Source organism: Pelophylax lessonae, assembly GCF_965119305.1.
Source record: "Pelophylax lessonae genome assembly, chromosome: 8".
Lineage (NCBI taxonomy): Eukaryota > Metazoa > Chordata > Amphibia > Anura > Ranidae > Pelophylax > Pelophylax lessonae.
This window is the reverse complement of record NC_138775.1, coordinates 233,336,612-234,490,044: the sequence shown is the minus strand read 5'-3', so window position 1 is coordinate 234,490,044 and position 1,153,433 is coordinate 233,336,612. Positions and strand designations below refer to the sequence as shown.

Here is a 1,153,433-nt window from a genome sequence, read left to right as displayed (position 1 = left end):
AGAAGGCAAGGAAAAATAATGAAATTTGTCAAAGAAATTCAATACACATCCTGAGTGTGAAAAAGTTTAAAGCAGGGCACTAGACAAAGTCCGACATTGCAATCTGGGCAAAAGTACTGTGTTTCCTTTCAGACTTTTCTTCCATTGCCATCCTTTTTAGAACAACAGACGACGCACATCCTGGTAGGCGCCAACTTTTTTGGGGTGGGCGGTACAAAGTCCACAAAATGACGGCCTGTCAGGCGCTCTGGATTGCCAACATCAACAGCACGTCGTCCGGGTCTGTTTGCAGATACTGATGATGGTGTCGGGTGGTTGATGAAAATCTGCTCAGCCAACTTCCAAATAAAGTCCGAATGAACGAGGGGTATGGCAGTGTTGGCTTTGTAAAGAATATAGGCGTTCCAGAGGCACTGTTCTAGGAGATGCCTAAAAATCTTTTTATAATACTTTTTTTGTTGCTTCCGCATCGCCGGGTAAAAGGTCATTGCCTGATCGGCTCGATCGACACCTCCCATCGTGTGATTGTAGTCGATCACGACTTGCGGCCTCAGCATATCTGCTCCCTGTTTTGTGTGGACCATGGCAGTGGTGGTGTTGTGCACGGTGCTCATGAGACACACGTCCTTTTTGTCTCGCCACCGCATTGCCATCATTTTACCCTTTTGAAAGGCAACCATCTCTCCTTTTTTTAGCTTTTTCTTGCTAAACATGGATGGCATGTCCCGCCGGTTTGGCCTAACAGTGCCATACACATCTGTTTTGTTTCGGATCAAAACTTCAAATAGTTCCGGAGAGGTATAAAAGTTATCTGTTGTAACGCAATATCCCTGGTTCAAAAGGGGGTCCAGCAGTGAAAGGACAGAGGATGTGGCCATCCCATAGCCGCTGTACTTGGGATCGAACTTTGTACCTTTCCCGGTATAAATTACAGCATTCCATATGTATCCTGTGGACGACTCACAGAGCATGTAAGATTTGATCCCGAACCGCGCTCTTTTCGATGCAATATATTGGATCCAGCTCAGGCGTCCCTTGTAGGCCATGAGACTTTCGTCCACACAAACATCCCTGTCTGGCACATAGGTCTGCTGGAAGTTTTTTACGATCGTTTGGTACACCTCCCAGATTTTCTTGAGTTTGGGTGCAGGATGCGTGGCCTCATCAAACTCCTCGTTGTTCGCAAAATGCAAATTTTTCATTATCAGAGAAAAACGGTACTCGGACATCACTGTGCCAAAAAATGGAGTGGCCAGCATCCTATTTGTGGTCCAATACCATTTTTGGAGTGGTTTTCCCACCACCCCCTGAAGGATGATGAGTCCTAGAAACTTCCAGATGTCCTCGCTACTGACTGGTTCCCATTTTCTGGAACGCGAAAATTTGGCGCGCAGCGTAGCGGACTGCTGCTCCTGGTAACGATTGGTTTCAGCGACTATCTTTAGAATTACCTCCTCCGTTAGGAATAACTTGAGGTACGCCAGGGGGTTGTCTCTCTCCACGTCAACCTTCATCCCCGGAGAACCAGTGAAAGGGAATCTCGGGGGCGCTGCCTGGTCTGCGTCGCTGTCCAAAGGGCACCAAGTGCGCACATCACCTAGGTCAGGTGCGGGATCATCGGCGTCACTTTCGGGATCAGTGTCGGTGCCAGAGTCAGATGACAGATCTCCGCACGACTCACTGTCGCTCTGTTCTGCGAGCAGCTCCGTGTCGCTGCCGCTGTCGCAGTCGCTCAGCTCATCCAAAAGCGCATATGCGGGACAGCGCTTTTTTGATGCCATTTTCCAATTATTTTTATTCACGCAAAGGACAATGGCAAGGGGGCACTGAGAGGGCACTGTGTCTTTTACCACTTTTAGCAAAGTGATACAGTGTAATCCTCTCAGATTACACTGTATCACCTCCCTTTTATATGTTTGTGTTTTGTGTTACATTGACTTTTACTCCCAGTTCCGCTCCCATGCAGCATTGCTGCTGCAGGGAACGGAACCAGGAAGTCCTCCTATCGACAGACGAGCGGCGGAGATCTCACTGGCGGTCACAGTAATGAGAGCTCATCGCTGGATCGCCAGGATAAGGTAAGAGAAGCTCCGCTGCGCTGTCTGCACTGTCTGCACGCTCTGCCCATTGACCCCGAGCGTGACTCGGGGATACCGCTAATAGCAGAAAATTCCTACCCCAAGTCACGCTCGGGGATACCGCTAAGGCGGTTAAATGACATTGGTCATGTCATTGAATCTACTGATTATTATTTGTTATTTGCAAATGAACGTTCATTGGAAAACCTATCACCGTATGACCAGTTTTTTCTCCAACGTGTATAATCTGGTCTCTCCACTTTTTCAGAAAACCTCGTACCCTCACTTTACGTACACTTGCGAGCACAATTAATGGGATTTGTTTTGTTGGGCATTTTTCGAGCTGAGGTTTAGAGCAGAAAATCGCCCAAAAGGGATTGAGGTTGGTTATCTTTAGGTGTAGGGGTATAAACATGCGAAGGGTTCCTTTGCATTGTAAGAGCTCATTCACAGTGCAGTCCCGGCACATAGACAAGGCAAATTTGCCTTGAGTCCCACAAATTCGATTTACACCATTGTGTTGTGGTATTATGCAATAAAAAAAAGAGTAGGACATGCCCAACTTCATTTTCAGCACGTTACAATGTGGTACATGGCATCATAACCTGCTGGAGTTTCACTTTATGACATCAGCACCATTCCCTTCACAGTGCAGTGCATTGAACAGATCCTAATACTATTCATTTTTTTTATCCATTTTGTGTTTTTTTAAGATTCAAACTAATTTGTGCCCAAGTTGCCACCTTCAACTTACCACCTCAGAGTCTTCATGGTGGGGGAAAAAAATGTCCTAACCAGGGAAACCGGGTAATAAACTGAACTGTACTGGCTGTGACTTGTTATAAGGGGATAAGGTATTGCATGACTGAGCAAAGTTAATGTGACGGGGTTGTAATACCTGAGGGTATTAGCTGAGGCTGTTCTTGTCAGTATTAATATTGACAAGTCACCCAGAAGATACCAAAGTTAGTCTTCTAAGTGAACTTTTCAACCGCAGGATGAGTGTATTATGTTGCTCATTATGTTACTTATTAAAATGCTATAATGCATGACTGTACAAAATATTTCCAATTTACTTACCGACATTGTGGCTTTTCCACATTCTGTGCTCAGTAAAACTGAAAAATACCTAGTGCCCTAGTTACTCATATAAGTTCTTCAAGAACAACCAAGATGGGTTTGTTTAACCACTTTACCTCTGGAAGGTTTACCCCCCCTTCATGACCAGGCTGTTTTTTGCGATACGGCACTGTGTTACTTTAATTTATCTAATGTCCTTTTTTTCCCCACAAATAGAGCTTTCGTTTGGTGGTATTTGATTACCTCTGCGGTTTTTATTTTTTGCACTATAAACAAAAAAAGACCAGCAATTTTGAAAGAAAAAACAATATTTTTTACATTTTGCTATAAAACATATCCAATAAATTTTTTTTTTAAAAAAATCTAATTTATGTATCAATTTAGAAATGTTCGACTACATGTTTTTGGTAAAAAAAAAAATCCCAGTTAGCGTATATTGATTGGTTTGCGCAAAAGTTATTGGGTCTACAAACTATGGGATAGATTTATGGAATTTTTAAAAAAATGTTTTACTAGTAATGGCGGCGATCAGCGATTTTTAGTGGGACTGCGACATTGCGGCAGATGAATATGACACTAATTGAGACTTTTTGGGGACCAATGACACTAATACAGTGATCAGTGCTAAAAAAAATACACTGTCACTGTACTAATGACATTGGCAGGGAAGGTGTTAACATCAGGGGCCATCAAAGGGTTAAATGTGTTTCCTGGGAATGCTTGCTAACTGTGTGGGGGATGCTTTGACTCAGGGAAGACAGAGATCTGTGTTCCTGCTTAGCAAGAACACAAGATCTCCATCTTTCCCTCTCACAGAACGGTGGTCTGCCTTATTTACATAGGCAGACCGCTGTTTGCCTCTCTCATGAATGATCGCCTGGTGCCCCAGACCCAGTGTTCCGTGAGAATTACCTACCCGTGAGAAAAACCTACCCCTCGTCACTTCCGGTACTCGGCACTGTATGTAATGCAGCGGGTACATTAAAACAGCTGTGCTGAAATACGAGTCATCTCCGCTCCTGTCCCGGTCACTTCCCTGATCTCGGATAGTAAATATAAAAGCGGCGGCGGCTGTATGAAAACATAAATCACTGAGCCGAAAGCCGCTTTTATATTTACTTGCCGAGAGCAGGGAAGTGACCGGGACAGGTGCGGAGATGACTCGTATGTCAGCACAGCTGTTTTAGGTAAGCGCCCCGTCGGTAGGTTTTTTTCACGGTATACCGTGATCGTTTTATACTAGTGCGCATGCGCACTAGTAAGCTCCTCTGTTCTGCCATTAGGTATCCGGCGCTCTGAGCATGCGCACTGCTGCGCTGCTCAGATGCTTCTGGCCGGAAGTGACGAGGGGTAGGTAATTCTCACAGGGTAGGTAATTCTCACGGAACACCGGTACACGAAATGATGTACAGATACGCCCTACCACAGTATATATGCATGGGGCGGTCCATAAGCAGTTAAAGGCATGCCACATTTTTTAAATCTAGGAATATAGAATGTTTCTAAACCCTGTGTCCATTTTTTCCAAATTGAAAAGTTACAAGTCATTGGAGACTAATGGCCTTGGTTACTTGAGGTAGATCTAAATCTAATCACTAATATTCCATTGAACTTTTACATGTTATTATAATTTTAAATGTTGTTTCCAATCTTTGTAAATTTGTAGTAGTAATTAAAAGAACCCTTGGTAATCCAACCATGAAGGTCTTTATTCAGGCACTTCTAGATGTAGGATGACAACTGCCTCACAATTTTACTCATGTGTTGTCTCCCTGTCACATGAGCCCTTGGGGGAAGCTACAAGTGATTATGCATAAGACATGATAGTCCACAATCATCCAGAACAATAGTTTATGGCCAGAAGTAAAGCAAGAGCACAGGAAGTGTCTGAAAGAATTTGCAGAGGATCAGGAGAACTGAGACATAAAAAAGGTCAAAACAAAGGGTAAAAAAAAAAAAATGTGATTTATATTTACGATATATAATGCTTTAGCATACTACATATCATGTTGTTAGGTTATAGATCTACTGTCTGATAAACTGCATAGGCTGCCCCTTGAATTCTAAGTATTATTTGATTAGCACCATTTATTACAAAAGGCATTATAAACACTACATTACCAAAAGTATTGGGACACCTGCCTTTTCACACACATGAACTTTAATGGCATCCCAGTCTTAGTCTGTAGGGTTCAATATTGAGTTTGCCCACCCTTTCCAACTATAACAGCTTCAACTCTTCTGGGAAGGCTGTCTACAAGGTTTAGGAGTGTGTCTATTGGAATGTTTGACCATTCTTCCAGAAGGGCATAATGGTTCCAGAATGGGTATGCCTACCTCTTCATACAGTAAAAGTCTTTAAGTCAGCTAATCTTTGCAAAACAGTAAATTCTCTCCGTGGTTCTAATCCTTTTTCCCTTTCCTTTGACTAAAGCTGGCCATAGATGGTGGGAATCTCAGCCAGTTCCTGCTGAACTGGACGAGGTTTAAACCATGAACGTACGTAAGTCGACCAAACGAACGACCTGGGTACAACCAGCCTGTTGGATTTTACATGCGATTATTGCTAGCGACTGTTATAACCCCCCTCTTGCAGGTTGCAGAAAAATAAATTTGCTCCGTCTATGGTGGGCCTTACACTCTCAGTGATAATGGTAAACAGCACACATAGAGAGGGTGAATCTCCCTACTGCGGGCACACACAGTAATTTAAATCTGGTGCTGTATTCCTTCTCCACTCTATCCAAAACTGAAAAAATACCTTTAATAATAAACTAAGCCTAGCTTAGAAATGAAAGAGAAGCAAACGGCTATCTGCTTGGATATTGACCAGGCCAACACGGAATTCACAACATAATGACTACAGCCACCATCTATGCTGACTCTGTGGAACCAATTTTTCTGTTCCATGCACAGTTCTAAAGTTCTGTAAGGGTGTCAGATATCTAGAGCCTATATACAGTATTTGGTTGCACGTAGATAAATCTATAGATCAGCATGCCTAAACCTAGGCATAACTTGGGTCACATGGTTAAACAAGGAACATTCGACCCTGTGTGTAGCTCTTCCATTTGTTGACATTTGTTAGTCGCAAAATGCAGTTCAAGATGTGTCTTACATATGTAGATCTCTACATTCTTGGTGGAGGTGATCTAACTGCATGTAGCCAGACACCGTTGGTGTTCGTGGGAGGAATTCTGGCCCATTGGTCATTTCCACAGCAATTTTATTCAGTGGGGCCTGGTAGAGTGGCTCTGTCAGGGTACAAGAGGGCACTATAAACCAGGAGCATTAAGGCTTAGCAATATTTTAGCAACATAAAGGGGTTGATTTACCAAAGCTGGAGAGTACATAATGTGGGGCAGCTGTACATGGTAGACAATCAGCTTCTAACTTCAGCTTGTTCACTTAAACCTTGAAAAAACCTTTAAGCTGATTGGTTTCTATGCACAGCTCCACTAAATTTTGCACTCTCCAGTTTTAGTAAATCAACCCCATAATATACTTATTTTTCCACTTCCTTGCCATTGTTACTGGACAGGCTATAATCAGACGTTCTGAATGGGTCACTTTATAGCCCACAGGTACTGGCATGGCTATTCAGAGACTCAACTTCCTCCTCATGAGCCAGTGTTGTGTTGAACTTCTGGCTAGGGCAAACTGGTGTTGATGGAAAAGTCATATGAGCGTCTCAGCCCCTGAACTAGCAATCAGAGCAATTTTTCGTGGAGAATGGTAAACTGATAAAAATACTAAGTAAGTCCATTTTTTTTACATGGGGTCCCTTCCTTATCCCCCTGGTCTTGTAACAGCTGACTAGGCTGCAATGGATGTAGTTAATAGGGATGATCGAACGGTTCGGGTCGACCATCGGTTCGAACCGAACATTGGGTGTTCAAAATTCGGCCGAATTCCGAACTTTTTGCAGTAAAAGTTCTGAATTCGGGTCATCCGAACCGCCCAAAATGCAATGGGACAGGAAGTGGGCTTTAAAAGCCCGTGATTGGCCCAGAAACGTCAGTAAAACCCAATGAGGGGGCAGGAGTGTGCTAGGAACATGATTGGAGTGACTACGGGGACCAGAGGCCAATCAGGAGTGAATACACCCCCCAGTATATAACATAGCCCCATCTAACCTCTAGCACTGTAATACAGAGGCTTTGGAAGAGACTGGAAGCATTTGTGTTTCTCCTGCTGTGTTAAACAATGTTTGCTGCATAGCCGATTGCTTGTAAAGCTCCAGATCAGCAGAAGAGCAGTCAGCTTACAGAAAGATTGTCAGTGTAGTTAGAAATACAGTGATTGTGCTGTGTGAGTTAGAAAAAAAAAAAATTAAAGGGACAGTGTCATTTAGAAATTATCTTCTGCTGTATGGAGCTGTTCTTTTAGTGTGAGGAAAGGGATATGCAGTGTAGTTAGGGTACTATATACCACTATAGTTAGATTCAATAATCTAGTTTTGTAGGGATACAACAAGAACAGGCGTTAACTTGTCACTGAGGCTTTATCAACTGTGCGATGTGAAAATCACCTGCAAGACGTACACTGCTATGCGACCCAAAGTTGTCGCTAAATAAAGCAGATGTGTGTGATGCAGAGTAGCAAAACCTTTTGCAGTGGACTTAACGCTTACAACAAGAACAGGCGCTAAGTTGTCACTGAGGCTTTGGCAACTCTGCGCGGTGAAAATCACCTGCAAAACGCACACTGCTATGCGACCCAAAGTTGTCACTAAATAAAGCAGAAGTGCATCTACATACATCTTTTGACTTCTTGAAAACATTTGGTAATAATAGCTCCATTGTGAAAATACACCCGTTAATTATATCCACATTTAAAGAGACAGCACCTTTTTCCAAAAAAAAAACCTCTAATCTTGTTCCCAGTGCACTGCATTATGTCCCCATCATACACATTGGCTGTGCAGTTGATTAGGAGCAAAAGAAAGGCGTGGTTAAGCAAAAAAGTAATTTTTGAAGGTTTGGCATGCTATAATTCTGGTTCTGGACATGCTACAGAGCTGAAACTTCACAGGTACACTTTTTATCCCAAGAAATCTCTTTTTTTTTTTCCAATAATTTTTTCAATAATTGGCTCTCTTTTTGAAAAACGACAATTTTTAAGAACTTTTTTTTGCCTGATTCATAGTCCCTGGGCATGACCCAGAACCCTAGGCACTTTTTAGTGGCATTTATTAGGTTTTAGGGCTTCAAAATTGTTTTTTTTTATTCCCGAAGTTCGGGTCCTATTGATTTCAATGGGGTCTGGGAATCTGAACCAAACTTTCGGGAAATTTGGGTGTTCTGGTCAAACTGAACTTTTCAAAAGTTCGATCATCCCTAGTAGTTAAACCCTTGATTAAAACATCACCAACCAACAGAACCTTGATAATCAAACTGATAGTGATCCATGTTTCTGATCACCAGATTTCCCAGTAGAGTTCAAAGAACTCCAACATAAAAACCAGATTAATGGCCTATACACTGTATATATAGAAAGGCCGTTGTACAAAGATTTAAGAGATTTCTACCACTAAGGGATTTCTGCTACAGCCTTAACTAACTGCTGAAATATTGCATTACATTGAAATTTGCATTGCTGCACTGTCCTAGATCTGATCAATGGTTTGAAAGTTTAGGAAAGTCCTGAGAAAACACAATCTGGGCATATTGAAAATTCTCATCTGGGTTTGTCTGAGAATGATGTGCTGCAGGGTAGGGTGACGTTTTTATTGGCAAGGATGAATGTGTGGGCGTTTACAGTGGAAGAAGTCATGCCGCATAGCATAGGAAAGGTACTTTGGCACTTCTGTGTGTGGCTGATGCAGAAATAGTCATTGTTATTGCAGGAATTAGGAGTTGGCAGAGAAGTTGGAGTTTAGAGAACAGCAGGAGTGAAATGTGTGTGCTTGGGAAGTTTATGAGCCAATTACATGTAACACTGAGCAGGGGAATGAGTAGAAGGGCTCTCAGTATTGGTCAATGACTAATTGTATTAATATTTTTTTAGAGAAACCCCAGTTTACCTAGCTACCTAAGCCAGACCTGTGATTACAAGTCTTTATGGTGCATAGATGGTGTGAAATATAGGATTTTATTTTTGTTAATTCAATTTGGCTGCCAAAGTTGCAAAAAGAAAAGTATCCCAGCAGCCTTTATAAAACTCATGTTTTTAAGCTGTTGGTATCTTTTACAGCCAAGATAGGAAAACTGCTGGTTTCCAGCCACAGGATGGGGCAATGAGGGGCAATAAAACTATCTCTGGCATAAATAAAACACATTAGTCCACATTTTTGTGTATGGCAAAAATTCAGGATGTCTCAAGAAGCATCTATTAATCTACCATTGCCAACCCTACATTAGTGAGAATCAACAGGGCTTGATGGAAGTTTATATGAGCCCATATGAGCATGAAACAAGCTAAAAAATATTTTTAGATACAACACCCTCTTTGATAGACACAACAGCTGTCAGTCTAAGCATGGTACTTGGATTTAAACAGTCAGTTTTATTACAACACTGTAGAGATCAGGAAGATGCATTTTTGGGTGTATTTGGTAGCCAAAACTTTTTTTTTTTTTTAAAGTGGATCTTCATTGCATCTGAGCACCACAAACCAAAAACACTATTTAATTCATGTTTAATATTCAAAGCAAATTCCCCTACCCACCCATTTCTCAGTGCTTTATTTTGTTGAGAAACCATTTTGAAAAACACCCCTCTAGCATTTCTGGCTGTGGCCACCTTGAGTAAGGGCAAATGATCCATGTAGCATTTACTTCCTGGAATCCATCTGCTCTTAGATTGAGCATGCATGCAGGAGAGCATGCTTGGCTGAGAAACCCCCCCCCCCCTCTCCTGAAGACTCCTGGGATGTATGACATCCTTTGTGCTGAAGAAGGGGGCTTGACTCCCGAAAAGCGTTAGTGGTCGCATCTTAAGGGACATGTTCCAGCACACGTGTGATGGGAATTTGTAACACGATTTTATTTCTGCATGTTTGTGAGTATGCATTTGGCATTTTTTATTAAATATTTTATACAGTACCACGGGTAATGCACTAGGTGGTTGCGCCTCCTTTCCTTTCTTTCAAGAAACCAGGAAGTAACTGTAGAAATGTAAATAAAAAGTTTAAAGCAAGTAAATATGATATGTAGAGAAGGGTTAGAACCCCAGAGAGCTTAGCCTCTCTATTTGTCTTGGTGATCATTGTCAGCAGAATGTGATGAGAAATCCAAACAGTTGTTATTGAACTAGGAGGTGAGGGGAAATCTTCGAGTTGAGATAACTATCTCAGTGAAAACTGTTTAAAGCAGAGTTCCGGCCTCAAATCATTTTTTTAACTAAAAATTCCCCTATAATACTAATCCATCACCCTTTACAGAACCGCTATTCTCATATTACAAGGTGTAATGTATTGGATTTTAGTCAAAATCTTACTTTTAAAAACGCTGTCTGGGCGCGGCCATCTTGGATGTGGGCATCTGAAGCCGCAGTGTAATCTGCTGTGTCCTTCTTCCTGATTCCAGGGAGTATTCTGGGAGTTCTTCCTGATTCCAGCCTCCTGGGAGTGATGACAAACAGCTCCCAGGATGCAATGCAAAGGCGGAAGTGATGTCGGTGGCCGTGGCCACAGAGGGGGGAGAAGGAGGAAGTACAATCAAAAATGCCCTAAAAATAAGGTAAGGGACCCCCAAAAAAATTGAAAATGCCCAATTGTTGATCAGCATAGCGAGCACTCCAGGAATCACTACAGTTGCAAAATAGGCCGGAACTCCGCTTTAAGAGAGATTTTCTGCACTTTGGAGTGATTGCCTCTCATTTCCTGTTTGGTCTCATGACCAGGAAATTAAGGCAAATCTTTGAATTGAACACCGACCTGAAAAAAGTTTTAAACATACTTTAATGTTGTATGAAAATGTCAGGACCAACAAAAAAAAAGCCATGCCACAACAAAAAGGTGACCTTCTGTTTGATTAGAATACCTTGACTACTTATATTATATTACTTAATGGACTGTAGTCGGACCAGTAAAATACAGCTTAAGGATAAATTTATATGTATTTCTGAATTGAGAGTCTTACAAAGAATGTTTAAATTTTTTCCTGCTAACACCAACCATTTTTTGTATTAGATGGGCACCAGTGAAATACATCACCTGCTGGTCTCCAAAATGTCTCTCCAAAATGTGTTATTTGAGAAATGAATAGAAGATTTAGCAGGGATAACACAAATACATCAGAGTGACAAAATAGTGTCCCTGGAGTCGGGGAGTTGGGGACTATTTTTAAACCGTAAAGGTTTTCCCCATCCGAAGGAAGCTTGTGTGGATACCTTAGCAGGGTTCAGTTAACAAGATGATTAGGAATTGAGGACTAAGTCCTCTGTCAATTGACATAGGGGCATTGCTAAACCCGGGCACCCAAGATACATGCTCCGGGTACTTAAACCGTAAAGGTTTTCCCTAACTGAAGGAAGCTTGTGTGGATACCTTAGCAGGGTTCAGTTAACAAGATGATTAGGAATTGAGGACTAAGTCCTCTGTCAATTGACATAGGGGCATTGCTAAACCCGGGCACCCAAGATACATGCTCCGGGTACTTAAACCGTAAAGGTTTTCCCTAACTGAAGGAAGCTTGTGTGGATACCTTAGCAGGGTTCAGTTAACAAGATGATTAGGAATTGAGGACTAAGTCCTCTGTCATTGACATAGGGGCATTGCTAAACCCGGGCACCCAAGATACATGCTCCGGGTACATAAACCGTAAAGGTTTTCCCTAACTGAAGGAAGCTTGTGTGGATACCTTAGCAGGGTTCAGTTAACAAGATGATTAGGATTTGAGGACTAAGTCCTCTGTCAATTGACATAGGGGCATTGCTAAACCCGGGCACCCAAGATACATGCTCCGAGTTCTTAAACCGTAAAGGTTTTCCCCATCCGAAGGAAGCTTGTGTGGATACCTTAAGAGGGTTCAGTTAACAAGATGATTAGGAATTGAGGACTAAGTCCTCTGTCAATCGACATAGGGGCATTGCTAAACCCGGGCACCCAAGATACATGCTCCGAGTTCTTAAACCGTAAAGGTTTTCCCCAACTGAAGGAAGCTTGCGCGGATACGTTAGCAGGGTTCAGTTAACAAGATGGTTAGGATTTGAGGACTAAGTCCCCTGTCAATTGACATAGGTGCTAGACCCTGGCAACCAAGATACATGCTCCGGGTTCTTCTCCTGTGTGTTTCTGGGTTCTTTTGCTGGTATCATCACAATCATCCCAAGTATAACCTTGTATGGCTCTGTAGACTCTTGGTGCCCAGCACATGACACACTCTCTGTGAGCAGCCTGCCATGTGCTGCACTGGGTCCACCACCTGTTGGGTACCCGAGTGGTAGCGTCTAGCACTGGAAAAAAGACCGTACTGCCAGGCTCCACCCTGCAGTAATAACAAAGTCTCAGACTCAAACAGATGAAGTTATTTTTTCTCTTGTTTTATTTGTTCTCATAAAAGATTTACTTTAAAGCAGCAGTACAGAAGCATGTGATCAGGTAAGTAACCCCGAATGCTTTGGGGTTAAATTTCACTGCCACTAATCCACAGTGGGGATCAGGGGAAGGGGGATAAAAAATAACAAACCACCAATAGGGGGAATGATAAATAGCATTGCAACATAGCACCATTGCAAGGGGGTAAAAGAGTTGCCACCGACACTGATGTTGGAAATTATAATGGTCACTGACTACAATGTGGAGTATATTATTGTAATATCTGGCATGAATACTGGGGGATATTATTTGGATGCTGTGGATTATTTTTGTATCCACTGACACCAACGCTAGGGGTTTGGCCACAGTCACCAATGTTGGAGGCTACTATTACTGCTACTGACACCAAAAATGAAGCTTATTTTACTCCAATCTTCTCTTCAGTGTGTTGCTCTATGCTGCAAAAACTTTGCAGGCCTTGAAGTACTCTACATTATAGCTTAATCAATTTGAGTGCATAAAAATGCTATTGTCTGGCCCTACCGAAGCGAAAGACCTCTATAAGGCGCTTTTCCACTGCATGGAACCGTACCGGTTCGGCACCCTTTTGTGCTTTTCCACTGCTGGTACCGCATGGTATAGGGTCGGAACGGTTCGGTACGGTACGGTATAGGTTTGCTTTTCCACTGCATGGAACCGAACGGTACGGTACGGTACGGCTCTGAAAAAACAGTACCTACTCGATTGTGGTTCCAACAGGTACCAAACTGGTACCATATCCCACAATCCTTTGCATGCAGTCACTACTAGCCACTGATTGGTCAGAGAATCCCACCCACCCCGTTGTTATCCCACCCACTTAACTTTAGTACTGCTTTAGTGGAAAAGCAAACCTATACCGTACCGTACCGAACCGTTCCGACCCTATACCATGCGGTACCAGCAGTGGAAAAGCAAACCAGGCCAAGCAGGGCCGAGTAGAGCCGAGCCGGTACTAGCCGGTACTTGCAGTGGAAAAGTGCCATAAGTTTTAGGTTGATCACCACAGCTGCAGACAAACACTTTAATTTTGGGAAACTTTGGTTCTGCTGAGATCTATGCACAAAACCCCTTATAACATCATGTAGCCTGTTTGCTTTAAAATTGTTTCTCGTTTATTGGGAATGATGAAACATTTGACTTTAATTCCAGCCATGGCATCACATATATGAAATTAAAGTTATGACTGCTTAATACCACAGCAGTTATAACGAAAACAAATTACGTTAGTCTTCGCACCAGATTTAATCCAAAGACAATTTAAGGACTTAATTAGGAACATCCAATATAAAGTATGTTGGCAGTAATTGCATTGCTAGGTAATTTTAAATGCCCTGCTTCTCTGACCAGGGACCCCTGTCAGCAAATAGAGCACAAATGGAGCACAAATGATAGGAGAATGCAGGAAATTAAGGGAAAAGACCAAAGGGGCAGACAGCAAAGAGAAATGATAAGGGAGAGAGAAGATAACGGAAGGGAAGGTGGGCCAGAAACAGTCCCTTTGTGATGTAGCACACTGCTGGCCCTGCAACAGTTCAAACAAGGGGTCCGGGGATGCTCCGGGGCTTTTAGAATACTAGTGATGCTACTTGCTGGACACCACTGGAACCAAATTTTGAAATGGAAATTGCAACACCTTATAATATCATTGTCAAAGTCCCCATCAAAATATCTTTGTCATAAAAAGTACATAAGAATGTGTAAAGTAGAATATTATATATATATATAGGATATTGATGTATTACTACGCACAGCTAACATTTTGTGACTTTTGTAGCACATGGATGTATAATGGTTTTAAAAACTGTTAACATCTGATGCATGGCGATCTCAGCAGATGTTTGCTATTTTTTGTATATTACAGCTGTTTTTACACATAGCCCAGTGTAACTGAATGACAGCTGCAAAGTAGAGATATATGAGAACACAGATAAGAATCAGGAAGTCTATTACTCATTGTGATTGACACTTGGTGATGAATTTCCCATTGCTCATATCTAATCATCTGTGTTCTTACTGCGTGTCGAAATTATTTAGGAACATAGTTACCCACATACGTATGTGTTTGCTTTGTGGTTGCCAACATTCTCAAGAGACACCAATCATGACCACCCCAAACCCAGAATGGCAATCTTGTAAACCAGGCAGATACTGAAAGGGACTGTGCATTTGGAAGCCACTCTTGTGGTATAAAAGCCTTTGTGATCTGCAAAGGCTCATTAGGTTCTCTTAACATTAAATGATAGGTAATTGAGCAAAACTTTATCAAGCCAAGCCAGTGGTCGCATTTTCAAAATTATTTTCCAATTAAATTTAGAAAAATGATGTGACCATAAGACATCTGACAATGTTTACACGTCATGACTTTGGTGCCAAGAATGCAGAAATCATGTAGTTCAGCTCTTATCTCAAATGGCTTTGAATTTATTTTTATGACCATTAAGTAAACCTAATGAACATGTGTCTTTTTGTAAGCTGGCTAAGGGCCAATGGTAATGAGTTTTTGTTCACATCCAGTGGGTTTTGCATTCCCATTAAAGTGTAAGTAGGGGATTGTGATTGGCTAGATGTGCCTGCCCTACTCCTCCCATACTAGAACAGAGACCCTCCTGCTGAGACTGTACTCTCCGCCATATTGTGCCCTATTCTGTCCCAGAGGCCTCACAGAGCCACCTAATGGCAGACTAGCTAACTGCACCTGCTTACACAGGTCTATGCAAAAGCTGCTTAACCACTTTACCACTAGCCACTGTGCTGCTACTGCGGCACAGTGGCTCGTTATCGTCCAGCGACGTAGACCTACGTCGCTGGACTCCTCCCCCTGTAGGCGGCGCTCGCGCGCCGCCGGAGGCGCGCTCCCGCTCTTTTCATTCACAGCGGGAGTCGGGCCAGGGGAGGAGCGGCGGCGATCGCCGCTGCTCTGCCCCGATCGTCGGGAAATCCAGTTTGGAGATCCGCCCGCCTGTGTAAACAGAGCGGGCGGATCTCCTAAGTGACAGGGAGTGACAGATCGGAGTGTTCAGCATAGCTGAACATCCGATCTGTCCCTGGCTCACTCAGTCACCTCCCCCCACACACGTTAGTAAGCACCAGGCATACATTAACCCCTCCTTCTCCAATAAAATTAACCCCTTCCCTGACAGTGTCATTTTTACAGTAACAGTGCATATTTATAGCACTGATTACTGCAGTAATGTCACTGGTACCCCCAAAAGTGTCAAAAATGTCAGTCAAGGGTCCGATCTGTCCACCGCAATGTCGCAGTCCCGCAAAAAAAATCGCAGATCGCCGCCATTACTCGTTAAAAAAAACCCACCAAAAATGACAGAAATCTTTCCCTTAGTTAGTAAACGCAATAACTTTTGCGCAAACCAATCAAAATGCGCTTATTGCGATTTGGGAATTTCATATAAAAAAATGTTAAAAATATTGTTATTTTTTCAAAATAAACGCTCTTTTTTTGTTTATAGCGCAAAAAGTAAAAATCGCACAGGTGATCAAATACCACCAAAAGAAAGCTCTGTTTGTGGGGAAAAAAAGAACATAAATTTCGTTTGGGTACGGCGTCGCATGACCGCGCAATTGTCAGTTAAAGTCACACAGCACCGAATCGCAAAAAGTGGCCCAGACGTAAGACAGCAAAATGCTCTAGTGGTAAAGTGGTTAAAGCAGGTCAATTGCAGGTCAGAAGGAAGTCATCTTCATGTCATATGCATCTGTTAATGAATTCTGAATGATCTCAGAAGATCCTCAGACTAATGTCAAGCTGAGTCCATCAACAAGTCTAAAGGCCATTGACACAGGCCCTAACTATGACTCTCTGAAGCAGGGAGAGCATAATACTGTTTTAAATATTTTGGGCCAAAAGTTAATGGCTATTGGTTAATGGCCCATACAAATCTCTTTTGCCAGTGCCAGCTAATTCAACTCTCAATATCATGCTCTAGAAAAATGACAGTTAGAATTATTGTGGGAGATACAGAGATTATGCCACAATCTTTGCTACATAAGAATCTCTGAATTCAGTTAAATATTTTGTGCACACAGGGCCTAAAAATGCAGTTTTTACAGACGTTTGGCATTCTTTTTTCTGCCTGTAAATGTACCCCTATGTTAGCCTATGTGTCCATGCAAAGATAGGCATTTCCAGGCATATTAGAGGAGGATCATTTACAGGCAGAAAAAAATGAGCACCAGCGCATTAAGGAGACAAACTTTAGGCAGAAAAAATGCTTGTCGCATGTAAATGCATCTAAACAATCCTAAACGCAGTGGTGTATTTTGGTTTTGTGCTGCCCTAGGCAAACTAAAATTGGGCGCCCCCTCTTTTGTAAATTTGCCCCACTCCTTTTTTAACGGATGTGACTCCTTCCAAAATTGAAGGACTACAAGTCCCAGCATGAACCCCTGAGATCTCACAAGAGGGGGGGTGAGAGGGGGTGGGTGAGGGAGAGAGGGGGTGGGTGAGGGAGGGAGAGAGAGAGGGGGGGTGAAAGAGGGGGGGTAAGAGTGAGAGGGGGGATGAGAGAGAGGGAGGGGGTCAAAGAGTGAGAGAGAGGATGAGAGAGAGGTGGGATGAGAGAGAGAGAGGGGGGATGAGAGAGAGAGAGCGAGAGAGGGGGGTGAGAGAGGAGGGATGAGAGAAAGAGGGGGGATGAGAGAGAGAGGGGGGATGAGAGAGAGAGGGGGATGAGAGAGGGGGTAAGAGAGAGAGAGGGGGTGAGAGAGGGAGGGTAGAGAGAGGGAGAGAGACAGGAGGGGTGTGAGAGAGAGAGAGAGGGGGGTGAGAGAGAGGGGGGTGAGAGAGGCGGCTCTAGCAACCAGTGACCAATAAAGTCTCAGGTGGAGGGGGGGGTGAATTTTTTGCTGCCCCCCTGCAAAGTGCCGCCCTAGGCCTGGGCCTTGTTGGCCTAGGCCAAAATACAGCACTGCCTAAACGCGTTAAGTGTTTCTATGTTCCAGTGGACAGAATAAATGAATATTCTGGCCAATTTAATCCATAAACACACAATCACTTGAAGTGCTTAAATGCGTGTACAATACGTGGCTTATGGAGTGTATTTTAAGCTGCTTTTTCCCACCAGGAGTAAAAGGCATTCGGAAGAGAAATTCAAACCCTATGGGGTTGATTTACTAAAGGCAAAACTACTGTGCACTTTGCAAAGTGCAGTTGCACTCAGCAAGTGGAGTTGCTGCAGAGCTTGGTAAATAAAGTGAAGTTTCACTTTGCAAAAAATATCCAATCAGGTGTAAGGAAAATTAGCTTCTGCTCATTTACTAATAGACATGTGTACCACCAAAAAAAAGTTTTTGTGACATTCGTTTTTTTTTTTGTTTATCAGATCATTTGTTTAGATGCGGCATTCATTACTTTGGATAAGTCGTAACTTCGGATGCATTCATTATCGTTATGTTCAATTTGTTTGGATACGGCATTCATTACTTCAGGCTCGGAACCTTCGTTCATTCGGAAATTGGTGGTTGTATTTGTAATCCACAAATCCAACAATCCTTCGGCCCACCACACCCTGTCTGGACTCTGGATGGAATGCAGTCTGACACAGAAAAACACACACTAACACTGCCCATCCAAAAATCGAATGAATCAAATATATCCAAAAGAAATACGATTACAAATGCATTAGTCATATATTTCTTTATAGTCAGCAATAAAGAATAGACAGAACAAAAATACGAAAACAAAATTATCCGAATGTAATCGATTCGTTAAACTCGTAGGTTGAATAGTTTGTTCTTTCGGATTTTTGTATTTTCAAATTTTTGTTCTGTCCGATTTTCATTCTTTCCCATTTTCGTTTTTTCTGATTTTCGTTCTTTCTGATTTTCGTTCTTTTTGACTATTCGTTTTCAAACGCATTCGTCAAAAGAGACTTTCGTTCATTTGGATACTCCCAAATGAACGAATATGCCAAATTTTGTCCGAAAACAAATTTATACCGAAACTTATTGCACATGTCTATTTTCTAAGCTCTAGAGCAACTGCCAGTGCACAGTCTATTTGCCTTTAGTAAATCAACTCCTCTGTGTGCATGAGGCCAAAGATTCAAAGCCTGATAAGCTATCATAAATGTGGTAAAAGCAATTTTTATTTTTTTTTAACGCCCTGATAATCAAATTTCAAAACTTCAGGCCACTTTAGGACAGCTCATACACAGCTGTCTCACTTGCAATAACCAAGAAATATACACCCAAACAGCTGGAGGCATTACTTATCTTACAAAAAGATTACTTAGCATGTTGAAAAAACTCAATGGCCAGGTAATGATCACTGCACTTTTGCAATAGAAAGTGTATGCCTGATGTGTCTGTGAATGTGTCTGTGATAGGGCAAGATCAATAGAAGTAAAAATTGTTTATAATGGGTCTACTGTAATGTGATTATTCCCTCAAAGAAGCGGATCTGTGGTTAAAATTTAGTATGGATGGTCCCCATTCTCATCCTAGGCTGCTACCTCTCTGACAAAGGAAGCACTCACCAGACTACAAATTCTTGGATGTGAATGGAGATGCACCTGGTACAAAGGTTAATCTCAGGACTTTTTCAAATATTTATTGGTTAAGAGAATGAAATAGAGCTGTAACACCGCCCCCTTGAGGACTGCTGGATTCCACACCTTCGGGTCCCCCCCAGGGTTACCATTAGCAATTTCAGCATGCACATATTAACACTTTACTTCTTGGCTCAGTCAATGATCAGTCCAGGAGTATATAGTTGTTTTTGGTGTTTTATTTATATTAGGGATGGGAGAAGGGAATAGTGGGATACTCCAAATTAACTATTCACAATGTGGAGGACTCCTACTTCTAACGATGCAGCCAGGCTGCTGTTTCACCCTGCCACTAGGTGAATTTAGATTAAGTCTCTATCCAGATGACTTGATGGACTTGGACTAGATTATCTTCAGGATACTCTCCTAGTATCCCCTTTTACTTGACACACTGACACCCATCCTCTGACTATCCTACACTCGGGTGGCCCCTCTCAGGTCAGGCCCCTAGACATGATCCCCTGTACTCACTATACTGTTTTTCGAGGGTCTCCAGTGTCTCTCCCCCTTTAGTCAGCTCTCCTGGATCTCTGGGTTCAGTTTGGTTCCTCTGGTCCCCAGGCCGACCGCCTGCGACCACGTGCCACCACTACAGAGGAGGAGGCAGCCGCTGCCCTCCCTCCGGGGCTCTGCTCACCAGCAAAAGACCCCGCAGCACATGTGCTCCTGGCTTTTATACAGTATCCCAGAATGCACCGAGACAGCCTGTCTCTACCAATCACCAGGACTGTATGAAAGCCTGTGTATTCATTCCTCCCACTGTCCAACATGCCTCCCTATTGGACCAGTGCGAAACACTCTCTAGACCCAATGAATCACACACTGAGCAGACCTAACTCACAGATCCTGCTCTCTGGTAGGCAGAAAGCAATATAGATTTCCCTGCTGCTCCTCTGATAGGCAGACAGAGCCAAAAACTATACTCTCTCACTAGCACCTACCTAGGAGGGTGCTACAGAGCCAACATGTTTTAGAGAATAGGCCTCCCTCTTCTTCAGGGCTTGAGTAGGTAATGTTAAAAAAATCATGACAGAATACCCTAAGGGGCCCATGTTAAGGCTTGATGAAGACTAGCGTCTCCTAACTGCAATAGGCTGAGAGAAAAGTGGAGAATGCCTTTACGAGGGATGGAAGGATGTGAAAGAAAAGTTTCTGGGATAGCTATGGGGGCCTGCAGTTGAAAGTTTACTCTTGAAATCAACATTGACTATGTTTTTTCCTTATAATGCTGGTATTATTAAGTAGTTAGGAAAGTATACCATTTTTACTAATTTTATGTTTTTTTTTTTTTTTTACATTTCTTCAGTTACTTTCTGGTTTCTGGCCCAGGAAAATGATGTCATACATCCCAGGAGCCTTCTGAAGGGGAAGATGGATTCTCTCAGCTAAGCAAACCCTTCTGCCTGCAAACCTGAACTAAGGGCAGATGGATTCCAGGAAGTAGATGCTACATGAATCATCTGTCCTTCCTCAAGATGGCCATGGCCAGAAATCTGGGGGGTGCCTTTCTAATTGATTTCTCAACAAAATAAAGCACGGAGACATGGGTGGATGGGGAAGTTTTCTTTGAAAAATAAAAATGAGCTAAATAGCATTTTTGGCTTATGATGCTCAGATGCAGTGTAGTTCCGTTTTAATGCCAAACAAGATGTAAAGGTACTGTTTCACTTGTCAGTAGAGAAAAAGGAACAATAACTGAAGGAACATTTTTTTGCTTAGTAAAGAGCCCCTTCCATGCTCACGTCACGAGTGCTAACATCATAACTTAACTCTTTCATGATCTGTTTATCATGAGTAATGCTCTTTGGCTTCACCATTTTCAAATATGAGACTATGCACTTGCACCCTAAGGCTCCATTCACATACTGGATCATCGGATTGTGGGCAAAATCGCAGCATTTCCGAATAATTGCAATATGCGGGACACCCGTGCGATTCCCGTGACTTGCAATGGCACCCCAAACGCGGCTCGATTTTGCCACGATTGTCACCTGACGAAACCCGGTAAAATTGCACAAACAGAATTGCAGGATGCCTGTGACCCAAAACAAGTTCTTGTACTTTTTTTGGGCGACAGGCATCCTACAATTCTGTTTGCGAGATTTTACCACGACTCGTCGGGTGACAATACCGGCAAAATCGTACCACTTTTGGGGTGCATTTGCAAGTCATGGGAATCGCACGGGCGTCCCGCGATTTGCAATGTTTCAGGATCGCAGGCAGAATTGCAGGGATTCTGCCCATGATCCGATATGCCAGTATGTGAACGGAGCCTAAGATATCAGTAGCCAGTGGGCATAGATATACAGTATGAGTGAGCTTGGCCATGCAGGCAATGTCTGCCTGCCCTCTGGCACTTGCCACAGACACGAAATTTGGCCTCTGCTGAAATTCTATGGTATGGTGTCCTCTATTTAATCTAAGTTAATGGTGGGTTAACCGGGAATTGTGGAAATTAAGGTGTCTGCGGAAATTTAGGATTGTCCTCGAGCCTGTGTTCTGCGGCTGAGGACCGTTAAGAGGTTCTGCAGATACAAATTTGTTGTTGGTTCGCAACCCTGGCAACCTTGGTCATTATCATTATTGTTATTATATTTCTGGTCAAAGGAATATTTATATGTTGTTCATTGTTAATAAATGGCCGTTATTGCCAATTTTTCACTTCAAAAGTTTGGTGGTCTTATCATTTAGTTATAAGTGGCAGGTGGGATTCACAGAGGCCATAGCTGTCTACGGTGGCAAGTGATACACGACTTCTGGTATGCCTTAGTCATGAATAGATGTAGCACCTTTTTTTAAACAATTGACTCCTACAAAATTTTTACTGAATGAGTGGAACATAAAGCAGAGCTAAACCCTCCTATCCTTTAACCACTTAAGCCTCGGAAGATTTTACCCCCTTCCTGACCAGGGGTTTTTTTGCGATTCGGCACTGTGTGACTTTAACGGACAATTGCGCGGTCGTGCAACGCTGTACCTAAACGAATTTTACATCCTTTTTTTCCCACAAATAGAGCTTTCTTTTGGTGGTATTTGATCACCTGTGCGATTTTTTGATCATGCGCTATAATAAAAAAAAAACAATATTTTTCAAATTTTTTTATATGAAATTCCCCCCCAAATAAAATGTAAAAATCAAAATTTTTTAACATTTTTGGCCAATTTGCTTTCTGCTACATATGCTTGGTAAAAAAAAAAATCACAATAAGCGTATTTTGATTGGTTTGCGCAAAAGTTATTGCGTTTACTAACTAAGGGAAAGATTTTTGTCATTTTTGTTGTTTTTTTTTTAATGAGTAATGGCGGCGATCTGCGATTTTTTTTGCGGGACTGCGACATTGTGGCGGACAGATCGGACCCTTCACTGACATTTTTGACACCTTTGGGGGTACCAGTGACATTACTACAGTAATCAGTGCTAAAATATGCATTGTTACTGTAAAAATGACACTGGCAGGGAAGGGGTTAACTTTATTGGGGAAGGAGGGGTTAAGTATGTCCCTAGGGTCGTGTTTCTAACTGTGATTGGACATGGCTACTGGTGTAAGAACAGAGATCAACGGTCCTACATAGTAAAACCGTGTGATCTCCATTTTTACACAGGGGAGCAGTGCTGTATTTTGGCCTAGGCCAACAAGGCCCAGCCCTAGGGCGGCACTTTGCAGGGGGGCAGCAAAGAAACTGCCCCCCCCCCCCTCCTCCTGAGTCTCTATTGGCCACTGGTTGCTAGAGCCACCTCTCTCATTCCCCCCTCTCTCTCAACCCCCTCACTCTCACTCTCATCTCCCCTCTCTCTCACCCCCCTCTCTCTCTCTCTCACACCCCTCTTCTCTCTCACCCCTCTTCTCTCTCTCTCTCACCCATCTTCTCTCTCTCACCCTCCCTCTCTCTCTCACCCCTCTCTCTCTCATTCCCCCTCTCGCTCTCTCTCACCCCCCCTCTTGCTCTCTCTCTCTCTCTCATCCCCCTCTCTCTCATCCCCCCTTTCTTGCTCTCTCATCCCCCCCTCTCTCTCAACCCCCCCTCACCCATCCCCCTCTCTCTCTCCCTCACCCACCCCCTCTCTCGTGAGATCTCAGGGGTTCATGCTGGGACTTGTAGTCCTTCAATTTTGGAGGGAGCCACATCCATTAAAAAAGGAGTGGGGCAAAGTTACATAGGTGGGGGAGGGGAGTGCCCAATTTTAGTCTTGCCTAGGGCAGCACAAAACCAAAATACACCACTGCAGGGGAGAATGACAGGCGGCTTTGTTTACATTAGCCGCCTGCCTTTCTCCCTTCACGGCGAATGATCGCGAGTGACCGGCGGACATCGGGTCCGCCGGTCACACGCACTGACTTGTTAGGGAACGAGCCAGGGCGGGCGCGCGCCTCCACGGGCGCGCGCTCGCCCGCTATTGGCTCACAAGCAAGTGACAGGCTAGTGACGTACCCATACGTCACTTTGCCTGGCCGGGGCTGACCGCTGCAGTGGCGGCGGTCGGCAACTGGTTAAAACCAAGGAAGCTGCCATCTTAGTCTTCCACTTGACCTGCAGTTGCCATGATTCTGCACATGTAATCAGTTATAACAACAGCCATTTGATGGCTCAACAGTTCAATTGAGAGCACAAACAACTTTGACAGTCATCATTCACAACATGCCTTGAATGTAACCGATTTGGGAACCTGTTCACACCAATGCGTTTTTCAGTGCGTTTTCGGTTTTGCAGAAATTCAATACAGTCCATTTACCATGGTTTCCCATGGATCACGTTCGCATCTCTGCGTTTTCTACAGGTGCATTTTTTGGAAAGGGTCCAGGACTTTTTTTTTTACCTGTAACGATCTGCGTTTTTGGCTCCACACACTTCAAAGGAAATGTAGCAGAAACACATAAAAAATGCATAAAAAAACGTGCTTGAAAAAACGCAAAACACACCCAGAAAACACATCAACCACAGCCTGCAAAGGTGTGAACCAGGCCCTAAAGTGAGGGGTTTAGTTATGATTTTTTTTTTTTTTGCATATTCAGGAAACCGACCTGAAAGAGACAGTGTGAAGAAAACAAGGATAAAGGAATTGGGGTCAGAAAAAGGGCATATCCTCCAGAAGGGGGATCATTCAGAGCTATGAAGGATTACGGTGTGAGGAGTCTGATTGGTGGCCGTGGGCAACATGTTAAAGACTTTTCTAAATGAGGCCCACTATGCTCTGCCTAAACAAGAACCACTTGTATCTCTGTTCGCGGTATTTTCTTTTTTCCTCACAATTTAAGGGTTAAGCTCTCGGCACAAGGAACTGGTTTTATTTTCGGCTCACGCACTCAGATTGTCCATATTAGGGACTAGTGGAATTTTCAACTTTAATGAGCGGGGGCGTGAAAGTTTTTTCCTCTAAATTGTTATCACAGGACTTCACAGAAGCCCAGGGGAGAGCAAGTTCAATGGCTGCAGTGTCTTTTCTAGCGAGGAAGGGAAGCAGGAGTTGTTTATCATGCAAGATGTTAGTGAAACAAGCACAGACGCCTGCTTTTCCTCCATATACACAGCCATTGTATACAAGGAGGATTAGACCATACTGAGAGAACCTCTCACGGATGACAGGAAAATAACATCCAAACAAGAGGGATCCTCCGCCTCCTCCGCGGCCTGATCCATGGGAATTTCTCCTGTCATCCATAAACAGGGCAATGTGACCATGTAATGTGGAAATGTTCACCCAGTCCTTTACATAACCATGGTAGCTGCTGTAAAATGATGGCAGTTCATCACTGGTCAATGTCAAAGCTCCTAGAAGTGATGACCTGCTTTATCTATGTCTTCTATTATTCTGGCCATTCACTTGGCAATTTTAATGCATCCAATCAGCTTTCAACCAAAAATACTTCCTGGCTTCAAATGAGCGAACGCTAAAAAACTGAGATAGATTGAAAATAGTTTTTTTTTTTTAAAGTTTCTTCAGAAATAGAACGTGGTTGTAAAGCCTCAAGGTTTTTCATCTTAAGAAAAAGGGGGGGTGGGAGGAGATGTAGCGTAGAAGGTTTTTCACCTTAATGCAATTACCTTAAACCTTTTCATGCACCTTAACCACTTGCCAACTGCCGCACGACTATTTACTGCGGCGGTCAGCCCCTCACAGGCAAAGCGACGTAGTACTACGTCGCTAGCCTGTGAGGCTTCTAGGGAGCGAGCGCGCGCCGCCGGAGGCGCGCTCCCGTGCCGTCACGGACCCCCCGGGCACTCGCGATCGTCCGTTACACCGGAAGAAAGGCAGGCGGCTGATGTAAACAAAGCCGCCTGTCATTCTTCCCTGTGTAAGAATGGAGATCAGACGGTTCTACTATGTAGGACCGTTGATCTCTGTTCTTACACTAGTAGCCATGTCCAATCACAGTTAGAAGCACGCCCCTAGGACACACTTAATACAGTTAACAGTACGCCCCTAGGACCTCTCCAATACAGTTAACTCCTTCACTGCCAGTGTCATTTTTACAGTAACAGTGCATATGTATAGCACTGATTACTGCAGTAATGTCACTGGTAACCCCAAAAGTGTCAAAAATGTCAGTCAAGGGTCCGATCTGTCCGCCGCAATGTCGCAGTCCCGCAAAAAAATCGCAGATCGCCGCCATTACTCGTTAAAAAAAAACAACAAAAATTACAAAAATCTTTCCCTTTGTTAGTTAAGGCGATAACTTTTGCGCACACCAATCAAAATACGCTTTTTGCAATTTTTTTTACCAAACATAGGTAGCATAAAACAAATTGGCCAAAAATGTTAAAACATTTTGATTTTTACATTTTTTTTGGGGAATTTCATATAAAAAAATGTGAAAAATATTGTTATTTTTGCAACATTGGCGCTTTTTTTTGTTTATAGCGCATGATCAAAAAATCGCACAGGTGATCAAATACCACCAAATGAAAGCTCTGTTTGTGGGAAAAGAAGGACGTCAATTTCGTTTAGGTACAGCGTCGCATGGCCGCGCAATTGTCTGTTAAAGTCACGTAGTGCCGAATCGCAAAATAGGCCCTGGTCAGGAAGGGGGTAAAATCTTCCGGGGCTTAAGTGTTTAAACCTTTTCCTACCTCAGACCGATTCGATCCAGCGATGTGCACAAGCGCACAAGCCGCTGTCTCTCTCCTCATTGAACAGATTAATAGCAGCAGGAGCCCTTGGCTCCCGCTGCTGTCAATCAAATCCAGTGACACGGGAGCAGGGGGCAGGGATAAGTCCTGCTGTCCGTGTCAATAGACACAGTCGTGGGAGCGAGCCCCTATGGGTGCCGCCAGGGAAAGTGGCTTTCCGTGGGGTTTACCAAATAAAGAAGTGGGGCCTGCAGCACAGGTGGGACACCCCAGAAGAAGAGGATCGGTACTGCTCTCAGCAAAACGATTGCACAGAGCAGGTAAGTATAGGCATGTTTGTTGTTTTTATTAAAATAAAATTGAGGGTTTACAACCCCTTTAGGCTCGGTTCACATTTATGCGAGTGCGGGAAGGCTGCGAATTCGCAGCCTGTTCCCGCATCGCACACGCACCCCCGGCAGTTCACACTGCCATATGCGATACGCTGGGGGTGTCAATGTAATCTTAACGACACCCCCAGTTTGATCGCATATCGCAGTGCGATCGTGCAGTTCGCACAGGAGCGGATCGCACAAGTGTGAACCGCTGTGCGATCCGATCCTGATGCGGCTGCAAAAATGCCTCCTGTGCATCTTTGCTCCGGGTGCAATGCGAATTTAGCCATACAAACTGTATGGCTAAACTCGCACCCCACAGCTGATCGCATGTAATGTCGGAGCAGTGCGCTCCGACATTATATGCGAACCCGGCACTCGCAGAAGTGTGAACCGGGGCTTAAGTTCTGCTAAATTACTTTAGGCTGGCCCTTTTTGCAGATATAGCTGTGTAAAATATTAAAAATAAGTACCTATACTCAATAAAATCCAGTAATACACTGCTTCACACTGCTCTGCACATGTAAAGTTGCGCTCCATTTTTGGCATTGTGCAGAAAATCAGAGCAAATAGAGGCCGATCTGCTGACAGCCTAAAGATTTACTGCTGCTCAGGGTCTCTGAGCTTCAGCAAAATGGCAGCCTCTGGCAAAAAGAAATGGGGGCAATGCTGACCGCAATTTACAGTACACACCAATTTTGGTAGCGAGAAGTATGGCATTAATTTTTTTCTTTTTAGAAATCATACTTCCCTAGGTGGATTCTGCATCACTCCAATGCTATATCTGTCCCCCGCTTGCTCTAAGACTGAGAACTGAGCATTCGAACACTGCTAATCGCACAATTCTCAGTGCTCTGTGAGCAGAGAGCTGGTGACTGTCAGTCACCAGCTCTCCGCTCTGCCCCCACTCCGTGCTCACTGAAACTCTGGGCTGTGGAGGGGGTGGGAGCGGCTGGCTCACACTCTTTGTGGATCGCTGAGGGCTGAGGCAGGTGCCTTTTTAAGCTCCTAGGTGGATCTCGACCATATGGTTGTGATCTTTCCACAGCCTGGACCGGCTCTTTAACGGCAGCCAAAAACGGGCTTTAGCCCATTGTCAGCTGAAAATGGGTCACAGGAGTGCAGAACAAACTGTACTCCTGTGATCCACAGGGGAAGTACAGCCACAAAAGCTCTTTGCCAAAGAACATTATTTTTTATCAAGTTGAATTGAGTGAGGAGCATTGATTTGGTGCCATTTACGATCATTTAGTCTCTGGAGATTAGAACATAATGGTAGTTAAGTCCGTTTACTAAGGTGGCTTCACCCCTTCCGTGGGTGCCACCATTATAGTGCACGTTCAAATGTGCCCTCGGGCTTTTCCTTGACTTTGAGTTCTGGCAGAGCGTGAGGGCACCTCTGCACATGTGCAGGTGCTGTTTTGCACAAAGACAGGGAAAACTCCGGAATTCCCTGGCAGCAGCCTTTGTGTGTGCGTGGGAAACCCTGCAGGTGTACAGATGGCCAGGGAACCTGGTGCATGTAAAGATGTGCCACAGTGCTCTCTTTGGACCAATGCCCTGTGGCACATCTGTACATGTGCAGGGGGTAGGGAGAGATTCTCACCTAGGCAAAAATTGCTGAAGCTCTTAAAAAAAAAAGCAGGGCAGCCCAACATTCCCCTTTAGAGGGAAGGTCCATTTTAAAAGTTAATTGAAAACCATAACATTTCTTAGTGTATAGCCTGCATTAGTTATGAGTTTACAATTTAGCTCTATATAATTTTGTTTTTTAGAGTGGGAAAGTTAGATTTTTTGCATTACCACAGGGGATGTGTAGACCAGCCTTTCTCAATCAGGGTGCTGTCTGGGTCTGTCAAGGATGCCAACAACAGCTCACCTAAGGGTAGCATAACAAATATGCTTGTACAGGGAGCATGCTCCATTGGGCGAACCCATATCACCGACAGTTTCTAGGCTTAGAGGATCGATTAGGAGCCGGCAGGGCAGCCATCAGAAATTTTGGGGCCCCTTACACAGCTTTAGGCCTGGGCCCTCCGGGCCTGACCACCAGGTTACATGCTCCTCCTCTGCGGGGGCCTGTGAATGCATATGATTGGCTGCTAGGATGCAAGGCGGTCCTAGCAACCAATCATTTTGACAGCGGTGTGGAGTCAGGAGCCAGTGCAGCGGGTGGCACCACTAGGAGTTGGGACTAGTTGTCAGTGTAGGGGAGGAAAGGAACAAAAGAGGTGCCAACTTGGAGCACGGGGCATCCCGAGGGACTGGGCCCCTCGGGACGCCCGGGCCCCCTACATCTGTATGGGCTGTACCCCCCTGATGGCAGCCCTGGGAGCCGGTAACACTGGCTCCAATCCATGAGATCACTATTGTTAGAACCTGCCTCTGTACTGTTTTACCTCTTAGAAGTAAAAAAGATACAATAGAAGTCTTGGTGTGTTTTTCTGACAGCGGCTGAAGCTGTCCGCTGGTGTTTGGAAGTAATCACATAGGGAGTGATTACCAGTGGTTAGGGACAGATGATCATCTCAAGTAGCTTGCGTCTAGGAAAGATCATCTATCCTTGACTTGCAGGTAATCTCTCCCTGTGTTCTTCAACTAAGGCCACTGTCAGCCTGTCATTGCTTTGTACAGGCTTCTCGGCCACCGCTGTCTGAACACACCAGGGCTCCCGGCCATGGTTTACTGACGAGACATAATAAACTAGTTTTTTTCACTGAAAGGATCAATGCATTAATATCATACAGAGGGGTGCTAGTAAGTTGCACCACCTTTGGTTTATTTTATTTCTCAGGGACTCTTGTAGAAAGATGTTGGTATGTTTGACTATCCAAGTCTGCCTACCTGTGAAAGCCCCTAAGATTTCACTGTTCCCATATTTATTTTCATCTACTTTCTATTAGGATGCAAAAGGGGAACTGAAACTACCTCTGCAAGTAGGTAATAGTTATGGTATGACATTCAGAGATGAGATCTAGAAAGGGGATCTTTAGAATTATAATTTTGGCTCTACTAGGACAACTGGTTTGGCATGCAAACTGATGACACATTACATTTTTTTCCTAATAAATTGAGTACATATTACAAACAAAAAAAAAAAGAAAAATGGAATTGAGTAAATAGACCCTGATGTGACATTTAATATTTCAACTCTTCTAAGAAGCCACAGTTTGAACTTCCCACAGCAAAGAAACACAACTAGTAGCAGAGCCTGGGTATGTAAGGGGCAATGCTAACAGTAAAACTGCCACCTTGGCCACAGCCTACAGTACATGCCCAAGGGTGGGGCAGATCTATTCCTGGGAACTTTGCCCCCAAAGTCTCTAAATGATGGGATAAATTAGTAGGTGATTCAACTCATCAGTACTGACCAAAAAACGTAATGATAGTACATAGCCTACTCATATTTTGGTTATTTCTTTTAAAGTGACAGTTAACTGCCTACTCACTAGATCCATTTTCAGTCACCGGTATCTTTATTTTGTAGACATCCCTGAACTGCCCTCTGAGTTTGACAAGAGCTTGGAGTCCCACAGAAGCACCATTTAGGTCGTGCTGGATATGGCAAAACTCAAAATTTTGGTAAATTGAGTGGATTAAATGACTTAGCTATATAACATGCTGCCTGGAGATTAAATATTAGCTTTCCAGGACCCTAATGTGTAGTGCCCAATAACCAATACACTATGCAAACATCTTATCTATTCAAAGGATTTGCAGATTGCATTCCCTTTGTCTGTAGAATAATTGGATAGACAAAACACCCAATGCGTTTACATTCCCTCCTGACAACTGCCACAATTTGGACATTTTCTATTGGTTACAGATAAATCCTCATGGCATACATAAGCATAAAGGACATGATAGCTAATACGTGCTATGTTTAGCAATTACATTGAAGTTATTTCATAAAATGTTTGTTTGGGCTAGACCCAACTAGATGTGAACTACTGATCAAATTGGTATTCATCTTCTCTACTGCTTGGATGCTATAGGTGGCATTCCCAGGGGCCCAAATGTAGCTTCTACAGTGCCAAAATAAATTGCCAAACTTGGAGAACTCTATTATGTAATTGCTAACCTGAGCTAGAAAATTGGTACTTTATCCCTTCTATTTTTGTGCCCCTCATTATTGATCAGTAAGGCTGCCAAGAAAGAGGTGCAGGAAGGTCAAGCCATAGGCTTGACTTAATAGATCAAGTCAATAATTCTACAGAGGGCTACTGAGCTCTTGGGTTTAAGGATTCTGGGGTTCTCTATAAATAGACTGATGGTACAGGTAGGCCCCCGGGAATGTATGCTATATGATACAATGGGTAGTTTATGGCACTTCTCCACTGCAAGTACCGGCTCAGCTCTACTTGGCCCTGCTTGGCCCGGTTTGCTTTTCCACTGCTGGTACCACATGGTACGGTGTTGGAACAGTTTGGTACGGTACGGTATGGTTTGCTTTTCCACTAAAGTAGTACTAAAGTTAAGTGGGTGGGATAACAACGATTCTCTGACCAATCAGTGGCTAGTAGTGACTGCATGCAAAGGATTGTGGGATAGGGTACCGGGTATGGTACCTCTTGGCAGGGCAGCCATCAGAAATTTTGGGGCCCCTTACACCGCTTTAGGCCTGGGCCCCTCCGGGCCTGATCACCAACATTTTTTGGGGCCCGCCCTCTGGCCGTCCCAACAAATCCGCCCACTGGCCATCCCACCGAGTCCTTCAGTGCACCCACTGATATTTTGACACTCTTACAACTTATGAAAATTAATCCAAGCCAGCAAAGAGACATTCCCATATATTCAGCAAAGAGACATCCGAATCCAGCAAAGAGACGGCCTCATATATTGAGCAAAGAGATATCCTAATCCAACAAAATGACAGCCTCATATATTCAGCAAAGAGACAGCAAAGAAACATCCCTTCAGCTGCATCGGCTTCCTCTGGAGCCATCCTGCTTTAGCAATTGCTAGTTACTACAGCAGCAACAACTCACTCTCATTGGTTGGGGCCTGGGCGGCTGGGCCCCTCAGAACGCCCGGGCCCCCTACATGTGTATGGGCTGTACCCCCCCTGATGGCTGCCCTGCCTCTTGGAACCACAATCGAGGTGGTACTGTTTTTGAGAGCCGTACCGTTCGGTTCCATGCAGTGGAAAATCGCCGCCGTACCGAACCGTTCCAACACCATACCATGCGGTACCAGCAGTGGAAAAGCACAAAAGCGAGCCGAACCGTTCGGTTCCATGCAGTGGAAAAGCGCCATAAGTGTACCTTCTATTTACTTTTACCGTGTACCTATAATTGCAATTCATACTTCACATAAATGCATACAGCGCATCACCTTATTATTTTAGAGTGTTAAGCTAAAAAAAATTTTTAGTTTTAGCCTGGGTTCACACTATTGCAATGCGGGAACCAGGTCGATTCCAGTGTGGGTTCCTGCATCGCATCACCCTTGCAGGCAGTTCTTACTGTCCTCTGCAAACCTCTGCAGGTGTCAATACAAAGTTAATGACACCCCCAGATCGCTTTGCAGATCACAGCTGCGAACTGTGAATTCGGACAGCAATCGGATCGCATGGGTGTGATTACCCATGCGATCGGATTCTTGTGCAGGAAAAAAAAGGTTCTTGCAGCATTTTCGTGCGAATGCAATGCGAGTTCAGCCTTACAAACTGTATGTCTGAATTTGCATCGCACAGACAGTATATGTCTGTGTTCGGAAAGGTGTGAACCCAGGCTCAAGGTTCCATTAAAGAGATTGACCTTACTTCCTGTCCTTTTGACAATGGTTTAACCAAACAGGAAGTGAGCGAAAATCTGCAACAGGGGCACATACAGCATTAAAAATCCGGTAGGGGTGCTAGTCTTTCCCTATTCTACTAAAAGCTGTAATAAAGTTTAAAAAATGATTAACATTAAACATTAAAGTACAACTAAAGGCAAACATTTTTTTTTTTTTGGATAGAGTAAGGAAGGGTTACGTTAGCAGTTCGCCATGAGACAGATTCGGTTTTGGTTTTCAGGCTCTGGACAGACTACTGTGTGTTGCAGGTGTTTGGTTTAATTCTCGATGTACGTGTGCTGCACAAGTCTTGAGACACGCCTGCAGATTTTACTGTGCAAACATTTACCTCCCGCCACGTGATTTGTATATTCTATCATAAAGAGCATGCTACTGCATTACATTGGCCAGACATTAAAGCGGAGCTCCAGTCATTTTTTTTTTTTTAAGTCAGCAGCTATATAAGGTGTAGCTGGTGACTTTTAATAAACAGCTACTCACCTGTCCCACGATCCAGCGATGTACTCACCCCAGCCGTGTTCACCACGTGTCCTCCCTTGGCAATGCCGGTATCCCTACTATGGGCACCCAGCTGTGACAGCTTGCAGCTTCATAGCCAGGTGCCCACTGCGCATGCACGAGCGGCGCTACGCTCTGTGACTGGTCCCCAAGTCTTCTAGGACCTATCATGTGTCTCAAAAGACTTCCGGAAGGAGAACTTCCGTTTCTGATCGTCTAAGGCAGTGGTCCTCAACTCCGGTCCTCAGGGCCCAATAACAGGCCAGACTTTAAGTATTACCTTGGGGAGATGCAGACTAGAGTACTGCAATCACTGAGCAGCAAATTATATCACCTGGGATGTATTTCAGTTATCTTGCAAACCTGGCCTGTTAGTGGGCCCTGAGGACCAGGGTTGAGGACCACTGGTCTAAGGCACCTGGAACAAAAGTGGGAGCAGGTACCTATCAAAATCGGGTACCTGCTCCTCCCCTCTTCCCAAAAAGCTCCAGTTTCACAAATAGGAGCCGGGGAGGAGGCCCCAACCTCTTCCTGACTGCCCACCGCCTTTTTACTGAGGCAGTGTGGCCCTCCTGCGCAAACCAACGTAGACCTACGTCGGTCGCACGCCTGCAGCTAGGGGGCGAGCGCGCCGCCCCCACTCGGCAGCGGGGACTCCGATGCACGGGGCAGGCGGCCCCAATTGCCGTCTGACACCCGCGATCGCTCCCCACTGAGAGAGAAGAACGGTCAGTTGTTTTAAACACAGCTGACCGTTCTTCTCCCTGGAATGATCACAGAGCACCTGTGATCCTTCTATATAGGAACACAGGTCTCTATGGTCATCTCACAAGCCACGCCCCCCCCCCCACAGTTAGAATCACTCCCATAGGCTTACATTTAACCCCTTGATCACCCACAGTGTTAACCCCTTCCCTGCCAGTGTCATTATTACAGTAACAGTGCATATTTTTAGCACTGATTACTGTAGTAATGTCACTGGTCCCCCCAAAAGTGTCAAAAATGTCAGTTAGGGGTCCGATCTGTCTGCCGCAATGTCGGAGTCCCGCAAAAAATTGCAGATCGCCGCCATTACAAGTAAAAAAAAAAAAACAATAAAAATGACATAAATCTTTCCCGTAGTTAGTAGACACGATAACCTTTGCGCAAACCAATCAAAATACGCTTATTGTGATTTTTTTTTTTTTTTAACAAAAATATGTAGCAGAAAACAAATTAACCTAAAATGTTAAAAAATGTTGATTTTTTAATTTTTTTTGGAGAATGTTATATAGCAGACTGTGAAAAATATTGTTTTTTTTTTCCGAATTGTCGCTATTTTTTTGTTTATAGCGCAAAAAATAGAAATCGCATAGGTGATCAAATATCACCAAAAGAAAGCTCTATTTGTGGGAAAAAAAGGACATCATATTTATTTAGGTACAGCGCCGCACGACCGTCCACGTTAAAATAACGCAGTGCCGAATCGCAAAATATGGCCTGGTCATTAATAGCCGGTTCACATACAGGCGACCCGACTTGCAGGGGCGACCTGTGAAGTCGCGGTGCACAGTGCACACCGTGACCTCGGAGAGACATGCACGGGCTTCATATCATTGAAGTCAATGCAGGTCGCTTCAGGTCGCCCCAAAGTAGTACAGGACCCTTTTTCTAAGTCGGAGCGACTTGTGTCGCTCCTATTAGAACGGGTCCTGTGCTAATCTATGGCAGGCGACCCACGGCGACTTGTCAGGCGACCAAGTCGCCCCAGTGTGAACCGGCTCTAAGGGGGAAAATCCAGAAGTGGTTAAAGCAGAAGTTCCAATTTTGGGTGGAACTCTGCTTTAGGAGCCCATTTAAATTTGTGCGTCACACATGAACATGCGTTGCATTAAGGCAGTCAAATGAAACCAATACACCAAACGCAGACTGAAGCCCCACAATGTCCCGAAATATCAGACCTGTTTGCCATAATGATAAGTTGTTATATGGTGCAGCGCATTGTGTCAAGGCTTGTATTGCGCATTGTGGTAACACCTTCATTGCCACAACGCATAGTTGTAAATTGCCCCTTACTTAATGATGCAGCATCCTGCAGATCCCCACCTGTTGTGAAGTCAGAAATTGCAGTAAAGGTTTCTGTCCCTTCTATCCACGTGTAAAAAATCTCTCCACCTGAGCTGGAACTTCATTTCTCAGACCTATCAAGGAATGCTGAGAAAATTATTTATAAGAATCCTCTCCTCTGCACTTTTGTATTCTGACAGCAGGACTCCTCCGCTATCAGAATACATTATTTTATATATATTTATTGGCTGCATTCGCTGATCACATGAAGAATTTCCAGCATACCTGGTTGCTGATCTTTAGCCCGACTTCTCTCTTGCGGAAACAGCCATAGATGGATCGAAATTCGGCTAGTCCCTGCTGAACCAGCCAAGTTTTGATCCATCTATGGCCAGCTTGAGGCTGGGTTCACACTAGCTGTGGCTGCAGCTCACAGCAGGGGTCCAGTGCGTCCCTGTTTTTCATTTCAGGTGCAAATCAGGTCCGAAGTTTTGCCTGAATTCGCACCTGAAACGGACCAGAAGACACACAGGACCCTTTTCCAGTGCGGACCGCGGTCGCCCCAGGGGTCTGTGTACTGGCCCCATTGACAGCCGGTTACACTCTACTGTCCGGCGAATTGGATGCCGCGCAGCACTAAGGTCGTTGGTTCAAATCCCAAACAGGACTGCATGGAGTTTGCATTTCCTACCTGCACTTGTAGGGGTTTCCTCCCACCCTCTAAAGACACGCTGGTAGTTTAAAGTGGGGTACACACTAGTAGAAAATCTCCCGAAAATTCCCACCCGATGTGAAATCGTCCAATTTTCGCCTAGTGTGTACACAACTTTCAGCAGCTGATGCCGACATTTTCAACGAAAAAAAAAAACGGAGGGACAAACACCAACATTTTTTTCGCCTAGCGTGTACACAACTTTCAGCAGCCGATGCCGACATTTTCAACGAAAAAAAAACGGAGGGACAAACACCAACATTTTTTTCGTCCGTCCCCAGACGACCGATTTTCGTTTAATGTGTATGCAGTACGTTCGTGAAAAATCGGATACGAAAGGTCGCGCATGATCTGAAGTTGCCGGGAAGTCTAGGAACAAATGTGCCAAAAAAAAGAAAAATCGGACGAGAAATTTCGTGAACATTTATGCACTGTCGACTAAAAACGGTAATGAACGCTGACAAGACAGAGAAAAATCGAATGATATTTCGTCCGATTTTCGTCAAGTGTGTACGGCCCTTAACTGGCTCTAGCGTGTATGTGAGTCAGGGACCTTAGATTGTAAGCTCCGGGGGGACAGGGGCTGATGGGAACGTACAATATGCAAAGTGCTGCGTAAGTTGTTAGCGCTATATAAATACCTGTAATAAATAATACAGTAATGGCGAGTCAAATCGGGAACTCAAATTCCAGGAATATATAAGTCATCCGTGTGTGAGTCAACCCTTTAACAGTTACAAAACAATGTTAAGTTTCTCTTTCTTTCTTTTTTTTTTTCATGCTTAAATCTTTTAAGAGGAGGCTGTCAGACTTTCATGTTACTTGGCTGCACTCACATGGAAACATGTAGACAGACTGTAGCTAGGACGGCTTACGATTCACTGACAGCTACAAAGTTCCAGGTCCCCTCTGTGCACTGAACCCTTCCATCAAGTATATGCAGCAAACTCTAAATTTAGTCTTCTAAAATAACAGCTGCGTCTTACCTTACTGCTGAAGGCTAGATCCATAAACTTCATTTACAAAGCTGACTTTTCTTGCCCCGTAGCACCATCCTTAGATACATCAGGAAATAGTATGAGGTTGTTTTTTTTCTACGTGTTGCTGTCACTTCTCTCATAGGTCTGCTCTGCTCTGCTCGCCTCCCCTGCCTCTCCCTATGTAGATCTCCTCCCCAGGATCCCCTCCCTTTTCTATACTGGTACCTGAAGGTTCTTGTGAGTCACTCAGCCCTGTCTGAGGCTTCACTTTGCTTTTCTTGCTGTGTAGTCCTCAGGCTTGTGCATGCCACTACATATCTGGGGATGGCGGCCAGCCAAGATGGTTAAACTGATGTAACAAGGCTGGATTTACGGGACTTGGCTGGGTGAAAACACATGGGAAGTATCCGCAGAAGTTTTCTAGTGGCATAACAACCCTGGTTTGGTTTACGAAGCTGGTGAATAATTAACAGCGTTGTTAGTTTGACAATATACATAGGGCCTTGTACACAATGAGGCTGATTTTCTAAAGGAGTCAAGAATCTTCACGCAATAAATTGTATGAATATTGACTTTAATTATCCAATTGTGCAAAAAGCAAAATTATACTTACACAATTTGTCTGCACTTGTCTGGTTTATTGTAGTAGAACTTTACTGTGTGAAAATGCTTCACTCATTTGGTAAATCCGCCCAAAGCCCGACTCCGAAAGACTTTAAAATGATCCCTCGCAATGAGGCTGCGCCCACACTGCAAGGCTAAAGTGCTCATTTACTCAAACTACGGCCCTCCAGCTGTTGCAGAACTACACATCCCAAGAGGCATTGTAAAACTCTGACATTCACAGACATGACTAGGCATGATGGGAATTGTAGTTCCTGAACAGCTGGAGGGGCATAGTTTGAAGACACCTGCTCTATTTTATTCTAATCCTCTCCTCCTCCCGCAGGCCCCCCCCCCATGCTACGGCAGTGGGCTGTCCCTCTGCATCATCACATTCAATGCAGGGCTATAGAGCTATAGACCCTGCTTTAACCGGTTCCCCCCCAGGCTATGGGAAGATGACACCAGGGTAGCCTTTCATCCCTCCAGGTGGACGTCAGATGATGTGCTCCCGGTCATGGTGGTCTGTAATGAGGCTTTTTTTCTCGAACACAACGTATCCCAGATAAGGGTAAAGAGCCAATAAATTGGCTATTAACCACGTGATCGGCTGTGTCCAATCACAGCCGGTCACAAATGTAAACAAACAGCGGTAACTTACATACAGTAGTTACATAGTTAGTCAGGTTGAAAAAAGTCTATCTGGCTCAACCAATAAGGCTCCATTCACACCTGGGCGTTTTTGTTTCAGGCGTTTTTTCAGGCGTTTTTTTAGGCGTTTTTTGTGCAGGCGTTTTTAGATTGAATAGAGAACAATGGAAAACGCCTGTAATCTGCCCAAAAAGAAGCTCATGTACTTTTTCGAGCGTTGGGCGTTTTGCTTCAGGCGTTAAAACGCTCAGATGTGAACAGAGGCCATTTAAATGAATGGGATTTTACTTGTTGGGCGTTTTGGAAACGTTTTTTTTGAGCGTTTTTGGAGCTGAAAACGCCCAGGTGTGAATGGAGCCTAAAAAACATAAAACAGTAAAAAGAACACAACCATACAATCCTATACCCACAGTTGATCCAGCGGAAGGCGAAAAACCCCAGCAAAGCATGACCAAATTTGCTACAGCAGGGGAAAAAATTCCTTCTTGATCCCCAGAGAGGCAATCGGATATTCCCTGGATCAACATTATCTACAAATATTAGTACCCAGTTATATTATTTACACCCAGGAAAGAATCCATGTTTTTTTTTTAAAGCAATCTAGTGAGCTTGAGGGAGTCTATTCCACATTTTCACAGCTCTTACTGTGAAGAAACCTTTCTGTTTTTGGAGACAAAATCTATTTTCCTCTAGACATAAAGAGTGCCCCCTTGTCCTCTGTGATGACCTTTAATTGAATAACTCAACACCAAGTTCACTATATGGACCCCTTCTGTATTTATACATGTTGATCATATCCCCCTTAATCTCCTCCTCTCAAGAGAGAATAAATTCAGTTCCTCTTTTCTTTCCTCATAGCTGAGCTCCTCCATGCCTCTTATCAGTTTGGTTGCCCTTCTCTGCACTTTCTCCAGTTCCCTGATATCATTAACACCTTATTGTACTGTGCCCTGATTGCTCCAGCAATCAAGACCTGTCATGCAGCCCATCAGAGAAACTCTCATGCAGCCCTTCAGAGTATCTGTCATGCAGCCCATCAGAGAAACTCTCATGCAGCCCTTCAGAGTATCTGTCGTGCAGCCCATCAGAGTACCTGTCGTGCAGCCCATAAGTACCTGTCAGTCGTGCAGCCCATCAGAGTACCTGTCGTGCAGCCCATCAGAGTACCTGTCGTGCAGCCCATAAGTACCTGTCAGTCGTGCAGCCCATCAGAGTATCTGTCGTGCAGCCCATAAGTACCTGTCAGTCGTGCAGCCCATAAGTACCTGTCAGTCGTGCAGCCCATCAGAGTACTTGTCGTGCAGCCCATCAGAGTATCTGTCGTGCAGCCCATAAGTACCTGTCAGTCGTGCAGCCCATGAGTACCTGTCGTGCAGCTCATCAGAGTACCTGTCATGCAGCCTATCAGTTTCTGTAGTGCAGCCCATCAGTACATGTAATGCAGTCCATCAGTACTTGTCGTGCAGCCCATCTCTACCTGTCGGTCGTGCAGCCCATCCCTACCTGTCATGCAGCCTATCAGAGTACCTGTCATGCAGCCCATCAGGACCTGTCGTGCAGCCCATCAGTACCAGTCAGTTGTGCAGCCCATCAGTACCTGTCATGCAGCCCATAATTACCTATCATTCGTGCAGCCCATGAGTCCCTGTCATGCAGCCCATCAGAGTACCTGTCGTGCAGTCTATCAGTTTCTGTAGTGCAGCCCATCAGTACCTGTCGTGCTGCCCATCACTACCTATCGGTCGTGCAGCCCGTCACTACCTGTCTTGCAGCCCGTCACTGCCTGTCTTGAAGCCCATCACTACCTGTCGTGTCGTCTATCACTTACTGTCGTGCAGCCCATCAGAGTACCTGTCAGTTGTGCAGCCCATAATTACCTGTCAGTCGTGCAGCCCATATATCAGTCGTGTAGCTCATCAGAGTACCTGTCATGCAGTCTATCAGTTTCTGTAGTTCAGCCCATCAGTACCTGTCGTGCAGCCCATCAGTACCTGTCGTGCAGCCCATCACTACCTGTCATGCAGCCCATCACTACCTGTCGTGCAGCCCATCAATGTACCTGTACTGAAGCCTATCAATGTTATCATATCATACAGCCACCATATCAAAAAAGTTATTCACTACTGAGAAGGCATATCAAATCCTAAGCATGACAGAAGAGAGCAGCGGGGAGCCCTCACCGTCCGATTCCGATACGGAATATGAGCCCCTCAAAAGCAATGGATCGGTGAGCGAATTGGAGGAAGCAGCCATCCTAATAGGAGATGCTCTGAAGACCAGGCAGCCATCAGCAGCGCCATACACCCCAGTGGTCAATCAGCAAATGCCAATGGCGCTAGACCCCAGGAAGAAGGGCGTAGTAACAGCACTGGAATTTTACGGCAGACCCAAAAAATGAGGGCCCAAACCCATCTTCCAGATGCCTAAGAAAACTAATTATGGCTGCCTTCCAGCTCAGGGTAAGCAATACTCTCCCCTTTCAACACAGAGCTAGGTGTGCAGGTCAACACCGACATTTTTTCCAAAATAGATTTTTGAAATGTATTTTTCCCTGACGATTTGCTGCAATGCAACCTAGACCAAACTAACCTTTTTGCCTGACGATATATTGATAACAATCCCAACTTATGCTATGCCTGTCCTTTCGGATGCAGACGTCTAACAATGGAGGAGTTTACATTGTTTTTGGGCCTTATGATCAACATAGGGCTTACAAAAAAAAAAAAAAGAATTGCATGCTTATTGGTCTGCCAACCCCATCCATCATATGCTAATTTGTTCAGCTGTCATGTCCAGGTGCCACTATGACATGATCATGCACTTTCTGAATTTCAGCGATAACTCTGTGAAAGCGCCACTGAATATGTACCTGCCTTCCGCGTGTATGAAGGCAAAGATTTCCAGCTCCAGCCCCCTGAGTGTCCAACCTACATCAGAACAAGCGAAAATATTGTCTAGGACCTGGCATTCCCACTATTCCAAAATGGGTATCACATCTACCTTGACAATTATTATACCAGTCTGCCCCATTTCCTCCACTTGTATCCTGATAAAACCTTGACCTGTGGTACAACAAGAACAAACAGGAAGGGCCTCCCACAATGTCTAGTCACCACAAGTCATAATGTGCACTGCATACTAGCTTGTTATAACATACTCATCTGTGAAACAGATCCATCCAGTTTCGCCCTGTCAGCGCTGATGGGGAATCCATCTTCACCCAATTTTCTTTCGGGGGTTCTCTGGCTCTGGTCGCTTGAATAGCTGAGCCACGATGACGTCACTCCTGCGCATGTACCCAGGAGTCACGGCCATGGCACAACTCTCTCAATGGACGGCATGCTGTCCAATGTCCATTGACAGTGCAATACGCATGCGCTGATGACGTCACTGGCTGCTCCACATGTAAATATCTCCTAAACGGTGACCATTTAGGACAGTGATGGGGAACCTTGGCACCCCAGATGTTTTGTAACTACATTTCCCATTAAGCTCAACTACACTGCAGAGTGCATGAGCATCATGGGAAATGTAGTTCCAAAACATCTGGGGTGTCAAGGTTCGCCATCACTGATTTAGGAGATACTTAAAGTACCTACAGATAAGCCTTATTAAAGGCTTACTTGTAGGTATAAAGTAAAAAAGGGAATTTATTCCCACTTTAATCTAAATGATGTCAGGGCCTTATGGTGGCCAGTTACGTTTTGATATTTTTAAAATCTGATTAATATGTGATTTCGATCAAAATTATCTAATCTGCATACAATCAAAAAATTATAACAACCCTTCTGATCAAATTAGACTCAATTTCAATTGGATTCAAACAAACTAATTTATTCGGCCATGGAGGAAAATAAATGACCATTTCGATCTGCAGCACTAAAATACTTTGTTCATAAATAAATTTATATTTAAATTGAGATGCAATCATGCAACATATGATTGTTAGTTATGATTATATCTTACCTATTGATCAAAACCCTCTTGGCATGTGTGTGGCATGATGATTGAATAAATTGTCATCTATATATTTATTGTTGCTATCAGAACAGATTGATCAGGTAAGAAATTGACCATTTATTGAAGTGCATATGGCCACCATAAGACTACTGGAGCGTGGTCTAGCAGCGCCGAGAGGCAGGTGATGGGGTATTAAATCTTCTTTTTCATGCCCCTAGACCTAAAAATGAAATTAAACCCTTCAGTGCATCCTCAATCCCTTTGCAAGGGATCATTTCCTGGAGTTGGGCTTTAAGGTGGAACTAAACTGAAAAAGAAAAACTGCAAGCAGACAGGCTCTTTGTTGCAGAAGACATATGTTATATTTCCTCTGCAGTGAAACAAACTTGCTTGTCTGATTACAGTCTTCTGCAGAATGTACATTGAGTTGTACATTCGTGGCACAATGAAACAATGAAAGGGATTTATGCCATTCAAGGCCAGCCAATCAAAGATTCATTGGCCCAAACAGTGCCCAAGATAATCCAGTGCCCAGGGCAAAGATGCCAAATTGTGCCCCCTCTTCATTATGTGAAAACTAATGAGGAGGAGGGGGAGAGAGAGCACAGCCTGCACCTCCTCCCAGCTCTCTCCTTGCCGCTTCCAGCTATAGGCTGACAGAAGTAGTGATGCCTCTGTCACTACTGCTGTCAGCCTTATAGCAGAAGGAAATTGCGGCGCCCCCATCCCTACAATACACACTGTGCCCTGTGACACTGGTTGTAGTATGTTTGAGGGATGAAGCATTCAGCATGCTTTTGACAAACGCACCTCATTCAGTATGTACAGGATGTAGCTATTGTGATAAACATCAGTGAAAGGGCATGGCCCTTACAATACACTTCTCTTATTTGCTCCCTTTTGGTCTGGTAAAAATACCATTAAATTATTATTTTTTACCTGTTTGATAAGTGCAAATAATACCTGTTGATCCTGTCAGAAATCTTATCCACTAAAAACTTTCTGTGCTCTTTGTCTATGCTTCACTGTCCTCAGTTTATATTGTTCTGGGGACTACCCATGGACAAGAGCAGAGGAGAAAGTTCCAAAGTCATATCTTGTTTCTGTTGTCCTGATACAGTAGCATGAGTGTGGGCTTTCATACTAGGACAGGAAGTATGTTACTGGCAAAATCATCAGGATAATATAAAAGGAAAAAGCTTTAAAAATAAAACGAACGTAGCCACCACATCTAAGGCCTGTAAATCTAAAATGCATTACATTTTAGTTTTTGGTTTTAGATGCACTTACATTTTTGACCTATATGCCTTTCTTTGCAATGCAACTGGTAGTTCAGGTCTTCGAGTCTATGCTCAACATAAACACTTAGCAGACATTCAAGAAGAACTTCTCTCCTCCCCTTTACATTTTTTTCTCTCCCCCTCTTGTTTCTGACTATGACCACTGGTTGTCTTCAAAAAACATACTCACACGCCCAGCAAATCCAGCATTGTCTGGTGTAACCTGTGGGCAGGGCCTATCTGCCCGTCATGTGGGGGTACCTTGTATGTTCTCACTAATGCCCGGGACCAGGTGGGGCAGCGGTCATGTGAAGATCAGCTTTAAAGCGGAACCCCAGCTTAAAAGTGAGCCTACAAAGAGAAAAACAGGCGCCTCTGAGTAAAGACTGTAGTATTTAATTGGCAAGATACATTAAAAACTTACATCAGGGTAAGTAAATGTAGGTAAGGTGGGTCCTTCCGACATCCATATACAGTATGGGGCCACCGCTGGGGGTCTGTGTTTCTCTCAGTCCTTCCTGTTCCTGTCCCGCAGGTGTGTCACTGTGGTGGGACTGAGGTTGAGTGGAACGCAGGGTGAGCCGCACTAGCCGTCCACTAGACCTGACTTGAAAAAGGAGCGCGCGCTGGTATTCCACTGCAGTGTGCATGCTTGGAAACGCGTCGTCATCACGCCAGAAGATCCTTTGGACGGCGTGATGATCCACAAAGACAGAGAAAATCCACCAGGGAGACCCATTGTCAATGGTATCAATTCTGTTGGCTCAAGACTTGAGGAATACATCAACTGGTTTTTACAGCCTGTAGTTCGAAAGACTACATCATTCCTTAAAGATACCAAACATCTGATACAGTTACTAGAAAACCTAGAAATTGAATCTGACAATATCATTTTGGCCACAGCTGACGTATATCTAGTCTATACACCATCATAGACCATCAGGAAGCCTTATCATCAGTAAGATGGTCTCTAAGAGAGATGAGTGATCTAAAATGACCACAAAGGAAATTTATATAAAAATGTTTAAAATACAGCTTAGAACACAATTACTTCTGGTATCAGAATGACTACAACCAGCAAATGAAGGGAATTGCCATTGGAGCCAAGTTTGCTCCTAGTGTGGCAAATATCTTCATGTCACTATGGGAATAAACCTGACCAATTACTTCTCTATAAGAGATTCATAGATGACATTATCGTTATATGGTCTGGTGATGAAATAGATCTAATTGAATTTGGGCAATAACTTAATATGAATACGAAAAATATCTCTCTATCTTGGGAGATTAATAAAACTACTATCAATTTTCTCGATCTGGTAATTTGGCATGAAAAAGGAAAAATGAAGAATAAAAACTACTTCAAACCAGTTGACAGAAATAGTTATCTCCCACTTACTAGTTGCCATCATAAACCCTGGTTAACCAACATTCCGAAGGGACAATTTATAAGATTTCGTAGAAACTGTACAGAAAAAGTTCACTATGAAGAACAAGCCAAAGTTTGAAAGACAAGATTTTTAGAAAAAGGTTATAAATATTCTTTTATTGAAGAAAAAATAAATGAAGTGGGTAATTTGGAAATAAACACTCTATTGAAGGAGACAACACGAGAACCACAATTACAACATACTATTAATTTTATCCAGAGATGTATAGTAACTAAGTAGAACTACTTCACTACTGTACTTAAGTACCGAAAGGCGGTATCTGTACTTTCCTAGAGTAGAATTTTTTTCTCCTACTTCCACTTTTACTTCACTACATTTTTTCAATGATTTCAATACTTCTACTCCGATATTTTTTTTTTTTGGTGCTGCATAGTTACTCGTTACTATTATAAAAATTACCACTGCCAGAACAGTAGATGGCAGGTTTCATGAAGTTCAAAACATGTGTATTATCAGCGCATACGAAAATAAATGCTACTGTATGTATAAATAAAAGCTGCATTTGAAATAATAAAAGACAATATGATGTTCAAACGTTTGACTTCTTTCTTTAATAACTACATAACACAGTACTTGTACTTTTACTTTCAATACTTGAGTAGCAATTTTTTTTTCAAAACTACTGGTACTTTTACTTTCAGTACTTGAGTAGCAAAATTTAAAAAAAAAAACTACTTGCAATACTTAAGTACAAAAAATGTTGAATACTTTAGTACTTCTACTCAAGTCACTTTTTGATCGAGCACTTCCACTTCTACTCAAGTCACTTTTTGATCGAGCACTTGTACTTTTACTCAAGTATGGGTTTCGAGTACTTTATACAACTCGGATTTTATCCTGGACTACAATATCCAACATAAAAGGGTTGAGAAAATCATTAGGAAACATTGGAAAATTTTTTTGGCTGACAAAACTTTTAATCAAATACTTCCAAGTTTTCCAAGGTTCACCTACAGAAGGGCACCTACCCTAAGAGATCAACTGGCCAAAAACGTTGTGGAACCACTTCCCAAGATCCCAGTTAGTTTCTTTGAAGGGAAAGGCTTCTACCCATGTAAAAACTGCTATGCCTGTAAACGCACTAAATTCCCAAAAAAGAAAAGTATTGAATTTGAGTCTACAGTCACGGTAAAGAAATACAAAATCAAGGAATTCATGTCATGCAAAACAGAAGGTGCTGTCTATCTGTTACAATGTTCATGCAAGTTCCAGTATGTGGGCCGACCTAAAAGACCGCTTTGGAAACGCCTTAGAGAACATGTCCAAAACATTCAAAATGGCTATCCAATACTCCATAGTGTGTCTAAACATTTTCTAGAACATCATCAAAAAGACCCCTCCTCTCTCCTTTTTTGGGATATAGAGAAATATAAACCCCACTGGAGGGGTAGTAGTAAAATCAATACCCTCGGTAAAGCTGAATGAAGATGGATTTTTGAAATCCAATCTTTATCACCGTCTAGCTTAAACATTGAGTTTGATCTCAATTGTTTTATTTCTAATTTTTAATTTCCTTCTTTTATTCTTTTCTCTTTCTGGTATATGTGAGGTTCACCTTTTATGATTATTATCATTATTATGTTGCTATTTGCCAAATTTTTTAGGGGTTATATATTATTAGTGTGTCCAAATAATTTAATATAATATATAATTTATCCCCCTTTTACCATCAATTTTATGGACTTGGTTTTACCCCCCTTCTTCTTTACCAATGATTTTTTTTCATTATATTATTCAGGAATTTATTTCCATTATTTTTAGCTATCATATTTATTATTGTGATGTTTGCTATATGTTATTATTATTGGTATTTTTAAGGGGGGCGGGCTTTTTTAAAGGCTTTTTATTATTAGGTTTATCCATTTAAATGGTTATTTATCCACATATTTTATTATTAGCCCATTTCTACAATCAGCCTATTTCCACATTATTATCCTTTATTGCCTTTATATACCATGGAGTCTTTTATTTTTATTTTTATTTATGATACTTTGTTCTGTCAATATCGTCATTCCATGTTGATTATTTGTATGTACAATTGTCATTATGAATTGGGCTGCTATTTAGCTCCATCTGGTGGCGTTTTTGTTGTACTGTATGCTTGTTTAGCGTTCGCCATGGTGACCGCTTGCTATAAGAGTCGGAACGTCAGTCGTCTTCTCATCCCTTGATAAAGTCACGCTGCGCTGTGACGCAACGCGTCGGGAGAAGCCATCTGACGTCACTTCTGGTCCACGGCCGAGAGTGGAAGTCTCTGGATTATACTGCCATACCGCTTGCCACGCTACTTATGCTGTTTTATCTTGAACCAAATGTGAGTTTAATACTTTATACTTCTACAATAAATGCTATTTGAAACTTACTACACTATGAAGTTCTCCCCTTTATCTGTAGTTTGAGTTCGAAACCCTACCTAGGATATTTTCCCCCTTGATGTCTGATGCTGGCTAGCTAAATGACCTTAAGAGCCTGCCTTAAAGGGACCACCACTGGACCAGTCACTTCCATATTGGAGACCCTGCTACCTATTGGTACAAACACTCATTAAAAGTGTTTTGGAGGTGAGCGGCCATTTCACTAATTTAACCACTTGCCGACCGCCGCCCGACTATATACGGTATATGTATATATTTTTTTACCAAACATATGTAGCATAAAACAAATTGGCCTAAAATGTTAAAAAATTTTGATTTTTACATTTTTTTGGGGGGAATTTCATATAAAAAAAATGTGAAAATATTGTCATTTTTGCAAAATTGTCGCTCTTTTTTTGATTATAGCGCATGATCAAAAAATCGCACAGGTGATCAAATACCACCAAAAGAAAGCTCTGTTTGTGGGAAAAAAAGGACGTCAAATTAGTTTAGGTACAGCGTCGCACGACCGCTCAATTGTCCGTTAGTCACGCAGTGCCGAATCGCAAAATAGGCCCTGGTCAGGAAGGGGGTAAAATCTTCCGGGGCTTAAGTGGTTAATGATGTGTGGTGCATGCACAGTGTGCTGAAAATTGTCTGACACATTGGCAGTGTGCCGGAGATGCCCCGAAACCTCCTGGGATGCATTATGACAGTATGCCTGGAGCCTTCAGGCAGAGGGGACATGTCATTCTTGCCTAAGCAAGAAAGTTGGAATTGAGGGGCTGGGGCCAGATAAAAAGGTATACATATAAATGCCCAATTATGTAACAGGAGGAGGAAGAAGGAAACTTGTGCAAGACTCAAAAACAAGGTTTTTGTTTGAACATACATACAGTATGAAGGTGAATATAAGTGGTGACGGTCCCTAACATTAACGTTTGTCCCCAACCTGGACATGCACAATAAAATAGGCCTGATTGCTTCTTAAACTGCCTACAGACAGCAAATGGCAACTGACTGTGACTGGCTGCTGAACAATTGTTCTTAGGAATCCTTCAACAAACAACCCAAAATGAACTTGCATGTCAGTGCCAAAAAAAAGGAAGGGGGAGGGCTACAGGTGCTGGCTTGAGGAAAAAAGAATAGCCAACTGATTACTTTTTTCCTTGAGCAGACCTAGCCAATTGTCTTACAAATGTCTAAACATTTGCAGATCCAGACGCGTAACTAGCACCTTCCGGGCCCTAATGCAAGTAACCACAAAGGGCCCTCTGACCCCCGGCTGGGGTTCTTCCCTCTGAGGCCAGTGGTGAAACGCCAGAGTCCAGTTGCAAATGAGACCTTTGCAACCCTGGTAGTTATGCCACTGGTGTCAGTAGTTTTTTATGTTTTTATATTCATCATGCCTACACTTCCCATAAAGAAACTAAAATGAATCAAAGGCTTGCTTTATCTGAGCTCTGGTGAGTGTTCATTACCTAAGGGAGAGGTCTAATTTGGTGTGGTGATGCGTCCAGTGGATTTCGTTTGGACTTCACATTTTTAAATGCTTATATCACTGACACCCATAAGGAGTTGCAAAGGACTCTTAAAGGCACAGGAGGTGTGTTGCTTCTATAGGAGCGCTGCTAATGCAGACATTGTTTCTTTATGGAAAGTGTAGGTATGATGAATATGACTGTTACTTATTATAGCAGCTGCCAAATATGTTTATTTTTAAAGATTTTTAGGTTTATATTTATGTTTATTTTGTGTTAAGGATACGCTCATTGCATGATTTTATTGATCTATGTGGAATACTATTTGTCATTGCTATTCTATAGGCGCTGGGAGAAAGGGACGAGTGGTTTTGAACTGGCCAGGTCACCTTCGTTTTTTTTTTTTTATATAGTAGTTTTTTATTTTAGTTTTTTTGATTTTTTGTATTGTTTTTTTTACCATTTTTATTTATTTTTACAATTTTATTTTTTCAGTTATTTTAAGGAGCCCCGTTGGGGGGCTTTGGTAAAATTTAATGGGGCTTAATAGACCTGCTCTTTCACCTGTGAGACAGAGAAAGAGGATTGAGCCTCAGCTACAAAGAGTAAATGGACAGGAATAACTTTGTACAAAGCTTCCAGGTCATCAAACACCATTTACTATGCTTCAGTTATGATTGGAATGAGCAAGCCCAGATCACGCCCCCCCCCCCCCCTCCCCAAGTGAGTGAGTATATGGGACATAGTACACCTACTTATTCACCAAAAAAGTGAATAACACATGTTTTTATAAAGTTCTTTATCAAAAAATCAAAAACAATGTCCCCTGAGATCCATCGTCAATCATGACGCTCGTCACCACTGTCAAACCGAAAAACAAAAAGCCTCCGGTTTCCGATGAAGGCCCCTGCCATCTGCCAGCTCTGTCATCTAGTAGTTCCTACATAACTAAGGGGCGGAGCCCGGAGGATGCTGGGTCTATGACAGCACAAGGGGCAGTGCCACTTTGTTAAAGGGGGCTTCCAGATTTCACAAAAGGCCCCTGCCCGCAGACCCCCTCAACCACCGGCCAGGGTTGCGGGTAAGAGGCCCCTGTCCCCATGACAAGGTGCTTGGGGGGGGGGGCAGAGCCCCCCCTGGCCTGCCAGGCTACATGCTGAGATAAGGGTCTGGTATGGAGTTTGGTGAGGCCCCTATGCCATTTATTTATTTTTTATGGCATTTTCCATTTATTTTGTTTACATTTTAACTATCAGTGGGGAAGCCCTCTGACATGAGTCATCGGTTGTTAAGGACGCAGAGGCTGGCTTCCCGGCCCACTCCTTAACAACCAGCTATTCTTTTCTTCACACAGAATCCGAATTGGTCGATAATTTTTCGACTGATCCGAATTCAAATCATTGCAAAAATTTGGAATTCGTTAGAAAACGAATTGAAATTAAATGAAACTAAACAAATTCCAAAATGAATCAATGACACAAAATTAATAACATAACCAATCTATCCGAAACTAAACACATTTTTCTGTTCTGAACAAGTCTAGCCAGCTTAAGGTAAATAGGAAAGAGAAAAGGGGATGCAGAAAATGTTGAGAAACACAAAACCATTTGACAACCATCTTCAGTTTATTTGTCTGCACGATCAGATAGCTGCAGTCACTGTTCGGGTATTCTGAAAGCCATGGGTGCCAGCTATCAGAATACAATAGATGGTAGTGGAACATTTTCCCATCCATGCTGTTCAATGTGGATGGGGCGAATCCAAGGATCTTTATATAGATGGTCATCTTCAGCAAGAAAACTGTAAGAATGCAGGGGGTGCAGGGGATGCTGAGAAAAATCAGAAGACTCTTTTAGCTCAGGAAACGCACAACTATTTGACAACCATCTCGGTTTGGTTGTCTGTACAGTTGATAAGTGGTTCTGTTTATAAAACAAACTATATTCTGCCTCCAATAACTCATTATAGCTTCATTTTTTTTTGTAAAAAATAACTATATATGGCACACGGAGAGAAGTTTGTAATTGCGGCATCATAACTTAGCTGTAGACTTCCATGTGGGGATTCATGCCAGATAGACCGCATGATTATATAGAGGTCAGTTTTTAAGGCGAGCAGTTTGGAGTTGCACTGGGTGAAGAGTGAACACCTTTGAGTGTGAAATTTAAAGAAGCACACTGATCACATTATTGGATTGAGGGCGAAATCACACATGATCGCAGTGCAGCTGCTCTGTGTTTCCAGCTGGCTAGGGGGCAGTGTGGTGCACGATTCAGCACCCTGCCCCCCCCTTTTGATTTTTTTTTGTGCAAGCTTTACTTGAATTGTACAAAACATAAACTCCCTTCACTGCAATGTCCAGCAGCAGGATGCGCTGCGGTGCCTGACATTGCAGTGCGATTCAAGCCGGTGTGCTACAATAAAATATAGCATGTCTGCATTTTCTGGCAGCATCCTGCAGCTCAGTGCTAGGCTGCATTGCAGTGTGAATGGGACACACGGGAAAGAATTGTTTTTTTGTGTGTCCCTGCGATGACAGATGTTTTTACAGTGGAATAAAATGTCTGTCACCACCATAAAACTTGTTTTATGTGATTTTTTCACTTTTGTGAATGTATGTATGTGATGCAGTATATATTTTTTTATGGATATTGTTTATGCTTTGACACTGTATTTTGATTTGGTTATTCACTTATTAATAAATTGATATCAGTTGGGAATTGATTGTTGATTTATAATAGGGTAGCACAGCACTGGATTTTGGTTATAGGTTTAAGGTAAAGGTGATTCGTTTGCAGTGTCAGCAAGCTCCCAATTACATTTTTTTTTTTGATTCTTTCACTTATTGCACAGGTTGGTTACTTTCAAGGAGAGTTATGTACCTTTAGGAAGCAGGATGTGAGTCTAATACCATGGGAAAAAAGTCTGAAATATGAAGTGTTGAGTGCAAGCCTGATTGAGCTAGGAGCTGGTGGTAGCTAGCTGGAATGAGGTTTACCCTTTTGACAGTTGGTCTAAAGCGATTCCAAAGGGAAGATTTTTTTTTCTTTTTAACCTCCCAGGCGGTATGATTTTTTCCAATTTTAGGTGTTGAAAGCGGTACAATTATTTCGCTAGTAATTCTTAAGGACGAGCAGCCCAAACCAACTATTTACATATGATTTTTTTTTACTATGCGTTCTTCTTTATAACATCTCAGGTATGATAAAGTTTGAAACACAAAATCTAAAATTATAATATAAAAAATAACTATAAATAAGTTAAAGTATATATATATATATATATATATATATATATATATATACCTATACATATATTATATATATATATATATATATATGTATACATATATTATATATAAATATATGTGTATATATATATATATACATGTATATATATATATAAATAAAAAGTACAGTAAAACTGCAGGAAAGGGCACGGGGGAGGGGGGGGGGGGTGGTAGGCAAACTAATATCAATTTATTTTATTTTGTAATGAAATCAGTGTGTTTGTGTTTTTTACTTTTCAAATTTGCCGCCGGTTCCACCCCCCTGCGAGCGTCACGTCGCAGGAGACGGAAGCCGGGGCTCACAAGCATTGGGCGGAAGATCCGGCCGCGGTATGCCGAAGGGACACATCGCTGGATCCCGGCAACAAGGTAAGTAACCCTCTACAAGGATCCAGCGATGCTCCCTGGTGGTACCCCGAGTGTCGGGGTTACCGCTAATGGCACTAAAATTTCACCCCGAGCCACACTCGGGAATATCGCTAAGAAGGTTAATATCAATCATGTCATACTTACCTGCTATGTGCAATGGTTTTACACCGAACAGCCTCAATCTTCTTTTTGAGCGCTGTGCAGCCCTGTCCCCACTCTCTCCTCATTGGCTCAATGAGGAGAGAGACCCAGTCAATGGCTTCTGCTGCTGTGTGAGCCAATGAGTAGAGAGAGACCCAGGAGAGCCACTGCTGTCATCCACATCGCTGGATCGGGGAGCTGCACCCAGATGTTTTTTTACTTTAATACAAAGAATGCATTAAGATAAAATAAAAATCCTTGACTCTTTAGAGATCGGTAGTAAACCGCATCTAAAAAAAAAAAAGTTGAAGTCATAATGTGCTAGTATGCATTGCAGACTGAGCTGGAAACTAAGCCTTTCAGCGGCGTACTGTCATCGCTAAAGGTGCTTCGATTTTCTTTCTGGGTTCCTGGGCTTCGGCTATCTGATTGGCCATGTGCGTGGGAGTCACTGTTTATGCCATGGCTCTGAAGGAACGGCATGGGCATGCTGTTCCCTTAGAGCGCATGCGTCGGTGATATCACTGGCTGCATGTAAAGTAAATATCTCCTAGACAGTGCACGTTTAGGATATGTTTACAGTAACTATAGGTAAGCCTTAATATAGGGTTCCTGATAGGTAAACAACATACATAGGAATTTACTCCCACTTTATGGCTTCTCATATTGTGTCATGTGCCAGGTAGCTTAAGCCCCTATCACATGGGCCTTAGGCTTATGGACTAAACTCAGAGCCCTAGCCTGAACCACAGAATATGCAGGACCCTGCAAGAGAATGGGTTCCCAGTATGAGGAGTGGTCAGAGTGGAAGTGGCTCAGAGGAATGCAGTGAAGGGGGTTTCAGACCCCCTATCCGTGCACATCTTTTAGACATGTAGGTCTGCATTGAGCACATGGGCTGTGAACTGGCTTAATAACCTGGCCCCAGGGTGACTCATGGTACTGTAGGCCACTAGCTGGAGGTTCGGCCACCTTGGCCAGCTAAGAGGTGCCTACAAAATTCAATGCAAGGGGTTCAGACGTGTTAGAAATGAAAAGACCTTTGTCAGCTCAAATTTGAAAGTTGTAGCACCCTTTGAGTGGCTTTAGGTGGACAAAGATCCCGTGTACGTATAGTAATCTCACTGAATGTGGGATAGAATACACACTATTTAGTCCAGGGGCTAAAGTGAGACACACAACCCTCTGTTCCTCCAGCTGTGGGCAGGGTTCATACATCTGCTGGCTTCACTAACACACTGACTCATGGAAAGTCTGCCCTGCTTAGACTGCCTTTTACATTCCCTATTTCTGAGAGCCAGGAGGTTCTTTTTTTATTTCTAAGGCTGAGTGTAATCTAAAAATAGAACCTGTCTCCTTTCTTTTTTTTTCCTCTTTATGGATAACATTGAAGTGAATGAGGGAGACAGGCCGATAGGAATGAAAAGCAGGTCTTTGGGGCTGGATTAAGATGCAGCGGAACAACTACAAAAGAGGGTTTTCATTACAGAAATATTACGGAGATATTACAAGGCGTTTCATGGCTGCAGAGGTGTAATGAGAGGTCAGGAGAGGAATATTAGCGCCTTTCACAGGTTGCAACGGTGGAGCTGGAGGTCACAGATATTAAAACAGCTCTGCAAGGTGTAACATAGGCTGTGTGCACTCTATAATACCTTAATATCTTTTTATAGACCGTCTATTGCTTTTGTGTTTCTTCATGTACTGAAAGCCTTTTTTTTTTATAAATGTATTTTTTTCTTTGCTTCATTGCATTTTGATTTTAAAGGTACAATGAAGTTGACAATGAAGCCTTTAAAAGCACACAGGGAGCTCATCCCACTTGCTGAGTACTTCGGGTTTTTTATCCAGGCACTGCTGTAGTCCTCCAGTTCATCCTACTTCTCTTTGTTGGTTATATGGTGCTTATGAAACACACCTATATCTGGAAGGCTTTACCATCCCTGCAGGCTCCTTGTTGCAGTAAAAAAGAATGCTAGTCATTAGCCATCAATCACCTGTAATCATAGCTCCCAACTGTCCCTGATTTTGAGGGGCTGTCCCTGATTCAAAACAAAGTCCCTCTTTCCTCCTCGTTTGTCCCTCATTTTGGTCTGATCTATATAGTTGTATATAAAATGCAAAATTTATCTTTCAAAAAATGTTTCCTAGTGTGAATTTAACGGACAATTGTGCGGTCGTGCGGCGCTGTACCTTTGACGTCCTTTTTTTCCCACAAACAGAGCTTTCTTTTGGTGGTATTTGATCACCTGTGCGATTTTTACTTTTCGCGCTATAAACAAAAAAAGAGCAACAATTTTGAAAAAATAACAATATTTTTCACATTTTTTTATATATGAAATTCCCCAAAAAAAGGAAAAATCAAAATTTTTTAGCATTTTAGGCCAAGTTGTTTTCTGCTACATATTTTTGGTAAAAAAAAAATCACAATAAGCGTATTTTTATTGGTTTGCGCAAAAGTTATTGCGTTTACTAACTACGGGAAAGATTTATGTCATTTTTATTGTTTTTTTTTAACTAGTAATGGCGGCGATCTGTGATTTTTTTTGCGGGACTGCGACATTGCGGCGGACAGATCGGACCCTTGACTGACATTTTTTACCCTTTTGGATGTACCAGTGACATTACTACAGTAATCAGTGCTATAAATATGCACTGTTACTGTAAAAATGACACTGGCAGGGAAGGGGTTAACTTTATTAGTGATCAAGGGGTTAAATGTATTCCTAGGGGCGTGTTTCTACCTGTGGGGGGGCGTGGCTTGTGATGTAACCACAGAGATATACGATCCTACATAGCAGGATCGTATAGTCTCTGCAGTTACACCAGGGAGAATGACAGACGGCTGTGTTTAAATCAGCCGTCTGCCTTTCTCCCTCTCCTGAGCGGGATCGCGAGTGGCTGGCGGACATCGGAGCCGCCGGTCACACGCGCGGGGATGCCCGTCAATGGGCGGGGCGGGAACGCGCCTCCGGGGGCGCGCGCTCGCCCCCTACAGGCTTCTGGGCAAGCGACGTAGCCCTACGTCGGTTTGCCCAGGAGCGGCTGACTGCCGCAGTAAATATACTGACGACAGTCGGCAAGTGGTTAAGGGGGTGTGGAAGGGGGTGTATCCTATGCCTACATACTTTTCGGAATAAGTGTCCCTCGTTCCCATCTCAAAAAGTTGGGAGGTATGCCTGTAACTCTGCCTTGGAAGTGTGAATGTTATTATTGATTCAATAAGCAGGATGAAGTTAAGGCCTACACTTAGTTAAAAACTAAAAAAAAAATCAACACAATGGAATGCACTTATATTTATTGCAAAGTGTCCTTTATGCGGCTGGCTGCTCTTAGTTGAAATCCAAAGTCCTCTAACCCCCCCCCCCTCCCCTTTCCCCATACCCATACTGATACAATAGGCTGGACCTAATATAGGAATTCATCAAAAATGTTGACTATGCACAGCCTTGCCGCCCCCACCCGCCTCCATCCAAAAAAGCCATGCTATAGCTTTCATCAATAAAAAGCACTCTATAAACGGGCAGATGAATAAAAGGTCTCCCTCCTCCATTCATAGATCACATTTCATATGTACAGCTACATTTCATATAGTATACAAAAGGAGTACCCACAAGCCAAGGTATGACAGTGCTGCTCGCCTTGTTAAATGCTACAAATACCAAGAAATGACCCCCAAAGGCTTTTAGGCAGCAAAATAAATAAATGCACAAAAAATTATAACATCAGATTTTTATTAGTATAAACATTAAAATCCAAAACCACATACAGTTTTAAAATATTAGCTCTGGTGTGTTGCAACTACATAAAAACCAATGTCCTATAGACAAATGACAGGTAACGTGTTTTTTACAGGAATTTTATAGGACTCCAATGCCGCATCTGACAACACCAGTGTTGTCTGGTGTTGTCAGATGTGTAGAACAATTCTCTTGCGCTCAAGTGCAATATAATGGAAGGGAGAGAAATGCTTCTGACGGACTTGGATGGGTATGACTTATGGTCTTGCTTCCCCCTCAGGATCAAGGGTATCCGAAACAAACTGGAAGACAACAACAAAGAGAGGGCGCACTGACCTAGTGCATTACCACTAAAAACATTTATTAAAATAGTAAAACATATAAATTATACTCACAAAGCAGGTGTGAATATTACACACATCAACATGATCAACATGGAATCTCTTGGCTCTGAGGAAGGGGGCTCGGCCTCGAAACGCGTCAGCCTAGCTATAGCAGTTTCATGCGGTACACTGCATGCCATCTAGCATCACGCAGTGCCTTGGCTACCTTAAAGATTCCATGTGATCATGTTGATGTGTGTAATATTCACACCTGCTTTGTGAGTATAATTTAGATGTTTCACTATTTTAATAAATGTTTTTAGTGGTAATGCACTAGGTCGGTGCGCCCCTCTTTTTGTTGTTGTTGTCAGATGTGGCATTGGAGTCTTGATACCTTGTGCTCATGAGATTGCTGGCTGCCCACAGAGGAGATCCTCTGTCCTGAGAGAGAGAGTTGCGGCACATTCCGGAAGCTGCCTATATATCCCAATAATATTTGGCACATTTTTCTCAATTGCAGCCACTCAATACTTCCTAATTAGATTGAAACAAGGCTGTTCCATCTGTGAGACCTTGTTGCAAGCTCTGCAACATAATTTAGTATAGAACACTGATCTTACATACATCATATAATCTCCCTACTAATAATCTGGACAGATCTCTCCAAGTCTGGGAAGCATGGACTGCCTATACAATGCTACCTCCTGCACTCTCCTAGCATCACTCCTAGCATCAGGTGGATCTCTTGCTTCCTTTGTTGTGGACAGTGGGGAGACAGTCTTGAATTTATAAACTCTGATTTTGCTATGGTTGATGTTCAAATAATCCCCTTAGTTTTCAAGATGTCCTCATCCCCCTGAGGAAGATTATGATCATTGTAATCAAAACATGTTGGGGTTCTTGCTTGGACAGGTTTATTGTTAATTGGAAATTCCTATACAAAACATGTTACTTGCCATTTGTCTATAGAACATCTATTCTTGGCCTTTTGCCTAAAATCAAGTGTAGTATCTAATAAACAAGCAAAAAATTGGGGGAGCAAACCCTGAACATGTATATCTAAAGCCAGTGCAGCTATGGACCAAGCAACATGTATATTAAGAAAGAATAGCGCACACAAATGCAAAAGAAATGACTATCAAATATGGAGACAATCCATAAATAAAAATGGGGATTTAGTCCCACCATATGGCCATATCGTGCTCAAGCCCACCACTGTGTCAAAGTACCCCATTATCACTGGGTCCTACACTATCCATAAAAAAGGGGTGAATCCAGCCTCTCTTACCCTTGGAGACAACACTCCTTGCTGGGAAAGATGTGCTAATGCACTACAGGGGACTCCTCCTATATCTACTTGATAGTGGACACCAATAGAGTACAGGTGTGTGTGTGGGGGATGGGATGCTCAACCCCAGAAGTCTGGTCAGACCGAATACATAATAAACAAGCAAAAAATTGGGGGAGCAAACCCTGAACATGTATATCTAAAGCCAGTGCAGCTATGGACCAAGCAACATGTATATTAAGAAAGAATAGCGCACACATGCAAAAGAAATGACTATCAAATATGGAGACAATCCATAAATAAAAATGGGGATTTAGTCCCACCATATGGCCATATCGTGCTCAAGCCCACCACTGCGTCAAAGTACCCCATTATCAGTGGGTCCTATCCCACTGATAATGGGATACTATCCAGACTTCTGAGGTTGAGCATCCCATCCCCCAAACACACCTGTACTCTATTGGTGTCCACCAATATTGGTGTCCACTATCAAGTAGATATAGGAGGAGTCCCCTGTAGTGCGTTAGCACATCTTTCCCAGCAAGGAGTGTTGTCTCCAAGGGTAAGAGAGGCTGGATTCACCCCTTTTTTATGGATAGTGTAGGACCCACTGATAATGGGGTACTTTGACGCAGTGGTGGGCTTGAGCACGATATGGCCATATGGTGGGACTAAATACCAATTTTTATTTATGGATTGTCTCCATATTTGATAGTCATTTCTTTTGCATGTGTGCGCTATTCTTTCTTAATATACATGTTGCTTGGTCCATAGCTGCACTGGCTTTAGATATACATGTTCAGGGTTTGCTCCCCCAATTTTTGCTTGTTTATTATGTATTCGGTCTGACCAGACTTCTATGGTTGAGCATCCCATCCCCCACACACACCTGTACTCTATTGGTGTCCACTATCAAGTAGATATAGGAGGAGTCCCCTGTAGTGCATTAGCACATCTTTCCCAGCAAGGAGTGTTGTCTCCAAGGGTAAGAGAGGCTGGATTCACCCCTTTTTTATGGATAGTGTAGGACCCACTGATAATGGGGTACTTTGACGCAGTGGTGGGCTTGAGCACGATATGGCCATATGGTGGGACCAAATCCCCATTTTTATTTATGGATTGTCTCCATATTTGATAGTCATTTCTTTTGCATGTGTGCGCTATTCTTTCTTAATATACATGTTGCTTTGTCCATAGCTGCACTGGCTTTAGATATACATGTTCAGGGTTTGCTCCCCCAATTTTTTGCTTGTTTATTATGTATTCGGTCTGACCAGACTTCTGAGGTTGAGCATCCCATCCCCCACACACACCTGTACTCTATTGGTGTCCACTATCAAGTAGATATAGGAGGAGTCCCCTGTAGTGCATTAGCACATCTTTCCCAGCAAGGAGTGTTGTCTCCAAGGGTAAGAGAGGCTGGATTCACCCCTTTTTTATGGATAGTGTAGGACCCACTGATAATGGGGTACTTTGATGCAGTGGTGGGCTTGAGCACGATATGGCCATATGGTGGGACTAAATCCCCATTTTTATTTATGGATTGTCTCCATATTTGATAGTCATTTGTTTTGCATGTGTGCGCTATTCTTTCTTAATAAGTGTAGTATCTGTTCTTATCGGTTTTTAGGAGGGAGAATGCCAGTGCCCTATGGAGAGACGGCTGGTTGTATCCCTCTTTGATGTAATTGGTATGGAATGGCGATGGTGGTGAAAGAGCCCTTTTTCCTCCTGGGTTGTCAAGATTTGTAAGCACGGCTTTCCCTAAACTGTATAAAATCTGATACTTCCTGGTAGAGATGGGGGCTGCACTGGTCTGGCTGAAGGCCGGGCTGTGAGAGAAGCCCGTGGTGAACATACCCCTGGCTCGCCTAGGGGTGCCTTAATTCTCACAGGTGGGGGAACTCATCTGGAGTTTTTTGGCACTTTGGTCACTGCACCACTACACACTTTTTTTCACACCTGCTTCTAGGACCAGGCTCTTACCAGCCAGTAGTACCCGCTAGCAGTACCCGCCAGCAGTATCAGCAAGCAGTACCCACCAGCAGTACCAGCCAGCAGTACTGGCAACCAGTACCAGTCAGAAGTATGGGCCAGCAATACTGGCCAGCAGTACTAGCCTGCAGTACCAGCCAGCAGTACCCACCAGCAGTACCCACCAGCAGTACCCACCAGCAGTACCCACCAGCAGTACCAGCCGGCAGTACCAGCCAGCAGTACCTGCCAGCAGTACCCACCAGCAGTACCAGCCAGAACTGGAGGACAGCCAGCAGCAGCCACCAGCCATGCCCACCTGAGGGACAGCAGCAGCCAGCAATACCTGCAGGAATCCCAAGGAAGAAGTGAAGATTGAGGTCAGTAGAGGTGCAGGTAAACTGCAGTGCATCCGTGTGAAAGCAGCCTTAGGCTCCTTTCACACAATCGATCTGATTGAGTTTACCTGTCTGATTTTCAGGTGGATCCATTCACCGTTATTGAGCGGCAGATGTAAACAGACATGTGTCAGTTTACAGCCACCTATCTCCAATCTGATCCACTTAAAAAACAGAATGGGGTCCGTTCCATTCTGTGTGAGCAGATCGGAGGGCCCATAGAGTAGAGCGGGCTGTGTCCTTGTCTGCTCTGTATATGTTGAGTGGGCACGGACCTGTATTCTGCCCACTCCGCTCATTGTGGCCTGTGACCTGTTACCAAGTAGCCAAAGTGGCCCTCTCTCCTCAAAAGATTGGGCACCCCTGCTGTAGGGGCATGAGTCCTGGAAAGGTGTGCTGTAGCAGCCTTCCCCTTGTATACTGTAGCGCATCAGGAGACCTGCGGGAAAATCATAAAGATCTCCCATGAAGTTGATAAAAGTGTTAGGACTGTTGCCACTGTTGCGGCTGGCCTTAAAGCTTTCATCACTGTGGTTGGCAGGTCACACTATTCTTCCCTACCTCCTCAGCAATGAGAGCAAGGCATCAATACTAGGCTTTATTACTACATAAACTGGCACCAATACGAGGCTTTATTGCTGTGTAAACTGGCACCAATACTGGGCTTTATTACTGCGTGCACTGGCACTATTACTAGGGGTTATTACGGTGTAAACTAGCACCAATACTATGTGTTATTACTGTGTAAACTGGCACCAATAATAGAGGTATTACTGTGTAAACTGGCACCAATACTAGGCTTTACTACTGCGTGAACTGGCATGAATACTAGACTTTATTACTGTGTAAACTGGTATCAATACTAGGCTTTATTACTGTGTAAACTGGCACCAATACTAGGGGTTATTACTGCATAAACTTGCACCAATACTATGGGCTATTACTGCATAAACTGGTACTAATACTAGGGGTTATTACTGCGTAATCTGGCACCAATACTGGGGCTATTTCTGCATAAACTGGTACCAATACTAGGGGCTATTACTGCGTAATCTGGTACCAATATTAGGGGCTATTACTGCATAAACTGGCACCAATATTAGGGGCTATTACTGCATAAACTGGCACCGATACTAAGGGTTATTACTGCGTAAACTGTTTACTGAAATTACTTTAAACTATAAAGAAAAACTTTTGAGTGTTTACCTCTTTCTCAGGTCTGAAGCAATACCTGAGGAATAAAGGACAACTCGTGAAAGATCGTCTTTTAAATGTTAGGTTAGTATGACAAAAAGGTATCATTGCGTACTGCATTACTTTCATATTTTGTAACCTTATTTATATATATTTATTTATTTTTTTCCAGTGGAATGATTTAGTGGTGAAAACTATGAGTGCCCCCCAGTTTTGACTGTGGTATCTTATGTTCCCCCCCTATATATTGTTCCTAGAGTCGCCACTGCCCGACTTTAATGTCAGAATCCACCCAAATGTCTGACCGCCAGCTGACTCAGCCTCTCAGTGTCCAATCCGAGACATCCTAAAACATTTAATGTGTAAATTGCTTAATGTAGCTTAATGTGTAAAAAAGTGCCTAAACCTTAATCAATTGCCCTGAAACTTTGCACAGCCTAAGTTTTTTTCAACTAATCTATCCTAGAAGTTTCATGCATTTTGGTCTTCCAAGAGGCAAACTAGGGGCATTAAGATTGTTTTTTGGGGAGCTTAGTGTGGCTTAATGTACAAAAATGAGATAAGATGTTAACCGATTTCCCCCAAGCCTCACACAATAGAAGGCTCTATCTATGCCAATATATTCAGAAAATATTAGCTCATTTGGTAAATCACACCATAAGTTATTTACATTAAACTATTTTCTTACAATCAATCCTAAAACATTTAATGTGAACAACTTAATGTAAAAAGAGCTTAAAGTACCATAATGTGTCTAAACCCAGTGGCGGCCCGTGCATAGGGGGCGCCAGGGCGCCGCCCCCCCCTAAAAAAAAGGAGAAAAAAAAAAAAAGACAAAAAGAACAATAAAGTTACAAAAAAAAAAAAAAATCGGTTCGCAGGACTCGCCGACCTATGTGGTGGCTAAAGGGGGGGTGGGGTTTACGACCCAGAAAAGGCGCCGATTGGCTTCCTTCTGGGGGGCGTAAGGGGGCGTAACCTGGGCGCCGGAAGGAACGCCTGACCACCCCCACCTTCGTGATATCCTGGCTGTGATTGGTCCAGTCTCCAGCCTGGACCAATCACAGTGGGACATCAGCCGGCGTCAAGATCACCGCTTCCGGAATCCGCCTTCAGACTGACTTCCTTGCCACCCGACCGCCCGAGTGTGTCGCGCAGCCAGCCCAGCAGCAGCGGAGAAGACGTCGGTGGACGGTGGTCGGTCCCATCCGCAGCTCCGCACTCACCACCAGTCACCACTCACCGTGACAGGAAGGAGCCTGGAGCAGGAGGACTCACTGAAGAGGAGACGGAGTCGGAGACCAGTCCAGGGCTCGGCGAGTCGGATCGGGCGGCGGCGGGCCGGGCCTTCTTCTTCGTGGACGTGGACGGACGGGACGGCGTCGGCGGCAGTGGTACTGCAGAGACGAGACCGTGCATCCATCCGGAATCCGAATCCAGACCAGGTCTCCAGACCTGTGTGCAGCAGCGCGGCGGTAACGGTAAGTGAGTCCTCAGGCCTAAGCCAGCCAGCCATTGCCATGCCAGCCATTGCCATGCCAGCTAACCATTGCCATGCCAGCCATTGCCATGCCAGCCAGCCATTGCCATGCCAGCCAGCCGTTGCCATGCCAGCAGCCCATGCCAGCCAGCCAGCAGCCCATGCCAGCCAGCCAGCAGCCCATGCCAGTCAGCCAGCAGCCAATGCCATGCCAGCCAGCAGCCATTGCCTAGCCAGCCAGCAGCCATGCCAGCCAGCCATTGCCATGCCAGCCAGCAGCCCATGCCAGCCAGCCAGCAGCCCATGCCAGCCAGCCATTGCCATTGCCATGCCAGCCATTGCCATTGCCATGCCAGCCAGCCAGCAGCCATTGCCATGCCAGCCAGCCAGCAGCCGTTGCCATGCCAGCCAGCCAGCCAGCAGCCGTTGCCATGCCAGCCAGCCAGCAGCCAATGCCATGCCAGCCAGCCAGCAGCCAATGCCATGCCAGCCAGCAGCCATTGCCATGCCAGCCAGCCAGCCAGCCAGCAGCCATTGCCATGCCAAATTGCCAATGCCATTGCCGCCATCCATGATGAAGCACAGCACTAGTCTGGTCTGGGCCCGGCCTGGGTAACTTGATAAATCTTGCACCGTGACCTGCCTGTACCTACCTGTTCTGGCCTGGCCTGGGTCCATCCATCCATGATGGATGGATGGACCCAGGCCAGAACAGGTAGGTACAGGCAGGTCACGGTGCAAGATTTATCAAGTTACCCAGGCCGGGCCCAGACCAGAGTGTGCAGATATCATTATATATATCATCATGGATGAAAGGGGCATGTACGCTGGTCACTACATTGAAAGGGGGCATGTACGCTTGTCACTACATTGAAAGGGGGCATGTACGCTGGTCACTGCATTGAAAGGGGGCATGTACGCTGGTCACTGCATTGAAAGGGGGCATGTACGCTGGTCACTGCATTGAAAGGGGGCATGTACGCTGGTCACTGCATTGAAAGGGGGCCTGTACCCTTGTCACTGCATTGAAAGGGGGCCTGTACCCTTGTCACTGCATTGAAAGGGGGCCTGTACCCTTGTCACTGCACTGAAAGGGGGCCTGTACGCTGGTCACTACATTGAAAGGGGGCATGTACGCTGGTCACTGCATTGAAAGGGGGCATGTACGCTGGTCACTACATTGAAAGGGGGCATGTACGCTGGTCACTACATTGAAAGGGGGCATGTACGCTGGTCACTGCATTGAAAGGGGGCATGTACGCTGGTCACTGCATTGAAAGGGGGCCTGTACGCTGGTCACTACATTGAAAGGGGGCATGTACGCTGGTCACTACATTGAAAGGGGGCCTGTACGCTGGTCACTACATTGAAAGGGGGCATGTATGCTGGTCACTGCATTGAAAGGGGACATGTACGCTGGTCACTACATTGAAATGGGGCCTGTATGCTTGTCACTGCATTGAAAGGGGACATGTACGCTGGTCACTGCATTGAAAGGGGGCACGCTGGTCACTGTATTGAAAGGGGGCATGTACGCTGGTCACTACATTGAAAGGGGGCATGTACGCTGGTCACTGCATTGAAAGGGGGCATGTACGCTGGTCACTACATTGAAAGGGGGCATGTACTGTGGGATTAGTGCTAGGGGGCCTGTACTGTGGGGTTTGTGCTAGGGGGCCTGTACTGTGGGGTTTGTGCTAGGGGGTCTGTACTGTGGGATTAGTGCTAGGGGGTCTGTACTGTGGGATTAGTGCTAGGGGGCCTAGACTGTGGGATTAGTGCTAGGGGGCCTGTACTGTGGGGTTTGTGCTAGGGGGTCTGTACTGTGGGATTAGTGCTAGGGGGCCTGTACTGTGGGATTAGTGCTAGGGGGCCTGTACTGTGGGGTTTGTGCTAGGGGGTCTGTACTGTGGGATTAGTGCTAGGGGGCCTGTACTGTGGGGTTTGTGCTAGGGGGCCTGTACTGTGGGGTTTGTGCTAGGGGGCCTGTACTGTGGGGTTTGTGCTAGGGGGCCTGTACTGTGGGGTTTGTGCTAGGGGGTCTGTACTGTGGGGTTTGTGCTAGGGGGTCTGTACTGTGGGGTTTGTGCTAGGGGGTCTGTACTGTGGGATTAGTGCTAGGAGGTCTGTACTGTGGGATTTGTGCTAGGGGGTCTGTACTGTGGGGTTTGTGCTAGGGGGTCTGTACTGTGGGATTAGTGCTAGGAGGTCTGTACTGTGGGATTTGTGCTAGGGGGTCTGTACTGTGGGATTAGTGCTAGGGGGTCTGTACTGTGGAGTTTGTGCTAGGGGGTCTGTACTGTGGGGTTTGTGCTAGGGGGTCTGTACTGTGGGGTTTGTACAAGGGGTCTGTACTGTGGGGTTTGTGCCACTCTCAGTCAGTGTATCCCATAATAGGGTGTCTCTCACAGTATATCCCATAATAGGGCCCCTGCTCCCTATTGGATATACTAGTACTGAGAGACCCCTTAATATATGTGATACATTGTGAGAATTTGTTCACGCAAGCAAAATACAGGGGGCAAAATGGGTGGAGTCGATAAGGGGTGAGGCTTCTGAGAAATAGGAGGGGTCAAAATAGAAGGGCGGGGTCTTGCGCCCCCCCATCTTAAAACTTCACCAGCCGCCACTGTCTAAACCTCAATCAATTGCCTTGATACTTTGCACAGCCTAAACTCTACACTTTTCAAACCTATCCTGGAGGTTTTCATGGATTTTGGTCCCCCACAAGGAAAACTAGGGACATTAAGCTTGTGTCAGGACCCAGACCTGAACCTGGGACCTCTGCTGTGTCTGGCAATGACACTGCTTGCTGAGCCACCTGGAAAGGGGGAAGCCTGGAGATAAATGCATAGCGTTAGGCGGGAGGCTGGACATGACTGGGTTTGCAGGGCAGGTTGCGACCCAGTGGGGGTTAATTATTTTAGTTAAAAGTCCAGGTAGGTGATTGGATTTTAGGAAGGTGGGGCAGGGTGGGGAAAGGTGGAGTCAGTGGGGGGAAGTTTAGGGTGGTGCCAGGGGTCAGATTCAGTTGCAGCCAGGACAGCAAGGGGAAAACTTCTCACTACTTTTACAGTTACTCCATTTGCAGAATTTTTCTTTCTCTTGGACTATGGCGGATTTGGATTCCATGCTGGCCCAAATTCTGGCCATCATCATTGCCTGTGCTGGTGCTATCAGGAGAAGTGTAGTGACTGTGCTTTGATCATCATCAACCAGCAGCCCTCTCGGGGTTAGCACTACATCTATGAGCCTTAGTGTCCGGAGACTAGCTGGAGGAGAGTTGCCATAGGCCTGACACAATGACCAATTTCAAATATGGCCACACTCATTTGTGCAGAAATGAGAGCAAACATAATGGAGGTGAACGTGCGCCCTCTGGCCCTTAAAAGAGTAACAGTTGCACATGGACACTCAATCCAGCACTATGTCCATCCTTCTCCTCTCTCCCTGCTCTCACAGGACACAGAGGCAGCAGCCTGTCAATCAAATCCTGTGAGCAAAGAGCAGGAGGCGGAACGCATACACATGTAGAGGTAGGTAGGGACAACAGGTAAGTATAACATGTTTGTTTTGTAAAAAAAATGTTTCCTTCAGAACCACTTTATGGAAGAATATATCAATAATGGCAGTCTTCATGTTTGTCACAAAACATGCTCCCTTTAAAAGTATGAATACCTAAAAAAAAAAGACAAACCAGCAAAAAGTTAGCACTGAGTTTAACGAGAATGTCTGCAATAATACTATTTAAGGGGATATTAAAAAACCACAATGATGTCAAGCTATTCTGACCTTACAGATAGTATCTGGTACCCAGCAAGTATCAAGACTTATTAATAACATACATATACAAAAGGAAGGAAGCACTTTGTGAGAAAGAAAGTGCATCTAGGTCAGATGTGGGTTATGTGGGCAAATGAAAAACTAACTAAAAGTTCTCATCACAAAAGTTGTTTTTGAGCTTGTTTTGCTGCAATTTGTTTTCCAGGTTTCACAATTGCATTGCATTTATACATGATTCCATTCTCCGTCTGGCCAATTTAGGACTGCTCCGAAGCCAGAGCATAATGTTGCACAAACTCTCCAAAACGGATCATAAACAGAAGTATATGGGGCAGCTGGCCAATTTAGGTAAACTGGTAATGTGTCTGAATACTTTCGGAGTTGACCTTATATCCTAATGGCCGAATATGAAAGATACAACAATGTGGTGCCTTGATGAGTTTCTAGATTAAAGTGAATGTACAGTCAAAATATTTATTGTTCTAGTTTTTGGTAGAATGTGAAAAGATTAGACATTTAAATGTGATATCAAAGTATGAAAGTGTCAAATGCCCATATTGGGATGTTTTAGCTGATTATTTTTTTAAACAATACGTTTCTTATTAACCACTTCAGCTCCAGACGGTTTTACCCCCTTAATAACCAGGCCACTTTTTGCAATACGGCACTGTGTTGCTTTAACTGACAGTTGCGCAGTCATGCGACGTTCTACCCAAATAAAATTGATGTCCTTTTTTCCCACAAACAGAGCTTTCTTTTGGTGGTATTAGATCACCTCTGCGGTTTCTTATTTTTTGCGCTATTAACAAAAAAATACTGACAGTTTTGAAAAAAAAAAATATATATTTTTTACTTTCTGCTATAAAACACATCCAATATAATCATGTAAAAATCTAATTTCTTTATCAGTTTAGGCCAATTTATATTCTGCTACGTATTTTTAGGGGGGCTGCAACAATGCGACGGACAAATCTGACACTAAGTGACACTTTTTGGGACCAGTGATACCAATACAGTGACCAGTGCTAAAAATATGCACTGTTACTGTATAAATGACACTGGCAGGGAAGGGATTAACATCAGGGGCAATCAAGAGGTTAAGTTTGCTCCTAGGGAGTGCTTTCTAACTGTGGGCGAATGGACTGACTGCAGGAAGAGAGAGACCTGTGTTCCTTGTTAGTAGGAACACGAAATCTCTCTCTTCCGGTCTGACAGAACAATGGTCTGCCTTGTTTACATAGCCGTACTGCCGTTTTGTCATTCTCCTTAAGGATCACAGGTGGCTGGTGGCCATCAGGGCCACCGGACACGCTGTGTGGCTCCCGCTGCTTCCAATCACAGCAGGAGCGCAGCTCCAGCGGTGCGCACCCCCTAGAGCCCTTTTACAAAATCACGTAGACCTGACAGATATGGAGGGGAGGGGGGAGGAGGACAGAGGGAAACAGAGGAGAGATGCAGATAACTGTGGATGACGAAGCTACATAAACTGACCATGGTATCAGGGCTCAGCAGCCATGATAAACCGTGGTCAGTTTACAGGGGGGGGGGGGAGGCATAACCAGGCAGGATCAGCCAGAGATTTCAAGTGATACAGGGGGCCAAATTAGCACAAGCACTGTGCTGTATAACATGCTTTAAGGGAACAGATTCCATTTTTATTTATTTTTTTAGGTTAACAAACACTTTAGGGTAAAAAAACCTTGACACTTTAGAACCACTTTAAAGGCTCTTTTCTTGTTTTGTGCCATGTGAAGTTCTGCTGAAGTCCTGAGCGTCTGCAATCCTAATCCTCTCTCCCATGGACTGTGAGTAATAAAATGTTTTTTTGTGGTTTCACCCAAAAGTGACTGGCGCCAATCTGTCTACATGTCCCTCTATGAGTAATCTACCCCTGAGTTAAATGTCAGCCCACCCTGCCTGTGGGGGTACCAGCACGCTTCCACGGGTGTGCTACCAGTGGACCATGATTTTCATATCTGGGATATAGCAGATGTGGTGGCCATAAAGGGAAACTATAAGGCTAAAAAAAGTATGAGCTGCCAATACTGACTAGTTGTTGAAGATGCTGGCTCTAGAACTTCCATACTTAACCTGACTTTATTACCTAGTTTTAATACTAAGTGAATTATTGTTCTGGAACAAGCATTGACAATCATAGAATTTCACTCACACCATCATCACCAATCAAAAAAACTTAAAGTATAACTAGAGGCAAAACTTTTTTTTTATTTTTTAGTTTTGGACAGAGTATAGAGGGACTAGAACTACTGTCAGCTTTTATTGCAGTCTGTACCCCGGTTAAGAACATTTACCCTCTCTATTTGTCCTGTTTACCATTATTATTAAAAGTGAAAGTAAAAGAAAATCCCAAATTTTGGGTTGTCCCCAGAAAAGTAATAGAGGGGAAATCTTCCAATGGGAACACTAGTTCTGGTAACTTGGGGGTCCCCAAAGAATTCCCTTAACCACTTTACCACTAGAGGATTTTGCTGTCTTATGTCTGGGCCACTTTTTGCGATTCGGCACTGTACAACTTTAACTGACAATTGCGCGGTCGTGCGACGCCGTACCCAAACGAAATTTACGTCCTTTTTTTCCCACAAACAGAGCTTTCTTTTGGTGGTATTTGATCACCTGTGCGATTTTTACTTTTTGTGCTATAAACAAAAAAAGAGCGTTTATTTTGAAATAATAACAATATTTTTAACATTTTTTTATATGAAATTCCCCCCCAAAAAAATGTAAAAATCAAATTTTTTTAAAATTTTTGGCCAATTTGTTTTCTGCTACCTATGTTTGGTTAAAAAAAAATCACAATAAGCATATTTTGATTGGTTTGCGCAAAAGTTATTGCGTTTACTAACAAAGGGAAAGATTTCTGTAATTTTTGGTGGTTTTTTTTTAAACGCGTAATGGCGGCAATCTGCGATTTTTTTTGCGGGACTGCGACATTGCGGCGGACAGATCGGACCCTTGACTGACATTTTTGACACTTTTGGGGGTACCAGTGACATTACTGCAGTAATCAGTGCTATATATATGCACTGTTACTGTAAAAATGACACTGGCAGGGAAGGGGTTAATTTTTATTGGAGAGCTAGGGGTTAATGTATGCCTGGTGCTTACTAACGTGTGTGGGGGGAGGTGACTGAGTGACACAGGGACAGATCTCATGTTCAACGATGCTGAACCCTGCAATCTGACCCTGCCTGTCACTTAGGAGATCCGCCTCCTCTGTTTACACAAGCAGGCGGATCTCCACACTCGAATCCCTGACGATCGGGGAAGAGCAGCGGCGATCGCCGCTGCTCCTTCCCTGGCCCGACTCCCGCTGTGACTGAATTCAGCCGGAGCAAGCCTCCGGCGGCGCGCGCGTGCCGCCGAGAAAGGGGAGTGTCTGGCGACGTAGGTCTACGTCGCCAGACGATAACTAACAACTTTGCCGCAGTAGTGCTCGAGTGAGCAGACGGCAAGTGGTTAATTTGCAGGGATTTCCTCTCACTTCCTGTTTGGCTATGGGACAGGAAGTGATGGAAAATCTCTGCAATGGGACACAGATGGCAAACAAAAAAAATCTGATAGGGGTTATTACCCTCCCTTACTTTATCCAAAATGAGAAAAAACTAATTGTCTATAGTTCTACTTTAATGTTTCTTCTTTTCACTAATGCTAAGGTTATTTTTAAAATGAGTTTGTAAAGTAGTCGTGCCATTCTGAACATATGATAAAGTGCGGGGGAGGATGGGTAGAGTCTCTGAAAAAGTTTCACTTCCTCATGTTTAGCTAGATAACTTCCACTGCGGTGATACACTTTTACAAAGAGAAAGAAATAAGTTAGAAAGTTATTAAAGTTACTAGTCCCTCCTGTGTAAATTATCATGAGTTGAAAATACAGCTGTGGGTGCCCTATGGCACGGGTTCCCAAACTTTTCAGACCGCGACCCCCAATATTAGATTGCTGACGACCCGCGACCCCTCCCCCTCCCCCTCCCCCTCCTATGTAAGATTTGCGATTTGGTTACATACTGACAGAGCTAAAACAAAAAGGAACACAATCTCTAAGCCAGGCTATTTTATTAACAAATTATGGACAAAAACAAATACATCCATAACTGTGAAATGCTTACAGACAGAATACGAACAAGCTGCCGACCAGAAATGAAGTATTTTAAGTTGTTTCCACTGTTGATAGGAAAATGCGAGTGATGGCAGCGGCGCCTCTATCCATGTCATATAGTGCGCGCTCCACTCCGCACAAACACTTGGATATGCGCTTCATAAAAGCTAACATTTATCTGGTTAACGTTAGAGTGAGCGGCCTCTTTCTTTAAACAAATTCGTTTAGGCTTTACAATAAATATTGTTTATGGGCTAATTAATGCCACAATAATTTGTTTATTTTATTGGCTAATTGTATTTTTCATTTTTGTTTTGCACTGAATACCATTGAATATTTTCATTGAATGCATTAAATATTTGCCGTGCACCGCTATGCCAGAAAAACATTAAGAGCCACCTATTTTTTTTTTTATAATAAAGGGTTTCTATTTCCTATTTACGCGAAATCTACAGACGCAAACAGACAAAGTGTAATAAAATAAAGACCTAAATGTGTATTTCGGACTTTTTTTTTCACCACAGTCTGAAAGAAGACATGTTATTGAAGACAAATATCCAAAAATCTCAAAATTGACCAGTAAAAAAAAAAACAATGTTTTTGCCTGCCGTGTCTCGCATTAACTCGCATTAAAAATAATAAAAAAAAGTTTCTGTAAATCATCTCGCGACCCCCCGCTCCCCACTTCGCGACCCCCCGGGGGGTCGCGACCCCCACTTTGGGAACCACTGCCCTATGGAACACTATAGGGTTGATTTGCTTAACCATTTGCGGACCGCCCCACGCAGCTTTACTGCCGCAGGGCAGCTCGGCTATGCATATTCACGTAGTACTCCATAATTATGTGCATCTGGTCTCGGCGGCGCACACGTCCAACCGAGACCGCGCTTCTGCTGTGTCTAAACAGTCAGGCAGCAGTAATCACATTTAGCCCCGGTTCACACTTGTGCGTGTGCGGGGTTCGCATGTAATGTCGGAGCGCACTGCTCCGACATTACATGCGATCAGCTGTGCGGTGCGAGTTTAGCCATACAGTTTGTATGGCTAAATGCGCATCGCACCCGCAGCAAACACGCACAGGAGGCATTTTTGCTGCCGCATCAGGATCGGATCGCACAGCGGTTCACACTTGTGCGATCCGCTCCTGTGCGAACTGCACGATCGCACTGTGATATGCGATCAAACTGGGGGTGTCGTTAAGATTGCATTGACACCCCCAGCGTATCGCATATGGCAGTGTGAACTGCCGGGGGTGCGTGTGCGATGCGGGAACAGGCTGCGAATTCGCAGCCTTCCTGCGTCGCATAAATGTGAACCGAGCCTTAGGCATACATTAACCTGCCAGTGTCATTTATACAGTAACAGTGCATATTATTTAGCACTGATTACTGCAGTAATGTCACTGGTCCCCAAAAAGTGTCAAAAATGTCAGTTAGGGGTCCAATCTGTCTGCCACAATGTCGCAGCCCCCCTCTAAAAACTGCAGATTGTCGCCATTACTAATAAAAAACATAAAATAAATAAAAAGTCCAAAAATCTATCAAGTCGTTTGTAAACACTATAACTTTTGCGCAAACCAATTAAAATATGCTTTTTGGGATTTTTCTTACCAAAAATATGTAGCAGAATACAAATTGGCCTAAACTGATAAAAAAAATTAGATTTTTTTAAAATTGTTTTATTGGGAATGTTTTATAGCAGAAAGTAAAAAATATTGTGTTTTTTTTTTTTTTCAAAATTGTCACTCTTTTTTTGTTTATAGCGCAAAATCTAAAAACCACAGAGGTGATCAAATGCCACCAAAAAAAAAAGCTATATTTGTGGGGGAAACAGGACATCAATTGTATTTGGGTACAGCGTCGCACGACGCTGTTAAAGTTAAAGTAACCAGTGCCGAATCACAAAAAATGGCCTGGCGCTGAAGTGGTAAAACTGCAGAGTACAAGATTTAGTGCAGCTGTGCATGGTAGCCAATCAGCTTCTAACTTCAGCTTTTTCAATTAAGCTTTGACGAAAAAAAACTGGAAGCTGACTGGTTTCTATACAGAGCTGCTCCAGATTTTGCACTCTCCAGTTCTAGTAAATCAACCCCTATGTGGCTAGAAAACTTGCAATTTGCTAAGGCCAGGCTGGACTGTAGAGTCCTGAAGCAAGCGATTTTATAAATGTTATGTAGCACGCTCCTAGGTAGGTGCTAGGTAAAAGCATTTTATGCTCCATCTACTTATCAGGTAGCCTGATATAATAGGTTGCCTGTTGCATGTTCTCAGGTGTGCTTCACTGGGTCTGAGGGAGTGTCCCCACTGCATCTAATAAGGGAGCCTGTTGGACAGTGGAGGAAACCCAGCCAGTGAAACATTGACTTTTGTGAGAGTCCCAGTGAGAGGGAACTCTTGCAGTGCATCCTGGGATTGCTCATAAATGCTGAGGGGACATGTGACAGGGCGTCTTTGGTGGGAAGCAGAGTCCCAGGAGGAGGCAGACGGCTGTCACTCCTCCTGTTGCATGAGGAAGGTGGTCATAGGCAGTCGGCCTAGTGAACCAGGTGTGGAGCTGAGCTGCAGAGGATCCTGTAAAGCTGACAGTGGAGCTGCTGGCAGAGTCTTCTGGGAAAAACAGGGTCCGTGAGTACTGAGGGACCTGCCAAAGGGTCTGCCTAGGAAGGTAGTCAGAGGATATATGGTCAGCTCGTACAGTGTGTCAGAGTAAAGGGGGTGCCGTATAGAACCCGGAAGAATAGGGAAAAAGGGGGTGCCAAGTAGGACCCTGAAGAGTGATTCCAGTACAGTACAGTTTGCTTAATTCTACTTTACTATAGTGGCAAGGTGAAGCAGCAGCCTTGCCGCATCCAGCTTTAACCACTTTAAGACCAGGCCAAGCGGGGAAAACGGCTGGGACGGTGGAAGGGGGAGGGGCACCTTTTCCGCCGCACCATAAGGGTGATCCCACGGCGAATCCGCCGCTGGGACCACCCTTACCTAAAAGCCGAACGACTGCCGTTTTTAAAAATACTGGGGTAATGACAGCTATCTGCTGCCATAACCCCAGTATTTAGCATCAAAGGACCGGTGTAAAACTGTGGGCGGTCGGTAAGTGGTTAATCAGAAGTCCCAGCAATTGTGCATAGTTTGTTCAGTTGGAGTATCCCACTAATCCCTTCTCCCATCCCAGTTCTCAGATAAAACAACAAAAACCAAAACCCCTGGACTGTTTTCTGACTGAGCCAAGTACTTAGAATATGCTGCATTGTCAAGTTGTTGCAATGGGTAACCCAGGGGAATCCGTAACCAGCAGCTCCTATGGGAGTAGTGCTACAGTTAATTTGAGACAGATAAAATAAAACAGAAATTAAACTAGAATTTCCGGTATAGATATGTTTTCATAGTTACATTGTTTCAGCTTGGACCAATGTAACTATGCATATACTGTACCATTAAAAACAACAAACAAACACAAGGGCGCATGAATACAAACTAGGGACATTAAGCTCTTTTTTGGGGGGGGGGGGGGGGAGCTTAATGTGGCTTAAGGTACAAAAAAGAGGTTAGATGTTAACCAATTTCCCCCAAACTTTACACAATATAAGATTCTGTCTATGTAGACATATTCTGAAAATGTCAGATCATTTGGTAAATCACATCAAAAGTTATTCACATGAAACTATATTTTATAATCCTAAAACATTTAATGTGAACAGCTTAATGTAAAAAGAGCTTAACCACTTCAATACACCCCCTTCCTGCCCAGGCCAATTTTCAGCTTTCAGCGCTGTCACACTTTTAATGACAATTGCGCGGTCATGCAATGCTGTACCCAAATGAAAATGTTATAATTTTTTTCACATAAATTGAGCTTTCTTTTGGTGGTATTTAATCACAGCTGGATTTTTTTTATTTTTTACAAAAAAAAAGGAAATAGACAGAAAATTGAAAAAAAAAGGTTTTTCTTAGTTTCTGTCAGTAAACTTTGTAAAAAAGTAATTTTTTTTTACAAAAAATTGATAAGGCTGCACTGATGGGCACTAATGGGCTGCACTGATGGGCACTGATGAGGTGGCACTTATGGGCACTAATGAGATGTCACTGAAGGGCATTGATTAGGTGGCACTGATGAGGTGGCACTAATATGCCACACTGATGGGCACTGATAGGTGGCACTGATATGCAGCACTGATAGGCGGTACTGGTGGGCGGCACTGAGGGGCGGAGTTCTCCCTCACTAATGCAGAGGCTGCCAGCACACAGAGCACAGTCCAGGAACACTGACACAAACAGCAGTCTAGTGGATGTCTTTTTGTGGTTTTATTCCACTTTCCAATAACTTGGATAGAGTGTAGGGTAGTATGGGATACTCCAGGACCACTAACAGAAACAAGAGGACACACTTCTCTATGCTGCTGTCACTTACAGACAGGGAGCCAATCAGGAGACAGAGGGGGTGGGGCCGAGATTTGGCTCCGTGCTTGAATTATTGGACACACAGAGCCGTGGGTCGGGAGCACACCTGCTTTGGTGTCCCCAGAGCAAGCTGCTTGATGTGGGGATACATAGCAGAATGGAAGAGCCAGGAGCACCAGCGGGGGACCCAAGAAGAGGAGAATCCAGGCTGCTCTGTGCAAAACCATTTCACAGAGCAGGTAAGTATAAGATTTTTTTTTTTTAAAAGTCTGTTTTTAAGTCTGTCTCCACTAACACACCTCGCATCAGTGTTTTGATTGCCATGCTTGCTGCCAGATCCTTATACCTGTTTATCCTGCTCCTGAGCTAGCCTTGTATCCTGTACCCTGCTGCTTACTCCTGATTCTTGTTCCTGTAACCAGCCTTAATTACCTCCTGTCATTGCATCCCTGGTCTTCCCTGTTACTTTTGAAAATGCTCTGATTGGCGGAGCGAAACGCGTCAAGCCGTCTGACTTACGTATCACGCAACTTCCGGTTCCAGTTTCTGGTTAAGGCGGGTGGAACGCACAGATATTGTTTGGCATCCCACTTGATAACATGAAGGCTGTTTTATGACTACGATCTTGTAATTGTATTTCTTTTTAAGCGTGTGGAATAAAAAGTTTGAAATACTACACGATGATAGCTATTCTTTTTCTATGACTATCGTCTATGGATATTGATCCTGGGTGGTGCTGGTTGGAGTTCGCTCCGATACAGGATCCGATGCTTGATGGTGTCTGCTGTTCTTAACTAGTGAGGAGCAATCCTTAAGGCGTATATGACAATATTGTCTGGTGAGTAGGGGACCGAGAGGGGAGCACCAACTCACAGTTTGAGAGCACCGGCACCTTGAATGTCTTTTTTCTTCACGAAGCAAGCACTGAGCACTTTTGTGTGGATATATTTTTTGCACAGAGACTAGCACGCAGCACTTTGGAATATTATATGAACTTTTATTAATTAGTTTGGGAATTTTATAATATTTATATACAATTATCACTGAAGCACTTTAATATTATTGAATTTATATTTATTGTATTGCACTATTTTGGATGTATGATAGCAATTTATAAGTTTACACATATATATCATTTTTACAGAGCACATAACAAGGTTGCAACACTTATTTTACATATGTAGCACATTGAGCAGCGCTGATATACCATTTTTCTATTGATTTTAAAGGCACCCCCCTTTTTTATCAGCAGCAGCCATTATAATAATTATTTATTGTCAACTCATTTTATCCTAAGCGCTGGCACTTTATATTTATTATACGCATATACAGTGCCTTGCGAAAGTATTCGGCCCCCTTGAACTTTGCGACCTTTTGCCACATTTCAGGCTTCAAACATAAAGATATAAAACTGTAATTTTTTGTGAAGAATCAACAACAAGTAGGACACAATCATGAAGTGGAACGAAATTCATTGGATATTTCAAACTTTTTTAACAAATAAAAAAACTGAAAAATTGGGCATGCAAAATTGTTCAGCCCCCTTAAGTCAATACTTTGTAGAGCCACCTTTTGCTGCGATTACAGCTGTAAGTCACTTGGGGTATGTCTCTATCAGTTTTGCACATCGAGAGACTGACATTTTTGCCCATTCCTCCTTGCAAAACAGCTTGAGCTAAGTGAGGTTGGATGAAGAGCGTTTGTGAACAGCAGTTTTCAGTTCTTTCCACAGATTCTCGATTGGATTCAGGCCTGGACTTTGACTTGGCCATTCTAACACCTGGATATGTTTATTTGTGGTCCATTCCATTGTAGATTTTGCTTTATGTTTTGGATCATTGTCTTGTTGGAAGACAAATCTCCGTCCCAGTCTCAGGTCTTTTGCAGACTCCATCAGGTTTTCTTCCAGAATGGTGTTGTATTTGGCTCCATCCATCTTCCCATCAATTTTAACCATCTTCCCTGTCCCTGCTGAAGAAAAGCAGACCCAAACCATGATGCTGCCACCACCATGTTTGACAGTGGGGATGGTGTGTTCAGGGTGATGAGCTGTGTTGCTTTTACGCCAAACATAACGTTTTGCATTGTTGCCAAAAAGTTTGATTTTGGTTTCATCTGACCAGAGCACCTTCTTCCACATGTTTGGTGTCTCCCAGGTGGCTTGTGGCAAACTTTAAACAACACTTTTTTATGGATATCTTTAAGAAATGGCTTTCTTCTTGCCACTCTTCCATAAAGGCCAGATTTGTGCAGTATACGACTGATTGTTGTCCTATGGACAGAGTCTCCCACCTCAGCTGTAGATCTCTGCAGTTCATCCAGAGTGATCATGGGCCTCTTGGCTGCATTTCTGATCCGTCTTCTCCTTGTATGAGCTGAAAGTTTAGAGGGACGGCCAGGTCTTCGTAGATTCGCAGTGGTCTGATACTCCTTCCATTTCAATATTATCGCTTGCACAGTGCTCCTTGGGATGTTTAAAGCTTGGGAAATCTTTTTGTATCCAAATCCGGCTTTAAACTTCTCCACAACAGTATCTCAGACCTGCCTGGTGTGTTCCTTGTTCTTCATGATGCTCTCTGCGCTTTAAACTGACCTCTGAGACTATCACAGTGCAGGTGCATTTATACGGAGACTTGATTACACACAGGTGGATTCTATTTAGCATCATTAGTCATTTAGGTCAACATTGGATCATTCAGAGATCCTCACTGTACTTCTGGAGAGAGTTTGCTGCACTGAAAGTAAAGGGGCTGAATAATTTTGCACGCCCAATTTTTCAGTTTTTTATTTGTTAACAAAGTTTGAAATATCCATTAAATTTCGTTCCACTTCATGATTGTGTCCCACTTGTTGTTGATTCTTCACAAAAAATTACAGTTTTATATCTTTATGTTTGAAGCCTGAAATGTGGCAAAAGGTCGCAAAGTTCAAGGGGGCCGAATACTTTTGCAAGGCACTGTATTTGTAGGGAGTCATGAGCCTGATGCATAGAGTAAGTCAGAGCCCACTAAATGACAACTAATGACCCTGTGAGACAGAGGGAATGCGCAAAAGGGAAGATGGCTTAAGAATATTGTGTAATCTGCTGCTTTCACATAATGACTGCTATTGTACGTCCACTTTATGTGATTGGCAAAGGGATGTCTGTATGGTGTGATCTGTCACTGCTCTTTTCTGGAAGAACATTAGTAAAGTGCGGAAACCTTAACAACTGTGTGGACATTCCTTTCTTGTGACAATAAAGGCTAATGTCCGGGAATGTCAAGAGATGGCTTCCAGCAGGGAGTTGGGCACAATATGGCGAAAAATGTAAAGTATAGGGGACGTTAGTGTTAAAATTATAAATTAGTGGATGTATGGTGTGAGAAAAATATTTCTTACCAATGATAAATATAAAATATAAACCGCTGCAATTCATAAAATGTGCAATAGTGTAAATAAATAATCATGAACAAAAATGATAATACCAAAAGTGTATGGGGAAGGTCTATACTATCAGTGGGTCCCTGTCTTATTCATGAAGAAGCAGGGTGGGATCTTGGGGATTTTGTGCCAACAGCTATCCAATCACAAACCCCATTACAAGCCCCATTACACGCTGGTGAGCACTCTCAGAGTTTATTGACATTTCCTACAGCTTTCAAACAGAAAGCCAGTGCAGAGGTACAGGCAGAAAGCGGTAGCAAATCTCTGCAGGAGCCTGACATTGCACATGTGATCTGATGACCACAGGTGCAGGACTCTGTGAATTTCTTGAGACAGAATAATACATGCACATTTTTAGCTGAAAAAAATACGGTATGGGCATTTATTACTTTTTTTTAAAAGATGAACTTAACCTTTAACTAGCCTGAGATTAAAGTGGTTTTAAACCCAAAACCAAACATTTTATATATTGCAGCTTACCGATCATAAGATGTGGTGGCTGTTTTCACCTGGTGATCTAGCCAATAAAACACCTCCTGTATTAGAGTGCCTTCACTTTGGATGAAGGAGCACAGGGGCACCTTTGGACAGCATTATTGTCAGTCTTGGGGGAGGGGAGTGTTAGATGTACTAGCAGATTTAGATACACCAGCAAATTTAAGCCACACTCCAGATAATACATAATGCAGTTACAGCAAACAGTTTTGTTCTTTTTGGGATTAAGTTTTTACATAAATAAATAAAAACTGATCATCAGTTTTGACCTTTTCCCCATAAAAGTCAGCGGACAAGCCAAAGGTCATCCAGTGTTTTGGGGGTCCATAAATTCCCCTTCATCAGGGCTTAAGATTAAACAATGTGAATGAACTGGAAGTGACCTGGACCTTTAAGGGTCCAGCACCCTAGGCAGCAGAAAAAAATGCCAGAACTGCTGGCAGAAAAAAAGCAGCAGAAAAAATGGAGCATATTTTACATGCATTTAGGCATGTTTACACACGTTTGCATTAATAAGTATTTTTTCCTAAAACACTAGAAAAGTGTACTTTTAAAAAGGCTTGATGCACCTACACGCCGCGTCAAGCGTTTTTTCTGCCCAAAAGCTCCTCTCAAAAACGCACTTGTGATGGCTTTTTTATTCTCAGCCTGTAAACGCTCCTCTACAAATATGCCTGTAAATGCCCAAATATGCATGGACACATAGGCTAACATGGAGTTGCTTCTACAGGCTGAAAGAAAAAACACCAAACGCCTGTATAAGCAGTATTTGTTATGCCCAGTCTGCACAAGACCTAATCCTATTTCTTCCAGTGTGATTACAACATACAGTATACAGTATCTTAAAAAAGTAAGTACACCCCTCACATTTTTGTAAATATTTTATTATACCTTTCCATGTGACAACACTGGAGAAATTACACTTTGCTACAATGTAAAGTAGTGAGTGTACAGCTTGTATAACAGTGTGAATTTGCTGTCCTCTCAAAATAACTCAACACACAGCTATTAATGTCTAAACTGCTGGCAATAAAAGTGAGTACACCCCTAAGTAAAAATGTCCAAATTGGGACAAAAGCATCAATATTTTTTATATTTTATCATTATTATAAATAATAAAATATTTACAAAAATGTGAGGGGTGTACTCGCTTTTGTGAGATAATGTAGGTCTTGCCAGCAGCTGGTGGGACTGCCAAACCATCAAGTGACAAGATCTGAGCAGGTCCTAAGGTCACAGCAGAATACAAGGAATCCTTTCTTAAAAGGTACTTCATAGGACAGCAGCTTCATGGACAGCTTAACAATGGTTATTGTAGGCCTCACTTCTCAACAGTTAATAGAAGATTTTCATATACAGATTTGCTACAATGGCAATAAAAGAAAGAAAGATTGGAAGAAGGTCTTATGGACCAACAAAACAAAATGTATTACTTTTGGTTCCTCACACAGGGTTTTCCTATGCCGAAAGGTAGGCGAAATGATGATAAACAAGAGGAGGGCATCACCATCTAAGTGCAGCCATTTTTTTGTAGATTCAAAAGTCATAAGAACATACAGAATATGCACTCACTATATTGAGTAAGGCCCCTTTCACACAGTCCGCATTCTGTTGCGGACAGTGCTCTGCTCAGAGGGGATCGATCCGCCAATCCCCGCTGAGCCGGCGGCTGACAGCTCCGTCTCCCCACTGTGTGCGGAGAGGGAGGTGTCAGAGCCCCACTTCTCTCTATGGGGAATCGGATGAGAGCGGACCGCCTGTCCGCTCTCATCCGATCCCATCCGATCCCATCCCCAGGACAGATGGAAAATAGGGTTTCCATCCGTCCGGATTTCACATACAGGATCGGATGCGGATGGCAGCGGCTGTCAGCGGAGGTGTCTCCGCTGACATCCGCTGCTCCATAGGGCTGAATGGGGCATCCGATCAGATCCGCCTAAAAAACTGACAGGCGGATCTGATCGGAACGCCCGTGTGAAAGAGCCCTAAGGTATCAGCATGTATACTGTGCACCCCCCTTCTATTTAGCAGAGTTTGTCCCGGAAGCAGCTGGTGACTGCAGAGTTTATCAGGGAAACAGCCAGTGTTTGCCTTTACCATTGGCCGTAAAGGATTTTTTTTTGCTATGTTGTACACATTGACATGTGAGACATTTTGATTTGGGGCACTGGAACATTCCCAACAAATAACTAAAGAAGTAGCCTACCATAGGGCCAGTGTTAGTCTGTTTCTTAAGTTTGCTCTCTGTCTAATGAGGATCTTTTCCATGGATTTATATTTAGAATGAAATTGGGTAATGAATCTGATTGGTATTAGGTCTGAACTAGGTGTGAGGACTTTCATTTTCGCAAGAGGATCTATACATGTGATAAGACATTGATCTGTGGGTAGCCTTTTTCTATAAATTTTTGTTTGAGGACATTTGTGTGTTTTATAAAATCTGTATAAAGTGTATAATTTCTATGAAGTCGATGAAATTGACTTAGGAATGTTTTGTTTCCAGTTGGGACAGTGGAAACTACTGGAATGGACCTGTGAGTTTCCTGCTGTGATTTTAAAGTGATTTTTAGAGATGATTTGAGAACTCAATTCTAAGTTCAAGAAAGACCAAACACATACTTTTTCTTGCTACTGTATGACACCAACTATCAACTCTGTGTTTACATTAGAAGGCCAAGTCAATCCTGGAAGAGGAAGCAAGGTGAGCTAAAACTGTTGAGAAACTCACTAAAACTTGTCTACAGGATAATGCACCTGAAACAGTGTTAAGTGTGCCCACTGAACTTTGGAGAGGTGTTTCTTTGGGGCTTCCCTAAGATAGCGCTGACTATATTTGGCGTTAGTTCAAACATGAGCTGATATCTGCACTAATATCATATGCTGTATAGTCAGTGCTGTCACAAATCATTCCAGAGATACCTCCCCATAATCCATATTTGCTATAACATCAAATGGGCAAATGTAAAACATTAAGATTTTAGAGGAGTTGTAAAGGCTGAAGTTTTTTTTTTTATCTTAATGCATTCTATGCATTAAGATAAAAAAAGCCTTCTGTGTGCAGCAGCCGCCCCAGCACCCCCTAATACTTACCTGAGCACCCTCTCTATCCAGAGATGTCCACGAGTCCCTCGGCCATGCAGGACTCTCCCTACTGATTGGCTGAGACCCCGCAGCAGCACCATTTGCTCCCGATGCTGTCAATCAAAGTCAGTTAGCCAATCAGAAGAGAGAGGGGCGGGGCCTGAATGGACACACGGAGCTGCAGCTCAGCTCTGGTGCCCCCATAGCAAGCTGCTTGCTGTGGGGGCACTGGACAGGAGGGAGGGCCAGGAGCTCCAGTCAGGGACCAGAGAAGAGGAGGATCCGGGCCACTCTGTGAAAAACCAACTGCACAGAGGAGGTAAGTATAACATGTTTGTTATTTTGAAAAAAGAACCCCACAAGACTTTACAATTACTTTAATGCAAATACCCAATGGAACTGTCAAACTCTACTGGTAGATCTAATAGCTCTATAATGCAAATGCTGGCTTCAACTTGAAAGCTAGACACTTTGGCTTGCCCTTTTCTCTTTAGTGGTGTATTCATTTTAAGGTCTACTTTACTGAATAGTAATAGAATAGGAGGAGGCAGGCTAAAGGTAAAGGTCAGCATTTCAAGATAGAGGTCAGCATTTGCAATAGGGGGTTGAAGGATCCTATGGAGAGACACTGTCCCTTTGCACTTCAGAGTGACATCAGTCTGTGGCATCTCTTTTCACTCTCCAGTCATAGGCTGGGGAAGGCACAAGACCTGTAAGTGTTGCTGAACTACAGCAGAGACAAATCTGGTCTCCCACCCCTGCCAGGCAGGGGAGTGCTATGTGGCAGAGCTGTGTAAATCTCAGGATTGGATGGGATTTACAGAAATAAAAATCCTTTGGTAGTAAAACAGCTTCCTTTTATGTATTTCAACAGTGTATTTAGCTGTTTGCTTGAAGTTCAGCTTTAAGTATCACTGAGTGAAGAGCAATACAAAAAGTAGCCTGCATACCTTGCATCCATGGCGCATCTTTTTTTGTGGTCCTCTTTTTGTGGTACTCATTTTTTTAATGAACAGTAACAGAACAGGGTAACATTTTTGTGCATACAGCTTTCTCTGTAATAACTCTCTTAGAGGCCTTAGCAGAATAAAGTCCTAATTTGCATCAATACGAGTAAAGACATAAACCTGTGCTAAGCTAATAATTCCTAAATTAAAAGTATAAATCTTCATGAAATATTAAATGTAAGCTTCCCTTTTTTTCATTTGCAAAAACATCTTAAAGCTGTAAATAAACAACAGTAAAGGTAAAGATTATCTAGAAAGCAGAAGTAATGAGAGGTGTGGGAGATGTAAGGTTTGATGGTTGAGTGAAGACAGAAGTTTAGAGGGCGGATGCAAACAGTTGTGTTAAACAGGTGCTGGGTATGATGTGTGATCTGCACTGTGGTTTTTGTGATTTCCTCTGTATCTATGCAAATATCTCTAATGCATGGCTAAATGTGTACTCATTTCCTCTAATCTGTCTGTGCAACAGAATATTCTTGAAATGTGTATAATGTGCACCATGCACTTAATTGACTAATGCTTGTTTCCTATACTGGTGGCAAACAGTTGACATACATGTGCATCAAAAAGTTAATTTATTTCAGTAATTCAATTCAAAAAGTGAAACTCATATATTTTATATAGATGCATTACACACAGAGTGATATACTGTATTTAAAGCCTTTCTTTCTTTTAATTTGGAGGATTAAGGCTTACACCTAGTGAAAACCCGAAATTCAGTATCTCAGAAAATTAGAATATTACATAAAAATAGATTTTTATACAGAAATGTTAGCTTACTGAAAAGTATGTCCATGTACAGTATAGTATGCACTCAATACTTGGTCGGGGCTCCTTTTTGCATGAATTACTGCATCAATGCGGCGTGACATGGAGACGATCAGCCTGTGGCACTGCAGAAGCCCAGGTTGCTTTGAAAGCGGCCTTCAGCTCATCTGCATTGTTGGGTCTGTTGTCTCTCATCTTTCTCCTGACAATACCCCACAGATTCTTTATGAGGTTCAGGTCCAGTGAGATTCAGGTGAGTGAGGCCAATCAAGCACAGTGATACCATGATCCTTAAACCAGGTATTGGTGCTTTTGCCAGTGTGGGCAGGTGCCAAGTCCTGCTGGAAAATGATGATGAAACTCTGAAAATGAATATCTTGAGCAGGAAGTGTACTGAGCTCAATGGCTGTATAATGGTGTAGCTATGCTTCCTGTTCAATATATTAATTTGGGGACTTTTTAATACAGCCCATATCAGGAAACCCAGCAATTAACCTCCCTGGCGGTAACCCCGAGCATGACTCGGGGTGGATTTTTCATACCAGGATCGGTAACCCCGAGTCACGCTTAGGGTAGATGTGCAGAGAGCGCAGCGGTGTTCTCTTACCTTCTCCTGGCGATCCAGCGATGATCTCTCATTGCTGTGTCCGCCAGCCGAGATCCCCGCCGCTCTCTGTCGGTCTCCGTCGGTCTGATCACTTCCTAGTTCCGTTCCCTGCAGCAGCAATACTGCATGGGAGCGGAACTAGGGAGGGAAATTCAAAAAAAAAAAAAAAAAAGTTGCACAAAACACAAACACATTTTATATTATAAATATTATATGCATATATATATGCATATATGTATATATGTTATATGTATATATATATATATATATATATATATATATATATATATACCTATATACACACATATATATATATATATATATATAAAATTATATTATTGATTCGATTATAATTCATGTGTTATATATATATTATATATATATATATATATATATATATATATATATATATATATACACACATATGTATATATATATATATATATATATATATATATATATATATATATATATATATACACACATATATATATATATAATATATAACGCATGAATTATAATATAATCAATAATATCATTTTATTATATATATTATATATTATATAATAAAATTATATTATTGATTCGATTATAATTCATGCGTTTGTGTTTCAAATTTATCACATCTGGGATGTCTACTAGAGTCTTGTTTTGGTCAGGTTTAAGTCAGTAATTACTAAGAATTGTAGGCCTATAATACATAACACCAAATTTCCATGAAAAGAATTGTACCGCTTTTGGTACAGAATTCCTGACAGAATCATACCGCCAGGGAGGTTAAATTTCGACCCTGATAAGGGAATATTTCAAAGTCTGAAACATTCCTTATTCAAGCTGGTCTCCTTTGTTGTCTCACAGTTTGATGACTGGAAATGCTGGGTACAGTAGATGGAGGCCCACTCACGGGAACACATAAACTCACTTCCACTACACACTAAAGCTCTCCCTGTTGCCTACTGCTCCAACCAACACCACTAGCAGCTTCAGCAACTCATTAATACAGTCTAGCAAAGGTAAGGAAAGCCCAGCCCCAGATTGCTTGGAGAAGGGTTGGGAACCAAAATGACCCCCCCCCCCCCACCTTTTTCATTGTGCCTAAAAAAAGAGTAGCAGGATATCCCTTTATATGCATTGTAGGTCTGTCTTAAGTAGGAGCCAATTAGCTCCCCAGTATGGGTATGGATTATGAAAAGAAACCAGAGCAGTAAGAATAAACCTATAGAACAACATTGACATGCAGCTTGGGTCCAAGTCTTAAAACTTCAGTGTTGCAAGATGTAAAGATATCAGTAGTCAGCCATTCATCCATCCCCACAATAGGAAGGAATAGAACAGTTGGGTGCAGATGAAGATGTGTTGGCTTTAAATATGGTTGACCTCAAAATTGTGCATGCTGTTAGCTTTGTTAGTCCCTGTGACCATTCCCTACCTACCTATTAAAGCCAAACTCCAACTTTCATGTCACTTTAAATAGTTTGTTTGGGCAAGCTTGGCCCAAATGAACTATTTTATGTGAAAAGAAATATGGAGTTCAGCTTTAAGCATCTGCCCAGCAAGAGTGCTTAAGTGAGTAATAATGAGGATTTTATTGGATAGTAGGATGGTGGGTGGGCAGGCCTTAGCCCTAAAGCCAGGGAAGTCAGTCCTTTAGTAACAAAGGTAAACCAGAGATGGGTATCTGGCTAATAAAGGTAACAGTGGGCACATTGTGATACCTGCTTTTAGAATGAACTTCATAAAAAGTAATTTGAATAAAATCACTCTAGGCAAGAAGAGTCACATAATGTTTATAAATCTTCCTAATTTTCTTATCATCTTTATAAAGCTTCAGTACTGTCACTTGTCATTCCCATCAACTGAAATTGTTCTCATTTTGACAGTTTTCTGCTAACTTTAACTCATGTTGTCTTACACATACAATTAAATATGAATTGATGATAATCCATATGATATATCCATGCTTTTCCAGTTGAAACGGTTTTGGTTCGTCACATTTTGAGTCTGGCTGTGCAGTGATGATTAGATGAAGTTCATATCTTCTAATTGAATCACGTTTGATTGCAATGCTGTATGTCAGTTGTCAAATATTTTAGCTAACCTAAAACCCAAAATTTTAACTACCCTGCAAAATACTTTATCATAATATGCACCATTATAGCTGAACTCACACAAATATAAGATGGCATCTAGTTATGCATTCATGAACATATTCCAAAGAACCAGAACAAGGACTAAAATCTTGAATCTTGATAGCGTGGTGGTGTCTTTGTATAGTGCTGTTAGTAAAACATGTTAGTATGCTTAAAGGGAGGAAGAGAGGAGAGATGACCTCATCATTATGCTGCTGGTCTTCCATTGCCCATTTAGAGGCTGGGAAGGGTAATAAGGCAAGTTGTAGCAGGTAGGGACATCCAGACCTATGGACATCACTTTAACAGGTACAATAGCTCCCATATATGTATTTCAACTGTGTATTTGGCAGTTTACCTTAATTTCTGTGTACCCTAATTAATAATGTTAATTAGCAGAACAAGAGCTGAAGGGAATTCCTGTGGGCTGTTTCAATTCTAAAGTTTCTAAATGAATGCAGCAAAGAGACAAATATCAAATCGAAGAAGAAAAAAGAATGTGAAAAGGTAACTAAAATCTTTGTTTTTTTTTTTTAAAGGTTATAGATATTTGTCAGGATCCTATTGTTGTAGCCCATACCAATGAAAATAGTACCGCTCAAATGCCCCCCAAACCTGTATCAATCAGATCAGCATGTGGATAGACTGGTGTCAAGCTCCAGTAGATTTCAAGAAAATGGCTGCCATCTGCACACAGACACTGACTCCCTGTTGCATGAGTATGAATGGAATGAGTAAAAGATGGCTTCAGCTCCTGTTCTCCACCTGTAGAGAACTCCTCAGACATGTTTCGTCCTTTGCAGACCTCTGTGATTAAGCCCACAAAAGACAAAACATGTCTGAGGAGTTCTCTACTACTCAATGTTTGTGTGCAGATGGCCACCATTTTGTTAAAGATCCTATTGTTGTCTGCAACCATGCTGGGAGATTACCTTTCCTTTCTTTGAGGTCACTGGGACAGGAATTGGAAGGACATCTCCCAAGCAGCACAAACCTGAGACCATGTCTGACCTTTTCACACTCTGTGCCTGTCATTCTCAACTAGAGTTCCTCCAAAGGTTACTAGGGGTTCCTTGAGCTGTGGCTAACTGACCTCCCATCTAATGGTGCCTGCATAATTATTGGTCCAATGCCACTTGTTAGCTCTTTTTATCTGTCAGAGGCGTTCTTTCAACTGACCCCCCCCCCAATTAATTCATTTTAGCAGGGGTTCCCTAAGACCTCAAAATTATTTCAAGGATTCCTCTGGGGTAAAAAGGTTGAGAAAGGCTGCTTCATGCAAAACTTAAAAAATAAAGATTTATCTGCAGTTCCAGTTTAAACACTGTATAAGAACACAACAAATCTTGGATGGAGGTTGCCATTGCTAATCTTTCATTCTGCAAATGATAGTTGCCTGTATGGCATATTGACCACCAGTCAGTATTGCATACCTCCCAAATATTTGAAATGGGAATGAGGAACACCTATTATCAGAAGTATGTAGGCATAGGACACCACTGCCATGCCTCCTTAAAGAAGATTTATACAGAAAATAAAGGTTAGTTAAACCCGCAAGTGCTTTTTTGCCACTACTATTCCTTTCTACTATTCCTTTTACAAACGGCTTAGCACTTTTTGAGAGATAAAAATGTGCATTTTTTATACAACCAAATAAATCAGATCAAAATGAGGGACAAATGAGGAGGAAAGAGGGACAAAGGGAATTTGTTCCAAATCAGGGACAGTGTCTCAAAATCAGGGACAGTTGGGAGCTTTGTTATTGTAGCCAGAAGATCAGCATTATATTCAACCAACAAGCAGGAGGTCAACAGTGGCAGCCTCCATTGCCCATCAAATACACAAAACTAGTACAGATGTTACAGCTACAGTTAGCCTTTGACTTTTATCTCAACCTTTTGTTTTGACAAAGCTTACAGAAGCTGATGTCAATTATAAAACTATCAGCTTATAAACACCTTACTGGTGTATAATAACTCTGCTACAAGCTTTTCTCCTGAGGTCCAGTTATTTCCCCGCTGGTTGGTAATGCCAGGCTGCATGTCAAAGATACCTGAACCCTTCACGTGATACTCTTGTGGCACTTCTGTCTGCATACATCAGCAGACAGAGGAAGTGCTTGATGATGAAGACTTAGCTTTTGTCTTTTGACAAAGCCAAAATTTGCATCTTTTACATGGGTAGTGTCAGGCAGCAAAACTAGGTAATTGGTGTGCATTTTTAACTCAGCTGCTTGTCAAAACTAGGCAATGGCCACCAGGCAGCCCTATACACATTGTTGATGATGCAAAGTTGTGAATAATGATGCAGCAGAAAAGAAATTTGGCCTGTTATGTCTAGTAGGCAGTACTGCCTGCCACCATGCCCCATAGGGGTAAAATGGACATGTAGTAGAACAATTCTCCTGCGCTCGAGTGAAATATGACGGAGGGAAGGGAGATACTTCAGACTCGGGTGGATAAAGCCTATGGCCTTGCTGCCCCCTCAGGATCAAGGGTATCCAGAACCAACTGGGAAAAAGACAACAAAAAGAAAAGGGGTGCACCGACCTAGTGCATTACCACTAAAACCATTTATTAAAATATTAAAAAGTATACATTATACTCACAAAGCAGGTGTGAATGTACACACATCAACATAATGTACATAAAATCTCCAAGGTAGCCAAGGTCCCACACGAAGCTGAATGGTATGCAGTGTGCCGCATGGGGCTGCTGTGGCTGGGCTGACGCGTTTCAGGGGCGAGCCCCCTTCCTCAGAGCCAGAAAAGTTGCTGCTAAAATGGACATGGTTGTGGCTTAATTTCAGTTTGAAATCTCTTTAAACAGGCATTCAGGAGGTGGCATATCCCCTCCCGATCACCTGCTAACCATGCTAACCAATTTGGCCAAACGATTCACTACGGATTACGAGTCAGCAGCTAAAACCCATGTGAAAGAGGCCAAACAGTGCTCTTTCGGCTTCTTTGGGTACACAAAGAAAAACTTAATTTGAAGTACCACATTTTGAAAGGAGGGGAGTAGTTTTGTTTTGTTTAATACTTGTTCAGAAAATTCCTTTGCCTGAAGAATGATGATGATACTTGTGAGTACTTGCATAGGTGTGCGCAGCCAATTGCATTAGAGTGTGCACCCCAAGGTTTACATACATAAACACACAATATTATAAATAAATGTAAAAAAACATTTTAAAATGTATTAAAAAACATGGACAATGTCAGTAGAGCAATAGATGGTATCAGTACGGCAGTGGACAATGTCAGTAGTTTTTTATTTTTATTATTATTTTTTTTTAAATGTTAAATTATTTTTTATAATAATAATTTTAATTTATTTAGGAGCCCTTTAGGGGGACTTTGGTGAAATATCAGGGGTCTAAAAAGACCCCTGGTGTCTTTTGAGACAGAAAAAAGGGACTGAGGACAAAGATTACCTAGTCCCTTTTCTGCAGCCTCAGCTGCACTGGACAGTGAATGAATGGGGAGTGCTCTGTACTAAGCAGCTTCCTGTTCCTTCACAAACACAGTTTACTATGCTTCCGTTATGAATAGACAAAGGAGTGATCAGTACCGATCATTCACTGTATTCATTCAGAAAATGAAGGGGCTGGTAAATTACTGTACATATTTACCAGCCCCTTCCCCCACTCTCCATTCTCACACATCCCCCACAGCAGCCGGAGGGAGAGAAGAGGAGGGAAGCCAGCAATGCCGCGGGGAGGAGGGGGGAGGGTGTAACATGGGGGGCCCGGGCAGCAGGAGAATTGGCGCTGCACAAGGTGATTGGGGTCTATGAGTACTTGTTAACATAGTCAAGTATTTTGTAGACAAGGTTAGTCAAGTACTAGTTAAATGCAGAGCAGATCCCTTTTATCAACCTATCCATGTACTACATATGTTTCCACCAGACTGGTTTGCAAAGTATGGATTTATTATTATTGTATTCCCTAAACACATAAGGAACAACAGACTTCAGTCATCTGAATGGCTACATATAAATATTCTGGACTATTTCCATCAAGTAAGAGAGAATGATTTTGCCCCTACATGGAGATACATTTCATTCATGTGTTCTGATGAGGAATCGTGTGTTTGATTTAATACCTAGTTACAATAGTGAAGAATAACATTGACAGTACCCAGCACAATGTGAGCAAAGGAATGTTGGCATGCATTGTGTAGCTGCATTCCTCTGTAAATGGAAACAAATCTAAAATAAAGATGTATTATTAAGAACTTGATTATGCTGGAGAATTAGTTTCAAGCCATACAAATAGTTAATGGTGCACCTGGATTTCAATTCAAATAATTACTGTAGCAGCTCATTTAACAGAAGGTACAATTAAAGAAATGCTACCATATTGCAACATGAAATGTTAGAAGCAGATTTCTTGTGCATGCCCAGTATAGACCCTTTCACACGGGCAGTCAGCAAGGAATACATAAACAGATTTCCTGCTAAATCGAGGCTGAACGGAATGGATGGCACTTTTGTGACATGTGTGCATTCAATTTTTCCACAGGAGTTTAACAGGCTCATGTTAGTCTATAGGCAGGCAGGTGTAAACAAACATGTGCCCATTTACCGTATCTCACAAAAGTGAGTACACCCCTCACATTTTTGTAAATATTTTATTATATCTTTTCATGTGACAACACTGAAGAAAGGACACTTTGCTACAATGTAAAGTAGTGAGTGTACAGCTTGTTTAACAGTGTAAATTGGTTGTCTCCTCAAAATAACTCAACACACAGCCATTAATGTCTAAACCGCTGGCAACAAAAGTGAGTACACCCCTAAGTGAAAATGTTAAAATTGGGCCGAAAGTGTCAATATTTTGTGTGGCCACCATTTTTTTCCAGCACTGCATTAACCCTCTTGGGCATGGAGTTCACCAGAACTTCACAGGTTGCCACTGGAGTCCTCTTCCACTCCTCCATGACGACATCATGGAGCTGGTGGATTTTAGAGACCTTGCGATCCTCCACCTTCACTTTGAGGATGCCCCACAGATGCTCAATAGGGTTTAGGTCTGGAGAGATGCTTGGTCAGCTCATCACCTTTACCCTTAGCTTCTTTAGCAAGGCAGTGGTCATCTTGGAATGTGTTTGGGGTCGTTATCATGTTGGAATACTGCCCTGCGGCCCAGTCTGCAAAGCGAGGGGATCATGATCTGCTTCAGTATGTTACAGTATATGTTGGCATTCATGGTTCCCTCAATGAACTGTAGCTACCCAGTTCCAGCAGCACTCATGCAGCCCCAGACCATGACACTCCCACCACCATGCTTGACTGTAGGCAAGACACACTTGTCTTTCTACTCCTCATCTGGTTGCCGCTACACACACCTGACACGATCTGAACCAAATAAGTTTATCTTGGTCTCATCAGACCACAGGACATGGTTCCAGTAATCCATGTCCTTAGTCTGCTTGTTTTCAGCAAACTGCGGGCTTTCTTGTGCATCATATTTATAAGAGGCCTTGCAGTAATGCTGGCAGCACTCATGTGTCTATTTCCCAAAGACAACCTCTAGAGATGACGCTGAGCACATGCACTCAACTTCTTTGGTTGACCATGGCAAGGCCTGTCCTGGGTGAAACCTGTCCTGTTAAACCGCTGTATGGTTTTGGCCACTGTGCTGCAGCTCAGTTTAAGGGTCTTGGCAGTCTACCTGTAGCCTAGGCCAGGGGATTCCCAAACTACTGCCCTGCAGTTTTTCAGGAACTACAATTCCCATCATGCCTAGTCATGTATGTGAATGTCAGAGTTTTACAATGCCTCATGGGATGTGTAGTTTTGCAACAGCTGCAGGGCCGTAGTTTGGGAATCCCTGGCCTAGCCCATCTTTATGTAGAGCAACCATTTGTTTTTTTTTTCAGATCCTAAGAGAGTTTTTTGCCATGAGGTGCCATGTTGAACTTCCAGTTACCAGTATGAGAGAGTGAGAGCATAAAACCAAATTTAACACACCTGCTCCCCATTCACACCTAAGACCTTGTAATACTAATGAGTCACATGACACCGGGGAGGGAAATGACTAATTGGGCCCAATTTGGACATTTTTACTTAGGGGTGTACTCACTTTTGTTGCCAGCGGTTTAGACATTAATTAAGCTATTTTGAGGAGACGGCAAATTTACACTGTTATACAAGCTGTACACTCACTATTTTACATTGTAGCAAAGTGTCATTTCTTCAGTGTTGTCATATGAAAAGATAATAAAATATTTACAAAAATGTTAGGGGGTGTACTCACTTTTGTGAGATACTGTACATCCTTTTACCTCTGATCCATCACGTTTATGTCTGAGAAAGCAGAAAAGAACGCAAATCTTTTCCATTTTTTTTTTCTTTTGGACCTAGATGGACTTGGAGGTATGCACATTTATTTACATCCACTGCTTTTAGATTAGGGCCCCATAAACACGGGCCGAATGTTGGGCCGCATTGGCCGGATTAGTAGAAACCGGCCGACATGCGGCGCGTGTCGAAGGGTCATGACCAAAAAAATGCCAATGGCTGAGAGTGCTGAACGGAGTGTTCTGGCGTGGGGGCCGCCCCCCTTGAAGAACACAATAGAACAGCAGGGGAGATTGCTGTACTAACATTGGATTGTTTGTACAGTGGCTCTGACTGGAGCTGTCAGTTTTTTTACATTCAGCCCGCTGAGTTGAATGAAGAAAAAACTAGCAGTGTGTACTAGGGTTAACATTAAACTTCTGTTCAGCTCTGCCTGAGAAGCTGACAGGCAGAAATAATTGGCCTTGTAAAAGAGGCCTTAGTTGTTAAAGTTTTCAGAGGAATTTGCATACATAAATTATCTTACTTGCAGTAATTATGTAATGGATTGACTCTAGCTTTGTTTCATAAAGGGGTCACAGGGGTCAGTCCCCTCACATAAGTCCAGTATGGGTGAAAGTTTCTCTCATAGAGTTAAAGCACTCACAATCACAAATGCAAGACACACACAAACTCGTAAGTCCACACAGATCGAAATTCGGCCGCTGCAGCAGGGACCAGTCAGATTTAATCTGTGCGTGACCCTCACTAATAGAGAGAATCTGATTGTTACATCAACTTTAGTCAAACAATCCTGATAAAAACCTTCATTGATCAGCGGCTTTGGCTGCAGTGCTGATCAGTGTATACTGACAGCAAAGGGGTCCCTGGTGTCAGAATACAATAGCACAGGGGGGGGGGGGTATTAGCTTGAATGGATACAGGAATCTTCTAGTTTTTTTTATCATTTAGCTCAGTGGTTGAGAGAGGAAAAAACAGTGGATCAGTCCTGACAAATGCTAGTCTTTTTACAGGCTAATTGACACATGTCACACACAATGGGGGGTCTTACTGTTGTCACTCTCCCTGGTGGATCTTAGAAGCTTTCACTCAGCTCTTTGTAGGCTAGGTTATGTGCCTCCTCTCTTGGCTATCTCCACTGTATCTTTATAATTCCTTCCAGCAGCACTGAACTTCACAATGAGCCCATACAGTATAAGACAATATGAAAAAATGTTTTATTAAACATTACCAACAAAAAAATAACTAAAGTTGAATTGCAAGTGTAGCAGATAAAGCATCACCCTGACAGGGTACCTCAGTTGACGGATGCTCCTAGTGCTTTCCGAGGGCTCCAAGCACTCCACAAGACACCATAACCTCCTCAGACCCCATGAACCGCCGCAGCTTGGTTGGGGTCTCGCCGTCTCCTACCCACCCTGGACCTACGACAAGGCTCCAGGTTCCAGTGGGTGAACCTCTCTTTCCCCAGAGAGTGAAGCAGGAACAAGCTCTTACAAGAGCTTTGTGATTATCCAAGGGAGTATGAAGAGCATAGCAATCCCTTGTAGCGTATTCTCTCAGAACATGAGTCGAGACTTCATGAAGGGGTAAAAACAGACTGTTTATTAAAACACATGCACAAAGAGATATACACTGTGGGACAAGCCCCCCTCCCCCTTAGCAGCCAATCCACATACACATGTACATCCCATAATAAGTTTATCTTACGGCAGGCGGGAACAATAGAACAAAGGAATACAGGCACTTACCAATAACAAACCCCATCCTATCTAGCAATCTGAAAAGTCAAATGATTCATCTTCCTACATTTCCTGAGAGATATTGCTGACAAATATTACTGTCCCATCTGAAGCAATTCAAACCATTAATTATCTTTATTTTCACTTTCAATGACGGTGAACACCGTCACAGCAAGTATGACTATTTTTGCACAGTTGCATCGATCTGGCTGAGAACAATCTAACTTGTTATGTGTTATACATAGTCAATCCTCATGGAACATGGAATTCACTGCAGTAGGCACACAGAAGGTTGCTTGCTCAGCACAGCCATTCAGAGAACAATTTGCATTATTCCTAATGAGAGCAAAGCATTCTCTAAATGGACAAGGGAGAGAGGCGGGGGAAGTGACATCACGATAGAGGTCATTGACAAAATTCAAAATGTTCTCTGAATGGTGCCCCTGCCAAACCAGTGACCTCCTGCGTTCACTAAGCAGCAGGGTAGGCTCTCGGGTGACCTGCAACCCTCTGGTCACCCGAGAGGTAATCATTGTAGTAGTGGTGCCTTCTACAGTGATTTCTTTTGACAGGGAAATTCACTTGAAACAAAAAAATGTGAAGTATATATATATATATATATATATATATCTATATATATATATATATATATATATATATATATATATATATATATATATATATACGCACAGTATCTCACAAAAGTGAGTACACCCCTCACATTTGAAATATTTTATCATATCTTTTCATGTGACCACACTGAAGAAATTACACTTTGTAAAGTAGTGAGTGTACAGCTTGTATAACAGTGTACATTGTTTTGTCCCCTCAAAATAACTCAACATACAGCCATTAACTAAACCGCTGCAACAAACGTGAGTACACCCCTAAGTGAAAATGTTCAAATTGGGCCCAAAGTGTCAATATTTTGTGTGGCCACTATTATTTTCCAGCACTGCCTTAACCCTCTTGAGCATGGAATTCACAAGAGCTTCACAGGTTGCCACTGGAGTCCTCTTCCACCCCTCGAGGACGGCATCACAGAACTGGTGGATTTTTGAGACCTTGCGCTCCTCCACCTTCCGTTTGAGGATGCCCCACAGATTCTCAATAGCATTTAGATCTGCAGACATGCTTGGCCAGTACATCACCTTTACCCTCAGCTTCTTTAGCAAGGCAGTAGTCATCTTCGAGGTGTATTTGGGGTCATTATCATGTTGGAATGTGGATCAAACTTTAATTCAGTATGCCACAGTACATGTTGGCATTCATGGCTCCCTCAATTAACTGTAGCTCCCCAATGCTGGCAGCACTCATGCAGCCCAAGACCATGACAGTCCCACCACCATGCTTGACTGTAGGCAAGACACACTTGTCTTTGTACTCCTCTTCTGGTTGCCACCACACACGCTTGAACCCATCTGAACCAAATAAGTTTATCTTGGTCTCATCAGACCACAGGACATGGTTCCAGTAATCCATGTCCTTAGTCTGCTTGTCTTTAGCAAACTGTTTGCAGGCTTTCTTGTGCATCATCTTTAGAAGAGGCTTCCTTCTGGGACAACAACCATCCAGACCAATTTGATGCAGTGTGCGGTGTGTGGTCTGAGCACTGACATGCTAACCCCCCACCTCTTCAACCTCTGGAGCAATGCTGGCAGCATTCGTAAGTCTATTTCCCATAGACAACCTCTGGATATGACACTGAGCACATGCACAACTTCTTTGGTTGACCATGGCGAGGCCTATTCTGAGTGGAACCTGTCCTGTTAAACCACTGTATGGTCTTGGCCGCCATGTTGCAGCTCAGTTTCAGGGTCTTCTTATAGCCTAGGCCATCTTTATGTAGTTGTAGAGCAACAATTCTTTTTTTCATATCGTCAGAGAGTTTTTTGCCATGATGTGCCATGTTGAACTTCCAGGGACCAGTATGAGATAGTGAGAGCAATAACCCCAAATTTAACACACCTGCTCCCCATTCACATCTGAGACCTTGTAACACTAATGACTCCCATGACACCGGGGAAGGAAAATGGCTAACTGGGCCCAATTTAGACATTTTTACTTAGGGATGTACTCAGTTTTTAAAGAACAATTGTTACTAAACTATCACCATAACAGGAAGATAGTATACATGGAACAAAGGGCAATTCTGTTTGGAAAATCAGTCCTTAATAATGGTAAAAAAAGGAGGGGAAAGGAGATGAATAGACTTCCAAAAACGTGCAGGGGTACCATGCTGACACAGGGGGCAGCCCTTTTAAATTGGTAGAAGCGACACCAACTATTTAACGCAAGGAAAGAAAGAAGGAGCCTCTGAGTGCAACTGGTGATACTTTTTATTGTGCACACTAGAATAAAAACACTTACAGGATGGACGGACAATAGCGTCATAGCTTGGGGTCTCTTCCTGATCCTGCGGCTCAATCCTCCTAAGCCATCCAGCAGCAAGGAGATTGGGGAATGGAGGAGCCCTATAAGAGGCATTGACTCAGTCTGAGGCTGCGATGGAATGCACGCCTCACCCGTGGACCGCACAAAGCGTAATGACGTCAGGGGACGTCCTCCATTCCACCATCTCCTTGCTGCTGGACAACTTAGGACAATCAAGCCGCAGGATGAGGAAGAGACCCTGAGCTATGACGTTATTGTCTGTCCACCCTTTAAGTGTTTTTATTCTCGTGTGCACAATAAAAAGTATAACCAGCTGCACTTACAGGCGCCTTCTTTCTTTCCTTGCTTGTAACAGGAAGATGGCTAACATCACACCGACATGCTCTGAAGCAACTTCTTTGTAGGTCCTGTAAAGTGGGGGAGCCCAGGATCATCACCAAGCCTAATTTTTTTAAAGCAAAAGTGTCTTTATTTTTAAAAACCAGGCAAAACAAAATAGATATTCTAATCAGCATAGGCAATATAAAACATTCCCTACCTTCTGCTATACAAAACAAAATTACTGCTCATCACCAGTAACACTTGTCCCTTAACAGGATTTTAAAGTCCTCGCCTGTCTCAGGGGTCCTGAAAGGTTGCAAGAGCCTAGAAGAATCTCAGCTGATCAAGAGCCTACAGTCCTCTCACAACAGTTGCTGTTCCCCACTACATCACACAGATACCTGCTGACTGCTTCCTGATACTTTTCAAGCTTCTCCTGCAGGCAGATGAACCCTTTTAGGGCCACTGTCCCTGTAGCCAAGGTTTGAGGGTCTTTCCCACCTAAAAGCCTCAATGTGAGAATCCCTGAGTACTCCAAAAATGTCTCTTATCATTCCCCTTAAAGGGACCAAAACCGAAAAAAAATGGAGACCTATACCTTCTGTCCATGACCTATCCCTGGTGTCCTGTACAATCCATGAAATTAAATATACAAGAGATAAGCAGAGACTTCTAACATGTTTCATGCACATCATTAGGTCTTATTCCCACTGGATGGTTTAAAAAAGCCAGTAGCGTTAGATGTAGAAAGCTGTAACTGTAGAATGAGTTTTTCAGCATTTATGCATAAGCGTTTTTCAGCATTTTTAGCTGTAGCGTTTTTTTAGCTTTTTTAGTTTATGGCTCAAAAATGCTGGTAAATGCTGAATAGCCATGTCTTTTTTTGGTGTTTTTCAGCTTTTTTCAGCTTTTTTCAGAGTTAGAGCGTTTTCACAGCTGAAAAAACTCCTCTTAAAACCCACTAGCTCTGTGTTTTTTTTTTCCAGCCAGAAAACGCCGCCTGCCAAAAACTGCTGATGTGCATTTTCATCTCTATAGCAAGAACCAGAAAAAAAAAGCATTTTTCTTATAATTATTAATACAGCAGTGTGGGTTCAGTGGGTTCAGTGTGGGTTCTGGACATGCTACAGAGCTGAAACTTCACAGGTACAGTTTTTTGACACCCCAGACACTAAATCCAAAAAAGTCATGCCTGCCTCCAGAGACGCCAAAAAAATGCCCGTTAAATGCCAGCAATAAAAAATGTAAGGTAAGGAAGGTGCCATGCCTAAACTGGCCAATGTACCCAGCAAGCCAACACCACTTCCCTATTGATACATAGAACAAGAAAAAATAAAATGGTATCACTATCCCTGCGGACTCTATTTGTGCCCCAGAGTGACCGCTGTAGGTGGGCGTGAACCAGGATGATGGGATTTTAAGGGTTAGGCTTGTGAGGGTATATGTTTAAGATAAATAATTCAAAAACAAGATAAAATAATGATTTTTATTACAAATTCATAAAAACAATCACATACAGTGATACATCTTGATATCGCAAAGATACTTAAATGTGTATAGAACCATTGAAAGGTGCTAGGGGTCACTCGTGTCCAACATGTTTCGCCGAGAGGCTTCTTCTGGGACAATACAGGAATGGTGACCTCTACTGGTTCTAAGTATGAATAACATACAGTCAGTTTACAAAAATATACCAAGTTAATTACAATCAGATATTGAAATTACAGTGTAATAGGGCTCACCACAAGTTGTATCTAGAGCAAAGCAGCCATATCAGCGTCCGTGTATCAGGGATCATAACGATCCATCCAATGGCGGGTAATAACCCTGAACTACAAAGTCCAGCCAGACCTGATCCCGCTACTTTAACAGGAACCGGACCGAGCTCGGTCGAACGGGAGTAAATCTGAAAAAACTGGTCAAATCAGACAGGGACAGGGCAACAGTGGTAAATCAGGGAAACGAGGTAATAAAGGCAATCAACATCAAAATATGGTAGGAGACACGGATAAACCTAACAGGAAGCGCAATCTATCCCCACAATCCACACCAAATGCCAAAACAACCCCAGTTATGGGAGTTATTAGAGACCTGGGAGCTATTCCAAAAACCTCCAAGAGTGAGTTAATGCCAACAACCACCAATGATGAAACAATCCAGGGATTCCCTTTAGGGACCCCTCTTCCCACGCAACTGGTAGACGAAAGAAGAGGACCCATAGACACCTTTGTAATAAGAGGACAAGCAATAAATCTGGAATAGGACACACACACAGGGACACTCCTATTTTGGCCCCTGCAGCACTTTTGCATGCTGGGATCAAGGATGGACTGTCAAATTCCACTCAACAACCAACATACAATCAAGGGGAGATAAAGAATCCTCTTGATATTATCAATCTTTCCTCCCGATCACTCTCACAAACTGAGAAAGAAGTATTACAACTAGGCCTAAGTTTCTGTCCAGATCAACAAATAAACAAATTCGAAGTGGTCAAAGACCTTCATTTATTTGCAAGGAACTTGACATATAAATATATCTTTGACAAAAACAAAGGCCAAAACAATATACGGGACGAGGATCTATACAAAGGATTCAAGGCCCAAGATTTTAGAAATCTCAAAACAATGATGCAGTTAATCGAGGAAAATAAACAACATCCAGACTATTCATCGTCTGATTCCTCTTCTGATGACGAGGAGGAATCACGCGATGAAATAAATAAATTCAAATCCAGATCAACACGTTTTTCCAATCTCCAAACTTGCCCAGCTATCTGGGCTTTTGTGAAGCACACCCAGAAGGAGATCGACAGATTGGAGGCCCCCCTACCTGGGGCCTCTAACCTGTCGGCCTCCCAAAGGACTGCTTTAGATGACCTTGTCCATGACGACCTCGTTGTCATAAAACCCTCGGATAAGGGTGGCAACGTGGTCGTCATGGACGGGCATCAGTACGAGACCATGTGTCTCGATATTCTAAAAAATGAAGAATGGTATAGACCAGTGTCTATTGAGGAAGTTGATATCATGAAGGGTAAATTCAAATCTATAATCTTCAATGCCCTACAGTCTCATGTGATTAACCAAGAACTGTATGACTATTTAAACGTTAAATGGCCAATCCTGCCAACGTTTTATGCGTTACCCAAAGTACATAAAAGCCTTGAAACACCTCCAGGGCGCCCAATTGTTTCAGGCATCGGCTCTATCACTGAACCTTCCAGTAGGTTCGTTGATGACCAATTACGCCCACATGTCATGGGCCTACCCTCATACCTCAGGGATACTTTAGAGCTCCTGAGAGTTCTGGAGGGTCTCAGTGTCCCTGGTGGCTCTCTTTTGGTCACCCTTGACATTGAGGCCCTCTATTCTAGTATCCCCCATAACAGAGGTATCGAGGTTATCACCACCTTTGTTAAGGAACAGACCCATCGCACTTGGGCGTTGGCAGATTTTACACTTCAACTACTGAATCATATTCTCAGATCCAATATCTTTGTATTCGGCGAAACCACTTACCTCCAGGTACAGGGGGTAGCGATGGGGACTGCCTGCGCCCCATCGTATGCCAACCTGTACCTGGGGGGGTGGGAAAGGGAGCTATTCGCCAATGATGGCGCTTCGATGTACCTGCGCCACCTAGCGTTGTGGCGCAGGTACATCGACGACGTCATCGTTGTATGGACGGGCTCGGTGTCCACCCTTCTGGAATTTATAGACTTCATATCTCATAATAATTATAATTTAAAATTCACTGTTCAATATGATACCCAAAAAATAGCCTTCCTTGACACCACAATATATCTTACACCTGAGGGCAATATTTATACTTCCCTATACCGTAAAAATACGGCAGGAAACACTATACTTCATTATACTAGTAGTCACCCGCGATCCCTAATACGCAGTATCCCGTATTCACAATATCTTAGAATACGACGCAACTGCTTTCTGGATGATGACTATAAACAAGAAGCTAAGGCCCTACAGCAAAGGCTTTTGGTTCGTGGCTACAGCAAAAAATTACTTAAAAAAGCTTATCAAAGAGCTAATCTCCAACCACGAGATAGGCTTATTTTTGGGTCACGTCAGACTAAACCCTCAAATACTACTAAATTAGTTACCAAATACAGCTCCCAACATCAAACCATACGTAAAATCTTGGATAACAATTGGCACTTCTTAGCAGACGATATTACGGTCTCAAAATACATTAAACCCTACCCAGAGATAGTTTATCGTAAATCTGCCTCACTTAGAGACAAACTTGTACATAGTCATCACAAACCAAAGAAAGAGGAAGATTACCATGGAGCAATGGGGGGCTATGGTACTTATAAATGTGGCCAATGCTCAGAATGTCCCTGGGTAAAAGAGGGGTACACCTCCCCTCTACCTCGGGGAGGAACTTTGAGACCTAGGTTTAGGGCTACTTGCCTTACTGAGGGTGTTGTTTATTTAGCTACATGCCTCTGTGGGGCGTTTTATGTAGGGAAAACAATTAGACCCTTTGCGAAACGCATCCAAGACCATCTGTACTATATGGACACTGGACTTATGTCTACACCAATCTGTAGGCATATAGGCCTAAATCATAATTTCGACCCCCATTTTATTAAATTTATTGTATTAGAAGCAATTAAGAAGAACCCCAGAGGGGGTAATTATGATAATGCAATTCTCAAGGCAGAAGTAAAGTGGATCTATAAATTACAGGCCACTAGGCCACCAGGTTTAAATACGGCCTTATCATTTAAACCTTTTTTGGAATGAACCTAGGACTGCATTATTGCCTACTACATATATGTAACCATAAGACTAATAAAAACACTCCCCACCCTCTGCTCTTCCTGAAACTCCTTATGTGATCATGCTTTGTATTGTCTATATTGTCTATGTACCTATTGATTCAGCATTTAGACAAACCGTAATACTGTATAAACATCACAGGAATCCATTGTGATGCCAGAATTCAGGATAGGATACTATTGTATACCTTCCATGTCAATAATTATATGCTGCTTATGACTAATTAATTACAGCACATACTGGTCATGTGCTGCGAAGTATTTATACATATTCCCTTATGATATTTATATTTTTCTCTTTTTTTCTTTGTTTCCCTCTTATTTTTGTAGCTTTATGAGATCGGAGTCCGTGTGTCAATATAGGATCAAATCGCGACTAAATCCAATGTGCCGGCTCTTTTCCTGCTTATCTCTTTTTTGACAGGGGCTCGGGCGCCAAGCCGGGGGTGGGGTTGTTGAGATTTACACCACTCTTCTCCTCCCACATTCTTTCCCCGAGTCCGTTCTCTTTTGATAGCGGATGTACAGCGTTCCCACTCATCTGTACCTCTTTGTTGCGGTGCAGCTCTGATTGGGACCGCTAGATGGCGCCCGCACCGGAAATGACCAGACGGAGGTCATGAGGTACCTCATCACTTCCGGTGGGACCGCGCTTATAACGCCGAGCGGAACTTGGCACAGACAGGCCACGACTAGTGGCGCGGCTGTCTGTTACCAATCAACCGGAGCATATGAGGTAAGTTTCGCTACAACGATCTCCCATTTGTACGGCAATAATGGCATTTATCTTTCACAGTTTCTGCTGGTTACATGTGTTTCCACCCTCTCCTTTAAATACTCACTCTCTGGGTAAATTCTAATCGGACACTTCCTCTAGTTCACTCTCAGTAACTTTGCACATTTTTAACCTCTTTTGGTTACCATCGGTCTGCACCTGGTCTATAACTATATGTTACATCTAGATCCCTCACATGGTGTCTATGCACCCCTGGCTTCATCAACCCCTCCTATTTCTCTACCTTATCACTTTATGTAGCTCCCTGTTTTCTTTCACATCCTAAGCATGATCTTTTCACTGCTATCGCCCTACTATTGGAGAACGTGGGTAATATACCTATATACACCTGATTTCAGTATCATGTGTAATTTTTAGTAACTAGCTTTTTCCTTTATGGAATGCTGTTTTTTTCAGATTTACTCCCGTTCGACCGAGCTCGGTCCGGTTCCTGTTAAAGTAGCGGGATCAGGTCTGGCTGGACTTTGTAGTTCAGGGTTATTACCCGCCATTGGATGGATCGTTATGATCCCTGATACACGGACGCTGATATGGCTGCTTTGCTCTAGATACAACTTGTGGTGAGCCCTATTACACTGTAATTTCAATATCTGATTGTAATTAACTTGGTATATTTTTGTAAACTGACTGTATGTTATTCATACTTAGAACCAGTAGAGGTCACCATTCCTGTATTGTCCCAGAAGAAGCCTCTCGGCGAAACATGTTGGACACGAGTGACCCCTAGCACCTTTCAATGGTTCTATACACATTTAAGTATCTTTGCGATATCAAGATGTATCACTGTATGTGATTGTTTTTATGAATTTGTAATAAAAATCATTATTTTATCTTGTTTTTGAATTATTTATCTTAAACATATACCCTCACAAGCCTCACCCTTAAAATCCCATCATCCTGGTTCACGCCCACCTACAGCGGTCACTCTGGGGCACAATTAGAGTCCGCAGGGATAGTGATACCATTTTATTTTTTCTTGTTCTAAAAAATGTAAGGTGTAGAGAAGCCGCCACACTGCTCTATTAATAATTATAAGAAAAATGCTCTTTTTTTTCTGGTTCTGGACATGCTACAGAGATGAAACTTCACAGGGAGACTTTTTAGACCCCCAGACACTAAATCCAAAAAAGTCATGCCTGCCTCCAAAAATGTCCAATAAATGCCTGCAAGAAAAACGGCCAGGTGGAGAGAAGACATATTCCTGTTCTAATAAAAATTATAAGAAAAATGCTTTTTTTTCTGGTTCTGGACATGCTACAGAGATGGAACTTCACAGGTACACTTTTTAGACCCCCCAGACACTAAATCCAAAAAAAGTCATGCCTGCCTCCAAAAATGCCCGACAAATGCCTGCAAGAAAAACGGCCAGGTGGAGAGAAGCTGTATTCATGTTCTCATAAAAATTATAAGAAAAATGCTCTTTTTTTTCTGGTTCTGGACATGCTACAGAGATGAAACTTCACAGGTACACTTTTTAGACCCCCCAGACACTAAATCCAAAAAAAGTCATGCCTGCCTCCAAAAATGCCTGATAAATGCCTGCAAGAAAAACAGCCAGGTGTAGAGAAGCCATATTCATGTTCTCATAAAAATTATAAGAAAAATGCTCTTTTTTTCTTGTTCAGGACCATTTTTATGGAAATTCGGATCACAAGTCGGATCACAAGTCGCTTCAATTAAGATAAGGAGGCGACTCCCATTGAAGTATATGGGACAAGTCAGATCACAAGTCACCTCAAAGTAGTAAAGGACCCTTTCCTGAAGTCGGAGCGACTTCAGTAGTGCCAATTAAGACGGCACTGATTGATTAACATTGCTTTTGTTATGTCAAGCGACTTGGGGCGACTTGAGGGCACACAAGTCGCCTCACAAGTCGCGCTAGTGTGGATGGGCTCTTAATGCTATGTATTTTTCCACCACTCTGTTGATTCTATCAGGTTCATTTTTTGAAGGCGATTAGACTGTTCACTTTGCAAAAAATTTTCCCCAGAACTTAGTAAATAGGGTGAAGCTCTACAGACTTCGATCATTCGATCATTAGCACGCAAAAATGCTGTATATTTATTTTCCTTGCATGTGATTTGGGTATTCTTTGCTAAGTGATGTTTCACCACTTTCACTAAGCTCTTGGGAAAATTCCCTTCGCAAAGTGCAACTTCCCTTGTAAAATGAACATCCGAGTTGCCTTTAGTAAATCAAGCCCTATACAGGCATACCCCACTTTTAAGTACACAATGGGACCAGAGCATGTATGTAAAACGAAAATGTACTTAAAGTGAGGCAATACCTTTTTTCATTTCTCAATGCATGTAAATACACTAGCTCCATAGGAAATTTTGGTCAGCTTGACATGGCACTGCTCCCAAACCATGTGACAAGGACACCAAGCTTGGGGAGCATGTTAAGGGGATCCAGGACTATGACATAGTAGATTACCTAGGCAAATAGGATATGTTGTAGTTCTGGGTCCCCTCTCGGTGCTCCCTAAGTTTGGTATCCCTGTCACTTATGGTTTAGGAGCAGTGCCATGTCAAGCTGACCAAGATTTCCTATAGACGCCAATGTTAAAAACCGGGAGTAGTGTCATGCCAAGCTGAGCAAGCTGTGACCCGCGAGTGTACTTAAAGTGAGTGTACTTAAAGTGGGGTATGCCTGTATTGTATTGTTTGTATTATGAGAAATAACTTGCTAGTTCACATGGGATATCAACAGAGATCAGGTGAGTATAGCAGCTGAAATGTTTTTTTTTTTTAATTTTAGGTTGCATTATTTCTGGTTTGTCAAAGCTGGGCTTGGACTTTAAAGTGGTCAAATATAGGTTTATATCAACAAATTTGAATATTTTAGAAGGAATCTTTTGATAAGCTTGACCTACCCTGAAGAATGGGGTTAAGTGTTTTTCTGCTGTTGCCTATGTCTGGACAGCCGCAATCAGACATAGAATGGATAGTCTGAGATTTTCCATCATTAAAGGATAAGCTCTCACTGTGTATTGGCAATGTATACTGTATGTCAATTATTATGCTCTATTGTGCCAACAAAAAGCCACCTAATGCTCAGTTCACATGTTAGTATATCCTGGTGCCTTGGCTGCTTCAAGTTTTAGAAAAACCCCCAGATGTTATCCGTAAATGTGAAACCTCCACAATCAATTTCTACAACACCCCGAAAACCCAATGCATAGGACACACTTGTAAGCACCCCCTGGTCCCCCACAATGCAGTACTTGCCTGGGTTACCTTTTTTCAGCCCCAAACAATGCATAGTGGTAAGAAAGAGAGGCATGGCTAGACTAACACAAATTTTCACTTTCAGAATATTGGTGTATTCATAGGATTTGGGAGGCTATATTGAAATTTGTATGCATTCCATGTATTTATTTATAGGACTTTGAACTTTTACAGAGGGTGAGTCTTTTTAACGATTTTTTTCTCAAATACTTTTTTTTGGGGGAATTATGATTATTTTTTTACAGCAGGGCCCATTTCTGCAAACATGTCTGTGACTGCCTGGGTGGCTGAAAATGAGTACCTTTTTATCCAGAATTATCACACTCTGGAAGCTGGCGTATTTAGTGGAATTTATTTGATTTTGTTAAATCCCCCGGTTGCCATAGGGAGAAACTTCCTGTACCGCACATTGAGCTGGCTGGTAAGATAGATTTCTAGTAATAGGTGTATGCGCATAAGCCTGGAGAGCTTAGTGATTACAGCTATCCTGTTGAGTCAGAATATAATTAACTACATTTAGTATTTTTCTTCTCAGCAAAGCCACCTAACTAACTGCCTGAAATTGGATTAAAATACTGTTCCTTAGACTGCGTCCATATAGAATGTCAACATTCGATTATTTTGCTAAGAAAAATGTTCAAAATGAGGCAATTATTTGTTGAGTATTAAATTTGTGTAGCAAGGTTTCCAAGCCTGTGGCCTGATGTGGGTCTGCCATAAGAACCAGTACTCTCTCCAGCCCATGTGAGCTGCGGCCCTGGGTGTGATAACTGAAGCAGCTACAACTCTGGCATCTTTGTTTGTGGTTTTTATTTGATTTAAAGGGGATGGGAGAAGGGATTGAGTGGGATACTCCTTGTGGCTCAAACTAATTACACGTGGGACACGTCCCCCACTTGGTACAGCTTGAGGTAGTATCTTGTAGAACTTTGTGTAACTGTTGCTTCACTGACACTCTCTGTACAATTCAGGGCCCAGACTGCCGGTACCCCCTTTACAACTTCAGGGTCCTCTACCTAGGCATCCCCTTTACAGCTAGCTGACACTGGATTCCAGAACCTCTTCCGGAGTGGTCCCCTCTAACACTTCAGGTGAACCGCCAGGGGCATTCCTCAGTACTCACGACCTGTGTAGGATTTCCTGAGACTGGACCCCTCTCTCTCCACACCGGATCCCCTCAGATCAATTCAGCACTCTCTGGATACTCAGGCGACACCCTGAGACATCCACCTTCCTCAGACAGGAGGAGAGACAGCCGCACTCTCCTTCCTGGGGCTCTGCTCCCGCCAAAGACAACCTGTCACGCACTTCCCCCAAACTTATACCCACTCCCAGAATCCTTTGCAGCCTAATTTGCCTTCTGGGGTAGTTACAAGCTAGGACAGTGGTTCTTAACCTGGGTTCGATCGAACCCCAGGGGTTCGGTGAGTCAGTCTCAGGGGTTCGGCGGGGGGGCAACAGGGCAATTGCTCCCCCCTGAGAAAATATAACTGATTGTGAGGCCAACCCCCCCCGGGTAATTAGAGCTGCGGTCGGGACGACTCACAACCATTACACATAGACACTTGACGCTCTGCCCCCTGTACCTCCCCCAGAAGGTTTCCAGCCTATCTCCTGCAGGCTGCTTGCATGGGCGGGATGGCGATGTACCTGGCCACGGAGATCGCGCCCGCCTGGAAGAGGAAAGTGTGAGCAGCTGAGCAGAGGGAGCCGAGTGAATGTTCCTGGAGGTAGGCTCAGATAGCTGTACATGGTGGATTAGTTTGCAAGCACCTCTATGCTAAGTCTGCTAAATAACTGCAGCTGAGCATAGAGGTGCTGTTAGCTGACAAATGGAAATGTATGTCCTTTTCATTTAGCTCAATAAGCATTGTGAATGCCCCCTGGTGTATGCCCTCCCAACACCTCCCCCCCAGTGTGTGTCCTCCTGACACCTCATGGTATGCCCTCCCAACCCCCCCCCCAGTGTGTGCCCCCCTGACACCCCATGGTATGCCCTCCCAACACCTCCCCCCAGTGTGTTCCCTCTTGACACCCCATGGTATGTCCTCCCAACCCCCCCAGTGTGTGCCCTCCTGATACCCCATGGTATGCCCTCCCAACACCTCCCCCCAGTGTGTGCCCTCCTGACACCCCATGGTATGCCCTCCCAACCCCCCACCCCAGTGTGTGCCCTCCTGACACCCCATGGTATGCCCTCCCAACCCCACCCCAGTGTGCCCTCCTGACACCCCCAAGTGTGTGCCCCCCTGACACCCCATGGTATGCCCTCCCAACCCCACCCAAATGTGCCCTCCTGACACCCCATGGTATGCCCTCCCACCCCCCCCCCAGTGTGTGCCCTCCTGATACCCCATGGTATGCCTTCCCAACCCCACCCCCAGTGTGTGCCCTCCCAACCACTGATGTGTGCCCTCCTGACACCCAGTGTGTGGCCTCCTGACTCTCCACTGGTGTGTGCCCTCACTACCCTCCCCCCAGTGTATGCCCTTCCAACCCCCTGGTGTGTTCCCTCCTGACCCCCCCCAGTGTGTGCCCTCCTGACCCTACCCTGGTGCGTGCCCTCCCAGCCCCCTGGTGTGTGGCTTTACTGATCCCTGTACACTGTCCTATCCTCTGTCCTGTCAACTCCTGTCCTCTGCCCTATTCTCTGTACACCGTCCTACACTCTATCCTTCCCTACAATCAACTGACCCGTATACACTGCCCTACATGCTACTGACCTCGCTACACTGCCCTACAAACTACTGAGCACTGTACACTACCCTACAAACTACTGAGCACTGTACACTACCCTACAAACTACTGACCACTGCACACTGCCCTACAAACTACTCACTACTGCACACTGCCCTACAGCCTACTGACCTCTGTATGCTGCCCTACAGCCTACTGAACTCTGTACACTGCCCTACAGCCTACTGACCTCTGTACGCTGCCCTACAGCCTACTGACCTCTGTACGCTGCCCTACATACTACTGACCTCTGTACATTTTACTTTGTATGATACATTTAATTCAGTTCTGTAAACAACACCTTATTTTCTGGCAGTGCCCCTCCCGAGACTAGACTCATAAAATCATATTTTATTTTTCCAATTAAGAAGGGTTCGGTGAATGCGCATATGAAGCTGGTGGGGTTCAGTACCTCCCACAAGGTTAAGAACCACTGAGCTAGGATGTGTCCCTTGATTGGGCTTCCCACACTGCCCTATGAGAAGCCTCTCACAGGAGCCAGTGGGGATACTTCTCCCCTCAGCAGGCACATCTGGAAGTCCTGAAACCCTACCTAACAAATCACAGCCCTGCTGTTAGGCAGACAAGGCCCACTATATATTTCACCTAGCACCTACCTGTAGGGTGCTACATTTGTAACAAGTTTACAATTTCCTGATTCTACGTGGAATCTCTTTGCCATGAAAAGGGTCTGGACCCTTGACAGTATGCAATCATGTATGGTAGGGATAGCTTCTCTACCTATGCTCCTCAATTGACCCACATGGCTATTGTCAGTCACCAAAGTTGTACAGTACAAATCTGTAGGACACTCATTTTGCTTTTTTACTTTATTTTTGATGTTGGGTAGGTTTGAGAGTAATAAAGAGGTGAGCAAGGAGAATTAGATCAAGAAAAACCCTCTTTTACCTGCAGGAACCGGCTGAGATTTGAACCGTTAATGAGCAGGCTGAATGTACCAAGTTGATCGATCAATCAACTTGGGTACAACTAGCCTGACGGATTTGCTTGCGATTATTGCAAGCGGCTGCTATAGCTGCTAGTGATACTCACTGTCTTCTCCTTGCGGCTTCGCCCATCTGCCGGGAGCAATGGCTTGGCAGGAGGTATTCCCCTGTCAGCACTGTCTGTGTTGACGGGGGAATCGTGCTAATATCTTTTCTGCACTGAGCAGAGAAAGGAAATAAAAAAGGGGGGAGGGAGGGGATTCACTTAAAAGTGGGGGTGGAGTAAGACATGATATTATTTCCAGTCTTTTTCAACTACTGACAGAAGCCAAATTATAGAGAGTATGTCTTGAATGTAAAACAGAAAAAACTGTTGCAGGTACTTGTTACAGCCTTCCATAAACTCCTGTCACAGCCAAAACCCAGACTATTCCTGCCTATCATAATAATGGGCCAATAGGAGTTAAGGGCAGACGGGGCTTAGTGTTAAGTTGTGACACTACACAGTGTTGGAGCTTTGCCTATCTGAACTGGCCAAGATTTGGCTGTGATAGAATGGGAGGGTTTGGGAAGCTGCTGCAGTTATGTGCGATCACAATTAGGAGTCTGCACTTTACACCTGCAACAGTTTTTTTTTCTTTTTTTGCTAGCACAGTCTTTTTAAAGACTCCTCTTATTCAGCGCAATTTTTTTTATCTTCAAGTAGTCGTTGTAGGTGATGGGGGTTGGGGGGGGGGGGGTCCAGATGTAGAGCTAACCAGCAGGGAGCAAGGTTCAGCAGGCAATACTGGGGGCATTAGCGGTAGGGTGACCAGAGATCCAAAACCCAAGGCAGGTAAGTTGACAAATCCAAAGTGCAGTCTTATGATATGTAACAAGGATATAGTATGTGACCAGACAAAATGATGAGGTTTGTATACCAATGTTAGAAGTCTGGCTAACAAGATGGAAGAACTGGAGCTGCTAATGTATAAGGAGGATTTTGATTTTGTGGGAATTTCAGAGACTTGGTTTGACAGATCTCATGATTGGCTGGCAACCATTTAGGGGTATTCACTTTATTGCAGAGATAGGGAGGGAAAAAAGGGGGGGGGGTATGCCTGTATATCAAGAACGATGTGCAAGTGAATATGAGGGACTAATGGAACTAGGGAGGAGGTGGAATCCTTTTGGGTGGAGCTTCAAAGGGAAGATACTAAGGGCAAAGTAATATTGGGAGTATACTATAGGCCCCCCAACCAGAGGGAGGAGGGGGAGACAGACCTCCTATCACAGCTTAGAATGGAGGCAAGGATGGGATCATCCTGGGATGGATGGGATCCATCCTGGGATAGGCAAGGATCATTATAACGGGGGATTTTAATTATCCAGATATATACTGGGCAAAAGGAACCATGCATTCGTCTAAGGCTTGCCATTTCCTAAATGTTTTGCAGGACAACTTAATGGGTCAGATGGTAAACGCACCCAAGAGGAACAATGCGTTACTAGACCTACTGAATATGAATAATACAAACCTGATCGAAGATGTAGAAATACAGGGCAACTTAGGAAACAGTGACCACATGTCAATTCGTTTCAGTAGAAATCACAGAAATAGGAAACACAAGAGTAATACAAAGACACTGAATTTCAAAAAAAGCCAACTTCCCTAAACTGTGCTCTTTGCTAGATGATATTAAATGGGATAGAATCATAGGAACAAAGAACACTGAGGAAAAATGGGACTGCTTTAAGAACATACTAAATAAAGGTATTGGCCAGTGCATTCCAACAGGGAATACGTTTTAAAAGAGCTAAAATAAACCCTGGGTGGTCAAACTCCAAAGACAAATATGCATATAAAAACAACAAAAAAAGGCCTTCAACAATTACAAAGCTGGGGGGGGGGTCATTGGCAGCATTTCAACATTACAAAGAATGCAATAAGAAATGTAAGAGTGCAATCAAGTTTGCTAAGATCTAACACAAAAGGCACATAGCGGAAGTAAGTGAAAAAAATAAATGGATGATGAAGGGAATCTGGCAATAAAGGATAGAGAGAAGGCAAAGGATCTGAATAAATTCCTCTCCTCAGTCTTCACAAAGGAAACGGGGGATACAGTAACCTAGACTGAAATGTTAATGTTAATGACACGTCACAGGAAGCACCCTCATAGTTAACAGAAGACAGACTCAGAACTAGGCTTGAAAAATTAACATAAATAAGTCTTCGGGACCAGATGGCTTACAACCGAGGGTCCCTAAGGAACTCAGCCAGGTGATAGCCAGACCATTGCTTCTAATTTTTATGGACAGTCTACTCATGGGAATGGTACCAGCTGATTGGAGAAACCAATATTTAAAAAAGGGCCGAGATATATCTCTGGGAACTACAGGCCGGTTAGCCTAACATCAATAATCTGCAAACTATTAGAGGGGATGATAAGCTACTATATACAAGATTTTAGTAATAAAAACGGTATCATTAGTAGTATTCAGCGTGTATTCATAAAGAATTGTTCTTGTCAGACCAATCTTTTGACCTGCTATGAAGAAGTGAGCTGCCATGTAGATAAAGGAAGGCCTGTGAATGTTTACTGTACAAACTAAGATAAGGTACGTAGGTATGGACTATAGGGTGTGTACCTGGATTGAAAACAGGCTTCAGGGGCGAGTCCAAAGGGTAGTGAAAAATGTACTCGGAATGGCCTGGTGTGGAAAGTGGGGTCCCCCAAGGATCTGTCCTGGGACCAATCTCAGTATTTGAGGACGATGCTAAGCTAAGCAGGCCAATAACTTCTACGCAGGATGTGGAAACCTTACAAGAAGACTTGAACAAAATAATGGGGTGAGCATCTACATGGCAAATGAGGTTTATTGTTGAAAAAAGTAAGATAATGCATTTGGGTGCCAGAAATACAAACCCAAGTTACTCACTAGAGGGAGAACCTTTGGGGGAATCTAAGATGAAAAAGAACCTGGTGTCCTAGTAGATGATAAGCTCAGTCAGCAATGGTTTGCAATGCCAAGCTGCTGCAAGCAAAGCCAACAGAATACTGGCATATATTTAAAAAAAGGGATTCCCTCCAGAGATAAAATGAAAATTATCCCACTCTACAAGACTCTGGTTCGGTCGCATCTTAGTATGCCGTCTAGTTCTGGTCACCGGTCCTCAGGAAGAATGTGCTGGAATTGGAGAGAGTCCAGAGAAGGGCAACAAAGCTAATAAAGGGAATGGAGGACTTCAGCTATGAGGAAAGACTACAAGCATTGAACTTATTCTCTCTGGAGAGGAGACGCTTGAGAGGGGATATGATATCAATGCAGTGGCGTCACCAGGGTTGGTGTCACCCGGTGCGGTAACTCACGGTGTCACCCCAACCCCTTTCAATAAAGTTTTTTTTTTGTACTAATGTAACTTGTAAATCATAGCTCCCATATAACAATAGCGACATAATAACTAGGAGAATTAAAATGACCTTTAAATTACAATATCATATGAAAATAATAAAACACAGCTGTCAGGTCCTCATGCATCTCTATGGGGGAAGCGGATGGGAACGGAGCGTCTGTCTGTTCTCATCCAATCCCATCCGATCCGATCCCCTGGATGGATGGAAAATAGGGTTTCCATCCGTCCAGATTTAATGGATCGGATTGGATGTCACCGGACATAGAGATGCATGGGGTGACCGTTCAGATCCGCCAAAAAAACTGACAGACGGATCTGAACGGTCCGCCTGTGTGAAAGGGTCCATACATATAAAGACCAAAGTGCATTTCCTTAGTGCAAATTCATATACAGTACTCTATTCAAAACATATATGCAATATTCATACATAATATTTGTATTATTCAAAAAAAGTGCAATTACATTTACTCATAAAAAAAAGTGCCAATGTGCTTGTCTCCCTCTCAGCAATCAGTTTATTCACCCTTAGGGCTCTTTCACACAGGCGAACCGTTCAGATCCGCTTGTCCGTTTTTTTGGCGGATCTGAACGATCCCCCCATGCATCCCTATGGGGCATCGGATGTCAGCAGAGACATGCCCGCTGACATCTGATCCGATCCGTCAAATCTGTACGGATGGAAACCCTATTTTCAGCGGTCCGTTCCCATCCGATTCCCCCATAGAGATGAATGGGGACCTAACAGCTGTGTCTCTCTCCGCACACAGCGGAGAACAGCTGTCATCCTCCTGCTCAGCAGGGGATCGGCGGATCGTTCCCCCACTGAGATAAATGGAGTCCGTCCGATGGACGGACAGCGTGAAAGGGGCCTTAGTGTCAGTGTGAATTTGCTATTCCTCCTCCTCTGAGTGCAAGGGCCACTCCCCAGACAGATTCGGGCCTGCAAGGACCCCCTGTGTTTTGAATACAGTGCAGATGTCCTTCTAGTGGGTCTCCCCTGTTTCATCTTTCATGCACTGGGGAGAGAAATATAAAAAATCGCATCCAGACATAAAGAAACATACCCAAAAGAGGAGCTGGGAATAATGCAGAGAGACGGTCTGGATGCAATTTTTTATATTTCTCTCCCCAGTGCATGAAAGATGAAACAGGGGAGACCCACTAGAAGGACATCTGTACTGTACGCAAAATGCAAGGGGTCCTTGCAGGCCCGAATCTGTCTGGGGAGTGGCCCTTGCACACATAGGAGGAGGAATAGCAAATTCCCACTGACACTAAGGGTGAATAAACTTACTGCTGAGAGTGAGACAAGCACTGCTGCATGATGCATCTGCTAAATAAAACATACTGATGGACTATGAAGCACATATCTATCTGCATGTTTAATTGCAATATATTCATCACCCGCACCTCACCCTAGCATTGCCGTCACCGTGACTGGCTCCGCCCCCGCCCGCCTGAACGTGAGGGAGCGCAAAGGGCAGGGAGGGGAGGCTCAGGTCGGCCCGGGAGGAGGAGCAAGTGAGAGAAGTCCAGGCAGCAGAGAGTACACACAGTGACGGCTGGTGCTCAAAATTTGGGGGGGCGCAAACAGAAAAATGTAATAGGCATTGCTTTGCGGCAAAAAAAGCTGTAAAAAAATTGCGTGACTTTGAGGTCACAAAAGTGTGAAAGGGGCCTTCAGTAATCAAGGTATAGTGTGCCCCCCTCAATGCACAGTGACCAGCGTGCCCCCATTCAATGCAGAGAGACCAGCGTGCCCCCTTCCAATGTAGACAGACCAGCGTGCCCTCTTTCAATGCAGACAGACCAGCGTGCCCCCTTTCAATGCAGAATGACCAGCTTGCCCCTTTCAATGCAGACAGACCAGCATGCCCCCTTTTAATGCAGACAGACCAGCATGCCCCCTTTCAATGCAGAATGATCAGCGTGCCCCCTTTCAATGCAGAATGATCAGCGTGCCCCCTTTCAATGCAGAGAGATCAGCATGCCCCCTTCAATGCAGAGAGATCAGCATGCCCCCTTCAATGCAGAGAGATCAGTGTGCCCCCTCCAATGCAGAGAGATCAGTGTGCCCCCTTCAATGCAGAGAGATCATCGTGCCCCCTTCAGTGCAGAGAGATCAGCGTGCCCCCTTCAATGCAGAGAGATCAGCGTGCCCCCATTCAATGCAGAGAGATCAGCGTTCCCCCTTCAATGCAGAGATATCAGTGTGCCCCCATTCAATGCAGAGAGATCAGTGTGCCCCCATTCAATGCAGAGAGATCAGTGTGCCCCTATTGAATGCAGAAAGATCAGTGTGCCCCCATTCAATGCAGAGAGATCAGCGTGCCCCCATTCAATGCAGAGAGATCAGCATGCCCCCATTCAATGCAGAGATATCAGCGTGCCCCCATTCAATGCAGAGATATCAGTGTGCCCCCTTCAATGCAGAGAGATCAGCGTGCCCCCATTCAATGCAGAATAATCAGTGTGCCCCCATTAAATGCACAGAGATCAGTGTGCCCCCTTTCAATGCAGAGTGACCAACGTGCCGTGCCCCCCCCTCCCCCCCAAGACCAATGCAATTGCAGCGGTGGCGGCTTCTCCTCGGTCCCCCGGCGTCTCCTCGAGTCCTTCCGCCTCCTCCTCGGCCAATGGCATGGTTTTGCCTTTCGACCAATCAGGAAGCGGTCCCACTTCCTGATTGGCCAGGAGGAGGATCCGTGTGACAATAGCAAATTTGTATTCGCTATTGCCACACAATGGGTGGCCTCGGGGCGCACTGCTCTGCGCCCCGGGTCCGCCCTTTTCTGAAGAGAAGGATCGGGAGCTTGGGCAGAGGCAGAGCGGTGTCACCCTCCCCCCCCGGTGGACACCCTGGTGTGGTACTCCCCCCGCACCCCCCTTGTGATGCCCCTGTATCAATGTACAAATACCGTACTGGCGACCCTAGCATAGGGAACAAACTTTTCAGTGAAAGGGAATTTAAAAAGACAAACGGCCATTCACTAAGAGAAATGGTTTCACCTTAAACTGCATAAAGGGTTCTTTACAGTCAGAGCGATAAGAATGTGGAATTCTCTTCCACAAGCAGTGGTATCAGCAGGGAGCATCGATAGTTTCACAAAACTATTAGATGAGCACCTTAAGGACCACAACATACAAGGGTATACAATTTACTATTGACAGCAAATACACACACACACATTTTATAGGTTGAACTGGATGGGCTGGTGTCTTTTTTCAATCTATATTAGTCAGTAGTTGAATTGCAAATGCAGATTTAGCTATGATAGTGAGCAGCCTTGTCAGGAGAAGCTTTCAATAAATACAGATGCATCTAATAAAATTTGAATATCATCAAAAAGTACATTTATTTCAGTCATTTAATTAAAAAGGTAAAAATCATATATTATATATAGATGCATTACCCACAGAGGGATATATTTCAAGTATTTCTTTTTTTTTAATTTTGATGGTTAACGCTTACAGCCAATGAAAACCCAAAATTCAGTATGTCAGAAAATTAGAATATTAAATAAGACCAATAAAAAAAAAAAGTTTTTAATACAAATATGTTGGCTTACTGAAAAGTATGTCCATGTACAGTATAGTATGTAATCAATACTTGGTCGGGGCTCCTTTTGCATGAATTACTGCATCAATGCAGTGTGGCATGGAGGTGAGCAGCCTGTGGCACTGCTGAGTTGGTATGGAAGCCCAGGTTGCTTTGATAGTGGCTTTCAGCTCATCTGCATTGTTGGGTCTGGTGTCTCTCCTCTTCCTCTTGACAATACCCCACAGATTCTCTTTGGGGTTTAGGTCCAGCAAGTTTGCTGGCCCATCAAGCACAGTGATACAATGATCATTAAACCAGGTATTGGTACTTTTGTCAGTGTGGGCAGGTGCCAAGTCCTGTTGGAAAATGAAATCAGCATCTCCATAAAGCTGGTCAGCAGAGGGAAGCATGAAGTGCTCTAGAATTTCCTGGCAGTGGGCTGCGCTGACTTTGGTCTTGATAAAACAAGGTGGACCAACACCAGTAGATGACATGGCTCCCTAAATCATCACTGACCCTGAGTTGATTGGAGGGAAAGGACACACCTCCATTCACGCAGCACATAGGAACAGAGCTGGGCTGTCAATCACAGGCTATGTGATAGAGGTCCCTCCCCTGTCACCTTTTTAGCTCTTGGTGTCAGGAAAGCTTGTCAGAAGTGACTCATGCAGATAACAGAGGAACAAGACTGCAGAGAGAAATGGCTGTAGCACTACCCTCGCAGGGGTTGCAGAGACTGGTTTCCCCACTTCTGCACAGCGTAGCAGAGCATTTTTCAACACATCATCTAGACACAAGGAAAAGTCTTTGAGCTTGGTTTTTGTTGTTTTATTAGGGATAATAACTTGGATGGGGAATAGGAATTATAAGATGCCCAGCTTGACTGAAACAAGCACCCAAGGATAACTTTCTCCTTATGTATAAGGTCTTGAACTGTCCTCCTTTCCAGACACTGACAGTCTCTTTAGATGAAATGCAAAAGCCCCCTAAAGACTCGGAACTCTCAGTCCCTTAGAAAATAGCACTTTGTGTAGTAAGCAGCATCCAGGAGTATCTCCCACTCCACTGTAGACACTGGTTCCAGCTCTACTGTCTGCAGGACTACCAGCTACCTGGCTGCTTCTCCTCCAGCCCACCCAGCTTCTCTGAAGATCTCCCAGGGCAAGGAACAAGAAGGGTTAAGCACAAGGCTTGCAACATGTGGCAGTCTCTCCTCTTGTGAATCCCTGGTTGTGCTGATGTACTCATACTGTCCTCCTTGGTTCCGGCTGCTCCTTAGGCAAGATTCCTTTCAAACCGCACTGCTGTCACAATATGCCCAAGCCAGCCCAAGCTCTGGCCTGGAGGGAGAGCATCCCCTAGACTTAGCAGTCCCCTCCTAGGCCACCAACAGTCTCCTCAACACTCAACCTCAACACAACAATTGGTTGCTCAAGTGATGCTATTCATAATGGATCACATTTACAGGGGCTGAGAAGAATAGGATCCTTGGTACAAAAGTGGTCCAAAAGAACCAGAAGGTCAAGGAACAAAAGAAGGTCTGGCATTGGCAAGAGTATGATATCATAGAATTTCATATAGCAGATTGGCTACAGTAACAAAACATCTTTTTCCATTATGTGTTTACAGTTAGTACATTTTAGCAAATGTAATCATTTAAATTGCATCTATAGTCAAGGACACAGTAGATGAAATTTAATATGAAATGTACTTTCACAGTTAAAGCAAAAGGATAACTGACAAAGCCTAATTTTGATAGAATATGATGTTTGAAATGACGGAGATAAAAAAACAATTAAATAAAAAAAAAAAAAGAACAGATGGCAGTTCAAGTTTATTATGCAGTGTTCCAATAACATTGTTAAATTTACGTTGATTTATTAAGAAAGTCGCTGAAAGAAAATGCATTAAAAGATTTTGTTTCTTAAAAAGACTCTTTAACCAAAAAAAAAAAAACTTTCCACTATAAAAACATAAAATATAGACAAAACCAAAACTCATCAAAGGCACATAATAAAAATATTAATACACAGTAAAAAGGGAACAAAGAAAGTTTTCCATCAATGTTCTAGATGCAAATCGAGCGACAATATAAATTATTTATAGGTATATAAACTTTACTTCTTTCATTTCCTCAGTAAGAAAGCATGATTTTTTTTCTATTTAAAGCTTTATTAAGGTTCCTTTGAAATTTGCAGACTGTAAATTAGCTTGAAAGCGCCATTGGGATTGGAAAAGTAAGATTTCTTGAGCGCTGTATTGAGATATACGTCAGTGATGCAATGTTGTTCTGTTTTTCTTTACACTGCAGTAACTCTCTTTTACAATAGAGATAATTTTATGCTTACTGCTGTAAACTGAGTTTCTGCAGAGGGAATAGAGGAAGATAAGGCTAAACTGTTATCTTAAAAGAAGACTTGTTGTATGTCTTTGTTGGTATCTTGGATATATTGACAGTATAAAGATATATTCTCTGCATTATAATAGAGCTAAAAAACAGTTTACACCGTTTTTTATTTTTTTCTCATTGAAAGGGAATGTTTTGGCAGTGTAAAGTATTTTTGTATAATTTGTGTGTATACATATATATGTGTGTATATATATATATAATAATATTTAATAGTTTATCTTTATGTTAGGGACTATATTTTCCATTACTTCTTAACCACTTAAGCCCCGGAAGATTTTACCCCCTTCCTGACCAGGGTTTTTTTTTGCGATTTTTTACTGCGTGACTTTAACGGACAATTGCGCGGTCGTGCGACGCTGTACCTAAACTAATTTGACGTCCCATTTTTCCCACAAACAGAGCTTTCTTTTGGTTGTATTTGATCAGCTGTGCGATTTTTAATTTTTGCGCTATAAACCAAAAAAGAGCGACAATTTTGAAAAAATAATATTTTTCAAATTTTTTTATATGAAATTCCCCCCCAAAAAATGTAAAAATCAAAAGTTTTTAACATTTTAGGCCAATTTGTTTTCTGCTACATATTTTTGGTAAAAAAAAAACACAATAAGCGTATTTTGATTGATTTGCGCAAAAGTTATTGCGTTTACTAACTATGGGAAAGATTTATGTCATTTTTATTGTTTTTTTTTTTAACTAGTAATGGCGGCGATCTGCGATTTTTTTTGCAGGACTGTGACATTGTGGCAGACAGATCGGACCCTTGACTGACATTTTTGACACTTTTGGGAGTACCAGTGACATTACTACAGTAATCAGTGCTATATATATGCACTGTTACTGTAAAAATGACACTGGCAGGGAAGGGGTTAACTTTATCAATGATCAGTGGGTTAAATGTATCCCTAGGGGCGTGATTCTAACTGTGGGGGGCGTGGCTTGTGATGTAACCACAGAGACATACGATCCTACATAGCAGGATCGTGTAGTCTCTGCAGTTAGATCAGGGAGAATTACAGGCGGCTTTGTTTACATCAGCCGCCTGCCTTTCTCCCTCCCCAGCGGGAGATTGCGAGTGACCGGCGGACGTTGGAGCCGCTGGTCACTCGCGCGGGGATGTCAGGGAACGAGTGGGGGCGGGAGCGAGCAACCGGCGGCCCGCGCTTGCCCCCTAGAAGCTCCTGGGCAAGCGACGTAGCCCCACGTCGGTTTGCCCAGGAGAGCCAGACTGCCACAGTAAATAGTCTTGCGGCAGTCGGCAAGTGGTTAAGTGGGTTCAGCTTCCCCTAGATTTGTATGGGAATTCAAAACCCATCTGATGCAAACAAAGATGGTTGACACATGCCCTAATTTGTCATAGTAATTTCCTATTTTAAAGAGTTAGTTCACCTTTACCAAAAACTGCCTATATAGGTAAAGGTTGCCTTTAGAGACAAACAGTCTGTGCAGTTTTTACTTAAAGGGTAACTCCACTTTCGTGGGGAAAAAAAATCAGCAAATAAATAAAAAACAATATAGTGTATACAATCATGACACAAATCATATTGTAAATGAATGTTATTAAAAATGACCTTTTTTAATCTACAGCTGTTGTAATTTTCTGAAAATGGCTACCTGGATCTGTTCTGTACACAGAATTTGTACTGACCACCCCCCCCCCCCCCAGAAACATAATTTCCTGCTGGTGTGATTGGCTCACCAATTTTCACAGAAGTCTGCCAAAGATACAAGTCAGATTTCTGGCATTCCCTGCAACAAAAATTAGATACTCCCAATAGGAGCACCCTGAAAGGGATGCAGGCCCAGCAGCTTTCCCCATTAGAGCCCTGCAGCTGCCACAGCTGATAGATAATTATGAAACCACTCCCATTTGACCCACTCAGCACAGAGACACAGAGGAACAAACTGTGATTTCATCAGAATAACAAAAGGTAGGAATCTGTAACAAAGTGTGTTAAAATCCCTGCAATGTACAGAGATCACCCAGAGGGAATGTTTTTTTCTCAACAAAAGTGGAGTTACACTTTAAGTTGGATAATGTCCTTGTTATAGGTGTAGCCCAGTTACAAATCTCACTAAGGCTAAAACACTCCCAGAGATGGCATCATCTCATCCTGCCTGGCTGCTAGGACGTTGCTAATAACCTTCCATCTGTTACTGCTCAGCACTACCATCTCGACATTGGTGGAGATTTACTAAAACCGGAGCACTCAGAATTTTGTGCATCTGTACAGAGGCGTAACTAGAACCTTCAGGGCCCCGATGCAAGAAACCATGAAGGGCCCTCCAGACCCCTGGCCGGGGCCCTTCCCTTCAAGCCCGGGGCTCTTCCCACTAATCCTGGGGCTCTTTAATCTCATTGCATGGCCTTTTATTATGGTCCCCCATCAGGATCCTTTCACAAGTTCTGCAGTGGGCCCCCTTCCTGCAATCTTGGGGCCTCCCCACAGTGGTGAAATGCCAGGGCCCGGTCGCAAGTGTGACCTTTGAGATCCTAGAAGTTCACCCACTGGTTTGCTACCGGGCCCCCTGGAGCATGGGGCCCGGTAGCGATTGCAACCCCTGCAACCCCTGTAGTTACGCCCCTGCATCTGTTCATTGTAGCCAATCAGCTTCTAACATCAGCTTTTTCAATTAAAGTTTAACTAAAGGCAAAACTTTTTTTTTAGTTTTGGATAGAGTGGAGAGGGATTAGAACACCTGTCAGTTTTTATTGTTGTCTGTGTCCCCATTAGGGAGATTGATCCTCTCTATTTGTCCTGTTTACTATTATCTTTGAAAGTTAAAGTAAAAGAAAATCCCACATTTTTGGTTGTCTTCAGAAAAGTAAAAGAGGGGAAATCTTCCAATGGTAATCTGGGGGTTCCCAAGAGATTCCCTTAATTTGCAGGGATTTCTTCCCACTTCCTGTTTGGCTATGGGACAGGAAGTGAAGGGAAATCATTCTAATGGGACAAATATGGTAAACCTAAGCCTTACAGGGGTTCTAACCCTCCCTTACTCTATCCAAAATGTAAAAAAAAAGTTTTCCCTATAGTTTTGCTTTAAGCCGTGACAATAAAATCTGGAAGCTAATTGGTTTCTATGTAAAATGGCACCAGAGTTTAACTCTCCAGCTTTAGTAAATCTCCTCCAGGGAGCTTTCAAACCTCTGCACATGTGTGATCCACTATCTCCCATTGCAGCACGGCTGAGCTCAGAGCTACCGTCGCAGGGGAGAAAAAGCGCATGTGAGAGGGCCTGAATTGGCTGAGAGTGTCTTAGCAAAGTCCTAGCAACAAGGCAGGACAGGAGGATGCCATCTCGGGGAGCTTTTCAATCAGGCTTCAAGAGGTATGTAAAAAGCCTACACCTATAGCAAATGAATTGTTCAATTTTGGTCAAAGCTGCACAATTTGTTTTTATCTACAGGTGACCCTGACCTGCTTAGGCAGTTTTTTTTTTATTTTTTTTTGTAAAGGTGAACTAACCCTTGAAATGTTTATTAATAAAATAAAAAGTTGTAAGAGCAACAACATTGATATAAAACACAGTTTATAATCTTGTAAACAGTCAAAAATTACAAGTAGGTTTGACAAAAACCATTATCGTTTCACTTCAATAGCACCACAGTATGCTGCTACAAAAAATAAAGTCATTGAAAGCTCAGAAAGACGGCAACTATTTATGTCAAAAAACAGGGTGCATTTATGTACACTTTTCCATTAAAACATTACATTTTTTTCTATGTGACCATTTTTTTGTTAAATTGGGTACTTTGTGAGAGCAATGGTCTATAAAATAATACTATGCTTTCTTTATTGGTAAATTTCTCATAAAACTAACAGCATGGCATTTTTGCTTAAAGGATATTTAAATCCAAAAACATAAATTTGAATATATTGCAGTTCACTAGTCCTTAGATGTGATGATTGCATTCCTTTTCATTTTTTTTGGCTTAGAACATTTTAGCAGGTGTGAGTCTACTGCTCTCTACTGTCTGTATTTGGAAGTGGTTGTGCTGTTTAATGTCACAGTTACTTATTTACATCATTTCCTGTCTCAGTGTGGCTGGGTTAGATAACAAACAGAGGTATAATTAGTGAGAGAGCATCTGAGACTACATATCCTACTAGGAAGAAGCTGCTACTAATCCTGGCCAGAAGCAGGAATTATTAGGCAAGTGTTTCTATGTTTAATAGTTTACTGCTGTTGCCCATAGCTTTTGGGTGTATATATTTAAAGACTGGTGACAGAAGTACACTATATTACCAAAAGTATTGGGGCGCCTGCCTTTCCATGCACATGAACTTTAATGGCATCCCAGTCTTAGTCCATAGGGTTCAATATTGAGTTGGTCCACCCCTCGCAGCTTTAACAGCTTTGACTCTTCTGGAAAACCTGTCCACAAGGCTTAGGAGTGTGTCTATGGCAATTTTTGAACATTCTGCAGCATTTGTGAAGTCAGGCACTGATGTTGGAGAGAAGGCCTGGCTTGCAGTTTGCACACTTATTCATCCCAAAGATGTTCTATCAGGTTTGTGAAGGCCAGTCAAGTTCCTCCATCCCAAACTCGCTCATCCATGACTTTATGGACCTTGTCATAGTATACCTTGATTTGTGCACTGGTCCAAATCATTTGGTGGAGGGGGGATTATGGTGTAGGGTTGGGGTTGGGCTTGGTCCCTTAGTTCCAGTGAAAGGAACTCTTAAGGCATCAGCATTCCAACATATTTTGGACAATTTCTTGCTGCCAACTTTGTGGGAACAGTTTGGGGTTGGTCCCTTCCTGTTCCAACATGACTGCACACCAGTGCACAAAGCAGTTGAGTCCTGACCTCAACTCGATAGAATACCTTTGGTATGAATTAGAGCGGAGACTGCGAGCAAGGGCTTCTCCCCAACATCAGTGCCTGACCTCGCAAATGCGCTTCTGGAAAAATGGTCAAACATTTCCATCCCAATACTTTTGGTAATATAGTGCATATCTCTCCTTGTTGTTATCTCACAGGAACTATACCAGTTAGTTCAGTCTGTGACACGGTGTGCATGTGTAGTGGTCACCTTGCTGTATAGTTAAGTCTGTCCTTTTCTGGTCTGGGATTCTATACTCTATAGCAGGCATGTCCAACCTGCGGCCCGGGGGCCGCATGCGGCCCAAAACCTCAGGCAATGCGGCCCACTGCCCCCTGACAATTTTTTTATTTTTTTTTGCTGGGGAGGAAGGAAGTTGAGTCGGGGGAATGGCCACAGAGGCTGCTTTGGAGGGGATCATCCACTAGTTGTGTTAAATTAGTGCTGGGGGGGGGGGGGCGCGGCAGCACGGGAAGGGCACAGTGGCGTTTTACTACTTATATAACTTAATTATAGTATATATGTTATATGCGGCCCGAGAAAATTTCTCTACACTCAATGTGGCCCAGAGAAGCCAAAAGGTTGGACACCCATGCTCTATAGTTTTAGCTCAGGGCTCAGTAACCAGCATAGTGTAGAGCCAGATTAGGCATCTGACGGCCCACAGGTAGTTAGAGGTCCGGTTGCTTGACAGATTAGAAGCTACTAGTGATTAAGGTACAGTGTTGATAGGCTGATTCGGGAGTTCCAGTATCACATTGCGGTTTCTGCTGGTGAGAAACTGTGTTCCAGGCTAGTTGGACAATGGTTGGTAGTCTCCTTGTCATCGCTGATTTTGCCTTCAACAACAAAATGGCGCTGTATTGCGTCCTGCCCCAGGGGCCCCTGTAACTGGGCTTTGCTGCATCATTCATCTGGAGGTATCTTTATTAATAACATATATACACAGGTATATTTACACATTTTTACCAGGATTCTTGTTGGGTCCCTTGCTGATAATACCTGTTTGTGCCTTGGATGTACAGTATGTACTATTATTAATCTTTTTCTTTTTTATATGAAGCTTGTAATATTTCCTCTCCTGTGTGCATCTATGTACTTACTGTATGGTAATGTTACATTCTGGTTGCAGTAGTTCATCTGCTCCCAATTACTTTGATTAGATTATTGGTTAGTTTCCCAGGAAGGGAATTCTCTCTGTTCACAGGGGCCCTGTGTCGGGTGGAGGCACTGACAACTTTTTTTATCAATCTCGCTCTTTCATTTAGTGAAGGTTCTGGTTCTCTTATTTATTTACAGGTTTAGTCAAATATCCTGTTTGTGGAGGGCTGTTTCTCATACCCCCCCCCCCCCCAAAAGAGGGCTACACAAGTACACAAACACCACATCTAAGGACTTGTATACTGCAGCATGTTCATTTTTTAGGGTTTAGATGTGCTTTAGCGTGGCTCTTTCATTAAAATTCATTTTATCTATACTCATTATACACACAAAACTGCTGTTTCCCAGCTCTCAGCCTAGGTCTACCAATCATTAATGCAGACAGTCTATTGTTTTTAATCAGTAGTGAGAGAAGAGGATCGAAATGTCTGCCCCCACGTAAACAGATAATTACCAACTATATATGGAAGCAAGGTTTTAATACATTACCACATATTGATAACATTGTCCACATAAGATATTCTGTTTCACATTTCTAGCTGAAAACAATAAAAAGCCTATAGGCTCAATCCGCTAAGATGGATGGGTTATTATAATATCTTTGCGTGTGCAATTGTTATTTTTCACAATAAATTACCAAAAACTATATTTCCTCACAAAACATTTTATTATCTCAAGAAGTATTATTTTATTACTACCTCAAATGGCTCCCTTTTCTAATTTTCTCAATAAATAATGGGCATTAAATAACACTTAGGGCTCTTGCACACGGGCTCCAAAAATGGCACATTTTTAGGTGTTCGGGCAAGTTTTGGTACAGATATAAATGCAAACCATTGCTTTCAATGAGCCTGTGCACACAGGTGCATACATATCAGTAAAATAATGCTGTGTTTAGATTAGTGAAAAAAATAAAAAAATCCACAAATCTACTGTATATTTCTAGTATTTACATGTAAGCATTTAAATCATCCCTCTCTCTTGAATAGCAGATCAGTGTTTCTCAACCTTTTTCCAGTCAAGGCACCCTTTAAAAAATTCTGGACAGTCTCAAGGCACCCCATTCTAAAATGTAAAAACTATTCGAATAATCTAAAAATCGAATCTAATAATTTGAATAATTTTACATAATGTAGCAACAAGTCCACGTAGGACACCCAACATTAAAGGTGACTTACTCTTTCAAAGCAAATACACTTTTGCAAACTGATACTGACAAGTATTCCAATGTTTTTCCATCACTCAGCTAATGTGACCCCACCGCTGATGGAATGGGGCAGGCGAGGTCAAACGAGAATGCTATGCAGACGACTGACATCCTCCTTATCAACTTATGACGCCATTGGTTATTAGGACGCCGGCAGCAAGAAAGTTGTAATGGTGCACAATAAAAAACTGTGACTTAGTGCAACTAAAAGGCAGCCTTCATCCACATGCTGGCTTGTATACATTCTTTGGGCAATCTTTAGTAATTTTGCCAAGGCACCCCTGAAGAAACATCAAGACACCCCAGGGTACCTGGACACCCTGGTTGAAAGTAGATTATAATATTGGAATATATGGCATTCCAGGAGCTACAATAAATTGTATGTGAATATAGGTGTGTAAACGTTGACATTATATGGACCATACACGCAATTTTTGCACAGGAACTTTCCATGAGGGAGATCCAGTGTTCATACATCACTACCGCGTGCAAGGACCCTAACAGTGTTATGATGGTGGTAGTAGTGGTAAAACACTATTTACTAAGCAGGCTAAATAAAGCATGTTATATACCCTTCCTTGACACTTTAGTGATCTGTAAGGCAGAATATAAAAAAATAAGAGCTTAGAAAAATAGCTTTGATTAGTGGAGTCTTTTAGCCCCCCTTTTAACCCCTTGTTGACTGTCCCATGTACAGTGAGGGAAAAAAAGTACTTGATCCCCTGCTGATTTTGTACATGTTCTGACTGACAAGGAAATGATCAGTCTATAATTTTAGTGGTAGGTTTATTTTAACAGTGAGAGACAGAATAACAAAAAAAAAAAAAAAAAATCCAGAAAAACGCATTTCAAAAAAGTTGTAATCTGATTTGCATTTTAATGAGTGAAATAAGTATTTGATCCCCTATCAATCAGCAAGATTTCTGTCTCCCAGGTGTCTTCTATACAGGTAACAAGCTGAGATTAGAAGCATTCTCTTAAAGGGAGTGTTCCTAGTCTCGGCTTGTTACCTGTATAAAATACACCTGTCCACAAAGCAATCAATCAGATTCCAATCTCTCCACCATGGCCAAGACCAAAGAGCTGTCCAAGGATGTCAGGGACAAGATTGTAGACCTAGATAAGACTGGAATGGGCTACAAGACCATCACCAAGCAGCTTGGTGAGATGGTGACAACAGTTGGTGTGATTACTCGCAAATGGAAGAAACACAAAATAACTGTCAATCTACTTTGGTCTGGTTCTCCATTACAAATCTCACCTCGTGGAGTTTCAATGATCATGAGAATGGTGTGGAATCAGCCCAGAACTACACAGGAGAATCTTGTCAATGATCTCAAGGCAGCTGGACCATAGTCACCAGGAAAACAATTGGTAACACACTATGCTCCGAGGGACTGAAATTCTGCAGCACCTACAAGGTCCCCTTGCTCAAGGTTGCTAATGAACATCTGAATGATTCAGAGGAGAAATGGGTGAAAGTGTTGTGGTCAGATGAGACCAAAGTCGAGATATTTTACATCAACCTTAACTCGCTTTGTTTGGAGGAGGAGGAATGCTGTCTTTGACCCCAAGAACACCATCCCCACCGTCAAACATGGAGGTGGAAACATTATGCTTTGGGGGTGTTTTTCTGCTAAGTGGACGGTGGACCATGTACCATCAAATCTTGGGTGAGAACCTCCTTCTCTCTGCCAGGGCATTGAAAATGGGTTGTTGATGGATATTCCAGCATGGCAATGACCCAAAACACATGGCCAAGGCAACAAAGGAGTGGCTCAAGAAGAAGCACATTAAGGTCCTGGAGTGGCCTAGCCAGTCTCAAGACCTTAATCCCATAGAAAATATGTGGCGGGAGCTGAAGGTTCAAGTTACCAAACGTCAGTCTGTAAACCGGCAAAGTGGAGTGGGATAAAATTCCCCCACCACGTGTGCAAACCTGGTGGAAAAACTGCAAGAAACATCTGACCTCTGTGAATACCAATATGGGTTTTGCCACCAAGTACTAAGTCATGTGTTGCGAAGGGGTCGAATACGTATTTGACTCATTAAAATGCAAATCAATTTATAACTTTTTTGAAATGCATTTTTCTGGATTTTGTTTACTGTTACCACTGTAGATTTTTATGGTTGAACTCTCTGATAGTAGCCAAAGAAAGCAAATGCTAATGTTCACTAAAGGTTATTTATTAGTTAGTGACATGTCAGAAAAAAAAAGACAGTACAATGTCATGTCATCATTTCATTCCTGCTTATAGCGGTAACAGACCACACTTATTTTTTTTTTTTAAACCCTGCAGGACAATTGCATTGCATACTAGCACAATATGAAATACTTACCTTAGAATGAAGCCCTCCAGTGGTGCACTGCCACAGCTGACAGGGCTGACATCTTCATCCGGTCTTCATTCCAGGTTCGCGTCCTCTGGCCTTCTGATTGAGCACGCCGCAATCACGTTACTCATGCACATGCGTTTATACATTTTTGCATGGATATAAAAAAAAACATTATGAATACCTTTTGTAATTTTTTCATAAGAGATCACATTCCCTCTGTTCTCAGCTGCATAAGAGCTGGAGGAGGAGAAGCAGCAGCACGTTGAGCTTGCCAGTGAATGGCTGTGCAACAGAGGCATTAAGGACAAGTCTGATTATTGGAAGAGCATAGCTAGAGAACTGACCAAGGAAAGTAGAGGGGCTGATAGGTACACCAAGGATTTCACACAAAGGAAGCAATATAAAGAGAACAGGATACTTTCTCATACAAGTACATGGTACAGCAGGCACATATCAGGAATATGAAGTTTTGAGGTAACAAACACTTTAAGGCCTCAACTGAAGGTATGAATAACATCCCACTTGGAAACTCCATTATTTTTTAATTGAAAAACCTTTGCTTTAATTGTAAACTTTGTGCTCCAAGCGACAAACAGTGTTGTCAAGAGGATTTATGCTATTGATGTAATGCTGCTTCTATTTTGTGAGCAATGAATCCTCAGTTAATTGTAAACTGCAAATGAAACATTAGATGATTTGAAAAAGAGATCTTGTAACAAGTACCATTCGTGACAATCGACGGTTCCAGGGCTTTTCGAAATCAAGGAAAGTTTAGCTAAGCCATGAATTATGTGTTGGGTACATCTCTAAGAGACCGTAGATGAAGGGTCTTTCCAAGTGTAATTAGAAATCAAAGGTCCAAACAATCAAATACAGGTTATTTAAATCCAAAATGTTCTCTTTTATTTTTGGGTTGAGTAGGGAATACTTGTTGTTTTGGATAGAGAAGGAAATGTCCATCAAGATTTTCTTTTTTTATGCTGTTCCTTTTGAAAAGATTTCTCTTCCCTTCCTGTCCCAAACACAACCGGAAGTGAAAGGACTTCTCTCCAAAGAAAGAGAGTTTATCTTTTAGAGGGAGGATGAGGGCTCTTCTGCAATGATTGGTATCCGGACCTGGTCAGCAATATGGGAATTGCGCTTAGGGCAGTGCTTTGAAGAGGAGAAGCAGCTCTAGAAAATAAAGAGAGAAAGAAAAAGGCCCCCTCTAAATGCAGTATTTTCAATTTAATCATGTGCAAGAAGGGTTTAAAAACACTTACAAGAGTTTTCATAAAAACAAGTATATTGGTATAGCAGACCTCTAAATCGTGTGACCCTATGTCTCTGTGTGGGAAAGGAGAGCCGGCCAGCAGCTGTCATAAGTCCAGGATGACACGAGAGAGTGGGGCAGCGAGAAAGCGTATATTCAGTCCAGCTTCTGGAACTACGCTGAAACGCATGCCGCCGGAAGTGCGGCCGGGCTGTGATAGTGGACGGTAATGCCTTTCATTAGACCTCTGCATGGGATGCGTGGATGGGCAGTTCTAGCTAAATAGTAAGCTTGAGGGCATGACTGGTAGTGATTCTAAGAAAGCAACCATTTAAGCAAAGTTCAGCAATCCACAACAAAAGTTTTCTTTACTTAAAGTCCAAAATCCAGCATAATTACAAATTAAAAGGCTCATTCACCCTATGAGAGTGATGCAAGGAGGGGGGGAGAAATTGGCACAATCGGAATGACAGAACTGCTAAAGTAGTCTAAAGATTAGGAGCTGGGAAATGTCAGTTCCAAATGCAAAGTCCGGTGGAGTTGCTAAATCACTTTGATGGCTGCTGGCGGTAAAGAGTGAAGTAACCCTGTAATGGATCCAAGAAGAGAGAAGAGAAACCGAGCGCCAATCTAAGTGTAGCAATATAAAGTTCTTTAATGGCAAATAAAAGAGTATTACTCACAAAGGTAAGATAAAAACAGGCATCACAAGGTAATGGAGAATCTGGGTGTAAGTCATCCAGGGGGGGTCTTTCTCGATTCCTAGCCGAGCTGGCCGAAGAAGGAGCACATGCTCCGCAATGCATCGCCGTTTGTTCTGTACCCTGTCTCCAGGAAGTGATGTCATGGCCCTTCTACCTGCGGACCCACGCCACCAAGCCGCCGCCGAGTGATCAGCACATCCCCTGCCATTCCACAGGAGATCCCAGCTCATCCTCCACAGCGCCAGCACCGCTAGGAATCGAGAAGGACCCCCCCTGGATGACTTACGCCCAGATTCTCCATTAACTTGTGATGCCTGTTTTTATCTTACCTTTGTGAGTAATACTCTTTTATTTGCCATTAAAGAACTTTATATTGCTACACTTAGATTGGCGCTCGGTTTCTCTTCTCTCTTCTCACTCACCCTATGTCTGGCGCTGTCATTCTTCAAAAGTCCTCGCACCACTAGATGGGGCTGCTCCTCTGGGTTGAATGATACCCAATATTATTCAACCTACTTTCTGTGAGCCTAATGCATCAATGACCCACCCCTGGGGGCATGTCATCAGTCTGCCCTGTACAAATGAAGAATAGAGTCCATAAAGCCAAGTGACCAGGCCAAAGACTGTTGGAAATAAGGTATGTATATACTTAAAAAAAGAGTGTTGGGTTGTTCCAAGCATGGTGGGAGTGGTTAATAGGGGAGGGATGAGGGGGTACACAGGATCCTTTTTGAGGGTGATATGAATTAAAATGAATAGATCCATTGTAATTGAGTAAAGGTCAGTGTGTGGAAAGAACAGGAATAAAATATATACTGAGTATACAGTTGTGAATAGCCCCGCAGAGCCAGTGGTGCCAGTGAATCGATCGGACATCCGCTTAGATTGCTCTCCCTCTTTTCTTGACTGCAGGCACTCAGAGCTGCCATGTTGGGGAGGAAAATAGAGCAGAGGAACAGTTCTGGGGACAGGCTCTATGTGCCTGTTTGCAAGGAAAGAGACCTATAAAAACTGCATCTGAAACTGTTGGAAGGGCCCCGCCATTTGCCTAGAGAGGAGAATGAGGGAGCTGTAATTGGCTAATAAGCACAGTCTGAGGAGGAACAGACAGCCCCTCCCTCCCCAGCTGGGGGAGAACTGTGGGAGCTGCAGGGGCTGTTGGGAAATGTAATCCCCAAAAGCAGAAGTGCTGTACTGGGGAAACTTGTAAAACTACAAGTTCCAGGAGTGTAGCAGCTGCATGAAAAGAAAAAGAACTGGAAGCCCAGGCTCTAGAACATTTTTCCACAAGGCGAGCCAGGGCAAGCTGCTAAGTGCCAGTGCTTGTTGTATTACTAGAGCAGGACTGAACTAAAGTACCTGCCAGAGACCACCTGGAACATCTGTAGCCAGTGTAGACATAAAAAGCAAAATACAATTCTAGTAGAATTGCAAATGTATTGAATCTCTATAATGTTTTTTATTGCTGTCAATAACCTCCCAGTTCATTACTTGTTGTCCTGGGGTTACAGAGGTGTCAATAGAGAACAAAATAAGGGTCACTCTCCCTAATGGATTTAGAGACCGCAATAAAATCCTACATGAAGTTCTAACTCTTATATCAAGGGGAGAACCTGCGCTAAATATGAAATGTGAAAAAATTGATATTTGTACCAAATTTGATTAACATAAAAGCAGCTAAACACTGGACCTATAGAAATCCAAAACAATGTAAACCAAATAGTGTAGCGCTAATAAACAAAGCAAAAAAATGTGTTGTGAGTGCCACACAAATCTAAGATAAACGTGCTACTTAAAAACACGCCCCGGACGACGTCACATATGACGAAACCGGTAGGGCGGTACCGGACACCACGCTGACCACGCCCCTCGGAACGCCGGCTTGTTTGTACATCTGCAGGATGCCGCGGTTTTAATGCTTTGCCTGTTTTTGTCTACATACATGTAAGTGCAATTTTATTAAATGCTTTATTCAACTCCATTGGATTACGCTATGGTTTTCCTCAATTTTCCTTCCTATGTGTATGACATCACACATGGTTGGAGCTGCATATGAGTCCACCACTTTACCTTCTTGCATTTGGAGTCAAGATTGATTATTGGTCTATGTATTCATGCCCTTACCCCTGTGTTTGTGGAGGCAAGATTGAATGCTGATTTTCTACAAAGCTTCTTGTGGCCTGTCCATTAATTTGGGGGCCCATATCTTTTGGTAAGCAGCCATCTCTCTTCGCCTCTCACGGGTGTCTTCCCTCCGGCCTCACCATCTATTGGAATTCCATCTTTGGATAACAGCTGTCCACTCATCCGTTCTGGGACTCACGTTTTTTTGGACTTTATCACTCATGTTTAACTCTTGAAAAGGGTTTAAATACCAGCGCTATGGAGTTTTCAGTACTTTTTGGACTAAAAAATGGTGGTGTAAGCTGCCCCCAACCTACCACTGAGGTAGTAAAATGGTAAAAGGTGCAAGTGATGTTGGGACCGGCGCTACCACATAAATATTGTGTTTGTGCAATTTCATACACTGTGTAATTCATATAAAACATATAAAAGTGCATATAGTGCTTAAACCAAAGTGCTGCGTGCTGTAAACCTTTTATATATTCGCATGGGCTGTGCTCAGTGTACCATATAAACACATGTATACATATAAAGTGCTGAGTGCTATTGATAACCACGTGTGTGATTGCGTGCTAAACAAAGTTTGGCGCCAGTGGGTGTACCACAAATTGCACCGTTGCTTACCGCACTCTTAGGATGGTGGCTCAGCACTCCCTGGTCACTCCCATTCTTCTAGACTTGACCTGACCTGGTTAGCTGGAACATCAAATCCTGGACCTCCAGCACCACAGGACCATGCCGTCACCCTCTGCACAAGGCACGATGGGATTGGCCGGAGAGAGGAGATGAGTCCACCACTTTACCTTCTTGCATTTGGAGTCAAGATTGATTATTGGTCTATGTATTCATGCCCTTACCCCTGTGTTTGTGGAGGCAAGATTGAATGCTGATTTTCTACAAAGCTTCTTGTGGCCTGTCCATTAATTTGGGGGCCCATATCTTTTGGTAAGCAGCCATCTCTCATCGCCTCTCACGGGTGTCTTCCCTCCTGCCTCACCATCTATTGGAATTCCATCTTTGGATAACAGCTGTCCACTCATCCGTTCTGGGACTCACGTTTTTTTGGACTTTATCACTCATGTTTAACTCTTGCCCGGTCAATCTAAAACTAAATAAATTAAAAAGTTTTGGTTGGATTTGGCTATAACTTTTTTTTTAAATAAAGTCCCAGGTCCTGTAAGGCACAGGTTTCCATGTCTCTAGCCAATCCCAATAACCAGGACCCCCCCCCCCCCCCAACATCTACATCGGCCTTGGTGGATGTGCAGCTCAAGCAAAGCAATGAGAATTTGTATGCGTTTTATACAGTTTAGCAGTAGAAACACCAAACTGATCCTTGATGGAAAGTTTCAAAGCTTTAGATAACAATGTTAATGAATATCTCCTTGCAGCTTTTCTTTACTTTACTGCAATTTTGGAAATCCCCTTTAAGCAGCCAAGTCATAAAGGGAACCATTTGAAAGTGATTTATTTTACTGGAACAATATGGTGAAGCTGCCGTGCGGCAGTACTGATGTTCTTCTGTAAATGAGGCGCTCTAGTACTCAGAAGAGAACATTTGGCTTGCTTTCTGCACGCCTAGAGAGGATCTCTGTAGTGTCTCCCTCTTTGCTCAGCCCGCTTTCAGAAGAGGTTGTCATATCACACAGCCCTGTGCTTCTTCTAACAAGGCTGCCATCTCGTTATGCAAATTGCCCAATTTACTGCTGGCACACAGCTCAGCCTGACTGTGTCCCAAGCTAATATTATTCTCGCTATTCATTACACTCTGATTCCCGCCTGAAGATTGCACACTAATTATGGTAATGAGCATATCTGCGACACTTCAATTAAAATATCATTATAAATAACACTTATCTCTCTCTGCCACCCATGTGTGTGTCCCTCTCTGGCAGGAAACTGGTTAAAAATGTGATTGATCGTTCTGCTTCCACCAGGCCCCAGGTTTGCAGGATCCATCTTTGTTTTATTTAACTCACTGCGGTTTAATAGCCCCTCCCTGCGCTAAGCAGGAATCGAGGCAAAGGAATCAATACGCTTCTAGGCCAGCAAGATCTCATTTGTTCAGCGGGACCTATTCTCAGTGACTCTCTGACATTTTCATAATTAATAGTCTGGTTTGTAATGGACTGTCCTGCAGATTTATTCCATTAAAGTGACACGATTTGTTCCAAAACGCCAGAACTTAGTCATTTCTGCCACACTAGTTTCTGACAGCTGTGAGGCCTCCTGGGCCAGTGACAGATGCTTGTAATCTTTAAATGGAAATATGGAGGTATGTGTTCACCAGTCTCCTTTTTGCACATACATAGAGTACTCCCTTAAGTGGATCTGCATGAACGCTGCCCAGCAGGAACGTCACACTTCAGTGAAGCAAACAACCAAGTTGTCTCCTGGTGATACTGGGACACTTGTCAGCAATACAAGCACTATCTAGTCCTTGTTTGCAGAATTGAATCAGCATCACAATTGAAATTAAAATCGTTTTCTTTTTTCCTGTAGTTATTTCTATCAACAGGTGATTGGCTTTGTTCTGTTAAAGCAGATATGTGCTATAAATACCTAAAATGCCAACATTACAATAAAGAAGGGTCATTGTTGGAAAAGCTCAAACTCTTTCTGTAAAAACACATGGACACGATTTAAAGTTTCAAACAAGTCACCAACTGAAAGTAAGGCTCCATTACACGGGACGTTGTAAATGGCCGTTTAGGAGCAGTTGGGCGTTTTTTTTCAGAAGCCCCTGAACCCACCTACATGTTATCTTATCTGTCCATGTACACAGGGTCGTTTACAGTCATTTGCAGGCAGTTGAGTTCAGGGACGTTTTTTGTAATGCAATTATTTGCGTTCGAACATGTGTTTCCCGGCGTTTCAAACACAAAAACGCGGGCGAACGCGGCCAAACACGACCGAACGCGATGACCCGCGTTTGGCGCTCGCGTTTTTCTATTTTTAAGGGGAATCATTTTTTTGACCTCTAGGAACGGTTTTAAATGCAAACGCCCGCTAAACGCGGGTGCAAACGCGACACAACGGACGTTTTAAACGTCAAAAAAAAAAAAAAAATTCCAGCATTCATGGGACTTTTAACAACGTCCCGTGTACATGGAGCCTTAGTGAGTCAGTGCTCAGATCTTTAGATGAGATCTGTATGTGATTAAATGGAAATACAAATAAAATTAAACATATGCAGGCTGATAGGAACAGAGAAAAAAAAATGAATAATATCATGGTGTTTTAAGTCAGTCTTTTTCAACCAGGGTGCCTTGAGGTCTCTTCAAGGGTGCCTTGGCAAAATGCCTAAAAATTGCCCCACAATTGTATACAAGCCAGCTGCCTTTTAGTTAAACAAATCCACAGGGTTTAATTGGGCAACATTACAACCTTCTTGAGGGCACCTTAGCTGAGTGATGGAGAAAAATTGAGGGGTAGGAGAAACATTGGAATACTTGTCAGTTCCAGTTTGCAAAAGTGTATTTGCTTTGGAAGAATAAATCACCTCTAATGTCGAGTGTCCTACATGTGTGAATACTGCTTTGTTTTGCAAAACTATTAGATTGAGGAAAAGGACCTCCAAGGTGGTTTTCTCTGAAATACTGCCTGTACCTCGAGCCACACAGGAGAGGCAGAAGGAGATTAGGGAACTTAACAAGTGGCTAAGGAATTGGTGTAGGAAGGAGGGGTTTTGGTTCCTGGAGAACTGGGCTGACTTCTCAGTCGGCTACCGGCTCTTTAGTAAGGATGGGCTGCACCTTAATGGGGACGGCACAGCTCTTTTGGGGAGAAAGATGGCCACCAAGTTGGAGGGGCTTTTAAACTAGGAGACGGGGGGGAGGGCTCAGAAGTAGAGTCAGTCAGGAGGGAGCAGAGGACAGAAGGCAGCTGTAGGGTCAGCAGCGACAGTAGGTCCACAATGTCAATTGGCAGGTCTGTGCGGGAAAATCTCAGACCAAACAGGAATAAACTTAACCGCCAATTGCGCTTAACTTCCGTAAAACTAAGAGGGGTATATGCTAATGCCAGGAGCCTAGCTAATAAAATGGATGAGTTGGAAATATTGGTACATGAGGAGGACATAGACCTTGTGGGAATAACAGAGACTTGGTTCGACCCCTCACATGACTGGCTGGCCAATATCCAAGGGTATTCGGTGTACCGGAAGGACAGGGTAGGAAAAAGAGGGGGAGGGGTATGTCTCTATGTCAATAACAATATAAAGGTGATAGAAAGGAGTGACATTACGGATGGGATGAGCATGGATTTAGAATCTGTGTGGGTTGAACTCCATAGGGAAGGAGAAAAGGGGAAAGTAATTGTGGGGGTTTGCTATAGGCCACCTAACCAAGGGGAGGAGGTAGAGCTGGAATTCTTAGCACTAATGAGTAAAGTGGCAAAATTGGGATCAGTCGTCATATTGGGGGACTTCAATTATCCCGACATTGACTGGGACGAGGGGACTGCACACTCACAGAAGGCCCGCCTATTCACGGAAACCTTACTGGATAATTACATGTCACAGTTGGTGGATTCTCCGACTAGAGAAAATGCAGTCCTGGATCTATTGATCACTAATGACCCAGACCTAATCTCGCAGGTAGGAGTCCAGGACAATCTGGGCTCTAGCGATCACAGGATGATCACATTTAGTATAAATAACAATATAACAAGGCAAGTGGGGAACATAAGAACCCTAAACTTCAGAAGGGCAAACTTTCCAAAATTGTACTCATTGATGGAAAGGGTAAACTGGGACCAAACCCTGGGATCCCTGATCACAGAGGAAAAATGGGAATGCTTTAGGAACATATTAGGCAAAGGTATCTTGCAGTGCATTCCTATGGGAAATAAATTTAGAAGAGACAAAGCCAAACCTGGCTGGCTAAACCGTAGCGTCAAAAAACTTATTAGGGGAAAAAAATTGGCCTTCAAGAAGTATAAATCAGAGGGCACAGTATCGACTTTCGAGCAATACAAGGAGGCAAATAAGAAAAGTAAACAAGAAATCAAGATTAGTGTTGAGCGAACACGGACTGTATTATTCGTGTTCGTACCGAATAATTGGATTTTTTTTACCCGAACACGGACACGGACACGGACACTTTACTGTATGTTCGGGTAAAAATCCGTGTTCGGTCGTTTTATTTCCGGGTTTTGCATGCTTTGGCGCTCTTTTCATGGCGGGCTTTCAACAGCCAATCAACAATCGTTTAACTGGTGTGCCTTAAGCCATCCCAGCCATGCCTGCAAATGTCTTAGTAGCTGTGATTGGCCGTCTGAAGCATGTGACCAAGTCTTTATAAGTTCGAGGCAGCCGCCGCAGCAGCGTCATTCTGCTGCTTAGCTAAGGGACAGAGCACACATCAATGTGCTGGCTGCTGATTAGGGAAAGATAGGCAGGAAAAAACCATTTGTGTCCGGATAGAATTGAGGGACAGGTCGGAGTGTTTAGGCAGGGCGAGTTGTAGGCATTTTAGGGATAGAGTCTGCTGAATTATAGGGTCAGTGTCTTCTACAAACTACAATCGATATTGCTGTGTGGGGGGTGGGGTGAATCTGCACTCAATCCTGATCTACGATCTCTTCTCAATCCTGTTAGGGACAGAGTCTGCTGAATTTTAGGGAAACTGTGTTCTACAAACTACAATCGATATTGCTGTGTGGTGTGGGATTGGAGATAGGCAGGTGTCAGTGATCCACATCCATTTTTCTGTGTGTGAGCTGCAGTGAACACAATCTTTTTGGGCTGCAGTGAACACAATCTTTTTGGGCTGCAGTGAACACAATCTTTTTGGGCTGCAGTGAACACAATCTTTTTGGGGTGCAGTGAACAAAATCTTTTTGGGGTGCAGTGAACACAATCCTTTTTGGTGTGCAGTGAACACAATCTTTGTGGGGTGCAGTGAACAAAATCCTTTGTGGGGTGCAGTGAACACAATCTTTTTGGGGTGCAGTGAACAAAATCCTTTTTGGGGTGCAGTGAACAACATCCTTTTTGGGGTGCAGTGAACACAATCTTTTTGGGGTGCAGTGAACAAAATCCTTTGTGGGGTGCAGTGAACACAATCTTTTTGGGGTGCAGTGAACACAATCTTTTTGGGGTGGAGTGAACAACATCCTTTTTGGGGTGCAGTGAACAAAATCCTTTTTGGGGTGCAGTGAACAAAATCATTTTTGGGGTGCAGTGAACACAATCTTTTTGGGGTGCAGTGAACACAATCTTTGTGGGGTGCAGTGAACACAATCTTTTTGGGGTGGAGTGAACAACATCCTTTTTGGGGTGCAGTGAACAACATCCTTTTTGGGGTGCAGTGAACACAATCTTTTTGGGGTGCAGTGAACACAATCTTTGTGGGGTACAGTGAACAGAATCTTTGTGGGGTGCAGTGAACACAATCTTTGGGGGGTACAGTGAACACAAACTTTTTGGGGTGCAGTGAACACAATCTTTGTGGGGTGCAGTGAACACAATCTTTTTGGGGTGGAGTGAACAAAATCATTTTTGGGGTGCAGTGAACAACATCCTTTTTGGGGTGCAGTGATCAAAATACTTTTTGGGGTGCAGTGAACACAATCTTTTTGGGGTGCAGTGAACAAAATCCTTTGTGGGGTGCAGTGAACAGAATCTTTGTGGGGTGCAGTGAACACAATCTTTGGGGGGGTACAGTGAACACAATCTTTTTGGGGTGCAGTGAACACAATCTTTGTGGGGTACAGTGAACAGAATCTTTGTGGGGTGCAGTGAACACAATCTTTGGGGGGTACAGTGAACACAATCTTTTTGGGGTGCAGTGAACACAATCTTTGGGGGGTACAGTGAACACAATCTTTTTGGGGTGCAGTGAACACAATCTTTGTGGGGTGCAGTGAACACAATCTTTGGGGGGGTACAGTGAACACAATCTTTTTGGGGTGCAGTGAACAACATCCTTTTAGGGTGCAGTGAACACAATCTTTGTGGGGTGCAGTGAACAACATCCTTTTAGGGTGCAGTGAACACAATCTTTGTGGGGTACAGTGAACAGAATCTTTGTGGGGTGCAGTGAACACAATCTTTGGGGGGTACAGTGAACACAATCTTTGTGAGGTGCAGTGAACACAATCTTTGTGGGGTGCAGTGAACACAATCATTGTGGGGTGCAGTGAACTCAATCTTTGTGGGGTACAGTGAACACAATCTCATACTTCTGAAGATTTGAGGGTGCTGCCTGTTCCATACTCCCCCTACTCCTCATCTAGCCTTTTAGGGGTACAAACAATAGTAATTGGGGCCTAGTGTGGTTGTGTACGTGTGATATACATACACTTTTTTTGGATCATATTTTCTATTCCGCTATTTAATCAAAAACCTTTGGGGATCAGTTAAATTGGGGGATAGTCTGTGTTGGTACGTGTGAGAGAGATCCACCTTTCCAAGTTGTTGGGGTTCATCTCATACTTCTGAAGGTTTGAGGGTGCTGCCTGTTCCATACCCCCCCTACTCCTCATCTAGCCTTTTAGGGGTACAAACAATAGTAATTGGGGCCTAGTGTGGTTGTGTACGTGTGATATACATACACTTTTTTTGGATCATATTTTCTATTCCGCTATTTAATCAAAAACCTTTGGGGATCAGTTAAATTGGGGGATAGTCTGTGTTGGTACGTGTGAGAGAGATCCACCTTTCCAAGTTGTTGGGGTTCATCTCATACTTCTGAAGGTTTGAGGGTGCTGCCTGTTCCATACCCCCCCTACTCCTCATCTAGCCTTTTAGGGGTACAAACAATAGTAATTGGGGCCTAGTGTGGTTGTGTACGTGTGATATACATACACTTTTTTTGGATCATATTTTCTATTCCGCTATTTAATCAAAAACCTTTGGGGATCAGTTAAATTGGGGGATAGTCTGTGTTGGTACGTGTGAGAGAGATCCACCTTTCCAAGTTGTTGGGGTTCATCTCATACTTCTGAAGGTTTGAGGGTGCTGCCTGTTCCATACCCCCCCTACTCCTCATCTAGCCTTTTAGGGGTACAAACAATAGTAATTGGGGCCTAGTGTGGTTGTGTACGTGTGATATACATACACTTTTTTTGGATCATATTTTCTATTCCGCTATTTAATCAAAAACCTTTGGGGATCAGTTAAATTGGGGGATAGTCTGTGTTGGTACGTGTGAGAGAGATCCACCTTTCCAAGTTGTTGGGGTTCATCTCATACTTCTGAAGGTTTGAGGGTGCTGCCTGTTCCATACCCCCCCTACTCCTCATCTAGCCTTTTAGGGGTACAAACAATAGTAATTGGGGCCTAGTGTGGTTGTGTACGTGTGATATACATACACTTTTTTTGGATCATATTTTCTATTCCGCTATTTAATCAAAAACCTTTGGGGATCAGTTAAATTGGGGGATAGTCTGTGTTGGTACGTGTGAGAGAGATCCACCTTTCCAAGTTTTTGGGGTTCATCTCATACTTCTGAAGATTTGAGGGTGCTGCCTGTTCCATACCCCCCCTACTCCTCATCTAGCCTTTTAGGGGTACAAACAATAGTAATTGGGGCCTAGTGTGGTTGTGTACGTGTGATATACATACACTTTTTTTGGATCATATTTTCTATTCCGCTATTTAATCAAAAACCTTTGGGGATCAGTTAAATTGGGGGATAGTCTGTGTTGGTACGTGTGAGAGAGATCCACCTTTCCAAGTTGTTGGGGTTCATCTCATACTTCTGAAGGTTTGAGGGTGCTGCCTGTTCCATACCCCCCCTACTCCTCATCTAGCCTTTTAGGGGTACAAACAATAGTAATTGGGGCCTAGTGTGGTTGTGTACGTGTGATATACATACACTTTTTTTGGATCATATTTTCTATTCCGCTATTTAATCAAAAACCTTTGGGGATCAGTTAAATTGGGGGATAGTCTGTGTTGGTACGTGTGAGAGAGATCCACCTTTCCAAGTTGTTGGGGTTCATCTCATACTTCTGAAGGTTTGAGGGTGCTGCCTGTTCCATACCCCCCCTACTCCTCATCTAGCCTTTTAGGGGTACAAACAATAGTAATTGGGGCCTAGTGTGGTTGTGTACGTGTGATATACATACACTTTTTTTGGATCATATTTTCTATTCCGCTATTTAATCAAAAACCTTTGGGGATCAGTTAAATTGGGGGATAGTCTGTGTTGGTACGTGTGAGAGAGATCCACCTTTCCAAGTTGTTGGGGTTCATCTCATACTTCTGAAGGTTTGAGGGTGCTGCCTGTTCCATACTCCCCCTACTCCTAGCCTTTTAGGGGTACAAACAATAGTAATTGGGGCCTAGTGTGGTTGTGTACGTGTGATATACATACACTTTTTTTGGATCATATTTTCTATTCCGCTATTTAATCAAAAACCTTTGGGGATCAGTTAAATTGGGGGATAGTCTGTGTTGGTACGTGTGAGAGAGATCCACCTTTCCAAGTTGTTGGGGTTCATCTCATACTTCTGAAGGTTTGAGGGTGCTGCCTGTTCCATACCCCCCCTACTCCTCATCTAGCCTTTTAGGGGTACAAACAATAGTAATTGGGGCCTAGTGTGGTTGTGTACGTGTGATATACATACACTTTTTTTGGATCATATTTTCTATTCCGCTATTTAATTTAACTGGGCCTCCATGCGAGACCTGTGTGCCTTGTTGCGCTGTTTTGAGTACTCCACCAACATGGCCAGTGGCAATGACGCCGTTCTCAGCTTAACTATCCCACTTCTATGCCTCCTTGAAAAAACAATTCGGGCGATGATGGAAGAGGATGTGGCACAGGATGAGGAGGAGGAGGAGGATGAAGAGGTAACATTTCCAAGGCTTTCAGGGCAGTCATTCGCAAGGGGCTCCGAGGGTGGGTTCCTGCACACGCAAACGCCAGGGACGCAATTGTCCAGCAGGGGCACAGTTCTGGAGGATGAGGAGGATGAGGAGGAGGAGGAGCTGGAGGAGGAGATGGAACCATGTTCACAGCAGGGTGGCACCCAGGCCAGCTCATGGCCATCACTGGTGCGTGGCTGGGGGGATACAGAGGACACGGACGATACACCTCCCACAGAGGACAGCCTTTCGTTGCCTCTGGGCAGCCTGGCACACATGAGCGATTACATGCTGCAGTGTCTCCACAACGACCGCCGAGTTGCCCACATTCTAACTTGTGCTGATTACTGGGTGGCCACGCTGCTGGATCCCCGTTACAAGGACAACGTACCGTCCTTAATTCACTCACTGGAGCGCGATCGCAAGATGCGCGAGTACAAGCGCACGCTGGTAGACGCCATGCTGCTGGCATTCCCATCTGACAGCGGGGCCACAGTGGAAGCACAAGGCAGAGGAGGAGGAGGAGGAGGTCGCCAACGCAACCAGGGCACCGCCAGCACCTCAGAAGGCAGGGTTAGCATGGCCGAAATGTGGAAAAGCTTTGTCAGCACGCCACAACAAACAGCAGCACCAGCAGCTCAGATGGAACGTCTTAGCAGGAGGCAGCATTTTACCAACATGGTGGAGCAGTATGTGTGCACACGCCTACATGTAGTGAATGACGGGTCTGCCCCCTTCAACTTCTGGGTCTCCAAATTGGGCACATGGCCTGAGCTTGCCCTTTACGCCTTGGAGGTGCTGGCGTGCCCTGCAGCCAGTGTATTATCTGAACGGGTATTTAGCACGGCTGGGGGCGTTATAACAGACAAGCGCAGCCGCCTGTCCAGAGACAATGTGGACAAGCTCACGTTCATTAAAATGAACCAGGCATGGATCCCACGGGACTTTTCCGTACCTTATGCAGAATAGCAATGGATACCGACCTTACCCACCCATTGTTCCATTTTTGCTCTTTCTCACTCTTTTGGGGTGTACCCTCATTTAAAATTTTTGAAAAGAAGCAGTGTTGGCTACCTCGTCCTCCTCCTCAGGGCCAGATTAATGTAGGGGCTATTGGAGCTGCAGCTCCAGGCCCCTACCTTTTATATAGGCCCCGGGTTGGCCATATTCACTGTTACCGCTCTTCTGTCACTTGTAAACACAGAAGTCTGGCTTCTATGCTCGCTTCCCCAGGCAGCACCCTCAGAACCTCCCCACACAGCGTGAAGGCCGGACAAGGAGGGACAGTTGGCGATGCATGGATGTGTTTATGGGCTTCAGAGACAGCATCCCATGTTGAATTAGGCATGCATGGCTGCACCCTTCCTCCTCTGGGTGCATGGCAAGGCACGGCCCTTAAGGCCCTTCAAAATCCTCAGCACCAAGCCCATGATGCTGTTAATCCGGCCCTGGTCCTCCTCCACCGCCGCTTCCACCTACACCGCCCATAGGTGTGCGCAGCCTATTGCATTAAGGTGTGCACCCCAAAGTTGAAATACACATGCATGTGTTTGCCAGCAGGGAGAGTAATGTATCGGGGCCATGTACCTGTAGGCAAGGAGAAATAGAGCAGAGCAGGTCCCAGGGAGATCTTTCCCATCTCCTCACTGGCAATGCTATGTGCCCTAGGTGATTAGGGTGTGCCCAGGCACACCCAGCACACCCTGTGCGCACGCCTATGTCACCGCCACATCCACCACCACCTCAACCTCCCTCCTACTCCATATGGGCCTCGTCCTTCAGAGATGAAGAAGAACATTGTTTTATTTTTCTGTTTTTTTTTGTTGTTTTAAGTTATTTCCCTATCCACATTTGTTTGCAGAGCACTTGCCATGCTCTTAATTACGTTTTGCTGCCATTTGCAGCACTCTAGCCCTTTCCTTTGGTGTTTTAGAGCCATTTTAGTGCCTTAAAGTTCGGGTCCCCATTGACTTCAATGGGGTTCGGTGTCCGGGAAAAGTTCGGTAAAAGTCCGGGACACGGACCCGGACTTTTTTTTAAAGTTCGGCCGAACCCGTCGAACACGGACATCTAGGTGTCCGCTCAACCCTAATCAAGATGGCTAAAATCAACTTTGAGAGACAAATAGCGGAGGATAGTAAAAAAAACCCAAAGAAATTCTTTAAATATATCAACAGCAAAAAAACTAGGGCAGAGCATATTGCACACATAATTAACAATGATGGGAGGATGGTTACAGAGGACACTGAAAAAGCAACCGTGCTGAATGCTTTTTTCTCGTCAGTCTTTACACAGGAAACGGAGGGGTACACTGACCATGACTGTTTGGTTAGTAGTAATACACAGGACTTGCCACTATGGCTAACAGAGGGTGAAATCAGGGAAAGGCTGGATAAACTCAACACAAACAAATCACCAGGCCCGGATGGCGTACATCCGAGAGTACTCAAGGAACTCAGTAAGGTTATATCCAGACCACTGTTCCTGATCTTTGCTGACAGTATTAGGACAGGAGATGTACCAGGGGATTGGAAGAAAGCTAACGTGATTCCGATATTCAAAAAGGGCCAGAGGCATATCCCGGGAAATTATAGGCCTGTCAGTTTGACATCAATAGTATGTAAACTTCTGGAGGGGATGATAAGGGACTATATCGTAGAGTTTGCTAAAGACAACAACATCATCAGCAGTAATCAGCACGGGTTTACAAATGGGCGTTCTTGTCAAACCAATCTATTAACATTCTACGAGGAGGTGAGCTGTGAGCTAGATAGGGGGAGACCAGTGGATGTGGTGTACTTGGATTTCGCTAAGGCGTTTGATACAGTTCCCCACAAGCGCTTAATTTATAAAATAAGGTCTGCAGGTATCGACAGCAGGGTTTGCTCTTGGATACGGAATTGGCTTAAAGGGCGTGTCCAAAGAGTGGTAATAAACAGCGCATACTCAGACTGGTCTGAGGTAGTAAGCGGGGTGCCCCAGGGCTCAGTCCTGGGACCAACCTTGTTCAATTTATTCATAAACAACATTGAGGTCGGGATCAGTAGTTCGATATCAGTTTTTGCAGATGACACAAAATTGGCCAGAGCAATAACTGCACAGCATGAAGCAGATATCCTACAGAATGACCTGGACAAAATTACAGAGTGGGCAACGACATGGCAAATGAGGTTTAACGTGGAGAAGTGTAAGGTTTTGCACTTGGGGACTAAAAACATAAAAGCACAATACACGTTAGGAGGGGAACCCTTGGGGGAATCAAAAATGGAGAAGGATCTGGGAGTCTTGGTTGATGATAGATTAGGCAACAGCATGCAATGTCAAGCGGCAGCTGCCAAAGCCAGCAGAATATTAGCATGCATAAAGAAAGGGATGTATTCCAGAGATAAGACTATAATCCTTCCACTTTATAAAACTCTGGTCCGACCGCATCTGGAGTATTCTGTCCAGTTCTGGTCGCCAGTCCTCAGGAGGGATGTGTTGGAGCTGGAGAGAGTCCAGAGAAGGGCAACTAAACTAATTAGGGGATTGGAGGACCTTCACTATGAAGAGCGTCTACAATCGCTCGATTTATTCTCCCTGGAGAAGAGACGTCTGAGGGGGGACATGATAGCAATTTATAAATATCTTAATGGGGATCCCAGCTTAGAAAAATTGCATGAGGACTCGAGGGCATACAATGTGATTAGAGGAGAAGCGTTTTAACCTCAGGCAACGTGGGGGGGTTCTTTACTGTTAGGGCTACAAGATTGTGGAATTCTCTACCACAAGAGGTGGTTTCTGCGGGTAGTATGGTGGCTTTCAAAAGACTCTTAGACTTACATCTCAAGGATCAGAACATTCAGGGGTATGTGAGATGATTACAGCCACACACACCTACACAGGTTGAACTGGATGGACTATTGTCTTTATTCAACCTCACCTACTATGTAACTATATATATATTAGAATAGTTTTTACATTTTAGACTGGGGTGCCTCAAGACTGTCTATAACTTTTAAAGGGTGCCTCGAGTCTGTTCATAAATTTTAAAGGATGCCTCAAGACTGTGCATCATTTTTTAAGGGTGCCTTGACTGCAAAAAGGTTGGGAAACCCTGTTTTAAGTCCATGTAGTCCAATAGCTGAGAACCACAGAATAACAAGGCCAATGGGAAAAAATGGCAAGTGGTGACTGGACAGGGCACTCACAAGACGGCAGCTCCTTGTTGAGGTATGGGATTCCTTCGAGAACAGAAATTAAAAGAGAAAACTTGGCGGCAGATCAGGACGAATAAAAACAACAAAACTTTATTCCAATATCCACTTACAATTGAAAAACTTGCAGACTGCATGTAGAGGTGCTGTGGTATCATGTGTGGTAATCCAATATGGAAGACAGGGTTACCTGTCTAGCAATGCTGCTTGGTCAGGCCTCCTGGATCACAAAACTGGAGGTAGAGTTACAATTCTCAAGCAGGTAAAACAGTTCCAATAAATGCATTTAATTTTTTACCTAGAGTTCAGCTTTGTTTGCGATTCCCTGGCAATCTCCTGCTGCTCTGTATTTGCGACATTGTAAAAGATTAAAAGATGTTTGTTTATTGGGAAGAAAGTAGAACACAATAAAGAGAAAAGATATCACATTGTCAGCAAAGGCTTACACTGCCAGAGCTACGGCTTTCCTTGTACTAATATATTGCAGCGGTTAGAAAGGCTTAGTGCCAGAAAATCGACTCCACTGAGTTATGGTGATAGACGAAAGAGTTATAGTGAAGAAAAACAAATCAATTGAAGGAAACCTGCACAGGGAGAATGGGAGGTTTGCCGTGGCTAAGTTCTCCTTCTAAAAATGCTACTTGCCTGACTGTCATGCTTAAATCCAGATGCTTCCTGAGTCTCCGGCCTGAAACAAGTATGCAGATCAGGAATTGTCTGTAAAGGTTCTCATTTTCTCAGATAATTGAAAAGCAACTAGTAGTTAGTCACATTCATAGGCGTGTGCCCGGGGTTTGCCAGGTGTGCCTGGGCACACCCTAATCACCCTGTGTGGTGCGGATTCCCCCTGTATAAACCCCCAATATTTTACCAAAGCCCCCTAACGGGGCTCCTAAAAAAATGTAAAAAAATTATCAAAATAAAAACTATTGACACTGTCCACTGCTGACACTAATCTCTGCCCAACTGACACCATCCATTGCTTTGCTGACACCTTCAGCGTACCATATATACACATGCACACACAAATATGTTTGAGCTTTGGGGTGCACACCCTAATGTAATAGGCTGTGCACACCTATGGTCACATTCCAGGGGATGCTATAACTTTTGCGCAAACCAATTAATATACTATATATTTTTTTTTTTTTTACCAAAATTTGTAGCAGAGCACATGTTGGCCTAAATTCCTGAAGAAATTAGATTTCTTTTCAATTTGTTATTGGATGTGTTCTAAAGCATAAAGTAAAAAATATTGTTTTTTTTTTTTTTTTTTTTTTTCAAAATTGTTGGTGTTTTTTTGTTCATAGTGCAAAAGATAAGAAAAATGCAGAAGTGATCAAATACTACGGAAAGAAAGCTCTATTTGTAAAAAAAAAAAGGATTAAAAAATGTATTTGGGCACAGTGCCGCATGACCGCGCAATTGTCAGTTAAAGTAATGCAGTGCCGTATCGCAAAGAAAATGGCCAGGCAATGAAGGGGGGTAAATCTTCTGGAGCTGAAGGGGTTAAAGAAAAACTACAACAAAGATGACCCAGGACCCTTGAGCAGTTAGAAATCCTATATCAGACAACATTCCTCTCCCAAAAGTGACTAACCACTACAGGCCAGAGCAGGAGTTCTAGCTTCATTGTGGCTTTCCTTCCTGCCTGCATGCTTGTTCCAGGTTAGTTACTGTGGAATTGAGGCAAAACAAATTCATAGATGGGTTGAGCAATGGTAGCTTTCCTATTACTCTAAGTACTGGTTTGCTTTAATGCTTAAAAAACTCAGCAACCTCGAATTACCATATATGGACTCTCCCTATGCAGGTATGCTGGGGCAGCCACAGTTAGGGTTACTTAGGAGAAAGACTCTTGCCTGTTACACTGTTACATTCAACAGTAAAGTTATATTAACTGCTTTGAGTCTGGTCTGAAGTTAATCAAAGGGGTGCATGTTGGGTTCTGGTGTATTCCAAAGAACCTGGGTCTGTAAAGCACTATAGGGTATGAATAACACAACCACAAAAGATTAACTTGGCAAGACAAGGAAGAGCAGGTAGTTGCCATGGGTAACCGAAGGGAAGAACATACTAGAAGCAACCTGTAGGCACGGTTCTTGGTTAGGTGACAGGTCCTGCGATAACGAGGGGGTTGGAGTTCTGGCTCCCTCCCTAGCAGTCGGTCTCCCATGGTAACCATTAGCAGACATCTAAGTCCTAGTCACGAGGTATGGAAGGAGTTAGTGAGCACTGAGCACGCATGTGGTCTGAGCTATGTGCTTGGCTTTACTCTATTCTTTTATTGGGAGTGAGGTAACAGAGGTGCGTTGGACTGGTGGAGTGGGCACAGGCTTAGCACATCCCTCCTAATGCAAAACATACAAGTACAGTGTGTAGTGACATGGGACAAGTCACCTTTCAGAGGAACTCTGCACTTTATTTCTGCACACAGTGAGGTTCATCTCTAAGTTGGGGAACTGCCTTAATGTTTGACTTTTCGCATGACTGCAGTCCCTGCCTGGTCCAGGGTAATAATGAGTGTGCTCTGTGCAGAGTATAACCTCAATTAAATGGGTGCAGTAGACCCTACCCACGAACTGACTACTAATAATGCTCTTCCTACCATTTGAATTTTCGATCAGGTGGCTTAGAATAGCCAATAATTTGGATTTTGTGCTAGCTCCCTCAGCCTAAAAGCCTGGATTCCTTTGTCAATGTGAATTACAGCAGATAGGGAGAGCTGACAGAGTATTTGTAGGGAGACATACTTGCTGCAATTCAGTGTATGTACACTATTGTGAAATGCAGTGTAGTTGGCTGCATATTACATGTACAGTATATTGCATGTGTTAATAGTACAAATACACACTAGTTTATTCTGTTGTTGAGCTGCTGCCCATTCTCCACTGCAGTCTTTGCTAGGATGCTGGCAGCTGCTTGCATCCCAGCAACCAAAGACACCTTCAGGACCAACCGTGGGAAGTCATCATTTAGTGGTCGTAGTAAGAAAATTCCAGTACGTAGTAGAACAAGAAGATTTTTGCATGCTCATGCTCTGAGCAAAGGCTAACTGCAAGACGTGTATTAGCACAGACATGCAAACATATTAACATTCAAGCTAAGCAATGTGTGCATAGGCACACGCACATGCTCGGCACTGGCTTTGGCGCCAAATGGCCTATTGAAGTTGATTTCCAACAATGAACAGATTGCTGAACGGTCTTCGGCTAGTCCCTGATTTATCTGTGTCCTGACCTTCTACACAGTGGTCTTCCAGTGTATGACCTGGCTTGCTTTGACCTGATTTTGGATTCTGGTCTAACTGTTGTGACCCGTGTTTGAACTCTGCATTCTGATTCCTGTTTCGGTACCTCGCTGCACAGCTGTGAACTGACCTCAGCTTGTATCCTGACTCTGCCTCAGCCTTGTTTTTCTGTACCTCATTGTCTGGATGTTGATGACTTTTGGCTTGTGCCCTGTTTCGCTCCAGTCTTTTGATCAAGTGTCGTCATGCTCTGGCCTCTGGTCATTGTGTGGTGATCAGTAATCTGTATCCTGCAACCAACTGTTAGTGCTGTCTGCTATAACAGCCCTCACACCACTCTGTGTCCTCACATCTTCTGTCACCACTACCAGGGGTGTTGAACATGAGGTGCAGAAGAAGCCTCCTCTCCAGCTCGATCTCCACCAGGTATGTGATACTACCACTTTCAGTTCCAGTTGAAATAGCAGCCAGAGGCTCACATGGGTGAACAGCCAATTTGACCACCTAGTTCACCTGTTCTTCAAATTGCCAATAGGTAACGTTTGCCGTGAACCCCACCTCACAGCAAACTCAAACCTCATACCTATTTCAGCACTTCAAAGGTGCCACACAATTTTCTTTTTCGCAGCCAGACCGTACCACATCTGTACCCCTTTATTTTCTGTTTTATACTCTCAATAAAAAGTTTGAAACAATAAATTGAATCCATTTTGGAATAAGGCTGTAACATAACAAAATGTGAAAAAAGTGAAGCGGTGTGACTACTTTCTGGATGCACTGTAGTCTTACACAGCAGGAGACTGAGGGCTTCTCCCTGAATTTTGGAAATCTGGGCAAAATTCCATGTGTTCTTCGAGGCACCTCTTGTAACTGTGGGTATCAGGACTACAACCCAGGAGAACTAACAGGAGTGTTCAACAGACAGGGAGCATCAACATTTCCAGAACAAGTTTCAAGCTTCCTGTAAGGGATAACACAGGTACAACTGAAACCGCAGTGACGGTGTCCCTTCAACTTTCTCTTGCAAAAACAGATGTTTGCACTCACATCACTTCAATGGGCTAACAAACCTTTGGTGATCTGAGTGTCAGCACAGGACAGTCCCCTGCAACTGGCAATGATTGGGTGTAGGTCTCTAAGGTGGCAAGTCTGTGGGCACTGATTTACTTGTGGCGGGTGGTGATGGAATGCTCTCTGTGGCGGCATTTGGGCAGACTTGATATCCAAAGCAGAATGGGAAGATTATGCAGCAACAGTTCCAGTGACCATGTACAACCCCCCACTTGCTCGCTCGCCCACCAGGCTGCCCACCAGCCCTGCACCTACCCTATCCAGGTCGCGGGCAGCTTCAGCAGCTTCTCCTCCCAGCCAATCCGGTCACTTCTCCTCTCGGCTAATCCAGTCTTAAGACCCGCTTCCTAAATGGCCGGGAGGAGAAGCAGAAAGACAATAGCGAATGTTGATTCACTAATATCACACAAGTGGGTGAGTTTGGGACGCAGTTCTCTGCGCCCCGAGCCCAACCTTTTTGAAGATAATTAGAGCCTCAGGCTCTAATCATGTGCTTTTAAAAAAAAAAAACCTCAACGAAATCCATGAGTCCGGGGCCCTGCATGGAGTTTAGGGGCCGGGCTCATGGAGATTAGGGGGTGGAATCCCTGCCCCATTTTACGGAGCGGCTGCCGTTGGTGTCACTGACATTGGCTCTGAGAATTGTACTGTTCTGTAACACCACATACAATTTAAAATCATTCCAAGGATGTATTTCATAAGATTAGTGTTTTTCCCATGTCACCCTTGAGGCTGCATTAAAAGGTAATAATGCTGCAACTGAATGAATGACTTCCAACTGCTATGGTAGCCAGAGGTTCATGCAGACAAACAGGCCAAATTTGGCCATTTAATTTATTTAATTTGCCCATTTGGTAAACTGTGAACAGATAATGATTGCTGCAAGCCCTGCATCTCAGGGAAATTAAAACTCTTCCGTATTCCAGTGCTCCTATGTAGCCCTGCAAGGATTCTACACAAAGTTTCTGCAGCTGGACCTCAGCTGCCAAATTTCACATATTTGATACAGGCTAAATCCTGCAAGTTTGCAACCAATTCCTGTTTAGAGATGTATAGAACTGTTCGCCGGCGAACAGTTCCCGGCGAACTTAGCATGTTCGCGTTCGCCGCTGCCGGCGAACATATGCGATGTTCGGTCCGCCCCCCATAAGACATCATTGAGGCAAACTTTGACCCTGAACTTTACAGTCAGCAGACACATTTCCAGCCAATCAGCATACCTCCCTCCCACACCCTCCCACCTCCTATAAATAAGCAAAGGCAGCATCCATCTTAGATCATTCTGAAGCAGTGTGTGTAGTGAGAGTAGGGAGAGCTGCTGCTGCTGCTGCTGCTGTTAAGCTAGGGACAGTTAGTCAGTGTTCCTGGTCTTGCAGTGTTCTTGGTCCACTACTGCTGTAATATCAGCACCCCAAAAAGCCCTTCTAAGGGCTGGTATTTGTGTGTTTTTTTTTTATATATATATATATATATATATATATATACCTAGCGTCCCCAAAAGCCCTTTTAAGGGCTGGTAATTGAGTTGTTTCTTCTTATATATATATATATATATATATCTATCTAGTGTCCCCAAAAGCCCTTTTAAGGGCTGGTAATTGAGGATTTTTTTTATTTATATATATACATATATATATATATATATATAGTGTCCCCAAAAGCCCTTTTAAGGGCTGGTAAGGTAATAGAGTTTTTTCTTTATATATATATATATCTATATATATATCTATTGTACACTGCAGTTGCCTGCCCGCTGTGTGTGAGAGGCCACAGACCTACCACAGACTGTACTGTGTGCACACCACACTCATTTCGGGTGGCACAGGCACAGTACCTTGCATTTTAAAAAATATTTTTTTTTTCCTCTGTCATAATTGCAGTGAGTGCTGTGTCAGGTCCACAGAGTGCACTGTACCCACTGCAGTGCACTGCCCACCACTGATATATATACGGTGGCACAGCATCTTGTTGCAATAAATTGAAAAAAAAAAAATATTTTTTATTATTGCAGTTGCCTGGGCTGCCAGTTACTGTCAGGTCCACAGAGTGTACTGTGCCCACTGCAGTGCCACTGTGTGCCCACCCACCACTGATATATAAGGTGGCACAGCAGCTTGCAAAGTAAAAAAAAATATATATTTTTTTTAATTGCAGTTGCCTGGGTGCCAGTGACTGCTGTCAGGTCCACAGAGAGTGTACTGTGCCACTGCCCACCCACCACTGATATATAAGGTGGCACAGCAGCTTGCAAAGAAAAATAAAATATATTTTTTTAAAATTGCAGTTGCCTGGGTGCCAGTGACTGCTGTCAGGTCCACAGAGAGTGTACTGTGCCACTGCCCACCCACCACTGATATATAAGGTGGCACAGCAGCTTGCAAAGTAAAATAAAATATATATTTTTTAAAATTGCAGTTGCCTGGGTGCCAGTGACTGCTGTCAGGTCCACAGAGAGTGTACTGTGCCACTGCCCACCCACCACTGATATATAAGGTGGCACAGCAGCTTGCAAAGTAAAAAAAAATATATATTTTTTTAAATTGCAGTTGCCTGGGTGCCAGTGACTGCTGTCAGGTCCACAGAGAGTGTACTGTGCCACTGCCCACCCACCACTGATATATAAAGTGGCACAGCAGCTTGCAAAGTAAAAAAATATATATATATTTTTTAAATTGCAGTTGCCTGGGTGCCAGTGACTGCTGTCAGGTCCACAGAGAGTGTACTGTGCCACTGCCCACCCACCACTGATATATATGCCTGCAAGAGAAAAAGCCAGCCGCAGAGAAGCCGTATTCCTGAAAATATAAGAAAAATGCTGTTTTTTAGGGGTTCTGGACATGCTACAGAGCTGAAACTTGACAGGTACACTTTTTAGACCCCCCAGACACTAAATACAAAAAATGTCATGCCTGCCTAAAAAAATGCCCGCTAAATGCCTGCAAGAAAAAAAGCCAGCCGCAGAGAAGCCGTATTCCTGAAAATATAAGAAAAATGCTGTTTTTTAGGGGTTCTGGACATGCTACAGAGCTGAAACTTGACAGGTACACTTTTTAGACCCCCCAGACACTAAATACAAAAAAGTACATGCCTGCCTAAAAAAATGCCCGCTAAATGCCTGCAAGAGAAAAAGCCAGCCGCAGAGAAGCCATATCCCTGAAAATATAAGAAAAATGCTGTTTTTTAGGGGTTCTGGACATGCTACAGAGCTGAAACTTCACAGGTACACCTTTTAGACCCCCCAGATGCTAAATCCAAAGAAATTTTTTATTTTTATTTTTTTTTTCCAATAATTGGCTCTCTATCAAAAAATTATAATTTTTAAGAACTTTTTTTTGCGTGATCCCTCTCCGGCATGCCACAGTCCAGGTGTTAGTCCCCTTGAAACAACTTTTCCATCAATATTGTGGCCAGAAAGAGTCCCTGTGTGTTTTAAAATTCGCCTGCCTATTGAAGTCTATGGCGGTTCGCCCGGTTCGCCGGTTCGCGAACATTTGCCGATGTTCGCGTTCGCCGTTCGCGAACGGCGAATTTTAGGTTCGCGACATCACTATTCCTGTTCTCTGAATTTGTAAAGGTCCTGCACAATGTTTCTGCAGATAGACCTCAGCTGCCAAATCATTAAAGTTTGTTGCAGGGTAAATTCTGCTTTCTGTCTCCTAGTTTGTAATCTAATCTGGTCCTTCAGCGCTCAAAAATATTTGCCTCACAGATAATAAACTCTAATTTTTATTGCAAGATGAAACTTGCTTTGTCTCTTTAATAATCAATAAATTATCAGTGCAACCAACTAGTGAAAAAAACAACAATTATATAAACAATTGAAACAGCAAATTAATACTGGTGCAAATAAGTATACAAATATCAGTGCAATAATCCGGCTGCAAACACAAATTGTGTAACACCTTTTAAATAATATGCAAATACCTATAAAAGTGCTGCGTCAGAAATACTTAATCAATATATAAACAGGTGATATTGATGGTGTAATAAGTATCAAAAGAGTCTAGAATAAAGTCCATAAGTGTCCAAATAAAGGTGAAAAGAAGAAACTTCCAACAAGATAGTGAAAAAACCAAGGTGGTAAGAAAATCATAAAAATTTCTTCACAAACACTGCTGTGCATATATCCCACCACTGGCTAGATTGGTCTCTCACCTCAGCCACAGACCCTTAAAGGGTCAGAGATTGCATATATCAACTGTAGCAGCCTGGGGATTATCCTCTCCTAGCTCTCTCGGACAGCCCAACATAGATCAATCAGGTGGGGATGGATGAACTCCAATCAAACTCAGAAATCGGTGTATATATAAAACAAAGGGGACATATATAGTGCTCTCCGTCTGAATACCAATGTCTTTATTAGATATAGTAAAAGGTACTCACATTTAGCGGCACTCAGCGGTGCACGCAGTGCAGACAGATACACATGCAGCTGGGACAAAGGGAAAGTACAACGTCAGGTACGCAGGCTCCGCCCCCCATACGCGTTACGTCAGAGCTAGCCAAAAGCCTTCGACTTCTTCAGTAGGGGTCACCTTTATTTGGACACTTATGGACTTTATCCTAGACTCTTTTGATATTTATTACACCATCAATATCACCTGTTTATATTTTGATTAAGTATTTCTGGCGCAGCACTTTTATAGGTATTTGCTTTGTCTCTTCCCCTTATATTGCTGCCTAATTGAGTTGTTTACATGCCATTCAGTGACTGTTCAATATTTGTAGCTATTTTATCTGAAATAATACACTCCAATTTTATTTCAGGATAAAACTTGCCTCGTCGCTCCCTTTTACATTGTGGTGTAAAGATGCTGCTACATACTGCCCAGTGATTGTACAACACTTGTTGCTATTGTCTCTGAAATAATATACCCACATTTTTTAACTGAGGATAAAACCTGCTTTGGCTCTCACTCTTACATGGCAGCTTAACCAACATTTTTTTTTCTATAAAGTAACCAACATTCTTACATATTGTCCAGCCATTCTACAATAGGTTTGACTATTTTTCCTGAAACAATACGCTATCATTATTATTTAAGGATGAAACCTGTCCGTATGTAAGCAGCTTGGTAAGGCCATAATGTATGAGGAAGCTCTTACATTACAGCCTTACTAAGCTGCTTACATACAGGTCCAGCCACTGTGCATTATGTGTGGTTATTTAACAAACTGCGTTTCCCTGCGCTACGGATTCAAAATACCCTTAGTTGCAGCTGCTCATCAACATGTGATAATGTAACAGGCAACTCAAAAACACAGCGCAAAAAAGTGGCATGGAAAACAATAATTCCAGGCAGATAAAAGAAAATAATCTCCATAGCGTAGTACTATATGACATATATACGTCTGTGAAAACGTCCACAGGTAGGGGCGAAACACGACAACGCAATTTCCGGCTGATGGCATAATCCATGACGTAACTTCCGCTATTGGGTGTGAACGCAAACAAGGACGTGCGCACCCTCAGCGTTCCCACGAGATCCGGATGTCTTCACGCCACCCTACACTACTAGCATTTTTTATCTACTACTCTGTAAGTGCTATTCTTTATTTATATTAAAGCATATCAACAGTATTACGCTATGGAGATTCTTTTCTTTTATCTGCCTGGATAAATGTCCACTGGGGATATCCATAATTATCTAGTCCATTTATCGCTGGGGGAATAATCAGGACTCCAAGTGCCTAACCTCACGAGGATACACAGTGCCCAACATTACCAGGCCCTAAATCCGAGTGACCCACATGCAATATTGCTAAGGGTCCACAGAATCTGGTAAGTGGGGTATCCATTAGGGGTGCACATTCACTGTGCGCACGTACATCCAAGGATTGACATTATTTGGAGCAAGCACAGAGCATGTTATAAACTGTTTCACTGGACACTTGCTGAGTTGGAATTTTTTGTTTCTGGGGCATTTTTATTGTTTCACTGGACACTTGTTGATTTGATCATTAATTATTAATTCATCATATCTTTTGTAAATCATTTTTGCACTAGTGTTGTTTTCACTGGACACCTGCTGATTTAAATTTTTGGGGTATTCACCATCCATCACCTTGGAAAATCATTTGGTATTTGCACATGTTACACATTATTATCTCACTATTTACACATTGAATTAAGTTTTTTGTTTTATTTATATATTTTCTCTTATATCCTTTGGGATTAGAATTTTTGTTTTGACACATTTATTGTTTTCCATACCACTTTTTTGCGCTGTGTTTTTGAGTTGTCTATGCGTGGTTATTGTCTTCTGAAAAAGTACATTCTAATTTTTGTTTCCATATTAAATCTGCTTCAATTCTTATTCTTACATTGTAGACTTACCAAGCTGCTTTTATTCTGTCCAGCTACTATACAATATGTGTGGCTATTGGCTCTCAAATAAAACACTCTATTTTTTTATTTCAGGATAATACCACTCTGTGCATAGCGGTCAGGCATTGGAGTGTTGCTTTATCAAGAAGCTGCAATGAGAATAATAATAGGGCTGCTATTGCTGATCTTTCTCTGAAAATGCTGGTTGCTTGACTGTTGCAATGACCTGCTGGTTTCATTATTTTTCATGTTACAGACTTAGAACAAGTATGACTGCAAGTCATAGAAAAGCCTTGAGTCCTTATCTGTTAACCGGTTCTGGTTCAATCATTTAAAGTACTGATGGCAGAGGATTAGCAAGACAGCCAAGCAATCATCACTTGCTGAAGAAAATGTAAAATTTCATGTAAAATTGAAAATGTGAATTGTCACGAACAATACTCTTGCCCATGACCACATTGAAACCTGGTCTTGTGTTTTAATACATATTTAATCTCTGAAGATAATTTAAAAGGAAAATATTATGTATCTAGTGTACGCATTTCAAAAAAAGTTACCTGAAATAATACCGTAGTTGAAGAGAAATACCGTAGATCTGTATGCAGTGTATGTCTCATATTTTAATTAATGCATTTTATGCAAACATTTGTAATCACCCCCTCTAGTGGTCATTTGGATATAGAAAATATAATTACTATAAAGTTCAAAGAGGAGGTTTCACTGAACCTGTGAAGCCTATTTAAAGCAGAGTTCCACCCTAAAAATTAACTTTACAGCATAAATTAGAGTAAAACAACCTGAAAAAGAATTGGATAATTAATATATATATTTTTTTTCACTTACCTTGTTTTTAATGAAAATTAACTTACCTTCCTTTCTCTTCCTCCTTATGCGGCCACGGCCCGACGTCACTTCCTTCTTTGCATTGCGTCCTGGGAGATGAGCGTCATCAATCCAAGGATGCAATGGGAATGGCCGGCCGCTACTTTCATTGCCGTCTACAGCGCATGCTCGAGATTGCGATCGGCATTCTGGGAGCCAGAACCAGGAAGAAGATCACAGCGGGGGACACAGCGGCTTTAGATGCCCACACCGAAGATGGTCGCGTTCTGCAATCAATTTTAAAGGTAAGATTTTATCTTTATTCAATTACTGTCCTGTACTGTAATGTGGGGTTTGTGTTAGTGTACAAGCCCAATTCCATAAAAGTTGGGAAACTGTACAAATTGTGAGTAAAAAAGGAATGGACTAATTTATAAATCTCATAAACTTATATTTTATTCACAATATAATATAGATAACATATCAAATGTTGAAAGTGAGACATTTTAAAATGTCATAACAAATATTGACCCATTTTGGATTTCATGAGAGCTACACATATGACCTCAGCGTGCATGGACAGGTTGAGAACCATCGCAGTTGTGCTTATCTGAGTTTTTAGTACAGGGTTGTAATACAAACAGAATTAAGGGCACATCAGGTAAAAATGAAACAGTACAAACTAACAATAGCTCCAAAATCAGTTCTCTGCCAGATGTTACAGCAGCAGTAAAATGAGTGTAGCCGACCGAAACAGGGAGGTGGGATCAGCCCCCTCATGGCAGTGCGTATTAACAGATATACCAAATGTTACAAGGATAAACAGTCTAAGTAACAAGCAAACAACCTCAGTTATATAATACGCATGGGTGTCAGGTACCAGGGTAGTACAGACGGACAGGCTCCTATGCAGAGCAAGACCAGGAAGCGTAACTCTAAACCATGGAGTCAGTCAGGGAATGAACGAGTAGTAGGGAGAGAAGAGAAAGAAGGCCCAGAAGTGGGAAAAAGGCACAGGTATGCACAGGCGGGAGAACAAAAACAAGGGAAGGAGAAACAAAGAGAGAAGAAGAAAAAAAAAAAAGAAAAGGGGGAAGGGAGGGAGAGGGCAGGAAATGAGCAGAAAGAGCGGGCGAGCCCCAGGTCCCCAGGCCTGTGCCTGGGGACCTGGGGTATGCACAGGCAGGAGAACAAAAACACGGGAAGGAGAAACAAAGAGAGAAGAAGAAAAAATAAAAAATAAAAGGGGGAAGGGAGGGAGAGGGCAGGAAAGGAGCAGAAAGAGCGGGCGAGCCCCAGGTCCCCAGGCCCGTGCCCCAGACGCACCAGCGCCCTATTCAGGGCCAGGGAGCTCCCGCAGGTAAGCATCCGTACATGTGAAGTAGTCCCACGGTCCCCACTTGTCCTAAAAAGCTTGTTCCCGATCGTGGCCGAAATTCTTCCATGTCCCGAAGCTCCTTAACCTTGAAAAATCACAGAGACCTCGTGGGAGCAGCAGTCGATCTCCAATAGAGGGGTATGCAGGCTTTGGCATTCTAAAGCTGAATAGTCAGAGAGGATTTGTATTTTTTTAACGGGCCGTCGGGTGAGATGCAGCAGGCATGCTGCAGGGTCGTCTACCATGTCAGCATTAGTGAGCTGTTTGATGACGTCAGCCACCGCTTGCCAAAAATGTTTAACCAACGGGCATTTCCAAAAAAATTGGAACATCGTCCCCGTGGTGGCATTACAACGCCAACATTTATCTGATACCCGGGGGAGAAAATGTTGCAATAGAGATGGCACCCTATACTATCGCATAAGAACCTTGTATCCTGTTTCCTGGATCTTTGTGGCGATAGAGGATTTATGCACAAAGAGAAGGATCTTGTCCTTTTGGGCTTTTGTAAAAGTAGTATGGAGGTCGGATTCCCAGTAAGCAAGGAAGGGAGAGGAAAAAATCAGCGGTTCAGCGCCGCATAAGCGACAGAAAGGGTGTGTCGCTTCGGTTCCCGTCTATGACAGATCCGCTCTATGTCCGTCAGTGGTCGATAGATACCGGGGAGGCGGAGGACCCCCGGAGGAAGTGCCAAAGCTGGAGACCACTCCAGAAATCCAGTGGACGGTCCACAGGCCCCGACCCTGCCCCGTGGAGAGGCCACCGTCACTCCCCAAAAAGTCCTGATGATCTCCTTGTGTGAGATCAGATTGGTCTGGTAAGTAGTCTTTTTGCCCTAAGGAGCACAGTTGTGATACTTTTTAAAATTCTGAGCACATACAACTTTTTCAAGCACCTGGATGGACTTTCTTGAATGATTCATTTTTTGGAAATATTAATTAATATACAGTTTCTTTTATTCACTTTTTTATGAATTGTTTTTGCACTCTGTACTTTTACTTTTATTTGCGACATTTGATAATAAAATTCTAGTTTACATGTATTGTTATTTGATTAGCACTTTATCATCAAATATTGTTATTTTGCACATGATGTGAGACATATTTGGATATTGTGTATCATTTGAATGTTCCAAAATTCCAAATGTTATCAAGAAGCTTTTATTGCAGATGAGACAGTCCTTTCCACAAGAAAATCCTGCTAGGTAATGTTTTTCTACATTAAAGGTTTGCTTTAGGTTGTAATGTGACTTGAGCTAATCTCTAAAACTTGTAAATGTATATAGTAGTATAATTATTGCATAATAAAGACACCATTGCATAGGTGCATATATACGTTTACTAAGATCCCAGTCACATCTCACAGCATTTTGTATCTTGTAGCTTGAAGCTCCAAAACGCTGCAGGAGAAAAAAATGTATTATTCTCTATGGAGATGATTCACATCTCCATACCAACTCCTCTGAAGCCAAACGCTGGTTGCACGTTTTGTGCACATTCATGCTTTTTGTCCCGCGGTTGTGCACAATTTTATGCTCAAATGAGACATGTAGAATTTTTTTTTTTGTAATAATATATGAATAAATAAATGTAAAATAAATACACAAATAAAAATCATCATAGATAAATAAGATATAATAATTTTATGTCAGAATACATAAATAAATAATAATTAACTCCTAACCTTAAAAAAACAAAAAAAACAAAAAAACAAAAATCAAATACAATAAAAAAATAAACACCCAAACTCAAACAAAAAATAATTATTATAATAATACTTATTATTTATAATAATAATAATAGAAATAATTTCTTTCTTTTGTCTTAGGGTGTTTAGTTATTTATTATTTATTATAATTATTAATAATATTACTGTTATTTTTATTATTATTATTTTATTTATTTATTTGTTTGTTTATTTTTTTTGTTAGGGGTTAATTATTTATTTATTATTACATAGTATCCGTTTAGTATTTATTTATTTTTATTATTTATTTATTTTAAATTTTTTTATTCATTAATTATTATTATTATTAGCAGTAGTAGAAACTATAAAAAAAAAAAATGACCATAACCCTAACCCCATCCCCAATACCTGATCCTAAACCTAACCTAAGCTTAAGACCCCGTTCACACTGGGGCAATCCGACTTGCCGGGGCGACCTCACAGGTCGCGGTGCGCAGCTCGCACCGCGACCTCGGAGCGGCCGGCATGGACTTCATAACATTGAAGTCAATGCAGGTCGCTCCAGGTCGCCCCAAAGAAGCTCCGGACGCTTTTTCTAAGTCGGAGCGACTTGTGCCGCTCCTATTAGAACGGGTCCACAGCTTCTCTATGGCAGGCGACCTGTCAGGCGACCAGGTCGCCTGACAGGTCGCCCCAGTGTGAACGGGGTCTAACTCTACCCTTTATCTCTAGCAAAAAAAAAATAAATAAATTATGATTATAAAAAAAGTAATAAAAGCTGATGGAAAAGCTAAAAAAATTGAAAAACTTAGCAACACGCCAAGCATGGTCAACATGGTCAATAAACACCCAAACCCAAACAAAAAATATAAATTATCATTATAATAAAAATAATAATAAAAATGTGCCAAAATTGCACATGAAAAAACAAAAAATGCTCAAAGAAGCTACGCTCAGGTGTGAAGGCAGCCTAAGAGCATGCTTATGTGTTTCTAAGAACGGTCCAGCATGGTCAACATATTCCTAACAAGTTCTAAATGGTTACATGCTGTTTAGTGTAATAGCTTTCATTTCATCTTCAGGCCAGAAAGAGAGTGAGAATTTCCCAGCTGGTGTTTCTCACGTATGGAATGAAACCACTGAACGACATGGTTTTTCAGATATTATTCCAGCTGGCTCAGGGCTGCTAAGTCCTGCTAGTCAGGTAACTGGTGCGTCTAAAGAACTACTAGCAATTAGCTTTTACAAATCAAAATCAAAAAGAGTTTACAGATTTCAGTAACCCATTGAAACCAAATGGCAATGGATAAAAGCTGGAATCAGACTTAGGGGTTTCGTCATTGCTCTTGGCCTTGTCACATTAAACAAGCTTGAATGAGTTTTCGAAATAATGGCAGTTAGGGATATTGAAAGATAGTGAATGACATCCGACCCTGTTCATCTTTCATAAATTCACATATTTTCCTAAAATACATGTTTAGTCGCAGATGTCCCTAGCTTGTTGAAAATAATTATCCCGTCTTTTATTTTACAGAATCAAAATGTTGGCTAGCAAGGTTTTCCTGTAGGCCGTGCCAGATTCTCAATTTTGTACAAGTAATGGGAGACAGACCAAGACTTCCTCTGGCTCTAGATAAGCGAACACCTCCAGGTAATTAGTAGAAGTGTGCCAACTATCCAATAAATTTCAGAATAAAGCACCTCCGATTCCTCCCCTGTGCTTTATACAAGTTGTTGGAATTTGTCATTCAGAAATTACCTTTTCATTGTTGGCAGGTTCTGTGCTTTTTTTAATTATGCATAGCTTAGAAAAAGATTAATAGCTTCTTATTTGGTGAGTAGAAACATTATCCATCTGAGGTTGAGAAGACCCCATCATTTATGGTAGCAGAGAATACGATTACTATGCACAACATTAGATAATGCTTTCACTATTCAGAACAGCCCCAGAGAATGCTGCAAACATTCATATCAACAGAGTACTACCACCATTCACAATTATTAGAGAATACTGTCATTCAGAAGGAGATCTTGGATTCAGGTTAGACGTGGGTTCGAGGCACACCCAGCCTGTTCGCCATTAGTGGACCCAATGTACTGAAGCAGCCACTTGTTTGCCCAAATTCTAAGCTGCAGTAAGGAAAACACAGCGCCCGGGAGCCTGGTTGACAATCACCGATCAAAAATGGTAATGACCATATTCAATTAATGATGTCCCCCAGAACTTAGTGAGGAGAGTCATTTAGCAAAGGGAGTGCATAAGGTAAACATCACATTGTGGTTGGTTGTTGTGACTGACAATAGATTCACTACACTGGCCACCATGATTGATGTGGATTACACCAATAAACAACACAATTAATGTTGGATTACATCCGGTGACATTTTTAACCCTTTTTCTGTATTTATTTTTTTATATATAATGTAACTAGAGGACTTTTTCTAAGATGTGCGTGTATGTTTATTTACATTTAACACTTTAGAATTTGTAAGAGGTACTAGTGTAACCCTGGGAGAGTGAAAATCTGTAGGCCCCTAATTATCAAGAGGAATTCCAGATTTCGCTATAAGTCTGTGAGTGGGAGAAACTACCCTTAAAAATATCCCAGCTGTTGACAATGACAGCTACACAGCCCATGGTAGCCTGTAAACTGTCTAGGATAGGAGCAGGTACTACAGTGAATGGTTGTGTGTGAGTATGCTTAGTCATATGACAGGAGGCAGGCTGAGCTTGGACTATGTGATCTAGGAATGTGAGCTGAATGAGTAAAGTGTACTATATGTGGGATGCAGGTCATGGTATAGTATGCTATTACATGTCAAACTTACCTGCCGCGGGTCCCCCCGCGGCAGCTCCTGGCTCCTCCCTTATGACAAGTGCCCCCAATAGCAAGCCACTTTCTCTTGTTCTCCATCTCACTCAACTCTCTCTTCTTTCTACTGCAGACTCTATTCTTTGTGTAAGTTCTTCTTTAGGATATACTCAGACAAAGAGATTTTTGGTGCATAACTAAACATAATGAACCAGTTTCAGAGTAAGTACAGTAAGGCTGGCCATAGACAGTTCAAATCTTGGTTGGTTCAGCAAGAACTGGCAAAGATTTGAACTGTGCATGGGCAGGCTGAATGTACCTGGTTGATCGATTGATCATGATCAACTTAGGTACCAGCCTGCTGGATTTTACTTGCGATTATCGCTATAGGCTGCTATAGCTGCTAACAATAATCCCTGTCTTCTCACTGTCTTCTTCCTGGGAGTTGTAAATCTGCAATCAATCTGTGTGCAGGAGGCAGAGGAGAAATGTATATACAGACTGGATATTGTTGTGTCCCTGAAGAGTTTTACCGATTTGATCAAGTGGGCATCCCATATTATCCCTATCCCTAGCCAAGTTTATTCCCCTCAAGGGGAGTTTGGGTGGAAGCTGCAGACGGAGTGTTAGGCTGTCAGTGGCTCTTGAGGGTAACCCCCTAGTTTGGGTGTGGAAGGGACCCTCATGCCCTCATGTTATAAAGTGCTGTGCAAACTGTTGGTGCTATATAAATCCTGTGTTATATTAATATTAATTTTATTAATAATAATAATAGTGCTGTTCCAGTTTGTTTCCTTTTCCCCTCCCAAAACTGTATTTTTATGGGATGCCCTATATCAGGAGCTATTTTTTCCAAATTTCCCAGCTATGGGGATAGGCTGGACGTTGGAGGAGAGGGGTGAGTGTAGTACCCTCTAGTGTGCTTGAATAGGTTTTGTTAGTATAGAAAAATTGTCAGGCTGGGCTGGCAGCCAAGCGTGTGTTGTTTTTGGTTTTGTTAATCTTGGTCAGATGAGTGACTCACAGAGGGTTTGATGACACACAGGCACCATCATTGAGACCTCCCCCTATTTCTGGAACTTGCTGGAAATTTCCAGAAGAATAAGAGGAGGAGCTGTCTGGAGTATTCTGAGGGTCCTGACCAAACCCCAACAGATGGGTTGACAGGGGGAAGGCCCCCTCAAATACTCAGGGTCGGGTGCGTAATGAACCCTATTCATGACACACAGAGGTGTCCTGACCAGAGGCACGGGAGCAGGAGAAGGACAGTAGGAAAACACTCGTGAGCTGGTGAGTGTTACAGTCGGGAGAGGATTGAGAGGCATGCCTGAGAGGACTGAGAGAGCAGTCTAGGATGGATGCAGAGTCATCTGGAGCCAGGTGGGCTGGTAGTGCCTCAAAAGGTGGTGCTGGGATCAGTAGCCACAGAAGGAGGACAGCTGAGCACTAGGACTTTGCTGCACAAACAAAGGACCTGTGGTCCCTGCCTGTAAAGGGTTTTTGCTTTTAATCTGACTGAGCCTTTTGTCAGATCATTCCAACAGTTTGCCAGCTGGTCCTGGGAGTTGTAGTTCTGCAATCAAGCTGTGTTCAGAAGGCAGAAGAGAAGTGTTTATGCGGACTGTATATGGTTGTGTCCCTGAAGAGAGTTACCAATTTGATTAATCATCCCATAATATCCATACCCCTATCCATGTTTATTCCCCTCAATAAAACAAAGCACTGGACTGTTCTTCTGACTCAAGTGTGCTGTGAAAATTCGATGTGCCTGACAGTGCAGGGTGGGGGATTTCTTTTTACTTGCGGCTCCTTAGTGGGTGCACTACACATGTGTAGTCCGTAAGTTGTGAATAATATATTAATAATTATAATAATATATGAAAGAATAAAGAATGTAATGTACCTAGCACATTTGCTAAAAATGGTGAAAATTATGGCACTTTTCCACTGCAAGTACCGGCTCGGCTCTACTCGGCCCTGCTTGGCCCGGCTTGCTTTTCCACTGCTGGTACCGCATGGTACGGTGTTGGAACGGTTCGGTATGGTACGGTATGGTTTGCTTTTCCACTAAAGTAGTACTAAAGTTAAGTGGGTGGGATAACAACGGGGTGGGTGGGATTCTCTGACCAATCAGTGGCTAGTAGTGACTGCATGCAAAGGATTGTGGGATATGGTACCGGGTCTTGGAACCACAATCGAGTAGGTACTGTTTTTGAGAGCCGTACCGTTCGGTTGCATGTAGTGGAAAAGCGCCGCCGTACCGTACCGTACCGAACCGTTCCTACACCGTACCATGCGGTACCAGCAGTGGAAAAGCACAAAAGCGAGCCTAACCGTTCGGCTCCATGCAGTGGAAAAGCGCCATTATAGCGCCTCTTACATTGGTGGTCAATGGGAAATTGATTTCTTAGATTGGTACTTGCTGTAGTGGTTAACTACATTGGTGGCCAATGGGAGAGGAATCCATTGTATTAATGGACGGTGGGAGAAGGACACTCTTACATTGTTGACCAGTGGGAAAATTGCCATCCTTCCACACAACTAAAAAGATAACAGATATTAGCGGTTACAAGGAGTTAGAAATTCTTCATTGCTAAAGGAACTCCCAGCAACCTCTAGAGAAACCCCAGGGTTGCATGGAACCCCAATTTAGACTTAAGATAGTAAACATTAGGGCAGTAATGTGTTGAACCTGTAGTAACAGTAACAGTATGGGAGATTTTTCATGCATTACGGCACTGTATGTATTTTGCAAAGAGTGCATCACAGTTTGCAATTTACAGTGTTGAACCATACCTGGAGAAGTGTTTGTTCTGTGTATGTGTAGCCCTGAGTTTCAGTACAGAATAATTTCTTTGTAGTGGGCTTCAATATGTGCATTGTGGGAAGCAGGTTCTGAGGCTGTATAGTGGCAGTAGTCCCCTTACTGAGGGATTTTGCCCCAGCACAGCAGTTTCACTTTGGCATGAAATTGAAATAGCCTTTGCTAAAGGTAAATCATGCTCCCAGAACACAATTTCTTTAATATGTAAAGAACCAAACTCACGGGTAACAACCAACTGTCTCAAAGCTGTAAAAATTGTACTGTAGAGTTACCAATTTATTCTCCCTGGAGAAGAGACGCCTGAGAGGGGACATGATAGCAATTTATAAATATCTCAATGGTGATCTCGGCATAGAAAAACAGCTATTCAGTCGAAGGGATTGCATGAGGACTCGAAGGCAATGCGATTAGAGGAGAAGCGTTTTAACCTCAGGCAACGTGGGGGGTTCTTTACTGTTAGGGCTACAAGATTGTGGAATTCTCTACCACAAGAGGTGGTTTCTGCGGGAAGTATGGTGGCTTTCAAAAGACTCTTATGCCCCATACACACGTGCAGATTATCTGAAGACTTTTGTCTGCAGACTTACCTTTTCTATGTAGTGCAAGGGCCTGCTGGATTGCATACAAATTGAAAGTGTTTAGGTTTGACCTCATATTATATGGTTTTGGTAAGTCTGCAGACAAAAGTCTTCAGATAATCTGCACGTGTGTACGGGGCATTAGACGTACATCTCAAGGATCAAAACATTCAGGGGTATGTGAGATGATTGCAGCCACACATACCTACACAGGTTGAACTGGATGGACTATTGTCTTTATTCAACCTCACCTACTATGTAACTATGTAACTATGTAACAATTAGGCTGTGCACGTTGCGAGAATGTATATTGTGCAGTGAAAAAGGCAAGCAGTAGGTAAGTCCTCTGGATTAGTAGCAAGTATGTCATTCTCAAATATACAAATCCAACCACTAAAAGGCATTACATGTTCACCAGGGTGTGGAAGAAAAAGTGCAGGCTGCTGTAGGGGTAGAAATAACATCTTCATCACAAATCCTGTTGTGTCCTGTTTTTGGGATGCGGAGTAAATATATAGTGCTTTTTTAACATGTTCAGGCATCTACAAAACACCTTCTGAGTATTTCATAACAGGAAAAGGAACTGGAACTAACTTGTAGAGAGTATAGAAAGACTTATACATGTAACAACTAAAAATAGTGACATCTACAGGTATGAAAATCTCAATTATAAAGAGCACTGGATCTCACATAAAATTGGAAGTTCCACTAATTTTACTCCTCCTCTCCTTCTTTGGTCATGTTAAACTTGTGGCGCTGCTCAAAGCTGGAAGATCAAATATTCCCCATCGGTCTTCAGAGAATGGGAGTAGCCAAATGTTCAATAATCCAGAAGAGTGAAGCTTATGGCTCGTTTCCACTGAGCTTTCTGGTACAGTTCGGTACGGTACGCTATTTATGCCGTTTCCATTGTGAATGGTACCCAAATTCCGAACCGTACTGTACCACTTTTTGGTACCCTTTCGTTGGGGTACCAAGCACATTAGTACCGTACCAACAGGGTGGAGCTACACTCTGCAGAACTTTGGTTGACAGAGAATTGTCTATCACAGCTTTCCTGCTACACCACGCCTATCATGAAAGGGTACTATTGGCAGTGGAAACGCAATGTGTACCGTTCCGAACCGTACCGTACTGAACCAAACCGTACCGTACCACTCAGTGGAAACTAGGCATTAGTAAAGATAAAACATTGCCCAAACCAACCCTGCATTAACTCAATGTGTATGTATGTATACGCAGTGGTGGGCTTGAGCACTATATGGCCATATGGTGGGACCAAATCCCCATTTTTATTGACGGATTGTCTTCAAATTTGGTAGTTTCTTTTGCATGTGTGCGCTATTCTTTTTTAATATGTATGGCCTCAGCCAGCGCTGCTCCAGCCACACCACTGGTGCATTTCAACCCAGCCATGGGGCTTGGTCATCTCTGTAACTTGGGCAAAATGCGTCAGAGGGCGGAGCGGCGCCGGTGCCTAGTTTTAACAAGTACCCGCTTCTGCTTTTGTTTGGCTTGTCTATGTGAGCCTAACAGAAGTTCTTGCTCCGCTGTCTGCCTGGAACCTCCTGGGACACGTCACAGGTCCTGGGAGGCTGTGGGTCTATTCAGAGAGTGCAGTGTGACTTGCACATGCATAAAAGGGGGCCCACTGTGAGCAGGTAGGAAGTCACGGCCAGCGTCACACATTCAAGATAACAGCACCAGGGTACCCAAAGACTGGCAAAGAACTGGTGTTGGTGATGTCAGTGCTGGATCCTTGGGGTGGTGAGTACCTGTTTAATAAAATTCAGCAGCGACATTTTATGTCGCTGCTGACTTTTCATTGTTCCTCTTTAATCTGTTGCCCATTGCACTGCGCCTTCTCATTTGAACACTCAAGAGTATGTTTGTACACAGTATAACCAACTGGACTTTGTCCACAATTTATTCCATGAAAGTGAAAAATTATCTTAAAGCGGAGTTCCGGCCTCAAAATCCACTTTGGGCCATCCGCTTGCTCAGTGTCACCTAAAAAAGAAATAGATAGTCCCGATTTTTTTTTTAATTACTTACCTTGATATTGAAGAAAATATACTTACCTTTCTTCCACTTCCTTCCTCTGCGGCCACGGCCCGCGCCGTCACTTCCTGCTTGCATTGATTCCTTAGAGCTGAACGTCATCGCTCCCAGGAATCAATGCACCTGCACCCACCCAGAAGCTGTGCAGGGATCTCGCGCATGCCCCGGAAGTGACGAGCGGGACCAGTGCAGTGCATTTTGGGACCGAAGAGGACACGGAAGAGGACACAGAAGAGGACGCACTGGCTTCAGCTGCCCACACCTGAGATGGCAGCGCTGGAGAAGAATTTTTCAAGGAAAGTATTTCTTCTATAAGGTAAGTGCGACCTGGGACAGATCAGAGGCTATCCATTGTGGAATGCACTAGCCCTGACTGTCCCGGGGGTATTTTTAGGGAAAAAACGTATACGAGGCCGGAACTCTGCTTTAAAGTGCAGCTCTCCCAGAAGCTGGGAGCCATGAGCTAAGGGGCCTATCTCTATTTGCTAGTTTACTTTATTTAGGATCTGTTTTCTCATTCTACTTGCTGCACTGAATAACTCAGTGTTCACTTACTGTAACCTAACATGTGACCATCCTGTGTGTTATTTGCTGCTTCAGCCTCTTGCAGGTCATTTGAATGTTTTTTTTTTTTTTTTTTTTATGTGCAAATAATTTGTTAATTCCTTTTTAATTGTTTTCCCTTTTTAAAGAACCTTACACCATTTTATATTCATATAGGTGTAGAACCCTCCTAGGTAGGTGCTAGGAAAAGCATACAGTATATGTGGCCCTGTCTGCTTATCAGAGAGGCCTGATTAAGTTAGTGAGGCTGTCATGCGTTCCAGGTGTGGTCTGTTGAGTCTGGGGAGTCTCCCCACTGTGTCCAATGATGGCTTTTGTTGGACAGTGGAGGAAGCCTGGCCAATAGCGCATCAGGGTTTATAGTTGTCTCAGTGGGCGGAGTTTGCCAAAATGCACGCTGGGATTGGATATAAGCTTGAGGGGAGCATGTGACAGGGGGTCTTTGGAGGGAAGCAGAGTTCCAGGAAGAGGCTGATGGCTTTCTCTCCTCCTGTCAGAGCATGTGAGGGTGTCCTGGGCAGTCGGCCTAGAGGACCGGAGTTTTAGCTGGGCTGCAGGAAGAGGATCCAGAGTATTGCTGACCGAGTGGAGCTGCTGGACAGAAGTTTCCAGGAACAACAGTGTTGTGAGTACTCGAAACTGCCCAGGGGTCTACCTAGGAGAGGGGGGCCACTCCAGAAGGTCAAAGGGATCCAGGAGCCAGCTAACCAGTAGAGGAGGCTTAGAGAAAGGGGGTGCCAGTGTCTAAGCCCTGAAGATAACTGAGAGAAAGGGGGCGTCAGTGTGGGCCTTGAAGTGTTCAGCAGTGCAGCAGTATACAAGTAGTTACCTCAGCAAGAGTGCTTAAGGGAGCTCAAAGAGGACTTCTTTAGTCAGAAAGTAGTCACAAGTCAGTTCAGCGTTAAAAGGCATCCAGCTAGCGTTAACCAACATCAAGCTAGCGTTGATAGGCATTCAGCCAGCGTCAAGTCAGCGCCAAATAGCATTTTTCAAGAGTCCCTGCTAAATTGTGCATAGTTCAGTTCAAGGAGTATCTCACTCATCCCTTCTCCTATCCAAAATTTATACAAAATAAATACAAAGACCCAAAGATACTGGACTGGTCATTGTGTCAGTGCTCACACTTGGAGAAACATGCTTAAATGTGCTGTTGTTGCTAGCGGTAACACAGGGGGACCCATATCCAGCAAAACGTCTGGGAATTGTGCTACATAGGAATTGGTGAATCTATCTTAGTGTCAATCTTCCTGATTATATCATACATTTATGCCAACATTTGCCAAATGGGACTTTTCAGGCATTATATACCAGATAGACAGAAATATACAAAAAATATTTTATTAATACATAAAATATTCACATAAAATACTGTATTTTAATCTTAATGTGGTATATAGTGCCTGAAAAGATCCATTTGGCAAACGTTGACATTTACACCATTTTATTATAGGGTTGAACTAGAGCAGCAAGTGTTTTTTATGAGAGGGGCTATTGACTATAAAGAACACCAGGGCTGTGGGCTTGTACTTTGCTTCTGACCTAGTGAGTTGTTCTTGCTTAGGAACACTGGGGAACCGTGTTCTATTTCACTACAGTACAATTTCATCTGACATAAACCTTAATTATGTCTCGCTGCTGTAACACAGATTTCAATATGGTATGTGGTCTCATGGCAGCTGTTGGGTTTGTTGTCCAGAGAAGTTTCTGCATGTTTGGTCACAGTACAGTGAGCACAGGAATGTCTAAGTAATAATTAGAAAATGGCCCTAGGGATACACAGGTAAAATGCGATTCATCAAGAGTAGCAATATGAATCTAGACTGAAGGAATTTTCCATAAAAAGTATTGGAAACCAGGAACATCAATATTTTAAAGCTGAACTCCAGCCTTGCCTTCCCTCTTGTCCAGTTGTGCAGACTCCTCTCCTTTACTAAAATTGCTTACTCTGATTTATATACAGTGTATGACATGCCCAAAAATCGATATCAGTAAAATCAATATGCATGTTGGTATCTAAGAAACATGAATACATATACATATAAAAACATGAATAAACATATTCACGTTGGAACTGACATGGATATGTATATGGAAGCATGACTTTAACCACTTACCGACAGCTGCCCGACTATATACGGCGGCGGACAGCCCCTCCCAGGCAAAGTGACGTACCGGTACGTCACTAGCCTGGGAGGGAATAGGGGGCGAGCGCTCCACCGGAGGCTCGCTCCCGCCCCTGCACGTACCCGAAGAAGCTGGCGCGTGTGACCGGTGGACCCGATGTCTGCCGGTCACTTGCGATCGTCGGGTGGAGAGGGAGAAAGGCAGGCGGCTAATGTAAACAAAGCCGCCTGTCATTCTCCCCTGTGTAAAAGCACTGATCACTCGGTCCTGCTATGTAGGACCTTTGATCTGTGCTGTTACACACAAAGCCACATCCAATCACAGTAAGAAACACGCCCCTAGGGACACACTTAACCCCTCCCTTTCCAATAAAGTTAACCACTTTACCTCCCAGTGTCATTTTTACAGTAACAGTGCATATGTATAGCACTGATTACTGTAGTAATGTCACTGGTACCCCCAAAAGTGTCAAAAATGTCGGTCAAGGGTCCGATCTGTCCACCGAAATGTCGCAGTACTGCAAAAAAAAACGCAGATCGCCGCCATTACTCGTTAAAAAAAACAAAAATTACAAAAATCTTTCCCTTAGTTAGTAAACGCAATAACTTTTGCGCAAACCAATCAAAATACGCTTTTTGCGATTTTTTTTACCAAACATATGAAGCAGAAAACAAATTGGCCTAAAATGTTAAAAAATTTAGATTTTTACATTTTTTTGGGGGGAATTTTATATAAAAAAATGTGAAAAATATTGTTATTTTTGCAAAATTGTCACTTTTTTTTGTTTATAGCGCATGATCAAAAAATCGCACAGGTGATCAAATACCACCAAAAGAAAGCTCTGTTTGTGGGAAAAAAAGGACGTCAATTTAATTTGGGTACAGCGTCGCACGACCGCGCAATTGTCCGTTAAATTCATGCAGTGCCGAATTGCAAAATAGGCCCTGGTCAGGAAGGGGGTAAAATCTTCCGGGGCTTAAGTGGTTAAGACTTTAAATCTTCATCACATTTACCATTTACTCCTACCAGATTTGTTTAATTTACAACTATTGTCCAGTACCAGTCTGAAGATCTCAGAAGAAGACAAAGGAGGCCACCACTTAATCTATGTGATACAAAACATGCAATTCAGTGTGCTGCTTACATGGGCTCAAAGTTTTTGCTCACATTTGCCAACCTGTTCAAGGGTTAGTGGGAGGAATGTCATGTCTTCGGAGATATGAATCTCTTCAGCGATTAAATAAAAGAAATTCTCACTATATTTATGATATGATCATATAGTAAAGAAAGATCTTTCAGTTGGTGTTTTTTTGGAGTATTTGAAAGTTAATGATTGTAATCTAAAGTTTACAGTAAGGCTAGGTTCACACTGCTGTTGACCTTCTATAGCCTAGTTGGTGATGGTGAGGCCAACCTCTGCAAATTATCTTTTGAGCATCATCCCCCTACACATATAAAAAATGCAATATCTAAAGATTTGTTTGCTAGGGTAAAATGTAATTGCTCCACCTTGGACAATTTTTAAAGGGAAGTTGCACGATAGGAGAAGGGTTCCTAGAGAGGGGCTACAATGGGAGTGGTGGAAAGAAGGCTTGTATGGGAGTCAGAGACACCTGAAAATAAAAAAGGAAATTGAAAAAAGGAATGCACAGTTATGCAATTGAGCTTAACCCATTTATTTTTATATAAAATGCTGTGTGGAATTTGAGAAGGCGAGGCAGAGTTTATGCAGATATTTATCAATCTTACATAGAGATAAGAATATGAAAGATATCTTATCACAGGAGGTGTGTTTTGTGGCTAGAAAGGTACAATCCATAGGCAATATCCTATCCCCAAGTCTCTTAAGTAAGAAACAGAATCAAACATGGCTAAACACAATGGGGATGTTTAGATGTTGGTCCTCAAGATCTCTCTGGGGGAGTCACATTAAGTTCAGTCATTTGCTAAGCTGTCTTACAATGAAGCAATTAATTAATTGCCAAACTAAATATGTTATACATGTAATCCCATGTGTAATATGCAAATATGTGTAATATGTGTGTTTGAATGAGAGACAATCTCTCAAGTATATAAGAAAACCTTTTTTGCAAGTCATATTGCCAAAAATCATGGGTCAAATATTAACTCTTTTGGGGTAAAAATTGTAGAAACTGTTCATTGTCTCATTAGAGGAGACTGCGTCTCTCTTGTGAGTAGATGAGAAGTCTTTTAGATTTTTAAATTGCACACGTTTTTGTCTGACTTAAAAAAAAAAAAAAAAAAAAAGTATAGTGAATTGTTCTAAAAATGGATCAAGTACAAATTAACTAAAATTAATCACTATCATGATTGTTTTGATGAAAATGACAACAATTTTTTAGCCTGTCTGGGAGACCGGGCTGGCTCAAAAACTATTTTTGAAGTGATTGAAGGATCAGTGATGAAGTGTGTACCCGCACACAGGAATAATTCTTAAACAAATATTAAAAGTGACAATAAAGATTGCTAAATTAGCTGCTGCTGATCAAAAGTAGTATGAACTTCATAAAGTATTGAATGAAATGTAAGTGTCAGCGCTGCTTGTATGGAACCTTCTACAAAGTTCCAGTGCTGAATCAATAATAAATGGAACCTTCTACAAAGTTCCAGTGCTGAATCAATAATAAATGGAACCTTCTACAAAGTTCCAATGCTGAATCAATAATAAATGGAACCTTCTACAAAGTTCCAGTGCTGAATCAATAATAAATGGAACCTTCTACAAAGTTCCAATGCTGAATCAATAATAAATTGAACCTTCTACAAAGTTCCAGTGCTGAATCAATAATAAATGGAACCTTCTACAAAGTTCCAATGCTGAATCAATAATAAATGGAACCTTCTACAATGCTGAATCAATAATAAATGGAACCTTCTACAATGCTGAATCAATAATAAATGGAACCTTCTACAAAGTTCCAGTGCTGAATCAATAATAAATGGAACCTTCTACAAAGTTCCAATGCTGAATCAATAATAAATGGAACCTTCTACAAAGTTCCAGTGCTGAATCAATAATAAATGGAACCTTCTACAAAGTGCCAGTGCTGAACCAATATATACTAAATATAAATGTACAATCAATTAAACAATACAGTGCAATGTGAAATAAATAAATAAATGTATTTTTGTGCTTATAAAGTGACATTGCTGGGTAAACAGTTCTTCCGTGCTTTCAAAGTGCTGGTGCTTGAAACATATATCGGTAATTCCCTCAGTGCTGGGTCCCTACTTATCAATATTATGATGATTTTCAGCATATATTGCTCTTAAAAGCTCTATGAAGATTGACAATATCCTTCCTTTTCTTTTCCATTTCCAAATGCAATTGGTGGTAAGGGGAAAAGTATCGTTCCACTCCGGCGTCCACCACGAGAAACCATAGTTTGCTACAGCAATTTTATATGTAAGTGGATTTGTTTTTTACATTTTAAGAGAAGCCTTCTCTCATTCCTACCATGTATCTTACTATGAGTCTAAATTTGGAGGAAAGAGGATTCATATCCTAATTACACACTGAGTGGAACTATACTTTTCCCTTACCATCAATTGCATTTGGAAATGGAAAAGAAAAGGAGGAATATTGCCAATCTTCATAGAGCTTTTAAGAGCAATATATGCTGAAAATCATTATAATATTGGTGAATAGGGAGGGGAGCATGGAGGGAATCACTGATATATGTTTCTAGCACCAGCACTTTGAAAGCACGGAAGAACTGTTTACCCAGCACTTTCACTTTATAAGCACAAAAAGACATTTATTTATTTATTTCACATTGCACTTTATTGTTTAAGTAATTGTACATTTGTATTTAGTATATATTGAAGGATCAGTGTGTTGCATATATTTCATGTACAATGTAAGTGTATGGTCAGCATGAGATTGACCAGGGATCCTCAAACTACGGCCCTCCAGCTGTTGTGGAACTACACATCCCATGAGGCATTGTAAAACTCTGACATTCACAGACATGACAGGGCATGATGGGAATTGTAGTTCCTGAACAACTGGAGGTCCATAGTTTGAAGACCCCTGAGATCGAAGTTACTGAATGTTTTGGATTCCAAAAAGTGAATGCTGAATAGTGTAGGTGGGTCCTCAGAATAAATCACTCCTAGAGAAATGATGTTCAGTGCCTGAAGTTCCACCACAATGAATAAAAGAGACTTAAACACAAAGTTATCATCCCATAGGAATCTTTTAATAACGTATAGAAAATGCATTAAAAAAAGGATCTATACATCGGCTAACAGCATCCAGGACAAGAGATACAAGAATAACTAGGGCAGTGAACCCCGTTGCAGGCACCTCTCAGTAGTCTTTTGTTTGGCAGTAAGGACCTGCTTCCCAAGCCTCTTACCCAATATGCATCCAGTCACTATAGTGGAAGTAAGACCTTACCTGGCACTATGTCATTTGAAAACTGGGGAACACTAGCATTTGGACTGGATGTGAACCAGGGCACACAAATAATGTCAAAGAAAATTAAATCTCACTAATTTTGGTAAAAGAAAAGAATTGGCTTCTGACTATAGCAGGTAACCCTTTATACAACAAGAAAGTAAGGCGTTGGCTTGTAATTTTTTTTTTTTTTGGCCAATGCAAGTTATCAAAATTAAAAAGTAGAATCCTATCCACAGAAAATTGTTTCTGTCATAGATGCTTGAAGGAAATAAAGTTATTGAAGGTTCCTGGATAACTGCTGTGTCTTCAGTGCTACACAGGAAGCTCACTCCTCTTGCAAATGTCAGGCAATTATACAAAGACGTCTCCATTTACCAAAAAGAATCAGAGGAGCAAGAGAGGAGCTGAATTTGGCACATTAAATATTAGCAAGACATTTACTCTTCTGCCTGCTGAAAAACATTTTTGCAGGTGCTAAAGGGACTGAAGAACTGCTGTCTCCACAGGGAGCAAGGTCAATAAAAGTTAAATATGGACTTTGCCCCAGCGAAAAGGGGGAAATAATAATTCTAATATTAATAATAATAATAATAATAATAATAATAAAAAACACAGCTTCCTTGGTAAGAATAATTCAGCTGTAGAAAGGATGAAGGTCAAGCAATGGGCAAATGAACAGTCAGTATTTGTAGCAGAAAGTAAGGATGAGGCAATGCAAAACATTTTGCTAAATAATTTATGATAGGAAAAGGGGGGCTAAATACTGTACAATAAAGAATATATGAAAAAAGGAAAGTGCACTGCAGGGAACAAAATCAATAACTTAATCTATAAAAAAGAATGTTGTAATGATAGGAAGGTAGTCTAAGACAGTGGTGGGTTTAGACTCCATACTTGCCCCTTTGATGATGAGTTATTTACAACCATGGCTGCACTTTATTCTGGGGCTGAAGTGCTAACACTATATATTAATACAGTTTACAGAGCCTTGAGTGCCTTTTAATGCCCAAGCGCAAAAAACACAAGAATGCTGTTTTTGTGCTAGAAAAGCTACTTCTAGATTACCATGTGACTTAGGTTCTCTCTTTCTTTACTGGGTCCTGATTTCACATGATGTATGGGCTAAGTTCTGTATGGTGGCCATTCCCCTGTGCAATGAGGCTGCCTTAGTGGTCAGCGAGGGCACCTTTATTGGGCAGAGACTTTACGATGGAACTTAAGGCCAGAGAAAAACCTTTAACAAAGTGAGACTAAACCACAGAGGCGTAAAAAATAATGTTTTTTTGGCCAATGTGGTTAATAGCAAGTATCTTGTTAAGGCTACACATAAGCAGTACTTTAGAAAGAAGCATCTGCTATTGCTAGACAAACCTTAATTTCTACATTTTAAGTTCAGGTTGGAATGTGTTGGAATAAGTTTGAAGCTGAATGGAGAACTGGAGCAGGGGAGCCACAAGACAATCTAATGTCCCACACAGTATATCCTTGAAAGTGGAAGTACAGAAGTACAAACCCCCAGGGGTTTTTAGCAGCAAAAAATATTTGGTAGAATATATGAAACTGTAATTTTGTATAAAAATTCCTTTATTAGTAAATAGAAAAAATGTAAAAAGCACACATGATAAAAAATCCCCAAAGGGGAAAGTTGATGAATTATGAGCTCTGGTTACAAACAAAGTAACATGATATTACAAAAGTAAATGACAATCGCATAATATGGATTATCACATGAAAATGTGGGAACGCTGACGCGTTTCGACCTAGGAAGTAAGGCCTTCCTCAAGGGGTCTGTGATGTCAAAGTGTCACTATCAATTGAAGACCAGAGAGCATATTAATGACTGAAGAGTCACCTTCCAAGATGGAGGCATGAACCCTTCCACCGAAGGCGGTGAAGAAGATGCGCAGGACTACAAGATAGGTAGGCTACAGATGTAGTTTGTCAAGCAATATCTTGGCCAGTTTGCTTACAACATCTTGAGTCATTTAACAGTGATTTCGTGCGCTACTTTCTTTTCCATTTAGGCTACAGATGTGGCTCATTGTAGTCCTGCGCATCTTCTTCACGGCCTTCGGCGGGAGGGTTCATACCTCCATCTTGGAAGACGACTCTTCAGTCATTAATATGCTCTCTGGTCTTCAATTGATATCGCCACTTTGACATCACAGACCCCTTGAGGAAGGCCTTACTTCATAGGTCGAAACGCATTGGAGTTCCCGCATTTTCATGTGATGATCTATATTATGCGATTGTCATTTACTTTTGTAATATCGTGTTACTTTGTTTGTAACCAGAGCTCATAATTCATCAACTTTCCCCTTTGGGGATTTTTTATCATGTGTGTTTTTTACATTATTTCTATTTACTAATAAAGGAATTTTTATACAAAATTACAGTTTCATATATTCTACCAAATATTTTTTGCTGCTAAAAAAACCCTGGATGTTTGTACTTCTGTACTTCCACTTTCTAGTTCCTATTTGGGGTGTGCAGAATATATACTACTAGTATAGTATATACTGTATATAATACTATATGTGGTGTTTCCCTTTGCTACACAGTATATCCCGTTTCCCCTTTCTCTGCAGGCTCCCAGTTGGAGAACAATACATTTCATGAATAATAAACTAAAGAAGGGCCACAAAAAATATAAATAACAGTTTCTGACAAATTTTTCTTTCCCTGGCAACCTAATGGATGAAATTGAGCAGGGTATTGGGGGGGGGGGGTAAAGATAGTCAGCCATCTATGCAGATAAAGTATCCTGCATACAATAGTCTTCTGACTTTAATATTTTCCCAGATTGAAATAGGTGCCTTGTGAGGAAAAAGGGTCGGAGCCTGTAGGAATCATTCATGTGGCAGAACCCAGCACCATATTGTGTCCAGTACTCCCACTTGTTTTACTGTCTGCAATAAATATCTTATGACATGGGTAATAATAAAAAATAATATAACTGATAAATCCTATACAACAAGATTTACATATGCCTAGGGCTAAACTGTAAATATAGGCCATGAACCTTGAGTTTACTTGCTCAGTGAACTGTATGGAAAAGAGTGTTGCATTACTCCAATGATGCAAGCACCCAAAAATATGATATTGCCCACCACTGATCTGAAAAAAAAGACAGATTCTAAGATGAAGGAAATGGGTATAGGTGACTTTGCTGGTGATGTGATAGAGGGCCATGATAGACAGATGAGGGTGAAGTATGTTTTTGACTGGTGGGTCATCTAAAATTAGAGCTGGAGGGAGCGTTTCTTCATGGTACGATGGTTGTATGGTCTCATCTTCATCTCCACAAAAGGGATAGAAAACTCATGGCCTTTCCAGTGATACCAGTTTATTCCCTGTAAAAGAAAATAGAAAGAAAAAAAAATATATAAATGAGTGAAACACATTAACATGTGCAGCTCACTTAGTCCCTTGAAATAGAAACAACATTACTTAAAAGGTGACTCCACTTTCATGGTTAAAACAATTTGCACATTTAAAAAATAAATAAATTATATAGCATATACAATTGCAACACAAGTCACATTGTAATTGAATGTTATTCAAATTATCTTTCCTTTTTTAATCTGCAGAGCTGTCATTTTCTGTAAAATGAAATACAATATGGCTACCTGGAGGAGTTCTGTACACAGAAATGTAATTTCCCTGCTTGTGTGATTGGCTTGCTGATTTTCCCAGAAGTCGACACTAAGATACAAATTCAATTTTGGTGAGCTACTCCTAAAGGGAAATAATGTCTAAAGGGATGCAGACCCTGCAATTTTTCCACATAAGAGCCCTGCAGGTGCAGCAGCTGATTGATACATGTAAAGACACTCCCATACAGATTCACTTGGCACATGGACACAGACAGACAAACAGTGCAATAACAAAAGGTAGGAAGGTAGGAATCTGCAACAAAGTTGCAACAGATAGTGGGGGCGCATTCCTCCGGAGGCGCACACGCACTCCAATTGGCTAGAGGGTGAGCCAATCAGTGGGTCCAGCAGACGCGATGTCCGCTGGGCACCTACGATCGCTCCCCATGGAGACAGAATGACGGTCTGCCGATGTAAGCAAAGCAGATCACTGTTCTGTCAGTGATGAACACAGGCATCCTGTGTTCCTCCTATTTAGGAACACAGGTCTCTGTGTTCTTCCAGTTAGTACAACCCCCGCACAGTAAAAAAGCACCCCCTAGGGACACACTTAACCCTTTGATCGCCCCTGGTGTTAACCCCTTCCCTGCCAGTGTCATTAGTACAGTAACATATTTTTAGCAAACTTTTAGCACTGATTACTTTAGTAATGTCACTGGTCCCCTCAAAAGTGTCAGGTGTCCGATCTCTCCGCCGCAATGTCGCAGTCCTGCTAAAAATCGCAGATCGCCGTCATTACTAGTAAAAAATAAGTAAATAAATAAAAATTACATAAATCTATCCACTAGTTTGTAGACGTGATAACTTTTGCGCGAACCAAGCAAGATACATTATTTGGAATTTTTTTTTACCAAAAATATGTAGCAGAATACATATTGGCCTAAACTGATGAACAAAAAAAATATTTTTTAATTTTCTTTTATTGGGAATGAAAGTAAAAAATATTGTTTTTTTTTCAGAATTGTCATTCATAGCTCAAAAAATAAAAGGTGATCAAATACCGCCAAAAGAAAGCTCTATTTGTGGAAAAAAAAGCATATGAATTTTGTTTGGGTACAAACACTTAGAAGCAGATCAATGCATCAGCGAATAGAAAAACAAATCAGAGTCCATATAAAGTCCGTGAAACCAGGTGCTAAGGGTCAGAAGTGAAATTAAATCAAGATTCCAACACCATAGATGGAATCTTGATTTCATTTCCCTTCTGACCCTTAGCACCTGGTTTCACTGACTTTATATGGACTCTGATTTGTTTTTCTATTCGCTAAAGCTTTGATGTGCTTCTAAGTGTTTGGCGCTGTACTTCTCTACTATTATTATTTCCTGGTTTGATAACACCTTTGTATGAGCAGCCTTCTTTTGTTTATCAAGCACGGCTATCCTCCTTTTTCTAATCTTTTTTGGGTACAGCGTCGCACAACCCATGCAATTGTCAGTTAAAGTAACGCAGTGCCGTATTGCAAAAAGTGGCCTGGTCATTAGGGGGTAAAACCTTTCCAGTCCTTAAGTGGTTTAGGTGAACCTGCATTTTATATATGCATTGTATACAACTTAAAGTTACTTCAGAGTTGCCTAAAAGAAATCACTTTCCCAGGTGCTGTCATGCTGTAGTGATCTGCTGCCAAAGCAAAAAGTTATTTAACATTTTCAACCTACTTGAACCTTACACAGGCCATATTGCCATAAGACAGTGCTCAGGCCTTGAGTGAAGCATCATGGCATCTCTCAGAAAAATTTCTGTATCTTAAAGCAGAGTTCCACCCTGGGAAAGTTTTTTTTAATAAAAGTACCCTCGGGACAGTCAGGGCTAGTGCATTCCACAATGGCTAGCCTCTAATCTGTCCCGGGTTGCACTTACCTTTTAGAAGAAATACTTACATTGAAAATGTATTGTCCAGCGCTGCCATCTCAGGTGTGGGCAGCTTGAAGCCAGCGCGATCCTCTTCTGCGTCCTCTTCCGTCTTCTTCGGTCCCATGATGCACTGCACCGGCCCCGCCGTCACTTCCGGTGCCGCAGCGTCATCCCTGAACAGCTTCTGGGCATGCCCATAAGCTGTTTAGCAAGGTATTACGGCGCCTGCACCGGAACTGACGTCGGGGCTGGTGCAGGCGCATTGATTCCTGGGAGCGATGACGTTCAGCTCCCAGGAATCATTGCAAGCCAGGAAGTGACCGCCGAGGGGAGGAAGAGGAAGTAAGGTGAGTATATTTTCTTCTAAACAAGGTATGTAAGAAAAAAAAAATTGCGATTATCCATTTGTTTTTCAGGTAACCCGGAGCAAGAAGATGGAGGTAAGTATAATTTTAGGCTTTAAAGCAAACCTTGTCCCTTTTCAAAAGGTTTACACAATTACAAGCTTCCCCATTACAGGGTAATCACATCTCTTTTACGGTGGAACATTTATTGGCTCTCATGTCATTTTTGGCACACTAAAACCAACATAGATCACTGTAAATTATTAGCAGACTTTTAGCATGCATTGAAAAGGGCATTTGCTCAAAAGATAAGACTTTATTAAGACAGGATATAAGACTATAATTCTAGTCTGTAGGTTCCCACTCTAATTGTACCACCCTGGTTTGGTCACATCTAGACTATTCCCCCCAGTTCTGGTCTCCAGTCCGAAGAAAGGCAACAAAGTTTATAAGGTGACTGGAGGACCTCAGTTATAAAGAAGACTACATACATTAAACTGATTCACCCTGGAGAAGAGACACTTTAGAGGAGATATGATTGCAATATACAAATATCTAAATGGCGATTCTAGCATAACGAGAAAGATATTCAGTGTCAGATCACTTAAGAAGACACGTGGCCACTCAATGAAGTTGGACGAGAAGAGGTTTAACCAAAACTACGCAGGGTTTTTTTTACTGTTAGAGCGGTAAGGATGTGGAACACCCTTCCACAATTGGTGATGTCAGTGGTGAGTGTCAATCATGAAAAAAAAACTCTTAGATGGGCATCTTAGCAAACACAATATACAGGGATATGGGAAATGGTAGAGACATAAATGCATACACACTCATACACCCACACAACCCACACCCACATAGGTAAAACTGAATAGACAGGTGTCTTTATTCACCCTTATCATCTATGTAACTAGGTATATGTGTGATATTAATGAGATATCTGTCAAAAGGCAGTTAAATCACCTTAGTAATAGAGAGATTTAAGATTTAAGATGTTAAGCATTTCATGGCAGACTAACGGAATCTTTAATACAACACAAAAGAAAGGTCTGGTCTCGATTTCAACACTGCTAATGATGGAGGTGTAAAATGACATGTGAGTGTGCCACAGAGCTGAGGTATGTCTAGTAGATCTACACTTTCCAAGCACTGCAGAAGAGGAGAGGAAACTTCCTATTCATGCCCTGAGCACACATGATCACCAGAATATCATTACATCAGGCTTGGATTTGTGTAATGACACACATACAACCTTTTATTACAATAGGAAATGTAGTTTGTGGGTAGCACAGCGGATAAGTGGTTAGCAGCACTAGGGTCTTTGGTTCAAATCCCAACCACGGCACTACCTGCCTGGAGTTCTCCCTGTGCCTGCGTGGGTTTCCTCCCTCACTCCAAAGACATGCTGGTGGGTTAATTGGCTCCTGTCTAAATTGGCTCTAGTACTGTATGTGTATGGATGAGTGTGAGTTAGGGACCTTAGATTGTAAGCTCCTCGAGGGCAGAGAGGGATGTAAATGTATAATACATATGTAGGGCTGCATAAATTGATGCTATATAAGTACCTGTAATAAGGAAATAAAAGGCTGGTGTGTGGAGGTGACAGCAGGCTAATTTTTTATCACGTTCTCTGGAACATTAAATGATCAAGAATCCAAAAATTTATATGTTGGAAATCAAGGTGTAAGCCCACACAGTTATGTGACCATATTGGTGGCATAATAAAACTGACTTTTAAGGGCACCTAATTTGCCTGACCTTATTTATATTTTTGTTATCTGATAAAAGTCTGACATATACTACAGCAAATTATTATTTTTTGACCAATAGTTGGTTCTTCTATAGCAGTCTTTTTCAACCAGGGTGCCAAGCCACCCTGGGGTGCCTGAAGGCTTATTTAGGGGTGCCTTGGCAAAATGCCTAAAAATTGCCTAAAGTTTGTATACAAGCCAGCCGATAGATGAAGGCTGCCTTTTAGTTACACAAAGCCACAGGTCAGGTTTTCATTGTGCACCAATACACCCTTCTAGCTGCAAGCTTTGTCAATTGCCAACGTTGTGCCTGCACAACATCCTTGTTTGCCCCTCCCCTGCCCCTGCTTCCGTCAACAATGGGGTCACATTAACTGAGTGAGGGAGAGAACCCAAGGGAGAAAAGAAACAATAGAATACTAGTCAGTACCTGTGTGCAAAGGTGTGTTTGCTTTGGAAGAATAAATCCCCTCCTACGTTGGGTGTCCTATGTATCGGTGGATGTTGCTAAGTTATGTAAAACTATTATTTTAGTTTTTTACATTTTAGCATGGAGTGCTTAGGGATTGTGCAGAATTGTCAAAGGTGCCTTTACTGAAAAAAAGTTGGGAAACACTGCTCTATATAAGGACATGGCGGTATCAGCAGTCAACCAGGCCCCTTTATAAAGCAATGATTTCTTGAATAATCTATACCCATCTACCTCCTTGATGGACTTTTGTCCTTTGAGGTCCTTGTACAGAGGCATATGCTTCTTCTCATCTTCTTTTAATTTCCTTTCTGGCTCTCTGTCCTGACAATGAAAGTGCTGCTAGCATGAAAATCTAATCGTTTGCTATCTGCACATTTTTCTGTCATGTTGATATAATTTATACTTTGCTCTTTTTTTCCAGTGCGTTTAACTACAAATTTTCTATGTCCAAAATAAGACACAACTATTTGTCATTTACTTGCGCAGAAGGGGATTATAGTATATGGCTACTTTTCTTCAGCATCTTACTCTGCATTAGCTGAAAGGAATTGTAAAATGCTCATTTCCAGCAGTAATTCAAAAGACTAATTACAGTAAATCACAGATGACCTCGCCGATGTAAGTATTTTAATGTGTAATTAAGCGATCCTCGCAGTAAAGGATGGGATATATACCAATTCTACATTGCTTGTACACACTATATTATTTTCATTGATTTCACCAGGGTAATTGAGATGTAATTGGAAGCCTGAAGCATCTTCCAGATATGTATGTTTTGCTACAGCTATAATTTTTCCAAGTGGTCAATAGGCTAGTGCAGGGTTGCTGGAGGGAATTTATAAGCCCTTTGGTGAAGCTTAGTCTTAACAGACAATCTTTCCCTTGAGGCTTGTTCACCATAAAGAGAGGGCTTGTATTTTTATGTCTCTGTCACTGTGTCTACATGCATGAGCCTATATTTAGTACTTTAAGTTCAATATGAAGATGTTTCCCCAGTGACACTGCTTTTCTCTATAGCTTATGTTGGTGACATTACGCAATGAAAATTTGTTGCCTGCTGCGTGCAACTTAGATGCTTCACTTGTTGTTTTAGATGCGTTCACTACTGAGGCATGCAAGTCTACACAGTGATAAAAGTCTTAGGGGTTGATTTACTAAAGGCAACAAGGCTGTATGTTTTGCAAGAGAATTTTCCATTAGTTCAGTAAATGTGCTAAAAATTCACTTTGCAAAGAAAACCCATGAATGAATAAATACCCATCATGTGGAAAACAAAATTATGATTGCATGATGGAGGACCAATGATGGAAGTAGGCCTTTGCCTTGGTTACTAAGCTTAGGAAAAATGTCCTCTTCAGGCACTGCCAACCCGCCTGGCTGCAGCTGCACCTTTCACTAGCCCACCTGGCTAATTCTCCACAGTCCTATCTGACAGTACACTCACCAGCCACCCGGATAACTTCTCCCTGGAGATCTCTTAGACATGCTGACTCTCTCCCATTGTCCTCACACCTACTCCCGGGTATCCAGGACAGGACTCCTCTGTGTGATGAAAGAGGGTCCTTCCAGCACCCGAACCCAAGGCACAAGGCCACCCACAGATTTGGGGGCTCTCTCAAGGCCCACGATAACCTCCTCAAAACATCTCCAATCTTCCACCCAACAGCACTGCCCCTGCTGGCCTGACTCAGTGTATAAAAGAGGGGTCTACCCCCTGCCAGCCCACTTGCTGGGGATTGGATGGGGCCTTCCTCAATACTCCAGACAGCTTCTCCTAACCTCCCTTCCATTCTTCTGGAAGCTTCTCCTAGGTTCCAGCAAGTAGGGGGAGGTACCAGAGGTGCTGCTTGATGAGTCATTCCAGCCTCCCTGAGTCACTCACCCTGACCCAGCTTCAACCCAGCTTGGCTCTTAGCCAAGCTACATTTATCTACACTACAAACTTTGTACACTACCCTAGCACACTAGCTACATGGTGCTACATTAAGTATTCTCTTGTTAAGTATTTTGTTAGGTTAAGTATTTTATTTATCTTATTTTGAAAATTATGTAATTTATAATCCTTCAGGTCTGAAGCTTTAGCTCATGTACAGAAAAAGATTAGCAATAAAAATACAGTACCAACTTTAGGTAAACAAGCTCTTTATTGTAGCGATTCTATATGAAAAACAAGGCCGGTCATACAGATTATGTGTTTTTGTCATCATTACAAAAAATGCATTAGACAAAAAGATGTATGACTATCATTTCTATAATAACATGTATCGATAAGTAATCTTTTATTTAATGTTTAAATTTCCTGTATTGATTTAGAATAGATTTTTTGAACATGTTTTACATCTGTTGTTATTTTTTTGGTAAAATGTAATAAATATATATTGTAATATAAAAAATCATTTGTATGTGAACAGCCAATTTGCCTTTAGTAAATCAACCACCTTGAATTTGAAGGTTTAGTAATAGGAATAATTTGTGATTTCAGTTAATTTAATTTTGCCACAAAATTACCAATTTTGCTTTGAAAAAGTTGTCTATGAGTTTTGCTTATTGATCTGCTTAGGTGAAATTTGATTGAAAAAAAAAATCTTCTATTTTCTTTTTTTTTATTATTATTATTTATTTAGAGTATTTCTTGGGATGATGGGTCAGATTTGGGGTCATTTGTTTTGTTTTTTAATTATTCATTGTTTAATGTGTGCTTGTTGTCTTTTTGTTCATTTTGGCACTGTTTCTGTACTGTTCTTTCTCTGTCGCTCATTGACAGACGTAGTCCTCTTGATTAATATCAGATTGGGTTATGCTGCCCTCTACAGGAGTAGGACTAGGCAGAAGGAAAAACGTTCTGGCCACACCTTAGGGGCAGTCCCAGAGGGTATATCCTCTTCCTGTCTGCTGCAGGAAATCAGTTTTTTTCTGTCTAGTCAGGAGTAAGGACCTAAGCTCCTTGCTGGGATCTTTTGGTCCTGGCAAGATTTTTTTAGAAAAACTTTTTTCTTTTTTTTAGGTAGTTGTTTTCTCCAGTTTTCCTGTGAGATCTTCAAGCAAATCACGCCGGATCTGGGCGACGGGCTGGATGTTGAGATCCAGTGGTCACCCCAGCCGGCCTACGAGCGCGCGCAGGCCATAGCTCTGCGCTGGGTCGGCCGCGACACATTCAAGTAAGTATGCGGGACCGGGCGACGGGCTGGATGTTGAGATCCAGTGGTCACCCCGGCTCAGCCTACGAGCGCGTGCAGACCATAGCTCCGTGCTGGGTCGGCCGCGACATAGTCCCATTAGACGGGGACTGACCCTGCGAGTTGAACGTCTCGCTTGAACGCCAGGAACCAGCAGAGTCACGGCGTCCGTATTGGTCGACAGCCCCCCATCTCGGTGGAGAGGGTACTGTGAAGAGAGGGTGCCCGTCAGTTCCGGTATGGTAAGTAAATATTCCCCCTTCCCCCCTGTGGGTTTTTTTTTGGGGATACGGGCCCCTCTGTGTATGGTCGGATCCTTTCTGACATTAAGGTTCCCCCTTTTAGCCTATGACAAATTCACCTATCCCCTGGATAGTGTGATCTGGTTTGGGAGCTGATACTCCAGCAGGCTTGGTTTGGGAACTAAACACTCTAAGCAAACCTTGGTTTAGGAGCTGATACTCTAGCAACCTTGGTTTAGGAGCTGACACTTCAGCTGGCTTGGTTTGGGAGCTGACACTCTAAGCAAACCTTGGTTTAGGAGCTGACACTCCAGCAGGCTTGATTTAGGAGCTGACACTTCAGCTGGCTTGGTTTGGGAGCTAACACTCTAAAAGCAACCTTGGTTTGGGAGCTAACACTCTAACAACCTGGGTTTGGGAGCTGACACTTCAGCAGCCTTGGTTTCTCCAGCAGATTGATCCAAGGAAGCCTGGTTCGATTTACCATAGTAAACATATAAGCCTCCAGAGCAAAGGAGGTATAGCCTACCTTAGACTGTAGCTATCGCCAGGCTCCCGCAGGCCGACAGGCCGCCATCAGCCGTTCCAGAGCCGGTCACTGGCCGCTGCACTGGAGGAGCCACGCTAGATCGGCAGTCCGCCGCCATTTTGTTGTAGACCACATGTCTGCATTGCCTACACAGGCCGCCCGCAGGTCACACAGGCCGCCATTTTTTCGAAGTCTATTGTCTTCTACATGGGGGTGGCCATGTTTGATGTGCCCAGCCGACCTCGAGGAGTAGCTGGGAATGCTGGAAGGCGTGCACAGGGGGCGGAGCCACTTCCTTTCACCCGGGAAACCTTGTACAGGACTTCCCAGTCTGCATAGGACAACGCTGACAACAGTTTGATAAGGAAACTTCTCTGCATCAGGTGGTGAGCCCTTGGGGTCTCTCTTTCTCTCTGTGGGGGTCCAAAGCAGGTACACTGAGGGGCGCTATTGCGCTGGTGCATTTCAGATAAAAAAAAAGGTATTTTTATTTTTTAAAATTTTTTTCACTGGCAAAGTGTCCTGGATTAACATGGACCCTGCCACACATGTATCGCCACCTGATCCCCTCGAGGTGGCTGCAGGACCCTCCAGTTCCCCACTGACTATTGAGTCATTGGAATCAGTTTTGGAAAATTTTGTATCCCGGGTGGAAGTGGCTTGTCAGGGACAGGGCGCAAGGAAGCGACCCCCGCCTACCCCCATTTCATCTGAAACTTCAGATTCAGAGTCTGAGCCTATCCCTGCAGTTGCAGGTACCTCATCTGGGGTTTGTGTCTCGGGTACTGTCTCTTCAGACAGTGAGGAGGATGTTTCAACATCTACCATAGCCCGAGAGGAAGCGTTGGTAGCCGTTCGGGAAACCTTAGGACTACAGGTTACACCATCAAGAAGTAGCTGATACTGAGATTCCATTTGGTACTAATAAACGCGCCAAAATGGCGAAAGTATTTCCCTTACCCAAGTGTTTCGGTAATGTAATTAAGGAAGAATGGGGTCATCCAAAACGAGCCCCTACTATTTCCAAACGCATTAATAGGCGTTATCCGTTCGAGGAATCCCTCCTCAAGAAGTGGACAGTACCATCTATGGTGGATTCTCCAATCTCCAGATTGAACAAATCTACGGTTATCCCATTGGAGGATGCTCCGTCCCTTAAGGATTCAGAGGATCGTAAGGTGGAAGCCGTGTCTCGCGCCATCTTTTCCCTGAGTGGGTCAACTTTCAGACCAGTAATTGCTATTGGTCTGGTTTCTCAAACTGTAACAGTATGGACCAAGTGGTTATGCCGGGACTTAGAAGGGAGTGATATCCCTCAGGCGGTATCAGATCTGCTAGATCAGATGATACAAGGGTTACAGTTTATCTGAGACGCTGCGCTAGACGCCACTCCATTATTGGGGCGAGCATCAGTCTCAGCAGTGGTTCTCAGGCGTACACTGTGGCTAAAATGTTGGTCGGCAGACCAAGGTTCCAAGAAGGCTTTGGCTAATCTCCCTTTTCAGGGTGAGCGCCTATTTGGGGCCAACTTAGATGAGATTATCAAGGATCTCACTGGAGGCAAGAGCACTTTCTTGCCACAAAGTACTAAGGGTAAAGGACCTCGTCAGAGACGGGGGCCTTCCTTTTCCGCCCATAAGAAGTTTTTTCGCCCCATGAGCGAAAAAGCAAAGCCCTCCAAAACTCCTTCGGGAGGTTTTAAGGGGCGCTGGTCGGGCAAGCAAAAGCCCGGCTCCTCCAGACCTGAAGATAAGACTACTAAAGCCTGAAGGTGCGCCCCCACCCATAGCTGGGGTGGGGGGACGTCTTCACCGGTTTCCGGATCCATGGCTTTCCAGAATCCCGGACAAATGGGTTCGCAAAGTCATAAGGTCAGGTTACAAGATCGAGTTTCGATCTCTCCCACCGGTGCGATTCTTCCCTTTCAATATCCGACTGTCCCCGGATCGCTTAGAAGCTCTGCAGGGAGCGGTCACGGATTTACTGCAACAAGGAGTGGTAGTCCACGTTCCTTGGACAGAGCGTTTTCAAGGGTTTTATTCAAACCTGTTTACAATACCCAGGAAAGAGGGTAAGGTGCGTCCATTTCTGGACTTAAGAGCACTCAAATCTTTTTTGTCAAGATACAAAAATTCAAAATGGAATCCATTCGCACAGTAGCAGCCTCCCTGCATCAAGGGGATTTTCTAGCGTCCATAGACATCAAGGATGCCTATCTTCACATTCCCATTTACGCAGGACATCAGCGTTTCCTGCGTTTTTCCGTAGAAGAGAACCATTATCAGTTTGCGGCGTTGCCCTTTGGTCTCGCCTCAGCTCCTCGGGTCTTCCCAAAGGTGTTGGCCCCAGTGTTGGCGCTGTTGCGTCAACGAGGCATATCGATTCTAGGTTACCTAGACGATCTTCTGCGCCGTGCGGAGTCTCCGCAGATCTTGTTACAAAACTTAGAGATCACCATGATCTCTTTGCAAGAGTTCGGGTGGCTGGTGAACCAGCAGAAGTCTTCTCTGGTTCCCACCAGGAGGCTTGAATATCTGGGTCTAATTCTAGACACATCCAGGGCAAAGTATTCCTTCCGGCAGGGAAACTCCGGAAGATTCAATCAGCAATTCAGTTGTTACTATCCGACAACTGGCCTTCTCTTCGGACTTGCATGAGGGTCCTGGGCTTGAGGGTGGCTTCCTTCGAAGCAGTACCATTTGCCCAGTCCCATACCCGAATCCTTCAAGGAAAAGATTCTTCTCAAATGGAATCGGAATCCAGAATCTCTGGACAATCGGATCCGATTGAGCGAGCGGACCAGGGAGTCTCTGGTCTGGTGGCTTCGGTCTCCGATGCTTAGCCAGGGGAAGTCATTCTTCCAACATACTGGACGATTGTCACCACGGATGCCAGTCTATCCGGGTGGGGAGGAATTCTCGGTCAATTATCTGCTCAGGGGCTTTGGTCCCTGGAAGAGTCCAGGTTACCGATAAATGTATTGGAACTAAGAGCGATCAGACTTTGTCTGATGCATTGGATCGAGCAGCCCCGGGGCAGCCCGGTGCGGATCCAGTCGGACAATGCCACAGCAGTGGCTTATGTCAATCATTTAGGGGGCACCAGGAGTGTCCTGGCGGCCATAGATGTGGCCAGCATTCTTCGTTGGGCGGAACGATTGTTCCAGCTCTCTCTGCGGTATTCATTCCGGGGATGAATTGGCAGGCAGATTATCTCAGCCGTCAGATTCTGGATCAAGGGGAATGATCTCTTCATCAAGAGGTATTCCACCAACTGTGCCTCCGTTGGGGCACCCCGAGTGGGATCTGTTGGCATCTCGGCTCAACAGGAAAGTGCGGAGGTTTGTGGCTCGCTCCCACGATCCTCTAGCAGACACCGCAGACATGCTGATCGCCCCGTGGGGGCAGTATCAGCTACTGTATGCCTTCCCTCCTCTCAAGTTACTGCCGAAGCTTCTTCGCAGGATAGAGGTGGAGGGAATCCCAGTTATCCTGGTAGATCAGGACTGGCCTAGTCGGGCTTGGTACGCTGACCTGGTCAGGCTCGTCGCAGACGTTCCTTGGCGACTTCCTCTTAGGGAGGATCTGCTATCGCAGGGACCGATCTTCCATCCTGCTTTACGATCGCTGGCTTTAAACGGCCTGGCTATTGAGACCCAGGTGCTGAAGGACAAGGGATTGTCAGCTTCAGTTATTCCTACTCTAGTTAAAGCAAGAAGAGCGACTTCCAGAAAGATTTATCATCGCACATGGAAGTCTTAGATTGCGTGGTGTGAATCCCTTGGGTTCCCTCCACGTTGTTATTCGGTGGGCCGAATATTGGCCTTTCTGCAACAGGGGGTTGAGTAGAAGCTGACCTTGAGTGCTATCAAGGGTCAGGTTTCAGCATTAGCAATCTTCTTTCAGAAGCTTTTGGCTATTCATTCCTTGGTGCGGAATTTCATCCAGGGGGTGCGACACCTGGCTCCGCCAGTGCGCGCACCTTTACCACCCTGGGGTCTTAATTTGGTGCTGTCGGTTCTTCAGAAACCTCCCTTTGAAAATATCAGGGAGATTCCCTTGCTTACTTTATCCCAAAAGGTGGCCTTCTTGGTGGCCATTACTTCTGCACGCAGGGTGTCAGAACTGGCCGCATTATCCTGTCGTTCCCCATATCTGGTGGTTCATAGGGATAAGGTTGTTCTTCGTCCGAATCCATCCTTCCTTCCTAAGGTGGTTTCAAAGTTTCATTTGAATGAGGACATGGTATTGTCTTCCCTGTGTCCTAAGCCCAGTCATCCTCGAATTTGCGTTGCATTCCTTGGATGTAGTTCGGGCGATCAGGGTATACTTGAATACTAAGGATTCATTTCGTAATACGGAATCACTGTTTGTGATCACGGATGGCCCTAAGAAGGGTTTGCCTGTTTTTCTGCCGCGACCATCTCTAGATGGATCAGACAGACGGTGGTATAGGCTTATTATATTTAAGGGTCGGGATCCCCCGTTCCCTGTTAAGGCGCACTCTATGCGGGCGCTTAGTGTTTCCTGGACCGTCCGCCATCAGGCGTCAGTGGTTCAGGTTTTCAAGGCGACTACTTGGTCGTTGGTTCAAACCTTTACAATATTGTATAAGGTTTATGTGATGGCATCGTCAGATGCCTCTTTTGGCCGCAAGGTTCCTGCAGGCCGCTGTTTGAGGAGACTGTTGGTCTACCTCGAGGGTTTGTTGGGTAGGTCTTATCTGTTTGCTCGATGAGTCCCTTGATACTTCTGGTTGGCTCCGGTTGGGCCTTCTGGATTTTGATTTCTGTTCCAACCCCTCATTTGTGGCACTGCTTTGGGACGTCCCAATCTGATATTAATCAAGAGGACTACGTCTGTCAATGAGCGACAGAGAAAAATGGATTTTTGTAAGATCTTACCGTAAAATCCTTTTCTCTTAGCTCATTGACAGACGTAGTATCCGCCCCTCTACTGTTGAGTTGGGTTGGGTTAAATTCTCTGACACTGCTTTGTGACAAAACTGATTTCCTGCAGCAGACAGGAAGAGGATATACCCTCTGGGACTGCCCCTAAGGTGTGGCCAGAACGTTTTTCCTTCTGCCTAGTCCTACTCCTGTAGAGGGCAGCATAACCCAATCTGATATTAATCAAGAGGACTACGTCTGTCAATGAGCTAAGAGAAAAGGATTTTACGGTAAGATCTTACAAAAATCCATTTTTTCTTTTTTAACTTAGTTAATTTTCTTGTGAGAAAAAGTGTGGAGAAAAAAAGAAAAACGAGGCAAATGAGTGGCACAAAAACAAGTCCAGTATAGTTGAAAAGAGCTTCAATAATTCTCAGCTTATTGCACTCTTTAAAGTCACTATAAACCACCTTAATATTGTCTTCCACATTGACTCTGATGTATTTAAAAGAAATAGCAACTATTTTCCTTAATTTGTGTTAATCCCCCAGTTTTTGTCAAAATGTGGGATACATTCTTGGGCTATATGCACACGAAGGGAGTTAGATTTTCTTCAATGAATGCCTTTTACTCCTGGCAGCAAAAAGCTGCCTAAAAATGCACCTAAAGCCGCATATTGAACACATCTTTAGGAGAGTCAAGGATTTGAGTGGTAATGGATTCCATTGGCCAGAATATTCATTTATTATGCTCACTGGAATGAATGAATGAATGAATGAATGAATGGACGCTTGAGAGCTAAATGCGTCCAGTGTATGCGTCTAAAAGAGTGTTTAGATGCATTTTTGACATGTTTAGGCACTTCAAGTGATTTTTTTGCTCAAAAAGCTTTATTTCAGCCAGTAAATGCTCCTCTTCTAATGTGCCTGTAAATTATGTATGCCTGGACACATACACTATATTACCAAAAATTTTGGGACGCCTGCCTTAACACACAAACTTTAATGGCATCCCAGTCTTAGTCTACAGTTCAGTATTGAGTTGGCCCACCCTTTGCAGCTATAACAGCTTCAACTCTTCTGGGAAGGCTGTCCACAAGGTTTAGGAGTGTGTCTATGGGAATGTTTGACCATTCTTCTAGAAGTCCTTTACTGGAACTAAGGGGCCAAGCCAAACCCCTGAAAAACAACCCCACACCATAATCCCCCCCTCCCCCAAATGATTTGGACCAGTGCACAAAGCAAGGTCCATAAAGACATGGATGAGCAAGTTTGGAGTGGAGGAACTTGACTGGACTTCACAGAGTCCTGACCTTTGGGATGAATTAGAGCAGAGACTGCGAGCCAGTCTTTATTGACCACATCAGTGCCTGGCCTCACAAATGCGCTTCTGGAAGAATGGTCAAACATTCCCATCGACACACTCCTATACCTTGTGAACAGCCTTCCCAGAAGAGTTGAAGCTGTTATAGCTGCAAAGGGTGGGCCAACTCAATACTACGACTGGGATGCCATTATAGTTCATGTGCGTGTAAAGGCAGGCGTCCCAATACTTTTGGTAATATACCAAATGCCTGTAAAAGAGATTTGTATGAGGCCTTTAGTGATACATTTCCCATTCAAATAGGAACCCAAAGATAAAAATGGTTTATCACATACTGGGTTCTAAGGTCTCTTACAGATTCCAGCAGAAAGATTCACACACGGTAACTTTTCTCTTCAGCTCCCACAAAGCCAAAAAAAAAAAAAACTGCCTTTTGCAACTTTTTCTTCCTTTGATCCACATAAGGGTCTATTCACACTAGAATTGTATGTAAATCGCACAGGAACGCTGTGCAGAATCTGTGTGCTTCACATGCAGTTCTGTGCAGTGCAATTTCAGCCCCAATAATTTTGAATAAGCTGAAATCGCACTGCACCAAAATTAGTGCATGCACTGTGGTTATGAGTAAGCGCTAGTCACAGACCAAAGCGCCTCAACTTTTACTGTACCCCGCACTGCCTGTGATGTCTTCTGCATGAAGGATCAATAAAGGTGAAGTGTTGCAGTGAATTCCGGATTTCTTTTGTTTATGCACTACTACATTAAATATCTCCTAAATGGGCACTGTGCTGTCCAAAGAGAGAGCCATGCCGCGGCCATGACTTCTGTGCACATGTGCGGGAGTGACGTCATTGCAGCTTGGCTGACCCGGAAGGAAGACCGGTTGAATATGGAAGCCCTGTCAGCGGTGACAGCGCACTGCTGAAGGGCTTAGTTTTCAGGGAAGTCTTTCATGATGTGCTAGTATGCGATGCATACTAGTACATTATGACATTAATTTGAAGGGAGAAGATTTTTTTTTTTGCAGTTTACTACAGCTTTATTATGTGTATTTCCTATGATTGTCAGCTTCATCTAGTGGCCATAATGTGGTATTTTCCTAAAATACTGCAATCAGAAAAACTGGGAGATCTATTGTTGCTGGGGGGGGGGGTATATTCTTGTGGAGGATCAATTGTTGCTTGGGGATCTATCATTGCTGGGTGTATCTATTGTTGCTGGCTGCACAGGAGCTATTTTACTGCCTTTCATTAGCTAATTCCATACAAACTACTTAGCACTAAAAAATTATACTTTTCTCTATTCTCTAGGTAAAGCATGGAACCAAGGGAGGGTGCTCAGTGGTGGTTAGAGGTGACTCGGAGGGGGGTACCTGCATCTATTTTCTGAGAAAAAAAGCCCTGTCCATACCTATGCGGTTTACCTCCAGTCACCAAAGATTGACATGATAAATTTCCCATCAGATAAATTAAACCTTAAAGTGTTACTAAACCCAGATCCTGCATTCCCCATATCTGGTCTCCCACAGTACACAGAACATGGAAATGCAATTATTTTAGTAAATATAACCTGCTAAATACCTTTTCTCATCGGCAGTTAAAGCAGTCTTGTGACTTCAATCAGTGTCAAGCCAAGTACCAATAAAGCTTGTAGGAGGAGTTTTCTGGCTGTCCTATCAGGCTGCAAGACCCCTGACTCTCTGTCAGGACAGTGCTGATTGGTCCTGTGCTGATCACATGTACTCTCCCAGGAAAAAAAAAAACTCTCTAGTAATACACACCAAACTGAGCATGTGCAGCCTGACTCCTCCGTGTTATCATGCTTTACTGCATATACAGACTGATTTTACTGTTGTGGGCTTAGTAACACTTTAATAAAGATTAAACCACAAATGTTTGTTTTTTTAACGTCCATCCATGTTGGACAGATTTCTATATACTTCCTGTTGCCATAACCCGTGATACCAGAAGAGGAAATAACAGAAAATCTCCCTGGTGTGGGAACGAATACTTATAACAAACAATCCAACACAATCCAAACAGATTCTCTAAAAAAGTAAAAAAAAAAAAGTGTTTTATGTTCCGCTTTGTAGGTGTATTCTTTGCTGCAAACACAACATAAGTAGGACGATAGATAATTGTAGCTTTAAGTTTAGCTCAAGTTTCAATAATACGTTTATGTATTATTTCAGTAGCAAGTACCAAGCCTTTCAAAGAAAATTACATTTCTCTCTAATTAAGGGTGTGTCTATTCCTGCTAAAACCATTACTTTTGTCTGAAGACATATTATTCTGAATAGCAATCCACGTCTAACATTTTGGTGATGTTTTGTCACCAGGTTAATTGCTGAATTTAGCTGTGGGGCTTTATGTACTCAATTTATCCAGCGTGTGTAGATCAGATTACCACATAAAAGAACACATTTTCTGTGTATCAATGTTTTTAGTTCTTGGTTTATTAACCACCTGACCTCTGGAAGATTTACCCCACTTCCTGACCAGGCCATTTTTTGCAATACAGCACTGGGTTACTCTAACTGACAATTGTGCGGTCGTGTGATGCTGTACCCAAATAAAATTGATGTCCTTTTTTTCCACAAAAAGAGCTTTCTTTTGGTGGTATTTCATCACCTCTGCGGTTTTTATTTATTGCGATATAAACAAAAAAAAGAAGAAACATTTTGAACAAAAAAATATTTCCAATAAAAAAATTTAAAAAATGAAATTTCTGCATCAGTTTAGGCCAATATGTATTCTGCTACATGTTTTTGGTAAAACAAAAACCCCAAGCATACAGTAAGTCAGTAAATATTGGGACATCGACACAATTCTAATCTTTTTGGCTCTATACACCACCACAATAGATTTGAAATGAAACAAACATGATTTTTAGCTTTAATTTGAGGGTATTTACATCGGGTGAACGATGTAGGAATTACAACAGTTTGTATATGTGCCTCCCACTTTTTAAGGGACCAAAAGTAATGGGACAGGTTAACAATCATAAATCAAACTTTCACTTTTTAACCTCCCTGGCGGTATGATTCTTTTGGATTTTAGGTGCTGAAAGCGGTACCATTATTTTGCATGTAATTCTTGTGAATGAGCAGCCCAAACCAACTGTATACATTTATTATATATATATATATATATGTAAACATATATTATGTATACATATATTATATATATGTATATATATATATATATATATATATATATTTACATAAAAAGTACAGTAAAACTGCAGGAAAGGGCACTGGGGGGCAAACTAATGTGATTTTTTTGTTATTTTGAATGGTATCAGTGTGTTTGGTGTGTTTTTGCATTTGAATTTGCCGCTGGTTCCACCCCCTGCGAACGTCACGTCGCAGGAGACGAAAGCCGGGGCACGGAGACGATCGGGAGGAAGATCCGCCGCGAGACACCGCCAAGACACATCGCTGGATCCCGGTGACAAGGTAAGTAACCTCTTTTACAGGATCCAGCGATGCTTCTGGCGGTACCCCGAGTGTGGCTCGGGGTTACCGCTTTTGGCTCTGAAATGTAACCCCGAGCCACACTCAGGAATACCGCTAAGAAGGTTAATACTTGGTTGCAAATCCTTTGCAGTCAATAGCCTGAAGTCTGGAATGCATAGACATCACCAGACGCTGGGTTTCATCCCTGGTGATGCTCTGCCAGGCCTCTACTGCAACTGTCTTCAGTTCCTGCTTGTTCTTGGGGCATTTTCCCTTCAGTTTTTTCTTCAGCACGTGAAATGCATGCTCAATCGGATTCAGGTCAGGTGATTGACTTGGCCATTGCATAACATTCCAAAAATATTAGAATTGTGTCGATGTCCCAATATTTATGAACCTGACTGTATATTGAGAGCTGCCTTACACTTGGGATGGCATCTGCCATGGAGACCAGTGAGCAATCTGGGGTTCTTAGTGGCTTCAGTGCCTTGACCCTACTGTGGCTCCTACCCAGCTTGCCCTGGCAGAGACCCTAGGAGACTTTAAGAGGAGAAAGATACTAGTGATGCATTGTCATTAGAGAAAATGTGGTGAGACATAACGGAGGAGGTGGAGGATGAGGAGGTCACCTGTGCCCTGACACCTGAACCCATAGAGATATTGACTTCAACCTTGGCTTTCACTGACCCAGCACCACACACATCTAAAATTAAACAGGGAGAGTTATATGGGGACTATTAAAATTACTTATCTACAAGGACTGCTGTTTGTAACTGCAGTGCAAAAGCAAAATACTGAGACCTTTGTCAAAGGGTTGTGGGAAACCTAAAGAGTTTACAAGAGCTTACAAGATCATAGAAAATTGTAAACAGAAGATTATGGAATGTTCACATGTACTGGAGGACCTTAAAGAGGTTGTAAACCCTCTCTTATAACTTGTACCTATAGGTAAGCCTTTAATAAGGCTTACCTATAGGTACTATAAATATCTCCTAAACTTGCACTGTTTAGGAGATATTTACTTTTAATGCAGCCGATGACGGGCCTATTTTCAGTCATCATTTGACATCGGCTATGGCTGTCGCTTGGGACATAAGGTCATTGTATTTGGCTTACCAGGGAGCATGCAGAGTGCTTTTTTGGTTTGAGGAATCCTTTCTAGAACCCTGCAACAGGAGATCGGCGTGTATGGCGGATGCCATGTTTAGATTTGTCATGGAGATTTTAGATCACCACAGGGTCAGCAGGTGTGGTGTGGGTTTGGCGACTGCGGAGTGTGGGCCCTTGGTTGCCGGCATGTAGGGAGGTGGGGTTTACATGGAATTTGTTTCTTTTAATTTGTTTGCTCTTGTTCTCTTTATTTGATTGTGAGGTTGTCAATAGGCATGATCCGCCAGAGGAAAGGGTTTATCCAAGAGCAACTGCAGCTGATACGAAGGCAGTTTTGCTTAGATGGTGTCAGCCGTGCTGACACCATCTCAGAAGACGAATACGCCAGTTTTGTCTGCCGCAAGCAGGCCCTTCATGGCCAAATTATCAGCCAGAATCCCCAATAAGCTAATCATTGATAAAGGGCCCTTCGACTTGTCAGGCACCAGGTGACGCACAGTAAACAACCGGATCCTGCAACAATTAGAAGCAGCAAGGCCTATATTCATGAAATATCCAAGTATTGAATGCCAGAATTAATGCCAAATAACCCCGTTCAAGGAAACAACAAAAAGATTTTGAACAATGAACAAGAAAAAAGGACACCCATTGGGCAGGCAGTGATGTAAAATTAAGAACCCTGCCACCGACCTCAAAATAAATGGCGTCTGTCAGGATGCACAGGCAGTAACTGCAAAGCAAATGCAATATTCAATCTCTATTCCTTTTTTTAATCAAACTGGTCCCCCTGGTCAGACTGTTGGACACAACGCACTGCCCTATCAAAAGACATATATGACACTGAACACCATTTCATCAAAGTGTCCATTGACTGACCCACCACTGGTAAAAAGCAGGCAATGTATTAGCCAGAAGTTGATAGTGTCATTCATGGGGATGACCCCAAAAGGAAAAAACCAGCAACATATCCCACGTAGGGGAGGAAGAAAAAAGGAGTCACCATGCGCCCGAAAGCAATTTACCCCAAACCACATTAGGGTACAACACTGACCTCAATCCATCGATCGTCCTTTAGCTCTATGAACGCATCTAGTAAGAGTGGGAACCCAGACACCTCCATCGCAGCCCACACTTGTCCTTCATCCTTCAGGCTTGCATTGATCTCACCCTCTGCTGCAGGATTCTAGGTTCTGGCCCGCCACTCCCTGCCGGCTGGGACACACATCCCGGCCGCCGCTGACATCATCCTCCACCTTTCAGAGCCAAGACCTGCTGCTGCCAGTAACAAGCCAGGCTCTCTGCCCGCCAGATAAATGCCCAGAAGCCCCTCTCTGCTCACCGCCGTCCCTCAAGCCGCAGTCTTCCTTCCGCAGCCAGCCGATTCTTCCACTCTCTTGAAAGGCTTACACCCGCTGGACAGGGGTCATGAGCCGCACCAGGACCCATGTCGACTCACGCGCCGAGCCACCTAAAAGCAGAAACCCCACTCAGAGACACCGATACAGGTTCCACCAAGAGGCACAGGTTGAATCCCCCTGAAAGGCCCGCAGAGGCAGAGGATTCCTCCCGGACTGCAGCAGAGCCTTAGCTGAGTGGCAAGTTTGGTGCAGAACCCGGTGGGTCCCCTGAGACACTGCTAGAGAGGCTCCTTAACTGGTGCTGGCTCTGTGAGCCATGTGAGGGAGCTTAAGGACTCCAGAGGCCTCAACCTCCGAGCACGTGCAGGAGCAGGGGAGAATGAGCAAGGGTACCCTGCCTGACTCCCACCCAAAGCTAGCTAACTCAAAACTGTAACCTAGCATTTCGGCACACAAAAGCTGCAACCCGCAGTGAGGCCAGAAAGCTTATCAAATCACAAAAGCTGCAGAGAATCAGAGAGCAGTGGACCGGCAGTAAAGTTTTCCCTAACATAGCTTCCCTCTTACTGAAGACCTTCCAAGACCCCTAGCTTGACCACTCCCTGCGGCTCTACCCATTCCAGGCCTAGACACCAATCAAGTGAGTCCCATAATCCATTATTTCTTATCAGACTGAGCTGAAGCCCCCACTAGACCCAAACCCCTTTAATCCCTGTCACGCTGGCCCTCCGTCCATGTCTTTTCTCTCCTTTACTCCGGGCCTCTCTTTACACAGACACTTGATGGACAAAATTACAGCGTCTTTTTAACCAGTGGTTAGCAATGAAGTCTTGGATGTAGTAACAAGTATGTGAAGGGGAAAAATCCTTTTGACAGTTAACGCCAAAGGGTGGATAAAAGTATTTAAAAGAAAAGTCCCAAATATTATAAAACATTTGACCCAGCAAAATCAGAGTTGCTGGCAGAGCACATTTTCCAGAATTCTCTCATCTCTAATCATTAGTAATAATCTGCATATGCCAGCTTCCTTAAAAATCATTTGTGAGTGATTGTCAGTAATTCTGTTCAATTTTATCCCTTAACAGAAATTTGCCAACCATGGCAGATGTCATAAGGGCTGCTGCACTTAAGAGCTTCATTAAGCCAATAAGATCTCCTGGAGGCTACTGGTCCTCACATTACAAAAAGAAAAATTACCTGCATACTTTGCATCTGAAACTAATCTCCTAACACTATATAGAGTCAGTAGAGTAAAATAAATTCTTTGCATATTTGCATTAAATAAAAAGCCCAGGAACTTAATAGTGCAATATTTTCCCAACTCCACCCCACCTTCTCATTTGACAAATTTCTGTATGAGCATCATCTGAACTGGGTGGGATAGGGGTGTGATGAGCAAGTAGTGGGTGAAGCCTGTTTTAAAAATGAAAGCTGCTGGCCAGTATGTGTAGATTGAACCTGCAGCAAGACTAATTATATCCTGTTAATTCACTTATAGAAGCACTGGGGGGTATAAATGTGAAATGTGAATGCTGTATGTGTGTATTTGTGTGCATGGTGAGGTGTACTTAATTGTATAGGGGTACACAGTAGGGTGTGATGATAATATAAGTTTGAATGTTGAGGTGTGCTGAGTGTATTGGAGGGCAAAGTGTTTTCTCAATGTACTGCGTTGTAAGTGACATACACTTGACTGCTCCATTATGTACATTGTGCAGTTTGTATGATACTCCACACTGATCTACTCTGAATGCTTTTCTCTTTTATATTTCACATAGAACAAAAAATCATAGTTTTATTATATATTCGGCAAAAGTAATTTGAATCATTAGGGCTTTCCTATTCTACCTCTTTCATCAAACAGGCATACTTTTGCCAGTAGATAGTTTTGCTATCATTGAATTTCTAAAAATATTTTATATATGGATTTGTCGCATTAACCATTTCTGACATTTGTTTTTTACAATCAGTATTTTTTGCTTGAAAATTACTTAGAACCCCCTAAACATTTATATATATATAGCAGAGACCCTAGAGAATAAAATGCAGATCGTTGCAATATTTTATGTCACACAGTATTTGGCAGCGGTCTTTCAAATGCAAAAAATACACTTTCATTAATTAAAAAAAACTAAAAAGTAAAGTTAGCCCATTTTTTTTTATAATGTGAAAGATGATGTTACGCCGAGTAAATAGATACATAACATGTCATGCTTTAAAATTGCACAGGCTCGTTGCATGGTGACAAAATACTGTACTGTACTGAAAAAATCTCCATAGACAACACTTTAAAAATGTTTACAGGTTACCATTTTAGAGTTGCAGAGGAGGTCTTGCGCTAGAATTATTGCTCTCACTCTAATGATTGTGGCGATACCTCACATGTTGTGCTGCCATGCAGCTTTAACTGTCTAGCAGTTGTTATTACATGTTATGTTATGCTATGTTATTGGTATCTTCCTTGCACCCCTGCTGTTTCTGGCTAGATGGTTTCTCCCATCTCCATTTTCCTGCTGTAACTACCATTTTGTTTAGTTGTTATGAGGAGACTGCAGAGTGTGGAAGCTGTGTAACTTCATTGTAAATTTACCTATGGAAAAGTCTCTATGTTTATGCCTTTGCTAACTTGAAGCATAAAGAAGCTTTGGAGAACACCTCTGGAGTCTTTATTCATTGAGTAAACTATCTGTTAAAGCCATCATTCAACCTGCTGCACACACTTACAGACTGGGAATCTACAAGAGGGTCACAGGTACAATCGATGCTGAGACAGAACAGTAAATTTACAGGAGTACACAGCTTCAGAGAGTAAATTTACAGGAATACACAGCTTCAGAGAGTAAATTTACATGAAGAATTCATCACAGGTATCTCTGCAGCTTAAGAAAAGTAAATTTCCAAGACTCTGCAGCTTCAGAACACCTTCTGAGGTGATCCAGTTTGAACTAGTTCCAGCAATAGCTAGCTATTGTATCAAATACCCAGCACCTCAGCCAGCCTGCTTAATAACAGAAGTCACTACTTACAGAGCTGAGCTCTGGCAGATTTCTAACAAGACACCAGAAATACAGTACTTATTATGTCTAACAGACATCTCACAGAATTATCTGCATTTAGTCAAGATAAAGCAGACTCCTTACTTCATTCTGCTCGTCCTGTCAGAGCCCCTCATCCATCCTTGAAGGCAAGGGAGGTTTATGAAGCAAGTAAGGAAGAAACATCTAGTAACCTGACTGCATTATGGGAAAAGACTTTAAGTTGTATAACAGCCACTAATGAAACTAGCAACAATTCTGAGCAATTGAACACTGCTCTCTCAAAGGTTAAGAAGGCATTTGAGAATTATAAAAGACTTTCTGAGAAGTACTATTCTCTATTGTCACATTCCAACATAGAGGAAGCTGCATTGGAATTAAAGGACTTTACTTCTACTGACCAGCAGAGGCATAGCACATATCTTGAAGCAAAGGCACAGATAGAAGGGAGATTGGCACAGATACATGAGACTACATCCTGTAACTCTGCTTCTTCCAGACACTCAGGAAAATCTTCTAGGTCTGCCCGCTCATATCATAAATCTTCTTCCAAGTCATTGCGGTCCTGCTCTATAAGGTCAATACTGAGCGACCAAATACTCAAAGCTCGCCAAAAGGTTGCAGTAGCCCAGGTTCAAGCCGCCTGCTCTGAAAAAGAAGCAGCCTTCAAAGCAGAAGTTAAACGCATTCAAGCAGAAACAGAGGCTCAGCTAGAAATTCTTCAGAAGAACAGAGAAAAGGAAGTAGCTTTAGCAGAGTTATCTGTCTTGGAACAAGCCCTATTGGAAGAAGAAGGAGCAGCTTGTACCAGCTTGCCTGCTTGTCAAGACCCTGTTGAAAGGACCCTACAGTTTGTCCTAACTCAGAACCACGACAATACAGTCCCACCTACAGTTGGATATTCTTCTCATAATCATCCAGCAAGTGGATCAGAAGGCAATGTGTCGCCAAAGCAAGCTGGTCAACTAGACACACCTACTAACAGAGACCCTCCACAACTACCGCACGTCACAAAATCAAGTGAATCAACCTACGCAGCTCATGTGCCACCACAACCCTATGTGCATAGAGATTACAAGGGCACAGCAGAAGACTACAGAATGAACTCTATACCCCCTTTGATACAGCTCTCTTTGACTTCAAATGCTCAGAGACCTTCAGTCGACAGACCCTTACCTAAATTAAACCCATCTGCAACACCTTTCTCTCTACCTACCAGCCAACATCAGATACCAACCATGGTCCAAGACGGCGCACCATCAGTAGACCCTGTGGCTATAAAAACTGAAAGCACTGACATTGCAGAGTTCAGCAAGTATATGATTCGACGAGAGTTGATTACAACTGGACTGTCTGGATTTGATGACCGCCCAGAGAACTACAGGAGTTGGAGATCTACATTTAAGGCGGTAACCAAGAACTTGGACATTGATCCTCAAGCAGAACTTGACTTACTAATAAAGTGGTTGGGGCGTCAATCTTCAGAACAAGTAAAGAGACTTAAATCTGTCTACATTTATAACTTTAAAGCAGGCCTTGATGCTGCCTGGGAACGTCTAGAACAAGACTATGGGAGCCCCGAAGTCATTGAATCTGCCTTATTCCAGAGACTAAACAACTTTCCTAAAATCTCTGTTAAGGACAATCATAAGCTTAGAGAGTTAGGTGACCTCCTTCAAGAACTTGAAATTGCTAAGTTAGATCCTAGTTTACCAGGTCTTAGCTATTTAGACACTGCTCAGGGCGTAAATCCTATTGTAGCAAAGTTGCCTAGTTATCTTCAGGGAAAGTGGACTAGTGTAGGATCAAAGTATAAGTATGAGCATCGTGTTTCCTTCCCTCCCTTTTCTTATTTTTCAGAGTTCGTGCGGAAGGTTGCAAGATCCAAGAATGACCCAAGCTTCTTCTATCCAGATACAACCACCATTCCTTTAAGTACTTCAAGGGGTATTGCCACCAACGGTAAATTCAAGGATTTAAGGCATCCTATTGCAGTGGGGAAGACCGCGATAGCATCCAACGTCTTAGCTACAGACATCAAAGCTAGCAATCTTAATCAACAGTGTCCTATTCATAATGCGCCACACTCTCTCTCCAAATGTCATGCATTTAAGGACAAGCCTATTGAAGAACGCAAGTCATTTCTCAAAGAGCATAATATCTGTTTTAAGTGTTGTGCATCCTCCGATCATTTAGCTAGAGACTGTAAGATCGCCATCAGATGTTCTCTCTGCAACAGTGACAAACATGTGGACGCTCTTCATTCAGATCTGTTCAAAAGGAAACCTTCACTCGGCAGCAACCCCAAGACTACATCAGATGATGGCGGGGAGAGAACTGAGCAATATGCCGACCCCGTAACCACAAGGTGTACAGAGGTATGTGGAGAAGGGCTTCATAGCAAGTCTTGTAGCAAGATATGTCTTGTAAGAGTTTTTCCTGAAGGATGTCCACAAAAATACATAAAAATGTATGCCATACTCGATGATCAGAGCAATCGCTCATTGGCCAGTACAGAATTCTTTGACCTATTCAACATTCAAGGAGAGACCTGGTCCTATACCTTGCAGACATGTGCAGGAAAGGTCAATACTTCTGGAAGAAGAGCCCATGGCTTCGTAGTTGCATCAGAATATGAGGACACAGAGTTTCCTCTTCCAACTCTAATCGAATGTGATCAGCTACCGAACAACAGAGAAGAAATCCCCACACCAGAGGTTGCACGTCATCACCCTCATTTGAGTCACATTGCTAACTACATTCCACCACTTAACAAGGATGTTAAGATTTTGATTCTACTAGGGAGAGACATTCCTAGAGTTCATAAAATAAGAGAGTTATGTAACGGTCCAGATGATGCTCCTCAGGCCCAGAAACTCGATCTTGGATGGGTGATAATAGGAGAAGTCTGCTTAGACCAATCTCACAAGCTCTTGGATGTAGCTTCCTACAAAACTAATGTTACCTGTCAACTGATGAAATGTCCATCGCACTATTATGTGAAGGAAAGACTTGATTTTAAGAACGAAGTTCCATATCAAGCACTCCAAAGCATTAACTGCAAGCTCACTTCTCAAAAGGACTTTGGTGATTCAGTGTACCAGACTACTTGTGATGACAACAAGATTGCTCCTTCAGTCGAAGACAAGGAGCTCATTAAGATTACGGATGAAGAGTTCTTCAAGGACAATTCCAACAATTGGGTAGCTCCAGTACCCTTCCGAGTACCAAGGCTTACTCTCCCTAACAATCGAGAACAAGCTTTAACCAGATTTGCTGCACTGAAGAAAACTCTCCGTAACAAACCTGAGAAGCGAGAGCACTTTCTAGCATTCATGCAGAAGATTTTAGTGCCAGCAGTTGTCCTCACACAAACCATTTGGTTTTCAGAACCCAAGTTTTTAATGGACCAGTCTTCTACAAACTCAGAAGAAGATATTGATTTCTACCTGGAGGATCCAGATACTGATCCGGAAATCCAGCCTGAAGTTGTAGCATTGAGTTCCAACATCTGCTCAAGAAGAAATTTGGAGGATGAAGATAACTCCACAGTTATGGGGGATGGAGCTGATGAATGGATGCAGGCCAAGACTCTGGTTAAGCCTCCGGACCAGCTGGAACTCAGCGAGGCTGAACTTAAGGAGGAATTCACTCGTATCCTGACTGCAAACAACCCTCATGCCCCCCAGAACATTGTGAGGTACAGTTTTAAGGAACTGGCCTACAAACCCATTAGCATCGTGGACCAGCTGGCCATACACTTCTCCCTGGATGGAAACATGATAAACGAAGACTCTGATAAAGCGCGGCGACAGATGGCGAAGTTGGGAGTCATTGAAGAGACTCAGACCAACGACTCCACAGAGCCGGGAGACAAAGATACAGATGGGAAGTCTGACGCTCAGGCTAGTGAAGAATGGACAGAAGGTGAGGAAATACCATCCAGGAACAAGAAGGAGAGAAAACTGACCAACCAGTTCAATTATAGCGAGAGAGCGTCCCAGAGCATTAACAAACCCCTGCGGGAGCGAGCTTCTCAGACAGAGCCACCTCCAAGGGCCACCTTCTCCGCCACTGCAAACCTGTGGAAATTCAACCCACCACACGCTTCACACATGGGCGGAGCATGGGAACGTATGATTGGGATGGCAAGGCGCATACTGGATTCTATGTTGCTTGATGTGAGTTCTTCACGTCTTACCCATGAAGTACTTACTACATTCCTTGCTGAGGTCGCAGCAATAATCAACTCAAGACCGCTGACAGCTGTATCCACAGACCCAGAATGTCCAACTGTTTTAACTCCAGCTGCATTATTGAGTCGGAAAATTGGACAGATCCCAGCGCCAAAGAGCATTTTTGATGAAAAGGACATATACAAACGTCAATGGAGATACGCTCAATACCTTGCAGATTGTTTCTGGGACAGATGGAGGAGGGAATACCTCACACTTCTTCAAGGACGTAAAAAGTGGCAAACCCAGAAGCCTAACTTAAAGGAAGGGGACCTGGTTCTTCTAAAAGAAAAGCAAACCAATCGGATCCAGTGGCAAGTTGGAGTTATCTCAAAGGCCATTGCTAGTGATGATGGAAAGGTCCGAAGTGTGGAAGTCAGGATTGTAAAGGACGGGAGCCCAAAAACCTTCCTGAGACCCGTCACTGAGACAGTCCTAATTATGCCTGCTTCCAAAAATTCTGATTCAGTGTTATGTGTAGGAGTCACTTAGACCTCTAGCATAGTTAGCTTAGAGAAGAGGGCTACATAGCATTCTACTGTATGCAATGTTAATTGTATGTTTATGGAAAATAATTGTGTAGTGGTATCTCACGATACCAGGCGGGGAGTGTGCTGCCATGCAGCTTTAACTGTCTAGCAGTTGTTATTACATGTTATGTTATGCTATGTTATTGGTATCTTCCTTACACCCCTGCTGTTTCTGGCTAGATGGTTTCTCCCATCTCCATTTTCCTGCTGTAACTACCATTTTGTTTAGTTGTTATGAGGAGACTGCAGAGTGTGGAAGCTGTGTAACTTCATTGTAAATTTACCTATGGAAAAGTCTCTATGTTTATGCCTTTGCTAACTTGAAGCATAAAGAAGCTTTGGAGAACACCTCTGGAGTCTTTATTCATTGAGTAAACTATCTGTTAAAGCCATCATTCAACCTGCTGCACACACTTACAGACTGGGAATCTACAAGAGGGTCACAGGTACAATCGATGCTGAGACAGAACACATGTGTTGTTTGAACACTGTTTACATTTGCGGTCGTGACTTACCGTATGCATTTGCTTCTGCTTGTGAGCAGGGAGGGATAGGGAGCTTTACATTTTTTTTTTCTTATTTATTTTTTTATTTTTACACTGTCTCTTTGAAAAAAAAAAATGCTGATCACTTTTATTGCTGTCAGAAAGAATGTAAACATCCCTTGTGACAGTAATAGACAGGTACTCTTAATGGAAGGATCTGGGATCTTTAAGACCCCAGATACCTCTTTTATACTTAAAAGCATTCAAAACGTTTGGCTGTTTTGAATGCTGTCATTTTTTTCGGTTTGGTGCCTTTAAGTCTTCTGTAAACCGGAAGTGATGTCATGACATCGATTCCAGGTTACTAGATCCAAAACCCAATCAAAACCGATTCCGGCTTCATTCGGGTCTCTGGCCAGCCGATGGATGTGCCTCGTGGGGAGAGCCCAGGCGAGCCGTGGGGGAGGGGGACATTCCCTCCCACTGCTTGGGATAACAGCCGAGTGACTTCTTAGCCATATCGGTTGTAATCCCAAGAAAGCCAACCGCTGGCTCTAAAAAACGGACCGGGGTGATTCCTCTAGTTGCAGGCATCACCCCGGTACAACTCCTTCAAGCCGAGACCGCATATTTGCGTGTGGTCATCATGAAGGGGTTAAAATCAGTATTTTTACAAGTTGTTACAAGTTAAAATCAGTATTTTTTGGTAGAAAATTATTTAGAACCCCAAAAACATTATATATATTTTTAGCAGAGACCCTAGAGAAAAAAATGGAGATTGTTTCAATATTTTATGCCATACTGTATTTTCACAGCGGTCTTACAAATGCATTTTTTTTTTTGGAAAAAATACACTTTCTTTGAATTAACAGTAAAGTTAGCCCAATTTTTTTGTAGAATGTGAAAGACGATTTTACGCCGAGTAAATAGATACCTAACATGTAATGCTTTAAAATTGTGCATGCTCGTGGAATGACGACAAACGATAGTACTTAAAAATTTCCATAGGCGACGCTCTAAAAATTTTTACAGGTTACCTGTTAAGAGTCCTGGCGATACCTCACATGTGTGGTTTGAACACCGTTTACATATGTGGGCGCGACTTACATATGCGTTCGCTTCTGCGCACGAGCTCGGAGAGACAGGGCGTTTTCAATTTTTTTTTCTTATTTATTTTACTTTTTATTTTTATTTTTACACTGTCCCTTTATTACTTATTTTTTTTATCACTTTTATTCCTAATACAAGGAATGTAAACATCCTTTGTAATAGAAATAAGCAGGACAGGGCCTCTCTTTTTTTTTGCGAGATCTGGGATCAAAAAGACCTCAGACCCCACATTTACACTTAATACTAAAAAAATATTGTCATTTTACATTTACCAAAAAAAACCCCAAAAATAGGTCCTTTAAGGCCGTTAGGCGGAAGTGATGTCAGACGTCGCTCCGGTCCTCCAAGGGCATAGAGTCGAGTAAGGGCCATCTTGCCCTTACTAGACTTCCTGCCCATCGCTCTAGGGGATCGGATTGTTTCCCTCTTTACCGATGGCTCCGGTAAGCAGGGAAACGACTGGAAAACAGTGGGCCCACATCTCCTGCTGCCTATAAAAGTGATCCCATGGCGAATCCGCTGCCTGGACCACTTTTACGGATGCTGAAAAGCCCACTGTTTAAAAATATCCCGGGTTTATGGCAGCTAGCTCCTACCATAATCCCCGTATTTAACGTCAAAGTAATGATGTGTATATACAGTGGGCGGTCTGGAAATGGTTAACTGCAGGAGACAATAATAATGAAAGAACCTTAGAGATGCTGAGATTGCTAGTCACAATTGACCACTCCTTCAAAAGTGGATTGTGTTCGGCAGAAGGAATTAGAATCATCAGAAGGCTGGAGAAGCTCTTGCCCAATGTCAAATAATCTGGAGATCACAAAAGATCAACAGAAATAAAAACAAATGATCCTTCACATTACTGCCAGATATACAGTATTGTGCATGCAATCTTATGGCCCGTACAAACGATCCGAAAATCGGAGGAAAAATAACGCTTGTGAAAGGATCGGGCGATAATCTGATCGTTAGTACACCGTTTACGAGAGGCGATCACGACAGTTCACCCGATATTATCCGGTCGTGCAAGCATAACATTTTTTATCGTATTATAACACATCGTACGATAATCGTATTATCAGTATGTTGTTCGTCCGAAAAAAATGGTGAGCAGTAGACAGCGCATGAGCAGTAGACATCATTTTCCCCTCACACGCTACAACGTGGTTATGCATTCCGGAAGCTTTTGAATCATCGTCCGAGAAAATTCGTATCGTAAGTAACCTCTCCCATTTGCGAATATAATTGAGAGTTCCTAGCAACCAAACAAAAACGGACGGAGCGTCGTCCGATTTTCGGATCGTGTGTACTGGGCATTAGGTTGGTGGTCAAGAATGCCAGAAGTGATGGTTAAGGGCAACAACCATCTAGCCAGCAATAAGAAAAATGACCAAAGTATAAATGCACTGAATAGGCCAGAAAACCTGGTACCACAAGCCAAGCACATGATTGCCCCCCCCCCCCCCCACAGAAGGAAAAGAGCATAGATGAAGGCCAAAAGAGACTTGCTGATAAGCTGTTGAGAAAAGGGAAGACCAGAAGTAGACACTGCCAAAGAATAATGTGCAGAGAAGAGGCATTGGAGATATGCTACCTCAGAATGAAGAAAAGTTAACACCCAATTGAATTTTCAGTATGAATCAGATAAACACATTCTAGGAGCATCCACATGAAACGTGTGCAAATTTTTAGTTTTACAATTTGTAAGATGTATACCAAGAGAGGGCTTGCTGTTGGAGCCGAGAATTAATGTGTCTGAATTCAGAATTTTACAGACGTTGCTGTTTCACTTGCAATATGACCGAATCAAGTATCACTGGTGATAGTTTGGCCTTGTTTGGGATGAAGGTAGTCAGTCCCAACGCACATTATTGTTTCAGAACTGTAATACCAGTTCATAAATATTAACAGATTTTTGAGTATATGAAATATTAATGAAAAATATCTGTGCTAAGATGAGTTTTATACACGAGAGTAAAGCATATTTATATCCAAACTGTAAAGCATGATGCTAAAGCAAATATCATTTCACCTCTGTGATATAAGAGGAAATACCATGATGAGAGGCCAAGACAGTGCTACGAAGTAAGATTTTAATCTTTCCTTCTCGTCTTCATTTTTGGCTTCTTACCAAACTGCAAAGTCTTTACTGGGTTCTGCTTTTCAATTTTTCTCATCCTGATTTGGCTGCAGATAATTTACTTATCTATAATCGCGGGAGAACTTGCTGACCTTCACACATACAGTTTTCCGGCTGAAACTTCTCCTAGTTTTCTTTTTTTTAAATTGTGAATTTGAAGTTTTGAAAAGAGAGGGCACAATATAAATAAGGGGTAAAAAGTACAGGTATATTGTAGGCAATCACATTTTTTCATAAAGCCAGTAATCACCTGTTTTGAATTGTTTTATAACTATATTGTCTTCCCTTATATTGTAGTATGCTGCGCAAACTGTTGGCGCAATATAAATCCTGTATAATAATAATAATAAACATAATAATCAGCTATTACGCATAATCAGAAAAAACAAAACCAGTGTGCAATAAAGCCATGAAAATGTGGCTTATGTATGGAAGAATGTTTTTTTTTTATATATATACCAGTAGATATAGCACCGTCTTAGTTAGGCTGTTAGGCAAATTTCGTGTTTTGGTTTCTGCTGTACTCACAGAAGCAGCTTATTATAATCTGTTCAGGGTTTCACAGACTGGTAGTTTGATTGCTTCCTCCTCCTTGCCTTCAAAAGACATTTCTGGAGCTTAGGGTGGGAGAATTCCAATCCCTGGCCTGAATATTTAATAGGGCTTAGCCAATTCCTGGGGAGGTTTGCCCAGGTGGTGGCTGGACTACTGTTAAATAGGCCGGAACCCTGGGAGAATTGTCTTTTCTCCTCCTGTGGAGATGGATCCTTTTGCTCAAGGCAAGGGGAACTGTTTGCCTCTGGACCCCCTTTCTTGAACTGGAACCTGGGCAAGAGATAGGCATCCTGGCCACTGTTACAACATGTACTGTAGAGCTAATTGTTTAGATAATTCCAAAAAGCCAGGGAAGGGCATGCCCAGCAAGCACTAAAGTGGGTTGGAAGGGAACAGGACCCCAAATTGCTGTTCAACAAGCTTCAACACTGCTTCCCAAAATGAACTAATTGCACAGAAGCTCCAAAAGTATGAAATAACGTACAACTCCAACATGTTCCTGATATCTAAGATTTAAAAGAATGAAATTAAAATTTTATAAATATTTTCCTTATAGACCCAGTATTGGGAAGACTTAGCTGCCATTTCCAAATGTCATCCCATTGAGGTGTTGTAATAGAGTGTTGAAGTATTGTCTCCAATTTTCTCATGTAGAGATGTGAGTCCCCAGACGCAGCATGCAACAGCTTATATAAGGTAGAAGTCAAATGAAGTTGTAAGGGACCCTGAGTATAGATCTTCCCAAACTCAGTAGTAGAAATGTGCAGAATGGAAAATTTTGTTTAGTTTTGGATAGATTCATCATATTACTAATTTCTTTTTAATTTGGAATTCAGTTAGTTTTGTTTAGTTTTCATTAAATTTTGCTTCGTTTATTCATTTTCCAACAAATTAGCAAATTTTCGGAACAATTCAAATTCATATTGGTCAAAAAATGATAGACCAATTCTAATTCTGTGTAAAGAATAGCTGGTTGTTAAGCAGCAGGCTGGAAATCTGGTTGCTGCGTCCTTAACAATCGAAGACTCATTAGCTTTCAGCGGGCTTCCCCGCAGAGAGCTGAAATGTAAACAAAACAATGTCGGAAAATTCAGAAAAATTCTGTAAAAAAAAAACAGCGTGGAGTCGTCCCCAAATTCCATACCAGACCCTTATCCGAGCATGCAGCCTGGCGGCCCCCCCAAAGCACCTTGTTCCCATGTTAACAAGGTCCTCTTCCCCACAACCCTGGGCTGTGGTTGTGGGGGTCTGTGGGCAGAGGGATTATTGGAATCTGGAAACCACCTTAACAAGGGGGCCCCCAGTATGGGCGGGTGACCCCACCACTTGTGACATCACCGCCTGAGGCATCCTGGGCCAATGACATCACAAGGGGGCGGGGTCACTCTCTGATGTTATCGGTTGACCTGCCCCTTACCTATGTAAGAAATGTCAGGTGGAGGAGCAGGCATTCGGCGGGGAGCATTCGACAAAGGCAGAGGTTTCTTTTTTTCTTTTTTTGGGTCTGGTGGTGGCAGCGGGTAGCGTGATTGATGATGGATCTACATCGGAGGACATTGTTTTCTATTTTTCAATAAAGGAATTGTCAAAAACTTGTGTGCTGTCTTTATTCACTTTTTACACTTTTACAATGAATGGGTAGGGGTACTATGTTATGTCGCTATGTACTCATTCACAGGGGGGTGGGATCTGGGGGCCCTCTTGTTAAAGGGGTTCCAGATCCAGATTCTGATAAGCTGATTCCAAGAAGCTGATTCCGATAAGGGGTTCCAGATCTAGATTCCCCCCACCCGAAGACCCCCACAACCACAGCCCAAGCTTGCGGGGAAAAGGTCCTTGACAAGGTCAACAGAGCCCCCCCTTGCCCCAAAGCATCCCCCATGTTGAGGGCATGTGGCCTTGTATGGTTTAGGAGGGGGGGTGCTTGCTCGCCCCTCCACCTTTCCTGGCTTGCTGAGCTGCATGCTCAGAAAAGGGTCTGGTATGGGTTTGGGGGGGGACCCCACGCTGTTTTTCTTTTACATTTTGGCAGAGGGTTCACCCTAAAATCCATACCAGACCCAAAGGGCCAGGTATGGATTGGGGGAGGACCCCACGCTGTTTTTTTCCCCGGGATTTTGATTGCCGGCATTGTTTTGTTTACATTTTGGCTGTCAGTGGGGAAGCCCGCCGACAGCTGATGAGTCATCGGATGTGAAGGACACGGCAGCTGGATTCCCAACCAGCTATTCTTTAAACAGAATTTGAATCGGTTGATCATTTTTTGACCAATCTGAATTCAAATTGTTCTGAAAATTTGGAATTCATAAGAAAACGAATTAACAAAACAATTTTTTTTAGAATATCAACGAAATTCATTACTATTTTATTTGGAGACTGGGATACATCCAAACCGAATTTGTATTCGGACCTAAACAAATTGCACATGTCTCCTCAGTAGGCCTATTTAGTGTCAGTGAAGGTGGTATGGAGTAGATGTAATGTTTTAAACTGTAAATAAGAATAGAATAGTCATACAGGGATTTTTTACTAGCTCTCAACACTTCAAATGTTTTCATTCTATGTGTCACTGGGTTGACTAAATGCCCTAATTCAAATAAATAATCATTCGAATAAATAGGCTTTGGTCCATTATAGCATTTGGTAATAAGAAAGACGATCTGGACTCAGTGGAAATAAATACAACATTCGTTAGAAGTGAACATGTTGGTGTGAGACAGTATTTTCCCTGACAGGTTTTCCAGATGGAGCTCAAAAATAGTATATGAGCAAGAAGTCGAGGATTCAAAGATTCAAGTGGACAGGTCAGTTCAGTGTATGTGAAAAGCCTAAATTCTATTTGCCAAGATTTTTTGTAAAAAGATTGTAGTTTTGCAAAGCTATTGGGCGATAATTGGCTGGAGAGGCAGAATTTTTCCTGGGTTTAGGGAAAACAGTTATGTGAGAGTGTGAAAATTCGGGATGGTTCTCTTTTAGTAGCAAACTATAAAAGTCTAAAAGATATGGGGTCAATATAGGTAGGAATTGTTTATAATATGCAGAGGGGAGACCATCTGGATCTGGAGACTTAGGCTCCGTTCACATCTAGGCGTTTTGAGGCGTTTTTGGGGAGTTTTTCTGCTCTAGGATCAGCTCTCAAAACGCCCAACAAGACAAATCCTATTCATTTCAATGCCCCCTGTTCACATCTGAGCGTTATGACGCTGTAAGCAAAACGCCCAACGCTCAAAAAAGTACATGAGCTTCTTTTTGGGCAGATTACAGGCGTTTTCCATTGGTATCTATTCAATCAAAAAACGCCTGCACAAAAAACGCCTGTAAATCGCGGTAAAATCGCGGTAAAATCGCGGTAAAATCGCGGTAAAAATTGCGGTAAAATCGCAGTAAAAACGCTACGCTCAGGTGTGAATGTAGCCTTATACAAATGTAACTGTTTTAGAATGTATCTAAGTTTCTCCATGACGATGTTTGCATTTATACTGGAGGGATCTGAGGAAAAGTTTGGGAGGTGTAAGGGTAGGCGTAAACCATTGGAACTCATCTTAAAGAAAAGGCAAATGATTGTCCAGCGACAAGTAAGTAGACTTTAAGTAGACTTTCCATCATGCTGGAATCAAGATTCCAGGTTGGAGTTACAAGGGTGTTTTCTAAGTTTATTTGATAACATTCTGTGTGGTTTCTTCGAAAATGCATAGAACCTCCGCATAGTTCACAAAAAATACTTTTCCACCTTGTTTTTTTGCAATATCCTTAATTTGATTCCTCATTAGCGTAACAGTACGTAAACGAAGAATCATAGGGGACCAAATCAGTTGTGCCCCTGTGCTACAGACATTGGGTGTCTTTTTTCATAGGAGAATGGCATAATGTAGAGGCCTCTGATACTGTGCCCTCTTTCATTTGAAAATACTCCCTGAGGGCTGCTGACAAGTGATCGTGAACATCAACATGTTTAGGAAGAGATTTGTTTGGGCTGGATTCACACCGTGTGCGAGTTCGGCTCACAGCAGGGGTCCGGTGCATCCTTGTTCTATGTTTCAGGTATGAATCAGGCCGGAATTTTTGCCTGAACTCAGGACTGAAAGAAAGCCAAAGACGCACAGGTCCTTTGTGCAATGGGCTGAGTCTCCTGTAATGCGAATTGGATGCAGGGAAACCCGCATCCAATTTGCATCAGTATGAACCCAGCCTTAGTCTCCAATGACAGACCATAGTATTTGTATTTTGCAGAGCTAATTCTATGCAGAGCGTGATCTGACTGATCTCAGGTCTAGTTACCAGTTTGGGGGCGATAACCAGAAAGTGGTCTAGTCTTGTGTAACTCTTATGTACTGGGGAAAAGAAGGTAAACTTGCTTATGAAGGGAATGCTTGACCTTCCAAGTATGATACAGCTGATGTTCCCTGATCACGTGGAAAAAAGAAGTAGATAGTTTAGGCATGCATACATTAGGTTTAGCACATAAAACTGATTTCCTGTCCCTTTGTGGAGACATGATCAAAGTAAAATCCCTACCTTCAATTATAGTGATTAGGTATCCTGCAACAGCCTGTCCAGGGTTTTTTCGTAAAAATTCTGTTTGACCAGTATTTGGCACACATATATTTGACAAAGTGAGGGGGGTACCCACAGGCCAGCAATCGAGCCAGCGATAACGACCTTGAGGGTTTGCCTAACACAACAGCACTTGCAGGGGGCAGGTGTTATGGATTAAAATCACCATACCTGCTTTTCTGGAGGGATCTATAGTGGTGAAAGAGACTGTAAATTGTTTTGAAGGAAACTTGAAAGAAGATTTGTATTCTTTCACCTTTATAGTCAATAAATGATTTATTGCACGTGTTAGTGAGCAAGGTCTCCTTGCTGTCATAATAATAGAATTATACAATATTCTAGCAGTTTTTTTAATCAGAATATTTTACCATTGTTGGCTTTTATACTTTTTATTGCTGTTATCACCCACAGTTCATTAGAGTTTCTTGAATTCTACACAATGGAAGATAAAAATTGAAGCAAAAAGTAGATTGATGAAAATCACGAGAAGACATTTATTGTCTGCTTCTTAACCACTTAATTTTAATGAAAATGAACCCACCCCAGAATGAATTTAGGACTTGGCATATTACTGCCAGTATAATTACAAAGGACCTCAGCCAAAACATTTTCATCAGTTTTATACAGGCAGACACAGGTTAGAATCCATGGGACCATACAACCTGACAAGTAACTGACATTTTTAATTAAACAGAGAGAGTAAATAATGGTATACACAGGTAAAGGTATAAGGTAAGGTTGTACTATCAAAACAACAGTTGAGATTCAGATTTTTGCAAGTGCCAATTTTAAATTATTCTTTTGTAACACCATGCATTGTTGCTGTGAATGCAAAATGTTATTGATCCACAGGATGGCAGCACTCAGCACTGTCCTAATACAGGTATATAGAGCCTTCTGAGAGTTGAGTTGTAGGCTGGAAGCAGGACTTTCCACATAGTAAAGCTGAAGTCAAACAACACAGCCCATAAGCAATCAACAAGGGGTGGGACAATATAGAAGAAAAAGACCGGGAAGACACAGGGAGATTTGGAGAGAGATGTGGCAGAGGGAAGGAGTGTGTGAGAGTCTGTGCTGAGCTGTGCTGTTCCGGACCTGACTGGATTGAGCCGGAGTGTAAAGTATATCTGAGGATGTCAAGACTTAGATAGCAAGCAATTGAGCTGCAAGTTTGAAAGTGACTTGCTAAGCTATTGCTAGACTTGCCAGGCTTCACAAGTTTGTTGCACAATTGCAGCAAGTCCACATTGCATGACTCCAGATCAACTTTCTTTGCAAACATTCTGCAAGTCTGCTGAAAGTTCTGGTTCACTTATGTTGTACAATAGTCATCCCACCAGAGGGGTCACTGTGACTGAATATACATGCTGTAGACTTGCAGAGCTCTTGCTGTAGACTCGCCACTGCAACTTTGCTCTTGCTAGTGAGTTGCCATGCAAATTTGCTACAAATTGGAAAAGTGTCAGCTAGAACTTGTGCTTCAAGTGCTCTGCAAGTGTACAACTTGCCAGTGAAAATGTGCAGCAAGTTGACAAGACTTCCAATTCAACACTACCACAAATGTGTGGCAAGTTATCCTTGCTATCTGGGTATGTCCTGCAGGACCAAGGAAGAGCAGAGGACCCAAATCTATCAGCTGTTTCTTCGGGGGTAGAACTACACTTTCTATATTAAGGCTTCATGCATACTGACTTTTGCAAAACGCTGTTTTTTCTGACAGGTGAAAATCAGCATTAAAAACTCACCCAGCTGCATTTTTTCATACTAGTTTAGCAAAGTTTAGCAGCATTTGGTGTTTGGGCATTTATTTGTTTAATTTGCCAGATTTATTCTGCCTATTGAAATGAATAAACACTGAAGTGCTTAATGCGTCTAGCATTGAGATGCGTTTAGCAGCGCCAAGCGTTTTTTCTGCCAAAACTCTACTGCTCCTGGATGCACTGGCAGTGGGGGTTTTTCTGCCTCTAAACTCTCCTGGAATTAAACTCTGATAAAAGCCTATGTGTGCATGGACATATAAGCTAACATGCGTGGTAGACTAGAGTCAGGAGAAAAAAAATTCCAAACGCCCCTAGAAGCAGCTATAAAAAAAACATCCAGTTTGGATCAGGCCTTAAAATAGCAGCTGCAGTTTTCTTGAATATATTCTTTATAACACAAAATGTGCTATCTCGCTTCTCACCTGGCTGTGCCTTGTCTCTCCATATTTTCCATTCAGGTTAGTCCGGTGACAGTTCTTATACCACCATGCTCCTTTATATGATGATGCACAGTTTGTTACAGCCACATCATTGTCTCTGTCCTTGGTGGAGAATGGGCGCCCTTGGTGATAAGTAAGGGAATCACCTGAGGAAAAGACAGTAAAAAGTTTGCCATTAGGTTACATAATTTACCTTTCAAAGGTATTTTTATTCTACATACTTTAAATGACAGTTTTTTCTATATAATCAAGCTATGGTTTTCTACATAAAACACCATGTAATGTAAGACAAACTCAGATCAAAGAACAGAGATCTGTAGTTATTCAGAGCCACCAATACACTTTTACCTTTCATTAGTTTCAAGAGAAGTTTCTGATTGGCAGATGTGGCTTAAAGCGGTTGTATACTGGCGGGAAAAAAAAACAAAAAAACAAACCCTGCAAGACAAAGGCATAATGAGCTAGTATGCATCGCATACTAGCTCATTATGAAATACTTACCTTAAAACGAGGCCCTGACATGGACCCCGGACACCGCTGTGGGAGCTGTCATGCTCCCTCGGCCCTTGGCGTCTCTTCCAGGTTCAGCGGCTCCGGCGCTGTGAGTGGCCGGAGCCATGATGACGTCACTCCCGTGCATGCGCGCAGGAGTCACTTTCCGTCAAGTGCCCAGCAAAGAACTCTGAAGGTCTGCCGGACCTTCAGAGCGCATGTGCCGCTAGCGTCAGCGGCTGCATGCAGGCCAAATATCTCCTAAACCATGCAGGTTTAGGAGATATTAATTGTACCTACAGGTAAGCCTTATTATAGGCGTACCTGTAGGTAAAAGTAAAAAAAATGAGTATACTACCGCTTTAATGAGCATTCCTTTTTGCCTTCATAAATAAGAATCTATAATGTAGGAAACAATATAGGTTATACCTGAGGTTCCATTGTAGTCGCCAATGCGCAATTTATACATGCTGCGCGGATCGCCCACATAAAATTTGTTATAATAAGCATACACAGCTTCCTGTCCATCACGCATGTCAATTCTCAGTTCGTAGCGGCCCTGAGACGTCAGCTGGTGAAGGGTGTCCAGACCTGTGGAAATAGTGACAGTGAAAGGCTGTCCTTCAAAACTTAGTACAAATTTCTGCATAAAGGCCCGTACACACGTACCGATCGTCGGCATACAAACGTCAGTGGACGAAGGATCTGCCGATTGTACGCGTGTTAGTATGGTGCCTCCGACAGATGTCTGCGCACAATCCGCGGACAAAAGTCTTTCGTGCAAACATGAAAATATTTGTATGCCGACACCAGAACGGACGATTGTTCGCCTGTCAGTACACAATTCGGCCGACAGACCGCAGATTTGCAAGACTGGGCATGCTCAGAAAATAGAAAACACAGGGAAAGTTAACCATTACATGACATCACTTCTGCAGTCGGCGGACAAAATTCTTGTGCTGTCCTTGTGCTGTCTTTGCACTTTTCAGCAGACACCGACATCCCGGGGAGAAAAGAGGAACATTTGTAAGCCGACCATCGGTACGTGTGTACGGGGCTTAAGTGTCCTTTGCTGTAGCATTTTGTACACACATATTGCATCTAATAATAGAACACAAAAAATATGCATCATAGCAGAAATGTAATTTTACCCTGAAATCCTCTGAATCATAAAACTGTATAACTGTTATTAGGTTTGATGTGAGGGAGCATCTCTCTGCCAAATAGTCATATTAATAATAGCTGTCTTACGCTTAGCTGTTGTCGCCTTTCAGGGAGAGAAAGTAATTATAGCTGATGTGGGACCTGACTGATTTTTGTCATAAGCGCTGAACACCTTTCCTTCTTAATTCTATAGCTAGAGATCATTTTTTATGACTTTGGAGGAAACCGTTCTTGAGGTCAATGAAGAATGGCCTTTGCGCTCAAATACTATGACACATCATTGCTGTTATCACCTACTGTCACCTTACCAGCAAGGAAGGTGCCAGCCTCTCCTTGTACTGACACTGCACAGCTTGCTGATGCGGTTGTGCAGGAGCAGAGCAATACAGACAGCACTGTACTCAAGGTAATATGTCAGAATTCTGCATTATGTTGGCTACTTGAAAAATACATGAACTAAGAAAAAGGTGCATGTCAAGCTAGTCTTGGAAATTATATGACCCGGGATACTACTATTCAGCAGTACATCATGGATAAGATTCAGTGTCAGAAGGTGTCACATGACATCACTACCCACCCCTACTTTGACAGTGTTTGGACCTGGTTGGCTGATCATATTAACCACTTCTGGACCGAGCCCATTTTTCACACATTTTGTTCACAAGTTAAAATCAGTATTTTTTGCTAGAAAACTACTTAGAACCCCCAAACATTATATTTTTAGCAAAGACTCTGGAGAATAAAATGGCGGGCATTGCAATATTTTTTGTCATGTGGTATTTGCAAAGTGGTCTTTCAAACGCTATTTTTGGGGAAAATTCAGAAAAAATTAAATTTCACTGCATTTAAAAAAACGAAACAGTAAAGTTAGCCCATTTTTTTTTTGTATATTGGGAAAGATGATGTCACGTCAAGTAAATAGATACCCAACATATTACAGTTTAAAATTGCACACACCCGCGGAATGGCGACAAACTATGGTAAATAAAAATCTCCATAGGCGACGTTTTAAAATATTTTAACGGTTACCAGTTTAAAGTTAGAGTGTAGCTCTTTTTTTAGAATATTGCTCTCACTCTGGCGATCGCAGTGATACCTCACAAGTGGTCTGAACAGCGATTTAATTTGCGGGCGCGACTTCCATATAGGTTTTTTTCGTGAGCGAGCTCACGGTGACGGGGCGGCTAAAATTTTTTTTTCTATTTATTTCATTTATTTTTTTAATTTTACCACAGGTTTTTAAAAAAAAGAAAAAAAATCTGATCACTTTTATTGCTGTCACAGCAATGTCAACATCCCTTGTGACAGCAATAGGCAGTGACAGGTACTCTTTATGGAGGGATCGGGGGTCTAAAAGACCCTAGACCTCTCCACTACACTTCCATGTATTCCAAACGCTGAAAACAGCATTTTTGAATACACTCGCTTTTTAAATTCGGCGCCTTTAGCAGCCAAGTAACCCCGGACGTGACGTCATGGATGCCGCCTCCGAGTTACGTCATCAGAGACCCGATCAAAGTTGCATCCAGCGGCGGATGCGTGGCGGACACAGCGGCTGGTTGCTCGGGTCTCCCAGTGGGACGGGAGGCCCGTGCAGAGGCGCTAAAGGGGGCAGGAGGGGGGGCAACCCCTCCCGCTCGCTGGGGTAACTATCGAGCGGCTCCCGAGCCGCATCCGTCATTACCACCGGAAAGCCGACCACCAGCTCTAAAAAACAGTACCGGGATGATGCCTCTAGCTAGAGTCATCACCCCGGTACAACCACTTGAATGCAGCCGACGTAGGGATACGTGGTTATGCTTTGAGTGGTTAAAGCCCTGTACACACCATCAGAATATCGTACAAAAAATACCGCTTTCGACATGATCGTACGATAATCTGATCGTTAGTACACAGCTTTTGTCCAAAATTTTGTGAAGGGACAAACACGAAAACTTTTTTCGTATCAGAAAATACAATACAAATAAATTACATCACTTTCAAATTGTATTCTGTCGTACGAGAATTTTTGTACTTTAGTAATCTATTAGTTTTTGATATAGAGACTAGCATGCAAAAAAAAAAACAAAAAACAAAAAAAAAGGAACGATCATTCGTTCGATAATCTCATCATGTGAACCAGGCTTAAAACACTGTTACATAGTAATAGATCAAGTGCACACCCATACTTGGAAGTCCCACTCAGATAGAGAAATGGTGAGCAGGTTCTAATAAAGCAGGGTGGTGGTGATGGAAATAGGATGAGCCTACCTTTTTGAATGGACTATCAGGTGGCACAGTCACTTTGGCCAGAATGGGCAAGGTGACAGAGTCTTTTTAAGCTTCAATGTCCACTGTTGGAGTGTAGGGTAGAGGCACAGGAGTCCCCAGTATAGTTCCCTAACTTGGCCACTAGCTTTCACCATAGTTAGTTAAAAGGCTTTTGTTGTGTGCACTCTTCCTTCTCCTAACCTTAAGATGGGAATGTTTCTAGAAATAAATAGATGCTGGATGAAGATGCTGCTGGAGACCATTGCCACAAGGCTTGAGGAAGTATGTAACAGGCTACCAGTGGTACTGGTTAGGCCTGACCGGGGGCCTTCCAGGGGTGAATCCCATGCCCATAGCGCCTCAGTCAACCCAAGAGGTCCAGGCTATGTCAGTCAGGAATGGTTTAAAGCATACAGGTGTTCCCCCAGAACATGACTGTGGATGTGGAGGTCAAGAGGAAAAGTTGAACTTGATCTTGTACTCCTTACTCACTGACCTCCAGTCCATTCATTTCTGTTTATTTATCTCCAATTTAATATTGTATTGCCTTAGGAAGCCAACATTTTATCAAGATACTCTTTTCCTGTATTTAAACTTACTACAATTGCTGGAAGGAAACATTAGTATTTATGAATACAGTGGGTCAATAAGTGTGGGGCATGGGACAAAGTGCAGAAATAGAAATAAACCCCTTTGCTAGTTTTCTTCCAGCTGGCAATTGTGCAGATATTCTTTAAAATGGATTGCAGCAGGATAGGGTCGGATAATTATGATATTAGTCCCTCTCTTCAGTGGTGAGTGTCCCATTAGCATCTCCTGCTACTGATATCTAGCTACCAACATTCATTATTCAGATCACATTGTTATAGGACAGCTGTATCGAGAGAAATGCAGAAGCTTCCATTACTGATCTCCTAATGCAAATGCTACTTACCTGGCTATCTTCGGCATCAAAACTTTTGGAGTCACTGACATAGAACAAGCAAAGTGCTGGTGAAATCTGAGGAATGTAGGAACATTTTATCTGCATACTTATTCCAGGTCAATGACTTAGAAAGTATTAAAGCTTGAAGATCAGTATAAAACATTTTTAATTAGAAATGTCAGCAATGCATTGCTTTCCTTTACAAATACAAAAAACAAGTTACAGAACTGTTCCACAATGTCTTCTCTAGCCTCTTTGCACATCAGAACATGAATCAGTTCACAATGTTAGGACAGTGCAATGTCAGCAGAGACCCTGGATCTTCTACTCATGTGATATATAATAGTAGAACCCTCTCTTCTTCCTATTCCTGCTCTGTCACACTCTAAATCTTATTTTAAAAGTCTTTAAAAGGAATAAAAGGAAAAGTACTAGGAAGTAAATGATCTTCTGGATGTCTGTGTAGTGCCTCCTAGTAAGGTTGCAAGGATGGTAAGTAAATTTCCTTTTTTTGACTCCTCTGTAATCATTGGAATGGTCGTTGATTTATGATGGCTGTTCTGGATTTCACAGGCTGCAGGTTTGATTGTTCTATCCTGCCTTCTAGAAAGTTCTGGAATATAGGAGCGGAGCAAGGCAAATGGGCAACAATAATATTTATTGTGATGCAGCAAATCCCTGGGAAGGTGTGCCCAAAAGGTGGCTTGGGAGCACATAAATACTCTGAGCTTTAGAACAGCAAAATCCTCCTGTTGAAGGGTTTCCACCTCTTTAGGTGGGGGGTGGCTACCCCCTGTCTCCTGCCATCCTGCAGTTTCAAGCTACTGATCATCAAGGTTTCAGCTGGGGAGCCTACATCTGACAGTATCTCTAATACACCCAAATTTCACTTGAGGATCCTGTCTGCATAGCCCCACTGGAAGGCATCTGGAGGAAGCTGAATGGGCGCAGCTATTCCCCTAGCCTCGTAAGGACTGTTTTACTGCAAGATCCTGGTGATTGTGTACTATTGGGATTGCTGGGCCAAGTAATTCCTCTTCTGTGATGTACATACTGACTAGTCCCCTTTAGTTTTGTGGACTTTACACTAAGTTTGGGCTAAGTAGTTCCTCTCCTGAGAGGTTCATACAGTAGTCTCCTTAGGTTTCCTATGGGAGAACCATCCTCTGAACCTGGGTCAAGTAGTTCCCCTCCTGAGGAGTAAATATCTCTGGCCTCAACTAGTCTCCCACGGGAAGATTGTACTCTAAGCTTAGAAGAATAACTGTTCATGAAGTTTTCAACATAGAGAAGTGCGTTCTCTTGTTTCTGTTAATGGTTCTGGAGTATCCCATACTACCCTACACCGCATCCAAGTTATCCAAAATAAACCACAAAAAAGACACCATCTAGAACCAGGGCTTCCCAAACTTTTTTGGCCCGAGACCCACTTCTGAGTACAGTTATATTTTGGGACCCACTTGCTTTTAATTGAATATTGTAAAGTGCTACAGAATTTGTTGGCGCTATGGAAATGCAAATAATAAAAATAATAATAATGCATATTTTAAAGGGAGGGGGATGTTAAATTAAAAATATCAATTTACTACTTTTCATTTTATTATTGAATACACTTGCCAGATGTTCAAAGTGAGGGGTCATAAACCAGCACAGTGATCAGCAGGCTATATGGCACTCACCCTCCTTCCTCTCCCAGCGGTCCACAATGAAGGTGAAGCCCCTCTTTGCCCTCTCCAGGGCCCAGCACGCCTCACCCAGAGTCTCCATGATGAGGAGCTCTATGCTGGTCTTGGTGTCCTGGCTCTTCTCCTTCAGATCCACTACTGGGGTCACATAAGCTGGCATGAACTCCTGACACCGCCAGGACACCTGGTCCTCCTATGACACCGAGGCTGCCGTCTCTGCCTGCTATAGCTGAGAGAATACTGCCACAAGTCTAGCCAACACCGCTGCCGCCAGCAGGACCGAGGAGCTGGCTCTGCACCCCATGAACATATCCTACATGACAGCCCACATACGTACTCACTGATGCAAGTATCCTCCTCGTGGGAAATGCAGACCAGCCTCCGTAAACTGCTTGGGTGGGGTCCTGAATCCCTCGTGATTTGACTGCTCTGGCTCTCTGTAATTTGGGTGGGCTCGCACAGCACAATTTAAGCGGGCCCCCTCTCTCAGTGATTTCCGGCTCAGCGCGACCCACTCAACGCAGCTCGCGACCCACCAGTGGGTCCCGACCCACAGTTTTGGAACTCCTGATCTAGACTGCTCTTTGTTTTAGTTTGCCTGGACTGTGCTCTGTGTGTGCTGGCAGCCTCTGCATTAGTAAGTGGGATAAAGTCTTCAGTGACTGTGCCTTTGACCATCATCAGCCAGTGGCCCCCTTGGGGGTGCGCTACGTCTGGATAAATGTGGAATTGTGCTATTGTAACATTCACATTGGGAAAGCAGGGTAGACATAAGGCCACCCAGGTTAAAATTAGATATTTTTCAGATAGTTTTTTTTTATTTTTTTATTTGATCATAAGGTCCTTTCTAATTTAAATTTTTTTGGCCACAAAAATTATAGACCATAGTTAACACTCGTCAATTATAATTGACTTACCCAGCCAAAACTCATCTTCCAGGTTTCCAAAGCCGACTCGGTAGTCAGACCACTTACGGAAGAAATCTGTCAACCCATTTTGACGTCTCTGGAATACCTAAAGAAAACGCATACAGATATATAAATGGAAGGCTTTTTAAATGTTAAATCTGAGATGGTAATAAAAATGGACCTTATTTATGGCAATGTCTGAGGAAAAAGACTGTCTCTGACAACTCATGGAAACCAATCAAATCAAAACTTTAATTTAACACTGTCATTTTTCCAGTGCAGGTTTGAATCAAATTGGTTGCTATGAGTTGTCTGAAACAGACAGTTATATAAATAAGGCATTGCATGCCTAAAGTGCTAAAGTGTAGATGAGATTATTGATTTTTCTACATTATAGATCAGCTGAAAATGATTAGGAGGCACTGGCTTAATGGCATAGAAAAATACTTATAAAAGAAAAGTACCTATGTAGGGCATCCACTGGATATTCTGACTAAAACCAATAGCTAAAATGAACAGTGGAGTGGGACTGAGTCTGCTTGAAGGATTCAAAGGACTCTCTGTAGCTTGGGCAAAGTGCAGTTATCTTGTTTTTTTACACTCTTGACTCTTACAGTCTACAATTTAAGGACAACTCAGACAGCAAACTGCTTCTAATAGCAGCAAACAACCAAGGGTATCTCAGACAACAAAGTGCATCCTAATAATACTGATGTAACCAGGCTGAATACAAAAGGGGTAGTGGCATCAAAAGGAATGGGTGCTTGAAACAGAATTTCCACATATGATCCTGCATTTGTATTATCTGTACCAATCAACCCGACTCCAGCTGTTCATCCTCCTAATACTGTATGGTTTAGGAGAGCAATGCAGATCTATTGATCAATTAAAGTTTTTTTTTTTTATATAAGTCAGCTTGAATGTTCTCAAAAACAAAAGTGAATTGTAATGCTAACAGTATACTATGTGCCCAAAGTGGAAGTCCAGCCTAATCCTAACTAAGCTTAAACCTGCTCCCTCCCCACTTCGAAACCCTATACCAGTGATGGCAAACCTTGGCACTTGGCAGATGTTTTGGAACTACATTTCCCATGATGCTTTACTACACTGCAGAGTGCATGAGCATCATGGGAAATGTAGTTCCAAAACATCTGGGGTGCCAAGGTTTGCCATCACTGCCCTATACAATCTACCCTGTGAAAGGAAGATGGCTATACTTATGTATTCTAAGAGCAATCCAGTCTGATTACATGATCTTCCCAGCAGCTTCAGTGAAGAGGAAAGATCCCCAACAACAGCTTCAGAGCCTGGGAGCTGACTTCACCCATATACTTACTATGGGGCATCCATTGTCAGCTGTCCCTTCTCTACACTGAAGCCATTGCTGACAGCAGCTGATCATGTGACCGAACTTCCACTTTAAAGTCTAACAAAAGTTTACTTTTTGTTCTAAAGGTAAAATCTGAAGGTAAGGGTCTATTTTGATCTTGGGATGGGCTTAATAGTCTTGTCACTTTACAAAATGACCTTTCTTATTGTAATAATAGGCGGTACTGTGAATGGTTACAACTAATAAGGCTTGGTTCACGCTGGTGCAAGGCTTTGAGGAAGAGGCCAAGCCTTGAAACGCGTAAGCCTTTCCAGCTTCAGGGGACGGTACAGCCTTTGATCTTGATGCTGATGATAAGGTACCTATTTGATATGGTTTTACCAAGAACTAGTTTGTGAATATTTTTATACCTTTTATTTGAATAAACCTTTTTTAGAGGATAATGCACTAGGCCGGTGCACCCTTGTGTTTGTTTTTCGTTTTCAGGTGGATAGAGGATCACACTATTCTGAGAGCAGGAGATAGGTGCTTTGCACCAAATTTTTGGTTTGCAATGTGGGAATTCCTGTGATTCCTGTTTCGCAGACGCTGCACACTGACATCTGCGAACCCCTGAGGGTTTCAGTGTTAAGTTAATGACCCCCCCAGTTTGGTTCGCAGATCGCAGTGCGAACTGTAAAATAGTACAGGAATCTGATTTCAGTGCAGACCAAAAAAAGGGTCCTGTACTGTATGCAATGTGAATTCAATCATTCAATCCCAGTTCACACTGTCATACAGTCCATACAGTCCCAGTTCACACTGGTGCGATGCGGGAAACCCTGTGAACCCAGTGCCAAATGCTGCTTCGCACCTGAACCATACACTGGTTCACACTGACATCTGCGAACTGCTGAGGGTTTTATTGTAAAATTAATACAAAAACCCCCAGGTCGGTTCGCAGATCGCAGTGCAAACTGTCAAATGGTACAGGAATCAGATCACATAAGTGTGAACACCCATGCGATTCAATTCCAGTGTGGACCAAAAAAAGGGTCCTGCACCATTTTAGTGTGAATGTGTTTCGCGATTTCAGCCATATTCAGCTGAATTGGCATTGCACACACATTGCATGTGATCTGGACAGCAATGCGGTGTGAATCACATGCTATTTCTGTGTTCGCATCAGTGAGAACCCAGCCTGAATGTTGCCATTTATGGAGGAGTAAATGCTCCTCACTTGATTGGCCACACTGGGGTAACATAAGTAAAAATGTTATTGGGTCCTTGACCATGATGTGACCTTTATTCAAAGAAGCTTTTCCCTTCGGCCCAATTCTCCTTTTGTAAGTTCTAGTTTCCTGATTATTACGTATGTGTATCCATAGGCTTTATTATTCTTAAAGCCACTGACCTGGAATAAGTATTAAGTTCAGGAGTTCTAACTTCCTTTCTGAATGATTGTTGTGGGTTAGTTTGCCAAAAAGTATAACTAAAGGCAAAACTTTTTTTTTTTTTGCCACTTCAATAGTGGGCACTTTTACCCCCTTCCTGCCCAGGCCAATTTTCAGCTTCAGCTGTCGCACTTTGAATGACAATTGGGTGGTTATGCAACACTGTATCCAAACTAAATTATAATTTTGTTTACAAAAATAGAGCTTTCTTTTAGTGGCATTTAATCACCACTGGAGTTTTAATGTTTGCTAAATTAATGAAAGAAGGCTGAAAATGTAAAAAAAAGTAAGTTTTTCTTCGTCTCTGTTATAAAATTTTGCAAATAAATAACTGTTCTTCATAAATTTATCCCAAAATGTATTTTGCTACATTTCTTTGGTGAAAATAACTCAAATCAGCGTAGATTATTTAGTCTGTAGGAAAGTTTAGAGAGTCCACAAACTATGGTATATATCTGAAAATTGATCAATCCTAATGTACTGATGGACTCATTTTTAAGGCCCTAAAATGTCAGGACAGTACAAATATCCTCCAAATGAACACTTTTTTGGAAAGTAGACAGTTCAACGTATTTAGTAAAAGGTATGGCAGGTTTTTTTGAAGTTGAATTTTTTTGTCATACTTTTTTAGAAAATAAAGAAATGAAACTGAATCATTAAATCTGTTTTGCTGTGATTAGCGGTGGTTGGTCAAAGCTAATCACATGGTAAAGATGGGCTGTACTTGGCCCTGTCTATATCATGTGATCAAATTGACCAATCACAGCTAGCAACAGAATGAATGGCATGAAAGGAAGCCATCCATTGTGCACAACTGTCATATGACCTGCTGTGATTCGTCATGGCGGTCACATGATACTGGCAGCAAGTCGGTACTCTTATCAGTCATTAGCTGTGTGCTGTGGACATGGCTGGTGACAGATGGCACTGCTGCACGGCATAGTGGCCACACGATTGCCGCTTCCTGTCAGGACGTCATATGATGTCCAGTCAAGAAGCCACCACCTGGCCGTCATTTTTCTATAGGGTGGGCGGGAATTGGTTAAAGTTTGGACAGGGATTACAACACTTTTTTTTGCTGTCTGTGGCCCCGTTAAGGAGATTCACCCTCTCTATATATCTTGTTAACCATTTTCATGAAAGAGAAAGTAAAAGAAAAACCCAAATTTTGGGTTGTCCTCAAAAAAGCAATAGAGGGGAAATCTTCCAATAGAGACACTAGATCTGGTGACCTGGGGATCCCCAAGAATATCCCTTAATTTGCAGAGATTTCCTCTCACTTCTTCTTTAGCTATGGGACAGGAAGTGAAGGGAAATCTCAACGAGACACAGTTGGCGAAAAAAATCTGATGGGATTATTTAAAACCCTCCCTTGCTCTATCCAAAATGAAAAAAAAAAAGTTTTGCCTATAGTTCTACTTTAAGAGAAAACCAGGGAACTAGCATTTTTCTAGGTATATTTCTGTTTGTACAGGTTTCCCTTAACTGTTAGAAGAAGATATAATGCTCACTGTACAATTTTACTATATTATCAAGGCATTTGCTTGTATGGTTAACCAGTTCCCGACCGGCCAATGTCTATTTACTGCGGCAATGTGGCTCTGCTGCGCAAATCGACGTAGGTCTACGTTGGTCGCGAGCAGGCAGCTAGGGGCCGCTGGCGGCGCGCTCTTGCCCCCACTTGGCAGCGGGGAAGCTGATGCACGGGGCAGGCGGCACAGATTGCCGCCTGACACCGGCGATCGTTCCCCGCTGAGAGAGAAGAACGGTCAGCTGTGTTGTACTGTAAACACAGCTGACCGTTCTTCTCCCTGGAATTATCATAGAGCCCCTGTGATCCTTCTATATAGGATCACAAGTCTCTATGATCATTTCAGAAGCCACACCCCTCCTCAGTTAGAATCACTCCCCTAGGCTCACATTTAACCCCTTGATCACCCACAATGTTAACTCCTTCCATGCCAGTGTCATTATTACAGTAACAGTGCATATTTTTAGCACTGATAACTGTAGTAATGTCACCCCCAAAAGTGTCAAAAATGGCAGTTAGGGATCCGATCTGTCCGCCGCAATGTCGCAAGTCCCACTAAAAATCCCAGATCACCGCCATTACTAGTAAAAGAAAAAAAAAACAATAAAAATTACATAAATCTTTCCAGTAGTTAGTAGACGCGATAACTTTTGCACAAACCAATCAAAATTGTACGCTTATTGCGATTTTACCAAAAATATGTAGCAGAAAACAAATTGGCCTAAAATGTTAAAAAATTTAGATTTTTCATTTTTTTTGAGAATGTTATATAGCAGAATGTGAAAAATATTATTTTTTATTTTCAGAATTGATGCTCTTTTTTTGTTTATAGTGCAAAAAATAAAAATCGCAGAGGTAAGCAAATACCACCAAAAGAAATCTCTATTTGTAGGACAAAAAGGACATCAATTTTATTTAAGTACAGTGTCGCATGACTGGGCAATTGTCCGTTAAAGTAACGCAGTGCCGAATCGCAAAATATGGCCAGGTCATTAAGGGGGAAAATCTTCCGGTACAGAAATGGTTAATAATGACATGATGTGTGTCTTATTCACAAAATGCACTGATGGCAAAGATGTTTAGCTACTTCCCCAAGCAGCATAATCTGTGAATATTCTGCAAGTTTCATTGGCCTCAGTAAAAGTGTTTGTACTCATGCATGGGTAATAGGGCCATTGTAGCAGTTCACGAATATACTCTTCTCTCCTTCACAAGCCTCACCATCCAGCCTCCTCCATCGGTGGTCATGTCACAGAACACAGGCACACTCAGCGTTTGATCGCTGTTAATATAAATGGTGTATACTCCGCTTTGAGTGTCTCCATTCATTAAATGTTGAGCACAGTCCTGGGGATTGGCAAACACTCTTCCTCCTGAACAGAGAGAGAAGACAATCTACAGTCATAAGGCAAGTCAATAGATATACTTTCCCCTACATTTTTCTCAACTGTCTTGCACATTGTAGAAGTAAATACTATTTTTAACCAGGGTGTCATTATAGCTAGGTTGACAGGTGTCCTAGTTGTTCAAAGGCTAGATTAATTATAACTAAAGTGGACACTGACAGCACAATGAAATGATCCCCCTGTCATATATCAGTGTAGTAGGCAATAAAAAGTACAGAAGAGATAGCAAACAGCTCTTGCATAACCAGCAGAACCTTATTTTTCCTTATTTTAATCTAGTTTTCCTTCTATTTCGTACTACTTCTTTAGTTTGTATTTTAACTGATATTTTATTATGCTATCAGGTCCATGATTTGTTTTTTAGGACATTTTAGGTTTTAAGAAACAGTGCTAGGAATAGACATTGCCAGAGAAAATGGCAATACAATACAATTATTCTTTAAACTTATAAGGACATGTTTATCTTTTGGGGAAAAAGAATAATTACACATTTTTTGCAGAAAAAAAAAAATTGGCATTTGTTATCTTTTGCTGCGGGAGCCTGCAGAACATCGCACCAGTGATCAGTGGGCAAGCCCTGCAACTTTCAGTCCGTACCTCTGTATGGGCTTTCTGTCTGAAAGCTGGAGGACTTGTGTATGAACTACGAGAGCGTTTATAAGCACCCTCACAGTTCAAAGAGCATTTCTAGCCATCTGCTGTGGTGGGAGACAGGACTTGTAGTTCATTGAATGACGTGGATGTGTGGACGGAGCCCCGTAGTCGGAGCAGAGAGGAGTCCACGGTGTTTTTAAATAGTGACAGCGGGTGCGGGGAGAAGTGCATGGGGGGGGGAGGGCTGCTGGAGCATGTTACACATTACACCATATGTAATGTGTAATATTTTCCAAAATTAGACATGTTGTGACGGTATTCACCGTCACTGGAAGTGAAAAACAGATACTTAACAGTTTGAATTGCTTCAGATGGAACAGTAATATTTGTTAGCAATATCTTCATATAGAAATATGAAGATTTAATCCTACTTTACACTGGGAGACTTAGACTGTTATAGACCATTGCCATGAAGTCTGACTCCTAGATAATGTGTATTCCGTGTGCTTGTCTGTGAGAGAGACACACACAGACTGTCATTGGCAGACTTCCCTATTGTTTGTGTATTGAAATGGAATGTGGATTGTGTCTTTCCCATTGTTAAATGTTAATGACCTCACATTGTTCCGTCCAGATGGCTAGATAATTAGTTTAGGTTAATTCTGTTCCTGTATACACTTTTATCTGCATATGATACTGTAATCAGCCAGATGGGAGGGATTGTGTACACTGTATGAGTGTAAAACCCTGTTTTTATTGGAATGTCATGTCCTGTCCCCAACAAGGTCCACCTGGGTGGTAACCTTGTGGGGGAAAACTGTTTAAAAGAGCAGCTGTATCATTAAAGTTTTGAGTTCTACTTCGCCCTCAATCTAGAGTCCTGTCTCTGATTGGGGGAACCTGCTACAAGGGATCGCTATGCTCTTCATACTCCCTTAGATAATCACTAAGCTCTTGTAAGAGCTTGTGTAAGAGCTTGTTCCTGCTTCACTCTCTGAGGAAATAGAGGGTCACCCACGGGAACCTGAAACCTTGTTGTAGGTCCAGGGTGGGTAGGAGACGGTGAGACCCCAACCAAGCTGCGGTGGTTCGTGGGGTCTGAGTTGGTCATGGTGTCTGGTGCTTGGAGCCCTCGGGAAGCAATAGGAGCATCTGTCAACGGAGGTACCCAGTCGGGGTGCTGGTTGATCCGTTACACATGTGCAATTTGTTTCCATACAAATGTGGATTCAGATGAATGTTTGGTTAATTTTGTTGAAATTCATTTAATTGTGTTTCGTTAATTCGTTTTCTAACAAATTCCAAATTTTTGGAACAATTCGGATTGGTCGCAAAATGATCGACCAATTCTAATTCCGTTTAAAGAATTGCTGGCTGTTAAGGGGCCGTGTCCTTAACAACCAATGACTCATCAGCTGTCAACGGCTTCCCCGCTGAAATGTAAACAAAAGAATGCAGGCAGTAGGAAATTCTGAAAAGTTGGGAGGAAATAGAGAGGAGACATTGCTAAAACTGGCATCAGAGGAGATGTGCCTGATTTGAGAGAGATGGCTAGTCCAAGTTGGAGTCCACCCATACCAAATTTAAGGGGATATGAGAAATACCATCCATATGAAATACATGAAAAAATTGGTTTTCCTATGTTGTGTTTACTTATCACTGCTTGTGTGACTCATTACCGTAAGGTATTCGGGTCCACACCTTCTGGTAAGTGTACCCATACTGTATATGGTGGTGGATATTATCATGCCAGCGGCTATCACTATTAATGGGTCATCACTTCAATCACTTTTGTGGACTTTAAATTTGCATTGGTACACCGATAGTGACCCTGTGTGGACAATTTATTTATTTTTCCTGTGAACATTAAGGCCCCTTTCCCATGGGTGGATTCATTTTGACGTTCTCAGCGCGAATCGCTCTGTTCATCCCCACTAAGCAGGTATGGTGGTGGATATTATCAACCCGGTGGCTATCACTATTTATGGGTCATCACTTCAATCACTTTTGTGGACTTTAAATTTGCATTGGTACACTGATGGGGACCCTTTGTGGACATTTTTTTTATTTTTCCTGTGAACATTAAGGCCCCTTTCACATGGGGCGGATTCTTTTTGACGGGCTCAGCGGGGATCACTCTGTTCATCCCCACTGAGCAGGCGGATGACAGGTCAGTCTCCGCTAAATTGTGCAGAGTCTGACCTGTCAGAGTCCCATTCTCCTCTGTGGGGAGATCGTATGTAAATGGACAGCCTGTCCATTTATATCCAATCCCACCCACTAGACAGATGCCGAACCTATCGCCATACGTCTGTTTTCAGTTTGTCGGATCGGATGCCCATAGAGCAGAATAAGTGGCCTGATCAGGTCCGCCTTAAAAAATGGACAGTCCGATCGCTTGAAAGAGGCCTTAGTCTTTCGGGCTTTTTACCTCTTTTCACTTGGTTTTTCACATATGCATTCATTAATCATAACATATTTATGGATTATTTAGCAGCACAATTTCTGATGTTATACACAATACTTGTCAATTGGGGTGCTAGCAGCTCTGCACAAGTTCACTAGCGCGGTAATTCTTTCTATCCCCTCTTTACATATGTTTGACGATTATATGCATATTAAGTTGATCACCTTGACATGGAAATGTAAAACGAAATGGAAAATGATTATATATTTGCTATGATACTCTCCTAAGATGTGCCATGACGTTATGAAATGTATTTGATGTGCAGTGCAGAACTGATGATTAAAACCAAGGTAAATAATAGGGATAATAGAAAATGAGACTAGCCTTCACCATCAGCCTGCAATCATTTTCTAGAAGTCATTTCTTTTCGGTATACCTGAAAATGACTGTGGAGCTGATTAACTGCACGCTGTTTAACCAGAGCTGTCCTCAGGGAATGTCCCTCACAACAGAGTTGACAGCTCTGTAGTACAAGCATATGTTAGAGGAATGATGAATTTCCTGTGCCATTGAGGAACACTGACCTGTAGTGAAGACCGTGTGAGTGACAGCACTTCGTTCTCCATCCAGTACTGATAGTAATGTGACATTGTATTCTGTACTCTCCAGCAGACCCTCCAGTCGGATCCATGTGTCCTCTGCATCCACAATCAGTTCCTAACAGGCAGGCAGATAAATGTTATCATTTAATGCATATTCATTAAGGACCACATCTAGGCATGAACACCATAGTCCTGAGTGATCTGGGAGCTAGAATATTAAACAGGAAGGAGTGTAGAAGACAGCAATGCCAACTGTGCACATCTCTATGTCAAGTAGTTTTCTCATGCTATCACTGAAACATCATTTCTCCAATCATCTTCCAGGACAGCAAGTCAGGCCGACTATTCCTTAGTAGGATGTCATCCATATATCGCACCAATAGGGTGTCCTGACCATTACAAGTAGGCATGCTGTCCTGAAAGATTCCTAGAAATACCCTTACTCGTAATGTCTAACTGGGAATTCCTTCAATCATCTTCCACCCTTCAATCATCATCCCACCAATGGGCTCAGGAATCATTGTTAAAGTATAACTAAGGGCAAAACTTTTTTTTAGTTTTGGATAGAGTGGAGAGGGATAAGAACCCCTGTTAGTTATTTATTGCTGTCTGTGCCCCCGTTAAGGAGATTCACCCTCTCTATTTGTTCTGTTTACTATTATCATTAAAAGTGAAAGTAAAAGAAAATCCCAAATTTTGGCTTGTCCCCAAAAAAGTAATAGAGGGAAAAATTCCCCTTCGAATGGAGACACTAGTTCTGGTGAGCTGGGGGTCCCCACGAAATTCCCCAAATTTGCAGGAATTTACCCTCACTTACCTGTTTGGCTATGGGACAGGAAGTGAATGGAAATCTCCATAATGAGACAGAGATGGTGAAAAAAAAAAATCTAAATGGGGTTTTAGCCCTGCCTTGCTCTATCCAAAATGAAAAAAACAAAAGTTCTGCCCATAGTTCTCCTTTAACCGTTCCTGACCGGCCTCCGCCTATTTACTGCGGCAATGTGGCTCTGCTGTGCAAATCGACGTAGGTTTACGTTGGTCGCGAGCAGGCAGCTAGGGGGCGAGCGAGCGCCGCCGGCGGCGCGCTCCCGCCCCCACTCGGCAGCGGGGAAACCGATGCACGGGTCAGGCGGCTCCCATTTCCGTCTGACACCCACGATCGTTCCCCGCTGAGAGAGAAGAACTGTTAGCTGTTGTAAACACAGCTGACCGTTCTTCTCCCTGGAATGATCATAGAGCGCCTGTGATCCTTCTATATAGGATCACAGGTCTCTATGATCATTTCACAAGCCACGCCCCCCCACAGTTAGAATCACTCCCCTAGGCTCACATTTAACCCCTTGATCACCAACAATGTTAAACCTTTCCCTGCCAGTGTCATTATTACAGTAGCAGTGCATATTTTTAGCACTGATTACTGTATTAATGTCACTGGTCCCCCCAAAAGTGTCAAAAATGTCAGTTAGGGGTCCGATCTGTACGTCGCTATGTCGCAGTACCGCTAAAAAAAAAAAAAAAACAATAAAAATGACATAAATCTTTCCCCTAGTTAGTAGACACGATACGCTTATTGCAATATTTTTTTTTACCAAAAATATGTATCAGAAAACAAATTGGCCTAAAAGGTTAAAAAATTTAGATTTTTAATTTTTTTTTTCAGAATGTTATATAACAGAATGTGAAAAATATTGTTTTTTTTTTTTCAGAATTGTCGCATTTTTTTGTTTATAGTGCAAAAAATAAAAGTTGCACAGGTGATGAAATACCACCAAAAGAAAGCTCTATTTGTGGGAAAAAGGACATCGATTTTATTTAAGTACAGCGTCGCATGACCGCGTAATTGTTGTGTAAAAGTAAAGCAGTGCCGAATTGCAAAATATAGCCTGGTCATTAAGGGGGCAAATCCGGTCCAGAAGTGGTTAAGCTATTTCGTTATTTGAGTTCTTCTTTAATCAGCCTCAATGCCCGTGGGCTTTGTATGGTGGTCCACAGTTAGTGAAGAGTCCCACCCGTTTATTAGTCCATGCCCAAATAAATGATCAATGTGAAAGAAGGATGTAGAACACAGGAATGAATATACAGAATAACCATTTGTGATAAAAAAAAATCTTTAAAGAGCACAAAAGGATAAAAGCTGGCTTATACATTTTGAGTCACTCTTAGTAGACAAATCCAGTAGAGATGCCATTTAATTATGACAGTGAATATTTTATTTTGTGTTCCTGCTTTTATAAATTGTCTGTAGGCTTATACTAATGACTGTACGCCCCTTGTAGTTTTATTCTCGGCTTCCTGGGTTGCTGTATTAACATTATAGTCATCTGCCTTGTAAACCTGCATAAATCTGAATTAATTTGTATGCATGTACATTCAGCAGTAGCACAGGGCTGTTTATGAACAAAAATAAAACCATGAACACAATGTAAGCTTACAGGTTATGGGAACATAATGCACATTTACAAAATTTTAAATAAAAAAAAAGAAATAAAAAGTAACAACCTACAAAACCTTGTAGAAAAATAATTTAAAAACGAATCATGCTACTCATTTCCCTTAGGCCTGGTTCCCACTAGTGCAAATGTGACTTGAGTCGCTCAGAATCGCATGACAATGTCAATCAAATTATTCTCTATGGCTCCCGATCACATCAATGCAGCACAGCAAAAGGGTCAGGTGCTACTTTGATGTGGTTGCAGCGTGATTTTGGCTTTATAGGCGTCAATAGAAATGCACCAAAAAAGGCATGTACATGCTTTTTGGACAGGTTGTTAAAGCGGAGTTCCACCCTGGATTTGTTTTTTTTTTTTTTTAATACCCCCGGGACAGTCAGGGCTAGTGCATTCCACAATGGCTAGCCTCTGATCTGTCCCGGGTTGCACTTACCTGCAAGACGAAATACTTACCTTGCAAACGTCTTGTCCAGCGCTGCCATCTCAGATGTGGGCAGCTTGAAGCCAGCGCGTCCTCTTCGGCGTCTTCTTCCGCCTTCTGTGGTCCCACGATGCTCTGCGCCGGCCCCGACGTCACTTCCGGGTCGCGCGCGTCACCCCTCCACAGCTTCTGGGCATGCCCAGAAGCTGTTTAGAAGGGGATGACGCGCGCGACCCGGAACTGACGTCGGGGCCGGTGCAGGCGCAATGATTCCTGGGAGCTATGACGTCCAGCTCCCAGGAATCATTGCAGAGCCAGGAAGTGATGACGGGCCGCGGCCGAGGAAGGAGGAAGAAGGAAGTAAGGTAAGTATATTTTCTTCGCTACGAGGTAAGTAAAAAAAAAAAAAATATGCGATTATCCATTTCTTTTTCAGGTGACCCGGAGCGAGAAGATGGAGGTAAGTATAAAAATAGGGTGGAACTCCACTTTAAGGAGCCAACCCCTGCTGGCGTCCTAACAACCAGTGACTTATCCCTGCTGACGTCCTAACAACCAGTGACTTATCCCTGCTGGCGTCCTAACAACCAGTGACTTATCCCTGCTGACGTCCTAACAACCAGTGACTTATCCCTGCTGACGTCCTAACAACCAGTGACTTATCCCTGCTGGGGATAAGTTAAAAAGAAAAAAATGGCATGTGCCCCCCCACCCCACATAAAAACCAGATTCTTCTTATTATTATATAGGCTTTATATAGCGCCGACAGTTTACGCAGCGTTTTACAACTTGAGGGTAGACAGTACAAATGCAATACACTTTAATACAGTAGGAATCAGAGGGCCCTGCTCGTTAGAGCTTACAATCTAAGAAAACCAACAAGCAGCCTGGGAAGGACGAGCGTGCAGCGCCCCCCTATACCCTGCACCCCTGCACAAATAAAATAGTGGCCTGGTCATGTTGTCTGAACTTAAAGGGTAACTCCAGTCAAAAATTACATTTTTCCTAATAATAGTATTTTAAATATCTTTGATATTATTGAGTTTCTGACTAGTTGCTTGTCTAGCTTAGAAAGTTCTATCTAAGCTAGACAATCGGCTTCTTCCTCTTCTTCACTGACAACGCTATCTCCTTTTATCTGAATATGCTAAGCTGTCTTTCACTTCCTAAAATGGTTGTCGTTCTTTCTTAGACAGGCATGCCTAGATCTGCCCAGCCCCGCTCCCATCCCTCCTATCCTTCACAGAACATGATCTCCTGTCTTCATAGCCTCGTTTAGGCTAGCAGCTTTTCCTGAGAGAGAGGGAGAGGACAGGCTTTGGAAGTATGTTATGTCCACTCTTCATGGTTCCAGCAGTACATACCACACACATACACGTACACACACACATACACACACACACACACCACACATACACACACACACCACACATACACACACAACACACACGTACACACACACACACACACACACACACCACACCACACATACACACACACACACACACACACACACACACAACACACACGCACACACACACACACCACACACGCACACACACACACCACACGCACACACACACACACACCACACACGCATGCACACACACCACACATGCACACACACACACACACACACCACACACGCATGCACACACACCACACATGCACACACACACCACACACACACACATCACACACACACACACGCACCACACACACACACGCACCACACATACACACACACACACGTACACACACACACACACACACACACACACACCACACACATACACACAAACCACACACGCACACACACACACACACACACACACGCCACACACACACCACACATACACACACACCACACACACCACACACACACACCACACACACACACACCACACACACACACACACACCACACACACACACGCACCACACATACACACACACACACACACACACACACACACACACGTACACACACACACACACACACACACACCACACACATACACACAAACCACACACGCACACACACACACACACACACACGCCACACACACACCACACATACACACACACCACACACACCACACACACACACACACCACACACACACATACACACACACACACATACACACACACCACACACACACCACACACTGTTTGTAAGAAACTGTAAGACAGATTGCAATGCAACATGCTGCAGATTTTCTACAGTGTAGAACCACGTGGTTGTTTCTGCCTGGCACTGTGTGCATGGTGTGGCACACGCCCAGCTGCTGTGAACAGCAGAGGGAGTTGGGGAAGAAATGTCACATGACCAGTGCAATATATGAAAAAAATAAGGTACAAAGGAACATTTTTGAAAGTTTAGAAGAAAACAGATCAATTTCTATTGGTCATTACATGTGAGTAATGAGTTTAAGGCTCAGTTTCCACACGTGCGACTTGTCATGCAACTTTGGACACATAAAGTCGCATGAAAAGTCCCAGCCTATTGATTTCAATGGCACCTGTTCCCATCTATGCGACTTTGAAAATAAGCAACTTTGAAAAGGGGCCTGCACTACTTTAATGCGACTTTGATCCAGAGAGTGTAAAGTTGGATCAAAGCTGCACTCAAAGTAGCACAACTTTGGAGTCGCACTAGTGGAAATGTAGCCACTAGGCTAGAGTGCGACTTTGGAGTGCAACTTTGCTGAGACTTTGATCCAACTTTACACTCCCTGGATCAGAGTTGCATCAAAAGGTGCATCAAAGTAGTGCAGGTACCTTTTCAAAGTCACTGATTTTCAAAGTCGCATAGATGGAAATGGGTGCCATTGACATCAATGTACTGTGACTTGTCATGCGACTTTATGTGTCCAAAGTCACATGACAAGCCACACTAGTGGACACGGAGCTTTAGTCTGTGTTTCCACTATTGTGACCCCAAAGTCGTGCGATTTAGAGTGCGACCTGATCCGACTTTATTCTATCTGGATCAATGTCGCATCAAAAGTTGTATCAAAGTAGTGCAGATATCTTTTCAAAGTCGCTGATTTTCAAAGTCACATAGATTGGAACGGGTGCCATTGAAATCAATGGGCTGTGTGTCCATAGTCGCATGACAAGACACAGCAGTGGAAACGTAGACTTAGTGTGGTTGCCTGTACAATGATCATTGTATACGGTGAGCTGAGACTCCCAACACTTCCAGCTACACTGACAGTCACCCCCGTGTCCAGCTGTCTTCTTCTATGGTAGTCTTCATTCAAAGCCCAGCACAGCTATACTGTATATGTGCCCCCCCCCATGTCCTGTGTGGATTATTTCTTCATTTTCTCATGAATTAGGATGTACAATGCATCCTTACTGATGAGAGAACACTGGGCGGGAACCTATGATCAGCTCCTCCCATCCTGTATACGCCCACTGGCTACACAGGAACAGTGCCCCTCCCTGGAAAAAAAAGAAAAGAAAAAAAAGAAAAAAAAGCCCATAAATCTATCCCATAGTTTGTGGATGCTATAACTTTTGTGCAAACCAATCAATATACACTTATTGGGATTTTTTTTTTTTTACCAAAAACATGTAGCAGAATACATATTGGTCTAAACTGATAAGGAAATTTCGATTTTAGATTTTTTTTTTTTTTTTTATTGAATGTGTTTTAAAGCAGAATTTACAAAATAAGGTTTTTTTTTTTCAACATTGTCAGGTATTTTTTTGGTTATAGCGCAAAAGGATAAAAACCGCAGAGGTGATCAAATACCACCAAAAGAAAGCTCTATTTGTGAGGAAAAAAGGGCATAAATTTTATTTGGGTACAGCGTCGCATGACCGCGCAATTGTCAGTTAAAGCAATAGAGTGCCGTATTGCAAAAAATGGCCTGGTCAGGTAAAACCTTCCGGAGCTGAAGTGGTTAAACTACAAATAGGATCTGGGTGCCCTCTTCAGTCTTCTAGGGAAAAGGGAAAATTCCTTCAAGGGGAGGCTGGCCATATTATGGATATAATATGAATGCAGTTAAAAAAAATAAATTGTTGGTGCCATGTTCTTTATGAGTAAACTATACCTGAATATTTAAACAATTAACATTGGAATATATATTTGAGGATATAAATCCACTACCTGGCACGTTTAATTAGTCACATATTGTAGGGTGCGCAAATATAATATAATATAATATAATATAATATAATATAATATAATATAATATAATATAATGAAATATAATATAATATGGAGCTGTTGGTTATGAGGCTAAAAAGCCTGAATAGATGTAATATAAAAAAAACTGATCAACCATTGTGATTACTCGATTCTTGACAAATTACACTTCTTGATTAACTAGTACATCATACCTAATAAATTACAACCAATACATAAAATACCAACCATATGATAATAAAGTGCAATCAATACATAAAGTTTCACGTTACCCCGTAACTCTACGCGTTTCGTCAGAGGCATCTGACGTCATCAGGGGTCATGTCCCGCCTGCCGAAACACGTAGGGTTATGGGGTAATGTGACACGACATTTCCACCAGTTGGAGCGCAGGTGGAACGCAATCAGTGTCCCTGCTGTTTGTATAGAGCTCTATCTACTTTCAACACTAAGTTATTTTTAACATTTGCGTTTTAAAATTAACTCATTATACTACACAATGGAAGTTTTCTTGTCTTGTCCCCTTTGATATGGTTTATCGCTGTGGTCCTGACAGAGACGATTTATCAAGTTTGAGGGTCTCCCTCACTCAACCTATATGCAAGATCTATACACACCTCTGGTGAGTGGGTTATCGATTATCTATACCAATGTTTTGCCTTTCCCTTCTTTTTTTGTACATTAAATGGATTGTTTTAAAAGGTGAGGGGCTACAATCACTTTAAGGTTTTGTCAGACCCCAGTAAAATTTTATCTGGTCACTATAGATATCAAAAAGTTCTTTGAAAGACCACTTTATTATGAAATGTATTCTAATGCTTGTAATGACAGTATACCATATATATACAGTGGGTACGGAAAGTATTCAGACCCCCTTAAATTTTTCACTCTTTGTTATATTGCAGCCATTTGCTAAAATCATTTAAGTTCATTCTTCTTCCTCATGAATGTACACATAGCACCCCATACTGACAGAAAAACACAGAATTGTTGACATTGTTGCAGATTTATTAAAAAAGAAAAACTGAAATATCACATGGTCCTAAGTATTCAGACCCTTTGCTCAGTATTTAGTAGAAGCCCCCTTTTGATCTAATACAGCCAGGAGTCTTTTTGGGAAAGATGCAACAAGTCTTTCACACCTGGATTTGGGGATCCTCTGCCATTCCTCCTTGCAGATCCTCTCCAGTTCTGTCAGGTTGGATGGTAAACGTTGGTGGACAGCCATTTTTAGGTCTCTCCAGAGATGCTTAATTGGGTTTAAGTCAGGGCTCTGGCTGGGCCATTCAAGAACAGTCACGGAGTTGTTGTGAAGCCACTCCTTCGTTATTTTAGCTGTGTGCTTAGGGTCATTGTCTTGTTGGAAGGTAAACCTTCGGCCCAGTCTGAGGTCCAGAGCACTCTGGAGAAGGTTTTTGTCCAGGATATCCCTGTACTTGGCCGCATTCATCTTTCCCTCGATTGCAACCAGTCGTCCTGTCCCTGCAGCTGAAAAACACCCCCACAGCATGATGCTGCCACCACCATGCTTCACTGTTGGGACTGTATTGGACAGGTGATGAGCAGTGCCTGGTTTTCTCCACACATACCGCTTAGAATTAAGGCCAAAAAGTTCTATTTTGGTCTCATCCGACCAGAGAATCTTATTTCTCACCATCTTGGAGTCCTTCAGGTGTTTTTTAGCAAACTCCATGCGGGCTTTCATGTGTCTTACACTGAGGAGAGGCTTCCGTCTGGCCACTCTGCCATAAAGCCCCGACTGGTGGAGGGCTGCAGTGATGGTTGACTTTCTACAACTTTCTCCCATCTCCTGACTGCATCTCTGGAGCTCAGCCACAGTGATCTTTGGGTTCTTCTTTACCTCTCTCACCAAGGCTCTTCTCCCCCGATAGCTCAGTTTGGCCAGACGGCCAGCTCTAGGAAGGGTTCTGGTCGTCCCAAACGTCTTCCATTTGAGGATTATGGAGGCCACTGTGCTCTTAGGAACCTTAAGTGCAGCAGAAATCTTTTTGTAACCTTGGCCAGATCTGTGCCTTGCCACAATTCCGTCTCTGAGCTCTTCGGGCAGTTCCTTTGACCTCATGATTCTCATTTGCTCTGACATGCATTGTGATCTGGAAGGTCTTATATAGACAGGTGTGTGGCTTCATTAATCAAGTCCGATCAGTATAATCAAACACAGCTGAACTCAAATGAAGGTGTAGAACCATCTCAAGGATGATCAGAAGAAATGGAAAGCACCTGAGTTAAATATATGAGTGTCACAGCAAAGGGTCTGAATACTTAGGACCATGTGATATTTCAGTTTTTCTTTTTTAATAAATCTGCAACAATGTCAACAATTCTGTGTTTATGGGGTGCGATGTGTACATTCATGAGGAAGAAGAATGAACTTAAATGATTTTAGCAAATGGCTGCAATATAACAAAGAGTGAAAAATTTAAGGATTTAAGGGGGTCTGAATACTTTCCGTACCCACTGTATATATATATAATTTAACGTTTTTAAATACCTTATGCATATTTGTCTGCAATTGTGACTAAGCTGTCCAGTAAAAGTGAGAGGGGTTGGGATGAACTTTAGGATCTTACAACTGTAACCATATTTCCATAGTTTAGGAATACCTTCCTGTATTCTGGGAAGGGAAGTGACACCTTTCAGCACAGAATATTTATGGAAAGACTATGTGGTCTATAAAAAAAATAATGCATAAAATGATCAGGTAAACCCACAAATGCTGTTTCTTAAAACCAGTGCTTGATGGCTAAATGACATTTTTAATGCAATATAAATATTTATATATTTTAAGTTAAATAATACATTTATTAATATGGATCAGTACACTGGAGGGAAACGTTGCTAAAGAAATAGGGATGGTTGTGAGCTATAATTTAAGGGCACATTTAGATCTTTTATGATGTGCATTTTTTGTTTGATTTTTGGAGTGGATTTGGAGTGGATGGGGTTAACAGCAATTGACCAAGGATTATTAATACCTTTGCCAACACGTCATAACGCATGTAAAATGCAGAAATAAACAGGCATGTTGTGCTGATGTGGGAACAGGCACTATTTCTTATTATGAGGAAGTATGTTTTTAGCACATTGCAATGCATGTGCTAAAGTACAATAATGTACCTGTGCCCTCTGGGTACAATCACCCCTTTCTGAGATATAAGCTGTCTGTTTTAGGTGCATTCTGATGACTTTTACATGACTGGTAAATGCAAATTTAGATTTGATTTAGATGAAAACCACACTAAACTGCAGCAAGAAAGTGATTTGTGATGTGAATGCATCCTTCCTAATCTTCTGTATAAAAAAATAGTAAACATAGCCCTTTATAAGAGCACAAGATCACAGTACATTCTGTGGAGGATTCAGAGGAGTGATTTAAAGTCCTATTGCAAGTTTGAATCACATTGGTGATTATGGACAATGCAAATAATTTTAACTTCTCATGAAGTTCAACATTTAAAGCCCTTTATGCAATATTTGTATTGTCACTTTTTCACATTCCGAACTGTTCACAGTTTTAGATTATTGGTGCTTTATGTATTGATTGTACTTTATTATCATATGATTGGTATTTTATGTATTGGTTGTAATTTATTAGGTATGATGTACTAATTAATCAAGAAGCGCAGTTTGTCAAGGATCGATTAATCACAACGGTTGATTGGTTTTTTGATATTACATCTACTGTATACCTAAATATTTACTTGCTGTATGTCAAAACATATTCTATTGTCTGCACTTACTATTGCATAAACTGCCCCACTAATAAAGCACCCTCAACATTTTTTATTCTGCCACAACCTCTTTCTGCACTGAGCAGACAATGGTAAAAAAAAATGGAGACAGGTGTCAGAGGACATCTCAGCTGCAGCAGAGAAATGGCTGGATTATGCAGCAGGAACTTGAGAATTTTTTAAAATAGGGATACAATTATTTGTCAAACACTAAGGCTGCATTCACATGTCAGCGTTTGGATCGCGGGCAGAACCGCCGCGCTTCCGCCCGCGATCCGGAGATTATTGCAAATCGCGGGACGCCTAGCGTTGCCCGTTGATTTGCAATAGCCCCCCAAACGCCGAGCGATGTTGCCGCGATTTCCGCCTGCCGAATCGCGGCAACATCGCGCAAACAAAATCGCGGGACGCAATACGCTCCAAAGGAGTACAAGAGCTTAAAATAATCTCCGGATCGCGGGCGGAACCGCGGCGGTTCTGCCAGCGATCCAAACGCTGACATGTGAATGCAGCCTTACGAACCTTAGACGGGATTTTTCAAATACTTAGATAGGATCCAAAACAGGCTACTTAAAGGGCAGTACCCGCTTTTATGATGTTGTTTTCAAATAATAAAAAGTGCTACAATTGTTACTTTGTAATGGAATTTTTTTTCAAACATGTAAATGTACCCATAGGGGCATATAATTGTAACATACATACACAAAACCTAAGGACCTTTGTTTATGACCTTCAAGGTATCTACTGCCTCCTTTCAGGAAGAGGTAGAGCATTATGCCCTGTACACACTATCAGATTATCTGAAGACTTTTGTCTGCAGATTTACCTTTTCTATGTAGTGCAAGGGCCTGCCGGATTGCATACAAATTGAAAGTGTTTAGGTTTGACCTCATATTATATGGTTTTGGTAAGTCTGCAGACAAAAGTCTTCAGATAATCTGATAGTGTGTACAGGGCATTAGACCCCGTTCACACTGGGACGACCTGTCAGGCGACCTGGTCGCCTGACAGGTCGTCTGCCATAGAGAAGCTGTGGACCCGTTCTAATAGGAGCGACACAAGTCGCTCCGACTTAGAAAAAGGGTCCGGAGCTTCTTTGGGGCGCCCCGGAGCGACCTGCATTGACTTCAATGTTATGAAGTCCGTGCCGGCCGCTCCGAGGTCGCGGTGCGAGCTGCGCACCGCGACCTGTGGGGTCGCCCCGGCAAGTAGTGTCGCCCCAGTGTGAACGGGGTCTAAACCTAGCTGTAAAGCAGTCAGAATTAACCACTTCAGCTCCGGAAGGTTTTAACTGAGAATTGCGCTGTTGTGCGACGCTGTACCCAAAAAAAAAATTGATGTCCTTTTTTCTCACAAATAGAGCTTTCTTTTGATGGTATTTGATCACCTCTGTGGTTTTATTTTTTACTTTCTGCTATAAAACATCCAATAAAAAAATGTAAATAATCGAATTTCTTCATCAATTTAGGGCAATATGTATTCTGCTACATATTTTTGGAAAAAAAATTCCAATGAGCCTATATTGATTGGTTTGCGCAAAAGTTATCGCGTCTACTAAATTTATGGACTTTTTATTATTTTTTTTTTTTACGAGTGAAGGCGTCGATCAGCGATTTTTAGCAAGACTGCGACCCTGCGGCGGACAAATATGACACTAATGCCCCGTACACACGTGCAGATTATCTGAAGACTTTTGTCTGTAGACTTACCAAAACCATATAATATGAGGTCAAACCTAAACACTTTCAATTTGTATGCAATCCGGCAGGCCCTTGTACTACATAGAAAAGGTAAATCTGAAGACAAAAGTCTTCAGATAATCTGCACGTGTGTACGGGGCATAAGTGACACTTTTTGGGGACCAGCGACACCAATACAGTGATCAGTGCTAAAAAAAATGCACTGTCACTGTACAAATGACACTGGCAGGGAAGGGGTTAACATCAGGGGGAGTAATAAAGGTTTAAGTGTGCTCCTAGGGAGTGATTTCTAACTGTGAGGGCTATGGATGCATTAGAGGAAAACAGACCCATGTTTAGCTTAGCAGAAACATAAAATCTCCATCTTCCTCTGTGACAGAACGGGGGTCTACCTTGTTTACATAGGCAGACTGCCATTCTGCCTCTCCTTGGAATGATGGGTAGGTCCCGGAGGCCATCACAGCTACCGGACCTGCTGATTGGCTCTGGCTGTGTCCAATCATAGTTGGAGCGGGGCTCCGGCGGAGTGCAGGTACGCCCCAGATCTCGTGCACAAAATCACGTAGAGGTAACAGTATATATACAGCAGGCAGTCTGGGAGTGGTTAAAGTAATTCTGTTAGAAAATTAGAAATACTAATCTGTCAGTTTCAGTCTATGGAAACCACCTTCTGCCACCTGACCATTTCTTCTAATGCTTGGTAAAGTGCCTCAGGTGCCCAGAAAATAGTGGTGATCTGTTATGGAAACCATGTCCAGATTAGGGTTGCCACCTCATCCCTTTAAACCCGAACACATAATAGTTACACAGGTTCTGAGGCTAATTTAATGCAGATAAAGCACTAAGTGAGTTTAATTACCACCTTAATCAGTAGAACCTGTGTCATTAATATGTGATCGGGTTTAAAGGGATGGGGTGGCAACCCTAATCTGGACATGGTTTTCAAACCAGAACACCACCATTTTCTGGGCACCTGAGGCATATTAACAAGCACGTAAAGTTGGTGACCATGGGACCTGCTTTTGCTATTTGCATATCAGAGCTCTCTGGTTTTATGGTCCTCCTTAGTATTCCTCTAATTCTGGGAAAAGGGTTCAGGAGCCTGGAGTTAGGATCTATATCCTAACAGTTATTTTTTAAGCCAGCCATAGACCTAAGTTGGAGGTCAGAGATGTAGGAATGCCTGAAGACTCAGAGTTGAAGGCCAGAAATGTAGGAATGCCTGAAGAGTTGAAGGCCAAAAATGTAGGAATGCCTGGAAACTTGGATATCCCACTCTTACATGTTTGTTTGAACTAGTAATTTACTAAAACTCAAGAGTGCAAAGTCTGGTGCAAAGAAACCAATCAGCTTTCAGATTTGTTTTACCAAAGCCTAATTGAACATATTAAAGTTAGAAGCTGATTGGCTACCATGTACAGCTGCACCAGATTTCGCACTCTCCAGTTTTAGTAAATCCACCCCTGTAGGTGGGGGAAGGATAATAACCAAACACCTCCAGCAGGGTTTTTCTAACCTGAAAAGCTGGCCAATCATTTAGCAATTAGATTATGGAATCTTAGTTTAACCACTTGCCGACCGCCGCACGACTATTTACTGCGGCGGTCAGCCCCTCACAGGCAGAGTGACGTAGTACTACGTCGCTAGCCTGTGAGGGTCTAGGGAGCGAGCGCGCGCCCCCGGAGACGCGCTCCCGCTCCCGAGTGGTCACGGACCCCCACCCGCGCGTGTGACCGGCAGACCCGATCATCCGCCAGTCACTCGCGATCGTCGATGGAGAGGGAGAAAGGCAGGCGGCTAATGTAAACAAGCCGCCTGTCATTCTTCCTGGTGTATGAATGATGATCATACGGTTCTACTACGTACATCTCAAGCCACAGCTAATCACAGTTAGACTCACGCCCCTAGGGACACACATAGCCCCTCCTCAAAAAAAGTTAACCTCTTCACTGCCAGTGTAATTTTACAGTAACAGTGCATATGTATAGCACTGATTACTGCAGTAATGTCACTGGTAACCCCAAAAGTGTCAAAATGTCAGTCAAGGGTCCGATCTGTCCGCCGCAATGTCGCAGTACCACAAAAAAATCGCAGATCGCCGCCATTACGCGTTAAAAAAAAAAACAACAAAAATGACAAAAATCTTTCCCTTTTTTAGTAAACGCAATAACTTTTGCGCAAACCAATCAAAATACGCTTTTTGCGATTTTTTTACCAAACATATGTAGCATAAAACAAATTGACTGAAAATGTTAAAAAATTTTGATTTTTACATTTTTTTGGGGGAATTTCATATAAAAAAATGTGAAAAATATTGTTATTTTTGCAAAATTTACACTCTTTTTTTGTTTATAGCACACGATCAAAAAATCGCACAGGTGATCAAATACCACCAAAAGAAAGCTCTGTTTGTGGGAAAAAAAGGACGTCAAATTCGTTTGGGTACAGTGTCGCACGACCGCGCAATTGTCCGTTAAAGTCACGCAGTGCCGAATCGCAAAATAGGCCCTGGTCAGGAAGGGGGTAAAATCTTCCGGGGCTTAAGTGGTTAAGGTCCTTTAGATTTACCCACAACTTTGTAGCATGAGGGCCTAGATGGACAGCCCACCTAAATGATTTAATCAAATAGGCCTTTGAAGTAAAATCACGTGAGGCGAGCATTAGAATTCCTCAAATTAACTGTTCTTTTTTGGAGAGACTATCCTTGTTTTGGAACCACATTTCTCTGTTCCTCCTACCTCCTTAGCTGACACTCTTTTTCGTCTAGTGAGTATACCTCTCTAAAAATGTACTTTTTATGCTGCAATAAACCTTTTTTATTTGGCCTTTGCAGTACAAGCACGTGAAGTGAGCATTAGAATTCCTCAAATACCTGTTCTTTTTGGAGAGACTGTCTCCAAATTTTGGAACCAAATTTCTCTGTTCCTCCTACCTCCTTAGCTGGCCCTCTTTTTTGTCTAGTGAGTATACGTCTCTAAAAATGTACTTTTTATGCTGCACTCAGAGCCGGTTCACACTGAGGCGACACAACTCCTTACTACTTCGGGGGCGACTTGTGCATTACCATGTACCACGACTTCGGAGCGACTTGCAGGGACTTCACATAATGGAAGTCTATGCAAGTCGCTCCGAGGTCGCCCTGAAGTAGTACAGGACCCTTTTTCTAAGTCGGAGCGACTTGTGTCGCTCCTATTAGAACTGGTCCTGTAGCGGTCAATGGACCGCGAGGGAGCGCGACTTGTCAGGCTGACAAGTCGTCTGACAAGTCGCGCTAGTGTGAACCGGCTCTAAACCTTTTATATTTATTACATATGAAAAGTAGTGGTGTAGTAGTGTGGTGCTTGTGGGTTTGACCAATCATTTTCTGCATATTTATTATCTGGGGACATGACACATCCTTTGGCTACATACTTTTGGCTCAATGCTGTCGCTCTTTCTTATCTCAGAAAGTTGGGAAGTATAGGCAATGATCACTTCATGTCGATACCTAGCTGTATTGCTTCTCTGTTCATACGTAATATGATGATGATGAGGTTTCTGTCCTGCAACTTTGGAATAAAGACAGGCAAAATGCTGCTGCGCTTTAGCTTCCCACCCACTCACATGTTAAAACCTTCTAACATAACAACCAAAGCTTAATAACAAACAAAAGCCTAATCTTGTATACTAAAAGCCTAATTTATTTTCATGTGGTGCCAAATGGTAAGTCAGGGCTTGGCAGTTGGGAGTATGCATGGCTAAGGTGTATTTTCTCAAGTAAATAATAAAATTTGTATTTTCAAAATGGATGTAGACTAGGTGCATGCTAAATTGGTGACTCACCTTTCTGCTGCCGTTGGTGGATTTGTAAGTCAGAATATAATTTTCAATAGCAGAAATTGGCGGCTGCCATGACACCAGGGCACTTGTCCTTGACACCTCAGAGGCCGTCAAGTTTATTGGATGATCCAAAACTGCAACAAAATAAAATAATAATAGTTATTTTTCAGTATTGTTTTATTAATTATTTCTAAAGATGATATCTAGCCATATTTTCCTAATTTTGGCTAGAACAGGGAATGGCTCTAACCACTGGAAAATTCTTATTGCAGTCAGTTGCCCCATTTGGAAGATTTTTGCTCATTTTCTGTCCTGGGAAATATTTCTCACATGGACAGGAAACAGGGATGTAACTGGAATAAAACACACTTTAGGGAAAATAATAAAACCCAATTTAGCTTTTCTTTGATGTCTGGGTTTCCAATGGAGATTTCCCTTCACTTCATGCCATAGTGAAATAAAGGACCCCCCAGTAGAACAGCAAAACCCTCCCCCAAAAAACTAAGAAGGGGCCTGGACATAGTTCCCTATTCCGACCAAAACAAAACAGATGCACTTTAAAACTAAACTCCAGGCAAACAGCTAAATACACAGATAGAATACATTTATGACAGCGGTTTTAACTGTCAGAGGATGTTTGTCCATCCATTCCCATGATGTACAGAGTCCTCTTACACTGCATAGCCGGGTGGAGGACACTAATAACAGTTAAAGTGGAACAAAAAAAAATGCTAGGAGGTAAGCTTTTATTGCAGTAGAGACTCTGTATGTCTCTTCTGCAATAAAATATCCTTTTGTGCCTGCCAGCAATATTCTTGTAGCTGTACACTGATCCGCGCATGCCCAGCTTATTGTACAATCTCAGAATGCAGTGCGTGCTGGAACAAAGTAAAGAAGAATATGCTGCCAGCACACCTCAATCTTTTGCAATCAAGTCATCTTTTTAATGACATTTTTCAGCATGTCATACAAAAAAAAAAAAGTGCAGCTTTTTGAAACCACCCAGAATCACATAAGTAGTACAAACTAATTTATATTTATACAAATTGTGGGCAAGGTGACACATTTTACGGATTGCAGTGTTTATACGTGTTTCATTATCAGACTCTTGGGGCATTTAAATTCATTCTCCAAAGGAAGAGAGTCATCCACCTTGAGGTCCTCCCCTTGATTTAAGGTCTGGGTAATAAGATACGTACCCAAATTATTACCATTTACTTTCATATATATCAACTCTTTAACTCCTCAACAATGTATTTATCTAAGCCACATGTGTCAAACACAAGGCCCGTGGGCCGAATGCGGCTCTCCATGTCATTTCATGTGGCCCTCACACCTATCCTGCAGCTGCAGCACTCCCCTCATCTCCACCACCCCCTGTCTCAGCAGTCAACAGCAGAGAGGAGGACAGAACTCCTCCTACAGATCCTGCTCCTTTCTGTGCAGCTGCAGCACCCCCTTGGCTCCACCTCCCCTGGTCCTAGCAATCAGAAGACTCCAGCCCTCCTCTGGTCTTCCTCCAGACCCTGCACTATCCGCTTCCCAGCTCTGCTCCCATTGTGATGGAAGGAAGGGTGGGGGACTCTTGACTTTTGATGGTGGGGGGCACTTGGCATCTGATGTAAGGGGAAGGGGGCATCTAGACTTACAGATACAATTGGCCCCTTGAGGGCGACCATGTTGCTGATGTGGCCCATGGTGAAATTGAGTTTGACACCCCTGATCTGAGCTATATCTGTTCTGGCATCTTTCTCATTGCTTAGATATTTTTCATTAGGCTTGTGTAGATCCCTGGGGATCTTCTTTGTGATCCCTTGTGCTCCTTAAAAATATGGAACAATCTGTGGTGCTGCCACTCCCCTCCTGCAGACATCCCACATGTTTATAATTAGTGGCCTTTTGTCTATTGTATATTGAATGAAAGTTTGTGTATACATGGTAAAATTCATCTGGGTGATAACCACACTATGATATTGCAATTTAATTGTTTCTGTGTTACTGACATATACTGTATATGTATTGCAGATATCTTTTGAAACTACAAAGGGATGCCATCCCCCTGAGGAAGACTTTATGTTGTACTATATAGTCCCCTGTTCTAGTGGTAATTTTATATGTTATTTCAATAAAATGTACTTTTAGATAAATATTGCATGTTTTTGCATACTGCTTAATATTTTCCTTGGTGTCGGAAAGTCCCAACTTCCTTCCCCTTATGTGGGCTTCTGTTTAGTGTTGGAGGGATTGATAACCATTTATATTGGGGTATAGGAACATGTTGCTTATATAGTTATATTTATACAAATGTAACGCCTTTATAAAAAATAAGTTACCATCACTATTACAAAAACCTAAAATGACAACAGCAAATATCACTCTAAAATACTTGAACTTAACACCCGAAGATTTTCATCTGCCTGAATGCAATAGAATATCAGCTGTCTTACTGCACTTAGACTTAGCATCAATATTCCAAAAAATTTAGAACAACGGAACTCGGGGTCCTAAACTGGTCACCATTGCTATGGCAATAGCACAGCACATATATATTGACCCTGGAGAGGGTCTGTGCACACAAATGTCAAGGACCCAGGAACAAATTTCTAAGCCAATCATGCCCCCTGACGCATGATCTGTGGCATGGCCAGGACAAAGTAAACGAAAGAAAAAAATGATTAATTCATGTCCTTTGAATGATTTATCGATCACAATTCGGTTGTTACATGATGGCAAAATCATTTGCTCTCATGGCTGATTATTCGTTGTTCAAAAATGAGCTAAAACGGTTTTTCGTATAGTGTATGGCCAGCATTAGAGTGATGTTGGGTGCTAGGGGGAGTGTTAATGTTGCTACGTTTATAATGTGACGGTACTCAGGCCTAGCTATTGACTTTGATTGTCACAAGAAGATCACATATTCTCCCACAGCCAGAAACCGCTGGGAATTGCCACAAACGAAGACAAGGGCAAGTATCAGTGGGTAAAAAGGGGAGGGGGGGCTGAATTGGCAACGTGACAGTGTCTTTTCAAGGAATACAATGGTGTCCTCCCTCCTCCCCAGCCTGCTGATTGGGCAGGAAAGGAGTAGCAGCAAACTAATTAGGTCAGCCCTCTACTCACTCTGCTTTCTCCTCTTATCAGCATGTTCTTTGTCAGCACATGTGCATGCAGCACTCCTGATTAGCCCCCAGTGTTCCCCCCCCCTCAATCCAAGTTCTCCTGTATAAGCCCACAAGGTAACCGATTGCCCTGCTTTCTAGGGACAGTCCCTGATCCCTAAACTCTGAGCATTATTTAAAGCAAGTCCGGTCAAAAGCTAACTAAGCTTAAATCTACTCCCACCCCCATTTTAAATCCTATGCTAACTACCTTGTAAATAAAAGATGGTATTATGTATAATTACCTAATCTAAGGGATCCCCAGTCATGTGATCTCCCCAGTGGTCGGTTTCAGAGAAGAAGAGCGAGCAGCGACAATGGCTGATCTATTGTCTACTGTCACTCCTCTATAATGGAACTGGCGCTGGGACTCGATCCTGTGACCAGACCAGAGAGCCCTTAGATTAGGTAAGTATAAACATCTTTCCTTTACAGGGTATTTAGTACAGGGCTTAGAATGGGGATGGAAATAGATTGAAGGTTAGTTATCTTTTGACCGGAATTTTATTTCAATCCTGACCCCTGAATTCTCTACACTACCTAATTCTGACCCCTGCATTCTCTACACTACCTAATTCTGCCCCTGCATTCTCTACACTACATAATTCTGACCCCTGCATTCTCTACACTTCCGAATTCTGACCCCTGCATTCTCTACACTACATAATTCTGACCCCTGCATTCTCTACACTTCCGAATTCTGACCCCTGCATTCTCTACACTACATAATTCTGACCCCTGCATTCTCTACACTACCTAATTCTAACCCCTGCATTCTCTACACTACCTAATTCTGATCCCTGCATTAGCTACTGCTAAATTCCTGAACTTTGGGTGCTACCTAAACCTGACCCCCTATACTCTACGCTTGACCCAATATCAGTACAAGTTCAGGTTTTATTTAAGTAGTAAAGCAAATCTCCTGCGCTCAAGTAGAATCTGACGGAGTAGAGAGAGGTGCACTTCAGACTCAGAGGGTAAAAAGCCAATGGTCTTGCTGCCCCCTCAGGATCAAGGGTATCCAGAACCAACTGGGAGAAAAGACAAAAAAAGAAAAGAGGGCGCACCGACCTAGTGCATCTCCGCTAAAACCATTTATTAAAATATTAAAAAGTATACAGAATACTCACAAGGCAGGTGTGATAATACACACATCAACATCGCATATACAATCTCTAAGGTAGCCAAGGTCCCATATGTAGCAAATAGGCATGCAGAGTGTCGCATGGGGCTGCTGTGGCTGGGCTGACGCGTTTCAGGGGCGAACCCCCTTCCTCAGAGCCAGAAAAATTGTTGCTGCGTTTATTTAACCACACCCCTTTAAGCCCCACCTACTGTATAATAATTTGGCCATGCTGGCAGTGTGCCACAGTGCGCATAGCCTGAAGTGTTTTGTCTTTATACTTTGAACGTCTGCTCTTTGTTGCAAAAATCTGTGACCGATTGTTTCAGGACATGCTAAAATGGGGGTGGGGTTTGTGGGTACGGCTACAAATTAGGGTGTTATTAAACATAGGTTCAGTGTCACCATATTTCATTGTGAAAATCTGCTAACCATAAATATAAAAAAAAATACTTGTAATGCTTTATTATTGAATGCAGAGCTGTATTAATTTGTGTTATTTCTGATTCTACTTTACCTACATTGTTATTTATGTGATACTAAATTGTACCATTATTTATTTGCCTGTAGACCAGGGTTCAGTTTAGGCTACAGATGTCTGATGGTCCGAGTGCCTCAGGTTATCTACTTGTCATGTTAACAATATTGCTGCTAATTCAATACATATCTTATAGCACTAATAAATAAAAACTGACTACCGTTTGCTTTTGAAATCATGCTTTCTTAATAAACCAATTGTATCCAGAATTGATCTTTTAAATTAGAGTGGTTGCTGGAAACTGATTCATATGCCACTTTCTTGTATCTCTCAGGGACTCCAGTGGGGAGATAAGTCCAGCAAAGTTCCATCTACCAGCTGTGGTCATCCCAAAGCCAAATGATGGTGTCATTCTGCCAGAGGTTTCTCTATAAAAGAAGAATCCAGCTGAGAATACATTACTTTTTATAGGCTTGTGGGAGAAGATGGAGACAGAAACTACTGCTAAAAAGGTCAAAAGTGATATAAGAAGCCAGCAGATAATTCAACCCAATAGTCAATAGTCATCATAGTCATCATGGTCAACACTGGCATTCTCTTATAAACCACAGAATGATACATGTACAGTAACTAATATCTATATCATAATACACAGCAGTTAGAATGTAACTCCCAGGCTCTATGTCTATGTTGGTTGGTGGTTTGTGCTACAAGGCTGTGGCAGGTCATGCTGGGACTTGGATTACGTTGCAGCAGAATTAATACAAGCCTGTATCTCTACAGTTGTGAATACCTTGTATGTGGCACCATCATTTATTTAGCCCATGTGAATTGTTTGTTTCCATTATGTTTAGTGCAGTTTTGAAAGGATGGGAGCGCCACACCAGCTTGCACAGATTTTTAAAGGATTTTTATTTTGTAACAGCCAGTGCGTTTTGGAGGCTCAGTACTCCCCCCTTCATAAGGGCTAAAACTGTATGATGCAGGCACTTAGATCAGAAAGGTCTACAAATCCTTTAAAAACCTGTACAAGCTGGTGGGGTGCTCCCATCCTTTCAAAACTTCAACAAAGTCCTCTGGTGTCCAGCAAGACCCCACATTTGCTGGTGAGCAGCCTCTAGGACTACAAACCACCCATCGAGTAAAAACACATCCGCATGAGGTTCAGAGCTCCTACATTACAAAGATTATGGAAAAAACAAATAAATTCACCCGTGCCAAGAACCACCTCTATTAGTGAAATAGTATTAATGGTGAACCAAAAAAATTATATAATAGTATTGGAAGTGATGATTTAATATATGTGGTGAGCAGCTGCTAGGCCCCCTCCTGCTATGGAAATAGACTGAATGAAAACAGGGGGGAAGGTGAAAACACATACCCCCACAGGTCTGCGCTTGCTGTACTTACACCAAGTGTATAAAATGGACACCTAAAACCAAAATCCAAGATTCCAAGATCTGAGGACGTCACGCGTTGATGACGAAACGCTTACTTTTGGAGCGCACGTAGACCATGTGACCAGTAGGCGGAAGTCAGCAGTGGAACACACGCTGTCCGTTCGGCGTCCCTGTGCTTCCCACCATGTCTACACCCGGGTAGGTGCTCATACCTTTCCCGTGGTATATACATTTTTCACTGTGTCATTCCCTTGGATCTTTGGGCCTGTTTGGGGGATTTATATGGAACTTTTGGGCCAACTATTTTTTCAATAAATTTTATTTGAATGCACTATGAGGATTTTGTATTCCTTTCTCTACACATCTAAACACGCTGAGCCTTCTGGGAAATAAGGAGTAAGAAGGAGGAGAGGAGGCACGAGTGGACCCAGGAGATACAGACACATCCTCTGGTGGGGGAGACCACCTAAGCCCGGCTGATCCCCTTTGTCATAAGACAAGAGATGATCCACATCATCTGGTGAGTTTTTCGAACATTCCTCCAGCACTTGTAGTGTCCTTGGTCTACATTCCTTGCATAAGGTAGCGGTGCAGTCTTCTTCTCCTGGGAACACTTTGACCATTCTGACTGGAACTTCAATCTGTGTTTATTTTGGATTTATTAGAATTTTCTGGACTTTCTTTTTTGTACAAACAAATACTGTTTGGTATACTAGCATTGTTTGTGTCTTTGGTTACCCAGAGCATATGCACGTATCATTTAGTTGTACCATGTATCTAGTACACACGTTTACATTTTTATCATTTTTAATTTACTATTGTATACCTGTTTTTTTTTACGGTATTGGGGGCACAATAACACCAACTTGTTTTTTTAAATATTTAAACATACCAAGCTTACCTATCACTGTCTAATAGCACATATTTCAACATAAATTTTGGTTTTAGGTGTAATTTTTATACACTTGGTTGGTTTTAGTAGAGCAAGCGCAGACCTCTGGGGGTATGTGTTTTCACCTTCCCCCCTGTTTTTCATCACAAAGATTATATTTAGTGCAGACACATAAAAGGTCCTTGCTTTTGGTGAGTTTGGATCTCTTGTATGCTACCAAACTTTTTCAGGCAGACAAGGCTGCATCCTAGCACATAGTTTACTCATTGCTCTATGTGCACTAGTGTAAGTGCTCCCATGAAAGGCTAATCAGCAGTGTTGGGGGTAACTAGTTACAAAGTAACTGATTACAGTAACTACATTACTTTTTTTGGTAACTAAGTAATGTAACTAGTTACAATACTAATATTGGTAACTACACTACTTTACTAGGCTATAGGAAGTAACTACACTACTTTACTAGGCTATAGGAGGTAACTACACTACTTTACTAGGCTATAGGAAGTAACTACACTACTTTACTAGGCTATAGGAACGCGCTTTCCTGCGTTACCCAAGCCGTGCGATACAATCGTTATTTCGAAGAATAGAGAGGGATGAAGTTTATGACTTTTTGTTGCACTTTATGTTTTATTCTGTTTTTTTCAGGATTTGTTCTCATGTTTCCCAAAGCCTGTGTTTATACAATAAACTCTATGCAGAAAGAGTGTCATGTATCTTCTTCTACACGGTCAATTAAGAAAGAGGACAGTAAAGTAATAAGTAGTGAAGTTACTTTTCAAATGCAGTAACTAGTAAGTAATCTCATTACAATTTACAGAAGTAACTAGTAACTAGTTACATTTTTTGAGTAACTACCCCAACACTGCTAATCAGGTTCACTCAAATACTGCACTCCCCTGCTGTACATACACTCCTTGTTTCTGCTCCCAATCTATTCATTTGGCTGGTGGGAGCTAAAAGAAAAAGCTCTGCATAACCTCTAAGTTGCAACATTAAACCTACACGGGACAGAGAGTTGTCTACCTGTCCTATGTGATAGTATGGGGTACCAGAACATCCAGTCTCCAAGTATCAGTGCTGTCATATCCTACCTAAACCCAGAAGTACAGCATATTTCTCTTCTCACTTCAGCTAAATAGGCAGTGAAGGAGCAAGGGGAGGACAAGCATTTGCAGCTGGAGCAGGCAGCAGTTAAGAAAACCTGTTTTACGCCTTGCACTTAAAGCACAAGTTCACTCAAAATTAGTTCCATATTCAGGGCCGCTGATAGGGGAGGACCACCAGTTCTCCTCTAGGGGGCCCGGGCATACAGGGGGGCCCCAACTGCACAGGGAATCAGTGTGGTCAGGCGGGGGGGGGGGGGGCAATTACAGAAGGAAGCTCTGTGAGGTTCTCTGCAGCAGTTGAAAGACAGTTTCTCCCCCTCCTAACAGCTTTTAGCTGCTGCAGGGAGAGACACAGACGCAGGGCATAATTCCTATAATTGCCTCTCCAACACTGATCCCCCTCCCTGTTCTGACTGCTTCAGATTTCCCCACCCCTCCCCGTGTGCCCCCTTTTCACTGTATTGCCCCCCCCCCCTCACCCCCCCCCCCCACAGCGCTGCAGGCTTCCCTGTCCTGTAAAAAAAGAAAAAATTGTAAAAAAAGAAAATCATTAAACATTGTAATAAATAATTTAATACAATTGTAAAATAAAATATTTGTGAAAAGTGTTAACATTTAAGAAGATTATACATTTTTTTCCTTTAAATTCTCTGTTATGTTGTGTCTGCTAATAATGATTTTAGTGTATTTTTAGTGAAAATATTGTCTTGATAACTTACAGTACCTCACCGGTGTCATGTGACTCGTTAGTGTTACAAGTTCTCAGGTGTGAATGGGGAGCAGGTGTGTTAAATGTGGTGTTATCGCTCTTAAACTCTCATACTGGTCACTGGAAGTTCAACATGGCACCTCATGGGAAAGAATTCCCTGAGGATCTGAAAAAAAGAATCGTTGCTCTGCATAAAGATGGCCTAGGCTATAAGAAGATTGCCAAGACCCTGAAACTGAGCTACAGCACGGTGGCCAAGACCATACAGTGGTTTAATAGGACAGGTTCCACTCAGAACAGGCCTCACCATGGTCGACCAAAGAAGTTGGGTGCACGTGCTCAGCATCATATCCAGAGGTTGTCTTTGGGAAATAGCGGTATGAGTGCTGCCAGCATTGCTGCAGAGGTTGAAGGGGTGCTGGGGTCAGCCTGTCAGTGCTCAGACCATACACCGCACACTGCATCAAATTGGTTTGCATTGGATGTCGTCCCAGAAGGAAGCCTCTTCTGAAGATGATGCACAAAAAAGCCTGCAAACAGTTTGCTGAAAATAAGCAGACTAAGGACATGGATTACTGGAACCATGTCCTGTGGTCTGATGAGACCAAGATAAACTTCTTTGGTTCAGATGGTGCCAAGCGTGTCTGGCGGCAACTGGGTGAGGAGTACAAAGACAAGTGTGTCTTGCCTACAGTCAAGCATGGTGGTGGGAGTATCTTGGTCTGGGGCTGCATAAGTGCTGCTGGCACTGGGGAGCTACAGTTCATTGAGGGAACCATGAATGCCAACATGTACTGTGAAACATTGAAGCAGACCATGATCCCCTCCCTTCATAGACTGGGCCGCAGGGCAGTATTCCACCATGCTAACGACCCCAAACACACCTCCAAGATGACCACTGCCTTGCTAAGGAAGTTGAGGGTAAAGGTGATGGATGGCCAAACATCTCTCCAGACCTAAACCCTATTGAGCATTTATGGGGCATCCTCAAATGAAAGGTGGAGGAGTGCAAGGTCTCTAACATCCACTGGCTCGGTGATGTCGTCATGGAGGAGTGAAAGAGGACTCCAGTGGCCACCTGTGAAGCTGTGGTGAACTCCATGCTCAAATATTGACATTTTGGGCCTAATTTGGACATTTTCACTTAGGGGTGTACTCACTAATGAGCCAATGGTTTAGACATAATGGGTGTGTGTTAAGTTATTTTGAGGTGACAGCAAATTTACACTGTTATACAAGCTGTACACTTACTACTTTACATTGTAGCAAAGTGTCATTTTTTTGTCACATGAAAAAATATAATAAAATATTCATAAAAATGTGAGGGGTGTACTCACTTTTGTGAGATACTGTATACATGTTATATACACAAATATACACATACACACATCAATGGGAATGAAAACTGTCAGGAAGCAACCGAGAGCAGTGAAAATGTTTATGATTGCATTTACCATGATCTTTCCACTGTCCGATGTTAAATAAACGTATCTGGCTTCTGCTAGGAGACTATAATCCTGATTAATGTAGTCGTTTTATTCCATGTGACTTTACATGAAAAATTGTCTACGTCAGATTGTACAAAGTCTTTAGTAATTGCCCAATTTATCCTTTCTTTTTTGCCCCATTGAAGAGAAATTATCTGATCGCAGCCCATTTCTTAACTACTTTATTGCCAGTGCAATGAGAGGCAATGTGCTACGGTACATTGAATGGATTAGCATAGCTTTAATAGTGTGTATCTCAGCAGTGAATGTCTGATTTCTCAGAGGTGTCTTTTGCTCGTATACGAGATACAGCCTTTTGCTGGTGCAGTAGAACTTTCGTGGTCCATTACAAAGTATTATGGATTCTGACAGATCTACAATTCCCCTGGATGATGAAAGCTTTACATTATTCAGTAGCAAAGCAGAACTTTTGCTCAGCTTGGAGAAAGGATTGGTATACTGAGGCTTATACTTTGCTTTGTTGTTTGACTTTGCTTGACTTAAATAGGGTAGAATATTGCACTTCCAGAGCTACTATGGATGTCACCTATTAACCACGTTAGCCCCGGAAGATTTTGCTCAATGACCAGTCCACTTTTTTCAACTTGGCACTGCGTGACTTTAACTAACAATTGCGCGGTCATGCAATGCTGTACCCAAACTAAATTAACGTCATTTTTTCCCATAAACAGAGCTTTCTTTTGGTGGTATTTGATCACCTTTGCGCTTTTTATTTTTCGCGATATTAATAAAAAAAGAGAAAACATTTACATTTTCTACTTTGACTGTTAAAAAATATCCAATATATTACATTTTTGTCATATATTTAGGCCAAAATGTATTTAGCTACATGTCTTTGACAAAAAAATTCTCAATGAACGTATTATTATCCACTTTAACCGGTTGCCGACCGCCGCACGACTATATACTGCGGCGGTCAGCCCCGGCCAGGCAGAGTGACGTATCGATACGTCACTCGCCTGTCACTGACTTGCGAGCCTATAGCGGGCGGGCGCGCGCCAGCCGCGGCTCGTTCACAGACAAGTCAGTGCGTGTGTCCGGCGGACTCGATGTCCGCCGGTCACACTACGATCGCTCCTGTGAAGGGAGAAAGGCGGAGCGGCTTATGTAAACAAGCGGCCCGTCATTCTCCCTGGTGTAAAAATGAAGATCTGACAGTTCTACTATGTAGAACCGTTGATCTTTGCTTTTACACCAATAGCCATGTCCCTGCACAGTTAGAAACACGCCCCTAGGACACACTTAACCCCTCCCTGTCCAATAAAGTTAACCCCTTCCCTGCCAGTGTCATTTTTGCAGTAACAGTGCATATATATAGCACTGATTACTGCAGTAATGTCACTGGTACCCCCAAAAGTGTCAAAAATGTCATTCAAGGGTCCGATCTGTCCGCCGCAATGTCGCAGTACCGCAAAAAAAATCGCAGATCGCCGCCATTACTCGTTAAAAAAAAAAACACCAAAAATGACAAAAATCTTTCCCTTTGTTAGTAAACGCGATAACTTTTGCGCAAACCAATCAAAATACGCTTTTTGCGATTTTTTTTACCAAACATATGTAGCGTAAAACAATTTGGCCGAAAATGTTAAAAAATTTTGATTTTTACATTTTTTTTGGGGGGAATTTCATATAAAAAAATTACGCTATTTTGTGGTTTATAGCGCATGATCAAAAAATCGCACAGGTGATCAAATACCACCAAAAGAAAGCTCTGTTTGTGGGAAAAAAAGGACGTGAAATTCGTTTAGGTACAGCTTCGCACGACCGCGCAATTGTCCGTCAAAGTCACGCAGTAAAAAATCGCAAAAAACCCCCTGGTCTTTTAGCAGCCAAATCCTCCGGGGCTTAAAGCGGAGTTCCACCCAAAAGTGGAACTTCCACTTTAGGGAGTCCTGACCCCCCGACATGCCACATTTGGCATGTCATTTTTTGGGGGGGGGGGAGCGGGTACCTAGTTTTGACAGGTACCCGCTCCCACCTCCGCTCGGAGCGCCGCGGCGCCCTGAGCGGAAGTTCTCCTCTCCCCCTCCCTCCCTGCAATCTTCTGGGACACGTCAGAGGTCCCAGAAGATTGCCGGCCAATCACGGCGCGCAGCGCGACTCGCGCATGCGCAGTGGGTACCCGGCTGTGAAGCCGCAAACTGTAACAGCCGGGTGCCCACAGCAGTGATGTCGGCGCCGAGGGAGAGGATCGAGGCTTCTGGCGGCTGCATCGCTGGACCGTTGGACGGGTGAGTAAATGGCTGGAACTCCGCTTTAAGTGGTTAAGACCCGAAGATTTTACCCATACCATATTTTGTGATTCGGCACTGTGTTATTTTAACAGACGATTGCGCAGTCGTGCGGCGCTGTACCCAAATGAAATTTACGTCCTTTTTTTCCCAAAAATAGAGCTTTCTTTTGGTGCTATTTGATCACCTGTGCAATTTTTAATTTTTGAAAAAAAGAGCGACAGTTTTGAAAAAAAAAACAATATTTTTCACATTCCAATATATAACCTTCCCAAAAAAAAAATTAAAAATCAAATTTTTTTTTTACATTTTAGGCCAATTTGTTTTATGCTACATATTTTTTGGTAAAAAAAAAAAAATCGCAATAAACATATTTTGATTGGTTTGCGCAAAAGTTATCGCGTTTACTAACTACGGGAAAGATTTGTAATTTTTATTGTTTTTTTTTACTAGTAACGGCGATCTGCAATTTTTTGCGGGACTGTGACATTGCGACAGACAGATCGGACCCCTAATTTACATTTTTGACACTTTTGGGGGGACCAGTGATATTACTACAGTAGTCAGTGCTATAAATATGCACTGTTACTGTAATAATGACACTGGCAGGGAAGGGGTTAACACTGTTGGTGATCAAGGGGTTAAATGTATGCCTCATGCTTACTGACGTGTGGGGGGGGGGGGGTTTCTGTGACACAGACAGAGATTACAGGTTCAGCTATGCTGAATCCTGTGATCTATCCCTGTCTGTCACAGAGAAGATCCGCCTGTTTTGTTTACACAAACGGGCGGATCTTCTCACACTTTTCCCAATGATCGGGGAAGAGAGATGGCAATCGCCGCCTCTCCTCCTCTGGCCCGATACGCTGAGACCACTAGGAGTCCAGCGACGTAGGTCTACGTCACTGGTCACTGCAATAGCAGTAAAGTGAGCAGTCATAAAGTGGTTAAAGCAGAGTTCCAGCCTAAACACACTCACATGTCCAACAGTCCAGCGATGTGGCCGCCTGAAGCCTCGCTCTTCTCCCTCTCTAGTCTGTGGTTCCGGCATCATTGGTGTGGGCACCCGGCTGTGACAGTTTATGGATTCACAGCCGGGTACGCACTGCGCATGTGCGAGTTGTGCTACGCGTCGTGATTGGCCGGCAATCTTCTGGGACCTCCGACATGTCCCAGAAGATTGCAGGGAGGAAGGGGGAGTGGAGAACTTCCGCTTAGGGCACCGCAGCGCTCCGAGCGGAAGTAGGAGCGGGTACATGTCAAAACTAGGTACCCGCTCCCCCCCCCAAAAAAAAACGACAGGCAAAATGTGGCATGTCAGGTGGTTAGAACTGCTTAAAGCGGAAGTTCCACTTTTGGGTGGAACTCCGCTTTAAGCTGCTCATTATCTTGTGACTTTACAAATAGGCTGGGGTTTGTGGACTGACAACGAGAATGTGACCTAAGGCCTTACATTTCTTAGGGGTGGCCAAGCTGTATTTATCCCCAGACATGCGCATGATGCAACCATAGACATGTGAGTGATGACATTATTGTCTCCACTTTTTTTGCCACCAACCAAGTAATTTTCATGATCTATTGGCCGCAAGTCGCAACACACTGTCTATTTTAGACAAAACCACAGACATCTTATGATTTTTTTCTGTTCTTTTCCCATTGCATTTTACCATTGCGTTTGAAGGGGGTGAGTTGGGGTTACAGTGAACAATGTTTGGTCATCTCATCTCTGCACAAAGGAGGATCAGGGTTCATGCTGGGCAATGCCTGGGTTTTTGTCATAGTAAAAGTCGGCCGCAACAATTTCTCCATGAAAAGCCCTTTGATAACTCTTTATTTATGCCAGCTACATTTCAGCTAACAAACTGAGTATAGGTTTGCTTATCATCTAATTGGCAACAGCTCTTTTTCTATTCATATTAGATTTTTTTTGTGTAAAGTACTCTGTAACTAATGGGCCATTTGATGTAAGTCGAACAAGTGTTTTTCATAAATACACTATAATATTCTGCTTGAGTGCTGAATGCTATTAATCATCTGTAAAAGCGCCACAAAAACGGAAGGAAAAAGAAAGAGAAGGGTAAGAGACTCTTGTAGTGTAGTGGTTATTTTCTAATGGAATGAAGTTCTGTGAAACAAAAGTCTAGTTCCTTTGAACTTACACTGAAGGGGTTGCTAGAAGTCAATATGGCATCTGCAACCTGACAAATAACCTTTGGAGATTATATCTGGCTCCATGCAGATACTGGTATAGGTTTGTTAATTCTTGAAGCTGGTGAGGAATCGGATAAGACCAGGAACTTTTCACTGCCAATGGCATAGTTCTGGTGTAAAGATTATGTACTGTGGTATGGCAGAGGTGCTCATAAGACATGTATACAATCCAAAGATTTTTAAATATATATACATAAATATATACAGTATCTCACAAACGGAAGTACACCCCTCACATTTTTGTAAAAATGTTATTATATTTTTTTATGTGACAACACTGAAGAAATTACACTTTGCTACAATGTAAAGTAGTGAGTGTACAGCTTGTATAACAGTGTAAATTTGCTGTTCCCTCAAAATACCGTATTTTCCGGTGTATAAGACAACTGGGTGTATAAGACGACCCCCCTAATTTTCAAGTTAAAACATAAGTTTTGGGCTATACTCACCGTATAAGACTACCCCCCTTCCGAAGCAAGGCAACACCCTTAAAAAACATCAGATTTCTCATAGATCTCCAAGGTACCCCAAGTACTGTAATACATGTAATCTCTCATAATATCTCCAAGGTACCCTAAGTATTACCAGTAGATATAATCTCAAGACGCTGGCTGTGCGGGAATCCTGTACCGGTATACCGTATGTACCGTAGCTTCGGCTACTCACTGTGATTGCGCTGAGCCAATCACAGTGAGCCATGTATTCTATTATTGAATGCAAAGCCTGCTCGGATTGGCAGAGTCAGAGAGGCGGGCTGATGTTACTCCGCCAATCCGAGCAGGCTTTGCATTCAATAATTGAATACATCGCTCTCCCTGATTGGCTCAGCGCGGTACACTGTATGTAGCTGAAGCTACGGTACATACGGTATACCGGTACAGGATTTCCACACAGCCAGCGTCTTGAGAGATTACATCTACCGGTAATACTTATACTTAGGTTACCTTTTAGATATTCGACCCCCCATTTTTGGGGGATTTTTTTGAGGTTCAAAAGTAGTCTTATACTCCAGAAAATACAGTAACTCAACACACAGCCATTGATGTCTAAACTGCTAGCAACAAAAGTGAGTACACCCCTAAGTTAAAATATCCAAATTGGGCCCAAAGTGTCATTATTTTGTGTGGCCACCATTATTTTATAGCACTGCCTTAATCCTCTTGGGCATGGAGTTCACCAGAGCTTCACAGGTTGCCACTGAAGTCCTCTTCAACACCTTTATGATGACATCATGGAGCTGGTGGATGTTAGAGACCTTGCGCTCCTCCACCTTCTGTTTGAGGATGCCCCACAGATGCTCAATAGGGTTTAGGTCTGGAGACATGCTTGGCCAGTCCATCACCTTTACCCTCAGCTTCTTTAGCAAGGCAGTGGTCATCTTGGAGGTGTGTTTGGGATTGTTATCATGTTGGAATACTGCCCTGTGGCCCAGTCTCCGAAGGGAGGGGATCATGCTCTGCTTCGATATGTCACAGTATGTTAAGGCGTCAGCATACCAAGACATTTTGGACAATTTCATGACCCCAACTTTGTGGGGACAGTTTGGGGATGGCCCCTTCCTGTTCCAACATGACTGCGCACCAGTGTGCAAAGCAAGGTCCATTAAGACATGGATGAGCAAGTTTGGGTTGGATCAACCTTCACTGGAACTACTGGGCCAAGCCAACCCCTGAAAAACAACCCCACAACAAAATCTCCCCTCCACCAAATCATTTGGACCAGTGCACAAAGCAAGGTCCATAAAGACATGGATGAACTTGACTGGCCTGCACAACCTAATAGAGCACCTTTGGCCTTCTAATCCAACATCAGTGCCTGGCCTCACAAATGCTCTTCTGGAAGAATGGTCAAACATTCCCATATACACAGTTTTAAACCTTGTGAACAGCCTTCCCAGAAGAGTTGAAGCGGTTATAGCTGCAAAGGGGGGGCCAACTCAATATTGAACCCTAGTGACTAAGACTGAGATGCTATTAAAGTTCATGTGTGTATAAAGGCAGGTCTCCCAAATTTTTTCATTTTTGACACTGTATATATATATTCTTATCTCATGTAAACATTATGTCATTTTGATTTTATATGGTCTGATGGTGTCTAATGGTACCAAGAAAATCCCCAAGCCCCTCCTTCCTCTCTTTGTATTCTTAATTTTAATTTAGGATCTAGGCACTACTTTTTAACCACAACCCTATATGAAAAGAGCACGAAAACAATACATTCCTACTTACACATGGAAGAAAAAGAAAAGGAAGGAGCTATGTATGGCCTCTTTTTCTCCTCAGTGTGTCATAAATGGTGGTGGTAGAGGACAGGCACAGACCCATCACGACTCCCACTTATTCCCAATTATCTTAAACTGGGGAGAGTATAGACAACAAATCAATCTGGTTGTCTGGTTTAGAAGATTAAAAGAGAAGTATGGGATTGAGAGAAAACAAAGATTTGCACTCACCTAGGCGGATGCAGCATTGGTCTATTGATGCATTTGTCCCCCCCACTGGCTCTAAGACTGAGCAATCAAAGACTGCTGATCGCTCAGTTCTCAGTCTTCAGTGAGCAGAGAGCCAGTGACCATCAGTCATCAGCGCTCTGCTCTACCCCTGCAGCGTTCACTGGAGCGCCGGCTGTGGAGGGGGGCGGACGCGGCTGGCTCAGGCTCTCAGCGGTATGCTGAGAGACTGAGCCAGCTGTCAGTCAGGCATCTGGGTCAATCCTGACATGAAAGTTGGGATCCAACCCAGTGCTGTATTTTGGCCTAGGTCGACAAGGCCCAGGCCTAGGGCAGCACTTTGAAGGGGGGCAGCAAAAAAGCCGACCCCCTCCACCTGAGACTCTATTGGCCACTGGTTTCTAGATCCACCTCTCTCTCTCTCACCCCTCTCCTCTCTCTCTCTCATCTGCCCTCTTTCTCACCCCCTCTCTCTCATCCCTCTCTCTCATCCCCCCTCTCATCCCCCCTCTCTCTCTCTCAGCCCCCGCTCTCTCACCCCCCTCTCTCTCATCCCTCTCTCTCACCCCCCTCCTCTCTCTCTCTCATCCCCCCTCTTTCTCACCCCCTCTCTCTCATCCCTCTCTCTCATCCCCCTCTCATCCCCCCCTCTCTCTCAGCCCCCGCTCTCTCACCCCCCTCCTCTCTCTAATCCCCCCTCTCTCTCTCCCTCATCCACTCCCCTCTCTTGCTCCCTTCCTCACCCACCCCCTCTCTCTTTCCCTTCCTCACCCACCCCTCTCTCTCCCCCCACCCCCTCTCACCGCCCCTCTCGTGAGATCTCAGGGGTTCGTGCTGGGACTTATAGTCCTTCAATTTTGGAGGGAGTCACATCCGTTAAAAAGGAAGGAGTGGGGCAAATTTACATAGGAGGGGGAGAAGGGGGGGCGCCACATTTTAGTCTTGCCTAGGGCAGCACATAACCAAAATACACCACTGATCCAACCCAGAGCCTGGACTGAGTGACATCAGCCAACAGCGGACTTTAGCCCACAGTCAGCTGAATGCGGGTCACAAGACTGCAGAACTAAGTGCACTCCTGTGACCCACGGCAGAAGTAGGGCCAATAAAGCTTTGCCCCTACTTCTCCTTTAATTCATTTGAACATCAGCTTTAGTAGCTGAGACACAATTGTTCATGTTTTCTATTTAAAGATCCAAACAGCTAGAGGATTTTCTTCAGATCAAACTTCTTTAAATAATACAATTCTACATTAAAAATGTAATAGTGCAAGCACTTATTAAAGGGGAATATACATGTTTTTTCATTCCCCAAACAAATGGATTCCCGAGATAACAATATTTAATTAGCACGTTAACTAACCTTGCCAAGAGCTATTAATCTCCTATTTTACACTTATTTGATACAGATTTATTTAGACTCTTCAAGTGAACAAAAGGCCAATGGACAGCAGATGGTGCTGTTGAGCTGCCGCTCAGGTCTATGATGACAGCTTTATAATAATGATGGACTCCTGCAGTTCCTCACTGCCTTTGAGGCACGCATATCTCAACAGCTTGTAAAAGCCCAGGGTTCACAGATTGTCACAGACCATCTGCAAATCACAAAAGACACTCCTGGGGCACAGGATAAAAGGGGAACTCTCTGGTACAAATGAGGCTTATTTTTAATTTGGTCGTAGAACCTTTTGCCACCCTAGTTTTTTTTTCACTATAAAAGGCGTTTAATTAACGCAGGGAACAACAAAAAGAGAATTAACAAAGGCGACAGATCCAAGCATACAAAACAAGAAAAGAGAGCACAGATGTAAGCAGCTGGCAAATATCCACTACGCACCTCTGTTACTTTAGAAGATAACTGCCGTTCCACATAACTATTATATAATTGCTGTCCTAGGGTATATCTAGTTTATGAAGGCCAGAAGGTGGGTAGATATGCAGAGAGCGATGCACACTTGTTGGTATCTATATGTTTTCCTATTCTTTTTATTGTATTTATATTTTTTGTTGATCTTGTAATGCTGCTCGCCAGTGGCGGCTGTTGCTCCATGGGCCGGGGGGGGCGACAGATGGACTACACCAGCCCGCACACCATAACCCCCCTCCAGAACCACACCACCTCCAGCCAGCACACCATACCTCCCCCCCCAGTCACCAGCTCACTCACCCTGGACTGACATGTGGAGGAAAGGCAGCGGCGGCGGCGGGTTCCCCCTCAATCTCCTCCGTGGGTCGGGCTTCCCCTGCGTCTCCTTCCTCCTCCTCCTTGGCCAATAGCATGGTTTCTACTTTCGGCCAATCGGGAAACGGGTCTCAGGACCCGCTTCCTGATTGGCCAGGAGAAGAATCTGTGTGACAATAGAGAATATTCATTCGCTATTGTCACACAACTGGGTGGGCTCAGGGCGCAGTGCTCTGCGCCCCGAGCCCTGAGCCCACCCTTTTTTTAAGCCTATTAGAGCCTCTGGCTCTAATCACGTGCTTCAAAAAAATAAAACAAACCCTCATTGGAATCCATGCGTCCGGCACCCTGCATGTAGATAAGGGGGCTGGATGCATGGATAGGGGGGGCGGCGCCCCTGCGACCCCAATGGACGGGCCACCACTGCTGTTTGCACTTCCCTCCTTGTGGCATGCTCTCACAGTTTTGCATGCACGATGGATACTTTATCAATGCAATGGAAGTATATTCAGGGCTCGTTCACACCAGAGACCACGTTTCCACCACAGCCACTGATGTATGCTGTGAGGGAGAGGTGCCGATACATTGTAGTGAAGCATCTCACTTTTTTCCTTATCTTTTTTTTGAAATTTCACAAAATGACATTTCATACATCTTTATGCACAGCAGCATGTTACAATGGGGTGTACTGCTTTGCAACACATTGGGGTTAATTTACTTAAACTGGAGAGTGCAAAATCAGGTGCAGCTCTGCATAGAAACCAATCAGCTTCCAGATTATTTTGTCAAAGCTTAAGGGCTCTTTCGCACAGGCGGACCGTTCAGATCCGCCTGTATGTTTTTTTAGCGGATCTGAACGGTCCCCCCATGCATCCCTATGGGGCATCGGATGTCAGCAGAGACATGTCCGCTGACATCCAATCGAATCCGATCCGTCAAATCTGGATGGATGGAAACCCTATTGTCCATCCGTCCAGCTGATCGGATCGGATGGGAACAGACCGACGGTCCGTTCCCATCCGATTCCTCCATAGAGATGCATGGGGAACTGACAGCTGTGTCTCCGCACACAGCGCGGAGACACAGCTGTCATCCTCCTGCTCAGCGGGGGATCGGTGGAACGATCCCCCGCTGAGATAAACGGAGTCCGACAGACATACTGTGAGAAAGAGCCCAAATTGAATAAGCTGAAGTTAGAAGCCGATTCGCTACCATGCACAGCTGCACCAGAATTTGCACTCTCCAGTTGTAGTCAAAGCTGCTGTAAGAAATAATTGGGTCCGTACAGACTTGCTGAAGAGCCACCCCCAACAAAGGGGTGCAGTGGAACAGCGGCACCGACTTTATTTACCTACGCACTGAAAATGAAAAAAAAAAGTCCCTCCTCTGCTCCCACCTTCTGGACCTGATGGGATCCAGGTAAATGTAATTTAAGCCCTGGTAAGGAAGTAGGAGCACAGTGTGATTTAGTAAAATCCAATTATTCATTTAGGCAGAAATGAACAATAAAGCTGCCCTGGGCCCTCCCTATTTAGCTAATGGGGCTCAGGCCCAGTACAACAGGAACGGTTGTACTGCCTTATCAGAGGCCCTGGTTGAGGTAAATCTATAAAATGCAGGATCCCTACTTTATTCAGCACCCACCATTGCAGCATAGCCCAATGCATATGATATGCAAAGGTCTTTTAACCATTTGCCGACCAGTCACATTGACTGTACCGCGGCAAAGTGGCTCGTTATCGCCTGGCGACGTAGACCTACGTCACCACATATTCCCCTCTCTAGGTGGCGCTCACGCGCCGCCGGAGGCTCGCTCCCGCTGTATTCAGTTACAGCGGGAGTCGGGCCAGGGGAGGAGTGGCGGTGATCACCGCTGCTCTTCCCCGATCGTCGGGGATCTAGTGTGGAGATCCGCCCGCTTGTGTAAACAGGCAGGGTCAGATTGCAGGGTTCAGCATAGCTGAACCTGCGATCTGTCCCTGTGTCACTCAGTCACCTCCCCCCACACACGTCAGTAAGCACCAGGCATACATTAACCCCTCCCTCTCCAATAAAAATGAACCCCTTCCCTGCCAGTGTCATTTTTACAGTAACAGTGCATATGTATAGCACCGATTACTGTAGTAATGTCACTGGTACCCCCAAAAGTGTAAAAAATGTCAGTCAAGGGTCCGATCTGTCCCCCACAATGTCGCAGTCCCGCAAAAAAAACGCAGATCGCCGCCATTACTCGTTAAAAAAAAAAAACACCAAAAATGACAGAAATCTTTCCCTTAGTTAGAGGATGCAGCCCAGGTTCTCGCTGTTCTAAAAGGATGCATATCATGATCACACATGGAACAAAAAACATATGTATGTATACTTTCTTATATACCACATTGAATAAAATCTGTGGTATTTACTACAAGATTACTAATGAATGTATCTATATAAATGTTACAGAATTGGTGACTACTACCCTTGAAAAAAGGCTCAACTCTGAACCGAAACGCGTAGGGTAAACGCAGGAGAAACTCTCTGACAAGACAGAGATCTATCCTAAATAGTCACCGAGTTAAACACTTGTCACGAAAAACTTCTTAACTGTGCACATCTCTTCATCTGGGTCTATAACCCATCACTATTAACTATGTACTCTTTATGTACTCTGCTTGATACTAGACATTAAATATTTGTCGTATTTTACAATTGTGTATTACCTTCACTAACATTACCTGCCTAAAAAATCCCACCAACTTGGCCTGAGGTACCAACCCGCACACAAAATTTCTTAGGGATGACGGCAAACCCACACTCCAGATAGGCTGATAGAGATCAAGATTCTCTAAACTGAAAAAACTGTAACTTCCTAAGGACTCTTTCACACTGATCAGTTTTCCGGTTAAAGTGTTTGTTACCCCAGGATTTCATATTCCTGATCTGTGCCTGCTATACCATGTACTTGTATGAAAAAGTCTACTGTTCTCTTTGTATTGCTTTCTTTGTATGAAATACCTGGTGTTCCTGTCAGTCCCTCTGCTTTCCTTTTATAAACTGACCACGCTTAGCTGGAGAACACATAGTGGTCAGTTCTCTAGTTATGCTGTGAACTCAGCCTGCTCTCCTGCAATGATCAGACATGCCACCCCTGCACAGCCGTTCTTTGGAGAGTTCAGTGTGCTGTTGCTTCTCCTCCTCCTAGCTGGTATGCAGCTAAGAACAGAGGGAATGTGATCACTTCTAAAAAAAAGAAAATAAAAAAAGTATTTATAATGCTTTTTTTTATATCTATGCAAAAATGTTTTGCCTTTCATTTCAGTTTTAAACGTAATTTTTTTTTTTTTTACCAGATGATCGCTAGCAATCACTTAAAAAAAAAATCAAAAGAAAAAGCAATGGTAAATACATCTCTTTAACCACTTTACAACCGCCCACCGCAGATTTACTGCAGCAGGCAGCCGCTCTTGGGCAAAGTGACGTCGGTATACATCACTCGCTCTCAGAAGGCTAGGGGGCGAGCGCAAGCCGCCGACGGCGCCCTCCTGCCCCCGCTCGTCAGCGGGGAAGTCGATGCGTGTGTCAGGCGGCTCCGATTGCCACCTGACACCCGCGATCATTCCCCGCTGAGAGAGAAGGAGGGTCGGCTGTTGTAAACACAGCTGACCGTTCTTCTCCCTGAAATGATCATAGAACCCATGTGAATCTTTTATATACACCTATAACATGTCTCTATGGACATTTCAGAAGCCCCCCCACAGTTAGAATCACTCCCCTAGGCTCACATTTAACCCCTTGATCACCAATAATGTTAACCCCTTCCCTGCCAGTGTCATTATTACAGTAAGGGTCCATTCACACTAGCACGACTTGTCAGCTCGCCATTGAATAGTACAGGACCCGTTCTAATAGGAGCGACACAAGTCGCTCCGACTTAGAAAAAGGGTCCTGTACTACTTTGGGGCGACCTGGAGGCGACTTACATAGACTTCAATTATATGAAGTCCCTGCAAGTCGCGCCGAGGTCGCGATGCACGCTGTGCACCGCAACTTCACAGGTCGCCCCAGCAAGTCGTGTCGCGCCAGTGTGAATGGACCCTAACAGTGCATATTTTTAGCACTGATTACTGTAGTAATGTCACTGGTCCCCCCAAAAGTGTCAAAAATATCAATCTGTCCGCCGCAATGTCGCAGTCCCACAAAAAATCGCAGATTGCTGCCATTACTAGTAAAAAAAAAACAATAAAAATTACATAAACCTTTCCCATAGTTAGTAGACACGATAACTTTTGTGCAAACCAATCAAAATACGCTTATCGCAGCAGTGTGAAAGCAGATTAAAACAAGTGAACTGGAGTTAAGACTTAATTTGTAACTTATTTAAACGACATTTAAATCTAAGACTACCCTGTCCTCACAGTGACAATGCGGCTGCGTGATTTCACTGCAGAATGAAAAGCAATGTCATCTCGTTAAAGGCAGGAATTACAGGTAATAAAAGTATGGTAATGGGGGGACGCAGAAAAATAAAATCTGCCGCGTTAATGCTAATGACAGACCGTCATTTTTTATTTTGCCCATAGCTCTACTTTAAAGCTGAACTCCAGGTATACATAAAATACACAAATTATAGCGTTCTATTCATTAAAACAGCCTTAAATTTATTGTTTTAATATGCAAGTAGTCTGAGTATTTGAAATGTTCTTGATATCAGATATGCAGTGCCTGTACAGCAAAGCCCAGACTGGGGAAGGAAGATGCAGCACAAGGAGCCAATCACGTATGCTGCAATAACAAGTAGCATGCTGATAAATGGTAACAGCGGAGTGACAAACCATGACCTCATCAATCTGTTTCTTCTTCTTTCACTGTCCACTCAAAAACTGGGGGAGGGACAAGACCTGTCAGTGTCACCTAACTGCAGGAAAAAAAGATCAGTTCTCTGTCAGACATGGCTGTGCTGTGCGGCAGAACCTTCTAATTCTCAGAACTGGATGGACTGGAATACAAATCGTTTGGTAGGTAAAACAACTCCCATCGATGTATTTCCCCCGTGTATTCTGCTGGTTTGTTATGCTATCCAAACCACTAGAAAATTCAGAAGGAGATCAAAGGCAGGCTACATATTTCTCTCATGAAGATTGTTTTTTTATATTTTACCAAATATGTAATTATTTCTAGCATTTGGTAATTGAACTAATATAATTTGTGAACTGTAGGTTGCACATTTCTTCCAATAGGGGTTTAAATTCTGGGTGGGGTAAAGTAGACTTCCACCCCCTCCCCCCTTCAAGCATTAACCACTTAAATACTGGGCATTTTCACCCCATACTTGCCCAGGAGGGACAACTGTGCAGTCATGCAACTCTGCACCCATATTAAATTTTTATCATTTTTTTGAGACAGATAGAGCTTTCTTTTGGTGGTATTTAATCACCACTGGGTTTTTATTCTTTGCTAAACAAACAAAAAAAAAACCTGAAAATGTTGTAAAAAAAAAAAAAAAGAAAAAGGTTAAATTTTGCAAATAAGTAACTTTTCATCTTCACTGATGTGTGCTGATGAGGCTGCACTGATGGGCACCAATAAGGCTGCACTGATGAGGGTGCACTGATGGGCACTGATGAGACTGCACTGATGGGCACTGATGAGGCTGCACTAATGAGCACTGATAAGACTGCACTGATGGGCACTGATAGGGCTGCACTTATGGGTGCTGATGAGGCTGCACTGATTAGCACTGATAAGGCTGCACTGATGAGCACTAATGAGACTGCACTGATGGGCACTGATGAGGCTGCACTAATGAGCACTGATGAGACTGCACTGATGGGCACTAATAGGGCTGCACTAATGGGTGATGATGAGGCTGCACTGATGAGCACTGATAAGGCTGCACTGATGGGCACTGATGAGACTGCACTGATGGGCACTGATGAGGCTGCACTGATGGGCACTGATAAGACTGCACTGATGGGCACTGATGAGGCTGCACTGATGGGCACTGTTGACGCTGCACTGATGAGTACTGATGAGACTGCTCTGATGGGTACTGATGAGACTGCACAGAGCGTGCCTGATAAGAGGCCCAGGAGGCGTGAAGGGGGCCGGGTTCTGATAAATCTATGGACCTCCCAGGGCTACAGCACCATGCTGTAGCCATCTTTTGGCAGTAGCGTGGTACTAAAGTGGTTAAAGGAGGTTTATGCCCACCCTCTTGCCCTGCTTTGAAATGACATTACTTGTTTTCTACTTTTTGAGTAGATTCTCCATGAATCTCTTTGAGAATCCAATAAGGGGGTTATAATACAAGTATTATATATCAATACAGTACAACAGGGGTATACCTAGAGTATTTGGCACCCATGGTGGATCCTATATCTGTCACCCCCCCCCAGGCGGGCAGTCGACGCACCCCACATCGGCGTGTCGTCAAGTAACGTCGCCTGTAGTTCCTCCGCCCACTGCGGCCCGGAACCCGAAAGAATCCTCCTCTGTCTGCTCCCCCCCGGTGGCCAGGCCCCTCTTTCTCCTCCTCTGCAAAAATGGTACTGACTGACCTGAGGCACCAGACAGAAATACATGTAACTGGCAGTGGCACACTTACTATGTGCTTCTGCCAGTGGCATCACTAGGGTTAGTGTCACCTGGTGCAGTAAAACATGGTGTCACTCCCCCCCAAAAAATTATTTTCCTGTTTCCTGAAAGCGCGCCAAAGATGCAGCATGCAGGACTTTTGGTGCGCTTTCAGAAAATGCAGAAAATACCTTGCAACCTAATAGAAATCTATAGGACTGCAGCCATAACTGCGGGTAAAATGTAGGAAGACCCCCCTTTACATTACATAGCCCCTGTAACTCTGGACCCCTTTACATTACACAGCCCCCTACATCTGGACCCCTTTACATTACACAGCCCCCGTACCTCTGAACCCCTTTACATTACAAAGCCCCCGCACTTCTGGACCCCTTCACATTACACAGCTCCCACTCCTCTGAACCCCTTTACATTACACAGCCTCCCCCACACCGCTGAACCCCTTTACATTAAACAGTCCCCCACACCTATTGACCCCTTTACATTACACAGCCCCCCCCCCCCACATCTCTGGACCCCTTTACATTACACAGCCCCCCACGGACCCCTTTACATTACACAGCCCCCCACGGACCCCTTTACATTACACAGCCCCCCATGGACCCCTTTACATTACACAGCCTCCATGGACCCCTTTACATTACACAGCCCCCCACGGACCCATTTACATTACAGAGCCCCCCCCATGGACCCCTTTACATTACACAGTCCCCCTCATGGGCCCCTTTACATTACACAGCCAACCTCCCTCCCCCATGGGCCCCTCTACATAATACAGCCCCCCCATGGACCCCTTTACATTATACAGCCCCCATAGACCCCTTTACATTATACAGCCCCCCCCCCATGGAACCACTTACATTACACAGCCCCTCCCAGCTCTCCTCTTCCTACCTTAATAGGGCATGCAGGGCGGGAGACACATGAGAGCAGAGCAGGAGGCACTGAAGCAGAACGGGAGAGAGAGAGAGAAAAACAGCGGGAACTGCTGGAGCTCTAGCAACCAATCACCTGCTCAATAATTTAGAAAGTTAATTCCGGTAGTTCCTGCTGTTTATTCAGGGTTGCTGTTTCTCTCTGTCTCGTTCTGATTCAGACAGTGCCTCCTGCTCCGCTCTCCTGTGTTAGTGAGTGACGGAGACTGTCCGGCGACCGGCCCTGGATGTCACCCCTCAATGTGTGGCACCCGGTGCGGACCGCCCGCCTGGTTGGTACACCACTGCAGCCCAACATATATATCAATGGTCTTTCAAAATGTAATGTTACTAAATGTAATATGAAGACAAGTGTAAACAATCGCCCAGGCCCTTACGATAAATAGTTGTTGGAAAATCTACAGGAGATTGTACAATCAAATGGTATAGTCTATGGTCAGCTTAAAAGTGGTGGTTGAACTTGTGCTCTTATCACCTCGTCCTCTTATATCTCTTGGGGACTAATAAAATGAAGCCTTTTTACTTGTCTTCTAAGACCAGCCCACCTGCCTTGAGGAAATTACACCTTCGGTATTGAATTAAGAAGAGAAAAATGAAAAAATATCACATAAAGCTTTCCAAACCATAAGATCTCTGGGAGGTTGATCTGCTGGTTGTTGCAAACTAGAGAGGGCATGATTTTTTTTGTTAAATAATCGGTATTGTTTGACAATTTCTCACCCTGTCTAGCAGAACAGAAACACATTTTTTTAGGTGGTTGTAGAGTATATCTAAACCCAACATAAATGTTATAAATTGTAGCATAGCAGTCCTTCGATGCGATGGCTTCATTAGTTTTCAGTTTTTCAATGTTTTATTACCTTTATTTCCAACTGGTGATCCTGCCAGTAACTCACATTCTGCCCTGGGGTGACATCACTCAGTCATCATACTGTATCTATGGAGCAGCATTGTCACCCTAGGACAGATACGACTACAGAATACAGAACACCTCCTCCCCTCTATAACGTAGGGTCGGTCTGCAGTATATAGGGGTACACTGGGCAAAACAAATAGCACTGCTTAAGATTACATTGCATACAAAGGAACCTACAAGCTTACTGGATTTCTGGCAGGCTCGACAGATATTTGTTTGCACTTTTTGAACAGATATGACAGAAACTTTCAAACGAATAATCAACAGACCAAAAGGCAGCAAATTAGAGACACTGTAAGGCTCCGGCCATATATAGGTCTTTCGGATCGTGGGCAGAAGTGCCGCGATTCTGCCTGCGGTTTCGAACCATTGCAAGTCGCGGGACACTCAAGCGATTTCCATGACTTGCAATGGCACCCCAAACGCGGGGCGCAATTTTGGCGCGATTGTCACCTGACATAATGCGGTAAAATCGCGCAAGCAGAATTGTGGGGTGCCTGACGCCCAAAAGAAGTTCTTGAACTTCTTTTGGGCGTCAGGCATCCAACAATTCTGTTTGCACGATTTTACCGTGATTTGTCGGGCGACAATCGCAGCAAAATTGTGCCCTGCGTTTGGGGTGCCATTGCAAGTCATGGGAATCGTTTGGGCGTCCCGCGACTTGCAATGGTTCAGAAACACAGGCAGAATTGCGGCAATTCTGCCCGCGATCGGAAACGCCTATATGTGAACGGAGCCTTATACACATTAACTTCCTAAATTGCTAGTTTTCTCAGTTATACCATTTTTTTAATATAAAATACTCTCTGCAACTGTCAGCCTTCATTATCCAGGTGATCTATTGTGCTGTATCTACATTCTCTGAGATTCCGCCTTAGGATTCCAAAAGTATCAATACCAGTAATAAATCAAGAAAGATTTCCTTTTTCCCTTTATCATAACACAAATATGCTGCAGAATAGATGCAATTTGCATATTTTTGGTGCAGAATAAATTCAATTTACCTAGCCCAGGATCTATCACTGATTCGATCACTGCACCCTAAAGAACATCACTGGCTACCAGTCACTGAGCAAATTGAGTCTGAAGTCCTATTCATAATTTAATAGGTCATTCATGCACCAGCATCATGATGTATTTGAGAACATATCGTTCTAAATGAGACAATAAGGCTATACTCGGCTCGGCAATGCACCGGCAATTTATGGAGGGAGTTTGGAAGTACTGCAATATATACAACAGCTAGAGTTTTATATAAAAAAATAAGTATGTGAAGAAAATCAGAAAAGCAGATGCAGATTGATAAAGGTGTGAGTTCGCTCTGATACTGTTACTTCACCTTTACTATTTTGTTATTTTCTCAATTTAAAGCAAACCTGTCACAAATCTAGACAAACTCAACATATGATAAGAAATACAAAAGCCACAACTCTCAGCACTCTGTTTTCATGGCTGTTCGGAGGTTGGTACCCACTTTTACACCTGGTGGCTATGCCCGATTGTTTCCTCTTTTTGGGGAGAAGTCTTTCGACTGGCCTCTAAGCTGATTGATATGCCACTACTGCCAGACCCAACGATTGCACTTTTAAAACCATTCTTACACGCACTCAGTTTAACCACTTTGCCGCTGCTCACTAGAGCTCTACTGCGGCAAAGTGGCTCTTGTAGGTCTGACGACGTAGAACTACGTCGGCAGACACTCCCCCTTCTTGCTCCCGCTGTATTCAGTTACAGCGAGAGTCGGGCCAGGGGAGGAGCGGCGGCGATCGCCGCTGCTCTTCCCCGATCGTCGGGGAATCGAGTCCGGAGATCCGCTCGCTTGTGTAAACAAAGCGGGCGGATCTCCTAAGTGACAGGCAGGGTCAGATTGCAGGGTTCAGCATAGCTAAACCTGCGATCTGTCCCTGTGTCACTCAGTCACCTCCCCCCACACATGTCAGTGAGCACCAGGCATACATTAACCCCTCCCTCTCCAATAAAATTAACCCCTTCCCTGCCAGTGTCATTTTTACAGTAACAGTGCATATTTATAGCACTGATTACTGTAGTAATGTCACTGGTACCCCCAAAAGTGTAAAAAATGTCAGTCAAGGGTCCGATCTGTCCACCGCAATGTCGCAGTCCCGCAAAAAAAATTGCAGATCGCCGCCATTACTCGTTAAAAAAAAAACCACCAAAAACGACAGAAATCTTTCCCTTAGTTAGTAAACGCAATAACTTTTGTGCAAACCAATCAAAATACGCTTATTGCGATTTTTTTTTACCAAAAATATGTAGTAGAAAACAAATTGGCCTAAAATGATAAAAAGTTTTGATTTTTACATTTTTTGGGGGGGGGGGGATTTCTTATAAAAAAAATGTGAAAAATATTGTTATTTTTTCAAAATTGTTGCTCTTTTTTTGTTTATAGCACAAAAGGTAAAAATCGCACAGGTAATCAAATACCACCAAAAGAAAGCTCTATTTGTGGGGAAAAAAAAGGACATAAATTTCGTTTGGGTACGGCGTTGCATGACCGTGCAATTGTCAGTTAAAGTCGCACAGTGCTGAATCGCAAAAAGTGGCCCAGACGTAAGACAGCAAAATCCTCCGGTGGTAAAGTGGTTAAACTCCTTATGCAACTCTTAACAGCCGCTAAACAGACTATTGCCAAAGCATGGAAATCCTCTTCCTTAAACTTTTGTGAAACTAAACAACGTGTGAACATTTCGATGAAACATGCCAAGATGTCGGCCTTGGATAATGGCACTTTGAATAAATTCGACATTCTTTGGAAACCTTGGATTTCCAAGATGCTTCCCCAGACTTCAATGAAGCTGTTTAAGGCTTCTTTCACACGGTCCGCCTCCGCAGGCGGATCCGTGTTGCTCAGCGGGGATCGATCCGCGATCCCCGCCGAGCCGGGCGGATGACAGCTCCGTCTCCGCTTGCAGAGCGGAGAGGGAGGTGTCTCAGCACCCGCTGCCCTCTATGGGGGATCGGAGGAGAGCGGACCGCTTGTCCGCTCTCATCAGATCCGCTCCGCTCCGATTACTGAACGGATGGAAAAATAGGGTTTCCATCCGTCCAGATTTCAGCACAGGATCGGATGCGGATGGCAGCGGGTGTCAGCGGAGGTGACCTCCGCTGACACCCGCTGCCCCATAGAGCTGCATGGAGGATCCGATCAGATCCGCCTAAAAAACTGACAGGCGGATCTGATCGGACCGCCCGTGTGAAAGAGCCCTTACTTTCTTGGTAACATTCCTACTCATCCTATTATATTGTTTCCTTCTGCCTTGCCTTATTCCCGATAATTGCTTCCACTTCTTTTCTCTATCTTCCACTCTTTTTCCTTTCTGGCATTCTTGCCTTCTGTTTTCTTCTCCTTCCCTCTATTTCTTTTTATTTTTTTATTATTTGGTTTATAGTAATCTTTCGATACAACAATTTACTTTCTCTACTAGATTTGAGTCCTCCTTTATTTTGAACAATTGGATGACTATGTGCCATGCTATATTAGGCTGTTCTTCATATGTTCTATGAGATATTTTTATTAGTCAAGATATGTAACTTTTTCGAAGATCCTTTATTTGTGGAAGGTTCCCATTACCTGTTCTCCTTCTGGGTCATAGCTTGAACCCATTAGGGGTGACCCATAGGGAGGACACGGACACGCTATTACTATTATTGCAACCCCATTGACTTCCACTTCTACATTATTTATTATACTTATTAACTGTTCATTATCGCTCATTGACTCTCTCTGTATCTTGTATACCATTCGCCCACACTATATTTGGACTCTATCTTCTTTAGATGTTTGTTGTATCCTTTTACACTTCTGTTGTATCTATTGTATGTACATAACTCTAATAAAATACTTTGAACGAGAAAAAAAAAAAAAATACAAAAGCAGAGGTTACTTCCAGTCAGGACTTTTTTTCTCAGAGAATAGGTGCAGAAACTCCTCCCTTCCGAGTCACCCATTGACTCCGTCGCCTACCCACCTCCGAGCACCATTCCTTTGTTTCACCCCTTACCCACCTCCCAGTACCACCCTTTTAGAGAATACAGGACCAAGTATCATTTAGTGGTGCTAAGTATTTTGTACAGAATGTGTTAGGACTGTGTGCCTCGCGCTTATGGGGTGTGGGATAACAATCAATTAAGTGCTTAGAATTAGCTGCCTGCTGCAAGAAAAGTGCTAGTGCTTTGGTGAATGAGGGTCAGTGATTGCAGCGCTGCTATAAATAATTAAATAAATATGTGTTCATAAAAACCAATATCATAAGCTAAAATGGTGATGAATCAGCCATCAATATCATAAGCTAAAATGGTGATGAATCATTTATCGGCACTTTATTGATGGCTGATTCATCACCATTTTAGCTTATGATATTGGTTTTTATGAACACATATTTATTTAATTATTTATAGCAGCGCTGCAATCACTGACCCTCATTTTGTACAGAATGTGTTAATGATAACAAGAAAGGCAGAAAAATAGATCTAGCAACAATGGATATCCCAGCGACAATAGATCCCTACCTCAACAGTAGATCCCTCCAAGCAACCCCCTGCAACATAAGGCCCACCCCCAGCAATAATAGATCCCGCACCAGCAACAATCAACCTCCACAGCAATAATCTAGCAATAATCCATCTAGCAACAATATATTCCCAAGCAGCCAGCATCAGTAGACCCTCCAGCAGTTAGCAACAAAGACCCATCCCTCAATGGTAGATCCCTCCCAGCAATAATTAACCCCCCAGCAACATAAGACCCACCCTCAGCCACAACAGATCTCCCACGAGCAACAGAGTACCTCCCCAGCAACCATAGACCCCCTTCCTCCACAAAAATAGATCAACTCCTGTAACAAAAGATTCCTTAGCATCAATAGACTCTAGCACACCTCAGTATGCCTTGCAATTACATACAATCAGTTCTGGAGGAACTTGGTTCCCCCGCATTCCTGCTGAAAAAAAGCCCTGCTTCCATTACAAATCAGCTGTCAAAATAATAAGTAAATCCAATAATACTGATGAAGCTATATCTTACAAACCTATAGAAAAGCTCAGAAGGTGGGAGGGGAGAGGCCAAACTATTTTTTTACTAGAAAAGATGAAATATGCATATCATTTCAGTTGCATATGTCACTAAATTTTCAAAACATTTTGACCTGATCTTCACTGAAGTTGACTTCAGCTTATCGTTTTTCACAGTTTAAATTTCTCAGATGGAAGAAATGGACTGGATGGTGGCACTCCAAAAAATTAGTCCTTTGTTGAAGAAAACAAAAATACAAAAAATACATGAAGGATGATAATACCACAGCGGAGATGATGACACTGGCAGCTAACGCGTTTCACACCCAAGCTAGTGCTTAGTATAGGCTATAATTAAGCACAAGCTTGGGTGCGAAAGGCGTTAACTGCCAGTACCATCATCTCTGCTGTGGTATGATCATCCTTCATGTATTTTTGTATTTTTGTTTGCTTCAGTAAAGGACTAATTTTTTGGAGTGTCGCCATTCAGTCCATTTCTTCCATATGCTTCTGTTGCAACCAGGGCGTGCACCTAAATTTCCTCTCTGAGGCTGATCTTCGAATAAAGGCTTTTTGTCCTGGAGCAACACATATATAACCGCCTTTTTCAACCAGGGTGCCCAGGCACCCTGGGGTGCCTTGGCAAAGTGCTTAAAACTGCCTAAAAATGTATACAAGCCTGCCTTTTAGTTACACAAAGCCACAGGTTTTTATTGTGTACCATTTTAACCTTCCAGCCACCGGCATCCTAACATCCAGTGATGTCATCAATGTTGATAAAAAGGGTGTTGATTGCAAGCACAGCATCCTTGTTTGACCCTCCCCTGCCCCTCTCCAACAACACTGGGGTCACATTAGTTGACTGATGGAGAGGAACTTAGGGAGGGGAGAAACATTGGAATACTAGTCAGTACTAGTGTGCAAAAGTGTATTTGCTTTGGAAGAATAAATCACCTCTAATGTTGGGTGTCCTACATGTGTCGCTGTTGCTGCATTATGTAAAACTATTAGAATAGTTTTTTACATTTTAGAATAGGGTGCCTTGAGACTGTCCATCATTTTGAAGGGTGCCTCGACTGAAAAAAAGATTGAAAAACACTATAAGGCCTCATGCACACTGGATGTTTTTTCTGCTACACCTAGAGGCGTCTGTTTTTTTTTACTAACTCTAAACGCCCCTGCATGTTAGCCTATATGCCCATGCACACATAGGCGTATAGAGGAGTTTAGAGGCAGAAAAAAAAAAACACTACCAGTGTATCTAGGAGCAGCAGCGTTTTGGCAGAAAAAATGCTTGATGCCTGTAAACGTGCATAAGCGCTAGGTGCAATTAGCGCTTGAGGGTTATTTCATTTCAATGGACAGAATAAATTATTATTGTTAAATTTGAAATGCGGCTGAAGCGGGCCAAATTTCAATACATCTATGGACCGCTTAATATTATTATTATAAAATTATCCTTAAAATGCACCCAAAGCCAAAACTTTTTTTGGAAAATGTCACTATGTTCACTCTCCTGCTCTGTGCGATAAGTCTCAACGTGGTGTCAAACTCCTATCCTCACATGTTACTGCATGTGGATAATATGCTCCTTGCTGCTCTCAAAAGACTGGGGATGTCCGATATTACTGTAAGTATAGGAAACAAAGAAGGCGCGTGGGCCTAGCGCATTATCCTCAAAACATGTTTTATTAATGGTATAAAACAGAGGTGAATGTACTCACAAACCAATGCTTGCATCATAGCTTAGACATAACATTATCTGCTTAAGTCCATATATGTAAATTCACAATGCTTGTAGACACATCAGCCAATGCATTTAGAGGTTACCCTCTTCTTCAGAGCCTTGTCTGGATGACTACTGGTATAGCTGAGGGACTCTTATGGTCCGATTCCGTGCCTCTCATTCTGGTGCTGTCACATTGCAGATTCTCCTCTCATGTCTGAGTGTAATGGAATGCACGCTCACACAGTTATAAGAAAGTGTTGCGTTCCAGATCAGGTTCACCAGGCTGAGAGGCACAGAATCGGACCATAAGAGTCGGTTCACACTACCGCGACTTGTCAGGTCACTTGGTTGCCTGACAAGTAGCGGTCCATTCTGTGCTACGGGAACCGTTCTAATAGGAGCGACTCAAGTCGCTCCAACTTAGAAAAAGGCTCCTGTACTACTTTTGACAGAAGTCGGAGCGACTTGCATTGACTTCCATTATGTGAAGTCCGTGCAAGTTGCGCCAAAGTCGCGGTGCACGGCGACTTCACTAGTCGCCCCCCAAGTCGGATCGCCATAGTGTGAACCGACACTTAGAGTCCCTCAGCTATACCAATAGTCATCCAAACAAGGCTCTGAAGAAGAGGGTAACCTCGAAATGCATTAGTCTGATGTGTCTACGAGCATTGTGAATTTACGTATATGGACTTAAACAGATGATGTTATGTCTAAGCTATGATGCAAGCATTGGTTTGTGAGTACATTCACCTCCGTTTTATACCATAAAAAAAAAAACTGTTTTGAGGATAATGCACTAGCTCTACGCACCTTCTTTGTTTCCTATACCTATAGCCAAAACATTTTTTGGATCAGATAGGGAATTTTTAGAATCCCTTTCAGGTTTTTTTAGCTGTCTGTGTTCCCACCAGGAACATTCATCCTCTGAATTTTGATGACAATTGTTAGCAAGACTGAAATGAGGAAAAATCAAAAATGTTGGTTTATCATCAAAATAGGAATACTGTATAAGGGAAATCTTTTTATTGGGTACACTTCATCATGTTCTCCCATTGCTCTGATGACATCACCTACTTGAGTTCTAAAAGGTTCCAACATGATCTGAAATGGAGCTTAAATAGGATTTGGCTCCTATGGAAACAGAGTAGGGAAGGGCATGAGAAATTAAAGTAGAAAAGAGTTGGGGTGGGCTGTGTATGGTCAAAAGTTTTTCTTTGGAGAGTTCTCTAAAGTGACACCTGTTACTGGAGGTGTCCCTAATGGAAGGTTTTCCTTCGCCTTCTCTTTGCAACAATGTAAAATGTTGGCCTCCCCTGTGAATCTCCCTAGGGTGGACACAACTATCAGGAATTTTTTTTTCCTTTCCCAACTCTATCCAAACTAAAGAAAATGTAGCTTTGAATACAGATAGTGAATTATCTATTACTATAACAAGCAGAGAAGGGAGTCTGCTGAACTCAATGGGTTCTGAATTCAATCTACAATCCCTGAAGCTCAGGTTATACCAGCGTCTCCTGGCTATACAATTTGAATGGAGTTAATGCATTTTAGCATTCCTTTTCTCAGTGAATTGTTATTAGTTTTTCAAATACAATTACATGACAACAGAAAGAAAAGGAAAAACAGAACAAATCATGCTGAGATAAATATTGAGATGCACAGTCTTGCCAAGGCAGCATACAAAATGTTCACGCAACACTCTGCGCTGTTAAAAGAGAGGTGGATGGAAGGTGTGCATCAATTATCATAATGAAATATGAACAGTACCTTTCACTTTCATTTAATACAGTTTAATAAGAGCGCCCTGGCTCAAGCCATGATTTGTACCTACATGTGGTGAAGCTGACACCAGAGCTCCGGCTGGCTTGAGGCCCGATGCTGGCTGACAAGGAGACTGAGTAATGGGTATGAGGGAGAAGATTTTGCAGCTGAAACTCCTGGCTGTTCCCATCAATGAGAATGGTCTCTCCTGAAACTGAATTGGATTAAAAAAAACACATATTTAGGCAATTTATATTTAAAGCCTAACTGCATGAAACTTAAAAATGATGCCTTTCAGTGGGATTGGGTCCATACAGCAAGGGTTAGTTGCTCATTTAGGTCTAGGGGATTTGTTAAAGTAGGTATACTTACCCAATTCTACACTCCTCCATGCTGCTAGACCAGTCTCTGCAGCGTCTTCTCCCCTACGTTCCAACAGTCTAAGGTCTTGACATCATCAAGAGTCCATACTCTATAGTCCTTTACTAGACATTATGACACCAAGAGACAGTCTATGGCTGGAGTGTGGGGGAGAGGAGGATCAGGTAAGTTAAAGTGCTTCATCCTTTCCGTGTTGCTAAACCAGTCCCTGTAGCGTCTTCTCCCCTACGTTCCAGCAGTCTAAGGTCTTGACATTATTAAGAGTCCATAGCCCTTTACTGGACGTTATGACACAAAGAGACAGTCTACGGATGGAGTGTGGGGGAGAGGAGGATCAGGTAAGTTAAAGCGCTTCATCCTTTCCGTGTTGCTAAACCAGTCCCTGTAGCGTCTTCTCCCCTACATTCCAGCAGTCTAAGGTCTTGACATTATTAAGAGTCCATAGCCCTTTACTGGACATTATGACACAAAGAGACAGTCTACCGCCAGAGTGTGGGGGAGAGGAGGATCAGGTAAGTTAAAGTGCTTCATCCTTTCCGTGTTGCTAAACCAGTCCCTGTAGCGTCTTCTCCCCTACGTTCCAGCAGTCTAAGGTCTTGACAGTATCAAGAGTCCATAGCCCTTTACTAGACATTATGACACCAAGAGACAGTCTACGGCTGGAGTGTGGCGGAGAGGAGGATCAGGTAAGTTAAAGTGATTCATCCTTTCCGTGTTGCTAAACCAGTCCCTGCAGCGTCTTCTCCGCTATCCAGCAGTCTAAAGTGCTGACATCATCAAGATGTACAGGATGTAATGACATCACACAGGACGTGAAACAAGACAAGACATGATTACACCAAGAGACAGTCCACCACTGGAGCATGGGGGAGCCCCATCTGCCAGAGGAGCTGATGATCAGGTAAGTTAAAATGTTTCTCCTTTCCCACAGACCCATTCCAATAGACTAAACGTGAATTTTCCCCCTGCAGTATCTCCACTAAAAGGAATAATTTCCTAATTCCACAGGGTTGGGTTTTAAAGAACTTTCTTATTTCAAAGATATTACTATAGTAGGAATAGAATAAAAAATACACAGATAAAATCATTTAAGTAATAGGTTTTAGCTACAAGTGATATGTTTGTATAACTTAATGATAACATTATACTGTAATTCAGATTTCACCCTGATTCTGGGTGGGTTTATTAATATATACTACTTTTTATATACTCACCATTTAAAATGTGTTAAGACTGAATTCACACCATTGAAAATACACCTGATGAACTTTCAATTGAAATAGGTTGAAAAACATCAAAACAAATGATGTAATGCAGGTTACAGCATGACGCATCTCATGTGCAATAACGCACATTAAGGCACATTGATTGGTGCATAGACGTCCATGATGTGTGCTGCTGCGCAATGTAAAGTGAATTGCAATACACATTAAAATGAACATCAATGCATGTCAAATCATGCTGACTTGTGTTGACACAAGTTTCATGTGTTTCCATTGGTTTTGACCATTTTTGTGATAAATATGAGATCTTTATTCTTCATATAACTATTTATTATAGGGTGCACTCATGGCATTGTTGTCATACCATTATGGGTTTTCAAAAGGAAAGCAGTTTGATTTCAGACTCTCTCTTTTGATTGAATCTCCATACCACTCAATATGAACACAGCGGGGAGTGAGGGGGAGGGGGGGGACGTGAGTCATGGCCCAGAAAAATTCACACGTGTGTAAATCTATGCCTGAGCTATTGTGCTTTGTAAACAGCAGACCTTAATCACCAAAGCTGTTAGATTGGTATACATGTGAAAAGGTCCTTGAAGTTTCACCAGCTGGCTGGAAACATAGATATTAACTAATCATATGGAAAAAAAAAACATATTTTAGTCTTGAGTATAGTAAAAAGAGAGAGAGTGGGTATGAAAGACTCTTATGTTTTAGAATGTCTGTTTACAGACTCCTATGATGTGTGGGTTACTCAGGCATTGGCATACCCATCCTGCTTTGCAATCTAGCACATGCCCCAGAAGTCACCACTAGGAATAACCCTCATACCTGGCACCTGGTCATTGATAGAGAAGGCCATTATTTTATATGGCATCTGCTGACACTGGCACTAGATTACAAACCGGGGTGATAGTGCTGAGGTTGTGAAGACTATGCTAGCTCTGGGATCGTCCTAGGTAGGTGTTTATATTTTATCCTGCTGAGTAGGGATGAGCAAATCAGCATGGATTTGATTGACCAAGGGTTTGGCAAACCCAAGTAAATCCAAGTGATGTCTATAGGGGCTAATCCTTTTAATAAATGCTAGCTATTTTTGAGCTAATACGCAAATTACTTTCAAAAAGGCATGGGAAGCTTGGGGGGAGAGGGCCTTTTCAATGGCAACATTGAAAATGCACAAATTCTTTAAATAATATACTTGTGGAAACCTTAAATCTGCATGTGGTTTTATGGAACAGTATGATTTCCATGGACAGTGTCTGCGACAGCATACACTAACTGCACTTATTTGATTGAGGAATTGATTTTTTCTTTTGCAATTAGCTTGGCCTATATACAACAGCAACACTTCAATCAAAGCTTCTTTCAAGTAGTTTAAGCAGCAACATATGCTTTTCATCAAATGGTAATAGGCCCACTTAGACTGGCATATAGAAACAATTTTGCTTTGACTTATAATTCTTATATTTTTTCTATTTGATATTTATTATAGTGCTGTATGATTTCTAAAAAAATACTAAAACTACCCCCCAGAATCCTCTGTTAAACGTGATGAGAAATACCGTTCACCACTGACTATGGACTAAATACAGAAATTGCTGGTAATGTGAAGATTGGGGCATCAGCACAACCTAATGAGCATGCCAAGCTGGTCTTTTATTATTTTAATTGTTAAAACAAAATACATTTTTTTTTTAACAAAGATATGCAATTGCAATATTTTTTTCTATTTGATATTTATTATAGTGCTGTATAATTTCTAAAAAAAAATACTAAAACTACCCTCCAGAATCCTCTGTTAAATGTGATGAGAAATACCGTTCACCACTCACTATGGACTAAATACAGAAATTGCTGGTAATGTGAAGATTGGGGCATCAGCACAACCTAATGAGCATGCCAAGCTGGTCTTTTATTATTTTAATCGTTAAAACAAAATATTTTTTTTAAACAAAGATATGCAATTGCAATATTTTTTCTATTTGATATTTATTATAGTGCTGTATAATTTCTAAAAAAAATACTAAAACTACCCCCCAGAATCCTCTGTTAAACGTGATGAGAAATACCGTTCACCACTGACTATGGACTGAATACAGAAATTGTTGGTAATGTGAAGATTGGGGCATCAGCACAACATAATGAGCATGCCAAGCTGGTCTTTTATTATTTTAATCGTTAAAACAAAATAAACATTTTTTTTAACGAAGATATGCATTTGTAATATTTTTTCTATTTGATATTTATTATAGTGCTGTATGATTTCTAAAAAAAATGCTAAAGCTACCCCCCAGAATCCTCTGTTAAACGTGATGAGAAATACTGTTCACCACTGACTATGGACTAAATACAGAAATTGTTGGTAATGTAAAAATTGGGGCGTCAGCGCAACCTAATGAGCATGCCAAGCTGGTCTTTTATTATTTTAAGTGTTAAAACAAAATATATATATTTTTTTAACAAAGATATGCAACTGTAATGTAACCGGTATAGCTTTGTAATACTGATTTTATTTATTATTTGCTGCACAGATGGTAATTTATAGACACACAGACAGTGTCAGCTCATTTATGTACCTGTATACTACCTCTACAGCTCTATAGGCTGACATTTGATGTTTTCTATATAACTGATATGTGTAAATATGTGGTTTATGTGTGATCTGTACTGACCTGTGTGGTGTGTTAGTGTGATTATATAACTCTCCACGTCTGCCCTTGGTGGCTCCCATAGCAGAACAGCTCCAGAGTCAGAGATGTTACTGGCCCTCAGGCCAAGCGGAGGATCCAGGCCTGTAACAAGAAAATAAGAAACAAACATGACAAGTGTGACAATGAATGACAGATTGTAAGACACAGCAATATGTGAGCGCAGCAATACGCAGTCACTAATGTCACCTTGGGGCCGGTTCTAGAAGTACGGATTGAAAAAAAACGAAAGAAAATAAATTAAAACTAGATAAGCACAATACAATCTCTTAAATGCCACAATATATCGTAGGTTAACATAAAGGATATACAATACAGGATCTGATTGTTTCTTTATTAATGCTGAAAACAGCTGCAGGAAAGAAGTGCAATGTCAGAACGCTATTGATATTATTGCTGAAATATTGCTAATGAACTCTAAGCTATCTTAAACCCAAAAGAAAACATTTATTATTTTGCAGTTTACCAATTCTTAGATGTTATGGCTGGATTTATTTTCTTTTTCTTTAGGCTTTTTTTCTTTTACTTTCACCTTGTGATTCAGCCAGTAAGGGTCCTTTCACACGAGCGCTCCAATCAGATCCGCCTGTCAGTTTTTTAGGCGAATCTGATCAGATCCCCCATGCATCCCTATGGTGCAGTGGATGTCAGCGGAGACATGTCCGCTGACACCTGCTGCCATCCGCATCTGATCCTGTCCGTGAAATCCGGACGGATGGAAACCCTATTTTCCATCCGCCCAGGGGATCGGATCAGATGGGATCAAGTGGTCCACTCTCATCCGATTCCCCCATAGAGATGCATGGGGCTCTGACATACACAGAGCGGAGAGGGAGCTGTCACCTTCCTGCTCAGTGGGGATCTGTGTTTACGATCCCCTGCTGAGCAGCACAGATCCGCCTACGGAGGCGGACCATGTGAAAGAAGCCCAAGTCTGATTTTTTTTTTTTTTTTTAACAAAACAAACTCTCCTACAAATGTATTGGTTTACGGGGATAAACCATTTACGACTGGCAGGGGTGCTTACAATGGTCTGCTTTTATTTATTCATTTATCCCAATGTGCTTGTGTATCTAAATTTGCTAGTATACCTTAGGCCCCTTTCACATGGGGGGATCCATCCAAACAGATTCGCCTGCTTAGCGGTGGATCTCTCCGCTGATCTCCACTGAGAAGGTGGATGGTAGATCCATGCCTGCACCGCTATACAGAGTGGACACAGACACAGCACGCTGCTCTCTATGGGGCAGTCTAATAGAAATGGACTGCATGTCCGTTTCCATCCGATCATCATCATCCGATCTGTCAGACAGATGGTAAACCTATCCCCATCCTTCTGTTTTTAGCAGACCGGATCGGATACCGGTGGATGACAGCAGGCATATGTCCATTAACATCTGCCACCCCATAGAGAACAATGGGTGTTCTGATGGGGTCCGTCTGAAAAAACGGACAGACAGACCTGATGGGTCCGCTGGTGTGAAAGGGGCCTAACACTGCCCTCCCCCCAGAAGGACGATTTCACTATCCATAGGTGCTATGATGTTCCATTATCCAGAGTGGGGCCACTGTAATACAGGAGGCGTGTTACTGATCAGATCAACAGGTCAAATCAGAGCTAAAAAAAAAACTAAAAAGAGAAATGAAATGCAGCCACCACACCTAATGATTGCTAAGCTGCAATATAGTGAATTTTTGATTTGGGGTTTAATACTGCTTTACAGCAAACATATACACAAATGTAACCTTAAAGCATAGTTTCCTTTTGCAATCAAATTTGAGAAGACCCCCCAATTGTTTGTTCTGTGCTCCTATTTACACAGCATGCCGGAAATTTTAAAAAACAAAAAATAAGTTCAGTTGTTTCTTTGAAGCAGGTTTTTGGGTAGACTGCAAGGTACTATGAACAATTTCTAAGAGAAAGTGGTGGAATAAAGGAGTGATAGACTCAAGTTTCCATTAATGCAATGCAATTGAGAACCCAAGCTTTGTTCCCTTTAAGGTCGGTCACAGATGGTTTGAATCTTGGCCGGTACAGCGAGAACTGGCTGAGATTGGAACCGGTTGTGGGCAGGCCTAATGTACCAAGTTGACTGATCATCTTTGGTACAACCAGACTGTCGGATTCACGTGCGATTTTTGCTAATGGCTGCTATAGCTACTAGCAATAATTACTATCTTCTCCTGGAGCAGACAGTGTCCCCCAACCCCCCCCCCCCACTGGAAGCAGACAATCGCCCAGAAGAAGGGCTTCCCCTGTCAGCACCGTCTGTTTTGATGGGGTAATCATGCAAATTTCTTTCCTGCAACCTGCATTCTATCCTGTATTTGTAGGAGAGAATTTTACACTGTCTATGGCCTGCCTAAGACTGACTGTGTTTAAATCTAGTTTACAACTGATAATGAGACCTGCCCACACAGTACAGACAGGGTTAATTATGGTAATCATAACTCCCAAAATCCCTCCTTAACAATACATAGAAGGGGAAAACTTTCGTTTTGGAGTTTTCAGAAAAGAGCAGGTAAAAATGTAAGCAGCAATATTTGAATATATTATGCTATGTGAACAGGGACATATAAAAAATATATAGTAGGCATCATTCCAATTTTGCTGCAAAACACACTTAAAAGCCACCCTTCAATTAAAATAAAACCTGCATGTATAACATTGACAAAAAATGCTGAGTTTCTTAGGAAAAAATACTCGGAACCCAGCTCCTGGTGCTTCTGGGATGTGTGGGTGATGTCATTGTCCTTTCTGACTGCATAATTGAAGAGCTGGGTTCTTAAAATCCCTTGAGATTGAATGCAGACACAGTGCAGGAGTGGAAGGATGCATTCTCATAATATACTTTACACTCTGCTCCCAGGCTTAGCCAAGTTCCTCTGGAGACACTCTGTACATCATAAAAGAAACTCCAATGACAAGATCTTCAGGCCAAAGTTATGGCCTTGATTTCTGCCCATCTTGGAGGTTTGGGTGTTTTCACCCACTTTGATCCCTTTTTTCCTGCTAAATTCTCCATAACATAATATACTGTATAATAATATTCCAACAAGAAAAGTGTGAAGCACTCTAATGAGTTTGCAGAGTTGAACTGGATGGACTGTTGTCTTTATTCAACCTCACCTACTATGTAAAGGAGTTCCTTAGAAACTTGAAGGGTATCTAAACCCAAAACCAAAAAGTGCCAAATGTGGCAGCCGCAGGCAGACAAGTGGAGCTTCCCCGTTTGGTTGGAGCTCCGCTTTAAGTTATTAGCTCACAAGATTTCTGACTGGATAACCAGCTATTTTATTTATTTTTTTAATACATATTGACATATACGCTTTCAATTGTATATTTAACAGTCCAAAAGGGAGCAAATAAAAGATATTTATTGGCATATTAATGATCACACTCTAGCTAAAAAGCAGCACGCAAAGCACTTTTTTGTATAATTTTAAAGGGAAACTCTAATAGTCTTGAGTCAGTTTTATTTTATTTGTTTTTTTAAGTGTATCGATTTTAAACTGTTGAGTTGTATCTCTATTTCCTATTTATATACAATATTTATTTTACACATAAGTATTTAATACATTTCAAAGGATTTCCAGAGCGCCATGGCTTAGCCAAAGAGGCACCACAGCCATTTCTGAGGCTGCTGTCTGACTGAATTGTGGTCTTCTTAGTAGCCTTAAGCCCTGTACACACGGGCCAAATGTTGGGCGGCATCGGCTGGTTCAATAGAAACCAGCTGACATTTGGCCCGTGAGTACTGCAGCCCGGCCTGGCAGAAGCTGGCCCTTCAGGGAAGTAAGGGGGGGTGCATTATGTCCAGTGTGGTTCATAATAAGCCTATTGTGGGACGTTCCTACTTAATTCCAAAACAGATTATGGCACTTCCGAACCTAACATGATAGTAAAATTGCAATATCCAATATTTTTTTCACAGAGAAAGAGTCCTATAAACATTTACTAAAGTATTTTACTACTAAACTTTGCAAGAAAACATAACTCATCTACTGGAGAACAGCCAGGGGCACATTTTGTTTTTATCCTCAAACCACTGAGGGCGTCAGGGAAGGCACGAGGCCCATAAAACACAAATTTGACATGCGTGCTTTGTATCAAAGATGCAAACTGGAAGTCAGAAAAATGTGAAAAGAAAACTAGCACTCCATCTGGTGCCTCAAAGGAAAATTCAAACTATTAGTATTAAATATTTAATATTTTCTTGACAATAAAACTCATTTTAGTCCTGGCCATGGGAAATAAAGACATTATGTATAAAATCACTGTACATTCCGCTATAGAGGATTGATCACCATATCTTAATTGCCTGATATCATACTGTGTCCATAATGAAATGTGTCTAATAAATATATCATATGTACATCTATACGTGACATATGCTATTATTTAATGTTGAAGATCATTGAGTAAGAACATTGTGAGGATGCAGCTATGCCATTTGTTGGAAGTTTAAAGTTGCCCATGTTTTATGAAATATTTAAAAAATAAAAACCTTAAATGTAATTTATTTACACTGACCTGTCTGTGCGGTGATGACGACTCTCTCACTCTCCTCGCGTCCCCACACGCTGCTTAGGCTGATTCTATATTCAGTGGTTGGCTGTAGATTGGCGAGTGTGTACTGAGTCTGATCATTAGCAATCACCACGCTATCCATCCTCCCTGTGGAGATTAGACCACAAACCATAAACACTATTACCTTTTGGTTTTTAATTCTTCATCCACATGCAAAATTCTCTTTTGCCAAGAAGGTTGTCTCTCAAAACGTGTAAAAAAAATGGCATCATGACAGAAATCTCCATAGCCCCCTAAAGTGAAATCTACTGCTCAGTTACTAATTTGTGATTGGCCATCTTGAAGAAGAAGCAAGTGACCTAGTTGAGAAGCCACATCAAAAAAGAAAATCAGAGGAGCGTTGACATCTCTACCAATGAAATGGTTTTCATTGGTAGATGTTTTGGAGATGTTTTGAACCTGTTTATTGTGGAATTAAGAAAATTCTTTATTTGGGTGGCGAAATCTTTTAAACTTTTTCTGCTCTCCTGAATAAAAAACTGAATAAAAGATGCATATTATAGATTTCTATTCCACCAACACAAAACTATAGAAGCTTACTACTAAAAAAGTTTTAATGAGGCCACAATTCTTAAAGAATATGTTACCCCCACATTTCATATTCCTGATAAGTGTCTGTTGTAGCAGGTACTTGTGTTAAAAAAGTATCCTGCTCTCTTTGTATTTCTTCATTTGTGTGAAATATCTGGTGTTCATGCCAGTCCTTCTGCTTTCCTTTTTCAAACTGACCAACCTAAGGCCCCTTTCACACATGCTGTCTGTTTTTCATCCATCCGTTGACGGATGAAAAACGGACATCAATGCATCTCTATGTAAAACCGGATGACAACATCCACTTCCATCAATGTCCAGTTTTTTGAACGGATGAATGCCCTATTTTTCATCTGTCAAAAAACGGATCGGACGAAAAACAGATGACAACGGATGAAAAAGGGATGACAACGGATGAAAAAGGGATGACAACGGATGAAAACTGATGAAGAATGGATGACAACGGATGAAAACTGATGAAAAACGGATGACAACGGATGAAAAACGGATGACAATGGATGAAAAACAGATAACAACTGACAAAAAAATGGACGAAAAACGGATAACAAATGACGAAAAACGGATGACAACTGACAAAAAACGGATGAAAAACGGATATGAACTGAGACCCCTACCGAAGAAGTCAACGGAGCCTTACGCTCTGACGTAACTCGTATAGGGGGGCGGAGCCTGCGTGCCTGACGTCGATCATCTCTCGGGTTGAGCTATACACTGAATGCCATACAAGCAGGCACGGCTGAGTGCCTGACAAATGCGAGTTACCTTCCTATCTTCAATAAAGCCTACTTATATTTAAGCAGAGAGCACTAGATTTTTGCCTTATATTTTTACTGCATGTCCCGGCGACCTCCGGAGGTGAAAGGCTGGAGAGTCATCCCTGGAGTCCATTATCTTCATACAGGCTAATGCTGGCCTGTTTGGGTCGTATGTTGAGGTGAGAGGCCAATCTTTCTGGTGGAGGGATCTAACACACTGGTGTTTATTATCATCTCTCACGGGATCAAGGCTTCTTTTATGATATATGGACACTTGAACACATTTAGCTTTGCTGGAAGAACAGCCTGCCTGTCCTACAATAGCCAAGACTTGTGCTGGCATGCCCCCCTGCACAGCTATTTACTGGGAAGGTCAATGTCAGTGTATTTCTGTTTCTCCACCCTTACATCTCTAAGCCCCTTATGCAGCTGAGAACAGAAATGATGTGATCACCTATAAAAAATCTAAAATACATATAATCTATCTATATCTATAAATACTGTTTATATTGTACATATATTTATATAAATGTTTTGCATTTCATTTTTATTTTAAAATGAATGGGTTGTTTTATATGGTAAGGGTTCACATATACTTTAGGCTCTCTTCTGAAGTTCCATTCTGATAACTACCCATCAACATTTAAATCTGAACTTCAGCTTTATCTTCAGCATTGCACAGTTGTAAAAGCCCCTTTGTTTGTACTAAAACTGTTTACTGCACACCACAAGCTTCTCATAGTGTGCATTAGAACATGGAGGAAGTCAAGGAAAGCCTGCCCCATCTCCTGGTTGGAGGATGTCCATTGTCATGTAGCTCTTTTCTCTCCAGCCTAACTGTCCCTGGCCTGACCTTTTCTCTCATTTGATTTTGATTCTTTCCAACATGGAGGCTCAGCCTCACATATGGGTGTTACCAAGGTGGATCTGCATGCAAATGCAATCCACCTATGAACATCCACTCCTCCAGACTGACATCCACCCATCAAGCTATTCTGATATTTGCATAACTCCTCCTAAGAGCCAGCTCACAGCTTGCATCAGGGCTGGGGGCTCTTGGGAGGAGTACTGGGACAGGATCCTGCATCATTTTCAGAAAGCTACATACAGCCCCCTCAGGGCTGGCCCAAGAGATTGTGCTGCATGGGCCGAAGAATGAAATGCTGCCCCACCCCCTCAAAGAAAAAAACGGGTGGCGGCATAAGATGGGGAGCTGCCTCCCGAAACCCACCACAAACTGATGACACACAAAACTGCTGGAAAAAAAATCCTCTTGGGTGTCAATTTGCCTCTCAAAGTTCTGCCTGGGTCCAATGGAACCAACAGGACCCCCTTTGTTGCCGGCCCTTAGCCCCCTACTGGCTCATTCCCCCATGCATTGCACACACAGCTAAAAAAATATGTGTAATTTTATTACAATATACAGTATAGAAAATATTACCTTATACATACAGACCAACATACGTATGATAATAACTCCAAACTAACTTCATGCTAACTAAGGTCAATATCATGTGGTTAAGTATTTACTTTAATATCTTCCTCTGACCAAAGAACATTTCCTCAGTGGATATGATTATTACAGTATGTTCTCGAATTATGCTTTTCTTCAATCCTAGAACAATTTTTGATATAGTGGAGAAAAAACACAAAGATTTGAAGACCAAGCTGAGAGTTCCCACTGGCATTTCATTACCTTTAGTAGATTGGTAAGACAGTCGATAATGGTGGAGCGAGGAAGGAGGTGGTCTCCAAATTACCGTCATTGAGTCTTCTGTTACATTTATCACAGATACATCCATAGGTGGTGCCACTCCTACGTAGAAAACAATAAGATAAGGAAATACATCAATGGAGATTGTGAAAAATAAAACCTAGTCACTCAAGAATATAAATAAGGGTTCAGTCTACCTAGAATGTATTTTTCAGTTTTTTGGTAGATGTTGGTTAAACCACCTAACAGTTTCACATTTCTTTTAAAGATGGAGATGAACTTGCACAAGCAAATAGCGTTTTCACTTAGAGGTTGTAATTTGGTCAACCAACAAATGAGAGAGTCACTAAAAGGGCCCCTGTGTGGACCAAATGTTTTGCACCTTCTGTTCTCTACTGGCCAAGTTAAAATACTTATTTGTTGCGTATCAACTGACAGCTAGAGAGACGTGATCCATATTGAGGCTTACAACTCTACATAGCAATGGGAGAGGTTCCAACACCATCTGTCCACTTCCAGTATAAATAGGCCCCTATATCTCTTTTTTTCAATCAATACATTTTTATTTGCATTTTAAAACGGGAAAACATACATGAGAACAAGAAAACATCAACGTGATGTAGGTAACACAAGAAACAACAGGGTAGCGGAACATCTTCCATGGTGAGCTTGTAGAGTGCATATGAAAATTAGCAAATACACTACAAGAATTGTATACATGTATCATAGTAATGTCTTAGCAATATATCATACAAGTAGGGGTAGCAACCACTGCTTCAAGGCTGGAACCCCGTAGGGAGCAATGACACCAGATCAGAGGCAGCGGTGCCTCCCTCTCCTCTTTGAGGAACGATTTGAAGCCTCAGCTGTTAACACTTTATAATTCTTAATTACAAAATAGGCCCCTATATCTCAAAGGGCCCTTTTAGCAGAATCTGCACAAATAGAATGCTTACTGCTAATATCACCCATTTACCTTATCTCCTATTTACTCTGTTCCAGATATTAGTATGCCATTTATAACAATCTGCTTACAACTGTTTAAAGTAGTATTAAATCCAAAACCAAAAATGTCTTATATTACAGCTAACCAATCATTAGATGTGGTGACTGCATTCACTTTCTTTTTTTAGGCTTTTCCCCTTCAGTTTTCACCTGGTGATCTGACAAGTAACACGCCTCCTGTATTAGAGTGTCCTTACTCTGGATAAAGAAGCCCAGGGGGCACAGCAGATAGCAGCACTGTCCGTCTGGGAGAAGGGGGGGGGGTAGTATTAAATACACTAGCAGATTTACATACACCAATAAATTGAAGCCAGTCTTCAGCCCACACGCAGTTGCAGCAAACAATTTTTTTTTTTTCTTTTGGGATAAAGGTTTTACATGAATAACTAAAAGCTAACCATTGTTCGCACCCTTGCCAGTGGTAAATGGTTTGTCTCATCCATGTAAACCAATACATTTGCAGGAGAGCTTAATCTTTTATATAACAATAGACTTACCATTTAGATCACCAGATGAAAATAGAAGAAAGAAAGCCTAAAGCCCCGTACACACGTACCGATCGTCGGCCGACCGATCGGCCGTCTTTTGTCCCCGGGCTGTCGTGTCCGCTGAAAAGTGCAAAAGACTGCACACGAATTTTATCTGCCGTCTGCAGAAGTGATGTCATGTGATGGTTAACTTTCCCTGTGTTTTTTCTTTTCTGAGCATGCCCAGTCTTGCAAATCTGCTGTCTGTCGGCCGAATTCTGTACTGACTGGCGAACAATCGGCCGTTCTGGTGTCGGCATACAAAAATGTTAATGCTTGCACGACAGATTCTGTTCGGCCGAAAGTGCGCTGTCGGCTGTCGGAAGCATCATACTAACAAGCCGAAAATCGGCCGATCGGTCGTCGGCCGAATCTTTTCGGCCGACAATCTGCACGTGTGTACGGGCCTTAAGGCCCCTTTCACACAGGCGGACCGTTCAGATCCGCCTGTTCGTTTTTTGGCGGATCTGAACAGTCCCCCTCATGCATTCCTATGGGGCATCGGATGGCAGCGGAGACATGTCCGCTGACATCTGACCCGATCCGTCAAATGTGGACGGATGGAAACCCTATTTTCCATCCGTCCAGCGGATGGGATCGGAAGAGAACGGACCGACGGTCTGTTCCCATCCGATTTCCCCCATAGAGATGTATGGGGAACTGACAGCTGTGTCTCCGCACACAGCGTGGAGAACAGCTGTCATTCTGCTGCTCAGCAAGGGATCGGCGGATCGATCCCCCGCTGAGAAAAACGGACTCTGTCCGGCGGATGGAGTGTGTGAAAGGGGCCTTAAAGAAGATTTGGTAAGCTGAAATAAAATAAATGTTTGCTTTTGTGTTTAACATTGCTTTACGACTAGTTGGCCATCATCAGTACAGTGTATGGGAACCATGGGCTAATGGACCAACACAATGGTACAACCAGACCAGGTAAAGTATGATGAGGTGGGCTAAAAGGAACCAAAAAGAAATAAATGTGTGTGTTCTAAAACAGATGAAATGTACATCTAATTTATTCAAAAATCCAAAGAATAAGGGATGTTTTCCTTATCATGGGATAGTGGGTAGAACCTTAAAATGTACAAGAACATTTATAACCTGTATAAACAGAAGTGTAATACTAAAAACAATTGGCAACTGATATAAATAGGGCGGGGGGGGGGGGGATATGCTGGGCAAAGACTAAAGTCATTCAGTACTCTAAAAACATTGCACACTGTTTTTATTTGTGATATCACTTATGAAGTTAGAAGGAAATCCTACCCCTTTGCACCCACTTCAAATACAATTTTGTTTCATAATTTGTTGCTGCTTATTATAAAAGACTGATACACACTTCTACTAGAGTCTTAAAATGTTACTAAACCCACAACAGTAAAATCAGTCTATATATGCAGTAAAGCATACTTGTTATACTCATTATGGAACCTAAGGAGTTAATCCTGCGCATTGAGTAAAAAGGCTGTTTGATCCTGTCTTCTCTGATCCTCCCCTACTTCCACAGTCCCCAATCAATCTCCTGATAGTACAGAGCTATGGGAGCACTCTGCACATGCTCAGTTTGGTGTGTATTGCTAGAGAGTTTTTTTTGGGAGGGTGCATGTCATTACGCATAGGGCCAATCAGCACTGTCCAGACAGAGGGTCAGGGGTCATGTAGCCTCATAGGACAGTCAGAGGAGAATGAAAACTCCTAATACAAACTTAAACCACTGCTCGGCCAGACACTGATAGAAGTCACAAGACTGCTATATACCGCTGATGAGAAAAGGTATTTAGCAGTTTATATTTACTAAGAAATTTGCATTTCCATGTTCCTTGCACGGTGGGAGACCAGATAGAGTAAATGCTTTGTCCTGGGTTTAGCAATGTTTTATTCTGGAAGGATTTATATAAATACAATTATGTATAAAAATGGGACAGGCTTACGAACGTTCCCCCTGTTCACTTTGTCCCCAACATGGTTCTCCCTTAGCCCCCTCTGACGCACGTTCCGGGGCCTCGGACACAGTGTGATCCCTTTGGGGGTGTCTGGTTCCCTGGTCGTGTATCCGAGGGCCGCTTTTGTTACTCATGCATGGACCGCTTTCATCTGCAATATGGTCTAGGGGGCCCACTGAGTTGATTTTTTGGGCGTACTTACTTCTCTAGTCTAGCCTCACATTGGTACTCAATCGTTTTTCATGTAGTACATAACGTTCTATTTCTGTTTTCCTTTTTCTTTTTAAACGGTTTTTATTAAAGGCAAAAGAAACATGGTACAGCAATATGCAGTGGAAACAGTAGGTACATGCCTAGATAAAACAAGGCGCATTGAGATACGAAACTGCTGTATATAACACACAAACAACATGTAGCAAATGCAATACTTATATGGGATCGACCCGGCGTCTCGTCTGGGATGCAATGAGGGTGCGCTCAAGCTGTAGGTGTGGCCGAGGCCACGCTGCGTGGATGGACCCCCACACAGAAGGGGTCTCAACCAAAACCAAGGTACAGCTCTTAAGTGGGTACACTAGGGGCCGAGTGGGGGGGGGGCTGGGTTGGCAGGGTTGGAATGAAAGTGAGGTAAGTTGGGGAGGGTCGTGGGGGGGTATCAGCAGGTGCCCGGAGGGAGCCTCGAACCCCCTTAGGGGCCCAGGTGGGAAAAGAGAGCCGGTAATGAGGGCGACCAATCAGGTGAGTACAAGGCTGTCGTCAAGGCCCGGTGGTAGGCAATGGTCAATCCAGGGTCGCCAGAGCCGTTCATAGGGAGCCAGTTTGTTCTTGGTATATTTAATATTTGTTCTTGTTACTATTACTGGTTCTTGTTTATCTCACACTTTGTTTTTACGCATTTACTGCGATATTCTCTGTATGCATACAAAAGTTTTCAATAAAGTCTTTATAAAGAAAAAAAATGGGACAGGCTTGATGGACCACTTGGTCTTTTTCTGCCACCATTCTTCTATGTTTCTATTCACATATGATCCCACTGGTTTTACCATTTCCTCTTGCCCACTTGTTTCTTACGCACAATAATAAAGTAAGCAGCTAAGAACACTAAAACGTCTTCATCGAAATACCTTAATGAAGAAGCTAAAATAGCTCTGTGGTGGACCATCCATTTTGGAACAAAATCTAAGAAATTTTGTAAATTCATAATACCTTTTTCTTGACTTTAAAAACATTTCCAAACCAGCTCACCTGTAGTTACTGTGCCTTCTACCAGCTCTGCTCTTAATGTTCCATGTATAGGCAGGAGGGTGACCAGATACTCTGTGCTAGGCAGAAGATCAATGAGACGTGTTTGCCTTACTGAGGCATCAAGTGAGAGTTCTATTGGTTCATCACCCCCAATGGGGGTATAACTCAGCATGAAGCGGTCGGCTGGAGGAGATGGGTCTGTCCATGAGACATTCACACTGTATGCGGTTATGCCAGAAAAATAAAGCTGTGTGATGGGCCGGAAGCCTGTAGGTTTTGAAAAATGAGAAAAAAAGAAAAGATTTTCCGTGAGCCGTTCCATCAAAATCTTATTGCTGTAAATGAGCTGATTTAATAACATAGTACAAGGTACACAATATTGATATTTCACAGGCATCAGTGGCTTGAATTATCTACTGGCTTCTTATACCTCTCCAGGGCTCAATAGGCAAGATTTCCCTTCCACGGTTGCCAACAAAGTCCTCATTTCCCTCCCAAACTAATCAGACAAGCAAGGGTATCTCACTACTGGCAGTGCATTCTTCTTAACACATGTAACAGTTGTAACATCTGCAGAGCCTCAGGTGTAGACAACTTGCCATCAAAGTACCCTCAAAATATAAGAAGCAGATGCGATATTTAGCTTAAAATACAAAGTACTGGTGCAGTGTTCTGCATCTGCACAGTGACTTCTAATACTGGCCAAGGAAAGACCAACTGTTTGGCATGTTCAATAGTATACAATACTAAGTTTGTCTCCAGTATAATGAAATTTTTTCAGATAAAAAAAAATAATGTTTAGGTTGGTTACATACATTTAAAGGATTATACATTTTATATACACATTATATACATATTATGTGTACATAATATACATGGGTACTAACATTTTTTTTAGGTAAAGTTGATCCAGGGAATATCCGATTGCCTCTCAGGGGATTAGGAAGGAATTTTTTCCCCTGCTGTAGCAAATTGGATCATGCTTTGCTGGTTTTTTTTTCACCTTCCTCTGGATCAACTGTGGGTATAGGATTGTGTATATGGGATTGTATGGTTGGGCTTTTAATACTGTTTTTTTTTTTTTTGAACCAGATGGACTTGTGTCTTTTTTCAGCCTGACTAACTATGTAACTATTGGCGCTTTTCCACAGCATGGAACCGAACGGTTCGGCTCGCTTTTGTGCTTTTCCACTGCTGGTACCGCATTGTATGGTGTAGGAACGGTTCGGTAAGGTACGGTACGGCGGCGCTTTTCCACTGCATGGAACCGAACGGTACGGCTCTCAAAAACAGTACCACCTCGATTGTGGTTCCAAGAGGTACCATACCTGGTACCATATCCCACAATCCTTTGCATGCAGTCACTACTAGCCACTGGTCAGAGAATCCCACCCACCCCATTGTTATCCCACCAACTTAACTTTAGTACTACTTTAGTGGAAAAGCAAACCATACCGTACCGTACCAAACTGTTCCAACACCGTACCATGCGGTGTTGGGATCTGGATACCACCTTTACTACACACAACAGTTTGGATTGCTTATTAAACAATACTCAAATCAAAAAATCCCAGATGAAATCAAGAAATTAGTATTAGTAGCGCAGATAGCTCGCAAATCATTACTTAATGACATGCAAATGAAGAGTCTTTTGAACGTTCATATATGCATATAGATAACTTCACATATAAACGTCCATCTCTAAACATAGAGGGTAAATGGTCTTGCAACAATCCTCTCCACCAAGTAGGGGTCACCAGTGTGTAACGGGGTCATCAGACAGCAAATCCTTCACCGTTGTGACATAAAGAGGGGGATGGCAACTCACCAGAAATTATGGCCCACCTATTCTCATAGGACAGGCTCACAGGCATATACACAAGTCTCCCTCTTGGATCAGCTGCAGCTGCAGATCTGGGTATACATCCCTGATGATCTCGATTGTGTTTCCAAGAGGTACCATACCCAGTACCATATCCCACAATCCTTTGCATGCAGTCACTACTAGCCACTGGTCAGAGAATCCCACCCACCCCGTTGTTATCCCACCTACTTAACTTTAGTACTACTGTAGTGGAAAAGCAAACCATACCGTACCGTACCAAACTGTTCCAACACCGTACCATGTGGTACCAGCAGTGGAAAAGCAAACCGGGCCAAGCAGGGCCAAGCAGGGCTGAGTAGAGCCGAGCCAGTACTTGCAGTGGAAAAGGGCCATAAGTAACATTTTACCTGTTGTTGGACTGTTAAAACTTATAAATCTATTAGTCACTTTAAAGATTATGCAAAACATTTTTATTTTGTTAGACTAACTGATTGAATTTAGCACCCTAAAAGATTTTATTTTAGAAAGTTCAACAGAATTTTTATTTTCCAAAAAACAAAAATATGTACATTAATGCATGATTATTTTCATTTTTAATAAAATAAAAAAAAATGAATTGAAAGAATAAAAATGAATTCACAAAATTAGTAAAGACCGACCTATATATGAATACCCTAGGTCTGAGGGTGTCATGGAAAGAAAATGATGTGCAGTGTATAAATGTTTGGGAGAAAGAAAAGAACACATTGAAAGCAATTTCACTGCAGCATGGATTACAATTTGTGAACTATGACTTCTTTTTAATAACTGAATATTGGGCAACTGAGATTGGACCTGTTATGGAAAAAACAGTATACTGGGACCTATGTCATTTGGAATAATATCCTCACATAAATCAAATGAGTATGCCAACATACCTTTACCACATGGTTTAAATGTACTGCAGGTAAAGAGAGTTTTGTGCACAATATCTTGTATATTTTTCAGAGGAATTGAGAGAGGGCAATGCCTTTTTCTTATCAAAAACATTTTGGGTTGTTTAAAAAAAATTTATTTCAAATACCACCTCACGTATACATGAAATCTCACTGACCATATCCCAATTAAAAGTGTATGTCAAGCCTTAAAACATTTATTTTTAGCTTTGAAGACAGTAGGATAGGGTTAAAACCCTATCCAATATTTATTGCTATCAAAACCAGAAAGATTATCCCTTGCTTACTATCCTAACAACAGTTTCACAAGACAGGAAGTGATAAAAAAAATCTCCTACAGCAATACAGACATAAATTAAAGGTAGAGCAAGAATAGAAAAGAATAAGGATCACGCCTAGGACAGCCTGATTTTGCTTGCTTATTCTACATGTTTGTACCTCTGGATGTCTGTAAGTGTACCACCTTCCTTTTAATAAATTGCTCTGGCGGTTTTACACTATGTTTGCTTCCTTTGGTTCATACTCTATGTCATCGTTTGGTTTAGACTCTCCTTCTCCCTCTGTTTCATCGAATGACTATCCATTGGAAGATCCGTGGTTATTACGTGTTTTGAGGTTATCCAAGACCTACTCTATGAGCATCACTTGACCCATTTGCCGTATGGGATTTTGGGTCCACAGTCTCTGGTGAACGCAATATCATTTACCCTCTGATGGTGTTGGGATCTGGATACCACCTTTACTACGCACAACAGTTTGGATTGCTTATTAAACAATACTCAAATCAAAAAATCCCAGATGAAATCACAAAATTAGTATTAGTAGCGCAGATAGCTCGCAAATCATTAATTAATGACATGCAAACGAAGAGTCTTTTGAACGTTCATATATGCATATAGATAACTTCACATATAAATGTCCATCTCTAAACATAGAGGGTAAATGGTCTTGCAACAATCCTCTCCACCAAGTAGGGGTCACCAGTGTGTAACGGGGTCATCAGACAGCAAATCCTTCACCGTTGTGACATAAAGAGGGGGGTGGCAACTCACCAGAAATTATGGCCCACCTATTCTCATAGGACAGGCTCACAAGCATATACACAAGTCTCCCTCTTGGATCAGCTGCAGCTGCAGATCTGGGTATACATCCCTGATGATCTTTTAGGCTGTACCATGCGTCCCTCCTCTGCTGCCACTTCCACCAATATTTCCTCTCTACTTCCCCTGAGTTTGGATTGCTTGATACACCATTCACTTGGGACTTCTTCTTTTTTAGCCATCATGCTTTTCATTATATTTAATTTTTGAATGGACTTTGTTAAACTTGAATTCATTCACATATTCTTTTTAGCGTTGCACTTTCTTTATATCATTTATGCCATTTGTTAACCTATTTGTCGGTTTTTGTGCTAGCAGCTTTATTTGCAGTCTATTACATTTTTTCTAGAACCTCCCGCTTTTACTACCTCCCATGTCCCTGTGTCAGATGTTCATTCATTTCCTCTCTTGTGAAAAAGTTATCAAAAATGTCTCAACGAGAGCTTTGGAGAGCAATAAAAACTCAACAGGGCTTTCAATCCTTCCCACTCTATCCAAATCTTACACAAAATGTTGACAGGACAGATAAAGATAATCTCCCAGCCAGCAGCTGAATGGGGCTGGGGATGTGTCATTGGCTGCTAGGATGCCAGCAGATGTCGGAGTCCTAGCAATTAACTAGACATGAGCAGGAAGCTGTCGCATTTTAGACAGCATACCAGAACACACATGCCCCACTCTGAGCACTGGTGTCCCTCTGTAAACCAACTAAGAGTTTGTCTTAGTTACCAACAGTTTACTAGTCAGCAGACTGGCAGGAATTCTTTCTGAATTTGCCATAGCAACAGAATCTAAATTGGTGCAATTAGGAACCCCTGGAATCTGTGCTGGTTCAGTCAGCACCAGAGATTTTGTGCCCCAGAATATGAAAAAGAGGGTGTCATTACTGATAGATAAGAAGGCACATGGGTGCTGCTGGTGGTATTGTTTAGGTGAAGTTTTACTTGGCCAGTTTTACTATAGCCACCTCCACCCAAGGCTGATATTTCAGTTTTTGTAGTAGTTGGCAAGCTGAATCACATAGAAGTTACTTGTTTTTCTAGAGAATTATTGTAATGAGATATCGCCAGCAGAATTCACAGATGATGGTGTCATACTTCATTGGTGGATTCTCCAAAATGTAGAACAAAAAAAAAAAAAATTAGGGAGCCCATCAATGAAACGGCACCTTCATTTTAGCCCCATGAAACAGGACAAAGATACAAGGGGGGGCAAAGCAACAGGGGTTCATTTTACCAATCCTCTCCCCAGCATCATCTTTCCTTTGCTCTCCTGCCTCCAGATGTTGGAAAAGCCGCCCTGTGCAATCTACCAGACTCTTCCAAAGTAACAGCATTAGTACTAGGTAACTGGCCTACTACGGTTATATGGAGTGAACCACATGCTCCTCTGTAGCTAGAGGTACTGGGTACAATCTTCACTCCCTGCAACCTTATATAGCAAGGGGAATGTTGAAAAGATGTGCTGTTGGAGAAAGGGATACATCTACACAGGCAAAGCACAGATTTACTTTAAAGTGGAATTCTAGGTATGGATATTTTATACATAGTTACATTGGTCCAGCTTGGACCAATGTAACTATGTATATACCATACCTGGCCAATCCTCCTGGAGGCTGTAAAACACAAAGTAGATACCACTATTTTAGTTAAATCCACTTTCTTCTGGATCCTTTGAGCTTGAGCGGTTGGCCTTCTGCTTTCTGAGCATGGGATGTTGGCAGCTTGGCATCGAAACTTGGCACGGGGCAATGCCATTATGCTCTCTACCTTTCCCAATCAGAGAATAATTTACATAATTTAAGAAAGTGCAAAGCATTCTGAATGATGCCCATGGCTGGGTGCCCAACCTTCTGTGTTCAAAATGCATGAGGCCAGCTGCTCAGCACGAGACACAAAAACGGGACCCCAAAACTTGTAAAGATCACTGGAGTAGCCATGTTAGAGCCTCAGAGGAAGAAGGTCAATGCTTCGAAACACATCAGGCAGCAGGGGCCCCTGCATGGAAGATCTGCTTGTGAGTAGTTTTTATTAATTTTATCTTCATTAAATTTATGTAGGATAATACACTAGGCTGTGGCACTCTCTTTTCTTTCCATTTGTTATGGTGTATACATAGTTACAGTGGTCCAAGCTGGGCCAGTGTAACTATGTATAAAATATCCATACCAGGAATTCCTCTATAAATATCAGTTTTTTGGGGGTCAACATAAGTAGAGAAAAACAATTAAAGAGCAATGTAAAAAACCTAGGCTGTGTCAAAACGATAGAGAAAATAGAGCTGAATTTGTTTCATCTGCATGTATAATTTGCATATTGTCTAGAAATGCCAGTAACAATTTAAGTCTAAAACATTGTTTTCACTTGTAAAGGGGATAATTAATTGATACGGTGCAATGCAAGGCCGGCCATTGTCTCAGCATAATGAATAGTCTTCTATAAATAATTTGCTTTACTTATTTTATTGCTACAAAAATGCAGTGATATTTAAGTAATATTTATGACCTAATTTATTTTGCACTGAGGTGGTTGTAAAACAAATCTCAGATGCACTAACCAGGTTGTATGTGGGAGTAGGCAGAATAATAATATTAATAACACAGAATCTACTCTGCAGGCTTAAGGTTCAGTGTCAGAGCTCTAAGTAAATGCAGTGGCAATGATAACACCAAACAGCAGACTATAAAACACAGAAAAAATATAGCTGTACCTGTGAAAGCATCCACAGTTGTCTCTCGGCTCTGCTGTCTCCCTCTCTCTGCGATTATTGTAATGGTATATTCTGTTCCTGCATCCAGGTCAGTGAGATCGTACTGGGTGCTTTCAGGGGGGACTGTGATTTCAGAGGCCATGCCAGACGATGGTGTGAAAGAGATGCGGTAATGGTCGATGGGGCCCTGAGCTTTGGTCCACACTAAGGAGATGGTCTTGTCTGTAGATCCAGTGACCATCAGATCACTTGGGCTGTCCAACTCTAAAAGAAAACACAAATACATTGATATCTCACCTGAACAGAGATAGCCATTGTGACACTACCAGACCCTCAGTGGCTCGATCCATAGTTCATTTGATATTTGACACCTTTACATACAACTGTTTTATCAGCTGTGGTCATTTTGATTAGCTAAGCATTAAAAGAGCTTTCCTGGGGCATTTCAGTCCCTGGCAGTGCAACTGAAGCAAACAATTAATTATGGGTGGCAAGACACTGTAAAAAGATCTCCAGGATAAAGCTGTGGACAGGCACAAGTCGGGAGATGGACACTAAAAATGTGAAAGGCTTTGTCAATGCCTAGAAGCACAGTGAAGTCTATTATTAAGAACAGGAAGGTATTCGGTATAACCAGGGCTGGTGCAAGGATTTTTGACACCCTAGACGAAACCTAATTTTGCCACCCCCTGGCTCTGCCCCTGACTCCACTATTTCTACAACCATGGTTCATAGGCCTGCACCTGTGCATCTGGACCCGGCCTGAAGACACAAATTGTTGGCACCGGCTCGCTTCCTCGTGCCAGCCATGGTCCACAGGTAGATGGACAAGCTAGGGTAGTATATGGACAGGCTAGGGTAGTATATAGAAAGCCTAGAGTAGTATATGGACAGGCTAGGGTAGTATATGGACAGGCTAGGGTAGTATAGGGGCAGGCAATGGTGGTATAAGGGCAGGCTAGGGTTGTATATGGACAGGCTAGGGTAGTAAATGGACAGGCTAGGGTAGTATATAGACAAGCTATGGTGGTATACAGACAGGCTAGGGTAGTATACAGACAGGCTAGGGTAGTATATGGACAGGTTAGGGTAGTATACGGGCAGGCTAGGGTAGTATACGGACAGGCTAGGGTATATATAGACAGGCAAGGGTAGAATATGGAAAGGCTAGGGTAGTATATGGACAGGTTAGGGTAGTATATGGACAGGCTAGGGTAGTATATAGACAGCCAAGGGTAGTATATGGACAGGCTGGGGTAGTATATAGACAGCCTAGGGTAGTATATGGACAGGCTAGGGTAGTATATGGACAGGCTAGTGTAGTATAGGGGCAGGCAATGGTGGTATAGGGGCAGGCTAGGGTTGTATATGGACAGGCTAGGGTAGTAAATGGACAGGCTAGGATAGTATATAGACAGCCTAGGGTAGTATACAGACAGGCTAGGGTAGTATACAGGCAGGCTAGGGTAGTATATGGACAGGTTAGGGTAGTATACGGACAGGCTAGGGTATATATAGACAGGCAAGGGTAGAATATGGAAAGGCTAGGGTAGTATATGGACAGGTTAGGGTAGTATATGGACAGGCTAGGGTAGTATATAGACAGCCAAGGGTAGTATATGGACAGGTTGGGGTAGTATATAGACAGGCAAGGGTGGAATATGAGCAGGCTAGGGTAGTAAATGGACAGATTAGGATAGTATATAGACAGGCAAGGGTAGGATATGGACAGACTAGGGTAGTATACGGAAAGGCTAGGGTAGTATACGGACAGGCAAGGGCAGTATATAGACAAGCTAGGGTAGTATATAGACAAGCTAGGGTAGTATATAGAAAGTCATTGGGAGCTTCTACAATCAGAAGAATAACATAATATGATAATGATGATAAGCCTCCCTGCTGTATTCAACATAGGCAATGGCCAGGGCATAGGGCATTTGTGTGCAGTTATGACTGTACAGTAACATTCCTGAGACTACTGCTGGCCATCTCTGTGCACTGCTGGGCTGGCTGCTGAGTGGGAGGATATCTGCCTGATTGCACGGCTGCACTGATTACTTCCAGGCTCCAGCCGTTGGCTCTTCTTCTGCCTGATTTTCTTAGCACTTACTGAAGGAGTCAGGCAGTGTGCAGGGCGAGCCAAATCACTCGGCCAGGCCAGCAGCAGGGACAGAGAGACTTCCACTGCAGGTGCGTGTGCCCAAAAATGAAAAAAAAAAAGTCACCCTCGATCTACAGTCTCCCAGCCCTCTGGGTGAACTGTTGGGGCCCCCCTCAGGGATAATGATTACCCGGGAGCCATGGTGGGGATTCGAGGAAACAGGATGTGAACACTGGCTGACTCTGACTCTACACATCCTGCATGAGTTCTCAAGCTGCACCGTGAAGTGACGGAGCCTGAGCCTCCTAAAGTAGTGTGGATCCGAGGAACTGTTTATGGGTAAGAGCTCCTGTGTGCTACCCTGGTCCTACTGCTGCGGGGCATAGAAGGCTGTGGTGCCCCCACTGAGGTGCGCTCTAGGCCAGCGCCTACCTTACCGATAGGTAGTGTCGGCCCTGGGTACAACGCAGACCTTCCCTGGATCAGGACGTCGCTCCAAACTGGGTGAGGCCTACAGCAAATCTGAACCAGTTGCAGGAATTTATGACAAAGAGTGGTCATTGTGTGCACGTGACAACAATATCACAAAATCTCCACAAATGTGGCTTGTATGGGAGTATTGCAAAAAAAAAAAAAGAAAAAAGCCACTCCTCAAGAAAGGCCGCATGCACTCATGACTGAGCTTTTTTCAAAACGCACCTTGAAGATTCTGAGGCCACATGGAAACAGGTGTTATGGTCAGACGAGACTAAAATTGAATTATTTGGCCTCAACACCAAACAATATGTCTGTCAGGATTGTGATTGAAAGCTTCAGCTCTGTTTCTGTGAGCTATGTGAAGAGGGGCGGGGGTGTGTTCTTTCCCTTTAATCGGCTCTCAGAACTCTCCTCACCGAGCTCTGCAGAGTGTAACCCGAGCTCCCCGCCCCTTATTTTTTGAAAGCTCAGACAAGAATGATAAATTCTGCACTTTGAACGGTTGTAGAAGAAAGATAGCTGCAGATAAACAGGTACAGCTTATGTAGGAGGGTTTGTTTTATCTCTGTGTATTGCCTGAGGCTAGTTACTTCATTGGGTATTTGTGCGAATTTACAACCGCTTTAAGCCTGCACCCGAGAGTCTGCAGCAAGCAAGAGAGGTACTAGTCCTAAATAGTACTGTATGGTTGGGCTGTATGTGTATGAATATACTGTCTCATTATAACTGTTTGATACGTGCAAAAAATACATAAAAGGTGCAAAAAAGATACATTTCTGTGCTATCTGCCTGTGCTGCACTCTAAGCCCCTGTTCACATCGGGCCGATTTCACATGCCAAAACGGAGCCAATTGCCCACAATGGCACCATCCGAATCGATTCTCAAAAGTCGTTCCTGCACTGCTTTGGTGACTTCGGGGACGATTTCAAAAGACATCTGTCCAGGAACCCGCACAGATGTCTGTCAAATCACCCCTGAACTTGCACTGACATGAGGGTTTGAAATCGCACAATTTCAAACCCACCCTCAGTGTGACTGAGAGCTTAGTTACATTGGTGTTGAATTACTAAAATTGGAATGTGCAAAATCTGGTGCAGCTGTACATGATAGCAAATCAACTTCTAATTTCAGCTTGTTCGGTTAACCACTTGACCTCCGGAAGATTTACCCCCCTTCATGACCAGGCCATTTTTTTGTGATACGGCACTGCATTTTCTTAACCGACAATTGCGCAGTCGTGCAACGCTGCACCTGAAAAAAACGTATGTCCTTTTTTTCTCACAATCAGAGCTTTCTTTTGGTGGTATTTTTCTCACCTGTTTGTTTTTTTTTGTTTTTTTTGTGCTTGAGGCTCGGTTCACACTACTGCGTGTGCGGGGTTCGCATGTCATGTCGGAGCGCACTGCTCCGACATGACATGCGATCAGCTGTGCGGTGCGAGTTTAGCCATACAGTTTGTATGGCTAAATTCGCATCGCACCCGCAGCAAACACGCACAGGAGGCATTTTTGCTGCCGCATCAGGATCGGGTCGCACAGCGGTTCACACTTGTGCGATCCGATCCTGTGCGAACTGCACGATCGCACTGCGATATGCGATCAAACTGGGGGTGTCGTTAAGATTACATTGACACCCCCAGCGGATCGCATATGGCAGTGTGAACTGCCGGGGGTGCGTGTGCGATGCGGGAACAGGCTGCGAATTCGCAGCCTTCCCGCATCGCATCAGTGTAACCCGAGCCTTAAACAAAAAAAAAAAAAAAAACTGACCATTTTGAAAAAAAACATTTTGAAAAAAAAAAAAACCAATATTTTTTTACTTTCTTCTCTAAAACATATCCAATAAAAATGTATTAAATGTATAGAAATGTATAACATTTCTTCATCAATTTAGCCCAATATGTATTCTGCTACATATTTTTGGTTAAAAAAAAAAAAAAATCCCTATAAGCAAGTATTGATTGGCTTGTGCAAAAGTTATAGCGTCTACAAACGATGGGATATTTTTTTTTTTTTTTTACTAGTAATGGTAGTGATCAATGACTATTAGCAGGACTTCAATGTTGTGGTAGACATTTGGACACTAACTGACACACTAATACAGTGATCACTACTAATGACACTGGCTGGAAAGGGGTTAACACCAGAGGCGATCAAAGAGTTAACTGTGTTTGTGTACTGTGGGAGTTGCTTTTACTAGGGGAAGAAATGGATTAATGTCACTGCTTTGCAGGAACAAAGGATCCATGCCTTCACTGGACTTGCCGCTATGGCTAACAGAGGGTGAAATCAGGGAAAGGCTGGATAAAATTAACACAAACAAATCACCAGGCCCAGATGGCGTACATCTGAGAGTACTCAAAGAACTCAGTAAGGTTATATCTAGACCACTGTTCCTGATCTTTGCTGACAGTATTATGACAGGAGTTTTACCAGGTGACTGGAGGAAAGCTAACGTGATGCCGATATTCAAAAAAGGGCAGAGGCATATCCCGGGAAATTATAGGCCGGTCAACCTGACGTCAATAGTATGTAAATTTCTGGAGGGGATGATAAGGGACTATATCCAAGAGTTTGCTAAAGATAACAACATCATCAGCGGTAACCAGCATGGGCGTTCTTGTCAAACCAATCTGTTAACATTCTACAAGGAGGTGAGCTGTGAGCTAGACAGGGAGAGACCAGTGGATGTGGTGTATCTGGAATTTTCTAAGGCATTTGATACAGTTCCCCACAAACACTTAATTTATAAAATAAGGTCTGCAGGCATCGACCACAAGGTTTGCTCATGGATACAGAACTGGTAAAGGGGCATGTCCAAAGGGTGGTAATAAATAATTCAGACTGGTCTGGGGTGGTAAGTGGGGTGCCCCAAGGCTCAGTCCTGGGACCAACTTTGTTCAATTTATTCATAAATAGCATTGAGAACAGGATCATTAGCTCAATCTCAGTTTTTGCAGATGACACAAAATTAAGAAGGGCAATAACTTCAGATCATGAGGCAGATATCCTACAGAATGACCTGAACAAAATAACAGAGTGGGCAACTACATGGTAAATGAGGTTTAATGTTGAGAAGTGTAAGGTTTTGCACTTGGGGACTAAAAACATAAAAGCACAATACACTTTAGGGGGGGGGACCCCTAGGGGAATCAAAAATGGAGAAAGATCTGGGAGTCTTGGTAGAGGATAGACTAGGCAATAGCATGCAATGTCAAGCTGCAGCTGCCAAATCCAGCAGGATATTAGCATGTATAAGGAAGGGGATGTATTCCAGAGATAAAACTATAATCCTACCACTTTATAAAACTCTGGTCTGACTGCATCTGGAGTATTCTGTCCAGTTCTGGTCTCCAGTCCTCAGAAGGGATGTGTTGGAGCTGGAGAGAGTCCAGAGAAGGGCAACTAAACTAATTGGGGGATTGGAGGACCTTAATTATAAAGAGCGCTTACAAGTGCTTGATTTATTCTCCCTGGAGAGGAGACGCCTGAGAGGGGACATGATAGCGATTTACAAATACCTCAATGGTGATCTCAGCATAGAAAAAAAATATTCAGGTGCAAGGAATACATAAGGACAGGAGGCCATACAATGCGATTAGAGGAGAATCGTTTTAACCTCAGGGGGTTCTTTACAGTAAGGGCTACAAGACTGTGGAATTCTCTACCACAAATGGTAGTAACTGCGGGGATTATGGCTATTTTTAAAAGACTCTTGGACGTACATCCCAAGGATCAAAGCATTCAGGGGTATGTGAGATGATTACAGCCACACACACCTACACAGGTTGAACTGGATGGACTATTGTCTTTATTCAAGTTCAACTACTATGTAACTATGTAAAAAAAACCTGGAAGCTTTTTGGTTTCTTTGCAGAGGTGCACCAGATTTTCCACTCGCTAGTTTTAGTAAATTAACTCCATTGCTCCTAGCCATTTTCGAAAACCACAGAAATCACAATATTTGATATTATATTTTATTATATTATTACGGTATATTATATTATAATATATTATATTATATTTTATTATCATTATAGAATTTATATTATATTATATTATACATATTATATTTTATTATATTATATTACGTATATTATATTATATTATATTATATTATATACTTTATGTAAGAAGAGGCGATGAGAAGGTGTCTGTAATCTTTTGCTAAGGTGACAACGCTGCTTCTTCATAGATACAGTACAGTTAATGTTGTCTCCCTAGGACAGAAGGTGTGTTATTGGCAGGATCGCCCAGGTCAAAAGACAAAAAAATCCTGTAAAAAGAAAATGCAGCCAGCGCATCTAAGGAATGATAATCTGAAAATTGTTGTTCACAAGTTTAGTTTTTACCAATATGCTGGCATTTTTCACAAATAATGCAGCCATTCAAAATTCAATAAAGCAATTACAGATGATTATTGAATTTCAGTGCATGCAGGCCCAAGTCTGCTGACATGAGACTGTAAGTCATTAGTACTAAATCCCCGAGATGACTTTTACTTAGCAAGGCAAAGAGCAATGTTCAGCAACCCACAGGAACCAATGTAACTTTTATTTTAAATTATTCTTACTTTTCTAATAGGATAATATGTGAATTCTGATTGGTTGTTAGAGACTGCTAACCATGATAATTATTTCCCATTATATAAAGGTCAAGGAGATACAGTACTTGGTTGCTGTGCTTGACTGTAAATGTTGCACATAAGTGAATGCTTGTAAATTAGCCCCTCTGTGTATTGAGGGAAAGCTGTTGTGGTTCTCGCAGCTCTAGACTGTCTGTCATGTCACAAAAAAGGATGAAAAAAATGTAAGCTACATACAAGTAAATATCTAAATTATTTAGAAAATGCAGTTCAATCACTGGCACTCAGTAGCTCAGCAGAGATTTCACTGGAGCCCAACGCTTTGAAAATTCAAATGACACTTCATACATCAGAAAATCTGATTGTATCTGCTCTGAGAATTCTGTGAATGTAACAGCGCTAGACCGAGTAAAAGCATACGAGGGATTAATGAGCCTTCAGCTGGGTCACAAACATGTAAACTGTGACAACCCATACAATACATATGCTCTCAGCCTGTTTTATAAAGACCTCTGAAAATGGAGACAAATTATTTACTCCCAACTGGTGCTATTTATAAATGTATGATATATATGATTCCAGGAGTGGGGGGAATATATGATGTGTCATTGTACTGTAGCACCCTCCTAGTTCAGAGTCGGCTGCCATGTAAATTTAGTTTAGTTCCTCGGAAATCAGTGGCGCAGGGGGTTTATTGCTTAGGGCTGCTCTGCGATTCACAGGCTGCTGTTCTGCTACTTCCCCCATCTTAGAGTGTTCAGGAAGCATAGTGGAAGGGAGAGCAGGACAGGCAGCCTGAATATTTATGGAACTCTAACCAATCTTTGGGGGGGTGTGCCCCGAAGTTCGAGGAATAGTCCATAAGTAGTGTAAGACCTGGCAGCAGAAGGCAGAGTTCCTGGGTCCAGTCCTGCAATAGAAGACCCCCTGTGACCGGAAAAAGCCCGTGGTGTACGTGCCCCTGGGGTGGCAGCCCAGGGGTGCCTTAATTCTCACTGGTAAGGGGCAGCTTGCCTTGAGTTTTTCAGCACCTTGGTCACTTCACCATACACACTTTTTTCACACCTGCCTCTTGGGACAGGCCTTTTGGCTCGGACCAGAGGAATTCTTTATTCCGGCCAGAAGGCCTGCCATTGTATTTCACATTGGCACTTAGCACTTCCCCCACTCCCCTTTCCCCACCTTTTTGTTTGTGTGTGTTTAGTTTGTTGTTGTGTCACTTCACTATCACCTTTTTTCCATGCACGACGAGTAGGGTGTGGTCCTCGGGCCTGCCTTGAAAGTCTTGGGAGGGGGTGGATATGGCCTTCTGGCTTAGTTCGCACTCTCTCATGGGGTCTCCCTTCGGGGGAGCCCCACCTAGTACTTGGGGTGGGCTGTTTCGGCAGTCCCCCTGGAGAACGGGGTTTGCCTGGTTTCGGCGAGGCAGACCATTGGAAGTACCTCAGTCCCTGTCAGGAGTCTTGCGCCCGGGGGAACAAGGTCAGGGTCCACCCTCTTCGGAGGTAGGACCATTTCGCACATCCTGTGCATTTTTTGTGTTTCCCACGTTTGCGTGTGTGCACTTTTTTATGCACATGGTGCTAGTCTTGAGTGTGTTCACACCAGAGATGTATAGTAACTAAGTAGAACTACTTCACTACTGTACTTAAGTACCGAAAGGCGGTATCTGTACTTTCCTAGAGTAGAATTTTTTTTTAATACTTCCACTTTTACTTCACTACATTTTTTCAATGATTTCAATACTTCTACTCCAATATTTTTTTTTTGTGCTGCTTAGTTACTCGTTACAATTATAAAAATGACCACTGTCAGAACAGTAGATGGCAGGTTTCATGAAGCTCAAAACATGTGTATTATCAGCGCATACAAAAATAAAAGCTACTGTATGTATAAATAAAATCTGCATTTGAAATAATAAAAAACAATATGATGTTTAAACTTTTGACTTCTTTCTTTAATAACTACATAACACAGTACTTTTACTTTCAGTACTTGAGTAGCAAAATTTTAAAAAAAAACTACTTGCAATACTTAAGTACAAAAAATGTTGAATACTTTAGTACTTCTACTCAAGTCACTTTTTGATCGAGCACTTCCACTTCTACTCAAGTCACTTTTTGATCGAGCACTTGTACTTTTACTCAAGTATGGGTTTCGAGTACTTTATACAACTCTGGTTCACACACCACGGCTTTAAAAAAAAAAACTAAAAAAAGAGAAAACTAGAGGAACGCTTGTGGGGACATTGAGGTCCCAGCTAGGCTTAGGCTAGCTGGGAGGCCTACCGAAGAACCTTTGTCCAGAGACTGAGCTGAGCTAGAAGGAAGATGATGGTAATTATCCTGTGGTTGGATGAGCAATTGACTTACAGAGGAGAAGTGACAGCGGGGTGCTTTGATCTTCTAAGGGAGTGTAGACCACTATCAGTGCAAGGAGTCCTGTGGGATATTTCTTTTGCAAGTCCAGTACAGTCAGGAGTTGTGCAATATCGTCAGAAGTTTGCACAGTACAGTCAGGAGTTGTGCAATACAGCCAGGAGAATGCAGTGCAGTCAGAGGTTGTGCAATACAGCCTGAATTTTTTTGTACATAGCAGCAAGAAGTCAAGCAGTCCTCAAGTTGTACAGTCCTACAGTTTTGGGGTATCCCATGCTCCCCATCCCTATCCATTTTACTGTTCTAATAAAAACTATAAAAAGAAATCCCTAGACTAATCTTTTGAGCCAGAAGAAGAATGTCAAAAATGCTGTGTACCTGGCTGTGTGTGCTCTGAGTTTGGAAATTGGACCAAACTACCAGCGACTCCTGCGGGGGGTAGTGCTAAAGTACTACTGCTGCTGATTACACATATGGCTAGATTTATAAAATATTTTATCATCAGCTGAGCCAAGTTAGACGTTGCTGAATTTCAACAATGTGCCCCATTTTCATTCTTTAGTGATTTGGAGATTTTGTGGCAGTGCAAGTATTTTATATTTAATATAAAATAAGTAATGCATAGTACACATGATCAGAGAATTAGATGAGCGATTACATGATAGTACACAGCTTTCAAGAGCTGATCATGACAGTTCATCCATCAATTTTCGAAGGGACAAGTACAAAAATTTTAATCAGTACAGTATTCGACTAAAAAAAATTGGAAGATCAAAACCAGGCATGCTCAGAAATGAAATAAGAGTGTTTTAAGAGGAGTTTGTCAGCTGTAAAAACACTCTAACTCTGATAAAAGCTGACAAAAGTTGAAAAATGTGGCTATTTGGCATTAATCAGCATATTTGAGTCATAAGATTTTGTGGGAGTATATGTTTGCAAAAAAAAAAAAAAAGCTACAAATAAATGCTACAGGTAAAAAAATGCTGAAAAATGCTACTGCAAAAAACATTGCAAAACTCATTCTACAGCTGCATCTTTCTACAGAAAAAATGCTACTGCCATTTTTATAACTTCCAGTGTGCATGAGGCCTTAAAGGTACAACAATGTCCTAAGACTAAAAAAAGACTAATTGAACTTTTAAGGTACAACAATTTCATAAAACAGCAGTCCTATAATTAGTATTTTTTCTTGCTTGTTCTATACAGTGAAGGGATGTGGTACACGCCTATATGGTACGATTTCCTGAATTCCATACACAATTAGGAGTATAGATTCCAGGAAATCTTACCCTAGAGGGGTGTACCACGGTAGCCCAATTAGTCTTTTCTAGTCGTATGACATTGTTGTATCTCGAGAGACCCATTGTTTTTTTTTCTTCTTGCCATTTTCGATTTAATAATACTTCTACAAAAAATTAAGAATGTGAAAGGGTCCCTTTAAAGAAGAAACAATAATCCCAACACCTAGTACCCAGTGCTAGTGGCCATCATCCCTGGTCAGTATATACAAAAAGAATCCCCAATGGTGTGGGACTATGAATGCCACTAGACACTGTATATTGTAGTTAAAATGTTAAATTTTTATTTAGATCAAAACATGAACAAAAATACAAACAAAAAATTGGAGAACATAAACATTACATACAAATTGGGGCATATAAAAATCGCATGCAATTGACAGACCATGTACCAGACCACATTGAAGACGCTCAGGGGCACACGGTGACCTTTGAACCGGAAAAGAAACCCTACGCGTTTCAGGCGTTAAAACAGCCCTTCCTCAGGGGTCAACCAGAGTTCCAAAAAAGCACCTACTATGCCCTTGGCGTCTATACAAAGGATTGGAATGGTCTGTCGATTAAAAACGGTAGTTCATACCGTATGGAGGAATGCCCGAGTTCCAACGAGCCAGTTAAAAGCAAAGTTGAAAAGGAAGAGAGAAGTATCGTAGCTGCCCTGGAGGACCACCGGGGCACCACGATGATCGGAGCAATTAGCTCAGTAAGGACCACTCCAAGGAAAGAGCTCACTTGTATAATATAGGTGATTATTGATCAGCCTGTAAGATTTACGAAAGGTGTAATGACAGAGGGTCATGTGTTGTAGAAAAGGAGTAATAGTTCCGTATTAGGAGTATCTCAGCGTATAATTATCTGTAGTAAATGGTCCTGGAACTTGGCATCCTCGCCAAGTTCCAGGACCATTTACTACAGATAATTATACGCTGAGATACTCCTAATACGGAACTATCACTCCTTTTCTACAACACATGACCCTCTGTCATTACACCTTCCGTAAATCTTACAGGTTGATCAATAATCACCTATATTATACAAGTGAGCTCTTTCCTTGGAGTGGTCCTTACTGAGCTAATTGCTCAGATCTTTGTGGTGCCCCGGTGGTCCTCCAGGGCAGCTACTATACTTCTCTCTTCCTTTTCATCTTTGCCTTTAACTGGCTCTTTGGAACTCGGGCATTCCTCCATACGGTATGAACTACCGTTTTTAATCGACAGACCATTCCAATCCTTTGTATAGATGCCAAGGGCATAGTAGGTGCTTTTTTGGAACTCTGGTTGACCCCTGAGGAAGGGCTGTTTTAACGCCCGAAACGCGTAGGGTCTCTTTTCCGGTTCAAAGGTCACCGTGTGCCCCTGAGCGTCTTCAATGTGGTCTGGTACATGGTCTGTCAATTGCATGCGATTTTTATATGCCCCAATTTGTATGTAATGTTTATGTTCTCCAATTTTTTGTTTGTTTTTTTGTTCATGTTTTGATCTAAATAAAAATGTAACATTTTAACTACAATATACAGTGTCTAGTGGCATTCATAGTCCCACACCATTGGGGATTTTTTTTGTATATAGGGTCCCTTTAAAGAAGGATAAACTATTAAAAGTAAAAGCATTGTTGAGATGTTTCCACCAAGCACTTTTTATTACCTTTAATATCTATATGTGCACCACTCTGAAACAGTTTTAGCTTTTTTACTAAGGGTTTGGCCTCACTTATTCTAGAAATAATACACACCATCATCGTTTTGTCTAATGCCAGTGTCCTTATTAGCCACTGAGGCATGACTAAGGCACCCCAGATGCAACCCTCAACCTCAATCATAACCTCTAACCAACCCAACACCCTTTTACCCCAACCATCTATAGAAAAAAAATGCCAAAACACAATTTGTTGGACTAAAATTTTGGCCGTAACGGCCATTTATTAAATCCAAATGAAATATAACAAACATTCCTTAAAACAGGAACCAAAATAATAATGCAATAACAATAAACATGAGGTTGCTGATCTTTGGAGGCACCAAGTGTCAATTATCCACTTTTTATCTGTGTAACTACTTACACGGTCCCCAGCCGCACCACACCGGCTCAGAGACAACCTCAACATTTTGCAGATACCTCACAATTTTAACCTACCAGTTAACCAACCATTAACTGGCATTCCACAGGTGACTCCATACCTTAGATGGGTCCCTAACCTGATAAGCACAGCAGGTTTTTTTTAAATGCCAAAGATCCCAACCGCCAAATTATGAAGACCACATATAGGTGCATACATCCAGTATAGGGGTGGGTGGGTGGGAACGTTCTTCCCCACATGCTTCACAGAATGCTGGGAAGATATTCTGCCCTCTCCAAGACCTCCTTGCTGCCCCTCCTACCAGCTGAAGAAAAACCCCTAATTGGGTGGTAGACCAATTAAACTTTCATTAACGTTAACTCTCCCCGATTAACCTGTCTATCTAGTCATGCTAGTCCTATGCTTATTTTTATTTTTTTGCTTCAGTTTGCTTCAGGCTGTACTTTCTCATTAGACATGGGTTAGTGGATTGGTGGGGATTTACCTGAAGTCAGTGAAGTCAAACAAAGTGAAACCAGTTTTAGAGCATTGCACAGAAGAGGCTTTTACTTTCAATATTTTTAAATGGGTAAAAGAGGTACTTTGAAACATTACTAATTTTCTCTGATAGAAAAAACTTTTACCCAACACATTTCATCATTAGGCCTTTCTAAAGAAGTAGGGGCCTATCCCTTGATAAAGCCTTTATGGTGAAACATGCTGGGAGGAGTTGGTGCATATAGGACCACAGTCCATAAACATTGCCAGGGTCAGCAGTATATTTATAGAGTAGCTGACCAGGATTGGGTAAGAAACGACAAGCAGTGACTGTGATCTCAGACAGCCAGGTAGTGGAGCCCAATTGTATACCTAGCCAACAGGCAAGAAAATGGAACAGTACCAGACCTGTGACAAAGGCAAAATAGAGGTTCAAAATTTAGGCAATGTAAGTGGAAGGGATATATGAAGCAGTGTCTACAGAACCCATAAAGCACCTAATAATGTGAGTGGTATTATTTTACCTTTTTATTTTTTAATAAATATTTTTAAATGGTAAACATCATTCGGAGTGCTTTTGCCTTTTTAACATTCCTGGGAGATATGGAGATTTGTGTAAATACGGAGCAAAGAGATCTTTCTGAACACATTACTAAGTTGAAGGTCAATCAACTCCAGTGAGTGAGATAGGAGAGCACAGGTGTGAGGAACAAAAGTAATTATAATTTTTTGGCAATAAAAAAGACTAAACATAAATAAAAAAATTGGAGATTTTATGATTGTTATTGATTATATGAATATATTGGGGTTGATTTACTAAAAGGTGAAAGGGAAAATTCTGCTGCAGCTCTGCATTCAAACCAATCAACTTCCAGTTTTTTTTGGTCAAACCTTAATCACTTCTGGACCGGAAGGTTTTCCCCCTTAATGACCAGGCCATTTTTTGCGATACAGCACTGCATTATTTTAACTCACAATTGCGCAGTCGTGCGATGATGTACCCAGAAAAAATGTGTGTCCTTTTTTTTCTATTATTTAATCACCTCTACAGTTTTTATTTTTTGCGCTATAAACAAAAAAAAAAGCAACAATTTTGAAAAAATAAAATACCACTATTTTATACTTTCTGCTATAAAACACAGCCAATAAAAAAAACTTGAAAAAACATTTTTTTTTCATCATTTTAGGCCAATATGTATTCTGCTACATATTTTTGGTAAATATTGATTGGTTTACGCAAAAGTTATAGTGTCTGCAAACGGTGCAATATTTTTATGGAATTTTTATTTATTTATTTATTTACTTTTTTACTTGTAATGGTGGTGATCAGCAATTTGTATCGGGACTGCAACAATACGGCGGACAAATCAGACATCTAACTGACACTTTTTGGGGACCAGTGACACCAATACAGTGAACAGTGCTAAAAAAAATGCACTGCACTAATGACACTGAATGGGAAGGGATTAACATCAGGGGTGATCAAAGGGTTAAATGTGTCCCTACTAACTGTCGGGGGGTTGTACTGATTGGGGGAAAACAGAGATCCATGTTCTTGCTTAGCAGGAACAGAAGATCTCCATCTTTTCCCCTCGCAGAACGTCAATCTGCCTTGTTCTGCCTCTCCCGGGGATGATCGCAGGTGGCCGGCGGACATCAGGTCTGCTGGACCTGCTGATTGACATCTCCTCTAGTCAATAATGGAGCAATCACACCTCTGGTGACAAGATCTGCCATCTAGTGACTATTGCTATTGCGCGCAATAGAGCCACACTGCCGCAGTAAATACATGACGGGCGGCAAGTGGTTAATTGAACAAGCTGAAGTTAGAAGCTGATTGACTACCGTGCACACCTGCAGCAGATTTTGTACTCTCCATTTTTAATAAATTACTGCAATTGTATCACAAAGTAGAATTGAAGCTATGCAGAGCACATTTTATACACATGGAGTGACATATTTTATTTCCGAGCCCAGGGTATGTTTTTGCCCTAGTTGTTCTATATTTAGGACATAATAACTCTTTTACTGGTTTGGCTATACACCTGGGTGTACAGCTCCTGCATCATACTTCTACATCATGCCCAGGATAAAATCAGCCTTTGTACAAGGAATACATTAATTTGATGTGGTCCTCATCTTCTACTCTACTCAGTAAATATCAGCTTGGATAACTGGTCTTGAAATTCTGGAGAAACCAATGCAGAGATTAATTATCATCAAATTAGATCTAAGACATCTCAGTAGTCTTCTCTGTCACATTATGTGACAGTTTATTTTAGAGTTCCTACAAAATACTTCTTTTATGTTGGTTAAAAAGTTTCTGGCCCTGTCAAATCTACTTTGGCAATAAGAAGATTTCAGAACAATTTATCCATTTCTGTGTACTAAAGTAGGCTGGAAAAAAGAAAAGCCACAGGCTGGTAGATTGTGTCTGATGTATGTAATTCAGTGCATACAATACTTCAAGTTTGATCGGTGTTTCCCTTTAATACTGCAAAAAGCCATGATATGGAGTTAACATTCTGCATAAGACAAATAGCCACTCATAATGCCAGACTATAACTCACCAGTACGTGCGTTCATTGTTGCCGGGGCACTGTGGAGATTATCTCGAATGGCAGATATTCCTATTCCATATTCTGTTCCCGGGATCAAATCTGTAAGAAAAAATGGAACGTATAATGATTAGAAGGACAAGGGCTTATCCACTGTCCATCATTGTAAACGATTACGTACAACGTTTTCCTCCTTGTGATGTTCTCATCGTCCAATCAATCTTTCACAAACAGAACCTTTTAAACACCTTAAACTCCTGTAATTCCTCCTATCATTCTTCCAGTGTCATGTTAAGTGCAAGAAGCATATTAATCAAGTTTTTAATCAAATTTTTGTCAGCTCGTTTCTTAACTGATACGCTCTCAAGCATATAACACAAGAGCTGAGACACCCCCAGACAAAGATATTAATATGTCTGCTTTCATGATGTGTGTCACTTAACTGCTGATGCGGTGTTGGCTACATGTAATTTCTTGTAGAGAGCCTGCATGACTGCTGAAAAATTACTTGCCTTTGATGTCACTAAAGCAGCATCGCCAACCTTTCTGATGTGCCCTGCATGTATTTCTTGATACAAATAATATGCCAAGTTATTATTTTCACTTAACATCTAAAAGCTAAGCGTACCCAACGCTGCTTTATAAGTTACAGATTGTCGAGAGCTGGTTGAATCATAGCCTGGCTTCCTATATATCTTGAGGACTCCAGTAATCAATCTGTCAAAGTTCTGGGATGTACCGCCTATACAAAAAGTGTACATATGTAAGGATCTAGTGTAGCCTTGGCCTATGGAATTGTCACTGTTGCCCTTACAGTGGAGCTGTCATTCCCACAAGTGAAGTGTGTGGAGCGGCTTCACGGACAGAGGGTGGAAAAAAGCACACAGGGCAGCATTTGGAGCCATAGCTGCTGGATGAGGGCCTACTGTCCAGCATATAGAAGACAATGTGAATGGCTGCACATTGGCTACACCCCCCCCCCCCTTGCCTGAGAACTGCTGGGAGTAGCAAAGAATTTTGGGGGAGGTAGACTCTAGAGAGCCTGGACTCACTGTTGTAGATCTGTGTGGGTCTACAAGTCCTAGAGGCTGGGTGCTAAAGAGAGGTGGAAAATGAATGCAGAAGCCAGGGCTCGGGCCAATTTTGTGTGAAAAGGTGAGAGGTGACCATCAGAGTGGGCTGCTGTGTTGGAGAGCTACCTGCTGGAGTGTCAACGAGGGAAAGACACTGGGCTGCCATATCTACACAGGGGTCACAGCTGTAAGAGAGTGTCATTTCTGTGAGAGATTGCCATTACCAGGTTCTGAGTCACTGCTGACATCACCAGTTCTGTGAAAAATCATCAATGTGGGGACCTGAGTCATCACTGGTCTCACAAATTATGGATACTAGAGAGTGGGAGGAGGAGGAATAATCATAGACAACTTGATGTTGAGAGGCCACTGGCTACAACTTCCTTGCCCACTTCTTTAACAGACAATGTAACCTTACCTTACAATACAATTTGGGGAACCTATGCCCGGCACTGTGGGATCTGTCGAAACCTGAGCACTTCAATGCTGGAAAAACTGCACTGGCCAGTGGGACGGGTTTAGAAAAACTGAAGGACCTTTAGCTTAAAGTACTGCTGCAATTTGGACTTTCCTAGTTTCACAGTTCAGGTACAGAAACACTTGGCCCTCTTACTGTTTGTGGCGTTGTGCCAATTTATTATCTATTAGAGTTCATTGCTATTGCTATACTAGGTTTATTGCCTTGTTGGGACTCTTTTCCAAATACATCTTCCTTATTAATCATGTGACAGAATGTGTGGCAGTGCCAGAAAAGTCATTGTCATCAGGAACAAGGATCTGTAGTAGGTGGGCGGGGATGGAAACTCACGTATACTGACAGATCACATGAGGCAACAAGTCCCCAAGAAGTACAAAGATCTATTGGGTGATTGAACCTGCTAGGATTAACCAAAATATAGATATAAGTTTATGATGGGCAGGCCATTATAGCATATTGTACAATACTCCTTTTTTCTGTTTCTCCATACCTTATATCTCAGCTATAGATAGTATGAGTGAAAGGAAAGTCTAATGTTGTAAAGAAGAATACTGCATAGGAACCTGGAATGTAAGATCAATGAATCAGGGTAAACTGGATGTGCTCAAACAGGAGATGGCAAGATTAAACATCAATATCTTGGAAATTAGTGAACTAAAATGGACTGGAATGGGTGAATTCAACTCAGATGACTAATATATCTACTACCGTGGACAATAATCTCTCAGAAGAAATGGTGTATCCCTCATAGTCAACAAAAGAGAGAGCAAAGCAGTACTGGGGTACAATCCCAAAAATGACAGGATGATCTCAGTCTGTATCCAAGGCAAACCACTAAAAATCACAATAAACCAAGTTTATACACCAACCTCTGATACTGAAGAAGCTAGGGATCTATAACAACCTTTAGAATTAACTTCAAAAAAGATATCCTTCTCATAATGGGAGATTGGAATGCTAAAGTAGGAAGTCAAAGCATATCTGGAATAACAGGTAAATATGGCCTTGGAGTACAAAATGAAGCAGGAAAAAGGCTAATAGAGTTTTTAAAGAAAACACACTGGTAATAAAAAACTATTTTCCAACAGAAATAACAAAAATAGTTGCTCTAAAAAGGAAAATTTGTGTGCAATTGACAATCACAAATAACACATAATGCAGTGAAATAATAATAAAACATTGGTGAAAAAAAATACCTGTCATAGTCCAAATAATAGCTGAATCTTCAAAGTAAGCCACGATAGGTAACTGTGAACTGATATAAATCCACCACTGAATGAATATATCCTCCACCCGTAGGTAAATCTGCTTACCAGAGCCACCTGACCTCAAGGGCCAATAGCGCGTGTAACACTCCACCAGGCTACCAAATCCAGGTAGTGGATCACAGGGCACTCATCAAAGAAGGTCCATCAGAGCTTGCATGGTAACAGGACATATATAACCCATATAAAGCAATGGGAAAGGTACCATAGTGTAAAACCATAATTTATTGGGAACACATCACACAATATTGCACTTACATAGATAAAACATCAAGAGCATATAAAAAAGCCGGCCGGCTACAGCCGAACACCTGTCCTTCCGGGATCGTAAGAGCACGGTGACGTCAGCCCGTCGCTAACCCATGGGCTGATGTCACCGTGCTCTCACGGTCCTAGAAGGATGGATGTTCAGCTGTAGCTGGCCGGCTTTTTTATCTGCTCTTGACGTTGGATATATATTGTCATCCTCCTTATTTAACCTATATGCAGAGTACATCATGCAAAATTCCAGGATCGATGAATCACAAGCCGAAATAAGGATCGCAGAGAGAAATATCAACAACCTGAGATATGCAGATGATACCACACTAATGCAGAAGTGATGAAGAACTAAAGAGTCTCTTAATGAAGGTGAAAGAGGAGAGCGCAAAAGCTGGCCTGAAATTGAACATTAAGAAAACAAAGATCATGGCAACTGGTCCCATCAGTCTTTGGCAAATAGCAGGCGAAGAAATGGAAACAGTGACAGATTTTATCTTCCTAGGCTCCAAGATCACGGTAGACGGTGACTGTAACCAGGGACTTAGGAGACGCTTGCTTCTTGGGAGGATAGAAATGGCAAACCTAGACAACATTTTAAAAATCAGAGACATCACGATACCAACAAAGTGCCACATAGTTAAAGCTATGGTATATCCCATAGTAACGTATGGCTGAGAAAGTTGGGCCATAAAAAAGGCTAAACGCCGAAGAATTGGTGCTTTTTAACTATGGTGTTGGAGAAGATTCTTGAAAGTTCTTGGACAGCAAAAAGATCAAACCAGTCAATCCTGAAGGAAATGAACCCTGAATATTCACTGGAAGGACAGATCATGAAGCTGAAACTTGAATACTTTTGCCACCTAATGCAAAGAGAGGATTCATTGGAAAAGACTCTGATTCTGGGAAAAATGGAAGGAAATAGGAGAAGAGGACAACAGAATACAAGATGGATAGGATAGCATCGTCCAAACAATGAACATGAAGTTAAGCAAGCTCCAGGAGGTAGATGAGGACAGAAAAGCCTGGCGCGGTATGCTTCATGAGGTCATGAAGAGTCGGACACCACTAAATGACTGAACAACAACATACATTATGGGGTTGATTACTAACTAAACTGCAGAATAACCAATCAGCTTCCAGGTTTACTTATCAAATCCTAATTGAACAAGCTAAAGTTAGTAGCTGATTGGCTACCATGCACGGCTGCACCAGATTTTGCCCTCTCCAGTTTTAGTAAATCAACTCCTATGTGTACCATTAAAAAAAAGTTGATATTTAAAGTGTATGTAAACTCGAACAATAAACTTCACATATTTGTTAACTTTTGGTTAATGTTATATGTTATCTGCTTGATAAACACATACAATACCTGTTGATTCTTCCAGAAATCTTCCTGTGCTCTTTGCCTCTGCTGACTCTTATCAATTAGCATTACTCCCAGTTCTCATTGTAGACTACAGAATACCTTGCCTCAAGAAAAGGAGAGAGAGGGTGTTCTGTATTCCTAACTCACTTTCTGTCGTAGATTAATAATGCTGCTCCCCCCCTAGATATGGTAAAAGGATGAGTATTGTCACCTTAAGACACCACTTCTTGGGACTGGAAAGCCATCACTTCTTGGGACTAGAAAGTTGTAATTTATAAATCTTTTGTTCTTGGATTTAGATACATTTTAGGCATAATAGCATTATTCTTAAAAGCAGACCTCAACTGAGATGACTGGTAAGCTGATGGTGAAGAAAGAATGAGTAAAAGGTATGAAGTATATTATAATTAAAAGTCTGTTGGCGAACACAGTATTTTATTTGGTGATGGATCATGATTTATCAAGTTTTTCTCCTAACCTTACCAAATTGAAAAAAAGACATTACAACTTCTCTACCCCAACACCACTGACAATTCAAGCATATTTGCTAGGCCCGCCAACACTGGCAAATACTCATTCCTTCAGCAACCATAAAAATAGACTTGTGGGGCATTTTATGGAGAAAGTACTATCTTAGAAAAGCAGATGTGACAAAACATTTGCATGTAGCCTGAGGTTGTCAGTTAGACATTTTCACTTTATGCTAATGATTTGGCAATTGTCTTTTACATGTCTACAGAAAACTGACTGGTAACACTTTAAACCTTCCAGAACTGTACAAATTAAAAAACAGCTAAAGACTCCTGCATGACAGCCTATACAAATCCCAAATCCCATTGCTATGTGATGCACAAGCCTCATTAAGTAAACAAAAAAAATAATTTACCTTCCCTGAGTAAATCAAATCCTCCATTTGTGTCTCACATTCTCCTTCTTCCAGACACTGCATATCAGGGTGGGAAAATTTTAGCAACTGAGGCAGTGCTACCGATCTTGAAAGTAGTGGGCAGGGTTAGGTGTGGCAAAGTATGGATTGACAAGCTACAGGCTTATGAATCAGCAGTGCTGACAGACAGGCCTTTGCAAGATTTCTTCATCCCACTGTGCAAACAGTCACAGCCTACTTTAGAGTGGCGACTCTGCTTTGAATTTAGGAGTGGTGCAGCATCATTATCACACCATCACAGGAAGCTGCATTAGGTGAACATCAATGGCAGGATTAGCAGATCATTTTAGGGACTGTGACGAGACCCTTGCTCGCTCGCTTCCGCTCTCCCGACACTCCTCTGTTTCTAGTGAGTCAGCTTGCAGATGGCAACGTCTGATGGTTCGGTCAACCAAGGCTCCGGGATCCAAACTACAGCTATGTGAAGTTCGGAATCCATTAGAACAAACACCAAGCAGGCTGTATGTAAGTTCAAACAGGAGGACGATTTATTGGAAGAACACAGCACACTTTTATACAGAATTTGGAACATCCTGCCCCCAACAACCGCTTTCCCATTGGTCAATTGCACAGTACATGCTGTTCTCCTTCAGGTCCTCCTTAGCCATGCAAATGAGGACTTGAAAATGAGTCAGCAGGGATTGGCCCGTTAGCTTGCTTAGAAGGAATGTTATGTGTAATGAGCCAGACACAGAACAATGGTTCCATAACGAGCCCCCCTAATACACATTACTCTGAGTGTAAATACATCCCTTAGCAGACAACAGGTTCATTAGCACACTTGACAATAGGTGGATGGAAAGCCACCTCAGACAAAAGCAACATTGTTAGACAGTCAGTCTCCTCATTGAACTTCCTGGAATGACCATATTAGGAGTTGTACTTCCTGGTCAAAGACCTCATGGCAAATGGGAACAAATCTCAATATTTCTACATGGAGACCTTGCTGACAAATATGAAGCAATCCAAACCATCACCCATCTGTCCTTAAATTCCAGTGACGGTGAACACCGTCACAGGGACTTTGCAGGAAAACCAAGTAAAAATGAAGTACAGATATGCTTATAATTTAGTGCTGTTGCACATATACATATATATTTTTTGAGGAGGCCGTAGTTCTACTTGACATATCTGGAAACATTTCATGTTTTTTTTTTTTTATTTCATTTTTTTAGTCAGTGATTCGTTTTATTAGGTCATTATTACTGTTCACCAATTTCTTGCATTCCTTCCAAGTTAGGATGACCTCCTGGTGGCATTGATCTGTTGCTCTCCCTCTCTCCTTGATGTTATCACGCCAGTCCCCTCTCATTATAAAGCCATTATAATACTTGGATGAACAATTAAAATCAATCTAACCCATACTTTGAAATTCCATGTTTTTTATTTCGCCATAATTATCTTCACAAGTGCAGTTAACCAATTTAATATGTTTAGCAAGTTGTAATGTAGAGATGTGATTTGATGCCGAGAATGAATAAGAGACACTAATGTAATTTCACTTCAGACACCTCTGACAGCAGAAAGAGGGAGCAGAAATGAAATTAACTCCACAGCACTGATTTATAACACCTGTCGATGCCACTGAATACAGTCATATTTGCCAGTGTTGTTGCGGTGCAGATCTTCTGGTAATGTGAAAATGTATATATAATTTGGGAAGAGGAAATATCAAGGGTGGTGGAAAAAAAACTGCTAAAAACAAATTAAAGTCTTCTTAGATCTTCAGATAAATCTTTTCCCTGACAATCTGGGTGAGCAACTTTTAGTCACCAGGTCATCAATCACCCGAGATGTTCACAAAGTGAACGGCAAAGTCTGTATTATAACGAGGTGGCTGATCCTGGGCCTTGATAAATGGGCTGGTGTCTTGCTCCGCTGAAGTTTCTCTGAGGTGCCTGATTCACTGCATTTTGCAATAAAGACAATTTACACCAGTCCTGCAATCCTTACAATATTGTACCGGCAAAGGCAGTCACGGCTGTCAGGAATACAATAACGCACCATATAATCAGGTCAACACTTTCTGATGCCCCTTAATAAACTATTCAGTCAGATTGTGGCTGTGTGTTACCTACGCTTACATCCAACATAATATTGGTATTTACAGAACAGAGACAAATGTACGTCTCTATACTATAAAGGAGGGTGAGAATGGGAAGCCTGCCATAGAAGGTACCCAGAAGGGTATTGCATTTCTCATGGCTGATTATTGTATCGATTTTCAAAGACAACCCTAGGCTTCTGGAATTCATTTCTGTATATTTTGCCCATGATAATTAATTATAACTTTGCAGATGATGCTTTTTTATTTTTGTGATCTGCAGTGAATGGTTAGGCTGCAGTCAGTCCAATGTTTCGTTCCTTCTAAGTGTTCCTAGGTTTGAAGTTTAACTAAAAGCAAAATTGGAGAGGGATTAGAATGTTTGTTGGGTTTTTATTGCTGTCTGTGCTCCTGTTAGACCCCATTCACACTGCCGCGACCAGAAAGTCGCCTCATAAGGGGCGACTTGTTAGCGCGACGTTCAGCGCGAATTCAGTGCGACTTGTATGATAGACAACTTTGTACGACTTTGTATTTGGCCAATCAGAATATGATGGTTCTGGGTCATGCTCAATCACACAAAAAAAAGTTCCTAAAAATTGTCGTGTTTGATAGAGAGCCAATTATTGAAAAAAATTATTGAAAAAAAAAAAAAAAAAGAGATTTCTTTGGATTTAGTGTCTGTGGGGTCTAAAAAGTGTACCTGTGAAGTTTCAGCTCTGTAGCATGTCCAGAAACAGAAAAAAAAGATAATTTTTCTTAGAATTTTTAGTAGCAAAGGGATGGGGCTCCGCTCCCTTCACACCTGGGTGTTTTTGTTGCAGGCATTTATTGGGCATTTTTTGGGCGTCTTTGGAGGCAGGCATGACATCTGAACTTCTGTATAGGGGTATCTATACACACACACACATATATATATATATATATATATATATATATATATATATATATATATACACATACACACATATAGGTGTGAAAGGAGCAGAACCCCATCCCTGCAAATAATTTCATTAGCGCAGGGATGGGGTTCCACTCCTCTTACACCTATATGTGTGTATGTGTATATATATACATATATGTATGTGTGTGTGTATATATACCCCTATACAGAAGTTCAGATGTTATGCCTGCCTCCAAAGACGCCAAAAAATGCCCAATAAACGCCTGCAACAAAAACACCCAGATGTGAAAGGAGCGGAGCCCCATCCCTGTGCTACTAAAAATTCTAAGAAAAATTATCTTTTTTTCTGGTTCAGGACCATTTTAATGGAAAGTCGGATCACAAGTCGCTTCAAATAAGATATGGAGGCGACTCCCATTGAAGTCTATGGGACAAGTCGGATACAAGTCGCCTCAAAGTAGTACAGGACCCTTTTCTGAAGTCGGAGCAACTTCAGTAATGCCAATTAAGACGGCACTCGTTGATTAACATTGCTTTTGTTATGTCAAGTGACTTGGGGCGACTTGAGGGCACACAAGTTGCCTCACAAGTCGCAGCAGTGTGAATGGACTCTTAAGGAGATTCCCCCTCTCTATTTGTCCTGTTTACCGATATCATTCAAAGTGAAATTGAAAGTACAAGAAAGTCCTAATCCTAATCCTTTTGGGTTGTCCCCAGAAAAATAATGGAGGGGAAATCTTCCAATGGGGACACTAGTTCTGGTGACCTGGGAGGCCCCAAGGAATTCCCTTAATTTTCTGGGATTTCCTCTTACTTCATGTTTGGCTATGGGACAGGAAGTGAAGGGAAATCTTCGCAATGGGACACAGATGGCGAAAAAAAATCAGACAGGGGGTTATAACCCTCCCTTACTCTATCCTAAATGAAAAAAAAAAAAAAAGATTTGCCTATAGTTCTTAATTTTATCAGCTGCAGCTCAGCATCCTCTTCTCAAGCAATCCCAGTAAGAAGAGCTAAAGAAGACTTTATTGTCCTAACTTCCCATATGCGTCTGCTCAGAAAATTGTTTTGCTGCATAGATGTCAAAATGTTTGATCCCATGCTGTTATCTTCTCTGATGTCACAGAAGCCTTTTCCAGGTCCAGGCAGCCAGTACCTGATGACGTGCACCAGCTCCACCCACTATGTTTTCCTGCTCCTGCAGCCTCCTGGGATATATGATATGGTATCACAGATGGCTGAAAGAGTAGGGACACGTTGTTCTCACAGAGGTGGAGCCAGAAAAAAAAGTAAAAAAAAATATATGGGAAGGAAATGCAGGGAGCTAAAGTGGATATGGGGCAAGATCCACTTTAATTTCTGAGTTATAAATATTTATTAGCCCAGCCAATCACTGAGGAGCTTGTCCTAGTAGTGTGAGTTGCAGAGGTGATAAATATTTGGGGCAACCGTCCAGAGTCCTCTTGCTTTCCTGAACCCCTGCTCATGGGGATGGCATGCTGGTGGTGTTTCCCCCTTTAGGGAGGGTATGGCAAAAAACTGTCTGAGCATAGGGAAAAAGTACTTTGGCCTTGCAGAAGCACCGCACATGAGTGACTAAATGAGATAGAGAGGCTTATATAGAAACCTTCTCAGCTAAAATCTTGGTTAGTTACTCAGTTTGCTTTAAGGGACTATTTGCATTAACAGTAACATGATTATTCCTCACCCATTTTTCCATATTCTGCTGTTCCATAATAATTCGATGTTCAAATGTATTCTACCTTAGCGTAAGAGCCATTAGCAATTTGGATGTGCATGGAAAGTGAACTGCAACGTCTCCCTGTGGTCTATTATGTGACCTAGAGGTTGTTAGCTGTGAATTCAGGGTTGATAGTGCTACTAACTAGGGTTGAGCGGACACCTAGATGTCCGTGTTTGACGGGTTCGGCCGGACTTTTACCGAACTTTTCCCGGACACCGAACCCCATTGAAGTCAATGGGGACCCGAACTTTAAGGCACTAAAATGGCTCTAAAACACCAAAGGAAAGGGCTAGAGTGCTGCAAATGGCAGCAAAACGTAGTTAAGAGCATGGCAAGTGCTCTGCAAACAAATGTGGATAGGGAAATAACTTAAAACAACAAAAAAAAAAACAGAAAAATAAAACAATGTTCTTCATCTCTGAAGGACGAGGCCCATATGGAGTAGGAGGGAGGTTGAGGTGGTGGTGGATGTGGCAGTGTCATAGGCGTGCGCACAGGGTGTGCCTGGTGTACCTGGGCACACCCTAATCACCTAGGGCACATAGCATTATCGCTCTGTTTGCCAGTGAGGAGATGGGAAAGATCTCCCTCGCACCTGCTCTGCTCTATTTCTCTTTGCCAGCAGGGAGAGTAATGTATCGGGGCCATGTACATGTAGGCAAACACATGCATGTGTATTTCAACTTTGGGGTGCACACCCTAATGCAATAGGCTGCGCACACCTATGGGCGGTGTAGGTGGAAGTGGCGGTGGAGGAGGACCAGGGCCGGATTAAGAGCATCATGGTCTTGGTGCTGAGGATTTTGAAGGGCCTTAAGGGCCGTGCCTTGGCATGCACCATTTCACGGAATGACAGCATTTCAAAGGCCAATAATTGTGAAATGCTGGCATTCAGGGCCAGGGATCGCGGGTGGGTAGGGGGGTACTTCCTCTTCCTCTCAAGTGTTTGGGAGATGGAAAGCTGAACGCTTCCACGGGACATTGTGGAGATGGTTGTTGGTGACCCAGGTGGTGGTGTTGCTGACAGATCGTCTGTTTGCGGGGTGGCAGGTGCCGGTATGACTACAGAGGTGGCTGGAGCGGCCGAGACTGCAGCAGAAGAGGAAGCAGGATGAGCCAGAGACGTTTCTTGGTTTTGAAGGTGTGTACTCCACTGCAGCTCGTGCTTTGCACTTAGATGCCTGATCATGCAGGTTGTGCTCAGGTTGAGAAGGTTTATGCCTCGCTTCAGGCTCTGATTGCACAGGGTGCAAACCACTCGTGTCCTGTCATCAGCACATTTTCTAAAGAACTTCCACGCTAGAGAACTCTTTTGAGCTGACTTTGGTGCGCTCGTTCCCTTGCTGCGTTGGGCAGTAGCAGGCGTAGTGTCTAGAGCACGGCCGCTCCGCTTCTGCACCCTGCTCCCTCTTCTGCTGTGCTGGTGGCTCTGTGCGACCATCGCCTCTTCCTCCAAACTACTCAGGTCACCTGCATGACCTTCATTCCATGTGGGGTCGAGGACCTCATCGTCCTCCACATCATCTTCCACCCAGTCTTCACCCCTGCCCTCCCTGTCGGTCTCCACAATGCTGAACGCCGCAGCAGTTGGCACCTGCGTTTCGTCATCATCGGAGACGTGCTGTGATGGTCCTTCCATGTACTCATCTTGAGAAATAAGTGGTTGGGCATCGCTGCACTCAATCTCTTCCACTTCTGGGGCAGGGCTAGGTGGATGGCCCTGGGAAACCCTGCTGACAGAGTCCTCAAAAAGAATAAGAGACTGCTCTATGGCTTGGGGCTCAGACTGCTTGCCTGATTTGCAAGGGGGTGAGGTGAAAGACGGTTGGACATTGGCTGCAGGTGCCAACTCTGACCTTTCTGCAGTAGACTGGGTGGGAGACAATGTGAAGGAACTGGAGGCACTGTCAGCAGCAAACCAATCTACTATCGCCTCTCTGTGTTCTGGCCTCATCACTTCTAGAGGCGTATGATGCCCTACCAAATACTGATGCAGGTTCTGTCGCCTACTCACACTTGAGGAAGGTGTTTCACTTGTGCGTGTAGCTGGCACAGATCGACCACGTCCTCTCCTTGCAACAGGAGCTCTAGCAGCAGCACCACCACGACCCAGGCCACGGCCCCTATTTGACGCTCTCCTCATATTTCTGAAATTTAAGATCTTGCCCTAGAAAGGTCTTTATTGAATAGCGGAACAAAAGAACAACAGTATCGCACGGGTGTATCTCACAGTCAAATATGCAAACTATGCCGCAATTTAATGTTTTTTACACCAAAAGGGTGTGTATTGAATAGCGGAATAGGATAAAAACTGTGTATCTCACACGTACAAACACAGACTAGGCCCGATTAAATTTTTTCCTACCCTAAAGGGAGGATGAGGAAGAGGAGTATGGAACAGGCAGCACCCTCAAATCTTCAGAAGTATGAGATGAACCCCAAAAACTTGGAAAGGTGGATCTCACACGTACCGACACAGACTATTCCGCAATTTAATTGAGCCACAAAGGTTTTTATTGAATAGCGGAATAGGAAATATGATCAAAAAAAAGTGTATGTTTTTCACACGTACAGAAGCACACTAGGCCCCAATTACTATTGTTTGTACACCTAAAAGGATGGATGAGGAGGAGGAGGAGGAGGAGTATAGAACAGGCAGCACCCTCAAAGCTTCAGAAGTATGAGATGAACCCCAAAAACTTGGAAAGGTGGATCTCACATGTACCGACACAGACTATTCCGCAATTTAATTGAGCCCCAAAGGTTTTAATTGAATAGCGGAATAGGAAATATGATCAAAAAAAAGTGTATGTTTTTCACACGTACAGAAGCACACTAGGCCCCAATTACTATTGTTTGTACACCTAAAAGGATGGATGAGGAAGAGGAGGAGGAGGAGTATAGAACAGGCAGCACCCTCAAAGCTTCAGAAGTATGAGATGAACCCCAAAAACTTTGAAAGGTGGATCTCACACGTACCGACACAGACTATTCCGCAATTTAATTGAGCCCCAAAGGTTTTTATTGAATAGCGGAATAGGAAATATGATCAAAAAAAAGTGTATGTTTTTCACACGTACAGAAGCACACTAGGCCCCAATTACTATTGTTTGTACACCTAAAAGGATGGATGAGGAAGAGGAGGAGGAGGAGTATAGAACAGGCAGCACCCTCAAAGCTTCAGAAGTATGAGATGAACCCCAACAACTTGGAAAGGTGGATCTCACACATACCGACACAGACTATTCCGCAATTTAATTGAGCCCCAAAGGTTTTTATTGAATAACGGAATAGGAAATATGATCAAAAAAAGTGTATGTTTTTCACACGTACAGAAGCACACTAGGCCCCAATTACTATTGTTTGTACACCTAAAAGGATGGATGAGGAGGAGGAGGAGGAGTATAGAACAGGCAGCACCCTCAAAGCTTCAGAAGTATGAGATTGTGTTCACTGTACCCCACAAAGATTGTGTTCACTGTACCCCACAAAGATTGTGTTCACTGTACCCCACAAAGGTTTTGTTCACTGCACCCCACAAAGATTGTGTTCACTGTACCCCACAAAGGTTTTGTTCACTGCACCCCACAAAGATTGTGTTCACTGTACCCCACAAAGGTTTTGTTCACTGTACCCCACAAAGATTGTGTTCACTGCACTCCAAAAGGATTGTCTTCACTGAACCCCACAAAGATTGTGTTCACTGTACCCCACAAAGGTTTTGTTCACTGCACCCCACAAAGATTGTGTTCACTGTACCCCACAAAGATTTTGTTCACTGCACCCCACAAGGATTGTTTGTCTTCACTGCACCCCACAAGGATTGTCTTCACTGCACCCCACAAGGATTGTCTTCACTGCACCCCACAAAGATTGTGTTCACTGCACCCCACAAAGGTTTTGTTCACTGCACCCCACAAAGATTGTGTTCACTGCACCCCACAAAGATTGTGTTCACTGTACCCCACAAAGATTGTGTTCACTGCACCCCAAAAGGATTGTCTTCTCTGCACCCCACAAAGATTGTGTTCACTGTACCCCACAAAGGTTTTGTTCACTGCACCCCACAAAGATTGTGTTCACTGTACCCCACAAAGGTTTTGTTCACTGCACCCCACAAAGATTGTGTTCACTGTACCCCACAAAGATTGTGTTCACTGTACCCCACAAAGGTTTTGTTCACTGCACCCCACAAAGATTGTGTTCACTGTACCCCACAAAGATTGTGTTCACTGCACTCCAAAAGGATTGTCTTCACTGCACCCCACAAAGATTGTGTTCACTGTACCCCACAAAGGTTTTGTTCACTGCACCCCACAAAGATTGTGTTCACTGTACCCCCCCAAAGATTTTGTTCACTGCACCCCACAAGGATTGTCTTCACTGCACCCCACAAGGATTGTCTTCACTGCACCCCACAAGGATTGTGTTCACTGTACCCCACAAAGATTGTGTTCACTGCACTCCAAAAGGATTGTCTTCACTGCACCCCACAAAGATTGTGTTCACTGCACCCCACAAAGATTGTGTTCACTGCACCCCACAAAGATTGTGTTCACCTTACCCCCCAAAGATTTTGTTCACTGCACCCCACAAGGATTGTCTTCACTGCACCCCACAAGGATTGTCTTCACTGCACCCCACAAAGATTGTGTTCACTGTACCCCACAAAGATTTTGTTCACTGCACCCCACAAAGATTGTGTTCACTGTACCCCACAAAGATTTTGTTCACTGCACTCCAAAAGGATTGTCTTCACTGCACCCCACAAAGATTGTGTTCACTGTACCCCACAAAGGTTTTGTTCACTGCACCCCACAAAGATTGTGTTCACTGTACCCCACAAAGGTTTTGTTCACTGCACCCCACAAAGATTGTGTTCACTGTACCCCACAAAGATTGTGTTCACTGTACCCCACAAAGGTTTTGTTCACTGCACCCCACAAAGATTGTGTTCACTGTACCCCACAAAGGTTGTGTTCACTGCACCCCACAAAGGTTTTGTTCACTGCACCCCACAAAGATTGTGTTCACTGCACCCCACAAAGATTGTGTTCACTGTACCCCACAAAGGTTTTGTTCACTGCACCCCACAAAGATTGTGTTCACTGTACCCCACAAAGATTGTGTTCACTGCACTCCAAAAGGATTGTCTTCACTGCACCCCACAAAGATTGTGTTCACTGTACCCCACAAAGGTTTTGTTCATTGCACCCCACAAAGATTGTGTTCACTGTACCCCACAAAGGTTTTGTTCACTGCACCCCACAAAGATTGTGTTCACTGTACCCCCCAAAGATTTTGTTCACTGCACCCCACAAGGATTGTCTTCACTGCACCCCACAAGGATTGTCTTCACTGCACCCCACAAAGATTGTGTTCACTGCACCCCACAAAGGTTTTGTTCACTGCACCCCACAAAGATTGTGTTCACTGTACCCCCCCAAAGATTTTGTTCACTGCACCCCACAAGGATTGTCTTCTCTGCACCCCACAAAGATTGTGTTCACTGTACCCCCCAAAGATTTTGTTCACTGCACCCCACAAGGATTGTCTTCACTGCACCCCACAAGGATTGTCTTCACTGCACCCCACAAAGATTGTGTTCACTGTACCCCCCAAAGATTTTGTTCACTGCACCCCACAAGGATTGTCTTCACTGCACCCCACAAGGATTGTCTTCACTGCACCCCACAAAGATTGTGTTCACTGTACCCCACAAAGATTTTGTTCACTGCACCCCACAAAGATTGTGTTCACTGCACCCCACAAAGATTTTGTTCACTGCACTCCAAAAGGATTGTCTTCACTGCACCCCACAAAGATTGTGTTCACTGTACCCCACAAAGATTGTGTTCACTGCACCCCACAAAGATTGTGTTCACTGTACCCCACAAAGGTTTTGTTCACTGCACCCCACAAAGATTGTGTTCACTGTACCCCACAAAGATTGTGTGCACTGTACCCCACAAAGGTTTTGTTCACTGCACCCCACAAAGATTGTGTTCACTGTACCCCACAAAGGTTGTGTTCACTGCACCCCACAAAGGTTTTGTTCACTGCACCCCACAAAGATTGTGTTCACTGCACCCCACAAAGATTGTGTTCACTGTACCCCACAAAGGTTTTGTTCACTGCACCCCACAAAGATTGTGTTCACTGTACCTCACAAAGATTGTGTTCACTGCACTCCAAAAGGATTGTCTTCACTGCACCCCACAAAGATTGTGTTCACTGTACCCCACAAAGGTTTTGTTCATTGCACCCCACAAAGATTGTGTTCACTGTACCCCACAAAGGTTTTGTTCACTGCACCCCACAAAGATTGTGTTCACTGTACCCCCCAAAGATTTTGTTCACTGCACCCCACAAGGATTGTCTTCACTGCACCCCACAAGGATTGTCTTCACTGCACCCCACAAAGATTGTCTTCACTGCACCCCACAAAGGTTTTGTTCACTGCACCCCACAAAGATTGTGTTCACTGTACCCCCCAAAGATTTTGTTCACTGCACCCCACAAGGATTGTCTTCTCTGCACCCCACAAAGATTGTGTTCACTGTACCCCCCAAAGATTTTGTTCACTGCACCCCACAAGGATTGTCTTCACTGCACCCCACAAGGATTGTCTTCACTGCACCCCACAAAGATTGTGTTCACTGTACCCCCACAAAGGTTTTGTTCACTGCACCCCACAAAGATTTTGTTCACTGCACTCCAAAAGGATTGTGTTCACTGCACCCCAAAAAGATTGTGTTCACTGCAGCCCACACACAGAAAAATGGATGTGGATCACTGACACCTGCCTTTCTCCTATCCCACACCACACAGCAATATCGATTGTAGTTTGTAGAACACACTTTCCCTAAAATTCAGCAGACTCTGTCCCTAACAGGATTGAGAAGAGATCGTAGATCAGGAGAACTAAGTGCAGACCCCACCCCACACAGCAATATCGATTGTAGTTTGTAGAACACACTGACCCTATAATTCAGCAGACTCTATCCCTAAAATGCCTACAACTCGCCCTGCCTAAACACTCCGACCTGTCCCTCAATTCTATCCGGACACAAATGTTTTTTCCCTGCCTATCTTTCCCTAATCAGCAGCCAGCACGTTGATGTGTGCTCTGTCCCTGATCTAAGCAGCATAATGACGCCGCTGCGGCTGCCTCGAACTTATAAAGACTTGGTCACATGCTTCAGACGGCCAATCACAGCTACTGAGACATTTGCAGGCATGGCTGGGATGGCTTAAGGCACACCAGTTAAACGATTGTTGATTGGCTGTTGAAAGCCCGCCATGAAAAGAGCGCCAAAGCATGCAAAACCCGGAAATAAAACGACCGAACACAGATTTTTACCCGAATATACAGTAAAGTGTCCGTGTTCGTGTTCGGGTAACAAAAATCCAATTATTCGGTACGAACACGAATAATACAGTCCGTGTTCGCTCAACACTACTACTAACACAATTCTAACTGAGAATATTCTGATCATTCTGTGAATTCAGGGTTGATAGTGCTACTAACACAATTCTAATTGAGAATATTCTGAACATTTTCGTAAATAAACCACTGCTGTTTACAACTAAATCATTGCATCTATATGTTGTATATAATTCTCACATTCCAAAGCTGTCTTTTTTTTCAAAATCACAGTTTTTTTTTTTTTACTTTTGCTGTCATTGTCTTTACAATCCGGCTGTGCTGCTCAGCTGCCACCCAACGCAGCTCTGCATTAATCAGATATTGCAGTCCCTTCCATGTCTTCCAAGCATTTTCTCTAGGGGTAGCTGTAAGCAGATTCTTCAGCTCAGCAGAATATAACGTGCTGCAGTCTATGGTTAGTGGTGGTGGTGGTGGTGGTGATTGGGGGGGGGGGGGGGGGTTGCACATGGAAGCAAAGTCAAGAATCCCATTTAGGTTTTGTGCAATGACAGCGTAAAACTGAACTTCAAGCACACATCGAACACACAGTTGAAATGCAAATACGAAAACCTATTTACCTGCCAAAAAATTTCTTAGTTCTTTCTATTCAGTCTGGAGATTTACACAGCTCTGCAACATTACACAATTAGATGAATGACACCACTTATACTACTACCACCACCATCCCGCCCCACATCATGATTGGCCAATAAAGTAGCAGCAGAAGATTAATAAGGGCATCTATCTGTCTACTCTGATCTCTTTTCCTTTTCAACATAATTACACGTAACTTACCTAATGGGCTTCAAGTACTGCCCTTACCTCTCCCAGTGTGCTACTGTGTTAAAAGAGGCTGAAATTGATTCAAATCAAATAAATGTAATCATTTATTAACCACTTAAGCCCCGGAAGATTTTACCCCCTTCCTGACCAGGGGGTATTTTGCGATTCGGCACTGCGTTACTTTAACGGACAATTGCGCGGTCGTGCGACGCTGTACCTAAACTAATTTGACGTCCTTTTTTTCCCACAAACAGAGCTTTCTTTTGGTGGTATTTGATCACCTGTGCGATTTTTTGATCACGCGCTATAAACAAAAAAAGAGCGTCAATTTTGCAAAAATAACAATATTTTTCACATTTTTTTATATGAAATTCCCCCCAAAAAAAAAAGTAAAAATCAAAATTTTTTAAAATTTTCGGCCAATTTGTTTTATGCTACATATGTTTGGTAAAAAAAATCGCAAAAAGCGTATTTTGATTGGTTTGCGCAAAAGTTATCGCGTTTACTAACAAAGGGAAAGATTTTTGTCATTTTTGTTGTTTTTTTTTTAACGCGTAATGGCGGCGATCTGCGATTTTTTTTGCGGCACTGCGACATTGGGGCGGACAGATCGGACCCTTGACTGACATTTGTGACACTTTTGGGGTTACCAGTGACATTTCTACAGTAATCAGTGCTATACATATGCACTGTTACTGTAAAAATACACTGGTTGTGAAGGGGTTAACTTTATTTGGGAGGGAGGGGCTGTGTGTATCCCTAGGGGCGTGCTTTCTACTGTGATTGGCTGTGGCTTGAGCTGTAAGGACACTGATCAACGGATCTACATACTAGATCCGTTTGATCAGTGTCTTTACAGCGAGGAGAATGACAGGCAGCTTGTTTACACAAGCTGCCTGACATTCTCCCTCTCCCCCGCCGATTGCCGAGTGACCGGCGGACATCGGGTCCGCTGGTCACACGCGCGGGGGGGTCCGTGACCACGTGGGAGCGGGAGCGTGCCTCCGGGGGCACGCGCTGGCTCCCTAGACCCTCACAAGCTAGTGACGTAGCCCTACGTCACTTTGCCTGTGAGGGGCTGACTGCCGACGTAGATCGGCGTTAGGCAGTCGGCAAGTGGTTAATGAGTATTAAAGTGTATCATTATTATCTGTTTAGAGTTTATCTTTAAAGTCAACCTACTGTTAGAAACATTGTGTTTCTTGGATGTCATGCTGACCTCTTTTGATTAAATGACCCAGATAAAGTATGCAGATAAAGACTTATGAGTAGGGTTGAGCGGACACCTAGATGTCCGTGTTCGACGGGTTCGGCCGAACTTTAAAAAAAAGTCCGGGTCCGTGTCCCGGACTTTTACCGAACTTTTCCTGGACACCGAACCCCATTGAAGTCAATGGGGACCCGAACTTTAAGGCACTAAAATGGCTCTAAAACACCAAAGGAAAGGGCTAGAGTGCTGCAAATGGCAGCAAAACGTAATTAAGAGCATGGCAAGTGCTCTGCAAACAAATGTGGATAGGGAAATAACTTAAAACAACAAAAAAAAACAGAAAAATAAAACAATGTTCTTCTTCATCTCTGAAGGACGAGGCCCATATGGAGTAGGAGGGAGGTTGAGGTGGTGGTGGATGTGGCGGTGACATAGGCGTGCGCACAGGGTGTGCTGGGTGTGCCTGGGCACACCCTAATCACCTAGGGCACATAGCATTGCCAGTGAGGAGATGGGAAAGATCTCCCTGGGACCTGCTCTGCTCTATTTCTCCTTGCCTACAGGTACATGGCCCCGATACATTACTCTCCCTGCTGGCAAACACATGCATGTGTATTTCAACTTTGGGGTGCACACCTTAATGCAATAGGCTGCGCACACCTATGGGCGGTGTAGGTGGAAGCGGCGGTGGAGGAGGACCAGGGCCGGATTAACAGCATCATGGGCTTGGTGCTGAGGATTTTGAAGGGCCTTAAGGGCCGTGCCTTGCCATGCACCCAGAGGAGGAAGGGTGCAGCCATGCATGCCTAATTCAACATGGGATGCTGTCTCTGAAGCCCATAAACACATCCATGCATCGCCAACTGTCCCTCCTTGTCCGGCCTTCACGCTGTGTGGGGAGGTTCTGAGGGTGCTGCCTGGGGAAGCGAGCATAGAAGCCAGACTTCTGTGTTTACAAGTGACAGAAGAGCGGTAACAGTGAATATGGCCAACCCGGGGCCTATATAAAAGGTAGGGGCCTGGAGCTGCAGCTCCAATAGCCCCTACATTAATCTGGCCCTGAGGAGGAGGACGAGGTAGCCAACACTGCTTCTTTTCAAAAATTTTAAATGAGGGTACACCCCAAAAGAGTGAGAAAGAGCAAAAATGGAACAATGGGTGGGTAAGGTCGGTATCCATTGCTATTCTGCATAAGGTACGGAAAAGTCCCGTGGGATCCATGCCTGGTTCATTTTAATGAACGTGAGCTTGTCCACATTGTCTCTGGACAGGCGGCTGCGCTTGTCTGTTATAACGCCCCCAGCCGTGCTAAATACCCGTTCAGATAATACACTGGCTGCAGGGCACGCCAGCACCTCCAAGGCGTAAAGAGCAAGCTCAGGCCATGTGCCCAATTTGGAGACCCAGAAGTTGAAGGGGGCAGACCCGTCATTCACTACATGTAGGCGTGTGCACACATACTGCTCCACCATGTTGGTAAAATGCTGCCTCCTGCTAAGACGTTCCATCTGAGCTGCTGGTGCTGCTGTTTGTTGTGGCGTGCTGACAAAGCTTTTCCACATTTCGGCCATGCTAACCCTGCCTTCTGAGGTGCTGGCGGTGCCCTGGTTGCGTTGGCGACCTCCTCCTCCTCCTCCTCTGCCTTGTGCTTCCACTGTGGCCCCGCTGTCAGATGGGAATGCCAGCAGCATGGCGTCTACCAGCGTGCGCTTGTACTCGCGCATCTTGCGATCGCGCTCCAGTGAGTGAATTAAGGACGGTACGTTGTCCTTGTAACGGGGATCCAGCAGCGTGGCCACCCAGTAATCAGCACAAGTTAGAATGTGGGCAACTCGGCGGTCGTTGTGGAGACACTGCAGCATGTAATCGCTCATGTGTGCCAGGCTGCCCAGAGGCGACGAAAGGCTGTCCTCTGTGGGAGGTGTATCGTCCGTGTCCTCTGTATCCCCCCAGCCACGCACCAGTGATGGCCATGAGCTGGCCTGGGTGCCACCCTGCTGTGAACATGGTTCCATCTCCTCCTCCAGCTCCTCCTCCTCCTCATCCTCCTCATCCTCCAGAACTGTGCCCCTGCTGGACAATTGTGTCCCTGGCGTTTGTGTGTGCAGGAACCCACCCTCGGAGCCCCTTGCGAATGACTGCCCTGAAAGCCTTTGAAATGTTACCTCTTCATCCTCCTCCTCCTCCTCCTCCTCATCCTGTGCCACATCCTCTTCCATCATCGCCCAAATTGTTTTTTCAAGGAGGCATAGAAGTGGGATAGTTAAGCTGAGAATGGCGTCATTGCCACTGGCCATGTTGGTGGAGTACCCAAAACAGCGCAACAAGGCACAATATATGCAAATGTCAAATATGCAAACTATGCCGCAATTTAATGTTTTTTACACCAAAAGGGTGTGTATTGAATAGCGGAATAGGATAAAAAACTGTGTATCTCACACGTACAAACACAGACTAGGCCCGATTAAATTTTTTCCTACCCTAAAGGGAGGATGAGGAAGAGGAGTATGGAACATGCAGCACCCTCAAATCTTCAGAAGTATGAGATGAACCCCAAAAACTTGGAAAGGTGGATCTCTCTCACACGTACCAACACAGACTATCCCCCAATTTAACTGATCCCCAAAGGTTTTTGATTAAATAGCGGAATAGAAAATATGATCCAAAAAAAGTGTATGTATATCACACGTACACAACCACACTAGGCCCCAATTACTATTGTTTGTACCCCTAAAAGGCTAGGAGTAGGGGGAGTATGGAACAGGCAGCACCCTCAAACCTTCAGAAGTATGAGATGAACCCCAACAACTTGGAAAGGTGGATCTCTCTCACACGTACCAACACAGACTATCCCCCAATTTAACTGATCCCCAAAGGTTTTTGATTAAATAGCGGAATAGAAAATATGATCCAAAAAAAGTGTATGTATATCACACGTACACAACCACACTAGGCCCCAATTACTATTGTTTGTACCCCTAAAAGGCTAGGAGTAGGGGGAGTATGGAACAGGCAGCACCCTCAAACCTTCAGAAGTATGAGATGAACCCCAACAACTTGGAAAGGTGGATCTCTCTCACACGTACCAACACAGACTATCCCCCAATTTAACTGATCCCCAAAGGTTTTTGATTAAATAGCGGAATAGAAAATATGATCCAAAAAAAGTGTATGTATGTCACACGTACACAACCACACTGGGCCCCAATTACTATTGTTTGTACCCCTAAAAGGCTAGATGAGGAGTAGGGGGAGTATGGAACAGGCAGCACCCTCAAACCTTCAGAAGTATGAGATGAACCCCAACAACTTGGAAAGGTGGATCTCTCTCACACGTACCAACACAGACTATCCCCCAATTTAACTGATCCCCAAAGGTTTTTGATTAAATAGCGGAATAGAAAATATGATCCAAAAAAAGTGTATGTATATCACACGTACACAACCACACTAGGCCCCAATTACTATTGTTTGTACCCCTAAAAGGCTAGGAGTAGGGGGAGTATGGAACAGGCAGCACCCTCAAACCTTCAGAAGTATGAGATGAACCCCAACAACTTGGAAAGGTGGATCTCTCTCACACGTACCAACACAGACTATCCCCCAATTTAACTGATCCCCAAAGGTTTTTGATTAAATAGCGGAATAGAAAATATGATCCAAAAAAAGTGTATGTATATCACACGTACACAACCACACTAGGCCCCAATTACTATTGTTTGTACCCCTAAAAGGCTAGATGAGGAGTAGGGGGAGTATGGAACAGGCAGCACCCTCAAACCTTCAGAAGTATGAGATGAACCCCAACAACTTGGAAAGGTGGATCTCTCTCACACGTACCAACACAGACTATCCCCCAATTTAACTGATCCCCAAAGGTTTTTGATTAAATAGCGGAATAGAAAATATGATCCAAAAAAAGTGTATGTATATCACACGTACACAACCACACTAGGCCCCAATTACTATTGTTTGTACCCCTAAAAGGCTAGGAGTAGGGGGAGTATGGAACAGGCAGCACCCTCAAACCTTCAGAAGTATGAGATGAACCCCAACAACTTGGAAAGGTGGATCTCTCTCACACTCTCACACGTACCAACACAGACTATCCCCCAATTTAACTGATCCCCAAAGGTTTTTGATTAAATAGCGGAATAGAAAATATGATCCCAAAAAAGTGTATGTATATCACACGTACACAACCACACTGGGCCCCAATTACTATTGTTTGTACCCCTAAAAGGCTAGATGAGGAGTAGGGGGAGTATGGAACAGGCAGCACCCTCAAACCTTCAGAAGTATGAGATGAACCCCAACAACTTGGAAAGGTGGATCTCTCTCACACGTACCAACACAGACTATCCCCCAATTTAACTGATCCCCAAAGGTTTTTGATTAAATAGCGGAATAGAAAATATGATCCAAAAAAAGTGTATGTATATCACACGTACACAACCACACTAGGCCCCAATTACTATTGTTTGTACCCCTAAAAGGCTAGATGAGGAGTAGGGGGGGTATGGAACAGGCAGCACCCTCAAACCTTCAGAAGTATGAGATGAACCCCAACAACTTGGAAAGGTGGATCTCTCTCACACGTACCAACACAGACTATCCCCCAATTTAACTGATCCCCAAAGGTTTTTGATTAAATAGCGGAATAGAAAATATGATCCAAAAAAAGTGTATGTATATCACACGTACACAACCACACTAGGCCCCAATTACTATTGTTTGTACCCCTAAAAGGCTAGGAGTAGGGGGAGTATGGAACAGGCAGCACCCTCAAACCTTCAGAAGTATGAGATGAACCCCAACAACTTGGAAAGGTGGATCTCTCTCACACGTACCAACACAGACTATCCCCCAATTTAACTGATCCCCAAAGGTTTTTGATTAAATAGCGGAATAGAAAATATGATCCAAAAAAAGTGTATGTATATCACACGTACACAACCACACTAGGCCCCAATTACTATTGTTTGTACCCCTAAAAGGCTAGATGAGGAGTAGGGGGAGTATGGAACAGGCAGCACCCTCAAACCTTCAGAAGTATGAGATGAACCCCAACAACTTGGAAAGGTGGATCTCTCTCACACGTACCAACACAGACTATCCCCCAATTTAACTGATCCCCAAAGGTTTTTGATTAAATAGCGGAATAGAAAATATGATCCAAAAAAAGTGTATGTATATCACACGTACACAACCACACTAGGCCCCAATTACTATTGTTTGTACCCCTAAAAGGCTAGGAGTAGGGGGAGTATGGAACAGGCAGCACCCTCAAACCTTCAGAAGTATGAGATGAACCCCAACAACTTGGAAAGGTGGATCTCTCTCACACGTACCAACACAGACTATCCCCCAATTTAACTGATCCCCAAAGGTTTTTGATTAAATAGCGGAATAGAAAATATGATCCAAAAAAAGTGTATGTATATCACACGTACACAACCACACTAGGCCCCAATTACTATTGTTTGTACCCCTAAAAGGCTAGATGAGGAGTAGGGGGGGTATGGAACAGGCAGCACCCTCAAACCTTCAGAAGTATGAGATGAACCCCAACAACTTGGAAAGGTGGATCTCTCTCACACGTACCAACACAGACTATCCCCCAATTTAACTGATCCCCAAAGGTTTTTGATTAAATAGCGGAATAGAAAATATGATCCAAAAAAAGTGTATGTATATCACACGTACACAACCACACTAGGCCCCAATTACTATTGTTTGTACCCCTAAAAGGCTAGGAGTAGGGGGAGTATGGAACAGGCAGCACCCTCAAACCTTCAGAAGTATGAGATGAACCCCAACAACTTGGAAAGGTGGATCTCTCTCACACGTACCAACACAGACTATCCCCCAATTTAACTGATCCCCAAAGGTTTTTGATTAAATAGCGGAATAGAAAATATGATCCAAAAAAAGTGTATGTATATCACACGTACACAACCACACTAGGCCCCAATTACTATTGTTTGTACCCCTAGAAGGCTAGATGAGGAGTAGGGGGAGTATGGAACAGGCAGCACCCTCAAACCTTCAGAAGTATGAGATGAACCCCAACAACTTGGAAAGGTGGATCTCTCTCACACGTACCAACACAGACTATCCCCCAATTTAACTGATCCCCAAAGGTTTTTGATTAAATAGCGGAATAGAAAATATGATCCAAAAAAAGTGTATGTATATCACACGTACACAACCACACTAGGCCCCAATTACTATTGTTTGTACCCCTAAAAGGCTAGATGAGGAGTAGGGGGAGTATGGAACAGGCAGCACCCTCAAATCTTCAGAAGTATGAGATTGTGTTCACTGTACCCCACAAAGATTGAGTTCACTGCACCCCACAATGATTGTGTTCACTGCACCCCACAAAGATTGTGTTCACTGCACCTCACAAAGATTGTGTTCACTGTACCCCCCAAAGATTGTGTTCACTGCACCCCACAAAGATTCTGTTCACTGTACCCCACAAAGATTGTGTTCACTGCACCCTAAAAGGATGTTGTTCACTGCACCCCACAAAGATTGTGTTCACTGCACCCTAAAAGGATGTTGTTCACTGCACCCCAAAAAGATTGTGTTCACTGTACCCCCCCAAAGATTGTGTTCACTGCACCCCACAAAGATTGTGTTCACTGCACCCCAAAAAGATTGTGTTCACTGTACCCCCCAAAGATTGTGTTCACTGCACCCCAAAAAGATTGTGTTCACTGTACCCCCCAAAGATTGTGTTCACTGCACCCCACAAAGATTCTGTTCACTGTACCCCACAAAGATTGTGTTCACTGCACCCCAAAAAGATTGTGTTCACTGTACCCCCCAAAGATTGTGTTCACTGCACCCCACAGAGATTCTGTTCACTGCACCCCACAAAGGATTTTGTTCACTGCACCCCAAAAAGATTGTGTTCACTGCACCCCAAAAAGGATTTTGATCACTGCACCCCAAAAAGGATGTTGTTCACTGCACCCCAAAAATGATTTTGTTCACTCCACCCCAAAAAGATTGTGTTCACTGCACCCCACAAAGATTGTGTTCACTGCACCCCAAAAAGATTGTGTTCACTGTACCCCCCAAAGATTGTGTTCACTGCACCCCACAAAGATTCTGTTCACTGTACCCCACAAAGATTGTGTTCACTGCACCCCAAAAAGATTGTGTTCACTGCACCCCAAAAAGGATGTTGTTCACTGCACCCCAAAAAGGATGTTGTTCACTCCACCCCAAAAAGATTGTGTTCACTGCACCCCACAAAGATTGTGTTCACTGCACCCCAAAAAGATTGTGTTCACTGCACCCCAAAAATGATTTTGTTCACTGCACCCCAAAAAGGATTTTGTTCACTGCACCCCAAAAAGGATGTTGTTCACTCCACCCCAAAAAGATTGTGTTCACTGCACCCCAAAAAGATTGTGTTCACTGCACCCCACAAAGGATTTTGTTCACTGCACCCCAAAAAGATTGTGTTCACTGCACCCCAAAAAGGATGTTGTTCACTGCACCCCAAAAAGGATTTTGTTCACTGCACCCCAAAAAGATTGTGTTCACTGCACCCCACAAAGGATTTTGTTCACTGCACCCCACAAAGATTGTGTTCACTGCACACCAAAAAGGATTGTGTTCACTGCACCCCAAAAAGATTTTGTTCACTGCACCCCAAAAAGATTGTGTTCACTGCAGCCCAAAAAGATTGTGTTCACTGCAGCCCAAAAAGATTGTGTTCACTGCAGCCCAAAAAGATTGTGTTCACTGCAGCTCACACACAGAAAAATGGATGTGGATCACTGACACCTGCCTATCTCCAATCCCACACCACACAGCAATATCGATTGTAGTTTGTAGAACACAGTTTCCCTAAAATTCAGCAGACTCTGTCCCTAACAGGATTGAGAAGAGATCGTAGATCAGGATTGAGTGCAGATTCACCCCACCCCCCACACAGCAATATCGATTGTAGTTTGTAGAAGACACTGACCCTATAATTCAGCAGACTCTATCCCTAAAATGCCTACAACTCGCCCTGCCTAAACACTCCGACCTGTCCCTCAATTCTATCCGGACACAAATGGTTTTTTCCTGCCTATCTTTCCCTAATCAGCAGCCAGCACATTGATGTGTGCTCTGTCCCTTAGCTAAGCAGCAGAATGACGCTGCTGCGGCGGCTGCCTCGAACTTATAAAGACTTGGTCACATGCTTCAGACGGCCAATCACAGCTACTAAGACATTTGCAGGCATGGCTGGGATGGCTTAAGGCACACCAGTTAAACGATTGTTGATTGGCTGTTGAAAGCCCGCCATGAAAAGAGCGCCAAAGCATGCAAAACCCGGAAATAAAACGACCGAACACGGATTTTTACCCGAACATACAGTAAAGTGTCCGTGTCCGTGTTCGGGTAAAAAAAATCCAATTATTCGGTACGAACACGAATAATACAGTCCGTGTTCGCTCAACACTACTTATGAGCTTTGTGACTTACAGATGAATTCCAGGTATGGGAATTTTTACATAGTTACATTAGTCTAGCTTGGACCAATGTAAATAAATACATTTAAGTGGTAGTATACTCCGATTTTTAACTTTTACCTACAGGTAAGCCTATAATAAGGCCTATAATAAGGCTCACCTGTAGGTAAAATGAATATCTCCTAAACCTGCACGGTTTAGGAGATATTCACCCTGCATGCAGCCAGTGACACCAGAGGCGCATGTGCTCTGAAGGTTCGGCAGACCTTCAGAGCTCCTTGCCGGAAAGTGAACTCTGCAAGCAGGGGAGTCACGTCATTGCGGCCCTGGACACTCACAGCGCTGGAACTGCTGAACCCGGAAAAGACGCAAAGGGAACATGACAGCTCCCTCAGCGGTGTCCGGACGACCGTGTGGGGGCTTCGTTCTAATTTCATAATGTGCTAGTATGCGATGCATACTAGCACATTATGCCATTGTCCTGCAGGGTTTTTTTTTTCTCAGGAGGTACTACCGCTTTAAATAAATATAGGTGTCATACCTGTGGGGTCCCTGTGGAAGCTGGAAATCTCTGCATTAGGCATCACTACTTCCCTGATCTCCATTAGCTTCCGGGTCCTATGCCCTTCAGCTGTTCTGTTGCATTGTGAACACAGGAGGGTGCTTGCTAGGCATGGGCACCATTCAAAGCACATTTTGCATTTTTTTAATGAATAAAAAACTTGCTCTGATTGGACAAGGTGAGGAGGTGATATCACAATTCCCACTTCATGCAATCAGAAAACGCTATTGCCCATGCAGAGCGGCAACCTCCTGTGTTCAGTAAGCAGCAGCGTTGGCGCTTGGCACGGGACCTAGAAGTTAGCGGAAATCACGGGAGTAGCAGTGCCTACTACCATGATTTCCAGCTTCCAGGGGAATCCCACATGTAACACACACACACACATATTTATATTGGTCCAAGCTGAACCAATGTACTACCTGGAATTCATCTTTTAGGTATTGCCCAGTGGATAAGCATAACAACTAAGAAAGCTTTTTTAAGAGGAGGTCAGTGAGTAAGGTCCTTGTGTTTTCTCATAACATGACTGATTTAAGGATCAGTTATCCTTTAGGCTCCTATTTTAAAGAAAGTCAATTTAAACGTAAACGCTATCATAATAAAATGAGCCAATACAAGACTATATAGCACCAAGTTCCCCAGGAGTATTTCTTCAGTAACTAGCTCAGTTACAGCCCTCCAGCTGCAAGTGTTCCTGGAAATGATATTAAAAACTTGGCAATAATATACCACCATGTACTACTGACACAGCACACTTTTTTAAAATGTAGAAAACCAGAATGATTGCATTCTCTTTGGAGATACAAAGTTATCTCCCAAAGGATACTAAACCTTGAGGGAATGCAAACTTTTTGCAAAGGAGTTTGAGTTCAATGGAATACAGGCAGATTTAAGGCAAACCTAGGATGGGAAGTTAAGTTTGCTTAGCTCAGGTGTAAAGAAATTGGAGGATACATTTTATAAGATGCCATCTCAGTAACTTGGGCAGATGTATTGCTCATTGTTTCACTTGCATAAAGGTAAAGGGGAAAAAGAGATTTAAAAAAAAAAAAATGATGTTAGCTATAAACCATAGAGCTGTTTCTTTGGACTTAATTTTATAGGCATAGTGGCTTACAGTGGATTGTTTCCCATTAATAGTAAAAATACATGGTGCATGCACCTCTTTGTGCTACTTCCAAAAAAAAATCTGCTTATCAACTGTTAAATAAAAGATTAACTCTGCTACTTATATTTAATAGAATTACACTTCCTTGTCTCTTGAGGCACTGGTGACGTAGCCCAGGTCTCATAGCTGCACCATAGGAACGCTACATTACCAGTGTACTCATCTGCAAAACTGTGGGATCTTGTGAAATTTCACAAGATCTTCAGGAGGGAGGAATGCATTTTTTCTTAACATGATGAGCACTGTCACATGTTTGGTGGGAGAAACCTGGGAAGTGAAGGTAGAAATAGTCTTCTGCCCTTTATTTACAGTAAGAGCATGAAACATAAAAAAGCCAAAAGGTATTCAAACAAAAGCTTTCATTTAAAGGTAATATGTGTTTTTAATTGCCATTACATAATGTTTTCAAAGATGCCTTCATTGTATTTTTCATGATCTAAGTGAAAGTCCACTTTAAGCCCCACCCATTAACAGGTCATACCCCAAGCCACACCCTTTGTGGTTCCAAATAAAGCCTTTTTTTCTCAACCACCCTTACACAGTGTTCAGACAAACAGAACATGTGAATGCAACAATTGGTCTGGAGGTACCCCTCTTGTACCACTGGATTTAACCTCTTCAACTACCACACCAGAATACCCCTTATCAGGGCTTTTTTTTCTCCAGGAATAGGTGCAGGTACTCCCCTCTTCTGAGTCACCCCTTGTCTCTACCCCCTACCCACCTCCAAGTGCTGTCCTTTGGTTGCACCCTCTACCCACCTCCCAGTACCCCCCCTTTTAGAGAATACAAAACCAAGTATCATGTTGTGGTTCTAGGTAATTTGTATAGAATTTGTTAATGATAACTAGAAAAGCAGTAAAATAGATTCCCTGGAATCAGCAACAATAGACCCCTCAACAATAGATCCCCCCAGCAACAATAAATTCTCCCCTGCAACAATCGCCCCCCCCAATAAATCCTCCCCTGCAACAATAGACCCCCCAACAACAATAGCCCCTCAGCAACAATAGTTCCCCCAAGCAACAATAAATCCTCCACTGCAACAGTAGCCCCTCCCACAACAAAATGCCCTCCAGCAACAATAGAACAATAGATTCACCCCAGCAACAATAGATCCCCTCCCCCAGCTAGCATCAATAGGCACCCCACTGACCCCAGCACCCCTTTGCCATTGCATACATTCAGACTGGAGTTGCCGGAAATCCGTTCCCCCGCATTCCCGCTGAAAAAAGCCCTGCCCCTTATGGACCAGAGCAGGTAACAAAATTAAAAAAATACACCTTTTTCTAATTTGATAAGTTTTCGCTTTTAAACTGTAGACTGGAAATTAACTAATATTAGTATTACCTATAACTATAAATAAAATAAAAACAAATTGGCAAACTATTGACCATTGCATCAATCGTAGTGGCAAATCACATGACAGGTGATTTTTTTTTATTCTATATTGCACAATGAAAACTCTTCACCATGCTGGGGATTCCTATATTATCCTAGTGTGGACATTAGCATGCTCTGATGGGTTTGAGCAGACAGCAGTTTTTGAAAGAAGAGCCACTTATCCTACAGAGCAACAATTTTGACATTGCAGGTATGAAAAGCTCTTGTGTGATATTTGTCAATGGGAAATGATTTGAGCTTGTCAGACCAAACTGTTTTGAAGAAGATTCGCTGGTGTGATAGGATAGGAAGCATGAAAAGATCTCATGTGACTATTTCCTATAACTTCTACTCTGATACACCCTACTGGTTTCAAACACATTTTGGTTTAATTACGTGTTCTGTTCCTAAATGCAAATGGAGCTAAAGGACAACTCCACCTGAAATTAAAATCGGAGTTCTATCTAGCTTCCAAACACTCTGTTGGTTTCTTCTTAAGACACAGCCATTACAAAGTAAAATGATGGTGTCACACGCAACCAAAGAATTCTCCATAATATAGAATACATCAATACCTGGGAAGCCAAGTGTGAAAAGTGGCATCTTTAAGTATAACCTTGAGAGATGGAGACAAAGCTACTTCAAGGATGTCCATACTCTTAATGGCAGCTCATCCATTCTGATATAATGGCGTTCCACTACTGCTATTATGTCTAAATTGACAGGTTCACCAAGAAAAAATAATGTTCCTTCTTTCCCTTCTCTTCCTACCTGTTCTGTCTAACCTGTATAAAAAAAAGATGTGTGTGCCTACCTATTTTTAATCTGCTTCAGTCCGGTCACGTGATCCTGCAGCTCCAGCTACCCTTTGTCAGTGAATGGCCACTACAAGGTAAAGGAGGAAGCACCAACAATGGCCGGGCCATGGGAGCCTATAGGTGATGTCATGTCTCTCAGAATTCACAGCTGTTTTTGAGTGCCCCTCTCACACATATTCCTTGGTATTGAGTGAGTTCACTTATATTTATATGATTTTATAACTGTCACCATTTATTATGTTTGTTCATGAATATTTATTTTGAGTGCAATAGTCTATCTTCACTTATCCCTTACACAGAGCTGGAGGATCATGTGGTCAACCACATGATCAGACATATCTTTTATACAGGTTAGGCAGGATTGGTCGGAGGAGTGGGGGGGAAACATTTTTAGTAATAATTAGTTTGAAAAAGAACCCCACTAGCAGGATCACCAGGTATTTCAAGAACAGATGAAATAAAAACTATACACGGTACATTTTGTAAAGAGGACCTCCAGCCACCTATAAAAAATAAAAGTTAGCAGCTACAAAAAGTGTAGTTGCTGACTTTTAAAAAACAGCCACTCACCTGTCCCATAGTTCAGCACTGGCGTCTTGCCTCAGCGGTGTCGGCATCTTCAATCTGGGCACCCGGCCATGACAGCTTGTGGCTTCACAGCCGGGTGCCCACTGCGCATGCACGAGTCACATAGTGCATCCTGGATTTGTGGATGCAGTCTTCTGGGACCCATCAGTGTCCTAGAAGACTGCAGGGGGATGGGAGGGAGGGAGGAGATTTTCCATTCCCGAGCATTGTGGCACTTGGAACAGAAGTGGGAGCAGGTACCTGTCAAAATCAGGTACCTGCTCCCCCCCCCCCCCATGTTCCTCAAAAGTGCAAATGAGCAAGAGGAGCAGGGGATGAATCCTTAAAGCGTAACTTCCCCTTCTTGGTGGAGTTTCACTTTACGAACCTTAGGACTAAGCCAACATATATAAGGAATCAACTTTGTTGGGGTGACATACACTTTAAAGGCCAGCTCTTCCCAAAAACGCCATTTTAGTTTTGTGTGCTTGCTAACATGTTGAACAACATACTGCCTTCTTATATCTATCTCCATCCATCTCTTGCAGCTATTACAGTGATACTAAACTCTCTCGATTAACATGAACTATTTTTAAATCCACATGCTACTAGCCTTAGTAAATAGATAGGAAGTTATATTATATTTACTTGTTTATATAAACATTTCTTTAGTTGCTTCCTGGTTTCTGGCCTAGGCCAAAATGATGTCATACATCCCAGGAGTCTTCATGAAAAATTTTTTTTTGTTTTAATCTGGAGGAGGGGAAGAGGGGCTTTCTCAGCTAAGCAACCCTCCTTGCAGCAAGTCTGAACTAAGGGTAGAAGGATTACAGGAAGTCAATGCTACATGTGAAGGATTACAGGAAGTCAATGCTACATGTGAAGGATTACAGGAAGTCAATGCTACATGTGAAGGATTACAGGAAGTCAATGCTACATGAGACATCTGCTCTTACTCAAGATGGCCATAGCTAGTATATGATAGGGGGTGCTTTTTAAAGTGATTTCTGAACAAAATAAAACATTTTAGACATGGATGGATGGGTGAGATGGCTTTGCATATTAAAAATGAATTAAATTGCATTTTTGGTTTGTGGTGCTCAGATTCAGTTAAGCTCTCTTTTTAAAAAAAAAAAAAATCTCCAATATACCTTGTGTGTTCGGGGATTTTTCTACCCCTTGAACTTGATTTATACATATATAGATAGCAACACTTTATAATACATCCTCAACATCAGTGGATATCTTTCTTGTTTCCTTCTACCTGGGTAAGAGTTACTTTTGAAGATAATATATTATCTATTAGTCCTTTTCAATCCAAATAGCTCTCATACCTGATAAGTCCCTTTAATAGTTATACCATTCTCATTCCAAATTGATTTTCCATCTTACATTTTATTAATCTTCTATTATACACCTGTTTTGTTTGGATTATATAGATGTGGGTTTGTCCCATGGGCCAGAAGGCTACTTTCCTGGAGACTTTCTTTGATTGTTGTCCATCATGATTGATTTCTTTCATACTCACCTTTGGCTATCCAAGGAATGATGTGTATGTGAGGCTATATATTATATGTTTGTTTGTATGTCTGTAATCCATGTCTTAACTATAGATAGCTAAATGATTCAATGCTATGTAAATGTCATTGTACATATATATGTTTTTGCATTTGCTTATCTTTTATCTTGTATTTTTCTTTAGTCAGAGCTGTGTATAATAAATAATTTAGGTGATATATGTGGTCCTTATCAAGCAGGCTTTCCCACAAAATGCGTAGACCAACAAATTTGTTGGATCACTGATCAGCAAAATTGGAACTTTATATCAGCACATATGCTACGTTCTGTACTGTATGGTATAACGGTTTTAATGTATGTTCTTAACATGTGAATGAATAAAATTTTGAATATTTTTTACAAGTAAGTTGGTTCCCCATGGCATATTTAAAGCCCCTAAATTGTTTCTGTTTTTAGTAGTTTGCATATACCGTATTTTTCACGTATAAGACGCTCCGGAATATAAGACGCACCCAATTTTAAAGGAGGAAAATCTAGAAAAAAAAGATTCTGAACCAAATCCTGTAATAAAATATTTTATATCAACTGTATAAAGTTAACAGCAGTTTAAGAACAATTTTATGTCAACCATGTAACATATTAAAAACTATCTTTATTCTCATTAACAGTCAGTAAAGTCAGTAAACAGTGAAAGTAACACGGGCATCAAATCAAGTAGGAGCGGGGCGGAGCAGAGCACGGACAGCACACAGTAAACATGGGCCGGAGGAGGCGGAACGTATGGAGCAGGAGGGGCAGACGTGCGGACATTTCAGGGCAGCATAGATTGATACAGTGCCCGAGAGATATGCACAGAAGTGGCGCGATTGTGCCCACACTGCCCAGCACAGAGTGAGACTGCCCGGGGAGACATGAGGAGGCACAGCCGCGCACTGATGGAGGGAAAGGTACTGGTAAGCTCAGCAGAGCGTTGACATGGTGCCTGGGCAGCACGTGGTTAGACTGTCGGGAGGGGGGGACAAGGCTATAGGAGGGAGAGGGAAGCCTGAACATACACAGCCTGGCCGTGCAGGGAGGGTCAGAGAAGTCTCCACAGCCCGCAGTACATGCGAGCAAGCACCACACAAAGTTAGGGGCAGTTTTAATGCAGGCAAAATGTGTATTTGTCGTATAAGACGCACCAACTCCCCCCCCCCCCCCCAGTTTTGGGGAAGAAAAAGTGCGTCTTATACGGCGAAAAATACGGTATATTTGGGATGATGCCAATAGGAACTTTATAGATTGCGTGCAAATGGCATTTCACCCCCCCCCCCCCTTATATAATAGATAACGATGCCATATCCCCCTCAATAGATTCTTCATAATGGGTAAAAAATAAGTCGTGGAATCCATTTCTAAATCAGTGACACTTTAGTTATGTCCTTGTGGAAGAGAAGCACATACACACTACTGGAGTCTTAAAGTGAGAAGCCTGCCAGTGTCTTTTAAAAATGGCAGACATTATATCGTCAATTAGGACTTCTATTAACTACAGGCAATCCCATTACTTTTTGCAGAAAAGCATTAGTTACCCTGAATTTCAAGCATAAAATCTGCTTTCTAGAAGTCAGTAAAGTAAAAGAAGATGTAGGTGTCTTTATCAAAGTAGATTATCAATTGCTATTTCTCATCCTCAATGAAGGAGTGACAGTGCATTTATCTTCATAAGACAAAATGACCAAGTGTGAGAGCCTTCTATCTTATAGCATCATATAACGACAGGCAATATCCAAAGTTATTTTCCTCCTGACCTGTCGGCAGCTCCGTTAATCTACCTACCGATGCTATCCACTTGGATGTATGGCAGATATAATAAGAGTTTCTTATCTCTTCACTCGGCTTTGTGTCTTTTTTTCCATTCTTGCTGCTGTAGACACATTTTGCCAGTCACCATGGCATGGCAATACATATAAGATTCTCCTAAGCAATGTCTTAGTAAAGCCGGGCTAGAGAAAATTTCTAAAAAGAACGAATTACTTTAAAGTCCTGCTATTTTTCTTCAGTATGAACACCCCACCTCTTGTTAGCCTAAAGCTCACCACATGTTACAATCTGATAGTACAATCTCCATAAGATCTACCAACAACTATGTAGTGCAAGGATCTGCCTGATTGGGCACAAACTGATTGGATAGGATACCTAGGTTCTCATATTTCATTATTTTGGAAATCTAAAGTTGGTTGTACAAAGATTGTATGGTCAGATTGTAACACATATGGTGGCCCTACTGCTCCTTTCTAGCCTCCTTTTAATGTAGGTGGTAAAAAAGAAATCTCACTTTATTTATTTATTTTTTTCATGTTCATTATCAAGAAGCCATCTCATTGCTAGTTACATGTTTGGATGACCGTGGGAGGGTACTGTCTGACCTAGTAGCTAGTTTTACAAAGCATGTAGGAACATGCAAAAAAATACTACATGTACATTGTCCCCTGGGTGACAGAACACTAAAAACATTAAAGTGAGAGTTCTTCTTTGAAGGTGAACTCCAGGCAAACATTTTATTACGTATATGAAATACATACACTATGTTGTCAAAAGTATCCGGACACCTGCCTTTACACGCACATAAACTTAAATGGCATCCCAGTCTTAGTCTGTAGGGTTCAATATTAAGTTGGCCCATCCCTTGCAGCTATAACAGCTTCAACTCTTCTGGCAAAGCTGTCCACAAGGTTTAGGAGTGTGTCTATTGGAATGTTTGACCATTCTTCCAAAAGCAAATTTGTGAGGTCAGGCACTGATACTGGACGAGAAGGCCTGGCTCGCAGTCTACGCTCTAATTCATCCCAAATGTGTTCTATCAGGTTGAGGACAGGACTCTGTGCAGGCCAGTGAAGTTCTTCCACCCCAAATGTGCTCATCCACATCAGTATGGACTTTTCTTTGTACACTATTGCACAATCATATTGGAACTGGAAGGGGCCATCCCCAAACTGTTCCCACAATGTTGGGAGAATGAAATTGTTCAAAATGTCTTGGTATGATGACGTCCCTTCACTGGAACTAAGGGGCCAAGCTCAACTCCTGCAAAACAATCCCACACCATAATCCTCCCTCCACCAAATGATTTAGACCAGTGCATAAAGCAAGGTGTCCCAATACTTTTGACAATATAGTGTATATGAGAGCTGTTTAACCTGCCAAAGGATTTCTATTACTGACTATCTAGTCTAGAGATTTTCCCAGCTCTGCCACACAGCTCAGTCCTGCCTGCCAAGGGAGGAAACCTTAACCTTTTCAACAGGCCTCTGACTACACAGTGAAAAAAGAGGCAGCCTACTGATTAGCTCATCTGGAAGACCAAAAAGTCTGGACAGCTGCACTCTGAAAAACATCCATCTTTATTATAACATATAAAAGCATTCCAATACACTTACTGATAGACTGCCGGGTGTACCCTAATCACCTTGTACCGTGCAGATTGCCCCTGCTGCCCCGACCCCGTTTACACCCCCCTCCCCTCCCACTGGCTGCTGTGGGGATATTTCAGGATGGAGAACAGGGGAAAGGGGCAGTAAATATGTAATTTGCCAGCCCCTATCTTTCGGTATTGATCACTCACTGTGTTCATTTATAAATAAAGCATAGCAAACTATGTTTACTTTGCTTCAGTTTGTGAATGAAAAGGAAGCCGCTTGGCACAGAACGCTTCCCATTCATTCACTGTTCAATGCTGCTGAAGCTACAAAGAAAGGTACTGGGGAATTTCTGTCCTCGGTCCCTTTCTAGGTCTCAAAAGTGAGACATCAGTCCTACTGACAGCAGCATCTGCCCTACTGACATGTCCACTGCTCTAGTGACAACATCCAGTGCTCTACTTAAACAGTTCACTGCCCTACTGACACATCCATGTTTTAATACATTTTAAAATGTTTGTCACATTTATTTATAACAGTGTGTGTGTCTGTATGTGTTCATATACAGCGGGTAAAATAAGTATTGAACACATCAATATTTTTCTAAGTAAATATATTTCTAAAGGTGCTTTTGACATGAAATGTTAACCACATGTCAGTAACAGCCAATTAAATCCATACATACAAAGAAACCAACACAAACGTTCAGCAATTAGGTAATAAAATAAAATGGAATGACTTAGAGAAAAAGTATTGAACAAGCTAACTGAGATGTATTTAATACTTCCTACAAAATCTTTTGTTGGTAATGACAGCTTCAAGACGCCTCCTGTACGAAAAACTAGTCGCATGCATTGCTCAGGTGTGATTTTGGCCCATTCTTCCACACAGTCTTCAAATCTTGAAGGTTTCCTGGGCCTCTTCAATGAACTCTGATCTTTAGTTCTTTCCATAGATTTTCTATTGGATTCAAGTCAGGTGATTGGCTGGGCCATTCTAGCAGCTTCATTTTTTTCTTTGAAACCAACTGAGAGTTTTCTTAGCTTTGTGTTTGGAATCATTGTTTTGCTGTAATGTCCACCCTTGTTTCATTTTCATCATCCTGGTAAATGGCAGCGGATTTTTTTATCAAGAATGTCTTGGTACATTTTTCCATTCATTCTTCCTTTAATGATATGAAGTATGCCAGTACTGAATGCTGAAAAACAGCCCCAAATCAGGATGTTCCCACCTCCAAACTTCACTGCTGCTATAATATTTTTAGGGTGATGTGCAGTGCCATTTGACCTCCTAACATGGTGTGTATTATGGCATCCAAAGAGTTAAATTTTGGTCTCATCTGACCAGACTATATTCTCCCAGTATTTCACAGGCTTGTCTAAATGTTGTGCAGCAAACTTTAAATGAGCTTCAACAGGCTTTTTCAGCAATGGAGACCTGTGTGGGGACCAGGCATACAGGCCATGGTGGTTGAGTGCATTTTTTATTGTTTTCTTTGAAACAATTGTACCTGCTAATTCCACGTCTTTCTGAAGCTCTCCACAAGTAGTCCTTGGCTCTTGGACAACTCTTCTGATAATTCTTTTCACTCCTCTGTCAGAAATCTTGCGAGGAGCATCTGGTTGTGGCCAGTTTATGGTGGGATGATGTTCTTTATACTTCTAGATTATGGCCCCAACAGTGCTCACTGGAACATTCAGAAGTTTAAAAATCCTTCTGTAACCAATGCCATCAGTATGTTTTGCAACAATAACATTGCAAAGGTCTTGAGAGAGCTCTTTGCTTTTAACCATCATGAGATGTTTCTTGTGTGACACCTTGGTAATGAGACACCTTTTTATAGGCCATCAGTTGAGATTGAACCAGCTCATATTAATTTGCACTAACAAGGGGCAGGATTGCTTTTTAATTACTGATAGATTTCAGGCTGATGTTTTGGCTTTCCATGCATTTTTGCAACCTTCCTTTCTTCATGTGTTCAATACTTTTCCCTGTTTCATTCCATTTTATTACACATAACTTCATTTCTGAACGTTTTTGTTTTGGTTTCTTTGTATGCATGGATTGCATGGGTTGTTACCCACATGTGATGAAAATTTCACGTCAATAGCACCTTTATAAATATATTTACCTAGAAAAATGGTGACGTGTTCAATACTTATTTTACCCGCTGTATATCTATATATATATATATATATATATACACACACACACACACACACACACACACAGGCATGTGTGTTTGAGCTTTGGGGTCCACATCCTAATGTTGTGCACACCTATAGATCCTATAAATTGATGGCAGGCTGGAAAATAGGTGGGACATAAGGGATAGAATATGCTGCGGACTAAGCAGTGCAATTCTGCCCCAATCCCTTTTATGAGAAATATAAAGTATTTTTAATATTTTCAGATATTCATGCAATGCATCCAGCTTTCCAATCCCATCGTGTTAATGGTTTCAAAAACTTTGTCCCTGTGCACTGTTTGCTATTATAAATGTACAGGGGGCATCCATTTTGCTCATTACAGTTTTATTATACTCATTAATCACAAAGAGTTTTCACACTTCCATGCTGAAACTGAAAGCTCCCATAAAATACAGCTTCCTCTTGCATTAACTTTATTCTATCATTGAGGAAGATTTTGGAAGCTAGGCGTGTGAGCACTTCAAAGTAGCCGAGATACCCTTTGAGAGCAATGCCGGGCAGCCTGTTACCTATGTGACCCCGACTTCTCCTAAAGGCTCCACACAATTTCAATTTGCTTTGAAACAAAGGCAGTGTTGTAAAGCAAGTGTATAGTTTTAAATTTATGAACAAAGCCAATCTACTGAAATATTCACCCTTAAGTAATTTTTGATGTGACTGATTTATCTTTTTACATGCTTGCTGTATCAGATTTCTATTATTTTATTTTAAATGCACCGGTTTGGGGATTTGTCTCTAGTGGCTATCTGTATATCAGCCAGGATAAGGTATCCTTTCTGATTAACAACTTAGTAAAATAAAGACTTATTGTAGTTAAAATTTAAAACAAATGCCCAAGTGATGGTACTTACACTCCATGTGAAGTGTCCCGTGTGCTGTCAGCTGCTCTCTTAATTGTCATCTAAAGTCCTCTGCCCCAACATCCTCCTGCACCCCGCATCTCCGTAACAGTTACTATGCCCACCCTTTCTGCCCACCTCTTCCATTCATAAAAGCTGTACTATAGCTTCCATCAATTCCATCAGCACTCTATGAATGGAGGATGGGCAGATGAATAAAAGGTCTGTCTCCTAAGGAGTGGGTAGCTGAATTTATAATATTCATGGAAACTTGGAGTGCTTGGATTTACTTTTCCAACTCTGATACTCTTCAGTCTTTGTACAAAAGATAAATGACTCCTGCGCTTGAGGGAATCCAAAATTTGAGACCGCACTCAAGGTATATGGTGAAATCAAAAAAGTTTATTTTATTCCTCATAAATTAAATAGACAGACAGTGTGCAAACAGACGTGTCGGGTTGACGCGTTTCACAACGATGTAGGTCGCTTACTCACTTACTCGACCTAGAGCGTCGTGAAACGCGTCAACCCGACACGTCTGTTTGCACACTGTCTGTCTATTTCATTTATGAGGAATTAAAGAAACTTTTTTGATTTCACCATATACCTTGAGTGCGGTCTCAAATTTTGGATTTCTTCAGTTCTCGGATGACGGATCTGACCTGCACCAGGTTAAATGGAACATACACCTGAGCGGCTTCCCCCTTCTTATTGCTTCATTATCTCCTGCGCTTGAGGGGGAGTGGTATCCTGAGAATGCGATTCAGGTTGAATGTACGTAGTCCCGGCTGTGCTGCCACTCTCAACAGGTCGTGGTAACCCAAACAGACTCCAAAAAGAACAGACAGAGGGCGCACCAGCCTAGCGCATTATCTTTAAAACTATTTATTAAAATAAAATAGCATACACATTGTGCTCACAAAACAAGTTGGAACACGGGCAAACATGTGCAATCAGGAACCACCAAGACTCTCCACTGGGCTTCCGCTTACGCATTTTGGGGTGTCCCCCCTTCATCAGAGCTCTGATGGGACACCCCGAAATGCGTAAGACGTTCTTTGGAGGTCCACATCCCACCACGGCCTGCATCAGCAGAGGAAGCCCAGTGGAGAGTCTTGGTGGTCTTTGATTGCACATGTTTCCCATGTTCAAACTTGTTTTGTGAGTACAATGTGTATGCTATTTTATTTTAATAAAATGTTTTAAAGATAATGCATTAGGTTGGTGTGCCCTCTGTCTGTTCTTTTTTTTAGACTCTTCAGTCTTTCCTCTGACTTTTACACTTTGTTCCTGAATCCAATTGTCAGAAAGTGTGGTCCAATGTCCGACTAACAACCCTCCTCTTCATATGGCTCTTGTCTCCTTCTTTCTCTTTTTTTCTCTCTTTTTGCTGACATGACATCTTGTGAGTTAGAGATGACAGACATCTTGAGGTTGATTTACTAACAGTGGAGGGTTCAAAATCTAGTGCAGCTCTGCATGGTAGCCAATCAGCTTCTAACTTAAGCTTGTTCAATTAGGCTTTGACAAAAAAACCTGGAAGCTGTTTGGTTTCCATGCAGGACTGCACCAGATTTTACACTCGCCAGTTTTAGTAAATCAACCCCCTTCTGCGGTACCATTAGGAAGACATGAGTCACTTTTGCTTTCATAAGGATGTTTTAATGCTGCTGATGATGGCTAGAGGCCGTGATTCATGTGGGACTAAATGCTATTTGATATACAAAAGTACAGCGCTAAAAAATGAAATATAAATTCCTAATGAAAAAAAGAGAAATATTTTATTTTTCTGTGCATATATATGCAAACATATAAACCATACCTTACTCCACCTATTCTATATAAATAATAATAATTAATCAAATAAATAAATAAGTGGGTCCAAATGGAGAGCCAAGGAAAATAGGTGGTCTTCCCCGAGTACAGTGAAAGAAAGAAGTAAGTCCCAAAAGCCTTCAGGTGTTCGTGCAAAAATAACACACTATCCAAGTGCAACAGGCAGAGTCTTACCAGAATGAAAGATGGATCAGAAGGAGTACAGATCTGGGTCATGGGGCTTGTCTTGTGAGGGCAACCCCTTGTGCCAGAAGAGTCAGTGGATGGGTGTCAGTCAAGGGGATGCCAGAGGGTATCCTGAAGATAATGTAGTTGCATCAAGTCTACTGCTATAGAGAGCAAAAGGACTCCATCTTTCCATACAAGTGACAGTATGGTTTAAGCAGTGTGTTTGCTTCCATAAATAACCCGGTGAGGCCAAGTGAGAGTTGTCCTTATCTATTGTGAATAGTTCAAGTTGAAGTATCCCACTATTCCCTTCTCCCATCCGAGTTCCACAATAAATATAAAACCAAATCCTCTGGACTGTTTATTGAGTAATGAGCAACTGGGAGTAAGGATGGATGTGTGAAAAATCCCCTAGTGATTGTCTGCAGGTAATCAGAGGGAGACCCAAGAAGTCATCATACAGCAAGGCCTACGGGGACAGTGCTACAGAGGAAATGAAACACTATCCATAGTAGGGATCAGCAAGTACTCCTTCATGAAATGTGTAGGGCAGAGCTGCAAAACATGCTACTGCGCATGCGCAAATTGCCACGGTCATCTTGGATCCTAGCATGAGGAAGTTGTTTTGTGTTTGGTAATTGCTTGTCTGTCAACTGCCAATTGTAAGTGCATATAACTTAATAAATCATTGGTACTTGATGATCTTTACTATGGATAATGTTTCTTTTCTTCTATGTTGTTAATGCTCTGCATTTTAACACTATTGGCAGTGACAGGGTGTACACACATAGTTGTGGATGTCTGCAAGCCTACATGCTGCCAAAGTAAAACCGATTGCCTTGTGGTATGGCGTGTATTGTGCGCTGTTTGACCACTCTTAACTGAGGGTCATTTCATTCTGGTAAGCTCCTCGCCTGTTGCACTTGGATGGTGTGTGGTATTGCTGTACAAAGACCTGAAGGTTTTGGGACTTGGACTTTTTTTTACATATGTTTCCCTCCAATGATTCTTGCTGCAAAGTCAAGTTATAGATGGGGCATTGGCTAACTTTTTGTACTGTTGATATATTGGTCAGCCATAGTGCTATATGATGGGTGTTCAGTGTACCCCTGTAACTTTAAGGTGAGGTGGGCTCCCTCCAGCCCATCTGCCCTCTATCTATCCATCAGAATGCATGTGCTTTCACTGTGGAGCCTCTTAAAAGTTAGCGGTAGGGACTACAGGTAACAGGGTGCCTTGGCGGGGCCTGTAGCTTACGCATGTATTTGCAAATGTGTACAGACTAAACCCCTGTTTTTAACGCATACTGTTAGACAGGTCAATTTGGGTGGTCGCAGGCTGGTTGGTAAGTACAGCTGGGAATTTTCCTTAGCTTTTTTCTTATTTATGTTGCTTTCCAATGCTCCTTTCTGCGAAGGCCAGTTATAGATGGGACAGTGGCTAACTTTTTGTAAGATTTTGGGATTTGCATCTTTCTTTCACTGTACTCGGGGAAGACCACCTATTTTCCTTTGCTCTCCATTTGAACCAACTTATATATTTTTTTGCTTTAAAGAGGTTGTAAACCTCCAAAAATAAAATAAAAATTTAAAAATAAAAACCTGAAAGACAAAGGCATAATGAGCTAGCATGCAGGGCATACTTGTTCATTATGAAATACTTACAGTAGAACAAAGCCCCTGCCGTGCCACCTGCTCACTGCTGACACGGCCGTCATGTTCACATGTCTTCCTTCCGGGGTTTGCACCACCTGATTGGCTGTAGCCGCGATGACGTCACTCCCAAGCATGTGCGCGGGAGCTGCAGTTTACGGCACAGGGCTCGAAAGGAACGGCTTGGGCAACTGTTCCTTTAGTGTGCATGCGCCAGTGATGTCACTGGCTGCATGCAAAGTAAATATCTCCTAAACGGTACATGTTTAGGAGATACAGTCAGGTCCATAAATATTGGGACATCGACACAACTCTAATCTTTTTGGTTCTATACACCACAGTTGTTGATTGTGTTTGGCTGTTCTGAATCTCACAGGCTGCAGGTTTGTGTGCTCTCCTCTGTGTTCTAGAGGTTTCTGGAACATAGGGGGTTAAGCTCCATAGGGGGTTATTATGCACCAGCCCATCCTTGGGGGAGTATGCACAGAAGGTGGTTGGAGAGGCATATAAATAGTCTGGAATTTTGATCAGCAAACTCTTCTCATTGTTGGACGGAATCCACCCATCTGGGTGGGGGTGGCTACTCCCATTGCAGCAGCTATCCTGATTTCAGCAGCTATTTATTGAGGTCCCAGCTGCGGCAGAGCTAGGGGGGCCCCGATATTTAGGATCCCTTTTGGTGCTAATCAAGGGGACTCTTCATTTGGGAATCTGGTCTGGAGAGCTCACAGAAGAGTGCCCGGTGGATATTGGGTAGAGGCATACAGTGGTCTCATGACATTGTAGTACATTGAGTACTGACCTGAACTTTTAGTTCTAATGACTGTGTGCTGTATTCCCTGGGTGACAGGCCAGTAGTATTCCTGCCTGGGATAGTCTATAAGAAGGGGCCCAGTCTCTGACAACCGCACTTGTTTCTGCATAGAGACTGCTAATAGAAAAACCTAGTGAAGTGAAGTGTCCTCATCATTGGCATCCGCAGGTAGGGGCAAGGGGGGGCAAATGCCCCCCCCCCCCCCCTGGAATCTCAACTTCCCATTTTAAGTGGTTGTTAAGCCACTTTATACCATCCTGTCTGTTCTGTTTAATAATGATGTGTGCCTGTGTGTCTGTGTTTTAAAAAAATAAGCTGTTCTTTACCAGTTTTCAGAGGGCCGAGCACCGCTCACGTGACCTGTCGGCTCTCTCCTCTCTCTGGCTAATAGCTGCCTGCAGCGGGTGGGGCCAAGGATTCCTCACTGATGTCAGTTGGGAGGGGAGGAGGAGGGGAAGAGGAGAGGAGGAGAGAGGTGACGGGTCACCTGAGCGGCGAGTGGCACTCTATACTTGTAAAGAATGGCTTATTTTTATAAAAAACAGACACAGGGGCACACAGGATTATTAAACAGACTGTAGACAGAATATGAAACTTTAAATGAAACTACAGCCGCAGGAGAGGAGGGGGGTGGGCACTGACACAGGAGCAGACAGGCAGGGAGGAAGGGGGGGAGAGGACAGAGGACAGGAGGGCTGCGGATGATGGAGGCACGTAAACTGACCACGGTGTCAGGGCTCAGCAGCCATGGTATACCGTGGTCAGTTTACAGAGGGGAGGACATAGCCAGGCAGGATCAGCCAGGTATTTTAGGTGATAAAAGGGGCCAAATTACACAGCAAAGCACTGTGCTGTATAACATGCTTTAAGGGAATATACTCAAAATAAGTATAATGGCTAAGCCCCTCCCCTTCATGACATTGTTGAAAAAGGGTGGAGCATGGGTGACCTTAAAATTATGCCCCCCCCCCTGAAAAAAGTTCTACAGACGCCCATGGTCCTCATGGCTATATTCAACTGGATATTTGAAACTGGAGTACCCCATATCATCCTACATCCCATTCCAAGTTCTTTAGCATTTAGAAGAAAAAAATCTACAAAGACAACTCTCTAGACTGATCATTGAGCCAGAATGAGTGAAATGCTACTGTGTGCCTGAGTGCCTCAGCACTAATACTCGGAAAGAACTTGTAACTCACAGTGGCTCCTATGGGAGTAGTGCAACAAAAGTTTAATAAATCTTATTCTTTTAAAATAAGGTTTGCCTCCTCTATTCTTAAAATGCTTTTCATTGATGGAAACTTTTATGAATGGAGGAGGGGGGCAGAAAGGGCAGGCATACTAGGGACTTTAGATCAGTGCCTGGGACATGTCCAATCAATCATATTATTCCCCCAACACCAGGTGTTAACTATGGTGGAGGTGTGTGTGGGGTGTTAGGATTTCCGATTTCAAGTAAGAGAATAGACAGCAGCACAAGGGACACTTCACACTTAATGTAAGCACAGTCCCTTGTGCTGATTAAAAACAAATGCGGCTAAACTTAAGTTTTAAAGCAAGCACATACCATTTTTAAAATGCACTGTATGTCTAGCCAACATTTTATCTTTATAGTAGAGTAGGGAAGGCTAGAACCCTTGTCAGATTTGTACTTCTGCCTCTGTCCCTGTTGGAGGTTATACCTTACTTCCTGTCTGGTAAAACTGATGTTAGCAGGACAGGAAGTGAAGGTAAATCTCCCCCAAATAGCAGTAAACACCTAACAGGAGTTCCAATCCATTGCCACTCTTATCAAATCTAGAACAAAGTTTTTGGTTTGACATATATCCCCATACCTCCCTATTTTCCAGTGAGGTGTGCCTGCTATGTGACCAGTTTACAGTGGAAGTGTTTGAAGATGAAAGGTCCATTTTATATATCTTAGGTATATCAAAGGATCATCAATTCCAGTTAAATAGACCCGTTTGGATGACTTGTATTGGAAGGAGGAACCATTGTGCAGTACTTCTTAGCAGGAAGTAGAGCCCTTCCTATTGAATTAACAAACATCCTATGTATATATGCAATTACAAACTATACAAAGAAGGTTCTAAAAGTATAATTTGAATTTTACCAATTAGTGAATGTCTCTAAAATGCACAATACACTAAACAATACATTTAAATTTTACACCTCAAGGTCAGGGAAGCTGTGCAGGAGACTTCAGGGGACCATCAGTTGAGCATGATTGCTTTATACTTTTCATATTAGTTTTGTTCTGTTGCATAAAATAATCCCAGTTTGACTATAAAAACTATAGGCTTGTCTTTTCTTTTTTTCTGGAATCTCAATGCTATCCAGTTTGGGAGGATGTCAATGCCAGAACTGCAGTTTGTTCAAGTCACACCATATGTTTCTGCATCCTCTACCTTGGCCTTTACTGTGGTGTCCGATGCCATTAGCACAAAAGACATAAAGCAATGCAGTTCTGCCTGTTAGAAAAAGAGATCCTAGCAACAAAGTCAGACTCCTATCAAACCTTTATGCAATGCTATATTGTTGTTCCTGGTAATGTACCAATGTGAAATTATCATCGCAGGGCTTCAGATGGATTTGGCCTGTATTTACAGAAAGAAACAGATGGCCCATCACCAATTTTTATCACAAGCAACTTGGGGTGGGGGAGTGGGTTTCTAACCATATGTCCTCCTTAATAAGCATTCAAGTGGATCTGAAGTTAAAAAAAAGTAGGTATTTCCTATTTTATAGAGAACATCTAGAAATATGAATTGTGCCTAAGCAGTACCCTGAATAATAGTTTGTCACCTGCCCTTCCATTCCCTCTTCTTTGGATCCCTCCAGTTCAATATCCAAACTCCATCTTTCTCATTCTGTCTACCCTACTCTTCTGAAAATCTGAGATTATTTACTCTGGTCATCTACCATTTCTAAATTTCTTCTCATCTGGGTTCTATGACATCTGCATAGGCCCTCGATTGTGACTGTTTTGGGAAACCATTAAATTGATAGGTTTAGTTTCCATTTAGGTTCCCTGGTTCACTTCCAGGTCCACCAATTCCACTAATTGTCTTCAGTATTCTAGAGTGAATGATGGCCAGCATCATTCAACTCTTTTCCTCAGTGGAGGAAGTGTGGGTTTTATTAGGTTAATTAAACATCAACTATAAAATTAAATGACTTCAGCTTGAACTGCATGATCCAAACCTAATATGGCCACATCAAATAAGGCCATTATAATTTTAGAGAAACTACTACCCTTTTATTGAACATATTGCTTATGGTCTCTCCATGATTCTAACTACTATAGGTTGATATATTTGATTTTGTTTCCGTATGTGAACACTATCCCACCTCAACATTGCATATATGAGCAGGTCTTAAATAATTGTAGTACCATCATAGATAGAATTTAGGATTAGGTAGATTTAGTTTGGGCTCACTATGTTCAGCGGAGCTGCATTTACTTCAATTAGTTAGGTCTGGAAAGCAAAATTCGGTGTTAACCAAAAAAGAACTGCGCAAACAGAGTGATATTTGAAAATTAAATAAATGTGAATAATAGGGAATTTCTTCCACTAGCGAGCAGCAATAAAAACGTGAAAACGCAATATGTGATAAAGAAAAAGATTATTGCGCTCAGCAGTAAACTCACAATAAAGTGCTATAGTGCATTAAAGTAGTGATGTGTCTCACATAAATCACATAATAAATAAACCGATACAATTCATATAAATCCTTTCATAAGTGAATAAATATATCAAATACAGTCCTTAAAGTGCTCGGTGCAAACTACTTGTCTCAGCAGCAAGTCTATCCCCTGATGACGTCATCAACCCTGATCCCCTGATGACGTCAGCACGCCTGACGAAACGTGCGTCGGGAGCGTGAGACCGTAGAGTTCCGGTGGGGTGGAGCGCAGATGCGGAAGCGGCGTCCCATCCACCAGAAGTAGCCGAACAAACTGTGTATTATTGTGGCGTTCTACTTACCGCTATGTAGTAAGTGCATTACTTTTAATTAAATCTGTTTACCTGACAATATTACACTATTGGAGTCTTCCTATTTTTTACAACATGATGTCCGGAGTCCCGGAGCTACCTATAAACTACTGGCCTATTACACACCAGATGTGAAGACAGTATTAAGAAAAATCTGGAGCTCTTGTGGAGACACATGCTGGTTACGACCCCCTATAACTAAGGGGTCAACTTCTTCTGGTAAGAAGTATTTTATCCGAGCACTGGGTGCATGGTGATTGGTGAAGGCACTTTATATCAAGTCCAACTTGCTGCTGAGACAAGTAGTTTGCACCGAGCACTTTAAGGACTTTATTTGATATATTTATTCACTTATGAAAGGATTTATATGAATTGTATTGGTTTATTTATTATGTGATTTATGTGAGACACATCACTACTTTAATGCACTATAGCACTTTATTGTGAGTTTACTGCTGAGCGCAATAATCTTTTTCTTTATCACAATTAGTTAGGTCTGTTCAGTGCTTCAGCTGCTTCAGGTTTTATTGCTTCCTCTGATTGCTGGAGAAATGTTGATCTCTCTAGAACAGCCTGGTTAAAAAAGCAAAAAAAAAAACAAGGTACACAGGCAATCTGGGGTGCCCTCAGGTTTCTTCAGGGGTGACTTGGCTAAATGCCTAAAAAGTACCCAAATATTGTATACAAGCCAGTGTGTGGATGAAGGCTGCCTTTTAGTTACACAAAGCCATAGGTTTTCATTGTGCACTATTCCAACCTTCTATGACATCATCAGTTGATGAAGAGGACGTCAGGCGCCAGCATAGCATCTTTGTTTGTCCCTCCCCTGCCCTCTGTGTCCACACTGGGGTCACATTAGCTGGGTGAGAAAAAGATAAACATTTGAAAACTGGTAGGACCAGTGTGCAAAGGCATAGCTCCCAACTGTCCCTGATTTTGAGTCCCAAATGTCCATAGATTAACTGATATCACCAGCCATGAAAGGAGGAGGCTGCTTCAGAGGCAGCTGACCTGTGTCTGGCGAAACCGGTCAGGCACCAGCACATCCACCCCCCCCCCCCCCATCCCTCCCAGCTCTCTCTATTTTTGACTTGGGACAACTCTGGAGACTCAACATTTTGGATGAGCATATTTCAGTTTTGCTTCTTCATTTTAAAGCTTTGGCCACTTATATTAAGGATATGCCATGGACTTACATCATATACCTGTGTTGTGCAAGGGAGGCTTTTCCATGCATTCAGCTCACTACTAACACTCTATGAGATAGGTATGAACTCTAATCTCTTGTTCTGTTACTTTGGTGAACTTTGTGCCTCCTCTAGACAACACATAGATGTTCTTTCCTTCTTATAACCTACGGATTTAACCCTTTCAGTATTGGTCCTATGAACCTCTCAGTCTGAATATCTGTTTGCATCAACATATGCTATAGCATTTGTTTCATGTTTATTGGATTCCAATATACTGTTTAGTGGAGGATGAGGGGGTTGACTGTATGAATGTTTCTAGTGTGTATGTTGTGTTGTCCTTGGTACCATTTTATGTCATCATGCAAAGATCCATGATCTGGCTTTTGTGTAATTTTTTTGTATTTTTCAATAAAGTATACACATTTTAAAGAGGAAGTAAAGTCACTCAAAAAAAAACGAGAAAAAAAAGCCCTGTAAAGAGAAAGGCATAATGAGCTAATATGCATCGCATACTAGCTCATTATGAAGTACTTACCTTAAAACGAAGCCCCCGCCGTGCCGCCCCCTCAGCGACAGCACGCCCGACATGTCTGGCCGTCCTGCTTCCGGGTTTGCGTCCTCCGGCCATCTGATTGTCCGGAAGCGCGATTACATCACTCCCGTGCGTGCACGCGGGAGCCGCTGTTCACGGCATAGGACTCTGAAGGAACGGCACCGGTGGCCGTTCCTTCAGAGCGCATGCGCCAATGACGTCATCGGCAGTGTGCACTCTAAATATCTCCTAAACTGTGCATGTTTAGGAGATATTTATAGCACCTATAGGTAAGCCTTAATATAGGCTTACCTATAGGTAAAAGTTTGAGAAGTGGGTTTACAACCTCTTTAAATATCCAATGAGTGTTTGACAACTATTTTCAATTCAGTGTGGATTGGGTGGTATAGAGTATATAAACCAGTTTCTTTTTATTTGAGTATTTTTCCTCCTGACAATGTACTGATATACTCCCCCCTCCTTTATTGTGGCACATTTTTGCCTTTTTGATGCCCTTTACATTTATTCATTATATGCTTAATGAGGGACATGTCCTGGAGTGCCTATTATTCGTTTTTACTGGTGGTAGTGGGGGTAGCATTTTTAAGAAAAGTTATACAAGTAGTAAGTCTTTTCTTCTTCTTTAAGTAAACAATTCACATTTACTGATTTTAGTTCCTTTTTCATAAGCAATATCCAGCTTTAGATTGGCATTTTCTTCATTTCATTTAACCAATGCCTTTCCTGCCTCCATTTGTGTCCTGTAACTAGAATTTACAGCAAATTACAGGGTGTATATATGCCTTTACATTTAAAAATAAAATACATAATCAGGAGAAAAGCAGAAAGATTTTTAAGAGCCATTGGTCTAAGAGCACAGCCACTTGAGAAAGTAGCAAAGCACGGCATGACAAAGCACTTCCATAATTATACCTGCTGACCCTAATATTGGATATTCAAACCCCCTCCACAAAATAAGAAAGAGAATCAAGCTGTGTGCAAGTGCAGCTTTGTTTATGATTGCTAGGGTATATGTCGTGGGCTCTGAATTATGTATAACGTGTCGTGAATTTCTTACTTTTCTGTTTCCCAAATAAGACAAGCAGTGACATCAAGCACTCATCTTTGGTTGTTGTTTGGTTCCTGCTGCAGATGATGATGTGCATACAAGCCATCTAAAGGACTCAGCAGGAAGAAGGGGAGAAAGGAGAAACAGACGCTATAATATGCTTTGTAAAGGATTAGCCTAAAGTTACATTTTCTGACATTTTTTTTCAGGCTTCTTATATCTTTTGGACACCTGGACAGAGGCACAGGGGTCAAAGCAGTTGTATCTACCACTGTGCATGTTCCAGGAGGGCATGGCTACCCAATACTGTTACCTGTGCCAATATTATCTTTGTTCGAGCAGAGAGGAACCAGAGGAGGGCTGAACATGGATGACTCCCCTATGTGTCCTCTGCACTCAGTCAAGAGATGCAATTAGCTTTACAGCCTAATTAAATTCCTACTGAAGAAGCCAATCATACGGCGATAGGCGTATAGGAGGGAGGAGCCCAATTTGTGATCTCATATAGCCTCTGACAGCCGAATGGTGTGGTGAACATATTGACGAGACATTGAGAAAATTGCATTTATATTCCATGTGGTTGGTGTGATGAGTATTGGAGCAGATGGGAGCATTAGATCCAACAAGGAGGAGAGAAAGATATCCATGCAAGAAAGACTGGTGGGAATTGTAATATAGAGCCTGTAATTAGCAGGAGTGAGGTGAGCACACAATTCGCCTGGTGGTGGTGGCACTATTTCATCTTTAACCACTTCGGACTACCCACTGCATATATACTGTGGTAGGACGGCCAGGCTGCACAAAATCATGTATAGGTGCGTGGCTTTGTGCAGGGGTTCTCAGGGCCCAGGTGTGCTGCCAAAGTGCAGCTCCTGCTGTGATTAGACGCAGCGGGAGCCAATCAGCAGGTCCAGCGGCCGCGATGGCCGCCGGCCACCCACGATCGTGCAGGAAAATGACAGAACAGCCATCTGCCTATGTAAACTAGTGTAATTTATACAGTAACAGTGCAATATTTTTTAGCACTGATCACTGTATTGGTGTCACCAGTCCCCAAAAAGTGTCACTTAGTGTCAGATTTATCCACCGCAATATTGCAGTCCCACCATAAATCGCTGGTCTCCGCCATTACTATTAAAAACAATAAAAAAAATAAAAATGCCATAAATCTATGCTGTAGTTTTTAGATGCTATAACCTTTGCGCACACCAATCAAAACACACTTATTAGGATTTTTTTTTACCAAAAATATGTAGCAGAATACATATTGGCCTCAATTGATGAAGAAATTTGATTTTTTTTAAAAATTTGTTGGGAATGTTTTATAGCAGAAAGTAAAAAATTGCCAGTAAAGCAACGCAGTGCCGTATCGCAAAAAATGGTCATTAATGTGGTAAAACCTTCCGGAGCTGAAGTGGTTAAAAGAGGAATTTAGATACACACGGCGGTGGATTAATATAAACAAGAAACTTTTATATTTTTTTATGCAGTTATTGTGCACGATATATTTATTTTTTTTGTGATACTTTACGATTTTAAAAAATCACAGATTGTATTATATAAAGGTTCAGTAGAGCTGCACCATATGATTTACTAATATTGTTTTTTTAGTGTGTTGAAATCACTAATAGGTGTACAGTGAGGCCCCGTTCACACTGGGGCGATCCGACTTGGGGGGGCGACGGACTTCATAACATTGAAGTCTATGCAGGTCGCTCCGGGTCGCCCCAAAGAAGCTCCGGACCCTTTTTCTAAGTTGGAGCGACTTGTGTCGCTCCTATTAGAACGGGTCCGCAGCTTCCCTATGGAAGGCGACCTACGGCGACCTGTGAGGCGACCAGGTCGCCTCGCAGGTCGCCCCAGTGTGAACGGGGACTAACAGCTGATGTTTTGATTAATGTATGATTTTAAGCAGAATTTGTATCACGTTTAAAGTGTTTGTTTAGAGGGAGTGAGAGGGTTTTTTTTAATCACAGGTGGCACTGATTGTACACATTGTACTTAATTAAAGCCTCACAAGTTTCGTCTTTTATATCATCTGTGCACATTATGTTTTGGCTTTGATTGGTAAAGCTTTCAAATATATTTTCCCTCAGTAAAGCTAGCCATACACTGTAAGATTTATCTCCTTCAGCTCCTTGGACTGAACAAAAGAAGTCTACCAACTCCCCCACCCACGCTACACAGTGTGGATAGCAGATTCTCCCCTTTTGGCTACTGTATCCTGACAGTTGGCAGCTACGGAAGCCAGAATATCCAAACAGTGGCTGATTTGATTGGACAGCTTCCGTTTAGCTGTAAATTTTTCACCTAGCCCCTTTGATTTTCAGGTCAAAGGATGTTGGATTTGAAGGGGCTGACAGGGCCACCCATGGCTCAAATTGTGGCCAGTTTTTCAGGAACTGGACGAAAAAAATTTACTCTGTGTATGACCAGCTAATAATGCTTTTTCCTGCCCTCAGTCTGCAGCGGTCTGTGCTAGCAGAACTAATAAACAGCCATACCCCTTGGAACAATTGTCCTTACATAGCCTTGTATTGCAGAAAAGGGAAGGTGATGTGTCTGTCTAACTAGGTCTGAATAAATTGCTCAGAGCAGTGGGTCTTTTTTCATGCCTTTGGGACCACACAGTCATATTTAGACAAACTGTCCACTTGCTACATCAGGAAAGCAGAGGTAAGACAAAGAAAAAGGAGTACAATGTCAATCTAAATGTATTTACATTTACAGTAATTTAAGTGAACTTCAAGTGTCCCAGGGAGGTGGGGGTATCAACGGAGGGTTTGCACTGGCGGTCCAAGCCTAATAACCATACTAACCATTCTTGTAAGCCCAGATTTTCACTAAATTGCCATTGCAAATGTAGCACCCTAAAGGTAGGTGCTAGGTAAATGTATAGTGGGCCTTGTCTGCCTAACAGCAGGGCTGCGATTTATTTAACTAGGGTGTCAGGGCTTCCAGATGTGCCTGCTGAGGGGAGAAGTATCCCCATTGGCTCCTGGGAGAGGATTCTCATAGGGCAGTGTGGGAAGCCCAATCAGGGGACACATCCCAGCTGGTAACTACCCCAGAAGGCAAATTATGCTGCAAAGGATTCTGGGAGTGGGTATACATTTGGGGGGAAGTGCGTGGCACGGTGTCTTTGGCAGGAGCAGAGTCCCAGGAGGGAGAGGTATGGCTGTCTCTCCTCCTGTCTAAGGAAGAGGATAATTTGGGTTGTCATCTGAGTATCCAGAGAGTGCTGAGTTGAGCTGAGGGGATCCGGTGTGCCGAGAGCCTGCAGAGAGCGAGAGGGGTCCAGTCCCAGGAAAGCCTACACAGGTCATGAGTACTGACAATTGTCCCTGGGGGTCTGCCTAGAGTCAGAGGGGACCACTCCGGGAGAGGTTCTGGGATCCAGTGTCAGCTAGCTGCAAAGGGGGTACCTAGGTTGAGGTCCCTGAAGTTACAAAGGGTGTACATAGTCAGTGGACCCTGAAGAGTTACAGTCAAGGGGGCATCTGCATTTGGGCCCTGAATTGTATAGAGTGTGTTAGTTGCAAGTACAGATTTTGCAGAGTTCTACTTCATACTACCTCAAGCTGGCCAAAGCGGGGGACAGTATTCAGTGAACTGTACAGCATAACAGTGTCAGGAGTTCTACAGTTTCACAGTCAGGGATCTTCTGGACTTTCAGTCGAGGATTCAGCACTTCTATCAAGTTGCAGTGTGTACTCAGTGTTAGTAAGTGTTGGCTGGCGCCGGCTGGCGGCAAGGAAGCGCCAACGGGCATTTTCAGGATCAAAGTCCCAATTGTAGTTAGTTTGAGCCTAAAGGAGTATCCCACTCATTCCCTTCTCCCATCCCCTTTAGCTTATAATAAAAACCACAAACAAAGATGCCGGAGTTGTCGTTGCTTCAGTTGTCACACCCAGAGACTCAGCTCACATGGGCTGGAGAGGATTCCGGTACTAATGGCAGACCCACATCAGGCCACAGGCCTGGAAACCTTGCTACACAAATAAAGAATGGAACCACTGTTTCTCATTGCAGGAATGCAGTAGTATATTGAAAAGTTAAACTCAATGCTTGAGAGTAGCAAAAATAAGAATTTTGAGAATAGATTTCTCTGAGATGAGAGAAAGGCAGGCAAAGTCTTTACTTAAAGTAGGATTTACCCTTGAAACAAGTTCTTTATTTTTTGTGGGGCTGATGCTCTACCTGCTCCCCAGATAAAACCATGCAAAAAGGATTGCCACTCCCAACATTTACACAAATAATGACATCATGCAGGAGGTTTGTCAAACTATACATTAACTGCTCAACTAGCAACACTGCCATTAACATCCAACAGTTGCATTGACCAGTCAGGTGAATACAGTGCCGTGGCAAGGTCTTCTAGCGCTCAGGGCAAAGATGCCAAATTGGGCCACCCTCCCCCATTTATGATTTGCAACCTTAGGTGATACTACACCCAGCAGTCACTCACTTGTTAAAATCACTGCTGCTGTCACTACTCCTGTCAGCCTTAAAACAGAAGGAAGGCATCCCCATCTTTACAGTAAACCATTGCACCCAGGGTAACCGCCTCTCCAGTCCACAGTTTGTCCTGACCCTGGGTAGGCAGGTAGATAAGCCCCCTATCAAAAAAGTAAAAGGCTTGTTCGGCTTGTAACAATAGGGAAAAAGAACCAAGATGTTTGGAATGTATCTCCGTTATGTGATGCCCCCTATCATCCATTCAGAATATCAAAACTCTGTTTTGGCTAACATTACATTACATTTCTGAGCACCTAAATAGTGAAGTAGCACTTGAGTTGCAAAGCAGCGCCTCGACATTCCCTTATCATAAAAAAATGACCTACTGATAGGGTTGTGGGCACTAACCTTTCCTCACTTCCACCTTCTGAACCTCACTATTTGTCTATCATAGTGCCAAGCCAATAGTCAGGCTTAGAAATTTGGAAGTGGCTGCTATATATAATGTTAATTGCCACTTTGGTCCCTATTTAGTGCTCACAGGGTTGTGTTAAGTATTTTTCTGTTTTTGAATACATCCCACATCTTGTGTTGAAGAGCAGTATCATTAAATCATCATAGTTTTATGATAATGTGTGACACGCAGTAGGTTGATTAACTTAACTCTGGGGTTTCTCCAACTGGCAATATGAAGCAGCTTCAATGATTGGCATGGACAATGAACCTTGTGGAAATGAAGAGTACTAAGGTGTACATCTGGTGCAGTGTGTTAATGCAGAGTTTGACCTAATGTTGTACTTGGACGTTTTTACTGGATGTCATCCAAGATAGCAGCAGGGCTGGAGGCTGCCCAGTACTAATGAAGTCTAGTGCACTTCATAGCCTCTCAACTTATCTACAGTACTTATGTATGCTACTGCACAGCTAATGTCTGAGAAATAGAATTTTTCTCAATGACATGTATTGCAGGTATTGTAAAGATTGCTAGGCTACATAGTTTTAAATCTATTATTTTGCATGTCTTGAAATGCATATATATTATAAATATCTCTCTCTGATGGACCTTTCAAATGTTCTCAATTAGGCTATAGTTTGAGAATAGGTTTGGACTATTTTTCACAGAAGGATTTCTAGAAACTTGACATGTCTGGCTTTGACATTACACATTACAGCAGACCCATTTGGACATGAACAGTTTTTATCCAATGTGTTTGGATAATGAATTTATGACATCCAGATATGTAATAGACACCTATTGACTCTTAACCTCAATTTAAACCTTATACCTAATCCTAGCTGTAATTTTAAACCCTCAACTTCATCTTAGATCTATGTAAACCCTAAAGTTACACTTACCTATATGTACCCCCTAATACCAACCATACATTTATGTTTACTTTACTTTGTATTTATATTGCCAGAAGATGTGGACATCTCTCCAGCAGCAGTATGATATGGGAAAACAGCTGAAAGAGCTCTAAAGTCTTGTACACACTACTATTTATTTATTTTTTTAATCGCTTAACCTGCTGACAGCTCAGGTTGGAGCCGCTGTACTAACAATCCAATGTTAGTACAGCGATCTCCCCTGCTGTGCTATGGGGTTTCTGACAGAGGGACGCCCCCCCCCTCCCCCGCCAGAACACTCCAGTTAGTGCTCTTAGCCATTAGCTGGCTTCTGTCGGACCAGCTGCCGTACATATGAGCCGAATGTCGACTGGTTTCTATTAAACCCCCATCATTCGGCCCGTGTGTACTAGGCTTTAGACAGGATAACAAGTCATCGCTGCCATTTGGTGTACTCTACAGCAGTGGTCCTCAACTCCGGTCCTCAGGGCCCACTAACAGGCCAAATTTTAAGTATTACCTTGGGGAGATGCAGACTAGAGTACTGCAATCACTGAGCAGCAAATGATATCACCTGGGATGTATTTCAGTTATTTTGGTAACCGGGCCTGTTAGTGGGCCCGGAGGACCAGGGTTGAGGACCACTGCTCTACAGTACCATGTTAAAACTGCAAAGTAAACTACAACAGTGATTTCTGATTTCATATATACAAAAATAATTAAGTGACATGTCTGTTAAGAAAGGCGGTGAATCACACACACACAAATGGATAACCTAATTCACATCTGCATATAGCTGTACGATCTCTATTTCTGATTAGAACCTACGTAGTGCCTCTGCTGTTGTTACCCCCAGTCATGGTCAGTTGGGGATGGTGTGCAGAAGGCATATATCTTAATGCAATAAGACAAGACTATGGCAGCAGCCAGGTGATTGCGGTCTGCAATATAGGAAAGATAATTGGTTAAGGTGTACTTGTGTGATTGTTCATCCTTTCTCATTGTCTTTGAGCCCTACCCAGCTTTACTCTGATTTACTATTTCCCGAAGCAATGTTTTCACTCCAGGTGGTGAATGGCATGGCTTGGCAAGCCCACAGAAGTGATCACAGCTCTGCTAGCTCAACAATCATCACATAAATAGAGTATCCTCTGTTAAAGTATGGTTACATTAGAGTTAGCAGACTGACTTAAAGGAAATCTATGGTCACAGCATACACTTTCATTTTATAAAATCAAAATTGTAATAACAATACACACAGTAGTTATTTTTGACAATCTAATATAATCTTATTTGAAAAATCTCCTTTCATGTTGTGAGTTCTCCCTGCCTGCTGGCCATCTCTTTCCACAACTTCTTGGATTCCCTGCATGCTCAGCAGCTTATCCTCTGCGGTTTACTTTCCATTTCTAAAGATTATATATCCTATGGTACCTTGCTGCCTGCAAGCAGTGATTCCGATGTTGACTTTGCCTCTTCTAAGCTCTTCTGTAGTTCAGAAGGCAGACTCTGTTAATGTGTGACACAGCAGTGCCTACTCACAAGGCATTGTAACAACAGGTCACATAATTCAATAAAGTAATAGGGGATGTGTGGGGATCTTCACAAAGTAAATTTACAAACTTCAAGATTGTTCAAATTAATGGTAGAGTAGGCTGGAAATATTTGAAATACAATGTGGAAACGAATATATGGTTCTAAATTGTGACCAGAGGTACACTTTAAACCACAAACCATTAATATATGCTGCTGTTGCTCCAGTTGCCATTTGGGAAACAACAGTGTCTATATTAGATGTTGTACTTATCTGATGACCAGTGTGTCAAGATGACATCAGAAAATTAATGCGGTCAAAGGTCTAGGGCCACTGAAAGCTGCTGGTGTGTGCATGCACATTTGCACAAACATGCTTACTCATGCATGTATACTGCACAGGTACCCTTGTGGACAGCCTTCCCAGAAGATTTGAAGCTGTTATAGCTGCAAAGGGTGGGCCAACTCAATATTGAACCCTATGGACTGAGACTGGGATGCCATTAAAGTTCATGTGTGTGTAAAGGCAGGCTTCCCAATACTTTTGGTAATATAGTGTAGATCGACTGACAGAGAGAGCATTTTGTGCCTTACTTAGTCCTGACCCCTGCACTGTGTGCCTTACTTACTCCTGAGCTCTGCTCTTTGTGTGTTACTTACTCCTGACCTCTGCTCTTTGTGTGTTACCTACTCCTGACCTCATCACTCTGTGTGACACTTACTCATAACCCCTGCACTCTGTGTGTTACATGCTCCTGACCCATGCACTCTGTGTGTTATGCACCCCTGACCTCTGCCCTCTGTGCCTTTTGCTGTCTTGACCCAGAGCAGAGTAGGCTCAGGTTTCTTTTAACCATACATTTTTAAGCTTCTCTCACTGATTAGCCCTGCCCCTGCTTCATCCCTCAATGATCCATCCAGCCCCAGCCTACACCAGTGCTGTCCCCATCCCATATTTTGCCAGACAAATGGGGCACCCCTAGCTGCCTTAATGTAGGTAGGTTGCATTGGTAGATGCTTGAGATGCATATGCAAAGAGTTCACTTCACATGGCTAAGTATATTGTACAGTTGGTACACATGGGCCCCAGAATGAATAAGAACACTCATTAAGCAGAACAAAAAAAGCCAGAGAAGAGCACAAGAAAGTACCATACATAATGCAGAGACATCAGACCAGGTTTTTAGTGGCATATGAGATAAAGCAGTTGATTTACAAAAATTGGAGAGTGCAACATCTGTTGCAGCTGTGCATGGTAGCCAATGAGCTTCTAACTTCAGATTGTTCAGTTAAGCTTTGACAAAACACATGGAAGCTGATTGGTTACTTTGCAGAGCTGTTCCAGATTTTGCACCATGCAGTTTAGTTAGTAAATCAAACCCATAATGTATAGAGAAACAGAAAAAAAGCTTTCCACAATATGCTATAATGGCCTGCCCACCATAAATTTATATATTTTGGTCGATCCTGGCAGGTTCAATCACCCAATAACTCCTTGTACTTCTTGGGGACTTGTTGCCTCATGTGATCTGTCAGTATATGCAAGTTTCCATCCCCACCCACCTACTACAGCTATTTTAATAGGAGGGCTCACATCTTTAGTGCTTACCCCCCTAAGGAACCAGCTATGTAGGGGTCTCATGGTTTCAGGTGACAATGACTTTTCTGGCACTGGCACACAATCTGTCACAGGATAAATAAGGAAGATTTATTTGGGAAACAATTCATAATGGCTGTGTTATGATGTTATAAACCGCAAAGGGTTTTTATTGCATAGAAATTCTCTGGAGAATATGTCAACCTGATGAGTACAAGTCATGGATGGCTTCTTTACTGGTGGGAATTAAACATGACAATGATCAAGATGTTGGCACATGACTGTATATGTTTTTGGAAAAAGAAAAATCCTTTACTCACCAGTTAGTGTGGCTTTTGTAGTCTGACCAGAATGACGTGGTATTCTGAGTTCATGGTACTGATCACCTGCCAGAGTACTGAAGACAACGCGGTACCCATCACCTTCAGCTTCACTGTTATCCCACTCCAATTCCAGGGTTGTTGAGGCTCTCCCCATCACACGCAGATTTTTGGGGGCATCGAGTTCTGTGTAAATGAAGGAAAAACTGTCTGTAAAATATTTCACAGTGAATATTTTGAACCACAGGTTTCTAATATATTATACATTCAGCCCAGCAGAGATCATATACATATCTGTAGAGAACTTAGCTTTCACCTTCACCGCCCTTTATCATTTTATTTGATACCTGGCTGCAGTCAGCGAGAGCTTGAAAATACCCTCTTATGACATTGGTAATGTCTATTTCTTTATTCTTTTGTATTAAATTATATGCACTGCTGCTTATTAGCTACCTTATGGGTTGCCTGAATTCTCATTGTTGTAACATTAGGTGTGCTCCTCAACAAGTCTTGTATACGAAATTAGGCGCAGTACAGATCTGGGATTCATAAATGCAATTTTCTTCTCTAAAGAAGCACCTCATTTAATGTAAGAATAGAAGGTTGCCAGAAAATAATTTTCAATAAAAATAAATAAAATGTCACCAAATCCATATACCGTAATATAACTCAACGGATTATGTACCATTTATTCATTTCTTTATTTTGGCTGTGAGTTTAAGCAGGTAAGTGCAGATTAGCTGTCCAGGAAGAAATTTCCTTTGGTGCTAAGATCTTTCAACACACAAGGAGCTGCATGCTATTGGCGCTGGAGAGGTGAATATTAAGCAGAATGAGGTTTATAGTGTTAGAGCTTAGTTTAAGGATTAGATTAAGATAATTGGGAGTTCAGAGCTTTAGGAAAAAAGTGTATCTAAACCCAAGGATAGGAATGTATTGCAAATATATTGCAGCTTACCAGCCCTTAGATGTGGAAGCTACGTTCATTTCTTTTTTTCTTGCTTTTCCCTTTATTTTAATCAGGGGATCCTTTAAATAACATAGTCCCTGTTCTTTATTGTCTCTACTTGTTTCTTCATTATATCTATGGAGGGAACCATGGCTGTCACACAGGCCATGGCACCTGAAACTGGAAGTGTTGAAGATTCTGACATTCTCTGTAACACTTGAATGCAGAAAAAAAAAAGGAGCTGCAGATTCTTCACCTATCCTCTGCCCTGAGAGCCCAAAAACAAAATGTAGACTCATGGCGTGAAGGGCACTGTGGTAAAGGTTGTTGAATATACACTCGTACATATGCAATATAGCAAATTAGCTCCAATGGCTTGCTTGTGTTCAAAGCAAGTAAAATAAACAAAATGCACAATTGTGTTTTGTCTGTAAAGCTCATTTCCACTTTGGCAATCAAATTTGAGAAAATTCCACTATATGTTTGTTATACGTTCCCTTTCAGGCAGCATGCTTAACTTTTTTTCTTAAAGTAGATACAAACCATCACATATACCCACTGAAATTAACAACCTCAGATGATACACAGAGGTAAAACAAATCTCCATACATAACTTATACTTGTATATCTGCTGTCTTCACCTTTCTAGACAGTTTAGAAAGTGCACGTCCTGTTAGAATGTTCTCTTCCTGATTCCCCTGTGGGAGGGAAGTTTGGTCATACACTCTGAGACAGCTGATTCAGGGAAAGGCACACACCTCCTCTTCACATAGGCAGAAACAGGAGGAGCTGTGCTGTGAATAGACCAGCTCTCTATAGCACCCACAAAATTGAGCCTGGTTTTATCTCAGTTGACCAAGAACTTGTCATAAGTTATCATGCTGATAACAGAAGAACAGAGCAGGAGAAAGCCATGGGCCTTGGAGCTTTGAAGAGAAATAAGTTACCAATACAGATAGATGTGCCCAGGTCAAATTTCATGAATGCGGTTTACATCCACTTTAATTATTTAATACCTAATGTTTCTCAAGAAGAGGTATCATGGCTGCAAGAATTTTTATATCAAAGTTAGAGTGAGTCTGTCCCAGATCTTTCCTCATTAACATACAATGCAGCCCAGCCTCTACACCTTAAACCCTTTGTCAGGACAGACAGTTTTCAAATACAGTTACAATTGATAATGAAGATCTGCTTGCATAGTACAGACAGGGGTAACTATGGCAAACACAGCTGTCCATCCCCTTTATAAACAAAGAAAACTATGTAGCATATTTCCTTGCTGGAGGGTCCAATACATTTTTGGAAGGTCCAATTAAAAAAAAAATAAATAAGTTATGCTATGTGAATGGGGAAATGTAACAAATATAAAGTAGTAAAGTGTTATCCCAATTAGGTTGCAAAAGTGGAAATAAAGTGCCTTGAAAAAGTACTCATACCCCTTGAAATGTTCCACATTTTGTCATGTTACCACCAAAAATGTAAATGTACTGTATTGGGATTTTATGTAATAGACCAACACAAAGTGGCACATAACTGTGAAGTGGAAGGAAAATTATAAATGTGTTTCAAATCTTTCGAAAAAATAAATATTGTGGCATGCATTTGTATTCAACCCTCCTGAGTCAATACTTTGTAGATCCACCTTTTGTTGCAATTACAGCTGCAAGTCTTTTTGGGGATGTCTCTACCAGCTTTGCACATATAGCGAGTTACATTTTTGAACACTCTTCTTTGCAAAAGTGCTCAAGCTCTGTCAGATTGGATGGAGAGCGTCTGTGAACAGCAAATTTCAAGTCTTGCCACATATTCTCAATTGTATTTACAGTGGGTCTGGACTTTGACTGGGCCATTCTAACACATGAATATGCTTTGTGCTAAACCATTCCATTGTAGCTCTGGCTGTATGTTTAGGGTCGTTGTCCTGCTGGAAGGTGAACCTCTCCCCAGTCTCAAGTCTTTTGCAGACTCCAACAGGTTTTCTTCTAAGATTGCTCTGTTTTCAGAGATGTATAGTAACGAAGTAGAACTACTTAAGTACTGTACTTAAGTACTGAAATGCGGTATCTGTACTTTCCTAGAGTAGAATTTTTTTCTCCTACTTCTACTTTTACTTCACTACATTTTTTCGATGATTTCGATACTTCTACTCAAGTATTTTTTTTTTGTGCTGCATAGTTACTCGTTACTTTTAAAAAAATGACCACTGCCGGAACAGTAGATGGCAGGTTGCATAAAGCTCAAAAAAATGTGTATAATGTCATTTGTAAATCAGTGCATACGAAAATAAAGGCTGTGTATAATAAAAGCTGCTATACCAAATCTTTCCAATAAAAAGAAAATATGAAACAAACAAATAAATGGTGCTACAGTGCTTAAAGTGCATCAAGAAACTACTAACAAACACAGGTTAATCATTTGAATAAATCATTTGAAATAATAAAAAACAATATGATGTTCAAACTTTTGACTTATTTCTTTAATAACTACATAACACAGTACTTGTACTTCTACTTTCAGTACTTGAGTAGAAATTTTTTTTCAAAACTACTGGTACTTTTTACTTTTAGTACTTAAGTAGCAAATTTTTTGAAAAAACGACTTGCAATACTTAAGTAAAAAAAATGTTGAATACTTTAGTACTTCTACTTAAGTAACTTTTTCTGCGAGCACTTCCACTTCTACTCAAGTAATTTTTTGATCGAGCACTTGTACTTTTACTCAAGTAGAAATTTCGAGTACTTTATACAAGTCTGTCTGTTTTTGGCTCCATCCATCTGCCCATCAACTCTTATCAGCTTTCCTGCCCCTGCAGAAGAAAAGCATCCCTACAACTTGATGATGCCACCACTGTGATTCACGGTGGGGATGGTGTGTTCAGGGTGATGTGCAGTGTTAGTTTTCTGCCACACATAGGGTTTTGCTTTTCGGCCAAAAAGTTCAATTTTGGTCTCATCTGACCAAATGTCATGTTTGCTGTGTCCCCCACATGGTTCCTCGCGAACTGCAAATAGGACTTCTTTTGGCTTTCTTTCAACAATGGCTTTCTTCTTGCCACTCTTCCATAAAGGCCAGATTTGTGGAGTGCATGACTAATAGTTGTCCTGTGGACAGATTCTTCCGCCTGAGCTGTGGATCTCTGCAGCTACTCCAGGGTTACCATGGGCCTCTTGGCTGCATCTCTGATTAATGTTCTTCATGCCCGCCCGTCAGTTTAGGTGGACTGTCATGTCTTGGTAGGTTTGCAGTTGTGCCATACTCTTTCCATTTTCAGATGATGGATTAAACAGTGCTCCATGAAATGTTCAAAGCTTGGGATTCTTTTTATAATCTAACCCTGCTTTAAACTTCTCCACAACTCTATCCCTGACCTGTCTGGTGTGTTCCTTTGCCTTCATGATGCTGTTTGCTCACTAAGGTTCTTTAACACACCTCTGAGGGCTTCACAGAACAGCTTTATTTATACTGAGATTAAATTACACTGGTTACTAATTAGGTAACTTCTGAAGGCATTTGGTTCCACTAGATTTTAGTTAGGGATATCAGAGTAAAGGGCGATGAATACAAATGCACACCACACTTTTAAGATATATATTTGTAAAAAATTTCGAAACCATTTATCATTTTCCTTCCACTTTGTGTTGGTCTATCACATAAAATCCCAATAAATACATTTATGTTTTTGGTTGTAACATGACAATATGTGGAAAACTTCAAGTGGTATTAATACTTTTTTAAGGCACTGTACACTTTATTCTTTTAGAAATGAAAGCATAATTCCAGGTTTAATGTCCCCTTAAATAGGTTGTTTGGTTCAAGCTGCCCCATACAAACTATTTACTGCCCTAACAGGTGCTCTTACTGAGAGTGCTGTATAAACTGTATGTAGCCTCAGCTATTGGACACAGTATTCGTGGTTCTTGGCAAAGATATCAGCCAAGGGAAGTGTTCCTTAAATAAAGCCCCACAAAATATTTTATCCCTTTAAGATAATTGGTTGGAGGTTATACACAATGAGGTACAGATGGTATACAGTTTTGGAGGGGACATAAGCTTTAAGACTGGTGGAGTCGGTGTGGTTAAGCTTGTATTTGGGGCGCTCAGGGTGGTCAGGGTGGTCAATGTGGTGTGCTGCTGAAGGGCTGAGCCAAAAGGAAACCTATGTCTCATTGAAGCAGAGCAACACAAAAAAGCTTTATTAAGCCACAAGCAGTATACATGGCGCTGGATACATTAACCCTCTCCAGGATTTATTTTAAAATTGGTAATAGCGGCCAGCCAACTTTGCATAGAGGGGGAGTGAGTCAGTGGTCCCTCATTATAATATTTATTAATATTATAAAAAAGTTTACCTGTAGGTACAAGGAATATCTTCTAAATGTGCACTGTTTAGTAGATATTTACTATTTCTGCAGCGTGCAGTGACGTCACCGGCGCATGCACACTGCTCTCTGAATGGATGGCATACTGAGTATGTTGTCCATTCAGAACGCTGTGGCACCATCGTGGCTCCCTTGTGCATGCCCTATCAGCGAGTACAGTGCGCCACTGGAGGACCTTGATTTAAAGTAAGTCTTCCATACTGTGCTAGTATATGGTGCATACTAGCACATTATGCCATTGACTTGCCGGTGGGAAGCTTTTTAATATGTGTTTATTTACACCCTATACTACCACTTTTAATAGACAGGTAAAATACACTGTATCAGAGTTATTTTACCTGCCAAAGAATTTGTCATTCTGTCCATCTAGTCCTGAGATTTACACAGCGTTGCCACACAGCAGAGCCCTATCTGATATTTCTCTGCTGCATTTTCACTGTCACTTAGAGGTCCCCTCCCCATGCCCATCCTGGGTCTGGGCAATGAAAGGAAAAATAGCCCAATAATGAGCTCATCTCTCTGACACGTTGCAATCTCCTCCTATCAGCATGCTCATTGTAATGCAGGACACCCTATTGGCTGCTTCTCCTTCTCTAAACTCTGCTGTACAGTGACTGCCTAAAGGTGATATTTAGTCAGATTCTGCTTGCATTAACTTCTTGCCGACCAGCCGCTGCACTTTTACTGCGGCAGGCTGGCTGTATTACACGAAATGACGTACCTGTACGTCGTTTCAAGTAATAGCCAGTGGGGGCGCATGTGCTGATTGGCCAGAGGGGGAGCCAATCAGTGGGTCTTGTGTCCCTGCTATTTAGGAACACAGATATCTATGTCTATCTAGTGGGTCCATCCCTCCACACAGTTAGAAAGCACCCCCTAGGGACACATTTAACCCTTTGATCCCCCCCCCTGGTGTTAACCCCTTCCCGGCCAGTGTCATTAGTACAATAACAGTGTATATTTTTTAGCACTGATTACTGTAGTAATGTCACTGGTCTCCTCAAAAGTGTCAAACGTGTCAGTTAGGGGTCTGATCTGTCCAATGCAATGTCGCAGTCTCGCTAAAAATTGCTGATCGCCACCATTACTAGTAAAAAAAAAAAAAAATAAATTACATAAATCTATCCCAGAGTTTGTAGATGCTATATCTTATATATACACTTATTGGGATTTTGTTTTTACCAAAAATGTGTGGAAGAATACATATTGTCCTAAATTGATGAAAACATTCGATTTTTTTTTTTTTCATTTTTGGCTGTGTTTTATAGCAGAAAGTAAAACATTTTTTTTTGTTGTTTTTTTTTTTTTTTTTTTTTTAGAATTGCCACTTTTTATTTGTTTATAGCGTTAAAAAAAAAACAAAACAAAACCAAAATTCAGAGGTGATCAAATATCACCAAAAGAAAGCTGTATTTGTGGGGAAAAAAGAATATCAATTTTATTTGGGTATAGAGTTGCACAACTGCGCAATTGTCTTGTCAGATAAAAAAATGCAAACAAATGGTCAATAAGGGGGTAAAACCTGGAAAAAAAACAGCAAATGGAAAAGAGAAAGTCAGGAAAGTACAACTTTTACAGGTACAGTCAGTGATGACCACCTACATCTTTCTCAAATGACAAGTGTACTTTAAAATCAGCCTCCTGTGTCAAATCATTTCTCTTTGATGGTGTGCCGTACTGATCAAAACTTTTTACCTGATAGCTTTTAAATGACTCAAGCTTTACTCTGCATTCTAATTACTGCATTTTGTATCTTGTGATTAAAGTCTGGCTTGCCTTCTAAATGGAATCTTGAACAGATGTTTGTGTTTAGGACGGCATTAGTTTGTCCTTCTTTTTTTGTTTAGGAGACAAGCAATAAACATTTCTTAGGTGCCATCCACCATGTGTTGTTTCTGCACTCTCGTAACCCGCGTTCACACCAAATGAATGCATGTCATTTTTACACACAATGGAACCCTTCACAATCCGCATAATGGACTGATTCTCTGGCACTGGGGATATTGACATATTTATCTGAAGATTCTGAATACTTTTAATATTTGGAGCTATGCCTTAAAATCTCTATTTAATTCTTTGGCCTTAAAAGCTATTTTCATGACTTTCAGAATCGCAAAACAACAGCCAGAAACTCTCTTGAGTAATTTAAAGCTCAGCAGGACATATAAGCCCTGTGGTGGCATAAAGCCTGCTGTCTAACTCCAAATAGCAGTGGGCTTGGAATACGTGGATTTGGAAGTTGATGTAGTTTCAGGTCTGGGCACCCTGAAACTATAAATTGATGCCTCCAAGACACATATTATGAACTTCAAAGCTTTTCTTCCAGCTGACAAGGGCTTTGCCAGCAAGTATTTTGGAACTGATAAACTATAACCCTGGTATCTTACAGGGAATCTATAGTCTTTGTAAGGATGTAAAAATATTGTGTGGGTTTAACTCAAGTCTAGAGTTTCCAAGGATGCAACTTACTTGCCAATGTTAATTTAAGGCCTCTCTTTTGCCCACATTTATTTACCAAAAAAGTTCACAATCAGATGAACGTTTACCCTTACAGGGGTTTTCAGCTTCACAATGACCCCAATAAAAGTTTTGTAGCCTGATGGCTATCTGGACTACGTAGTCCTTTAGCCTGTTTCTGCACATGTTCACTCTTTAATCTCACTCATTCTGTCTTGTGGCAAATGCATTTTGGAATTGGAAGCTGTACAGGCTCCGGCCTATTTACACACTGTTTTTTAGTACTTTTTAGCCTCATGGTGAGTACAGGCCCCTGCCTATTCAAACACTGCCTCACTCCCTTTCAGGCAATGGCCTGGTTAGATCACCTCTCCTGGAGGCCAGAAAAGACACTCTCCCAGTGAACGATCACACATACGCTGTTTGTTGAGCATTTTTTCTCCAAGGGAGAAGACATGAAGTTTACTCAGTTCTATGTTATTCGGCCTGTGCACACCTGCACATACAGCAGGTGCTGGTCATCACAAAAACGTGGACCCAGAGCTAGGGGCTTCATTCCTCCCAATCTTCTACCAAGCCCCTGGGCTCTAGGACTAATTAAAGTGGGACACAATCATGAAGTGGAACAAAATTTATTGGATATTTCAAACTTTGTTAACAAATAAAAAACTGAAAAATTGGGCGTGCAAAATTATTCAGCCCCTTGACTTTCAGTGCAGCAAACTCTCTCCAGAAGTTCAGTGAGGATCTCTGAATGATCCAATGTTGACCTAAATGACTAATGATGATAAATAGAATCCACCTGTGTGTAATCAAGTCTCCATATAAATGCACCTGCACTGTGATAGTCTCAGAGGTCCGTTTAAAGCGCAGAGAGCATCATGAAGAACAAGGAACACACCAGGCAGGTCCGAGATACTGTTGTGGAGAAGTTTAAAGTCGGATTTGGATACAAAAAGATTTCCCAAGCTTTAAACATCCCAAGGAGCACTGTGCAAGCAATAATATTGAAATGGAAGGAGTATCAAACCACTACAAACTTTCAGCTCATACAAGGAGAAGACTGATCAGAGATGCAGCTAAGAGGCCCATGATCACTCTGGATGAACTGCAGAGATCTACAGCTGAGGTGGGAGACTCTGTCCATAGGACAACAATCAGTCGTATACTGAACAAATCTGGCCTTTATGGAAGAGTGGCAAGAAGAAAGCCATTTCTTAAAGATATCCATACAAAGTGTTGTTTAAAGTTTGCCACAAGCCACCTGGGAGACACACCAAACATGTGGAAGAAGGTGCTCTGGCAACAATGCAAAATGCTATGTTTCGCGTAAAAGCAACACAGCTCATCACCCTGAACACACCATCCCCACTGTCAAACATGGTGGTGGCAGCATCATGGTTTGGGCCTGCTTTTCTTCAGCAGGGACACGGAAGATGGTTAAAATTGATGGGAAGATGGATGGAGCCAAATACAGGACCATTCTGGAAGAAAACCTGATGGAGTCTGCAAAAGACCTGAGACTGGGACGGAGATTTGTCTTCCAACAAGACAATGATCCAAAACATAAAGCAAAATCTACAATGGAATTGTTCACAAATAAACATATCCAGGTGTTAGAATGGCCAAGTCAAAGTCCAGACCTGAATCCAATCGAGAATCTGTGGAAAGAACTGAAAACTGCTGTTAACAAATGCTCTCCATTAAACCTCACTGAGCTCGAGATGTTTTGCAAGGAGGAATGGGCAAAAATTTCAGTCTCTCGATGTGCAAAACTGATACCCCAAGACATACCCCAAGTGACTTACAGCTGTAATCGCAGCAAAAGGTGGCGCTACAAAGTATTAACTTAAGGGGCTGAATAATTTTGCACGCCCAATTTTTCAGTTTTTTTATTTGTTAAAAAAGTTTGAAATATCCAATAAATTTCATTCCACTTCATGATTGTGTCCCACTTGTTGTTGATTCTTCACAAAAAATTACAGTTTTATATCTTTATGTTTGAAGGCTGAAATGTGGCAAAAGGTCGGAAAGTTCAAGGGGGCCGAATACTTTCGCAAGGCACTGCAATTGTGACTAATGTGCACATGAATAGTGAAACATGACAGTCCTGGTAATAAACAGTCTCTGGATCTGATGAAAGGGAGAACTGATGATAGGAAGCCGCTCCCACAATAGAGCAATAATCCACCACCGTGAAGAAAACAACCGGGGTACTCTTACCAGACGAGGTGGACCATCAAATTAATGAAAGGTCAATTAAGCATGGAATGAATATCTGACGTCAGCTCAGCAAGTATCCGGTCACCAAATTCCTTTAACTCATAAACCGGAATGGATATGAACTTTGCAGTTGTAAACATCCCCTACTCCTCCACAAGTACCTCATAAAGAAATAAGGGGGATCCGATAGTGCAAAACGTTCAAACTTAGGTTTCATTAATAAGCAATGGACAGGTACTTTGTATGAAAAACAGCATGGAAATTCCAAAATGGCTGCGGCAGAAGCGTGCTTACGTGCGTCATACATGTCTGTCGCGTTTCGTCATCTTAGACGTTGTCAACGTTGGAACAGGAAGGGGCCATCCCCAAACTTTTTGAACTAAGTTGGGAGCATGAAATTGTCCAGAATGCCTTGGTATGCTGACGCCCTAAGAGTTCCCTTTACTGGAACTCAGAGGCCAAGCCCAATCCATCATAGCCCCCCTCCACCAAATGATTTGGACCAGTGCACAAAGCAAAGTCCATAAAGACATGGATGAGCGAGTTTGGGGTGGAGGAATTTGACTGAGTCCTGCCCTCAACCTGACAGAACACCTTTGGGATAAATTAGAGTGGAGACTGCAAGCCAAGTCTTCTCATCCAACATCAGTGCCTGACCTCACAAATGCTCTTCTGGAAGAATGGTCAAACATTCCCATAGACACACTCCTAAACCTTGTGGGCAGCCTTCCCAGAAGAGTTGAAGCTGTTCTAGCTACAGAGGGTGGGCAAACTCAATATTGAACCCTATGGACTAAGACTGGGATGCCATTAAAGTTCACGCGCATGTAAAAGCAGGTGTCCAGTGGCATATCATCCATGTGTGCAGGGTGTTCACTGTACACAGCCCCTGAGGGTGGGGGGACCCACTGTGACCCACACTGCACACATTAATGGTCCCCTGGTTCACAGTCAGGGATGATCAGTAGAGGGACAGCTGTGAGCAGAGATCTCCCTGCATGGCTTTTCAGCTGACAGCCGCTTCCCCTCCTCTCCCTCCTGTGGATGTCAGCTGACTTAAAAATCACTGCTTCTATAGTTTTGTGTTCTGCCTGTAGTAGCAGCGCAATGTTATCCTATGTGTCCATGCACATTAGGACATTTAGAGGCATATTTTTAAGCTCAGCGTTTAGAGGCAGAAAAAAAATCTTCTGGTTTGCGTTTTTGATTGGAGCTTTCTTGCAGAAAAAAAAATGCTAAACACTCCTAAACACTCCTAAACACTCCTAAACACTCCTAAAATGTGTACAAAAATGCTCTATATGCGTGTTTCTATTTCTGCCAAGGGCTCTGTATGCGTGTTTCTATTTCTGCCAAGGGAGCTGGTGTTTTTTTAAAGCTGAGTGTGCATGGAGCCTTAAAGAGGTTGTAAACTCACATTTTTTTTTTTTCACCCTGCAAGAGAAACACATAATGAGCTAGTATGCATCGCATGCTAGCTCATTATGAAATACTTACCTTAGAACGAGCCCCCGCCGGGCCGCCCGCTTACCTCTATGATGGGCGACATGTCCAGTTGCCCGTCTTCCGGGATCGCGGCATCCGGCCATCTGATTGGCCGGAGCCCCGGTGACGTCACTCCCGCTCACGCACGCGGGAGCCAACGGTCACGGCACGGGGCTCTAAAGGAACGGCACGAGCGGCCGTTCCTTGAGAGCGCATGCGCCAGTGACGTCACTGGCTGCATGTAAGGTAAATATCTCCTAAACGGTGCATGTTTAGGAGATATTTACAGTACCTATAGGTAAGTTTTATCATAGGCTTACCTATAGGTACAACTTGCAGAGGAGGGTTTACTTCCTCTTTAAGAATAAATCCTTACTGTTTGTCTACTTTAGAGGAAATAATCCTCCTGGATGTCTGACTGATGCGGAAGGAGAACATTCTTTTGTTGGGTTAAATTTAGGGAAACTCATGTTACACTCTTCACATTGTATAAGTAGCATCAGACACCAGAACAGGCTAATCATATAAATATAATGTGCAGGCAATTCTTAGAGAAAGCAAGTTTAAAATATTTATATAGACAGCATTAGATGACTCCCCATACATCCAATCCCTGCATTGATACAGTACTACCCGTGTTTTTATAACAGTGGATTGCAGTATGGAAATATTCACTGGCAACCCTAAACCAGGGTGTTACCTGTAGTGAAGGTTGTAGTGACAGGATCACTGCGTGTGTCTCCACGGATACCACATACTGACACCTCATATTGGAAGCCAGGCCGTAGAACTTGCATAGAGTACTGACTAAGGGGGGGCTGTAGACGAAAAGTAGTCTTCTCTCCTTCCCCATTGATTGGCCCATACTGTAGCTGGATAAAGTCGAGTTTGGCTCTTGGAGGGGTCCATTCAACAAAAGCTACTGTGTCAGATACATCTCGGACTAAGATGTTGGAGGGACCATCAATGGCTGAAACAAAGGAAAGGCAATATAAATGGCATTTCTCCACTGTATTTTCTGTTCTAATTTAGTGTATCAGTGCCCTTGATCAGGCCTTCAAATATTTCCGTATTTATAGACAAAGATTCATTATTGTAGAGGTAAGACAATATACTTCTACCATACTGCATACATCCTGTGCTGACCAATGTACTTAATGCACTGTCCACATAAATCTCTCCTGTATCTTCTACTATTTGTTGCTATATTAATCATTTCCCTGCTCTCAGTTATCCTGGCTGCAATGAATTAAAGGTTCTCAGAGAGCTTTGTCTGTGCTTTTTCCAAGTATAGTACATTGATGTTCTCAGAAATACTTCTGCTTTTGTATCTAGGTTTGATTATGTGAGCAGCAGGTCCAACTTTAATATTAAATAAGGATGGAGAATTCCTAAGGATAGTAGAGAAATGTGTTTAATTGCCTTTAGATTTACTAACAAATATGCAGAAGTCTACCTAAACAATCAGTTTACCGTATATACTCGAGTAAAAGCCGACCCGAGTATAAGCCGAGGCCCCTACTTTTACCACAAAAAGATGGGAAAAATGATTGACTCGAGTATAAGCCTAGGGTGAGAATGCAGGGTGGCGGGCATGGTACAGGAGAATGCAGGGTGGCAGGCATGGTACAGGAGAATGCAGGGTGGCAGGAATGGTACAGGAGAATGCAGGGTGGCAGGCATGGTACAGGAGAATGCAGGGTGGCGGGCATGGTACAGGAGAATGCAGGGTGGCGGGCATGGTACAGGAGAATGCAGGGTGGCGGGCATGGTACAGGAGAATGCAGGGTGGCAGACATGGTACAGGAGAATGCAGGGTGGCAGGCATGGTACAGGAGAATGCAGGGTGGCGGGCATGGTACAGGAGAATGCAGGGTGGCAGGCATGGTACAGGAGAATGCAGGGTGGCGGGCATGGTACAGGAGAATGCAGGGTGGCAGGCATGGTACAGGAGAATGCAGGGTGGCTGGCATGTACAGGAGAATGCAGGGTGGCTGGCATGATACAGGAGAATGCAGGGTGGCAGGCATGGTACAGGAGAATGCAGGGTGGCAGGCATGGTACAGGAGAATGCAGGGTGGCTGGCATGGTACAGGAGAATGCAGGGTGGCTGGCATGGTACAGGAGAATGCAGGGTGGCTGGCATGGTACAGGAGAATGCTAGTGGCTGTGTTTCACTTACCTGTTCCAGAGACGCCTTCATTTTAAAAATGGCGCTGCCCGGCGCCGACATGTCATTTCGCATGCGCCGCCACCGCTCGTGAAAGCTGGTATACGTTCAGCTATTCCTGGCCTGTCCCGAGCGGTGGCGGCGCATGTGCGGTGACATGTATACGTCGGGCGGTGCCATTTTTAAATCTTAAACACGTCGGAGCGGCCGGGAACTTATTTTTTTTTGTTGACTCGAGTATAAGCCGAGGGGGACGTTTTCAGCACAAAAAAATGTGCTGAAAAACTCGGCTTATACTCGAGTATATACGGTAGTTAATATCAAATTAGGTAGATACTAACATTACATAGTTATTAACATACCTAAAGAATATTGTACAATTCGATTTTGAGATGTATGACCAGCCTTACAATCACCTTTTTATAAAAAATTTAAAAAATTGACAACAATTTCAACAAAGTTGTAAATTTGAACATACAATGAACTCAACTCATAGTATGAAAAGATCACAGAGTAGGACTTCTAATGGACTATTGAACAAATTCCCCATTGATCTGTGGACACGAGATACTGTATATTAGTGCTCGTGCAATGGTCAACATTTAAAAAAGAGATTTATTTTCAAAGCAGACCTGTAATAATTCTTCTTCTTTGCTACATCTCATGCTAAGAAACATAAAATGTAGCATAAATACCCTAGCTGCTCTGGGATGCTGTAGGTCAGATCCTTATGTGAGTAAACATCTAGGCCTTAGGTCACATTCTGCTGTGGATTGAAGTCATGGTTTGGGGTGGCTGATCACGTGTGGACATCTGGTCACACCACTAGCATGCCATGGAATCCTAAAGCAGTGCTTCCTTCAGCCATGGTATTAATGGGCCTATCCATTGAAGGGGTATCTCATTTTGACTATAGGTTTTCGACAATGAACGATAAATGAAAGATCAACATGCATAACTATTATTGAGTCTAATGTCTAGTCCAGCAAAACAAGCTTTATCCATGTAGAAGGAGCAGGGCTTAGGGCTTCATACTGTAGATTTGTACCCCGATTCAGTGATGTCATTCTAACCTTGGTCGGCAGAGCACTTTCCTTACCAGTTGTTACGCTGCCTGAAGTTGGGGGACTCCTGGCTTGTTCTTTTAGTGAAATGATACTGATGGTGTACTCCTCTCCGGGCTTCAGTCCTGTCTGGTTATAAGATGTGACACTGCTGGGGAGCTGAACCGTTAGCCCACCCTCGTTATTCTGTCATTGGAAGAAAATTGTATATTAATTGCTTTTTCTATATATAAACTGATTCAGACAAGAGATAGTGGATTACAGAATATGGATTAAGTGATAATGGAAAACATGTACAAGACTTGCTCAAGGTTAAGGCTACTGAAGCAACTGCCATGCCACCAGTGATTTACAGGCCTATATGACAACAATGGAAAATTAGAATGATTAACTCAAAGCTTGCCAGTCGTGGATAACAGCTTGCTCCTTTCATCCCTAAATACCAGTTATTCAGAAGAATCCCAAGCCTATATTGAAAGTCTACCTGAAACGAATCATTGTTGGGTGAAAACCTGTGGGTGAGATCACCTGGATTTCTTTTACTATATGTTGATCCCACCAGTTTTGCACCCACCTCCCTCACCATACCCACCTAGACAACATGAAATGCTAACGTTACTATGCTCCCTTAACTGGATTCTCGATGGAATCAAATGGAACAGAGTTTTGAAAACAATATGTAGTCTAACTAAAGCCTAAAATATCACATATATTATTCCCATCAGTAAATAGCCAGTCAGTAAAGCTTTTACTAAAATTGGTAATGTTGATTAATTTGAAATTGCCTAGACCTATCTAAAACTATATTGATTTATGGGAGTCTTACTCTATGCCTCTTTAGCTTAAAATTCTAACATAGAACAATAGGCATCATTTAGTAAAATGTTGTATATATATATATAAATACGGAACAATGTTACATTCATATTTGGTAATAATTAAAGGAGTTGAAAAGGCAGAAGGTTTTTTTTATCCTAATACAAACCTTCTGTGTGTAGCAGCCCCCTCAGCCCCCCTAATATTTACCTGAGCCCAGCAATATTGCAGGAGTGTCTCAGCTGCCCAAGACTCCCCTCCTCATTGGCTAAGACAGCAGTGTACCGCGATTGGCTCCCATTGCTGCCAATCGAAGTCAGTCAGCCTATCTGGAAAGAGAGGGGGCAGGGCTGGGTCATGGCTCCATGTCTAAATAGACACAGGGAGCTGTGACTCGACTCAGCTGCCCCCATAGCAAGCTGCTTACACTCGTCAGGAGGGAGGGGCCATCAGAGCGGAAGAGGGACCCGAGAAGAGGCGGATCCGGATCACTCTGTGCAAAACCAACTGCACTAGGCAGATATATATTTTTTTAAACGAGAATTTACAATCACCTTAAAAAGGTTTCAACAGTCTTTTAGGAAAAAGGTAAGGTATTTTAGACTTCATACATGCTTTAAGGTCCCTCTTTAATTTTGGTTACTATTGCTTCAATTTGTTTGTATGTTTTGGGGCCCAGACCACATTTAAAAATACAATTTCAGATTTTCATGGGCAAGCTGTATACACATAGAGCACTCGTGTGTACTAAACAAAATGGCCCTTGGAACCAAATTAAATGTATTACAAGTGGGATTCGTGTATGATGCTGCTTGCTGTTATGTTGTTGCTCTTCCATGCAATTATACACATCTAAAGATATTCCAGGGAGGCTTCCTTTTTTGTACAACTTTGTTTGAAAGGCTCTCTGGGGTTGATATACTAAAACTGGAGAATGAAAAATCTAGTGCAGCTGTGCAGGGTACCCAATCAGCTTCTAACTTCAGCTTGTTCAATTAAAGTGTTACTAAACCCAGGACCCTGCATTCACTCTATATAGTCTCCTGCAGTACACAGAACATGGAGATTCACTTATTTTAGTAAATATAAACTACTAAATACCATTTCTCATCAGCAGCAATCCTGTGACTTACAGTATATCAGTTTCCTGCCGAGCACTGGTTAAAGCTTGTAGGAGGAGTTTTTTTCCTCCTCTGACGGTCCTATGAGGCTGCAGGACCCTTGACCCCCTGACTGGACAGTGCTGATTGGCCCTGTGATAATAATATGCTCCCCAAGAAAAAAAAAAGCTCTCTAGCAATACACACCAAACTGAGCATGTGCAGAATTCCCCCAAGGCTTTATCTTATCCTGAGATAGATTGGGGACAGTGGAAGAAGGGGAGGATCAGAAAAGACAGGATAAAACAGCCAAGGTTCCACAGTGAGTATGACAAGCATGCTTTACTGCATATGCAGACTGATTTTACTGTTGTGGGTTTAGTAACACTTTAACCACTGCCCGCAAACCAACGTACCTGTACGTCGGCTTGAAGAAGTGGTTGTACCGGGGTGATGCCTGCAGCTAGAGGCATTACCCCTGGTACTGTTTTTTAGAGCCAGCGGTCAACTTTCTAATGATAACAGCCGATGCAGCTCAGCAGCCACTCCACCATTATTACAGGGGCATCCCCTTCTCCCACCACCTTTACATCCCACAGGGAGACCCAAGCGACCAGACAACGGTCAGAGTCCCGAACAAAGCAGGGTATCCGATGAAGTCAGAGTCCCGAACAATCGGGTCTCCGATGAAGTAACCCGGAAGTGACATCACAACGTCACTTCTGGTTTACTCAGCTACCAATGGTGACGTTTTTAAAAAATGTCAATATTCAAAAATGCTGATTTTGGCGTATTGAATACTTTTAAGTGGAAAGGAGAGATTTGGGGTCTTTTAGACCCCAGATCCCTCCACAAAGAGTACCTGTCACTGCCTATTACTGTCACAAGGGATGTTTACATTCCTTGTGACAGCAATAAAAGTGATCAGATTAATTTTTTTTTTTTTTAAAGGAAAAGTGAAAAGAATTAAAAATAAAACAAAATAAATAGGACATGTTTTTTTTCTAAAGCACTTTAAGTAGCGCCTGCAAACATAAATAGATTCAAATCACACATGTGAGGTATCGCTGCGATCATCAAGGCAAGAGCAATAATTCTAGCAAAAGACCTCCTCTGTAACTCTAAACTGGTAATCGTTACAATTTTGAAAGCGTCGCCTATGGAGATTTTTAAGTACCGTAGTGTGTCGCCATTCCAAGAAATAGCCAAGGAAAAGTGAAAAAAAAAAGTAATAATAAATAAGAAAAAAAAGAATTGAAGCGCCCCGTCCCTTCGAGCTTTCGCGCAGAAGAGAATGTATACATAAGTCGCGCCCACATATGTAAACAGTGTTCAAACCACACATGTGAGGTATCACCGTGATGCAAGAGCAATAATTCTAGCACTAGACCTCTCCTGTAACTTTAAACAGGTAACTTGTAAAAATGTTAAAAGCGTCGCCTATGGAACTTTTTAAGTATCGTAGTTTGTCGCCATTCCACAAGTGTGCGCAATTTTAAATCATAACATGTTAGGTATCTATTTACTTGGCGTGACATCATCTTTCACAATATACAAAGAAATTGGGAAAACCTTCCTGTGTAGTTTTTTTGTTATTCAGTGAAGTGTATTTTTTTTTCAAAATAAATTGCGTTTGAAAGACCGCTACGCAAATACCGTGTGACATAAAATATTGCAACATCCGCCATTTTATTCTCCAGAGTCTTTGCTAAAAAATATATATATATATATATATATATATATATATATATATATAATGTTTGGGGGTTCTAAATAATTTTCTAGCAAAAAATACTGATTTTAACTTGTAAACAACATGTGTCAGAAATAGGCTTGGTCCTTAATTAGTTAGGCTTTGCCAAAAAAAAAAACCTGGATGCTAATGGCTTTTATGCAGAGTTGCACCAGATTTTGCACTCTCCAGTTTTAGTAAATTAACCCCTGTGCATCTATTAAAATTTGTCAACTTAAACCCTTGACGACCTCAGTATAACACTTAAAGTGTAAGTTTACATTAGAATTTTTCAGTATACATCTATACAGCTATATAACACATGGCCCTTGATAAGTGCATGGCATCCTAATTAACTTCTGTCTATGCTCTGACTGTCCAACAATTAGCACTGAAAAATTACCAGCAACATCATGCAACTCATGATGTTCCTCAACATACGATTTTCGATTGCAGCGCCTGACTGACTTCCTCTGTGCTCTGAGGCTATCAAAGATGCAGATAGCACAAGGGGGGGCTAAGTGACATCATGGGTTACATGGTGTCACTTGTAAATGGCCGGTAGGTTTCCGAGGCTGATTGATGAACATTTATCAAGATACATGTGTTTTATTGCTGTTTAATGTTCACAGAGTAATTCTACAGTAAATTTAAACTTTAACCACTTGACCGCTGGAAGATTTACCCCCCTTCATGACCAGGCCATTTTTTGCGATACGGCACTGCGCTACTTTAACTGATAATTGCGGGATCCTGTGACAATGTACCCAAATCAAATTTATGCAATTTTTGTTCACCACTGCATTTTTTTTTGCGTTATAAACAAAAAAAGGCAGACAATTTTGAAAAAAAAAACCCAAAAAACATTATTTTTTACTTTCTGCTATAACACATATCCAATAAAAAATATAACAATTAAATTTCTTCATACATTTAGCCAAATACGTATTCTGCTACCTGTTTTTGGTAAATAAAAACCCAATAAGCGTATTTAGATTCATTTACGTGAACCTTATTGCGTCTACAAACTATGGGATATATTTATGGAATTTTTATTTGTTTTCTTTTTTTATATTAGTAATGATGGCGATCAGTGGCTTATAGTGGGACTGCGATATTGCAGTGGACTATTGGACACTAACTGACACTTTTGACACTTTGTAGGAACCAGTGACACAAATATAGTGATCAGTGCTAAAAATATGCATTGTCACTGTACTAATGACACTGGCTGGGAAGGAGTTAAACATCTAGGGCGATCAAAGGGTTAACTGTGTTCCCAGCCACTGTTTTTGTGTACACAGTGTGCTGCTTTCACTAAGGCAAGAGACTGATTCTAGTCTCTGCTTTGCAGAGACACAGGATCCTGCCTTCCCCCTGTCAGAACTGAGATATGCCTTGTTTACAAAGGTATATCTCAGTTGTCTGTGTTTTACTAAAAATTGGCGGGAGCAGGAGGACATCGAATCCCTGGGACCCGTAGATCAGCTTCTGCTAGGAAGTATCACAGCAAAGGGGTCTGCTGGCAGCACGTGCACGCCCCCTGCAGGTGGAAATGCAGAATCACGTATATATACGTGATTCTGCCCACAGCTGACGCCCTGTAGTAGTAAAAGAGCTATAGGGTGGTCAGCAAGTAAAGAATACCATTAGGAACAAGCAAATTTGAAAAGTTTTATATTAGCTTTATAAAAACACTGTATTTGCTTTGATAAATATTCAAGCAGTTCAGGAGCGTTAAAAAGTGCCTTTATATTTGTTTGCAAAAACAACTGCTGTTCTGTATATGGCTTGTAAATTGATTGTAATATATGTGACGACGCGTGTGATTTTATTTCTGTATATCAGCTTCTGCTATCACAGCAGAAGGGGCCTGCTGACAGCATGTGCATGCACCCCTTTGCAGGCAGAAATGCAGAATCACTATATTAGCTACATAAAACAACTTTATTTGCTTTGATAAATATTCAATCAATTAAGGAGTGTTGAAAAACAAGTGGGATATGGGCACTTCCATAAGACAGGAGCCTGGTCTTGGATGGTGGCGTCAGGAAGCACTAGGGCGGTACTCAAGGAGGAGAATCAACTCTGGAGGAATATAAGGAGAACACAAGGCGCCTCTAAGTGCAGCATAAACAATTTATTTTGGTACACAAGTGTTAAAAACACTTACAAGAACTTCACGTACCCAGGAGGATGCCAGCAAGTGTGGGAGCAAAGAGGCCGTGGTGCCGCCGGGCTTCCAGAGCCAGGCTGGAATGCATGCGGCCAAAGAGGATGTCAGGTGGTGTTGGGTGGTAACGCGTTTAAGAGCTTGTGCGGCTCCTTCATCTATGACGAAGGACCCATGCATGCTACGAAATGCATTACCACCCATCACCACCTGACATCCTCATTGGCCGCATGCATCCAGCATGGTTCTGGAAGCCCGGATGCACCGCTGCCTTCTCGCTCCCACACTCGCTGGTGTCCTCCTGGGTACATGACAGCCGCAAGCCGCCTCTCTCCCACAACCATATAGGATTGTTCAGTGACATGCTTTATCATGATGGAAGTTCTTGTAATTATTTTTAACCCTTGTGTACCTAAATAAATTGTTTATGCTGCACTTAGAGGTGCCTTGTATTCTCTTTATAAGGAGTGTTGAAAGTGCCTTTATATTTGTTTGCAAAAACAACTGCTGTTCTGTATACGGCTTGTAAATTGATTGTAATATATGTGACTACACATGTGATTTTATTTCTGCAAACCATGCATGCCAACCAATTCTAAAACTCAAGAGCAGCAACTGGCATTCCTTTTTATGGCTGCTCTTTTTTGCCTGTTGCTTACACAACATCTGCAGATTATACGAGGAATGATCAGTCACCTCTCTGCCTGACATAATTGAAAGCTTAATATCCCGCCATGTATCAGCTCTACGTAGAGCCCAGGAATACGGCAACACAGGCTCCTTATCTTGCCTCCATCCTCTATATTTTCCATTATTGCTGATGGCTTCTCCATTCAGCTGGTCAGCGAAGCATGCAGCTTATGAGCATCCAGTGACATCAAATCATTCACCTGAACGTGACAATTCTTTCACTGTAGCAAACAAAGGCTTGATCTATTTCATCCTTGTCCGAGGTTCCCTGTCTCGAGGAGAGGTGATCTTTCGCCCACACACTCCTCATCCCATCAAACGCCATTGATAACCACTTCTAAAAAGATCTTTTCTTTCTCATCAAAGGCAACTGACACAAGCTCAATCACACATGTCATGACTTTCAAAGATCTTTTTAAGTCTTGTCACATGGAGGCAGACAAGGACACAGCCTTTCGCTATAGCCAGAAGATGAACCGAGCAGCTCTCAGACAGGTAAAAAGAACTGAAATAACATTTGGCCTAAGCCCAGTTTAACAGCTCTGCAACTCCCGCCACCAAGGGACATCTGGGGTTGTGTTAAGCAGAAATTTATCAGCACTTATAAATGTCTGCCATTGACAGGCCATTAGTACCAGTTTGTATTTAGTGTAATGAAGTAGCGGAGGGGGAAAGAAAAAAAACAAGTCTTTACTGGAAACAAAATGACTTACAAAATGTTTATTGCTTACATTAATTTTATGTAGCATGGCTGTAAAAAAAATTATCTTAGGGGAAATTAAGCCTAAAAAAAGTGTCATATCGCTAGTCAGGGAGTGCAATGATCTCCTGGCTGAGGTAACACAAGACTGTAAAGAAAAATGACAGCTATGTTTTTAATCAGTGTGAGAAACGTCTCTGCTGCATATGAAGTAAGGTGAGTTCAGGAGACTGAAAAAAAAAAACTTGTACTGCTTTTGCTATGTAATTAATAGAGGTAAGTCATCAGTTCTGGAACTTTGTATTCAAGTCTTCATTTCTGTAGTGGCAGAAAACGACTATAGCCATAAACTCCTGAAACTGCTCTGTGTATAGATACTGAAGGCTCATTTCCCACCTGCCTCCCACCTTCCCACAGTAGCATCCATGTGTTGGAAATTTTCATTTTTCACAGTTATTGTAGATTCTGAGCAAATAAATGAGTTGTTTTGATTCTATATATGACACAAACTGAACAACATTTGTGCATGTTAAAGTAAACTCCCATTGAAAATAAAAATAAAAATTAAGTGCATCTGCACCTACAGTTTTTTCTCTAAGTTCTTGTCAGGACTGGGCTCCTGCTATTTTCTAGCAACTCTTTTCTTTCAGTGCACAGAGGCTGCTCAGCTGTAGGTTAATTACCAGACACTCATTGTTTCCACAGTGACTCACCTGGTTATCATTACCTGCCTCATTAGTCCAGCCTACAGCCAGCCCCTTTTGGCTATTTAAACAGCTTAGCTCATTTCATCTGTGCCCTTGAGTGGTCAACATCTCCAGTGTGTTTTATGCTGTGTTCCTTGTATGACTTGGCCTGGCTTACTTCTCTTCTGATACGTACTCCTGATTTTTGGCTCCTGTCAATGCTGACTTCTGGTTCTCTGATCCTGGCTCGTCTGATTACCCACTCTGGCTTCCAAACCCTGGCTTCTGTTTTTGACTACGTTCCTGAACTGTTTTTATTTTTGCTATTGCATTAAAGTGTGATTTTAACTGCATTTTCTGTCTCTGCCTGGTTTATGGTTCTTGACAGTTCTCCTGCAACAATGATGCATTGCTTCTGATTTCAGAGCATAGTTGCCACTCTCATGTAGTCTGTGCCTGCTTACACCACAGTGGGGTGAAAAAATGTTGAGGGAGGCATGGCTATCAGTATTGTCTCTGATTATTCATAGTCTGTAACCTGTGAATCAGCCATACTCAGTCCGGCCAACTGAAACTTTTTCAGACGCCGTTTTTTTGTTTTCTGTTATTTTTAAAGTGTAAATGATGGAAATAAAATCTAACTTTTGTTGACATATTATTAGAATGTCTAATCTGTAATTTGATGCCTTTTGGAGATTTTTCCATCTTTCCTTGGCTTCTTTATGCACATTAGTACAAATTTTTACCTGGGGTGCCCAAACTTTCGATCCCCACTGTAATTTAGTGTATACTGTAAGTTGCTACATATGCCATGTTGTAATTTATTGTTAATAAAAATTACCATTCCATTTCAGTCTGCAGTGCTGTAATTTTCTGTAAAATTAAATGCAATATGGCAACCTGGAGGTGTTCTGTACACTTTTGGTGTACAGAATGCCTTCAAAAATGTTGTTTCATGCTTGTGTGAAGAACTCTGCACTAAGATACACTGCAGCATTTCTCATGAGAACACTGAGAATACACCAGGTGATTATATATTTTTTTCTTTTCCCTTTGTTCAATAAAAATGTATTAAACAAAGGGAAAAGAAAAAACAGGACATTCCTTCAGAAACAAATGTTAAAATCCATGCAATGTACGTTGGTCATCCACAGGGGATTGTTTTTTGTTTCTTAACAAAAGTGGAGTTACTCTTAAAGCCCAGTCATCATATATCACTGGAGTTACATATTTTAATTGGTCACACCTGCTAAAGTGGGCTAAAATGGCAATATAAATTAAATGGAGAAAATGGAGAAAAATAGGGGTGCCTGTGCATATTATGAAATATTTTTAGGAACCTTGGAAATTGGATTTTTCAATAATGCACATTTGGACACTTTCTAACATTGTGGAAAATTGGATCACTGGTTACCTTTTCTAGCGTTCTTCTATTTGCCAGGGATTTAATCTTTATCAGTTACTGGCCAATAGGGAGATATAGGGAGTATGACAGCTTTTGACATCACTAGGAAATGTAAATCAGAGGATAAAACTGTTAACATATATGTTTTCAACTAAATACTAAAGTGTTTTCTGGGGTCCCACTTTATGTGCCATAAGATATATCCAGATACCTAAAATGTATGTGTAGGTAAAATGCATTGTCAAACATTATGCACAATAATCTTGGCTACTGATTTTTTAATATTTAAAAAAATTATAATGTAATATTACAATGTAAAATTATGTTTTTAATGTTTTGCATACATTAATTCTTTCAAACACATACCTATGATGCATCAAAAATGCCAGAGTACTAAATGTGATATACCTCCTAGCAGGTATATTGTTAAATCTGACAAACCATGAGGATTTTTTTTTTATCAAAGCTTAATTGAACAAGCTGAAGTTAGAAGCTGATTGGCTACCATGCACAACTGCTCCAGATTTTGCACTCTCTGGTGTTAGTAAATCATCCCCATTGTGTCCACAGTATATTGTATTTTTATAATATGCACAATAACACGTAACCTATGCAAAGTGGATAGTGTGTAAAGCAGCTGTTTACATACCTTTGGGGTGAAACTAATTTCCCAGCCATCAATGGCGAAAAGAGGAGGCTCCCACTGCACCTCTACTGAGGTCTGAGTCACATCTTTAAACTGCAGTCCTTTGGGTGGAGAAATATCTAAAAAATACAATATGAATGTTAATAGATGAAAAAGTGATAAAAAACAAAAAAAAAAAAAAAAAAAGATAAACAGGGGAATAAAGACTGAGGTGGCATTTACAAAATGTAATGATTTTGAAGGATAGTTCCTGTCTGTCTTTATGAATATTCTTGAAACAGTTTAGAGCAGTACAGATTATGCTGAATTACCCATTAAAAGATATATATTGAGTATTAATGAAAGGAGGAGTTGTCATGCTCTCCGCTTTATCCAATCAGAGAATGCTTCATATTCATTGTGAAAATGCATAGCAGTCTCTGAATGGTACCCATGCCAAACAGCTGACTTCCTATGTACCAGCAGGGCAGTCACACAACATGGGACCCGGAAGCTAATGGGAATCACTGGAGTGGCAATGTCTACTTCAGTGAATTCCAGTTTCCAGGGGGATTGGCCAATTATGGTATATGCTACAAGCTGGACCAATGTAACTTTGTAAGAATGTTTGTACCTAGAATTTATCTTCAAGCTGTGTCGGAATGACAGACCTCTGTGCGCACACGTGGGATGACATCATCACCCAGGGATCACTCAAGTGGCCAAAAACACATCACTAGGAAGTAGCCCTGGGAGAAGATGACAGGAGCTGGTAAGGGATGTAACTGCCAGACTGCTGGAAGGTGAAAGTGAGTATTTTTGGTATTTTAGTTCCATTTTAAGATATCACTTTTGCACATATAATGCCTACTCAGATGAGTTACAGAGGTTTTTTGCTGATGGCTGTGGAATTTTTGTTAACTCATAATTAATCTGTATTTGATGATATTTGCTATGTGTAGGGATGTGGAGCTTTAACCGGTTGCCGACCGCAGCACGACGATATACGTCGGCAGTCAGCCCCCCGGCCAGGCAAAGTGATGTATATATACGTCACTAGCCTGTCACTTGCTTGGGAGCCAATAGCGGCGAGCGCGCGCCCCCGGGGAGGCGCGCTCCCGCTCCGGCTCGTTCCCCAGAAAGTCCGTGCGTGTGACCGGCGGACCCGATGTCCGCCGGTCACTCGCCGATCGTCGGGTGGAGAGGGAGAAAGGCAAGCGGCTGATGTAAACAAGCCGCCTGTCATTCTCCCCTGTGTAGGAACAGTGATCATACGGTTCTAGTATGTAGGACCGTTGATCGCTGTTCCTACACTTCAAGCCACAGCCAATCACAGTTAGAATCACGCCCCTAGGGACACACACCACCCCTCCCTCTCAAAAAAAGTTAACCCCTTCACTGCCAGTGTAATTTTACAGTAACAGTGCATATGTATAGCACTGATTACTGTAGAAATGTCACTGGTAACCCCAAAAGTGTCAAAAATGTCAGTCAAGGGTCCGATCTGTCCACTGCAATGTCACAGTACTGCAAAAAAATTGCAGATCGCCGCCATTACGCGTTAAAAAAAAAAACAACAAAAATGACAATAATCCCTTTGTTAGTAAACGCGATAACTTTTGCACAAACCAATCAAAATACGCTTTTTGCAATTTTTTTTACCAAACATATGTAGCATAAAACAAATTGGCCGAAAATGTTAAAAAAGTTTGATTTTTACATTTTTTTGGGGGGGAATTTCATATTAAAAAATGTGAAAAATATTGTTATTTTTGCAAAATTGATGCTCTTTTTTTGTTTATAGCGCATGATCAAAAAATCGCACAGGTGATCAAATACCACCAAAAGAAAGCTCTATTTGTGGGAAAAAAAGGACGTCAAATTCGTTTAGGTACAGCGTCGCACGATCGCGCAATTGTCCGTTAAAGTCACGCAGTAAAAAAATCGCAAAAAAAAACCCTGGTCAGGAAGGGGGTAAAATCTTCCGGGGCTTCAGTGGTTAGTTAACAGTGGTAATGTTTTTACCCTCACCTCTCAGGCTCTACATGAGTTAGTGGAAGGAGCTCCAGATCTTTGCAAATGTGAACCCTTTCTGTACTCTTAAGGCCCGTACACACGTACCGATTGTCGGACGAAAAGATTCGGCCGACGACCGATCGGCCGATTTTCGGCTTTTTAGTATGATGCTTCCGACAGCCGACAGCGCACTTTCGGCTGAACAGAATCTGTCGTGCAAGCATTAAAATTTTTGTATGCTGACACCAGAACGGCCGATTGTTCGCCAGTCAGTACAGAATTCGGCGAACAGACAGCAGATTTGCAAGACTGGGCATGCTCAGAAAAGAAAAAACACAGGGAAAGTTAACCATCACATGACATCACTTCTGCAGTCGGCGGACAAAATTCGTGTGCAGTCTTTTGCACTTTTCAGCGGACACGACAGCCCGGGGACAAAAGACGGCCGATCGGTCGGCCGACGATCGGTACGTGTGTACGGGGCTTTATATTTTGGTTTGTCTGCTACTATATTGATGACCTGCTCTTTATTTAAAAGGGTCCATCTCACCTTGTGAATCATTGTGTATCATGTGGTAATATGAATCATCTTAATTTACAGTTCACCCACATGTGGAGTACCAGCAGTTTTCATTTTTTATATCTTACACTGATGGGTAATGCTAGGGATGGCAGGATTCTTTCTGCAAGCCCTCAGCTGGTTATTGTAATCTAAAAACAACCAGTTGCCATCTTTTCCACACTATTAACATCATCCCTGTTGGGGAATTATTGGAGCCAGACAGAATTGCACTACAGTAAAGCCCTTTAGCATTTTGAGGGTACCCACTGTAATATGGAATATCAGGAGCTTCTAATAGACAGAGGAAGACCTTTTTAGGGGAGAAAAGAACCATTGCTAAGCCAGATGGTTTACCTACATTCACTACCTTTTCTAAGGAGTATAAATATGAATTAAGGAGACTTTAATAATTCTGTAGGCCGACAAATAATTACATTGGATTCTTGGCAATGGTTGTCACTTTCCTGCAGGAAAGTACATACAGCTGTTTTGAAGAACTAATCAATAAACAGCAGCCAGTGTGGCTTAATGTGAAAATTTCCTTTAAATGTATACATGCAGTTATTGTGCAGTACATGCTAAGACACAAGATGTTCGATCACAATTTCTGGAGAAACTTTCCCTATCAAGCAATATATACCTTTTCTGACTTTCATCTTTACTATAATGTGGGTTGTACAACCCATGCGAAGCATGTAAGGATTTCTGAGCATTATTGTGGAAGCCAGAATTCTGCTGCCTTTCACCCAGCCAATGCTTTAAATCAATTTTTGACTACCCATGAGAGGGGATATGTCATCCTTCACCTTTCATGGCACTTAAATTGTTACTTTATCCTCTGGAGGTGATGATCTGTACCATAGGCTTCTGGAACAGGAGTTTTTTTTTTTTATTCATAACCTCTGCTTCAGAATGCCTTTAGGGCTTTTTTACAGTACATATTAAACGTAAATAACTGTTCATAGTCTGACATTATTTATTGTCCTTCTTCTGCCTGGTTCAGTTTTTTTTTTTTAAATAATTTATTTTACTATTTACCGTATTTTCCGGAGTATAAGACGACTGGGCGTATAAGATGACCCCCTAATTTTCAAGTTAAAACATAGGTTTTGGGCTATACTCGCCGTATAAGACTACCCCCCTTCCGAAGCAAGGCAACACCATTGAAAAACATCAGATTTCTCATAGATCTCCAAGGTACCCCAAGTACTGTAATAAATGTAATCTCTCATAATATCTCCAAGGTACCCCAAGTATTACCAGTAGATGTAATCTCAAGACGCTGGCTGTGCGGGAATCCTGTACCGGTATACCATATATGCCGTAGCTTCGGCTACATACAGTATACCGCGCTGAGCCAATCACAGTGAGCGATGTATTCTATTATTGAATGCAAAGCCTGCTTGGATTGGCAGAGTCAGAGAGGCGGGTTGATGTTACTCTGCCAATCCGAGTAGGCTTTGCATTCAATAATAGAATACATCGCTCTCCCTGATTGGCTCAGCGCGGTACACTGTATGTAGCCGAAGCTACGGTACATGCGGTATACCGGTACAGGATTTCCACACAGCCAGCGTCTTCAGAGATTACATCTACCGGTAATACTTATACTTAGGTTACCTTGGAGATATTATATTCGGCGTATAAGACGACCCCCCATTTTTGGGGGATTTTTTTGAGGTTCAAAAGTCTTATACGCTAGAAAATACAGTAATTGTTATTTTACAGAGCAAAGTTAAACCTGTTAGTATGGAGTGGGACAAATTTAATTTGAAACATCTTAATGAACAGAACCCTATTTATGGACTTCTCCAAACCTCACCTAACAAGAAAAAAATAAAACGCATACAAATATTTAGAGAAAAAGAAGTTTTGATAAGTATGTGTGGATATGTATGGAGTTGAACTCATCATTACACTAGCAAGGAAATGTATTTGTGCTATACCTTATATTGCCTATTTATTATACACACACATTTAGGACAATTTTTAGATGTTAGATTCTTATGATACTGAGATTGGTTTACCAACACCAGAGAATGCTAAATCTGGTGCAACTGTGCATGGTAACCAATCAGCTTCTAACTTCAGCTTGTTCAATTAAGCTTTGCGAAAAAAAACCTGGAAGCTGATTGGTTTCTATGCAGAGCTGTACCTGATTTTGCAAACTTCAGTTTTAGTAAATCAACTCCACAGTGTCCTGCTTTCTGGAATTGTAAAGGTATAATAGGCGTAGATGTTAGGGAAATTTATAGATTTCCTGTAAAACTAATTTGGTAAGCTTTTAAAATATATTGCTGGCCTTTATATGTGGAGTCCATTCCTCCTTGAAGTATTATTGTTTAATGAACACGATTGGCCAAGCAATAGAGGTTGGAATTTATTTACAACAATAAAGTAGAAGGCATACTTTGGTGGATTTATTGATATATAATATTGAAAAAAATATACTGTATATTCAATGTCCCCTGTGTAAATTTTAAATTACCTAGTACATGCTTTTAACGTTTTCTATGAAAAAAAAAAAAATGAATTCTAAGGGGATTTAACTCCAATCTTTTTATTTTTTCCTTATATTTGCATGTATTTGTGTAAGTATCATTGTTTATTGAACACTATTGGCCACTACAAAAAGTTTCCCATCTGAAGCAATAGAAGATGTACTTTGGTGGATTTATTGATAGCTAATATTTTGCTCATTGGAATCCATGATGGACGGGGCCAGCACCTGGCCTGTGTGTTAGTAGAGGTGGAGATGGGAGACTGACCTAGAGCGGTGTTCACACACATCAATAACAATATGTTCTTTGAGTTCTATGGTACCTTGATTATCTCTGCTTGTGGAGTTAGTGCAAAGTTAGACATTTAAAAACATGAAGGATCAAAGTTATGGTTAAGTGTAGAAAGAATGACATGACTAAAAATTCCACTGTGTTATATTTTCTAAGAGAGTGGGTGTTCACAAAGAGAAGATTGTGTACAAATAATAAAGAAAGTGGTTATATAGAAAATAAATGATAAAGGCTTCAGTATAATTCCACTTTACAAGAACGTTGGGTATCAGGATGGTTGAATCAAAGAACAAGAAATGCCAAGCACAGAAACAATAAAAAAATTATTAACAGCAGTTGAAATAATAATAATAATAATAATAATAATAATAATAATAATCATCATCATCATTATTATTATTATTAGTAGTAGTATTAAAATTATTTTTTATAAGAAAAACATTATTATCATCATCTTCATAAAACACCTCCTTTCATGGTTTGCTGACAACAGTTTCATCAGACAGCAAGTGAGGAAAAATCTTGTTACAGGAACAGAGACAGAAACAGAGACAGGAACAGAGACTGGAACAGAGACAGGAACAGAGACAGGAACAGAGACAGAAATAAAAAAACGTATAGGAGTCCCAGCCTCCCCTGACTCTACTAAAAAAATAAATGTATTGCTGGGCATGTTGCTGTAGCAGTTTTATATCCTTTTTGGTAAAATGTTGTTTTAATGGAGCACTTGATAGTAATAAAAATCGAAAAGGGGTTCTAACTCTTCCACTCCTCTAAAAACAAGAAAAAAAAGTTTTTGGATTGACATACACTTTAAAGCTGACCCCCAGTCTTCTCTTTAGTCTTACAGCAGTACATGCTCATATTATGTACTAAAATTGCTTACTTTGATCTCACTGAACACTGCAAGCTTCTAACAGTGTGCCTTAGACACTGCAGCAAATAAAACATAGCCTGCCACATTTCCTGGCTGAAGGACATCCAGAATCATCTATATACACTTTTCTCCTCAGCATTATTGTCCCTGCCCCACTTCTTTCATTTTTCAGTCACTTCACCAGGCTGACATCACCTATTATGGTATTTTGATATTTGCATAGCTTTTCCAAAGAGCTTGCCCACTGCTTGCATCAGGCCTGATGGTCTTGAGAGCAGTAATGAGGCAGGGAGCTTTGATGTTTTAGAAAGCTTCTACAGCACATGTGTCAAACACAAGGCCTGCAGGTCGAATCTGTCCCTTCAGATTTTTTTCATGTGGCCCTCACACCACTCCTGCAGCTGCAGCAACCCCCTTGTTTCTGCCTCCACCTTGTCTCAGCAGTCGGTAGCAAAGAGGAGGACAGAAGTCCTCTGCCAGATCCTGCGCTTCTCCATGCAGCCACAGAGAGACTTGTATCTCACCCCCCCTCAGCTGAGAGGAGAGCCCTGCACCCTCTCATCTCCGCCTCCCCTGGTTTTAGCATTCAGCAGACTCCGGCAGCTGACTCCAGACCTCCTCCAGTCCTACTCCAGACCATGCACTGTCTGCTTCCCAGCCTTGTCCCCAGCTTCTTCCCAGCAGCAGGGCAAGGTAAGGGAGGGTGCATTGTGATGTAAGGGAGAGTGAGGGACTTTTTACATCTGATGGTAGTGGGGCTCTTGACATCTGATGTAAGGGGAATGGGGTGCTCTACACATCTGGTCTTACAGATACAACCGGCCCTTTAAGAGCAACCATAAGGGCGATGCGCCCCGTGATTAAACTGTGTTTGGCATCCCTGTTCTACAGCATCCTGCCAGCCACTCCCACCAGCCATAATCTTCAGGCATAGAGAAGCACAGAGACCCAATGATGACATATCTGGGTCTAAAATAAAGTATGCCATGAAAACGGTAAGGTTTATTTAAAGATTTCATTATCATTTTTTTAATAAAGGAGGAAACGAAGAAGCAAGGAAGGTAAAATATAAGCAGATTAAAAGTTTGTTTTAAGAACAGAGTATCCACATTGCTTAACCACTTGCCGACTGCCGCACGGCTATTTACGTCGGCAGTCACCCCTCACAGGCAAAGTGGCGTAGATCGCTGTGAGGGTCTAGGGAGCGAGTGTGCGCCCCCGGAGGCGCGCTCCCGCGTGGTCACGGACCCCCCCCGCGCGTGTGACCGGCGGACCCGATGTCCGCCAGTCACTCTGCGATCGTCGCTGCAGAGGGAGAAAGTCAGGCGGCTAGTGTAAACAAGCCGCCTGTCATTCTCCCCTGTGTAGAAACAGTGATCACACGGTTCTACTATGTAGGACCGTTGATCACTGTTTCTACAGCTCAAGCCACAGCCAATCACAGTTAGAATCATGCCCCTAGGGACACACACAGCCCCTCCCTCTCAAATAAAGTTAACCCCTTCACTACCAGTGTTATTTTGCAGTAACAGTGCATATATATAGCACTGATTACTGCAGTAATGTCACTGGTAACCCCAAAAGTGTCAAAAATGTCAGTCAAGGGTCCGATCTGTCTGTCGCAATGTCGCAGTACCGCAAAAACAACGCAGATCGCCGTCATTACGCGTTAAAAAAAAAACAACAAAAATGACAAAAATCTTTCCCTTTGTTAGTAAACGCGATAACTTTTGCGCAAACCAATCAAAATACGCTTTTTGTGATTTTTTTTTACCAAACATATGTAGCATAAAACAAATTGGCCGAAAATGTTAAAAAATTTGATTTTTACATTTTTTTGGGGGAATTTCATATAAAAAAAATGTGAAAAATATTGCTATTTTTGCAAAATTGACGCTCTTTTTTTGTTTATAGCGCATGATCAAAAAATCGCACAGGTGATCAAATACCACCAAAAGAAAGCTCTGTTTGTGGGAAAAAACAGGACATCAAATTTGTTTAGGTACGGCGTCGCACGTCCGCGCAATTGTCCGTTAAAATCACGCCATGCCGAATCACAAAATAGGCCCTGGTCAGGAAGGGGGTAAAATCTTCCAGGGCTTAAGTGGTTAAAAAAGACTGCTGGTACCTAACATTTGATAATTATTGCAATAACAAACATGCATTGAAATTGTAAAAGGGGCAAAGGGCCTTTGCTGCTTTTGAAATGAAGTATTAACATTAAGCCCCTTAACTTTGATGTAATACCTCCAATGGGAATAAAGATACCTAATATATAAAGACTATTAGTCTATGGGTATAAATTATATGTATGTATAGATATGTAAACAGTATATTGTATATATTATATTTATTATATATACAGTATATGCTGTAGAATATATATCGTAAGTATACTGTATGTGCATTTACATGTGTAAATTTATTTCTCTCTGCTTTTTGTTTTGTTTACCCTTAATTTCTTTTTCTCTTTATTGGTGTCAAAAGCTTTATCTCTCCGAGAGCCCAAAAGTAATGAGATGAGCCTTGCTGCTCTATTTGCGCCCCTGTCCCTTCCAAAAACGGTTGCTCTCTGGCAGTAAAATAAAACATCAGGGGTCTAAGTGGTCTAAACAGACCAGAGATCAGAGCCTCCGTCTGTTCTCTCCACTGCTGACACTGATTGCAAACCTGGAAATTCTCAGCACCAAGCAATCCCCTTCGGAATGTCCCAATGGTCTCACCGTGAATGAGAGCACTGGGACTGCTACTTTACACAGCACTGAGGATGCCACTAGCAGATGTCAGTTCACATCTATGTTTCCAGCATGGATGGTGGGGAAATGGTGCTTGAGCAGCAGACACAAGCTTGGATTAAGTCACAGCACATCATTTAACTAGCTTGGTGGGGTAGTGATTTTCTATTGTTAATTCAAGTCAATAAAAAAATAAGTGAAAGCCAAATTCCAGCCAATTTTTATTTCTGTTTTCTGGGAATGCTAGAGGCTCTGTCAGATTTCAGTGAGATGTATTTAGTAAAGGCAAATAGGCTGTTCACTTCGCAAGGGAAGCTGCACTTTGCAAGGGAATTATCCCCAATGCTTACCGAATAAGGGGAAGTTCTGCAGATGTTGTAATCCAATCATGGGCAAGGACAATTTTTTATTTTTTATTTTCCTTTCATGTGATTGGGTATTTGCAATTTGACCATTCACCGCACTCTGAGGCAAATTGCCTTGCAAATTCAACAGCTTGTTTGCCTTTAGTAAATCAACCCATTTGTTCCTGTAGTACCCTCCTAGGTAGGTGCTAGGTAAAAGCATTTTATGCTCCTTCTGCTTATCAGGGGAGCCTGATCTATTAGGTTGCCTGTTGCATGTTCCAGGTGTGATTCACTGGGTCTGAGGGAGTGTCCCCACTCTATCCAATAGGGGAGCCTGTTGGACAGTGGAGGAAACCTAGCCAATGACCTATTGGCTTTTGTGAGAGTCCCAGTGAAGGGGCACTCTTGCAGTGCATCCTGGGATTGCTCATAAAAGCTGAGTGGACATGTGACAGGGCGTCTTTGGCGGGAAGCACCAGAAGGAGGCTGATGGCTGTCTCTCCTCCTGTTGTATGAGGAAGGTGGTCATAGGCAGTCAGCCTAGTGAACCAGCTGTGTGGAGCTGAGCTGCAGAGGATCCTGTAAAGCTGACAGTGGAGCTGCTGGCAGAGTCTTCAGGGAAAAACAGTGTCCGTGAGTACCCTTGTCAAAGGATCTGCCCAGAAAGGGGGACCACTGCAGTGAAGTCAGAGGATCAAGGAGTCAGCTCACACAGAGTGTCAGAGAAAAGGGGGTGCCGTATAGAACCATGAAGAGTAGGGACAAAGGGGGTGACAGGTAGGACCCTGAAGAGTGATTCACAGTACAGTACAGTTCATTTAAATCTTCATCACTAAAGTGACAAGGTGAAGCAGCGGCCTTGCCACTTCCAGTGTTAACCAGAAGTCTCAGCAATTGTGCATAGGTAATCAGTTGGAGTATCCCACTCATCCCTTCTCCTATCCCAGTTTTCAAATAATTCAACAAAAACCAAAACCCCTGGACTGTTTTCTGACTGAGCCAAGCACTTAGAATATGCTATATTGTCAAGTTGTTGCTATGGGTAATCCAGGGGAACTCGTAACCAGCACCTCCCACGGGAATAGTGCTACATTCCCATTTGAGGATATTCCTAGCACTTCCTGACGTAATAGCACCCGATCATACAGTGATACTGTGGGTTGATTTATTAAAAGCAAATAGGCAGAAGTTGCCCCAGAGCTCAGTGAATGCAGTGAAATTTCACCTTGCATAAATAAAGCATTTTTGCTTGCACGTGATTGGATGGAAGTCAGCAGAGCTTTGCATTATTTGAAAAGCTCTGGGGAGAAATTCTCTTGCAAAGTGCAACTTCCCTTTCAAAGTGAACAGTCTATGTGCCTTTAATAAATCAGCCCCATTGCCACAACGACAAAGCAAATTAAGAGAAATCTCCCCAATTGGGGCCAATACAACAATCAGAACAGAGGTTGTAAAGCTGGCCATAGATGGTCTTTTATTTGTTAAAAAATGAAGGGATTCCCTAATCCGCACAAGCGTAGTGGATGGAAGCAGGGCTGGGACAAGGGGTGGGCAGGAGGGAGGGCTGCCTTGGGTGCAATGGTTTATTGCAGGGATAGGGGGGCTCCTTGACCCTAACCCTAAGGGAAGGGGGGGTGCAGTTTGGCATCTTTGCCCTGGGCACTGGATGACCTTGTCCCGGCACTGGATGGAAGAATTCCTGCACCGATACATAGTATTCTGACTGCAGGACCTGATCAGCAGCTGCCACCACTGATGTACGAAAATGTTCCAGCACATGCCTTATCAGCACATTAACCTTTAGATTGTCTTCTGTCATGCAGGGATGCAGGGACGGCCACCCACTTATCAAATTTCCACCAGTCCTGCTGAATTTGGATCAGTGTATGGCCAGCTGAACTCTTTCCCATTCTACTAATAAAGGTGTTTTTATTGCAATTGTGTCTCCAATGGAAATGTCTTTCCCCATTAGTACTAGGGAAATCCCCCCCAGAGACAGAAGTAAAACCTGACCTACCCTTCCCCACTCTGTCTAAAACTAAAGAAGAAAAAGGTTTTGGCCAATTTTGTAATTGTAATTTTAACAGCAAGTCCGTCTACAGCTGATCTTTCATTTTTGGCAGATATAATCACCTTCTGGCCTCTTATATATCTCTCAGAAACTCTATTGGTAAGATTTCTCAGCTATAGTTCTTTTCTGTAATGTTAACTCAAAGAACAAATGGAAAAGTTAGAGGAGATATCCTCACAGTAAGAGGCTGGAGCTGAGAATTTAAGTACAGACAATTTCTTGCTATGTGCCGATAGATCTATGAGACTTACTACCCAACACCCACCCAACAGTTTAATATAATTCTAGCAAGGATTGAATGTTTAAAGGTTAACTCTAGGCCAGTATAAAAGACACAAATTAGTGAAATTCAGTAATCATTATTACATCATTAAATGCATTTTTAAATGCAAACAGTGTATTGGCAGGTGCAGTTAGCTTGCCTGCCAATAGATGGCTTTGTTGCTAATGTGGTTTGGTAGGTGGAAATTTGTAATCAGGTGTTAGCGCCCCCTTTAGAGTTAGTGCTCATATAAATGCCAGTGTATGAGGGGCCTATAGAGGGCCTAGAGTATGGGAACATGACACTCCACAGCTTCTAAATTGTAGTCTTACACAGAGCTGAACTAAAAGACCCTGTGCAGGGCTGAATTCCCAGGCGAGATAGTACATATCATGGGAGGATTAGCTGAAGTTGTCCTGACTCTCCTGACCTTCCTCTGCCAGGTCCTGCAGTGTGGTGTGCAAGTCATTAGAAGCCTTGACAGAGTCCTCATATGCAGAGATGTATAGTAACGAAGTAGAACTACTTAAGTACTGTACTTAAGTACCGAAATGCGGTATCTGTACTTTCCTAGAGTAGAATTTTTTTCTCCTACTTCTACTTTTACTTCACTACATTTTTTCGATGATTTCGATACTTCTACTCCGATATTTTTTTTTTGTGCTGCATAGTTACTCATTACTTTTAAAAAAATTACCACTGCCAGAACAGTAGATGGCAGGTTTCATAAAGCTCAAAAAATGTGTATAATGTCATTTGTAAATCAGCGCATACGAAAATAAAGGCTGTGTATAATAAAAGCTGCTATACCAAATCTTTCCAATAAAAAGAAAATATGAAACAAACAAATAAATGGTGCTACAGCACTTAAAGTGCATCAAGAAACTACTAACAAACACGGTTACATCATTTGAATAAATCATTTGAAATAATAAAAAACAATATGATGTTCAAACTTTTGACTTCTTTCTTTAATAACTACATAACACAGTACTTGTACTTCTACTTTCAGTACTTGAGTAGAATTTTTTTTTCAAAACTACTGGTACTTTTTACTTTTAGTACTTAAGTAGCAAATTTTTTGAAAAAACTACTTGCAATACTTAAGTAAAAAAAATGTTGAATACTTTAGTACTTCTACTTAAGTAACTTTTTCTGCGAGCACTTCCACTTCTACTCAAGTAATTTTTTGATCGAGCACTTGTACTTTTACTCAAGTAGAAATTTCGAGTACTTTATACAAGTCTGCTCATATGTGAGTAATGGTGGAGGCCTGGGAATGAGATCACCATCTAAGAGTGTGTCCACCTGGGAAAGGCTATAGAAAGGACATCAGGAAGAGACTGATATACTAACAGAAGCACCTTGTCCCCCTTACCCTCTGCATGTGTTGTGACTTAGTGATGGAGATCTAGGGCTGTGGTCTTAGTATGCACTGGTAAGGAGTCCCAACTCTGTGGTGCTCCCAAAGAGAACAATGGAAAAGAGGGAATATGGCTTAACTAAATGATGTGTACTTGTGCTCTGCACTGAAGTGACTGTTACAGTATGTTTAATCTTGCATATGGTGTTCTGCTCCGAAGATTCTGATAGTATGTCAATTGTCATATGTCACAGGAGGTTATGTTAAGATGTGAAGTTGTAGTAAAGTGCTGTAAATCCATCTGTGTGTGGACATTCCCTTTATTAAATATTAAGGCTTCTGGCTGGGGATGTTGTGAGAGGGCCTGAGCCTCTAACCGGGGCCCTCAATAATAGGTGGGTTATTTTCCCATCTGAGAAGAAGCAGGGCATGGACTGTTCAATTTAGCACCAATGTCTGCCCGGTTGCAAGTCCCCCTTACAAGTGTAAGTACCTGATTTTAAGGTGCTCTCAGTCTCATGATGGGGAGTGGAAGAAGACGTACAATGAGCCAATTGGTTTATGTGCTGACAAGCAGCATGCTGATAGAAAGAGAAATCAGAGTAACAGGGAGATGAGCCCATTACTAAACTGCTTTTCCTTTCACAGTCTGGTCACAGTCTGTGGAAGGGTCCAGGATGACCTGGGCTCAGAGGTAGTGGGTTGAATGATGCTGTCCATCAGATTGAGGACATCTAGTGGCAGAAAAAAGTACTACTGGGGAAATCTCTGAATAAAGGGTGAATATTGCAGCTATAGGCTATTCATTTTTTAAATCATTTTTTGTTTGAGTTCAGCTAAAAAGGATTCAGCAGGCTCTTTGAATTTACACAGAAGCTTTCAAAACACACAGATCATGCATTGCTGATTATGGACACTCACGTGTGGACATAGTGATACTGGCAGGTTCACTGGTGATGTCGCTGATGACAGAGCAGACGCTGATATTGTAGGTTGTTCCAGGCTCCAGTTCTCTGATGGTGACAGCACTCCAATCTCCAGGTACCCTTTGCTGTAATCTCTGCTGAGTTCCCCACTCTAATGGTACTGCAGGCTGGTATGAAATGACATACTCTGTCACAGCGGAGGTTCCTTCCCATGCAAGGTCAATCCAGTGATCACCGACAGCTGTCACTGTGAAATCCACAGGTGGGGCAACTAGAGAGAATAAAGAAAATAAAATGTCTGAAGTTTAAATTGCTTTTTGCCTGTCATATATGTTCTTGTTTATGCAAGATAGCACGTGCACGATTATATTAACAATTTTATTGGAACACATATTGAACTGTGCTGACTACATCATAAAGTAATATTAAACCCTCCTGTTCTTTTAGTGCTGTCTCCTTGAACTTCTGATCTTCATAGGAAACAATTAACAGTGGACAGTGCAGTCTGTAGCCAGTCTTTTAGCTTGGAAAAGGAGGGGAGAGCATTGGAGTGCCTTCTTATCCTAGGTTACTGGGATGCGTGTTTCTATTGATGCACACAGTGTAGAGCATCCATTCTCAACCAGGGCTCTGTGGTACCCTTGGATCTCTTTAAAGGTTGCTACAGCTGGTTGACCTTCCATTTGATGGTGGTTGTGAAGTTCTGGAACCAATGCCACCTGAAAAAGCCAGCAGCATGGCACCAATAATCTTTTTTTTAGCTCCAGCAACAACCTTCCTGATGGATTCTTAAGAATATTCTTGTGTCTTGAAAGGATCTAGGAGTTATATTCAGAACTGCTCTTTTCTCACCAATGCAAGATGATCTCATTCTTTTAACCATAATCACATAGAGAAGTTATTCTGAACCAAGGTTCTATGGTACCCTAAGATTCCTCTAGTGGTTTTTCAGGGTTATTTGAGCTATGTTTGACTGACCTCCCATTTGATGGCACCTGCATAGTTCCTAGGCTTAGGCTGACCATAGATGGATAACATTTCTTTCTTGCAAGCACTGATTGCAGCAAAGAAATTTGCTAGATTCCCCCATCAACACAGACAGTGTTGACAGTGGATTTCCCCCTGCCGAGCCATTGTGTTAAATCCCTCTGCCGGGAGTACACAGTGATTATTGCTAGTGGCTATAACAGCTGCTAGCGATAATCACATGTAAAATCTGGCAGGCTGCTTGTACCAAAGTGGATCGCTCGATCTAAGGTACAATTAGCCTGTCCATACATGGTTTAAATCTTTGCCAGTTCCTGCTGAACCAGCCAAGATTTGACCTTAGGCCAATGCCACTTGAAAGAGCCAGTGGCATGACATTAATGATCTTTTTTAGTTGTCTGTAGGGGCATTCTGACCACCACTGTAAGGGAACATTTTTTTTTACTGACCCCAAAAGAATTGGCTTTAGCAAGAGTTTCCCGACCTATGAAAATTTGTTTCAAGGGTCCCTCTAGAGAAAAAAGGTTAAGAAAGGCAGGTTTAGGGAGATGCAGCTCTAGTCCATGTATGCAACGATTGCTTCAAAAGATGCTACAAGTGAAAAGACCCACCATGAAAGAGGAAACCTGGATCACCAGTCATGGCATCAGCTTAAACAGGAACATAGGCAAGAATTCAAAAATAAAGAAGCTGCATACTCAGAAAGTGATTAAATCAGCTGCTGAAAGTGATTAAAAACTAAGGGTTTAATATCACTCTAAGTTTTTAGTGTTTTTTTACGAACAAACAAAACTGGAACAGAAATGGAGTTGTCCCCATTCAACCAAACAAACTCCATCCTTCTTTTAAACAAGGAGTCCGTTGTGGCCAAGAACTATAAGTTTGCATTGGTTTACATAAATCATACTGGTGTTTTCAAATAGAGTCCTCAAGAATCTCCAAAGCTTGTGCTTACCTTGTGACATTTAAAGATGAACATGTATACTATGTTGGCATTTACCATTCATTCACACCAATGCACATCTTTATAGTATTTTTTTTACTGTTAATGAAAGGAGGCCTAAGGTCACGCAGCCCTATCTTTATTAAAGAACTAACCCTGCTACTGCTATTCAGCATAAGTAATCTATCAAGACTCCTGAGCACTTCTACGCACATTGGTGCTATACAGAAGTAGTCCACATATGGTAACATCTCCTTCCTGCCTGGAGATACCAGTGTCATGATGCTGTAACAGGAAATTAGGCACCGGTGGCTTCACTCTGGATGTGCCTTTCCCATTTTCCAGACCAAAATATCTTATCCAAAATGATGCACATAGTTGTTTACTATCATTGCATCATCTTTCATTTAAAGAGCAAATAGACTGTTCACTCTGCAAAGGGAAGTTGCACTTTGCAAGGGAATTTGTCCAAGAGCTTAGTGAATGGTGTGAAGCTCTGTTGACGTCTATCAATAAATCTTGTGCAAAAAATGCTTTTTTTCTTGCTTGTGATTGGGTATTCTTTACAAAGTGAATTTTTACCTCATTCAAATTCACTTGCACAATGCAATGTCCCTTGCAAAGTGAACAGCCTATTTGGCTTTAGAAACTCAACCCCAAAGATTGTATGAAAACAAAGCGGAGACCAAAAAGGCCAACTGTACAGAGTTGCACCCTGACAATATATTCAGAACCCTACTACTAATTTACTGATAATTACTGACATTCTAACTTATTTTTGGTGAATTGTGATGCATTTCAATTATGGATTGAAGGGAGTCAGGGGATGCAGAGTTTTGTAATCAAGCTGGCTTCTTGTGAAATGGATAAGGAGTGCTGGATAGGTTGGACAGAGGATCCCTGATTTCTGCATCTTAAATGTAGTTAAATGACTACACTGTCTGTGTCCAGGAAGTGCTGAGGATCCATTTCATTTTAAGAATGTAAGATTTTTTTGCACTTCTGGCTGTTTTGGAGCCCCCCATGAGACTTTGCCTTGTTAACTTTACTTTAGGTCCGCTGTAATGAGAAAAAGACATGTTTCCACTGCTGTGCTAAAAAAACACTGAGCCTGACAGGTCATCTATTCCAATTCTCTTCACAAAATAAAAAAATGAAGCTTTTGCTGAACTTCTTTGAAAATCTACTAATTATTACATTGCACTGCTTCCAGCGTGGTGGAAATGCATTTTGAAGCTGATGGCCTTTGGATACAATTGGTTAATGCATGGTTAAAAATATTTGGAGATATAAAAACCCATTTTCATAAATGTTATCCACTCTGTTGTGATATTGATTTCAGTATAATCTATTAAGGTGACTTGTTTTACCAAAAAAACATTGCTGTAAGGTATAAGGTGTAGGCCTCCAAGAGGTGTGTGCACTTACCTGCATCAACTTTCAGTCCCCTTATGCTACTTAAATGCCACACCATTCTGATTTGTCAAAGCTCTAGCACTTACGAGCTCCACGCTTCCCTATTGGCCCATCACTGTTATAGTCTGCCTTCCATCTTTCATAATATCTTATAGGTAGATCACCTAATGCAGATATATATATATAGTGCCATCACTTTAGATATATATTGTACATTCACATCAGTCCCTGCCCTCAAGAAGCTTACAATCTAAAGTCCCCAACTTACATACATTTACAAGGGCCAATTTAGACAAAAGCCAACTAACCTACCAGCATGTCTTTCGAGTGTGGGAGGAAACCCATACATTAACAAGGAGAACATGCAAACTCAAGGCAGGTAGTGCTATGGTTGGGATTCAAACCAGAGACCCTAGTGCTGCCAGGTGGAATCGCTACCCACTTAGCCACTGTGCTTCTTGCTTTTACCTCCCTGGTGGTATGATTGTTTCCAATTTTAGGTGCTGAAAGCAGTACAATTATTTTGCATGTAATTCTTAAGGACAAGCAGCTCAAACCAATTATTTACATATGATTTTTTTTTACAGTGCGTTCTTCTTTATAACATCTTGGGTATGATAAAGTTTGAAACACAAAACCATAAATTATAATATAATAAATAACTATAAAAAAGTTAAAGTATATATATATATATATATATATATATATATATACGTATGCATATATTATATATATGTATATATATATATATATATATATATATTTATATACATACACACACGTATATATATATATATATATATATATATATATATATATATATATATATATATAAAGTGCCTTGCGAAAGTATTCTGACCCCTTGAACTTTTCGACCTTTTGCCACATTTCAGGCTTCAAACATAAAGATATAAAACTGTAATTTTTGTGAATAATCAACAAGCGGGACACAATCATGAAGTGAAATTTATTGGATATTTCAAACTTTTTTAACAAATAAAAAACTGAAAAATTGGGCCTGCTGAAGAAAAGCAGGCCCAAACCATGATGCTGCCACCACCATGTTTGACAGTGGGGATGGTGTGTTCAGGGTGATGAGCTGTGTTGTGTAGAAAAGAAATCAGGTGCGCTAAAATTCACTAGTGTCACAAATCAGGAAAAGGTGTGACACTATAATGAGTGTCCCCCATATACCTGTGAGGTGTTTCCAAAATTGATGTGCACTTGAACGGGTGTACAGTAAATACTATGCACCCTGGTGCATATACTTGGGTGTCTTATGGTGAATAGGTGATGATAAATGGATAATGTGATACCAACATAAACCAACAAAGTGCACAAGTAATTCAAAGAAAAAGTGTCCAATATTTCAATGGTTGCCACCTCAGTGTATAGTCCATATACATATAAAAGTGCATAAAGTCCCAATCGTCCCCTCACAGGCTAAAGTAAAATCCACTCTGTGGGTTCCTCTAGATCCGTGGGGTGCAGATGGGTTCCACCACCTTTGTGGGGATTAGCCCCTTACCATAGAGAAAAGAGGTTAAGGACGGATAATCGGCCCAGTAGTGTCTTGGGAATTCAGGGAGGTCACCGTGAAATAATCAGATAGTAAGTGTGGCCTCTTACCGGATCGCTCAAACCAAAAGGCGACTGTCTCACTGATCTTTCGGTGTCTCAACCCAATCCCGGTCCACTCTTGTTCTGGGTGTTACTCTCCGCACAGGTGAGGGCTTCCACGTGTATCTCACAGAAACAGAATCAGACCATAGCGCAGTACCTTTGACAATTTATTAAAACAAAAGTATCCAGTGCACTTACAGTTAGATGTTAACTAATGGACACAGGAAACCGATACCGATATTGGAGAGGCCGTGGCCGCCTGCAGTGCGGTCCTCGGCAACTTGCAATGACGATGCGGCGCTCCTCTGTGACGCGTTTCCACTAAACAGTCGTCTACGGAAATAGGAGTAAGCCAGCACCGCCATCATACGCCCTTAAATATCCTGATGTACGCCAAACTTCAGGTGTCTGCAATGTATGTCTTTCCCAGTGCACACAGGAAGTGACCTCACATCCGGGTCTGCCTAGGAGACTTCCTGTCTCTGAAGGGGATAAACATCCGGGTCAAAGGCCGGGGATGTCAGTCTTCCCCAGTGCACACAGGAAGTGACTTCACACTCAGGTCTGCCTAGGAGACTTCCTGTCTTTGAAGAAGGTAAACATCCGGGTTAAAGGCCGGGGATGTCACCGTTCTCCTGAGCCTATCAACAGCTGAATTGTAGGCTGAATAGGACTTGCAGTGACCGGAAGCTGGGTCTTAGGAACTGAATGTATACATAAAAAAGGTAATCTAAAGCACGATATTCCATTCCGCTGTTTTGATGAGCTGTGTTGCTTTTACGCCAAACATAACGTTTTGCATTGTTGCCAAAAAGTTTGATTTTGGTTTCATCTGACCAGAGCACCTTCTTCCACATGTTTGGTGTGTCTCCCAGGTGGCTTGTGGCAAACTTTAAACAACACTTTTTATGGATATCTTTAAGAAATGGCTTTCTTCTTGCCACTCTTCCATAAAGGCCAGATTTGTGCAGTATACGACTGATTGTTGTCCTATGGACAGAGTCTCCCACCTCAGCTGTAGATCTCTGCAGTTCATCCAGAGTGATCATGGGCCTCTTGACTGCATCTCTGATCAGTCTTCTCCTTGTATGAGCTGAAAGTTTAGAGGGACGGCCAGGTCTTCGTAGATTTGAAGTGGTCTGATACTCCTTCCATTTCAATACTATCGCTTGCATAGTGCTCCTTGGGATGTTTAAAGCTTGGGAAATCTTTTTGTATCCAAATCTGGCTTTAAACTTCTCCACAACAGTATCTCAGACCTGCCTGGTGTGTTCCCTGTTCTTCATGATGCTCCCTTTGCGCATTAAACGGACCTCTGAGACTATCACAGTGCAGGTGCATTTATACGGAGACTTGATTACACACAGGTGGATTCTATTTATCATCATTAGTCATTTAGGTCAACATTGGATCATTCAGAGATCCTCACTGAACTTCTGGAGAGAGTTTGCTGCACTGAAAGTAAAGGGGCTGAATAATTTTGCACGCCCAATTTTTCAGTTTTTTATTTGTTAACAAAGTTTGAAATATCCAATAAATTTCATTCCACTTCCTGATTGTGTCCCACTTGTTGTTGGTTCTTCACAAAAATTACAGTTTTATATCTTTATGTTTGAAGCCTGAAATGTGGCAAAAGGTTGCAAAGTTCAAGTGGGCCGAATATTTTCGCAAGGCACTGTATATATATATATATATATATATATATATATATATATATATATATATATATATATATATATATATATATATATATATATATATATATATATATATATATATATATATATATATATATATATATATATATATATATATATATATATATATATATATACACAATATATATATATAACTTCATGTTGCTTATATGTAGCTATTACTTGTATCTGACATTAAGGTGTCCCCCCCACAGTTAAAGATGATTAAAAAAAAAAAAAGGATTGTCTGATGTGCTCTGGACTACTAGAAGTGAGACTTGGTTCTGGTGAATATACAGTGGAGTGCTTCTTCTCTAAAAGAAGTTGATCCATAATAAAGGTATAGTGGGGTTTGACTTTGTTCTGGTCTTCCTGAAACATTTAATGGTTAAGACCATCAAATACAGCCAATGCATTTCGGGGTAAAGGCCTCCCCCTTCTCAGGGCTTAACCAGGGATGTTATTCGAGTCACAATAGGATGCAATAGGAGACCTATGTTAAGGCTTGATAAAGAATGTCAAATAAACTACCACCTGGCTTCGAATTTTCTATTAGGCGCTCCTTGATACTAACTAAAAAAAAAAGACTTTGGCATTGCTTAGGAAGAATAATTTCCAAATCTACTGATATTACTATTAGTAAAGTTCTGCACTGAGCATGAAACAGTATAATTCAGACTTAGGCTATTTAATGCTGATCACAGACATCATAAATTGTTTGGACATGTAGCAATGAACCAATCATTTCACAACAACTCTTAAACCAATCTCTCCCTGTGACGGAACCGCTTGGCACCCCGATTAGGTGCTTCCTTCTGCCAAACAGTGTCTCCTGCTCTCCAAACCATTCCGAGCAGATTGAGAGCTAATACCAGCCTAGATGCTGGGATAGAACCAAAAGAATGACTGTTTTCTGAAACTCAGACACGTTATTTATACCTCACAGGAGGACATTCCCCCCTTGGGGATATTAGCATGACAATGCAAACTTCAAACAGCAATCCAATTACCAGCTAACAATGATCTTAATTAAACAGTAAATTATTTAAACAATAAATCAACAAACATATAACAAACACAATCATTTGGTAACAAGGTAAAGTGGTCACAAGAATAATCTCATCTCCAAGAGATGATCAGACAGACAGAAACAATAGAACAATGGGAAATACCTAAAGTGATATTAAAGTCTAGTTTTTTTTTTTTGTTAAAAATAATAAACATGTTATACTTACCTGCTCTGTGAAGTGGTCTTGCACAGAGTAGCCCAGATCCTCCTCTTATCGGGTCCCCCTTCTGTCCTCCTGGCCCGTCCCTCCTGTTTAGTGCCCCCAAAGCAAGCAGCTTGCTATGAAGGCACCTGAGCTGAGCCACAGCTCTCTGTGTCCATTCAGGCATGGAGCCCGACCCAGCCCCTTTCTCTCCTCATTGGCTGACTGACTTTGATTGACAACAGCGGGAGCCAATGGCTGTCTCAGCCAATAAGGAGGGGGGGGAGTCCCAGACAGCCGAGTGTCTTATACAACATCGCTGGATCGAAATCGGGCTTGGGTAAGTATTAGGGTGGTTGAGGGGGGCTGCTGAACACAGACAGCTTTTTATCTTCATGCATAGAATTCATGAAGATAAAAAAAAAACCTTCTGACTTTACAACCACTTTAACAATAAACACATAACAAACCTATCCTCTATCTACTCTATCTGCCAACAGTCTATGAGAAAAAAACTCCTACAATATTCCAGCAGTCTGAAAAGGTGGAACTATTTTATCTCCATAGATTTCTTAAGGGATATTGTGGATAAATATTTCTGTCCCAAGTGAAGGAGCATCTCCAATCCAGTCTGCAGGAGGGCCACCATATTCCCTCTGACCATTAACCTGTACAAGATTATTATTACACCTTTCCATCCACTCCAGAAGGGAAGTATTTGTTGTCCTTACTCAGAGAAGTAATCCAAACCACACTCTCAGCGTCCATTAAGTAGTTGTCCCTCATTATAGATTGATCTGTTTTCTCCATTGGCTATAATTAGTGAGTAGGAGGTTTGGCCCTAGTCCTCTCTAAAAGCCCCTGTACTGGTTGGTTCTGTCACACTCCCCTAAAGAGGCTTATTCCAATTACATGCACACTCCTGTTTAGGGCGATGGAAGAATAAGGGGGAGCCATTCACAGACCATCCCAAACTGGAAAATGGAAAATGTTCTAACCTAGCTGATTTATTTTTTCCCCCAAATATACTCGTTCAGGGCTGTAGAAAACTGCTCCATTGACACTGAATTGTTACCGAATCCGGACAGATAAAGAGACTGCCATCTACAAGTAATATCCAGGGGTGCCTTTATTCATCTCTTGAATCAAAAATGCCCCTGTGATATGTATTGAACTACAAAGGCAGACAGATACGAGCAGAGTACAGATAGCAACTCAGCAGTCTGCAGTTCAGCAACCTAGAAAAATCGTTCCATTAGCCTTGATTCTGTTTGCTTAGCAATACAATATCATTCCACAAAACAAAGACACCCTTAATGGACTTGGTGCTTACAGTTTAATAAGGATATTGATTTTTGTTTGGATATGTTTATTTATACAAGTGGGTTTAAATAGACATGGTTGGCATCAGGTTTTATATTAAGTGGGAGATTATACTCAAGAGGGGTCACATTACCCTTTACTGAAATAATAATTTGATACAATAATTTCCTTGGCTCCGATGATAAAGTGTATGGTAGTATATGCAAAGCTCAGTGACTGCTATTTGTCCTGTATGAAAAAAGGCTGAACTGGGGGTGGACCAACCACCTTTGGAGCATCACATGGACTTCTGAGGTTCTGGGGCTCATTATAGTTAAAGAACAACCACTGCCTCCAATGTGTCCCAGGATCTTTGAAGCTGGAAACTGGCATAGAAACTTTAAGTGAACACAAATTAAAAATGCAGTTACCCTTTGCTTCTCTTCTGCTTTTTCCAGCTTTGGGTAAGTAATTACCAACAATGATGATCAGGTACCATTGATAACCAATAGGGGATTTTCTCCCACCGACTACTAAAGCAAGGTGGCACACCTCTTATTAACATCAATGTAAGGGGGCTCATTACTCAATGACCATTAATGTAAGGAGACCCTGTTTTCACTGACTACTTATCTAAAAGGACCCACCAATGTTACCTCCACATTGCAAAGAGTGCCGATGTAACTTAGGCATCAACACTGGACATCAGCCTAACTGGGTTATTAACACTGACTGCCAATGAATTGAGGGATCCCACACTGACCACCAATGTTAAAGGGGATTCTACAATGACCATCAAATTAACAGGGGCATTTACACTGACCACAAATGTAACAGGTACTCCATACTGGTCACAATGTAAAGGGTACATTTACAATGAAAGGAGGCGTTTATACTGACCACTAATTTAACCAGTTGATTACACCAACCACTAGTGTAGTAATGTAACGGGGATATTTACCCTGACCACAAATGTAATAGGGGTAATTACACCGAACACTTTGGATGCGGTCTGGGTTCACTGTTACCAAGGCTTTGAGGTGAATCCTAAGAGTCCAAGATTCAAGTTCCTGGTATATTTATGCACTGATTTGCCTGGAAGAATTTGTTTAAACCATATTGCAAATTTGGAGGGGCCAATAAGGGGCTTTTGGATAAATCAGCCCCCTCATACAAAAAGGGGTGGGGGCAAAAAGCAGCCTAAAAGTGGTTTTAAACCCTTAGATATACTCAGTAAAGTGACTAGCCTCAGGTGATACGCAGAGATCAAACAAATCCTTCTACATACGTTGTATCAGTTTATTTGCAGCCCTCTCTCCTCTACCGTCTTCTAAAGCACACAGATTAAAGGCTTTGGGGTTAATTTACTAAAGGCAATTGCGCTTCGCATGAGCAGTTGCTCCAGAGCTTAGTAAATGAGAATAAGTTCTGCTGATTACCATCATCCAATCATGTGCAAGCCAAAATGCTGTTTTTTTTTTTTTTAATTTTCCTTGCACGTGCTTAGGCATTCTTTGCAAAGTGAAGCTTTACCTCATTTACTAAGCTCTGGAACAACTGCACTTGCAGAGTGCAGATCAACCCCTTTATCTTAGTCCCAGAAGGCATGCAGCGGGGATCTGATGCCACACACTACACAGCATAGAGAAGGGAGCTAAGTGTAATCTGAGACCCCGAGTGAAGGAAATGGATACCCACACACATGAACACACACACACACACAGTCTCATAGGAATACATGCACAGCTGAGGCTGTTAATCTCATGCTGTATGCGGGAGGGGAGCTGGTATCCCCGGATTGCTTGGTGTCGGAATAAATCATCAGTAGGGATCAGACAGCAAAGAGAGCGAGAAATTTGCATTAAGGCAAATACACACTATAAAAGCATACATTCTGTTCATTTTCAGAGGTTTACAACCACTTTACTGTAAATTGAAAGCTGTTGTAGGAGCAAACCTGCATAGGGAAAGATTAAGGGTCATTTAGGAAACTCAACTTTAATTCTGATTGCTAGATTTTTGGCTAACCTACCCCTTTACTGTCTTTTTATTATTGGATTATTTTGTATTTAATTTTATTTTGTAGTTGATTTGAGGTTTGCCTTAAATTGGCTTTTGTTCCAAGTGCTGGTATTTTGGGGTTTTTATTTCTTTTATCTATTTTTATGTTTATTTTATGTTGATAGGGTCTTTTTTTAATTTGGGTTGCTCAAACAAAGCATTTACTTGTTAGTGATCATCTGTTTTTCTAACGGAGTGGAAGTCACCTTGCATTATATCACAGATATTTAACATATCCTATTCCCATGGATAAAAAAAAAGTAAGACATATATTAGTTAGACCTATTATCCCTAATTAAACTGCTATGCTGTTGTTCATTTTTACACTGTTTTATCCTCTGCAGTATCTTAATTATTTTAGTAAAACTCCAACCTTCGCTCATAGTAAATTTGCGCTTAGCCTTGCTTATTAAAACAGTCCTGCTGCTGGCCTACACTACATTTACACTTCTGTATATTCTGCAGTCTCTTTATTTTTGTAGTACAATCACCAATAAAACAAGAGAGGCATTTACATTGATCATTAATGTATGGGGGCTTTTATAATGGGGAATAGGTTTAAGAGGGATTGCTTTATAAGGGAGTTGCATGCTGTATGCATTTGAAAGGGGTTTTTACATTAGGGGGGTTGATGCTGGTAGAATGTAGGATATTTGTATGCCTTAAGAGTTGTGGACAGCCTTCCCAGAAGAGTTGAAGCTGTTATTGCTGCAAAGGGGGGGCCAACTCAATATTGAACCCAATGGACTAAGACTGGGCTGCCATTAAAGTTCATGTGCTTGTAAAGGCAAGATAGGTTTGGCAATATAGTAATATAATATAATGTATGATAATGTATAATATAAGGTAATATAGTGTATTAGAAGGGCTGCTTCTGAGGAGGCCGTGGGTGAGCTACTTTGTCAAATATTGTGTACTTGCAGAGTGATAAATTGATGTTTCTTGTTAATATACATTACTATGGTATCATTATACTGTATGCTTTTGCTATAATGTGATACTGAAGTCCAAAATATTCTTGCTGGGTGATATAATCTGCCGTTGTGATGTGATATAATTTGTTGTTGCTGCTTTATGTAATTTTCTAGTACAGTGCGATGTGATCTGCAACTATTTACTTAATGTTCTTAAAATCTTTTTGATGTGACTGTTACTTTCAGTTCTCATTTGCCAACACTGCTGAAAGTAGTGGTTGTTATGGCAAATACATTTCATAATAGCTTAGTGAATTTAGCCTACTGTTTTATTTTATCACCATCTCAAGAAGATCTTTTTCTTGCTCTCTTATCAGCCTGAAGCTACTGGTATTTTAAAAGGGTATTTTCATGGTTTTGGATCAAGTTTGTTTGTATTGCTTTGATTTTTATTATTACTAGGTTTTGTTTCATTGTTCATTTATATCTGTCTATTTTTATTATACATCTATTAAATCTTTGCTATAACACTTGCTGACCAGTCCTTTTTCCGACATTCTTTGTTTACGAATTACGAGTAAAAATCTGTATTTTTTTGCTAGAAAATTACTTAGAACCATAAATATTATATATATATTTTAGCAGAGGCCCTAGAGAATAAAAAAGGCTGTAACTGCAATTTTATGTGTCACCCAGTTTTTGTGCAGCGGTTTTTCAAACGCATATTTTTGGGGAAAAAATACACTTCAATTAATAAAAAAAAAAAAAGATACCCCAATTATTTTACAACTTTGAAAGAGAATATTATGCTAAGTAAATAGATACCTATTGTAGTGAATCCTATATAAATAATGCAACACCTAACATGTCATGCTTTAACATTGCACGCACTTGTGGAATGGCACCAACTACAGTACCTAAAAATCTCCATAGGCGACGCTTTAAAATTTTTTCAGGTTACCAGCTTACAGTGACAGAGGATGTCTAGTGCTAGAATTATTCTCCTCGCTCTGATGTTTGCAGCCATACCTCACATGTGTGGTAAAAACACCATTTACATATGTGGGCGTGACCTAGGTATGCATTCACCACTGCGCGTGAGCACGCGGAGACAGGGGCGCTTTAAAACATTTTTTTATTTATTTATTTTATTACATCATTTTAATTTTAACACTGTCCCGTTAAAAGATTTTTTTTTTTTTTGCTCACTTCAATTGCTATCGCAAGGAATGTAAACATCCCTTGCGATAACAATACAGGTCCTCCTAAAGGAGAGATGTGGAGTCTAAAAGACCCCAAATCTCTCCTCTATCCTTAAAAGCAAAAGATAAAAAAAGTTTTATCTTTGGCTCTAAAAAACAAAAAATGGCCTTGTTTACAAAGGACCAGAACCGGAAGTGATGTAATGACGTCGCTCTGTTCCTCCAAGGCCAAAGGTATGAGCAGAGGCCATCTTTCCTTCACTCATCTCTGTGCCCAGCTGCCTTCAGCGCCAGATCGATTCCAAGAGCTACCAATCTTCCAGGTAAGCCCGGGAACCACCGGAAAGCAGCAGGGGAAGGGGGGGGGGGAGGGAGTACATGGGCTGACAGTGTATGGCTAGCTTTAGCCTTACTGAAATTTTAGACTAAGCAATCTGGTAAAAATTGAATCACTAGGATACATAATCCACTAATGTAGACACATTTCAGCTTGTGATAACAAACGCCTTTCATCAACTAAATGACTGTCTATGGAAATGGAGTAAGCATAAGGCTTTACCTTCTGGCTCAAAAGATGAATGCAATATATCAATATGCAACATCTCAAGTAAGAAAAGTAAAATATTTGTAAAATTTATTTTTTTACCCTTGCTATAATAATAATAATAGTAATAATAATAATAATAATAAATGGTTAAAAACTACCATGCCTTTAATTTAGGGAGTAGTAACCTGTTGAAAATCCACATGAATCAACTTTTTTGTGTCAAAATACCTAAAAAAGTCAATATATTAACATTTTTGCAGAAACTGTACTATATATTCATTAATCTGTGAGGTAATGCCTATAGGGAATTAAAAAATCAATTTTCCATCATAACAAGCCAATAATGCACAATATTGAAAATCATCCATGCATTATACTCTTGTGAATTAAGCCTAATGTGTTGTTTTCTGTATGATGCTATCCTAACAGGGCCTGTAAATACACTGAATTCTGTGCAAATAATTGCCATTTCATGCACAAATAACTTTGCAAATTGTTTTCATTTTTTCGTTTTTATGTTTTCTAATACCCCTTGTATAAATTAAATTTTCAGATTCCCATGCTGTGCAGAAATTTCCCTGCTATAGGACAACAATCTTAGTAGCAACAGACTGAAGTTGATTGTTGCTGAGGCAAGTTAACCAAAGGAGGTCACCTATAAATACACTGTAGTTAGCACTATGTATCCTAAAACATAGGCACACCATTGCCAGCATTTTTTGTTGCAATTCTGACCTTGAAGAAATGTTTGTAAAACTTTCTGCCAAGCCCAAACAGGAATGTAACAGAGTTTTAAACCACTGAAGCCCATTACAGAGGAAACAGTTATTTGACTTCTTATTAGAACATTTAGATTTATTGAATTGAAAATATCATTTTAATGAAATGGTGAGAAAGATGGTGCAAGAAAATATTTACAAAAAATAAAAAATAAATAAATGATTTCGAAACAAACAATAAGCAAAAGTAAAATAAATGGGGATAAAAGTGAAAAATGTTGTTTGGTCTTTGATTCTGTGCTAGGTTGAATTAGATTAGAGTCTGATTTATCAGTCAATGGCTTTCAGTAACATGACTTTATCATTATCCTTAGTAGTGTCGATGAACAGTAAAAGCTTTAAAGCTGGCAATGACACCATTATTTCTGATTCCTGAAGAGGGTGTCACAGATTTAATACACTCAGTCAAAGGTTATGAGGGGTGTGCTGAAGGGGCTCAAGAGTATTTTATTAAGATTCAGCAGATACACCCTTGCTGTCAACTATTTGAAATGCATTGATATTTTCATCTGACAAGGTTTCCCAATCTGACAACCAACATAATAATGCACAAAATGAAATAAAGAATGTTGGATCCTATGCAAATTTTGCTTAGGAGATCTAATGTGTTTTATTAGCCTCCTGATTCTTCTAATACAGGGGTGGTTGGTGTCTAAATAATTGGCATCTTCTCATACAATAATGTAACCATTTCTTATGAAGGTAACACCATCACAGTAAGAATTATGCAATATGAATGGAATTTGGCTCTGGTAGTTGAAAAAACAAACAAATTCGGAATGTGTGTTGGCTAAAACTTTTCTGCAAACTGTTTTACAACCTGGCTGTTTATGACAAGGCTTCATTAGTCTTTTGAAAACTCAGCAAATGGAGGTTTAGGACACTGCAGCATTCCCTTAGCAAGTCTGTGTTCTGTCATAAGAGCTTCAAGCTGGTCTTCAGCTTATCGAAATGGGTCATGATTGTTAAATCTGACTATTTCTGGTACTAACTTGCACATTTTGGGGAAAAATTAGGGCAGCACACAGTTTGGGGCACACAAATCTCATTATTGTCACACTCACGAACACTCATGGATGATAATATTTTTACACATCTTCTTTCACAGTCATATTGTCTGTATAGAAAAGTGGGAGGGAGAGGTCAAAACATCATTAATGCACAGACTGATGACCGCCACCATAAGCACTGTATGGAACTGTATGGCTATGCTGCCCTTTTCAATACAGGGGAATCAAATACTATAAAACAAACATAAGAAGGAGGTGCACCAGCTTAGTGCATTACCATAGGACTCTTTATTAAAAATACTAAAAGAAATACTAATATACTCACAAAGGAAATACAGATAAGTGCATGTAACAAATCCTTAATACATCTCCAGACATACATATACACTGTTATACAAGCTGTACACTCACTACTTTACATTGTAGCAAAGTGTCATTTCTTCAGTGTTGTCACATGAAAAGATAAAGTAAAATATTTACAAAAATGTGAGGGGTGTACTCACTTTTGTGAGATACTGTATGTCCACCAGATAGGGTGCAGCTAAGCTATTGACATGTTGAGGATTTGTTACATGCGCCTATCTGTGTTTCCTTTGTGAGTATATTGGTATTTATTGTAGTCTTTTTTTATAAGGAGTCCTACGGTAATGCACTAGTCTGGTGCGCCTCCTTCTTATGTTTTTTTCTACACACCTGGTTAAAATTGAAAATTTGGGCTTTAAAATTCATACAGAGAGCTACGGTTGCTATAATGCACCAATCCACCCAATTATTTTATTGGTATTCTGAGTTTCTTTGAGTTAATCTGATTATCTGTAATCTCATGCATTTTTAATCCAGAGAGCACCTCACTTGTTGATTCTCAGTGTACTTTATGAAGCCTGTGTTCTATCTCTTCAAGCTTTTGTTATTACCAATAAGTTTAAAAATTCTAGGGCAGGTTTAGATCGGATCTGTAGCTGTGTGGAAGTTTTTAGTAGAGTAATTTATTTTTATATCAGGCTTTCTGTACATGGGAGACAGCAAAGGGGTTACAGTGTGTTTGGATGTTCCTTGAGCTATGGCTAACTGACCTCCCATGTGATGGTATCTGCATAGTTCCAGTTCCAACACTACTTGGCAGATCCAGAGGCATGACTGTAGGGGTGGCAATCTGACCACCACTAACCAAAAGGTACAACTTGTGGATTCATCTACGACACATCCTTCCAAGTATTAAGTAAAATCAATAAGGCGCCTTATCAAGTTTTACACTAAGGGCACCTTTCTCTCATTTTGCAACAAACTCATGAGCGCCTTGTGATTGGGGGAAGAACATCCCTTGATCCGGAAAGTACTACAGTTCTAGACATTCATGTTTGGAGGAGAAGGAGAGGAATCATAGCTACATACAGTAAATCTTGTGCCTGGGAGCCCTTTATCTACTTTATTCCTATTTTTGGTGAGTGGGGATTACAGAAGGGGAGCACGAAGAAGCACTGTCACAGCACCAGAGGAAATTAGCAAGCACAGACACTTTATATTGCACTTGTAGTGATGTGATAATTTCTTTGCCCATCTTTCAAGTGTGTATTCCTGTTATGCAGTGTTTGTTTTGCCCTTTGTCAATATGGCTGCTGTGCTTTCTTTTTCTCTCTGCAAGAAGAATGAGGTCATCAAAAAGGGCAGAGCAAGGATTTCTGGGTGAGACTGGACATAAGAGAACACATGAGGAGACACAGAAATGTCCTGCTGAGAGAACAGACTGTAAGTGCTGTAACATCCCCTCGCTGAGACACACAGAGACACTGCTAATGATTTCATGTTCCTATGAGGAAAAATCTTATGTTGTATGGTTCACTGAATGTTATTTCTTCACTACATGGACATTTAAACACCATGCTGTGTGGATTACTGTCAATAAGGATATGTTTTCTCAATTGGGATTTCACTTGCTAATCACAAGCCCTGATTGAGTGGAGGCACTGGCGCTTACCATAAATCCTGTCCTGATTACACAGATTATATAGGCTCTGCCCCTAAATACTACACAGGTGGCGTCATCATACCCCATTAGCTGCCTAGAGTGATCAAAATAGCGCTACACACTTATGGACTTTATTTATTTTGCACTTGCACTTTTATGTAATATTGTTTACATTATTGAGTTTTGTACTGTATATTTTATTGCCATTTGAAGCAGCGCCTAACTGTATTTCATATTGGGCTAGTATTTACCTTATACAATAGCAGCAGCTTCACATAGTGGGTTCGCATATATATTTTGAACACTTCAATTACCCCCATAGCAAGGGTTGTCTATAATTATTTGTGTGTGGAAATAGCTATCACTAATAGGTAAACTCAAACAAGCACCTCAGTTGCCAACAAAAGAGACTGGTGTGGATTGGTGCACTATAGCAACCCCATTTCCCTGCATCTTAAAGTGGAACTTCACTCTCTCAATCAACCTTCACTATTTTTATTCGGTATGCTGCTAACATTTGTAAATAGGAAGATACATTGGGAAAATTAAGTATGGAACACGTCATAATTTTTCTAAGTAAATACATTTCTAAGGTGCTATTGACATGAAATTTTCACCACATGTCGGTAACAACCCATGCAATTCATACATACAAAGAAACCAAAACAAATAAGTTCAGACATTAGGTTGTGTAATAAAATAAAATGACACAGGGAAAAATATTGAACACGCTAACTTAAATGTATTTATTACTTTGTACAATACCCTTTGTTTGTAATGACAGCTTCAAGATGCCTCCTGTATGGAGAAACTAGTTGCTTGCATTGCTCAGGTGTGATTTTGGTCCATTCTTCCACTCAATCAGTCTTCAAATCTTGAAGGTTCCATGGGCCTCTTCTATGAACACTTTAGTTCTTTCCATAGATTTTCTATTGGATTCAAGTCAGGTGATTGGCTGGGCCATTCTAGCAGATTTATTTTCTTTCTTTTTAAACCAATTGAGAGTTTCCTTGGCTTTGTGTTTGGGATCATTGTCTTGCTGAAATGTCCACCGTCTTTAATCTTCATCATTCTGGTAAATGCCAGCAGATTTTTATCAAGAATGTCTTGGTACATTTTTCCATTCATCCTTCCTTCAATGCAATGAAGTTTGCCAGTACCGTATGCTGAAAAACCACCCCACACCATGATGTTCCCGCCTCCAAACTTCCCTGTTGGTATGGGGGTGTTTTTGGGGTGATGTGCAGTGCCATTTGACCATAAACATGCTGTGTATTTTGGCATTCAAAGAGTTCAATTTTGGTCTCATCTGACCAGACTGTATTCTCCCAGTATTTCGCAGGCTTGTCTAAATGTTTTCCAGCAAACTTTAAACAAGCTTAAACATTAATTTTCTTCAACAATGGAGTCTTGTGTGGTGAGCGTGAATACAGGCCCATGGTGGCTGAGTGCATTACTTATTGTTGTCTTTGAAACAATTGTACCTGCTTTCTGGAGCTCTCCACAAGTGGTCCTTGGCTCTTGGACAAATCTTCTGATAAATCTTTTCACTACTCTGTCAGAAAGGAGAGGAGCACCTGGTCGTGGATGGTTTATGGTGAAATTATGTTTTTTCCACTTCCGGATTATTGCCCCAACAGTGCTCACTGGAACATTCAGAAGTTTAGGAATCCTTCTGTAACCAATGCCATCAGTATGTTTTGCAACAATAAGGTTGTGAAGGCTTTGAGAGAGCTCTTTACTTCTACCCATCATGAGATATTTCTTGTGTGACACCTTGGTAATGAGACACCTTTTTATAGGCCATCCGTTGAGACTGAACCAGCTGATAATAATTTGCACTGACAAGGGGCAGGATTGTTTTTTAATTACTAATATATTTCAGCTAGTGTCTTGGCTTTCCATGCCTTTTTGCACCTTCCTTTCTTCATGTGTTCAATACTTTTTCCCTGTGTCATTCCATTTTATTACACATAACTTAATTTCTGAACTCATTTGTTCTGGTTTCTTTGTATGTATGGATTGCATGGGTTGTTACCGACACGTGGTAATAATTTAATTTCAATAGCACCTTTAGAAATATATTTACCCAGAAAAATGGTGACGTGTTCAATACTTATTTTACCTGCTGTATATACTATATACTAGTTTTAATTATTTTTTTTTTAATTTTGCTGGCCTATTAATTATGTCATACATACCAGGAGTCTTAATGGGCATTTTTTTCTTTCATCTTTTTTTAGTATGACATATTTCTTTATGGTTGGGGTACATAATAACAAACATTTTCTACATTGGTTTATTAACCCCTTCTATGTGATAGGGTTTAATGTATACAGACGTATATACTTAATATTTAATATTAACATACCTAATAATGTTGCTTGTATGCAATGAAAGTACTTCATTTTTGTTAACACACCCTCATATTTATGGGCTAATGATGGGTGATTAGCATCTGTTACCTCTATATAATTATGAGAAAAATGGTATGTCTAAACCACTCCACATCTAAATAAACCTTTTTATTCATTAGACCCTGTGCTTTTCTATGTTACGCTCCTCTTTTGCCTGTACTGACATCTGCCAGGTCTTGCTGGAATACATGAGAGGCAAACTCGAATATCTTAAGACACTCTTCCCTCCTATGACCAGTTGAGGTTCGTCATTGTTTGTTTTTAATTAATCCTGTGGCTTCTCCTATGCAAAATTTTTTCCAACATGTAAGTGTACAATCCGTGGCGGCTGGTGCTCCATGGGCTGGGGGGGGGGGGGGCAGCAGACAGACCGCACCATACCACCCCCCCCCCGAAACACACCAGGCCGCACACTATACCACCCCTCCCTCCGTCGCTGGCTCACTCACCCTGCCTGGACATGTGGAGGGAGGGCAGGCAGCAGCAGGAAACGGCGGCGGCTTCGGCTTCTTTCCCCTCAGTCTTCTGCGTCTCCTCCCTCCTTCTCAATGGCCAATGGCATGGCTTCTCCTTTCTGCCAATTGGGAAACGGGTGTCAGGTGTGTTCCTGATTGGCCAGGAGGAGGATCCGTTTGACAATAGCGAATATTCATTCGCTGTTGTCACACAACTGGGTGGGTTTGGGGCGCAGTGCATTGTGCCCCGAGCCCACCCTTTTTTTTTAGCCTATTAGAGCCTCTGGCTCTAATCACATGCTAAAAAAAAGCCCCATTGAACTCCATGCGTCCGGTGCCCTGCATTTAGATTGGGGGGCCGGACGCATGGATAGGGGAGGCGGCGCCCCTGCGCCCCCAATGCACCAGCCGTCACTGTGTACAATCATGTTAAATGGAGCAATAATAATATAAATGTATAATGATGTGAAAGGGTTCCTTTATAAATTATAAATGTTTTCTTGCTTTCTAGAAGTTATCTGTCAATGCTACAGAAAATTATACACCCCTGAAGAAGTAAGTATCTTCTGAAATGCGTCAGCTGTCTTCTTGTCATTGCGCCGTCATGGTTCAAGCGTGACCACCACGGTGACCTCTACAGATCATTCTATTTGCGGTGTCAAATGTTGGTTATCTTTTTGTCAATGTTTTATCTTTAAGCCACAATGTATGGACCCTATGTACATTTCTCTGTGTTTTTAGATACTTTGTTTAATAAAACTATGTGGTTTTATATGATCCACAATTTTATTTAAATCCGATTGGCCACTAAAGTCCCTTTCTCAGGGGGTTCTTCTCTCCTTATGTTTCATCTGGAGGAAGGGCTTTCTCAGCTAAACATGACTTCCTGTTTGCATGCCTGAGCTAAGGGCAGATGGATCCTTGGAAGTACATGCCACATGAATTATCTGTCTTTATCCAAGATGGCTGTGGCTAGAAATGCTAAGGGGTGTTTGTCAAACTGATTTCTCAACATAAATCATGGAGATATAGATGAATGGGCAAGTTTGAATATTTAAAATCAATTAAATAGGGTTTTAAATTTGTGGTGCTCGGATACAGTTTAGTTCTAAATTAGGTACATTTTTAATTTTGAGCACGGTATGTTTTGTGGTGAAATGATGGTATTGTACCTAACATGTATACCACACACCCTGGCTGTCGTTTAGCATTAGAATCTACAATGGTCAAGTTAGTCTGTTGGGCAGCCCCTTAATGTAATTTCCTAAGATGCTAATTTTTAATGCTTTATAAATCTCTATACTGTGTACAATATATATAAATGTGCAATAACTATAAGTGAATGGAACATTTGCTTTACGCTCCATGCACAAAGGACGGTCAAAAAAGTATTTCTGGACATCAGACTGCTGGCAGGAACGTAGGTATACGTCAATCATCAGCGGGGAAGCCGATGCAGCGGGCAGAAAGGGTTAAGATTTCCGCCTGACACCCGCGATCATTCCTCGCTGATAGAGAAGGACGGTCGGATGTTGTTAACACAGCCGACTGTCCGTCTTCCTGGAATGATCATAGAGCTCATGTGATCCTGCTATATAGGATCACATGTCTCTATGGTCATTTCAGAAGCCACGCCCCCCACAGTTAGAATCACTCCCCTAGGCTCACATTTAACCTCTTGATCACCCACAGGGTTAACCGCTTCCCTGTCAATGGCATTATTACAGTAACAGTGCATATTTTTAGCACTGATTACTGTAGTAATGTCACTGGTACCCCCAAAAGTGTCAAAAATGTCAGTTAGGGGTCTGATCTGTCCACGGCAATTTTGCAGTCCCGCAAAAAATCGCAGATCGCCGCCATTACTAGTAAAAAAAAAAAAACAATAAAAATGACATAAATCTTTCCTGTAGTTATTAGACGTGATAACTTTTGTGCAAACCAATCAAAATACGCTTATTGCAATTTTTTTTTTAACAAAAATATGTAGCAGAAAACAAATTGGCCTAAAATGTTAAAAAAATTTTGATTTTTAATTTTTTTGGGGAATGTCATAAAGCAGAATGTAAAAAATATTGTTTTTTTTTTTCAAAATTGTCGCTCTTTTTTTGTTTATTGCACAAAAAATAAAAATCACAGAGGTGATCAAATACCACCAAAAGAAAGCTCTATTTGTGGGAAAAAAGGACATTAATTTTGTTTGGGTACAGCATTGCACGACCGTGCAAATGTCTGTTAAAATAACGCAGTGCCAAATCACAAAATAGGGCCTGGTCAGGGAGGGGGCAAATCCTTCCGGTCATAAAGTTGTTAAAATGCAATTTTAACAGTGTTTTTTTAATCTGTGTTTTTGTAAAATGACACCAGCTTACATTCAGCTCTGCAATGTAAAAAACGCTGAACACCGATAAAAGTTTCTGAGCGTTTATGCACATTTTTTAGTGTTCAAGAACTGCTCTTGAATGGGATTTTAGGGTGTTCAGACAACAACGTATAGACTCCCCTGCTAAAAAATGTCCATGTGTGAAACATAGGATAACATAGAGGGAAGAGTAGGAAAGTGGATTGAGGCACTAAAGACTTTCATGGTACAGTACGAACTCACAATTATTATATAAAAAATCTACAAAGGTTTATTACATCGATAGATATTAAAAAATCACCTATAAAGAGAGAAAGGGAACAGGGGGAGTTTTTGTCCACCTAAGGACAAACAGAAATTTGTAATAAAACACTACAAGATTCCTCTAATACAGATTGGATATTGATTAAGGTGTCCACCCAAATATGGGGGACCTCCAATAGCATGACTCCTTCGCGGAATGTCCGCTTCAGGAATTTATTACAAGAGGAATGTTTACTCTGTGGGAGAGATACAGAACCATGGTAATACATAGAAAAAATAAATTTTAACATAAGCATAAACATAACAATGTGCAAATAATCAAAGAGGTGAGATAGCTACCAAAGGGTAGAGATATAAACATCTTTAAACCGGAGTTCCACCCCCCCTCCAAAAATTAAAAGTCAGCAGCTACACATACTGTAGCTGCTGACTTTAAATATAAGGACACTTACCTGTCCCGGAGTCCAGCGATGTCAGCACTGCAGCCGATATTTCCATTGCCGGTAAGGGAACCCAAGAGTGAAGCCTTGCAGCTTCACAGCCGGGTCCCTACTGCGCATGCGCGAAGTGCGCTGTGCTGAGTAATTGGCCACAAAACAGAGGGAGGAGGAGGTGGGCGAACCTCTGATGAACCTTGCCGCAGCGAGATCTGGCAGAAGTGGAAACAGGGTACCTGTCAAAAACAGGTACCCCCTTCCCCCTCCCCCCTGAAAGGTGCCAATTGTGGCACCAGAGGGGGGGAGGAGACAGATAAGCAGAAGTTCCAATTTGAGTGGAACTCCGCTTTAGGATTTAGGGGCTATTTATGTTTACCTCTGTACCCTTTGGTAGCTATCTAACCTCTGTGATGTTGGGCACATATTTACCATTGTTTTTTTCTTTCAATCCAGCTTAGAGAAAGTGACATTGCATTTCTAACAAGAGTAACGGGTATTTTCTGTACTTGTGAAGAGGAGTAACATGGCTCCTGTAGATCTGTATCCCTGATCTGAGGTGGGTGCTGAACCCCAGCTCGCCACCACAAACATAATAAATTAAGGAATTGGTCGCACACCACAAGGAAATTTGATGAAGTTCTTTATTTGTGCATACACAGGTACACGGTACAGCAGAATATCAAATTTCCTGGTGGTGTGCGACCAATTCCTTCATTTATTTTCTGTACTTGCTGATAACGTTTTAAGCCTGAAAATGAGAAATAATGCAGCCATCTAAGGACTACTAAGCTGCAATACGTTACATTTTTGTTCTTGGATTTAGATATCCTTTAACCACTTTAAGACCGGAGGATTTGGCTGCTCAATGACCAGGCCCTATTTTGCGATTCAGCACTGCGTGATTTTAACGGACAATTGCGCGGTCGTGCGACACTGTACCCAAATAAAATTTGACGTCCTTTTTTTCTCACAAATAGAGTTTTCTTTTGGTGGTATTTGATCACCTGTGCCATTTTTATTTTTTGCACTTTAAACAAAAAAAGAGTGACAATTTTGAAAAAATAACAATATTTTTCACATTCTTTTATATGAAATTCTCAAAAAAAATAAAAAATCAAGATTTTTTAACATTTTAGGCTAATTTGTTTTCTGCTACATATTTTTGGTAAAAGAAATCGCAATAAACGTATTTTGATTGGTTTGCGCAAAAGTTATTTTGTTTACTACCTACGAGAAAGATTTATGTCATTTTTATTGTTTTTTTTTTTTTTTTTCTTACTAGTAATGGCGGAAATCTGCGATTTTTTTGTGAGACAGCGACATTGCGGTGGACAGATCGGACCCCTAACTGACATTTTTGACACTTTTGGGGGTACCAGTGACATTACTACAGTAATCAGTGCTAAAAATATTCACTGTTACTGTAAAAATGACACTGGCAGGGAAGGGGTTAACAGTATGGGTGATCAAGAGGTTAAATGTGTCCCTAGGGGCGTGATTCTAACTGTCAGGGGGTGTGGCTTGTGAAGTCATCACAGAGACAAGCCATCCTATATAGCAGGTTTACATAGCCTCTGTGATTACTTCAGGGAGAATGACAGATGGCTGTGTTTTCATCAGCTGTCTGTCCTTCTCTCTCAGCGGGGGGAGATCGCGAGTGGCCGGTGGCCATCGGAGCAGCCGGTCACATGGACTGGCTCCCCGGCTAACGAGCAGGGGCGGGAGCGTGCCGCCAGCGGCGCGCGCTCGCCCCCTAGAGTCTCCTGAGCGAGCGACGTAGTACTACGTCGGTTTGCCCAGGAGCAGCTGCCTGCCGCAGTAAATCTGCGGTGGGCAGTCGTTAAGTGGTTAAAAGCAGCTCAGGACCCTTCTCCTACAAGACAGCATTTACTGATAGCCTACCCTCTTCAGTGCTGGTATTTGCCATCTACTGGCATCCCCACAACCCCATTGCCTGTTTGAGCCAATTCAAACATTTCTGGGTGGCTCTGGGTTGGAGCTTAAAGTGATTCTAAAGGCTCAAGGTTTTTTTATCTGCATGCATTCTATGCTTGAAGGTAAAAAACCTTCTGTGTGCAGCAGCTCCCCCAGCCCCCCCAATACTTACCTGAGCCCAATCTTCCTCCAGCGATGTGCATGAGAGCCTTGGCTCTCTGGGGACTCTCACTCATCAATGGCTGAGACAACATCGGGAGCCATTGTCAATCACAGCTAGTGAGCCAATCAGGGGGTGGGGCTGAGTAGTGGCTCTGTGTGTGAATGGGAGTGAGCCTGCTTTGGTGCCCCCATTGCAAAATGCTTGCTCTGTGGGCACTTGGCAGGAGGGAAGGGCCGGGAGCGCTGGTGGGGGACCAGAGAAAAAGAGGCTCGGGGCTGCTCTGTGCAAAACTGCTGCACAGAGCAGGTAAGTATGACATGTTCGTTATTTTTATTATTTTTTAATTGCCTTTAGTATTTCTTTAAAGCAAATTTCAACCCAAAAACAAAAAAATATATATTTCAGCCTACCAGTCCCTAGATGCAATGGCTGCATTATTTATTTTTTTATTTTTTTCCAGCATTTTTTCTTTTAACTTTTTTCTGGTAATCCTGAAAATAACTTTCTAGGATAGATACTCTGACCCATTTCACTGTATCTATGCAGAAAGCTACAATTGTCTCCCAAGCTGAACTTCCATGCTTTATCTCTATTATATAGAGGTTTAGTAGTGTACAGAAGATATCATTGTTTGCTCTTTCAATTCTCGCCAGAGGAAGTGACAAGGACACTGCAATCCTAGCCAGATTAATGAGTATTTTATGCGCTTGTTGAAAATATTTTAGTCTAAAAAATTAAAACGAATGCAGTTACCAAATACACCAGATTTGAAAAGGGGCAAAATGATATCTCTCTCTCTCGGGAGTCCAAACCTCTTTTAATACAAGATAGGATTTTGCTCGCTTTGGAAACTGTAGCTTGGCATTGCATGCTGTTATTAAGCTTACGATCAACCAGAACACCCAGCTCAGTCTCCATCATTAATTCCCTCCCATTTGTACTCCACCTAGTATGTATGATGCATGCATATTCTTAGTCCCCAAGTGCATAAGTTTACATTTATCAACATTAAACCCAATTTGCCACATAGTTGCCTAATTAAAAAGTGCATTGAGGTTGGCTTGTAAGTTGGAGACATCATGTGAGGATGATATTCCACTGCAAAGCTTGGTGTCATCTGCAAAGACTGAAATGGTACATTTAATTCCAGACCTTATATCAGGCCCTGATGCTTTGCCCCACCAGGCCTCTACAAATTAGCCCCAATGGGGGGGGGGGGGGGTGAAACACATCTGGGGCATGGCTTAGGAGGAGACCAAGCCTGAGGCCATTCATATGCCTCTTCACCTGTTTAGCTAGCCGTGGGCAACATCCTTTCATTCTCATATGCTTCACTGCTTTATTTATTTATTCACTATGCATATGCGTAGAACCATCGCTACCAAGGCTATTTAGAGGGTCACGAATGGGCATCATGACTTTTGAATGGTATACAGTCTAACCATTCACAGGCCTGCCTCCATATATCTACAGTGGATTGCTTGAAAGCACAATACCCGGCATCGTGTGGTCTACTCCCCATTCCTACTAAGGTGGACTCTATGGTTGAGTTGGACAAGTGGGTCCCTAGGGGATTTAAAATAACTATAGCACATGAGCCTGACTATCTTGTTTCCCCTGGATCTATGAACCAGGAAGAGAAAATAAACATTCACTAAGGACAAGTTGGAATAATTGCCACTGATATATGGGGGTTCTCTACTACCTACATGAGAGATTAATATAGACCAAATTCGACACTCATAATCACTATCTAACTTTAGGGATTGTGATTCTCCCTACCTGTCATCTAATCTTTGTCTACAGCAAGAAATATCGGTATTGCTCGGTCTCTCTGGTCCTGACGAAGCCTGATGCGAAACATGTTGGCTCATTGGGACCCACAAACTGAATACCATCTAAGACTTCTCACACCAACATCAGCTTGAAGCATGTATTGTTCCCATATGGAAATATTTCTGTGCTGTGGTTTTTAACATATGTTTTGCATATAAGGGATGTTTTATATATGCTTGCATACATCCCTGTATGTATACTAATTTTGTTTTAATACTTTCAATAAATTAATTCAATTTTTATGTATTGGTTTTCTGGTTTTCCTTCTCCCAACTAGCCAGGAAACCCCTACTTTATCTCTAGATATTTGTGGTTATATATACATTGGGGCATGGGCCTATTTTCACTGTAATTTTTTCCGAAATCCCCAAATATCACACTGTCAAAATTCAGCCTTGAGTAACTGTTGTGCATCATTATGTGTGGCTCGCTCTGTATCTCTCAGACCCTGCATGCCAGTCAATCCTAATTCTGTAAATATAGAAAAATGGAAATACTTTGTCCTGCTCCTTTGGCATTCTCCACCATGCCTTAGAAATCTATATTTCTGTCATCACTATGAACTGTGAAGCAGCGCACAGACTGTAATAAGAGCTATTTCACACATTTGGGATTGTCTCTGTTAGGCCACGGAGTACAGCTTTATCTCCAACCCCTCACAGCTTAAGTTTTCAAAGCTACATAAACGTTTGCTTTCTGTTCTATTTCTTCTACCCTCGCAGCAGTACATTGTGAGTGACCCAGTGGTCATTTGGACAAAACCTCCGTTCTATTGACAGGCCCACCCACTCCGGAGATCATCAGATCAGCTTGTGCCGCAGAGAAGAGAAGAGAAAAGGCTGCATTGTTGGGATGACGCCTGGAGGACATAAGTTGAAAAACCCTGATTGTTATAACAAGTAAATTCTTCAACCTTTCTTTTGAAAACATCTGAGACTGAGGAATGAGACGCTGCATGAAAAGTGAGCCAACGTGTTTCCATTCTTTGATGATCAGAGGAAAGGATGAAAATGACTGCTTCTGTCAATTTTCTCTAAGATTGCTTTAAAATCCCAGTAACAAAGTCTTTTTAGCTGTAAAACTCGGTCAAAATACCGTGGACAATTGTATAGCTTTCTTCATATTTTACCCGCGCACCACGGAGAACCACTGCCTGGCCTGCTAGAAAGTTTCGTCCCATGACAAATTTTAAGGGAAACCGTCACTCATATTTATAATCTTATTTTCTTTGAAACATTAGGCATTCAATACGGAAGGTTTATGTCAGTTTCCATTAATCTTTTTTCACAATGTTGCAAAACTTAAACAAAATATCAGTTACAGAAGAGCTTGAGTCAGGAAAAACATAAGCATTAACACATTTAAAAATAATTAAAGTAGTATTAAATCCTCAGTGTTTTTTTTTAGCGGAACTAAACCACATCTAAACTTCTAAACACCACAACTAAAAATGCTATTTAAATAATTTTTAATATTCAAAGCAAACTTACCCACCCATGTTTACATGCTTTATTTTGTTGAGAAATCACCTTGAAAACACCCCCATAGCACTTCTGGCCATGGCGATCTTGAGTAAGGGCAGATAATTCATGTAGCATTTACTTCCTGGAATCGATCTGCCCTTAGCTTAGGCATGCAGGCGGGGGGGGGGGGGGGTGTGCTTAGATGAGAAAATTCCTCCTCTCCTCCTCCAGATGAAGGAAAAAAAATGCAGAAGAAGGCTATTGGTATGTATCACATTACTTTGGCCTAGGCCAGAAATCAGGAAGCTACTAAAGAGATGTATGGAAACTATAAAATAGATATATATACCTTCCTTCTATTTACTAATGCTAGCAGTACGAAGGATTAAAAATAGGTAAAATGGAGCTCCACCCAAAGGGGAAAGCTCCACATGTTTGCCCCCCCCCCTCCGCTTCCACATTTGGCACCTTTCGAGGGGGGGGGGGGTTTACAGTTGATTTTGCCGCAGCAAACTCAGCCAGAAGTTCAGCCCTCCTCCTTCCCTTGCCGCCGGGCCATTCATAAAGCGCAGAGCACATTGCGCACGTGCAGTAGGGAACCAAGCTGTGAAATCAAGATGGCGGTAGCAACACCCAAGAGCAGACTGAAAAATCATCTCGGGTGAAGACGCCGCTGGATTCATGGACAGGTAAGTGTCCTAATATTAAAAGTCAGCAGCTACAGTTTTTGTAGTTGCTGACTTTTATTTTTTTTCTGAAGGAGCCTGAAGTTCCGCTTTAATGTTTATCTCATTGAGCACAATAAAATGAACATTCTTCAGTAAACTATTTGTTAAAATTCTTACCCCAGCATTCGGAGTTTGCAAGTTTCAATGCTGCTGGCCCCTGCTCTCCCAGCGCTGCTTTCCTGAACTTCTGGTCTTCAGAGGGAAGAGTAACAGTGGAAAGTTCAGTCTGGAGCCAGACTTTTAGCTTAGAGACAGGAGGGGGAGGGAAGAGGAGGAAAGAGCCGTGCCATCCTAGGCTATGGTTGAGGAAAGTTATCAATTGTTTTTGATGTTAATCTAAATATTTTGGTTCACTAGCAGGCAGCTTCTACACCCCAGAGGATCTCCATGGTCTCTTTGGCTTGTTGTGTATCATAGCAGAAATTTGAAAGTGAAGCACCGCACCACCTCCCAGATGTGCTAAAGTAGAATAGTTTTTTTGTTAAGTGTAGGTAAATTGTCAGGCTTGGATGGCAACCAAGCCAGTGTTGTTTTGATTTATCTGGGTTGGATGAGTGACTCAGGAAGGCTGGTATGACTCATGGGCAGCATCTATAAGACCTTCCCCTACTTCTAGAAACTGGTGGAAGATTCTAAAAGACAAGGAGTGGTGGTTATGAGGAGCTGTTTAGAGTATTCATATGGGCCCTGAACAATTCCCAACAAAAGGGTTGGCAGGGGGCAGGCCCCCTCAAATACTCTGGATCAGCCCAGTGGGGGCAAAGTGGAGCTGGGTGGAAGATGGAGATCAAGTGTTAGGCTGTTGGTGGCCCAGGAGGGGTGCCCCCTAGTCTGGGAGGGGGGTGACCTTGGCCCTAGGCTCAGATGCTGAAGGAACCTTACCTATGGTGCATAGAAGTGTTCTGTTCAGAGGCACATGAGCAAGTGGAAGACAGCAGGAGAACACTGCCAGGCAAATCTCCAGGAAGGAAGACAGCCAAGTGGGCCAGTGAGTGTTGTAGTCAAGAGGACCGAGAGGCATACCTGAGAGGACTGGGTGAGAGGAGTCTGGGAAGGATGCAGCGTCAGTCTGGGAGGACTGTGGAAGATTAGTAAGGAGGGCTAGCAAACAGGGCAGCTGCAGCCAGGTGGGCTGGAAGTGCCTGAAGAGGTGGTACTGGGATCAATAGCCACAGGAGGAGGACAGCTGGGCACTAGGACTTTCTGCTACACTACTAGAGGGGCCTGTGATCTAACGGAGCATTTGTTAGATCATTCGAACTATGTCAGTTGGTCCTGAGAGTTGTAGTTCTAAAAGCAAGATTGTGCTGGAGGTAGAAGGAGAAGAGTGTATATAGGCTGTAGATAATTATGTCCCTGGAGAGTTTGCTATTACCAAGTGGGAATCCCATAATACCCTCAACCCTATCCAAATTCAATACCCATAATAAAATACAAAAATAAAGCTGCAAGACTTAATTCTTGTCTCCAGCTACACCCAGATACAACTTTATTCCAATAAAAGGCAGGGAGGCAAGCCAAAGTGTATCCAACATGTTTCGAGGTCCATAATCACCCCTTCATCAGGGGTTGATTTTACTCGATATAAATGAACTAGAAGTTAGCAGGGCCTTTAATGTTATGTCTTCCAGGGTGATTACAAGCTCTGGCCTTGTCAGCAGTTGGTTTGGGAGCCTACTCATCGGACTCCCCGCTTGACTTTTAATAAAGTAAAGTTGTGTCTCTACCCCTTAGAAGTTGTGTGGCTCTTCAAATTTCATTTTTTTTACATCCTAAACTATGCACACCATGTAGGGAGACACAACTCTAGTCCCTGCATGCTAAGGTGGCTACAAAGGATGCTGCAAGAGAAAGGAGCTACCCTAAAACAGGAAACCTGGGGCACCAGCTTAAGCTAGAACGCAGGCAAGAATTAAACATAAAGAAGCCCCACACTCAGTAAGGTATTATATCAGCTGCTGAAAGTGCAGAAAAACTGAGGAATTAAAGTTGAACTGAATTTTGGATAGCATAAAGAAGGGTTTAACCCCTGGTAATTTTTTTGCCATCTGTATCCCACTGGGAAGATCTATCTTCACTTCCTGTCCCATAGCCAGAATAGGAAATGAGAAGAAATCCATCCAATGTAAGGGAATCCCTGGTTATATTACTGGGGGCTACAAGAACTAGTGTCCCCATTGGAAGATTTCCCCCTGATCCTGTTCTGGTGATAAACCAAAATTTGAGATTTTACTTTTGCTAGTAAAGGTAAAAAGGATAAATATATGATGAATCTCCTAATTGAGGGCACAGGGAGCAATATAAACCTGACCGGGGTTTCAATGGCCTCCGATTTATCAAAAAAAAAAAAAGGTTTGGCCTTTAGTTATACATTAACCCCTTCCCACCCTACTCCAGCATTCCCTAATAGGGTCTTTACACCCATGATTGGCTGTCACAGTGGTCACATGATCAGTAACTGGTCTTTCCAGCTACCAATCATTAGTGGGAACAGAGAGGGGACAGCTGTTGACAGCTCTGTCTCTGTGCTAGGAACACGCAATGTTCATGCTCTCAGCACAGAATCATTGGCAGTCCAGTGACGCATATGTGTGCCATGTGATCATTAAAGCCCACTCATTGGTTTCCGTAAATGTGTGCAAGGACTGTTATATGCACAACATATGTAGCCAAAAAGATGTTGTGGAAAGTTTGTTGATTTTGATACAGTTCATAACTTGGTGTGCACATTGGGACATTCTTTTCTTGGAATCAGCAAGTTTTAATAAAAGCAAAGACATGTAGCTAACTATTCAACTTATTCCACACATTTATACAATCTTCTTGATAGTTGAAAGGAAAGGACACTTTTTTTTTTTTCTTTTACATGATTCAGGTTTCCAGAGATAACTCAAAACCTGAAAGAAACCCCCTCTTTTATACTTGTTCTGTGTAGTGGGATGCCTGGCTTATATAATGCAAACAAAGGCAGGGGGATCAAAGCACTACTCCACTGGTAGTAGTCCACAATGAGGGCTCTTTTAGCTCCTGAGATTTGGCTGCTGAATCTCGAGCTGTAACAGGTGCTATAAAAGTCTTGAGCTGGAACAGGCGCTATAAGAGTTTGCATGGAATATTTTTTCTGATTTCTCAGTTCAGTCCAGACACCAAATTAGCTGTTTTCTCCAGCCCTAGAGAAGGGAGACACTTGCAACCCCTGAAACACATTTGCTTATCTGTTTAAAAAAACATGTTTTATTGGGCTTCTACCAGTAGAGTGGCACTTTTATCCTTTTTACCTTAGTGTACCTATAGACTGCTCTTAACAGACCTAGGAGTACAGAACTGCCTACCAGCCTCTATATCAACAGAAAATACGAAAAAATTATACAGCCCAAAGCTCCTCAGCTTTAAAACTATATATGTGACATATACAAGTGCAGCTCAAAAAATTTGAATATCATCAAAAGTTAATTTATTTCTAGTAATTCAATTCAAAAAGGGAAACTCATATATTTTATATAGATGCATTACACACAGAGTGATATATTTCAAGAATTTCCTTTTTTTAATTTTGATTATGGCTTACAGCTAGTGAATACTTAAAATTCAGTATCTCAGAAAATTTGAAAATTACATAAGACCAATAAAAAATAAGAAAAATGTAACCACTTGTCGACAGTCAGCCCCTCACAGGCAAAGTGACATAGGGGTACGTCACTAGCCTGTGAGGCTCTAGGGAGCGAGCGCGCGCCGCTGGAGGTGCGCTCCCGCTCGCTCACGGACCCCCCCCCCGTGCGAGTGACCGGCGGACCCGATATGCGCCGGTCACTCGCGATCGTCCGTTACACCGGGAGAAAGGCAGGCGGCTAATGTAAACAATTTATTACATCAATGCGGTGTGGCAGGGAGGTGATTAGCCTGTGACACTGTTGAGGTGTTATGAAAGCCTAGATTGCTTTGAGAGTGGCCTTCAGCTTGTCTGCATTGTTGGGTCTGGTGTCTCTCATCTTCCTCTTGACAATACCCCACAGATTCTCTATGGGGTTTAGGTCAGGCCATTTTGCTGGCCAATCAAGCACAGTGATACCATGAACATTAAACCAGATATTGGTACTTTTGGCAGTATTGGCAGGTGCCAAGTCCTGCTGGAAAATGAAATCAGCATCTCCATAAAGCTGGCCAGCAGAGGGAAGCATGAAGTGCTCTAGAATTTCCTGGTAGAAGGCTGTGCTGACTTTGGACTTGATAAAACACAGTGGACCAACACCAGCAGATGACATGGCTCCCCAAATCATCACTGACTGTGGAAACTTCACATTGGACCTCATGCAACTTCGATTCTGTACCTCTTCACTCTTCCTCCAGACTCTGGGACCTTGATTTCCAAACGGAATGCAACATTTTTCACAGTCTGTGTCTGTGATGATTTAGGGAGTAATGTCATCTGCTGGTGTTCGTCCACTGTGTGTTATCAAGTCCAAACTCAGTGCAGCCTTCTACCAGGAAATTCTAGAACACTTCAGTACACCCCTCACATATTTGTAAATATTTTATTATATCTTTTCATGTGACAACACTGAAGAAATTACACTTTGCTACACTGTAAAGGTATGTACAGCTTGTATAACAGTGTAAATTTGCTGTCCCCTCAAAATAACTCAACACACAGCCATTAATGTCCAAACCACTGGCAACAAAAGTGAGTACACTCCTAAGTGAAAATGTCCAAATTGGGCCCAATTAGCCATTTTCCCTCCCCAGTTTCATGTGACTTGGTAGTGTTCCAAGGTCTCAGGTGTGAATGGGGAGCAGGTGTGTTAAATTTAGTGTTATCACTCTCTCATACTGGTCACTGGAAGTTCAACATGGCACTTCATAGCAAAGAACTCTCTGAGGATCTAAAAAAACAAATTGTTGCTCTACATAAAGATGGCCTAGGCTATAAGAAGATTGCCCAGACCCTGAAACTGAGCTGTGGCATGGTCGCCAAGACCATACAGTAGTTTAACAGGACAGGTCCCATTAAGAACAGGCCTCACAATGGTCTACCAAAGAAGTTGAGTGCACATGCTCAGCGTTATATCCAGAGGTTGTTTTTGGGAAATAGCTGTATGAGTGCTGCCAGCATTGCTGCAGAGTTTGAAGGGGTGGGGGGTCAGCCTGTCAGTGCTCAGACCATACGCCGCACACTGCATCAAATTGCTATGCATTGCTGACATCCAACAAGGAAGCCTCTTCTAAAGATGATGCACAAGAAAGCCTTCAAACAGTTTGGAGACTAAGTACATGGATTACTGGAACCATGTCCTGTGGTCTAATGAGACCAAGATAAACTAATTTGGTTCAGATGGTGTCAGGCCTGTGTGGTAGCAACCAGGTGAGGAGTACAAAGACAAGTGTGTCTTGCCTACACTCAAGCATGGTGATGGTGTCATGGTCTGGGCTGCATAAGTTCTGCCGGTACTGGGGAACTACAGCTCATTGAGGGAACCATGAATGCCAACATGTACTGTAACATACTGAAGCATAGCATGATCCCCTCCCTTCGGAGACTGGGCCGCAGGGCAGTATTCCAACATGATATTGACCCCAAACACACCTCCAAGACGACTACTGGCTTGCTAAAGAAGCTGAGGGTAAAAGTGATGGACTGGTCAAGCATGTCTCCAGACCTAAACCCTATTGAGCATCTGTGGGTCATCCTCAAACGGAAGGTGGAGGAGCGCAAGGTCTCTAACATCAACTAGCTCCATGATGTCATAATGGAGGAGTGGAAAAAGATTCCAGTGGCAACCTGTTAAGCTTTGGTGAACTCCATGCCCAGGAGGGTTAAGGCAGTGCTGGAAAATAATGGTGGCCACAAAAAATATTAACAGTTTGAGCACAGTTTGGACATTTTCTCTTGAAGGAGTGTACTCACTTTTGTTGCCAGCGGTTTAAACATTAATGGCTGTGTGTTGAGTTATTTTGAGGGGACAGCAAATTTACACTGTTATGCAAGCTGTACACTCACTACTTTACATTGTAACAAAGTGTCATTTTTTTAAGTGTTGTCACATGAAAAGATATAAAGACATATTAACAAAAATGTGAGGGGTGTACTCACTCTTGTGAGATATATATATATATATATATATATATATATATATATATTTTTTTTTTTTTTTTCTTTTTAATAATTATACAGGCTGAAAAACTCAAGTGTTGAATATAAAAATTTAGAAAACAATAGGTGTATTAAAAATTAAAAAGTCAACATACTGTGCATGATTTTTTTGTGTTTTTTATACATATATGCATGCCTTTTTCTGTTGCGAATTTTTATCATCCATATTTCATATTGATTTTGTTTTGGATGAGGAGTACTTTTTTAAAGAATTTCTGAAAAAACTGTCTGTGGTTTATAATAACAAACTGATTGGTATGAAATGTTGACAGCTAGAACAGCTTCCATAGAAAGAGTTTTGCCATAAAGCAGTATCATGGCGTTGTGGTTTATGGAGGGTAGAAAACATCCTTTGACAGAGGCTGTGCCTTGAGGTAATCCATTTTATGTAAAAAAAACAGTTATATTGCTATCTTTTACACCCCAGACACGGCGTAGTTTCTTATATCTTTGGGTTTTTTAGAAGCATTTAAAATCCAAGTCGATAAAGCATAAAATACAAGCTGATCCAAAATCAAAAGGTACTTTGAAACAATAAAATGAAATGAATGTGAGAAAAATTGCCATCATTTTTTTTCATTCTCTATATGCTTTCAAAAGATATGCATGCTTTTTTCAGGAGATTTGTCAATTTAAACTTGCAGGTAGTATTCTTTATATCTGCATGCTCTGTACACTATGCCATTTTCTGTAATTAACTACTTTTACAGAGGCAGTGAAACATAATGGTGTAAACAGTCAGAAGGCACGATTAACTAAGCTTATAAAAACTTAGTTTATATAAAGAAGGAATTACTAGGACACATGAGAGTGCAGTTACTTACTCCCTGTCCCCAAAAAGCAATATGCACAAAAACATACCTAGGCTATTATGTGTACTCAGATGTTCTCACCCATGCAGGGTGAGGGGTTCCAGGGTAGTCTGGCTGGAAAGGACAGGGCTGATTGGCAGCTCTCTTGTGATTGACATGTCCTTTTTTTGGACCTGGAGGCTCAGAGAGACTTTGGGTGGGAAAGGGACTCTAAACTCTAATTACAGGGACCTTGGTCCCGAAAGCAATGACCTGCCTGCAAGGGAGGCTTATGAGGAAGAATGAAGGAATCAGCAATTGTCTGTTACATAGTGTGGAATGGTTCACAGCTGTGAGGGAGTGTGGATTATCTGGAGACTGGGACACAGTTTTGCTCAGCTCGTGAAGCCTTTGCGGTAGTAGACGGGAACCCTAAACCCAAGTGTGAGACTAGTATATTGGTGATGAGACATTATGTTGTCTTGATTATACCAGGATTCAGGACTGTTTGCTTTTTTGTTTGCTTGTTTTTGAGAATCCAATAAAGACTGTACTTTTACAAGTGGCTGGCTGATAATCTTGGGCTCTCCATATAACAATATATATATACAGTATATATATTTATATATATGTTGCAAATATCACATAGGGGCTGAAAGTTAAAGGGATCCCTCACCACTGCACAGCACGGCACATGTAATCTTCACCAGCACTCCAGAGACAGAGAACAGTCCATAGCTTTGTTTTTATGTTTTATTGGGGGATTTAAACTTGAATAGGGATTGGGAATTATGGGATGCCCACTTGACTTCAAACTTCAGGGACAACTTCCTCAACAGTCACTATGTACAACTTTCTTCCTGCACCAACTTGCTTGCAGAAACCCAGCTATGTCACTATGTGTTGATTGTAGCAAAGTCCCACAACAGGCAGGGACTCACAGCTATACTTGTAGAATGTAGAGTGACACAGCTGACACTTTCCCAGCAGTTCCTCTCTGTGGTTACTGATGCCAGCACCACCTCTTCAGGCCATCAGCCCTCCTGGCTGCAGCAGCCCCTTTTCTAGCCCTCCAGGCTAACTTTCCACCACAGTCCTCCAGACTGTGGTCAGATAGCTGACTCTCAGGAGATGTCCCAGACATGCTGACCTGCTTCTGCTGCCTTTGCTCTAATGCCTCCAGGAAGGGTTCCCTCCGTATGTTGTGGTAAGCTCCTCCCAGCACCCGTACCCTGGCCTGTGTCACCCCTCAAGGGCCACCGACAGCCTCCTCAGTACTTCATCACCATCTCTCAGCCGACTGCACTTGCTGGCATTAATCATGTCTATTTATGAGGTGGCAATATGTCAAACAGCCCCTCCTATTTATATATGTATATATATATATATATATATATATATATATATATCCAGCATGCTCAGTGTGTGGGAATTCTGGATTTTGAGATAGGTCTGTCTGTCAGCTGGAGAAGACAAGCTGCAGGCTTTGACTCAAGTCTACCATGTTGAGCTGTTTGAAAGTGGCCATCACCTCATTCCAAAAGGACCAGATTTTAGGACAGTGACAGAAGATGTGAGCCACGTTTCTGTCGCATCTCCACACTGCCAACAGGTCTTTGGGATATGATGATTCATTTTGTGGAGATTATAGAGCAACTTTTACCACCTAGTTAATAGTTTGTAGGCCATCTCTTGAAAATGATTGGCAAGCGAAGATTCCATGAATGCATTCCTAATTCAGAAAAGTACCTTCTATTGCTCTCAGCCCCCTCCATTAAGTAGTCGATGTGTATGGATTTTTTTTTTGGAGAAAAAGATATTGTTTAGTGTTTCTTTAAATCCTATATGTCAATTGGACTGGACAACATGTGCACCTACTAATCACGTATTTTGTTTAAAAACATTTGCCGACTGTGCTATAGCCAAATGATGGCTACAGCGCGGTCGTCCAGTTCTACTTATGTCCTCTCAGAACTGTGCCCCCCCGCGTGCCCACTGTGGCACGCACTAGGCGTGCTCTGAGATTGCTATGTTCTTCAGACACAGCTTATCACGGATCGGGGTAAAGGGCCAACCACAGCCGCCTTTTACCACATGATCAGCTTTTACAATTACAGCTGATTGTGATGTAAACATACGTGCCGGTTATCGGCATTCCTTTCCTCACGTTTTCACAGCAGAGTAGAGGAAAGTGGGTAACCTGCATGTGCGAAAGGGGACATCTACACTGATAATCAGGGCACAGTGCCCATCAGTGCCGCCTATCAGTGCCTCCTCATCAGTGATGTCTATCAGTGTCCCCTATCAGTGCCCCCTATCAGTGCCCATTAGTGGCGCATCATCAGTGCAGTCTATCAATGTCCATCAGCGCAGCCTCATCAGCGCACATCAGTGAAGGAGAAAAATTACCTGTTTGCAAAGTTGTATAACCGAAACTATGAAAAACAATTTTTTTTTCAAAAATATTTGCCTAAAAATCATGAGTATAGTCTTTGGTTCTCAAATGTGTCTTGGGTGAAATCTCTTCTGACCAAAAGTGTTTTGTGACTCTTATGTATCTCCATCGAAAAAGGACAATCTGATGTACTGCAGCTTGCCAGGAATGAAAAATAAAAACCTTCTAATATTCCAGCAGCCCAAGGTGAAGAAGCAAGACTGGGAGAAGTCCATGAGTTTATGAAAATAAAGAAACAAGCGGCAAGTGTCTGTCTCTGTATCTCAATTGAAAAATAACTGAACATAAAAAAAATAGTCTTATATTGCAACAAAGGTTTTTTCTTTGCAGAAAAACTGTTCAAGCTGTGGTTTGCCCCACGCCTGTGCTCAATCGACAAACTCGCCAGAGGTGAATGACCTTACTAGATTATTCAGGTCAAAATGTGCTTACAATGATAATCTTTCCTTCCACTTTTTATCCGCTCCCCCGTTCCCTCAAGCAATGCAAAAATAAATCGAACTCCACATAGTGTAATGCTGTTAAAACACTTTACTTTATTAAAAGCAAGAGAAGGCTAATGTACTCACATTCATTGTACTGTTTGAAGGGTGTGGATTGGAGGAACTGGGTCCACCTCTAATACAATTTCATAGTATAGTCCATTGATGGCAAACCTTGGCACCCCAGATGTTTTGGAACTACATTTCCCATGATACTTATGCACTCTGCAGTATTGTTGAGCATCATGGGAAATGTAGTTCCAAAACACCTGGGGTGCCAAGGTTCGCCATCACTGGACTATAGTCATAGTATAGAGCGTACTCTAAGTTGCAGAACAAAAGCTCTCTGGTTAGGCAGCTCTTTGTCCTCAATTACATGCACGGGTAAGTCACGTTCTTACCGATCCCAAACCACTCCCACTAAGCTGTAAAAGCAGTTGATCTATGTGTACAAATAATGTGTCTATGATGCTTTTCAAATGACATGGTAAAAATGATCCTGCCAAACATGACCTATTCAACTGGTGCAGGTTTTAGTTGTTAAAACAAGTGGTGAGGAGGTGACGTAATGTCTTCTAAAAAATGATCCACCATGGATCTCTTTTCAGAGGGCCCTGCCAGTGTAAATGAGCCCTTAAAGTAGAACTAAACTCTGCAAATATGTTCTCTAATGTCCACGAGGTCCCTTGCTAGTGCAGAAATCTTCTTAGGATGCTGGGTCCTGGGCTGTTTTGATTGGCCAGTATGGGATGATATAATGTGCAGGAGTTCATTAATTCTGGCACCAAGGCACTTTGTTGAGAATGTACCTTGAGCTGCACATGCAGGCTCAGGGGGAGACTAGTGTGCTTGTAAGCACAGAACTCCACTGGGGCAGAGACTGTTTTAAATGGTAAAGAATTACCTCCAGTTCCTAGATAACGAGTCTGATGTAGAAGCTGAGGGACTAGCTCCCCATCAGATCTGCTCTCCCTTGTGACTGACAAAAAGCACTGGGCAGAATCCATAGCCAATATCAGGCTGTCTATTGGCTAACAAACCGGCCCACTGCATGCTGTCAATAACAAGGGAGCACACCTGATGGGGAACCAGGTCTTGGAATCCCCATCAGGTGGGGGAACTAGGTCTCTGAATCCCAATCAAGGAGGGGAACTATGTCTCTGAATCCCCATCAAGTGGGGGAACTAGGTTTCTGAATACCCATCAAGGAGGGGGAACTTTGTCCCTGAATTCCCATCAGGTTGGGAAACTAGGTCTCTGAATCTCCATCAGGCTCTGCCCACCCAGCTACAAAACTCCTCGGCTTTGCATTGTCTGTGTGAAAGCTGCAACAGCAGAGGGAGTTCAGCTGTACTGAGGATGTGTGACTCCACATGTGGTGCTTGCCCCAAATTCATATACTCATTTCCAACATGTTTGGGACAAACACCAACATTTGCTGTGCAGGGGCATGATAACATTCTAAACTGAATCTACCAAAGGGTATTTTTAGAAACTGATTCATATATTTTGACACAAGGAAACATGGAGAGCTTAGGGTTCATTCACAGGGCTGTACCCTATAAAACAGGAGCTCAAGAGTAACAGATGTTACATATGGCCACATGTACAAGAAATCAATGACTGGCTGAGACTATACACTTATAACCTCACAACTAAATGTTTACAAACGTGTACAAAGTGGATATATGCTCCTGGAAACAGACAGTTTGTGTTCTGGGCCATTCATCCATCCCAGTGATCGGTACTGTAGCGCACCCCCTAAAGAGCCGCTGGTAGATTGAGTCCTATTTCCCCCCTTAGGACACACACAGGCAGGCACACAGATTTTTTGGCATTCTCCCTCTGGCTCAGAACATCAGCCTAGGGCAGGGATCTCCAAATTATGGCCCTCCAGCTGTTGCAGAACTACACATCCCATTAGGGATTGTAAAACTCTGACATTCACAGACATGACTAGGCATGATGGGAATTGTAGTTCCTGAACAACCGAGTGGCAAAAGTTTGGAGACCCCTGGTCTAGGGGTTTCTTTTTTGTGTTTTATTGGAAAACTATGAACTTGGATAGGGAGCATGGGACACCCCGGACTGTAAAACTGAACAACTCAAGGACTGCTTAATTTCTAGTTGTTCCACACAACTCTTGGTGGTTTCCCACAACTTCTAGCTTCACTGCACATCTCCCAGCTGTATTGCACAACTGTTGTCTGTACTGCAGAACTTCTGGCTGGACTCCCATAAAGTAATGTCCCAAAGGATCTTTGAGCTTTCTGTGACCTGTACTCTTCCCAGAATCTCAAAGCACCACACTGTCACTCTTGCAGCACTGGGACCTTGTACTCATTTAGCCACAGGATCATCGGTTGCCTCCTGCTGATATCCCTCCAGGCTCTTCCTAGGGAGGGAGATGTAGACTCAGGCCCCCTCTGCACAACTAGGGAGGGGGAACTAGGTCTCTGAATTCCCATCAGGTGGGGGAACTAGGTCTCTGAATCTCCATGAGGTGGGTAAACTAAGTCTCTGAATCCTCAGAAGGTGGGGGAACTAGATCTCTGAATCCGCATCAGGCTCTGCCGACCTAACTACAAAACTCCTCGGCTGCTGCATTTTCTGTGTAAAAATTGCAATGGCAGAGGGAGTTCAGCTGTACTAAGGATGGAGAATTCATATAGACAATTCAGCCACAGTGTGCCTCCACATGTGGTGCTTGTCCCAAATTCATATACCTATTTCCAACAAGTTTGGGACAAACACCAACATTTGTTGTGCAGGGGCTTGATAGAATTCTATCATGCCCCTTCATATTCTACTTAGCCACAGGATCATCAGTTGCCTCCGCAGATATCCCTCTAGGCTCTTCCTAGTGAGGGAGATGTAGACTCACACCATCTCTGGACAACTTGGGCTCTCTCCCACAGCTTCCTCATGGTTCTATCCCGTGAGCCCTTCCATGACCCAGTTAGATCTTTGGGCTAAATTTGTGAATAGGCCCCCCAGCTAGCCTAGCTGTGACCTCGATTTATTCAGGCTAGCTTCCTCCCAGGCATCTGCCCAAGGGGGCAGAGCCTCTGAACAGGGGTCTTCTCCTGCAAATATGGACCCAGGAACTGCTGCCTCTACTGCTCAGGCCTCAGACTATTTATGGGCTCTTCTCCCACCTTCTGGACAAACCTCCCCAAGGATTGGCTGCAGTCTCATAAATATTCAGGCTGCAGGCTCTGTCCTCCCTCCCACAATGTTCTATAAATCTCTAAAAGACAGGGGGAATTAACAGAGCAGTGGCCTGTGAACCCCAGTGCAGCCCTAAGCAATTTACCCTTGCTCCACTGATTACAGTGGAGCTAAACTAGATTTCCCCAGCAGCCTACTCTAAACTAGGAGGGTGCTAAACTAGTGTACAGTCTTAGCCTGTGTGATATAATTTACATCAAAACAGTGCAGCGCTAACATTAATATAGGAGAGTATGAGAGAAACAGTCCAAAAGTGCAGATAGGTGATACATGCACTAAGTAATTATCAGTGCTCAACTTCATGCTGGTAATCCTTCACCCAGTCTCACTAGCTGCTCACCTCACCATTAGCCCCTGTGTCACCAGACGGGCTAATGAGACTTGTACTCTCACAAGAGATAACCCCAGATCCAGATAAGATCATCAATCCTCTTCCCCTAATGGACGGACTTCAGCTCACAGACAACAGATCAAAGGGCCATGTAACAAGCAGGTCCATGTAAAAGCAAGGGTCCAAACATAGTGTTTTACTGCTAAAAACAACCTTTATTATGCTATTAGATAATACATAAAATTACCTGGTCAGGCACTAACAAGTGCGTGTGCAAAGCGATACAATGTAACTGAACCGTACGATGAAAACAGTACAGGATTAACATCTAATTAACTGATAATTACTTAGTGCATGTATCACCTATCTGCACTTTTGGACTGTTTCTCTCATACTCTCCTATATTATTGTTAGCGCTGCACTGTTTTGATGTACTTATGTTATTGGTATTTTTGGTTTATTGACCCTGAGTTCATAGCTGCTTTTCTTAATTTGTATCCAGGTGTGCTGATTTATATTTATATATTTTGTTTGTGTGACGGTATTCACCATCACTGGGAGTGAAAAACAGATACTTAATGGTTTGAACTGCTTCAGATGGGACAGTACTATTTGTCAGCAATATCTTCATATAGAAATATGAAGATTTATTCCCACTTTACACTGGGAGACTTAGACTGTTATAGACCATTGCCATGAAGTTTGCCACCTAGATAATGTGTATTCTGTGTGCTTGTCTGTGAGAGAGACACACAGACTGTCATTGACAGGCTTCCCTATTGGTTGTGTTTTGAAATGGAATGTGGATTGTGTCTGTCCCATTGTTAAATGTTAATGACATCACATTGTTCTGTCCAGATGGCTAGATAATTAGTTTAGTTCCTGTATACACTTTAATCTGCATATGATACTGTTATCAACCAGAGGAGAGGGATTATGTACACTGTATGGGAATGACTGAGTGTAAAACCCTGTTTCTATTGGATTGTGAATGTCATGTCCTGTCCCCAACAAGGTCCACCTGGGCGGTAACCTTGTGTAAAAGAGCAGCTGTACCATTAGAGTTTTGAGATATACTTCACCCTCAATTTAGAGTTCTGTCTCTTATTGGGGGAATATGCTACAAGGGATTGCTGAGTTCTTCATACTCCCTTGGATAATCACTAAGCTCTTGTAAGAGCTTGTGTAAGAGCTTGTACCTGTCTCTGGGGAAAGAGAGGTTCACCCAACGGAACCTAAAGGCTTGTCGTAGGTCCAGGGTGGGTAGGAGACAGCGAGACCCCAACCAAGCTGTGGCGGTTTGTGTGGTCTGACGTGGTTATGGTGTCTGGTGGAGTGCTTGAGGCCCTCAGGAAGCACTAGGAGCATCCGTCAACAGAGGTACCAGGTCGGGGTGCCGGTTGATCCGTTACAGCCTGCCATTCATATTTACAAGTAGCTGTGATTCCCCTGTGCAGAAATACACTCCTTTTTACAGTATATGGCCCTTTTTGCCCATGTGAAGGAGTATGTACTAATAATGAACCTGTAGAACAAGCGTTACATGGTACCTATTGGCTGCTTTATAGTAGTTTGGAATAATATAATGATGATGTCATACACTGCTAAAAGCACTACATGATATTTTATTATTCTATAAATACAGGAAAAAATATCTGGAGTGCGCTGGAATGTCAATGTTTGCTTAGGTCTTTTGTTCTGTGAAGGTGAGGTGTGTGATGGGAGGAGGGGGTGCAATAATAGTACTGTGCAAAGCCTTGAGGCTAAATTGCATCCACAATTTACACATAAATACTTGACAAAAATTGCTTGTAAACGCAGATTATACTTTCATTATCTCAAGGTTAGATATATTCATGTAATATAAATGATCACAGACTTTACAAGAACCATGTTTGCCAATTGGCTTTGTCATTAAGAACACAATACCTGAAAAATCTATGCATATTGCTTATGTATTACTGTCGGTGAGTGTGCTTCAGCACTTCATGTAGCACTTAGTCTGGTTATAAAGGCCCAGGACTGCCATTTCACAAATGCAGCATTTCATAGAAACGATTCCCAGGGATAGTATATTTACAGAATTTCTACATTCTGTTTTCTGCTTTTCCAAAGATGGTACAAGCAAACCACCAGACTGTTTATGTGAGAGCCATTTAAAACAATCAGCTCAGATGTAATTCTCTGCCATGCTAATCAGCACTAAGAGAAAATGTGATCCTAAACTATATTTTCTTTGGCAACTTGCTTAGAATGTAAATTAGATTGCTTTGTCATTTTTTTATTCGCTAAATTGTTTAGCGACTTTTGCTGTGAATGTAAAGCCTAGAAGTAATCCTCAAACCTTTCAAAAGTAACACACAAGAATGGGAAATACTGACTGAAGAGCTATGAAGGCCCATCCACACTAGCAGCACACTAAAACAATCCGTTCTGGCGTGCAGATTAGGCCGCCCATACACGGAGCAAAGTTCTTCCTGCAACCACGCATTACAAGAAATAAATTTGCTTGATTCCCCCATCAACACAGCCAGTGTTGATGCGGGAATCCCTTCTGCCGGGCCATTGGAGTTTATTTACAAAAGCTGGAGAATGCAAGATCAGGCTCACTTCTGCATAGAAACCAACTAGCTTCCAGATTTTATTACCAAAGCTTAATTGAACAAGATGAGGTTAGAAGTTGATTGGTTTCTCTGCAGAAGTGACCCTGGATGTGTACTCTCCAGTTTTAGTAAATAAATCCTATTCTCTTCTCCTGGTTGGGGGAGGGCAGGGGAAGCCGTCCCCGCCAGGAGAAGACAGTGATTGTTGCTAGCAGCTATAGCAGTCGCTAGCGATAATCGCAAGAGAATCCGGCAGGCTAGTTGTACCCAAGTTGATCAGCCTGACCATTAACGATTCAAATCTCGTCCGGTTCCTGCTGAACTGACCGAGATTCGAACCATGTATGGCTGACCTTAACGTGTGCCAGCGGGGGGACAATACCTGGTGTTGTTACAACACCAGCCACTATTTACTTTTTTTATTATCTTTATTAAAATGTAATTTTAACATTTAGCGTGTTGCAGAAAAATTCAGCATGTCTGCATTTTTTCTTTTTTTTTTTTTTAAGTAATTTTTGTTTTATTTTCAAACTAATGCATAACATACACAAAACAATTTAGAGCGATCAGGGTTGTCCACCACTCAACCCAATCCAAAAATAAAATGGAAGCATATATCACCGATCACTTGTACATGTAATCAATAAAAAATAAATAAAACAATAATACAAAACAAAAAATAAACAGAGAGTTAGAGCCCATTCACACTAGCACGACTTGTGAGGCGACTTGTGTAGCCCCAGGTCGCTTGACATAACAAAAGTAATGTTAATCAATCAGTGCCATCTTAATTGGCACTACTGAAGTCGCTCCGACTTCAGAAAAGGGTCCTGTACTACTTTGAGGCGACCTGTGATCCGACTGTCCCATATACTTTAATGGGAGTCGCCTCCTTATCTTAATTGAAGCGACTTGTTATCAGACTTTCCAGGAAGAAGAAAGAGATTAGCCAGGCATTCCCCACAGACAAAGTCGCCTGTCTCTTCAAAGTAGTGCACAAGTCTCTTCCAAGTTTCTTCAAAGTCTCTTCCAAGTCTCTTCAAGTCATGGGGCGACTTTCTGGTCGTGGTAGTGTGAACCGGCTCTAAGAGAGAATGCAGACTCCAAGATGTCGCGTAGACTGGCCTTGGATGTAAGCCAGGAGTCAGCGATATTGTAAGCAACAATGTTAGTCATAGGCCAGCCCAGCAGGAAAGAGAGGCCAAAGTGACCACTGTAATAATCAGGAAGATAAACGTTAGACCAAAAGATGGGAGCACCAGACAGGGTGTCCATGATTAGGCCCATCGTGTGCTAGGTTATACCCAAGTGCAATATAAGAAAAATAAACAGCAATCCAAGAAAATGAAAAGGAAAAGAAAAAAAGGGGGGGGGGTAAGGGAAGGTAGGGGAGTAGTGGATGCTTTTCACAACCATTGCAAATGTGGCAAGGCACTTTGTATTGGCAGTATGGTTGGCACATACATTTATTTCATAGCACATAGAGGGGAATCAAAACTGGAGCAGAGAGAATCTGGAGCTGATTTTCAAGGCAATCAGCTTATATTTTTCAATTTCAAAGCCTAAAGTAGTTTTAAAGTCAGAAAGTTGTTTTTATCTTAATGTGTTCTATGCATTAAGATAAAAAAAAAAACCTTCAGTATGCTGCAGTCCCTAAACCCAAGCCCATCTTGATCCAGTGATGCTCCACGAGAGTCTCGACTGTCCGGGACTCTCCATCCTCATTGGCTGAGAAAGCAACAGAGGCCATTAGCGCCCACTCCTGTCAATCAAAGTTGGAGAGGGGGGGGGCAGGGCTGAACCGCTACTCCATGTCTGAATGGACACACTGAGCAGTTGCTCAACTCAGGTGCCCCCATAGCAAGCTGCTTGCTGTGAGGGCACTCGGCAGAAGGGAGCAGCCAGGAGCGCTTGCAAGGGACCCGAGAAGAGGAGGATCTGGGCTGCTCTGTGCAAAACCAACTGCACAAAGGAGGTAAATATAACATGTTTGTTAATTTTAAATGAAAAAATTAGGCTTTAGTATCACTTTACCTGAACAAGCTGAAGATAGAAGCTGATTGGTTGCATGCACAACTGCTCCAGATTTTGGCAGCTCCAGTTTAGATAAATATCACTGCATAGTGTTTTGTTTCAAATGTTGCTTTATGCTTTAACACACCGCCATAGACACAGTCATTCCGGACAGTATGGTCACCTGCTGACCTGACAGCATCCACTGGTAGCCTAACTCTTCAAAAATACACAGAAATTAATTTACAGTGGGTACGGAAAGTATTCAGACCCCCTTACATTTTTCACTCTTTGTTATATTGCAGCCATTTGCTAAAATCATTTAAGTTCATTCTTCTTCCTCATGAATGTACACATAGCACCCCATACTGACAGAAAAACACAGAATTGTTGACATTGTTGCAGATTTATTAAAAAAGAAAAATTGAAATATCACATGGTCCTAAGTATTCAGACCCTTTGCTCAGTATTTAGTAGAAGCCCCCTTTTGATCTAATACAGCCAGGAGTCTTTTTGGGAAAGATGCAACAAGTCTTTCACACCTGGATTTGGGGATCCTCTGCCATTCCTCCTTGCAGATCCTCTCCAGTTCTGTCAGGTTGGATGGTAAACGTTGGTGGACAGCCATTTTTAGGTGTCTCCAGAGATGCTCAATTGGGTTTAAGTCAGGGCTCTGGCTGGGGCATTCAAGAACAGTCACAGAGTTGTTGTGAAGCCACTCCTTCGTTATTTTAGCTGTGTGCTTAGGGTCATTGTCTTGTTGGAAGGTAAACCTTCGGCCCAGTCTGAGGTCCAGAGCACTCTGGAGAAGGTTTTTGTCCAGGATATCCCTGTACTTGGCCGCATTCATCTTTCCCTCGATTGCAACCAGTCGTCCTGTCCCTGCAGCTGAAAAACACCCCCACAGCATGATGCTGCCACCACCATGCTTCACTGTTGGGACTGTATTGGACAGGTGATGAGCAGTGCCTGGTTTCTCCACACATACCGCTTAGAATTAAGGCCAAAAAGTTCTATTTTGGTCTCATCAGACCAGAGAATCTTATTTCTCACCATCTTGGAGTCCTTCAGGTGTTTTTTTTAGCAAACTCCATGCGGGCTTTCATGTGTCTTACACTGAGGAGAGGCTTCCGTCGGGCCACTCTGCCATAAAGCCACCACTGGTGGAGGGCTGCAGTGATGGTTGACTTTCTACAACTTTCTCCCATCTCCTGACTGCATCTCTGGAGCTCAGCCACAGTGATCTTTGGGTTCTTCTTTACCTCTCTCACCAAGGCTCTTCTCCCCCGATAGCTCAGTTTGGCCGGACGGCCAGCTCTAGGAAGGGTTCTGGTCGTCCCAAACGTCTTCCATTTGAGGATTATGGAGGTCACTGTGCTCTTAGGAACCTTAAGTGCAGCAGAAATCTTTTTGTAACCTTTGCCAGATCTGTGCCTTGCCACAATTCTGTCTCTGAGCTCTTCAGGCAGTTCCTTTGACCTCATGATTCTCATTTGCTCTGACATGCATTGTGATCTGGAAGGTCTTATATAGACAGGTGTGTGGCTTTCCTAATCAAGTCCAATCAGTATAATCAAACACAGCTGGACTCAAATGAAGGTGTAGAACCATCTCAAGGATGATCAGAAGAAATGGAAAGCACCTGAGTTAAATATATGAGTGTCACAGCAAAGGGTCTGAATACTTAGGACCATGTGATATTTCAGTTTTTCTTTTTTAATAAATCTGCAACAATGTCAACAATTCTGTGTTTTTCTGTCAGTATGGGGTGCTATGTGTACATTCATGAGGAAGAAGAATGAACTTAAATGATTTTAGCAAATGGCTGCAATATAACAAAGAGTGAAAAATTTAAGGGGGTCTGAATACTTTCCGTACCCACTGTATAAATAAAGCTTTGGAGGGGTATATATTCCCCCATATTTTAAAAATATATATTATGTGCTGTGATCTTTCTTGGGTACCTTAAATGTCCATGTGATAAATGTCTTTGGTTAGACACAGAAATGTAATCCAACCAAATTTTACTTTTGATAACTACAGTACATAAAGTTTTTCTCCAGTCTTTTGAAGTGGAAGAGGACAAAGACTTTACTAAGCCCTGGCTCTGAAAATAATAAACCCTAACTGATGGGAAACATAAGAAACAGGGAGAATCTAGCTAGCACAAAACAAACTAGCACTGAATAGGATGAGAGGACAGAGGAAGATACCAAATCAGAAAGTTGTAGGGGGTTCTAAACACCCACTAGATGTCAGCATACATCAGAACAATAGTAAACAGATGCTAATCAATACAACAACAGAAAAAAAAACTATAAGTGGAACAAAACTTATTATGAGGGGGCCCTAAGAAAAAAGAGTGGGGTGTCTTGTAGGTGTTTTGTAGTTTAGAGAGAGTGAGTGTTTGTGTATGCATATTGTAATTTAAAGAATAGGAAAAACACAAAAAGATTGGCACACAGAGAGAAATGCGTCCAGTTATATATGCAGATAGAAGTTGTGCTTTTTGTGCCAAAATAATAAAAGCAGTGCCCAACACTATGTTATCTCATAAAATATAATGAAGGCGCCAAACCCCTAAATTTTAAAAAAACAAAATATACTGCTGCCCCTTTAAATGTGAATGAACACGTGCACAAATGAAATATTTAATAGTGAAAGAAGGTGCTGTATAAATTTGTGCATATGCTGGAATTCACCACCAATACTGTTCAAAAATGATACGATGTATCTATATATGGATATGTGCAGCAATGTGCCAAAAAGGCAACCTACACATACCTATATGAGATGGTTTGCTGTCTAATCAATCAAAGCTGAGTGTCATTAGCAATCTGTGAAACATGAATAGTAAATATATACATATATATATCCAGCGATAAATTATAAATAATATCATCTAGTTAACAAAGTCCAAATAAAGTGAATACAATTCATGTGCATACTAAAACTATTACCAATAGATACAAAAAAGTGCTATGTGCATACAAGATAATTCCAATTCAGAAAACATGACAGAAAAATGTCTAAAAGTCCAATAGTGTGGTGAAGATGAGTGGCTGTCAGAACACCTGCACCTTTGTGAATGAGAAATGGAAACCTTTTCATCCCGTGGGTAAATGGATATCTAGATTCTGGCCACCAGGACCTATATCACGTATACAATGGATGGATGCTCTGTCCACACTTGCACCCTCTTATCTTACCGCAGTTTGATTCCATATATATGAGGAACACAAAAATTGTATAAGAGTGTGTAGCCTGGTCGCACAGCTAGTATTGTTCAGACTGTTGTTTGTTATAAAAGTTCTGCAAAGACAGTGACCTTTGGATTATGGGAGATATAGTTCCAGGAGGAGCCTGGACCATAGACTGCTATGCGAAAGGACTCTTCTCCCAGGGAGCGATGTGACTTGCGGAGCCTGCTGGGAATGTCCTTATAAAGTGGGATGGGATCAACTTTCGCTCTCTTGCCTCGAGGACAGCGTGCTGTGAAGAAGAGGAAGAGTTGCTGCGGATCGCAGAGGAGTAGGCCTAGTAGTGGAAACCGGAGCTGAGACAAGCGGTGTGTATAGAAGAATCTTGGTAGTGTGACCGAGCGGAAGGACGCCTGACAGGCCAAGAGAGAGTCACTGAGCAGAGCAGGGCCTGGTTGCATAGTGGAGTGGAGCTCCCGGGTATTGGGTGAGAAACATCCAGCATCTACATCTGCATTTATCACATACCTATACTGAGTCTGGGCAGAACTGCCAAACTGTTTAAGTAGCAGGCCATACTGAGTTCTAAAATCTCCACTGGACACTGCAGGTACACATAGTGTGTGGTGAGCGAACAAGGCCTTAAGCCCTTTTACAGTACCAGGTTGTTTGCCTATTGGAAAGCATCAAGATCTGTTTCTCATTCATCTTTGTGGATTACAATTACTAACTACCTTGGGGATTACAGTTATTGATCACCTTTACTTGGATTACAATTACTTTCCTTGGATTGCCTGAGGATTTCTTGCCGGTGAAGACTAGTGAGGCCTCACTTTCCAGGAGACTTGTGCAATCTAGTGTAAAGGGGCCCCCCATTAGTACACAGAATGCACTCTGATATTTAGTTAGTACTGTTATACTGTTTATTCTAGAGTTATTCTCTAAGTACGGTTAACCTTAATTTGTGGTCACTCTCCATCTACTCAAAAATCCAGTGTGTTCATATTATTACAGAATACAACCATCTTGCATATATATGTATGTATATACATTATATATGTGTGGTTTGTATTCCAGATCCTGAGTGCTGAACCCTACTCAAGTTATTGGTTGGGGACTCAGGATCTACATTACTATTGACATTCTTGCATTATCATTGATTATGTTTGTACATTCTCTAACTTCAAATCAAAGAGCAGTAAATTTGATCTTTTATTGCAATCTCTTGTGGTCTTGATCATTTAACATGACCGAACCAATAGTGTCAGTTAGGTTGGAGCAGGCTCAGGGCAACCGAAGTGAAGAGGATATACCTGCATTAAGCCACTCCCCTGGGAGCAGGGCTACAAGTGTAATTCCATTTTTTTATTCTCTCATGAATCAATAAATAATTGTGCTTACATCAATGAGTGCCTATCCCGGCACTGGTGGCAACCATCACAATAGATATAGGAACTGTCTCCCCCTCCGTTCCTTAGCTGACTTTTCACCCTGCCACAAAGCGTTGCTGTGGTCGTGGCTGGCATGCTGTTTCATTTTGTTAATTTCTCTTTGGTAGTTTCACCCAGGGAAGAAATAGAGAGTTCTCTTTTTAGCCCCACCCCCTCTTTTTATTGTGATTACCTATGCCTTATCTTGCCTCTGTAGATATCCTTGGCTCCTCCTTCCTCTATAGTTATCCTAACCCCTCTTCCCTCTATAGCTATCCCCACCCCCCTCTTCCCTCTATAGTTATCCCCGCCCCCTCTTCTCTGTGTAGTTATCCCTGCCTCTTCTTCCCTCTGTAGCTAGCCTTGCCCTCTATTTTCTCTGCAGTTATTCCTGCCTTCTTTTCCCTCTAGTTAGCCCCACCTCCTCTTCCCTCTCTATTTACCCCTACCCCATCTTCCCTTTGTAGTATCCCTGTCCCCTCTTCACTCTGTATTTATCCCTGCCCCTCTTCCCTTTGTAGTTATCCCTGCCCCCTCTTCCCTCTGTACTTATCCCATCCTCATTCTCCATCTGTAGTTATTCCTGCCCCATCTCGCCTCTGTAGCTATCCCCACCCCTCTTCCCTCTGTAGCTATCCCCACCCCTCTTCCCTCTGTAGCTATCCCCGTCCCCTCTTCCCTCTGTAGTTATCCCTGCCCCCTCTTTCCTCTGTAGTTATCCCTGCCCCCTCTTCCCTCTGTAGTTATCACTGTCCCCTCTTTTCTCTGTAGATATCCCTGCCCCTCTTCCCTATGTAGTTATCCTATCCTCCTCTTCCCTTGAAAGTTTTTTTTTTTTTTTTTTTAATAAACATTTTATTGAGAACTTTTATAGACATACATGTAAGGTTACAAAGAGTGTATAAAAACTCAAGATCAAGTGTCAACAAACAACATTAGTTAGTTAGGACAATAACAAGTACCGCGTGATATGTAACTCATGACTAGTAAACAAGTGATGTTCAATTGGGGGGAACACAAAAGCATACAGCAAAAAGAAAAAAAAGCCCCAGGGATAGGGCAACTTGTGCATGGTAAGCAGCGCTCAAGTAATAAGTGTCAGAACTGAAGGCGTTAGTACTCCCCAGAGAAAAATTATACCTCAGAACCCCTCGGCCAGATCACGGTCGAAAGGTGGACCCTGCAATTGAAATTCGGGGGGTCCCCAGGCACACGATCGGGGGTCAGGCACCCCTAGAGGGAGCACACTGTGCCCAAGACCACCGAGCATGCCCCAGAGGAGGTTGAAAGAGGACCAACGACACAGTGATCGGGGAGGGGGGGGTTATGCCGATAAGTAAGCCGGGGAGGGCTGGTACAAAGATAAGGGCAGATGGTTAACTGGCGGTTCCTATTAGCATGTTACTACAATACTACAGGAGGTGAGGGAGAGGCATAAGGGTAGGACGCTGGGGTAGGGACGACAAGATAGAGACACAACGGGAGATGAGGAGAAAGAAAAAAGAGATAGAGAGGAGGGGAAGGAGTAAGAAAGAGAAGAGAAGAAAAAAAAAAAAAGGGAAGAGTGTAATGTTCCGGTACCTTTGGTACCCTAAATTACTCTTTTCACAAGTGTATGCGCCCCACCATTCTCTTTTGGAAAGATGCGCATACACCTTTAAGACTGAAGCTGTCATCACTCAGCGCCGGACTAGATGGCTATTTAAATCGCCGGTTCTCACTCACATGTGTTCGTTCAAACACCCTTACCTGGATGCTAACTTGGCTTGAAGCTTTCGTGCTTGCAAGCATACCTCGCTGACGGAACCTCGCTGCGCTGATCCCTGCATCCCGCTTCCGGATCATCCGCTCCTCCTGAACCAACCTTCGGCTGTATTGCTATTAGTGCTAAGTACCCCGCAGGGGAACCCTCTATAAACTTATACTAAGCTTACACTATCTAGCTCTGCATAGTAAAGACTATTTATCACATCTGCATATCTAGATTGCTAGCTCTTAAGACTACTGCTACTTATTCCTGCACTGGGTTGATCTCTCTTGTATGTCCACCTGCTACTCTGTCATCTGCTACCATACATGATTGCTAAACCTACCTGCATCCATCTGCTACTGTCTTACCTTCAAGTGTCTGTCACCTACCACCTCCACTCAACCTGTCTCTTAAATCTTCATCACTGTGTTACTACATACATAAAGTCACTCTAGGAACCAGCTTGTTGAGTGTGTGTATTTACTAGCTGAATTAAGACCTTCCACACATGATGAGTCATTGAGGTTGGGAATGGTATCTCAGCATCTCTCTTACATGACTACTGAAGTGGAATATTTCTGCAGCTGAAAATCCACACCATACATGAAACGCAGGAGCGTTACAAAGAGATGGGGGGGTTAACAGGGAGTGGAGGGGCAGGAGAAGAACAGTGAAAGCCCATCACATCCGAGACAAAGAGGATAGAACGCAGCAGGTTAGCCTGAAGCTCCCATTAATTTACTGTATTTGGAGGAGAGGGAAAAATGAAGCCAAGTGGCCCACGTGGTATAAAATTTATCAGGGGAATCGTGGGCTTGATGGGTCAGGTCTTCCATCTCCGCCACCCTCTTCACTCTACAGAGCCAGTCCGCAACGGTGGGAGGGGAGGGAGAGAGCTATCGACAAGGGATACACATTCTTGCAGCATTGATGAGGTGTAGGGTCAGTGATTGCTTATAAGCTTTTTGTGGTATGGATGTGTGATGGAGGAGGTATTGAGCCGGGGAGACTTCCCTTGAAAGTTATCCCTGCCCCCTCTTCCCTCTTTAGTTATCCATGCCCCCTCTTCCCTTGAAAGTTATCCCTGCCCCCTCTTCCCTCTGTAGTTATCCCCCACCCCCTCTTCCCTCTGTGTTATCCCTGTCTCATTTTTCCTCTGTAGTTATCCCTGCCCCCTCTTCCCTTTGTAGTAAGCTCCGCCTCATCTTCCCTTAAAAGTTCTCTGTCTCCTCCTTATTTTGTTGTTATCCCCTCCTCCTCTTACCTCTGTAGCTATCTCCTCTTCCTCTTCCCTCTGTAGCTATCCCTGCTTCCTCTACCCTCTGTAGCTATCTCCCCCTCCTCTTCCTTCTGTCATTATCCTGCCTCCTTTTCCCTCTGGATTTCTCCCCTCCTCCTCCTCCCTATGTAGTTATCCCTGCCTCCTCTTCCCTCTGTCCTGGTCCTGCCTCCTCTTCCCTCTGTCCTGGTCCTGCCTCCTCTTCCCTCTGTAGTTATCCTCACCTCCTCTTTACTTTAGGCACACTCCCCCACATAGCTCCCTCTGTTTGGGTAAAATGAAAGGAACCTTTGTCTATCCTCAGAAGCAAGATTTACCCTGTATGGGGTTAGTCTTGAGATATCCTGGAAGGGGTCACTATGTACAGGGGAGGCATAAACGAATGCTGGCTTTGTGAAGCATTGAAACTCATTGCTGTAGCTCAGCTAACCCTCTTAGGACACTGATGGTCTATGCACTGCAACACGTGCAGGGGCCCAATGAAAAACCATGTCACGCCAGCAGAGGGTTGTAGCAACTGCTGGTCTCCCATTACTTTCTGTGGCAGTTTGTAGCTGGCTTTAAATCCTGCAAAAATGTCCTTTGCTCAGAGACTGCATTATATATTGGTGAAATTGCTGCGCCATAGACTTTCATAAACAGCAATTTAATTTTCTTAATAGCAACAAAAATTGTAAGGAGAGCGGTGAGTCACACAAGATATGAGCGTAATATGTTTAATGCAGTAGTCATTCAGATAAATGAAGGAATTATGAAGAAGTGGCGGAGTAGCAATGAACACCCAGCTAAGTGATGAACTAATCTGCCAGTTCAGCAATTCAGATTCTTATCACCTCTCTATCTCCAGCCTAAAGTATACCTAAAGTCAAAACTTTTTATTATAATTTGGCTAGAGTAGAGAAGGGTTAAAACTGCTGTTTTGCTGCCTGTGTCTCATCTGGCTGATTTTTCTTCACTTCCTGTCCTGCGGACTCAATAGGAAGTTGTAAGATATTGTTCAAGTATGACAGAAATCCCCTACTGATTGTTATGGGAACAAGGAAGGTTTCCCTGTAATCATGTTCTGATGGCATCTTAAAATGTTTGATTTACCCTCACATTTATTCCCGGTGACTTTGTTAATCAGGACAATAAGAGAGATGTCCCTAATGGGGACAGAGACAGTAATAAAAACAGTGGTTTTATCATCTTACATCCAAACAACAAAAAAGCTTTGCCTTTGATTATACTTTAAACTATATCTATGATCAAAATGTAAAATTATAAATTAATTTCCACACTGTATTTTAATTATTTCTAGTTTGTGAACTTACTTTGTGAAGATCCCTACACATTTATTTCCTTGAATTCTGTGATGTTTAGTCACTATGCCCTGTGAGTAGGCACAGCTGTGTCACACATTTCACAGAGCCTGCCTTCTTGATTACAGAGGTATTGAGAGGAGGAGTTTCAGGAGGTGGAGTCAGTACAGCCAGCAAGGTACCATGGAATATGTAGTCTTTAGAAATGGAAAGTAAACAGCAGAGGAAGAGCTCTAAAGCATGCAGGGAATCCAGAACTCACAACATGAAAGGAGATTTTTCAAGTAAGCTTATAATGGCCGGAGAAAGAACAGGGGGTCACTGCTGGCAGTAGAGAGGACATAGATCACTGCTGGCAGGAGAGAGGACAGAGGTCACTGCTGGCAGGAGAGAGGGCAGGGGTCAACACTAGCAGGAGAGAGGACAGGGGTCACCACTGGCAGGGGAGAGGACAAGGGTCACTTCTGGCAAGAGAGAGGACAGAGGTCATCACTGGCTGGAGAGAGGAAAGGTGTCACTGCTGGTAGGAGAGAGGACAGGGGTCACCATTGGCAAGGGAGAGAAAAGAGCTCTTTCTTCCATCTCTTTTTTCCAGTACACAGACTGAGCACAGTCAGCAAAATTTCCTCCTTCCCACAAAGCACACACTGTAGCTGAAATCTGATTTCCTTACACACAGCTACAACCTTTACAGTGTATGCAAAGGCAACAATAGATGCAATTTCCATCAGGGTAAGAAACAAAATAAAAACTACAGGGACTCCAGTAAAACTAGAAAAAGGAGCAACTCCCCAGCACCCCCATAGATCTGGCCCATTTCTTACACATGTAAGCTATGTTTTTATGCTTTTCCCTCTTATATTTTTATCATTATTATTTAGGTAAAACCAATGACAAAACTTTTTTTTCAGTTTTGGAAAAAGTGGAGAGGGATGAGAATCCCTGTTGGGTTTTTACTGCTGTCTATTAGGGAGACTTTTTATTTTCTATTTTTCCTGTTTACTATTATCACTGAAAGTGAAAGTGAAAAAAAAATCCCATATTTTGGGTTGTCACCGGGACAGGAATAGAGGGGCAATTTTCCAATGATGACACTAGTTCTGGTGACCACCAGGGATTCCCTCAATGTTAAGGGATTTCCTCTCACTTCCTGTTTTGTCAATGGGACAAGTTAATGGAAATCTCCCCAATGGGACACAGAGGGCAAAAACAAAACTGACAGGGATTACAACCCTCCCTTACTCTGTCCCATAGGAAAAAATGATTTCGCATTAATTCTAATTTAGGTAAATTTAGTTTGTTCCATTATACCTTTATATTGTTTTGAAGTACTTTAACATACTTGCTACCATGATGATCTACTGTATGTACGTCTCTTTACAACTGTTCTGCCTACTTTTATCTAATTTTTGTGTATTGTGCTGCACTAGGTTATTATTGTTCTGTAGTGTGCTGACATCTAGTGGCAGTTTTGCGCCACTGCAACTTGTTTACTGTGTGATGTGGTTTCTCTATCTGTCCTTCCCTCCTTTTTAGTTCTAGTTTTTTCAGCCATAGCTAGATCCTCCCCATTTCTTCCACGTTCCTTCTGTTAGTGTTAGCACTTTTCAGAAGCAGGGCTTAGAAAAATAATTTTCCTATTACACTTCAAAAGGCTAGAAAACATCCTCTGTACTGCAGTTAGCTGAAGTAAAACTGTATTGGTGTCAACTTCTATGTCGTAAGCTCCCTGTGGATGATGTCAAGTCAACAGGTGACTGCATTGTACCGACAGACCGGGGATAAGGAGTCGTGTAAATGCAAAAAGTCACATTTCAAAAAGAATAATAGCGAATGTTGGAATTTCCCAATACACAAAGCTCTATGTATAAGATCTTCATGTCTTCCTTTGTAATATAATTTTTCCACAGAAGTAAAAGAAAAGGAGATCAAACTAATAAACAAGTACACAAATGTGTTAAAGACTCCATACTACTGTGAGTTATAGTAAATGGCCCTACAAATATGACAGGCTGTCTTTAATTGCTTGTATTAAATCAGTTTAGTTTTATCACAGGAATAAATAATGTATCAATTGCCTTAGGTGATATTTGCACATTAATCTTGTATACATTAGGTACATTTTATGAATAATACATAACCTGGATTAGGAAACATTATTTGGAAATATCATCTTTTCTAAAACAGTCTGTTAGGAATAGTAAATCCACTGATGAAGTGAATTGAATTTGGAGCACACGCTGCTAAAGAAGACTCATGCAAAAGTTAATTGGATAACATATTTTTTTGTTCTTTAAAGATTTTCTATATTCTACAGTATCATTTGTTCTGTGATTTATGGTTTCTTTTTCTAGTTTGGTGGAAGTTTGTGTATTTATCTCTATGCAACTGAACTAACCGAGTGTCCATTTGTGTTGCTAAGGCTCTTTTCATACTATTAGTGGTGTTCACTGTCCCCCTTGAAAAGTAATTCACACTCACAGTCAGTTGATTTTCAGAGGACAGAAAAAGTAGGCTAGCAGTAGTTCAGGAGGTGATACTGCCCCCTCCTGAAGCCTGTTGTCAGGGTGGAGAAAAATCAATGTTTTTTGTTTTTTTTAAATTTGAAAATCAGATTTTTTTTTATTTAAATCAGATTTTTTTTTTTAATTTAAACCAGATTTCTTTAATTTAAATAGAATATTTTGATTTTTATCAAATTGAATTTAATAAAACGCTTTTGGAGTAAAAATCTATCCAAAGATAGTTTTCTATTTAACCACTTAAGCCCCAGAAGATTTTACCCCCTTCCTGACCAAGGGGTATTTTGCGATTCGGCACTGCGTGACTTTAACGGACAATTGCGCGGTCATGCGACGCTGTACCTAAACGAATTTGACGTCCTTTTTTTCCCACAAACAGAGCTTTCTTTTGGTGGTATTTGATCACCTGTGCGATTTTTCGATCATGCGCTATAAACAAAAAAAGAGCGACAATTTTGCAAAAATAACAATATTTTTCACATTTTTTATATGAAATTCCCAAAAAGAAATGTAAAAATCAAAATTTTTTAACATTTTCGGCCAATTTGTTTTATGCTACATATGTTTGGTAAAAAAAATTGCAAAAAGCGTATTTTGATTGGTTTGCGCAAAAGTTATCGCGTTTACTAACAAAGGGAAAGATTTTTGTTGTTTTTTTTTTTAACGCGTAATGGCGGCGATCTGCGATTTTTTTTGCGGGACTTCGACATTGGGGCAGACAGATCGGACCCTTGACTGACATTTTTGTCATTTTTGGGGTTACCAGTGACATTTCTACAGTAATCAGTGCTATACATATGCACTGTTACTGTAAAATGACACTGGTAGTGAAGGGGTTAACTTTTTTTGAGAGGGAGGGGTGGTGTGTGTCCCTAGGGGAGTGATTCTAACTGTGATTGGCTGTGGCTTGAGCTGTAGGAACAGTGATCAACGGTCCTACATAGTAGAACCGTATGATCAGTGTTTCTACACAGGGGAGAATGACAGGCGGCTTGTTTACATTAGCCGCCTGCTTTTCTCCCTTTCCTCCCGACGATCGCGAGTGACCAGCGGACATCGGGTCCGCCGGTCACACGCGCGGGGGAGTCCATGACCGCGCGGGAGTGGGAGCGCGCCTCCGGCAGTGCACGCTCGCTCCCCAGAGCCTCACAGGCTAGTGACATACCCATACGTCACTTTGCCTGTGAGGGGCTGACCGCCGCAGTATATGTACTTGCGGGGGTCGGCAAGTGGTTAAGATACAGTAATAATTTATTTTATTCAGTGGAAATGGAGCTTAGTTATGTCGCATGAGGCTGTATATTCTGCAATATTTACATTTTTGGTAAACTCATTCAATGAATCCAAGCTCTGCAAGCTAAGATAACATGCATTGCATTGATACATTCACACAATTTCACAGTAACCATGAGATAAAATAAAGTTCAGGAATATTCCTTTATCCCATTGTTTTATAAATCTGTGTTCACTACAAACTGTATGATTGCTTGAAGAGAAATGCATCTGTGCCAGGCTGTAAGTGTGAGGAGGAAGAGTATGCAGTAAAAATGAAAGTGAAACCTTCAAAGCAGCTTACAAACCTTGTGATCTATCTGCACATAGCTTAAAGGGCTTTATTCCTCCGTTGAGGAACAAAATGGCAGTAGGCCGTAAAAGAGACCCAGTTTGGGAATATTTTAATGAAGTGCCTGTTGGCCCGAATGAAACACCCTGAGAAGACGTGCTGTGATGAAAGGACCATGTTTGAAGTTTTTTTCATGTGGACCCAGCTAATTTAAGCAGTTCTTTTGTTTGTTTTTTCAAAGACATTTTGTTTATGCACTTCAGTTACTAAATATTAATGTTTAAGCAAATACAAGAATATGTAATATAATGCTATTTTTTTTGTAAATAAAAGAATTTTAGTAGTTCTCCAACTAAGTGTGATCAACCTATTAACCTAAAAGTGGGAATGATATCCCTGTTTTACTAACCTGACAGCTTATTATTCTACATAGGAAACCTTCATTTTATTTGCAAATATTAAAGGTTCTAAGTCCCAGCAAGAATGAGTCCTTACATTTAACTAATTCCCGCCTGCCATATAGCAGAATGACGACCGGAAAGTGGTTAAGTTATCCTGACTGGGCATCATATGACATCCAGCAGGATAAGCCACTCGCGTGCACTAGGGATCGATGGATTATCGGCAAGGCCGATATATTGAGGGCCAATATGCACTTTCCCTGATATATTAGAATCAGCCTGGACATGGCCGATATTGCCGATATTTTCGTGAAGTCATTTTGCCTTCTTAGGCCGCCTCCCTCACCTTGGACAGCCTCATCTGGAGTCGGGACTAGTCTTGCGGGAGTGTATCACACATAACACCCACCCACAGCAGCCCGGTGCCAGCCAGCCACCCACACGCACAGGCCCTGTACCAGCCAGCCACAGGCACTGTACCAGGGAGCCAGCCAGCCACTCACAGGCCTTGTACCAGCCAGCAAGCCACCCACAGGCCCTGTACCAGGCAGCCACAGGCACTGTACCAGCCAGCCATCCACAGGTCCTGTACCAGCCAGCCACCCACAGCCCCCACCCACCACAGGATGCCAGCCAGCCACTCACCACAGGGTGCCAGACAGCCAGCCACCCACCACAGGGTACCAGACAGCCAGCCATCCACAGGACCTGTACCAGCCAGCCACAGGCACTGTAACAGCCAGCCACCCACAGGCCCTGTACCAGCCAGCCACAGGCACTGTAACAGCCAGCCACCCACAGGCCCTGTACCAGCCAGACACTCACAGCCTCTGTGCCATCCACCCACCCACCACAGGGTACCAGCCAGCCAGCCACCCACCACAGCATGCCAGACAGCCAGCCACCCATCCACCCACCCACCACAGGGTGCCAGACAGCCAGGCACCCACCACAAAGTGCCAGACAGCCAGCCACCCACCACAGGGTGCCAGCCAGCCAGCCACCCACCCACCTACCGCATGGTGCCAGACAACCAGCCATCCACCACAGGGTGCCAGACAGACAGCCACCCACCACAGGGTGCCAGACAGCCAGCCACCCACCCACCACAGGGTGCCAGACAATCAGCCATCCACCACAGGGTGCTAGAAAGACAGCCGCCCACCACAGGGTGCCAGCCAGCCAGCCACCCACCCACCACAGGGTGCCAGCAAGCCAGCCACCCAGCACAGGGTGCCAGCAAGCCAGCCACCCACCACAGGGGGCCAGACAGCCAGCCACCCACCATAGGGTGTCAGACAGCCACCCATCCACCACAAGGTGCCAGCCAGCCAGCCACCCACCCACCCACCACAGGGTGCCAGACAGCCAGCCACCCATCACAGGGTGCCAGACAGCCAGCCACCTAACACAAGGTGCCAGCCAGCCATCCACCACAGGGTGCCAGCAAGCCAGCCACCCACCGCAGGGTGCCAGCAAGCCAGCCACCCACTGCAGGGTGCCAGACAGCCAGCCACCCACCACAGGGTGCCAGACAGCCAGCCACCTATCCACCACAGGGTGCCAGACAGCGAGCCATCCACCACAGGGTGCCAGACAGCGAGCCATCCACCACAGGGTGCTAGACAGCCAGCCACCCACCACAGGGTGCTAGACACCCAGCCACCTACCACAAGGTGCCAGCTAGCCATCCACCACAGGGTGTCAGCAAGCCAGCCACCCACCACAGGGTGCCAGGCAGCCAGCCACCCACCACAGGGTGCCAGCAAGTCAGCCATTAAACAAAAATTAACATGTTCAGTACAAGATTTGTGTCAAAATATGTCTTTATTTTTCAAAACGTTAAATGTACAAAATATCGGTCCATATCAGCCGATACCGATATGCGATGGCCAAAATATCAGTATCAGTATCTGCAACGGAAAAACAATATCGGTCGACCCCTAGCCTATGATGTAGGCTCTTTACCATGTGATCAGCTGTGACCAATCACAGCTGGTCACATTATAACCAGGAAGTGCCGTTTATCGGCTTTCCTCCATTCGCGCTGACAAGGCGCGAGTAGAGGAGAGCCGATCTGGGGCTCTCCCGATGGGGGGGGGGGTCGACGGGGGGGGGGGGCTGCTGCACTGAAATCAGTGCATTGATTATCTGTGCAGACCCATCAGAGATGCCCACTAGAGCCCCCCAGGGATGCAAATCAGTGCTAATTAAAAATGGCCAATCAGTGCTCATTAGTAATGCCTGTCATTGCCTCATCAGTGCTTTCTATTAGTGCCATCTATCAGTGCCCATCAGTGCTGTCCATCAGTTCCCATTATTGCCTATCAGTGCCACCCATCAATGCCGCCTATCAGTGCCACATATCAATGCCGCCTATAAGTGCCCATCAGTGCTGCCTATCAGTGCCACCAACAGTGCCCATTAGTGCTGCTTATGAGTGCCCATCTGTTCTGCCTATCAGTGCCCATCAATGTTGCATATCGGTGCTTCCTATCAGTGCCACCTATCAGTGCCCATCAGTGCTGCATATTAGTGACGCCTAAAATAAAATAAAAGTGCAGCGCTAATGAGTGAGGAACTGCAACAGTTCTCAATACAAACAAATAAAATGACATATGTGATCAGTAAATGTGAAAATCTGTAACTGAATAAAATCAAAAAAGTCCATATGGAGTTCACAATGGTAAGTGCAAGTGGAGTAATCCAAAACAGAGAGGTGAATCTTGATACTGATATCCCATCACCAACACCAAATAAAATTGCGCTCACCAGATGCTGTTGACCCTGAATACCATATAGCATGAGGGTCAAAAAGCCTGTTAGGATGGTATAAGATTCCTGAAACGATCTGCCACAGATGTCTCCCAGGTGTATATCCAGCAGGGTAGGTAGAAAGGATCACTCACAGAAATCCAGACCCATGTGGAAATAAACCAAAGGAAACAGACATCGTGTAAAACCCAAATAAAAAGTTTATTAAAAAAGGGGAATAACACTCACAAAATTTCCAATGGTAAAGGCAGAAACAAATGCAAGTCTGGCTAAACAGGGAACATCCTGATGCATTTTATCCCACAGGACATTCTCAAAGGATCCTTTCTATCTACCCTGCTGGATATACACCTGGGAGACATCCGTGACAGATCGTTTCAGGAATCTTATACCATCCTAACAGCCTTTTTGACCATCATGCTATATGGTATTCAGGGTCAACAGCATCTGGTGAGCGCAATTTTATTTGGTGTTGGTGATGGGTATCAGTATCAAGATTCACCTCTCTGTTTTGGATTACTCCACTTGCACTTACCATTGTGAACTCCATATGGACTTTTTTGATTTTATTCAGTTACAGATTTTCACATTTACTGATCACATATGTCATTTTATTTGTTTGTATTGAGAACTGTTGCAGTTCCTCACTCATTAGCGCCGCACTTTTATTTTATTTTCCGTTGCATCAACCTTTTTGTCAGTTGTTTGTGTCAGCAGCTTATGCACTTGATTGGTTAGCGCAGTTTATGCACCCCTTTTTTCCACTGATTTATTAGTGCCGCCTATCAGTGCCCATCAGCGTTACATATTAGTGCCTCATCATCAGTGCCCATCAGTGCCACCTCATCAGTGACTATCAGTGCCCCCTCATCAGTGCACTCAACAGGAGGGAGGGGTCAGGAGCAGCAAAAAGGGACCCGAGAAGAGGAGTATTCAGGCTGCCCTGTGCAAAACCAACTGCACAGAGGCGGTAAGTATAACATGTTTGGTATTTAAAAAAAATAAAAAAATGAGACTATACAATCCCTTTAATTGTCAAATGGTCATTTTAGGTCGGACTATGGCACAACTATGGGCCAAGCATTTAGGGCACCATGATGCAAAGCATTACATCTGTGGCAATGTGTATTGCTGCAGGCTGCACCATGTACACTTGTATGTGGGCAGCAGGGGGACAGTAAAAACATGGATCAACTACCTGTTTTTCCACCTCTTGAACACCCGTGTGAAAGGAGTCTGAACCCTACAGGAACTCATCTGCCTTTATACAGGGGTGCTGTGTCAAAATTGAAGGTTAGCCTGTAAGGGGGGTGGGGAGGGGGTCCAGCTTCTTTCCACGTGGTGAACACATACAATTGGGATTCCCCTTCGCATACAGGTCCTCAAGAAGCTCTTGTGTTACACCCTAACCCACATACTGTTCAAGTGTACAAATTCTGATCCTTTACCCCTCCTCCACATCCTCCTGGTCAGTGATCACAATAACTCCTGGAGACACAGGGGCCCAAGACAACTGATGATAAATGAGGGGGTTTTTCCTCTCACCATCAGGCAGGGGACCTCTTTCCTCTATCACCACCCACTCCAGAGCCAACCAGGTTTGCACTAGTAAAATTACATTTACTCTTCATCCCAGGCATTGGCTATACTTACAGTAGGACATCATACAGAGGCTTCCTGTTGCAAATGTAACTTCTTTACTTGTCAAAAAGTGTGCCGAACAGTGCATATCTTTGGTAACACAACTTTACAGATATTGGTGAATAGGTTTATCTTCAGAACATCATATGACTTTCCAAAAATAGTAAAGAGAAAGAGAGCATTGTGGTACACATACTATGGGCTACAGTCCTTATACAATTCCCCCTTTTTTAGGCCTTTCCTGAACCTATTTTTTCACCTTGAATGGAAGAGCATACAGAACTCCCTCAGGTGTCCTTTTCATGGTAGTACCAGGCAGTCTCCTCTACCTAGATTCCACCCACCTTTATAAAGGGTCACCCCAATGTCACAGCTCCAAAAATTAAAGGGACCTAACACCTGCTTGCAAACCAGTGCAAGCTGAGCAATTTCCATCTGTTTCATGCATACTGTATTTTAAAGTTGAGTTGTAAAGACTCACATGGTTGTCTTCAGCAGAAAAATTCTCTATACAGCATACACATTTAGCATTTATGCTAACATTTACATGCCCGCAGTGTAAATGGGCCCAATTGGCTGCTTTTGATGCCTCCATTCCCCTAGCATGATCTATTCATGTAGTGATAGCACATGTATAGAGTGACCTTGGATGATTCTGGATGAGTAAAGAGTGAGGTAATTCAGCTCATGCAATCATGCATGAATGACTTATTCAGTGGGAAATGTAAACATCCATAGTGTGCAATTTACTTGTCTGCTCTCAACAGTGGCAGCAACCAATGGGGTCCATGCCTCCCAAAAGCCAACCCACTGATTGGATCAGATTTGGAGACTCTTCAGTGTAGTACTGAGGCAGGGTGTTTTGATGTTTTCAGAAAGTAATGTACAGCATACTGTTGGCTTCTCCCACCAGCCATGATCTTCCTACTTTGCATGGTAAAGCACTGAGACTCAGACATCGTTGGGTTTAAAAATGGAAATGTTTAATATTAAAATGTCATTGCCATGCTGAAGAGGAGGGAGGGAAGAACCAGGGAAGGCAAAATGTAATATAATGCCAGGGATGGGTCCTGGACAGAGGACACGTGTCTTTGTTACTTGGGTTATGGTCTCCTTAAGGAGCACAACATGAATGCAGTTTTGAGTACTCAGGGGTTCTCATTCATGCAGGGTGAGGGGTTTCAGGGTAGTCTGGTTGGAGAGGAGAGGACGGATTTACAGGAAGAATTGGTAAGTGGTCTTTTGGGACCCGTAATTCGGAGGATCAAAAAGACTTTGGGTGATTAGGAGCCCCCAACCCTGATTACAGTGACTCTTGTCCTGAAAGGGTTAAGTTGCCTGTTAGAAATACCTGAAAAGGAAAAGGAAGGAGTCAGCACCCGTCTGTGGGGTGGGGTGGAGTGTGAAGTAGGTGACAGCTGTGAAGAAGTGTGGACATGTTTGCTCAGCTTCTGTGGCCTTGGCATCACCCTGAAGAAGACAGGAACCCTAAACCCTGGTGTGGGATGGGTATACTGACAGTAAACCATTGTGTTGTTTTCTATGATATCAGAATTATGAACTGTTTACAATTTTGCTGAAGAAAGCTGGTTGTTTGCTTGATGCTTGAATAAACTGTATATTGGGAATTAAAGCCCAACTCCATACAAAACATTTAATTTATTTATGGATAAAATGGAGAAGGGATAGACCCCGGTTGGGTTTTTATTGGCATCTGTTTCCCTTATTTCCTATCAGAAAAGGGAGTGATAATTATCTCTCCAATGGTGATAAAGTCAAGAGCAAAAACTCTTCTTAGCAGAATGAGGAAGGGTTTGAACTTCTGACAATGTTCTTAATACCATCTGTGCCTCCTTATCCTGTTGATGACCATTTCTCCATTTTTTGCAAAGGAGTGCTAGGGACAGGAAGTAAGAGAAAATCTTCCCTCCCTTTCTGAAATTCATAAAATGGGGCTTTAACTGTAATGCCTTGCCACTTGTAATTTCTCCTTAGTTCCCCTGCAGAGTCTCACAAATACCAGTAAAGTCCACCTCATGCAGCTTCCTGGGAGCTGTACTGCTTCTGAATTTAGAGGAGAGTTGCAATCTTGTGTGGGCTGGGCCTGCTTGCACTATAGTGGAGTGAGAAGACATTGCAGGGGGCAAGGCCATGAGCATTTTTTTGCTGATTCACAAAGGCTAAAGTTTATCAGTCAGCACCCGCCCACACCTAGTCCACCCCTCTGCTTTCTGCATTGGCAGCACTGCCTCTGTTGCTGAAACCATTCCTCTGTGAGCTGCAGTGTCTGGGAGGGGCAGCGTGTGAGATACAAAGGAAGGAAGATTTAACTAAGTCAGGGAAGGTAAAGGAAGTTTTTATTACTTTATTAAACATCTGCATCATGCAGTAACCTATTGAGCTCTAGATGCATGGCCCGCTAGTACCATTTTTGGTTCCATTCACTGGCCTAATTATTTTAATATGTGTGTATGTCCTTGTATGTGATCAGTTGCCGATATATGTTACTACTTTTTTATCCACTTCACTATTAATAAAGTTTTGACTTTTTAGCCTCATACTGCGTGGGTAGGTTCCCTTTCTTTGTATGGCTCTCTTGCTATCCTCTTTTTTTGTTATGGTTGTATACCATTGGAAGTCCCACACCCCCATCTTCACTGTAGGGGTGAGTCGTTAAGGCCATTATTCCCCGCCTACATTCCAGGTACACTTCTGGGTTGTATATCAATTATTTCTAATAACTGTGACCTGCTTAGACTGTTACACATTTGCCTTTGGAAGTACTTTAAATTAATCTGGCCTTTTATCTCATTAAAGAAGCCCAGCAGTATAGCCTTTAAATGCTATAGGTGAGTTATTTTCTCTGGCATTATGTGTAAACTGATGTGCTAAGTATCTATTTGCTCAGGTCAGCAATAAATGAACCACTTGCCGACCGCTGCACGACTATTTACGTCGGCAGTCAGCCCCTCACAGGCAGAGCGACGTAGGGCTACGTCGATAGCCTGTGAGGGTCTAGGGAGCGAGAGCGCGCCGCCGGAGGCGCGTTCCCGCTCCCGCGTGGTCACGGACCCTCCCGCGCGTGTGACCGGCGGACCCGATGTCCGCCGGTCACTCGCGATCGTCGGGTGGAGAGGGAGAAAGGCAGGCCACAGCCAATCACAGTTAGAATCACGCCCCTAGGGACACACATAACCCCTCCCTCTCAAAAAAGTTAACCCCTTCACTGCCAGTGTAATTTTACAGTAACAGTGCATATGTATAGCACTGATTACTGTAGAAATGTCACTGGTAACCCCAAAAATGTCAAAAATGGCAGTCAAGGGTCCGATCTGTCCGCCGCAATGTCGCAGTCCCGCAAAAAAAATCGCAGATCGCCGCCATTATGCGTTAAAAAAAAACAACAAAAAAGACAAAAATCTTTCCCTTTGTTAGTAAACGCAATAACTTTTGCGCAAACCAATCAAAATACGCTTTTTGCGATTTTTTTTTTACCAAACATATGGTAAAAAAAAAAAAAATTGGCCCAAAATGTTAAAAAATTTTGATTTTTACTTTTTTTTTGGGGGAATTTCATATAAAAAATGTGAAAAATATTGTTATTTTTGCAAAATTGACTCTGTTTTTTTGTTTATAGCGCAAAAAGTAAAAATCACACAGGTGATCAAATACCACCAAAAGAAAGCTCTGTTTGTGGGAAAAAAAAAGGACGTCAAATTTGTTTAGGTACAGTGTCGCACGACCGCGCAATTGTCCGTTAAAGTCACGCAGTGCCGAATCGCAAAATAGGCCCTGGTCAGGAAGGGGCTTAAGTGGTTAAATGTCCACTGAAACTGATTTTAATCAAATAGCCAGGGGCAAAATAAAGTTGTAACATTCCTCTAGTGTCAAGAATGCTTTGGAGTGGAAAATTATTTGAAACTACCTCCTATTGTGACAACCAAAGATTCTTACCATTCCTCCTACACCTTTACAATGAAATACAATGCCCACTAAGATCCATATGGATCAAATGGTACATGCAAGCAATGACATAATTATTATTATTTTTAATATTATTATTATTATTAAGTTTAAATTCTTCAGGGGGTTGAATGGAAAAAAAAATTGATGATTCTCCCAAGCACATATTCAATGTGGATGGAGAAATCCTCTTGCTGTGCTATTGTATTCTGCCAGCGGAGGGCCTTTCCCTCCATCAGAATATAATAATTAATGTAGCTGGCTACAGACGGCAGGGTTGATCATTTGGAAAAAACCCAACAGGCTGATTATCCACAAGTCGATCGATAGATACATGGATCTAAATTAGGCTGGTCCCTGCTGAACCAGCTGAATTTCAATCTCCATGTATGGCTGGCTTAAGGTCTATCCCCAGACAAAAATGTTAGAGCAAAACACAAAATGGCAGACTCAGTTGACCACTTATTTTTTTCTGCCATCTTTTTCTATTGTCATTTGGGAAACATTTTATAATCAACCATGCATCATGTGGAAGGCCGGGTGCATGTGTATCATTTCCATTGGAAAGAGATGGCACCAGTATGCAGTATGGGAAGAAGGCAAGCTGGTAGAGGCAGTGTGATGCTTTTGGGAAATGTTCTGCTGGGTAATCTTGGACCTGTCATTTATGTGGACATAAAATATTTGCATTATGATCTGAATTTATGAATGTTTTATACGTACCACCTCCCTAAACATTGTTGCTGACCAAGTACACCCCTTCAAAGGATTGGTATTCCTTGATGGTAGTGGCCTCTTTCAGCAGGATAATGCACCCTGCCACACTGCAAAAATAATTCAAGAATGGTTTGAGAAATGCAACAATGAGCTGGAGGTGTTGTCTTGGTCCCCAAATCCATCAGATCTCAATCTAATTAAGCATGTGCGGGATGTGCTGGAAAAATAAGTTCAATCTGCTACTGATGGCTAGGTGTCCAATACTATAGCAAGCCTTCAGAGGTCTAGTTGAATCCATGCTCTGATGGATCAGGGCTGTTTTGCCAGTAAAAGCAGGACCTACTCAATAGACATGTGCAATTTGTTTCAGTCTGAATATAAATTAAGACTAATTTTTGGTTATTCGGAGATTCCGATGTTTGATGAGATTCCTAATAGTAACGAATTTTGTTGAAATTCATTTAGTTTTGTATATTTGTTTTCCAACGAATTTTAAATTTTCACAACAATTCAAATTTGGATTGGTTGAAAAATGATCAACCAATTCGAATTCTGTGTCACGAATAGCTGGTTGTGAAGGATCGGGCCAGGAAGCAGTCTGCCGCATCCTTAACAACCGATGACTTATCAGCTGTCAGCGGGCTGAAATGTAAACGAACGAATGCCGTGAATGTAAAATGCAGAAAAAAACACAGCGTGAGGACTCTCCTCCCCAGTCAATACGAGGCCATCCTGTTCTGGTATATATTTCAAGGAGAACCTCATTCCAAATTTAAAAAAAAATCCCCTCAAAATCCATACCAGACCTTTATCTGAGCATGCAGCCCAGCAGGCCAGGAAGAAGAGGGGACCATACCCCTTTTGAACCATACCAGGCCATATGCACTCAACATAGGGGGGGGGGGCCCTTTGGGGCAGGGAAACTCTGTTCCCTCCCCCCCAAGCACCTTGTCCCCATGTTGATTGAGACAAGGGCCTCTTTCCCACAACCCTGGCCTGGTGGTTGTGGAGGTGCAGGGTTGAATTTTTAGAATCTGAAAGCCCGCTTTAACAAGGTTCCCACCAGATCCCGGGGGGTACCCCTTCCTATTTACAAAAAAAGTGTAAAAAGTAAACAAGGGTTTTTAAAATTCCTTTTTTTTAAAACAAAGAATGAATGTGCCCCCGAAGTAGATCCAATGTCAATCACGATGCCCGCCGCTACACCAACACAGAAAAAAAATTAGCTCTGCACCCAATGAAGACTGGGATTGGGGCATGCTGGGTCGATGATGTCACAAGGGGGCAGGGCCACACCCCTTAGGTATTCAAAAACTGCCAGATGGCAGGAGCCTTAATCAGGTGCCGAGCCCTTTTTTTTTTTTTCGGTCGGCGGTAGCGGCGGGCTATCAACATGTGGACAAGGTGCTCTGTCCACATGTTGAAGGCATGTTGAAGGCATATGGCCTGGCATGGTTCCGATGGGGGTTGCTAACCCCCCCCCCCCCCATTCCTGGCCTGCTGGGCTGCATGCTTGGATAGGGGTCTGGTATGGATTTTTTACACAATTTTTTTTTAAACTGCATTTGTTTTGTTTACATTCTGCTGTCAGCAAAGAATTTGACAGCAGATGAGTCATGGTTGTTAAGGATGCCAGCAGTCAGCTATTCTGATTTCCTGATATACAAAAGGAATAGCAAAGATACGACACTAATTCCAAAATTCCAAAAATTAATTAGTCCAATATTGCGTCAATTGACCTATTAGTTTTCAGAATTTCAGAATTTGTTTTGTATGTTTAGCATTGTTTATTCAGAACAGCATTACATTTTTTAAAAATGGGATCTTCCCCTAATCCATACCAGGCCTTTCGGATCTGGAATGGATTTTAGGGGAACCACACACTAAAATGAAAAAATAAATAAATAAAAAATGTGGGGTTCCCCCCAAAAATTCAGGCCTAGAAAAGGGGGGCATGAGCGTTTGCTTTGATGGGACAAGGGCCTCTTCCCAATAACCCTGACCCAGTGGTTGTGGGGGTGCGGGGGTGACTTATCGGACTCTGGAAGTCCCCTTTAAAAATTATTTGTCTAAAACTGTTCTGCTTATATTTACTTTTTACACTTTTTTGGTGAATGAGTATGGGTGCTATGTACCCCATACTCATTCACATGGGGGGCAGGATCTGAGGGTCCCCTTGTCAAAAGGGACTTCCAGATTTTGATAAGTCACTCCCCACACCCCCAGAACCACCGGGCCAGAGTTTGGGGGGACCCCACACCGTTTTACAAACAAATTTGGGGTGGGGTTTGCCCTAAAATGCATACCAGACCCAAAGGGGGGCATTCTGTTTTTTTTGCATTTATCATTGCCGGCATTCTTTTGTTTACATTTCAGCTGTCAGTGGGTAAGCCCTCTGACAGCTGATAAAACATAGATTGTTAAGGACGCGGTGGCCAGCTTCCCCGCCCACTCCTTAACAACCAGAATTTGAATGGTTGATCATTTTTCGACTGATCCAAATTCGAATCATTCTGAAAATTTAGAATTAGTTAAAAAATGAATAAACGAAACATAACTAAACTAATTCTGAAACAAATCAACACAATTAATCTATCCGAAATGAAACTAAACAAATTTTTCTGTTCTGCACATGTCTACTACTCAATATTAGATGGGTGGTCATAAAATTATGGCTGATCAGTGTAGATAATCAGCATGTAGACAGGTGTAGTCTGCTTCCTCCATTGTAGGTGGCACCTGACCAGAGCGGCATCACAGCTTGGAGAGAAAGTCAGGGGAAGCTCAGTGTCTCTGTGGTTTCCAGGGTCCTGGAGGTAGCATTCTATCAGGGTCTGAATTAGCAGCAGGGAAAGGTTCCAGGCGAGGAGGGAAATCTTAGGTCCTGCAATCTCTTAGATATCTTCTTGTTTGGGCATGAGACGGCCAGGCCATATTCTGCCACCCCAGACAGGCGCTGTCAGTTCGGCTGATACCTACTCCACTACATGCTGTTGGAATTCATGAGTGCCCCCAGTTGGGCCGTCTCTCATCAGGTTTGTTGTGAACTGTTTTGCCTTGACTACCAAACAAGTGTTACTAATTGGACTGTGTGTGTTATTACTGCTGCACAACGTTGCACTCACCCACAATCGCAGTATTGGAATCTCTTCTGCATGAACAAAGATGAAGAAGGGCAAACTGACCCATAGTTTCCAATACAACTGCAGTACTATTAGCCAAACATGTTCCTCAGCTTGCTGCAAAGGTATGTACAGTCCAGTGATTGCTTGGATGCACAGTCCAGTGATTGCTTGGATTCACAGTCCAGTGATTGCTTGGATGCAAAGTCGAGTGATTGCTTGGATGCACAGTCCAGTGATTGCTTGGATGCACAGTCCAGTGATTTTTGGATGCACAGTCAAGTGATTACTTGGATGCACAGTCCAGTGTTTGCTTGGATGCACAGTCCAGTGATTTCTTGGATGCACAGTCAAGTGATTACTTGGATGCACAGTCCAGTGTTTGCTTGGATGCACACTCCAGTGATTGCTTGGATGCACACTCCAGTGATTGTTTGGATGCACAGTCCAGTGATTGCTTGGATGCAAAGTCCAGTGATTACTTGGATGCACAGTCCAGTGTTTGCTTGGATGCACAGTCCAGTGATTGCTTGGATGCACAGTCCAGTGATTGTTTGGATGCACAGTCCAGTGATTGCTTGGATGCACAGTCAAGTGATTTCTTGGATGCACAGTCAAGTGATTTATTGGATGCACAGTCCAGTGATTGCTTGGATGCACAGTCCAGTGATTGTTTGGATGCACAGTCCAGTGATTGCTTGGATGCACAGTCAAGTGATTTCTTGGATGCACAGTCAAGTGATTTCTTGGATGCACAGTCCAGTGATTGCTTGGATGCACAGTCCAGTGATTGCTTGGATACACAGCCCAGTGATTGCTTGGATGCACAGTCCAGTGATTGCTTGGATGCACACTCCAGTGATTGCTTGGATGCAAAGTCCAGTGATTGCTTGGCTATGATAAAATGAAGAGCATTCTTTTCAGTCCTTAGAATGATAGCCTTACCATATGATGTTCATACAGTACATTAGTACCTGGATGCAGCAAGACAATCCCTTGCCCAATCCCATTGGGCTCCTAATTCATGTTGCTCTATCTCTATACTATGGGGCATTTTTATTGAAACCAAGTACAACGTCAATTTATAAATTGTTTAGTTTCTACAAGCAAACACACAGCAACTTTTTATAAAATACTGAAAGAGTTAACGTGATGAGCCTACAAATTATTTGGTACAGCGGGCGCTCCACGCTGTGCACTCAAGTCATTAACCCCCGCTTTTCACTCTCTTTATTAACTCTGAACAGAAAAGGTAATTAACTTAATTACTGTAAAACACCCCTTTAATTTACAGCTATCAAAGAAGAATGAGAAAGAAAGCGATTGGTGGAGAAAACAAGACAGAGAACGAGGTAGACGGGAGGGGGTTGTTTATGAGTTGGAAAGATTGAAGATATAAAAAAGCCCCATTATTGAAAAGGGTTATAGGTCATGTTCCGATGAGCCAGGATGAAGAGACATCAAAAATGACTCATTTTAAAGTTGCTTCTTAAAACCATTAAAAAAACAACATGCTTTGTTTACAGCAGAGGACAATTTAATTGAGAGCTATGAGATGATTTATTTTAATTAACTGAGCTCTCCTTTTGCACAGATCTTTCAATGTAAAATGGCTTTTCACCTTAATAGAACTTCATCTTTTAGTTTGTTTAATGAACTTATAAACACAACGATCACAAAGACAGATACTCAGTAAGATACAAATTCAATGTTGCCATGGCATTAAAACGATGCTCAATTGGTACTAAGGGGCCTAAAGTGTGCTAAGAAAATATCCCTCACACCATTACACCACTGCTACCAGCCGGAACCATTGATACAAGGCAGGATGGATCCATGCTTTCATATTGTTTACGCCAAATTCTGACCCTACCATCTGAATGTCGCCGCTCAAATAATCGAGACTCATCAGACCAGGCAATGTTTTTCCAGTTTTCTATTGTTCACTTTTGGTGAGCCTGTGCAAAATGGAGCCTCAGTTTCCTGTTCTTAGCTGACAGGAGAGGCATCTGGTTTGGTCTTCTGCTGCTGTAGCCGATTTGCTTCCAGGTTCGATATGGTGTGCGTTCAGAGATGGTATTCTTCATACCTTGATTGTAATTAGTGGTGATTTGAGTTACTGTTGCCTTTCTATTATCTCAAACCAGTCTGCCCATTCCCCTCTGACATCAACAAGGTATTTTCCTCCACACAACTGATGCTCACTGGATATTTTCTCTTTTTCAGATCTTTCTCTGTAAACCCTAGAGATGGTTGTGCGGGAAAATCTCAGTGAAGCAACAGTTTTTGAAACACTCAGACCAGCCCATCTGGCACAACAACCATGCCACGTTCAAAGTCACTTAAATCTCTTTTCTTCCCCATTCTGATGCTTGTTTTGAACTTCAGAAAGTCATCTTCACCACATCTAGGTGCATAAATGCATTGAGCTGCTGCCATGTGATTGGGTGATCAGCAATTTGTGTTACCAAGCAATTGAACAGGTGTACCTAATAAAGTGTCCGGTGAGTGTATATTGTACATTCACATCAGTCTCTGAGCTCAAGGAGCTTACAATCTAAGGTCCCTAACTCACATTCATAATACCCATACTAGGGCCAGTTTAGACAGGAGTCAATTAACCTGCCAGCATGTCTTTGGAGAGCCCAGAGGAAACACATACACAGGCACAGGGATGGCCTGCAAACTCCATACAGGTAATGCCATGGTTGGGATTCAACCCAAAGACCCTAGGTAGAAGTGCATACTGTAGCTGCTGACTTTTAATATTAGGACACTTACCTGTCCTGGAGTCCAGCAATGTCGGCACCACAGCTGATGTTTCCATTGGCTGTTGGGTGCTGCCGCCGCCATTGCCAGTAAGGGAACCCGGCACTGAAGCCTTGCGGCTTCACGGCCGGGTCCCTACTGCGCGTGCACGAAGCGCGCTGCACATTTCTATTGGCTCGGCGATGGGGAAAGGAGGGGGGGTGAAACTTCCAGGACGCACGGCCGCCGCACCGGGTCCAAAAGGGGGGAAGGGTACCTTTCAAAAACAGGTACCCGTTACCCCCTCCCCCCTGAAAGGTGCCAAATGTAGCAACGGAGGGGGGGGGGGAAAGCAAAAGAGTGGAAGTTACACTTTTTGGTGGAACTCCGCTTTAATGTGTTGAAAGCAGAAAAAAATGGTGATGTTGTCTGATGAATCTTGTTTTCTTTCACATCATGTGGATGGCCAGGTGCGTGTGAATCACTTATCTGGGGAAAAGATGGCACCATGATGCAGTATGAGAAAAAGGCAAGTTGGTGGAGGCAGTGGGATGCTTTGGGCGATATTCTGCTGGGCAACCTTGGATCCTGCCATTCATGTGGATGTTATTTGACACACACACTACCTACCTAAATATTGTTGTTGACCTAGTACACCCTTCCATGGAAATAATATTCCCTGATGGCAATGGCCTCTTTCAACAGGATATTGCACCCTGCCACACTGCAAAAATGGTTCAAGAATGGTTTGAAAGTGGTTTGAGTTGTTGACTTGGCCCCACCTTGCAACTTACCAGACTTAAAGGATCTGCTAATGATGGCTTGGTGCCAGATACCACAGCATTTCTTCAGAGGTCTAGTGGTGTCCATGTCTTGATGGATCTTTTTTGGGGACTGGTTTGGCAGCAAATGGGGGACCTACTCAATATTAGGTGGGTGGTGATTTAGTTATGGCTGATCGTTGAATCATTCTGCATATATTGTCGCCCCATCTCACCACCTTCCAGTTTTCTGCAGCTCACTGGCATCACAAGTACCTAGAGCATAGCTTCCTTATAGATTTAGAAGTAATGGCACTAGTATCATACCACAACCCTGGTGACCTCTCCTTCTCAAAATGCAAGTTTCCTAACTCTCATGCTTCAATACTTTGAATCGCTAACCATGTATGTGTATGCTAACAAGAATGTTATGTTGACATTCCATGTCTGCATATTAGTATTTGACCCAGAAAGAACTAAAAGTTAAAATAACAGCCAAGAAACCAGAATTCCAAACCTTTGGTAAGTAGTAGTAATCTATACATTTTCCATTGCAGGTTCACTTTAAAAAATTCTGAAATCCTGTTGGATGTGTTCACGGATTCAGCACTGGACAGCTCCTCATAAAATTCCCTCCTCACAGAACAAGCAACACAGGCAGCATGACCTAAAGTCACAGAAAGTCACTAATAAACTATGTAGAGAGAAAGACATTGCCAGATTTGCATAAATGGAGCTTATTGATGCATAAATTCTGGTCCCCTCTGCCCCACTCCGAGTCACACTCATTATATCTTGTAATGCTCACATTTGCTTTACAGTATAAAATATTCCTTCCAAATAGAAATATCTTCTCTTTCCTTTAACTACTTACTAGCCTGTATATGCCCCTCCATTACCAGGCCATTTTTCAATTTTGAGTGCTGTGATGGTTTCACTGACAATTACTCAATCATGCAACACTGTACCCAAATTAATTGTATATCTTATTTTTATTTTTTACCATATTACTATATTAAAGGCCAACATTTGGCTTTTGTCACGATTCTCGGCGTGCCATACAGATGGCCAGGCGTGGCCGCCATTAAGTACCTAACAGGGGATTTGAACTTGGGTACTTTGATGTTCTGGGTCTGTTATCCTGCCTCTGAGCCACACTTCAGCTCGTATGGATCCAGTCTTGCTTATCTGGCATTGCCTGCAGCACTAGTGGGCTGGACTTTACCTGAGAATGTTCCTGTCTCTCATTGTCCACCTGAAGCTAATTGCTCATTTAAGCAAGGTATAGAACACTGCCTCTCCCTGAGAGCAGGGTCAGTTCATAGTCCCTGGTTGACAGATTTACTTCCTGTATTCTTGTCTCCTGAGCTTGTTCTCCAGACTGACTCTGGCATCTGACCTTGCCTCCGCTCCGTGTTTATCCTGACTTGTGGTATCCATTGTCTAAGGTTATTCCTGGACTTTCCTTCCATTTGTTTTCCTGCCGATACTGCTAATTGGAGCACCTTTCCTGCCAAGCCCCTGTGCACATATTCACAGCCCAGGTGGCTTCCTTACTTGGTCACCTTGGACTGTGGATATCTGCAAGGGTGAACGTACATCTCTGCGCTACAGACGCCAACCAAGGTGAGACCTGACAGCTTTGCTTACACTTACCTATGATTCCACTTTCAATGGTAATAAGTGTCACTTTAAATCCCCCACCTTTAAAAAAAATTCCACAATCGTTTGTTGTTAGTGAGCTCATCCCCGTTAAAAAAAATCCACAACATTGTTGGTCTGTGGCACTTTAAACCCCCCAAAAACAAAAAAGAACCTCCACCTTAACCCTTGATCTGCCATGATCCTTCTACCTTTTGAGCTTACAAACATTCAGCCCTTTCAGAACTGAAAGTCCATTGTGAATGGACTGCATATTTGTAAACAATCTTAGTGTTTACAAATGTGATAGCTGTGACTGGTTCACAGCATTCAAAAGGTACAGAGCACCTCGGAATGGCTATGTACATCGTGACTATGATCTAAGCTGTCCAAAGACCGCTCAAATTACAACCAATCACAAACGCACTGTGCTGGTCACCCCAGTGTTTTCTGCAGCTGCGTTTAAAAATGGTGCTCCAGAAATACATAAAGCTTAAATAGCTGCTTGAAGCTGTTCTTTTCCAAGCTATATCCCCTATATACTAGGAAGGCATAAGCGATGAAGCCTACTATAGAAAGGTGTGACTAACCTAGCTGCATTACCCAAAGAAATGTGTTGTCATATTGGGGGGCAACATTAAACAATACTCTTATACTCCATATATAGTTACATAGTAACATAGTTAGTCTTCTTGAAAAAATAAGTCCATCAAGTTCAACCAATAAAAGGGAAAAAAAAAAAAGAAAAAACAATGTTTTAAAGCGTATATACACAATCCTATACCCACAGTTGATCCAGGGGAAGGCAAACAAAAAAAACGAGCAAAGCATGATCCAATTTTCTCCAGCAGCTAAATAAATCCCTTTTTGATCCCCCAAGAGGCAATCAGATATTCACTAGATCAACTTTACCTATACATAATAGCATCTAGTTATCATGTGTACATCTAGGAAAGAATCTAGGTTTTTTTTTTTTTTTTTTTTTTAAAGCAGTCTACTAAGCTGGGCAGAACCAGCTCTTGATTCCACATTTTCCCAGCTCTTACTATGAAGAAGTCTTTCTGTATTTGGAGATTAAATCTATTTTCCTCTAGCTGTAAAGAGTGCCCCCTTGTCCTCTGTTATGACCTTAAAGTGAATAACTCAACACCATGTTCACTATATGGACCACTTATGTATTTATACATGTTGATCATATCCCCCTTAATCTCCTCTTCTCAAGAAAGAATACATTAAAGTGCTAGTAAAGTCAAATGTTTCCTATAAAAATAACAAACATGTTATACCTACCTCTCCTGTGCAGTGGTTTTGCACAGAGCAGCCCGGATCCTCCTCTTCTTGGGTCACTCTTCTGTGATCCTGGCCCCTCCCTCCTTTTCAGTGCCCCCCCAGGAAGCAGCTTGCTATGGGGGCACCCGAGCAGAGTCACAGATCCCTGTGTCCATTCAGACATGGAGCCCCAACCCGCCCCCACCCCCTCTCTCCCTGATTCAGGAGGGAAAATCTCCAATGGGTGAGACACTCGTGGACATCGCTGGACAAAGAGGGACGTAAGGTAAGTGTAAGAGGGACTGAGGAGAGCTGCAGCACACAGAAGGATTTTTATCTTAATGCACAGAATGCATTACGATAAAAAACCTTCTGCCTTTACAACTCCATTAAATCCCTCTAATCTCCTCATAGCTGAGCTCCTTAATGCCTCTTATCAGTTTGGTTACACTTTCTCCAGTTCCTTGATATCCTTTTTGTGACTTGGTGGCCAAAACTGAACTGCATATTCCAGATGAGGTCTTACTAATGATTTGTACAGGGGTACAATGATATCCCTCTCTCTCTGGGGTCCATACCTCTCCAAATACAAAGGATTTTGCTCACTTTGGAAACCGCAGCTTGGAAATGGAAATGCTATTATTAAGCTCATTATCTACCAGAACACCCTGATCCTTCTCCACCATTGATTCCCCCAGTTGTACTCCCCCTAGGATGTATGATGCATGCATATTCTTAGCTCCCAAGTGCATCATTTTCCTTTATTCAACATCAAACCTCATTTGCCACACAATTGCCCAACCAAACAGTGCATTGAGGTCAGCTTGTAAGTTGGAAACATCCTGTAAGGAAGGTATTCCACTGCAAAGCTTGGTGTCATCAGCAAACACTTAAATTGTACTTTTAATTCCAGACCCTATATCATTTATAAGTATATTAAAAGGTAAGTGTCCCAACACCATTAACTACCCTAGACCATTCAGAGTAAGAATCATTAACCACTACTCTCTGAATACAGTCCTTTAGCCAGTTTTCTTTCCCTTTACAAACCTGTAGACTTAACCTTACACTCCAAAAAAATTTACATACACATTGATTGAGAAAATGTATTTTTTCCCAAGTCATGGCTCACTAATACATAAGAGTGAAGATAAGGGATGCTTTTCACCTAACTGCCCCAATACTACAGGAATGTCCTTAGACTCCTTACTGCAAACTGACCAAGCGACTTCAGTATTGTGTGCTGTCTTCCTTAAAAGGTAATACTACTTTCCAGCGGTTACAATTGGTCTTTACTACCAATTATATCTGTATATGCCAAGGCCAATACTGGAAAATAAAGTTGCCTCTCACCAGGACTGCTACATGCACGTGTCTGGTTTGATAATCTGCCAAGCCATTGGAAAGGGGCAGGACTCCTTGGTCAAAGGCAACTACATTATATTGTCAAAAGTATTGGGACACCTGCCTTTACATGCACATGAACTTTAATGGCATCCCAGTCTTAGTCCATAGGGTTCAATATTGAGTTGGCCCAACCTTTGCAGCTATAACAGCTTCAACTCTTCTGGGAAGGCTGTCCAAAAGGTTTAAGAGTGTCTCTTTGGGAATGTTTGACCATTCTTCACAAAGCTCATTTGTGAGGTAAGGCACTGATAATAGATGAGAAGGACTGGCTCTGCTCCAATTCATCCCAAAGGTGTTCTATCGGGTTGATGTCAGGACTCTGTGCAGGCCTGGCCATTCCCACTGGTTGGAGCACATCATGGCAGCCGGCACAGTAACACAGCCCTGGCTGGTTGAGTTACCACTGGCAGCACGCCAAAGGAGATCCATCCTGTGAGTATTTGCCTTATTATGGTTCACTAGTGTGGTTAAGGGGAGCTCTGCTTGTTTCATCACTGTCTTTTATCATGGAATAATTGTTCACCTATGCGTTTGTCCCCAATAAACTTTTTATTGTTTGACTATTTATGCTGTTGTCATCAACATGGATTATATTGCTTAGAATTGTCATCCATATCAGTGGGTTCATTCAGCGCTCTCCTGTGGTTATTTTTGGTGTAACTGTATGCTTTTAGCACCTCTTCTGGTGCATTATTTCCACACAGCTGTTCTAAGGCCCCCCTGATTGATTTTGCGCATCATTATGGAGGGAGCGCAGGTCCCGGTCTCCTAGCGCCAAACTTTTTTGTTTTGGTTCATGCAAGAAAGGGTGGCTATGTTCCTACATTCAATGGGACCATGGAGAACAAACTTTGCCACCCTTTAACAGGAATTTAATCACAACAGAAAAAAAATAGAATTTAATGATTTGGAGGGGGCTGAGAACAATGAAAGGGGCTTTCTATTTTAGTTAGAAATACATACTTGAATGTATTTTTTCGAAACCAGAGTTTAGCATCCTGATTTTCCTTTTTAAAAAGTGGATTGATTAATTCCTCTCATGCTGCTTCATAGACAGTTTTCTTTACCAGATTTTAAGTCACCAATTTTTAAAGTTTATTGTTAGAGCGGGCTTTGTTTGTGATCTAGGTTAAAAAAAAGACTCTGTGAAATATACCCATGAGACAAACACAATTTTCTTCTTTGACAAATGTATTGCATTTCAAGTGCAGTCGTTCTTATCAAATTACCCAGTCTGGAGACTTTGGGCTCTATTAATCAAAGTTTTCCAAAACAAAAAAAATCCCCACAGATCGTATATTAGCTCTAATAATCATGTAACGGTTGGGTTTTGTGTCTAATGAATGCGGAGAAGTGACATGCTCTTTCACGCTTGGTTTTGGACCGTACCTTGACATCGGGAAAACTGGGATGCGTTGTCCCATGACAAACGACACTCACTTAAATTCGTTACCTTTGTTTACAAGATGGGGCCCACCTCTGCAGTGCAGAGACTTTGATAAACGACCGTTTCACTGCTAATTTAGTTACTTCAGCTATCTTTGTGTGTTAATTTTTCATTATTACACAGACAACATCTACAGTTATTTTTTTTCCCAAAGCGTTATCTTTTTGTTCAATAGTTAAAAAGTATGAGGACTCGATTTTAGCATCACAGCCTTAGAGGATTCTACTTATGGCAAAATATGATAAACTGGGGCATCTCGTGTTTATAAATCATTACATGTGGGAACGAGTACCCTATTTTCTTTAGCATTTCACATCCACTCTATCCTATTTTCAAATAGCTCAAATAAATCTAATTCATAAATAAGAACATAGGAGCACATGTTTATGGATTAGGTTCGTGCTGCGCTTAACCCCTGATGTCTTTCTGATTGCGGGAACTTTGTTGCTGTTGTTTATGAAGTAATGTCAGCTCTTGCCTTCTGAATCTATATGGGGCCTTATAAATGAGAGAACCACAACGGAGAACCAGCATGGGCTCAGAAGAGAATCTGTCAGTTGGCGGGCCTGGTTTACAGAAAGTGGAACAAAGGAAACCAGAGCACACATTTTTTATGGCAACCTATTGGGTTTCAGCTTTCAATTGAAGACTTACTGTTAACTGTCCCAGATTTGTTCAACTTTTCATTGCTTAAATTTAGCGTTAGCCCCATGACTTTTTACATGGCACTTAGTGGGTCAAACGCCTTGTTTTCCAAGCCCCCTCACTCAGAAAAGAGCATCGACTTGGAAATAAAAAACTTCCTCTAGGTTATGGTCATGCTTAGTCAGCTGGGTGAATCTGAAAGCCGTTGGTCTCATTGATTTATGTATCTACCTCAAAAGGATTATAGGCATAAGACATGTCCAACACTTTACAGAAAGTCACTGATTTTCATAAAATTCAGAATATTTTCTGAGTCCTTTTCCAATCAGAAAGGGCTTAGAAAATCCACAGATTTATACACCTGCTTAGATGTTCGTTTTTTTTTTTGGAGCAGTAGTCCAGTCCACTGTCATGTGGCAATGAGCGGTTTCTCTGTGCATTGACATGCGTTTTCAATGTTTTTTTTAATTGAGAACTTGGAGAGGATAGGGTTAACAGCTAAAACCTGATAAATATCAGTAGCCAATGCATCAAGACATGCAGTATCTCACAAAAGTGAGTACACCCCTCACATTTTTGTAAATATTTTATTATATCTTTTCATATGACAACACTGAAGAAATTACACTTTGCTAGAATGTAAAGTAGTGAATGTACAACTTGTATAACAGTGTAAATTTGCTGTCCCCTCAAAATAACTCCGCACACAGCCATTAATGTCTAAAACTCTGGCAACAAAAGTGAGTACACCCCTAAGTAAACATGTCCAACTTGGGCCTAAAGTGTCAATATTTTGTGTGGCCACCATTATTTTCCAGCACTGCCTTAACCCTCTTGAGCATGGAGTTCACTAGAGCTTTACAGGTTGCAACTGGAGTCCTCTTTCACTCCTCCATGATGACATCACAGAGCTGGTGGAAGGTTAGAGACCTTGCGCTCCTCTACCTTCCATTTGAGGATGCCCCACAGATGCTCAATAGGGTTTAGGTCTGGAGTCATGCTTGGCCAGTCCATCACCTTTACCCTCAGCTTCTTTAGCAAGGCGGTGATCATCTTGGAGGTGTGTTTGGTGTTGTTATCATGTTGGAATACTGCCTTTGGCCCAGTCTCTGAAGGGAAGGGATCGTGCCCTGCTTCAGTATGTCACAGTACATGTTGGCATTCATGGTTCCCTCAATGAACTGTAGCTCCCCAGTGCTGGCAGCAATCATGCAGCCTCAGACTATGACACTATCACCACCATGCTTGACTGTAGACAAGACACACTTGCCTTTGTACTCCTCAACTGGTTGCCGCTGCACACGCTTGACACCATCTGAACCAAATAAGTTCATCTCGGTCTCATCAGTCCACAGGACATGGTTCCAGTAATCCATGTCCTTAGTCTGCTTGTCTTCAGCAAACTGTTTGAGGGCTTTCTTGTGCATCATCTTTAGAAGAGGCTTCCTTCTGGGACGACAGCCATGCAGACCAATTTGATGCAGTGTGCGGCGTATGATCTAAACACTGATAGGCTGCCCCCCCCACCCCTTCAACCTCTGCAGCAATGCTCGCAGCACTCATACGTTTATTTACCAAACACAACCTCTGGATATGATGCTGAGCACGTGCACTCAACTTCTTTGGTTGACCATGGCGAGGCCTATTCTGAGTGGAACCTGTCCTGTTAAACTGCAGTATGGTCTTGGCCACCGTGCTGCAGCTCAGTTTCAGGGTCTTGACAATCTTCTTATAGCCTAGGCCATCTTTATGTAGAGCAACAATTCTTTTTTTCAGATCCTCAGAGAGATCTTTGCCATTAGGTGCCATGTTGAACTTCCAGTGACCAGTATTAGAAAGTGAGAGCGATAACACAGCTGTTCCCTATTCACACCTGAGACCTTGTAACACTAACAAGTCACATGACACCAAGGAGGGAAAATGGCTAATTGGGCCCAATTTGGACATTTTTACTTAGGGGTGTACTCACTATTGTTGCCAGTGGTTTTGACATTAATGGCTGTGTGTTGGGTTATTTTGAGGGGACAGCAAATTTACACTGTTATGCAAGCTGTACACTCACTACTTTACATTGTAGCAAAGTGTAATTTCTTCAGTATGGATTTTGATACTATTTACCTCTTTGATCCCCCCATGCAATAAATTACAGAACAAAGTTAATATGTCATATTTTTCATAATGCACTGCACTGCAGAGCTAGGGGTGCCACTCATCCTATATAATAAAAGATTGTCCAGGATCTCAATGAAAACGAAGTCCGGTAGTCAGTCAATACATGACACAGTTTGACTCGTATTTAAATACATGCCCCTTGTCACAACTTCCTGAGTTGCTTGTCAGCTTACTTTACTTAGTAAACAAGCTGGGTGGAACTTATGATGACTCAGCTGTCTGCACCACTTCCGCCACTGCATCACTGCCTCCCCAGCCAATGGGCTTGCACTTTGCAGTGCAGAGTCTACACATGGAATGCCTAGCTATTTCTGGGGCATGAAGAAGCACCGAGTGGTGACTCTGAGACTTAGAGATGTCTGAACAGAGTGCTGTGTTATGTGAGTGCAGGCAGTGTGCATTGAATTGTAACAAGGCTCGGAACAACCCTCCATTGCCTGTACACAAGGAACACTAGCCCACAAGCTAAAACATATTGTTCTAGTGTGTGGCTGACGTGAAAAAGCCCTAAATTTAGTTTGGCATGGCACCTCCACCCCTCCATTCCCCAACACTACACTCTGTCCCTTATTTTGCTAGAACAAAAGTGGAAACCCTATGCAGTGCTGAGATGAAAACAGGCACTGCATTTATTATGAGGAAGATGGACAGATCCATTTTGGCATTTAACTTGTGAGTAGCCAGGTACTTCACTAAGAATGGAGAATGCTGACCTGCTGTGCTGAACTGGTTCACAGCTATATCAGCAAGAAGAGGGAGCTGCTGAGCAGTAAGATTTCAATAGACTTATTCAGGCAGCAAAGCACTGTGGGAACTGTAGTGCAGATCAGAGAGACTCTACTGTAAGTAGAGTTGCATTTTGTCAGACTGTACAAGACAGAGTTTCCCTTTTACCGTGAAGGAGACCCGCAAGTGTAAATTGCTGTCCAGTGTGCACCATCGCTTTTGCATGCTGGTGGCCTGAACAGTACCTGGAGTGCTGAGTTTGGGAGTTCTGACAGCTAGAGTCACCCACCTGGGTGCTGAGCAGAGAGTGGACTAATCGCTATGTGTGTTTAGGTGGTGAAATGCAATATCGCTTGGAACTTGTGAGCTGCTGCTGTTGGGATTTACAATCTGCAGCTACAGAGAGCAACTGATGCCTTTGGGAACTGACTATATAGCCATATAATAGCCTTACTGGCCTTTACGCTTGACAGGGATAATTCTCATGTGAACCAGCGATACAACTGGACCCCAACACCAGCCGGTTGAGAAGTTGGGGCTAAAAATAGTCGCTATACAGCTACTACACAGAAACCTTCACCCATTGCTTATGCTAAGAGGCACTTCTCAGGGGACATTGCACCATGTCCTAGCCACTCTCCTAGAATTCACTCTAGACTAGTCATAGTATTAATATTCACATTTCCGTTAATGCTTATATGCACTGTTTATTGCTGACTTTGCTGATTCATGAGTTAATTACTTTCTAGTGGTACAGAACTCTATTCTAAGCTACTTTGGCATAGTGATTATACTGTCTAGCGGACTATGTCTGGACCTACCTACTGTATGCTCATTTATGCTCAAACCACCATTTACTCTAACTCATACCAATACACTAAGTTAATTTACCATTAAACATCCTTTTGTCTATTTCCTGATACTAATTCACAGTCAAGTTAAAGGTATCCACAGTTTTGTAACTTTAAGAGCTTGCAGTAACTTTGTAAACCAGGTGTGCCAGAGGGGCTGAGGTTGTTCTTGGAGTCGAGGCACAAAACAGATAACCCAAATTTCCAAGCAGCTTCTTCTGGGGGTAGGGCTACATGTGCGTTAAATGTAACAGTGTAAAATAACTTTTTGTAGTCACTGTAAAAAAGCAGCACATTTTTAAACTGACACATTTCCCTACCCAGCAAGGTTAAAGGTGAAAGAATCACAATTATTATTCTATTTGCAAGCTAACTTTTGAGGACAGTATAATATAGTTGTTTTTGGTTGTTTACATGTAATAAATGTTATTTTTCTATAACATGTTTGTCCATTGCCAGAATTCTGCTGTGAATCATTCTCTAATGGGATAACTCTTATATTACAATAGACTCGAGGTTGGAGTAGCACATGATGCTGGGAGATGTTAATGGTGGGTTTCCAACCAGACTGGACTGAACATGGCGGTGCCTCAATTCTTTCCAATCCAATTTAATTTTATGGTTGATTTTGTGTTGACTGGTACTTGTTATGGAGGTGTATCCCTCTAGGAAGCACAGTGTCACTAGCAGGTGAGCCAGGTCCTGAGGGACATATAGACATACATAAAATTATAAAAAAAACTAGTGCAGCACAACAAAAGCAATATGCATCCATATAAATCATGAAAATCATGAAAGTTTGTTAAAGTCCAAAATCACTATTCAAAAGTTAACTATGACTCTGTGAATAATCCTTTAAGTGAAAAATAAGTAAGAGCAAAATAAATCTGTGGGACTAAGCGTTTATGATGTTGCAATGGAGACAATTGGTAGATCTATTTAAGGGCTCGGGCTGGTCGGCTCTCCGCCTACTGAGGAAGCCCAGTTATCGGGCGCTACTCGTCTAGGAGGGAGGAGATGAGCCCATAACGTCACAACGTCACCGCTGAAGGTGTATAGTGGTGAGTCGGCTGATGGATATCTAAAAGCACTTTTGTTTTTTAATCTTGTAGAAGTGTATTTTATTGGGGTTTTGTGTATGAAAGTTTTTTTTTTAAATGGGAAGCACTATGTATCCACCTTTCTATTGCATGTAATCCATATGTGGGATACAAGCATATTGAGAGCTGGAGGTCTAGGTATTCTGGACTCAAGAGGAGAGAAGGGTTATTCACTTGGATTGGGGAGGTGCACGAATCACTGGAAGAGAGCAAGAGATAGAAGGTCATTGGCTTTGTGGGGTGCACTGGACTTTATTTTGCTGTTATTTATTTTTCACTTAATGGATTATTCACAGAGTCACATTTAATATTTGAATAGCAATTTTGGACTTTCACAAGCTTTCATGATTTTCATGATTTATATGTATGCATAATGCTTTTGTTGCACTGCACTAGTCTATTTTTTTTTTTTTTTGTATCAAAGGGTGTTGTGAGATCAATATAGAATGTACAGCTAGCAACTTAACAAACATTGCTTTTTAAATATTTGTAGGTATTTTAGTTTAATTTAAATTAGGTTATTGGTGGTTGCGCTGATTGTAAATAGAGAATTTTTTGCACAAATAGACACAGCCACACATATACAAGGCTCCCAACCTAAGATAGGATTTAGACCAGTAATTAGGGGAAGAGGAACTTCACTCCTCAGGCAATTTTTTTTTTTACTCCTGTCATACCATTTATGTTGGTTTATCTGCAAAAAACATACTCACTGCTGCTCACCAGGTTCCGTACCACCAGCTGCTATACATAGAAAGGCAGAGAGAAACTGAGCTGTGATGCGGGATGCAGACATGCTGCACATTTCTGCTCTGTGCCAGAGCTCACCCAAAGGCTATATTCAAGTATAAAAAGACCTGCAAGTAAAAATTGTTTTTTTGTGTGCCCCTGTAGAGATCTAAGTTTTTTTTTTTTTTCTTTTTAGAAAATCACAGGTCTCTGCATGTGAATGAGCGCATATACCTGCCAAGAAGTTCTCCCTATCAACAGTTTATTTCAGGTGTGTTATTAACAGATCTATAGCAGCATCAATTCCTGTAACCCAATTACAATGCACACTAAGTCAACTGTTGATAGGAAAAATTCTTAGCTAGTATAACGAGAGAGAGTGATATCATTTTGCCCCTGTACAAATCATTAGTAAGACCTCATCTGGAATATGCAGTTCAGTTTTTGGGCACCAGTTCTTAAAAAGGATATCAGGGAACTGGAGAAAGTGCAGAGAAGGGCAGCCAAACTGATAAGAGGCATGGAGGAGCTCAGCTATGAGAAAAGATTAGAGGAACTCAATTTATTCTCTCTTGAGAAGAGGAGATTAAGGGGGGATATGATCAACATGTATAAATACATAAGGAGTCCATATAGTGAACTTGGTGTTGAGTTGTTCACTTTAAGGTCAACACAGAGGATAAGGGGGCACTCTTTACGTCTAGAGGAAAACAGATTCCGTCTCCAAAGACGGAAAGGTTTCTTCACCGTAAGAGCTGTGGAAATGTGGAATAGACTCCCTCCAGAGGTGGTTCTGGCTAGTTTACTAGATTGCTTTAAAAAAAGCCTGGAATCTTTCCTAGGTGGACCTGATATACGTTGGTACTAATATTTATAGGTAAAGTTGATCCAGGGAATATCAGATTGCCTCTCAGGGGATCAGGAGGAATTTTTTCCCCTGCTGTAGCAAATTGAATCATGCTTTGCTGGGGGTTTTTTTTCGCCTTCCTCTGGATCAACTGTGGGTATAGGATTGTGTATATGGAATTGTATGGCTGGGTTTTCATTACTGTTTTTTTTTTGTTGTTTTTTTATAGGTTGAGCAAGATGGACTTTTTCAACCTGTCTAACTATGTAACATTTATGTCCTTTAATAATGTCTCTGGTTTAAGGTATTTTCGATACAAGATTGGAACAGGTCTTTTTATTCCCTGTTTATATAGACTAGAACTTGTGTTGCACTTTTTTGCATTATTGCTTGCTTTGACTCTTGCTGGTCCCAGTGAAGCTTATTTTACTCACACATTTTGTTCAATGTACCCCCAGGCTATTTTGTCCAAACACAGAGGGAAAGGTGGCACACTACAAACCAATTCACTGAGGAAGTCCCGTGCATATGGATGCAACGCGTACGAAGGGGGAGGGGCCGGTGACGTCACCCATCCATCACGACCAGCGACATCTTGTGTACTGCTCATGTTTGTGTCACAGTGCCTGATAAGATCATTTTTTAGTATATGAAGCAATAAAGTTAATTTTAAAAGGGTATAAGCACTATGTTTGGACCTTTATTTTTATGGATGTATGGACTTTCTACTGGTGAACGGAAGCCTTTCTGTCATAGGAAGAGGTATAGCTGCATCCAAAGATCCATGGTCATCCTCTCTGGGATTTCTGTGATTTGAGTGAGAGCCTCATGCTATGTTAGCCGTCTGGTGACACAGGGGCTAATTTTAAGGTGAGAAGATAGCTTGGCTCGGTGTTGGACAAGCACAGAGTCGAGCACAGATTTGTATACATGTGCATGATCACCGTATCTTCGCCTTGGGACATTTCTTTCACTCCTCTATTGTATATGTGTTAGTATATAACACTTGTATATGTACACTATTGTATATTATCTTATTCCACACTACAAACCATGCAGCGCAAAGCAACACCCACTTTTGGCCACACCCATTTCTTTACCATTGCGACAAGTGCCCCATTAGCCCCCACTTACAACACTCTCAAAAATATTTGTCTGGAGCTGCCCCTGCCTATGTCCCATATTTTACAAATCACTGATCTAGAGCAAGTGTGTAGATCATCAACGTCAAAGCAAAGTCAGAAGAACATATCTGCATACTTATTCTAGGACAGTGACTCAAAGTAATAAAGCCAGAGTTCCAGGATGAGAAAAGGAACAAAAATAATATGTCAGTTTAATTGCCTCCACGTCTGTTTCAGTTAAGGTTTCTTTTGGCTGGAAATAACATTATGTCTTTGCATTCATTGTGTGAAGCTACATTTTAAGTAAACGTGTTCTTTTTTTTTCCCGGTTATGCTTATAGCCATTTGTATATGATTTAAGCTGGTATGTCCCTAGGAGACTATAAAATTCAGACTTCATTAACTCCAATTTGCTCAATACAGGGTAATTAAACACGGATATGCTAAAGAAAGAATAGCTGAAATAATACAATTATTTGGCTTTCTGAGCTTTTTTAAGCCATTTAAATACTGTTATGGCTATTCTTATTCACTGCCTGATCTTTAAAATACTGACCTGTATTCTTTTTGTGTGAATGTAAGTATGCTGACACTGCAGATAAAAAAACAAAAAATTAAACAAAGGCGGCCTGTTAAAGTAAATTGATGATCCTTACCAATACCGACTCACCCAACCTTTGCTGTCATGCAGAGCTATACCCAGTGCTGAAATTTTCAGCCCCTAACATTTTGGGGCATGTTGGAAGCCTGCAACTCTCCAATGTGCCCTGTAGCTCCTTACAGCAGGGATGTGCAGTCAGGGGAGGCAGGTGAGGCAAAAAAAAAAGGTGGGTCGTAGCTCGGTGACCTAGGGTCACAGAGACCCCAAATTTGAGGGGTAGGTAGCCAAAGTCCTACCCCACCACTGGTCAAAATATGGGGCTCCTAGGTTTCAGAGATATGGGGCTCCTTGCGCAGCCTGTCAGAAGCTACATACAGCATGGCCAGTTGAAATACAAGCTGGCATGCGCTGTTTACAGCAGCCAGAGACAATGAGATTACAGTGCATCTGACTTCTTGTCAGAGGCACTGAGCTCAATGGACAGCTTGGAGCCTTGGACCAATGGTAAAGCACCATTGGTCCAAGCTGTCCAATAAAAATGCTGCAGTGGAGCAGTCTCACTGCAGTGTCATAGAAGGGGGCATGGCAAATGCTCCCTTCCAGCCCAGCCATCTTAATTACAAGGAAAAAACATGGGTTTATGAGTAAAAGATTTACCCATAATCCTATACTTTTCACACACAGTTAAAGAGGTAGTCTACTCATTCCTTGTACTTTACATATTTAAAATCATATGTGTGAATATAATATTTGTACCTTTCTCATTTGCCACTCACTTTTTCCGTTCTGTAGATATTTCGCTTGTAAATTCTTATTACGTCACCCGCGCATGCTCTTTTCTGCCTCATTTTCCGGCAAGGTAATGCTGCTGCCGGAATAATGCAGTGTCTCTGCTGGGGCTGCGTCATTTCCTTTGCTGGACGTCAGCCCCGTGCTCACGTGAGACTCCGTCTGTCCCCATTCAGAAATTCCTCCACTACCCCATGTGACTTGCTACGTCACAGGGGAGTGATAGTGGAGAGAGCCAAAGACGCGAGGAGGAACTGCGGAGCTACAGAGAAGAGGAGAACGAGAGAGAGAGGCTTGGTTTTGGCGGCTAGTGCGCATGCGTGGGATTTCGGAACATAACGAACACTGAGGGCGGAAATACTGTACAGAACAGGACATGGAAACAGCAGTAAGGATGGCAGCGCTAAACAAGAGGAAAAACACTGCAGAACGGGCTAAATAAGAGATGTAAGGAAGATTTTTATACTATGCTTTACAGGCTATGTGATTTATAATTACTTATTACAGGCTTACAATTTAAATTGAGAAAAATAAGGTCTGAGTATACTACCGCTTTAAGAGGGAGAACCCGCTCCTGCTGAGAAGGTTCTTTTTTAATCAAGCAAAATAATATATTATTATGCTGTATGTTATAACATCATAATTTATTATTTATCTATTTATTGTGAAATTACTGATTTGAAGTTATTACTAACTAACTAACATAATTCCCTATTCTGGGCAGCTTGAGTCTGCTTAAAAGTGGACTCAACCCCAAGATTGTGAACATAGGGAAATATGCATACAGCAACCCTCTACATGTTTTGCTGTGATGACAGCTTCATCAGGAGGAAAAGGGAGTGTGCAATATCTAGAAAAAAACACACTGGGGTAGATTAACTAAAACTGATGCACACAGAATCTTGTGCAGCTGTGCATGGTAGCCAATCATCTTCTAACTTCAGCTTGTTCAAATAGGTTTTGACAATAAAAGATGGAAGCTTATTGGTTTCTATGTAGAACTGCACCAGATTCTGCACACTCCAGCTTCAGTAAACCCCCCCCCCCCCCTACCATTACTAAAAAAAATCCACATAAAAGCACTGGAATTTTGATAGTGAATCAACATTGAGGCTACAATTATGGTCAATATTTTGTTTTATAGCACTCTTTATTGAATCAACATGGAGGTTACAATTATGGTCGTTTATTTGTTTTATAGCAGCCATTTAACAAATCAACATGGAGGCTACGATTATGGTCAATGTTTAGTTTTATAGCTGTTATCACACAACATCCTCAACCTTTTCCTGTTGGTTGAACAATCTGTATATCCAAATGCTGGTGCTTTGTATCTGTATTTTTGAGCAATGTTATGTTGTTTTGTAGATACTACACACTCCCTGTTCCTCCTGATAAAGCAGTCACAAAAGCCCCAAAACATGTAGAGGGTTGCTGTATGCATATTCCCTTATGTTCACAATCTTGGTGTGTTGTCCACTTTTAAGGAGACTCAAGCAGTCCAGAATAGGGAATTATGTTACACATTGAAGGGAAGTTGTATTGCATTTAATTACAGTATGTGTTGTCAATAAAAACTTTTTTTTAATAAATTCTGGCATTTTATAAATTATTTGTTTCTTGTTCTTGGGGTACAGAGAAAATCTATGACTTGTTTTTTTCCCTTTTCTGTTTGATACCTAAGAATTAGGGAAAAAACAGAGGTTAGAGGAAATTACAATATGTCTGTACATTATTGTAGCAACCTATACTATGTAGATGCTAGAGAGAGAAAGCATAGTTTTTATTCCTGTCTGCTTACCAGAGGGATAGCAGGTAAATCTATATTGTTCCCTGCCTAACAGAGAGCAGGATCTGTTAGTGAGGTCTGCTCAATGTGCTCAGGTGCAACTCATTCTGTCTGCAGAGTGTTTTACACAGATCCAATAGGGAGAAATGTTGGACAGTGGGAGGAAACCTGACAAATGAGTGCACATGTGTTTGATACAGCCCTGGTGATTTGGAAGTGCCTGCTGGGATACTGTATAAATGCCAGGAACACATGTGCTTGGGGGTCTGTCATCTGGATAGTGAATCCCGGAGGGAAGAGGTGTAGAGGTGCCATGTGGCCTCAGGTTGTCTACCTGAGGGCCTAAGGAGTGCTAGAGAGGAACTGAACCCAGAGGTCCTGTGAAACTGACTGAGAGGGGAGAAACATGAGGATCTGATTCTGCAGTACAGTGAGTACAGATCTGTGTCAAGGGGCCTGACCTGAGGAGTGCCACCCCTGCAGCTAGAAGAGTCAGTGGACGGGTGTCAGTAAAGGAGATGCTAGTGAGTGTCCTGAAGAGAATGTAGTTCACCAAGTCTATTGCTGGAGAGAATGTGCAAGAAGACTTTACCCTTTACATACATGTGGCAGTATGGATTAAGCAGTGTAGCTGCTTCCACAAGCAACCTGGTGAGGCCAAGTGAGAGTTGTCCTTATCTATTGTGAATAGTTATAGTTGGAGTATCCCACTATTCTATTTTTCTCCTCCAAGTTCCAAAATAAACAATAAAAAGCAACACCCCTGGACTGTTTATTGAGTGACGAGCCATCTGAATTAAGGAGGGATGTGTAAACTGTACCCTAAGTGACTGTGTGCTGGTAATCAAAGGAGACCCAACAAGTCATGATACAGCAAGCCCTGCGGGGACAGTGCTACACTATTGATAAGGAAAGGTGACTTTTAATAGGTGCTCTAAAGAAAGTATAACATTTCCCATATTTTCAGGCAAAATCCAAAACTTTCCTGCTGGGCATAGTGTATAATCCAAGTGCAGGAATAAAGGAAACTTCCATTCATCTCTGCTTACAAAAGTAGTTTGCCTCGTTCATGCCCTAATATCCAATGTGCCAGAAAACTGAAGTTCATGATAATATAACCTTGGTGCTCAATAATAATCCTGGTTGAAATCAATAGGATCTTCTGAATGTGAGAGAAACATGTGACTGGTCTTTGGGTTCTGGCAACCTCTGATGATTTGTTAATAGGTATTTTGCTAGAACAATGGAAATTCCCTTCCTTCACTAAAACTACTCTTTGAAGGTGTTCTTATCTTCAGCTCCAACAGTGCCTCTGTGTAAAATCAGAACCCCTGTTTTGCTGTTATTGACTGTGATTACATAAAATACAGCGATTCCCATAGAGAATATTTGTATCTTTTGGTGGTGCAAATCTCACCAGCAGGTGGCATTACAGAATAAAGAGTATTTAATAGTAAGGTAACAGATTACTTTTTTACCATACTCCATTAGTCATTCAATTCCTAATTATCAGTTACCCAGATGTAAACACCATGAGAATCTGTTGTATTTTTTCTGAATAATACATCCTGAGTAAACTCTGGGTTTAGTCAGAAGAATCTTTTGATACTGCAGGTGCTTTCTATTCAGCTGAACAGCACCCTGCTATGTCTTTCAGTAAACACCTTTCATATAAGGCTTGAAGACCTACATTTAGAGGTGATATTTTTATGCTTATAAAGAGCACAGCAAGAAAAACACATATCTAGCACAGGTGCTAGTAGATTTGGTGGTGGACTGTGCAATATCATGTTAAGGACATTTAGACAAAATAAATACTGGTTTACAGACCAGACTAAACATTAAGAAACTAGATTGCAAAGCTAATATATCTGAGGTCTTAAAGCCCAACTCTGGCCTATTTTTTTTTTTTAAAAAGGTTCTCCATGGACTAGAAACACCTACTGGTAAGAGGTCACAATCTCCTCTGTTTGCCCGGCTTTTGATAAGAAAGGTATGGGATGCTGTAAAGAAACTGTTAGGGGTATCCTCTTTTACTAAGTATACTCCTATTTGGCACAATGTCTGTTTCCAGATAATCTGTAAACTGCAGGGTTTTCAGAGATGGAAGAAAGCTGGAGTCCACACTTTGTTCCATCTTTAATATAATGGGTTTTTAAAGTCTTTTTTGCAAATAATTGATGAATTGTCACCTAATCCTAAATGATTTTACCAGTTCCTTTAACTCAGGCATGCCATACAAGAGCAATCTAATCTGGCTTTTGTCTTATTCTCTCACGTGCATATATTTGACAATATCGTACGGGCATCATCTATGAGAGGCTTGATTTCTGTCACGGATGTGACGTTATTAGACCACATGTATTAACGGAGGCATGGACTCCAGAGAGACAGATATCATTTTGCCCCTGTACAAATCATTAGTAAGATCTCATCTGGAATATGTAGTTCAGTTTTGAGCACCAGTTCTTAAAAAGGATATCAGGTAACTGGAGAAAGTGCAAAGAAGGGCAACCAAACTGATAAGAGGCATGGAGGAGCTCAGCTATGAAAAAAGATTAGAGGAACTGAATTTATTCTCACTTGAGAAGAGGAGATTAAGGGGGGATATGATCAACATGTATAAATACATAAGGGGTCCATGTAGTGAACTTGGTGTTGAGTTATTCACTTTAAATTCAACACAGAGGACAAGGGGGCACTCTTTACGTTTGGAGGAAAACAGATTTTGTCTCCAAATACGGAAAGGTTTCTTCACCGTAAGAGCTGTGAAAATGTGGAATAGACTCCCTCCAAAGGTGGTTCTGGTTAGCTCACTAGATTGCTTTAAAAAAGGCCTGAATTCTTTCCTGGGTGTACATAATATAAGTGGGTACTTATATTTATAGGTAAAGTTGATCCAGGGAATATCCGATTGCCTCTCGGGGGATCAGGAAGGAATTTTTTTCCCCTGCTGTAGCAAATTGGATAATGCTGTGCTGAGATTTTTCGCCTTCCTCTGGATCAACGGCAGCTATAAGATTGTGTATGTGGGATTGTATGGTTGGGTTTTCTTTACTGTTTTTTTTTTTTGTTTTTTATTGGTTGAGCCAGATGGACATGTGTCTTTTTTCAACGTGACTAACTATGTAACATCTTATTGAGATTCCTACTAACTTGTAGGACATGATGGGAGAGGGATATAAGTAGTATTTTTAATGACATTTGGGATGATATTTAACAAATGATGCTACAGGTTTCTGTCTCTCTCCCTCTTATCGATTGCCTCAGGTACTGTGTATATCTTACATACTGTAGGGTATCAAGAAATTCCTGGGTTTCTCTATGCAATTGGGACGAGAGATAGTTTTGCTGCAATAGGTGTGGTCACTCAGGATTACTTATCCATCTCGTGTGGCAATGTCCTAAGTTAAAGCGTTCTTGGGCTAAGGTATTAGGTACTTTGAATGGCTTATGGGGGTAGTAATATTTCAGTGGAACAACTTGCATGCCTGTTAAGCCATATTGATTTCTCTTTTGTGGACCATGATTAGGTGCTTACCATCTCTGGAGCTTTATTTATAGCTTATAAGCAGATTGCACTTAAATGGACCTCATCTCTCCCACCAACTGTTTCTGAGTGGATAATGGATCTAAATAGATACTGTATATTTTCTATGAAAAACATAAGAGAAATTCTATGTACAAATGTAATGCTATAGGTCCTAATAGATGGAACAAATGCTTTCTTCATTTTAATTCCTTGTCTGGGATTGCTATTTTTATCCTCTTCCTTCTATCAATGTATTTGTTTTATATTTCTCATTTAACTCTATTTTACATATTGTATATTACTGATTTTTGTATTGTTTTTGTTTTATGTCTCATGTGCCAGTTTGTCTTTGTAATTTTAACGTATAAAAATGTCTTTAATAAAAATCTTGTTTAAAAAAAAACGAAAAAGGTTCTCCAGCTTAGGCTGCAGGATTCACCCCTTCTCTGCCCCCTGCAGTAATCTCTTTTCACCACAAGGTGTGAGCAATATTTTGGGCACCATTCAACCAAGATGACCAAGGGGTGTGCTGTGAGTATAGGGCAGTGATGGCGAACCTTGGCACCCCAGATATTTTGGAACTACATTTCCCATGATGCTCATGCACTCTGCAGTGTAGTTGAGCATCATGGGAAATGTAGTTCCAAAACATCTGGGGTGTCAAGGTTCACCATCACTGGTATAGGGCATTATGGACCCTACAGGGCCCCTATGTCACCTTGTAATAAGGCAGAGAGAGGAGCTGATGTGATGACATCATGGAAGTGCCACTTTCTGCATGATTCAGGACCACCCAGCCCAAGAGACAAGGCAAAGGGGATGAAGGCCCAGCACATCACTCAACTGGCTTCAAGATATCAGGAAAAGGTAAGTATAAAAAACAAAGCACTAAATACCCTTGGGGAATCAATAAAAATGCCTCACATGCTTTGCACTGATCTCTTAGTCACAGAACTCATGTCCTTGACATGTAAATCGAAGAATGCAATTTTTTCCTAGAGTAAGCTGCAAACACAGTTCCTCTGCATTTGCAGTGGAAAGGTCTGTGCAGCCATTGCAGCTCCACTATATCATAAACATATTTAAGAAGCGATCTCACATAAAATAGCTTTGAGGTCTGGGATCTAATCTCACGGTCTTTTCAAATTTCTGTATTGATGGATTCTATTTCCTTTAAAGCAGTTCTCAATGACATCTGCAAAAGATCCCCTGACGAAGGGGTCCTGCGTGGCTCCAAAACGTGGTACTCATCCTGTTGCGATGATCTTTCTACAATAAAAGCTTTGGACTGCAATTCAAAATCCATGGTGTGCTGGGGAACATGTGTTTTTATTAGATCAACAAATTTGTTGTTTACAGAGATCAGTAGTTCAAGTAACACCTCCTCCTCCCCATGCTGATTTGTACCGCTTTCCTTAAAAGAAAAACATGATGCTAGTCTGTGGTGGGTTCAACCTATATTAAATCTTTATCTGTAAGTGTAAAACAAAAATTCACAACAAACTTACTTTTAAAATGGGTAAAATGAACCACAGAAACTCAAACAACTTCAGGCAGGTATGATAAAATGTCAAGAAATGCAGTTAGGAATTTATTAACAACAGGAAAAAAAATTAGATGTGTAGTTTAATGCATCCAGTGAAAACAGTGAAAATACCCGAATTTAACTTGATTCCAGCTTTTAGTAATCCCCTGTATAGTGGCTTTCAGCTTGCGAGAGGAAGGTACAAACCTAGGGGTAACTCAGGCTCTGCTACATGAATTTGTTTTCAGTGTATTTTTACCCCTATCAGATCTGAGCAGCCCATGTGACTTTAGAGTCACATATGTGGATGTATACACAGTGGTAAAAGCAGCCCTCTCCCTCCCTCCTCCTCCATGCCCACTAACAAGCTAAACATAATAGGGGTGTGATATTACATGTAGATTAATGGAGGCTTCACCTCTCTCGTATTCTAAAACACAGGCTGGAGGGGCGTGACACAGCCTGCGACTGGCAAAAATCTTCCCACGCCATGTTATTGCCAAAAAATAATAAAGAGTCCATTTTAAATATATATTTGTATGACAATTTAAAACTGATAATTAACATTCATTTTTTTTATTTTTACTCTCTGTCCCAGTGACAGTTTTTTTTATTTTGAACATGTGACCAGCAGCAGAGGACTAAAAACTCCTCTGGAGGTTCTTGGCTCCTTTTCACATATTTATTAAGTCATTATTAGATCAACAAGCCACGCCCTACCGGTTTTGTCACCTGACTTCTTCTCGGGGCGGTCTCAGACCGCCCCGAGAAGAAGTCAGGTGAGGAAACCGGTCTCAGACCGCCCCGAAAAGAAGTCAGGTGACGAAACCGGTAGGGGGTGGCTTACAGGACACTGAGACAGCACTGCTCAAGCATTGGAAAAGAACTGCTTCATATACCCCTGCTCACGGACGGCTTGAGCAGAGGATTAATGTTACACAGCACAGATTCCTAGTGTCTGGTAGACACCATCCTTGTGAGTGTTATGGAATTTATCTTTTACAAATAAAATAGTCTTATTATGCAGTATAACGCTATGTATGGCATCCCTCTTTATCCCTCTATGTGATTCCACTAATTTAAACCTGAGCTGCAGTAAACAAGGAGTGAGGAGGTCAAGGATTAATTAAAGTGTGAACAAAGCTTGATTGCTGGTTTATAATTTTACCAGCAATATATGTGGTGAGTTTACCCAGGCATTAATTACTGTGGTGGAAGGATCCTCACTGACACATCACAAGCACCTTGGAATTTATTTATTTTTCAGCACTATTGGCACTTTTCTGCACGGGAAGATTATAATATGAACTTTATTCAATGAACTTTATTTTTAATTGTTTGATATGAGATTATTAACTTTGAGAAATATTTTTTAGTATTTTACTAATGCTCGCATTTTTTGCATTTTTTCTTTTTTGCACTTGCACTTTTTGCACACAAAAAATATTTTTGTGATAAAATTATTTTTCGCTGATTGGTAATTTTTTTGGGTTTATGAATATTATTGTTTATAAGTATACACCATTGCACTGAAGCACCAGCACCTTAAGTTTGCACCCATACATACCAAGCAATTGGTTTCAGGTGCTTATTAGCATATATGTTTGCACTTAAGCACTAGCACTTAAAATTAGCATACATTTGCTTTAGCATTTTTTGTTTTATATTAATTTCACTACCATCCCATGTTTATTCACCACCACCATTTATATATATAAAAAAAAAAAAAAAGGTTTTCTCGTCATACAATTTTTTTCACAGATATTGCGCCTAATTTATTTTCTTTATAAACGTACTTAACCAGTACCTTGATCCTGCTGTATTTTCCAGTCCTTTATATTCATGACACTAGTTACGGTGACCTGGGGGTCCACAAAGAATTCCCTTAATTTGCAGGATATTTTCTCACTTCCTGTTTTGGCTATGGGAAGTGAAGGTAAATCCCCCTAATGGGACGCAGATGGAAAAAAATAAACTGACAGGGGTTATGAACCTCCATTACTCTATCCAAAAAGAAAAAAAAAGTTTTACTTTTTTCCTATAATTATACTTTATACTGTTTTCTGATTCTTTTAGGCTCAGTTTAAACTGATGTGACTTTGTGAGACCCCCAAGTTGGATGACACGAATGGATGTGAAATTTAATGTTTCCCTATGAGAGCTGTCTTAACTGATACCACACGTCTGTTCGATTTTAGAAAAGGCGCTACTTTGGTCAGACTTTGATACGACTTCAATGCCACAGAGTGTAAAAAGTCGTAACAAGGTCATATTCCAAAGTTGAACTGAAAGTCATGCAATTTGGAGTTTAGATATCTTTTTATATAATTGTCAATTTTGCCATGAACTGTTAATGATAGAATGCAAATGTTTAGCAGTGTGGCATATATTTAGGGTGTTTTTTTTTTTACTTCAACAGTTGCTACATTTTGTAGGGCCCTACCTACCACACTAAGGTGGTGCCACCCCCTATGCCAGGCATTCCTCAGGAAAACAGTGTGAGGCAGGGGTGATGCTCACAGTTGTAGAATGTATTTTTTTACAGGAATAAAAAACTCTATTGTAATACATTTTTGCTGTTTTTAAGTTTAACTAAAGAACTGGTGTGATATCATCATCATTGTTGTGGGCTGTGGCTTTTTAGCTTTTAAGCTTGGTTATATACAACAAATAAATAATTGTTTAAAAAAGGTAAAATTTTGAAGCTAATATAAAATGTTTATTAGTTTCACATCTTTTGTAAGTTCAAACATTTAAATGGATTTTGCAAAATAAGCCTATGTGAATTTCTATAAACATCTTCACATTACCTCAGCTAGAAGTAATGATTTTGTATAAACCAGGCTGCTAACAATGGAATCTCATTTCTATGGATTCTATTCCAAAAAAAAAAAAAAAAAAGCTCTAAAGCCCTTCTATTATCCAAAAAACAAAACAAAATTGACTGTTTCTTTCATGAGATATTAATTAAGATATGAATCTTAAAATATAATTGCACCCAAGACTGAAGTTTAATTAAACCCCAGGGCGGCTACTTACCTTTCCATGCCTTCATGTATATGATTTGTTATCTAGGGGGTTCTGTTCAACCATCTATTTCAATTACTATTATCAACGCAATTTTCATACGATATATATTTTAAGGGAAACTCCACTTTTGTTGAGAAAAAAACATTCCCCTCTGGATGATCTCTGTATATTACAAAGATTTTAACAAACTTTGTTGCAGACCCCTACCTTTTGTTATTCTGAAGAAATCATTGTTTGTTCCTCTGTGCTGAGTGGGTCAAATGGGAGTGGTTTCATAATTATCAATCAGCTGTGAGAGCTGCAGGGCTCTAATGAGGAAATCTGCTGGGCCTGCATCCCTTTAGACGTGTTCCTATTGGGAGTATCTCACCAAAAATGACATTTTTATTGCAGGGAATACCAGAAATCTGACTTGTATCTTAAGCAGAATTCTGTGAAAATTGGCCAGCCAATCACACAAGCAGGAAATTATGTTTCTGGGGTGTGGTCAGTACACAATCTGTGTACAGACCAGCTCCAGGTAGCCATATTGTATTGCAAATTCTGAAAATTACAACAGCTGCAGGTTAAAAAGGAAAGGACATTTTTTAATAACATTCAATTACAATATGATTTGTGTCGCGATTGTATACGCTATATTGTTTTTTCTTTATATGATTTTTTTTTTCACACAAAAGTGGAGTTACCCTTTAAATAGCACACAAGCCATATTATAGTTTCTGATGGGTTATGCTATAGCCCCCATAGTGAAAACATACTTTACAGCCACTCCCCAACTTATAACAACAGATGGCTCTAGGTACAAGCCAAGTGCAGTTATGGTCATACAAAGCTATTCCATATGTTGAAAACTGTTTACCTCCATAGTATTTTATCATACATCCCTGCATCAAACAATAATAGTTAATGGTCCGGTTTTTGGACTATATGCACTTACCTTCAGAACAGTCCTGCCCACTGTACCCCTCCTCGCACTCACAGACACCATGCTGGCACTGCCCTCTCCCACTGCAGGCATTCACACACCACATGCGCCCGCAATCCTCTCCGGCATAGCCATCTTGGCATACGCAGGTTCCATTGGCACAACGTCCTTTTCCCAAGCAGTCACCTGGGCAGCGGAGTTCATTGCAGCTGATACCCGTGTATGGCTCTTGACACAAGCATTGGCCATCTTGACAGTGCCCATGAGGGCTGCATTCCTCTGGACACAAGAGGTCTGTGCACCACTCGCCGGTGTAGTCTGGCTCACATACACAGATGCCCTCTATACAGGTGCCCCTCCCTGAGCAGCCTAGTGGGCACAAAGGCTCTGAACAGTTCTCTCCTCCCCAGCCTTGGCTGCACACGCAGGAGTCCAGACTGAAGTTACCATGGCCACTGCAAGGAGGTGCAAATTCTGTGAGACCTGCGGAAATAGGAAAAAATTAGATAAGTAAAAATGCTTACATGCTGGATGACTAAACATGTTCTCTTTATTGTTGCAATATTTAAGAATATTTACAATAACAGCTAACTATTATAATTTTATTTGCAATATGAAGAGGTATAGTCAAATGTCATTGAGCCATGATAAAATATCTGAACAGTCCTACATCTCACATAAATAAACAATACACGAATTGCCATTCCCATCAATACAGAGATATGCACCCTCCATATTGTGATGCAGGCATACTTCCACCCTTGTGCTCCACTCCAGTTGCTAGGTCCATAAACGTCCATGAGGGTTTTTCTAATGAAAGGCCCCCTGTAGAATGTGTAAGTGTACCTGCACCACAGGTTTCATGATGAGGATCTCTGTATCTTCAGCACGGAGGTAGGTGTAATGCAGATTATTGTTCTACCCTCACCTGATTCGAAAGTTTTTGGAATAATTACATCTCTAACATTCTAGCAGAGCATTGTGCAGCAACAGTAGAGTATTTTTTTTTTTTTGTTAGTACTTTTTTTTTTTATATACGTTTGTGGTGCAGTGTACATTTTCTAATGTGATAATGCAACCCTAGCATGTATTCACAAGAGTTGCATCATCGCTGCTCGCCAAATGGTTGAAAAGGAATATGTGGCATGGAAAAAGAATTGGCTAAGATGGCTGGATGATGGTAAATTCAAAAGTACATTGGCCATAAGCCCCCAGGAAATTTTGCTCCCCCACCCAGCTCAGTTCTGATTTACGTAAAGCACTGGAGAATGCCCAGTATACAGTATACATTGTTTTCTATAAATGCAGTGAATGCTGCAACATTCAATTGATGGTGAAATCATTGTGACAGTTCAATTAATTAGTTATTTATTGCTTTAAACATATGCCTCCTAGTGATTTATGAATTCTCAACAGACACTCATTTGCTATATTCTTACATGTAGCCACACTTTTCCTGGTTGTAGCCTACAGTGCTTGTAGGCTAAATTGGTCACACTCTGGGCTGGGTGTGTGCCAACTTGCGGGTTGATTTACTAAAACTGCAAAAATCTGGTGCAGCTCTGCATAGAAACCAATCAGCTTCCAGGTTTTTTATCAACACCTAATTAAACAACCTGAAGTTAGAAGCTGATTGGCTTCCATGCACAACTTCACCAGATTTTGCACTCTCCAGTTTTTTTTAAATCAACCCCATAGTGTATTAGTGTGTACCTGGTTTTACAGTAAGTTGTTATAAAGATATATAGAATAAAATTGCTTTCTATTACTTCAGGAAATAATTTTATATTGGGAAACATAGAAGAGTGGAAAAAGTAAAAAAAAAAAAATATGGACTATGAAGAGGATTTACTAAATCTGGAGAGTGCAAAATCTAGTGCAGCTGTGCATTGAAACCAATCAGCTTCCAGGTTTTATTATCAAAGCTTAATTGGGCAAGCTGAGGTTAGAAGCTGATTGACTGCCATGCACAGCTGCACCAGTTTCTGAGTGCTCTAGTTTCTAGTTTAGTACCCCCCTCCCCAGGTGGTCCATAATGTCTGCCCCATTTTGTAATTTATTTTTAATGTCTTTATTGATATATTTATTTTACTTTTTGTCTGAATATAGATCTATGTTTGTTCCAAGCATGTTTGAATCTACTTACTGTTGACTCACTACCTGTTCCAAGCATCAACTATGCTTTCTGTAAAATAATACTTTCTAAGATTAATTTTAAATGTTCCTCCGGCTAGTTTGAGGTCATCTCCCTATGTTCTTGATCTTCGCTTCATTTTGAAAAATCTGCCCTTCTGAAATGTATTCACACCCTTCATGTATTTAAAGGTTAAAGCCATGTCTCCTTTTTCCCTTCTTTCCTCAAGATTGTACATATTAAGTTCCTGAAGTCTCTCCTGGTATGTCTTATGCCTTTATCAAGTCATCAAATGTGCTAATGAGAATTTTCATATGAATGTTCGTGCAAATGTTTGTTTAAAATATACTAGTGCATGGCCAGCTTAAAAATCTATAAAGGGGAGTCAGGACCTCCCTTCTCCTGATTGTGATCCCTCTAGTGATAAACCCCAAAATTCTATCCTATCTTCCCACTGCTTGGCCACACCGTTTGCTTATTTTGCATCCATTGGAAATGAGTCCCCCTATATATATTGTTTTCTCCAGTTCTGGTCAACACTGTACCCCAATATAGTATTCTATCAATGGATTCTTTTTTCCTAGGTACATTCAGAGTTGTATAAAGTACTCGAAACCCATACTTGAGTAAAAGTACAAGTGCTCGATCAAAAAGTGACTTGAGTAGAAGTGGAAGTGCTCGATCAAAAAGTGACTTGAGTAGAAGCACTAAAGTATTCAACATTTTTTGTACTTAAGTATTGCAAGTAGTTTTTTTAAAAATTTTGCTACTCAAGTACTGAAAGTAAAAGTACCAGTAGTTTTGAAAAAAAAATTGCTACTCAAGTACTGAAAGTAAAAGTACAAGTACTTGTTATGTAGTTATTAAAGAAAGAAGTCAAAAGTTTGAACATCATATTGTTTTTTATTATTTCAAATGCAGCTTTTATTTATGCATACAGTAGCATTTATTTTCGTATGCGCTGATAATACACATGTTTTGAGCTTCATGAAACCTGCCATCTACTGTTCTGGCAGTGGTCATTTTTATAATAGTAACGAGTAACTATGCAGCACAAAAAAAAATATCGGAGTAGTAGTATTGAAATCATCGAAAAAATGTAGTGAAGTAAAAGTGGACGTAGGAGAAAAAAATTCTACTCTAGGAAAGTACAGATACCGCCTTTCGGTACTTAAGTACAGTAGTGAAGTAGTTCTACTTAGTTACTATACATCTCTGGGTACATTATTTTACATTAAAAAACACTGAACTGCAGTTTCCCCTGTGTTGAGAAATCTTTCAGCAATGCCAAATCATGTTCCATGTTACAGACACCTCCAGGAATATCAACCCTATCCACATTATTGCGTCGTTAGCAAAAAAACACCTTACCCAACAATGCTTTGGTTACATCACATACGTATCATTTAGCTTTTACTTTTCCTGTTATAGCTGACTACGCGGATAATGCATCCTATAATTGTGGTAGAGCCCAGAGCCTCCACCCTTCCTTCTCATTTGAAAAATGCTAGTTCACACTACAGGGTATTACAATAATTACCAGTTATGCCTTCTCCTTTCATACATTCATGACATCCTAATCAAAGAAATCACATCCCATCATTTTCCTGTGTTTGCCCTTTCTTCACCTTCGGCATTGATTCCTGTGTCGGTAATGCTTCTTTCCCTGCTCTCAGCCCGTAGCGCTCATCAATACACCAGACTGCAAACTTCCTCTCCCACTTAACAATCTACATTTCCTACTGACCACTGCATCGACCTGGCAACCTTCTGCTCTGACAGCACTGAGATTAGCGCGTAATGAGATTGCAGGGACTCCATTCCTCATAAATACTTGTCAGATAAGTATTAATTAGTTCTTCCTTTATTTCCTCAGCACGTAGAGCTCTCCTGTGTGTTTTCTAAGCAATTTCAAAGTTTTATTGCTGTCTTCATGTAAATTCTGGCAGTCTAGTCTGCACATCCATCACCTCGTTCATTACAGACTTCTGCTTTCGCAAGTTTTCAGCGCACAGTTTGACCCAGGGTGCTTTCTCAGCGTCCCTGCATCTCGCAGAATTTATCTAACATCATAAAGGTTACTGGAGTTGGTTCAGGCAGCAGAACTAGTCTAACATCCTATAGGACAAAAGAAATTTAAAAAGAAAGAAATAGATCGGGGACACCAGAAATTTGATACTATGTTTAAGGAATGCTTAGAAAAACTGCGGCTCTCCCAGTCCAAGTCTATGTTGTTAACATGGATGAGATGGCCTCAGCCTTACACTACTCAACAAGTCATGCCCTCTGACATATTTCACCCCATCCACTGGGACTTAGTCATAGAGGTAAAGGGCAGAAGCAGCATGGAAGAACTAATGCATCACTGGCCGTGAAGATGAGGAGATAAACATGTGCAAGTTATTAAGGTAATGAAGTTAATGGATAAGACATGGGGAAAAAGAATCTACACTGAAAGAGAAGCTGAGAGTGTATAGCACATGTTTATCTCCTCAGCTTCACGACAAGTCATGCATAAGTCCTTCTGTCCTGCTTCTGCCCTTTACCTCTATGGCTAAGCCTTGGTGGGTGGGACGAAACATGTCAGAGTACAAGGCTTGCAGAGTGGTGTAAGGTTGAGGCCATCTCACACAGGTAAACAACATAGACTGGACTTGAAGAGCAGTGATTTTTCTAAGCATACTACACACTATTGGATGGTGATATTTCATGGCACTACATTCCTGAGCACCAGCGGTATAAACTATAGCTTCCTTTTTTGCTTAGAACGGAACTACAGGTATAAGCAGGTCACAATGTTTAGGAATTCATCAAATTAAACAGAAACTTCAGGGTATTATCAAGAAGTTTATATTGTGTCTTATTACTAAAGATATTTAACTGAAAGTTAACGTGTAAGTTCACCTCTTCAGAAAAAATGAAAAGGTGAACAAATCCCCCCCCCCCCCGCCTTCTACACCCTATCCCCGGTTCCTGCTGTACTGTACTTACCTCCATGGGTGATGAACTGTCAGTGCCCACACAGAGGGTGTAGTGGTCTGAGGATCTGAAATCCTTGCTCTTCTTCCTCTTCTTTATGTAGGGCCTCCGAATGGTTTAAAGTAATTCTGATTAGTCAGAGCGGTCACATGCTGCCACTGACCAATTAGAATTGATCTGATACATCCTGGAAGTCCTATAGGAAGAAGGGTAAGAAGAGCAGGTATTTTAAATCCCTGGACAACTACACCAGCTGTGTGGCCACTGACAGCTCATCACACATGGAGGTAAGTACAGCAGGAGTCATGGGTGTGGTGTGGGGTGTTAGTTGACCTTTTCATTTTTTTTCTGAAAAGGCGAACTATTACTTTGAACTGTATGCAAATCATAGCTATTCTATGTATAGGACAGCATAGAACTTTTCTTATTTGCTCCCTTTTGATCTACTAAGTACCTAATTAAATATGTATATTTATATCTTTCTTTTTTGTAATCTTTTTTTTTTTATCTTATTAGTTCAAAAAATACCTGCTGATTTTGTCAGTAAATTTGAGATCTGATAACTTCTTGTGCTCTCAGCCTGTGTACAAGGAAAGGTTATAGAGATAAGGAGGGGGAGGAGATGTGGAGATGGATGTGTTCTTTGTAATTCCTCAAAAATGAAGTAGGCGGGGCTGACAACACTTGCTTAGAAGTTCAGAGTTGTGTTGTCATGTCAAAGAGGAAAGTGGGAGCACACTATATTTCTAGCACATTTTTTGTACTTGTAATGTGGAAGGAAAAAACATGTGAATGGATGGTATTTAATGTGTAGTTGTGACACTTTTAGGTATTTATTACCTCTCACAAAGATTACAATAATCGCCATGATAATTCCTTCCTACACATTTCTGTACAAAAAGACAGCATTATCCTTGCAAGGCATTATTCAGGGTCAGCACCTACTTCCTAGCCTAAAGCTGGTCACACACCTGCAGATTTTCCCCTTTAAACATTTGGATGAGAAAGGATCATCTGACCATTCAATGGTGGTTTCACAGACTCAACTAATTTCAAATACCTTTTCATTTGAGTACCACGTCAATCGATTATCAATTGACGATCCGAATAAAGTGCATGCCCATAACACTAGTTACGAGTTTTCTCGTCCGGGAGCTGATTTATTTAAAATAAATTTGTTTGTTTCCATGAGATACAGTAACAATTTTCCATCCCAGTCCTTCGATCTTTATGCTCAAAAGCAATATCAGCTCCTCTAAACTCTTAGATAAATCAAACGAACATTCTGAAAACAAGTGTTTTTGAATGAAAATCTACAGGTGTAAGGTCAGCTTAAGATGCTATTTTATTTATTTAATATAGGTTTTTTTTTTTTGTATCAATACATGAAGTGTGGACTGCTGGCTTTGGAATGGAGTTCATTAACACAGATTTGTGTGGGGTTCAGCTTGTTGCACTGGTGGCTATTTACTAAAACTGGTGCACACAGAATCTGGTGCAGCTGTGCATAGTAACCAATCACCTTCAAGGTTTTATTGCCAAAGCTTAATTAAACAAGCTGAAGTTAGAAGCTGATTGGTTACTATGCACAGCTCCACCATATTCTGTGTGCACCAGTTTTAGTAAATCTCCCCCACAATGTTTAAGCATTAGCAGGGCATTTCACACTGAACTGGACTACTAAGGGACAGATGCCAAATGTACTACAATAAAAACAGACCAGTACAATGCATACATATTGCCATCGTATTTCAATTTGACTTTTTATCTTTACCTTATCATATATTTACGAATATTTCATTTTAGACATGTGATACTATTAGACATCTTCTCATTAAAGTGATTGTAAAGTCTTTTTTTTTTCTAATAAAATAACAAACGTATTATATTTACCTCCTCTGTGCAGTGTTTTTGCACAGGGCAGCCTAGATCCTCCTCTTCTCGGGTCCCTGGTGGGAGCTCCTGGCCCCTCCCTCGTGTTGAGTGCCCCCACAGCAAGAAGCTTGCTATGGGGGCATCCGAGCCAAGCTGCAGCTCCGTGTCAGTCATGGAGTGATTGTTTGGCCCCACCCCCTCTCTTTCTTAAATGGCTAACTGAGTTGAAATGACAGCAGTGGGAGCCAGTGGTGCTGCTGCTGTGTCTCAGCCAATCAGGATAGAGTCCCAAGCGGTTGAGACACTCATGGACATCCCTGGCTAGAGAGGAGGCTCAGGGTAAGTATTAGGGGTGCTGAGGGGGGCTGCCACACACAGAAGGCTTTTTATCTTAATGTATAGAATGCATTAGGATAAAAATAAATTCTGACTTTACAATCCGTTTAAATATTCAAATGAATAGTTAAATTTTTTTTATTAATAAACCATGACCCTTTTATAGGCTTTATTTTATTTGTGTACCTAAATTCTTTTTGGTTCCAGCTGATGAAGGGGGGGGGTGATTTTCTGGCTTTTGAAACGCGTTGGACACATATATGGAATGTACTTGACTGTTTTAATAGAATGAATTTAAAATTGAACTAGAAATTTTCAGTGTTAGTGCTCCTTTGTTGTTCTTTGTATCAATACAAATCATCCTACTTCCATTTGCTTATGGTCAGCCTTTACGTTAAATACTGACACATGACTGTACTGGATATAACTAAGGTTTTTGTTTTTTGCATTAAAGGAAATATATCCTGCTGATAAGAATGCTTGTAGCTTCTTGCAGTTTAAATGCTCTGACTATTGTAAGATAATTAGATAAGTTGAAGACTTATTGATTTGTGTTTGTGCTCAGATCATGACAAGCTTTTGTGTGATACTGTGAACTTCACATGCTGAGTTTGATCTGAGCAGGTGCTTAATAACTGTAAGTGATAAAACATGTCTCAGATTTTCTTGAATAGATTTAGACTCTGTTGGTTGATTCTACAGCAGCTATTGAGGACCACACAGGTGACCATGATCTTTGTGCAAGCCAAATCATTTTGCTTAAAATAGACCTATCAATACAATGAACACTTCTGATTATTCGCAAGGCTATGTGTCTGCATTACCAAATCACAATTTTATTTTTAGTAATTAAAATGTATCTTTCTTTTTACAAAATTCCTAAATGTTTGTGCTGATGTCAGTGGAGAATAGAAGATGAGCAGCGCTGAAATGCCCTACCACTTCTACCTATCCTAAAGTTTAAAAATAACAACAGTACAGGATTTGTAACCTACCCCCAGAATACAGTTGGCAAGGCTAGGAGCTACCCACAAACACAAGAATAGGATCATCTGATCTAGGAAACTGTCATGACAATGTGAAATTGGGTACTGGGCCTTTCTGAGTTTTTGGGAAATCCACAATCCAGGAATTGTAGGTATTGCCTAGAACTCAGGTATGATGTCAAACAGATGAAATGGTAACTTGGAGGTGAGCATTTAAACCAGGATATCTCAATCAGGGTTCTTCCAGAAGTTGCTATGGGTTCCTTGAGCAATGAGCAATTTCTGCCTTTCAGATAAGACCATTGATATTTTTAGCTATCTGTAAGGCCTCTTTCACACGGACGCTCCGTATGTCCGCATATCACCCCATCCGTTTGGTGATATGCGGACATAATGCATGTCAATGGGATTGCGGATGTCAGCGAATGACCATCCGCTGACATCCGATTTGTGTCCTTTCAGTTCTGTTCCGTTTTTTGGAACGGAACAGAACCCTATTTTTCTTCCGTTTAAAAAACGGAACGGATGCAAAATCGGATGTCAGCGGTGTCATCTGGAGACATCCGCAATCCCCATAGACATACATTATGTCCGTATATCATCCGCAAACGGATGGGATGATATGCGGACATACGGAGCGGATGACACAAGTGTCATCCGTGTCCGTGAAAAAAAAAAAAAAGTGCCGGAGCGGAGAAAAAAAAAAGGAGCTGCCGTGTGAAAGAGGCCTAAGATGAAAATTCTTCCCAGTGACCACAAGTGTAAGGAGTATTCTTCCCACTGTCCATCACACTAATGTATCATGGGTTGTAGATATAGTATATTTTAGCAGGGGTTCCCTTAGACTGGAAACTTATTTATAGGATTCCCCATGTGTTGAAAAGGTTGAGAAAGACTGATTTAAGCAATATAGGTGTAAGAAGAACTTCAGTGTGAGTGTTCATACATTGTCCTCACCATTCTTGACCTCCAACCCTGCAGACTACACCAACAGCTAATTAATTTCTTCCAAACATATAAGCTAACATACACATCATTTGCAAACAGATCTTCAGCCTCCACTTCCTTCCTTCCTTCCAACCATATACGCTAACATACACATAATTTGCAAACAGATCTTTAGCACTTTTGTAGTAGTGATGTGTCACTTTAGCTGGATAGACTGATCTTGAACAGCACCATTTTTTTTTATACTCAGGACCTTAGGCAAACTTTTATAACCCCCCCACCCCACCAACCTTCCCCATTGACAGTCCAGCGTTAGTACTTGAATGAAATTGAATTATGGATATTTGCTTGACACAAATGTACATGTTTATACCAGGACATATCATCAGAAAGTTCGAGTAGCACCCAGATCTTACATGATTTGTTTGTTGAGCCACAATGTATTTGGCCTAAGTAGAGTGGTTGATTCTAGGGCAGCCATTGAGGATCACATACAGGTAGCCATGATCTTTAAGCAAGCTCAATAAGTTTTCTTAACCATTTAAGCCCCGGAAGATTTTACCCCCTTCCTGACCAGGGTTTTTTTTTTGCGATTTTTTACTGTGTGACTTTAACGGACAATTGCGCAGTTGTGCGACGCTGTGCCGAATTTTACGTCCTTTTTTTCCCACAAACAGAGCTTTCTTTTGGTGGTATTTGATCACCTGTGCGATTTTTTGATCATGCGCTATAAACAAAAAAAGAGCGTCAATTTTGCAAAAATTACAATATTTTTCAGATTTTTTATATGAAATTCCCAATTTCAAAATGTAAAAATCAAAATTTTTTAACATTTTCGGCAAATTTGTTTTATACTACATATGTTTGGTAAAAAAAAAATCGCAAAAAGCGTATTTTGATTGGTTTGCGCAAAAGTTATCGCGTTTACTAACAAAGGGAAAGATTTTTGTCATTTTTGGTGTTTTTTTTTTAACGAGTAATGGCGGCGATCTGCGATTTTTTTTGCGGGACTACGACATTGCGGCGGAAAGATCGGACCCTTGACTGACATTTTTGACACTTTTGGGGTTACCAGTGACATTACTGCAGTAATCAGTGCTATACATATGCACTGTTACTGTAAAAATGACACTGGCAGGGAAGGGGTTAACTGTATTGGAGAGGGAGGGGTTAAGTGTGTCCTAGGGGCGTGTTTCTAACTGTGATTGGACCTGTATACTAGTGTAAAAACAGAGATCAACGGTCCTACATAGTAGAACCGTCTGATCTCCATTTTTACACAGGGGAGAATGACAGGCGGCTTGTTTACATTAGCCGCCTGCCTTTCTCCCTTCCCGGCGAACGATCGCGAGTGACCGGCAGACATCGGGTCCGCCGGTCACACGCACTGACTTGTTAGGGAACGAGCCGGGGCGGGCGGGCGCGCGCTCGCCCGCTATTGGCTCACAAGCCAGTGACAGGCTAGTGACGTACCGGTAAGTCACTTTGCCTGGCCGGGGCTGACCGCCGTAGTATATGTACTTGCGACGGTCGGCAAGTGGTTAAAGTAGGCCTATCGATAAAATTCACACTTCAAATTATCCAAAATGTTATGTGTCAGCAATACCAAAATCAAAATGTTATATGTAGCAAAAAAAAAAAATGGATCAGTACACAAAAAAAAGGCCCTCCATTTTTGTGCTAATGCCAGTGGAAATCAGAAGTTGAGCAGCACTGCAATGCTCTGCCACCACTACTTATCTTAAGGTAGAACAATAACCACTGGTACACGGTTCTTAGTGCACAATTGTGCATGTTGTACTAGAACCTTTCATCTGGAAGAATGATCAGCACCCAAATCTTGCATGATTTGGTTGTTGGGCCACAATGTATGTAGCTTTAGCTCTAGTAGAGTCCTGACTGTCAAGAAAAGCTAAGATTTGTGGTTTCTCAACAGCTGCTGAATAATGCCTTATTCCTAGTTTCTGATCAAATCTGTTTTTTCCTAACTAATGAAATCATCAATTTTCTCATTTTTGTATATATTTTTGTATATATGCAGAAAGTATTAGTTAGCCTTTTTGCAAGGACAAAGGGAAAAATAGAAACAGAGTTTGTGATGAAGGAAATTTGCTTTTTAATTGTTGTTTATTGATCAGGCTTTTGGAAAACAAAAAGAGAATTTTAAAAATCCATGACTGAATGACAACAGTTTAGAGTTAAGACTAGGATGAAAATGGATTATGGATTTTTCATACAGTGCTGCCAGCCAGATCTCTTACACAATACTTTGAATCCAGGCTTAATGCACACAGTGTATTAACTTAGTGAATGGACTGAGTCCTGGGCTTTTTCTAAGAGCTGTTGACTGCGAGCTAAATGTACTGTGTAAACTCTTAAAAGACTGTCTGATGTAATACATGGACAAGTATCTCTTCTTTCTAGTATCATACAAAGAAAGAACATGAATAAAGGTAAGGCTGCCTGTGTAGATAAGCCTAATACCTGAGACTACAGCTAAGAACATACTGTGTTGGAACTGTGGATGAGGTCAGTGGTTGGTTAGAATAGTCGGAATAGCTTGCTTTTTTCTTGTTGTGATGATGTGGCTATAAAACTTTACTGAAAGCGGTATTAAACTGAAAACCAAAAATGTAATATATAAAAGCTCCCCAATCCTTAGATGTGCATTAGCTTCCTTTTTTTTAGGATTTCTCCAAAAAAAAAGTAATGCAGCCTTCGCATCTGAGGAAATGGTAAGCTGCATTAAAATTGATGTTTGCTTTTGGGTTTAATACCGCTTTAAAGTGAACCCATCAACAAACCTTTAAAAGTAAAGGTACTGCATGAGAGCAGACAATACAATGTGCCTACTAATATGTTTGCAGGTCCTCAATCCTCATATTTTCCCCTCTTCCTTTTTTAAATTCGGGTTTCCTTTTGTTAGTAAAAATTTGCTTCCCTGATTTCCGGTCTAAGCCCCATCCACCTGTCCAAAAAGAGGGTAAAAATTGGCGACTGAAGTGATTTCTTTCACTGACTTGGCAGAGATTATTCCAAGAAAAAGGGAAGTCAAGCCTTTAGTAGAAAAATTAAACTAAATTAGAAAAATAGAAGACATAAAGTAGATTTTTAGGTTAATTACTGTAATAGTAGTACCATGTGTTATTTGCACTTAAGGAAGATTTTTCATTTGATTATTTTAAATTGCTGACTTTTTTGGCTTTTTTAAATACAGGGCTTTCCTGCCCAGGCCAATTTTTAGCTTTCAGCTCACTTTAAATGATAATTGCTTGGTCATGCAACAATGTACCCATATGACATTTTTATCATTTGTTTTGAGACAAATAGAGCTTTCTTTATTTTATTGGTGGTATTTAATCACCATTGAGTTTTTTATTTTTTGCTAAACAAACAAAAAAAGGCAAGAAACACCCTTTTCTTCGTTTCTGTTATACAATTTTGAAGATAAGAAATTTTTCTTCTTCACTGATGTGCACTGATGAGGCTGCACTGATGGGCACTGATAGGCTGCATTCATGGGCACTGATGAGGCTACACCGATGGGCACTGATGAGGCTGCACTGATAGGCACTGATGAGGTGGCACTGATGGGCACTGATGAGGCGACACTGATGGGCACTGATAAGCTGTACTGATAAGGTGGCACTAATGGGCACTGATATGCTACACTGATGGAAACTGATATGTTGCACTGATGGAAACTGGTATGCTGCTCTGATGGGAACTGATGGGGTTGCACTGATAATCAGGGCACTGATGATCAGTGTAAATGTCCCCTGTAACTGGAAAGTCGGTTATCGGCTTTCCTTTCCTCAAACAGCAAAGGAAATGCCAATAAACAAAATTTGTTTACATGTGATTGGACAAGGCCCATCACATGGTAAAGGGCCTACGATCATGACTGATCGCCGTGCTGTGTGCCCCCGGGGCGCGCATGTGCAGGGCGATGTAAAGGACATCATATGATGTCCAGTCAGATCTGCAATAGGTCAAGTGGGAAGGTGTTAAAATCTCCAAAGCAGAGCGCAATACAAGTGATTGTAGTGCAAATCATCAATATCCATTAATATCGAAACAATTTATTTTAGCTTCTAGTTTAGTAAATTTCAAAAGTCATAAAAGTTCTAACCATTCTAACAGCTGTTTTTACTGTTCCTCAATAGCTCAGTCTAATGGACGGGGACAAAGAGAGGAGCATTTTACAAGAGCTACTTCTAAATGGATGAGACTACTAAACAAAGCTGGCTATATGACCGAATGTTCAGACGGCAAAATTAGCTTTTTAACTATAGACTTTTTACAAACATAAAACCTTGCATTGTGCAAGCTAACATGTTTGTGGAGGAGAGAGGGGAGATACTGTGGGCGCCCGCCTTTCACAGGAGAAACCCAAATGATGGACCAGAAAAATTCATCCCAGCTGACCAACTTTCTCTGAAACAGATTTGGTCAGGGAATGTTGCCTATGATTGTGGATGTCTCCTGGAGGATATAAAGATTCTACGACTAGATCAGATTGGACAAAGGATACCTGATGTCAGTAGGCACCTAAAGTGGATTTTTTTTCCTTTTTTTTGCCCCCTTGTGTTTAACACAAAATGAAAATACAGTCACATGAGAGATGACTTTCCTTCATTCTGTTACAGCATGACATAAAAACAATAAGATAGGCCACAAGAGTGACAAGTAGAGAAAACATATTTCCAATGAATATGTAGCAGTTTAACAAAATAATTGAGGAGCACAATAAAAAAAAAAAGCCCCCTTAACTTTATTTAAGCCCTCTGAGCCAATAGACAGATTGGCTTGGGGTACCAACATCGCAGGATCCCTGGACAGGTAAGTATCTTTATATTAAAAGTCGGCAGCTACAGTATTTGAAGCTGCTGACTTTTATTTTTTTTTTGTACAGGCTGGAACTCCGCTTTAAGAATTAGTGATTAGATGAAAGTTAAGGTTACTATTAGGGTGAAGTTGAGGATTAAGCGTGGGGTACATGCATGCACACAATTTAATTTCCACTTATTTTGTTGTTAACCACTTGGCACCTACACTATACCTGAAAGACGGCTACAGTGCGGGGCTTAAAATTCTGTACATAGACGTCTTTCCATTCTCACGCCACCTGCGTGCCCCCTTGGGCTTGGTCTGTGATCACAGTGTCCTCGGGACTCAGCTGATCACTGATCATTGTAAAGGGCCAACGACAGCTGATCACGGAAGTAAACACAAGCCAGTTATTGCCTTGTTTTTTCCCCTCATGCTGGCAGCGTGTAGAAAAGAAGAACGCCGTTAACCGGCTTCTGTTAGAGGGACATCAGTCCTTAGTGCCCACCAGTGCTGCTAATCAGTGCCCTCCAGTGCTGCTAATCAGTGCCCTCTAGTGCTGCTAATCAGTTCCCACCAGTACCATCTATCAGTGTCCATCAGTGCTGCCAATCAGTGCCCATCATTGCCTCATCATCAGTGTCACTTATCAGTGCCACCTACCAGTGCCTATTAGTGCCCATCAGTGTTGCCTATCAGTGCCACCCATCAGTGCACATCTGTGCTGCCTCCTCAGTGCCCAACAGTGCCATCTATCAGTTCCCATCAGTGCCACCTCATCAGTGCCCATCAGTGCAGCCTATCAGTACCTTTTTTTTTTAAATTTTATAGCAAAATATGAAAAAGTTTAGTTTTTTTCAAAGTTTTCAGTCCTATTTTGTTTGTTTAGCAAAAAATAAAAAACCTAGTAGTGATTAAATACCAGTTTGTGTGAAAGAAATAATAGACATTTCATATGGGTACAGTGTTGCATCACTGCGCAATTGTCATTCAAAGTGTGAGAGCGCTGAAAATTGGCCTGGGTGGGAAAGGGTATAAGTGTACAGTAGGTAAGCGGTTAAAAGGTCTATGACTAGTAAAACTGGGTTTGGGTACGTAGTTATATTTTGTGTTGTTGAGGAAAGTGGAAAGATAGCGCTGGACACATAGGTTTATTTTACTAGTATTGTTATCCTAAAGGTTTAATGTTGGTGTAAATGATCTGGTTACTGAGCAGGTGGCTTCTGCACCCCAGAGGATCTCCATAGTCTTGTAGTGTAATGTAAGAAGGGTTGAAATGTAAGCGCCACACCACTGCTAAGAGGTCCAGATACAACTTTATTCTATTAACCACTTCAATACAGGGCACTTTCACCCCCTTCCTGCCCAGGCCAATGTTCCGCTTTTAGCGCTGTTGCATTTTGAATGACAATTGCGCGGTCATGCAACACTGTACCTAAACCAAATTTATGTAATTTTTTTCCCACAAATAGAGTTTTCTTTTGGTGGTATTTGATCACCGCAAGTTTTTTTTCTTTTTTGCTATACAAATAAAAAAAAGACCGAAAAGTTTGAAAAGAAAAAAGTTTTTTTGTTTATGTTATACAATTTTGTAAATAGATACGTTTTTTCCTGCACTGATGAACACTGATGAGGCTGCACTGACAGGCACTGATGAGGAGGCACTGATGGGGTGGCACTGATGGGGTGGCACTGAAGGGGTGGCACTAATATGCGGCACTGATAGGTAGCACTGATGGGCACTGATAGGTAGCACTGATATGCAGCATTGGTGGGCACTGATATGCGGCACTGCTGGGCACTGATAGGCCGCATTGATGGGCACTGATAGGTGGCACTGATAGGCAGTACTGATGGGCAACTGATAGGCGGCACTGATCGGCACTAATGGGCACTGATAGGCGGCACTGGTGGGCATTAATGGGCACTGGTGGGCAGCACTGATAGATGGCAATGATGGGCACTGGTGGGGAACACTGATGGGGAGGGCATTTGCGGGCAGCGCTGATGGGGAGGGCACTGGCAGGCTCCCTGAGCCCTGATTGCCATCTCTGGTGGCCATGGTGGGCATCCCTGGGGTCATGGGTGGGCATCCCTGGGGTCATGGATGGGCATCCCTGGTGGTTCTAGTGGCACCACCCGAGGGTCTGCACTGGTAATCAATGATCTGATTACCAGTGCAGACCCTCCCTGTCAGGAGAGCCGCAGATCGGCTCTCCCCTACTCATGCCTGTCAGGCACAAACTAAGGAAAGCCGATCAACGGCTCTTCCTGTGTACTATGTGACCAGCTGTGATTGGACACAGCTGGTCACATGGATATTGGAGATGTGGTGTGTCAGAGTGACACGCTGCATCACCGATCGCCGCTCTCCTTGCCCCCCGGGAGCGCGCAGAGCGCATTATCCTGCCGCCGTCATATGATGTCCGGTCAGGATAATGCAACCACTTTCCCGCCGTCAATCGCCTATAGGGCGGGTGGGAAGTGGTTAAAGGTCAGGGGTACATTTTAGGAAATAGGGGTCTACGCGCCCCCTTTATCAGGGCTTTACTGGCAACCAAGTAAACAAACGATGACCTACAATGATATTTATTCCAGTGTGAGTTGAAAGCACAGGCCTAATCAGCAGCTTGTTGTGCAGCCAAAACAAACTATTTTGCGTAGTTTCCACAATTTACCTGCTACATTGAGTGACTGGCTTGATACAGCTTAAAGTGTTACTAAACCCAGGAGCCTGTATTCACTATATCTGGTCTCCCAGTACACAGAACATGGAAATGCAATTATTTTATTCATTTCATTTTAGTAATTATAACCTGCTAAATATCTTTTCTCATCAGCAGTATATAGCAGTCTTGTGAGTTGCAAACCTTGTAGGAGGAGTTTTCATACTGCAACGGCTGTCCTATCAGGATGCTGGACCCCTGACCCATTGTCTGGACAGTGCTGATTGGCCCTGTGCCGATCACAAGACAAAAAAAATTCTCTAGTAATACACACCAAACTGAGCATCTGCAGCCTGTAAGTCTGTCCTATCCGGACATGTTATGGGGACAATGCAAGAAGAGGAGGATCTGTGCATACAGGATCAAACAGCCTTTTTACACAATGCAGAGGATTAACCCCTTAGGTTCCACATTGAGTATACCAAGCATGCTTTACTGCATATACAGACTGATTTTACTGTTGTGGCTTTAGTAACACTTTAACCACTTGCCGACCGCCGCAAGTACATATACTGCGGCGGTCAGCCCCGGCCAAGCAAAGTGACGTACCGGTACATCACTGGCCTGTCACCGGCTTGTGAGCCAATAGCGGGCTCATTCCCTAACAAGTCAGTGCGTGTGACCAGCGGACCCGATGTCCGCCGGTCACTCGTGATCGTTCGCTGGGAAGGGAGAAAGGCAGGCGGCTAATGTAAACAAGCCGCCTGTCATTCTCCCCTGTGTAAAAATGGAGATCAGACGGTTCTATGTAGGACCGTTGATCTCTGTTTTTACACTAGTAGCCATGTCCCATAACTGTTAGAAGCACGCCCCTAGGACACACCTAACCCCTCCCTCTCCAATACAGTTAACCCCTTCCCTGCCAGTGTCATTTTTACAGTAACATTGCATATGTATAGCACTAATTACTGCAGTAATGTCACTGGTAACCCCAAAAGTGTCAAAAATGTCAGTCAAGGGTCCGATCTGTCCGCCGCAATGTCGCAGCCCCGCAAAAAAAATCGCAGATCGCCGCTATTACTCGTTAAAAAAAAAAAAACACCAAAAATGACAAAAATCTTTCCCTTTGTTAGTAAACGCGATAACTTTTGCGCAAACTAATCAAAATACGCTTTTTGCGATTTTTTTTACCAAACACATGTAGCATAAAACAAATTGCCCGAAAATGTTAAAAAAATTTATTTTTACATTTTTTTGGGGAATTTCATATAAAAAAATGTGAAAAATATTGTTATTTTTGCAAAATTGTCGCTCTTTTTTTGTTTATAGCTCATGATCAAAAAATTGCACAGGTGATCAAATACCACCAAAAGAAAGCTCTGTTTGTGGGGAAAAAAGGATGTCGCGTCGCACGACCGCGCAATTGTCCGTTAAAGTCACGCAGTAAAAAATCATAAAAAAAAAACCCTGGTCAGGAAGGGGGTAAAATCTTCCGGGGCTTAAGTGGTTAATGTCTGCAATGCCCAGAAACAGCTTAAACAGTAAAGCCCTGTACACACGTACCGATCGTCGGCCGAACGATCGGCCGTCTTTTGTCCGCGGGCTGTCTTGTCTGTTGAAAAGTGCAAAAGACTGCACACGAATTTTGTCGGCCAACAACAGCCGACTGCAGAAGTGATGTCATGTGATGGTTGACTTTCCTTGTCTTTTTTCTTTTCTGAGCATGCTCAGTCTTGCAAATCTGCTGTCTGTCGGCCGAAATCTGTACTGACTGGCGAACAATCGGCCGTTCTGGTGTCGGCATACAAAAATGTTAATGCTCGCACGACAGATTCTGTTCGGCCGAAAGTGCGCTGTCGGCTGTCGGAAGCATCATACTAACAAGCCGAAAATCGGCCAATCGGTCGTCGGCCGAATCTTTTCGGCCGACAATCTGCACGTGTGTACGGGCCTTTACTCCACTTTCTGGGTAAGGGATATACATTGCAAGGATTTTAAAAAACTTTGTAGCATATTCCTACCTTTTGCTGCTCTAAAATAGCTGTATGTTTCACCATGTCCTTGGGAGGGACATTCCTATGAATGGGAGGGACTGGTTCATTAATAATCAGCCGTGTGCACTCTCAGTGTTCTAATGAGAAAAACAGCAGAGTCTGCATCCCTTTTTTTTTAATTATTTAACCCCTGCGGAGTATCTCACCAAAACTAAAATTACTATTGCAAGGAATGCTTAAAATCTGACTTGTATCTTAGTACAGACTTCAATCTGAGTCAATCAAACTAAAATAAAATTACACTTTTGGAGGCATTCTGCCCACCAATAGTATACAGAATGACTCCAACTTGCCATATTGCTTGAAATTTTACAGAAAATTACAGCGCTGCAGATTAAAAAGGAAAAGTAGGTTTTAATAACGTTCAATTACAACATGACCCGTGTAGCATATGTATATGCTAGATTATTTTTTTATTTGCTGTATTTTTTCCACTAAATTGGAGTTACCCTTTAGTATCCTGAGCAAGTGTATAACCAGCGGAAGGCGAGAGTTGTTGTTTGTATTACATTCGAGTTGCATTTCCTAACTTGACAAAATCAAAGTGACAGCAGAAATCTGTTGCTGTGAGTATTCCATATCCTTTTCCTCCAGTCATACCCAAAGGTATTAATGTAACTTTACCTTGCATATACATATAAATGCACATGAATAATTAATTCATGGGATCCCAAGTAATAGTTCATACCTGTAGCTTCTGCGTCCTGACATCCCCTCTCATTACAGCGCTCTCGGAGCAGCATTACTTCCCTTTCCAGAGCCTCAATCCTGCTGAGGAGATGCTGCACAGCATGAGGGGCCGTATAGCACTGACACAACCTCTGTGGAACTCGGATACTGTGTGTAAAGGTTATCTGACTCTCAGCATCTGCCGTGTTATCAGTCTGTTGGGACACCCAGCTTGCATCTTCTGAAGATTCGGGTTCCAATGTGCAGGGAAATCCCAGGGGGACATTAAAATTGTAGATGTGATTAAAAACCAAAGGTTGGTGCTTGCTTCTAGGTCCTGGATCTGTCTGGTTCCCTTCTTCTCTGGTCTGAATGTGCATCCCTGGGGTCTGGCCAGTAGTCAATTCAGCATTGCACTTTGAGTCTCTGACTATACAAAGCAGCACAATGAGGTGCACACCAACCTGCAGAGGACCCAAAGCACTACTCGCTCCTTCGCTCCCCATCCTCTCCACCGGATCGAGGTAGCAGTACTACAGCCTGAGCCAAGTGGTCTGTTGAGAAAGTAAAAACGTATATTAAGTATTAAGAATAGTAATACAAATATATATGCGAAAAAAGCATAGTGTAGCATTAATAACAATGATAATATAAAGAATACGTAAACAAGTTCTTTCGAAAAAAGTTGGAGAAGGGCCTTTCATTCATTTTATATATCTCAGCTCAAAAATTTACAAAAAGAACAGAGAACTAAATTTTCAGCCCCTATCTGTGTCCAGCATGAATACCTAGTAGGACTTAATTTACACCAATGGTAGCACCACACTTAACAACCAGTTCATCACAGTCAGTGTTCATTTTGACATCAAATTTTGATTTAGTTTTAGTCATAGTCTTTTCACTTAAATGCCATATTTGTTTTAGCCATATTTTAGTCATCTTAACTGCTTTAGTTTTAGCTATATTTTAGTCACCTGAACTGCTTCCGTTTTAGCCATATTTTAGTCAACTGAATTGTTTTAGTTGTAGTCATATTTTAGTCTACTAAATTCTCCTACATTTTAGTCAACTAAAATCTCTGTTACATATTAGTCAACCAAAATCGAATGAGTTTAGTTAAATTGTAATGCATGATTTAAGCATTTCTCTAGAATTTCCAAAAGAGTAAAGCCTCATACACACGCAACGATTGTTGGCCCGACCGATCGGCCGACTTTTGTCCAGTGTTGTTGTGTGTTGGTTGAAATGTGCTCTAGACTGCACACAAATTTTTTCGGCCAACAACAACCAACTTCAGAAGTGATGTCATGTTCTGGTTTACTTTCCCTGTGTTTTTTCTTCTCTGAGCATGCCCAGTCTTGCTCATCTGATTTTTGTCTGCCGAAATCTGTACTGACTGAGGAACAATCGGCCGTTCTGTTGTTGGCCAACAAAAATTTTATAGCATGCACACCAGATTTTGTTCGGCCGAAAAATCGCAGTCGGTTGTCGGAAGCATCATACTAACAAGCCGACAATCGGCCGATCGGACGTTGGCCGAAAATTTACGGCCAACAATCAGTGCGTGTTTACAGGGCTTTAAAATCTAATAACATTGTAGGGATGGGGAAGTAAATGGGAGCGAAGGGGTGCACAGGGCAGAGAACTGGTCTGGAGAGGTTATTATATACACAGTTCTAAGCACTGCTACCTTGCTGGGAGGGGAAACACTCACCACGTGGTTTGCAGGGCATTGTTCCAGAACTCCCAGGCAGTAGGCAGACACAGGGAGCCGGCATCTCTCAGCCAATACAGCTTATCAGGGGACTGGGGCTTTAACAGACAGGCAGAGCTCCATGGAAAGTGCAAGTTTAGGTGGGTAAATGTCTCTCCCTCACATTTTTGCTCTGTTTTTGTTCACTGACAAAAATTGGAATCGATTTTCGTCACAGTTTTTGTCAATTAACTTAATTTGAATTTTCTTTTCATTTAGTTTTCATTACTGAAAACATGCAGCTGACGAAAATTATGATAAAAAATAATTTCATTGACTAAATTAACACTAATCACAGTAGTCTTGGTGAGAAATAAGGATGAGGTTTCAATAGCCCCACCACTCTTTGGAAGGTAATGAGCTGAAGGCTGAAAATCATGGAGCATCATCCCCCTATGAATGAATTGAAAGGGTTATTGCTCCCAGAAAAATCTCTTTAAATGTATTCCTTGCTGTACTGGAATTTAAAATTAGCCCTGGGTATGACGCACACATGACAAATCTATGCAAAGAAACATAGATTGGGGCAAGTATAGGCTAGCTACAGGTTGTAGATAACTTTAAAGTGTTTTATACCAGGGATGACATAGGGCAGTGGTCCTCAACCCTGGTCCTCAGGGCCCACTAACAGGCCAGGTTTCCCCAAGGTAATACTAAAAATCTGGCCTGTTAGTGGGCCCTGAGGACCAGAGTTGAGGACCACTGACATAGGGTGATCAGTCCACAGGACTTCTTTGAGCTCACCAGTATTGTCAAACACCAATTCCTCTGACAGTGCCAGGATTGACAACCCAAGCTAAAATATATATTTTTGGTTACCTACCTTGACATGGGATTTTAGTATTATATTTAATTCAACAATGCAGATATATAATCAAGTCTGGGATCAAAACATGTATTTGTAGTCATCATACTACATCAGATAAGGTAAGGTAGCCTTCTCATGCATTGGCTTATTGTATAAACGTATCTGGCAAATTCCTAATTCAGACCTGCTCAACTAGGTCTTGCTGATAGATGGTGAGGTAGACAGGAAGGTCCTTTTTTATTATTCCACATATAACTAGCTGCTAATTTCAATGTAATCTCCTTATATAAAATGATTTTTTTTTCATCTGTGCTAGGTTATGCTATGTAGCCAGGTTAGTTGCAAAGAAGAGTTCCTTTTTACAGTTTTTTTCTTTCTGCATAATGTGCTTTGAAAAAGTATTCATAGCCCACAATTTGTCATGTTACAACCAAACTCTTAAGCCCCGGTTCACACTTCTGCGAGTTCCGGGTTCGCATGTAATGTCGGAGCGCACTGCTCCGACATTACATGCGATCAGCTGTGCGGTGCGAGTTTAGCCATACAGTTTGTATGGCTAAATTCGCATCGCACCCGGAGCAAACACGCACAGGAGGCATTTTTGCAGCCGCATCAGGATCGGATCGCACAGCGGTTCACACTTGTGCGATCCCATCCTGTGCGAACTGCATGATCGCACTGCGATATGCGATCAAACTGGGGGTGTCGTTAAGATTACATTGACACCCCCAGCGTATCGCATATGGCAGTGTGAACTGCCGGGGGTGCGTGTGCGATGCGGGAACAGGCTGCGAATTCGCAGCCTTCCTGCATCGCATAAATGTGAACCGAGCCTAAACGTATTTTATTGAAATTTTATGTGATGGACCAACACAAAGTGGCACATAATTGTGAAGTGGATTAAACAATTGTAATTGTTTAATGTGGATAAATGCAAGGTATTGCACTTAGGGACCAATAACATAAAAACAAAATACACGCTAGGGGGGGAACCTCTGGGGGTATCAAAAATGGAGAAAGATCTGGGGGTCTTAGTAGAAGATAGACTTAACAATAGCATGCAATGTCAAGCTGCAGCTGCCAAAGCCGGCAGAATATTGGCATGCATAAAGAAGGGGATGTATTCCAGAGATAAAACTATAATGCTACCACTTTATAAAGCACTGGTCCGACCACATCTGGAGTACTCTGTCCAGTTCTGGTCGCCAGTCCTCAGAAGGGATGTATTGGAGCTGGAGAGAGTACAGAGAAGGGCAAAAAAAAACGTATTAGGGGATTAGTGGACCTTACTTACAAAGAGCGTTTAGAAGTGTTTGATTTAGAGACAGTATGGATGGAAGGGGGGATTGGGGTCTTTTTAATCAGAGATTATAATGGCACCTGCCCCCATATGCAAACAATGGAAAGAATTCCAGCAAGGGCATAGACCTGTCCCTATAAAAGGGTCAAGACTACGTCCCTACAAGAGGAAAAGGGGGTTTAAATGTGCCTCTACAAACAGTCAAAGTATGCACATGTTCATGTAACATAACAACGGTACACAATTGTTTTTTTTTAAAAAATTCATAAATCTTTATTAATACATGGTAAAAACAAAAAGTATATCACTCTAATAGATTGAATAGTCAATACAAATTAAACAATTTAATTAAACAAGTATACTCAACTCTATTCATTGTGACGTCTAAATTGGGATTATTAAAGACTGAATCTCTGTTTACATACTTTCCTTTGCTGGACCCTGAGGAAGCGCATAATGCGAAACGCGTAGCTCCAGCATTTTCTATCTGTATTTGTACTAATCCTGTCACTATGTATTGACTATTCAATCTATTAGAGTGATATACTTTTTGTTTTTACCATGTATTAATAAAGATTTATGAATTTTTTAAAAAAAAAACAATTGTGTACCGTTGTTATGTTACATGAACATGTGCATACTTTGACTGTTTGTAGAGGCACATTTAAACCCCCTTTTCCTCTTGTAGGGACGTAGTCTTGACCCTTTTATAGGGACAGGTCTATGCCCTTGCTGGAATTCTTTCAAGTGTTTGATTTATTCTCCCTGGAGAAGAGACGCCTGAGAGGGGACATGATAGCAATTTACAAATACCTCAACGGTGATCTGAGCATTGAAAAAAAACTATGCATTCGCAGGGAATGTATGAGGACAGGAGGCCATACAATGCGTTTAGAGGAGAAGAGATTTAACCTCGGGCTACGCAGGGGGTTCTTTACTGTAAGGGCTACAAGACAATTGTGGAATTCTCTGCCACAAATGGTAGTAACTGCGGGGGGTATGGATACTTTTAAAAGACTCTTGGACGTACATCTCAAGGATCAAGACATTCAGGGGTATGGGAAATGATTCACACCTACAAAGGTTGAACTGGATGGACTGTTGTCTTTATTCAACCTCAACTACTATGTAACTATGTAACTATGGAAGGAAAATGATAAATAGTTTTAAAATTTTCTTTTTACAATTAAATATCTGAAAAGTGTAGCATACATTTGTATTCAGCCCCCTTTACTCTGATACCCCTAACTAAAATCTAGTAGAACCAATTGCATTCAGAAGTCACATACCGTATATACTCGAGTATAAGCCGAGTTTTTCAGCATGTTTTTTCATGCTGAAAATGCACCCCTCGGCTTATACTCGAGTCACTGACTGGAGTGTCTTTTTAAAAATGGCGCCGCTCGGCGCCGACGTGTCACTGCGCATGTGCCGCATGCCCGGAAATAGCCGAACGTGTTCGGCTTTTCCCGAGCATCGGTGGCGCATTTGCGGTGACGTATGGCGGCGCCGGGTGGCGCGTTTTTTAAATCGAAGACGGCGCCTCACCGACAGGTAAGTGAGATGCCTCCGCAGCCCCTGTATTTCCTCATGCAGTGCTGCGGGCATGGTACAGGACATTCTCCTGTACCATGCCCGCAGTGCTGCATCTCCTGTGCCATGCCTGTAATTACTTTGCCATGCCTATACCTACTGTGCCATGCCTATACCTACTGTGCCATGCCTATACCTACTGTGCCATGCCTGTAATTACTGTGCCATGCCTATACCTACTGTGCCATGCCTATACCTACTGTGCCATGCCTATACATACTGTGCCATGCCTGTACATACTGTGCCATGCCTATACCTACTGTGCCATGCCTATACCTACTGTGCCATGCCTGTACCTACTGTGCCATGCCTGTACCTACTGTGCCATGCCTGTAATTACTGTGCCATGCCTGTAATTACTGTGCCATGCCTATACATACTGTGCCATGCCTATACCTACTGTGCCATGCCTATACCTACTGTGCCATGCCTGTAATTACTGTGCCATGCCTATACCTACTGTGCCATGCCTATACCTACTGTGCCATGCCTATACATACTGTGCCATGCCTGTACCTACTGTGCCATGCCTGTAATTACTGTGCCATGCCTGTAATTACTGTGCCATGCCTATACATACTGTGCCATGCCTGTACCTACTGTGCCATGCCTGTAATTACTGTGCCATGCCTGTAATTACTGTGCCATGCCTGTACATACTGTGCCATGCCTGTACTTACTGTGCCATGCCTATACCATCACCTGTACCATGCCTATACCATGACCTGTGCCATGCCTGTACCGTGACCTGTGCCATGCCTGTACCGTGACCTGTGCCATGCCTGTACCGTGACCTGTGCCATGCCTGTACCGTGACCTGTGCCATGCCTGTACCGTGACCTGTGCCATGCCTGTACCGTGACCTGTGCCATGCCTGTACCGTGACCTGTGCCATGCCTGTACCATGACCTGTGCCATGCCTATACCTTCACCTGTGCCCTGACCTGTGCCATGCCCTTACCATGACCTGTGCAATGCCTGTACTATGACCTGCGCCATCTCCTGTACCATGCCCGCAGCCCCTATTTTGTGTCTCGTGGTGGTCCAGTTGGGTCCAGTAGCTGCAGCATTTCCCACCCTAGGCTTATACTCGAGTCAATAAGTTTTCCCACTTTTTTGTGGCAAAAGTAGGGGTCTCGGCTTATATTCGGGTCGGCTTATACTCGAGTATATACGGTAATTAGTAAATAGAGCCCACATGTGTGTAATTTATTCTCAGTATAAATACAGCTGTTCTGTGAAGCCCTCAGAGGTTTGTAAGAGAACCTTAGTGAACAAACAGCATCACAAAGCCCAGGGAACACACCAGACAGGCCAGGGATAAAGTTGTGGAGAAGTTTAAAGCAGGGTGAGGTTATAAAAAAAAGATCCCAAGCTTTGAACATCTCACAGAGCACTGTTCAATCCATCATCTAAAAATGGAAAGAGTATGGCACAACTGCAAACCTACCAAGACATGGCTGTCCACATAAACTGACAGGCCGGGCATGGAGAGCAATAATCAGAGAAGCAGCCAAGAGGCCCATGGTAACTCTGGAGGAACTGCAGAGAGCCACAGTTCAGGTGGGAGAATTTGTCCACAGGACAACTATTAGTCATGCACTCCACAAATCTGGCCATTATGGAAGAGTGGCAAGAAGAAAGCCATTGTTGAAAGAAAGCCATAAGAACTCTAGTTTGCGAGAAATCATGTGGGGGACACAGCAAACGTGGAAGAAGGTGCTCTGGTTAGATGAGACCAAAATTAAAAATTACATTTTTGTCCTAAAAGCAAAACCCTTTGTGTGGAGGAAAACTAACACTGCACATCACCCTGATCACAGCATTCCCACCGTGAAACATGGTGGGGGCAGCATCATGTTGTGGGGATGCTTTTCTTCAGCAGGGAAAGGGAAGCTGGTCAGAGTTGATGGGAAGATGGATGGAGCCATATAAAAGACAATCTTATAAGAAAACTTGTTAGAGTCTGCAAAAGAATTGAGACTGGGGAAGAGGTTCATCCTACAGCAGGACAACAATCCTAAACATACAGCCAGAGCAACAATAGAATGATTTAGATCAAAATATATTCATGTGTTAGAATAGCCCAGAAAAATCCAGACCTACAGTAAATCCAATTTAGAATTTGTGGCAAGACTTAAAAGATGCTGTTCACAGATGCTCTACCTCCAACCTGACAGAGCTTGAGCTATTTTGCAAGGAAACATAGGCAAAGATGTCATTCTGTAGATTTGCAAAGCTGGTAGAGACATCCCCAAAAAGACCTGAAGCTGTAATTGCAACAAAAGGTGGTGCTACAAAGTATTGACTTGGGAGGGCCGAATACAAATACTCGCCACACTTTTCAGATATTTATTTGTATAAAGTTTTGAAAACCATTTATTATTTTCCTCTCACTTCACAATTAAGTGCCACTTTGTGTTGGTCTATCACAAAAAATCCCAATAAAATACATGTACATTTTTGGTTGTAACATGACAAAATGTGAAAAATTTCAAGGGGTATGAATACTTTTTCAAGGCACTGTAGTACACTCTTACCTCTCAGTGCAGTAAATGCTCCTTATTAACGTTTAGGCTTTCATATTATAATAAATGTATGTTTTATCTAAACAGTGAATGCTGAGTTTCAGATAAGAACAGAATAATAGAAGATGGCATTATTATAATTGTGCAGTACCATACACAATTATTTTAGAGATTAGGACATGGCGCCAGAGATCAGACATCAGACCTTTCAGGTTCTGTCTTTTTTGAGCCAGATAAGAGTTTTAGTCCAAAGTAAATGCAGGAAACGTATTGCAGTTGATGTTTCTCTGTTACTGTTGCAGGCAATACCATCTGTACCCTCTCTGTGGAACTGCCAATAAATGTCAATACAAGTCTAGTGAAAGATGAATATGTAGGATTTGGACTATTATTTTCAAATATACTGCTGTACATGTCAGGTCTGATAAAACAAGATCATGAAACCTTAAGCAATCCTGTCCCAGACACACTATAACTTACAGACTGACAGCAATGAGAGCAACAAATAAGGAATTAATGTTAACAAATAGTATATGAAAATCTTTCGGGTACACACCAGTCACAGCTTAAAATGAAAGGAAGCTCCCACAGAAAATGTTAGCTGTCTGGGTTCAATTCCTGATGAGTAACTGACCTCAAACAAGTGTACAACTAGTAAAAGTCAGAACTCTTGATCTGCATTCTTCTGGGTCAGTAATACAAAGTTTATTGCTTTGCCCAAATACACTTTACTGTACCAAGGACTCTCTGTAGCACCTCATGTAGGTATGCCAGGATCTCTGGAGTAATTTAATTTATTTTTAACCAGGAGACACAGAAACTACAATACGTAAAGATGAATGCTTTGCTGCAGACTTCAAACAGAAAAGAAATGGTCTTCATGCACAACACCTAAAGTAGGACTCCAGGCTAACAGCTAATCATACAGTGGAATTACATATAACCCATGGTCCACAGTGATGCTCTGTCTGCCAGCAGGGGCTTCAGATGATGCCCAGTGGGAGGGACGAAACGCGCCAAGCAGGGGAATAACGTCTGAAGACACTTCTGGTAGTTGGAACGATACCAGGAGATTTTACATGCCGTATTGCCAATACTGAATTGTAAGTGTTTGATATTCATTTATTAAATAAAAATACCAGTTTACACAATGAGGATCTCTTTCTCCATTTCATAATATCCTATACGGGGAGCCTCAAGGTTAAGGAAGCACTCCAACGTTTATCCATTGGTACATGATATACTTCTAATCCCACCAGGAAGAAGGGAAAGAATATTCCTATTACCCACAGTGCATGCATAGCACTTGATGCTGAAATACCTCATTGTTCTGGTGAGTGGGGGCACTCCACTTTCCTTGGATTTTCAAGCACTACCAATTTGATGCACAGAAGAAATTTCTTGAATTTTTGAATTTACGCAGATTGATATCCTATTTGTAGGACTTTTCACCAAGCACTTCTATGTATTTATGTATTTATTTATGGACATGTCACTTTACTGCTATTTATTGATTCACAAACATATAGCAACTTTATTACTGATTTATTGACTTCTTTATATATATATATATATATATATATATATATATATATATATATATATATATAGCACTTTTTGATGTAGCAGCGCTGATATATAATACCATTCAATGGTCTACTAACACTTCTGCTGCCCTGCGCTTTCTTTCCTCTTATCAAGCTTCAAAAGAATGTATGTAGCCACAGAGAGAGGAGAGCACTGGCCATCTGCAGGACTGTATTCAGCCACAGGAGGAGCTAGAGGAAAGCCCCACCCACCACCTGGCATCACAGAAAGGAAGAGTAAACTTAGCTGCTGTGGATTGTGGGAAGAACAGAGCCTGCTGGGAGCAACTATAACTTGTGGGAGATACAGGGACGGCCTACCTATAGGCAAAGTAGGAGCCAGCCTAGAGCAGCGCATATTAGTTGGGGACAGCGCCACGTCGGCATGCCGCTGGTGACAGGGGACCATGCAGGAACTGCAACTCTAGATGTAGGAGTTCAGGTGGAGAGGCTACTGGAGGATGTGCTGTGTCTGGTGGGACCCTCTCCCGGTTCATCATTGACCTGCAGTGCGAGAACAGGAGGATATAGGAGCAGATGGACAAACTCAGCAGCAAGATGGAACTGTGGAAGTACTGAGTTGGGAGGGGGGGGCCTGAGAAGGAATGAACAGACCAGGTACTCCAGCTATGTTCTGCTCACTGTGTCCTGTAGGGCAGCTCAGGTCAGTTCAATGAGGGGGCAACACACATCACAGGGGGGTATAGACAGGACTGGTGCTAGACCATTTTGCGCCCTTTCTATAACATATAGAAAGTATATTTTAGAGGTATAGAAGCATAGACATTTTTTTTTTGGTGGGGGGGGGGGGGGGGGGAGCAAGTAGCTGGTCTTGGCGCAAAATAGTCTAACACCAGCCCTGGGAGATATATTTAAGTGTTGATTATGCAGCGCTCCCTCTAACAATGACTACATGATTGTGAATAGACAGTGCACAGATACTCTTCACAATCACACAGTCATTGATAGAGGGAGCACCACATAATCATCACCTAAATAGTTCATCATACGTGCGGGAACGCATATGTATGTGAGCAGCACCCACCACATTTACAGATTTCACAGTTAGCTAAAGGTAGCATGGAAGTATCCACAAATTTATTGTGGGAGATATAATCTGTAGACAGACTGAGCCTTGGTGATGGAATTACACATATCAGCATGACTGTGGCTCTGTGGAGAGGAAAAGGAAGGTCTGTTCTCCGGCTCAAGGCAGAAGTAGTGAGGATATTGCTGGATATAGACTCTGCTGCAAGCTGTTAGCAGAACCTTTCACCATCACATCAGGGGGTATATATATATATATATATATATATATATATATATATATATATATATATATATATATAACATCTCCTCTTCAGCCTGAGTGGCAAAAAAAGATATATATATACAGTGGGTACGGAAAGTATTCAGACCCCCTCAAATTTTTCACTCTTTGTTATATTGCAGCCATTTGCTAAAATCATTTAAGTTCATTCTTCTTCCTCATGAATGTACACATAGCACCCCATACTGACAGAAAAACACAGAATTGTTGACATTGTTGCAGATTTATTAAAAAAGAAAAACTGAAATATCACATGGTCCTAAGTATTCAGACCCTTTGCTGTGACACTCATATATTTAACTCAGGTGCTTTCCCTTTCTTCTGATCATCCTTGAGATGGTTCTACGCCTTCATTTGAGTCCAGCTGTGTTTGATTATACTGATTGGACTTGATTAGGAAAGCCACATACCTGTCTATATAAGACCTTCCAGATCACAATGCATGTCAGAGCAAATGAGAATCATGAGGTCAAAGGAACTGCCTGAAGAGCTCAGAGACAGAATTGTGGCAAGGCACAGATCTGGCCAAGGTTACAAAAAGATTTCTGCTGCACTTAAGGTTCCTAAGAGCACAGTGGCCTCCATAATCCTCAAATGGAAGACGTTTGGGACGACCAGAACCCTTCCTAGAGCTGGCCGTCCGGCCAAACTGAGCTATCGGGGGAGAAGAGCCTTGGTGAGAGAGGTAAAGAAGAACCCAAAGATCACTGTGGCTGAGCTCCAGAGATGCAGTCAGGAGATGGGAGAAAGTTGTAGAAAGTCAACCATCACTGCAGCCCTCCACCAGTCGGGGCTTTATGGCAGAGTGGCCCGACGGAAGCCTCTCCTCAGTGTAAGACACATGAAAGCCCGCATGGAGTTTGCTAAAAAACACCTGAAGGACTCCAAGATGGTGAGAAATAAGATTCTCTGGTCTGATGAGACCAAAATAGAACCTTAATTCTAAGCGGTATGTGTGGAGAAAACCAGGCACTGCTCATCACCTGTCCAATACAGTCCCAACAGTGAAGCATGGTGGTGGCAGCATCATGTTGTGGGGGTGTTTTTCAGCTGCAGGGACAGGACGACTGGTTGCAATCGAGGGAAAGATGAATGCGGCCAAGTACAGGGATATCCTGGACAAAAACCTTCTCCAGAGTGCTCTGGACCTCAGACTGGGCCGAAGGTTTACCTTCCAACAAGACAATGACCCTAAGCACACAGCTAAAATAACGAAGGAGTGGCTTCACAACAACTCCGTGACTGTTCTTGAATGGCCCAGCCAGAGCCCTGACTTAAACCCAATTGAGCATCTCTGGAGAGACCTAAAAATGGCTGTCCACCAACGTTTACCATCCAACCTGACAGAACTGGAGAGGATCTGCAAGGAGGAATGGCAGAGGATCCCCAAATCCAGGTGTGAAAGACTTGTTGCATCTTTCCCAAAAAGACTCCTGGCTGTATTAGATCAAAAGGGGGCTTCTACTAAATACTGAGCAAAGGGTCTGAATACTTAGGACCATGTGATATTTCAGTTTTTCTTTTTTAATAAATCTGCAACAATGTCAACAATTCTGTGTTTTTCTGTCAGTATGGGGAGCTATGTGTACATTCATGAGGAAGAAGAATGAACTTAAATGATTTTAGCAAATGGCTGCAATATAACAAAGAGTGAAAAATGTAAGGGGGTCTGAATACTTTCCGTACCCACTGTATATATATATATAAATAATTTATATATATATATATATATATATATATATATATATATATATGTCTTTATATATGTTCATGTGCCCTATACTTCAACAGTTACTGTTTTTTATAGATTCTTATACTTCTATCATTGTTATTTATATGTCTGTTTATAACTGCAATGCTATATGGATACTTCTGTCATACTTTTTAAAACATTAATATCATATACACTTTGGTAACTATGACCTGGACTGCAATCCAGTGTACAATGTTAATCATTTTCCTTTTATTTTTTTTGTATGTATTAAAGTGACAGTAAGCGCTTAAGCTTCTCCAAATATCTATTTTTTTTCCTTCTATGATCTGATTTCCTGATAGAGGGAGGCTACATTTGTTCTCCGAGGTCTCTTTTTGTATATGAATGTAACCACCTCCTTGCTCACTCCTGAGATTGACTAGGGACTATGGGATTTGTAGTGTGCATACAGCAGTGCGCATGACTGCAACTAATGTGCACTGCTTGTTCTAAACATGGAAGTGAGGGAGAAAATTAAAGATTTGGGAGGTCACAGAAAATCATGCAAGGAGGCATACAAACACAGAAACATTTTCATGAACAATAGATTGCAAGACCATTGAGTGGAAGTGTATGGAATCACTTCAATCCATTTAACTAGAAGAATATATACTGTATATAGATAGATAGATAGATAGATAGATAGATAGATAGATAGATAGATAGATAGATAGATAGATAGATAGATAGATAGATAGATAGATAGATAGATAGATAGATAGATAGATAGATAGATAATATATATATATATATATATATATATATATATATATATAGAGCACCCTCCTAGGTAGGTGCTAGTGAGACAGTATAGTTTTGAGCTCTGTCTGCCTATCAGAGGAGCAGCAGGGACCTGACCAATGAGTACATAGGCCTTGATACAGTCCCAGTGATTGGCAGAGACCGGCTGTCTCAGTGCATTATGGGATACTGTATAAAAGCCAGGAGCACATGTGCTGCGGGGTCTTTAGCTGGTAAGCAGAGTCCTGAAGGGAGGGTGGCGGCTGCCTCCTCCTCTGTATCAGTGGCACGTGGTCACAGGCAGTCGGCCTGGGGACCAGAGGAAAGGAACTGAACCCAGAGGTCCAGGAGAACTGACTGGAAGGGTAGAGACACTGGAGACCCTCAAAAAACAGTATCATGAGTACAGGAGATTGTGTCTCGGGTCCTGACCTGAGGGGGGCCACCCCGGGGTAGGGTAGTCAGAGGACGGGTGTCAGTATGATGAGTGAAAAGGGATACTAGGCGGGTATCCTGAAGATAATCTGCCTAACTAAGTCATCTGTACAGAGACTTAACCCAAATTCATATAGTGGCAAGGTGAATTTGCAGCCTTTCTGCATCTTCAGACATAAGTTCTCATCTATTGTGAATAGTTTAATTTGGAGTATTCCACTCTTCTATCTCACATATGTGATGGGATTGCTGTTTATGTAACGTCCCAGGACTGATTTGCGAGCAAGCACTGGGGGAAGGGGGCGCTTGAAATTTTTTTCTTTTTATTATTTATTTTAGATTTTTACTGATACACTGTACCTTTAATTTTTCTTTATTGATATTATTGTTATCACAAGGCAAGTAAACATCCCTTGTGATAGCAATAGGCAGTGACAGTTCCTGTTTACTGAAACATCTGTGGTCTATTAGACCCCAGATCTTTCTTCTGCCCTTAAAAGCTTTGGATCAAACCAACATCAGTATAATTCAATGCTTTTTTCAAACTAGTAATGGTTCCGGTGATACCAGAAGTGACGAAATACCCATCGCTTCCAGTTTCTAAGACCATAGATATGATCGTGGTTGTTCCGATCCCTGATCAGCTCTATAGTCAGCCAGTGGAACTGCCAGTTGACTGACAGTTCCACTGGCTGACTTTGGAGGTGGCAGAAGTGGGACGGGACCCCTTCCATGACTAGTAAAAGCAATCCAGTGGCTATTTAGCTGCTAGGATTGCTTTTACTTTAAAGTGCTCTGCCTGCTGAAAAAAACAATAATGGTATATTTATTATATTTAACTGAGCAAATAAAAGAAGTTCATTGTTGGGGTTTACATATACAATTATGTAATTTATCTTCAGTGTCTTGGGAGCTGCTGGCAGTCGCCGCGCTGGAGGAAGGTGGGGAGGAGAGGGGTGGCTTTGTGTCCCTATTGTGGTGCTTGTACATGGGGTGTTGTGAATACCTGCACATAACTTTGTTGTTTTAAATGGGCCAACACACATAGTCTGGCAGTGCAGCTGGGGGAGAGTTTGAGAAGAAAGCTCAGCGGAGTGAATAAAACAAAAAAAAAAAAATGGTAGATTGTTATTAGCATCTCATCAACTAGCATTCATTTTTTTTAAATTGACTTCAGTATCACTTTGGGCTTGTTCACTCTTGAATACATTTCTAAAGCGTAATAAATGCTCCTATAGCGTTAGTATGGGCGTTAGACTCACGTTATTATTATACTGGATTTATATAGCGCCAACAGTTTGCGCAGCGTTAATGAGCTTTAGTATTGGCTTTAGACTGGCTTTTATAAGCCTTAATGAGGAGTTAATAATGCCCCCCATAGGCAGTTTTGAAGGGTTTTATGAGTGTTAAGGCGCGTTAAAACCACTCCACAAATGCCTACTTCGTTACTGGAAATAAATTTATCTTAACACCCCACAACCGCACCACAACAGCCTGCCAGAGCGTTTGCAAAGCGTTACCATAAACCTGAATGGGAGGCGTTGAAAGGCTTCAAACTCCTGCTTCGACATGAGGCTTCAATTTTGAAACGGCGCAACGCTAACGGTTCACGTTTTGATAGTGTGAATAGCACTGTGTGCTGTCCATTATACCATTTGCATAGGCATTTGAGGGGCATTTACAGCACCTCTCAAATGCCTGCTTTATATGCCAGTGTTAACTTAGCCTTCAAGTGCAGCAACCCACAGAACCAGAACAAAACTCACTATGCTGAAGTCAATCCAGTACAGAATTCATTCTAATTGGTTGATATGGGTTACTGCACTTACAAATGAGACCCTAAGCATTGAATAATGCTGTATATGACATACTGTATTTGGTGTAGTTGGTGATGAAGGTGTTAACATGCTCCTTTTTGCAATAATCTTCTCTGTGCCACTCTTCAGGGCCTTTCATTTAAGCAGAACAGACACCTAGATTTTTGAAATGCCAGTCACCTTTTCCAAACAACCGAAATGAATGCTGCCAGGCTGCTCTTTGTAACCCATCCGCACTTCGCTGCCATCTTCTGTCATGTGTGAAAAGTAATGCAGGCCGCTTCTTTCTTGGAGGCATAAGACTTGCTGGGGTGACTCCAAATGACATTTTCAGCTCGGTGAATCGAATGGGATGGGGGTGGATAATCGTAATAAAACGGGAACTTCGCTTGTGAAAATAACTTTGACATAATTACCTTTACAGTGTGCACTCTGGTCATGGTACATTATGATATATGGTGTGTGTTATAGCTCTTGTCAGGGCTGCATTGTGGACTGCATGTGCATTACTTGTAAAATGTAATTTAACCTCATATAAAGCTCATATAATTGATGCTCCTGTTTATGGGAGAGTAAGACATCATTAGAGGACTACTAAAACGAAAAAAAGAAGAAACCTTAAAGCCCAACTGCTGGCTGCTTTTAAATGTACTCATGCAGTGCATTGCATATGTTATCAATGCAAACCTTTAATTCAGATATCAGATATCACTCTATGTTGACAGGTGTGGTGCCCCTTAAGTAGTGCCACACCCCTGGTGATGTAATGGGTGAAGTATGTGCCCATTTTATTATCTAGAGTGGGTGAGGTCCATAAATTCAGATATGAGAACAGGACACTCCTGACCAACAATATGTAGGTCTGTGTCCTGTGTAGGGTAAGAGAGCCCTCTCCAGGGCTGAACTGGTGGGAGGCTAGAATGAAGGACTTAAGTGGGAGGAAGCTGAAGGATAGAGCTTCTCCTGACCTTCGGTTGGCAGCTCTGTAGCTGTAAGTTGAGTAGCCCTTTGAGGATTGGGTTGGAAGAGACTCCGTAGGTGAGGACCCACTGCTGGGGGGCTCACAGAAGAGCAAGGAAAAATGCATGCACTTGATGTGTCCCTTAAGTAGCCCTTTGAGGATTGGGTTGGAAGAGACTCCGTAGGTGAGGACCCACTGCTGGGGGGCTCACAGAAGAGCAAGGAGAAATGCATGCACGTGATGTGTCCCTTGAGTAGCCCTTTGAGGATTGGGTTGGACGAGACTCCGTAGGTGAGGACCCACTGCTGGGGGGCTCACAGAAGAGCAAGGAGAAATGCATGCACTTGATGTGTCTGTGATAGCTGCAGTAAAGTGTTACCCACTGTAAATGCACTATTCAGGAAGTCGGGTTATGGACTGCAATGCTAGGCCAATGTTTTTTAGTAAACTATTGAAAATCAACGTGAGTGGACATTCTTTATTCCGGTTAACAGGCCTCAGGACAGGGATATGAAGGAAGGTGGGCTTCATGCCAGATGAATGAGTGACACAATATGGCAGAGTTTCTCCCAAAAGACAGGTATGTGAGTGTTCTATCCATAGAAGAAGAAGGATGGGACCTGAGCCAGCTTGGCAAGTAACACTGTCCAATCAAGGTCCCTAACATATGTTATCACTGCAAACCTCAGTTCACATTCAGTTCACAATCCTGTCAATAACAAAATTTGTCTGCCTTTGCATCTCAATTTGCTGAATTCTTTCCATGTTTTTACTCAGACCTCTAGTATGGAATAGATTCTCTTGCCTTTTGACTCTAGCCACAAGTTCAGCCAACCTATTGAAAAAATACTAGGTTTGTCAAATCCTGGACTCGAAGATTTATTGTGGAAAGTCTCAGCATCTGATTGGACTGAAAGGACTTCAGCCCCAAATTAAGATCCCTGGGGTCCATGCATCTGAAAAAGGATTCCATCTCCAATTTCCATTGAGATGAGGACCTCGACAGATGGGGAGGTAAAAGAGGTGGTAATGTCACATTCAGCTTGTTCCCAATCCAGCACCAGGTCATCTCTCTGACGCATGGGCACATGCTCTCTGGGTTCCACCTGGAGTGCTATCACCACAGCCAATCAGCTCTCATGCACCGCCTTAAAGGGCTAGGCGAAGTCTTGCTTGCCCAGCATGACTACAACTGAAACAGGCCTGTGCTTGCAGTGTCTGTGACCCTTGTGCACTCCTGTGCTTCCAGTGACCCCTGCTCTTTTAAAGCAGAAGTCGACCCTAACACTAAAATCCCTGCATCTACAGACATCCACGATCTAACACTAACTTATCTAGCCCTGTAAAAAAGAAATCAGTATACATACCTTTTTTGAAGCCGATCTGACCCAATCCCACACTGAGCTGTCAGCCGTGGCTTTGCTGTGGAGGCGAGTGCAGAGGACACAGCCGATAACGGAAGCCCCATAGTATGTCTATGGGTGGCGTCACTCCCCATTCATTTCACAGCTTTTGTCGGCTGTGTCCTCTGCGGAGCTTCCGCCGCTGGAGACAGGATCGGATCGGCTTCAAAAAAGGTATGTATACTGATTTCTTCTTTACAGGGTTAGATAGGTTAGTGTTAGATCATGGATGCAGGGATTTTAGTGTTAGGGTGGACTTACACTTTAACGCTTTCAGCGGCTCCTACACTCCTGTGTCTCCAGTAACCCCAGTAAACCCTCTGAACTTCCAGTTTCCCTGATACTACTGCGCAGTGACCCCAGAGTATCCTGTGTCATGCAGTTACCCATAAGAATCCTATGTTATCCTATGACTCAATCGTGCACTGAATGCCTCCATGACACCTGTGCTTCCTTGAATCTCAGGTAGGCTCCTGTTTTTCCTGGGCTGTCTCTCTCCCTGTGGATACAGACCCCTGTCCTTGACAACTGCAAATGTAAAGGTTTGCGTGGTGAGGTGCAGGTACATTTTTGACATTTCCAGAAAGTATGGGATCTTTAGAACACAAGGAGTTTTAGGGTATCATCTCATACACTTGAAAACGTTTGAATATATGGTGTTATTTTTTTTTGTGTGTGTCTTTGTGCATAGAGTTAAAATTAAATGTAAAAGAGTGAATAATAACATACGCAAATGTAGGTGCCCACACCTGCAAAAATATTGAATATTTGTACTGGGCATTGAGCTGACTCTTGCAGTGTGGTTAACCTTTCTACCTGCCTCTGGAGCTATATGGGTTGTGTAGGACCTATAACAGGATTCATTCATTTTATTGGATAAATGGAAGTATAATTTGAGTGCATCAGAACTAACTACAAACGGCGATATCAATGGCCAGGTATCGCACAGGGATTTTTCTTGTGAATATCAGTAACAACCCTCGCATCCTGCTACTTTTAAACATTGGATCTATTCAACCAATGAGAGCCTGGAGCCTGTCATGGATGCCTCACTGCCCATACAGCTTCAGGAGATACAAGACTAAACAGTGAACTACATCTAAAGGGAGAGGCTCACTGCTTGTTTGAAGAAGCCTGAAGAATTTACTAGATTGGAAATCAGCTTTACTTTCTTATAGGTGGATAAAAACCGAAATGTCAAGGCATAAAGATCTTTATAAACTGAAGGAACTGTTACAAAGAAGAATACCAACTTTGTAAGCCTTGAATAGAATATCAGTCTCTGATTTCTAATTCCGAGCCAGTGATGTAATTATAAGTTAAATTTCATTTGAGTTTTTTTCACACATTTTCTTTATGACAGATTCATAGCTTTTACCTATACACTGGAGACATAAATTATTTAAAGCAGAACCAAACTGTATCTGAGCACCACAAGCTGAAAACACTGTTTAATTAATTTGTAATATTCACAGCAAATGCATCCATTCATGTCTCTGTGCTATATTTTGTTTAGAAATCATTAAAAAAAAAAAACACCCCCTGCTTTTCTAGCTGTGGCCATTTTGAGTAAGGGCAAATAATTCACGTAGCATTTACTTCTTGAATTCCATCTGCCCTTAGCGCTGGCATGCAGGAAGGAGGTGTGCTTAGGTGAGAAAGCTCCTCCTCCCATCCTCCAGATGAAAGAATTACAATACCCATGAATGCTCCTAAGTTGTATGACATCATTTTGGCCTAGGCTAGAAACTAGGAAGCAACTGAAATAATGTATAAAAAAGGTTAAAACAAGAAAATATAATTTACATTTCTGTCTATTTACTAACGCTAGCAGCATAAAGGCTTAAAATAAATTAATGTTGACTGATAGAGTTTAGTTCTGATTTAATAAGGAAAAGAGTAATGTATCCAATTCAATGACTCAACGCAACCAATTATTTTAACTGTTCTGACTATAAACACCGTAATTTGATTGGGGACTATGGACTTCTGCACTTTGATTTTAATTTTACACCTTCTGCTGACTTACTTAATAATCTGGTGGAAGCTAAATTTTAAGAAATGTATGTACTTGACTGCATGTATTATTATGAGGAATACAGTTACAAAGCCTGTCCCCAGTAATTCTGTTTCTGATAATATGACAAGATTACAAGAAAGTGTGCACATCAAAAGGGGACAGGAAATTAAACCTCGACTTATGATCTTGGGTGAGAGTCTTGGAAGTCGGAACAGTCTAGGATAAGATGTTAGTAGCTCTGTAACTCACATCTGAAAATTACTTTTGATATACTTTCCAATATAAATATGTTGTATGCAGAGCAATCTGTTCATCTTGAAGATAAAACAGAAAATGACTACTTTGTACAACCATAGTACTATTACCCAATATGCATATTCAAAAAAAGATAATCTGCGTCCAACATTGTGTATTTTACCACAGTTTGAATACTCAGTGAGGATGATTTACTAAAGGAAAAAGGCTGTTCACTTTACAAGGGAAGTTTCACTTTGCAAGGAAACTTGCCCTAGAGCTTATTGAATGTGGTGACGTTTCACTTTGCACAGAATATCCAATAATGTGAAAAAAAAAACAGCATTTGCACATGATTGGATGATGAAAGTCAACAGAACTTGTATCTAAGAAGGAGGAGGGGTCGGGGATCCCAAAGAGGGAACAAGGGAAACCATCCCTAACTCCGAGAAAAGAAGAGGACTTTTCCGGATGTAGAGTGTGCAGTAAGTGAGCATATCAGGACAACAATATTATTATCTTAAAAAACATATAAATGTATTGAATACATTGAGATTAAAAGCCATAGGCAAAAATCACACATATAATTACAAATACAGCCATAGGAAATTCAAAACCATCCATAAGTGGTGATGATCTTCTAAATGGTCGGTCAAGAAGGTATGGGTCTGACCCAAAAGTCAGCAGAACAATACCTCATTCACTAAGCTCTGGAGAAAATTCTCTCACAAGAAAAAACTTCCCTTGCAAACTGGACAGCCTTTAGTAAATCAACCTCAATGTCTCTTTTATACCACCATGCCTAACTGTGCATAGTTTTCCTAAGCATATTGCTTTTTTCGTGAATCTGTTGCAAATGTTTCTTACCTTGAGATCCTGCCAGTAACAACTTTCCTGTTGCAGGCTGACAACAATAAGCTGCTGCCTTGCAATTAGTAGCAGAGTTGTCAACCTGCCATGTGCATTTCTTTAATGGGTCATTGAGCTGTCTAACTGGTAGACCTGACAGATTTACATACACTTTTACCATTTGACCCCCCCCCCCCCCCAGGCTATTCCTGACATTTCTCTCATACATGTAAAAATCTGCACTTTAGAACCCCCAAATATATATATATATAGATAGCGTTTTTTCAAAAACTATTTTTAGGAAAAAATGTACTTTAATGAATTTACACCAGGTAAATAGATACCAAACCTGTCACACTTTAAGATTGTGCATGCCCGGGGAATGTTGACAAACTAAGTTACATTAAATTATCCATAGGCGATGTTTTAAAAGCCTTTACTAGTTGCCAGTTTAGAAATACACAGGAAGTCTTGTGCTAGAAATATTGATCTCGCTCTAAAGTTTACTGTGACACCTCACCTGTGTAGTGTGATCACCGTTCACATATATGTACAGGACCCAAGTGCGGGTTCGCATTTGCCTGTATGAGGGGACAGTGACAATTTTTTTTTTTTTACTTTACTATTTATTTTTATTTTTTTACACTGTTCTTTTTTTGGATCAACTTTATTGCAATCACAAAGGATGATCAACATCCCTTGTGATAGCATGGGCCATGACAGGTCCTCTTTTTGGAGAGATCTCAGGTCTATTAGACCCCATATCTCTCCTCTGGCCTCCAAAGCATCTGATCAAACTGATATCGGTTTGTTAAGAAACTTTCGCAAGCTTCAACGATGAACAAATTGAAACCAGAAGTGACAAAATCCCCATTACTTCTAGTTTCTGACGTCAGAAAAGAGGAGAAGGAACATCCGTTCCTTCCATTCTTCTCAGTATATGCGACCAAACTGGTCACATCAGTCCCATGTTCCCTGGTGGGACAGGAGAGAAAAAGGCAATGGCAGCGGGAGAGGGTTTGGGGCCATTCCACCGCCTGTAAATGTGATCGAACGGCTGTATAGCCAATTGGATCACTTTTACATTTTGCAGCATAGCCAGCTTAAAACAAAATGGTACTGGAATCATGGTTGTAGCTGCAACCATGATCTCGGGACAACCATCTCAATACAAGGCCTTTTATATATATATATATATATATATATATATATATATATATATATATATATATATATATATATACATGGCAGTACTGAGGTGGCTAAAGGCATCCCAAAGTGTAAGATTTTGCTTCTATAATTAACAAGTCTGGCGGGCGACCTGTATTTCATTGTTCACTTTCTGGCAAATAAGGTTAGGTTGACTCACCTACTGGTTTCTTATATCTCTCAAGAGAGAACACTAACTGGAATCACAGGTCAGCCCACCTCGCAATGCCATTTTTATTTGGTCCTATTTTGTGAGCATTGGTGTGGAGAAGACTCTGGGGTTAATTTACTAAAAGCATTTACTGGGGTTGATTTATAATGCAGTTACTATGCAAGAGCAGTTATTCCAGAGTTTAGTAAATGGGCAGAAGCTCTGCTGACTTCCATCATCCAATCATGTGCAAGCAAAAATGCTATTTTTTTAATTTTCCTTGCACGTAATTGCGTAATCTTTGCAAAGTGAAGCCCTACCTCATTTACTAAGCTCTGGAACCAGTGCACTTGCAGTGGACAACTGCACTTTGAAAAGTTTGCAGTCTTTAGTAAGTCTTTAGTAAATCAACCCCTCTGTGTTGGGTCAGGGCAAATCCTGGGTGCCTTTGGGATAAAAATCTAGTTATCAGAATCCACCAAAAAGGAAACAATTAATGGGTGCACTGACCACGTATTCTCCTTTGTGATAAGCAATGAGCATAAAGTTGCTGTTTGTATGTAAGAAATGTATGTAAGATATGAGATGAATCATAATAAAATATATATATTCTTTCTTTGTGCGTCCACACGTTATAACTGTGTTCCTTGTTTCTCATTTTCAACACTGAACTAGCAGTGAAGTGCATGGAATTCTAGCCTTATCACCACCAGTTTTATACCAAAGACAGGTAGGAAGTCTTATGTAGTTTCTGGCCGTGTCTGTCTTTCAAGGACAGTTTCATGTTTTTGAAGTTTGTGATTTACATTTTTGTCCCTGGAATTGTCCCTGATCTTCAATTCAGTCTAGGTATGTTATACAATTCATCTTTGACTGCTAGATACAACTATGCATACGGTATTTCTCATTAAAGTACAGCCAATTGCAATTCCAAAAGGTTTTAGTATTTATGTTTTCTGAAAGAAATATGTTATTTGCACTAGATGCGTTCCTCCATGCTATAGTATTGTGCATGATATGTTGGTTACAGATTATGATTGTCAAGTTCAATTGTTTTTTCCTGAATGCAATCATAAGCTATTTTCTCGCAATGTCCTATGGGAACATTTTGCCTTCATTATGTCAGACCTTTGAAACCATTGCATGCAAATTGTTCCCACTATCATATACTAAAAGATTGTTTGATATTTCAAATACAGGACTAGGTTTGTGCAAGGACACAAACAGTGAGTAATTTTCAGGCATCCGATACTTTCAATTTAATTCACATATATACAGTGCCTTGAAAAAGTATTCATACCCCTTGAAATTTTCCACATTATGTCATGTTACAACCAAATATGTAAATGTATTTTATAGGGATTTTATTTGATAGACCAACACAAAGTGGCACATAATTGTGAAGTAGAAGGAAAATGATAAATGGTTTTCAAAACGTTTTACAAATAAATATCTGAAAAGTGTGGCATGCCTTTTTATTCATCGCCCTTAAAGCCCCGTACACACGTACCGATTGTCGGCCGTAAAGATTCGGCCGACGACCGATCGGCCGTTTGTAGGCTTGTTAGTATGATGCTTCCGACAGCTGACAGCGCATTTTCGGCCGAACAGAATCTGTCGTGCAAGCATTAAAATTTTTGTTTGCCAACACCAGAACGGCCGATTGTTCGCCAGTCAGTACAGATTTCGGCCGACAGACAGCAGATTTGCAAGACTGAGCATGCTCAGAAAAGAAAAAAGACAAGGAAAGTTAACCATCACATGACATCACTTCTGCAGTCGGCTGTTGTTGGCCGACAAAATTCGTGTGCAGTCTTTTGCACTTTTCAACAGACAAGACAGCCCTCGGACAAAAGATGGGCGATCGTTCGGCCGACGATCGGTACGTGTGTACGGGGCTTTACTCTGATACCCCTAACTAAAATCTAGTGGAACCAATTGCCTTCAGAAGTCACCTAATTAGTAAACAGTGTAATAGAAACATAGAAACATAGAATGTGTCGGCAGATAAGAACCATTTGGCCCATCTAGTCTGCCCAATATATCTGAATCCTATGAATAGTCCTTGGCCCTATCTTATATGAAGGATAGCCTTATGCCTATCCCATGCATGCTTAAACTCCTTCACTGTATTTGCAGCTACCACTTCTGCAGGAAGGTTATTCCATGCATCCACTACTCTCTCAGTAAAGTAATACTTCCTCATATTACTTTTAAACCTTTGCCCCTCTAGTTTAAAACGGTGTCCTCTTGTGGTAGTATTCCTTCTTTTAAATATGCTCTCCTCCTTTACCGAGTTGATTCCCTTTATGTATTTAAAGGTTTCTATCATATCCCCTCTGTCTCTTCTTTCTTCCAAGCTATACATGTTAAGGTCCTTTAACCTTTCCTGGTAAGTTTTTTCCTGTAATCCATGTACTAGTTTAAATCTGTAATTGTAATTTAATCTCAGTATAAATGCAGCTGTTCTGTCAAGCTCTTAGAGGATTGTTAGAGAACCTTTGTGAACAAACGGAATCACGAAGGCCAAGGGACACAACAGACAGGTCAGGGATAAAGTTGTGGAGATGTTTAAATCAGGGATAGGTTTTAAAAAAATATCCCAAGCTTTGAACATCTCAAGGATCACTGTTCAAACGATTACTTGAAAATGGAAAGAGTGTGGCACAACTGTAAGCCTACCAAGACATGGCCGTCCACCTAAACTGACAGGCCAGGTAAGGAGAGCATTAATCAGAGAAGCAGCAAAGAGGCCCATGGTAACTCTGGAGGAGCTGCAGAGATCCACAGCTCAGGTGGGAAAATCTGTCCACAGGACGATTATTAGTTGTGCACTCCACAAATCTGGCCTTTATGGAAGAGTGGCAAGAAGAAAGCCATTGTTGAAAGAAAGCCATAAGAAGTCTAATTTTTAGTTGGCGAAAAGCCATGGGGGCACAGCAATCATGTGGAAGAAGGTACTCTGGTCAGATGAGACCAAAATGTAACTTTTTGGCCTAAAAGTAAAATTATATGTGTGGCGGAAAACTAACACTGCACATCACCCTGAACACACCATCCCCACCGTGAAGCAGCATCATGTTGTGGGGAGGCTTTTCTTCAGCAGGGACAGGGAAGCTGGTCAGGGATGATAGGAAGATGGATAGAGCCAAATAAAGGGCAATCTAAGAAGAAAATCTGCTTAGTAAATTATTAACAGTGTTATCTGATCAAAAGCAGACAGGTAAATATAATTTTCAGGAGAAGACCAGCAATGGTGCAATGGTAGCTTACAGAATTTCTTTACAATGCAGTGCACTTTGGGTGCCAGTGAATAACTGTAACATCAGACACATTTTTATTTTTACATTGGCTTGTTGGTCATTCTTTTTTTAAAAAATCTACCTGCTATGTTTTTGGGGTTAGGTTTGTCACACTTTCCAACTTTCTGAGATGGATAGGAGGGAAAGCATTTGAAATAATGAGCAAAGGACGTGTTATTATGAATTTTTTAGATGCCTAAAGCAATCAACTTTAGCCAAAAAAAAAAAAGAAGAAGAAAAGTATAGTACAAAAGATACAAATCATCTGGATACAGGTGTGTTTCTTACCTTTATACTAGCATTTGAAAATAAACAGTGATTTAGAAGTTGATATTTTTAGTGCCCCAACACATTCTGTTAAAGTTACACACATGATCTGATGAAATAGTTTTTTCTGCAAAAGACAAAGTAGTGTTGACTGATGTCATACTTTTTTAGTTATTTCAGGCATTTATATAGTGCCGACAATTTATGCAGCACTTTACATACTATACATTCACATCAGCCCCTGCCCTCAAGGAGCTTATAATCCAGGACTCCCCAACGGTTAGAGGCAGGGAAGTCCTTTCTTCCTCTGTCTTGGAGGGTGCCAATTTACCACTTAAGCCCCGGAGGATTTGGCTGCTAAAAGACCAGGTTTTTTTTTGCGATTTTTTACTGCGTGACTTTAACGGACAATTGCGCGGTCGTGCGACGCTGTACCTAAACGAATTTGACGTCCTTTTTTTCCCACAAACAGAGCTTTCTTTTGGTGGTATTTGATCACCTGTGCGATTTTTTGATTTTTGATAAACAAAAAAAGAGCGTCAATTTTGCAAAAATAACAATATTTTTCAAATTTTTTATATGAAATTCCCCCCCAAAAAAAATTTTAAAATCAAAATTTTTTAACATTTTTGGCCAATTTGTTTTATGCTACATATGTTTGGTAAAAAAAAATCGCAAAAAGCGTATTTTGATTGGTTTGCGCAAAAGTTATCGCGTTTACTAACAAAGGGAAAGATTTTTGTCATTTTTGGTGTTTTTTTTTAACGCGTAATGGCGGCGATCTGCGATTTTTTTTTCGGTACTGCGACATTGCGGCGGACAGATCGGACCCTTGACTGACATTTTTTACACTTTTGGGGGTACCAGTGACATTACTGCACCCCCAAAAAAAAAACTGGTATTACCGCCCGCCCGCAATTGGCTCGCAAGTCAGTGACAGGCGAGTGACGTATCCATACGTCACTCTGCCTGGCCGGGGCTCACCGCCGCAGTATATAGTCGTGCGGCGGTCGGCAACCGGTTAAAAGGTTGGAGGGGAGTGATGGATCACTGATGGAAAAGTTACTGCCTATCAATAGTCTGGAACTATGGGTGATCCACCTAGTTTTTCTACATTGATCCAGGTCCAGCAGTAAAGGCGTCTCTTCATTGGGAAGGAGCCTTAGAGACTAACTTTAAAGACTTGAAGACCCAGGACTTCTTATGGAACTTGGACTGGTTTTGCCCTGGAAGCCGAGGCTTGAGAGCGACAAAAGGAATGCCAGTGGAAGAAGGCGTAGAAGTAGAAGGAGCAGTCAACCTCTTAGTTAAGCACTTAATCCTCTTCTGAAGGGATAAAATAGAACTCTAATCCCCAAGTGAGCGTCACTGCTGGAGGACTTTATCACCTTGGACAGATGACTCCAGTCTTAAAGTTTTTGTTAAGGCACAAGGTTTTTTTACTTTCATGCATTTTTTTGCATGAAGGTAAACAATCTTCTGTGAGCAGTAGTCTTCCAAGCCCCCCCTAATACTTACCTGAGCCTATTCTTCTTCCAGCGCTGTGCACAGGAGCCGCAGCTCTTCCAGGTCTCTTTCTCCTCATTGGCTGAGACAGCAGTGGGAGCCATTGGCAATTGTTAATCACAGCCATTGAGACAATGAGGAGAGAGCGGGGTAGGGGCTGGTTGGCGTTCCGTGTGTGAATGGACACACAGAGCAGTGGCTCAGGAGTGAGCCACCTTGAGTCCCCTGTAGCAAACTGCTGTCAATCAAAGTCAGTTAGCCCATGAGGAGAGAGAAGGTGTGGGCCAAACCACAGCTCTGCGTCTAAATGGACACAAAGCTTCAGCTCAGCTCAGGTGCCCCCATAGCAAGCTGCTCGGCAGGAGAGAGGGGCCAGGAGCGCCAGCTGGGGACCAGAGAGGAGGAGAATCAGGGCTTCTCTGTGCAAAAGCACTGCACAGAGCAGGTAAGTATAACATGTTTGGTATTTATTTATGAATTTTTTTAAACTGCCTTTAACCTCCCTGGCAGTATTTTGGATTTTAGGTGCTGAAAGCGGTACCATTATTTTGCATTTAATTCTTGTGAATGAGCAGCCCAAACCAACTGTATACATTTATTATATATATATTATATATATATATATATGTATACATATATTATGTATACATATATATATATATATATATATATATATATACGTATATATATATATATATATATATATATATATATATATATAATATGTATACAGTTGGTTTGGGCTGCTCATTCACAAGAATTATGTATATATATATATATATATATATATATATATATATATATATATATATATATATATATATGTGTGTATATATATATATATATATATATATATATGTATATACGTATATATACATATATATATATATATATATATATATATATATGTATATATATATATATATATATATATATATATATATATATATATATACTGTATATATATATATATATATATATATATATACATATATTTACATAAAAAGTACAGTAAAACTGCAGGAAAGGGCACTGGGGGGCAATGTAATGTGATTTTTTTTTATTTTGAACGGTATCAGTGTGTTTGGTGTGTTTTACATTCGAATTTGCCGCCGGTTCCACCCACCGGTCACGTCGCCGGAGACGGAAGCCAGGGCTCGCAGACGATCGGGAGAGAGCTCCGCCGCCGCATACCGCTCGCAGTCTTCACTGGATCCCGGAGAAAAGGTAAGTAAAACCTCTTCCAGCATCCAGCGATCTTCCTAGCGCTACCCCGAGTGTGACTCGGGGTTACCGCTTTTTGCTCTAAAATCTTACCCCGAGTCACACTCGGGAATACCGCTAGGAAGGTTAATATAACTTTAGGACTCTTGCAGACTCCAATTCAGTCCGAACACTAGGGGCAATTTAGATCAGAGTCATTTAACCTACCAGTGTGCCTTTGGAACATGGGAGGAAAGTCACGTAAGCGCAGGGAGAACATATAAACTCCACGCAGATAGTGTCCTGGCTGGGATTCAAACCAAGGACCTCAGTTCTGCAAAGCAGAAGTGTTAACCACTAAGCTGTAATTTTCTAGGTAATCAGTCAATTTCCACCTGACGGCAATTTCTTTTTAAATATAGAGTACCAAAACTTTTCATAACATACCCAAGTTATTGATAGAAAGTATTCCATCTACAAATTCAAATGTTCCTATAATTCCTATAATTATTTTCACATAACAGAATCTAGAGGTGTGGATGTACCAAGAATCTGAAATGCTAGATTTGTGACATGTGACCCCGACTCTGCAAAGTAATCTTAGCTTCAATAACACGGATTTAAAATACCATGAAAATAGGTAGCGAATATACCGTATGCCGAATTTCATGAACTTTTCTTCACCTCACAGGGCCTTTTGAACTCTTTTCTATGCAACATACATATGGCTTCTGCCATAAGACAGGAATTAAATGCAGTTTACCGCTTCCATCTCCCTATGGGCCTGTCGAACAGTTGTAGAACCAGAAGGTCTACTGGAAAAATATGACTTATTAAACATGGCCCTAAGTGCTCTTACAATCCGTCTGTTATCTAAAGTGGGAAGAACAGGATTGTTTACTCTCAAAGCGGCATGTTGTTCCCCTAGTCCCGGAGTTACATATGTAACGCTCGCAGCTAAGCAGTTACAGCCCATACAGCTGTGTGCTCAGCAACCCGTGCACCAGCAGAACAGCTGTGCAGCTCAAGATAGCAGAGATTTCTGTCTCCCAAGAACAAGCACCATGCAAATGGCCATAACAAGCTGGCTGAGAAGCGCCGGTGCAAGCTAGCATAGAGAATAACAGGGGAGTGGAGATCCTCATTACAGGCTGCCCCAGGGAAAGATGCTCGGCTGCTAGGAATAATTAGCTCCCTCTAATCTCTGGAGTATCCGGCTCCAGAGGAAGGGGCCAGGGGCAATCTTAAGCTAATGAGAACAGATTTTCTGAGATACGGAGAGGATAACGGAAAAGAAAAAAGAAGGAATGAAAGAAGCAATAAGACTGTGCAACCACCAGATATAATACCGGGAGAGAATGGTGATGGGAGGCTGTGATTGAGGTGTAAGTGCAGGGTAAAGTTGTCAAAGTGGTTGATTTTGTATGTTAAAAGCTGTTAAAGAATTTATATAATGAAAGTGTTGATGAAAAGTGTAACATGTATAATATGATGGGGCGTCAATGCAAATGTGGGAGATGTCAGTGTGCCTTATGTAAAATGATGGAAGTGTCATCGAAAGCTGTAACATGTTAGATATCATGTGTCAATGGAAATAAAAAACATATTACTGCAATATACTGTGTATACCGTGTTTCCCCGAAAATAAGACCAAGTCTTACATTCATTTTGGCGACAAAAAACACATTAGGGCTTATTTTTAGGGCATGTCTTATTTATTTACGGTATGTACATAATACCCTATGCCATAACGGTATGGAAAAAAGTTCCTGTTTCCCCTGTCTTCTCTCCCCTCTCCCCCTCCCTCCCTGCCAGCTCAGGAGTCAGCATTTTAAAAGTCCTGAAATCTCAAAAATAAACCCTAGTCCTTGTAAAGTCATGTAATCCGTGCTGAAAAAGGACTGTATAATGTCAAGTGAGTGTCTTTGTGTAACATTTTTGTGGAAAATACCTTATTTACAGCACCGCTGGTCGCTCACATGACCCACCAGAGTCTCCTTCCCTACTCTGAGTACTGCAGACAGAGGTGCTGCAGAGGGGAGGCTGAGATCCCCACTGACGTCAGCCCCACTCTGAGCACTGCAGAGGGGGGGGCTGAGATCCCTGCTGACGTCAGCCCTGCTCTGAGCACTGCAGGGGGGGGGGGGAGGCTGAGATCCCCACTGATGTCAGCCCTGCTCTTAGCACTGCAGGGGGGGGGGGGCTGAGATCCCCGCTGACGTCAGCCCCGCTCCGAGCACTGCAGAGGGAGGGGCTGAGAACTCCGCTGACATCAGCCCCGATCCGAGAACTGCAGATGGAGGGGCTGAGATCCCCGCTGACGTCAGCCCCACTCTGAGCACTGAGGGCGGGGAGGGGGGGGGGGGCTGAGATCCCCGCTGATGTCAGCCCCACTCCGAGCACTGCAGAGGGAGGGGCTGAGAACTCCGCTGACATCAGCCCCGCTCCGAGAACTGCAGATGGAGGGGCTGAGATCCCCACTGACGTCTGCCCTGCTCTGAGCACTGAGGGGGGGGGGGGCTGAGATCCCCGCTGATGTCAGCCCAACTCCGAGCACTGCAGAGGGAGGGGCTGATATCCCTGCTGACAACAGCCCCGCTTCGAGCACTGCAGAGGGAGGGGCTGAGATCCCCGCTGACGTCAGCCCCACTCCGAGCACTGCAGAGGGGGGTCTGAGATCCCCGATGACGTCAACCCCACTCCGAGCACTGCAGAGGGAGAGGCTGAGATCCCCGATGACATCAGCGCCGCTCTGAGCACTGCAGAGGGAGGGGCCACTGATGTCAGATGGGAGGAGAGCAGGAGAGCTCCAGCGGGTCACGTGAGAGCCCAGCGTCACTGTAAATAAGGTATTTTCCATAAAATAAGTTACATAAAAACACAGACTGGACATTATATAATCCTTTTACAGCGCAGATTACATTATTTTACATGATTTAGGGATGGCTTATTTTCGGGGTAGGGCTTATATTGCAGCCATCCTAGAAAATTATGATGAAATCTTATTTTCGGGGTAGGTCTTATTTTTGGGGAAAACCAGTAGATAGATACTGAAGAGCAACAGCTTTACCTGGTATTGGCAGAGAAAAAACATACATGATACGGGGACAACCAGGAATAGTTCAAGCAGGTTTTTCCTGCAATTCATTCAACAAGACAGCAAACAAACACAGTTTCCATATAGAAGGACTTTGTGAAGCAAGTCTGCAGCATGAAACAAACAAAACATTGGCTCATTCCAACCACTAACTAAATTAATGTCAGTTAGTGACCAGCAGGGTCTCCCCCAATAGGTTCCCCAACACAAACAAGCATCACATGTTCCATTTAATGTTCTGTCTGCACTCAGCCTTTTCCCCCATCAGCAGACTCACACAACACAGAGAGTAGAAGATAGAGCCCTGGGAATCAGCCAGCTCATACATAAGAGGCCTGTCGACAGCCGGAACTAATTCAAGCGCAGCTCCACCCAAAAGGGGAAGTTCCGCTTTAGGCACTCCCCCCTCCTTTGCCACATTTGACATGTCATTTTTTTTTTTTTTTTGGGGGGGGGGCAGCGGGTAGCTAGTTTTGACAGGTACTCACTCCCACTTCCGCTCGGACCGCCTAGGCAATACAACCAGAAGTTCTCCTCTCCCTCTCCATCCCTGCAATCTTCTGGGACATGTCACAGGTCCCAGAAGATTGCCTGACCATTCAGGAGGCGCAGCGTAACTCGTGCATGCGCAGCGTGACTCATGCCTGCGCTGCATGACTCGTGCATTCGCAATGCGCACCAGGCTGTGAAGCTGCAAGCTGTCACAGCCGGGTGCCCACAGTAGTGATGCTGGCGCCGCGAGGACAGGGAGAGAATTTAGGGTTTGGGCGGTCACATAACTGGATCATGGGACAGGTGAGTGTGTGTTTATTAAAAGTCAGCAGCTACACTTTTTGAAGCTGCTAACTTTTAATAAACGCAAAAATGACGGGAGCTCCACTTTAATGAGGCCTGGCTACCAGTAAGATGTGAACCTAGGGATGGAGGAATTATCCCACCCAAAGCTCTACAAAGGCTCTAGGCTTTAAGGACTTAAAGCAGAACATCACCTAAAAGAGGAGGTTACACTCTTCCTCCTCCTCCCCTCCTCTGCCACATTTCGATTTAATTTTTTTTTTTTTTTGGGGTGGGGTAACCTAATTTTGACAAGTACCTTCTCCCACTTCCGCTTGGAATTCCCAAGCGATCTAAACAGAAGTTCTTCTCCCCTCTCCCTGCTCATAGCCTTCTGGGACACATTGCAGGTCCCAGAAGACTTTAGGACCATTCACAAAGCAGAGCACAGCTTGCGAATGTGCAGTGGGCAGCTGGCTGTGAAGCTTCAAGGAGTCACAACCAGCTGCCCACAGTACAAATGCCAGCACCCAGGACCGAACACCGGTGAAGAAACCAGCTTAGGTTAGGACGGTGCTGGATCCCTGGACAAATAAGTGTCTGTTTATTCAAAGTCAGCAGCTACAGGTTTTGTACCTGCTGACTTTTCATTTTCACACATATGACTGAAGAAACACTTTAAAGGCTAAGTTCAAGTTTCCACAAGCCCCCCCCTCACAATTAGAAAGCACCCCCTAGGCACACATTTAACCCTTTGATCACCCCTGGTGTTAACCCCTTCTCTGCCAGTGTCATTAGTACAGTAACAGTGCATATTTTTAGCACTGATTACCGTAGTAATGTCACTGGCCCCCCCCCCCCAAAAGTGTCAAAAATGTCAGTTAGGTGTTCGATCTGTCCGCCGCAATGTAGCAGTCCCGCTAAAAATCGCAGATCGCTGCCATTACTAGTAAAAAAATAAAATAAATAAAAATGACATAAATCTTTCCCCTAGTTTGTAGACGCAATACATTTTACGCAAACCAATCAATATACGCTTATTGGGATTTTTTTTACCAAAAATATGTAGCAGAATACAAATTGGCCTAAAATGATGAAAACATTTTATTTTTAATTTTTTTTTTTTTATTGGGAATGTTATATAGCAGAAAGTAAAAAATATTGGGGTTTTTTTCCACAAAATTGACGCCCTTTTTTTGTTTATAGCGTAAAAAATAAAAATCGCACAGATGATCAAATACCACCAAAAGAAAGCTCTATTTGTGGGGAAAAAAGGACATCAATTTTATTAGGGGAAAGTGTTGCATAACTTCACAATTGTCATCTAAAATAACGCAGTGCCGAATTGCAATAAATGGCCTTTAAGGGGGAAAATCTTCCGGTCCAGAAGTGGTTAAACAGAATGTACAAACAATGAACGTGGTTGGCTAGCACCAAAAGGATTATAGTCAATGTTGATTGAAAGAGGGAAGTTCCACTTTTATTCTATATACTACATATTTGTAATTAGTCAACCTTTTATATACTTTAAGAATTTAATTCCTTTGCCTCCCAAACTGAGCTAACTTTGAAAAAAAAAATTCAACAAGTTACATGGTTTAACTAATTCTTGAATATTGCTAAGTAAGTGAAATAATCACCCTTGGAGACTGTCAGACACATCAAGCAGGAGGTGAAAACATAAGAACTAATACATTAAATAACAAATGGTATGGAGTCTATAAGTTACAGCACATTGTATCAGAATATCCCTCAATACTGCATAGTGTTAAAGTCTACCCAGTTATGTCCCTCTTGTGGTAGAGGGTAGAACTGCAGTTGAATAATGGCAGCCCCTGCTGTGTTGACATTTGGAACCCTCATTGGTTTGGCAGCCGCAATATGCACACAAAAAGTCAGACTGTAAGAAATACATTTAGTTGTATTTTGTTGCAAAAGTTGGTTCTGCAGCATTTTCTGGAATAACCTCGGCAAGATCAATTGTTTTGTTCACAGAGAAGATTTTTATTCTCAGTTTACAATAGGCAGCCTGTGGTGCTTTTCTTATTTTTATATAAATTTGAACAGGTTTACTGGCTAGTTGCTACTTTAAGACATATTTTTAAAGATAGATTATGTATAACATTACTTATTACTGTGTAACTGGGTTATGTGTTCCACAGAGTGCCTTGTGGAAAAATGATAAATTATTGGTGTACAGCGAGAGGCATGGATCCAATAGATATTAAATCATAATTTTTGTCTAAGCACAGTAGGTTTGCACCAGAGATTAACTCAAGTCTAATTACCATGTACAGAATTGTTTCAAAACGAATGCAATGCAAGGCAATGTCAAGCTGCAGCTGCCAAAGCCGGCAGAATATTAGCATGTATATGGAAGGGGATGTATTCCAGAGATAAAACTACCACTTTATAAAACAATGGTCCGAACACATCTGGAGTATTCTGTCCAGTTCTGGTCGCCAGTCCTCAGAAGGGATGTGTTGGAGCTGGAGACGGAGAGAGTCCAGAGGAGAGCAACTAAACTGATTAGGGGATTGGAGGACCTTAATTATGGAGAGCGCTTACAAGCGCTTGATTTATTCTTCCTTGAAAGGAGACGCCTGAGAGGGGACATGATAGCGATTTACAAATACCTCAACGGTGATCTCAGTATAGAAAAAAAACTGTTCAGTCGCAACGAATGCATGAGGACACAAGGTCATACAATGCCTCGTTTTTTCACAGTAAGGGCTACAAGATTCTGGAACTCTCTACCACAAATGGTAGTAACTGCGGGGAGTATGGCTACTTTTAAAAGACTCTTGGACGTACATCTCAAGGATCAAAACATTCAGGGGGTATGAGAAATGATTACATCCACACACACCTACACAGGTTGAACTGGATGGACTATTGTCTTTATTCAACCTCAACCACTATGAATATAAATATAACTAGTAAGACGTCTAACAACGTCCTGCAATGGAAAGACAACTGATATTCAATGCAAATCATGAGACCTTCAAAAGAGTTGTGTCTGTGCCTACCCCATCCACCTAATCAATGACAACACAAGGTAGAAGCATAGGGGACCATGCCAATGGTGTCACTAGGACTTAGCACCTGCAGTACATGTCCCATGTCTGCTGGTAAGTGCTCCAGGGTTAAACCGGCAGCTGGTTTCCCCTTTTCCCTATTGCTCTTACTTCAATGAATCCCCACCTGTGTAAAATATAGCCCATAGATCCTGCATTAGATGATGCGAGTGCCTGTTTCGGCATGCACCTGCTCTCCCATAGCTGTCTTTACAAGGCATTAGGGGTGGACTGGTGACGTCCACTTGGAGTACAAATGGGAGGGATAGCTAATGGGGGTTTTCTCTTTTTACTTCTCCTTATCACACGAAGGTCTTATTTTTGGATTGGTAGCTCCTACACAACCCATGGTGGGTGTATATATATATATATATATATATATATATATATGTATATATATATTTTATATATATACACATACACCCTTTTACACTTCACTAATTGCTTTGTGGTTTTGGTGTTTTTTCTCTCTCCCCTTCTTCCACAGACAAACCCACACCTTTTCCTTTTTTCCGTCACTACTTCTCTGAGATGGATTGGCTTCATTTTTTCCATACCTTGGCTGCCATTTTTACTTTTTTTTAATTGCAGTATCTTGTCATACTATATTTAGACACATATACATATATTTGTTACAGTACCTACTTTTGATGACAGATATAGATGGACATATTTCTATTCCACTATGCATTATCCACCCTCCATTTGTTCTCTTGTGGGTCTTTCCAGATTCCGCTTTTACAGCTTCCGGGCCAAACCTACCTCGCTGCCACCAGATGGGTATTTTGCTATGGTATTCCGCCTCAGCTGATTTGTAAGTATGGGGTCCCTTTTGGTTTGTAAGACGTTATTCACTATCATGATTTAAATTCTAAAATTAATGTTATTTTATATAGACATGTTTTATACGCATCCACTCCTGAAGTGAGCGGTAGCTCACAAAACACATCGAGTTTTAAAGATGCCTTTTTTATCATCATGTATCAACATCTGTAATCTTTAGGATTCACACTAGGTACGGATGTGGGTCACAGCAGTGATGCGGTGCATCCCTGTTTTCTGTTTCAGGGACGAAACATACCTGAATTTTTAGAAAAACAAAAAGAACACTACGCTTAAGGAGAAGCAGCTAACACCTGAAACAACAGTACAAGTTCCAAATAAGAAAAATCAAAGCAAAATGGTGCAGCGCTAAATTACAAATAAAAATATAAAAACCAAGCATCCATAACAAATCAATGAGGAATGTCAGCATAAACAGTCCAACAATGATCACATAAAGTCCACAAAAGATGGTAATAGCTCAAATAGATTCCCAGAAAGGAAAGGCTTCAGATAAAAGAAGAGGGATCAGGTGTGCCCAGGAGTAGTAGAGATGAATCCACCAGACAAATGTATTAGAAGTGGCTTCTTACCGGATCACCCTTGCCACTAAATTATAGGTGGTTGGACGCTCAAAATGAATGAGTGGCTGTTTGGGTGAAATCTTCCAATACAGCATAGCGAAAATAGCCAGACAAGGGCATATGCAAATCACTACAGGGACAACCGATTACATCTCAAGATAGGATCCAATGTATATAAACATGGTATAAAATAAAGGGAAGACTCCCATAGTGCATTTTCAAATGGTAACCTTTTAATTTATATTCAAATATAAAATGCACTCACATTTAAAAGTTCAAGTCTCAGCGAAACGAACAAAGCATGCAGCAGCAGCATTCCAGCAGATCATTTCTCCTTAGATCACAGGTCACCCGGCTGTGAACGGACTGGTATAGTAGAGAAGTAACGCCAATCCTTCATCCATCCACCAGGGACCGTTATAAAAACTCGCGCCGTCAGGATAAACCACGCCCCTACATGTTTCTAACCCCCAGAGGACGTGAACTATCACTACCACTGATCCTGGGGCCCTTTACTCTCGTTGCGGGCCCCTTTAGTACGGTCCCGCAGCGGGACCCGTTCACAAGTTCTGCAGTGGGCCCCCTTCCTGCCATCTTGGGGCCTCCCCACAGTGGTGGAATGCCAGGGCCCGGTCACAAATGTGACCTTTGCGATCCTGGAAGTTCAGCCACTGCTGTCAGTAGTTTTTATTTTTTGGTATTTTAATTGTAATATTTTTTATCATTTTATTTTATTTTTTTACAATGTCACTGACTATGACTCTGTCCATTCAGAAAAGGAAGGAGCTGGTAAATTACATATCTACGGATCCATTCCTGGTTCTCTATTGTGACACATCCTCTGCAGCAGCCGGCAGGAGAGAGGAGGGAGAAAGCCGAAAGCACAGTGTGGGGGGGGGGGGGGGCAGGGGAGCACACAGGGGCCCAGAGACAGCAGAACACAAGTGAACTGAATAGGAGGAATGGTGGGGGCAGCATACAGAGGAACCAATCTCCTCCATTTTCCTCCTGTAGCTACAGGAGGAAGAAGCAGGACAGTGATTTCTCTACATGCTGCCCCCACCGCCCCTCCTATCCAGGTGTACAGGGGAGCCGCACAGGACCCTTGGAGCACGGGGCCCGGTTGCAATTGCAACCCCTGCAACCCCTGCAGTTACGCCCCTGGACAGAAGGATGAAGTGTAGAAAGGCCCACTAATGAAATTAGGGAAGGTGAGTTCTGAGTTATAAAAGTAAAACCTGTGTCTGAGTGATGCACAGATGGTGTTGTGGCTAATAAAAATAATAGTAGGCCCCTTTTGGTACCTATTTTTAGCAAGCCTTTTAATTTTAAAAGCTTTAAATAGCTACTAGGTTTGGTTTATGTCTGAAGCTGTTCAGTGCCTTAGTGTTGGTTTATTTTGAAAAAAAAAAATGTTGTTTCTTAAAGAGGACCTATACCCTAAGAACATTTTACTTTGTTAAATTCATAGCTCTTTGAAAAAAAAATAAATAAAACAAATACCAAATCATTTTCTGCTGTAGGTAAGAAGAGTCAGCAAAAAAAAAAAAAGCCTGTTGGCAGTTCGATTGGCAGAGGCACACGATGTGTTTATTCGAAGGATAGGCGTGAGTCGTATGCTTTTGTAAAACATCCAGAGGAAAGTGGGAGGGAGGGGTGCTAATATCCTGGAGATGGACTTTAAAAACTTCCCGGAATTGGTGTTAATATGTTGCAATTCTGAAGTATCTCAGTCACCAGGGGAAGCTGCCCTAATGGCTTTTGCTACACAGATACTAAATGACCAATAGCTCTTGCTAGGTTACCAAGAGCATATAAGTCCACATTCAGGGTCGGTTCACATCAGAACGTGGTGCAGAGAAGCCGCGTGTGAACAGCGTGCAGTGTGGTGTGGTGGACAGTAAACAAACAGAGTACAAACTAGGCAGGAGCAATGTATTATAGAGAAGTTCAAAGCAGTAGAACCAGGCCTGGTGGGAAGGCTTGCCTGTCCAGAGCCATTTACGAATCGTAACAGCAGTCTGTAGGCTTGAAAGATGTCAACAGCATCTGCAAAGAGGAGAAGAATGCAGCCTGGCTGGTTCACACCCAAAGGCTTCCTGGAGAGAGGCAGACATAGTTCCTGCACTGTCCCTACTCCTCTGGAACCTTTCCCTATCTCTAAGTACTGTCCCTACCAGATGGGGAACCTGTGTTTACACTGGCCACTTGCCTAAGGCATGTCAAATTCGGGAGCTGGAGTCTTAAATAGACTCTGCTTAACCCAGGATGGCCACCAAAGTCACATGGGGCACCAGCATCCAATCGGACAGCTGTCTCCTTGTGACCGCATGAAATCATAGAGAAACCAAGTTCCTCACAACTTCCTTCCCCATCAGTTTAGCGTCACCTACAGTGGAGAATACAGACTGCACCTGCCTACATGTGTTTCCAGCACTGTGTTCAAAATGCACTGCCTTTGCTATCTGCTGAGGGTGCCAATACATTGTTAATGGCACCCCAAAAACAGATTGTAAATGTAGTGCAGTTGCGGCACCAGATCGCATAGTACCAGAGTGCTATGTGATTTGGTGTGGCCCATTTTTTTGCATGCACTACTTTTTGCGCAGTATGGTGCAATTTGCAGCTCATTCAAATGAATATGCTTCCAGATCACACCGCAGAACACGTCTGGAGAACTTTTTTTTTGGGGGGGGGGCATCATTTTAAGGTCACCCATGCTCCGCCCCTTTTTGCCCCCATAGATCCCCCTTTCGAGCAGGCCAGGCCAGGGTTCCCCATAGATCCCCTTTAGAGCAGGGTCCCCTTAGATCCCCCTTTAAAGCAGGCCAGGCCAGGGTCCCCCACAGATCCCCCTTTAGAGCAGGCCAGGGTCCCCATAGATCCCTGTTTAGTCTTACCTTTAAAGCTATATTCCCCATGCTACCAGGTTTTCCTGCACCACCAGGTACTCCAGGCTCTCCCTGCAAAGAATATATATACATTTAACTAATATGACTGCCTTTAGAGCAGGCCAGGATCCCCATAGATCCCCTTTAGAGCAGGCCACGGTCCCCCATAGATCCCCTTTAGAGCAGGGTCCCCATAGATTCCAATTTAGAGCAGGCCAGGGTCCCCCATAGATCCCCCTTTAGAACAGGGTCCTAAAAGATTCCCCTCTTAGAGTAGGCCAGGAAATTTCCAGGGGGGGGGCATTTGCCCCCCCCCCCCTCTTGCGGATGCCCATGCTCGTGCGACTCTGATGTGAACCGTCCCTAAAACAAAAAAAAGAATGAGATATTTGGTCCTGCAAAATCAAATGTGTATCTTTCCCACAACAAACCTAGGAGGTACAGGTCCTCCCGAAGCCCCACAATATGGCACAGCAATAATTTGCTACGTAAGAGATAGGCTTTTAATAAAACTTCCAGGAGGTGGGGGATTTTGGTGCAGGTCTGTCTTATAGTTAAAGGTCAGAATAGTATTTAATGAGATCATGACCTCAGCACTGAATTTAAATAAAAGCAATATACACAGAGGAGGAAGCCTACCTCTTTATTTAAGCAGCTCTGATGTGAGCATCCCACAGAAAGAGAGCCATAAGCCAGACCTGGGAAGAAGATAATGTGCCTGCTATTACGGGAACTTGCTACAGTATTCAGAAATAATGAGCGTGTCACAGAACAGTGGGGTTATCTGCAATACAAGAGCTGCAAATAGCAGCGGGTTTCTGTAAACAAAATCCATTCATAAAATAATGGCTTTTTCTACAAAGCCAATTCTATATTCCATTATACTGCTGGAAGACTTTTTTTTCCCTCCTATAACCAAGTTTGACACAAGGCCACAAAGCATCGGGAAATATTCACTAGAAACGTGCTTATATACAATAAACTGGGGGATGGAAAATATAACAAATAAGTGATTACTTATCCTTCCAAGCCTGGATTCATGGCTTTTCTACAACGTGCTTTTTCGCACCCCTATGTTATCTACCAAGAGCTTTTACCCCTTACTGCAGGGACCAGTTCAGACAAAAAGCTGATTTTTTTTCACATTCTTTAGTTTTCTGCAAAGTGCATTGAATCATATACATCATTAAAGCAATAATAAACCCAAAACCAAAAAATTTAATATATTGCAGCTCATTAGATGTGGTGGCTGCATTTGTTTTCTTTTTCTGGGCCTTTTCCCTCTGTTCTCACCTGGTGATCTAGCCAGTAACACACATCCTGTATAAGATGCCCCCACTCTGGATGGAGGAGCACAGGGGGCACATTTGAACAGTATGATGATGATGCAAACAGTTTATTAGTGACAGCAGTCTCCACATGTCCAAGATGGCTGCCAACAGGAGGGCAAGCAATTTTGGCTCTATCTGATGAGCATTTATTTAGTAGATCCACTACTCTATGATTGAGAGGACGTCCCTGCACCATAGAGGGGTTATCCAGCGCCCGATGGGATTGTAACCAAGGTCTTAGATTTCATGATTGATAGTGAGTGCACATGGGCGTCCTCAGAACTTTTTTCAGGGGGGGGGCATCATTTTAAGGTCACCCATGCTCCGCTCCTTTTTAACAATGTTGTGAAGGGGAGGGGCTCAGTCATTATACTTATTTTGAGTATTTATTTTTAAAGGGCAAATGGCATTTATTTTTAAAGCATTTGTTAACCTAAAAAAAAAAAATATTCTGTTCCCTTAAAGCATGTTATACAGCACAGTGCTTTGCTGTGTAATTTGGCCCCTTCTATCACCTAAAATACCTGGCTGATCCTGCCTGGCTATGTTCTCCCCTCTTTAAACTGACCACGGTATATCATGGCTGCTAAGCCCTGACACTGAGTTCAGTTTACATGCCTCCGTCATCCTCTGTCCTCTCTCCCTGCCTGTCTGCTCCTGTGTTAGTGCCCGCCCCCCTCTCCTCCTATGCTGTAGTTTCATTTAAACTTTCATATCCTGTCTACAGTCTGTTTATTAATACTGTGTGCCCCTGTGTCTGTGTTTTATAAAAATACAGAGCGCCACTTTCCGCTCACGTGACCCGCCGCCTCTTTCCTCCTCTCATCCTCCCCTCTCGACTGACATCAATGAGGAATCCTTGGAGAGAGCGGACGGGTCACATGAGCGGCGCTCGGCCCTCTGAAAACTAGTAAAGAACGGCTTATTTTTTTAAAACAGACACAAAGGCACACAGGATTATTAAACAGACAAGACAGGATGGTATAAAGTGGCTTAACAACCACTTGAAAAGGGAAGTTGAGATTCCAGGGGGGGGGGGGGGCATTTGCCTCCCCTTGCCCCTACCTGCGGATGCCCATTGAGTGAGTGCATTTAAATGCTGGTGATGGAGCGCTGTCACCTATTGCATTAGTCACCGGAGGGGGATTCGCTGTTTTTGAACTTCTTGTTTACATTGCATATTTTGGTGTGTGTGTTTTTGACACCCTATATATCACCGTTCACCTTCACTGAGGACTACAGACTACTATAGATGATCGAACTTTCATTTTTTAACCACTTTAAGCCCGGAAGGATTTGCCCCCTTCCTGACCAGGCCCTAGTTTGCGATTCGGCACTGCATTATTTTAACGGACAATTGCGCGGTCGTGCAAAGCTGTACCCAGAAAAAATTGACGTCCTTTTTTTCCGACAAATAGAGCTTTCTTTTGGTGATATTTGATCACCTGTGCGATTTTTACTTTTTGCGCTATAAACAAAAAAAGAGCGACAATTTTGAAAAATAAAACAATATTTTTCACATTCTGCTATATAACATTCTCAAAAAAAAAATGTAAAAATCTAAATTTTTTAACATTTAGGCCAATTTGTTTTCTGCTACATATTTTTGGTAAAAACAATCACAATAAGCGTATTTTGATTGGTTTGCGCAAAAGTTATCATGTCTACTAACTGCGGGAAAGATTTATGTCATTTTTTATTGTTTTTTTTTTTTGTTTTTTTTTTTACTAGTAATGGCGTGGGATCCGCTTTTTTTTTGCAGGACTGCGACATTGCAGTGGACAGATCGGACCCCTGACTGACATTTTTGACACTTTTGGGGGGACCAGTGACATTACTACAGAAACCAGTGCTAAAAATATTCACTGTTACTGTAACAATGACACTGGCAGGGAAGGGGTTAACATTATGGGTGATCAAGGGGTTAAATGTGAGCCTAGGGGAGTGATTCTAACTGCGGGTGGGGCGTGGCTTCTGAAATGAACACAGAGACATGTGATCCTTTATAGAAGGATCACATGGGCTCTATGATCATTCCAGGGAGAAGGACGGTCAGCTGTGTTTACAACAGCCGACCGTCCTTCTCTCTCAGCAGGGAATGATCGCAGGTGTAAGGCAGCAGTTGGAGCCGCCTGCCCGCTGCATCGCAGTCCCTGCTGAGGAGCGGGGGCGGGAGAGCGCGCTTGCCCTCTAGCCTCCTGGGAGCAAGCGATGTACAGCTACGGCGATTCGCCTGGGAGTGGCTGCCTGCCGCCGTATAACTGCGGCAGGCGGTCGTAAACTGGTTAATTTGTTTTCTGTTTTATGAGCACATTTATAGATATTATTTTTGCCATTTATGATATGTCATTTGCATATTAGCGCTGCACTTGTTTTTGTTTTACTGTTTAGAAGGTATATAATCACCTTTTTGTGCTAGCGGCTCCATCCTCATAGTGCTCACTTCTTACACATTTTGCACCTTTGAACAGCAGCATTGTTAATCTGGGGGGGAAGGGAGTGTTAGATGTACAATGTACTAGCAGATTTAGATACATTAACAAATTGAAGCCAAACTCCATCTAACACTGCAGTTACACAAGCAGTTACAGAAAAACAGTTTTTTTTGTTTTTTTTTGGTATAAAGGTTTTACATTAATAAATAAAAGCTGATCATGGTAAACACCCCAGCCAATGGTAAATGGTTTGTCTCAACACTCTAAACTGCTACATTTTGAGGGCGGCTTGTTCTTTTGAAAACTACAGACTTACTGGCTGGATCACCAGATAAAAATAAAGGGAAGAAAGCCTAAAAAAGAAAATTAATGCAGCCATCACATGTAGGAATTAAAGCGGTTGTAAACCACTGCGCTTTTTTTTTCTTACCTGCAAGGCAAAGGTATAATGTGTTAGTATGTATCGCATACTAGCACATTAGGTGAAACTTGCCTGAAAACCAAGCCTTCCAGCGTCATCGCTGGAGACAGCTTCCATCTTCACCCGTCTTGCTTCTGGGTTCATGGACTCCGGCTCTGTGACTGGCTGGAGCCGCGATGACATCACTCCCGTGCATGCATGTAGGAGGCTCGGGTGGCCATTCCTTCAGAGCGCATGCGCTGATGATGTCATTGGCTGCATGCACTGTAAATATCTCCTAAACTGTGCATGTTTAGGAGATATTTATAGCACCTATAGGTAGGCATTAATATAGGCTTACCTATAGGTAAAAGTCTTTAAAGTGGGTTTACAACCGCTTTAGGTCCACCTGGTGATCCTGCCAGCATGTCTGTTGTTTTTCAACAGAACAAGATGCAGATGTAGCAGTTAATAGGGTTAAGACAAACCATTTACCACTGACAGGGGTGTTTACAATGATCAGCTTTTAATTACTTAAGTAAAACCTTTATCCCAAAAGGAAAAACATTGATTTCTGTAACTACTTATAAAGTGTTAGCTGGAGTTTGGCTTCAGTTTGTTTAGTGTATCTAAATCTGCTAGAACATCTGACCCTCCCTTCTCCCCAGATTGACAGTGCTGCTATCCAAAGGTGTCTCTGTTGTTCCTTCAGCCAGAGTTGGGCACTCTATTACAGGAGGTGTATTATTGTCAGGATCAGTTACAGGGATTGGATAAACCAATCAACACTGGCAGGGGTGCTTACCATGATTATTTTAATTTATTTATGTAAGATCATTATTATAAAAGGGAAAAAAAAAAACAGTTTGCTGTAACTGCTGCTACAGCGTTAGCTGGAGTTTGGCTTCAAATTTTTAGTGTACCTAAATCTGCTAGTGCATCTAATACTCCCCTCCCCCCCCAGATTAACACTGTTGCTGTCCAAATGTGCCCTCTGTGCTCCTTCTTCCAGAGTGGGGGCACTCTAATACAGGAGGTGTGTTACTGGCCAGATCACCAGGTGAAGACAGAAGGGAAAGGCCTAAAAAATAGAAATCGAATACAGCCTCCACATCTAATGAATGGTGAGCTGCAATATTAAGTGTTACATTTTTGGTTTTGGTTTTTGTGACGGACCGCTTGGCACTCCACCTGGGTGCTTCTGCCAAGATACAGCTTCCTCCACTCTGGAACCAGGAATTATAGCTGAGCATTGCACCCAAGAACTACACAAGGCTAGCTTAGGTGCAAATTGGAACTGACTTTATTGTAAACTCACACAAAAATCAGGCAAGAGCTTGATCACATTATCCTAAACAATGCGAACTGTAAACAGTAATATCTAATGAACAGCTAACATAAACATCCCACAATAGTTCGGTAACAAGGTAAAGTGGACACAATGCTAGTCACTATGAGCATGAGGCTACCCTGCAGTCCCCTCTAAAAGCCCCTGTCCGGGTTGGATCTGTCACAGGTTTAATACCGCTTTAATATCACTTTAATCATAATGTATTTTACTTTAAACAAGACCTTCACAAACTATACTACATGGTCCCCTTTAGAGAGGTAGAACCTTGACAAGATCAGAGCAGCCATTATGAGTACTGAGCCCAATACCATGTTCTGCAGAGCAGGATTCTGCAGTCTACATCCAGTATTGCCATGGGACCATCTTATTTCTAGAATATAGAGATATGGAGTATAACATTGGATTTTTTTCTTTAGAAAAGTAATTGATGCAGGGTTATGCTTTGCTTTTATATCTACATCTTATGCTGTTGCCTTGTTGCATGACAATACTCAAATCACGGTATTTCGGAGAAGTTGCTGTATAGGGCTGTTTGCAGTTGAGATATCATTTATACAGTCCAACAAGATCAATTTTACTCAGGACTCGTGGACTGTGTTCTGCCTTTCCCCGCTGAGAAGAGGCTAAAGAGAGACCGACAGGCTCTTCAGCAAATCATTTGAAAGAAAACAACGGTAAAGCTTTATCTGCTTTATCTGGTTCACTGCTAAATTATAAAGACTTTTCTGAAACAGAAGAGTACTTGATGTTTTAAAAATAAAACAATTTTGGGATCTTTTGATAATTAATTCCACTTAATTAACTAATGTCAAGGGTGTTTAAAAACAATTATATAAATCATCCCCACTGATTAAATTATTCATGAAAAGACAAAAAAAGTACGGGTGGAATGTGAAGTAGAACATTAGGACTGATGGATAGAAAGTTGTAGGTAAATAAAGTGTTTTTATTTTTATCATGCATTGAAACAAATGTATAACACTCACCTGACACCGTATGGAGCACAAGGCCTCGTACACACAGGTGTGGATATGGCATGTTTGGCATGTTGTGATGCCTGCCAAAACCTCCCTGGCACATAGGGTAGAAGCATCATAGTGACCTGAGTGCATTGGCTCGGTGTCGCCCCATATTAATGTGGGCTGCGGTGCCTCTGCAAATTTTATGCTGTAGGCATTTCAGTTTAATTTCCTTCCCGTGATGGGTCCCCAGAGAAGGAGAATGTTGAAAGCGGAGATTAAGGCAAGGCTATAGCCACTTGTGATGGATGTATCTCTGAATCCATAGCTTGACTTAAAAGTTGTGAGTCTGAATCAGACAGGCTCTTTAGAATGGCTAATGACATCTGCTCCTGCCAACAGTCGCAGGCAGTGTAAAAAGCAATAAAGCCCAAACTTCAGTCTCCTCCTATCTCTGTGACAGCTGTCACCCTCATTTCTTGTTGTTTTATTGTTTTTTTTTTTTTTTTTTTTTTTTTTTAATATAGTGATGTGTATATAATATTTTTTTTATTATTTATTTATTTTAATTTTATTTATTTATTTTATATATATATATATATATATATATATATATATATATATATTTTTTTATATATATATTTTTTTTATATATATATAGTGATGTGTATATAATTGAAAAATAACGATATTCATCATATTTAATAAAAACATGTCATGGGGTGTGTGGACCCAATGCATCTACAGTCTACAGAACCGCCCAGTCTTATCAAACTTTGATTTTGCTGCACGATACTTCTAGTTTATGGCCACATGGTGACCCAATAAGGGTTGATTTACTAAAGGCAAATAGGCTGTTCACATGAGAATTTTTCCCAGAGCTTAAAGTAATACTAAAGTCTCGTTTTTTTTTTTCTTTAAAAATAAAAATCATGTTATATGTACCTGCACTGTGCAGTGGTTTTGCAAAGAGCAGACCAGATTCTCCGCTTTTTTGGGTCCCTCGCCAATGCTCCTTGCTTCTCCCTCCTGCTGAGTGCCCCCACAGTGAATAGCTTGGTATGGGGGCACCCGAGCTGAACCGCAGCTTTGTGTGTTTATTCAGACACGGAGCTGTGGTTCAACCCCGCCCCCTCTCTCTCCTCATTGGCTCATTGACTTTGATTGACAGCAGTGGGAGCCAATGGCGCGGCTGCTGTGTCTCAGCCAATCAGGAGGGAGAGTCCCAGATGGCCAAGGCAATCTATGGCATTAAGATAAAAAAAACCTTCTGCCTTTAGCACCACTTTGAAGTGGTTCCGAAGTTTAAAAGGTTTTTACCTTAAAGTGACTGTAAAGGAAAACGTTCATATCATGTCATACTTACCTGCTATGTGCAGTGGTTTTGCACAGAGCACCCCTGATTCTCCTCTTATTGGGTCCCCCCACCAGAGCTCTGGGCCCTTTACCTTTGCCGAGTGCCCCCATAGCAAGTCCCTTGCTGTGGGGGACCTCGTGCGTGCTCGCGCCCAAGCCAGCTCTCAGAAAGCATGGCGCAGCCCCACCCCCCACCAATGGCTGCTGCTGCTGCATAGCCAATCAGGAGGGAGAGACCAGGAAGAGCCTCAGGTCCCATTGCACATCACTGGATTGAGGGCGGGCTTAGGTAAGTATTGGGGGGGGCTGAGGGGGGTGCTGCACACTGAAGGTTTTTTACCTTCATGCACAGAATGCATGAAAATAAAGAAACTTTCAGCCTTTATAGCTACTTTAATGCATTCTCTGCATTAAAGTGATAGTATTCCCTTATTATTCTTTTAAAATAACCAACATGTCATGCTTACCTGGTTTTGCACAGAGCAGCTTCTCTGGTCCTCCATTGATGCTCCAGCCCCCCCCCTCGCCAGGTGCCCACCATAGCAAGCCACTTGCTGTGGGGGCATTGTGCGGGTTTGCTCCCGACGCGGCTCTGTGTGTCCATATATGAACTGCACTCAGAGGGTTTTTTACCTTAATTAAAGTAATATTAAAGGCAGTTTAAAAAAAAAAAAGTGTACCCACCTGTTTTTTGCAGTGATTTTGCACAAAGCAGCCCTGATCCTCCTCTTCTCGGGTCCAACCAGCGCTCCTGGCCCCTCCCTCCTGCCAAGCGCCCCCAGAGCAAACAGCTTGCTGTGGGGCACCCAAGCAGGCTCGCTCCTGAACCGCTGCTCTGTGTGTTCATTCACACGGCCCCTGCTTTCTCCTCATTGGCTTATTGGCTGAGAGTGCTGATCGGGAGTCGGTCGGCCGGCTTCTGTTGGAGTGGCTGCCATACACGTCGCCCAAAATGTGGCCCGTGTTTACTAGGCTTTAGTGGGTAAATCTTCCATTGGGGGCACTAGTTCTGATTATCTGGGGTCTCCAAGGAACTCCCTTAACCACTTAAGCCCCGGAGGATTTTCCTGCTAAAAGACCAGGGGGTATTTTGCGATTCGGCACTGCGTGACTTTAACGGACAATTGCGCGGTCGTGCGACGCTGTACCTAAACGAATTTGACGTCCTTTTTTTCCCACAAACAGAGCTTTCTTTTGGTGGTATTTGATCACCTGTGCGATTTTTTGATCACGCGCTATAAACAAAAAAAGAGCAACAATTTTGCAAAAATATGAAATTCCCCAAAAAAAAAATGTCAAAATCAAAATTTTTTAACATTTTTGGCCAATTTGTTTTATCCTACCTATGTTTGGTAAAAAAAATCGCAAAAAGCGTATTTTGATTGGTTTGCGCAAAAGTTATCGCGTTTACTAACAAAGGGAAAGATTTTTGTCATTTTTGTTGTTTTTTTTTTTAACGCGTAATGGCGGCGATCTGTGATCAGGGATTTCCTCTCACTTCCTGTTTAGCTATGGGACAGGAAGTGAAGGGAAATCTCCGCAATGGGACACAGATGGCGGGAAAAAAATCTGTTCAGAAAAATGTATGCTTAAAGCTTGGTGACAGCGCAGGCTTTCTTCATTAAGGTCAACAGGTGGAATGGACACCTAAAACAGCGCAAGCAGCCCCAAAGAGCTAAGAGAGGATTGCACAGAGAAAGGATCAGTGCCTGCTATGGTAGGCCAGTTCCTTATATAATATTAATAACAATAAAAATGAATGCATATGTCCTTCAGCTTAAAGGTCTTTCATTGTAAAAAAAAAAAAAAGAATATTGTTACTTTTAAGCTACAAGATGAACAGGTTTAATAGCCCTTCCTATTATTAAATTGAAAACATAGTAAAAACACCTTTAAATCTGTAGTTCTCTCCTGCCAAGATTCATTCTGACACCTTTACTGTAATTGCTATCCTGTGATTTATTAGTAGAAAAATAACAAAATAAATCTGTGGGGAGCCCTGAGTGATATTTTATGGAGTGAAAAGTGAATTTCGGTCAATTTTTTTTTTGTAACATTTGGGGTTAGATGTAATATCATAATAATAAATTTTACGATATAGAAGATATAATAAATTAGGTATTGTTGTAAGTACTATACTGTATGGCAGGAGAATGACCCCATCAACTGTGCAAATGGCATTACGGTGTGTCTCTGCCTGTAGAGGATTTTGAAGTGTCCACTGTGTTCATCGAGAAAGTTTCTAACTTTTCTAGCTGTCACAGGGCAACCGTGGGCAAAGCTGTCTAGACTTCCACTTCTCTGTGGGTACTGTGTGGAATATGCCTGCACTCCGATCCCCATGATCCCCATGTTCCCCATGACAAATGGCTCTTTCGATTCTGTACATACATAAGGGAACATCATAACAGATAATAAAGACTGTTTTCAAAAGTAGAGCTTTGTTTTATCTGACATTTAATAACCTATATATACAGTTGCCTAGACGCTAAGTGTTTTTATTCATTGCGCTACATAAAACAGCTATTAACAAAATCTGTTTACGCTCCCAAAGCTCAGCCTCACCTACGTCTTATAATCTCAATACTCCTCAACTATATAATTAAAGCATAGCTAAAGGTAAAACTTTTTCTTTAGATTTGGATAGAGTGGAGGTGGATTAGAACACCTGTCAGTTTTTATTGCTGTCTGTGCCCCTGTTAACCACTTAAGCCCCGGAAGATTTTACCCCCTTCCTGACCAGGGGGTATTTTGCGATTCGGCACTGCGTGACTTTAACGGACAATTGCGCGGTCGTGCGACGCTGTACCTAAACTAATTTGACGTCCTTTTTTTCCCACAAACAGAGCTTTCTTTTGGTGGTATTTGATCACCTGTGCGATTTTTTGATCATGCGCTATAAACAAAAAAAGAACGTCAATTTTGCAAAAATAACAATATTTTTCACATTTTTTTATATGAAATTCCCCAAAAAAAATTTAAAAATCAAATTTTTTTTAACATTTTCGGCCAATTTGTTTTATGCTACATATGTTTGGTAAAAAAAATAGCAAAAAGCATATTTTGATTGGTTTAAGCAAAAGTTATCGCATTTACTAACAAAGGGAAAGATTTTTGTCATTTTTGTTGTTTTTTTTTTTTAACGCGTAATGGCGGCGATCTGCGATTTTTTTTGCGGTACTGCGACATTGGGGCAGACAGATCGGACCCTTGACTGACATTTTTGACACTTTTGGGGTTACCAGTGACATTACTGCAGTAATCAGTGCTATACATATGCACTGTTACTGTAAAAATACACTGGTAGTGAAGGGGTTAACTTTATTTGAGAGGGAGGGGCTGTGTGTGTCCCTAGGGGTGTGATTCTAACTGTGATTGGCTGTGGCTTGAAGTGTAGGAACAATGATCACGGACGATCGTGAGTGAGCGGCGGACATCGGGGGGTCCGTGACCACGCCTCCGGTGGCGCGCGCTCGCTCCCCAAAGCCTCACAGGCGAGTGACGTACCCATACGTCACTTTGCCTGTGAGGGGCTGACCGCCGCAGTATATGTACTTGCGGCGGTCGGCAAGTGGTTAAGGAGATTCCCCCTCTCTAGTCCTGTTTACTATTATAATTTGAAATTAAAAGTAAAAGAAATTCCCAAATTTTGGATTGTCCCCAGAAACGTAAGGCCCCCTTTCACACGGGCTGACCTGATTGGATGCTCAGTGCACCCCTATGGAGCAGCGGATGTCAGCGGTGACATGACCGCTGACACCCGCTGCTATCCGATCTGATCCAGTCAGTGAAATCCAGATGGATGGTGACCCTATTTTCCATCCATCTGGAGGATTGGATGGGATCGAATGGAAAAGCACAGGCGGTCCGTTTTCATCTGACCTTCCCATAGAGGAAGAGCGGAGCTCTGACAGGTCCGTCTCAGCACATCTGCCTACTCAGCGGGGATCAGCAGATCGATCCCCTGCTGAGCAAAGCTGAGTCCACCGGGCTAAATTCCCATGTGAAAGGGCCTAATAGAGGGGAGATCTTTCAATGGGGACACTAGTTCTGGTCTCCAAGTGATTTCCATAATTTTGAGGGATTTGCTCTCACTTTATGTTTTGGCTATCAGACGAAGTGAATGTAAATATCCCTATTGGGGCACGATGGCAAAAAAAAAAATCAACCAACAGGGGTTATAACCCTCCATTACTCTATCTAAAATGAAGAAAAAAAGCCATGCCTATAGTTTCACTTTAAAGAGTCTCTGCCAGTTTGCCTATTCATAGGAATTTCTTTAAAGCTCACGGCCTAACCTTTTTATCCCTGCACTACCCTGCTACCCTATTCCTCTGCAGCTCCAACCCTGTGTAAAGGCTTTTGATGTCACCTCTTTTGAGCACTGCATGAGAAGAGGGCACATGCCCCCCCCCCCCATACCGCCCTCGCACATCAGAAGCACTGGGTATTGTTCAAGGGCTGAAGTTGATGAAGCCTATTCATCTGCTCAGTAAGTCAACTTCCCAAAACAAACTAAGCTGTCCAGCAAAAGTGAAAGAGTATTGAGACAAACCATTTACCACTGACATGGGTACTTACAATGGCCAGCTTTTATTCATATGTTAAAATCTATATCCCAAAAAAAAAAAAAAAAAAAACAGTTGCTTTAACTACTTAAACTTCCTAGCTAGAGTTTGAATTTAACGTCTTAGTTCTTTATATAAAGTGTATTGAAATCTACTAGTCCATCCAATAATACACTCTCCACAGGTTGGCAATATTGCTGTCCAAGGTTGGCTTATACTGTTCCTCCATACATTGGAGCTACCCAAAGACTGGATGTGTGTCAATATATGCAATTTTTGGTTTGAGGTTTAGATATGCTTTAACTTCACACTAACACTTGGCTTACCACTAAAGCGAGTCTACCACCAACTTAACCCTCAACTGAGCTCCATAATTAACACTTAAAGCAGAATTAAACCCAAAAGCAAGCATTTATTATATTGCAGCTTACCAATTCTTAGATGTGATGGCTGTACTAGTTTTCTTTTTAGGCTTTTTTTTCTATTTTCATCTGGGGATCCAGCCAGTAAGTCTGTTGTTTTCCAAAAGAACAAGCTCTCTTGCAGATAGATCAGTTACAGGGATGAGACAAACCATTCAACACTGAAAGCAGTGCTTACGATGATCAGTTATATTTATTTATGTAACATTTTTATCCAAAAAGGAAAAAAAAAAAAAACAGTTTACTGTAACTGATTATAAAGTGTGAGCAGGAATTTGTCTTCAATGTGTTAGTGTATTTAAATCTGATAGTACATCAACATTCCCCTCCCCTAGATTAGCAGTACTGCTGTCCATTGTCCAAATGTGCTCCTGTGCTCATTCATCCAGAGTGGGGGCACTCTAATACAGGAGGTGTGCTACTGGCCAGGTCACCAGGTGAAAACAGAGGGGGAAAAGCCTAAGAAAAGAAAACTAATGCAGCCACTATATCTAAAGATTTCTAAGCTGCTATATATTACATTTTAGGTTTTGTGTTTAATACCACTTTAAAGTGGTTGTAAAACTCAGTGATGGAATCTGAGCAAAGTACATATATCTGTAGTGTTTACTTATCTCTCTCCAAAGCTCTAAGTGTCCTTTCTCTCTGGTGCTTTGGTCCTCTGTTATCAGCATAAGTCACTTCTGAGAAGTTTTCCCAACACATGAGATAAATTTGCGTTGTGAGGGTGTGGGGGTGGGTGGGGGAGCTTGTCGGAGTAGGAGGATTTGTTTCATCTCTGTGTATCAATCTGGGTCTCTGAACTTTGCCAATGATTCAGAGAAGGGTTGGGAAAAAGTGCTGTGGTCAGATGAGACCAAAATTAAAGCGGAGTTCCACCCAAAAGTGGAACTTCCGCTTTAGGGAGTCCTGACCCCCCGACATGCCACATTTGGCATGTCATTTTTTGGGGGGGGGAGCGGGTACCTAGTTTTGACAGGTACCCGCTCCCACTTCTGCTCGGAGCGCCGCGGCGCCCTGAGCGGAAGTTCTCCTCTCCCCCTCCCTCCCTGCAATCTTCTGGGACACGTCAGAGGTCCCAGAAGATTGCCGGCCAATCACGGCGCGCAGCACGACTCGCGCATGCGCAGTGGGTACCTGGCTGTGAAGCCGCAAACTGTAACAGCCGGGTGCCCACAGCAGTGATGCCGGCGCCGAGGGAGAGGATCGAGGCTTCCGGCAGCCGCATCGCTGGACCTTTGGACAGGTGAGTAAATGGCTGGAACTCCGCTTTAAGCTCTTTGGCATTAACTCGACTCGCCATGTTTGGAGGAGTGAAAATGCTGACTATGACCCTAAGAACAATATGCCTACAGTCAAGCACAGAGATAGAAACATTATGCTTTGGGGCTGTTTCTCTGCTAAAGGTAAAGGCTGACTTGGCCAATGGACAGGGCCATGAATTGTAAAATCTTGATTGAGAACCTTCTTCCCTCAGCCAGAACACTGAAAATGGGTCGTGAATGGGTCTTCCAGCATGACAATGACTCAAAACATACCCTCACTGGATGTAATTGAGAGTAGCAAAAGCAAATGGCTCCCGCTGCTCTCACTGAGCCCAGTGAGGAGAGGTACAGAGAAGCGCTGACCTGAGATCGGGCTCAGCTAAGTATTTAGCAGGGGGGGAGCTGCATCTAAAAGGTTGTTTACCTTAATGCAGAGAATGCATTAAGTTAAAAAAATCCTTTAGTCTTTACAACCACTTTAACTGAGAGGCAGCCTGGTTCTTGACTATGTCGTTAATTTGCTTGATAAATGCCCACCATCAGATTTTTTGCTTATGGCTACTGCATAAAAAATGAAATTAATAGAGATTTCCATATATTGCAAACAGTGCCTATTCAATTACCCAAAGCTTTCTTCACGGTGTTACGCAGAATATATACCTCTTTCCTTTGGGGACACAAACGCCCCAGACTCACCTTTGCCTTACTTACCATACCCAAATCACAAGGAGGCATAGGTGTGCTTGACATGCGTAAGTACTACATGGTTTGTACGTTAAGCCACATTAAGCTCCCCCCCAAAAAAGAGTTTAGTGTCCCTAGTTTTCCTTGTGGGAGACCAAAATTCATTAAACTTCTAGGATAGGTCTGGGAAGTTAAAAACGTAGGCTGTGCAAAGTTTCAAGGCAATTTATTGAGGTATAGGCACATTATGGGACGTTAAGCTCTTTTTACATTAAGCTGTTTACATTAAATGTTTTAGGATTGCAAAAAAACAGCTTAATGTGAATAACTTTTAGTATGATTTACCAAATGATCTGAAATTTTCAGAATATGTTGGCAAAGACAGAGTCTTATATTGTATGAAGTTTGGGGGAAATTGGTTAAAATCTAGGCTCTTTTTTGTACGTTAAGCCACATTAAGCTCCCCAAAAAGCAAGCTTAACCTAGTTTTCCTTGTGGGAGACTAAAATGCATGAATCGTCTAGGATAGATTGGGTATGGTAAAAACTTGGGCTGTGCAAAGTTTCAGGGAAATTGATTAAGGTTTAGGCACTTTATTACGCGTTAAGTTACATTAAGGCCCCTTTCACACGGTCCGCATTCCGTTGCGGACCGTGCTCTGCTCAGCGGGGATCGATCCGCCCATCCCCGCTGAGCCGGCAGATGACAGCTCCGTCCCCGCACTGTGTGTGGAGAGGGAGGTGTCAGAGCCCCGCTGCTCTCTATCCGCTCTCATCCGATCCCATCCGATCCGATCCCCAGGAAGGATGGAAAATAGGGTTTCCATCAGTCCGGATTTCACGGACAGGATCGGATGCGGATGGCAGCGGGTGTCAGTGGACATGTCACCGCTGACATCCGCTGCTCCATAGGGCTGAATGGGGCATCCGATCAGATCCGCCTAAAAAACTAACAGGCGGATCTGATCGGATCGCCCGTGTGAAAGAGCCCTTATATTGTTTACCTCCGAAACATACACCTCCAGAATACAAGGACCACCCTCAGTACAGTGTTTCAAGGTAGCATGTGTTCGTTATAACCTTTCTTCACATCCAGGACCGCTTACCCCTATTAGACAGTACCCAGACTTTTCTCCAGGCTTGTCTAACAATTTTATGAAAAACATCTGGCCCCACAAACAAGTTTTTGCTCAACACTTTTTCAGAAAGGTTTCTTCTTTTCATACGAGGCTTTACAAAACAAATCCTGTGACTCTGCCTTCCCCTTCTGGACTTATGTCCAGCTAAGGCATTGTTTCAAAATACCCAAGACCCCCCGGGGGTTGGCATTGCCCGCATACACATTTTGAAGCTTTTTGCTCCCCCACTACACCACAACGCACTTAATCTCTTTATTATACGCCCTCTTTTTCTCTAAGAGCTTTCTGAAAACTCATAAAAATGTGTCAGAGCTGGGAAAAGCATCTTGACATTAACCTTTCAGAAAACAAATGGGATAACATTCTCACTCATACATACAAAAGCTCAGTAAACATTTCAGAACAGAAAACAGGATATAAAATACTCTCAGATTGGTACAGGACACCCTCACTTCTTCATAAATTCTCACCCATGGCATCTCCTCTGTGCTGGAGATGTGAAGCTGAACCCGGCACAATGCTTCACATTTGGTGGTCCTGCTTCAAACTTCATGAATACTGGGACGTGAAAACAGATCCAGAATAACGACACTCACGCTAGACTCCACTCTGCCTCAGTACTTGCTACACCACACCTCCATCCCTAAATCTACTTACTACAAATCGGTAGCCTGTCATCTAGTTAATGCGCCCAGACGTTGTATCCCCTGTAAGTGGGGCACCTCTACACCCCCCCCCCCATAAATTACTTCTACCACAGACTAAGACAGACTGCAGAAATGGAATTGCCAACGACAATCCCGCCAAATTTACCTAAACTCGGGGATGATGGATCCATTTCCAAGACACCCTGATAACCTCAACATCCCAAACGACAACCTGACACCAAGCATTGTCAACCTTTAGTTATATCTTCAAAGAACTTTTATTGACCAGTATAGTGATGGAAACGATGTGCCACCCCGATTCCCCCACCCCCACCCATAAATAGATGCAAATTCATTCGCGCACATTCCCCTCATTACCCCTCATATTATTGCTTTCACATACTCCCTGAAACCCTATTTAGTTATGCTAACCCAAATCCCGGCTTAAAGTTAAAAATGGTAACAATTAAGTTCTCTCACTGTCCACACGGCTCAACAAGATAAATGACCAAACACAACACTGACCTGGGCCCAGGCCAGTACTTCAACTACTCGTAATCTTATCCTCTTACCTTAAGTTCACCATGTTTCATTCTGAAAGTTTGTGTTCACGTTTTTATGTTACCTATTGTGGGAAGCAGGAATCAGGATGCTTCAAATTACTCGTTCTAAGATTTATTCTTATGTGCTACTAGAAGTTATGTATGTACCTCTCTTAACCTCGCTTTATTGTTTTATTTCTCTGTAAAACTCAAATAAATTCTTGAAAAAAAAAGCAAAGAGATAACTTTGTTTTATATATATATATATATATATATATATATATATATATATATACAGTATATATATATATATATATATATATATATATATAGATATATATGTATAGATAATATATATGTACATATATATACATATATATATATGTATATGTGTTCGTGTGTGTGTGTGTGTGAGAGCATAGTTTTTTTTCCCGCACCTATACATTTCCATCTTGAACAGCCAGAATTGACATAATGTGTCTGAAGAATAATTCACATTATAATGACCTACTTTTTAATTGGGGACAGAAAACAACACATAGACATGGATATAGCGCCTTTTCACACTATGCATTGTGCTATTGCTCCTGTGTTAATGCAACGCATTCTGAGGAATTCATAAATAGTTTCATAGACACTGGTTAGAATTGGGATGTGTCACTGGATGGTAGGCTGCTAGCAGCATCCAAAATGCTACCAACCCACTATCCTTGTGTGGGAAATTGTCACATTATTTGTGTAATATAGGTTTTTAATACAGGCATACCCCACCTTTAAGTACACAATGGGACCAGAACATGTATGTAAAACGAAAATGTACTTAAAGTGAAGCAATACCTTTTTTTCATTTCTCAATGCATGTAAATACACTAGATCTATAGGAAATCTTGGTCAGCTTGACATGGCACTGCTCCCAAACCATAAGTGACAAGGACACCAAGCTTGGGGAGCATGTTAAGGGGAACCAGGACTATGACATGGTAGATTACCTAGGCAAGCTGGCCGGCCACAAATAGAATATGTTGTAGTCCTGGGTCCCCTCCCAGTGCTCCCTAAGTTTGGTATCCCTGTCACTTATGGTTTGGGTGCAGTGCCATGTCAAGCTGACCAAGATTTCCCATAGAAGCTAATGTTAAAAACCGTGAGTAGTGCAATGCCAAGCTGACCAGGCTGCATCCGTACTCGCAAGTGTATGTAAAGTGAGTGTACTTAAAACGGGGTATGCCTGTAGATGGTGATCTACAAGAAACTTAGTAATATTTTTTAAATTATCAATTATGTTAGTGTCGAAGTAATCACTTCTGTTTTTGTATCAATACACAGCATGTCTATGTATGCTATGTAAATTGTAACATCTGATCTCACTTTCCTTACTCTGGGAATGTAAAAAGGCTGTCCACAAGGTTTAGGAGTGTGTCTATGGGAATGTTTTACCAATCTTCCAGAAGCACAATTGTGAGGTTAGGCACTGATGTTGGACAAGAATGCCTGGCTTCCAGTCTCCAGTTTTATTCCAAAAGTGAGGTCAGGACTCTGTGCAGGCCAGTCAAGTTCCTCCACCGCAAACTCGCTCATCCATGTCTTATGGACCTTGCTTTGTGCACCAGTCCAAATCATTTTGTAGAGGGGGGATTATGGTGTGGGTTGTTTTTCAAGGGTTGGGCTTGGCCCCTTAGTTCCAGTGAAGGGAACTCCTAAAGCGTCAGCATACCAAGACATTTTGGACAATTTCAAGGGATTGTAAAGGCAGGTTTTTTTCTTTTAATACATTCTATACTTTAAGATAAAAAAGCTTCTGTGTGCAGCAGCTCCCCACAGTCCCCCTAACACTTACCTGAGCCCATCTCTATCCAGTGATGTTGCAGGAGTGTCTCAGCTGCCAGGGACTCCCCTCCTCATTGGCAAAGAAAGCAGCGTGGCGCGATTGGCTCCCGCCGCTGTGAATTAGAGGGGGTGGGGCTGGGTCACGGCTCCGTGTCTGAATGGGCACAGGGAGCTGTGACTCACATAGCAAGCTGCTTGCTGTGGGGGCACTCAACAGGAGGAAGGGGCCAGGAGCATCAAAGAGGGACCAGAGAAGAGGAGGATCCGGGGCACTTTGTGCAAAACCAACTGCACAGAGCAGGTACGTATAACATGTTTGTGTTTTAAAAAAAATCACTTTCATGCTCCCAACTTTGTGGGAACAGTTTGAGGATGGCCCCTTCCTGCTCCAACATGACTGTGCACCAGTACACAAAGCAAGGTTATAGCTGCAAAGGGTGGGCCAGCTCAATATTGAACCCTACAGACTAAGACTGGGATGCCATTTAAGGTTATGTGCATGTTAAGGCAATTGTCCCAATATTTTATATATATGTAGCTGTAAGACAAAAAAACATTTGGGATCTTCTAGGACCAAATCTGAACACAGTACGCCACACAGAGCTAGACCTGAGGGTGCCTGGAACAAAAGGGGACTGTCACTTCCAGGAAATTCAAATGAAATTAAGTAATCCCCTGGATTGGAACAATGTTGTATTTATCTATTTTATCATCTGTAATACATATTTAAACCAACCAAGTAAATCTCTTTTATTATACTTTTGAGTTTGAATTACTGCAACACAACACATTCACATATCTAAAAGGTTGAACATAGGAACCTGGATGTAATAATCTTTAACCCTTTATTACAAACTAAATGCCTTTACTCCTGGCAGGAATAAAGCCAATTATAAATGTGCATTTAGGCTTCTTTAGGCACATTTAGGTGCATCAAGTGTTTGGGCGTTCATTGATTCCATTGGCCAGAATAATAATTTGCTCTGGCCATTGAGATGAATGAACGCTCAAGCGCTAAACATGCTCCTTAGGCCCCTTTCACACTATCCGTCCGTCGGACGGATTCCGTTTTTCTCAGCGGGGGATCGAGCCGCCGATCCCCCGCTGAGCAGGAGGATGACAGCTGTGTCTCCGCGCTGTGTGCGGAGACACAGCTGTCAGGTCTCCATGCATCTCTATGGGGGAAATCGGATGGGAACGGACCGTCGGTCCGTTCTCATGCTATCCCATCTGATCCGATCTGCTGGACGGATGGAAAATAGGGTTTCCATCCATCCAGATTTGACAGATCGGATCGGATGTCAGCGGATGGTATTCCGCTGACATCCGCAATGCCATAGACTTACATTATGTCCGCAAATCATCCGCAAAAAAATAGGATGATTTGCGGACATACGGAGCGCCCGTGTGAAAGGGCCCTTAATTGCAATGCCCTGCACCACAATATACAGTATATGTGTTGTGGGGTGCTGCAGTCTAGGTGTGTTGATGGCTACTCTAATAGTGTGTTAGGATGCCATTTAAAATGAACAGCACCGCAACGCAACAAACCAATGGTTCGTACGATGAAGTGTTGCGGTGACAAGTAATTAAATGTGCATTTTACCACTTTTCCTCAATACAAATATGTGAATGTGTGATTTCAGAATGTTTTTTTTTTATCCAACCATTAAGAATTCAATATAAAAAATGTATTTAATTTATTTATGTTTTCAAATTGGAACAGACATATGCTAATTTACATGGCAGGTGTTATTGTGCTGAAGGCAGATGTTGAAGTTTTCCATGAGTGCTAAATATTGTACATCTTTCTTCCTTAAAGTGGACCTTTTTCCTCCGTTTTAACTTAAAAATTCCAAGTGCATGCAGCTTTTCATGCCAATCTAAGTTGCTTTTTAACTTCCTGGTACATTGAGGCACTGATGATGTAGCCAGAGCCACACAGAGGCATGGAGATCTTGTAGGTAAACTATGAGATCTTAACCTCCCTGGCGGTATGATTCTTTTGGATTTTAGGAGCTGAAAGCGGTACCATTATTTTGCATGTAATTCTTGTATATATTTATATATACGTATATATATATATATAATGTATACAGTTGGTTTGGGCTGCTCATTCACAAGAATTACATATATATATATACTGTATGTGCCTGATCTCACACATGGGCTATGAGATCTGGTGTGGTTTGCTATTAGACAACAATACCCACTGCACCAGATCAGGCACAGAACAAGAACAAAGAAGCCAGATGACAAGAACATTTTTTATAAATGGTGGCACAGAATTCCTATCTGTTGGGGGCAGATTATGGAGAATGTGGGAACCACAGATGAAAGAGGGAAGTCACTATTATTAAGTAGAATTATAGACAAAACTTTTTTTTTTATTCATTTTTAATGGATTAAGGGAGGGTTATTACCCCTGTCAGATTTTCTTCACCATCTGTGTCCCATTGTGGAGATTTCCCTTCACTTCCTGTTCCATTGCCAAACAGTAAGTGAGAGTAAATCCCTGCAAATTAAGGGAATTCCTTGAGGACCCCCAGGTCACCAGAACTAGTGTCCCCATTGGAAAATTTCCCCTCTATTACTTTTTTGGGGACAACCCAAAATGTGGGATTTTCTTTTACTTTCAATTTCAATAACAATGGTAAACAGGACTAATAAAGAGGGTGAATCTCCTTAATGGGGGCACAGACAGCAATAAAAACTGACAAGTGTTCGAATCCTTCTGCATTCCATCCAACACTAAAAATAACATTTTTTTCCTTTAGTTATACTTTAACTTAAAGCGGAGCTCCATCCAAAAGGGTGGACACAGGTCGCTGCGGTGAACTGAGCTGGAAGTTAGACCCTCCTCCTTCCCCCGCAGTCTTCTGGGACACATCACAGGTCTCCGAAGACTATAGGACCATTCACAAGGTGCAACACAACTCATGTATGCTGAGTAGGAAAAAGGCTGTGAACACCTGTTTCCCTTACTAGACATAGTGGCACGTGGACCCAAAGCCAATTGAAGAATGGGCCCGGGTGATGACATGGTGGGATCCCTGGACAGGTAACTGTTTTTATATTAAAAGTCAGGACTCCCTGGACAGGTAACTGTTTTTATATTAAAAGTCAGGGATCCCTGGACAGGTAAGTGTACTTATATTAAAAGTCAACAGCTACAGTATTTGTAGCTGCTGGCTTTTAATTTTTTTCTGAAGGAGCCTGAAGCTTATCTTTAAATGGATTTAAAATGATGGTTGCATTGGTGCTGTCAGTAGTATTAATGGGGGTGGGGGGGTGGTCCAATTTAATAAAGTGCACCCCGAGCTGATGTGACAATAGCCGGAAAAAAATAGAAGGAGAAAATTAAAAATTGTACTGAAAACCATGATTTTTGAGTGCCACTCGCCGATTTTTTGGAGTGTCATCATAGTTTTTCAAAGCCTTTGTCAATGATAGCAAAATCCATTAACCTGTACAGTAGCTTAATGGAGGCAAAGAATGCGTCTACATTAAAAGGGTCTCTTCATTGTAAGGTATAAAGTAATTGCACTCTCTGAATATTTTTCAGTGTTACATTTTTTCCATTAACAAATGTATTGTATCCTGCCATGTTACTAAATATAATTGAGTCTGAAGCAAAGGAAAAAAATGTTCTTCTATTCAAGTTTAATGACTCTATTCTGATGCACTACTGAAGAAGTAGATATTGTCTTTTGCTCTGTTTTCTAATTTGTTTCTTACTATCTAAGGGTAAAATGTCCAGATAACAAAACTCTATCATGTATTTAGAATAAGTAAAAAAAATAATTCTTAGCATTCTTGTGCCACTACGTAACTACCATAAACACATGCAAGGATTGGAATTCCTGTTCCTGGGTATGGCCAAATCTCCTACTTACAATGACATAGCCTTGGTTTCTTGGGTTGCCATCTATCCAAGCTGTGTTATCACTCAGTATTTCATGGAAGGAAAGGGCAGAGATACAAAATATTATAGGATGTCAGGTTCTGGACTGTATATTAGCTACTATTCCACTGCAGAGAAGATAACCAAGAATTGGTTGCAGTCAGTCATTTCAAAGGATTCTCAAATCAAAGTCATATTCTGCTTTCTGACATGCACACAGAACGTCTGTAAATTAAAAACTGCACCCCTTCTTCATGGGAAATTTTTAAATCCCTTCTTACTTTTTTGCTGTGGAATCCACAATAAACATACTCACACACCCAGCAAATTCAGTCATGTTCTGCAGTAATTGGCTGCTCTGCTGCTGCGCACCCAGTCCCACAGTGCCATCTTCCTCTCTTACACCATCCTGTGGGTGGGGTGCAGGGGCAATAATTCACACAGTGCAATGGAAAATTTGTATTGAAATAGCACAGCAACAGTTCACTACAAACTGGTTGAAAGGCTGCCTAACTGGGTGCAATCATGGTTTCCAGTAATGTGAACAGAGAGGGAATCAACCAGACTGACAGCGTCTTTAAAGAGATCCAAGTGCAGCCTGGTTGTCTTGTGCCCAAATGGGAAGATGTCCCTGAGTGTTGCCATGCTATGCTTTCCCTCCTTGTCAGGAACCTTTCCATTATCACTAGTACTGTCCCTAACAGGCAAGGTACCTGTCCCTACTCTAACAACTCGCAAACTGCATGCCAAATCTAGCAGCCATGGCATTAAATAGGCTCTGCCTGATCCAAGATGGCTGTTTGAGTTAACCCAGGGACCCATAGAAGAACTTCCTCTCCAACAACAGTGCCACTGTGGAAGAGCGCCACCTGCAGTGGAGAATGCAGACTGCACCTGCCTCCAATCTGACTGTCTCTTCCTGGATCTTGAAGCTGGATCATCTACAGGGACCAGGAAGAGACAGCTAGTCCCCTGATGATGCCCTTGGGCACATGCACTTAATCTCTAAATTGCTCTGAAGCCTCCTGGGATGTGTGAGTAACCCAGAAGACTGAGGGCAGCAGGAGGCTAGGTGGAGGGAGAGTTAGAGAACCTTAAAAAGGTTTTTTAAAAAATAACAAATAATTGTGATTTTGTAACACAATATTTAAAAAGGAACACAGGAGAATGCTGAGAATGCAAATAAAGGCCCGCTTTAAATGCAAAGAACATTATGATAACCTTTTTTTTCTGGAACAGGTTGTTCTGGAGCCTGAAACTCGGAATTGCATGATAATGTAGAGCACCGGCTCCTGACATACTAAACAAACTGCTTTTCTCCCTAAGGCCAATTCACATGTGCATTTATTCTGTCCATTTTCTGTGAAAATCTAGATTTAACACAATGGATTTGATTTACTGAAATTGGAGAGTACAAAATCTGGTGCAGCTCGGCATAGAAACCAATCAGCTTCATAGGTTTTTTTTTTGTCAAAGCTTAAAGTGGTTGTAAAGGCAGTGTGCAGCAGCCTCCCTCATACATACCTGAGCCCCATCTCAGTCCAATGATGTGCATGAGTGCCTCAGCTATCCAGGACTCTCCCTCCTGATTGGCTGAAACACAGCAGGGGTGCCATTGGCTCCCACTGCTGTCAATCAAAGCCAGTTAGCCAATCAGGAGATAGAGGGGGCAGGCCAAACCATGGCTCTGTGTCTGAATGGACACAGGGAGCTGCAGCTTGGCTTGGGTGCCCCCATACAGGGCCTGACTGGCAACTTTTGGCCCAGGGGGCAAGTACAAATCAGAGGCCCATGGTGCAGCAACTCGGCCCCCCTCCCATTCTCCCTCTTCCTGGCCTTCTCCTTACCCCCATTCCAGGTTGAAGCTCCACTCCAGGTACTCTCTACTGATTGAATCCAGGTTCCCCACCTGGCCAGCAGGGGGCAGTTGGAGGGAACTGGAACAGCCTAGTAAGGGCTGGCTGGGAGAGGAGAGCCTCCAGTGGGGTATGAAACTGATCTCTGCTCAGACAGTATACACTATCCATGCTGGGGGGGCTGCGCTTTTTCCTTGTCTTCATCCCGCACTCAGTAGGTCAGTGGTGGGGACTTTTTACTTCTCTTTACCAGGAATCCTTTAGGCATGTCTGTGACAGAAGCAGTGCAGCCTTTTTACGGGGCATCAGAGCAGCCCGGGGGCAATTGCCCCCCTGGCCAGTCCTCCCCTGCCCCCATAGCAAGCTGCTTGCTGTGGGGGCACTCGACAGGAGGGAGGGGCAAAAAGAGCCGAGGAGGGACCCGAGAAGAGGAGGATCTATACCGCTCTGTGCAAAACCACTGCACAGAGCAGGTAAGTATAACATATTTGTTATTTTGAAAGGAAAAAAACTAGACTTTAGTATCACTTTAAATGAACAAGCCAAAGCCAGAATCTGATCGGCTACCATGCACAGCTGCGCCAGATGTTGTACTCTGCAGTTTTAGTAAATGAACCCCATAGAACCTCTATGGGCAGGCAGATGTAAACAGATCCCTTGCTGATATGGAATAAAGGATGACTCTGCGAAAGAGGCCTAAAGAAAGAACTGTCCGCAGCAAACCATTTTTATGTTGAAATTTTGTTAGAATGTTTTCTACAGCGCTTAACAAATACAATCCACCAATCTATTTTTTAATATTGGAATCCCTTGCATAATTTTTCCTCTATGGATTATGGGATAGTTGTACTTTCAGTTTAATATTATTTTTGTTATTCATTTTTTTTTATTATATGACAAAACTAATTGAATAAGAGAGAACATTGCAGTAATCTTGAGGAAAGCTCAAAGAGAAATCCTTCAGAAATAAACATGTACATCTATCCCGACAGCAGTAAAATGTGCCTTGGCATAAACTGTATCTTCATAAAAGTTTATGTGTTCTGGAAAGAGACAGCCATGAAAATCAAACACTGACTATCTTGCAATTCTAAATACATATTTCTATCTTTGACTTTTTCAGGCAAAAAAAAAAAAAAAAATCTATAAAAACAATAAAAAAGTCCGATAAAGAATCTACGCTAGTTACACAATTTTACATTTCAAAAATGGAGATTTATTTTCATATCAAGTATGTGCTTTGTTTTGTTTATAATAGTAATGTTTGAACAGAACCCGTCAGGATAAAGAATTTTTAGAGCTTCAATTTTTGACTTTGTTTTAAAGGACTGTTCTGCTTATCATTACTTTATGCATAAACGGAGCTTTTTGAATCAACACCCACTCAAAAAAATGAACTGGAGTCGCCGAATATTTCCTTATAATGTAAATACAAAAAACGACCACAGTTCTATACTACAAAAAACTGAATCTGAAATATGTAAATATCAAAAAAACGAAATATATAAACAGAAACATTCTGGGTTTACGTTTTTTCCCCTATAAGAACTTTAAAAAACACTTAAAGTGTTAAACAGTAAAATCAGTGTGTATATGCAGTAAAGCATGCTTGTTATACTCACGGTGGAACCTAAGGGGTTAATCCTCTGTTGTGTTAAAAGGCTGTTTTATCCTGTCTCCTCTGATCCTCCCCTTCACCCACTGTCCCAATCCATCTCTGGATAGTACAGACTCCAGGGGACAAGCTGCACATGCTAAGTTCGGTTTGTATTGGGAGAGTGCATGTGATCAGCAAAGAGCCAATCAGCAATGTTCAGACAGAGGGTCAGGGGTCTTCCATCCTCATAGGACAATCATGGGAGAATGAAAACTCCTCCTGCAAGTTTTCACAAGACTATTCTAACTGCTGAAGAGAAAAGGTATTTAGCAGTTTATGCTTACTACAACATTTGCATTTCCATGTTCTGTGTACTGTGGGAGACCAGGTATAGTGAATGCAGACTCCTGGGTTTAGTAATACTTTAACACTATTTCTTCACAGTCAAAATACTAGAGGTTAGGCTCCACTCTGTGCCAAATCCCTCAAATGACTACAAGAAAAAAAAGTTCCCCCTAGTTGTTGGGACTTTGAAGGCACTTTGTTTATGGAACATACAAAAAAGTATAAAACAATAATAAATTGTTATTTATTCATGGTAAAAAATACAAAATATACATAAGAATGTTAAAAAGACACAATGTATACATGGTATGATCAACTATGGGTAAAACCAACTGTGAAAGATGATGATGGTAAAGTTGTAACCTTCTCCACCCAAAGCGTTTCAGAGAGTGAATCTCTCCTTCATCAGGGGTATGGGAGGTGTCACTCAAATGGGAAATAAACATTTAAATCAGAACATTTGTATATATAATAGACGAGTATCCTAATGGCATTGTTGCTTGAATAAGTTAACTTACAATCAATCACATGGTATTGCAAGTGAACATTCCATGTATTCTTTTAAAGACAAAACTTGGAAATTCTGCTCGACCGCCCAGATTTTCACATACTCTATGTAAATTTATTTGTTGGATATCAGATGAGAAGGATTTTTTAGATTTATTAGGCTAATTATAGTGCAACACCCAAAGTCCAAAGGACAGGTATCACTGAGACCTAGGAGACTCCATCCTAAGAAAGAAGGTACAAGAGACAAACAAAGTATTTTTTGTCAGCTATATCCTAATTTAGATTATGCTCTTTTGACTGGACATATAGGTATATGAGAAACCTATAACATGGAACGCCTGGCTTACCCTAGAATTCTACTGGCATAGTAAGCATGCTTAATGGAGTAGCAGTGCATAAAAGTTTGGTGCAAACAGAGATGTATAGTAACTAAGTAGAACTACTTCACTACTGTACTTAAGTACTGAAAGGCGGTATCTGTACTTTCCTGGAGTAGAATTTTTTTTCTCCTACTTCCACTTTTACTTCACTACATTTTTTCAATGATTTCAATACTTCTACTCCGATATTTTTTTTTTTGTGCTGCATAGTTACTCGTTACAATTATAAAAACTACCACTGCCAGAACAGTAGATGGCAGGTTTCATGAAGCTCAAAACATGTGTATTATCAGCGCATACGAAAATAAATGCTACTGTATGTATAAATAAAAGCTGCATTTGAAATAATAAAAAACAATATGATGTTCAAACTTTTGACTTCTTTCTTTAACCACCTTCCACCATGGCCATTGGACATATACGGCCGGGTGGGAGTCTCGTCCTTCTGATCGGACGTTCCGGAACATCCTTCAGAAGGAGAGAGATCGCGCCGCCGCGGGCACGCGCAGCGGCGCGATCTTGATGTGCCTGTGTCCCTAGGACACAGAGCAACAAGACTCGGCAGGAGGGCCTTGTGATTGGCCCTCCTGATCACATGACGGCTGTGTCCAATCACAGCCGTCATGTAATGTCAATACAGCCGTTGTAACGGCTTCGATCTCTTCTCCTCCTGACAGATCCTGTCAGTGAGGAGAAGAGGAAAGGATCGATTCTGCAGCAGGGGTGATCAGTGAGTATTTCTAATTACTCACTGATCACAGGGGGGTCTGTGCTGGTAATCAGATGATTGATTACCAGTGCAGCCCTGGGGGAGGGGGTGCCACTAGAGCCACCAGGGATGCCCACCCATGACCACCAGGGATGCCCACCATGGCCACCAGGGATGGCAAACAGGGCTCAGAGAGCCTGCCAGTGGTGCCCCCCTATCAGTGCTGCCCACCAATGCCCTCTATCAGTGCTGCCCACCAGTGCCCGTTATTGCCATCGTTCAGTGCCGCCCACCAGTGCCCATTATTGCCCACCAGTGCTGCCTATCAGTGCCCATCAGTGCCCTCCATCAGTGCCGATCAGTGCCGCCCATCAGTGCCACCTATCAGTGCCCATCAGTGCCGCCTATCAGTGCCCATCAGTGCCCATCAGTTCTTCCGATCAGTCCCCATCAGTATTGCCTATCAGTGCCCATCAGCACTGCCTATCAGTGCCCACCAATGCTGCATATCAGTGCTATCTATCAGTGCCACATATCAGTGCCCATCAGTGCTGCATATCAGTGCTACCTATCAGTGCCCATCATTGCTGCATATCAGTGCCACACCATCAGTGCCACCCCATCAGTGCCTGTCAGTGCGGCGTCATCAGTGCTCATCAGTGCAGGAAAAAACGTATCTATTTACAAAATTTTATAACCTAAACAAAAAAACTTTTTTTTTTCAAACTTTTCGGTCTTTTTTTATTTGTGCACCAAAAAAGAAAAAACCTGGCAGTGATCAAATACCACCAAAAGAAAGCTCTATTTGTGGGGAAAAAATGACATAAATTTGGTTTAGGTACAGTGTTGCATGACCGCACAATTGTCATTCAAAATGCAACAGCGCTAAAAGCTGAAAATTGGTCAGGGAAGGAAGGGGGTTTAAGTGCCCAGTATTGAGGTGGTTAATAACTACATAACACAGTATTGTACTTTTACTTTCAGTACTTGAGTAGCATTTTTTTTCTAAAATACTGGTACTTTTACTTTCAGTACTTGAGTAGCAACATTTTTAAAAAAACTACTTGCAATACTTAAGTACAAAAAATGTTGAATACTTTAGTACTTCTACTCGTCACTTTTTAATAGAGCACTTCCACTTCTACTCAAGTCACTTTTTGATCGAGCACTTGTACTTTTACTCAAGTATGAGTTTCGAGGACTTTATACAACTATGGGTGCAAAGCACCAGTTCCCTGTGCTCAGAGTGGTGTATTCTCTTGTCCACCTCTATTGGGATCTTGCAGCTGTTTCTGGAGCTATGGACATGACAACCCAGGAAAAACACCACGGCCTTGCTGCCCCTTGAATGAAGGAAACACTGTAAACAACAAGCAAACACAGAGGCGCACTGGCCTAGTGCATTATCCTTTGGAAGGTTTATTTAAAAGAAAAGTTTAAAAATACTCACAAACGAGTTCTTGATAAAAGCATATCACACAAGGAACGCGGTTTAATTTACTACACTATACTCCATTAAGCATGCTTACTATGCCTGTGGAATTCTAGGGTAAGCCAGGCGTTCCATGTTATAGGTTTATCATATACCTATATGTCCAGTCAAAAGAGCATAATCTAAATTATGATATAATTGACAAAAATACTTTTTTTGTACCTTCTTTCCTAGTGTATCCGGGAGCGGACTACCCATATCTGATACTGCAGACTTACTTTCTGCTCTCTCAGAGTGTCTCTATAATCCCCTTGTGTTGGTCTCGGGTTTCATGCATTATACTCTTGAGACTGGAAGAAAGGCATCATGGGAACTGTAGTCTTCCTCTCCTCCCCCCTCCCCCACCCCAGTACCTGTTCTATCCACCCCATCCCTAATATTTCACTGTCACCACACCAGCGCTGTCTCAGCTGCAGCACCGTTTTTCTTACTTCCTGGTCTCACAGAAACCAAAGGCTCCTGCTGCTTTCAGTGAAACTCCTGTGAAGATGATGTGTGAGTGGGGAATCGGGGGGGGACACAGCGCGGCTTGTGAGTGTGCAAGCATGGGTGTCTCCATAGCACCAAACTTGCTAGGGAGGTACCTGGACCAGGGAGAAGCCAATAGCACCAATGGGGGACTGAAAAGAGCAGGTAAATTACATTTCTGTGAGATATCATTGCACAAAGCAGATATGTATAACATCTTTTTTTTTTATTTTAAACAAAAAAAAAAGAATTTGCATTTAAAGTAGAATTATGGGCAAACTTTTTTGTATTTCAGTTGGAATAAGGGAGGGTTATAATCCCTGTAAGGTTTATTTTCCCCCCTTTGTCTAATACAGGAGATTTCCCTTAACTTCCTGTCCCATAGCCAAAACAGGAAGTGAGAGGAAATTCCCTTAAATTAGGGGAATTTCTTGGGGACCACCAGGTCTCTAGAACTAGTACCCTCATTGGAAGATTCCCCCATCTATTACTTTTCTGAGGACAACCCAAAATTTGGAATTTTCTTTTACTTTTACTTTCAATGATAATAGTAAACAGGACAAATAGAGAGGCTGACTTTTCCAAAAGGGGGCTTAGACAGCAATAAAAAAAAAACTTTCAGGGATTCTAATCCCTCTCCACTCTAACCAAAACTAAAAAAAAAAATTTTTTTGCTTTCAGCTATACTTTAACCGGTTGCCGACCGCCGCACGACTATATACTGCGGCGGTCAGCCCCGGCCAGGCAGAGTGACGTATCGGTACGTCACTCGCCTGTCACTGACTTGCGAGCCCATCACGGGCGGGCGCGCGCCCGCCGAGGCGCGCGCCCGCCGCGGCTCGTTCACAGACAAGTCAGTGCGTGTGACCGGCGGACTCGCGATCGCTCCTGTGAAGGGAGAAAGACAGAGCGGCTTGTGTAAACAAGCTGCCTGTCAGTTCTCCCTGTGTAAAAGTGAAGATCTGTCCGTTCTACTATGTAGAACGGTTGATCTTTGCTTTTACACCAATAGGAATGTCCCTACACAGTTAGAATCACGCCACTAGGACCAGTGGCGTAGCGTGGGTTGTCAGCACCTGGGGCAAGGCAAGTAATTTGCGCCCCCTAAACCGACTTTGAGGTCACAAAAGTGTGAAAGGGGCCTTCAGTAATCAAGGTATAGTGTGCCCCCTCTCAATGCAGAGTGACCAGCGTGCCCCCTTTCAATGCAGAGTGACCAGCGTGCCCCCTTTCAATGCAGAGAAACCAGCGTGCCCCCTTTCAATGCAGAGAAACCAGCGTACCCCCTTTCAATGCACAGTGACCAGCGTGCCCCCCTTCAATGCAGAGAGATCATCGTGTCCCCTTTCAATGCAGAATGACCAGCGTGCCCTGAAGCTTGGCTTGCAACGCCACCCCACCCTACACCAATTTTCAGGTGAGGCACAGTCCAGCCCTGCCCCGACCCGCCATTTTCAGCCATAGATGGAGACAGCCGCAGACAGTGTGTGAACTGTGTATGTCAGAGTCAGACAGACAAAGTGACACTGCGGATGCGCCCCCCAAGATGTTGCGCCCGGTGCGGCCGGCCCCCCCTGCACCCCCCACGCTACGCCACTGACTAGGACACACTTAACCCCTCCCTGTCCAATAAAGTTAACCCCTTCCCTGCCAGTGTCATTTTTGCAGTAACAGTGCATATGTATAGCACTGATTACTGCAGTAATGTCACTGGTACCCCCAAAAGTGTCAAAAATGTCAGTCAAGGGTCCGATCTGTCCGCCGCAATGTCGCAGTACCGAAAAAAAAATCGCAGATCGCCGCCATTACGCGTTAAAAAAAAAAAACACCAAAAATGACAAAAATCTTTCCCTTTGTTAGTAAACGCGATAACTTTTGCGCAAACCAATCAAAATACGCTTTTTGCGATTTTTTTTACCAAACATAGGTAGCATAAAACAAATTGGCCACAAAATGTTAAAAAATTTAGATTTTTACTTTTTTTTTGGGGAATTTCATATAAAAAAATGTGAAAAATATTGTTATTTTTGCAAAATTTACGCTCTTTTTTTGTTTATAGCGCGTGATCAAAAAATCGCACAGGTGATCAAATACCACCAAAAGAAAGCTCTGTTTGTGGGAAAAAAAAGGACGTCAAATTCGTTTAGGTACAGCGTCGCACGACTGCGCAATTGTCCGTTAAAGTCACGCAGTAAAAAATCGCAAAAAAAACACTGGTCCTTTAGCAGCCAAATCCTCCGGGGCTTAAGTGGTTAATGTCACTTTAATTAAGGCAAGGCTGATCCAAACTTGGATTTTCAGAACATTATATCAAAACCCCACATCTATTCTTAGTGTTGACCTACTACACCTATTGCTAGTCGAAAAGAAGACAAACCCCCTTTTCCGGAATTATGGTTGCTGAAAGTGGTAAGGACAGTAGTATGCCACATGTTCCAGATGGATTCATTTTCTTCCAATTAGGAATGCTCATCTAAACCCAGTGGGTTTCCATGTGGACATGTTGCATATGCCGAGTAATGTTACTGCCTCTAGGGTGTATTTGTGGATTGCATTTTCTTTGGATTGACACATAGGGGGTTGATTTACTAAAACTGGACTTTGCAAAATCTGATGCAGCTCTGCATTGAAACCAATTAGCTTCCAGGTTTTCTTGTCAAAGCCTAATTGAACAAGCTGAATTTAGAAGCTGATTGGCTACCATGCACAGGTGCACCAGTTTCAGTAAAACTCCCAGGGGCGTAACTACAGGGGTTGCAGGGGTTGCAATCGCTACCGGGCCCCATGCTCCAGGGGGCCCGGTAGCAAACCAGTGGGTGAACTTTCAGGATCGTAAAGGTCACACTTGCGACCGGACCCTGGCATTGCACCACTGTGGGGAGGCCCCAAGATTGTAGAAAGGGGGCCCACTGCAGAACTTGTGAAAGAATCCTGCTGCGGGACTGAAATAAAAGGCCATGCAACGAGTGTAAAGAGCCCCAGGATTAGTGGGAAGAGCCCTGGGCTTGAAGGTAAGGGCCCCGGCCAGGGGTCTGGGGGACCCTTCATGGTTTCTTGCATCAGGGCCCTGAAGGTTCTAGTTACGCCTCTGAAAACTCCCCCATACTGTTTTAACCCTAAAAACTGGAAAATAATTCCACTCTTCAAACTGAATAAGAAACAATATAGTGTTAAAGCAGGTATCACTCTTATGAAACACTCCTCCACTGGATGTGTAGTGGCAATAAAACTTAGCTTTTGTTTTTAGGTCATTAAACAGGAGCATCACAAACTTGCCCAGTCGGTTTCATGTCCAACTAGCACTTCAGGGACAACTGAAGTACACTTTGGGGATGACTGACAATGTGCTAGTTGGGCACCAAACTGATTGGGTTATTACTCACAAGTTTGTGAAGCTTCTGTTTTAATAGGCTGGCAATAAACACCAGGCAAACATCTGACATAAACCTGTTTTTATCACTACTGTGTATCCTTGCTTCTCTCCTTTTCCGTATTCAGGAGTGCTTTATTCCCACCGGGAGTGCTGATCAGGTGGCAGCTGCTTCATATACTGCGCCAAAGCTTAAAAAAAAAACAGGTCTAATTCTTTTCCTATTCTTTTTCTATGGTGTTTGATGCCTCCCTGCTAAATTCTGGTCTTAGCCTCGCTCTTGACCTCTATCTGATCCACTGTCTTGGCAAGGTGCTTCAGTCTCTACCTTGTTCAAGTATTATAATGTCATGCTGAAGTTTCTCGAGCATCAGGTTATCAGGGATTGTGTATCATTCTCAAGGGACTTCAGCTGTATTTAGGTAAAGTCAATGGCTACAGTGCATAATATACTTGAATAACGGTCCAGGATTTTCCTTCCAAAATCAGAACTACTGGGAAACCACCATAATCATTGCAACCATGAGAATCATGACACCACTAATGGTTTGATCTTGATTGGAAGTGTTTAGCTTACACAATATGGGGTTGATTTACTAAAACTGGAAAGTCAAAAATCTAATGTAGTCGTCCATGGTAGCCAATCAGCTTCAAACTTCAGCTTGTTCAATTAACCACTTGCCGACCACCGCAAGTACATATACTGCGGCGGTCAGCCCCTCACAGGCAAAGTGACGTATGTGTACATCACTAGCCAGTGAGGCTCTGGGGAGCGAGCGCGCCGCCGGAGGCGCGCTCCGGCTCCCGCTCGGCCACGGACCCCCCTGCGCGTGTGCCCGGCAGATCCGATGTCCGCCAGGCACTCACGATCGTCCGTTAGAGCGGGAGAAAGGCAGGCGGCTGATGTAAACAAGCCGCCTGTCATTCTCCCCTGTGTATGAACAGTGATCATACGGTTCTACTATGTAGGACCGTTGATCACTGTTCCTACACCTCAAGCCACAGCCAATCACAGTTAGAATCACGCCCCTAGGGACACACACAACCCCTCCCTCTCAAAAAAAGTTAACCCCTTCACTGCCAGTGTCATTTTACAGTAACAGTGCATATGTATAGCACTGATTACTGTAGTAATGTCACTGGTAACCCCGAAAGTGTCAAAAATGTCAGTTAAGGGTCCGATCTGTCCGCCGCAATGTCACAGTCGCGCAAAAAAAAATTGCAGATCGCCGCCATTACGCGTTAAAACAAAAACAACAAAAATGACAAAAATCTTTCCCTTAGTTAGTAAACGCAATAACTTTTGCGCAAACCAATCAAAATACGCTTTTTGCTATTTTTTTTACCAAAAATATGTAGCATAAAACAAATTGGCCTAAAATGTAAAAAAAATTTTATTTTGTACATTTTTTGGGGGGAATTTCATATAAAAAAATGTGAAAAATATTGTTATTTTTGCAAAATTGACGCTCTTTTTTTGTTTATAGCGCATGATCAAAAAATCGCACAGGTAGTCAAATACCACCAAAAGAAAGCTCTGTTTGTGGGAAAAAAAGGACATCAAATTAGTTTAGGTACAGTGTCGCACGACTGCGCAATTGTCCGTTAAAGTCACGCAGTGCCGAATCGCAAAATAGGCCCTAGTCAGGAAGGGGGTAAAATCTTCCGGGGCTTAAGTGGTTAAGCTTTGACAATAAAACATGGAGCTGATTGGTTTCTATGCAGAGCTGCACCAGATTTTGCACTCTACAGTTTTAGTAAATCAACCCCTATATGTTCTCACACTTTTGAGTTTATGAAACTGTACTGTAAAAGCTCTCTAACTATTCAGTAGATTTACTTTTCTTGTTACTCAGGTTCTTGTATTCATCAGGGTTCGAGGTGGCCTCTATCCAATACTATTTAACTGCAATCACATTAAGCACAAACATTCTTTTATATTTTCAGGCAAATTAAGAAAGTTTGAAAATATAAGCTTTTACCATTTTATCCTTTACTGTCATTAGAGAGCTGCCACTGAGGGCCACCCCACTTTATGTCTATATCCAGTCAACCAGGAATTCTGGGCACTGTGGGGAAGTAGTTGATTTAAATAAGGAATGCTTATGATTCACGTGCTTTAAAAGGTTGCTCAAACTATCTTCTATATTCTGCCTCTCTCTTTTTTTTTTCATTTCTTAAGGTTTAAGTTGAGCACAAGGGACAGTACGTGTATTATAAAATATGCATTGTGCTGCTGGCTATTCTCTCTGAAATTCAAAGTCTTCTGTCCTCTCTTCCCATGCCCCTCTGGCCACAATCTTTGCAGGGGTAAATGCAATCAGCTGAACCTGTCTCAAGCACTCATTAGAATTGCCGAATATGCCCGCCCTTTCCTCCCCTCCCCCATCCACCCATAAAAAATATATAAATAGATACATTTAGGCTTTAGGGCATACATTTTAACACTGAACTGAAAGCATGTGCTGTATCGAAATTATCATTCAAGTTGCCCCTACCTTTAAGGGCATTCAGTCAAGTAAAAAGAAAACATGTAATTTATTACCTTTTAATTTTAGACAAAGGATGATAAGGACAAGCTGTAGAAGAGTCCCCAAGTATGTTTCTATAGCTGTTGCATGCATATGATAGTGCCAAGCAGCTCAGGGTAATGTACCAAAAATTGAAATTGAAGCACCACATCACTGCTAAAAGGTCACCATACAACTTTATTCCATTAAAATTCAGGGGTACAATTGTAGTAGTCAAAGTGTTTCGGGGGACCAAGAGCACCTCCTTCATCAGGGCTTGATTGATATGAATTAACTAGAGCTGGACATACAGTGATATTTTTTCCCTAGTGAATTACAAGCACAGGTCTTGTTAGCAGCTTGCTTGGCAGCCTCAGGGTGTCCAATACGGACTTGTTCTAGAATACTTATATTATGCTTTTGTCCTAAAATGATTTTGCTATGGTACACCAAGATTATACTTAACCTTCTTGTATCTGTTCTGTTTAGGTCCAGCATCATAAAGTACTTAAGATGAGTTCCTTCTTCTAATCCTATCTCTGTGAATGTCATAATTCTCCACTGAGGGCGGCCAAGCCATCAGCTAACTCAGACAGACTGTTTTTTAAAGATATATATATATATAAAAAAAAAAAAAAAACCTCTGGAATTCAGTTAATAACAGCATAAACAAAGATAGTGCCACAAACACTGAACGTCAATTTACCATGAAGAACAGAAGGTAGTAATATAACTTAGAAATCTCAGGTAATTAATTTTGTTTTCATTTCATAAAGCTTATATGTTTCCCTTCAGTCATAGTGGCAGCAAATCAATTTTACATTCTTTTTATATATTAATCAAGAATAGCTTTATATTGTAAAATGTCTTTTGTGAATGCAGAATGTGTGCCACGCAAATATGAAATTACATGAGTTGTCATAAAATGACAATGATATTTGACATGTTCAAATGTATGTCTTACTTCTTGTGTAATGTAAAAACAATAAAGATCATACAAAGGAACAAAAGGTATTTGCACGTACCATCTGCACACGTTTGTATGGTTATTTATACTGTTAAATTATCAGCATAGACAGTATGGTTTAGAACTGGTGGAGCCATTACATGTTTTACACATAAAATTACATGGTTAGTGTAGCTGGTTGTTGAAGTAATGAAAATTATTGGTTCACTCCAGTGGAAAATTACAATTTTTAATATAAATTTGCTTTGAGGATACAGCCTACTTTCTTTTTTTTTCCATAAGTATTTTTATTGAAAAATTCAAAGGACAGCGTACAAAAAAAAAAAAAAACAGCCAGTACAGAAGGCGTCAAGTCATAAATAACAGTAGCACGGTGACAAAGTATAGTAAAGCATTCGACTTGTGTAAAACAGACACAAACAAAAAAAAAAAAAGGGAAGACCAGCAAACTTGGGCATGGTTATACATCCAAGCGATGGAGACAACATACACGATGTAGCAAGCCAGGATATCAAGGATCGTAAATGGTGGTAGGGATGCAGAGTAGAGACCCCCACAGCCAACCTACTGAATAACGAATAACAGCATTTATGTGCCACAGCGGCACCATCAAAAAGTAAAGGTTAGCCAGGTTGATCGAGTACTTTGGAGAAAAACGATCGCTATGAAGCGGTGTGCCTAGAGTGTGGAAGGATCAGACTTCGGAGTAGCCTGCAAAGTATAACATGAGCCCAAGGATGAGTCACAGAAGAAACATAAAAGAGAGAAGAAAGAAGAGTAAGAAAGTTAAAGAGAATCTGCAGATGTAGACATGGACAAAGAAAAGCGAGAAGGAGGAAGGGAGGTAAAAAAGAAAAAGGGGGGGGAGAGAGGGACGAGGACCCCCCTCCTCCCCCCAACCGCACAACAAGCAAGAGCTCCCAAGTCCACACAAGGCCAAAAGTCAGGTTGAGGGCGACAAACACTCGTTCGTAGGGGATATTACAGCTTTGTAAGCATCAGCTTCTTTGAATCACAGCCTACTTTCTAAGTGGCCCTTCTATTCATTAAAGAATGCCAAGTATGGCATTTTTTACATATTTATATCGGTTTAGTCTGGACTAATGTGACTATGCATACTTTATATCATACCTAAAAATGTGTCTGTCAACTGCCAAAGTGCCACATCACTAATATAGCTTAAAGCAGAACTGGGCAAAATATTTTTTTCCCTGTGTAGTGGGGCTGTGCCCACACTGCACAGGTTAACTACTCATTTTGTTCTAGGGGAGAGGACAGTGGAGATATACTTACCTGAACTATGGATCTTCCCTACACAAGACCAGTCCAGCACCCCTGCGCTCTAGCGGTCTTGAAAATGGACTGTTCCTGACATCAGCACACTCAAAGCATGCTCCATAGACAGGGACAGTCCACCACTGGACCATGGGGGAGCGCGGTTTTCTGGAAGATCAGCGGACTAGCTGAGCATCAACTTTGTGCTCATCCCTAGAAAAAACAAGCAGTTGGCCCAAAGCATGAGGAAAAAAATATTTGCCTGGAGTTGGCCTTTAAAGAGAATCAACAACCATGACTGGTATTTTTTTTAGGCACCAATTAAAGCACAAATAGTTAAAAATTGCAAAATTTATATTTTATTAAACATCCAAAAAAATTTATAGAAACAAATGACTGATAAATAACTTGATGTTACTCAGTAAATAAAGACCATATGTTACACAATATATGGGATCTCATAAAATTAGAATATCACCACACAGTTAATTTATTTTAGAGTTTAATTCAAAAAGTAAAACTCATATGTTTTATATAGATGCGTACTGAGTAACCTTTTTTTTAGTTATTATATGCCATTTATTTTTATAAAATTTTTTTGGATGTTTAATAAAATATATTTTCAACTAATTGTGGTTTAATTGGTCCCAGTCCAGGTTGTATATCATACCTGTGGGATCCCTCTAGAGCAGAGTTTCTCAACCAGGGTTTCCGTGGAACCCCAGGGTTCCTCCTGAGGTTGCTAGTGGTTCCTTGAGCAATGGGCAATTTCTGCCTCTCAGATAAGTTCCCAATGACACCATTGTTCCTTTTAGCTATCTGTAAGGGGGTAATTCTTCCCAATGATGACAAGAGTAAGGAGCATTCTTCCCACTGACCATCACACTAATGTGTTATGAGTTGTAGATTTTTAATTTTTAGCAGGGATTCCCCGAGACCAGAAATTTATTTCAAGGGATCCTCTGTGTTGAAAAGGTTGAGAAAAGCTGCTCTAGAGGTTGGAAATCACTGTAGTAGACACTGCAATGATCTCCAGTAGCTTCCAGGTCCTGTGCCAAGTGGCTTCCCTGCTGCGTTGTGATCACAGGAGGTTGGCAACTCGGCACAGGCACCATTTAGAAAATGCTTTCCATTTTCTCAATGAATGCAAAGCATTCTTTGTTTGGACGAGGTTCAGGGGTGGGACCATTTAAAGTACTCAGACCTCTCAAAGGCTGTCAAGATAGTGATAGATGTGGGCATTTTAAAGTATATTATGGCAACCAGCCCACTACATACTGCAGAGAGATGTTAATGCCATTGCACTTCATTTTAGTGGTTAACCTTAGTGCTACAGAAAACACTGTCACCAGGTCAGGACTTATTCATTCTTCTTTACTAGGTCAGCTACCTTGTGCTGCTTTCCTCCACTTCGCAAAAACAACAACCTTTGGCGGTGTTCCTCACCCTTCACCCCCCCACGCACACTTTTACTCAGAGACAATGTCATCAATATCTTTACTCAGAGAAAGCATGCCAGAAACATGTCTCCAGGACAGAAACAGTACTATACTAACACCATCAGAAACATGTAATCAGTACTGTAATGACACAGCCTCCAGAAATGTCCACAGGCACAATCCATAACAAAGTTACATGGCCAAAAACATTTTAGAAGAGACACAATCAGTTTCATACTGGTACAGCTAGAAACATGTTCGTAGACTCAAACAATACCATAGTGACACCACCAGAAACATGTTGCAGACACAATACCTACCAAACTGATTTAGAGCCGGTTCACATATATGCGATGACAGACATCGCATGTGATTCACACCGCACTGCTCTGCAAATCACATGCGATGTCTGTGTGAATTCAGCCATACAGACTATATGGCTGAATTTGAATCACATTTGGACACAACTAGCACAGGACCCTTTTTTGGGTCTGCACCAGAATCGGAGCGCATGGGTGTTCACCCCTATGTGATCCGATTCATGTCCGAACTGACAGCTCGCACTGCGATATGCGAACTGATCTGTGGTTGTCTTTAACTTTGTATTTACACCCCCAGCGATTCCCGTATGGCAGTGTGAACTGCCTGCGAGTTGAATGTGATGTGGGAACCCGCAGCAGAGTCACAGGGTTCCTGCATCACATTTGTGTGAACTGGGACATAGGTAGAAACATGTCCACAGACACAATCAGTACTGTACTGATTCAGGCAGGAACAATTCCGCAGACAGACTCCTTCCACAAAGCGGTATCTTACCACATCCGAGTATGTGGTAAGATACTGCACAGCATTTTTTTAAACGTTTTTTGGCATTCACTAAAAAACGCTACTAAAATACTGCATGAGTTATTTTATGAAGCTATGCTGTATTTTAGTAGTGTAAACATGCAGTAGTTTAACAGTTGGTGGTAGCTGGCATTGGCATGTTTAGTATCAGTAGTAAATACTGCATTATGAAGGAGCAGGGGCAGCCCCTGGCATCTTTTGCAACCAGTAACTGTCAGCGGGTGGCATCCTTTACAACCAATGTGTCATCAGCTGTTAGCAGGGTTCCCCGCTGACAGCTGAATGTAAAAAAAAGAATTGCTGCCAATGAAAAATTAAGAAAAAAAAACATTGTGGGCCCCCCACCCGCTGCATACAAGGCCCCTAGGGTCTGATATAGATTTTGGGCCTCTTTCCCACAACCCTGGCCTGCGGGCAGGGGGCATATCGGAATTTGGATGCCCCCTCAATCAAGCTGGTCCCCAGATCCCAACCCCTCCATGCAAATGAGTATGGGGTACATGGTACTCCTACTAATTCACCAAAAAAGAAAAAAAAAAGACGTGTAGTGTAAAAAAACAGGAGGCAGTTTTCGACAAGTCCTTTATTAAAAAAAAAAATGTCCCCCATTGTAGATCCATTGTCAATCACAATGCTCGTCACCACCGCCAATCAGAACAAAAAAAGTTAGAGGCTGCTTGGCTACCATGCACAGCTGCACCAGATTTTGCACTCTCCAGTTTTAGTAAATCAACCCCAATAAGTGTTTCACTCTTAACACATTGTACATTTCTGTTGAATAGTGGCATGTTGCTGCTGTTCCAGTCATTGCATTACCATTCGCTATCCTTTCCCTCAATGCCAACCTCCTATGCCCTCTACCCCAGAGGTACAGCATGGATAGTGTCAATGCACGCAGAGAGTAGAAGGTGCCTTGCGGTTGTAGTGGTGAAAACCTGGGCATCCCAAGAAGACACAAAGGTGTGCCTGACCATTTTATTTTATTACACAACTTAATGTCTGAACTTATTTGTTTTAGTTTCCTTATATGTATGGATTTCAAGTAATGTGGTGGGGCAGCGATCATTATAGCTATGATACAAAGTATACATGCAGATTAAGAAATAAAGGGCCTGGGCGGGGCTGAGACCTTGCTGGTTTTAGGGCCTAAGGCTTTTATTTTAATTGCTTGGTTATAGTTTATAATAATACTATTAAGGTGCTGTATTCCCACATAAGGAGCTTACAAAATCTTTCTGCATTTAATTTTTTTGGAACCAAGTAAATTGAGTTTATGACTTGTAAACCCTTTACATTATCTGAAACATTTATATTTTTTGTTAATAAAATAAGTTTTTAACCTTTCATTCTTTGTAGGATATCAGCATTGTGGAACTCATAGGGTCACTCCCTGTCTACATGGAAGTAGTCCAACAAATGCAAGACAATATCTTGCAAGGCAAGTTTCCTAATAGTGACATTAGTGAACCATGCCTGCGAAATGTTCATTGACATGGCCACTTGTCATTTCTCTTGGAAGAGTGTGTAACAGGGTGACCATGCAAAAGAACAATTGGGCGACAGGAGCAGAGGATGCCTGCTCCAGGACCTTTATAGCAGGATCACCAGGTAATATTTGAACAAGACCTGCTGATTTAAAAATACAGAAAACGAATTTTGAAATACTTTTTAACATGTTATATATGAAAGATTTTAGTGATTGCATTTACATATACTTTAGGGATTCATGCATGCTGAGACACCGCTGCTGCACCAGAAAGTTTTTCAGAAGCCATACAATTTACACTCTCAATACTACATGTGAATATTTATTGTATCTGAATAGAATATGGCTACTTTATTACAACTATGTATCAAGGTAAAACTGTAGCACATGTTCAATATATTATACTGTTTTGTTCTGTTCTGTGCTTTCTTCTAGGATGCTGGTTTATTGTTGTTTAGTTGTCCATTATGTTGTATAATTATTCATTATTCTGAAACAAATATTAATGAAAAGCCAGAATGGTGCAATTCATCTGCAGTACAGATAGACATTAAAAGTACTGACTTCAGGATCTTTTAATTATGTCACTGATTAGTAATATAACAGGTAGTCATGGCCAACTGACAAATCTCCCAGCTGTCCTCACATACATTAGATAGCAGATGGTCCTTTGATAATACATTTATTAATGCAAGCTCTAACCTTGCCTTGATGTTCACATATGTATATAAGCATTATTATTTTAACAATACCTAATACCGTCTCAAAGATTCTTTGAGGATTTATATTTTCTGTGGTTGTTGGACTTGCTAGTTGTTATCTGAATTTATCAGCTTTAAAGCCATTGGAAAACCGACTATTAAAATTATATGGCTATGTAACGCCTAATACAAAGGGTGAAAGAGCATCTGACACAGAATTCTGCCTCCATTGTTATCTAGCATGTGATGCTTTAATTGGTAACATGCTAGTTATGCTCATACAATATGCTAAAAAAGCCACTGAGAAAAATGTAAAGGGTTGTCAGGGATCTTGTGCAGCAGATGCTCATTCCCAAGCAGCAGGTGCTCATTCTTAAGACACTTGTGCAGAATTGCGAGAATAAAAGCTTAACAAGACAAGCAATGATGCATACGTGTGGGCACATGCACATATATGTAGGAGCATTCGTCCACTGATTATGGTGCCCAGCAGTCTATTTAAATTAAGAGTCTTCCTGGCCTCAGTGCTGGATTGTCCCTGGCTCTTGAAAGTCTGCTAACCTTGTTACTGACTCGGGAACAGGCTCTGAAGAAGAGGCTAAGCCACAAAACGCGTTAGCCATCATATATTGAGGACATTGGTCACGGATATAGTTTGTTCCAGATTATCGGATTGGATTTGCTTGTTTACACCTTTGTTTGTGAGTATATATACTTTTAACGAATAAAGCCTGTTACTGAGGATACTGGGCTAGGCGGGTGCACCCTTTGTTTGTTTTTTGACTCTACTGAATCGGCAATGTCTGACACCTCTCTTGGATTACCCCTGCCTGTTATGCCTGCTGCTTGCTTGTGATACCAACCTCGGCTTGGATTTCTGGCTATGTTTCCGCCTCATGCCAGCACATTATCGACTGCCTGTTTCTGATCTTGAACCTCATCCTGATCCTGCACCTCTCTGCCTGGCTTAACAAGGTTTGTGACCAGACTCCATACTACCTCTGTGTTTCCAAGCTTCAGCTCACTACTACAGCTTCCTGGCACCTGTGCCCTTCCACTGCCCTAGCAGTCCCTGTCTCCACTACCAGGGGTGCTTGGACAAAAATTGCGCAGGAGGCCACCCTTGTCTCCACAGTAAGGGCTCTTTCACATGGAGCGGACCGCATTGCGATCCGCTCCGGCACTTTTTTTTTTTCACGGAGCGGATGACATTTGTGTCGTCCACTACGTATGTCCGCATATCATCCCATCCGTTTGCGGATGGTATGTGGACATAATGTAAGTCTATGGGCATTGTGGATGTCAGCGGATGACACCGCTGACATCCGATTTTCCTTCCTTTCTGTTTTCTGAACGGAGGAAAAATTGGGTTCTGTTCCGCTCCAAAAAACGGAACAGAACTGAAAGGAAGAAAATTGGATGTCAGCGGATGGTATTCCGCTGACATCCGCAATGCCATTGACTTAGATTATGTCCGCAAATCATCCGCAAAAAAATAGGATGATTTGCGGACATACGGAGCGCCCATGTGAAAGGGCCCTCAGGTACGTGACACTATCAGAAAATAGACTTTCAGCCCTACACAGTGTTTACATTAAAGCAAAACTAAACTGTATTTGAGCAACACAAAATGCTATTTAATTCATGTTTATTATTCTAAGCAAACTCATCCATCCCTCCATGCCTCCATGTCATATTTTGTTGAGAAATCACTCTAAACCCCCCCCCCCCCCCCCAGCATTTTTAGCCATGGCTAACTTTAATAAGGCCAGATCAACTACACTGCAGCGTTCACGAGCATCATGGAAAATGTAGTTCCAAAACATCTGGGGTGCCAAGGTTCGCCATCACTGACCTAAGCGATCCAGTACCTGCTAAAACAAGGCACCCCCTAATAAAAATATTCCAAATATAGTAGAGGAGGGGGGGAGGAGGAAGAATGGAATTTCCCAATGTGGGTTTTTGCTTTAATGTTGATTGAGAGAGTTTAGTTCCGCTTTAATATCAGAAGACTGTACAGTTTCATCATTTTCAATTTACGCAAACCTCTGAAAACAGGTAAAAGTGTGATACATGTTATGCTTCTTAGAGGATTCTCAAAAGATTGTATTAGCCTTAAAAAAAAAATGTTTTGATATCACTTCGTCCAAAATTTCTTCAAGATTTAGCTAGTAGACTTCATTGTGCTTTTCTTAAGATTTCCCTTTAAAATGTTACTTTGTGGAAATAAGTAAGTTGATGGATACCACTCTGCCAAGGGGACTTCACAGGGATTTGTGTGATGTTTTGGAAGCCACAGACAGACTGCTGAGCTCCTTTGAAGAAATCTATTTAGCACAAACTTCAGTGTGACAATGAGAATATACACACTTGTTCATTTCTAAAAACAGACGCCAAGGAAAATAGGTCTGCTGGCCATAGAAATCTTACAGTTGTTAGTTTTCATTTTGTAACATCAGAAGAAGGATGATAATAATGAGAAATCTGCTTTCCGATTGGCAGTTAAGACTCTGCTTTTCATTTACACTTTGTTTCCCTTTTTCTTTCTTCTTATAACACTGTAGGAAATTCAGACTTTACTATTATTCAGTGCCGAGAAAATTAATAATAAGTATTGACAACTGTGTCCTCCAGAGAAATCTACTGTCCCTCTGCAAGATGAGTTTGTGTCCTATGCCATGCCACTAAGTACCTGGGAAGCCCTGGACATCATAGGAAAAGCCCCTAGGTATGGACTTCAGTAAGGTTGGTAGCATCATTCTATTCTCCTCCTGGTTTCAGCCTTGTCATCTGAGTATCTTGGCTGTGTGTGAAAGATTTCCTATCATAGGACACAGAAGTATTAGTTCTCTCCATAATCCTGCCTAAGATGGGAGTCCCAGATCACATCATGATACGAATGGCCTTGTGTTTAACATCCCCTAGCTCTTACTAGGTGTATGTGATATGGCATAGACTTTTACATGTCTGATAATTGCTGTATTACAGGGGGCGGAATGACAACAGCACTTGTAATACACTTTGCGGGACTACAGATGTGAAAAACTGTGGCACAGCATACTCTGCCCCAGGGCAGTAACTAGGGGGAGGACAGGTGGGCATGGGCATTGAGAGGGGCACCACTGATCAGTATGGCTGGTGGAGGAAATACTTGATCCGATCCTCAGTGTGGCTCTCCCTGCAGCAGCTGAAATTTCCTCCTCCCTTCTGCTGGCTTTTAGCTGCTGCAGGGGGAGCCAAGCAGAAGATTCCTTCCAGTAACTTTCCCTACCTGCTGTATTGTTTATCCACTCTGTCTACATATGATTCTCTCAGCTGCCTGGGCTCCCGCTTTGTGTCCCGTGCCATGTGTCTGCCATGCAATGTGCTCTCTATCTCCTTCCCCTGCAGCGTTGCCGGCTTCCTTCTGCTCCCACCAGCTGCTACAGGGCACAGGGGATCTTCAGATGAAGAGCAGGGAAAAGGGGTTGGGGTTGGTAAATATATCATACTTACCATCCTCTTTCTTTCCTTAATACGTACAGTGCGTAGTCGGTATCAGTAACTCACTGTTTTCAAATTATAATTGAAGCATAATTGAAGCATAGTAAACTGTGTTCACAGCTCTTACGGTGAAGAAACCTTTCCAAATTTGGAGACGAAATCTGTTTTCCTCTAGACGTAGAGTGCCCCCTTGTCCTTTGTGTTGAGCTTAAAGTGAACAACTCAATACCAAGTTCACTATATGGACCTCTTATGTATTTATACAGTGGGGATCGAAAGTTTGGGCACCCCAGGTAAAAATTTGTATTAATGTGCATAAAGCAGCCAAGGAAAGATGGAAAAATCTCCAAAAGGCATCAAATTACAGATTAGACTTTCTTATAATATGTCAACAAAAGTTAGATTTTATTTCCATCATTTACACTTTCAAAATAACAGAAAACAAAAAAATGGTGTCTGAAAAAGTTTGGGCACCCTGCAGAATTTATAGCATGCAATGCCCCCTTTCAGGGCTGCTGTTAGGAATCATGGGGCCCCGTACAGCCTACCTGATGGGGCCCCCTTCAACCCCATCCCTGGCCCCACCTCAAAACAAAATGCAGGTTTGTCACCGTTTACGTATATGTGCGGGACCAACATGCATGTTTGCAATTACGCATGAGCAAGGGGGAATGGGGGCTTTAAAAAGGTTTTACATTTTATTTTATTATTTATGTTACTTTGTGCAAAGTTGCTGGGGCTATCATGCTGCAGGGATGACCAAGATATCACCCTTCCAATCCAGGGACGTGCCAGTGTTCTGTCAGAATAGCGCTACCTATCAGATTCTGCAATCGGAAGTAATATACAGACTAGAATAACTTACTGCGCATGCGGCATGCATTCCAACATGGCCGCTATGCGTACCAATAGCTTTCCTAATGTGACAGAACACGAAGCAGCGGCGGACATCTTCTTACACCCACGCAAGTCTTCAATTTTACATTTATTTTATCAGTAAACTGACCTTATAGAATAAATCACAGTATTACATTTCTATTATTATTGTATTCTAGTAAATATAGCGAGAAACCTGCAGGCAATGTGGTGACGGCCATCTTGGTACACCCCGCACTGCTCAGCGACAAACTGATTATATAGTGAAATAGACTGTTCCACTCGGCTGCGGTGAAATAGTCTATTTCAGTATATAAGGTGAGTTTACTGATAAAATAAATGTACAATTCAAGACTTGCGTGGGTGTAAGAAGATGTCCGCTGCTGCTTGGTGTTCTGTCACATTAGGAAACCTATTGGAACGCATAGCGGCCATGTTGGAACACATGGTGCATGCGCAGTAAGTTGTTCTTTCCGAATGCCACTTCTGCTAGCAGAATCTGTAGCGCTATTCTGACAGAACACTGATACATCAATGGGCGGGAAGAGGTTAAAGGGGAGTGGTTTGAATGCACATGTTTACTGTCCCCCAAACACAAGTTTAAAGTAGCATCTCACTGTGTGCTATAATCAGCAGCTTGAAAATCACACAGGCTGCAGGTGCCCTGTCACAGTGTCATATGGATGCTGGGGATGCTGACTTTGTTTTGCAGTAACACTCACTACAGCCATAGCTTAAAGTCAGCATCCCCAGCATTCATGTGACACTGTGACAGGGCACCTGTAGCCTGTGTGATTTTTATGCTGAGATCATAGGACACAGTGAGGACTCTGTTCTTCACTCACTGTGTCCAATCCAGCCACGCTGTCCTCCTGATGTTCCCTGTCAGCTGCTGAGCAATCTGCCTCCGTACATGATCACACTCTGCACTTGAGTAAGGGGAGGCGGGGCTGAGCAGAGAATTATTGTATCCCTCCGCCAGGCAAGGCAGTGGACAGCAGCAGCCAGGACTATATGGCAGCAAATCACCATGGAACTAAATCCTATGTATACATGCGCCCCGAAAATGGAAAAAAAGTCCCGCCACTGCGCTCACTTCCTGGGCCCTTCTGCTGTCATTATAGGGCCCAGGAAAATGTAATTACACCCTCAAGAAATTACAAATTAGGAAAAGGTTTAGAAAAAACGATTTTTTTTGAACATGCAGAAATTTACTGTGATGCTGCCAGGGCCCCTTGTAGAGCTGATGGAGCCCGGGCCCGGTACAACAGGGCTGGTTGTACTGCCCTATCAGCGGCCCTGCCCCCTTTGCAAGGCTGAGACCTGCCAGTGTCATGGATTGTTCTCAATCATCGTCTGGGAAGACCAGGTGATGTCAATCTCAAAGGTTTTAAATGCCCAGACTCATCTGACCTTGCCCCAACAATCAGCACCATGGGATCTTCTAAGCAGTTGTCTAGAAAACTGAAAATGAAAATAGTTGACACTCACAAAGCTAGAGAAGGCTATAAGAAGATAGCAAAGTGTTTTCAGATGTCAATATCCTCTGTTCGGAATGTAATTAAGAAATGGCAGTCATCAGGAACAGTGGAAGTTAAAGCAAGATCTGGAAGACCAAGAAAAATATCAGACAGAACAGCTCGCAGGATTGTGAGAAAAACAATTCAAAACCCACGTTTGACTTCACGATCCCTCCAGAAAGATCTGTCAGACACTGGAGTTGTGGTACACTATTCCACTATAAAGAGATACTTGTACAAATATGGTCTTCATGGAAGAGTCATCAGAAGAAAACCTCTTCTACGTCCTCACCACAAAAATCAGCGTTTGAACTTTGCAAATGAACTTATAGACAAGCCTGATGCATTTTGGAAACAAGTTCTGTGGACCGATGAGGTTAAAATTGAACTTTTTGGCTGGAATGAGCAAAGGTACGTTTGGAGAAGAAGGGGCACGGAATTTAATGAAAAGAACCTCTGTCCAACTGTTAAGCATGGGGGTGGATCAATCATGATTTGGGGTTGTATTGCAGCCAGTGGCACAGGGAACATCTCACGAGTAGAAGGAGAAATGGATTCAATAAAATTTCAGCAAATGTTGGATGGTAACTTGATGCCCTCTGTGAAAAAGGTGAAGTTAAAGAGAGGATAGCTTATACAAATGGATAATGATCCTAAACACACCTCAAAATCCACGGGGGATTACATCAAGAGGCGTAAACTGAAGGTTTTGCCATGGCCTTCACAATCTCCGGACCTCAACATAATTGAAAATCTATGGATAGACCTTAAAAGAGCAGTGCGTGACAGACAGCCCAGAAATCTCAAAGAACTGGAAGACTTTTGTAAGGAAGAATGGGCAAAGATACCTCAAAGAAGAATTGAAAGACTCTTGGCTGGCTACAAAAAGCGTTTACAAGCTGTGATACTTGCCAAAGGGGGCATTACAAGATATTAACTCTGCAGGGTGCCCAAACTTTTGCAGATGCCATTTTTTTGTTTTTCTGTTATTTTGAAAGTGTAAATGATGGAAATAAAATCTAACTTTTGTTGACATATTATAAGAATGTCTAATCTGTAATTTGATGCCTTTTGGAGATTTTTCCATCTTTTCTTGGCTTCTTTATGCACATTAATACAAATTTTTACCTGGGGTGCCAAAACTTTCGATCCCCACTGTACATGTTGATCATATCCCCCCTTAATCTCCTCTTCTCAAGAGAGAATCAATTCAGTTCCTCTTATCTTTTCTCATAGTTGAGCTCCTCCATGCCTCTGTATCAGTTTGGTTGCCCTTCTCTGCACTTTCTCCAGTTCCCCAATATCCTTTTTAAGAACTGGTGCCCAAAACTGAACTGCATATTCCAGATGAGGAGTCCATGCCTGTTAATACAAGAAAGGACTTTGCTTGCTATGGAAACCGCAGCTTGGCATTGCATGCTATTATTAAGCTTACGATCTACCAGAACACCCAGATCCTTCTCCGCTATGGATTCCCCCAGTTCTTCTCCACCTGATGCATGCATATTCTTAGCCCCCAAGTGCATAACTTTGCATTTATCAACATTAAACCTCATTTGCCACATAGTTGCCCAATAAAACGGTGCATTGAGGTCAGCTTGTAAGTTGGAAACATCCTGTAAGGAAGTTATTTCACTGCAAAGCTTGGTGTCATCTGCAAAGACTGACTATATATATACACACACAGTATATATATATATATATATATTGTATACACATACAAATGTTTTGCCCTTCAATTATATTTTAAATGGAATGGGTTGTTTTAAAAGGTAGGGATTCACATATACTTTAACATTCCCATGGCAATGAACATTTTACATTTGGACTTATAAAGTCATGCCGTGGTCACAAAGATGTTATATTTTTGAAAATCAAGCAAGTTTGCAGATATGATTTATTAGCTTCTTCCTTTTTCTTAAAATTCTTGGTAAACTACAGGTAGAACAACAAAGATTTAGTCCTTTTGCTAAATGTACATCATAAAGAATTACAGGTTCTTTGCTAAAGTACACTGATGCTCTCCTCTCTTAACGTGAAGCTTTGTATGAAAAAAACCTCTATACTAAATATAGTCCTCAGTGGAACCCATTTAATGCACTTCTCAGACACTGGACACGGCCAAAGCAACTGCCAACCACATATAGCAGCCATTACAACAAGAACACTCAGTACAACTTTAGTATGCTGTATCTGACCCCTTTTTCTAATTATCCTGCTCCCTTATGTTGTGTGCACTACTCGGTCTACAGAACATAATGACACAATCACTTACCTGCTACCATTATACCTCGTTAAGCGTCATTCAACTTAATGGCTTTGAATGAGAGATAATGACTCTTTCAATTGAGTACATATACTTTCTATACTTGTAGGCAGGATAAAAACAATAACTATTTTCTCTAAAGTCCTTTGCAGCCGCTATTTGTAAAATGTGAAGAGACGCAGAGGTGAAAATTGTTCAAACTCCCTTCTCTACAATTAGACAATAATCCGAAGGCTTTTTTTCATGCAAAGTCAAAAACAGCATTAATCAGAGCTCATAGACTGATAACCTTCAGTATCCATTAATTTCTCTTTCAGTGTTACACAAAATATATATATATTTTTGAGAATAATAGAACATACAGTGCTTTCTTTTAAATTAATGACATAGATGCATAACAAAAGATGTTTTCTTATGTAAATTTGTTTTTTTTACATGGCAAAAGCTTCATTGTAAAAAGAAAGTATATAACTCAAACAAAGACTAATAAGCACTATGTTTTTTTGCATGACTGTAGCTGAAAGTAGACCTTCATAGCAAAATTACCCTTTCTACCACCGTATACATTCCCTTTGAACAATTAAAAAAGCTAACTTTTTTCAGTCTTTTTACTTTTTTCCCTGAATTTCCAGTCCCGCCTGCCCTCTGCCTATATTTTAAACTGCCCCTGCAGCCTCCCAGGTTATCTAAGTCACATATCTCAAGAGGCATCAGCTTACAAGGCAGCTCCGGAGGAAGTAGGATCTGGCATGCATTATCTGGGAGCTGACTGCATGGACCCAGAAGATACAGATGGCTCCCGGTGATGTTAGAGTGGACAAGGTCACTGCAGGTCTTGGTGTGCAATTGGGGATCACAGCAAGCAACGATGGTTTCACTGTGTGTGTGTTATTATGTTTACTGAAGATAACATTAAGTTGAAATGACTTACATTAAAAGAAATTACACAAGGGGTGAAGCTCCTTTGAAGTACAAATGACTATTTTATGTCTGTTCTTATCATGATTAAAAAAAATACTTTTTATAATTATAGTTACAGATCAGTATTTTTTTTTTTTGAGAGCTTAAACAGGTTTGAAATTTCTGGACTGGCAATTTTTTTTTCTTCAAGGGTTCTTATGTTTTCCAAAAGCAACTCAACAGGCTTACAGACCATCAGGACGGTACAGAAAACCAAAAACATTCTGATGTGGGGCAGCTGAATCTCGGGATCTGCTCAATACATGTCATTTTTTTTTGGTCCAGCAGCAGAAACCTGTCCAATAAGGTCCGATAATGATGATAAGGTCTTCCACTTTGTCTCCTTTTTTTGGTTAGCTTAGCTACATCATGCACAGTGGCGGCTGGTGCTCCATGGGCCATGGGGGGGGGGGGGGGGGGGGCGGCAGACGGACCACACCATACCCCCCGGACCACACCAGTCTGCACACCATCCCCCCCTGCGGCGACTCACTCCCCCTGGACATGTGGAGGGCAGGCAGGCAGCAGCGGAGGCAGGTTTCCCCTCAATCTCCTGCGTCTCCTGTCTCCTCCCTCCTTCTCCTCCTTGGCTAATGGCATGGCTTCTCCTTTCAGACAATCGGGAAAATTGGCTTGTTCATTCGCTATTGTCACACAACTGGGTGGGCTCAGGGTGCAGTGCTCTGCACCCCAAGCCCACCCTTTTTTGAAGCCTATTAGAGCCTCTGGCTCTAATCACGAGCTTAAAAAAAAAAACCCCATTGGAATCCATGCGTCCGACGCCCTGCATGTACATTAGGGGGCCGGATGCATGGATAGGGGGGGGCGGCACCCCTGAGCCCCCAATGGATGGGCCGCCATGATCATGCATGTCATTGTGTGTCAGTGGTGCGGCTAAGGACTGAGGAGGAAAGGAAAGCTTTTGATACACCATAGCTCAGGATGTAGACATTAAGGATAGTCATACACATATAAATTGATGATTTTTAGCTAAACAGCACTGATATGGGGAGATGGACTTGAACTGCCAGCTTTTGCACCCCTGGCTGTCTGCTTTTGCATCAATGTTCAGCTGAAATTTTCCACAAACAGGGTCACCACAGCTCAAATTTTGCTCAATTCAGCAGGAAGCTTTAGATCCCACAAGAAAAAAACAAGTAAATCCAAGATACAATAACATAGATATAGCACCATCCTCTAGTTGGGCTGCTAGGGTAAATCTAGTTTTTTGGCTTCACTGCAGTAAGTGGAACAATAATCTATTATTCTTGTCTGATAATGGTTTCTAGCTGGGTGCGAAATGGCCAGTATAGAAATTCATCATGCCCCAGCCAATCCCTGGAAAGAGGCATCCAGAAGCTGGCTAGGGTGTTGCATTACCGCTATAAATTGCTGATCGCCGCCATTACTAGTAAAAATAAATAAATAAATAAAAAGCAATAAATCTATCCCACAGTTTGTAGATACTATAGCTTTTGCGCAAACCAATCAATATACACTTATTGGAATTCTTTTTTTTTTGCCAAAAACATGTAGCAGAATACATATTGGAATAAATTGATGAAGAAAGTAGATTTTTTACATTTTTTTTATTGGATGTTTCATAGCAGAAAGTAAAAAATATTGTTTTTCTTTTTCAAAATTGTTGCTCTATTTTTGTTTCTAGCTCAAAAAGTAAAAACTACAGTGGTGATGAAATACCACCAAAAGAAATCTCTATTTGTTAGGAAAAAAAGGAAATCAATTTTATTTGGGTACAGCATCGCACAACACGCAATTGTCAGTAAAATAACGCAGTGTCATATCGCAAAAAAGTGGTTAAAGAAAGATTTTGGTTTCATTTAATTATTCTATCAGTAGCACCAATAGCTCAGCAAAACATACTTTGGAAATGAGATACAAACCACAACTGGGCAAAAAATAATTCCTGCATTAATTAAACTCAATAAAGATCAAAATACCAATAATACAAGTGCAAATTTAAAGACTAGGGTGGATGGTTGCCAGCTGCACAATGCAAGCCCACTCACCTGATGTCTGATGGACAAAACAGCAACAGTCTGTATGCTGATGCTCCCTGTCCTTTACCCCTGCTCTGGGCCGTGCTGCTGCCCGGAGAAGATGGAGCATTGTGGCATTGGAGAGAGGTGGCTGGAGCCAATTCTAGGCACGGAGGAGGAATTTAAATCCTTCTCTGCTCTGAATGCTGGGGCCTCGCTCTCTCCTGGCTGTCACGTGACGACAGTAATGTCACTGGTTACTAGACGCCATGCGGCAGGTGATACTAGCAACCAGTGCAGGAGAGGCCCAGCCAGCGGAGCAAAGCAGAGGATCGGAACAGACCTGCCTGCCGCCTAGCCTGTACTCAGGGGAGGACTGGGCCAGGGGGCAATTGACCCCCAGGCTGCTCTGTTTCCCCGTTAAAAGGCTTCACTGCTTCTGCCACAGACATGCCTAAAGGATTCCTGATGAAGAGAAGTAAAAGGTCCCCACTGCTGACCTACTGAATGCGAGATGAAGACAAGGACAGAGCGCAGGCCTCCCCCCAAGCATGGATGGTGTAAACTGTGTCTGAGCAGAGGCCGCTTCCATGCCCCACTGGAGACTCTTCTGCCCCAGGCAGCCCCAACCGAGCTGTCTCAGCTCCCCCCAACCGCCCCCTGATGGCCAGGTCAGGAACCCGGATTCGGCCGGTGAGTAGAGAGAACCTGGAGTGGAGCTTCAGCCTGGAATGGGGGTCAGGAGGAGGATGGGAAGAAGAGACAGTGGGAGGGGGGCAGATTCGCTGCACCATGGGCCTCTGGTTTGTACTTGCCCGCAGGGCTGAAAGTTTCCAGTCAGCCCCTGCCTGTACTCACGTCACAACTCGGGGCTATCAATTCTAATTCAGTACCACTTGGAGCTATAGCCCCAATAAGCACCCCCCTCCCGATGCCACTGCTCCTGGGACATGAAACATGTCTCAGGATACCGTGGGAGGGTTGGGGCCAGGACAAGGTGTGTCATCTTCACCTTGGTAGGAAGTGCAGAAGTGTGAGTAGGTACCAATAAAAATTGGTACTTGCTCCCCCCCCCCCCCCTCTAACTCAGGCTGGGAGGAGGGAGTAAACATTTTGAGCGAAGTTCTGCTTTAAGGTGTGTTTATCCTAGAGATTAAAGCACAATTTTCATCAATGGTCCCAACTGATTAAACAATTCATTAGTAAATAGAGATGGCAATGTAAAATTATGTGGTTGCTGCTTTATTAAGCTAGACAGTTTTTATTACTATGGCTTAGCAAACTATTGGATCACTTTAGGAACCATTCTCACAAAAATCCAGAAAAAGAATAAACAAACTTATGTATTTTTCCTATTGGTTCCAGGCAAATTCCAATTATGTTTTCTGGTGCTGCTTCAATTAATTAATGCTTATCCAAAAAAAAAAAAAAAAAAATGTTCTTATCATCATCCATGGCCGCTAGCTGCTGCTGTTTCACATACACTGCAGAAGTGAACAAAGTCTTTCTTGCTGTCGGCTAAATAATAATGTAGGGGTTATATGCAAAAACTCATTAGGGAACATTTCTATCTTGTTCTCCAAACAAATAAAAAAAAAAAATGAACCATAGTGGGAATATTTGCATAAAATGGTAAATACTCTGATTCGGATTGCCAGGACTAATTGTTAGAGAGTGAGCTTTAACAAATTTGCTGTTCTTAGCACCGTCATGCCTAAAGAAAATTCCACTTCTTCTAAAAAAAGATAAGGCATATATTGCGTAATTGTTACACATGCCATTTTGCAATGTAATATTATTAAAATTTGCATTTCTATCAACAGCCAGCTATGATTATTATGAATGTAGCGCCAACAATTTCTGCAATGCTTTACATACTGCACTACATCAGTCTCTACCCTGGAGGAACTTACAATCTTAGATCCCTTCATACTACCTACACACATACACTAGAGCCAATTTAGACAGAAGCCAATTAACCTACCAGTCTGTCTTTGGATTGTGGGAGGAAACCCATACAAAACGCAGGAAGAGCTTGCAATACCAATGCAGATAGAATACTGACCAGGATTTGAACCAGGGATCCCATTGCTGCAAGAAGGAGGGCTAACCATTAGGGCCCTTTTCACACGGGCGCTCCGTATGTCCGCAAATCATCCTATTTTTTTTGCGGATGATTTACGGACATAATGTAAGTCAATGGCATTGCGGATTTCAGCGGAATACCATATTTTTCCTCCGTTCAAAAAACGGAAAGGAAGCAAAATTGGATGTCAGCGGTGTCATCCACTGACATCCGCAATGCCCATAGACTTGCATTATATCCGTATATCATCCGCAAACGGATGGGATGATATGCGGACATACGGAGCGGATGACACAAGTGTCATCCGCTCCGTGAAAAAAAAAAAGTCCAGCAGCGGGGCAAAAAACTGGAGCGGCCGCGTGAAAGAGGCCGTAAGCTACTGTACTGCCATGAGATTATCTCAAACTGCCAAAATATTAAAATGTTGTATCCTTCACTTTGAAAAACAGCATTCTCTATGTTAGGTGTAGACATCTTCGGCACTCAAGCTGTGGGGAGACTACAGGTCTTATGAGGCATTGCAAGACTCGGACAGCCATAGCCATGACTCTTAGAGGTAGAGGCATGATGGGATTTGTAGTTTCCCCACATCTGCAGCGCCACCCCTTCTCTAAACCATTTGTGAACAGCGCACCCCTAGAAAGCAAAGTAGGGGCATTCCCAGCAATGGAAATGTTATCTTCTCTGAGATGCTTTGTTACCCCAACACTTAATATTCCTGAAATGTGGCTGCTGTACCATGTACCTGTATGAGACAGTCTCCTTTCTGTATTGCTTCCCTCCCAATCCCTGGTGGTTCTGTCAGTCCTACTGCTTCCCTATTAATAAACTGACCACACTAAGAAGAACAGCATACCGTGGTCAGTTCTCTAGCTATGCTGGGAACTCAGTGTGCTCTCCTCTAATGATCAGACTTGTCCTGACATGCCCCCCCCCCCCTGCACAGGCATTCACTGGCAAGCTCCGTGTGCCGCTGCTTCTTCTCTCCCCAGCTCTTATGCAGCTGAGAACTGAGGGAATGTGATCATTTATAAAAGAGGGAAAATAGGTATTTATAATTTTTTTTTTTATATCTATACAAAAATGTTTTGCCTTTTATTTCTATTCTAAACTGAATAGGTTGTTTTACAAGGTGATCCTTTACAATCACTTTAAGACTTTTAAGGTAAATGCAGTACAGATGATGCTGCTGCCGGAAGAATGCTAAGACAAATATTGAACAAGGGAAGGTAAGACTAATCAAATTGTAAAAAAAAATATTCGTGTTCACCTAGCAGTGATTTTATTTTTATTGTCTACAAAGTGGGGCTTTACCTATTTCTGTAAAAGAGCTACAGTTGAAAAAGTTGAGTAAAGCATCTATGCTTCTCATATGAACATTTTATGTGATAGATTTTTTTTCTTCTTTACCCCCCTGCTTATACATAGCACCACAGTGAAAATCAATAGTAATCTTTAATCTGTGCTATTCCTTTAAAGCTGCTCCATTTTAATTTTTAAATCCAGTTGTTATATTTCAAAAATTCCTGGTGGCAAATAACATTGATTTGTATTTTCTAATGATGTCAATCCTTGGTGACCAATTTATTCCAGCCCCGAAGCCTGGTATCTCGGCAACACAAAAATGGAACAAAGATATTGAAAGGAGGGGGGAGCATCATTTTCAAAGTGTGCCAAAAAAAGGCAGTTTATTATCAGACAGGGAGGATTTGTCCATTATTTTCTGTAAAACAGGTTAAAAGCATGCTCTGCTTAATTTTTTTTTAATTCTTTGTTCTCTGTTTGATGCTTTACTCTCAGAAGTATTTCTGCTATTTTTGTGTAAAATAGATAAAAGTCTACTTTTTAACACTCCTTAATCTAAGTATAAGCATCCACCTCTAGCTTTAGTGCCATGCAATCAATGCCTTTCTGTGAATTTACAAGCACTAAAGTAGAGACCTGTAGCAGGGTCATTTAAATACCATAGATCCATGGTTTGCAATTCATAGGGGAGACATACATGTCACTTGTAAGGTCACTTCTAGGTGGATTATAGGTTATAGTGGGGACTTGTGGGTTACAGGTCATACCTTATTCACACCAAACACACTTAAAGAGTAACTCTACTTTCATTGAGAAAAAAAATATTCCCCTCCCGGGTGATCTATGTACATTGCAGGGATTTTAACAAACTGTGTTGTATATTCCTACCTTTTGTTATCTGGAAGAAATAGCTGTTTGTCTGTCTGTGTCCATGTCCTGAATGAATCTGTATGAGAATGACTTTATAATTATTAATCAGCTGCTTGACCTGCAGGGCTCTAATGAAGAAATTGACAAGGTCTGCATCTCTTTAGACATGATTTCCCCTTTGGGAGTATCTAACCAAAAAAAAATGGCATTTGTATTGCAGGGGATGCCAAAAACCTAACTAATAGCTTAGTGCATACTTCTGGGAAGATCAGTAAGCCAATCACACAAGGGGGGGGGGGCGTTCTGTACACCACCTGTGTACAGAACACCTCCAGGAAGCCATTTTACATTTCATTTTACAGAAAATGACAGTGCTGCAAATTAAAAAAGAAAGGTACATTTTAATAACATTCAATTACATTATGACTAAACAACATACAATTGTACATACTATATACTATTTGTTATTTGCTATTTTTGTAAATGTTAGATTTGCTGTGGTAACTTATATACATTGTACAGATGTGCCACTTCACAGGCAGGTTAAGGGCACCCTCCTAGTCTACAGTATTTAAAGCAGGGATCTTCAAACTATGGCCCTCCAGCTGTTGCAGAACTTCAAGTCCCACAAGGCATTGTAAAACTCTGACATTCACAGACATGATTAGGCATGATGGGAGTTGTAGTTCCTGAACAACTGGAGGGCCATAGTTTGAAGACCCCTGATTTAAAGGAATTATTCATTTTTTATTGTTGTCCATTAAGCATTATTAAAATTGCTGCCCTAACAAACATAATTGTAAAAACATTTTAGCTTTTGTATGTTCCCCAGGAGAGTGCTTAGACTCCCATGACATTTGTTAGACTATCCTATTAGCCTAGAAGATGACCATTCATTTTTCTTAATATACGGCTCCCATTGACTTTATTGGGATTTGGATTCGGCACTCTAACTTTAGTAACATCCACTGAACCAGCCCAGAACCCTCAAAAGCAAATGAGCAGCGGTACTACTTCAACAACCCAATTACCCCACTAAACCCCATCTTCAAGGACAGCCTTGAACCAAACCTACATGTGTTTGGCTAATCATTAACTGTGAACTGTGTTTTCCTGTGGTTTCTTTGTATTAGATTACTGCGTTATTTAACCTGCAATGGGAAGAAGGAGTTCAGGGGTGCAACTGTGGTGTCTAGTAGAAATGCCTGGTCCAAAAGACTGACTCAACAGAATTACAAAATCTGTATACATTTTTTAATTATGTATTTTCTTGTTTTCCTTTTTCTCTATTGAAAAACCACATAGATGACCATTATTGGGTAAAGGCCTATCTCTCTTTCAATCCCTCCATGTGGCTACCCTTGCACCCTCCTAATGGGCTCCAATTTTCTTCTATGCATTAGCACAAACACACAATGAACAAAGCTATAAATCTTATAATGTGACAATACACATGGCAACAAATAGGAAGCAGGGGCCCTATGACCTTATTATCTTTAGACAGTTGCACCCTTCCAAGCCCCTGTGCAGTTTGTATCAGTCGTCTCTAAACTGTGGCCTGGGGGTGGAGGGGGGTCGGTTGTGGCCCTTTGTTTGTTTTTATCCGGCCTTTGGGGCACAATTCCTCCCACTGATATGAGATACTATTCTGCCAAATGACATCAACAATGGGCAATCATTTCTCCCACTGAAACCAACAATGGGGCACAATTCCTCCCCATGACACCAACGATGGTGCACTATTCCTCCCCCTAACACCAAACGTGGCAATGTTAACTCCCACTGATGCCAGAAAAATGCCCTCTCCTCCTGGTCATAGTCCGGCCCCCCTAAAGCCTGAAGGACAATAAACTGGCCCTTTGTTTAGAAAGTTTGAGACCCCTGGTCTTTATTATATACGAGTCAGTCAAGCCTATTAAAACACAGCTATACAGATATAATAAAACAACTATAGGAACATACAAGTAACTTGTTCTATCTAATTTCATTGATAGAGTTTCTTACAGAAGAGTTTTCATCAAACACTCAATATTTATTCCTAGCCTTTGAAGAGAACATATATTCTTCTATACGTACTCTGCAGCGCGAGGATGATTGAATCGATTAATTCAAAGGCTCCGGTAAAAATTTCCGCTGCCTGAACTGCCTCGGTTTAGTCTCAGTTGTGTCCGTTGATTATGTTCAGAGCAATCCAAGACTCTTTGTACTATTTTCCTGGATATGCTCAGAAAAAAAAAAAAAAACAAGATTTGCATATCAATGCATCTTGCCGGTTACCAAATTCTTAATTAAATAATGAGCAAAAAAAAATACAGTGTTGCCCGACACAGCAAAGCAACCTGTGCAATAATTCACTTTCACTCCATTTAATTGCTCTGCCAGAAGAATTAAATTACAATACTTCCATTTCTAACGGCTGATGCCAATTTAATTTTGTAAAAGGGCCACTAGTTCTTTTTTTCATTAGCTGCTGACATCATTCTTTACATACAGCTGTCCTGAAATAACATTCAAGCTCTCTCCTGTGAAAGGAAAAATTAAACCTCTTCGAAATGACTGAATGAATAGGAATAAAAATGTCAGATTGCAAAAATTGCAAGCAGTACTGCTTCTGAAGAGCAAGCATTGCCTACCAGTTAAAGGTTTTCTTTTACCAAGCTTGGCTGCAGTTGGTTTGCATTGTGTTCGCCTTAAAGTGGATGTAAACCCTCACAAATACCCAATGAAGTGAACAGCCTCAGATGTACACAGAGATGAGACAAATCTCCCTACATACGTTTTTTGTATATCTGTTGTCTTCAGCTTTCTACACTGTTAAGAAAGTGAACATTGTGTTAGAATATTTTCGTCCTGTTACAGCACTGGGTGTGGAGTCTTGGCATACACTGTGTGACAGCTGATTGGAGGAAAGCCACACCCCCCCTCCGCATAGGCAGAGGCAGAAAGAAGCACGCAGAGCTGTGCTGTGAATAGACCAGCTCTCTACTAATCTATCTCTATGCACCCACCCCGACACAGATTTCCAGCTGCTTTTATCCCCTGTGTCGGAGAACCCCCCCCCCCCTGTCAGTGAACTCATTAGGCGTTATCATGCTGATAACAGGGAAACAGAGCAGCAGAAAGACAAGGGACTAGTGGGCTTTTGAGAGGGATAAGTAAATACTACAGATATATATGCCCAGGTCAAATTTCATTAATAGGGTTTACACCCGCTTTAAGTAATTGTTAACAGATAATGCATCTTCGATTTGTCACCAGGTTGCAGGATTCCAGCAACCTGCTGGTAATGTGCCTAAGGTTGACCATACACAGTGCAGGAATTTGCACAATTCTCCTATCAACACAGACAGTGTTAACAGGGGAATCAGCAATTGTCTTCTCCCAGCAGGGGGGCTGGCGGATGAAGCCGTCCCCGCAAGGAGAAGACAGTGATTACTGGTAGCGGCTACAGCAGCCGCTAGCAATAATTTCAAGAAAATCTGTCAGGCTGGTTGTACCCAAGTGGATCGATCGATCCACTTGGTACATTCAGCCTCCCTGCTGAACCGGCCGACATTCAAACCATGTATGACCGGCCTAACTCTTGTCATCTTGTTTCTAACAATACTCTTTGCCCAAAACCTGAGCCTAACCATATTAGCTAAACCTCACCCTACTTTTTGCCTCTACCCACCTTGAAAACCTAAGTAAGAATGTTACACTGGCGTTGGGAGCATGGCGCCGCTAACATTTGGAGCAAGGCTACCGGGCCAAAGTCTAGTGTGAACAGTTTAGCTGTTCGGTTTTATAAAAATGAACAAAGTATTCTCTAAACTAAAATGACCTCCTAACACTTATTGCAGAAGTAGGACCAAAGCTCTTTTGGCCCTACTTCTGCTGTGGGCTAAAGTCTGTTGTTGGCTGACGTCACTACTTCTGCTGTGGGCTAAAGTCCGTTGTTGGCTGACATCACTCAATTGGTCCAGACTCTGGAGGAATCCTGACTTTAATGTCGGGATTCATCCAGATGTCTGATTGGCAGCACGCTCAGCCTCTGTTAGCCTGAATTAGCCGCTCAAGCCTCCTTCACAGCCCAGAACTCCAATGAGTGCTGGAGGGGCAGAGAAGAGAGCTGATGACTAACAGTCACTTCTCTCTGCTCACTTAAGACCAAGAACTGAATGATCAACCATCACAGGGCCGATCCCAGGCGGGCGCTGCGGGTGCAGTGCGCCCAGGCGCCGCCTGGTGGGGGGCGCACTATCCTCTCCTGGCCGCAAGTCTCTCACTGCAGCCTCGGAGCTGCTATATACATTGCAGTTGTGAGCTGAGGGGAGGGGCGGGGCGGACCGCACCAGGGTGTCCACGGGGGGAGGGTGACACCACTCTGCCTCTCATTGAATCGCCGCTGCTCCACATAGTACTGAGCAGGACCAGTATGGGAAGAGGGCTCAGTTTGATGGGTAAAACCCTGCCCTGCACAGAATATGCTGCCGAATGTAAGAGACAGAGAGTGGCTATGTACCTACATGTAGAGTAGATGGTATCACCCACCCCCTGCCTGCACAGCGCGCTGTACTATTCCCCCAGTGACAGAGTGGAGGAGGCGGGGCAGGTGAGGATGGAAAGTCTCCAACTATCAGTGCTTCCTGATGACTCCAGAATAGATGCTCACTGTATAACTTTCCTGCTTCTGAACAGCGGCTTCCCCCTCCCCTATCTAATCCTGTTCATCACTCCTGATTTCTCTCACAGTTTCCTGATGTCTGTGGGACATCAGCACCCCCCCCCCCCCCCCAGCCTTCTGTTTTTATCTCTCCCTGCTCTGGACGATCTCAGAGCTCATCCCTCCTCTGTAGTGACCCCTCCTCCTGTGCCCTTTCCTCTGACCCTCTCCTCTCTAGCTGTATAACAAAGTTGAATGGTGCTCTCTCTCCTCCTGTGTCTGTGCTGCTGAGTTTACTACAATCTACTCAGCTAACAGGTAAAAAGTTCAGACTTTTTAGTCCCTGATATAGCTGTGCAGACAACTGTTCTATTTTTAGTAAAAACCTATTAACAAGGGGTGCAAACAATGTGTCTCCCACGCTGGGCTGTCTTTTATCAGCACGGGGGGTACAGAGGTGTGCGCATCCCAGTGCCACCACCTCATTCATTTCTACTGGGACATAAGGCTGCCTGGACGCAGCCTCTGTATTCTAATATGACACACAGATGCGGGTTCCAATAGAAATTAATGGGGCGCTGGCACAGGGACGCACACAGCGCCCGTACATCCCTGTGCTGATAACAGAGCGCCCTGCACAGGTTACACGTCTGCACCACATATGAATGGGCTCTAAAGAACTCATGTATATGGAGGCTTAGTGATATCACTCCGTCTGTGAGCCATGACTATGGAGGCGCCGTTCTCACAGTGACAGCCGCAGCCCCGCTGAGATATCACACAAGAGCTTTACACCACAGAGTCCAGCACACCGCAGAGCCCAGCACACCCCAGAGCCCAGCACACCCCAGAGCCCAGCACACCGCAGAGCCCAGCACACCCCAGAGCCCAGCACACCGCAGAGCCCAGCACACCGCAGAGCCCAGCACACCCCAGAGCCCAGCACACCGCAGAGCCCAGCACACCGCAGAGCCCAGCACACCCCAGAGCCCAGCACACCACAGAGCCCAGCACACCGCAGAGCCCAGCACACCCCAGAGCCCAGCACACCACAGAGTCCAGCACACCCCAGAGCCCAGCACACCACAGAGTCCAGCACACCCCAGAGCCCAGCACACCACAGAGTCCAGCACACCCCAGAGCCCAGCACACCACAGAGTCCAGCACACCCCAGAGCCCAGCACACCACAGAGTCCAGCACACCCCAGAGCCCAGCACACCACAGAGTCCAGCACACCCCAGAGCCCAGCACACCACAGAGTCCAGCACACCACAGAGCCCAGCACACCCCAGAGTCCAGCACACCCCAGAGCCCAGCATCACAGAGCCCAGCATACCCCAGAGTCCAGCACACCCCAGAGCCCAGCATCACAGAGCCCAGCACACCCCAGAGCCCAGCACACCACAGAGTCCAGCACACCACAGAGTCCAGCACACCCCAGAGCCCAGCACACCACAGAGTCCAGCACACCCCAGAGCCCAGCACACCACAGAGTCCAGCACACCACAGAGTCCAGCACACCGCAGAGTCCAGCACACCGCAGAGCCCAGCACACCGCAGAGCCCAGCACACCCCAGAGCCCAGCACACCCCAGAGTCCAGCACACCCCAGAGTCCAGCACACCCCAGAGTCCAGCACACCCCAGAGTCCAGCACACCCCAGAGCCCAGCATACCCCAGAGCCCAGCACACCCCAGAGCCCAGCACACCCCAGAGCCCAGCATCACAGAGCTCAGCATACCCCAGAGTCCAGCACACCCCAGAGCCCAGCATCACAGAGCCCAGCATACCCCAGAGCCCAGCATACCCCAGAGCCCAGCATCACAGAGCCCAGCATACCCCAGAGTCCAGCACACCCCAGAGCCCAGCATCACAGAGCCCAGCATACCCCAGAGTCCAGCACACCCCAGAGTCCAGCACACCCCAGAGTCCAGCACACCCCAGAGCCCAGCACACCCCAGAGCCCAGCACACCCCAGAGCCCAGCATCACAGAGCTCAGCATACCCCAGAGTCCAGCACACCCCAGAGCCCAGCATCACAGAGCCCAGCATACCCCAGAGTCCAGCACACCCCAGAGCCCAGCATACCCCAGAGCCCAGCATCACAGAGCCCAGCATACCCCAGAGTCCAGCACACCCCAGAGCCCAGCATCACAGAGCCCAGCATACCCCAGAGTCCAGCACACCCCAGAGTCCAGCACACCCCAGAGTCCAGCACACCCCAGAGTCCAGCACACCCCAGAGCCCAGCACACCCCAGAGCCCAGCACACCCCAGAGCCCAGCATCACAGAGCCCAGCATACCCCAGAGTCCAGCACACCCCAGAGCCCAGCACACCCCAGAGCCCAGCATCACAGAGCTCAGCATACCCCAGAGTCCAGCACACCCCAGAGCCCAGCATCACAGAGCCCAGCACACCCCAGAGCCCAGCACACCCCAGAGCCCAGCACACCCCAGAGTCCAGCACACCCCAGAGTCCAGCACACCCCAGAGTCCAGCACACCCCAGAGTCCAGCATACCACAGAGACCGGCACACCACAGAGGAGCAAGGAATCAGGACAGGCAGCCAAGAATCAGGACCAGAAGCCAGCCCCAAGGCCCCAGCAGCCAGACCCCAGGACCAGCAACCAGGAATCAGGAGGACCAGCAGCCAGACCCCAAGACCAGCAGGCCAGCCCCAGCAGCCAGACCTAAGGACCAGCAGCAAAGCCCCAGAAGCCAGGCCCCAGGACCAGCAACCAGCCCCAGTACCCATTATTTAAGGTAAGTGAAGTCTTCTAGTCTTGGGCCTGGGCATCAAAGTGCTATTAATTTATATAATATGGTTTATTTTTCTATTGTTCGGTGACACTCTAATGTAGTTTCTCATGGGGGCTGGAGGGGACTCTATCAGAGACTCTCCAATAGGCACAGAGAGGGCCTCTGTAAGATAAACCCCCCTCCAGGTCCCATTAGACTCCGTTGTAGTCTCTAATGGGGCCTGGTGGGGGGTCTGTCTAACATAGACTTTAAAATGCACACAGAGATGACCTCTGTTAGAGAGACCCCCCTCCAGGTCCCATGATACAACCCCATTGTAGTCTCTAATGGGGCCTGGTGGAGGCTCTTTCTAACAGACTCTCTAACAGAGGCCCTCTCTGTGTACCTTGGAGAGACCCCCCTCCAGGTCCCATTAGGAAAGGGGAGGGGTTAGTAAAATGACCACGCCCACACGGGGGGCGCCATAAATATTTCTGCACCCAGGCGTCTGTTACCCTAGGATCGGCCCTGAACCATCATATGATTGCTCACTGAAGACTGAGAACTGAGTGATAAACCATCATATGATTGCTCAGTTCTCATTGGACTGATGCTGCATCCACCTAGGTGAGTATAAATATTTATTTTTTTAAATTCCTATACATCTCTTTTAGCCATCCCTGTTTTGAACACCTAGCACTTAAGGTGACACTAAACTCACATTTTTTTTATAAAATAACATAAATCCAATATGTTTAAATATAAGTAGAATGGCTTCCATTTCTCTCGTTCTTTGTTTCACCTCTCAAATTATTATTATTATTATTTTTATTATTATTATTATATAGAATTTATATAGCGCCAACAGTCTGCTGTTCTCAAACTTCCAGTAATAGGGTGATTATTTTTTCTCCATGTCCCCCTTGTGTTTGTGAATGTAGCCATCCTCTCCTGCTTGCCCCAGGGATGGACTACACATTTACCCCCAGATACATTCAGCTCTATGTCAGTTGTATTACACATACAAAACAGCAGAGCATGTGACCAGAAATAACAACACTGCTTACTCTACACTAATAGCTGTGAGGTGCATTAGTGGATGATAGACTAATGTCAATTGGTTTAGACCAGTACAGGGCAAAAAAAATGCCTTAAAGTGTTACTAAACCCAAGAGCCTGCATTCACTATATCTGGTCTGGCACCGTACACAGAACATGGAAATAGTTTTAGTAACTATAAACTGCTAAATAACTTTTATCATCAGCAGTTAGAGCAGTCTTGTGACTGCTATCAGTGTCTGGTTAACGCTTGTAGGAAGAGTTTTCTGCCCTGATTGTCCTATTAGGCCGCAGGACCCCTGATCCTCTGTCTGGACAGTGCTTAATGGCCCTGTGCTGATCACATGCACTTTCCCAAGAAAAAAAAGAACAATACACACCAAACTGAGCATGTGCAGCTTGCCGCCCAAGACTCTGTTCTGTAAGGAGATGGATTGGGGACAGTGGAAGAAGGGGAGGATCAGAGAAGACAGGATCAAACAGCCTTTTTACTCAATGATAGAGGATCAACCCCTTAGGTTCCACAGTGAGTATAACAAGCATACTTTACTGCATATACAGACTGATTTTACTGTTGTGGGTTTAGTAACACTTTAAACAACCATAAGAGACTATTTTAACAAACGAAACTAAAAAACAGCTATAGTATACTTAAAATTTTACAACAATTGACGTAAAGAAATTTTGAGTTTAGTGTCACGTTAACCTCCCCTTAAAAGGAGCGTTTAGAGCTGACCATTCACAGCTTGATTTTACAATGATTCCTGCAGAATCTGCTGAAATTAAAACTATGGGAGGCACTGTTGGCACCACAGTCAAACTTCTACTGAAAAAGCTAAGACAACCTTTTTACCAGACAGAAAGTGAAGGAATCTCTCCAATGGAGATAGGCCATAATTTTCCTGCAGTGTAACCGTAAAGTCTAAGGCAGACTATGCACGGTTCCTGCTGAACCAACTGAGATCTGGAAGACCCGTTGTACCCAAGTTGACACGGTTCCTGCTGAACCAACTGAGATCTGGAAAACCGGTTGTACCCAAGTTGACACGGTTCCTGCTGAAGCGGCTGAGATCTGGAAGGCTGGTTGTACCCAATTTGACACGGTTCCTGCTGAAGCAGCTGAGATCTGGAAGGCTGGTTGTACCCAAGTTGACACGGTTCCTGCAGAAGCAGCTGAGATCTGGAAGGCTGGTTGTACCCAAGTTGACACGGTTCCTGCTGAACCGGCTGAGATCTGGAAGACCAGTTGTACCCAAGTTGACACGGTTCCTGCTGAACCGGCTGAGATCTGGAAGACCGGTTGTACCCAAGTTGACACGGTTCCTGCTGAAGCTGCTGAGATCTGGAAGGCTGGTTGTACCCAAGTTGACACGGTTCCTGCTGAACCGGTTGAGATCTGGAAGACCGGTTGTACCCAAGTTGACACGGTTCCTGCTGAAGCGGCTGAGATCTGGAAGGCTGGTTGTACCCAAGTTGACACGGTTCCTGCTGAAGCGGCTGAGATCTGGAAGGCTGGTTGTACCCAAGTTGACACGGTTCCTGCTGAAGCGGCTGAGATCTGGAAGGCTGGTTGTACCCAAGTTGACACGGTTCCTGCTGAAGCGGCTGAGATCTGGAAGGCTGGTTGTACCCAAGTTGACACGGTTCCTGCTGAAGCGGCTGAGATCTGGAAGGCTGGTTGTACCCACGTTGACACAGTTCCTGCTGAACCGGCTGAGATCTGGGAGACCGGTTGTACCCAAGTTGACACGGTTCCTGCTGAAGCGGCTGAGATCTGGAAGGCTGGTTGTACCCAAGTTGACACGGTTCCTGCTGAAGCGGCTGAGATCTGGAAGGCTGGTTGTACCCAAGTTGACACGGTTCCTGCTGAAGCGGCTGAGATCTGGAAGGCTGGTTGTACCCAAGTTGACACAGTTCCTGCTGAAGCGGCTGAGATCTGGAAGGCTGGTTGTACCCAAGTTGATCAACTTGGGTACAACCAGCCTTCCGGACTCTCTTGCAATTATTACTAGCGGCTGCTATAGCCGCTAGCAATAATCACTGTCTTCTCCCGGCAGGGACAGCCAACCCAAGAAAGAAATTTGCACCGTGTATGGCCTGCCTAATTGTAACAAAATTTTAATTTTTTTTTTAGAGTGGAGAAGAGATAACATTCCTATCAGGTTTTTATTTTTGTCTGTTACCTCACTGGGGAGATTATTCCTTCACTTCCTATCACTGTGGTACAAGACATGTAAGGAGTGGTGGTCACTGGGAAAGGAAGGTACAGACAGAAATAGCTGGAGTTGGGCTTTAACAAGTGAAGGAAAGCTCAGCTAATTTTATAGAATAGAGTGATTGATTTTTATAGACTAAGGATAAAACCATTTACAGCACTGACACCAGCACCCAGTTCATAGACTCTGAAGCAAGCAAGCGGGATTCTTTAGAAGTATTTTTACTACCAAGGTATCAGGCCTCAATTTTTATTCTGCTTTTAATCCAAAGGACAAGCATAGCTTCTTTAGGATTGAGCTGGCCTGCGGCAAAGATAACGTTGCTGGACCCAAAAGCTTCTTAGAAAACGCAAAAGTCATGTATCTTGAGAGGAAGGTATCGCGCTTTGATCAGATAAGAACAGCACAAGACGAGAAACAGTCACATTTGTAGTGGTTCAAATTATGCTCTGCGGGACTTCTCTAACCTGCCTATAGACATAGCATTGTCCGATGCATGGATGTTCAGGGGATAATTGTAGGGTAAGGAATTACATTGGACAACAACAGGACATCTCTGTGAAAACTTTTTACAGCAGGAAATGATTACCGGTTCCACTTTATCTTCAATGTCACTAGAGTATAATGACCAAGGTGTATACAGGAGCACTAGCGCTTTTTTTTTTCTTTGAATATTTTTACAGGCTTTTTTTGCTTTATATGTAATGGAGCCTGAAATGTCCTGATCAAGATTTCTACACACAATGAGAGGTTATTATCATAATCATGAGAAGTATATAATCAGAGCAGCACTGTTGTCCTCTGTATGACACACTCATCTTCATACACTCTTTTTCTACCCTAGATTATGCTCCAAAGCAGAATTACCTATGAAAGAAAAGCATCACGTGAGCCCAGCCTCCAGCAGGTGTTGAGATTTGTAAAAACACTGTAAAAACATGCAGCCGTGAATGAATAAATGGCATACATCTCTGGTCGAAACTTCAATCCCTAGCTAGTTCTTAAATATGTTGTTTGTATTTTTGCTACACAACCTATATGCACTAATTGCATTTGTACCAATGGAACAGATCAGCGGCCAGACTATACTACCACAGTGCCATGCGGCCAGTTTTTCCTTTGTATGCACATATATATATATATATATCCGTTCAGTTGACTCTTGGCATTTCTATGGACTAGCTCTCTGGACATCATTGGGTTGATTTACTAAAACTGGAGATTGCAAAATCTGGTGCAGCTCTGCATAGAAACCAATCAGCTTCCAGTTTTTTTGACAACGCTTAACTGAACAAGCTGAAGTTAGAAGCTGATTGGCTACAATGCACAGCTGCACCGGATTTTGCACTCTCCAGTTTTAGTAAATCAACCCCAATGCCTGATACACCTTCTCCATAGAATTTTCTTGACAATTTGTTTCTATGATGTAGGTTGTCAGGTCTTTCCTCAACCCTTCCTAATGATTTGTCTTGGGAATGGCATGCAGAATGTGATATCACATACTAAGGTCAATTTACACAGGAGCCAATGAACCTTCTAGCTTGTCTTTGGAGTGTGGGAGCAACCAAAGCACCTGGAGGTAACCCATACAAGCACAGGGAGAACATGCAATGCCTAATTTTAAACTGTATATGGCTCAGATACAATTAGAAAATGTAAAAATGTAGGCCCCAATGAAGACTGATCCCCACTTTGTAATCTAAAGGGACATGAGACAAGACGCAATTGTTTAGTGGCTCCACATCCCCATAAACTGTAGATTGAGTAAGATGAAGAATAGGAGAAAAGATTGGGACTTTAAAGGTAGCCCCTCATAACCCCTGGGAGAAATAGACTCAAGTGCTTGTATAAAAAATATACATTTGATTTAAACATCATTAAAAGATTATTTAAAATCAATACAAAAGACAGATGCAATATCGCCTCATAATATATAATATGTGACGGGCTCTCTCTCCTATATGACAAGGGAGAGGCCTATAAGAATACCCGTAGTATATATGAAAATCGTGTGATAAGAGATTAAGTTCTCTAGGTTCCACGTGAATCTCCAAGAATTGCAGAATTGCTGCGCGTTTCGCTTGTAGCTTCTTCAGGGTATCCTAGCATCTGGAGCTGTAGGATTGAATAAATATAAATGGGGAGACCAGGATCTCACTCTGGAATTCCAAGTTCAGGGGTGTCAGCTGGGAGCCAATAACACTTATGAATGAAGAATATCACATAAGAATTTGTGAACCTGATTCTCCTATATATGGAGGATGGTCCGTCTGGTTAATTCTTGCTATTGAGAAAAAGCGTGACTTTGGTATGTCACCCCTCTCTCTCCTTAAGAGATCCCAACTGATCCCCACTTTAACAGATTGATCCTAGTTTTAACACAATAAATATAGAAGCTGTATCTGTACTATCTCTAACCTCACCATTCCTGTCATGACTATGGAGTTATTGGCTTCTGTAGACTTTAGGGATAAGAGTAAAACACTGTGCAGACTGTGTTACTGTGCAGTTTGAACAGTGTTCACAGGTTTAAAGTTCACGTTTTTGAAAAAAATAATAAATGCACATATGTTTACAGGAAAAATGTACATTTTTAATTTTTTTCAGAGGAGCCTGCAGAGCATTGCACCCCCAATCAGTAGATTAGTAGTAGGGTGCAATGCTCTGCCAATTTTTAAATGAGACAGCGGGGGAGACGAAAACCCTGCCCGCAGTCATGGTGAAGGGGGGTGGGGGGGATGCGGTGGGCATGAGCTGGAGCATGTTACACGTAACACCCTAAATATGGGTACAGCAGACAAAAAAGGTCCCATGCACCACACATCACTCCAAGACCCTGTGGATATGTGAAATGACAGCCTCAGCCTGGACTTCAGCCAAGCCACACCCCCAACGTGTTTCACTCTGCCCTCAGAGCTTAATCATGATTTTTCCATGATTAAGCTTGGGGATGGAGTGAAACGTGTTGGGGGCATAGCTTAGCTGGAGCCAAAGCTGAGGCTGTTATTTCACATATCCACAGGGTCTTGGAGTGATGTGCAGCGCATAGGACCTTTTTTATCTATTGTATCATTGGAGCTGGTATGAGCTCTTTCCTTGCCAGCACTCCCAGAGGTGTACTACAGGAGAGGACCCAGCTGGAGCCTTGAGCGGCACCCCTTATTTGTTGTCTGGTCACCCTAAATATGGCTGTAATGTGTAACATGCTCCAAAAGGTGAACGTATCCTTTAAAAAGCAAGGTAGGAAACCTCTCATGCACCACCACTAGATGGAACAAAGTTTTTACTGTACTTTTTGCAGAAAAAGTCCTAATTAAAGTGGTACAATACTCTGTTAACAGTTTTGTTAAAGTATATATAAAGCTCAAATCTTTTTTAGCATTTCCATTGGAATACTTCCCCTGTATTTCTGTTCTAGTCAAAAAAGATCTGACAGGATTGACAACCATTCTCTATCAAAGACTAAAAAGAGTTTAGACTTAGATACACTTTAACTGTGTTGATAAGATAGATACACACAGAATAATAAAGGGGCTAAATGCTTTTCCCATAGAAAATTCTGCTCTGCGATCCCCTCACAGCTGTCTGATGGCCTAGGCACCTAGCCATGTGATCTCAGCCAAAGGTAGGATTAGAGCTTAGACTGCCTAATCCTCTTCTTCAATAGATATCAACTGACTAATTACCTAAGCTTGTAGACACGTGACTAAAATATAGAACTGACATTTCTCTAGGAAAGGTAAATACTGTTCGTTTTTCCTGTTACTCTTTATTATATGAGAAGTAAGGCCAAACATTTTGGGCTATACTTCTCAATTTTTATTTGTCATAGGAATATCTGTACTAATGTACCCATGTGACCTAAAGTCAGATACAGGCATACCCCGCTTTTAAGTACACAATGGGACCAGAGCATGTATGTAAAACGAAAATGTACTTAAAGTGAAGCGATACCTTTTTTCATTTCCTAGGCAAGCTGGCTGGCCACAAATAGGATATGTTGTAGTCCTGGGTCCCATCACATTGCTCCCCAAGTTTGGTATCCCTGTCATTTATGGTTTGGGAGTAGTGCCATGTCAAGCTGACCAAGATTTCCAATAGACGCCAATGTTAAAAACTGGGAGTAATGCCATGCCAAGCTGACCAGGCTGTGTCCGTACTCGCGAGTGTACGTAAAGTGAGTGTACTTAAAACGGGGTATGCCTGTAATAGTGGGATTCTTACCATTAGAAGCTCATGGGGTGCAGCCAAACCATGGTTGAGAAGGATCCCTGTCTTATTGACAGCTGGCTCAGCTTTAGCTGAGAGCCAGAACCAGCAGTGCCTACTCCCTCCTCAGTCAGCGCCGCAGTAGCAGTAGCAGAGCAGGTGCAGCTGAAAGCAGAGATCAAGAGCCATCGGATTCATGGTTACCTGGATGGTCAGCTCTTGGTCTTAGATAAAATATTGGATAGTTGCAGCATCAGGAGTCCACTGCAGCAGACAGAAGATTATATAAAGTATGTTTGTTTTTTATGACCCCAAGCTTCTCCATTAACCACTTCAGCTCCAGAAGGTTTTACCCCCTTCATGACCAGACCATTTTTTTGCAATACGGCACTGCATTGCTTTAACCACTTGCTGACCTGCAGCCGCTGTTATACGGAGGCAGGTTCCCGCGAGTCACCGTACCTGTACGGCGGTCCGCGGGAACAATCCTGGGGGTGCGCGCGCGCCCGCTCGCCAGCAGGGCAGCCATTCCATGGAGCCGACAGCCGCGATTGCCGCTGGGCATCCGCAATCTCTCCCTGTGAAGAGACAACAGCGGTCTGCTGTTGTAAACACAACTGTTATCAATACAAAGCTCCTGTGTTCCTGCAATTTAGGAACACAGGTCTCTGTATTGATTTCATTAACCCATTCCCCCCACAGTTAGAAACACCCCCTAGGCTCACACATAAGCCTTTGATCACCCCTGGGTTAACCCCTTCCCTGCCAGTGTCATTATTACAGTAACAGTGCCTGTTTTTAGCACTGATTACTGTAGTAATGTCACTGGTCCCCCCAAAAATGTCAAAAATGTCAGTTTGGGGTCCGGTCTGTCCGCAGCAATGTCACAGCCCTGCTAAAAATTGCTGATCACCGCCATTACTAGTAAAAAAAAAAAAAAATACATAAATCTTTCCCCTAGTTTGTAGACGCAATAACTTTTGCGCAAACCAATCAAAATACGCTTATTGGGATCTTTTTTACCGAAAATATGTGTCAGAATACAAATTAGCCTAAAATGAGAAAAAAATTTGATTTTTAACCTTTTTGGGGGGGAATGTTATATAGCAGAAAGTGAAAAATATTGTTTTTTTTCTTCTTGTTTTTTTTGCTTATAGTGCAAAAAATAGAAATTGCAGAGGTGATCAAATACCACCAAAAGAAAGCTCCATTTGTGGGAAGAAAGGACATGAATTTTAGGGAGTGATTTCTAACTTTGGGGGGAATGGATGCACTAGAGAAACACAGAGATTCGAGTTTCTGCTTAGCAGAAACACAAGATCTCCATTTTCCTCTGTGACAGAACGGCAGTCTGCCTTGTTTACATAGGCAGACCACTGTTCTGCCTCTCCTCGGAACGATCATGGCCACCAGACCCGCTGATTTGCTCCCGCTGTGTCCAATCACAGCGGGAGGGGGGCTCTGGCGGAATGCACGTGCACCCCAGATCTTGTGCAAAAAATCACATACAGGTACATGTTTTTTTGCGCAGCCAGGCCGCCCTGCGGCAGTATATATGTCGCAGGCAGTCCGAAAGTGGTTAAAGCGCAACTCCAAGAAATTGACAATTATAAACTGCTTGTTTAGTCTAGGGGAGAGTAAAAGCACTTTTACTCACTTGACCCTCTGCTCCCCTGACGAACGGGACTCCCCTAAGCTCTAGCAGTGGACTGTCCCTCGGGATCCTCACATTCAATGCAAGATTCTGGTTCCTGTATACTTCCTGATAAGATCAGGGCTATAGACTGTTGGTGCATGGCCGATAGGACGCTGAGGGAAACGCTCTAACAGCAGAGGATCAGATTAGTACATCTACTTTTTAATGCCCTCTAGACCTAAATGAGCAGTTAACCTTTGAAGTGTGGGTGCAGCCCCACCATAAGGGAAGATTTTTAAGTTTCCTGGAGTTCAGCTTTAACTACTTCCCACCCTCATGATTTCATATGATGTCGCGGACTTTGAGTGGAGATATCTGCATGATGCCTGCAGCTTTTTTTAGCCAAGGATTCCCTACAAAGTAAAAGCCATTCTAGCAGCTTATTAGCCACTGGATTGCTTTTACAGGCAGCGGGAGGGCATGACCTCCTACCACCCATGGGCAGATCTTGTGCAATCAGGAAGCCAGAGATCTGATCCGGCGGTGGTGCCGGGTTACCACAGAGCTGGGCAAGGACCGGGTGGTCTCTGGTCATCTCTATGACCCTGGGAGGCCGGAAGCAACGTCCTGACATCACTTCTGGCTCTCTCAGATGTAAACACTGTAATTTTTTTCCCTAGAAAGCAGAGATCAATGTTTTCATCCTTTCCAGGGTAGAGGAGATATCTGGGGTCTCATAGACCCCAGATCTCTGAATAAAGAGGACATTCAAGCCTTATTTCTATCACAAGGGATGTTCGCATTTCTTGTAATAGGAATAAAAATGATAAAAAGAAGAAAAATGAAAGGGGCAGTGTAAAAAAAAAATGTTTTGACTCCCCTGTCCCCTCATATAATAATAAGCAATAATTCTAGTGCTAGACCTCCTTTGTAACTCTTAAGTGGTAACCTGTAAAAAAATCTTTAAAGCGTCACCTATGGAGATTTATAAGTACCGTAGTTTGGCGCCATTCTTTGAGGATGCGCATTTTTTAAGCATGACATGTTCGGTATCTATTTGCTCACTGGCTCTTTATTCTGCCCCTCCAGTGCTCACTGTAGCGCTGGGCTAAGGAGGGGGCAGGAGTGGTTGGCTCAGTCTCCCAGTGGCTTGCGGAGGGCCTGAGCCAGCTGTCGGTCCAGACATCTGGGTGGATCCAGACATTAAAATGTGACGTCAGTCAATGGCAGACTTTAGTCCGGTGTCGGCTGAAAATAGGTCATATGGGTGCCGAACTAACTGCACTCTTGTGATCCATACTTCCTACTCTAATCTATCCCAATAAGAGGTCATATTAATACTATAGTGCACACCAATTTCAAGGATCTTAAATTATTGCCATTTTGATCATCTAGGCCAATGCTTCAAATCTAATATAAACAGGCCTTTTTGTTCTCAGAAAATAGTTACAGGAACTCAACCACTGCCCCCCCCCCAACACCACCAACCCCCCTCCCCCCCAAACACACACACACATGCTCAGAACCGCATCAAATAGTTGGTGTGGTCAAATTTCACTAACAGTGGGAGGGTTTTAAAGAGGCATTAAATACCAGGAGAGCATTATGTACAGAGTGCAGAGTTCAGGGGGTTTACAAATAGAGTGCAATAGAGTTTGGGGGTGAGTTACTTCCCCGTACACTGTAGTTGGGTTGGCTCTGCCTCTCCCACTTGCAGGGAGATCATCCACTGGGGTTGTTGGCATCTGCTTTGCACCCCAGGCACCTGCATCCCCCTTGTCCCAATCCTGCACTCAGTGGGAGACCCTCAGGAAACCAGATCTGTGAGAGCCGTTGGGTGACAAACTATCACTTGTAAACACAGAAGGAAGACTTCTGTGTTTTTCAAGTGATAGTGGTGAGCAGGGAGCAAAGGGCCTGAGCCAAAGGTAGTTCCACCAAGTTCCAGCTGAATAAAAAGCCCTGAATATAAAGATGTGCAAATGCTGTATATGGCGCATTCTTTCCCATGTTCTATTGGTCCCAGAGGGTCTGAGCCAAAGGTGGTGGAACTGAGTTCCACCAAGTTCCAGCTGAAAAAAGCCCTGAATATAAAGATGTGCAAATGCTGTATATGGCACATTCTATTCCCATGTTCTAATGGTCCCATACATACTGTGCACAATCAATACATTGCCCTTAGCAGCCAATTACATTCTATCAGTCACTTTCTGTAGGATGTGAGAAATCTAAGGAAGAAACCCAATAGTAGCTCTTTACCAGCTTTCTCCTCTCTGACACCTTTGAGGTTCATTCTCTAGATAACTAGTAACGGAACATTAAATCTGTAGGATCCAACAGTCCAAGAAAAGACTTCAAATATGAATGATGTCTACATGACACCTTGCAGGGAACAGAGAAGCAGTTGATTTATTTTATGGTTAAGAGCAAATAACCAGGAGTCGAGGATATCAGTAACGTTTTCCTGATGACATTGAGTACAAATGAGTATCTTCATCTTCAGGAATGATTTATAGGATTCTTTTTTTAGTATTTATGCTGTATAGGCACCTCTACCAAGGCAAACACACAGTGAGGCCAAGATCGTGGCAGCTGCACATCTGCTGAGCTGGTTACCTGCCGCGAGAATACTGAAATCTATGGGATTCCAACTTTTTTTTATTTTTTTTTACAGAATAGTACAGTATAGCAGAACAAGTTTGTGGTCTCCTGTAAAAGTTACACATCAGCAAAACAAAGTACAGATATGAAATGCTTACTTGGCTGTAATATCACTGTTCAAAGAGCAATAGTGTGCATTAACCCGCAACACCCACCCCTCTGGTCATTTGCTGTCAGCGTGACCACTCTTCATTGGAGAAACCTCATTTCTGATTGGTGGTTGGTGGTTAATGCATGCAATAAGTTTTAGTAAAGTGTTTAATCTAGTACATTCCTAATTAAGAGGTCTAACACCTAGATTCATGAAGTGTTTCCTCCTGAGTGAGAATAAATTAATCACTGCTAATAACATGTCTACATTTAAGGAGCTAGTACAAATTCATTCAATATAATGTGCTGAGAACATTTGATTAAAAATACTCAAAAACATTAGTGTATTTCTGGACCAGGAAAAGATGTCCTTGGGCTACCTTTCATGTTATCTCATAGACAGATTCTCACAACCAACTTATATATAATATTTTTTAGTGCAATATTTATATTTTTTGGTTTGCAGATATAATCTTAACCAGGGCTTTTCTTCCCAGGGAATAGGTGCAGGAACTCCTCCCTTCTGAGTCGCCCCTTGTCTCCCCCTCCCCTCCCCACCTCTGAGCACCGTTCCTTTGTTCCACCCCCCACCCACCTCCCAGTACCGCCTCTTTTGAGAATACAGAACCAAGTAACTTTTTTGTGGTGCTAAATAATTTGCATGGAATTTGTTATTGATAACAAGAAAGGCAGTAAAAATGGATCCCCTACAGCCAGGAACAATAGCCCCTCCCCTGCAACAATGAACTCCTAACAGTCAGCATCAATAGAGCCCTCCCTCAACTGTAGATCCTTCACAGCAATGAGCTACCCCTTGCAACATAAGACCCACCCCCAGCAACAATAGATACCCAACCCCAGCAACAAAATACCCCCCCCTGCAAAAATAGATCCCCTCCAGCAACAATAGATTCCCCAGTAGCCAGCATCAATAGACCCTCCCTCAACAGTAAATCCCCCCCAGCAACAACTGACCCACTCCAGCAACAATAGAGCAGCAGAAGACCACGAGCGACTATAGACCCCCATCCTCTGGAAAAATAGATCCCCTCCAGCAACAATAGATTCCCCAGTAGCCAGCATCAATAGACCCTCCCTCAACAGTAAATCCCCCCCTGCAACAACTGACCCCGTCCAGCAACAATAGAGCAATAAAAGACCACAAGCAACTATAGACTCCCGTCCTCCACAAAAATAGATACCCTCCAGCAACAATAGATCCCCAGTAGCCAGTAACAAAAACCCCTTCATCAACAGTAAATCCCTCCCAGCAACAACTGACACCCCCAGCAACATAAGACTCACTCTAGCAACAATAGATCCCCCACAAACAGAAGACCCACCAAACAACTATAGACCCCCTGTGATGTGAGTCACTTTGGTTGGGGGGCTTGTGGAACCCAAATTACTTTGAGTGGTTGGAAAACTCCTTGGCCAGCTTCCCCGGCCCCTCTTATGTGTAAGTCACCCTGTGTCTATTAGGGGCACAGGGTGACCAAGAACCCCAGTTGGGTCTGCACTAATCAGACTCACTGTACAACTGGACTCAGCCTTTCGTGTTACCCAGGTTATCCTGGGTTCTATATGTGTGGTTTGTGTTGAAAGAGTGAAGGGCCTCTTTCACGTGGGACAATAATATTTCTGGACAATGTCCCTCAAGAGATATATAGAGATAGAATTTGACTTTTCAGATTGCTAGAATATTGCAGGAGTGTCTCATAGACCCTTGCTAGATAGTGAGGAGGGGTGGGGTTTGTTATTGTTAAGTACCTGTATTCCATTGTTCTATTGTTTCTGTCTGCCTTAAGATTAACCTATTATGGGATGTATATGTGTATGTGGATTGGCTGCTAAGGGGGAGGGGGGATCGTCCCACAGTGTATATCTCTTTGTGCCTGTGTTTGAATAAACAGCTTTGATTCTGGTTCACTCCAAAACTTCTTGGGGTAACTATAGCTAGATTTACGGATCTCATGTTCCAGAGCTTAGGAAGCAGCTTCTTGGCGGAGATACCCAGTCGGGGTGTCCTGTTCCATCACGCCCCCTTCCTCTGCAAAAATAATAGATACCCTCCAGCAACAACAGATCCCCGCACCCAGCGGCGGAGCTGTCAGATGTGGGAGCCTTCGTCGGAACCGGAGGTTTACTTTTTCCCCCCTTTTTTTGGGTCAGTGGGCATCTTGATTGACGATGGATCTACACCATGGATTATTTTAGATTATGTAATATAGGACTTGTCAGAAACTTGTACTGCATTTTTATTTACTTTTTACACTTTATTGGTGAATGAGTAGGTATACTCATCTACCTAAGGGGGATGGGATCTGCAGCCCCCTTGTTAAATGGGGGTTCCAGATATCGATAAGTCCCCTGCCCACAGACCCACACAACCACTGGCCAGGGTTGTGGGGAAGAGGCCCTTGTCCCTAAATTATTTTTCCCATAGGGCCTCATGTCTAAGTTTTGCCTAAGGCCTCTCAAAGTCTAGAGCCGCCTTTGCCCAGAGCAGTCCCAACGCAAAACCAAAGACATAAAGTAATTATGTCAGGGAGCTATTCAGAGCAAATGTGAGCATGTGCTGAGGAAAAGACCTGGCATAGCTGCCAAGACTATACATGTCCATGCTTTTTTAAAGAGAAATGCGCGTTAGTGCGAACGTGCCCACTGGTGCATGTTCACGCACACCTGCTGCCACAACTGACTTTAAATGCCGTATATAAGGACAGTGTCTGCATTTACAGTTTGCTGGATGATCTTTAGATACCAGTACTCCTTGCTTTTGTATATACTGTATTCTTTGGACCTCTTGTTACCGACCCGGCTTGTCTTTGGACCTACTTGCTGTCTGACACCTAGTTTTAACACTGGCTTGCTGTAAAGGACTCTCTGCCTCTCCAGCCTTTTATGTATGACTCTGGCCTGTTACCTGACTACTCTGACTGCTCCACCTGATTCCCATGTATAACCTTGGCTTCTGTTCCAGACCACACTGCAGCCCTCTCTCTGGCTGGCCTCTCTGTGTATGACCTTGGCTTCTATCCTGACTATTGTAAATTTGATGTAACATGAATGTACCAACATTATTTGTGATTGTAACATTTGTATTTCTATATCCTTATATTTCTCTAGTGCAGTACGTATTTGGTCTTTGCAATGCCCTGTTGAAGCAATGAATGCTAAACACGTCAGATTATCCAGGGACTAATAGTCTGCATATATATTGGGATCCGTGGGTGTGATATTTTGGTACCTAAAACCATACACACACGGACCTGTATATTCATCTTTTATGCACTGTATGTCTTGTTGTCATATTTGTTCTTTTATTTTTTTGTAATAAAATTATTTTTTTTTTATATATAATAGTGTTGTGTTTGTATTCCTGCAACCATTTGCTATGCCGGTATAGTCCCGCTTTCTGGGACCTCTCTTGGTCCTTACAACCTCTTGTTTTGTTTCTATTCTTTGCACCTCTTGTTACCGACCCGGCTTGTCTTTGGACCTACTTGCTGTCTGACACCTGGTTTTAACACTGGCTTGCTGTAAAGGACTCTCTGCCTCTCCAGCCTTCTATGTATGACTCTGGCCCGTTACCTGACTACTCTTCTGACTGCTCCACCTGATTCCCATGTATGACCTTGGCTTCTGTTCCAGACCACACTGCAGCCCTCTCTCTGGCTGGCCTCTCTGTGTATGACCTCGGCTTCTAACCTGACTATGCATCTTAAGCCCAGCCCTGCCAGTTTGACCACACTTCTACCTTGGGTGCCAATTTGCAAGGGCAACAGAGGTCCTGCCATCAGTTCTGACAGACCAGCTGACAGCTATCCGGTGGACTCCGCTGCAAGCAACCTCCAGCAGAGCTACTTAAAAGGCACCCATGCTTCTTTGAGGCTTGTGCTCCCTTTTCTCCCCCTCCAGGGGTACTCAGCTGCAAGGGAAGCCCTCTCGTCAAGTCGGCCTTAGACCAGGTATGTGACACCTTATTTCCTAAGAAGTCAGTTCACACTAACCAAAAAATAAACAGTGCAATGAGCTGCAATAATCAGCATAAATCTGCAGCGGGGATTCACAGGTGTTTGCGATCAGCTGCGGCGAGGAAGCCTATACAAATCAATGACAGGCTAACTGGTGCGTTGGCTGTCTGTGGTTGTTAGCATGTAATGGCACATTGGTTACATGAGTGGTCCTTGATGCAGACCACTTGATGTGCCGTTACATGTGAACAGCTATAGCACTTGTTCTTAATTTGCAGAGGCTTCCTGGCCAAGGCCAATTGCTAACAACTGTAATTCTTGTTGCAGATTTATGCACATTCCTGCCACACTACAGCCCTAATCAGCCTTATGAATGAGACCTTAGTACTAATGTCTTTTTTTTATATAATAAAATGGCAGGAAAGAAGTGAAAAAAGTAGTTACTGTTAACTGGGGTTATGCAGGAAAAAGGACAATCTTTATTAAAACAACATTTTTTTTTTCAATATAGAGCTTTCTGGTATCTGAAAATACAAAGGGATTGCAGAACAAATCTGAGATCTGCAGAAATAAGCTGCGACATTCTAACATTCAGTCAGATAGGGAGCCTACTTTTTAAAGAAATTATTAGGCCTGGTTTACACTGCTGCAATTTTAGATGTGACTTGGGTCTCACTGAGTCACATGACAATGAAAATAACAATACTTCCAATGGTGCCTGTTCACATTAATGCAGTGCAGCTGCGGTGGATGGTTTAGGAAAGGGTTCTGTGCGGTTATATGATAAAACTTGGATGCAACTTGGATGTGATTAGCATATTTTAAGGGGCCAGAATTATGCTGGAATCGCACCAAAGTAGCATAGGACCCTTTTCCGAAATCACTCTGTGCTACAGGCACTACTGAAAACTAGGTGAACAGGCACTACTGAAAACAATGTGATTTCCACAGTCATGCGGTTCTGTGCGACTCAACTTAAATCTTTGCCAGCACACCTTGAATCTTCAGATTAAGTCCACATTTTTCTCTTATTGAAGAACGATCACAAACAAAAGAGTGCAAAGTTTCGGAGCCGCTCAGGACTCCTCCATGAGGCATCTGAGCGACTCAAGTTGTATCTGAAATCACACTAGTGTGAACCAGGCCTTACAGTGAGATTCAGCCCCATAGAATATGCAAACAACATTCAGAATGCAACCAAAGTCACATCAAAGTCGCACTACATAATCGTAATGCAAATTTTGTAAAAATCGCAATGCAGTGGTGTGAGCCAAGCCTTATACTTGCTTAATAGGTGCTATACTGAAAAGTAGGTATAGGACAATGATGACATATAGACATGCGGGGGCCTGCTTAACACATTTCAAGCCAGAAGTAAAGAGGTAGGGGGTCCTTTTACCCCTTTATCAATTGCATTGAGTGAATTGGGTTCAATAATAAGTAAATTCTGAGTTTTCTGCAGGTTCTGATACACACATACCATTTCAATCACCCCTAGTCAGTCAACACCTCTGTTTTGCTCATCACAAGATATGTAACATTAGAACAGCAGACACGAAAGTGGTGGAACAACAAGCTTCAAAGCTGGTTCTGCGTTCTGGTCACTTTTTGGTAATATTATGGGAATTTTTATGTTAAGTTGACATTTTTACTGTATCACTGCTTTAAAGTGGCTGCAAAGGCTCAAGATTTTGTTTACCTAAGGTAAAAAACATTTTGTGTTCAGCTCCTCCCCATCCCCCCAATGCATACCTGAGCTTCATCTCAATCCAGATGTGCATGAGAGCAGTGGCTCTCCCGGGTCCCTTCCTCCTCATTGGCCATTGGCTCCTGCTACTGTCAATCACAGCCAGTGAGCCAATGAAGAGAGAGCAGGGGCGGGCTGAGCCGTGCTCCATGTGTAAATGGACACACAGAGCAGTGGCCTGGGAGCTTGCTATGGGGGAACTAGGAAGGAGGGAGGGGCCAGGAGCAGGGGGGTTCTATCAGATTACTGCTACCCATCAGATTGTGTAACAGAAGTGACATTCTGACAAAAAACACTTACTGCGCATGCGCAATGCGTTCCAACATGCGTTCCATGACGGGTAGCGGTAATCTGATATAACACCAATGTGGACATCTTACTACACTCAGCTACGTCTTGAATTTCAGAGTAATTTTAGAAATAAAGTGAGCGTATATAAATAAATATAGTGTATTGACATCTGTGATGCTCTTTTGATGTTACATACTGAAAGAAGCTGGATGCCAGCAATAGGAAGGTGGCAAGGCCATGTTGGTACACTCTGCACTGCTCAGCGCTAAACCTTTATGCTTTCAAAATGAAACATCCAAACAGCATCACAGATCTCAATATACACTATATTTATTTATATACGCTCACTTTCTGGCTAAAATTACTCTGAAATTCAAGACATAGCTGGGTGTAGTAAGATGTCCGCATTGGTGTTCTATTAGATTACCACTACCGTCAGATCATGAAGTGTTTGGAATGCATGTTGGAATGCATAGCGCATGCACAGTTAGTATTTTTTGGTCAGAACGTCACTTCCGTTACACAATCTGATGAGTAGCGTTAATCTGATAGAACACCAGCAGGGGACCCGAGAAGAAGAGAATCAGGGCTGCTCTGTGCAAAACGACTGCACAGAGCAGGTAAGTATACCATTTTTTTTTTTTAATTTAATCTGCCTTTTTAATATTTTTTAACCACTTTCCGACCGCCCACAACAGATATAGTGCGGCAGGCTGGCTCAGCTGTGCGAATCGCCGTACCTGTATGGCAATTGGCGGGAGCGATCCTGGGGGGGTACGAACGTGCCCCCCATTAGCCAGCAGGGAAGTTGACTCACAGGTCCGGAGGCAGAGATTGCTCCCGGGCACCCGCGAACACTCCCCATAGAAAATAGAACGTCAGTCTGCTGTTGTAAACACAGCAGACCATTGTTCTCTCAGGAATCAGCACAGAGCGCCTGTGATCCTCCTATTTAGGATCACAGGTCTCTGTGTTAATTCCACAAGCCCGTCCCCCTGTTAGAAAACACCCCCTAGGCATACACTTAACCCTTTGATCGCCCCTGAGTTAACCCCTTCCCTGCCAGTGTCATTATTTCAGTAACAGTGTATATTTGTAGCACTGATTACTGTAGTAATGTCACTGGTCCCCCCAAAAATTTCAAAATTGTCAGTTAGGGGTCTGATCTGTCCACCGCAATGTTGCCATTCTGCTAAATATCGCTGATTGCCGCCATTACTAGTAAAAAAAATAAAAATAAATAAAAATGACATAAATCTTTCCCCTAGTTTGTAGACGCGATATCTTTTGCGCAAACCAATCAAAATACATTTATTGAGATTTCTTTTAACACAATTATGTAGCAGAATACAAAATGGCCTAAAATTATGAAAAAATTTGATTTTTACATTTTCTTTATTGGGAATGTTATATAGCAGGATGTGAAAACTATATATTTTTTTTCAGAATTGTCGCACTTTTTTGTTTTTAGCACAAAAAGTTAAAATCGCAGAGGTGATCAAATACCACCAAAAGAAAGCTCTATTTGTGGGGGAAAAAAGGAAACAATTTTATTAGGGTACAGCGTTGCAGGGCTGTGCAATTGTCCGTCAAAGTTAAAGCAGCGCCAAATCAAAAATAACTGGCCTGGTCATTAGGGGGGTAAAACCTTCCGGTCCAGAAGTGGTTAATGTCTACCTTAGAAGCCATAAATAATTTTTTTCACATGGCACTTTAAATTTCATAATACAACATGCTCTGATTTCCACCATAAGGCATCAAAACTATTAATAGAAAAGATTGTTGGAAAGAACATATCCATCCACCTGGCATCATGAAAGAATGATTTTTGGCAATTCTATTTTTTCCTATACTATAGATCTGTATAAAAGGATATTTTCCTTCAGCTCACTAAACTGATGACAGATGGCTGCTCAGTAAGGATACATCTCACTCTGTGTTTGAATTATTAAGGACTTTCTTTATGTAAAACATTACAGGAAAGCCATCGTTGCTGATTGCACAATTTGCAGAGTGCTCAGAGAACCTCATTTACACGGTATATATAGTCAAATAATAGATGAACTGAACATAACTGTAATGTATTATGAAGTAATGTACTGTATGTCAGCCCTAGCTCGACAACTGATTGATTATATTATAAGTATTAAAGACAAAAAGAGAGCTGTAAACTAATATAGTTATGTTAAAAAAATAGGTCCACCCTATGGAAATGTTGGCTTTCTCAACAAATTTGAACAGAGAAACATTAAATCTTGATTCAAACAGTGCCTACAGATAAAGAGGATATACTTGATCTTAAGAGAAATTTACCTTTTCATTTTTTTTATATTCAACAAAAAAAGATGTAATGATAAAAAACTAAGCACACCCTTGGCGTCAAAAGCTAAAATTGCCCCCCGGTAGTAGAAATAGCCTATTGTGGACGTTTCGTATAACTGCCCACCTGTCTCCAACATCAACTCAGTAAAATGTTTGACCACTTCTCCATGCAAAATCTCTTCAGATGCAAAATGTATATGTGGGTTTCCTTGCATGAATTGCCTGTTTCAAAATTATCCTACAGCATTTCAATATGATTTAAATCAGAGATTTCCATAAACCTCTAACTATCTCATGGGAAAACAATTTTAGGGTATTTTTTCACAACCCAGGCCATGTGTGTATATACTACATAATTCTCTACCTGTATATCAGATGTAATCATTTATTTTGTGTACAATGCAGAAAACCATTATTCTGATACTTGTCCTACACACTGTATTATATAAATGTGCCTCCACACTTGCTTTTTTTTTATCAGCTATGCATTTGGGCATTCGACTCAATGACTTGTTATACAGTGTATCTGTGTCCATATCATCCTATGTGCAGTGCTGGAGCTAGAGGTAAAGAGGAATGCATTATATGTTGGCTCAGGAACTGCTGGCCTCATGCATGCCAGCGCTGTGAAATCCAACAAGGCATGGCATCATTAAAATAGAAGTCCTGCCAAAAACGAACTAAGCTTAAACTTATTCCCACATCCATTCTAAGTCCTACTTACCTTATCTAAGGGTGCTCCGGACCGGTTAGGTGATTGGATCACATTGACGGCTTCCAGGAAGAGGAGGGACAGCAGACAACGGATGCCCCATAGTAAGTCAATTGGTGATGTCCTTGCCCAGCCTCTGCAGCCATTATAGGTGGTTTCTCCTCTCCCCTGAGGCTGGCCGCTTTGGTGATCATATGACCAGAGTGCCCTTAGATTAAGTACAATATCTTTTCCACTGCATGGAACCGAATGGTTTGGCTCGCTTTTGTGCTTTTCCACTGCTGGTACCGCATGGTATAGTGTAGGAACGGTTCGGTACGGTACGGTGCTGCGGCGCTTTTCCCCTGCATGGAACCGAACGGTACGGCTCTCAAAAACAGTACCTACTCGATTGTGGTTCCAAGAGGTACCATACCCGGTACCATATCCCACAATCCTTTGCATGCAGTCACTACTAGCCACTGATTGGTCAGAGAATCCCACCCACCCCGTTGTTATCCCACCCACTTAACTTTAGTACTACTTTAGTGGACAAGCAAACCATACCGTACCATACCGAACCGTTCCAACACCGTACCTTGCGGTACCAGCAGTGGAAAAGCAAACCGGGTCAAGCAGGTCCAAGCAGGGCCGAGTAGAGCCGAGCCGGTACTTGCAGTGGAAAAGTGCCATAATTATACACATCTTTCCTTTACAGGGTAGTAAGCATAGGGCTTAGAAAGGAGATGGAAGTAGGGTTAAGCTTAGTTAGTCTTTGACCAGACTAACAAAATACAAAATGTCAGAAAAAATAAACTTTCACAGACAAATTTACCTTCAACTTGAATAATAAATGAAACTGCAGCGATGGAAGGCCATTACTGTCCTAAAAATACTAGTTCCATGGCTGTTCTTCTGATATAATTACTTCATGTCATTCCTGCTCTGCATGCTTGCTCCAGGCCAGTGTTTTAAAGGACTGAAACCACAGGCATCCAGGAAACTAGAGTTTGCTGAACAAGGCTAGCAATGGCAGCACCTGTGTTTAATTAAATGCATTATAAACCTTCACCGGCACCTTATGTTTCTCACCTGCATATAATGTGCGTTGATCATGTTAGTTTCATGGTGTCATTTGTTAACTTATAGACACCCAGTCTATAGTGAAGTAAATTTTCACGTTCCTGTATCAGTATCTGTATTTGTGTTCAAACATAAGGCATGCAACATGGCACTTTCCAGTTTAATGCATCCGCCTGTAGTGTGAAAACTGACACTTCCTGTGAAGAAACATACATATCCTACAATCCCTGGGTCTCTCAGTCTAATGCTCTGCAGGTGAGAGCTAAACAGAAGTGAGATCTGACACAAACACGAACAGGCAGATCAATTAACAGAAAGCCCACAATGCAGTGCTTCATATAATTTACACTCTGAAAGTTGTGCTGCAACCTAGAGAAAATGGGGAGACATGCATTGGCTCCTGTGTGACCCAGAACAGGCTAGTTGCAGCAATACATGGACATAGGAAATCAGTCAGCCATGGCACTACAAACAGCAGCCACAACATGTGAGCCCATCATTACAGGTTAAGGCAAATAAATGACACAGGGTATATAACTAATACCTAGTTAAAGCAATGAAAACATATGAAAGGGTACAGTGCCTTTAAACACATAGGGGGCTATTTACAAAGCAGCTTTTGTGACTTTCTCCAGACATTCTTTGGTGGAGAATCTTTTAGGACCATGCGTTTTAAATGGCAGTGATTGATTCTCCACCAGAGAAAGTCACAATTCACTGCTTTATAAATAGACCCTATAAAGTGCAATAATTCCAGATTACCAGCAGTCTAGGTTGTACCATATCTTATGGCAGTATTGTTAAGACATTCTTACAGGTAATAGGATGTTTTAGTGCTCTGTCTCAGGGTACAGAAAACGCTTCTGTTATTTCTCCTTAATAGAACTGAATAGAGCTTTGTTTTATCACCCATCAAGTAAAGTACAAAGCCAACAACAGAACAGCAGCACATTAATCTTGTCCCTTGAGCTCCTGTTTCTGAGCCATTTCGGTTAAAAGACGTTCTTAGGCCCAAACGGTGCACAGTTGTCGACCATACAGAGAAATGACACATTTAGGGTATAAAATGAACTTTGTGTATTAAAATCTTCAGCTGCAGCAATACCTGTAAGCAAAATGTAAAAAATAAACAGCAAATGTGGCATCAAATTTTGTTCATTTTCTTGGCATTGCTCTTTAGCCACTTGCAGACCACAATCAGCCCACAATTTATTGCAGACGGACGGCCCGTACAGGCAAAGTGATGTACCTGTACAGGTTCAGGGTACGTGCATGCGCACCCCCCCCCCCCCCCATCCCTTCTGGCACCCTCTGTGATTGTATAGGGATGAGAAACTGAGAGATCTCTTAGTAAAAGCAGCACACATTACACATAGTTAGGAACACATTTAAACCTTTAATTTCCCTAAATGTTAACCCTTCCCAGACAGTGTCGTTAGTACAGTGACAATGTAAAGTATTATCACTGATCACTGTATTAAATCAGAAGTAAACTCCGCTATAAAATATTTTTTTAAGCCCCCCCCAGGTGGGCTATACTATAATGTGCTAGTATGCACAGCATATTAGTACATTATGGCAGACTTACCTACCATATGGTGTCCTTCAGAGCAGCGCTGAGACCGATCTGGCGGGTCCCCGGCGCTTGCATCTTCCCCTGGTCTTCCTCCTGTGTCCCGTGCCTCCAGCCACTTGATGGTGGTTAAAATATATAAGTGGTTAAAATAGTTTCTGGTTGTCTCCTTTACAAACACAAAGCTATGCAATAGAATAACTTCCTTACAGGATGTCTCCAACTTACAAGCTGACCTCCATGTACTGTTGCATTCGGCAACTATGTGGCAAATGAGGTTTGATGTTAAAAAACTATAAAGTTATGCACTTAACCACTTAAGCCCCGGAAGATTTTACCCCCTTCCTGACCAGGGCCTATTTTGCGATTCGGCACTGCGTGACTTTAATGGACAATTGCTCGGTCCATTTTGAAGTCCTTTTTTTCCCACAAACAGAGCTTTTTTTTGGTGGTATTTGATCACCTGTGCGATTTTTTGATCATTCGCTATAAACAAAAAAAGAGTGTAAATTTTGCAAAAATAACAATATTTTTCACATTTTTTTATATGAAATCCCCCCCCCCCAAAAAAAAATGTCAAAATCAAAATTTTTTTAACATTTTCGGTAAATTTGTTTTATGCTACATATGTTTGGTAAAAAAAAATCGCAAAAAGCGTATTTTGATTGGTTTGCGCAAAAGTTATTGTGTTTACTAACTAAGGGAAAGATTTTTGTCATTTTTGTTGTTTTTTTTTTTAACGTGTAATGGCAGCGATCTGCGTTTTTTTTTTTTGCGGTACTGCGACATTGCGGCGGACAGATCGGATCCTTGATTGACATTTTTTGACACTTTTGGGGTTACCAGTGACATTACTACAGTAATCAGTGCTATACATATGCACTGTTACTGTAAAAATGACACTGGCAGTGAAGGGGTTAACTTTTTTTGAGAGGGAGGGGTTATGTGTGTCCCTAGGGGCGTGATTCTAACTGTGATTGGCTGTGGCTTGAGGTGTAGGAACAGCGATCAACGGTCCTACATAGTAGAACCGTATGATCACTATTCCTACACAGGGGAGAATGACAGACGGCTTGTTTACATTAGCTGCCTGCCTTTCTCCCTCTCCACCCGACGATCGCGGGTGACCGGCGGACACGGGAGCGAGTCTCCGGCGGCACACGCGCACTCGCTCCCTAGACCCTCACAGGCTAGCGACGTAGTACTACGTCGCTTTGCCTGTGAGGGGCTGACCGCCGCAGAAAATAGTCGTGCGGCGGTCGGCAAGTGGTTAAGGGCCAAAAATATGCATGCATCCTACATACTAGGGGGAGTACAACTGGGGGAATCTATGGTAGAGAAGGCTCTGGGTGTTCTGGTAGATCATAAGCTTAAAGCGTATCTCCACTTTTGCTGAGAAAAAAACATTACCCTCTGGGTGATCTCTGTACGTTGCAAGGATTATAACAACCTTTGAAATCACTGTTTGTTCCTCTGTGCCTCTGTGCTGAGTGGGTTAAATGGGAGGGGAGTGGTTTCATAATTATCAATAAGCTGTGCAGCTGCAGAGCACTAATGAGGAAATTTGTTGGGCCTGCATCTCTTTAGATGTGTTCCTATTGGGAGGACCCGACCAAAAAATGATATTTTTGTTCCAGGAGATGCCAGAGATCTGATTTGTATCTTAGGCAGACTTCTGGGAAAATTTGTGAGCCAATCACACAAGCAGGAAATGATGTTTCTGGGGTGTGGTCAGTACACATTCTGTATACAGAACAGCTCCAGGTAGCCATATTGCATTGTATTTTCAGAAAATTACAGTGGTTGCAGATTGAAAAAAAAAAGGAAATTTTTAAGAACATTCAATTACAATATGACTTGTGTTGCAATTGTATACGCTATATTATATTTTCTTTATTTGCAATTTTTTTTCTCACGGAAGTGGAGTTACCCTTTAATTTTGGCATGCAATGCCAGGTTGCAGTTTCCTTTCTTGTATTAAAAGAGGTATGGACTGCATAGAAAACAACATCATTTTGCCCCTGTACAAATCATTAGTAAGACGTCTTCTGGAATATGCAGTTCAGTTTTGGGCACCAGTTCACAAAAAGGATATCGGGGAACTGGAAAAAGTGCAGAGAAGAGTAACCAAACTGATAAGAGGCATGAAGGAGTTTAGCTATGAGGATATATTAGCTGAACTGAATTTATTTTTTCTTGAGATTAAGGGGGGATATGATCAACATGCATAAATAAATAAGGGGTCCATATAGTGAACTCTGTGTAGAGTTTTGGACTTTAAGGTCATCACAGAGGAGGAGGCATTCTATACATCTGGAAGAAAGGAGATTTCATCTCCAAATTCAGAAAGGTTTCTTCACAGTAAGAGCTGTGAAATTGTGGAATAGACTCCCTCAACAGCTGGTTCTGTCCAGCTCAGTAGACTGTTTAAGAAAAAAAAAAGGCCTGGAGTCTTTCCTAAATGCACATAATATAACTGGATAATAACATTTATAGGTAAAGTTGATTCAGGAAATATTCGATTGCATCTTGGGGGGATCAGGAAGGAATTTTTTCCCCCACTGGAGGAAATCTGGATCATGCTTTATTGCATTTTTTTTGCCTTCCTCTGGATCAACTGTGGGTAAAGGATAGGCATCTTGAGATTTTCTATCGGTGTGTGCGTGTTTTTTTCATGTTGGTTGAAATTAGTGTCTTTTTTCAACCAGATTACTATGTAACTATGTAACAAACCCCTGTGACAGGACAGAATGGCACGCAGAAGCAGAAATGGGAGTCGGGGACAGAGTATTTTCACCCTTTAACAAGACAACCCTGAACAAGGACTATCATGGCAATTTCTTACGTTTTATTATTTAAATGAAAGCTGCAGATTTAAAAGTCTTGAAAATTGCTTTTGAAGTTACATAGACATGCTAAAGCTTATAAAAGAGTTTATTGATTGGGTTTACATGTACTTTAAAGGACTTTTCTACTTTTAGCAACAAATTACAGAACCCCTCCGCCGATAATGCTGAGCAATCAAGGTTGCCCTACTAAAAGGCAGTCAGTTGGAAAAGTAGCTCCAAAGATAGCTTTCCTACATTGGATTTGTATTGCTCTGAAAAGAGGTCAAGAATCCCAGAGCCCAGAAACTGCTGTAATGCAGAAACAGTTGACTTGCAGAGCTCTCCACCCCACTACTGATTATTAGCCCATTAATGGAGAAAGCTCCAGATTTCTCCAAATCTTCAGATTTTTAAAAATTTTGGAGTTGGAGATGTTGGAGTTCTTCAAATTACCACCTAAAAATCCACTGCAGAGCAATTCCAGACAAAACATGCAATGGTAGCAGTGCCGGATTTCCAAATAGGCAGAATAGGCACCAGCCTATGGGCCCTAAACTGTTTAAGGGCCCCACAACAATGAATCAAAATAATATTGATTTGCTATTGATAGAAAATTACAATAAAGCTTTCCTAAATTGTCTTCAAAAGATAGAAAAAAATAAATCAACTGGAAACAAAGGTGACAGCGCTGTGAGCAATATTGTTGCAATTCAATGGCTATCTAAACATAAACAATGTATCAATTGTGTTTGTGAAATGACTGTGAATATATGAGAAGCATACATGAAATTATTATGATCAAAAATAATGTGCTAAACAAGCTAAATAATGATGATATTTAATGATATCAATCTAAATAGGTAAATATGGTGTAAAAATGTTAAAAAGCAAAAATGAAAACAACAGGTTAATCCAAAAAATCTGAAAATAGTCCCATAAAGTGATAAAGTCCTCTTGTATTTTTTTTTTTATAAATTTGAGGAGTCTACACCATATTTACCCATTAAGATTGATATCATAATTATTTAGCTTGTTTAGCACTTTATTGTTGATAATAATGATTTCACGTATTCTTCACATATATCACATATTCTTCACATATATCACGTATTCTTCACATATATCACGTATCCTTCACATATATCACGTGTCCTTCACATATATCACGTATTCATCACATATATCACGAATCCTTCACATATATCACGTATTCTTCACATATATCACATATCCTTCACATATATCACGTATCCTTCACATATATCACTTATCCTTCACATATCACATATTCTTCACATATATCACGTATATATCACGTATTCTTCACATATATCACGTATCCTTCACATATATCACGTGTCCTTCACATATATCACGTATTCATCACATATATCACGTATCCTTCACATATATCACGTATCCTTCACATATATCACATATTCTTCACATATATCACGTATACTTCACATATATCACGTATACTTCACATATATCACGTATCCTTCACATATATCACGTATCCTTCACATATATCACGTATCCTTCACATATATCACGTATTCTTCACATATATCACGTATACTTCACATATATCATGTATACTTCACATATATCACGTATTCTTAACATATATCACGTATTCTTCACATATATCACTTATACTTCACATATATCAGGTATCCTTCACATATATCACGTATCCTTCACATATATCATGTATTCTTAACATATATCACGTATTCTTCACATATATCACATATCCTTCACATATATCACATATCCTTCACATATATCACGTATCCTTCACATATATCACGTATTCTTAACATATATCACATAACCTTCACATATATCACGTATCCTTCACATATATCAGGTATCCTTCACATATATCACGTATTCTTCACATAAATATTCACAGTAGTTTCACATTCACATGCTACACTGTTTATGTTTGGATATCCATTGAACTGCACAATATTGCTCACAGAGCTGTCACTTTATAAATACACATTTTTGAGTTGAGTTATTCTCAGCAGTGTAGCAGAAGTGTAGAAGATAATTTGTTATTTGGTGCCAGGCACAGTTCTATCCCCCCCGCCCCTTTTTTCCATTTCATGGAAACAAAAACTTTACATTAAAGACTCTATATAATACTGTATTAATGTACAGTACCCATTAACAACTTAAAGTACATAAATCGGGTTCACATTAGAGTTTGTCTCTTAAAAGCTTATCTTCTTTCAGCTGTCGGTTTGTAAAAAAATGTTGGTGCACCCTTCGTACGTGTAATGTACAGCAGTGATGGTCATCTCCATCTAGTGGGCAATGTGCACACTACATCCTTCAATGTTATCCCACCAGAGCGCATGCACAAGAAGCCTCCAGAATCCTATGAGAGGGGCCCAAGGTTTCAGCTGCCTAGGGGCCTACACAGAGTTTAATCTGGCACTGAATGGTATCCAGTATGTATTGCAACTGCCCCGAATCCAAAATGTTCACCTAATTTGTCGTAATATAAATTCCATGTAAACCACTGCAGCCATCCACAGCTGACCCCATGAAGCCATTAAAAGTGTAGAAACTGATGACTGTTTAAAGTGGTTGTAAAGGCCGAAGGTTCTCTGCATTAGAGTAAAAGAATGTTTAGCAACCCCTGCTTTACACCCCCCCCCCCCCCCCAATGCTTTACCAAGCCTGATCTCGATACAGCACTGTTCCCGAGAGCAGCAGTGCTGTTTTCTCTTTCCCTCCTCATCGGAATCGATGGGGTTGATTAAGTAAAGCCAAATAGACTGTGAACATTGCAAAGGGCAGTTGCTTCAGAGCTTACTAAATGAGGTAAAGCTTCACTTTGCAAAGAATACCCAAACACATGCAAGGGAAATTAAAAAAAAAAAATGCACTTTTACTTGTAGATGATTGGATAATGGAAATCAGCAGAGCTTCTGCTCATTTACTAAGCTCTGGAGCAACTGCTCTTTGCAAAGTGCACAGTCTATTTGCCTTTGGTATATCAACCCCAGCCATTCAGAGAAAGCAATGTATTCTATCAATGAATACAAAACTTCCTCTGATTGGCTGAGTTGGAGAGGTGGGTTGATGATGTCACAACCTCTGAATTAGCAAATCAGAGAAAGCTTTGCATTCATTGCTAGAATACATCACTTTCTCCGAATGGCTGAGTGCCGATCAGATAGACTCTAATTTGTTCTGGATATGACACAGGAAGTCGTGGCTCGAACCCGGAACACAGTGTGGTATGCTGTATATAGCCTCAGCTACATACAGTTTATACAGCACATCCAGCTGCCTCACATGTTAGCAAGGGACATAGTTTGTTTGGGCCATACATACTCATCCTTGGCATGATCTATGATCTATCTATTATCTAATTAACAAACACAGAAAGGTTGACTCATTTACAATGAAAGACATGAGAATTACTGTATATGGTGTTTTTTTTCTAAGAGCAATAAATCTGCAAGTTATTTTTAAAACAAAAGGACAAACCTGGTAAATCTTTTCATGTGATTAAGGCTCAAATCAAGATCTCTGGAGAAGAGAAGAGAAGGTAAGGGAAGGGAAGAGAAGTAGAGGGAAGGGAGGAAGAAAGAGAAAGAGAGAGAGAAGAGAAGAGAAGAGAAGAGAAGAGAAGAGAAGAGAAGAAGAAGAGAAGAGAAGAGAAGAGAAGAGAAGAGAAGAGAAGAGAGAAGGAAGGGATGGGAAGGAAGGGAAGGGAAGGGAGGGAAGGAAAGAGAGAGAAGAGAAGAGAAGAGGAAGAGAAGAGAAGAGAAGAGAAGAGAAAGAGAAGAGAGGGAAGGGAAGAGAAGAGAAGGGAAGAAAAGAGAAGGAAGGGAAGAGAAGGCAAGGGAAGGGAAGGGAAGGGAAGGGAAGGGAAGAGAGGAGAAGAGAGAGAGAAGAGAGAGAGAAGAGAAGGAAGGGAAGGGAAGGGAAGGGAAGAAGAGAAGAGAAGAGAAGAGAAGAGAAGAGAAGAGAAGAGAGGGAAGAGAAGAGAAGAGAAGGAAGAGAAGAGAAGAGAAGAGAAGAGAAGGGAAGGGAAGGAAGAGAAGAGAAGAAGAGAAGAGAAGAGAAGAGAAGGGAGGAAGGGAAGGAAGGGAAGAGAAGAGAAGAGAAGAGAAGAGAAGAGAAGAGAAGAGAAGAGAAGAGGAAGAGAAGAAAGAGAGGAAGAGAGAGAAGAGAAGAGGAGGAAGGGTAGGGAAGGGAAGGGAAGGGAAGAGAAGAGAGGGAAGAAAGGGGAGGAGGGAAGAGAAGGGGAGGGAAGGGAAGGAAGAGAAGAGAAGAGAAGAGAAGAGAAGAGAAAGAGAAGAGAAGAGAAGAGAAGAGAAGAGAAGAGAAGAGAAGAGAAGAGAAGAGAAGAGAAGAGAAGAGGAGAGGAGAGAAGGGAAGGGAAGAGAAGAGAGGGAAGATAAGAGAAGAGAAGAGAAGAGAAGGGAAGGGAAGGGAAGAGAAGGGAAGAGAAGGGGAGGTAAGGGAAGGGAAGAGAAGAGAAGGGAAGGGAAGGAAGAGAAGAAGAAGAGAAGAGAAGAGAAGGGAAGGGAAGGGAAGGGAAGGGAAGGAAGGGAAGGGAAGAGAAGAGAAGGGAAGGAACAGGACGGCAAGGGAAGGGAAGGGAAGAGAAGCTTAAGAAGGGGCATCATAGTGGCCACACAATGAGATTAGGACACGTGGCCACACAATGAGATTAGGACACGTGGCCACACAATGAGATTAGAGGAGAGGCGGTTTAACCTTAAGCTGCGTAAGGGGTTTTTCACGGTAATGGCGGTAAGATTGTGGAACTCTCTTTCACAATTGGTGGTATCCGCGGGGAGTATAGCTACATTTAAAAGACTCTTGGATGTGCATCTCACAGATCACAACATTCAGGGTTATGGGAAATGAATACGTCACTGACACACACACCTGCACAGGTTGAACTGAATGGACTGTTGTCTTTATTCAACCTCAACTACTATGTAACCCTGGTACAGTACAGCACATTTCTGCATTTCTTCTGTTTGAAAAAATATTAGTACAGTTTATTGACACGTTCCTGCTTAGTATTCACCAACATCTGTTCAATTTAACCAGAAACTGTAATCTTACATAATGTACATGAACATTTCCTGCATGAAATGAAACCATTGGGAAGTGTGTAGATGACTTGTGCATGTGCAGTATATTATCAGTGACTCCCTGCTCCGGATGTTAGCGGAACATTGTATCATTGACCCGATTCTTGCTCTTCAAACAAGCAAATCATTATGTCACTGACTTCATTCTATCTCAGCAAAGCTGAGCTCAGTTTTAGATGTGCTAACCACTCAAATGTTACGATGGAAGATTAAATCACACACTGTAATTTATTCAATCAAGAAAAAATTTTATGCGTTAGCTGAAGATTGACAGGAAATCATAAACCCCAGGCTGGAATGTGCTAATAATTCCTTTTTCTTCTAACAGCTCTTCTAATGAACGTGCCCACTGAGATAAAACATATTTAAAACTCAGCAAGGAAGAACAAAGAAAGCTATTTTCACCACCTGATGTTGAAAGATGCCAGAAAAAAATGTATCATTGTCCAGATTCCATAAGGAATTTATGCGGTTTACAAATGACACAACCTGAATTTATAAGTACGCAATGACTTTACCAAAGCATTTTTCTGGCATCCACAAACATTGTGACTTATTAAATATAAGAATAATTGGCCTGCTATAGGCTATTCTTCAAAGTTTAAAGTGGAACTTCACTACACCTGAGCACCACAAACCAAAAAGGTTGTTTAATTTTTTTATTTTCAAAGCAACTTCACCCATCCATGTCACTATGCTTTATTTTGCTGAGAAATCATATTTGCAAACATCCCCTAGCATTTCTGGCCGTGGCTATTTTAAATAGGGGCAGAAGATTAATGTAGCATTTACTTCCTGGAATCCATCTGCCCTTAGCTCAGGCATGCAGGCGAGAGGGTGTGCTTAGCTGGAAAAACCCTTCCTCCTCTCCTGAAGACTCCTGGGATGTATGGCATCATTTGTCTAGGCATGGAAACCAGGAAGTAACTGAAAAAATGTAAAATAAAGTTTAAAACAGGTATATATAGTATACTAACCTAATCTATTTACTAATGCCAGCAGCATAAGGATTAAAAATAGACAACGTTGATTGAGGGAGTGAAGTTTCGCTTGAAGGACAAGTGTTGACTGTTCAGACCTTTTGTTAGATAGAAAATTATCTGGTGCATGCCATTTTAAAGCTAACAATCTTCATTTGACCATAAATGTACAGACAGCCCCAAGGCTAACTTAAAAAGTGTTATTTAATCAATGTACTAATAAACAAAATGTAGAAACATGAATCAAATACTTGATCAGTTGCTGCTTTGTTTTATCCCTAATGCCCTTGTTTCTTCAAAAGAGCAAGATGGTCCTCCTAACAACCGTTGTGTCTATAGGGTGGCTCCTTTGCCTTGTAGGATTTCCTTAGAGACAACCTTAGGGCCCGTACACACGATCAGAAAATCGTATGATAACGATTGTCAGTACACAGCTTTCGAGAGCCAATCATGACAATTCATGAGAGATTATCAAATGGGACAAGCATGAAAATATTTCTCGTACGATTTTCATTTACCGTATATACTCGAGTATAAGCCAAAGTACCTAATTTTACCACAAAAAACTGGGAAAACATATGGACTCGAGTATAAGCCTAGGGTGGGAAATGCAGTAGCTACTGGTAAATTTCAAAAATAAAAATAGATGCCAGAGGCTGCCGGCATGGTACAGGAGAGGAAGAAGCTGCGGGCATGGTGCAAGAGATGCAGAGGCTGAGGACATGGTGAGGAGATGCAGGGGCTGCGGGCATGGTACAGGAGATGCAGGGGCTGTGGGCATGGTGCAGGAGATGCAGAGGCTGCAAGCATGGTGCAGGAGAGGAAGAAGCTGCGGGCATGGTGCAAGAGTTGCAGAGGCTGAGGATATGGTGCAGGAGATGCAGGGGCTGCGGGCATGGTGCAGGAGATGCAGGGCTGTGGGCATGGTGCAGGAGATGCAGGGCTGAGGGCATGGTGCAGGAGATGCAGGGCTGAGGGCATGGTGCAGAAGATGCAGGGCTGAGGGCATGGTGCAAGAGATGCAGAGGCTGCGGACATGGTGCATGAGATGCAGGGGCTGCGGGTATGGTGCAGGAGATGCAGAGGCTGCAAGCATGGTGCAGGAGATGCAGGGCTGAGGGCATGGTGCAGAAGATGCAGGAATGAGGGCATGGTGCAGGAGATGCAGGGCTGAGGGCATGGTGCAGGAGATGCAGGGCTGCGGGCTTGGTCAGGAGATGCAGGGCTGCGGGCATGGTGCAGGAGATGCAGGGCTGAGGGCATGATGCAGGGCTGAAGGCATGCTGCAGCATATTCAGAGGCTGTGCAGGGGTTTTACTTACCCATCCTTGAGGCGCCTTACATTTAAAAATGGCGCCGCCCGGCGCCACACGTCATTGCGCATGTGCTGTCTGCCCCAGAGTGGCCGAGTGCGTACAGGCTTTACAAAGCGGCGGCGGCGCATGCACAGTGTACATGTCAGGCTGACCGCCGCTGAAGTTTTCGGTCAGACCCATGGAGAATAGGTAAGTGGGACCCTCACTCGAGTATAAACTGAGGGGGGCTTTTTCAGCATAAAAAATGTGCTGAAAAAGTCGGCTTATACTTGAGTATATACGGTAATCACTACAGTTGTCATCCGAAAATACAATACAAATATAATAAAATGCATTACATCACTCTGAATTGTTATTCTGTCGCACGAGAATTTTCAGAACTCTCTTTATTTTCGAATATGAGACTAGCATGCAAAAAAAAAAAAAAAAAATCAGATGATCATTCGTCCGATAATCTCATTGTGTGTACCAGGCATTATGCATGCACTTGTGTGCGCCAAAGCTGACAAAGTTAACTTATTCCATATTCCTCAGTGCTGTTTTGCCCACCAGCTCTTAGACTGACAGCTGGTATTGTTTCTGCATATGTGATGTGCACAGTGTTCGCCCCTGGCCAGAGGTTCAGAGAAGAGTTGTGAAGAGTCAAGCAGCAGAGGTCATCTTTAGATAAGGTGCAAAAAAAAAGTACTGGAACAGCTATTAGTAGTTATTTAGAGGGAAACAGAGAATAATAGGTTAGGGTTTCATATGTAGAATCCTCCTAGGTGGGTGGTAGTGAGAAAGTAGAGTTTTAAGCTCTGTCTGCTTACCAGATGGGCTGCAGGTAAATCTATATTGCTTTCTGCTTACCAGAGAGCAAGATCTGTTATTAGTGAGGTCTGCTCGCTGTGCTCAGTATGCAATGTATTCAGTCTAGAGAGTGTTTCACGCTGGTCCAATAGGGAGGCATGTTGGACAGTGGGAGGAAACCTGGGACACTGTATAAAAGCCAGGAGCACATGTGCTGCGGGGTCTTTGGCTGGAGAGCAGAGTCCCAGGGAAAGTGGGTGGCTGCCTCCTCTTCTGGAGAGGTGCCATGCGTTCGCAGGAGGTCGTTCTGAGGGCCTGAGGAATGGATGAGAGGAGCTTAACCAAGAGGTCCAGGAGAGCTGACTGAGAGGGGAGACACTGGAGACCCTGGGACCACAGTATCGTGAGTACAGGGACTTGTGTCAAGGGGCCTGACCTGAGGGGGGCCACCCCTAAGTGTATGATAGTTAGTGGATGGATGTCAGCAGTGAAAAAGAAAGAGGATGCTAGTGAGAGTGTCCTGAAGATAATTGTCAGTTCACCCAAGTCATCTTAAAGAAAGAAACTCAATCCAAGTTCATCCATAGTGGCAGGGTGAATCAACAGCCTGGCTGTATCATAAGATGGGAGTCCTCAAACATTGTCTATAGTTCATATTGGAGTATCCCACTATTCCCTTCTCCTATCCCCATTTAAAATAAAACAACAACCAAATACCCCATGGACTGATTATTGCAGCGAGCCAAGGAAGGAGAAAGTAAAAACCTGAAACTGCCATTATTGTATGCTGGTAACTCAGGGGGACCCGTGAAATCTGGCAGTCCTTACGGGGGACAGTGCTACACATACAACTTTAAACAAACCAAATTCAGTAAACTTGAGATTCCCGACATACACTTGGTAAGTTTTGGGTACCCACAAAGATCTTGCTTTTGCAACTGTTCTCTAACTCCTGCTTCTGTGTGTTATTAATATTTACAACCGAATGATGAAAGTTCCTTGGTGTTGGGCAGTCAAACTGTAATTATTTTTCTCTGGCTATTTTTTTTCTTAAATCCCTGGCACCACAGATACAGTTGATCAGAGCAAAATGAAGGTAAAATATTCTGAAGATTTTCTTGGACTGACTTAAAGCAGTGGTAAGTAAGGCATCAATATTGCGTCTAACAACCAGTAGAAAATTAAGCTATTTTTTCCTGGGGCAGATTAGAAAGTTAAAATTAATATGTTATAGGTTGTCAGGGTACTATTTAAAATAAACATTAACATGTGCTGAAAAGAAGACAGAAGAACAAAAATATTCTGAGGAAAAGATCTGGCTTAATTGCCAATACTTTACATGGTCGTGTGCGCAGAAATGTGCTCATAAAGCTGCGCGTGAGCCCGAACGTTTGCACTGATGCACAGTCACGCACATCTGCTGCCAGAACCGGCACCAAACACCGTATACAAGGTCAGTGGCTGCACTTAGACTTTTCTGGATGATCTTCAGCTACCAGTACTTATTGCACCTGTGTTTCCTGTATTCTATGGAGTACCTGTTACCGACCTGGCTTGCCTCCGGACTTCTTTGCTGCCTAATCACTGGTTTTGACCCCGGCTTGCTGTAAGGACTCTGCTTCTCTTGCTTTACCATGCATGACCCTGGCTTGCTCTTGTCTACCCTTCTGTTTGCTCCACTAGATCCCTGTGAATGACCTTGGCTCTGTTCCTGACCACGCATCTGCCTACTCCCTGGCTTGCCTTCCTGTGTATGACTCCGGCTCCCATCCTACGCTTCTTTAGTCTGGTCCTGCTATCCACCTTGCCTGTGGTCGCTGCCCTGGTTCCCCCACATCTCCAGTGGTTACCGAGGTCATGCCACCTGTCCTAACAGACCAGCTGACAGCTATCCAGTTCCACTGTACTGCAAGCATCTTCCAGGAGATCTACCTAACTGGCATCCATGCTTCTTTGAGCCTAGCACTCCCTGTTCTCACCTTCAGGGGTGCTTGGCACTTAGCCGCAAGGGTATCCCTCACATCAAAATGGCCTCAGACCAGGTACGTGACATCGGTACTCAATTTTAACAACCATATTTTTTTCATTCTGTCTTTTGTTTACCATTACTTCAATATTTTATATATCCATATTAAAGTATATGTAAATCCCTAATTGCATGACATTTCATTTGTAGTGGTATCAAAACTGTGCCCTGGGGGGCAGATGTGGCCATTGTGGCACAATTCCTCCCACTGATACCAACAATGGGGCATAATTCCTGCCACTGACTATGCACCGTTTACTCCCACTGATCCCAGGATAATTTCTACTCCCAATAGCCACAGTCTGGCCCACAAAAGTCTGACCATTTATTTAGAATGTTTGGAGACCCCTGTGCTAAATCACTGTACATCATAAACCATCATTTTTATTTTTAATATAAATATATACATATACAATAATACATGGTTTTATTTTTTTTTAATAAAGTGGTTGTTAACCTACTATACTACCGTATGATCATGCTACCCCCTCTGTTATATAACGCTAGGTGTCCCTGTGCCTGTGCTATTTTAAACAAAAAATGCAGATTATACCTTATCTCAGAGCATCTGCCAGTGCTCACGTGACTATTCAGCTCTCTCCTCTGCCTGGCTGTTAGCTGTAGCAGCCAGGGCTGAGCACTCTCGCTGACATCAGCTGGGTAGGAGGGAAGGAGAGAGAGCTGAGAAGTCATGTGAGCTCCGGGAGATGCTCTAAGATAAGGTATAATCTGCATTTTTGTTTTTATATAGCACAGACACAGGGACACATAGTGTAATATAACAGAGGGGATGGCATGATCATAGTATATATATGAGAGCAGCAGGAAGAGGGATCAAGGAGAGTACGGAGCTGACAGGCAGGGAAGGGAGGGGAGGAGGACAGAGGAGGGCACAGAGCAGAGAGGAGAGCTGCAGATGACAGATGCACGTAAACTGACCACAGTGTCAGGGCTCAGAAGCCATGATAAACTGTGGTCAGTTTACAGGGGGGGGGGTATAGCCAGGCAGGATCAGCCAGGTATTTCAGGTGATACAGCGGGCCAAATTACACAGCACAAGCAGTGTGCTATATATCATGCTTTAAGGGAACAGGATCCATTTTTTTTTTTTTTTTAAGGTAACAAACACGTTAATTTTTATTGGATATCAGTGTTACTGAATTCCTAAAGCTATTTCCCATCTCCATGCACTACAGAGTGAGCGTAATGTGTATTAGTAGGTTGTCTTTCCTTGCGTGCCTTTGAGTAACAGCCATAATATATATTTTAAGTTTAATTCATTTAACAATATATAATGGACACTAGGCTCACGGGGTGGACATATGTGCCCTCCCACACTGCGCTGTTTCGTGCTGCACTGTTGATAAATGATCTATCTGTTCTATATTATTATGTATCTAGATACAGTTCAAAAACCTTGGACAAATGTATCCCCAGAAGAAGACCTTCAGTTGAAACGCGTAGGGGTTTGGAGTCCATATGTACCGATATATATTTGAGTGATTCTGTGCACTGTTTTCCTTTGTACTTTGTACATTTTTAATGTTTGTTGCAACATTTATGTTTTGTTTTTTGATACTGTGATGCTATTTTAGCATATGGAGTCTTTTTATTGAAATTCAAATAAATTATAATTTTTTTTATACACCTTTGCATCTACATTTTCCATTTTCACCTCCCTGGTATCGTAATTTCCCTTTCCCTGTTTTCCAATCCCGTCTGGGATTGATTTTTCTGTGTATTAGTAGGAACCCTTGTAGTCTCAATCTAAATTTCTATGATAAAAATTCAGGAGCACTATTGGGAGGCAGGAGCAGAAAACTGTCACCTTATAAGTGAAAGAGTTTTAAAGGAAGCTGTAAATTTTAAAGAATTAAATATTACTTTTGAAGTTACATTAACATATAAAAGCTTATCTGAGATTTTAGAGATTGGTTTTAAATACACTTTAATCAATGCCTTCCCATTACTTATGGTATGACTGAGAAATCCTTACCAATAATGAAGGTTGTAAAGTCTAAACTGGGAAATGCTAAGGAATAAGAATGGTTTCCAGCAATTAGCACAGTGTTTGAAGAAGGCCTTTCATGGCAGGATCACCAGGACTGGAAATTGTAGATTTAAAAATATTGAAGATTACTTTTGAAGGTATACTAACATATATATTATCATATGAGAATTTAGTGATTGGATTTAACCCTTCTCTAATCAATGCATGAATGCATTCACATCACTTATGTTATGGCTGAGAAAGTCTTACTAATAAGGTAAGTCGAAACTGGAAAATACTTGGGATCAAAAATAGTTTCCAGCTATTAACACAGGTATGTGATCAAAATGAATATGTATAGAGTATGCATACTGTATGCTATCTCTTATAAACCTTATTACATTTATTACCAACATCTTTCCTTAATGCTTTTGAGGCACTGAAGCAATTTCTTTACTGACATGAGACATGTACCAACAGATGGTCTCATTGCTAAATGTAATGACCTGCCCGATGCTAATTAGACTCATAATAAATGTATTTTTTAATCAGAATGAATGTCTTTAAATTAGTTTTGTCCATCATTTCTAAGGAAGCTTCCAGTCTCTGGCCAGCAAAGGGTGTAGCAAAAGCTCGGCTCAAAGCTTGCTTTCTATCAAATTGCAGGATTAAACGCTTACTTTGACTACAAAACTAATGTCCCCTCAGTTTCTGTTATGTATGATCTACTATGGCAGGTTCATACAAAGTTTAAGGACAGATTGGTCCTTCATTCTGTATCTGCTTTCAAACTGAGGGATATCTATTACCTACAAGTTAGGCCTCCTGCCGTGTAATGTAGCAAAATCCTAATATATGGACCTCTTCCAAAGCAGATGATGGACTTACAGGACTCATTGATCAGATCTCTTACCAGAGTGAGAGTTGAAATGAATCTGAAGTGACATTAATGTCACAAAAATATCATTTTCACATATCCTAGGAGGCATTACTTTCTTCTATTCATCGCACAATATGTAAACAGACTCAGTGCCAGATCTCGGTTGGCACATGTGCAAGACTTGGTGCTTTCACGGATTACTTCTCCCATTCTATGAATGGGGAAAGTGATACCTTGTGGGATATGTAACCTTGGTATCCCAGGAGGCAGTGGGAGAAGAGTGAAACATCATTCCTGGCTAAGTGAGAATGGGGGACATGGGCGGGCCAAAAAAAAAGTAAGTAAAATGTAAAAATTACAAAACGTTTGGTTATTTTTTAAAGCCAGATTGGTAAAAAAATGTCACTTAAGAGTAAAGTTCCACTTTAAGCACTGAAATGTCTATGAGCACTGGAGAAGCACAGCATTTCTTTTTATGACCCCCTTGTTTTTTCCATGTTTATAATGCAATTGAATTGTAACACAGAAATTTCAAAATCATACCCGTTACGAGCCCCTTGTTGTCCACCACATACAAAAAGCCTCTGTTATCTAAACATCAGAATCAAGGGTTTGCTTACAGCCACTAATGAGATTTAGCCACTTGCCGACTGCAATACGTACAGTATATATACGTATATGTTTGCAAGTGGTTTACCAGGATTCTGGTGGAAGATAAAGCCAGCCATAACCCTGGTATTGTTTTTTTCTCCTGTCGGTTAGCTTTCCCTTAACCTCTTGCCGACCACCTGCTGCAGATATACTGCCGCAAGGTGGCTCAGCTGCCCGAATTGCTGTACCCATATATCGCTCCTCGCGATTCACGAGAGGGGAAGCTGATCTGTGGGGTCAGTGGCCGTAATTGCCACCGGGCACCCGAAATCACCCCCCGGGGAGACAAAACAGCGGTTAAATAACACCCCCTAGGCATATATTTAACCCTTTGATTGCCCCTGGTGTTAACCCCTTTCCTGCCAGTGTCATTAGTACAGTACCAGTGCATATTGTTAACTGGTCCCCCCAAAAGTGTCAAAAATGTCAGTTAGGTGTCCGATCTGTCCACCTCAATGTCGTAGTCCCGCTGTAAATCGCTGATCGCCGCCATTACTAGTAAAAAAAAATAGATAAATATGTCATAAATCTTTCCACTAGTTTGTAGAGGCAATAACTTTTGTGCCAACCAATCATTATACACTTATTGGGAATTTTTTTTTTAATCAAAAATATGTGGCAGAATACAAATTGGTATAAAATGATGAAAAACATTTTTTAAAAATTTTTTTATTGGGAATGTTAGGGTCCTTTCACACGGCCGCTCCGTGTGTCCGCAAATCATCCTATTTTTTTGCGGATGATTTGCGGACATCAATGTAAGTGAATAGCACTGCAGATGTCAGCGGAATACCATCCGCTGACATCCGATTTTCCTCCTTTCAGTTCTGTTCCGTTTTTACGAATGGAACAGAACCCCATTTTTCCATCCGTGTAAAAAACGGAAAGGAAGGAAAATCGGATGTCAGCGGTGTCATCCGCTGACATCCGCAATGCCATATACTTACATTATGTCCGCATATCATCCGCAAACGGATGGGATGATATGCGGGCACACGGAGCGGATGACAGAAATGTCATCCGCTCCGTGGAAAAAAAAAAAAAAAAAGTCCCGCAGCGGACTTAAGCAGCGGAGCGGCCGTCTGAAAGGAGCCTTATATAGCAGAAAGTAAAAAATATTGTTTTTTTTTATTTTCGCTCTTTTTTGTTTATAGCACAAAAAATAAAATTGCACAGGTAATCAAATACCCCCAAAAGAAAGCTCTGTTTGTGGGAAAAAAAGGACATCAATTTTATTTGGTTACAGCGTCCCAGGACCGGGCAATTGTCAGTTGAAGTAACGCAACGCAGTGCCGAATCGCAAATTGGCCTGGTCATTAAGGGGGTAAAACCTTCCAAGACTAAAGTAGTTAAAAGCGTTCCGAGCGGCTCATGAGCCACTGGATCACTTTCAGAAGCAGCAGGACGTAGCAACCCTCCTAATGCTCACCGGTGTTTCTCGGGCTTATCATTTCGCCATTCCACGAACATGTAAGCTTTAAAGCGTGACATGTTAGGTATCTTTTTACTCAGGGTAACATCACCTTTCATATTATCAATAAAATTGGGGTAAATATTGTAATTAGTTTTTTTTTAATTCATAAAAATTAATTTTTTACATAAAAATTACATTTGAAAAAACGCTGCGCAAATACTGGGTGACATATAAAATGGCAACAATCGCCATTTTATTCCTAGCGTCTCTGCTAAAAAATGTGTCATGTTTGGGGGGGTTAAAGTAATTTTCTAGAAAAAAAATACTGATTTAAACTTGTAAACAAAAAGTGCTAGAAAAAGCCTGGTCTAGATGAAATTCAGGTATGCTGACATTGCTGCCCTGCTTCTGCCCTGCTTCTGCCCTACAAGCATTCTCTAAATGGCGCCTGTGCTGAGTAGTAAACTTCCAGTGTTCAGAATGCATCAGGATAGACACTCAGCACGGGACTCAAGTAGAGATTACTGGAGTAGTGGTGTCTACTTCAGTGATTTCCAGCCTCCAGGGGCAGTGGCCAGGCATGGTATATACATAGTTATAGTTGTCCAAGCTGCACCAATGTAACTATATATAAAATATTCATACCTGGAATTCTATCTTAATTCTTATTTGGAATGCAAAAGCAGAGAAAAAGTTTTCAGGGGCTGTCCTGATTCTGACCAAATTACTGAGAAGCTGAGATTACTGTAAATTAAGTGAACTTTCTGACTTGCATTAGCAGCTCACTGATTTGTTTCACTTGTTGCCTGGAAATGCTCTTTAAAGATAATGTCACTAACTGTGTCATTCCAGAACAACTAACATTGCAGCATAGTAATTTTCTTCCATAGCAGTCTGACAAAGGTGTTTAAACTCCAAAGCCTTTAATTTAATGTGAAATTTTATGGCAAATGCTTTCTCTTGCTACAAATATCATTATACAGCCAGACAGCATTGGGCAGCATAGCAGGTGCATGGACTTGGCTATACCTTTACCTTTGATTTTTAACAAATTTAAAGCATGCAGTTCTACAAAAGTAGTGAAATGGAAGAAGACGCAATGCTTGCAGATTAGTCTACACAACAGGGTCAGAGCAAGGTAATAAATAATACAATGTTTTAATACATGTTACTAATGGCCTGGGGATCAATTTAATTTTAATTTTGTTTAAAGTGTATTCATTTGTATTCAGATATTTATATCTTTGTTATCATGTACTGTATATAAAATGTATTGTATAAATAAATACAAATCAGGAGAAGGTTCAACAGAAGCTGTTTACCTTCGGACTATCTTTGTGATTAAAATTCTACAGTACTACCATAAACAGAGCAGACAGAGAGGCAGCTGTGTGTGTACATTTGAGCTTGAGCTATTTACCTCTGGAAATTTATTTTTTGATGATTTTTTTATTGCATAGCAGAAAGCATGAAAAACTTGAAAAGGACCCAGCAGGTTCGCCTGCTGGCTGGCTAAGTAAATATAATATATCAGTATGCAATATTTTATATTTACCTAAAAAAAAAAAAAATGATAGTTTTAGGATAGCACATAATGAGAAAAGAAAATATATACAGTATTTCACAAAAGTCAGTACACCCCTCACATTTTTGTAAATATTTTATTTTTTCATGTGACAACACTGAAGAAATTACATTTTGCTACAATGTAAAGTAGTGAATGTACAGCTTGTATAACAGTGTGAATTTGCTGTCGTCTCAAAATAACTCAACACACAGCCATTAATGTTTAAACTGCTGGCAACAAAAGTGAGTACACCCATAAGTGAAAATGTCTAAATTGGGCCCAATTAGCCATTTTCCTTCCCCGGTGTCATGTGACTCATAGTGTTACAAGGTCTCAGGTGTGAATGGGGAGCAGGTGTGTTAAATTTGGTGTTATCGCTCTCACTCTCTCATACTTGTCACTGGAAGTTCAACATAGCACCTCGTGGCAAAGGACTCTCTGAGTATCTGAAAAAAATAATTGTTGCTCTACATAAAGATGGCATAGGCTTTAAGAAGATTGCCAAGACCCTGAAACTGAGCTGCAGCAAGGTGGCCAAGACCATAGAGCGGTTTAACAGGACAGGTTCCACAGACCTCGCCATTGTCAACCAAAGAAGTTGAGTGCACGTGCTCAGCGTCATATCCTGAGATTGTCTTTGAGAATTAGACATATAAGTGAGTGCTGCCAGCATTGCTGCAGAGGTTGAAGGGGTAGGGGGGTCAACCTGTCAGTGCTCAGATCATACGCCACACACTGCATGAAATTGGTCTGCATGACATTCGTCCCAGAAGGAAGCCTCTTCTAAAGATGATGCACAAGAAAGTCAGCAAACAGTTTGCTAAAGACAAGCAGACTAAGGACATGGATTACTGGAACCATGTCCTGTGGTCTGATGAGACCAAGATAAACTTATTTGGTTCAGATGGTGTCAAGCATGTGTGGCAGCAACCAGGTGAGGAGTACAAAGACAAGTGTGTCTTGCCTACAGTCAAGCATGGTGGTGGGAGTGTCATGGTCTGGGGATGCATGAGTGCTGCCGACACTGGGGAGCTACAGTTCATTGAGGGAACCATGAATACCAACATGTACTGTGACATACTGAAGCAGAGCATGATCCCCTCCCTTCGGAGACTGGGCCGCAGGGCAGTATTCCAACATGGTAACAACCCCAAACACACCTCCAAGACAACCACTGCCTTGCTAAACAAGCTGAGGGTAAAGGTGATGAACTAGCCAAGTATGTCTCCAGATCTAAACCCTATTGAGCATCTGTGGGGCATCCTCAAATGGAAAGCGGAGGAGTGCAAAGTTTCTAACATCCGCCAGCTCTGTGATGTCGTCATGGAAGAGTGGAAGAGGACTCTAGTGGCAACCATTGAAGCTCTGGTGAACTCCATGCCCAAGAGGGTTAAGGCAGTGCTGGAAAATAATGGTGGCCACACAAAATATTGACACTTTGGGCCCAATTTGGACATTTTTACTTAGGGGTGTACTCACTTTTGTTGCTAGCGGTTTAGACATTAATGGTTGTGTGTTGAGTTATTTTGAGGGGACAGCAAATTTACACCATTATACATGCTGTACACTCACTACTTTACATTGTAGCAAAGTGTCATTTCTTCAGTGTTGTCACATGAAAAGATATTATAAAATATTTACAAAAATGTGAAGGATGTACTCACTGTTGTGAGATACTGTATATATAAAACAGACATCTTTAAATTTGTCCAAATATACCTACAAAGGGCACATGTTAACATCCTCGTTATTTTTAATTATCATCGCTGAAGAATGATTATTGTTAAATTATTCATTCTTCTGCTGCTAATGTTTAAAAAGCATAACTGAAAATGTTATTAACCTAAATTCAAAAAAAGGATAAGTGCTTTAGTACAGTAGCAAGGTGGAGATAGAAGAGGTTTCACCAGCAGCACCCTGTTGCTAAAATCTGGTATTTCCCCAGTTCATATTCCAGGACGGCCTGATGGGAAATGGCTGCCCCCTCTCATTTTGGATTGAAAACACATTGCAAAGCCCAGCAAAAGCCACGTGTTTGCCACTACCAGCAGAGTTGTAGAGCAGGGAACTCCTGGTTACCCAAACCCCTTGTTTGTAAGAATTGGTAGGTCTGTGGCTGGTGGGATACCATGTTCTGTATTTTAGTTCCAGTTCCCTATATGCCTGTCCTTAGGTGGAGGGGTTCAGATTTCTTTTACTTGGCTATACTGGTTGATGGAGTGCCTGTGGATAGTATATATTATCCAAAAAAGGGGAAATTTCTAGGTTGAGGTAATTATTGGAAGAAAAAAAAAATAGGTGGCTTTGTTATTTTATCCTGCCATATACTGCATATCATCTTTACATTTTTGTTTCTGGTTGGAGTTCTGTTACGATTAAATTTAGATAAAAATATAGCACAAACTGTTAGGCCCTAACATTCATGTACATATATATTTAGTGGGCATAAATCATTCTCCCTGTGTGCGCTAAGTTGGTCCAGAGCTTAGTAAATGAGGTAAAGCTTCACTTTGCAAAGGATAGCTAATCACATGCAAAGAAAATAAAAAAAATAAATAAAAAAAAAAAACATTTTTGCTTGCACATGATTGGATGATGAAAGTCAGCAAAGCTTTTTCTCATTTACTAAGCTCTGGAGCAACTGCACTTTGTAAAGTGCACAGCCTATTTGCCTTTACTAAATTAACCCCAATGACTAGGAAGATTTGTCGCAGTGAATGCAACATTTAGTGGTTAATACATATAATTTAATGTTACTGTCTCTGCAATTTATGTTTCTTAGTGTTTACAATGCTGGCCATACACACTAAAATCGGATTACACAATTTCCTAAAATCTACCAAAATTATATAATTTTAGGGTTTATATAGCGATCCATTATATTTGTGGCTCTAGAGAAGATTGTACAGTCAGATAAAAATATGTATAGTCACTTGGTCACTTTAACTGCACAGCTGCATAACATGTCAGATAAAAAGACAGAAACAATTTAATAAACCAATCCTCTCTTTGCTTGTAGAACCATAACTAAATGCATGATGCATGTTGGGTTTACCTACTTCATGCGCTTAACAAAATTAGCTATTCCTATTGAGTGATCACTTTGCCTTGGCAGTGAAAACCAGTGATACCAGCTGCCAGATTATTTCTTATTGTGTTGGATGTTGTAATTGATAGCATAGTAAATGGAGTTATACACAACTACATTCATTTTTTATTGGCATTATCATGTTCCCACTCATGGAGTCTAAGGCTAAGTTCACATGTAGGCGTTTTGGGGCGTTTTTGGGGAGTTTTTCTGCTCTAGGATCAGCTCAAAAAACGCCCAACAAGAAAAATCCTATTAATTTCAATGGCCCCTGTTCACATCTGAGCATTTTGACATTTGAAGCAAAACGCCCAATGCCCAAAAAAGTACATGAGCTTCTTTTTGGGTGGATTACAGGCGTTTTCCATTGGTCACTAGTCAACCTAAAAACTCCTGCACAAAAACGCATGTAAAACGCCTGAAAAAAAACCTATAAAAACGTCTGAAAAAACGCCTAAAAAACGCCTGTAAATAGCAACGCCAAGATGTGAACGTAGCCTAAGGCTGCATTTACATGTCAGCGTATTGATCACGGGCAGAATCACTGCGATTCCGCCCGCGATCCGGAAATCATTGCAAATCGCGGGACGCCTGTGCGTTGCCCGTGATTTGCAATAGCACCCCAAACGCTGTGTGATGTTGCCGCGATCTCCGCCTGCCGAATCGCGGTAACATTGCGCAAAAAAATCGTGGGACGCATTACGCTCCAAAGAAGCTCTTGTACTTTTTTGGGCGTAATGCGTCCCGCGATTTTTTTTTGCGCAATGTTACCGCGATTCAGCAGGCGGAAATCGCGGCAACATCGCACAGCGTTTGGGGTGCTATTGCAAATCACGGGCAACAAACATGCGTCCTGCGATTTGCAATGGTTTCCGGATCGCGGGCGGAATCGCAGCGATTCTGCCCGGGATCAATACGCTGACATGTGAATGCAGCCTAACTGTTTTTTCTTGGTTACTGTAGAATTGGGAAGGGTTTGATCCCCAACCTGATATTTGGTGGAGTGCTCTCCCAGTACACTCTGAATAGCTGTGTAGGCCAGGCTCAACTTTCAGCCAATCTTACAGAATAAACTTTTGATAAAAACAAAAAACTGTCCATATATTATTATGGAGAATCCACCAGAAGGAGCTGTATGATTTTCTATCTGGTGCATCATCCGTCATAATGTTTACACAGAGCCCACTTAACAGATGACACTGGAAGCTTGGCTGAAAAGCCACACTTTGTCCACCAAACCGGCGCCCAAAGTAGTTGTAAAGACCCAGCTAACATTAGCTAAGAATTTCTGCCTTATATTTAAAAGCTCCATGCAGGCCCAGCATAACTGTCCATGCAATAGTTTTATAGTACCTTATGATAAAACACACCCAATATATATTAGTTCAAAGAAAGCATCACTGATCAAATGGCTGTGGACAAAATGAGGCGATTATTATCTCTGCTGGATTAGGTAGGCAGAAAATGTATGAAATCAATTTTCTAAAAGCACATTTTCTTACTGCCATTGTCTGAATTAGTGATGTTTTATTGGTAATCATTCTGCTATTAAAAACCAGATAATATTTGTCTATTGCAGCCTTTGATGCACCAGAAGAGATTAGATGGGTTTTAGATGCCATCTCGTATTACTAAATGGTTATTCATACTATTACAAATACACTTCGGGCATTAACGCCCATTTACTGTACACAATGCTGTCTCTAAGATAAAATATAGAGGACATAACACAAAGGCAAATAATTCAAAAGCATTAGAAGTGGGTAAATGCTTGTATAGCAGGTAACAAGAATTTATGTTGGCTGTATGCAAGCAGAGAGAGCATGAGATGATTTTGGTAGAATTGCGCATGTATGGGCAGGAACAATTACCCTGGAAGGCAGCAAATGGGATTGATCTGCTGGGTTGGATATTTTAATTTACCAGTGATATTTCACATTTCTCCAACTGTAGTAGAATATACTGTAGATACTTGCCCTAAACACGGTATGTGATGTCTCCCAAAAGGTGCGATTATTTGGTTGAGATACCTGATTTCCACACTTTTAAAGAAAATTGGTTTGAAGTTGAACTCCAGGCAAGCAGCTAAATACACAAGTAAATAACCAAGCCATTTTCTTAAATGACCCCCAGATAGAGTGGGAGAAAAGCAGTACTGGCGGTCTATAGTATAATCCAGAGGTGTCCCTGCAGTACCTCTTTGCGACAAGATGTCCTTTCTGCGTTGAATGATGCTAAATGTTACTCAACCTAGAAGCCTGAGTCAAGTGTATTCAGAATAATGCCTAAAAATGTATTAAGAATTGTATACAAGCCAGCAGCTGGATGAAGCCTGCCTTTTAGTTACACAAAGCCATGGGTTTTCATAATGCACCATTATAACTTTCCAGACTGGCATCCTAACAACCAATGATGTCATCAGTTGATAAGGAGGATGTCTGTTGTCTCCACAGCATCCTTGTTTGACCCTCCTGTGCCTCTCTCCCTCAGCACTGGGGTCACATTAGCTGACTATTGGAGATAAATAGAAGAAGAGAAACATTGGAATACTTGTCAGTACCAGTGTGCAAAAGTGTATTTACTTTGTAAGAATAAATCCCCTCTAACATTGGGTGTTCTTCGTGTGGATGTTGCTGCATTGTGTAAAACTATTGGATTAGTTTGTTTACATTTTAGAATGGGGTGCCTCAAGCCTATCCATCATTTTAAAGGGTGCCTTGAGATTGTCTAATTTTAAAGGTTGCCCTGATTAAAAAAAGGTTGAGAAACACTGCCCTAAGCATTGCGCCCTGCACTCATAGTGCATTGATGAAGAGAGTGGCTGACATAATGATATCAGCCACTTTCTCCTTCACGCAGGACCACCTGCTTCTAGGAGAGGTTCAAGGAGGATGAGGACTCAATGAGTCATGTAACCAACAAGAAGACCTCTGAAATACTGCCAGTTGGTCCTTTAGATGTGGAGGGAGCCAATTGGGAGGGAAGGGGGTTGCCCAAAGTTGGGCTTTAGCAATACAGTGGTATCCTCTCTCAATCCTCACCTGCTGGCCAATCCTGCCGACAATAGTTTGAAACAACTGTAGAGAGGATCGAAAGAGGCAGATATCAAATCAAATTCAGGTACTTATCAATTGCATTAAAACAAAACCATTTTATTGTTTATAAATTTTTTTTTGCTTTGTGTGGAGACTAGTGACTGGTTGCAAATTCTAGCTAAGAAGCACTGCCACCATGTAAAATGTCAAAAAGACCATTTTAAATATTTATTCTACTCGGGTTGCACTGATACAGGTATTGGTGGCAATATTGAGCATTTGCACATTTTATGAAAGCAGGATTCTTGTATAATGTCTGAATGAGATGGCCACCTGTTGCCATCTGTTTTGTAAGGAGAGTACAAGACCGCTTTTCATATCTTTGCAACTCTTTATTTGGGAAGAGTTACCATCTGCTTCCATTGGACTTTCTCTAAGCCTGTTTGGCCTTGATTTAGGCATACTTTATGTTAAGATCAGTGACATGTCTTATCGCAGTTGATATTGTGTCAGATGCCACAGAGAAAGGTACTGGGGTCCCATCAAATTTTGCTATGGCGCTCCATATTTTCTAGTTATGCCTCTGCTCATTCACCATGCTAAACAGTGCTGGAGGGATGAGAGGGACTGAGCAAAGACTTTGCATCATTTCTCTTAGCTCCTGTATGTACCGCCGTAGGAGCTGCTGGATAGGATGGGTCCTCTGTTCTTTGCCTCAACCTTCTCAAGAACTTCAGCCCCTCTAGCACACCAGGTTGAGCGTGCTAGAACTCTAAAACACACAATATCACGGGAATTCACTGAAATGAATACTTTGTATCGAACAGTAGTGTAATATCAAAGAAAACAGGCACCAAACAAGGTAGTAAAGGAAAACCTAATATATTGTCACCCAATATGGATGGTAATTACGCAAGCATAAAATGGATTTACAATGGTAATAGCACAATTTAGCATACAAGTGATTAACAGTAGGGACTAGACATGAAATGACCTTTAACGTCCAGATCAGCATAAATGGTAGCACTGCCACTTTAAGTGCAGCAGTGAGCAGTAGTAATCTACCAAGTGTGTGTCCTAGACCAACTGGGTATGCACTGTTCAAAAGAAAAGGAGGACAGTAGAGGAGGGGGCAGGAGAACAAAGTTGGCTTGCAGACTAAGTATTACGGGAGGGGCAGTCCTTTGAGATTTTCCTGTGCTGGCTATTGTTGGGGCCCTTTAAAAGCGTTGGTGAATTTAACAACAGTCCCAGTTAACCTGAATGCAGTTTAGGTGCGGTATACATACTGTAGAGTCTTGGCACAGGTGCAAGGTAAAAGTGGTTCAGATGCAGTAAAGGTTCAGTATTATGCAGTATAGGGTTAGTATAAGTGCAGTCTAGGTTTGGAATAGGTGTGCTTTAGAGTGTAGCATAAGTGTGGTATGGATTGGGTACACTTGGTGTCCTACTCTCAATGGTTCAATCCCTGCTAGCAGGAACAGCAATGGGCGAATAGCCCTCTTACCAGTCACTGGGATGCTGCAGTGACCGCTTGCTGTAGAAGGCGGGCCCCTCATTATCTCCACCAAAGCCTCCAGTGATCAGCTGTGGGAAGCAGAGGGTAAGTGGATGTTCCAGTGCAGGTGCTGTGATGTGGGCAGTGATGCACTGCCCCGTGTGTCCTCACTCCAAGTCTCAGACTTGGATTGCCACTGGTATGGTCTCCCGCTAGCAGGAAAACATCCAGACAGAGGTGCCAACAGGAAGAACATTTGGGCAGTTTAACAATGCCTATTGGGATCTGTAGTGTTAGGATTCTGTTTGTCCCATTATATGGCTGCCGTCTCAAACTGCAACTTTCAGGATCTTCAGTGATCTGCAGAGAACTATATGGGCTTGCTTGGTTTTAGTTCTCCCCTTGCTGGCTGAGGAAGAATAGTGCAACATGACATCAGTATCTAAGTAGAGGGAGAGAACAATAAAAGGTAATGTCTCCTTTTCCATATTGCTGTAGCCCAGCACCTGGCTACATGTAGATAGAGAAATGTGCTGTCAATCATACTTCAGGAGCTCAAAAGGTGAAATTGCCTGCTATGCATGGTGTAAAGCTGCACCCTATTCTGCATTTTTGGTCTAATTTTCAGTGCGAATGTGTAGTGCAACTTGGATGATACTTGGATGCAACTTGGGTGTGGTTTTTATCTTCTATGGGGCCAAAATCCCACTGGATTTACACCAAAGTAGTACAAGAACCTTTGTCAAAGTTGCACGATGCTTGCACTGATGTGAATGGGCACCTTTGATAACAATGTGATTTCCATTGTCATGCAATTCTGTGCGACTCAAGTCTCATTTGAAATCACACTAGTGTGAGCGGAGCCTTATTGGTAATGATGCTATTCTTCCAGCATCTCAATGCTAGTATCAGGTTCCTGCCAGCAGCTATTGGACTGGAACAAACACATTATGTGCTGTCTGCAGACATTTTCCATTTCCAATTCTTCTTGATGAGAATAAAACAATTTAATTAAGTAATTAAAATGTGATTTCATGAAAGATTAAATGCTGTCAATATTTGAAAAATGAAGGAGTAATTCAGAGAACAAAGAGACAAAGCAACAGGTACAGGTAATGCAAGAGGTGGTGGGGGTAAGGGGGGTAGGTGTCTTCCAAATGTACAGCTGAAGAGGACTGCAATATAGCCGCCACAATCCTCCACTCACCCCTTGCTGACTAAGGATTACAGAAGCAGTAATTACATAGGAAATAGAGAATTACAGAATATCGTTCTCTGGCCTAAAGCTCTAAATGAACCTAACTAAGCCTTTATAATTTACCGGCATCTAATTAATGTTTTTTTTTTAAATGATCCACTCTTGCATTCTGAATGGAAGGGACTCATGAAAATTCAGATCAGAGAGGTGACAAGAGCCCCCCCGCAATCGGTGTGGATTTGTAATGAGGTTGCTGAATTGTAGGCAATGTTGCTAAGCAGTGTAGATGCAAGTAAAATGAGGCTCAAAACAGGCAATGCTTACATTATTCTTGCACACGTAGAGTGGGTCTCTTCGGCCTCCCTTACAAACCAGCAACCATAACACCTCACTGATCATCTTATCTCTCACACACCTAAAATAATTCACTTTTAGGCTGGCATTCATGGTTCAAATCTCGGCCGGTTCAGCAGGAACCGAGATTTGAACCATGTATGGGCAGGCTAAATGTATGAAGTCCAACGGTGGTATGCTGCTAGCAATAATCACTGTCTTCTCCCAGCAGGGATGCCCCCCCCCCCCCCCACCAGGAGAAAGCAATGGCTTGGTGAGAGGGATTACCCTGTCAACACTGCCTGTCTTGATGGGGGAATCAAACACATTTCTTGTTAATGGGGGAATTGAGAAAATTTCGTGGTTGCAGGAAATAAATTTGCTCAGTGTATGGCCTGCCTTATAGGGTGAGTTCACCTTCACCAGAAAACTGCATATTCCTGTATTCCTGTAGATAAAAACAAACTATACAGCTATAACTAAAGTTGGACAGTCCAACTGCTATAGGTATAGGCCATTTATGTACCCTTGGCTCTGGGGTAAAGGTGTCACTCTTTAAAACACTTAAGCCATATTGAAAGATGTAATGCCTTCCCATAATGTAAATCAAGCATACAATCCCATCCGATCCCATCCGCTGGATGGATGGAAAATAGGGTTTCCATCCGTCCAGATTTGACGGATCGGATCAGATGTCAGCGGAAATGTCTCCGCTGACATCCGATGCCCCATAGTGATGCATGGGGCATCTGTTCAGATCCGCCAAAAAAAACTGACAGGTGGATCTGAATGGTCCGTCTGTGTGAAAGGGGCCTATAGTGCAAAAAAAAATTAAAAGCCCAAAGGTGATCAAATACCACCAAAAGAAAAGACATACATTTTATTTGGGTAGCACGACCACACAACTATCAGTTAAAGTAACGCAGTGCCACATCACAAAAAAACAACAAATGGCCTGGTCATAAGGGGGGGTTCAAGTGGTTAAAATGATCTTGGCCAAGGGATAGCATCAAAGCTGAAATCCCCCTATATCTACTTATACCCTGATATCCTGAACAGTATACAGTATATCCAAGTGCTAATTCTGGCACTCTTCTGTTGTTTAGAAAATCATATGTTAGAAGCTGAAAATCCCCTAGGGCACTGTTAAGTTTTGAAAGGTTTCAGGATGAAAGTGATAGAATGACACATAAAAAAATGTATAGGACCCTGTCAGTTTAACATATATGTGTTTCATCACACATTCACGCCTGAAATTTGTTTGCCCGCATTCACACTTCCACATTGTGGTAATGTGCGGTAGCTCATGAAACATGTGTTGCTGCATTGTAATGGAGTGGAACAGCTTTCTAGCAATTCCTAGATAGCAGCTGCGAAATCTCAGTGTAAACATTTACTTTTTTTTAAGGCTTTTCCTTTATAAAAAACATAGTACAGCACTCTTGATGAGCGCGTAGAACAAGTCTTTTGGTTCTACATTATCGTTGGGATAAGGGCAGGGAGAATCAGAGGGGGAAGATTTAAACTAAAGCAGGAGCCAGCAGCAAAAGGGACACATCACATTAATAGTAAGTAATGTCCCTTGTGCTGTTTTATTTTTATTTTTTTTACCAAACTTATGCTGGGTATATACTAGTAGAATTTTGTTCACAATTTTCTTTAAATATTAGGAACGTTTGATCAACTTTCTAATCATTAGTGGGGTCAAATCAACGTTCATTTTTGACCACAGTGATGAGAAAATTAGACGGAACAGAATCTATTTTTTTTCCTCAAATAAATTTCCAACAGTGATTAGAGTTTTCATTTGAGAAATTACAATTAACAACATTTTAAAGTACTATCTAGCAACATTCATTCAGTGATTCAATGTACAAAGAATTATTTGTATGAATGTTCGTTGAATATTATTATGAATGCACGTTTGAAAATATATTAGTGCATAGCCAGTTTTTGACATTAATATTAAAATATAAGAATGTACACCTTGAGCCAGAGTTTTTATCAGCGGCCGGCTGGCCGACATTCAAATTTACCACCCCCTCCCTCCTCCTTACCTGCTCCTTGCCCCAGCGGCTGTGAGTCTCCTCCAGCCGTATGATTCCTCCCTCTTTCTGGCCAATGGCTAGTAAAATTGCTTCTCTTTTCAGCCAATCAGGAAAGGGGTCTCACAACCCGCTTCCTGATTGGCTGGGAGGAAAATCAGTGTGATAATAGTGAATATTCATTCGCTATTGTCATACAACTGGGGTGGCTCAGGGAGCAGTGCTCTGCACCCCGAGCCCACCCTTTTTTTAAAGCCTATTAGAGCTTCTGGCTCTAATCACGTGCTTAAAAAAAATCCCCTACTGGAATCCATGCCTCTGGCGCCCTGCATGTAGATTAGTGAGCCGGAGGCATGGGTGGGGGGGGGCGGTGCCAATGGAAGGGCGGCCACTGGTTGAAACTTTATTAAAGACAAATAGACTGCTCACTTTGCAAAGGAAATTGCTCTAGACCTTGGTGAATGTGGTCAATATAACAAAAAAAAAAAACAAAAAAACAAAAACAAAACAAACACCAGTATTTTTGTTGCACATAATTGGATGATGAAAGTCAGCAGAACTTTACCTAATTTCTAAGCTCTGGGGGAAATTCCCTTGAAAAGTGCAACTTCCTTGCAAAGTGAACGGTCTATTTGTCTTTAGTAAATCCTTAAGTAAACCCATACCGTCTCTTCTCAGGTGCCTTTTTCCTGAGGGCATGCACATGATCTTCTGCATAGCAATACAGTCATACCACAGTGCAAAGATTGGATGTATCGCCATCCCAGCAGGATCATCATGATTTGGAGTTGAAGTTAACAGGGGCTTTGATTGCACCTTGGCTCCATGCCCTGTTTAACCACTTCTGGACCAGGCCTTTTTCTGACCCTTGTTGTTTACAAGTTAAAATCAGTTTTTTTTTTTTTTTGCTAAAAAATTACTTAGAACCCCCAAACATTATATATTTTTTAAAGCAGAGACCCTAGAGAATAAAATGGAGATCGTTGAAATATTTTTTATCACACTGTTTGCGCAGCGGTCTTACTTAGCTTTTTTCCAAACATGGTAAAAATTATTTAGTACATGTCAGTCCAAAACTGCTTGATTATAAGACAATCCCACCGTACAGTATATGTAAGAGGGAACCAGTACTCAAGCATGTTAGCAACCCCTAAAGCATTTAGAGGTTGGTTTAAACAGTTGGTTTAAATTTGGCTAAGCATTGGGGAACTAAATACCATCTCATTAGCAATTTATAGTTGGATTCCACCGCTTGCTGTCTTGATAGAACAGTGAGACGTGGTGTACCAAATTTATTTCCAAATCTTTTACTGCTATAGGTTCACCAAGATCACTTTTCTATTTAGTCATATATGAATGAGATAGAGGATTTATGAATACATGAATTTATCATTGAGAGAAGCCCCTTAGTAGTAGGATTGTGTTACATAAGTGTTCAAAAGGAGTAAGGGTTTGTAGTTCTGAAGATGATCCTATTGTTTGGAAAGCTGCACCAGAATTTGCACTCTCCAGTTTTAGTAAATCAACCTCAAGTGTCTTCCAAAAAAGTGCATCCAAAATTAAGAAGCAGATGCTAGTGAATAGCTTCAGTTTGTATAATTATAACTGAATTATTATAAATAAATAAGTACTTTACCAGGAGTTTTCCTTTAACATGTCTGGCTATTCAGATGCACAGCCCAAGGCATTAAGTGCCTGGAACAAATATAGACTCCATGGGGGATAATGAAGGTGTCATTGAGTGAAATGATTTTCCATTCTGCCCATTTGTTAGCTGCAGGTACCCCTATCAACGCTTGTTAATATTAGCAGCACATTATGTAAAATGGCCTTTATCTTTGTGCATATGGGCAATTTAAGCAGCAATTTCGAGGCACCAAGTGAAAGCAATCAGTAAGTTTCTAAAGCTATCGAGAAATATTGCAACTGTGCTAATATATAATAGTTCAGAAATGTGAGTACTCTAATTCCCTGAACCCAGATTTCACAGACCATCTAACATGGTAAGTAGGAAAGCAGAAGACTCCTAAAACCTTTGTTGTGGAACTTGCTTTCTATCTGTATGGAAAACATTTCTCATTACTGATGTTCTTTTCTGCATGCAAGGTCCAGTTCCCACCTGAGCGGTTTGAAGCACCTTTCCCAAAGCGCTTCAATGTTCAGCATCAAGATTTCCATTATATTCAATGGTGCCCATTCACACCTGCATGCTGTGTTGCTTGAAGCTTGCCACCTGAAGCTTAAAAAAGTGAATGAGCATCTTTGGGGCAGATTAACATGTTTTTGGTCTCTATAGACTTTATTGGGGATGTCAGAAAACTAAATTTCTTGCCTTTCTTTCTACAAGTAACTACGGTAGCTTTCCATTGGCTAAATTAAAAATGATAAAGCCTGAAAATGCCTGAGTCTAAGAGGCAGAAAGGTACCTGTAACAATATTCCAGCATCAAAAGCAACTCTGTTCTAAGATTACAAACTTCCCAATAAAAGGGATTGGGGGGAACTGGTGCATTACAGCAATATCTGAAAAAAAAAATTGAAGCATTAATATGGTAGGATGCAGTGATGTAGCCTGGGCAGGTCCACAGGGGTGGTTGCCCTGGGTGCAAAATTCTTGGGGGAGGGGGGGCAAAATGAGTAAGGATTTGGAGTGAGAAGAGGTCAGATATAGATCTGTGTGCACTCCTATTCTGCTCTCTCCTCTCTCTCTCCCTCTTAGGCTGTGTGGGCGGGTCTGGCTGGACAGTTGTAGGTCAGAGTGGGCGGGGTTAAGGAGAGTGAGTAGTGAGCTCCTGCTGAGTGTGTGGCACTGCAATGCTTGGTGCAGTTGAGGATGACTCTGATCTCTCTTCTCCTTCCTCTCCTCTCCTCCCTCCTCCATGGGACCACCGCCAACTGGCATGCAGTGCCAACTCCTCGTCATGGAACTCCTCAAACTACCAGTGAGCCTGAAGAGGAAGGGGAGTTATACAGAGTTGGGTTGCACAATAAGGGGGTGGAGGGACTGAGGTTGCACAATGTGGTAGGTGTATGGAGTTGGGGGGGGGGGATGAAGGGAGTGGGAGTATAGGGGTTTAGAGTAGAGGGGAGGATGCATGGAGTGGATGAGAAAGCTGGACACACAGGGGAACTCAGAGGCACAGATTTTCATAGTATTGAGGTGGCAAAGATGGCTTCTTAGGACAAAAATGTCTTCAAAGTATTAATCTCTTGTCATATCTTATTTCTTTCATATTCATGCAAATTTTCAAAAGCTAAAAATATTTTTCTGATGCCCTGGAATATTTTGCAACAAAAGGTCCGGTGGCTTAGAAAATGAGGAACACTCATCTTCTGGAAATCATGATCACAAGACATATCTTTGATGGGAAAGTCCCCTGATAAAATTGCAAACACTGAGAAATTAACTTTTAACTCTGAATCTGCTGAATTTTTTAATAACTTCTGATTGGTCAAAATAATATCTTAATACAACCTTTTTTTCATACGTCATATTGTATATTTAATCTCAAATGCGGAATAATAAATTTAGATCACTTTGATTCAACCACTGAGTCTGTAGTCGATCTCTATGTAGCTACATATCTGATTTGGTATCACTGACTAGTAAGTAACAGGTATCTGTACCTGACAGGAAAAGATTCCACAACATTATGTATCGTATAGTATATATATATACTGTATATAATCCAGAACATTTCAGCACTAAACAAAATTTTAGATATAGAATTCAAACAATTTAAGACCCATGCAGATTGAGAAAAATATCCAAATGAATAAATGATAAACAAATATTTATTACGGATCCAAAAGTTCATAAATCTGGTGATCCTAGGGATGCTTGGGACAATCTTTTACTAGAATGATCCATCACACGTCACCTCCACCATAGGTAACAATGCAAACTTACCAGATAGTGTTGCTGACTATAACATAGAACAGATTAATTTGCTCATTTCAGGAGAAATATCTCCTTCAGGAAATCAGTCATTTCATCGTTTGGTGTCCGATACAGTCAGCTCAGAATGCTCTCTCTTAAGGAATCCACAATGTCAAAGGATCCACTACTGAAGTGTTTTTAATTATGCCATGATCAAAAAAAAAAACTACACTATGTGATCTATTTCTTGCTGTTGGTGATTTGGCTTTATAGGAATTACTAGATCCCTTGACATTGTTGATTTCTTAAGAGAGAAAGCATTCTGGGCTGACAGTATCAGACACAAAATGATGAGATGACCGATTTCCTGAATGAGATGTTTCTCCTGTAATGAGCAAACTGAGGTGTTCTATTTTATTCCACTAAGCTCCGGACATAAAAGAGTTCACTTCCAAAAGATATCCAAACAGCAGAGCATTGGAAAGAAATCCGGACATAGTGTTTTATCCTAATAAACTCAATTTATTGCACATATAAGAATTAAAATTATCTGGGAAGGCACTGTGAAACAGTGCACCAAATGCGCTTGTGTGTAACATAAGGATACTTCCTGGTATCGATGAATCGCTGACGAAGTCCCGCCCTGGGACGTAACGCGTATGGAGGGGCCGGTGACGTCACCCGCCATTCATCGATACCAGGAAGTATCCTTATGTTACACACAAGCGCATTTGGTGCACTGTTTCACAGTGCCTTCCCAGGCAATTTTAATTCTTATATGTAGAATAAACTGAGTTTATTAGGATAAAACACTATGTCCGGATTTCTTTCCATGCTCTGCTGTGCGGATATCTTTGGGAAGTGAACACTTTTATGTCCGGAGCTTAGTGGAGTGTTTAAGAGGTGGATCAGCAGTGTCTCTCTTCAAGCCCTTCGGAACATCTTCACTTATCTCCTGCTGTGTTAGCCCGGCTGGTAATACAGTGGCTTATACTGAGGTGAGAAGATAGAGTAACCGGGTGGAGGATTCACTGAGCGGATCACCTTGTATATGTGCATGTTCACGATCATTGTCACATTGGGACTATATTTATTTTAGCTATTTTATATTGTCAATTGAGCGCTGCACTTTTATTGTTTATGTTTGATATGTGGGAATTTAGATTTTTTGACCCTTGATGTTCAGCAGTTTGGAATATTAGGGGTTGGGTGCGCTGCTTTATTTGCTTTTTGTTCCATTTTATTAACAACACTATGTGGTGAGTTTGCATTACTGCCCAAGGTGGAGGTGACACATGGTGGATCATTCCTGGTGAAGGATTGTCCAAAGCATCCCTAGGATCACCAGATTTTTAAACCTCTGGACCACAATTGAATATTTGTTCATCATTTATTCATTTGGACACTTTTCTCACTCTGCACAGGTGTTAAATTGTTTGAATTTAATATTTAAAATTTTGTTTAGCGCTGCAATTTTCTGTATTACTATTTTCATGTGTTTAATTGTATGTCTACTCCCATTGCATACAGCTTTTCGTTATGCAATTTAGCGACTGCAGATTTCTTTGTTTACCAGTTTGTTTATATATATATATATATATATATATATATATATACAGCCCTCAAATTTTCTACTCGCCTGCTCGCATTTTGCGAGTGGAAAATGATTGCGGGCGAGGACGAGAGAGGAGAGGAAGAGGAAAGACGGCCGCATAATCAGAGCGGGGATCGCTGCACTGTAACATCTTTCATTTGAATTGCCAGGCGCTCAGCTTCACACGTAGTCCCGCCTCCTGGCTCGGCTCTTTTGATAGACAGAACACCTCCGGTACGTGTGATGTCTATCATAGGAAGCTGAGTGCCCGGCAATTCAAATGAAAGATGTTAGAGCACAGTGATTCCCGCTCTGATTATCCGGCCGCCTTTCCTCTTCCTCTCTCTTCTCCTGCACAGGTGAGGCTGCAATCCATTTTTATGGTCACATGGTTGGGGGGGGGTCTAATATAGGATTACAAGGCTCAGCATGTCTTATTTATGGTCACATGGTTGGGGGGGCGTCTCTAATAGTACTACAAGGCTCAGCATTCCATATTTCTATTAACATGCCTAAGGGGGGGGGGGGGGTCTCATTTAGGACTACAAGGCACAGCATGTCTTATTTATGGTCACATGATGGGGGGGGGGGGGGTCTCATATAGGACTACAAGGGACAGAATGTCTTATTTATGGTCACATGATGGGGGGGGGGCAACTGGTGGCAAGCAACCCTTAAGGCCTGGCTAGTAGCTCTGGACTTGAAATTTTGAGCCCTGTATATATATATATATATATATATATATATATATATATATATATATATATATATATATATATATTCAATATATATATTTTTTTTTCTGGTGGAAGAGATGGTTCATGGATAGGGGTCGCAATACTTGCCTTCTCCAGTACGCTGGCAACCCACGCTACTGGTAGGATGTGCTCCCTTTATGTATCTCATATTCTGATTAGTTTTGCCTAAAGCAAGCTGCCTATCTACTATTTTCTAAAAGCCCCTAAATCTGACACTACAAAAGTAAGAGCCAGTGTATTTTTTTCTATTATATATTGACCCAAAACATTGGAGCAGGTCCACAACCTCAAAATAATGTAAAAAGAAGATATAGCACATTTAGAACATTTTCAGCTGAGAAACACACATAAGCATGAAGAAAAATAGCTGTACTCAGTCTTCCATTCTTGATCCTGTAGTAAATAAAGCCAGTATCCTGTAAACACAACTAGAAATTCTGTGTTTCATGATTTTGGCATTTAATCATAAAACAACACTTTTCCAGGAATCCTCCTAATTGGTGCCAACTCAATTTAAAAACGTAAAAAAAATTAAAAATAAATGTAAAAATACAATATAGCTAAATAATTATTCTTAATTTCACTTCCGTCAAAAAGGATACTGTTTTGAGAAGATGTGAGCAGTGATACTCATAAAAATAGGAAAAATCGGATAATAATAATAATAATTATTATTATATATAATAATTATAATTAATAATAATAATCATAATTTAAAAAATAATACCCACACATTTATATAACATTTTATATCTCTTTCATTGCCATCTACAGACAACAATGAACTATACCTAGGGTCCCAGGCAAATTCTAGACAGGGCCTTCTTTTAATCTTGCCTTTTCTTTATGCACTTTATTGCCTGAGAGAGTGCAACATGTGCAACATACAATAATAAAGTGCTCAACACATGAGAGATGATTGCAGAACAAGAGGATCCTCCTTGGCAAGGCAGGGAAGTTGCAGCTAACCAACACATTTAAAAAGGACTTTCCCTCCTCTGAGTGTCTTTATGTCCCTGCACTTCTCCTCCTCTATCCCACTATCCCACTATCTAGTCCGGTCTCCTGGTTGCCATTCTGGCCTAGAAGAAAATGACGTGCCTCTCCACAGCAGCTTCCTAGGATATCTATCACATATGCCAGAAGGCTGCAGGGTAAGGTACACACAGCAGCTGTGGGTGAAGCTGGCACATGTCATAAGGTGTCCGCTACCTGAATCCAGAAAAGGCACAAGATCACTGAAGAGGACCATGATGGCAGCATGAGACCCAGGCTGTGACACCTGGACAATGCTGGATCCACTGGGCAGGTGAGAATGTGAAATTCAGATAAGCCATCAGGGGAGTGAAGTTCCCCTTTAGGCTTACCGCATGCATTACAATTTGACTGCAAAATCTCCCTTAGATCTACCAACAATATATAGGGCAAAGGACAGAGAGACTGTATATAAATTGATCGCAAAGTTTAGATAGGTCCTCATGTTATATAGGTTTGGTAAATATAATGTTGATTGATTGTACCATCATTATGGCGAGCCTATAAGTAACACTGATATCACGGATCATGTGACTGTACTGAAGGGCGAGAAATAAAAGTGAGGTTCTTTGATACCCTAGGGTGCCTGCTCTTCCCATGTCTATGCTTCTTTAATGCTTTTATCTGCCACACCGGCCTCAAGAGGAATTATGTTCCTTAGGGTATGGGCACACGTGACACTCTCTTCTGCCTCCCACAATGCATTTCTTGGTTTCCATATAGGCAATTGCTTTGTGAGGGAATGGGGTGTTGTTCCAAGGTACAAATACCAATTTTCAGATGGCTAATATCTGCATAGACATTTACTTTTATTTTTTTTTATTTTTTTTTTTTTTTAAACAGACAAAAGGATATTTATTTTTACAGTCTACAAATTCGTTTTTTACAGATTAAAAATATTATTTTGCTACATATCAAACTCACAAACAGAACTGGAAACACTATCAAACCGTCACACATAGAAGAGAGGATTACACACAAATGCAGTTTTTTTTTTAATACGTACAACCGCCTATACAATTATAGATCCGGATCTGTGGTATCTCGGCCTCTGTCGCACATAGTGGAGGAAGACAAATTGGGGACGAATTAATGAACCATTCAATCCACTAGGATTTAGTGATGTCACTGAGATAGGAGCCAACGGGTCCCACTCAATTCTTCCTGTTGTCTGGCTGTATTCTGACAAACTATATTGGAAACTAAAAGTGGAAGAATCTGATTGGTTTATATAAACAGCAAGAACCTTTTTTCAGATACTTATAGAGATGATAACATTTTGGAGGGACCAGGGCTGAATCCAATGGGGTCAAGATTGCTATTGAAAACAAAAACCTGGCCCTACAGCTACTCTCAATCTATTAAAAAAAAAACCAAACACATATATATATATTTCCTTTTTTTTTGATAGATTGAGCGCAGCTACGGAAAACCAAGTTCCTATCTTCAACAGCTATATATATATATATATATATGTCAGGTATCAAGTGGAGGTGCCTGAACGTACCTGTGTGGTCCTACCATTAGAGCTTTGTTGTTGCAGTGTGGTGACATACTTTACTGTGATGTGATGTCATTCATTCTTACTTTGGAGGTGAGAATAAGTAGCACTAAAACTCTAGAATTTCTTTATTGGTGTTACTATCTAATGCTGCTGTAGTCTAATGTCTGGATTCAGGGCTGGTGGTTTCTACACACCAAAGGATCTCCACAGTTTCCTTAGTTTGTGATGGAACTTAAGAGATCTAAGATTAAAGCACCACACCACAGGTAATAGTCCAGATATATACTTATTTAGATACAAGATCAAGGTAAACCCAGTGCAATAAGCTCTACGTGATTCTTGCATTGAAATAAATGTATAGCTTGGAACTAGTTTAAAGCGGAGTTCCACCTTCCCCTCCACCCCCTTCAAAAATCAAGAGTCATCGCTGGACTCCAGGACAGGCATTGCTGGACTCCAGGACAGGTAAGTGCCCTAATATTAAAAGTCAGCAGCTACAGTATGTGTACAGTATGTGTAGCTGCTGACTCTTGACATTTACTTTATCCTAAATACAGAATCACTTTAAAGCCCCACTCCAGCCAAACAGTTTTCTGACAGAGTGGGGAAGGGAAAGAACCCCTGGCGGGCTTTTTGAATTCTGTCTCCACTGGGAAGATTCCTGAGACAGAAAGTAATAAGAAATCCCACTGGGGACACAGACTGCCACACATACCTTTAGTCAATAAATGGGGAAGGGTTAGAATTTAAGTCAGGTTATTATTGCTGTCTGTTTCTTGCTGTCCCACTGCTCCAGTTATTTTTTGTCCTGCTGTTACAGCAGACAACCAGGATAGGAAACATGCACAAAAAAGAGAAATTTATTTGGGATTTTTAAGGCACTAATTTAATAGCAGACACAATATCCTTAAGATCATTTTTTTGGTATTGTAACCAATTTAAAACGTAAATGTCACTTTCACCTTGGATTTGTTGGGGTAACTCTGCAGAACCCTTTTTTGGGACACAAATATCTACCACTAGTATGTATGGTCTTTGGAAACTTTGAATGTTTGAGATACCTGCAAGAGGATCCCTAACATGCTCTTCTAAAATCCTTGTGGCCCCATCACTTGGTCTGTGCCCATCAGGTTCCCCTCAAATACTAAGACAATGATTGGCATACAGTAGTTTTATTGTGGGCTGATATATGGTCAGTTAATCCTTTTTTTACAAAAATACATATTTTCCAACTCCTAAAGAAATATTTATGAAAAGTGCTCAATCCCATCACCAAGCAATAGCACAAGTCTATAGCAATGAAGGGTGAAAAATATCAGGGTGTTTGTGAGGTGGTAACTAGGTGCCTTGTAGACTATGTCAGCCTTCTACAATGTTTTATGTCATATACATTTTAAATTGGTTACAGTACAAAAAAAAAAAAAAATATATATATATATATATATATATATATATATATATATTTTTTTTTTTTTTTTTTTTTTTTTTTTAAAGGATATTTTGTTTATTGTTAATTAGATTAAAAATCCCAAATTTTCAGATTTTTATTTTTCTTATTTCTAATGTGAAGGTATAAATGCATTATTATTAACCTCGTCCATTTTTAGAAAGATCTAAAACTGTGACAAAATTCTTTACAGATGAAAATATATCCAAAATGAAATAAAAGAAGGTTTGGACTGGAGTCGAGCTTTATTGCCCTATGCAACCTGTTATTGATACCCATGGATGAAGCCCCTCTTTTCATAGCTTCTATCATGCTTTGTATATCCTAGTTATCCCACAGATTGCTATTATTTACCCATAGGCAACATCTGCAATTACAATGCGACTACGCTGCTATTTAAAAACAAATAATTTCCATAACGTACAATAAATCCAACAAGCTGCGCCTGTTCTTTGTAACGTGTCTTGAAGTGCCATCATTATAAGCAGGGGTAAGGCACCAGCGTTTCACTGAGACGCATATTGAAACGAACATGATAAAGGCAGCAGAATACAAAGCTGGCAAGTGATATTTTAACAGTGAGCGCTGAAAATACAAATGATTCTGGCGCCAGTGATTCCGTTAGATGAAACACCAATCCAGGAAGAGACTGTTGCATGATAATAACAGCAAGTCTGTTTATACATTCAATTATTTTTATTGTCTGTTCCCTAACTACTCCCTTTCAAAGGTAAATGTTGCAAGAGAGGAAAAAAAATTGTCTGTGCGGCTGAATCTCAGTTCTTTGTTGGAAAACATGTAGGGTAAGACAGAGACATCAGAGCTGGCAGGCACAGCTGCAAATCCAGGAACTCGGGTAAAGAATATAGAGTATATTTATTGCAGAGTCTCTACCGTATGGATATTATTGTATTATTAATATCACACATTGATAATCATTCCACAATCTCATCACTTGTTTTCATTTTCTTGGAAACCACTTCAGATATAGTAAAAAAAGACTTAACCCTCCCCACCCACCTTCTCTCATTGCACTTCTACCCCCCCCCCTTCCTCTCTCACAATTGGACATTTATTTCTTTATTTTCTAAATCCCTTTTTATTCAGGACCCTTCCTGACACTTCCTGGATTCTTGCATAGGTGAGAATGATGTCCCAGTCAACCACAGCTTCCTAGGATACATCCTATGTTGCATTTTCTGTATATATCGATATTCAATATATAGTATAGTATAGCATAGTATGGTATAGTATAGTATATTCATTATATAGTATAGGTTTGGTGATCTTTCAGACTTTCATACAATAATCATACTAATCATAATCATAGATTGTTTATCTACAATATAATGGCCATTGCTGTTTTGTTACTTCTTTGGTCTACAGAAACATGGCCACCGATATATTTACAACTACATTACCTATTATAGGTATAGATAATATGGCTGCGATTTGTTACCATGTATACAGATAAACTTGGTACTTGGTGGTACTTAAGATTGGCAATGCGCACACAGCAATTTCCCCCTGGCGATGTCACATGACTTCTGACGTAACGCGTAGGGAGGAGTCGGTGACGTCATACACAAAACTGGTAGTGATGCCTGGAGCTTTCGGTATTGTGAATCTATTTGTGATATGTAAGGATTTTTTCATTATCTTGTAAGTGTGATTTTTAATAAAGATTGTTGATCTTTTTTTTAATACTACACTATGTCGGTTCTTTTTGCTTTCTGATGCTGGAGTGATACCGCACATCTACATGGGTTGGACCCTGATTTTAAAGGGACACACACCCCTTAAATCTTGATGGTGCCAGAGAGGACAAAGTGCAGACAATGGACCAGAGGTTTTTTCAGAAAACATAATGAAAAATGATATATGGCCTAAAAAGTGCTTTGGATCATATGTGCAAGGTGCAACTAATAGCAGTGTTACAGCACTGGAGTTCTGGGCACAAAATCCACTTTAAGGAATTTCAAGGCATTACAGTTCATGAATTTTGTTTATTTAATTGAGTTGTGAGCACTTTTTTCACTGTTGAAGATTAAGAGTCAACACAGACTTTTGTGCACTTTTATTATTCATAGAAATTTGGTATTATACATATTAAAGATTTCATCATGTGGTTTTGACATATTTATGATAAATAATGTATTCACAGTAGAAGCAACATAATACATTTATTTTAATAAGTGTTTTATAGATTTTTATGATAAGCAGCGCAGCATCTATTTTTTTTATTTATTTCTAAAAAAAAAGGCCTGCAGTAAAAGCTAAAAGAAGGCTCCATAACCTATGGAACTAAAGGAAGGAACTTCACCTGGGGATGACACTAGAGCCTGGTCTCCTGCAATTGCTTGAGTAGGGTCTGGAACCCTTTTTGTTTTGGAAATCCTGAACTATAACCCAAGCAAGTAATTTTTAGTTTTTCCTTATTGTACACAGACCTTTGTCCATGCTCATTTGCTAGGGATGTTAGTTAGCATGTGCATGTGTTGTATGTACTGCATAACTATACTACTATGTATATCTTGTATTGTTTTCCTACAAATTTACACTATATTGTCAAAAGTATTGGGACACCTGCCTTTACACGCACATGAACTTTAACCACTTCCCGCAAACCGACGTACCTGTATGTCAGCTTGAGGAAGTGGTTGTACCCGGATGATGCCTGCAGCTACAGGCATTACTCCGGTACCATTTTTTTAGAGCCAGTATTCGGCTTTCTGATGATAACAAACGATGCAACTGAGCAGGCGCTCAGCTATTATGTCAGGGATCGGGAGGGAGGGGACTCCCCTTCCCGCCACTTTCTGCCACTCTGTCTGGGTCTCCCGTTCCACCGGGAGTTCCACCGGCTGGTCAGAGTCCCGAACCAAGCCGGATTTAGCTTTGATCGGGTCTCTGATGAAGTAACCTGGAAGTTTACTTGGCTGCCAATGGCGCCGATTTTAAAAAATTTTATAGGATTCAAAAACGCAGATTTTGGCGTTTTGAATACTTTTAAGAGTAGTGGAGGGTTCTGGGATCTTTTAGACCCCCATATCTATCCATAAAGAGTACCTGTCACTGCCTATTATTGTTAGAAGGGATGTTTACATTTCTTGTGACAGCAATAAAAGTGATCCGATTTTTTTTTTTTTTTTTTAAGGAACAGTGAAAAAAAAATGAAGTCGAATAAATAGCAAAAAAAAATAAAGAAAAAAATTTCCGTCCCTGTGTGCTCATGCACCAAAGAAAACGTATACGTAAAAGGAATCGGTGTTCAAATCACACATGTGAGGTATCACCATGATCGTCAGAGTGAGAGCAATAATTCTAGCAAAAGCCCTTCTCTGTAACTCTAAACTGGCAACCGTTTACAATTTTGAAAAAATTGCCTATGAACCTTTTATAAGTACCGTAGTTTTTCGCCATTCCACGAGTGTGCGCAATTTTGAACCGTTAAATAATAGCGACATCATCTTTCACAATATACAAAAAAATTGGGATAACTTTACTGTTTAGTTTTTTTTTTTTTTAATTCAGTGAAGTGTAATTTTTCTAAAAAAAACACTGTTTGAAAGACTGCGGCGCAAATACCATGTGACATAAAATATTGCAACAACCGTCATTTTATTCTCCAAAGTCTTTGCTAAAAAATATATATATATATATATATATATATATATATATTATTGAGTTGGCCCAAAGCTGAAAAGTGTGGGCCAACTCAATATTAAATCTTACTGACTATGCCTGGGATGACATTAACGTTTATGCATGTAAAGGTATGTGTCCCAATACTTTTGAAAATATAGTGTATGTAGTTTGTGTGAGTACAGCATTATTGTTTAGTTAAAGTACATTACATCAGTATAGAGGTTTGTGTTCCTTGCTTTACTGCAGGCCTTTAAGATTCCAGAAGAGACCCAAATACCATAAGTATGGAGGATGGCATTGCAGGGCACAGCATGTGGTGCCAGTCTTCGCTGGATTTTGCAGATGTGTGAGTATGTACAGTATATTGAAGGTAATCCAGTGAACAGGGGAACAAGATAAGAGGGAATTACAAAAAATGACATGGGTGGAGGGAGTGAATTTCTTCTTTAACACACAACTGCAGCCATTTTTTAGGTTTGGAAAGGAAGGGGAAGAACTCTAGTGAAGGTTTTATTGAAATGCATGGCTGGTGAGAATTTACCAGTTTTGCTGCTGTAGTGACACAATGAAAAGGAAGAGAAATCTCTTCTACTAGGCTACTGAAAGTAACAGAAAACCTGACAGAGGTTCTAACCCTCTCTTATTCTAGCTAAAAATGAAAAAAAAAAAGGTTGGCTGTGTTTCTGCTTTGACTCTCGAACCCAGAATAAGGCTGCTTACCCTTTACATTAAGGTGGGATTCCCACTGTTGTGTTATGCTTGCATGTTAAAGCACGTTATGCTATTTGTTCATTTTCATGGTTTAAAAGAAGACCATTCTATAGGACACCAAACACACCGGAAAAGATGCAGGCATTTTTTTTTGCTAAGCAGCATGACCACAGTGCATTACATGCTTTGAGGTATGCTGGAACACAGGAAAGGTGCATTGGGGTGACATTTAAGAATGAATGACACTGCAGCACACAAATGCATATAACACATGTTTTCGCATGTTTGTAACATGTGCATTGTTACAGCACAACAGTCCCAATCCATCCAGAGAAACCCCAGCATACATACCTTTTTTCCAGCTGTCTTCTGGAGGGACACATGAGTCATGACGTTCCTCTTCTCCTCCACTAGGGGGGGTGAGTACTGCGATCTGCATACAGTGAAGTCAAATAAGGCATCAGGGGTCTTATAGACCCCTAATGTCTCAATAAAGGACCCTTTTTTGCACAGGCACATGCAGTAGGGGGCATGTCATTCCTATTGTGACAATAATGTAGTTCAATACCAAAAAGAATGCAGAAATATAAAAACCCTCACCATGTATATAAAAACAGTTAGGAAGTACCAACATCTTAATTACGTATTATGCAAAAAACATTGGGTTTTTCCACAGATGCAAGAGGTAAGAGAATAATTTTAAGGCCATTTTTTTCGTTTAAAAATACATGTCTTAAGCGGGTCAGAACTTTTCAATTTACTTCAATGAGCTAATACAGATGACAGCTTGAAGGCTACGTTTGACCTGCTTTGAGTTTCTTTGGATACAGCTGGTCCTTTTGATATGCGTTAGCATTGGTGGAAAAGCAGGTCAAATGCAGTCTTTTGTTTGTTGGATTCAAATGCATTTGTTTGAGCAGTGCTGCAATTGAAAAAAAAAAGGTCAATGTTTGACAATGTCTGTCTACGCAAGCCCCAATTCCAAAGTGAAGAGATGAAAAGCCTCTTAATGCATCACCTGTTCACAATTTTGAACACTATAGTCTTCTTGAGCTTTTTTACATCTTTAAAATTTTATTGTCACTTATATTCAGCATTCATGCAGTGTAATCTTTTTTTAGTTAATGGAAAGCTTGGAGATCAGGTTGGGTGTTTTTTTTTTTTTTTTTTCACTAAATCACTTTAAAGGGTTATTTTTAACTGAAAAAAATGAATTTTGCAAACATTTGCACAAATTTTGTAAGACACACAAAATAGGGACTGTCAACTTTTTATTCTACAGGTCTTCTGATTTCATTATTTTTCCTTTTAGGAATTTTTAGTTAGCTCCAGCGATTAGGACCACTCTTCTCTACTATTACTGCTCCCTGGCACTATCTTTCTGAGAGGCTGAGCAGTGACAGAAGAGAGCAGCAATGAAATGAGTTGGTTATCACTGTCACACTGCTGTCACCACTGCAGACCTGTCACAGTGAGATAGTGGTAAGTAGAAGAGCTTACAATCTATTAGAATATAAAGGAGGATAGAGAAGGCCGAAACATTTACAACCACCTATTAGGGAAAAAGGTAGGCTACAGAAGGCAGAAGAGCTTACAGTCCATTGGGGTATAAGATAGGATACATAAGGTGGAAAAGCGTTCAGTTTATTACAGTATAAGGTAAAATACAGAAAGCAGAATAACTTACAGTCTATTAGGGTATTAGGTAGGATAAAGCAGATGAAAGAGCTTACAATTTATTAGGATATATAGGGATGGCTTTACATTTCATCAGATAATAAAGTAGTAAAATGGACGATTTATTTGCCTTGAAAACATTTGTTGGTATGTTTTCTATATTATTGGGAAATTGGATCAGGGTATGCTTGGGGAGGGTGGCATGGGATAAAAAAGGAGCCCTAAACTAATAGTCTGCCTGGGGGTTTGTTTGATTTTTCTCCAGCTCTGGACTGGCATTCAGACAGCGACTAAATTATGGGGAGAGCCAAGACTCCAAAGCAGCAGATCTAATGAAGAAAACCGTAGAGGTTGCATGTTACACCTACCCCCCACACTTCGACACTTTTAAACTGTGTTAAATAATGTTAAATAATTCTAGAAACTACAGATGGACTTTAAAGAAAGATAAGAAAAACAATACCAATATACCATCCATTGTCTATTCATTATTACCACATTAGCTCCAGTCTACAGAGCATCATTAAAGTATTTGCAACAGCATCAGCTCATAAAATGATGCCATTAAGTTGCAGTGTTTACACGACTAGAATCATAGGTCTTGTGTGTGGGAGAACAGGGCAGACTGATGCTGGCTGGTTATTGGCATTACAGTTTATTCTGAAAATAGTAAATGTCAGAAAGGACATCTATATGAATATTACAAGGCTTTCTATAAATAAATCTATACTCAAAAACTGCGGTGGTAAGTTGTGTGTTATATGAATTCCCATTTTACCAAATGGTCCAAGTTAATTGTTTTAATATAACTAAAAGTTCTGTGTTCATTTGTAATGCAACAGTGTAAAATATAATGGGCCTAGTGACAGACAGTTTTATGTTAAGATAAACGTTCACCCTGGAATAAATCTACAAACAATAAAGAACTGCTTGACTTTTGCTCCACCTCAGTTGCCCAGCAATCAGCATTGGAAACTACCAGCCATTTATCAGTGCGCCATGCGTCTTAAAGTGTTACTAAACCCACGACAGTAAAATCAGTCTGTGCAGTATTTGCAGTTAATCCTCTGCTTTGTGTATAAGGGCTCTTTCACACGGTCCGCCTCCGTAGGCGGATCCGTGCTGCTCAGCGGGGATCGATCCGCGATCCCCGCTGAGCCGGCGGAAGACAGCTCCGTCTCCGCTTGCAGTGCGGAGAGGGAGGTGTCACAGCCCCCACTGCTCTCTATGGGGAATCGGATGAGAGTGGACCACCTGTCCGCTCTCATCCGATCCCATCCGATCCGATCCCCAGGACGGATGGAAAATAGGGTTTCCATCCATCCAGATTTCACGGACAGGATTGGATGCGGATGGCAGCGGGTGTCAGCGGACATGTCTCCGCTGACATCTGCTGCTCCATAGGGCTGAATGGGGCATCCAATCAGATCCGCCTAAAAAACTGACAGGCGGATCTGATCGGACTGCCCGTGTGAAAGAGCCCTAAAGGTTGTATGACCCTGTCTCTCTGACCCTCCTTTTCTTTAACCACTTGCCAACCGTCCCCTGCAGATTTACTGCGGCAGGCTGGCTCGGCTGCGCGAAACAAACTAGGGGTACGTCGGTCGCAGGAGTGGTGCTGGGGGGCAACTAGGCAGCGGGGATGCATGGGACTGGCGGCCGTGATTGCCGCCGAGCACCTGCGATCGCTCCCCGCTGAGAAAGAAGGACGGTCAGCTGTTGTAAACACAGCTGACCGTTGTTCTCTCTGAAATTATCACAGATATACTGCTATATAGGATTAAGAGTCTCTATGATCATTTCACAAGTCCTTCCTCCCACAGTTAGAAAACAATCCCCTAGGCTCACAATTAAGCCATTGATCACCCCTTCCTTGCCCTGCCAGTGTTATAAAAACAGTAACAGTGCATTTTTTAGCTCTGATTACTGTAGTAATGTCACTGGTCCCCCAAAAAGTGTCAAAAATGTCAGTTAGGGTCCGATCTGTCCGCCGCAATGTCGCAGTCCCGCTAAAAATCGCAGATCACCAACATTACTAGTAAAAAAATAAATAAATAAATAAAAATGACATAAATCTTTCCCCTAGTTTGTAGAGGCTTATTGCGATGTTTTCACTAAAAAATATGTAGCAGAATACAAACTGGCCCAAAAGGATGAAATAATTTGATTTTTAATTTTTTTGAGGGGGAATGTTATATAGCAGAAAGTGAAAAAAAAAAAAAAAAAATATATATATATATATATATATATATATATATATATATATATATATATATTTTTTTTTTTTTTTTTTCAGAATTGTCACTCTTTTTTTGTTTACAGCGCAAAAAAAATTAATAAAAAATTGCACAGGTGATCAAATACCACTAAAAGAAATCTCTATTTGTGGGAAAAAAGGACATCAATTTTATTTTGGTATGGTGTCGCATGACCGCGCAATTTTCTGTTAAAGTAACGCAGTGTCGAATCCCAAAAAACGGCCTGGTCATTAAGGGGGCAAATCCCTCTGGTCTAGAACTGGTTAACTGACTCCAACCTATCTTGCAATAGAACAGAGCATTAGGAGTCAGGCTGCACATGCTCAGTTTGGTGTGTAGTGCTAAAGAGTTTTTCTTTTTTCTTGGAAGAATGCATGTGATCAGCACAGGGCCAATCAGCACTGTCCAGACAGGAGAATGAAAACCCCTCCTACAAGCTTTACTAGAAACTGATACAACTAACAAGGATGCCATATACTGCTGATGAGAATAGGGATTTAGCAGTTTATATTGCATTTCCATGCTCTGTGTACTGTGGGAGACCAGATATAGATATAGAGAATACAGGTTCTGGGTTTAGTAACACTTTAATCAGGCTTTGCAATCACAAAATGTTTTATCAAAAATAAAATCAGAATTTGAAATAGCTGTGCATGGCACCCAATCAGCTTCCATCTTATATTTTTTAAAGCTTTACTGAACAAGCTGACGATAGAAGCTGATTGGTTACCATGCACAGCTGCTCCAGGTTTGATAAATGGTCCACATGAGTTGCATCGGGTTGCCAGTAAATGCCACCAGTTTCCAGTGCTGATTGCTGGAGAGCTGGAGCACGGACAGAAATCAAACATGGTGCAATGCTTTTATCCAAGTACTTGTGTTATATGGCTGTTTAATTTTCATAGAGTACATCCAGGGTAAGCTTTCACTTTAAGTACATGCTTGCTAAGTAAAGTGTAGTTGTAATACTTATGGTATTTATTAACTCTCTGAATTCACAGTATGTCTCGACAACGCTTTCACCTACCTTTTTCTCTCCACAAAGACACAAATATATTTTTTCATACATTATCCAGGATCAGTATCTATTCAAGGACTAAGATGCATGAATGTTACAATTATGTAATCTTGTGCCTGTGCAGTAGTTTTTATACTCTGGGCTGTGTGAACACACGTCTCAGACAGCATACCTCCTTGCTGCTGCCTGCCAGAAAACTGCAATGATGTAACAGTTCCAGTAAGTGATAACTGGGGTAAGGAAGACTAAAGCAGGCCATACATGGGTCGGATTCCAAAATAATTTTTTCACAAAAATCGTAACTAAGAATCTTCAAACTTTGCACTATTAGTGGGCTGCAGCAACGGCCGATTTCATGCAGCCATCGAATTTGAGTGATCGAGCATGTTTAAAATTTTGGGAAAAATACATTTCTTTTTTTTTTTAAAGATTTTTTATTGAATTTTTCCGTTACAAGCAGAGTACACAATGTAAGTGATGCAAATGGAGCAATAAAAAAAAAAAAAATGTACAATGTTGCTATCATTGTAAGATATGAGAAAGTAACCATAACAGGGAAGGAGATCGGAGGTGCCAAGGTGAGCAGGATCTCACAATGGTCTAATGGGCCATACACACATTTTCTGTAGTAACATGAGGTGAAATTGAAGGCTTGGTTGGTCGAATTTCAAAATCAATGGTGGTACCATGGGATACAAAATGTATGATTTTCTAAAGAAAATTTGTTTGAAATTCTACCCATGTATGGCCAGCTTAAGGAAATGTTTTCTCCTGCTTACAGCTGTTTGATGATGTAATTGTTCCGTGATATTCCTCTGAGGCCCAGGCACTGTCACAGGCAGAGTTGTATAAAGTACTCAAAACCCATACTTGAGTAAAAGTACAAGTGCTCGATCAAAAAGTGACTTGAGTAGAAGTGGAAGTGCTCGATCAAAAAGTGACTTGAGTAGAAGTACTAAAGTATTCAACATTTTTTGTACTTAAGTATCGCAAGTAGTTTTTTTTTTTTAATTTTGCTATTCAAGTACTGAAAGTAAAAGTACCAGTAGTTTTGAAAAAAAAATTGCTACTCAAGTACTGAAAGTAAAAGTACAAGTACTGTGTTATGTAGTTATTAAAGAAAGAAGTCAAAAGTTTGAACATCATATTGTTTTTTATTATTTCAAATGCAGCTTTTATTTATACATACAGTAGCTTTTATTTTCGTATGCACTGATAATACACATGTTTTGAGCTTCATGAAACCTGCCATCTACTGTTCTGGCAGTGGTAATTTTTATAATAGTAACAAGTAACTATACAGCACAAAAAAAAAATATCGGAGTAGAAGTATTGAAATCATCGAAAAAATGTAGTGAAGTAAAAGTGGAAGTAGGAGAAAAAAATTCTACTCTAGGAAAGTACAGATACCGCCTTTCGGTACTTAAGTACAGTAGTGAAGTAGTTCTACGTAGTTACTATACATATCTGGTCACAGGCACAGGCTAGATCAGCAAAAAATCCAAAACTAACCAATTATCTGAAATGTTCCCAAAAAATAAATCCAAGTGCTGATGAAGGGCAATGTTTGTATGACCCCAGAAACACAACTCTTAATAGAGGCTTTCAATGTGAAAAAAAAATTAATATCCGAACCAAGCCCCACAGCTTGGCTGTCTTGTCCTTTCATTACATACAAGCTGATTCTACCAGGAGCCCCACCGAGCCTACCGGACAATAGGGAGAATCTATGATCATTTGAATTAGTGGGAACTTTCACTAAGCTTTGAGTCCAGCGTTCCACCATCCAATCTGGGAATCCTAACTCACAGTGACCAATCAGCCTGTAAGAGTCACAATGTGAGAGGCAGGAGTAGGGGTGACCTGTGAGAGATGTGCACAAACACACAGCCCAGAACATAAGGGATACCACGCAGGCACCAGATTTACATGACTGCCATTGAGAAAAGATTTTAGTATAGCAAGTAGGCACCAACACTTAGATGAAGTCTTACTAAAGATGGCAGCTCCTTTCTCAGGGGAATGGAAGATGAAGGCATTGTCAGTAGGAGTACTGTGATTTCACTGAAAGGTAAAAATAGCTGTAACTGTTCCACTTACACATTACTTAGTTTAAACATTATGTATGTTGACATTAAACATAAATCTATATAGGTCAACCTAAACTAAATATTCATATATGTCAATGGCTGTAAGTGGCTTCCATTTTCTTCTTGAGATACAGAACAGTGGTCTTTGACACATCAATCCAGCTACAACACTGCCATCTTACCTTTCTAGCTGGTCTCACTTTTCCTAGACCAGTGATGGGAACCTTGGCACCCCAGATGTTTTGGAACTACATTTCCCATGATGCTCAACTACACTGCAGAGTGCATGAGTATCATGGGAAATGTAGTTCCAAAACATCTGGGGTGCCAAGGTTCGCCATCACTGTCCTAGACAATGTGCATGTTCCCTTTGCTGGCTTAATTAGAAAACTGCATGCTGTAAACTTGGCTCTGACATCACAAAGTATCAGGTTTAAATTTAAGTGTTTAACAAATGTCCTAGAAGTTAATTTCTATATCTTCAGTATCCTGTTACAGCTATGGGCAGAACTTTTAATTTGTTTTCTATGTACTGCCAACTTTATTGTCACCCGATTATTAGGGATGATCGAACGGTTCGGGTCGACCATCGGTTCGGCCCGAACATTGGGTGTTCGAGGTTCGCCCGAATTTAGAACTTTTTGCCCAAAAAGTTCAGAATTCGGCAACCAGAACTGACCAAAATGCAATGCTTCAGGAAATGGGCTTTAAAAGCCCGTGATTGGACCAGAACCATTAGCAAAAGCCAATTGAGGGGGCAGGAGAATGCTAGGAATGTGATTGGAGTGACTAGGGGGTCCCTAGACCAATCATTAGTGAATACGCCCCCCAGTATATAAGATCGCCCCCGCCATATTCCTAGCATTGTTATACTGGACATGGAAGAGAGTGGAAGCAGTTCTGTTAATTTTACTTTAAAAGTGTCATTTAGCATTTTTTAGTGTGAGGAAAGGGATATCTAGTGTAGTTAGAGTGCTCCTTTACACTTAAGTTAGCTTCAAAATTTTAGTTTCTGTAGGGAAAGTGTTAAGTGTAAAGGGACCGTAGTGTAGTGTAGGGTTAACTGGCAGTGACTGCTATGGCAGGGTGACAAAACCCTTCCATAGCAGGGTGACCGCTATAGAGAAATTATAATTTCTCTGAGTTGCTTCGGAACTGGAATATGGCTTCTCACCAGCCAAGCATTTTTTATGCTGCAGGGGCTGCCACTGCCAGTGCATTTTTAAGGACATGTTTGATGTCAGACATGACATCTGAACATGTGTATAGGGGGTATATATACACATATATGTCTGTATATGTACCCCTAGACATATATAGGTGTGATAGTAGCAGAAATAAATGCTTGCGCTAATGAAATCATTTACAGTAATATATTTCTGCTACTATCACACCTATATATGGCTAGGTGTCTATATACATATAATTATGTGTGTATATATACCACTATACACAAGTTCAGATGTTTTGCCTGCCTCAAAAGAACCCAAAAAAATGCCAAAAAAACGCTAGCGTCAAAAAAAAATGCCCAGGTGTGTTTTTGCTGGCATTTTTTGGGGGGTTTTGGAGGCAGGCAAAACATCTGAACTTGTGTATAGTGGTGTATATACACACATCCATATATTTATATACACACCTAGACATATATAGGTGTGATAGTAGCAGAAATATATGCTTGCGCTAATGAAATCATTTACAGTAATATATTTCTGCTACTATCACACTTATATATGGCTAGGTGTCTATATACATATAATTATGTGTGTATATATATACCACTATACACAAGTTCAGATGTTTTGCCTGCCTCAAAAGAACCCCAAAAAATGCCAAAAAAACGCTAGCGTCAAAAAAAAAAATGCCAAGGTGTGTTTTTGCTGGCATTTTTTGGGAGTTTTTGGAGGCAGGCAAAACATCAGAACTTGTGCACAGTACCACTATACACAAGTTCAGATGTTTTTCCTGACTGCAAAGAACCCAAAAAAATGCCTGCTTTGAAACCGGCAAGGTGTGAAAACCGAGGAGAGAAGCTAACCCCCTGAGCTGAAAGTTTTCTAATACAAACAATCCTTTTTTTTCTGGTTCTGGACATGCTACAGAGCTGAAACTTCACAGGTACACCCTTTAGACCCCCCAGACACAAAATCACACAAAAAAAGTTCTTAAAAATTGTAATTTTTGATAAAAAAGCCAATTATTGAAAAAAATTAAAAAAAAAAAAAAAGAGATTTTTTGATTTTTACTTTGGATTTCAGATCTGGGGGGTCTAAAAGGTGTACATGTGAAGTTTCAGCTCTGTAGCATGTCCAGAACCATAAAAAAAAAGATTGTTTGTATTAGAAAACTTTCAGCACAGGAGTATGGCTTCGCTGCTGTAACACCTTGCCGGTTTAATAGAAGGCATTTTTTTGGGTTCTTTGCAGTCAGGAAAAACATCTGAACTTGTGTATAGTGGTACTGTGCACAGGTTCTGATGTTTTGCCTGCCTCCAAAAACTCCCAAAAAATGCCAGCAAAAACACACCTGGGCATTTCTTTTTTGACGCTAGCGTTTTTTTTGGCATTTTTTGGGGTTCTTTTGAGGCAGGCAAAACATCTGAACTTGTGTATAGTGGTATATATACACACATAATTATATGTATATAGACACCTAGCCATATATAGGTGTGATAGTAGCAGAAATATATTACTGTAAATTATTTCATTAGCGCAAGCATATATTTCTGCTACTATCACACCTATATATGTCTAGGTGTGTATATAAATATATGGATGTGTGTATATACGCCACTATACACAAGTTCAGATGTTTTGCCTGCCTCAAAAGAACCCCAAAAAATGCCAAAAAAACGCTAGCGTCAAAAAAAAAAAAATGCCCAGGTGTGTTTTTGCTGGCATTTTTTGGGGGTTTTTGGAGGCAGGTAAAACATCAGAACTTGTGCACAGTACCACTATACACAAGTTCAGATGTTTTTCCTGACTGCAAAGAACCCAAAAAAATGCCTTCTATTAAACCGGCAAGGTGTTACAGCAGCGAAGCCATACTCCTGTGCTGAAAGTTTTCTAATACAAACAATCTTTTTTTTTATGGTTCTGGACATGCTACAGAGCTGAAACTTCACATGTACACTTTTTAGACCCCCCCAGATACTAAATCCAAAGTAAAAATCAAAAAATCTCTTTTTTTTTTAATTTTTCAATAATTGGCTTTTTTATCAAAAATGACAATTTTTAAGAACTTTTTTGTGTGTGATTTTGTGTCTGGGGGGTCTAAAAGGTGTACCTGTGAAGTTTCAGCTCTGTAGCATGTCCAAAACCAGAAAAAAAAGATCATATAGGTGTTAAAGGAGGGTCCCACATCCCTGTTCTACTGAAAAATTATCTTTTTTTTTTTTCATGGTTCTGGACCATCTACAGAGCTGAAACTTCACATGTACACTTTTTAGACCCCCCAGATACTAAATCCAAAATCAAAATCAAAAAATCTCTCTTTTTTTTTTTCAATAATTGGCTTTTTTTTAAAAATGAAAATTTTTAAGAACTTTTTTTGTGTGTGATTATTAGTTAATGGGGCATGACCGAGAACCCTAGGCACTTTTTAGGGGCATTTATTGGGTTTTAGGGCTTAAAAATTGTGTTTTTTGATTACCGAAGTTCGGGTCCCATTGATTTCAATGGGGTTCTGAAATCCGGGCCGAACTTTCGGGGGAAGTTTGGATGTTCTGGCCGAACCGAACTTTTCAAAAGTTCGATCATCCCTACCGATTATATGAACTAGCCTGAAAGCTCTCTTAACTTACCCCTGCATGTCTATACATTACCAATCTGCCTGACTCATTTGTTCTTTACTTAAAAAGGAGCTCCTGTCTGGGCAAAAAAAAAATACTGTAGCTGCTGACTTTTAATATAAGAGCACTTACCTGTCCAGGGATCCAGGGATGTCGGCAACCCAATCGACTGCGGGTGCAGGCAGCTACACTAAGATAAACTGGCAGTGAAGCCTTTAGGCTTCACAGCCAGTTTCCTACTGTGCATGCACGAGTCACGCTGCACTTTTTGAATGGTCCCACTGTCCTCCTGGGACCTGTGTGTGTCCCAGAAGGCAGCGGGGGAAGGAGGAGGGACTGGAAATACTTGGAGATCACCATGGTGATCTTACTCAGAAATGGGAGAAGGTATCTTTAAAAACCAGGTACCTACTCCCCACACACACAAAAAAAAAAGTGCCAAATGTGGCAGTGGAGGGGGGGAGGGTGCAAATAAGCGGAGCTTCTCCTTTTGGGTGGAGCTCCTTTTTAAGGCAGAAGTTTATTTCTGCATATTTTTTACCTCTTCGTGTTCATTCTTTTCCCTCCCTTTACTATACTATTTATTTGGGGGCGTGGTCAGGACAGCATGCGAAGTGGATGTGCGGCCTCTCTGATCCCCGGGCTCCCTTACAGCTTACAGCGGCAGATCACAACCCTCCCCTGCCACACTCACCATGCCCTCTCCCCAAACCCTAACCCTAACCCTAACTCTAACCCTAACCCTAACCTCAACCCGAACCCGGGTTAGGGTTAGAGTTAACTGATGTTCTACATGGTTCTAGATGGACTAGTAGCTTATATATAATCACTGCTCAATCTCACTGCACTTAGAACTTAATAAAGCACCTTCCTTTTTGCCTATTTTCCTGTTTTAAAAAAAAAAAAGTTTGAATTTTCGAATTTGGTTTGAACATCCCGATTTGTTTGAAGTTCTATGAATGAGCCAACAGCCAATGTTCTGCTCGAACTTAGGTTCGACTCAAACTCAAAGCTCATCCCTAGTGGCAAGCCCGCTGTGGATTTTGATGGCACTCAACTTTCACTGTTCCCTGACCTATCACGCCACACACTTATTCAACGCAGAGCTGTATGACCACTGCTAGAGGCTTTGCGATCAGTGAGTGTCAACTACCATTGGGGTTTTCCCTTCGGCTTGAAAGCAACACGGAATTGTAAAATGGCAGTTCTCCGGACCAAGGATGACCTGAAACACTTTGTGGATACACTGGATCTTCCTCCGATCTGATTTTACAGACTGGAGACTGAACAGTTTCATACCCAGGGGCGGATTGAGCGGTCGGGCACTTCGGACGTGGTCCGAGGGCCCAGCCGGTTAGGGGCCCGCCGCGAAGTACAGAATTAATTCACCCGATGTTGTCTCTCAGAGACAACATCAGGCTATCGGGACTACTTAAGTGGGAAGAGGGGAAGGGCCGGCAGCCGGCGCTAACTTAGCTAACTTAGTGGGAGGAAGGGCCCGGCGCTGCCTACTTCACTCCTGCACCAGATGCAGGGCAGAGAGGCAGCCTCAGCTAGAAGACTCCGCCCCCTCTCTTCAGCCATCAAGGCATAGATCACTGGACCCTGAAAAAAAAAGAAAATCCCTCCTTCCATCTCGACAGTGGCAGAGAGAGGGACAGGAACGCCTCCAGTTCAGCAGCACACACAGACCATCGCCGCTGAAATGGAAGGTGAGATGAAGGGAAGTCCAGGGAAGAGCCTGAAGCTGATCTAGACAAGGGGGAGGGGCCTAGTCACGAGGGGGAGGAGCCGCGTGAGACAAGGGGAAAGAGCCTGAAGATGAGGGAGAGGAGCCTGAAAACGAGTGAGTCCAGGGGGGAGGGGGACAGTGGCACTGATACCACCACAGATTAAGATTTCTCCATACCATCTCTGGAAGGTAGGGCATGCAAAATGTTTTTATCTTTATGCTGTCATAATTTGGCTGTGAATATTATTGTACCAGCCACCCATTGTGCCATGTCCACAGTCTCTGACCACTCATTGTGCCATGCCCGCAGTCTCTGACTGCCCATTTTGCCATGCCCGCAGTTTGTGCCATGCCCACAGTCTCTGACCACCCATTGTGCCATGCCCACAGTCTCCGACCACCCATTGTGCCATGCCCACAGTCTCTGACTGCCCATTTTGCCATGCCCGCAGTTTGTGCCATGCCCACAGTCTCTGACCACCCGTTGTGCCATGCCCACAGTCTCTGACCACCCATTGTGCCATGCCCACAGTCTCTGACCACCCGTTGTGCCATGCCCACAGTCTCTGACCGCCCATTGTGCCATGCCCACAGTCTCTGACCACCCGTTGTGCCATGCCCACAGTCTCTGACCACCCATTGTGCCATGCCCACAGTCTCTGACCACCCGTTGTGCCATGCCCACAGTCTCTGACCACCCATTGTGCCATGCCCACAGTCTCTGACCACCCATTGTGCCATGTCCACAGTCTCTGACCACCCATTGTGCCATGCCCGCAGTCTCTGACTGCCCATTTTGCCATGCCCGCAGTTTGTGCCATGCCCACAGTCTCAAACCATCCCTTGTGCCATGCCTGCAGTCTAGGTCTGCCCCTTGTGCCATGTCCGCAGTCTCTGACCAACCATTGTGCCATGCCCACAGTCTCTGACCAACTCTTGTGCATTGTTTGCAGTCTCTGTGGACAGTAATGTAAGGGGGAGCTCTATGGACTCTTGTGTAAAGGGGGCTGTGGTGACCAGAGACTCTTTTACATCAGAGTTTCCCTTTACACCAGAGTCCACAGCAAAGACTCTTACATCAGAGTCCACAATGTTCTCTTTTATGTCAGGGTCCTCAGAATTCCCACTTACACTGTGAAGGAAAACCCTGTGTTGGGTTTTATTACCCTGACCTTCATATAAATGGAGAAATACGTTTTTAGCCTTTTGTTATACCTAAAACACATTGCTAATCACACTAGTAACATGTGCGAACAATACGTAGCTTAATTATTGATATTTGCACTGTTTTGCACTGAAATTAGCCATTGTATGTAATTTTTTAATTGTCTGTAAAAAATGTGGCTCTGTTAGTAAATTTGATGTGGCTCTGTCTTGTAAATTTTGTACACCCTCTCAGTAAATTTCACTAAGGGGGGTTGGCAACACTGCACCCCATTATAGTGTCCCCCCCCTCAACTATGTATCCTGAGCGCTGCTTTCCCATCGCCTGCGTCTGGGCCTGGCATAGCAGGTGCCGCCCTTCTTCTGGAGGCAGGGTGTGGCTGGGGGCAGAATGTGGGTGTGGCTTGAGGCGGGGCAAGGGTTGACTGGAGGCGGAACATGGGTGGGGCCTGGAAAGGGGTCCTTAATTTATTTTGCCCGGGGGCCCTGAGGGTTCTCAGTCCGCCCCTGTTCATACCTTTACCTCAGTGCCCTGAACGCTGGCACCAAGCTTCATCAGGCTCACGCCGTAGAAATAGCAATGACAGATGCAGGCACAAGCTTCAGACACCTGAATTGTCACTAATTTGCACATAGTATCTTCTCCCATCCCAATCTACTCCTACACATCTGGAGGAAGGTCTTTTCTTTTGATGCAATTTTTTTTTCTTCTCTGCCATGATGTTCGAAAATATTTATTTTTCATTTCTCTTTTGAGATTGCCCAGGGAATATTTGGGACTCTGTAATCTCTCATGCCGTCACCCCCCCCCCCCCCCATAGGTTGGTCTCTAACAAAACTTACGTTTTGTTATCTAAGCAATGAAACACCTAACCCTATCCTAGTATACCCTCTACCTAAATGTATACTATGGCTCATGATCTAAAAATTTTGTCATATAATGTGAGAGGTCTTTGTTCTCCACATAAAAAGGGGCGTCTGTGGCAGGAACTGCGTCGCCTGCCTGCATATGTGTTTTTTTTTACAGGAAACGCACTTCACAGCAAGGTCCACCCCGCGTCTACCTCTCTTGCCTTTCAATCAGTAGTATCATGCTCCATCTCCTATCCCTAAGACAAGGGGGGTGACAATAGTGATTCTGAAAACATGCCCTTTTTCCCTCAGGTCTCTTTTAGCTGATCCTAAGGGTCGTTTTCTCTTTCTAAAAGGCATGTTGAATGGCCATCAATATACTTTGGCCTCGATTTATGCTCCCAATTGGAGAACTGTAAACTTTATTTCTAAGACCCTGGGGATGCTTGAGAGCTTTAGGGAGAGGCTATTGGTTTTGGGTGGGGACTTCAACCTTGCCCTGGATCCTCATATGGGAAACCATCACTGTCCTTTAGAGCTCTCAAACATGCCAAGCAACGTCTACGCTCCCTACATCTGGTGGACAGCTGGCGTGCTCTCCATGCCAGATACTTTAGCTACTACTCCAAAACCCATAATACTTACTCTCGCCTTGACTTGTTGATAGATTGGTGGATCAATTCTATTTCAGACTTGTTCGCTCATCGACTATTAAAACCATTACTATTTCAGATCACCCACCCTATCACTCTGACCCTTCGCCCAATCTCTACCCACCATAAATTGGTCTCTGAGGCCCTAACCCACACTTTAAAATAGCATTTTGAAACTAACTCTCATGAGGAGGTGTCCATCCAGGTGATCTGGAAGCCCACAAGGCAGTCATTAGAGGGGAATTAATCTCTCATGGTTCACGTATCAAAAAGGAAAAACAGAAGGAGCTTTTAGAAAAGATACACTCCCTTGAGATCAAACACAAGGAAAATTTTGATCCTGTTGGTGCCCAACATCTGGAGACGTTAAAACTGAGTTTATCGAGGTGTTTGGATCACAGGGCCATACATATTTTTGCCCATAATTTTTATGAACAGGGGAATAAACGTGGCAGGCTAGGCAATTGAAGAAGCAACAGGAGTCCCGTCATGTTCATGCATTGTCTGTCCACAACAAACAAGTGGTGGACACTCAATCCATAGCAAAGGAATTCTACCACTTCTATAAATCCTTTTATAATATCCCTCCCTCCTACCCAGAGGATGACACCATCCACCAAATCACTAATATTCAAGCTTATCTTAAAGAGTCTGACTTTTATGCGTTACCCTCCACAGTTCTAGAGGAGTTGGAAAGCCCTATCTCTGTTGAGGAGTTGTGTGAAGCGGTTACTTCTCTGCCCTAGGGCAAGAGCCGCTGCCCAGGATGGCTTCACTAATACATACTACAAAAACTTTTTTAATACCCTGGCATCACCTATGTGTGCCTATTTTAACTCTATAACCACCTCTAACCCCCTGCTTCCAGAAGCCCTCTTGGCCCATGTAACAGTGTTGCCGAAACCTGGGAAAGACCCCAATTTATGTGCTAACTACAGACCCATTTCTCTCCTAAACTCCGATACTAAACATTTAGCTAAGATCTTGGCCCTTTGCTTACAAAACCACATAGTGTCCCTAATGCATCCCGATCAGATGGGCTTTATAGTAGGCCGTGAAGCTAGAGATAACACTATACGAGCCCTCCACTTGCTCCACTGGGCACAACATGGACCAGATCAAACCCCACGAGTAGTTTTATCTATTGAAAACGAAAAGGCCTTTGATCGCGTGAACTGGACCTTTATGACAGAAATGTTGAGAGCTCTGGGTCTGGGCGAACGTATGTTGGGCTGGGTGCTGGCGTTATATGCAGACCCCCAAAGCCAGGGTTAAGGTGAGCGGCACACTCTCATACCACTTTGTGATAGGACCAGGCAGGGATGCCCCCTCTCCCTGCTAACATTCGCCGTAGTTTAGAGCCTTACCTCCGCACAGTTAGGGGTAATACAGATATCTCAGGGATTCGCAAGGGCTCCATGGAACATAAGCTGTCTGCTTATGAAGACGAACTTTTATTTTACTTTACTTTATTTTACCCCTCAGATATCCCTACCCACCCTACTATCAGACGTTCACAAATTTGCCCTCTTATCTAATTTAAAATACATTTTGGAAAATCTGAACTTCTGCCCATTCCCATCCCCCCAACCATGGCATCCTCCCTGCAACATTCCTTTCCATTTATTTGGCACACTGACTCCTTACCGTATCTGGGGATTAGTATCACCCCGGATCCAAAAAATTTATATGACCGCAATTATGGTACACTACTGTTGGACATTTCTAAGGACTTGCAGAGTTGGTTCAGGAGGGTGAATGTTCTCAAAATGACCATTTTACTTAGGATAATTTACACTTTGTACACTGTGCCCATCGCCCCCCAAATTTTCTTTAATCGCCTACGTAAGGCATTCATAGAATTTGTATGGAAGTACAAACGCCCTATGCTGGCTTAAGAGATTCTCCATAGACATTAACCGGATGGAGGAGTGGGGCTCCCCAACATTACTCTATATTACAAAGCTATGTTCCTGGTGCATATAATAAATTGGTGTCATGACTCCTCGACTAAACTATGGGTTTCTTTAGAGAAAACCATGGCGGGCAGGAATCTGACGGGTGCTTCCTGGATCCCTGCCGCATCTAGGGGCCTCTCGGATTGAAGATCTGCCTTGACCAGGGCTTCCCTGACAGTATGGGATAGATTAAACGTGTTGTGCCACTATGCCCCCTGACTTCCCCTCTTGCTCCACTAGGGGGGTACCCATGGTTCCCCGCCTGGTGAAAACCCTAAATACTTCTACCTAATGTTCTCCCTATAAATGCACCTACAATCTGTTCACTCCCCCTAGTTTTATAGTTTTATCCTTTTTAAGTTTTCTTGTGATTCTCCCCCTTATACATCGCTCATTGGATGTAAACTAAATGTGCAAATTGGTGCTATGTTCATACTCTATAGATCCTTAGCCTATGTTGGTATCCAGGGGCACTTTCCTGGGGCGGTACCATGGTGAATCCTCCGCTGTCCTGTCGTACCTGTGTTGATGAAGGTGCAGGGATAGGTAAAGCATCCAGGTTCTCTGGGATTGGGTGCCCTTCGTTTATCCCAGTGGGTTGGATCCTCTTGTATGGTGTTCTCACTTGATATTCATGTTAGTAGCGCATTCTATCAGTATTACATGTTTATTTCCTGTTTTTCTGGATACGCATCTATGGCTGATGTACTATGTTTTTTTTTGTTTTTTTTTGTTATTTACTTTCCTTTTTTTTCCTTTTTCTTTGTACCAATACTCTACTGGTTGTTTATGTTTAAAAAATGTCAATCAAGCTTTATTATAAAAAAAAAAAAAACATACTGTTTATTTTTTAACTATAAGCTTTCTGTTTTTATTACAAACCTTTTTTCATACCTAGTGAGGACACTGAGCTCCTCTATGCAATGCTGGCAGATCATGGCTGGTAGGAGGGACCAGAAGTGGGTTGTACATAGTTCCCTGAAAATAACACAGCACCCTGCCTTAGTGCTTAGTAGGCTGGCTCTTGGAGGGGGTTATGCAAATATCCTAATGTCCTGACAGTTGGATATCAGTCTGAAGGAGTGGGCTTCCTAGGCTGGCCTCTTTTGCATGCAGACCATCCTAGCTAAACCCCCCCACATGATGACGATTCTGCAAAACTAAAAGGACTAAAATCCAATGAATGAAAGGGCTGGGCAAGGTACAGTCAGGCTGGGGAGGAAACAGCTGGATGATGCAGGATGTCCTCAAGCCAGAAAATGATGCAGACTCTTTTTTGATCCCTTATCCCTATGTAGAGAAGGCACATTTGTGCAAAGAAAGAATCAAAACCAACCCACTCAATGCTTCAAATAAATGCAATTGTATTGTTAGCAGAAGGAACGACACTAAACCAGTCATATTGTAGAGCAAAACTGTATTTCTAGCATTTCAATGAGAAATATATAAAATAAAGGATTTCCATAGCTACACCAAAATGAATTTTTACAAATTTATTTTCATGGTTACTGTATTATGAAAGGTACTTGAATCCAGTAGAGTCACATTTCATAAATCTTTCCTTTATAAAGAGGTGACATAGCAACTGTAGGTTTCAATACAACTAAGTCTGGGCCCAGATTCCCTTGTAAAAAACACCTTAGACAGATGTGAGCAGCCTGCAAAACAGACAACTGCTTATAGAAGAAAGAATAACCCAGATGTTGAGCATCATTTTAGATTGTCATAGTGCATTTCAGAGTATTATGAGATTTCACAGCTGACTTGTCAGAGGTACAGGTTACATATGTACCCTGAGCTGCAGAAAGAGTACAACGGCTCATCTGCTACACCAAACCCTCCGGCTCAGCCAACTGTGAAGGAGGATATCGGCAACCCTGAGCCCGTCAGGTTATGAGTTGGAATCAATTAAACTGTTTGTAGTTAAATCATTTAATTAGCCAGTTGCTGGTAATCGGAGCTGATTCAATCAAGCATCAGCTCAAGTCATTACATTCAGAAATGTTATCAAGTTAGCAAATTCAAATGAGTTGATTTGCATAAAAAGCAGCTAAATCAGAAGCAGGTTTGATTAAGAACATACTGGTGCAGCTGGAAACAAAGCTCATCGGTGCTGCTTAACAATTCACAGGAGGCCGCCAAATGCAGGACACAAAGACAACAAGCATCTTCTGGGCCCAGGGGAGCCCTGCCATCCTTCTTATAAACATGGGAGACAGTTTATCCAATGGAATGTCAAGTCGAAGAATCCTTTTTTATAGCCTTCATCAGAAACCAATAACTGTGTCTTTTTGCAGGCTAAGACAGGTACAGCTGCTCCAGAAACTACCCTGTGGAATTCTCCTCCACAAAATTAACCACATAAAATGAATCCAAAATGGAAGCATATTAGCATTCCGGCGTTCATATAAAGGTAAACACTGAGTTAAAGGATCATTACTCACTTCGTGATAGAAGGTAAAATAAATCCTAATGCCTGAACACAGTTTTACAACTTTGACATGTGTTAGTAAAAAATATAACAAAAGAAGGGAAGAAATAAGGAATGTGTTAGTAAAACTGTACATATCATTACTCAACTCCTTATGGTATCCAGGTGGATTATACCTTGGGCTTTCATTTAATAGTAAATAGTAACAGATATGTCCTGATTTTTTTTTTTTTTATTATTATCAAAGTAAAATTCGCACAAAATAGTAAAAAATATAGTTTTTGAAAATGTAGCTGTATTTTTCCTGCAATTACTATAACATAACACCAGAAAAAAATCCAAAATAAATTCTCCTTCTGACAATCACAGCGATACCACATATGTTCATGTTATTTTTTTTTTCTGTACCCATGGTACAGTCCATAAGCAATAGCATTTTTGTTCTTTTTTAATCCTACCTAAAACACACTAGGCTCCATTCACAAAGCGATATCTTACCGTATCCGTGTATGCTGTAAGATACCGCATAGAATTTTTTAAAGTTTTTAGCATTCACTAAAAATGCTACTAAAATACCACATGAGTGTGGTATTTTTGTAGTGAAAGCCTGCGGTAATTTACTGCCAGCTACTTACCACAGGCTGTCACTAGCTATTTGTTAAGAAGCGTCCTGAACAACCAATAACTGTCCTGGTTGTTAAGGCTGCATGCTTAACCCATGAGTCATGAGTCATCAGCTGTCAGTGGGATTTCCCACTGACAGCTAAATGTAAAAAAAAAAAAACAATTGAAGGCAATTTAAAAATCAGAGAAAAAACAGCGTGGGGTCCCCCCCCAAATCCATACCAGACCCTTATCCGAGCATGCAGCCATGCAGGAAAGGGAAAGAGGAGCGAGCGCCCCACCCTTCTGAACCATAACAGGCCATATGCCCACAACATGGGGAGGTTTGGGGCAGGGGGGCTCTGGCCCCCCAAAGCACCTTGGGCCTCTTCCCCTAAAAATCCTTTTTTCATTAATCTAATCTAATATTCTAATTTTCTGAGATACTAAATTTTAGGTTTTCACTAGCTGTAAGCCATAATCATCAAAATTGAAAGAGAAAAATGCTTGAAATATATCACTCTGTGTGTAACTCATTTATATAAAATATACAGTATTCACAGCACTTCACTTTTTCCGCATTTTGTTATGTTACAGCCTAATTCCAAAAATGGATTAAATTCAATATGTTCCTCAAAATTCTACAAACAATACCCCATAATGACAATGGGAAAGAAGTTTGTTTTAAATCTTTCCAAATTTATAAAAAATAGAAAGATGAAAAAATCCCATGTACATTAGTATTCACAGCTTTTGCCATGACACTCAAAATTTAGCTCAGGTGCATCTGTTTTCCACTAATCCTCCTTGAGATGATGCAACAACTTGATTGGAGTCCACCTGTGTTAAATTCAGTTGATTTGACATGATTTGGAAAGGCACATACCTATCTATAAAAGGTCCCACAGTGAATAGTGCATGTCAGAGCACAAACCAAGCCATGAAGTCCAGGAAATTGTCTGTAGACCTCCGAGACAGGATTGTTTTGAGGCACAGATCTGGGGAAGGGTAAAAAAAAATATCTGCAGCATTGAAGGTCCGAATGAGCACAGCAGCCTCCATCATTCGTAAATTGAAGAAGTTTGGAACCATCAGGACTCTTCCTAGAGCGGGCCGCCCGGCCAAACTGAGCGAACGGGGGAGAAGGTTCTTAGTCAGGGAGGTGACCAAGAACCCGATTGTCACTTTGACAGAGCTCCAGCTTTTCTCTGTGGAGAAAGGAGAACCTTCCAGAAGACACACTACAGCACTGCACCAATCAGGCCTCTATGGTAGAGTGGCCAGACAGAAGCCACTCCTCAGTAAAAGGCACATGCCAGCTCACCTGGAGTTTGCCAAAAGGCACCTGAAGGACTCTCAGACCATGAGAAACAAAATTCTCTCTTGATTGAACTTTTTGGCCTGAAGCGCAAGTGTCATGTCTGGAGGAAACCAGCTACCGCTCATCACCTGGCCAATACCATCCCTACAGTGAAGTATGGTGGTGGCAACATCATGCTTTGGGGAAGTTTTTCAGTGGCAGGAACTGGAAGACTAGTCAGTATTGAGGGAAAGAATAATGCAGCAATATACAGAGACATCCTTGTTGAAAACATGCTCCAGAGCGCTCTGGACCTCAGACTGGGGCGTAGGTTCATCTTCCAACAGGGCAATGACCCTAAGCACACAGCCAAGATAACAAAGGAGTGGCTACAGGACAACTCTGTGGATGTCCTTGAGTGGTCCAGCCAAAGCCCAGACTTGAACCCAATTGAGCATCTGAATTTTAAAGAAAATAATGAATTTAATACATTTTTTGAATAAGGCTGTAACATAACAAAATGTGGAAAAGTAAAGCGCTGTGAATACTTTCCGGATGCACTGTATGAGTTTCACTTTTTGAATTGAATTACTGAAATAAATTAACTTTTTGATGATATTCTAATTTCATGAGCTGCACATGTATATGTGTATACTCAGTGGGAAGGAGTTAAACCCAACTCCATGAACAACTCGATAAAAACTCCCAACCCAGAACAACAAACTTCAAACAAGCTCAATAGCTCTAGCAAGGAGGTTCTCACATAGCAAGGCATCCCTTGATGGGCACCCAAAAGTAGCCCAAAATAAAAAATACAGAAAGAAGTGCCAGGAGAAAAAAAGTCATATAAAACTATGCATTTCAGGGGCAACACCAGTCCCCTTCATCAGGACTACAAGACTTAGCAAAAAGGAGACATGTGTCACATGAACAACTAAAATTCATAGGAAAAGTTTGATGTTGTTGTTGGTATTATTTTTTTTTTTTTTTACCAACAATTAGAATTATATTGGACTCTTTAATTCAGTTTTGGTCTGGCACTCTTTTCTGTATTTCTTTAATTAAAATGTATCCATGCATTAAAGAAAGCCAATATTAAATGCAATATAGATTATTATAATAGTTTTATTTAAAACCTATATTACCTTTTCTTATTTTAATGGATATGTATGTTGATCTTTTACTTTTGCATACATTTTAGTTTTAAAATATAAATTTGCGTTTTTTGTAACATGTTACACCCATATTCAGGTTGTAACATGTTACAAATGCACCGTTTTGACAGCAAGTGGGGGGATCTTCTCCCTCCTGATCGCTGTCGCAATATAAAGAAAAACGCAGCCGAATGAGGCACCACCCATGTCATTCATTCACAGTGTTCTGTGAATGAGAAAACAATAAGTACCGGCAGCTATTGCGGTTGTCAGTTTGTAGTATTCAATGAACTACCAGGGTGCTGTTGATCACTCTGTTTAGTTAACTGAGCTTCCTGTCAGAATGTAACTGCTTGCCCATATTGGAGGTATGGGCAGACAGCTACACAGACAGCCTGCAGGTCCGTGGCATTTCACCTATGATTTGCTGATTGTGGGTGCACTTCTTTACAGGTTCCTAACAAAAAATAAATAAATGCATATTTATATACAGTATGTATATGTATATAAAGTTATATATATATATATATACCTTTATTATTTATTTTTTGTAAGTGTGAACTTATCCTTTAAGGGGATACTAACACTAGGCAAGGTTACCTTGTACTAGCATAGTTGTACCCTCCCTACTCTCCCACTGCCAGACCTAAGCACACTCCCTGCTCTATTATGGGGTCAGACCTGAGCCCACTTACATCACCTGTACCCTAACTGTGCTTGTGCATGCTTGGCAATGACACTGACGCATGCTGTGCCTGAGTCAAACTAACTGTACCCCAGCCCACCTCTTTCAAGCTGGCCAGGGTAAGTTCACTGAACTGTGCCAGACACTAGTCAAACAAACCTTGACATTGGAGGGTCAAACATGCTCGGGCATAAAACATACACCCTTGTGTGAATACACCGAACAGGCACTATTTGCACACTAACATATATACATTTGTAATGCATTCTAGGTGCACTTTATAGGTATTGTAAAGGGTCAGTTAACTCCAATGAGAAAATGCTGGTCAACGTGCATCATGCTTCAGTTTTCTGTAATGGAAATGCAGTCTGTATGACCAAGACTTTAAGGGTCAAATACATTTTCAGAAACAAATACTCTAATTCACCCTTCCATTTCACCCTCTCATCTATACTATAATTTTAGCTGCCACTTGTCCGGAACGACAACATTGGTTGCATTCTTTGTTCTAGAATTCTTGCTTGCATGTGTCAATATCTGCCAACAGGATGAACGTAGCCATACCTGAAGCATCCTCAACATCATTCTGACAACTACCAGTAGAGCACAAACAGCTGTTAAGTAATTTTTAATAACACAATATTGCAAACTGGCTTTTTTTTCCGCAGAAATTCGATATGTTATATACAATGGAGTATACATTATATATGTAGAAAAATAAAAACAAAATATACCCTGCCTCGTATAAGATAATCATTATCTTTTAGAATTGTGCAAAATCCCCAGCCATTTTGCTGGTTCTGAGTCCGCCAGGGTTACCGCTAGCAACAACAGCACATTTAAGCATGTTCTCCAAGTTTGAGCACTGAGACAGGAAACAGTCCAGCATCTTTGGATTTGTATTTATTTAGGAACTTGGATGGGAGAAGGGAATGAGTGGGATACTTCTCTGGCTCAACTATTCACAAAGTAATGGGATATCTGACAAAAATGCCTTTTGATGCTGATTTGACGCCGGCTGAATGCCGGTCAACGCCGGTTGGCGTTTGTTAACGCTGACTTGCTGTCTGTTAACATTTACTGACTTTGACACTCCCTGGTGACACAAAGTCCTTTGTACTGCTCCCTTTAGCCCTCCTGGCTGAGGTAGCTACTTATAAACACTGCTGCAACTCTTAACTCTTCAGGGCCCACACTGTCACCCTCTTTACAGACTTCTCTTCAGGGCTTAGACTCTGGCACCCCCTTTCTAAGCCTCCTCTACCGGCTAGCTGGCTCCTGGATCCCTCTGACCTTCTGGAGTGGTCCCCTGTCCTAAGCAGACCCCTGGGTAGTTTACAGTATTCACGACACTGCTTTCCTGGAAACGTCCCCCCCCCAACAACTCCACTTGGTCCACAGCACACTGGATCCCTTTCTGCAGCTCAGCTCAACCTGCTGTCCTCTTGGCCAACTGCCCAGGACACCTTCCGCACGCTGACAGGAGGAGAGACAGTCGTCACCCTCCTCCTGGGACTCTGCTTCCCGCCAAAGACACTCTGTCATGTGCTCCCCTCAGACCTATACCCCATCCCAGGATGCCTTGTGGCATATTCTGCCCTCTGGGATAGATACAAGCCCTGGTGTGCTATTGGTCAGGTTTCCTCCGATGTCCAATGAGAGCCCCCATTGGACACAGTGGGGAGACCCCCCAAGCTTAACAGACACACCTGGGAACACATGACAGCCTAGCTGAACAATTAAGGCCCATCTTATAAGCAGAAAAGGCCTCCCTTTAAAGTTTGCCTAGCACCTACCTGTGAGGGTGCTACAGAATTATGCAGTTTAGAGGTCCCACTCCTTAACCAAACTTTACACCCTTGATGAGTATGGTAAAATCTCCTTCACAGCCATCTGGCTTGCAAATGCTGGCATTTCTCAGATGGTGGCTATACAGCAACAAAACATTTTACAGCACCCACCCCGTGATATGAAATTTTAATTTAATTTCCTCAATGGCTAGCATTTAGCACCATTTTGCAAATTACTGCTATTACCTGTTTATTAGTGGCAGCATGTTTGAAACAAGCTTTTACAAGTCTCCAAACATGTTTTATTTATACTCGCTAAAGAAGTGGCGGTAGAGTGCCAAATTCACTAAATAACATTACAAGAGTTAAAACATCATTGTGTTAACTTGAAGATGAATAGTAATTTGTTTTCTAGGGCTGACAGAGTTACTAAACTCATCCACAAGAATGCAGCCCCTGTAATCCATCTTACTAGAGCGCGATTAACAAGCGGAACACTGTTACTGCTTTGTATAAGACCTATAATATGGGGCAAGCAACCTGTACTGAAATATACAGAATGTAATGTTAGCTATACAATGAAGGGACTGCTACTAGTATGCTGTGAATTTATTTCATTTAGAATTCTGTGGCAATTTTTTTTTGAGCTGGAGCACCAGAAACTGTGTATTAAAATTACACCAAAACGAAAACAAGAAAATATATGTAGTTTGGGTTTATACATGATATTTTCTAGAGCACTTTCTGCCACACCTATCACCTTATGGACAGCAGATGTATCATAGAACAAAAATACTAAAGTAAGACATAAAGGGGACAAAAAATAACAGTAAATATTTAACAGGATAGGTATTTGGCCAAATGGTCAGAGAGGGGAGCAACTGTAACTTTTACTTTACTGAATAGGTGCAAAGTGGGAAATAATGATGCAAAACAGGTTCACGGTAGTGATGTCGTGAACATAAAATTTAATGTTCGCAAACGGCAAACGCGAACATTGGCAAATGTTCGCGAACCGGCGAACATTGCGAGCCGCCATAGACTTCAATAGGCAGGCGAATTTTAAAACCCACAGGGACTCTTTCTGGCAACAATAGTGATGGAAAAGTTGTTTCAAGGGGACTAACACCTGGACTGTGGCATTCCGGAGGAGGATCCATGGCAAAACTCCCATGGAAAATTACGTAGTTGACGCAGAGTCGGGTTTTAATCCATAAAGGGCATAAATCACCTAACATTCCTAAATTGTTTGGAATAACATGCTTTAAAACATCCAGTGTGTGTATACAATCAGGTATGATTTTGTATCGATATGGTAGTGTAAGGGTTACGCCCGCTTCACAGTGACAGACCAAACTCCCCGTTTAACGCACCGCAAACATCCGCAAACAGACCGCAACCGACCAAAATGGGACAGGAACTGGGCTTTAAGGGTTAGGGTTAGGGTTAGGTTTAGTGTTAGGGGATAGGGTTAGGGTTATGGTGAGATACTTAGGGTTAGAGTTAGTAACCCTACCCCTATGCCTCTAACCCTAACCCTCTAACCCTAAGCACTAAAAATAACCCTAACCCTAACCCTAGCCCTAACCCTAATTCTAATTTTTTTCTGGTTCTGGACATGCTACAGAGCTGAAACTTCACAGGTACACTTTTTAGACCCCCCAGACACCAAATCACACAAAAAAAGTTCTTAAAAATTGTCATTTTTGATAGAGAGCCAATTATTGGAAAAATTAAAAAAATAAAAAAAATAAAAAAAATTGGATTTAGTGTCTGGGGGGGGGGGGTCTAAAAAGTGTACCTGTGAAGTTTCAGCTCTGTAGCATGCCCAGAACCAGAAAAAAAATATGAATTAGGGTTAGGGCTAGGGTTAGGGTTAGGGCTAGGGTTAGGGTTAGGGCTAGGGTTAGGGGGTTAAGTTTAAAGTTAGAGGGTTAGGGTTAGGATTAGGGTTAGGGCTAGGGTTAGGGTTATTTTTATGGCTAGGCTTAGAGGGTTAGGGTTAAGGTTAGAGGGTTAGGGTTATGGTTAGAGGGTTAGGGTTAGGTTTAGTGTTAGGGGATAGGGTTAAGGTTACGGTGAGATACTTAGGGTTAGAGTTAGTAACCCTACCCCTACCCCTCTAACCCTAACCCTCTAACCCTAAGCACTAAAAATAACCCTAACCTTAGCCCTGACCCTAACCCTAGCCCTAACCCTAACCCTAGCCCTAACCCTAATTCTAATTTTTTTTCTGGTTCTGGACATGCTACAGAGCTGAAACTTCACAGGTACACTTTTTAGACCCCCAGACAATAAATCCAAAGAAATTTTTTTTAATTTTTTTTTGTCTCTCTATCGAAAATGACTAAAATTTGTGATTTAGTGTCTGGGGGGTCTAAAAAGTGTACCTGTGAAGTTTCAGCTCTGTAGCTGTAACGCTCCTGCGTTTTTAGTATAGGCTGGATTTGCAGCTGCAAAATCTCCACTCAGTAGTCATGTAGAGATGTGTTAAATACCAGATCCAACTCTCCAGGACTCATCACCGTGGGCCTGTCAGCTTCAACATACAGATATATACACACTCAATGAGATGTTCCTGGAGTGATAGGATGTATATGATAGTATGAAGGTGATGTGCTGAAGGGACAGGTGTGAACAGTGACAAGGATGGTAATCACTTGATAGGTTTGTATAGGAGAGTTCAAGATGGTATTTAGGAATGCAGATAGGTTAGTATCGAGTATGCTAACAGGTGGTGAGGACAGCAGATGACAAATAAAGGATAGACTAACCCAGTGCAAGGATAGATAGTAGTAGACAGGAGAGCTAGCAATCTATGCAGCAGTGCAGATGATAGATGGTAGTAGGCTCAAGAGCTAGCAATCTATGTAACAGTGCAGATGATAGGATAGTATGGATAGGTAGTAACAGTCCTTAATGTGCATAGGTAGATAGTGCAATAAGGTTATGGAGGGTTCCCCTGCGGGGTACTTATCACTTGTAATGTTAGTAGTTTAGAGAGGTCCAGTAGATAAGGAATGATCCGGTAGCGAGATACAGGGATCAGTAGCGAGGTTCCGGTCTGCTCCAGGTAAAGGGAATAGCTGGAGGTTCCGATCGAGAGACAGGCTTGAAAGCATGTGGATAACAAGGCAGGTTGAACGAACAATGTGAGTGAGACCGCCGGCGGTTGAAATAGCCGCTCTGCGGCACTCAGCAGTGACATCATCGTTCTTAAAGGTATATGCGTACCACCTGAAGAGAAAGGTTGGACGCATTACAGAGAAAGTGGTGATTAAGGGTACCGGAGGTACCAGAATCTTACAGTAGCATGTCCAGAACCAGAAAAAAAGATCATTTTTCAGTAGAGCAGGGATGGTGGGAACCCTCCTTTTACACCTATATGATCTTTTTTTTTCTTCACAGGTACACTTTTTAGACCCCCCCCCCCCGACACTAATCCCAAAAAAATCATGCCTGCCTCCAAAAATGGCTGATAAATATATAGAAAACAAATACTCATATACCAGCCCTAAAAAGGGCTTTTGGGAACAATATATATATATATATCAAAAAAAAAAAACTCAACTACCAGCCCTGGTTTGGGGTGCTGTCCTTACAGCAGGAGTGTACCAAGAACACTGACTAACAAGACTGGGAACACTGACTAACAACTGTCCCTAGCTATTAACAGCAGCAGCAGCACTTTGCCTGCTCTCACTAACACACTGCTTCAGAATGATCTAAGATGGATGCTGCCCTTGCTTATTTATAGGAGGTGGGAGGGTGTGGGAGGGAGGTATGCTGATTGGCCTGGAATGTGTCTGCTGACTGTGAGGTTCAGGGTCAAAGTTTGCCTCAATGATGATGTATAGGAGGCGGACCAAACATCGCATATGTTCGCCCACCCAGGCGAACGCGAACATGCGAAGTTCGCCGGGAACTGTTCGCCGGTGAACAGTTCGGGACATCTCTAGTTCACGGTAGCAAAAATATGCATACACTGCAGAATAATTGAAAACAATTTTTGAAAGTTGCACAAACAGCGTGGTCTCTGTGACTCAGTCAATGTAACAAAAGACTAACTAGCATAGTCTCTTTAAGACATAACAACAGAGATTCAAGCTAGAATCACTACTTTAGTAAAACAGTTCAGAGTAGTTCTGGTAACATAGGTGAATAACTGGAGGGATCGAAGGCTCAAGAACAAAGAGCAACTCCAGTGGAACTGGAGTACTCTGGAAGCAATCTGGGAGGTGCTCCCCACAGTAGCTGGGTCCTCTTGAAAAAGCTGTGTGCTATTAGGCTCCAGCCCAACTGTCTGCATGCTGGTCCTGATAGTGGAGGGATGATCACTTGGCAGCAGATCACTTACCAAATGACCTCTGCCTCATTAGGTGTGCCATCTCTGAGCTACTAAGGGAGGATAACTGAGACATTTCTACTACCTGGTGTGTCTAAGGACCCAGGGAGTTGTGAGAAATGGGGTTGTGCTTGCATCTGCATATGGTGAATAAATGGGAACTGAAATACAATATGGGCTACAAATATACAATCTCAGGTATGTCCACTAAAGTAAAAGAAGGCATAAAATATTATCCTTGCCTGTAGGAATCGTGATTTCCTGGATTCCCTTGTGGCCAGCCACAAGAGCAATGTAAAGGAGGGTCCAGAATGCTATTTATTTGCACAGTAGGCATCCTGGTTTCCATATGGGACCCTGACGTTTATTTTTAATTTTCTAAAATAAGTTTTGCACCAAAAGAAAATTATTGGCAAACTGAAAAGTTTCCAGCAAAAACATTGCTATCGGATTTGGTGCTCAGGTGGTCATAATAGGGCAGATACATACTGTATATATCCACCCTTTAAATAGTTGCAGTAGCACTTGAAGCCATAGCATCTTATTACCCTAAGTGATGGTAATATTTAAGCCACCATTATTATTGTTCTAGTTCACGGGCTTAAATTGTATTAGCATTTTTATTGACTTGCAATATGTACAAATTCATTTTATTGACTCAACAGATTTATAGGCATGTTCATTGTGGTATGGTTTTGTGTTTGCTTTGACTTACTTGTAAGTTACTTTGACTTGTTTTTGGGTCACTTAAGCCCAGTAAACGTGGGAAGAATGTCGGGCTACGTTGGCAGGTTCAATAGAAACCGTCCCTGTGTTTATGGCAGCCGGTCCAATAGGGTTTGGTGTGTCGAAGCGTCAAGACCATAAAAGGTCTGCTGACCAGCTCCTGATCACTGTTCTCAGCCAATGGTTGGAATGTTCTGGCGGAGGGGCCCTGTCAGAACATAATAGCACAGCAGGGGAGATTGCTGTACTAACATTGAAATGTTAGTACAGCAGCTCCAACCTGGGCTGTCAGTTTTTTTTTTTTTTTCGTTCAACCCACTGAGTTGAACGAAAAAAAAAATATATATGTTAGTGTGTATAAAGCTTTAAGCTGCTTAAAGTTGTTTAGAGCTGCTTCTGAGTTGATCTAGTTGCTTTAGCATTTTTATTGACTTTTTTGAGCAAATCAAGTTTAGATGTAAACAAATGCCTGTGAAATTAAGTTTTAAAAAACATTGCACACCAGTGCTTTAATTTACAATGTAATGTTAAGCAAATGAACCCTTATACTAAATTAATTTTAAATTAAAAAAACATTTTTTAATCTGCAGGGTTTATATGATAACATTCTTTATATTAACCAACTCTGTAGCATTGTAGAATCAAGGATGATTTAATACCAATTTTATATAGTTTAATTTAAAGGTTACCATCTTCTTTTTTTTTCCTTCTATGGTATTAACTATGTTTACATTTGCTTAACACCGATTATAAGAAAGCCACCAGTTATACAGCAGATAATTCTGGTGAGTGCAACCTCTTAGTGCTGTGTAAATATAGGGATTGGAAGTGATGAAATGGGGCAGCAATGTGTATTTTTATTACTCTCTGATAATTGCTTGGAATTAATTATTCATAATTATATGAAATCTCAAGTGGTTGGATGATTTCATATAAATGTATATTCTTTCTCAGAAAAACCATCATGAAAGACATCTAAACAGCCGTTTTGCCCAGTATATGTACCAGGTATAAGTATGAAGCTTATGTCTTGTTTAACTGCTCTTTTTATTGAGTGTAGTTAGAGGGTTATTACATGAAGGGTTGTGTAAAAACATTTAACCGATTTCTGAAGAAGACATCCAAAAACATTTCTCTAATGATTTCTAAAGGGGGCATCCAAAAATGTTTTTACTGTGTTGTAATGTGGTATCTCTGCATGACATTTACCAGCATAGCTCATCACAGACTTAAGTCAGGACCCCATAGCATATTGTTGCTACTGCTGATGTCACCTCTTTCTCCAACACTACTGTCTACAAAATCTGGTACTGTTTATTTATTACATAGTGAGCCATGCAGTAGGCAATATCAAAGTAAAATCAAATATTTGTATTACCCCTCCCACCATTATAATAAATGTATAATTATAAATAAGTAGATTAATCATTTGGTACCTACTCCTGTTTTCCTTTCTCTCTTATAGGAAGAAAATGGCAGCATTGGCCTGTGTCCTACTTCTGACTGAAAGAGAAATTTGCCACCCCCCCCCCCCCGTTCTTCTCCCCATCTTGATAAAGGCTTTCTGACAATGGGGTAAGGGAAATGTAGCCAACCTTATAGGTTGTGGCTGCATGCCAAGAAAGCATTGTCCCACTGAGTCCACTTGCCTCAAGGTTCTGTTTTAGACCCTGCCTCCAGTGCTATAGGTTGCACCACTGCTCAGTCTTCACTGGTGCTCCCTAGAGTGGGGATATCACTGACATCTACAATCCTTGTTAAGGATGCCCTTCTATGTCTGTTTGCATGTTTCCTCTCCCTGCTTAAAAGACCATATTGAGTATTCGTTCATATGTCTGTGACAAATTCCCCTCTTTCGAGTTTGCTGCGAATACCTGGAGAGGACTACTTGTCAGCCTCTTACCATGTGATTATGGTCCCATGTTGGAACACTTGTTTTTCCCCTGCTGTTTAATCTGTACGTATGTGATCTGCCATTCGGTAATAATGTGCGCTCAGATCTAAGCTCTCTGGGGATATGTTGAATTTACCTGTGTTATGCAATAAGCTGCATAGTTATATAGTTTCATGTATTTTGCTGTTCTTGGGAGATGAGTGGATCACTTCTCAATTGTCTCCAGGACAAAAGACTGTGTAGAACCAGTTTTGGGCAGACAAGTCAGGCCAAAGAGACTTGTACTAACTTTGGAACCCCTGGCCTGATTCGTGCCATTTTTTAATATGTTGTTCCTCTGAATGGATTGATTGTGAATATGTATTTGTATAAAGATTGGATGTATAGTTTTAAAGTTACAGCATGTGGGTAAAACTGCATTTTTCCCTGCCTGTGATAATTGTGTTAACCATTGTTTAGCATAATTACCTCACAGACAGAGAGGGGGGGGGGGATTTTATGTGGATTGTAACCTTTGTGTTATTGGTTAATGTGTATTTGTTGTGTGTGTCTCCCTTGCATGGGGGCAGGGGATAAAAGAAATTGTAGTTTTTAAATGCCTGTGGTAGCTTCCAGTAAAGCGTTCCAGCTTTCAGCTTTGGCTCATGTGTGGAATTATTCAGCATTACCAGCGATTTCTTATTTGGCGAATTGGGGATTCTTCAACTATTGGGGATTAAGGAAGAGATACAGTGATACCGTCACAATCCTCACAAAGGATCTATAATGTAGTGATTTAGTGAGGATTCTGGCCTCCTATAATTATCAATAACAGACCTAAATTCCTCAGTCTTTTGGCCTGGTAAAGGATTTAGAGTCCAGTGACAGCTGTGCCTCCCAAAATATCATTGTACCCCTAATGAGCGCATGAAGATTTACTGACTACATTTATCCTCAGTGTTCAGGCTGTGAATACTATTCAAATTTTTAACTATTTTTTGCTTTCTTTACCTGTAATTTCCATTTCTTTCAGACCCTCTTTAGCACTGTTACTCAATGACTCAATCAATATTTGAATAATTCTGTAATAATCCCCAAGCCTGGTTTATCTTCCAAGCTACTAAAAGTTTTCAGTTCTTTGGTAATAGATTTGATTTTACGATCGTCTTCTGAAAATACCATCCACTGTGCTGAGCACAGGACTCTAGGTGAGGCCATACAAGCGATCTATAAATATTTATTATGATTTTCCTCTTTTACCTTGAAAAGCTCCTTCTGCATAAACTGACATCCTGCTGACTTTCCCAAAGCCTAGCTATGCTGCCTGGCTACCTCTAAGTCTTTAGAAATAATGGCTCCCAGGCTTCATTCTACTGTCATAGTTGACATTATCGTGTCATTAATCCTCTAACCTGCCTTTAAATTTTTGTAGCCTAGGTGCATTATTTTGCACTTTTCTGGCATTAAACTGAAGTTGCCAAACTCTTAACTGTTCCTCTAATTTACCTAAGTCATTAATCATATACCGTGCTGATCATCTTATGGACCTTTATATCATCTGCAAAAAGTCAAACCTTCCCACAGAAGAAATGTCTTCTAGTGGTAATAAAAATAAATTAAAGAAGATTCATTCTTACATGAAACCCATGAATATTACAGTTATAGGCAGTCTAAAACATACAAAAGGGTCATCTGTTTTCTTCATAATACCTTTAATAGCAAACATGCTGGGAGGAACATTGCACCATTATTTGTTTGTTCAGTAAATGTTATATAAATTCTAAGCTTTGACATGCTGTTGCTATGAACACCGTGCATCTGCCATTGCAGTCTTATCCATGTTTGCTAGGAATAAGAAATCTGATGGAGGGATTAAAGTAAAAGAACATGAAATAAAAATAAATAAAACATGTAAGGGCCATTGGGATTGGTGGTCTTTTGAATGTCATTCAACAGGTAAAGTGAGTGACAGCATAAATCATGCCTTGGAAAAGGTACAGCTTTTTGGGTCCTGAGAGGTAAGTCTTCCCAGACATGGCTGTAAGCTTTTCAGCCAATCTTTCAGTATTACTTGCTGAATTGAATTCTCATTACAGTAAATTGTTATCAAAAATCCACTTTACACAGGTGATACAGCCTCTAGTAAATTCCCCATGGGCATATATAGAGACTTAATTTGCATTTTTGGGCTGCTGGATTAGGTTAAACTGCAGATGAAGTTTATCACTAAGTTTGTGCTAAGTTAGTTTATAAGGATAGACTTCTGAGGTTGAGCATCCCATCCCCCACACACACCTGTACTCTATCGGTGTCCACTATCAAGTAGATATAGGAGGAGTCCCCTGTAGTGCATTAGCACATCTATCCCAGCAAGGAGTGTTGTCTCCAAGGGTTAGAGAGGCTGGATTCACCCCTTTTTTAATGGATAGTGTAGGACCCACTGATAATGGGGTACTTTGACGTAGTGGTGGGCTTGAGCATGATATGGCCATATGGTGGGACTAAATCCCCATTTTTATTTATGGATTGTCTCCATATTTGATAGTCATTTCTTTTGCATGTGTGCGCTATTCTTTTTTAATATACATGTAGTTTATAAGGATAGAATTTATATTTCTTGTTTAACTCTACCATATGTAATTACCAAATGGTAATGGTTCCATCAATAAACCAGATGATGTTCTGAATGTTTCCAGTAATGGTAGCACTTAGAATATTTTAAAAATGGGAAGGAAGAACAATTTGCATTCTCTGTATGTGGAGATATGGCAGTATCATATCAAATGCATAGTTTTAGGGTCGGCGATAGGTATATACAGCATGGTAATATAATGTTTATACAGCATGGTAATATAATGTTTATACAGCATGGTAATATAATGCAAACTTTAAAGAAGTCAGTAGACTAATAGAGCCTCCAGGGCCATAGTTGGGGATGTTAAATAGGAACAATAGGAACCTTAAGGTACTGGCATATCCATAAATCGTATCCATATTCCTTGTGTGCACCATGGAAATCCCCCAAACACAGAAACATTTTTTTCATGGGTTTTTATTTTAGCTATGACTGGAAGCTTTGACTTGCCCCTCACCTTTTTTCACCATAACATGGGCAACCCTCTGTTGTCTGCTGAGACTTCCTCGTATGTGGAACAGTGGGGGGGAAGGCTTGCCACAGCTCTGAGTCACAGTAAAGGTAAGGAAATCAGCACATATTTTCTGGTTTAGGAAGCTTTCCAAGCACACATAAGACACCTAAAATATATCTAAAGGCAAAACGTTTTGTTTAGTTTTGGATAGAGTAGAGAGGGATTAGAATACCTGTCAAGTTTTTATTGCTGTCTGTGTCCCAGTTAGGGAAATTCACCCTCTCTACTTTTTCTGGTGACCACCATAAGTGACAATTAGAGATTTCCATCACTTTGGAGACATTTTCTCACTTCCTGCTGTTGTTATGGGACACGGAGTGAAGGGGAATCTCCCCAAAGGGGAACAGATGGCAATAAATAAACTGACTGGGGTTATAACCCCCCATCGCCTTATCCAAAATTAATAAAAAAAAGTTTTGCCTTTATTTCTACTTTAAGACTAAACTTTCTGGTGCCTGCATTTTGAGGTTGTTGTTACTTAAATATATTTTCCCTTGATGTGTGGTGGCTTTAAAGATGCAAAGCACATTTCATGTGAATACTGTTGGAATTTGAACATTTTTTTTTTTTTTTTTTTTTTTTAGAATACTGCAATCACTGAGCGGCAAATGATATCACCTGTGATGTATTTCAGTTTTCTTGCAAACCTGGCCTGTTGGTTTGCCCTGAGGACCGGAGTTGAGAACCACTGGGTTAACCACTTTGCAAACACTATGGCTTTTTTTTCTCAGAGAATAGGTGCAGGAACACCCCATCTTCTGAGTTACCCCTTGTTCCCACCCTTTATCCATCTCCAAGCAATGCCCCTTGGTTCCACTCCCTAATACCCTCCCAGTACTGCCCCTTTTAGAGAATACAGAACCAAGTATAATTTTGTGGTGCTAAGTATTTTGTATGTAATGTTTAATGATAGTAAGAAAAGCACCAAAATAGCTATCCTGTAGCCAGCAACAATAGATCCCTCCAGCAATAGACCCCTGCAACAATATACCCCCCAACAACAATAGAACCATCCAAGCAACAATAGACCCCCTGCCAGACACAATAGATCTCAGAGGTAGCCAGTATAAATAGAACTTCCAGCAGCCACCACAGTAGATCCCTCACAACAATAATTGACCCCCCCTCCAGCAACAATAGATTCTTCACCAACAGCAATAGACCTCCCCAGCAAAAATAGATTCCCTGCAACAATAGATCCCACAGTAGCCAGCATCAGTAGAGCCTCCAGCATGCCCCAGTGTCAGAACTGCATTACAGATGAAAAAATGCCCTGGTAATCACAAGATGCATTCTTAATTCCTCACATTCAAAGAATGTGAATTTTGTAGCACGTAACTAGGAATGAACAACTGTGCACATCGCATCCCTACTTCTTAGGACTGGCTGTTAAATTGACAAATTAGTCATTGAATTATAGTTAATTAATACTGCTAAATTTGATCTGATTAACTAAGCTTCAGTGACCTTAATCACGAAAGGGTTACATTTACTATGTTTTCTTCAAGGTTGTAATATTAGACTTGGGTGCACTTATTTTTAAACCCTGTGCAAAATAATGTAAAGGTGTGGGGTTCATCATACCAAATCAAGATCAAGAATTTATTTGGCTTACTGAATAAATATAAAAATTCCAGTTTGTGCAGTGCACAGCTGTTAAAGTGAGGCTTCTGACCAAACACCTAAAGAAATAGTCAAAATGCACATATATTTTTAAATTAGTAAATCTGTAATCAGCCAGGTGGCACACATATTTTCTAGTTCGGCAATGCATCTTCCAGTATCAGCTCTTCGCCTCCAGGCATCCCCATTGGGCATTTAATCAGCATCATCACCTCTGTCCAATTAACAGGAAGCTGAACATGAAATAGTAAAGCTAAGACAGCATGCAGTAATGTTAAATTGAGAAATAGCTGCATGAGTAGTAGAAGGCAGAAGTGTGCTTATTACAAGAAAACCTGGCCAAAGTAATAAACGCTTTAACAGGTAAAGCATTAAATCCATATGTATTTTAACCATACATTTAGCTTTTTGCCTGAAATTCCACTTTTATTATTTCACTACCTGATGTAAAACTAAGCCTCTTCCATTTTTCCTGCATATTGGTGGGTAGGCAGCTGAAGCAGAAACATGTCTTTATTCCTGAGAGTTTTACAGTAGAAATCCTTTATTGACTATGATGGTCATTCTCATGCAGCCACAGTAAACGGTATTAGACAGCTGAGTAACTTTATATTTCTAGATCAGCATTCTCAAGTTGTGGCACCTTTTAAAAGAATGCAAAATCTCAAGACACTCCAGCAAAACAAAAAAGGGGAAACCTGGGCCAAGGCTGATGCAAACATCTGCCTTAATGAAATTAACTTCATATCAGATTCCCCCTTTACAACAAAGGCTCCCCCATCACATCAAACCTCCCCCTTTACCTCAGAGATCCCATCAGAGGACCCCCTTCATGTCAGAGGTCCTCCATCAAATTAGAGTCCCCCATTCACACAGTCCCCTATCACAGAGCTTCCAAATCAGAGATCTCTTCCTTTACCTCACAGATCCAATCAGAGGTCCTCCATCAAATTAGAGTACCCCTTCACACTGTCTCCTATCACAGAGCTTCCTAATCACACAATCTCACATTTAGAGCCCTACTTTTTGCTACAGCATTGTGCCAAAGGGTGGGAGGTGGAGGAGGTCTGGAGGAGGTGGACATCGGCCTTCTTCTAAATGTTGGGAAAGGCCCTGCATGCTGCCTGCCCTGGAATAGGTTTATTGGGTTGCCATGATACAGGTGAGCAAGCCGCCATTCCCTAACAAGTGATGCCCTGGCCATAGGGTGTTTATGGTTGGTATTGTGCTGGAAGCTGACTAATCTGCACCATGGTAAACTGGGCCCTGTGCTCGAGACACCATGTTTGAGAAACACTCCTCTAAATGGCCTTAGACATAAGGATGGTAGTGGATGGATTCACAAGAAAAGATAACAATACAAATTGGTCACTGTTGTCTAATTCATCCTTTATCTCCTGATAGCTTCTTTAGTTTAGCATTACTTTAGCAACATATACTTTACGCAGTAGTAGATATGCCACAATTTAATTGTTTGAAAACAGCCTGTCCCCCATCCCCAAGAGGGAGTGTTTTCACCCCTAATCTTTCCATCTTAGGTAGGAGCTTGCATAAATAAGTAGATTCATTGTGTTCAGAAAGAAACCTGCAGGTAGGCACCTTTGTTCTATAAATTTAGTCAGTAGAGGATAATGATTGTTTTAATTGTTTTAAGTATATTTCCACTTCCAGGATGGGTAGGCTTTTGGAGAGGAAGAGGCAGCAAGCAGGGTTATTACTGAATTTGCTGTCAAATTTGAGAAACCCCTGCTATATGTCTGTTATGTGTTCCCATTTACACAGCATGCCTAAAATATTTAAAACAATTTCTTACCTTTTCAGTACTTCATTTGGAGCAGAGTTAGACATAAGATTCTAAAGGCAGCTTGCATTGTTCAGAATAATTTGCTAGGGACAGATTGGTTTAAAAGTACATTACCATATAATGTAGCACTCTAGCCTTAAAATCCTAAACTCTTTGTTAGGACAGACAGTGGGCACAGCTAGTGTACATCTGATAATGGAGATCTGCCAGCACAGCACACTCAGGGTTAATTATGGTGAACATAACTCCTAGCCTCTTCCTTACATTACAAGTGGAACTCTTCAATTTTGACGTTTTGAGTAAAGAGCAAGTAAATAGGTAAGCAGCAAGTTATCTCATGTGAATGGGAACATGTAACAAATATGAAGTAGGTGTTATTCAACTTTGGCTGAAAACGTGGAAATACACCCCAAACCCCAAAATGTTATTAATAACTTCAGCAGCTGACCTTAGTACTCACCTTGCTTGCTACATCTTTCTCTCCAAAAGCCTACCCATCCTCTCAATTGAGCAGGTCCAAAGATAACTGCTCCAGGTAAATCACCCTCAGGTGGCTCTGCTGCCTTGCTTGGTCCCATGGAGCCACCCCTCCACATTCGCTCCTGGGAGAGAGATCCTTAGTCTTCGTTATGACACTGCCTGCACTGACATGCACAGGGAGCCAGGGAGGACTAGATGGGGCACACATGTATAGTGACTTTGGTGGCCCTCTGAACCATAGGACATGTAGTCCCAAGGAGGGGGGTCAGGGGGATTGATTGATCAGTGTATGCTCTCCAGCAAGATACTCAAGGAAGTAGCGCACAGGAACTCAGAGGCTGTGGTGGTGAACACTACACAATAAAGTATTTTTGGACTTCTCTTCAAGTGAGCACCTTTTGTCCTTTTCTAAAACTGTGCAAACGAATTTAATTACAAAAAAAATTTAAAGAGGAAGTAAACCCTCCTCAGGAAGTTGTACCTATAGGTAAGCCTATATTAAGGCTTACCTATAGGTACTGTAAATATCTCCTAAACATGCACCGTTTAGGAGATATTTACCTTTAATGCAGCCAGTGACGTCACTGGCGCATGCGCTCTGAAGGAACGGCAGATCGTGCCGTTCCTTCAGAGCCCCGTGCCGTGACCGTCGGCTCCCGCGCGCGTGCGCGGGAGTGACGTCACCGCGGCTCCGGCCAATCAGATGGCCGGATGCCGCGATCCCGGAAGACGGGCGACTATACATGTCGCCCGTCATACAGGTAAGCGGACGGCACGGCGGGGGCTCGTTCTAAGGTAAGTATTTCATAATGAGCTACTATGCGATGCATACTAGCTCATTATGTGTTTCTCTTTCAGGATGTAAAGAAGAGAAAAATTTTTTTTCTCGGTTTACAACCTCTTTAAAGCTTTAGTATTACCTACAGTATTATTCTCTCATATATTCATATTAATTTCTTTAGAGCAGTAATAGACAACTAATACGCACCAAGTACAAGAAAGCCAGTGGGCAAGGGGGACTTTAAAGACAACATATATTATAAAAAAAAAACAGAACATAAAATCAAAAAACCTTTATTATTATCCGATTAAAATCATAAAGTGGAATGAGCATACGCAGGCCGTATACTGTTAAACATCATATATATTGCTTGCAAAAACATTGTTGTGTATATTTGTGTGGCACAACATGTACCAACATATTCATCCCATGCATAACACGTATAGTACCCATATGCCCGATGCATTTTTTCCTCTGTGACACTTTGTTGGACCTTCACATTAAAAATTAAGAATACAGTAAAATGTGTATAGAAGGTAAAAGTTTGTTTATGTCAGTGCTACATTACACTAATTATGATTGTAATATCACTTACAAAGATAATGAATAGAAGGTAAACACAATTTATGGAAGAACAGCATGCGAGAATTGATTAAAAAAACAACACTCTGTGTATTCCCATCATGGCCAAAGTGGAGGAGGGGACTGCCTACTCACGCAGAGATCCCAAAGGCACTGAAAAAACATGAAATACACAAAAAAAAAAGACAGGGAAAAGGGCAAACCCCCCAAAAAGAAACAAACTTAGGCAGTACTCCATAAAATAAAATTATATAAATAAAACAAACTAACCTTCACATTACAGGCCGAACCAAAATATGGAGGAGGACAGCAGTAGCAGCCATGCCTTAAAAGAGACCCCTTATATATGCCTAAACAGGAAAAGGAAGCCCCAGTGGAAGCTGCACAACCATAGAGTTGCCCCCCCAACACATCTGTCCACATTACACATAAAACTCCCAGAACTCCCAGAATGTCTGCGGTTGGATCCACCTCTGCACATGCACATCACATTAAACATGGCCAAAATGAACACAATGATGCTACATGCATGAATGGTGGTGGTACAGGACAGCCATCTTTGAACTCAGGACTGCATTCCAGATAGCTGGAACTAGACAGGTCTACAGTATAGAGGAAAGACCAGAACCAAAAACCCCTGCCCAACCACAGGACACCGGGAGGCAAATCAGGCCACTAAGCCTTCACACAGATCCCACCACAAGCCTTGCACTCTTGAGCACACCAAAGAGGAAAGGGGTTACCCATGCTAAGTTTTGCAAAACATCCCCCCCAAAAAACTCTGCAGCAATAAAGTGGGGATACTGATGACACGCTGAATGCAAAAAATAAACTACAAAAGCAACAAACCATCAAAAGGATATAAGTTACATACATAACTATGAATACAAAAGCACTGTTATATGAACAAATTGACACAAGTAATATTCAATAAACAAAAAGCACTTAACAATTAAATGCAGAGAGTTTAAAACAACAGTGGAGAAGCCCTAATCCACCTTTACATGCTTATCAATTTTGGAAGACTACACTTTTAGACAGGGCTGAAAACTCACATTCTTCTGTAACCCAGGGCCCTGTAACCCAGGGACCCTAGTTGCTTTCAGTTCATGAATCCAGCACAATGCTCTTTGCAAAAGTGTCTTCTAGAGCAATCAGGGAGATGTGTGGTAAGTGGTAGTGGTGGACCTGGTCCACATGTTCACCCAGTAGGAGACATACATTTTCAGTTTTCATAGCATAGACATTATTATGGATCCTGTTCCACCACTGCCTCTTTTTCCCACATAGAAATTTAAATTATTAAAGAATAACAGATATATGACACCCTCAGTGCAACAGTTAACAAAGTGATATGGATTGCATTTATCAGTATCCACGTATTGTATAATCTACAATTTCTGTTAGTATTCACAAATTCACAATAATTACAATCATTGCAACAAAAGGTGCCAACGATTTTGCATGGATCCTTTCTATTAGGCCCCTGACAAACAAACGTTTACCTTCTGTACACATATTTTACTATATACTTTATTTTTAATATGACGGGGTCCAGGGTATTGCCCCATGAGGAAGAGAACGTTTTGAAAGCAGTTGGGCATGTGGGCACTGTATATTATGCATGGGATAAATACATCTGCACATGTTATGCCATGTTTAAACAACAATGTTTTTGCGAGCAATATATGATGTTTAACAGTATAAGGCCTGTGTATGACCTTTCCACGTTATGCTTTTAATCTGATAATAATAAAGTTTGGTTGATTTTATGCTCAGGTTGATTTTTAACCAGTTCTCCCTAGGTGGACGTTCTGGAGTTTAAGGGATCATTCAGATATCTTCTTTTTCTGCCGGTGATTCCCTGTCAAATAAAAACAATATCATAGCGGCTGTTTAGCCCTTCCCCTCACCCCCTGGTGCTTTTACTGGCTTGCTTGTGCGATTGGCCTGCTGGAGAATGAATCGGCCATTTACCATAGAGCTGACCATGGACCCGATGGTCCCCTATCATCTTTATGATGTTCAAAGGCCAGGTACGACGTTATGACGTAACATCCGGCCTCGGCATTTGTAAACACTGCCAGTTCCTTGGCTGGGAAGCCAAGATCTTTTTTTTTTTTTGATCTCGGGCTTTCCAGCCTAGAGGCGAGATCTGGGGACTTATAGACCCCAGATCTGACTGTAAAAAGGACCTGCCATGCTCTATTCCTATTACAAGGGATGTTTACATTCCTTATAATAGGAATAAAAGTGATCAAAAATAAAAAAAATTAAAGGGAAAGTGTCGAAATAAAATAAATAAAAGTATAATAAACAATAAAAAAAGGTGTTTGAAAAACTGCTGTGCAAATACTGTGCGACATAAAAAGTTGCAATGACCACCATTTCATTCCCTATGGTCTCTGTTAAAAATATAATGTTTGGGGGTTCTGAGTAATTTTCTAGCAAAATAATGATGATTTTTAAATGTAGGAGAGGAGAGCCAGAATAGGCCTGGTATGGAAATGGTTAATATATGGTGCCTTTAAAGTTCCCCACACCCACTGTTTTCCTTGTACTTATGTGATTATTGGGAAGCTGGCACCATATATAGTTTTAGATCACACTGCTAGAATAAAAAAATAAAAAAAAACTAATAAAAAACGATACCATTTACTGAATTCTTCTAGCAAATATATATATATATATATATATATATATATATATATATATATATATATATATATATATATTGCCTTTGTTTGTGCTTATGTATGTCTAGGGAATAGCATGTTTGTGTTTACTACATTTTATATACTGTAACTAAAAACTGGATTATGGAATTTCTGGATATATAGGAGTATTTTATTGATCCAGTGAGGGATAAACTTGGAATTATCTTTAGTAAGACATGTAGTGTTGAGGAGGGGGAATTTTCTATGAAGTAATGAGTGTGCGCTCCCCGACCCGAAACCCTAGAGAAGACACGCACAGGGACCCAGAGGTTGCAGTACTAAACCCTCCAAATTGAAAGTCTTTCTGAACTTCTCTTTAGGTAAACAACAATTCTCCCTTGCTCAACCTGTGCATACAAATTTAAATGCAAGGCTTTAGTATTATTTCTAAGTGCAAGTTTACCTTTTCCCAAAAAATGAAACAGTGAACACTCAATCCCTCTCCACCCATTCCCCCCAACTCCCCCCCCCCCCCACCATGCCCCCCTGTAACTTACCTTTGTGAATGACTAGCTGTCAGTGCCCACACAGCGGTGCAGTGGTCCGGGAATTTTAAATCTCTTTTCTTCTTCTCCTTCTTTTTGTAGTGCTGTTGGGATGGATGAGAAGAATTCTGATTAGTCCTGTGCTAGCACTGAATTTATCAAACCCCCCCCCCCCCCAGACATCCTAAAGAAGGAAGGGAAAGCAGAGGCATTAACAACCACCCCCCCCCCCCCCCCAAGAAAAAAAAGTAATATATTGCAGTTTTCCAATTCTAAAATGTGGTGGCTGCATTATTTTTAGACTTTTATCAATTTAAACTCAATGATCCAGCCAGTAACACACTTCCTCTCTTAGGTGTCTCCACTCTAGATGTAGGAACAATGGAGACAACTTTGGACAACAGAATTGTCAATCTGGAGAGAGGTAGTGTTAGATTTATTTCAGTTTTATAGCGTCATCAATTTACGCAGCGCTTTACATATACATTGTACATTCACATCAGTCGCTGTCCTCAAGGAGCTTACAATCTAAGGTCCCCAACTCACGTTCATACACATACAAGGGCCAATTTATGCAGGAGCCAATGAACCTACCAGCATGTCTTTGGAGTTTGGGAGGAAACCGGAGTACCTGGAGGGAACCCCCACAGGCACAGGAAGAACATGCAAACTCCTAGCAGGTAGTGCTGTGGTTGGGATGTTAGATGCACATTCAGATTTAGAAGGACCTGACAAACTAAATTAAAGCTAAACTTCACCTAACACATTTTAGGCAGTTACACCAACATTTTTTTCCTTTTGAGATAAAGGTTGTACACACATGAATAAAAGATGACCATTGTAAGGGCTCCTGACAATGGTAAATGGTTTGTTTTAGCCCTCTAACTGCCACTTTTGATGGACAACTTGATCTGTAAAAGCGGAGTTCCACCCAAAAGTGAAAATTCTGCTTTAAGGACCCCTCACTCCAGAAGCGTAACTAGAACCTTCAGGGCCCCGGTGCAGTGATTTCTCTACATGCTGCCCCCACCGCCCCTCCTATTCAGATGTACAGGGGAGCTGCACAGGCTCCCTGGAGCATGGGGCCTGGTTGCAATTGCAACCCCTGCAACCCCTGTAGTTACGCCCCTGCCTCGCCCCCTTACATGCCACATTTGGCATGTAATTGTTTTTTTTTTTGGGGGGAAGTGGGGACCTAGTTTTGTTCTCCTCTCCCCCTCCCTCCCTTCAATCTTCTGAGACACATCATTGAGGCCATTGAGGAGGTGCAGCATGACTCGCGCATGTGCAGTGCGCACCCAGATATGAACCCACAAGCTGTCACAGCCGGGTGCCCACACTTGTGATGCGAGCGCTGGGAGAGACGGGGGGGGGGGGGACCGGAGTTCAGGAGGCTTCATCACTGGATCGTGGGACAGGTGAGTGTGTGTTTATTAAAAGTCAGCAGCTACACTTTTTGTAGCTGCTGACTTTTAATAAACACAACAATGACTAAAACACTGCTTTTAAGTTACAAAATAGATTAGCAAAATAACAGACATACTGGCTGGATCATCAGGTAAAAATAAAGAAAAAAATGTACATAAAGAGAACTAATGCAACCACCACATTTAAGAGTAGTTGGTAAGCTTCAATGTAATAGTTTTGCTTTGGGGTAAGTACCTCTTTAAATTTTTCTAGGAAAAAAATGCACAACCTCCATTGCATGCCATTTACTGAATTCTCCCAGCAAACACACTGTATATAAAATTGTATTGCCTTTGGTTGCACTTATGTATGTCAAGGGAAAAGCATGTGCCTGTTTCCATTCTTACACAGCAGTGATATGGATTATAGAATTTCTGGATTTGTATGGGTATTTTATTGCTCTAATGAAGGGCAAACTATTATCGGTGGTAAAGGTGTGTACATTTATGGGTTATAATGGAGTTGTTGTAAAGCCTGATTTCTTTGTCTTATATATAAATTCTTTGCTGCAGTATCCGGTTTTGTGAAAAGCAGGTGAACAGGCTCAGTCTCTTGGCAAAGCATTTTTTAACACAAAGAAAAATTCCTATTGTCTCTTCTGCTCTTCTGCTACTACTGGATTCAAGGTCTATTTGTTCTTTTTTTTTTGAGGCTTGATTATATTTTATAATATCCACTGTAATGTGTTCTTTCCTGTATAATGACGCAATGCTTCTCTGTCTCTCTACGGTTTATCTAAACGATCACCTCTAGAAGCCCATCCAGTCATGCAGTTCTTATGATGCAAAGACACTTATGGTTAAGTGGCAGAACATGCAGACACTATTCAATGTTTTTATGTTTGGAAAGTACCATAATCCGCCAAAGTAAATTAACAAAACAGAGAAAATTAAAATTTATAGCATATTTGGCCATTGGCTTGAAAACTGTTAGAGTCCTGATATGTGATCCAAAACTCCTCTCTATGTTAAAGTGACACTGAAGGCTTGCATTTAAAAATAAATAAAACAGATATTATTTACTTGCTGTATGCAGAGAAAGGTCCCTTTCCTTCTCTTCAGCCAGTTCCTCACTGGCCCTGCCCGTTGCCCTTTCCTCTGGGTGCCTTCTGCAGCAAGCCAGGTGCTAAGGGGGCACCTGTGTGTACACTCCCGAACCAGGCTGTGTGTGTCCACAGACACACACAGCACCAGTAAGCCATGCCTTCCACTCCCTCTTCACAGGAGTTTGACTGACAGCAGCAGGAGCCTATGGTTCTGCTGCCCTCAATTTCTCCAGTAAAAGCAGGAAGTGAGGAGAGAGATGCTGGAGCCAGAGACAACGCTGGAGTGGTGCAAGATAAGTGTTTAGGGATGGGGGGCAAGCTGTGGGGCATTTTTTACCCTAAAGCAGAGAATGCATTAAGGATAAAACATTTAGACTTTAGAGCCACCACTGAAAGTAGATTACATTTTCCCATTTTCTAAGATCACCATGAAAACGTTTGCACGGAAGCTGGCCATAGATGAGTAGATTTTTTTGTTCAATCAGCAGGCTGAATGAGAACAAAAAAACCCAGATTCCTCCATCCACAAAATGAGGTGAATGGAGGAATCCCAATGCCCCCCCTCCCATCATCCACACAAATGAGGTAATCAGAGGAATCCCAATGCCCCACCACCCCCCCCCCCCCATTATCCACACAAATTAGGTGAATGGAGGAATCCCAAAGCCCCATCTACACAAATTGGGTGAATGGAGGAATCCCAATCCTCCCACCACCTGCACAAATGAGGTGAATGAAGGAATCTCAAAATCCCCCCCCCCCATCCTCGCAAATGGGGTGAATGGAGGAATTCCAATGCCCCCCCCCCCTCCATCCACACAAATGAGATGAATAGAGGAATCCCAACCCTCCCACCATCCTCACAAATGAGGGGAATGGAGGAATACCAATGCCCCATCCACACAAATTTGGTGAATAATGGAGGAATCCCAAACCCCCCCTCATCCACACAAATTAGGTGAATGGAGGAATCTATCCCAATCCCCCCCCCATTCACACAACAGACATTGCAGGATACACTGATCCCTGGCTGCAGCCACTGATCAACTGAAAAAGCTTACCAGCTTGTCTGTTCAACAGAAGGCAATCTAACGATCGACTTCTATTAAACAGGAAAGGCCACACACTCATGTGAAGCAGCCGGATTTCCATCTGTCTATCTGTCTATTGCCAGCTTGAGAGCAAGTGACAAAGGGACTTTGAAGTCTCTTGAATACCCTCAGCAAAATAACGAACAAACCTGAAAAATTTGTGTTAAACTTTTCAGACTAAAGCAATAACATTGGGGTTAGCAAGGACAAAGGACTTCCAGAAAAAGTTACCGATTGAAATTCAGTCTTTTCTTTACTGTTTTTGCCTTCCCTGACCCATCAACATGATAACTACATTTTTTAAATGAAACCTTTCAATTTTCAGTAAATCAGTGGGCCTCTCTGCTCCTCTATGGAATGCAGGTAGGTCATGGCCTCACAACACTCTACCTCAGTTCTACTTTCAAGAACCCTCGCCTATGATCCCTAGTATACAGAATGAGTATGGGAGCCTAAAATGTAACTAAAGGCAAAACTTTATTTATTTTTGGATTGGTTTTGGATAGCCTGGCAATGTATTAGAACCCTTGTCGGATTTTACTACTGTCTGTGCCCCCCCTTAGGGAGATTCATTATCTCTACTTTTCCTGTTTACCAGTATCACCGGAAAAAAAGTAAAAGCATATACCACATTTTGGGTTGACATCAGAAGACTAATAGAGAGAAAATCCTCCAATGGGGACACTAGTTCTGGTGAAACACTGGGATTTCCTTTCCTCATTTTGGAGGGCTTTCCTTTCACTTCCTGTTTTGGCTGTGGGACAGGAAGTGAATGGAAGTCACCCCAGTGGGACACAAATGACAAGAAAAAAAAAAACTGACAGGGGTTATACCCACCCCCCCCTTTCTGTATGCAACATGAAAAAACAAGTTTGGCCCTTAGTTACACTTTAATGGAGGAAACTTTCTATTGCAGAGAGAACATGCCGAAGAGTTCTATGGGACAGTTGACTACATCTTTAGGTGAGGATCTTAGGGATGCAGTTATTAGGCCAGGAACTCCAAGTGTAAGCATAACAATGACAGTGAAAAAGGGTGAGTGAGCCTCCCCAACAGGGTAAAATGTTGTAATACAGTTTATGGATAATTAGCTGTGGCTGTATTGATTGAGAACAATATGATTGATTACTAAAGGCAAAGCAAGTGTTTACTTTGCAAAGGGAATTTTCCCCTAGATTAGGGAATGTGTTAAAATTTCATTTTGCAATTAATATCCAATCACTTGCAAGAAAAATAAAATAAAAAAAAAAACAGTAGTTTTGCCTGCACATGATTGGATGATGGAAGTCAACAGAGCTTCACCACATTCACCAAGCTAGGGAAAAATTCCTATTCAAAGTGAACTGCCTATTTGCCTTTAGTAAATCAACCCCATTGTTTCATAGAGACACTCCTGCCCCCCAAACATGGGCATTCAACACCCCAAAGGGGAAGTAACTGCCAAAGCAAAGACTAGGTAAGCTGCGGAGAGCCAGACTGCACTATGGTCTCTTGGGTGGCATTACCTTATACCAGTATGTCACAAAAAGCTGTCTCTTTTAGGGGGGTACCCAGAGTTTATGGATAGTGTCCTGCTGGCTATTATTTTCAGTAAATCAACAAAAACATTTATTCCTGTCTCTGTGTGATTACCTGAAGCTACCAATGTGACAACACATATTGGCTTAAACTGATGAAGAAATTCAATTTTTTTTTATTGAATATGTTTTATAGCAGAAAGTAAAAATTATTGCTTTTTGTTTTTCAAAATAGTCGGTCTTTTTTGTTTGTTTGAAGTGATCAAATGCCACTGCAAGAAAGCACTAATTGTGGGGAAAAAAAAGGACATACATTTTGTAAGTAAAAGTACCGCAAAAAAATGGTCTGGTCATGAAGGGGGGGGGGGGGGTAAATCTTCCAGAGCTGAAGTGGTTAAGAACAGGTAGGCAATCACAAGAAAAATTCACCTAAACCTTTGTTACAGCTCATGATCCAGCTAAAAAGAAAAGCCCTTTTATCTGGTCTGTCATTCACTTTTAGTTTTTTGGAGACACTCCATCAGAATAATTTAATTTTCCGTAGTCGCAATCGTTCTCATCAGTCTCCGATGTACATACAGCATTATTCAGAGAAACATCAGTATCTGTCTCCTATCATCCCAATAGTTTACCAGACTCAAACATCTCCTCTTTATTTATTACCGCACTCGAGTACTTTGGCAAAATGGAGTTAAAATGATCCTTCGATACTGTAGAGATAAACATCTCCTAGTTTATCAGAATCTTCAGCAGGAGGGTGTTAATGTGTGATAGATTGGCTTTCCTCTCTGGGCAGGTTCTTTCCTCTGGGAGGAATAAACATTCCTGGTGTTATTTTCCAGCAATTTGAGATTTAACAACCATCTAATATTTATTCCTATCTGCTAAACATTTCAGTGCTATTTCTCTCTGGGAATATCTAGAATGGTCTGCTATTTTTTTATATAGATATTGATTGGAGTCTCATTGAAATTACTTTTTTTTTTTTAAACAGAGCACTGCTTAGAATAGATAATTGTTAGCAAACAGAAAGCGGAGATTCAATAAATGTTTTTGTGATATTAGTTTTCTTTTAACTGTGTGGTGAACAGATGGCATTACATAGAAACATTTCTAAGACTTAAGGCCCGTACACACGATAAGAAATTCTGAAGGGAAAATTCGTCCGACGACCGATCTGCCTATTTTCGGATTGTTAGTATAATGCTTTCGACAGCCAACTCTGACTTTTCGGCTGACAAAATCCTGATGTGCAGGCTATATAATTTTTGTCATCCGTAATACAACGTCCGATTTTGGTCTCATTAGTATGAATTTCGACGGAAAAAAATCTTAAGAGCAAGACTAGGCATGCTCAGAGACGAAAGGACACATACAATCCAGCACATGACATCACTTCTGAAGTAGAATTCTGTCGTTACGGGAAAATTCATATGAAAATAACCTCTTCACTTTCCACATCAGATTAGCATGCCACAAAAAACGGACGACAGATCGTTGGATAATCTGATCGTGTGTACAGGGCTTTAGAAACTGGCAAACAGCAATCCTTCATCCACAGAATCCTATCGTTCTCTCACAGATAACAAACATGATTCTTCTCAGCATTCCCTGACAAAGGTGGATGGATATTTATGGACTAGAGATGAGCTCAGGTGTCCTCCAAACTCATCCCTAACCTGAACTCCAAACTCCCACTTTTTTTGTACTCCACTGAGCCCTAAACTGGATAATTCCCGGGTCAATAACCCAGCCCATAGCTCATTTGAATGCAAAAAGTGGGAATTTGGAGTATGGATTAGAGATCACCCAAGCTCATCTGTTGTTTGGACCAATGTGGTTGGTTATGGCTGAACTGGGAAAAATGATAGGACTTTCAGCACTCTTTGACTTGTCCAGACATCCCTTGGCCAACTAGATGGAAGACCAAATGAGTTAGATTTTATCAGCTGGTAAGTATTGATTACTCCACAGTTGGGTTCCATTCACACTAGGGTCTTTTCACATGGGCTGTCCAATCAGTTCCACCTGTCAGTTTTTCAGGCAGACCTGATCAGACCATCCAGTCTCCCCTATGGAGCAGCAAGTGTCTGCCGACACATGTTCGCTGACACCCGCCGCCATCAGTTCCGATCCTGCCTGCAAAAACCAGATGAATGATGGTTCTCTTTTCCATCCATCTAGCTGATCGGATAGGATCGCCTGTCCACTTCCATTTGATTTCCTCACAGAGGAGAGCTTGACTGTGTCCATGTCAACTCTGCACAGCGGAGTGGACAGGACTTGTCATACGCCTGCTCAACAGGGATCAGCAGAGCGATCCCCCGCTGAGCAAGCCGAATCTGCTACACAGAGGTGGCTGTGTGAAAGGGGCCTTACCATGTGAGCAGCCAGGCAATTTAGAGATGTGTATTTTGCTTTTTTGTATGGGTGTATTACAGGACTAGAATCCCACACTTTTAGCCCCATAGACTTTTTAAATGTGAGGTAGGCGGAAAAACAAACATTTCTCAAACGCTTGGTGCACCCAGTAAAGTCAATGGGGCTAAAGATGCGTGGTTTTGCCCCAAAAAAAGTATGTACTTTTTTAGCTTCATGCAACCCAGAGCTCAGCTGTGAACAGGCCCATTGAGAATAAGGGGATTCTTTCTTCTTGAGTGCTGTTGTACTTCAGGAATCACATGACAAAAACACTGTAAATGGGGGCTTAAGCTGGCTCTGGAAGTGTCTGGCTGCTCTTCTTTCACAATATGCCTAACCATACACACTTGGGCAATCCAAGTGTTAATGTTTATGGGAAAATCTTTGTAATAAATGGTCTTTCTGCGGTTAGATTGTACCTGCACATCTGGCTGCCCTCTGATGTCTGGTAAATATAGGTTTACCTGGTCACCATCCTGTCCCACCTCCTGAGGGTCCTTGTTATTCAGTTAAGCTGGTTATCACATCAGAGGACAAATAGGGAAGTTTGTTAGGTGGAAGAGGGCCACAAAGTTCAACTCCTATAACTGAATTTTGCAGGTGCAGTTACCTAAATTTCTGGATCTGTTGACCTTTTTGACTCTCACAGACATGTAGGGGGATTCAGCTCTGGTACAGGGGTAAGTAAAATCTAAGGTGAGGGGTTATTAGTGCATTGGGGTGGGGGTGGGGGGGGGTAGAGAAGCTGATTATAAAAGTACAGTGATGGTCCTTTAAGTGCTCGTGTGTTAACATTCATATCTGCATTTATGTATCTGTATATTACTCATAAACTTTAGAAAGTTACTTTTGGCCACAAAAAAAAAAAACAGGGGTCACTGGTAAGATTGATGTTCAGGTTTGCTGCTATTTTCTTTGCTGCTATGGGTTTGCAGTGAACTCCAGCATTCAATTTACAAATTGTACATTTTTAGAAAGGTTTGCATACGCAAATTTGCTGCCAGAAGTTAAAGTGGTTCTAAAACCTAAACTTTTTTTTACCTGAATGCATTCCTTGCATTCAGGTAAAAAAATGTTTAGGCAAAACTATTGCCCCTCAACCCCCCATAAGGCTCAGTTCTCACTAGTTCAGGCCGTGCGTCCTGCGTTTGCTTGGGCCCGGCAGCTCATTCATTTGAATGCATTGCTGTGCCGTAGCCATATTGCATTGCATTTTCCGAAAATTACAGCAGCTACAGATTGAAAAGGAAAGGCATTTTTAAAAATATTCAATTACAATATGACTTCTGTTGGAATTGTATACACTATATTATTTTTTCTTTATTTGCTATCTTTTTACTGCACGGAAGTGGAATTACCTTTTAAAGCGTAACTCCACTTTTGTTGAGAAAAAAACATTCCCTTCTGGGTGATCTCTGTACATTGCAGGGATTTTAACAAACTTTGTTGCAGATTCCTACCTTTTGTTATTCTGAAGAAATCCCTGTTTGCTCCTTTGTGCCTCTGTGCTGAGTGTGTCTTATAGGAGTGGTTTCATAATTATCCTTTAAATTTTGGCCCCTCTCCAAAACCAGAAGTTACATTAATTCTACATACACCATACACATGTATGCACTTACAGTTAGGTCCATAAATATTAAGACATAGACACAATTCTAATCCTTTTGGCTCTATACACCACCACAATAGATTTGAAATGAAACAAACAAGATGTGCTTTAACTGCAAACTCCCAGCTTTAATTTGAGGGCATTTACATCCAAATCAGGTGAAAGGTGTAGGAAATTACAACAGTTTGTATATGTGCCTCCGACTTTTTAAGGGACCAAAAGTAATGGGACAGATTAACAATCATAAATCAAACTTTTACTTTTTAATATTTGGTTGCAAATCCTTTGCAATCAATTACAGCCTGAAGTCTGGAACGCATAGACATCACCAGGCACTGGGTTTCCTCCCTGGTGATGCTCTGCCAGGCCTCTACTGCAACTGTCTTCAGTTCCTGCTTGTTCTTGGGGCATTTTCCCTTCAGTTTTGTATTCAGCAAGTGAAATGCATGCTCAATCGGATTCAGGTCAGGTGATTGACTTGGCCATTGCATAACATTCCACTTCTTTCCCTTAAAAAACTCTTTGGTTGCTTTCGCAGTATGCTTCGGGTCATTGTCCATCTGCACTGCGAAGCGCCGTCCAATGAGTTCTGAAGCATTTGGCTGAATATGAGCAGATAATATTGCCAGAAACACTTCAGAATTCATCCTGCTGCTTTTGTCAGCAATCACATCATCAATAAATACAAGAGAACCAGTTCTATTGGCAGCCATACATGCCCACGCCATGACACTACCACCACCATGCTTCACTGATGAGGTGGTATGCTTTGGATCATGAGTAGTTCCTTTCCTTCTCCATACTCTTCTCTTCCCATCACTCTGGTACAAGTTGATCTTGGTCTCATCTGTCCATAGGATGTTGTTCCAGAACTGTGAAGGCTTTTTTAGATGTTGTTTGGCAAACTCTAATCTGGCCTTCCTGTTTTTGAGGCTCATCAATGGTTTACATCTTATGGTGAACCCTCTGTATTCACTCTGGTGAAGTCTTCTCTTGATTGTTGACTTTGACACACATACACCTACCTCCTGGAGAGTGTTCTTGATCTGGCCAACTGTTGTGAAGGGTGTTTTCTTCACCAGGGAAAGAATTCTTCGGTCATCCACCACAGTTGTTTTCCATGGTCTTCCGGGTCTTTTGGTGTTGCTGAGCTCACCAGTGCATTCTTTCTTTTTAAGGATGTTCCAAACAGTTGATTTGGCCACACCTAATGTTTTTGTTATCTCTCTGATGGGCTTGCTTTGTTTTTTCAGCCTAATGATGGCTTGCTTCACTGATAGTGACAGCTCTTTGGATCTCATATTGAGAGTTGACAGCAACAGATTCCAAATGCAAATAGCCCACTTGAAAGGAACTCTGGACCTTTTATCTGCTATTTGTAAATGGGATAAGGAGGGAATAACACACCTGGCCGTGGAACAGCTGAGCATCCAATTGTCCCATTACTTTTGGTCCCTTAAAAAGTGGGAGACACATATACAAACTGTTGTAATTCCTACACCTTTCACCTAATTTGGATGTAAATACCCTCAAATAAATCGGAAAGTCTGCAGTTAAAGCACATCTTGTTTCATTTCAAATCCATTGTAGTGGTGTATAGAGCCAAAAGGATTAGAATTGTGTCAATGTACCAATATTTTTGGACCTGACTGTATGTAAGTTTATTACACATAATTTATTTATAGTCATGGTCTTATTTTTATGCATACCACATGTAAGAAATAAGAATGACATTTTAATGCAGTCATGGAGTGTTCATGCAGCGGGACCAAATGCAGAGCACATCAAAAGTAGGCCTGGATGCAGATGAGTATGACACTCCATGGATATGTATATACATCATGCTGTAACCATGTAAAGATGAAGAAAACATCTGCAAACACATTTGCATATCATTTTTTTGTGTAGTGAGCATGCTAACTAGGCCAATGCATAAATGTATAATATATATCTCTGACATGTACACTTATAAGAGTCTACGCTCATAGTTATATGTATAAGAATTGAACACAGTGAAGTAATATACACATCAGATGATTTAACTGTCAGTATGAAGTTCCAATATCTTCCCAACATGGAAGATTAAAGCTGAACTTAGCTTACATAGTTAGTTTGCGCCAAGCTGGACCAAACGAACTACAGTATGCCACCCACTAACATGTGAGGCCACTGGATGTGCAGTATAAACTGTATGTTGCCAAGCCTACATAGCGCACTGTGTTCCGGGTTCAAGCCGAGACTTCCTGTCTCATACCCGAAACACAATAACGTATATCTGATCCGCGTTCAGCCATACCTCCAAACTAATAGGGACACCTATTAGCAAATGATGTAAGCGCAGGACACACCCCATGCCATCCCCACTCTTAAAGGAAATTGATAAAAAAAAAAGATTCCTTAACCACTTTAAGACTGGAAGGATTTGCCCCCTTCCTGACCAGAACATATTTTGCGATTCGGCACTGCGTTACTTTAACGGACAATTGTGCGGTTGTGCGACAATGTACCCAAATAAAATTGACGTCCTTTTTTTCCCACAAATAGAGCTTTCTTTTGGTGGTATTTGATCACCTGTGCAATTTTTATTTTTGCGCTATAAACAAAACAAGAGCGAATTCTGAGGTTTACAACCTCTTTAATAGAATTGAAATCCAGTGAATAAAAGGGGAGGGGCTGTGGCACTCATGTTAGGGAGGAAAAAGCTAGATGATGCTTTGTGTACTTCAGCCAGGAAATGAGGCTGGCTCTCTCTGACTTGCTGCAGCTTCTAATGCACACTGGTAGGGACTCATAGTGTGCAGTGAAGTCGGAGAAAGCAATTTAAGCACAGGAGAGGAGTTTATATAATGTACATCTGTGAAAAAATGGAGGAAAGGCTGAAGTTCAGCTTTAATCTTTCCTCCCACCTCTAGTTTGTAAAGTACTTAGTAATATTCTCCTGTACAACATGGTCCTGACAGTCCCTATCGATTGCTTAATTCTCAGTGCGTGCAGAAAGCTTACTTAAGGAATCTGTGTTTCAGCTCAATTGATGTAACACCGTCTACATGTGTGTCCTCTGCACTCAAATAAAGCTCCCCATTGGTATCCAGAATTCATTTTATTACTGCTGCGTCTTTCTAACACTCATGTTCCTTACTGTTTAGCCCTGATCAATATATAATAGAGACATATGATACACATGTATTACAGTAAATAAAGGTATTCTTGCACATTTATACTTGCTCATTTATCCATTTTTTTACCTTTTCTTTTATTTCAAGTATCATTTTGTGAAAAGATAATGACCCAATCATCAAATGACATAACAACCAAAGATCTGAACAAATGTATTTTCTTTTACATTTTGAAATGAATTGTTGTGTATGCCATTAAGTCACAGTGTAAAAATAAAATAGAATAAAACAATACAGAAACTGTGTTTAAATGTTTGATTATACTATTCCTGTCAAATATTCGATAGTAAAAAAAATAAAAAAACGTTGATGCCTGCTATTTAAAGGGTAAAGGCAATTTCATGGTAAAAAAATATAACAAATAAAAAAAAATTTAAAAAAATTATATATATATATATATATATATATATATATATATATATATATATATATATATATATATATATATATATATATATATATATATATCATATACAATTGCTGGCCTGGTGCAAGGATTTTTGTCTACTCATATAAAGGCGCATTTTGTCAGCCCAAACCCCCCCCCCCCCCACATCACCCCCTGGATGTGGAAGTGATAGACGGCCTCACCACTTCCACAATGATAGCCGACAGTTGACTACTAATGTACACAGACTCCTAGCCGGTAAAGCGGCCGGAAGTGTGTAGAAAAACACATGGCAGCAGAACAGTTAAAGGATTTGTAAATTCAGAAAAAAAGCCTTCTGTGTGTAGCAGCCTCCCCAGCACCGCTAATACTTACCCAAGGTCCTTCTCTGTCCAGAGGGAAGACAGCGCAGCGCCTTCTAAGTGCAGCAAGACATTTATTGAAGTATGTGCAGCAGTATTACACTCACATTTAGTCGGTGAATAAGATGCAGTTAGTCAAGTAATGTTGATCATCAGGAGCATCACTGGAGCGGGTTCCTGGTGGTGGAGGCAGTGGATCCCGGTGAGAGCAGCAGGGGGTTCCTCCGTGTGTACAGGGATGGCCTCGGTGGTGTCCGTGGGCTCCTCGTCAACTGGTGGAACGCTGGCACTCGTGGGTTCTGGGATCCTGAAGTCACTCCTGGCAGTGATGCGGGATGCTACGGCGACACGTTATCGGAGCATGCGCTCCTTCCTCAGGCCGTGGATGCACCATGTTTGGACAGGGCATTTATGCAGTGATAAGGACGGTGGCTCAGGGGAGGCAAAAAGCATGGCGTGAAAGTCTGCAATAGGTGGAATATCGGTGTTTGGCCACTAGGTGGGGTGTGTGGGTACACAAACTGATGTGGTTAAATGCATGGGGAGGGGAATAACAGACCATGTGGGAAACTATAGTGTAATAGGACCGTAGTTGAAAACTGAAAAGGGGGGGGGGTTTGTTTTGGGGGTTTTTTTCACTGGGAGGGATGGAGATGACAAGGGAGGGGGGGGGGGTTTGGGGGGATTATGTGTATAAGTGTCACGGATATGTGTTGTTGTATGTATGTATGGTGCTATGGGATAAGAATAGGGTACATGGTTTGGGCACGGGGACATATTGGTGGGGGGAGGGGAAGGACATGTTGGGTGTTGGGGGGTGGAGGAGGGGAAGATGTGATGTAAAAACAAAAAAAAAAAACAAAAAAAAAAACCGCATGTACAATATGGTTTTGGTTGTAGCTGTTTTGGGGGGGGGGGGGGTTGTGGGGTTTTTTGTTTTCACGGGCAGTTTGATCCAGGGGGGGGATTGGAAGGGTGGTGTGTTGTCTTAACAAAAAAAAAAAAAACGCACAAATCAATAAATATCAAATCCGAACTTTTGCAACAGGCGATGGGGGGGATGGCTGGGGATGGTATTGGTTGTGGTTGTTTGGGGGGGGAGGGAAGGGTTGTGGGGGTTTTTTGTTTCCACGGGCGGTTTAATCCGGGGGGGGGGTTTGGTGGGGGCGTGGAAAGAAGGTGGTTGGGGTGCATGGAGAAGCATTACAGTAAGGTGTTGGTTTCTATTTACTCGTTAAGGCCTCCAGGCGCGAGGGTGTCAAGTGTGTAGATCCAGAACGTTTCTCTGCGACAAAGTCGCTTGTAACGTTCCGTTTGTGGGAATGAGCACAGCTCTGAAATCGTCCACAGGTCTGCGTGTCTGGGTCATCGAGTCCATCCCCAACTCATTCCCACAAACGGAATGTTACAAGCGACTTTGTCGCAGAGAAACGTTCTGGATCTACACACTTGACACCCTCGCGCCTAAGGGCCTTAACGAGGAAATAGAAACCAACACCTTACTGTAATGCTTCTCCATGCACCCCAACCACCTTCTTTCCACGCCCCCCACCAAACCCCCCCCCCCCCGCATTAAACCGCCCGTGGAAACAAAAAACCCCCACAACCCTTCCCTCCCCCCCCAAACAACAACAACCAATACCATCCCCAGCCATCGCCTGTTGCAAAAGTTCGGATTTGATATTTATTGATTTGTGCGTTTTTTTTTTTGTTAAGACAACACACCACCCTTCCAATCCCCCCCCCCTGGATCAAACTGCCCGTGAAAACAAACCCCCCCCCCCCAAAAACAGCTACAACCAAAACCATCCCCAGTTATTGTACATGCGTTTTTTTTTTTTACATCACATCTTCCCCTCCTCCACCCCCCCAACACCCAACATGTCCTTCCCCTCCCCCCCCCCAATATGCCCCCGTGCCCAAACCATGTACCCTATTCTTATCCCATAGCACCATACATACATACAACAACACATATCCGTGACACTTATACACATAATCCCCCCAAACCCCCCCCCTCCCTTGTCATCTCCATCCCTCCCAGTGAAAAAAACCCCCAAAACAAACCCCCCCCCCTTTTCAGTTTTCAACTACGGTCCTATTACACTATAGTTTCCCACATGGTCTGTTATTCCCCTCCCCATGCATTTAACCACATCAGTTTGTGTACCCACACACCCCACCTAGTGGCCAAACACCGATATTCCACCTATTGCAGACTTTCACGCCATGCTTTTTGCCTCCCCTGAGCCACCGTCCTTATCACTGCATAAATGCCCTGTCCAAACATGGTGCATCCACGGCCTGAGGAAGGAGCGCATGCTCCGATAACGTGTCGCCGTAGCATCCCGCATCACTGCCAGGAGTGACTTCAGGATCCCAGAACCCACGAGTGCCAGCGTTCCACCAGTTGACGAGGAGCCCACGGACACCACCGAGGCCATCCCTGTACACACGGAGGAACCCCCTGCTGCTCTCACCGGGATCCACTGCCTCCACCACCAGGACCCGCTCCAGTGATGCTCCTGATGATCAACATTACTTGACTAACTGCATCTTATTCACCGACTAAATGTGAGTGTAATACTGCTGCACATACTTCAATAAATGTCTTGCTGCACTTAGAAGGCGCTGCGCTGTCTTCCCTCTTGTCTCCCCCCAGAGATCTCTTCTGTCTCTTCCGCCGGCAGCCGCTACAGTGGACAGCTACCCCCTGAACTGTTTGGGGGTCCCCCCACCCCTGGTGTTTCCCTTCTCCCTTCCCCCCCTCCCCCGGGTCCCCAGGACCAGACTTTTTTTTTTTTTTTCTTTTTTTGAGACCTCTTCTTGCGCCAATTCACCACCAAACCCTTCTCTGTCCAGCAATATCCACGACTCCCTTGGCCGTCCGGGACTCTCTCCCCTGATTGACTGGGACACGGGGGTCGAGCGGCAGCTCCGTGTCTGAATGGACACAAGAAGCTGCAGCTGGGCCCAGGTGCCCCCCATAGCAAGCTGATTGCTGTAGGGGCACTTGACAGGAGGGAGGGGCCAGGAGAGCCGAAGAGGGACCTGAGAAGAGGAGGATCCATGTTGTCCTGTGCAAAACCAACTGCACAGAGGAGGTAAGAATAACATGTTTGTTATTTATTTATTTTTTTATGAAACTTTACAATCGCTTTAAAGATCTGAATCCTCAGAAAGTGGCTGGGGATTAAGATTGTAACCCCCCCCCCCCCCATGCTGGTGCCAGAAGATGGCTGCCTAAGCTGCCATATGGTTGCACTGGCTCTGTACAATTGCTACTACAGACACCATGTTGTTTTTTTTTTTTGTTAATACCATTTTGTTTTTCAATCTGCAGCCACTGTCATTTTCTGTAAAATTCAATGCAATATGACTACCTGGAGGCTTTTTTTATGCACAGTTGTTGAACAGAATGCCCCTAGAAATGTCATTCCTGCTTGTTTGACTGGCTCACTGATTTTCCCATAAGTCTGCACTAAGATACAAATCAAATTTAGTCTCCCCTGCAACAGAAATATCAGATTTTGTGAGATACTTCTCAAGGGTTAAGTTCTTCTAAACGGGATGCTGACACTGCAGATTTTCTCATTAGAACAGTGCAATTGCAGCAGATGATTATAATGACCTTCCCATTCGGAATCAGACTGCAAAGAGTTTCTTCTTTAGAACAACCAAAGGTAGGAATCTGCTACAAAGTTTGTTAAAATATCTGCAATGTTCATTGATCACAAAGGGGAGAAGTGTTTTTTTTTTTCTAAACAAACGTGGAGTTACTCTTTAAGGGTGATATCAGATCTGCAAATTCACACAAATCATTATGTTACCTCTGTGTGATTCCATCCTGCTGAGCTGCATCGTCGCAGCACTTTTCCCTGTCACAAGAATTTAAAACTGTTTACAGAGCGATTGAGAGTAGACTGCTCACCCCCCTGCTCGTGTGATGTTACTTGTTGTGGAGACCATACTATAGGGAAACCCTTATATAACCAAATTTACACATTAGATAGAACCTGATTTAGAGAATGTCCACAATAATATGCTGGAATATTATCCTATGTATAGTATCTTCAGTTATTTAAAGTGACCAATCAACTTTACTAATAGGGAAGTTCTGTTCTTACTCCCTGCTTCTGAAATACAGTATCTCACAAAAGTGAGTACATCCCTCACATTTTTGTAAATATTTTTTTTTTTCAAATATTATCTTTTTATTCAGGAATTTATAAAATTATACATTACTTTTCTGACATCAGATACATTTCCAACTTAATATATAGTATAACATCTCTTTTTGCTATTTCCTTAAATTCCTTTCTTTTTCTTCTTTCCCTTCCTTCCCTCCCTTCCCACCCTCTCTCCCCAAGAAAAAAAAAATAGAAAAAATTATTGTAATTTTGCTTCCAGAGATGGAGGCATCCCCTCGCTCTCCATATCTTGTTATTCCCTTATTTTATCTTGCTATATATTGTTTCCCTTCATCAGAGCAGATAAAGTGATTCCACAGTACCCAAATTTTCCTATATTTTTCCTGTCTATTTTGTGCCGTGGCGATTAATTCTTCCAATCACCTATTGTCCTCTATCTTATGTATCCAATTGGATACCGAGGGGGGCTGTGTTTTTTTCCAAAAGCCTGGGATGCATGCCTTTGCCGCATTTACCAGGTGAGGAATAACCGATCTCTCATATTTATTTGCTGGTATGTCCGCTATATTTAGTAAAAAGAAGGTCGGATTCTCCTCTATTTCATATTCCACAAATTTCTGAACTATAGACTTCACTCCCGCCCAGTATGTTTTTATCTTAGAACAGGTCCAGAAGATATGATACAGTGTGCCCACTTCTTTTCCACATCTCCACATAGATTGGATTCATTTGAATACCAACTGTGTAGTTTCTCGGGCGTGATGTACCATCTCGTTATAAGCTTGTAGTTCGTCTCCTGTGTTCTGGTACATCTGGATGGCCCAAAGGCAAACCTCAATATCCTCTGGATCTGTTCATTTGTCAAATCACGATTCAAGTCTATCTCCCACTTTCTCACCCAGGGTAATTCCGGTTGGTCTTCTGGGTTCGTCAGTAGACCATATGCGATTGATAGTGTATGAAGTAGGTTTCCTGGTTTCACACAAAATTGCTCGAATCTCGTTAGTGTTCTACCAAAGTCCTCCGGTTTCAATATGGAGGCTAGGTAATGATGTAATTGAATTGCTTGCCAAAAAGGCATATTATATGATCCATCTTTATCAATCAATTTGGTCACTGAGGGACACTTTTTTGTATTAGGAATGATGAAGCCTGTTCCTGTTCCTTTTCCCTTAATATCGTAAACTGTCTATTATCTAGACCCGGGGGGAACTGGGGGTCACCTAGTATTGGGAATAGAGGAGATCTATCCGTTGTCAATTTAGAGTATATGTTTGGTCGCGTACAAATACGTAATGTATTTCCAATTATTAAGTGATGTTTTAAATTTTTAGGTAAGTCCTGGTAGCACCATATAGCTCTTTTAAAATTTACCTCTATTTGTGCTTGTTCAAGCTTTACCCATAGTTTAGACTCCGAATGGTGCCACCAGTCCAAGATTCTACTTACATGGGTAGCCTGATAGTATGCTCGTATATCTGGGAATGCTAAGCCTCCCTTTTTTTTGGTAGATTCAGGATTCCCCGAGTTATACGTGTTTTTTTATGGGACCAGATATACTTTACGAATAAGGAGTGTATCGCCTTATAGAATCCACTTGGTATCTTAACTGGCAACGCTCGAAAAAGATATAAAAATTTTGGCAATACCATCATCTTCAATAGATTGCATTTACCGAACCATGACTGCATCCCACCATGCCATTGTTCCAGGAGTCTCTTAGTCATTGCTATCAAAGGCAAGAAATTGAGATCATTGACCTGTGTCAATTTCGTCGGTATATATGTCCCCAAGTATCTCACTGCCGTTTCATTCCACTTGAAGCCGAAACTATTTTTCAATACCTGTATTTGGGCCGAAGACATCCCCACTTCCATTGCCTCTGACTTCCCGAAATTAATTTTTAAATTTGACACGGCCCCATATCTTTTAAATTCTTGTATCAGATTCGGCAGTGAGATGCCTGGATTAGACAGGGAGAATAGCATATCATCCGCATATCTTGTATTGTTTTTTCTTTATTCTTACTCCTTCAATGTCTGGATTTAAGCGGACTCTACAGAGGAAGGGTTCCAATGTCAGAGCAAAGAGGAGGGGTGACAGCGGGCACCCCTGCCTTGTGCCGTTTTTTTATTGGGAATGCATCTGATAATATCCCATTGGCTTTCACCCTAGCAATTGGGTTTGTATAGGCTCTAGTTATCTTATCAAACATCGAGTTTCCCAACCCGATGTATTTGAGCACGGCAAACAAGAAAAGGCCATCCGACCCGGTCGAACGCCTTCTCTGCGTCTGCGCTCAATACCACGCACGGGATCTTCTTTTCATTTACTATTTGTATCAAGTTAAGTATTCTTGTGGTGTTATCTTTTGCTTCTCTTGATGTCATAAAGCCCACCTAATCTAAATGTATTAATTTTGGCAATAGTCATGCCAGTCTATCTGCCAACACGTTGGTGAATATCTTCAAGTCCACATTTAACAAAGATATTGGTCTATAGCTGCTGCAAGCAGCTGGGTCCTTACCCTCCTTTAATATTAGTGAGATATGTGCCGTAAGGGTATCTCTGTTTAATGTCCCATCTAGTTCTGTTGCATTATACAACTTTACCAGGTATGGACCTAAAGTGTGGAACAGTAACTGGTAATATTGCGTTGTTAGGCCGTCTGGTCCTGGTGCTTTCCCTGGCTTCATTGATTTTATTGCTTGCTGTATCTCCTCTATAGTAATTCCCGCCTCTAAAGATTCCCGTTCTTCCTCTGACAGTTTGGGTAAATGTGATTGATTTTTGTAAATATTTTTTCATGTGACAACACTGAAGAAATTACACTTGGCTACAATGTAAAGTAGTGAGTGTACAGCTTGTATAACGGTGTAAATTTGCTGTCCCCTCAAAATAACTCAACACACTGTCATTAATGTCTAAACCACTGGCAAAAAAAGTGAGTACACCCCTAAGTGAAAATGTCCAAATTGGGCCCATTTGCCTTTCAGAATACCCAAACAGTGAATGTAGCTGATTGTCCGATCTTCAGATCAAAGTTTGTTGAGCTGGGTAGTGCTGGCAGGCCCACTTATGGATTGAATTGATTTCAATTTAGCTGGAAACAGATGAAATTTGATCACTGTACGACCAGTATTGCTAATTATGAAATAATAGGAAATGCCATATAAGGGATGTTGAGGAGGGCATACTGCCATGTATTGCCCCCTATTGTAAGGAAAGGCCTTTTGTGCACAGGCTAAAACAGGTTTCGTTTCATGCTCACAAGAATTAGGCATTGGCTAATACATATGTGTATGCGCAAACTCACGTGTGCACATGAGCCATCGCGCATTCTCGTGTGTGACGGCGCACATGTGCACCTGTGACATGTTGGCGCCAACCAGGCTATTTAAACTCAGTCAGTGCTTAGGTTCAGTGCTGCTTTGTCTTTCAGCCTCCTGTGTATCCTGTTATCCTGTATCCTGATTTCAGTCACTGACCCTGCTTGTCTGACCACTCTCTGAACTCCGTCTGCACCGACCCTGGCTTGTCCTTGACCTCTGCTTCATTGGCTTTAATTGCACCGATTAGCTCCTGACCCGGCTTGTACCCAGACCATGCTATTGCCTGCTCCTCTGTACCTGATCTGTCCTGCCAGTGTATGACCCTGACGCATGCTGCTGTTCTTCAGTCTGCTACCAGTGCATGCCTCACCTGCCCACTGTTGCCAGTACCAGTTTGCTTCAGTCTGCCATCCTCCAACTGCCCGTCTGCTTGCAACCTTGTTGGAGCCATCTCACAACTTCTCCTGCCCTGCTGCTAGCAAGACTTACAGTCACTCATGCCACTCTGCACTCCTGTGCCTTCTGTCTACCCTATCAGGGGCCCCAAGTCAGGGGTGTAAGAGAGGACTTCCTCAACCTATCAGGCTCTGCTACCAGGTTCATGTTACCTATGATGTTGCCTCTGTAACTTGTCCCTATACCTCCAGCTATACAGCAAAAAACGTGTGTGAAGTTGAGAACTGTGGACACTGCTCTGTGCCTGAAGAACTGAAAATAATTACTCTACATGTCGGACAAGTAGTGATCAGGTATTACATTACAACACTAGCAAAGATATATGAAGTTATCTAATTAGTGAACTGCAGCTTGCTCTTATCTAAGTGCTACCTACCTAATTACATATTTCAAATAAGGAGAGCAAGAGTAGAACTTCCTTAACAATGTAGTTTGCTGGTCATATCAAACAATTGAAGATTCTATAAGCAAGAATATTTTTCTATTATATAATTTTTTGCCTTTGTGAAATATCCAAAACTGTGACCCCTCCAATCACTGAGGGCAAAAAAAAGTTACTCAAGGATGGTTCATCTTTTGCATCTGACACATGCCTAAACTTTGCCGGGATTCACCCTTTGGCTTTTATTTGCAAAAAATCAATGGATTTCACAGCATTCATTTGCATACCATTGTTTATCTACAATATGTACTGAGTAGCGCTCGATTTATAAAGGCAAACACTGAATTCAAAGCAAAGCAATAAATACAAGTGTTACTAATACTGAACATTTGTATGCCATATATTCTGATTGTCTATGGACTTAAATATAGCACTGGTATTGTAAGAGCTGTCCAGTGCTGATTGATATTGAGCAAATCCCTTTAGGAAAAGGACCAGCAAACATACAGATTCTTGTTATATTAATATTATGCCATATGTCAGTTAACATTAGGTTGAAAGGAAGGGGGCCTCTTACTTTAAATTACCAGCCCAGTGCTGGAGAGCAGTTGTCTCTTCTGAACCATTGTTACCCTACGAGGAGATGGAGGGAAGTGGTAGCAATGGTGGGGGATAAGGTACTGTACATGCCACTATCCTTGCAACTCTGTACTGGGGACCTTATCGTTTTATTAAACAACAATAGAATGGTGAATCTCTTCCATCCTATCCAAAGATTTTCCTTGTCAGATTTAGTTTTGTTCTAGTTCACAGTATCCAGATGACTTACTTATGCAGTGTAATATTCCCTGAAAGGTCAAAACTATGCACTTGATATGGACATCTTGGATGAGCCATCAAAAGACCCATACTACTAGATAATGGAGCATGTCACAGGAGATTCCCTATTGCATAATCCCTTGCCAATGCTTTTCCACCTCACCAATCACTCTTTTAAGCAACATAAATGGTGTATTACCCCTCCCCCCACATAATTAATACTGCAAAAGGTTCGATCTCCCTAAATTGCAGACATGAAAAACCACCAACAATTCCTGAATGGATTAAAAAAGTAACCAACATTATGGCGATAGAGAGGTAGGTTCACCCTGGTAGACCAAAATGACCAAAATGACAGATTTTACAAAAAAGGGACTTCAGATAATAGACATCTTCTGTTCTGCTAGTTTCTTATTAGACTATTTTGCCAATGGTACCCGTTTATAATTAATGCAATACTGCATTTAGACTAATCAAAATGTTTCGGTAATTTTTTCGTAACAAACAAATGGCCACTGCACCATCTTTAACTGGCCTTCACAGCAAGGAGCACATGAAAGGGCAATGTATGCAAAACAAAACCAAAGGAAATTCCCAGCTCAATTCACCAACAAGTCTGCTACCAATCGATTTAACCTGTCTAACAGTTTGGGTTAAAAACAGGCGTTTAGTTTGCACAAATCTGCAAATACATGCGTAAGCTGCAGAGCCGCTTAAAGGCACCCCAATATTGCTGCAGACCTAACTCTAAACTTATGGGAGCCTCCACAGAGGAAGCACATGTATTCTGAAGGATAGATAGAAAGCAGATGAGCCTGGAGGTAGCCCATCTCTCCTTAAAGGCACAGGGGTACACTGGACACCCAGCACATTGCACGATAGCAGCAAAGGTATCCAGCGTGTCCCCTCACCAATATTACATCAGTAACAAACAAATGGCCCCTGCCCCCACCCATAACTGGCCTTCACAGCAAGGAGTACATGGAAGGGCAATGCATGCAAAACAAAGACAGATAAGAGGAGAAGATCCCAGGATCATTGTGTGGCTCCCGGGATCTTCTGCTCTTATCTGTCATTTTCTGGAGCATGGGCGGGCTCCTACACGGCCAGCACTCACAGGATTGCATTTCCTAGCAGCCATGGGCATGCAAAACAAAACCAAAGAAAATTCCTAGCTCAACCAACTAACCAGTCTGCTTTATGAAGAATTATGAAAAAAAGACCATACTGTTGGATAATAGAGAATGTCACAAGAGATTAGCTGTTGGATGCCCCTTGCCAATTATTTTTCAAATCATCCCACACAAACACACACACACACTAAATAAATGCTGCAAATGGTTTGATCCCCCTGCACTAGAGACAAAAAAAACTGGCAACCCCCCAATGAACTAAAAAAGTAACCACACAAAAGGCAACTGAGAAGTGGTTTCATCCTAATAGGGACTATTATGAAAGATTTTAGAATATCTGGGCTTCTTGGATACACCTTGATTGCTCAAATGCCCTAAAGCCTACACTCAGAGCTTAACATGCATTTTACCCCAACATTTCATATTCCTAAAATGTGTCTCTTGTTCCGTGCACTTGTGTTAAAATTATCCTGTTCTCTTTGTATTTCTTCCATTGTGTGAAATACCTGGTGACTCCTATTTCAAAATGACCACACTAGGCATAGAAGATCATCCATTTCAGAGTGGTCAGCCTGCCTATCCTCCAATGGCCAAGACTTGTGCTGACACACCCCGTACATAGCTTTTCACTGGGAAGATCAGTGTACTGCTCATTCTTTGCCTCCTGCTGACAGCCCCCCCCCCCCCCCCAGTCTCTTTCTCAACCTCTTTAACCACCTCAACCCCTTCTGCAGCTGAGAACAGAGATCATGTGATCACTCAAAAAAAAAAATGTATATATATATATATACACACACACAAATGTTTTGCCCTGCTTTTCTATTTTAATCTGAATGGGTTTCTGAGAGTTTAAGGAAATGGACATCTTGTCTGCTGCTGGTTTCACTATTAGACCATGTGACCCATGTGATTTGTTTAAAAGTTATATAATATCACATTTAGACTAATCCATAGGACTAGCTAATTGTCGTTGCACCCTCTATTCTTCCTTACCTTACCACTATCCCCAAAAGAAGGATTTCCAAACCCTGAGTCTCGCTAATAATCCCCCCATCCTCTCCTGTACCTCTCCCATAGTTACTTTGTTGGTTCAGTTTTTTTCTTTTAAAAAAGTAATGTTGGGTTTGAAAAAACCCAGACATATTTGCTACGTACGCTTTATTTCATAATGCATATTCTGTATCAAGCTTTGTCATTATAACTCTGTACTGTGAACATTGATCCAACATAAATAAAGATTATAAAAATACATTTTAAAAAAGTGCCATACTGCTGATGCTGGCCATTTTGATGATCCAGCACCCAGGCTCTGCTCTGTGGATTGACATCTCAGGATGGGATGTGCACTCAGGGACTGGTGCCATAGCAGTGTGCGGAGGGAGGGTAAAGAGCAGTGAGCAGCCAGCAGAAAAATAGATTAGACACATGTCAAAGTGATAGATTCCTATGAATTTTACAACACTTGTAACTGGGTAAAGGAAAATCTGAATAAAGACCAAGAAGAGGGCAACAGTAAGTTCAGTAGAAAAGTTGCCTTACACATACCGGTGTATAATGCTGTGACAGATTCTCTTTAAAGTTGGGGAAAAAATGAGAAGCAGGGATCTTCTATAGCTGCAATCTTCAGCTATCAGCTGGTTATCAGTGGCAAGGCCAAAGGCTGGCTGAACATAATAAGAAAATGAAGCCAGTAACCACTGTAACAGTTCAAAAACAGGTTTTTCTTTTTAAGTGAAGCCGCAATGTGAGTTACTTCTATCTGCTAATGGTAATGTCTTATAAAATGCATTTTGCTGATTGGCATTTTCTGAAATATCAATTTATACAGATAAGCAAATCCTGCAGCATAAAAATGTATGTTTTAGACCTCACCTCGTTCACAATAAATAAATGCATTCGGTGTGAGGCTTAGCACATTAACAAATCAGCAGGTGTGAGAGGAGTCATTAATTCTGCATTTTTAAATATTAATGTCATATGCTGATAATGTTTTATAGACCTCATCGATGCAGAATATAGCATTATTATATTACATTATCAAGAGCTGCACATCTGAAATTAAATGTAGTATTTGCATAAATGTGAAGGTGTACTTAGGATAATGAGAAGACATTACTCGCTGTTACTTATCACAACATATGTTAATCTGTATTCCATTTCTAAATAGGAAATGTAAGAATAATAGGACCTTGAATAATAAGTATCCATAGATAAAATGACCGTGCCATAGTTCCGAATGAATTATTAATCAAATGCAAACTTGCCAGATTGAAAAACTAACCTACAGGCCCATACACATGATCAGAAAATTGGACAAAAAATACCGCTTTTGAAGCGATCGTATGATAGTCTGATGGTTAGTGCACAGCTTCCAAGAGCCTATCACGGCAGTTCATCAGATATTATTCAGAGACAAACACAGAAATGTTTCTTATACAATTTTCATTCAATCAGTACCAGTGGAGTCTCGTGCTCCATGTGACAGGGGGGGCGGCAGACAGACCGCACCATACCCCCCCCCCCCCCCCCGACCACACCAGGCCGCACACCATACACCCCCCCCCCCCATCACCGGCTCACTCACCCTTCCTGGACATGTGGAGGGAGGGCAGGCGGCAGCAGCATACCGCGGCGGCTTCGGCTTCTTCCCCCTCAGTCTTCTGCGTCTCCTCCCTCCTCCTCCATGGCCAATTATATGGCTTCTCCTTTCGGCCAATCGGAAATCGGGTCTCAGGACCCCCTTTCTGATTGGCCAGGAGGAGGATCCGTGTGACAATAGCGAATATTCATTCGCTATTGTCACACAACTGGGTGGGCTCGGGGCCTCTGGCTCTAATCACATGCTAAAAAAAATCTGCATGTAGATTAGGGGGCCGGAGGCATGGATAGGGGGGGCGGCGCCCCTGCGCCCCCAATGCACCAGCTGCCACTGATCAGTACAGTATTCGTCTGAAAAGGCAAGACATATACATTACAATATGTTACATCACTTCTGAATTTTTATTCTGTCGTACAAGAATTTTTGGAACTTTAGCAACCCCTTCATTTTCAATACGGAGACTAGCATGCAAAAAAAAAAAAAACGACAGTCATTTGTCCGATCTTCTCATCGTGTGTACAAGGCATATGCTGGCCATACACTATACGAAAAATAGTTCAAACTCATCTTTGAAAAACGAACACTTGGTCGTGAGAGCAGACGATTGTGCTATCATGTAATGACCGAATTTTGAACGATAAATCGTTAAATGGACATAAATTAATCAGTTTTTCATTCATTTTGTCACATATACCTAGTGCAAACAGTTTGGGCGAGAAACACATTAACTTTTCAATGTATCGTTCATTTGGCAGAATTTTTCAAACTGTTCCTTCAATCTTTCAGCTCTGAAAAGTTAAAATCGATTTTCTATTTGTGCCCATTAACTGGACGAAAAACGAACGAACGAACCAAATGACAGATTTTCGAACTATTTTTGGCTAGTGTATAGCCAGCAATAGGATAGGAGTAGAAAAAGGAAATCACAACAGAGTGGCGGTGCCAGCATCAAATATGTACAATCCCCCAAAACTCAGAACATACAGAGATTGCTCCAGATTTTTCACTTGGAATAAGAGTCCAGTCAGTCGGAGTTAAAAAAAAAAAAAATGAGGAACACGAAAAGTGAAAGTGTAATAAATCTGGTGTACCAGACAAAAAGACATATCTAGGGGTAAATTTACACCAGGTGCAGCAGGACTACATGACGGCCAATAGAACTTAATGAATTGTCACTGTCTGGTTTATTTACTAAAGCTGGGGAGTGCAAAATCAGGCTCACTTCTGCAAACCAATCAGCTTCCACGTTTTATTGCCAACTTAACTGGCAAACTTAATTGAACAAGCTGAGGTTAGAAGCTGGATCGTTTTTATGCAGAAGTGAGCCTGATTTTGCACTCTCCAGCTTTAGTAAATAATCCCCTGTGAGACATTTCAATAAAGTTAATTAAAAAAAAAAGTGAATAGTGCGATCTGTTGGGATCGGTGCATCTGCACTGCTGTCATCACACCGCAGAAGTTGGTGTGTATGTACCTTAAGTGCCGCATTGCTGTGCAGATCACATGCGATGTCTGTGGGATGCAATTTCAGCCATACAAAATGTATGGCTGAAATTGCATCGCATCGCATTCTAGGACCCTTTTTTTGGTTCGCACTGGAATCAGATCGTAAGGGTGTTCACACCTACGTGATCTGATTACTGCACCATTTTACAGTTCACACTGCGATCTGCGAACCAATCTGGGGGTGTCATTAACTTTACTTTGACACCCCCAGCGATTCGTAGATCTCAGTGTGAACCAGTGTGCGATTCTGGTGTGATGCGGGAACCGGCACTGATTCGCAGGATTTCACGCATTGCATAAGTATTAACCGGGACTCAATGCTAAGAAACACCTCCTTAAAGTGTTACTAAACCCAGGAGCCTGCATTCACTATATCTGGTCTCCCACAGTACATAGAACATGGAAATTCAATTATTTTAGTAAATATAAACTGCTAAATACCTTTTCTCATCAGCAGTATATAGCAGTCTTGTGACTTCTATCAGTGTCCAGCCGAGCACGGGTTAAAGCTTGTCAGAGGAGTTTTTGGACTGTCCTATGAGGCTACATAACCCCTGACCCTCTGTCTGGACAGTGCTGATTGGCCCTGTGCTGATCACATGCACTCTCCCAAGAAAACAAAAACACTCAAGCAATACACACCAAACTAAGCATGTGCAGAGTGACTCCACGGACTCTGTGTTATCAGGACATTATCAGGGGTCAGATGAAGGAGGGAAGGATCAGAGAAGACAGGATCAAACAGCCTTTTTACACAACGCAGAGGATTAACCCCTTAGGTTCCATAGTGAGTATAACAAGCATGCTTTACTGCATATACAGACGGATTTTACTGTTGTGGGTTTAGTAACACTTTAACTGAGGCCAAGGTACATATACTGTATAACATTGTCTGTATGAATGCAGATTATGTTTTGCATTTGGACAGTAGCAGGGGCTTAACTATGAATCATTGGGCCCCATTTGAAAATTTTAATAGGGGCCCCTTTGTAACCTCTCTCAGTAGCAATCAAGGCAGCAGGAGAGCTGTTAGCATAGTGAGACGACTAGGGACCAGAGGTGAAAATTAAAGTTAAAGAGTAACTCCAGTTTTGTTGAGAAAAAGCATTCCCCTCTGGGTGATCTCTGTACATTACAAGGATTTTAATAAACTTTGTTGCAGATTCCTACCTTTTGTTATTCTGAAGAAATCTCTGTGTGTTTTCCCATGTTCAGAGTGAGTATAATGGGAGTGGTTTCATATTATCAACCAGCTGCTTAACCTGCAATGCTCTAATGAGGAAAATAGCAGGGTCTGCATCCCTTTAGACGTGATTTCCTATTGGCAGTATCTCACAAAAATAAATCTTTTGTTGCAGGGGATGCCTGAAATCTGACAAGTATCTTAGTGCAGACTTCTGGGAAAATCAGTGAGCTAATCACATAAGCAGGAAATTACATGTTTGGGGGGCAATCTGTACACATTCTGTGTACAGAACACCTCCATATAGCCATATTACGTTGCATTTTACAGATAATTAAAGAACTGCAGATTGAAAAGGAAAGGGAATACCTTCAACTACAATATAACTTGTGTCGCAATTGTATACACGATATTATTATTATTATTTTATTTGCTATTTTTTTTCCATCAAAGTGGAGTTACCCTTTAAAGTTTTAGTAGCAATAATACCAACAATAATAAAAAAAATGTATTATGAGAAAATTGCTCTTGAACTGAATTATTCCATAAATATAATACAATCTTAATTTTGTATAACTACAGACCTCAGCTGTTCTTTGTGATTTTAGTCATGGGGCCCCTTCCTTTCCATATAGTAGCAGTATAGGCTGCTATGGCTATTGTACAGAGGTTGCAGAGAAGTTCACTGGTAGTCAGCTGGAAATGTACAAACAGATCCCCCTATCAGATGATGTGGGCTCACCTAGAGGACAAAGTCTAAGCCCTAATTGGTATTCAGCAGAGCAGCTAATGGTGGAGATGGGTTTTGTTGAATGTTAAGGACCCAGATCACCATGTGGCACTGTGCTTCCCAGAGAGAAAGGTTGTAGTTCCAGTGTTCACCCAGCAGCCAGCAGATCTCAGTAATCAGTCTCCACCTGATGCTGGCTGCTGAAAGGGTATTTAGCTCCTCCTCTACATTTCCCCCTCGCTCCAGTGTTTTGCTCTGCTGCCAGATACTGTGCTCTATTTATTCTGTTCCTGACTCTGATCTTGTTCCTGCCCTGCATCCTGTGCCCTGCTGCCTCTTATCTGCTCCCCTTGTTCCTGATCCCAGTCCTGGTTGCCCATTACCTTTGCTCCCTGCATCTCCAGTTTACCTTGTTGATTTGTGTTCCCTATTTTGTATATATTGTATATAGTTAGTTTTGTAGTTAGGCTCCATTCACATGTAGGCGTTTTGAGACGTTTCTGGGGAGTTTTTCTGCTCTAGGATCAGCTCTCAAAACGCCCAACAAGACAAATCCTATTCATTTCAATGGCCCCTGTTCACATCTGAGCGTTTTGACGCTGTGAGCAAAACGCCCAACGCTCAAAAAAGTACATGAGCTTCTTTTTGGGCAAATTACAGGTGTTTTCCATTGGTCTCTATTCAATCTAAAAACGCCTGCACAAAAAACGCCTGTAAAAACGCCTGTAAATCGCAGTAAAAATCGCGGTAAAAAAACGCCTGAAAACGCTACGCTCAGGTGTGAATGTAGCCTTAGTCTTTTATCACTCAGTCAGGTTGTAACTTGTTAGTTAGATATTCAGTATGTCACTGGGTTGTGAGTTCACTTTTATTATTATGTTTGCTGTGTATTTGGTTTTAAAGGATTTTGTTTAATTGTAAATAAATCTCATTTAAAGCATACACAGTCTGGTCCCAGTTTCCTGACCTATGTAGATTTGGCCATCTCTGCAGCTGATTCTTGACAATACCAGGTCATGTCCTTAGGATTGCCCCATCAGGAGCTTGGTAAACCAGGGTCTGGTAAAAGATATAGCAGTTAGGGAACAAGCAGAAGGGTCAGTAAACAAGCCAAAGGTCAGTAACAAGTAGCAGCTGGATGAGATCTGACAAAAATGTGGAGAAACAAGCCACAAGGTAGGGTTGTCCAAGGAATCAGCCAGTGAGCTGTCCAGCATCCCTGGTGGTGACACAGGGAGAAGAGCCACAGCCAGACACTGCAGAGGTTGCAGGTTCAGACCCAGGTCCCAGATTCAGACGGAAGAATGGTCAAAACACTGTTAAACTCTTTATGAAAAAATAACAAAATTACAACGCAAATGTCCAATTCAATTGTGAAGAAACATAGGCTTCCCTTCCTTGGAGCCATGTGTAATTAAAAAAGGATTTTCAATATTGCATGGCAGTCCACCATAAAGAACATAAGCTAAAGGGAGAGAAAATAACTCTCAGCCACACAGAGAACTACCATTCTTATAGCCATGACATTTTCCTAAAAAGCATGAAATTCGGAAGCATGAACAGTCATTTGCTATATTACTATAATATTGAGTGAAAGACCTGTTAGTAAGGTGAGGCATGGATTCTGTCACTGGCTGTATAGATGACTTAAAAATTCTGCTAAAGCATCTTGAAAATTGTATGCCATTTACAGTGCGTGCCAATCAAAGCAGCCTCTATCACACCGCCAGCTCCCTGTTGTGTAGAGTCAGCAATTTTTCTCACCTGTGTTTTTCATTAAAATATGTCTAATGAGAGAATGTGAATTATGTAGTTCGTTGCCTTTTGAGTATGTTTTAGGCATAAATGCAGAACTAACAGAACACCACATTTATATATATTCTTGCATCTTTCTTGTATCACTAATTAATCCCCTGCCTCCTCAGTCCTCCTAAAATATATGTTCATTGCACAAAGAAGCCTAAGATAAACTTAACAGCAATATAAACACACATGTGATTTAAAGCTGAACTTCAGAAATGATCTGTATTGCATATTTACATTAGTCCAGCCTGGCACAGTAAATATCTCATACCTCATGGACTGCTGGGGAACTGCTAATCAATATAAAAGTCGCACTACTACAGTGATAGTTGAAATTATCCAGGTTCTGCTCAGGTCCTGATACAGCAGCTAACCCCTTTGCACAATGATCACATGGGAATTCGCTCAGTCGGCACTACCACCATTTACAGAATGCCTTTTATTTTTGGAAATGAATACGAGATTTTCTCTGATTGGATGGAGTGAAGAGGAGGGACAGTAACATCACAATCTTCACCTTGTCTGATCAGAGAATGTCTTGTTTTTAAAAATTGTAAGGTGTTCTATGAATGACGGTGTTGCAGAGCTAGCAACCCCCTGTGGTTGATGTGCAGAGGAGAAGCCTCTTGCAAAGAACCCAAGCAGGAGAAGATTATGAGTATTACTGTAGTAGCGTTGATTACTACAGTGATTTCTAGCTTTCCCAATGGTCCATCAGGTATGAGATGTCAAGCCGGACCAATGCAACTATGCAATACAGATCATGGAGTAAATCTTTAAAGCTCATTTCCAACCTTGGTCACAAAAAATGCTTGTGGATAGTTTTGTTTTAAAACCAGGGATCTCCAAACTTTCTAAACAGAGGGGCAGTTTCTTGTCCTTTAAAATTTGGGGGGGTTGGACTGTGACCAGTTGAAGTGGACATTTTCCTGGCATCAATGGGAGTAATCATTGCCACATTTGGTTTTAGGGAGAGGAACAGTGCCCCATTGTTGGTATCATTGAGGGGAATAGTGCCCCGTTGTGGGTGTCAATGGGAGAAATGGTGCCCTATTGTTGATGTCAGTTGGCAGAATAGTGTCTTGTATCAGTGGGAGGAATAGTGTTCCCAGAGCTGAATAAAGAGACACCATTGACAAAAGTGAAATTTCTTCATTATACCACTTCCTTGTAAGCTGTGGCCAACATCGAATATTAAATTTGTAATGCTTATAATGCTATCAAAAGCTAGCCTTTGATAGAGTCATGAAAATTGGCCCCGTCTGTTATAAGCCTTGCTACAGAGTCTCCTGATACTCATTACCACCCCAGCCTGCCAGAGCAACTTATGGTACAAATGCCTTTATTTACAGAATAAAGGTAAACTAGGAAATATTGTTAGTAAACCAGAGTAAGGCTTACTGGGGTTTCTTGTTTTAAGCCCAGTTTTAAGAGCTCTAGCAATTCCTAGTAGGCTTTTCAGCTCCTAAGCCTCTCCTTGGAAACCAGTCCTATGTGTGTTACATTTTTTGTGAACAGAGATTTACTGTGCAAGAAATGTATTAAAATAGGTATGACATACCATACAGTATATAAAGAAGGACCCCTCTTTCAGTAAAGCAAAAAAAATGGAAAGCATCTAAAATGATAAGCTGTAAAGTTGAAGATAGTCATCCAAGTGACCTCTTTGTTGTGATAAATGTCAGGAAGATACCCCAACATTTAAATCCAAACAGATTGCACCAATACCTTAATCCAATCACTAATCACTGGAACAAGGTGGTTCTACAACTTTCACACCTTCCATCCTGTACTTAGACAATCAGCATCTGCACATCATTGGATCGTGGCTTACTATGGGGGCACCTGTGCATGCTCACTCCCGAGTCCCACTCTGTGGGACTGATTCACTAAAGGCAAATAGACTGTGCACTTTGCAAAGTGCAGTTGCACTCTGAAAGAGCAGTCGCTCCACAGCATAGTAAATGAGCACATTCTCTGCTAACTTCCATCATCCAATCATGTGCAAGCAAAAATGCATTTTTTTTTCTATTTTCCCTGCACTTGATTGGGTATTCTTTGCAAAGTGAAGTCTTGCCTCATTTACTAAGCCCTGGAGCAACTGCACCTGCAGCGTGCAATTGCACTTTGCAAAGTGAACAGTCTATTTGCTTTTAGTAAATCAACCCCAGTATGTCTATTGACACACAGAGTGGGTATCAGACCCATCCCCATTCCCTCCTTGCTAGCTGAGATTGACAGCAGGGGGAGCCAATGGCTCCCCCTGCTGTTTCTGAGCCAATGAGGAGGGAGAGAGCTGTGAGAGCAGCTGCTCTTGTACACATCACTGGATCGAGATCAGCCTCAGATAAAAAACCTTCAGCCTTTAGAGCCACTTTAACAGAAAAATGTCTAGCCTTTACAACTGCTTTAAGTAGTGTAACCAGCACCTGATATTGCTTAAAAAGTGGGCTTCAGTATCACTTTAGTGTCATATTTGTAAGAGATTAGTGTGCAGATGCTGATTGACTGATTGTGTCTCTTTATTGGAGGACTTATGGTTTAAATATGGAAATCAGAAACATCCAAGTCAACCTAACGAGTAAGCACTGTTTGGTGCAAAATGCATCCAAGATCTGACTGAGATCTTGCCATTGTCTATGCAAAGATTTAGAATACAGTAAATGTAACACAGGGCAATATTCTGATTGCAGAACTTTTCCTTGTCCACAAGATGGCAATGCCTGTTATTCCTTATCTAGCTATGGATGGCTTTACACAGTAGCAGTTTGTGCAAAGGCCCATAGACCACTGGGAACAGGAGGGGTCAGGTATAAGCAAAGAGCTGGCGTAGTTAGGGTAGCGCGTCAACCGGGGAGGATTAGAGAAAGTGCCGAGCTGTGCCGTGCCTGGTGAGCAGTGCTGGATTCACTGGAACCAGTAGGCTGAACCAGATTGAGACTGCAGCAGCATCGGTGACCCGGAACACCATCCAGAATTGTAGGGGTCGCCATTGAAACAGCTGTCATCTTCACTGTACCACTGGATAAGGAGCCCCACCGTGCAGTGCACTTTTCACCATCGGAGGACTGTTAAGAAGGGACCTGGTGAGGGTGGTCTCTGACCCTTCATTAGGTTGTAACCACCTGTTAGCTATTTTCAGCCTCATACCATGAATACGTTTTTCAAACCTACCGACACTCTATACTCAGAGACTCATTACATCCGCTGTTGCATCCATCGCCAAGCCATAGCAGGCAAGAACTGTACACAGTTCATAAGGCAGTTGGTACTACAGAATGCTGACTTTGTTCTTGTTTTTAAGTCTGACTGCTATTGTTGCATAACGTTCTTCTCCAGCTGCTGCATCTGGGCTTGCCGCACTCTTTGCAGCAGTTGCCATAAAGGAATGTCTACATCTACTGAGCCCAATCTGTATAATATCTTGCTGTTGAATGCCACCTATTGGTTCATCTCCATAACCTGCCATAACAGTTTTCAAGAGCCCAAACCTAGCCGGCAGAAAGTTCAGCATAAATACTTGCCCAAGTCACTCTATCCTTAGAACAGAACTGTGTCCTACTGTAGAGTTTGAAGGTATAAACCTACCCCCTTTGCTGGTCACTTGAGTTGTAAAATTTCATACGGAGAGCAACCATTTACACCCCTTATGTTACCGAATTAGCAGGAATTTGGCTTTTAGACCATCACTGCCGTGTTTTGTGCATTGACTTTCATTTGCCAATTTGCTTTGTTATATTTTGTATATTTTTGCAACCCTAATCTACCAATACATTCTGCTTATCTTTTAAAGTGTAGTGTGTATAAGTCTTGTGCAATTGTTGGGTGCTTCCCGACAAGGTATTCTGATGGTGTCAGCGAGGGTGAGGCCTTGCATAGGGCCAGATGAGAGCAGAGAAATCAAATTTAACAGCTGCTCCTATGGCGGTAGCGCTACATATAGTAAATAAAACCACATTTGATTCTGTAAAATACTCCCGAAACTTGTCTTTTTATTCACACTGAGTTACTAAAAGATTGAGAATGGATTGTGTAAATAATCACTTCAAGGTGGCATGGTTGGATGATTGCAGAGTGAGGACGTGTTCCCTGGAGCTCTGTACAACACGGGTCCGCAACATTTACCTACAGCCTTACCGCTTGCCTCTAAGCTCATGCCAGGAGACCGGGGACTGACACTTCCTACCGGAGAGCGGAGCTCTGAAATTACACACTGCTTCCTCCGCAAACACCCACTGTCTTCTCCCGCTGCCTCCTCCAGGATGGCGCCAGCTTTGCTACACTGAAGAAGCATACACAGCAGAATGCAGAGACTTCCACAGCACAGCCCAGGTCAGCTTCACCGATCCAATCACCGGAGCTTCTGCAGGTAATGACTCAGACCCCCTCTGACTCTACCCCAGGGCTGGATCACTGCCATTAAGGGCATGTTCGGAGAACTAATGGCTGACATCCTCACTAAACAGGGCTTGCTGGCTTTGGCCACCTCCATCATTAATGCGCTCTCTAAGGAGCTACATGACATTCGCCAACAAGTAGACCCAGTGGAGGAGAGGGTGATGGATTTGGTGGCTTCCTCCACATCCACAGAAACAAGGCTATCGGCTTTAGAAGCTGACCAACGAGCCCTGTGCAGACACCTCATAGACGTTCAGTTACGGCTAGATGATGGCAAAAATCGCAATCGCCGGAACAACCTACGTCTTAGGGGATACCCAAGGCTACAATAGGAGCTGAATTGTGCTCCACAGTGACTGCTATCCTGAACCAGTTACTGGGGAAGCCACCTACTGCCGAGCTGAAGCTGGACCGTGTCGAATGGGTGCAGGGCTCATGCTCTTTTCCATCATCTCAGGCAGCATCCAGCTCTGCTACTTCTCCTCGTGGTGTTCACTTTTTCACCGTGAAGGAGGAGATTGTACATCAAGCCTTGGCCAATGGGGCCATTGACTTTGATGGAACACTGATCCGTGTCTACCCAGGTGTTTCCAGATAGACCAGGGTCATGAGAGGGATGCTTTGACCTCTTTTGGAGGTAACAAGATTGGCAGAGGCCCCTTACCGATGGGGTCATCCATTCCACTTGTTTGTTCGAAACCAGGAATCAGAATTTTATCTACGCACCCAAGACCAGCTAACTGCCCTATTCAGCTTTGTCAACAAACCTGCAGTGGGAGTCCCCAACTGGTTTGACTACCTGTTGCATTGTGAGGCTTTCAACATCTCTATACAGAGACCGCAATGGATTCGTTGCCCATGATCTCGGACCCCCAGACAGGATCTACCCTAGCTATGTCTGAGGACTGACCAGGCAAGCCTCTTTCCTCCCACACCCTTTACAATGTTGGCTGACCCACCGGCTATGTTCATTGCGGTTTCTCTTACCCTGCTTGTGTTTTACAGTTTATGATATGATTTATTGTCTCTAAGCCTGCCAATGTTATATTTTATTGATAGATCACTGGCCGCGGCACTCCTTGATTCCTTAGGGATATCCCTTCTGTATCTCCATGCTATACCCACCTGGGAGTGCAGCAGCTACTGTTATGGGCGGATTTGTCCGCCTTCCCTCCTCGGCCCCTGTGTGGGGCGGTCAATGGCACCCGGAGCCCGCACTGGATGGGCAGGGGGTGTTTTTGGTTGGGCTAGATTGCCACTTATGTCGTCCAAACCACTGATGGCTCTTTCAACTATTGATGTGGGGGGTATTTCCACTACCCGGTCTAGATGAGACCTGTTGTCTCTGTTGTCTCTGTTTTTCTTTGTTATCCTAGTTCTTTTATATGGCTGCTCACTCCAACCAATATAATGACCCAAGTTTTGTGCATCTCCACCCTGGATTTCTCTGTTTCTCAACCTCCCCCCTGTTAGGGTGGTTCCCTGCCAGGGAACCTTGAGTGCCCAGATAGGGACCAGAGTGTTCTGTGCTCTTACAGACTACTCCTCTCTCATTCCCTACCCCTTCCCACCGCTCTTTTTCCTTCCCCTCTCTCCTTTCCATAATCTATATCTGATCTGTTCCTCTCTCGCCTGGGACTGGCTCGTATTCCTGTCTCTGTTGACCTCCCTCCGGTCCAACATTGTTCCGACCCTACATGGGTTCTCTAAGGATCACCTCCCTCAACCTGCGGGGCCTAAATGTCCCTGAGAAACATTCCAGATTGCTGTCCGATTTACAGAAAAGCAGGACCCAAATAGCGTTTCTCCAAGAAAAGCATTTTAGAAGTGACAACGTGCCCAGATTGACTAACCAAGACTTTCCATTGATATATCACAGTTCCTCACCCATCAGAAAATCCAGGGGGGGGGGTTAGTATTCTGGTTGCTAAATAGATGCCATGATCCCTCGTGGAGGTGCGGCCGGATGCGCAGGGTCGCTTTCTTTTGGTCAAGGGGAAAAGTTTAGATACTCAGGTGACGTTTGCCAACGTGTATTTTCCTAATGCTAACCAATCCCAGTTTCTCAGGCACCTTCTGCCGACGCTCCTCGAAATTACAGATGGACTCCTAATTTTTGGGGGGATCTAAATTTTGCAATGGATCCCTTATTGGACGTATCACGGGGTGCCTCCCACCTTCCATATGCGTGTCTGAATCGCCTAAAGAGCGACTTACAACTTTTACACTTAATAGATCCCTGGAGATTACTATACCCTCAAGAGCGGGACTACTCCTATTTCTCCTCTGTCCACCATACCTACTCTCTTAGATTACCTCTTGGTCCCACAAAGATCTTTCCAAAGTCGTATCTGCGAATATAGACCTCGTCTCCCTCTCTGATCATGACCCGATACACTTAACACTCTAACTAGGTTTGCCCACTCCAAAATGTATGAAGGCGACTAAAACCCAACTACAAAAAAACGTTTGTTTTATAAACTGCTGCCCCTTTAAATGTGATAAACACATAAAAACTTGAAGAGTATAAAGTAAGGCGCTGTTGGTTATATGTGCATCTATATACTGTATGTGCATAGAAAAATTATATAATGGTAAAAACCTATTGCTGGTAGGTACCGTGTATATATTGGATGGTTCTCCTCTCCCAACCCCATAGTTTGGACTGTATTTTTTATATTCACCTATGCACTTATGGAATGTTATGCATATTGACACTTTATAGTTACACTTTGATGATAGCGTCTTATTTTTATATACAATTTTTTTATGCACTTTATGGAATCATAGTTTATAGATGCTGATAATTATATAATGTTTCCTTCTTTGAGTCTATGCACATATATAGATGCACATATAACCCACAGCACCTTACTTTATACTCTTTTCAGGTTCCCCCACTCACAACCCCCTTTCTTGGGAGTTAAATGAGGCGCTTCTGCAGACCTAAAGCTATTTGCCAAAATTCTGGCGATTCGACTTCTCCCTCATATTCCTCAGTTGATCCACAAGGACCAGGCTGGCTTTGTGCCTCTTTGCAAGCCCAGAGACAATACAATCAGGTTTGTGAACCTGATTCACATCGCCCCCTTGTCTTGCTATCTTCGGATGTGGAGAAGGCTTTGATCGGGTCAACTGGCAGTTTATGCGAGCAACTCTGGAACACATAGGTCTAGAATCATCCATGCTCAGTTGGATTTTCTCATTATATTCTAGTCCTTTGGCAGCCATCATGGTCAATGAAACACGCTTGGATTTCTTCACAATATCGAATTGCACACGCCAGGGCTGTCCCCTGTCCCCCCTAATCTTTATACTTTCACTGGAGCCTTTCCTGTGCACAATCCGATTGGATCCTGGTATTACAGGTTATCGCAAGGCTTCCGGAGAACACAAAGTGGCCGCATTTGCGGATGACCTAATCTTTTTTCTGTCAGATCCATTGGAGTCCTTATCAAAGCTGATCCAAATAATGAGTGTATATGGCCATCTTTCCTTTTTTTAAGTCAACTTATCTAAGTCTTTGGCCCTCTCTATACTGCTAGCTCAGTCAATGATCGACAACCTGCGTCCCTCTTTCCCTTATCGCTGGGCGTCTAACGCTAATCATTACTTGGGAATTGATATTACACCAGATCCTTCTGACTTTTATTCAGCTAATTTCAAACTCCTGCTTTCTCAAGTTTGGACAGACCTACTCCACTGGCACCAGTTGACTTTGACCTGGTTTGGCCGTTGCGGTGCCCTCAAGATGACAATTCTGCCTAAGATCCTTTACCTGATACAGGCTTTGCCTATTCTTTTGTCCACTTCATTCTTCAAGTGCGTCAACTCCCTTTTTTGGACATTTATATGGTCCCGTTATAATAACGGCTGCTTCACCTTTTGAAGAACCTGGGGGGGTTGTGCCCTCCCAGATGTGCGGGCCTTTTACAAAGCCGCCCACCTCCCCAGAATAATTGATTGGCACTGCCACTCTGAGGCTAAACTCTGGGTGGACATGGAACTGGAGAATTTGGGGGGCATGGCAAGAAGTTGGCCTTGGATCACCACCCCACTACCCAGAGCTCTCAGGGAAGATCCTACTCTGGGTGGCACCCTGTTGATCTCCAGAGACGTCTTCTGATGCTCCTCGGTTTCCCCCACCCCCTCACCTATGGTTCCTATTTTAGGTACACAGTTTCTTTGGCTGCACTGTGGTGACCGTGTTCACTACTGGGACTTCCTGGGGCCGGATGACAGGGTGTTTAACTGTTTCCTGGTCTTGACCATGAGTCTTCCTCTGGACTTTCTGGGGGGTCTTCAGCTCCGACACTTTTTGCGTCAGTGCTGCCGCTCTCCGGGCATCTCCTGTCCACTCACAGAGTTTGAGACTACAGGAAGGAACCAACTCGCCATAGTCTTTCCCCTATTTATGCTGCCCTGATCCACCCGGTGTCAGAGTTCACTTTCTCCTTTATTACGCGTTGGGAATCCAACCTCGCTCTGAAGTTATCTGATGCCCAGAGAGAGAGGATTTTGCATAGCAGAAATTTTCAATAGCTTCCAAGGTGCAGGAGACAAGCTACAAGATCCTGACTAGGTGGTACAGGGTTCCTACAGCCCTTCACAGAATCTTTCTACAGGTTACTGACACTTCCTGGCGATGTAGGGTTGGTCGGGGCAAGATGCTGCACATATTCTTGGAGTGCCCCAGACTTAGAACTTCTTGGCAAAAAGTAACTAGTACTATTAAACTCCTGACCAATGTAGATGTTTCAGACCACCCTGCGGCATGCCTGCTACACCTCACATGACAACCTATCAAAAAATACAAATCCTCCTTAACTATTCAGCTTCTAAATGCGGCTAAGGTGTGCATTCCCCTTTGGTGGAGGTCTGAACACCGACCCTCGATGTCCCTTTGGTTTTCTAGGGTTAACGAACTCGGGGACATGGAGGACCTTACGGCGACTCTTTATAATCGGGAGGGGTCCTTCCGCAAGACCTGGAGGCCATGGCAGCACTTCATCCTTACAGATGACTACCTTAAGAAGATTCCACACCCTGGTTAATTCTTTTCAGGCGTGAGAGACACGATATTCTGCTCACTTATTTTTTCTTTTCCATCCGCATATCACTCGTATTCTCTTCACGTTGATCTTTTTGTTTTTTCTCCCCCTCCGACCTTCATATTCCCCCCTTTGTTCACCCTGCTTCCCCCCCTCCTTCTCTTCTCCTCTCCTTTCCCCGATGTATATTATATCATATAATCCTGAATTTATCCCATCCATCTCTTTGGTAACATGGCCACCAGGGCCACCTCTGACCCTGGTTCTTTTTATTTGTTATATCTAAATAGTTTACTTTATTACATTGGCAATATTATTGAAACTGGGATCCTGAAAGTTATCTATACCTGTATCTCATTAGTACTGTCAACATAGGCCCGGTATGACAATCTTTTCCCTTATTACTGACTGCCAATTGGTTATTGGTATTCTATGTATCGCTAACATCTCTACATGTTGATAATTTGCATCACCGTTGTTTTTTTCTTCTGTATTGCAATTTTATTGACCCAATAGAAAGAGAATTACAAAAAAAAAAAATAATCACTTCAATTATCCAGTCAAGCAAAAAGCAAACTACTGCTTACTATGAATACCCAATCATGTGTAGATTAAATAGGTAAACAGGAATTGGCTTTTCACATGATTGGGCAATTGAAGTAAAGATTCACGCAATTTATTGTGTGAAAATTCTCAGCTCCTTTAGTAAATCAACGACATTCTGTTCTAGGAAGGTTGGGGGGAGAAATTGGCGCAATCGGAATGCTAGAACTGCTGAAGTAGTTTTAAGATTAGAATGTGGGAAATGTCAGTTCCAAATGATAAGTCCAGTGGAGTTGCTAACTCACTTCGATGGCTGCTGGCGGTAAATGGTAATGTAACCCTGTAATGGATCCAAGAAGAGAGAAGAGAAACCGAGCACCAATCTAAGTGTAGCAATAAAACATTCTTTAATGGCAAATAAAAGAGTATTACTCACAAAGGTATGATAAAAACAGGCATCACAAGGTAATGGCGAATCTGGGAGTTAGTCATCTAGGGGGTCCTTCTAGATTCCTAGTGGAGCTGGCGCTGTGGAGGATGAGCTGCGATCTCCTGTGGAATGGCAGGGGATGTGCTGATCACTTGGCGGTGGCTTGGTGGCGTGGGTCCGCAGGTAGAAGGGCCATGACATCACTTCCTGGAGACAAGGTGCAGAACAAACGGCGACGCGTTTCGGAGCATGTGCTCCTTCTTCAGGCCGTGCAAGGGCCATTTTGGATAAGGGCTTATATGCCAACAGTTCATGGAGCACAGTACGGTAGCTCAACAGGGACAAACCAAAGCAGTAAATTGTTATGTGGAGGGCGGGGAGCAGACATAAGGGCTGGAAATAAACTGATCTATATTATGATCAGGACATATGGAGGGGAGCGATGTTATTTAAAAAGTATATATATTAAATATCTTAAAAGCCAATTTCAAATGAATTGAATCATACTGTAGAAGGTAATGTGAGTGGGCTTGTTGGACTAGGGGTGGGGGTAGCCTTTATCTAAGAATTTCTGGGCCAAGAGAGCACTTTGCTCACAATAGTCTTGCTGTTTAGTACAGTTGCGCTTCAGGCAGCAAAACTGGCTTTTTGGAATATTGGATATCCACCTGGGGTGATGACAGCTCTGATAGTGTAGAAAGGAGTTCCCAGCGGTGGGTTTGGTGTAGTTCTTGGCTAGAATGTTACCTTCTTGGTGGTATAGTGTGAGGTCCAGGAATGCCAATTCGGCCGAATCGCACACTGAGGTAAATGATAAGTTGAAGGGGTTTTGGTTACAATATTGTACGAACTGAGTGAAAGTGGATTGGGGACCATCCCAGATGACAATGATGTCATCTATATAACGAGCATAAAATATAATGTGGGGAGTGAACGGGTTGTTGTGCCAAATGTGATTGGCTTCCCAAAAACCCATGGTGAGGTTGGCATAGCTGGGGGCAAAATTTGCCCCCATAGCTGTGCCAGTGATTTGGAGATAGAAGTCTCCATTGAATTCAAAATAATTCCGGGTGAGGCAAAATTTGGTGGCATGTTCTAGGAAGGTTCAACAGTGTTTTGCACTGTATTATTAGAGGGCTTTTTGGTTTCTTTAAAGTCCACATCACCAAAAAATGTTTGTTTTTACTTTTTACCTTAAGAAGTTTAGGTAACTAAAAGAAGAATCATTTAAATTTAAATAGCCCTTACAAAATGCCATTGCAGAGGAACAACTGTCTTCCTTTTATCCTCTTCCTGGGGAACTGCTGTGAAACATACGGTTCACCCATGACTTATTGTGCTCCATGGGCCTGCCAGGGAAAGGCATTTACATATTAGAGATTCAAGCAGATCTCCGCAGGTACAGAAAAAATGTTATTGTCATATGTTTGTACATGTTTCAGCACGATTGTGTAAATGCATATTGTAATCTGGCTGAATCCTGAGTTCTTCCTTAATTCTTAATGGTTTGTCATATTGTACAATTGATTTGTGTAACATAAATTTGATCCGAGCAAAACTACTAGAATTTCAATATTGCACTACAATGATAGCATATTTATAATGTTTGTACACTTATTCTTTTGTTTATATCATGGTGATTTATTTATACCCAACCCACATCTACATTATTTCAGTTTCTTGAATATTGATATCTGGCTAAGTAAACTTCCAAATGTACATCTATTAGATATTTCCATTTATTTGGTTTTGGGGAAGGGGACATATTACAGCTATATGGAACAGAAAGTGAGTAGTGTTTAAATCAAACTGGTTATATAGGTAGTAGTTAAGCTGCCAAACTCTCCTGCAGAAACATTTTTATAGGAGGACATAGAAAAACACATAAAAATACACCAAAAAAGCATAAAAGAATATGAAAACAGCAATAAAGAAAATAAAATAACTGCAGTCTAAGGGAAACAAGTCAACATCAGCCAAAAAAGGTCTCCGCAGTTCTGTTCCTTGGGGAAGAACCAGACAAACAAGTAAAAAGGCAATATATACAGGATATATATGTACAACCATTGTCATGTTCCTTAAATATTATTAAAAAAAAGCAAAAGAGAACTAAAGAATAAAAATGCATGCAGATTTTGCATTAACTTAAAAGGTAACTTCTTAAATGTCTGGGTGAAATACGGTTTATCTCAATGACTAATGCTCTGTTCTAAACAGGGGTCGAGTCCTGCGGGAACGCATGGGAACGATGTTCCCGCACTATTTCCACAGCAGGAACGCCGTTCCCATTGCTCCAGTCATCCTGCAGGACCAGGGCAACCAGAAGAGAGAACAGTTCAGGCAGCCTCAGCATCTCGCCGCTTGTGGTGCCTCTACAAACAGGCCGGTGTTGAAACTTTCGGCAGGACACCGGCGGAGGGGGGCGTGCACAGCGGCATGACGTCACGCCAGCAGAGAGAGAGAGAGTGCGCAGCAAGCACCACCAGCCCGTCACAGGTCCAGCCCAGGCCTAGAGCGCGCGCGGAATGGACAGGCGTGGGCTTGGCCTGACTGGAGTGGAGTGAGTCGATCGGTGAGGCGGCGAGGCAAGGTGCTGGCAGCATATCCAGAAGAAAACTGCAGCCATCAGAGGAGCAGGCCGGTTTTAGAAGTGGCACTGTGGCAGCCTGCCTGGGAGGTGAGTCACTGGAGCAGTGAGTCCACAGTCCACTCACTGCACATTTGCCTCTCATACTGTCCCTCACACTGTAAAATTCTGTCAGCATGTCAGCCACACTGTCATTTTCAGGGGTGCGTGACTCAAACACCCCTGAAAATTACAATGTGGCTGACAGAATTTTACAGCTGAACTGCTCCACTTACCTTACCTGCCACTTCTAAAATCGAGCCCCCCGGGCCTGCTCCTTGTGTGCTGGCTGTGTCTGGCTCCTCTGCTGCGTGCTGCTGCCTCGCCTTACCAGTGACTCCACTGATGCTGTCTGCACACACTCTGGGCCTTTAAATGCATAAACATGAAATATTTGTGAATCATGACTGATGCCCTTTGTCAGGAATATTTCATGTTTATGTGTTTATTTGGCCAATTTGTTACAAATGTTTCATATTTATGCATTTGAAGGCCCAGAGCGTGTGGACAGCATCAGTGGAGTCACTGGTAAGGCGAGGCAGCAGCACACAGCAGAGGAGCCAAACACAGCCAGTACACAACAAGGAGCAGGCCCGGGGACATCGATTTCAGAGGTGCCAGGTAAGTGGAGCAGTGAGTCCACTGCACATTTACAGTCTCATACCACCCTCACACCCCTGGAAATGACAATGTGGACTGACACGCTGACAGAATGTTACAGTTGAACATGGCAAACAGGTTGCTGATAAGGCAGTGCAACTGGCCCTGTTGTACTGGGCCCAGGCCTCATCAGCTAAATGGGGGTTAAGGGGTGCAGGGCAGCTCAAGGCCCCTTTCACACTGTCCGTCCATCGGACGGACTCAGTTTATCTCAGCAGGGGATCGATCCGCCGATCCCCTCCTGAGCAGGCGGATGACAGCTGTGTTTCCACGCTGTGTGCGGAGATACAGCTGTCAGTTCCCTATACATCTCTATGGGGGAATCGGATGGGAACGGACCGTCGGTCCATTCTCATCCGATCCCATCCGATAAGATCCACTGGACGGATGGAAAATAGGGTTTTTATCTGTCCAGATTTGACGGATCGGATCGGATGTCAGCGGACATGTCTCCGCTGACATCCAATGCCCCATATAGATGCATGGGGGGCCGTTCAGTACGCCAAAAAAACGGAGAGGCGGATTTGAACGGTCCGCCTGTGTGAAAGGGGCCTTATGTTCATTTCTGCCTAAATGAACTAATTGATTTTACTAGACCACACCCCCGCTTCAACCTGCTTTTCAGGGCTTAAATTACATTTGAGGTGGGAGCAGAGGATGATTTTTTTTTTTTTTTCATTTTCAGGGCGTAGGAGGATAAAGTCAGTGCCGTTGTTCCGCTGCATCTCGGAGGGAAAGAAAGTAATATATGGTTATTTTGGGGAATCCAGAGAGGGGACTGAGAAAATATGAATAAAAATTTGGGATGATATTTTTCTTGAAAAAAATATATTCTTTCAATGAGAGCACAGGGTCCCATCCAGCCTACCTGACAGGGCCCCTTCCCCATCAGAAATTGACTGAGGACATAGATTTATCAGTCCCTTTCTCTGTAGCCTCAGCTGTGCAGAATAATTAATAGGAAGAACTCCGAGGCTTCCTGCTTTTTCAACACAGTTAACCATGCTTTATTATTGAATGGACACAGGAGTGACTGATACCGATTGCTCACTGTATTCATTCAGGAAAGGCAGGGGGCAGTAAATTACATATTTACTGGCCCCTTCCCCACTCTCCATCTTGAAACATCCCTCTGTGTGCCCGCAGCAGCTGCCAGCGGGAGCAGAGAGGGGAGGGCAGCTGGCAGTGCTACAGGGGAAAAAGGCGCACACATGGTGGCCTGGACAGCAGATGAAAGGGGTACATGTGCTAGAAACAAATTCTCCTGCAGTGCAACAAGAGGGGGAAAGAAGAGGAGAAGCTGGCAGTGCTGCAGGGAGAGGCAGAAGAGGATTGGTATCTGCAATAAGACAGTACAGCCAAACCTCCTGCTCAACAGGTGTCCAGGCCCCCCTTTTGAACCCATGGGGTCTGGTTCCAGTACAGGAGGGCTGGCTGTATTTCCTTATTAGTGGCCCTGAATGAGAGTCAAAGGTAGTGTTGCCCTTGTTTTGCATATTATTTTCAATTGTGTCACCAATGGGGCATAAAACTACAACAAAATGCGCCCTCCTGCACACTGTCCAGATACATGGCTGATCACAATTATGTTAAAAAGGCTTCATGTTGGTCTCCACCCATTACAGAACCCCCAACTAATGCATTTCACCTAGTTTGGGGCTTAATCATAGGGGCAAAACACAGGAGCAAGGGTCAAGAGTATGAAATCTTTGTTTTGGGAGACAAATACCATTAACGTACCTTTCCTAACTCATTTGTTTTCTTTATTCAGTCTTCCATTAACTTGACCTGCCCAATCATTCTGTCAATAATTCACACTATGGTTCACTCTAATACAGCTAATACCCATAATCCAGTAGCTCATCTATTTATGATCTGTTTAGCTATCTTGATGGATGGCCCCGACTTTTAGTTTTAACTAACTAGGTGATAGCTCGCCACTTTTTCTGTGTTTTCAGTTTTTTTTATCATCTGTTGGGAGATTTTAGTTGACGTGTGCGTAAGACAAATATCCAAGATTCAAATAGCGCCTGCCACTGTAATTCACCTTTATGTGCTCCCACTTCTTTTTCTGCATTCAACAAAAGAAAAAGTAAAATAAATCTTAAAAACTTAGCAGAGACAGCAGGGCCCTCTTTTTAAAGGTTTGACATAATTGCAGACCTGGGAGGATCTCCACAGGAGTCCCGGTTAAAAATCTTCTGGGTGGTTTAACTCTGCTGCGTCTACAAAAATAGGAAATATAATTTTGGGTGGGTTGACCTTTTAATAGGCAAGATGTATGAGTAATGTAGTGCCCTGTGGCCCTCTGATACACTATAATATTTCAGTTTTCTAAGATTTACTGATTCAGCAATAACATGCCCCTGTAAATTACCTAAAGTGTCTGTAAACCTGACAAATCAAAACTCATTTTTGACTTGCTATGTTATTCCTTAAATACGTAAAAATAAAAAATATTTGTTGATCCTATCATTTTCCTACTCCTTTTTGCATTCAGCCATGCTACCTGAACAATCCCTACCTTCTTAGTGTAGTGACACACTCCCATTATAAATGTTATTAAACTTGTGGCTACGTACAGCGTTTTCTCATCATCTGAAAGTGTCTAAAACACACATCAAAGGCTGTAGGTGGTTCATCTCCATTAATTGACAGCAGCCCCCGCATAAAGCCACACAGTCATGGGACTGCATATCATTACAGAAGTATGGCGACCATCATTGCTTTGGTCCGTTGATTGGGGACTTGAGAGCCAGAGGGGAGAGGAACCTGTACAAACTTTACTTTAACTCTTCTGCTGCCAGACCCATTTTTGTGTTTTTTGCACGTTAAAAAAAAAAAAAATGTTCTAGGTCTGAAGATTGGTTAAACCCCCTTAAACAGCATATATTTTCTGAAAGCAGAAACCTTGTAAAATAAAATGGCATACGTAAAACTCTATAGTAGGGCAGCGCAACTCATTAATAGACCAAAAATACAAGTGCGATGTTATCTTATATTAATTGTTATAACTCATACTGTATATATATATATATCTGCTTAAACAATCAATCAGTGAAGAATGTCCATAAAATTCAACAAAAATATAAATATAAAACATGCAAAATAATAATAATATAAACATGCAAAAAGTGTAAAAAGTAAAAAAATATTCACACAAAAAAAATTAATCATAAAATATTCCAGAAAAATATGTCCATAAAATATTCTCTTTCACCTCTGTGAATTACCAGACTGTGATGCAAAGACTGTACATAAAATGCCCATGCAATCCTCCACCTGTGCTCACTGGCCGCTCACTTCACGTTATGACTCCTGTTTTACAAGCGAGTCATACCAAGCTTTTCCCCTTAGGGGTATAATCAAATCGTTGTGGCAAGTAAAGGTTCTGTTCCCTCTACCCAATTCTCTCCTTCGTGGATGTATCTGTAGACAGGGCCACTGATAGGGGGGGGGGGGGGCACCAGTCCTCCTGTAGGGGGCCCAGGCACACGGGGGGGCAACAGCACGGGGAATCGGTGCGGTCGGGCAGAGGGGCAATTACAGAAGGAAACCCTGTGTAGCTCTCTGCAGCAGCTGAAAGCCAGTTTCTCCCCTTCCTGCCAGATTTTAGCTACTTCGGTGAGACACACAGACACAGGTCATCATTTCTGTAATTGCTTCTTCAAACCCAATCCCCCTCTCTTTTCTGCCTGCTTATGATTGTCTTGATATATTCAAGGGGGGCCCTGCTAGGTAGGCTGTATGGGGCCTCGTGATCTCCAACACCAGCCCTGTCTGTAGGATAGTGGTTATGTGCAGCAGAAGATAACGTGAGGGAAAAAAGTATTTGATCCCCTGCTGATTTTGTGCATTTGCCCACTGACAAAAAAATGATCAGTCTATAATTTTAATGGTAGGTTTATTTTAACGGTGAGAGACAAAGCAACAAAAAAATCCAGAAAAGTGCATTTCAAAAAAGTTATAAATGGATTTGCATTTTAATGAGTTAAATAAGTATTTGGTCCCCCATCAATTAATAAGATTTCTGGCTCCCAGGTGTCTTCTATACAGGTAAGGAGCTGAGATTAGGAGCACTCTCTTAAGGCTCCGCTCACATGTAGGCGTTTTTGGGCATTTTTGGGGAGTTTTTCTGCTCTAGGATCAGCTCTCAAAACGCAAAACAAGACAAATGCTATTCATTTCAATGGCCCCTGTTCTCATCTGAGCGTTTTGACGCTGTAAGAAAAACGCCCAACGCTCAAAAAAGTACATGAGATTCTTTTTGGGCAGATTACAGGCGTTTTCCATTGGTTTCTATTTAATCTAAAAACACCTGCACAAAAAACGCCTGTAAAAACACCTGTAAATCGCGGTAAAAATCGCGGTAAAATCGCGGTAAAAATCGCGGTAAAATCGCTGTAAAAACCACGCGAAAACGCTACGCTCAGGTGTGAATGTAGCCTAAAGGGAGTGTTCCTAATCTCAGCTTGTTATCTGTATAAAAGACACCCGTCCACAGAAGCAATAAATCAATTAGATTCCAATCTCTCCACCATGGCCAAGACAAAAGAGCTGTCAAAGGATGTCAGGGACTAGTATGTAGACCTACACAGGGCTGAAATGGGCTACAAGACCATCGCCAAGAAGCTTAGTGAGAGGGTGACAACAGTCGGTGCGATTATTCACAGATGGAAGAAACATGAAATAACTGTCAATCTCCTTCGGTCTGGGGATCCATGCACGATCTCACCTCGTGGAGTTTTAATGATCATGAGAGCAGTGAGAAATCAGCCCAGAACTACACAGGAGGATCTTATCAATGATCTCCAGGCAGCTGGGACCATAGTCACCAAGAAAACAATTGGTAACACAGTAAAGGACTGGCCCATTTGGAGTTTGCTAAAGGCATCTGAATGATTCAGATGAAAACTGGGTGAAAGTGTTGTGATCAGATGAGACCAAAATCGAGCTCCTTGGCATCAACTCAACTTGTGTTTGGAGGAGGAGGAATGCTGCCTATGACACCAAGAACACCATCCCCACCATCAAACCTGGAGGTAGAAACATTATGCTTTGGGGGTGTTTCTCTGCTAAAGGGATAGGGCAATTTCACTGCATCAAAGGAACGATAGACGAGGCCATCTACCATCAAATATTGGGTGAGAACCTAATGGGTCGTCGATGGGTATTCAAGGATGACAATGACCCAAAACACGTGGCCAAGGCAAAAAAGAAGTGGCTCAAGAAGAAGCACATTAGGGTCCTGGAGTGGCCTAGCCAGTTTCCAGACCTTAATACCATAGAAAATATGTGGAGGGAGCTGAAGGTTCGAGTTACCAAACGTCAGCCTTGAAACCTTAATGACTTGGAGAAGATCTGCAAAGAGGAATGGGACAAAATCCCTCCAGAGATGTGTGCAAACCTGGTGGCCAACTACAAGAAACGTCTGACCTCTGTGAATGCCAACAAGAGTTTTGCCAACAAGTACTAAGGAGTCAAATACTTATTTCACTCATTTGAAAAGCAAATCAATTTATAACTTTCTTGAAATGCACTTTTTTGGATTTTTTTGTTGTTATTTTGTCTCTCACTGTTAAAATAAACCCACCTTTAAAATTATAGACTGATCATTACTTTGTCATTGAGCAAATGTACAAAAAAAGCAGGGGATCAAATACTGTTTTCCACTCACTGTACAGAATCTAGTGCTCTCTGTCTAAAAGTAATTTATTCCTTCTAAAATGTGTTAAATTACACTCACATAAAAGGCACTTCAGCCGTGCCAGCTGATGTCCACTCAAACACATACACCGGCTTGCCACCACATAGCTAGGAATGGCCGCGGGATGATGTCAGATGTCAAGCTCCTTTCTCCATACGCGTTACGTCCTGGGTATGGAGTTTATCAGTGGGGACAATAAAATGGCATAGATCTAATTTTTAGGTCATGTAATATTACAGCATTTGTTTATCAATCACATTTTCAGTAAAAAATACACTTTTGTTAATTTTAGTGAACACAAACCCAAGATATTGCCCAGTTGTTTAGAATTATATAAAAGATGAGGTTGTATCAAGTAGATACCCATCATGTAAAACATTAAAATTGTGTTCACCCAGCGGAACTTGGTACCCAACATTTTCTATAGGCAAAGCTTTCAAAGCCCTTACAGGTCATCAGTGTAGAGTTAGCTGTGAATAATGGTCGAATGCACTCTCTCTGGCAAACACAATGATATATAACATGTGTTGCGCAATTGCTGTTTTCGTACATATGCACCATGATGTGTGAGTTTACATATGTATATGGGATGGGCCCTGAATTTTTTTTTTATTGTGTGTACTTTGTTTTTTTTTTTCTCTAAACTGTATTGCTTTCCCATTAGGAACCAAAACCCCCTATGTGATAACATTTTTACTGTAACCGAGTCTCTTTAAAGCCCCAGTCCAGGTTTACTATGACTTTAAATAGTTTGTTTGAACCAAGTCTGCCAAAACAAACTGTTTCTTGCACTAACTGATGAGTCGGCTGGGAATGCTGTACAAATTGGGTAAAGTATTAGCTACAATGAGTATACAGTGCCATGTTCCAGCAGCAATACAGAGTCCAGAGTCAGGCTGACTGCTTCTCACGCATTCATAGGAAGCCTTGCATTTTTAGGAATGAATACAAGGCTTCCTATGAGTCGTTAGGAAGCGCTAAGCCCTGCTTTATTTTGTTCTGGGAACAGGATGGGAATCATGCTGCCAGTACACAGCACTGTCTACTGTATGTAGCGCTGACATCGGCTGCCTCTGTTAGTACAGGAAATAGTTTGTTTGGGCCAGCTTGATCCAAACTACCTATTTAAAGTCATGGCCTTTATTGACAAGAAATAAATGGCGATAATAGGGCAAGCAGCACAAGCCCATAATAGTCCAACTTAAGTAATTAATCCTGTAGTATTATCTATGGGCACACTTAAGGCAGCCATCTGTAATGGAACAAAAAGGAGAAAGGGGGTGCCAACTAAGTGTAGCATTGCACTTATCCACTTTATTAAAAGACAATTGGCAACCCTTTTATCTGTAAACTCAGGGAGTTGAGAATTGCCTTTTAATAAAGTGGATTTTAATGCTTCACTTAGTTGGCGACCTCTTTCCTCTTTTTATGGGCTTTATTGAGACATTTTCCTCTATTAGAGTCTCACACTCAAAATTCCCTAAGGGCTTGTTCACAATAGCTCTTTTCAAAGCATGCAGTTGCAGGGTGCTTGCACATCAGCCCCATGAACTTAAATAGGTCCCATTTGGCAGACGCTACACCTGACAAAAAAAAAGTGTACCATTTCCTGTCTCACCTGCGACCTGTGCAAACCCCTGCCCACTGTCTCTACAGTTAAAGGGAGTGGAGGTTGAGTAGTCTTAAAACTGCGTGAGGCTTGGTTCACAAGTGCGGCCCGTGTGGCCCATGTTCGCTCAGGCACAGCAGCCCAATTATTTGAATGGGCTGCAGTGTGAGACCTTGGATTGACAACTGCCTACCTCCAGGCTTTGACGACTCCCTTGTACTTTGTTAAAACTAGATCCAAACTTTTAATCCCAACTAGCCTGCAATAGCCCAGTAAGGCAAACCGGGACTCTCTCCGGGAACCCACTATACCCTACCCTACCCCCCTCTCCCTCTCCTGGCTCCCTCCTTACCCCCCTTACCCTCCTTTTATCTCCTGTCACCTCCTGCAGCTCTGTACCTATTCTGGGGACCCATTCCTTCCGCTCACAAACACATTTTTATCCCTATAAGCTTCCCTCCACCACTCAAATCCAAGGCCTAGGAATGACCTTGACCACATCAACCTATGCCTTGTCAGCCCATGGGACCGAATGATTTCCTCACACTAATGTGCACCATTCCTATTAGATGATCCCTTGCCTTTGTTCCACTATTGGACACCTTACTACCGCTAAAAAACCATCTCCTGTATACCTTCTGTAAATGGGCCCCCAACCCACACAAACCTGAGTCCACTACCATACCCCACAATCTTCCTTACTCATCGACATCCAAGCTTGTGGTTTTCCTATGTCAATGACGTTCTTGCTTATGACAATCAGTTACCGATTTTATTGTTACCAGCTTATCTGTTGTTATTTTTATACAATGTTCATAGCCTATGTATATCATTTGACGATATTCAGTTGTAATGCCTTTCTTTTTTTCAAAATAAAAATACTTGAACAAGAAAAAAAAAAAAGAGTGGGCTGCAGTGCTGTGTGACCTGCAGAAAAAAAGGTCCATGCGCCCTTTGTAAAATTGTGGCCATAGTTTTCACGTGGTTCCCGCACTCGCTATCACGTTGTAGATTGGGATGCATGGGGTTGCCATTCAAGATGAACGACAGCCCCATGCGTCTCGCAAGAGCAGCGTGATTCGGCTGCGGGTGGTTGTGGGTGCAACCAGAATGCACAGTGCTGACTAGTGTGAACCAAGCCTAAAACAGCACATCTTCAGATATTGAATTGAGGACAACTCTGAAAAGTTTGATATGAGATTTTGATATGCCAGTAGAGCTGCTATGGGCATTAATGGAGAAACTGCAATATGTGAAAGCTGTGCAATAGATAGAGAATCTGTAGAGGAGGTGAGAGCAGTCATGCAGAAAAATCCAACACTTGAACAGAAAGTGTGAGCAATACTGATCCTCATCCTCCCTCCTTCATTCTATCCACTAACTACAGAGATTGGATTATCAACACACAGCATTAAATCAATAGACCGAGCTTTTACCTGATCTCTGCTGAGCGGCTTGTGAGATGTACTATAACGCACTAATTGCATACTTCAACGGCCTGGATACACAGTATAAATTTTTACCTGTCAGGCTGCTTGACTGCCAACTATCTTGGCTGCTAATGAGACCTGCCTATATTATGGTATAAGCAGCACATTCATTCAACTGTCCTAAAAAACCCCACAGAGAAGTGTTAAATAACTGCTACGCATTCGGTAACACCACTGGGTGTTGTAACATTTGCACATCAGCTTATAAATACTTTACTGCATGTATATTTATGAGTTTCCCATTTTCATAAAGCATGAAGATGGCTAGAAAATGGTTTGGGGTTCTTCATCAATGTCCCTCATCATATCAGCAAGGTGATTTATATGTGTGTGCACATGATATACAAGACAGCATAGAATTTCCATCCTACTTTGGATCAAATCAAACACAAGCAATGCACTACCAAAAGACGTTACCTTCTAATGCAACTTTTGAACACATTTTGCAATATACCTTTGTAGCTCCATCCTAGGTAGGTGCTAGTGAGAGAGTATAGTTTTTGTTGCTCTATCTGCATATCAGAGGAGCTGCAGGCAAATCAATTTTGTCCTCTGCCTATTAGAGAGCAGGATCTGTTAGTGAGGTCTGCTCATTGTGCTCAGTATGCGATTCATCATATCTAGAGAGTGTTTCACGCTGATCCAATAGGGAGGCATGTTGGACAGTGGGAGGAAACCTGATAAATGGGTGCATAGGCTTTGGTACAGTCCTGGTGATTGGCAGGGGCAGGTCGTCTCGGTGCATTCTGGGATACTGTATAAAAGCCAGGAGCACATGTGCTGCAGGGTCTTTGTCTGGAGCGCAGGGTCCCGGAGAGAGGTTGGCGGCTGCCTTCTTCTCTGTAGCAGTGGCACGTGGCCTCGGGAGGTCATCCTGAGGGCCAGAGGAACGGAGCTGAACCCAGAGGTCCAGGAGAGCTGACTGAGGGGGAGACACTGGAGACCCTAGAAAAACAGTATCTTGAGTACAGGGGCTCGTGTCGAGGGGCCTGACCTGAGGGGGGCCACCCCAAGAGTAGGATAGTCAGTGGACGGGTGTCGGCAGTCAAGAAAGAGGATACTGAGGAGAGAGTCCTGAAGATAAACTTAGTTCATCAAGTCATCTTAGGAAAGAGACTTAAAGCTAAATTCACCTCAGTGGCAATGTGGAGCAACAGCCTGGCTGCACCAAGAGATAGAAGTCTTCCAATTTTGTGCATAGTTAATTGGGAGTATCCCACTTTTCCCATCTCCCAACCCTAATTTATAATAAAACTCAAAAACAACTACATACCCCTGGACTGATTACTGGACGAGCCAAAGAGGAAAAGTGAGAGACTGTGCATGTCAAGGTTGCTAATGGTAACTCAGGGGGACCCGTAAGAGTGAAATCTGGCAGTCCTCAAGGGGGCAGTGCTACACCTTGTTAACCTCTTGCCCTCTGGAAGGTTTACCCCTCTTCATGACCGGGCCATTTTTTGCAATACAGCACTGTGTTACTTTAACTGACAATTGCGCGGTCATGCAACACTGTACCCAAATAAAATGTATGCAATTTTTTCCCAAAAATAGAGCTTTCTTTTGGTGGTATTTTTTATTTTTTTTTTTACCAAATAAGTTTTTTATTGAAGATTTTCAGAAAAGTGAGCATTAAGAAAAGAGTAGGCATTGCGGTTTAACAGACATTCTGATTCTCAAATAGAACATTTTCGAGTTTCAATTCTTACGTAAATCAGTAAGTGTAGGAGCGACTCACTGTAGGTAATGCAGTTGTTACAGGGGTAAAAGAGATGAAGGAAAAAAGAACAAAAAACTGAGGATGAAACCAAGTTAACATTGTGTGTAGATAAGGCCCTATTCCAATAGGGAACCTGGACGCGCCACAAATCCCCCCGAACACCCCTCTAGGAGCAAACTGTGTTTTTTATTTTTGCCCTATTAAAAAAGACAGAAAATTTAAAAATTCTGCTTTAAAACATATCCAATAAAAAAAAAAAAAAAAAAAACAAATCTAAAAAAATCGAATTTGTTCATATAATTAGGCAAATATTTATTCTGCTATGTGTTTTTAGTAAAAAAAAAAAAAAAAAATCTCAATAGGCATATATTGATTGGTTTACGCAAACGGTATACAAACTATAAGATTAATTTATGGAATTTTTTTTTTTTTTATACTACTAATGGTGGAGATTGGTGATTTATAGCGGGACTGCAATATTATGGCGGACTATCAGAAACGAACTGACACTTTGCGGGAACCAGTGACACTAATACAGTTATCAGTGCTAAAAATATGCACTATTACTGTACTAATGACACTGGCTGGGAAGGGGTTAACATCAAAGGGTTAAATGTGTGCCTAGCCAGTGTTTTTGTGTGCACAGTGTGCTGCTTTCACTAGGGGAAGATACCGTTTCTAGTCTCTGCTTTGCAGAGACACAGAATCGTCCCTTTCCCCCTGTCAAAACTGAGATACGCCTTGTTTAGATAGTAAAACTTGGAGAACTGAGATATACCTTAGGATCGGCAGGTGGTGGGGAACATCAAGTGAACTATCACAGCAGAAGCAGCCCGCCAACAGCGCATGCTGGTACTTTTTAATAACATTTAATTACAATATGAGTTGAGTAGCCATTGTATACGCTATATTACTGTTTTTTTATTTGTTATTTTTTTCCCATGAAAGTAGAGTTACCCTTTAAAGCTGAGCTCTAGGTATGATTTGTATTGCATAGTTACATTGGTCCAGCTATGATCAGTAAATATGCATATCCCATACCTGAGTGATCCCTGTGGAAGCTGTAAATCACTGTAGTAATTGCTGGTGCTACAATGATATTCTGGGTCCTGTGGCGAGAGGCTGCCCTTCTGCATAGAAATCACAGGTGTTTACTTCCTTGGCATTTTAAATTTTAATGAACACAAGCATTCTCTGTCTGGAAGAGGTGGAGATTATGGTGTCACCTCTCACCCCCAATGTCACCACTTCATCCAATCAGGAAACTCCTTGTATTCATTAAGCACTTGCTGACCACCCTATAGCAGTTTTACTACTACAGGGTGGCAGCTCTGCACAGGATAACGTATATATATATATATATATATATATATATATATATATATATGTGTATATATATGATCCTGCACTTCCCTCTGCAGGGGGAGCACGCTGCCGAAAGTATTCACAGCAGAAGCCGATCTGCAGTGCCAGGAACTCAATGTCCTCCGGCACCCACCAATCATCAGTAAATCACACAGAACAGGGATCTGCCCATGTAAACAAGGCAGATTTATATTCTGCCAGGAGGGAAGGGATGGATTTTGTGTTCCTGCAAAGCAGGGAATAAAATCCATCTCTTCCTCTAGTAAAAGCAGCACATACAGTACACATAAACACTGGCTAGGCACACAGTTAACCCTTTTATTGCCCTAAATGTTTAACGCCTTCCCAGACAGTGTCATAAGTACAGTGACAGTGCATATTTTTGCATGTATTGTCCTCCGCAATATCACAGCCCCAATATAAGTTGCGGATTGCCACCATTAGTATAAAAAATAAATAAACATTTTATAAATATATACCATAGTTTGAAAACATTTTATAAATATATATCATAGTTTGTAGCGTTCACATAAACCATGGGTCTCTGGTGGCCCTCCAGCTGTTGCTGAAATACAAGTCCCATCATGCCTCTGCCTATGGGAGTCATGCTTGTAACTGTCAGCCTTGCAATGTCTCATGGGAATTGAAGTTCTGCAACAGCTGGAGGGCCACCAGTTTGTGACCCCTGAGTCATAAATCAATCAATAAACGCTTATAGGGATTTTTTTTTTACGAGCAGAATACATATTGGCCTAAATTTATAAAGAAATTTGATTTTTAAATTTTTTCATTGGATGTGTTTTATAGCAAAAAGTAAAACAATTGTTTTCTTTCAAAATTGTTGGTCTTTTTTTGTTTATAGGGCATAAAATAAAAAACCCAGTGGTGATCAAATATCACCAAAAGAAGGCTCTATTTGTGGGAAAAAAATTACACATTTTATTTGGGTACAGTGTCGCATGACCGTGCAATTGCTGATTGAAGTAACGCAGTGCCGTATTGCAAAAAATGGCATAGTCAAGAACGGGGGAGAAATCTTCCAGGGGTCAAATAGACTTTTAATTGTGGCAGTGCAGAGCGGGCGACCTACTGTGGTCAATGTGCAGAAAGGCAGCCATTTGTCAGAAGATTGCTGCTATCTCTGTAGTAGCACGAACTACTACAGTGACTTGCAACTTCCATAGCAATCACTCAGGTATGATCTATACATTCCATATGTAGACAGACATTGTGCCAAGCTGGACCAGTGTAACTATGCAATAAAAATCAGACCCAGAGTTCAGCTTTTAAATTATATATATTTTTGTTAATTAAATCCGTAACTGAATTAACTCTAATTCCTCATGTGTCCAGTAAAGTTTATCTAGAATAGATACATGTGTGTATTTTTCGTGATCCTGACCAAGTAGCTGAAGAAGGGCTCAGGCAGTACCGAATATTTCAAGAAAGCCTCCTCTGCTGTGATGGATTTTTAATTGGATTGTGACTAACATTTAATACCTAACGGAGCTGCTAGCTCACATCCAATTATACATGTGACTAAACACAGCTTTGCAAGAGAGCGAGAATACAGAGGGACAAAGGAAAGAGACAATTGAAAAACATGGTGGTCTACTCCGTTTATTCTATAAAAACGGGCAAAATCTAGAATGCCGCCCATCACAACCAATAAAATTACAAATGTTATTCTTCTCCAGCGGGATTGAAACACTAATTCAAATTCAATATATATATATATATTTTTGTTTTTGTGGACACCACCTCCTTTTACATAGATTGCAAGTAATGAGATTCTTTGAGCACCTGACAGTCATTATCAGACACCTGGGTTTCATTGCTTTGTGCAGAGAGGCCTGAAAATAACATTTTCTTCACATCAAAATGGGACTGAGGTAAGATATTCATTTACTCTTCTTTTTATATTTCCAGATGTACTTAAAGTACAACTTGAAGCAGTTTTGGCTATACAAACGGCCAATCTTTTAAATGCTGTGATAGGTCACCTTCTCACCACCTTTTTTAACCCCTTTAATGACCAGGCCATTTTTACGGTTCGGCACTGCATTACTTTAACTGACAATGTTGCGGTCGCGCGATGCTATACCCAAATTATTTATGTCCTTTTCTTCCTACAAAGAGAGATTTCTTTTGGTGGTATTTGATCACCTGCGCGATTTTTATTTGTTGCGCTATAAAAAAAAAATAGCAACAATTCTGAAATAAAACTAACAATATTTTTCACTTTCTGCTATATAACATTCCCATTAAAAAAAAATGAAATATCAATTTTTTTTTTTATCTTTTTAGGCCAATTTGTATTCTGCTACATATTTTTAGTAAAAAAAAAATCCCAATAAGTGTATTTTGATTGGTTTGCGCAAAAGTTTTTGCATCTACAAACTAGGGGAAAGATTTATGTCATTTTTATTTATTTTATTTTTTTTACTAGTAATGGCGGCGATCAGCGATACTCACTTAGGCCTCTTGCAGACTGCATCTTAACAAAGCTCAGTACAGCATTTTTTTTTTACTGCTCTAAAATACAGCCCAAGCTCTGCGTATTCTTGAGTAATAAAAAAATTTGCATTCCCGGTCTGTATTTTGCGCCAGTATGCAAATACGCGCATGTGAGCATAAACATTAATGGATTTTGCATAGGAATGTATTACATAGTTAGTCAGGTTGCAAAAAGACACATCCATAAAGTCCAGCTAGTTCTACCAATAAGAAAAAAACAACCATACAATCCCATATACATAATCCTATACCTGCAGTTGATCCAGAGGAAGGCGAAAAACCCCAGCAAAGCAAGTAAACGCAATAACTTTTGCGCAAACCAATCAAAATACGCTTTTTGTGAATTTTTTTACCAAACATAGGTAGCAGAAAACAAATTGGCAAAAATTTTTAAAAAATTTTGATTTTTACATTTTTTTGGGGGAAATTTCATATAAAAAAAATGTGAAAAATATTGTTATTTTTTCAAAATTTACGCTCTTTTTTTGTTTATAGCGCAAAAAGTAAAAATCGCACAGGTGATCAAATACCACCAAAAGAAAGCTCTGTTTGTGGAAAAAAAAAGGACGTAAATTTCGTTTAGGTATGGCGTCGCACGACCGCGCAATTGTCAGTTAAAGTCGCACAGCGCCGAATCGCAAAAAGTGGCCCAGACGTAAGACAGCAAAATGCTCCGGTGGTAAAGTGGTTAATCGCCAATAACTGTCCAGGGAGCGCACAGGGCGCACGCTTTCCGCACAGCAATGTGTACATTCTGGTCCACCCGCCAAGAGGCTGTATTGATGCGTGCGTCCGGCGTGAAGAGGTTTAGAACTTTCCAAGCTTTACAGTTAGGGCCGCCTGTCAGTTTTTCTTGTGGACCTAATTGAAAGCACTATTTAGGTTTACACCTAGCGCTATGTCCGTTCAGGATAGAAAAAACGATGGAAAAGCACTGCATCTTTTTATTTTTTTCCAGAGCAGATTTACAAATGGTCACCCATAGAGCCATCACAATTCCACCCTTGTCCATTGTATGGTGCATGCAAACACAAACTGAACAGGTGGAGTCAAGGGAGGGACCAGTGGTGGGGCAGAGGGCGGGGCTAGGGGTGGGGCAGAGGGCAGGCCAAGGGTGGGATCAAACAGGGCCCCATCAGGTAGGCTGTAGGGGGCCCCATGATTTCTAACAGCGGCCCTGCTGCCAGGTGCTAGCTTCCAACGGGCCCATCCTGTCCAGTTGCCGACTCTAACAGGGAAGAAATGGAAGTGCTCACTGGAAATCCACCCAGAGTACCAGAAAGACTTCAACTCTGCCTCCTCCCAAGCCATGCCCCTCTAACACGCTTCACCCACAGATGGGATTAGTTACAGTTTATGACTAACCCCAGGAGAGGGTAAAATGCATTAGTGGGGCATGGCTTGAGGGAAGGCAGAGCTGAATCCTTTCTGATACTCTGTGAACCAGGCATCTTTTCAGTGTGCACTTCCATTTCTTTCCTGTTAGAGTCTGCAACTGGACAGGATGGGCCCTTGGGAAGATAGCACCTGACAGAGTTGGAATTACTGGGTGGCTTTGATGGAGCTTTGAGCAGTGCTTTGGAGTACTTGGATCCCTTTTTGATCTTGGTTGTGAATTATTGATGCTGGGATGGTGGCAAGTAGGAAACATAGTAATCTATTCATCTGAAACATTCTACTCCTTACATCATTAATTGTGGGGTTTAATTTAAACTACAGGGAGTGCAGAATTATTAGGCAAATTAGTATTTTGACCACATCATCCTCTTTATGCATGTTGTCTTACTCCAAGCTGTATAGGCTCGAAAGCCTACTACCAATTAAGCATATTAGGTGATGTGCATCTCTGTAATGAGAAGGGGTGTGGTCTAATGACATCAACACCCTATATCAGGTGTGCATAATTATTAGGCAACTTCCTTTCCTTGGGCAAAATGGGTCAAAAGAAGGACTTGACAGGCTCAGAAAAGTCAAAAATAGTGAGATATCTTGCAGAGGGATGCAGCACTCTTAAAATTGCAAAGCTTCTGAAGCGTGATCATCGAACAATCAAGCATTTCATTCAAAATAGTCAACAGGGTCGCAAGAAGCATGTGGAAAAACCAAGGCGCAAAATAACAGATCATGAACTGAGAAAAGTCAAGCGTGCAGCTGCCAAGATGCCACTTGCCACCAGTTTGGCCATATTTCAGAGCTGCAACATCACTGGAGTGCCCAAAAGCACAAGGTGTGCAATACTCAGAGACATGGCCAAGGTAAGAAAGGCGACCACCACTGAACAAGACACACAAGCTGAAACGTCAAGACTGGGCCAAGAAATATCTCAAGACTGATTTTTCAAAGGTTTTATGGACTGATGAAATGAGAGTGAGTCTTGATGGGCCAGATGGATGGGCCCGTGACTGTATTAGTAAAGGGCAGAGAGCTCCAGTCCGACTCAGACGCCAGCAAGGTGGAGGTGGAGTACTGGTTTGGGCTGGTATCATCAAAGATGAGTTTGTGGGGCCTTTTCGGGTTGAGGATGGAGTCAAGCTCAACTCCCAGTCCTACTGCCAGTTTCTGGAAGACACCTTCTTCAAGCAGTGGTACAGGAAGAAGTCTGCATCCTTCAAGAAAAACATGATTTTCATGCAGGACAATGCTCCATCACACGCGTCCAAGTACTCCACAGCGTGGCTGGCAAGAAAGGGTATAAAAGAAGAAAAGCTAATGACATGGCCTCCTTGTTCACCTGATCTGAACCCCATTGAGAACCTGTGGTCCATCATCAAATGTGAGATTTACAAGGAGGGAAAACAGTACACCTCTCTGAACAGTGTCTGGGAGGCTTTGGTTGCTGCTGCAGGCAATGTTGATGGTGAACAGATCAAAACACTGACAGAATCCATGGATGGCAGGCTTTTGAGTGTCCTTGCAAAGAAAGGTGGCTATATTGGTCACTGATTTGTTTTTGTTTTGTTTTTGAATGTCAGAAATGTATATTTGTGAATGTTGAGGTGTTATATTGGTTTCACTGGTAAAAATAAATAATTGAAATGGGTATACTGTATCTTTGATTTTTGTTAAGTTGCCTAATAATTATGCACAGTAATAGTCACCTGCACACACAGATATCCCCCTAAAATAGCTAAAACTAAAAACAAACTAAAAACTACTTCCAAAAATAGTCAGCTTTGATATTAATGAGTTTTTTGGGTTTATTGAGAACATGGTTGTTGTTTAATAATAAAATTAATCCTCAAAAATACTAATTTGCCTAATAATTCTGCACTCCCTGTAAAGGCAGCCTGGAATAGGAGATGCTGTTTACTTACTGTTTCGGTGGCTCAATACAAAACATCCCGTAACCTCATACCTTTACTGTCCATGTGGCGCACCCCATGTTTGATCCACAGGGAAATGTAGACTGTATGCATGTAATGACAAGAGTACAGTGATGGAATGCACCATACTGTCAGTAATAAAGGGTCTTATGTCACCTTCTTCTAGGGACAGATCCCTGGGGAAAAAAAATGTCTATAACTTCATCCCTGTTAAAATTTTGTGTCTTTGATTTTTTTTCCAGGTTTAATAAAGGCTTTTCTGACCCAGGGTAATCCATCTTAGTAATATGCCTGTGACTGGCCTGTAAGAAGGGCCATGGTTATTTATGATATCACATGCAGGATGTTACTCCCCTTTCGGCTTGTGTAGACTTTGTCGCAGGAGGTAAGAATATGAACTATTTGCCGCCTTGCCCTTTTCTTGTGATGGTGACCTGCAGCGCACACCTTAGCCTGCACTCTTGACCCAGAGCAAGGTAGGCTCTGCTTTTCTTTAACCATACCCCCTTCAAGCCACTCCCACCATTGGCACAATTTGGTAACGCCCAACATTTTGAGTGGTGCAGTTCACATGCCATTATTATCACATCCCCTGGGGCGTGATCAATAGGGCGTCCCCCGGATTTCATGTTTTAAAATCTGGTCACCCTATTTCAAAGTAACACTTGGTTATGTTATGTCGTTATATCTGTTTGATAAAAAATAAGGGACATTGGGGGGTGAGGGGGTCCACTAAGTGCAGCATTAAAACTGTGTTTATTCAGGGAGCTAAATGTGCATTCACATAAATCCACAAGAAGGAACGCCTGTAATGTAACAGCAGCAGTGTCTATGTATGGATAGTCCAGGATGTCAGCAGTGGTGGTAGAACTGCATGGATGGCAGAGCCCATGTGCCACTTGTCAGCTGTAGTGGAAGGACATCTGGAACCACTGCAGAAAGGGCATGAGGAAGTGACATCACGCCCAGGACATCACGCCAACGGATTGTCCCAGGGGTGATGTCACTTCCTCTTCTGTGCTCCATGGTGGTTCCGGATGTCCTTCCACTACAGCTGACAAGTGGCACCTGGGCTCTGCCATCCATGCAGTTCTACCACCGTTGTTGACATCCTGAACTATGGAGAGAACAATCCATACATAGACACTGCTGCTGTTACATTACAGGCGTTCCTTCTTGTGGATTTATATGAGTGCACATTTAGCTGCCTAATTGAACACAGTTTTTATTACTGCATTTAGTGGCACCCCCCGCCCCCTCCCTTCCCTGTCCCTTGTTGTCATTTCAGAGAATTGTTCCTGTCTCTTGGTGGTTGCTTTTTGTGCCAAAACTATTATTATGGACTTAATGGATTATTGTGGAATTTTTATTTGTATAGCACCTTGCTATAGGACCGTATAGGGTTACTGAGTTTGAGTTCATCCGTGATTGCGTTGTATACCTTATGGTTTTTAAAAGCAGAAAGTACCTGTTAATTCTGTCCTGTACAGACTGCAATGTTTTTAGACAGGTTTGAGTTCTCTTCTGTGGACAAAAGAGCCCCCTACCCAATATTATAGGGATGAGGAAAGGGCGGATGTGTTCTGTAGTACTCCCATACTTCCTGTCTAGGGTGACAACCCTCATTGGGAGACTACCTCTCTATTTCTGTGCCAGTGACGATATCTCCCCTGAAGTAAACAGAATATTTAGCAGTATTCCATATATCAGGGGCTATAGCTGCAAGCTACAAACTCAGCAATGGCAATGCAATCTCTACACACAGAGAACAATATGAGCCAATTGCATTTGCATCATTTGTTTTTGTGATTAAGAAGAATGCAAGTCTAACTGAACAAAGACTGACATTGGATTAAGTCTTTTCATAACATTTAGAGATGCAAGAAATTAAGCGTGGAAAAGCCTCTACTACTAAAGGAAAATGAATGCTGTGTAATGATCTGAACTCTGGAAGAATGGGAGGATTGATTTGAGAACATGTATCTGATTAGGATGTAAAGTCTATGGGGTATTGTTATATTATGGAAAATGACCAGCATTTCTAATGGGCTGCCAACGCACCATGGTAGACCCTTTAACGGACCTGTACATTTTATTTTCCCCCCACAGTGTACCATAATGCATAGATGATTCACATATGTACAGTACGGTGTGTTAAACACAGGTTTGATGTGGTGCAACACGTTGTGCTTCATGGGTTGGATTTCAATAACTCAAATTACTGCAAAGGTGAGAACCCGTTCTAAACAATTGCTGGCCCCACATGTTACTTTATATAGTACATTTCTAAGACTTTTCAGATATTTACTATTGATCAAGACCTGCTGTGCTGGATTCCAGTGAATGCAGGTGGATGACCAAAAAAGGAAATTGAATCTAAGCAAAAAAACCTGCTGATTTTTCATAGATTTGTTGCGCTCACTCATAATTGCCAACTGACTGTGATATCAATAACTAGTCTTAAATACTGCAGATCTATTCCTGGAAATACAGTCAAAAAATTGAACAGCCACAAGATGAAATTTGTATTATTAACGTGGCGCTACCCTCACAGGAGCAACTGGTAGTTTGGTCCCATTTCCCCCTCTCAGAGCACACACAGCCAGGAAAACAGAATTTTCTGCATTATTCCTCTGGCTCAAAAGATCAGTAACTTGGAAAGGGATGGGGATTATAGGATACCCCAGAACTGTAGGACTGTACAACTTGAGGACAACTTGACTACTAGCTGCTGCTATGTACAATGTTCAGGCTGTATTGCAAAACCTCTGGTTGCTCTACACTCTCCTGGCTGTTTTGCACAACTCCTGGCTGTACTGAACTTGAAAAAGAAATAAATAGAAAAAAATATCCCACAGAACTCCTTGCACTGATAGTGGCCTGTACTCATCAAAGCAACACACTGTCACTTCTCTGTTATAAAAAAAAAAAAAAAGGAGAGGGGGCAATACTCACTCGCCACAGAATGGTTGGACTTCTTCCCACTAACTTCCTTCTGGCTCAACCTAGACTCTAGTCCAGGGATCCTCAAACTACAGTCCTCCAGCTGTTGCGGAACTACACATCCCATGAAGCATTGTAAAACTCTGACATTCACAGACATGACTAGGCATGATAGGAATTGTAGTTCCTGAACAACTGGAGGGCCATAGTTTGAATACCCTTGCTCTAGACAAAGGTTTTTCCGTAGGCAACCTAGCCGGGTTCTCAATGTTTTCAAGAGGGTTCCTCTAGTCTTCTCGGCCCCAGGGGTCTCCTACTGCAGGACAGAACTCAAGAACACTGCACTGGTACTGCCAGGTCTCAGGTTACTTATAAACTCTCCCTCCACCTTCTGGGCACACCTCTCTAGGGAGTGGTAGTTCCATAAATATTCAGGCTGGAGGTCCTGCTCTCACTCCCACTATACTTCAAGAAGACAAGGAAGAAGAAGAACAGCAGCCTGTGAAACACTGAACAGCCCTAGGCAATCAATCCCTGCTCAACTGAGTACAGAGGAGCTAAACTAAATGTAGCAGCCTACTCTGAACTAGGGGGGTGCTACAATAATATTGTTATTTTAAATACATTCTTTTTTTAATGTGTTTATTGATTGAAAATCACATTAATATAGAAATATGCTGGTTTCCATACTGACTTCTAAAAATGCTACAATTCACCTTCTTCCTACCCAGTTCTTCTTTAAATCCTCATTTACATGGCATATGTGTATTTTCTGTATAGAATGCAGGCCCACTTTTACATTCATACACTTGTAAAATGTAACAGTTGTAAAATCTTTAGATGTGTACATCCCTGGACTCAGCAATGCCCTTTTATTTCCTTTTTCCACATTTTCATTTATAGACACAGCTGTGTGTGTGACCCCCAGTGATTCTTATAGTGCTACATTTAGATTTGTACAAAACTTTATGCATCTAATTGCTGCATTTAACACATTCCTGTGACTGAGCCCTTGTAATGTTCCGGTACCTTTGGTACCCTAAATTACACTTTCCACACGTGTATGCGCCCTACCATTTACTTTTGGAAAGGTGCGCATACACCTTTAAGACTGGAGCTGTCATCACTCAGCGCCGGACTAGATGGCTATTTAAGGCGTCGGTTCTCACTCACATGTGTTCGTTCAAACACCCTTATCTGGATGCTAACCTTGCTTGAAGCTTCCAAGCTTGCAAGCTTACTTCGCTGACGGAACCTCGCTGCGCTGATCCCTGTATCCCGCTACTGGATCATCCGCCTCTCCTGAACCACCCTTCGGCTGTATCGCTAATAGTGCTAAGTACCCCGCAGGGGAATTCTCTATAAACTTATACTAAGCTTACACTATCTAGCTCTGCATAGTAGAGACTGTTTATCACATCTGCATAAACTAGATTGCTAGCTCTTGAGACTACTGCTACTTTTCTGCACTGGGTTGATCTCTTTTGTATGTCCACCTGCTATTCTATCATCTGCTATCATACAACATTGCTAAACCTTCCTGCATCCATCTGCTACTGTCTCACCTTCAAGTGTCTATCACCTACCACCTCCACTCAACCTATCCCTCAACCTTCATCATTGTGTTACCACATGCATAAAGTCACTCTAAGAACCAGCTTGCTAATTGTGTGTATTTACTGGCTGAAATAAGACCTTCCACACATGATGAGTCATTGAGGTTGGGAATGGTATCTCAGCATATCTCTTACATGACTACTGACGTGGAACTATTTCTGCAGCTGAAAATCCACACCATATAAAAACGCAGGAGCGTTACAGATTGAACGAACCCAAAAATGGATTCAGCAGAAATAGTTCCAGAAATAACCACTCAGGTGACACAATTAAAACAGCAAGTATCTGCGTTATTACACGCACTTGCTGAATTAAAAGAAGACAATCAGGCTCTGTCGCAGCAGGTAATTAGACTGACACAACTTACCTCTGCTCAGTCCCCTGAACCCAAGATAAATCCCCCTTTGGTATTTACAGGCGATCGCAAAAAAATTCGCGAATTTAAAAACGCATGTGAGTTACTTTTTTTGCTAAAACCTCGTACCTACCTTACTGATCACATTAAGGTTTGTACTATTATTTCTTACCTATCAAGCGATCCTCGAGCCTGGGCAGATTCTCTTTTTGAGAAAAATGACCAGCTTCTCAACTCCTATGCCTTGTTCCTGGCAGAGCTCACTAGCCTATATGATGACCCCAATAGGCAGAGTACTGCTGATCTTCAGTTAAGATCCTTGAAACAAGGAGGGAGGCCTGTGGAAGACTTTGTCGCAGAGTTCAAGAGATGGACCCTTGATTCAGAATGGAATGATGCATCTCTGAAAACCCAATTTAGGCTTGGCCTATCAGAAGCCGTTAAGGACGAGCTCGCCGGAGCGGATCTGCCAAAAACCCTGGATGCATTAATACAACTCAGTATTACCATAGATAGAAGACTACGAGAAAGAAAGGCTGAAAAGATGGGAATGCCATTATCCGTTTCCTCTCGGAGTCTGGCCGTTCCTATGGAGGTAGGAACCATACGCCCACCGCTATCAACTATGGAAAAAGCCAAAAGACGAAATGAAAATCTCTGCTTGTACTGTGCATCCCCGGATCACAAGATAAACGTCTGTCCCCTAGTCAACAAAAAGAAGGGTGAGTGTTCACATGTCTCTCTAGGAGGATTGACAACTTCATTCACTAACCCCTACATTTCTGTTTTTTTTACATTACAGTGGGACCAGAACAGGATTACTACTAAGGCCATGATTGACACAGGATCTTGTGGAAATTATATGGATATATGTTTTGCTGCTTTAAATAAAATTCCTATTATTTCTAAACTCAAACCTGTCTCAGTAAGTCTTATTACCGGTGTTCCGTTATCCTCTGGTCCGATCACCGATCAGACACAAGCACTTCTAGTCACTATTAATGAGTCTCATAGGGAGACTTCTACCTTCGATTTAATACCATCACCCCACTTTCCCATTGTGTTGGGACTTCCCTGGTTGCACACACACCAACCAACCATAGATTGGAAGAAACGGTCCTTGACCTTCCCTTCTTGTTATTGCGAGGAAACGTGTAACCTCCCGTTTTCCGGGAAGATTCTGTCTGTGGTGACAGATGAGATTGCACCACTATGTTATCAGGATCTTTCTGAGGTTTTTCTTGAGAAAAATGCTCAAGCATTACCTCCTCATCGAGACTATGATTGTAGCATTGATCTACTCCCAAATAGCAAATTGCCGTTCGGTCATGTTTATCCTCTTTCACAGGATGAACTTGCCCATCTCAAAACCTATTTGGATGAGAACTTGGAAAAAGGTTTTATTAGACCTTCCACTTCTTCCACAGCAGCAGGACTCTTTTTTGTTCGCAATAAAGATTCAAGTCTCAGACCTATCATCGACTACAGGAAATTGAATGCTATCACAATAAAAGATCGCTATCCTCTACCACTTATCCCTGAGCTCATTGAGCAGGTGCGTGGAGCTACCTATTTTTCAAAATTAGACCTGAAAGGAGCATACAATCTCATTCGAATCCGTGATGGACACGAGTGGAAGACTGCGTTCAGAACTAGATACCGATTGTTCGAATATCTTGTGATGCCATTCGGCCTATGCAATGCCCCTGCAGTTTTCCAACGATTTATAAACGATATTTTTAAAGACTTACTAGATGTCTGTGTTGTGGTATATCTGGACGATCTACTTATATATTCACGGACCCTGTCTGAACACATAAGACATGTAAGACTTGTATTATCGAGATTGCTTGCACATAATCTTTATGTGAAGCTGAAGAAATGCTTGTTCCATAAAGATGAGGTACTCTTTCTAGGCTACATCATATCCAAAACAGGAATCGAGAGTGACATGAGTAAAATATCCTGCATTCAGGATTGGCCTACACCAACTACACGCAAGGCGCTACAGCGATTCCTGGGATTTTCAAATTTCTACAGGAAGTTCATAAAAAACTTTTCTGCTATTGTGAGACCCCTCACACAGCTCACTAGCATAAAAATACCATTTAAATGGTCAGAAGAAGCAAATAAGGCTTTCCACTTTTTAAAGACAAGGTTTACTTCCGCTCCCATATTACGCCATCCAGACCCATCCCTCCAATACATTCTGGAGGTAGATGCGTCAAACCTGGCAGTAGGAGCAATACTCTCCCAACGACCTACCCCCACTTCACCACTTCATCCAGTCGCCTTTTTTTCTAAATCCCTGAGCAGTCCCGAGATAAATTACCCCGTGGGTGAGAAGGAACTGCTTGCTATAAAATTGGCTCTGGAGAATTGGCGACATTTACTCGAAGGCACCCAATTACCAATAATTATATACACGGACCATAAAAACCTCCAATATCTTCAGACTAGCAAAACTCTCTCGCATCGACAGGTACGATGGTCACTATTCTTTCTAAGGTTTAACTTCCTAGTGACCTACACACCTGCAGATAAGAACAAAAAGGCGGATGCACTATCACGACTAACTGAAGAAAACTACTTTGAAATTCCTTCCGTTCCTATAATACCTCACAAACGCATTATTGGAGTTGTCCGTTCCTTGAAGGAAGAGGTTCTGCATGGTATAAGGTTGGATTCACCCCCACCACAACTAACTACCGATGCAGAAGGCTTCCTCTACTACAACGACAAACTTTACATACCACCTACCCTACGCACCAAGATCTTGGAATTATCGCATGATGTGCCTATGGCAGGACATATGGGTATGACAAAGACTTTCAATTTGATTTCTCGGCAATTCTGGTGGCCTGACATGAAAACATCTATACAAAAATTCGTCTCTTCATGCAATGTCTGTGCCAGGTCCAAAATTGACACTACGAGACCATCCGGTCTACTATGCAGTCTACCAATACCCCAAACTCCATGGGAGGTTCTGTCATTGGACTTCATCGTAGAATTGCCTCCTTCCAAAGGATTTAATACCATCTTGGTGTCAGTGGACCATCTGACAAAGATGGCACATTTCATTGCTATTCGCAGACTACCTTCGTCCAAACAAACGGCAGAACTCCTGATGAAACATGTCTTCAGATTACATGGTATCCCAAAAACTCTTTTGTCTGACCGTGGATCCCAATTTATTTCTAAATTCTGGCAAGAACTATGTCACATACTACGGATTGAGTGGAATCTCACTTCTCCTTACCATCCGCAGACCAACGGACAGACTGAAAGAGTCAACCAATGCATCGAGCAGTATTTACGTTGTTACACTTCTTACCAACAGGATGATTGGTTGGATCTTCTCCCCCTGGCAGAATTTGCCTACAACAACGCAACTCACAGTACAACCAAGCAGAGTCCGTTCTACTTGAACTATGGGTTCCATCCCTCTATTCTCCCTCCACGCATCCTTCCTTCAAATAACCCAGTAGCCTCAGACTATCTTTCCCAAATAAAGGATTCTCTGGGTTTACTAAATACTACCATTGCACACGCTCACAGTCAACAAAAGAAGTACTATGATCTTCGTAGAAGACCTTCTCCACAGTATACTATCGGGGACCTCGTTTGGCTCTCAACAAAAAACTTGAGACTGAAGATCCCTAGCAAAAAGCTTGGACCTCTGTTCTTGGGACCTTTCCCAATCAAGAAACTTATTGGAAAAGCTGCAGTGCAGCTTACATTGCCAATGGACCTAAAAATCCATCCCATTTTCCATGTGTCGCTACTAAAACCCCATGTTCCGGACCAAGGAATAAGGCCTAATATTCCACCTCCCCCTCCTGTACAAGTTGAAGGTGGAGAAGAATACGAGATAAAAGAGATTCTGGATTCTCGTATCTACAGAAGAAGACTTCAGTACTTGGTTAGATGGAAGAACTATGGGCCCCAAGACGACACCTGGCTAAACACCTCTGACATACATGCCCCTAGATTAATCCGCAATTTTCATGCGAGATACCCAGACAAACCAGCTCCAGAGGCCTTCAGGAGCAGGCCTTAAGGGGGGGGGGGGGGTATTGTAATGTTCCGGTACCTTTGGTACCCTAAATTACACTTTCCACAAGTGTATGCGCCCTACCATTTACTTTTGGAAAGGTGCGCATACACCTTTAAGACTGGAGCTGTCATCACTCAGCGCCGGACTAGATGGCTATTTAAGGCGTCGGTTCTCACTCACATGTGTTCGTTCAAACACCCTTATCTGGATGCTAACCTTGCTTGAAGCTTCCATGCTTGCAAGCTTACTTCGCTGACGGAACCTCGCTGCGCTGATCCCTGTATCCCGCTACTGGATCATCCGCCTCTCCTGAACCACCCTTCGGCTGTATCGCTAATAGTGCTAAGTACCCCGCAGGGGAATTCTCTATAAACTTATACTAAGCTTACACTATCTAGCTCTGCATAGTAGAGACTGTTTATCACATCTGCATAAACTAGATTGCTAGCTCTTGAGACTACTGCTACTTTTCTGCACTGGGTTGATCTCTTTTGTATGTCCACCTGCTATTCTATCATCTGCTATCATACAACATTGCTAAACCTTCCTGCATCCATCTGCTACTGTCTCACCTTCAAGTGTCTATCACCTACCACCTCCACTCAACCTATCCCTCAACCTTCATCGTTGTGTTACCACGTGCATAAAGTCACTCTAAGAACCAGCTTGCTAATTGTGTGTATTTACTGGCTGAAATAAGACCTTCCACACATGATGAGTCATTGAGGTTGGGAATGGTATCTCAGCATATCTCTTACATGACTGCTGACGTGGAACTATTTCTGCAGCTGAAAATCCACACCATATAAAAACGCAGGAGCGTTACAGCCCTATTATGCAACTGTTTGAAAATTATAATTCTGTTTCTAGTACACTTATTGGTTAATGTATGTATAAGAAAAGTGTATTTTATCTTATACTGGATTTTCCAGTTTTTTTACCTTTTTACTTTAATAATTATACATACACATAAAACATTTACATATGATGGACAGTGTTTTCAAAATGAATTATTAGTGCTAAAATGGTGCAAAAATCAGTAACAGTCCCAAAACCAAAATCAAAACTTCCAAATCTCTATACATATACATGTATCTTCCAAAAACACACTATATGATTCTACCCAAACATGGATATTAGCTCACCAAGTGGTTTGACCTTCACATGCAGAGAAAGCTAAAAAAATCCTTATTATATGTGGGATTTCCAATAATTCCAAAGGTCTTCTTCTCATATTTCCACTTAAGTATTTCCCACTTGAGATAAATATTATGAACAGGAGAGAAAAGAAAGCCTCTATTGGTGAAACTTTGCTTTTGTTAAAACATAAAAACACACACATGAAACGTGTGCATAACAGCATTAGGAATTTTCACATATAGTCGTACCCACACTGGTTTCTACACCTCCTCACTTCTCATGTAAGAATTCGTTATATCCATGAATATGTGTTTTGTTGACAACCCAACTGCTCAGCTAAATATTTATTTAAAGCAAAGTCGTACTGAGAAAATTGTATAGGCTGCAATTTCTGACATATTTCTAAAAATTCTTGCTGCTTGACTTTATCTGACCTTGAAGGTCCATGTACATCTCTGTAGTGCATTAATGTGCGCTGTGTTAAAATGGTTGTAAACCTCAGACGTGAAATATGAACAAAGCGTATCCCTCTATTGTATGTACTCAACACACATTGAGTACATTATAGCAGTGGTCCTCAACTCCGGTCCTCAGGGCCCACTAACAGGCCAGATTTTAAGTATTACCTTGGGGAGATGCAGACTAGAGTACTGCAATCACTGAGAAGCAAATTATATCATCTGGGATGTATTTCAGTCATCTTGCAAACCTGGCCTGTTAGTGGGCCCTGAGGACCAGGGTTGAGGACCACTGCATTATAGTACTGCTGCCTCTTTTCTCTGCTATCAGCATGACTCATTTCTGACAAGCTTTCCTGACACCAAGAGAAAAATGGTGTCCGGGGAGGCTCCCCCCCAGTTGATTAACAGCCTCAGCTATTTTCTTGTTTGCTGTGTGAAGGGGGATGTGCCCCTTCCCTCCAATCAGCTCTCAGAGCCCTCCTCACTGAGCTCAGCAGATAGTGATTTCAGCTCTCCACCCCCTTTTTTCTGCAACCTCAGACAAGCTTTATAAATTCTGCACTTCCAGCTGATATAAAGGAGAGAATGCTGCAGATAAAAAGGTACAACGTATGTGTCTTTTCATCTCTGTGTATCACCTGAGGCCAGACACTTCCCTGGGTATATGTAAGGGTTTACAACCACTTTAAGGCAGCAGCCTGAATATATATATATATATATATATATATATATATACTGCTGATGCGCCCTAACATGCTAAGAATCATAACTGGCTTCTTTTTCCAGCGCTCCTTGACACACTACTGTGCATTTGCATGCACTAAACACTGCGGGTGTGGTGCCTGAGTGCATTTTGGTGCAATTTAAAATGAATGCCAACGCAATGACGCCTATTACTACGACACGGAAGTAAAAAGGGGGCTCTAAAACGTTCTAAAAAAAATATGTATATTTAGCCAAACAGACTTTGTGGTGCTTCAAGGATCTACGCAACTTTGTATAAAAACAATAATTTTGTTTATTGAATAAATGTCATAAAAACAATAGGATTGATTAAAAAAAAAACTTCCTGTCTCACTTGACAATATTTTTGGTTCCCTCTGAGACTCAAAGCTCTTTGCTACCCAAGCTACAAGGTGACCCATACAAAAAATTATATAACCACTTCACATACCGGAAAGCAGGGTATCACAAGGAACGACCTTCTGTTTTGCAACACGTTTCACAGTAGTAGACCGCTTCTTCAGGAGAGAGGGAGGCAGGGCATATCTATAATTCAAACATAAATTTGTAATACTTCATATATAAAAGCATACATTAGCAACTACCAATACAAGGTTATAATATAATACTCTACACACCAATTCATGATACCCAGAGTGGTCAAGGACCGAACTCTGTAGCCATATCATAATTGTGTTGTTAGGTTCCTTGGGTGTGAGAATGAGGGCATATCAAAGGCAGAAGTTGTTCTTTTGTTTGGAAATTGTGTGCATAAGGACAATTGTGTATGAGGGATTAGAAAAGTAAAATAAAAATAAGTAAAACAGAAAAAGCAGGCATGAAAATACCCAAACTTTTTTTTTTTTTTTTAACACTGATTACAAATCACGAGCAAACAGCTGTTTTATATGCAGAAACTCAGTTACTGCATTTGTGTGTTTTACAGAATGGAATCAACAAGTATTATGGCTGTGCAGATGAAGTTCTATAAAATGTGTGTGCTTTATCCCAGTTGTCATTTTGCAGCAATTGGAAGATGTAAAAAAACAAGTCATAGATTGGCTCATTTAACTCATTGTCACTGAACAAATGAAAACATGCCTTCAAAGCACAACTCAGCACATACTGTATATTAAAAGAAAAACAAAAAAACACACAAATTAATGCACGAATATATATATATATATATATATATATATATATATATATATATATATATATAACTCCACTCTGAGTGATCAATGTACATTGCTGAGATTTTGAAGCGGTAGTGAAGTCACACAAATGAAAAAAGGTACCAGCCCCGCATACTTTGTGCATACTAGCATATTATGACATACTTACCTGTAAAACGGATCTCTCCAGGGGCACGCTGTCACCGCTGCCAGGGCTTCCATTTTCATGGGCTGCGGCCATTTGAATGGCTGAGCTGTGATGACATCGCTCCCACGCTTGCGCACAGGAGTCACGATCGCGGCACAGACACATTCAGTGTGCCCTCAATTCAGAGCGCAGTGCACATGTGCCAGTGATGTCAGCAGCTGCAGAACTTGCAAGTTTAGGAGATATTCCTTGTACTTACAGGTAAGCTTTATTAGAAGCGACCAATCGGGGTTTACGCCTGCTTTTACAAACTTTGTAGCTGTTTTGTTCTGAAGAAAAAATTGTTTCACCATGTCCCTTCCCTTGTTTTAATATAATCACCTGGTTCACTCTCGGTGTTCTAATGAAGTTACATCGTTGGCATCTCTTTGGAAGTGTTTAACCCTAAGGGACTATCTCAACAAAAATGGAATTCCTATTGCAGAAGATGCCTAAAATCTGACTCGTATCAGATATGACTCAGGAGGCGTGAACCAATCACACAAGCAGGAAATTAAATTTTTGGGGGTGTACAGAAAACTTAGAGGTTGCCATATGGCGTTGACTCTTTTTAGAACTTTACAAAATTACTGACATTTCAGATTAGCCACTTGTGGACCGCCTACTGTAGATTTACTGTGACAGAATGGTCCTGCTACGCTGGGTCACTTGGGCTGCCCTGGTCTTGTACTTGATTGAGCACTCCGGTAGGGGGTGCGCACATGCGTGACGATGATGCACACATGCGCAATGATCATGTGCATATGCGTGATGATGTGCCTTTTTTTTCCCCCTGCTAAACAGGGAGTAAAAATCGACACATTGCTCAGTAAAAACAGCACATAGCAAACCTTGTTGGGCACACCGGTAAATCCTTGATTTCCCCTAAATGTTAACCCTTTCCCAGCTAGTGTCATTAGTACAGTGACAGTGTATTATTAGCACTGATCACTGTATTGGTGTCACTGGTGATGTTAGTCATTCATTCTCCCCCAGCACCAGTTAGTATCACATTGCTCACAGCAACATAGTCCGATGATAAGTCACCGATCTCCACTATTACTAGTATAAAAAAAATCCCATTATTTGCAGATGCTATAACTTACAGGTAAACCAATCAATACACACTTATTGGGATATTTTATTTTTTTACCAAAGACATGTAGCACAATACATTTTGGCCAACATTTATGAAGAAATTTAAATGTTTTAAAGTTTTTTTTTATTTCATAGGTTTTATAGAAGAAAGTAAAAAATATATATATTTTTTTTTCAAAATTTTTAGTCTTTTTTTTAAATTGTATAATAAAAAAAAAAATCCAGCGGTGACCAAATCCCACCAAAAGAGAGCTCTGTTTTAGTGAAAAAAAAATTACATACATTTTATTTGAGTACAGTGTCGCATGATCGCGCAAATGCCAGTTAAAATAGCACAGCAGTTACATAGTAGGTGAGGTTGAATAAAGACAATAATAGTCCATCCAGTTCCACCTGTGTAGGTGTGTGTGTGTCAGTGTCTATAATCATTTCCCATATCCCTGTATGTTTTGTTCTTTAAGATGCACGTCCAAGAGTATTTTGAAAATATTAATACTTCCTGCTGACACCACCAATTGTGGAAGAGAGTTCCACATCCCTATCGCCCTGATAGTGAAAAACCCCCTGCTCAGCTTAAGTTTAAACCGCTTTTCCTCCAATATCATTGTGTGTCTCCATGTCCTCTTACACTCCCTGAGACTGAATAGCCTATTAAAATTAGCTGGCTAAAATTGAAGTGGTAAAAACCGAAAGATATTGTTTAACCACTGTGCCACTGCTCACTAGAGCTCTACTGCGGCAAAGTGGCTCGATAACGTCTGGCGACGTAGACCTACGTCGCCAGACATTCCCCTCTCTCGGAGGCTCGTGCGCGCCGCCCGAGGCTCGCTCCCGCTGTATTCAGTCACAGCGGGAGTCGGGCCAGGGGAGGAGTGGTGGCGATTGCCGCTGTTCTTCCCCGATCGTCGGGGAATCGAGTGTGGAGATCCACCCGCTTGTGTAAACAAAGCGGGCAGATCTCCTAAGTGACAGGCAGGGTCAGATTGCAGGGTTCAGCATAGCTGAACCTGCGATCTGTCCTTGTGTCACATAGTCCCCTCCCCCCACACATGTCAGTAAGCACCAGGCATACATTAACCCCTTGATCACCAATAAAAATTAACCCCTTCCCTGCCAGTGTCATTTGTACAGTAACAGTGCATATTTATAGCACTGATTACTGTAGTAATGTCACTGGTACCCCCAAAAGTGTCAAAAATGTCAGTCAAGGGTACGATCTGTCCGCCCCAATGTCGCAGTCCCGCAAAAAAATCGCAGATCGCGCCATTACTCGTTAAAAAAAAAAAAACACCAAAAATGACAGAAATCTTTCCCTTAGTTAGTAAATGCAATAACTTTTGTACAAACCAATCAAAATACGCTTATTTCGATTTTTTTTACCAAACATAGGTAGCAGAAAACAAATTGGCCAAAAATTAGAAAAAAAAATTTAGATTTTTAAATTTTTTTGGGGGTATTTCATATAAAAAAATGTGAAAAATATTGTTATTTTTTCAAAATAAACGCTCTTTTTTTGTTTATAGCGCAAAAAGTAAAAATCGCACAGGTGATCAAATACCAAAAGAAAGCTCTGTTTGTGGGAAAAAAAGGACGTAAATTTCGTTTGGGTACGGCGTCGCACGACCGCGCAATTGTCTGTTAAAGTCGCACAGCGCCGAATCGCAAAAAGTGGCCCGGACGTAAGACAGCAAAATCCTCCGGTGGTAAAGTGCTTAATGACATTAAATTACATAATGGCTTGTGTGGCAATTGTTTACTATATGTTCTATTATTTTAATAAAAATGGAATTCTCCATTAAGTTTATTTGTAAGTGCTGCTAGTGTAAGTACCCACATTTCACTTAGTATTAGATGCTACCTATGTCCTTTATAGCAGCATTTAAACTGATAGAGGGAGGGCCAAAACTAGGAGCCAATCAGATGTGCTGATGAGTAATATGATGACAGGAGGGCAAGGCAGAGAGACAAAGGTATTGATTGCTGCTCATTCACTACCCAGCCATAGGTTGGAGGTGAGCTGTCATTTGTACTTGACTATAAATAGACAAGGCAGGTCACCAGCCTGCTGTACTATATGGCAGAGCAGTGCATATCTCAGGGGAGGATGAATGTAAATAAAAATCATTTGGCAGGTAAATCAGTGCCTTTTTGTTTATTGTATTGTTTTTTTTCCCATCTATTTGGAGTTCAGCTGTAAAGAAAGCAAATGTAATTCGCCCAGGATGGTATATGTGAGGCCCTTTAAGTAGAATCAATACGGCATACATTATTCCAGCTATTTATACTTGAAATTAAGTCCTGTCCCAAAGCTGTTTTCCATGATGGAAGATATTAGTCTGAATGCACCTGGATATGAAGCCACCTAATGCAAGCTGCTGCACATCATTTTATATTAATAACTGCAGAAAGGTAGAGTTACATGTAGAATACGTTAACATTGATGAATAATTCCAAATAATAAACAAATGCCCAGGGGAGCAGACCTCTTTATACATATTCCCTCTGGGAGGCCATCTTAGATCTCACAACACAAGCCAAGTATTTTTAACCCCTTTTATGACCCAGGGGTATATTGAGCCTTTAAAACTGGATAGATTGTGGTTGAAGGGCTTTAGATATCAGTTTTTTCCTGCATTTTATTTATGTATTTTTTTGGATGCGTACAAAGTGTTTGCATGCATTGTGGTGGGATGTCTCTGTGAATACGTGCTTAAACTGCTAGAAATAGTCCCTGCTTATATTATGAAGTCTGGCCTAGAATATTTTTGGAGTGCTGGCCAGTGAGGCTGCTTAGTGCTCATTACATGCAGTGTCTAATACGAATAGAAGGGAAAGGACCAGAGCACGACCCCAGAAACTGCCTGCATACCTGAGCCCCCACAGGTTTTAGGCTCTCTATAATAGTCTGAACATGTAAACTGCCGCTCAAGGTATGTCCCTCTGTGCTGTAGATCATGCACCACTTTAGCAGGTAGTAGCCCTCCACAGCATAGATGTGCACACAGGCATACCTGCCAACTGTCCCGTTTTTCCCGGGACAATCCCGGCAAATAGGAGCCTGTCCCGGGTATTTTACAGTGTCCCTGTTAATCAGGGACATTGTAAATCATTTTTAATTTTGTGCCACACAATGTCGCTCTCACCCCAGCTAGGAGTTGTAGTTCTGGCAGCAGGTTGTCTCTCTCTCTGTGCCCACTCACTCTTCCCGCCTGTCGCAAATTTAACGTGTCACCGAAGGCAGGGTGTCAGCATGGTGCACTTTCCAAAATCCGCCAGCAGGGGGAGGCAGAGCACCTTCCGAAAAGCTGAAGGCCTCACACTCCATTAACCACTTGCCGACCGCCGCACGACTATCTACGGCGGCGGTCAGCCCCTCACAGGCAAAGTGACGTAGGTCTACGTCGCTCGCCTGTGAGGGTTTAGGGAGCGAGCGCGCGCCGCCGGAGGCGCGCTCCCGCTCCCGCGTGGTCACGGACCCCCCCGCGCGTGTGACCGGCGGACCCGATCGCCGCCGGCCACTCTGCGATCGGCGGGGGAGAGGGAGAAAGTCAGGCAGCTTGTGTAAACAAGCTGCCTGTCATTCTCCTCTCTGTATGAGAGATGATCACATGGATCTACTATGTAGATCCATTGATCACTCTGCATACAGTTGAAGCCACAGCCAATCACAGTTAGAATCACGCCCCTAGGGACACACACAGCCCCTCCCTCTCAAATAAAGTTAACCCCTTCACTACCAGTGTATTTTTACAGTAACAGTGCATATATATAGCACTAATTACTGTAGAAATGTCACTGGTAACCCCAAAATTGTCAAAAATGTCAGTCAAGGGTCCGATCTGTCCGCCGCAATGTCGCAGTACCACAAAAAAAATCGCAGATCGCCGCCATTACGCGTTAAAAAAAAAAACAACAAAAATGACAAAAATCTTTCCCTTTGTTAGTAAACGCAATAACTTTTGCGCAAACCAATCAAAATACGCTTTTTGCGATTTTTTTTACCAAACATAGGTAGCATAAAACAAATTGGCCGAAAATATTAAAAAATTTTGATTTTTACATTTTTTTTTGGGGGAATTTCATATAAAAAAAAGGGAAAAATATTGCTATTTTTGCAAAATTTACGCTCTTATTTTGTTTATAGCGCGTGATCAAAAAATCACACAGGTGATCAAATACCGCCAAAAGAAAGCTCTGTTTGTGGGAAAAAAAGGACGCCAAATTCGTTTAGGTACAGCGTCGCACGACCGCGCAATTGTCCGTTAAAGTCACGCAGTGCCGAATCGCAAAATAACCTCTGGTCGTTTAGCAGCCAAATCCTCCGGGGCTTAAGTGGTTAATTACTACTATCAATTGTTAGAATTGTTTTTTTATAGATATAATTTATACACCTGTTAATTGATACATATATATATATATATATATATATATATATATATATATATATATATATATATAGTTTTCTAGCTCTAGATAAATGTGTGTACATATCCGTGTATGTGTGTGCATATATATATATATATTTGCTAAAAAAAAAATGAAAACAGACCTCAATCCTCAATGGGAAAAATCTCATGCTGGATATCTATACTGGTATGGACTTGGTATGTGTTAGGATCTGTACTGGTGTGAACTAGGTAATGTGTTAGGATCTATACTTGTATGGACTGGGTAATGTGTTAGGATGATATGGACTGGGTAATGTGTTGGGATCTATACTGGTATGGACTGGGTAATGTGTTAGGATCTATACTGGTATGGACTGGGTAATGTGTTAGGATCTATACTGGTATGGACTGGGTAACGTGTTAGGATCTATACTGGTATGGACTGGGTAATGTGTTAGGATCTATACTGGTATGGACTGGGTAATGTGTTAGGATCTATACTGGTATGGACTGGGTAATGTGTTAGAATCTATACTGGTATGGACTGGGTAATGTGTTAGGATCTATACTGGTATGGACTGGGTAATGTGTTAGAATCTATACTGGTATGGACTGGGTAATGTGTTAGGATCTATACTGGTATGGACTGAGTAATGTTTTAGGATCTATACTGATATGGAATGAGTAATGTGTTAGGATCTATACTGGTATGGACTGGGTAATGTGTTAGGATCAATACTGGTATGGACTGAGTAATGTGTTAGGATCTATACTGATATGGACTGGGTAATGTGTTAGAATCTATACTGGTATGGACTGGGTAATGTGTTAGGAAGGAAAGGATGCCACATTGTTTTATGTAAATGAAAATTATCACCCTACAGAGGGCTGAATTCAAAGACAGGTGAATAAAGTGTGAAATGTGCTCAGGTGTGACCATACAAAAAATGGAATATGTAAATCTAAATAAAGTATTAGGTGTAAATAAGTACAATAAAACCTAATAATACCAGATAGTATAATCGTACTTATTTACACTTTGTACTTTATTTATATTTCCATATTACATTTTTTGTATGGTCACACCTGAGCACATTTCACACTTTAGAATTGCAGGGAATTGTGATGAGAATTTTAAACTTTAGGCAGAAGTAGTGCAGCTGAATGGGAGAATTATTCCAACTCTGCTACTTTGGCCTCAAGTTTTCAATTCCCTTTTCAATTTCCTGTAATTCTCTCTTTATGAAGTAGACCCTATAATCTGATAAATAGGCGGAGATTAATTATGCAGAGTGGGCGGAGCTTCAGGGAAGTGGGTGTGGTAAGTAATAGCTGTGCTGCAAAGTGTCCCTGGAAATTTTTTTCAAATGTTGGCAACTATGACACAGGGTGTGCAAGGTGTACCCAGGCACATCCTAAGTGACCTGTGCAGTGCAGATTCCCCCTGCTGCCTGCCAGCCCTAAGCACTGCTGACACCATCTTTAAAAAGATAAGGAACAGAGGGTGCACCAGCCTAGCGCATTACCTTTGCAACAATCTATTGTTAGAAAATATATATAGATGTATACTCACAAACCATGACATGAATCAAGCATAATACAGTCCAAGGGGTGCTCCACCCAACCTGGTCGGACACCTGGAGAACATAAGTCCCAAATGTGAGATGAAAGTCCAAAAGAGCTGACGCATTTAGAGGGGAATCCCCTCGTCCTCAGAGCTGCTGACACCATCCACTGCCCTACTGACACCAATCTCTGCCCTACTAACACTGTCCACTGCTCTACTGACACCGTCCACTGCTCTACTGACACCGTCCACTGCTCTATTGACACTGTCCACTGCTCTTCTGACTGACACCATCCACTGCCCTACTGACACCGTCCACTGCTCTACTGACACCGCCCACTGCTCTACTGACTGACACAATCCACTGCTCTACTGACACCGTCCACTACTCTGACACCGTCCACTTCTCCACTGCTCTACTAACATGTCCACTGCACTACTGACTGACACCAATCTCTGCCCTACTGACACCGCCCACTGCTCTACTGACACCGCCCACTGCTCTGCTGACTGACACCATTCACTGTCCTACTGATACTTATTTCTGCCCTACTGACACCGTCCACCGCCCACTGCTCTACTGACACCGCTCACTGCTCTACTGACTGACATGCCCAGAAGCTGTGCAGGAATGATGCGCCTGCACCAGAAGTGACGAGCAGGGCATTCTGGGACTCCAGTGTCACGGAAGAGGATGCTCTGGCTTCAGCTGCCCACACCTGAGATGGCAGCGCTGGACAAGGCATTTTGAAGGTAAGTTCTCTAAAAGGTAAGTGAAACAGGGGACAGTTTAGAGGCTGTCGTTGCTTAACCACTTAAGCCCCGGAAGATTTTACCCCCTTCCTGACCAGGGCCTATTTTGCGATTCAGCACTGCGTGACTTTAACGGACAATTGCGCGGTCGTGCGACGCTGTACCCAAATGAAATTGACGTCCTTTTTTTCCCACAAATAGAGCTTTCTTTTGGAGGTATTTGATCACCTGTGCGATTTTTTTATCATGCGCTATAAACAAAAAAAAGAGCGACAATTTTGCAAAAATAACAATATTTTTCACATTTTTTTATATGAAATTTCCCCCCCCCCAAAAAAAATGTAAAAATCAAAATATTTTAACATTTTGGGCCAATTTTTTTTTTTACCATATGTTTGGTAAAAAAAAATCGCAAAAAGCATATTTTGATTGGTTTGCGCAAAAGTTATTGCATTTACTAACTAAGGGAAAGATTTTTGTCATTTTTATTGTTTTTTTTAACGAGTAATGGCGGTGATCTGCGATTTTTTATTTTATTTTTTTTTGCGGGACTGCGACATTGCGCCGGACAGATTGGACCCTTGACTGACATTTCTGACACTTTTGGGGGTACCGGTGACATTACTACAGTAATCAGTGCTATACATATGCACTGTTACTGTAAAAATGACACTGGCAGTGAAGGGGTTAACTTTATTTGAGAGGGAGGGGTTAAGTGTGTCCCTAGGGGCGTGATTCTTACTGTGATTGGATGAGGCTGTGTGTGTGTAACAGCAGAGATCAATGTCCTACATAGCAGGACCGAGTGATCTGTGCTTTTACACAGGGGAGAATGACAGGCGCTTTGTTTACATTAGCCGCCTGCCTTTCTCCCGCTGTACAGGAGGATCGCGAGTGAGCGGCGGACATCGGGTCCGCCGCTCACACGCGCCGGGGGGGGGGTCCGTGAGCGAGCCTCCGGCCGCGCGTTCGCTCGCTCCCTAGAGCCTCACAGGCTAGTGACGTACCCATACGTCACTTTGCCTGTGAGGGGCTGACTGCCGCCGTATATAGTCGGGCGGCAGTCGGGCGGTAGCCCTGACTATCCCTGCGGTATTTTTATCAAAAAAAATGTTTCTAGGGTGGTACTCTGCTTTAAAGTTCATGTGTGTGTGTAAAGGCAGTTGTCCCTCCCAACACTTTTGGTGATATAGTGTGTGTGTGTGTGTATATGTATATGTGTGTGTGTAACCTATAATAATAAAATAATAGTTGAAATGTTTGGATTGCTATTGGGAGAACCTTTCTTTTAGACATGTTTGGCATGAGGTCCAATGAAGAAGAGACAAGAGTCTGTATTGACTATGGGAGTCAAAGGGGTTCAACATAATCAGACATATAACAAAACAATTCCATTTGTTTCGTCCAGTTCCTCCCTTTATCAGCCAGTGGTTGCATTTGTGGTTCTGTACAGATAAAGATTTTCAAATATTTGAGGTGACTTTACAGTCTGTTTACCTCCTGACATTCAGAACCGTAGCATGCATAGCATTTCTGCAAAGAACGGCACCTCAGAAAAGCATTTAATAAGGGCACAGCGGTACTGCAGGAAAAACACCTCACAATTCACAAGCTTTAAAGATTCTAAAAATCTGCTGCGCCATCTGTATTCCACTCACATTCCCAGCGGATGTTATAAACAAACAGGAACGGGGGCTGAGGGATGATTGATTTTTTTTTCTCCCTCCCGTCCGTCCTTCCATTTCTGTACATTTCATTGCTTGTTTTGTTTCCTATCCCCTGCCAACTTCCTACTTTTCCACAAAATCTTTTTCCTGGGGACTTACTTATCAAATGGTGAAAGACATGTCTGGTGTAAATTTAGCAAATAAAGGTAAATAAATAAAGCCAAGCCACCTGCTGCTTTAGCTGTAAGTGTAGGGCTTTCCAGACATGTTGAAATTCAAAACCTACCTGTTGCTGTCTCATACATAGGCCTCAATAGAAGTATAAACTTGACACCAACCTTAGGAAGCAATATCACTCTGGACACAAGGTAAAATCCTCCTTGGAGGTCTATGAGCATGGCCGGCCAATTCATAGGAATATAGAGAGTATTAGGTGTCATCTGAAAATTAAAGTGGAACTTCTAGATCATAGCATTCTATCAAAGAAATGGAAGCTGCTCTCCATCATAATATCTTGGTATGAAAATGTAATAATATTGTCAGGTACAATGATTGTCCGTCTAAACCTCTGCCCCTCTAAGGTGTTTGACTCCATCAAGAACCTAATTGTAAAGGCTTTTATGATGAAGAGAAGCTTACCTTTTTATTTGGTGGAATGCTATGATTGTGAAGCGTAACAAATCGCCTGAAGCTAGCACCCATTGGCCAGTGAAGCAGAGGTCCTTGAGTAGAGCAACATCATGTGTTTGCTCCAAGAAAATAAATGTAATTTTTGAAACAGGGCCGAGACAATGGGTGGGCAGGAGGGGAGGCTGCCCTAGCCACTGTGGTATCATGTGAGATGAGGGGCGCCACAAGGAGATGGGGGGAGGGGATTTGTGTTGAAAGGGAGAATTTGGGGGGGTAGCAGGGGGGAAGTATTGTTCTGGGAGGGGACATTGGGTGGGTGCTAGGAGTGATGATCTAGAGGGATTTGTGTTGGGAGGGGGGGCTAAAAGGGAGAATTTGGGGGGGGGGGGGCGGCGGGGGGTAAGTATTGTTCTAGGAGGGGAAATTTGGGGGGAGCAGGGGGTAAGTATTGTTCTGGGAGGGGACATTTGGGCGGTGCTAGGAGTGATGATCTAAAGGGATTTGTGTTGGGGGGCTGAAAGGGAGAATTTGGGGGGCGGCAGGGGGTAAGTATTGTTCTAGGAGGGGAAATTTGGGGGGGCTAAAAGTGTTGATCTAGGGGATTTGTTTTTGGAGGGGGTTGGGGGGAAGAATATTTGTGCTGGGAGGGATTTAAAGTGAAGGGGAGAAGATGTGTACTAGGAGGGGAGATTTTAGGGGTAGAGGATTTGTGATAGGAGGGGTGAATTTGAGCTGAGGGATTTGGGGGATGGGGGCCAAAGATTTGCACTTAGAGAGGGGATTTCAGCAGGGGGCAGATTTGTACTGGGAAGAGGGAGAATTTATACTTTGGGGGTAGGCATGCAGAATAGTGCTCAGTGTTTTTGTGGGGGGGAATTTTGCTGACACATAATGCTCATACATCTTGGGGGGCGCAGTTTCGCATGTTGGCCCTGGGCTCTAGATGACCATGAAATGAGTTATATCTAACAAAATGTATGCTATGAACACAGAGCTGCTGGTAGCTGCAGAAATTACAGTTTTATTAATGCTGGACATTGCACAAAGCACCATTCTTTTGATGCTGCGACTTATAGCTCCAGCTACAGTACAGTTTATTTTTTTTCTTCCTCTCCCCTCACCCATTTACAACAAGCTTTATATGGTGTTCTATGAATGGTCAAGGAGAGAGGAGGGACAGGTACATGACAGGATGTCCCCTTGTCCATTCACAGGATGCCATTCTGTGAAAACAATATAAGGTCTCGTTCACACGGTGCATATCAATGCATACCCTGTGCATGGGGATGCACAGTTTTTCCCATGCAGGCAATCTTATTGATGTCAATTGGGATGTACCAGCTTCACGGATACAGCTGCTGCTCCAAATATGACATTCGTGTGAGTGTCAATGTGGGTGCAAGTGCCTAGGCTCAAATGCAGACATTGTGAGTTTGGTGACACTTCCTCATATGGATGTCATTGGGAGCAGAGCCCATGTCCATGCAGCCACTGCATCTCAATTGACTTCAATGGGACCTAAACACCTGTGCAGTCCCATGTGGGTAAACACAGCCATTGCGTGGGGTACGTATCAATATGCCTAAGTGAACGAGGCCTAAGGCTTTTTGGGTTATGATTAAGCGCTGAAGGTAAGTAATAAAGTCGCTCTGCGCCTTGGATGTGCTATTTAAATAAACATGTGCTAGTGCAAAAATTATGTGAATGTTGCGGTCTATGTGCCATGTAGGATGCAAACAACACATAACTCTTCAAATAAACCACATTTCACAAAGCCATCAATATGCAAGACAGGAACAAAAAAATGTGTTATGAATAAATTATGTTCAACATAAATTGGCTACTAAACGGTTAATGCCTGAAGGGTATAAAAAAACAATAACAAACATGGCGGAATTTGAGCTTCCTGAAGACGACTAATCAGGTTGAAATGCATTCGATCCTTAGTCACCTCAGCGTTACGCAACTTCTGCTGATGTCACTTCTGGGCGGTGATCCGCAACCGACTTCCAGTAACAGAGTGAGCACTTTGTTATGTTCATAAGGAGCACCAGCACTTTATTATATTACAGAAGGACAACAGAAGCTCTGTCACTTTAATTGAAGTTGAAGTTTGAATATTGGGACTCATTCATTTATTTTTCATTCATTTTTTTTTTCTTGTATTGCATACTGATAGCTTTGTGAAATGCGTGTATTATATTATGAGTTCTGAAGGTAGCATGAAACACGTCAACCTATTCCTTCCTTCCCCAATGCCTTGGTGTGCTGTTTGGTTTGTTTGTATGAATACAAAAACATTTGAATACTGACCTTGATGATTTTTTTATGTGCAGTAACATCCACATTTTCAGGACAAGCTTTTGGGGTGCACTCTCTTCTTTAACCACTTCTCCCTCGGAGGACGTCCATAGATGTCCTACGGTTGCACCAATAGACATCATTTCGGGCAGAAGTGATCGTGTAATCAGTCAATCGAACACTTCTGCTGGTGGCGGAAGGGGGATCCACCCTCCGCCACTGCCTCTATCGGGCTCTACCGTACGATTGCGGTGCCAGGGAGTGATGCGGCAATGGCTGCCCTGAACAGAGAGAGAGGAACTGACGTCATTCCCCTCTCTCTGTAACCCCGGAAACAGGGAGTGACAAGTTAGGTTGCCACTTCCGGTTCCACCTCTTTGTTTACCTGGCCACCAGCAGCCAGGAAAGCAGCCAATTAGATCAATCTGTGTCTGATCGGCTGCATGGAAAGCTAGAGGAGTGATTTTGGATCTAATCCCTGCTGTTTCTGACCACTCTGTAATAGGAGGGTCAGATTTTCTGGTAAGCAGCTTTGATTGTCACGGGGTGTTTCTGAACATCTTTACCTATATACACCGGTGATTGGAGGACCTCATTTTCATCTATACCTCTTTGAAAGACTTCTCTCTTTGGGACTTTACCATCAATATTGTGTTATTCATTATTGGCGCTGCTTTTTGTTGTTGTATTAACTGTATCTATATACTCCGTGTAACATCATCTTCCACATTATACAAAAAAATGAGCTAACTTAAGTGTTTTTTTTTTTTTTTTTTATTCAGAAAACCGCTGTGCAAATACCATGTAACATAAAAAATTGCAACACCCACAATTTTATTCTGTAGGGCCTCTACTAAATAAAAAATAAATAAATAAATAAATAAATAAATATATATATACTGTTTGGGGGTTCTAAGTAATTTTCTAGCAAAAAAAAAGTAGATTTTTACATGTAGGAGCGAAGTGTCAGAAATGGCCCGCATGGCAAGTAGTTAAAGTCCAAGCAGTACTAATACATAAAGTTTTAACAAAATGTTCATAAGACAATCTCTGAGGGGAAACACGCACACTGCACTGTAATCAAAGTGTTTGTAAACCTAAAAAAAAAAAAAAAAAAAGGATTCTGTTCCCTTAAAGCATGTTATACAGCACAGGGCTTGTGCTGTGTAATTTGGCCCCCTGTATAACCTAAAATTCCTGGCTGATCCTGCCTGGTTCTGCCCTCCCTCCTGTAAACTGACAACGTTTTTATCATGGCTGCTGAACCCTGACATGGTGGTCAGTTTATGTGCCACTGTCACCCGCAGCTCTCCTCAGTCCTCTCTCCCCCTCCCTCCCTGCCTGTCAACTAGTGACAGTGCCACTCTCCTCCTCGCCCCTTCCCTTTATGCTGCTATAATAACTATTTTAGATTCCTACCATCCTATCTGGTAAATAATGATATGTGCCCCAGTGTCTGTGCTATATAAAAACTATGCTGATTTCTAGCATATTTCACAGTACCTCCCAGGGCTCACGTGACTGCTCGTCTCTCTCCTCATTTCCTCCCTTGACGTCAGCAGGAGTTATCGGCCCCTCCCGCTGTAGTTATCCAATTGGGAGAGGAGAGAGAGCCGAGCAGTCACATGAGCACCAGGAGAAGCTCTGAAATAAGGTAGAAATCGGCATAGTTTTTATACGGCACAGACACTGGGACACATATCATTATTTAACAGATAGGATGGTATGAATATAATTTAGTGGCTTTACAACCACTTAAAGCTTAGCTAGTGAGATAAGGCATGGAGACAGCTATGGAATGGGAGGGGAGAAGAGCCACAGAGGCAAGAGGGGTCATACAACTGTTGAACAGTGATTTAGAAAACGGGTACACATTTAGTCCATGTCAAATAGAAATATTATTCTTAGCTCACAAGTTTTCCTTTCCTGAGTAGTTTTGAAGTTCCCTTTTAAGAACCAAAACATTCATGTCTTCTATAGTGCTGTCTAGTGGTGGGAAATGTCATATTCATGAATGATGAATAATTTGTCTGATTAAATTCTTTATTTGTTGTTGTAATTTCCGTTTTGTTTCATCACCATAAGATCCTTTGTTGTATATTTTGCATTGGATAAGGTACACAACGTTACTGGAGCTGTATGATCCTGTAATATTGAAGGTCCCTTTTGTGTGAGTGACACTTTTTGATGGATAGATTTTGCTGCACAGTTGCATTTGTTGCTTCAGAGCTTAAGGCACTTTTCCACTGCAAGTACCGGCTCGGCTCTACTCGGCCCTGCTTTGCCCTGCTTGGCCCGGTTTGCTTTTCCACTGCTGGTACCGCATAGTACGGTGTTGGAACGGTTCGGTACGGTACGGTACGGTATGGTTTGCTTTTCCACTAAAGTAGTACTAAAGTTAAGTGGGTGGGATAACAACGGGGTGGGTGGGATTCTCTGACCAATCAGTGGCTAGTAGTGACTGCATGCAAAGGATTGTGGGATATGGTACCGGTATGGAACCACAATCGAGTAGGTACTGTTTTTGAGAGCCGTACCGTTCGGTTCCATGCAGTGGAAAAGCGCAGCTGTAGCGTACCGTACCGAACCGTTCCTACACTATACCATGCGGTACCAGCAGTGGAAAAGCACAAAAGCGAGCCGAACCGTTCGGTTCCATGCAGTGGAAAAGCACCATAAGTTCCTTTCTTTGTGGTTTCATAATCAGAATAAAGTTTTCCTGCTGATTAGTTTATGTATGAATTTGGGTTGTTGCCAAAAAGCATGGGGGGTGGAATATTTCCTTCAGTTTTTTATGCTCTGTTATAACGGGTTGCACATTTTTGATTATCTTTCTTATCACTTCCAGTGCTAGATTGTATGTGGTTACTAGAGGTGCATGGTTATTGTTTTTTTCCTCTTTGTATTGTTGGAAATTTTCCCAGTGATTTTTCAGGTCCATGTTTATGCTTGTATTAATGGTTTTGTCCTTAGAACCTTTCTTATGGCAGGAATCTGATTGTACTCTTGGATGTTTATTTCTGTCTTCTTGGCCTGGGCATATTTGGTGGTATCTGGTGGCCTGGCTCTGATGGCCTGGCCTGGAGTACTAAGGGGTGCAGCCATCCGGATCTTCCTTTCATGCTATCTGTGTAGGTGATGAGCTGGGGTGGAGCAGTATGTGAAGTTGCAGGACCAGTGCAGCCACCTAAAGTGATGCTTTACGCAGAGTGGAGTGGAAAGACAAGCAAAATAAAACCATAGTGCACCGAAAACCAGACTTTTTTCCTCATGTAGGCCTGATATTATTAATTCCTGTGCACTAAACCTTTTAACATGTCAAACTATTTGGTATAAAATTGGAGTGTGGCCTAAAACATTTTAAAGAAAGAGTTATGATTGAAATAGCTGTGCCTGGAGAACAAAAATCCTAACAAATTAAAGGTAAAAACAATGACCAATTGAGGAGATTTCACCTTCGTGTCCTGTCCCATAGCCAAAACAGGAAGTGAGCATAAATCCCTCCGAAGTGAGGGAATCCCTGGTTGTCACCAGAACTGGTGTCCCCATTGGAAGATTGCCCCTCTGTAGGTGACAACCCAAAATTTGGGATTTTCTTTCAGTTTTGGGGATAACCGTTAACATGGCAAATAAAGAGGCTGACTCTCTCTAATAGGGACATGGGCATCAATAAAAACCTGACAGGTGTTCCAATCCCTCTCCACTCTATTCAAAAGTAATAAAAGTTTTGCTTTTAGTTACACTTAAATAGATAAAGTTTTCTGAACAAAAAAACTATCTGCAGCAAGTAATAAGTTTCTTTTTGCTATAGTGTCTCTTGGACAGGTCAGAAAATTGAAGAGAGGATTTTAATGGCTCTAGTAGACAACATAATGCTTTGACACAACTGAATATATGAATATCCCGGCCAGTTTCATCAGAAAACTAGGAAAGTGCTCTATAATGGCATCTGTCATAGGATGTAGGAAAAAAAGATTCTGTCTCTTTTGTGTGACCTCTTTTTGAGTGCCTTTTATCAGTTTAACCTTTCCAATAAAAGGTTTCAAGATGATATTTAGCTATTAAAATCAGAGGCATATAAAGGTTTTAAAGACTTTTTTTCTTCTCAAATATATCAGCTAGTGAATAAGAATTGACAGTTTATGGGAACCAAAGATAAGGTTTAGTGCAGGAAAGAAAAAAAATCATAAAACAAGTCAACATATTCTGCAATACTTTATAGACAGCCTTTCACATTAGTTCTTGCCCGCAGAGCTTACATTCTAACGTCAATATTGTGTGTATAATGGCTTATATGAATAAACCCCCTTCCCACCACCGCCTTCTGGCTCTTTAAAAGGTTTTAAATGCTGGGAGGTGGAAGCGGCATTCAGATCATGTGACCAATGTGATGGGCAGTCACAGCGGTTAAATGAACGGAAAGCTCTCGTCATAAGTATGCATCAGGAGCTTTCTGGAACCCACCGGTTACTGTTGCAGCTGTGCGCATGGAGAGCGTACTCAACATAGTAATGTGCTTACATAGGCCCGCATATACGTGCCCTCTCAGCATTAAAGCCCACCCACAGAGAGGCCGCAAATATGCATACGGTTGTCGAGAAGTGGTTAAAGAGGTTGTAAACCTCAGAATTTTTTTTTTTTTTTAAAGTACACCTGAAAGACAAACACATAAAGAGCTAGTATGCATATCATACTAGCTCATTATGATATACTTACCTTAGAATGAAGCCCTGACCGCTCACCTCTCCCATGGGTGACATGTTCTGTCACCCTTCTTCCGGGTTCACGGCATCCGGCCATCTGATTGGCTGGACCCGCGATTACCTCACTCCCGCGCATGTGTGCGGGCCCAAACGGTCACGGCACGGGGCTCTGAAGGAACGGCACCAGTAACCGTTCCTTCAGAGCGCATGCGCCAGTGATGTCACTGGCTGCCTTTTAAGGTAGATATCTCCTAAACGGTACATGTTTAGGAGATATTTACTGTACCTATAGGTAAGTCTTATCATAGGCTTACCTATAGGTACAACTTGCAGAGGAGGGTTTACTTCCTCTTTAAGAAAGCAGAATGTTTTTGGGATTGACAATAAAACTTCTACAATCACTAAATGTTAATGCCCATTAACCCATGGCTATAGCTTTGCAAAGCAGTAATGCTATTCTTTGTGCCGAACTATGCTAAGTACTATATTGTTTAAAAACCAAAAAATGTCTAGGATAAGTGTGTCTAAAATGGAAAACCAGCATGCTAAGTACCCAAATTCAGGATCAAACTACACAAAATCGTAATAAGTACGCTATCCTTTAAAATCAGTGACCATTGGTGCAAATACAACTAAATATTAAAAATCAGCACAATTCATCAATACAAAATTTAAAGTGGAGTTCCACCCAAAAGTGGAACTTCCGCTCGCCTGCTTCCTCCCCCCCTTCCGGTGTCACATTTGGCCCCTTTCAGGGGGGAGGGGGGAACTGGTACCTGTTTTTGATAGGTACCTTCCCCACTTTCGGGAGACATCGCTGCTACGCCGTCCCTTGGAAGTTCCGTTCCTTTCTCCTTCCCCCGACGCTGAGTCAATGAGAATGCGCAGCGAGCTTCAAGCATGCGCAGTAGGGAATAGGCTGTGAAGCCAAAAGGCTTCATTGCCGGTTTCCCATAGAGTGAATGACGGCGGCAGCAACCGGCAGCTGATCCAAAAATCGGCTGGGGTGCTGACATCATGGGTTCCCTGGACAGGTACGTGTCTATATATTAAATATCAGCAGCTACAGTATTTGTAGCTACTGACTTTTAATTTTTTTTTCCACAGCTGGAACACCGCTTTAATATAAATGAATTCAGTGCAAATAAAACAAAGGTGCATGCCCAGGCCTGTGATGTCATCACCTCCGCCAGCTGGATTGTGGCAGTACTTTACAAGCTCCTTCAGAGAGCACAGAGCTGCTCTTTAGGGCACAAGAACAGAGGACCCAACATATCAAATGGCTCCCTTAGGGATAAGCACTACATGTAAATCATTTTGTGTGCATTATCCGGGCAAAGGTTAACTATAAGTAATAGGTTTACCTTTGAATTGAGTATTTAGGTACCACTTAAATCAACATAGGTAAACTATATATGAAATAGAACAAGTTTTTTTGCTGAAATACATTTTGTAGGTAGGTATTAATAATATTGCCACAGATGTCAAATAAGCCCATAGTTACACCACGCTACTTAACCGCTTCAATACAGGGCACTTTCACCCCCTTCCTGCCCAGGCCAATTTTCAACTTTTAGCGCTATCACACTTTAAATGATAATTGCGTGGTCATGCAACAATGTACCCAAACAAATTTTTTATAATTTTTTCCCTACAAATAGAGCTTTCTTTTGGTGGTATTTGATCACCTCTGGGTTTTTTTCTTTTTTGCTAAACAAATAAAAAAAGACCGAAAATTTTGAAAAAAAAAAAAAAGTTCTTCTTTATGTTAAAAATTTTGTAAATAAGTAAGTTTTCTCCTGCACTGAGGGGCACTGATAGTCACTGATGAGATGGCACTGATGGGCACTGATGATGAGGCATTAAAATGTAACACTGATGGGCACTGATATGCAGCACTTATGGGCATTGATAAGCAACATTGATGGGCACTGATAGGCAGCACTAATGGGCACTGTTGGTGACACTGATAGGCACTGATGGGCGGCACTGATGGGCACTTATAGGTAGCACTGATCGGTGGCACTGATGGGCAATGATGGGAACTGATGGGCGGCACTGATAGATGCAACTAATAGGCAGCACTTATGAGGCACTGACAGGCATTACTAATGGGCACTGATTGGAACCCCTAATAGGCACTGATTGGCATCTTTAATTAGCACCGATTGGCATTGTCAGTGCGAATGGAGGAAAGCCGATAAATGGCACTTCCTGGTTATGATGTGACCAGCTGTGATTGGTCACAGCTGATCACATGGTAAAGAGCCTCTTTACCGGGATCGGAGATGCGGTGTGTCAGAATCACACACAGCACCACCGATCGCAGCTCTGCATGTCCTCCTGGGTGCACGTGAGCGGCTTATCCTGCTGGACGTCATATGACGCCCGGTCAGGATAACTTAACCACTTTTCGGCTGTCATTCTGCTATATGGCGGGCGTAGTGGTTAAACTAGGTATACACTAGAAGTTTTTACATTCAACCCAGCGGTTCTGATCGAAAAAAAACTGAGAGGTCGCCGAAGTAACTAAGCGATGCTAGTGCAGCAATCTCTCCCGCTGTGTTATTGTGTTCTGACAGGGGGACTGCTCCCCCCGCCAGAACACACTGAAAGGCACTGGCAGCCATACGGTGATCAGATACTGGTATTCCAGCATGCTCTTTGACAGAAGCTGGTCATTCGACCGTCTTCTGTCAGACAGGCTGCTGTACAAACTGACCGAGTGTTGGTCGGTTTCTGTTAAACTAACCGACACTGGCTGATATTTGGCCCTTTACTCTTTTATTTAGGACTATCTAACCTGTAGATATATTATTTTTTAGCATGGGGTTCTCCAAGACCTTAGAATTATTTCAAGGGTTCTTCGGGGGATAATGAGGTTGAGGAAGGCTGATCTATCCGTTTGTTTACTCTATATATAGGCATATAATGGATGTTGCCAAAAGAGACAATAAACTACTATTAAATTCAGGCAAGTACAATTTTCTAAAGACTTCAAATACGATCTAGAAAACGCTGTCAATAGGCTCAAATTGCTATATAACTGTAATCAGATTACTTTGTTATGTTACTGAAAGGACCTAGGATGTACACAAATAGAATGGACATGCATCAAAAGATCTATGCTGCCTTTGTGCCTTTGAATAGGCAAAGGTGAGAGTTTGAAATTCCCAAGCTTGCATAGTCTCAGGATGGAGAAGGATTCTAGGAGACTTGGTTACTGGCAAAGGGATTTGTAGAGTGGGACGGTCTGCTGCACACAGTGACAGCAGAAAAATGACAAATACCATGTGGCAAGGCCGTGTGCACCTTCAAAATAAGTAATAAATGGCATCTGTTTTATAACCAAGTTGATATTTTTCCTTTAACCAGCCTTTCCAGTTTAAACATTTCCAATTAGCCATGTTGCTTTGCAGAGCATGCATTGGATTTTAAAGCGTATTTCACCTGTGTACTTCAGCTAAATAATTCTTTTTATGTCTTTGTGTTTTCCCCCAGCTACCCTGTCTTATTAAATTGTTGCTTTTTCCTCTTACACTTCAAACGTCTCGTTCCTCTTTGAATGCTGCGTACCTATAAGAATCTCTCATCCTTACGTTCTCAATATTTCCTTTTTTCTTTCTACTTACTCTTCATTAAATTTCTTTCTCCTCTCTGTCCCTTGGCGCCCACTTCTGTAAGTGCCTGCAATTTCCCTTTGGTTATCTCTGCCTCTCACACCTTCCTTACTTTGGGTAATGCGTCATCCCCCGCTCACCTTCATTCCTCATCCTTGCGTCTTTCTTTCTCCTCTCCCCATCCACTCTCATTTTGGAAGAGTAATTGATGAAATAACCCTTTAAATACATTTTGTGAATTTGTATTTGTCTTCAGGGGTAGGTGTCCCTCACAGAATCTGTCAAGTTTCTTTAAGAAGACCTATTAAGCTTTGAAGTCTGAATAGCATTCCATGCTCAGCATAATGTTAAGAATTCAATAAGATGTCACAATTCGAAGCTGGAATTCACTGTATTGATAAAAATGTAATTCAGTAAACAAAGTCATTAGTGAACGTTTATAGAATTCACTCAGCAGAGGAATGTTTGATACAAGAACTGGAGATAGAAGGGTCATTTTTATAAAACGGAGATAGGATCCTAGAACATAATGTGCCTGCATTCCATCTCATTCGCTCTCATTTTTTGCAGCAATTATAACATTGTGAAGTGGCGGCCCAGGGGGCAAAGTCTGGTAAATGCGAATGGAGATTTTAGGCTAAAATCTCCATTTGCAGCGCATCAACTATGCAACGAATGTGTGTGACGAGTGAGATGAATAGGGAGCAGCACGTCTTTTATAGGATTTAGTGGTGAATCATTGATAGAACACAAAAAATCACCAGCTGAAAACAGGGAGGGCTGAAAACTGATCAGACTGGTAGATGTTATAAATATAGTAAATGTTACTAATACCTGGATTTCTTATTGAAGAATGGGAAATACCATTTAGCAGCAAACAACAAAAACATTTTTCAATTTGGTGAGCACGCAGAAAAATCCAGCAAGTGAATGGCATTAGTAAGTGAAATAAATATTCCAGTGTTTGGCGGTAAAAAAATGAATTGATTATTCAGCACTTTGAAAAAAAAAAAGTCCTCTTTTGTGTCAGTCTATGCAAATATGGTCTTTTTCTAAAATCTGGTGTCTGTATATGGCTGGGAAAGTCCCATTCCCCTACACTACTACATAGCAGTGCTTGGGCCTAGTAATGGATCACTCATGTACTAAGATTGGGAAATTGGCACATGTTTGTACTCAGAATCAGAAACTCTGGAGGGTTCTTGATAAGCAGGGTGAGAGGTGGCTTTGATTTTTATGATTATATGATGGTATGTTAAACAATTTGCAACATTATGCCTGTATAGATAATGTAGCCTTATATGTAAAAAAAAAGAAAAAAAGATAGAAAAAGGAGAGGGGGTATTCTGCAATGGTGCCTACAGGCTATCTTTCAAATGAACAATATTGACTTACATTATTAGTTGGCTACCAGAAGAGAGAGCAGTTTGGAGAGAAGAGTGAGGGGAAATTTAAGGAGGAAGTTGAAAATAGAAAGAGGAGAGAAGAGGGTAGGTAACCCCGGGGTACCTACAGAGGAGACCTGAAATTTAACTTCAATAAGATTCAGGAAAGTTGCTGATCATGGGAGCAATAGGGACTTGTCAAAGTTTGGTTTGAGATAATGTGTCCCCTATGGTGCCCAGAGGGCTTCATATTTAGCTACTTTGTCCGTAACGACTTCTTCTATTTTAGTATGTATCTTGGCTTCCATAACTCTTATTTTTAACCACAAGAATACATAGGGTAGGGGTCTTCCACGCCCTAGCGATAATTTGTTTGGCTGCTGCTGTAATCTGCAGGAGGAGCTTAAATTGACGTTGGGTTGATTATTGGGGTTTTAAATTTAGAAGTGCAACAGCTGGGTCCGGAGAAAGTGATGTGGAGAGTATGTTAAACATTAAACAGATAAGACCAGAAGGCTTGAACTACGGGACACCAGATATGTAGAGAGGTGCCCTGTGTCGAACATCCCCTAAAACTGTTGGAAGGATAATGAGGAACATACTTAGTGATCCTGGCAGGGACCAAATACCAGTGGGTTAGGACTTTGTAATTGGTTTCTAGTGCCATGTTATTCCGGCGAAGAGGACTTTGTAACTTTGCCAGATGTGGTTCCAGTCTGCTGTATCTAATGTCAGTCCTAAGTCTCTTTCCCGCTTAGTGAAATAGGAGAGGGTAAAGGGAGAACCAGTGTTTAGAAGGTGAGAATAGGGAGCAGAGATTAGGCCTCGCCGATGAGGATCACTTTCGCAGGCTTGCTCGAAGAGGGGCATGAAGGGGGTCGAGGAGTCCCTGGGTAAGGAAGGAAGTGTTTAATTTTAAGATAACGGAAGATTACAGAGGAAGGCAGGTCATACAGTTCACTATTAAAAATGGGAATAAATGTATAAGCGTGAATGAGATTTGCTAAAGACCAAGCAAAAAAAGAGGAAGGAGAGGTCAAGGCTGGGTAGAAAGCAGGGCTGCAGAGAAAGGACAACATAGGGTTACAGGGTGATTGGAGACGCTTAGATGTATTTACTATATAATAGTACCTTGCAAGTACAGTATAGTGAATAAGAACAATATCCTCAATTCCCAAAGAAATTAAAAAATTACCTCTGTCCTGATTTGGCCCTAAAATTATCCAATTGCTTTTATTTGTTATACCAATTTGAAACAATATATTTGCATATGCCCACTGTAGACTATAACCATGTTGGTTATTGATCTAAAAAGAGCAGTACTAACAGTGAGGTAGAAAGCATTTAGAAATAATGGAGCCTACTGGAACATTTTTCTGTCAATTAAAACTGATGAAAAAATAATTCATTTATAAAAGTAATAGAAAACATAAAATATAATTAAAAGGTAGCCAGCATAAAGCCTACATACAGACACAATGTTGTTGACTTCCAGTAATCCTCTAAGCAGTAGCACTCCTACTGGGAAAGCTGGCACTGGAAACCAATCAGAGCTCTACTGACTTGTACGAAGCAGTCACTTTGGGCATAAATCATGAAGAAGAGCGCTAGGTGATGATTGTATTGGTGTGGTGATTTTCCTTTGTTGTCCAATCGCAAGATCGGGGCATATTGGTGTCAAGCTGCATTGTTTAACTGTATCAGAGAAAATTAAGATTGCAGACCTGACTGTGAACCATTATTAATTCCCATACAGTTCCTGTATATTTATCTTAAATGTGTATTCACACCCATTCACACCTGAACATTTTGAATCTCAAAGTTCCAAGCTCCAATTTTCTCCAGATTGTCTCTGTTCACATTTGAGCATTCAGATGTCTGTAAGCTCAATGCTTCAAAAAGGTCTGTAGGCTACTTTTTAAGCAGAATGTGGTGTTTTTGGCTACGTTGACTTAATAAAATTAGCAAATACACATTTCACTCGTTTTTCAGACACTCCCATAATAAAAGGCTTTGGAGCCAAAAATGCGAGATCCTGCCCCAAAGCTCCTGTACAGCATTTAGCACTTAAAGGAGTTGTAAAGGCAGAATGTTTTTATCTAAATGCATTCTATGCATTAGGATAAAAAGCCTTCTGTGAACAGCAGCCCCCTAATACTTACCTGAGCCCCATCTCTATCCAGCGATGTCCACGAAACCCTCGGCCATCTGGCCATCCTTGGCCATCTCCCTCCTGATTGGCTGAGACACAGCAGCAGCACCATTGGCTCCCGCTGCTTTCAATAAGAATCAGTTAGCCAATCAGGAGAGAGAGGGGGTGGGGCCGAATGGCAGCTCCGTGTCTGAATATGTACACGGAGCTGCAGCTTGGCTCAGGTACCCCCATAGCAAGCTGCTTGCTGTAGGGGGGGCACTCAACAGGAGGGAGGACCCAGGATCAGCAAAGAGGGACCCAAGAACAGGAGGATCCAGGCTGCCCTGTGCAAAACCAACTGCACAGAGTAGGTAAGTATAACATGTTTGTTTACATAATAAAATTGCAGAGCTAAAAAAAATTAAGTTCAATGTAAATAATTAAAAAATAGTCCATATAGTGCTCGAACACTAAAGTGTATAGTAACAGATGAAAAGAAAGTAAGTTGAAGTAATATTTAAAGAAATTTGATTGTTTAGATGAATATCCACCTGGTGCACCTCCACCATGATAATGAAAGGATGTGAGCTTACCAGATCTCTCCCATGTTATAGGAGTCTAGACAAGCATTTAAATAATGATCCAGCACTCAAAGTTAATCCCTCAGTGGTTAGACCAGAAAGGAAGATAACATGGCTGGCCAAACAAACCCCCGGTGTTTCTTAGACATGACCAATAAGGAAGAAAAAGGGGGCCACATAGTGTAAGTAAAATACTTTTATTTTGAGAAATAGGTTACTAAACACTTACAGCAATCCAGTGAATAGTTAGCGGTTAAAATGGTAGTTCCCAGGATAAAAACCACTTGTATACAAGCTCAATTGGCGTGGTTAGTTCAGACATAGACTATTCAAGGGATTTGAGTGCTGGATCATTATTTAAAAGCTTGTCTAGACTCCTATAATGTGGAGTCTAGAGATCTGGTAAACTCACATCCTGTTCATTATCACAGTAAGACCCCGTTCACACTGGGGCGACGCTACTTCCCGGGGCGACCTGTGAAGTCGCGGTGCGCTGCTCGCACTGCGACCTCGGAGCGGCCAGCACGGACTTCATATCATTGAAGTCAATGCAGGTCGCTCCGGGTCGCCTCAAAGAAGCTCTGGACCCTTTTTCTAAGTCGGAGCGACTTGTGTCGCTCCTATTAGAACGGGTCCACAGCTTCTCTGTGGAAGGCGACCCACGGTGACCTGTCAGGCGACCAGGTCGCCTGACAGGTCGCCCCAGTGTGAACGGGCTCTAAAGGTCCACCAGTGCAGAAATATGTTTTACTTTTTATAACATGTATGTTATTTAAAAAAAAAAAAACACGAGACTTCACAATTACTTTAACAATGCTCACAAAATAGTCTCAAAATTGATAGCCGCTGGCTCCCGCTGCTGTAAATCAAATCCAGCGACAGGGGGGCCGGGGGCAGTACTAAGTCCCGCTGTCTGTGAGCACCCCTGCACGGGTGCCCCCGTGGAAAGTGGTTCTCTGTGGGGGCACCCAATGAAGAGGAGGAGCCAGGAGTGCTGCCGGGGCACCCCAGAAAAGGAGGATCGGGGCTGCTCTGTGCAAAATCCTTGCACAGAGCAGGTAAGTATAACATGTTTGTTTACAAAAAAAAAAAAAGAAGAAGGAACCTTAAAGTGATTTTAAATCTGTTCTCCAGGAATTCATCATTTAGTGTAAAATTAATATAATATAAAATCGCAAAGGTAATAGTTTCCCAATTGGAGAGCAGGACACAAGCTGAGCTGATTCACTAGGAAGAGCAAGGCACAAAATGCTCATTTCAAAGTACAGCGGTCTACCTCGACTAATTGGATCAATTTATTAAAGTCAATCTAGTAAAATAGGTAGGTTTCATGCACAATGGACATTTACAAACGGCAGTAGCTTTAGCTGTAGAATGCCGCGATAAAAATGCACAGTTGGGGGCTATGTCCCATTATGGTTTGTGAAAAATCTGGTAGTGGATAGATTTCAGATCCTTCCTTGCATGGTAAGGAACTTTTTGCCAATTGCACACTAATGTGTGCCTTTGATCACCAGATCGTATTACTTCAGTGAGCACAACAATTCGGAATTATGTCACCACACTTGCCACAATGAAATCCTTGCCTTTGTTTGACACAGTGGCTAAGCAGATTCATAACTTGCCTCGATGTATATTCAGAGGAGAAGCTTAAACGTATTTATTATATTAACTCATTAGCATCTAAATTAAACCAATGTTTATTGGGGTCTATAATTTTTACAGAATTGCATTTGGAAATAAAAACCAATGCTGAATACATTTATAAACACAACAGTCCTGTAAAAAAAAAAAATCCAAGAAAACAAACAAAAACTCGATAGTTCCAAGGGAATGCATACAATGCACTTGAGAGCAAAGTGAGATTTTTCATTAGCAACACTCACATGTAATGAATAGATGCAATGCTATCTCTTCATCTCTGGTACTGATTCTCTGTCTCTCTTCCGCCACATCTATTGGTTTATTGATATCCTATTGAATCTCTTCCCAGCTTTGTCCATTTTTACACCTGTATTCATTTGTCTCTGTCTGCGGCCTATATCATCACCCAGTTCCAAAGTGAGATATCACCGCACAGGCAGGGTTTAAAGAATAATGTGCATACAACTTCACACTGGGGTCTCTTAGCAAGCTAAAGAAAGAAAATAATCTTCCACCACCACAAATCCTATCAGTGTCTGGACTAACGATTTACAAGCTGCTTCTTTTTGTACTTTATACATGTACTGTATATACTGTACATGACATAGGGGCCATGCTTGCATTTATAATATTTTTTGCTATTCTTGCTGCTTACTGGTTCAGTTTCCACATTTTTTTTAGGATTAAAACTGGACATGTCTAGGATACTTTAACAGAAATTACCATAAACCCACAGTAAGAGAAGCATGCTGAGACAAGGGATCGGAGTGGCTTTTGTAGTCATGTAACTGGTGTCTGAAAGATGTCATGTGTCAAGAGTCTGAATAATGCAATGTCACAAGTGTGATAGGCAGTCATAACCCTTTGTCAGGCACTGGAAGTGGAATGAGGGCAATGTTAAATAATAGAAAGGAAAGCCTTATGAACAAAAACCTTTACTTTGCACCTCTCATATCTGTAGACTAAAGTCACCCTGACCTGGACTAAAAGTTTCTAAAGTAAAAGCCGTGCCATAGTGCTGCATGTACCTGTGTTTGTCTTCAGACAGATCTCTGTGTCCCTGTGTTGCCTCTTTGGATGATAGGCGCTATCTGTACATGTGGCCTACACATCTCTCGATATTGCCCTTCTCTGTTCTAAGTCCCACCCTCTGGCAGCCAAATATCAAATGCTATAATTTTAGTTGCTAGGAGGTTCTAGCATCTGCCTACTGAAAGGCTAGGACATTTAGCATCTATGGGAGGCGGGGACAGGGGCTATGGTCAAGGCTTAGCCTAACTGAATGGAAATAGATTTAAACACTAAACACTGGTCAGTAAGAAAAGGTGGCAAAAGCCAGAGACCAGGATAGCAACTTATCTTTTTGTATATTTCACATGAAAGGTCTTTGACATGTACAGTATATACCCACAATACTAATATATTTGTTTTTGGTTGACACCAACTATATGCATCATACCTGAATTCCTAATAGGCCATGGACACCCTGATGGGGACAACTCTAGGCTAAGAAGCTTGGCTGTGGCCTCTACTAAAGCCATATTAACTGTGATGGTACTCACTGTCACTGGGAGTGAAAGACAGACACAATGGGCCTGATTCATAGTACGGCGAATTGGCGTTTCGGCGTGATTTTGCGAAGCGGCGATTATTTAAGTCTGAAATTGGCATTCAAAGAACGGCGGGCGGAAAATAGCGCCTAGTGTGAGATTCATTAAGATGCAATATGGTCAGAGCGCGACTTAAAACCACGCCAGCTAAAAGCTCGACTAAAGTTTAGCCAAATTTTCCCCTGTACCCCCAAAAATCCCAAATCACTGTGGAAGGTGTGGAAGTCAATTTGGAGATGACTTGCGTTTAAAAAATCTCAAAAACTGACTTAGAAAGAGAGATATCTGCGAAAGTGTGGAAAGGTTAAACAGCTCCTCCAGCCGCGAGCTGCGAACTCGCGAATGTGCGCATGCGCAACGTCAAATTGGCTCAAAAAATTTCGCCAGCGCGATTTTGGGTCAATTTTTTTTTGAATACCGCTTGCAAATCCGCTGTCTCGCCCATAGAAAATGGCAAAAAACGGCGGAATTGGAAAAACATGCACACTTCCAACAAGGGATCCTTTAGTAAACACCATCACATTCCATACACCTTTCCTGCTAACTCCGAAATCATAGCAGTCAAATCTACAGTGTTTATATAGAACCTCCACATTCTCTGAAAAAACCCACAAAATATTACATTGGGGAATTGGTCGTCAGATAGAAAAAAAATAGATGTAAAACATATTTCAAAGAAAGATTATTAGCATTTCACACATATCAAGGAAATGTCACAATTTTGACAATATTTTATGTGTTTCCAAAGAATGTTTTTAGAAATATATTGCAAATACTACCTTTTCTTCCATATGGGTATGGCCAAGTGTTACCATTTTACTACACATTTAACTGAAGGTATATATATATATATCCCTTATACTTGGCTAATTAGCAAAGTATGCCCAACAAACAAATAGAGCTTTAGCTCACAATATTGCTACATATTGACTTTATGGGGCATCTTTTGTATTTTGTTCATGTCTTTGGATTAAAAGTTTGCTGATACACATGCCTTTTTCAAACATGAACAAAATTAATGATGTCAACATTTGGAGGATTGGAGATATCCAAGTGTTGCCCATACAGAGGGCACCTTCCGGATTCGAACTTACAAACCTACAGCAGGAAGGCAGACTCCCTAATCATTGTGCTATTTCTCAGTGAGCGTTGGATGTTTTCCTCATGCCGTCAAAATGCTCACATGGGAACAGGGGCCATTGAACTGAATAGGATTGGATTTTTTGCCTGTTTTGGGAGCTGATCCTTGAGCTGGACAAATCCCCCTCAAACGCCCCCAAACGGGCTACGTTCACATGTACGTGTTTGTGGTCTGTTTTTGGGGCTTTTGTAGGTGATTTCATATAACAATGCCTGCCCAAAAAATGCATGTCAAAACGCCTGTGAAAACGCCAGCCAAAATGCACATAAGAACGCCTGATATAATTGCCACGCCAAATTTAGGGATGTTCATGAGTGATGAGTCAGATTGTTGGCTTACATATCTGGTCAATCGTCACAATCTCACTTCTCAAATCCCAAAAGGTGTGTTTCAATTGTTTCCCTAAATATATATTTCTCTCTCTCTCACGTAATTGTATATATATGTATGTATTCCTGTATCTAAACATTCTAAATAATGACTAGCAAACTTCAAGAGAGAATTTTTTCAATTCACATATACTATACACACCTACATACATTTCTATTCCTCATTTCTATTTCCCTTGTTTTGGCAACTGAGCATGCTCCAAAACACACAGGATACACACAGTTAATTTTTGGACTGGGCGTTACCATTCTGGGTGTGTTTGCTTGGATTATATATAGCTCACTCAGACATCAGGAAAGATTTGACCTACGAAGAGGTCCAATATATTTGTATGTCACATGTTTTATGGGTAACATTTTTGGCCCTTTGTTATTTATGGAGGTGAGATTTGGCTGTGTTGTGTGTTGACTCTCTGTAAGTATTTATTGCTGTTAACATAATTCTGTCAATCTGCACATGCATCTGTTGATTATGGGCTCTTTGTCGATGTATATGGTCTAAATGTTGTACAAAGGTTGTTTTGGTTTGAAAAATACAAATGTAATAAACAGCATGTTTCCAATTTTTTTTTTAAAATGTCTTCATGTGTCTAAATAAAGTTTTCTGGTGTCCACAAATGTATGTATTTGTATTTCTTTTTCTAAGTTAAATCTGCTTAATGGTTGTGTATGTTCACTATTCGCGAATTCGCGAATATACAAAACCGCGTTCTCACATTTATACATGAAACCGGAAACGAAACTTTTGCTGCGTGCACACGTTTCCGGAAATTGTCCAGGCCCTGTCGTAAGTGTGCATCATGGCTCCTGCACTGTTTACAGCCGAAATCGTGGCATTTGTGTGTAAGGTAAGGAGGGGGTGTGAGTGTGCAGGGTGCGGGATGGGGGATGGGGGATGGTGGCAGGGTGGGTCGCTTATCTAGCGGGTGTGCAAGAAACTTTTGGTCTGCTGATCTGCGCATGCACTTTCTGCCTATTAGACGTGATCTAGAAGCTTCCTGTTATAGAAACTTCCTAGATGTGAACCTGTTCCCTATATATATATATATATATATGTATGTGTGTATATATATATATTATATGTATATATATATATTATATGTATATATATATATATATATATATATATATATATATATATATATTATATGTATATATATTATATATATATATATATATATATATATATATATGTATATATATTATATATATATATATATATATATATATATATATATATATATATATTATATTATATATATATATATATATATATATATATATATATATATATATATATATATATATATATATATTATATTATATATATATATATATATTTATATTATATATATATATATATATATATATATATATATATATATATATATATATATATATATATATATATATATATATAATATGTATATATATGTATATATATAATATGTATATATATGTATATATATAATATGTATATATATGTATATATATAATATGTATATATATGTATATATATAATATGTATATATATGTATATATATAATATGTATATATATTATATGTATGTATATATATATATTATATGTATATATATATATTATATTATATGTATGTATATATATAGATGTATGTATGTGTATCTAAAAAATATATATATTAGACAATATATATACTATGTATATATTATATACAATATATATACATTAGATACATTATAGAATATGTTATATACCATATATTAGTGTATATAATAGGGAACAGGTTCACATCTCTGAACTTTCTATATAGATATAGATAGGCATACCCTGCTTTAAGTACACTCACTTTATATACAATCGTGAGTAAGGACACAGCTTGTTCAGCTTGCCATGACACTGCTCACAAACCATAAGTGACAGGGATAACAAACTTAGGGAGCAACGACAGGGTACCCAGGTACCCAGGACTACACCATATCCATTTTGTGGCTGGCCAGCTTGCCTAGGTAATCTATCATGTCATAGTCCTGGATCCCCTTAACATGCTCCCACATGGTTTGGGAGTAAGGCTATGTCAATGTGGCCAAAATTTACAATGGAGCTGGTGTATTTTCATGCATCGAGAAAAGAAAAAAGGGATTGCTTCACTTTAAGTACATTTTCAGTTTCCATACATGCCCTGGTCCCATTGTGTACTTAAAGTGGGCTATGCCTGTATATAGATAGATTTGATTCGTTTCAACTTTTACACAAAATGAAACCCAATTATCTGTGACAGATTGCTCTGACGCTTTGGAATCTATCTAGATAAAGACAAATGTATTGACCCTTTTCATATATGCAAGATTAGAAACATTATATTCCCTAAATGCATAATGCAAAAAATTATTGCCTTACATACATCCATACACACTGCAAGCTCGGCCCCGTTTGTCTTGTCTGACACTCTTACCATCATAAGCTGGATCTGCACACAGCAGCTAATTGGTTCACCTGAGATGGAATCAGTGATCACAAAAATCTGGAATGGTCATGTCTTCAAAGGATTGCCTTGAACAAATCACCTCTAAAAGAAACACATGAGTGTATAATCACTTGTCTCAATGGATCACATTCCCAACAGACCCATCTCACACTGCCATATGATAATGAATGGGGGTGTCCATTGCAAGTTAAATACACCCCCAGATCCCATTGCTTTGTTAATTGACAGATCTAACTGGAATATGATGGCACTGCTGTGAACCACTATGCCATCAAATTCTGCTGGTGACCTTTAAAAAGGATTATGTGTGATTGTGTGGATAATTATGCCACCTTAAATTTGCATCTCCCACATACCATGTGCAACTCTTGCAGGAATTGTGAATCAAGGATAATTCAGCACAGCTTAATGAACAGACACATTGAGGAGTGTAGGAACACACCGTCAGATTACCCGATCACACTATGGGGTTTTAACTCCTCCATAATTTTGCCACTTTGGAAACCAAGTGCTTACTTTATGTATACTTTTTAGACGGAACTACAATTTCTAGTAGGGTGATATCATTGCATGAGATTTTCCCTCACTTCCTGTCTTAGTGTCACCAAGACAGGAAGTGAGGGGAATATCACTGTGGGGAAATAGCTTGCAATTGTTGCCTTATAATGTCCATAGTATATATAAAAGGAAAGAATTGCTGGCTGTATCCCCACGGGAGATTCCCTCACTTCCTGTCCTGGTGACACCAAGACAGGAAGTGAAGGGAAATCTCCTGCAATGATATAACACTGTTACATGTTCTAGTTATGTAGCAAACTTAAGAATATACAAAGCAAACATCTTTTTTTTTCCATTTTGGCAAAATCATGGATTCATTAAAAAAATATCTTTGTTTGTCCCGTGGCTTGCAGGAAAAACATTTTGCCTTGATTCCACCATCAACACAGACAGGGGAAACCCTCCTGCGGAGCCATTGTGTTCTCCTGGTGCTGCCCCTGCCAGGAAAACACAGTGATTATTGCTAGTGGCTACAAGAGATGCTAGCGATAAGTGTGTGTAAAATCTGACAGACTGGTTGTACGTTGTCCTCCAGGTGATCGACCAATCAACTTGGGTACCTTCAGCCTGGCCATACACAGTTTAAATCTGCATCTCAAATGAAGCAATCCCATTTACATATAACACTCCATAAAGGAGAATTGAGGGGCTTATCAGGTCTGCGTCAAAAATTAACAGCCACACCCAATCAGACAGCTCGTGTTAAAAGGGACCTGAAAAGCAATCTGCATGGCTTGCTTTTCCAAGCATTGGCTAGTTTAGTGAGCCTGGACTAATAACAGTCACTGTAATGCTACCCATACTGCTGTCCTTTTAACATGGTGACAAAAGTTGATACCTATGCTACATGTGTGTAAAGTTACTTGCACCCTGCTAAATGGACAGCAATAAGGTTGTAAATACAGTGACTGCCTGTCCCCCCCTGATGGCGGCCCTGGGTGTGTCATGAAAGGCCAATTGAGAAAATGGCTATATCATGTAGAGGAAATCACCAGTGTGGGGCAACCTATGTCATGGAGGTAGATTTGGACATCGATGTATATGTATCACCAGAAATGGAATTCTTTGTTCTACAATATCTCAAAGACGACCTAGCATGTTATTTGAAGACTGTACTATTTTGGACATACTTGGACTCAAACATACACTGCTCTTTCCACAGCTCCTCCTCCTCTGGGGGTATGATAAAGTTTATACGCATCTTCACCAAAAGCACAAGATGATGTGTCGTCTCCGGATGAGGCTGCAGCGGAGATTTCAGTTTCTGCCTGAGATAGTGGATCTGCAGCGGGCCTGGAGTGATGCCAAAAGGCGCTCACCCAAGCTCCTGCTAAAGGCTGTGGAGCAAATCTCCGGTAAGTAAAAATATACATTACATGTGACCAGATAGGTTACAATTTTTTGGGTAGGTGGACATGTGTTTAGCTATGCAACAACACTAATACCAACACCCCCCCCCCCCCCCCCCCTCCCTCTCGCTCCTACCTTTCCTACCTCCATCAAGTGTCTCTTCACAACCTTTAATACTACTATGTACATTCGTATTTTTTATGTTTTTTTTTTTTCTTCTGCTTCTAGCCAAAGCGGACGGACGGCACCCTCTTGTGCTTTTGGTGAAGAAGGGGAGGAGGAGGACGGCCACACTCCAATATGCAGTCAGAGGCAGCGAGCCATTTGAGCAGCTGAAAATTGTGGATCGTAAGTAGAAAATAAAAATGTTAGAAATTTCTAATCTCTAATCACATTTTACAGAGCCCCCTTTACATCGGAGTCTCCAGACTTACTACACTGTAAGAGGGAAGTGTGAAGACTCTGATATAAGGAGAGTTTGGGAACCATTATTTGAGGGGGGAAGCTGGGGACTCTGGTGTAAAAGGGAACTCTGTGTTCCCCAAAGCTCCCCCATACATCTGAGCTTACAGAGACCCTCTTACACTTCCCTTCCTCAGTCCACCACAGTCAAGGGCACAACAAGTCCCACTGCAGAAGGCTACCTGCTTGGACTTGTAATCCTCTCTGTAGGGGAATGAGGAAATACTGCCTGCTATGCTAAGACTTGTAGTGCCCTCTGTTAGGGACTAAGGATTCCTCAGTCCTCAACATTCTAGGGCACTATAAGTCTCAGCATAGTGGGCTGTCATACCTCAGTCCCTCACAGCTCGGGTCAAAAACAACACAGTTAAACATCTAAAGGACAACTCCAAACAAAACTACCAATAATGGACAGAGTCCATATGCTCTATAATGTCAAAGACCCGCTACCACTCACCTTCCACCTCTGGTGCTGTCATTGTGTAGGGCAAAGGGCTCCATCTACACCATGTTTGGCTTTCATGTCAGATAGGCAGGACTTGCTCAGCTCCACTCTCTTCCTTGGCAATTGACTCTGGCGTCATTGTGGATCTTTCCTCCTCTAGAAAACCCCCAGGGGCCCTCTCCTTGTCCCCCAGCCACCCAGGGCCTTCTTCTCCTCCTCCTCCACCAACCATTTTCAGACTCTTCCAACTTCCCTGGGGCTACTCAACCACTTTGCATAGTGGACACAACAAATCTATGACCAGCCTGCAAAATATCAAGTCTGGGCCTGGTTACCTGTATGTTCCGGGTCCAGGGCGGAGCTCTCCTCCCAGAGCAACAACTGATGATAGCAGAGTGAGTTGACCGGCCAGTCACTTCCTACTGGTGCAGGTACACACCTACCGATTCCTCCACATCTTAGGATAACATGATCAGACGGCCAATCCCCAGGCAGAGAAGGAGGAGTAAGTGTCAGCGGACAACAGACACCTGGCAGACGCAGTGAAGGGACTGCAGCACACTGCTGCAACTTTTTGATCCGAGGATTGAAAGCAATCTTTTACTTGGGAGATTTCCCTGACTGCGCCCTTCGAAATGTTGGTGCTCCGCCACTGGCCGCAAGGCCCCTGTAGGTGCGAGGCCTTAGGCGCCCGCTTAATTTGCATGGTGCCCTCCTGTTTTAAAACATGGTCAATGCATCTCATTGGTGTAAGTGCACTTCTATGTTCTGAATTGTAGGGGCATTGAGTATGGTGCTAGCATGATGAGAGGTTACTGCCTATTTGTGTCCATAAATAATATATAATGTTTTTCTTTTATTTTAGAAACCAGTGATCAGGATGTTGCGGCTCAGCCTTCTCAGGCCCCCTGTAAGTAATGTGGATGTGCTGGTGTGTTGTGTATTAGGTCGAACTTGGAGGAATGATTGTTTGTTTTGTTTTCTTTTGTGGTTGATGTAACTTCAGCAAGAGAGGAGCCTCAGGCAGGGCCAAGTCGCCTGGATCCGGGCCAGGAACAAACTGTTGGCCAAGAAGAGGCCAATTGGTCCGACTCGGATGAGGACCTGGGCTCTCCTCAAAGGGGAAGTAAGTATTCTACATGTGTTTGTGTGTTCAATGTGTCCTGGTAAATATAAGGGCTGTAATATATATATTTTGACATTGGGGTTTTGTAGCAGCTGACATTGAGGATGTTTGTTGTGGAGGACTGGGGAAGAGGGGCCACTGCTTACCCAGTCCACTGTAACTACTACCTTCAATGTTTCCAGACTACTTTCTGTGTGCCTTTATCAAATAGCTTTTGTTCAAGGATTGTATTTGTGTCTTTGTGTTTCTAGGAGATACAACGCCATCCCCCCATGAAGGGACACCATCCCCCCATGTAGGGTCTCCCCCATCCTCCCCCACTCCAGGCTCCCCTGAACTAGTCTGTAAGTACCTAAAATTAGATTCTCACATGAATTGTGTGTGCTAGGATGATGTGTATCTAGGATAATCTAAGTTGGAGTCAAAGCAAGTGTAGTTTTGCTATATGTGACAGGAAGGTTGGTCATGAAACACTCTTGCTTAACCTTCATGTTTGAAAGGTGGTTTTGGGGAGCTTTACAGGACATGTTATCTTTTGTAAGTTATCTCAAGCCACCCTATTCTAAATTGGTGTTAGTTTCTCTACATTGGAAATGGTGTGCTTTGTACTTGTAAATTTTTAGGGGACATTGTAATTTAATCATGTCCTGATTTAGTCAACACTGAAAATGTGTGTTTGTCAATCTTTCATAAATACTCTTCCTCGGTAATGTACCACATTCCAGTTCACAATTTGTGTTCTTTTTGTGCAGTTTCTCCAGAGCCAGCCACGCCATCCACTTCAGGGGCCCCAAAAAAACCTGATGATGGTAAGTTGTGTGCTTTTCCAGTAATGTGTCTACTTAGTAAGTGGAGAAATGCTAACTGTGTATGTCCCCGCTCAGGCTTCAAGTTGTTCTAAAGGCAGCGGGTTCTTTATGTGAATGCATTCTATGCATTAGTATTCCAAGTGATAGGTGTGCATATTCCCCCTAAGACTTACTGGGACCATTTTTTACGGTCCAAATTTTTGCACTAATACTTGTCTGGAACAGACTCCCCCTCCTCCTTAACTGAGGTGACAGCATGCCAATATTGCCTCCTGATGCTGTCACTCCTAATCATTGAGACCATTGGAAGGGAGGGGGGCAAGGCTGGCTCACAGCCTAGTGCCTGAACAGGCACAGGGTGCTTGGCTTCATCTCATGTGCCTCCATAGCAAGCTGCCTGCTGTGGGGTCAAACAACAGGAGGGAGGTGCCTAGAGGTGTGTACAGGGGCCATGTAAAAAGGAGGATTGTTATTTCTCTTGTCCCCAAAAACCTAGAGAGTGTAAGTCTAACCTGATTAGTTTTCCGCAGCCCTCCCAAAATGATATGTTTCCAACACTTAGAACAGGCAGGGCTGAGGCACCAAAAACATCAGAAAAACACAATCAGCACAAAAGCAGGGAGTACGTATCCTTAACGCTACAAGCTTCACCCAGAAGAATGACGCTTGCACTGTACAAATCTGCATCACCACCATATCAATGTCTAAATAAAACTTTCAGGGAAATGTGGAGGGGTAATGAGTGGGTGTTAGAGCGTTTTCATGACTGCGTAACCTACAGTTAGCGTGAGTCCATTTGTTGATAAACTTTTTCTTCTCTCTTAACACAGCTGGGATGGCGGAAAGGAGATCAGGGGAGCAGACACATCTGCTCCGTCCAGAACTGGCCCTCAAAATTCCTAAGGGTGAGTCTCTACTATGTGTCAGGTTCAATCTATAGACAGTAAGAGTGAGAGAGAACGCTCCACAGATTCCAATGGTGATAGAGATAAATGTGTGCACATGTATCGTGTTGACCAATTGAACCCAAAACACCTTACATTCTTCAAAATGATTGCTTGTGTTTACATGCAGAAAAGCATTTTACTTAGCTTTGGTGGAACTGCTACTAACATTCCAAGCCATCTTATGTAACCTTTTGAACAATTTGCTGTGAAAGTTTGAGTTTAAGGTTTACAACAGCAATTTAGCATATTTGCTTCAGAGTGTTGATAAAAGCCAACCAATAGACTCCTAAGCATATTTGTTGAGGCACATTAATTACAATCCTTGTTTGGATCATTTTGCCTAAAACTAATTGTCATGTTTTTTTCTACCCAGGGCACACCCACCTCACCTACGAGGTCCTCCTGGATTATATGAGGTGGTGCGGAGACCGAATTCTATATTTGGAACACCTTTGTGGCGTGGATCCAGACCCTAAGGAGCCATTCGTTAGGAATGTCACACCTTTAAAAAGATCCTAGTATTTTTTTTTTGTGGTTTGTTTACTTATGTTGCACGTTGCAACACAAAGAAATGTCACATTTGTAATTGTTGCCCATTATAAACAAAAATCTAACAAAAAAATCAAAAACAGTTTAAAAAAAAACCCTTTTTTTGGGACCCAAAAAAAAAAAAAAACAAAAAAAGCCTTGTTTTTGGCAACCAAAAAAAATATAAAAATTAAAAAAAAACCCTTTTTTTGGGACCCAAAAAAAAAAAAAAAAAAAAAAAGCCTTGTTTTTGGCAACCAAAAAAAATATAAAAATTTAGAAAAAACCCTTTTTTTGGGACCCAAAAAAAAAAAAAAAACAAAAAAAGCCTTGTTTTTGGCAACCAAAAAAAATATAAAAATTAAAAAAAAACCCTTTTTTTGGGACCCAAAAAAAAAAAAAAACAAAAAAAGCCTTGTTTTTGGCAACCAAAAAAAATATAAAAATTTAGAAAAAACCCTTTTTTTGGGACCCAAAAAAAAAAAAAAAACAAAAAAAGCCTTGTTTTTGGCAACCAAAAAAAAAATAAAAATTTAGAAAAAACCCTTTTTTTGGGGACCCAAAAAAAAATAAAAAAAAAAAAAGCCTTGTTTTTGGCAACCAAAAAAAATATAAAAATTTAAAAAAAACCCTTTTTTTGGGACCCAAAAAAAAAAAAAAAACAAAAAAAGCCTTGTTTTTGGCAACCAAAAAAAATATAAAAATTTTGAAAAAACCCTTTTTTTGGGGACCCAAAAAAAAAAAAAAAAAAAAAAAAAAAAGGCCTTGTTTTTGGCAACCAAAAAAAATATAAAAATTTAGAAAAAACCCTTTTTTTGGGAACCAAAAAAACCAAAAAAAAAAAAAAAAAGCCTTGTTTTTGGCAACCAAAAAAAAAATGTTTACAAAAAAGCCTTGTTGTTTTTATGGCAACGGACAAAACCAAAAATGTTTACAAATAAGCCTTGTTGTTTTTATGGCAACGGACAAAACCACAAATGTTTACAAAAAAGCCTTGTTGTTTTTATGGCAACGGACAAAACCACAAATGTTTACAAAAAAGCCTTGTTGTTTTTATGGCAACGGACAAAACCAAAAATGTTTACAAATAAGCCTTGTTGTTTTTATGGCAACGGACAAAACCACAAATGTTTACAAAAAAGCCTTGTTGTTTTTATGGCAACGGACAAAACCACAAATGTTTACAAAAAAGCCTTGTTGTTTTTATGGCAACGGACAAAACCACAAATGTTTACAAAAAAGCCTTGTTGTTTTTGGTAACAAACTAAACCACAAATGTTTACAAATAAGCCTTGTTGTTTTTATGGCAACGGACAAAACCAAAAATGTTTACAAATAAGCCTTGTTGTTTTTATGGCAACGGACAAAACCACAAATGTTTACAAAAAAGCCTTGTTGTTTTTATGGCAACGGACAAAACCACAAATGTTTACAAAAAAGCCTTGTTGTTTTTATGGCAACGGACAAAACCACAAATGTTTACAAAAAAGCCTTGTTGTTTTTATGGCAACGGACAAAACCAAAAATGTTTACAAATAAGCCTTGTTGTTTTTATGGCAACGGAAAAAACCAAAAATGTTTACAAATAAGCCTTGTTGTTTTTATGGCAACGGAAAAAACCACAAATGTTTACAAAAAAGAATTGTTTTTGTGAAAACCTTCCAAAAAATGATGTCAAAACATAAAAAATGTTTAAAATGTTTATCTAAATTAAATTTAAGTATGTTGCTCTTTGCAACACAAATGTTACATTGGCAATTTAGTTCATTCTATTATATATTGTAATATATTTTTTGTACGCTACAGTTGGTAGACACCCACATGTGTTATTAAAACATTTATTTTATTACCCAAGTTTTCTTTTTGGTGTACACATCGAATGTCTTTTGTGTTGTATTTGTTTACTTGAGTGGTGTGGTCTGTAATTGTTAGTATGTTGGCTTTGGTTTATGTTAGCCTTGAGACTTGTTTTGAAGCTACATTTGAAGGGAGACCTTTTCTTGGGTCGTTATGTGAACATTGAGTTATCTAAATTTACATGAAATCATATGTTTGGAGATCGAGAAGCACGTGTGTATAAATGCCTACATTAACCAGGGCCATTACTTGGCCACCAACACTCCTAAAAAACCAAAGAGCAAACACAAACTAATCATTTTGCATAAAATTTTATTTCATCCCCAAAAAAAGCACTATAATAAATCATATTGTGCCACCCTCAAATTTAAAAAAAAAATGGCCCCACAAATTGGCCAATGTAACAATCATTAACAAAACCAAAAAAAAAAAAAAAAAAGAAATTAAGTTGGTGGTGGTGGTGGTGACTGAAGCAGTGTGGTGAGCAATGGAAAGGTTCCTGCCATCAAATGGTGGGCCAATAGTCCCATCTGCTCTGGGGTTAGCCTTAGAGTTCTGGTAAAGTGGCCCATTAGGATCAGATCCCGTGTCTGAGGCTGCTGCTGATGCAGGGTGTTGAACCCTGGAAATGTCCCAGACTGAAGATCTTGTGCCAATAGTCCCATCTGCTCTGTGCTCAGCCTAAGAATTTGGGTAACGTGTGCCATTACCATGAGATGGGATCGTTGCTGCTCCAAGGCTATTTGATGCTGCTGGTGGTGCAAGGGTTGTGAAGATGTGTGGGGAGTGGTGGTTGATTGGTTGTTGTGGTCCACGGTGCGGGGGCAAACGACATGTCGCATTGGTGACAAAAAAGAAGAACGGCCTGGGGAGGAGTGAAGTGATAAAGGTGTGGAGGGAATGTAGTCAGGTGGAAGGGGTACTGTGGAACCAGTGCGCATTGAGGTTGTGCAGGAGGATTGCTCATTGAGGGGTGTGGGAGTCCGAACGGAGTGTGAAGTGCTAGGAGTGGCTACAGGAGGAATTGTCCCATCCCCAGCTGCCTGACAAGTGGCCAACACTGGCATTACCCTCCCACTACCACAACCTGCAGTGGCAGGTGAGTGAGATGTTTGGGAGGGCTCTGCCAATGGGGCATCTTCAGATCCAAACAGGCATTGGCGTGTGGCCAGCACCTGAGTGTCAACACTTTGCCGATCCCGTTGATGCTGGTCTGCTAAACTTACCAAGCTGTTACGCATATCCTGTTGAACCTGTAACATATCCTGGTGAACCTGTACCATTGTTGCTACAGATTCCTGTATGAGCCCGAGCAGACGTACTGCCTCAGTAGATTGCTGAGTACGCCTCCTTAACTCATTTTGGACCTGATACTCATCAAGCAGCCTCTCGGCTACATCCAGCATAGATGGACGAAGTTGGGTAGGTGACAATCCCTCTGCATCTAAGGCTACCTGAAAGCAGAAGAAATAGACCAAATCATTATCAAACATCATGACTAAATATTTCAGATTAGTTTGACAACTTAACACCCCAAGCAGAACGTTGAAAAGTTTGATGTGCTTCTAATGAGTACTTGTTCATTGTAAGATTATCCAAGCTAGCAACACTTCTGATAATGGGTACATATTATATTGGTAGGACTAATATGACAAAGGCAAAAAAGATTCAACATGAAGGTGTTCCCAATTAACCCTGGTGTGGTAGGTTGTTTATGCTTTTGGTAAATCTGTTACTACACCAATGACTTTATACATCTACGTATGTTGTCTAAAATCTTGCCATCAATCGGCTAGAGGACAACCCAACCAAACGATACCCATGAATTTGGACCTGGAAAATCAAAGACGGGCCGGACTTTAAAGATCCTGGATGTTTTTGGAACATTAGTGGCACACCAAATTATAACATAATTCCCTGATGTTCAAGATAGAACTCTTGTTGTGCTGGTGCATCGTCAGAATGTCATAGCACTAATTTAACACACACAATGTAAGCCACATCTAGTCCAAAATCAATGCTACCATTGAAATGTTACATGTGCACCTTGTTCCCTTATATCACATACCACAGCACTGGATGCAGAATCGTCGCCAGCTCCTGATCCAACTCCAGCTGCAACGTCAAGAGGGGCCTGATGTTCTTTTAAAAACAAAAAAAAAAAACATGTTTAGTACATAACCTTAGTCAGTAATGATTATGGCCAGATTGCCCTCCTAGCTTCATGAATGAAGCATTGAGGCCAAACATTCAAAAGTGCTTTCCTGGGCTCATAGGACACTTGCTAAACCCTCCCAAAGGTTAAGAAGGCTTGGTCTGCCTACTAATGACGGCACCCATTAATGCTGTCAACTGTGTTTTGCAGGGTAAACATCTAAAAGGCAACACTCTTTCCTAAGAAAAAACATGTGTGTTAATGGGGTTAATAAGATTCAAAAAAACATTATTTGACTAGACATACCAACACCTTCCTCCAGGCCTAGCTGCACTGGGTGTGTTCCCTGCTGCGGATCTTCTGTAAAGGACATAGCAATATGAGCTATCTTGGCCAAAAAAAAACATCTACATTGTTTGGCACAGTATGATATTGGACCTACCAGGAGGAGGGTCAGCACTGATGTCAACACCTGTGAGTCCGTCTGGTTCGCCAAGCTGCATGGGCTGTGGAGGGGCTGAGATCCGTGCTACAGATGAACAAATTGCAGGTTGGGGAAAACAAAAAAAGGACAATTGGAAGGGCAAGTATCACATTCTCTTAATGTCACACATAGGATAGTAGTTAATCTTTTCCAAACAACTCACACAATTGACATCCAAGATAATATCCTACCTCGGTGCAAAGCATCCGAATCTAAGTCCTCTCTGGGAAAGATGGTATCGGGTCCTATGATGTTCAAGAAAGGTAATTGATAATCCCAGAGAGAACTTCGTGCACGTTCATCCAGCCGACCTTGACGGTCATAAAGACCCTCCGCAGCCCATGCAATTAGCTTCTTCCGAACGGACCCACAGATGTCGTTGACCTTCTTCCGCACACTGTCACGGTGGCGAGGTGCTTCACCCAGTGCATTTACAGCATCCCGGATTTCATCCCACAATCTGTTCTTCTCTGTTACTGAGTAAGACGCGGCCCTGGTCCCATGTATCGCCTGATATCTGGCCATATAGGCGTGGACCAGGGCACAGCACTGATTGTGGGTGAAACGGGGAAGCCGGGGTAATGTGGACAAGCTGACTCTGGTGGACGGACCCGCTCCAGGACTACTGTCAGAAGAGCCAGCTTGTCCACTTGGTGTGTTAACACCTCCCCCGGCTTCCTCCTCCGGGATGGGGATGGTGGACTCCCTCATGGATACAGCTGGAGCCTCCCTCACACCAGAGCCAGACGATCTGCCCACCCTGCCCCCCCTGGCCCCCCTGGCCCCCCTGGCCCCCCTGGCCCTTCTCATCCTTCCAGTGGGTGGGGCCATGGGAGCACGAGGTGGGCAGAGAATCTGGCTGTCCAGCAGCAGCAAAGAGCCCCAAACTCCTAAATCTGAAATGACAAAAGAGAAAACAGAAAAAACAGGATTTGCAGATTGCTCTTCATATACAGTATAATTAGTGAACAGTTACAGAACACACTTACCTAATGGCACAAACAGACTTGGTCGTGGTGGTGGTGGTAGTAGTGGGCAAAGAGCAGAAGAGGCTGCAAAGAAAAGGAAAAAAAAAAAACACATAAGAAAACGCATATGGGTACAAATCACACGAGGCCCTCCAAACACTTACCTAATGGCACAAACACGGTGGTGGTGGTGGTGGTGGCAAAAAAAGCAGAAGAGGTTGCAAAGAAATGTACAAAAAAAACACATAAGAAAACGCATAGGGGTACAAATCACACGAGGCCCTCCAAACACTTACCTAATGGCACAAACACAGTGGTGGTGGTGGTGGTGGTGGTGGTGGTGGTGGCAAAGAGCAGAAGAGGCTGCAAAGAAATGTACAAAAAATACACATAAGAAAACGCATAGGGGTACAAATCACACGAGGCCCTCCAAACACTTACCTAATGGCACAAACACAGTAGTGGTGGTGGTGGTGGTGGTGGTGGTGGTGTTAAAGAGCAGAAGAGGCTGCAAAGAAATGTAAAAAAAAAACACATAAGAAAACGCATAGGGGTACAAATCACACGAGGCCCTCCAAACACTTACCTAATGGCACAAACACAGTAGTGGTGGTGGTGGTGGTGGTGGTGGTGGTGTTAAAGAGCAGAAGAGGCTGCAAAGAAATGTAAAAAAAAAACACATAAGAAAACGCATAGGGGTACAAATCACACGAGGCCCTCCAAACACTTACCTAATGGCACAAACACAGTAGTGGTGGTGGTGGTGGTGGTGGTGGTGGCAAAGAGCAGAAGAGGCTGCAAAGAAATGTACAAAAAATACACATAAGAAAACGCATAGGGGTACAAATCACACGAGGCCCTCCAAACACTTACCTAATGGCACAAACACAGTAGTGGTGGTGGTGGTGGTGGTGGTGGCAAAGAGCAGAAGAGGCTGCAAAGAAATGTAAAAAAAAAACACATAAGAAAACGCATAGGGGTACAAATCACACGAGGCCCTCCAAACACTTACCTAATGGCACAAACACAGTGGTGGTGGTGGTGGTGGTGGCAAAGAGCAGAAGAGGCTGCAAAGAAATGTAAAAAAAAAACACATAAGAAAACTCATAGGGGTACAAATCACACGAGGCCCTCCAAACACTTACCTAATGGCACAAACACAGTGGTGGTGGTGGTGGTGGTGGTGGCAAAGAGCAGAAGAGGCTGCAAAGAAATGTAAAAAAAAAAACACATAAGAAAACTCATAGGGGTACAAATCACACGAGGCCCTCCAAACACTTACCTAATGGCACAAACACAGTAGTGGTGGTGGTGGTGGTGGTGGTGGCAAAGAGCAGAAGAGGCTGCAAAGAAATGTAAAAAAAAAACACATAAGAAAACTCATAGGGGTACAAATCACACGAGGCCCTCCAAACACTTACCTAATGGCACAAACACAGTGGTGGTGGTGGTGGTGGTGGTGGTGGCAAAGAGCAGAAGAGGCTGCAAAGAAATGTACAAAAAATACACATAAGAAAACTCATAGGGGTACAAATCACACGAGGCCCTCCAAACACTTACCTAATGGCACAAACACAGTGGTGGTGGTGGTGGTGGTGGTGGTGGTGGTGGTGTTAAAGAGCAGAAGAGGCTGCAAAGAAATGTAAAAAAAAAACACATAAGAAAACGCATAGGGGTACAAATCACACGAGGCCCTCCAAACACTTACCTAATGTCACAAACACAGTGGTGGTGGTGGTGGTGGTGTAATCCTTTATAGGCAAAAGGAGGCTGCAAACATTAAACATACATGAGAAATCGCATGACCTACATACGTGCACATAATAAATTACAGTTATCAGGAAAGCAAAAATGGTGTCTTTGGAAGCTGGGAAGGTAAGGGGGCAGGTTTAGATGCCAAATCTAGACTGCACACCTTTAACAAACATGAGAAAACACATGTCCAAACCACATGCACATGGGGCCAACTGCCAATGATTAAAAGACACTTGAGGGGTTCCCAAGCTATTGTGGGTTGGAGGGGATTCACCATAGACAACTTAAGCACACCCAAGATAAGTACAAATTGTCTCCTTCCTTTTTTTTGGGAGAGAGAGATACAATTGTCTTACCTCCAGATAATGTAGGTTGTGGGTCACAGGGTCTTGCTAGCACATAAGAAACATCGATCTATAACATCCAGCAGCCATATTGGCCATGTGCTCCTTTTATAGCTGGCTCACAGGTGTGATAATTAGCGGCCGTTTCTATATATATCTGCGCATTCGCGAATTTGCGCGTTCAAAATGGAGGACGATATCCCAGACGCATTAGATGGTGCAATGCTGGCATTTATTGGTGCCTTGTTTGAGGAGGCCCTGGCACAGGAGGCAGCAGAAGGTGGGGAAGCTGCAGCAGCAGCAGCAGCAGCACCTCCAGCAGCAGCACCTCCAGTCCGTGTGCCCTTACCTCGCCAGCCACGCATTTTTGCTCCAAGGATCTATTTGGACAAGCTGCGGGATTCTGATGTCAGGAGGAAGTTCCGGCTCGAGCGAGGAACTATTCTACACCTCTACCAGCTCATAGCAGAGAAAATTGACCCGGACACACAGCGCGGCCATGCGGTGCCCGGCATGGCCAGATTGCTGGCCACTTTGTATATTTTAGGGCGTGGCAGCTTCCAAGCCACTTCGGGAAGTATCATGGGCATTAGCCAGCCCACAGTTTCAAGGGTGTTCATGTTGGTCATTAATGCCATAGTGGATATAGTGCCCAATTTTATCCACTGGCCACAGAATGAAAATGAGTGGAATGAAGTCAAGTTGGGTTTCTACCGGCGGGCACACATGCCGCAAATCCTAGGGGCAATCGATGGCACCCACATAGCCATTAGGCCCCCAAGGAGCCACGAAAGTGAATACCGGAACCGCAAGCAGTACCACTCTGTGAACGTCCAATTAGTGTGTGACGCCAAACAGCGCATCATGAGTGTCAACACTGGTCACCCAGGGTCGTGCCATGATTCCAGTATGTTAAGAACAAGTACTCTGTACGAGGTGTTTGAAAGTGGACAAATGCCCGAAGGGTGGCTTATTGGTAAAGTATTTTGTCTTAACAACATAAACTGTAAGATTACATAGACATAGGAATAAGCTACATCGGTGTACACCCTGATTTAAGCAAAGCCTACCTAAAATGGATGTGTTATTAGTTGTCAGGCTGTTCACACACAACCAGATCAGCAGCTTAGCAGCTCACAAAAGAAAGATTTGCAAAGTTGTCTTTGAGTCCAATGAAGGTGGTTAACCAATGTGTAAATGGTGTCCTCTAGCCACCCAAAGAAAACCTACAAATGATTCCAATGGTATTGCCATATCCCCAAAGTACTTTGCATAAGTGAGTCAATATTGGTTTCCTCACTCTAGTTGCAGATATATTCCAGAAGTAAGACCTAGGCTAATGTAATAGGAACAGAATAGGGGCCAAGTTGTAACTTGCAAGAGAAACCCACCACTTTGTGTGTCCTTTTTCCCATTTGTATTAGTGATTTAGGCAGTTAGACAGAGTTGAGATGTTTCATATGATTTTTTGCAAACAGACGAGCAGGTTGTTTAGTAAAATGCCTAATTGTCTCCCATTTTGAGGAGTCATCTAAAGTCACATGATAGGAAGAACTAATGTATATTTTTCTTATTTTTCAGGGGATGCTGGTTACCCGCAGCTGACGTGGCTGATGGCTCCAATCAGGTACCCCCAGGGCCCAGCAGAGAGGAATTACAACAGGGCCTTGCGGAGAAGCCGGAGTATCATTGAGTTGACCATAGGTCTTCTCAAGTCCCGGTTTCTCTGCTTGGCCCGGCCTGGGGGTGAACTCCTGTACTCTCCTACAAAGGCTTCCAAGATCATCCTGGCGTGCTGCGTGTTGCACAACATGTGCGTTGCCCGGGATGATTCTTGGGAGCTGACGGAGGAGAGGGAGCCAGAGGTCCGTCAGCCGGCGGCCCCCAGGCGGCGGAGCACCGCTGCCGGTATGGCCACCCGGAATACCCTGGTTGCTAGCCACTTTACATGTAAGTACTGTAACCGGTCAAGATAGGGCATGTGTATTAATTAGCTAGTTAGCAGAGGTGCCACTCACAGGGAGACAGAGGGTGATTATCATCTGCCAATGACACTTGCCATTGTAGATAAAGTGTAGTCAACATTGGTAAAATTGTGTTACTTGAGCAAAAACATGCACCTCTAACCATAAACATGTTGGTATTGTGAATAGTGTAAAGGGCTGAGAAGAGCTGGCAGGTGTTTATTTGTGTCTATGCCACCTGTGTAGTTATTGATAACATGAACGGCTGCTTGGTATCTTATGGTGTTGTAATTTTCCAGAACATCAACATCTTGGAATCATGGCACGTACCATGGGAAGCCTGTGGTGATGGGCTGTCTGGCGTCACAGGTGTGTATTCAAATGTTTACATTAATGATTTCTGGTTTGTGTAAGTTGGCATAAAATGTGTTATTTCACTCGTGATGTCGAAATTAAATGAAGTTCAGAATGAAGCAAACAGGCATTAAGATGTGATTTTCATAATGAAATGTCTTATCCTTTGTTTTATTTTTCCAGGAGTGGTACTGCTTGCGGGTGTAGGTGGTAGAAACCCACCTTGATGGACTCCACTCATTTTCTTTTGTGGTCAGTGGATATTTGGTAAGGCACATGGCCAATGACCAACATGAACACCCTGGAACTTCGAAAGTGGCTTGGAAGCTGCCCAGCAACCTTGCCATGCCTGTCCCCTATGAGCTGGTAGAGGTGCAGAATGGATTCTGAACTCTGCCGGAAGTTGTGGAAGACATCAGAATCCCGTAGCCATGGAGCAAAGATCGTGGTCTGGCGCTGTAAAGGCACACGGACTGGAGAGTGACAATATTCTTTTGCTGCATCCCTCCTTCTGCTGTCATTCTCAAATAAATAAATACATTAGAATTGAACATGTGTTTTTTTGTTTTGTGTGGGTGCCTACAGACAAAAGGGCCATCCACACTGTAAGATTTAGAGAAGACTTTATCCTTCCGATTGACATTTTCTATGTAGTGCAAGGGCCTGCCTGATTGCATCCAAATTGAAAGTGTTGAGGTTTGAGCTTCTATTATATGGTTTGGTTAAGTCTACAGGAAAAAGTCTAGACAAATTGTTAGTGTATGGCCCATTAAGCTGCCAAGGCCGGAGTTTTGCACTTTGCATGCTGCTTGTACTGGTGATGTGAGGGGTTGTAATGTAGAGTAGGGATGTATCAGTGTTGTGTTGAGGTGTGAGGCAAATGTAGTGTTGGACTATGAGGGCCTGTGTTGTTGAAATATGGAGAGAGTCCAATATCAGACACCTATGTTTATTGGTCAAGAAATTGTAAGAACCATGGTAAATATGTAAAGAATTGCATCTCGATAAAACTAGGACCACACTCATAAAATCAAAATTGTGTTGTTTCCATTGATGTGCTTGAAATTTGGGTAGGACACCCCCCTCCCCCCCCAAATTCAAGATAGTTTAAAAAAACTGTTTAAAAAAATGAGAGTGAAAAGAGATCCCAAGTGTAGTGATGTGATTTGAACCCATGACGTTGTGAACTGCAGTGAAGTTGCAAAGCACTTAGCTATTGTGCAGAATAAAGCTGTATGGTGGAAAAAATGGAGTGTGTTAAGGCTAAAAAGCACATATAGCTAAAGAACTAAACATTGTATGGAATGTGGGAAGAAGACCATGGTAAAATTGTGAGGTTTCATCTTGCCCTGAAGTAGGGTAGGGGTTTGGTCACTTGCCTTTGGTACTTTCCTTCATAAGATCGATTCGACACACAGACAAGATCAAAAAAAAACTTAAAATGGTGTAAGCTTGCAAGCGCTTCTGAGTGTAACATTATTTAGCAATATATATGATGTAATCCGTTCCATTTTAGCAATATAAACAAAAAAAGAAAATAAAAAAAGTAGGTGGAGATGGTAAGCCTCGAACCTACAGCAGAGGGAGATGAATTACAGACATGTGATGTGTGCACTAATCCACTAGCCCACATCGCTATGTGAAACTGCTATAAGCAGGAAGACATAAGTTTGCGAATTGGCGAAGCCGCGATCGTAAGTGAATCCCGCTGACGGCGGAATTCATTATTGCTGTTTTACTCGCCAATTCGCCGCAGCGCCAGTTAATTGATTTGAACGCGGCGAAACTGAAACACGTCATAGATGTTTGAAGCTGCAGTTTCTTTAAATCCGGCCCTATGTGACAGATACCTAATGGACACTGAGAATAGGGTTTGGATAACTTCAAATGGGAGATTAATATTGATCAACAATATCTCTCTCAAGAAATATGAAGATTTAATTCAACTTAATTTAACTTTACACTGTGAGACCTATAGCTTGTTGCCATGAAGTATGTGACTCCTAAATAATCAAAGCAATGCTTAGATGTGTATTGAGATGTGTATTGTATTTCAGGAGCTCAAGGACGGCCGTCTCCTAGTTAATTGGCTCAGGTTGATTGAATCATTATCATCTGTTAGTTGCTGAGTGGAAATAGTATACTGTTTGTGTTGGTTGTTCTTTAGAGATGTTAATTATATTTCTGTATACAATTTCATCTGCATATGATAATGTAATCATGCAACCCCTGACCTGATGGGGTAATTTGATCAGAATGGGGAGGTGCTCATGTGTGTATAAATTGAGTCTGAAACTATTCAATAAAGGAGAAGATTCCAGTACAAGCTAAGTTGTCGGCTAGCTTTGTATGAGGGCGGCTGGAAAATCTGCTATCTATGTTCACGACTGGGAGGAAGCCGTATACTGATGGAAGTCCACAAGTACAGTGTGGGTTGCGGTTCCGTTACATAAACCTTAAAGCTGGGTTCACACTTAAACCGGATGCGGTGTGGTGGAAATTAATGGGGTCTGGCGCATAGAAACTCGCACTTGCAGATATGCATACGCGCCAAGCGCCATTATTCCCTTGTACTGAAAAGTGCAACGTACAGCTCTCTTGTATAAAGTTATCCTAGTGTGCTCAGTGACAAAGAGAGAGACAGGCACACGCAGTATCACGGTCGATGTCCATAGAAGCAGTCCTGTCTAAGGCAGCACTCTTGTTTATTTTATAGTCAGAGAACAAAAGGGGTTTACAAGGAGAGGTGGCATCAACACAACCAATCACAGACATGTAAATAGCAGCAGTATTTCAATAATGCGGATCAAGCATAATAGAAAGCTACCAGCCATTATTCCAGCAAAAGGGCAGATATTTATGAAAATGATAATAATTCCACATCACAAACATATCTCCGCCAGTAAATACCGGGGCCCTGGCTGGCTTATATACATTTGCGCAGTGAAGTTTGCATCGCACTGCCATAGATCCAGACCAGCGTTTGCTCCAGCGGGAGCCACTCAGAGCACCCGCCATTCGAGAGATCAGATGAGTGGTATGCAATCTCCATTTAATGGAAGGTTTCCACAACTAACAGTCTTTCCTCAATGCCAGTTAAAGCCATATTCGCTGTGCATAGCGGATACCGGTAAACCAAAATTGGGAGACATAATGGCAATTTAAATAAAACACTTCCTGAAAAATGTCCACAAAAATATTAATAAAATTTCCACAACAGCCTCTCACAGCAGGGGTCCGGTGCATCTCCGTTCTCTGTTTCAGGGACGAATCGGGCCCGAATTTTTGCCTGAATTCGGACTTGAAATGGAGGCAAAGATGCACAGGACCCTTGTGTAATTCTTTCTGCAGCAGCCATGGAGCTTTGTCAATGGCTCCATTGAGAGCCGGTCACAGTCTCCTGTCATGAAATCCACATCCAATTCACACTAGTGTGAACCCAGCCTGACTGAGCATTAGATAAAAAAAAGGATTATACTGTTTGCGTTGTCTCCTTTTTGTTTGTTTGTAAGGCCCTATTTGCACCTGTGCATTTTGCAAAGGCCCTATTTGCACCTGTGTTTTTTGTAAAGGCCCTATTTGCACCTGTGCATTTTGTAAAGGCTCTATTTGCCCCTATGCATTTTGTAAAGGCCCTATTTGCACCTGTAGAGAACATTGTACCAAAAAATGTGAGACAAGTGGTGTGACTGGGACAGTCTATAGTACAAAGTTCAATGATTGTTCATAAATGGAGGAAGAGAATCTACATGGGCTGCCGGTTAAAGCAAAGAAGCAAGCTCTTAGCCACTAGAAACAAAAAAAGAAGGGACTTAGAGGCGCCTGTCCCTTCTTTTTGTGTTACCTGTGCATTTTGTAACTGGAAGCCCCAAGCTGCTAAACAAGCAAAATTCCATTCATTTCAATGGGCCCCTGTTCACATCCGAGTGTTTTTTCACCTGTAGCAAAACGCCTGTCATTAATAAAAGTACATGAGCTTCTTTGAGGCAGAGTGGAGTGTTTTTGGCCCCATAGATTTCAATAGGACTGCCTGAAAAATGCACAACATGAGCATTTTATGAGCATTTTGTTTCTCGTTTTCTGGACAAACAGCAGTTCTCCACCCCTAATTTTCTCCCCCTAGTGCTTTCTGTTGACTAAAAAAATACACCTGAAGCTTGAATACACATGTTTAATGCTTATAAAACACTTCTAAAATGCTCATATATGCTTGCAAAACTCTCAAATAAAAATGCTTTAAAATCGCTCTGCTCAGGCGTGAATGCTGCCTCAAGAAAAGACAAAGTTTCTCCGTATAACACTTGTAGACCAGAGTAAAATGCAATTTTGAGCAATGAAAAAATCAGCCAATGAGCTTTGCACAAAACCATTGCTTTTTGCACTGTCTGTATGAAAAGAGACACAAGAGGTATAATAGTACTCCTAGTATAACACTACAGTAAGTTTGTTTTATTTCTGAAGATAGAGAAGAGTTCTTTCCCTAGAAGCACTAGGCGTGAAGATCAGACACCACTGTGTTCTTTAGTGCCATATGAGAGCTCTTTACCTGGCCTCTTTAACAAGAGAAAGGATTCAGGATTTAGTGGCCAAATTATCTTCAGACCAGTAACACTGTTTATATCATGGCTCCACAGACAGCACTAAAGCCATGGTTCAGGTACAAAGGCTCGGCAAGTACAAGATGAATGGAGAAATTATTTCCAGTATATGTCTTTTTTATTTTTATTTTATTTTTTAATATATAATCATTTTCCTGATTCACACACAAATTTCTTTAGAACGGCTTTGCCAAGGGAGACAACAACTCGAACTGACTAGAAGAATGTCGGTTGCTGTTTTTTTAGCAGAGTGAAAATCCAGAGAGTGTCAAATAAAACATTGCTTTTTGTCACCGCAGAACTTTGTAAATCTTGAGTTTCTCGTACGCCCACCTTCCTGTCATGTTTCCATCACTTGCTCTGCTCCCTCATATGCATCTTGCATTACCTTGCTTAGCTTTCTAAAACATTACTGCAAGGTTCTTTAACCCTTTGCATTACATTTTGCTTGTTTTTCTACTCTGTATATCATACTGTTTGGATTTTGTGCACACTGTGCGTTTAGCCCCGATGCAAGAGGCTCCGGCATTCAGGTGCAGGTGGAAGGTAAAGGCACACTGTCCAGCCTTGCTGCCAATGGCTTGTCAAACTATATGAGAGTCTGACAGCTGCTGGGGTTGGATGGGGCTGGATGGTCTACCGAGGAGTACCCACACTTAGTTCATTATGCCCCCAGGAACGAATGCCTGGAACACAAGCAGTTTGAATATTACAGTCCATATACATGGCACGTGAATCTCCTCTGTTACTAATAAACCTGGAATCAACAAGCATTTCACCAACTCCATATTCAGGACTGTGATTTCCCTGTCTTAATAAAAAATAATTGGTAATAAAATAAAAATAATTTAAAAAAAGATTAGAGACAACTCCCATCTCCCCCCCGTATACACCCCAATACAAACCCAAGCATAGGATGCATATTTAAACATAATGGGGTTGATTTATCAAAAAACTGGAGTGTGTAAAATCTGGTGCACAAAAACCAATCCGCTTCCAGTTTTGTGTTTTTTTTTTTTTTTGTGTTAAAGCTTAATTTAACAAGCTGAAGTTTAAAAATTGTTGGCTACCATGTACAGCTGCATCAAATTTTGCACTCCCCAATTTTAGTAAATTAACCCTAATGTGATGTATCACATGTGATAAATTGCCAGAAACGTTGAAGGGAGACCAATAATTCTAGCACTATAATTCATTTTTTTTTCCATAAAGTTGCACCATAATTCATGATAACCTCAATAAACTGATATTATATAAAGCAGGGATTCCCAAACTTCGGCCCTACAGCTGTTGCAGAACCACACTTCCCATGAGGCATTATAAAACTCTGACATTCACATACATGACTAGACATGATGGGAATTGTAGTTCCTGAACAACTGGAGGGCCGTAGTTTGGGAATCCCTGATGTAAAGGCTTTAAAAGTGTTACCTATAGACTATTTTGGATAACATATTTTTTATTATCATTTCATGGGTGCATGTAATTTTAAGACTTGACGTGCATCCTTTTACGCAACATCCTCATCTTTTTATATTTTACAAAAAATGTAATATTATATTGTTTGTCCTAACATTCATTATAGTGTATTTTTTTTTTTTTTAATTTGCGTTTGATAAACTGTTGTTCAAATATTGTGCAACACAGCAGATCAACCATAGACTATACAGTGCACAGACTTGCTTGATGAGCTGCTAGTTAATTGGATAGTATAGGTTAGTCCTCATAGTGGGTGGTTTGGCAGAATCTGTAGGGGGATTGTGCTGAGATTATGCAGGCTGATTGTATAGTGTATGGCCAGTTACAGAGAGAGGTTCAAAAGGCTAGAGGGTCCTAAGAAAGGTGGGTTCCGCACCTTCAAAATATTGGGTTCTTCTTCCTCACCAGAGTCTGGCTCTGCTCTCTTTCTCATCATTCTATTCTTGGTACTGACTTCCTGTATATATTTATGAACATCAGCTGCTATATGACTAAATGACTAAATAGTGTTCAATTTACATATGTGCATGTATCTTGTGATATGACATATGATGTACTTGGATATTTGTACAATAGCGCCTTAATGCTAAATTTAACTTTATTGTAAAATCATTCTTGATATGGTGTGTGCTTACTCTATATATTTAAAATTATAAGTGGCTTTTCTGACCAATAAGAGGTTGCTGGAGTTGGGAGGGATGGGGCCAAGCTCGACTTTTATGGTAACTCCAGGCTAACCCCCCAAATCCTCAATCACCCCCTCCCCTTTTTTCAGGTGCCTAAAGAAGGATTATTGTTTTTTTTTCTACACTGACTCGTGTTCTGCAGTTATCTGGGTCAAGTTTGCTGCCTTTCCTATGAAACTGCTACAATGTTGAATTGTGGCGCATTTGGGTAATTGATTGGCTAGTTTTTCCTGCCAACTTTCTAGAGATCTACATAAAAAGAGGCTCTTCAGAGTCCCAAGAGAGAGGTGCTGGAAATACTGACAAAAATGTAGGTTGTCATGCTGCCAGACGGTGCCCCAGCTGGGGGCGCCACTCAGGGCTCCCTGAGGGACTGGGAACCTGAGCACTCTTACCTAGAACTACTAAGGATGGACTGATAGCCTTTTAGGGATCTTTGCCAAATATGAACTTTGTGAACTCTGTGCTATCACTTGTGGATTACTTGCCAATCATGGACTCTGCCTCTAATAGACACTAAGGACTCTCTGCTGTTATTTAGATATGATTACCCTATGGGCACTAGACCACCTTGTACAGGAATTAATGTGAGAAGCTGCCTGATTAGAACTATTTCTGTATGCTGAAAAAGGAATAGTCACCCACGCCAGGCAACACCTATGTATGTTAGATATTGGGTGCTGTTAAATGATTCTCAAGGTAATGATGATAATAAGTACTATCAAATAGTAATACTCATCTACGATATCCAAGGGAAATTATATTCCATAAGAATAAATGCAATTTTCAATGTGATTTAAATTGTAAAGTGATTAAATGTATATGGGCAGCTGCTAGGCCCCCACCTGCTACGGTAAAAAAGTTGATAGAATAATGGGAGAAATGTGGAAACGTCTACCCCCACAGGCCAGCACTTGCTAAAAAATAAACCAAACCAAGCAAAAACTTATATCCAATAATGGGTGTGGGAATTGTCCTCAAGTAACTCCCACATAGAAAAATAAATATTAAATAATCTTAAAAAGTGGATTGTGAATTTTTTGCAACAATAAATATATAAAATATAAATAATAATTTAAATATATATAAACAGTGTGAAAAAAACTAGTGCTGTGAATATCCCACACTACATGAAAAAATGTGTGCGCAATAGTAAAATATACAGTATAATAGACAATTGAAAATTATATATATATATATATATATATATATATATATATATATATATATATATATATATATATATTATACTAAACCGCTTTGTGCATATGAACAGATGTGTGTGCACCTTTAAAAAATTATAACAACCACTAACACAAAATGTGCAATATGCCACCAATACTGTGAGGGGTTCTGACGAATAAAACCAAAATTTGCAGGGAGTGAAGGCCAAGGTCACCACTGGTGCTCAGGTAATGTAGGAAAACTCACCAGATACAGTGGATCCTCTCTTGTCTTACGACAAAAGGGATCAGCCAGACTTGGGTGGCCGCCTCGACCAAAAACATATCGGTGTCACCAGGGACCGCTCCTCACTTTGCTCCTTCTTCCTATGCCCCAGAAGGCTCAGCGGATATAAGTATGCATGGGAAAGGAATACAAAATCCTCATAGTGAATTCCATTGGAGTTTCTTAAAAAAGTTCCTCTGAAAAGACTTCCATACAAGCAGTAAAATTCCCATTAAAAAAGAATACAGAGGAAATGGCACGATGTAACAGGCCGCAAATAAATACACTGGAAGGGGTGTATGAAGTGTAAACAAGGGAACGCCATGCAGGCAACAAGCGTGCGTTCCACTTACTACTTCCGCCTAGTGGCCACGTGATCTACGTGTGTTCCAAAATGACGCTTTTCGTCATCAAATGTGAAGTCTTCAGATATTGATACATATCTGAAGATGTCACATTTGATGAAGAAATGCGTAATTTTGGAACGCACGTAGATCACTTGGCCGCAAGGCGGAAGTAGTAGGTGTAACGCACGCTGGTTGCCTGCACAGCATTCCTTTGTTTACACTTCATGCACCCCTTTTAGTGTATTTATCCTCGGCCCGTTACACCACGCCATTTCCTCTGTATTTTTTTTTATGGGAATTTTACTGCTTGTATGGGAGTCTTTTTAGAGGAACTTTTTAAATAAACTCTAATGCAATTCACTATGAGGATTTCATATTTCTTTCCCATGCCTACTTATATCCACTGAGCCTTCTGGGGCATAGGAAGAAGGAGCAAAGTGAGGAACAGACCCGGGTGTCACTGATATGTTTTTGGTCAAGGAGACCACCCAAGTCTGGCTGATCCCCTTTGTCGTAAGACAAGAGAGGATCCACTTTATCTGGTGAGTTTTCCTACATTACCTGAGCACCCGTGGTGACCTTGGCCTTCACTCCCTGCATGATATAGTTCATCCAGCATTTCCTCCTGGGACCCACACCACCTGATCATCCTTGTTGAAGTATACATCTTTGCACTTTAATTATGTCATTGGACTACCTCATCTAATATAGAAAATGTTGGTTTTATTCATCAGAACCCCTCACAGTATTGGTGGCATATTGCACATTTTGTTTTAGTGGTTATTATAATTTTTTAAAGGTGCTCACACATCTGTTCATATGCACAAAGCGGTTTTGTGTGTATATATATATATATATATATATATATATATATATATATATATAAATTATTATTTATATTTTATATATTTATTGTTGAAAAAAATTCACTATCCACTTTTTAGGATTATTTAATATTTATTTTTCTATTTGGTAGTTACTTGAGGACAATTCCCACACCCATTATTGGATATACCGGTACGTTTTTTCTTGGTTTGGTTTATTTTTTAGCAAGCACTGGCCTGTGAGAGTAGGTGTTTTCACTTTTCTCCCATTATTCTATCAACTGTTTTTCTATGCTGCCTTTCTTCAGTAAAGTTATCATTAACTGTTTATTTTCCTGGTCTGAAGTTTCCCCCTAAGTGTTATATTGCATGGTGTCTCCAAAGAACAGGGCTTGTAACAAGTGGACTGTAGGTTGGAGTAGATACTGTGCACTTTAGTCCAGCATGTAGATTGCTGTCTAGTGTAAACCACATAGCTAATGCTAAGGACAACTGTATGTGTATCATAGCTTAATAATGCAGCCAACCAGCTAGGGAATGGGTGACTTGGCATAGGGTGACAGTTACTCTGGTTGTAAAGGGGTGTTGTGCTTCTCCCCTTTAACTAGAGCTGGCTCCCTGTATTTTGGGACTAGAAATGAAGCATAGAGTGCCTGGAAACCTAGCCTGGGAGTCATGGAAGACAAAGAGGGGCCCCTAATAGAGCACACAGTTACAGAGTAAGGTTCATGCCCTGTATCCATTTGTAACTGTGGACATATCGCTGGGAGTGAGGTGACAGGTATTTCTGGGTTGGTGGATGCTGGTGCAGGCTCTGCAGCACCGCTTTCTAAATGCTGTGCACCTGGAGATGGTGTTCTCTAACTGTAGTGGTGTCTAGTGTGCTTAGCATTAGCACAGTGCAGTCAGTTAGTGATAGGTTAATGGGGGCTAACTGTGTTCATTGTTGCTCACTTCTAAAACTGGAGTGATTTTAGCATTTAAGTAAACTCCTGCCTAGAACATAGGCAATTAGTGAGTAGTTCTAGTGCTCCCCCCACCAGAGCACCTACAGTAAGCCCTGCCCAAATGCTTATCCATGCAAATCACTGCAACAGCACAGGAGACCCCCACTGATAAAACGTTGCTAGACTACTGGCTTTATCAGTGTTCAGCGAGGTGCTTAGTAGAGTGAATTTATGCGTATGTTTTGGTATAGAATTTTGATGGAGCTAAAAGAAAGCAGGTCATTAGGGACAGGAAAATCAGTAAACATTTGCGTTATAGCTACCACTTCCATCCAGTAGACTGTAAGTAGCAGGCATGTCCAAAACACATGTAGCATGGTCCCTTCAGCTTTCTCACAATGCCAGCATGTTGAGGGTATGGATGGAGAGAAAATTTGCAAGTGCTTATGTACTCTGTATCATCTAATTTATAATTGGTTTCTTTATTTGCATTGAGGGATGTAGAGCGTGTGAAATGAATGATCCTGTCTTCTGTTCTGGGGTGAAAATGAGTTGCAGGTCTTCTGCCCATTGCTGTAAGGAGGACATTCCGGTTGAATCGTTTTCTCGTAAAAGCAGGGTGTATATTCCAGATAGTGTATGTCTGACTAGGCGACTGTAGACCCTTTTAAGCACAGTGAGGAGTACAGAATGCAGTGTCCCCGGTGGTAAGCAAGTGCAAAAAATGTATCTGCAAGAGATTCAGAAAAAAATGTGGTGTGTTATGTGGATTACCTACCGCTCGTCTTAAAGGGATTAGGAACAAAAAGCCATACACATGTGGGTTTGGCCAAGATTAGTAAAGCAGGTGCTTCATGGTGTATAACCTGTAGTTTGCCACGTTTTATGGCTTGTAGTTTGGTAGTAAAGTAAGGTCCATTGTTGGTGTCAGTTGCAGCAATAATAACCCCTAGTATTGGTGGCGGTGCCACCAATAATACCCCCCAGAATGTGTGAGGAACAGCAATGTCAACCTACAGCATGTGTCAGGAACAACAATAACCCCCAGCAAGTGTCGGGTCTAGCATTGACCATTTCCAGCAAGTATCAGTGTCAGCAATAAACCCCAGCAATTGTCAGAGCCAGCAATGACCACAACAGCAAGTGTCAATGTCAGCAATTTCTTCCAACAAGTGTCAATGACAGCAATAACCTGCAAGCTTGTTTCAGGGACAGCAGTGATAATCCCCAGAAAAAAAAAATGCAAATGCCAGAGCCAGCAATGATAAACTCCACAAGCCAAGGCAAAAAAAACAACAGCAAGTGCCGGGGTTAGCAATAACCCCCAGCAAGTGCCAGGACCCGCAATAACACCCAACAAGTGTCAAAGCAAGCAACAACTCCCAGCAATAACCCTCTGAAAATGTTAGGGCGAGTAAGAACCCTAGTAGATGTCAGGGCAAGCAATAACCCCCAGCAATAATTATTAGCAAGTGCCACGGCAAGCAATAAACACATACAATAAAAGCCCACTGCAATAATAACCCTTTTACCAATAACCTCCTCCCCTTCCCAGCCATAACCCCCATCATTGGTGTTTAATAGTTTCATTTTCTTGAGCACCTGCACCAGCAAATCTGCCTCTCTGCGGCTCTGCTGTTGGAGATATAATTTATCTGTCCAGCAGGAGATCCCTCTGCCTGGCAATGCAAAGTAAAATTGCAGCTGTCAGTGTGTTGGAATGCATAGCACTCCTAGCCCTTTTTTTGTTTGTAAAGGAAGCTGCTAATAAAAATGCACACAAAAGCACCCCCTGGAGCCACCATAGCTATTCGATACATTCCTGAGTATAATATACACACTAGACCTAAAACAGGGCAATTTTGGGTGTAAAACTGATATGAGGACAAAATAAAGGTAGTACGTCTGTAAATGTGTTTTTCTTCCCCTCTGTTTCAGTCCTATTGATTTTCAATTCCTTCATACTATATATGTGTGTGCTTTTATACAGTTCGCTGAATGTCTTGTTCTAGATTTTATTACCCGGGTCTCTTCCTTTCCTCTGACTCCTCTCAGATGCTTCAGTCTTCCCTTCATCTCAGTCATCATCCTCCTCTTATTGAATTGAGTGCCTGGACTCTAACACTGCATACTAATAAACCCAACAACATAAATGAATAAAAGAAAATAAGTGGACACTGGGGACAGCGGCACAAATACTGGAAGAACAAGCACAAAGAACTGTGTGTGCTCTATTTTAGGCAATTCCGACACAGGGTGTTGGGGAATAGCCTTACAAAGTGATATATAAGGAATCAGACAAGATATTACTTCAATTCTGTGCTTCTGTTGCCATTCTTATTTTTAAAATAAACCTGTGGTTAGATTACACTATATCAACTAGCATGACTCGACAATAGTAGACCTAGATATCATTAAGGGGCGATACATACCCTTCACTTGTCTCAAAAACCACTATGCAAAGTCTCATAGAAGGTCTCTGAGGTACGTCCAATGAATTGTGGGATGCCCAAGATGTTTTAAAGCTCTAAAATGCTTTAACAAATGTAGTATATGCATGTTGTGGTCATTTTAGCCTTTTCTGGTCATATTTAAAAATAACTCATCCCTTAGGGCTACATAGGCCTTTCAGTGGCTTTTTTGCATGCATCAATTATTTGATCTTTTACCAGACTATGAGAAGGTGCAGCGTGGTCCGGTTGCTGATAACTCAAAACCTATGTTGCAGAGTATGCTCAATATCAAACAACCCCAGCAGGAGAGTGCAGCTTCAGGTAAGACTCACAGTTCTGTTCAATGCAGAGATACATCAGATAAAGATGCACCGATGGCATCTGTCTTCTGAGGGTGGAATGTGGCCTGTTCTGTCTGGTGAGGGGAGGCTCCTGTAGCAGGATTGCGTGTCCCTAGCCTGTCCATACTCATCAGGAACCTTTCCCTGCCCCTAATACTTTTTCTCACAGACAGGTGCTCTTTCCCTACTCTAACCACTACCGGAAAGTGCAGCAAAACCTCTGCTGACCCAGGCTGGCCGCCAGAATTCACCTGGTTGCAACATAGCTAATAGGAATGCTGCCTTCAGGAACCAGGAAACCATAAAGAAACCAGGTTTCTCCTGACTTCTTTTCCAGGCTGTGGTACCACTCAGGTAATGCCCCACCTACAGTGGAGAAAGCTGATTGCATCTGCCTACAAGATGATTAAAAAGGTCAAGAGGCATTTTAGTCCGGGCAGTGCCAAGGCAAGGATCTCTACCAATCAAGGCAATAATGGCAAAGTGCATACCATTCCCACCCACAAACATTTTCCTGTTCTCCAACAGATGCTTGTCTGCCAGTCCATTGGACCATCTCTTACTGGGCCTGCAAATCTCAGAAAGATAGTTGCAGTTATATCATTCTAAAGTGCAGGTGTCTCAAAAGCAGTAATAGACACATTCCTACACTCTAAAGCCTGGTACACACAGTCTGAATATTGGCCGATGGCGGCAAGTGCTGACTGGTGCGTTCTGGCAGGAGAAATCCCCCTGTCAAAACACAAGAGCTCAGCAGGAAGATCGCTGCACTAACATTGCATAGTTAGTACAGCAATCTCCTCAAGGGCTCCTGTTTTTTTTTCTTTCAGCCGGCTGTAATGTAACTGTGTCTGAGTATGCTCTCTGCTGTTTGTACCTGCTTATCTTGATTTACATACAAATGATGCAGATGTCACCAGCACTCCCAATAATGTATTTCACTTTTTATTGTGAAAACATACAGCATAGTCACATAATAGTTGCCCGCGTTTTGGCCACATAAGGTGCATTTTTTCAAAGCAACACTTCAATAGATATTGATAGGAGCAATCTGTTTCATTGTTACAGGCACCTATATATATATATATATATATATATATATATATATATATATTCATTTTGGTTGAACCCTGTATGAAGTGCAGCATCCCAGATAGCAAGGATAACTTGCCACAAATTTTAATGTCTGTTAACTTGGTGTACATTTTCACTGGCAAGATGTACACTTTTTTCAATTTGTAGCAAACTTGCATGGCAAGTCTCTAGCATGAGCAAAGTTGCAGTGGTGAGTCTACAGCAAGGGATGGGATGTCTATTGGACAACATACCTGAACTAGAACTTGCAGCAGACTTGCTGAATGTTTGCAAATAAAGTTAAATTGAAATCACGCAATTGTGTAACAAACTTTCGAAGCCTGGCAAGTCTAGCAATAGCTTAGCAAGTCATTTTCAAACTTGCAGCACAATTGCTTACTATCTGGGATTTATGACAATTGCAGGGTATGTTGGTTTGCAGATGAGTATTGCCAGGTCCTGATTTAGATAATGAGAAATCACACCTTTCAAATGATTAATTTCGGTGGAGATTTAGGTAAATATTGGTTCTTCAACTGTGAAGTTTATAACATGTAGGACATTAACAGGTTCCAAAACATGACAGAAAATGACAACCACAAATAGCGTCTCAAGGTTGGAAATCCAGATGGAGAGACAGGTGACAAAATCAAGGCCTGGTGGTTTCCTTTCCCTGCTTATATTCCCAAACAGGTGTAGTCTTTACCTACCCAACCCATCCAATAGGTTTTAAGCCTTGAAATTAACAGCACCAAGAGTACACATCCATCTACTGAGTGAGACCAACTTTGTTGTCTCTGGATGAAACCCAACTCTAAGCCCCCTTTTCACACAAATGGACATCAATTCATTCCTATGGAAAAATGAATGACAACGGATCTGTTTTCATCCGCTTCCGCCAATATCCGTTTTTTGAACGGATGAAAGCCCTATTTTTCTTCCGTTAAAAAAAAAAAAAGGATCGGACGCAAAACGGATGTAAACGGACAAATGGTTTTTGCAATGGTAGTGGATCTATAAAAAATGGATGAAAAATGAATGCAAAATGGATGAAAAATGGATGAAAAATGGATGCAAAATGGATGCAAAATGGATGAAAAATGGATGAAAAATGGATGAAAAATGGATGAAAAATAGATGAAAAATGAATGCAAAATGGATGAAAAATAGATGAAAAATGGATGAAAAACGGATGAATACTTAATCCATTTTGACGTGACTGAACTGATGAAATGAATAGTCCATATGTGTGAAAGGGGCCTAAAGGTGTCTACTGACATAGGATCAACTTTGCCTGATTTTGCCATTCATAAATAAAATGAGCAGTCATTATATGTCGTAACTTTGACATTATTGTCAGGCATCTCCTGGCTGAACTCTATTTTGTAAAGAATTGACAATTGGTGATGAACGTTCTGCTGTTTCCCTTCAAAATACATTGATGTCAAGGGTAACTGAAAAATGTTTCCCCGCCCTCCTTCGTTGACCGACCTAAACATGAACGTTTGGCTGATCTGCTGCAAATGTAAATGTCTGTGAAAGTATAATACATACAAAAGACCTCTTGGTGGTCAGACGAGCCTGAAAGTCCAGCCACCTTCTGGCTGCTGTGGGTCTAAATCAGCAAAAAAAGAAATGAATAGTTGATGAGAGGTAATATGTAATAAATTGATATGTATGTTCCTCCTATTTCCTTCATTTTTTAAAAATGATTTTATATGTTTGACTCCAGTTTTTCTCCTATATGTTCCTCCTCCTAGAATGTAGCAGAGTAAGAAATAAAAGCAGCAGACGCTCCAGAAAGTCTACTTTTTTAAAACGTAATTGCTTTTGAGTGGCAGCCATGGTACAGGAACTTCTCTTGCATGCTTGCAGTGACAGCAGTTGACAGAAGGAGTTACATGATATAATATGATATAATGACCTGAAGAAAACTCCACAGCTAACATAGGCAGTAATTCTCGCAGAAGATTGAGTTACTAACCACATTACTCCAGAGATTGTCTGTAATTGCAGGATTCATTAACAATGCATGTTTCAAGACGCAATATTAACCAAATACTATGTTTCAAGTTCTGTAATGTAGTTTGTCAATCTCCAAGTCACAAGACCAGTGCTTTTTAGGTGGAAGGAACAGAGCGTCTGATGGGACTAATTTATAAAATTGTAGCGTTTAAGGAACTGTACTATTTTCCTAGTATGTAAAGTGCTACCAGCTTGCTTACACTGACTTTTAACTACTTCCCTATTGGACCCATTCTGACATTCCTCTCCTATACGTAAAAATCATCATTTTTTTCCCTAGAAAATTACTTATCAAGCAGAGACCTTAGCGAATAAAATGGCGGGTGTTGCAATTTTTTAGGTATTTGCACAGCAGTTTTTTAACATAAATGTTTTGGAAAAAATACACTTTAGTGAATTTTAGTGCAAACAAACACAATATAATATCCATGGTATTGGTAAAATATAATAAATTATGTAAGTAAATAGATACCTAACATGTCCCACTTTAAAATTATGTACGCCCCTGGAATGGTGCCAAACTACAGTACCTAAAAATCTTCATAGGTGACATTTTAAAAGCCTTTAGAGGTTATCAGTTTAGAGTTTTACAAGGAGGTCTGGTGCTAGAATTATTGCTCTCAATCTAACATTTTATAGCGATACATCAAATTCTAGTTCATATACCAGAAGTAACAGAACATCTCAGCTAGTTTTCAGATCTCTTCTCCTTATGGATTCCAAAACATGGGGCACTTCTAATATGCAAATGCCAAATTCCTCGGTTATTTGCCTCAACCGCTCTCCTATCTCTAATGAATGGCCCATCAATGTGATGAGTGGCCTTAATTGCCAGTTGTAAAGGGGAGGTAGGTGGTAAATCCAAGTACCAACATACTGGTGACATTTTAAATCCCAGATGGTCAATGCGCAGTCTAGTCTCTTTATGGAGGTTTCAAATTGTATTCCTTTATTTTAGGTAGAACACATAAACGTAGCACAGGCAATAGTAATAACTATGTTTAATTGATTTTTCATTGGGAAAAAAGAAAATTTATCTATTATGGTTTTTTATTCTTTAGCAGAAAGCTTGTCTGTGACAGTGTGATATTTCTTTACCAAACTACCCTTTTGACAACATGTAAGGGTTCTTTCACACGGGTGGCCTGTATGTCCGTTTTTCTTCCCATCCGTTTGCGGGTGAAAAACTGACATATTGTATGTCTATGGGATTGCGGATGTCAGCGGATGACCATCCGCTGACATCCGTTTTTCATCCATTCCGTTCAGTTTTTTGAAACGGAAGAGAACCCTATTTTTATTCCTTTTTAAAAAATGGAATGGATGCAAAAACGGATGTCAGCGGTGTCATCCGCTGACATCCGCAATCTCATAGACAAACGGATGGATGAAAAACGGATATACGGAACAGACCCTCCAAAAGTGCATCCGTGTCCGTTTAAAAAAAAAAAAAAGTCACTGAGAGGATGAAAAAACTGAACGGACCGTGTGAAAGGACCCTAACTTGATCCAAAAATTAACCTTACCACAACCATGTGTTGTAGATTTGCAACTGCTAACGATTCCATATTAACTTATAATATAGGGAAATTAGGATATACAATTTCATAACTGTTACCACCTTCTTCCCTTGAAGTCTTCCACAATTTGCTTGGAATTAAAATGTATTTTTTTGGGATTTTAGATTTTTAAGATTTAAGGGCCATACACACTATAAGATTTTCTGAAGACTTTTTCCTTCAGATTTACCTTTTCTATGTAGTGCAAGGGCCTGCCAGATTGCATACAAATTGAAAGTGTTTAGGTTTGACCTCATATTATATGGTTTTGGTAAGTCTAAAGGAAAAAGTCTTCAGAAAATCTTATAGTGTGTATGGCCCATTAGTTGATAATTTTATAGCAGACCAATCTACATAGCATTCTAAATCAATTACCAATAAAACACTGAAAAATCTTCATTATATAAGCATTTACCTGTTGCTATGAAGCCCTAAATAAACCCTGATGCAAGCAGCTACTTTCAGAAGGCATATAATTAGTTGAATGGAGTCCACCTGTGTGCAATTAAAGTGTCATGGAATGTCATAATAACATAAATAACAAATGCTGAGGCCTTCCAGAAAAAGGCACAGAGAACATGAAAAAAAAAATCAGGGTTAAATTAAAACAAAAATCCAAAGTTCAATACATGATATTTATATTTGTACCAACGGTTCTATTTTTAGGACAAGATTCTCTCCTTTCCTCAGGTACAAGAATTACCTTGTGCTAAAAAAAATAACGTTGTTAAATCTGCTAAAAAAATTGAAGAAATAGAAACAATTTGGAACTACTGCAATCAGCCATCGAAAGCATGAATTGGGTGTGTAAGGAGGACTTTAGCCACAGTAGCAATCAAGTAGCTGTAGAAAGACGCAGCCAAGATATGAGGCAACTGTAATTTAAATGACACCCAAAGCTGAGCTTTATGAAAGAGTGATGAATAGGAAACCATTACTGAAAGATAAACATATCCAAATCTGATTTGGAGATGGTGAAAAGGCATCTGGGAAACACGAAAAACGCATAGGAAAGGTTTTCTTTTTTTGTTGGGATGAAAATTGATGTATTTAGCCTTAGTGCATAATGCTATGTGTGGTAGAAATAACATGGGAAGACCATCCCCATGTAGCAAGGTGATGGTAGGATCGTAGTAACAAAAACCAATAGCTTAGTGTCAAAGCTTAAACCTGAATTTAATAAAATGTGAGTATTGCTGTTCACTATCATCCAGGATGGTTTACATCCAACCTGAGCTAAAGCAATTTTATAAGGAAGAATGGGCAAAAATTGCAAGATACAAATGCCAAAACACTAGTATAGACATACCCAAAAGGACTTGTTATAATTGCAAGGTTGGTCCTACCAAGTATTGATTCACAGGGGAGTGGGGTGAAAAAAACAAATGTCTTTGGCTTTTGGGTCAAAATAAAATATATATTTTGCACTTTGAAAGTTGTAAAAATCATTTGGTGAAATGTTACGGTAAAATATATGGTTAAATGTTAAGTTAAACAACTTAATTCCAGGTTGCAACGCTACAAAATAAGCCATAAATCAAATTTTACTTTTAATTCTATTAGTCAGTGGGGCTTTAGGTAGCCATATTTTTAGATGTTGGGAACATAATTTGTATTATTCACATAAACCTGTGCCATCATAAATCTCCCTCTTACAAAATATCCGCTGGTGTAGACATATCTCCGCAGCGTGTACAGATTGGCAATAATTTCTCAGTGAGCTCCATTTCCATTTTGTAAACATCTTCATTTTCTGGATTTTTTACAAGCAACAGTTTTGCAGCCTGTGTGATAAGTGGACCTGCTCATTGCGTAACTGTTCAGCACAAACTACAATTTACACCTAAAATAAAAACTCTTCAGCTGAAGGTGTTTTTAATTTTTCTTATATTTTTAATATTTTATATTTTTTTAATGCAAATCCCTCTGGGACGCCTATTTTTCCTAACAAATGTATTTAAATTTCTGAAGGTCGATGACACCCACGAGGTCAAACCTAAACACTTTCAATTTGTATGCAATCAGGCAGGCCCTTGCACTACATAGAAAAGGTAAATCTGAAGGAAATCTAACCACAAAAGTTGGATAGTGTGTATCCAACTTTAGTCCGTAGGATTCAATATTGAGTTGACCCACCCTTTGCAGCTATACCAGCTTCAACTCTTCTGGGAAGGCTGTCCACAAGGTTTAGGAGTGTGTCTATGGGATTTTGAGGTCAGGCACTGATGTGTTCGTCGAGAAAGCCTGGCTCGCAGTCTCCGCTCTAATTCATCCCAAAGGTGTTCAATCGGGTTGAAGTCAGAACTCAGTGCAGGCAAGTCAAGTTCCTCCACCCTAAACTCACTCATCCATGTCTTTGTGGATGCCAGGGATACAGCACTGTGAAGGAAACTGTCACATTGATAACCGTTTCCCAGCACAAGCATGCCCCACTCTGAGCACTGGTGTACCTCTGTACTCAAGCTCATACTTGGTCTTAATTACCATCAGTTCTAATCTACAGGTTCTTTTGTGGTGATAGTAAAAACGACTTGTATTTATTGACCGTCTTAGTAATGTAAAGGCCAGGGGTGTCCAACTTTTTCACCTTCCAGGGCCACATTGGAAAAAGAGGATTTGTCTTGGGCACACATACAGTGCCTTAAAAAGTATTCATACCCCTTGAAATTTTCCACATTTTGTCATGTTACAACCAAAAACGTAAATGTATTTTATTGGGATTTTATGTGATAGACCAACACACAGTGGCACATAATTGTGAAGTGGAAGGAAAATGATAAATGGTTTTCAACATTTTGTACAATTAAATATCTGAAAAGTGTGGCTTGCATTTGTATTCAGCCCCCCAGTCAATACTTTGTAGAACCATCTTCAGACAGCTGCAAGTATTTTTGGGGATGTTTCTACCAGCTTTGTACATGTAGAGAGTGAAATGTTTGCCCATTCTTCTTTGCAAAATAGCTCAAGCTCTCTCTGTCAGATTGGATCGAGAGTGTCTATGAACAGCAATTTTAAAGTCGTAGCACAGATTCTCAATTGGATTTAGGTCTGGACTTTGACTGGGCCATTCTAACACATGAATATGCTTTGATCCAAACCATTTCATTGTAGCTCTGGCTGTATGTTTAGGGTCGTTGTCCTGTTGGAAGGTGAACTTTCCGCCCCAGTCTCAAGTCTTTTGCAGACTAACAGGTTTTCTTCTAAGATTGTCCTGTATTTGGCTCAATCTATCTTCCCATCATTTCTAACAAGCTTCCCTGTCCCTGCAGAAGAAAATCAGCCCCACAACATGTTGCTGCCACCACCATGTTTCATGGTGGGGATCGTGTGTTCAGGTTGATGTGCAGTGTTAGTTTTCTACCACGAATAGCGTTTTACTTTTAGGCCAAAAAATTAAATTTTAGCCACATCTGACCAGAGCACCTTCTTCCACATGTTTGTTGTGTCCCCCCCCCCCCCCCCCCCACATGGCTTCTCGCAAACTGCAAATGGGGCTTCTTATGGCTTTCTTTCAATAATGACTTTCTTCTTGTCACTCTTCCATAAAGGACAGATTTGTGGAATGCACGACTAATAGTTGTCCTGTGGACAAATTCTCCCACCTGAGCTGTGGATCTCTGCAGGTCCTCCAGAGTTACCATGGGCCTCTTGGGTGCTTCTCTGATTAATGCTCTCCTTGCCCGGCCTGTCAGTTTAGGTGGACGACCATGTCTTGGTAGGTTTGCAGTTGTGCCATACTCTTTCCATTTTCAGTTCAAATCTTGGGATATTTTTTTTATAACCTAACCCTGCTTTAAACTAATACTGAGATTAAGTTACACAGGTGGAGCCTATTTACTAATTAGGTGACTTCTGAAGGCAATTGGTTGCGCTAAATTTTAGTTAGGTATATCAGAGTAAAGGGAGCTGAATACAAATGCATGCCACACTTTTCAGATATTTATTTGTAAAAAAAATGTGAAAACCATTTATCATTTCCCTTCCACTTCACAGGTATGTGCCACTTTTTGTTGGTCTATCACATAAAATCCCCCCAAAAAAACAAACATTTACATTTTTGGTTGTAACATGACAAAATTTGGAAAATTTCAAGGGGTATGAATTATTTTTAAGGCAATGTATAATATACTAACAATAAGGATAGCTGATGAGCTGAAAAAGCCAGGCAGATCACAAGTTAATGATCACTGATATAGATAATGCACCTATCTGAGTAATTAAACTTAATTTTTTTGTAGTTTTTAATTTTTTTTTCATCATAAAAGTAAGAGGGAAACATAAAGCGAGTGTGATATTTGACAGTGTTTTTTTTTTTAATAAACCGTTGTCAATTCCCAATTCTCAATAAATTCTCAAGGTGCTCAGCAGATATTTTAGTTCCAATTTAGCCCTTCGTGTGCTTCATACTTGAAAATGGTTTCTCACGCTTATAGGTGCTGCCAAAAACGAATGACCTGAATGCGGTATGATTGTAAAGAGTGGGTTGTTTTTCCCTGGCAAGATAAAACTTATAAAAGTACAGTAAAGAACAACTGCAAAATGTTTCTTTGGCCACACATATTCGCTAAGTTTAAACACATCTTTACCAAAAAATTTCCCCCCAAAAAATTCCCATTTTTAAGTAGGTTTAAGCTTTTGTTTTGGGCCGCATTCATAGCTGTTTAGGGCTGAATACAACCTGTGGACTGTAGGTTGGACACCTCTGATTTAGGCACATGTAGTTCTAAGGCCCCTTTAACACTTGTGTGACTTGTCCTGCGACTTGGGACTACAAAGTTGCATGGCAAGTCATACCCCATGATTTCCAATGAGTACCATTCATATCTGTGCAACGTCAGGTTGCAGCAACTTCAAAGTAGTCTCTGTACTACTTTGGTCTGGCTTTGATGTGACTTGAGATCCATAGACTTCAAGATTCCACAGGCATTGCTTCAAGTCGAGTCGAAGTTGTGTTAAAGTCGCGCTACTTTCAAGTGGTACAAGTATGAAAGGGGCCTTAATGAAACTACAACCAGAAATATGTTTTATAGGCTTTATTGAGTTCCCCAGAATGTGCATTAAAACCCAATGACCAGTTAGAATTCATGTTACACTCACTGGGGTTCAGTCCTCTGATCTGGGGTTCAGTCCTTTGATCTGATTAGTTGCTGTGGGTTACTTTCTGGACGAACTTTATGAAATGATGATCTTACCTTATGTTCTCATTGTGGGCACTTGACTGCAAAAGACAAACCTCCCTAATGAATGCTGAGAGGGACACGGCCCAAAGAGTGATATGACCATTTTTGAGAAGCACTAACAACAATTATGCCATAAAGGCTAATGAGCACTTCTAAACGCTGAAAGTGATTGCTATCACATAATGAGATTTTTCAACATACTTGAAAAGGTATTTGCTTCCAGTAGCAAATTATTTTTTTATGAAGAAAAAGGAATAAAAGTTTCACTGCATGTTCTTAAACAAGGGGTTAGTCTTATGCTATTAGGTAAAACATCATATGCGGACCTGAGCGCATAAGGGGCCTCTGTCAGGTTAAAAATCGGGGACCTTCTATTGCTGACTTCTTTTTCCAAGTGTAGGCTCCTGTGTTATCATCCTCACTTCAATAATTATTCGATCCATGAGCTAGAAAAAATATCCAGGGTGGGATTTCTGACTTTGCTGGCTGTAAGTTTCAGGTCAATGGTCCACAACTAGTAAAACAAGGATAAGAAGGGCACACCAAGAGCTTCTACCTTTAAAAAACGGAAACACTGATAACCGCTTCCATATTTTGCCTATTATTTTTGAATATTTAGTGGGAATTTTCACTTGGGTTAGTGAATGTGTTGTAAGTACTCTTGCAAATATCAAATCCTATGCAAGGAAGATCAAAACAAATAGGATTTTCACTTGCACATGATTGGATGTCAGCACAGCTTTGCCTCCCTAAACTAACTGGAAATTCACTCTGCAAAGCAAAAATGCTTCACTCCTGTAGTAAATCAGCCCCAATAAATAAGAGTGCATTTTCCCTAGAGCTTAGTGAATGTGGTAAAGTACTGCCCCCCCCCCCACACACAAACACTTTATCACTTATGAAACTATTACCCAGATTAGCCTTCTTCGCCCCAAGACCTCCTGCTTTCTAGCTCCCTTGTCACCTCTTACAATGCTCATGTCCATGACTTTTCCCATCCCCTAGAACTCCCTACTCTTAAACTACAGCTATCTCCAACTCTATATGAAAAACTCATCCCTTCAGGCAAGCCTATCCCACCTCTAGCTAACAACGGAATTTTACTTTCTTAAACAGCTCATCTCCACACAATTACTACCTTTTATTTCACTTGCCCTCCTCTTTTAGATTATAAGCTCTCATGATCAGAGCCCCCCCTAATGCTTTTGTCTTCAATTGTATTGTACATGTACTGTCCCCTCTTTGCAAAATGTTGCCACAAATAATAATGAGCACGGCAAAACATTTGTTTATACATATGTAGCACCCCCTTGTGTACATAGTGTAAGTAGTGAAAAAAACTATTATTTAATAAACGCACTCCCTCTTACATAAATTACCCATAAATAATTCTATAACAATTTGTGAAAGCATAAAAAAGTGTCCATACACAACCACCATGTGCTTCAAACAGTGGAAAATGGTGATGTAATAAATCTTCTTAAGTGGTTCCATACATAAGAGTGAGCTGTGCTTTCTTCCACCACCTTCAGATACCCTACTCATCAGACACATGTATTTGAGATGCATAGTAATATCTGGGAATGGATCCTCTCATATGGGAAACCGCCCAACAATAACACGCCAATCCAGCCAGGAGGTATCTCCAAGTATGTATGCCACATGCAATCAGGAAGAAGACAGAATGCCTCTCATAGTGTAGTATAAAACAATTTATTGATCACGCACTTTAAAATAACACTTACAGGATTGTAGATCAAAGAGAGCCTGGTAAAAATAGCAGGGATGCCAGTTTGCAATCCACCTGCGTTACAAAATGGTGGAAGTGACAAGACACTTAGAATCCTACCCAACGCGTTTCATCAGCAACGTCTGACATCATCAGGAATCATGTGTGTGTGCTCCTCTTGGGGCACCCAAGCAGGCATGCTCCCAATGGCTCCTGCTGCTGCCAAAAGCCAATCAGGAGCAGAGATGAAATCGGGCATGTTCGAGTTCGTACGTGCCTGATCCCGCCAGGAAGCCGACACTGCACTCTGCTAATCACAGGCAGTGAGACATTTCCCGATCCGCAGCTGCACAGATAGAATGCATGAAGGTAAGAAACCTTGTGCCTTCTTTAGAACCACTTTAAACTCAGTTCTGGGCATCCCATGCTACCCTAACCCCATCCACGTTATTTTCCCTAATAAATTAACCAAAAAAAAGCCCTTGGACTGGTTTTCTGACTGCCACGTGTCTGCTGAAAATTCTTGTTGCCTGGCTGTGCAGACAAAGAGGGGCCCAAAAATCCAGTGGCCCTTAAGGAGGTAGCACTACATATATAAAAAAAAGATTATAAATATCTTTTTTCTCCTTTAGTGATCACATACCCTTTCTTCTTAAATTGGAGTTCCAGCCCCCCAAGTCAAATTTTTTTTTTTAATACTCCGCTGTAATTTATTCTACTTTATCTGCAATATTTAGCTAGTGTCTATTTTTTTTTTTAATTTATGTTTAAATAAAGAAAAACTACCTTGATCTCGGAAGCTGGCAGGGTCCATGTCCACTGTGAGCATCTGAAGCCGTCTGGAATCTATTTCCAGGATTAAGTGCAGCTGGCTACCCAGCATGCATCTCCCGATCTCGCGTCTGCGCAGTGAAGCCACTGAGCAGCTCTCTCTCCTTCTGACAGGTTGCTATAGCAATGGCAGTGTCGGCGGAAGTTCCTGCCCCGTTGCTATAGCAACCTGTCAACCATGACATCCCGGTCCTCCCGTGTGCCTCACTTCCCGTCTGGAAATAACGCGAGATTTGGTCACTTTGGCAATTTGCAAGGACTCCTAGGATGAATGACGCCACTATCCCAGAAGCCCTTTCAAATCGCCTAGTGACGTAATTGCCTAGCCGGCCACAGCCAGGAGTACTGTTGACAAATGAAGAAAAAAATGTATTTAATGACAAAAAAAAAAACATTGGTAAAAGTGCTTGCAATGCTTTTAACAGCCATTACAAGAATACAACATGGGTGAAACTTTGCTTTAACTGCATAAGGAGCTCAGAGAGCTGGGGGAGGAGAAACAGCAGCACACTGATCTTCCCAGGCAATGGCTGTGCAGGGGGAGCGTGCCAGCGCAAGTCTGAGGAGAGCAGGCTGGGTTCTCAGCAGAGCTAAAAATCTGACACACTGTGCTCTCCTGCCTAGTGTGGTAAGTTTTTTAATAGGAAAGCACAGGGACTGGCAGATACAACAGGGATTTCACACAGAGAGCAATGCATAGAGAACGGGAGACTTTCTCATACAAGTAGATGGTACAGCAGGCACTTATCAGGAATATGTAATTTTGGGTTGACATATTCTTCAAGGCAGTCCATTATTTTTCAATATGCTGCCAACATACTACATACTATACTGATTACTGAAACTCCCTTCTCATTGGCTTACCTTTAAAAAGGCTATCCCCCCTCAGTCCATCATGAACACTACTGCCAGGCTCATCCACCTTGCAAACAGCTCTGTGTCTGCTACCCCTCTTTGCCAATCCCTCCATTGGCTGCCACTCAACCAACAAATTAAATTCAAGTTACTAATCATAAATTGCAAAGCCATCAATATCTTGGCGCCCAGCTACATCCCTAATCTGGTCTCAAAATACCAACCAACTCATTCTCTTCATTCCTCCCAGGACCTTCTGCTCTCTAGCTCCCTTGTAACCTCTTCCCATGCTCGCCTCCAGGACTTCTCCAAAGCCTCTCCCATTATCTGGAATGCTCTACCCCAATCTATCCGACTATCTCCTACTTTGTCTACTTTCAGACGATCCCTGAAAACACATCTCTTCAGAGAAACCTATCTGGCATCCACCTAACAACTGTACTTTTATTTTCTCCATCAGCCCATCCCCACAGTTATTACCTCTTTCTTGATCCTCCCTCTTAGATTGTAAGCTCTAATGAGCAGGGCCCTCTGATTCCTACTGTATTAAAGTGTATTGTATTTGTACTGTCTACCCTCAAGTTGTAAAGCGCTGCGTAAACTGTCAACGCTATATAAATTATATATAATAATACTAAAACAAATATTTTAGGGTATTGCTGTGTGTTGCACTGTGCTGAAATGCATTTGTGTTTGGTAAATGCGAGGCACAATGGTAAGGTGCGCTGGGATGCATGACTGTGCATTGTGGTAACAAGCTTTACACAATGCACAGATAGAAATCTAGCCAGAGTGGATCCTCTTGCTAAACACAGTTACTGACACTGTAGAGGTTAAAGCTGTACCCACTGAATAGGATGAGGCAGCAGTGCTCTTCATCAAGGTTATTTTGAAATAGATGTGGTATCATCTGAACACAAATTGAGGCTGAGCGTGAAGTAATTCACAAGATTTTCATTTCATGAGTCTTGACAGAAGCCTTTGGAAAAGTTGAAAGATTACTGTGAAAAGACAAGGATAAGGACAAACGATGCTTTTACTGGTGGTGTGATCTTAGTAAATCCTTTTCACTACAGTCAGTATTTTACTCTGGTGCTAACATTAGATAAATCCTCCATAATTGGACACATGCAATATGCATGCTGGTCCATAGGACCCTTTTACCGGTTTATGTTGAAATCATTGCACCTAGCAGAGCAAATCAGAAGCCTGCAGTGAACATCCTGCTGCCAAGGATTGCTTCAATTTACTGCAAATCTGTTTGATTGTCTTTCTTCTCCGGTATTTTTGTTTTGACAAAATATACGGGTTGCAGTATAGTTATCATCTTTTAAGTCTACAATGAGTGCATTAAATAAATAAAAAAATAAAAAATCTCAAATAAAAAGGGGTTAAAGACGTATTAAACCCAAAAGAAAAAATGTATTATATTGCAGCTGACCAATTCTTAGATGTGATGGCTTTGTTAGTATCCTTTTTTAGGCTTTCTTTATTCTATTTACATCTGGTGATCCAGCCAGCAAATCTATTGCTTTTCAAATGCACAAGCTCTCCAGCAGAGTTTATCAGTTTACATGGATGAGACAAACTCTTTAACAATGCCAGGGATGCTTTTTTTTTTGTTTTGTTTATCCACCTCAATACTGGACTCTTTCACCCCCTTCCTTCCCAGACCAATTTTCAGCTTTCAGTGCTCTCGCAATTTGAATGATGATTACTCAGTCATGCTACTGAGTAATTGTCATTCAAAGTGCCATTCAAATAGAGCTTTCTTTTGGTGGTATTTATTCACCACTGTTTTTTTATTTTTTTGGGATATAAGCAAAACAATAGAAAAAAGTTTGAAAAAAAACAATATTTCTACTTTTCCTTTTCAAAAGAAATCCAATAAAATCAAATGTTGTCATAAATTTTGGCCAGAATGTCTTCTGCTACATGTCTTTGGTAAAAAAAAATAAAAAATTGTGATAAGTGTATGATAATAGGTTTGTGTGAAAGTTAGAGTCTACAAGCTAGGCTACTTATCATTGAAAAGTGATCAATCCTGGTGTACTGACTACCTGACTACCTATTTCATTTCTTGAGGCCCTAAAATGTCAGGACAGTAAAAATACCCCCCAAATGAACCCTTTTGGTAAATATGACAGTCCAAGGTATTTAGTAAGAGGCATAGTGAGTTTTTTGAAGTTGCAGTTTTTAGCCCACAATAGTTGGGGTAATGAATTTTTTTCCCCACAAAAGTGTCATATTAACAAGTTATTTCTTACACATGGCATAGATAAACTTGCAATTACACCCCAAAATGTATTCTGCTACTCCTTCTGAGTATGGCGATACCACATGTGTGAGACTTTTCCAGAGCCTGGCCCCATACAGAGACCCAACATCCAAGTAGCACCATCAGGCGTTCTAAAGGCATAAATTACACATTTCATTTCCTGAGTACCTATCACATTTTTGAAGGCCCTGGAGCACCAGGACAATGGAATTACCAACCAAATGACCCTATTTTGGAAAGAAAATGCCCCAATGTAAATTCTGAAAAGCATAATCAGTTTTTTGAACATGTTATTTTTTTCCACAACTTTTGAAAATGTGGAAAGAATATGAAAACGTATTTTTTTTTTACACAAAGTTGTCAATTTATAACATATTTCTAACACATAGCATGTGCATGGCAAAAATGATACCCCAAAATACATTCTGCTACTCCTCCTGAGTATGGCAATACCCCATGTGTGAGATTTTTCCACAGCCTGGCCACATACAAAGGCCCAACATCCAAGTAGCACCGGCAGGCATTCTAAAGACATAAATTACCCATTTCATTTCCTGAGCACCTATCACATTTTTGAAGGCCCTGTGACAGATGGTGATCACTAGGATGTGGCAGATGTTCACTGGGACAGATGTGGCAGATCACGGATAGATGTGGTAGATGTTGACTGGGACAAATGTGGCAGATCACGGACAGATGTGGCAGATGATCATAGACAGATGATGTGCGCCAGATGATCACAGACAGATGTGGCAGATGATGTGCACCAGATGATCACGAACAGATGTGGCAGATGATCATGGACAGATGTGGCAGATGTTCATTGGCAAATGTGGCAGATGTGTGCCAGATGTTCACGGACAAATGTGGCAGATTATTATAGACAGGTGTGGCAGATGATCACAGGCAGATGTGGCAGATGATGTGTGCCAGATGTGCACCAGATTATCAGGGACAGATGATCATGGACAGATGATGCAGATGATCATGGACAGATGTGCAGATGATCATGGACAGTTGTGCAGATGATCACGGACAGATGCGCCAGATGATCACAGACAGAATTTCACTGTAACAGACTATTTTATTGGGACAGATGTGTGACAGGTGTTTTCACTGTGTTGGGGACACTACCTGGGTGATCAGTGAGTAAAAAGCAGTAAAACAGCTCAATACTCACTGATCCCCAGCTGGCAGCACAGATCCACTCTCCTTCTCCTCACTGTGTAAAGAGAAACAGAGCCCAACGCTGTTACAATGGCTGTGTTGACATTACATGACGGCTGAAATTGGACACAGCCGTTATGTGATCAGAAGGGCCAATCACAGAGCCATCCTGTTGAGCGGTGTTGCGCTGTGTCTGGGGGACACAGGCACACCAAGATCGAGCAGCAGCACGTACACGTGGCCGCGCGGTTTCCCTCCTTCTGAAGGACGTTCAGGAATGTCCACTCAGAAGGAGGAAGCTCCCAACCGGACATTTATATGCCATGACCGGGTGGGTGGAGGTTAAAAAATCCAAACATGTTATACTTACCCGCTCTGTGCAGTGGTTTTGCACAGAGCAGCCCAGATCCTCCTCTTATCGGGTCCCTCACTGGTGCTCCTGGTCCCTCCCTCCTGTCAAGTGCCCCCACAGGAAGCAACTTGCTATGGGGGCACCTGAGCTGAGCTGCTGTTCTGTGTGTCCATTCAAACACAGAGCCATTGCTCGGCCCCGCCTTCTCTGTCTCCTCCTTTGCTCACTGACTTTGACAGCAGTGGGGGCCAATAGTACCCTGCTGCTGTCTCAGCCAATAAGGAGGGAGACTCCCGCACAGCCGAGGCTCTCATGCAGCATTGCTAGATCGAGATGGGGCTCAGGTAATAGGGGCTGAGGGAGGCTACTGTGCACAGGTTTTTTTTATCTTAATGCATAGAATGCATTTAAAAAAATGTCAGCCTTTACAAACACTTTAAAATGATTAGCTTTTATGTGTTTGCGTTAGTGTATCTAAATCTGCTAATACATGCTACATTCTGCTAATACATGTACCACTACCAGTGATGAGGTCACTAAGCTACCTGGATGTTTGATGGTGGGAGCATCAGCCATCCTTGGGAGATGAATCGAATAGGATCTCTATAGTTTGCGATCACTCCTGTCTGGTAAGAAGCCTTATTGTCTGAAGAGCACAGGTATCCCCTCGCACTAACACATACAGGTGCATCTCAAAAAATGAGAATACCATCAAAAAGGTAACCTATTTCAGTAATTCAATTCAAAAAGTTTGAAGTAAAAATAAAAAAGTAAAAAAAAGTAAAAATATTACATAAGACCAATAAAAAAAAATAAAAAAATAAAAAAAATGGGTTTTAATACAGTAATGTTGGCTTACTGAAAAGTATGTCCATGTACAGTAAAGTATGCACTCAATACTTGGCCGGGGCTCCTTTTGCATATATTTCTGCATCAATGTGGTGTGTCATGGAGGAGATCAGCCTGTGGCACTGCTGAGGTGTTATGGAAGCCCAGGTTGCTTTGATAGCAGCCTTCAGCTCATCTACATTGTTGGTTCTGGTGTCTCTCATCTTCCTCTTGACAATACCCCACAGATTCTGTATGGGGTTTAGGTCAGATGAGTTTTTAGGCTAATCAAGCACAGTGATAACATGGTCATTAAACCAAGTATTGGTACTTTTGGCAGTGTGGGCAGGTGCCAAGTTCTGCTGGAAAATGAAATCAGCATCTCCATAAAGCAGAGGGAAGCGTGACATGCTCTAGAATTTCCTGGTAGAGGGCTGCGCTGACTTTGAACCTGATGAAGACCAACACCAGCAGACAACATGGCTCCGCAAATCATCTCATCACTGGCTGTGGAAACTTCACACTGGACCTCATGCAACGTGGATTCTGTGCCTCTCCACTCTTCCTCCAGACTTTGGGACCTTGATTTCCAAAATTAAATGCAAAACACTTTCATCCGAAAAGAGGGCTTTGGACCACTGAGCGACAGTCCAGCCCTTTTTCTCCTTAACCCAGGTAAGACATTTCTGACGGCTCTGGTTCAGGAGTGACTTGACACAAGGAATGTGACAGTTGTAGCCCATGTCCTGTATATGTCTGTGTGTGGTGGCTCTTGAAGCACTGACACCAGCCATAAACCACTCCTTGTGAATCTACCCCAAATTCTTGAATGGCCTTTGCTTCACAATCCTCTCAAGGCTGCGGTTATCCCTGTTGTTTGTGCACCTTTTTCTACCATACTTTTCCCTTTCACTCATCTTTTCATTAATATATGATTGGATACAGCCCTCTTTGAAGGGCCAGATTCTTTAGCATTGACCTTTTGTGACTTACCCTCCTTGTGGAAGGTGTCAATGAATGTCTTCTGGACATCTGTCAAGTTAGCAGTCTCCCCCATGATTGTATAACTTTCTAAACCAGATTGAGAGACCATTTAAAGGCTCAGAAAACCTTTACAGGTGTTTTGAGGTTATAAAAAAAAAAAAATAATAAACACTAAATGGCAATCTACATACATTTAGAAAAGGGAAAGAGGGGAAAAAAAACCCTAAAGAAAACATTTGGAATGTATAGGCCAGTGAGAGAAGCATACACAGTTGTATAATACAATTAGACAAAATGTATTTGGACATATGAACACAACAAAATTGTGCCATAAATAGCCAAGTAAAATCCCCATTAAAATAGCATGTAGGTATATAACCAGGTAGTAAGCACTATGATATTGGGTCCTCCAGTGTCGACGCGTTTCACATGTTGCTTCCTCGGGGCTATGGAGACCACATAGTACTTATCTATGTAAATGACCCACATGCATAAAGGTCTCCCTGGGTGGGCCCTGGGACTACAATAGGAGAGGCTCCAAACGCAGGGGCAACCAATTATCCCTAGATTATAATATTCCTCAAAGGGAAAGCATTTAGGGATGCATATATATATATATATATATACAGTGGGTACGGAAAGTATTCAGACCCCCTTAAATTTTTCACTCTTTGTTATATTGCAGCCATTTGCTAAAATCATTTAAGTTCATTCTTCTTCCTCATGAATGTACACATAGCACCCCATACTGACAGAAAAACACAGAATTGTTGACATTGTTGCAGATTTATTAAAAAAGAAAAACTGAAATATCACATGGTCCTAAGTATTCAGACCCTTTGCTCAGTATTTAGTAGAAGCCCCCTTTTGATCTAATACAGCCAGGAGTCTTTTTGGGAAAGATGCAACAAGTCTTTCACACCTGGATTTGGGGATCCTCTGCCATTCCTCCTTGCAGATCCTCTCCAGTTCTGTCATGTTGGATGGTAAACGTTGGTGGACAGCCATTTTTAGGTCTCTCCAGAGATGCTCAATTGGGTTTAAGTCAGGGCTCTGGCTGGGCCATTCAAGAACAGTCACGGAGTTGTTGTGAAGCCACTCCTTCGTTATTTTAGCTGTGTGCTTAGGGTCATTGTCTTGTTGGAAGGTAAACCTTCGGCCCAGTCTGAGGTCCAGAGCACTCTGGAGAAGGTTTTTGTCCAGGATATCCCTGTACTTGGCTGCATTAATCTTTCCCTCGATTGCAACCAGTCGTCCTGTCCCTGCAGCTGAAAAACACCCCCACAGCATGATGCTGCCAACACCATGCTTCACTGTTGGGACTGTATTGGACAGGTGATGAGCAGTGCCTGGTTTTCTCCACACATACCGCTTAGAATTAAGACCTTCTATTTTGGTCTCATCAGACCAGAGAATCTTATTTCTCACCATCTTGGAGTCCTTCAGGTGTTTTTTAGCAAACTCCATGCGGGCTTTCATGTGTCTTACACTGAGGAGAGGCTTCCGTCGGGCCACTCTAACATAAAGCCCCGACTGGTGGAGGGCTGCAGTGATGGTTGACTTTCTACAACTTTCTCCCATCTCCTGACTGCATCTCTGGAGCTCAGCCACAGTGATCATTGGGTTCTTCTTTACCTCTCTCACCAAGGCTCTTCTCCTCCGATAGCTCAGTTTGGCCGGACGGCCAGCTCTAGGAAGGGTTCTGGTCGTCCCAAACGTCTTCCATTTGAGGATTATGGAGGCCACTGTACTCTTAGGAACCTTAAGTGCAGCAGAAATCTTTTTGTAACCTTGGCCAGATCTGTGCCTTGCCACAATTCTGTCTCTGAGCTCTTCAGGCATTTCCTTTGACCTCATGATTCTCATTTGCTCTGACATGCATTGTGATCTGGAAGGTCTTATATAGACAGGTATGTGGCTTTCCTAATCAAGTCCAATCAGTATAATCAAACACAGCTGGACTCAAATGAAGGTGTAGAACCATCTCAAGGATGATCAGAAGAAATGGAAAGCACCTGAGTTAAATATATGAGTGTCACAGCAAAGGGTCTGAATACTTAGGACCATGTGATATTTCAGTTTTTCTTTTTTAATAAATCTGCAACAATGTCAACAATTCTGTGTTTTTCTGTCAGTATGGGGTGCTATGTGTACATTCATGAGGAAGAAGAATGAACCTAAATGATTTTAGCAAATGGCTGCAATATAACAAAGAGTGAAAAATTTAAGGGGGTCTCAATACTTTCCGTACCCACTGTATATATATATATATATATATATATATATATATTTAGTATATATTTGAGTGTATCTCTGCCATCGTATGTTCCAGTTCTTACGATGGATATATTAGGAGACGTGGCACTCCATTCTTTGTCCTATCGCCTAACACAGTGCTCAGTGCATCCACAAGTAGCTTTAAAGCTTCTCATGTATCTTATATAGGCTGATTAGAGTGCAACACCATAAGTCTACAATATTGATTTTTTTTCTCGATATTCGAATTTTCTGAGATATTGAATGTTGGGTTTTCATTAGATGTAAGCCATAATGAAATGAAAGAAATGCTTGAAATATATCACTCTGTGTGTAATGAATATATATAATATGAGTTCCAATTTTTGAATTACTGAAATAAATACATTTTTTGATGCTATTCCAATTTATTAGATACACCTGTATTTGTTGGCAAAACTAAAAGAAAATTGTACAAATTTTAATTTGCATGGCCAGCTATACAGTTTTAATAAATTGGGAATTCTGTACTAATTATCACTTTGTAAATATATTTATTCCATGTGTACCTTACTGTCATAAAAATAATTTTAACAATTAGGTTTAGGGCTCAGATGATCAGCAGTCTCAGGAAGAAGAATAGAGAGGAAAAATGAGCCTCTCCAATACAGACACTGCGAGGACAAGTGTCCCTGGCAAGTGCTAAGATAGTGAGATATTGTCTATAGTCTGCTTTAAAACTCCAGCTGTATTTCTGAGTGCAGCTAGTGAAGCTGGGCTATAAATACAACTGCATATGTGTAGAAGCTATTTTTAGATTTGAATTCTTCAATTCACAACAATGGAGGTATTTTGCATCCATGGTTTAGCAGGCAGCACCATGGAGAATTAAGCATGCACTGCTGGAGCATTTATAGCAAAATGTCTTCAAAAATAGATTGGTAAAAGCACTAATTAGTTTCATGTGACCTTGTTGCATGCATTTTTAACATGAATTAGCTGTATAGGTTTGATTTCTTTATTTCTCGTAATTATATAGCACTTTACAGAGTACACAGAACGGGTCATATTAGCTGAATATCTCTGCCACAGTCAAATGTAATCTGTGGCCAATAACGAGGCACCAACTTACCTACCAATATGATTTGGGAGGAACATGCAAACATGGGGAGAGCATGCAAGTGCCATGAAGATGGTGTTCCTGGTGGAATTCAAATCCAGGACCCAAAGCTGCAAGGCAAGAGAGCTAACCACATTGTATTATAACAGTCAACACTTTTTTAAATGGTAACTCCACTTTCGTTGCGAAATAATTTGCAGAAAAAAAAATTATATTGCATTTACAATTGCGACACAAGTCAGATTGTAATTGAATGTTATTCAATATGATCTTTCTTTTTCAATCTGCAGCGCTGTCATTTTCTGTGAAATGGCTACCTGGAGGTGATCTGTACAGAATGGCCCCTGAAAATGTCATTTCCTGCTTGTGTGATTGGCTCACTGGTTTTTCCAGAAGTCTGCACTAAGATACAAGTCAGATTTTAGGCATCCGCTGCAACAAAAATTACATTTTTGGTGATATACCTGAAGCCAAATTGCGTGTAAAGGGATGCAGATCTTGCAACTTTCCTCATTAGAGCAGCTGACTGATAGTTATGAAATCCCTACCATACAGATTCACTCCTCACATGGACACAGACAAACAAACAGCTATTCCTTCAAAATAACAAAAAGTAGGAATCTGGAGCAAAGTTTGTTGAAATCCCTGCAATGTACACAGATCAACCAGAATAAGAATGTTTTTTTTTTTTTTTGTTTTGTTTTTTTAACAAAAGTAGAGTTACTCTTTAAGCTTTAAAGACTGAAGTTGCCCAATGATATGAAATGATTCTTGATTTTGGACCGCCTGTTGTGCCCACCAATACTAACTCAAACCCCAAGCAAATTGTTCTGTAAGCCTACAACAATGCAAGTATGCTACTACATTTGTCCAGGAGACTGGAGTTGTTGCTGTTATGCTTATATTGTTGTGGGCTTTTTATTTATTTTTTTTAATGGTGGTGCTCCTCTATAGCTGCTCTCATCCACAACCGTAATCTGCTAGCTCCTACCGTAGTAATCTCTTCAAAACTAGCTGGCAGCTACAAGAGATTTGTTATCAGTAAAAAGTAGGATATAGAGGAAGCACAGGGCTGCATGGCAAGTAGGGATGCAGAATGGAGAGGAGGCTGTGGCTTTAGTGCTGCCTGTACCTCCTCCCAAAGGAATGCCCATAATTTGGGCTTCTGTCACTGACAGAAATAAAAACATTTTATTTCCAAACCACAACACAGATGTTTATAAGGAAAAGTGATGTGTGCACTGGGTCCCTTGTCTTTAAAGGGTAACTACACTTTAGTGGGGAAAAAATAGCAAATAAAAAAAACATAATAGAGTGTATACAACAGCGACACAAGTCATATTGCAATTGAATGTTATAAAAATTTGCTTTCCTTTTCAATCTGCAGCTGCTGTAATTTTCTGAAAACTCAATTAAATATGGCTACCTGGAGTTGTTCTGTACACAGAATGTGTACTGAACACCAGGACTGCCGTTAGAAATCGCGGGGCCCCGTACAGACTACCTGGCAGGGCCCCCCATGAAAATATTAAAGATATATTTAGCTAAAATTACAACAAAATCACTATTATCAGACACAAATATAACATAACTCGCATAATACCTGCTAAATCTAAAAAAAAAACTATGTTAAATAAAAAAGAAGATGAGATGAGAAAAATATACAGGCTGTGCAGTTGGAGCTCAGTGATCAGAGAGACAGAGAGAGAGAAACAAAGTTACAATTTACAAATAAACTCCTGAGCAGAGATAAGTGCTGGGAGGGGGGCCCACACAAGGGAGGGGGATTAGTGAGGGACAACTTTCTCTTTCTCAACAGATAAAAGCTGATAGCAGGGAGAGGGACAGATCAGATTCAGGTGCTGGGGGAAGATTTCTGTATTTGTTGTCCATCACTAATCCCCCTTTCTGTGTGGCCCCCCCTGTGTGCTTGGGCCCCCTACAAGAGGGCTGGTCCCCCCCCCCCCTATCAGCGACCCTGCTGAACACACCCCAGAAACATCAATTCCTGCTTGTGTGATTGGCTCACCAATTTTCCTAGAAGTCTGCTTAAGATAGAAATCAGATTTCTGGCATCCCCTGCAACAAAAATGTTATTTTTGTTGAGATTCTCCCAATAGGAACACGTCTAAGGGGATGCAGGCCCAGCAGATTTCCTCATTAGTGCTCTGCAACTGCGCAGCTCATTGATAATTATGAAACCACTCCCATCAGACCCACTCAGCACAGAGGAACAAACAGTGATTTCTTCAGAATAACAAAAGGTAGGAATCTGCAACAAAGGTTGTTAAAATCCCTGCAATGTACAGAGATCACCCAGAGGGGAATGTTTTTTTTCTCAAAAAAAGTGGAGTTACGCTTTAAGCATTAGATAATGGTACAGTAAATGAGTGTGATCTGTGGACTCCTTCATTCCTTGGACTTATCCATTTTTGTTTCCCAAGTTGATTAGAAGATAAAGTATAGATCCTATTATGTTTAGAGGCGTTAATTATAAATATTGCCATGTGCTGGATTTTGAGCCTAAAGAAGTCAATTTAGGAATCTTGCATAGGGGAGTAAAAGACGCCATTTTTTTTTTTACTATTTTGAATTTAGATGCATTGTTGTCTATGGAACTTTGCACACAGCTGAGTAAAGATCAGTAATACAGCGATGAGTACAGACACGTAAAACAAAAATATACCATTTTACATTGGAGTGGAGTAATTTACACGCATACACATGTTTATGCATCTATAAGCATGTTTACGCAGGTATAAGTGACTATATTGCAACACTGGTAATGAAGAAGAATCCTATATGCTTTAGCACCTTTAAGCGCTAATATGTGTTTATGCAAAGGTCTTTACAGGACATTTTACTCAGTATCTTTCTGTCAACATAATAAACATGATCCTGAGTATAATCATCAGTGAATTATGATGTCCATGTGTAACTGGCCTTAAACAATAACTGCAGTAAAACACATTTGTTCTTGTATGTACCCAGGGATCATGTTCTTCTAGCAGCATGGGATTGCCAGTGATTAAATGTGAGCAGTGCAGCATAGAAAACATCCTGTATGATTCCTGGAACTAAATATATTGAATTAAAAAAAGGTTTGCAGATGCCTATATTGTTCTCAATCATGGTCTGCAGTTGGAGTTCAGAGACATGAATGTAGAGAGCCGGAATCAGTGTAATGTTAGGGCCTTGTGTTTTTATGTTTCTGTAAAATACTGTACATTCACCAGCCACTTTATTAGGTACAAAAGACAAAAAAGAAAAAAGAGGGGCGCACCGACCTAGTGCATTACCATAAAACCATTTATTTAAAATATTAAAAGATGTACAAAGTACTCACAAAGCTGGTGTGATACAACACACATCAACATAGCATATACAATCTCCAAGGTAGCCAAGGTCCCAAATGTAACGAATGGACATGCAGATGGTCGAAAGGGGCTGCTGTGGCTAGGCTGATGCTTTTCAGGGGCGAACCCCCTTCCTCAGAGCCAGAAAGAATGCAGCCAAGAAGGCAGCATTCTTTCTGGCTCTGAGGAAGGGGGTTCGCCCCTGAAACGCATCAGCCTAGCCACAGCAGCCCCATGCGACCATCTGCATGTCCATTCGTTACATTTGGGACCTTGGCTACTTTGGAGATTGTATATGCTATGTTGATGTGTGTTGTATCACACCAGCTTTGTGAGTACTTTGTACATCTTTTAATATTTTAAATAAATGGTTTTATGGTAATGCACTAGGTCGGTGCGCCCCTCTTTTTTCTTTTTTGTCTTTTCTACCAGTTGGTTCTGTATACCCTTGATCCTGAAGGGGGCAGCAAGACCGATAGCTCTTTCAACATCTGAGTTTGTAGTGCACCTCTTTTTACTCCATCAAGATTCTACTCGAGCGCAGGAGATTTGGTCTTACTACTTTATTAGGTACACCTGTTCAATTGCTTGGTTGCTAATCAGCCAATCACATGGCTGCAACTCAATGCATTTAGGCATCTAGATGCGTTGAAGACTACTTGCTGAAGTTCAAAACAAGCATCAGAATGGGGAAGAAAGGGGAATTAAATGACTTTGAATGGGGCATGGTTGTTGGTGCCAGATGGGCTGATCTGAATATTTAAAAAAACTGCCAATCTACTGGGATTTTTACACACAACTATCTCTCAGGTTTACAGAGAATGGTCCGAATAGGAGAAAATATCCAGTGAGCGGCAGTTGTGTGGAGGAATATGCCTTGTTGATGTTAGAGGTCAGAGGAGAATGGGCAGACTGGTTCCAGATGATAGAAAGGCAACAGTAACTTAAATAACCACTCATTACAACCAAGGTATGCAGAACACCATCTCTGAACGCACAACACATCAAACCTTAAAGCAGATATCTACAGCAGGTGCCACTCCTGTCAGCAAAGAACAGGAAATTGAGGATACAGTTGGCACAGGCCCATCAAAATTGGACAATAGAAGATTGGAAAAATGTTGCCTATCTGATGAGTCTGGATTTCAGCTGCGACATTGAGATGGTAGGGCCAGAATTTGGCGTAAACACCATAAAAGCAAGGATGCATCCTGCTTTGTATAAACAGTTCAGGCTGGTGGTGGTGGTGTAATGTTGTGGGGAATATTTTCTTAGCACACTTTGAGCCCCTTCGTACCAATTGTTGCTGACCATGTCCATCCCTTTATGACTACAGTGTACCTAGCTTCTTATGGCTCCTTCCAGCAGGATAATGCACCATGTCACAAAGCTCAAATCCTCTCACCACTGGTTTCTTGAACATGACAATGAGGTCACTCTACTCCAATGGCCTCCACAGTCACAAAATCTCAATCCAATAGAGCACTTTGGGATGTGGTGGAGATTCGCATCATGGGTGTGCAGCCAACAAATCTTCACCAACTGTGTGATGCTATCATGTCAATATGGACCAAAATCTCTGAGGAATGTTTCCAACACCTTGATGAATCTATGCCATGAAGAATTAAGGTAGTTCTGAAGGCAAAAGAGGGTTCAACCCGATACTAGCAAGGTGCACATAATAAAGTGGCCAGTGAGGGTATATGCTAATGTTTCTAAACAGTTTTGTTACATAAAACTGCTATGTGTTATATCCATAGGGCTACATGAGCTTTATTTGACTGTAGGTATAGTAAAACAATATGGAGACCAGACATAAAAATACATTGAAGGTGTACGTAACTGAACATTGATATCGATAATATTAAATCCAAGCTTGTGCTGACATTTTCCTAAACATCCACCAACTATCAAATCTCAGTATTTATTTATGTTCATTGAGAGGGGGTGCTGCAAAAAGCATGGGGGAACCTAAATCAAAAGGAACTGATGGGGAAACCTCAACCGATGGGAAATACCTGATATAGTTTAAGGGTAATCTATCACAATGGACTTAAATTATGTGAGAAGGCTCTGATAGAAGAAGCTATTCCCTTATGCATGGACTGCATACCGGCTATGGGGCAGTGAATCAGCTTTTCAACCCTAGAACTAGAATATTGGGAATGAGCTGAGCAATGTCTGCTTCTATTAAAGTCTTTTCACTTTATGACAGGTGCCCTTTTATATGTTATGTTGGATTTACTGTACATTGGAGGACATTTTATGAAAGAATAGACTACCCCAAAAATGTATATTCCTTATATGTGCCTGCTGTACCATGTACTTGCATAGGAAAGTATCCTGATCTATTTGTATTATTTCCTTTGTATGAAATCCCTGGTCAGTTTTCTGGCTGTGCTGGAAGCTCAGTCTGCTCTCCCGAACCATCACCACCACCACCTGTACAGCGATTCACTGTGCTGCTGTTTCATCTCCCCTAGCTTTCTGAGCTCCTTGGACAGAGCCAGATTTATATATAAATATATATATATATATATATATATATATAATAAAACAATACTAATATACATATATATATATATATATATATATATATATATATATATATATATATGGTGCATTGCGAAAGTATTCGGCCCCCTTGAACGACACAATCATGAAGTGGAACGAAATTTATTGGATATTTCAAACTTTTTTAACAAATAAAAAACTGAAAAATTGGGCGTGCAAAAATTATTCAGCCCCCTTAAGTTAATACTTTGTAGGGCCACCTTTTGCTGCAATTACAGCTGCAAGTCGCTTGGGGTATGTCTCTATCAGTTTTGCACATGGAGAGACTGAAACTTTTGCCCATTCCTCCTTGAAAAACAGCTCAAACTCAGTGAGGTTAGATGGAGAGCGATGGTGAACAGCAGTTTCAGTTCTTTCCACAGATTCTCGATTGGATTCAGGTCTGGACTTTGACTTGGCCATTCTAACACCTGGATATGTTTATTTGTGAACCATTCCATTGTAGATTTTGCTTTATGTTTTGGATCATTGTCTTGTTGGAAGACAAATCTCTGTCCCAGTCTCAGGTCTTTTGCAGACTCCATCAGGTTTTCTTCCAGAATGGTCCTGTATTTGGCTCCATCCATCTTCCCATCAATTTGAATCATCTTCCCTGTCCCTGCTGAAGAAAAGCAGGCCCAAACCATGATGCTGCCACTACCATGTTTGACAGTGGGGATGGTGTGTTCAGGGTGATGAGCTGTGTTGCTTTTACGCCAAACATAACGTTTTGCATTGTTGCCAAAAAGTTTGATTTTGGTTTCATCTGACCAGAGCACCTTCTTCCACATGTTTGGTGTGTCTCCCAGGTGGCTTGTGGCAAATTTTAAACAACACTTTTTATGGATATCTTTAAGAAATGGCTTTCTTCTTGCCACTCTTCCATAAAGGCCAGATTTGTGCAGTATACGACTGATTGTTGTCCTATGGACAGAGTCTCCCACCTCAGCTGTAGATCTCTGCAGTTCATCCAGAGTGATCATGGGCCTCTTGGCTGCATCTCTGATCAGTCTTCTCCTTGTATGAGCTGAAAGTTTAGAGGGACGGCCAGGTCTTCGTAGATTTGCAGTGGTCTGATACTCCTTCCATCTCAATATTATCGCTTGCACAGTGCTCCTTGGGATGTTTAAAGCTTGGGAAATCTTTTTGTATCCAAATCCGGCTTTAACTTCTCCACAGCAGTATTTGGGACCTGCCTGGGAGTGTTTCTTGTTCTTCATGATGCTCTCTGCGCTTTAAACGGACCTCTGAGACTATCACAGTGCAGTTGCATTTATACGGAGACTTGATTACACACAGGTGGATTCTGTTTATCATCATTAGTCATTTAGGTCAACATTGGATCATTCAGAGATCCTCACTGAACTTCTGGAGAGAGTTTGCTGCACTGAAAGTAAAGGGGCTGAATAATTTTGCACGCCCAAATTTTCAGTTTTTTATTTGTTAAAAAAGTTTGAAATATCCAATAAATTTCGTTCCACTTCATGATTGTGTCCAACTTGTTGTTGATTCTTCACCAAAAATTACAGTTTTATATCTTTATGTTTGAAGCCTGAAATGTGGCAAAAGGTTGAAAAGTTCAAGGGGGCCGAATACTTTCGCAATGCCCTGTATATATAAATATATATATATATATATATATATATATATATATATATATATATATATATATATATTAGTATTGTTTTATTATATATATATATATATATATATATATATATATATTTTTTTTTTTTTTTTTTTTTTTTTTAATGTATTTACAAATGTTTTGCCTTTCATTTCTATTTTAAACTGAATGGGTTGTTTTGCAAGGTGAGGGTTCCTATATACTTTAATTCTGTAGAGGCAATGTCAAACAGGAGCAGTGAGAGAAATGAGACAGATTTACTATAAGATAGCAAACTTGATTCATAAATTCCTCCCTCTGCTGCTCTGAAGTGGAACTGCAAGAGAAGACAACGTGCCCTCTGACACTTTATATTGTTCATCCAGTTTAAATGCAAATCCATCTCATCTTTATTGCTACATGTGTGTCAGAACTTTGCAAGTCTGTTCTAGTCAGCTATCCAGGATTGCAGGCACATGGGTCACATACACACAAAAAAAAAAAAAAAAGCCACAAATGATTTGCTAAATAAAAGTTGGACTGATTTGCATTTAACCTTAACATTAAATTGCTGTATGTAACTAAGCATATTTTTCTATATTTGATTTGATACAATTGTGATTAAGTAACGTCACTTTAGTAATTGGCTGTGTTGTAGCGCGAGAGCGTATTTTCTTATCCCCGATGAAGTATGCCCAGCCACACATAACCGTTCTGGCTCTTTTGAGCTTTAAATTCATCTCCAATTCTATTTTATTGCAGTGAATAAAAGTTTGATTTTATTTACACTACAGATGTCCTACTGCAGCCATGGATTGGATATGCCAGAACTTCAGACTCCTCACATTCTAAATATCAGCGTTTTGCTTGGTGGAATTTCAAATGACATTTTGACACAACTGCTATTGAAAAACACTATAAGAAGTATTCAATAGCAATAAACTAGACTAAACTGACCACATTCTCAGATGCAGCATTAAAAGTGCTTGTCTGACCTTGCCCATAGGCAAATCTTGCTGCATATATTGCTCTGCAGTGATTTGACTTTATACCCTTCCCATCAACTGCACGTGTGCTATGTTTTATTGGAGTGTAAAAGCATAGGAGCTTCTACTGAAAGGGCAAAAAGCTTGTGGATTCAATGCAGCCTGTTTTTGTTTACCAGAAATTCCCTAATATACTTCATAGGGCTCGTTCACACTAGCGTATCTGTCTAAAGAGCAATCCGCTTTTGGATTACTTTTCAGAGAGTATTTGACAGACCTTAGGGAAGCATTGTATCCCCTCCTAACTGCCTTGAACCCTGCACTGGCGCTTCTCAACTGCGTACATTACACATAGCTGTGGGGTGCTTGCAGAGTGACTCCATTAACAGGTCACAGGCAGGCGATAGAAGCCATGGCATGTGTACACCCGGCTGCTGCCACTGCAGCTAAAGCAGGTAGCAGTTGAGGGCAGTAAAAGTGCAACTCAACCATGGGGTTTTACCCCCCCCCCCCAACTGGACTAGTAACCTGCATTGCCTAAAGTCAGCCTGCAGCTGATCTTTCCCCATTACTGAGTTACTTCACCTTCTTCTGCACTGTATCTCTGTGCTGAGGCGGCCATCTTGGTAAAAGCAGGGTTTTGATTCCTCATGTCAAGGCCTCCAGCAAAGAGAACAGTGAGCAGCATTGCAGTGACATCACCAAATCGCATTCTCAAAAGACTAGCAGCAGATACAGGTAGCAATTCCATATAACACACTTAACCAAAAGGGGAAGATCCACTTGCTTACTGTTTACAACGGCAGACCGCCGTTCTGTCTCACCGAAAAGTGATCGTGGGTGCCCAGCGGCAATCGCGGCTCTAGGCCCCACACATCAGCTTCCCCTCTCACTGCGCGCCACCGGAGGCCCCCCAAGGAGCGGCGTATGGGTACGGTGATTCGTTCAGCCTAGCCAGCTTCTGCAATATATCTGCGGCGGGTGGTCGGCAAGTGGTTAATGAAGGCCCCTTGAACCTCCTTTAGGGAAAGGGAACCTTGACTGCTGGAAGCATGGCGTCACTGTGAGTGTGAACCTAAAAGAGAAGTTAAGTAGCTCCCTTGGGATTGGCTACAAAGACCTGAGGTGACTGGGTGGAGCCTAAACTCTAGGAAAAGGCTACGCTGGGGCACATCCAACCGCTCTGAGGAGATTCAGCTGTTAGAGGAGTTGACCACCCCCCCCCCCCATCGTGATGTTTTGTCACAGCTTTATTGCCAGTTTTGATCTTGCCAGCAATTGATGTTGCTTTATGGGCTATGCCCTCAAGTTAAATTCTGGGGTCAGTGTAATGTCTGTCTAGCACTGATGGTAAGGACAGGTCTATTAGACTTTATAAGTTTATGTTTTATGGGTTCTCACGGTAGAACTGTGACTGGCATTGTCGGGTGCTCACAGTATAAACATGACTGGCACTGTTGTTTGGTACATTTGGAAAGTTGTTACTTTTGCAAAGTTCAATAAAGCTGTGGCCTTGCCCTATTTCCAACCTAAAGCGGATTTCCGGCCTATTTTGCAACTTTAGTGATTCCTGGAGTGCTCGCTATGCTGATCAACAATTGGGCATTTTCAATTTTTTTTTGGGGGTCCCTTACCTTATTTTCAGGGCATTTTTGATTGTACTTCCTCCTCCTAGCCCCTCTGCGGCCAAGGCCACCGACATCACTTCCTCCTTTGCATTGCATCCTGGGAGCTGTTTGTCATCACTCCCAGGAGGCTGGAATCAGGAAGAACTCCCAGAACACTGCCTGGAATCAGGAAGAAGGACACAGCAGATTACACTGCAGCTTCAGATGCCCACATCTAAGATGGCCACGCCCAGACAGCATTTTTAACCACTTGCCGACCGGTCACGTTGACCGTACCGTGGCAAAGTGGCCCGATATCGTCCAGCGACGTAGACCTACGTCGCTGGACTCCTCCCCTTGTGGGTGGCACGCGTGCACCTGCCGGAGGCTCGCACCCGCTGTATTCAGTCACAGCGGGAGTCGGGCCAGGGGAGGAGTGGCAGTGATCGTCGGGGATCGAGTGTGGAGATCCGCCCGCTTGTGTAAACAAAGCGGGCAGATCTCCTAAGTGACAGGCAGGGTCAGATTGCAGGGTTCAGCATAGCTGAACCTGCGATCTGTGCCTGTGTCACACAGTCCCCTCCCCCCACACACGTTAGTAAGCACCAGGCATACATTAACCCCTTGATCACCAATAAAAGTTAACCCCTTCCCTGCCAGTGTTATTTTTACATAACAGTGCATATTTATAGCACTGATTACTGTAGTAATGTCACTGGTACCCCCAAAGGTGTCAAAAACATCAGTCAAGGGTCCGATCTGTCCGCCGCAATGTCGCAGTCCCGCAAAAAAAAATCGCAGATTGCCGCCATTACTAGTCTAAAAAAAACAAATAAAAATTACATAAATTTCCCGTAGTTAGTAGCTGCGATAACTTTTGCGCAAACCAATCAAAATACGCTTATTGCGATTTTTTTTTTTTTTACCAAAAATATGTAGCAGAAAACAAATTGGCCTAAAATGTTAAAAAATTTTGATTTTTACATTTTTTTGGGGGGAATTTCATATAAAAAAATGTGAAAAATATTGTTATTTTTTCAAAATTGTCGCTCTTTTTTTGTTTATAGCGCAAAAAGTAAAAATCGCACAGGTGATCAAATACCACCAAAAGAAAGCTCTGTTTGTGGGGAAAATAAGGACATAAGTTTAATTTGGGTACAGCATTGCACAACCGCGCAATTGTCTGTTAAATTAACGCAGTTCTGCATCGCAAAATATGGCCTGGTCAGGAATTGGGTAAAATCTTCCGGTCTTATAGCGTTTAAAAAAACGCTCATTAAGAATTTTTTTGTCAAAGACATGTAGCTAAATACATTTTGGCCTAAATATATGACAAAAATTGAATATATTGGATATTTTTTAACTGTCAAAGTAGAAAAATATTGTTATTTTTTCAAAATTTTCGAATTTTTTTATTAATATCGCAAAAAAATAGAAAAGCGCAGAGGTGATCAAATACCACCAAAAGAAAGCTCTGTTTGTGGGAAAAAAATGACATAAATTTCGTTTGGGTACAGCGTTGCATGACCGTGCAATTGTCAGTTAAAGTCGCACAGTGCCGAATCTCAAAAAGTGGCCTGGACGTAGGACAGTAAAATCCTCCGGTGGTAAAGTGGTTAAAAGTAAGATTTTGACTAAAATCGAATACTGTACACCTTGTAAGTATGAGAATAGCGGTTCTGTAAAGGGCGATGGATTAGTATTATAGGGGTATTTTTCGTTAAAAAAGGTATTTGAGGCCGCAACTCTGCTTGAATCAGCTTCTGTGTCTTTTTAGGGGGCAAGGTATTGGTTTATTAGCTGCTCATAAATGAGCCTATGCTTCTCAGCATTCATGTGGATCCTAACAATAAAGAGACCTTTTCAATGTTATGTGTCATTGGTTGAAGTACGGTATACCACCTTTATCTGTAGGCCCTATTTGAATCAAGATCCAATGTTTGCTTGTTCAAACTTGTTGAAAATTTCCATTGGGTGTACTTACTTTTTCACTTGACTGTATGTGCTAACATTAGTAGGTACAAACTGCAAGGAGTTGGGTCCCTGTGCCCAATCTTTCCAGAGTTTTCATTGTAAAATATTAGTTTATGGTGACAAGTGTAATTTAGAACTTGGAAGATACATGGAGACTGTACATAAGATACTAGATAAATTGCTCTCATAACACTTGACACAACGATCAAAATTCACACATCTAAAGAAAAGAGCAGTCTTCGAGTAAGGAACAACATTTTCCTTTGCATAAAGATCTCATTCCTTTACCTCCGGTGCCAGAAATCTAAACAGGGGGATTATTTATATGTCTTCAGAGCACCTAATAAAGATGTAAATCATGTGTGAAAAACACCGTGAGCAAAATAGAGAGAAGGAGAAAAGCCAGGCGCTGAACAGACAGCGCAAGTATATGTTAACACTATGTGTGCTGCATATAATGTCTATTAGATAACGGCTAAAAATATATTTCCAAACGACTGTAAATGTATTCCTAATTTAGATTTCTGTAATGTAATCTCTTAATATTTCATATTAGTGACATTTAAGAGTGACTAATTTAACAATTTATTTCACAGCTGATTACACAGCGCAATTAGCAGAACGTACAGCTTCCACACTTCATTTTCACCACTGTAACTGTCAATAAGCGTAGATCCAGATTATTACTGCCGATCAATATTAATCCTGTATTTATATTTTAGATAAATATGTGCTAAATATTTGCTTCTTAGCAGGGGCGTAACTACAGGGGTTGCAGGGGTTGCAATTGCAACCGGGCCCCATGCTCCAAGGGACCTGTACACCTGTATAGGAGGGGCGGCGGGGGCAGCATGTAGAGAAATCCCTGTCCTCATTTTTTCCTCCTGTAGCTGCAGTAGGAAAATGAAGGAGATTGGTTCCTCTGTATGCTGCCCCCGCCACTCCTTCTATCCAGTTCACTTGTGTTCTGCTGTCTCTGGGCCCCTGTGTGCTCCCCTGGTCCCCTCCACCCACTGTGCTCCCTCCCCTCCCCCCCCCCACTGTGCATTCTCCCCTCTTCTGACAGCTGCTGCAGGGGATGTGTCACAATAAAGAACCAGGAAGGGGTTGGTAAATATGTCATTTACCAGCTTCTTCCTTTTCTGAATGGACAGAGTTATAGTCAGTGACATTGTAAAAAAATAAAATAAAATTATAAAAATAATACAATTAAAATACCAAAAAATAAAAACTACTGACACCATTGGGTGAACTTCCAGGATCGCAAAGGTCACACTTGCGACCGGGCCCTGGCATTCCACCACCGTGGGGAGGCCCTAAGATGGCAGGAAGGGGGGCCCACTGCAGAACTTGTAAAAGGTTCCCGCTGAGGGACCATAACAAAGAGCCCCGCAACGAGAGTAAAGGGCCCCAGGATCAGTAGGAAGAACCCCAGGCTTGAAGGGAAGGGCCCCGATCAAGGGTCCGGGGGGCCCTTCATGGTTTCTTGCACCGGGGCCCTGAAGGTTCTAGTTACGCCTCTGCTTCTTAGCCAGGTTCAGGCAGGGTAGGCCTGATGCAAGTGTACAACGGAAGTCGAGTTCTGCTTGCCTGTGGCAACCAATCAGATTCTTGTTTTTTTTTTCCAGTCTGAGACATATTTCAGTCATACAGTGCATCTGGAAAGTATTGACAGCTCTTCACTTTTTTAACATTTTGTTATGTTACAGCCTTATTCCAAAATTAATAAAATGTAATATTTTCCACAAAATTCTATACCCCATAATGACAATGTGAAGGAAGGTTGTTTGAAATCTTTGCAAATTTATTCTTTAAAAAATTCCATATACATAAGAATTCACAGCCTTTGCTCAATAGTTTGTTGAAGCATCTTTGGCACCAATTGCAACTTCAAGTAATTTGAGTATGATGCTACAAGCTTGGGACACCTATTTTTGGAGGGTTTCTCCCATTCTTTGCAGGACCTCTCAAGCTGCATCAGGTTGAATGGGGACCAACTGTGCACAGCCATTTCCAGATCTCTCCAGAGATGTTCAATTGGGATCAAGTCTGGGCTCTGGCTGGGCCACTCAAGGACATCCACAGGGTTGTCCCATAGCCACTTCTTTGTTATCTGGGCTGTGTGCTTAAAGGCGTTGTCCTGTTGGAAGATGAACCTTCACCCCAGTCTGAGGTCCAGAGCGCTCTGGAGCAGGTTTTGCTGCATTCATCTTTCCCTCGATCCTGACTAGTCTTCCAGTTCCTGCTGCTGAAAAACTGCTGCCACCACCATGCTTCAATGTAGGGATGGTATTGGTCAGGTAATGAGTAGTACCTGGTTACCTACAGACATCACACTTGCCATTTAGGCCAAAGAGTTCAATCTTTGTTTCATCAGACCAGAGAAATTAGTTTTTCATGGTCTGAGAGTTCTCCAGGTTCCTTTTGGCCAACTCCTTGTGGCTATCATGTGCCTTTTACTGAGGAGTGGATTCCGTCTGGCCATTCTACCATACAGGCCTAATTGGTGGAGTGCTGCAGAGATGGTTGTTCTTCTGGAAGGTTCTCCTCTCTCCACAAAAAAACTCTGAAGCCCGAAGCTCTATAAGAGTGACCATCGGGTTCTTGGTCACCTTCCAAACTAAGGCCCTTCTCCCCAGTTTGGCTGGGTGGCTCCCGCTAGGAATGGTCCTGGTGGTTCCAAACTTGTTCCATTTATGGATGTTGTAGGCCACTGTGCTCATTGGGACCTTCAATGCTGCAGACATTTTTCTCTACCCTTCCCTAGATCTGTGCCTCCATACAATCTTGTTTCGAAGCACTACAGACAATTCCTTGGACTTCATGGCTTGGTTTGTGCTATGACATGCACTATTAACTGTGGAACCTTATATAAACAGGTGTGTGCCTTTCCAAATCATGTCCAATCAATTGAAGTTACCACAGGTGCACTCCAATCAAGTTGTAGAAACATTTCAAAGACGATCAGTGGAAACAGGATGCACTTGAGCTCAATTTTGAGTGTCATGGCAAAGGCTTTGAATACTTTATGTACATGTGATTTTTTTTCTTTTTTTTTTTTTTTAATACATTTGCAAAGATTTCAAACAAACTTCTTTCACATTGTCATAATGAGGAAAATGGTTGCAGAATTTTGAGGAAAATAATGAATTTAATTCATTTTGAAATAAGGCTGTAACATAACAAATTGTGGAAAAAGTGAGGTGTTGTGAATACTTTCCGGATGCACTGTACCTACCCTCTGGGCCTCTTAAATTATTCTGACCTCTATGACCACAAACTTTTGTGGCTATGCAAAGCCTTAACTGCATATATTATAGATGGGTTTTCTGTTCAAGTTTATTTCTTAATGTTTTCCTTGGTTTGCTTAGATAGGCAAAGCCCTTTAGTGCTGGCACAGGCACAGATTTATATACAGAAGATACCCGTCTCTTACTGAAGTATGGTCTGATATGCCGGTAACAGAACATGGCTTTGTACCAGTCTGTTTAAATACTTCCTAAATGCTTTACTAAGGACCCTCAACAACAGGAAGAATGGGATAGTGATGTCAACGTGCCTCATTAGAGGGCTTACTCACACTTATGTTGGCGCCCTCTTGTGTGATTGGCTTGTGATTATTAAAAAAAAAAAAAATAATAATAATACTAGAAAGGGCTTTTGCAGGCAATATATATATATATATATATATATATATATATATATATTCAAATCTGGCTTTTTAACTGTACAGCCCAAAAAACAAGTTAAGGAGTGATGATTTTGTGTTTCCTGAATTCTAAAGTCTTCTGACACCTCTTAACATCCCTTGAACCCCATATTTCTCTTGCTAAATTTAGCTAAATGGGTCTAGAAGATAGAAATAAAAATAAATAAATAGAAATATTAAGGCCCCGTTCACAATGGGGCGACGCTACTTCACCGGGCGACCTCACTTCGGAGCCGCCGGCACGGACTTCATAACATTGAAGTCTATGCAGGTCGCTCTGGGTCGCCCCAAAGAAGCTCCGGACCCTTTTTCTAAGTCGGAGCGACTTGTGTCGCTCCTATTAGAACGGGTCCATAGCTTCTGTATGGCAGGCGACCTACGGCGACCTGTGAGGCGACCAGGTCGTCTCACAGGTCGCCCTAGTGTGAACGGGGGCTTAATGTTTCCTAAAAAAAAAATAATATAAATAGAAATATTAAATGTTGGGGCTTGGTTCAATCCTGCGACCCTTGGCCCACAACTTCCATTATGGTAAATACAGTCCTGGGCCTACTCTCCAACTGTAATCCAGTTTAAAACAGTCCTAAAGTAATTCCAGAAAGAGAGATAATACTGCGTATGTTTACACTGTGTGTAAGCAAGTGATGCTGCTGCCACTACTTTCAATCAACTTAATGGAGGGCTGGAAATTAGAGCAACTGACCTGGAGCCCCAGTAATTACTTTGATTAGCCAGAGTCTCAGGCCAAAAACCAAAAGGTTCCCAGGTATGCCTATAGACAGTAGAGGGGAATGGTTCTAAATGAGAGAGAAGACCGCAATTAAAAGTTGATAGAGGTTCTAATCCTACTTAATTTAAAAATAAAAAAAGACTTCAGGAAATTGTAGAGTTGCAGTGTCAGCAAATATTTATAAGCAATTGTTGAGCGGCCACAAATAGAAGCCTTTAAAGTAGATTAAAGGCACATTTTACTTCTGGGCCACTGGCTGGGTAATTTCCGTCTATACCAGGGGTCTCCAACCCATGCCAAATCCAGCCTGCTCCAAGATTCTATCAGGCCCATGACGTAAAAGTGAACTCTGATAGGGACCTTGATATAGGGGGGGGGGGGCCTAATGTAAGGGGGAGAATGATGTAGGGGGATTGTGATGATCGTATAGTGAGGAAGTTCTGATAGGGACTCTGATGTAAAGACTCTAATAGGCTCAAGTTTATTTGTTTTTTTTTATAAATACCTACAAAGTTTTCGGCGCTTAGTGCATAAACAGATAAAACAGCAGCACACTAATTATCCGAATACTGGACCACAAATATTTAAACAAAAAAGTAGGTGTACCCGTCTCTAAAAAAAAAAAAAAAAAAAAACAAATCTTAACAGTTACCTATATTACATGAAACCTAGGAATACATGAGTAAGTTATGACATATATCATATTCATGTGATCATATGATGCAAACAATTATTGGTGCAAGTCCCACATAAAAAGTGAAATAAATCTTGAAATTAGCAGGATGTCAAATTTTGTGGAAGGGCCAATGTGCCCATGGCAACACCGCAAACTAGTGTGTGCTTCACAGTGTTCCACCCATGATCAAAAGCTCATTACCAGATCATTTGAATCTCATAAGAAAGAGATCAATTGCACCTGGCTGCCACATAGCTATAATATCCTCAGACATCCCTGGTGATCCAGCACTCCACATAAAGGTCACACAGAGCATAAAGAGAACAAAAGGGCAAACCCCATAGTGGATTAGTATCACATTTATTTAAAATACTGCTCACATTTGGGAGATGAAAGACCGATGGATAAAAAAATAAATAAACAGTCCAACAGTGGGCATAATGACATTGCAAAGCAATCCCAACGCGTTTCATTTCTTTGCAGACATCAGAAAAAATACGGATTTGGAATTCTTTGCTTAGTTTACTGATGTTTAAATAACTAAAACTTATTTATTCATACAAATTTGATTTGTTCTTTTTTAAATCCTATTTTTGTTTATTTTTTGTCATATGAATATCTGTAAAATATACAATGTGGCCCTTGTGCTAAAAAGTTTGAAGACCCCTGGCCTATAATGTGCTGTGTATACTATACATTATGCTATTTTACTAATATAGACAATAGCGTGGCAATGGAACAGCACCAAAGGGTTGATAACTTTATGGGGCCAATCTGTGATCCTAATTCTGTAGTGTCCAAACTATGGCCCTCCAGCTGTTCAGAAACCACAATTCCCATTGTGGCTAGTTATGTCTGTGACTGTCAGAGATTTACAATGCCTCATGAGAATTGTAGTTCCTGAACAGCTGGAGGGCAATAGTTTGGACACCCCTGTAAATGCAATGCTTGTTTGAATGCTTCTGAGCAGGGGATACTTTAGAGTCATGTTGGTAATATTGTTTTAGCTACCAAATGGTTTAACTAAGACATGTTTAGTTAAATGATGCTAGCTAGCACCAACTCTGGATTTCCTCACATAGCATATGCCATCCTTGGTTGTCTAGCAAGGCAGCAGTATAGTGGCATTGTGGGGTAGGGATCAATGCTACTTATCCTTTAAAAGAGGCAGTGCTGATCCCACTATCAGGCTTTTGCAGCATGCACTTGTTGTTGCAACAGTGACTCCTATCTAAGGCTCGGAATATTTGGTGAACGAATCAGACATTGTACTGAGACACCATTTACATACCCTTCTGAGGATCTCCCAGTTATTTAGCCAGGTAGGAACATGTGTTGGAGGTACTCCAAAGATCAGTAGTGGCAGTGTGAGGATGGGCAGTACAAGGATCGGCAAGCTGTATCGGCCAAATAAATGTTCTACCTTTGAAGTATTTGGCAGCTCTACGAAACAATATTCCTCAGGGTGCTGATGCAACATCAGGTATATACTGCTGAACAAGGATTTTGTGGGTTTGCAAATATTTGCTTATTGTTACATGCCATACTATTACACCTTTTAGTTATGCACCTCTAGTTAATTTAGTAAAGGAATTTACAGAATCTTGCTTTGCTATTCCTGTTCCCATATAACACAGGTACAACCCTGTTTGCACAGCTCTCTGTAAATGAACAATGGAGATAAAGGTTGACAGGCTGTGTCCTTTTCAGTCATTTTCCAAACTTCACTGACTTTTTCTTGAATTCCCATCACCACAGTAACCTGTATACTGCAGTGTCTGCCAATCCATATTTTGCTTGTCTGCATTCCCAGGCTTCAACTGCTTTGTGATTAAAAGTGTGTAGAGGAGGGTTTGCTGAAAATATCTCCAGAGTTCAAACTAGTGAGTAGAACAATGATTAGCTAAACGCAACTCCCGGTACCTTGGATTGCTATATCGAAAAATGCATCCGTAGGCTATAAAACCTTAAGATACTGGTAGGTAGAGTAAGATATAAACTCATGCAAAAGCTTAAGTCCACAAGAAATAATGTATCTTAACGCTCCTGTGCACTGGTACCTTTGACATAATGACATCATGTTTGATGTGATGACTCTATCACCGTGAAATTCGTTTTTGTAATGAAGTTTTGCATAGACAGTGAATTTTACAGTCAACAGTGGACTTATTGCCATTGCAGTTGACTTATTTGCTATGCAGCTTGGTGCCCAAGGGAGCCTACTTAGAGATTCTTCCCCCAGCCTGCCCTTTAGAATTGTCCCCCTGTTGCCCGACAGTCATATACTGCAATATGAAAAAACATATAAATACTCGCGCTATGTGTATGTGATTCCAAAACATCTGCAGCTGCTGTCCACTTGGTGCTAAATACACCTCAAAAATACAAATATAATAATATATTTATTGGTTGGATTTCCTTTCAGCTGCTCATATGTCTCAGTGTTTAATTCATTCAGATAGTCCTTTTTTATTTAAAATTACTAGCTCTCCCCCTTTGTCAGCTGATCTAATGAGAATTTGCTTCCTTTTCTCCAGTTCATCTAAACCCTTCTCTATATCCTTTTTTTTGCCTGGTTGGGTTAATCCTCAATTTTTCCAAATCATGTTCCACCATAGCTTTATAAATGAGCTATTAGCTACCTTGGGGTTAAAATCAGAATTATTTCTTAGTTGGGTGTGTTAATAATAGCCTGCTTCCCGATACACTGGTTTTTAACCTTTTGCATAATATTTCTTAATATTATTTTTTTCTTGGAAATTTGTGAAAATCAATAAAAACATCAAATGTCTTCAAATTCCTATCAGGGGCGTATTTTAAACCAAGTTCATTATTTTAATTTTAATTTTTATTTTTATTTTATTTTAATTTATTATTTGTTCACCTGTTTTTGTATTAATATATGTTTTAATTATAGGTGTTTGCAGATTGAAAAGTGGATTTGTTGTATAGATACTTTTGCATAATTAAGTGTTTTAAAATAATAGCACAGTTCATGAGAGAAATTACAATGTAATTTATTCAGGAAGTGATATCATTTGGGTATAGGAAGTAGAGTAAGTACACCTATTCTAAGTGTTGTTATCCGATTGGCCAACTAGGGAGGGAGATATTATCCCCATGAATATAAATGAATGTCCTTGATGATGCCCTGGAGGAGGGGTGAAATGAGTTGACGTATTTCCGGCTCCGCTAACCAAAGCTGTCACTTCCGTCCTCCATGGAACGCACGCCGAGCAGCGGCGAACCCGGAAGAGCCTCATGGTTGTTTTATGCCTGGTCTTATCTACAATTTGTTTTGCATTTTTGCAAATAAATACAATTTTACAGTACTTCACTATGAGTACCATTTTGTTTTATTGAGCCTGGAGGACACTTAAGCCGCCCCAAGAGTAATATTGGTGAGACCCAATTTAGACGCACAGAGGCCTGGTACCCACAACACCAGATACAAGCTTGGTTGACCCCCAGACTGAAAAACTGTGAGTCCATTCTCTCTGGTGAGTGGGGATAGGAGAGGGAATGTGGCACACTTCAAGGCATGTTTACATGAAGCACCGAGCACTTTATATGAGAACTTTTGAAAGACTGTATATGTTTTTTATATTTATATTTATTTTTTGAGCACATTATGTTGTATGATTATTTGTTTTGATTTGCAAGTGCTGTATTTTAATTTTATGTACTGCAATATGTGTATACTGTTTTTTCAACCTATAAACTCACAGACTGCTGCAGATGATGTATATTAAAACAACTGAGCAGCCATGTCAAATGCAAGTACAAAAATGGGCCCTAAAGGCATTCACACACAACTGGAAATATTTTAAATGTAAACTTTTACTAACCATTATTTAAATTTTTAAAATATTTCATCATGAAAATACTTTAATTTTAAATGTTCGCCATTGTCTTCAGCCCAAAATTATTGCCCACCACTGTCTTCAGGTCAAATTCGCTGCCTACCAGTGTCTCCAGCTCAAATTCACAACCCACCACCATCTTCAGCTCAAATTTACAGTCTGCCATCATCTTAAGCCCAAAATGATTGCCCACCACTGTCTTTAGCTCAAATTCACTGCCCACCAGTGTCTCCAGTTAAAATTCACTGCCAACCACATGTCAACAACCTTAACTGTACTTCCTGCCAACACATAGTCTTCTGTCTAAGGCCTACTCTAGCCAATGTTAGTCTAGAGCCACAGTCACAATAACTATTGTGCCTGCCCACTACCTGTCTGTGCCTGGAGTCATGGCCATGCTACCAACCATTGCTGCATCTTTGCTGCCCACCACTACTTTACTGGTAGAAAATCTTTACTGGCCCTCCCACCTTCAGCAGGCCACAACTTTTTTATATACCTAATGTAAAAGATGGCAGTTTTTACATGTGACCATCCATCCCCACTCTAGGCCTTGTGTATCACCAAGACAGTCCAGGCAGTGCCAGCCAAGAATACAGGATTTTATTTAATTTGCAGAATCCTCTTAAGGCATGGGTGTTCAACCTGTGGCCCTCCAGTTGTTGCTAAACTACAAGTCCCATGAGGCATTGCAAGGTTGTCAGTTGCCAAGCATGACTCCCAAAGGCAGCAGCATGATGGGTCTTGTAGTTTCACAACAGCTGGAGGGCCAGAGGTTTGGCACATGTGTCTTAAGATCTCTGTTCTCAGAAATCCCCAAATAAGACACTCTTTCCCTTGTTAATAGCATACCTCCCAACTTTTTGAGATGGGAACAAGGGACACCTATTAGCAAAAGCATGTAGGCATATAACACACCCCCTGCCATGCTCTCTTAAGGGAGAATTATACAAAAAATGATTAGCTATACCCACAAGTGCTTTTTATTACCACTGCTATGCCATTATAATGCCTTTTGAAATTTACAAATGCAGCAATTTATAAATTGGACGAAAGGTTCAGCACTGGGAAAATAATTTTGGAAAATTAAAGTGCATTGTATATACAATTATATACAGGCCTGCTGTTAATCACTGGGCCCCGCTCCCCCCCCCCCCCGAAATGTCAAATTATATTTTTGCCAAAAATACACTAAAATCATTATTATATGACATATTTGCCTGCCCCTTCCCCCCCCCCCCTCTCTATCCAGAAACATCCCCTTATGTGCCCACAGCAACTGCTTGTGGGAGAGGAGAGGGGGGAAGCTGGCAATGCTGCAGTAAGAAAGAGGCACACAGGGAGGCTCGGACAACAGGGGACGGGGGTGCAGATGCTAGAACTGGTCCCCCTGCACAGCTGGAGAGAGGGAGCAGAGGAGAAGCAAGCAGAGCTGCAGGAGGAGGCAGAAGAGGATCAGTGTCTACAATAAGGCAGTATAGCTGGCCCTGCTGCGCAGCAGGTGCCCAGGCCCCAGGCCCCCCTTTTGAACTGATGAGCCCAGTACAGTAGGGCTGGCTGTAATGCCTTATCCGCGGCCCTGAATATATAGATCAGAGCAAAATGAAGGGCAAATAAGGAGGAAAGAGGGACTCAAATCAGGGACAGTTGTAAGCTATGTAATAGTAAAACAGTCAGCACTCTTGATAGGCAGAAAGCTAAACTTAGCATTTATTGTATTGCATGTATAGCTCAATAAACATAAATGGTGTTGAATTTAGTGCGGTTATGGGCTGTGTCAAAATACTCACAACTAAAAAACTGTGTCTGTTAGATTTGGTTTAAAGCCCTGCTTTCTGTTACTGAACCCCTAGGAATGTGTTCCCTATCAATATAAACTGGTAATGCACGTATGCAGTGTAAGAAATAGAGACATTCATACAGAGCGGTAGTAAGAAGAGTAAAGGAATAGTGTAATAGATTGTGCCATATTGTGAATGTCAGACACATTACGATGTATAACCTTTACTGTGATACAGAGAAGCAATAAGGAACCAAGGCAAGCCGGTGGATAGAAGCCCAGGCATAAATTGAGGCTGAGCCTCAGAAAATCATTGGAAAGCAAGTCTTGCAGAAGAAATAGAGAGGGAAGGAGATAAAGGATCTATGATTAAAAGGACAAGAGCCTATAAAGTGTGATAAATAATTTTAACAATGCTCAGTGCCCAGCACCCAGCCTGCCTGAGCTCACAGTTCGTTTTCACCTATACAGTGTCTTTCTCACTCTCTCTGCTAAAATGGTGAAGATATCAACCTCCCGCTGCTGCGGACAGAGAAATTCACACGGATTCGTCTGCTGCCTGATTACTGCGCCAGATCCCCCCAGGTGCAGTCTCATTGACTGTCCTAATGACGAGCAGAATAGCGGAGTGTTTCTCTATGCCTTGATTCCTCTCTGAGCCTTCTTGCCACTTGTTTCCCTTGTCCCACTCCCCCTCTCCTTCTCTCTCTCTCTGCGTTTTCTCTTTTCATTTCCATCATCTTTTATAGGAAGGTGCAAGATATTTCTAACCAGCTCTGTGTGAACGCGCAGCAGGGGCGCCATAGCCTGGGTCTACGCAGAGGAAATTACTGCTGTGATTATGGCACTATTAGAGGGACTTCTTTAGTCGGAGACAGATGTTGCAGAACCTCTTGCACAATGCAGCTGCCAGTCAAAATGTCTGTGGGCCAGGGAGCGGTCTCCCCCTCTCTCTCTCTCTCTCTTTCTGCAGTTACTCGAGCGGGGACTGGCTCAGAATCCTTGGGATTTCACATTACGAGAGGTGCATGAGTTCCCAGTCAAGGTCATGGACTATCAATCTGATGGATTTATAAATCTGTCAATATATGCAAAGAGCCTGGATGCCTTGAGATTGTGTGATCGAGTTTTTAACTGTTTGCTATGGAGACCTGAATAGTAATAGCCAAAAAAAAGAGAGAGAGAGAGAAAGTGATGGACAAAGATGCTGGCGTTAAGATTTTTTTTTAATTGGTATGGAAAAAAAAAAAAGTAGGGAGGCTGAAGTTAAATCACTGAAACAAAGCTTACCCACCATGGGTTGCCCCCTGCCTAGTAATGTATCTGCGCTGCTGGTAAAAAAAAAAAAAGGGACATGTTGCCTATGTTATTAATAGGAAAGAGATCATGAGGCCAATCATTTTTCCAAGAAATCTACAATCTCAGTCACCATAGGGGGGCTTAAAGAAATATTGCCATAAGTGCAAACCAATAAACTGTTGGAAATGCTTAACAGTTTGGTTCCCCGGTTAGCTGGATTGAGTGTTGGTAATTTTTCTGGATTGTTCATTTCTGATACATTTAGATTTCAATATTTCTATTAATTTTACGTGCAAAGAAAAAATCCACAAGAATGCGTACAGTTAACATCTGCAATGAAAAATAACACAGAACAACATTGAACAGTTGACATGGCAATGGCATACATGGCTAGAGAACTCCCTTCCGGTAGTCCCCAGGACCGGGGCGACGCCAACCAGGCCCGGGCCCGCCCGCCCCTCCGGCACCCCCAGGGGAACACACTGCGCTCAAAGGAGGGAAGCGGTCACCCAAACCCCAGTCCACCGCAGCACCTCCAGCTCCGGGGAGCCAAACTTTCTGCATTGGTATACCAAAGTAACTGACATGGCAAATTATGGCCGCTTTAGGCGGAACTGAAAGGTCTATAATGATCCTATGAGGACCACATCTACATAAATCTCGTTGCAGTAAAGAGAAAGAGAGTGTGTGTAGGAAGGAGAGGAGAGAAAAGAAAAGAGGCAAGAAAGAATGGATGTGGAACGGAAAGGAGAGAGTAAGGGACAGAAGCGGTAAGAGGTTGGTGTCCAGGTCCCCGAGAGAGGGGTCCAGATAGCTCCAGAAAGCCGTCCGCTCTCTGGATATGGAGGGAATTTCCTCCCATTTATCATTTCTGATACATTTATTATAGGTGTAATCTAAGCACCACAAGGTGGTTGATCCTACTTCTTAAAGCGGAGCTCCAGTCACCATAATTAGTTTTTATCTAAAAGCACCCCATGATTGGCACAGATTGTACATTACTATCTGGCTACTGTTGCAATTGTAACTATGTGTGTTTTTTTTTTTTAATCTGTAAAAAATGATCTGATCTTGTAAGCAGGCAGGGGCCATCGCAGTTCTGGGCATCTGAAGCCCGCTCGTGTCTATTTCCGGGATTATGTGCAGCTGGCTACACAGGATGCACCTCCCAATCTCACGCCTGCGCAGTTTTCTGATTTCCGTTTGCCATAGCAATGGCAGCAGAAGTTCCCGCCCCTTTGTTATGGCAACCTGTCAATCAAAAGAGAATCAGGCGATTCCTTTGGACTTTTGGGATCGATGACGCCGATATCCCAGGAGTCCAAGGGAATCGCCTGATGACGACATCACCTAGGCGACCGGGACCGGAAGTGCCACTGACACATTTAAAATAAAGGTATTTAGACTTTATTTAGACTATTTCTATATAGACCCTATTTAGAATTCAAAAAAATTTGGACAAGGCCAAATCGCAGTTACCTACTTTTTTGAGCCCATATGTGAAGTGATCTTTGTATACCAATATGTAATTGTATTTGTGATTATAATCATTATTTAATTTTTAATAATGTATTGTATTTGGTAAGTATTAAAGAATTTATTAACAAAATATTCTTACCTAAATTCGTATGGCACCATTAAAATCCCTCGGCCCCCTTTTCTTCTCCCCTTTGTTCCCTTCCTTTTTGGCAATTGTTGCCCTGTTTTTTGCCATAATTAAAAAAAAAAAAAAAAAGGAATATCCATTTAGGGCTGCACTGCGGGTGGGCATGTGAGTAAAAGCAACTTTCAAATATGGGTGGAACTCCGCTTTAATATGTTGCTGCAAGGTACCAGGTTTTTTTAATTTTTTTTATTGCTGCCACACACATGCATCCGACAATGGCATCTATTAGTAGGATGCTGAGGTCATGCATTGCATTGCATTATGGGATGCACTATAAACTATCCTCAGCATTGACTTTTCAGTAAAGTTAAAATTTAATTACTAGATTTACATCTGAGTAAATGTAAAGCAAATGTTCCTTCCCTGTATCTTTAACCACCTCAGCTATGTAAGGTTTTACCTCCTTCATGATCAGGCCATTTTTTGCTATTCAGAACTGTGCTACTTTAACTGCCAATTGCCCAGTCACGCAACACTGTACCCAAACAAAATTGATATAATTTTTTCACACAAATAGAGATTTCTTTTGGTGGTATTTGATCACCACTGGGTTTTTTTTCCTTTTTTAAATGGGCATAGACCAAAAATATATAAAACATATCCAATAAAAAATCGAATTTCTTCATAAATTTAGGCCTAAAATGTATTCTACTACAGGTTAAAAAAAATTTCAATAAATGTATATTGATTGGTTTGCGTGAAAGTTCTAGCATCTACAAACTATTGGTATGCAAAAAGGAACAATGGCCGTGGGACCTTGAATGAGGTAGGTCACTTACTCAATAACATGATTGTAGAGTAACAAAATGATGGTTTATTGCATATTTCACAGTAGACACATATGTATATAAAATAGAAAATCTGTAATCCAGATAAAATACAGATAAATATAGAAAACTGACATATAAAAGGTATATTCCACGTATAGGTACAATTCATATTACAGTAAATAAACATATCATAAATAAATGAAATACAAATATTATATCATGAACAATACATGGTCAATCTCCAGATAATATGTCTTCACATCTATTTGCTCTACACGTTTCTTGGATCTTCGTCTATTGGTTGAACTAGATGGACTTTTGTCTTTTGTGCAATATGTAACCATGTATGGTATATACTGTATACTGGAATTTTTAATTTTTTTTTCATACTACTAATGGCAGTGATTAGCAACTTAAAATGGGACTGCCATAGGTGTGCGCAAAGGGTGTCCCTAATCCCTACATGTGGTGCTGATTCCCCCTACTGCCCAGGCTTTCCCCTGTGTTACCCCCCCCCCCCCCACCCTTCAGTAGTACTGGCTTCCCACTTCTCCTCTCCCCTGCTGTGGGGGATGTTTCAGGATAGGATAGGAAATTTGTAATTTACCAGCCCCTTCCTTTTCTAAATTAACACACTCACTCACTGTGTTCATTCATAACTGAAGCATAGTAAACTGTGTTTTCTATGCTTCAGTTTGTGAATGAACAGGAAGCTGCTCAGCTCCCATTCATTCACCGCTCTGTGCAGCTGAGGCTGCAGAGAAAGGCATGTTTGAGCTTTGGGGTGCACACCCTAATATAATAGGATGCGCATACCTATGGGGACTGCAATAATGCGGTGTGCAATTTAACACTAATTGACACTGAATGGGAAACGACAAACTGCCACTGACTTCACCAGATCTAATACAGTGATCAGTGCTAAAACTATACACTGCCACTGTACTAATGACACTGGCTGGGTTAACATTTCATAATCAAGGGGGTAAATGTGTGCCCCAGCTAACGTGATACCACTCTACTTGTACCCTCTTCTTGGGTGTCCTTTAATGCTAGTTACAATGTCAAACAGGAATCTCCCCTCGGTGCATGGTTGTCTGACACCACAGCTAGCAAGGAGATGGCAGCTTTGATAGCGAGCTCCTGTCTCTGGCTCCCAGGACTTGTCTGAGCACAGTCTAGGCACAAGGAATGCAGAGGGACTTGGGGCTGATACACCTCCTCTCCCTTTGTGTTCCTCTTGCCGATGCTTGCCTTGGGCAAGTACTGGGAAACAGAGATAGGAACTTGCTAGCAAAGCAGCCATCTTTTTGCTAGCTACAGGACAGCTGTGTGCCAAGGGGGTGGTACGGGACCCCTAGGAGGATAGGACACAGTACTCTGTGTACTTTGTCCCATTGGGAACTGAATACTGTGTAGCAGCATTCCCAGCGTGGGTCCCTCTGGGTCACCGGGTGCAACAAAAGTACCTTTGAACATGTTTCTCCAAGTGTGAGCACTAAGACAAGAACCAGTCCAGTATCTTTTGGGTTTTTTAGGATTATTTAGGAACTTGGATGGGAGAAGGGATGAGTGGGATACTCCAGCATTTGAACTATACACAACTTGACGGGGACTCAAAATAAATGCTGCTTGACGCTGATTAGCGTTGGCTTGATGCTGGTTAACGCTGGCCGAATGCCGGTTAACGCTGACTTGATGCTGTAACTTTTACTCCCTTCTAGTCCCTTTTAGCTCCCTGAGGTACTCTCGCCTGAGGTAGCTACTTGTACACCTTTGCTGCACTGCTGAACGCTTCAGGGCCCACATTGTCACCCCCTTTCCCTTCCCTACCTTCAGGGCTTTGAACACTTGGCACCCCCTTTCACTGCCAATACTACTGGTTAGCTGGCTCCTGGATCCCTGTGACCTTCTGGAGTGGTCCCCTTTCCTAGGCAGAACCCTGGGCAGATCTTGAGTTCTCACGATACTGTTTTTCCTGAAGACTTCTGCCCAGCAGCTCCACTCGGTCAGCAACACTCTGTATCCCTCTCTGCAGCACAGCTCAACCTCTGGTCCCCTTAGGCCGACTGCCTGGACCACCTTCACTCTCTGACAGGAGGAGAGACAGCCGTCACCTCCTCCTGGGACTGATGCTCCCACCAAAAGTCGCTCTGTCCCATGCTCCCCACAGATTTATATCCAATCCCAGGGTGCGTTGTGGTAAACCCCGCCCACTGACTCTGTCATAAACCCTGATGTGCCATTGGCTAGGTTTCCTCCACTGACCAAAAGATCCCTCATTGGACAGTTGACAGCTAGCTAACAATTCAGGCCCCCTGATAAGCAGACAGGGCCACATATGCATTTTCCTAGCACCTACCTAGGAGGGTGCTACAACTGTTAAAAAAAATAAAATAAAAAATCCTTGCAGCTGTACAGTTCTCTACCCTTGATATTCTAGTTGTATACCAAAGGTTTCTCTCTAAATACTGTGTCCATCCTTGGCCTTAGCCTTTGTTACCTTTCCTTGTATTCAGGAAAATATGACCATGCTACATCTTCCAGCCTACTCTTATATTTAACAAAAAGAGTCTCAAGTATTAAAGTAAATACATATCTAAGAAAACATAGTACACTTATCTTAAGTGATGTTAGCATATCCTGTGCTTGAGGACCATTGTCACTACTTTGAGTGCTTCCTCTATACCTTGGGTGCCCCCAATTGTTTCAAAGGTCCTTCTATGTTCTCCATGGCAACCACATTCCACAATACAGTACGGGGGTCTATGCAATCAATTAAAAGGCAAAGGCGGCTGTATTGCACTGTGGGATGTGAAGCAGGCTGGTCTACCGTATGTTTGAAAATTTGTCTAGGACTACTTGGGCCTCCTGAAGCAGAACAGAAGCACTTTCAAGGAAGTGACAACCGTTTTGTAGGTGTTTGTTATCAAAACATAAGGTAAGTACGACACTTTCATCTGTATATGTACATTTTTCACATTTGTGTTCTGAAAATTGTGTCCTTGGATATGTCCCTGGAGTTCATAAATGACAAACTGCACCACATTTTCTTCTTTAATAGAATAAATTGATCTCATCTTTTAAAGCACATCTAAACCAAAAACAAAAAGAATTGATATTTCAGCTTACAGTCCTTAGATGTGGGGACTGCATTGGTTTTATTTTTTATTTTTTACTTTATTTTCACCTGGTGATCCTACCAGTAACATACTTCCTATCCCAGCATAAAATGCTGACTTGCCCTTCAGCATGAGGATATTGGAAACAAGATAGGTCCCTAACCCCGGGGACTCGGCTTTGCTCAGAGGGGGTCGCTCCGCTGATCGCTGCTTAGAAGGCAGATGACAGGTTTGTCTCCACTCACTGTGCAGAGACGGATCTGTCAGAGTCCCAGCTCTCCTCTATACAGAGATCAGATGAAAACGGACCGCCTGTCCGTTTTCATCTGATCCCATCCCATCCCATCCGCCAGACAGATGGAATATAGGGTTACCATCCACCTGGATTTCACTGACAGGATCGGATCAGATAGCAGCAGGTGTCAGCGGACATGTCACCACTGACATCCGCTGCCCTACAGGGGTGAATGGATCGTCCGATCAGGTCTGCCTGAAAAACTGACAGGCATACTTAATCAGAAAGCCCATGTGAAGGGGGCCTAAAGCCTCGTACACACGCAGCAAATTTCCGCCGACCGGTCGTCCGTCTTTTGTCCAGAGTGGTGTCTGTTGGTTGGAATGTGCTCTAGACTGCACGACAGAATTCTACTTCAGAAGTGATGTCATGTGTTGGATTGCTTTCTTTGTGTTCTTTCATCTCTTAGCATGCCTAGTCTTTCTCATGAGGTTTTTCCCCATCGAAATCTGTACTAATGAGACAAAAATCGGACGTGTTTGAAGGTCGACAAAAATTTTATAGCCTGCACACCAGGATTTTTTCGGCTGAAATTCGGAGTTGGTTGTCGGAAGCATCATACTAACAAGCCGAAAATCGGCAGATCGGTCGTCGGACGAAAAATCCCGGCCGAATTTCCACTCGTGTGTACGGGCCTTTAGAGTCCTTTCACGCAAGCTTTCTGATTAGGTTCGCCTGTCAGTTTTTTCAGGGTCCGCTGACACCCACCACCATTCGATCTGATCCTGTCTGCAAAATCTAGATGGATGGGGCCGGGGTCCTATGTTACATCCATCTGGCGGATGGGATCAGATGAAAACTGACAGGTGGTCTGTTTCCACCCAATTTCCTCATAGAGGAGAGTGGGCCTGTGTCCGTGTCCGCTGTGCACAATGGAGCAGACAGGGCCTGCCATCCGCCTGCTCAGCAGTGATCAGCAAAGCGATCCCCCACTGAGCAAGCAGAATCCATTGCACGGAGGCGCCCATGTGAAAGGGGCCTAACTGATAACATTTAGCACATGCAGAGAGCACATAGCTCCCAACGGTCCCTGATTTCGAGGGACTGTCCCTGATTTTGAACAAAGTCCCTCTGTCCCTCTTTCCTCCTCATTTGTCCCTCATTTTGATCTGATCTCTAAAGTTGTATACAAAATGCACTTTTCATCTTTCAAAAAGTGTTTCCCAGTGCTAAACCTTTCATCCAATTTCTAAATTGCCACATTTGTAAATTTTAAAAGCCAATATAAAGGAATAATAGTGATAAAAAAAAGTATTTATGGGTTTAACTAATCCTTTTTTTTGTATCTGTCTCCTTTTAGAGGGCGTGGCGGGGGGATGTGTCCTATGCCTACATACTTTTGCTAGTAGTTGTCCCTCGTCCCCATCTCAAAAAGTTGGGAGGTATGAGAGAGCACAGTAAGTTTAGCTCAGGAGATTTCTAGCAGGATCAACAGATATCAACCTAACCAATATAAAGAAAAGCTTTCTAATATTTTTGAACCAAACAAAAGGGATGAAATAAGGGCCAGTTCACATCAGGAACTGTACATTCCTGTGCGACTCACGCAGTTTTTTGCAGTGTGACCACATTGCAATGAAAGTAGTGCATGCACTACTTTTGGAAACTCACTGCAACGGCATAGTATGGTACTTCTGCACCATGTGATCCAATGCAAGCAAACGCATTTTCGTTTGCGACCTACATTTGGTGTGTCATTAACTTAACATTAACACCTGCTGCAGATCACAACCACAGTGCGTTTTGAATGCGGCACGGGAAACGCACACGGAACGCGGTTTCCTGTACAACGTTCTGGTGAGAATTTGCCCTTAAAGATGTTCATTGTTAGGGTTTAGGTATGCATTATTTGTATATGTTCATTTTAATATTGTATTTAGGAGTTTTAGAATTTTAAAAGTGTTGAATGCAGATGCATTTCATTTCAGAAACCAGATTTGGCCTCATTCACTATGCTTGATCCAGCAGAAGTTATAGAATTTTGTGCCTGGTAAAAGGTGCAAAGGTTGGTTTACTTAAAGGAGGATGTTCTGCTATCATCTTAGTTTGTAGTGATTTGAATGTGTGATTTAGGGTTAAAATAAGGGATAAAATGCGGTTTTAATGACCAAGCACGAACCCCCACCCACCTGACTGTCCTTCCTAAGCTGCAAAGGCAGCCAGATGGAATTACTACTCAAATAAAATCACCGCGCTACTCTACACATAATGAAATAGTGTAAATATATGATATTGAAAACGACATAAACAACAAACAGTGCTTGGTTGCCTCTATTTACTGACATGTGTTCTCCAACACCCAACAAATACACAAAAACAAAAAGTAACGTGCAACACCACTGAAGGAATTAATTGTGTAGAATACATGGGTATCAAACATAATACCAAAAACCATTGGAAATACTTCATAGTCACATGATCATAATCCTCAAATATATGCATGAATAATTAATTGTGAATCATAATACACATAAAAAATACATATGTAGTGTGAACTACATACAAGGGCAAATCAAATTAAAACAAAATAAAAGTTGACAAAGCAATAAAAATGATTTCCTGCGCTAATATTGCATTGAATTGTACACGTGCCACAACACAAATTATACTCCCTGTTGCACACTACGGGCAGTACCATTGTGACCCATTTAAAGCGGTAGTAAACCCCACTTTGTGATTTTTACCTACAGGTAAGCCTATATTAAAGCTTACCTGTAGGTAAAATGAATATCTCCTAAATATGCAAAATTTAGAAGATGCAGCCGGTGACGTCACCGCCTCATGCACTCTGAAGGTCCAGCATACCTTGCCGAAACGTCTGAGCTTTGTGCTGGAACCGAGGGCTCCCGCGTGCATGCATGGGAGTGACGTCATTGCGGCTCTGGCCAATCACATAGCCAGAGCGTGCGAACCTGGAACAAAGACCAGGGGAAGATGTGAGCCCTCTTAGCGATGACAGCGTGCTCCTGGAAGGCTTTGTTCCAAGGTAAGTATTTGATAATGCGATGCATACTACCACCATATGCAATTGCCTTTCAGGTGTTTAGCCGCCGTTTACTACTGTTTTAGGTGAATAGGGCCGCATTACATTTTTCTGAGGGATGGCAAGGGCTGCTGCCCATGTCAAAGAGCCTTAATGGGTATGACTTGAGCAACAGCAGACCTTCCAATGTGACCTACTCCAAAACATACAAAATAAGTCTCTCGCTGAACTCTCGTAAAGAATCCTTTTTACTATAAAGTTATTTAAATCAAGAAGGTAAAGGAGCCAGGTACTCTGTAGCTTAAACAGTGGGTGATGTTTAAAGCCCTGCAAGAAGGACAGAGTGTGGCGAGTCTTCTATTGGAATCAATGGTGAATAATTTATTAAAATTATTATTTTGCGGATGTTGCCCTTAAATGTTTCTATGGCCAAGAAATGTAGATGTTAAGTATATGTCGGCAAAAAGGAATTAGTCAGGCAAACACACGGACCATTGGGGATAGGGAATATCTCTTATAAATCTAGCATACCCTGTGACAGGTATTTTATACTGAAAGCGGCAAATAATTGGAGAATAAATCCACTGTCATTGTATAAGTTTGCACCTTAAAGGAGTTGTAAATGCAGAAGGTTTTTTTTATCTTAATGCATTCTTTACATTAACCGCTTGCTGACCGCCGCAAGTACGTATCGGTACGTCACTAGCCTGTGAAGCTCTGGGGAGCGAGCGCATGTGACCGGCGGACCCGATGTCACTCAGCGATCGTCGGGGAGAGGGAGAAAGGCAGGCGGCTAGTGTAAACAAGCCGCCTGTCATTCTCCCCTGTGTAGAAACAGTGATCACACGGTTCTACTATGTAGGACCGTTGATCACTGTTTCTACAGCTCAAGCCACAGCCAATCACAGTTAGAATCACGCCCCTAGGGACACACACAGCCCCTCCCTCTCAAATAAAGTTAACCCCTTCACTGCCAGTGTAATTTTACAGTAACAGTGCATATATATAGCACTGATTACTGTATAAATGTCCCTGGTAACCCCAAAAGTGTCAAAAATGTCAGTCAAGGGTCCGATCTGTCCGCCCCAATGTCGCAGTACCGCAAAAAAATCGCAGATCGCCGCCATTACGCGTTAAAAAAAAACAACAAAAATGACAAAAATCTTTCCCTTTGTTAGTAAACGCGATAACTTTTGCGCAAACCAATCAAAATACGCTTTTTGCAAATTTTTTCAAATTGGCCGAAAATGTTAAAAAATTTTGATTTTTACTTTTTTTTTGGGGGGAATTTCATATAAAAAAATGTGAAAAATATTGTTATTTTTGCAAAATTGACGCTCTTTTTTTGTTTATAGCGCATGATCAAAAAATCGCACAGGTGATCAAATACCACCAAAAGAAAGCTCTGTTTGTGGGGAAAAAAAGGACATCAAATTTGTTTAGGTACAGCGTCGCACGGCCGCGCAAATGTCCGTTAAAGTCACGCAGTGCCGAATCGCAAAATACCCCCTGGTCTTTTAGCAGCCAAATCCTCCGGGGCTTAAGTGGTTAAGATATAAAGTCTTCTGTGTGTAGCAGCCACCCCAGCACCCCCTAATACTTAACTGAGCCCCATGTCTATCCAGCGATATCCTCAAGTCCCTTGGCCACCAGGGACTCTCCCTCCTGATTGGCTGAGACACAAAGTCAGTTAGCCAATCAGGAGAGAGGGGGCGGACGGGGCCCAATGTCAGCTCCATGTCTGAATGGACACACAGAGCTGCAGCTCGGCTCGGGTGCCCCCATAGCAAGCTGCTTGCTAAGGGGACACTCAACAGGAGGGAGGGGCTAGGAGCAGCGGAGAGGAACCCGAGAAGAGGATCTGGGCTGCCCTGTGCAAAACCAACTGCACAGAGGAGGTAAGTATAACATGTTTGTTTGTCAATTAAAAAAAAAAAAAAAAAACATGAGACTTCAGTATTACTTTAAATTGCAGAAAACTATGGAATACAATCTATGAATGAACACTGCTCTCCCCTTTCTAATTTACAGTCCATCAATAAATCAGAAGCAGCTTTGAGTGATGAACAAAGCCTCAGCACATATACAAATGATTTCAGTATTTCAATTGAATATATGTACAATACAGTATATCATCAATAAATCTATCATGTTTTCTGGTCCTCATGGACATTATTCACAGTGTCAAAGTGTATTTCCACTGATGCAGTCAAATTGGAGAAAACCTCACTGTATTGTTATGTGTTCCCATTCACACAGCATGCAATTTTTTTGATGTTTTACCTTTTTAGATGTTTCTCAGGACAAGGTGTAATGGCCGTCTGCAAAGTTTTTTAAACAATTTAGAGTGAGCCTGTCCTCATTTACATACAATTCATACATACACATACAAGAAGCATTGCATCTAAACCTTAAGGGAAAAAAAATTAGCAAAAAAAAAAAAAAAAAAAATATATATATATATATATATATATATATATATATATATATATATATATATATATATATATATATATCTATATATATATATATAGTGGATACAGTTGTGACACAAGTCATATTGTAATTGAATGTTATTAAAAATCACCTTTTCTTTTTAATCTGCAGTCATTTTCTGTAAAATGCAATGCAATATTACTACCTGAAGGTGTTCTGTACGAAACGCCCCCCAGAAACATAAGTTCCTGCTTGTGTGATTGGCTCACTGATTTTCCAAGAAGTCTGCACTAAGATACAAATCAGATTTTGGGCATCCCCTGCAACAAAAATTTGATTTTTTTGATGAGATACTCTCAAAGGGAAATCCCATCTAAAGGCAGGCAGACCTTGCCAATTTCCTCATTAGAACCCTGCAGGTGCAGCAGCATACAGAGTCACTCGGTACATGGACACAGACAAACAAACTACTGTTTCTTCAGAATAACAAAAGGTAGGAAATTTTCAACAACATTTGGTAATTCCCTGCAATGTACATAGATCACCCAGAGGGGAATATTTTTTTCATAGCAAAAGTGATATTTATATTTTTAAAAGACTCTTGGATGTGCATATTAAATAACGCAACATACAGGGATATGGGAAATGATTATCGACACTGACGCACGTACACCTACACAGGTTGAACTGGATGGACTATGGTCTTTATTTAACCTTACCAATTATGTAACTATGTAAGTGAAGTTACTCTTTTACCGTTTGTTAGTACAGTGTTCAAATCTAGTTAAAGTTGATAATGAAGATCTGCCTGCATAGTACAGATAGGGTTAGATATAGCAAACAGCTTCCCAGCCTCCTCATAAGCAAACAGAAGTACCAAGGACTTTTCCTTGCTGGATCCAGAATAGAGCACCTAAAAAAGTAAGCTGCAATTTTTAACATATGTTAATCTATGCTATGGGAATGGGGACATGTAACAAATATAGCCTACAGTAGGTGTTAGGCCCTGTTCACACCTGAGCATTTTTCAGCTTGTAAAACACTCATCTCTGAAGTCTCAAAACGCCCAACAAGCATAATCCAATTCATTTCAATGGCCCCTGTTCCCATCTGAGGGTTTTGTCACCTGAGGCAAAACGCCTGAAGCTCAAAAAAGTATGTAGCACCCTCCTAGGTAGGTGCTAGGTAAAAGCATGGTTTGTTAAAGCATGGTTTGTTCTGCCTGCTTTTCAGGGGAGCCTGCGTGTTAGTTTTGCCTGTTGCATGTGTCAATGTGTGATTTATCTGGTCTGAGGGAGTGTCCCCACTGTATCCAACAGGGGAGCCTATTTGGACAGTGGAGAAAACCCAGGCAGTGACACACAGGCTTTTGTAGCTGTCCCAGTGGGTTGGCACAGAGAGTGGTGCATCCTGGGATTGGCAAGCCAAGGGCACATGTGACAGGGCATCTTTGGGTGGGAAGCCAGGTCCCAGGAGGAGGATTATGGCTGTCTTTCCTCCTGTCAGCAAGGAAGGTGGACACAGGCAGTCGGCCTAGTGGATCCAGTGTGTGATGCTGAGACAGGAGGTCCAGGATACTGACGAGTGGAGCTGAAGGCAGAGCAACCCAGGGAAAAACAGTGTCCGTGAGTACCGGGAAGCTTTCCAGGGGTCTGCCTAGGAAGGGGACCACTCCAGTGGCAAGTCAGTGGACAAGGGCTAGCATGCACGGGAAGTGAGAAAGGGGGTGCCAGGTTAGGACCCTGAAGAGGAATTCATTCAGGAACATATCTTCTAATTCAGGAACATATCTTCTACTTCACTTCAGTGGCAAGGTGAAGCAGCGGCCTTGCCGCACCCACTACAGTCAGTTGTCCTCAGAAATTGTGCATAGTTCAAGTTGGAGTATCCCACTCATCCCTTCTCCCATCCAAGTTCTAAAATAAAACACAAAAACCAAATCCCTGGACTGTTCATTGTCTGAGCCAAGTCTTAAAGTGATAGGTTTTACAGACTGTTGCTATGGGTAATCTAGGGGAATCCACACTCAGCAGCTCCCTAGGAGGCAGTACTACATGTACATGAGCTTCTTTTTGGCAGATTACAAGCAATTTTGTTAGATGTCAATGCCTGCTTCCAAACACCTGCAAAAAAACACCTGAAAAAAGCCCCAAAAAACACCTGAAAACTATACGCTCAGGTGTGAATGGAGTCTTATCCAAATTTGGCTGCAAAAGGGGAAATATTCTTTAAAGAATTCCTGTTGACAAAGCTAAATTGCACTGGTTTAGAGAGAAAAGTGTCCTTAGAAAGTATTTTAAAATAGTGGCATCTATTGCTAATATTGAATATTGAATATATTGCTTCTATTGAATGGGCAGCCACCATCAGCCAATAAATCTGTTGGCTGATGGTGGCTGCCCATTCATCTAGGTGCTGAATGCTCTGAACCCATTGACAGGCTTATATGTTCTTGTGGGCAAAAGGAGCAACTTTTTCTTTAGACATTTTGATAAGATCCAATTGTAAGTAACCACGGATACTTTCCAGTTGAGGCTGTTCCTTCTATGGGACAAGGTGAGATCCACTCACTTCACTAGAGATGCCAAAGACACAGTGCTAAATTAAACAATGCGTGCTCCTGTGAAAAAACTATCATACATGAGAATTGTTATCCTGTCTCACTACTTAAGCTGCTTTGAAGGAGCCGTTCCTTGTCTGCTTGCTGCTCTCAGACTGGCACAAGATCCTGCCTGGATATCATTTACTGAAATCACTCAGTCCTTGCAAACCTTCCACTTATAAGCAATTGCACAGTAATTGTGTGCATGGAGACAGTGGAGTAAATAAAAGGGTCACAGTGAAGAGATTTTTAAAAATATGCATATTTCACAGCAGTATATGTAAATGTTTCATTATGTTTTGAGATCCCAGCTTTGGTGGCTTTTAGAACAGAATCCCCACCAATCCTTTCTTAAAATGTCATTAAACCCAGACTATGAAAAATTATCATTACATGCTATATAACAGAGAGTGCAAACTCACAAAGCAACTAAAGCATTAGTTTTGTGAGTTTAGAGTGAAATATACCTGGTTGATCCTGCCTTCAGCTGTCCCTCCCATCTTCTCTGTGTCCCCACTGCAGCCTGAGATTCTGTAGAGCAGCCGGTGTCCTCTACTAAGCATGCTCAGTTTCCTTCTAAGCTCCTCAGTTCCTTCTTTTTCCTATCTGTGCAGTTTATGTGACTATACAGTCACACATGTGGGCATATACACAGGGGTAAATTACTCTCCCCTCCCTCCCGCCTCCTTCATTTTCTGATGGCGGACTTAGTATGCTACATAGTTACATAGTTAAGTTGAAATAAGACACAGGTCCATCTAGTTCAACCAATAATGCTGATTGATTACATTCACTAAGAAACTCACAAAAACGCTTTGTTTTAATATAAATCAGTATTGAATATATCTAATGTAATTGCTAATACCTGTAAAGTAAAAAAATAGCTTTGGATGCAGATATCATATGAGCAAAATGAAAGCTAGTGTCAATCATCTCTCACTCAGCTTACACCATGTTAATGCACAAATAATACACATCTGATGTTTAATAAAGATTTATAGGGAGCTATAAAATAGTTTTTGATATTTATAAATTCATTTGAATTGCTCTTCTGAAACAGTTTTTTTTTTTTTAGTCATGTGACTGGCACAGCACCAATCCAGACTGGCCAAATACAAACTTATAGGGGTTGGTTTACTAAAAGTGGAGAGTACAAAATCTGGTGCAGCGCTGCATGGAAACCAATCAGCTTCTATGCTTTTTTGTCAAAGTCTAATTGAACAAGCTGAAGTTAGAAGCTGATTGGCTACCATGCACCAGATTTTGCACTCTCCAGTTTTAGTAAATCAATCTCATACTGTAGAGAGCATACGACAGCAGAATAATAGAAGCCCCTCCCAAGGATCTTTCCCTATAGATGCCAAAGAATAGGAAAAGATCATGTGACCACAAAACCACTGCAGGAATAAGGTACTTAGAGGATTTTTAAAACAAAAGACAGTGGCAGAAACCACAGCAGACATTTGGATTATATCCAATAGGTAGTAGTAGAGAAGGCACGGGTTTTCCTAGCTTATCAAAATGTGAACAAAAGCCATTACTTGAGCCCAACTGGACTGCATTCAACAGCTCACCGCAAAGACGGGGATCCCCCAGAAGAGGACATAAACCCGAGTTAAGAAATCTAAATGCATAAGGTTCAAGAGCGCCAAATGAAAATTCTTTAGGAGTCCAAAGTCTTTATTATTCAACACCTTACAACAAGAAGGGCTCGTTTTTAGTAGCAATTGTACTTAGTCCAAATTTTTATGTGTTTTTTGAACTTTTACTCCAGCCCTGATGACGAGGAATGTGTGACCCTGAAATGTGTTGGCTATCCCTTGCCCTGCTTGTTGTTGCCAGTTGAACAATGAAGACTTTGGACTCCTATGTAAGGAGTCCCTAGGAGTCCAAAAGTTGTTTTTTTTTTTTTCATTTCCAAAAGGTTTTTTTTTTTTCATTTCCAAAAGTTTTTTTTAATTTGAAGCGCTCTTTGACCTCTTATATTTGAATTATACTGTATTAACCACTTAAGCCCGGAGGATTTGACTGCTCAAAGACCAGGGCCTATTTTGCGATTCGGCACTGCGTGATTTTAACGGACAATTGCGCGGTCGTGCGACGCTGTACCTAAACAAATTTGACGTCCTTTTTTCCCCACAAACAGAGCTTTCTTTTAGTGGTATTTGATCACCTGTGCAATTCTTATTTTTTGCGCTATAAACCAAAAAGAGCGACAATTTTGAAAAAATAACAATATTTTTCACATTTTTTTTAAATGAAATTCCCCCAAAAAAATTAAAAAATCTAAATTTTTTAACATTTTAGGTCAATTTGTTTTTTGCTACATATTTTTGGTAAAAAAAATCGCAATAAGCGTATTTTGATTGGTTTGCGCAAAAGTTATTGCGTTTACTAACTACGGGAAAGATTTATGTAATTTTTATTGTTTTTTTTAACTAGTAATGGCGGCAATCTGCGATTTTTTTGCGGGATTGCAACATTGCGGTGGACAGATCAGACCCTTGACTGACATTTTTGACACTTTTGGGGGTACCAATGACATTACTACAGTAATCAGTGCTATAAATATGCACTGTTACTGTCAAAATGACACTGGCAGGGAAGGAGTTAACTTTATTGGTGATCAGTGGGTTAAATGTATCCCTAGGGGCGTGATTCTAACTGTGGGGGGGCGTGGCTAGTGATGTAACCACAGAGACATACGATCCTACATAGCAGAATCGTATAGTCTCTGCCTTTACATCAGGGAGAATGACAGACGGCTGTGTTTACATCAGCCGTCTGCCTTTCTCCCCTCTCCTGAGCGGGATCGCGAGTGGCCGGCGGACATCGGAGCTGCCGGTCACACGCGTGGGGATGCCCGTGAACGAGCGGGGGCGGGAGCGCGCCTCAGGTGGCACATGCTCGCCCCCTACAGGCTCCTGGGCGAGCGACGTAGTACTACGTCAGTTTACCCAGGAGCAGCTGACTGCCGCATTAAATATACTGACGGCAGTCGGCAAGTGGTTAAAGAAGCACCAAAATTTTGGCGACTGAAAATTGTGTTTTTCGTAATTTTGCCAATAGAGAAAAATGTGCCGATGATGTTGCTGGAAACGCATGCGATTTTGCTGCAAATTTTCTGTACTTATGGTGTTATTCATAGGTTATGTGACTCAAAAACTGCATCAAAAAACACAGGTGCATTATTGATGCATTCTTACTGTGTTTTCAATGCATTTCAACGTGGAGGTGCGATTTTGGTGCTTTTTTTTTAGCTAACCAAAAATGAAGCAAGCAAGATTTTTAACACCACAAGGGAAGCGCAATGGAAGCGTAACGGACCAGTGTGAAGACAGACATTGAATTTAAAAGGGATACATTTTTCTTGAGCTCTTCTTGCGCTAAAGATGCTGATAATGGCTGGCAATAAAATCATATTAATTCAAATTCATGATATCAATTAAAAGTAGAAAATAATACAATTATATTAAAAAAAAACTGTCATTTTCATTTTCGGCCAAATGTGTCCTGAATTTTCCATTTCAGTTTCGATGCATTTGATGCACCTCTACACTGTATGTCATGGTCCTGGAGGGCATTAGGACATCTTAGAAATATATTCTTTTTCTTTAGTCCAAGGTTCAAACAAGAATCATATTATATGGGAATTTTAGCTGCAAATCGTGCAGAGCTCTTCTTTCAGCATCCAACTTAAAGCGGAGTTCCACCCGAAATTTATACTTACCTCCATCTTCTCGCTCCCGGTCACCTGAAAAACAAATGGATAATCGCAATTTTTTTTTTTTTTTTCACTTACCTTTTAGAGAAAATATACTCACCTTACTTCCTTCTTCCTCCCCTCGGCGGCCACGGCGATTCGTCACTTCCTGGCTTTTGCAATGATTCCTGGGAGCTGAACGTCATCGCTCCCAGGAATCATTGCGCCTGCACCGGCCCCGACGTCAGTTCCGGGGCGCGCGCGTCATTCTCTTCTAAACAGCTTCTGGGCATGCGCGACCCGGAAGTGACGTCGGGGCCGGTGCAGTGCATCGTGGGACCGAAGAAGGAGGAAGAGGACCGAAGAGGACGCGGAAGAGGATCGCGCTGGCTTCAAGCTGCCCACACCCGAGATGGCAGCGCTGGAGAAGACAATTTCAAGGTAAGTATTTCTCCTGAAAGGTAAGTGCAACCCGGGACAGATCAGAGGCTAGCCATTGTGGAATGTGCTAGCCCTGACTGTCCCGGGGGTATTTTTATAAAAAAATGTATAACTAGGGTGGAACTCCGCTTTAACCGAGCGTCAAACACTGCACAACAGATCTAATATTCATTATATTGTAATACTCATATCTCTGTGCCACAGGTACTCAATGTGCTTTCACTGCTCCCCTTATACACATCACATTAGACCTATTTTAATCAATCTTCCAGCACTTGTCGCTTCTATTCTTAACCCTCCCACCTACCACCTCTCTTTATTCTTACCACTAAAGTATTTATGTTAGCTCCTCTTCCCACGTCTATTTATCTCCTGCTCTCCTTGCTCGTGTGACACTGTGTGCTGGTTACCCTCACCACTTGTGATGGAATTACGGATTAGAAGGCTTTGAATGTGAAATTATCTTTCAACGCTACTTTATAAACCACATTATTACACACATGAACAACTTTTCTGCTGGACCGTTAAAAGGTTTTAAAGAAAAAAAGACAGGCGCAATGCATCTTCTCAAGAGTTCCAGTGGGGAAATGAGGTTCTGTGGACCCACTTTGCCATTTTCACTGAATGAATGGAATATTTACAAAGTAAATAGCTATTCAGAGCTTGTTACTGCATTTAGCAAGTGTGCCGCTTTCTGCCTTCAGATTTGTATACTGCTCTGCTGCAAATTGTTCCCATCACAATGAAACATAGTCAAGGCTGGGTAGCTGGGATTTTGAAGAAAAATTGTAGCTGAATTGCATAATGTTCCTTTATACAAAAGCACTCATTCAACGCACACAGCGACATACACACACATGTATATACACAGATTGACACTAACACTTACAGGCTTACATATTTTTTTTTCTCTATTCATTTTCCTTCTATTGCTCTCCCTCCCTCTCTCTCTCTCTCCCTCCATAGTGTCTATTGAACATTAGCAAAATCTCCTGAATTCTACCAGATTTTATATTCGATGTAAAGCAGAAAATATAAAGGTTGGTAATGGGGATGGGCGAATGGTTTGGCCCGAGCATGAGTGACGTCAGAAGGGGGTGGTGCCACTGGGAGACGTAGCCAGGTGACCCCACCCCTTGCCTATATAAGAAATGACAAAGCAAAGTGTAGGCATACGGCGGGGGGCCTCCCAGGAGGTGAGAGCGTTTTTTTTTATTTTTGGAGTCGGCGGGCGGCATGATTGTCGATAAATTTACCAAAGGATTTGTCAAAAACTCATGTGTCTTATACTTTTTTTGGTGAATGGGTAGGGGTACGATGTACCCAATACCCATTTACATGGGGGGGGGGCAGGATCTGGGGGCTTCCAGATTTCGACAAGCCCATGCCCACAGACCCTGACAATCACAGCCCAGGGTTGTCAGGAAGAGGCTCTTGTGCCCATCAACATAATACAGAGCCCCCCCCCCCATATTAAGGCCATGTGGCCTGGTATGGTTCAGGAGGGGGGGCGTTCACAACCCTCCCCTTTCTTGACCTGCCAGGCTGCATGCCCAGATAAGGGTCTGGTATAGATTTTGGGGGGAAAACCTACACCGTTTTTTTTAATTATTTTGGTGTGGAGTTCCCCTCCAAATCTATACCAGACCCGAAGGGGCCTGGTATAACCTGAAGGGGACGCCATGCCGTTTTTCTCTTTATTTTTTCAATAGCCGGGTGCCAGCAATTGTAACCAAGAGTCATTTTAAATGGGATTTGACTCGTTTTTTTTTTTTCTTTAGAAATTTAATTTTTGTTGTAGCATGTTTTATGCATGCTACAGAGGCGCCACTTTACAGGCACATTAGGGTTTTTTTTTTTTTTCATTTTTATTGTTGCATTTTAGACATAATCAAAATCACTGCTCCTTAAAAAGCAATCATTTTTTTTTTATTCAAACATGTCCCCCAGGGCAGTTCCCAGACCCCCAGACCCTTTTTTTAGGCCAATTACTTGCATATAAGCATTCAAAATGGGCACTTTTGATTTTTCCTGTTCGGCTCCCATAGACTTCAATGGGGTTTGCCGTTCGGGTTAGAACATTTCCCCTGTTTGGGAGTTCTCCTGCAAACCCAACAGGGGGGGTGTTCGGCCCATCCCTAGTTGGGTAACCATTTATGTACCCTTTTGCAGTCTTTTGAAGTATATATTGGGATTTATTTACTAAAACTTGGTGTAGCTGTGCATGTTAGCCAATCAGCTTCTATCTTCAGCTTGTTCAATTAAGCTTTGACAAAAGACCTGGAAGCTGATTGGTTTCAATGCAAAGCTGCACCAGATTTTGCGCTATCCAGTTTTAATAAATCAGCCTCATTGTGTTTACAATGTTTTGCTGCCATTGGGGAACCACAGACACAAATGCTTACGGTTGCCTGGGACTGTCTACGCTTCATCCATGGGTAAAACCAAAACTGAGCACCTGCCCCTGTGTACAGCCAGGTGCGTCAATATCCTTTAGTAGGTTAAGGAATGAAGATAGCAAACCATATTATTTGTAGAGTTTCTTGTTTTGCTGCAATGGTTTGACCCTTTAAAGTGGTATTAAAGCCAAAAACAAAAATGTAATATATTGCAGCTTACCATTTTTTAAACATGGTGGTTGCATTCATTTTTTTAAAGGTTTTTTTCCTTTATTTTCACCTGGTGATCCAGCCAGTAACCTTTCTTGTACTAGGGTGTCTTCACTTTGGATGGAGGAGCAACAAAGGCACCTTTGGACAGCAGCATTGACAATCTGGGGAGAGGCTAGTGTTAAGCCCCGTACACACGTACCGATGGTCGGCATACAAATGTTCCTCTTTTCTCCCCGGGATGTCGGTGTCTGCTGAAAAGTGCAAAGACAGCACAAGGACAGCACAAGAATTTTGTCCGCCGACTGCAGAAGTGATGTCATGTAATGGTTAACTTTCCCTGTGTTTTCTATTTTCTGAGCATGCCCAGTCTTGCAAATCTGCGGTCTGTCGGCCGAATTGTGTACTGACAGGCGAACAATCGTCCGTTCTGGTGTCGGCATACAAATATTTTCATGTTTGCAAGAAAGACTTTTGTCCGCGGATTGTGCGCAGACATCTGTCGGAGGCACCATACTAACACGCGTACAATCGGCAGATCCTTCGTCCACCGACGTTTGTATGCCGACGATCGGTACGTGTGTACGGGCCTTTAGATGCAGATTTTCTCATCAACGGTTTATAGCAGTCTTGTGTCTTCTATCAGTGTGCTGCCAAGCACTGTTCACAGTTTGTAGGAACAGTTTTAATTCTCCTCTGACTATCCTGTGAGGCTGCATGAACCCTGACCCTCTGTCACGACAGTGCTGTTTGGCCTTGTGCTGGTCATGTGCTGATCACATGCACCCTCCAAAAAAAAAAACTCTTGCAATACACACCAAACTGAGCATGTGCAGAGTGCCTCTTAGGGCTCTGTACTATCAGCAGATGGATTGGGGACAGTAAAAAAAAGTGAAGGGTCAGAGAAGACAGGATCGAACAGCCTTTTTACACAATGTGCTGGATTAACCCCTTAGGTTCTACAATGAGATTTTACTGTTGCAGGTTTAGTAACACTTTAACCACTTAAGGACCGCCCGCTGCAGATTTACTGCAGCAGGCTGGCCCTTCTGCACGAACCGATGTAGCTCTACCTTGGTAGAACGTTCTTCTCTCTGAAATGATCACAGAGCGCCTGTGATCCGTCTATATAGGATCCACAGGTCTCTGTGATAATTTCAAAAGCCCAAACCCCATACAGTTAGAAATCACTACCCTAGGCTCACATTTAACCCCTTGATCACCCACAGTGTTAACTCCCTCCCTGCCAGTGTCATTATTACAGTAACAGTGCATATTTTTAACACTGATTTCTGTAGTAATGTCACTGGTCCCCCCAAAAGTGTCAAAAATGTCAGTTAGGGGTCCAATCTGTCCGCCGCAATGTCGCAGTCCTGCTAAAAATCGCAGATCGCCGCCATTACTAGTAAAAAAAAAAAAAAAAAACAATAAAAATGACAAATCTTTCCAGTAGTAGTAGACTCCAGTAGTAGATAACTTTTGCACAAACCAATTAAAATACGTTTATTGCGATTTTTTTTTTTTTACCAAAAATATGTAGCAGAAAACAAATTGGTCTAAAATGTTAAAAAAATTGTAATTAAATTTTTTTTTAATTTTTAAAAAATTTTTTGGGGAATGTTATATAGCAGAATGTGAAAAATATTGTTTTTTTTTTTCAGAATTGTCGCATTTTTTTGTTTATAGTGCAAAAAATAAAAATCGCACAGGTGATCAAATACCACCAAAAGAAATCTCTATTTGTGGGAAAAAAAGGACATCCATTTTATTTGGGTACAGCGTCGCACAACCGCGCAATTGTCCGTTAAAGTAATGCAGTGCCGAATCACAAAAAATGGCCTGGTCATTAAGGGGGCAAATCCTTCCGGTCCAGAACTGGTTAATGGAATAAAAATAAAAATTAGCAGACAAACCTTAGTAAATTAGGAGATGAACTGGTAGATACCGGAGTCCAGTTAAGAAGATTCCAGAGACAATCTGGAAAACTGCCAAAGGAGCCAATTTTAAAATTTCCTCTCGCCTCTTGTTCGTACTATAATACTAAAATAGTAGGATTGCCCCAGTAATATGCAGATAAAGCATGCACTATGCCAAGATGTTTAATTTGGGGCATATATCTCGCTATCCCATCAACTCTTTAAAGAAGTGTTTGTAATAGAATTGCTAATAAGGGTCAATTGCATCCTTATCTTTGTATGCATGGTGATTCTGACATACCGTTGCCCTTACAAAGCAAAACGCTAAAAGGGAGAACAATCACTGACAGCTTTAGGTTCTTTACAAACTGGTACATTTTTCTGCAGTGAAATTTATTTGAAATTAAAGGCCACTTAATACTCAGTGACTACTTAACATCCTTGTACAGCAGCTGAGAACAGTTTAAAAAAAAATTAAAAAATAGGACATGCAGCATTTTTGTTAATTTTTAACCACTTCAGCTCCGGAAGATTTAACCCCCTTCATGACCAGGCTAATTTTTGTGATACGGCACTGTGCTAATTCAACTGACAATTGCGCGGTCGTGCGACACTGCACTCAAACAAAGAGTACTTTTTTTCCCCACAAATAGAGCTTTTTTTTTAGTTGTATTTGATCACCTCTGCGGTTTTTATTTTTTGCACTATAAACAAAAAAAGGCCGACAATTTTGAATAAGAAAAACAAAAATGTTTTACTTTCTGCATTAAAATTTTTTTTTAAAATCTAATTTTGTCATTAATTTAGGCCAATATGTATTCTGCTACATGTTTCTGGTAAAAAAAAAAAATCCCAATAAGTGCATATTCATTGGTTTTCACAAAAATTGTAGCGTATATAAACTTTGGGATAGATTTATGGAATTTTTCTTATTTTTTTTTTTTTACTAGTAATGGCGGCGATCAGCCATTTTTAGCAGGACTGCGACACTGCGGTGGGGAAATCTGACACCAAGTGACACTTTTTGGGGACCAGTGACACTAAAACAGTGATTAGTGCTAAAAAAAAATGTAATGTCATTGTAATAATGACACTGGCAGGGATGGGGTTAACATCAGGGGCGATCAAAGGGTTAAATAGTACTTGCTAACTGTGTGGAGGGGTGCATTGACTGGGGGAAGACAGAGATCCGTGTTCCTGCTTAGCGGAAACACAAGATCTCCATCTTCCGCTCTGACAGAACGATGATCTGCCTTGTTTATATAGGCAGACCGCCATTCTGCCTCTCTCGGAAAGGATCGCCGGGTGCCGGAGAACATCGGGTCCACTAGACCCACTGATTGGCTCCTGCTGTGTCCAAGTCTCTTGTTCCACTTCAATGACAGTTGATTAAACTATATCCAGAACCCCAAAAAATCTTTGTTTAGTTTTTAATAGAGAAAAGAGCCCATTGATACAAAGCATGCATTATTGTTCACATGCATAACATGTGTGCATTGGTGTGTGTGTTATGAACTTGCTCTACTGTATTCAATTGAATTGCAGTGCTTGCATTTTTTTACCTGTTATTGATTATTATGCACTGCAGTGCATTGTGATGCATTCCAGCACAGGAAGAATGCAACATGTCTTCAATTTTTTCAGTGCACACCAACATACTGTAGGTGTGAGCTGAAGCCATAGGACATAATATAAATTGCCTTGTTCTTGGATTGGGACTGCTATTGGGGAGGTTTGTCCCAGAAACACAGCAGAAAGTAAAAGGGAATCTCTCCAAAGTGAAGGGAAGACCTCTTTTAAAAAACAAGACTGTTGGAAAACTTTTGTCAATTGTCAAATCATCTGCAGCCACTGATCAGTGTGTATTCTGACAGCAGATGAGTCCCTGCTGTCAGAATACAGTCAAGGAAAACTCCTCCATCCCCCTCACATGTGTGGATGGGGGAATCCATTTCCAAACAGGGCATCTATGACCAGCCTTAGATAGTTGTTATTGAAATATATATCATGATTACGCCTGACCTTTCTGCCAACATTGTACTTTCTTTAAAAAAAAAAAAACAATCTCTTCTATGAATGAAAAGCAATTCATAAAATAGAGAAGGGCGGAAGATTAAAAGGTCAGTAATAAATGGATGCCCAGCAGAATTATCAAGAGTATTAGATCTATGCCTAAAAATATATATTCTATATTGGTAGTTACACTCACTGGCCACTTTATTAGGTACACCTGTTCAATTGCTTGGTAATACAATTTGCTAACTAGCCAATCACATAGCAGCAACCCAATGTATTAAGGCAACTAGACGTGGTGAAGATGACTTGATCAAACCCAGCATCAGAATGGGGAAAAAAATGGATTTAGGTGACTTTGAATGTGGCATGGTTATTGGTGCCAGATGGGCTGATCTGAGTATTTTAAAAACTGCGTTACTTTAACGGACAATTGCGTGGTCGTGCGATGCTGTACACAAATTAAATTTATGTCTTATTTTCCCCCACAAATAGAGCTTTCTTTTGGTGGTATTTGATCACCTGTGCGATTTTTAATTTTTGAAAAAAAGAGCGACAATTTTGAAAAAAAAAAAAAACAATATTTTTTACATTGTGATATATAACATTCCCAAAAAAAATTAAAAATCAAAATGTTTTAACATTTTAGGCCAATTTGTTTTCTGATACATATTTTTGGTAAAAAAAAATCACAATAAGCGTATTTTGATTGGTTTGCGCAAAAGTTATCTCGTTTACTAACTACGGGAAAGATTTGTCATTTTTATTGTTTATTTTTTTTTTTACTAGTAATGACGGTGATCTGCGATTTTTTTTGCGGGACTGCGACATTGCGGCGGACAGATCGGACCCCCAACTGACATTTTTGACACTTTTGGGGGTACCAGTGACATTACTACAGTAATCAGTGCTATAAATATGCACTGTTACTGTAATAATGACACTGGCAGGGAAGGGGTTAACTTTATAGGTGCTCAAGGGGTTAAATGTATGCCTCATGCTTACTGACGTGTGTGGGGGGAGGGGATTGTGTGACACAGACACAGATCGCAGGTTCAGCTATGCTGAATCCTGTAATCTTTCACTGTCTGTCACATAGGAGATCCGCCTGCTTTGTTTACACAAGTGGGCGGATTTCCTCACTCGATCCCCGACGATCGGGGAAGAGCGGCGGTGATCACCGCCTCGCCTCCCCTGGCCCGACGCCCGCTGTGTCTGAGCCTCCGGCGGCACGTGCGCGCCACCGAGAGGGGGCGGGATTCAGCGACGTAGGTTTACGTCGCTGGACGATAACGAGCCACTTTGCCGCAGTACCAGCTCAGTGAGCGGTCGGCAAGTGGTTAATACGGCCATAGCAGCCAATTTATTAATCAAAGAATAAATAACATCACATTTACCATATTAATAGGTACAAAATTCAACAATGAACTTCTAACAATGCCCAACAACAAGGGGTCTTTGGGTGTCCTTAAGGCACAATTTTAACTGTAATATTCCATGTCCTCAGCCATGCCCCAACCGGCTCGAAGACGTTACGACCTCACACATACTTCCCATTTTTCCCCCCAGGGGACCTAGCTCCTGGGAGAACGACCACAAACCAAATGAGGAGCGCCATACCCTGGATGGCCCCCACCATTAGGTAAAATGTTAGTAATCGCTGCCCCCCCCCCCCCCCAAAGACCCCCTGACCCGCCAACTGCTGTGACAAAACATGCAACAGACCTAATCATGTACTCTTTTTTTAATTTATTTTTTAATTCTGAAAATCTTCTTTTCCTTTTTTTATTTTTTATTTTTTTATAAACTCAATTAGAGTAGAACACACAAAATTACTCCCAAACCTGTACTCCTCAGCAATCCTTAACATACAGGGCGGGTGAGAGGGAAGTTACCTCGTCTTCTGAATTCTTTGGACTGAACCCAATACCACCTATCTGCATTGCCCCTAACATTTGCTCCCAGCCAATCCAGCCTTTTATCCTCCAATCCGGTAAGGACTACTCCCCTTGCCACCCCTCTGTCCTAGCTGACCGTTCCCTGACCCTGTTCCTCCTTAAGTCATGCCGCCCCTTCGCCCAATTTCGCCTATGGGCATCACTTTAAGTAAACATGTAAATAGGAATGAGGGGATTATATTTGCATATTTACTTATTTACTGTAATTGGAGATACTGCAGGATTTCATTAACTGCATTGTTTTCCAAAATTGTAATTCTCTAAATCCCTGCCATACTAGACTAAATGTAAGACTCCCAATTTTAGGCCTGTGCTGAGGGATTATATAAATGAGACAATTATGAGGTGTCCTCTAATATCGGGATGGGGCAATCCATACTGTTTAATAAGACTGAAACATTGCCAATATTGTGTTTTAATTGTCTCGCATGTAGCGGTTATTAGCAGAACATTAGGCAGCGAACCGACACCGCACAAATAAGATATTACGCTTTCAGATTGAACTAAGAACAAACAAACCGAAAAAGAAAACATGCAAACGCATGTAGACATTAGACTAGGCTATTATATGAATGAATGCAATTCTTAGTGGAAATATATTTTTCTGTTTGTCAATACAAGTTAATGTTTGCTTTGAGGCGCTGCTTTGCTATGCACAGAATTACCTTGTTAGAAGAATACTTTGCTATGGTAATATGTTATAAACAGGGTACTGTGTCGTTTCTTCTGCTGCAAAATTGGGAATATTTCTGAATGTCGGGCCTAGATGCTTTCACTAATTTGTCTCTGGGAGATGTTAGAGATTTCAGTGACAAGTTAAATGATGCAAATTGTAATACAAACCCAGCAATCCAACTTATAGAGCGCATTGGTTAACCTTCTGTATGGATGTATATATTTGTTCAGTCATATACAACTCCTTGCAAATTTTATAGGTCAGCTCTTTTGACACCATGACTGACACACAGCCTTTTCCATAGAAGTTTCTTGGTGAATGTTTTACAGAGTAGGTCACCAGGCCTTTCCTCAACCCTCACCCAATGACTTGGGTTTGGGACTGGCATACAGAATGTGCAGTTGCATAGCCAATACACACACACATACTAGGGTCAATTCAGACAGGAGCTAATTAACCTACAAGCATGTCTTTGAAGTGTGGGAAGAAACCCAAATAAACACATGAAGGACATTCAACCTCCATGCAGATATTTTTCTGGCTGAGATTCAAACCAAAGTTCCAGGGTGTTGCTTCAGTTTTAGTTCAATTCCTTCTACTACCATGCCATTGCTGTATATTGCATGTAAAATAAATTCTAGGTTCTTTGATCCAGAAATCTCACCATCAGGGTTCCAGAGAGTTATATCTATTTATTTAAATATCTGCCTTTCACCTAAAATACATTACATAAGACATATCTGTTTTGGGTATACTGGGTCTTTAAAATTACCCCTTAGATTGTAACTTTCACAGTTAGGTAAGCATTCTGTGCAGGGCTTTTTTTCAGCTGGAACTTGGTGGAACTCAGTTCCACCACCTCTGGCTCAGGCCCCTCTGCTCCCCGCTCACCACTATCACTTGTAAACCCAGAGGTCCAGCTTCTGTGTTTACATGTTCCAGCTTGTCTCCCAATGGCTCCCACAGATCTGATCTCCCGAGCTGCTCCCACAGGATGTGCAGGATGGGGACAAGGTAGATTCAGGTGCATGAGGTGCAGTGCAGATGCCAACATCCCCACTGGATGATCTCCCTGCAAGTGAGAGAGTCGGAGCCACCTAAAGTGTGGTGGTGGTTGAGTTCCTGCACCTATTTTCTGAGAAAAAAGCCCTGATTCTGTGTAAGCAGAACTAAAATCCAGTTTCATTCCTACTGGCTAAGTTTAGTGTAATGGTTGTCTTCATTCGGAACTTTAATATTGACATGCAATTTTTTCTACAGCTTACCTTTATAGAAATAATGAGATCTCAAGGTGAGAAGCCCAAGGGGGGCCAAACACAAACAATTTTAAAGAAGGAGAAAACTGCAGCCCCATAGCATACCAGAACCCCCCCCCCCCCCAACACTTTTCAAGAACCCTGGACTATGAAAACATATGTGATCATCTGTTGTCCTTTGCATGTAAATTGTTTGGCATTGCATTTCCATTCACTGTGCATCACGCTGTGCAATGTTATCAACCATATTTGTATAAAGGAGGCTAGCAGAGGCAATGTGCGCTGTCTGTCAGCAGGACTGCCAGAGTAAATTTACACCAAGGCTGCATGCAGAAAGAAAGTGTGATTCACATTTTGCATCATTTTAAATACTTGATTTTCATTGAGAATAGATGTAATTGCTACAATTTTATTCCAAGTGCATAATCTAAACCCTGCTTACACCTACAGATGCGAATAATGGAATCTGTCATGCACTAAATACAATCAATACATCAATTTGAAATCTAAATTACAATTAAAGTACAAAAAAAAATGCTGTCAGCATAGACAGGTCAAACTTTAAGTATTGGGTGATATTGTAATGTATCCTGTACTTTTGCCAGGATTGGAGACAGAATTCAGTTTGTTCCTGCGGAATGTATAAGGGTTTTGTAAATACAATTTTTATCAGATCAAGATTAAAAACAGAAGAAGCTTTTTTTTCATATTTATTCACATCTTTTCCATTTATGTAGTCACTGAAAACTATTGTTTACAGAGATCAATAGCTCAATGTGAAATGCACAGAACCAGTCCCAGGTTACAATGAGAGACAGCCTGCATGAAATAAAATGATTACTGCTGTGCTGTCTCTTTAGCTTTCACATCATTTTCCTTTACTAAAATGGAGATAAAGTCTCTTCTGCTAGAAAACTCTTTCCTATTTTATCCCAGCAATGTTTTTTGTATGTAGTGCAGTGTACACAGTAAGTCAATTCCTGTCAACCTATGAATTAATACATTTATCTGTAAGGTGATAAGATTGGAGCTAGGTAATTTCAGAATGCGTACACAGAAATTACATTAACAGTGGATGCCCACTGCCCTAGAGTGCATCAATTCTGGTCTGCAATCATGGTTTTTTAAATATTAAGCTAGCCTTCCCTAATATCTGGGCTCCTAATAGGTACAGTGCCTTGCGAAAGTATTCGGCCCCCTTGAACTTTTCAACCTTTTGCCACATTTCAGGCTTCAAACATAAAGATATAAAACTGTAATTGTTTGTGAAGAATCAACAAGTGGGACACAATCATGAAGTGGAACGAAATTTATTGGATATTTCAAACTTTGTTAACAAATAAAAAACTGAAAAATTGGGCGTGCAAAATTATTCAGCCCCTTTACTTTCAGTGCAGCAAACTCTCTCCAGAAGTTCAGTGAGGATCTCTGAATGATCCAATGTTGACCTAAATGACTAATGATGATAAATAGAATCCACCTGTGTGTAATCAAGTCTCCGTATAAATGCACCTGCACTGTGATAGTCTCAGAGGTCCGTTTAAAGCACAGAGAGCATCATGAAGAACAAGGAACCCACCAGGCAGGTCCAAGATACTGTTGTGGAGAAGTTTAAAGCTGGATTTGGATTCAAAAAGATTTCCTAGGCTTTAAACATCCCAAGGAGCACTGTGCAAGTGATAATATTGAAATGGAAGGAGTATCAGACCACTGCAAATCTACGAAGACCTGGCCGTCCCTCTAAACTTTCAGCTCATACAAGGAGAAGACTGATCAGAGATGCAGCCAGGAGGCCTATGATCACTCTGGATGAACTGCAGAGATCTACAGCTGAGGTGGGAGACTCTGTCCATAGGACAACAATCAGTCGTATACTGCACACATCTGGCCTTTATGGAAGAGTGGCAAGAAGAAAGCCATTTCTTAAAGATATGCATAAAAAGTGTTGTTTAAAGTTTGCCACAAGCCACCTGGGAGACACACCAAACATGTGGAAGAAGGTGCTCTGGTCAGATGAAACCAAAATCAAACTTTTTGGCAACAATGCAAAATGTTATGTTTGGCGTAAAAGCAACACAGCTCATCACCTTGAACACACCATCCCTACTGTCAAATATGGTGGTGGCAGCATCATGGTTTGGGCCTGCTTTTCTTCAGCAGGGACAGGGAAGATGGTTAAAATTGATGGGAAGATGGATGGAGCCAAATACAGGACCATTCTGGAAGAAAACCTGATGGAGTCTGCAAAAGACCTGAGACTGGGACGGAGATTTGTCTTCCAACAAGACAATGATCCAAAACATAAAGCAAAATCTACAATGGAATGGTTCACAAATAAACATATCCAGGTGTTAGAATGGCCAAGTCAAAGTCCAGACCTTAATCCAATCGAGAATCTGTGGAAAGAACTGAAAACTGCTGTTCACAAACGCTCTCCATCCAACCTCACTGAGCTCGAGCTGCTTTGCAAGGAGGAATGGGCAAAATTTCAGTCTCTCGATGTGCAAAACTGATAGAGACATACCCCAAGCTACTTACAGCTGTAATCGCAGCAAAAGGTGGCACTACAAAATATTAACTTAAGGGGGCTGAATAATTTTGCATGCCCAATTTTTCAGTTTTTTATTTGTTAAAAAGGTTTAAAATATCCAATAAATTTCGTTCCACTTCATGATTGTGTCCCACTTGTTGTTGATTCTTCACAAAAAATTACATTTTAATATCTTTATGTTTGAAGACTGAAATGTGGCAAAAGGTTGAAAAGTTCAAGGGGGCCAAATACTTTCGCAAGGCACTGTATCTCCTGGGGGACTTTGGTGATGAAACACTTAGAGAATCCCAGAAAGTTTTACTGAGGTTTGATTTCTTCTACGCAAACAAAGCCATAGTGTTACAATGGAAGCAACCAGACCCCCCTATTATTTGCATGTGGATCTACTTAGTTAACAAGGCCTTACCTATGTACAAGTTAACCTATGCTGCTAGGGGTTGTCCAAAGAAATTTGAGAAAATCTGGTCCTGTTGGACTTCTGCAGTATCAGGGGATGTGCAGATTTGAGTATGTACCTGTTACACTTTGATCTTCCCTTTTGATTCTATACCCTTCTGATTTCTTCCATGATGGGTTTTATGATGCATGGTTATATAGGTTTTCTTCTATATGTACTTATGATTGATTCAATATTTGGTATTTTGGCATTTGTACTTCTGATGGGATTTTTTTACTACTTTTGCATAGTTACATAGTAGTTGAGGTTGAATAAAGACATCAGTTCATCCAGTTCAACCTGTATAGGTGTGTGTGTGTCAGTGGCCTGCTAATTTCCCATAACCCTGAATGTTATGATCTGTGAGATGCACATCCAAAAGTCTTTTAAAAGTAGCCATACTCCCTGCAGCTACCACCATTTGTGGAAGAGAGTGCCACATTCTCACAGTGAAGAACACCTTACGCAGCACAAGGTTAAACCACCTCTTCTCTAATCTCATTGTGTGGCCACATGTCCTCTTGCACTCCTTGAGACTAAATAGTTTTCTACCTATGCTAGGATCGCCATTGATGTATTTGTATATCGCAATCATGTCCCCTCTCAGGTGTCTCCTCTCCAAGGAGAATAAATTAAGCGCTTGTAATCGCTCCTCATAATTAAAGTCCTCCAATCCCCTTATTAGTTTAGTTGCACTTCTTTGGACTCTCTCCAGTTCCAGCACATTCTTTCTCAGGATTGGCAACCAGAACTGGACAGAATACTCCAGGTGTGGCCTAACCAAGGTCCTAAAGCATGCTAATATTCTGCCGGCTTTGACCGCCGCAGCCTGACATTACATGCTACTACTTAGTCTATCCTCCACTAGAACCCCCAAATCCTTCTCCATTCTGGATTCCCCCAGAGGTTCCCCCCCAGAGCATAATTCACATTTATGTTTTTTGCCCCCAAGTGTAATACTTTTCACTTCTCTATGTTAACTCTCATTTGCCACATAGTTGCCCACTCTGTTAATTAGTTCAGTTCTTTCTGTAAGATTTCTATATCTTGATGAGAAGTTATTGCCCTACATATCTCTTTGTGTCATCCGGGAAAACTGAGATTGAGCTACTGATTCCGTCCTCTATGTTATTGATGAATAAATTAAACAAAATTGGTCCCAGGACTGAGCCCTGGGGAACCCCACTTACCACTCTAGACCAGTCTGAATACGTGTTATTTATCACCACCCTTTGGACACGCCCATGTAACCAGTTTTCTATCCACCCTGAGGTCGATGCCTGCAGACCTTTGCTTCTATAGTAAGCATTTGTGGGGAACAGTGTCGAATGCCTTAGTGAAATCCAGATATACCACATCCACAGGTCTCCCCCTATCTAGCTCACAGCTCACCTCCTCGTAAAATGTTAGCAGATTTTGATGTATGATTATTGAATACAGATTGTTTTGTACTGCATTGCTGACCCATCAGTCTGTACCTTGTTCTATGCCATGTTGTACTTTGTAAAACTAACACACATAGTTAAAAAAAAAAAAAAACAGTGGCTGTCCGTTGGCTGAAGTAATAAGATGCTGGACCTGGAAGAAGTGCCAATAAAGATAGATGGTATCGAACATTGTACTGTCATCTCTTTAGGAGAGAAGACTGGAAGTCTGCCTAATACACCTTCACATTTTGGAAAGGGTCTTTTTTAGAGCTGGCAAGTTTAAAGGTAACCAAATACACCAAAAAAAAAAAGTAATATATATTGCAGCCTACCAGTCCTTCGATGCGGCTGCATTAGGTTTCATTTTTATGGCTAGGAACATTTTCAGCAAGTACAGAAAATACCTCTTGGCCTTGCCAGAAATGCATGGTACCTGTCACTTCCTGTAAACTAAGGTAATGCAGATGAACAAAGGCAGGCAAATTTGAAGTATGGCATGGGTGGCAACCATGGTTACATAGGTTCATAGGTACAGTGGAGAAGGGAGTGTAACCAACCAGGGACAGGATGCATGTTTTATTATTGGTTTGCCAGGTTAAAATAAAGGAGGGGGGATCCTGAAAAAAAGAAAAACATAACAACCCCCCCCCCCCACCACTCCCCGTATGCTGTAAACAAATGTATCCACATGTAGTGGCCACTGTGCCGCAACTGAGTGCCATGCACATGGTTGCAGCATGACGCTATTGTCTTTTAGGGGTTAAAGGCGAGGAGGCTACATAATGTATACACTGTATGATTGCAGTGTGCTGTCTGTGATTTCCTTTGCGGGAGAAAATACTTTGTAATAGGAGGAGAAATGGTCACATTACCTGTCAGTTATGTGACTGTTTTGTTTCCGGAACATTTTTTTCCCTTCATTCATTAAAATAAATGGGGCACTACTTGCTTCGAGTCTAAAGCAAGCAAAGCAGAAAGCACATTTGAAAAGTAATTAATATAATTGTCAGGTATTTTGGGGCATTTTTTTTTTTTTTTAATTTTATTGAAAAGCAGCGGTATGGCCACAGTCAGGAAATTCTGTGCTTTATACATCAGCTCCTATATTAATACACGGAACAACAGCAGAAGAATTTTGATGTTCCTTGCAAGGAATGTTTAGGAAGAAGGATCCTTTCATGTTATTGTACAGAAGGGTTTTTGGCCTAGCTTTCAGTTTAAAGCGGAGTTCCCTCCGTTTTGTGTTTATTAAAAGTCAGCAGCTACTTAAAGTGTAACTACTGACTTCTAATAAACACACACTCACCTGTCCCACAATCCAGCGTTGCGGCTGGCGGGTGCCTCGCTTTCCTCCCTCTTGTCCCCACGGCGCTGGCATCACAAGTGTGAGCTTCACAGCCAGGTGCACACTGCGCATACGCGAGTCGCGCTGCGCTTCCTTAGTGGCCAGGCAATCTTCTGGGACCTATGACATGTCCCAGAACATTGCAGGGAGGGAGGGGGAAGAGGAGAACTTCCACTCCAGCTGCCTAGGTGGCCCGAGCGAAAGTGGAAGCGGATACATGTCAAAACTAGGTACCCGCTCCCCCCTAAAAAAATGGCATGTCAGGGGGTCAGGAGCACTTAAAGTGGAAGGTCCACTTTTGGGTGGAACCCACTTTAAGAAATGTCAGATCTACCTTCAATAGAAATACTCATAGGTCTTAGGAACTCCAAAACGATTTATATACATATTTGTAACTAGGGATGGGAGAACAGTTCGGCCCCAAACATGAGTTTGAGCATGAGTAGAGGCGCCACTAAGTGTAGGAGTAAAATGTGGTTTAATAAGAATGGTAAAATGGCAACTCACAAGGATAGATGTAAATCTGACACATCTATGTGGAGTGGTATTATCCCGATAGGTTCTCATCAGTGACCGTTTCACTGTCCGCTGGCTCCCGCCAGGTGTGTCATTCCTTGCTTGTAGGAAGTCAGCCGTAAGGTGGAATCAGTTCCAAAATGAGGCTTGGAGGGCAGCGTGCAGTGATGACATCACTGGGATGCGACGCGTTTCCGAGTTGGCGAACTGTGAATGATCCGGCAGTTGCGCTGCTTTTTCAAAGCTATATTTGATAGCAGAAATTAATTCAGAACGAATCTGTAATGCATTTTTTGTGGCGTGAACTAGCCCTTTATAAGGCTGGGTTCACACTTATGCGAATTGGATGTGGGTTTTTACCGCATCCAACTCGCATGACCAGAGAGTGTGACCAGCTCTCAATGGAGATGGTTCACACACCTCCGGGGTGGCCGCGGCCAATTGCAGAAGGGTCCTGTGCATCTTTGGCTCCATTTCAGGTGCAAATTCAGGCAGAAATTTGGACCTGATTCGCACCTGAAACGGTGAACAGACACGAACTGGATCCCCTGCTGTCAGCCGTGGCCGCAGCCAGTGTGAACCCAGCCTGACAAAAAAAAAAAATGTTTCCACCTGCAAGGCAGGTGCATACTAGCACATTATGAACGACTTGCCTTAGAACGAAGCCCTCCAGCGGTGTGATGTCACCGCAGCAGAGACTTCCATCCTCACCCGGTCTTCCTTCTGGGTTTGGGGGATTCTTTCCACCTGACTGGACAAGCCATGATGACATCACTCCTGCGCATGCATGCTGGAGTTTTGGCCGCGGCACACAGCTCTGAAGGAACGGGTATACCTTTCCTTCAGATCGCATGTGCTGGTGACGTCATTGGCTGCTGCTCGCTAGAATATTTACTAAAGAGTACATGTTTAGCAGATATTCATTTTACCTACAGGTAAGCTTTATTATAAGAGTTTACTACCACTTTTACCACTTGCCGACTGCCCGCCGCAAATATACTGCGGCAGGCTGGCTCGGCTACGTGAATTGTCGTACATGTACAGCGATCCGCAGGAGCGATCCCATTAGCCAGCAGGGAAGCTGACTCACAAGGCTGGTGGCCGCTATGGCCGCTGGGCACCCGCGATCACTCACCATGGAGAGAGAACAGCGGTCTGCTGTTGTAAACACAGCAGATCGTTGTTCTCTCAGGAATCAGCACAGAGTGCCTGTGATCCTCCTATTTAGAATCATAGATCTCTGTGTTGATTCCACAAGCCCATCCCCCTCACAGTTAGAAAACACCCCCTAGGCATACACTTAATCCTTTGATCGCCCCTGAGTTAACCCCTTCCCTGCCAGTATCATTATTAGAGTAACAGTGCATATTTTTAGCACAGATTACTGTAGTAATGTCACTGGTCCCCCCAAAAGTGTCAAAAATGGCCTAGTCCGATCTGTCTGCCGCAATGTCGCAGTCCCGCTAAAAAAAAAAAAAAAAAAATCGCTGATCGCCGCCATTACTAGTAAAAAAATAAAATAAAAATAACCTAAATCTTTCCCCTAGTTTGTAGACGCGATAACTTTTGCCCAAACCAATCAAAATACGCTTATTGGGATTTTTTTTAACCAAAAATATGTAGCAGAATACAAATTGGCCTAAAATTATGAAAAAATTTGATTTTTACATTTTTTCGTTGGGAATGTTATATGGCAGAATGTTAAAAATATTGTTTTTTTTTCTTCTGTTCAGAATTGTCGCTCTTTTTTTTTGTTTATAGCGCAAAAAATGAAAATCGCACAGGTGATCAAATACCACCAAAAGAAAGCTCTATTTGTGCGGGAAAAAAAAGGACAACATCGCACATCCACGCACTTGATGGTTAAAATAAAGTAGTGCCGAATCGCGAAAAAAATGGCCTGGTCATTAAGGGGGTAAAATCTTCTGGTCCAGAAGTGGTTAAATCATAATGCATGATAACTGACAATTTATGGACGCTCACATAAACACACAATGTTGTGTCATGGGGTGTACAAAGCTTCTCCGTGAGCTGTCTGCTTATTAATGCACACATACCCTCAGGCTTATGTCAGTTTTTTTTTCCCCTTCAAGTACTTGAATGCATTGTGCTCCACACTTCTGTAGCCATAGTGAACTGGCTAAGGAGGTTGGCATATGTCCTGACACATTCTGCTTGGCAACACATCAGAGCTTTGCTTGTGTTTTGTAAGGGCTATGCAGACGTTCCAGCATTCACACAATTACTGCACCAGTGCTAATTGATTGCTGATTAAATTAAATGAGCACAGGGACTCATTGATCAGCTGATCAATCAGTGGTGCACATGCTTGCCAGGCCTTCGTTAACTTCAAACTGAATGCCGCAGGGTTAATGGGCGGGAGGGGCATCAGCTGCCGGAGTGTGGCATTGAAAATTCAGACCACACAGCTGAGGTCATTAAAATGTGTTAACCTCTGTTTTCATTACAGGCTCCTGCCCATAGGGAACCTGTGTGCCATTAAAACTGCTCATGACTGAATTATGCCAATCACTTACCATTAATATCACAGACACTGAGCACAGCATATACTATATTTAGCCAATATGGATCAAAAGTATTGTATACAAACTAACAGGACTCCTAATATCATCTGCTTTATTTACTAAGAGCGATTTCATGAAAAGTGGAGGTGTGAGCTATAATAGACAATCGGATACCTTAAGCCCCGTACACACGTACCGATGGTCGGCTTACAAATGTTCCTCTTTTCTCCCCGGGATGTCGGTGTCTGCTGAAAAGTGCAAAGACAGCACAAGGACAGCACAAGAATTTTGTCCGCCGACTGCAGAAGTGATGTCATGTAATGGTTAACTTTCCCTGTGTTTTCTATTTTCTGAGCATGCCCAGTCTTGCAAATCTGCGGTCTGTCGGCCGAATTGTGTACTGACAGGCGAACAATCGTCCGTTCTGGTGTCGGCATACAAATATTTTCATGTTTGCACGAAAGACTTTTGTCCGCGGATTGTGCGCAGACATCTGTCGGAGGCACCATACTAACACGCGTACAATCGGCAGATCCTTCGTCCACCGACGTTTGTATGCCGTCGATCGGTACGTGTGTACGGGCCTTAAGACAGCGAATCTTAGAAAATAAAAGCAAGAATCTAGTTGCTAGGAAAAAGGCTCTTTTCTTTCAGGAATTTTTGGAAGAGGAAAACTGGTGTGACTTTTAATATTAGTCTTCTCAGAAATAAATGCACTAACAATAACAAATTGGGGGATAATTTTGGTTCTAGTAATGACAGTTCATTTTTAGTACTTCTGGAGACAGAGGTAGCAAAGGAACTGGCCCAGTTAAAGCTTAACAAAGCCAGGGGAGGAGGACTGGGAAGGGGGGCAGGGTGGCAATTGCCCCCCGGGCCAATCTGATTCCAGGTAAAAAGGCTGCACTAAGGGCTGGATTAATGTAGGGGCCAGACACTGAGTACTGCTGCCGGTCGCCGCTACACAATGTTATATTTGCAGAGCTGTAGCGGAACAGAATGAATGTGCAGAGTACGCTCCTGCACCCGGTCGGCACAATATTAACACAGTCACTTCCCTGTCAGGCATAGTGATCTCTGCCTGACAGGAGCTTCCGAGGCCCCACCTGGCGTAATGTCATGTATTTTTTGGTAAACCTCTTTTGTTGCTATTAACATTAAATTATGTTACCACATTGCATCATATTTGTCTTGCTTCATAACATCAATATCCATTAGAAAAACCAGGTGGGCATGGATGGTGAGCTGATTCGATGGTTCAATGGGCCACTTGACTGGACTTGCCCCCTAGGCCTAAGGCTCTCAGCCCTCCCCTGAACAAAGCTATGGGCCCTGATGGTATTCATCTTAGAGAACTTCAAGATATAGTTGTTGGACCATTAAAGGATCTAATTGGAACCAATCTCTTCTAACAGGGGATGTTCCCCATGACTGGTGGACAGCTAATATAGGTTTATGAAACTGAGAAGTTTTCTTTCAGTTCACTTCTCGGCAGTTCTCAGAGAAAGATTATCTCCTCTGGCACCCAGTTTATGAATTGGAGGACTTCAGTTCTCGGAGGGAGACCAGAGAAGTAATTCCTCTGAAAAAGGCCAAGATCAGTATAAAAGTGGGTGGGCTGCCTTAAATCTCGTGAGACATAGCGAGATTACAGTACTAGAAAATCACTGAAACACTCTGGTGCCCATTTATTAAGCAGCTGTAAATTACCAATACTGAGTACACAGGCATTCTGAGGAGGAGACCCCCACATCATGTTAATAAAAAAATGAGTCCCCCTACACAATATATATATGTATATATATACGCACACACATTATATATATATACTCTACTTTTGAGTGGAACTCCGCTTTAACCCTTGGGTGGTTCAGTAGATATGCAGTTGGATAAAGGATAGATACCAGAATGTGGTTGTATATGGGGGTCCATTCAGAAGAGAAAGCAGTCACTAGCGGTGTACCACAATGCTCTGTAATAGGTCCTGTTCTATTTAATCTATATGTAAGTGATAAAACTAAAGGTTTGTTGGACAAGGTATGTCTTTTTGCCAATGACACAAAGGTGTGTAATAGGGTTGATGTCCCTGGAGGTGTCTGTAACATGGAGCATGAATTGGCATTGCTGGAAGATTGGTAAAAGCAGTGGAGACTGCAGTTTAATGTTTCTAATTGTAAAATAATGTTTCTAAATGTAAAATATTTCACATGGGGGAAAAAGAATCCCCTGAGAGAATACAACATTGGGGGTGCAGTGTTAGCCAGCACTACAGAATAGACAGATTTGGGGGTACTTATTTCAGGTTATTTCAAAATGAGCAAACCGTGAGACCAGGCTGTGGGAAAAGTATAGTATCTAGGATGCATCACTAGAGGGATAATCAGCAGGAGGAAGGCAATCCTAATTCCCCATGATAGATCTTTAGTGAGATCTCATTTAGAAAACTGTGTCCAGTTCTGGAGACCTCACTTACAAAAAGAAATTGATAAGAGTCCATAGATGGGTAACAAAAAAAGTGAAAGATTTGGGGGATAAAAAATATTGAGAGTGACTTCAGGAGCTTCATATGTACAGTCTGGAGGAAAGAAGGGAAAGGAGAGACAAGGTTGAAACCTTTAAATACATCAAGGGGGTGAATAAGGTTCAGGGGAGCAGTTTTTACAATATGAAACCAAGATCACGAACAATAGGACATGACCTCAAACTAACTGAAGGAAAGTTCAAATCCTAATCTTAGAAAGTATTATTTTAGTGAAAGAGTAGTTGATACTTAAAATAAACTTCCAGCAGAGGTAGTGAGCCAGTCAACCTTAAATGGCTTCAAACATGCTTGGGGCAAACGTAGATCCATACTTAGACTAAAAAGTTAATGGAAAAAAAAGAAATTTCAAAACATGTTAAAAAAAAAAATAGAAGGCGCAGACTCGATGGACCACTTGGTCTTTTTTCTGCCATCATTTTCCTATGTTTCTAGAACTAATTCTAAGCAAACCAATAAGATTTACAAAAATGACCACAAGTTAAAGTCAACCATCTTACAAGGATTTTGAAATGTCTTTACAGTTTTGTTGAGGAATTACAACACCCAGCCAAAGCTGTACACAGAAGGGAACTGTTCAAAAGGGATCGCTGTGATATCTTTCCTGCATCTAACGTGGGCTGGAAGAAATGTACAGATCCTGTCAATCATGCCGCATTTGATTAAAGATCCTCCAACATAGCTCACTCAATATACTTTTGCATTCATAATATCTGGCACCATACAGATTTGTGTACTTGTGAATAATGCTGCTTTTTTATATCACCTATATCCCTTTAATCCACACTTATACTGGATGATAATGAACAGAACACCTGAATAAGCTAATGGAGGCAGCACGCCATGTGTTTTACCTGCCAAGTTTCCATTGGACTGAGAAGTCTATCTATTAGAAGCTTGTAGACCCTTGTAATTGTTTTCTGCACTCTCACACCCTGGATTCATTTCTGGACCTGCCCAGGAAGGTTTAGTAGTAATTACAGACAAAAAAAGTGATGACAGAACGCACATTTGGAGCTTTTGTACCACCCCTCTTCCTAATAAACTTATATGGTAAAAAATAGAAAAAAATAGCAAATTAAAAAAAATAACATTCAGTTTTTACAAAAGCCATATTGTAATTGAATATTATTAAAAACGACCTTTCCTTTTCAATCTGCAGCGCTATAGTTTTCTCCAAAATTCAATGCAGTTGACAATCTGGAGGACTTCTGTATACAGTTGGTGTACAGAACCTCCTCAGAAATGTCCTTTTTTGCTTGTGTGATTGGCTAACTGATTTTTCCAGAAGTCCGCATTAAGATACAATTCTAGATTTTAGGTATCCTCTGCAATAAAAATGTCATGTTTGGTAAGATGCTCCCAAGTGGTTAATTATTTCTAAAGGCATGCTGACACTGCAACTTTCCTCTATAGAACACTGCAAGTGTATCAGATAATTAATGATGAAAAAGTCACTCCCATTCAGATTCACTTTGCTCATTGACATAATCAAACGACCACCTTTTCTTTCAGAGGAGATATGGATCGGACACTTCAACAAAGTTTATTAAAATCCTTGCAATCCTCTAGAGAGGATTTTTTTTTTCTCTCAACAAACCTGGAGTTATTCTTTAACACATAGGACACTGGTACCACATAGCACATATAGCCCTGGGAGCTTTTCCAACTAACACAAGAGGGTGTATGGGTATGTATTTTCAGTGTCTTATCTTTACTGTAATCAAATAGTCTAACTGAAAGTGATAAAAAAAAATACCTATACCTGGGCTTACAAGATTGAATTACGACTTCTTCCTATCACCAAGTAAGTCTACTGCCAACCAGTTATTGACCCCACTAATATGCCAGAGACCTCCTTGCAATCTCTTAATCAATTGTGTTCAAGTAGGAAAAAAATCATCAATCTTGGTTGTGTTGTCATTGCTTCATTACCCCATCTATGGCACAAAATTGCTTTATAAATGCCTTTGCAGCATGACAGATCTGCAGACCATTGCTCCATCACAAAGGTACAATTTCCAGTTTTTCTATATAGTCTGTGAATTCAGCTAAGAAGCTGGAGCATCTAAACCTACATTTTCCCTGCCAGAGACATGCGGAAAATTGCTGCACATGTGTTATTATAGTGAACAATCACACACACAAACACGCACAGATCTATTTTAGTTTAGGGCTTTTGAAGCCAAGAAAAAAAAAATAACCAACATTTATAGGCAATGGGAAATTCCTGCCTCTGACTGATGCTCCATCAAACAGAAATGGCATAAGAAACACCAAGACTACAAGACCTGGTTTATAAATTTCCAGTAATATTTATTTGAAACTTAAGAGCCTGTAGTTAATGCAAAATATAAATCTGCAAAGGCAAGAAAAGGAAGCTTGTAACTATATTATTTTATGCTCCTAATCTAATCGGGAATTAATGAACTGTGGACAAAAGGAAAGAAGAAAAACACAACAGTATGGGAATTATTAATGAATCATTTCTGAAAAAAAAAAAAGTCGTAACGTGGTATCAGGTCTGAGGCTTGGGTTAGACATAGAAAAGTGATGGCAGAAAAAAGACCAAGGGTCCATCGAGTTTGCCCCCTTTTTTTTTTTTTTTCGTTTTATAGTTATGATTTTGTTTGTTTTATTTTTAACTTTTTTTGTCTGAGTATAGATTTTTGTTAAAATAAAACTTTCTAAGATTAGTTTTGAACTTTCCTCCCTCTAGTTTGAGGTCATGTTCTCATGTTCCTGATCGTGGTTTCATATTGAAAATACTGGCCTTAGCCCTCCTGAACCTTTATTTACCCACTTGTTGTATACAGGCATACCCCACTTTTAAGTACACAATGGGACCAGAGCATGTATGTAAAACGAAAATGTACTTGTGAAGCAATACCTTTTTTCATTTCTCAATGCATGTAAATACACTAGCTCCATAGGAAATCTTGGTCAGCTTGACATGGCATTGCTCCCAAACCATCTGACAAGGACACCAAGCTTGGGGAGCATGTTAAGGGGATCCAGGACTATGACATAGTAGATTACCTAGGCAAGCTGGCCAGCCACAAACAGGATATGTTGTAGTCCTGGGTCCCCTCTCCTTGCTCCCTAAGTTTGGTATCCTTGTCACTTATGGTTTGGGGGCAGTGCCATGTCAAGCTGACCAAGATTTCCTATAGACTCCAATGTTAAAAACCGGGAGTAGTGTCATGCCAAGCTGAACAAGCTGTGTCCTTACTCGCGAGTGTACTTAAAGTGAGTGTACTTAAAGCGGGGTATGCCTGTATATATGTTTCAATTATGTCTCCCCTTTCCCTTCTTTCCTCCATACTGTACATATTAAGTTCCTGAAGTTGCTCCTGATATGTTTTATCCCTCAGACCTTTCACCGTTTTTGTTGCCCGTCACTGGACTTGTTCTAGCTTATACAGGGAGTGCAGAATTATTAGGCAAATTAGTATTTTGACCACATCATCCTCTTTATGCATGTTGTCTTACTCCAAGCTGTATAGGCTCGAAAGCCTACTACCAATTAAGCATATTAGGTGATGTGCATCTTTGTAATGAGAAGGGGTGTGGTCTAATGACATCAACACCCTATATCAGGTGTGCATAATTATTAGGCAACTTCCTTTCCTTGGGCAAAATGGGTCAAAAGAAGGACTTGACAGGCTCAGAAAAGTCAAAAATAGTGAGATATCTTGCAGAGGGATGCAGCGCTCTTAAAATTGCAAAGCTTCTGAAGCGTGATCATCGAACAATCAAGCATTTCATTCAAAATAGTCAACAGGGTCGCAAGAAGCGTGTGGAAAAACCAAGGCGCAAAATAACAGCCCATGAACTGAGAAAAGTCAAGCGTGCATCTGCCAAGATGCCACTTGCCACCAGTTTGGCCATATTTCAGAGCTGCAACATCACTGGAGTGCCCAAAAGCACAAGGTGTGCAATACTCAGAGACATGGCCAAGGTAAGAAAGGCTGAAAGACGACCACCACTGAACAAGACACACAAGCTGAAACGTCAAGACTGGGCCAAGAAATATCTCAAGACTGATTTTTCAAAGGTTTTATGGACTGATGAAATGAGAGTGAGTCTTGATGGGCCAGATGGATGGGCCCGTAGCTGGATTGGTAAAGGGCAGAGAGCTCCAGTCCGACTCAGACACCAGCAAGGTGGAGGTGGAGTACTGGTTTGGGCTGGTATCATCAAAGATGAGCTTGTGGGGCCTTTTCGGGTTGAGGATGGAGTCAAGCTCAACTCCCAGTCCTACTGCCAGTTTCTGGAAGACACCTTCTTCAAGCAGTGGTACAGGAAGAAGTCTGCATCCTTCAAGAAAAACATGATTTTCATGCAGGACAATGCTCCATCACACGCGTCCAAGTACTCCACAGCGTGGCTGGCAAGAAAGGGTATAAAAGAAGAAAAGCTAATGTCATGGCCTCCTTGTTCACCTGATCTGAACCCCATTGAGAACCTGTGGTCCATCATCAAATGTGAGATTTACAAGTAGGGAAAACAGTACACCTCTCTGAATAGTGTCTGGGAGGCTGTGGTTGCTGCTGCACGCAATGTTGATGGTGAACAGATCAAAACACTGACAGAATCCATGGATGGCAGGCTTTTGAGTGTCCTTGCAAAGAAAGGTGGCTATATTGGTCACTGATTTGTTTTTCTTTTTTTTTTGAATGTCAGAAATGTATATTTGTGAATGTTGAGATGTTATATTGGTTTCACTGGTAAAAATAAATAATTGAAATGGGTATACTGTATATTTGATTTTTGTTAAGTTGCCTAATAATTATGCACAGTAATAGTCACCTGCACACACAGATATCCCCCTAAAATAGCTAAAACTAAAAACAAACTAAAAACGACTTCCAAAAATAGTCAGCTTTGATATTAATGAGTTTTTTGGGTTCATTGAGAACATGGTTGTTGTTCAATAATAAAATTAATCCTCAAAAATACTAATTTGCCTAATAATTCTGCACTCCCTGTATATTTATGTAATTGAGGCCTCCAGAACTGGATACAGTATTCTAAGTGAGGTCTAACTAAAGACCTATATAGGGCTGTCACAGTGTTAACAGTCAGTTGTGGACGATTCCACCAATAATGTAAGCAGTCCTCCAGTCTGCTGTGTAACATGGCCCTAGAGAGCCCAACTTTAACACCTTCCTTCCTGGCCTATAGCAAAATGACCGCCGGGCAGGAGCACTGTTGTTTTGGGAGGATGTCATATGACATCCTCCCACAATGCGCCTCTTACGCTGCTGCACAATCTGTTACCAGTTGTGTCCACCGGACACAGTCAATGACTGATCACTGTACTGGCCTGCTGCCAGAACCATGTGATCGCTGTGACCAATGGCAGCAGATCACATGACCATTGTAAATAATGAATGGCTTCCTTTCATGCCATCCATTATATACAATTGTGTTGCTAGCTGTGATTGGTCACAGTGATCACATGGTACAGACAGGGCTAATCACAGCCCATCTGTACTATGTGATTAGCTTTGGCCAATCCTAGCTAATCCCAACAAAAGACACAGAATGAGCCAGTTTTATTCAGTAAAAATGATTGCTTGCACCAATGAAATTCACTATGGTAACACTGTATTCCTCTGGTCACAGTGTGTTAGACAAAAGAAAAATGTAATACAAAAGGGAAAAAAAATGAAAAAAAATATTTTAAAATGGTTTTTTTTTTTTTTTTTTTTAAACATACTGTCACCAGCCAGCGTACCTGACCACTGCAACACCAGTTATATAATAACGCTGTACTGCACGGGTGACAATAAGTAAAAATTAAAGAAAATTGAAAAACTGTTTTTTTTTTATTTCTTAATTTTCCAAACAAATGTGACAAAAAATTACAAGTTCAAAAAACTCGCCATGCCTCCTACTAAATACCGTGTGTGATGGGAGTCACTTTGGTTGGGGGGCCCGTGGAACCCAGCTTACCTTAGAGAGGTTGTGAAATCCCTGTCTCAGCTCCCCAAGTCCCTCTTGGGGCACAGGGTGACCGAAACAGTGGTACAGTGTTGCATGACTGCGCAATTGTCATTCAAAATGTGACATCGCTGAAAGCTGAAAATTGGCCTGGGCAGGAAGGGGGTAAAAGTGCCTGGTATTGAAGTGGTTAAGAAAAGTATTTCATCTAACACTATCACTTGAGAATCTCATTAGTGAAGGTCTTAAAGTGTTACTAAACCCAGGAGCCTGCATTCACTATATCTGGTCTTCCACAGTATACAGAACATAGAAATGCAATACTTTTAGTAAATGTAAACTGCTAAATACCTTTTCTCATCAGCAGTATATAGCAGATTTGTGACTTCTATCAGTGTCTGGTTAAAACTTGTAGAAGGAGTTTTCATTATTCCACGATTTCCCTATGAGAATGTAGATCCCCAACCCTCTGTCTGGACAGTGCTGATTGGCCCTGTGCTGATCATATGCACTCTCCCAAGAAAAAAAAAAAAAAACTTCTCTAGCAAAAATCGAGTCAAATTCTATTTAAATGACTCAGGGTTACAATTGCCAGCACCGGCTATTGAAAAAACAAAGATAAAAACAGCAAAATTTGAAAAAAAACGGTGTGGGGTCCACCCCCCCCCCCCAAAATCTATACCTGACCCTTATCCGAGCATGGAGCCCAGAAAGTCAGGAAAGGGGAGGGGACAAGCAAGCGCCCCCCCCCCCCCTGCTGAACCATACCAGGTCACATGCCCTCAACATGAAGGGGTGGGTGCTTTGGGGTGGGGAGGTCTGCAGTTGGGGGGCTTATCGGAATCTGGAGGCCCCCTTTAACAAGCCCCCCCCATGTGAATGGGTATCAGATACACCGTACCCCTACCCATTCACTACAAAAGTGTCAAAAAGTAATAACCACAAGAAACCGTTTTGACAAGTTCTTTATTAAAAAAATAAAAAAATAGTCCCTTGATGTAAATCCTTCGTAAATCACGCTGCCCACCGGACCCAAAAAATAGAAAAAAATTAAAATGCTCTTGCCTCTTGAGAGGCCTCCTGCTGTATGCCCGCTCTGCGCTTTGGCATTTCTTACATAGGCAAGGGGCAGGGCTACCGTGACATCAGAAGGGGGCGGTGCCACCAGCTAAGTAGCCGAGCGTACCCCACACCATTTTTTTTTCTTTTTATTACTAACACTCAGTTCTCAGAGCGTTAAAGAGTGTTCCTCGGGGCAAAAAACTGGTGAACACCCTTCAAATTCGGGTGTTCAGCAAATTGCCGAACACGCAAATGTTCTGCTCGAACTCATACTCGGGCCAAACTGTTTGCCCAACTTTACCTGTGAACAAGCTGCCATTTCACACACATTCACTGAGGATATTTATACTATATTATTGATAATAATATAATACTGTGCATTATTATTCTATTGCCCGCTGAGGATACAGATTACCAATTACTGGGCGCTTTTTCCTACCTTTTATCAATTTGTTTGTGTTATATTCACTATTATACATAAGAAGTCCACAAAAGATACAAAAGGAACACAAACCCAATAAAGATACAACTCAAGACACAATTGAGTTTCATGTAGAATTTTGTAGCCAACCTGTCCATTCTATGAGACAAGTAATTTTATGGAGCCTAAAGTCATGCATCCTTCAGCAACTATGGAGCAGACACAGAGAAGTTAGGTATGAACAAAAACAACTCAAGTTCAAGTCACAGTACTGGTGTCTGAGACTCTAAACACTATACTAGTACATCAGTACTGTGGATATGAAAATTGAAGAATTTCCATATGTCTGTTGAGCCACTAAAGCATGGGTGTCCAACCTTTTGGCTTTTCTGGGCCACATTGAGTGTAGAGAAATTTTCTCAGGCCGCATATAAAATATATACTATAGTTAAGGTATATAAGTAATAAAATGCCGCCGCGCACTTCCCGCGCGGCCGCACCCCCCGCACTAGTTTAACACAACTAGATGATGATCAAATGAAATGGAATCAGTATACGGAGGTTTACTTCTTCTGAGAGATATTAAAGGAAAACTCTACCACCAGGACCACTTCAGTGATTTGAAGTGGTCATGGTGGTAGGAGTCAGAAACACTGCACATGCTCACATCCCCCCCCCCACCCTCCGAGGCAGCCTCTGCCTACCGTTAGTTGGAACCCGCTGTGGCCATGCCCCCGACCCGACTTCCTTCCTCCCCAGCAAAATAAAAATTGTCAGGGGGCAGTGGGCCGCATTGCCTGGGGTTTCGGGCCGCATGTGGCCCCCGGGCCGCAGGTTGGACATGCCTGCACTAAAGTATGGAGGTCACTCTCTGTTACTCAATTTCAGGGCAGATATGGATATAAACGTATAAGCATACTTGAAAACTGCCATAGAATGTGTTGCTACTGTATAGATAAAGTGTAATAGTAATAAAAGCAAGAAAAAACATTAATCATGATGCAAATAATTTCTTTGCTTCCAACACTTAACAGAAATAAGGTCCACAGTCCGGAAGAGCAAATCAATGTAAAGGCTGATCATAATGAAGTACAGATTTTAGTGCTTTTCTGAAAGAGTAAAGCATGTTTTCCTTAATTAGTTGTGGTTGTTACAGCCTCCCTGGATATAGACAGGGACAATAAAAGAATTATGGCTGCAATCAAAAGTAAAACGGCTTAAGGAAGGCAGAATGATAAATGTAGCCCAGTCAGTGCCCAGTGGATTTTTCAGTGGCACCTTTTTGTATGTACAATAACAAAATGAAACAAATAATTACATCTTGCATAGCTCTATACCATTTGTGTGCTTTTTGCTGCATGTACCACTTATACCGCAAAAAGCTCTTTCTTCCTTATACAGTAAGGTTATGAAATGATGTTCAAAAGGCAGCAACCCATTCCAAAAACCCCTATTTCACTGATTTAAGTACAGTAAAATTGAATTTGGCTTGCTACAGGTTAATATGCTTTGTACATCCTCATTAGTTTGTGTGCTGCCCTACTGATTACACGTGTATGGGTAGCAGTACAGGAAAACCGATTCTACCATCTAGCTTCCCAGATGGCAAAAATTAAAAACAGATTATCTTTACTTTGATATTATTAAATATATAAATAGCGGGAGATTATTTTCTTAGCTGAAGTCCTCCACAAAGGATATTCATACAACAGCCAAAGAGCCACTAAATGTAAACTACATGTTAGTTCAAACAAAAGCCTTATTACCAAGGTGCAGGTACTCCCCCCTTCTGGGTCACCCTTCCCAACCCCCCTCCCCCTCCTACTCACCTCTGAGCACCATTCCTTGGTTCCACCCCCTAACCCACCCCCCAGTACCATATTTTTTAGAGAATAAAGATCCAAGTATCATTCTGTGGTGCTAGGAAATTTGTATGGAATTTGTTAATGATAACAGGAAAAGCAGTGAAATAGATCCCACAACCCCCCACTCTGCAATAATAGATTCTGCCCTACCCACCCAGCAACATGAGATTCCAACCAACAAAAGACTACTTGCAACAAATACCTCCCCCCAAGCAACAATAGATCCACCACACCAAACATACTCCACAGGAGGATTTGTCCATCAGAAACAACAGATCTCCCAGCAGCCAGCAACAATAGACCCCTCTCTCAACAGTAGATAACTCCCAGAAAACATTGACCCCCAGCAATGATAGATCCCTCACCAGCAACAATAGACTCCCCCAGCAGAAATAGACTCTCTCAGCAACAATATATCCCTCATCAGCAACAATAGACTACCAGCAACAAAAGATCACCCACCAGTAACCATAGACTCCCCCAACAACCTGAAATCCCTCACCAGCAACAGTAAATCCCCCACCAGCAACAATAGACTCCCCCAGCAGAAATAGACTCTCTCAGCAACAATATATCCCTCATCAGCAACAATAGACTACCAGCAACAAAAGATCACCCACCAGTAACCATAGACTCCCCCAACAACCTGAAATCCCTCACCAGCAACAGTAAATCCCTCACCAGCAACAATAGACTCCCCCAGCAGCAATAGACTCTCTCAGCAACAATATATCCCTCATCAGCAACAATAGACTACCAGCAACAAAAGATCCCCCACCAGTAACCATAGACTATCCCAACAACATGAAATCCCTCACCAGCAACAGTAAATCCCTCACCAGCAACAATAGACTCGCCCAGCAGCAATAGACTCTCTCAGCAACAATATATCCCTCATCAGCAACAATAGACTACCAGCAACAAACGATCCCCCACCAGTAACCATAGACTCCCCCAACAACATGAAATCCCTCACCAGCAACAGTAAATCCCTCACCAGCAAAAATAGACCCCCCCAGCAACAATACACTTGCCCAGCAGCAATAGACTCCCCCAGAAACAATAAATTCCCCACCAGCAACAACAGATTCCCCTGCAGCCAGCATCAATAGACCTTCCAGCACATTTCAGAACCTCTTGCCATTTCATACATTCAGCGCGTTCCCCCCACGTTCCTGCTGATAAAAGCTGTGCTTATTACTAAAAGAAAAATGCAATAAGTCATTTTTATCTTAGTTGCGTTCACTTCAAATACTCAACCAGATTTTGGAGAATTTAAAAACAAAATAGACTCTGGTTTGGAATGCAAACAGAATATGACAAAAAATAACCCTAACTTTGCAGATTAATTGAAAACCAACAGCAAGAATGGTCACATGTACATATTTACAGTATAATCTTGTGACACTGGTATGTGAAATGAACCACACAGATAGAATGCAATACAGTAAATGTATTGATTAGAATTCCATATTTAAATGAAAGTACAAGTAAAGGTTGTTGGATGATTTCCAAATAAGTACCAAATCCAGTTACTTTGTAATGCACAAGCCTCATGAAGTAAACAAAAAACTTCCTTTACTTCCCAGACCAAAAATCCTTCTTTATTTGTGTCTCACACTCTCTCCCTCCCAGACACTGCAGCTCACAGTGGGAAGGTTTCAGCAACAGAGGCAGTGCTGTCAATCCAGAAAGCAGTGGGCAGGGCTAGGTGTGACCAGGTACCAATTGACAAGCTACAGGCTTGTGAGTCAGCAGTGACAATACCGATAGCCACACCCCCTGCAACATCTCCTTCCCCCTCTGTAGTGCAAACAAGAAAAGGCTACATTTGAGTGGCAACTTCACTCTGAATTAAGAAGCAGTGTAGCATTGTTGCCCCCCAAATCACAGTAAGGTGCATTAGGTGGACTTCACTAGTAGACTCCACAGGTGTTTGTTGTACTTTGCACTAAGGACCAGGGCTTTTTTTCAGCGGGATCATGGGGGAACGCAGTTCCGGCACCTCCAACACTGAATGTATGCAATGGGAAGGGGTTCAGGGTCTATTGATGCTAGCTGCTAGGGGATCTATTGTTGCTTGAGGGGATTTAATTTTACGGGGTGGGTTATTGTTGCTAAGGAGGTCCATTGTTGTTGGTGGGGGATCTACTGTTCCTGGGGGTCAGTTGGTGCTGGGAGGGATCTAGTGATGCTGGCTGCAGGGAAATCTGTTGTTGCTGCTGGGGGTCTATTTTTGCTGGCGGGGAGGGGTATTTTATTGGGGGTGGTCCGTTGTTGCTGGGGGGATCTATTGTTGCTGGCTGCAGAGGATCTATTTTACTGTTTTTTTTGTCATTAACAAATTCCATGCAAATTACTTAGTATCACAAATGTTACTTGGTTCTGTATTCTCTAAAAGGGCCAGTACTTGGAGGGGGGTAGGGTGTGGAACCAAAGAATGGTGCAGAGGGGTGGGTAGGGGGCGGAGACGAGGGTTGACTCGGAAAGGGGGAGTTCCTGCACCTATTGTCTGAGAAAAAAAGCCCTGCTAAGGACTAAGGTTATACTACAAGTGCATATGCTCTTACAGACTACATCTATCAGTGTATATATATATATATACATATATATATATATATATATATATATATATATATATATATATACATATACATATACATATATATATATTTTTTTTTAATGGGATGCCATGGTTCTACTTTAATTTGGTCTTTGCTTAGGGATTAAGATATATGGATACTTCTATTGGTGGCATCTGTTTTGCAAAAAAAGCACCATAATTGCCCACTAATGGTCCGTACACACGATCCAAAAATGGTAAGAAAAATATCACTTTCTAAGTGATTGTACGATAATCTGACCAATCACGAAAGTTAATCCAATATTATCCGATGGGACAAGCATTTTCCTTGTACGATACCAGATTGTACGATTTCCATTTAATCAGTACAGTTGTCGTTTGAAAATACAATACAAATACACTACAACACATTACATCACTTCACAATTTATATTCTGTTGTGTGAGAATTTTTGTCGCTTTTGTAAACTCATCATTTTCGATATGAGACTAGCAATCAAATCTTTTGTATGATTTTTGGATTGTGTGTACGGTTATAAGGCTTTATGTACACATGCCTATTATGGGTAAACGGAAAATGCGATTTTTCCACGTTTTGCCACCAGATTCCGTGTTCAGGAGAGGGAGGTTGAACCTCCCCTAACCACAGCAGCTCTTAAATGATTCTAAAAGCATATGTGTACATTGACACATAGGCTTTTATGAAGTTGAGTATAGGAGCTTTGGCAAAAAAAACGCCAAAAGCTCCTAAACTCAAGTTTAGGAGCTGTAGTGTACATGGAGCCTTAGATGAAATGGGCATGTGTAAAACAATGTAACAAGTCTAAAAGACCAGAGCACCATGTTACTGGAGCACATAAGGTAGCCTTTGTATGGGTATTTGTAATTAGAACCTCCAATGACAAGCAGCAGCACATCAAATTATATACCTTGGTGAAATCCTGTACTTCTGAATGTATACTATTTTTCCCTATGGACTATACCATTTTTACTTCTAGTAGTGTGAATGCAAAACAGCTAACAGATGGCAAATACGTAACCACTAAAATATTACCGAAAATTCAATCTTTAATATAGGAATGCCACCACTTAGCTGGCATATGTTTGAATAGTAGTATGCACCCCACAGCAAACTCTATTGTTAGTGACTTTGGCATAAGTATGCTTAACAGATGGGTTGTTCAAACTACTCCACTGACACATTGACGTGACAGCATACACACATATGGTTTAGTAATTCAGGCCGTATGTGTCATTGACCTGGAACAAGTGCGCCCAGGAGGACTTTTTTATGATTTTTCCTGATCTATATACTTGTTCTGGGTCATTGGGATTGATTTATCAAAGCCAAATAGACTGTCCACTTAGCAAGGGAAGTTGGATTTTGCAAAGGATGTTTCTTAGGAAATTAGTTGAAGCTCTTCTGACTTCAATCATCCAATCATGTGCAAGCAGAAATGCGGTTTCTCTTATTTTTGTTGCATGTGCAAAGTGAAATTTCACCACATTCCCTAAGCTCTGGGGAAAATTCCCATGCAAAGTACAACTTTCCTTGCAAAGTTAACAGTCTAATATTCCTTAGTTAATCAACCCTATTGAAAATATTGTAGCCAGATAGGCAGACCAATGCCTCGTACACACGCATCGATTATTGGCCGGGAATTTTCGGCCAACGTCCGATCGGCCGATTTTCGGCTTGTTAGTATGATGCTTTCGACAACTGACTCCGACTTTTCGGCTGAAAAAAATCTGGTGTGCAGGCTATAAAATTTTTGTTGGCCGTCAACACAACGGCCGATTTTCCGTCAGTCAGTACAGATTTCGGCAGACAAAAATCTGATGAGCAAGACTGGGCATGCTCAGAGAAGAAAAAACACGGAAAGTAAACCAGTACATGACATCACTTCTGAAGTAGATTTTTGTTGGCCGAGAAAATTCGTGTGCAGTCTAGGCAGATTCCAACCAACAAAACACCACTCTGGACAAAAGTCGGACGATCGGTCGGCCGATAATCGTTGCGTGTGTACGAGGCATAACAGACTGTCTGGAAAAGGAGCTCCAATCACGACAAAGATTGCAAAGAATTACCAATCCTGTAGGAAGCAACAAAATTCCATATATGTATTTCGATGATTAAGTTGCGTTTGTAGCTCCGTAGCAGTTTGTGATGTAACATTAATCCCACTCCCTAAAGCCTCAAAATATTTATCTGCTTTGCAGTATGTAAGTGTAAGTTGGTTTTACCAAGACAGGAGCCATACAAATGCATGCTGTGAAGACATTGTTGCTTTGTGCGGTACTAGCTGTGTTCCCATTATAGTCAAGTGCGATACTCTTCAATTAGAGGCTCAGGAGAGGTGCACAATTCACCTTTAATAAGGCACCATGCAACCCAAGCAGTCATTGCCTACTGTAAATACTTTCATTAAAGAACCACTGTTGTAAAAATATTGTATTCTGATAACTCTGTAGGATTAAAGTGTATATAAACCTTAACAACGACCTTCTCTTGTTTGCTCCCTGCTGCTTGTCTCCTAATATAAAAACCCATTAAAGCATTTTGTTTTACATGTTCGATAAGTGCAAAAATAAACCAAAGAACTTTTTATCATGTCAGAAATTCAGAGCTGTCCTGTGCATAGTTCCTGTGTTATCAGAAGGAGTCTACGGCCTCATGCATATGGACGTCTGTAGGCATAAAATATGCCTAATGTAAAATTTCAAACATTTTCCCACAGCTGTGGTGCGGCAGGTGGGGTATATAGAAAGTGAATGGCTATATGCCCCTGTACTTCTATGAATGCCAATGCTTCTGTGCATGCTTACCCACACACGCTTTTATGATGTATTTTCAGATTGTGCACATTTTGTATTCAAGAAATAGACTGTACGTGCATGTGCAGGTAAATGCTGATGCACAGAAACACTAGTGGTGTTCACACAAGTACAGGGGTATACAGCTATTCCCTTCTATGAGTGGCTGTACATCCCACCTCTGACACCTTGGTCATAGGAAAACACAGGGCGGTCTGCACTAGGCATATTTTATGCTTGCAAATGGGCAGAGCTGACACCATTCATTCCTTAAGAATACAGTGTGTTTTCAGCTCACCATAGGAAATTAGGAGCTGAGTGCATTTTTGGCAAAACAGGTATTTTTTTTTGTACTTGCAGGGCCTTTAAAGGGATAACACTCATTCCTTTAATGACTACACATCATTGTTGTAAAAGAAAATTGATTGATGAAGGGACAATCAATAAAAAGTATTGGGACTTTAAATGAAGGACTATCCAATATAGGAAAGAGTGCTTCCATCCCTATGAATAAGGAAAAAGGGGGCAGGGAGGGGAGTAAGGAAATATATGCAAATGGTATAGAACAACTGGCAGATATATAATGTGGGTACAATCATATAGATCAGAAAAATATATATATATATATATATATATATATATATATATATATATATATATATACACCATACATATATATACACACATACATTATACAAAAAATATTATATTAAATATATTATTAAGCCAGCTGTTGCATAAAAGTAGATCAGGGTATAAAGGGGGACATTTGGGACTTTAGATGAGGTGTGCAGGTATAATGATACATAAACATACAAATCGATAAAAAATAATTTGAGGCGGGTCTAACATAATAGTACAAAGGCAATTTAATTATAAGATCAAAAATACATAAAATGACATTGTGGCATAACTGTAAAAGAGACAATAGATAAGTGGTATAATGACGGACCAAATACATAAATATATAGAGGCTGACTGGTTGTAGACTGAAATGGAGCATAAGCATATAGGGTCCAGGGTATACAAGTATAGGACGCACCACAAACAAGCTCTACGCGTTACGTGGAATACGTTCCACTTCCTCAGGAGCAGGTGCATCACACTGCTGTAGAAAAGAAAGAATCCCTTTAAAGCAGCATGTGAAATAATAATAATAATAATTATAAAATCATAAGGAAGGGATATGGTTATCCCTAGCATGGAATGTCTCCGGCCAGTGTACTCACAGTCAAGCCTAATATCAGCATTACATGTTCAAGAAACCAGAGATTCCTGGGGAATATCTTGGTCGGGAACTGAAGAAACCGAGTCCATGGCCACCAGGGCATAAGAACTGGACAGGTTGTTGAAGATCTCTAGAGAGTAATAGTACACATCATTGCTGGGTGGGCTTCCAGATGGTGACAACAGTGAACCCTGCCTACGTAATCTGTGTCAGTCCTGCTGCTTGTCGTCACCACCAGGGGTGCAAATGACAGGGTGACAATGCATACACACAGTTGGGAGACAGTTGTCACCTCATTACAAGAAGTGCCTGAACAAAAACTTTCATGGTAGGACCGCCAACTATTCTTTCCATAAAAGTCATTTACATTAACATACTTAAGCTGATATGAGATTTGGGTTTAGATCTACTTTAAACCGCGTGAATAAAAATCAACAGTTGTAAATATCCCTGCCAACGTCATTGTTTTTCTCAAACCCTGACACTTTTGCTGAATATCTTATTCTGAATGTAAATGTGGACAACACTAAAAAAAGAAAAGGCATCTGAAATATAAAAAGGATTCATATACTGTTCATTGCCATTGCATGTATTCATTGATCACAATTACCAGAATACTATGATTATTTTGTGATAGTGAACCTTTCTACATATATATGATATGAAGACTGTAAAGAGAAGTTCAACACTATACTTCCAGGGTTAAATAAATGTTCACCATTTTTATGTTAAATTACGGCTCATCAGTTGACATAAGGTTAGGCATCTCTCATCTTGGGATTCATTTTTTAGATTAATTGATCCATTATATCAGTTTTTTATGGAATATAGACTAAGTGTAAGGTTTCAAGACTGACAAGTGGCATTTTCTGATTTTAAATCTTACATGGTAGCTGCAGATACCCTTAGTTGCTGGAACAGATCTATGATTCCAGAGTTTGTTAAATTGCTACTTATGTAAAGTATAAGTTCCAGGGGGACAGGGAATAATATATGCTACTGCGACATGCTTCCCATTACTGCTGCTAAATATTTATATCAGAAATGAGCATCCAGCTGCTACTGACTGCACCCCCCCCCCCAAACCCTTCTTTAAACCAGTTTATACTAGAAATAATATATGTTACTTGATGATCCCATCCAGTGGTGGCATGAAGTCTAAATGATGGCTGTAAAGAACATTATCCTGGTATGCCAAGCATGAAAACAAACAAGAAATATTTGCTTAGTTCCAATAATATTTATAGGGGGGTATATTACTTCTGTTATGTTTAACTATCTGCGTAATGCCCAATATGGAGCAGAGTATATTTAATATAGTGGAATAAGGTATGAATACTGTGTGTGGTAACCCATGGCAACCAAACAGCTTTCGGTTTATTGTAGCCAGATGAGTTTAGGATTCATTCTGATTGGTTTCTGTGTGTTGCTGCATCTTTTTATAGCTGTTGTAACTTATACTTTGTTACTATTTTATATAGCCCTATCATTTCTACATTGCAGTTCCATTGAAGACCAAAAACCAGATGCTTCACTTAGATATGGTGTAAAGTGAGCAGGAGCTTGCTATGTATGTAATTCATGCCATGCATGTTAGCACAGATTGATTCTATGAAATTCCAAATTTTATATGATCTTAGTTAGTGGAAACGTGACTTTCTGCTAAGATCCTAAACAGTGTTTCCCATAGTGAAAAGACATCTTACACATTTTATATTACCTTTAAAACTAAAGTTTAGCTAAAAAAAAAAAAAAAAAATGTACCTGTATTGTCCTGTGTTGTGAAGGCAACTGGATGCTCGAGAAATCTTCACTGCAGGGATGCCCTGTCCTTCCTGTCTTTGAACTTGCAATGATTAACAGCTTCTGATCATCAGGCAGAACGACAGTACAGATAATCCGATTGGGACACACCACTTCCTGACTTCTCCTCCATTGAGAAAAGTTATTTCATTGATTTCACTGCAATCTGTGAATGGGGGTGAGTGTGATCGGTTAAAGGATTCTCTGACCCCATTCACAGATCATGTTACAAGCAGTATAATCAATTAATTAATTTTTCTCAACAGAGGAGGAGAAAAATGGAGGGGTCGATCCCTGTCGGACCACCTGTACTGCTGTTCTGCCTTAGAGGCAGAAGGTGGAGAAAAATGGAGGGGTCGATCCCCATCGGACCACCTGTACTGCTGTTCTGCCTTAGAGGCAGAAGGTGGAGAAAAATGGAGGGGTCGATCCCCATCGGACCACCTGTACTGCTGTTCTGCCTTAGAGGTAGAAGGTGGAGAAAAATGGAGGGGTCGATCCCCATCGGACCACCTGTACTGCTGTTCTGCCTTAGAGGCAGAAGGTGGAGAAAAATGGAGGGGTCGATCCTCATCGGACCACCTGTACTGCTGTTCTGCCTTAGAGGCAGAAGGTGGAGAAAAATGAAGGGGTCGATCCCCATCGGACCACCTGTACTGTACTGCTGTTCTGCCTTAGAGGCAGAAGGTGGAGAAAAATGGAGGGGTCGATCCCCATCGGACCACCTGTACTGCTGTTCTGCCTTAGAGGCAGAAGGTGGAGAAAAATGGAGGGGTCGATCCCCATCGGACCACCTGTACTGCTGTTCTGCCTTAGAGGTAGAAGGTGGAGAAAAATGGAGGGGTCGATCCCCATCGGACCACCTGTACTGCTGTTCTGCCTTAGAGGCAGAAGGTGGAGAAAAATGGAGGGGTCGATCCCCATCGGACCACCTGTACTGCTGTTCTGCCTTAGAGGCAGAAGGTGGAGAAAAATGAAGGGGTCGATCCCCATCGGACCACCTGTACTGTACTGCTGTTCTGCCTTAGAGGCAGAAGGTGGAGAAAAATGGAGGGGTCGATCCCCATCGGACCACCTGTACTGCTGTTCTGCCTTAGAGGTAGAAGGTGGAGAAAAATGGAGGGGTCAATCCCCGTCGGACCACCTGTACTGCTGTTCTGCCTTAAGGCTGCATTCACACATGGGCGTTTTGAATCGTGGGCAGAATAGATGTGATTCAGCCTGTGATTTCAAAACGCCCAGGTGTGAATGACAAATCACACAATGCACATTTCAGATGCCATTCATTTTAATGGCATCTAAAAACACTGTGTGGTTCTGCAGCGAAAGTCACACAATAAATCGTGCTGCAGCCACAGCAAACTGCATCTTTTGAGGCATGCCACCCAAAAGTAGCTCTGGAACTTTTTTGGGAGACAAGCTTCACGCGATGTGGTTTGCCACGATTGCAGCGCGATTTATCTCGCCAGAACCGCAACGCGTTTTTAGGTGCCATTCAAATAAATGGCATCTAAAATGTGCGATTTGTCATTCCCCCACATTTGTCTATTCTGCCTGTGATTCAAAATGCCCATGTGTGAATACAGCTTAAGACCTATTAACCAAAGCAGCACCAGAAGTTCTGAGACAGGAAGAGGACAGACCATCCCTGCAGTGATGATTTCACCAGGATTCTGCTGCCTGAACAATGTGGGACACACTGCATTACAGGTGAGTGATGTGATTAAAACTGTAGGGAATTTCTTTTTTTTTTTTTTTTTAGCTAAGTTACAGCTTTAAAGAGTAACTCCACTTTCGTTGGGAAAAAAAAAATAGCAAATAAAGAAAAAACAATATAGCGCATACAATTGTGACACAAATCATATTGTAATTGAATGTTATTAAAAATTTCCTTTCCTTTTCAATCTGCAGCTGTTGTATTTTCTGAAAATACAATACAATATGACTACCTGGAGTTGTTCTGTACACACAATGTGTACTGACCACACCCCAGAAACATAATTTCCTGCTTGTGTGATTGGCTCACCAATTTTCCCAGAAGTCTGCTTAAGATACAAGTCAGATTTCAGGCATCCCCTGCAATAAAAATTTAATTTTTGGTGAGATACTCCCAATAGGAACAGGTCTAAAGGGATGCAGATTTCCTCACTAGAGCCCTGCAGCTTCCACAGCTATTTGATAATTATGAAACCACTCCCATTAGACGCACTCAGCACAGAGGAACAAACAATGATTTCTACAGAATAACAAAAGGTATGAATCTGCAACAACATTTGTTAAAATCCTTGCAATGTACAGAGATCACCCATAGGGGGATGTTTTTTTCTCAACAAAAGTGGAGTTACGCTTTAAGATTTACATTGTGCTATGCCTGGAAGCTTAGGTGTAATAACACCTGATGCAATGTATTGGGGATATGTGTAAAGTGCTAATTCTATTACAATAACTTACAGTATACGCAATGTGCATGCAGGTGTTTATAGTGCATCTACTGTGCAGTCATAAGTGTCATAAAACATATTGGGTATAAGAAAAAGGACCTAAAGTTTGCCTGTAAATCTCAATTACAACTTGGTTTGCAAAATAAGCAATAACTACCAACTATTGATACTTAATATAAAGATTTAGGAACATATAGGAACTGATGACAATTAAGATAAGTCTATTGTGGGAAGAAACATCTTCTTACACAGCTGTCTCCTGCACAGTAATTCCATTGGAAAATGTGGACAGCCTCTGGTGAGCCTACATCAGCCTGAAATGGCTGAAAACAATAAATTAGCCTTTCTCAACCTTTTTAACATACAGGGACATTTGAAATACCTTCCCATGCCCAGGGAACCTTTGAAAATAACTGCTATATCTACAGCTCATGGGACATAAGTGTGATGGTCAGTGGGAAGAATGCTCCATACATTTGCAGTCATTGGGAAGAATCCCCCTTACATAGGTAGTATACTCATTCATAGTACTTTACATATTTAAAACCGTATTTATGCATATAATATTTTTACCTTTCTCCTTTGCCACTCACTTTCTCCGTTGCTTAGATATTTTGTTTGTAATTTCTAATTACGTCACCCGCGCATGCTCCATTCAGCCTGATTTTCCGGCAAGTTATTGTTGCTGCCGGAATAATGCAGGGTCTCTGCCGGGGCTGCGTCATTTCCTTTGCTGGACGTCAGTCCCGTGCTCACGCGAGACTCTGTCCGTTCCCATTCAACAATTCCTCCACTACCCCATGTGACTTGCAACGTCACAGGGGAGTGATAGTGGACAGCCTCCTATTGGCTGTCAAACTGGTTTATGGACCAAAACGTGGCTTGGTTTCAGTGGCTAGTGCGCATGCGCAGGATTTCGGAACAGAACGAACACTGAGGGCAGGAATACAGTAAGGATGGCGTTGCTAAACATGAGGAAAATCGCAGCAGAATGGGACCAATAAGAGATGTAAGGATGATTTTTATCATTTGCTTTACGGGCTATGCGATTAAGAATGACTTATTACAGGCAGGGCCGCTGATAGGGGGGGACCACCAGCCCTCTTGTAGGGGGCCCGAGCACACAGGGGGGCCCACACAGACAGGGGGATTAGTGATGGACAACAAATACAGAAATCTTCCTCCAGCACCTGAATCTGATCTGTCCCTCTCCCTGCTATCAGCTTTTATCTGTTGAGAAAGAGACAGTTGTCCCTCACTAATCCCCCTCCCTTGTGTGGGCCCCCCTCCCAGCACTTATCTCTGCTCAGGAGTTTATTTGTAAATTGTAACTTTGTTTCTCTCTCTCTGTCTCTATGATCCCGGAGCTCCAACTGCCCAGCCTGTATATTTTTCTCATCTCTTCTTCTTTTTTATTTATGTTATATTTGAGTTATGTTATATTTGTGTCTGATAATAGTGATTTTGTTGTAATTTTAGCTAAATATATCTTTAATATTTTCTTGGGGGCCCTGCCAGGTAGTCTGTATGGGGCCCCGCGATTTCTAACAGCAGCCCTGATTACAGACTTTAAATTGAAATTGAGAAAAAAAAGGTCTGAGTATACTATCGCTTTAATAGGTTATTGTTCTCAGTGGTTACTTATTTGTTCAAGTTGCCCATTGTTCAAAGAACCCCTAGCAACTTCTGGAGGAACCTTTGAGTTCTATGGAACACTGGCTAAGAATGGAAGAACTTTAGGGTTCTATGGAACCATGGCTGAGAGAGGCTGCATTAAACAATCTTCTGTACATAGCTCAGTCTTTTTGGTCATTAGCAATTTTTAGTTGTGTCTTAGGCTCCGTTCACATAGGGGCGATCCGACTTAGAGGGGCGACCTCAGAGGTCGCGGTGCGAGCAGCGCGCCGTGACCTCGGAGCGGCCGCCACGGACTTCATAACATTGAAGTCTATGGCGGTCGCCTCCGGGTCGCCCCAAAGAAGCTCCGGACCCTTTTTCTAAGTCGGAGCGACTTGTGTCGCTCCTATTAGAACGGGTCCGCAGCTTCCCTATGGAAGGCGACCTACGGCGACCTGTGAGGCGACCAGGTCGCCTCACAGGTCGCCTTAGTGTGAACGGGGTCTTATGGAAAGTTTTCCAGATAACAGCAAAACAAAGTAAAAATACACCAATTAATTTAAATCATAAGTCAACAAAATAGCCTACAGAAAAAGGTATAAGACCCAATTTTTTTTAGATTAATCCAAAATGGCCATGGCCCTATTTATTAGTCCCCAAGCTTATCTTCTCCTAATGTTACAGAAGAGAGTCTAGCACCTGACCTGATGATCTATGCTCATGGCGCGTGTGTGTGTTTATTAATGCCAGACCTGAAAGGCTGAACTGTGCCGTGATTAAGTTATTCTGCGTTGGTACAAGAAGCTGGAGAGGGACTTTGGAGTGATTTGCTGAAGCAACTCAATGGTGCTCCAGAAATCATTTCATCCACTGAGTAAGGGACTAAGGCAACTCACTATGAAAATATATAAATATGAAAAAGGCGCACTGTGAAGAGCAGGCTTTTCATCCTCTCTATCAGAATAGCATTTTGTAGAAGCCTGGATCAATATTAAACACTGCTTCAACTGCTGCTGCAAGCTATCTCTGTATTAAATTGCTTTCTATTTTTCCTCCCCTCACATAGCTGGAAAGCAGAGAGAAACTTAAGCACACAGCATTTGCTTGTATTAATGTTTGGAGTTACAGAGGCAAAAAAAAGAGGTTGGTGGATAATTACAAACTACCAGAAATCTGTCATTGGTTAAAAGAAATATACAACCCTTCCCCTGATACCATAGGGGACAGACTCAGAAGCCCAATCAATCAAAGGAATAACAGCCAGCTAGAGTTAGCACAAATCCATTTTTCTTCCAACTATTATAGGTGTAATAGCCAGGTATACAGATTAAAGTGGTATTAAACCCAAAAGCAAATATGTATCTTATTTCATCCTACCAATTCCTAAATGTGGTGACTTCAGTAGTTTCCTTTTTAAAGTATTTATTCCTTTAGTTTTTCCTAGTGATCCGGCCAGTAAAACACTTCCTGTCTTATGCCTCGTACACACGCAACGATTATCGGCCGACCGATTGGCCGTCTTTTGTCCAGTGTTGTTGTGTTGGTTGAAATGTGCTCTAGACTGAACACAAATTTTCTCGGCCAACAAAAATCTACTTCAGAAGTGATGTCATGTGCTGGTTTACTTTCCTTGTGTTTTTTCTTCTCTGAGCATGCCCAGTTTTGCTCATCAGATTTTTGTCTGCCAAAATCTGTACTGACTGACGGAAAATCGGCCGTTCTGTTGACGGCCAACAAAAATTTTATAGCCTGCACATTTCGGACGTTGGCCGAAAATTCACGGCCAACTATCAATGGGTGTGTACGAGGCATTAGGGTGCTTTAACTATGGATGGAGGAGCTATGGAGACACCTTTGGACAGCAGCATTGTCAATCTAGGGAGAGGGTAGTGTTGTAAGCACTAGCACAGCCTTTCTCAATATTTTCAACACAGAGGAACCCTTCCAATAACTTTCCAGTCTCAGGGAACCCTTGCTAAAAATGATTATATCTACAACTCATGATACGTTGTGATGGTCAATGGGAAGAACGTTCCTTACACTTGTGGTCAGTGCAAAGAATTGCCCTCTTACAGATAACTAAGAAGATCAATGGTGTCAGTGGGAACTTATCTGAGAGGCAGAAATTGATAATTGCTCAAGGAACCCCTAGGTTCCTCCTAAGGTTGCTAGAGGTTCCTTGAGCAATTATCAATTTCTGCTTCTCAGATAAGTTCCCACTGACACCATTGATCTTCCTAGCTATCTGTAAGGGGGTTATTCTTTCCAATGACCACAAGTGTAAGGAACGTTCTTCCCACTGACTATCACACTAACGTATCATGAGTTGTAGATATAGTGATTTTTAGCAGGGGTTCCCTGAGACCAGAAAGTTATTTCAAGAGTTCATCTGTGTTGAAAAGATTGAAAAAGGCTGTGCTAGTGCTTTCAACACTACCCTCTCCCTAGATTGACAATGCTGCTGTCCAGGGTTGAGAAACCCTGCACTAGCAGTTTACTGCTAGGTTCAAACTTGTGTTTGTTGGGAATGCTACCAAAGTTGAATAAGTATCTGACCCACAGGAAAAATGTGCTGCTGTTATTACTTAATAGCACCCCCATACATCAACAATCATAGATCATTTTTGCATTCCATGTTAAATGTGCTGCTTAAGGAACCCCAATTGAGAAACCCTGCACTAGCAGCTTTAGTCTAGGTTAAAACTTGTGCCGGTTGGGAATGCCAACAAGCAAAACGTTCTGCTGTTTGGTAGACATGCAGGGTGCCATTATTCACTAATGGCACCCCCTTACATCAACAAACGTCGTTTATTTTTGCATGCCATGTTGCATGGTGCTGCAGCAGTGCGGTACAATTCTTTTTTTAAATTTTATTTTAATACATGTTGACATTTATACAGACAAAGGAAGAAAAAAACAACCAAAACACCAGCGTGCGGCACGATTTGAAAAAACAGTCATTGACTTCTTTCTCTGCGTTTCTGCGTAAAGGGCAGCTCATTGAAATGAATGGGCTTCTTACCCGCAGGTCGCACAAGTGTGAATCTAACATTGGATGGACTTGACTAACAAATAAAGTCGTACTTCAGTCTAACACTCTATAAGCAGTTACAGAGACTGATGTTTTTGTTTTGTTTTTTTCTTTTTAATAAAAGTTTTACATACATTTTAAAAAATAAGCTGACCATTATAAGCACCCTTGTCAGTGGTAAATGGTTTCTCTCAAACCTTTAACTGCCATTTTTGGTCTGTTAAAGGAAGTTGAAAAATGATTGACTTACTGGTTTTAGGCTAGGTTAAAGCTTGTGAGGGTTGGAAATGCTACCAAAGTCGCATGCGTTCCCAACCCACAAGCAAAATGTGCTGCAGTTTGGTAGACACGCAGGGTGCCATTATTTCTTCATGACATCCATATACATTAGCAAACAAGGATATTTTTTTTTTATGCCAAGTCGCATGGTGCTGCGGCACTATGCAATTCAGTGCGAGCAATTAAAAAAAACATTTCTTTTCCTGCGTTTCTGCATATAGGGCAGTCAATAGAAATGAATGGGCTTCTTACCCGCAGGTCGCACATATGCGAACCTAGCCTTGGATAGACTTGACTAACAAATTAAATTCATACTCCAGCCTAACACTCTACAAGCAGTTAGATACAGTTTTGTTCCTTTTTTTGATAAAAGTTTCACATAAATGAATAATAGCTGACCATTATAAGCACCCATCTTGGTGGTAAATGGTTTGTCTCAGCCCTTTAACTGCCACTTTTGGTCTGTTAAAGGAAGTTGAAGAATAACTGACTTACTGGTTGAGTCACCAGATGCAAATAAAGAGTAGAAAATAATGAAACGAATGCAGCCATCTCATCTAAGAACTGGTAAACTGCAATTGATTACATTTTTGATTTTGCATTTATTATTGCTTTAAATTCTCTCTGAATCAGCCACCTTGCAGCAACGCCAGCACAACACAGTTCCCCTCCTATAAGTTTAAAATGCATTTTATTAAGTGCAAGGCATTTCTTTACAAGACGGCTAGCCTTAGAAGAGCCCTGGACCGCACGTTCCCTTGTATGTACATGCGGTAATTGGGGACTGTGCCGGTAATAGGAGCGAGCACTGTCCAGGGTGCTGATCGCGCTGTGCGCTGTCCAAGGTGCTGAAAGACAAGCAGACGGAGAAGTAGTAGAGAACTCACCCGGTTGGAAGGGTCTTGGCTCTGGGATGGGGAACGCGCGTATTCGGATAGAAGAATATTCAGCTTGTTCAGCAGCAGCTTCAGCACAATCCTGCAGAATAAGGAGGCTCCAGTCCCCTGTCCTCTGCTGGGGACAGGCCAGCTCCTCTGACAGCCTTGGCTGTGCCTGTATTGCCGGCTTGGTGGGCTCACACTGCCTCTAGAACCCAATGCACCCGGAGCTCTGCCTGCTGCTGGGGTCTATTGGAGTGCACAGAGCCAGCGCTGTCATATTCCTTCTCCTTCTCCAGCCGTCAGCTGTGCTCAGTCTAGCATGGCCCCCTAGTGGACAGAAAGATACAATTTGGGGGGTGTAGTTGGCAGGAGGATTAGAGCACTGACCCCCAGAAAACAAATCTACACTGCATAGCAGGGGGCTGCAGAACCCTGGGCTATGGAAATCCTCCACCTATAGCTCCAAGTATTAAAGGACGTTATAATGAGGATTTTCTAGTTTTTAGCTTGACTTGACTTGAATTTAGGTGTTTTATGATGTCTAGCACTCCACTTTGTAATGCTCTTGTCACTTGTTGCCATGTTATTACCCTTCGTGTATACCCATACGGTTTATTTTTCAATGTTACATGTAATGTAACTATTTAACTACTTCCAGACCAGTCCTTTTCTGGCATTTTGTTAACATGTAAAACATTTAACCACTTTACCACTAGAGCATTTTGCTGTCTTACGTCTGGGCCACTTTTTGCGATTCGGCGCTGTGCAACTTTAACTGACAATTGCGTGGTCGTGCGATGCCGTACCCAAACAAAATTTACGTCCTTTTTTTCCCACAAACAGAGCTTTCTTTTGGTGGTATTTGATCACCTGTGCGATTTTTACTTTTTGCGCTATAAACAAAAAAACAAGCGTACATTTTGAAATAATAACAATATTTTTCACATTTTTTTATATGAAATTCCCCCCAAAAAAATGTAAAAATCAAAATTTTTTTAAATTTTTGGCCAATTTGTTTTCTGCTACCTATGTTTGGTAAAAAAAAATCACAATAAGCGTATTTTGATTGGTTTGCGCAAAAGTTATTGCGTTTACTAACAAAGGGAAAGAATTCTGTCATTTTTGGTGTTTTTTTTTTAACGCGTAATGGCGGCGATCTGCGATTTTTTTGCGGGACTGCGACATTGCGGCGGACAGATCGGACCCTTGACTGACATTTTTGACACTTTTGGGGGTACCAGTGACATTTCTGCAGTAATCAGTGCTATATATATGCACTGTTACTGTAAAAATGACACTGGCAGGGAAGGGGTTAATTTTATTGGAGAGGGAGGGGTTAATGTGTGCCTGGTGCTTACTAACGTGTGTGGGGGGAGGTGACTGTGTGAGCCAGGGACAGATCGGAGTGTTCAGCTATGCTGAACACTCCGATCTGTCTCTCCCTGTCACTTGGGAGATCCGCCCGCTTGTGTTTACTCAGGCGGGCGGATCTCCACACTAGATCCCCGACGATTGGGGCAGAGCAGCGGCCCGACTCCCGCTGTGACTGAATACAGCGGGAGCGAGCCTCCGGCCGCCCACAAGGGGGAGTGTCTGACGTAGGTCTACATCGTCAGATGATAACGAGCCACTTTGCCGCAGTAGTACTACGGTACTCAGTGGCAAAGTGGTTAAAGTGATTGTAAACTCTCTTCTTTTTTTTTTTTTAAATATCAAACATGTTAAAGAGGAAGTAAACTCTTAACTTTTTTCCCCCCCTGCAAAGTAAATACATAATGTGCTAGTATGCATCTCATACTAGCACATTATATGACACTTGCCTGCAACGAAGCCCGCGTTGTCCCTGCTGCCGGCCGCATCCATGTTCATCCGTGTTCCTTCCAGATCTGCAGTCTCCGGCCGTATCACTGGCCGGAGCCGCGTGACATCACTCCCGCTCATGCACGCGGGAGCCGCAAGTCATGGCACAGGACTCTGAAGAAACGGCACGGGAGGCTGTTTCTTCAGAGCGCATGCATCGAGGACGTCATCGGCTGCATGGAATGTAAATATCTCCTAAATGGTGCAAGTTTAGGAGATATTTAAAGCACCTATAGGTAAGCCTTCATTTAGGCTTACCTATAGGTAAAAGTCATTAAAGTGGGTTTACAACTACTTTAAAGCTCGTACACACTATAAGAAAATCAGGCGAACATTTTTGTCCAAAGAATTTTCGTACGATTTTTGTATAGTGTGTACACAACTTTTGGCAGCCGATTCTGAATTTTTGTACGAAAAATTTGGAAGGGACAAACTTCAAAGTTTTCCTTGTACGGAAAAAAATGAACGATTTGCATTTAATGTGTGCACACTATAAGAAAATCGGGCAAACATTTTGGTCCAAAGAATTTTCGTACGATTTTCTTATAGTGTGTACACAACTTTCGGCAGCTGATTCTGAAGTTTTGTATGAAAATTCTCGAAGGGAAAAACTTCAAAATTTTTCTTGTACAGAAAAAAACGAACGATTTTCGTTTAATGTGTACCATTTTCGTACAATTGTTGTACAAGAAAAATCAGAAAAGAACAGTGGGCTATGGAAATCCTACACCTATGGCTCGAAGTATTAAAGGATGTTGGAATGCTGATTTTCCTGCCAGTTATTAGCAGGAGCAGACTGGCATCATTCGGCCCAAGTACAAACCAGAGGCCCATGGTGCAGAAACTCGATCCTCCCACTGTCCTTCTTCCCGTCCTCCTCCTGACCCCCATTCCAAGCTGAAGCCCTGCTCCAAATACTCTCTACTTATGGGCTGAATCCGGGTTCCCGATCTGGCAAGCGGGGCTGGTTGGGGGGAGCTGGGACAGCTCTGTCGGGATTGGCCGGGGGAGAGTCTCCAGTGGGGCATGGAATCAGCTTCTGCTCAGACACAGTTTACACCATCCATGCTGGAGTGGGGGGGGGGGGGCTGCGCTCTGTCCTTGTCTTCAACCCGCACTCACCAGGAATCCTTTAGACATGTCTGTGGTAGTAGCAGTGCAGCCTTTTTACGGGGCATCAGAGTGGCCCAGGGGGCAATTGCCCCCCCGGCCCAGTCCTCTCCTGGTTATTCGCTTGACTTGACTTGAATTTAAGTGAGTTTTATGGTATCTAGCACTCCACTTTGTAATTCTCCTGTCACTTGTTGCCATGTTATTACCCTCCCCGTATACCCATACGGTTTATTTATCATTGTTACATGTAAAGTAACTTTTTAACTACTTCCAGACCAGGCCTTTTCTGCCACTTTTTGTTCACATGTAACAAATTTAAAGTGATTGTAAACTCTCTCAGTTTTTTTTTTTAATAACAAACATGTTAAGGCTCGTACACACTATAAGAAAATCGGGAGAACATTTTCGACCAAAGAATTTTCGGACGATTTTCTTATAGTGTGTACACAACTTTCGGCAGCCGATTCTGAATTTCCATACGAAAATTCTCGAAGGGACAAACTTCAAAATTTTTCTCGTACAGAAAAAACGAACAATTTTCATTTAATGTGTACCGTTTTCGTACGATTTTTTTACAAGAAAAATCAGAAAAGAAAGACTGCGCATGATTCAGAAGTAATGAACAACAATAAAAAAAGCCTTTGTCGTACGAAAATTTTCGTACGAATTTTCGTTCATCAGTTCCGATTTGCTATGAAATAACGATGAAAATCGAACGATGGTTTGTAATGTAACTATTTAACTACTTCCAGACCAGGCCTTTTCTGGCACTTTTTGTTCACATATAACAAATTTAAAGTGATTGTAAACTCTCCATCTGTTTTCCTTTTTTATTTTTTTAAATAACAAACACATTAAGGCTAGTACACACTATAAGAAAATCAGGCAAACATTTTCCTTCAAAGAATTTTCATACAATTTTCCTAGTGAGTACCCCACTTTAAACTTACCTTCTCTGTACAGTTGGCTTTGCATAAAGCAGCCTGGATCCTCCTCTTCTCAGGTCTCTCTTCTGTGCTTCTGGCCCCTCCCTCCTGTTTAGTCCCCCACAGTAAGCAGCTTGCTATGGGGGCACCCGAGCCGTGCTGCAGCTCCTTGTGTCCATTCAGACAGTGAGCTGCCATTTGTCCCGCCTTCGCTCTCTCCTGACTGGCTAACTGACTTTGATTGACAGCATCGGGAGCCATTGATGCCACTGCTGTGTTTCAGCCAATCAGGAGGGAGAGTCCAGGTCTGCCGAGAGGCTCGTGGACATCACTGGATAGAGATGGGGCTCGGGTAAGTACTAGGTGGTGCTGGGGCGGCTGCTACACACAGAAAGCTTTTTATCTTACTGCATGGAATACATTAAGGGCCAGTTCACACCATAGAAATGAAGTCCAGATGCGTTCCAGATGCTTTTCTGCATGCGTGTTTTTGGTGGATTTTTGATGCAGTCCAGTGCATTTTTCCCCCCTCTTTTTTCTTAACCTTAAATAAGAACATGTGTTACAGTGTGTTTTTGGTATTGTTTAGGTGCGTTCCGGTGTGTTTTTGATGCGTTTTACATAGTTCCAGTACAGTCCAGTGCAGGAAAAATGCAGCAAGTTCTACTTTTTTTTTCTGGAACTGGAACGCAGTGGAACCCCAAGCACTTGTGTGAACTATGCGATTGGAAACCATATAACCTACTTTCCATGCGTTTTTGATGCAGAAAAAAAAACGCTCTCTACTGCACGTGGTGTAAACTGGCAGAATGGTCAAACATTCCCATAGACACACTCCTAAACCTTGTGGACAGCCTTCCCAGAAGAGTTGAAGCTGTTATAGCAGCAAAGGGTGGGCCAACTCAATATTGAATCCTAAGGACTAAGACTGGGATGCCATTAAAGGCCATGTGGGTGTAAAGGCAGGCGCCCCAATACTTTTATATGAGGCTCTTTAGAATAAATTGGTGGGTGTTGCCATTTCTGATGTCACATGGTATTTGCTCAGTGGTTTTTCAGATTCACCACTGGATGAACTCCTTAAATGCCAGAAAACCATGCCACAACTACGCATGTTGTACACCATTGCAGCACAGCCCCATTCACGTGAGTGGGTCATGCTAAGCAGGCAGACAGAGTTTGTAATTCCTGCCGAGGATCCAAAGCAAAGAAAATGTGGCTCCCCCCCCCAAATTGCAAGTGTAAACAAGCCCTAAAAGCTGTTTTACTAACCCAGTCCTCTGCTACCCGATGCTTCCGCAGTAGACTTTCCCTTAGCACCCTTGAACAGATTGAAGGGGACCAGAGGCGTAACTAGAACCTTCAGGGCCCCGGTGCAAGAAACCATGAAGGGCCCCCCAGACCCCTGGCCAGGGCCCTTCCCTTCAAGCCCTGGGCTCTTCCCACTAATCCTGGGGCTCTTTACTCTCATTGCATGGCCTTTTATTATGGTCCCGCATCAGGATCCTTTCACAAGTTCTGCAGTGGGCCCCCTTCCTGCAATCTTGGGGCCTCCCCACAGTGGTGAAATGCCAGGGCCCGGTCGCAAGTGTGACCTTTGAGATCCTAGAAGTTCACCCACTGGTTTGCTACCGGGCCCCCTGGAGCATGGGGCCCGGTAGCGATTGCAACCCCTGCAACCCCTGTAGTTACGCCCCTGAAGGGGACTTTTCATCGGTCTTGATGACATCAGGACCTTAGGTTGCCAGAGCATGGGGGAGAAGACTCTGCAGGTACCAGTCTAGCAGGGTGGAGGAGTAGAGAATCGAGTCAGTAAATATTTTTTTCAAGTTTCCTGGAGTTGAGCTTCAAAGCTGACCCACAGCCATGGATTTTATTGCAATGGTTACATTGGTCTAGCTTGAACCTATGTAAGTATTCATATGCCATGCCTGTGGTACCACTGTGAAAGTGGACAATCACTGTAGTAGTCACTGCTACTACAGTGATGACTGATATCTTGAGGGGTCCTCTGCCAAGCTGTTTTTCTGCATAGTAACCACAGAGGGCCGCTTTCTCGCCATAAACACCATTCACAGAATGCCTTGTATTGTTCTCAATGAATGCAAGGTGTTTTCTGGATGGACAAGGTGGAGATCATGACATCACTACCCTGCCTTTTCACCTTTTCAGAGAATGTCTTATATTACTTACTAGAAAAATGCAGCAGGACAGCTGTTCCTCACGGAGCCCAGAAGCCAGTAGTCATCACTGTAGTAGCAATGACTACCACAGTAATTCTCCACTTCCACGGTGGTCTGGCAGGTTTTTCAAATGCATACTTGCATTGATCCAAGCTGGACAATGGCAACTATTTAATAAAATCCAGAGGTCAGCTTTGAGAAAGCAGCAGCAAACAATGCTATGTATGTAAACCCATAGAAAATCTGCATTAAGCTGATTATAGGGGAAATCTGGTTTGTGTGAGATACAGAATTTGCACAAAATTTCTGCTTTTCTCTCCACTTTAAAGTCCACCTTCCACAAAAAATAATAAATGCACCCATATGGGAATTTATTTATTTATTATTATTTATTCCAGGTACTTATATAGCGCTGTCAATTTACGCAGCACTTTACATAAACATTGCACATTCACATCAGTCTCTGCCCTCAAGGAGCTTACAATCTAAGGTCCTTAACTCACATTCATACATACATAGTAAGGCCAATTTTATACAGGATCCAATTAACCTACCAGCATGTCTTTGGAGTGTGGGATTAAACTGCAGTATCCGGAGGAAACCCACGCAGGCACAGGGAGAACATGCAAACTCCAGGCAGGTAGTGTCATGGTTGGGATTCGAACCAGCGACCCTCTTGCTGCTAGGTAAAAGAGCTAACCACTACACCACTGTGCCACCTGAATGATATGAATGATATGAATGATATGAATGATATGAATATACAATATATATGTAAAGAGCTGCGTAAAGTGACGGCACTATATAAGAACCTGAAATAAATATTGATTCATGAAAAATTTGCTTTTTTTTTGCATTGAAGCCTACAAAGCATTGCATCTGTGATCAGTGGATCGCAGGTGCACTGCCCTGTCTTCTGCAGACTATTCCTTCAGCAGCAGGTCTGTCCCGATTATGGACTTTCAGTCCCGGTTCACATTAGTGCGATGACAGACATTGCATGTGATTCGGAGCACACTGCTCTATAAATCACATGTGATGTCTGTGTGATGCAAATTCAGCCATATAGATTGTATGGCTGAATTCCCATCGCATTCGGAGACACAACTCGCACAGGACCCTTTTTTGGGTCCGCAGCAGAATCGGATCGCATGGTGGTTCACACACTGACAGTTCGCACTGCGATATGCAAACTGATCTGGGGGTGTTGTTGACTTTGTATTGACACCCCCAGCAAATATGGCAGTGTGATCTGCCTGTGATTGGAATGTAATGCAGGAACCCACAGTGGATTTGCAGGGTACCCACATCGCATATATGTGAACCAACACTCAGTTACAGGGCGGGAGGAAGTATCAATGGACGACAGGTGTGGGGACGTCAACAGAAATCCGCTCCATTGTCAACTCCCTCTGCTGCAGATTTCTGTGGATAGAAGACATAGCTTTGTAGGCAGAGCCACACACAGCATCACCAAATTCAAATAAAGACAAGAGCTGGAGGGGGGGGGAAGAACCTCCAGTTTCTGTAAGACGAGGTAGGGTGGCAATTTGGGGCTAGGGGACTGCAAACTCTGCTCCAAGCTGCATGTTATGGGTTTAACATGAAATATGATCAGAAGGGTGGTCTTCTGTTTTCAAAGGAAATTTCAGTGTGTGTCTGTCCAGCTAAAGCCATGAAGTAATATGAGATAAACTGTTCACCTGTATTTTATTAAGGAGTAAAAAAAAAAAAAAAAAACATTCCCCTCTGGGTGATCTATGTATACTACAAGGATTTAATCAAACTTTGTTGCAGATTCCTACCCATTATTATTCCATAGGAATCGCTGTTTGTCTGTGTCCATGTGCAGAGTAAAGCCCCGTACACACGATCAGATTATCGAACGATCTGTCGTCCGTTTTTTGTGGCATGCTAGTCTGATGTGGAAAGTGAAGAGGTTATTTTCATACGAATTTTCCCGTAAGACAGAATTCTATTTCAGAAGTGATGTCATGTGTTGGATTGCTTTGTATGTGTTCTTTCGTCTCTGAGCATGCCTAGTCTTGCTCTTAAGATTTTTTTCCGTCGAAATCTGTACCAATGAGACAAAAATCCAACGTTGTATTACAGACGACAAAAATTTTATAGCCTGCACATCAGGATTTTGTCAGCCGAAAAGTCAGAGTTGGCTGTCAAAAGCACCATAATAACAATCCAAAAATCGGCAGATCGGTCGTCGGACGAATTTTCCCTTCAGATTTTCTTATCGTGTGTACGGGCCTTAAGGCCCCTTTCACACATTCTGGCCTGTCAGCGGACTCAGTTTTTCTTAGTGGGGGATCAATCCGCCGATCCCCTGCTGAGCAGGCGGATGGCAGCTGTGTCTCTGCGCTGTGTGCGGAAACAGAGCTGTCAGGTCCCCGCTGTTCTCTATGGGGGAATCGGATGGGAACGGACCGTCTGTCCATTCTCATCCGATCCCATCTGATCTGATCCGATCCACTGGACGGATGGAAAAAAGGGTTTCAATGCGTCCAGATTTGACGGATCAGATCGGATGTCAGCGGACATGTCTCTGCTGACATCCGATGCCCCATAGAGATACATGGGGCATCCGTTCAGATCCGCCAAAAAAAAAACGGACAGGCGGATCTGAATGGTCCGCCTGTGTGAAAGGGGCCTAAATCTGTATGGGAGTGATTTTATAATTATCACTCAGATGCTGCACCTGCAGGGCTCTAATGTGGAAAGTGATAAGATCTGCATCCCTTTAGATGTAATTTCCCTTTAGGAATATCTTAGCAAAAATTACATCTTTGTTACAGGGGATGCCAAACATCTTTGTATCTTAGTGCAGACTTCTGGGAAAATCAGTGAGCCAATCACACAAGCAGGAAATGACATATTGGGGGAGGGGGGGCCAGGTAGCCATATTGCATTGCATTTTACAGACAATTGCAGAGCTGCAGATTGAAAGTGAAAGGTAATTTTTAATAACATTCAATTACAATATGACTTGTGTCACTATTCTATACGCAATATTATTATTTTTTTTTTTTTTGCTATCTTTTTTTTCCCATGAAAGTGAAGTTACCTTTAATTTATAGCTATTTGCAGCCTTGGAACCAATCTTGCCACCTCTCTCTTATGTTACTCTTTTTCCTAGTAGCATTCTGAAACTATAAAATGTACTTTTTAGCCAGGATACTGATTGATTAGTGGTCTGTGATATCACAGCTGTGGTTAAAAACTCCTCTGTGTTTCTGCTATCTGGAAACTCTCCAAATTATTGGGAAGCAGGGAAGACAGGACTCTGAAAGCCACGAGCCATAACTTGCTCCTGCTGCCTGTCCACCACCTAGGGTTGCCACCTCATCCCTTTAAACCTGGACACACATTAATTACACAGGTTCTGAGGCTGAATAAACTCACTTAATGCCTTATGTGCATTATATCAGCCTGTGTAATTATTATGTGTCCTGGATTAAAGGGATGAGGTGGCAACCCTACCACCACCATGAAAGAGGAAGACAACCGAAGGTCCTCATTAGGTTAAGAAATGCCATAAATATGCAATATAATATGGTACCTTTTTTTACTATTAACCAGTTCCCGACCACTGACTGCCTTTTTACTGCGGCAGGGTGGCTTGGGCAGGCAAAACGACGTAGACCTACGTCGCTCGCCTGAAAGGAGCTAGGGGGTGAGCACGCACCGCCGCCGCCGGCACGCTCCTGCCCCCGATCATCAGCGGGGAAGCCGACGCGTGTGTCAGGTGGCTCCAATTGCTGTCTGACACCCGCAATCGTTCCCCGCTGAGAGAGAAGCACAGTCGGCTGTTGTAAACACAGCTGATCGTTCTTCTCCCTGTGATGATCGCAGAGCTCATGTGATCCTGCTATATAGGATCACATGTCTCTATGGTCATCTCAGAAGCCACGCCCCCCACAGTTAGAATCACTCCCCTATGGTCACATTTAACCCCTTGATCACCTATACTGTTAACTCCTTCCCTGCCAGTGTCATTATTACAGTAACAGTGCATATTTTAGCACTGATTACTGTAGTAATGTCACTGGTACCCCCAAAAGTGTCAAAAATGTCAGTTAGGTGTCCGATCTGTCCTTCGCAATCCCACAAAAAATTGCAGATCGCTGCCATTACTAGTAAAAAAAAAACAATAAAAAATTACATAAATCTTTCCCGTAGTTAGTAGATGTGATAACTTTTGTGCAAACCAATCAAAATATGTTTAATGCGATTTTGTTTTACCAAAAATATGTAGCAGAAAACAAATTGGCCTAAAATGTTAAAACATTTTGATTTTCTAAATTTTTTTTTGGGGGGGGGGGGGGAATGTTATATAGCAGAAAGTAAAAAACATTGTGTTTTTCTTTTCCAAAATTGTCGCTATTTTTTTGTTTATAAGGCAAAATATAAAAATCGCACAGGTGATCAAATACCACCAAAAGAAAGCTCTATTGGTGGGGAAAAAAAGACGTAAATTTCGTTTGGGTATAGCATTGTATGACCGCGCAATTGTCCATTAAAGTAACACAGTGCCGAATCGCAAAATAGGGCCTGGTCATTAAGGGGGCAAATACTCCAGAGGTCAAGAAGTCGCTAAAGTGTATTTGATGCTAAAAAGTTTTTTATTTGATACATTGAGGAAAGTGTCAGACACCCTAACATATTTTTATCGCTATCTGTATCCCATCATTTACCTATTCCCAACAATCTCTGTTTGTGCTGGTGACCATTGTCTTTGATACAGAAAGTTATGGGGAATCCAAAATTCTAGAGTTGTCACAGGTGCAGTAGGCTAGGTTACAATGGTACATCTTACAATGGAGACACCTGTTTCAGTGACAACTGTCTAGAAGAGATTTACCTGTGCCTCTGTGAGGAGTTTTAAAGTAGAACTCCAATACAAAAAAAAATAAAAAAATTATGCAGTATATTATGATAATAAATATAATAAAATAAAAAAAAAAAAACCTAATAAAAGATATGAAAAAAATTGTTTTTGTTGCAATACTCCTCTCCAGTGCAGGGCTGTACCCTGCAACAGAGGTACCACTAGATGTCCTCAATCTTCTGGGTTGCATGACAACAAGCATCCATCAGCACTATTCCAGTCATGTGACCACCCTTAAGGTATGATCAGATAGTGAAATCACTCTGCTTTATCCTCCTATGAACATGCTTTTGGCCAGCACATGAATAGATTGCTTCATTGTTCTGCTTCTTCCTCCCACAGTCTGAGATTTGCTGTATAGGGACTGCAAGAGGCTGTTATCCAGTCAAATACAAGTACTTACACTGCTTAAAAGATAAGTTCACCTTTTAACAAAAAAAAAAATGTAAAATGCACATTTTTGCAGGTACAAAAAAAAAAAAGGGTGAATTTATTATTATTTTTTGTTTCTGGAGCCTGTAAAGCATTATACCAGCGATCAGCAGATGTCTGGTGCCATGCAGGCCTCCTGCAGACCTGTCCGTGTATCTGGGTGCTTGTATATCCCATATGGCCCTGTTCAGATATTGCATTGTGGGAAAGAGTGTTCCTGCTTGCAATTTTAAAAGTGCGATTTACACGTGTTTCTACGTGTCCTGCATTGGGCAGCCCATTCACCTCAGTAGGCTGCCCTATGCGCGTATTTCGCCCAAAAGAAGCTTCTGCACCTTTTTGGATGACAACTTAGCGTTTTTTTTTTTTTTTTTTTTAATTCTGTTTATTAAGTATTTAGATGTATAGTACAAAGTAAATGCTATTAGGCATACCCAGGCTTAAGTAACAACATAAAGAAAAGCATATAATAAACAACCTATTACAAGGCAACCAGTACCCTCAGACATGCAATGCGTATTTAGTGGTAAAAAAAAAAAAAAAGGTCATAAGTGAAATGACAGAACTTCCAACAGAGGAGAAAAAATAGAAAAATTAAGGAAAAGAAAAGGAGGAAGCTTGGTGCCCCACTCCATATTTAAACAAAGGAGAAATAATAACCGCCATGAACTAATCTGGTGTATCATTAGATGCGACCATATTAGTAGAGTCTATCCAAAGATCCCAGGCCTTTGAGAATTTTTTGGGACAACCCCTCGCTTCATAAGTAAATCATATAATGGGACTGCTGCATTAACTAAGCACTTTCAGAGATCAATTGTAGGAGCCCTCGGTGACTTCCATTTTAAAAGGACATCCCTACGTGCGTAAAACAGAAGCAAGCCTACCAATGTTCATGGCTCTGGATATAGCCAAAAGGTGAACCAGACCCAGGATACAAACATCAACAGATATGGGTGCAGATATAGAGGTTACAGAGCTTATACACTTGGATACAGCTACCCAAAAATACTGGATGACAGGGCATTCCCAGAAGACATGTATAAACGTTAATACAAAAAATGTGTAGCGCTAACCCATAACTTCAATATTCGAAATGTAGAACAATAAAATGAATGGTGTGCACCAAAATATGTGTAGAGTGAATATGTTCACAAAAAGCCAAAGGAAAAAGATCAAATAAAATACAAATATATATATAAAAATATATATAATCCCTGCGATTATGAGTCGCTAAGATATTGACAACTAAATTAGTGATAGTAATCCAAACGATTGTATAAAGTGAATAGGTTCACAAAAGGCCAAGAGAAAAAATTGAATAGAAAAAAGTGAAAAAAGTTTGTTTTGCAACAAAAAATAAAATATAAAATAAAAAATAGTCCCTGCGATTTTTGAGTCGCAAATCGCAAAAACTAAAAAAGTCCCACTGTGTTTGAAGAGGTGAGTGTTGTCTTCCGTAGGAACATCATGAAGACTTGTGGTAACAAAAGCTGCTTACCAAATATCGTTGGTCCACCAAATTAATGGACAGACCTTAACTCGCTTTTTTTTTTTTTTTTTTTTTTCATATTCGTTTTTATTGAGAATTTCAAGTTTTACATGTACAGAACATTAGAACAAGAAACAAACAATCTGTGCATGGCAAGTGAAATACAAGCTTCAATACAACGAACAGTGACCTGCGAATAATCATTTCCAATACATATCATATACTCAAGGTAGGTACTGGGGCGTACAGCACGGTCTAGCCATCAAAGTAGAATGAGCCAGCAAGAGAGATTGCTAGTATAAGTAAAGATATTTAACTTGCTTTTTGATAAAGTGATAATTAGATCCACTTCCTGAGTATCTCTTTGGTATTAAGAGAACTCTCAGAGGTAGGTGTTCACAGGACCATATAAATTGGACAAAAGAAAAGAGCACATAGTGTAATACCGTAGATGTGTTGGTATAAAGAAAGGAAATATGAGAATAGCACTCACAAAGTATCCTATTGCTTAAGCTGTCTCACAAATATCGCCATTCAGGGGAAGGAGAGAACCACAGATCCCAAGAAGGAGGCAAATGTCTCATGCAAAGCACTTGCGAAGGGATAGTGTATAAATAAACGTTGCCAGGTCTTCCGGACAACGCCAACATTTCACAGAGTGTGATGGAAAAATCGTATGCAATTTTTGAGGAGTGAAGTATATTCTGTAAAGGATTTTCAATTGTATTAGCTGGTCCCGAGTGGAGACCAGCTGTTGCAAAGGGTACATCCAGATGTCCTCCCAGTCTTCAGTATACAACTCTGGGGCCTCACTGTGCTAGCAGGACAACAGCTTATCCAGACCATCATGAATAGTTGGTAACAGGTTCATATATATATAATATATATATATATATATATATATATTATATAAATTAGTAGTGGCTTCTCAATGGAATCATCACACAGTAAAGGCTTGATTCCCAGGAGGACCAGGGACAGCCAGTTGCAAAATTGTGCCTATAAAGCATGGCGCAGTGGGAGGTATAACAACAGATACAAATTGGGGAGATTGTATTGCTCTTTCAGTGAATCAAAGGTTTTAGGAGAACCTCCCTCACAAATTTGATTAAGGTATTTAATTCTATTAGAGGCCCAAACATTGGGATCAGGAAAGGAAGACTTTTAAACATGCAATTGGCCGCAATTGCCACACCGTGACAGTCATGGCAGAATCACACTGCAGCACCCAAACACACGTCACATGTCTTGCGATGATTTGGATTCCCTGGAAGAATCTCAGTCATTCTGCCTGTGATTCCAAATCACCTAATGTGAATGGGGCCTAAAAAGGAAAGTTTGTGCTGCTGATCTTGTATAAATTACTGTCATTTATGTCAATGCAAGCCCAGTTGGTAAAGTGAGATTACGCATAGAAATTTTGCTGCATTGCATTAAAGTCTTACATCTACAAAAACTGTGATAAACAACATATTAGTTGCAATATATTCTCTTACCCAGAGCCAGAGTCAGAAGTCAGTTTGGTCTTTAGTGCAATCATTGATGTGTGATGATTCTTAGTGTACAGCGGTTCGGCACTTTTCTTCTTAGCTAAATGTAGTGCATTACAGCAAATATGATTTTCTTTTCTTTAATGCACTTTCCCTTTTACATACCTGATTGTCCTGTTTTACCTTGGCAAAGCATTAAGTAATGGTGAGAATACAGAACAGCTGTCAGCAGGGAACTTTGTGTAAGATCCTCATTGTGTCACATATGCTGCTTGGCTATTGAAACTATTTATGGAATGAGACATTCACACCTGACACATTACTGAACGATGAGTCCTGATTTTTTTCTCCACTCTGGATCTTGTCACTTACAACCTCATGATATACCACCCCTGAGAATCCCTCCATATAATAGAACATTCATCCTGTAACTTCTAAAAGGTATTAATTAAGAATAAAGAGCAGAGTTAATGTTACAAAGTACAATATCACCAGGGATGTCACAGTTATACCAGAGTATAATATAATATATAATACTCTTATTATATAATATATAATCGAGTATATACCAGGGTATTATCAGACACAAATATATACAGTATCTCACAAAAGTGAGTACATCCCTATTTTATTAAATCTTTTCATGTGACAACACTGAAGAAATGACACTTTGCTACAATGTAAAGTAGTGAGTGTACAGCTTGTATAACAGTGTAAATTTGCTGTCCCTTCAAAATAACTCAACACACAGCTATTAATGTCTGTGGCAAAAAAATTGAGTGCACCCCTAAGTGAAAATCTCTAAATTGGTCCCAAAGTGTCAATATTTTGTGTGGCCACCATTATTTTCCAGCCATGCCTTAACCCTCTTGGGCATGGAGTTCACCAGAGCTTCACAGGTTGCCACTGGAGTCCTCTTCCACTCCTCCATGATGACATCACGGAGCTGGTGGATGTTAGAGACCTTGCGCTCCTCCATCTTTCATTTGAGGATGCCCCACAGATGATCAATAGTGTTTAGGTCTGGAGACATGCTTGGCCAGTCCTTTACTCTCAGCTTCTTTAGCAAGTCAGTGATTGTCTTTGAGGTGTATTTGGGATCGTTATCATGGAATACTGCCCTGCGACCCAGTCTCTGAAGAGAGGGGATCATGCTCTGCTTCAGTATGTCACAGTACATGTTGGCATTCATGGTTCCCTCAATGAACTGTAGCTCCCCAGTGCCGGCAACACTCAAGCTGCCCCATACCATGACACTCACATGAAGAGGCTTCCTTCTGGGATGACAGCCATGCAGACCAATTTGATGCAGTTTGCGGCATATGGTTGCACTGACAGGCTGACCCCCCACTCCTTCAACCTCTGCAGCAATGCTGGCAGCACTTATACCTCTATTTCCCAAAGACAACCTCTGGATATGACGCTGAGCACATGAACTCAACTTCTTTTGTTGACCATGGTGCAGCCTGTTCTGAGTGAAACCTGTCCTGTTGAACTGCTCTATGGTCTTGGCCACCATGCTGAAGCTTGTTGTCTTTGGGAAATAGACAAATAAGTACTGCCAGCATTGCTGCAGAGGTTGAAGGGGTGGGGGGTCAGCCTGTCAGTGCTCAGACCATACGCCGCACACTGCATCAAATTGGTCTGCATGGCTGTCATCCCAGAAGGAAGCCTCTTCTAAAGATGATATACAAGAAAGCCTGCAAACAGTTTGCTGAATACAAGCAGACTAAGGATATGGATTACTGGAACCATGATAAGATAAACGTACTTTCTTCAGATAGTGTCAAGCGTGTGTGGCGGCAACCAGGTGTGGAGTACAAAGACAAGTGTGTCTTGCCTACAGTCAAGTATGGGGGTGGGAGTGTCATGGTCTGGGGCTGCATGAGTGCTGCCAGCACTGGGGAGCTACATTTCATTGAAGGAACCATGAATGCCAACATGCACTGTGACATACTGAAGCAGAGCATGATCCCCTCCCTTCAGAGACTGGGCCGCAGGGCAGTATTCTAACATGATAACGACCTCAAACACACCTTCAATACGACCACTGCCTTGCTATAAAAGCTGAGGGTAAAGGTGATGGACTGGCCAAGCATGTCTCCAGGCCTAAACCCTATTGATCATCTGTGGAGCATCCTCAAATGGAAGGTGGAGAAGCACAAGGTCTCTAACATCCACCAGCTCTGTGATGTCGTCATGGAGGAGTGGAAGTGGGCTCCAGTGGCAACCTGTGAAGCTCTGGTGAACTCCATGCCCAAGAGGGTTAAGGCAGTGCTGGAAAATAATGGTGGCCACACAAAATATTGACACTGTGGGCCCAATTTGGACATTTTCACTTGGGGTGTACTCAATTTTGTGAGATACTGTGTGTGTATGTGTGTATATATACAGTATATATATATATATACTGTATATATATATATTTTCTGTGTGTGTATATATATTTTTTTTATTTTTGTATAGAGTGAGGCACTAAATTCAAGACATTTTTTTCATTTTGGATAGAGTGGAGAGGGATTAGAACACCCCTGTGAGGTTTTTTTCTCCGTACCCCTGTTAGGGAGATTCGCCCTCTCTATTGGTCTTGGTTGCTGTTATCACCAAGAGTGAAAGTAAAAGAAAATCCCCCATTTTGGGTTGTCACCAGTACAGAAGAGAAGAAAACTTTTAATGGGACCCTGGTGACAACCAGGGATTCCCTCACTTTGGAGGGATTTCCTCACTTCCTGTTTTTGTCATCGGACAGGAAGTAAGAGTAAATCACCCCAATGGGACACAGATGGCAAAAAAGAAAAAAAAAAAACAGTGCGGTTACAACACTACCAGACTCTACCTGAAAAATGAAAAAGTGTTGACTTTAGTTCTACTTAATTTTTCCTGTCAGTCTTTTATTGCCGTCTGTGATCCTACTTGGGAGATTTTCCTTTACTTCCTATCCTTTTGATGCTTGCTGTATAAGAAATAGGCTTCATAAAATCTCCACATAGATATTATTAAGCCTGTCCTTGGGTGAAATGCATTAGAGAGGGAGTCCCCAGGTGGAGCTTTGTTGATCAGGTGTCCGCTAAAACCTTTTTTTTTTTTCTGAACACTAGAATATATGCCACCATGCAAGTGGTCTTGCATCTTGTGAATTTGGTTTAAGTTTGTGTCAGTTAACAGGTGAATGCATTCATTTAGCCCTTGTACAGTATGTGAACTACATGAAGGGTTTGTGCCTGACTTTTTTTTTTCATATTAATAGTCCTTAAAAATATGATTATACTCATATTTTTCTCATACTGTAAAGGTATGCAATTCTATCTATATGTACAGTCCCAATTGTTCATACAGTGCATAATTTCCTACATCAAAGTAGCGGTGTTGCATCTAGACAAGCTTAGCATGCAGCTTTACTTCTTAGATACTAGGGGTTCTCCTATTATTAAAACTATTGAGAAATTTAACCACTTAAGCCCCTGAATATTTTACTCCCTTCCTGACCAGGCCCTATTTAGCGATTTGGCACTGCGTGACTTTAACGGACAATTGCGCGGTTGTGCGACACTGTACCTAAAAGGAATTTGACGTCCTTTTTTTCCCAGAAACAGAGCTTTCTTTTGGTGGTATTTTATCACCTGTGCGATTTTTGATCATGCGCTATAAACAAAAAAAGCGACAATTTTGCAAAAATAACAATATTTTTCACATTTTTTTATATTCAAAAAAAGCCTATAATTAGTCAAACCATAACAGTATCAGCTTCCAGATGCTAGACTATATCCATTGTATTAATAATTATGTTCCTTAACTTCATCATGACTCATTCCATTTTGTTCTATTTTTATAGAATCGTTTTTTAATTCATTATTGTTCCTCCTGAAGAAGCGGCTTAGTCCGCGAAACATGTAGAGAACTTACCGTGGAGACATGCCAACTATACTCCACAGTTCTAATTGTGTCAAATGCACCTCAGCCAATCTGATTGTATATTGACTTGTTTTGTATGCCTTGTGTTTTTTGTTATGTTTGTCTAATCAACTCTTTTATGAAATAAAAACTATTTTATCTATATGCGATGTTGATTTACTACCTTTAGATACTGGTATCCAAAAATCCAGAAGCAATTTCCCCCCTCCAATTCCCTTGCCCCATTGAACTGGGGAGTTTGAGGTCTCTCTTATCCCCCTTCCCCAATTTGAGACATTTTTTTATATGTAATTCCCCCCAAAAAATGTAAAAATCAAAATTTTTTAACATTTTAGACCAATTTGTTTTCTGCTACATATGTTTGGTAAAAAAATCGCAATAGGCGTATTTTGATTGGTTTGCGCAAAAATTATTACGTTTACTAACTAAGGGAAAGATTTTTGTCATTTTTATTGTTTTTTTTTTAAACGAGTAATGGCAGCGATCTGCGATTTTTTTTTTTTGCAGGACTGCGACATTGCGGCGGACAGATCTGACCCTTGACTGACATTTTTGCCACTTTTGGGGGTACCAGTGACATTACTACAGTAATCAGTGCTATACATATGCACTGTTACTGTAAAAATGACACTGGCAGGGAAGGGGTTAACTTTATTGGAGATGCAGGGGTTAAATGTGGCCCTAGGGGCAGGCTTCTAACTGTTATGGGATGTGGCTGTTTGTGTAACTACAGAGATATACCATCCTACATAGAAGGACCGTATGATCTCTGCACTTACACAGGGGAGAATGACAGGCGGTTTTGTTTACATTAGCCGCCTGCCTTTCTCCCTCTGTACCTGACGATCGCGAGTGACCGGCGGACATCGGGTCCGCCGGTCACACGCGCGGGAATCACAGTGAACGAGCTGGTGTGGGAGCGCGCCTTCGGCGGCGCGAGCTCGCCTTCGGCGGCGCGAGCTCGCCCCCTATTGGCTCGCAGGCAAATTACGTACCCATACGTCACTTTGCCTGCACGGGGCTGACCGCCGCAGTATATGTCGGCAAGTGGTTAACAGGCAAAAAAATTAAACAATTCAAATAAAAACAATAAAAGGAAATGCAAAAATAGGCTACCACTTCTTTAGAAAAGTCTACGCAAAGCCCAATGAGATCGCTTTGCACAGGTCTGCGACAGAATAACCACTGGAGATTAGATAGATTATATAAAGATGAGGCAGATTTCCACTCAAAACAGAAAACTGATCAAGTAGAAGTAATAATAGGTTTCAATTTGTTGCGGTAATGCTTTAAAACAGCAGAGAGAGGAACTTAATAATCAAGCTGCAGTATTATAATAAATCTGTCATTGCTCCTCTTTTGCACTTCCTTGCTATGTAACAGAATTGATATATATTCCCCTGTTTGCATCTGCTCATCTGTCTGTCTGTTTGTCTGTCTATGGTATATTACTGAGCAAAAAGTTTTAGGCAGGTGTGAAAAAATGCTGTAAATTAAGAATGCTTTTAGCAAAAGAACAATATGGAAAGCAAATGAATAGAAGAGAAATCCAAATCAAATCAATATTTAGAGTGACCACACTTTGTCTTCAAAACAGCACCAATACTTGCCCACCGTATTTGAAGGAACTCGGCGGGTAGGTTGTTGCAGACATCCTGGAGGACTAACCACCGATCTTTTGTGGATGTAGGCTGCCTTAAATCCTTCTGTTCCCATGTAATCCCAGGCAGACTCCATGATGTTGAGATCAGGGCTCTGTGGGAGCCAAACCATCACTTTCAGGACTCCTTGTTCTTCATTATGCTGAAGATAGTTCTTAACGACATTGGCTGCATGTGCATGTTTGGGGTCATTCTCCTGCTGAAGTATAAATTTGGGGCCAATCCCCCACCTCCCTGATGGATCAGTATCTGCCTGTATTTCTCAGCATTGAGGACACCATTGATCCTGACCAAATCTCCAACTCCATTTGTAGAACTACAGCCCCAAACTTGCAAGAAACCATGCAATGGTTGCAAGCTAACCATGAAAACTTGCAAGGAAACAGTGAACCATGGTTCACTGTTGCCTGCAATGTAAACAAAAATAGGTTTGACCACACTCCAGTGGATGAAGATAAAATGATCCTTTGATAAGATTGTAAATCCAACAAGACAAGACAATAGAGCCACAGACAGTTGACACGTTTCAAGATTCAAGATCGCTTAATCATAATTAATCATGTTTTTATTGAGCAATCTTGAATCGTGAAATGCGTCAACTGTCTGTGGCTAGATTGTCTTGTCTTGTTGGATTTACAATCTTAATAAAGGATCATTTATCTTGATCCACTCTTTTTTTTACATTGAGTGGATCCAGACCACGGACTGGACTTTCACCTAGGTGTTTGAGGGTTGGATTGTCCTCACATTTCCTTTCAGTGATTCACTGTTGCCTGCAGACACTCATTATTGTACCACTCTCCAGCCCTTTAGTAAACAATTTGCCTCCTGCTATAGCCGAATATTAAAAATGCTGAATCATCCGTCCAGTGCACCTGCTGCCATTTCTTGCCACCCAAGTTCCAATGTTTTCATGCATAGGACTTGGAAACATGGGTCTAAGCGACTCAACAAGGCATGAAACCATACGATATGAAACCATACGATAAATTACCATATCTTGGCAACAGGTTAACCTTATGAGGAGTAGGGGTTATTTGAGATCTGTTGTTTTTATCCAATTTATGTTTGTTTGAGATATAGAAAAGATGGATGTCTGCTTGCTGCCTTCTCAAGCATGTTTGGATTATGTCTGGAAAAAAGTATCCTTGGATGAATGGATCATGGCAACGTGTCCACCTCTCATCTTATGCTAGCACAGGACAAGATAAAAAAAAAAAAGGTCTCACCATCCAAAACCAATATTTCTGTTTTTGGTAGATGTTGTAGAATTAAACCGATAAGAACAGCAGGGCCCACTGTGAGTGTAGTATATTAACAGATTTATTGTTGTTAAAAAACAAATGGCAAGTTAAACTTAGGCTCATCACATAGTAAGGGCTTCCTATGGACAGTCTCAACAACCTCAGACCAGGATAGAAATACTGGGTGGATGGTTACACCTGCCGGACAAAGAGAACACACCGGGGGCACCAAACTAAGTGCAGCATTAATTGTACTGAGAAACACTAGCAAATTAGCAACTCTCATGGGAATTAACAATGGCACTTTTTGTATGCAGTCAGTGAGTTGTCAGCTCATGCATCTGGGATGGGGAGCCTCTTCCTACAAATTGCAGCCTGAAAAGTCTGGACGTCAGGCTGGATGACCTCCTGATACGTTCAGATTGTGCACTGCTGTTCTTCTTATCTGTTTGCCTAGAGATACTTCAGTCTCTCCAGAAGTGTTGCATCTGGTGCATTGTGATTAGTCGAATGTTACCCTGAATGCTCCAATATGAACTTTTTGCTGTTCTGCATAGACATTGATGTACAACACTTATTGGCTATATACCCCATTACTACTGTAGAATTACCCACTTAACCTTCAGAAGATTTATTTCATAACCAGGCCATTTTTTGAAATACGGCACTGCATGACTTTAATTGACAATTTTGCGGTCATGCAATGCTGTACCCAGAAAAATACATGTAATTTTTTTTCCCCACAAATAAAGTTTTCTTTTAGAGGTATTTGATCTTTTTTGCACTATAAACAGAAAAAAGACAGACAGTTTTGAAAAAAACCCACAATTTTTTACTTTCTGCTATAAAACATCGCATTAAAAATTGAAAAAATCAAATTTCTTCATAAATTTAGGTCAATATGTATTTTGCTAGATGTTTTTTGGCTAAAAATTTTCCAATAAGCGTATACTGATTGGTCTACGCAAACGTTACTGCAAACTAAAACTATGGGATATATACTAGAATTATTATTTATTTATTTTGTATACAAGTAATAGTGGCGATAACCGACTTATAGCAGGACTGTGATATTGCGGCGGCCAATCGGACATGAACTGACACTTTTGACACTTTCCGGGAACCAGTGACACTAATACAGTGACTGTCACTGTACTAATGACACTGGCTTTGAAGGGGTTAAACATCTAGGGCGATCAAAGGGTTAAATGTGTGCCTTGTCAGTGTTACCTTCGATAGCTCAGTTGGTAGAGCGGAGGACTGTAGGAACAAAATGTGTGCCTTGTCAGTGTGTGTGTTTCTATGTGTGCTGCTTTTCATAGGGGAAGAGATGGATTGGAGTCCCTGCTTTGCAGGAACAAAGAATCCATCCTTTCCACCCTGTCAGGACAGAACTCTGCCTTTTTTTACATAAGAAGAACTCTGTTCTGAATCTCTGCCCGACGATTGGTGGGTGCCGGCGGACATCCAGTGCCTGGCACCCGCAGATCGGCTTCTGCTGTGAATTATCACAGCAGACGTGGCGCGCCGGGGGGTGCGTGTGTTTCCCCCTGCAGGTGGAAGTGCAGGATCACATATACAGTATATACATGATTCTGCGCACAGCTGCCGCCCTATAGCAGTAAACTGCTATAGGGCAGTCAGCAAGTGGTTAAACCAACTAATTGTTTCATAAATCTGAGGGTAAAAAGTATGTGCTTCACTTCTTCCACTTCTGCACAGCTGTGGCTAATACTCCCTGTAATTTTTTTTTTATTAAGAAACCAGCATCACGAGTCATTGTAGGGATAGAGCCCTTGTTGTTAGAGTATCCAAGACATCTAAAAAGACAAGGACTTAAGTGGGGTACACTCTATAAGAAAATCGGGTGAACGATTGTCCGCTTTTCCTCGTTGTTTCACAGCAAACCAGAACCGATGAACCAAAATTCTTACGAAAATTCTCGTACAACAAAGGCTTTTTTTTTGTTGTTTATTGTTTCTGATCATGCGCAGTCTTTCTTTTCTGATTTTTCTTGTACAAAAATCGTATGAAAATGGTACACATTAAACGAAAATTGTTTTTTTTTTTTCCCGTACAAGAAACATTTTGGAGTTTCTCCGTTTGAGAATTTTCGTACGAAAATTCAGAATCTGCTATCGAAAGTGGTATACACACTACACGAAAACCGTCCGAAAATTTTTTGGACGAAAACGTTCACCTGATTTTCTTATAGCGTGTACCAGCCATAACTCAGCTCATCAGGCTCCACCTGTACCTAAAATTTCACTCATTTTAGGTGCACTGGCCCTTTAAATGCATTTAGATAACCCCAACAGTGCTTAATAATGTGCTTCCGACTCCCATCCCGTACTACCGTGTATGTATAGAAGGGAGCAAATTTAGAAAAAGAATGAAAATGTCAGTAATAATGCAGAAATAACACATCATAGAAATCTATGCAGAGCTCCTTGGAGCTCATCAGTGAAGATTATTCACCTGGATGTTAAACATTAAATTATTGCTTGTAGCTGGTTAAAATGAGACAGTAGTAATGATGGAACAAGTTTGTTTTTAGTTGAAATAAGATACTCATCTCTACTTACATCTAGCTTATCCGTTAGATCTATGCGATTGTGCATATCCAGGCAGCAAATACTGTTTTTGCAGCCTACAGTAGCTGCATTACGCACAAAGAACTCCGTGGAAGATAAGGACCTAATAGCTTGTCTAGTCTGTCATCTTCCATTTCAGCTGCAGTTGCTAATATCAATGGGCAATTTGCTCTACTCAATGTGGAATAGAAAATTTTGCAGGGCCGGTTTATTCCTGCTGGTGTAATCACTGTATAAGCATCAAGTAATTCTAGAGGATTTTTGCAGGAGCTGAATTGTAGAATATGCACTGTGTAAATAAACTGCAATAAGGCTGGTGTCAGCTTTTTATAAAGGATTATAGAGGAGAAGTGCACCGCCTGTATCTCTGAACATATGTTTGTTTGATAGCTCAGCTTCTCTATTCTAGTTCTGCATAATGAGTGACATTTTCATCTTTCTCATCAATCACTGCAGCTTCTTGCCTACAATTTTAGTTAAGAATACCAAGTTGGGAAACTTGGAGATGTTTGTAGAAGTGACAGTCCAGTAACTGATACAGGCTTATTTAACCACTTGCCGACCAGTCACTGGGACTGTACTGCGGCAAAGATGCTCGATTCCGTCCAGCGACGTAGACCTACGTCGCTGGACTCCTCCCCCTGTAGGCGCTGCTCGCGCACCGCCGGAGGCGCTACCGCTGTTTTCAGTCACAGCGGGAGTCGGGCCAGGGGAGGAGCGGCGGCGATCGCCGCCGCTCTTCCCTGATCGTCGGGGAATCGAGTTTGGAGATCCGCCCGCTTGTGTAAACAGAGCGGGCGGATCTCCTATGTGACAGGCAGGGTCAGATTGCAGGGTTCAGTATAGCTGAACATCCGATCTGTCCCTGTGTCACTCAGTCACCTCCCCCCACACACGTTAGTAAGCACCAGGCATGCATTAACCCCTCCCTCTCCAATAAAATTAACCCCTTCCCTGCCAGTGTCATTTTTACAGTAACAGTGCATATTTATAGCACTGATTACTATAGAAATGTCATTGGTACCCCCAAAAGTGTCAAAAATGTCAGTCAAGGGTCCGATCTGTCCACCACAATGTCGCAGTCCCGCAAAAAAAATTGCAGATCGCCGCCATTACTGGTTAAAAAAAAAAAAACACCAAAAATTACAGAAATCTTTCCCTTAGTTAGTAAACGCAATAACTTTTGTGCAAACCAATCAAAATACCCTTATTGTGATTTTTTTTACCAAACATATGTAGCAGAAAACAAATTGGCCAAAAATTATAAAAAAATTTGATTTTTACATTTTTTTTTTGGGGGGGGGGGGGATTTCATATAAAAAAATTTAAAAAATATTGTTATTTTTTCAAAATAAACGCTCTTTTTTTGTTTATAGCGCAAAAAGTAAAAATCGCACAGGTGATCAAATACCACCAAAAGAAAGCTCTGTTTGTGGGAAAAAAAGGACGTAAATTTTGTTTGGGTACGGCATCGCATGACCGCGCAATTGTCAGTTAAAGTCGCACAGTGCTGAATCGCAAAAAGTGGCCTGGACGTAAGACAGCAAAATCCTCCGGTGGTAAAGTGGTTAAAGTGTTTGTAGCACCCTCCTAGACAGGTGCTAGGTAAAAGCATATTTTTGGCTCCTGCTGCTTATCAGGGGAGCTTGATCTGTTAGTTTGGCCTGTCACATGTTTCCAGGTGTGATTTACTGGGTCTAAGGGAGTGTTCCCAATGAGGGAGCTTGTTGGACAGAGGAGGAAATCTAGCCAGTAGCACACCAGGGTTTATGGCTGTCTCAGTGGGTGGGCATTGCTGCAATGCATCCTGGGATTGGCAATAAATAGGGAGCATGTGACAAGGAGTCTTTGGCGGGAAGCATAGTCCCAGGAGGAAGTGACGGATGTCCCTCCTCCTGCAGGTGCGAGGAAGGTGGTTCAGGTGGTCAGACTAGTGAACCAAGTGTGTGGAGATGAGCTGCAGAGGATCCAGTGTGCTGACAAGTGGAGCTGCTGGCAGAGACTGTTAGGAAAAACAGTATCGTGAGTACCAGGAGTTCTGCCTAAGGGTCTGCCTAAGAGAGGGGACCACTCCAGGGAAGTCAGGGGATCAAGGAGCTGGCTCACACAGGAAGTTTATTAGTAAAGGGGGTGCCGTGTAGTTGACCCTGAAGATTGAGAACAAAGGGGGTGCCAGGAAGGGCCCTGAAATTGTTCAGTAATACAGCACAGATTACCTCAGGAAGTTTTACTGCTTGTGACAAAGTGAAGCAGCGGCCTAGCCATGACTAGCGTTTTCAAGTCGTCCCAGCAAATTTTGCATAATTGTATAATGTTGGAGTATCCCACTCATTCCCTTCTCCTATCCAAGTTCCAAATAAAAACACAAAAACCAAAGCTACCAGATTGTTTCCTGACTGAGCCAAAACACTTGGGAAAATGTCAATCTGTCAAGTTGTTGCTAATGGTAACCCAGGGGAACCCGTAATCAGCAACTCCCAAGGGAGTAGTGCTACATGTATGCAAACCCTAACAATGAATTTCTCTTATTTGACCCCTTTTTGCCTGTTAAAGCATAACTCCACTTTTGTTGAGAAAAAAAACATTCCCCTCTGGGTGGTCCATGTACATTTCAAGGATTATAACAACCTTTGTTGCAGATTCCTACCTTTAGTTATTCTTAACCACTTCTGGACTGGAGGATTTTTCCCCCTTAATGACCCGGCCATTTTTTTGTGATTCGGCACTGCGTTACTTTAAAGGGACATACTGTTACTCATGTATGTATATCTCTTTTAGATCCTTGAATTGTGCCTACTCCTGATGAAGTGAATGTTTTTCACGAAACGCGTTGAGTTAAATACAGGCAAATTCATCAATTACAAGTGTTTACTATGTATCTTTGTTTTATGACCTTATTACATGTTCATTATATACCAGAATGTACCAGGATAACACTGCATTATTTTGTACTAAGTGTCTTTAGATCATTTATATCCATATTTGTATCATTTATGTTTGCCCCATTACCATGGGCTACATGCTTTTAGTGAGCACGTTGGCTTTACCAATATTTGGTCTATAGACTTTTAATAAACAGTTGATTACATTATTACCTATCTGGTTTCTCTTATCATGTATTCATAATTTACTCTATAGCTGGTGTGAGGGGTTAGCTCGGTAGCGGGGTTCGATACACAGAGAGACAGCCGAGGAGTGGGTGAAAACAACAGTCTATGGTTTATTCTTCCAATTTTCTTCAAACATTTGCAAGCATCCAAAACAGCATAATTCAAAAACAAACATAAAAATAAACCCTGGCCACTTGGGGCGTCTACCTTCACACACAGGAACCTACCTATGGTGTCTGTCCCAACCTACTGCTGGGCAGACACTGCTGGTCATACAGCAGAAAACCAACAGTCTTTGTTTTCTTTTCACACAGAAAAAATCCAACACTTCACCTTCAGAAGTCTTTCAGCTCACTGCTTCTCCTTAACGCACACAGCTCCAGGAGGCATTCAACTCACTGCTCTCCTCACTGCTCTCAGCTCCAGGAGGCCTTCAACTCACGGCTCTCCTCACTGCTCTCCGCTCCAGGAGGCCTTCAACTTACAGCTCTCCTCACTGCTCTCAGCTCCAGGAGGCCTTCAACTCACAGCTCTCCTCACTTCTCTCAGCTCCAGGAGGCATTCAACTCACGGCTCTCCTCACTGCTCTCAGCTCCAGGAGGCATTCAACTCACGGCTCTCCTCACTGCTCTCAGCTCCAGGAGGCATTCTCTTTTTAATCCGTAGTCATCCTCTGGATAACTTATAGAGGCCTTAATTGCCTCATCCTGAACAGCTGAAGCTTTTTCAACGTCCTTACACCTTTCTGGCTACCTCTGCAGCCGACACCCTATAGTAATTGGTGAATTGTCTATACAAGGCTGAAATGTATCTCCTAAAAGCAAAGAAAACAAAGAAAGGGCGCACCGACCTAGCGCACTATCCTCAATAACAGGCTTTATTTGTGTAACATATAAAAATGGCTACTCACAGACATAGATGAAAATATATCATGTCGAGCTAGATTGCTCAAATGTCCGGGTTAGTCCATATAATCGTCCATAACCGATGAGATGACGGCTGACGCGTTTCGAGGCCTAGCCTCTTCCTCAGAGCCCCTGCGCCCTTTCTTTGTTTTCTTTGCTTTTAGTATCGGTGGACTACCCCAGTCCGTTATGGGCAGCAAGACCTTAGCCATCTGAGAAGCCAGGTGTGAGTCCCGTGAGGAGTGTGGTCGAGGGGCTTGGATACCAAGCGCAGGAGAAGGGTGGTCACACCTTATTGTCTTTTGGAGAAATGTATCTCCTGTCTGTGACAACACCCACAGATTTACCTGACTTCCTGTCACACTGGTCACACCTCATATAAAGTCCCACACTGTTTTTATTTCCTGCTTCATTACAACTTTCTAGACACTGGCATCCCAACAACCAATGATGTCATCAGTTGATAAGGAGGATGTTTGTTGCCTCCACAGCATCCTTGTTTGTTCCTCCTCTGCCCCTCTCCATTAGCACTGGGGTCACATTAGTTGACTGATGGATATCACCTCCAACGTTGGGTGTCCTACATGTGGATGTTGCTGCATTATGGAAAACTATTAGGATTGTTTTTTACATTTTAAAATGGGGTACTTCGAGACTGTCCATAATTTTAAAGGGTGCCTTAACTTAGAAAAAGGTTGAGACTCACTGGTCTACACTATGAGAGTGCCCTCTATGTCTTATTTTTGAGTGAATCTGGTGGCATATCTGATAATGGTTGAAGGGAGAACGTAACTCCTTAAGCATTGTTTGATCTTCTTTTGTACAGGTGTCAGGGCCTGGACTTGAACCTGTTGCCTCTGCTGTGTCCTGCAATGACTTTGGACAGTTTCCTGGACAAATCCTTGAATGATCCTGCCTTGTTTGTCTTGAACCATTAACTCTTTGCTCATCCCATGAACTTTCTGATTTAAGCCATGTCTCTGCACTTTCTGTTTGCCAGATTATTGTGCTCCTTCCAGCCAATATCTCACTTTTGTCTCTCCTGCTGCCTTCTGTATCTTTGCTACCATTCGTTACAGACCTTTTGATTGTTCTTCGACTATGCTTCTGCTTAATCCCAACCGGCAACCCTTCCTTACTGACCTTTTGGCTTGTTTTCTGACTACGTTTCTGCTTGATTCCTACCTGCTATATCTGCTACAGGACCCGGCTTGCTCAACTCCTGCTGGGGCGATCGTGGTACAAACATGCATCACAGCCTATCTCTACCATCAGAAGCTCTGGTGAATATCGATTAGTACTTAAACCCCGCAACTCAGGTAACCCGTATCATCAGCCAGGGTGACCTGCTTGTATACCTTTCCCACTTGTCATTGGATGTTGCTCCACTGCTATAGCTACCGGCCTCCGAGCCTGACTCCAGACAGTGATAGCAGGGGTTAGTTAATTCCTTCTGGTCAGGAGCTGCACTGGTTGGGGTGCACCATTCTTATAAATATGGCCAAAGATCATTCACAGGGAGTCTCCAACTACAGTTTGTAAAGATTGCTTTTTCATTTTACTTCTCGTTTCTGGTTCGCTTATATGGACTTATGATTTTGTGTACCATCTGATGTGAATTCATGCGCACACATTTTTTTTCTGTACAAATTAAATTATTTGTTTTTTATTTAAGCGATACGCTTTTATCTTTTTAAAACCAATAATTTGTGTTTTAAAAGTATTTTTGTATTTATGGACAAAACCAGAAAGTGCACTCCATACATTTTGGGTCAGTGGCTTAGCCTACAGTTTGGTCAGTAAGGTTGTTGGGAGAGCTGTAAAATTCATGGAACGCTATGAATCAATGGCATTGGGCCGGGTGACCTTTGGAGGGTTTGATTAACAATATAAGGTGTTTTTTTTTTTTTTTTTTTTAATATATTTTTTATTGAATTCTATACGAGTTATACAAACATGAAGTAGAAAAGAACAAAGGGGGAGTCTCCCCAAATTATATACAGTTAAGCAGTCCCTGCTTGTCATAACTAGAACCAATGCAAAAAAGAAAAAAAAAAAAACATACGAATATAATTTACCTACAAGAATCAATATTTCTGGGATTGTTAGATATTTTAGTCCAGTTGTTTAAGCGGGGGCTCTCCAGTGGAGAGGGGAAGAAAAGGAAGGAAGAGAGAAAGAGAAAAAAAAAAAAAAAAAAAAAAAAGGAAAGTGGGGGGGTCCCTTGGTGTTTTGGTGTTTCACCAGTCTAGGCGTTCTAGCCTAGAGAGGCCTCTGCCATATATGAGGCGTATATGTTAGTGTGGGTGAATGTTAACCAACATGACCAAATCTTACGTGCCAGGGGTGCCTGACCTCGAAGATCCAATGTCATGTCTTCCAGATAGTAGATACGGTCAACTGCCCGCAACCATTGAGGTATCGAGGGAACTGTAGACTGTTTCCAGTATTTTGGGATTAATGCTTTGGCTGCATTTAAAAGGTAAGGGGTAATAGACTTTCGATACTGGGCCGGAGGTAGTTTAGTGTCATGGAATAAGACAGACAACGGATCCCTAGCAATAGGTAAACCCTGAATTTTTTCAATTAAAGACAATACGCTAGTCCAGAAGGGTCGAATTGCTGGGCAGAACCACCATATATGTGCGTGCGTAGCTCTATGCCCACAACCTCTCCAGCAAACAGCCGAGAGAGATGGTGTCATCCTCTGTAGCTTGGCGGGGGAGTAGTGCCATCTAGTGAGAAACTTATAATTGGCTTCTGTTGTCCGCGCCGATGTTCCTGAGCTATGAGACATTTGAAGAATAACCTCCTCCTGTGTCGGCGAAAAAGTGCACTTAAAGTCTAGTTGCCACTGTTTCATAAAGTGTGGGGTGGAATTGGGGCCTAGTGCGTCCAATGACTTATAAAACTTAGATAATAAACCTTTACCTGATTCAGGGCGTACTAGAATTTGTTCAATCGGATTCAGGGAGTGTATGTTGCGTAAGGGGTGAGGCAGTTTTTTCACGAATTGCTGAAGTTGGTGGTATTTCCAGCAATCCATAAATGTCTTTGGTGATGCCTGGCATATTTTAGAGAATGGGAGTATTCCTTCCATCCCCGTTATATGATGCAACAGCGTGGCGTTGGCCTGTGGTAGCCACTGGGAGAAAGAGTGGTCTTTATGACCAGGCGGGAAGAGGCTATGGCCTAAAATCGGCATAAGCGGTGAATTATATGGAATTTTATGGAGCCTATGTAGCCGATCCCAGACGCGAAAAACCGAACTGGTTAAAGGCGAGATAGTGTCAGCAAAATTTCTAGTCTCTGGAGGTATCCAAAGTTGAGGATATAATGATGTATTTGCCAGCTTGTGCTCCAGCTGAACCCAGAGCTTTTCCTCTGTATGAAATTTCCAGTCGGCTATCCGAACCAGGGAGACGGCGTTCAGATATCTCCCAAAGTCCGGCACCGCCAACCCCCCCCGGCTTTTGTCCCGCGATAATAGCGAGAGCGCAAGCCGAGGGTGTGATCGGCGCCACACGTATGCTCTAACCAGAGAGTTCAAAGTCCTCACCAAATTGACGGGTATATTAAACGGGAGCATTTGAAACATGAAGAGCACCCTGGGCAGCACATTCATCTTGACAACATTCACCCTCCCTATCCAAGAGGTGGCTAGATGATGCCAATTCGCAAAGTTAGCTCTAATTGTGTTAAGTAAGGGAATATAATTTGCTCGTGCTAGATCCTCCACCTGGGCAGTAATGTGTACCCCTAAGTATTTAAAAGAGTAGGGTTGCCATATAAAGGGGAAAGCTGGGCTAATGTCATGTGCCATTGCCGGGGCAATTGTAACGTTTAGGATTTCCGACTTCGTTAGATTGATTTTGAAGTTAGACAGAGCACTATATCTATCAAATTCAGAAAGAAGATTAGGCAGGGATATCATAGGTTGTTGTACAAAAAAAAGAACATCGTCCGCATAAGCCGCGTATTTGTGTTGCATAGACCCGACCGTGATACCATGAATCGAGGGGTTTGCTTGAATTCTAGCCAGAAAAGGTTCCAAAGATAAAACAAAAAGTATAGGGGAGAGCGGGCAGCCCTGTCTGGTCCCATTAGAAAGCTTAATTGATTCGCTGAGGATACCATTAACCTTAATCTGAGCAGTAGGGGATTTATATAACGCATTAATCAAACGACACAGGCGGGGGCCTAGACCAAACGCCTGTAGTGTCGCCATCAGGAACTCCCAGTCCACCCTGTCGAACGCTTTTTCAGCATCCGTGGAGAGCAACAGGGTGGGCTGGGAGTGCTGGCGAACAAAAGATAAAAGTGAGATTGTGCGTGACACATTGTCCCTCACCTCACGACCAGGGATGAAACCCGTTTGACTGTTAGCGATACTAGCGGGTAAAAAGGGGAGCAATCTGTTGGCGATTACCTTGGCATATAGTTTAACATCAACATTTAACAAAGAAATGGGACGATAACTAGAACATAAAGAGGGGTCTTTACCCTCTTTCGGGATTAATGTAACATATGCATGCAAAGTCTCCGGGCGCAAAGAAGAGTCTGCCAGAATAGAATTAGCATAGGAGGCCAGGTGAGGGAGCAAGGTTTCGGTATATTGTTTATAGTAAAAGGCCGAGAGGCCATCAGGGCCCGGGGCCTTCCCCATTGGGGTAGAGATTAAAGCAATTCGAAGTTCTTCCACCGAAATTTCATCCTCCAGAGAATTAACTTTCTCTGGTGGGATAGAAGGGAGGTTGGCACTAGCAAGATATTCTGACATCAATGATCTACGCTTTTCTGGATCCGAGATGGCTTTCGGAACAGAATAGAGATTTAAATAGAATTTGTGAAATTCGGCCGCGATGGAGGTGGAGTCGTGCGCCAGGGAGTCATCATGTCGCTTGATTTTAGGAATATAAGAGGCTACTTTTTGTTGTTGCAAGGACCGTGCAAGGTGTCGGCCAGGTTTATCACCCCATTCGTATATCCTTTGGGACACCTTGCGATATGTGGCCTTGTTTTGTGAATGAAATAGGGCCTTAAGCTCCTCCCGTTTTTCAGTCAGTAACTGTAAGGTAGAAATAGCAAGGGAGGCCTTATGAGAGCGTTCGAGAACCTGTATTTCAGCAACAAGAGTTCTTTGAGATGATACGCGCTCTTTCTTCTTCCTTGCTCCTAATTCTATTAGTTTACCTCTAATATAGGCCTTATGGGCCTCCCAGCGAACAGCAGTATTGACCTCCGGCAAGGAATTATCCACAAAAAAGTTGTCTAGTTCTTTACCTATATTTTGTTTGTCCACAGGGCTCACAATTAGGGAGTCATTTAACTTCCATGTGGATTTTTTATAATGGAGAGAAGGAAGCTTCAAGGTCAAACAAATAGGGGAATGATCCGAAATAGAAGATGAAGCAATAGTGACAGAGTCAACTAGTTCGAGGTGGAAGTGGTCCACCAAGAAATAGTCAAGTCTTGAATAGAAGTTATGTGTTTTGGAGAAGTACGAGTAATCCCTATCTGAAGGATGGAAAACACGCCAAGCATCTATTAATTGAAACTCATGCAATTGTGTACGCAAATAGTTTAACCGTTTATATGAGATATAAGACTTACCCGAGGAGGTATCCAGCAAGGGGTCCATAGGGACGTTGAAATCGCCTGCCACCACTAATATTCCGTCAGCAAATTCCTGGAACCTGCGCAGGGTGGTCGTTAAATAAGACACTTGATCTTGATTAGGAGCATAAATATTTGCAAAAGAGACAACAGTGCCGCCCAGGGTACCCTTCAGAAACAAATAACGCCCGAATTTATCAGCTACCATTTGTGTGAGTTTAAAGGGTGAGCCTTTACGGAACCCTATGGCGACTCCCTTGGAGTTACGAATATCCGAAAGGCTATAGTACCAAATAGGGTACGTGGGGGTGGTCAATTTAAGATTTGAAGTGTGGGTGATATGGGTCTCCTGCAGGAACACTACTTCTCCTTTCAGCGCATTCAGTTCTCTATATAAGCAATGCCGTTTAGCTGGAGTATGAAGCCCCCTTACATTATAGGATAGATATGTCACCTTCGACATTGAGATCTAAACCGGATATATACTAATATCCACACCTAGACTGGTGTACACCAAGGGGGGGGAAAGGAACAATTGGAAAGATAAGAGAAGAAAAACGAAAAAAAAAGATCGAGGAAAAAAGGTTGTCGCCATCGCGACAATATGTTGGTGAGGAACACTCACCAAAGAGCGGAAAAACGGCGATCTCTCAGCCGCGGTCCCACCTGGAGACCCGCTACCTGGCGGGAAACACGGGTGAGGGAAAGCCGAGCTCCGCTCAAAAATTGGGGGGGGGGGGGGGTGAGCAACGAGAGGGAGATCAAGACAAAACCAATCAGAGATAAAAACCCTGAAGAAGTCCGGGGCCCCTCCGCGGGACCTCGCCAGGTGGCTGAAAAAAAAAAAAGAATTTATCAGATTATCACTTTTTCTCTCTCTGTATCTACAAGATAGCCCACAAAAAAAAAAAAAAAAAGTGCAATATTGTAATTGTTAATATTCAAGTCGTATTCAAGTGGGTTTATCAGAGGGAGATTTTCCGTGGATTCTATAGATTAGGCGTCTTCTGCCAGATGGCCTCTACAGATGGGGTTATCCAGGAAGGCTTGCCAATATTCAACTTATAATCAAGTAGGCTTATCAGAGGGAGATTTCCGTGGTTTCTGCGATTTAGACATCTTCTGCCAGGCACCATCACAATATAAGGTGTTGATGGTGTTTTGTTTGCAATGTTCTCCCTGGAAGCTCCCCACTCATATTACCTACTTCATAGTGACCAACATTTTTTTTAAGTGAATGGTCTACGTATTTTACTAGAAATTAGTTTCAGTGATTCCTGTCTGGCATTAGTGAATTCTGTGAGAGCTGCTGCTGCAAGGCTTTGTTTATGCTGGGATTCTAGGTGAGCTATTTTTGGAGATAATGAGTCTAGGAGGGATGGCTCTGTAATGCTAGAAGGATGGCTCACTATTCATGGCTTATAACACTTCCAGCATCTTTGTATTTGACATTAAATGGAGCAGCTGCTCCTAAATTGATTTCATTGAAAGAGACTCTCTTGAGTTATATCAACTATACACAACTTTCAGCTTTCTATATCACACCCCACTTCTAGACTGCTCACTGGACTGTGTGTGGCCAGTCACCAAACTTGTAACATTGTTATGTTTTCCCCTGTAAGTCATCTAGACATGTCCTTCTCCAAATACTAGTGCCTGGAACAGATTATTTACTATGGTTACAGGTTATTTACTTATTAAGATATTTACTGTGCAGTGTAAAAAACATGATGGTACTTCCACACCTTTACTGATATCTAGAAAGTCTAGCTAGAAAGTCAGTATAAAGATGGATTTTATGAACATAAGTGCACTAAAAAGTGTGTTTTTAGATTTGTCTACTTTAAAGTGAGCCTTTAAGTCTTTTGTGTGTCTCTTTTATATGCACTTTTTTTTTACTAGGGCTTTGACTTCCCTAACTTCTGCGCTAAGAGCTGACCATAGGCCAGTAGAATCTAGTTCATTCCATTTTCTAATGGTTAGTGGGGGTAAAATTAACAATCATTTTCTAGACATGTGCAATTTGTTTAAGTCTGGATGCAAATGATGTATACAGATCTCTGAATGAAATAGTAACTAATTTAGTTTTGTTAGTTTTTTAACGAATTCCACATTTTTGGAATAATTCCAATCTGGATTGGTTGAAAAATGATCGACCGATTCAAATTCTGTGTGCAGAATAGCTGGTTGTTAAGGAGTGGGCCGGGAAGCCAGCTGCCGTGTCCTTAACAACCGATGGCTTCCCTGCTGAGAGCTGAAATGTAAACAAGAGAATGCCAGCAATATAAAATTCAGAAAAAGAACAGCATGGATTCCCCCCCCCCCAATCTAACCCACGCCAAAATGTAAAAAAAAAAATGGCGTGGGATCCCCTTAAAATCCATACCAGACCCTTTTCCAGAGCATGCAGCCTGGCAGGCCAGGAAATGGGGGGCGAGCATGCCCTGGCCAGTGACGCCACAAGTGTTTTTTTTTTCTTTTTTTGGATCTGCCAGTGTGGTAGGCATTGTGATTGACAATGGATCTACATGGGGGGGGGGCATTGTTTTTGATTTTTAATAAAGGAATTGTCAAAAAGTTGTGTAGTGTCTTTATTCAATTTTTACACTTTTTTGGTAAATGGGTAGGGGTACTAGGTTCTCCATACTCATTCATATAGAGGGTCCAGGATCTAGGGATCTCCTTGTTAAAGGGGGCTTCCAGATTCCGATAACCCTCCTGCCCGCAGACTCCCACAACCACAGCCCAGGGTTGTGTGAAGACGCCCTTGTCCCCATCAACGTGGGGACAAGGTGCTTTGGGGACAAGCACCCCCTCAATGCTGAGGGCATGTGGCCTGGTATGGTTCAGGAGGGGGAGGGGGCGCTCACTCATCCCCCTTTCCTGGCCTCCCGAGCTGCATGCTCCGATAACGGTCTGGTATGGATTTTGGGGGGGACCCCACGCTATTTTATTTTTACATTTCGACGTGGAGTTCCCCTTAAAATCCATACCAGACCCAAAGGGCCTGGTATGGATGGGGGGACTCCACGCTGTTCTTTTTCTAAATTTTCTGTTACCAGTATCCTTTTGTTTGCATTTCAGCTCTCAGCAGAGAAGCTCGCTGACAGCTGATGGGTCATCAATTGTTAAGGACGTGGCGGCCAGCTTCCCGCCCTGCTCCTTAACAATCAGCTATTCTTCACACAAAATTTGAATCGGTCGATCATTCCAAATATTTGGAATTCATTAGAAAACAAATAAATAAACCAAATTTTAAAAAATTTACTAAATTATGCCATTATCATTAAGAGATTCGGATACATTTGTCCCAATTTATATTCGGACTGAAAAGAATTGCACATGTCTAGGAAATTTTCTACTGGCCTATGGCCAGTTCTTAGCACAAAGGTTAAAAAATCAAAGTCCTAGTAAAAAAAAAAAGTGCATATAAAGAGACACACAAAAGGCTTAAAGGCTCACTTTAAAGTAGACAAATCTAAAAACACACATTTCAGTGCACTCGTGTATTTTGTTCATAAATCCATCTTTATACTGACTTTCTTTAATCCCTGCCACAGAAGGAATCAGTAAGAGTGTGGAAGTACCATCATGTTTATTACACTGCACAGTAAATATCTTAACCTGTTTCAGGCAATAGTACCTTGAGCAGGAGAAATTTGGGATTCGTTCGAAAATGAATGAATTAAACAAAACTAAACTAAACTAAATGAATTTCAAGACGAACCAAAAAAAGAAAATTTAGTGACATAACGAATCTATCCGAAACAAAACAAATGTTTCCGTTCTGCACATGTCTATCATGTTCAACCATAATGGCCGCAAACTTTAAAAGTGGCAAATGAAAAATTTCTCTTGAACAAACAAAATTCTTACTGTAAATGTAGTGCAACTTTGGGGAAGTTAACTTAATGGTGTAGAGCTCTTACATAAGTCCATAATAGTCAGGAAATGCAGTTTCAGGGCTCGCTGGCCCACTTTTATTTAAAAAAGGAAAGAAAAAGTCCAAACAAGGGTTTCCATCTCAGGGGGTTCTTTTACTACTTCAAAATACAAAAGAAACCATCCTTAAAGGGGTTGTAAGTCCTATGCAGTAAGATAAAAAACCTTCTGTGTGTAGCAGCCCCCCTAAAACTTACCTGAGGTCCCTCTCTGTCTAGCGATGTCCACGAGTGTCTCAGGCGTCCGAGTTTCTCCCTTCTGATTGGCTGTCGCTGCTGTCAATCAAAGTCAGCTAGCCAATCAGGAGAGAGAGGGGGCGGGGCTCTGTGTCTAAATGGACACAGGGAGCTGTGACTCGGCTCAGGTGCCCCCATAGCAAGCTGCTTGATGTGGGGGCACTAAACAGGAGGGAGGGCCAGGATCACAGAAGAGGAACCCGAGAAGAGGGGGATCCAGGCTGCTCTGTGCAAATCCACTGCAACAGAGCAGGTAATTATAAAATGTTTGTTATTTTTATAGGGGAAAAAAAATGAGACTTTAAAAATCACTTTACAGTACTGCTGCTGAGGCCTTTGGCATAGGCCTCTGATATGGTCCCATAGAGTGCCTCTTAGCACCCCTTATGGTTATGTGCAACCTCTGCATTTTTCTGGCTAATACCAAAAGCAGATACCTTGCGTTCTCTACTGTTAAGCAGCCAGAAGGTTTGTATATGTGATAATAATAATTAGAAATTGCATCTTTTTAAATAAATTGAACTAGCTATAGCCTAAATGAATGTTTCTGGAAACGTTTTTTTGGAAATTTTTGTTTCATGAAAAATGATGCAAGTTGAATGGTAATACTTTGATTTCAGCTTGTGGCTTAGTTTAGCATGGATTGGGGTTCCACATTTTTTAACACACTGGAAATGATGTAACAGTATCTATTTTTATCAGAATTTAGCTGTAAAATGAAATTATGCAAACTGTTATCTAGGCTTGTAAACATAACATTAAGGCTATTACCATAAAAGACTAAAACTACAAGATATGGCCATACTGCAAAATGGAACCAACTGATAATGGGTGATAAAAGTTAATAGAATATTGCATTCAGCTCTTACAGAGAAAAATGGTCTATAAAAATGACTAACTCCTAAATCAACGGTAGCGTGCCAGATTTGTCATATGTGTTAACTTACAAGAGAAGGTTTCCGAATTGGCAGACTAGTTAGTAAAGGCTTTTATATTCATTTATATATTTTTCTTATATGTGCTATTAAAGTGATACTAAACCTTCATGCTTTTTAAAAAAAAGTATACTCCTTTACACTAGTGTACTATGTATTCACTAACCTTTTAATTCGTTTTACTTTGGAAATGTGTTTTTTAAGGTCAGTTTTTCCCACTTTCTGTTATTCCCCCAGATGGATTCCCCTTTGCAGTGCCATTCTCAAGGAGGCACCCGTGCGTGAGCCCTCCCACCGCTAGGACTACATCCCTGCAGGGAGACGCTGGGTGCGCTCGCAAGCACAGGAACCCCAGCCACGGAGTACGCTGTAGCTCCACCTCCCATGTCCTTTGATTGGCATGGGAATCTGGAGCTCTGGGCTGCAGCTCTGCCTCTGCTCTGCCCCTTGTCTCATATGATTGACAGCAGCTCTTTAATTGATAGTCCTTGGTTCGTCGGCTCAAAGCTAAACATACTCCTTGGACAGTGACAGCAGCACAGCTCCTGTCATGTTTCACATGCTTTGTGATATGACTTTACATTTTATATGTATTCTCCTGTCCCTGGTTTCTCCCCTCCCCTTAGCTCAGTTTATCCTGTATAGATAGCCCCACCCCTTTGTTCATTTTTCTCAGTAATGCATCACAGCCTCATGTCTCATGGAGTGGATCACATTATGATTTTTTGAACTATCCAATGTTAATAGGTATAAGATCCCCACAGTTTATGTATTAAACTTCACAAGATCTTCAAGGTGTCGTCTGGATCTCATCACGTCTGCTAATTCAGCTAAGATTGTGGGTTATCGCTATCTCATCACAACTGTAAGTTACAGAGATCACACTTTCAATGCTTAGTCTGAAGAGGCAGAACAGTCAAAAGATCATTAGAAAGATCAGTGAAATGTCTTTCATAGGAACCTTGCTAGCACTGGATACACAGGGAGATGTTATATGGACACTGGAAATAGCAGCTAACAGATAGTGCAGCCATTTCTACACAAGCCTGTATGTGCCTGCAAGCAAATCTCAGCATAGCACCCAGCAGTGTCAGGACGATATTACTGCTGTGAATGTTCATACAACTGTGCCATACAAACAGTTTATACACTGCCTTTGTATACATTAGCACATGGCTTTTCATTTGTGAAGTCGAATAAGAAAGTCAAAGTAAACCTTTCTGCAACTGCTGCCTAGGAAACCTGAGCTCAGGCACAGCAATTCATACATTTCTCTGCTGCTGGAAGAACTTTACTATTAACCCTTTCCTTATTATCCACAATGTTTCAAAGCAGTATAAAATTTGGAGAAACGAATACACAACCAGAAACAGAACTCCTTCCAGATCAGGAATTAAACCCTGAACCAAACAAAAGAGAAAAACGCTTAACAAAACCAACCTGGAAAGTGCAAGAAAATCTTAATGCTGACAAGGAAGAACTGCTGTCTAATATAAATGATTTATGGTCTAATACTGTTAAATGCATGTCTGCTCTCTCCCAACAATCTCATAAGCCATTACAACTAGAGGGCGCTATCAAGCAGTCTAATGTTGCTTTTGAGAGTTATGAAAGACTGTGGGTTAAATATACTGATCTCTTAAAGCGGTACGACACCCAAGGGTCATTGGAAAAATTAAAGGGATTTGAGGAGCCCAATCTTGAAAAAGACAATTGAGTTGTGCAAACAAAGATAAAGGCAGAAGTGAGAATAACACAGCTCCATAAATCCAGATCTTCATTTAAATCCAGATCTACATCTACCAGACGCTCGACAAGATCTTCCAAATCCCTATTTAAAAATGTAAACACACATTTTTTAAAAAGTTCTTTCAATCAATCACAGTGCCTAGTGAATTAATCTTTAACAATTAAACCTTCCACTGAGGTCGTCTTTAAATCTACGTCTAGCATAGTCGCCCACTATTTTCACTGCATCCAGCGAGGTTTTCCACATAAGTCATGGGGTCCAGCGAATTAAACTTCATCACTAACTGCATCCACATACTGTAAGTTTGCGTCAATCACACTGTCCAGCATAGTCGTAAGTGTCACTTATGGCATCCAGCAAAGTTCAGGACAACCATTGCATCCAGCGAAGTACACATTAATCACGACGTCCAGCCAAGTACACGTCAATCACGGGGCACAGCGAAGTACACATCAATCACGGAGCACAGCGAGGTACACGTCAATCATGGCTTACACTGAAATATGCGTCAATCATGGCGCACAGCAAAATACACGTCAATCATGGCGTACAGGGAAGTATAAGTCAATCACGGTGTACAGCAGTTGTCAGTTAGGGTTCCGATCTGTCCGCCGCAATGTGGCAGTCCCACTAAAAATCACAGATCGCCACTAGTAAAAAAAAAACCAAAACAATAAAAATGATATAAATCTTTCCCGTAGTTAGTAGACGTGATAACTTTTGCGCAAACCAAACAAAATACGCTTATTGCAATTTTTTAAACCAAAAATATGTAGCAGAAAACAAATTGGCTTAAAATGTAAAAAAATTTAGATTTTTACATTTTTTTTTTCTTTGTGAATGTCCTATAGTAGAATCTGAAAAATATTATTTTATTTTCACTATTGTCGCTATTTTTTTGTTTATAGCGCAAAAAATAAAAATCGCACAGGTGATCAAATACCACCAAAAGAAAGCTCTATTTGTGGGGAAAAAAAGGACATAAATTTTGTTTGGAAAGGAGTTTGCTCGTGGCAGGTGATCCAAAGAAATGTGCCACATCCCTAGATACAAGTACAAAGGAAATTCCCCTGAGTTTGGGATTTTTTAGGCACACAGATGTAAAAGATTCAAAGATCTATGCAAAAATTATATCATTTATTAAAGTGACAAACATATAAGTATAAACGATAAAAACATTACAGGCAGTATACAACCATCAAGAATACAACCATAACCATGAGATGACAGGAACCAGTGCCCAATATATTTCGGAAAGTCAATTTCCTTCTTCAGGGGCGGTTCAAATTGGGAAGTGTTCTGACAACAAAAACAACAATATAATTATGCCTTTATACATTGTGGAGGCATTCATTATACATAGTATATAACATAGATATAGACATAGCATCGTGTAAATCCATATATTGTTACATGTTTTGTTTTAAAATAGCTTGTATATCTGTCTATGTTGAAAGAAAAAACACTTACATGGTTAATCTTGCGATAGATGTAAAGCCTGTAGGATAGCTAAAAACAAGCTGGTTCACCGCAAATGTGGATCCACTGTCGTAAATATATATAACCCATAGGTCAGAAAAAAACAGTATGTTGAATTATACTGTGGGATGATTTTAATATGGGCCCCCTGTCTCCAAGTCAGTGTGGCCACCTGAAGTCCCAGAAAAAAAGGCTGCAACGCCAATAGACTGACAATGTGGACCAACTATAGAAAAAAATATAATAGATAAGGGATAAATTGATTAATTGTAGAGTTAGTTTAAAACTCCAAAATTGTTGTCAGACACCTGGATCATCAAGGATGGGGTCCAGCGTGTCCCATAAAAATATGAGGGATGATGGTTACCTGTACGGCAGTAAACGAACGGACACCACACATGGGGATCGACCAGCGCAGTCCAAGGGGTATAAGAATTGAAAGAAAGTGTATGGATTTAAATAATACCTTAAATTGGCCAGATCGTCATCAGCTGGTGTCCTGCCTATGGGGCTTCCCGGACCGTGGACGCCAGGACAGCCCCGCCATAGGAAGTGCGCATGACAAGCGTCATAGCGCTGGCGGAACCGAAAATGGCGTCCGCGCTCCACCGGCACGGGTCACGGAGCCGGAAGCAGATAACTGCATCCGGTTTCCGATTGGCCGGACCCACTCATGTCTGCAGGGAACTGCAGTGGGCAGGGCCAGCCGGAGACAGCGAGCGCCAATAGGCGATCTGTCTCCCCGTGCCGGGGTGGTCACAGAGGAGGAGAAAAAAGGGGGCATACACATTTATCATCCGATATTGGTCACTTACTGCTTTGGCGTTTAGATAAATCAAATAAATTCTAATATGGGTTACCTTGCCAAATGAATCTCTAAGGGTATTAAGAGAGTAGAGCTCACTGAGATATGGGAATTGATAGGTAGTTTGAATGAAATCTAAGCAAGAATTAATTGCAGTGGACATTCATATGCAGTGAAACACAGTTTGGGATTAAAGGATTAGTTAATCCCAAGCTGTGTTTCACTGCATATGAATGTCCACTGCAATTTTCAGTTATTCCCACAGATGCTCGATTGGATTCAGGTCTGGACTTTGACTTGGCCATTCTAACACCTGGATATGTTTATTTGTGAACCATTCCATTGTAGATTTTGCTTTATGTTTTGGATCATTGTCTTGTTGGAAGACAAATCTCTGTCCCAGTCTCAGGTCTTTTGCAGACTCCATCAGGTTTTCTTCCAGAATGGTCCTGTATTTGTCTCCATCCATCTTCCCATCAATTTTAACCATCTTCCCTGTCCCTGCTGAAGAAAAGCAGGCCCAAACCATGATGCTACCACCACCATGTTTGACAGTGAGGATGGTGTGTTCAGGGTGATGAGCTGTGTTGCTTTTACGCCAAACATAACGTTTTGCATTGTTGCCAAAAAGTTCGATTTTGGTTTCATCTGACCAGAGCATCTTCTTCCACATGTTTGGTGTGTCTACCAGGTGGCTTGTGGCAAACTTTAAACAACACTTTTTATGGATATCTTTAAGAAATAGCTTTCTTCTTGCCACTCTTCCATAAAGGCCAGATTTGTGCAGTATACGACTGATTGTTGTCCTATGGACAGAGTCTCCCACCTCAGCTGTAGATCTCTGCAGTTCATCCAGAGTGATCATGGCCTCTTGGCTGTATCTCTGATCAGTCTTCTCCTTGTATGAGCTGAGAGTTTAGAGGGACGGCCAGGTCTTCATAGATTTGCAGTGGTCTGATACTCCTTCCATTTCATTACTATCGCTTGCACAGTGCTCCTTGGGATGTTTAAAACTTGGGAAATCTTTTTTGTATCCAAATCCGGCTTTAAAATTCTCCACAACAGTATCTCGGACCTGCCTGGTGTGTTCCTTGTTCTTCATGATGCTCTCTGCACTTTAAACAGACCTCTGAGACTATCACAGTGCAGGTGCATTTATACGGAGACTTGATTACACACAGGTGGATTCTATTTATCATCATTAGTCATTTAGGTCAACATTGGTTCATTCAGAGATCCTCACGGAACTTCTGGAGAGAGTTTGCTGCACTGAAAGTAAAAGGGGCTGAATAATTTTGCACGCCCAATTTTTCAGTTTTTTATTTGTTAAAAAAGTTTGAAATATCCAATAAATTTCGTTCCACTTCATGATTGTGTCCCACTTATTGTTGATTCTTCACAAAAAATTACAGTTTTATATCTTTATGTTTGAAGCCTGAAATGTGGCAAAAGGTCGAAAAGTTCAAGGGGGCTGAATACTTTCGCAAGGCACTGTATATACAGTATCTCATAAAAGTGAGTACACCCCTCACATTTTTGTAAATATTTTATTATATCTTTTCATGTGACAACACTGAAGAAATGACACTTTGCTACAATGTAAAGTAGGGAGTGTACAGCTTGTATAACAGTGTACAGTGTAAATTTTCTATCCCCCTTTTCTATCCCCCTCAAAATAACTCAACATACATGTATTGATATCTAAACCGCTGGCAACAAAAGTGAGTACACCCCTGAGTAAAAAAGTGCAAATTGTGCCCAAAGTGTTAATATTTTGTGTGGCCACCATTATTTTCAAGCACTGCCTTAACCCTCTTGGGCATGGAGTTCACCAGAGCTTCACAGGTTACCACTGGAGTTCTCTTCCACTCCTCTATGATGACATCACGGAGCTGGTGAATGTTAGAGACCTTGCACTCCTCTGCCTTCTGTTTGAGGATGCCCCACAGATGCTCAATAGGGTTTAGGTCTGGAGACATGCTTGGCCAGTCCATCACCTTTACCCTTAGCTTCTTTAGAAAAGCAGTGGTCATCTTGGAGGTGTGTTTGGGGTCCTTAATCATGTTGGAATACTGCCCTGCGGCTCTCTCTGAAAGAAGGGGATCATGCTCTGCTTCAGTGTGTCACAGTACATGTTGTCATTCGTGGTTCCCTCCCTGTAGCTCCCTAGTGACAGCAGCATTCATGCAGCCCCAGACCATGACACTCCCATCACCATGCTTGACTGTAGGTAAGACACACTTGTCTTTGTACTCCTCACCTGGTTTCCGCCACACACGCTTGACACCATCTAAACCAAATACGTTTATCTTGGTCTCATCAGACCAAGGATATGATTCCAGTAGTCCATGTCCTTTGTCTGCTTGTCTTCAGTAAACTATTTGCGGGTTTTCTTGCACATCATCTTTAGTAGAGACTTCCTTCTGGGACGACAGCCATGCAGACCAATTTGATGCAGTGTGTGGCTTTTGGTCTGAGCACTGACAGACTGACCCCCCCACCCACCCCTTTAACCTCTGCAGCAATGCTGGCAGCACTCATACGTCTATTTCCCAAAGACAACCTCTGGATATGACGCTGAGCATGTGCACTTAACTTCTTTGGTCGACCATGGCGAGGCCTTTTCTGAGTGTACCCTGTCCTGTTAAACCGCTGTATGGTCTTGGCCACTGTGCTGCAGCTCAGTTTTAGGGTCTTGGCAATCTTCTTATAGCCTAGGCCATCTTTATGTAGAGCAACAATTCTTTTTTTTAGATCCTCAGAGAGTTCTTTGCCATGAGGTGCCATGTTGAACTTCCAGTGACCAGTATGAGAGAGTGAGAGCGATAACACCAAATTAAACACACCTGCTCCCCATTCACAACTGAGACCTTGTAACACTAACAAGTTACATGACACCGGCGAGGGAAAAATGGCTAATTGGGCTCAATTTGGACATTTGCACTTAGGGGTGTACTCATTTTTGTTGCCAGCGGTTTAGACATTAATGGCTGTGTGTTAAGTTATTTTGAGGGGACAGCAAATTGACACTGTTATAAAAGCTGTACACTCACTACTTTACATTGTAGAAAAGTGTAATTTCTTCAGTGTTGTCACATGAAAAGATATAATAAAACATTTACAAAAATGTGAGGGGTATACTCGTTTTTGTGAGATACTGTATATATTTTTCTTTATTTATGATTAATTTATCTATCTATCTATCTATCTATCTATCTATCTATCTATCTATCTATCTATCTATCTATCTATCTATCTATCTATCTATCTATCTATCTATCTATCTATCTATAAATATATATATATATATATATATATATATATATATATATATATATATATATATATATATATATATATATATATATATATATATATTATATGTTAAGAAAAAAAAAACATTAGAAATCGTTTTAATTATAAATAAATTGAAGGAAGGTGTAAAAAAAATGTAGGAAAAAAAATAACATTAGAAATATTTGTTACAAGCGTCCAGTGGAAACTGGACACAGACAGGTTCTTCCTAAATAGTTTACAGGCTACCAGTCACAAAAGCATGCCAACAATTAAAGTTCAGTCTAGGGGATGTGTTTTTAGGATTCATTGTTCAAAAACGTTATCAGGAGAGGGTTTTAGGGCCACGGTATACTCCAAAACCAGCAGCAACAACAAACAACCTAGCTTCTCTCTAATATCCACTTCCCTGGAGGAGGCTGGGGATGTCTAAAGCCCCACAGCTGTAGACCACAGGGCAATCTTTAGCAACTGGTTCTCTTGCATCTCTATGCGACTGTCAGTCCCCAGTAAGATCCTTACTCACAGTCTCCTAAGAGCTGTCTGATACCCAGTCTCCTCTGGTAGATTCTCAAAGGGAAATTACAAAGCCCTTCTCCAGACCTGGACTCTGAAATAGTGTCCTTTAGTGGGTATCCTCCTTTTAGCTGTCCTCAGGACCTTAGTGCAGCAAATGCCTTAGTGCCCAAATGAGGATGTCTTGTTTTAGTGATCCTTCTCCCAGGAGCAGCAGCCCCAGGAGTACTGAAACCATCCTTGACGAGGAAAAACAATCTGGTGAGGACTCCTACTCCCTTTCCAGAGATTGGCCAGGGTATGATAAATGTTGAGCTGATCATTTGAATCTCCCTCTCTATGCTCTGGTAACATCTTCCAGAGACAGCAGGAAACAATCAATTTCTCAGCATAGGAATCCTGAGCAGACCAAACAATCCAATACCCCTCCACTCACTACAGAGGGCCAATAACTAACTAAAATTAGTACCTAAGGGCTCTTTCACACAGAGCGGACTGCATTGCGCATCAGTTCCGTTTTTTAAAATGGAACAAAAATAGGGTTCTGTTCTGTTCCAAAAAACGGAACAGAACTGAAAGGATGAAAATCGGATGGTCACCCGCTGACATCTGCAATGCCATTGACATACATTATGTCCATAAATCATCCGCAAAAAAATAGGATGATTTACGGACATGCGGAACGCCCATGTGAAAGGGCCCTAATAGCCTAACTGGGAGTGTGCTACACCAATATAATGTAATAAATGTAATGTACCATCTGCATAACTACCACCTTCTTCTACTCACCTCTGTTCCCCAGGAACACAGTTTCACTTCAAGAACCTTTGTAAAGCAATAAAATACATTCACGCAGTTTGTGTAATTTAATTAGCACTGACTTTGAAGAGACCATGGAAACATATATATTTTTTGTTCAATACATTTTTATTGTTTTTCAATATAAAAACAATGTATTATAAGCACAGGTAGCATATACTGTAATTAAACTCATATTTAAGTTTGGTAAAGTTTTTCTCCTCACTTCCATAGATCTTAATTAGTCAGACTGGTAAATATTTCCTGGGCTTTAATTATATCTGTAATTGATCCCGAAGAGGCTGATACCAAATAACATTAAAGCAAAAAAAAAAAAAATTATATAAATATCTGTTTAACCAGTTAACCACTGGAAGGTTTTACCCCTTTCATGACCAGAGCATTTTTTGGTAATCAGTACTGTGCTACTTTATCTAGCAATTGCTCGGTCATGCAATACTGTACGCAAATTAATTTTGTATCATTTTTTCCCCATACAAATAGAGCTTCCTTTTGGTGGTATTTAATCATCACTGTTTTTTTTACTTTTTGCTATACACCGTAAAAATGGCAGGACACTACAAATATCTCCCAGATGATCCCTTTTTGGAACGCAGACAGTCTAAGGTATTTAGTAAGAGCCATTGCGAGTTTTTTGAAGTTGTAGTTTTTTGTCAAAATTTTTTGGAAAATGAAGAATATATATATATTTTTTGTTTTACATAATGTCAAAAGAGCATCATTATTATCATCATATGACTGGTGTGGTCACAATATGTGTGTGTATGTATGTATATATATTCAAGTTTTACATTTCTTTTCTTTTTTTTACAATTTTTTTTTTTTTTTTTACATTTCTATTTTTTTTTCTTTTTAACATCCTGTCAACAGAGTAGTTTAGTTTAGTGTCACCATAGAGAATCTGCACTACTCTGGGGGAGGGTGATCATGTTTTTATTTTTTAATGTATGGTATATTGCTTACAACAGCCTTTAACAGCATGTAACTGTGTTGTATAACAGCATAAGCAATACTTGTATTATACATGAAGTTCAGCTTCCACCAAACTGGTATATTTTCAGGCGTTCAAAAACGCTCATCCCTAATTATGAAACTGTAAAATGGACATGTTTTTTTACTTTTTAAATTCTGTTTTTTTAAACCAGTTTGATAAGGTAATTCCAACTTTGTTTAAATCTCCTTGAAGCTGAATTTCAGAGAAAAAAATATATTTTTGACATTTGCTATGTAAACATAAAAAACCTTTAATCATGGGTGTCTTGTGTGGATGCTGCTGTGTTAGGTAACACTTTTTTTCATTCAGCCCCTACAAGTGACAAACTTTCAGCACTAAAGCCTACAGGTCTGTCTCCAGTACAGTGATGATGATAGCAGGTGACACTCTCCATCTCATCTATTCATGAAACATCTTGTATTCCTATCACAGAATACAAGGAGTACTATGAATAAACAAGAGGTGAAAAAGGTAGGACAGATGTCATGCTCCTCCCTTGTCTATTTGTAAAATGCCTTGTATTCTGTGAACAGAATACAAAACATTTTGTGAATAGACAAGGTAGAAGGCAAGCGAGTCACTATCATCACTGTGCTTAAGTCAGATCTGGAAGTTTCGGAGTTGGAAGTTCAGTGGTTTTACTAATGTACAGATTGAATGAAAATAATAGTAGCAGCATCCACATATAGGCCATTGATCATTAGAGGTAGGAATGGACCAATACTGATACCGGTATCAGTTCCGATACTGAGCATTTTCAGAGTATTCGTACTCGTAAACATGCTCCCAATACCGAAAACGATACTTTGCGGTGCAATATGTGTCAATATAAAATTAATGTGCGCAAATTGCACTGCAAAGAATCAAATGCGGTGCAATTCCTGTCCGAATCACATGCGATGTTCCCCCACCGCTCCTGTGTGTGTGTGTGTATAGAAAGGGGAGTACCATCTAGTGGGCAGTTTATTAAAGATGCTTTCACTCACATTAAGTACATATCTGGTCAAATGCAAGATCTACATAGTGTCCCGGTCCCACCAACGATAGAAAATCACGGCTGCTGGAGGAGATCACAGGGCTGGAGGAGATGTAGCGGTGGTCTGCCCCCAAGCTGACATTACCCCCCCCCCCTCTATACCCCTCTATACCCACAGGGGTCCCAGATCTTTTCCTCCAGCCCTGTGAGCACCTCCAGTAGCCGATTTTCTATCATCAGCGGGAACGGGACACTGCAGATTTTGCATTTGACCAGATGTGTACTTAAGGTGAGTTATAACATTTTTAATAAACCACCCACTAGATGTGCTTCCCTTTTTATATACACACACAGGCACAGAGGCGTTGGAGGAAATTTCATGCGATTCTGACAGGAATCGCACCGCATTTCTGTTCAAATCGCATGCAATTCTTTGAAGAGCGATTTGCACCCATTTATTTTGTATTTTAATGGACTATTCCCAACGCACATATTCCTTTATAAATGCCTGTGCATATAAGCGGGTGCTGTAGCGAACACTGGCTGGAACCATGTCTAGTCAGGGCAAGAGAATGTCACCAGCAAACCAAAAATCTGGCACCAGTACCCGGCTGTGAAGCCGCAAGCTGTCACAGCCGGGTGCCCACACCAGTGATGCCAGAGACAAGAGACCAGAGGGAGAGGATCGAGGCTTCCGACAGCCGCATCGCTGGACCATGGGACAAGTGAGAGTGTGTTTATTAAAAGTCAGTAGCTACACTTTTTGTAGCTGCTGACTTTTAACCACTTGCTGAGCGCTGCACGACTATCTACGGAGGCGGTCAGCCCCTCACAGGCAAAATGACGTAGGGCTACGTCACTAGCTTGTGAGGGTCTAGGGAGCGAGCGCGCGCCGCCGGAGGCGCGCTCCCGCTCCCGCGTGGTCACGGACCCCCCCGCGCGTGTGACCGGTGGACCCGATGTCCGCCGGCCACTCTGCGATCGGCGGGGGAGAGGGAGAAAGTCAGGCAGCTTGTGTAAACAAGCTGCCTGTCATTCTCCCCTCTGTATGAGAGATGATCATACGGATCTACTATGTAGATCCGTTGATCACTCTGCATACAGCTGAAGCCACAGCCAATCACAGTAAGAATCACGCCCCTAGGGACACACACAGCCCCTACCTCTCAAATAAAGTTAACCCCTTCACTACCAGTGTATTTTTACAGTAACAGTGCATAAATATAGCACTGATTACTGTAGAAATGTCACTGGTAACCCCAAAAGTGTCAAAAATGTCAGTCAAGGGTCCGATCTGTCCGCCGCAATGTCGCAGTACCGCAAAAAAAAATCGCAGATCGCCGCCATTACGCGTTAAAAAAAAAACAACAAAAATCTTTCCCTTAGTTAATAAACGCAATAACTTTTGCGCAAACCAATCAAAATACGCTTTTTGCGATTTTTTTTTACCAAACATAGGTAGCATAAAACAAATTGGCCGAAAATGTTAAAAAAATTTGATTTTTACATTTTTTTGGGGGAATTTCATATAAAAAAAAGTGAAAAATATTGCTATTTTTGCAAAATTTACGCTCTTTTTTTGTTTATAGCGCGTGATCAAAAAATCACACAGGTGATCAAATACCGCCAAAAGAAAGCTCTGTTTGTGGGAAAAAAAGGACGCCAAATTCGTTTAGGTACAGCGTCGCACGACCGCGCAATTGTCTGTTAAAGTCACACAGTGCCGAATCGCAAAATACCCCCTGGTCGTTTAGCAGCCAAATCCTCCGGGGCTTAAGTGGTTAATAAACACAGAAAAGGCTGGAATTCTGCTTTAATTTAATTCAATCAATTTACGCAGCACTTTGCATATATATTATACATTCACATCAGTCCCTGCATTCAAGGAGCTTGCAATCTAAGGTCCCAAACTCATAGTTATACATATAGGAGCCAATTAACCTACCGGCATGTCTTTGGAGTGTCGGAGGGAACCGGAGAACCCAGAGGAAACCCACGCAGGCACAGGAAGAACATGCAAACCGTACCGGGACAGGGTCATCCAGAGCCCAGGGCCAGGATGCAGAATTGTGCCCCCCCTCCCCACTATTAATACATGCCATAGGAAAGGGTGTACCACCCTGTGTCCATTTTTTGCCTGTTTGCTTCACTGCCCATTCTGCCCACCCCTTGTCCCGGCCTTGCATGCAAACTCCAGGTAGGTATTGCAGTGGTTGGAATTTGAACTGACAACTCTAGAGCTGTCAGGCAGAAGTGCTAACCACTTAGCCACTTTGGTAGTAAAGCACATCATTTTATTTTAAATACCTAAATGCTGATCCAGCCTGATCTAGTCAACCAAAAAAAAAAAAAAATGGCAGGTCACCCACTTACCCTTTATTTTAGATTGTGAGTTGCCACAAAGTACCTGCACTAAATGTAGCAATATCCTTTACAGTAGCTAAGAACAATTATTTTTAATAGATATAGATTCACAGCATAACCGCATTTTAATAGATAGTCTGTTCCACACACTTTATAAAATTTCCCAACATGAAGTCTTGCTAGTTAGCAAAGAGACCTTTTAAATATGTTTATAAAAAAAAAACCAAAAAAACTGAAGTTTCATATATATATATATACATCAGAAATCATATACAAAGCCAAAACAGATGGACTGTCCAGCAGTAACTCAAAGCAGTCATTAGTCATAAAGTGCTGACACTGTGATACAAGGCCCAGAGATTTTAATGCAATTAGCATTACCACTAAGTGAAATCCTTCACCTTGAATCAACTTTGTAAATTGTTTCATTACGCAATTGAGCATAATGTTAATATATCTGTACAGATATTCACAATTAGGCACCTCATTTGCTGTGACAGCATGCAGTGGGAAGGATATAGAAGAGAACCAATTGAAGTTGCATATTGAATAGATTTTTGAACTTATGACTAACCAGATCTGAAATATACTGAATTAAAGTATAACTAAAGGCAATTTGTTTTCTTTCTTTTTTTTTTAGTTTTGGGCAAAGTGAAGAGGGATTAGAACACTTGTCAGTTTTTATTGCTTTCAAGTATTCAAGTTATGGAAATTCACCCTTTCTATTTGTCCTGTTTACTATCATCTTAGAAAGTGGAAGTAAAAGAAAATTCCAAAATTTGGGCTATCCCCAGAAAAGTAATAGAAGGTAAATCTTCCAATGGGAACACTAGTTCTGATGACCTGGGGTTCCCCAAAGAATTCCCTTGATTTGCAGGGAGTTCCTCTCACTTCCTGTTTGTCTATGGGACAGGAAGTGAAGGGAAATCTTAGCACTGGCTCACAGATGGTGAAACAAAATCAGACCGGAAATATAAATACCCCTTGCTCTATCCAAAATGAAACAAAAAGTTTTGCCTTTTTGTTCTTCTTTAAGTCGTATGCTATATAAACCATTTTTGTATTGCTATGTTTTAAAATGACTTTATAAAGCAGAACTGACATGTTATAGATTGACTCAGTCATGAGCAATTTACCTCTACAAGGATAACAGAGGATGGGGATTTCATCCAGGGAACACAATTTTGTATGCATTTTACAGGTTTAGGTGGGTGCATTCAGAAAAAAAGTGCAGATTTTGGTGAGCATGAACTCTCCATTGGGGGTTCAGTATGCATGTGAAGAAATACATGCATAGCACTTAACCACTTTACAACCGGAGGATTTTGCTGTCTTCCGTCCAGGCCACTTTTTGCGATTCGGCGCTGTGCGACTTCAACTGACAATTGCGCGGTCGTGCGACGCCGTACCCAAACGAAATTTACGTCCTTTTTCTCCCACAAACAGAGCTTTCTTTTGGTGGTATTTGATCACCTGTGCGATTTTTACTTTTTGCGCTATAAACAAAAAAAGAGCGTTTATTTTGAAAAAATAACAATATTTTTCACATTTTTTTATATGAAATTCCCCCCAAAAAAGATGTAAAAACCAATTTTTTTAAAAGTTTTTGGCCAATTTGTTTTATGCTACATATGTTTGGTAAAAAAAATCGCAATAAGCGTATTTTGATTGGTTTGCGCAAAAGTTATTGCGTTTACTAACAAAGGGAAAGATTTCTGTCATTTTTGGTGTTTTTTTTTTAACGCGTAATGGCGGCGATCTGCGATTTTTTTTGCGGGACTGCGACATTGCGGCGGACAGACCGGACCCCTGACTGACATTTTTGACACTTTTGGGGGTACCAGTGACATTACTGCAGTAATCAGTGCTATATATATGCACTGTTACTGTAAAAATGACACTGGCAGGGAAGGGGTTAATTTTATTGGAGAGGGAGGGGTTAATGTATGCCTGGTGCTTACTGACGTGTAGGGGGGGAGGTGACTATGTGATTCATGGACAGATCGGATGTCCAGCTATGCTGAACAGTCCGATCTGTCACTCCCTGTCACTATGGAGATCCGCCCGCTGTGTTTACACACAGCGGGCGGATCTCCAGACTCGATCCCCGACGATCGGGTAAGAGCAGCGGCGATCGCCGCTGCTCCTCCCCTGGCCCGACTCCCGCTGTGAATGAAAACAGCGGGAGCGAGCCTCCGGCGGCGCGCAAGCGCCGCCCAGAAGGGGAGGAGTCCAGTCACGTTAATACTACGTGACTGGACGGGAACGAGCCACTCTGCCGCAGTACTATTACCGTGAGCGGTAGTAGAGTGGTTAAAGAAACAGTCCCTCTTTTTCAATAAACTCCCATGTCCCTCTGCTCCCCTTTTATAAGTCTTTTGCATTTATGATTTAAAAAACTAAGGATTATGATTTACTAAAGGCAAATAGACTGTTCACTTTGGAGGGGAAGTAGCCTTTGTAAAGCAATTTTCTCCAAAGCTTAGTGAATGTTTTGAAGCTCTGCTGGCTTCCATCATCCAATCTTGTACAAGCTAAAAGGCTGTTTTTTTTTGTTTTTTTTTTCTGGCATAAGATTGGGTATTTTTCTTTTTTGTAAACAAAAAGGGGGTGAATATTGCGCTCAGCAATCAAAACTCACAATAAAGTGCTTATTTGCATAATCAAGCCGATATTGTAACCATAATTAGCAACAACTGCAATATTAGGTAGGAAACACAAATCAGCTAGTATTAAATAAATAGATAAATACATATAATAAATAAATAAATAAATAAAGTCCTTCTAAGGCCCCGTTCACATAGGGGCGACGCTACTTCGCGCCGCGACCTCGGAGCGGCCGCCACGGACTTCATAACATTGAAGTCTATGGCGGTCGCCTCCTGGTCGCCCCAAAGAAGCTCCGGACCCTTTTTCTAAGTCGGAGCGACTTGTGTCGCTCCTATTAGAACAGGTCCGCAGCTTCCCTATGGGAGGCGACCTGTGAGGCGACCAGGTCGCCTCACAAGTCGCCTTAGTGTGAACCGGGACTTAAGGTGATTATCGTGAGTGAATAAATAAATAAATAAACAGTCCTTAAAGTGCTCAATGCAGAGTGATGTCTCAGCAATTAAGTAGACTTGGACTTGATGGAAAAGCCTTCACCACTAAACCTCCACCCAGTGCTCTGATTAGATACTTCTTACCAGAGAAATATGACCCCTTAATTATAGGGGGTCGTAATCAGCATTGATCTCCAAAGGGGCTCCAGGACTGTCCTTAACGCTGTCTCCTCATCAGCACGATATCAAAACCAATTGCTATGGGACACTCCGGGGTATTGGACATCCGAATGCGGAAATAGAAAGGAGACTCCAATAGTGTAATATGTCAATATATTACGGGTTTATTGTTAAAATTGCACTTACTCCATTGTAGTGTTCAAAAAGCCTTCAATCCATAAACAAACAATCGATGGGTCTGGTGGATGAGACGCCGCTCCGCGCCTGCGTTCCACCAAACCGGAACTCTATGGTCTCACGCTCCCGACGCACGTTTCGTCAGGCGTGCTGACGTCATCAGGGCTGAGGACTGTATTTATCTATTTATTTAATACTAGCTGATTTGTGTTTTCTACCTAATATTGCAGTTGTTGCTAATTATGGTTACAATATCGGCTTGATTATGCACATAAGCACTTTATTGTGAGTTTTGATTGCTGAGCACAATATTCACCCCCTTTTTGTTTACAGTTATCACGTATTTACGTTTTTTATTGCAGCTCACAGTGTGGAAGAAATTCCCACAATTGTATTATTCACAAATTTTGTTGGTTTGGCACCTATTAGCGATTAATTTGTTAAATATCACTCCTTTGCGCAGTCCCCTATTTTTGGTTTGCACCAAATTTTTTTTCCATATTTTTCTTTTTTGCCTAGTGAAATTTCACCACATTTCCTAAGCTGTGGGGGAACTTCCCTTGCAAAGTGTGTAGGCAGGAGCAGTTTGTCCATTCTCCTGTAGGTGGCGTGTTACTGCGCAGATGGAGCGGAGGCTGGGAGGAACATTGGGGTTGATTTACTAAAGGCTAATAGACTGTGCACTCTGCATGTGCAGTTGCTCCAGAGCTAAGTAAATGAACAAAAGCTCTGCTGACTTTCATCATCCAATTATGTGCAAGCAATAATGCTGTTTTTTTTTTTTTTTTCTGGCACGTGATTGGGTATTCTTTGCAAATTGAAGGTTTGCCTCATTTACTAAGCTCTGGAGAAACTGCATTCTCAGAGTCCAACTGCACTTTGCAAAGTACTGTACACAGTCTATTTGCCTTTAGTAAATAAACCCCATTGCTCCTTTGCAGACTCAGTAGGTGTCACCAGGAGAGCAGTTGTCCAATTTAGGATTGAAACAATAAGTGACCTTTGGCGGCTATCTTTACCATTCGCCGACCAGCCACTGTACTTTTGTCCCACGAAATGACGTACCTGTACGTCGCTTTGTGGGACAACTAGTGGAGGTGTGCTCATGCGCCGATTGGCCACAGGGGAAGCCAATCAGAGGGTCCGGCAGACGCAATTTCCACCGGGCACTTATGATCACTCCCCATGTAAACAGAACGGCGGTCTGCCAATGTAAACACGGCAGACTGCTGTTCTGTCAGTGATGATCCTATTTAGGAACACAGTTAGAAAGCACCCCCTAGGGACACACTTAACCCTTTGATTGCCCCTGGTGTTAACCCCTGCGTATTTTTTAGCACTGATTACCTTAGCAATGTTACTGCCCCCCCCAAAAGTGTCAGTTAAGTGTCCTATCTGTTCGTCGCAATGTCGCAGTCCCGCTAAAAAAAAATCACTGATTGCCGCCATTACTAGTAAAAAAAAATAAAATAAATAAAAATGACATAAATCTTTCCTCTAGTTAAAATACACTTATTTGGATTTTGTTTTACCAAAAATATGTGGCAGAATACATATTGGCCTAGATTTTTACATTTTTTTATTGGGAATGTCTTACAGCAGATAGTTAAAAATAGTTTTTTTTTTTTTTTTTTTAAGAATTGTCGCTCTTTTTTTGTTTATAGCGCAAACAACAAACATCGCAGATGTGATCAAATACCACCAAAAGAAAGCACTTGTGGGAAAAAAAGGACATCACTTTTGAGTATATCATCGCACGACCGCGCAATTTTCAGTTACAATAACACAGTGACGTATCGCAAAACATGGTCTGGTCGTTAAGGGGGTAAAACCTTCTGGTTCTTAAGTGGTTAATATGGGCAGTGTTAAAAAATATATCAGTGCCCTGCTGGATTTGGTGCGCATATGGGTGTGGACAGTGAAGGGAAAGGATCCATGCCTGCCAGGGACAGAGAGATAGCCTTAGACAAAGGTTCCTGTGTGAGTAGGGAGAGATTAGGGACATCGCTGTATGCCTTACTACTTACTGGCCTCCGGAACTACTTAAAGAACCTGTACAGCATCCTCAAGTGCCGCTTGTGCCACCCTACCAGTCAGCCACCCCTCCTGCAAATGCCAGCCTGGAAATGTAGGCCATGCCTGTGTGATACCTTTGAGTGCCGGAGATATAGCAATGTACATCAGTGATACTGTGCCTGTTGCTACCAGCATTGCAATGGTGGTTGCGACCAGCATTACTGTGTCTGTTACCATCTGCAGTGCTGTACCTGTTTTTTAAGGCTGGGTTCACACTATCGAGCTGAACAAGCTGAAGTTAGAAACGAATTGGCTACCATGCACAGCTGCACCAGATTCTGAGTGCTCCAGTTTTGGTAACTCTCCCCCTGTGCCGTTTCCTTAAGGCTCGGTTCACACAGGGGTCCGACTCTGAAGCCGCCCCGTGCAGCGTGACTTCAGTGTGGCTTGCAAACGACTTCTCTAATAGAAGTTAATGCAAGTCGCTCCCAAAGTAGTGAAGGAACCTTTTTCTAAGTCGGAGCAACCTGAGTTGCTCCGATTAGAACGGTTCCATTGCACTGAATGGAGCGTGACTTGTCAGGCAGTTAAGTCACCTGAAAAGTTGCCCCAGTGTGAACCAGGACTAACTGTGGTGCTAACAACTATTTGTCTTTAGTAAATCAACCCCTGTATCGAGTGCAGTAAATTTTAGATAGATCCCCTAAATTAATAGATTTTTATTTTTCAGACATTATTACAAATTGTAGACGTTGAAAAACAGAAGTTGGGTTATCTGACTATTTGCCTGAATTTTTCATGTTCTTTGTGACTGCCAGTATAGACAGGGTGTGGCCATTGCCTAAACATTTTGTGCCAAGGGATGTCCCTCTTTAGTATCTTAGGTATACACATAAGAAAAAAATGTACATGAAGCCTACAGTATGCGGCAGTTGCCCAGGAGTTCTTTTTAAGCTATGCAGAATACATTTAAAACCAATCATAGAAAATCTCCTTTCATTTTCTGCTGATTAAAATCTTAACATTCCCCTGAATTTCTCATTCTGTGTAAACAGTTTCATTGAATAACCATTGGTGTAGAATACTGCACTCCTCCATCACAAATGCCTAGGGAGCCATCTCAGCTCAATGCATCCTACAACACCTCATTGATTTCCAGTAACAACATCTTCTCATCTGGTAACAATATAGAGATGATGTAATGACGGTAAAGCGCCCTAACTACATGAGGGACGTTTATCACGTAACTGTTTAGAAAATGAGATGTGACTCCTAATAACATTGCTATTCTAAATAACTGTAATATGTTTTTGAATTAATATTTACAATTTGCTGCCCACTTCTCATTGTGGTTCAAGCACTTTTATTGTGCCCAGCTGAACTAGTCATTTTTTAGTCATTCACTTATGTTCCAAATGTGTCAGTCTTCCCGATTTTGTATGGGTAATTCTGACAGATTGTCATCGGGTATTCAGCGCCTACTGAATTATATCCATAAAAGTAGCTTGAAGCGAATCAAAGGTTGTCCAATCCAAATGTGTTCTTGAATATATTTCCAGAGCAGGCATGCTTCTGCTGTGAGTGGTGGTCCTACACAGGACCCCCTTCTCTGAACCATGTAGTATCATAGAAGGGGCTTCTTCTTAAATCCCTCTCACAGGAACCAGCAGTAACCTTTTCTGGCTATTAGTTTTATTAATAAACAAGCAAAAAATTGGGGGAGCAAACCCTGAACATGTATATCTTAAGCCGGTGCAGCTATGGACCAAGCAACATGTATATTAAAAAAGAATAGCGCAACCATGCAAAAGAAATGACTATTAAATACGGAGACAATCCATAAATAAAAATGGGGGTTTAGTCCCACCATATGGCCATATCGTGCTCAAGCCCACCACTGCGTCAAAGTACCCCATTATCAGTGGGTCCTACACTATGTTCCAAATGTGTCAGTCTTCCCGATTTTGTATGGGTAATTCTGACAGATTGTCATCAGGTATTCAGCGCCTACTGAATTATATCCATAAAAGTAGCTTGAAGCGAATCAAAGGTTGTCCAATCCAAATTTGTTCTTGAATATATTTCCAGAGCAGGCATGCTTCTTCTGTGAGTGGTGGTCCTACACAGGACCCCTTCTCTGAACCATGTAGTATCATAAAACGGGCTTCTTCTTAAATCCCTCTCACAGGAACCAGCAGTAACCTTTTCTGGCTATTAGTTTTATTGCCACAGTGGTCCAAATTTGCCCAATCAAGAATAGCGTCAGTCACTGGGTGCCAATATTTCTGCATGGACAAGCAAACGTGTATTAAATGGTTGGAATTTCTGCCCAATTTTAATGCTGCCCAAGTCTCCTTTTGGGAGATTTCACTATATTCTGTATATTTGATAGGTGTCAGATAATACAAGCATTGAGGAAAAATGTCCAATAAAGGACACAGATAGCAATAGATTCAAGCTTTTCAGCAACATGAGCAATGTTTAGAACTGCTGTAATTATATTATTGCTGTCTTTGTTGCCATGAGGTTCATCTGCCCTCTCCAGGTTTCGTGTATTATTAAGATACAGACACCTATTTAAAACCAGCTGAAGTTTTGAAACACGTTTTCTAACCTTCAGCATTCCTTATTCCTTAAGTTATTTCTACACTACTGACATATTAGGTTGGAGGTTGCCTGTTTTTATTCTTCTGTTACAATTGTGCTCTACAGCTTTTTTATTTATATAACTTTTGCCTTGATATTGATGGTGGCTGTACTTACTACTTATGGCTTTACTAACATCCTTTTTTTTTTTATTTTTTTATTTTATTTTTTACGTTACTTACACACTATTAGGAAACCGTAGGATGCCTAATAATGTGTATTCTCTCTAGTGTACTATTTACCTTCTTCCCCCGAGTGATTGCCTATCCTAGTTGGTCCCATTCTTGGCCCTTATACTCTCTGGGGAATCAACCTATTTTAGACAATATCCCTCTGGTTTTTCAGGGCTCTGAGGAACTATAATCTTGTTATCAAATTTTAATGATGACATTTTATATATCTATTATATTACAAAATTATAATAATAAATGTTCACAATATAGACATAAAAATCCTGGCCAACATCTTCACAAATAAGACTATCACATTCCTAGCTTCTATCAGAGGAAGGTGATGATGATGAGGTTATCCCCTCAAGAATGTCGTCTATAAATCCTAGGCACTCTGAAAAGTGTTTTTTATGGTTTTAGAACTATTGGAGATATGCACAATGGCGTATCATCCATGTGTGCAGGGTGTTCACTGCACACGGGCCCCCAAGGGGGGGGTCCCCACTGTATCATCCATGTGTGCAGGATGTTCACTGCACACGGGCCCCCGAGGGCACATGGATGGTCCCCCTGGTTCACAACCAGAGTGGAGGGAGAGACAGCTGTGAGCACCAATCTCCCTGCATTGCTCTCCCTGCAGCTTCTCCTCCTCTCTCTCCTGCGGCTGTCAGTGGAAAAGCCATGCAGGGGAATCGGTGCTCACAGCTGTCCCTTCTGCCACACTTATCCCTGGCTCTTTCCAGTGTCCTCCTCTGTCTCCCTGATCCCCAGTTGTTTCCTATGCAGGGGAATCGGTGCTCACAGCTGTCCCTTCTGCCACACTTATCCCTGGCTCTTTCCAGTGTCCTCCTCTGTCTCCCTGATCCCCAGTTGTTTCCTATGTCCTCCACCCCCCCTGTGCTCCTCTGGCCGCTCCTCTGCCCCCCCCTCCTCCTCCACCCCCCCATCCCCCACATCCGGCTTCCCTCCTCTCCTCTCCTGCCGCATGGAGGGAGAATGTGTCAGGATGGAGAGCAGAGGAAGCTCAAGTTGAGCAGAGGAAGCTCAAGTTTCTCAAGTTAACACAGTGAGCGTTCGCTACCGATCGCTCCTGTGTTAACTGCTTCTACTTTATGAATGAATGGGAGCCTCTGTATCCTGCCCATTCATTTTCAATGCTGAGGCTGCTGAGAAAAGGACCTGGGGAATCCCTGTCCTCAGTCCCTTTCTCTCAAAAGGGAGATGTCAGGGGTCTGTTTGGAGCCCTGATATCTCACCAAAGCCCACCGACAGAGCTGCTAAAAAAAAAAGAAAAACTGCAATAAAAAAAATGTAATTGTAAAAAAATTATAAAAAATTAAATTGTAAAAAAAATATAAAATAAAAACTACTGCCTCACTACTACTTACTACTTCCCCAAAAAAGCATTGTGAAAAAAATAAAAAATAAATTAAATTGTAAAAAAATAAATACATAAAATAAAAAAAAAAAATTCTGACACCATCCACGGCTCTACTGACACCAACCACTGCCCCAAACCCCCCTCCCCTCCCCCTGCCTCTTCCTCAGAAGCACTGCAAAAATGATTTAAATAATATAGTAATCAACAAAATTGTAAAAACTAATTGATAACATTTATAAAAACTACTGACACTACCCCCCCCCCCAACTCCCATTCATTGTGCAAAAAATAAATACAAAAATAAATTGTAAACAATAATGTAAAATAATATAAATAGAAAACATTCTGACACTGTAAATTGCTCTACTGCCCTACTGACACCATCCACTGGCCCCCAAAAAGCATTTTGAAAAAATTGAAAAAAATTGTAAAAATGTAATTGTAAAAAAAATACTAAAAAAAGAACTACTGACACCATCCACTGCCCTACTGACACCATCCTGCACATTTTCCCACCACTGTACACTCCACACTCCTCACCTGCATATTATACACCTACATACACTCCGCACTCCTCTCCTGCATATACTACCCTCCTCCACACACTCCAAACTCCTCCCCTGCACATTCTACCCAACACCATACACTCTGAACTCCTCTCCTGTACATTCTACCCACCGCCCTACACTCCGTATTCCTCTCCTGCACATAATACCCCCCTCCATACAATCTGCACTCCTCTCCTGCACATACTACCCAGCACCATACACCTCATACTCCTCTCCTGCGCATACTACCCAGCACCATACACATCATACTCCTCTCCTGCGCATACTACCCACCGCCATATACTCAACAATCCTCTCCTGCACACACTACCCACCGCCATACACTCCATACTCCTCTCCTGCACATACTACCCAGCACCATACACACCATACTCCTCTCCTGCGCATACTACCCACCGCCATATACTCAACAATCCTCTCCTGCACATACTACCCACCGCCATACACTCCGCACTGTACACTCCCTATTTAACATCACTGCACTCTGCACTATGTAAGTCATCTCAGACTATAATAAACCACACTCCCTTTAAGCCACGCCCAATATTTAGCGCAATTTCGGCCACGGTCACATTTCGCCACGCTAAGTGCACCACATTTTTTTATATTTACACATGGGCCCACTTTTTATCTTGCACACTGGCCCACTCATTTCCCGATACGCGCCTGATGCTACATATATGATGGTCTTAACCCTTTGTTATGACTTTCTGGTCAAATGTCCTTTGTCTAAAATCTCAATTCAATAACAATATCCCCAAAAATCATTGGTAAGCTCTCCTATACAGTAAGATTGAAACCTTGACTAAACCCCAATAAACATTAACATACCATACTCTCATAACAGGTCAGATGATCATCCCCAGAAACTGAAAACAACAAATCATCCATTTTCCAGAGGCCAAACATATATGTCCTCATGGCTAATGAAAATTATTGCATTTTATTGGGGATAGTTATACCAGCGTGTTTTCATTTTTTTCACAATCATTTTTTAAAGGAACATGGCTGTTGATAATGTATTTTTTTATATTTTGAAGTGCTGTTGCTATACAGTACACTTACCTTTTTTACTTATGAAGTACACACTGTCCTTGGTAGTCCATTAACAGTAGTTGTTTCTTGTTGTTGATATTCTAAAGAACAGAAAATAACAAAATCTTGCGCATGTCTCCTATGCATTACTCAGTCAACCTAAACTATACCCATGATGAAGGACCCATCTTCTTTCTCCATTAGTTCTCCTTCTTTTCTCAACCACCATCTTTCTTTTCCTCTTAGGTCTTTTACCCTTTTTAATTTTACCGATGACTACCCTAAATCATTGCACATTTTTAGTTCTCTAAAGCTAACAGAAGTATGAAGTTTATTAATATAATCCTGTATTGTCAACTTTGTAGTCTTCTGTTCAGGAGCAGGCCAGGGGCAGATGCTGCCTAAGGTGGTCATTTTTTTATGGTCCCAAGTGGCAAAAATGGCCACCTCGGGTGGCGGGAGTGCTGCCCGTGTGTGCAAAGGCTCACTATCATAGAGTAAAAGCCTTGGCATGGCCTATGCACTTGTCACAGTGGCAGGTGCAGTGGCCGGGGGAGAGGACACTGGGCCTGCACTGTTAACAGTCTCTTTGTTGCTGAGCAATCCCATTCGCTGCCCCTGCCTGTGTGACAGACACATGGGTTGGGCAGGGAGCTTAGTAATACTGAGCCTGTGCTTTTCACAGGCTCATCGTTACTTAAAAAGTGCTGAGACCGCAGTGTCCAGCTTCAGTACTGCCCCCTCCATTTGCACTGCCTGGGGCAGTTGCCTCAGTTGGCCTCATGGAAGGAATAGCCTTGCATGTGTTTTATGGAACATTGTACCTCTTTCAAAACTCAAAAGAAACTGGCAGAAGTCATCGCCTTTCCCCACTCTATCCAAAGCTTAAAAAATGTGTGCCTGGGGTTTAGCTTTAAAGGGGAAGTCCACCCTAACACTAAAATCTCTACATCTACAGGCATCCATGATCTAAGACTAACCTATCCAACCCTGTAATCATTACACATACATTTTTTTTAAAGCTGCATTTTTTGAAGCTGCCGCTGACAGCTCTGCATGGGACCGGACCGGACAGCTTCAAAATAAGGTATGTACAATGATTTCTTCTTTACAGGGTTCGATAGGTAAGTCTTAGATTGTGGAGGCCTGTAGATGTAGATATTTTAATGTTACGGAGGACTTCCCCTTTAATCAGTTGCCGACTGCCTACAGTATATTTACTGTGGCAGTCTGGCTCCTACAGGCGAAGCGATGTAGGTATACGTCGCTCGCCTGAGGGCCGCTAGGGGGCGAGTGCGCACCGGAGGTGGCGTGCTCCCACTCCTGATCGTCAGCGGGGAAGCCGCTGCGGGTGTCAGGCGGCTCCGATTGCCGCCTGACACCGGCGATCACTCCCCGCTGAGAGAGAAGGATGGTCGGATGATGTAAACACAGCCGACCGTCCTTCTCCCTCCCTGCAATGATCACAGATCTCATGTGATCCTGCTATGTAGGATTGCATGTCTCTGTGATCATTTCACAAGCCCAACCCCCATACAGTTAGAATCACTCCCCTAGGGTCACATTTAACCCTTTGATCACCTATACTGTTAACCCCTTCCCTGCCAGTGTCATTATTACAGTAACAGGGCGGATTTTTAGCACTGATTACTGTAGTAATGTCACTGGAACCTCCAAACGTGTAAAAAATGTCAGTTAGGGGTCTGATCTTTCCGCTGCAATGTCGCAGTCCTGCAAAAAAAAACGCAGATCACCACCATTACTAGTAAAACAAAATAATTAAAAATGATATAAATCTTTCCCGTAGTTAGTAGACGCAATAACTTTTGCGCAAATCAAACAAAATAGGCTTATCGCAATTTTTTTTTACCAGAAATATGTAGCAGAAAACAAATTGGCCTAAAATGTTAAAAATTTTTGTCATATAGCAGAATGTAAAAAATATTGTATTTTTTTCAAAATTGTCGCTCTTTTTTTGTTTATAGCGCAAAAAATAAAAATTGCACAGGTGATCAAATACCACCCAACGAAAGCTCTATTTGTGGGGAAAAAAGGACGTAAATTACGTTTGGGTACAGCATCGCACGACCGCGCAATTGTCCGTTAAACGAACGCAGTGCCGAATCGCAAAATAGGGCCTGGTCATTAAAGGGGCAAATCCTTCCTGTTAATAATGATTCACAGATGGGTATTTACTTGGACAAGAAGTTGTCTTAGAAAAATGCAAGAAATGTTGGACCCGGCGCTACCACTTTAAATAGTAATGTGCAAATATGTGCTGTAAAAGTGCATGTGTTGCGATCAACAAAGTGAAAAGTGCTACGTGCTGTTTAAAACCAACAATAGGTATTAACCTGGGCTGTGCTCATTGTGCCACATTCAAAATGTCATATACCATACATTTATACAAAGTGCCAAGTGCTGATAAAACCAAGTGCCACGTGTTGTGATCCGTGCTAAAACAATATATGGCGCCGGCGGATGTTCCACCAGAAAAAGCACCGCTGCTTACCGCACTCTTAAGCCTTTGACTCGACACTTCTTGGTCACTACAACAAAGAATAAACCTCCATTGCGTAGCATTTGTTGTATAAAGCGAAAATATTTAGCATCCACTCACAGTTTGGGGAGTTCACAATCAGCTTGAATGGTGTTCGCCGGGTCGCTTCCGCGTTCCACTGGCTCAAACCACCAAAACCGGAAGTGACGTATTGACGTACACAAACCACGCCCTACGCGTTTCGTCATACGACGTAATCTGGAGCGCTCCAGATGACGTCGTATGACGAAACGCGTAGGGCGTGGTTTGTGTACGTCAATACGTCACTTCCGGTTTTGGTGGTTTGAGCCAGTGGAACGCGGAAGCGACCCGGCGAACACCATTCAAGCTGATTGTGAACTCCCCAAACTGTGAGTGGATGCTAAATATTTTCGCTTTATACAACAAATGCTACGCAATGGAGGTTTATTCTTTGTTGTAGTGACCAAGAAGTGTCGAGTCAAAGGCTTAAGAGTGCGGTAAGCAGCGGTGCTTTTTCTGGTGGAACATCCGCCGGCGCCATATATTGTTTTAGCACGGATCACAACACGTGGCACTTGGTTTTATCAGCACTTGGCACTTTGTATAAATGTATGGTATATGACATTTTGAATGTGGCACAATGAGCACAGCCCAGGTTAATACCTATTGTTGGTTTTAAACGGCACGTAGCACTTTTCACTTTGTTGATCGCAACACATGCACTTTTACAGCACATATTTGCACATTACTATTTAAAGTGGTAGCGCCGGGTCCAACATTTCTTGCTTTTTTCTAACTCTACTACCTCAGAGGTAGGTTGGAGGCAGCTTACACCACAAAAAATTGATTTTGTACTGAAACTCCATAGCGCTGGTATATAACCCCCCTTTTTTAAGAAGTTGTCTTGCTTTGTCCCTGCACCACAGTCCCGAACATCGGGAGTCAGGGTGTAATATCTGGTTTTACCTGCAGGTGACACTGTAGGCAGAATCAGAAAATAAATGACATCCTGGTTGCAGCAAAATGGCTTAGGTGGATGGCACTTGACATGTTACAAAGAAATAGAAATGTGAAGTGAAAATTTAATTTAGAGTATGCTAGATTAATCATTTTAGGTTGTATACATTTCAAGTGATGCTCTTCCTTTAAATAGCAGTTGCAATGCAAAAAAGGCATTATTTCCAGCATAAAAGTATGAATCATATCTACAAAACAAACTGTTTTTCTCAGCTCTAACCTAATGGGTTATCGGAAGTTTGGAAGCTGCCCACACTGGATTTATGAGACTTCTACTAAAAGCATTAAAGGGGGAAAAAAAACTAGCAAACCATCGACTATAAGATTAATAGTAACATCTATTTATTGTAAGGCTACAGATTATTTATCTGGAATAATGTTTTTTTGTTGTCGTAAACGCTAAGTAGGGTAGGCATACGTTAACTCGTAAAAAGAATTTATATGCACACATATGCCATGGCTTTTTTTTTTTTTTACGTTATATTACCGAGCAAAATGCCAAGAAGTATAACGATCACCCTGAATAATAGCAAATGTAAATGTTTTCATTTTTCGTGGGCCTGTTATAAAGTGACTTTGAGTCCAAGAGGTGGGAATGGCAGGAAATTGCACTGAGAGACGCATATTACATTATGTATATTAACACTTGCAATTCTCTTGAAAACTACAGACAGCTATCAAATCAGTATTGAGCTCAGTTTTATTGCACAATAGAAAAAAATATCTTCGTTGAGAAAGGTCCCAAGTAATCTAGGGAGTTATCAGAATGTAGAAAAGGTTTGAATATTTTTATCTGTGCAGTAGAAAAAAAAATTAATTGTGTTTTTAGTAGATTGTGGCGTCATCAAGCTATTACAGACAAAATGCATTTCGTATTTCATAAAATGAATTTCCTATTCAAGATTGTATTGTTTTAAATGTTTTTATGGGTTAGGTGGTTTATGAATTGTATTACTGATTTCTTTTTTTTTTCATCAGAGCTGTGCAGCAATTCTGTTTTTTTTTTTTTTTAAACTTTATTACCAATATTCCTAGCTAGCACGCGGGGTTTGTGCTACCTATTGTTTTGGGGATTTTTATTCCCAAAGCTAATAAATGGGTGATTTCATTTACATGTAGAATATTTGTGCTTATTATTAAAGCAAAACTCCAACCAGACCTTTTTAGCTACGGATAGATTAGGGAAACGGTTACCAGTTGTGTCCAAACTTTTTTCAAAGAGGGCCAGATTTGATGAAGTGAACATGCGTGAGGGCCGACCATTTTGCCTGACATTCTTTAGACCATTAAAATTAAATGCAAATTAACTAATTTATGCAAAGTTTATTGCAAACGGCATACTTTTCATTTTGTCACATGGATGACAAATCTAAACAGGGGTTATGCCAGTTATCATAGAGAGAGCGCTGGTCCTGTCATACTAGCGCCAAATTTATTTGTGTTTTTTAGTGCTCCCTTATCAAGCTAAAGCCTCGTACACAGGATCAGATTATCGAACGATCTTGCGTCCGATTTTTGTTGCATGCTAGTCTCATATCGAAAGTGAAGAGGTTACTTTCATACGAAAATTCCCGTACGACAGAATTCAACTTCAGAAGTGATGTCATGTGTTGAATTGTTTTGTATGTGTTCTTTCGTTTCTGAGCATGCCTAGTCTTGCTATTACAATTTTTTTTTCGGACGAAATCTGTACTAATTAAAGGAAAATCGGACGTTGTGTTGACGATAAAAATTTTATAGTCTGCACATCCAGATTTTGTCATCCGAAAATTAGTTATCGGCTGTTGAAAGCACTATACTAACAATCTGGAAATCGGCAGATCGTTCGTTGGATGAAATTTTACTTCCGATTTTTGTATCGTGTGTAGGGACCTTAAGTCTGAGGCCATATTGAGCAAGGGATATAAAGCTGGTGGGGATGGGCGGTGGATGTTAACATTTAGTATATTCACAAGTAACATGGGTGTTGAAAGATCCAGAGATCCCAGTGGTCCTGAGTAGGGATGATCGAACGGTTCGGGTCCACCATCGGTTCGGCCCGAACATTGGGTGTTCGAGGTTCGGCCGAATTTAGAACTTTTTGCCCAAAAAGTTCGGAATTCGGCAACCAGAACCGCCCAAAATGCAATGCTTCAGGAAATGGGCTTTAAAAGCCCGTGATTGGACCAGAACCATTAGCAAAAGCCAATTGAGGGGGCAGAAGAATGCTAGGAATGTGATTGGAGTGACTAGGGGGTCCCTAGACCAATCATTAGTGAATACGCCCCCCAGTATATAAGATCGCCCCCGCCATATTCCCAGCATTGTTATACTGGACATGGAAGAGAGTGGAAGCAGTTCTGTTAATTTTACTTTAAAAGTGTCATTTAGCTATTTTTAGTGTGAGGAAAGGGATATCTAGTGTAGTTAGAGTGCTCCTTTACACTTAAGTTAGCTTCAAAAATTTAGTTTCTGTAGGGAAAGTGTTAAGTGTCAGGGGACCGTAGTGTAGTGTAGGGTTAACTGACAGTGACTGCTATGGCAGGGTGACAAAACCCTTCCATAGCAGGGTGACCGCTATAGAGAAATGATCATTTCTCTGCTTCGGGACAGGAATGTGGCTTCTCACCAGCAAGCATTTTTTAATGCTGCAGGGGCTGCCACTGCCAGTGCTTTTTTGAGGACATGTTTGATGTCAGACATGACATCTGAATATGTGTATAGGGGGTATATATAGACATATATGTCTGAATATATACCCCTAGACATATATAGGTGTGATAGTAGCAGAAATAAATGCTTGCGCTAATGAAATCATTTACAGTAATATATTTCTGCTACTATCACACCTATATATGTCTAGGGGTATATATTCAGACATATATGCCTATATATACCCCCTATACACATGTTCAGATGTTTTGCCTGCCTCAAAAGAACCCCAAAAAATGCCAAAAAAACGCTAGTGTCAAAAAAAAAAATGCCCAGGTGTGTTTTTGCTGGCATTTTTTGGGGGGTTTTGGAGGCAGGCAAAACATCAGAACTTGTGCACAGTACCACTATACACAAGTTCAGATGTTTTGCCTGCCTCAAAAGAACCCCAAAAAATGCCAAAAAAAACGCTAGCGTCAAAAAAAAAATGCCCAGGTGTGTTTTTGCTGGCATTTTTTGGGGGGTTTTGGAGGCAGGCAAAACATCAGAACTTGTGCACAGTACCACTATACACAAGTTCAGATGTTTTTCCTGACTGCAAAGAACCCAAAAAAATGCCTGCTATTAAACCGGCAAGGTGTTACAGCAGAGAAGCCATATTCCTGTGCTTAAAGTTTTCTAATACAAACTATCTTTTTTTTTTATGGTTCTGGACATGCTACAGAGCTGAAACTTCACAGGTACACCTTTTAGACCCCCCAGACACAAAATCACACAAAAAAAAGTTCTTAAAAATTGTCATTTTTGATAAAAAAGCCAATTATTGAAAAATTAAAAAAAAAAAAAAAAGAGATTTTTTGATTTTTACTTTGGATTTAGTATCTGGGGGGTCTAAAAAGTGTACATGTGAAGTTTCAGCTCTGTAGCATGTCCAGAACCCCCCAAAAATTAGCATTTTCTTATAATTTTTATTAGAACAGGAATACGGCTTCTCTACGGCGCTTTTTCTTGCATTTATCGGGCATTTTTGGAGGCAGGCATGACTTTTTTTGGATTTAGTGTCTGGGGGGTCTAAAAGGTGTACCTGTGAAGTTTCAGCTCTGTAGCATGTCCAGAACCAGAAAAAAAGATAATTTTTCAGTAGAGCAGGGATGGTGGGACCCCTCTTTTACACTTATATGATCTTTTTTTGGGGTTCTGGACATGCTACAGAGCTGAAACTTCACAGGTACACCTTTTAGACCCCCCAGACACAAAATCACACAAAAAAAGTTCTTAAAAATTTTCATTTTTGATAAAAAAGCCAATTATTGAAAAATTAAAAAAAAAAAAAAAAAAAAAAAAAAAAAAGAGATTTTTTGATTTTTACTTTGGATTTAGTATCTGGGGGGTCTAAAAGGTGTGTATGTGAAGTTTCAGGTCTGTAGCATGTCCAGAACCAGAAAAAAAAGATCGTTTGTATTAGAAAACTTTAAGCACAGGAATATGGCTTCTCTGCTGTAACACCTTGCCGGTTTAATAGCAGGCATTTTTTTGGGTTCTTTGCAGTCAGGAAAAACATCTGAACTTGTGTATAGTGGTACTGTGCACAAGTTCTGATGTTTTGCCTGCCTCCAAAATCCCCAAAAAATGCCAGCAAAAACACACCTGGGCATTTTTTTTTTTGACGCTAGCGTTTTTTTTGGCATTTTTTGGGGTTCTTTTGAGGCAGGCAAAACATCTGAACATGTGTATAGGGTGTATATATAGGCATATATGTCTGAATATATACCCCTAGACATATATAGGTGTGATAGTAGCAGAAATATATTACTGTAAATGATTTCATTAGCGCAAGCATTTATTTCTGCTACTATCACACCTATATATGTCTAGGGGTATATATTCAGACATATATGTCTATATATCCCCCCTATACACATGTTCAGATGTTTTGCCTGCCTCAAAAGAACCCCAAAAAATGCCAAAAAAAAACGCTAGCGTCAAAAAAAAAAATGCCCAGGTGTGTTTTTGCTGGCATTTTTTGGGGAATTTTGGAGGCAGGCAAAACATCAGAACTTGTGCACAGTACTACTATACACAAGTTCAGATGTTTTTCCTGACTGCAAAGAACCCAAAAAAATGCCTGCTATTAAACCGGCAAGGTGTTACAGCAGAGAAGCCATATTCCTGTGCTTAAAGTTTTCTAATACAAACGATCTTTTTTTTTCTGGTTCTGGACATGCTACAGACCTGAAACTTCACATGCACACCTTTTAGACCCCCCAGATACTAAATCCAAAGTAAAAATCAAAAAATCTCTTTTTTTTTTTTTTTTTTTTTAATTTTTCAATAATTGGCTTATTTATCAAAAATGACAATTTTTAAGAACTTTTTTTGTGTGATTTTGTGTCTGGGGGGTCTAAAAGGTGTACCTGTGAAGTTTCAGCTCTGTAGCATGTCCAGAACCAGAAAAAAAGATCATATAGGTGTTAAAGTTAAAGGAGGCTCCCGAACCACATCCCTGTTCTACTGAAAAATTATCTTTTTTTTTTCATGGTTCTGGACATGCTACAGAGCTGAAACTTCACATGCACACATTTTAGACCCCCAGATACTAAATCCAAAGAAAAAATCTCTTTTTTTTTTTTTTTTTTTTAATTTTTCAATAATTGGCTTTTTTATCAAAAATGACAATTTTTAAGAACTTTTTTTTGTGTGATTAATAGTTAATGGGGCATGACCCAGAACCCTAGGCACTTTTTAGGGGCATTTATTGGGTTTTAGGGCTTAAAAATGGTGTTTTTTGATTACAGAAGTTCGGGTCCCATTGATTTCAATGGGGTTCTGAAATCCGGGCCGAACTTTCGTGAAGTTCGGGTGTTCTGGTCGAACCGAACTTTTCAAAAGTTCGATCATCCCTAGTCCTGAGCAGCGCTCTGGGATTCACAGGGGCCACAACAATAGATTTTTCCAAATTATATGTGGGGCCATATTAAAGCGGCCTGGGGGCCGCAAATGGCCCGCGGGCCGGACTCTGGACATGCCTGGGTTAAGCCTTTGTCAAGTCTGTATTGCCATATACCCATTGAGGAGATTTATTTTCACTTCCTGTCCATTTGATCAAGAAGAAAAAAAATCTCCCCCACAGGATCATTGACAGCAAAGACCAATCTTCTTCCCTCTCTCATCAAAGCCTAAAAAAAGGTTTTAATGGAGTTTCAATTCCAAGTGTTAAAATGTTTGTTACCCCAACATTTTATATTCCTGATAAATGCCTGCTGTATCATGTACTTGTATGAAAAAGTATCCTGTTCTCTTTGTATTGCTTCCTGTGTGTGACATCCGTGGTGTTCCTGCCAGTCCCCCTGCTTTCCTATTAAGAACTGACTACACTAAGCAGGAGAGCACACCGTGGTCAGTTCTCTAGGTATGCTAGGAACTCAGTCTACTCTCCACCATTAATCAGACTTGTCCTGACACGCCCCTGCTGCACAGCATATCACTGGGAAGCTCAGTGTGCTGTTGCTTCTCCTCACCCAAGATCCTATGCAGCTTAGAACAGAGGGAATGTGATCACTTCTAAAAAAGTGAAAAAAAGGTATTTATATATTTTTTTATACATATTTTTTAAATCTATACACAAATGTTTGCCTTCTTGTTTCTATTTCGAAATGAGTGGGTTGTTTTACAAGGTCACCCTTTGCAACCACTTTAATCCTGTATGCCAGCTAAAGTGATCACGGGTCCTTGGCAGTATTAAGGGCTTGACCTCTAATTCATAGCTCCAAGCTCTTTCTCATATGGAGGGACTGTCTGCCTTTTAAAAACAAATACCTCTGTCACCCATGGAGCCCAATTATCCCTCATTTTGGTCTGATGTGTACATCTCTTTACAAAATGCACAATTATACTACCAAAAGTGTTATACTGCACTAAATGCATTTATCCAACCTCTATACCACTGCATTCTTTATTTTGAAAAGCCAATATAAAGGAAAAATAGAAGTTAAAAAAAGCGTGGTTTAGCCAATCATTTTCTGCATATTTTGTGGTCTGTGTAACTGAGGCTGTGGCAGGGATGTGTCCTTTGCCTACATACTGTATGCTAAAAGGTGCCCCTCTTTCATATTTCAAAAAGTTGGAAGGTATGCTAACCTGTTTACTATTATTTTTCAGATTACCCATCGAATGGATTACTTAAAGTGATACTAAAGGTAAAAAATTTGGATCCTAGTCCCAACCCATCTGAGCAATCCCACCAGGAAGCCGTCACTGCACGCCTGAGCCCATCCCCACTATAAATCCCTACATAGCAAGCCACTTGCTATGAGGGCATTCGTGCATGCTCATTCCTGAGCCCTGGTCTGTGTGCCCGTAGGACAAACTGCATGTAGCTTAGCCCCCCCTCCCCCACTCCCTCCTCACTGGCTGTGATTGACAGTAGCTGGAGCCAGTGGCCTCTTCTGCTGTCTCTGAGCCAAATAGAAGGAAGACAGCCAGGACAAGCAGCTGCTTTCTTGCACATCAATGGATCGAGATCAGGCTCAGGCAAGTATTAGAGAGTTGCTAAACGCCAAACAAAAGATCAGAGATGAGATAGGTAGTACGAGAATAATTGGCACCTACTGAAGACAAAGATAGATTTAAAATATCATAAAAATATACTGGCATGTGTTACAGGATGACAGGGATCTATCAGAGGCTCTACCATTAAAACCTCAGATTACGAATAGGAAGGGGAGTAGTCTTAAAGATATGCTAGTTCACAGCCACTATGAGGAAAAAAGCTCTAGATTACGAGGTTCCTTAACATGGCTACCAGAAAAACCGAAAGGAAGTTTCAAATGTGGCCACTGCAAAGCCTGTAAATATGTACCTACAGTAAAGAGCTTTGTTAATTTAAAAAATGGAAAAAAATTTATATTACGTATTTTTATAACTACAGAACTGATGGTGTAATAAATGTAGCTAAATGTCCCTGTCCACTCCTATACATTGGCAAGACGATCAGCCACAGTCAAAAGAAAATGACCGCACTCAGGATCTTAATGAAAGCATCAAAGTCTTTATTCCTCACCACAAGTAAAATGTAGACAGGAAAACATAAATGATGTAGCACTAAAGAAGGACAGGCCAATTGCGAGACATACAGTATGTTACAAAAACAAAATGGGAAAACCAATGACCTGTCCTTTTGGGTGGTTCAGCAGATCAAACTGGGTCAGAGAAAGTGAGACTTGGATAAGACACTCTTAAAAACAGAAGCCAAATGGATCTTTCGGCTGAGATAATGTGTCCCACAGGGAATAAATTAAGGCTTTACCTACCTTCCTTTTGTGGGAGAATAGTTCTTTAAAGCATTTGCAATTTATTTATTTTATGTAATGATTTTGGATTAGATGTGTGTAGATTTCAAATTTATAAAATAAATAAATTTCATTTGCAATTTATTTATTTTATGTAATGATTTTGCATTAGAAGTGTGTAGATTTCAAATCGGGACTTTGCAGAGACAAAAATACTCCTATGGTAGAGATATGTATACAAAAAATGGCATATATATTACAAAAAGGACTGATGGTAGTGAGACGAGAGAAAGGATCTTTCCTCTGCATTAATTGGAAAGGAAAAAATGTTCTATTAAAAAATCGCTAGATGGCGCTGGTCTATAAATGGTGCATGCGCATGCGCAGATGCACGATGACACTGTAGCTCCATTTACGTGGCAACGTTGCAGCACAGGCATGCGCGATGGCGTCACAGCGTACGCAACGTAGCGGCCACTTAAATTAGTATCTATAAATAGGAGCTGTTTACAGGAGAGTCATTATTTGTGGTGCACCACTTTATTTTCTGAGCACTTATGATTTATTTATTGTACCCTTGACAAAGCTCTATCTTTGAGTAAAACATGTAGGGTATTTTGATTTTTTACAATTGCTTTTGGATCACAATCACTTTTATACATAGGGATTTATTTGGTGGGAAGGGCTTTTTATCAGTTTGTTTGATCTCTCATATCTCTCAGAGATAAGTGGCTGGTAGTGATTAGCATACTGCGGCATAGGATCGATTTTGTGTCCATTCAGAATGGGAGCAATAGGAGGAGGTTTAGGAGCATTTGCACAGGGAAGAAACTTTTTAATATTGTAATATAGAACCCTGACATAGGCGTGAGCACAGGGTGTGCCAGGTGTGCCTGGGCACACCCTAATCACCCCTTGTGGTACATATTCCCCCTGTTTAGACCCCTGATATTTCACCAAAGCTCCCTAACTGTGCTTACAAAAAAAAATAAAATTGTAAAAAAGAATAAAAAATAACAATAGAACTACAGACACTGATCTCTACCCTACTGACACCATTAGTATATACACAGGGATATGTGTTTGGGCTTTGGGGTGCACACCCTAATGCAATAGGCTGCACACACCTATGAACCCTGATGCTTCCTCAGTGTACTCCCTTCATTTGCTGCAATATAGACAAAGCCACTATTAAGAGTAGAGATCAAAAATAGTTGGAGAGGAATCTCTTGATCGCACCCCTTCCTATAAGTGTAATACATACATCTAATAAATCAATTCAATAAAGTCCTAACATCTTTTGACGCCCTCCCTAGGTTTTTGTTGCATGGGCATGCGCACCCAGTTAGAAATGATTGATGTTACTAATAGGAGGGACATTTAGTTCAGATATAAGAGGCCATTGTGTAATTTAACTATTGGGGGGCTTAGAGGGCAGCTGCATAGGTTTTTTACCTTCATGCAAAAAAAGCATGAAGGTAAAAAAATTGTCAGCTATGTTTCCTGGTGGGTTTTTTTTGCGCTAAATACAATTTATTTACACATGTGCCATAGTGCGTTCCATTGCAAATTTTGTGGCACATCTAATTTAGACATTTTTGTTCAATGGCTCAGTGCTACATTGATTTCTGTGAGCTGCCTTAACACGACACACGTAAATGTACATGTTTTAATGTGCTCTAAATATAAATGACCAGTAAAGAATAAATCTTTTTCATAGCACAGGTGTTATAAACATCCATATAAGTGTATGCGTATTTACTATTTAGTCCTATGGGCCTGCTTAACACATGTTAATGCGGAAAATAATACAGCATGCAGGAATGTTAAAATATGTGCTGCAATGCAGTGCTCCATTAAACTGAATTGTTCTTGCACATGAATTGCATTTTCCTGCAAAAAAACACACAACAACGATGAGGCTTCTATATCTCTCCTGGACTCTAGGACACCTTGCCATAGTTTCATATTTATCCTGCTGTAGCAGAACGTATGTAGCTCTGACTGCTGAAATCTCCATATTATACAATAAAAGACAAACTGCATATGGAAGATAAAGTGAACCCTTAGGAATTTTCTGGATTTCTGCATAAATAGCTCCTAAAATGTGATGTGAGTCACAATAATATATAAAGACAGTCTTATTTACCAAACAACACACTTTACATGCCCGCATCTTCAATGAATGAATGATTTCAAGGTAAAATTGCACCTTAGCTAAAGAAAATCGTGTAACATAAATTATTACTACACAAGCCATACTGTAATTTCAAAATGACCTTTCCATTTAATTTTGCAGCTGTTATAATTTTCTTAAACTGTTAAAGAAAAAAAAAAAATCAAATGTCAATTCCTTGCAATATGGCAACCTGACCCATTCTACACATGCCCTGAGAAAACACAAAGCTGATGACAAAATACCTGCCGCAATTTTCTTTTGCTGACCTTTTTCTCCATGGCAGCGCACAGATGGGTTGATACTGTCCATATCTGTGAAATGCTATGAAGATGTCCCAAAATCTTTATCACTGTTTCCAAAAGCCTGCTGCACTGAGCTGCAATTGAAACTCAAAGTGTATTTCCACTTTTGCCAAATTGGGATAACAGCTATTCTATTTCTGTTACATAATCCCATTCATAACACACAAGTTAAAGGATAAGTTCACCTTTTGGAGCACGTTACTTGTTACACCCATATTCGGAGTGTAAAGCGTAATATGCTCCAGCACCTCACTCCGCAACTCCCCCTGTGACAGTGAGTGAGGGTTCCTCTCCCCCACACCCGCTGTCACATTTAACCACTTCAGCCCCGGAAGATTTTACCCCCTTCCTGACCAGGCCCTATTTTGCGATTCGGCACTGCGTTACTTTAATAAACAATTGCGTGGTCGTGCGACGCTGTACCCAAACGAAATTGACATCCTTTTTTCCCACAAATAGAACTTTCTTTTGGTGATATTTGATCATCTATGCAATTTTTATTTTTTGCGCTATAAACAAAAAAAGAGCAAAATTTGAAAAAAACAAACAAACAATATTTTTCACTTTCTGCTTTATAACATTCCCCCCAAAAAAATTTAAAAATCTAAATTTTAGGCCAATTTGTTTTCTGCTACATATTTTTGGTAAAAAGAATCGCAATAAGCGTATTTTGATTGGTTTGCGCAAAAGTTATCGCGTTTACTAACTACGGGAAAGATTTATGTCATTTTTATTGTTTGTTTTTTTAGTAATGGCGGCGATCTGCGTTTTTTTGCGGGACTGCGACATTGTGACAGATCGGACCCCTAAATTGCATTTCTGACACTTTTGGGGATACAGGTGACATTACTACATTAATCAGTGCTATAAATATGCATTGTTACTGTAATAATGACACTGGCAGGGAAGAGGTTAACCCTGTTGGTGATCAAGGGGTTAAATGTGAGCCTAGGGGAATGATTCTCAAGCCCTGTACACACGATCAGATTATCGAACGATCTGTCGTCTGTTTTTTGTGGCATGCTAGTCTGATGTGGAAAGTGAAGAGGTTATTTTCATACGAATTTTTCCGTACGACAGAATTCTACTTCACAAGTGATGTCATGTGTTGGATTGCTTTGTATGTGTTCTTTTGTCTCTGAGCATGCCTAGTCTGTACTAATGAGACGAAAATCGAACTTGTGTTGACGGAGGACAAAAATTTTATAGCCTGCACATCAGGATTTTGTCAGCCAAAAAGTCGGAGTCGGCTGTCGAAAGCACCATACTAACAAGCCGAAAATCGGCAGATCGGTCGTCGGACGAATTTTCCCTTCCGAATTTCTTATCGTGTGTCATGCAACACTACACCCAAACTAAATTTTTATCATTTTTTTTTTTTAGACCGCCTTCTTTTAGTGGTATATAATTACCACTGGGTTTAAAAAAGAAAAATGCAAATTAAACAAAATAAAAAAAAAATGTTTTTCTTCGTTTCTGTTTTGTAAAATTTTGTGAAATTTTGTAAATAAGTAATTTCTCTTTCGTTCATTGATGGATACAGCTCTTGTCATTCTTGACCATTGAGTTATGCTGCCCCCTACAGGAGTAGGACACTAGGCAGAAACAACTTCTGGCTACACCAATGGGAAGTCCCAGGGGGTATACTCCCCCTCCCTGCTATAGTTTTTTCTGCCTAGTCGAGAGTAAGGACCTCGTTCCTTGCTAGGATCTTTGGTCCTGGCAAAATTTTTTAGATAGAAAATTTTTTCCTCCTGTATTTTTCCTTTGAGATCTACTATCAACTGCTGGACTGGGTGACGGGCTGGATAATCTAGATCCAGTGGTCAACCCAGTCTGGCCAGGGAGCGCAGACCTCAGCTCCATTGTAGGTCGGCCACGACATAGCCCCACTGAATAGGGGCTGGCCTTGTGAGTTAAACTTCTCCTGAGGTCACATTTGACCTGGCCTCTGCCCAAGTCATAGCGTTCCTCCTGGCCGAAAGCCCCCCATTTCGATGGATTGGAGGATTTGTCTGGAGCGGTGCTCATCTGGTTCCTGTTATGGTGAGTAGCTGTCCCCCCTCTGCCCCTGGAGGGTTTTGAGGTGGACGTGGGGCACTCCTTGGGACGGTCAGACCCCCGGGTTCCCCTCCTTCCTGCAGACAGCCCCCCACTTGTCAAGTCCCTCATCCTGCCTCCCACTCCCCTTATGCATATTTTTTTGGGTGGTTTGGCCACCTTCCTGGGGTGGGGGCCGGGCGTTAATGGTGATGGGGGCAGGGGGTGCGCCGCTGGCAGGGGCCAGACCATCGATTGTGTGGGGGGGTTGCACCTGGTGGGGGCTCCTGCCAGGGCCCCATCCTTCCTGGAACTGTCCTGAGGCCTGGTCCCCCCATTCTGGGTCCCTGTATGCCTTGTGGTGCCGCCATTTTGTTGTATCTTGTGTGTTTCTATACACGGCAGCCATGTTTGTGTAGTCTGACGACCATTTTCTTGTGGTTTATCATTGCAAATAGCGGCGGCCATGACAGTGAAGTCCTGTGGGCGGCGATTACAGTGGTGGGAGCCTCTCCTTATCCCCTGGTGCTGACTTCTGGATCATTTAGCTTCCTGATCACCGCACATGTAGTGCAGAATTTCCTGGTGCTTGCAGGTGCCTGTGTCGGTGGTGGTGAGTCTGGTGGGGTCCTCTCCCTCTCTGCTGGGGATCGCTCTGTGCCTTGTGTTTGGCGACCAGGTGGTGCTGCCAGACCGGTGGGGGTTGTCCCTTAGCAATGTGTTACACTTTTGTGGGGACCCTCTGGTGACCCATGGAGTCCTTGGAGCACATTTCCCCACCTGATCCCCTCTCTGAAGCTGCGGGGCCCTCTGGGTCCCAACCATCCATTAATGCACTGACGGCATCCCTGGAATCCCTTGTGTCCCGGGTGGAGGAGGCTTGTGGGCGACGGACTAGCAAAAAGCACCCCCCGCCTTCCCCTGCCTCATTGGTCTCATCAGATCCTGAATCTGATTTGACCGCTGCGGATGTAGGTCACCCTGCTGGGAAATTACCTGAGTCGGTGATTCCTACACTGTTAAAAGCTAGGAAATCTACTTCTAGTAAGTTGGCCTTGAGTACCATCAAGGGCCAGGTATCAGCCTTGGTGGTCTTTTTCCAACGACCTTTGACCACACACTCCCTGGTGCGTACTTTTCTTCAGGGTTCCTTCAATGCGGGCTCCATTGCCCCCCTTGGGTTCTTAATTTGGTGCTTTCAGCTCTACAGAAGCCTCCCTTTGAAAATATTCAGAGGATTCCCCTGCTTACGGTGTCCCAGAAGGTGGCTATCACCTATGCACGCAGGGTGTCGGAAATGGCAGTGTTATCCTGTTGTTCACCTTATCTGGTAATTCACAATGATAAGGTGGTGCTTCACCCCTGTCTGTCACTCCTTCCTAATGTGGTCTCTGAATTTCATTTGAATGAAGACATTGTGTTCCTTTCTCTATGTCCAATGCCTAAACATCCAAAGGAAATTGTCTAGCATGCCTTGGATGTGGTCCAGGCAATTAGGGTGTACCTGGCAGCTACAGAGTCCTGGTCGTCTGTGCACACTTTTACAAAGTTTTATAAAGTGGATGTGTTGGAATCAGTGGATGCTTCCTTTGGCTGCAAGGTTTTGCAGGCTGCAGTTTAAGGGTACCTGATCCTCTTTGGGGGTGTATTGTTTTCTTCACGTGGGCTCCAGTTATTTTGGTGGAGCCTCTGTTGCCTGGTTGGCTGATGTTTAACCTTAGGAATTTTTTTTGCGTTTTCCTACCCTTCATGTTTGACACTGCTTTGGGACAAGAATAACAGGAGCTGTGTCCGTCAATGAAAGAAAGAGAAAATGGGATTTTTGACAGACACACCCCTCTGTGGAGTTATAATTCTCCTGACACTGCTTGTAAGAAAACTAAATGACTATAGCAGGGAGAGGGAGTATACCCCCCTGGGACTGCCCATGGGTGTAGCCTGAAGTTGTTCCTACTTAGTGTCCTACTCCTGTAGGGGGCAGCATAACCCAATGGTCAAGAATGACAGGAGCTGTGTCAATCAATGAGCATCAGAGAAATGGATTTTACGGTAAGTCAAAAATCACATTTTTTCTCCTTCACTGATGTGCACTGATGAGGCTGCATTGATGGACACAGATAGGCTACACTGATGAGGCGGCACTGATGAGGAGGCACTTCGACAACGTGTATTGCTCTTTCCTGCTTCCACGCTCCATGGTTTCCCGCTGCTGGCTGGGCCAGGATCCTCCACATCAGCGCTGCTGCCAACACAGAGATCCCTTACAGGGATACAGCCCACTGGACACCCGCTGGGCACCTCCTGAACACCGCTGTGACCCAGTGACTTTCATGACTTTGATGAGAATTTACACCTACTGTTTTTAGTAAATGTTTTTATCTCCTTGAGGCAATGAAGCACCTGTAACCACTGTACTTAGAAGCGCCTTTGCTGTTCAAAATGCCGGTATGCATTTATTATTTTTCCCCAAAGGTGAACTTAGCCTTTAAAAAGATATTTTAAAAATATACTGTTTAAACTCTAAAACTGAAGATTTCTTCAAGTATGTAATGTTAGGGAGGGGGCCTAGGGAGTTATGTTTACCATAATTAACCCTGTCTTGATATCAGTTTTAAACTATATGTGCACTCTGTCTGTAATAACAAAGACTTAAAGATTTCAGGGTTTGGGTTCAGCATATACAGTATATTACTGAAAGGAGACTCCACCTGCCCCTGTGTTAAATGAAAATAATTACATTATTTTAAAGTGTTACTGAACCCACAACAGTAAAATCAGTGTATATATGCAGTAAGGCATGCTTGTTATACTCACTGTGGAACCTAAGGGGTTAATCATCTGCACTGTGTAAAAAGGCTTTTTGATCCTGTATGCACAGATCCTCTTCTTCCTTGCATTGTTCCCATTGCATGTCCAGATAAGAATTACTGCAGTCAGGCTGCACATGCTCAGTTTGTTGTGTTTTGCTAGAGTTTTTTTTTTTCTTGGGAGGGTGCATGTGATCAGCACAGGGCCAATCAGCACCGTCCATACAGAGGGTCAGGGGTCCTGCATCCTGATTGGACAGCCACTGCACTATGAAAACTCCTCCTAAAAGCTTTAACCAGGCACTGATAGAAGTCACAAGACTGCTATATACTGCTAATGAGAAAAGGTATTTAGCAGTTTATATTTACAAAAGTTATTGCATTTCCATGTTCTGTGAACTGTGGAAGACCAGATAAAGTGAATGCAGGTTCCTGGGTTTAGTAACACTTTTAATAAATAATATATATTTTTTAATTATTGTTGGGTAAGCTGTGTGAATGGGAACACACAACAACAAAAATTTAAAATTGTATACTCACCTTTCCGTAATTTTCCTTTCTTGGTGCACCCCAATGTATGGCAGCATAAAGCTTTGCAGGATCTGACCTGCCTGCATTCTCTGTAACTATCACCTCAAGGGTCAGTCCATGTATGCTGCCATGAAGATGCACAGGAAAGGAAAATCATGGAAAGGTGAGTATGCAATTTTCTGTTTTCCTGGCGCATCATGGCAGCATACTTTGGGAAATAATTCACCAAACGAGAGGGTACACATCAAGATAAGTTTTAATGACCAGCGTTAGGACAAGCCTGAATAACACATATACCAAAAAACCACTGTGGTCAACCGGGACAGATCTATTATATAGTGAGAGATAAAGGCATTTCTAGATGACCAGGTAGCCGCTTTACATATTGTTTCTGGGGAAACTCAACAATATGCTGCCCAGGAGGTAGCCAATGCCCTTGTCGAATGAGTCCTTGACCCCTCTGGAGTGCAAACTGACACAGCTTGACCTTTCTGAGACTGTGTGGTACCACAACAAGTTGTCTGCTTTCCTAAGCAAATTTGTTGCTAACAAGTAGGCTTTTAGACCTCCAGAGGATGAGGAGAGTCTGATTCGCTAAGGAAGGATGGAAATGTTATTTCTTGATTGAAGTGGAAGGAGGTAGCCACTTTTGCAATTATTTGTTTCAAGGGCTTTAAGACCACTCTGTCCAGGAAAAACACTAAACGGGGTTCCTTATAAAGTATGGCCTGAATTTCTGAGACTCTCTTGGCTGAGGTTATTGGTACTAGGAACGACATTTTCAAGGTTAGGTCCCACATAGACACTGATTCCAGTGGATGAAAGGATGGCCTTGTGTGTGCTTTGAGGACCAATTTTCTCACCTTGGAAAGGTTTGCTTTCTGCGTGGTCTTAACTTTAAACAAGCTTTTAGGAACTGAATAACTAGCAGATTGAGGGCTCCTTTGACACCTGTCATGGCTGACAGAGCTGATACGTGAACTTTAAATATTGACACCTAAGCCTCTGTCTAGACCTAACTAAAGGATTTGCAAGACTCTGCCGATATTCGGTTCCAAAGATTTTGTTTAGCAAGTTCTGCAAACTTTTCCCTGATTTTATTATATATTTTGTTCATTGCAACAGTGTCTTGCAACAGTGTAGCTACCTCTTTAGAGCAGTCTACATCTAACAGCCTATGTCTTTCAATCTCTACACCATGAAGTGTCATTTTTGTGGATCCGCATGTAGAAAGTGCCCCTGAGAAAGAAGATCCAGTGTTACTGGGAGCACTAGCAGTGGCTCAATACTGAAATGGAGTAGATTTGGAAACCAAGGCCTTCTGGGCCAAAATGGAATAATCACTACCAATGGAGAGAGGCTCAGCCTGGCTATAAGAGACACCAGAGGGAAGATGTAACTGATGTGGAAGTTCCACTGGTTATGACGACAATCCACACCCCCTGCTGTTTGGTATGGGGCTCTCGACAGGATCCTGGAGAATTTTGCATTCCATGGTGTTGCCCCTAAGTCTATTTGGAGACCGCCCCACTTCTGTGTCTCTAAGGAGAAACCTTCTTGGCTGAGAACCCACTCATTGTTTGATAGATTTGAGTGGCTTAAGTATTCGGCCAACTGATTCTGCTCTGCTTTTACATAGAGCGCTCTCAAATGTTCGGTTCCTCGTACCCCACGTCTCTGGATATTTGTCACCACAACTGTGTTGTCTAAACGCCTGAGGACGCTCTTTCTCTTTTTATGTGGCAACTTCCGCCTCAAGAGGCGCAATTGGCCAATGCTTCTTCAGATTTTCCATGTGTGTCTATCAGCACAGGGAATCCTTTATTTCTCTGGAGATAAAAAAAAAAAACTCTGATGCATGGAGGCTCCATGCCACTGCTTCAGAAATAGGAGTTGGAAGACGCATGTGTCACTGGGCCCATTGGACCATTGAGAAAGTTGATGTTAAAAGCCTGACAGGTTCAGGCATGTTCTGGATGGTAAATATCTCCTTCTCAGTACCCAGTTCACCTTCCGCACTATGTGGACTAACTTCTCCTGCGGCCGCTGCGCCATATTGGACTCTATGTCCAGCAATGCCCCCAGATAGATCATTTGTTGTGTTGTTGATCATTTGGCTCTTCTTCAATTAACTAACCGACCCTAAAATGGTGAAGAGTATCCAAGAGCATCTCTTGATGCTCAAGTAGTAACTCCTGATTCTCCACTAGAAGGAGGATGTCATCCAGGTAATGGTGGACTCTTGACCCTTTCTGTCTCAATAGTGCTACCATAGGTAGCAGGACCTTTGTAAAAGTCCTGGGTGAGGTCGACAGACCAAAAGGTAGACTTTGTAACTGAAAGTTGTGATGACGAACTGCGAATTGCAGAAACATTTGAAAGGCTGGATGTATGGGAATATGCAAGTAAGGGTCCAGCAAATCTAAGGACACCTTCCAGTCACCTGGACTCTAGATAGAAGGATCCATTGCAAGCTTTCCATCTTAAATGGCTCTATTTGTTTGTTTACCTTTTTTAGGTCGAGTTCTGGACAAAAATCCCCTGTCTTCTACCTTATCAGGAATAAGGGCAAATAGAAACCTCTCACCCTTTGGGAGGCTGGAACTACTAATATAGCTCTCTTTTGGAGAAGATCTAGCAGATATTGGATCGAAATTATTTTCTTGTCCACCGTGGAAGGAAGCCAAGTTGAAAAGAAATGACTGGCCTTTGAATTTACCACAAATACTCCAACAACAGGGTGGGTATGGGCTTAACCCCTACTGTCCCACTCAATGAATTCTGTTGGTAAACCTTTTAGACACCCTCTAGGGTTAACCATTCTAGTGTCCCAGAGGGGAAACAGATGGGGCTCTGGTATGTATTAGGGGGTGCTGGGGAGGCTGCTGCACACAGAAAGTTTTTTTATCTTAATGCATAGAATGCATTAAGATAAAAAAAAAAGCCTTCTGACTTTACAACTCCTTTAAACCAGGGGCAGGTTAGCTGGGAAAATAGTCGCACATTTCTGTTCTTAGCTCTCTCACTCTCTCCTCCCCTCCCCCCCCCCCCCCACTAGTTAACCCAAGAGGTTGTCTAATAGACTGGTTTAACAATAGAATCCATTGAGTGGGACGGTTGGGGTTGAGCCCATATCCACCCTGTTAGAGTATTTGTGGTACATTAAACAGTGGAGGGCTTCCCCACTAGAAAATGGTCAAACCTTGTAGGATCTAACTATGGGATTTTGTCTTATGGCCTTTAAATTTCCATTGGTGACATATTGAAATTTTAGACACTGCCCAGGTGTCTGTAATATTTTCTGCCTGGGTCTGTGTAATGACATCCTAAAGAAAGAGTAATTGGCATCAGATCATCTATTCAATATAATGTATTCAAATCAATAGTGGAATACTCTTCACTTACCATGCAGTAAAATAAAAAAATAAAAAATAATTTAGTTGAAGTGAAATATGACCAGATGATAGGATTTTTCAGAGGATCTTTGAAGAAAAGCTGTTGAAGCTCCTAATGCAAAAGGATTAAGGGGATCTCTAAAAACATTGGCTTTTCTTAGTTCACAGTCAAGCACAAAAAAATGAGCCATGTGGACCAATAAAAGTGAAGTCTCATTGTAGTAATTTTTTTTAATTCGGACTTGCTCATCTATGGCAGTTCATGATGCCCATGAGGTAAACTGAGGCAGCACTCATGGAGGCATGCTAGTGGGTGACACTGTGGCCAGAGTGTCCATACAAGACATTCCGTTCTCAGTGCATGTTCAGCCTTGTGTATGCTTAGTCTGCACCATATCACATGAGTCTTAGCAACCCCTGCTTCCAGCATCTTCGCAACCAATGATGGTGAGTGGGCATCAAATAGGACAGCATCCACCTTGCACAATTTTGAATACAGTTGAGGAACAGCCACTCACAGGAGTTTTTAAAAGTTCAAATTACTCCCCATGATCCTGGCAGTTCAGAGGCATGGGAATTCTATATAAGCGTATGTTCTATGAACGATTTCGATAAAAAAAGTGCTTAGCAGAGCTTTTATTTGATGTAGTGTTTTCTAGATCTGTATTTAAGTCCCACGAATTTTACTTATTTTACCATGAGCAGATGTCAACAAAAAGGTTTATATAGCACAACAATGATTAGGTAGCATTCTTTAAACTATATATCGTATTCAGTTTATATTGCTGTATATTGCATTGCTGAGACCCAACTAGGGTTGCCACTTTTTCTTCAAGCCAAACCCAAACACTTTAGTAGACACTATAGGATTGTAACAGACCTGAGCACTCCAAAGAGAATAGTAATTTGGCACCTATAGTGCCCTCTCACCCTCCTGTCAAGCTCTGTCCTGAGCCACATTCCTGTCTGAATAATGTGTCTGGGTTTCAGGTGGACTGAAACGCAGACATATGATTCAAAACCTGGACTGTCCAGGTGAATCCCGGTCAAGTGGCAACCCTAGATCCAACTATCCCCACTTTTGCACATTTGTGTCAACTACAAGACATGCCGTGTATGGACTTAAGCACAGGCTGGGGGTTCTCTGTTTTATTACATACAAGATATAAAAGTTCTGAAATTTTGCTTAACAATTATACTTTCTTGCAGCCTTTGCTTCAGTTCTTTTATATACTCTCTCCAGTACTTTTCTATTCATAGGCCAATAAATGGCTGTATCATTCATCTGATAATAAAGATGTAAGCCCCATTGAAAACCCCATTCCAACATGAAGACTCATTCAACAGCACACAGAGCTGGAGATGTTTAATACTTCTCCCTCTCTATGTGTACAGATTGTTTTTTAATCTAATCACCATATAACAATATGTGCTTATCTCTACCTACCTTCTTACCTTTTATTCCAGCACATTCCTCATCAAATCCCTCATTCTCACTCACTCTCATTATCTTGCTTAACCATTTTGGAGCCAGCATACAGCACAGTCAAATTATTTGATGTCAGTTGCAGTTATTGTTCACTTGCTCACAATTGTTCAGTTAGTTATTCATTCATGAACACTGACTCTGTACCTTGCTTTTTGTTTTTTTAACGTCTATGTTATTATGTTTTAATGTTGGAATTGGTAGCTTATTAAAAGCTATATTCTTCTTTACACATTTGTTTTTCCTGGCTATGTTGATTTTCTAAGCCACGTAGTCAGCAAGAGTCATCTTTGTAATTAGAATTCATTACTTATTTTGTTTCATTTTGCTTGTATAGGTCTTGATGTTGCACTGTACCCAACACAGAAATGGTATTATTTGCCAAGTGGGAATTGCAGAAACAGCATTATTCTGCTTCTCTGCGATCGTTACGGTTAATGGTAGACAGTTGTACATTTAATACTTCAAACCTGTGCAGATGCAGTACAACAAAATAGGCATTTTTGTTTCTTTAACATGTAACTATGAGTAGGCTATGTTGCATGCAACTGTTTACATGGTAAAAAAAAAATTTAGAATAAGCCCTCAGTGACCCCTGTAGCTGTAGTCACCATGGAGCAATTCATCCAGAAATTCCACAGCACACATATTGATGCCCTTTTGTAAACCAGCTCACTCTGCCCCCCTCCTCCAAACAGTGGGGTCGATTTACTAAAACTAGAGAGTGCAAAATCTGGTGCAGCTCTGCATAGAAACCAATCAGCTTCCAAATTTTATTATCAAAGCTTAATTAACCAAGCTGAAGTTAGTTAGAAGCTAACAAAGAGCTGGGGGGGAGGGCACACCCTGAACATGCATTTCTAAAGCTTTAGAAATGCATTTTCAGGGTGTGCCCCCCAGCTCTTTGTTTGTTTGTTATGTATTCGGTCTGACCAGACTTCTGGGGTTGAGCACCCCACCCTACCACACCTGTACTCTATCAGTGTCCACTAGTAAGCAGATATAGGAGGAGTCCCTTATAGTGCAGTTGCACATCTCTCCCAGTAAGGAGTAGTATCTCTAATGGTTTAGAGAGGCTGGATTCATCCTTCTTTTTATGGATAGTGTAGGACCCACTGACAATGGGGTACTTTGACGTAGTGTTGGGCTTGAGCACGATATGGCCATATGGTGGCACTAAATCCCCATTTTTATTTATTGATTGCCTTTATATTTGTAAGTCATTTCTTTTTGCATGTGTGCGCTATTCTCTGTAAATATGAAGTTAGAAGCTGATTGGCTACCATGCACAGCTTCACCAAATGTTTCACTCTCTAGTTTTAGTAAATCAACCCCAAAAACTCAGTAGCCTTCCAACTTTCTTATCTCTATGTAAACAATGAGCAGTTGCCCTGGGAGGGAAAGCTAGATGCTGAGAGACTGGAAATGGACAACATGGACAACCTAAGTGTTGCTGACAGTTTTTAGAATAGCATTGCTCCACAGTGCTTGCAGATAAAAAGGTCAGTGAGCTCTTGTTTTTTTTTTTTTCAAACAATTTTTATTAAAGCAGAAGAGATGCGGTACAAAAATACCAACAAACAATATAAGTACATACCAAAAGTGTACATGTCAAAAGGACATAAGTAACAGCAAGCAATTGCAAAACATACGGATTCGAGAAAGAAAAAAGGGGCAAGCTGGGTGCCTCAGTATATAAGTACAAAGGGTGGTCACAAGGTGCAGGGGTGGCCAGGAGCATGGCAAAGAAGGAGTCATTAGCACAGCGAAAGTTGGTGGTCCAGCCACAACAGGTAAACGTGTTGGGTAGTGGTATACCTGAGGCAATGTTGGGGGGAAGGAAAAGGAAAGAAAAGGGGGGCAAGAAGGAAAGAAGGGGGAATAGAAGAACAAAACAGAAGGGGGGGTATTAGGGGGATAATAGGTGCCCTTAGAGAGTCCTGAGCCACTATTGGAGGCTCAAAGTGGCATAACCGGTAGGTTATCGAGGACCTGAGTTCAAACTAGTACAGGGGATTCGTCAAAGCCTGACACAATACAGACTAAATAAACCAAAAATAGTGATGCGCCAGTCAAGTGCACAAATGGTGATTAACAAACTCAAAAGTCTGTGTCCATAAACATCCCAGTGTCCATATAAATCAATCAAAAAAGTAGTAAATCCACTCCCATGTGTCCAAACTAATATCTTGTTCAAAACTTAATTGGGTGCTTCTGTCAATAGTGCAATCCCACCACTAGGTAAATTAGTCTCTCACCTTCACTATGGACCCAATGCTGGGTCAGTACCAGCGTTGTGAAAACACAGAGATCTTCAGATCACATAGGCTATAGATAGCCTGTCACCTCCAGAGGGATTACCATCGATTGACATAAGAAGGGAACAGAGGAAAAGAATCTAGTGCTCTCTGTATTATTGCAGTAAAGCGCTTTATTGAATATGAAGAATAGTACTCACAAGGGTGGCGCTTCCAAAGCGCATAGCAGTCAGTGTAAAAGATATCCAGGAAGAGACGGCTTCCAGCACGCAGGCTCCGCCCCCTATACGCGTGACGTCGGCGCCCAACCACAGGCGTTGACTTCTTCTTGAGTCAATGGTCCTGCAGCCTCATAGGACAGTCCGAGAAGAATAAAAACTCCTCCTACAAGCAGTGCCATATTAAGAGCATTAAAGAGCCCCGGGCAATGCAGTGCACTGGGCCCCCGCCTACACAATCACCCATGAGAATAAAAATGCAAATTATTGATAAAGCTATATTTATTGGTACAGCAGTACCAGGCTAATGACAGCTTCCAAGTTCGGCGGCTGGATCTGGTGACTCGATTGTCCTGTGTGTGCCTGTTCCTGTGGAGGCACACAGGCATTCCTGCAGTTGTGGGCTCCCCCCATCCACGGCCCAAGTGGCCTGACAGCAGCGCAGGGCCACCTGCTAAGTTCGGCGGCGGGATGCACACGGGAATCGGGACTAATTCTTAGCTGGGGCTGGGTAGGTGGGACCCGGGCAACTGCCCAGCGTACTCATTCAGTAAGATGGCCCTGCCTACAAGCTTAAACAAGTGCTTGGCCAGACACTGATATAAGTCATAAGACTTCTATATACTGCTGTTGAGAAAAGGATTACATTTACTAAAACTATTGCATTTCCATGTTCTGTGCAGTTTGGGAGACCAGATAAAGTGAATGATGGGTCCTGGGTTTAGAAAAACTTTAAGGGTAGACTGAGAAATGTCCTCTTTTATTTGCCAACCTGTAGTGGAAAAATGATAGCTGGGTTTCTACAGGCAACAGCTCAAGGTTTCTTAGCCCTTCAGCCTCCTTTATTCCTCTCCATCCTCTCCACTTTGCTCTTTCTATGTGGCCCCCTCCTTCTCTCCCTCAAACATTTGTCTCATTTTGCTCCTGTCTGCATAGAGCTTTATTATTTTGCTAGGCTATGGCAGTAGCAGCAGTTCTCTGACAGGTGTATGTGAGACAGATGGGGTTTGTGAATTATGCCTCTCCCTCTCCACTCAAACTGACACCCTTAAATGCAGGATGTCATTGCCAGGGATACCTCTGCCCTGCAATCTGAAGAGGCAACTCTGTGCTACCAGTGATCAGCACAACGGTTACCTTTGTTTGCACTTTGAAAATATTACACAATTAACCCACTGCTTGTAGTCATCAATAGTGATGTCTGATTAAAACCTGAAAGCAAATGGAGAGCAGGGGCGAAGTGGCAGCTGTTTATCAACTGTAGAGGGGGGGAATTAATTCCACAGGATGAGATATCTGGGCGTCGGTGGCTGTCGCAGTGTGCATAAGTTGGAAGTGAAATCCAGCAGTATTTCAGCCTGACCTTGGCTTTGCAGGACCTGTTGGAAAGCAATCCTGTCAATGTTATTCCGTATGGATCATTTGACTTTATAAGGTGTAAAGAAGGCCTGTCACAGGCCATCACTCCTCTGCTGCCTCTTCCTAGACCTCAAATAAATCTTACAATAAAAGATAGACTCATTCCTAATGAGGCAGCTTACTTAATACATTAGAGCGAACGTGCTATTTTTTTTTTTTTTTTAGATACAGTGTACATTTATATAACCAATTTGTAAATTGGATATCATATTATATATGTGTACTTTTACGGAAAAAATAACTGCGCTTACAGTAATAAGCTGCAACAATATGTGAGATAGGAATAAAAGAAAAGTTGCGCTAAATCAATAAATATAAGGCTCCTTTCACACGAACGATCCAATCAGATCCGCCTTTCAGTTTTTTAGGCGGATCTGATCGGATCCTTCATGCATCTCTATGGGGCAGCGGATGTCAGTGGAGACATGTCAGCTGACACCCACTGCCATCCGCATCTGATCCTGTCCGTGAAATCCGGACAGATGGAAACCCTATTTTCCATCCGTCCAGGGGATCGGATCGGATGGGATCGGATGAGAGCAGACAGGCGGTCTGCTCTCATCCGATTCCCCCATAGAGAGCAGCGGGGCTCTGACACCTTCCTCTCCGCCCACAGTGCGGAGATGGAGCTGTCATCCGCCTGCTCAGCGGGGATTGGTGGACCGTGTGAAAGGAGCCTAAATCATAAAATGTGAAATTCAGTAAGTGATACAGTAAAAAAAATGTCCATAGCCCATCGATGTAAAACACCAGTGAAGTGAAGAGTATTCAAAAGTATTCCTCCCACAAAGGTGGGGCTATCAACACCCAAGTTAAGATGGCCTCTTACCACAACAAGGAGACCTGTAAAGGTCAACAACACCTGTGGTATAACCCAACCAGAGCCTCTATTATGTCGAGGAAAAACAAATAAGTAATCCTGAAGTAGATATCCAAACGTCCACCTCTACAATTATAGAGATGTCATTCCCCATAAAAAACGATAATAATCGCCATAGTGTAAAACCGTATTATTTATTGTAGAATGTAGAAAAGATTGCACTTACAGCAGATATAGAAGAGTGCACATATAATATAATGCCGGCCGGCTTCTCAAACACACCCGTCCTTACGGGACACTGAATGTGGTGACGTCAGCACATCGCGAACTGGCGCGTTTTGTCACAGATGACGTCATCCTTTTGTACCCTTTGCTTTAGTGTATTTAGGACTTAAAGTGATTTTAAAGTCTTGTTTTTTTTTTTTTTTTAAATAACAAACATGTTATACTTACCTGCTCTGTGCAGTGGTTTTACACAGGGAAGCCTGGATCCTCCTCTTCTCGTGTCCCAGACTGGAGCTCCTGGCCCCTCGCTGTCGAGTGCCCCCACAGCAAGCAGCTTGCTATGTGGCCACCCGAACCGAGCTGCAGCCCAGCGGTTCAGCCCCGCCCCCTCTCTCTCCTGATTGCTAACTGACTTTAAATGACAGCCGCGGGAGCCAATGGCGCCGTGGCTGTGTCTCAGCCAATCAGGAGGGAGATTCCCAGACAGCCGAGGGACTCGTGGACATCACTGGATAGAGATTTGGCTCAGGTAAGTATTAGGGGGTGCTGGAGGGGAGGCTGCTGCACACAGAAGGCTTTTTATCTTCATGCATAGAATGCACGAACATAAAAAAACCTTCTGCCTTTAAAACTCGTTTAGTTTAAAGCAAACCCATACTCACATAGAAAGAAGACAGAGGCCTCATGCACACCCGTTTCATGTAAACGCTTTTTATCCTGACAAGAGAAAATCAGCGTTATAAACTCACCTAAGCTGCATTTTTAAAAACAGTTTGGGTGAGTTTAGCAGAGTTTAACAGGTTGGAGTTTGGGAGTTTATTTCATTGGCCAGAATCTTAATTTATTTTGGCCATTGAAACAAACGCTGAAGTGCTAAATGTGTATAGAGTTTAGTCGAATTTATGACCATTTTCAGCATTTTTTGTGGTCAGAAGAACTGCTCTTGCCAACTGTGGGAATATCAACTGTCTGAATCTGATACCCTTTGAACTGTTTTACAAGTTGAACAGAGGAACAGAGAACTGTTTTTTTTCTGTTAAAAATAAACATACCACTTTCACACTGCAGACAATTTAATTTCAATAAACATACTTGCCTCAAACACAGTTTCTATGCTATGAACTTCTGGAGGGCATCTCTGTGTTTCGCCTTGCGTGGTGAACATTGACAAGGTAATGGCATCAGGAATGGGACACTGCTGCTGGAGGACATCACTGTGCTGCATCTAGGTTGGTGAATGCTGACTAGAGATGTACCGAACGGTTCGCCGGCGAACGGTTCCCGGCGAACTTCGAACGTTCGCGTTCGCCACTGCAGGCGAACATATGCGATGTTCGGTCCGCCTCCTATACATCATCATTGAGGCAAACTTTGACCCTGAACATCACAGTCAGCAGACACATTCCAGGCCAATCAGCATACCTCCCTCCCACACCCTCCCACCTCCTATAAATAAGCAAGGGCAGCATCCATTTTAGATCATTTCTGTGTTACTGAGAGCAGGGAAAGTGCTGCTGCTGTTATAGCTGGGGACAGTTCCCGGTCTTGTTAGCCAGCGTTCTTGGTACACTCCTGCTGTAAGGACAGCACCCCAAAAAGCCCTTCCTAGGGCTGGTATTTGAGGTTTTTTTTGGATATATATATATATATATATATATATATATATATATATATCTATTGTCCCCAAAAGCCCTTTTGAGGGCTGGTATTTGTGTAATTTTTTTTGTTCTGTGATATATATATATATATATATATATATATATATATATATATATTGTCCCCAAAAGCCCCTTTGAGGGTTCGTATTTGAGTATTTTTTTAATATATATATATATATATATATATATATATATATATATATATATATATATGTAGCATGTCCAGAACCAGAAAAAAAAAAGATCATATAGGTGTAAAAGGGGTTCCCACCATCCCTGTTCTACTGAAAAATTATCTTTTTTTTCTGGTTCTGGACATGCTACAGAGCTGAAACTTCACAGGTACACTTTTTAGACCCCCTAGACACTAAATCACACAAAAAAAGTTCTTAAAAATTGTCATTTTTGATAGAGAGACAATTATTGGAAAAAAAAAAAATTAACAAAAAATTTCTTAGGATTTATTGTCTGGGGGGTCTAAAAAGTGTACCTGTAAAGTTTCAGCTCTGTAGCATGTCCAGAACCAGAAAAAAAATAGAATCAGGGTTAGGGCTAGGGTTAGGGTTAGGGTTAGGGTTATGGTTAGGGCTAGGGTTAGGGTCAGGGCTAAGGTTAGGGTTATTTTTAGTGCTTAGGGTTAGAGTTAGAGGGGTAGGGGTAGGGCTACTAACTCTAACCCTAAGTATCTCACCGTAACCCTAACCCTAGCCCCTAACACTAAACCTAACCCTAACCCTCTAACCATAACCCTAACCCTCTAACCTTAACCCTAACCCTCTAAGCCTAGCCATAAAAATAGCCCTAACCCTAAACCTAACCCTAACCCTAACCCTAGCCCTAACCCTAACCCTAGCCCTAACCCTAATCCTAGCCCTAACCCTAATTCCTAAACCTAATTCCTAAACCTAACCCTAACCCTCTAACCATAACCCTAACCCTCTAACCTTAACCCTAACCCTCTAAGCCTAGCCATAAAAATAACCCTAACCCTAAACCTAACCCTAACCCTAACCCTAGCCCTAACCCTAACCCTAGCCCTAACCCTAATCCTAGCCCTAACCCTAATTCGTATTTTTTTCTGGTTCCGGACATGCTACAGAGCTGAAACTTCACAGGTACACTTTTTAGATCCCCCAGATGCTAAATCCAAAGAAATTTTTTATTTTTTTTTTAATTTTTCCAATAATTGGCTCTCTATCAAAAAATTAAAATTTTTAAGAACTTTTTTTTGTGTGATCCCTCTCCGGCATGCCACAGTCCAGGTGTTTGTCCCCTTGAAACAACGTTTCCATTACTATTGTGGCCAGAAAGAGTCCCTGTGGGTTTTAAAATTCGCCTGCCTATTAAAGTCTATGGCGGTTCGCAATGTTCGCCGGTTCGCGAACATTCGCCGATGTTCGCGTTCGCCGTTCGCGAACAGCGAATTTTATGTTCGCGACATCACTAATGCTGACTTTGGGATGGCATCAGGATTGGGGCAATGCTGCTGGAGGACATCAGCATGTTCCATCTTGCTTGTTGACTGTTAATTCAGGGATGGCTTAAGGTGTTATGTCATGGTTGGCATCAGGTGGACAGGGGCTGGACCCAGGAATGATTCTGAGTTTGTCAAAAATTATATGTAGCAAGGTTTCCAGGCCTGTGGCCTGATGTGGGTCTGCCATTAGTACCGGAATCCTCTCCAGCCCATGTGAGCTGAGTCCCTGGGTGGGACAACTGAAGCATCGACAACTCCGGCATCTTTGTGGTTTTTATTATAAGTTAAAGGGAATGGTAGAAGGGAATGAGTGGGATACTCCTTTAGGCTCAAACTAATTACTATTGGGACTTTGATCCTGAAAATGCCCGTTGGCGCTTCCTTGACGCCATCCGGCGCCAGCCAACGCTCACTAACACTGAGTACACACTGTGTAAAACTGTGATTTGCAGCGCTGCTTAAATTGGTTTATAAATATATCAAAAATTCATATAAAATAATAGAATAAATGAAATACTTCATATAAATTAAATAAATAATACAATACATAAAACTCATAAAGTGCTGTAGTATTGGTGAAAATAAATATATGGCTCAATGTCCATTATATCATCGTGTTGCCGTGATGAATCTTTTCACTTGAACTCATACAGGTGCTAAAGTGCTTGATTTGTGCTTTGTTCGGGGTCTCCCCCTTTGGTTATCTACTCACCGCTAGATGGTAGTTTTCAGGCATGTAAGGATAGTTTTGCCCTGCTTCTCCGCTTGATGTATAATTATTTCTGTGAGTATTAATTCCTCCCCGATGTCCTCATGAAAAGAGAGTCATTCATGGTGAAGATCGTTTAAAAAGGGGGGTGTTTATTGAAAAAACAATGGGAATATACTCACAAACATAGTATAATATCATGCAAAAAAATGAATGAATGAAGAGAGCGGCTCGGCGGCTGACTGCTCCCGCAGCATCCACTACACCGGCCGGAGGTCACGTGATACGCTCGACCAATCACTAGACGCGTTTCGATGTGTAACACATCGTCCTCTGTAGCTGACTTGCAGAGCGTGTCACTGTGTTAAATATGTTAGGATGGCCACTCCTAATTTGTATTTGGTTTGTGTCTGGTTTGTAAACCGATACATTCACTTTCCAACCCAGACCGCTCTTGGTCTATGTTATATTGGAGTGGTATTTGTAAACATTCCTTGAGATTTCGCTACATTACTTTGTTAAAAACAATTTACGGACACTCGATGGTGCCTTCTCCTAGTGGGTTTTGTATGTATAAAACTGGTAATTAATTCTAGCCCACACATCTTGCGATTGCTCATGAGCGATTCTACTAAATCTATAATTATATACATACAATCCAAAATTATCAAGATAAATAACATACATAAAATCCATGACTATATACATGAAGTTCAAAATTGTGGAGTTTTAAGATCACTGATTACTAACTGGAATAAAAGTTTTTTATGCATTCGGTAAAGATTGTGTTATATGAAAATGATCAAAAATATATTAAAAATATATTAATATATTAAATGACAATATAGTTATGCTCCCATTACGTATTTACATCTATAAAATCTACATATAGTAACAATAATGTGATAAATGTAAAAAGTGTAAAAAATCTTTCTAAAAATCTAAAAAATCTAAAAAATCATTAATAATCATTGATAAAACAATTTATATCAATTTCCACGTTTAACCCTTTAGGTGTCATACTATCTAGTTTATGAATCCACCATGTTTCATTTTGTGAAATAGCTCTTTTCATGTTGGTGCCTCTCCAATGTTTTTCTATTGTATCTATTGCGCAAAATTTTAATTTGCTCGGATCTTTGTTATGGCATAGTCTATAGTGGTTAGATAAGCTATGTTTCTTGAATCCTTTTTTAATATTTGCTACATGTTCCCTTAATCGGATTCTTAATTCTCTTGTGGTGCGTCCTATATATTGGAGTCCACACTCACACTCCAATAAATAGGTAACATGGGTGGACCTGCAAGTTATGAATTTTTCTATTTTGTATTGGCGCTTTGTAACATTGGATGTTAAATGTGTTTCTTTTCTAGATTTGTTGTTTTTTCTGCAGGTGCGGCAGATGACACAATTGCCGCATCGATAGTACCCCTTCTGATCTAGAAACGTCACTGTTTTTTTCGGAGGATCGGGTATGTTTTTAGCAATTTTATCTTTAAGGATGGGTGGTCTTCTATAAATAAAATGAGGTTTTGTTGGTAAAATGTTTTTAAAAGTAGGATCTCTCATTAAAATGGGCCAGTGGTTTTTAAAGATGTTCTCTAATTGTTTGTACTGCTGGTTAAAATCTGTACAAAAGGCAATTTGGTGGGTTTTTTTCTTTTTCTTACTCGGTTGTAATAATTCTTTTCTGTTCAAATTCTTGACTTTTTGTTGTATCTGGTTGAGCATTTTGGGTTTATATCCTTTATCTTTAAATCGTTGGATCAACATATTCGATTGCTGCATGTAATCACTTTCAAATTGGCAATTTCTCCTTAGTCTTATAAGTTGCCCTTTCGGGACTGCTGCCAACCACTTAGGGTGGTGATTACTGTTGATTGGTATATATCCATTTCTGTCCGTGCTTTTAAAAACATTTTACCAACAAAACCTCATTTTATTTATAGAAGACCACCCATCCTTAAAGATAAAATTGCTAAAAACATACCCGATCCTCCGAAAAAAACAGTGACGTTTCTAGATCAGAAGGGGTACTATCGATGCGGCAATTGTGTCATTGGAGTGTGAGTGTGGACTCCAATATATAGGACGCACCACAAGAGAATTAAGAATCCGATTAAGGGAACATGTAGCAAATATTAAAAAAGGATTCAAGAAACATAGCTTATCTAACCACTATAGACTATGCCATAACAAAGATCCGAGCAAATTAAAATTTTGCGCAATAGATACAATAGAAAAACATTGGAGAGGCACCAACATGAAAAGAGCTATTTCACAAAATGAAACATGGTGGATTCATAAACTAGATAGTATGACACCTAAAGGGTTAAACGTGGAAATTGATATAAATTGTTTTATCAATGATTATTAATGATTTTTTAGATTTTTTAGATTTTTAGAAAGATTTTTTACACTTTTTACATTTATCACATTATTGTTACTATATGTAGATTTTATAGATGTAAATACGTAATGGGAGCATAACTATATTGTCATTTAATATATTAATATATTTTTAATATATTTTTGATCATTTTCATATAACACAATCTTTACCGAATGCATAAAAAACTTTTATTCCAGTTAGTAATCAGTGATCTTAAAACTCCACAATTTTGAATTTCATGTATATAGTCATGGATTTTATGTATGTTATTTATCTTGATAATTTTGGATTGTATGTATATAATTATAGATTTAGTAGAATCGCTCATGAGCAATCGCAAGATGTGTGGGCTAGAATTAATTACCAGTTTTATACATACAAAACCCACTAGGAGAAGGCACCATCGAGTGTCCGTAAATTGTTTTTAACAAAGTAATGTAGCGAAATCTCAAGGAATGTTTACAAATACCACTCCAATATAACATAGACCAAGAGCGGTCTGGGTTGGAAAGTGAATGTATCGGTTTACAAACCAGACACAAACCAAATACAAATTAGGAGTGACCATCCTAACATATTTAACACAGTGACACGCTCTGCAAGTCAGCTACAGAGGACGATGTGTTACACATCGAAACGCGTCTAGTGATTGGTCGAGCGTATCACGTGACCTCCGGCCGGTGTAGTGGATGCTGCGGGAGCAGTCAGCCGCCGAGCCGCTCTCTTCATTCATTCATTTTTTTGCATGATATTATACTATGTTTGTGAGTATATTCCCATTGTTTTTTCAATAAACACCCCCCTTTTTAAACGATCTTCACCATGAATGACTCTCTTTTCATGAGGACATCGGGGAGGAATTAATACTCACAGAAATAATTATACATCAAGCGGAGAAGCAGGGCAAAACTATCCTTACATGCCTGAAAACTACCATCTAGCGGTGAGTAGATAACCAAAGGGGGAGACCCCGAACAAAGCACAAATCAAGCACTTTAGCACCTGTATGAGTTCAAGTGAAAAGATTCATCACGGCAACACGATGATATAATGGACATTGAGCCATATATTTATTTTCACCAATACTACAGCACTTTATGAGTTTTATGTATTGTATTATTTATTTAATTTATATGAAGTATTTCATTTATTCTATTATTTTATATGAATTTTTGATATATTTATAAACCAATTTAAGCAGCGCTGCAAATCACAGTTTTACACATTTCAAAAGAGCACTCAGCACTTTTACACTGCAGCTAGCAGCTTTTTACACACAATTCACTAGTATATTGTTGCACTCAAGCACTTTTTCCATAAGCGCAGGGTCCTCTCAGTCTCACACTGAGTACACACTGCAACTTGATAGAAGTGCTGAATCCTCGACTGAAAGTCCAGAAGATCCAGGACTGTGAAACTGTAGAACTCCTGACACTGTTATGCTGTACAGTTCACCGAATACTGTCCCCCGCTTTGGCCAGCTTGAGGTAGTATGGAGTAGAACTCTGCAAATCTTTACTTGCAACTGACACACTCTATACAATTCAGGGCCCAGATGCAGATGCCCCCTTGACTGTAACTCTTCAGGGTCCACTGACTATGTACCCCCTTTGCAGCTGGCTAACACTGGATCCCAGAACCTCTTCCGGAGTGGTTCCCCTCTGACTCTAGGCAGACCCCCCAGGGGCAATCCTCCGTACTCACGACCTGTGTAGGCTTTCCTGGGACTGGACCTCTCTCGCTCTCCGCAGGCTCTCGGCACACCGGATCCCCTCAGCTCAACTCAGCACTCTCTGGATACTCAGACAACACCCCAAGATATTCTCCTTCCTCAGACAGGAGGAGAGACAGCCGCACTCTCCTTCCTGGGACTCTGCTCCCGCCAAAGACACCGTGCCACGCACTTCCCCCCAAACTTATACCCACTCCAAGGATCCTTAGCAGCCTAATCTGCCTTCTGGGGTAGTTACAAGCTGGGATGTGTCCCCTGATTGGGCTTCCCACGCTGCCCTATGAGAAACCTCTCACAGGAACCAGTGGGGATACTTCTCCCCTCAGCAGGCACATCTGGAAGCCCTGACACCCTAGCCAAATAAATCACAGCCCTGCTGGTAGGCAGACATGGCCCACTATACATTTACCTAGCACCCACCTGTAGGGTGCTACATGTAATTGCCTAAAGTCTTAGACATTTCAGGTTTGAGATTGTAATACCTTGGAAAAAAGTGAAATAGTTAACATAACACTGACTTCAACATTTTCAAAAATGGAATTATATTATATTTGAATGAACATGCAACATTACAAATTTTAGTTTAAATACTTTGCAGCCAGCAAGTGGCGCTCCATGCTCCTTTTTATGTGATATATATGCTCCTTTGTGTTTGTGCTTGTAAATTACATATTCAGCCAGCAGGTGGAGCTGTCAGTGCATTTTCACATGCATCAGAGTAGTGCAGTTCCTAGCCACATGGCTGAAAAAAAACCCTGTTTAGAAAGCCCTATACAGTACAAGTGAGTGACCCCCAAATACATTGTATGAGGATTGTAAAATCTATTTTTTAAAATCAGTTTTTAGTAAATCAATTTTTAAATTAGGCTTTTCTGTTTCACTTATTACAGAAGCTGGCCACCTAAATTCCATAAATCACAGCATTACCAGTCCAGAGTTCGGTGAATGGTCTCCAAATAAATTATAGAATTTTTACTGTGCCCTAGGCCCAAGATATAGTTTTACATCTCTTAGTCAATTACTGAGATTACAGTCCAGGAGTGAGTGACTGACCCCCCTTCCCCTCATATAAATTATACCATTCCTATTGTGCCACAGGATACAGTTTGGTCATTTTTGTTCCTGTCAATTATTTAGATTACTTTAGGCTTTTCTAGTTCATTTACAAAGAGAAGATGGCCATCTGCTACCACACCATGTGTTCCTTCCTGGACGCACAGCCCACATAGCCATCCAACTCAGCAGCATGGTCTCCTGCAACTTCCAGGGCATACCTGCCCAGACTGCTATTCATTCAGTTTGCTGAAGGCAGGAGATGAAGTGGTTCAATATTAGTCCCTACTTTTATGTAGAAAACATCACTGCCTAGTAATGTATGTACAATGGACGATGGAGGGTGGATCAAATTGTGGTGGCAGCCATCGATTCTTTAGTGTCTAGCTAAAGTTGCTTTTCACAGTGACAGCTGATGGGAACGACATCCCTGGGGGGAAAATGAATGGTGCAGAGAGGCAGGCATGACATTGACAATAATGACAGGCATAATGACAGTTAGAAACTAGTTTTTTTTATGACAGACCCCTTATTTTAATCACTTTAGGAAGGTTTTACCCCTTTAATGACCAGGCCATCTTTTGCGAAACAGCACTGCGTTAATTTAACTGTCGATTGCACGGTCGTGTGACGCTGTACCCAAATAAAATTGATGGATTTTTTTCCCCACAAATAGAGCTTTCTTTTGGTGGTATTTGATTACCTGTGCGATTTAATGCATTTTTAGGTCGTAAACTATAGGCCCATCGGAGGATTGTCTGGCCCTCTGGTGGACCAGTATGCCCCTAATTGTAAAAATACACCAGTTCAAATGTGCCATAACAATGGCAGTCAGCCAAAAAAAAAATAGCTTTTACAGTGACAGTCAATGGAAAAAATGCACTGCTACCATAGTGGTTAGTAAATACATATAAGAGTGGTACTGTAAAAAGAACAAAAAGAGGGCGCACCAATCTTGCGCATTACCTAAGTGGTGTTTTAATAAAAAGAAGGGGAAAGGAAATCTACTCACAAACACAAAAGTCTTAAAAGCATATCCAGTCCACAATGGACACAAAGCAACCAGGTCACCGGGACAAAGTCCAGCACACTGGAAGAGCTTCCAAATGGCTAACGCACTTCGAGGGGAGATCCCCTCTTCCTTAGAGCCAGGAAGTGTCTGGATTGTGTTTGTGAGTTCATTTCCTTTCCCCTTTTTTAAATAAAACACCACTTGGGTAATGCGAAAGGTTGGTGCGCCCTCTTTTTGTTCTTTTTACAGTGTTTCTATTGGGTTTCCCCTGACCCTGGGAGGGCAGCAAAGTCTGTGCATATACCCAGAGCCATAGAAACTCACCGCCACCACATCTCTTTTGAGCGCAGGAGAGTTTGTTTGTTATATAAGAGTGGAAAAATAGTAATATATGAAACATTACCAAAGTGCGCTAAACAAATTAAGAAACAGATGTTCAAAAATTCATGGATGGTGTCTGGGTTGACACCAAAAACATATGCATTCAAATCCAAAAACTATAAAAAGTCTTTCTTTTCAAATTGGAGTGAAGGTAAGGGAGTGTTGGGAGGTGGGTGGGGCCTCGTCCCAAAAATAGTGATCCAAAGTGGTTTTCAGTGACCTGGTATACACATGTGAACACCCAGTGTTAGGAGTGGACTCTTACCACAATGTGGAGAGATGTGAGCATGTACTGTGTTATGTCCAGAAGTCCCAACTGATCAAGCTGACAGGGATGGTTCTCGGAATAGACCGGATCAATCAGCTGCTTCCAAAGTGGGGGGGGGGGGGGATCTGTAGGCTTCCAAATAGGGGAAGATGCGAAGAAAGATCGTACCCAGAGAAGAGAAGAGGACTATAGTGCATTACCTTCGGCTTTATTTATAAATTGAATGAAGAGACACTTACACAATCCAGACGAAAAGACAGCAAATACAGGATGGTCACGGATGTCTGCAGTACAAACCGGGACCTATGACAGCACGGCTGGCTCCCCCCGACGCGTTTCCACTGACAAGTCGGCTTCTGGGATTTATATAAGAGTGGCAGTCAGAGAATTGCATCAATGCAGCGGCAGTCCATTGTGTAATGTGCCATTGCTGTGGCAGTAAGTGTAGAAAGCACTGTTTAGGTAGACTAGTAAGGGACAAACATGGAGTTTGCCATTGTGGACCTCTCTCTATCTAAAAATAGAAGATACCTGGCTGCCAAGCTGACACCCTTGTTTGGTTGTCACTTTTGACAAACCTTGGACTTTTAAGAGTATGGCTGTGAAAAGGGTTGATAGCAATAGTGCTGTACCATATTAGACATACATAGCAGCAAGAAAGAAAACAGGTGATATCTTTCAGGAGATAATGAAATATTTCCTAATTCTTTGCTGTCTTCATCAAGTAATGCAAGGAGAAGTGAGTTTTTTTTTTAAAAAGCTTGCACTAAAAAATATTTAGTTAGTCAAATAAAAGTATCACCTGTAACTTTAAAGGGTAACTCCACTTTCGTGGGGAAAAAAATATCAAATAAAGAAAAAACAAAATAGCATATTCAATTGCGACACAAATCATATTGTAATTGAATGTTATTAAAAATTACCTTTCCTTTTCAATCTGCAGCTGTTGTCATTTTCTGAAAGTGCAATGCAATATGGCTACCTGGAGCTGTTCTGTACACAGAATGTGTACTGACCACACCCCCAGAAACATAATTTCCTGCTTGTGTGATTGGCTCACCGATTTTGTACAGAATGTGTACTGAGTGACCACTCCCTCTACCACCAATCACAAAACTTCTGGCATATTGTTGCCTTACAGGCATTGTTTCTGGTTTTAATTGTACAACAATAAAATGTTCATTTTTATTACATCCCTGTGCCGATAAAGTCCATGTTTCCTTGATCGCGAAATTCACACCCCAGAAACATAATTTCCTGCTTGTGTGATTGGTTCACCAATTTTCCCAGAAGTCTGCACTAAGATACAAGTCAGATTTCTGGCATCCCCTGCAACAAAAATGTCATTTTTGGTGAGATACTCCCAAAAGAACACGTCTAAAGGGATGCAGGCCCAGCAGCTTTCCTCATTAGAGCCCTGCAGGTGCCACAGATAATTATGAAACCCCTCCCATTTGACCGACTTAGCACATAGGCACAGAGGAACAAACAATGATTTCTTCTGAATAACAAAATGTATGAATCTGCAACAAAGTTTTTGTATTGTAATGTACAGCGATCACCCAGAGGGGAATGTTTTTTTTCAACAAAAGTGGAGTTACGCTTTAATTTCTCTGCTATAAAACAGACATGCAATCAAAAGAAAGAGAAGGCTTTCATTGTGGTTTCAAATAAATAGCATATCATCCTGTAATTCTCTTTGAATTGGTGCATCAACTATAAAAAAATAACCCTTTTTATTTATTCATTAAAATCATTAGGTGTATGATAAACAATTAGTATAAATATATGAAATCCTTTATTAATGTTGCCTAATCTCCTGCAACATGAAGGTGGGTCAGATTTGGAGTCCCAGCAGTGAGAGATTGTTTTGCTGCACTGTAAAAAGTTTGGGCTCTATATTTCTGAAAGGGCAAAGCATGTGAAGACACAAACTGTATAGTAAGCTCTAACCATCAACAAGAATTGGTCACACCATGCACAATCATTTTCTTCATATAAAGTAATTACTTGTTTTAGTAGCACATCTATTGATTCGTTTTTTTGCACTGTGCATACACATCATAATTTAGCCACACCCCTTTACCTATGACTATTTAGCCATACCATTTTTTTTCCCCCATGCAAAAGCACCTGTTGCTTTGTTGCTGTTTTCTTAAATGTCCCTTTTTCTTATCTTCCAGTGCTGGGAAACAAGTCTGTTGAATGTATCTTCGTTCCTCAATCCCAGACTCTCCTGTTCCCTGGCTTAACAAATATACATTACAAAATATCCTGGCATACCTGTGTGAGGTCCAATAAGGTATGTACTTAAAATCTGTTGCAAAAATGTATGGTGTCATAAACGATGTGCTGTTTTACACTGATGTGTTCCCATTGACTTGACAATGGAAGGTGCCTTTTTGGTGCGCTTTTGAAAATCTGCAACAAAGATGCAGCATGCAGGACTTTTCAAAGCAAAGTGCACCTGCAGTGTGAACAGTTACATAAGATTTATAGAGGAATAGTTTTCTTGCACTTTTGTTGCCTAGGAAAGCATGGCAAAAGCACACCAGTGTAAAATGGGCCTTAGAAAATGTACCCTCTGTACATAAATGTGATTAAGATGCTTTCTGAAGACGTCCAATGTGATGAAACGCGTAGAGGTGGAGAAATAATTTCCGCTTCGTGGAACACACACTGGCTCCATGGCTAGGCAGAGCAGCTGCGTTACCCATACTTGTCTAGTCAGCTGGTCATTCCAGGTGCCAGAGGGGCACCATCATAATGTGTGTGAATTTCTTTTATACGTGGGCAATTTTTAAATAAAAATGGTATGCGATGATATCTCCCCTGGTCTGTGTCTCTCATGTATGAACCTACTATGAGGATGATTTGTGAATTGTGCTTGTGTTATCTTTGCTGTCTATCTATTGGAAAATGAGTAGAGATGGTGAATCCTTAGAGCTGGCATTTCCTGGAGGTTTATAAACAAAAGCGCATTCAGACCTTATTATGTAATATTAGGGGTCAATATAATCTGGTGATTGAGAACTCTGTTAGGGGCAGTCTGGAAAACATATATTGGCCATCAGAGGGGATTACGATTTGGCAATTCATATTCACCTGTGTTGATGCAGCTCTGCCACATTAAGTAGAGAGGGCTGGTTGGGGGGATATGGAGTTAATTAGGAAGACCGCATCCTGCCACATTAATATATTTTTTGGAAACTCTTTTTAGAGTTTACTTCTTGTTAGCATATACCATACACTATATTGTCAAAGTATTGGGACGCATGAAAAATGGACAAAACATTAATGTGCAAACATTAAAGTGCAATATTGCCACAATATAACAATAGATCGTACATCCACCTTAATGTCAAAAGTATTGGGGGCCTGCCTTTACACACACATTCATTTTAATGGCATCCCAGTCTTAGTCCGTAGGGTTCAGTATGGACTTGGCCCATCCTTTGCAGCTATAACAACTCTTCTGGGAAGGCTGCCCACAAGGTTTAGGAGTGTGTCTAGGGGAATGTTTGACTATTCTTCCAGAAGCACATTTGTGAGGTCAGGCACTGATGTTGGATGAAAAGGCCTGGCTCACATTCTCCCCTCTAACACATCCCAAAGGTGTTCTATTAGGTTGAAGTCAGAAATCTGTTTAGGCCAGTCAAGTACCTCCATGCCAAACTTGCTCATCCATGTCTTTATAGACCTTGCTTTCTGCACTGGTCCAAATCATTTGGTGGAGGGGGGAATATGGTGTGGGGTTGTTCAAGGGTTGGGCTTGGCCCCTTAGTTTCAGTGAAAGGAACTTTTAAGGCAGCATACCTAGACATTTTGGTAAATTTTCATGTTCCCAACATTGGGGATGGCCCCTTCCTGTTCCAACATGACTGCGCACCAGTGCACAAAGCAAGGTCCATAAAGACTGGGATGAGTGAGTTTGGGGTGGAGGAACTTGACTGGCCTGCACAGAGACCTGACCTCAACCCGATAGAACATCTTTAGGGTGAATTAGAGTGGAGACTGCAAGCCAGGCCGTCTCACCCAACATCAGTGCCTGACCCTACAAATGCGCTTCTGGAAGAATGGTCAAACATTCCCATAGATACACTCCTAAACCTTGTGGACAGCCTTCCCAGAAGAGTTGAAGCTGTTATAGCTGCAAAGGGTGGGCCAACTCCATACTGAACCCTATGGAATAAGACTGGGATGCCATTAAAATGAATTTGTGTGTAAAGGCAGGTGTCCCAATAATTTTGACAATATGGTGTACTGTATGTACAATCTATTATTATGTTGTGGCAATATTGCACTTTAATCACAATTTGTTTGCACATTAATGTTTTGTCCACTTTTGATCATTTTCACTATAGCACCTTCTTTTGTACTTAATATATATCATGTACATATAAAGAATTAAGGAATTCATTAGCATCTTAATTGAATTAAAGTCCCAGCCTCTTTTATTATATCAATCCCTGGGGCAGGTCAGAACCTTAATTGAATTGTCGGGAGCCACAGCTGTCAGGATTACTGTGCGTGCACAATATGATATTTAGGCTTCATTCACACGGATGTAAAATAGCACATATACAAGTGTTTTTTTAATTACAAATCTGAATGCGTGAACATGAGCTAGTTTCAGATCCATAACACAGAATCCAAAAATGTGCATCTAAGAACATTTGCTTTACGCGCATATATACGTGTTTGTAACCACGTAAATTAAAACAAAACAAAGGGGTAAAATAAATTATCATAAAAAGCAATCTACTGATCATTACACAGGAACATTTCTCCTAGAAAACACATGTGTAATAACATCAGTATCATTTTTACAGCCCAGTAAGCTAAGAGCAATATACACAGCGGCTGCTGGACTAAAAGGGGTGCCCCCCCCAAAAGTTTATATTCATAGAATGATTTATTTTTTATTAAATAATATGACTAACATCTTAAAGTTAAAAAATGTTAGTCATGTTATAATTTATTTCAAAATAAATCGTACCACTGTATGGGGCACCGGACCAATAGCTTTCTATTAGCTCCATAATTAACAAGCACGTGGTTAGAGCCTGAGGCTCTAATTGGCTTGTTTAATGTTGTCCTCGGGGCGCAGAGCACTGTGCCCGAAACCCTCCCACTTTTTACTTTAGCGAATGAAAATTCGCCATCATGTCAATTTCGGTTTCTTGTCCTGGAAGATTTGGAACACAGAAGCCACCGCCTGCCACGTATCAGGGGAGCCGTTACAGCCCAGGCTGGAGGCTGCAGGTTAGGACCTGGAGGGGTTTGTTTGCACCCCCTAAAACAATGTTATCACCATCTGCCACTGATTGCACAGTTTAGTTGGTAAAAATACATGAATTGTGTATTTCATTTTTGCATGGACTTTTACTTTAAAATTCTGTACTTAAAGTGTTTGTAAACCCTCACCTTGTAAAAAAAAAAAAACCCATTCCTGTTTAAAATAGAAATAAAAGACAAAATATTTGTGTATAGACATTAAAAAAACATTATACATACTTTTTTCCCTTTTTTTTTTTTTTTTTTTTGTGTGCTCACATACTCTTTGTTCTCAGCTGCATAAGAGCTGGGGGAGGAGAAGCAGCAGTATACTGAGCTTCCCTGTGAATGGCTTTGCAGGGGGGGGGCATGTCAGGACAAGTCTGATCATTGAAGGAAAGCAGGCTGAGTTCCCAGCATAGCTAGAGAACTGACCTGCGTAGTGTGGTCAGTTGTTTTGTATAATCTCGGTTTATTGGTTTAAACATTTACAAACATACAATAACTGGTAACAAGCAATCCAGAGCGCATAGTTTGTCAAGTCTCAAACAGAGGGAAAGTAACCAAGCATGTCATACTTTCTATGGATCACCTATAGTTGTAGAAGGAAGTAGAGAAATGTGAGATAACATAATGTAAAACAATTACCTAGAGAGGTAACAACAACAGGATAGAGACACAAAGAAATAAGAAAGAAGGGGAAAAGAAGGGTGATCCGGCCATATACCTCTCAGGTAGAAGCTAAGAACTCAACCGAGCTGAGCGAAAAAGAAAAGGAGGTCTCCCCGGTCTTGGGCATTTGGCCCCAGTAGACCTGACTCCCACCCTATAGGAGGGAGGAGGGGGGAGCCCATATATCCAGATACATTTTACTCGGGTAATCATTTCAAGGTGCTAATTAACCTTAAACAACATTAGAATATTTAGTAGTGCGGTTCACATCACCTGAAAGAGGCCTTGATCCTGATGCCCACGCCTGGTTTATGGCAAATTTGATTCTGTATCAGAAAGGTTGCTGACAGTAGGATTCCGATCTAACTGGACCAGCCGTTTGAAGGTCGGGTTTGCTAGAGCTAGCAGAGCTAAGTCTAGGCTGAAAGACAATAGGGTCAAGGTGTGGTTTTTCCATAGTTCCCAGGTGGATTCAAATCTTTTTGGGGTATCTCTGCAAGTGGCAAGCCAGTCTTCGGCTTCCATAATCTCACCCACTTTCCGTGTGGTCAGTTGTTAATAGAAAAGCAGAGGGACTGGCAGGAACACCAGGGATTTCGCATAAAGGAAGCAATACAAAGAGAACAGGAGACTTTCTCATACAGGTACCTGATACAGCAGGCACATATGAGGAATATGAAAAGTTAGGGTAACAAATACATTTTCAGGTCTTAAATTCAAATTAACACATCCTAGTGTACCGTTCATCCCTAAAGCCTAGTACACACTAGATTTTTTATTTTTTTTTTCAACCCAGTGGGTTTGAACGGAAAAAAAAAACTGAAGAGCTTGGGAGGAGCTGCTGTACTAATGATCCCATTATAGTACAGTGACCTCCCCCGCTGAGCTTTTGTGTTCTGACAGGGGGATGGTCCCTATGCCAGAATACACTGCTTAGCCATTGGCTGAGAGCACTGATTGGATGCTGATTGGCAGACCATTTTCGGGCATGCCCCTTCAACAAAAGCCAGCAGAACGACCGGCTTCTGTCCGACCGGCTGCCGTACACATGGGCCGAATGTTGGCAGGTTTCATTTGAACCGGCTAATGCTGCCTGATATTCAGTCAATGTATATGGCCCTTAACTGTATTTCTAAACATGCTAGATGGATGTGTAGGAAGTTTTCTTTTGCTGAATTAAGTAAATTATCTTCAGCACCATCAATACCCAATTGTCTACATTGTACATTGACGGGACTTCTTTAACATCACAGATGCTTGCAATAGTTTTCCATTTGAACGTTTATGCTGAAAATCAGAATATTAGAGTGGGTCATTAGGACCAGGCTACCGGATGCCTAAAATATACTGTAATAACTAGGTATTCCGTTATTGAGAGTTGTGTGAGGTTGTAATTATTTATATGAGAGATGATTATGGCCACGCGCGCCTACACAGGTTGAACTGGATGGACTATTGTCTTTATTCAACCTCAACTACTATGTAACTATATGTAACTATGTAACTAAATTAACACATCCCAAAAAATTTTGTGCAGTTCACCCCTAAAGCCTAGTACACACTAGTATTTTTTTTTTTTTTTTTTTTCAACCCAGCGGGTTGAAAAAAAAAAAAAAACTGAAGAGCTTAGGAGGAGCTGCTGTACTAATGATAAATAATCTTCTTACAGTGTGTCTATCTTTTAAATACATTTGGTTTTTAATTGCGTCATAGTTTGTAAGCAGATTTTCACATTTTGGGTAAAAAATATACATGAAAACAAAACCATGGTGTGAATAAATTTGTGAATTTTATCAATTTCATTCTGCCGATGTGCCTCTCTGCTGTTACTGCCAAAGTCCCTTTAATAAAACAGCAGCTTAAAAAAAACACACACACATTCCCAACAAAAATGCTTGTTGCAATACAAGAAGCTGATCTGTTCTCTCATAGGATAAAGTGGGTGGCAGGCTGCTTGAAGTAAATCATTAATACAGCATGTAGCTAGAAGATAGGAATGTGCCTAATGTCATTTGTATGCTGTATTAAAGGGTTAATGTTCAGTGATTTAAGGGTTAATATGCTGTGGTGTGCCTGCTATTTTGCCTGTGGCACTTCCGGTAGCAGGGGTATTTAAGCGGGAAGGGGCTGGGCCAGTAAAGGTTTTTGGTCATGGGAGTGAGAAGGGCCATATATACAGAGATGAAGAGTTGCATCTAAGTGGGGATACATCATGGCGGGACCCTGAAGCAGGATTGTTAGTGAGCCATGTGGCCATCAGTTGGAAACTAATACAAGCTAAAGGTATGAGACACCACAGCATAGCCTAAGTCCAGTCTAATAGTTAGAGTAACATACTTCTGTTTTTACCATTTGCAATGCCCATGTGATTGACGAAAAAAAACTGTAAAGCAGAGATGAAGAATTGTAGGTTTTGCCATTTCATTCCGTTCCAAGAAGTTGCTGGTTAAGTGATTTGTTTGGTTTACTGTGAACAGAGAGTGAGAGTAAGCTTCTACACTGAATAGGAAATGGGAACGAAGTGTAAACCTTTATGCTAACCTTCTGGGTGATAGAGCGTAAAATGTAAAAGGAAGGGGGAGCAGTCAGTTCGGGAGAGGAGGTGATGGTGGGCAGTGATGGAGGATCTGTCAGAGGAGTGGATTGGTGGCTGTATGGTATACCCTTATAAGTGGCATGGACCCCATGTTAGGACCTGCTGCATTGCAAAATTCCCCTATGGCCTTGACCACGGGTGTGCTAAACCTAGCAAAGTATACAGCAGCTTCCCTTCATGCCTTTGGGCTGAAGAGTGAAGTATATCATGTAATGTGTGTGAAAAAACTGGTTGAGACAAATCGGAGTGCAATGCTATTTCTCTCGAAACTACTCTGTAGTCAGTTTCCAGGATAGGTGTCAATGGCAAGTTAAAACATTATCCTTCTTCAGTGGGTCCCAATGTAGTAGTTGAAGGGCGCTCATTCACACAAGAAAGCAGTTCCATCATGCTAACACTTAGAAAAAGTAATCAATTTAAACTGACATCATGAGGTTCTCTCATGCTGCCAGTAAGCCAACTTTACCCAAGGACAATTATGTTGACAGTGGAGAAGATTAAACAGCTGAAAAGGCCCATTTAGGGCAGCCAAGGTGGCAGTAATAATAGTGACAGAAATGTAAATGTTGGGAGTGTACAGGACAACCTGGACGGATTCACTGTGGCAGATATATTTCTCCACAATTTTGGTTTTGCCTAATTAGGGTTGGTGGTTTAAAGACCCAACCAAGCAGGGTGAAGGTTACCCATGCAGGGTGAAGGTTTCTGGGGTAGTCTGGTTTGAGAAAAGAGGACTGATTTTTAGTACTCTCTGGATTGCAAATGGAGGTGCATGATTAACCCCCTTTGCAGGGCAAAACACATTGGGGTTTGACTTTAATGGATTGAGCTGGGGATGCTTTTATTTGCCTACAACGTGAGCGTTTGAGGGGTGCGGCAGCTGGGAAAGCTCCTCTCATTTTGACTGCATGTCTTGGGTCTGGGCAAACCCATTCCCTGCCTGTACCCTCACAAACCAGCAGGTACCTTCCTACAGGACTCCATAAGCCTGTAGGGACCACTAAACATTGGGTCCCCAGTATTCTGGGTTTAATGACGTGAGTGCAGAGCGTCATTGCCTTACCCCCAAGAAGGCTTCATCGTGGTGCCTTTAATTTATGGTGTACTGTAGCAGAGAATGGTGAAGACGTCATCACACCAGCAGCACTCTCTTTATCAGCATAGACTGCCCATTTCAGAGAAGGGATGAAGTCACATGCCAGCAAGTGTGAAATACTGAAGATTCTCTGCAAGACAAAGACAGAATTCACTGGAATAGGCAACAGTATTATATGACTTTTAGATTTCAATAGATTTTTATTTGGTTTAAGTGCAATTTAAACATACATAAAACATAGGAATAGCAGTAGTTATAAGACATAACAACTCAGTATGAAAAGGAGATCCAGGGACACAGCCCCCAAGGGAACACAGAAAAAAAGTACATCCCGCTAATCAACATAGATTCTACCAAGTCCCGAGCCTAGGCGGCCCGGTTCAGACCAAGGCCCGCCCCCCCCCCCAGCGCCCCAAAAAGGGAACACACTGCGCCAAACAGGGGGGGGAGCGACTTCCCAGCCCCAACCCACTGCCACCCAACCGGCCCCGGGACAGCAAAGTGACCTCGGGGACATGTCAAATATAAAACACAACAATGCATGAATAAAAACGAGGCCGCAATAAGCGGTGTCAACCAACTCTAAAAGATCCCCAGGGGACCGTATCTGTCAGGCGACAGAACAACAGAGAAAAGAGGGGCCAAGAAAGTGACAGGAAAGGAAAGAGAAGGAAGTGGAGAGAAGCAGAAAGGGGAAGGGAAAAGGAAGGGGTCCAGGATCAGTGGGGGGAAAGGTGTCCAGGTCCGCCTCAGGGGGGCCGAGCACACACGGTAGGCCACTCAGACAAAGGTCAGTAATGGAAAATCCATAAGTTACCGGGGTCCCGCCAGATATCTCATCCAGGGGTCCCAGGTCTTCTCGAGGAGGGGTAGCTTATCCTGGAGGATGGCCACCATTTGCTCATTCACCATAATCCAGGTTAGCTTAGCTTTAAGCAATTCAAGTAAAACTACCGGGGACCGCCAGGAGCAAGCTATGGCGATCTTGGCCGCTGTGAATATAAAAGTGACCAAGCGTTTGGTGTGTTTGGGGGCCTGGTCAATTGGTTTGCCCAATAATGCCTTGGTAAGGGATGTGATCAAATTAATGTTCGTGAGTGAGTAGACAAAATTATACACTCGGATCCAGAAACGGCGGACCTTAGGGCAGGTCCACCAGATATGCAGGACCGTGCCCGACTGGCCGCAATTATATGACTTTTAAAGTGACACAGCCATTAGCATACTGCACATGTATTATAAAAACTGTGTCTCTTCAAGGCAAAGTAAGTACAACTAAATTAGTCACAAAGCAGAAAAAAGTAAGCCTGGCAGGTCAGCACTCTTATTCACAGGAATGAGATATGACACCTAAATTGCATATTTTTAGCAAAGCACATTTTCATTCTTCACAAGTTTTATTAATGTTTGTCTAGTTTAGAAATGAGGGATGTGACCTAAAAGAAAATGTAGATTTTCTTTGTACATATTTTTCCTGTACTATATTGCCTGTCTGCAGTAGCAGCAGAGAATCCTGACTGTGCTCCATGCAAGTTTGAATCATATAGCAATGTCTCGTCTGGGAGGGGTGTAAAATAACAGAGACTTTTACTGATGCACAATATGTACAAGATTGTTTTACGCTTTGTGTAGTAATATATTTGATTTTTATTATGTTGCAGTCTGGAGGTTTCTCTATTCTTTCCACCAGTAAAATATGGCTCCCATTTCCTATCCTAGATATAGTGGCAGCCAGAGCTCTGTGTGTGATTAAAATGTTGCTTTTTGATTTTGCAGAACAAACATTTCAACATTTTAAAGACTCAATTTGTATTCTGCATGTTCACTATACGATTAACTTTTCATCAACATCTATATCTTCAAAAAGTGAAGAGTCCTGAATCTCAGAGGTATAAATATGTAACATGGGGAAACAAGAGTCTCACTCATGTTAGGGCAGAAGGCATGAAAGGAAAGACTTTACTTGGAACTTAGGGTAAGCCTAGGTTAACAGTAGTGCCACTGCATAACAATGCTTTTTTCAGTGTGCTTATCATACATTTTCATGATTCGTGCAATTTTTTGTGCAAGGGTGAAAACGGTTTGTTAAGCACAAAACTCTACCAAAAGAACTAAAATTGACCTCAATAGTTCCTGACTGAAGGCCTGACACTTAGGCTACATTCACACCTGAGCGTAGCGTTTTTCGCGCGTTTTTTACCGCGATTTTACCGCGATTTTTGCGGCGTTTTTTACCGCGATTTTTACCGCGATTTTTGTGCAGGCGTTTTTAGATTGAATAGAGATCAATGGAAAACGCCTGTAATCTGCCCAAAAAGAAGCTCATGTACTTTTTTGAGCGTTGGGCGTTTTGTATACAGCGTCAAAACGCTCAGATGTGAACAGGGGCCATTGAAATGATTTGTCTTGTTGGGCGTTTTGAGAGCTGATCCTAGAGCAGAAAAACGCCCCAAAAACGCCCCAAAACGCCTAGATGTGAACGGAGCCTAAAAGTGACACTATATCAATATTCTCCATAAATATACACATTACTTAATGGCAATCTATTTTTCATGAAGTTGTTTTTTACTGTATTTTTCATCCTCTTTTTATGTCCTCTGTGAGCTTGCAGGCAGGTGCAGTCTAATTTCTCCACTGCAGTGGCATTGCAGGAAAAGACAAAGTCAAGAGTAACATTTTTACTCTATGGTCTCCTGGGTCACTGGGGGAGCTATCCGATTGCATGCTGGCACCCAATGTGACTCTGGCAGCCATCTTGGGTCAGGCAGAGTCTATTTAAGACCCTGGCTCCCAGGCTTGCCACGCATTTCACGTGTGGGTAGTGTAGGGACAGATCACCCGTCTGTGAGGGACAGAAATTAGCTGCAGGGAGATACTCCAGATGAGTAGGGACACACCATCCTTCCTGGAAGCCTCCCTGTTTGGGTACAGACCAGCCAGGCCACATTCCACCACTTGAGACAGACTATCACATACCTGATAGAACAACTGTATACGATGAGGAAGGCCTCTCTTACACTTCTTACTCGGGGCTTGAGATAGAATAGACAGGTAGCGCAGGAGTGCAAAGTGGCACGAGTGCCTGATGGGCTACACAGGATCTGCTGGTCAAGCAGTGGATGGTTGTCAGCAAGCAAAGATGCCAGCTAGCAGCCGATGAACAGTAAGGAGGAACAGGCTTGCACTGGAGGCAGCAAGCAGGTGAACTGCAATGGATTTGAAGGTTTGGAGGAGGCTGAGAGCCTTAATAATACACATGAATATATTTTTTTAATTTTTAAACCAGAGTTTAGTGTCACTTTAATATCTTTTAGGCACTGTGAGTTGGCCCTGCAACCTCCACCCAAAGGTGCTGTGCCTCATATTTTTTTGTTGTGGTAACCAGTCTTCCCAATCATAGCCTGATGGTGGCAGGCCATGTTTTTAAGTGTGGGGACACTTTGTAAATGGCAGATTTGCAAAGACACTTAGTTCATCTGCCAAAGGCATACTTGTGAGTCATTTGGTGGTTGCTATCACAACCTCAAGACTCTTCCTTGGTAGGTGCTCAGTATTCGTGAGTCGGCGCCCTATGCACACAAAAACGACATATGGAGCATCTATAAGAGAGTTTTTAAATTCCATTGGTTCTAAATGCATCAGAGCCCAAGAACTCTTATGCAGAATTATCTTTTGAAGGTTAGGTATGTTTGTCTGCTTGTCTTGACTGCTTTCTCAGGACTTTACAAGGTTTCCTATCAACAACTTTACTAGACAGTACATTCCATAATTCCCTGTGGTGTTTTGTGCCATCAGTCTACTGAATAGTGCAGACCACACATAGTTCCACCCCACTAGGGAAGTTAGGGGTTCTGCTTTAGCTCTATGAATTTTTCTTTTTGGGCATACAGTTTGTAGTAAGCATCCTCTTCCAAAACACTTCAGATCACAGCTCAATTTAACCAAACCACAAGCATTTTTAATATTCCATGCTCTATTGTTTACTCTATGCTCCATGCTTCCATGCTCTATTTCCTAAGGTTGCAATTCTTTCAACAATAAAATCATTTTTAGTGTCTGATCCCATTGCCAGGCATGTGGCCCTGCAGGCTTTATTACATATGAATCTGGTCACTTCTTTACAAAACAGGACAGGCTGTAGGGAACACAGTAGGATAGACTCCACTGCAGGGTAAAAAATGGAAGCAAACACTGTGCCTATTGCTATTCTTCCTTTGGATTTTTAGTGTGATGCATATCAGTCAGTCAGAACTAAGTAGTCTTCACGGTTCTGTCTTCTAAATTATAATCTGGCTGGTCAGACTGGTTTTTATGTGGTACTGCACATTGCATATGGCTATTGCTTTTTGTCCTAGAGTGTATGTAAACCCTAACAATTAACTTCTCTTACTTGCTACCTTTTGGTCTGCTAAATATTCCATCAACATTTCCTTGTTAAATCTATTTAATAGGTGCAAAAATACCTGTAGATTTTGGCAAATGTCTAAGAGCCAATAACTGTGCTCTCTGGCTGCACATCAGCAGGGGTCATGGAGATTAGAAAGGGGAAGGGGTGGATGGGGAAAGGTCTGTGGTCTTTGTAAGACCCCAGTGCATGGGGTTCCAATATTCAGCTGTGGGAAGAAGGCACAAGTGTCCTGTCCAGGGCCGCTGACCACAGCCTGTCAAACCCTATGAGAGTCTGACAGCTGCTCTGACTGTATGGGGCTGAGTGGTGCACTCAGCGGTACCTCCATTTACGGCAGTAGGCCCCCAGGTACAAATGCCCGGAAAGCAGCGTGCAAACGGTCTGGGCATTCGGCCACGGGCACATACTGCCCTAAATTTACATACCACTAGGTGAACCTCCCTGCCCAGTCCAGCTGCAGCAAATGTCAGACTCTCAGAGTTTAACAGGCTGCTGACAGCAAAGCTAGAATAGTATACCTGCGCCATTTGCTCACTGCTAAATACTGGAACAACATGCTTTGGAATTCAGAGCCAAAAATACACTGTGTTGTCATGTCAGAGAGTAAGGTAGGAGCACAATATATTTCTGGCACATAAAAAGTGATTTTTCTGTATTTGCAGAGTTTTTAAAGAGATAAAACATGGGAATTGTGCATGCATTGAAAAAATATACAAAATATGTTTGTTTTTTTTTGTTTTTTTGCAATGACGTATGCTTTAAGAAGTATGCTTATACATCTTTTTTTCTCCCACTTATAGATTTAAAGTTATTCCAAACATGCCCATTTCCAGGCATTAGCATATTATACTGCCTCCATCAATGTGATTTTAGTAGTCCTGGGTGTCTAACAATATAGACCAAGCAAAGCGTAGATCTAACGCAAGCCATCTGGTTTCCAAACTACATGCAATCATTTGGCCTTAAAGTAATGCACTTCATGACCATGCGTGTATGGATAAACACAAATATGCATATGCTGCATATATATTTCAAACCAAGACTTTTGTTTGTGAGGAGACAACACAGAACTTTTAACTATGAGTCAAAGCAAAAAAAAAAAAAAAGATCTCTCTCTTGTGTTCCATTTCTATAGAAGGAAAGCTTTTACATAATGCATTGAATTGAGCAGGAACTGTCAGTAGTTTAAAATGTTTGGAACGTTGAAAGCTATTTCTTTTTGGCTGCTAATATACTAAACATAAAGGTTCTTTATACTGGGATGATTAAAGGTGAACTCCAAGCACAAAAACTTGTATTTAACTATATTCCTCAATATCAACAAAGGATACAAATCCACTTTGTGTGCATCTAATGCTTTTGTAAACTCAGATATTACCTTTTAAAGTAGTAGGGACATCATTAGGGGTGGTCTCAGGCATGTTCAGATCCTAATCCCAACCCACCTGAGAAATCCGCCAGGAAACCGTCACTGCACACCGCCAATCATAAGCAGCCTAGTTTGGGCATGTATACACAATGTTAACAGGCGCTTGATCACATATCGAACCAAAAGTCCATAAAGTTAAAAGTCATTAATGGCATAGGGGGAGAAAAAGTCCTCCATGTAGGGCAGCCATCCAGAAACCATAAGCCAGGGGTTCCACAGGGCTAAAACAAAGACAAACAGAGGCGCCTCTAAGTGTAGACTTTATGCAACAGGTTTAATGAATAAATTTATGCACTCACGTTAGTAAGCATATATTCATGCCCATAAAACAAGGTTCCAGTATGGAGAAGTGTACATCATCCGGTCAAGGACATCCATCCTGCTGGAGCCGAAAATCCTTTCACCGTGGCCGGCTTGTACGGCAAGGTTAGAAGCAGGAAGCAGGCTCGGTGTAATTGCTTGACAGCGAGGCTTGGTGGATAGTCGAACCTGGATGATGTCATCTGCATGTGACGCGTTTCCGAGCGTGCTTGCTGCCTGGGGAAGGGCAGCCGCGCTCCTTCTTCACGGCAAGTATGTTTGGGCATGTGTAAGTGCAGCTGCGGGCCAGGAAATGCCTCACTGCCTATGATTGGCAGGGTGCAGTGATGGCTTCCTGGCAGGATTGCTCAGGTGGGTTGGGACTAGGATCCGAGCATGCCTGAGCCCATCTCTAATCATCATAGCTTGTCTAGAATGTGTTGCTGTGGGAGGGACCAAAGAAGGTCCTCCAGCTACAGGCTGCCTGCAAAAAATGGCAGAAACACTTGATCGACAGAAATCTATCAATTACTTTAGCTACTCAGCTACAGGCTGCCTGAAAAAAATGGCAGAAACACTTGATCGACAGAAATCTATCAATTACTCTACCCACACTAAACATGGTGGACGGATAAATCTTTCCTGCTCCCCTGCACCCACAGCTGTCAGAATACCCTAACAGTGACTGCATCTGGTTGGGAGCAGCTGTCATTTGGCTGCCAATTTTCCACCCGACTTCTTCAGTTTTCAAGGTTTGAAGGATAGTGGACAGGTACGGACAGGGCCATCCATGGCTCAAATTTTGGCTAACTCATCAGGAACCAACTGAAATGTACTCAATACATGGTCAACGTTGGTATATCCCTCTTACTGGCAGCCTCAGCCTTTTCCCTCTTTATTTATCATGGTGACCATTGTTAATCAATTTTACAGTTGTCAGCAAAACAAGAGGTGAAGGTAAATCCTCCTAGGAGAACGCCTGTTCTGATGACGATCCCCTTAATTTTGTAGAGATTACCTGTCATTTTCTGATCTGTCTTCAGGACAAGTAGTAAAGGGAAATCTCCCCAATGGGGCATAGACACCAACAAATAGACAGGTGTTTTAAATCTTCCCTTCTCCATCCAAAACTAAAAAACTAAAACGTTTTGGCTATCCACCACTTATTCTGAACTTCCCTATCCAGCTACCTGTTTAAAGATCTCAGGAATGGCTTTCCTGGTAAAATAAAAAAAGCCAACACTGGCTGTTCTAACATTTATCGAAAACCACTGGCGATGCAAGAGTTCAATAAACACACATTACTGGTTTGCTGATGATAGTAAACCGTGGGGATTCAAGAGTTTTCTGAAGAGATACATATATGAATGTGATGACTTTTCTTATACTTGATACTTCCTCTTTCCTTGCCTTTCTGCTCCTAGTAAGCCTTATACAAATGACCATTTCTCGCTCCAGCAACTATCAGACTGGGAGATGATAAAATCCATCAGAGATTTGGTGTGATGCTGGATACTGTTCACTTTCATGCCTTCAAAGCAGAAAAGGTTGCGTTTATAAATTATTTACTTTCCACAATGGAAAATATGGTGTGCCTTGTGTATAAATGATTTGTCTATTCTTTAACTGGGTCGTATTCATGCTCTTCTAGAAATATTTACACTACCACTAATTCTGAAAAATACTGAAATAAAAATTGTGATGATTATATAGCACTATATTATTATATAAAATTATTCATAAAAGTCCAGCACAAATAGTCATAAGCAGGATCATGGTTTTTACTTCCTCTGGCTTGTATTTGGAATTACATCTTTGCAGTCTTTACGTTGTACCAACATTTTGATAAACTGTCTAAGAGCTGCCACGCAAGTTCCTTTCATATCTCCAACATTTTAAAACCGTTTCTGACAACAATGTTGCTGAACTAATGGCACTTTTCCACTGCAAGTCCCGGCTCGTACCAGGTCGGCTCTACTCGGCCCTGCTTGGCCCGGTTTGCTTTTCCACTGCTGGTACCGTGAACTGTATGTCGGAACGGTTCGGTACGGTATGGTATAGGTTTGCTTTTCCACTAAAGTAGTACTAAAGTTAAGTGGGTGGGATAACAACGGGGTGGGTGGGATTATCTGACCAATCAGTGGCTAGTAGTGACTGCATGCAAAGGATTGTGGGATATGGTACCAGTTTGGTACCTGTTGGAACCACAATCGAGTAGGTACTGTTTTTCAGGGCCGTACCGTACCGTACCGTTCGGTTCCATGCAGTGGAAAAGCAAACCTATACCGTACCGTACCGAACCGTTCCGACCCTATACCATGCGGTACCAGCAGTGGAAAAGCACAAAAGCAGGCCGAACCGGTACGGTTCCATGCAGTGGAAAAGCGCCATAAGGTATCTTTTTATTGTTGTGCACTATTCTAATTTGGAAAATCAAAAAACAATGTTTGCCTAAGGCCCTTTTCACATGACCTGAGCAGATGGTCTATTCATCCCTACAGCCTACATCTGATCAGGTCCGCTAAAAACAAACAAACAAAAGGGGATCCATTCCTCTGAGAAGGCGGATCGGGTTTGACGGTAGTCAGATGTGAACAGAGAAGTATCCACTTAAGCCCCGGAAGATTTTACCCCCTTCCTGACCAGGGGGTATTTTGCGATTCCGGACAATTGCACGGTCGTGCGACGCTGTACCTAAATGAATTTGACGTCCTTTTTTTCCCACAAACAGAGCTTTCTTTTGGTGGTATTTGATCACCTGTGCGATTTTTTGATCATGCTCTATAAACAAAAAAAGAGCGTCAATTTTGCAAAAATAACAATATTTTTCACATTTTTTTTATATGAAATTCCCCAAAAAAATGTAAAAATCGAAATTTTTTAACATTTTAGGCCAATTTGTTTTATGCTACATATTTTTGGTAAATAAAATCGTAAAAAGCGTATTTTAATTGGTTTGCGCAAAAGTTATTGCGTTTACTAACTAAGGGAAAGATTTTTGTTGTTTTTGGGGTTTTTTTTAACGCGTAATGGCGGCGATCTGCGATTTTTTTTGCGGGACTGCGACATTGCGGCGGACAGATCGGACCCTTAACTGACATTTTTGACACTTTTGGGGTTACCAGTGACATTACTACAGTAATCAGTGCTATACATATGCACTGTTACTGTAAAATGACACTGGCAGTGAAGGGGTTAACTTTTTTTGAGAGGGAGGGGTTGTGTGTGTCCCTAGGGGCGTGATTTTAACTGTGATTGGCTGTGGCTTGAGGTGTAGGTACAGTGATCAACGGTCCTACATAGTAGAACCGTATGATCACTGTTCTTACACAGGGGAGAATGACAGGCGGCTTGTTTACATTAACAGCCTGCCTTTCTCCCGCTCTAACGGACAATCGTGAGTGCCCGGCGGATATCAGGTCCGCCGGGCACACACGCAGGTGGGTCCGTGAGTGAGCGGGAGCGCGCCTCTGGCGGCGCTCTCGCTCCCCAGACCCTCGCAGGCTAGTGATGTACCCATACGTCACTTTGCCTGTGAGGGGCTGACCGCCGCAGTATATGTACTTGCGGCGGTCGGCAAGTGGGTATACACCCAGCCACCCATAGAGCAGAGCAGGCTCTGTCCTTGTCCGGTCTACATAAACCGAGTGGACATGGACCTATCATCCGCCTGCTCTGCTCCATGTGAAAGGGGCCTAAGTATTATATACTTATCAATTCTGGAATATGCACGAAACTATTTTTAATTCATTGCTAGCCTTAAACATTAAAAGAATCCATAGATTATAAATATAAAAGAAAACTATAATTTATCAGTTCTTTGGATAAGTGATAAAAATTTTATGAAACACCAATCCACCATGGCACCACAGAAAAAAATAAATATACAAATAAGTGAAAAAAATCAAGTGCGAAAAAACGATATTACTGTGTAGCTGTCACTTTCAATAATAAACATCTCAAACTATCACATACACAGATCACTCCAGGTAAACAGCAGCGCTGAAGCGCATAGTCAATTACACAAACAATTTTGAATACACTAAAAATTGGACAGTGCATGCTATGAACACAAACACTGATAATGAGGATGAAAACACACAATAACAATATATGTGACTCAAGCATAAACTGAGTACATAGAATCACGCAAGTAATGACAATCATGCAAATGAAAATAAAAAAAATATATAAGATGAAAAAAAATGTAAAATTGTGATATGACACATGTCCGTAGAACTGAATACCACAGTATGCCATAATGCAATTAAAAGTACTCAAAGATTATAGAGTTTTTGACAATACACCATTAGTGCACCAAACGCCTCCTCCCTATTAGTATTGAACTCACCGGATCTAATTGCCTCACATTCTCATGTTTGGCAATAACGCAGTTTAACCACACCAAGTTAATGTATCCGATATACCGTTATCCACCTCCTCAGATATAGATAAACTCGATAATTCCAATAAAAACGAGCATATGTTATAAATATTCAAAACGTGACAGCGGTTAGACCTGATGTCCACAGGCAAAGTCTCTCCCGACTGGAGAACTTCGCTGGAACATCACTTCCAGTTTTTCGCAAACGTCACGTCCGGTTGCCGTACAGCCACGTTTTTGTGTGCGTAATTCTGCACTTTAGTGCCGCTGTTTACCTGGAGTGATCAAAAAACCAAACCTACATTTTTATTAGTTTGGTCATATCGGAAACAGGAATTCTTTCAGTGACACGTTTCCACAAATGAATCTCCAAACCTTGTGACTGTGTCTTTTCAGTAAAGAAAGTGGTCTATTATAGTTTGTGTGGGGTAAGGCTTTCTACGAGAGGCTGTTAGGCTGGAAAACTGTTGTGATATGAATGACTATCAGCTGATATGCACATTTTTTAATTCTTTTAATTTCCCTCTCTAGCTAACAGAATTTTTTTCAGCTTCTGAGAACATTGCTTAAGGAAATATAAGTATGTATTGTGGAGTGAATTGCTGCTACCTCGTATTAATCAGATGACCCATAAAACATAAGATATGCACACACATTTCAAAATGGAATAGAAAGGCAATAGAGCCAGACCATCACTTGAAAGAAGGCTCTCCACCGCTGAAAATTAACGAAAGACAAATATAGGGTGTTTCATTTCTTGTCAGGGATGTATTGCTGCCCCACACACATGAGTTGGAGTATCATCTATTACCCACAGGTGTTGCCACGTTTTGCACTGTTTTAAGATATAGGATTCTGCTAAGCCATATACCTGAGGTTTTCCTGCCTTAAATATCTCTTTTGTTCCCTGTCTACAGTACATTTAGACATCCATGCCCTCACTATCCTCTAATCCCACAGGTATACAAGTCCGCTGTGCCATATCCTTCTAAACCTTACCTAAGTTCACTAACATCCAACTGTCCACAATCTTATTAGCCAAATGTTTTTGCCATCCTGGAATACTCAGTACAGTAACACCTAATGCCCCCCCACCCACCCACAGTGCAACCACCTTGAATTGCCATGGTAGAATATATACAATAAAAGGGTTGAATTTAAAGAAGACGTACAGCCAAACCCTATTTGGCTGTACTTCGCTGTGGCTCACAGGAGTGCTGTTCATTCTGCGCTACAGCAGGCTGAAGCCCGCTGTCGGCTGACATCACAGAGCCGGTCCAGGCTTGGGAAGGATCGCAACCATATGATCGGGACCTGCCCACATGCCTGGACTGGCTCCCTGCTCAGCCTCTCAGCAAGCCGCTGAGAGCCTGAGCTGGATGTTCCTGTCCCCTTTACAGTCACTAGCTCTCTGCTCAGGGAGCTGTGAGAACAAAGCGACCCACAATGTTTGCTTCTCAGTCTCCGAGCTGGCAGGGGACAGATGCAGCATCAGACCAATGCTGCATCCACCTAGGTAAGTATAATTCTTTAAAAAAAAAAAAAAAATTCCTATCCTTCTCTTTCAAAAGGTGTCAAACCACTTCCATATTCCAACACATACTCCTAAAGCTGAATTTCAGCCAAAACTGTTTATTTCGTTTTGGATACAACAGGAATGATAAGAGCTTCTATTGCTAAAAGCTTATTCCTGCTACCAAGTTTTTATTTGTTTACTGGCTGTGGCGTATGCAACTTGTACAAGCTCGGCAACTGTTAAATGCAGATTGCTGGAGCTGGGTGCCAGAATATTAAACATTACCAATGGCTGAAGAAACAGATGTGGGGGCTGGAAGAAAGATTTTAGCTATTTGTAGAGGAAATGGCATAACTAGAAGGAGCATGTACCTTCTATTGCTGGAGGAGTCAAAACCAGGAGGCAAGTTTGCCATAATGTACAAGCATACTGCTGCCCTAAACAACCTTAGTCCCCTTTTTCTACGAGACTTGTTCCTCAAATGGCGCTTTTCCACTGCATGGAACCGAACGGTTCGGCTCGCTTTTGTGGTTTTCCACTGCTGGTACCGCATGGTACGGTGTAGGAACGGTTCGGTACGGTACGGTGGCACTTTTCCACTGCATGGAACCGAATGGTACGGCTCTCAAAAACAGTACCACCTCGATTGTGGTTCCAAGAGGTACCATACCGGTACCATATCCCACAATCCTTTGCATTCAGTCACTACTAGCCACTGATTGGTCAGAGAATCGTTGTTATCCCACCCACTTAACTTTAGTACTACTTTAGTGGAAAAGCAAACCATACCGTACCGTACCGAACCGTTCCAACACCGTACCATGCGGTACCAGCAGTGGAAAAGCAAACCGGGCCAAGCAGGGCCGAGCAGAGCCGAGCCGGTACTTGCAGTGGAAAAGTGCAATAGTCACACTTAATACACAAAAACAGGAATGCTTGGTAGTTATTAAAGATTTTGACTACAAAGTATTCTTATTGCTTTCACAGAAAAGTCCATGGTTCACAGTGGAGTAGTTAATGGGATAATTAAGCACTATGTACTTTGATCACACCTCATAAATATATAGTAAATAAATGTGACATAGAAAAATCAGTAATAAATATAGGTCACAGGTCTCCACACTGTGAGATCGTAAGTTAATCTTGCCCCAGGCTTTTCTGTTGGATGAATCTGAGACCAGCAGAGAGACTTCACAGCGGCTTCAAAGCAATAAAAAGGAATAATGATTTAGTAGTTTGATGTAAGTACTAATGTACTGACAGCGCAAGGTTCTTAATGCACATGACAGGTCACCAAACCCGAATATTATTCACTTCTACAAATGTAGAAGGCGGATTGATAGGACAGAGAACGTTTAATAACTACACATCTACTAGAAGAAAATAACACTTTCCTATACTCTCAGAAGAGCTTCATGTTTGATGTGGATCTTCTAGAATCAAACTGAAATATTCTTTCCTGGGTATACTTATACAGAATATATAACTTTAGAGGGGAATGCTTTCTTCTCAACAGCACTGAAATTCTTGAGGCTATTACCGTGTCTGATGGACAAGTAGACAGGCTTTATCAAACAAGCAGTGTTGGCTGAAGGACCAGTAAACAAAAAAACATTTTTATGAACTGGTGTATGTCAGTAAGGTTTTGAAAATATTTATATGTAGAGAATAACCCTTAACCACTTGCCCACCGCTCACATTGAGCGCACTGCGGCAAAGTGGCACGATCCCGTCCAGTGACGTAGACCTACGTCGCTGGACTCCTCCCCCTGTAGGCCGCTGCTCTGCCCCAATCGTCAGGGAATCGAGTGAGGAGATCCGCCCGCCTGTGTAAACAGAGCGGGCGGATCTCCTAAGTGACAGGGACTGACAGATCGGAGTGTTCAGCATAGCTGGACATCCGATCTGTCCGTCTCACAAAGTCACCTCCCCCCCCACACGTCAGTAAGCACCAGGCATACATTAACCCCTCCCTCTCCAATAAAATGAACCCCTTCACTGCCAGTGTCACTTTTACAGTAACAGTTCATATATATAGCACTGATTACTGCAGTAATGTCACTGGTACCCCCAAAAGTGTCAAAAATGTCAGTCAAGGGTCCGATCTGTCCGCCGCAATGTCGCAGTCCCGCAAAAAAAAGCGCAGATCGCCGCCATTACGCGTTAAAAAAAAACACCAAAAATGACAGAAATCTTTCCCTTAGTTAGTAAACGCAATAACTTTTGCGCAAACCAATCAAAATACGCTTATTGTGATTTTTTTTACCAAACATATGTAGCAGAAAACAAATTGGCCAAAAATTAAAAAAGAATTAGATTTTTACATTTTTTTGGGGGGAATTTCATATAAAAAAATGTTAAAAATATTGTTATTTTTTCAAAATAAACGCTCTTTTTTTGTTTATAGCGCAAAAAGTAAAAATCGCACAGGTGATCAAATACCACCAAAAGAAAGCTCTGTTTGTGGGAAAAAAAGGACGTAAATTTCGTTTGGGTACAGCATCGCACGACTGCGCAATTGTCAGTTAAAGTCACACAGCGCCGAATCGCAAAAAGTGGTCTGGACGGAAGACAGCAAAATCCTCCGGTGGTAAAGTGGTAAAGGAGCCGCTAAAATAGTAGGTTCTCATAGCGTCACTGTTGGTGCATGAAGTTTCAGCTCAGGGGCATCTGAATGCAGTGGGCCTGTGTGCAAGATCATAGGTTGGGCCCCCTTCCACAAGAAAAGTAAATGTCACTGTCACTAATGAAGCTGGGGAAAGGGGGTTTCAAATTGCAATGTAATTATAACAACCCTTTTCCCAGCCCTATTAGTGGCAGTGTTAATCAGGGCCGGTGCAAGGATTTATGTCTACTTAGGCCAAGGTGCATCAGTTTAGAGTAGCACTGGTGCTACAATTTTTGCTCTCACTGTGGCGTGCGTGCTGATATACAACATGTGTAGGACAATCAACATTTTCATATCTAGGTGCCCCAACGCACTCATTTTTGTAGATGTGGGCTCTCTAAAAAATGTTTTTTATTATTTTTTTATGTCTCCTTATATTCTTAAAACATTTTTGGTTTACTTTTTATTTATTTTTACACATTTACTGCTATCACATAGGGTACCAAAAGCCCCTTTGTGATAGCATATAGGTGACAGGTTCTCTTTAGGGAGACACCTAGGGTCTATTAGTCCCTGGATATCTCCTCTCTGATCCACTGCAGCTGATGGAACACAGACTGTCCTGGAAAATGACAGCTCTGGTCAAGGAAGTGGTGTCATACACATCACTTCCTGGTCTGTGCACAGAAGGGAGGCTGAGTAGTATGAGGTCCGCCCTTCCCAGTGAAACCCGCCATTACAATTCGCTCATCCATGTCTTTATTGACCTAGTTTGCGCACTGGTGTGCAGTCATGTTGGAACAGGAAGGGGCCATCCCCAAACTGTTTTCACAAAGTTGGGAGCATGAAATTGTCCAAAATGTCTTGGTATGCTGACAACTAACGTTCTCTTCACTGGAGCTAAGGGGCCAATCCTAACCCCTAAAAAACAACCCCACACCATAATCCCCCCCCCCTCCCCTGCCTCCACCATTGCACAAAGCAAGGTCCATAAAGACATAGATGATCAAGTTTGGGATGGAGGAACTTGACTGGCCTGCACAGAGTCCTGACCTCAACCTGAGTCGTACTGTGCGTCCTGAATGGCCGGGCAATTTTCTGGGACCTATGAAATGTCCCAGAAGATTGTAGGTAGGGAGGGTGAGAGAAGTGGGGACTGGGTACCTGTCAAAACTAGCCCAGCCCCCTCCCCCCCCCCCCAAAAAAAGGGTTCAGGAGTCCTTAAAGCGGATCTTCCACTTTTGGTGGAACTCTGCTTTGATATTGCTTGGGATATACTTGAGCATAGCTTCAGCAGCCTAGAAGCCATTGAGGATGCTTTATTTAAAAGGTTGCAAAGCTTCCCAAAAATATCTGGCACAGACATTACAAAGTTTTAATAACTCAGTGACCTTCTCTTGGAGCTTCAACTCGCCAAGGTTGATATGCACTTACCCAGCCTCCATTACCTAGATACTGCTATTGAAGGTAACCCAATATTCTCCAAGTTACCTTATGGTATACAGGAAAAATAGGCATTACTTGGATTAAGGTACAAGGAAGAAAATAAAGTTTCCTTTCCTGGGGAGTCCAACCCTCTCAGTTTACCTTCTCCAAGTCCTTCAAATGTATGTACTTCACATAGAGACCGCAGAGGTCCAGTGTCTATGAAAACAATTCATATTCTACCTGAACCTACTCCAGTCCTCGAAAAAGACTTATCAGGACAAGAAAATCAAGACCCCAAATTGCCAATGTAACATACATTACAAACCACACCACTTAGGAAATGTATTTGCTTCAGAAAGAAATGCCTGAAAAAAACGATAAGAGCTTTTAAAGAAGTTTGGAGTTTTCTTCAAATGCTGTGCATCCATGGAACACTATGCTAAAGATTGTAAGGCTACAATTAGGTGCATAGGATGCGAACATGATGATTACATGCAATTGCTTCATCCATTTCACTCTGTCTCCAGGCAAAGTATGGTGGGAAAAGCATGCACCAAATCGTGCCTTTTACTCAGTTTTCTCCACATGTACAGATGCCTATGAAGGTCTCTATGACAAAATATGCTTGAGTATTTCCACAAGGGTCCCATACACCCTGGGAACCTGTGCTCGCATTACAGAAGTTTTAGGCAGGAGAGCCACTGGTCTTGTAGTAGCAACTCTGAATTGCACTGTAGATTTAATATTGCCCACTCTCATTGAGTGCATAACATAAAAGGTCAGTTATAGAAATGCCATTATTCACTTGCTTCTTGGCAGAGACATCCCAAGGGTACACAAGGCTCACAAACAAATCAACGGGCCACATGAAGCACCATATGTCCAATGCCTGGACTTTGGCTGGGTCAGAGCTCGGGGAAGGGGGTGCATCCCCTGAAACACATTAGCCTGCCAATTGGAGCTTGTTTGGGCCACGTAACCCCCTCCCATGGCTGGATCAGAGTATTGTGACTTATCATGTTTGCTTACTTTCACAATTGTGAGTATGTTTTTGTGACTTGGTTGTTTTAATAAAGATTGGTTTTGGTAATGCACTAGGTGTTTGTGCCTTCCTGTGTGTTTTTACAATTGATCAAGATTTCCCAATCTGAGGGGGGCTGTATCGGTGAAGCATTACAGTTGTACAATTAATACCTTCCAGATGGTTTCGAGAGAGGAGAGCAGCACCATCTAAGTGTAGCAACATAACATCTTCATTCCAGATATAAAAGAGCAACTCACAAGATTGAGAAGAAAAAACGCTTTTTATAGCAGGTGATCATCCGCTAATGAAGCCAGAGTCCATGCCACTGTGAATGTGGGGCCGATGGTGCTGGCAGTGAAGTTTTAACATGCATTAGAGTCACTCTATTTTGGGTTTGGTTGTCGTGGTGCTGGGGGCGTAGCTACCATCTCCGCCTCCACCACTATCTACATAAGCCTAAACAGAGATGTATAGTAACTAAGTAGAACTACTTCACTACTGTACTAAAGTACAGAAAGGCGGTATCTGTACTTTCCTAGAGTATAATTCTTTTCTCCTACTTTCACTTTTACTTCACTACATTTTTTCGATGATTTCAATACTTCTACTCCGATATTTTTTTTTGTGCTGCATAGTTACTCATTACTATTATAAAAATTACCACTGCCAGAACAGTAGATGGCAGGTACTATGAAGCTCAAAACATGTGTATTATCAGCGCATACGAAAATAAATGCTACTGTGTGTATAAATAAAAGCTGCATTTGAAATAATAAAAAACAATATGATGTTCAAACTTTTGATTTCTTTCTTTAATAACTACATAACACAGTACTTGTTCTTTTACTTTCAGTACTTGAGTAGCAATGTTTTTTCATAACTACTGGTACTTTTACTTTCAGTACTTGAGTAGCAAAATTTGTAAAAAAAACTACTTGCAATACTTAAGTACAAAAAATGTTGAATACTTTAGTACTTCTACTCAAATCACTTTTTGATCGAGCATTTCCACTTCTACTCAAGTCACTTTTTGATTGAGCACTTGTACTTTTACTCAAGTATGGGTTTCGAGTACTTTATACAACTCTGAGCCTAAAGAAAGATGGCTCACAGTAATGCCTGAAGAAAGAGCATGCATGCTCTGAATGTACGCCCCACCTGCTAACCTCGGACCTTGAGGTTACACCATCCCCGTATCAGAGTGTACCAGAATCCCTTGGAAGCACTGAATCCACCAGCACTGCCAGCAACATCGGCCCCACACTCACAGCGGCACAGACTCCGGCTCTATTAGCAGATGATCACCTGCTACACCAAGCATTTTTTCTTCTCCATCTTGTGAATTGATCTTTTATATTTGGAATAAATGTGTTTTGTTGCTACACTTAGATGGCGCTGCTCTTTTTCTATTTCTGTTCCCAGAGTTCCTTCTTTTTTCTCTTCTTGGAGCTGGCAGCCACTGAGATCAACAATACCTTTGGACAATCTGATCCACTTATCCTCCATTGAACTTTAAGGACTGTCCATTATTTATCTACATTCACATACCAATGCAGGTCTCTACATGAGCCGATCCAACCTAACTCTAGTGCGCCAATAATATATGTGTTGTTTGTTTGTTACAAGAAGAAACATATATATATATATATATATATATATATATATATATATATATATATATAGTATATACACACACACAAGTAAGGCCCCGTTCACATAGGGGCGACGCTACTTCGCACCGCGACCTCCGAGGTCGCGGTGCGAGCAGCGTGCCGCGACCTCGGAGCTGCCGCCACGGACTTCATAACATTGAAGTCTATGGCGGTTGCCTCCTGGTCGCCCCAAAGAAGCTCCGGACCCTTTTTCTAAGTCGGAGCGACTTGTGTCGCTCCTATTAGAACGGGTCCGCAGCTTCCTTATGGGAGGCGACCTACGGCGACCTGTGAGGCGACCAGGTCGCCTCACAGATCGCCCTAGTGTGAACGGGGACTAAGACGTCTCAGGAAATGCAATCAAACACACAAATAAATCATCCCTCTCAGGACCACAGGGATAATATTGTGCAATTTCCTCTGAGGTCCAAAGAAGCTTAGAAGAGATCGAACCTCTATATCTCCTTATACTGCAGATGTCCAGCTCGACCAAAGTCTATCGGTTTTTTTTTTTTTTTTTTTAGTGCAACCCCTAGCAGATTAGGTCAGTTTATGCATAGGTAGGGCTTTATTAGGTCTATCCACAGTGGCAGATGGGGAGGGTATATTTGCCATTGTAAGGCAATAGCCCTTTTTAGCATAAAAGTAGAAGAACCTGAACAAAGATGTTTGTGATTCTCGAAGCTCCTCCTCTGCAAGGTCTTCTAATAAACATCTCGCAGTGGCACAAATGTTAGGTAGTGCCAAACTCTCTTCCAGAAATTTGTAGAATAGAACTGCCTCACATCAGCGCAATATGACATCAGCGACATTCCAGAGACACTAGTCCTCCCATTTTATGCAGCATGTAAGGAGTATAATACATTCTGTGTAAATATTTAAGTTGAATTAACTTATCCCCCGCTGAGATAACTCCAGGGAGCCAATTCCCTAAATTCTTGTCCTAAGTATCTTCTTCCAGTAAAGGAATATCAGACTGCCACTGATTTTTAATCCTGTCCACCCTGGAAGTAGTGGAGGACAATAATAAACAGTAGTGTCTAGAAAGTAATAGATTTGATCATTCTCAAACAACAAGGTCTCAAGTTTAAAGGGTTATAGCAAAACTTCATGTAAACCAAATTGTGCAGCTACTGCATGTCTGAAAGAAGAAAGTGCACAAGATACCAAATTCCACCCTCATAATGGAGATGTATTTAAACGCCTTGGTAGAAAATAGTTGATAGGCATATTTAAGCCCAAACCGTGTGCAACGCTGTACATCAAGGAGTGTAAAGAGCTCTGCCAGATTGGGATTGTACTTTAGGATGACGTTGTAGGAGAGGTTCCATTAATCCTTTGATTACAAACATGGAAATTTTATCAGAAAGCCTCAGGATACCAACACCCTCAGTAGGATAAGATCAGTTCCTATAAAATACAGTCAATTAATCAGCGCCTCATAAGAGTGCATTAGGGCAGCCTGTTGTGCCACTGAGGCATTGTGCAAATCTGGGAAAAAAACACCTACGAATATGGATCAGCTGGGCTGCTAAATAATAGTACTGTATTTTCTGGCGTATAAGACTACTTTTGAACCTCAAAAAAATCCCCCAAAAATGGGGGGTCATCTTATACGCCGAGTATAATATCTCCAAGGTAACCTAAGTATAAGTATTACCGGTGGATGTAATCTCTCAAGACGCTGGCTGTGTGGGAATCCTGTACCGGTATACCGTATGTACCGTAGCTTCGGCTACATACAGTGTACCGCGCTGAGCCAATCAGCGAAAGTGATGTATTCTATTATTGAATGCAAAGCCTGCTCGGATTGGCAGAGTAACATCAGCCCGCCTCTCAGACTCTGCCAATCCGAGCAGGCTTTGCATTCAATAACAGAATACATGGCTCACTGTGATTGGCTCATCGCGGTATACTGTATGTAGCCGAAGCTATGGTACATACAGCATACCGGTACAGGATTCTCACACAGCCAGCGTCTTGAGATTACATCTACTGGTAATACTTATACTTAGGGTACCTTGGAGATATTATGAGAGATTACAAGTATTACAGTACTTGGGGTACCTTGGAGATCTATGAGAAATCTGATGTTTTTTAATGGTGTTGCCTTGCTTCGGAAGGGGGGTAGTCTTATACGGTGAGTATAGCCCAAAACCTATGTTTTAACTTGAAAATTAGGGGGGGTCGTCTTATATGCCGGAAAATACGGTATTGTAAATTGGCAAAAGCCAAACCTCCTCCTTGAACCGGCAGTTGAATATTCTAGGGGGGGGGGGGGCTGGAACCCAAAAGAAAAAAGGATATAAGTGCATTATTGGAGTATTGGTGCATAAACATAATAAATAAACTCAACGTACCAAGAAGCAGCAATGTGCATTAACGTGATTGGTTCACAACAAGTACAAAGTATTTCTGATTGGCTCTAATGTTTTTGCTTGTGACATGTGCTGTCTAATTACAGTACTGTCACAGGAGTTGTGTGCGCACCTGACACACATGCTGTATATAGAAGGACATATTTAAAGTCCATTCAGATAGCTCCCCTAAGCAGCTATTTTACTACAATGGCTGGCCGGGAGCTGACTAAAGTACTTTTACTGTTTGTTCAGAATATATAAATACTTAAATATGCTTTCTGCTCTTTCCACTTAGTAAGGTTGCATACTGTTTTACTGTTTCTTTCTCTCAGGCTTTATGTGGTTTATTTTGTAATTTTAGTATGCGCACTGTAGGCATGCTGATTGCCCTCCAGGATATGCAGATAACAAGTAGAGGGAGAGGCTACAAACCTATACATGAAATGCCACCATAAAAATATGAAGCAGTAGCCAATTATAAATCAGACAATCACATCAAAAACTACTCTTTGGTTAAAAAAAAAAAAAAAATTGCAATAACTAAAATGTATAGTTTTTCAACATACACAAGTACTTGCCTTAGAGAGCACGATAATAATAAAGCTTTTCTTGGCAGTGAGTTTTTAGGTGAAAAAAAAGTAGAAATCACTGAGCTAAAGCTTGCTACATCATCTCTGTGCAGAAGTCAGTGGGAAACATTCTAATCCTGTCAGACAGGCAATGTTTTCATGGTGAAGATCTTCTCATCCAACATGATCTCAGGCAAGAAATCACTGGCATGTAAAGCTCCTTCGAGACCCTAACCTTAGGCCCCATTCACTCCTGAGTGACGCTTCTGTGCTGCATTTTTTGCATGTTTTTGTGGTGCATTTTTGAAGAGGAACTATTTATTTTGAGTGGGCCTCCCTCCGTTAAAAAAAACGCACCAAAGAAGCTCATGTACTGAATTTTGGCAATGAGCCAGGCTCCGCATTGCGCGTTTTGCCGTGATTCTGGAATATTGGGCAGAAACGTGAAATTCTTCCTGTGTTTCCTATATGTTCAAGTGTGAACAGTGCCTTAAGCCCTCCCTGTCTGTCCACTGTTTCAGTGCCGCCCCTTCCTTCCTACTGCAAAAATTATTGTTTTCCTTCTCTAATCCCCTATGTTATAATAAAGTAGGTACCCCAGTGTATGTTATTTATAAAACAAAAATGCAGCTACATACGTAATTTCAGAGCGCCACTCAGTGCTCACATGACCGTTGCGGTAGGGTGTTCGGAGCTCCTATACCCAGGATGGGTATGGGGAAAAATCATGAGAGCAGCCTAAAAACATCAAATGAGGATAGGTGTAACCAGTCAAAATTAAGAGGTTTTTATACCAATGCCAGAAGCCTGGCCAACAAGATGGGAGAGCTGGAGCTGCTGATGTTTGAGGAGGACTTAGATTTTGTGGGGATAACTGAGACTTGGTTTGACAGCTCTCATGACTGGATGGCGGCCATTCCCTTTATGGTAATGGTATTCCCTTTATCGCAGAGATAGAGAAGGTAAAAAAGGGGGAGGGGTATGTCTGTATATTAAGAACAGTGTACAGGTAAATATGAGGGATGATATTAATAATGGAGCTAAGGACGAGGCAGAATCCCTATGGGTAGAGCTTCAAAGGGAAGGCACTGTGGGGAAGGTAATATTGGGCGTATGCTATAGGCCCCCCAACCAGAGGGAGGAGGGGGAGGCGGACCTCCTTTTACAGACAGGATTGGCAGCAAGGATGGGAAATGTCATTATAATGGGGGACTTTAATTATCCAGATATAGACTGGGCAGAAGGAACTGCACACTCAGCCAAGGCTAGGCAGTTCCTAAATATTTTGCAGGACAATTTCATGGGTCAGATGGTGAATGCACCGACAAGAAACAATGCTGTACTTGACCTACTGATTACCAACAATACAGACCTGCTCACGGATATAGAAATGCGGGGCAACTTAGGAAACAGTGACCATAGGTCAATAAGTTTCAGTATTAATTACAGTTATAGGAAGCAGAGGGGTAATATAAGGATGCTGAATTTCAAAAGAGCCAATTTCCCAAAACTGCGCTCGCTGCTAGAAAATATCAAATGGTATAGAACCCTGGGAACAAAGAACACGGAGGAAAAATGGGAGTGCTTCAAGGGCATACCTAACAAGGGGGTTGGCCAGTGCATTCCAAAGGGAAATAAATTTAAAGGGGAAAATTAAACCCTGGGTGGCTAAACTCCAACATAAAAGTGCATATTAGTGCTAAAGGAAAGGCCTTCAAAAAATACAAGGCTGAGGGGTCATTGGCAGCATTTAAGCATTACAAAGAGTGTAATAAGAAATGTAAAGATGAAATCAGGGCGGCTAAAATAGAACACGAGAGACATATAGCGGAGGAGAGTAAAAAGAACCCCAAGAAATTCTTTAAGTATATAAACAGTAAGAAAGCGAGGCCAGAACACATTGGCCCCATAAAAGATGACAAAGGAAATATGGCCACTGAGGACAGAGAAAAGGCGGAAGTGTTAAATAATTTCTTCTCTTCAGTCTTCACAAAAGAATCGGGGGGGCTACACTAACCCAGCTTGTAAGGCCAAACTAAACAACACACCTCAGGAAGTGCCGCCATGGCTAACAGAAGATAGACTTAGAACTAAACTTGAGAAACTTAACATAAATAAATCACCGGGACCGGATGGCTTGCACCCGAGGGTTCTTAAAGAGCTCAGCCAGGTGATTGCCAGACCATTATTCTTGATCTTTAAGGATAGTTTACAGACGGTATGGTGCCAGCCGATTGGAAAAAGGCCAACATAGTACCAATATTTAAAAAGGGGCCGAGGTGTA

At 41.9% G+C, this 1,153,433-nt stretch overlaps 2 protein-coding genes across 2 annotated transcripts; one reads left to right on the top strand and one right to left on the bottom strand.

The window, feature by feature from the left end:
* Positions 1-179,428: 179,428 nt before the first annotated feature.
* TNR (tenascin R) lies at positions 179,429-842,964 on the bottom strand. The gene is made up of 22 exons (XM_082265604.1): positions 842,915-842,964; positions 550,432-550,966; positions 530,948-531,418; positions 427,836-428,111; positions 413,914-414,029; positions 403,998-404,148; positions 401,429-401,698; positions 389,236-389,421; positions 328,288-328,377; positions 312,326-312,589; positions 305,757-306,023; positions 301,022-301,141; positions 297,962-298,105; positions 293,392-293,511; positions 289,183-289,326; positions 252,722-252,852; positions 236,397-236,529; positions 232,627-232,778; positions 227,121-227,217; positions 220,609-220,770; positions 219,670-219,833; positions 179,429-180,038 (listed from the first exon to the last, which is right to left on the bottom strand). The coding sequence occupies exons 2-22, from the start codon at positions 550,916-550,918 to the stop codon at positions 179,928-179,930; spliced, it is 4,056 nt and encodes a 1,351-aa protein (XP_082121730.1). The 5' UTR covers positions 550,919-550,966; positions 842,915-842,964; the 3' UTR covers positions 179,429-179,927.
* LOC309561605 (uncharacterized protein) lies at positions 203,923-205,772 on the top strand (the record flags this gene model as incomplete). Its single annotated transcript, XM_082265606.1, has 2 exons — positions 203,923-205,340; positions 205,739-205,772. The coding sequence occupies 2 exons, from the start codon at positions 203,923-203,925 to the stop codon at positions 205,770-205,772; spliced, it is 1,452 nt and encodes a 483-aa protein (XP_082121732.1).
* Positions 842,965-1,153,433: the final 310,469 nt, after the last annotated feature.

Bases quoted from the DNA above. Each gene is read 5' to 3' on its own strand.
- TNR (XM_082265604.1), bottom strand. From the start codon at position 550,918: ATGGGGAGCGAAGGAGCGAGTAGTGCTTTGGGTCCTCTGCAGGTTGGT. The intron at 428,112-530,947 runs GTAAGTGCATAT...TATTCTCTCTAG, and splicing joins TGGGCAGGACTGTTCTGAAG to TTGCCCCACCTGTGGATTTC. The intron at 180,039-219,669 runs GTGAGAAGCGAG...TTTCTTTTACAG, and splicing joins GAGAGACAAGGCACAGCCAG to GGAATAAACTGGTATCACTG.